Consider the following 975175-nt stretch of genomic DNA (forward strand, 5'->3'; position numbering starts at 1 on the left):
TGCTTTTGGTCTTTAAGCTATCTTGATTCAAGCTTCTACTCTTTAAATGCTTTTCTACTTGTAAGTAACCAGTTTATGGAATAAAGGAAAATACAGTAAGAATGCTTTGATTTGTGAGGGAGAAATGCAGTGAAATAAAGGATTACATTTCAAAGTCATGTTCATTGTAACATTTTTCTATGCAGTATTTCACTATCTTTATATTTATATATCAATCAGCTGATCAAACTCCCTCAAGTTTTCTACTGCAACTTAATGGCTTTGAAAATCAGAGACACATGAAATGAATCTTCTCATCTGACTTTATGCACATAAAACCTAGGGAGCTTAGAGAAATACTTTAAACTGTGCAAATCACTCTAGGTTTGCTATTTAATCTTCTGAGAAGAAAAAGGTTTCTGTGCAGAAGTGTCATCATGGACATTTATTTTGGGATGAAAACAAAATAAACCCATTGTAGATATATGCTTTTCCACCACGTTAAGAAGACAATCTGGTATCTCTAGCTCAAAAGCAAATGTCTGACAGGGTACCTCAAGGAACTGAATTACTTGTCATGTTATTAGAGCTTTATGCCTGTGAATTTCAATTCTTTGGCTTATTTTTTTAAGCTTTAGTTAAATTTCAGGTAAGTTATTTATAGCTGCAGTTGATACATATTATGTGCTTCTAAGGCTTCCATATGCAACTTTCTAGACTAAAACTGTTTAAAATGGTCAGAATATCTTCATAGACAGTTTGATTTTTAAAAACCTGTTCAGAAGGGGAAAAAAATTTTGAAAGTTTGGTATATTTCTCTTTTTGTTTTCAGTGAATTATTTAATCTGTGATTAGAAAAGTTCTTTCTGAATGGTATTGGGTTTTCTTTGGTTCTAATTGTCATTTTAATATGTTCTTTAGAAGCATGAAATAAATAAAATAATAATACATATAACTTGATAAGAGCATAATCTGAGCGATAGATGATTAGTGAAGATACAGTTTTTGATTTTTGTCTGAAAACACTTTCTGTACACTCATGTATTTGGTAATTGTAATTTTAATTATAATTACCCTTAAAATCCTTGTACCAAGGAATCAGAATGCTAAACTCAAGAATTTAGGTGATTGATATCAGTCTAACCGTAGATCTTTATTAATATATATTAGATAGCCTTAATAATTTGTTCTTGATCTGCTCTCAGACCTCTCTACTATCCTTTGCAATAGGACGGTATGGTATGATTCTGTAAACTTTATTTTTCTTCCTATCTTTTCCTGTTTTCCCTGAAATTTCTGAAGCAGAAACCCAACAGAGTCAGAATGGCAGAATGGCCTCCTCCTCCTCCTCAAAAAAAAAAAAAAAAAAAAGGATATGTCTTTAAAGCAGCTTTCTTTCTGGCTTTGTATTTCAGAGCTCTGTCAAGAAAAACAAGGTCAAGTGGAAGGTATATAACAGAAGTAACAAATCGTTGAGTTATGGGATACAACAAGGCGGATGAGAAAAAACAAGGGACCAAAAAAAGAATCCAAAATTTAAGGCTGTTAATGGCTACCATATAAATAGTTAGCTGCAGAGTACAACATGAACAAAATTACTAGATAGTGAATAAAGATTTGTGTATCTTGATCAAGATTTTTCATTACTATATATAACTAACTGGCTTTTTATTACATGAGATTTCTTTTTTACGCCATAAGGATTCAGACTTACATAGTGTCTATCATTGTGTTCAGTGTGTTGCTTGAAGAGGATAATACTTCTTTTGTGTATAAGAACTAGTTCATTTTTGTTTTTTAAAGGGAAGAAATATATAGTGAGACTTTATAGAAATGCTGAGTGTATCGGTAGTAAATTAGGAATGAAAAACCCAGAATCAGCTCTAAACAACAAACTAAGACTAATACTTTGATATAAAAGTGATATCTTCTGAGTCACTGTCTGACTTGTAATATTAAAACACATTATTCAACCAAGAGAGTGCAAAGAACATGAATATCTAAGGTGTTTTAATTTATATGTCATAAATAACTTCAACAAGTCCTTGACTTATATATTTGTTTATTTTAGAGTCAGAATAGAGAAAACTTTCATCCATGTCTATTTAAACTATAAGACAGCAAGAATACATTATTGCTTGCTTGAGTAGTTTCACTGACTTCATGACTTCTGGTATAAGAAAGCTGAAAAATCAGCAAACTTAAGAGCTAAACTCTTTATTTAGGCAATTTGCCAGAGATGACTAATTTAAATAGTGTCCACAGGTGGAAATGTAAGTAAAGAAATAGCAGAGGTAAAGATTTTAGATATTATAATGTAAGCCAACACCTGCCTGTAAATTAAAAATATTTAAAGATCCAGATCCAGTTTTGCTCTTCAGTTAGGAAAAATGTCTGTCTCTTTACATCTGAGTATAAAATTGAGAAAACAAGAGCAATATATTACTTTCAACTGAAAATATGTGTGTATATATACACACATAGTGAAAAACAAAGAAAGAAACCTGATTACTCTGACAAGAGTGCTCAAAAAACAGACAAGCCAGATTGTCTTTACACTTCAAAAGCTGTATCTACTAAATTTGTTCATTAACAGCACACTTCATGACAGTGCTTAGTTATTGCACATGAACAATCAACTTTGTTTTAAAGTTTATTACATTGTCCCCAACACAAAGTGTAAAACATGTCTTCAACACCTAAATTCTAAATTACCTGTGTGTGCAACTCCACATCACTGATGCCTCTGCTGGCTACGGCTTCTGTTGTCCTTGGTGAGAACAAAGTGATCAGCCTTGAGAGCTGTTGACAGGATAAGTCAGATGTGCATTGTTTTATCTTGTTTCTTCCGCAGTTTTCCTCACTTGTTCATGCTGTCTTCATGCTATTTGTGGCTACAGTTCTCTCTCCCACCCTTAGCATGGAAATCTCCACCTGATGCTGCCTTGGGGGTGAAGGATATCTTTCTAGTTATCATGGTATACTTGGTTGGAAGTCCTGTGGGTTTGCAGACCCTTGTGATTCTATTGTTCTCTGCAACTTTGTCTTACTTTAATGCCTTTTATATGCAACTTCTCCCATTTGGTGGTCACATTATTCTCATACTTATGTACATTGCTGAATTGTCTGGCTCATGGTGTTATGCCCTGACAATGCTAAAAAATGATTACATACTGCTCTTGCTTACATTGTTTCAGTGTGCTTATAATCAAGTTAGAATTAATTGTATGATGGTCAACATATTTATAATTCCTAGATGTCACAGTCCTCTATTTTGTTTCCAAGTAGTGGTAAAACACTGTCTCTGTGCCTGCTGTGGAACATACAGGCTTCTCAAAACAAAAGAACACCCTCTGCAATATAGCTGTCCAAGCTGCATAAAGTTTTTCTGGTATTGATTTCCAGCCAGTATTTCTCTAAATAGGGTTGTTAGAAACCTCCAACTTCTGGCCTTCCATGTTTAGCAACCACTATTTATACCCACTTCCTCTTTGCAAAGATTATTGCTAGGATTTTGTCTAGACCATAGTGTGAATTTTGAGGAACACACATACTGAACAGATGTGTACAGTTCAGATGCGCTGAGGTCTTTTTGTGCCTTTTTTTCTTGCCACAAATCCTCAAATCTTGGTGGATTGCTAAAATTAATCATCTTTGTCTATGCTATTGGGAACTGCCTCCTGTTCCTCCTAAATGAAAAGCTGATTATAACATTAGGGACATTTCAGCATTGAAAGCCAAGGAGATTAATGTCTGCATTGAAAAGTCCTGGCTAAGGAAAGGTAAGTGCTGAATGAAAGAGATGTGGCTGTTTGCAAAGACAAAGATATTTAAATGGAACTCAGAAGAACTCGAAGCACACATTAACCATGGTGGAACAGAATTCTATTGACAATTTTTCTTTAAGTTCTTTTGTCCCACAAAATCCGTAAATCCTAATCAGAAAGCCGACTTCCATATGTTGTCTATCCACAGCAACTAGGTGCAAAGTGGTGACATCAGCTAAACTCTTTCCTTTGCAATTTAACGGGAAAAGAACACAGTATTTCGTCCTATGTTATCAGTAGAATTTTTTACATAACCAAGTTTTGCCCAAATTACCCATTGCAACTAAATCAAGCACTTGCCTTTTTTTTTTTTTCTCATTTAATGAAGGACTGCATAATTATTCTGATTTGTCCGTACATGTTGAAGAATTATTTTCAAAACTATTCTAGTGTGGGTTGAAATACATGGTATAGGTAAACAATTTCTTTGGAATTGTTCACAAATCATCCATGTTTTTGGTGTCTGAATGACCAATTACATTTAAGTGTTTCCATTTCTATTTGCTTGGTCCTCTTTTAGGTGGAAATTAAATTATCAAATGTGCATGAAAAATGCTACAGTCCACAACAGAAAGAAATTTTGTAACCCTAGGACAGGTTTGCTATATCAAAATACCAATGGTAAAGTGCCTACATTGACAATATATGAAATATTCTATATAGCAATAAGGCTTTTACTTGCTCCAGGTTAGTTTTACTCAGTTTCACTGGATAAATGTCCCCACCATCCTCCTGCAAAGAAGATGTCCACAAAGGACACTTAAACACTTAAATCTGCCCCAGCACAGTAAGTGCATCTGAGGCCGATTTGAGACCAGAGATCCTGTTGTAGTGAACATCAAAAATAATCAAATAGTTTTTAATGAATATCCCTCTTAAACTGAAATCAATGCTCAGGGATAGCCAGAGGATTCACTTTCAAACCCCATTACTGCTCTTAGCGAGCACACTAATGCGGACACAGACATTTAACAGATGTCTGTGCTTTTGTTTTAATAACTTTTGTCTATAAATGTAAGCTACTGCACCTAGAAATATAATAACAAACCTGTTAACACATATTTAAAAAGGCAAATCATCCCTCCAAATATACTTTATTTATAGGAATAATATTCTTAGCAACAATGGGGTGTGAAAGTGTTTGAAGAGAAAAAAATGTGGAGTTGAAACAAATATTCACAATAATCTCTTTTTCAACTTTCCATTAGATTCCTTTTTGTTGTTTCATCTGTTGTTTGGTTTCAGGGGTTTGTTTTGTTTTGTTTTGTTTCATTTTTAGTTTATTTTAGCTTGGAAGTAATTGGAACTGCCTAAATTTGCTTAATTTGGTCTGCTTTGAGCTGAGATGATTTGTACACATATCAGTTCATTTAGTCAAACATTGTAACTCTGCCCTGAAAGATTGTGAATTTCCACTGTAGAATACATTTATTTTCAAGTAGAGACAGGTTTTATTGTGCTAGAGACACAGATGTGTGTTTCATTATGCAGTTTTTCAATACTATTAATGAAATGACATTAGAAAGGTATCAATAACATAAATATAGCACAGATCATACAGAGTAGATTTACAACCGAATTAATTTTGTCCCTCCTAAATTGCATTTTGGATCTGCTTTTTATATTAGTACTACAATAGAATTATTACAATGATAATCTATAAATTAATAAATAATACTGTGGCATTAAATAAATCCTTAAGTGCAAAATTTTATTAAATAAAAATAGGGGTAAATTTTGTTTCCATGGTTTTCTAAAAAATAAATATAAAAATTATTGTATATTACAGTGACAGGCATAAGGTAACTATTAAAACTGTAGATGCACTTGAAAAAATAGTTAAAATGGAAGCTTTTCTGAAACTATGTGCAAATGCTTTACTGCTTTAGTTTTATTCTTTTCTTTGTTTCCTTTATGGATTTCATTTTTTGATGTTTTTGTCTGTTCTCTGTCACAAGATTTCTATTACTGGAATGATCTGATATGTAATGTTATGTTTGTGAGATATTTCAGCTTAAGCCTATAAAAGATCAAGTTGCTAGTAATTTTAATGCCTGCGCAAATAATGCTGATTTAATCTAAACTCATCTATATTTAAAAAAATATATAGTTTAGAAAAAAATTGACTTCTGAAATACTTATATCTAGGCTTCTTCCTGTGCTAAGCTATGTTAGGGTTCCAGCATTCCTATTGTCCTTTCCATGTACTGTCACCACCAACTTACTGCCTCTAAAAGTGAGGGGAAATCTACCAAATTATTTCACTGAAGATCTGGATGTAAAGCACATGATCTCAAACAGAGGAAGCTGTTTAATGAGAAAATATCATGTTTCCTCTGGAAGAAAATAAGATTAAATAAACATATTCATGTCTTCCTCTGTGCAGTATAAGACTGTTTAAAGATCATCAAAATTTACATTTACCCATAATTCTGTAATAAATCTACTGAGACTGTTTTGTTGGAGGGCCATTTGTTTTGGGGTTTTTTATCAACTCTTCTGATAACGACACTAAGGAATCATTCTTCCACTGGTTTTTGCCAGTTTCATGCTAGATTTAACCTTGTTTAGCCTTGTTTTGTCATATTTGTTGCATCAGCCCAGCTGCTTCTGCTGCTAGGTTGTGCTTTTGCAGGTGTAAAACCATCTTGATACTGTTAGGGAAATGCATCCCTCCTAAGTAAAGCCATGTAAAATGTTGATAGTCAGTTTAAACTCCCATCAGAGTCATTGCTGAAAGAGAGAAAGAGCAAAGCATCTATAATTCAGGCTGCTTAGCAATATATATATCTCTGAGGGAGGACAGGAGTCAGCCTTTGGAAATAACCTTCTCTGCAGACTATCAAGGGAACCAAGATGATCATATCAGATAAAATTCCCAGCTTTACAAGATTAAAATAAATCAGTTGGAATTGACTTTTTATTCCAAAGCAATCACAGCTTTCTCTATTCCTTGTCCTAATTCTTCCTATGCCTCTTCATTATGTATTGTTTTCATTTTTAAATCTCTCTCTGCCCTTTTTCTGTCCCAGTGTCTCCTCTTCATCAGCTTTCTCCATTTTACCATTTATAGACGTGATTAACAAATCCTAGTTTTTCTTTCCAGCAAAATGTCTTCCTTCTCTGACCCTGGAAAACTTTTCCAACTGCTGTAACACTTCTGTAGTTTAGTTCTTCCTTGTTATTTCATAATATGAAATAATTTTGATAATCTATTTATTGCAATTCTAGAATTCTTCCTTCTTGAATGCATTTAGTTCTTCATTACACTGCTTATTGAAACTGAAAAACATTAAGTATTTCTGGTCTCAGGAGCTCTTCGATTTGACTTAGTGACCTGAATAAAATTTTAATATACTGAAGATAAGCATGCAAAAACTATATGTTTGTTGAATGGCATTTTCCCTGCAACACTTTTAGAATAAATGGTGGCATAAATGTGTTGACAGCAGCTAATCTCAGAGGATGAAGTATGCATTCCTAATAAGCTCTTTACTCATGTTAAAGGAGAGTGAATGACAGGCAGTGCAAAATCTTATCTAAAAGGCAAAATACATTGCAGTACATAATAATGCACATAACAGGTCTGCTCACTTATGGGCTGTGGATAAATGCAAGAAATCGCTACAATAATATGCCTGAAGACGGAACACTTATTCTCGTTGTGTGGGTGAGGTGCTGTAGAGATCAATTAGATCATGTAACTCCTGCAGACAGTAAGAATAGCAGTAATAAAACCTAAAGCAAAGAACATATTGCACAGTGTGCTGACAAGGTCAAATTGATAGTAATGATGTGTGGTGGCAGCACTGCATTAAGGTTGTCTTATACTGTATGCATCTGATATTGGCTTTCATTACCAATATCCTGGAGTACAGTCAGAAGCTTACTAAAATGATAGTGATTACCCAAAGGGCAAAAGCAAATAAGACAGGCATTTCAGTTCTTGTGTACCCTGCAAACTGCATGAAGGCAGAAAAAATTGTGCCTCATGTTAGATCTACAATGCTTGCTACCACTGAGATCAAATTAAATTTATACCACCTTTTGTCCATTTTAAAGCTGATATGGTACTTTAAAGCATGTGTATGCTTATGAGTTTATTAAGCTAGACTGTCAGAGACCATGATAGCTCTCTTCAGTACGAGTCTACAAGAGTGTACTCTAAAGCAGCCTGTAAGACATACCATACACAAGACATATTGTTGTTCTGGAACCTTCAAGTTAATACTCGGTGGGCACTTAAAAACTTGCATAAACTCCAATATTTGGATGTGTGTCTAGTATTTTGGCGATACAGCACCTTCATAGCTGTTTTAAAAACCAAACCAAAATTAAACCTATGTTTTACAAGAGATAAAAAAATCTTCTGCTACTCCCTGAAATTCTTCTTCCTTACAAAAGAAGTATTTCAACACAAGGAGCTTTAGTCTCTACTGAATGAGACATGCTCATAGACAGAAAGGTTAATGAAAAACAGAGTCTCCTTTGGAATTATATATCAAACATTTCAAAGAAATGCATCTGGGAAGTTGCTTCTGGTCTTATCTGTTGTCCTCGCAGCTCATGCGAAATGTGAGTGGCTGAATAAAATTAAGCAGAGAATTTTTCTATGAGGTATTTCTCTGGCTCATTTAAGCATTTAGGTGAATAGTAGATTTTATAATGTAGTCATGTGCAATGTTCCTGTCCACAACACACACACAAAAAAAAGTTTTAAACCCTGAAAATATTGAGGTGGTATTCAAAGTGGAGGTGAACATTCAGGAAATGGGAATTGACTTGACTGCTCTTGACTTTCCTTCTCATTACAACATTAATGAACAGCTGCTCTTTCTTTAATGCATGACATTTTCTGGGTGTTATAATTCTTCTCTTTGTGGTGTTAACTATTCAAGAAATCAAAGGCTGGCATAACAGGACTTCAGTGAAGTATGTTAGCCAGGTCTGTCCACATACTTTGGATCATTCTGTTTGTGCACTGGACACTGCTTTGGATTTTTTTCTGACACAGTTGAGAGGATTTTTTTGGCTGTGGTTTCTTGTACAACTGTGTCATGTTGGGGGAAAGACACCTGTGAGAAAAAGGCTGGGTGCTGGCTGTGATTCAGACATGGTAGATGTGGGAAGGAACAACAAGGTAACAGTACCCCTGACATTTAGAATACCCAGATGAGTCACCTGAAATACTCAATTTTTGCAGAAGGAAAATCATAGAATCACACAATGGCTTGGGAGGCACCATCTTAAAGATCATCTAGTTCCAACTCCCCTGCTGCCTCAAAAGGTTGCTGAAAGACCCATCCAATCTGGACCTGAACACTTCCTGTGCCTGTTCCAGTGCCTCACCAGCCTCACAGTAAAGAATTTCTTTTTAATATTTAATCTAGAGATTACCCTCTTTCCGTTTAAAAGCCATCAACTCTTCTACTACCACTACATGTCCTTGTAAAAACTCCCTCTCTGGCTTTCTTGCAATCTGTCTTTTATGTGTTTCAAACACTAATTTATTATTTTAAATAAAGGCTTCTGAGTAACAGATGCATGATTCATACAGACTAGAGGCTTCTGGAAAGTTGGTCTTTAAAGCATGGTGAGCATATGCCACTTCTGTCTACTCAGAGATGGCCCATTGCCTCCCTCAACAACCTCTTACTATGCAGCATTACCATGGCTGTAGCTATAATGCCATCTCCTACTATCGTACTCCTAGTTCCTTGTTCCTATCAATCTCCTGTCCCTCACTTCCTTCAAAAAGTTATTTTTTTTAAATGTCAGGGCTCTCCCTTCTGTTATTACTCAACTGCAGAATTATGTTCTGTTTGGAGAATCATTACTGGGTATACACATTTGGGAAAACAATCTCATTGTCATAATGCTACGTGTTTTGCCTTAAATATGCTTGATATGCTTTCTGAATACTGATTAAATTTTTAATTTACATTATACACTTTTTCCTCCAAAAAGCTGGATTTCTCACAGGACTTCTTGGGAAACAAAAATACAATCTTAGAAAATACCACAGTAACTTGTCCTTGTAAATAACTGCCTAAGAATTCACTTTCACGCTTGCAAATGTTCAGAAAAGTTAATGTAAGTTAATAAGCCTTCTGAAAAAGTATCCAAGCTCACAGGCAGCTAAAAAACACCTTTTAAAAAAGAATCTTAGCATCAGTTTTTCAATTTCTTTTTCACCTATGCATGATTTTGGTAAAAATTTACACATACTGCACTTCAGTTACGGTAATTTCACGAATACAAGCCACACTGTTTCGACCAAAATTTTGCTCTCATACCGTGAAAATGGCTAATATTCAGGTGCGGCCAATATGTGAATAATTTTCTGACATTTTCAACCCTGGGAGTGCAAACCAAGTCAGTGCAAACTGCAAAGTCAAGCTCCTGCCAGTAAAACCCTGCATTTACGCGGTTGTTACAAATTGATACTCTGTTGTGCGGCAGGTGGAGCTGCTCTGTGCAGGTAGCACAGGGGGTGGGGAAGGCGGGGCAGCTCCCTCCTGCTTGGCCCTGCAGCTCAGGGGAAGCAGGGACAGCTCTCTCCGCTTGGCCCCGCGGCTCAGAGGAGGCAGGGACAGCTCTTTTCTGCTGGCCCCGCGGCTCGGGGGAAGGCGGGCAGCTCTCTCCGCTTGGCCCCGCGGCTCAGGGGCTCCCGTCCCCACGTGCCGCCGCTGCGGGAGCAGGCAGGCTCCATCCCCGGCTTCCCATGGCCGCCACAGGTGCCGGCGGGCTCTGTGCCCCCCCTGCCGCCGTGGGGCAGCGCCGGGCCGGGGTGACCGAGCCCAGTGGTGGCGGCAACCAGCCCCGAGCATCCCTGCCAAGCGGCAGTGCCGAGCTGGGCCACCCAGCCCTGTCGGCAGCCCCCGAGCCCTCATGGCCCGAGCTGAGCCAGTAAACCCCGCCCTGCCGCCATTCTGTTACTAATTGGCAACTTTGTTGCATGCGGGTCCTCGCTGCGAACACACAGCGGCTTATACTCGGGTGCGGCTTATTTATGGACAAAAACCAAAATGCTTGCCAACACCCGGCCATGCGGCTTATACTCAGTGCAGCTTGTATTCGTGAATTTACTGTACTAAGCACAATATTTTCTTTTGCCCTAGGTTTTTTTTTTTAAAGAAGGAAAGCCATTTTCATTACATGTGCCTTTTATTATATTCTTCCTTTTCAGATTAACTGTAGACAGCCAAAGTCATTACCTATATAGATAAAACATTTTGGAAGTTTTATAATATCAGTTTCTTATTATCAGAATATTATCCTAAATCTTCTCTTACATACATTATGCACCTTTGATCAAACAAAGAGCTAAAGATTTTTGGTGCTTCAGTTATTCCATACACTCCTCCTTGTAACAGGAGGTATGATTATGACTAATGCATCCTGCATCGAGATGACTTCTCTAATATGCTGAGATTAAAAAGGAAAAACAAAAACACATTCATTATGTTGCAGTTCTGAGTTTTTGTGCTGAATAGGAAAACATATACGTGTAAGCAGTATTACAACAGTTGTAATTACTTCTGCAGTAAGAAATGTATTACAGTTTACTGTTCTTTATCAGCTGGAAAACCTTTCCTTTTGAAACATAGTATGTGCTTTCATGATGAATGGAACAAGAGAGACTCCCTGCTGGTTCAAACTCTGCAGAAATTAACACTTTTTTACTAACTTTCTTTTTTTCCTATTCTTTATGTACTTACACTGTTCATTTATTCCATAATAATACCAAAAGGCTCTGAAGCTGAGTGAATGCACTAGACACTCGCCTGTAGCTCAGAAGAGGCTGACTATTTGAATTCTTTTTAATTTCTGAGACAAGTAAAAGGAAGAAGGGCAGATGTTAAAGTCATATACATAGAATTACATTAAGTACCACATAGTAATTTATGTGGTTCTATTATGTCTATAGAAAATTTTAAAGCTACTTATTCAATATGTGCCGGCCTTAGTGGAGAAAGTGACTGTTTGGTGCAAATATTTATGTATATACACATTTTTTAGGCAAAAGTAAACCAAATCAAATCATCAAGAAGAGCACAATTCACAAAATTGTTTAATTAAATTTAGTTCTACTCCCAGATAAAATTTTAAATTATCGTGACAAAGTATTACCAGTAACAATGATTTTATCACATACTGCTGTTGTCTCCACAGGGTGTCTGTTTTGTTCTGTGCACAGGAGGATGGCCAGTGCTCAGAGAAGGAAGAAATTATGCCTTAGTATTCCCTCACCCTCCTCCTGCTACATGTCCCTACATACTGCATAAACTTGTACTGCAAAAAATGTTTGCACTTTAATTTTTATAGTTCTAACCCTGTGTCTGAGGGCATGATATTTAAAAGGATTTAAGGGCTGGACAGAAAAATGTGTTTATTATCCAAGTCCCAGTTGAACGTAGTGAAAACACTGTGTAGAAATACTGGTGTGTCTGAGGATTACAGCTCAGGTTGTGTGTCCACTAGCATACCCTATACTACACCACAGGGACACCACAAAGATGCCTATGGAAGCCCCAAATCAGGCTGGTATTTTGAAATATAGGAGCAAACTCCTATGCAAAGACAGCAGCTGAATTCACAAAATATTTAAAATGACATTCCACCTGAGCCACCTCAGAAGGATAAATAACTTCAGCAACTCTTGCTTTTGGAGGTAGTGTTTCTGTCCCTTGCTGGTTTTTGTAATCTACAATAAGATACTCTAATTACAAATGTAATATTGTCAAACCTTTGCCCAGTTACCCTTCAACCCTGGAGGTACCAACTTTTATTGGTAATAATTTTTGGGGTGCTTAAGTATCTGCATCCAATTATGGTGTTCTGTCAACAATGAACAGACCTTTCCCAATCTCAGCAACTACTGGAATTAACTATTAAAGGTTTTCCCTCTTATGTCAGCTAGGGTTAAAAATTAGTTTTCTCAGGGATGGCTAATCTTACAAAAAATATAAATGGAATAAACAGTAACATTTTATTTTATTGAATAAATTAACAGCTATACACTCTTCTGGGAAATTGAACATTCTCATTAAATACCCTTCTCTTTAAGGGGACTTGCATACACATATTCAGAGCCCTCCTGGCTCTCACTGGCTTCAGATTACAGTTGTCAAGATGAGACATTTCTGAAAATGAATTTTATGTACTTCATCTTGAAAAATGTGCCTATACTACATTAAAGATAAGAGAGAAACATGATTTTCTCAGTATCACAGCACATAATTATGAAAAGTTTTACCATAGAATCCTTTTTGCAGAATTTTTCAAAAACTTTTTTAAGTCTGAGTCATCCTCTCTCACTCACTGTCTCTCCCCTCCTTTTATCTTTGATGTCTTTCCTATCCTCTTCTGTGAATAGTAAAGGACTTCACTAACAGATGAAGTGCAAGAAGGCAGCAGTCAAAAAGTAAAGGTGATACAACACCATGCAATTAGAGCTGGCACTGAAGTGCACAGGAAGCTCCAACTGTAAATGGCATGGTGTGATAGGCACACCAAAAGAAGTGCTACTGTCAGGTGAAGAAAGGCACAGGCAGTCTCTGAGGTCACAGGCTTTAGCTTGGCATGATGTATCCCAGCTGGGAGATCTGAAAGCACCCCCAGGCTCCTCTGCTGGGGGCTTACAGCACCTAGAATGTACCTCTCACATCAGGCCCTTCCTGGTGAGGAAGCTGCGGGCCAAGAATGAACCTCAAGGCAGGTGGTCTAGCTCCCCAAGGGAAGCACCCTGCAGTGCTACCCACACACAGCCCAGCTGAAGCTAACCTGGTCTGCTCTGTCATCATGGAGGGTACCAAAGCAGGGGAGGATATATAGGAAAAGCCCACCACAAGGTGATCATGCTGACATAGTCTACGCTAGGGGAAGATGCATTCATCTGAAGTAACAGGAGACCAATTTTGTTGAGAGATGCTGTTGCTGATTGTGTTTTAATCTGTGTCTGTGAACCAGATACAGAATATAGTTTTGCTTTGTGGGTACAACTGTATGGCAACTTGCTACAATATATGCTTTCTGGATAACTATTGGCTGTTCTATTATTCAGTATCTTCAACTTTTTTAGCAGTCACTCTGCATCTGTGGGCTAGACTAATTTTCAGCTACTCAATACCAGTAAATTATTTAAAGCACTGCAGAAGACTTGTGTTTTCTTACTACTTGACAACTTGCAATATGTGATCCAAGGATTTAGTAACGCTGGGAACTTCCACAGCAAAAGTGGATGATTGCAAGCATTTTCCTCTGAAGCCTGAAACAGCAGGGTATAAGGGTACTTGCAGTAGACAGCTGTCACCTGCTGAGTACATTTATGTTGCCTCCCCCTGGTGACACTGGAGGTGTAAATAGGTTCAGAGAACTTATATTTTTATTTAGGTTTTTGATAGTGTAGTATTTAGAGCTTCAGCTTAGTCTTCAAAACAGAGATGAAGTTAAATGTATTTTACCACCTAAAGAGTTAGGTGGGACATGGATGTATTAAGTTGAAAATACAGATCCAAGCTGGAAGAGCTCTAGGAAGACAGGGGAGGGGACAGAACAGTGGCAGGATAGAAACTCTCTTTGCTTCCTTTCACATCACTAAAATAGGGCTTGAAGAGACATTCCAGGTATAGTTATTTCACTCTTCATTTCACAGAGGCAATTGAATCTCTTCAGTACTACAATGGAAAGGTTTTAGTAATATCAATATTGCCATAGCTACTTCAGAATTTGCAGCAGTAAAGTTATACTCTATGAGGATGTAACAAGGAGCATGCTTGACTTTTCTTAGCCAGGTGCTAATTAAGAGATAAGCAGAATTTACCTGCAAGTAAAAAATCATTAATCTTAAAGTTTCATAATCTGTTTACCTTTACTCAATCCATTAAATGTTCTGCATCTGGGCAATGTAAACAGGTTAATTAAAAAAAAATAGATCTGTATTTCACAAAACTAAGCTGATTTACAAAAGTCTATAGTATTGTACTATTTATAAATTTATCACACAGTTACAAACAGATGATCTTGTAATGCTTTTTTTTCTTTTGCATGGTTGAGATAACAGCAAAATCTATCAGTTGCTATAGCTGTCTAAGCATAGATTAAAAGCAGAGCTAGGTCTCATATAAATGGGAACTATTGTTTGCAACCCAGAAACATTTAAAAATATGCTCAAAAATGTTTTGGGTTTTGTTTTGGTTTTTGGTTTTTGGGGGTTTTTTTGTTTGGTTGGGTTTTTTTGCTACTGTTAAGCCTGATCTTGAAGTTGTTAATTAGAACCTTTAAATAGTTGTTAAATAGATGCTTTTCTCTACCGAGACTGGATGTAGCCAATATGTAGTATAATGCTGCATGTGTTTATTAATCTTTGTCTTCCTCTGCATTACCACTTTGGACTCATTCAAAGTAGAAATCTGGCTTTTAAGTGGAGCTGTGAAAACTAGATCATAAATGTTATTGCCAAGGAAAATACAATGATGTATTTATTTCTGTGTTTGACACAGAGGGATTGGCACAAGTTTCCAAATTGATGGTTTTAAAATAAGTTATAGCACCCCTTAGGTCACCATAAATTTAACACTTCCTTGTTTCTGTTGAGAATATAATAATTGTAGATTTTTTTTTACTGATGAGTATCATATTATGTAATAAATATATGGAAAATATATTCAGTGGAGTATCCTTTCTTTTCAGCATATTTGCATGTACATGACATTCCCTAAACACACCCATTAAATTTTTTTAAGAGAGAAAAAATACAAGTTGGTTCTAGATGAAATGATTTTATAATAATTTTGATCTACAATTTCTGAACGAAAAAGGCCCAGTGGTTTTAATTCAGATGAATAATACATAATTAGTAAAAAATTTAGATTGTCCTGCCTCAGATAATAATAGGTTTGTCCAAAAATAGTATGCCTGACATTGTTAGGGCAACTTGCAGGGAATAGTACTATTAAGATTACTCAGTGATATAATCTAATCCAAATGTATTTTACTTTTGTGATGGACTTCAAATATTTTTATTCTGAAGCAATATTCCAACCACATAAAGAATTTATTTTTAATCATTTCTTCTCATTCTGATTACCAAAATGCTGTATATTTCATTCAGGCATGGAAATCATAGTGATATTGATGTGTTTTATATTTAAGAGAGACTGTATTAGCTTCCGCATCTGCACAGTCACAACTCATCTCAAATAAATCTGTAGTGATGTTTTCTATGACATTTTAAACATAGCATTATTCTGGAAGCAGGAAGAGACAAAATTTGTGATGGAAAGATTTTGATAAAACTCAGACTTCACAAAAGCAGAAATAGGCTTAAAGTTGATTTTGAAGAGTCATTACAAACTAAATAAAAGGTTTCGGTATGTGAGCATAAGAGCAAAAAATTAAAAAATAATAGTTATGGTTTCAGAGCAATTGTTTCACATTTTAGATTTTGTTTGAGAGAAAAAGCGAGAAAAATCCTCTTTTTGTATGAGAAAAAAAAAAAGAGGAAAGAAGCCCACAAACCCAAAACCCAGATTGTCTAATTGCTGTTTTCAAAATTTGTACAGTGCAAACTTTAAAACTAAGAGATTAAAAAAAAAAATTTAAAAAAGCATAAAGAGGAAATAATTTTTTTTTTCTCTGTTTATTACACTGTATTGGTGTGCACAGTGTATAAAAAGGCTGCTTGCATCCTGTCTCAGGCAAAGTGCTGCTTGATAAATGAGTTTAATACACTGATGTTTACCTCAGAGAAAATTCTACCTATATTTCAGAGAGGCTTTTGTGCATAAAATCTGTTATCACATTTTCTAATACAGAATGTGGTCCGTATCTGTCCTGTGGAAAAAGCTAAACATTTCCCATTAGTCTCTACAAAAAATCATTTATTAATTACAGAAACTAAGATAAATGTAACTAAAGATTTCATGCATTGAGAAATACTGTGATGCTTTTATTTATAGGTTGTTTCAGGAAAATGGTGTACATATGTACACAGGTGACAACACCTTCCTGGCCACAAACATACTAAGCTAGAGCTTATTGCACAGGAAAACTGAGTAAGTAGGGGTTTGTTTATTTTATAAAGGTTTAGTTTGGTTTGTGGTGGTTTAATCTTAAGTGGTTTTTAAAATAATATAAGACCAAATTCCTTCAAAGAAAGAACTTTTTACTGTATAGAAGCTACTGTTTTTCTAATGTGCATGTTATCATTTCAAGGGATGGTCTAATGACATTGACATCTGAGAGCGACTGAACGAATGACCAGACTTGGAATTTGTCCAAATCATGTTTTTCCAGAATTACCTATGACATCCAATACTAGTGCCATCCATTGCATTCTACTTCATTGTATCTTCACATCCCAGTTTGCAACAGAAGTATGTTCCGCACAATCTGTATTTTGTCATTTTCCTTTGTTAAAGACATTATTGTTTTATACAGTTGCTGGTCATATATACTTAGTGTAAAGTCCATCAAGACTTAGTCCTTGCTTCTCAGTTTTTCTGCAGTGATTTCACAGTCATCATGGCTATGAAAAAGAAGACATTTTACCAGTAATTCTTATATGAAAATGAAAAAGCATATTGCTACAAAATCAGAATATTAACATGAATGCCTCTATGCAAGCTAATATGTGACATGCATTGTTTTTGATATTAATGGCAAGGGTACTACAGAATTAGAGATTGTAAAAAGAACTGGACATTGTATATTTTTATATACTTAAAACTTTACTAAACATTAAAAAATAGATTTGTAAAACATAGATGACCTAGTGTACTTATTTTTATGAACTCTGTGATTTAATATTTTAATAGGTTTTGACTTTCACCCATTTTAATCAATACCATAATCAATATTTTTTCAATAATGGAAGTTTTCCTTCAATTGTCCATACTTTAAAAAATTTATTGATGTAAGACTGATCTAAATAGTAATCTAAATAGTAATGTGATCTAAATAGCAATGGTGTACAGCACTGTAAAGTATAACTCTATTGACATCTTTATTGAAAGATTTATTGAATCACAGTGTGATTCCTGGGCTGTCCTGTGCAAGGCTAGTAGTTGGACTCGATTATACAGGTGGCTCCATTCCAACACTGAAAATTCTAAGACTTCATGAAGCTGTGAGAAAGACAAGACACAGTGTACTCACACAGTGACTCAGTCCCAAGAGCAAGCAGAGGGGTTACAAGTGATGCCATGGCTCTGATGGACTGCCTAGGGTGCTGAGTTTGGGTCATCTGGCAGCAACAGTCAATGACACAAATGACATGTGAAGGTGAATAAGAGCCACATCAGCCCTTGGTTCCATTGACGGCTCTGTGGTTTGATGCAGGCGTGCCCTTCATGGATAATATGGGCGACATCTTGCCCATGTTGCTGACACTTGCCAAAGGGCAGGGTGTCAGGGAACAGGGTGCTAAGAATGAGTAAGAGCTTGGAGGAGAATAGATTGGGTGCAGCCCTGAGGACAAGGACTTGGAAGTCTTGGTGAATGAAAAACTTGACATGAGCCTTGAATGTGCACTTGCAGCCCAGAAAGACAATTGCCTCCTGGGTGGCATCAAAGGAAGAGTGACCTGCACGTCAAGGGCAGTGGCTTTTCTCATCTACTCCCCTCTTGTGAAACACCACCTGGTATCCTTCCAGTGCCTAAAGTGGTCCTGCAAGAGAGTTGGACAGGAACTTTTCACAAGGTTGTGTAGTGATAGGATGGGGGTGGTGACGCACTGGAACAGGTTGCTCTGAGAAGTTGTGGATGCCCCATCCCTGCAGGTGCTCAAGGTCAGGCTGAATGGGGCTTTGAGCATTCTGGTCTAGTGGAAGGTGTTCCCTTCAGTGGCAAGGAGGTTGGAACTAGATGATCTTTGAGGTCCTTTCCAAATCTCTGTAATGCTGTGATTAATTAAATAACCTTGCATAGGTGAAAATCCTTGATCTTAATTCTGTAGAAATGTTTAACAGAGACTAATTGCCAGTAGATTCTGTAAGACAAATATCCAGAAGGAAAAAAATGTCAGGTATCAACACTTGAAAATTAATCTAACTAATTTTCTGATAACTGGAAATTACTATGCTCAATTCAGAAAGTATAAATCCGCAATACTGCAGGAAATTATTCATATTATATTCAAATATTATCTTGTTTATAATTAGGATTGCAAGGTACTTGTTCTCCTGTACTGCATTTAATAGCTTGAAAATCCAGAATTCAGTAGCTCCGCTGAATGTAATGAAAATGTAAATATAACTTACTTGCCTGAATATATGATCACTGAATTGGTTCTGAACATCTCAATTTTCAGGGTAGAGTGCATTCATTTAGGTATGTGATATATTCTAATAGGAGACATATTACTAAATCTCTGTGAATCCCCTTGAAAATTGAGATATGAAAGAAAAGGTATTTAAAGCTTTTATTCATAATAGTACCATAGTAATTATCATGAGTAAATTACTTAAGCTATTTGACCTTTTCTACGAATAGATGTAATGCTACTTTGTTCCTCAGCTAGACAAGAAAAATGACGTTTGTTTGAGTTTTTTTTAAATAATAAGTTATTAAATTTAACAGGAGTATATCTTCACATAGTACAAATTATTCTGTACTAAAATCCTTCTTTTATATGTTTTTGGATTCATACAGGGCTCAGAATTTGGCATATTTTGAGTTAGTTCACCATTTTTCATTAAAAATCTAGAAACTTTGAAGACAAAGACTGTGGTAATGGCAAACCAATAGTCCCCTGAAGATATAAGGAAGCATTCCTTTATATTTTTCCACTTTAAAAAGTATTAGTTTGTGACCCCTAAGAAATAAATAACTAGTATTGAGGAATTGGGGAAGGCGATTTTATATCTTTTTTTTTCTATTTGGAATGGAGGTCTTCCAGGGTTGCCTATCAAATAGCTCAGTTCAATTCAGAAAATATTCTGCTGGACATAATTTTATCACATTTTATCATAAAATATATAAACAGGGTAGTCAAATTTTCAGATATATTTTCTGCATTTCAAATTTTATTCCTTATTCTATTTTTTTTTATTTCCATTTGGTTAACACAGTCCTATTGATGTTGCTTCAGAAATTTTATCTGTAGTTTAGTTTACATTGTCTCAAGAAGACCACATTTATTTCTCATTCCTTTATATGTCTTTATTCCCTTCTTTAAAATATTTATTTATTTAGTATTTATTCCCTTGAAGTATCCTACATATTTTCATCTTTCTGTAGAATAACATGGTCAAATTTAACTTACTATAGAAATGTTAAATTTCCTCCAACGGCAATACATTGACCTTGGGTGAGTCACTGAAGTGCAGTTTCTGACTGTAATTCTATTATTGATTTAAAATTTCCTTGCCCCCGATGTTTCTTTCCAAATCTAAAACAAAAATTCCATGATAGTAAGTCCTGATGAAGATGCACAGTTAGAGAGTGCCTCTTCATACTCTTTTCCCTTGCTCTTTTAAGAGTTCAGCTCAAATAGGAAATCGCTTTAGCTGAGTTAATCTCTTGACACTACTGTTTTAGTCAATAGTTAGACTACATGAATGTTTCTGGGAGTATTAGAAAATACTGCTAAAACATGGATTTTGAACTCAGTAACATGAATATTCAATACAGAACTGCAATCCCAAGAGTTTGCTTACTAGTTTAGTCAGTGAGTTCCAGGACTTGCATAACCAAAAAATTCCTTTAACTCCAAGTTATTTATTTTCCCTGTATAAAAAAAGCTGGAGTAAACCTGTCAACAAAGGAAACAAGGGCAGTCCACATGTTCCTGACTGTGTTATACTCATTTATTGAGACAAAACCTGTCTTCATCACAATTTAAATATAAATTATGTATACGCTTATACGTGAGAACATAGAAGGGAACATTTGATTTATGATTTTCTAGTATACTTTGCTCCTGAACTTCATTACATTGAAGTAAATTGAAAACAGGAGAAATAAGATCTAAAGTTCTAACTACTGCAAAACACTCACCACAGGAACTGATCCGCCACTAGGTTACAGGGAAGTTTTTATATTTACAAAGCCTAATAGACACAAAATTTGTTTGTTTGTTTGTTTGTTTTCTAAAAAAGCAGCTACAAAGGACAGAATTTCTCTTGGACAAGAATTTATTTTGGACAAGGTCCTCAAGGTCAGGGCAACAATGTGCTGCATGTTTTTATATTTTCAGAAGACTGTGCGATCTTAAAAATTGTGTAATTAGAGTATCAGTGGGGACAACAAAAATGGTTCAGTTGTATTTATTTGAATGTGTTTATGCAGTTCTTTTTCAGTGGCATTAATGATAAAAAATGTGCATTTGTCTCTAAGAGATATTTCTTTTGCTGCTCTTTAGTATTAATAAATTATTGTTTTATCACATATGTCTACATTACATTCAATTATTGAAATTAAGTAGCCACATAAAGGCATGAATCACTTGTCACACAAATGAACCTAGAAAGGATAGAATGCTAAAAAGAAGCTTCAAAAATATATATGTGAGGAGATATAAATGGCAAAAATATTTTCCTGTGTAACTTACTTTGTTCAGTTTTGTAACATTGTACAAAGTTTTCTATGCAGTTGGCAAGCTACTCACATTCCAAAAGTGACTGCACTTTTTAAGGGAAAGACACCTTGAGGTAATTACTGTGCTAAATAAATGTCAGTAAGGCTCTTACTTCTTTATTAATTAGAATTCTATTATGTCAAAAAAAAGGACTGTAATATTCCAGAGAACTTTTTTGTGACAGAAAGTTGACTGTAGCACAAAACATGTATTACAGACTTAAAGAGATTTATTTTCATAGGACTTGAGGAATTAGGAGCTGCATATAAATTGTTTCCACCACTGCATGTCCCACGAGCACATGGTGGGTTGAGGTGATGTCTGCTATTTTTAAAGAAAAATGAGTGATTTGCATGTGCAAATGCATTAACAGTAAAGAGAGAAAATTAACACAAGGAATGTATTACTTGACAGTAAAGTTAAATGCCTTGATTATTATGATTAATGCTGGTGTGAGAAATATTCCAATCACCACAGTTCAAAAACAGAAATACTGTATAAGAATTTTTACAACATGGATTAATTTTAATTGTGTCTTTGATGGCACAAAGTGTTTTTAGTGTATCCCTGGACACTTCCCATAGGCTTATTTCTGTTGGGTTTTCTTTCCAGTGTACGCTTTCAAACTTTGACTTACCCATTGAGACAAGGACCATGTCCATTCCTCTCTTGTACTCTGACCACCCACCATAGGTGTCCACATGACATTTTCGTGTATATATTTCATCATGCTTCAAGGCCAATGCTACAGTCTCCTTAAAATAATAATAAGAAAAAATTGGAGGACTAATTTAAAAAAGAAAAGCATCTTATAATTTATGCTGCTAAGATCAAACTTGCACTATCTGCACCATTCAGTGGAACAATTTTGTTAGTACAACTGAAATAAAAATACTTTATCTGAAAAGACTTTATCTGAATTCTTTTACTGAAATGCAAATCTTTACATTTTTAAATTACCAACAAAGTAATTACAAATAAACAGGATTCTTTCACATAACGTATTAGTTCACCCCCCCAGAAAATGCCTAAAATATAGTCTGCATTACTTTAACTTTCCAACAAATCTATTTAATCTCTTTTGCTTTTAAAATCCTGAGCCACTTGATTCATCATAAAATAAATTTTTGAAGCACTGAGAGAAAACAAAATAGGCAAGCACTTTATTTAACAGTGGATAGTTTTTTTAAGAAAGTTTTATCTTGCTTAAAGTAATATGAGAAGTTTTCTATTAACTAGGCTGGGAAGCCTTAGGGGCCACTGAAAGCTTTTTAATTGCATATTTAATTAGAAATGTGCTAGAGAGCTGGTGTTCAGCTTTTCTGATGCTCATGGCTCCTGACAAAATGTCTGTTTTTAAGCCATTTTGTCTCCTGAAATGTTTTCTAAAAGTGGGTTAAACAGAGGAAGCTTTAATTTTGCCTATTTTCACTTCAAAGGGATTCTACTGTTTTATCAATCCTACTAGCAAACCAAGGTGAAATGACACCTTCAAAAGTAAGCATTTTCAGTTAAAATAAATCTCCTAAAAGAGCCAATTTTAAAGATTCTAACAATTTGTTTCTCTGCCTAGCCCACCAGAATGATGGAAGATGAAAGAGGGAATGAAGACGAGGATTATGTCTACCTACTACAGGTGCAGAGTTTTGCAGGAGAAAACTAACAGCCACTTCATCCAGCAGCCAGTGTCTGGAGGTGAAGCGAAATAAATTCATAAATGTTATCATTATATCCTGGGTAGAACAATGTTGACAGCGCTGCCTGCATTGTCAGGATGTGCAGCATTTGCACTATACCTGGACAAAACATGGCAAGCTCAGTATGTCTTATGCCCAGTGCTTGGTCACAGTGCCTTTTCCAAAAAAGTTTTCTGTCAGAAGTTTGCCTGGAATTTAGGTTGCCTCAGAAATCCTACCTTCCCCTGAGGTAATTTAATGGATAAAGGAGGGCAGCCCCTACAAAAGCTGACAGCACCTCAACCCTCAGCATTGCAGGTATGAATACACATTAGTTATGGCAGGATAAAAATGCTTATGAAACACAGGCTAAGTAAGCTGCTGACTTTTTAATGAAACGCAGTATTTGAATAAGCATAGTCTCTTAGAGGCAGAATGGAAAGCTTTCTTTGTCATTTTGCACTGACAAACCCTGTTTTTGTAAATAATTTATATTAAATAGAAAAGTTAGAAATACATAGAAATTCATTGATTAAAAGTGTGATCTTGTACAATGAAAGGTAAATATATGCTGAAAAACAATTCAGTAATTAAATATGTTATACTAGACCTTACGTTTAAATGAGTAGAATGTGGAAATTCCTTTTGATACACACAAAACCAGAAATTTACCAAACTGACATAATATATAAATGCTCATGAAAGTGCATTCTCATATCACCTTCACTTCACAATAGCACAGCCAGAGACTTGAGACTCCCTGGACTACCCCAGTCACATAACTTAAACTATATCTTTCATGGCTAGTAAAATACAACAAATAACACCCAGACCATGTACTAGACCAGAACTGGAATTTTTCTATTGAGTGAATCAGATTCATACGTGATGATAGTCCATGTATTTGATGACAGAACATGGTAAATATATTTAAAGGGTAGGAAATAAAGTTTGTTAGTAGTAACTTGATTGAGGAAATAGACTTAAATATCATGCAAGACTAGCTCCTATGATGCACTGTCATTGAACTTCAGTCATCCATGATTAATTATCAAGTTTACCCAAAATGTGATCCATTTAGTATTATTTCAACTTTACATTTAAATGCTCAAAGACTAATCTTTGACAGTAATGATATTTCCAATTTTTTGCTGCTCTGCAACCCCACATTTTTATTTAATATTTTATTCATGAATTTTTATTAATGCATTGATTATTTATAAATGGGGAAGTTCTTTAGTATGTGTTTGCACATGTTTTCCAGTAGCACAGGCTAAGCAAATGCTTCAGATTTGCTTATGGAAAAGAGAAGAATAATTCTGTTTAGCAAATTTGTTCATGCAAAAACTAGAAGTGACATCACTTTTGCTATTAGGTGTAAAAACAATACTTATAATTTAATCATTACCTATTCAAATTAAGTTACAGATTTAACACAGTTTTATGAAGATTAAAGTAGGATGAGTTCATTCACACCTTTTGTTATGAAACTAAAGTTGAATACATTGATTAATTTACCCTCTGTTTTAAAGATTAACACAGGTAAAATTAGGTCTTGTCACTTGCTGCACAAACCTGTAAAAGAGAGGTGTGAGGTCAGATGAGTGCCATTATCGTCAGTACTCCAACAATGTTCAGCTCTGTGTTTCCACATCAAAACCAAATAGAGCTGATTCTTCAGTAACTCTGTGTTTGGCTCAGTCCTGACAGGAAGCTGGCTGTTTTAGCCTAAATCCTGTTAAATACTGATGCAGTCTGGCAAGAAAAATTATTTGAAGTCATGTCTGATGGCCATGACTGCACTTCTGTTGAAAACACCTGCCAAAGTAGTTCCAAGGTTATGGACAGTCCTAAACTCTTACTAGATTAATTTTGATATTGGATGCACAGACAGCCACAACAGCTGAGAAAAACCTCAATGTTAAGTGGCCAAGGGTGACTCAGTTTTTGCCATATCTTTCCTTCCTCTCTCAAGTTCCCAGGCAATGCTAAGGTTCTCTGATGCAGTCTGTGTTGGATGATCCCTCTAATTATGTTTGCATATGTGGGGACCATTATAAACTAGATAAAACACAAAGGCAAACTGGAAGAAGACTCAGGTGATTATGTTTGGCTTAGAGTTTTCTGAGAGGAAGAAATTCGTCTTAGTGACCCTTCAATCCAGGGACATCCGGTGCTTCTACTGAAAACCCCGTTGTGAAAACCCCTTTGCAAATATCCGAAAAGACTGAAAAGGCAAGTGCAATAATGTTGAAGCTATCATCTGTCACTATCATTTTCCTTAAAAGCTGTAGTGAATTAGTTACCATGCAAAAAAAACCACGAAAGAGACGGAAAAAGACCCACTGGGTATTTGTGTACCACAGCAGCAGACTTAAGAATCAAACTCAATGTTTTAATCTCAAATATTTTTAATCTAGATTGACATTTTAAAGATGAACAATGGAGAATGAGATACAGTTGAAAGCACTATGAATAAATGATAAGTGTTTTACTCATTTCATATTAGTTACACATCTTAAGTTTTTTAGTAACCAAATTAGTTAACATGTCTCTGCAGATACGCTTAATTCATAAACTTAAAACTAAGAAACATCTTAAATGGAGCAGGGCTGAAAAGCAGTCTGACTGCTTGCCATGTTGGTTTGGACTACTGCAGGTTTTACCCAGTTGTAACATTCTGTTTCACCAGTAACAAATGGACAAAACAGTGTCCTTACTGAAAAGCTTTCTTGCATTTTTCTTTCAAATATGCCCATGTTTATTTTCAAGACAAAAACTCATCACTGGTCCAAAAAAAAAACCACTTAAGGATTGTAACATATCATTTAAGGCTTCTCAAAGGAAGTAATTCTCTTTAGTTTAGAAAGAAATACTGTTCCTACATTGGATGAAATCCTTACACAAAATCTGGGCAATACCTTCCATGGTTTGTCCATTAGGTTTAAGAGGATCCTATTTATATATGTTGTCATAACCCCTTCAATTTATCAAACAGGCTGAACATCATTGTTTTCTTCTTTAAGTTTTTTCCAAACTGGTCTGGATAAATGTAGGTTTCTATTTTTAAGAAGTTTCATGGAAGAGATAGTTTGCTTTGAATGCTTGCTTATCGCTCAAGTACGTAATTTTTTACTAGTAACAGCAAATAAGAGACACTGAGGGCATAGCAGGTTTGTAGATTGATGGAGTCTACAGAGGATTGGAGGATATCAAAAAAAGTGCAAAGAGAACTAAAATTAGACATGGAAGCCAGGGAAAATCTGAAAGACTTCAGAATAGGAGAGAAGCAGAGTGAAATGTCACTACATTGCATTTGCAAACAAAGATTTTGATTCTCAATGACAACTTCTGTAGTTTTCCTTTTTTTTAAATTTTATTTTCCAACAGCACTCTGCTTTTGCCTCACAAAGAGAAAGGCAGTCGGCTTCATTGAATCTGAGAGAGCTCAGCAAGGTTAGGAAGGTTTTCATTTTCTGAGAACAGATGAGTGTCTACATGTAGCAAGTCACCTGCTCCTATCTAATAGTTTCTCTAAGTTCCTCTTTTGCACAGACTGACAGCTTGTGGTATGTAAGGTGGCAGTATTCCCACCATCAAGAGATCAGCAGGAGTCCTGCAAGGTAGATACCTTCAATCAGTTGATCATGAGTCAGTAAGTGCCAGGGATAGCTCTTTGCACAAAACCCAGCACTGCTTTCTAGCAAAACAGCTCCAGCAGCCAACAGGAGCTCAGTGGCACACTTCCACTTCCCCATTACAACATTCGTTGGAATTGCTAGAGAAATTATAGCAAGCTGAACACATAGGTCTGTGTGTGTGCATACCTTTGCTGTATGTCTGTGTGTGCAGGTATCTCTATACATAGTTCTGTGTTTCAATATATGTTGAGAGGCTGTTTGGGGTTTTTTTCCAATTAACTTTCCTGATATCAAAACAGCTGTGTACGATCCAAGTGTGATGGATCCCAGAAACCTGGGTGTTTTGAGCTTTCTGTGCTTTCTGGCACTGACTCCCTGGAGAGCACTGCTTTTCACCTGAGGCCTTGGAGGAGGCTACTAAATTTGAGTGGTGGAGTTAGTAGTGAGTGTGTAGTTAAAACAGAAGTGTGTGCTTTCACATGGTAAAGGGCTTTAAATTTGAGGGTTTTAAAATATAGTAATAGATATGGGACAAGATGGAGGATTTGGGGTGCTGTTTCTTTCTACCTTCCTCTTCTTCATGATTTCAGGTAGTAGTTTCTGGTTGGACAGTTAGTACTGCACTGTGGGTCACAGGAGTTTGCTTATTGGGTCAAAAGTATAAATAATGTAGGTATTAGCTCTCTGTTGGACTGTTTACCTTTAAAAGACCTTGTAACTCTCTAGATTCACCACCATTTTGCTTGCTTTTAGCTGGTAGCTGAAGTGTTGCAGAACTCTCTGTACTTTAGATCTCATTTGATAAACAACCAAGCCACGAGAAAATTCGTCTCCTTCATGTTTTTAATTCTGACTCTGAGTGAAGACAGAAAACAGGCAAGCCACTAATTAAGTGGTGCAGATACCACCTTTACACAAGCAGATCTAACCAAGTGGTTTTCTCTAACCATGTCCCCTGTGTTTCAAAATCACCTCGAATTCAGAAGATATTTGCTACGAGGAAATCAGAGGAGTCAGTGATTTGTTTTTCTTCATCAGTGTGCATTTATCAGTGCCGGCTTCCTACAATGTTGGATTGAGACAGTGAGGTGCAAATACTTGAGTTTTCATTAATTTTGCATATTGCCTATTTCATTAAAAGCGAAACTATCTAATACACAACAATAGACAATTTACAAAATGTAAATAATTCATTAAAATTGTTGTAACTATTACAGTTTGAATAAGGTATTTCTGTTCCGCAGTGCCATATTAATTTCTTCCATCTCTCCCTCTGGAGGTCTTATATCTATAATGATGTCTCTAAATTTCAAATTTAGTTATGTTTTTCAGCTATAGAGTCCCATTTTGATGATCCAGTCTCATGGGACTGCTTTATATATATATATATATATATATATATATATATATATATATGCATATATGAGATAGAACTCTTTAATCAATTATTTTATTTTATTTTATTTCTGCGTGTGTTATTTAAAACATCAAATTGTAAATTAATTTTAAAACTTAGGAAAATGTGGCTAAATAGACAGAATACTTCTGATAACTTTCTAGCCCTTCATTTCTCCAGTACTCCCTCAAAATGAATGAGAGTCACACTTATATATAAAACATGAAAGATAAATAACATGTTAATTCATTACTTTAATCCAAATCTGAATATTTTAAGATTATTTTGTTACTCTTCCACCTGCTAGTTCACTCTTCTAGTTTCTCTTGTCATGCCATTCCAAAGAATTGAATCAAAATTATGTATGCGTGTAAATTTCCCCAAACTGTAAATGCTAATTATTTCTTGGAGTGTAAAGTGTTTCTGGAGGGTTTCTTGATGAAGAACCAGATGCTTATTATGAAAATAAATACTGTCTATTCTTGTAGGAAATTCCAAGCCACCATCTAAAGCCTTGGGACATCTTTTTCCTGAACAGACAAGAACTGCCACAGAAAATCTGTGCTCCCTTGATTGGCCTCAAATTAAGAAGAAACAATACAATGGAGCTCTGACCCTAAAACATATTTGCTGTGTATGTATTTGAACCTTGAAATGCACCTGAAAGGGAAACACATTTCCCCTTTCCTCCTGTGACTGAAATTTCAAGTGTGATGCCCAAACATCTTATCAGGACTAAGTAAGGATATTCCAAAAGGACACATCAAATTAATAATCTGCATTCTGGTAGCAGTACACAGGGTACTGAATCACACTATGAAATATTACACTTCAGGACTTTGATCCTACCTGAGACTCCATACAGAGAGCAAGATAAAAATATAATTGTACTTGAAAAGAAATAAAAGTGATTGCTTATGCAAAACAAGCCTTTAAAATTTCCTACTGTGACAAGCCTAGAAGCTGTGATATATTTAGGAGCAAATTAATAGTGACATGGTCCTCAGACTCATCTGAATGCACAGTGGGAAGCAACATCAATCAATTTTCTTACTTCTTTTCACTCTCTTAGTTGATTCCAAAACATGCATCTAATCCATTTATATCATAATTAATCCTGGCTTTCCCTTAAACATAGGCCTTTTCTACTTGATGTCCTTTGACTTCTACAAATGTATATTAAGATACATCAGAGAACAGTATTTTCATTGCAAAAGAAACCACAGGTATCTTCATACATATTGAGTCTACATATGAACAAGTCTATGGGAAAGGATATTTGTGAAATTACCTTAGATAAAAGCTAGAATCACAGAATGATAGAATAGGTTGAAATGGACCTTAAAGATCATCTAAATTAAACTGCCTATTGTGGGAAGGGACACCTTGCTTGAGAACAGACTGCTCCAAGACCAATCTAATCTGGTCTTGAGCTCTTCCAGGGATGTGACATCAACTGATTCTCTGATTAATCTGTTCCAGTGGTTCATCACTCTTACAGTAAAGAATTTCTTCCTAATAAGCAGCCAAAATCTACTTTCATTCACTTTAATCCACTGCCTGTTGTCCTGTTATTAGAGGAGTTGGCAAAATGTCTTTCTCCATCTTTCTTATCAGCCCCTTTCAGTAGAAAGGCTTTTGAGAAATCCAGATAGATATTTTCACTTTTCTCCTGTCTGATTCAAAGGACAAGGGAAAATGAAAGGGAAAATAATTTTAGTACTAATATTGTTTCTTTGTTGGGAGGTAGATCTATAGATTCTATAAATTAGAATCAGGCAATACCTTGGGCGCAAGCAAAGACCATATACCTAATTAATAGAGATGGTGAATTAATTCTGCAGGTAATTTGTGTGTTTAGTATATCAGCAAACAGGCAGATAAGAAGCACTGAATCTTAGAAGTCTAAGCTTACCCATCAAGATCCTTTGTATACTCTCTACAGTCATAGTTTTCCTTAGTTCCTTTTACATTCTCAGTATCTCTGCTACTAACAAAAATACTGAAGTCTCTTCTCATTTTCTGTATTGATGAGAAGAGTACTCAGAGAATGAAAATATGTAGATTTCAATGCTATCAAGACTGTTAGAAAAAAAAACCGACTCTACCAACTGCTATATTTCTGAATGGTATTTCTGTGCAGAACTTTACTTCGGAGACCTAAAAGGAGGACTTCTATTCTGTGAGTCCCGAACAAACTCGGAAAGCAGGTATTTGTCTAGATATCCACTTAGTTCTCTCAAATTTTTCAGCAGAAGCCTTCTCGAATGTCAAAAAAAAGGCTGCAAAGGTCATTGGGAGGGTGGGGGGTGTTGACTCATCTAAAATCACAGAAAATTTTTAAAAAATTTAAATCTAGGTGTTCAAAAACTATTTTAGTCTTATCATCAATGCAGAGATCCTTTATCAGGTTGTGTTCTTTATTAATTTCTGAATGAAATTCACCTGTTTTGAAATCTTTTTTTGAGAAATTTTGGATTAAAATATTATTTATTCTCTATATCCCTTATCTGTATTTGAAATATTTTTCTGTACTATTTTTTTAAGATATATAAAATTAAGGGATTTCTACTTACTGTACCATCCACAGGGTATAAATCTTGTGATGTATATCCTATGAATAAAATGTTATTGTTTTTATTGACTCATTTTATTTTTTATTTAAAATTTAACACATACACTGATAATTATTTCACTATATCAAGTGTAATGTCAAAGCATTTTCTAAGCTGAAATGAAAATATTATGCAAAACCCATACAAACCTTTATTAAAATTTGGCTATGTTAACAGCAGTATTTGGACGCTCTCAAAGAATTTAATTTCTAATCTGGCCTTAATGTATTCAGAAAGACTTGTCTGAAGTGCATGGATTCAGGACACTGAACTATGGATCCAATCTTTTGTACGTCCAGAACAGAAGAGACAAAATACAACGTAACAGGATAATACTTTGCTAATCTAGAATGGGTTTTCATATAAAAACTGAAAGGTAAATAAAATGCAGACTTAAATTTAATAAATTCCACACATATTTTCAATGTAGAAAAGGATTTTTTTTTCAACGAATACAATGTTATTGGGGAGCATTCAATATTTAAAGATGCTGGCTGTTTGCTGCAAGAGTCTGAGAAACCTCACTCCCTCACCCAAAGTCCATCACAAACTGAAAGATACTTGGAACCTTAAAGAAGCAAGCAAACCAAGAGCAATTACTTAATATAAAATTTATCAGACTTCCTACCAGGGATGATGGGGTATAAGGTTTATTTTTATGCTGTGGAAAGTGTACTTTGTGCTTTACAGACAGAATCAAGAAAAAGTGTTTGCCCTGAGGATCTTGCAGGCTCCTGACAAAAAGCTTTCAGTGTTGCACCTTCTGTGTAAGCCCTGAGGAGCAAAGATCTGTGAACATTAGAGAAGAAGAGAAAATATATAAACTATGTCTTCAAAAAAGGTCAAGAACAGGAGTTGATACTGTAAATGCTGGAAACACCTCCTGTTCCAGGCTGGTGAAAGAAACTGAACATAGGGGCAAGAAATAAAGAATCTGATATAAATCACAAAAAGATAAATAAACGTATCTCATTGATTTCTCTGAGTTTCGTAGAAAGGCTACAGTTACTTGTTTAAATCAGTGTCTTATTATTTCTGTCGGTCCTTCTGGGAAACTGGAAGCAGTTCCCCATCTATCAGTAGACAACTTCACAGTTCTCTTGACTGATCACATGTTTCTCAGTGCTCCAGAAATAAAAATTAACAATACTGTCATCTGTCTTTCCAAAATAACCTTTGGTGTCTTTATGATCTTTTCAGAAGAAAGGAAGGAGTTAATGAGATAAGAATATACATGCTTTTGCACAAATTATATCAACTTACATTGCTAATGGCTAAAAAGGCCAACTTCAACATTCCTGAATATGTATGAAAATATACTAACATTTCATCTATATTAAGAAAGGTTAATGCCTTTGAAACTAGTTGAGTGTTTTACTTTGATCTAGAAACCTCTATTAAAAAATTTAAGGCCTCTTCTGAATTTTAAAGTCTTAAATGTTCTTCCCTTTTCCACAGTTGCACCATCCTACATTTTTTACCATACATACTTTGCTATACTTTTAAAATACCATTGTATCTATCAATCTCTTCAGTATTTGGCCTCAGTCAAAGATGTCCACATTTTACAAGGTATGTCTCTTCACAGCTTGCTATTGGCACATTTGTGAAAGAAAAGTAGAGATAACTCAAATTATTTCAATCTGGTTATAACTATCAAAATAGTCTGAACAATTAGAGGGAGGATGTCTCATTTTCCCCCTTCTGAATATGAAATTAGTAAATTTAAATACTTATGTTGTTTTCCCCTAAATAAATCCTCAACGGCTAAGTCCTTGTAAATATATGATCAATACTTTGTGGTCCAGTGTGGGAATTGAAAAATAGTGTGAAACTTAAAGCTAAAATTCAAGGTGAAATATTTTACATCTTGATTCATATTGTTCTTCCATTAAACAGTGTTCTGGCAACGAGAGGGAGTAGTGTGTGATTTCTGTCCTTAGGCACATTGTCAGGTCACAAAGCTTATGGCATTGTTCTGTATCTCTTTTTTGATTCTTTTAACCTTTCAAAGCTGAAGAACTGACATTAATTATATATATGTTTTAGATCAGAAGAAATGTAATGGGAAATGGTTGATTCCAATAGCCTTGAATATTTTATCCTGCTACCCTGCAGTGCTCAGATGTTAATAATGATGGTAAGGAGTTACCTATCAGTTAAGTAGAAGGAAAAAATCCTTAAACCTAAGACCTTTCCTACAGGAGAGATTTTGCATCATTATTTTTGAAATATGACCTTCTCAGCAGCATCTGTAATTTTACTTCAAATTAAAACTAATATACTGTCAAAATCAGTCTCTCAGTTACTGAGCATATAAATTCCATTCCTTATATGGATAAAAAGGGAGCTTGCAAGATAAAGTTGGAAACTTTATACCACAAAGAAATTCAGATATCCTTGAATCCTAAATAATAATAAATATCATCTATCCACTAGCAATGAATATTAAATGCAGACTCATCTTGCTGTCAGACTTGAAAATAAGATGTAAAATGAAATAAATAGAATTTACTCATATTAGGAACATTTTTTATTCTTTACCATCTTCTATAAATTAGTGTAATGAATAGTGAAATAAAAACATTCATACTCTTCATAGGCAAGCAGTTATTTTCTGCTATGTTTCTTTTGGCAGATGATTTAACTTATATCATGTTATATTTATGTTGTTAAGCTAAATCGTGAATTGTAGGTTAATCTAGACCTTACAAGAAGGAAAGGAGAGACAGTACAATAGGATGAAAAGTGGGATATTCTAGAGATTGTGACTGAACCTCCTAACTCCTGTGGTATTGGATCTTTAGAGTGAAAGAAAAAACAGTTCAGGCTAATGAAAGAAATGCTTCTTTGTGACTCTGCACTGATGGATTACTCCAGAGTGAGAAGGTAAACATTTCTGAGAGGTGCACAAATCACTTTCCATCTTCTTTATTATTATTTCATCTTATAAATTTGGTTCTTTTCTCCAGAAAGAGAACACCTCTGTAAGTATTTTCAAACATTAAATCAATTCAGATAGAGATTAGAGGTAATCGAATCTTCAATCTGTGAGGATGACCTCATGTTCGGTTTGCAAAAAATGTACTCATATGAGTACATGACACACCTAATGGCATTCATCCAGTTTCTGAGCCATTTATCCCACACAACAAAGTCACATGAACTGAACACCGAAATTATATTTTGAACAAATGCATATACATCTTTTTCCTGTGGTACTCAGAGGCATAGCCTTAAACTAAGAAGATACACCTGAAAGGAGGACCCAAAATCTTTCTCACTGACTGAACCTTAACTGTTAGGCACTATAGATCAGTGTATCTGCTCTCCTGCTGTAATTTTAATCCTATCGTTATTATATTTTTATGATTACTCACTAAAGAAAAAAGGCAGAAGACTCTTTTGTAGTGCACAAGACTAGTATTTTAACTGCCAAGGGATTTTCTTGGAAGATGGCAAAAAGTGACGTGGGGGTAGAATCAAGCTGTTACTCTTCCCAGAAGAATATTTTTACCAAGAATCACACAGCAGTATATCATCTGTCATTTGTTTGTGCTGACAGCCAGTGCAGCTGCTGGGCACTGAATTCAGCAGTTGCCTGCTGTGCAAACATCTATGAATATTAGTTACAGAAAGATAATTTCGAATCAAATTTCCTGATTTCCTCACTTACTAGGCTATCTAAAAAATGCTTTTTCCTTTTAAGTGAAACTAGAAAACACAGTCCGAAGAATGCCTAATTTGGTACTGTACTCAGCTTGTGGTGAGGTCACTCCCTGAGTCCTGTCTCCTGTTCTGAGTCCCTCACTTCAATAAAGATATTGAGGTACTGGAGCAATTCCAGAGAAGGGCTGGTGAATGGTCTACAAAAGTAAGTCCTATGATTTACTCATAGCTGAGGGGCACTGAGGGTGTTTAGTCTGGAGAAAATGAGGCTCAGGGGAGCTGTTACCACTGTCTACAACTGCCCAACAGGAGACTGTGTAAGGTGAAGCAGCCTCTTGTCCAGGAAATTACCAATGGAACAAGAGGCCATAGCCTCAAGCTGCACATGGGGAGTTTCAGGTTGGACATCAGGAAGAATTTTACTGAATAGGTGGTTAAGCATTGGAATGGGTTGCTGAGGAAAGTGGTGGAGTCACAATCCTAGGAAATATTCAAGGAAAAATTGGACATGCTTCCTGGGGTTTAAAGTGTAACTGACAACTTGGTGTTGGGTCAAAGATCAGACTCAATGACCTTGGAGGTCTTTTCCAACTTTAATTATTCTGTGATTTTATAGGTCAATTTTTTTTTTTTAAGGGGAACAGTCAGTAGCAAATTGCAGCATCCAAAGTCACTGTAAAAGTAGTTTGAGTGATCTAACGGATAAATTCATACTACATAATATTCTGAGGCATATTGAACCAGGCTGTGGTGTGAATCTGGCTTTAGATGGCTTGGTAGAGATTTTCAGAAGCTGAATTATCTACACCACCTATGCTGGAGTGTCACCCAAGAGCAGGACCTCACCTGGCATTATGCAGTCATAGATTGCATTCACTGAACAAATGCCTTTACCACCAGCTGAGAACGAAGGCTGTGGTCAAACTGGGGCAAGTGCCACCACTTCTTTATAATGCCAAACAGAGGATATTAGTACAAGGTTCAGTTCTCACAGTAGCAAGTAACCAACCTGAAGGTCTTCTTGGCTACTTTAATATAATGCATATAGATGCACATAAGATAATACACATAAATGCACATAAATAGCTGTGTACATATATATGAATTTATACATATATATGAGTGTATATATATGTGTGTGTATATTTGTATATGTACATATATATTTATATATATAAAATATTTGGAAATAGTAAGTAAAGACTGAAAAGCTTGGGTTTTATATGGAGTTATTCAAGAGAATAAGGATACAGCAGATTATGAAGGATGTTATATTGTAAGGCAATAAATAGAAGATGAAGTTGACTGCAGATTATTGCAAAATCTAGCACACACAGAGAAATTATTCCACCTTCATTTGTTGAAATCTGGGCTTTGGTGATAACCATTAGTACTCAGAAACAAGACAGATTTTCATAAAAATACCAGCTCAGTGCTTGGTAGAAGACAAAAACCCCCAGCTGAAGTGTAAAGAATTATTAGGAAAGAATTAAGGTGTATATATTCATTACACAAATATACATATATATATTACAGCAGTGTGAAGTTCTTCTCCCCTCAGCTCTGAAAAGGATTACAGGAGAACCCCAAGTGTTTCAAAATTATTCGAAAGCAAACCTAAGCAAATGGTATATTGTAAAAATGTGCAGAATGAGAGGTTAGCATTATCAAGAACAAACTGTTCTGACTTTTCCCTTGTAAATTCTAGGATGATGGAACGAAGTCTGTGTGAGTTCTATATAAATATGTTAAATTGGCTAGATAAAAAGGCTTTATTATATTTTGTGTTTCTTACTGAACAGACACTTTAATCCTTCCTACATTGAACTTCATTAAGCTTAGAACAAAAGGTAATTTACCCATGAAAATATAAATTGAGGTTTTTTTAAAATTAAATTAATGTCTTAAGGAAAAGAAAGAAATAAAAGCATTGTACTCATTGCAGGCTTCTTTAGCAACCATCAAAATTTAGTATTGTGATAATTTTGGCTCCTGAGTATTAGAGACAACATATTATTTAGCCACACAAACTTCAAGGCTCGGAAAAGACCTGTGTTACAATCATGTCCTTTAGATGAAAAAGGATACAAGTGCATATAGTCCTGAGGTGATGCAGAAAGTTGGTAGCCATCACTAAGTATCTTTATACTTCCAAATTTATTTTTTATTTAATGTTAATTGTTTTTGGTGTATACAATACTGTACTATACTGTGCCTTTAACGGCATCCACAGTATTCTCCCCATTCATGTAACAAGGATAAAATAACCATTTTTAAAAAAAATTTCTACTGTTTTCCTAGTCGAGATTTCAGATCCAGTTAACTCAAAAATATTTAAACATACCTGAGCTTAGCATTTCAATGATCAATCAGTTTGAAAAACAATGTCAGAGACTAATTAGGTGGAGTTAGATAATTAAGTCTGTATTGTGACTCTCAAGACTTCTTAAGAATATGAACCCTTGGGAAGCTCAAATTCTTCAGGTAATCAGAATTCTGCTTATCTTTATGTCTAAAGGCACTCTGAAATTGACAATAACGATTTACTGCTTTCTCTATCAAGCCTGTCTTCCACAAGAATCCCCAAAGCTTTTTATTCCTTTTTTTTTAACTTTTTTTTCACTTTGAAGGTCAGATGTTTGGAAGGAGCACCAGCAAGAGGGTGTTTCACAGAATACATTTATTGGATAAGTGCCATAAAACCCCCAAAACTTAACTACTATTTTCCTGAAGAAGACCAGAAGAGTTATCACTGTCCTCTGGATAAGGATTTAGTGCTTAGGACATTCATCCAGTATGAGAAATGTTCTTAGTTTATTTCTTCTCTGTGTGAGGAGACTTAAAACCAGGGTTTCTATTTATGTGCTTACATTTAAAATACTTAATCAGCCCTTGAAGCTGAATGCAAACTCCAGATGGCCCAGAGGAAAGGTCGTAAGCACTAAATTACAGCCCTTGTTCTCTCTCTTTTTCTGTATCCAATCTCGTCTTTTTCAACACAGTCCAGATCTGCTTTAGACAAAGTAGAAAGACTTCATACAATGCAGATGGAACTCCTCACACTCTTATTCCTCAGCCTAACCCAAAGGTACTCGACTCCATAAGTCCACCTCACTGCTCCAGATGTGAAAAAATAGCAGGAACCAAGATGTGCAGTCATGGGGCAGTGCAGTTTTTCAGTACCTGCCAAACTTGTCTTAGACTAAGGGAGTTTTAGTCTATTCCTCCTGCCCAAACTATTTTAGCTTAAACTTGATATTGTAGAAGCACAGTAGTTTTTGCCTAAGAAAAGCCCTGTTGTGCCAGAGGAGAGCGAGTAAGGCTGTTCTTCCCCTTGCAAAGTTTAGCCAGCAGTTAAAATAGAAAAAATCAGGTTGTTTTAAGAAAATATATGACATAGCATCCACAGAGATGTAAGACCGCAGTGGAATAGGCCCCCAGGATCAGTACAGAACTCCTCATTTGGACGCTTGATGACCTGGTGTGTTAACCCATCTCTTTTACTGGTGAAGAGAGTCTGCACTGACCTTAAAACTGAGGGAATTTTTGGAAGGGTGATCCTAATGGCAGTGAGAATATGATACAGCAACTTGTCCTGTGCAACACTTTTCAGGAGATTTGTGAAGCACTTTGTATTAATGCAGGCTATGGTTGTTAGTGTTATTGTGCCTGGACTAGTGTATCTGGTTTTATTATCACTAAAATGTTAACTAGATTTACAAGAAATTCCTGCCTATCGATACATGGAGTGTTCTATTTCATACTTTAAAAGATTTTGTTTCTGACAAAAACAATGGCTATTGTCCAATTTTAAAATAAAAAGTCTGCACTTCAGCTGTGGAAGGTTACAAGCTGCAATGACAAGTAGAAGATGCTAAATTTGCAGTGTGTGAAATACCTAATCCAAAAGAACACAGTTTAAGACACACTTTTTCCTTCTTACTTTGCTTTTGGATTTCCAAAAGAAATGGAAACCTTTCACCAGTATACTATTTCCCATAGTTATAGTGGTTTTTTTGAGAAACTGATTCCAACAGTTGGCAACTAATATTTAAATATTTAAAATTTTTCAAACAGCCTTTGTTAAGATATTTTTTTTAATGAAGTGACCTACTGAAAAGTAGTTCTGGTTAAGGTTTTCTTTATTGACCTTTCAACGTCCTAAAAATTGCGCATGGTTCCAGAATACTCATCAAGTCCTCTGCTACACAAAAAAATGTAATTTAATTATCTTATTTTGTAGTCTAAGATTAAAGGTTGGTGATAAAAAATGTCAATATAAAAGAACATTCAGATACTTAACAAACACGTAAGTTAATTAACTATTAGTTCGCTTCTTAAGAAATTGCTTCTCAAAATCTGTTACCAGCAGTTAACAGCTGGTATATTAACTAATGGGGAGAAACATTTACAAAGACAAAGATAATATAAAAACAGGAGCTAACTTTAGTACAGTTTTTTTGGGCTGTTTTGTTGTTTTTTTTTTTAATTTTAGACAACTGCTGATATTGTACAAGGTAGCATATATTCTGTAAGAGAGAAGAATTTGGCAGCAAGCAGTACTGCAATACATCTATGCAGTGTCATAAAAAATTTTTGGATTGTAAAGGTGCAAATAATTTTCATTAAATTTAATATAGCGACTTGTTTCAAATGTTAATATTTAAATTTATTGCATAATCTTGGGCATGAGTCTGATTCTAATAAGAATATTCAGCTCTTTCACTCACACAGAAAAAAAATGTTTTCTTCAATAACAAATGGTACTAGCATTAATGCAGACATTGTCAAAAAGGTGAACTTATTATCAGTGTATGTTTTATAAAATGGAAAGTGAACTGAAACAGAATTTGGTATCCTGAATTCACAATTTTTTGCATCTTAGTGATTATAAGAAAATGTATTTTTAAAATTGCTACAGAGGAATCTGTTTTCGGTGTTCACATGAAAAGGAGAATAAATGGAAATAAACACGGCTGTTGTTTTTAAAATCTGTTTGTGATTTTGCTTTTCAATTTTAATATTTTTTTTAATAAGATCTGAAAATAGAGCTATTCAAAAAGTTCTCGTCCTATAACATAAAAGTAATACAATGTATGGTTTTGGTTTGATTAAGAAAGCATACATTTTTATAGAAAATAAATAAAGCTTCAATTAGCCTTTTATTTCATCTTTAAAAAAGGGGAGAAAAATTTTCAAATGTGAAAAGTCTAAGAAGCAGTTTGAAAGTAATCTTGTCTTACCAAAGCGAGCACCTGCAACTTCTCAGAAGGAATGCATTGTTTTGCATACTTTCCTCTACATGGTGGAAACAAATAGATAGCAATCCCTAGAAACTTTACGTCAGGTTTATAACATGGTTGTATAATTTTGTTACGTCCAAGAAACCTAATAGAGTACCAACAACCACAGAATTGGCATTTGTTTTCATGAATGTTTGGATTTTCCTGGGGGACAAATAAAATTAAAGGATGAAAAAACTATTTTATTAATAATTAATTCTTTGAACCGTAAATTTATGGTTCATACACCTGCATAGTTTAAGACAGAAGACCCAAACAGTTCATGCGAACATAAAGCTTTCATTATATAGCACCGTATATGTTATCTTTCACAGAATAGGGAAGTAGAATGGTTCGGGCTGGGAGGGCCCTTAAAGATCATCTAGTTCCAATCCCCTTGCCATGATCATGAACACCTCCCACCAGAGCAGGTTTCTCAAAGGCCCAAAGAATCTGGCCTTGAACACTCCCATGGATGGAACATCCACCAATTCTTTGGACAACCTGTTCCAATGTCTCACATACTTCACAGTAAAGAATTTCTTCCTGTCGTCTAATGTAAACTTACACCTGTTTCTTTTATTCATTAGGGGTCTGATTATGGAATGATAGTATGGTATTTAACTTCCAGTCAGAAATGTTTTTGGTTTAAAGGATTAATTTTAAAAAAATTAGAAAGACAAGCATAATAATATTAATAGTATTATAACCAATATTTAATCAATCTATATTCATAAATTCAAGTGAATGTCATAGATAGAATGCTGAGTCAAGTAGCTTGAGACTAAATAATCCAAAAAATTCCATAATAAGGCAAAGAATGGAAAAATTTCCATTACTTGATTGTTGTTTCCATCACAGTTTTAAAAATTAGTTTTCTTTTGCAGAATGTACTGAAATACAATGCAGATTTTCAGTATGGCTTGTAAAACATTTTCATGGTGTATCTCCATAATCATGTATGCTGCTATTTCAACACTGTGTAAAAGCAAACAAACAAACAAACAAAAGCAACCCCCCCCCAAAAAAAAAAGTGATATAGAGAGAAAGTCTAAGTGACTCAATTTACTCTAGATTTCACAACAGATAATTGATTTTTTTCCAGGTTCTGCCTCCGGCTCGTTTCTTGACATAAGCAAATTACTAAGGAATGCACTAAGAATAAAAGTCTGGATATATTGATTACTTCCAGAAGTAAATATAAGATGCTCAAAATTAAATCTGACAGCAATGAATTAAATATTTTACCCTGTTCATATCTTAACATAGTTGAAAGCAGCAGAAATTGTGATAAGCGGTAAAACCTAGGGGAAAAAGGAGAAAGGGTGGAACATTTTGAGAGATGACATTTGACATCCCAAGTAACTGCTGTTCATGGTGGAGCCCAGGTTTCTGGGAGAACACTTGCCTGCCCATGGGAATGGTGAATGAATTCCTTGCTTTGTTTTGTGCATGTGGTTTTTGTTTCACCTAATAAACTGTCTTTATCTCATGCACAAGTTCTCTTACTGTTACCCTTCCCATTTTCTCCCCATCCCATTTTCTCCTCCTCCCACCAGGGGAGAGTGAGTGAGTGGCCATTTGGGGCTGAGTTACCTGCTGGGGTTAAATCATGACATTCCCTCCCCTTGGGAATGTGAAGTATTTGCATCGATTATTTTCTTTAGAATTGATTTAGACAAAACAGAAGAAAGATAAATGCAATATTAATAGATATGCATGATACAAAGGCAAATATTTCTTAGGAAGAGATTTGTTACTGTATAAAACATACCAAATTACAAATTATTTTACTATTTAGTGATTAAAAGCTCAGAGAAACAATCCCAATGTTAGTATTCCATAAACAACATGACTGGCAATTTAACAGAGTGCTGTGTCTCCTCCTAGCTCCATTGACTGTTAGTAAAAATTCTAATTTCCCTTCAGAGATAATTAAGAAGATAATTTCATATTCCATTGAAATTAAATTGGAGACCATGTGAAAAGACCTGAGAATAAGTAAGTTTATTTTATTGAGTTTTATCTTTATAATGGAATTTTTTTATCTGTTGTCACTCAATAGTAATATAATGAACTTGTATTAACTGTTAGCATCTTGGAATCTTGTATTATAGGATCTGTGTATATGAGGTCATGTATATGTGCAAAGGAAAAAGAAAGAAAAATATAAAAGTTATTTTTCCAAGAATGGTAAATTAGGAGTTTGAACTCCTAATAGTAATCTTTGCTGGACTAGATGTTAATTTCTCTCCACGTGGGAAGAGAACTTATGGTTATTAGGGAACTTATGGCTACTTATGGTCTTATGGGTAATCATAATAAAATTTATTCTTATTTTCTGTAAATTTTCTAATTTTTTCTCTGGATATACCTATCATTTTTGATAACAAAATTGCAATGAATAGTTTGGATCAAATTAATATCCTTTGTACAAATGAAATGAGCATTGTTTTATTTTTTTTCCAAACTCCTAGCAGTGCAGAATTTTACCTAAATATTTTGAGCATGCAATTTGAATTTAGTTCTTTGAACAGACCATTTCTGGGGTAGAGCTGAACAAGCTTAATAGACATTAAAGGATTTGGGAACATTCGCTTTAGTTTAGCTGCAATAGTCCATTCAAATGTACAAAGAAATTCCTTGTTGTGTTTGAGGTTTTGTGTTAACATCTGCATTTTCTGTCTCCATCCCTCCTATTTTGCCTCAGTAAGCACAGTATATCTGTGGGTTGGATCTTCTACCCTTGAAACATTATAGTTAGCAAAGCCTACCTCAATTTCAATATAGATTAGAATGATATCAGTCTCATCCTTTGCCAATCACATGTTCTGCTTTCCCTGATATCCAAATCACAAAATCACAGAATCACAGAATGGATCAGGTTGGAAGGGATCACAGTGGTCCTGGCCACCTGCTCATCTGTTCCATCCTCCCTGCTCGAGCAGGGTCATCCTAGAACTCATTGATCAGGATTGTGCCCAGACTGGTACAGCAACTTTTAGAAAGAAATGTTTGCTTTGGCTCAGTTGACAACTTCAGACCTAGTGAGCATCTTTAACACCTTATTAGTTGCTCAATACCTTTTTTTTAATATATGAATAATGGTTAATGTGTTTGAAGAAAAATATAGAAAATCTCTGATAAAAGACATGCTCAATTTCATTTGTTTGCATAGTGAAAACATATCTGAATTCAATCACAAATATACATATTTAGCAAGTAAATGTTTCAAGTAGCTGCATAACCTGGCGAATCACATGACTTCAGCAAGATTTTTTGCATTATTTAGAATAAATATGTTTTCTCTGCTATCATATATACTCTGCCTAGTCTCATTTTCATTTGGAAGAAAAAAAAAAAAAACCAGCTCTTTATACACACAAGCCCCAATGTATTTTCTGGTGTACCTAAATGCCTGATTAAAAACTCATCTGTGACTTTAATCCCAGGTCATCCATGCCAAATACGAGCAAACTGAAATACAAATTTGTAGAAATGCAGTGATCTTTTCTTTTTTTCCCAATAAATCCTATAATTTTTTCATGTCAAGATGCTAACACTTTTTTTCTCTTTTGAAACTGTTTAGTTTTTAGAATACATCTTGTACTACATTTCAAGAATTTTAACTATTGTAACAGTGGTAGAATTTTATTATTTTTTTGAAAGTCACTAAACCCTTTCTAAATATGAATTAATTATATCCACCCTGTGAGATGATGTCTTTTTACTCAGCATGGTGTAGAACTAAGCAGATATGTCTCAATATGCACAAATAGCTTGAGATGAATATCATTCATTCAAGGATTATGTTGGCATTACCTGTAATATCTGCAATAACACCCCTGAAACTGAAGAATGAATTGTAAATAGAAGTGATCCAGTTAGAATTTATGGACACACAAGAAAAACCCCAATTTGTTTTCTGCTTCAGAAAGTGAAAATTTGATGCCTTTAATGATACTTAGTGATCAGAATCTCTTTAACTCTTCTACCAAAGACAAGAGTAAAGCTATGCATAAGTTACATTCTGTGGTAATAATTCATATTAAGAGAGGTACGTTGAATACATTGAATATTGTGTTCAGTTTTGGGGGCCTCATAAGAAAACACTGAGCTGCTGGAGTGAGTCTAGGGAAGGGTGACAAAGCTGACAAAGGGTCTAGATAACAAGTTTTATGAGGAGCAGGTGAGGGAGCTGGAGTTATTTACCCTGGAGGAAAGATGCTGAAAAGAAGGGAAGACCTCATTGCTCCTTACAGATAATTGAAAGGAGGTTGTAGGAAGGTAGGAGATTGGTGTCTTTTTCCAGGTGAGATGAGATGAGATGAGATGAGATGAGATGAGATGAGATGAGATGAGATGAGATGAGATGACATGACATGACATGACATGACATGACATGGCATGACATGGCATGACATGAGAAGAAATGGCCTCAAGTTGTGCCAGTTCTAGATTGATATGTTGAGAAAAAGTCTTTACTGAAAATGTGGCAAAGCACTGGAACAGGCTTTCTAGAGAAGTGGTGGAATAAACAACCCTGAAATTGTTCAAAAGTCCTATAGATGTGGTTCTTAGATACATGGTTTAGTGGTGGATCAAATAGTGCTATGGTTTGATTTGATGAATTTGAAGGTCTTTACCAATCTAAATTATTCTGTTATTCCCTCTACTTGCTACTGCGAAACTGAAAAAATGCAAACATTGAGGTCCAATTGAAAAACATGCATTTTTCAGGATGGGAAAAGACACTCACTTCCGAATTACATAGCCTGAATGCTTTGGGGGCTTTTTTTTTTTTTTTTTTTAACATGAGAATTGTATTACCATGTCATGTCTGGCATTCCTCAGACTGGTTAGAGCTGTGATTTCATCCTCTGAAAGCAGAAAAGATTTCTTACTCTGATGTTTCTTGTTTTATCAGAAAGGATATCACAGTGTTATTGTTAGCATTTCCTCAGGTTAAACTTTTAGGGAGTTTATATATGATTTTATGAGTTTGTACCTTAATGACAAATAAAAGGACAATACCTTCTCTTCAAAGTATGAATGGGGACAAGATCAATGCCATCACTGCTGGCTGCTCTTTACAATTTTGCACTTTGCCAGTACTGTGTAGGATTTTACAAAGAGTATATTTTTTCTGATGTAGAAACTATTCTAGTATTCCAACGCACAGTGGAATATATAAATTTTATTACTTGTGCATAACTTATGTTTATATTTTATCTTCTGTTCCTAACAGGAGAGAAATTGCTACAGAACAAGAAGAAGAACAGAAAACATTAACTCATAAATATCATTACTTTTTTATTCTTCTCACTGCTATATAAAAGACAGTTGCAAATTTATTTCATTACATATATATAGAAATAGTACAATAAAAATCAGTCTGATGGTTCTGAAGTTAACAAAGTAATTTTAAACTACCAGAAAAAATGCCTTGTTTATTCTCCAGCAACAATCAAAGTGCTGAATATCAGCTGGAGTGTGCTGATATAAGACTGAAATTGGTGAGTAACACCATTTTAATAGAATATTTTTATGATTTTGCTTTCTGAATGCACTAAGGACTTGGAAAAATACAAACGTATAAGGATGTCTAAATAGCATATACTGATACACACCCTACAGAATCAGCTAGGACAATAGCATGCCATTTTTTTCAGAAAAGGTTAGATGATAGACAAGATAATATAAATTTTAACATAGAATTCTAAAAAAAAAATTAATTTTAACACGGAATTCTAAAAAAGAATTATTGAAAAAACTGTTTAGGATTTAATATCTGAGATAGGGGAATAGAACAGTCAAGCATGCCTTTAAAAATTTGTCTTTATCATTTCAATTCTGCTGTTGCGTCAGAAATATTGAGATCATTGCTTTAACATTTTCAATTCCTTCTGGGTTTTTTTGCTCTAACTTAAATACAACTTCCTAACTCTTGGTCTCTATTTTTCTTATTACAGTAATTTACCTTCCTTTTATTTTTGAGAGCAGTCATGCCAGTTTTTACCAGTTTTTTGTCCTGAAGTACATGCATTAAAAGTATTAAATTCCATGAGTAGCTGCTTTTAACACCAGTAGTGGTGTGGAGATTTATTTATGTCATTCTACAGCACACATATGATTTATTTGCTACACTCCAATTAGCTGTGTAGGAGCGCAGGGTCACTTGTCCTACTCAATGTTTGCAAGCTTAAGGACATCTGGAAGTCTTTGTCTTCAAGAAAAGGTTTTAAACACTGTACCATAATATTTGAGTCTTTCTACCTGCTTTATGTATAAATGTTTACTGTTGGCATCAATAGTGACATCTGAACCGGCTTTCTAATCACCAGGCCAAAACCACAAACCCATTGCATATCTCCCAGGAGGAGCTGCTGGCCTTTGAGGCCCTTCACAGTCAGACCAAAGTGCTGTGACCCATCGCTGGCTCAGGACTAATATGTATTTGGGTGTTTAAAGACGGATTGTATTCTTTTTAACTGATGCAATGAGGTCTTGGCTGGTTGGCTCATTTTATTCTGCCAAAAATCTATGCAGCTAAAAATAATTCCAGATTCATTGGAATACTTTGACTTTGAATTTTTGTTCCTTTTTATTTAAACAGTTACAAAATCAGAATTTTTTTCTATTTCTTACCTTGTGTTCTTTAATTTCTAAGCTGTACGGAGCAGGCCACTTATTATGTAAGACAAACTCCAATGCCTACATTGTACTAGACCTAGTACTACAAGACCTACATGTTTGCACTGTGTTAGCTAAAAAGAACAGAGACTGAGACTGGCTGGTCTGTGCGTCTTGTTTGAGCCCATTGTAACATGCAAGGCTAGGTTTTTGTTTATACTACAGTAATTTGGAAGAAATTTCATTATTTCGGTAAAAACCTTTTTATATTGTTTTCTGCTCTTTGCATTGCAAATTTGAACTTATTGACAAGCAGTGTGAGAAACTCAAGTGATATATTAAATGGATTGAAGAAAAAAGTATTGTTTCTAAGGGTATTTAGTAACTGATGTTCTACAAGAGACAAGAAACTGCCTCTTATAATAGAAAAGAGAAAAATAATTAATGCAAACAAAAGGGTATCGATGGGTGAAGAATTAGTGCTTAGAAACAGTGAGTCTTTCAGCATCTTCTGATGCTAAATGCAGTACGATGAAGCCAAAGTGTCATGTTTCATTCACAGATTTCACAGTCGGTATGAGGCTCTGCAAATCCCTGTCCTAGGTAACATTTTACCAATGTCCCAAGACGTGATCATGACCAGTTTGCTGTGTTTCTGATTCCTTTCTTGTTCTTCTGAGCTTTTTAAAATTTATTAATTTTATTTTATTTATATGTTTATTTATTAATGTCTTTTAGTGACTGCAAGGACTTCAACAAAAATAATTTTCTCATCTCTTTCCAATGTTCTTGGTAGTAAAAGAATTGTTATATACTTGGGACTCAGATAAGAGAAGACTGACCTCTAGGTGGTCTAGTTAAATTTGTTTTGTATCGTAGCTGGAGGCGAGAAGATAAAAGCTCTCATCCACCCATGCACTCAGAATAAATACCTCTAAATACATTGGGAGAAAAAAAAATGTATTTGCAGAGTTGGTAAGAATCCAATTTATAAGAAAAGGAAAAATAAATTAGTCATGCAAAACACTGTATTAAGGCTCTGATAAGCTTGAAACTTGTGCATCATCTTGAGATTCACACAAGAAGCCTAATCATTGCATTGTAAACCTGCACAGGTTGAGATATTAAATGCAACCTAATCTGAGAAGTCCTAGTTTCATAGAACTGGAAAGCATACAGAAAAGGCTGTGTAAAAACTTAGAACAGTAGTACAAGTCTTATTTTGCAATTAATCTGCTCTATTCTATTTGGGTTTTGTTTAGTAACATAAAACACATGTAAATTAATTTTGCTGCCTTGCTGCACTTTTTAAGTCTTCTGAACTTCATTCTTGACACTAAGGAGAGCTCTGAAACCTGAATGTTTATTATCTTTGGGTACTCTCACATAGGAACCAATTGATACAGCAACTTTAGAATTAGGTCCTTAGCGTCTGTTAAATGACATTGTTCTAGGAAAATCACACAAGGTAAAAGCACTTGACATAAATACTTAATCAAGAATTAGATTCTTGGCAAAATTTTACTCTGTTCCTAGAAAATTATTCTAACTCAGAGTATAGAAGAATCATCCTTCAGAGGCTTAAGACATTTGAAGTAACTTTAGAGTGACCAGCAATTCCCTGGTTTTTGCTCACTGCATCCTAGAGCAGAAACTACTAATATTTGCATATCACTTACCGCAAAATATTTCATAAGACATGTCAAAGACTGTTGTAAATACTCGACATGCTCAGTTCTAGCCTTCTCCTTATATATTTTAGAGATTTTCTTAAAGGTTAGCTTACTCTGATTCAGTTCTAAACCTGCTCTTCCCAGGCTCTTCTCAGACTTTCTCTTCTTATAGAACTGGATTTGAGACATAGGAAAACACCTATGGACTTTCTAATAGACTTATATAACTATTTAATTTGACTTCTCAATTTTAACTGTCTTAACTATGTACCTGTTTTTCTAATATTCTTTTTATATACCACATGTGAAATTGTTGCAATGGAATCCCATGCAAATGTCAATAAAGTTGTCCAAGTCAGTATTTTTAACAAAATGCAGTTCATACTATGAAAAGATAACACTGTAATGGTCATTATTGCCTAAAAATATCATACTTTGAATGACAAGAGTGCACAGCTTTGATATTAATATATTTTAATACATATACTTGATCTTCTTCCTGTTTTTCGTTAAGCTTCCAAAAGAGCTAATGTTATTTTTGCAGCCATATTGATCTAATAAACTATATAGCAGAGACTGTGGATTCATATCTTCTTTGGAATATATAGTTGTTTGGGAGTTTTTTCATAATAATATGGATTATTTTCCTTGTTCAATCAAGCAAGAGACAGTGTGCTCAAGTGAGTAAATTTAGTGTTTATTGCGGCCCCAGTGACCATCCTTTGACCACTCTTAAGCTCTTGTCTGGGGTTAAATAGGTCTAGTCAGGCACCTCCTCGGTAGATTCACTTACCAGTTACATCAGGAAATTCTTTTCTACACACCCCAGGGACCTTCTAGACTTCATCCTCTCTGCTGTGTTGTACTTCCATTGGGCACCTGGCAAATTGAAAACCCCCATGAATACAAGAGCTGGTGATCATGAGAATTCTGCTAGCTGCCTGTAGAACAGTGTAGAAGTATCATCTGCCTGGTTATCCTGGTTAGGATGTCTGTAATAGACACTTACCAAGACATTCACCCTGCTGTCCTTCCCCTGATCTTCACTCACAGGCATTGAACCTTGTTGTCATCTTCATTGTCGTCGTGTTGGTCGTCATCATCATCATCATCATCATCATTGATTTCAATACAATGAAAATGTGTGCCTAAGATGCCACTTTAAATTGCACCCACCTTTATTAGTTGTATTTCCTCCTGTCTTCGTGAATATTCAGATTTAATCACTCAATGTATGTTGGCCTTTTTGCCAATGAGCAATTAAAGCCATCAGAGGTCTCCAGTGTAGTAAAAATCCACAATAGTCACTCACATTCAAAACAAGTACTCAACTAATATTTTGAATTTGATTTGATTTTTGGCTGAAGGCAATACAAAGAAGAAAAGTTTGTACTATAGCAACAGCCACATGAATCTTGACATATGTATGCATGTCTTCTAAAAATCATATACTCTGCAAATTCTAAACTATAATAAGAGCTACTAGATAACCTTACAATGCTGATGTTTCTCATCTCCTAGGGTATTTTATTCCAAAAAAAGTGATTACATAGAAGATGTATGTTTGCAAGTTCCTAAATTATTTTATAAAAATTTAAATAAGAGTACAATGAAGTAAATTTCATATAATGCCAAATTACTTTCTAAAGCAATCTTTACATGATTACATTAAAATGATGTTTAAATTTTTAAGTGATAATAAGAGCCTCTTAAGGAGGTATAAAATCCAAGGACATAAACTGGTTGGCTGAATAAAATCACCTGCAGATCTTTTTCTACATTTGCTCATTACCAAATCAGGAAATACATTTAAATCTAAATTTCAGTACAACTAGTAAATTCTACTTCACAATTTTTCAAATATATTATTGTCAGCAGTGAAAAATATCACCCAATCTGAAACTGGTTTTGAAAGCATATTTTGTTGATATTGTCATTGATACATATAAAACCATGCACATCCTCATGGTAATACACCTATGTTACTCTCTGCAAATAGAGAAAATTGACTTAAAGGAAAGGCATTCAGTAATCCAGGCACAGAAACCAGTACTGAGCAGAAATTGGAAATGATGTGTTTATTTGGAAACTGCTGAGAATACTGCTTTGTTTCAACTGAGGAGAAAAAAAAAGCTATAAAATAGCAAAACTGTTTTCTTCTTAGATGCGATTGATCCCAGTTTGAGGAAACGGCATCAGAGAACACTGAATACAGTTCTTCAGCCACAAAATCATCTCCCACAAATATTAGAAGACATCCTAAGATTAGCTAGATAACATTAGACAATTCAGATGGAGTTATTAGGTTATGGGTGCATAGATTTAAACTCAGATTAACAGTAATGAAATATGCCTACTAAGAATAATGACCCTTTCAGAAAAGAGTACATCTAATCAACTGTGATATGCACCATTGAGTTTTTGTTCAAGGGGCTTGCTGTTTAATAGCTGTTTGGTGGCATTTGGAACTGAATGCAGTTATTAAACAACGTAAAAAGCTAATTTGTTTCTTGGCAGGAGGAGTTAGCCCTTTGCTCTCACTCAAATTCAGATAAAATGACCCACAAGTAAAATAACTGAAGAGAAGCAAGGGACACGCATGTGATAATGAAGAAACTGACAGCCTATTATTTGCAATCCTGCAATCTTCTGCTGGAAAATTAAATAGAAAAGAAATGTAGATGTATTTCCAAGCACTCTGAATCTGAAATAACGCTGAATAAAATATGGAGAATGGAGACAAAACCAAGAACATCTTCTGATAAAAAGGGTTTTTTTTTGCTGTTTTCTCATTTGTCTAATGACTACACTATAATGTAGCCCATGATACTACATCATAACATATTGCAACAGCATAAAAGCTTTAGGATTGCAAGATGTTCCTGATCTGGCACTTTTATTCAAGAAAACCCTTCCTGAAATTAGTTTAGAATATAAAAATAGTATTCATAATAAGTATGCAACTGGTTCATTAATGGATTCTTTGAACAATTATGAGGTTTATTTTAATTTTTACTTGGTTTCACAGTGTCAGGGATAGCCAACATACACATACAGTGAAATCAATAAAACAACTACCATTTGCTAGAAACTCAGAAAAAAAGGAATCATTCCAAGTAGCCTCTTTATAGAAAAGCAACAAAAATATAATTACTGCAGATGTCTATGAAGATCTGATCTCTTATACCCAAAAGTGGTCTACAAAGACAATTCAGAATTTTAGGTTAAGCATTCCATAATTGCCATACCACGATCATTTATTGCCTCCATTTTTGGGAAACTTGAGATTCATCTGACCAAACAGGTACTGATAAACAAGCAAATACACATCATTCTAACGTGGATGTGAGCCCACAATGTCTTTTAATTTATATTGTATATAAAAAACTGAAAATGCCTAGCTCAGATTTTTCTATCCACATCCAATTTGTTGACTTCCAGAAACAATGATTGAGTACATCTGATCCTGCTGCAGGCCAGGTCAAAGTTGGACAGTTTAAATTGCCTCTGAAAACTCTCATATTTTATTTTGGTTTTTGAAATATGCTAGCAAAATTAATAGAGTAGTAAATTTGTTACTGTGTCTGTGTAACTAAAGTGGGTCCATCTGATCTCCCTGTGTATGCCAGGTAGTTTAGAGCCCATGCTGACAGGATCAGTGTGGCTTTGTTGTAGGTCACCTGAGAGTACAGGACTGAAATTGTGTGGAAGGGTTTAGGGCTCTATTGCGTAAATGTGGATGGTCATAGAAGCTTCAGTTCAACTTGGAACAAGTTAATCATCCAGCCACTGAGGTTTGCCCCTTCTTTCTATGGCTGTATTTGCAAACTAAATGCAGACAGATTGCTCTTAGCACTGGTATGAGATTTTCATACTGTTAAATTATTAGCATTGTCTTTCATCCCATTGTAGCCTGTCCTAACTTGCGGTCTTGAACAAGTGCTCAGGTAAGACAATCTCTGCATCTAACTGAGATTATTCTCAGTAGATAATTTGTTTGATCAACGTGGACACAACATGTGTCCTGCAGCTTATTTTTAAGATCAGAGAACCATGTCTAATCTGGTTTTTTAGCTAGTATAGGTGTATTCTTCATGAATAGCATAGTCCCTGGTTCATTTTGGAATTTTTCAACAACTACTCTCAAAACACAGTATGGCCAAGACTGTATGAATTTATACTCCATCCTGTATAGTCCTCTAACATTGTTCAAGGAGGCTTTGGGCTATAGCTTAGCTTTCCCTTCCTCCAGACACTACAGACTAACGTACTCCCACAAATATGCTTACATGTGCCCTGGAAGAAATCCATAGCCAAGTATCATGAAGACATTCAGGCTTGGGCTCAGACTTAGAAAGTTTAAAGGATTGCCTTTGTTTTATATAACTGTCTACTCAAGCTCAGTTATCATTCTTCTGCCCTGAATTATGTTGTTTCAAAGGTGTGGACTGCCACCTCAGTATGCTTGTCAGTTATTGTGATGAGCACCATAAAGGATTTGAGCCAGTGATTATTTTTCTCCATGTTTCAGGATTCATAGTTTAACTTTGTTTCTCCTCCAAAATTTAAATGAGCACTCAAAATATCAAGATTACACAAAATTAAAATTTTCAGAAAAATTCCATTCAACATCATTAATTTCCATTTAATTTTTTAGAATGAAGAAAACAAATAGTATGAGATAGGGAATGATTCAGTCTTGAAGGACTGAATGGAGAAATTTCAAGCATCCATTTTCTTTCATGTGTCACACACTTTAGTCACACTGTATCTAAGACTACTATAGCATTATGCATGTATTCTCATTTGCATAAATCCGTATGAACCCATATGGGAAAAAATATTCAGTATGATAACCTAATACTGCTATTAGTTTCACTGACAGGATTTACAGCCTGGCATTTTCTTCCCAAGTGTTTAAATGGATGTAAAGTAAAATTCTGTCTGAGAGAGATGTGGCACAAAGGAGGTGATTCCCCAAGATGACTAGCAATCACCAATTAAGTCCTGGAAACAAAAAATACCAGAACAGCAGACTCACAAAGGTCTGAATTAATTGGTGTCAATGCCTCATATGTTTTTTAATGAAAAACTGACATTGAGGAAAGATGATGAGGAACAAATGTATATGGGATTTACAACCATTGCTTCTGAGGCAGATATCAGAAAGTGTAGGCTAGTTTGGAAGGACACTTAAAGCAATTCATAAGAGAAAACCTAGCACACCACAGCATCCATTCTGTGGCACAAAATCATTTCACATATAGCTTATTCTTAATTTTCTCATCTTGTATAGTGCTTTTAGAAAATGTTTGGAACACTGTAATACGAAAGTGGTAGAATGGCAAATAGTTTATGCACTTTAATTTTACTGTTTTTATGAGAAATACAATTTCTTTCATTGTAAAGCATTTCCCTCAAGAGGTATACATACAAGATTTCCCATGCAATTAAGTATGGCATTTTTAAACACATCATTTACATTTCAATACAAAAGGAAATAAACATAATTAACCTGGAGAATACTTTACTCACACTTTCAGCAAAATTTTCCTGAAATATATTTCATCATTTTCTCCATAATTTCCATCTCAGTTTCTCTTCTTTATGAAGTACCAGCAGTGAATAAGCAATTTCAGCTAATTCAGATTCTAAGGAATATGAAATTTGATATTACTTTATATGGAAAGTCTGTTCTTTTTTAAAACATGAACTTGGAAAATAGTTTAAAATTTTTGAAGGAAACAATATTGATATGAAATCCTCTGAATAGTTCAGAATACTTACAACAATGAATTCCTTTCATAATTATTGCAAAATATCAAGAGAGACTTTGACAGTGAATTATGTTGTTTGTTATACTGCTGTTTATCACAACAAAGTTAAATTTGGAGAAAATAAAACATAATCCTATTATTCACATAACCTGTCATTTGCTGTGATACTTACCTTAATTTTATTTTAGCACTGTTCTGTGAATCCACATAATGTGTTAATTAAGATGTTAAGTGGGTTAGGCAATTTTAATATTCTGATGTGTTTAGTAGGAATTTAATGTCAGCAAAATGCAAAAGAATTTATGATAATTTTTAACTGTCAGTTCTAATATTTTACTGTTTCTTTTTAGGGATGTTTCTGTCAAACTAAAATTTCCAATGAAAGATAATGTATTGTCTGATAAAAGTCATATTAATTTAACAGATTACTTGAAGAAGAAATTTGGCACCAGATATTAATGCTGAATTCTGGGTGCATGTAGCAGTCACTCTGTTAGGGATTTGATCAATGTTTATCCCCAGAAATGAAATACAATAAATGAACTTTCTGAAAAATTTAATTAGAATCCACCTGGAAAGAGAGAATTTCTTTTTCCTCTAAAATGTAATATTCCAGGCTTTCATATCAGGTGGCAGCTAATAACACTCCCAGTTATAAATACTGATCCTAAATCTGCTTCAGTCTGAGTTATATTTTCATACCAAGCACAGTCCAGTAACAATCCTATTATAACTCCATTTTTCTTTTCTAGGTCATGCCCAAAATTAACCACAGACATGGCATGTTAGGATGCCGACACTGAATCCCATAGACATAGTATTTAACTGTCAGCTCACTGTCAGGATCATTTTGTACTGTCTTAAGGAGCTCTCTTCAAAATAAATGTGCTGCAGAAAAGCCCACTCCACAGCAGTGTGGGTGGAAAAAACTTGTTGTCTTTTGGGTTTGGGCTAAGGACCAATCCCCCCTTTTTTTAGCAACATCATCATAACTGTAGGATTCTGCTCTCCCTCAGACATACAGTGTCATGGTATTTCAGTACCTATCTCCCACACCCTAAGGGAAGATTCAAAAGAATTTCTTTGACTTGGCTTTATATCACCAGCAATTTTCATTTTATAGAGAGAGTTGAAAATAGGATATTTCTGGTGGCAAGTTACAGCTAGAATCTAGATTGAAGAAACAAAGATGTTGGAACATAGTACAAAGTCTAGGTGAAGTAGGTCAAGAAGCTTAGATTTTTCTTTCATCAAGTCTTCAGTAATTTCCTGCTCCTTTGTAAAGAAAATGTTTTTCTTAAAAATTTAAAATTACTGATATCTTCTGTTTGTTTTTCAAGATTAATCTATCTTATTAATGATTGTATTCCACAAGTACTCTCTTTTCAATTTTTCCTGAATTAAGGTGAAACTGTTAGCAAAGACCACAATTTTTTTTAAAGTGTTTTAATCTTCAGTCTCACAGTTTCGACAGTCCTGTTATCAGGATTTAAGTGACGACTGCTAGAAGCCAAAAGACTTGGTTTAGAATAATGTAGAATAAGTAATAATAGAAGCCAGGAATATGTAGAATGCTGTTTTAAATAAGTCAGCAGACTTCAAAGGCACATGAAAAGTTGTTGCTCCTGGATTATTTTCTTCATACTGAAAACTGCTTCACACCTATTCACCAGTCTTGTGATGATACGTCATATTTTAAAACTTTTCTTTTTCAAATTGTTTTTGCCCTCATATCTGCTTCTCTTTTATTCCAATGAAATCACATTGGATATTGATTAATAAAAGCCACTGGAGAATTAAAATTCTAAAAAAATTACATGTTTGTGGAAGCTTTTGCCAAGACAAAATGTTAAACCACTTCAAACTTTTCAGACTCTAGGGGTAAACCTAATATTGTGCTCCATTTTAGGTGACTGGTCATGTAATTGATGCTCTATCACTGTAATTAAACATTTTTAAATTGTAGATAGAAACAATCTCCTTGAGGATTTCACTTTCAGTCTGTATTCATGTTGCTGAAAATTATTGAAATGCAATAGACTAAGGGGTTGGTAGGAACAAGAATAAATCTTTGCTCAGGAATCTTTTAAAAAAGAATTGCATGATTCTCTGAACAATTAAGTAGAACAGGCATATAGGACTAAAGGTTTTAATTTCTACCACATAAGTATACTTTCTACTGTACCTATCATACATTATATAAGATGTTTGTGAAATTTATTAAATCTGGAAGACCCTTTAAACAGGAAAATTCAATTACTTTCATAAACAGCATTCACCTTTCTACATTCCTACCCTTGACCCTCCTTTAAAATGGTGAAAATAAGTAAACGGTACAGTTTGCAATTTAGTTCCCCTGTAAGGTGTTTTGCAGCTTCCAGAAAGCTGTTTCAAGGAGCTGTCAATCTGAGAGTGTTCTACTTTCACATGGACTGGACAGAAAAGCTATACCCGCAGGAGAAAATAAGTTATGCAAAAGAAACTGAGAGGGACCATGGGCGAAATTCCCAGAGATTATCAAGATAATTGTGACACTGCTACAGAAAAGTTATTAAATATTTCCAGTTGTTTGTTTTACTTTGTTGTTTAGTATTTACCCCTGAACAAGTGCAGTGATAGATATGCTATGGACAGAGCATGTTTTTTTACTTACAGTAATTTTTCCTTTAGTAAAATTCCTCTGTAGTATCAATATACTATCATACTATGTTCATTTCATCTGAACTGATATTTTGATGAAAAATTATTTAAGATTTCCTTAATATATTAGCTCATTGTGACATTTTTTAAAAGGGCCGATATTTCCTTCTTTTAGATTCAAAAAAGAAAATATTAAAAAAAAATCAGAAGAACTGGTAATGTAGGAAGAACTGTGCTATGCCTAATGGAAGAATAGAAAATATATATATATAATGCTTTAATCTGTCATGATGTTTCTTTACAGATTCTTTCTTCCTACATGTAATCAAACACGTTATGCAAAACCACCTCCATGCAGCATATATATCCCAAAATTAAAAACATAGGTTTGAAAGGATTCTTGTCTTTAATCATATACTGCTGTTCAAATTAATTAATTAGGAATTAATTTTGGGTTGTCCAATAACCCAATCACAGTGCTCCCTCCTGATTTGTTGGGTTAGGAGGACACAAATGTAGAGCACTGTAACAGATGTCCTGGCTTTGTATAAGAGAAACTATCCACCATATATTTCTAACAGTGTCAAGAAAATCTGCAGGGAAATGTCTGGGCCATATGTTTGATGTTGCATATCAGGCAAGAACTGACCTTCTAGATAGAAATGTTCAAGCCAAGAGCCTTAGCAATGTCCTTTTCATTTGCTTTACTTGCTCTGTATTCAGTATACATTAAGCATGCTAGGGGATTGAGGGCTGATGTCTGTCACATATGAGAGGCAGTAATAGCTCTCACTACATCTGCCACTGAAAGTAAAAATGCAGATTCAGCTGACAAACCATCTAAATTTGGCTGAAGGATGGAAAGCAATTGGTAGATCAGAAATTAAAAATACTACAAACCTTTGTTTAGTTACCCCATCTTTGCACAAGTACTGAGCTGAATTCAGCAAACTACACTCGCAGAAAAACATAAAATAGCAAGTCAGGCCTATATATTTTATTATGAGAAAATAATGAAATCTCTTAAAATATTCACATCATCAAAGACAAGCTAATGTTTTTCAGAAATTCAACTTTTCTTGTTCTAATTGCCTTCTCCACTGTAATGTCACATAATATTTTAAAAGCAGTTTGTAGAAGTACGGTTTCAAAGGCCTACATGTTTCAAGTTGTAATCTTCCCTACTGGGAAGAGTCAGGCTGATGGACAGTCATTGTCAAGATCCTTGTTTCAGCTTGGCAAAGAGGAAATTACATAGCTTGCAAATGAACAAAATGGACTCAGGTGAACAAAACCCACCTTCTTTTAGAGCAATATTATATCCATTTAAATGGAGACTACTGATTTTTCTCACTGAGAAATCTTGAGTCTATGGACTTTCAACTACAGTAATTTCACTACTATAAAAGGGGCACCCTTTTGACTAAAATTTTCCTCCAAACCCGGAAGTGCGTCTTATAGTCCGGTGCGCCTTATCTGATGGACAAAGTTCAGAAATTTGCCTACCCAGAAGTGAGAGCTGCGAGCCACTGGGGGAGCCGGCAGGGCCATGGCTGCAAGGTGGAGGCGGGGTGGAGCAGCAGCGGGCATGCCCTGGCCCCGTGGAGATGGGGCGACCCCTCCAGAGGCACGCCCCGGCCCAATGGAGGGGGCACAGAGGGACGGTGGCCATAGCTCGGCCCCGGAGAGGCGGCACTGAGCAGCGGCGGGCATGCCCCAGCCCCGCCGGGTACAGGTGGGCCTGGGGGCCCATGGCTGCCGGGTTGAGGCGGGGCCTCGGCCAGCAACTGCGCAGGGGGAGTTGGGGGCGGAGCCTCACTGCAAAAAAAAAGGTGCGCTTTATAGTCCTGTGTACCTTATCTGATCTACAAAGTTGTGAATTTTGCCGCCTCCCCGGGGTGCGCCTTATAGTCCGGTGTGCCTTATGGTTGTGAAATTACTGTATATTTCTGCAATCTGACTACCTCATATTCAGTGGTTGTTGCCCTGAGGGAATGCTGTTTGAGGGGTTAAGGGATTACAGAGATACTTTTCTCTCTGGGTGAAATATTTCTTCATGCAAACATGGAATATTAACATATCTTTCATTTCTGTCAGCCCTTCTTTACACCTAGCAAAGACAATGCATTAACAGAAAGCATACTATTTACAGATTGTATAATTTCAAATGACCAGGAGGACTAAATACATGTAAACCATGTCTCAAGTTTCAACTGTAAGCAAAACCATCCCATCCTCCAAAATGGCAAGAAAACCATCCCATCCCAGACATGCAGAGAAGAGAACAGCCCTGGAAAGGGAGCAGATCAAGTGACACATGCAGTTGTGGAAACAAAACAAATGGAAAGGCCTTAGACATGCTTGGTTTTGGATGTGTTGTGTCACTATGTTTAAAAGATATTCCTGTTAAAAATCAAACTGTAGCATAAGAGCATGTTAGCAGTGCACAGAAATCTAAGCCACCTAACTCTACCTAAGTGTGGTAAGGTAGGTTCAACCCATAGAAATAGCTTATTTTATTGACATACAAATTTTCAAGAGGCAAAGAACTCAGCAGTTTTTCTCTAAGGGTCCTTCAAAATAGGGAGAAATGGAAAAAGCTGTGAGTATACCTCCTGTGTAATGGGAGATGGCACTTATTTTCCAATTTTCGAATTCAGTGCATATTCTTCTCAACAAAATACAATAATAATTTCTATTCTTAACGACATAAAAATTTTAGCACACAATTTGGAGTTTTTTCAGAGGGGCTGGAAGAGTGCAGAGTGGTCAGAGCCTTTTCCAGAAATCATAGGAGCACTGTAAGATGTGGGTAGTGATAGCTGCTGGTGGACAAAGGACCCTCTGGTAGGAGAAACTATGCACATGCGTACAATTGGCAAAAAAGAATCTTAGCAAAAGGTTTAAAAAATATTAAAATGTAAATGAAGGTTACTGCAGGAAGGGCAAGTCATCTAGATGGTCAGTTGCTAGAGGACAGACTGTAAAACCATTATGATTTTATACTAAAGATTAATCATTATTACTCCTCTTATGTATTTGTTCTCTTATTAAGATTTTTCATATCCCTTGAATAAAAGCATCATTTTTCAAACTGCAATTCATGTCTGCACATGGAAGACTTAGATATTTGAGTACCAAAAGCTTAATACAATTATTCCAGGTCTGCTTGAGCTGGTATTTTAGAAGGAACCCTTAAATATAATTTCTGCTTTTGTTGCTTTCTGTCAATTCTTTCAGAAGGATTACACAATCTTTTTTAGAAAAAGGATTATATCAAATTGCAAAATGAATCCAATTATCAGATTGATAATATTAATTCAAAATTAATCCTTAGGCTCCATAGGATGAATTTGGATTGTGGTAGTTTTGCTTAGCTATCAGTCCTCAGAATAAAAAAATATTTTCTATTCAGTTTCATTTCATACAGCAAAGTTACAACCACGTAACAAATGCAACATGAGCAAAGTCACTTGCAGATTATAGTGAATGTTGATACTGTGGTATAAAGGTAACCTGCCTGAATTATATGTTGATTAGGATCAAAAAACTACCTGATGCCAAACACTGAACTTTCCTACAAAGGACTTAATATAGGCATCAATTAAATGAATAAAATCAATTAAAGAAATAATCAAAGAGTACAGATTAATAAATATCTGCTGTTAAACACACAGAGGCAGTATTGCATACAAATGTTGAACACTGTTCAACAATTCCTGTTGAAATATCTTAAATGTTTGAAAAAATGTTCTGGATAGTGGTCACAGAGCATAAGATTTCAACCCAGTTGAGAGTTGATAACTTAGAACTTATGTTAATGATTTTTAAGATTCCAGGATTAAATGCTGAAGAATCTCTTGATGGGGTAGAGGTTACTTGCTTGTGATTGTGTAGCTGTAGATGTTGCTGAAGCCATCAAAGGCTTTTAACAGTGCAGAAAAATCACAAGTCTCTGTATCAGGTATGGTGATATTAAGAGGCTAGAGAGTAGAAATCTTTGCAGAAAAAAAAATTTAAAAAACAGCAAAACAACAATGACAAAACCAAGGACGAAAAACTGGTTTTTAATAAGACATTGAATTTCTCCTTCCATCTTTTAAGATTATGGTTTCATTCATTTCTCTTACTGATAGTACTTCATATGATGTTTAAGAAACTGGAGACCACTTTTCTCACCATAATAATTTCCCAGAAGAATATCTCATTGTTAAAAAGGGTCTTACCATTTCAGATATTTTGCGTAAGAAATTGCACACACATATATATATATATATATATAATCAATAAATAGACTCAATCCATAAATCTGATGTCACAGAGATGTTGAAATTTGCAAAGGTAAAGATATTATTTTGTTTCCTTGAAAGCCGTAGTTCAAAATTCAAGACTCAAAATAATTTTTAAAATACAAAAGAAAAATTTTAATAATTTCTAGAAAAAAATGTAATGGGAGGAATGCACCAGTTGTACTCCAAAGAAAGTGATATTATATGAATATATATATATAGTAAGTCATTGTTAAAAGTTTTTTTCATCTAAAATTATATTTTGAGGGCTTAATATTTATATGCTTTTATGCTTCAAAGGGACAGATTCATGTCTGCTAAATCTCTTGTAAAAATTTATCTGCAGTTCTCACATCATGGCTCTGATGAAGTTTTTTTCAGGACTCAAAACTTTACTTCAAAATAAATCTTCCGATTTCTCTTCCAGTACTTTTTATCAAGCATCATTATGACTGTGATCCATGAAGCATAATAAACTTTTAATATTCCCAAAAGGGGAAATGCAAAATCTGAATCTAAATTGCAAGCATGATAAATATCTATGAATATATAAACATTTAAAACTACAATGATGTTATAGAGAAAAAGATATTTCCCTAGAGTATATGTTCAAATAAGGAAGACTGGACAAAAGAATTATCTCACAGAGAAGATAGGAATTGTGAGCAGCTTTTGAATTAAATAGTTTCCCTAATCTGCAGGAACCTAATAAAGCCTCTTGATGAAGCCAATTGCCAAGACAATCTCTTCTGTGCAAAGCCTGTAAGAAGTAAGTTTAGACTGGAAGTAAGTGAAAGGATCTTCTTTCCTTTAGAATCTCTTTTCATACTGCTATCCTCCTGTGCACATTTTAGTGGGCAGCTTTTGTCTTATCATTTTCTCCAGACCTCCATGACTTTAGAGGTCAAGATAAAACACTTGCTAAATTAATTAGTACCATATAAAAATGTTCCAGTTATAGTGAAGAGTAGCTAGTATTTTCCCCATCTCTGCTTCTAGCTCTTTGTTCTCATCATTCTGTGCTTAAGGTAGCTCTGGAAGGATTTTTGTGCATATTTATTTACCTCTCCCCACAGATTCTTTCCATCCTACCTTCATTGACACATAATCTGGAGCTACCTGACACTTGTTTTGTAATTCATCTCAGTAAAGAGCAATCTGGGTTTCTATCAGTACACCAAGAACAAGATGATTTCTTATAGAACTGGGAAATACGTTTTCAAAATATTCTCATGTTCTCAAAGACATGCTTGATCCCACTGATATGAAAAATAAAAAAAGAAAAACCTTTAAATTGTTATAATCTGGGCATTAGATAGATTTATTTAAAATACTGTGACAGATTATTTGGATCACTGAATTTTACAAATCATGCCTCTGACACTTGTTAATTAAAACACTTTTACCAGTCTGAAAATTTTTGCTGCTTCAACAAGTATTTTCTATTGCTACTTACTATAATCTTTGGGAAGTGTTAATTCTCTTCCCCTTTGCTACTACCTGGCATTATATTGTGGAGGTACTTCATATGATGGCTAATTCATACATAGTTTCAAAGTAAAAAACAATCATAAATTGCAGAGTCACAGAATATTTTGATTTGGTAGGGACACACAAGGAGTCCAACTCCCCAAGACTCACACCGTGTGCCTGTGAGAGCATTGTCCAAGCGCTCCTTGAACTCTGCCAGGTTGGTGCTGTGACCACTTCTCTGGTGACCCTGTTCCAGTTCCCAGTCACCCTCTGGGTGAAGAATCTTTGCCTGATATCCAACCTAAACCTCCCCTGTCACAATATCAAGCCATTCCCTCAGGTCCTGTCACTGGTCACCACAGAGAAGAGATCAGTGCCTGCCCCTCCTTGTCCCTCACTAAAAGGTTGTAGGCTGCCATGAGGTGTCCCCTCAGTCTCCTCCAAGATGAAGGAGCCAAGTGATCTCAGCTGCTCCTTCTAAGTTCCATATGGTTAAATGCAAGAAGGAAATAGGTGGCTGACATATCAAAACTGATATAAGTTCTATCCCTTAAAAATGCAAGTCAGCAAACATTAAGAGGCAATCTAACACTTTTACATTATTGAACTAATTTGCATATTTATACATATTCGTGATTTGCGTGCCAGATGAATGTGGAATAATATACACATAGAAGAGGCACAGCTACTGACCTAGAGTGGAAATTACTGAGAAGTACTGTAAAGCTCCCTTTCTGGTGATATTTCTTTCCCGAGGAATGACAGACACTCTTTCCACATGATAGGAAATGTTATGATGATGCATGATCCCCAAAAATGCCAGGCCTGTCTACTTCTTGTCTTGCTCAGCCAATTTATTACAAAATTCTTTAAAATTTTAAAGAAAAAAGTCTTTTAGATTTGTTAACTAAGATTTTCTAATTTTCTACGTACCAAAAATGAAAAACTTAATAGAAACTACCCTAAGTCCTGTACTAGAATTACAGCTAGTTTCAATTAATTTATAAAGAGAAAAAAGAAATACAATTTGAAAAAAGATTAAAGTTATAAGTAACCTTATAAAGGATATATTTAGCACATCAATAAGAATACATGAGTACTGACCATTGTCACTGACATTGTAAAACTGATTTTTTAAAATTATTATTCTTCTCAAATGCCTGTAAATGTAACTTTAAAATTCTTAATATTCAATTAAGTAATGTTTTTGGAAAATATATTTTAAAAAACTTCAAAAAAACTTTAAAACTATTAAAAAATTTTATGAACACTGTCTGAAATTATTGAATTAAATTTTGTGAAGTTAACTAGCTTTGAGATGCCTTTAAGTATGAAAAGTATATTGAAGGTGTTGAAGATTAACCTCTAACACATATCAAAGAGAATTTCATATATAGTCATACATATAATGTCAAATTTATTTAGAATGATAACAGTAAGAACTTTTAATGCTAAAAACTTCCTGACATTTTTTTTTATCTCTAGCTTACAGTCATTATAGATTTTTAGTCAATTTATAGGTCTGAAGACTAATAATTATTAGCTGCTGAGCATAGTGGGTCACACACAGATCTCAGTTTCCTTACATCTCTAGCCACTCATTCAGGGCAGGTAATGGTTGTGTATTTCTAGAGTTAAGTCTACAGTAATATTTCTGACCTTGGGTAAAGTGGATAGGTGGGATTATTAGTTTTCATATTATACAGTGGAGCAAGACTGCTTTTATCAGGCTTAATAATTGCTCTGTTTAGGACTCTTTTAACTGCAAAGCCCTTTTTGCTCAGTAAGATGTTTCACTGAAAGAGTGTGTGTACTATAATTTTTACCAAACCTGTCATTCTCTTATCAATCAAGCACAAACAGTCCTGCATAAATTACATCTTAAATTGCTATGTTTTATTTAGAGCACTTCTATACACACTTTCATGTAATTTAAGGATAACTGAATCAATTAAACTGCAAATTCTTCATGAAATTATGAGGGTTTTATTTATTATTTTTTCTAGGCAGTTTCTAATGAACTTCAGTAAAATTTTTGTTTGTTTGTTTGTTTGTTTGTTTGTTTGTTTGTTTGTTTGTTTCCCCTCTAGATTTTTTTTACTCCTGAAAGAACAGGACTTTCTTACTGTAGAAGACACAAAATAAGCACCAGCTTATTATGTTAGGTATCACTTCTACTTGGGAATGACAATTACATTTGCTCAGGACAGGTGGAGAGGATTGTTGGAATATTATTATGAACAGTCATGTAGCAATTATCATAGTCAGGACAAACAAACCTGTTATTTTCCTTAATTCAATTTTGTTTCTTAACACCAGCTGTTCAGTAGAACCTACAGACTGGGCCTTAAGGATATTATTTTCACCTGCAATTTTTTTTTTCAGGTGATTTGTAGCAATCATTTAAACTCACATCTCATGTCAGACAGCACATTAAAAAAAAAAAAAAAACCAAACTTTATTGTTTTCATATTGGAATAGTTGTGATTTCTATTGGTAATATTTATGTCATTTTTCTCAGAAAACCTATATGCATGTTTAAAATCTGTTGTAGGCAGAGCAGGGTTCAGAATATTGGCTTTCCAGTTGAATTCAGTACAACTGCACAGAATTCAATATTTTGCCTACATGTGAACTCAGAATCCAGATGTGCACTATAATTAGTGGAGATCACCAATGCACCCAGTGTAGTCCAGCCTCATGACAGACACATCTCTAAACTCCATTAAGCTGCATTCCCAGCCTCATAGATTTTGTGAGCAAGATTCAGTTCTCAAAAAATTGATTTCTTACACGTTTTGTGCACCTTATTTCATCCTGTCTGGTCTCCATCTGCCACCAAGAAAGCCGCAGGTCTTCCCCAAGTTCTGTGTTTTGTCTTTCAAATGTCTGCAGGTGCCTCAGAATTATTAGGGCATAAATAATGATACCAGACAGATATGCTTAGACAGGTGAATCCCTCATGAGGCTATCTGGATATGAACTCTATTATTCTCGCTGAAAATCTCATTCCCATGCTCATACTGTTTTCAAAGAGATATTAGAGCATGAGGAGTTCAGCCATACTTTTTCTGAGCACAGGCTGATAACACCTGTGTTCTGATGACAGATAGTATTGAAGGCTTATGGAAAACTACAGGAAAAAGCTGTATGATGGAAAGGGTACTGAAGTACTATTGGGAGAGCCAACCTCAATCTTCTTTACAAGACATTTTTAAGGCACAGATAAGTCAAGTGTCTCTGACAGTGACTGTAGTGATCCAGAATTATGCCTGGGCTTGGGTTAGATAATACCTTGAAGCGCATTCCTGCCTTTCATTCATATGTTGCTCAACTAGTAGACAAGAGACAGAAGAAACAAAGATTATGGATTTGGGTTTGTTTAGGATATTATTTTATTTTTTTTGTTAGGCCAAAATAAAAAAAATCATGAGGTATTTGCCACTCCTGAATAACACAGAAAAAAATTTCAAATTTTAATATTAATATAAGGATATTAAATTTTACCTCTATGCAGCTATAAAATTAAGGTAAGATCTACTTCAAATCTTTATAATTTTTGAGAATCAATGGAGGTTGGTCTTGAAAGAATTCAAAACTTCAACAACAGGTCTGATCGTAATGGTTATTTGTACATATCATCCCTAAAAAACTGCAGTTTTTCGCCAAACACTGATAGATGGGGTTTTATTTTTTATTTCAAACAGATACTTAGTATATCCATGAGCACAACAAGCATAATTTACTTCTTTATGAGAAAGGATTTTACAAGTATGCAGATAAGCTCTTAATTCAGACTGGTATCAAGACTTCACAAATGATGCAAAATTTACTTGGCCCCTTAGAGATTATCAGCTTAAATATCAGCTAAAGAAATTTCTTTCTTCTCCTTGCCTCAGGGTTCCCAGCCCAGTTTTGAATACAATTACAGTAAAAAACACCAGCTACAACACAAAATGTTCTATCTTTAAATATGCATAAATTCAGGTTCCTTCTATTGATTTCTGCTGTGGCTTGTAGGAAAAAACCTACTCTTTTCTCCTAAAAAAAAATTTATGATTATACATGAGAAATGTTTGTGAAGGACTACAGACTTTTTAATTTGAACATGGTTAATAATTCTGAACATGGTTTCACCATACAAAAAGATAAGGAGAAATTTTCAATGTAAGCGCTCACCTAAATAGGGAATCAATTAAGTAATGTGCATCAGTTTCATCAGAGACCTGACTGAACTCGTGATCCAGTAACTGTGTCTGAGCTTCAAAATCTCAATTTTAAAAGTTTCAATGGCCGTTATATAGCCATCAAGCCACCCTCATCACAGCTACTTAAAGAATTAGTAAACTCTTAAGAGTGTAAGTTGAGATTCCTATATCACTACTGATTTTCTATAACTGGAAAGCAATCAGTTTCCTTCTCTCATGGAGAAACTCTCCTTTTTATGAAGTACTTTAGTCTATCTCATGAAAAATTAAATTCTGTTTCTATATAGTACCCTCATTTTTCACTCCGGAAATGAATCAACACAATCCTACCTTCACCACCTTAAACTGGGGAAAGGAGGCTCATGTTCCTTAATCACTTCAAGCTCAAGGTGCTTGATAGAGATCCACTTTATCTTTTTACTTAGTCAGTATTAACTGCTCTAACAGAAAATATGCTTTTTCACTACACTTTCTTCAGAACCTTCTCCCTGATATGAAGCCTTATCAGTTAAAAGTGTAATTCCCAGTAACGTAGATAGCATCAAAAACCCTGTAGCTGTATATACTGTTAAATGGAATCAAGTTCCAATAAATCCTTTGCTTTCATTTTGGGATTGGTTTTGTAAGGCATATCTCCCTTGCCTGATAGTGAACAAAGCAACTTTTAAATAATTACAGAAATACAATGAAGGGTTTACCACCTCCTAGGAATCTCTATGAAGTTGTCATACTTGTCAATAAACAGAAATAAACTGCTTTGTAGAATTAGAAAATAAAATATTATCTTCAGGAATTATAGGGTTTTTTTAAAAAATCTGGGTGGGGCTCTAGTCTTGACCGATACACTGATTATACATACATATGTATGTATGTATATAGGTCTAACTAGTGAATCAGACAGTCCTATCTGTGAATCGAAGAGATGGAGTCTGTCTACAGCTGTTTAGGGAAAGAAAGAAAGAAAGAAAGAAAGAAAGAAAGAAAGAAAGAAAGAAAGAAAGAAAGAAAGAAAGAAAGAAAGAAAGAAAGAAAGAAAGAAAGAAAGAAAGAAAGAAAGAAAGAAAGAAAGAAAGAAAGAAAGAAAGAAAGAAAGAAAGAAAGAAAGAAAGAAAGAAAGAAAGAAAGAAAAAGAAAAAGAAAGAAAGAAAGAAAGAAAGAAAGAAAGAAAGAAAGAAAGAAAGAAAGAAAGAAAGAAAGAAAGAAAGAAAGAAAGAAAGAAAGAAAGAAAGAAAGAAAGAAAGAAAAAGAAAGAAAGAAAGAAAGAAAGAAAAAGCTTACCTGTAGTATTCCTTATGCGACATTGCTTAAAGTGTGGCAAACACACAGTCGGAAGGTGAGAAAAATATTTTAGTGAGCCAAACAGTTATCTTTAGTCCTAATAGAAATAACTCATATTCCTACAGATAATACCAGAGATAACTCACTAAACACAGAGTATTTGCCAAAGGAAAAAAAGCAATGAGGAAACATGGGTTTTAAGCAACATATGCTTTCATGTGATAATCACCATTGCCTATCATGGATAGCAGGCAAGTGAACAAGACAAACCCCTTGGTTCCAGCTACCCAACCTTTGCAAAGCTGCAAAATATCTGCACTTTCTACAGTGCTTTTTTGTCCATTCAAAAAATCTCTAGTTCAGGTGTGTGATACTGAGAGTTGAAGCACTGATATGAAGTTGATTTATTATTGTATGAGACATGAAGGAAAGATTGGAGTTAAATATAGGAACCCAAGGAATATGATGATAGAATCATAGAGTGATTTGGCTTGGAAGGGTCCTTAAAAATCAGTTCCAACCCCACCATGATGGGCAGGGATGCCACCTGCTAGATCAGGTGGCCCAGGGCCCAATCCAACCCAGCCTTGAGCACTTCCATCTTCTCTGGACACTCTCCTTCAGTGTCTCAGAACCCTCTGAAGGGCTTCTTCCTAACATGTAAGATCAGGGATCAGCTGGATAAGATGTCACCAGAGAAACAGACCAGAAGGAGACAAGATTAAAACTGACAAGAGAACAGTTATGGACATTAACAATGGACTATTGCACATGGAGAAGTCTAAATATATTAGTACATTTATTAGTACATTTCTACAGAACAAATCACAGGAATTTGTAGGAAACTAGATACAGGGAATTTTATTGAAGATTAAGTAGTTCTGTGGGGTTTTTTAGACTATACTTCCTTACAGCAAAAATCCCCTGATCATTTTATGACAATGCATTGGCCACTTCTGGTAATTAATAGCTTTTACAAGGCCACTCTATGTTTAAATTATAATAGAATGCATAGATCTGAATTATTATTTTATCATTCTTTTCTGTCTTTATCCATGATGAATCATATGTAATACTGAAGAGTATTTTATTTTGGAAGACATATTACTGTAAACAGAGAGTGAGGTAATAAAGCAACAATTAGAGAGGAAGATAAAAGACTCACTAAATCACCTAATGCATTGCACTGCTATTGTACCCCTGATATCTGAAAGGTCTGATACATTTTGTTCAGAGTAGTAATAATAGTCCCGAAAAAATCCATTTCTCTGACTGCCTTAGAAAGATTTCTCTCTATTAGGAAATTTTGTACTCTTCATTCTATTTTTTTTCTGGCCTTTTGTTTCACTCTGTTATTCCATATTGACCTTCATTTATCACCCTACATCACTCCACTTCCTTCCTTGAATTTTGTCTTCTGAATATTTGTAGATGCTAAGTCTTACACTTTGCTCAAAGTTAACTCCTCAGAAGTCATTGTTTCTAGTCCACTGATAGCGATTATTTTCTTGTACTCTGAAATCTGTCTAAATTGTCAATGTATCATTCTGGAATTGGGTGGTACATAGAAAAATTCAGCTGGAGGAAATAATTTCAGTTCCATGTTAGAAATTCAATTCTGTGTTAGAAGAGCCACCTGGATGACTAAGTGGTCAGAACATCTCCTGCATGAAGAAAGGCTGAGAGAGCTGGGTTTGCTTGAGAAAGGAGTTGACCTCCAGAGATCCCTCCCAGCCTCAGTCATTTTGTGATTCTGTGTATCCATACCTTTATAAAATATGAAAAAGCATTATGTCCTTTTTCTGATACAAAAGTGTACTTGTACAGACCTTGAAGATTTTTTCATGTTTCTTCATTCCAAATTTTTCATTCCTATTTTTGTACTGAATATCAGTGTTTTAGAATTAATTATGCCCTATAATTAATAATTATGCACCAAAGTCTCCTTTTCCAGAAAAGTATTATGTTGCTTTAATTCTGATCTTTCACATTTATTTAATTGTATTGCTGTTTCATTGACATTTTTTAAAGTTTCTTTAATTATCAATTATCAACCACAAACTTGTATGAGCATGTTCTACTTCACATTTAAAAACTGAACTGCACTTCTCAGCAGTGAACCAGGATGATCTTAAAATGTTTCTCCAAAAACTACCAGCTGAGACTGGAGAAAGGGGAGGAAACAATGAATTCCAAGTCAGCTTCTGCATACTCCTGATCTTTGGTTGTCCCCGGACCTGAATGCCAGTATGCACACAAAGTAGTCTTCAAATATCTTCTTTGGCAGCTTCAAGAAATATCATCCTAATTGGAGACCCACAGCATGAAAGAGGAACATACTTCTTAGTAGAGAGATTTACTACTTCCTTACTCTGTAAAATATATATATTTAGTTGACAGATTTGTCAGTTCTTTGTCTTTTTTTTGTCTATCCATTTTCTTGACATTTAAAATAGGGAAACTATCACACATGCAGTTTACTGTGTATATATTTGAAAAACCCATAATTATTTGGTATACAATGACTTAAAATGATGCATTCATTATTCTTTGAGATTTGGAACTATCTTTTTTTATTTTTAATTTTTATTTCTGTACTTATCTTCCCCACTAGTATATTATTTAATAGGAGCCTTCAGCTTGATACTACTTTTAATGTTGTAGTCTAAATTGGCATCTGACGCCTTTTTATCTCTTCTCTGACTTCTCTGGATTACATTTCAGTTTTTTCTATAATCAAAGCTGAAATCTCCTGGAAAATGTTGCAATGCATTCTATTAAAAATCAGCGACAATTGAAATACTAGTGTTTGGAGACTCTTGCTTTGTTAAAAGCATTTTTATAAACATGATTTCTTTTGTCTTCTATGCTTTCACTTGCTCTTGCTTTCCTATATGCACTTGTCTGCTCTTTCTCTAACTTGTAGAAATAACATTGTACCAACATAATTAGGGTTGCTTTTTAGTTCTTCAGCATGTGTCCAGTAGATATACTGGCTCCACAACAAGGAAAGACACAGGTCCTTGCGGACTCTTTCTGCAACTTAGTTTCTGTAGAAGAAAATTTTAACAAATTTCACAGAGGATAATCATCGTACGTTAAAGAAGACCCTTCATATTTTTTTTATACTACTCTGTAAGTTGCCTAAAATATTACATGATATATTGACTCTGTGTCCTTTTTTCTTCCTGGACATTATTTTACCCTTTCCTCTCTAGATGACTGTAAAAGATATCAATTAGCTTTCAAGAATATATATATACATGTATTTATTTAATTTTAGATGCAACCTGCTTTTAGTGTTACCTTTTATTCTTACTCTTCCCTTCTGTCTCATCTCTAATAATTTTATTTTTCGAGGGTGTCCCATAATAATGTCTTTTTCAGAAGCCTTGAAGCCTCTCACATAAACAAAGATAGAGTAAAACCTTTTAAGGCATTGATAAAACTTAGTAGAGGATATTTAAAATACTTGTTTAAAATACTTATATAAATACTTAATAAATTAAAAAAATATTTGAAATACTCTTTTAAAGTAAAAAAACAGTATTCACTATGTGAAAAATTTTGAGGACTGACTGCTATCTCCGCAACAGCTGCCAGTGCAAAATCTTTATCAATGTGTGGTTTCCCTGGGTTCCATAGCTGTAAATGCATTTTCATTGTTGTCAAGGAAGAAAACATAGTAACAGTGCACTTATTGATGGCAAAACACTGATAAGAAAGGTAAAGAGCAAAAGAACAGAAAAGTCAGACTAAATGAATTAGAATTAGAATTTGATTTTATCATTATATGGATCACTAATGAGATAGTACAGAAAAAGTCTTCTGGAGTTGCCATTTGTGGATAAATATCAGTCATTCTTTCTAGCTCAGTAATTGGGAATTGATAAGAAATTTCCTTGTATTGTTCCAATGCATCTATGACCAGGAAATGCATACTAAAATTTTTGCTCATAAGTGGAAAAGGTAATAGTGAATAACAGCAGGAAGCCCAAGCAGTCATTTTGGTTATAATAATGGACAGGAGAAGACCTGAAGATTTTTTTGTATCTGCAAATGCATCATCATTTTTGTGTACATATATGGTAAAGAAGAGTTTAGTGATTCCCTGCTGCTTTTGGGAGAGCAGTGAGATGTCTCTATAGATGTTCTGAGTCATCTGCTCTGATATTGAATATTAGGAGAAAGCATACCATTTTAGCCTGAGGAATTATCAAGAGGACAAGGCAGACAGCCTGCAAAGTAATCTCCGGACAGTTCTTCACATCGAAGAGTATGAAATTAGACCACTTAGTTCTGAGTCACAGAATCACACAATCACAGAATAAGATGAATTGGAAGGGACCCTCAGGATTCATTGAGATTCCATTCCTGCACAGTAACAGCCCCAAGAGCCACCATATGCCTGAGAGCATTGTCCAAACTCTTCTTGAGCTCTGTCAGGCTTGGTGCTGTGACCTCTTCCCTGGGGAGCCTGTTCCAGTGCCCAACCACCCTCTGGGTAAAGAACTTTCATCCAAGATCTAATCTAAATATCTCCTGACACTGCTTCAGGCCATTCCCTCATGTCCTGTCATTGAAACCACAGAGAAGAGATCAGTGTCTGCCCCTCCTCTTCCCCTCTCAAGGAAGCTGTAACTGCAATGAGGTTCCTCAGACTCCTCCAGTCTGAACAGATACAGTGTCTTCAGCCTCTTGTCATTCAACTTTTCCTCAAGGCCCTTCACCATGTTTGCTGCCCTCCTTTGGATGCTGCCTAATAGTTCAGTGTCTTTCTTATGTTGTGACACCCAAAACTGCCTCCAGCACCGGAGGTGAGGCTGCCCCTACTCAGACCAGAGCGGGACAATCCCTCCCTTACCCAGCTGTGATGCTGTGTCTGATGCTCCCCAAGACAGATTTGGCCCTCCTGGATGCTGGGACACTGCTGACTCACGTTCAACTGACCAGGACTCCCAGGTCCCTTTCAGCAGCGCTTCTTTCCAGCATATCATTCACCAGCCTGCACAGCCAGGGTTGCTCCACCCCAGATGCATAATCTGGCATTTTCCCTCGTTGAACTGCATATGGTGGGTGATTGCCCTCTCCTATGATTTGCCAAGGTCTGTCTGCAGGATGGTGTGAATACTTACTGAGAGTGAGAATTTGAACATATTTTGCCTATGCTGAGCTTGGACTGACGGGTGGGGTGAGTTAAAAATACACAGTGTTTCAGTCTGCTTTATTCTATTCATCCCATGACAAATTTTTCCATCTTTTCTCTATATTCTCTTCCCAGTATTGCCAACTGATACACAATATGCTCTACATGTTTCGATATTTGAAGGTTCATATTGCTTTAATATTAATTTGATCTTTGTATTTCTTTCTCAAGGGAGATGATCCTGGCCCTATACCCAGCTCAGCCCTAGTGGGGCCACATCTGGAGTGCTGCGTCCAGTGCTGGGCTCCTCAGTACAAGAGAGACGAGGAGGTACTGGAGAGGGACCATTGGAGGCCACAAAGATGATGAGAGGTCTGGAGCATCTGGAGTCTGGAGAGAGTGAGGGAGCTTATTTATTCTAAGGAAGAAAAAACCAAGAGAGGATATCATCAATGCACATGAATATCTCAAAGGTGTGTGCCAAGAATATCATTCCAGACTCTTTTCAGTTGTGCCCAGAGGCAGAATGAGAAGCAATAGCTATGAACTAAAAGATAGGAAGTTTCACCTAAACATGAGGAAGAACTTCTTTACATTGAGAATGGCAAAGCATTGGAACAGGCTGCCCAGGGAGGTAATAGAGTCTCCCTCTCTGGACATTCAAAATCCACTTGAACATATTCTATGTCCCCAAATCTAGGAGACCCTGCCTTGGCAGAGGGGGTTTGAGTGGGTGAGCTCCAGAAGTGTCTTTCAGCCCTAACAATTCTGTGCTTATGTAATTCTATTAATATCCTAACTCGGAAGTTCAAGAATTAGTTTTACCTTTTGTTTGGGGCATGTGCTCAATCCCTGGTGAAATCAGCAGCATCTCATAATTTGGTTATTTTGTTTTACCTAATAAAGATGAATTTAACAATATCCTTAAAAGATATGAATGAACTGAGGTCCAAGATTGATTAAAAAATTCTTTTAGTGTTTGAAGAGTTTCGCTATTAAAATTGTAGGCATTACTCTCGTAATGGTAGACTGTGTGTGTATCTCAATTGTCTCTATGTATAAGTCAAAAAAAAATAATCTGAATTCTCTAAAATGAAAAATTGTCAAAGCAGAAGAGATTGGGCAAAGGGAAGATAAAAAGTTTTTACTGAAATAGGAGTATCGTAAAAGGTAAGTATTGCAAAAACAAATCTGCCACTACACGCATCAGTGGAGAATGACTTTGAGACCTAGGACATAACCATATATAAGGAAAATATAGGACAAAAATCTATTTTTTTCATAGAACTATTTTTCCTTCCTTTTTTTCTTTTTTACCCCTTGTTTATTGACTGCACAATTTCATATTACTCTCTTAGAGTGGGAAGTTTGGGTTACTCTCTGACAGGAGTATGAAAAAAACCACATTTTATAAATTTCCATGTGAAAATATGTACGTCTTCTCTAAGTTTGACCAACAGGCAAAAACTGGGTTCCCAAGTTAAAGTTGTAAGAAAATTATTGTTCCTGAATCCTAATGTGACTTGCATATGTGCCCCAGTATTGCTCAGTTTAAATTTGAGACCCTGATTAAGTGTAATTCCCAGTTTTGCATGTATCAAGTGAGTATGATGTTTTGTATTATTACTACTACTTCCAAAAAGCACAAATAATTCTGTTAGATTTTTCAAAGTTTACTGCTGTAAACCAGAACAGGGAAATAGAGGAGGAAGTAAAGCTTTCTTTAAAAACAGCAACCAAAAACAGACCAGAAAATAAATCCCTCAACATCATTAATTTTCTCTTTCCCTTCTGTAGGTTTGATTTCTGAAAATACTCTGACAAAATTTTTCTAGTAAAATTACTGAGAGACAATGAATTCTTGTGGGAAGCTTTTTGCAATAATTCTTAATATGAGCACTGTGTTATATATGTCAGAAGCTATTTATCTTCTCAGTCATAACTATGAAACAAAAACTAAGTTTTGAATCATCACAATTAATAGAAAAAAGGTAAAATACAAAGTGGTCAATAAGTCCCCAAAGTTACGCTGTGAGTTCAGATACATTTCATTATGAGAAAGACTCTGACAAATAATTTAATTTATTACTTCTTATGAATTCTTACTGCTAATCTATCAGTTCTAAACCTTTCTCCAGATGCAGGCTACATCTTTTTTCTGGTTTTTTGTTAGTTTTTTGGGGTTTTTTATTTGGTTTGGTCTGGTTTGATTTGTTCCTAGTTAGTTAGTTAACAAATATATCAGATACTATGTTGAATATTTTAGCTAATTAGAAATGCCTGAGAATATAGCCTAAAATTAGAAAATGCGCACTGTGGGGCGAAGATGCCTGGTTTTACTGCCCTTCCAACTGTATGCTTTATATATTTGCAAAAGTAGCTTACAAATGCAGCAGCACAGAACTCAGGATAATAAAAACTTTAGGGCTTACAAAATGTCATAAAAAGCTCATGGACTATTTCTAGAAAAGTCATGAATTATTTACGAAGCAACTTTCAGAACTAGGTTTTCTGTTCTGCTTCCATTTATATGTCTCAGGGTCATCAATTTCAGTTTATTTTAACATATGAAAGATAATCTTTCACTTTTTCACTAGAAAGTAATAAACTTTGGGCATAGTTTCAAAAAAGAAATAAAAAAGAAGAAGCCAGCTATTTATGACATATACGGATTAGATGTTTATTAATTAAGCATAGATATTTAAAAATTTTAAGTTTCCACAGCTTCAAGACAGCTTAAAATTTGTGAGAACCTAAATGATTCATTCCTATTTCATCCAGAAATTAAAGCTGAATAAACAATTTGCAGTTAATATTCTTTTCATAGCAAAATCATCCCCTTCTTCTCTTTGAAAATTGAGTAACAATTTTTAGGTCTGGCAGTGAGTCGATCTTGGTGGGATTCCAGGTGTCCACCAATCTGCTTTATCACTCCCCTCCCTCAGCAGGACAAAGGAGAAAAAAATACTTGAGACAAAGACAGCTTAACAAAGAAAAGAAAAAGCAGAACCTGAGAAGCAAAGAAGAAAGAGACTCATTTTCTGTTTCCACAGTCACTTCTTAGAAACCAGGGCTTTGTTGCTCCAGAAGACAAATACCTTAATGACAAATGCCTTACTAAAAAATGCCCACTCCATTCCTTCTTTCTCGTAATGTTTCATGCTGGGCACGATGTTGTCTGGTAAGGAGCACCTCTCTGATCAGCTTGGGTCAGCTGTTCCAGCTGTGTTCCCTCTCAGCCTTGCTCACCCCCAGCCTCCAGGCCATTGGAGGGCAAGTTAGAAGAGACAGCAGCGATGTTGTTATGTGCAACGCTGCTCAGCGGTCGCCAAAACACTGGAGTGTTAGCAACGTTGTTCTAGTTACAAACACAAGCACAGCAGCATAAATACTGCTACAAGGAAAGTTAACTCCTTCCAGACAGGCTCAATACATTTTCCTGGTAAGAAAAATAAAAGGTTGCATGCTAGCAACTTCCACCATATCAGCACATGAATAAAAAGGGCAGAGTTTCTCTGGACTAAAATGCTACTACTTCACATACTGTTGGACAGATCAATCACACTCCATCCTCACAGCCTAGAAATATCTTCAAAGATATTTATTCTTCTCTAGCAAAATTTTGGCACCAACAAGGGCAGAGATGTCTCCATCAAACACAGGCCAAAGAGTAAAAACTTAACAAGAGGGTGTGTTCATCATTGAAATGTTAGCATCTGCATGGATGAGGCAGTTTGCAAGTTGAGGCTTTGAACCATTCAAGGAAGATAATGAAGGAATGGAGGACAAGGCAAGCCTGAGTTGGAGGAGAGACTCTGTGTTTGTGAACAGAAAGGGAAAACTGGTCAGCTTTGTAGTGGGAGGGGTAGGAGGGTTTCTATTTACATTTTAGTGCAGACAGTTATCTCAGATCATCTCTCTAGTTTTCCCTTTATAGAATATGGGGAGCAATTACAACTTCTACATTACAACTCATGTCATTTTAGGGGCATCAGCTAAATTTGATCAGGTGAACTGTGCAACAGATGCACATAAATATGTTTCTCTCAGATGAGCAGAAATGGAGCTAAGGGCAGACACCCAACTTAGATATTTAAAGACAAATAAAATTAATCCTGTCTGGGGTCTTTGCCTTCAGAATATTCACAAATTCATAAATTGTCTTTTAAGATTGGATCAAAATTGTCAACTAATAATTGCCAGCAATTGCAGAAATTGTAGCATATGGTAATGAATCATCAGTTGCTGACTACTGTTGAATCACTGCACATGTGAACAACATACTATTTACCACTTCTGGAAAGACCAATTCTTAATACCTAATCAAATAATAAAAAGTTTCAGTAACAAAACAGTGAGGATAAATCACTGAATAATGTCAATTCTACAGAGTAAAACTCCTGGTATGAGATGGCTAAGCTAATATCACTGGCCAAAATATTTTTTGGGACTCAAATAATTTTCACCTATCTGTCATAACAAGAGAATATCAGATTATACAGCACTGAACAGAATGCAGAAAAAAGCTGAATTTTCTAGCTCAAACACTGAATACTTTCCCTCGATGCTGCAGTTATTTACCTACATCTGGGTAGGTATTCTAAAGCCATTATCAGAAATGGAACGTCAGGGAGAGGAAGGAGGAATGGAGAAGCAGCCACAAGTTAAAAATCTATTGTTAAGCTTAATGTAGTCACCTTTCCTGCTCAACACAGGATAGAATTTCTCCAAGTAAATATGTATTCTTTAACAAGAAAACCAAACTACACCTGGTATGAATCAAAGATTATCACAGGTTGAAAGGGACCTGCTCGTTGCAGTGGGGCTGGTGCTCTCCAGCCTGTCATCCCCCAGCTTGTATTTACAACCAGGATTACTCTGCCCAAGGTGCAGAATCTGGTATTTTCTCTTGTTGAATTTCAGATGGTCATAGTATAATACAACCATAGAATCCGATTCATAGAATTGTTTGGGCTGGAAGGGAACTTAAAAGTCATGGAATTCCAACCACCTTGCTATGGGTAGGGATGCCACCCACTTGATTATACCATTGTTAAACTCTCTAGTCTATCCACATCTCTCTGTAAGGCCTCTTTACCATTGAAAGAATCCATAGCTTCTCCTAATTTAGTATCATCTGCAAACTTCCTTAACATACATTTGACTCCAGCTTCCAGATCATTTACAAATGAAAGAGAAATAAAAAGGGAACGAAAATAATTAAAATAAAAAATTCTTGATAAATATTATTTTTAAATGCCATGAAAAGTGAACGATTAATCTTTCAGTTGAAGACAAACAAAAAATAAGTTAATTTATAAATTTTATTACAGGTGGTGTTAAATTCATTTAATATAGTATTAACTTTATTTAATTTCTTCAGTTATTTCTGTAATCATTTGACTGTGCATACTATTTCAAATCAAAAGTAAGCCTTTACTATGTTTTTTTTAAATACTGCGAAGGATGTGACAAAGGTTCTGTTTCTGACTGAGTTTACCTTCTTATATTGAAGTCTTTACTCCTGAAATGAGTGAATCGAATACCATATAGAGTAGGTAAGCCACTTCAGTGAATGGAATCCTTAATATCAGGTGGTAAGTCTGCACCATTTTGAAGTTAATTTAATCCAAGGTCTATAAACTTTGCTTTAATGCTCTATTTGATGCTCACTGCAACTAGAGTGTCTGAAATCCATAAACTGTACAAGTTTGCTCTATAATGCTGCAAAACCTTGTAATTACTTCAGACTGTTTCATCAATGACTGCAGATCCGTTCTTCACAATACTTCTTTTTTAAAATCCTGGCAGGCACATAGAAGTTTGTTTTCTGTATAGCAGTTTAGGCTGTAGGCAGCTTCCAAAAATCTGTATATTCAATCAGTGTTTCTTCACTCTTTGATATACTGCCAAAATATCTCTAAGACATCACTATAGAATTCTAATGACACTGTCAACCTGTTGCATATAACTGACAGTTTTAACCTTTCTGTTTTGAGAAACATTCAATAGTTTTTCCCATAACACTTCCCCAAAATAACTGGTTTTGTATTTATGCATGATGGGCTTCAACCAGCCTCCGCTTGCCAGGTTATTCAAAGCTGCTATATAACACACAGTTAAATATAACACACAGAGAATTATATGACATATATTTCACCATCTGGCATAGGAGCATGATGGTTTTTTAGCTGCTCTAAAATTATTTTTCAACCAAGAATATTTCATTAGATAGTTGTTTGTACAGCCATGGCACTCTTCATTATATGGAAGTGTGTAAAAATAACGCTAAAATTCAAGCCATACGTGCTTTAGGCACATCTACATGGCTGTGTATAAAGACATTTTATGATGACTCCAAAATGCTTAATCTTTGTGGCAACTTAGTTCTGCAAATACTATAGCTACATTTAAATAATAATGATCTGAAATCTGTAAGTTCAATTTACAGGGAAAGCTTACAAGGCTGCAGTACAATTTCATATTCAAAATAATGATTATTATGTAGGTTTCATGTAGGAGGTGATCCAGACATTCTTTTACAATGTCTTTAATACATGGCAGCTCTTCTCTAACTCAGAATTTTTCTACTGGACTTCATTCTGTTTATTTGTCCTCTGATATCATTCTTAGCTAGCAAGAGGAATTAAAAAGATACTATGGTTTGAAATTTTTGTTGGGTTCTTGGGTCATATGAATAAAATAACTCCTTGAATTTCAACAGAGGTGCATCAATTCTGTCACTCACTTACAAAAGGAACATACCTATTTAAGTTTATTTTAATTTATATTACCATAAACAAGGTTTTGCTTACAAATTTAAAGCTAGAAACGGGTTGTCAGTGTTTTTCATTAGCATTGCATGCTTTGCTACAGTACACTTTGGGAGTTACAGACTGCAAAATATGGAATATGGTAAATTGCTGGAAACGCTCTTTCATGGGGTTTTAGTGATTCAAAGTAAACTGATATTCAAGAAAAACAGTGATAGCAAAGAATACAGGGACATTTTAAAAAAATAAATTCAGAGCAAGGTACCTGCTAGGAGTAGTCAAGATAAAACTTACACGTCTCAAAGGATCTTGTGAAAACCTCAAGTCAGGGAGTGCTCATGTCCTGTTATAGGTAGCTTTTCCTTTAATCTGGTTGACATTTCTTAAAACCATGACAAACTTCTTTAAGAGGGATTTTTAAAAAAAATACCTTTATCTATCCTCTTAATTAATAAGAACCTGTTTTTAAGCTCTACAATAAAGAAAGTTAACACATCAGTGAAGTTACCCTCCATTGTCTTGACACTGTCAGATTGGTAGTTCTCTCACTAACTTTGCAACAGTGACTCCTGAGTAACAAGAGAGGAGGCTGAAACTAAACAATGAAAAAGGAATATAATGGGAGAAGGAAGGTAAACTTCAGGCAAAAAGACTTGAGTGGACAGTTGCTTTTGTTCCAGGAACCTGGCGTTCTGATGAGCCATTGGTGCTTGAACAGCTCATGACTGACTGTGCACAGGGGAAGCCAAGTCATTTGAACTGTGAGCTGGCTGTCTGAGGAGGAAATCTGAACACAGATATGCTCGGCTGCTCGACTGCAGTGCAGAGACTCCTTCAGCTCACAAATCCGTACACTGTAAACAAATGGTACTGAAAGCAAGCAAACGTGATGGATTCTTATTGCCACCTCTAACCTTGTCAACTTCTTCAGCTGGCAGATGGATTAATCCAATCAGTGTATTTTACTGGAGCCTAACACTGTGGGTGCAAGAGCAGTAAAACTGAATATATAAAATCCATTCTTACTGGAATTGTTGAATTATCAGGACAATAACCTACATTAACATTTCTGTGCCAAATTATGTGATAAGATAGCAGTGAAAATCAGGAATACATCAAATTTATCCCTTTTCTGCCAGCACGCATATCTTATATTCTGCTAAACAATCTACAGAACACTTTCTGGTTTTCTACAGAAAGCTTAAGGTATTTTATGTGTCATTAAATAATCTAACAACCTATATGTGATGCAGAGATCAGATGGGCTCAGTTAAAACTCATATCAATACCTATTTCAACTCTTCCAGGTACTTAGACTGTATCTGTTATGCTGCTGGCTTTTTTATCACCAGGCATTTGACATGCTCAAGTGTATGAAAGCAATCAACTAAATGCTGCTTAGTTTTTGACAGGACATGAATAGTATTTGCTTAACCAAAGAAACCACAGTTAGAAGTCATAGACTGTGCTTTAAACACAGGGTAGTATGGTTTCAGCTACACCATTTTAGTGTAGACTAATTGTTTTTCTATGATCTGGAACCTTCAATAAGAAAGTTCTCAGTGTTCATACTCAAGTAACTAACATGAATAAGAGTTTCAGCATTGTGTCCTCAGTCTAAAATTACATTTCAAACTGTAAATTTTTGCTAATGGACTTGTCAAATCCATGTGATGCAGAAAAAGAGAAGATACTGTGTAATTCCTTCTTCTGGCAAAAGGTCTTATGAAGCAAAATATCTAATGAAAATATCTGAGGGAAAATGCAGTGATGGTCCTTTTTAGCTAGAACATTATGGATTGATAAATATAAATCACAAAGCTATTATTTACAGCATGACTACCCTCTATTGATAGACCTAATCTCATTTGGGCAGGAGGGTGGGGCTGGGAAGGAGTAAAGCAATGACCTACCTCCATTTTTGTGAACAAGTCACGATCTGTCCAGAGCTTGTTTTCCTTGACTGAAGCATGGCTTTGCCTAGTAACTGCTGCTATTAGACTATGTTTCCTTCCTTGCTTTCAAGTATTTTATCCAGCTCAGCACAAGCTTTAAGATGCCAGAGGGACCTAAAACTTTTAAGAGTTTTTGCAAAAATAAATACCTCAAACCAAACAGCACCTCAACAGGTAAGTTAGTTGAAGTTGGCTTCTGTCAAAGAAAATTTCATCTCTTAAGATGAGCCAACATTTTAGAAACATCTTATATATCCATTGTCAAATTCAAAGTAATAAATTCTCTAACATCTCTGTAAAACCAAGACAAATTAATTCTTGTTTCTGATCTGAGAGACTTTCAAATATTTTCATTGACATTCGTTTCACCTTTTTTCATTTTGCAGAAATATGATTTTTTTTCCTGCTTACCTAATATACCTAGAATGGACACAATTGTTTTCATTGCCTGAGTTTCAGAATCACTTCACTATTATTGTGTGTTTTCTCATCATCATTGAAAATGTCAGAATTTATCTGGAATAATAATATAATGCTTCAATAATAATAATAATAATGAATAATAATGATAATGCTTCAAGAGGATAAAAGCGAACACCGGTCTGGGTTTTTTTGACAAATTTGGTTCCTCCTGAGGAAGAAATTAAATTGAAATATTTAGGGACGAAATTTGTTCTGTCTTTTTCATGGTGATACAGGGATACAAAGAGATATTACTGAAAATAAGAGATGTAGTCTGCCTGAAATACAAGCACAGGATAATCTGAACTACAAGAAGGTATTGAAGAACAATTCTTTTCTGCTCACAGGAGGTCAAAGAGCCAAAGGTACTGCATGCTTTACCAGATCCATGCAAGAAAACCCTTCATCCGTTCCTTTGTGAGGAAGCCATCACCTTCAGTGTATATGCAGGCAATCAGATGTAATTCAGGAAGTGGAAAGCTTCTTTTTCTCTGGCAAAGCAACCCTGTCATACAAGAGTAATAGTTTTATTCCTCTAACGTAAAAGAGGAGTCAGTCTTCCTCAGGTAATAATGAAATGATGAAATGCTTTTTTTAACCCATTCTATTTACTTTGGCAAAGATAATTAACATTTTCCAAAAGTGACATGTTTCATCATAGGTCAAAGAAAGTCCATACATATAAGACATGTTTGCATGTTTGAAAAGATAGGACTAAACTCATCCACCTGGTTAAAAAAAGATTTTGAAATTAATGTCTTAATACATATTAAACTTAATATATATTAGTGATTACAGTTTCATTTTTGTAATTGTTTTGTGGGAAGCTGAACTAAGGAAAAATGACATATTATGAACAATAAAAAAGAAATTATAAGCTACGTTTCTCTTCCTCAAAGTAGAATAACCTACCTTTCAATCACATTTATAGGTTTATAATAAGTGTCCTGGATAATTAATTCCAAGGAAAACCGTGTTTTGTACGATATCAGTATTACAAGAAAATCCAGAAAAGTAAAACAAGTGAGCCCCCTTGTGTCCTGATTTTCATTTAATAAAACTGCCATTCAGAGGTACTAATAAAATACCTTGGAAATAATTACATTTTCTGTAAGCAAGTATGATAGATAGTAAACAATCCTAAATATTCATAAAATCAATATATAGATTTTTGGCATCAGTTAGCATATCTTGCTTTTGCTCATGAATTAAATAGACATATATAGTTCTCTTCAGCCTCTAAAATTGAGAGTGCTATCTCTCAGATAATTAATGGTCCAAAAAGTCTAATTGATTTTTTTTAACTGAAAATGAAACCTATCATTCCACTTTCAGAATATTTTGATGACAAAAATTTCATTTCGAAGTGGATATTCAAAATGAGTTCCTGAGTCTTTTCTAGGTGGATTTTAAAAATGAGTTCTTGAGTCTGTAAGCTAAGACATTTCTTGTTATTTTTTTTTCAGATATAAATTTCTGACTTTTGTAGATAAAATTGTGCATGATTTTTTCTGATACATAATAAACATGGTCACTAACAAAATTTCTCTTCAGAAAATGTTTTTTAACTGAAAAAATAATAATAAAAAAAATTATCTGACAACCAGTATTTTAAAGCAGACTGTCTAATAAAACTGCTGTATTTTTGGGGTTTTGGTTCGTTATGAGGAGGATTTTTGTTTTTGTTTTTTTTAATGTAACTGAAGAGAGTTCGCTGTAGAGAAGCAGATAATCCATACGCACTCAGACAACCTCAGGCAGAAAGCAAGATCTCTGGAAAAGAATGAAGGGAGAGAGGAGAAAGATTAGAAAAAGACTGTCAGGGCCTCAAAATGAATTCATAAGCAATAAGGAAAGGGAATTAATGACTTAGCAATTATGCATAAAGGAGCAACTATCATCCTATCTCACTTAGGAGAAAAATAATAAAATCCTAGTGTCCATGAGACATCAATGACTTAGTGTCAGTTAAAGATATAGCTGCTCTAGATTCCTCCACAATGTGATTTTTCTCATGAGGGAAAAGGAGCACAAGAGGAAACAGCCACTCTGATCTTAGCTAAAATTGTTGATCTCCTTTTATCTTTTCTCTATGCTTTCGCTAAAATTAATTCTAGGAAGACACAGGTAACAGCAAGCCACAGGTGACAGATACCTTTTGCAAAGCACTGACCTCAACAAGGTTCCACTTACAGCATTAGTTATCCCCTCCACACAAGTTGGAAATTTTGGGATACTTTCAAAATAAAAACACTTTAATAATTTGGGGCAGTAGTAAAGGAAACAAGCAAATTCCCAATACTTGGTTCCTAAGGCAATCATGCAAATATTTTGACTCATTTTTCATACTATAGAAACGTTCTGATGAAAAGTTTAGCTGCTGTAGCCACACAGACCTGTAAAAGAAACATTCATGTTTCAAACAGGCAGATCGCCTGTTGTATCATGTTATCATCAAAGTACCCAAATTGTACCAGTAATCATCTTATAACTCAGTTGCAAAGGATTAGAAGTGTAAGGCTAGATGCAAACACAAAGACTCAGAAAGATCGCCTCTGGATAAAGAAATAAACTGAAGTTAGTACACTGTGGGAATGGAGGACTTTCTTCAAGATTGCCTCCAAGAGATTGTTCCTTATTATTAACGTCAGGAGCTATGCCAGGGAGGGGATGCAGTCCCTGTAAGCACCCTGGCTGTGCCCAGCCAGGTGACACCAGTCCTACGGTGGATTTTCTGCTCTTGCAATTCTCAGAACCCCATTAGGGTATCAGCAAAACACCTCTCCTGTGAGCCAGGAACTCATCACTAGTCCAATTAACATTTTAACAGCCTAAGAGTCCACATAACCTAATTATTACAGAAAGACTCATTAATCATCCTCTTACATCCCATAAAGAGAAAATCCTTAGATTCTACCATTTTCCCCTAGTATTGAGATTCCCAGTCCAGTACTTCTTGGGAGCATTTTATGTTGACCATTTCAGCTTTCCTCAGGAGGGCCAGGGTTCCCTGTAATGAGTGGGGAAAATATAGAGGATATGGCTCCATGAACACTGTCCCATTAGGGTCTCTGAAGGTACATTTATTTTCCCTCCCTACCATATCCTTCTGGAAACCCCTGGAGAGAGTGCAGTACATACCTCTTCACCTAGTGACACAATGGGCAGATTGTCTCCCTGTTTGCTGGCAAGAGATAATCAGTTCATCCTCCTTAAACTTCAGACTTTTTAATTAATTATATGCATATCTTTGTTCCAAAGAGTCACACCTTGCTTTTAGTCCTGTAACTCATGTCCTCAGGACTACAATTGCATTTGTACATGTATGTCCGTACTGGATCATCCCAATAAACTTTCTCCATAAGTGACCCCTCCAGCACTCCTATGAAGAGTAGTATCTAGATAAATATATAATGCAGTTCCCACTGCTCAGGAAGTCTAAGTTTGTTTTCAGCTCCCAAACACCATCCATGGCTTGAGGATTGGCTTAGAACTGTTAAATCTTTTTTATAGTGACCAGCATTTGATCAGCCCTTGAATACTTGTCCAGATTTCTTGAATCTTGAAAGTTTGAATCTGCAATTCCTTTGGCAGTGTTCCACAGGCTACAGACAGGCACAATCCTTCAATGCTTTTCTAGACATTGTCTAGAAAAGATAAATTATCTTTTACCCACCCTCTTCATGATGTTCATTTTTCAGTTCTTTGTCACATACTTCCAAAACTGGGACAGACTTTAAAATACTTAAGTACAGTAATTTCACAATTATAAGCTGCACCATTTTGACTAAAATTTTGGTCCGAACCCGAAGTGCGGCTTACAATCAGGTGCGGCTTATATATGGACAAAGAACAAAAAGTTGCTGTTTTAGTTTGGAGGACAGGTGTCTGCTGAGAAAGGTAGGAGCTTCTTGTTGAAATGGAGAATGTAAACCCCCTCCCTCCAAATTATTATAATTTTGAAATCAAGGGGCTTTCAGGCAAAGATATGGTAACTAAGAATAACAGTTCTTTACTAGGGAAATTAAAATAGAAATACTGTACTACAAAGGAACAAACTCCAAACCCTGACAAAGTCAGAGTACAACCTGACACCCTGTCAGGCAGGGTGTTGGTAGCAGTCCCATTAAATGGTGGCTGCATCCTCCTGCAGTGACAGATGTGATTAAGTTGAAGCAGTGCTCCTGTAGAAGGTGCAGTTTCCCTCTAGAGGTCCAGTGGTGATGTGGAGAAATCCCGTTTTCCTCTGGAGTCCAGTGGAGAAAGGGGCTCCCTTAGTGTCCCCAAACCTCTGTTTTTATCTTGGTAAGAAATGTTGGGCTCTTCTCCCTGGCTGGAGCAACTTCCAATGGGATGAAGTAATTTTATCAGTCACACAGTGGGACTCAATGGGCCATTAGCAGAAAATGACTCGCTGGAGGAAGGATGGGTTGTGAAAAGATAAAGAACAATGCCCTACCTGGTTTCAATGGATGGCCCATTAGCAGAATATCTCCCATGGAGCTTAGGATCACTGCCCCCACTTCAACAGATGGTGATAGAATAGATACCTTTTATCACACTCTGTATTGTAACCCAAGACAGTTGTCGACCACCGGAGGTGGGCCTTACAACCAGGTGCGGTTTATATATGGACAAGGAACAAAAAGTTGTCGACACCTGGAAGTGCGGCTTATAATCGTAAAATTACCGTACATAGAAACTTTCTAATATTCAGAAACCGTTGCACATGTAAGTCATGCCAGAGAAATCGCAATAGATGATTTACTTTATCTTGATATGTCTAGACACTTACAAAAATCTGCCCAAAATGTGGAAAACAATGAAAAGCAAAAACGTACTTCAGTTCTATTAGCAGTACATCTTACTTCAATCTATTATAATGAAAAGGGCTTGCATCAGGCTGACTGAATTTACAATGTAATTGAATGGTTACTAGGATCAGAAAGTCAATTCTTCTCAAAGAGAATATTGACAGATAATATTTCTAAGTTTCCTTTCACTGTGCAGGCATGTTGTCTCCCTATATAATTTATAAATTACATTGATTTAAAACTGAAACAGAATCAGGACCACTAGGTTATACCATGCCTTGGCCCTCATCCACTGTCCTTCCAGTTATAAGTTACCTAGGAATTCTGATGACTGTGATGCCGTTACAAAATATAATTGATAGTGCTGTTTCAGAGATTAAGTATTGTTTCCTTTTTTTAAATTTAGCCTGGACAGATATTTAGATCTACACATTGTCAATGCTGAGCCAAGACATAAAATCTAATAAAACTTTCTTTTCCAGAGTTTTAATGGTTCTGTAGCCAGTATGTAACTCTCCCTGAGGCATCACATGTCTAGAATCTGCCTTATGTGGTTCTATAGTACTCTTTATGCCCTTTTTATGACTCCAAATTAAGAATGATCTCATATGACCATTTCTTGCTTCCACAATGAGTATAATGTCCCAAATACTACATTTTAAGTTCTATACACGTTGCCTGTGTAAGTCTCATTAATCTTTCTTACTGGTAATTTTTTTTTTCCTTCTCCACTTTTAAGCCTTTAATACCATGACAAAATACTAATATAATTCCCAGCAACAGACTTTAGTAATTGTCACAGAATTCCACATTACTTAAATAATTATGCACTCTGGTAGGCCATTATTCTCCTTATCACACACATAGCTAAACCAAGTAAACCAAGTAAATATAACAAATCCTATGCTATTTTCTTTTATCAGAAAATAAATTGAAATTTTTTTAAGAGGTCACTAATTAAGCAGTGATATTTTCACTCGTCTCTTTCCTTTTCTTTCCTCTGTAAGGAAGGCAGTGCTTACTGGCCAAGGCATTTGACCTTTATGCACCGTGTTCTGTCCTAAACAACAGAAATAACAGAAATGACAGAAATAACAGAAATAACAGAAACTAAAACAGAAGCTGAAGACATCTGAAATGGCTGAATGAATTGATGAATATTTAGGTATGCAGAAAACATGTTGGATTCCTGTGTGCAAAGAATATGAGCAACAATACAATGTCCAGATGACAGCCACTGACAAGCAGAGTATGCAGGGGTCAATAGTGAGGCTTGTTTTTTCAATATCTTTATCAGCGAACTGAACAACGACAACAGTGCAACAGCAGGAAAGCTTTTAAGGGCACTAAACTGGGTGGAGTGGCTGGCAAAATACATGGCAAAGTGTCAATTCTTAGTGACCTTAAAAAGCAGAGGACTGGATCAACAGAAACATCATGAGGTTCAAGAATGATGGAATCACAAAAATGTATTTTTGAAGGGATCTCTTGAAATTATCCAGTCCAGCTCCCCTGTCAGACTAAGTATGTTTTTGAAGAGTCTTCCTTCTCCAGGTTGAACAGTATCAGATTTCAGGTTCATATGAAAGATGTTCCAGTTCCTTACCACAAAGGCTTTATGGTGCACTAACTTCAGTCAGTCCATGTCTTTCTCATACTCAACAGTTCAGAACCAAACATGGTACTCCAGATGCAGCATCACCAGTGCTTAGTAGAAAAGGATTGCCTCTCCTGCAGTTATGGGAGAATGCTACCAATGCAGTCCAGGACACTTTTTGGCCTTCTTTCCTATGAGAAAGGACTTCTGCTGTCCACCAGAACACTAAAGTTCTCTGTAGGGCTGAGAAGTGCCTCCTAGATGCTTGGCACTTAGACAATCCTGGTGTCTGGAGTTATTCAACCCAGGAAAAAAACCATTGCTCTTCCCTCTGCTGAACTTCACAAGGCTCCATTCAGCCCATTTCTCCAGCCTGTCAAAGTCCCTTTAAATGGCAATACAACCATCCATCAGCTGTTCCTCACAGTTTTGTATTACCTGTGAGAACTTGCTGAGGGTTTGCTCTGTCTCAGCATTCTGGTCTGTAATTAAGGTATTGGAGTATTGTGCTTGGTATCAGTGCTTAGGCTATACTAACAATTACTTGCCTGCAGCTGGACTTCATGATTTGGATCAAAACTAAGTGGACCTGGTTATTTACTCAGTTTTCAATGCACCTCACTGTATACTTATGTAACTCAATTTGTCTGGTTATATTTGAGGATGTTGTAGGAGACAGTGACAAATGCTTCACCAGACAAGATAAACTTCATCCAAAGCTTAATTTCATCTGTATTCAAGAGACCTTTGTTTTTTCCAGAAGCCACATATTCAGTTCTCTTTAGAAATCTGGTTCTTTTATTGCCCTAAGTTTCTCAAACAAAAGTCAAGGTAATTCCATCAGTAGGTAATTGAGAAAATTTTGAACAAGACATTCTTTTATCTCCAAAAGTTTAGCAGAATTTGGATATTGGTATTACAATAGAAAAGTATATGCACCACATCTTAAGTAAAAATAGACCATTATTGTTATTTATATATGTGAACTGCTCAACAATTCAAGGTTTTTACAATCCCATTTATATTAAAAATGAGTACAAGTACACTTCCTGTTTATCCAGAAATAGATAGCTTTCCGAAGGTCCAGCTCACTAAATTTCAGCAATTACCACCAAATCTTGTCTCCAGTTTAGGAATATACATGGGATGCGATTCCTGTGTAGACAGAAGGAGCTAACACTGATTCCTACAAATGCTGCACACATTATGCAGTGTGTAATTCATGTAGAATTCACAGTTGCAGGATATTATGAACTCTAAAAGTATGTTTGAGTTCAAGTAAGGACAAGTAGACAAATTAATGCAAGTAAAGGGCAAGTAGAAAGAGACCATGAACAAAATGGAATACCTTGCTCAGGAAAGCAAGAAACCTCTGAAAAGTTGTATAATGTGCAGGATCAGTCTGTACATCTTCTGTTTGTTACAGTATTTCTCTAAAAATCTACTACCGTCTCCAGTAATATCGCTAATACTTTGTATTTTAATCTTACCAGTTGAATTCAGTAGGACTACTCAAATACTGCAAGTTAAGAATGTGCAAGTATTTAAAGTACAAGCATTTATTTGTTCAAAAGCTAATATAAGTAAAAAAATTTATAACATCAAAATTCTACATCACAGATAGATGGTAGTTCTTTTTTTTTTTAATTTAACAGGATAGTACTTCATTTGACTTTAAATGAATATGGTTGTAACTGCCACTCAAATCAGAAATTGATTATATCACCGCTGTTGAAAGCAAAAGGATTTTCCAAGGACTAGTTCCACAGATGGCTGAACTCTGAGTGGTTTGTACTGCTGTGTTGTAGAAATTTTGAAAACAATCATTATTTCTTGTTACCATTCTGTGACAACATTTTACACTGCCTTCAAAATAAAGACTTTGGTTGTCATGTGGTGATTTGATTTCATTTTCCTATTCATGTCCACATAATATTCCAATAGAACAGTCTCTTTTGAAAAAAAAGTCTCTATTTAGTTACTGTGAAGCGCAAGATTATATGCTAATTATATATTCTGTGATTAATCATATATTCTGCTATTTAAAGAGAAAATTAAGAATGGTCAATGCCTTTGTTCTCTCAGACATTAACTGATACCTGAATTCAGCACACATCTATACGGATTGATAAAAGAAGTTAAATCATTAATCTGCAAGCAATGCAAGGTTGCTTACAATATTCACAAACCAATGAAAGATAAAACTTGAGTGTGAAAAGACAGGGGAAAAAGCCCTATATTCTTTCGTAGTTTACCAATGAAAGTGTTAGTAAAGGTAATGGATATGTATATTATTTACAATTAAGCCTACTTATATCATTTTAATCTGTTAAAATGCCAATGTTTTTTTTTATATTCCTTACTGATGGCAGTACTTATGCAGAAGGAAAAATAACAGTCTATTCAAACTTGGAGTCACAGAATTATTAGTGGGAAATAACTAGGCGGGTTATGCCTTTTTTGTCTCAATGAATTCTTTATGTTTTGGTGTCACAGTTACTTTCATCATCATTAATATCATTGCAAATTTTCATTATTCATAAACTATGAAATAATAAGAAGGCTTCATTACACCACCAATGCAAAACTGTTCACTTCAGTTACCAATCCAAGAATGAATCATTCTTGGAGAATTCAAACTCCATGATAGATTTTTCTATAAAAATATTAAAACCAAAGTAACATCTGTAGTGCTGTCTTTCTATTATTTGTATTTTTTTCAAAAAATAACAAAATGCAGGAGCGTTTTTGTAAAATAAAACAGATTTATATTTATATGTAATTCAGTGTTCTTTTTAATGGTCAGTTTCAACAAAAAATTTAGCTCAGCATTTATGATAAGCAAAGCTTAAGGAGCACGTTTTCTGCCAATCAGTGGCATCAGAAGTATATGCTTCATGACTGAGTTAATTTAAAAGTCATTATTAAAACACTCCAGTAATAGCTGAGCTTTTTAACTCAATATGAGGACCTCACATCTAAATTTACATGTAATAAACATGACATAAACTAGACTTACCTTGTAAATGCAACTTAACTGATCAAGGATAGTGTCTGAACCGTACTAGTCCATTTTACTCCTGAAATCAGGTGTTCACTATAGTTACTCTTTGTTCTAATAGTGGGGGAAATCAAATTATAGTAGAGCAAATGCTGGTAACACAGTCACTTACGTGATCTTACACTGTTTATGGTTTTTTAATTTTCTTTAGCATTTCCAGGAGTTAAGTTTTTGATTGCAAGTGAAGGTATTTGGGTTCCTGTCTCCTAGATTTAGTTTGTATTGTATTGTAGGATGCTGTTTACTACTCTACAAGTGTAACTTGTATGGTTTCCCCTGGCCTAGTGGGTCACCTGTATTTTCCCATAAGAGTCAAAACATGAGAAAGAAATCGAAAGGTATCATGAAATGGAATATTACATGGGATTTTCATTTTAAGGATTTTTTGTTTGATCTCAATGAGAGACACAAACTTCATTTCTTATTATGCAGATAATAAATTTTTAAAAATTAATTTGAGAACCCTCAATGAAGCAAATATAAGAATGTTTGTTTCTAATGTGAATTCTTCATCTACTAAGTTAGGAACAGATTTTTCTTCTGCTCTCATTTCACAGTACCTTCAATTTTGAATGTTCATCTACAGAAGAAGTACAGGCAGTCCTCAGTCTTGATGATCTTTTCAGCCTGAACAAGGAGGGTACAAGCATAACCTTGAATCCTCCTTTTTCCCCGTACTCAGGAGAAGGGAGCAATTTAACCAGACCTTGCACTTCATGCTCACATTGATACTGGGGAATGAAAGCAATTGATATATGCACTGCTTTTTTTTAAAGTGGAGAGCAAATGGTTCCTTACTCTGAAAGAGTGGTTATTAAATGTCCCTGACCATAAAAAGATTCAAGGTAAATTGTCCCAAATAATTTAAGTGCCTAACCTTTCAGGAGTGGTAGGATTTCAAGGAAACCTGCATACTTAGCATTTTTTCTTGACTACCTCTACTTCACTGAATATCTAATATGTAATTTGGACAAGAAATTCTCCTCATACATTGAATAAGTCACACAGGCAGCAGTATTTAGATTTTGGATTTTGGCTTCGAGGTGTAAAAAATGAAGCATCAATTAATTTGTCTTGATGGCATCAACTTTCTGTTTTGGATAATCAGTTGTAATTTTTTACCCAGATTTATTTGAATACATTAAAGAAAACAAAGTCTACAGATGCAGTTAGCATTTTTATCAAATCAGTGAATGAAATTGGATGAGCGGAAAAAAAAGAGAACAAAATTACATTTTAAGTTGAGGTTTTTCACTTCCAGTTGTATGATCACTTAGTGCAGTAAATTATGTAAATAATTTCCCCTGAAACAGACATACAGGTTTTCAATTTAAATGGCATAAAATGAAACAGGTTTAGATTATTCAAAATCCTGTCTTTTTTTCTTTTTCATTTGGAATGAAATATGTTAGGAAAAAAACCCCACAGCAGTCTGTGTCTCAGCATTTGTCTTCTGCTTTTGAGCATTTCTAGTTTCTAGCAGTTAAGTTAGTAAAGCCAGAATTATTCATGTATGTGAGTCTCATGTAGTTATTCTGTAACAGTAAACTGATCTAGGTCTTGACGGACAAAACGTGCAAAGAATCAAAAATAAAATAAATGAAAGCAAACAAAAAAGCCCCTTTCAGATGGGTTATTTTCATAAAGTAATTCTAGGAAATTCTGTCCCTTTTTCTTTAGTTGATTTTATCGTGTTTGCCCTGTATGTCACCTTTTCAAAAGAAAAGAAAATATTTTCTTCCCTATTTGCTTGGTCTGCTAGGAGAACAGCCAAAGCTATTTTTCAAGTTTAACAGCGTAATTTATACACTCTTGGTATAAGGCTGTGTAATTTATACACTCTTGGTATAAAGCTGTGATTCTTTGATTCTTTGACAGTTGTTTTCTGCATTGTTTAATGCCACTAGGAAAAAAAGAGGGAACTTTAATCACCCACTGAGGTAGATTTCTATCCAGCTGGATCTCAGGTTGACCAGAGACATTGCCTATCAAAGAAAAGGCAAAAAGATTGTCCTGGAACTGTCAAAAATTTTCACATTTACAATCGATCCCTGAGGGAGAAACCTTTTTCTCTCTCTTTTTAAAATGTTTTCCTCTGGCCTTTCTTGTTAATATATGTTCTCTGATCACAGTTGACTTTGAAAACTGATCAGTAAAAAAAGGGAAAACATTCCTTTTTGAGTAGGCTAGGAGCAGTTTGCTGTAACCCAGTTTACACATTTACCATTGAAGAAATTACTAGGATAAAAATGTTGGTTTGTAATTTGGTTATTCTGCTCCCAAATTGCACTTACACATGGAAGATCATTTAGAAAGGAAACTAATGCAAAGGGATGATGCTAATACCAGCTGATGCTGAACCAACAGAAATTTCTTGTTGGGTGTATACTACATGATGTGATGGAGACACAAAAATAAAACAGATGACAGCCCTGTCTTGACTTAGCACTGGTGAGGCCAAACATGAAGCACGTTGTCCTATTTTGGGCTCCCCAGTATAAAAAAGGTACAGAACTACCAGAGACAGTCTGTTGAAAAGCCACAAAGCTTACTAAGGGACTGAAAACATCTCCCCAATGAGCAAAGGATAAATGTGCTGGGATGCTTCAGCATGGAGAAGAGAAGGATCAGGAGGAATGACATCAATGTGTACAAATACCTGCGGAAAGAGGCATGTTCTTTGCAGTGGTGCTCAGTAACAGGACTGGAGGCAATGGGGACTAACTCAAAATCAGGAGTTTCCATATGAACATCAGAAAACACATTTTCACTGAGATGATGACCAAGCAGTGGAGCAGACGGCCCAGAGAGGTTCTGACGTCTCCTTGGAGATGCTCAAAAGCTGTCTGAATATGGTCCTGGGCAATCAGCTCTAACTATGTGCTTCTGTACTTTGATATTTACCTCTGTTACACCACCAGTAGCACTTAATTATACAATCCAGGAACTGATCCAGCTAAAACACAGCCTATCAAAAAATAAAAACAAAAAAAAAAAAAAAAAAAAAAAAAACAAACCTAAAAAAAAAAAAATTAGGAATTTATTTTCTGCTACATCTAATTCAGCTGTTTTGCAGACACAAAAATACAGTGCCCAAAGAAAGAGACCAGGGGCTAAAGGAGAAGAGGAAAGGACCACTTAGCAACATGGGTGGTAATCAGATGTGAGACACCACAGATCGTTTTATTGTTGCCACTGTGGCACCTAACAGGCAGCTCTATCCTTCACCACCCATCTACTCCTGTTGTAAGTGTGCTGTACAAAGAGGATGTGATAACCTAGGAGCAGAGAATAAAACCATCCAGAGAATAACCATATGAAAGACAGTTTTATTACATTCCCAGAAGCAAAGGTACTGTAGAGTCAAATGTAGAGACGTCCCAATACATACAGTCAGCTTCACTTCAGCAAGGGTAATTAGTTCTGCTTCAGTCCCAGGTTTGCAAGGCTCAGACAGCTTCTTGCAGAGCAACTCAACTATTTCTCCTAAGCTACAGAGTCAGAAGGGCTCATTACTTGGGACACTGGAAAAATACACAGACACAACTCTTGCTGTGACTGCCTTAATAAACTTGATCAAGACTTGGTGCTCTGGAGACCTAGGCCAAGAGTAGCTGACATTGAACCAGAGCTAATAAGCGGTGCAACTTTGAAATTGCCAGTGCATTTGGGTCTGTTTCTGCCATCCTCCTCCATGCTTATTTGCAGGAGCACAGTGAAGTGATATCAGCTCCTTTTAGACCTGAGCTGTCTTGCGGAAGTAATAAACTTCTAAGGCATAATATATATGTATGATGTATTCAGTCCTCTAGCTGGGCATCTAACTTCCCTAAGAGCTTACCTATTGTTTGTTAACTGGCCAGATAACTCAAACAAAATAAGCTGTCTCCCAGTGAGGTTTTTGGCACCAGGGGTTTACACTGATCTGGCAACTCTCAGCTTCTAATAAACATCTTACTCTTGAATGAGATTTGACCAGGTAAGATGAATTTCTGACAGACAGCCATTCACTTTACAGCTGTAAAAGTCACACTAAACTTCCAGAAAGCAGAAGGCTTCTATATATTTTCCTATAAATATGTGGATTTTCTCCCATGAGTGGGAATGCCTATTTCACTGTTACTTCCCAAGAGATTAAGGAATCTGTGTATATTATTGTCATTTCAGTGGTAAGTTACATTTGATTCCTTATCAATACAATTTTTTTTGCTAGCTTTAATATAGGTATTTTGATGTGCACTATTTTATGTAATACTGTAATGTAATAGTAATTCTACTCCTCTTATACTCTGTAGTAAGCAATTACGATCCAGATCTTTCATCCATTATCTTTTGTCTGTTCATTTGTCGCGATAAATAACTTATCTTCTGTAAATATATGCAATTTGCCATCATTAAAACCTGTGGGACAAAGTCACAAAACTTAAACTATTGACAGTCTGAGGCTAAGATAAGATTCAAACTCCCCAAGACTCCTCCCTCTGAAAAGAGTTTCAGAAAGCAAGAGGGTATCCTTGGCATCTCATGACTCAGTGGCAGTTTATCATTAAATTTTGTCCAAAGCTCCCACTCCACTCATGACAGGCTCGTTTATAAAACAGAACTTCTCCATGCGTGCTCTGGAGTGTGCGCTTCCAGGTTTCCCACATTAACATTCACTTGCTCTCACAGTAAGAAAAACAGGTGCATAGAACAACAGTTGAAAGAAGGAAGAAGTTTCAAAAGGAGTAAGGGAAAAATATGTAACATAAGAAGAAGTTGAGCTGCCAGAAACTGGCATCTGACACAAGCACAAATATGCTAAAAAGACCTTAGTGGATGAATCTGAGAGAAGCTAATCCCGTATGATTCCAATATTTCCACTAATGCAAAAAGTCCTGATAAGGCGATAATGTAATTAACAGCTAATATTAATTACATGCCTTATTTTTATTTTGTCTAAATACTTTTTATTAGAAGTTATTTACTTACTGCTCATAATCCTCTTTTCTTGCTTCTCACAGGTTTGGGTTTTTTTCACTTTGATTCCCCCTAATCTTTTTAATTACTTTTTAACCGTCCTTGGTTTTATTTTAAAAATACTCAGCTGTGGCCATTTTAATTTTTCCTTTTTTACTTTTTTATTCTGTTTTCCTATATTGATTTATTTTTTCTCTTCTTTCTCTCCAGTCACTTTTCTGTCACATTTTTTGTCCTAACCTTTCTTCCATCTCTAGCTTAGAACCTATTTCCCCTACTCCTTTCCCTTTTCAAAAAGATTCATGAATATACTAGAATGGCTAGAGAAAAGGATTTAGCAGTACAGATGAAAAAATAAGGTGAGAAAACTGTGACAGACCTCTAAAGTTTGACAGTTCCCCTAAGAGCAGGAGACAAAAGTATATCTTAGCATTCACTGTGCTGCACAAAAAAACCCAACAAACAAACAAACAAACAAACAAACAAACACAAAAAAAAGTAGTAAAAAATGTAATGTTCCTGTGTAATAGGAACATTTTATGTTCCTATTTATGTGTAGATCCTTAAAAGCTGAGAGCAGCAATCTCCCTAAATTAGTCAGTAGGTGACTAAATGTATCACTGAGGTTTTTTCCACTGCTCCTGAGACAGAGGGACATCCAGATTCCTTACTGTATGCAAATATTGTATCTGAAGATGTATTATCTTCTTTTCTGCACTCATGATTTGTCACCACACAAGTCAGCAGATGCGCACTAGCATGTAGCCAAGGTAAGTAATACAGTTTTCTAAATTTCAAGAGTGTAATTCAGGCAGTTGTGGTTTAAGCTAAACACACATAACCCAAATTTCAGCTGGAAAACGAATCAAGCGTGTAAGTGAAGGCAAATGGGTGTGACCTTTATATTCAAACATCTCAGAGACATTTTTGGGGGGCTAACAGCCCTGTCAAAACTGTTCCCACTGCTCTCTACGAGTTTTTAAGTCAGACCAGATGAGTCAGTCTACCAAATACACAGAAAAAGGCTAGAGGGAAAATGTTTATTCTCTATATATAGGTTTGTATGAAAAAGAAATCCGGTATTTGAGAATCTTTTGATCTAGAAGACAAAGGCAGAGAAAAATTATCTGGCCATATATCAATAATGAACTTACTTGTCTTTGACAGGAGTTGATTCTATCTTAAACTTTGGAGTTGGTTACATCAGCAGGGTGGAAGTCATTGGCAGGAAGTGCATCCATACAACCATTTACTGAGAAAGGATAGGAGGAACTAACGCAACAGGAAAACTGAGTAAATGACCATGCACTAGATTACACAGCATGAGATCTGACTTCTGCAGTGACAGAAAATATCACTGGATGGGTACACACATGGATCAAGAACTCAGTGCACTGCTGGAGAAACATCACATTCCAGGAAGATGTTTTTCTTGGGAAATAACTTACAGATAGCATCAATGCATCTCAAGAAGGATACATTGTCTGTCTTTAGGTTATTGTAAACTTCTGATTGCTTGTATCAAACAAAGAAACAAGCTTAACTTAAAATTGCTAAACAGTAATTCCTTTTCATGTATAAATATTTGATTAAAATGAGTTTGTTATATAATTTTCCATTTCCAAAAACAGAGCAGTAAAACAACTGAACTTAAGAATCACCAGTAAGTTCAGATAACAAGCATTGTTTAGCATTGTATCAACCATAACAAAAATATAAAGAAATAAGAATATGTGGGCCACAAAAATTATAGTGCCTAGTCTAGATACCTAAATCAATTGAAAATAAGTTCAGAGTACCTATAGCAATTAATTTACACTGTTATGGTCAAGTTAGATAAAGTTATCAGCCAGTATAAAACTGTGCCAGTGAGACTTACAAGGTGCTTAAGATGATGTAAAATAATGTCAGGGTCAATGGTATCTGGAGAAGGTGTTAAATTGAGTAAAATGAGCCATGAAAGGACATTGTTAACCGCCTGAAGATGAAGAACATTACTAATGTATTCAAGGGCAATGTTGACAGAGCATTCCCATTTTACTTTAGCACTATTGTCAGGAGGTAGTAGGTATAGAAGTGAATCTCTGTGTTGTGATTTTTTTTCTTTGAGTACCTCTGCAGGAAGAATAATCAGTTCTCCTTACTGATAAGTCTTGAAATTATTAAATATCTTATAACACTTAAATTTCAAAAGGGAGTGTGACTGTAACTATAATCTATAAGGTATTATCTCCACTAATAGGAAAATAAAAATTAACACATGATAAAGATAGATACAATAGAGAAAAATATTGTAACATCACATAGTAGAAATACAGGAAAACCTCTCCATTCTTGAAATAGCTTAAAAGAAATATTACTGAGTGCTGTTTCAAGGGGAAAAACAAAGATTTATATTAGATGTCATAGAAAATAAATGGTTTAGCACTGTTAACAGCTTTTACTGAATGGTGAAGAATTTATATGTGTTACAATCTATGTTCTCATAGAGAAGGAAATACTAAAATCTGGTCTGTAGGTTTTACTGTCACTGTTTACAGTGACATGACTGATGTTTTCACAAAACCCACAATAACTACCAATATTCTTACAAAGTAGTTGACAAGAATTTCCCTGGTTTCGATTGATTTAGACCTAAAAATCATTAGTGAATTTGAAAATCCTTATCATGATCCTTATTTGGATAATTGAAAATAAATATCTAGAAAAAACATTATCCAGAACTCAATCTAAATACGTAAGTTGGAAAACCTCTGTCTTATTCACATATTACCATACGTTACAGTGAATTGAAGAAAATGTGGGGTTGAATGTATTCAGAAATACACCAATTACAGTTCCTTGAAAGAATTATTTAATATTGGTGCCATAGTAGCCAAATCATAGTCAAAACACCAAAAAATTTAGAAAATATTGCATGAGACAGTCTATAGCAGTAGAACAAAAGTACAGTAGTTTCACGAATACAAGCCGCACGGATTATAAGCCGCACCCCCGGTGCCTCGACAATGTTGCTGTCTTTGTCAATAGATAAGCCGCACCCCGAATATTAGCCGCACTTTCGTTCGTAGCGAGAATCCGTGCGCAGCTTTCACAAATTGGCCAATTAGTAACAGGATTGCAGCATAGCGGGCTTTACTGGCTCGGGGCGGGGCCAGGAAGGCTCGGCCCACTCATGGTTGCCGACGGGGCCGGGTGGCCCAGCTCAGCGCCACGGCTCGGCGGGGCTGGCCGGGTGGTGCTGCCGCCGCCGCCGGGCTCGCTGGCCCCCCTCTCCCGTCAGCACCGCCCCACTGCCGCGTTCGCTAGCCCCGCCGCCGGGCTCACCGGCCGCGGCGCGCCGCGTTCCCTAGCCCCGCCGCCGAGCTCGCCGGTCGCGCCGCGCCGCGTTCCCTAGCCCCGCCGCCGGGCTCGCCGGCCATGCCGCGTTCCCTAGCCCCGCCGCCGGGCTCGCCGGCCGCGCCGCGCCGCGTTCCCTAGCCCTGCCGCCGGGCTGCCGCCGCCGGGCTCGCCGGCCGCCCCCTCCCGTCTGCACCACCGCCGCGTTTCCTCGCCCTGGCCGGCACTGCAGGCCCCCGCACCGCCAGGCTCCCCCACGCTGCTGGCCCCGATTCTGCTGGGCTTCCCCCGCTGCCAGGCAGCCCCACCCGCTGGCCTTCCTGCTTCTGCCATGCTCCCCTGCACTGCTAGCCCCAGTTCTCCTGGGCTCCCCCGCCCTGCTGGCCCGGGCTCTGCTTCCCCCCTGCCCCGCCCTGCTGGCTCAGGCTCAGCCGCCCGCCCCCCACACTGCTGGCCCCGCCTCTGCCAGGCTTTCCCACCTCTGCCGGGGCCGGCCGGGCTCCAGCTTGGCTTGGGGCTGCCGCGGGCTCTCACTTCCGTGTTGGCAGCTTTTAGAATTTTGTTAATGTATTAGCCGCCCCGGAATATTGGCCGCACTTCCGGGTTTCCACCAAAATTTTGGTCAAATTGGTGCGGCTTGTATTCGTGAAATTACTGTAGATATTTTAAGGATTCGTACAGAGTAATCTGAAAAGAAAAGGGGAGCAGGGGAATGGGGGACTTGTGGTAATTTTTACAGTTTTTATCTACCTTTCTTCCTCTACCTGTTTTTCCTTTGTTCCAGAGTGGGCTGTCCACAAGTCACTGTTCTTTGAGAGTATATCCCCCTGCTCCAGTCTGGAGTCATCCACAGGCTGCAGTGTAAATATGCCAATTTGAGGCTGCATTTTTCATAGCCTCCTTATTTGGTGTAAAGGTAATGTGCATGTAAGGCCAAAGCAAGAAGCATTGACATTGAGATGAAGAAAATGAAATCTTCTCTTTATAATTCTGTTAACAGATATGAGAGGAAAACCCTGAAGAAGCAAGGACCTTCAGTTCCTTCTCCTGTGGTATCTACAAACAATGGAAATAAAACCAACAATCTTTGAAACATTGTGTGAATAACTATTTGTCATTATAATAAACTTACATGATGTTATACACTTTCCACACATAAGTGCTTTATCTAACTCATACCTTGGGACATAATAAATATGTTTTTGCCAGATAAATAGCAGTGTTGGCTTTCATTAATGATGACTGGGTTCACAGGACACTCATCCATTGTTTAGACAGTAACAGTGTTTAATGTAGTCATCATTGAATTCTCAGTTTTGCAAACTTTTATTCAAGTACCTAATTTTAGTGGTAAAAGGCATGTTTTTATATTAAACACGATGAGGCTTGTCATATCTATTTTAACATACAATAAATAAAAATCAGTACAAATTACTGGACTTTCTCTGACTCCTTAACAAGTAACTGTGAGATTAGAAAAAGTGTAAGTATTTTCTCCAGTGGCAATGTTATTTGTGAGAAAATTTAATAATATTTTGCTTAGTAAATAGTTAAGAATTGTAATGTTATTATCTCTAATGTTTTATTGTCAGAATAATTTTAGAGATTGTCATGCTTTTTGTTCTGTTTAATTAAACTACATCTCAGCTGATATCCTCAGTTTCTTGTAGAAAACCAGTAGACTAAGAAAAACATCTGGGTTTATAATAGAAATGTTGACAAACCGTTAAATACAAAGATGCTGTTGGAAATATCTCTTTTTCTTTTAGACTTTCTCAGTAATAATTTGTCCTTTGACAAGGAGTTTTACAATAGGAAATAAATCTGAAATGTGTTCATTTTGATTTCAATAGAGAATTTGACATCAAGACTGCAAAGGAAGCAAATTAAACCAAAAGATAAAATCACATAATGGCAATGGGTTGTCTGTTTTTTCTACTTTTATTACACATATTGAGATCTGAAATACCTTTGGAGGCAGAAATTTATTATGCAAACCTTCACTGAACCATGAAGAGTCAGCAAAAATCTAATACTAGAACAGAATGATTAGAAGTCAGAAAGGTCTGGACAATTTTGTTATTTCTTACTGGTGTCAGTCTCTTCGACTACTCCTTTTTTAATAATTGAATTTAATATTGAACACTGGTTCGCAAAGCAATAACTTGCCCTACTTTTTGATGTGGTTACACTTGTGGTCTGCCAGACCAATAGCCCATCCTCACCCCAGGTCTGCATTGGCCTTTCCTATTCACTACAATTATTTTCAGATAAAGCTCAAGCTGGAGCTCAGGAGACCACAAGACAAAGTGAAAAATAGTTAAGTAGTAGGAAGAGTATGTAAGCATTGTACAAAGAATTTAACTAGTTCTACTGCATGTATAAAAGGATACCTCAAAAACCATGCTAGTAAGCATGAAAAAGAGGTTTTAATGATTTTTTTTACTGAATTAAAATAGAATTTCACTGGCATGGGGGACCATCATCTCATTCATCTGAAGAATGCTTTGAAAAAACAATGTATTTACCAAATGAGTTTTTCTTCCTGCATAATGATGACAACAGGATTGTAATTTTACACACAAGGGAGCTGTATTACAGCTTATACCTTTCATGTACCCATGCAAATACTTACCATAATTAATCTTATAATTAGACATTTTTCAAGTCTAAACTCCTGAAATTTAAAGACAAGTTAAAATCTTCTATATTGATTTATTTAGTTGTAACATAACAGGTACAAAACAAATCCTGGAAGAAAAAGATCTCCCAAGTGTCCCAATATCAACAATTAAAAGAAAAAATTGGAATATCAGAAATCGAGCACTTCTTATATTCTTGATTTGATTATTTTCAATCTTATTGTAGAATGTATCTCAATGACAAAATTAAAACTTTCTGGATAGCAAAAATTATGGTCTTGCATTATCAGAATGTTTTAAAATTATTTCTTTTGTTTTAGCACAGTTTGACATGTGCAGTATAAGTTTCACCTGATTCATATGTATCACCGGCCACTGTTGGCATTGCTGTCTAATTAATCTTGGTTCTATCCCTAAAATACATCAGAAATTAAAGATTTCCTGTGATTCTTTAATGAAGGTTTGATTTTAATTATATTCACTTACTATGTAAATTAAGTCTAAATTACTCCGTTTATTAATAACATATCTGGATATGCTAAATAAATGTGATTTAAATTTCATTAAACATGCTTTCAGTTTTGAGCTTTTACAGAAATGCATATTTAATTATGTCACAAATTAACAGATTGCCTTACTTGGTACAACAATGTTTCTTGTTAGCAGATTTAAACATTTACAAATGTGGTACAGATGTGGGTACTTTTCTTCGCTCACAACTGATAGGAGAAAAAAATTTATGAAGTTAATTTTCATTTCAAAATGCAAATTAAGCTACACTGATTTCCCCATTGAATTGCAATCTGTAATCATATTAAATTTATACTATGTTCCTTCATCCTTTTCTGAACTATATTTTCTGGTGCACATTCATTTCTAGTGTGTGAATCAAGAGTTTCCAACAATGGTTCCAATTATTTTGACTTTTAATAATCATATATTTAGGATTTAATTTTTTCAGACCTTCAGAATGTTTGAGTTGCATTTCAAGAACTGAAAATGAGGACAGATTATATGGCAGTGATGCAATATCTACAATTCAAAATGGAAAGTTAAAAAATGTAATCTTCTGTTAGCTTATTGCAAAAAAGGAGAGATGAGGGAACAGTAAGTCTTCCTATTTCTATTGCCATTTCTTTTTAAAAATCTGAATTCAGTTGATAAATATTATATTCCTATTTTCATAAAACAGAAAAGATGCTCAAATAAGTTAATAAATTTGTTTAATGCTTTAAGTGTAACTAATGGCAGAACTAGCAATAAAATGCCCACATTATTTAACTGTTAGGTCATACAAATGGTTGGCTAAAACAGGAAAACTTCCTTCTGATATATGCAGAAAAGGCTGCACTTTACATATTTGAATCTGTTCCAGAAATAAACATAAATATGTTGTATAATATTCTTTAACCTTTTTTCTGTCTCTAATGGGGAAGGTCTTAATCCTGCAAAGATTTTCACAAGGTTTTACACAGCATGAAGTACTGCAGGGAAGCCATTGGAGCAACTCACAAAGACTAAAGCTCAGCATATGTAAATCTTTTATAAACAAAGCCAAAGTTTCAGTATCTCAGTCCTCTGGGTGCTGCAGATTACTTCTATGTTGCTTTTTATAAAAAACATTTTCAGAAAGAAGTTATATTATAATGAAATAGTAATTAATATTTAATTAATTTCATTTAATTAGAAACTGAAATGAGATGTCTGTTCTATATATCTGCCTTAAATCAAATGAGTTCATCATGATAATTATTATCAGACCACATGATTAATGAAGGCAGAATTAGAAGACAGGATGAAATTCTGGTAAAATTTTGTTTGGAAGAAGCCTTAAAAAGCCTTTTTACCTCCATTACTAATATTAGTGAAGAACTGATAAGAATTATTCAGCTACTATTATGGACCAAGGAAGTGGCAGATAAAGAAGCTTTTCACCTATCTCACAATGTTCCAGTCCTCAAATCTTCCAATTTCTAAAAACTCTCCTGTTCCCTGTTGTATATATTTGATTCTGTATAGATAAGGGAAAGTTCAGTCAGGGCATGTCTGCCTAAAGCTCACTGAGTGTCAAACAGCTATTCAGTCTGCCTACTTTTCCAGCTTAGCTCACCCTGGTCATTCCCCCATTTTAACTAAAAGTTAATTATGTCACCCAGGTATGATCAGACCTACTTGTTCTGAGGAGATGAACCACTGCTTCTAGAAGAGAACAGCACTGAAACTCTGAGCAGGCATGTATTTCGTGGACTGTGTTTTGGAACAATAGTCTCATGGTAAAAGTCTGCAATGTGGGAAAAACCTAAGATTTCCCCCTAAGTTTGAGAGTGAAGACACAGCAGAATGGTGACCTGGAAGTGCCAACAGCACTACCCTGTATGCAGTTTACATTAGATGAACAGTAAATTAAAGAAAAACATTTTCAGGAGTCATGATTTATCTATGTACTAGTTCTGTCTTTTTTTCCTTTTTTTTTCCTCCACTCCATTATACTTGGTTATAGCAAGGCTTTGATACAGTGTCAGATAAAAAAACAGCCCAGAATAGAATTTTTTGGTTCTCAAGAGGAAAGCCTCAGAGAAGTAGATCATTATGTGGAAGTTGGGTAGTCCTGCCTTGATGCTGTTTATTACATCACTCTCTTTAGTGTCCCTCTTCAGAACAGGACTCATTCCCTAAATGCCAACATGACCATTATGATGTATCTATGTATCCAGTAGTCTATGCAGATTGGAGGGCTAAGGAATAATTATTCTCTGCTTTTAGATGTACCTTCTTCCTTCTTTGGAATTTACAGGGAATTTAGGTGGGATTTTTTAATGTAGATGGAATCACATTCGGGAACATTTTAGTTAGATGCTAAACTTTAGTTAGTAAACATGAGCAATGGTTACTTTCACTAGTCATGTAAAATTGGACTCCAAGACTTCTTCAAGTTACAGCAATATAGGTCTTATTCTATGTTTACAGCAGAAGATATACAGGTTTAACTCAAACTAGATTTTATATAGAATCTCATGGTAATTACAGCAGGAAAAATACAAATTATGGTGCACTTACGTACTTAAGTACTGCTGCATATAAGCAACTAAAGAGTAATTGGAAGATCTATATACGGACAGAAGAGAATCAGAACTATTGGAACAGGTTTTTTTAAACCTTTAGTTATCACATTATTAAATGTGAAACTCCAAAGGGTTGTCAAATTAATTTATGTTTAAAATTAGTGTCATTTTAGAGTTATTTTTTCTAATATTTAATTTTGCCTATTCCTCTATGGTTTTGGCTATTGCTTTAGCTATTAATTGCAACACTGAAAATTCTTTGTGGAGAACTCCTATGTGAAAATAATTTAAATGTCAATAACCTGTATCTCTATATGCGTATTTCTTTTTGTGGCTGATATTGTTATGAATTTTGGATGCCAGGAGACAACACACTCAGAAATAGTTGCTGTCATTTTTCAAATTGGAGATTTACATTAAAAAGTCTGCTTAACATCTTTCTCTTTCATTTTTGCTCTTTTCTAGTATCTTTAGAAAAATGTCAGTTAAAAAAAGAAAAAAAAAACCATAACAAAACAAAACAAAAAAAAACCAAAACAAACATATCTATCTTTAAAAGTGTAAAATTACTCAATCTAAAAATTCTGTACAAGAATTTCAAAGGAAAACAGGGTGGTTTATTTAGATTTTAGCAATTTAACAATTTAGCAATTGAATTTTTCACCGGTTACAGTAATTTCATGACTACAAGGCACACCCTTTTGACTAAAATTTTGGCCCAAAGCCAGAAGTATGCCTTATAGTCTGGTGCGCCTTATATGATGTACAAAGTTGCGACATTTACCACCCCGGAAGTGAGAGCCGCGAGGGGGGGCGGTGCCACGGGAGCGCCAAGAAGCGATGGGGGTGCAGCCGCGGGCAGCCCCAGGTACAGGGAGCAGCGTGGGCAGGAAGGCAGGGGGCGGCCCTGGGTGGCCCCAGGCACCGGGAACAGCGCAGGCAGAGAGGTGAGGGGCGGCCCCGGGCAGCCCCAGGCAAAGGGAGGAGCATGGGCAGGGAGACGTTACTACTTTGTTACTTTTTTGTGCACGGCGACCCAAACTGAGGGCGGCCCCACCCCGCGCCAATGTGCCAGGGCCGGCAGGGCTGGTAGGGGCAGGTGGGCCCGTGGTGCTGGTGGCAGTGGGGCCACAGCCGATAGGGCCAGGTGTGGTCAGCAGGGCTGCGGCCGGCACAGGCAGGCGGGGCCACGGTGTCGTGGCCAGCAGGGCCACAGTTGATAGGGGCAGGTGGGGCCGCGGTGCGCCAAACCGAGAGAGGGACAGGCGGCAGGGCAGCGGCCGAGCCGAGCCGAGCGAGGGACAGGCGGTAGGGCTGCTCCGTGTAGCCACGAGGGGGAACAGCACCGCGGCAGCACAGAGTCGCAAGGGGGAGGCGACCCCACAGCTGTGCTGAGCTGCGCCTGCCGGCACCGGGGGCGGGCGGGATTGCCAGGGCCCACTGCACCAGGAGGGCGCCTGGGGTTACCTTTGAAAGACTATGCCAATCTGTGAAAAATGTTTCAAAATTGAGCCCCTGCTAGTAAACTCCATGATCGTGGGTTTCCGTTACTAATTTGTTACTTTGTTGCGCCCGGCACGGATCTTTGTGGCAAAACAAAAGCGCACCTTAGAGTCTGGTGCGCCTTATGGTCGTGAAATTACTGTACTTTCTGTTTTACTTTGTATAGGGTATGCTGCTTTACTTATCCTTCAAAGGTGAGCTCTGAAAGATATTCCACATACAAGAGATGCTGGTCACAGCCTGCTGCAATTCAGGAGACTTCAAAGGCCTTCACCTAGGACCATTGTTTATGGCGTCACAAGACAATTGGTTTTAGTCATCCGTCAATTTCCATCCTGGCTGTAATCCAAGATGATAATTGCTGGAATTTTTCAAAAGTCTAGTAACAATAATACTCTTCCACTCTAGGTATGTCTCAGTAAAGCAGTGTTCCAAGGCTGTAAGGGGATAACTGATTCTCTCTCAGCCCCTTCCTTGGTTAGGCAACAGAAATTCCTTGTACAGTGTTTCTGATAATCTCAAGGGGAAGAGCATCACCTGGATGTCATTTATCAAGGCCAAGGTTGACAAGAATTTCTGACACTGTAGAACAGTGTGTGTTGGGGGAGGTGGGGATGCACCATCACAGTGTTTTGAAGTACTTTTTTTTGGACATGATACCAGCATAATTAAATTCTATTGGGAATTGATAATCAGAATCGACGAAACTAAAATGTCCTCTGTAGAAAATGAGACAGTTACTGTTTTCACTTCTGAAATTAATCTTCCTCAGTGTTAGACCCATAGTGGCACGTGCCCTTAATCACTGGCACAGAGTCCCTCCACAGACTTCTCACTTGCAAGTGTTAGATGAGAGCAGGATGAGAATAGATTTCCTTAAAAGGATGGCATAGCCATCATGTTTTCTGGATATGAGCATATCAGTTCAAAGCTGTGATCTAGTAATGGCATCAGAAGGAATCAGGGAAGAGAACTCATTTATAAAATATTGCTCAAAATGGGTAACCCCAAAGAAGAAGCTGTAGGACATAAATCTTTGGCTTTGTCACTTTTAACAGTCACAACATAAGCATAGGAGAAATCCATGTGTCTGTATATTACCAGTTTATGTAATTGCTCTTATACAGGTCCCAAAAACTATGGCATAAGGAACAACGACAGAGTCTGAACCAGGAGCTGACACGGATTGTTCCATAGGAGCAGGATGTAAAATGATTCTTAACTGACCCCTCAAAAGAATATAAATAATTTTAAATGTGTATTTAGGTGGAGAAGATGGAGGCTTTGTTTATTTGCTTGTATGTTTGTTTTTGGAACAAAATCTGTCCTATTTACTGCTCTAGCACGTTGAACACATTTGTTGCAAGTACAGTAATTTCACGATTATAAGCCGCACTGATGATAAGCAGCACTTCCGGGTGCCAGTAACTTTTCATTCATTGTCCATATATAAGCCACACCTGATTATAAACTGCAGGTTACAATACAGAGTGTGATAAAAGGTATCTATTCTATCACCGTCTGTTGAGGGTGGGGGCAGTGATCCTTGTCTATGTGGGAGATATTCTGCTAATGGGCCATCCATTGAAACCAGGCAGGGCATTGTTCTTTATCTTTTCACAACCCATCCTTCCTCCAGCCAGTCATTTTCTGCTAATGGCCCATTGAGTCCCACTGTGTGACTGATAAAATTACTTCATCCCATTGGAAGTTACTCCAACCAGGGGGAAGAACCCAACATATTTACCAAGATAAAAACAGAGGGTTTGGGAAACTGAGGTAGCCCCTTTGTCCACTGGACTCCAGTGGAAAACAAGATTTCTCCATACCACCGCTGGACCTTTAGAGGGAAACTGCACCTTCTGCAGGAGCACTGCTTCAATTGAATCACATCTGTCACTGCAGGAGGATGCAGCCACCATTTAATGGGACTGCTACCAACACCCTGCCTGACAGGGTGTCAGGTTGTACTCTGGTTTTGTCAGGGTTTGGAGTTTGTTTCTTCATAGTACTGTATTTCTATTTTTATTTCCCTGGTAAAGAAATGTTATTCCTAATTCCCATATTTTTGCCTGAAAGCCCCTTGATTTCAAAATTATAATAATTTGGAGGGAGGGGGTTTACATTCTCATTTCAAAGAGAAGTTCCTGCCTTTCTCAGCAGACACCTGTCCTCCAAACTAAAACAGAAACTTTTCATTCTTTGTCCATATATAAGCCGCACTTGATTATAAGCCGTACTTTGGGTTTGGACCAAAATTTTAGTCAAAATGGTGCGGCTTATAATCGTGAAATTACTGTAGTTTAATCCAAAGACTAAGACATTATATTTCCCTTACACGCATAGATTCACAGCTAATTGGAAGTGGTCACTCATTACTTCTCCAGCATGGTAGCAAGTTTTACAACCACACGAGGAATTCCATTGTCCAACATTACTGGGTGTCCAAGCTACATTCTTAATTTCCTTTCAAACATTTCTTTCCATTCCTTAGTGTTTTTCTCTTCATTCTAACACAAGAGTTCAGTTATCTCACGGAATTGGTCCTGGAACATAGAATCATTTGTTTTCAAATGGCCTTCTGCTGTTCAGTGATCTATGGGAAACAAACCAGTGGCTGAAATTCAATTCCTGGAGCACAATTGCTCCACAAAAAGTGCAATTTTCTTCAATTTTATCAGAAGGATTACACAAACCTTTAGAGACAGTGTTAACATTGAGATATCTTTCTGTCAAGTACCTTGCAATATTATTTCCTCTTTGTGTTACTCTGAAAATACATGGAGCACTATATGGATACATTGTAGAATACTGAAGTATACATGGATATACTGAATGTTGCCAACTTGTCAAACTACAAAAGCACTGAATTATTATTATTATGCAATAATAATTATTATGTATCTGATATCAATTATCAGATAGCCCCTAATCAACATTTCCGTGCAAGAAACTGAGAGAGAACATAGAATGCCCCACAGCATAGTTCTATGGTTTTGTTACCAGGATTATTTTAATATTATTTCTTGGGACACCAGCTGTTCCAAAGACCTAGCACAGGTCCCTCCTTCAGTGCCAGTTATGTCCTCAGGGGCAGTGCAACTGCTCCATGCCTTGATCAGGCTGTTTCAGTAGGCTGCTCCTCTGGCAGGTGGTTTGCAGCTTCCACCACGACCCTGGGCCCTGCTACCAGAGTGGCCCAGTCACTAGTCAGAGGGGTTTTTTGACATCATTGTCCAAAGATCTTCTCCACACATTTGGCTGCCTAGCAACCCTGCGTCTATGGAAGAGTCTGGATCCTTATACAGCTCTGTACCATATCTGTCAGCTGCATCTGGATTCCTTAGATAGATATTTTGAATATCATTCAAAATAACAGTTTTTAAGTAGATAGCCTCTCATCTTATCTGACTCCCCATTTTAATTTGAAGGTTTTGAAAAAGTGATTTTTATTTGGTGCTTTCTTTTCTTATGTCTCTGTTTTTATTTTCAAGTTTTTTTTTTGTTGTGGGGTTCAACTTGGTTTTGTTCCTAAACATTAAACAAAATCTCTTGAAGGTCTGGATAAGAAGGTATGGATACTATCCTGGTATTATAATGTCAAAGTTCCTGCAACAATCCTTGTCTTTACATTTTTCTTTACTCTTAGTTTTTAATTGTCCACATAACACCTGAAAGCTTGTACTGCCTAATCTAAAAATGTATTAACAGTTCAAAATATATTTACTTTCGGTGATGAAGCATGCATGCGTTGTGAAGGCAGTTTATCTTACAGAGCCTTAAAGATTTGTAGATTTTTGTTGATAGATTGCAGAGCATAAAACATGCAATGAAAAATTATTGGAAAATTATTTTTGAACTATTCTGTGAAAACACTTTATCACTCAGCTACTGGGACTAGCTTTGCTGCAGTGAATTAGTGCCTATGTTTTCTCCATCTTAAAGTCTTTTGATGTAAAAAGGGTGAATGTTGCCACTCTAGTTATCACCAAAGAAAGGATTGAAAACCTAGCAAACAGTGTGAGACACTTCAGGGTGACAAGTGCTATTTCAGCATCATTAAAAGGAAGTAATTTTCAGTTGTTGAAGTGCAGGATAGAACAATTCAGTAACAGGATAGCACAAGATAACCTGAGAGCACATGCATTTGCCTTGTATTCTTGCCAATTTCTGACCTTAGTAGTTGTGTCTGATAGACACAAAGTCATCTAGACATCATTCATTACCTATCTATCTAACAGAAGCTGGAAGATGAGGGGGTGTTATTATTTTTTTCATGATTCATAGACAGATATTATTTCTCATGCTTCTGTGAATCTAAATGAGAGTCATATATTGGAAGTTACATTGTCCATGTCCTATTTATTTTAAATTATTTTCTCAATTATGCTACTGCAAATACTTTTACACTATTGAATATAAAGTATTTTGGGTTTTGTAGCACAATAACAAAAAAGTACATAAGTTAACAGGGTTGGAAAAATGCAGCAGGAGTGTTACAAGGCCTTTTGAGAAAAATATCTACACTATGTGATTCCAATTTTTAGGAACTTTGAAGAACCCAGGAAGAATGCAATAACTTCTCTCTGTGCAGAAGTCTTGGAAATCCAAATCTATAACAACTTTCTTTGTAAAATTCTCATTGAAGTCAAAGGAGTTTTGAACCCCTATCGAAAGTAAGATTGAGCTTGATTGCCTCTCAATGTTTTTTGTTCTATAATAATTTATTTTTTATTTACTTAACAGGACTACTGAAACTACTGAATTTAGAAATTATAAGGAGAAGACCAGTTAAAATGTTTGGTTCCTGCAAAAGTTTGGTAGGCAAAAACTTCATTACATCTGAGTATCAGGATCCTTACTTAGATATCTGGAAATAGTCAGAAGAGTTATTCAGATCATTTCCTACAAATTGAATTACGACTGCAGTGGGATGAGAGCTTTAGGGACCACACCTTGACACCACTTGGTAGCAAGGACTCGTGTCCTAGGATTTACCTGTCAGGGAAGAAAAACATTCCCAATTTCACCAAAGCAGATATTTCAAACACAGTTTTTTTCCATTTACAAGGAAATATTTCAAACCTGTAATGTGATCAAAATGATGAGAATGTTACTTAACCCCTGTACCATTGTTTTCTCAAATAGAAGACAGTGTTTTAGAAATCTGCTGCTTCCAATGCTGTTACACCTTATTATGTGACATCAACAGGATATGTGCTGATGATAACTTGTGCAGTCCTATAAAGACCCCATATTGAGACTTTTTGTGGAAAGTCTGTAACTACAATGCTCCATGAATTGATTAACATGGCTTTCTATCACCCTATAAATTGATTAGACTACAGTATTTTTTCCTTGCTTACTGTGGTGCACTAAGCAACTTTTATTCAAGATTAGCTATCTTTTCTTCTCCCTCTTCTGGGAGAAAGAATTAATTTTTCTGATTTTTTTTAAAGTTTTTTAGGAAGGCTGAGTGTACATCTATGAAATAAAAAGGACACACACAAGGACCTTAGCAGTGATACATAATTGTCCACACTCTTCATTATTAGCACAGCCCGTGTCATACTTCTAGCCCATGCCGACTAGCATATTCTAGATTAAGACAGGGGCAGGTTTGGGGTTATCTATCAGAGCTAATCCTAATAAACCTTTGAATTTCCTCCCTTATTTGGGGAGGGAAAAAAGATGTGTGCATGATGTATGTATGTGAGTTGAATGGATATGGGTTTACCATGCCATTTGGCCCCATAATCAAAGATAATTTCCTAGATCATTTAAATAGAATAAATTTAAATTTTGAGTACCACATTATACATTATAAAATATCATTTGTATTCATCTTAAAAGCAAAGAGAGTTGTGGAATAATCTTTGATAAATTTCTATTCCAAATCAGTTATAATGCAAGACACTAAGCAGAAAGACCTAAACTACACCAGTGTTATTACTCCTGAAAATAAGCTATTAAATAATTATGTCTCTTTGTTCTCCTAAGAGTTTGTTTGCAAACAGATGCTGATTTCTATGGATGTATTCACAACACATTTACTGAAGAGCTGAAATTCACAATACTCTTAATGCACACAATATATTTACTGAGCAGGTGAAACAAAGTACAATTTATGTCACGATTAACATGGTATATATTTGCACATATGACTGCTGATTTGTTAAAAATAGTCAAGTATACACTACAAGGAAAAGAATATCTGAATTACGGATTAATGTCTTTGTAGCAATGGTTTACTGCCTTTCTAGTTTAACAAAATGCTGATACAAATGCAAATGCACTGATGTGTGTTATGGGAAACCATGTCCTTCTGCCCTCCAGTTAAACCTGTGATCCTGTTTCCATTTTATAATGATGATTGGAAGTATCTCTGCTTTCAGTATTTATGAGGGTGATTTAAAATTTTATTGTAGAAGAAATAAAATTAAAGCAATTTTCTGAATATATTCTTTTGGATAATCTATTTATGCTCTAATTGTCATTAAACTTGAAGTTTAAAAGTGCTGAGCTGAACTCAGAAAAGGGAATTGAACATGAAAGGATAACAGTTTCTCATTTTTAACCAGTTTCTCATTTTACTCCACTTCATAGGAGTGATATTTGATGCCTCATTCTCTAAGGAGCTGTGCTTGTACATCTTCAGTTAAAATATTGCTGACCATTTAAAAAAATATTTTCTGAGTCAGCTTTCCTAATTTCAATCCACTAATTGACATGAACGAATAGAAATATGGGCTTTTTAACAGCACTGTTTAGTCAAAGAACATTCTTAGCAAATCTATTTATGTTGTTTTTCCTCATAATGAAAACATTGCAAAGAATAGGATAAAACCTGATATATTTTGGGTTATTTACTATCACTATTACTATATACCAAGACTATATTTTTCACAAATTTTATGGATACATTTAGAAAGCACAGTAAAAGTAAAATACCTATTACTAATATAATAGTGGAGGAATGCTTATTCCTGTTCTAAACAGAATGTTGTTTCACAAACCATTGCTTGCCTAGCAAATAAAATTACCCCTGTATTACTCTCTCAATATTTCAAATAGCTTTTTGGGATGTTTTTAGTAATGTTACAGCAAACAGTATCTCCAGTCAGTATACATAGGAAGAGAATCACTGTTTTCAGGGCCTGTATTTCCACAATTCATTTTCATTTAAGCTGATGAGGAACTTCAGCAGGGATTTAGGACCGAGGGGATTAACTATGACTGCTAAGATGTATCTTCTTGCTTAACTTTTTGTTTATTTTTCTACGAGGTCTGCTAAGAAGCCTCAGTCTGCACTAATCCTTCAGCATCTACTTTTGGCAATCCTTGACAGGGAAAGGGTAAATATGAACATAATAATTGGTGTCACTGGCACCCCCTCATGGATAGAAATATGTTGCTTCTCTTCTACACTGTAGGGAAAATTGCTAAAAAACTTGAGTCCATACTAAGGAAGTTAAACGTTTTATAACTTGCATCAGTTTTCCTGTCTAAACACCAAATTGTTCTGGCTATTTTCCTAGTTTGATGAGATTTGTAAATTAAGGTATTTTTAATAAGACTGCAAAAAAATTGAGGATTGGATATTTTGACTGGAAAAGCTAAAAGTAAAAAATTATTTTGCAAGTCTTTCCAAACTATGAGCTATTATATTATCTATATACAAGAAGACTTTTTATTTTCCTTACATATACTATTTTCAAAGTAAATTCTTCACTTTATTTTCCTACATAGCATTTTCTCCATATGTAAAAAAAATACACAGAAAGGAAGATAAACTTTTTCTTGAATGTAAAAATGCAAGTATTTTCATTAGTTGTGATAATTTTTTGCCAATAAAGAAAAAGAATTGCAAACAGGTATTGCACAATAAAAGTGAAGCAGCAGATAAAATGAGGACTCTTCAAAAAAGAGATGGTGGGAAAGAATGTAGTGAAGAAGGTTTGTCTTCCACAGGAGTAGTAACAGTTTTGAGATAAATTATATTTTACACTGAACTACGAATTAGAGAAACTATTACTCTGCTCAAGGAAAACTCACAGAGATCCAAGGAAGTGCCAAGGATGAGTAAAGTGTGAAGAATAAAACCCACATATTTCTCTCCAGGACAGACAGTCTGGGAAACAGACACTACCACAGAGATTACATAAATGTTAATAAGTTATGTATTAGAGAAAAAAAAACTGTGGATCCAGAATACTTGTGCATGAGTCTGCATGAGTAGGACATGAGAATTTCTATAAAGATCTGAAGTCTTGACAAGTCTCTAAAAAAACAACATCAAACAACAGAGTGTAGAATTAAATTTTTATTATCTTACGCTAACCTTTGTTATCGTGTTTAGTTGTCTGGGTTAACGAATGCAAATCATTCAGAAATGAAACAATGATACATAAATGTTATAAAACCATCATGAATTTTACATTTAATGTCACACATTTGAGGTAGGAGACCAAGGAGGTGATAGGAAGTAGGATGTCAACTGCTGTATGGTCTCACATGTGGAGAAAGTCCAAGAACTTGACCTGGGCTTCGTGGTGGTGGCTTAAGCTGCCTTTAGTGGCTTAAACTAAAAATCTCATTTATTAAAAAAAATTAAATAGGTAAAGCAAAAGATACAGGGAGGAAGTGGTTTCACACGTGGACACCTGACACCTGCCTCAGTAAGAGGCAGATCCCTTGCACCTATGAGACAAGTCCCCGAGGCAAGACTTGCACAAACATTTATAAAAATATTCATCTGCGCCTCACAAGTTGCACAGCAGGTCACAAGGTTGTTGGCAGCTGCACTGAATCTAACCGAGTATCTGATATTCATCCATTTGTGGATTCCACAAGAAGTTGACAGGCGTCCTTGTTAGAGTAACATTTATGTCCCTTCTTTCTAAGAAAACTGAAAGGATTTTCATGGTTAATCACATATTCTATCCATGGATCTCTTGTATAGAAGAAATTTTTTAGTTGTTTAATGAAATCAAATAGATGTGTCTATGATGCTGGTCATACGCTTTCTTTTTTTTTTAGTCCAAGTATAATATTAAAAAAAATGATTCAATACTTGCAATAACTTCAAACCTTAGTTGGATACCATGAGAAATATTAAGATTATGGTGATGGACAGGGAGAGCTGGTCCAAACAAAGCTCTGCCAATGGCATGAACCTACGACCTAAATCAAGGTTTCATTTTCCTTTTTTGTTTCTCATGTGGATTTTTATATATTATTCCTTAATTTTTGGCATGTGTTCTATTTAATTAATACTGGAGTTCATCTTCAGAAAATATTCAATTTTTAAATTACTTTTACATAGTTGCCTCTTTTAAGCATTTCACCTCTTTATTACCATTCCCATGTTTATCAATGAACATGGAAACTGCATCCTCAGTATCTTGGTTGTGTTCTCAGTAACTCAACTAACCTCTTCATCTTTTTGAACAAGTCTCCCCATTATCTGTGCATTTCAATTCTGAAAAATGAACAGGCAAACAGGTGTCTGCACTTTCAGAAAGCTAAAACAAAATGATAAAAACCCAGAAACACTCTTCACCAGTATTTTCTAATGAGGATTTAAGTCCCCATTTTTATGGGACGAGAAGCATACTAAGCTGAAATGTGTGATAAATAGGTAGCAACTAACCTTTTTAATCTGACAAAAATTCATGACACATTTTAAAGGACAACAAAAACTCTCATGTCATCCATAAAAATTTACTTTTAATTTATTCAGTAGGATGCCATGGTTAATAAAAACAAAATTATTTTTTAATATCCTACAGCTTTGAGATGTGCCTAAAAGCTTCATACAGATATTCACCTGTTAATATAAAGTTCATGGTTTATTCAACCACAGCAGCTGTTGTAAACCCTGGGATTTCATTTATTTTTCAGCTCTAAAAAAGGATTTATAATCTGATTTTAAATGCAACAGATATTTTGTCCTCTGATCTGTAGCAAAAACATTCCCATCGATACTACTGGATCCAGAAAAAGATGGGGAAAATATTGTCATAATACAAATAAAAAACAAGAGGGAAAAAAATGGAAAAAAAATGGACTTTACTCCTTTTTTCTTTTTAAACACCTCTTCTGAAATCTTTAGATAAAAGAGGGGAAAAAATTAAAAATCATTGAGATATTTCCAAAAGAATTTCTTTAACTTATTTTTGCAAAGTACTGATGAATGTGTTTAATGAGGATTTTCTTTATCCCTCCAAGAAATGGAGAGATTTGCTCAAAAGTGCAGTGATTCAGAATGCATATTGGCATTCATCACAAGAACATGAAGATTTCCATATTTAAAATATACTTTTCCTCTTTTCATCAAGAATTAAACCTCCATCACCTTCTCTGATTTCTTTGGAAAATTTTAAACATATTTTAAGGAATAAAAAAGCAGTCTCTAAAAACCATTTTTAAAAGAGAGACTTTCTTAAACTCAGCAGGAAAAACCTGAACAGGAGAAAAAAAGATACCTTTTCTGAAATAATGAATGTTTGGACATGAGCAATGTTATAGGTCATAATTTGGAACCAGCAACAGAGGTAGTGTACTATGAGCAGTCATTACTGAACTTACGCATATTCATCACTGTGCACTGCACAATGTGTGTATTTATCATTCTTTGGAGTCTTGGCACTATGGAATTAAAAGACCAAATTAAAAATATTAAACCCTCCTATATTTATTGACTAATTTATTTCATTAAGACATTCTGATGAGTCAAAGCACATGAAAATGGCAACAAGCATCAAGGATCTCTTTTTACAAGAGTGCTCCTCACAGACTAGCAATCAGGTGGGCTCTTACACATTGCTTTTCATGTGGGAGCACCCACCCACATGAAGTGACACTACAGCAGGGACAGTTTCCAACTCCCCAAAGTCCTGCTCTGCTTGGCCGCCCATAGCCCATGTCCCAGCCCAGCCTTAAACTGATCATGTCCCCAAGTAGATGACCTAAATTCAAGGCTATGACTGCCCCAGTGTGCCTTGGTTGCATTGTTCCTCACTGGGGAGTGGGACAGGCCCTGGTTCTTTCCCTGACACCCCACTTTTCCCAATATCCCAGGAAGAAATCAGCGTACAAAGTACCCAATAGAATAATAATAACTGTGACAGGAGGCAATCTGTATTTTAGATTACAGATTTGAATCACAGGATTCATAAACCTGCAAACCAGAGTTCAGTAAGTGCAGAGTCTTTAAGTTTGTATTTAAAAAGGGAAAATTCCTAGAAAATCATAATATCAAAACTTTTCCAAAGTATGCTTTTTGCTAACACAGATATACTATTGTAGCAAGGTTGCATGAACATTGACAGTAACTGTCAAATTTTGTTTGGGTTCAGTAGTGAAAAACATGCATAAAATAATTGTATTTTCACATAAACAACAAAACATGCTTAAATATCCTTTCCATATCTACTGCATGCTAAATGTATACTTTTCATCTATATCCCTAATCACTCACTCTAAGCCAAATCTGAGATCCATACATGTGAGTGACTCACCTGTTTCCTCAGGCCAACAGAAAGTTAATGCACACCAAAACTTACTCTTGAGATATGCACAGTCACACTTCCTCATCTTCCCGTGCATTCCTAGAAGTGCTGTGGTTTAATTAATACTCCATGTCTGAATATGTTTGGCTTCTGTGAAACGGTAACTCAAAACAAAGAAGTCACTAGATTTTTATTAATTTCCAAGAGGTAGAGGTTCAATAGGTTGAAAGAATAAAATGCACAAGATTCATCATAATTTCTGACCATGACTCCAAATTGAATGCTTACATTTAAACTTTTTTAAAAAGTTATTTGAGGCCTCTAGGTAAACTGACCACTTTTCAAAGTCACTAGAGACTCTATGGTGCAGTACTATGAAATTCAGATCACTGACTTAGGAGTTTGAATGCAGATATACAAAAAAAAGTCATAGAATGCATTCATTAAAAACTGGACTGTGATCTTCCTTTACCAGTTCGAAATAAGAAATATTCTCTGGAAGTTATTGAACTATTTTATCAGCCATTCATGAATTACACACTCTGGTGATGACTCCTCAGGTCAGTCAATGAAGAAAGTTATGACCATTTTAGTTACAGTGCTTTCTTCAGCCAGTTAATAAGCTGATTAAAACAAGTAGGTAACGCCATTAGATTCGCTCATTGGCTTCAGCTACTTCACAAGCATTTGCTATAAAATTACTTTTCCATCCTCATTTGGATAAATTAAGCAGATTGTTTTACAGTCTGCCAAGTGTCTAGAACTTCTCATACTTCTTTTCAGAATGTACATGTATTTTCAGTCATCTTCACATGTGCAGCCAGGACGCATTCACCAAGAGTAAAGGCAATGCTTATGACACCTTCTTAAAGCTTTTTCTCCATTATCTGTTTGCACATTTATGTTATTTAGAGAACCTGAACAAGACATCTTTTTGAAAGATTAATTGAAAATGTTCACAATCCAAGAAACATCTTTCAGTTTTGCAAATGTGATCACCATTCTTAGATTGGATCTTAGAAATAACAGGTAACATTCTACCTTAAATCGCCACTTTAGAAGATTGTATTAGGTAAACATAACGTTTCCGCTTCCAGCTTCCCTCTGAACTTCTGAAGGAAACCACTAGAGGAGTCACTAAGGAACTAGAATATCCTAAGCATATAGCAGGAAATAGTACATTTTTGGTGTATTAAATTGTTCTAATATTATATATAATAAATCATGTTCCAAAGATCACTTTGATAAAGAGAGTGTTGAGCTACACCCCATGTCCTTACCATTTCAGAGGAGTTTGTTTGGTAGTTTCCTATTCTTTGTTCTCCTGTACAGAATAATGAGAGAATCAACAATCAAATCAGCCACACTCTTCAGCAAAAACCATAAAATTCACTTTCCAATTGATTCTGCTGTTTCACCCTCTGAAAAACACTGTGGTCATAGAGGTTCTTCAAGTCTGAAATCAATATAAAATCTTACTGAACATAAGTATTAGCTCTTACCTCCTGCTTTCCAGGTTGATTACAGGACATTATTGTCAAGGCATCTTTGCTAGTGTCATAATCAGCACATACATACAGCTGAGTTTAGTGCTATCTTTTGCCATTTTTTTTTTAACTTGGGGCAACTGATCTCATTCTTCTATTTTCACATGCTTTTCTAAGTCATTCTGAATTGTCCTCTATTACATACATGATCTCTCATTTCCTAATAGTATGGGCATATACATTTTATATACATTTATGTATATTTTATACACATTTTATATCACTTTTATAATTTTTTTTTAAATTTCCCAGAAACAGGTATCAGGATCCTAAATCTTGGGTTTTTTTCCTTTTTCTTAATTCCTTGGGAGCTATATAATCAGTAATACTTTTGAAGCTGGAGGGTAACCAAAAACAACAACAAAAAAAACCAAACAACTTTTTGTTTGTTTGTTTGTTTGTGGGGGTTTTGGGTTTTTTTCAATAATTTCCTGACTGGAAGTGATTAGTAGATGCAAAGGGAGACAAGTAGTAAGCTAGTCTTTACATATCTATGATGGTTTCTTCCCCTGAAACACAATGTATTTTTGCTGTATTGCATTAAAATTGATGAATCTCTATGTCTTAATGTGTGTTAATCAGGACACAATTCTGTTCTTTGGCGTCTCTATGTTCTCATTGTATTTTCAGATTTTGAAGTCTTTTATTGTTATCAGTAAGTTTTCTTACTTTTTGTTGACCTTTTCTTTTGTATGACTATCCTATCAGACACAGGAGAAACTTCTATCATCTTCTCACAGAAGCCACCCTTTTACTCCCTTACCATCAAAATCCAATATACCATGTAGGAAAAACAAACAGCTTAACTAGAATATTAACTTAGGTCCATCATTTAAACGCCTGAATTTGCATTGACTACCATTTGGTCAACACAACAATTTTTACATGAAAATTGCACTACTAGAATTGATGGTAGCGAAACCAAATAACACTGATATTTACTTCTAAATTGCATGAAGGAAAAAATACATTGTCCTTGCACAGAAATTCACTTTCCAATCATTTTTATTAGAATCATTAGAATCATGATTCTCATAACCTAAAATAAACTATACTTAACAATCATTAAACTTTCATAAAACTTTTTTAATCTCTCTAGGAAATTTAAAATTCAGATTTCTTGCATCCTCCTCCTGTAATTTGAAACTGCACCCTATGGGCCTGCCTGCTTCCCAAATACCCTGCAGAGCTGGCCTGGGATGCCGTTTCATGTAGAACAGAAGGATATTAGAGGCTCTTTCTCCCAGGGTTGGTATTCTGCTTTATTCTTAGGCTTCCATGTGGTCAGAGCGGGAGAGCAGGATAAAAAGAGGAAGTTCCAAACCGGGGCACAGGTTTTTAAGGGTCAGGAAAGGGGAGGGGTCAGCCCCGACCTCAGGCCAATCCCACCGCAGGGGCCAGTCCACCGGTCCTGCAGGGGTCACAGGGCTAAAGGGACATACCATTCCCAAAACAGTAGGGTATTGGGTTACAACAGTAATTTTCCCTGCCAGGGATTAACTCACCACACACCTCCCTTCCTAAGTAAATAGTTCTTTCTAAGGTGAAAACAAAGTATAGTAGCAAGGACAATATACTCCAGCGTTGACTCTCAAGAAGAGGAATGGATGTGGAACAAAACTACACCATCTGTGTCCTTTCACTTCCCAGCATTCTATAAAATGTTGTAGTCTGAAAGGTCTGCATATATCCCTCGTACCACACTTTTGCAAATTCATTGCACGCCTTCAGTTTCATGTTATATCAATTTTGATAAACCAGAAGATACTCTCATATTATTACAAGAACTTTCAACAGATGAAAAGCAGATCAACACATTAAGAGTTGTAACCTAAGGCCACAAGGTTTAAAAGAAGCCCAAGGACCAAACACTATGTAGACAGATATGACAAATCTCTGCTTGACTGTGTTAGCCCTGCAGGGTGGGTAGCACTAAATCAATCCCTTCCTGGCTGTGAAATCAGAATTGCCTCAAGTCATATTCAAGTTTCTCCCTCCCTTAGGAAAACCAATTATAAATACTAAATGGCAAAGAAGCCAAGCATTGCCTTCTGTTATTACTACATTGAATCAAGAAACACTGACTTCCAGAAAAGTCAAAATGTACTTGCCATGACAAATGAGCAGGAGGGAGGATACACACCCTTCCAGGTAAGATGAAATAGCAAAATTCTTGATATTAGCAAATTTAATTCCTTTAGACATTGTTAATCCACTTAAACATTATAAACATCTTATATAGTCAGCTAAATGCATCAGATTTCAGTCCCTATGTTGAGTAGGGACTTTATTTACTTCCATTCATGTGGGCATTTAGTGCCTGTTAAGTCAGTCTAAGGAACAAAAGATGCAGAGCTATGTCTGGCAGATGCAAAATAACACCAACAGAAGACATGGCTGTTCTGAATACAAGGTAAGAGAAAAGTCAGGAGGCTCTCTTGGGGCCCATCATAGACTAATGGATGTCTACATTTGGGCAAGTTAATGAAGTCATTGGCTTCCAATGACTACAAGACCTTCAACATATAATTTGAATATAAATGCTTTTCTATAATCTTCTTAATTTGGAGCCAAATTCCACTCTGGGCATCTGCACTCTGAAGTTGCTTTGAAATCCTTCATGCTTGTTCCGTTTGCCTAAACACAGGTGCCTAGACTGATTTCAGATATCTAAGGTATCCAGACAGGATATAAGATGTATAAGGCACAAGATACACCACACAACACTGGCAAATAGAGTGCCTGAGCAAAGGAAATACAAAGCCTTTTCAGGATGTAGATAAACAAAAATGAGCAAAATATCATCACAAACATTACTGCACCTATTAGTAGAAAAAGATCTTACAAAAAAAAAAGGTGTCATAGGAACTCTATTAATAAACACCTGGCAGGATGCATGCAAGCTTTGGGCAGTTAAGTTCAGTCAATGAATATAATACCAGGTGATTGTCATAGATCTGTAACTTACTTTTATAGCAATGATATTATGCTAATTCGCTAAATTGTAAGCTATATGCCTAAAATCCTTCTGGCTGTTCTATTCAATACAACTGTTTTTCATTTCCCTCCTGGAATTGTTAAAAATTTATTTTGCCTACCTTATTTACTCAGCTGCAGGTATAACATTATTGTAGGTTGAATTTCAGTAATAAACTTCATTATTTCTATGTGATCGCTATGTACCTCAGAGGGATGCTGTAAAACATAATTAATGTATTTGAATTGTTTGGAAAATTTTAAATTGAAACCAATGAAGAAAACTAGAAAAACTTAGGACACAATTGAGAAAAACCATTGAATCATAGAATACCTAGAGTTGGAAGGGATCAACAAGGATCATCTAGTCCAGCTTCTGGCCCTGCAAAGGACACTCCAAGAGTAACATCATGTGCCTGAGAGCATTGTCCAAATGATTCTTGAACTTAGACAGGCTGGTACTGTGACTGCTTCCCTGGGGAGCCTCTTCCAGTCCCAACCACCCTCTAAACGAAGAATTTTTTTTTTTTTCATATGCAACCTAAAGCTCCCCTGACACAACTTCAGGCCATTCCCTCAGGTCCTGTCATTGGCCATGACAGAAACGAGATCAGTGTCTGTCCCTCTGTTTTCCCTCATGAGGAAACTGTAAGCTACTCTTGTTCAGGCTGAGCAAACTGATATCAGAGGAAATGGTGTTAAGGTGCATCAAGGGAGGTGCAGATTAAAGACTGGAAAAAAAATCAGTGAAAGCGTGGTTAGGTATCAGAATAAGTTACCCAGGTTGGCGGTGGAATCGCCAACTCCAAAAATATTCAAGAAGTGTCTGGATGTGACACTTGTGGTATGGCTTAGGGATGACTATGGTGGTGCTGGGTTGACTGTTGCACTAGAGGATCCTGACGGTCCCTTCCAACCCTGACGATTCTGTGATCAGGCATAAGCACAAACACAGTAGAGTCAATAGACCCTATTCTAGATAGTCTTACCCTAAATATTTATAACAACTGTCCTAGTAGACACTCGTGAAATAAAAAATATTATTTTAATTCCATTAGAATTAAATGCAGAAAAAAACATTCTCAGTTAAAATAGAGGCTGTCCATAGCATGTTTTCCATCAGATTAAGCAGACTGGTTTTAAGAAACTAGTGAAAATTCCATTTGCAACAAAGGCCCATGATATAGCACTTCTGAGTAACAGTGTTATGCTTTTTCCCAGGTGCATATATAACTTACAATACTAACAAATAACATAACTTTCTAATACTAGCAAATAATTATTTTTAAAACTAAAATTTAATTTAGAAAATTTGGACTTTACCAGTACTTAATACAAATGGTGGAGTGGTGATAACATTATGAGGTTAAAATAAGATAGTCAAAATCAACACAAGATAATGAGTGGTGAGGGATTTAAGTGTGTAACTGGAAAGCCTCAACTCTTTGTGAGGCTTCAGAATATGTACAGTAATTTCACGACTATAAGGCACACCCTTTTGACTAAAATTTTCCCCCGAAACCGGAAGTGTGCCTTATAGTCCGGTGCACCTTATCTGATGGACAAAGTGGCAAAATTTGCCAAACCGGAAGTGCGAGCCGCGAGGGGGAGTGGCCCCGCAGCAGGACTGGGCTGTGAGGGGGAGTGGTCCCGCGGGGCTGTGCCGGGCTGTGAGGAGGGAATGGCCCCGTGGGGCTGTGCCGGGCTGTGAGGAGGGAATGGCCCCGCGGGGCTGTGCCAGGCTGTGAGGGGAGAGGTGTCCCATAGCAGCGACAGGATGTGAGGGGAGAGGAGCTCTGCGGGGGATGGGGGGCTGCCAGCATCAGGGCAGCCGCTGTGCGGGGTGGGAAAGCCCCTGGAATCAGGGCAGTGGTGGCGCGGGGTGAGCCCGCCGGCATCAGGGCACCCGGAGCACCAGGGAACTCCCGGAGCAGCGGGGCCCCGGGGATGCCACACGGAGTGGCGGTGGGCTTTCTCCGATCCCGGGGATGCCACAAGGAGCAGTGGATACAGGCGGGCCCGGGGGCCAATGGCTGCCAGGTTGGGGCGGGGCCTCAACCAGCAACCACGCGGGGTGAGCTGGGGGCGGAGCCTCGCTGCAAAAAAAGAAAAGGTGCGCCTTATAGTCCGGTGCACCTTATCTGATCTGCAAAGTTGCAAAATTTGCCGACTCCCGGGGGGTGCGCCTTATAGTCCAGTGCGCCTTATGGTTATGAAATTACTGTAATCCTGCAAGAACAAGGATGAAGTGAGATAACATTGCTGTAAAAAATGAAATTTTTCCCTGACAATTCAAATTGTGGGAAGAAATCCTTTTCCGTGTAATCGCTTGTAATCAGGAGACATCCAATTGCTTTCTACAGCTATCTGACAGGAGGTTATAGCCAGGTGGAGGCTGGTCTCTTCTACCATGCCTGCAGTGACAGGTCTGGAGGAAATGGCCTTAAACTGAGACAGGAGATATTCAGATTAGATAATAGAAAAGGTATTTTTACTATTGTGGGGTCAGGCATTGGAAAGGTTGCCCAGGGAGCTGGTGGAGTCACCATCCCTGGAGGAGTTCAAAGAATGTCAGGACCTGGCACTCGGTGATGCCATTTAGTGAGTTAGGGGTTGACAGGTGGACATGATCTTAAAGATCTCTTCCAGTCTTTATTCCATGATTCTAAGTGAAAGCCATAGAAAAAGAAAAAGGAAATCTCACTGAAAAAATGAATCTTTCTCATATAACTTAATCTAGTCCTTCTCTCTGTGTGTTCAATCTTTACAGAAAGAAGAAAACATCTCATTGCAATAAAATATCTGTAAGAAAATCACACTTGAGCACAATCAATATTTGATTATGTAACTATTTTCATTTAAAAATTCACAGATATTATGTATTATATTTTAAGTCTATATATTTACAAGTAACTTAATCAATATAGAAGAAAACACACACTATCATGGAGACTTAATAACAACAAGTATTCCCAAAATACTTCACAGCACTGAAATAAAAATATACTCTTTTATTTTAGGGTCATATATTATTAAAAAACAAAACAAAACAAAACAAACAAAGCCAACAACTAGGTAACAAAACCGAGTCTTCTTGATTTGAAGTTACTGATAGTCTCAAAAGGAAATTTACTTTTCCGTAACCATCTGACAAAGATATTGATAGAATGTTGCAGCTTGCCTTAAGACAACTTCTTTCACAGTCATCTTAAAACAGGTTTCCATGGCTTCCATTTCCCCAAAAATGAAAGTAGCAAGTCAAACAGCATACAAAGACCACTCTCTTGCAAAAATAATTGCTAGCATGGAAAATTACTTTGAGTAGTTCTAAACTTCATACTGTCAGTAAATCCACAAGTTTTCTCACATTTAAGTTTATATTCATTGTTTTTTTTCTATGTAGGCTTACACAAAATGTCAAGAAAAATCAATGTGACAAAATCAACTTGAATATAAAGATGAACACTTTCCATGGCTGTAAAAAAAAAAGTCATGAATACATACATACTTGAAAGTAGATTTTGGCTCACTGGATATAAAAAAAAAATATTACAAATTTTCAGGGACAATGAAAATAAAGCAGTAGGAGCTCACTCCTTTTCCATATTCCACTCAATAGAGTGATATTCTAAATTGCAGTGCAGAACTGTGATGAAATTATCATTTCCCAATAAATACCTTAAAAAAATCCTTAAGTATTTGTTGCTTCTCTGTGCTAGATATCTAAAGAACCCAAGCATTTTGTCTGAAACAGTGAAGTAATTTTATTATTCGTATGGCCAAGTACTCAGAAGTCAAGAAGTGAAGTCTGTTTATTGTGTCACTGACTCCATATGAGAATGGCTGAAATGGAAGAGTGCATTGGCAGATGCTATTATAGAGGATTGATGAGGGAATTCAGAGGAAAGAAAGGACCATTCAATTGCATTTAGAAGGCAGAGTATAGAACATTGCCCATGGAGTTGTCCAGAATGGTTCAGACGAAAAAGTTCTCTGCTATGTATTACTTCTGCTGATAATAGACAAATTCTGCTATGGCATGGATATTACTCCCAGACATAACACAAATAACATGACTTTCAGATGTGCCTTGATTTCTGTACAACTCTGGCATTTCATCTACATGTTTGAAATATTTAAACATGGATCTGTTTGGTGTCCTTTTCCACAACATTATTCTCCTGCTCTATAATTAACCTTTTGTTTAGCAATAGCAATTAAAATTAAATTAGCATGCTGGACTGTATAATATTTCATGCTAAGCCTACAGCTGTTGACTTGATTTTAATTTCAATATAGGTAAGGTTCTGAAATAGATTTTCCTCCATATCATCATATTAAAATAATTATAGGCATCTTTTAAAAGGTACAATCTTAATGAACTTCAGCTAACACTAACATTTGACCTTGTCACTAATATAGTGCAAGTGCTATGGTTCACCAAGAAACATCAAATACTTAAGGAATTATATGAAATACTATCCTACATACTGTTATGATATTTAATTGATTCTGATTGTTAAAATCTGTTAAACTGTTTGGCTTTTGTCAAATGCCTGTTTTTTTCTTGTTGTTCTTCATTTTTCACTTACAGCCTTCTTGACACTTTAGCTTTTCCACAGAACTCGTCATACATCTGTTATTAAAACTCTCCCATAATAGTCCAGCACATTTATCTGCTGAAAATTCTGTTCTGCTGCATTAGATAACAGTTCTTACCTATTACAGAAGTCTTTAGCTCAAATTTATTTCATTTTATATCACCTTAGCTGTGATTCACGGCTTCTTCCCACCAGTATAATTTGTTTCCATGTACATGGTTCTTTCCCATTCTACTCTTGCAATATCTGATTTGAATGAGCCCATTAATCCATTCTCAACTTCTTAAAATATAAATTTATATTCCTTCCACAGGTGGGTACTATAATCCTTTCAAGCATTGCTCCGACTGTCATATAGTAGGAAACAAAGAAATGCATGGGTTACCTGCTAATTTCTAGATATGTACTCCAAAAATGGAGCTTTCTTCTGTTGCACAATAATGTTGTTGGCCTTTCAGCTCTCCAAGTCATCCCTCAGTTAGTTACTTTATTCTTCTTGCCACGATAAATTGCTTATATTACAGCTTCTTGCTCAATTGAACCTTCATTAAGAAAACCTTAGATGAGACCTCAACAACAGACACAAAGCATGGAATTCAACTGACTATTGTAAGAAATGCATTTTGAGAGGGTAGTCCATCTCATGTAGGAATATGTGAAATGACTCATTTTCTATTTCTCCCATTCAATACAATGAAACAATAAACCTTCCCTGAATTACTTGAAAGAATTCTACTTTGGCTACATCTGCAGTAGTATTCATCTGCTAGAAACTTCTCCACTGTGTAATAGGTTGACCACTGTCTGCTGTGAAAGCACCCATACAGCTGCTTGCTGTCTTCTCCCAATAAATCCAGGGGAATGAATTTCACGACTATAAGCCACACCATTTTGACTAAAATTTTGCTCCCACTCCGGAAATGTGGCTTACACTCAGGAGCGGCTAATATGTGAAAAATCTTCTGAAATTTCCAACCCCGGAAGTGCAGCCGAGGTGCCGAGCTGAGCACCTGCCAGTAAAACCCCGCATTACACATGAAACCATACTGTGCTCTGTAATTGCCCTTTCTAGTTCTTCAAATCTTTATTGGTCCTCATGACCAACCTAAACAAGCAAAACAAAACATAAAATCAAACAAAACAAAGCAAAACAAAACAAAAAAGTAAGCAAGCAAGCAAAACTACCTTTCCAGGTTTTCTATCTCTCTGCAAAAATTTCACATCTACTTACTTTGGTTCTAAGTTACCCCACGTTTTAAAAAATCATTTCAATTTCTCTATTACGATATGCCTAATTTTTAGACATTTAGTTGTATAGTGCAGTGTAGTTTGTTCTGATACACCCAGAATAAAAAATTTTTAAAAATTTTTTAGAAATTAATTGATTGAGAAAGGATAAAGACCCTGCAGGCAGTAAGGGATGGAATTTACCTACCTTATACTTAAGCCTTTCTGAGGTAGAAGTAGATATGTTCAAAGAATAATTCACCTGTCCTATCTCAGCTTTTTTCCCCCCCTAAGGAAGACAATTTCTCTCTTTTGAATATAAAGGTTGACTGGAATGACCAAGTAACTTTTAGACAATTAATCAGAACAGAAAACTCTTGGGCTTAAGAGTACACCTTCCAGTATGCTCTATCTGTTCTGAGAATTCATACCCTTTAGAACAGGACTGCAACTGATATCACAATTCCTTCTTCTAAAGGGTAACTAATTTCTTCCAAACACTGTAGGAGTATAGAAGTAAGATTTTAATCCCATGCCTTATTACAGTAAATTCACGAATACAAGTCGCACTGACTATAAACCGCACCGCCGGGTGTTGGCAAATATTTTGCTTTATGTCCATAAATAAGCCACACCTGAGTATAAGCCGCTCTGTCGTTCGCAGCGAGGACCTGTGTGCAACAAAGTCGCCAATTAGTAACAGAACTGTGGCAGGGCAGGGGGTTTACTGGTTCATCTCGGGCTGTGCAGGCTTGGCCCACTCGGGGTTGCCGACAGGGCCAGGCAGCCCAGCCCGGCGCTGCCGCTTGGTGCGGCCGCTCGTGGCCAGCTGCCGCCTCTGGGCTCGCTCGCCCTGGCCCAGCACTGCCCCGTGGTGGCAGGAAGGGACAGAGCCCCCCGTCTCCTCCCCGAGCCGCGGCCATGGCAGCACAAGGCCCCCGCCGCCTCCCCGGGCCGCGGCAATGGCGGCACAGGGCCCCCCATCTCTGCCCCAGGTTGCGGCAGAGGAGGGAAGGAGAGAGCTCTCCCTCCTCTCTCCCCGCCCTCCGTGCTGCCTGCAGGGAGCCAGGCTCCACCCGTGGTGCAACAGAGTAACAATTTGTAACAATCTCAAAATGCCGGCTTTTACTAGCAGGTGCTCGGCTTGGCACCCTGGCTGGAACTTCTGAGGTTGTAAATGTCAGAAAATTATTCACATATTAGCAGCTCCTGAGTATTAGCCGCATTTCTGGTGTGGGAGCAAAATTTTAGTCAAAATGGTGCGGCTTATATTCATGAAACTACTATATTTCATTTATTTATTTTTACATTTATTTGTTTATTTATTTATCACAGAACCATACATATGTAGTGATCTTTGAATAAATACAAAGTCTACCATGAAAACAAGGACTTGAACCTGAAAATCACTCTAATTACCCAATGAAAAGTAAAGTAATCTTGCCAACATGAATCTGGATAGATTTATGACAAAATCTTATAATGTTATGATGTAACAGGGTGCTCTACTGGATAAGGTAGGTTCAACCAACCATACTCCAACCAGGAAACTGGACTCTAGCTTCTGGAATTGTAAGTCTTTCTTTAGCTGTTGCACATTTTTTTCCAAACAGACCACTAGTTCAAAACAAAGCAGAAATCTGAATGTGAAAAAGACTGTGTTGGATGCTTCTGTATTCGTTCCTATTGCTTGAGTCTCCACTTGGCTCTTTTCACTGTCTCATCAAAAGCCTGTTTTATTAGCATCTGAGAACACAGGACAGATCTGAGTTGTCAGGTAAGGCATGCAAAGTAGCAGGCTGTAGATTTTATAGTAGAAGCAGACCTATTGTGCTGCACTAGATGCAAAATGTTTTTGGCACACAGATTCTCATATTAAACGTCTCTCTGTTTTGCACCAATAAATGTTTACATGGTCAGTCAGCAGATAACTGGCTTGGAATGAAGGTATTAGCAGATTGGATTGGGAAAACACGTAGAGATAGTCAGATATTAAATCTCATGCAAGTCCTTATATGGACCCAGACAGCAGATATTTTTTAATATTTAACCAACAGAGGCAATTTACTTTTGTCTGCATTGACAAGTAGTTTATCCATTTCCACCTAAAATACTCCTCAGAAGGTCTGATTCCTTTTGAAGACAAGCACAATAACCTTTCTGCCAAAAGTTGACTGACAGCCAAGCTGGCCTGGACCAGTTTCTGAGAAATGGTTCTAAAAACAAAAATGAAAACAAACAAACAAACAAATACCAAGCACAAAAAAGTAAAAACGAAATAAAACCAAACAAACAGACAAACAAACAAACAAAAACATTTAAAACAATTTAAGCATCCACCTAGATATCCAGCAAATTACTAACATGATTATGAAGTCATCTTAGCACAGAAAAACTGATTGGGAATTGCAGCTCACAAATGAAACAATCAAAGAAAATGGTCCAGTTTCTGGTTCAGCACAAAGACATTATTGGAAAGCCTTCCCTCCCTCAGACAGATCATTACTTTCTAGACATCATAGGATTCACACATATGTCACTGAAAATTATGAACATACACTTTCAAATACTTCCTGTTAACACTTTTGGTTAATCATTAATCATTAATACATATTAGATGGCATCCTTAAGCCAAACTGATGACTCCAGATATACCATTATTTATTGTTTAGAATTTTAGAAGGGTCCTGTAGCTACAGTAACTTGATGAAATTATTCATTACAGTAATTTCATTACTATAAGGCGCACCCTTTTGACAAAAATTTTTACCCGAACCCGGAAGTGTGCCTTATAGTCTGGTGCACCTTATATATGGGTAAATGTTCAGAAATTTGCCAACCTGGAAGTGTGAGCTACGAGCCGCGGGGGGAGCCGGCAGGGCCATGGTTGTCAGGTAGAGACAGGGTCGTGGGACCGCAGCTGCCAGGTGGAGGTGGGGCCGCGGGGTCACGGCAGCTGAATGGAGGTGGGGCCGTGGGGCCGGAGCTGCCGGATGCAGGGGGGCCCGGGGGCCCGCGGCACCCCAGCAGGCATGCCCTGGCCCCGGGGAGGAGGGGCCAAGCAGTGGCAGGCATAGCCCGGCCCCACCGGATACAGGCGGGCCCGGGGCCCATGGCTGCTGGGTTGAGGTGGGGCCTAGGCCAGCAACTATGCGGGATGAGCTGGGGGCAGATCCTCGCTGCAAAAAAACTGCGCCTTATAGTCTGGTGTGCCTTATATGATCTACAAAGTTGCGAATTTTGCTGACTCCCAGGGGATGCACCTTATAGTCTGGTGCACCTTATGGTCGTGAAATTATTTACATTAGAATGACAAATTAAAATCAGTCTAGGATACCAAGAGTTAAAAAGACTAGGAGGATAAAAACCCTATAATTGTCCAGTTCTTCAAAATTACCTGAGCAACAGTGTACAGAGGAAATTCCCTTATTAACTATTTTTAAGACTAATTATATAATAAAGGTACAGTAATTTCATGACTATAAGGCACACCCTTTTGACTAAAATTTTCCCCCGAACCCAGAAGTGCGCCTTATAGTCTGGTGCGCCTTATATGATCTACAAAGTTCGGAAATTTGCCTACCTAGAAGTGCAAGCCACAATGGGGGAGTGGTGCCGCGGGAGTGCCCAGTTGCGAGGAGGGGTGGGAGCGGGCGTCCACAGCCAGCAGGAGCCGTGCAGGGAGGGAGGGAACCCCGACGCAGGAGGAACGAGAAGCTGCCGGGCGGCACCAGCCCCAGCCTGGGGGGAACGAGGAACCGCCAGCAGCCATGGCAGCCGAGCCGCAAGCCAAGCTGTGCCAGCAGGTGGCCGGGTGGGAGTGCCTGGGCCCGCGGCAGTTGCGGTCGCTGGGCAGGGGAAACTAGGACCCGCAACTGCGCAGTGGTAGCCACGAGCCGCGCCAGCCAGTGCCGGGGCCCGCGGCACGGGGAGGGCACCTGGGGCTGCGTATAAAAGCTACACCAATCTGTGAAAAATGTTTGCAAACGGAGCACCTACACTTTGCTACTTTGTTGCACGTGGCGCAGCTCCTCTCTGCAAAAAAAATGTGTGAACCGTGAGCCAAGCTGCAAGGGGGGGGCAGGAGTGGCCAGCCTGGCAACGCGGGGCAGAACGGGCTTCCAGAATCCCAGCACAACACAGGTGCTCGGCACCGCCGCGCGGCAGAGTTGCCAGGCAATGCGGGGAGGAACAGGCTTCCGGCATCGCGGTGTGGCTTGGGCTTCCTGAATCCCGGCACAGCACAGGCACCTGACACCGCAGCGTGGCACAGGTGCTCGGCACAAGGGCAGGGCACGGGCTCCCGGCGCCGTGGCACAGGCACTCAGTGCAGGGACAGAGATTGCCCGGCAACATGGGGTGGAACAGGTCTCCAGCAACACCAGCGGCAGCTCTGAGCGGCGCCGAGCCCGCCCGACCCCGAACCAAGCCAGTAAACCCCGTGATCACATGATTCTGTTACTATTTCATTACTTTGATGCGCGGTTCCTCGTTGCAAAAAAAATTTCGCCTTATAGTCCGGTGCGCCTTATATGATCTACAAAGTTGCGAAGTTTGCTGACTCCCAGGCGGTACACCTTAAAGTCCAGTGCGCCTTATGGTCGTTAAATTACTGTAATTATAAAAGCTGATTGCATTAATACTAGCGTTTAAGATAGCACTTCATACTAACTACTGTACAAGCTAAGAAGAATTTTGGAAAAGAAATCCAGCTTTTCAGCTACTGTTAAGGAAACTTTCCACGCTGATCATTCACAGACTCCCTAGCTGTCACCCTCCCCAAGGCCAGACTTCCACTGCTGGGACCGAAGCCCCTTCCCAGTAGGTGGCTCCAGTGACCTGATGGGAGCTCTGCTTGGCTCCCTGCTCACCCCACTCACACAGCCAGACCAGGTTTCCCACAGCAGTCTCAGATGTCTCCTTCCAGAAAGTCATTTATTCCCAGAGTAGTACCACAGACACAGCCCAAGCTGGTGCCTCCAAGAAGGGACCCCCAGGCTTTTATCCCCCCAGGGTTTTATCCCCCCAGTCTCCCCATGCTCCTGCCCCCTCTCCCTGTCCATCCACCTCGTTGGCAAGAGTTCAAGACACACCACAATGTGCATCTCAATCCTCATCCTGAAAGCCCAAATACCTGCACCAGGTGTATTTCTCAACAGTGCGTCAATCACTGTGGTACATTAATGTCAGTACAGATAACTCTGCATAGATTGCCAGACTTATACCATCTAAGATTTTTAATTTCCTGCTACTGCCTTCACTGGTACGGGTTGGTGGTTTGGATAGATTTGAGGTCATTATCTACCTCTGCCTTATTTACTTTCTGAAGATGAGCTGCACAGTACAATGAAATTATGCTGATAGAAAAGTGACATCAGACAGACCTTGGGGAAATTTCTTTGTCATGTCACCCAGATTTAATTAGGCAAAACTAGAAGATGGGGGGAAAAAAGCTTAGCTGACATTGATTGCCATTAATGCATTTCTAAAGACTAATTCCCTGTGACTTGGTACTGAAAATATAGGAAGTCATCTTATACTTGATTATAAATCAATTTAAGAAAGCATTTTATTTTTTCAAGGTGACTAACTGAATAATGAAAAGTAAATTAATCACTTCCAAAGTGAAAATGGTTTTTCAGCTCTCTTAGGCTCTTTTGGCTTTGCAGTATATGATACCATTTCTACCTCTCCTTTTTGGTTTTTTTATGGTACTACACAGAGTATCTACAGAAATAAGTGACTAGTTTTCCTTTTCACTCACATGGAAAAAAGATGACACGAAGAACATTATCCCAATTCAAAACATTTGAACTTTTGTTGTCATGTAACTGACTGATTAAATTCAACCATTATCTCTGAAGTTCAGGGTAGACAATTTTCTTGTAATTATAGCTATACAAATAAAGAATAAAAAAACTCCTTACACAGTGATGGTCTCTGAGCTGACTTGGCTATTGAGGGAGATCCTAAAAGTACAGTATTTTCACGAATACAAGCCACACCGTTTTGACTAAAATTTTGCTCCCACACTGGAAATGCGACTAACACTCAGGAGCAGCTAATATGTGAATAATTTTCTGACATTTCTAACCCCAGAAGTGGAAAGCGAGGTGCCGAGTCGAGTAACCAGTAAAAGCCGGCATTTCATGATTGTTACAAATTGTTCCTCTGTTGTGCCGCGGGTGGAGCCAGGCTCCCTGCAGGCAGCACGGGGCGGGGAGTTCCCTCCTTCCCTCCTCTCCCGCAGCCTGGGGGAGAGACAGGGGGGCCCTGTGCTGCCATCCCCGTGGTCCGTGGGGTAAGTGGGGGACTCCTGCCCCCGCCTGCCGCAGCAGGAGCAGGCAGGCTCCGTCCCCACCCGCCGCTGCCGCCGTGGGTGCCAGTGGGCTCCGTCCCTGCCTGCCACCATGGGGCAGCGTCGGGTCGGGGTAAGCAAGTCCAGTGGCTGTGGCGACCGGCCCTGAGCGGCCCCGCTGAGTGGCCCCACCAAGCTGGGCCCCCTGGCCCCATCAGTAGCCCTGAGCAGACCGAGCCTGCACAGCCTTAGCTGAGCCAGTAAACCCCCCACCATGCTGCAGTTCTGTTACTATTTGGCAACTTTGTTGCACACAGGTCCTCACTGCAAACGACAGAGCGGCTTATACTCAGGTGCAGCTTATTTATCAACAAAGAACGAAATGTTTGCCAACACCCAGAGATGCGGCTTATAGACCGTGCGGCTTGTATTCGTGAAATTACTGTATGTTTGATTCTCTGAAAGATGCCTAGTGTTCAGTAGTAACAAAAAATTGAGCTGAATTCTAAAAATTACACTTAACAAAGGAAAAAAATGCCACTGCAAATTATTATTGCATGAGGATCTGTAAAACTGTACAGCTCTTGTCTTCCACTTCAAAATGGATGTCATTAAATAAATCTTCAGAGAGGAGAAAAGGCATCATCAACAAGGATCTGAAGGAACTTGGAACTAAGGATCTACAGACTGGAAAAACAAAAATCAGAACGAGAGAGAGTGTGAGAGAGAGAGAGAGAGAGTGAGAGATGATGTAGAAATATGTGAAGTGATGAACATCACAGAGGATATAAATAGCAATTGTCTGTTCATTGTCTTCCCTTTTCAAAACTAAAGGTACATTTCACTTGGCTCTTCTACATCATGGCCTCATGCAGAACACAAGAAAAAAAAGAAAAAGTCCAAAGAAAGTGCATTTAATTCATAACTTTTACACTGTAATCAGCAGTAAATTCCACAATAGTGCCACTGGCTTAGTAAATAATGAAATTTTTCATTTGAGAAAAGTATATTTTTTTAATTCAGTCGAACACCTCTGAAAGTCTAACCTCTTTGAAGGAACCTATGGAATCCAGATCAGAGATTTCAGAAAGTGCAGGGGATATGACAATCTCATACATCTCTCAAGATCTTTCTTCTTTACAATCTTCTTCCATTTCAAAAGGAAATCACATTGTTCTCTTTTTGTCTAACATTCTGAACAAAAAAAAATTGCGTATTACATAAGGTGCCAGAAAGCTAGGACATACTAGAGGAATATGGTATGGGAAGAATACTCTGAAGGAGTAAATTCTGGAAGATAGATCATAGTACTTTAAGTACTTTGCCTGCAAAAGCTATTTTTCCTTTTACTATTCCTTTATCAGCAGGACTAAGCGTCATTGTTGTGGTCCCTAGATCAGTCTTCCATGCTTCTGAACCAGATGTTGAAAGAAATCATGTTATTTATATCACAGTAATGTAAGTTTCATTTTCCAATACTAAAATAGCATCTAAAGAATATTATGTTTCTTGCTATATGAATTGTATAAGAGCCGTGAGGTCTTTGAACAATCACTTTGTTTAATTTAAATATTTTCAATGTGGAAGAATTAAAACTAACTCATTTAAGTTATTAAACTGTATGGTTTCTGCCACAAGCTGTAGTAGCTGCTGGATGGATAATGCAGTAACAACCATTGCCATGGTTTCAAAACAGCAAGTGAAACATTTTGCACAAGGGTTCTATTACAGGAAAATTCTTATCATATTCAAACACTTGGGGGTTTTACTTGTCAGAGAAAATTGTCTGCACTGTGTACCCCATGGACTTTGCACGTAAATAACAAAAATTTTCAAAAGTCAAATGGTCATTTAATTGTTAAACAACTTGCCCTTCTAATTTTTCAACATAACTTTTTTTAATTCTTATGAGGATAGGTTCTTGTAGCTAAGCTAGATATTATTCTTTTACTTAGATATTCCCTTCATAATCTTAAAACTTGCCTTAAAGACACTGAAATATTATGAATTGTATTTGCAAAATGTGGTGCATCAACTTTGTTAAAAATGGCACTTGTATGCTCACAGGAGTTTGCCTTTTTTTTGTCCCTCTACTGTCTAGCAAATAATTTGTGTTACTTTTAAAACCTATGTGAACTTAGTAGCTTTGCAATCAGATAATACTGGCTTGAAATTTGCTAAAGTAGGTGGCCATGTTGTAAGCTTTCCTTTCAAATTTTGGTGGTACTAGTGCATTCAGAGTGGCAGCCCCAGAGGCTTGTTTGTGTGTCCAGATTCCAGGCTGTCCTCCCTATTTAACAAGGAAAGCAAATCAGAGATTTAGACATGTGTACAGCCAAGAATTCTGTTGACTTGACGTACTTTTTGAAGCTAAATATGTAATTGGGAGGAATGAGTCGTGTGTCAGTTTAATTAAATTAATCAGTCCTGTAGGCTACTCTATGCAGTTTTGAAGAAGTTTTTCAGGTGAGTAAATTTTCTTGGTGACTGAATAAAGAAATTTTATTTTACTACTGTTTCCTACATTCTTCTTAGATTTAAACAGTTTAGGCTTATAACTTCCGTTTTGGGTAATCCAAGGGTCTGTTTCTTCTGAAAAATAAAATATGATCAACCTTGGAATGCTGATCAGATCTACACAGTATTTACAAACTGGATTAGTCCATTGCACTGTCATGAGGTGCTCAAATGACTTCTGTATCCAAGCAGGGCATATTCAGGAGTAAATTCATCCCACTCATTGTTTCAAAAAGGACAGATTGCAGAAATCTGGTCTAGTCTTGATTCCCTCTACCCTCAGTAGATCTCCAATACGACTCCAAAATGTTCTGTTGTTGCAAACATCCTGTGTGCCTTAATGGTATTGACAGATAGAATTGTTTAGTAATTGAATCCCTTCGTGAGTTCAAGCATGGATTTCAACTCACTTAAATTCAGGTTACTAGGTTTCTCTCATACTCAGTGAAAATGTAGTTAGTACAATAGGTGGAATTTGGGTAGATTTATTATTCACTAAGATACTTTTATCTGTTTTTTTTGTTATCTGAATCTGTCCTTCTAGACTCATGATAGTATTGTTATGGGGATTATTTCCATTTCCTAAACATGGGAGTCCAACACTGCACAAAATGCTTGAAGCTTTTCAAATAACCTGCCTGTTGGCAACTGACATAAGATGGAACCTGTAGAAAACCAATGTCTGCAGGTGGGCACAGCTCAGCATCACTGGGGCAGGAGCTGATGGCCCAGGGAGGGAGTGACATGGAAAAACATCTAGAAAACAGTTATATGATCCAGGTATCAACATAAGAGATTCTCATATCTACTAATCAATGAAAAGTCAGAGGAATGTGCTGAAGTACATTTAGAAATTCCTAGACTCAGACAATAAAATTTTAAGATGCATGTAGACATGACTTCTTACACACTGATTTTTCAATAGCATTGAAATCACTAAAAACATTAAGAGACACCAAAAAATATATTCCAGAAAAATCTACCAGGAAGCTCTGTTATATTAATCAGTATCTTACTCAATTGCAGACTAGCAGCATTAGTAGTTTAGTATTAAAACATTATCCAAATTCATAACACACCCTTGAGGTGCTGAATAGGTTATTCTGTTACAACCCCAAAGTAATTTTTGTTCAGGTACCCAAAGGCAGTGCAGAGTTAAGCAAGAAGCAGTGAACTGCAAATATTAATGAAATACCCATTTTGCAGATCTAAAGATAATTAATGGTTTAGCAAATATGTCAAATTAATTTATAAAGATTCAGAAGCAATTTCTGAAACATATATGAAGGGACTCAATTCTAAATTCAACACTTAAGTGCTAGCAGATGGCTTAACAACTTGTGTCGTATACAAGTGCTGACTGTCTGAGATAAAGTCATTGTTTATTCGTCATTCATTAATTTCAAACATCTTGAGTTCCTCAGCAGAAGGGGGACAATAAAAACATAGTTTTTACATATGTCATTAGCAAAAGACAGTCCAGAAATAATATTGTCATGTCACTTGATGACCATGGCCACCTCACAAACAAGACAGACAGGATAGAGAAGCATAATGTCTTCTTCATTTTGTTCTTCAAAACTTGTGAAGGACTAAAGGGGTCTCAGTGCCCTGAGCTGGAGGACCAGAATGATAAACTCCCAGTGGACCCTGAAGTTGTGCAGGAACTTCTCCTCAAGCTGGACTTCTGTAATTTGAGGGTCCTGATAGGATTCATGCAAGAGTGTACCCAAAGAGCTGGTTGATGTCATTTTGAAGCATCTCCATGATTTCTGAAAATTCATGGGAATCTGAAGAGGTTCCAGTTGACTGGAAGCTGGCTAATGTTGTCCCAGTTTTCAAGAACAGCAAGCAGGATGGTACTGGAAACTACAGGCCTGCCACTTCAGTGGCTGGTAAAATTATGGAGATGATTATTCTGAGAGTTATTGAAAAACATCTGAACAATAACACAGTCATCAGAGCATTTTCAGGATGTGAAAATACTGCTTGTTGAGCTTAATTTCCTCTCAAAACATAGTAACCCACCTAGTTGATCAAGAGAAACCATTTGATGTAATCCTTCTGGATTTCAGTTAAGTTTTTGTTGCTCTCACAGTGTCCTTCTGGACAAAATGTCCATAAAACAGCTGCATAAACGCATCATGTGCTGGGTGAGAAACTGACTCACAAGTTGGGTTGAAGGGGTCACAGTGAATGGGGTGACATCCAACTGGTGACCTGTCACTAGTGGAGTTCCACATCTTCAAGATCTTCATAAATGACTTACATGCAGGTCTTGGAGAAACACTAAGTTTACTGATGACAGTAAAATCTGAAGAGTTGTGAACTCCCTTGAAGGCAAAGAAGCCCTGCAGAGAGACCAAGACAAATTAAATGACTGTGCAATCATCAACCATATGAAGTTGAAGAAAGGAAATTTCCATAATTTCCATATACTGCACCTGGCACAGAGGACTGTCAGAGCACCATTGGAGGTTTGCACAGACTCATTAAATGGGCTCTGGAGAACAGTGCCACAAAGAGCAACCCAGGGCTCCTGAGCATTGACAAGTTAAATGTGACTCAGAAGTGTCCTGGTAGCAGTGGCCTGACAGCCAACCCTGTCCTGGGGTTCATCAGGCACAGCATGGCCAGCCAGACAAGGGAGGGGATTGTCCTGCTCTGCCCTGCATTGGGGTGGCCTCATGTTGAGTATTTTGTGCAGTTTGGGCTACCACAATATAAAATTGACAGTAATCTATAAGGCAGCATCCAAAGGAGGGCTATAAAAATGATGAAGGGCCTAGAGGGGAAGTTGTAAGAAAAGTGGCTGAGGTCACTTGGTCAGTTCAGCAGGGAGGAGGCTGACAGGAGGCCTCATTAAAGCCTACAACTTTCTCATGAGCAGAAAAGAAGGGACAGACACTGGTCTCTTCTCTGTGGTCACCAGTGACAGGGTCCAAGAGAATGGCCTGAAGTTGTGCCAGGAGAGGTTTAATTTGTATATTAGAAAAATGTTCTTCACCCAGACAGTGACTGAGCACTGGAACAGGCTCACCAGGGCAGTGGTCCCAGCACCAGCCTGGTAGAGTCCAAGAAGTGTTAGGACAATGCTCTCAAGCACAATGGTGTGATTCTTGGGACTGGTGCTGTGCAGGGCCAAGAGTCGGACTTCAATGATCCTTGTGTTTCCCTTCTAATTCAGGATATTTTATGATTCTTTCAGTTACAGCTTAACATTCCTTTACTTTTCATGTGTACATGGAGAAGTGATTATCACAATCTGAAAAAAAATTAAAAATTGCAACCCTTTTCACACCCAGCCTTATCATGGCAGTAGTGAGTTAGTTGCTAGCTAGACAAAAAGAAAACTGAGAAACCTTACTTTATAAATTTGAACTTTAGAATTATTGACTTCAATATGAACTATTATAGAAGCTGTCATTTTTGTAGCTTATTTCTAGCTACAGCACTGTGACTTTTCTTTTGTAAAACATTAGTGTAAATTTTAAAATTGAACATTTTGTGTCCCTTTTTCTGGTTGAGTTCATACAGCATCTATTAATTTGTAGAGTATTTTTTCTACTGCTTCTGGTACACCTTAAGTGGATATAAACCTGTACATGTAATACTTTCTTTTTTCTTTTTATTCACTATTGCTTCTTTATGTTATTTGAAGTCATTTTGACCTCTCAAAGACTTCGAAAGCAGAACTTGAAGAACTTGCAATAAGTAATGTCTATTTGAGGAAAAAAGAACATGTCATTTTGGCAGAAGCACTGTGTATTTCTGTTATTGTGTCACAGCAAGAGAACAGTCTCTTCTCAGGCATAGCACGGGAAAAGAACTGTATCTTGCCTTAGAGCTTTCTCTTCTATTGATCTGTTAAAAATGCACAGGTTCATAAATATGTAAGATTATATGTGTTTGCAGGAATGAACCTTTGAAAAATGCAGCTAATGCTTTCTTTAGGACTTATTCAATGAGTAAGAAATAATTTCAAAGAATTATTCTACCTGAGCTCCAGTTTTTGTCCAGAAGAGGACAAGTAAAGTGTGTGGAGTCTTAATATGTGGTTATTAGACTCAAACAGAATCTGCCCTTTCCTATATTAACTCTTAATTTCAGTGAAATCATCAAAAATAACCTCAATTTTTTCCTAAATTATTGTTAAATTATTAAATCTCATGTTTTTGCAGAAAGGAAAAGTAAATAAAGCAACAATCTAGTCTTCCAGATCTTGGGTGCGCTACGGAGATTTCATACTGTCAGTACTTTTCCTTACCTTCCCCCTGTGTCTTTTGTGAACTTAAATATAGTCTCGTGACTTTATCAGTTGCCTTTGTCAGGTGCCTTTATCAGGTTGATTTTTATATCCCAGAAAAATTCTTCTCAGAAGCAGCATGAAGTTTAGCTGAGAGGAGAAGTTCAGAGTCTATTAACTTTTTGACAAAGCCTTCCTTGATCTGCTTAAACTCACTCCTCTATGTCTCTGTCCAGAGGTTAAGGTCTGCAACTAAAAAAACAATTTCACTGAAATTATTTAACTCTATAATACTAGCACAGAAACAAATAAATTCAAAATTTTCCAGATCTAAACATATCTAAACATTTTCTTTCTTTTCCTATAAATGTGTGGATAAATGTTACAGTGATATCTTGAATCTGACCTCTGGAATTGATTCTTGAAATCTGAGTGGAGCTTAACAGAGATCTTGCTCTGACCTGGCTTCTCTTTCATAAGCTAATAGAGAAAGAAATCAATACATTAGTTCTTTCCCCAGCTTTCATAGGATTTAAAATATATTTCTTTCAGCACATTTATGTATTTCCAGGTGATAGTTTTTTCAGTGATGACATTTTAGAGATATGAGGATCTCTCAATAGGCATGCTGGAGTTGTAGATTTGAAACTCACTATCACAAATATAGTTTGGCAACTGTCTCTGGTCTTGATCAATATCTAAGAAGACATTTAAACGAATGTATTTTATATCTTGTAACTATTTAATAAAATCCATTTATAGATTTAAGTATACAAAGTATGCTAATATGATAAGCAGTCTTCCATACCTTGATAATACACAGTATTCATGTTATATTAGAAATTTGGTGTAGTCCAGACAACTACCAGGACCATTAATAACAATTTTTATCTGTGATCAGATTATGAGCTAGACCTACTTACTAAGGGCTAACTGACATTTATGGTGGAGTGATAATGTCACTTCTAAAAGATAAGAAGTGGTAGTGAAAAATCTTTCAAAAAAGCTGCCAGAGCTTATATTTAAACTTAGCTGTAGAAAGGAATTTTTAATCTGTGTATACCATACTACAAGAATTTTCAAATCCAGACCATATTCAGCAAAATTGTACATAAGACAAACTATTTTTTCTATTTTATAATACAGGTGAATCAGCTGTTTTAAGGACCTGATAAGATCCAAGTAGGTCTGAACTTAATTCTAAACCCTTGTTGCATCAAGTATAGAACAAAATATTGCTTAATTTCTGCTCAAATTTGTCTGATGCAAAGAGTAACTTCAGACTAAAACAGAAAAAAAAATTATACCTTCCATTCTTTAATGTAGAAAATAAAAATCTTAGAAAACAGGTTGCAAACTATCTTTTCAGGGCATAGTGACCCAGCAGCCATTGAATGTCACTCTGCTTTCTTCTCTTAATCACCATGGACCACTTTGTGCAGATATAGCACAATCCAATCAAACAGATGTTTGCCAGAGCCTGATCTTAAACACAGGTTTTCAAATGTTTTTCAGGACACTGCAGAATATGCCTAAACATCAAGAGTTTGTAAACCAAGTGAAAAGCAACCAGCTTTTTTGAAGTTTGCTTAAAGAAAATCAGTATTTGTGGGAATGTCTTTCTTTACTTTTAAACTGTCAGTTTGGGCAATTTATAATAGAGTATTATATGAAAGTGGACTAGTTGCCTGATACATAACACTGTCCTTCTTTTTTACAGATTTTTTTTTCTCTTGTAGAATAAACCTTTTTACTAAATTGTATTTTAACATCAATATGCTGGCTTTACCACCACAGAAAGGTGAGTGGATAGTGCTGAAAAAAAACACTGAGCATGATAAATCTTTTGAATTCTGCCAACACCCTAAACATTTCCCTTAAATTTGGGGTTTTTTCATTCAGAATGAAATTTCCTAGTCAGCAGCAAACCGCCAACACCTGGCTTAACACCAAATTGCTTAGTCTGGTTGTGAATTAAATCATGCTAACAGGTTGCTTCCTATGCATCACAATAAAGATAGCTGACAGTATTTTCAGATTCAGCACATTCTCTCTGTTTCTTCATGACTTTCTGCCTCCACTACGTTTCAGTGTGTTCAGAAATATCATTTCCACTGTAGTCACGTATGTTGTGGTCTGTCATCTTTCTGCATCCACGAAAATAATTTTCCTATCCATTTACATTACATCCTCAGTACTCATTAGTTTTTATGTAGTCTTGCAGGAAAAAACTTCTTGAATATCTCATGTAACTAGAACTAGAAATGCTCCCTCTGACATTGAATTTATGCCATTGAGAGAATTGTGGCCATAAGTTTTCAGCTTAGTTATAGGTATAGCTTTGAAATCCCCTGTAGGAACATTTATGTATAGATGTGCCAAAATATGAACATAAAAAAGCCCAGGTCCAAGGAAAATTAAAAATTTTACTAAAAAATGTTTCTAGAAGCTATGTGATTTTTTTTTATTTTGGATTACCATTACTTAATGTTTTATTGCACAGGTATGTGCATTCATAAAATTCCATAGGTTCTTTATTTAATTAAATCATTTTTGTGTGCCTACTGGAACAGATAGACAATAACCTATGGTTCTATACATTTTAAGTATGAAATGCTCTCCGTGTAAATGGAGCAAAACTTACCCAATTGATTAGAGATGCTGATAAATCATCATGCACAGTGAAATGGGTTATTCAGCTCTCTCTGGGAGGTAATCTTAGAAAGCTGCTCCATGTTAAAGCAAACCTTTTTCAAGTACAGTGACTTGCAAAGCCTTTAGTGACAACAAAACCCCATTAAAGTTCTCTGTACTAGGCAATGTCTTTTCACTAATGAAGATCATCCAATCAATTGGGACATTTCTAAAAGGTTTGAAGAAAAAGAAATCAAGATTTCAAAACAGATATAGTACTTGTCCAAAGAAAGCAATTTCTAATGTCTAAATTACAGTCATGCTAGCTTCACAATAGTTTTAAAAACAAGCCTTTTTGATCTTCCAGAAACTAATCTCTGAATTTCTCTTCTGTGAAATCTGAAGAATGTTATTCATGACAAGTTCCAACTTCTTGTAAGGCACAGATGATTTGCAAAATATTTATATAGAATAGACTAAACAAATTATGCATCTACAGGATAGAAAAAAAATATAAAGCTTTAAAAAATTCTCACAAATGATCTATAACAATCAGAAAAACTTGGAAAAAAAGAAAAACATATTGATGATTTTTTTATTTTAACTAAAACCAGTGATTAATGGATGCTTTTAAAATGAAAAATACATGGAAAACATACTGTTAAACTGCTATAACACTAATAAATGGTAAAATCCTCATGAAAAAGAGTCATATCATAGATGTCAGTGTCTGAATAGGAACACAAATATAGGTGCAAATTTTAGCTTTTTAAATTCTTGGTCAGAAAGTTTAGTCTGCAATACATTTCAGCTCAAGTCTGAGACAGACACAGACAGGTATTTAAAGGTTGTAGGTGAACCCCACAGTTGGAGTTTTCACTCGAGCACATTTTTAGGTAGGTTTTGGGGGTGGTTATTATGTTGTAGATATAGAATTTTGATTTGTTTCTATCTGCATAGCTTTTCATAGGGTATGGCTACAGATCTGAGCTCAGAGACATAGTATATTTTGTATCACAGAAAGCAATACCACTGGCTGCAGAAGTCTCCAGCTCAAATTCAGAGTCTGCTAAGATAAAGGTTGATACAGGTGAAATTGTGCAATGAGTACCTATAGAAGCTTATACACATGCCCTGGTTTTGCAAATTTATGTAAATTTTTGTAAATCTATTCTCTCAGTGAAGTTAAAGGTGAGACTATAGAGAAACAACCTCATCTGCTTCCTACATCATCTGGAAAAAATGTTCCAAAGGTTTTTCACCAACATACAAAATTTTCTACCACTTTACAAGATATTTTTAAGCCAACAAAATAATTTGAGGAGATAGCACTAACAGAGACTGAACAAGAATACTTACCAAACTGATACCCATGCATACCTACAACTTCTTTGCACTACTGAAACAGAAGATTTCATCCAGCTTTACTATATTACACCTTAATATATACCCTCTCCCCTTCCTAAAAGATTATTAAAAGTGCCTGCCAGCAGATCCATCTCTTTCAGACAGGAGCATACTCATCCTGAGCAAGCTAGCTGATTGATTATGGTGATCTGCCAATGACTGAGAGCAGTTACTGCCTCTCAAGTCATAATGTTTTATTTGCAGTGCGGTTAGAATTTTACTTTTGCATTCCTTATCAGCCATAAATTGATTCTTCAAGCTAAAAAAAAAAAAAAAAAAAAAAAAAAAAAAGTGGGTAGAGGAAGGGGTAAGAAATATCTTCTGTTTCTCTGTATAGAATATATGGAAAGAAACATACATGGTGCAATAGTAGCTGCAGTATTCTTGTTTTTGTATTCATCAAATTCGAGGAACATGAGTCTTCTAGATATTAGAGTCTTCTACATAGAAAAGTGGAAGACACAAACTGCAGATTAATCAGTGAGAGATCTGGGAGCCTATAACTCACTCGTGCTGACATGCTCTGGTAAGGGAATGCACAGAACCTCCACTGTGAGCCTAGACATTCCCTGCAGCTCTACCTACACGGTGCACTGATAAACACAGTGTCTTACACAGATTATGGATGCAGCTTCTAGGGGCTGTTGCTACGAGAACATTCTCAATACAATTCTAAAACTATATCCACACATTCATCAGGGAGAAAAAAAAATGTTTATTTGTTGGCAATCAGAATGAGACCTAAAGGTCTTCAGTTACTGAAGATACACTACAAGAAAGATGGAGGGTTATTCCTTACAAAATGCATGTAATAGGACAAGAGAGAATGTCTTTAAACTGAGAGTGGTTAGATTTAGGTTAGATTAGGAAAAAAAATCTTTACTTCATAGGTGATAAGGTGCTGGAACAGGTGCCCAGAGGAGTTGTATATGCCCCATAATAAAGACAAAATCCATTTAATCATTTCTGTTCCCAGCATATACTTTAAAATCAACAAAAAACCTGCTCAGAAAATAGAGAGGAACTTTTCAGAGAATTCAAAACTTGGTTGACTGCACTCAAAATTTTCTCTCTCTCCTTTTTTTTTTTTCCAAATTATAATTTGGTTTGAAATACAAATAAATAAATAAATAAATAAATAAATAAATAAATAAATAAATAAATAAAAGGGTTACCCCACCCCACCTTGATAACTTTAAAAAATTGTCTTGTAGTCTTGGACCAAAAATTGTGTTTACGAGCATTTGTCCAAATGGAGCTGATCCTATGAAACTGTGTGAAGATTTGCAATAGCATTTAACTTTTAAGCAATTTTTCAAATACCATCTAATAATCAAATACTATGCAATAATCAAAACTTTGGAGCTCTATATTAAAGTACTGGGGAAATGATCTCAAGAAAATACAGCTTTATGCAGTTCTTTTCAATTTTTGTCATCAGTTTGCATACAAACTTAGGTTTTTCAAACCTCTGCCAAATAGATCTCCAAAGAAAAGAAGCTGTAGTAAATGGAAATCACTGTAGTCCAATGGATTTCACAAGACATAAAGGAAAAAAAATATATGCACAATTCTGCCTTATTTTGGGATATAATCCAGCTGTCTCTGAAAGCTGTGGCAATTTTTTCATAATCTCCTGAGACTTTGGAAGAAAATTCATTATGCCTTTGGTATTTATAATAATCACAGCATGCTGGTACCCAGGACTCAAATTTTCATAAATGCATTGAATCTATTTTCCCTCATTAATATTTGAAGCCAGGGGAAGTACCCACAAAATTGGATGCCATTTCTTATACGGATGTCAAAGTCTTGGCATTTTACAAGTTAAAAGCATTATGTAGTGTGCGTTGGTGGTAGTGGTTTTGTTTCCTATTATTATTCTGTAAATAAAATGTGATGGTCTTATAATTAGACAGACAAGATAAATATACTATTCCAAATCCAAGAACAAGAAAATGAAGTATAAAATTATGATCATTCTAAGCTAGTTATTACCTATACCCAATGTGAGCTTGACATGAACAAATTATCTTAAACAATATTTAATTCAATTAACTTTTTGTCCTCTGGTGTATTTCCTATTACACTGAAATATCATTCTGCTAGACATGCTATTTACTGTTCAAGATTTGAGTAATTCAAACAATGGACTCTCAAAAGAAAATTATATACTCCTTTCATGGGTATTACCTTTCTAGCATTTGTTTAATGTCTCCAATCAGCACTACTTCTACCCAAGAAGCAAAATGATAGTTAAGAATGGAGCACAAATAGACATGAGCAAGAACATAAAATAAAGACAGAAAGTGCTTTGGCATTTAAATTTCCCAATGTTATTTGATAGTTGGCTCAGAAAATCTAGGCCAGTATTTCTTCATTGCATACACTTTTATTTCCATGTTAACTAATTGTTCTGAACAACTTTGCTACTGGTAAATGCTAATTTCATAGTGATGGCTCCATAACTTGCTTCTAGCTGAATACACAAATTTAAACTCCCTGCTCTCTCCTGAATAGCTCCTGATTTTTCCATTAAATACATTGCTAGTCTAGGTCATTCTTCTTAACCCGTAAATAAGACTTCAGTCCCGGGAGTTTGACATGCATTTTAGCCTAAGCCAAATGCTCCACAAATATTATCTAGATAATCTTCATATTCTTTGCATTTTTCAGTGTGAAAGAACAATAGAGGCTGCCTCTGCCTTCATCTTTGAATATGTATTTAGCCTGTCATATTATGTTAATACTTATAAATTAATTTTGGAACTAAAATGTTTTAGGTTTAGACCCTTAACTAGAATTCAAAAAGAAAATTATGATGTGGTCATAGTGTAATTTAAATCCTCAAACCCCTAGCTAAAACTTCAGACATCTAATTCTTCAGGCATCTAAAAGCTGCCCTGACCCATCAAGTCTTTTTTTCCTCTGAAAATCTACAGTATTTATATATATCTCTTTTGTAAGAGTTGTTGTTCACCTGAAACTGAGTGCACTTCTAAGTTTCCCTGAGAAGCTCAGTCTGGATTCTGCTGAATCCATCCTGCTGTACACAGTGGTTAAAATGCTTTACCACTTCAAAGGACTGCTGTTTTAGTCTCTCATTATTTAGGAGTTTGCCACAGCCAGCAGGCATCCAAGCTTAGTGGGATAGCTGATGGACAGCACTGCACAGATGGGACGCCTGACACCAGCTGATCCAAGGGATATCCCATAACATCCTGTTCAGCATATAAAAACAGATGAAGAAGGAAGGGGGAGTAATGAAATTTGTCTTCCAAAGCACCCATTATGTGTGATGGATCCCTGCTTTCCTGGGGCTGCCTAAACACTTGACTACCCATGGGAAGTGGTGAACGAATTCCTTATTTTACTTTGCTTATGTTTATGGCTTTTGCTTTACCTATTAAATTGTCTATATCTCAAATCATGCTTTTTCTCTTTTACTCCTCTGATTCTCTTCCCCATTCCACCACAGGCAGTGAGTAAGTGTCTGTGTCAGGCTTAGCTGCCAGCTGGGGTTAAACCAGGAAATTCATTTTATGTACAGTAATTTCGCGATTATAAGCCACACCATTTTGACTAAAATTTTAGTCCGAACCCGGAAGTGTGGCTTATGATCACATGTGGCTTATATATGGACAAAGAACAAAAAGTTGCTGTTTTAGTTTGGAGGACAGGTGTCTGCTAAGAAAGGCAGGAGCTTCTCGTTGAAATGGAGAATGTAAACTCTCTCCCTCCAAATTATTATCATTTTGAAATCAAGGGGCTTTCAGGCAAAAATACGAGAATTAGGAATAACAGTTCTTTTCTAGGGAAATTAAAATAGAAATACAGTACTACAAAGGAACAAACTCCAAACCCTGACAAAGTCAGAATACAACCTGACACCCTGTCAGGCAGGGTGTTGGTAGCAGTCCCATTCAATGGTGGTTGCAGTCCCCTTGCAGTGACAGATGTGATTCAGTTGGAGCAGTGCTCCTGCAGAAGGTGCAGTTTCTTTCCGGAAGTCCAGTGGTGATGTGGAGAAATCCGGTTTTCCTCTGGAGTCCAGTGGAGAAAGGGGCTCCCTTTAGTGTCCCAAAACCTCTGTTTTTATCTTGGTAAGAAATGTTGGGCTCTTCCCCCTGGCTGGAGCAACTTCCAATGGGATGCAGTAATTTTATCAGTCACACAGTGGGACTCAATGGGCCATTAGCAGAAAATGACTCGCTGGAGGAAGGATGGGTTGTGAAAAGATAAAGAACAATGGCCTGCCTGTTTTCAATGGATGGCCCATTAGCAGAATATCTCCCATGGAGCTTAGGATCACTGCCCCCACTTCAACAGATGGTGATAGAATAGATACCTTTTATCACACTCTATATTGTAACCCAAGACAGTTGCCAACACTCAGACCTGCGGCTTATAATCAGGTGCAGCTTATAATTGTGAAATTACTGTACAAGTGATTATTTATTAAGCTAAAGGTAACTGCAGTGAAGTACAAGACTGCTACTTTCACTGAGAGTGTGGGAGATGAACCTGTGTGGAAGACTGCATCTAGATTTCTGCCCCTCTCTCCCAAGACTTGTAAATGGAGTCTGTGAAGCATTTAGGAATGGAGAATTCAGAAAGTCCTTCTTGTTAAACAGAGAGGTGAGTGGCAAGAGAGGCCTTAGAGGCTCCAGAAAAGATGGAGCCCTCTGTGAGGAGTTTACTGGATATTCCAGAATGCACACCTGCTCCATTACAGTTTAAGATAAATGTTTTAAAGCAAAAACATCAATTATTTATGTTATATATTAAATTATATCGGAAAGGTAAGGTGTTTGGTGGGAAAAATTACCCTTCATCATGCCAGAAACTGCATTGATGTCTTATACATGCCAGAAAGGAGAATCAGAAAAGGAGTAACAAAGATGCCTCTGTTTTGCAGCAAGAACTGAGATCTTGCTGAATTTTTCTTTTCTGCTTCAGAGAGCTGTCATACAACAAGTGTTCTTTTAGCTTCCCAGCAGACCAGCAGACATTGGCACATGGATATTAGTAAATGAAGCTGTAGAAAGATCCATTCTCTGTCCCCCAGGCAAAGTGACACAGCAGAGCCACCTCCTCACAGTGTAGCACTTGGCTACATATCCTTTTCAGGACTTATGTAGTCCATTTCTGGCAAGGAGACCTGGTTGTTATTTTTATCTATTTTTATCAGTTCAAAATCTCTGAAGAAAAATCTGCAGTTGACTCTGAGAATACATGACACATACACTGAAAATCTGCAGTGTATCATAAAAAATATATGGGGGAGTTTGAGGATTCAAAGTCTACTGGGATAGTGCTAGGGAACTAAAGAGAGCAGAGATACCCAAATATGGAGCAGTGCTGTCCATAAGGCCTTTTGGGAGCGTTTCTTGGCATCTTCTCTCATCAGTTTATGTTCAGACAAAATTTGAGCAAACACTGTGGCACAGCTAAAATTCTACCAGTGATGACACTAAGAATTCAGTAGCCAAAACAATCACAGGTTGTTGCAGAAGGCTACCCTTTGGGCATATCTTTTTGTAGTGTTGTTCCTTCTTTTTGTTCATATTTTATTTTGATTTTTCTTAACACAGATATAGTCAGCCAAGGTTTAGTTGAAATCACAACAAAAAAATCTGATGATAGCTGTCCTATTTCAACTAGAAAGGGAAATAGAGTTCTTATGCCAAAGAGAATACAATTCTTACTGATCTAGTAAAGTTTTCAAGGTAATCCTGAGACTCACTACAGGTAGAAGGACAGACTGGACACACAGAGGCAGCTATTGTCAGCATCAGTGTGCTGGCCTTCTCTCACAGGGTGTAAGTCCATTGTTGCTTCAATAAGAGGTCCTATCCCACAGGTCTAAGATATCCCCTTCCGTCTCTTAATGGTACTCTCAACTTTGAACTCTTTTTTGTATGTGCTGTGTATGATAAGTTCGGTCTGGATCACAGACTTAATCCTACCATCTGCATTTGTGGTAAATTTAGCCATAGAAATCCTTTCAGCAGTGAAACAAAAAGGTGTAAAAGCTTTTCAGGGAGATGTAAAGTGTCATCTGGATTTAGAGTAACTGTGGGGATTAACTGGATGTTCCTTCCACTACAAACCAAATAAACAGAACCAAATTATGTATTTTTTCCAAGCTGTAATCTGTAATGTTTCAAAAGACAATAGATCACCTGAGTTTCCAAAGCTGTTTAGGACTGGCACAGCAAATTCAAACTAAGCTCTTCAAATACAGTTCTAACATATATTGATTCATGACATGCTAAGCTGACAACTATAGCAGAAAGTACTTTTGACTTTAGTTGTCCTGTTAGGTATTTTGGAATATGGGAGATCAGTTGGCGCGCAGCATCATTACCAGCTTTTTAGCCCCAAAGTTGATCTTTGTATTTTAAATCTTAATGTACAGTTTCTGGGGATTCTAAAAGCATTCTTTATCACTAATAAGGTCTTTATCACAAAATGCTTTCCTTAGCAGTAACTGTCCTTGAAATTTGAAGAATTAGGTCTGTGCATCAGTCTAGCTCAAAGTAGTTTGCAACATTTTTTCCTTTCCATTTAACATTCCCAGAAGAATTCTCATTATTAATTACTTGCCTTATACTTCTTGGAATCTCTTCCTCTAACATCCCTCTGCTTTATCTCAGTTGATTTTTTTTTAGCATAAGGGAGTAGCACATATTACAATGCAGTTTGGCCCTATTAACTAGGACAGCTACCTATTCAGCTGGGCAAAACACACTTCTTTTGATTTATTCTTTAAATTTCTCTTATGGTCTATAATAAGTTATAACACTTATTTTATTTTATATATATTTATATACAGTTCCTCTAGACTGGATGTTATTTGCATTTTTTTCCTTCTCTGACAAGGAACTATCCATTTCATTTTCATTTTCACTTACTTCATTAAGCACAACTACTGTTGGCACTTAAAGCACTGGCTTACAGCAACAATTAATTACAATCAGTCAAGCTGCTTTGCCAAAGGACAAGAATTGCTCAGTTTAACCAGAGGAATAGATAATGAGGGCAACTGGTACTGCATAAGCAGGTCATCTGTTCTATTGCTCGCGATCACTTGTACTAAATCAGACTTTTATCATTTTGGAACAAGGAGTTTTAGGGTCTGGAGAGAAAAGCATATGAGGAACAGCCAGGCATCTGGCGCTGTTTAGCCTGGAGAAATGGAGGGTGTGGGGAAACTTTATCACTCTCTACAATTACCTGAACAGAGGTTGTAGCAAGGTAGGGGATGACCTCTTCTCCCAAGCAACAAATGACAGGACAAAAGTGGAAATAGCGTCAAGCTGCATCAGAGCACGTTCAGGTTTTTCACTGAAAGTGTGGTTAGTCATTGGAACAGCCTTCCCAAGGAGTTGGTGGAGTCACCATTCCCAGAAAATTTCCAAGAAATAGCCAGACTTGGTATTTAGTGCTATGGTTTGGTTGATATGGGGGTGTTGGAACAAAGATTTGACTTGATGATCCTGGAGGTCTTCTCCAAACTTCAAGATCCTGTAATTTTATTTGGCCTTCCAACCTTTCTGCTATTTCTGCCTCAAAGAAGATGAAACATTACACTTCTCAACACTCCTACTATCCTTACCAATAGCTAAGTGTTTTGAAGTGTATCAGGTGTCCCAAAAGTCAAAAATGTCACTTCCATCTAATAAGTGCTGATATGAGCTCTGTTTTTCTCCCAGAAGCTATGCAAACTCTCTTTCAAAACACCCCAACACCTCACATTCTTCATTCTTCACCCTCCTAGACTACTCATGAAGATGTTGAATCCTGATCTGGTCCCATTTCTTCTATCCTTCTTTCCTATCTATTGACAGAAGTGACTTCTTAACACTGCACAAATGAACTTCTCCCTCCCTCCCAAAAAGCAGTGACTTTTTCAAAGTTGCTCTGATACTTATTAACAAGAGTTTGAAAACTTTCCCTTTATCTAGGACTATGCTTTTGTTGTTTCTTGCTGCTCCCAATCTACCACTGTTTTGCTCCATTGATCTCCAAGGTTTAGATTTAGGAGAATTCCTTTCTTGATCGGAAGGACCTGTAAATGCAATGTATTGAAGCACAGTGCAGAGAGCTAAATCCAGGATCTGGAAGGCAGTGATTTGACTCAGTATATTTGACTCAGATCCATTCATGTTCCTTATTTCCAGACATTTCATCAGAAAGTTAAAATCCAGCTTCATGGATTGGTGGTCCTGCTTGAGCAGGAGGGCTGAATGAAATAAATTTCTGAGGTTCCTTCCAATTTCAACTATTCTATGATTCTGTGATATACATGGCTTTTGACTACAGGTTTATGTGGCTTGACTATATTAAAAAGAAACAAAATTGTCTTAAAGAAAAGGAAAAAAAAGAAACAATACTCTAGATGAAACTGGATGACAAGAAACTGACAGGTCTAGACTTTAAAAGCAACAATATTTCAGAATAAATTTCTGAAGTAGAGATGCATTGTAACCTGGCTTTCTCTCTTTTGACAAATAACTGGAGAGACAGAATTTTTAGCATTTGAGTGAGCACACAAACTGCCTATTACAAGCGGCTTCTGTATTGGAAAGCTTTCTTAAAGTGACTGGATTCTTCCAAAGTCTATTTTTAAGCTTTATGGGAATTTGAACTCTTATCCATCCAGTCCAGTCAATACCAGTGGGATGTCCAAGAAAGCTTCCAAAACGTGTTGCTCAGCTGGGGTATATTCTAAGGAAACTGCAGCAAAAGACATTTAAACTAATGCTAGTGTGGAAAAGGACAAGAGTTCAAAACTGTAATTAATATAATATGGCTAGTGTGGCTTTTTAAAAGCATTTATAAGAGAGGTTGTTCCTCCAGCTGGTTCCTCTCCCATCTTTCCAATGAAATTTTGCCTAAACTGGTTAAATTCATTGTTAGCAAAACATACCCAAGGAAATGTGTAAATGCTGATAATTTCTGTGTCATTCCTACAACGTCTATAAAATAAAGCAATAAAGCTGCAGTACTTTAAATGCTTTATTAATGGGTATTTTCTTTTTTATTCCAATAAAATTAGTTCGGGTTAAAAAATAGAATTGTGATTTTTTTTTTTTTTAACACTATTTTAATGATACTTTTTCTCCAATAAATAGAGATGGAATGGTTTTCTTTCTTTGCATTTTTTTAATCAGATTACTTCATTTCAATGCTTCATCAGAGTACAAGATAGATTGTATTATGTTCAGGAAAACTACATTCAGTCTTTTCAGATAAGTGGCTTATATGTGAAAAAAAAAGGGCAGGATTAAAGAAAAAAATAAGGACAAGGAAAGGGAATGCATACTGAGTGGCCTTCCATCACATGAGATAGAAGAAAACTCCAAAACCTGAATGTCAGAGGAGTAAAAAAGTCAACAATAGAAGAGTGAACAACAGCAGAGTACATAAATGTTATAAGTAGATACAAATACACAGAAATTAATGAAATGGTTTTTTAGAAGAGACTGAATTGTAAATGCTATTCATATTTGTATTTATCTCTGAAGAGAGCTTACTCAAAAAGGCAAATAACAGTGGGGAACAGGGAGGGTAATATAAGAACTCAGGCTGTTATAATAACTGTTCAGGTGCTTAGGAGAAAAGCCTGTGTAGGAAAAAAATGTGAGGTTGGGCTACTCTAGTGGTGGCAAAACTCTGAAAACAGTTGAAATTACTCTAAACCTTAATCAGGGTTACTACGTACCACTACCATAAAGTTACAGAGAAGACTTCTGAATTATGAAATATTTCAAAGTATTTAGACTCATTTTTGAACAAACACCTATGCTGATTATATGCTGATTATATGCTGACTATTGCAAACATATAAAATAAGATTATAATATATAGACACACAAAATGCATGCTCCTACCTTCAGATGAATCACCATTTTATGGGTAAGAGGGATGTGATATCTGAGAGCAGATACAAACTATTTGTCCCTAGATTACATTCATATACTGATTAATTTGATCTCAGGACCCAAGGATGCAAAATAAGGAAGAGGCAGGGTGACTGATTACTTACCCTCTCCCCATACACCCAACACCATTTCAGAGAAGACAGGTTTGGGTATGTCCATGTTTATGTCCTCCGCTTACTAATGTCTATTGGTCTGTCCTTTATCATCCTATCAATGCTGGGAAAGAAAGACATACAAGTTTTCTGCTGGAAATGTCTCCAGCATCATCAGATTGATAAGGGGCATTTCATTCATGTGAGGACATACTGACTATCTACAGTGGATAAATAGTAAAAGAACAAGAGATGATCCCAAGCAAAGAGACATCATCTGATTTGTACCCATATTGCTTAGATGTAGACCCTTGTAGGCAAGTGTTATTCCAGCGAGCCAGCCCAACCCGAATCCCGAGAGCGAGCTGGCATTTAAGCAGTGAAGGCAGTCATGGCTCCAGTCCCTGACCATTCTTTGTCTAGTAACACATTCATGCTCTGTTGAAGACAAACCATTTACCTTGTAACAATTCGTGTAACTGAAGGGCAATTGTGAACAGCCTCTTTAATGGTTCAACTGTGCTGTATCACAGGGCTGTTCTCTCCTCTTAAAAGCACAATTCCACAACAGCTCTTCTTCCTAGGAATAAGCCTAATGCCTTTCCTTAATTTCAATTTACAAGTTTACAAGTCCATTATTTTAAGACCTATCACATCAATGAATTTTAAACTAGCAGAAGAGGAGACCAGAGGATTTATATTTGAAGATACTGAAACAATAAGTTGATTCAAACTAGAGGAAACTGAAGAAGTGGATCTGTACAGTACACCCATCAGAGCTGGGTAGTATGTTATGCTATGGTATAGAATTAGTGGCTTTGAAAAATTCAAGTGTAGCTGAAATATAAAACTCTGCCCTATCTGATAGAAGAAAAGAAAGTGTAGAAACAGGTTTTCTTTTATGAACTTCATCTGGATTGTAAAATGGACACAGAAGTTCTGACATTGGACAGCACTAAAGTAATCTTCAAGCACAGCATCCTTATCTGAAGAAATAAAGTGTGCTAAGCTGTAAAGACAGTGATCAGTTTAATAAATTGACCTGATTAATATTTAAAGAGTTTTATTTATTCATTTATTTATTCCTGGAAAAAGGCTTTTTAAATTTTTAAATTTTATCTGCACTTCAACAAGATCATTGACATAGCTAAAATTCAAGCTCAAATATTTTACCCAACAAAACATTTTCTCTGAACTAATATATATTACTCCATGAAGTGCAAAGGACAGTTGGCTCCATTCTTTTCAGTTCCAGTTCTCTATAACACATGATTAATATACTAAACTATTGACCAAGACTCAGCATCTTTCTTTATAAATTCAACTTGAATGTTTTAACATTATGCTGTTTATACTGTAAGTGCTCAATAGCAAAAAGAAAATAATTATTACCCATTTTTAAAACAATAAAAGTTTAGAGATTTCTTTTTCATTAGATATAACTGAATCTGCAGCCACACTTATTCATTTCATTGTAAACAAAACTTCCAATTTTGCTTACAACAATCATCCCATGATCTTTAGATAGATTATTCTCTTCTATAAAAGTATCCATAAGATTTAGAATTTTTGGGATTAAGAACTGAATCTGTGTTTTTGACAATTACTTTCCTCCTCTTTCTGTTCTAGTCTCTGTTTAGTTCTGGTTACTAATCCAATGTTTGAACAGGTATCTTTTCTGATCTGTTTTATATTTCCTCATGACAAATATACATATATATATAAAAGCAAGGTTCTAACTTGACAAGAAAGTTGAATTTTACAATGTCTTAAAAATATCATGGATTTTACTACCTGTCCATATAAAATATGAAAGAGAAGAAATTCAATTACATCTCCATTCCAGATGAAAGCTGGGGGAGGGGAAAACAATGTCATAAACATTATTAAACAGATTTCATCACTGCAGATTTAATGAAAGATGCACCACACTGAACCCTAGCATTTCATTACTTACAAAAAGCTCCATATCCTTACATGAGGAAAATCAATGAGACTTAGACAGCCAATAATGCTGCAGCTTTAAAAAGTCTAGAGGAACAAAATTGCTTTTGTTCACCACAGACATATATACATAACAATGGCTTTTATCAGTATTGTATTAATCTGTGCTTAAAAAGAATTCATTTCCCAAAGTGATAAGAACAGTGATTGTTTTCTATCAAGAGTGAAAACATAATCCAATGAGAGGGAAAGCACATATTGCTAACATTTTTTGGCTGCAAAACAGCTTTCTTGAACAGAAAACTCAGTTAAGGGAGTATCTGTGGGATATCTCTACCTGTGGGTTAGGAACTGAATTTGTTGTATCTGTTGTGGTGCATTCTCTTTTTGCCCTTTTTATAAAAATGAGTGTGTAGAACACACAGGTAGAAACTATCTGCGTTGTCCTGTACAAATATTTGGTACAAAGAATACTTGGTAAAATTCTTATTTTAAAGAAAACAAGCTGAGATACGTGAAATTCCTCTTGTGCTCTATGCTTTAGCTAGATTCTTCTGTAGTAGATGAGAAGTCCCTAGTAAGTCCCCAGGGAGAAGTTTTTAGGATGATAGAAAAACCTGCTAAAATTTTAGATCATACCATGGAAACAATGTGCAGCTGAAATGTTGATTTTTAACAGAAACAAAACTCATTTTCCAGGAGTAAGTAAATAAAAATGCTCGAAAAGAAAAGTAAGGCTATCATTAATAAAGTGAATGGAGAGATATTTAATCTCTTTGCCTCTGTATATAAAGTATTGGAATGCTTTAACATCAACTAGGAATTAAACTTCAAACAAGCCATTCCCCTTCCCCCCACCCCCTCTGGTGAGACATGGACAGAGGCAGAGAATATGGGTTGAGATAACCATTTACTGAAATGCTATGGAATAACACACAGAGCAACAATATTGACAGCAGAAGTATACAAAAGAAAAGGAGCTTTAAACAAAAAAAAAGGTGTTCACCACCTTGACTTAGATCCCAGAGTCAAAGACAATGAAAAACAGTGATGCACAGACCCTGGAAAGCTGCATTGCCCAGCACTGCCTGCTTCCAGACCACTCTGCTGCTCTGGTTTGATTGACATGTGGAAATCAAAAATGCGGGGTAATTCCTGTAGTAGCCACTATGTCATGTAATAGATATTATGATGTTTCATAAATAGATGCTCTCAAACCATTTATTCTGTGACTTGAGAATGATATAGTACAAGAAAATTAAATTCAGAGGATAGGAAGCTAGACTTCCTTTTGAATAAACTGAAGAGATTGGCAAAGAGCTTTAGCACTTCTAAATCTTATCTTGTCATCCATTAATCAGTACTATCAGGATTATTCTTAACAATACTTTTTAAGCACACTAGATTACTGAATGTCTTGATCTAAGGAACATATTGGGTACAACTTGAGTCCAGATAAGCGTGCAAGATTGTATTCTTCTTCAGCAACCTTGCTTAATTGTTAATTGTATAGAAAATTTGGGTCCTTAAACATTGACACCTGAGGTAAAACAACTAATAAATACATAGACATGACTTACATCTACCAGTTAAGTCTTTCAATTTACCTGCTACTTCATACATTAGACTGGCAATTTTTCTACTTCTGTATTTAGGAATTAAAAGTCACTTTAATTTTGTATAATGTTATTTCTTGGCAAAAGTTTTATGCCTGTATATCTTATCCCTTTTTTAGGAACCCTAATATAATGATTTCAGAATTATTATTGAAATATAATTCTTTCAGAATTATTTCTTACACCTAACAAAACAACTCTTCACAAACTGAGGAAAACTGCAAAATGTTGTCAGGACATTCCTTCATTCTTTGGGAACTTGGTAAGTAACCATAACCATGCTCCATTTAACTGATTCTCTCAAAATTATGGATGGCTTACAAAGAATAATTCAATTGTAAATTCTTAAATAATGCTAAAGCTTCTTCCTAAACTAGCAAGAGAAATCAACATAGAAAATTCCCCCCATTTGATCTGCAGTTTCTACACCCAGAACATCCACTACATTCATGCTATTTTATTCAGTGAACTCACGAATTTTTCCTCATTGTTGCCTGTTTTCTTCTCTCATGTAATTTTCTATTGACTCTTTGGAAGAAATTCCTTACTGTGAGGCTGTGGAAGAGATTTCCCGGAGAAGTTGTAGATGTCCCATTCTTGGAACTGCTCAAGGCAATGCTGGATGGAAATCTGTTTAACCTGATCTGATAGAAGGTGTCCCTGTCCATGGTAGGGAAGCTGGAACTAGATAGTCTTTAAGGTTTCTTCCAACCCAGGCCATTCTATGATTCTATAGAAATCTCTTTTTATAACACTTCTACCAAAGGCTTGGGAATGTGCAGGTGAATATGGTCTTTACAGGATCTGGGTTTTGAACTTTTGCTTTCATATGAAGATATCTATTCTTTCATCTTTTTTTTCTTTTTTTTTCTTTTTTTTTCCCCCCTCATTTATATCAAAAAGTTCTTTGAGGCATAAGCAGTTTCTCTAAAAACAGGTAAAGGCCAGTGAGAATCACAACATCTGCCAGGGCTTATACATGCTGTTATACACCATTCAGTTAACACTAATTGTAACCAGTCCATGAGGCTCAGTCATTGATGGATGAAATTAATGGTCAGTTTCTGGCTGATAATAACTGAAGCAGTAGGATTCATATATATCTATCCAACTACAAAACTAATGAATCACAGGTCACAGCTGCATTGCAACTACATGCTTAACAAAAATGTATTGTTAACAGGGCAACTGGGGAATGTAAGGGATGGCTGCTTTTTACTACCCACCTCTTTTTGAAGAACAGCCAGAGCACTTGAAAGGCAGTAAATTGACCTGTTTCCTCCTTACAACAAATCTTTTTTTTTATCAATGGTACTTGAAGATAGCCTGCTGTTGTGGCTTAACCCCAGCTGGCAACTAAGCACCACAGAGCCACCAACAGGACTGGGGAAAGAATCAGAAGAGTAAAAGGGAAAAAGCTCCTGGCTTGAGATAAAGACAGTTTAATAGGGAAAACAAAACTCATGCATGCAAGCAAAGCAAAACAGGAAATTCATTCACCATTTCCCACGGCAGGCAGGTGCTCAGCCATCTCCAGGTGGCCAGGGCTCCACCATGTGCGAGTTAACTTGAGAAGACAAACGTCACGTCTCAATGCCCCCTCCTTCCTTCTTCCCCAGGCTTTATATGCTGAACATGATGCCATAAAGTTTGGGAGATCCCTTTGGTCAGATGCAGTTACATGTCCCAGCTGTGTCCCCACCAACTCCTTGGTGGGATGCAAGAGAAAGAGAGGAGCCCTGCTCAGCAATAACAAAAACATCCCTGTGCTATCAACAGTGTTTTCAGCACAAATCCAAAAGACAACTCTATACTAGTTACTGTGAAGGAATTTATTAGACAATATTAGCATATCCACTGACATTTGCTGCATCTTTGTCTCTGTTGGTCTCTGTCTGCACAGAGGACCAGCCATAGTTTTGCTGGGAGCAGCTCTCCACTCCTGCAGAGATGGCCTATGGAAGTGCACTTAACTAAAATACTTACTTTTGCTTCAGTCCTTTTAATGTTCACCTCTATTTCTTATAAAATGATAAATATCAAGACATGCCTATAGAGATTCTGAGCACTGGTCTAGAAGGCTTCATTTGCATATTTTCAAAGGTGACTCTACTCCGTTAACATTCTTATAAAGAAGCATTTGTACAGATCTTTCTTGCATAAGACAACTCCCAAATATTGAAAAGATTATATGGGATCACAGTTTTGCTTAGTCAAGTCTAATAAAGAGTTAACATCATCATTTGTTTAATTTTTGTCAGGTATTCTTGAATTTCTCTGTGGAAGCTAAACCTTTTCAGTAAAGAAGTATCATTAAATAAAAAGAAAAGTTTTGAATACATTTTGAAATTTTGTTTTTAAACTCCAATGAATACAATTAAGGAAGTAAATAATTCTGACCAGCCAAATGCCTCCCGAGGATGAGAAATAGGTGAAACTGATTATTCAGTGAATTTTTTTTTTTTTTTTTTTTACCTGCAAAAAGATTCCTGGTCTTTCCAGAGGCAGTCTTGATGGATTGAGCAAGCATGTACACTATAATTTTTCACTATATTATAATAAAGTGAACTTTTTCTAAATGTCACCATTTAAATTTCATGGGGCATGAAATCTACTTTTGAAATGAACATTAAAGCCCTTTCCCAAATAAAATGTCTAATCTTATAGTCAAAAACACTTCATATTTCCTGACATTATTAACTTTGGAGGGCTGCCTGTAAGATGATAAAACTATCTGACACATTAAAACTGAATTTCCTGTATATAATTATGTTACAGAATACTTTAAATATATAAGATCCTAAGACTAATATTAATGTGAATTTTGCGGTATTTTCATTTACTAATAATAAATCTAAATGCCCTTCATTTTAACATGCTAATGGTAACACAAATACTAACATATTACTTCTGAAGAAAACTATTTTTGGACTAAAAATTATGCTTAGTGTCAAAAAAAGATGACACTGCAGTAATCTCAAAGAAGCTCAACATTAAATATATTCACTTGCTATGGAAGTTATAATACATGCTATATTTTCTTATTGAAAAGGTGAAAAAATATTTTTATCACATTCTAAACAGTTGTAACAGCACTCACTTTATAGCTATCCATAATTAATTTATTCATTATTGTGATACCTAAAGCCAAGGGTTTTTACAGTGATTTAAGAAGAAGCATATGAACAGAACTGAAGATTTTCAAACATCCTCAGCTCAGAGTTTCTAAAATCCAAACTAGAAGGAAAAAAAATGAGAAACCCATAAAACAGATACAAAAAAAAAAAAAAAACCCAAAAAAAAAAACAACCCAAACCAAAAACAAAAAGCACCTGTAATATCTCTTTGGAGTCTATTAAGTCTTGATAAAAATAAAAAGAAAAATTTGCTTTTCTTTAGGTTGCCTTTTGAACATTAGATTTGATGCTATTTCCATTTCAATAGTCTGTGTCATAAGCAGAACAGTAAGATAGACAGATGTATAAAAATAAAGTTTACTTTTTATGTCAGCATAACAGTCTCCCCTGATGGAGAACAAATACTGAAGACTTTGATCCTGTGTTATTTAATATCTTACTTTACCATAAAGCCCAGCCATATATTTGAGGATAAAACATCTTGAGAAAACAAGCATGAAATGCCAATTGTGTTCACAGCTTCTTTATAGTGGAAAAGTATGGAAAAATTGCCAACTTTTTACATCGGTATCAATAAAATGTGCTTTCAGATGTTTAATTGGAAAGGAAAAAATAAGTCTGATGGTTTAGACTCTGGGCTGAAATCTTGAAAAAGTTTTAATTTCTGAATTTGGAACTCTTGTCTACGCATACACTTGTTAATTTTATCATCATCTAATCTACAGTGAATTCTACCACTCTCTCAAGAAGTGGCCCTAGATCAGGTCCTTCACATTCCAGCTGAGAGATCTGTGCTTTCTCTGACCCTTTAAGCTTGCAAATCTGTTTACCTTTATTTTGTAGATAATGCATCTGTCACAGATTTGTCCAGGATAAAGCTGTGCTCAAATCAATCTGTTGGCACCAGGTGCAACACTCAAAGAAGCTGCTGTCAAGCAAAGAGTTTTTTATCTCAGATGTATCTCTTGCCTTGGGTGTAATGGGATCCATCCCCATTAAATGCTGCAAGACCCCTGTAAAAGCTTGCTCCGTTTCATTTTCCTCTGGGGCTAAGGGCAGATGGCACATGCTAGCACCAATGCCAGCACCGTGACATACCCCAAGAGGAAGTGCACGGCAGAACAGGGAGCACACACCACAGCTGGGATTCCCCTGGCTACCCCCAAAGCCACAGGGGGAGTGTGATGTGACATGGGGTGAGCAAGAGAAGCAGGGAACTGGTTGTTCCTGTGACCTCCTTTCTTCTGTGATTTCATGCATGAGGTGATTTGTGAGACTTTATTCTGTAACTGTTTGCTTTGACCCCACTTCACATTATGAAATGGGAAGACAGATGTATAGTGCTTAAAAAACAAGTTCAGTTACAATGCTGCTGAGTCCCCGTATTTCCATGCACCTGTGCTGTAGAACACAGTGTTGTCAAGTGCCCACAGTTCACAGAAATGGGCCTGTGGCAGCACAGGCTGAGAATGAAAATGAGGAATAAAAAGAAAGTATCAATGCCCTTTAGCCTTGATCAGGATCATTTTGGGGTGTTTCAACAAAGAGCCTTTAAATATCTCCCTTGAGCTAGTACTGTCATGATGACTAGAGTACAGTAATTTCACGACTATAAGGCGCACCCTTTTGACTAAAATTTTCCCTGGAACCCGGAAGTGCGCCTTATAGTCCGGTGCGCCTTATCTGATCTACAAAGTTCAAAAAAATTGCCTACCCGGAAGTGCGAGCTGCAAGCCACGGGGGGAGCCGGCAGGGCCATGGCTGCCAGGTGGAGGTGGGGCGGAGCAGGGGCGGGCACGCCCTAGCCCTGTGGAGGCGGAGCCGCCCCTCCAGAGGCACGCCCCGGCCCTGTGGAGGCGGAGCCGCCCCTACACAGGCACGCCCCAGCCCCGTGCAGGCAGAGCCGTCCCTCCAGAGGCACACCCCGGCCCCGTGCAGGCGGGACGGCCCCTCCACAAGCACCCCCCGGCCCCGTGGAGGTGGAGCCGCCCCTCCACAGGCACCCTCCAGCCCCGTGGAGGCGGAGCCGTCCCTCCAGAGGCACCCCCCGGCCCCATACAAGCGGGACGGCCCCTCTAGAGGCACCCCCCGGCCCCGTGGAGGCGGAGCCGTCCCTCCAGAGGCACCCCCCGGCCCCATACAAGCGGGACGGCCCCTCTAGAGGCACCCCCCGGCCCCGTGGAGGTGGAGCCGCCCCTCCACAGGCACCCTCCAGCCCCGTGGAGGCGGAGCCGTCCCTCCAGAGGCACCCCCCAGCCCCGTGCAAGCGGGACGACCCCTCCACAAGCAGCCCCCGGCCCCGTGGAGGTGGAGCCGCCCCTTCACAGGCACCCTCCAGCCCCGTGGAGGCGGAGCCGCCCCTCCACAGGCACCCTCCAGCCCCGTGGAGGCGGAGCCGCCCCTCCACAGGCACCCACCGGCCCCGTGGAGGCGGAGCCGCCCCTCCACAGGCACGCCCGGGCCCCGTGGAGGCGGAGCCGCCCCTACACAGGCACGCCCTGGCCCCGTGCAGGCGGAGCCGTCCTTCCAGAGGCACCCTCCAGCCCCGTGCAAGCGGGACGGCCCCTCCAGAGACACGCCCGTGCCCCGTGCAGGCGAAGCCGCGCGTCCAGAGGCACCCCCCGGCCCCGTGCAGGCGGAGCCGCCCCTCCACAGGCACCCCCTGGCCCCGTGCAGGCAGCACGGAGGGGCGGCGGCAATAGCCCGGCCCCGGAGAGGCAGCACGGAGGGGTGGCGGCCATGCCCCGGCCCCGTCGGATGCAGGCGGGCCTGGGGCCCCGCGGCACCGCCCCTGCCAGGTACAGGCGGGCCCGGGGGCCAATGACTGCCGGGTTGAGGCGGGGCCTCGGCCAGCAGCCGCGCGGAGGGAGCTGGGGGCGGAGCCTCGCTGCAAAAAAAATGTGCGCCCTATAGTCCGGTGCGCCTTATCTGATCTACAAAGTTGCGAATTTTGCCAACTCCCGGCGGGTGCGCCTTATAGTCCGGTGCGCCTTATGGTCGTGAAATTACTGTAACTGATATTGTTCCTGTTTTGTACAGTACTGTTCTCTTAAATATCAAATGTGTGGTATGTAGGGATGCACAGACACACACACACACACACCTACCACGGAATATTTTTTAGATCTCCCCACTAGATAAAAACCACAGCATAAAATCATCTTTATCAGCTGTTTAAACTGTACTGTATTTGACATGCTTTGGGCACGGACTGCCCAAAGCATGATCCCTTGTACCATCTGAAGCTTCTATTTTGTTCAGATATCAAAATCTTGAACCACTCAAGGACAGGTTTGAGCATAATTAACTTCAGACTTGAAAGTTGCATTCATATCTGAAGCCAAAGGCTCCTTTACTTGGAGAAATATACACTTCTAGACAATTCAAGCGACCTATCCTAAACACTCCTTAGGAATGAATCACCCTTAGGAGGTGCATAAGGGGTCACCTTTCTTACTTGGCTGACAAGGGAGTCTAGGCTGACTAGATCATCTTTCAGCATCTGACTTTCTAACAGAGGACAGAGCAAGCCAAACCCATTTGTCTGTGTATTTAATTGTCACTATGAATCGTTACAATAGAAACACTTAAGTTTCCCATCGTTAGCAATCTTAGAGAGAAGGGTTATCATTCGTTAAAGAAAAACATTTTGCCCAATATCCTTCAAGATTTCTTATGTGAATCTGAGATTTGAAGCCTGCTATATGTGCAGAAACCAGATGTCCTTTTCAACTGCCAGATAAGGTAATAAAAGACAGCAAGAATAGGGGAAGCCATTATACCTTCCTGAATGATGCAGGAAATGTAAAGCTGTTGCTACTGCAATACACGCCAAAAATGCATGTGGCATGCTACAGCATATCTGTGAAGAACAGTAGCCAGAAAATGTTTTGAAGATGTCAGATCAAGGAAAGTACATTCATTCCCATTTTATAGGAAGCATTTTCAAATTACAGTGCTGTCTCACTGTCATGAACATAAAACTGTCACTTTCTTTGGTTTTCTGCATCACTTCATGCAGATTTTCTAAAAATGCTTATGAGACAAACATTTACAGAAACTAGCCCTATCACAGAAGCTCCAACTGAGCCTTCATGCAGGCTAAAAACAAGTTCTTATTTGAGCAGCACTGACTTTTATCACATTTATTGTCTGTAGTCTTTTCTGTTGCAATCAATACAGTGAATTTCTATGCAAATGAAACATTTTCAGTGTTGAGCTGAGATGTATATCCTGCAGGAGGCCACAGTACAAGCCTTACCCACCCCACACAGACTGGAGCAGTTTGCTTTTGAAAGATGAGGTGTCTCTCAAGCTGCAACTTTCCCAGACCATGCTGAATAAGGAGGTGAAATTAACGCAATCAATATTTTACCGGAGTCCAGAAAATTTTAACTCAATATCAAAATTATTAGATTATATTCTAACCTGATGTAAAAATAATCACCAAAGCCTGCAATTGTTCGTTATCAGGGGCACGGTGGAAATGAAAAGGGAAAAAAACTGAGACAGGCAATGCAAAAGAAGCAAATAAACTGATCAAACTTGAAGTTCCTTTAAATCTTCTGAGGTAACTTTCTATGCAACTGAAAAGGAAATACTTCTGGATTTATGTCTCCATTTCTGGTCCCATATTATGAGGAGTCAGAAAGTTCTACTAAAGCCAGAGTGATTTGCATTTTTGAAATCATGGCATTAGTAAACTAAAATAAGAATTAATCTTGTACTACCTGAAAGTATTCCTCTCCTAATCAAATCACACCAACAGCTTCTTACATTTTACATCTGTTTATACTGAAAGTGAGGCATAATCTGTTGCTGTGTGCTTTTGTAAAGCCTGGCAAAATTAGGCTGTGAGCTCAGATGGGGACTCCAAATGTTCTTCAACAATATTTTTCAACATATCATTGATCATAACCACTGATAGCAATAATAACAACAACAAAGAATTGATGCCAGTGGGATCTCTATACATGTACAAACTCAGTAAAGCATTACAAAACATTCTTAGAATTTTTGATTGCAATTCTAACAAGGATAGTTATAAGTAATAATAGTAATATTAATAGCAACTATTCGTAATAGTAAACAAAATGGTATCTCTTCATGCCACTATTACAGAAGCTCTATAAATGTTTTACTGAAACCTAAAATAAAACTCCTTTTACAAGGAGTTGGACTTGATGCCTAAGAAGATTTGTGTGTGCTAAAGTCTTCAACAGCTGCTTAAAATTAAATATCAAGAGTTTAAGGGTCTCCTTAACACTAATATCATCATTTACATGGCAACTGTGGGAAATAAGCTGTCACCTAAAGACGCTTATAAAACACCATTAGAGAAATACAAATTGAAGAATACTCTGTAGGCATCTATATGTACCTCTCCTGACTTGTATTTTACAACCAATTTCATCCTGTGCCAAAACCAAGTGGCTATACTGGGATTTCCTATACTGGGATTTCACTTCAGTGTTCCTTCTTTATTGAATAATGCCAATAATTTAGAATAACTATATGGAAATTCTAGCTTTACATATCTGCCAAAAGCCCAGACAGACTTTCAGTTCCTAGAGAGAGTGATGCTTCTGAAAGTTGTGAATGTTCCAGCCTAGAAGGGGTTTAAAGCCAGGTTGAATGGAGCTCTGGCAACCTGGTCTAGTGGATGGTATCCCTGTCCACAGCAGGGTGTTTCGAAACAGATGATCTTTAAGGTCCCTTCCAACCCAAACTTGTCCATGATACTATGATTCTATGATTCCATGCTAGTGATAATGATTTTGGTGTCAATGCATCAGCTAAGAGCAGGATTCAAAAAATTAGCTTCTCTTTCTTTCCCTTCTCTGAATTTTCTCATGTAATACTTATTATTATAGTTCTTATTATTTCTCTTATTTAGGTACATCAAATTTGGCTCTTAGTGAACACCATTTATTGAACTAAAGCTTTAGTATGCCTACTTTTAAATAAATAGATATTTAGAATTAAAATTTTATATACAGACAAATAAATCCAAAAGGTTTTTTAAACACTTTCCCTAAATCCTTTGTGAATCTTAAGTGTGATTTTGACAATCAAGACCTAATTTCTGAAGAAGTGAAAAAAATCAGAAAGTCAAGCCAGTCAAGAGTAACTGGTGACAAGAGACAGAGCCTCTTTCTAGCCCAGATTTTGCATTCCTGCTTTCTTTCCCACTAATGCTTTAACTCAAAATATATGGAATGATCCTAGAGCAACACCAGGGCTGGAGCTTCTTATCTTTGCCATAGGAAAGGTCTGACTTTAAGACCACAGCCTTTCTAACATTCCCTCTCAGTGGTTCACTGCCCACATTTTATTTGTCACTGGAACAGCTTCCAACATGAAAAAAAATATCTTCATCTCATCCTTGCAGTACCTTACATTTTCTATGACAGTCTGAAAAATGTGAGAAGCTGAATAGTCTCTGAATCCACTGAATCCACTACTCAGTTTTCAGAACAGCAACTTTCTCTTGACAATTCTGAAACCCTTCCCTGTCCTATCCCTACTGCGAGGATTGACAGACACAAACCTGGCTTATGCTAGCAAGCAAAGCTAGTTTATTACATCGTTTGCCCATATTTATAGACCATTACATTAGTATAAAATTTTCTACTCTGACTCCTTTGTCTTGATCTTCTCGAAAACACAATCTTCTGACAATAGTTCTTATACTAGTAATGTCTTCAGTTATCTTCTTCACCAGCAAAATCCTTGTTGCACCTCTCCCCATCAGAGCAGTCAGTGTCAGAAGGTCAGAGTGACTGTACATGCTGTCTCCACTTCTGTTCTTGCCTTGATTTATCGTTCCCATGGCTTTCACTGTACCAGGGCCAAAGGTCTGTGGTGCTACCCAGTTCAGCTTCTGTAGCTGTCTGATTTCTGACACCAACTTCTTCTCAATTGTTCCCACAGCATTGGAAAGAGTTACCTATAAAGCCAAACTCCATTTTCCATTTTTCTTAGTATAACTGTCTTTCATTGTTTTAAACAACTACTGGATGAGCATATTTTGGTTTTCATTATGTCTTTCTGCAAATGCACAAACAGTAAGTATCATTTAGGCTCATGGTGAGGTCCTGGATTATATGTGCCTTTTAGGTCACGTCTACTGTTGAATTAATTTTACATTTGCACATGTAAGGCAAGATGACAGTCCGCTGTGAGCTGCAGAGAAAGTAAGGAGTTGAGCAATTTGGGCTCACCTCACCCTTAAATTTACATCAAGAATCAAGGATCATTTCTTGCTGCAATTTAAACACAAACACAGTCTGCTGAATTGACTATACTCAGTAGCCATCCACTCAGTATAATTGTCCTACCTAGCAGAAGAGCAGTCTCACAAAATAAACCACCAAACAAAGTAAAAGAAAACCAAAAACCTATGTAAACATCTGAAGCCCTTTCCAAGACCAAATTCAGAATAATAGCACAGGATGTTTTCAGATTCACCAGGTAATTAATTATCTTCTTGCTTGAAGGATGATCATGAACAAACTACATTCAAGAATTTAAATACAGTGAGCAAAATTTAATTAGCCTGACTCTACTAATCAAGGCATCAAAGCAGATGGACTTGATCTACAGGAATCTCTGTTTAATTTGCAATAAATTGCATAATTTCAATTTATTTTCACCATCTCAAGTTAGTCCAGGCAATAACAATTTAAGATACCAATACAAATTGAGACACAGTTAAATATAGGGCATAAATGGAGTCAGACAAATTAAAAAAAAAAAAATAAAGAGCAACCATTGTACAGAAATACAAAGCAAAAAAGCAGAATGCAGTTTTGAATAATGGCTCACAGTTTGAATAAAGCATGAGAATATTAATATGTATTTAAATAAAAAATAATAGAGTGCAAGGACTAGATCAAATTCTTTCTCTTTGGGGACAAGATTAATGCATTTGTATTTGATTTGGTTGACTGTCAGAAATTTCATGTCTGTGAAGTAACCAAAATCACCAGACAGATTTTTAAATGTCATTACAGCTTCTGGCCTTTTATTCATCATTACTGTAAATTACTAATGGCTGAGGACTACCTTCTGTTAGCTTAGTAAAAACTGGATTATGTTTGATGTTTTAATGTAAGATAGAATTCATAATTCAAAAAGAAATAAGGTGTTGCTTCTACCCTTTCTTATGACAAATCTAAGGTCAGCTTCCTACAAGTCTCATAAATTATGCTGAGATGGAAATCTAGACAACAATCACTATTTATTATTTTAATTTCTTCTGAAGTCCTTTTTATGGTTTCTAAGAAAGGATCCAGCTACTTCATTATTGTTCATGGCAATGTTTACCCTGTGAAGACCCCAACATCCAGTAAATAGCCAGCAAAGCCATCAATAAACAGAGATGAGAGACAACATCTCAGCCTGCATCTCATGAAGGAAGGTTTAACATTATTATAGACATCTTTTTCACTGTGTGATTTTTGGTGTTTTGCTGCTGTTTTTTTCCATTCTGTGGATGAATAAAAAGCCAGGATTGCCTTATTCAAAAGCGAACTCTTACTTTTCTTTATACAAATTCGCTTCTTGTTCCTTATTGTTTATACTGAGGTAGGCTCTGAGAATTTTTTTGTTTTTATGGTATTGTACATAGCAGAAGTACTGGGGCTGTGATTCCTAGATTCTATGATAATACCAACAATTATCTGTAAGAAAAACAGAACACAAAAAATCTGATTCAGTTGTTCTATTTTTCTTATGAGGGGTAAATAAGAGTTTTATATCTTTGTTCATTAGCTAAAAAAACAAAATTAGACTGAGATTCCAGATTCTGAATGGTAATCTAATGGGAATAAGGCAAATAAATAATCACAGAATTTGCTATTCTCAGCTTGATATTGCAAAACATTGGTGATTGGATACAAGCTTATTTGACTAATATTAACTACGATCAAGTATCAGATCAAATGGAATCATCTCTAATGTCAGTCAGAAGAAGGCATGATAAAGAGTGGAATCTTGTCAAGGGAGGAGTGATCTGCTCTTTATTTTTAATGTAGTTAGAGTAAAATCTAGAACAGGTTTGGATAGGAGCTGGCATCACTACTGAAACAGATTTCATTCTCGATGGCAAAGGTTCTCATCTATTCCATTCACACTGGCAGTTGTTATATAAATTGGTCAGGCAGTTACCTACAGAAAAATTTATCATGCACACAGGTTCCAGTAAATAGCTCGATTCCCAGAAACAGCAATCATGAAAACATGTATCACCCTTGGCTAAACTGTCAATAAAACCATCTGATTAGCAAGCACAGGGGGAACAATGAAAGAAGAGGTGGAAAAAAAAAAAAAAGATAAAAAATGACATGCATATTCAGACAATACACTTGCTTCCTACAGAAGAACTTTAAATAATTCTTTGAAGATTACTGGTACAGTAAGACTGCAACAATTAATATTATAAATTGTACAGAGAACAGTATAGAAGTTCCTTCTAATTCCCATTGTAATTCTACTGATTTCATTGCAAACCTATTAAAAAAGCATCCACCATTTCTACATTCACACATACAAGCTAAAATTTCTATAAATATGCTCTCATGAGACAATGGTGCTTCACCCTTTTGCAAAACACCCAAATGTACAGAAAATACTACTAACTAAAAATAAAAGCCCTACCACAGGAACTAAAGAATCATCAGATCACTCTAATTACAAACCATATTTCTCAGAGTGTGCCCTCTCTAACACATATCACTGTGTGCCTGTGCATTGCTTTAATTGCCTGAAAAAAACTCCCTCTCACACACATTTGCCTCCTTGGGAGAAGCTGACAGCACAAATATGCAGTGGATGTTAATTATTCAATGCACTTACCATAAGACACTGAGGTATTATGACGATAAGCACAGTGTAAGGGCACATATGAAAATAATAGAACAACCCACACTGCAAGAGTCTGACAAAGTTGGAATAAATTAAAAGCTGGAGCAGCAAGCAAATATGAATAATTCCACTAGAAAAGTGTTCCTTAACCGATTTTGAAAGTCCATGTCCATGCTTCTTTTCTATCATTCATATTAGCACTAACCCATATTAATATGCTGTTCAGATTGATTGACTTTCCCTTGGTCTTTCAGAGTACCTAAGTATTATGTGTCTCTCTGAGGTCATCTGTAGCTCAACTAGACGTGTACAGTGTCTGCCATGCCTTCAACAGCCTGTGTATTACCATAATTTGGTCTTTAAAATTCTACAACTGCAAATCTATTCTATCAAAAGAGGTCTGTATTGCTGCATATTGTTGCATTGTATATGTATTGTTGCATAAAGTCACTAGAAGAAATTGAAACATCTCCAGACAAGCATTGCTTATGAGATCCAGCACAGTGCCTGTTATATATATGAAACAACTGTGCTTTTGCAGAAATATTTAACACTTAACTCCAGGAAAATGAAAATATGAGAAATGAACAATTTTGACTTCAAGGTTAATGCATCAGAAATCATTTCATTCCAATCTATTCTCTTTCTAACCTGTGATTTAATTATTATTAATTATATTTAAGGCATTGTGAGAGTTTATTTGTACTTAAAACAAAATTTATTAGGAAGGAATAACATTTTTAACATGCTGGTGCTTGTAAACATCAATACAGATTTTTAGAAAATAGAATAATACTCTGGTTTAGATATTTACAAAATTACAAAGAAATACATAGTCCACATCTGCCACCTACTGTAACAATAAAATACTGCAGGTGTCTGACCTGAACCAAAATAGAAAGTTTAGCTTGCCTTATGATTAAAAAAAATTGGCAAATAAATAACACAAATTTTAAAATTAGGACCAAATATTTTAAAAATTAGTGAAATACCAATAAAAAAGGGGTGAAATAATAGGTATTCTATAAATATATATATATATCTAGAGTTTGGAAAATGTATTTTTTATTTGTTGTAATTTTAAAAATGGGGATTCAAACAGCATGAAGAAAATGAGCCTATAATCTTAAAGTGGCAGCAGTGGGAGATTGTGTATGAGTAAAAACTATAAGCATCATAGAGAAGGGATGAATGTTGGACATTCTTCAGTGCTTGCATACTTCTTTTAATATATAAATATAATTCCAGCTTTAAAATCTCATTAATATATGCAGAAACAGTGTAAAAAATGTAACTCTAAGTTGTGGTGTGATTTTGTTATTAGGCAACCACTATAGATATGTCCACATTCAAGCACTGATTTCCCTATCATCTATACCCTTTTTAACTCTCCATAGACCTGTGTTGAATGAGTCCAACTGTATATACGCATGTCCATAGGCTTAGAGGCCATGGATGTTTTTCTGACTGCCCTATTTAGCAGCAGAGATCAAATTTGCATGAACTGACTGCAGTGGTGCACAGTCATCAGCTTCTTTTATCTAATCAGGCCAGTAATAACATTACCTGTGAAAAGAGACGGTGTCAAAGAGCTATTAGTCTTAGATCTGTATTAGTAGAGCTTTCTTTAGAGCATAAGCAAAAATTTAGTGTTTACCTGGGCAAATTTGCACACATTCCTAATTGGACCCCCATTAACAGACCCGGATCCTGAACAGCAAAGAAGCTTCTTCAGTTTTTTACAGACTCCCAGAATGTTCTGAGTGGAAAGGACTCACAAGGGTCATCAAATCCAACACTTAAGTCAGTTCCTCATTGTGACTACTTACCATCAGCTTTGGGGAAAACCGAGAAGCTTCCTTAGGCTTCAAATGCCATTTTTAGAATCCCATATGAAGAAGAGAATTAAAACAAAATTAAGTAAACTTGGAATACAACTGTAACAAGCCACAGAGGCATTACTTCACTCAAAGGCAGACATCTTCATCTTACCTCTCAATAGGAATTTTAGTGCTACCCTGTAAAGACTAATGCCTGAAGAAAACCATCTGCTAGCTGAATAAACCTTAAGCCACACTACAGATGTCAGAATTCTTTTGTTTTAATCACAAAAAGTCCTTCTAATCTATTTCTACCTGGGAAGATAATATTTTTAATTTTCAAGGTATCCATCTGCATTTATTCGGTCTTTCTTATGCCCACAATACCTACAGCCTTTATATCATTCTTTCTGTACAAGGATGTCTCATGAATGAGACTTCTACCTTCAAAAAGACAATGCTATTGAGAAAGTGGAACTTTTACAGAATATGTTTCATTTGAACTATGTCAACCATTTTAGGAATATACGTGGAATATATATCTTTTTATATAAGCATTTAAGTTTGTGTTCCTTTTTATTTATTTAACTTTATAAAATATTGCTCAGAAGTGCTTTTAAACTGTGAATATACAATGTCCCACTTGGGGGGATTACATCAAGCAAAATTTAGTCTCCTCTTTTTCTCTTCTGTTCTTGGTTAACTTTCAGTTCTCACCCTGCAAGTCCAGCTATCACACTGGTCTCTTTCACTAAAATACCAGAATGGGTAAAATTACTTTCATTATTTACTTATGTTTTCCTGGGAAGGAAAAAGGCACTCGGGATTTTGGTTTTTTCTAACACTGCTGGCAACAAGACTGTTTTCAGGTGGGCATTTCATCCTTCAATGTAGTAGTTTGCCACTCAGATCAGGGAGATGCTGCCATTTTTCCTGGCTCGGATAACCATCTTCTTCTCTTTCATAGAGACTGGGGAATAGGCGAGTAGAGGATGATATACATCATACATCACCTGGGTTCACAATGTAGTCTCAGGTCAGGCAGCTCATTTCTGTCCCACTTGCTGCTTCTCCTTGGATACTCGCTGTAAAACTCAAGCCCTCTTGTGTACCATAGCAATTAGTTCTGCTGAAAAAGAATATATATATGAAGGGGGGAAAAAATAGAGAGAATTCTAATGGAAAAAGGCCTATCTTTTGCTGAAAAACCAAATATGAGCAGAGTGTCAGAATTAATTCTGTTTGACAAGAATCCCTCCCAAACATGACAGGAAGCTACATTATCCGAATAATGAGGATTCCAGCTGAGGTAAGTCAGGGAAATGCATGGAATAGTTTATGCAAATACAATGCCTCATCTAACATCTAGTATATACAGACAAGTTCAAGAAGGTCCAGTGTTAAAAAAGCACATTAGAAGATTTTGAGAATATTCAAAATCCAACCACATTTGCAATAGACATACCTGTCCTAGAAATTCAGTGTGGTCTCTAGGGGATTTAGTGTATATTTCTGAACAGCAGAGAAAGTACAGCGTGGTTTATAGAGATTTACTACTATAAAAATGTAGAAGGTAGTGACCTGTATAACTTCATATAATGCTGCTATCCAAGCTTTGCATTAAGAGGAATTTCTTTCCCTCAACCTACCCTGCTTCCTCTGCAGAAAGGGATTTGAATTGCAGATAGCATCAGTCATTTAATGCTACACTGTTAACGACATGTGTGTTTCAGGTACTAGACACTAATTTCAATAGAAGATGACTGCACCAGAAGATGTATCATCTAAGAAAAAAAACCTTTATTTTTCTTATTTTTCCTTATAATAAGGTTTTCCTTGTTAGGTTTTCCTTATTAGGAGTTAATTTCTGTCTGCTCTTTACATTTCAGAAGAGCCTTTCCTTAAAGACCGTGCAGCACAAAGTGGCACTGGAATTGCAGTACTTTGTGGAGAGGATTGCTCTGAAAATCACGGCTGAATGCAGTCAGAATGCCCAGGGTCATGGCAGTAGAGTGCCTTGCTCTGTTCACATTTCAAGTGAAGTGTGCAGATGGGACAAACTACACATGCCCAAACTTTTTTTACCTCTTCATACACAAAGAAACTGAAAAGACATTTGTCAATTTTAAGTAAGTTTCTCTTCCTTTAAGTAACTGAGAACACTGCATCTCTTTTCTTCCTCAAACAATAATTCCCTCCCAAAAAATTGTTAAATTTGCAGGAATAGACAAAACAGCTGCTTTTTCATTTACGATTATGAAGGACTTTTGTAGCACATCTTGGTCTAGATACCACCTCCCATTTATTTTATTTTTTCAGTCCACACAGTGAGCACACAAACATCCTTTCTCTTATACAGTTGCAGTATGCCTCTCAGGTAAATAAGGTAGATTGCAGTAGCTTGCACATCCCATTGCTAAGTTTCTTAGTAACTGAGGTTAAGCACAAAAAAGCAGGAACAAGTGGATTATTCCCCATTAAAAGCAGAGTGGTAGAGAGGAAAGTTGCCTCTGGTTTCTGTCTTCCAAATATTGATCCAAGGCTAGATGCCTCTATTTCTGACACAGAACTCAAATCTGTATGCTGTGTGCATGTATAAATCTTACTACTAGTTTTGCCATAGAGACCTATTCTTGCTCAAAAAAAGGCTAAATTTGGCCCAGTAATTTGCTGCACATTATAGTAGATTACTTTTTGGATAGCTGGTGACCTTCTAGATACCTCTGTCTTTAGAGCCTTTCTTCAAAATTGAATATAAAACAAATTGGTAGTGCAAGTCAAAAATATGCTATAGATAAATTATATTAAAATATATACATTTCTGAGGACTCAGTCCAGACTGGTTTGTGGTTTAAATATGTCAGTTGAATTAACCTACAACTGAGGAAACCATGAGAAAAGGATCAACCTGCTGAGTGTCATGGTGTCAAAAAGACACGACTATGTTATAAAAGGACTCTTTGCTAACAAATTATCAGGTCTCAGGGTTACCACTGGAGAATGCAGCAAAGCCAGAGATCCTTTGAAAATAAAAATGTCTATTGTTACAATCACAAAGAATGGACTAATTTTCTTCACTCTCTTTTCTCTAATCCCTGGTCAGTGAAACTTACTGCTTCTAGTTACAAGGGAAGTATAGCAGAATCATTCACTTAATGTTGTACTATGAGGCTGTAAGTGAAAAAATAAGGTCAAAAGTTGGATTCTTCAATTTATTTTCAATACCTGTTCTTAACACAAGCTACACAGCTACTTTCTCAAGACTGTCTAGAATGCCTGTATTTTATCAGATTTCAGATTAAGTTGATTATCCCAAACAAAACAGAAATATAAATCATGATTTCCTACTGAAAACTAACTAACTAAATAAATAAATAAAGTTGCTTTGTGCCACTCTTGTGTAGAGAAATCAAGTCAGTGAATCTGTTTCCTTTGGGATCCTCTCTTCCCCAGGGACTGCATGGACAGGACACACCTACTGCAATTATTCCTAGACTGCAAAAGCACCCCCTTTTCTATTGAGGATGGTCCTATGGGGAAGTACCCAGCTGATTATACACCAGCATTTTAGAACATGAAGACTCTCAAAGAGGAAGAAGTACTTGAAAAACTTCTAGGCTCGTCATCTGTGGTTTGCTACCTGTGTTACAAAAGGTCTGGCTGGCTTTTAACTGAGAAAATTACCTAGAAAGTTCACAGCATAGGGAAAAAAAATGCATTTTTCATAATGTAGGACAGGTGGTCCTGAATTCCCATGTATTTTGTAGTGCTCTCATCTATAAAATACTGTCTTCAGGTGCTACTACTGGGAAGCAAGGCCATGTGAAAAGTGATCCTGCACTTATCAGCCAGCAGAGGGGGCAGGATGAGTCAGAGACAGTCAAACAGAGAACAGGAAATTTGCATTTTTATTTTTCAGGAACAGCACTGAAAAAGTTATTAAAATCAGTTTTGAAAAGTAATTCGTTCCTTCAAATAGTCTTGTCTTCTCTGTGCACGATTCTGATAAGTGTACAACTTCTTGTCAGGAGTTCTACTCTGGCATCTGCTTCTTTCAAAGAAAATGTAGACTAGAGGTGATGGATTCCACAGTAGATCCATAAATCTGCCATATAAATGAGTCCACTTTGTAATGGTATATTAAAAAGAGATAGCTTGTCCTGCATATTCCCTTACATGTATTAAAACCTAGCTGTTTCTACTCCAAAGATAAGGAAATGAAACATAACTAGTAGTACAAAAAATAAGCAGAAAGATAATGTCCCTTGACAGATAATACTGTGTAAAACCTTCTGCCTCAGAATGAATATTTCTAAAAGCCTAAAAATTCTCATTACTGATTAAAAGTCAATAATGCATACTCACAAGAACTGCGACCTCTGACCAAATGTGCAAAAAAGGTATTTTTTATTTTTATTTTTATTATTAATATTATTACTATTGTTATTATTACTACTATTATTAATAATTTGGTTTTTTTACTGTGCAAATGCTTGCACACAGAGCAAATCAGGAAGGGGGTAGAACACTTGCCGCCTACAGCAATGTCTAGCTATCTGAAAGGAAGTAATATTTATTATGCAGTATTGCAACAGTGCAGCCTCCCCCTGCACTAAGAACTGTCCCTTGTGTGCATTTTGCTCTGCAGCACCAACACAAAGGACAGGGGTTGTCTCATCTAACCTGGGATGCCAACAGCACGAGCTGCTCCCTGCAGGTGCTGTGAAAATCCAGGGAGACAAATAGGGAACTCTAGAGCACAATCCTTGTCATTTATTTCAGACCTGCAGGTCTGATAAGGATAAGATGAGCTACACCCTAGGAAGGGGCCCAGAGTGATTAGAGCACTTGTAGAGGTCTGGATTGGAGAAATGAGCCCTGCCCTCTCTGTGTGCTCCTGAGGGCTCATTGTCTCCCCACACCAGGCAGGCAAAGAGCAGAAGCAGAAGTACTGGTTTTTATGGCTCACTGCTCTACTCACTGGAAAAGTTGACTTTGGGGGGATTTTTTGCCCATAGTGCCTATCTTACCTTTAATTAAAATAGTCTAAATTCAATGAGCGAATTCATCACAAACCTAAAAGTAAATAAATAAAAAAAACCAAATAAATCAGTATGATCTCTAAAACTGACCTGCACTCTAAAGCTGTCTTCATGCTTCATCAAAGAGCCTCTGACTAGAATTTTGTTCCAAACTAGTTCATTTCCTGATACAGCTGTACAGAAAGATTACAAAACTGTTCACAATTTGTGCTGTCATTACCCCTCTGCAACCAGCACAATAAAGATGCAATCTACCTGTTATTGTGAGACTTAGAACAACTCAGCCACTATTTTCGCAAACTATCTTAATCACAAAGTGATGGAATGATAACAAATGAAAAAAGATTGGGATTTGGGGATTCTAATGGTTGTTTTGAACTCAAACTGAATCACAGCAATGTTAGAGTGAGCGAAACAATGGTATCTGTTCCTGTGATTGCCAAACATAAGAGTTGTATTCTATTTTTAAGGGATTTTTTTAACAATGAGAAGCTATATTTGATGTTAATGTTGAGGTAATAGTTTCATTGTTTTGTTGGTTAAAATTACCTGAGACATCCAGAAATTCCCATTTTCCATTGAGATTCTCTGAAGGCAATAGAATAGCAAACAACAACTTGAGTAATTTGCTGACTGAGTCTTCTTTTTTTTCCTATTGGCTTTAGACATTTATTTTATGTCAGACAGTTCATTCCTGCCTAATAAACTGTTCCAATGGCAGTGGCCTATTGGTGTAGGACGGTTTTTTATGATAATATCAAGGAAAACACCACTCATCTGAGAGCAAACCCTAACATTGTTGCATTCTGTATAAACTCTAGCTGTAAAATCATTCACAGTATTTTTAACTACACTGAAAATATGCCTCTTTTCATACAATACTTCATTTTCAATGCTCCTATGTTCATGGCTTTGAGTATGCAGAAGGTAGAGGTGTTTCGGTCTAGTTCTGAGAAAAGAGATCCTGTCAGAGTTTTTGCTGATATGGACACATCCCATATGGCAATAAATTATTTTCTCAGACTTCATGATCCTAAGGCTGCATTTCAATAGTACTCTAAAGCTGCACAGTGTCATGAAAGAGGTTAATTATATATAAAATCTCTGCAAAAGTAGTTAATATTCTAAGATTCTACTCATTAGGGAATTTTAACAGGTAGATAACTTCAAACACACTTTCTTTAATTTCATGGGAACTGTTTGAGCATTTGAAGCAATACTTCCTTTGGTACTCTGGTGAACTGGGACCTAAATGAATAAAAGGACATTAGGCAACTGAATATACCAAGAATATTATATGTTCTTACAGAACTGATTTTGAAAAAGGCAAATATTCTGCTCTCCCTAAGATCACTTTAGATGTTGCATCCACAGTATAAGTGGAATTTTATAGCTCTTCTAAAAATTCTGGAATTTGAGTTTTGCTCTAATGATAGAAAAATCCATCCATTGACTTTTCATGAGGAAAATTAAATTTGCAACAGTCTATGTTCTCAAAGAGGCATGTAAGGACATTTTAGTTTAATGTGGAAAGTCATATCTGTATGCATATCAGACAGATTTAACTTTACCAGAAACAGTTACTTATTTAAATTAGGGCAGTTGCAATTTAAACATATATCTACAGACAAATGCTACTAGGGCTTTCCTCAGACAAAAGCTCAATACTGAGCAAGTTCCTCAGACCATGCACCACGCACACTGACACAGCATACTCATATAGTCCAGGAGTTCATATGTAATCTCTGTAAATTTTTTTTAATAATAAAAATCCCACTGTTAACATGAATTATTTTGGTGCTGTTTAAGTATCAGAAAATCCTCACTGTATGCATCAAAGAGTTAAGTTAGGTATTCATGACTTCAAAATCCTTTAATCCTCCTGCTTGAACGCCTTACCCAGGTCCTGCAGACACATGTCAAGCGACCCATCATAGTCAGTCCTCATTGCTGTTACCTAAAAGGATTCCCTGCTGCAGAACAGTCCTGTGCTGCAATAGGAATGGCAAGATACTGAAAACATAGTCCTTTTTAACAACAGGAGCTACATTTATAGTGCACACATACTGTAAGAGCAGTCCTGGGTTTCCTAACAGCATGCCTGAGCTTAATTACACCTGCTGTAGTCCTGAACCACCAGGCAAAGGCCTGGAGTAGAACTTCAGTGCTTCGCTGAATTCAAAGAACAGCTGAGATGGAGCCTGCAGACAGCTAATGTGCTCCAAGAACAATGCAGCAGCCGTTTCATGGGGCGAACTGAGGGATTTCAAAGGAGCTGCCACAGACACTACACATTGTTGAGAAGCCAGAGATACTGTTTTGTGTACTGCACTTCTCTCTAACACTTGCTCTGGGAGCTAAGCTTTTCAAAATGAAATGAAATATGAAGTCTCCTGGATTAAATTTTAACATCAGGAAGTTATTTGTTTGTTTTTCAGCTGCTGGGATAGGGTTTTTTCCAGTGTATACATCCATCAATTTTCTACCTTGTAAATAAGTCTGCTTCCAGTTTTCCTTCTTTCTACAGGTTCCAATGTTTTCTTCATCTTTTGTGTGTTCACTGTTGCTGCTTTACACAAGTGAAAATCAGGATCAGCATTCTGGTTTACCCTCCTGAGTTGTTTCTGTCATCTGAAACTTCTGCTTCTTTTGTAGTCCATCATCTTTCCTGTAATGGAAGGGTGGAAAGTCTCTGGATGCTGGGCAACGTCTGACTCTCAAGACATTCAAGGCACAAGACTTGCTAGTGTCACAAGCAACACATCTTGCTTGAGGCGGGCAGTACTCTTCATGTGCCAAGGAGCCTCAACTGGCTTTAGAGAGTACCTTAAATATCCCTTTCTTCATGCAGTCATTGCCATCTCTGGAGTCCCCGCAGCTCCATTCAGCATCCAGAATGTGTTTTAAGACTCTCAATCAAATAAAAATAATTATTTTCCCACAATTTTTGGGAAACCTCCAAAATCCTGCTTTACTGTCCCCTTGTTTTTAACTGCCTCTACCATATTCCTGCATAGGTATTTTTTTCTACTAGATCAGATAAACAAATCATTTTGTCCAACTGCACTTACGTACTTGTGTTAAACTTCTCAGTTCTTCATTCCGGTAAGATCCTTGTTTAACATAAAACTTAACTCTCTTCCACTGAATAAAATAACTGTTGAAAATATATTGGAATAGAAATACAGACAAAGTGAAAGTCACTGACAAGTTACACACAATTTCTGTTTCCATATGATATTTTAGGCACACTATAAGGTGGTCCAGCCTGTACGTGACACATCTCCAAGACACAAAAAATCGAGAGAGATCTTTAAATAATTTTTCAAGGGTTTTTCTGGGACAGTAGACTAATAAAAGCAATATATTCTACAGAAGAAACAAAGAAGGTGCTAGGGGGAACTTCATACAGGGATTTAAAATCTAGGGATAAGGAACTTTGTGGTTAGCTTTCCCTAACTTGAAACAACTTCAAAGAATAAACTTGTCTTTATGAATAATAAAATATTCAACCATGTTTGACCCCACCATAAAAACTTATGCTAGGATTTCCCTTTGGATAAAAAGCAAACGCATTTTCAAGTTACCTTTCCCAGAAACTCAAACAGAAGCTGTGGTATAACCTCACTGGGAAAGAAAGGCATCAGTCTGTGCATCTGAAATACTGCTAAACAAAAACACTCAAGGTAAGAAGCTTGAGCAGTGGTGTTTCCATCACCTGAACTGCTTAACTCTTAGATACAGAGGTCAGGTTTAAACTGTGCCAAGTAGCATCCCCTGAGGCAGTGCCTAGGCAAAGTTCAGGAGACACTGCATGCAGTCTGCCATTCCTAATGTGTGGTCTGGATTAGACTGCATCAGCTTTGGCTCCCTTCACACACTGTATCTCAACAGGGCTCACAGAGCCTGAAGTGTCCCTGCTGGCCCTTGTGACACATCCCCGACCTTGTAAATTGTATTCTCAGACTTATAGTATGAATTTGCCAACCCAGTGAACTTCCCTCACGTTGTTTCAGACACTTTGAACTGAAAAACAAAAAGATAAAAACCTAAATGAACAAAACTCCAACAAAATTATAACTATTTTCTAAGAACAAGAAAAAAAACCACATGGCATGAAGCCCAGAAGAGATCCAGAGCCAAGGGAAGTTTTGTTTCAGCCAAGATGTTATACTTGGCCTTAAGACCAGAGGAAGGTCCCTTACTATGGTTTATTTAGCAGTAGAGAAGCAGCCATTGCATTCTCCCACCCTATCATCTTCACGAAGTTCATTAGCCAGTAGCAGATATTAAGGGGAAATGTGTATGAAAAGGTTCCACTGGCACATCTTTCTAAATTATAGAAATCCTCTGGTTTAGGATTTTCATGTTCAGATGTTAACTTCAGAATACTGTGCTTGATACATGATTTTGTTCAGTACTATTATTTGGACTAACATACACTTTTGAGTTCCAGAATACCTGCCACAGATGAGCCCTACAACTCAATGTTTTGTTGCTGTGGAGAAAAAAAAAAAAAACTTTCTGCCATTTTAAAATTGACTGTGCAATTTTTTCATTGGCTACTGTGGGAACCCAGGACATCCCTCTGGATGCCTTGGATGGTTTGAGACCCTGGCAGGGAGCTCAGAAGCCTTGGCACAGAGCCCAAGACCCCTGTGCCTTTGATTTTAGCCCCTGGGAAAAATTACCACCTTTGCATGAAGTAGAGTATAAGTCAGTTTATCACAAGGTGAAAAAGTAGATCTTTAAGATTTTTTAGAATAGGGGTCTAGGGTCAAGATGGAGGGATTTGGGCATGTTTTGTCTTTCTCCTTCTTCTTAGCATCCGTCTTCTTGGTGATTTTGGCACTTTTGGATTAGTTTAGAGTAGAACTAGACTGTACAATATAAGTGATAGGTATTGGAACATAATTGTAAATAATGTTCACGTAGTTTACAGCACAAAAAGATAATACCGCCCTGAAGGCGGGCAGTGTGCCTTGGACTGACCTGCTGAACGGACCACAGCGGTCAGGGAAAGAACTTCTTAGATAAGATAAAATAAACAACCTCTGGAAACTGCAGAACAGACCACAGCAGCCAGGGAAAGAACTTCTTAGATAAGATAAAATAAACAACCTCTGGAAACTGCAGAAGACAACTCCAGACTCTTTCTCCGGTGCTCGGGCTGGGACAACAGAGACTTAAAATACACAGGTGGTCTCGAGCTCCTGAGACACCGCGGACATAACTGGCATCCCTGGGTGGGCCCCAGAGTGGGCACCAGAGTGGGCTACCAGCCTAAATTACACCCCAAGAAGAGGCACACCACCAGAGAAAAGTCCAGGGAAGAAATTTCGACCTCTGCTGAGAAACAGGTTGCTCCAAGCTCGACTTGGAAGGGAGGAAACCTGGGAAAGTTCTCACCTGTGACCTGCTGGCCAGCGACCAGGAAAACCATCCAACTCGACCTTGAAGACAACTTGCTTTTGGTAAGACAGGTCAAAATTCAGAACATGGGAGGGGCATGGTCTCAGGAACAGCTGAGTCTTCTGTCAACCTTATAAAGGGTGGTGACAACACACCCGGAAGCTAGATCAGAAAAAGAACTTAAAAGTTTATTGCTGTGGCTAAGACTGCAGTTTCCCCATGCAGAGACAGATCTGTTATTTTAGCCAGGTTTTTGGCAAGAAATTAACAGATCTCTTCGTGATCTAGCAACTAAAAAAGATAAAGTAGTCATGAAGCTTATTCCCAGCAAGGATAATGCTTGAAGTCATCTCTTGTGGGACAGCGAGTGTTTCACACAGGCTACATCTTGAATTTCTTTTCACTACAAAGAGTTTATCTACAAAGCTCCTTCTCTATGAAACTCTTCCAAATCTAGTCCCATACTGCCTTGTGTTTCTTATCTTCCCTAATTATATTGTGGGCCTTTCTTGTCCTACTTAAATCCTGTGGACTTTACTGTACACATTAATCAAGATGTGGGTGATTATATGCTGTTTCAAATATATATATATAAAACATATACATATTATATGTAGTGGATGCACCACAGCAAGGTAATTTCCTTTCGTAATAGGGTCTAGCATTTCCTAACTTTGCACTGTATTTTGACCTATTGAGCATTGAGTTGATGTTGTTAGTGAACTGCCAAAAGGTCTCCAGGACGTCTGCTAGGGACTCATGGATAAATTACATCTCAAATGTGTATATACAGAAGTCATATCAACAGATCATCACCTGTTTTTTCCTGTCCATTTTGAATAACTTGTAAAGAAATTAATAATTCATTTTAAAATAATATTGAGGTACAAGAATTTATACACTTATCCAAAAAACATTGATTTTACTCATGTTACCAACTTCATTGAACAAATAATACTTATCTACAAGAATAAAACACAAGCTTCTGTTCATGAAGTGTTAAATTTCTAACTCTCAAATGTATGATCTTATGTTGTGCTGACGCTTTAAGGCTGATTCTGCACTACTTGCAAACTATAAATCAAGAAGAGAATGACTCAGATAACATGACTGATCAACTCAATATACAAGCTTCTACTTACACAATATAATAGTGGTTATGGAGAAGCACAATTCCCTAGCATTAATAGCACAGCTGCAGCTGCACCTATTTATTTCTCTGTATTACTCATAACAAAACAGTAGCATTTTCTGCCTCCATTGCACTCATGCAAATGACTTCATAAGCAACAAGACAACAGTGAAGCACTCTGTTTTTGACTAGCTCTAGTTTAATGCCCCCTGAGGCTGTACAAGATAAGATTTTTTTTCCCACATAATTTACTTTTACACAGAAAAGACAGTAATATATAAAAATAATAATAAAAGAAATCTTTAAGGAGATGTGTGAAACAAAGATTTTAATCTTAAACAGGTAAGAGCAAAGAAGGAACTTTCTGTCATGTAATCAGCCTCCCCTGACTATGACTTGAATTTCTGCAAATAAACTTGTTGCAAAAATACTACTTCAACAGCAAAGAAATAACAAAAAATTCCTTGTGGCAACTGTTTCCTAAAAAGAGGATCAAAGAAGTCTCTATGGACCTATATAGTGCATTCCTGACAGAAAACAGTAATATAACATGCATTTAAAGCAACTGAAGACAGAGAGCATCCAACTTCTACTCAAAACAAATTCATAACATATTTAATTATTCATTAAGTCTTTTCCTTATCTATAATTTCCTACTCTAAAACTATAGTTCACATGTAAAATAAAAAGAAATTTTGTGTAAATCATAATTTAACTTAATTTTATTTCTCTTCTATTGAATTACACTCCCTTGAGCAATAACTCTACTGTATCTTTACTTAATAACTCATTTTTCATATTATTCAAGCGCTTTCAGGGTTTTGGTATTGTGTTTCTGGAGTTTGATTTTATTCATTTCTAATATAACCATTTTACAGGGTCTGCAAAGAATAAGTCAGAAAGGAGTTGGCACAATAAAATAAAAATGGCACAATAATGGTAAAGAGCTGATTTTTGGAGAGGGCCACTCAGTGAGATTTGAAAGTTATCATTATCCCTATAGGGCAATTCAATTTGGAACTTCTGAAGTTAGTTATACACTTCATAAGGCATTCTAAAGATGAGAAGAAAGACTTTTTGGAGCTTTAAGAAAATGTTGGAGGCATTTGAATGAAAGACTACCCACATCTTTTCATATATGTCTTTCAGTACATTATCCTTGTGTAAACAGAACTACTAATTTCTTCTTAAGTGTAGGTAAGTACTGAAAAAGATTTTTTTTAAAAATCAGAGAAGCAGTTTTCTGTGACTTTTCTAGGTGAATTTATCGGATCTCAAGACATAAAGGATCTAGGTATAAAGAGTGGATTTTAGTTCAGTCTTTCCCCAAGCTTTCTTGTAATATACAAATGAGCTATTGTCAACTGGGACCACTACTAACTCTTGCAATACAATGCATGGCCTCACTGTATATTTCTTAACATTTAAAAGAATGCTGAAAAGGGATCAAAGAGTACTGAAATTTCAGTGCTGAGGTCAACCCTGATGCACCCAGTAAAAGCTAATTTTTATTTTTGTTTACAACCTGAGGGAAAAACCCACTGTTTGCCCTCAATGAAGAGAAGTCTCAGCATACCTGAGTACACCATTGATAGTCCTGCCAGTAGAGCAGAGCCTGGGAGTTCCCCACACAGGCTACATGTGCGGAATTGCAGGATCTCCACTTCCATTTCTGGATCAGAAGCTGTCTTATGGTTTGGTATATGACATCGATAGGTACACACCTTTTGGATAAGGACAACAGTTGCAATGGATTCCAAATTCCATTTTCTATTGACCTTAAGGCATTCTTTTTCTTGTTGTTTCAAATACCAAAAATTTGTGTCAGGGGTTGATGCTGGCCAGATACCAGGCACCCACAAAAGCCACTCACTGACCCCCCTCTGCAGCTGACAGAGGAGAGAAAATTTAACAAAGGGTTCGTGGGTTAAGGTCAGGACAGAGAGAGATCGCTCATCAAATACCATCATGGGCAAAGCTTAGAGATATGAATGAAATTTTTTACTTAAAAAATCAGAGTGGAATAATGAGAAGTAAAATAAACCCTTAAAAAACTCCCTACACCACCCCTCCCTCCTTCCCAGCTTTACCTCCTATCCCAGAGGCACAGGGAGACAGGGAGTGGGGGTTATGGTCTGTTCATCATGGAAGGCTTCTCCCGCTGCTCAGAGAGAGGAGTTGTTCCCCTGCTGCACCATGAGGTCCCTCCCACAGGAGACAGCTCTCATTAACTTCTCTGACGTGGTTCCATCTCACTAGCAGCAGCTCCAGCCAACCTGCAGAACAGCGGTGGATCCCAGGGACAGCAGTCCTCCCAAAATTTCTGCAGCATGGTTCACTCTTCCACTGGGTGCAGTCCTCCAAGGACAGGCTGTTCCAGTGTGGGAGCAGGGCCCCTTTCTCCACAGGTTTCCCATGGGGTCACAGCCTCCTCCAAGCATGCACCAGCTTCAGCACAGGCACCTCCACAGGCTGCAGGTGGAACTCTGCACCCCTGCGGACCTCCAAGGGCTGCAGGGTACAGCTGCCTCCCCATGGTCTGCACTGCAGACTGCAGGGGAATCTCAGCTCTGGTGCCTGGAGCACCTCCTGCCCCTCCTCCTGCACTGACCTTGGTGTCTGCAGAATTGTTCCACTCACATGTTCTCGCTCCACTCTTCCCTGGTTCCAGTTAGAAACATCCCCTCACTTTCTGTTTTGGTATCACAGAGGCATTACCACCATTTCTAATGGCCCCAGCCTTGGCCAAGAGGTATGTCCATCTTTGGAGCCAACCAGTAACTGGCTCTGCTGGACACAGGAGAAGCTTCTGGAAGCTTCTGGAGCCACCCCTGTAGCCCTCCCACTACCAAAACCATGGCCATGCAAACCCAATACAATTTGATAAAATCAAAATCATGACAATGATTTTAGGCTGCATGAAGGTTATAACGTACATAAAATAATATTTTCAGTCCAAGGGTTTTTTAAACTCTGACAATACATGCCATTGTTTTCATTGCCCACAACAACTTACAGGGTTTGGCTGCAAAACAAAACAAAAAGATATATATATTCACAGTAGTTGTCCCTATGAATTTGATGGCTAGAGATCTATCCAGTGTGATACTCCCATGCTATGTTATGCATGCCTGGAGCTTTCCAATCAGTGGAAAGTTAGCAATGAGTTTGTCATGGTCTTGTGTTATCAGGTTAAACTAAAGACCCTACACCAATATATATTTAAATATTTCATAGAAAAAAAATTATACAATTTCTTCATAGTATAAGAAAGGCAGTTTATTGCCACCAGCATTCATCCTTGTTCCTTCTGAAAACATTTGTGCCATTAGGAAAATCTTTAGGAATCGAAAATCATGTGCAACCTGGAGATACGCAGGATCAAATCTAAGATCAGCAAGAAGTTGCCTTTTCTTAGCTGTTACCTGATTATGTAAAAACATACACAATATTCTTATCTGCTGAAATAAGTACTACCTTTCAAAGTCTTTCCCCAGGTGAAATGGTTAAATTAGCAGATTCCCAGTTTGAAAATTTAATATTTACATACTGGCATCAGGCTTTTCAAGGCACAGATTAACAGCAGAAAAAAACCTGCCCAGACATAATTACCATATTATAAGACAGCAGGTAGCATGCTTTTGGAAGCCTTTTTTACTTAGAACACAGCAGAGGGTAAAATTAATTTCTCAATTATCTTAAGTCAACCTGTTCTAGCACACTTCTAAGTCACAGGTACACTTATCAACAGCATCAATTTTTCACTAGATTTCTCGCTTTTTTCAGTCTAAAATAGTTAGCTAGACCTACTGGTGAGCATTAATCACAGTTAACATTGTGCACTTTTTCAAAGTATACTTTTTAAAAGCCAAACTCTATTAGTCAGAAGTAGGAATGAGAAAAATCTATCAAGAATAATTTTTTTGTTATTCCATTTCCCACCTCCTACTCATCTCTCCTCCTAATTCCCCCTCTCACCTTTACCCACCTCTTCTTCCTGGAAAGAATCACATTAAAAATTCCACAAGCTACTAATTAAATGGAACTAGGTTGATAGAAATTGTCAAAAAATCTAATATTATTTACAATTTTAAGGTAACGAAATATACCTACTTATATATTTAAAGATGGTGTCACGGTCCGCACAACCTGAGCGGAGGTCGTGATGGTTCGTTCGACCCTAAGGTGCAAAAGACAACAGCAAGAGACTAAGGTTTTGTTCAGCAGCAAGCAGTAAAGCAATTTATTAAGGGCCAACAATTCAGTTTTGGGGTAATGGTGAGAAGGAGAGAGATAAAAAGATTACGAAGTAGGAAGGGAGAGAGACTGAGAGAGAAAGAGAAAGAGAAAGAGAAAGAGAAAGAGAAAGAGAAAGAGAAAGAGAAAGAGAAAGAGAAAGAGAAAGAGAAAGAGAAAGAGAAAGAGAAAGAGAAAGAGAAAGAGAGACAGAGAGACAGAGAGACAGAGAGACAAAGAGACAGAGGGATAGAGGCAGAGGGACAGAGGCAGAGGGACAGAGAGACAGAGAGAGAGAGAGAGAAAGAGAGAAAGAGAGAGAATAGGGGGTAATAGCTACCAACAGATGGGACGTCCTTGGATCATCCAGCGATGTCTTCCATCCGTTGGGAGAAAGAAGTCTCAAAGGTCTCTTCGGAGAGTAATAATTTTATAGTCCATTTCAAGGCGAGGGGCCACTGGCCAAAAGGCGGGGAGATTCATGGACTATTGTGTTCAGAGGACCATGGCTTCAAGACTCAGGTGCAGAAAGTACGGCTGTTCTAGCCCCGTACCTGCCCGAGTCCATTGTACCATGACAGTACAGCACGCACCCAACACAGTCCATTGGCAAACATACACCCTAGCCAGGCCCAGCAGCTCCTGCCCTGAGTAAGTGGTAGGGGTCTCAGGGTCTCAGTCTCTGATGATGATTGTGAGGCAGAATGAGGCAATCTTTGGACCAACCCTTACAGATGGTCAGTTATTTTTTCAAAACAAATCCCACATCCCACAAGGTAAGATGACTGACATGGTATTCAGTATGTGGGAGGCTTATTCAGCACTTTGTTCATCAACACAGATCAATTTAGTACTCGTTACAAGTTCATTAGTATGTTCAAATAAGTAAGCACTTGGCAAACTAAAGTGTTGAACTACATAGTAATCACCTTGCAATATCTAAAAAAGTGAAAGCATCTGAACATCTGAATTTGTTACTCTCTGTTTTAGAGAAGTAGAGTGATGAAGATAATAAGTCATCTGGGTCTGGCACTACTTAATATGTGAAGAACTCTCATTCAGAGCACTGGCAGTTAGATAACAGTACAAGCCACAAAAAGAGAGAAACAAACAAATCAAAGTATTTTCAGAAGCACCCACAGCCTATTAGAGCTAAGATTTCCCAATGTTAGCTTTGATAAAATCTCATACTGCCTTGCATAGCCATCACATTAAAGGTTTCCTATTTCCTTGTTATTAATAATGAAATTGCCTTTAACATCTGAGACAGAAAGACAGAAAAAGAGGAAAGATGTACCTCTGGAAGGAATTAAACACTTTTGAAGATCATTAGAGTTGATGTCAAGCTTTTTATTGGAAACATTGGGACTGAACTTTCAATTAATGAAGCTCAGCTTTTGGATTTGGATTTGGATTTGGATTAATTAATTCTGTAACTGAACCAAAAAATAGCAGCAATGAAGAAAATGTAGAGCTCAAAACCAGATTGTCAGTGGTAGAAAAGGCACAAACACTCTGTGTATTCATTTGGAAATTTAGGAAAGTAGAATACCAATAATTTCAGTCACGATGTTGAGCTTACATAGGTGGACTCCTGATCTCACTGTAACTCTGTGGCTACACTAAGCAGCTTTGTGTGCTGCAGGGCCAGGGGCAGGGCCCTGTATGATTTATGGCTTTCATGGCTTATAACCACAGGTGCAGTTCTACAGTATCCATTGTGGGGTGGCACAGTAGCTTGCCTTAGGCTCACCCAGGCCATTCCCAGAATTTGCTGTTCCCAGTCAGCGTTTTCTATGTTTATGCTTACAGCTGACACTGGAAGACTCCTAATTGCAATGAGAACTGCAAATGATTCAGCTTTGAGAAACAACTCTTCTGCCAGTTTTTCCATTTGTCTTAGAAAAAATGCTGACATTCCTTTAGCTTACCTTTAGCAAGCATAATATCAAAATTCTGCCATCCTTTAATAAAACACTTGGAGATCTAAAAATGCAAACAACTACAGAAATGCATAATCATGCTATGCAAGTTATTTACATGCATCACTGTCAGAGGTATCAATAAGAACACAGAAGGCACACAGCACTAACAGCAGCACGTTTGCAATTGCAGCCTATGAACCTTTCTTACTGTATGCCTTAAGTTTCAACAGCCGTGAAAATAAGGGGAGATGCAACAGTCTTTCACCTGAATAGAGATATTAATATTTAACCTTTTATAGTATGAGAAATTTTGATGTGTGAATCTTCCCATTTAATAATTGTATGGCTACTGATACAAAATAAAAAGCCCCGCTACTTCTGTTTCTGTGGAATTCTCCCATATGTGTGTGGACATACACACACCCCATAGAGACAGTCTTGCTAGAGTACAAAACTCCATTTAAAAAAATACTAACAGGAATTATAAAATAGAGACTAATTTTCATTCTTCAGGGCATATAATAAAAATGAGATTAGAAGAAAAACTTTTCCCCTAGACACACTGCACCTGCTGTCTTAAATATTTCCTGTGTCAGCTATCTGAGATGGACCAGACTTGTACCTATCTCTAAAAAGGATAGAAAGGAGCACTTTGGAAAGTACTGACCTGTCAGCCTCAACTCTGTGTCTGGGAAGATTGTGGAGCAGATCCTTCTAGAAGCTGTGCTAAGGCAAATGGAGAACAGAGAGGTGATTCCAGACAGACAGCATGGCTTCTTCAAGTGCAAGAGTGGGTGGACTAGACGGCATTTTAATACATTCTCTTCCAACTCAAACTGTTCTATGACTCTAATAATGACTATGCTACTCAGTATGACACTTTCCATGATCCTGACCCCATGTATGATTAAGGAAGATCTAAATATTGGTTGTTTTGAGGAAGTAACTTATTGGCTTTTTTTTTTCACACATACCAAAGAGCAATTATTTACAGTAGACAAGCAGTCTTCCCCTTCCCTTCCCTTCCCTTCCCTTCCCTTCCCTTCCCTTCCCTTCCCTTCCCTTCCCTTCCCTTCCCTTCCCTTCCCTTCCCTTCCCTTCCCTTCCCTTCCCTTCCCTTCCCTTCCCTTCCCTTCCCTTCCCTTCCCTTCCCTTCCCTTCCCTTCCCCTTCACCTTCCCCTTCCCCTTTCCCCAGAAAGACTGGAGAGCAGGTATCTGGTTTATACAACAAGGGAGAAATATTACTTCCCTGCACAATTAATCCCATAATCATTTTTAGGGTTCTCAAGATTAAATAGAAGAATTAAGGTAATAAACCATGTAAATGGGCATTATACAAGTAAAACATTTTCAAAATCAAATAAGAATCTGGAAATTAAATGAAATTTATAATTGCTATCAAATATAATAAAAGACAGGTGTTTAGCAATTTAAAAGGATGATCACTGTAACTGCGGCAGCTGAAAATGGTAAAAGAACAGATGTTCCTTAATAGTACTTCCATATTAGGTCTATTTTAACAAAGAATGCTTGATTTTCATTTGCTTCCCTGAAATACTGCATTACTGCTAACTCATAAAAAAATTGGAAGCTAGTGATAATACTTTCATTAGCAGTTTCATAATACTATAAAATTGCACAATGAAAATAATTGTGCACTGGTTTTAAACATCAGTTAGGTGGCCATTGCATAGTTATTTGTTAGACTTAATGAACATTAAATAATGCTTCTCAACTTCTAGAAAATTTCTTTCTCAGTTTCTAGAAAAAACATCATGTGGTGGAGGATACAAACAAAAAATTCTTCTGGAGAACAACTTGTTGACTTAATGAATGTGCTTTCCTCCCTCATTTTTTCTGATCCTAGAAAGTCCTAATGATAAAACATCTCACTTAATGTTAGTCTCTCATTCCAGAAGACATTTTAATGACCAGTTTTTTTACATTATTTATTTCCCAATTGGTGAAATATTCAGAATTGTGTTTGCACTCTAGCATTTTATAGCACTAAATTCATAGGGATAATTCACATTTTTATCAGGGTAATTTTAGATAGATTTTCTAATGACCAGCACTGGCATCATACACATACAAACGTACAACAGATATAAGATTAGAATTTTAAGATTTAGCTTTTAATTTTTGCAAATGTCATTTCACATATGGCTTGAGTGAAGAGGCATTTTTATATTCTTGATTGAATACCCTACCACCAAAGACCCTGACAGCAAGCTGAAGAGAAAGATTTCCCACTTCTGTAGATTTATGTCTATGTCCAGAAGTTATACTATAGATAATGTATTATAGATCACAGAGATATGTCAAAACCCACTTTCAAAAATATGTGAAATATAATGATCAACAATACACATGAAATAAAATATTTACCTCAAACTTACCTGTACCTGATGAAAAATTATCTTTTCCTAATCTGATTCTCCCCTGCCTTCAGTTGGCTTTAAAAAGCATGTGAACTGACTGGCAGGATTGAGAAAAGGCCTGTGCTATTCTGTGATAACATGACCTAACACCCAAGTGAGAAAGTACAGACATCAGCTCTTGAGTCCATTGGTTGCTTCAAAGAAGTGCTCCAGGTTGGACCACAACAACCATTTACTGAGTTTGCTATGAGCTGGCCAAAGTACATAATTTTCCCACTGTTCACAATTTTGTTCACAAATTTAAGAGAATTATCAGAAAACTGTATCTGATTTTGTTATTTATTTTTTATTTTTATGCAATTGGAATTTATTGTAGATTAATTAAATTGAGGAGGAAAATACTAATCTTTTTAGAAAATATACTAAGCATACATGTTCAGAAGTAAAATATCCACATTGAGTCTTATCCTGCTGAACTGAGATTTCTGCCTTCAGTCTTGTTACTAAGATCTAATACAGTTCTTATGTATCTAAAATTCAAAGATTACAAAGCATAGCTTTTAGGTGCCTCAGGGGTGATTTAGGCTTATATGCTACATAGAAGAAAATATTTGGACAAAGGAAATTATTCTTTGTGTCAATGCTGAACTCTTGTTTTTTAATTTCCTGAAATGGGATTGAAAGTTTCATTCTGAAAAAAACCAGAACTGACAGATGTGGAATCAAAAAATTGTATCAAACCAGCTTCTAATCAGCTTCTAATGTCACCTTTTGAATGGAAGATACAAGACAATGATAAGATAATGGGAGACAGTGAAATGTCAAAGAAAGGTGATAATAATATAAAGCAACAGATAAATTTGTCTAATAACTGAGGTAAAACTTTAAAGTGACATAGCTTTCTCAGTCTGCTTACATGAATGTGGTCAAACAAACTACATAATAAAATTAAGATGTATTTTTGCTTTCAGTAATTGAATTTACTAATAATTATCTGGAGAAAAAAGCTTTTCAAAGCAAAGCAACAGTATACTGTTCACATCATTATTAGCAATGTAATTTGGCACTTAATTTAAACATTTAGAGGGGCACAAATTGTTTCAATTGTATAAAAAGATTTTTGGTGGGAAATGTAACTTGGCACTGAGATTAATCTGTTGTCTAAGATTTCCATTTTAATAGTACAATTTAAAGAGTGATTAATACATTTTAGTGGTTCTGAACTAAGTACAAAGGACAAAAACAGCATATTCACATGACCATGACCCATGTGTTTGGCATTCCATCCATATAATTAATGCCTCATTGAATTTAAAAGGCCTTTTGTGTGGTGACTCCAATGTACTTCACAGTTGTTAAAAACCCCAACATTTCATGACACCATATGAACCAACAAACATCCTGAGATGAAGCTGTTCTTTCTACTGCATATCGATTTTACTGGTTTTGTACCACTGACCTAAACGGAGGCAAAAATTTTACACTTGCATGTTTCCACACAATTTGTGAGTATTCAAACTGAGTATCTATCACAGAATCAGGAATTAGTGTGGGTTTTTCAAAAACTACTTTAAGGCACTTTACAGTCTGAATGCAATGAGAATGAGGCCTTTTAGCAACTGTATTTCAGCATGGTGATTTAAATGTTTTAATGATTTCATACTGTTCCTTTCACTGTTCTCAGTGTATACAAAAAAAGTAAGTCTATGCCAGAATAATATTTATTTTGCTTCACCAGGAGCCATTCACTTAACAGCAGGAGAGATACCTATATGAGGTATTTGGAACAAAAGTTACCTCTAGGGTTATGCTTTGTATGGGGAATATTTTAATTAAGTTACATTGCAATATTGAAACTTGAGAATGAGGTCGTAGCCTGCTGTAGCATGAAAGCCTTTAATTTGCACACTTCTGTTGTATTGAATAATCAAGGAAAGTTTAATTGAGCACTCTAGAGCCCTGGGTGTTCAGAGTTTCTATGCACTTATATTGTGTTCTCTGTGCTGTGGTTTAACTCCACATAGTTATTTAGGAGCTCATTTAAGGCAATTAAAAAGTACAGCTGGGTTTTTGTTGGGCTGGCTGTGCTCAACCTAGTTGGGTAATTAGACGCAAATGGATACCTTGCACCCACTTCAGCCTCAGAGTCCTGTGTGAAGCAGAAAACCTTTTTTCCCTCAGAGTTTTTGCTCTTACAGAGAACAAACAAATACGTGTGATTTACAATATAGTCATAAAATTACTTCTTCATTGCTAATAACAATTCACACTAAGGTGACATTTTAAAAAGAATCCAAGGTAGCTTACATTCAAAATATTTTGGCAGCTCTAGGGATTTCTTAGTATTGGCTTAAATCCCATTTAAGATTCTTTGAAAACCTTACTAGCCTCATACCTCAATAACTTGAAATGTTTGCTGGGGCTCATAAAACCACCTAAGTGCCATTTATGTGTCAGTAGTTGCCTAGGTCTGAAAAGTAGGTCCTCGGGAGCCTGCCTCAGCTGCCAGGCATCCTCGGGGCTCCTGCATTACTTATGTAAACAGCTTCTGCAAAGCAGGTAGGCTGGCAGCTGAGCCTCTGCTTCCAGACATGCCCACAAATCCCCAGGCAACACCTTGTTCAGGGCCATCAAGGGTATTTCACAGTTGTGTCCTACAGGGAATCACAAACACACACCATCCTACCTGCTCTGCCTCCAGCAGCTGGGAGGCACAAAGAGAGAGGCACTGCAGGGACATCTGTGCTCCTTGGCACACAAGGACCAGGGAGGCAGATCAAGCACCGAGCCTCTCAGCACAGAAACTGCCCCTCCACTTATTCCCTGGATATGTTTTGTACCATCCCAATTCACCCCCTTAAGCATGGATCTGCAACACAGACCGCTAGCCCTTGCTGGCCTGGAGGCAATCGACATTACAGAACTTGTAAGGCCAGGGACCAATTTTTAACTCAATAATGACTGGTCATGGACAGTGAGACCCTTTCCATTGCATTGAGCTTTCTCCAAAATGCAGCCAGGGAAAACGGCTGCATTCAGAGGTTTAGTTCTCAGCTAGACCTGAGCAGATGTACAACACCCTCAGCCTACAAATACAGCACATTTTAAGGCAGAAATTCCTTTCTGAAAGGAGTAGGGGGAAAGTCATACAAGAAGAAAAAAAAAAAGGGAACAAGAAACTGATTCTGCAGTCTTACAGTCTGCCCTTAAGTGGACAAAGATCAGCTGAAGCACGGAAGAGTTCAAATCATATTCCCCAGATACCACATATTTTGTATGAAGTGGAATAGATTCATCCAAGAAGGTACATGAGGAATATGCTGCCTCAAAACCCCCGATAGCCCAGCAAATACAGAGTAGTTTAGAAAGCTGGAGTTGGAATTCAAGGACCTACTCCAAACCAGTCAAAATAAAGGCTGAATAGCAATTTTCTGAACTTCAGACATGGACATCTTAAATCCCATTGTGCTGCTTCAATTTGGAAAAGCCTGAGGAAACTGTTCTCCTCCTTAATATTTTCTGCTCATTAACTCCTACATCCTTCTTCTCAATATAATGACCCATGCTAAAATCACCCTTAGAATGTGATTTTCCCCATGCATGCTTACAGACCTGTATATTTCTGACCCTTCCAAAGGCAGAAAACCTTGCAGCAATTCAGCACATTTCCCCGCCTAACTACACCGAGTACAGGAAATACTGTGGCTATGTTTTTCTCCATTTGGATTTACACTGCACGCTTCACAATGTTGGTTACCCTGCACAAACTGTTGCAGCAATGTCACTATACTGCTTGTTGATCTGAGCTCCTTTATATCTTTCCATAGTGCTGTTACAAGGTAGCAGAAGTTTCTAAAAATAAAGCGTCTGTCAAATTCAAGCTTCTATCTTAGTTTTCAGAAAAGCATATATTTAGATCTAATAAAAGATGTAGATACCTATGCATAGATAAAAAGAGTCAAATATTCAAAGAGATGGCTAGGAGAAATCTGGTAAGAGCAAAAAAACCCCTTTACTTCTAACTGCAGATTTGATGACAAACATATATCAGGGGACTAGAAGAAAAAACAAGATAGCTGCAACAATAGGACAGAAAGAGAGAACTTACTCATAGAATCCAGGAGAGGAGACGTGAGAACACCCTCATCTTTTTTCCTTCTCTTGTGAAGCACTTGTAGTTGTGACTTGCATAATGAATTGCATCAAAAAGAGAATTGAGTATTAAAGCTGATTTTCTCTATTGAAGAGGTTTAGACTTTCTGCTCCATTTAGTTATTCTTTATGATGCCAAACTCTGAAAGTAGAGAGCTGCAACTAATAATCCTCTTATGCGAGATAATATATGACTAGTAAATGTCTCCAGTAAGGAAACTATAAAGGAAAAATATTTTTTCTTTAAAGTATTCTTCAGTGATTTCAAAGAAATATGAAGAATCTGTGTTCTCTCAAAAGCACAGAATTAGACCAATTTTATAATAGGGTAACTACAAATGTAGTTTTGCTTATTCATCCTGATTCATTTTTTTTCTTCTTTTATATTAGGAGATGCATGTCAATTGTATCAGTTTTGCACTGTTTTTTTCCTCACACAAAAAATGAAAAGAAGTTCTGATTATAGCCTTCATTTTTATATTAAAAAGTTAAAAAATTCTGAAAGGAGATTAAAAAGGATATGTATGCATCTGCATGTATATGCACTGTGACCTACTTAGTTATGTTAATAGGCAGAAGTTTGCAATAAAACTGAGGCAGATCTAAAATACTTACAAACTGTCATCAGTAACAAAGTCATAAAACATTCAGTTTATCTATTAATTTTGTACTTTAATAGCACTGGGTGTTTATTTACAGTTGTGGAAATGTAACTGCAAGAACACAACTTCTTAGGTTTAGAGATAACCAAAGAGAAGACAGTAAGAAATGAAAATTTCTAAGGAAAATGGTCACAAAGGGAAATTTGACCTTCAGGCCAGCAGATTTTTTCATTCAGCAGTATAATAAGAACAATGTGCATTTTTAAATTGGCTTGTGACTCCTTTGCAATTTCCTGAAGTTGTGTTGGTTGAGACACTTAAGAATATAATCAAGTTTGCAATAGTAGCTGATAAATGACCTGTATTATTGTTATATAACATTACGATTAAAATCTTAATTAAATAGACTCAATTAAAAAGCAGTTCATGTATGCTTCTGTGTTCCACCAGTGAAAAAAGAATTTGCCAAATGTGTTCAATGAAGGAGAACTTGTGTTGAGAAAAATAGTTCAAAACTCGATTGATACTTTCTACAATTTTAAGGTCTTGAAAATGGATAGAGAAAAAACTTAGAAGATTCCAAGTTTCTTTACCTTCAATTGAATTTACTTCTCAGTCGTGCCTTTCTCCTACATGGTTTAACATATTCATATTTTATTCCTGCTTGCTTTTGGCCTGTGCTGAAAAATGAGTTATCCGTTAAATAAATCTGGATGTTTTTCGTATTTAAGAAAAGTAAGTGCTCTATGTATTCATGTTTTTAATAGAAGTTTAGAATCCATTTATCTTTATAATTTAAACAGAAATGATATGCTAAAAAAGAAAAAGAAAGTGTAAGCCTTCCAATTTTATAAAATAAAGCATTGGAGAATGGTAGTTCCATCAAATCAATTGACCTACTCAGGACAGCAATCAAAAATTTTTAAAATAATACAGTGAGTGCTAAGTAGAAACAGAAAAAATAATGTAAGATCAGATGCCAGCAAAATAACAGTCCTTTGCTTTGCAACTCTTTATGTTGTGCTACAGTGAAGTCTGCCCCCACTCCAACCTCAGCCCTATCACATCCAGTGGCGTGAGTTCACATCCTCTCCTTCCCTGTCAGCAGTGTTAACTTCAACTGGAAAATGCATAATTGTGACAGTGACTTCAATAGATTTAAACTTTCACGTAAGAGTTCAGCACCAATGTAATTTTATGCTTTTTGAAAGACTTGCAGAATAAAATCTTATGACCTGCTCTGTGCAAGAGGTCAGGCTAGCTGGCCGTGGAATTTATTATTTCTAGGATTCTTCTTATCAGGATATATCTGAGACATCATGTATGGCACAGAGGTCACAATTGTTTTGATCACAGCATTTCTTTCCTTGTGTAAGAATACTCTCAGATGTCATGAGTCAAATCCTGTACAAGCACAAGATATTTCCAGACATGTTCACCAGAAGTCCAAAACAGGAAAAAGTCCTTAGTGTATCATAAAGAGGTTTTGCTTTATAGACCCTAGGGAGCAGAGGGCCAAGGAACAGTCACTTCACAATGTCATGAGCATATCCCCAGATACATCCAGTGTGGCAGGAGATAACTTATTCCCACACAACCCTTTGCTGAGGCAGTGCTGCCTGAGCTCTGAGCAGATCTCTAGTTATTCTACTCATTTTTCAGAGAAGTGGTGGGTCAGCTCCAGTCCTGACATCTGTATTAGGTGTAACTTTATAAACCCATACTCTTTGGGTATGATACCGGCCTCATTGATGTCAGGGTTTAATAATAAGAATAACACTGCACTGTCACTGAACTCACCTCTGCCCTCTGTACACTGTGTCACACTTCAGGCTGCAGAACAAGGATGTCTAAAAGACCATAGCATCATCATCTACTTTTAGCAATTTTTTTTAGTTTTCTACCTAGAGACTACTTTTGTGAACATTGGCTAATAGAGAGAATAACTATAATGCATCTTCCCTCATCAAATGCAAATGTAACAAAATTCATTATTAGAAACCTGCTGAATAAGATCAGCAATTATAGGAAGTTATAATGATTTAACTCGAAGAAGGTCATATAACCAGGAACCACATTTAAGACAGAAATAAAGATTTGGTTGAATATATAGAATTCCTAGATGCAAATCTCACATAATTATGAAAAATGGGTGAGGCAAAACACATAGATATTGGGAATAATCCATACTTCTGAAGAGGTAGTACAATCTCCAGCTGCAGACTTAATTTTGTTAAGAAGAAAGAATTCTGCAGGCCGTAAGGGAAAATAATGGGGCAAATATATGAAAAAAATAGATGCAAATATCTAGAAGGGTCTGAAATTCATTAGATGTATAACAGTTGAAAGTAGGAAAATTAGAAAAGAAACTTCTACTGAAATGTGCTATAGTAAGGGGCTGTGCTGAAGAAGGAGACTATAAGGCAATCTCCATGTTTTGAAATATACAGGAAGACAGATGTGCATTTTGAAACCACTCCCCAGTCATGACTATAATTCGTGTTCTGTGCTTTGGTGTAGTATTAATGATTATTTTAAAAGTCATGACCTGAGAGAGAGTATTTAATAATAAGCACATTTTTCAGTTAGTAGAGTCTGCTGGAAATGAGCAAGAAAAAGATGAGTCTTTGGGAAATGGCAAAATACAGGGCTTCCTGTTTTTTTTAAGATGAGTAGTCATCAGGGTTTAGATCTGAAATGGCACACATATGACTGTGTGAATATACTATTTTCTTTGACAGAACTAGAGAATCCAATAGCATTGTAACATCAGGAACAGTTGTTAAGATCAAAAAAAAGGGGAAAAAAGAAAAAAATAAGTTAGTGACAACAAGGCTAAAATTTTAGGTATCAATGTGGAAGTCCTAAAAGAATTCTTGGAAGGATGATAAGAGTGACAGCAAAGCATTAAAATACTTTTATTCTTATAATTTCCTCAGGTGCTTCCTTCAGCTTCATCTGAACAATTCAGTATTTTATGTGGCAAAATGTCCTGATTTTTCCCAACTCTCTTTAGAGGACATTTTTAGAGGACTTTGAGATTGATAGTTCATCTATGTATATCAGTATCTGGTCTTCTTGGGCAGTTCGTGACAGCTGAACCAAAGATGTGACAACCCAGAAACACTAAACTATCAAGTTTTAAATGTCTTTGCTATGTTTTCCCCAAATCTCAAACATCCTGGGCAATAACTGATTTCCCCATCCCATTGTGTAGGTTCCAATACTGTTAGAATTACTATATTGTGTCAAATGCCTATTTGCTCAGATGTTCCCTCAGAGGGAAGATGAGAAATTAGATCAGTGTGCTGGAGGTATGGAAGAACAGAAAAACAGTTAAGGGCCAGGCCATGTATCCTGCATCCATGAGGTGTGGTACCTCTGTGACACATGCAAGCTGACTGGTTTTTGTTTTTTTTTTTTTATTAGCAAGTTGCTCTCTCCACGCTGATCCTAAATTAAGTTAATCCTCCGAATCTTTCAGTGCTTCTTGCCTTCTCTGCACTCCTCCAGTTATTTTCTGCTCAACAGGGGACCATAGTGGATTGGTTACAGTTGCACTTCAACCAGACATATAGAAGAGAAGAAAATCTAATAAAAAACGCAGGTCATCCCTATAACCAGGTCATCCCTATAACAAAACTCAAAGAAGTTTTTTTATTTGCAAATAATATAGTCAGTATCATCTGAATTTTCTGCCTCTTCTGCAAGATTTTGAGGTATTTGCCAGGTTTTTATATTAAAAAGGAGAACAAAGAGTGCATATGTAGTTATTTTGTCTGTAGATGTCAAGGTTTTGGCAGTGGGGTGCTGCAGGGCTGGCCCCTGTGAAATGAGAGCAGCTATTTCTCTGTAGCCAGTTGAGCATCTCATTCTGGAGCTGGTGGATAGATATCTCTGAAGGAAGCTATAAACCATGAGGAGACCACACACAGGAACAGAGAGAAATTATGCTGAGGGAGGAGGAGAACCCCAACCCCCATTTGCCAATCCCCTCCCCTGATCTTCTCTGGAAGAGATGGAGAAGTTTGGGATGAAGTGACGGGGTGGAGGAAAACTGTTGATTTAAGGTTTGTCCTTGTTTCTCACTCTGTAAATCTATTCTAATTATCAGTAAATAATTTTTTCCCACAATACTAATTGGCAAATGTTGTCCCTATCTTTATCTTGACCCATGACCATTCTTGTCCTATTTTCTTCCACTTCCCTATTGAAGAGAGTAAGGGAGTGTTTGGGTGGGAGTGTAGCCCCTAGCCAAGGTCAGCCACCACAGTTGTTCCATGTGGTAGGCATGACTCAGGCCTTCCTACCACAGTCTCTCTTATGGACAGCAGTGAGACTGCAGCAAAATTGGTTATCAACCAGTCACTCTGCTGTCTTTTCCACTTTTCCATCTGCCTTGTTTGTTTTTAGAGCAGCCTTAGCACCTCTCCTCACTGTATTCTCAATGGGATTTTCCACTGCCTACGGTTCTCCACAGATAATTGAGTCGAGTGGTAACACTCAACATAATTTTGAAAAGACAATGATTAGATGAGGTTTGCATTCAAAGATAGATTTTCTCTATATTGTTTAAAATGCGATAGAGCTGAGCACAAGAGTGCAAAGGGAGCATAAGGGTAAACAGTGTTCATTGAAGAAATCTTCCATTTGGAAGAGTAGATGCATGCTTCCATGGCATTAATCTATTTTTGAGAGTTATGGAGCATAAAATGTTTAGCTTTGATGTTCTAATACATAGTTTACTTAACCATAGAGAAATGTCTAAGAAAGCAAAGGTGATAAAAAGATGATTAAGAAAGCAAAGATGATAAATAAATACTATCTTGCATAATATTGTATAGACTGTATTTTTGTCACCACAAATATTCCTAACTGTTGTGAAAGCACTATGACATCATTCCTTTTATTTAGAGTGTCAATAACATGATTTATTGAGCACATCTAATGCAGGTCTCCCACCAACTATTACTGCAATTATTTAAAGATTAAGACTCCCTAAAGGTACACAATATGATAAAATACAATAAATCCTCTAAAATGTATGGTCTGAAGATATCCCACTGAACTACAGATAATGATTTATGGTCTGTTGGTAAGAGATGCAATTTAATTGCTCTTTGAAATATTCCTAAAGCAGCAATCATCATGTCACAGAGTACCTGCAAAATGCCAAACTCTAATTTATTTTCATGACAGTGTTTCTCTAATTTGTCTGTGGTAATCTTTCACTCTGAAGGCTTATCCACAGAAAATGAAATATCAAAAAAGTTATGCTCAGCTGTCATCTTTACCATGTGCCAGTTTGTCTAAATTTTGTCAAAGGTTAAAACAGGGAGGTCACCTGGACTGTTACGGAGCTAATCCAAATTTCCTTCATACTTACCAAGCTATAGCTAGTTTAGAACATTATGCCAAGGAATTTATAGGTAGATACATAAATAGAAGTTATATGTATTTCAGGAAAAAAAATTAACTAATTTTTAGCCCTGCGGTCAGATTCCAATCTGCTTTCCTGTATTTTGGTACTGTAGTGCTTTCAATGGAATTAAAGTATACATCAGCAGAGTGAAAGCTATCTTGCTCAGTTTCATCAGGGAAACAAAACCAAACACACACCCCCAAATAAAACAACTAATCAAGCAAAAAATCCCCCAACATTCCTCAGCCAACAGCAAATTAGGGATTCTGTGAAATTCCCATCCCATTATGACAAACTCTAAATTTTCAAATACATTATTTCAATCTATTTCTTCAAGAAGATTCACTGGCTCTCTCCCTGTGCTTCTCTAACTGTTGTTTCTGGTGGAGTCTCTGATGCTTTTTTTATTATTTGGAAGTGCCCCAGAGATTTTCCCTTTATCTCATAGCTGCCCTTTGATCTTTATCTCACAAGAATACCTCCTCAGCTCGTGCTGCAGGTCTGTGCTGTGATTATGTCTGCACACACTCCCCTCTGGTATTCACATAGAGGTTGTTCTTAGCTATCCTAGAGGCATGCTAGTCACACCATTGCAATTCAAACAGGAGCCTAAGGGCAAATCTTAGTTTAAAATTCAGTAATTGTGAGTCTGAATGAAGTTATTGCTCCTATATTCATGTCACATGCCTCCAAAAATCTCTGCTCATGGACACACACCATGAAGTTGGAACACATGAATAGCAAACCTGATAGGCCTGCAATCACAAGGTATGGGGGAAGAGAGGAAAACTTATCTGAAGGTCAATAAAAAACTGTGGAAGTTGTAGGACTTCACTGAAAGCAATGGTACTCTGTGTCTGGGCACTGCAAAGCAGTGGCTCTCAGGGGAGACACTGGCCGAGTACATACACTTTGAGTCCAGGACCAACTTAATCACCTATCTCAAAGGAAAGAGAGAATTAGTCCACATCATTAAAACCAATGACAGCTACGTGTGATTTGCTTTTTAAAATTCTATTCAAATTGTATATAAAGGACTGGTGAAATGTGGAGATCTTTACTATACAGATACAGACATATGCTTATAACAGTTTACACAAGCGTATTTCCAAGAAATTCCAGAGACTATTTATATTGTATTTCTCGATGTGTTCAATATAGCTCAGTTGCAAAGTTTTAAAGTTATTTTCTGTGTAAAGTTTTTGTAATCGAAGTAAAATGCCTTTTTGCAGAGCTTAATGCTTATGTGCCACCTAAGAATTTTGAGTGAAACTTTTGCATTATTTGTTACTGCTCTACAACCGGGAAGCTCTGAGTCATAAAACAGAACCACTGAACAACTGAGGTCAGAAAAAACCTCTAAGATCATTGAGTCCAAACATTAATTGATCACTTTTAAGTCCACCACTAAACCACTTGCCTAAGTGCCACATCTACATATCTTTTAGATGTCGCCAATGATTTTGACTCTACCACATCCCTAGGCAGTCTGCTCCAATGCTTAACAACCCTTTCAGTGAAGAAATTTTTCCTAATATCCAATAGAATCCTCCCCTGTCACAACTTGAGGCCATTTCCTCACCCTGTCACTTGTTACCCGGCAGAAGAGGCTGACCCCCATCTCATCAGGTAGTTGTAGAGAACCAGGGGATTTCTTCTGAGCCTCCTTTTCTACAGGCTAAGCAACCTCAGCTCCCTCAGCTACTCCTCATAGGACTTGTGCCCTAGACCAGACATTTTCTTGCTTCACATTTATCTGAGCCATGGGCTGACTCAGCTGGATCTTGCATGTGAGAATAGTGGAGAAATCTTCCTCTTTCTGTATTCTCCAGTGTTTTGGGCACTGCAATGGCCCATAGCGAGCTGCACAGGAAGCTGAATGATTAAGCAGAGAGAATTTTATGGTTCAGTGCATATTCAATACTGTTAGGTATTCAAGGTAGTCTAGATATTAAAAAAGATGTTTGAGAATCTACCTTTTGCACATAAATTTCCTAATTTTCTTCATGAGTCTTCCCCTTATTTCTTACTTGTGATACTGTCCAAAGACCTGGTCTTCATGTATGTTTTCCTATACAGAGAGAGAAAGCAAGTCCACGTTCTCAGATGTATTAAATAAATGGCTTTCTTATTATCCTTTTATGGATGAACTACCATTGTAACCCTTAGAAGGAACAATTAAAACAGTTTGAGGCAAAGGAAGTTTGTTGCAAGACAAGAGGATATGTCACTGAAAAGTGTCCTGTAATGTAATATTAAGCTCTAAAATTTATGGCTGTTTTCTTCCTTCTGGTGTTTTTCAATACGCTTTTATTACAGGCTCTAAATTACACTCTCTCAGAAAAGGTCTCTCTTTAAACCTTTAGGTCAGAATTGTTCAGATCTTTTTACACTGAATCAAACAGTTTTAAGCTGGCACAATCCTTGGCAGACTTGTAAATCTTTCAAAAGATCTTATCCAATTACCCTTCAAGGTCCACAGGCTTCTACAGTGTGATTGTTTCCTACCACATGAGGAATTAAGTGCTCAGGAAAGGTTAGGAACCAACAGAATTGAAACGTAAGCCAGCACAGCACCATGGTTGTACCTTCAGAGACAATATAGAGATCTATAAAGAAATTCAGTCGTGGTCAGGAACACTGACAGTTTTGAGTACAGAACTCAAAGTAAGGTCAGAAATTTTTAGTTTATTTTTACCTCTGACAAAGGACATCAGGAGAAACCTGAGGTTGACCATTAGCATTTTGTAGCCAGGGTTATTGAGGATCAGAAACCATCTACACTTCAACTGAAAAAGAGGTATTAGCATTCTATGAGGAGGTTCAAGCCGTCTCAGAAGTTGTCGGGAAGAAACCTGTCTCTTATTGGTGCTGTGATTGCCATGCTACACTGGTGTTCAAAGGAAACATCCCCTCAGCATATCACAACCAGTGCTGAACTAAGTAACATTGATTATCGAAAATCCAATTGCCCAGGAAGGGATTATGGACTAGTCAGAAGGAAGAGATTTTGGAGTATTGCATGAGAAGGTGACTCGTGCCCAAGAAGCCCCACCAAGTAATGAGTTATCAGGAAATGAAAATGGCTATGTTCTATCTACTGATGGATCCTGCTGTGTGGTAGGAAACCATCAGAGGTGGAAAGCAGCTGTGTGGAGTCCTGCAAAATGAGTTGTTGGGGCTGCTGGAGAAAAAAGCAAGTCAAGCCAATCTGCTGAAGGGAAAGCCATCCAACTAGCCCCAGAGACTGCTGAATGAGCAAAGTGGCCTGTGCTCTATCTCTACACTGATTCCTGAGTGGTGGCTAATGCCCTGTGGGAATGGCTGCAGCAAAGGAAGAGCAATTGGAAACACAGGGAAAAATATGACTCTGAAGGTACACTCATGTGTCCAAACTCTGATGTTCACATGCCCAAAAGTTGTGTCACTGAGAAACCTCAAAACAGGCAGATAAGACTGCCAAATACCTGAAAAAGCTCAGGTGGACTTGGACTGGAAGTGGAAGGATAAGCTATTTACAGTCCCATGGGCCCATAAAATACCAGGACATCCAGGAAGAGACACAACACACAGGTGGGCATGTGGAGGGGTAAACCTGACTATGGAGGCTATCAAAGAGGTCATTCATTAATGTGAGACATGCTGCAAACAAGTGAGCCGCATAAGTAAAATCTCCTTGGAATCTTTGATACAAAATCTAAGGAAAGGAGAAGGGAGAGATTGTCAGCCTGGGAACCAAGAAAGCAGCTGGGATACTTTGTCAGGCTGCTTGAGCCTTGCTCTCAGGCTCTTCAAGGACACAAACCCAAAATAAAGATATAACACCTGTGGTGTATGTGACTAGTTTCATGGACTGTGTTTCTAGGGGTGTCTTCTCTGTCCAATGAAAGATCTGTAAATTGTTTTCCACGATGTACACTATTTAAATCCATGATTTCCTTCAATGAATGTTCTGTCTTGCTCATGTAAGAAACTTGCCTTGTTACTGTGACTATCACCACTCCAGGAGCCGTACACGGTAACAAGAGATGGTGTCATTCATTATTTGCAATGCTTGCCTCCTAGATAAACCACTACAGGTTTTGAAGCCCTGCTTCCTGGGAAGTGGCTGAACATCAGCCACTGATAGGATAGACAGAACAAACTACTTTTTTTCTGCTTGTGAGGGTGTAAACTTTCACATTTGCTTTTGTAAACTGCCTTATCTCAACCTACGAGTCATTTTCCACCTTATTTTCTCTCCCCGGTCCAGCTGGGAAGGGGAATGATAGAGCAGCTTGGGCACCTGGCATCCAGCCAAGGTCAACCCACCACAACATCTAAGGTCTTAAATCTTGTCTAGGACCACAAAACAGATCTTATTTTATCTGTACCTATCATAGAGCTTAGTCTTTGTTATATGTAATATACTTTCTTCAGCAAAAGTGACAAGAGGTCACAGGCTTCCTACGGTTTTTTAAATATGAGATGGATAATAGTGAAGAATGATCTCTGAAGAAAGCATGGGGGTTTTTTTTGTTATTTTATATACCTATGTAACATCATTATTAACTAAGGGACTATGAAAAAATAAATATTTACTAAGGTATTTGTTAACATCAGAAAGAATTTTGGATGTCAGCAGTTTTAACCTGCAGTATTTATTCACTGACCTATAAATTGCAATTACCAGACTCTTACAGAAATGGAAGAAAATCACTGAATCAGTTTCACATGTAGCATAAATAAATATTATTTCATCTCACTCTCTTGGTCAGTATTAGTAGAAAAATGCTCCTCCAAAAACATAACATGGGTATATAAAATCACAAATAAGAACAAACGAAAAAATGCAAAAATTAATGCATGCTGTATCTTTGAGGGAGAGCTTAAAGAGTTTTCTTTGTAATAAAAAAAAAAGATCACTGCAGTGAAGTCCAGCTGCACCTTTGCACCTTGAACCTGTGTTAGTGACCTGTAATTAAGCTCTGACATACTGTAATTTCAAATGAATATATATACACACATACTGACATATGCATATTCATTTTGTTAGGTTGTTAGGTACATATATGTTTATTTATATAAAATTTTCTCTTTATTCTGCTTCACAGTGAAAAAGACTCTTATTTCTCAGCTGAAGAGTTATATGGCAATCAACCGATATTCCAAGACCTTTCTTTGGTACTCCAAGACCTTTATATGCTTTATTTTCAATTGTGTCTTTTATAATTATTCATTTATATTGGTACAAGGCAGCAGGATCTCAAAATGGGAAACTTCACACTATGGAACTAACTGAAAAGCAATCAACACCAGTAGAATTAGCTCCTTTTTAGTTCATTTATTTCAAATACATTTCCTTTCTGAATAGGGAAATTAAGTTAAAAGAAATTTTCTTATGCAGTTTTTAAAAAGCTTTCAATTTAAGAGATTGTGCTTCCTTGTATTGTTACCTGAACAAAACTTGTACTAATTTCAAACAAGAGTGTAGAATGGAGGGAGGAAAGAAAAGTTCAATATGATCCTAAAGTCTATAATTAGAGGGCTTATATATGTAAAAGAAAAACACTGTTAGTCATTTAAAGAAAAATATTAAGGTGGTATGGGTTTCTGCAGAGTTCAACCTTTCTGGGACTTTCATGTTTACAGATAAAAAAATATTCCACTTAATTACACTTTGTCCAGTTCAGATTCTGGCAAGTTTGTCAATGTCACATCACCACAAATTAAATTGCATTTATAAACTCATCTGACAAATAAATAAAAGCTCACATCTTGGTTTACAGCAAGAAATTGCCCATTATTTAAAAGGAACTTTCCAGATCCAGTGAGAGACTAGTGCTGCATTCTGAAGGAAGGAAAGTTCCTTACTATTTCTTTTGCTCATGGTTATTCCACAAAATTAAAAATTACGACACAGAGCTAGAATTAGGCAAACAAGGTTTTTTCTGCATTTTATTTACCAGTGCTGTACTTTACCATTTGAGTACACTCATAAGTTGCTTACAATTGCACAGAAGTTGGGGGGTTTTTGTATATGGTGTTTAGCCATAGCCTTTGAGCTTTTAATCTTAAAAAATGCACAGGAAAAAAGTAGAATAAAGTAAGTTGCATGGGACCACTCAATACAGATAATAAATTTGGATGGTCATCAGCTATGTGAGAGATCTAAAACTTCTGTATAGAACTGCACTTCATTGAAATCTCTTGCATAAATATTTCACCTCAACTGGTAATGTCTATTAGAGCAGGATCAATAATTTTGTGTTCCATGAAGGTAATCAAAGTCTTATAAAAACTGGTGTTTGTTAAAGAAAAAGAGAAAAATATTTCCCTTTATGATTTCAGAAAGGAACATTATTTTAAAGATTAAACAAAAATAAAAATATTTCTTTAAAAAAGTATATTAGTGCTTTTTTATTTCCTCTATCTGTTTTTTGCTAAAAGAAAAAAAAACACAACTAAATCAATTCTAACTGAATTCCATAAGCATTTCCACAACATTTTAATGAGTTTGATTTATTTTATTATTTGAATAATGATTTTTATTAGAAAAAATTGAAGACCAGGTAAGGTTCCAACAAGGGAAACATCACCCCTATTCTTAAAAAGGTGAGAAAAGAAGGCTCAAGTAACCTCAAAATGGTTAGCATCCCATCTCTCCCGGGGAAAGTCATAGAATCTCATGGAAACAGTGTTAAGGCACATCCAAGGCATGGAGGCAGAATGGCTTTTCTAAGGCCAAATGTAAAAGAGTCTCACAGAGAAAACCATCAGAATGTAGTGACCAACTGAATATTCAAGCCTATCATTTTGATTTTGATACTTTCAGGTTCTAATTCAACTGATTGAACTTAATATGAAGATCTCAAGAGTAAACTTTTGCTTGTATCTTGTATCTCCAATCATTGTATAATACTTTTTGGAATGAAAAAGGTTATGTATCCTCAAATCACTAAAATTTAACATAAAATCATGGCACCATTCCAAAGACTGTATTTCCATATTGTAGTTATGTCAGTCATTAAGATGGAAAGTGTCTGCTCTTACTGTTAGCTTTCGCTAACATTTAAACCATTTAGAGTCTGTTTTTTCATTCAATTGTGGGTTGACAATCATTACTGATGAAAATGTATAAACTGCCACTTCAAGCTGTGCACAGTTATGTCACGAGTAACGCTTCAGACCTTGAAGGATTAGTCATTATGAAGAGGGAAGGCACAAAACAAAAGACATATCTGTACAAGCAAACAAGAATTATTGCAGTTCCCAGTATAATTCAGAAGGGCTTTTGATTCTGTTCAACTTGTGAATGGACACTTACAGCTCTAGAGGCATTCAGTAATGGGTTGGGTTTTTGGAAGACTTATTTGTATGATCCCTGGCTGAGGGAAACAGCGGATTCAGTCTTTCCTGAATTACTTCTGCATGTGAAGGTTCCCTTTAACAGAGATAATCAGGGTTTCCCCAGGATGCTTTCCCCAGAAGAGGTACAAACAAATTTTTTTTTCACACCTTCTACAATTTCAAATTGAGTTTTTCTCATTTTTTATTGTCAAGTTTGAATTAAATTTAAGATGAAAAAATGCATTCCATATTTTGCCAAAATTTTGACTGGCTTCAGTAATTAATCTGTTGATTTTTTTATTTTCTCATTTCATTTGTCTTTTTGATTGATTAAACTGTGACTAGTACAAAATAGAATAAAATTTACAAAATGCCAAAAGCTTTTAAATAAAGTCACTCAGGTAAGCTCAAAATAATTAATTTATTTAATTCTTGGCACTTCAGAGAAGAAAGGGTAATTTTTTTTTTGTTAATTTAAAAGTATCCAGTTCCTGTGAAGTCGTTACTCTATTCCTCATGCTTGTCGACATATATCATTTTGATTTCCCAGGGTTCACGTGAGTAAAAACTAATCTTCACTTCTACCTCAGAATCACTCTGTGGTTGACAGGACCTCTGGAGGTCATCCAATTTAATCCTCCTGCTCAAAGCAGGGCAGCTAGAGCAGGTTGCCCAGGACTAGGTCCAGTTGAGTTTCTAATTTCTCAAAGGATGGAGGCTCCACAGACTCCGTGAACAATCTGCTCCAGGGTTTCATGGCACTCACAGTGGAAAACTTTTCTTATACTTAAATAGAGTGTGATGAGTTTCACTAATGTTCAGTGTGGTGAGTTAGCCAACATTGTCTTTCATGTTCTGATCAAGTCCCTCTCACACCTGCACAGCAGGATGAAGAGAAAATATTTTTAATCTCATGGGGTCAGATAAGGACAGGGAAATCCCTCATCTTTACAATTATCATCACCAGCTGCACAACCAATTCAATGTAAAGGATCCATCCACTCGTCCACAATTCTTTTCCCTTCATCAGAAAGATTAAGAATACCAAACATTGCATCAAGAAATAAAGCACCGGTAAAATGAAGGTAGCAGATATTCTAATTTGAGTGACAAAGCTGCAAGTCTCATTTTAAATAGAAAGGATTTTGAATGCAGCTGTTGTAAATCAGAATCTGCCCCATGAACTAATAAAGAAACAACCTAGAATTTCTCTTTTCCTCTATTTTCAGACCTTTGTTCTGTTTTTTCCCCTGAACTGTAAACTTGTTATTGATTTTTTCACTATCTGCACCACTCATTCTATAAGCTTATCACCAAACACGGCCCGAAAAGATGCTCAAAGCAAAAGAGAAAGTGTGATATCTACTCTCGTTCAGTAATGACTAAATTCTCCTTAGTTACAGAGGAGCCCTTATGGAAAAAAAATGAAACTCTAGCAAAAAGTTAGAAGATGGAGTCAAGCATCATATTTACCAGCATGAGCACATAGGAAAATCCGGTCAAAAGAAAAACAAATTATTTGCTGGGATGCACGTTTGAAGACAATAGTTTGATACTTAAGGTTCACTGCTTCTCCCATACTTTTAAAATCTGGAAATGCAGGAGTGGTTACATTCTTTATATCATGAGATAAACTTGAGTCATCTCTTTATAACCAAAACCAAAAAAAGCAATGACAGGCCAAGATTTTCTTGCAGGAATCCTCTAAGATCATGTTGTAGAAGAGATGATGTACTGTCATCTATGGAAAATTAAAAAAAAACCACACCAAAAAACCCCCAAATTAATTCACAGACAGTTCCATAATCCTGCAAGGATCCATGGGACCTTTTGTCTCCACACAGGCACTCATAATTTCTCTGTGATATTCTGTGATTTAGACTTCTTTTGTTCTTTGTACATAAAGTGCTCCCAATCTCTATGTTTTCAGTATATCACTGTATATTTCAAATAATATCAAGGTACTCTTCCAAATGCATGGTATCTTAAAATATTTCTATAAATATAACATTAAAAGTAACAAGATTCCAAAGTCTATTTCTTTGATCACTTTTATGTATTTGACAACATCACTGAAAATGAGTGATCTCTGTTACTTGAAAATTGACTCCGTTTATCTATTTGAAAAAAATGTGATTTGACTGAAAGAAGTTGTACAAAAAGAAGCCAGAAATAAGTCATATCAGACAGAAAAATCCAGAGGCCCAAGAAATCTTTAGAGATTAAAAGGGTGAAAATTCCTTATTTGTGTTTTGCTGTTACGGCAAATATCTCTGAGATGTGTGCATTGTGAGTACAGCCCCATCTCACTGGTCATACTCATCTGGGTGAATAAATGGTGCATCCATTTAGAATTAACTAATCTGATTCACTTTTAATCAGCTCAAAGGATTCAGGAAAGAGGTGTCTTAAATATGATAATTATCATCAGTATGCAGATATGGCATTATGTTGGAAGATGGAGGAGGGCAATGATATCAGGTATTCTTTCTATTTAACCATGAAGAGCAAACTTACTTGGTTTCCAGAGATATGCTCCAGATTAACACATCTATAAAATGTGCAGGAGAAGATTTGAAACTTGGAGGTAGGGTTCAGGGACACTAGGGAGTATTCATACACTAAACTTTCCTGTAGATCATTACATGAGCTGAAAAGATGTCTTATTTTTCTCTGTTTTTAAAAAATGTTAGAACATTTTAATATGCTTGAAGAAAAAAGTCTCTCATGTACAGAAAAGCTTTCTATGCAGCTCTATTCAGATATCTCTTACTGTTATTAGCTTCTGCATTCAACAAAGCACTGATGCAGCAACAAGCCTTCTAGAAGTAAACTCAGATTTGTCTCTGCAGGATTTTCTTGCAAGATTAATTCTGGCTTCTTTTAGTGATCATTCCTTTGGTTTCTTGAACATATCTTTAACTACAGATACTATTTTGTTTAGAAGATTAATACTTTGAAAAAACGTTTCTCATTTATTTCCAGAAGTTGAAGGAAAAACAACATTTTGAATGTCAATGTGAGAATTAAATGTGAAATTCTTTATTATTTATTTATTCTGAGATACCATTCAGTTTTTACTTTTGGGTACAGTTTAGACTTATTTTCATATATGTGCAAAGATTAAAAAAAATAAAATACATTCATTCTTAAACTGGACAGAAAATTATAGAAGTGAGGCTTTCAGGCAGGGTTTTCTACAGAATAATAATTCTATTTTTTATAATATTCTACTGATTTATTTCAATATGAGAGACAACAAATTTTTGAAAGTACAGCAGTAAGTTCTGCCTTGATGCTGTGGAGACAACCCCACACACAGGAAGCAAACACTGCAGAGCTCAGAAGTACCTCTGTTTAGGTAATCATTACTATACCTCCTACTGGCTTTCACTACTTCAAAGGGAAAACTGGTCAATTATTTCCTTATGGGTGGACATGGAAATCTAAAGAGCTATAGATATGTAACCCCACCAGTTCAGCATTGAGCCAGGTTTATGATTCAGATAAACAGTACCACAGAAGGTTTGGGGCTTGATATTAAGACTTTTGATGTCCAGACGCACCAGCTGAATGAAACTTTCCATACGAAGAAAAATTTTCAATATCTTTGGAGAAAAAAAAGAAAAGCTTTTATCCTGTCTAGCAAGGTAAACGCTGGCCTATTTTATAGTAGGAATTTGCAGGACTCAAGTGTCCAAGGATGCTCACACATTAGTAAGAATTTGTACAGCATCAGTTAAACCATTAAGAAAAAACAAAACAAAACAAGGAAATGAAGTAAAGCCAATATTTTTATAATCTTACAATTTTTCTGATAATTATGCCTCTGAGTACATAATAATATTTTGTAATGCCATACTGTCTAAAATCTCACTACGGATTTATGAAAGAACAAGTCTGCTGTGTCAGGAACAGTCAAATTTAAAACAAAATACAGTCACCACTTCAGAGAACTTTCCACTACAAAGATTGAATCAACGATCTTTAATCTACTTGTCTCACTTTAATAATTCTGTTGAAAACCTAGCAAGAGGAACTATGCACTTAGAGTTACACCAGCTGAGCTAAATTATCCTGTGACATGCCAATCATTTACTCCCAACAAAGAAATAACCCACTGCTGAAATGTCACCTGTGATCCAGGAAACTGCTATCAAAAAATGAGGCACTGAATATAACACATCACAGACGATAGAAGAAATCATCCAGGGAAGGATGCCTTAGGAAACACAAATGAATGTCACCAGAGATCATCACCTCCACCTGTCCTGCTGAACTTTCTCCTTTAGCCAATTTTAGCCTTGCATAACTTTTTATATTTCCCACTGGGCTTAAAAAGAGATACAGTTGATTTTAAAAGACAAATTTGAATTCTTTGGTTACTTGAAAGTCCTAAAGTGGAATGGTTACATTTGGTTTAACGCAACTGAAAACTTTTTTTTCACAGACGATTTCAGTAGAACACTTTTTCACATTCGGTACTTTAAAATTCATCAAGAAAATGATAATAATATGAGTTACTTCTTTAGATGATCTTTTCCAGATTACTTGAGATCTTCCCTCCCAGAGAATAGTACAAGAAAATAGCCACTAAATTATACATTCTTTCTCAGGACAATCCAGTATCACATCTCAGATTACTTGATATTCATTATCTCTCCTAATTTTCTGTACATAATTAAGATAGTGGTATAAAACATGGTAATAAAGCATGATAATAACATTTTATTTCCCCTGGATTTTTTACTTTGCCCTAGGATTTTACTTAGATAAGCTGAAAACCTCTCAGATTCACAGAAATAGATAAATCCCAGGATTTTTAAGGTTATAAGTTATATCAGATTTCATTTAGACTGACAGGAGTTTTTTCATTGACCTTAATGCGAAACAGAATCTGCAGAGGAATAGATTATACAGATTTGCAAGATGGACCATACACTTCCAACACACATAAAATAGCATTATTTTTGAGAACTTATTCAAATTAGAGTGTATATAGTCTGTGAATGCATTTATATTTCCAGAGAGAAGCAGCAGCAAAGACTGTTCACACATGGCCAATTATTTAAATCTAGGTTAACTCCTTGCAGTATGCTTTTGCTTGCTCATTATTCTTGTGGTAGTCTACCCTTAATTCCATTTATCTGAATATTTTAATGGACTTTAAACATTTCGAATAACCAGAAATAGGTTTCATGAGTTTCATGGATTTTCAATCCACAAGTAATGTCTGGACACAGCTTTGATCTTTCCTTAACTGTAGATCACTAATTTTCATCTACTTGCTTCCAGTCTTAATAATCTCCCTTCATTATACCACCTCCTTGGAAGTTCATTCTAGTATTCCTCTACCCTTGCTAGGAAAATCTTCTGCTCATCATTTCCTTTGGATTTTCCCAGTCATCTACAACGAAAAATTTATTTCTACCATGGGCTATCTTCCTTCCTGTGCCTGGGTGATGAGTGCCAAGCACAGTATCCATGGTCAGCACTGCTGCAAGTCTACTTATACCAGTAATAAAAGCTAAAGCTGTGCCTGAGTGTGTGGGCTACCTCCAACACGAGCTCTGCAGTCTCTCCGAGGGTTAACAGAAGCAGGAGGAACCTAATTTAGCTCAATAAAATTGTGGGTGTGCTCATTTCCTGGTGCTGAGCATCCTCACTTGGGCTATTTCACTGAGCACAAGGCTACATTCGGGGTGTCTTGTGATCAGAGTAGTTCTGGAGAGGTCAAACACCCTGCTGCAGTGTCAGCCTTTGAAACTGGAAAGTGCAAAGGAAGCTGCAGGGAGTCGAGGCTCTCCTGCAGCGCAGGCGGCAAAATGGCCTTTGCTCTATTCCTGTTGTCGTTTGATTATTGTGTCTTTTGTTCTCCTTTTCGTGGGCCTGGTCCTACCCACCTTCCCAGAGGAAAGTAGCCTGGTTCCCAATAGTTTTTTGCTTTACAGGACCAACAGGTTTGGGCATAAGTTTTCTTAGTGGAGTGGGAAAAAAGGAATCTTAATCTGTTTTCTGTATCAAAATGTAGCTTCATTTTATTTTCCTTCAGGATACGTTAGGACAGTGCATAAGGAAGAGGTAGAATTATCAAAAAATAATCAAAATTGTTTGGATAATTTGGATAATAATAAATTTAATAATGAAAGTGTAAATTTTTTATAAAATAGAATACACACACTAAATGTTAGGAAAACTCTTTATTTACCTTAATGACCTGTGAATATATCTGTGTGATGATATTTGAACTCATTTCATTTTTTGAATTTGAATTAATTGCTGTTAACTGTAGTTCTCTGTTACCTTTGTAACAAACCATAATGAACACTGGCAATGTGACAAGCCCTACACTACCTTTAACCTTGCATTTTAGAAAGGGTAGCCCTACAGCAAACTAACAAAGTGAAAAATAGTAAACCCTACCAGCATGGATTGTTAAATGACAGTGATTTACATAGCCTGTCGCAAAATTACTGTTGATTTGCTGAAAAACTTGAAGAGTTTTACTACTTACTGTGAGTTTCCAAAACTGTCTGTATTTCTCACCAGGGAAAAAATGCATAAAGGGAACAAGAGGTTATCATAAAATTTATGAAAAAGATTTAAATCTGTTTTATCTTACAAAAAAAGAGGGTCTGCTTTGTGCCTGGAAATTAAGAACCAGTATGGTAGTCTTTGTATTCATAAATGTAAAGCAAAGAGATTGATACTAACATTAATGTAATTCAGAAGAGGCAGCATTAATAAAAATAAGAATTAAAATATGGAAATATATTCTATCTAAACTCCTTAATAATAGGTTTTTCTTTTAGAATTCCCCCTTAGAAAATATTAAGAGTATAATTCATATATCTAACTGGGCAGGACTCTATATGGAAAACAAGGCAGAAATACCAATGGAAATGTAAAGCTCATGTGTGGAGGGAGTGCCTGCCAGAGGATAAATGGCATACTTAGGGACTCTTTTGGCCCTGGAACCTCTCTAGCATGCAGGAATCAGCAGGGGATGGGACACTCAAGGAAGTCAGCAATGTCCTAGCCTTTTTGTCCTTACTCCCCAAATGGAAAATTTTCAAAGGCAGCCACCATTGCAAATCCTGTTTCCAAATCAATTTGAGAGGTTCACACTGTAGGGACCCCAGGAGTGAGAGGCCTTAATCTGTGTCATAAGTGAGCCAACAGCAATATAGAGAGAAATTAATAATTGCACCATTAAAATATCTTTGTTAAGTTTTTTAGCTGTCAAACCCTGAAAAAATGTCATTGCTTCTGACCTGAAGTAAAGGCATCTTTAAACAGAACTTGCTCTTAGAATAGTGCAGAAAAACCCAATTAGCAAAGTATAAGCCACCTGTTCTTACATGAAAATTTAAAAGTAAAACTTCTATATGTCTGTTCATCACATGTGCCTCTTTTACCAAATGACAGAGGTAAGCATTTTCAGGAGGTGATACATCTGATTTTAAAACAGACGTGTGAGAAAGAGGTACTGCCTTTTAGAGGTGACATTTTTCTCTCCATTGATCACCAAGGTGACCTAGCGTGAACTAGATCAGGTTTTGATATCTGCTTTTTAGATAAGTTGAGAAAAAATTGTTTCTTAAGTTAGATTTTGCCCTTTCTTTCTGAAATAAAATGTTCCAGTCCCTCCAATCACAGATGAGTTATGAGAAATATTTTTTCTTCAAGACTAATACTTCCTTTCCTGGAAATATTTTTAAATGTCCATTTACTCTTTGGAAATCAAATTGCATACATTGAAAAAAAGAATTAAGAATAATTTAAATGCTCAAAATAGAGAAACAGATTTCACCCAAACAAAATTTTCTCAGCAATATTAAAAAGCCTCTCCCTGTCTTTTTTGCCATGAGCATATTAACAGCTTTGAAAGACCAGCTGTGACAGTCCTAAGATAGTGTATTGACTTCTCTCATTCATATATATGTGTTATATATACATTTTTTTCTCTTAATATATTTGCTAAAATGATGGGGAAAGAGAGCCAAGGGTTTGGGTTTTTTTCTCCATAATTTCCTGAAAAAGCAGCTGTGGAAACTAAGTCAATAACCTCAGGCGCTTGTTAGTGTAAAGAAGTGTGTTGAGTTTGGCTGGGATAGAGTTAATTCTTTTCACAGTAGCTGGTATGGGGCCATATTTTGGTTTCATGCTGAACACAGTGTTGATAACTCAAGGAGGTTTTTGTTATTTCTAAGCAGTGCTTGCAGAGTTTCCTGGCCTTTTCTGCCCCTCAGCCCACTCCACCAGGCTGGAGGGCATAAGGATTTGTGAGGTGACACAGCTGGGACAGCTGTCCACGCTGGGCAAGGGGACAGCACTTGGCTCAGTGTATAAACTGAGGGGAATGAGCTTTGCTTTGCCTGTGCACAGACCTTTTGCTTTACCTATTAAACTGTCTTTAATTCAACCCACAAGTTTTCTCATTTTTACTATTTCTGCTCTCCCCTCCATCCCATTGGGCCAGGGAGAGTCACCAAAGAGGTGCTTGGGGTTTAGTTGCCACCTGAGGTTAAACCGCAGCATGAGTGTGGCTCCATGTAGAAAACAGAGATTTTGACCACGTTTTAGTTTTAGCCCCTCCTGATTCCACCATCTTGTTCCATACCAGGGTGAAGTGAAAACAAGGCCCAGAGTAAAATCTACATCCATCTTACTTCTAGTTTGAAACTTTATTTTGAAATCTTAGTGCTATTGCAAGCTACAGTAAGAGAATGCATCTGTTAAGAAGTTATAGGGGTTTTAGGCTATCTTTTTCAAAACTACTTTCTAGTGACAGTCTCACAGGCACTTCAAACTCAGGTGAACAAAAAAGCTGCTGTTGGTAAACACAGTATAAACATACATAAAGGGGATCACAAAGACCTTTTCTGACATAGCTTTACACTTAAGACTGAAGTATTATAGAACAAAACAAGCAACAAAAACCAAACCAACAAACAAGCCAAAAAAAAAAACATTTTGTGACATTCATTTTCTGGAAAACCTGAATGTTTCATATCTAAGGCAGACCACCAGACTTTAGCTATTTCCTATATGGTGATCATTTCTGTCCACATTTGATGTCTCCATGTCAAAGTGCTTGTGATGACAATGGGAAATCTTTATAGACAGCATTTGAAATTGATGGTGCAAAGGGTCACAGCTATAGGGTAAAAAAAAAAGTATTCATAACAATTGAAGAGTTGACAAAAAAATTTGTCTTTTTTTAAAATGGTTTGATAGCATGGTTGAACCCTGTATTTCCTTAATTTCTGAATAGATGGGTTTTCCTCTCTCTATTAACAATGTGAACAGTCCTTAAGGGAGAGTGCCTTAAGGATCCTACCCAGACTCAAGTCCATGTGGTATGTCTCCAGCACCATTTTTTAGACTTTAACTACTAAATATTTCTTCTGATGAAATCATTTAGTTAATTTAGAGAATCAAAGGGTGCAACTAATTCCTTTTTTATTTCTTGATTTAGAAGGTTCATTTAATTTTATTGTATTTAGTGCAGAAAAATATTTCTGTTCTGACAAGTGAAATATCCTGAGGGGAAAAAAATGTGAAGTGCTTCATTTTCACTAAAAAAAATGCCTATGGCATTCTCCTAACCAAGATACCGCTTTTCTTAAAGGAAAAGAAAATATAGGAAAAGAGCAAAGTCCAAAGAGCAGGGACTTTTTAATAGAATTTAGACAGACAATATATGCAGGAGAATCCTTAGCCTGCCTAAAAGAAAGAAAGAATTTTAAACTATAAAGTAGAGGGGTCTATAACAGAAAGGAAGGACATTACTTCTTTCTTTCACCATGCATTATTCTACCTTTTTCTTAGTCAGAGGTTAAATAGAGGCATATGATGCAAGCAATGAAGAAAGCAGTCTTCCTTTTCCTAGAAAAATCAAATTGAATTAAAATGTCAGTATTGAATTTTAAATTTTAGAATATAGACATGAAAGTGATGATTTTTAAAAGTAAAACTATTTTGTACATTTGATTGAGTCTAAAATAGCCATTTAAAATGGGTCACTTAAACAGAACTGAAAAACTTTCAAAAAACCACAGAATTAATTGGAAGGCTCAAAACCCCATACTCAAGCAGGGTTACACAGACTCTGCTGTCCAGGAACATGTCCAGATAATTTTTTCGTATCTCCAAGGACAGAGGCTCCGCAACCTGCCTGTGCAACCTGTGGCTTTACTCAGTTACTCTTAAACAAAAAAAAAAAAAAAAAACAAACCAAAAAAAAACCCAAAAAAAACCCAAAACCAAAAAAAGGACACTTTTTAATGTTCAGTGGGAACCACCTGTGTTTCAGTTTGTGCCCATTGTCTCTGGTCCTGTCAGTGGGCACTACAGGGCAGAGCCTGGCTCTGTTCTCTACACAGCCTCTCCAAAGGTGTTTATATAGCCTTTGATGAGATTCCCCTGTGCTTTCTCTTCTCCAGGGTAAACAGCCCCAACTCTCTCTGCCTTTCTTCATTCGTGAGGTGTTCCAGTCCCTTCATCATAGTCTATTTTCTCTCTACTTATTCTTTAAGAATTCTGAGTTTATTAGCACAGACATGCACAATGGAGACACCACACTCGGACACATGCTGAAGTGACATCCTTCCTAAAACAGCGTTGACTTTGTTATATTCTGCAACTATTCATTTCTGCTTTATCCTTCAGACCTATTAACATATTTAATAGGGAAAACTTTACTGGAATCTTTGGCATACGTAATAGAAAGCTTGTTTTCAAAAATGGACAGTTTATGTTTTGAAATGTACTACCTTTTTCTGGCTCTGGGGCATTTGCTTTCTGAATGTTTTCAAAATACGATCTTTTCATACAATTCCCTTCTGACCACCACGAAGAATACTCAAACCCTTTCTGCCAAAATACTAGTTTGTTCTGCACCAGTGGATGATGTGGTCCCTTCTTTAAACCTCACAGGCTGAGCCTTAGACAAAACACACCCAAGTAGCTTAATATGACCACTCACCTCTCCAGCAGTTCCACTGTAATAAGCTGGTAGAGAAGACACTGTGAATCCTGCTATCAGTGTTACAATATCTTTGGACTTTACAGCCTGTATAGGGCAGAAAGAAAAAACATACAAATCTAACATAGAACCTTTTTTGGATCAAAAGTTAAAATAAAGACCTGAGAAATTAATAATAATATTAACATATTAGAAGAAAAATAATTGCAATCAAAGAACTTCAGAGATACACAGGAATTAGTTTGCCATCAATTTTTATAATATTTTGAAATTATTTTAAAAATCTAAGGATATTAAAACTCAATCACGTTGAGATCTAAACATTAAAATTCCAACTTTTAATTTTTTTTAAGTGGCTATTTTGTTCGCATTATAAAAAAACAGATGAGGTGGTGATGGTCTTTTGCCTCATGCCTCATTACACAGCTAAGGTGTGCATAAATCTGCACTGCTTGATGCTCATCCTGGCCTTGCCCTGATTACTTAAATGAAGTTTTATTGGGGAAACTATAATAATAAATACTAAGCTGCAGCTCTGAAACAGTCCTGCAGTACATGACATTACAGGAAGAGAACCTTAGGGATTTTATTCATGTCTGGTTTCTTTTAGCCTTGTATTAAAAGGAAAAAGAAGGGAAGGAAAAAAATGTGGAAAAGTGATAAAACACTAATGCTTAAAATAAAAAATAAACGAATGTATAGAAATATACAATGCCTTAAAGTTTCCAGCAGTGCTGCAAAGGTACTGCCATGTGAACATTGCCATCTAATGGTTTATTTGAGATTAGTAGCTAGAACAACTTTGCAGCATTCCCATGTTGTGGCAGAGCAAATATCTAAGCAGTAATAGGAGCACTAACAAAATATTTATTGGTAGAATCCTGTATAGTAATTTAGAGAAATTATATTTTAATGTTATTTTTATTGGGTTTGACACTGTTCTTATTTTAATATATAACATTTAGTGTTGATTGCAACATGTAACAATCACACAGATATTTGTTTTAAAAGCAAACTGCAACCATTTAAGTACTGAAATTATAAAAACAAAAATATTTTTTGATACTGTATATTAAAATATTTTTAACCTAGAAATTAAGAAATAAAAACTCAGAATGGAAAATAAAGGTGGTACTGACAAAGCAGAAAAACAGGGAGAAACCTCTGAATTAGAGTTCCATTCTTAGCAAAATGTAAAAACTGAACCACAAGAACCGAAGAACTCTTATTCTCTAGTCCTTTTGTTCTCTGTCTTCTTATTCTTTCTTTAATAATAAAATACATATTGGGTTGGTTTTACTTCATGATTTTACTTCAAGTTGATTTTGGCTTTGCAGCAATATTTTCAGTGTAATGATCTTCATGGAATTTAATGTTGAAAAATAACCCTTATATACAGGAAGAATTTGACACAAGGAAAAGAGTGTCTCTCTTGCACTAAGATGGCTTAGAAAAACTAGAACAAGAAGCTTTCTATGGAGCTTTAAACCATATTAAAGAATCCAGTATTCCTGTCACAGTATACTGTAAAATCTATAGGGATGACAACATACCCTTGAACCACATAGTCTTTTAATTCTGCAGGGGAAAAGAAAAAAATCATCTGTAGGCACAAAAAAAAACCATTAAAAAAAACCCAAAAACAAAAAAACCCACAAGGATGATTGCTATAAAAAAGGTACATGCCATGTTTTACTAAGCCATGAACACAACCTTCAGTCACAAAACAGGCTAGCTGTCTTTAGCCTACTCACCAAACAGATAAGTTTCCAGACATTGTAAGGTATCACTGAGCTTCTAATTATTAAAATTCCAAGCTATAACCTTGGAGTGCAGTTCAGGTAATGCAGAAAATATCTCATAATGATGTGTACTTGATGCTACTGATACCTATGTTGCAATATCTCAAGGAACTTTAACAGCAGTTAATGAAGTGTCATTAAGGATAACCTTGCTCTTGAGGGCTTGAGCTGTGCATGCATTCTAGTGCAAAATTCCATCATAACATTTCCACTAAGGGACCTCAAGTACTCTGCACTCCTTACAGTGGAGAACTGTCATTAATGTTAGAGAAATAATAAAAAATATTAAATAAATATTAATATAAAATTTTAGAAATAGAAGTGGTTCATATCTGCCATGCCATAGAAATGAGGGTGCAGAAGATATTTCAAGACACCAGAAATTATGGAGGTAAATAATTCTCTATAGTTATTGTGCAAAAATTCAGTGAAGCAAATACCACAGTCCCAGTGTTACACCATTCTGAAATTTAGAATAACATTTCTCATACTAAAAATAAAGCTTTTTTTTCTTCTTCCAATTAAACTAGTGTCATACACTTTTTCTCTGTATCATTTCCTAAAAATTCCATCTTAACCATCTTCAAGATCAAACAGAGCAGAGCAGGCTTTCCCCCTGCCTGCTTCATGCTTTCCAAACCTTTTAGTATATTTTATTTTTTTTCCTGTGAATTCTGTCTAAACCATTTATGTCTTCTTTAACACCTGGTGCTGAAAGTGGAACAAGTGCTCTGTGTGAGGCCTCTCCTGTTCTGGTCAGAGTGTGACAATGAATTCCTCCCCACAGTTCATGTGCAGTGTTGCTGCTAATGCACTTCAGAGTGGGAATTGAGTGTTTAGTGGCACACAGCATGGACAGCTCGGTTTTGTGTTCAAGCATGATTTCAAAATTACTTTCCTCAGTACTGTTGCATATCCAGGTTTTCCTCAGGCTGAGGGCTCCCCACCAGGCAGTGGGATGGAGGCTGGCCAGCCAAGGATCATTACAGCCCCCTGCCAAGAACAGGACAACTTAGGGCACTGGAGCACCCCCAGCCCCTGGCACTGGGCACATCCCTGAGGATGGGGACAGAATGAGGATGGAGACAGGCTGAGGCCAAGACAGGACATCAAGTCAGCAAGACAGGGTCAGGATCAGCAGGAGTGAGGCCAGAGACATGATAGCTCAGGTGTGAGCAGTTCCTAAGGGTGGTAAGCAAGAACATCCCCACTTCTCCCTAATTTCTCCCAGCTCTTTCTCCTCCCACACTTCCTCAGAAGCTGGGTTCAAGGCCACAGATGCAAGGAATATCAGAGCTGGCCAGCACAGCTACTGGGGAATAGGAAGGGCAGCCACACACCAGGACTATGTCACTTCCAATCCCATTGTATGAGGTTTGCATGGACAAGTTTTGGTAGCAGGGGGGCTACAGGGGTGGCTTCTGTGAGAAACTGCCAGAAGCTTCCTCCATGTCCAGCAGAACAAATGCCTGGCAGGTCAAAGATGGACCCACTGCTGGCCAAGGCTGGGGCAATCAGAAATTGTTGGAACACCTCTGTGATAACATAGTTGAGAAGAGAAAAAAAAGTATTGTGCAGATGTAATTGTGCCCAAAGAGGAATGGAGTGAGAATATGTAAGAGGAACAACTCAGACACTGCAGACACCAAGGTCAGTGAAGAAGGAGGGGCAGGAGGTGCTCCAGGCGCCGGAGCTGAGATTCCCTGCAGTCTGTGGTGCAGCCCGTGGTGAGGCAGCTGTGCCCTGCAGTCCTTAGAGGATTGCAGAGATTCAGCGATCCCCCTGCAGCCCCTGGAGAAGTTCACACTGGAGCAGGTGAGTGTCTGAGAGGAGGCTGTGAACCCATGAGAAACCTGTGCTGGAGCCGGGTCCTGCAGACCCATACAGAGAGGAGCCTATGCTGGAGCAGTTTCCCTGGTAGGGTTTGTGAACACAAGGGGGACCCACACTGGAGAAGGCTGTGCCTGAAGGACTGCACCCTGTGGAAGAGTGACCCACAGTGGAGCAGTTCACGGAGACCTGTTGCTTGTGAGATGCACTCACACTGGAGAAGCTTATGGAGAACTGTCTTCTGTGGGAGGGACTCCACATTGGAGCAAGGGAAGAGTTCTTCTCTGTGAGCAATGGGAAAAACAAGGTGTGATGAAATGACCATAACCCCCATTCCCCATTCTCTGCACTGACAGGGAAGGACGTAGGGCTGGAAAGGAGGGAGGGGTGGGGGGAAGATGTTTTTCAGGGCCTATTTTACTTTTCATTATCCTGTTGTGATTTTATTAGTAAGAAATTCAATTAATGTCTCTAATTCTATTCTTTTTTTGCCTATGACAGTAATCAGTGAATGGTTTCTCTCTGTCCTTATCTCAATTCATGAACCTGTCATTATATTTTCTTTCCCCTGTCCAGCTGCAGAGGGGAGTAAGAGAGCAGAGTTAGTGAGTGCCTGGAGTCCAGCCAGGGTCAACACACTAAATCCACCTAAAACTAACTCCCACTTTGACCAGAAGTAACCAAAACCTCTTTTTTTTTTTTTTGTCTATGGCTTTGTGACCATGTCGTGCACAAACTTCGCAGTAATTTCATCACTATAATAAAATTTTGATTCATCACCACCACTTCCTTTTTCTGCTGAGCAGAAAAAACAAGCTAAAGAGACTTGTTAGGTTGAATAGGGCATTTCTTCTTTGCTCTTCACTGAACAAGGAGGTTATGGTCACAAAGACAGAGGTCACCCTGGTTTGCAGACAGAGTTTACAGAATTTTGACCAGTTTCTCAGGCTCTAGCTGCGCAGAGGTGATGGCTTGGCAGGCAGCTTTAGCATCCTGTTGGGAATTAGTCTGACCAGCAGTTCTGTAACAGGTATGCATGCAGATGGATTTCAAGGTAAAAAGCTGTCCTGAAGCAAGTGTTGCTAAGATTTGGGAATGACTCAGGTGGGTGAGTCGTTTTGCCATCACCATCTCATGAGTCAAGCAAATAAACTGTAATGACTCATTTTGAAAACTCAGGCACTGGGCAATGACTGCATAGCTTATGATTTCATCCTTGTCAATTATAGAGAAAATACAAAGCTTGAATTCAAAATATCTTTTTTAGTAGTAGTAGGTCACTGAAGGTGACTCAGTTAAATGATCAGCAATTCTGATATGTAAGAAGCAAAATCTGTTGGTTTCATTTCATGCCCAGATCCTTTTCTCAAAATCTTATGATATCCCATGCTTTTCCACTAATCCCCACTGCTTTTTCTGGCATTCCCTGTGACCTGTCTAACCTTTACTCCTCATTTTGAAACGTGTGTATCCTTTATCCTTTGCACCTGTATATCAAGACTTTTCCCGCTTCCCTGTCTTTATTCTCGTGGGCTTTTAATTAATCTCCGTTTCGAAAGCACTATTTGCCCTTTACTGTACCGCTCGCACAAACAGATTCTATGAAGCCATAAGCCCTGGAACTTGCATACTTTGTCGATAAATATTTAATGTGAATCTTGTTGAAATCGGGAGAATGAAAGGGAACATTTTCCCAGGGCTCTGCTGGGGGGGGCACGGAACGCCCCGAGCGGAGCCGTGCCCGGGTCAATGCCGCCATCTAGCGCCCGCCGCGGGAACTGCAGCCCTGCCGCAGCTCAGAGCCGCTCCGCTCCGGGCTCCGTCCCTGCAGAGCAGCATCCAGCCGAGAGAGCGAGGAGAGCTCCGGAACTGCTGCTAACGCTGCATTCCAGCTCCCTGAGGCGAATGCAGATTTTGTGCCAAATAGTGCGCTTACTAGGAATATAGAATAGGGGTGTTTATTCAAATGTTTTGCAGATATTTAATTTTCTCAAGTATCTTTCCCAACATCAGTTTATAAGACAAAGGATTTTTTTCTTATACTCTGAAAAGAAAATTATACAGAAGTGCCATTGACTTTAGGGATGAAGATCAGGCGTATGTCAAAAGCTATAAAGTACTTACAAGGATATCATTTTATTTTAGAATAAATCTAAAGCATGACTTTTGCAGCACTTTCAGGGTAAGAAATCTGTCTTAACAATTAATGAATCATATTCCTTTTCTCCCAGGATAACTTCACTTGTGTCTACACTCAAAGTTAGACTACTGAACAAATCTCTCTCAGGAGTCTTTCAATGGCATCTGCTTTTCTTGATTTTACAGGTAGTTAAATGTTAGCTTTAAGAGGATTGTATCCTAAAACTTGAAATGCCTTCCTCCAAAAGAATCCCTGCTAGATTTTTTTCCATCAGTGAGAGACTGTGGCATAGATTAAGAGTGCGTATCCCACAAATCAGTCTTGCAGTGCCTGCAAGTGTTTTGTGTCAGTGCATGGGATGGCAGGCAGATAGTTTGGGGGACTGAAGATGAATGGAAGTGCTAAACTTCTTGGGCACAAACTGGCTGAAAGATAATAAAAAATTACAACTCTGAATGGCTATGAAAGCCAGGACAGAATCTATTCATTATCATTCTAAAGAGGTTATAATTTGTTCATTCCAGAACCTTCTTATCACTAAGAATATTATTGGTCTTCCTCCTATATTTCTGACAAATTCCCTAGAAATTCAATCTTTACTCCAACACCAGTATCAGTAAACAACATATATGTTTCCAGTACATATACTTATCATATAGTCATCTTCCCTAATTCATAAGCCTGAAACGGAAAGGGGATCTGTTTTCTAAAAACCTGATTTTCATATTTCTGTAAAATAAATGGATCTGGTCTACAGAATTACACAATGTTTTAACTTAGCTATAAGCCTAACTATTTTAGATATTTTTGTACCTGGTCACAATACTGTGAATCATTATCCGTGTGCTAAGCACCTCCTACAAAATAACAAGGGTAAAATAGTTCAGTGCGTTTAATAACTAAGCTTTCATTCAGAAGCTATGTATTATTCCTTCCGTATCAAAAGAAAACTAGCACTAGGAGCAGTCTACAGAAAAGGGAATCATGAAATGGCTATATCTATGCTGAACTCTACCATTTTGTTCACAGTGATGGGAGTCAGCTGCCAAATGAGAAAATTGTTGCAGGCTGAAACAGAGGACTGGATGAAAGTGGCGAAAAATATCTCAACTCTATAAAACCTAGTAAAACATTTGATGCTATGCCATATTGAGAAGCTTGTTATGTACACAAGGACGCTGAGATTAGTAAATGAATTAGTAAATTAGTTGGGCTTAGTATATTAGTTGAGCTTAATAAATTACTTCCTAAATGTAAAGAGGGCAACAAGTTATGCAGAAAGGGAAGTTTTCACTATCCAGATTGAAAACAGGGGGAAAATACATTATTCCAGATCATTCCTGAAACTGGTTTTATATTAAATTTTGGTTGTAGAAGCATCACACTAAAAGCTGGGAGCGGTAGATGGATTTTGAACATGGTGTAATGGGAATGTTTAATACTGCAACCAGTATTAAAGGCTGGATTAGTGAAATGGGAAGTATAGAAGTGAAAAATTGTAGATTGCATTCAGAGACCCATACAAGAAAACAGACACTCTGAACTGAAAATTTCACAGCCTTATAATGAAAGAAGACAAAAAACAATTTTGTTTCTCCCATACTATGAGTTGTCACCTTAGTACAGCCAAAGCAAATATAATCCTTTCCAGCTAACAAATTCTTCATTCTGTTGTCCTGCTGAGATTTTGAGGAACTGTGCATAATTCTGATGGACCTGTTGAAGAAAGGGGTTGTTCATAAAACAAAATTTCAAATAGACATAGAGGAGATCATGTGGACTTAAGAGCAAAAAGAAAGAAGCCCCAAAGATCAAGTCAGCATAGTTTAGTGAAACAAACAAAAAGATATAATTAATGGTCCCTTACTTCTCCTACTGGGAACAAAATGAACAGCTTTTTCTAAGTGAGAACTTAAGTTAGTGTCCTTTCTTCTGATTAAAACCAGATATATTCTGTCTATTCTACTTTGCTACCTTCCAGTGAGGAGAGAATTCAAGGGGAAAAGAGGAAGTAAAAGGCAAGCAGTTTTGGCACAATGGAATGATCCCCAAGCAATCATTCCACCCAGCATGACTTTAAAACTACTTGCAGTTTTCTATAAAGCTATTTTTTACACTATACAACTAGGATCTTGGGGCTTTCATTCTTCAGTTCTGCCCACCATGAGTTGAATCACAGTGTAAATGTCTAATTATATCAACTAATGTCACACATTCAGACTGCAGGTCTCTCACTAGTCACCTAATGCTCCCTTTAAAGTCAACAGGGAAAAAATGGGACTTACAGGCACATTTCATCTGCCTTACCATGAATTTGTGCTGCAACATCAGTTAAAGAGCATCCCAGCATCATACTAAATGATTAGCTGAAAAATGGAGTTCTAAAACACACCAAGCAAAATGAATCTCGCTCTATCTTTCTAAAATGCACATATTAATACACAGGCTGCACGTGGTACCACACTCCCCAGACATCATGGACTCGGGATAAAATGAAAGCCACTCTGTCTGTGATAAAGACAGAATTCAGAACAGCTGTGGTCTGAGCCATTTATTTAATACATGTTTTAGTTAGAACTGCACATGCTAGAAACAATTCTCACAGAATTAAAAAAATGAAATAGCTCCAGAATAAATGCAAGGGCTGAAATTATTTAGAGAGTCCTTTTATCATAAGCTATCATCATGAGAATACAACTGGAATCAGTTTCTGTGAGTCAGCAAATGCAAAGCCATGAGTGTAGCTCTGCATGGACCTTTTTTTGTATTATGCCTTTTATAATTTTTGTTTACCACCTGGCATCCTGAAGTATCATAAAAAAATCAACCTTCACTATTCGCTTTGTAGGGCTCTGAAATGCTGCTAAACACTATGATGAGCAAGACTGAACACTGCCCAATTGACTTCATTTATAGAAACATTCTGTCCTTGAAAGTCCATTACCTACAGACTATGGGGTTGATATTTTCCTTCTTTTGCACACAGATTTCAAAGGGATGAACATTTTTCTGTGTTTGTAGATGTGATTACAAATTATTTTAACTTCCCTTTTTTAGTTGAATGTAAACAACAATGCTAAAGTCTATGGGGTGACAGACAAGCATATGTGACAACTTTCCTCTGCTATCAAGAGTTGTTTAATTGATTCTAAGATGAATAATAAAATGACACTGGATAATATAGTCAGTTGATATTCTAAGAACTATGTATAGCTACTAATCGTCCCTTTTAATAGAACCTAGCATGTAGGTCACATGAACTCTCATTTCTTGTTGGTTTCTTTTTCTGAATTCAATACAAAACAAAATAATCACAGTTATCACTGTGAAATCAGGATAATCAACTACATAGTCTTGTAGATAAAAGAGATTAAGTGCATATATCTCCATTAACTGTTGGTCCAGCAAAGCCAGATTTTTCGGCATCATTTTATTTTTTTATTTTTGGACTTGCTTTAGGCAATTTATTTTCGTAAGTTAATTTCTTGTAATGTCCAGTGAAGCTCAGAAGAAGTCATGGGTTTGTGAACACAGTGACTACCCAAGTCACCTGTGGTACATTTAATTGAATAAAGTCCCATGACCTAATAAATAAGGCAGCTATCCTTAAAATTATACTCCTTGAATTTCAAAAATCTTATTGCCTTTTATTACATGAAAGGGCTTAAGATATAATGCTTTACATAGAAACAAAATATGACATACATCTGAGTAGAATATGACAACTGAAACAAAAAAAATATATCTTAAGTATCATGGTTTTTATTATTATTATTATTGGAAACACAATTTTCTAATACAATGACAATAAGCCTAAGAGCTCAGCCATCACAAAAAGCCGTGTTCCTGTGACATACTGTAGTACTGTTGTAGAGCAGTATATCTCCATAAGCAAAGTGATCCAGGCATTTAATTCCTCTGAGATCAGTAATAAAGTCCTTGTTTATGTCAGATGAGGAGTTAACCTAATATATGAAAGTCATAAATGAAAATATTTAATTATCTTCTCCTAAGTTGTCTAGCTAACAATGGCCTCATATTTTTTTACAAAACCCAACAATTTTATTTCTTGCATTTCATGAGATGAATGCTTAGGGTTGTTTTTAAAAAGAGCACTTGTGGGAGAGCATAATGCATCATACAGGACTACGTTCTTTTTAAATTTCCTAAAATCAGCAGCTCCTTAGATCCAAAGAACCCAAAGACCAACTATGCTTCTGATACCAACCCAAGTGTATTTACATTAATATTTCTCTAGAATTCCTGTTGATCTATAAGATTGATAGGTTTTTTAAAGATTTTTAAGAAAAATAACTTAGAAAAATTCTGAGTATGTGCATTATCTTCACCATAAATTATTATTGATTAATCAGAAGAAATTTAGGGAAACACCTGCACCTTTTATCTTGAAATTAAATTATTAAAGAATAAATTATTTGGATTTTGCATATGTTAAAAAAAAAAAAAAAAACAAAAAAAACCCTAGGAACTTACATTTCAGTGTTCCGAAATGACTACTAAAGCTATTGATAATATCTTGGATCCTGGAAGTTTTCCCACATCTACTTTACATTTGGGTATTATGTTAATTAATAAAATTTTATTTGTTGTAAAATGTAATGTCTTATCTAACTTCCATCATTATTCTGTTGCCTTTGCATGATTGTCCCAAATGGAAAGGGAAAGGGAAAGGGAAAGGGAAAGGGAAAGGGAAAGGGAAAGGGGAAAACAAAATAAACTCTCAATCAATCCAGTCAGTTACAGTCCTATTTCATAGGAGTTTGGGCTAAATTCTAAGAAAATTCTTTGATCTCGTCTCATGTTAACCTGCCTAAAAATTTCATAGCTAGGAACAAATGCAACTTATGGCTGATCAAAAATACGGGTCATGAATTCACATGATCAGAAGCAACTTGGGTGGATTTATTTGGCTCTTGGTTAGGAAAAGAGAAAATACTTGCTTTTCTCAGCTTTTTTTTTCACTTATTTACAACTTTGAACAACTGAAAAGTATGTTTAACACAATCAACTACATCTCTCCAGTTTAACAATTAAATTATTATACTGCCCTTCCACGTGTGAAAATGTGATTTTAAAGTCCTCTGAGATAAAACATGAAAATGAATCAATTAATATTTTAGGCCCCAGTGCAAAAATATCTTTTTTTGTTTTAACTAGGAGTTTTATGAAGTGAAGTCTTAGGAACAAAGTACAATTCAGTTATTTCAGCACCGTTAACATAAAGTTCCAGCTTAGAGCAGACATAGCCAAATTTATAAAAACTTCACAGTTTGTCTCATGTCATTTAGTCCGTAGAAGCCTGGACCATTGTTTCAGCTGCTCTTAATAGTGTAACTTCCCTGGTCTGCAGCTGAAAAAGGACAACTTAAAAAGAACATATGTTTCTTTTAATTCTGTCAGGACTTTAAACCAACCGCAGGGACTTGGCTCCTGGTACAGAGACCAAGCACAGAACACTTCAGCTGCAAAGGGAGATGTGTCAGAAAGTTGTGAGAACACTGGGATATCATGGAAATTGTTCTATGACCTTCACAACAGTGGAGACAAGTAACAGCTACTGCAATTAAGAAGTCCAGTGGAAGCAAAGTGTCAGAAGTCAAACTGTGTATCCCTTTTGATCTCTGTAAAGTCCTGATGCAGAGATAATAAGAATGTAGACCAAATTCTATCGCTGTGATGTTGAGTTTCAGGAGAAATTCACAGTGTACATACCTGAATAAAGACTTTGTGTCACGCTTCCAGTATCAGCTCTGACTTTAAGGTAACTATTCGGTCCATTATCTTCTGTGTGATGAATTATGAAAATTATGTTTTCGTGAAAATTTGTACAGAGATAAATCTCTGCACATCAAAATCACATCTCTGAGTTTGTTTTAGTTGTATTTTAAATAAATATTAAGGGTATAATATTTCCTTTTAAAAGAACATGCATAACATGCTTTGTTTAAAATTGTGAAATAAAAAAACTCTGACAAGTCAGAAGAACATAAAAGCAGTATGGAAGTGATGAAAATTCCAATCAACTGTTTCAACATCTACCCAAGAAATTATTTTCACCTTTTCTGATAATTAGGGGCTTCTTAATTGCTAAAAGTTTTAACCAAAACTTTTTTCCCCAATTCTATTTAAACTGAATCTTGGAATCACTTTATCTCTTTAACCAAATTTTTAATGTTTTCTGAACTCCAATTCTTGGGATTTTTTAATCACATGCAATCAAATCTATCCAGAAGCATTAGTCTTATTTATTATCCACATGATAAATGGAAAGTAAGGTTTTCTCTAAACCACTTAATTGTGAGTACTGCTCAGTTATGTATCCAAACTAGTATCACTCTTACTATCTCAACCTAACCCTGAGATCCCACAGCTGAGGTTCTGTGCCTGAATTGTAGTTATAGAACTGCCAAGGGTGATTTTGGATGGGTTGAATACAAGTGCCTTCATGCATACGCAAGTCAACAATTCTAGAAAATGTGATCTTGCAGCGGCATTCACAAATACTGTAAAAATTGTATTTGCAAATGCTTCTCAAATAACCTGGAATTATGTTCTGAAAAATATATTTTTCACTAGTGCTGATCCTGAATATTTTCCTAAGTTTAATGGCTGGGTGGGTGGGAAGGGGAATCCATCTAAACTTTCTCGAAATGGCATAAATCCTAAAGCTGCACCACTGATGCTCGGGATTGCCCTGCTGCACTCCACGCGTTTTCCCTTTGTCCCGGTAGATGGCAGCCTCAAGAGGCTCTGCTTTGTAGTGATCATCCTTCCAGGCTCAGAAGGGAGTTTCGCTGTTACATAAAATGTTGTACAAAAAACCAAATGTAAACGATTTTTTTCACTTAAGCTGAATAAATTCATGAATACTCAGCCTCAGGTTACTGTCAATTATTTAACAGAGTAACTTCCCAAGACAATTTACTACATCTGGTGGATTTCTGGCATGTGTCCGCTTCACAAATCCTGTGCTAAAGACACAGTCTGTACTATATCTCACACAACATAGTCAGTCTTACCCTTAAATAACTAAATGTACTTTCAGCACTTCATTAAGTGCTTTCAATTGTGTGTAGACAGATTGACCTTAAATGACACTGAAAGAATAAAAACTGGCTACTATCTCAGCTGGAGAAAAACAAATAGCAAAACTTTTTTTTTCCTATTCCTATATAAATTTTTAAATTTTGATTGATATAGAAATTTTTTTAATCCTATTTTTTTAAAATAATTTTTCAACATTTTTAAATTCCTGTATCAACTAATTCAGGATAAAAATTCTTGAAAAGAAAATACACTCAGAACTTAAAAAAAAAAATAAAAAAAGGATTGATAAATTTGCTTCTTGCAAAGACTTTGCATCTCTAAAGGTGTTGTGTTAATTCAGCCCTCTCATGCTCCCACCCCCAGCCTGCAACAAGTATCTGATAAACAGGTTTTAAACTGAGGTTTTTGTAAGTTGTGACTGTGCCCAAACACCCATTACTGCTAATGGAAGCTACCTACTCACCCTCTAGATATTTTTTGATGTTTTTTAAAATTTCCTTGAAAAGTACATTATCTAAAGCACTTAGCACCGTGGAAGCTAATAGCAAGCACAATTTAAACAGAGAAGCACTAGTGATGTGTAAAGCAGAACTCAGTTTGTCTGCTTGATGTGATTCTGTGATTCCACAATCTTTTCTCAATTTTCTTCTGTGATGTTAAACATTTTAATTTACACTGAATGTATAAATGCTGCAAAAAAAAGCCAAATTACCATGAGAAATAGCTTATTTCTCAGTTTGAAAAAGTACCAAGATTTATGGCCATGGATGTTTCCTGTTGCCTATTTTAAAGCTGTTAAACTCCACTGACAGCAGAAATTTTTAGCATTATCACTAAAAGAGAAGCCTGACCCTGTTAGGTTAAGCAGAAAAGCTTTGTCCTACCAGCCTCAGCCAAGGAGCTCTATTCACATGGAGAATCTCCCCTTAGTTATAGAGAGTATTACCTAAACAACACCTTGTGCTATACTATTTTCAGCTAAAACTGCATGACTAGGAGTAGACCAAACCCCTGTGTTGGTAACAATCTGACTTGATCTTTTTATTTTATCCCAGGGAAAAGAGTTTTGTGTGCCTGTGTGCCTCAAGACATACAAGCAGAGGAGACAAACTAGTACATCACCAGAAGTAGCTATGCCTTGAAGACAACACTTTTTTTACCAGATCTTTTAGGTTAATACACTTCTTTAACACGTTTGTAGGTGTCCCTTACTACACAATTGTATCTCTGTACTTCTCATTTTCTGCAGGTACGTAGGAGTCAGCGATGTCTCCTCCTAAGCCCTTGCATGGCTCAGCAGAGGGGGTAGTCTCTTACTGTGTGGCATCTTTCTATGTAAATCTTTATAAAACCATCGTACAAGCTGGGCTGACAGGATTATTTCCCCCTCAAAGAACAATGCATCTCTCTTTAAAGAAGCGTGATGTGGGATCTGTAAATGAGTGGAAGAAAAAGAGGCACAGAGAGAAAAGATTGTATATTCAGAGGAATTGGACACTTCTATAACATGCAAGAACATGCTTTGGTTCAAAGTGCAATAATTAAGCATTTATTGCTTAGTATAAACTATTTTCAAGCCATGTTCTTGAAAAGAGTTCCTTTGCATCTTGACCCAAAAGTAAGTAGATAATGTCAAGATATGAAAAGCTATTTATAACTTCCCAGATGAGTTGTTGCTACTGCTGGGAATGAACCAGCGTCAGGCTGTTCCCAACAACAGCACCAAACCAAACCAAACCAAACCAAATAAACTTATTTCAGGTGTCTCTTTAATATAACTGCTTATTTTTAGATGAAAATTACAGATTCTCCTTTCTTCAAAGAGAATAAACAAGAGGAGGCTACCTCTTTATTCATAAATCCAAGTCTGGTTTTTGGTTAGCTCTGAGCCTAAAAGAAGCTCTCCTGATGTCTCACCTGGCTTCCTCCTGAAGCAATGCTCCCACTGCTTTCCTCACTGTAGAGCTGTTTTCAGACCTGCATAGGTATACTTGGTTACTCATGGGTCTGGATTTGTGAACACACATTGCTTTGTTAATTTTAATTAAAATACAGTAGCGATCATCTCCATTTATGCAAAAAACTATCATCAGTTATTTGGGCCAGCTGATGTTCATGTTGACCTATGACTGGGCACAAGTGTCCTAACACTTCAGGCAGGAATTAAAAAAGGTGCTTACCTGCACCTTCAAAAAGCTTGAATAAGACAGAAATTAAAAAGTTATTCTCTGCATGAGCCTGGCAGCAACATCATTTAATATCATGATTTCAGGTCAGAAGGATTTTGTTATATTATTTAGCTCTCACTTAAGTGTCTTCATCTTTTATGCAGAATAAGTCACTTTCTAAGGCGATGCATTTGTTGCCTAAACTGGACACTATCTGGGGGACAGCTCACTGATCCTGTTCTTGTTTTCCTTGCTGTTGTGATGGTTTTGGCTTCATCCTACTCTCAAGTCCATGTACTGGCACAGCAGTCATTCGCCTTTAATTCTGGGCACATGACCTGACTTAAGGATGTTTCTCTTAAAACATAGGCATAAAAGTTTATGCCTTTTGAGGAAGGATGATTCTCCATGGAATGGTCTCCTGAGATATATATTGGAGTAGATTGAGACATGGATCATCACGGGGGAAAAGGTAAATTACTGCTACCAGAGTTGAAACAAACAAACAAACCAATAGTAATAATACAATAATAATAATAATAATAATAATAATAATAACAATAATAATAATAATAACTAGAGCATCAGATTTATTGCTTGCATAGTTGACTATAGCATACAGTAATTTACTTTCCAGGGCCTATTATATTTTTCTATTGTTTAAGCAATGCTCAGTCATGATTATAGAGTTAAACCATTTCCTTGCCAATGTTCTAGACCTAGCCCTCTATTTTGGTATTGATTTTGATTCAACATCAAGGGATCTGAAAATATTTGAATCTTCAGACAATCTTGTAGGTCGTTTTACTCAAATATTAACTACCTACAAAAAAAAAAATCTCCCTTCTAAATACTAAAACCCCTGTAGTGGTGGGGGGTAGGGGAGATGACCAGAAAAACATTTACGACAAATAATTCTTTAGAAATCAATTTTTAAAAAGGAATACAAAAATTAGTCTGAAATAGTCTGTTAAGAATACCTAAGTTAGGAATGAAAGAACAGTAGATATATTTAATTTTTGTTATATTCACCTCCATATGTTCAGATCTCCTCTTTGGCATGTCCACAAAAGCCACTTTCATGACCTTGTTTCAGACTTTAGTTCTGTTTTTTCTATTGCTGTACAGCTGAGAACTGTGAAAAATGGATTGGAAGACATGGATGAAAATTTCTTTGTGTTTAAAAGCATCAGTTTGTCAGTGAAAAAAAAAAGAAGCAGATAATTAGCAAACAATGAAGAAAGAGATGGTAATCAGCAAGTTTTTAAGCCCTTGAATTTTGCTGTGATGCATGTATCTCACATGTGATGTTGTACTGATTTTCTATTCTCACTTTAATAATCTACCTACAAGCAATACTGTATTTCCTGGGACATCTCTGGCTTCAGAAGTTTTGTAAAGGAAAGTTCTCTATCCTGTCAGTGATGGGACCACCTAAAATGCCTTTGCTATATCAAGTGACAAGAGCATTTCTTTACTGTAAGACAAATTTATAGCAATAAACATGTTTAGTTCTATGACCACAGCTGAAGTTTATCTATTAGCTCTCACACTACTCTTTTAGGAAAATCTGACAGAAGACGAGCACAACTTTTATCCTTTAAAGCTTTGTCATTAAATTCTGACAATTTAAAATAGCTAAGAGATTACTATGAGGGTCAAGGAAATCCTTCACATTAAGGTATCAGCCTGTTTTTCAAATACCATTTTCCAGATAGAGTTCCTCTGAAATTCACATCTTTTTGACTGTTCTGATCTGGAAGTTCTCATTTAATTTTATTTTTAAATAAAATAATAAATATTGTTATTTAAAATATATTTTTCCTCTTTTTCACAACCTGGAACTGTTGTTGGACAACAAGCAAGTTCATAGAAAATGGGACAAAGACAGTCAGATTAAAAGATACAAATAATTGTTTAGTAGAATGTCTGGCAGTCAATACTGAATCTATAATAAGCATATAATCCAAGTCACTAAAATTGTTGCATCAGTACAGAAAATTTTGGGATATAAACATACCATCATTTAATCCAACTGTTAATGATGAAAAATTAAATCCTTTCCTTATCTGGGAACTGGAATTGCTGTATGGATAAAAATGTGATTAAGACTATCCCCGTACATCTCTTGCCATGTCAATTATTTCCTCTGTCCTTGCATACACCATTACATGGATAGACAAAGAAAGATTCATTTTTCATTCTGTAAAATAAGAGAATGAATACCTTCTAATCCTGCATGGTACTGGGAATTAGGGCTCCTTCTCTACTTTAACTTTAAAATCATGTATTCTAGTAAAGTGAGGGAAATAACTTCTACACTTTTACATACAATAAAAGTATCCTGTGTAAATGAGGTCTTTAAGTTGCTGTCATCAGGCTTCTACTGATTACATATGTAGGTTTACACATATATATATATGTATGTATGTATTTATAATGTGTGTCTGTATAAATAAGAGGATGTACACAGATGACACAAAGTAGTCCAAAAAATCCAGCATCATATGCTGGTTTCTCAGTGTTTTTACAACTCATTGAGCATGAATTTAACAAATTCATCTACTTTTCATGACCTGAAACCCATAATTTCTTGTATTTTCATGTGCTGTTGAAAAACAACCTTTAATTTAGTTGCCGTAACTGTTGGATGCTATATTCATCTAGAATGCCCATTATCCAAGCTCTATCAGTTAATTCTACACAGATTAACTAAACTAAAGATACTGTTTCTTCTTTTTCTATTAGTTAAATATACAGGATGTATGAGTTAGTGACTATTTAAAGAAATGAGCAGTGCAGGAAAAGTTTGTGCAGTTTTGCTTCATTTTATGAACACTTAATAAACCACACGGTTCTTAAAAGCTGATAGGTAGTTAATTATGAAGAGTCCAACCTTGAAATTAGTACAGAAACTATTCTCTTCATTCGTTGTGAATGCATTGTTCTATGTCTCATTGAGGACTTGTCAACAGAAGGGAAAAAATTTAAATTAATTTCTAAATTTTATTTGTTAGTTTTGTTTTTTTTCTTTTGGCAAACTAAAACCTTCATATTTTTAAGGTATTTTGAAATTATTTTTTTGTAAATTCTGAGATTTGCAGGAAAATATTTCAACTGAACAAAAAATAAAAATGCTTGTTCAAGGAATGCCCATACACAACTTTTTTGCTTTCTTTAATAGGAGGAAGTAGTGATTTCTTTTTGTTTAATATATTTGTGGAAAATTCTTATTTATTCAACATTGTCTAATTCTGAACATACAACACAGCATGCAACAGGAATGCAGTATTGGATACCACACACAGTCCCCATATCATCATTGTTAAGTAGCTTATTTATGAAAAAAACAAACAAAACCAGCCCTGTTAAACTCCTTTCACCACTTTTAAAAAAAATTAATTAGATATATTATATTCTCCCACGTTTCAAGACTTTGGAATATTATTTACTTTTGTTTGTCTCTAGGACATATGTATGTTGATGACTAGCCTGTAGCTGATATAATGTATTCATTTACTCCAGAGTAATCAATGGTCTGCATATGTACACCACCAGTGGTTTGGAGCATTGCAGTAGGAAACGAAAATCTTCAAAACACAGGAAAAGAGAATCATGATTCTTTAATATCTATTCAGATTCTTTAAGAATATCTCTGGAAAGTCCCTTCTGTCAGTCCAGGTAATTGCCCATGCCTCAGTTCTTTCAGCATTAAAAATCAAATAATAGTTGCTGCCATGCTATGCTCAGCAGCAAGTTAAAAAGCCCAGATTCTCATTTTCATCTCAACTACTGTATTAAATTTTTGTTCAGTGCCTAAATATCTATTCAGAATTAGTAAGAGTTTTGCTTCTGATTCAATGGGGTGTTAGTTGTCTGTAATTTAGTTGAACTGAAACCCCTTGTACTCCTGGAGGCAACGGCCAGCAGTGATCAGATCCGGTGGTAAAAATGATCTTCTGGCTGTGATTGACATGCCTCTCACCACATCCTTTAATGTTTCCAGGTTATAAAATTACTTGGGTTTGAGTGTTCAGTTATGAAATCAAAGCAACAGTCGTCCTTTGTGTTTACTTGGTTTAGTTGGCGGGGTTAGGTAAGCTAGATACACACAGTTAACTAGGGCTGAGACTCGTTAACATATTTAAGATTAAAAGGATCAAAAGGCTTTTGAATATGTAAACATACCTAAGTATATAAACATATAAATGTATATATATATATATAACATATGTGTATATATACATACATATAGTATATATAGTTCAAAAGTAATCAAATGGTCATTGTGGTGCCAATGGAGAGAATATGCTCCACAAGACCAATTAAGTGTACTTAGCCTTAATTTATTAGGGACAATGGAGAAACAAATATTGGTTTTTTCAACTAGTTCTAGTTACAACAATTAGGCATGGGGGCAGGGAGGAAAGAGATAAAGGCCTCCAAGGACAGGAAGGGGAGTACACCCAGATCTTATGGCAAATAAACATGTCAGAAACTAAGAGTCAACTACAGCAAAAAAAACCTGAAGCTCTAATTCTGCAATGAATAGGAACTTTTCAGCTATTGAAAACTGATGAAAAACAATACCAAATTGGAAATGAACTTATTTATTCCATTGTAGTCCATAAACATAACAGCTAAAGGTTTCCATAGGGTCATTAAGTCATAAATGCACAAACTATTCAGCAAAGTACACAGTAGTCCAGTCAACAGTTGCAAATGCTTCAGATACATAATACTGGCAAACTACTATTTCTATGGAAACCTTAATTTGTATTCTCTGCTCATTTTTATTTTAGGTTTAAAATGCAAATAGGCTACAATATAATTTTCTATTGCACTTTCTCTCCACCACCCCCCATTTAACTTAAAAGGAAAACAAAAACTGTACTTAAAGGTGGTTTACCACAGGAAAGTATTCAAATTCTTTTCCTTGGTGTCAGCTCACAAAAGATTTGTTTTTTCTTCTTTATTTCTTCAAGTCTGCCTCTTAAAATGCATGTATTTCTTCCACTTAAAACCAAAAATATTTAGAATAAATATTCTGATAAATTACAGATAATGTGCAGTAGCTCCACCAACACATGGCAAACCCAAATGTTCAAACTAGATACATGCTTCCACTGTGAGTAGGTTGCAGAGTTAGAGCCTGATGTTCCCAGGAATTTTTTTGTTGTTGTTGTTGTTTTGTTTTGCTTTGCTTTGCTTTGTTTTTGTTTTGTTTTGGTTTGGTTTGGTTTGTTTTTTTTTGGTTTTGTGTGTAGTGCACAGGTTGCCTCACCATGCACTGGAAGTTCAGCTTTTCCAATACGGATTTACCAGTCAGGAAGAGAAGCCTCTGTGTACCACATGCACAGTACTATACATTGAATGAATGCCATCTGTAACATCAAGATTTCTAGGACATGACTTTATTAAAGCATTCAACACTATTTCCATCTGGGAGTTCTCACAGGACACATTGTAATTTAGCCTATGCCAAGCACTGTGGCACACATACAAATCAAAATCTATCAAATTATGTCAATGCAGAGACAAACCTCAGCATCAATTCCTGACTCCTATTTCATTAATTAGGACACATCCCTTATGCCTGCAAAAATCTGAGCATAACTTAAGATAGTAAAACTAAACCACATAAATTGATATATGTATCATGTCATTCATGGAAAAAATAAGGAAATAAAAACAGTTGTCTGGTCCATGTTCCCAGCACTTCTGGTTTTGGCCTCAGGATAAACAAAGGTTTATTTGGTGTCTCCGGTTGGTCAGTGGTAGGATTTGCTTCACAGTGCACTGGTTTCATTGCTTTCATGTTAACTAATTGTTAATTAATGAAGAACAAGTAAATCAAAAACCATTAGAGAGTGCCTAAATAAAATAATGAAATAAAATCTAAAAGCCTTCTTGAAGTCTTTTTACACTGGTAAGAAAAGGCTTTTTTTTTTCCCTGTTAAATCTGAAATGCCGTAACTGTGAAACTCCCATTTTACTCTGACATTTAGTTTTCCTACACCAAGAAATCTACAATTTGTGAAGGAGAAATGAGAGTATTTTTCAGCACTTCAGCTTTCTTTATTCTCATTGAAATTCACAACCGTGAAAAAATTCAGTTCCACCTAACTGCCTGCTATTTCTTCTAATCATTTCACAAGTTTCCTTAACCTGGAATATCACAAACAGGAAATGCCTTGCCACTCTCTACTAAATGTGTTTTGGTATCTGGAGGCAATGATGTTGGCAGATAATACATCAGTGCAGATGGCAGTTGGTGTTCAATGCAAACCACAGGACAATGTGCCACACTGTTAGTACTTGTAATAAATTATTAAAAGGAACTACCTATGACACTTCCAGGATGTGTGTTAGCCCTACACGGAATGTTTTTATCACAATTCATAAATATCTTCTTAATTACATGCAAAGTGACACAATTGTGCAATAATCTATAGCTGTTCAGGATTTAACTAGAAATTATTGAAGGAACAGAAATGAAAAGTCTTTCTGGTTTTTTGCCACTTTAACCTTTTATGCTGAAGTGCTTGACTTGGGCAATTCATTTTAACTGCTAAAATGAGTTCTTGATCTATGTGTGAAATATATAACCTATCTCTTAATTTCTTCATGAAAAGGAATTAAATGTAAATTGATAAGAGCAACTCTGGTAATTAATACCAAAAAAATTGGTAAGGCTGACATTCCAGTTCTTTTAGAATCAAAATGGTTTTTTAGTACCAGGAAAAAGACATTCCTAGGTCTTATATTGTAAGACATGTTGTTACTATAAAATAATTGCTTTCTTTGAGCAAGAGCAAACACTCAGTAGGTTCCTAGACTCTAAATAGCTCAATTTTGCCATTAATGCAATGCAAAACAGCTGCTGTTCACCTAAAAGAAAGGGTTTTCCAGATACCTATACTTGTGCAGTCTATACAGCATTTGGTCTGTATGATCCCATGTGTGTATTATAATTCAGTCTGGGTGGATTACCTTTGATGTGAGGGACACCCTGAATCTGATTGACTCAAGGGAACAACAGTCCTGTAACTTCTTCAATAGATTTTATCATCAGCTAAATACTGACTAAGTAATTTTTGTAACCATTCTTAATGTTTAGAGAAGTTTCATCAGTTTGGATTAGCTAACAACCTTCTATTGTACTACTTAAATGGTTGCTCAATATTACAGACATTTGTACTTCAGTTATATTCTGAGATACAGTCTCTCCTCACAGAGCAAGTAATCCATTTCCAATCAGCCTGGTGAACATCCTTTGGGTTTTCCCCAGCCTGATGATGTCTTTCTTGCTTTGGATAAGGAACTGTATGCAGTAGTCTGTATGTGGCCTGAAAAATGGAAGACTAAGGGGGATATTCAGTCTCCTGGCTATAGTCACTTCAGGTCACTCTGCTCACATCTGTTTACACATCTGTCAATGCCAAATTTCTCTGATTTTACCAGAGACAAAGAAAGGAAAGTCCTTTTGTCACAGGAGCACCTTCCAGCTTGACAGATACTGCTCTTTTTCCTCTTTAGAAGATAGGTGCAGCAGTTACCCTCTCCCTCCACTGGAGAATTTTCCCAATCTCCACAATCTTCCAATTATCATTACTCAAAGATATATGAATATAAAATATCCCAGATGTTGCAAAGTGACAAAACTCCATGAAATCATGTCTGGTTGGCAGACGAGTGCCTCCAAATCCCACAGGAGGGAATCTCTGATCTCTATGACCCATCACTTCCTTCTGGAGCCCATGCTCACAGAGAACTTTGAAAATTTTAATCACCACGTCAAAATGTCTCATTGTATCTACATCTACATCTACATCTACATCTACATCTACATCTACATCTACATCTACATCTACATCTACATCTACATCTATTTTTCCTTAAAAGCCTTAAACCATGGCTTATATGTGTTGTTTTCAAAAAAATACTTTCAAAATCATGTTGCTCTACATTGACCATGAGAAAACAAGTTGGATTAAAACTAGGAGCCCTTCTCAAATTCAGCTCTGTGTGTGCAAGTCTCTTCCTCCACTTGAATAAAATAGATAGCAATTGCTTCTCAGAAATGGCACTTACATTTTTTGTTGAAAACTTTTAACTCATTTTCACTTCAGTGATTTCACAGTAAAAAAGGAAAAAATCTCATATCCCTACTCTTTGCCAATGCCTATGTGCTGGGACTAGTGTTTCTGCATGTGTTTGAGTTTCAAGTCGTATTGAGCCCACAATGACTAGCTTTCCAGATTTCTCTCCTGTCAGATTATTCACAACTTCTACTAAAAAACCTGTCAGACTCATAACTTCAGGGAACCATGAAGTTTTACTTTCCATTCTCCACAAGTGGTGTTGAAGAGCTTGACTTCAAAGGTCTGTAGAATCAGCTGGAATTCTCTTCTGGTGAACATAGTATCAATCAAATATAAACACTTTATCTGCATAGGTTGTCCTGGTAAGATCTGTGACACAATTCATCAAAGAAACATATCCACAGATACTGATACAGAATGAAATATATCTATGTGATTGTGTGCATCATACTAATTTACATTTTGCAAAAGTATAATCTAATGTAAATGTTGCCTATTACCTACAGTAATTTCACGAATACAAGCCGCACCGTTTTGACCAAAATTTTGCTCCCATACTGGAAATGCGGCTAATATTCAGGAGCGGCCAATATGTGAATAATTTTCTGACATTTTCAACCCCGGGAGTGCAAACCAAGTCAGTGCAAACTGCAAAGTCGAGCTCCTGCCAGTAAAACCTGGCATTTACGCGGTTGTTACACATTGGTTACTCTGTTGCGCAGCGGGTGGAGTTGCTCCGTGCAGGCAGCACAGGGGGTGGGGAAGGTGGGGCAGCTCCCTCCTGCTGGCCCCGTGGCTTGGGAGAGGCAGGGGCTCTCTCCTGCTTAGCCCTGCAGCTTGGGGGGCTCTCGTCCCCGCATGCCGCCACTGCAGGAGCAGGCAGGCTCCATCCCTGCCTCCCATCGCCACTGCAGGTGCCGTGCCCCGTGGGGCAGCGCCGGGCCGGGGTGACCAAACCCAGTGGTGGCGGCAACCGGCCCCGAGCAGCCCCGCCGAGCGGCAGCACCGAGCTGGGCCACCCAGCCCTGTCGGCAGCCCTGAGCCCTCATGGCCGGAGCCGAGCCAGTAAACCCCACTCTGCCACGGTTCTGTTACTATTTGGCAACTTTGCTGCACGCAGGTCCTCGCTGCGAATGACAGAGCAGCTTATACTCGGGTGCGGCTTATTTATGGACAAAAAACAAAATGTTTGCCAACACCCGGTGATGCGGCTTATACTCAGTGCGGCTTGTATTCGTGAATTTACTGTACTTGGTTTTATTTTTTTTTTCCCCTCTTTCCCTCTTTTTCCATTATTTTTCTAGCATCTCTCCATAATTATAAAATTTCTTAACAAACACAGATCTGTTTTTCCCTGCTTAATCAATATATATTCTCATGCTAAATAAACTTTTCTAAATTTCTAGGATTCTTCTTTATTTAAATTGTAGGGTTTTCAAAACAGCAATTTCATTTATTGCTCTGTCTCAAAAATAGCATGACACATATATTTAAATTGGAAGCAAAGTGAATGTTCCTAAGAGAAAGTAATCTTCTTGGCTCCATAACGAAGCAATCACACTAGGAAACAAACTGAGGTGAAAAAAGGGGAAAAAACCCAAACAAAACAAAATATATGAAAAAAAACCTTTATTAATTTCAGAACATTGAAGATACAGCATATATTACATTTCTCTTGGTGACTGTCTCAAAAACATTAAAACCACATATAACCAAAAGGTCAACAAATTAAGAATTATTCTGTAAACCACCAACCCTCTGATATTTACAATTTGCCTTTTTCTTGGCTTTCTCAAGACACCTAGAGACTTATCATCTGGAACATCTTGTAATCAATATGTAGTGAGTTAAATTATGTTTTTCCGGATTAAGATTGTCATATCACTCCTGGGATTTCTAGATGCAGCCATAGTTCTAATATCACACTATAACATATAACTGCAGAGTTTATATGGTCCAGTTTCTTATTATGTTTCTTCATTTCATATTCTATTTAATGTTTGCTCTTCAGGTTGAAAATATAGTTTTAAGACTTGCTACATTTTTACAGATATCACTGTAAATATCGTTGTAAATTATATCACAAAATAAGGTAAAGGTTCAGAAAGGAAACATGTTTAAGTATTACCTAAAAGTTTCTATATTCCATTAAACAAACAGTTTATCATTAAGTAGGTAACTTGCACAAGCTAAGTAATGGACTTCCAATTTTAAAACTTTGCCATTCATCTTCATAACTGTCACAGCTACTGCTAATTATGTGTTGCATGCACAAGTTTATCCAGATGCTTATAAGGACTCTAAATTGATTCTGCATACAGCATAAACAGCATGCTTCTTAGGAATTTTCATGGAAATCATTAGTCATTCTTTGCATCTTTATTATGCTGAACCTATAAATTTGGCTAAAATTTGCCCTGAGTTTAGTTTTCTTCAGATCTCATGTACAGATTTGAAAAGGATAATAACAGAAAAACTACAAATCTTCCAGAACTGTATGGAATAAGGCTGAGCCTTGCCTTCAGTGATTTCAGTCTTTTGTCACTCACAGAGACAAAAGAGCCGCACAATGACTACAGCTAGTGACTGATCGAAGTCCCAAACACATTGTGTTCTCCAACAGACATAAACATGTTCTGTGCTCCTACTTGCTCTGAGGATAATAAGGACAATAGGGACTGCTTATGTAGGTTAATGTTAGATTTTGCAGTTTCTTAGCTCTCTCTTGCATTGCATTAACCCTAACAGCATATTCCCTTCTTTGACAGGACTACTTTTCCTGTTCATTACTGTAGCATTCAGCTTGAAAATATGGAGTGTTTGGGTTTGTTTGCATACACTCTAAAACTAAATTCTGTCAATGGGCTTTGGATTGCATCTTTTTCTCTCTGTTCCAACTAAACTTGGTGTCATACACACTACCCTGATTTTCTGCAATATCCCTGTTCAATCAGTAAAAGAAAGACACAATGTCAGAAAAAGAGTGCATTTTTAACTGAAGGGGTTTTGTTCCCTTGCTCACGAGATGGGATTAAACAAATAAATAGAAAGAAGAACTTGTGCTGAAGAGCCTTTTCAATTTGCGTCAGTTTAGCTAAAGTGGCAGATGGCAGCTATCTCTGTTCTTCTCCCAGTCCTGCACTCTGTATGTCTTCTCTCTGCTGTTCAAAGGAACTCCACACTCTATACAAATTTCAGAAAAAGGAATATTAAGGTGGTAGCTGAAAGAAGTGCTTTCATGAAAAGCAGGAAGCTGCTTTGTGAAGAAAAAACAAGCTCGCTGTTGACGGAACAGGACGGGGCAGGGGGCAGAGCAGCACGGGTTTGAGTGGCAACAGAATGCACTAGAATTTGAGTATCACCCTAAAGCACTTACTAATCTTTGACTAAGCCTAAATTACAATACTGAAACAAAAATGGAGGCAAATATTTCCGAGCCTTTTACTAGATTAAGAACACTTTCTCACCACCCATGGTATTTTGTTGGACAGGAAATTCAGTTCATGCATTTCCCAGGACCAATTTTATATTAACATTTTGCAAAGGCTCATTTTATTAAAAAAAAAAAAATCAGTTTCATTCAGTTCACTGTAATTAGCATAATAAATCCAAATTAATGGCATACATTCTGGTATGAATATTTTGTGGCTTGACATAAAAATTTCTCAGATTTTAAGTAAAACCAGATAGTTCTCCAGCTATAATTTTTTTCAATTTTAAAGTACTTTTTGCATAGACAACTATATACATTTTTGATAGGTAATTCCACATTCCACATTTTAATTTCTACTAAATTCATCCACTGTAAAATAATTAAAGACACTATTTCCTACCGCCACTTCACTTACTTTCAGTTTGTTTCTGGCATATCTAAGGTTTGAATATCATTTAGATTCCACTTTGCTGGCTTCTGTGTATGTGCAATAATAAGACATCCTGAACTACCAGACTTCCCCTAAACACAGAAAAAAAGCTGAGAGGATAATTTATTATTTTTAGATTAAAAAATAAAATGGCTAAATGCTTATGCAAAATGAATTTGAGAAAACTATGATTTGTAATTATTTTGAATTTTTATAGTTTAGAAACAATAATGCCTCAAATGGGATTTTTTTCCCTTCCATGTTCCCTTTCACTTAAAAAAAAATCAAATTGTAGAACAGAATCAAAACTCTTATTTACTCTTTTCCTTTTTCCTCACTGAAAATTAAAAGGAAAAGTCTAATGCTCAAAGAGAAAGACAGGATAAGAATGAGAAATTGAACTAAAAGTGGGATTCAAAAGGAATTTTTAAAATCAATTTTCTAGAAAAGAAAGGAAGGTAAAAGCATAGGACGAACATTTAAAATCTTCAGTTCAACTCTGGTTGCTTTTTTCCACAAATATAGCTTCTTCTCTAAGATAAACAACCATGCATGAGAACAGGAAATCAGTAGGAAGACAAGCCCTAAAATCCTAAAAAGAAATTAAGATTTTGAAAATAAGTACATAGTTATTTCAAAAATATTTTTTTTCTTTTACCATTTAAAGCAAAAATTAATTCAAGATCAAATTACTGACTAGAATATTTTAGTGGGATTTAACTTTCTCACTAAGTTTATACAGCTACACTCCTCCAATATAATTTATCTTTGCAGCTGATCAGGAGATATGTACCTGAAGGAACACATAGAACTGCTTTACCACCCATCAGCTGGAAGAGTTAGAGGGGAACAAAACAATGCCAAAAAAGCACCTGGTTTATATGCCCCTTAATGTGCTTTTCTCCATATGAAATGTCCTAATCATATGAAGAGAGGGATCAAATAAACAAATTCTGAAATTTTAAACCATTTTTTTTTAAAGTTGTTAATGAAGACAAGCATGTGTTACCAATATTTTTGTCTATAGTTTTATCCATAAAGAAAATTCACCCTTTATTTTAGCCAAGCAATCAGCTGAATCTAAAGCTTTATGAGAGGGTGGGGTTTTTTTGTTCTATTAGGTAAAGAAATACTTTTGTGACTTTCTTTCCTCTAAATGTCAACAAATTAAAACAACCACTATTGCTTAGAATCCCAAATCTCATTTTTGCTAGTGCTCTAGTCTCTTGTGGCTAAAGCAGTGTGTTGCAAAATAAGGGCTTATATTCACAGAATCACAGAATATTCTGAGTTGGAATGAATCCACAAGGATCATTAAGTTCAATCCTTAAGTAAATGTGTATGGGGATTGAACCCACAACCTTGGTGTTATTAGTACCATGCTCTATTCTGTCTGTGTATCTTTGTGTCTGGTCTGATGCGTTCCATAACGATTATAAGCCGCACCATTTTGACTAAAATTTTGGTCCGAACCCGAAGTGCAGCTTATAATCAGGTGTGGCTTATATATGGACAAAGAACAGAAAGTTGCTGTTTTAGTTTGGAGGACAGGTGTCTGCTGAGAAAGGCAGGAGCTTCTCTTTGAAATGGAGAATGTAAACCCCCTCTCTCCAAATTATTATAATTCTGAAATCAAGGGGCTTTCAGGCAAAAATATGGGAATTAGGAATAACAGTTCTTTTCTAGGGAAATCAGAATAGAAATACAGCACTACAAAGAAACAAACCCCAAACCCTGACAGAGTACAACTTGACACCCTGTCAGGCAGGGTGTTGGTAGCAGTCCCATTAAATGGTGGTTGCAGTCCCCTTGCAGTGACAGATGTGATTCAGTTGGAGCAGTGCTCCTGCACAAGGTGCAGTTTCCCTCCTGAGGTCCAGTGGTGATGTGGAGAAATCCAGTTTTCCTCTGGAGTCCAGTGGAGAAAGGGGCTCCCTTAGTGTCCCAAAACTTCTGTTTTTATTTTGGTAAGAAATGCTGAGCTCTTCCCCCTGGCTGGAGCAACTTGCAATGGGATGCAGTAATTTTATCAGTCACACAGTGGGACTCAATGGGCCATTAGCAGAAAATGACTGGCTGGAGGAAGGATGGGTTGTGAAAAGATAAAGAGCAATGCCCTGCCTGGTTTCAATGGATGGTCCATTAGCAGAATATCTACCGTTGAGTTAAGGATCACTGCCCCCACCTTCAACAGATGGTGATAGAATAGATACCTTTTATCACACTCTGTATTGTAACGTGCAGCTTATAATCAGGTGCGGCTTATGTAAGGACAAAGAACGAAAAATTGCTGACACCCGGAAGTGCAGCTTATACTCAGTGTGGCTTATAATGGTGAAATTACTGTAATTTTCGTTGCCATGCATTTAGCTCCAGCAAATATTGGTACAGTGCTCCATCTGAATTTCTGTCTTAAGGAAACTCCATCTAACAACAGAATTTTCTTTCACCTTTAGATGTTGCTCCATGTTTTTAATGCTAGCTCCTATTTTTCACTTATCTATTCCATGAACTGATGCAACTACCTCTAACATCTATCCTGGGTATATGACAAAATTATGTCCATATGCTTCAGAAACATTTACATTGTCTCTGAGAGCAAACATCAAGTTTCCCATAGGGTTTTAGGGTAGGCTTCTGAAGTACAGCAGGGTTTGAAATATTTTTCTTTCTCAAAGGAGAAACTTTTGCTTTCCATTTCCATCTGCACTAGCCCACACTCCTACAGCTTACTTAAAACAAGTGCTGGTGATAATTTGATCACAAGATAAACTGATTTGCCTCATCAAAACGGCAAAAAAAAAAAAATCTTAAATTTTGCAGAAAAGAGGGGAAAAAAAAAACACAAACAAGGACTGCAGGGAGGGCTTAGCCAGGATAAAGATACAGAATGTTAAAGCCAGTACCAGACAGTAGTAAATAATTCAACTGATTGCAAGACTAAGTACAGAAAGGAAGAAAATATGAGTTTATAAATGAGTTTATAAAAAGGTGATTTTTTCTTTTCTTTTTCTGTTACTGCTAGCCAGTAATTTGGCACAAATGTAAAGAGAAATCAAAACAAACTGAGCAGGCAATTTCAACTCATATTTAACTTTGAAGTCTGTGGTTTCTACAACAGACTTAAGAAGGGATTATATGTTCTTTTTCCAACTATACAGTCTATTCCAAGATATTGCCTCCACATACATGTCACATCTTTTCTCAGTACAACTGATTGCTTGAATTGCCAATTACGACTCCTAAGGTTGCCTGTAATATGCCAATGTATTGATAAGACATTAAAATTGTTAATTTTTGTTGATGGTGTCAATTTCAGTTGAAGGCAGTAAGACAGTAGCAGCTATGTTCTCCTCAGCAGAGACAAAGCCTCTGTCAAAGACAGATCCTCTGTCACAGGATTAGGAACTGTGACAGTTTGCAGAGGCTAAACAGTACTGCTTAGATCTTCCATGAAAAGTTGCATCTTGTGTCACCAGTGTGTTAGAAAGCACCATGCTCCCTCCCAGTTGCCAAAGCTTCTATAAGGAAACTCCAATCCTATCTGAAGCGTAAGAGAGGAGATCTGGAGATGACTAAGGAAAAACAGGTGAAGATGCAAATGAGGTATGGGGTACTTTATAAATGAGGAGGTAGCTGGGAATCTACAATTAAAACAAGTGCATCAAACAATTGCAGAAGTCTTGGCTGACAAGACCTGAAAATTCAGCTCCTTACAGGGAAACTGTTAATACTTTTCTATGGCAGTGTATGATGAAAACTGGGAGTTAATGTCAGGCAAAAGAAACTGATGGCTCTGATCTCTTTGTCAGGAAGCCTCACTGAAAAGAAATAGTGACAGCCTCAATCACCCCTAAAATGAATTATTTTTACCGACTATTCCACTTACCTCTGTTACCAAATTCATTTGACATACAGTCTAGGAAAGGTCACAAAGAAGACTGTGCAAGTGATGAATCCCACTGCTTTCCTAGGTCCTGACTATGGGGATGCCAAAGGTCATTCTTTGGAAAAGAATGTTTGAGAATCACTGAATTGTTAGGGCTGGAAAGGACCTCTAGAGATCATCTATATATTTTATAAATTATTTCCTGTATCACAAACTCAGAAGAGAAGGACATCTCTTGATCTAGGACAACAAACAAAAAGTCTTCTATGACCCAGAGAGAGTGAAAAAAAGAGTTTTTAGATTCTGCATGCTTTTTTTCACATGTTCAAAAAGCTCCACTCCATTTGATTTGGTCCATTTTATCCATGCTATTTCAAAACTGCAAAATTCATTGGTATGGTCTCAAAATTGCATTACTGAGCTATTGCTTAGTTGAGCAAAAGATACATGCTGGGTCAGTGTTAAAAGGAAACTGAACCCATCAAGATTATGAGATAGTTTGGGTGACAGCTATAGTCTGTTTGCCAAAGTAATTGTTTGCTCTTGTACATCTACTATGCATTTGCCAAACCTGTTTTAAAAATACCAAATATTTGAATTTTCACTGCTTTCCCAGAGAGACCATTCCACAGCCTAATAAATTTAGCTGTCAAGATGTCAAAGACTAACTCTGAGTATTTTCACTTTCTTATGTACAGTTCTGCCTACATTCATTCTCAACCCTAAATTAGCTATTTTTTTGTCCTGAAAATTGGCTTCAGAGTTTTGCTATTCTAGCATTGCAAGTTTTAAATTATACATGACTAACCTACATCAGGGACCAACTGGAAGTACTAAAGTTGGAACTACTGCCTGTTTCTAAATATTGTATAATCTTGAGAGAATGAGAGGAAACACATTTTCTTTCAAAGGCCTCTGCAGAGAGCCCTCTTAGCATGTGTCAGATTACATCTCTGACATCCCTCTGGGTGAGCCTCAACACTGTGTAACTTCCTTCCAGAATAGTATTGTAGCTTGATGTAAATGTTTATCTTTTTTTTTTTTTTTTAAATCAAATTGTATGCAGTTTTTTTCCATAAATTCACTACATTGTTTTTTCTAGTGTATTATATTTTATATATATTGAAAGTGCTTTGGAAATGAAGTCCAGTCAACTGGAATGAATTGTAATTTCATATTTTATTTATCTCAATCTGAAAATAATAGCCAAAAATTTATACATATATTCAATATGATCTGTAAATCGATCTTCCAGTCATCCTTTAGCCAGAACAATATTCAGAACAATTCTTCTTTTTTGTGTTTGGTGTATTTTAAATAACTTTAGTCATTCTCTTTCTGCTTGACTGCTTTGTCTTTTATTATTTGGTACCATTTCTGCCTACTCATAATCTGGCATTATGACTTCAGACTTCACTGGCTGAATGGCTTCTTTTTTTTTATTACATATATTGGAAAAGTAAATTATGTGTCATATGATCCTTTCAACAAGTCAGAAAAAGATAATCAGGAAGTAAAAGGATTGATTTATGCTAATTTCTCTTTTTCCTTAATGGTTACAATCAGATTGCAATCTGAAAAAAATAATAAAAATAGAAGGCTATCTGAAACATAGTACAGACACAGTGCTGTGTCACTCCCAGCTCTTTGGAGCCTCAGTGGTATGAGAAGGTTCAAATTTCTGAATTTATAGCAGTTAATAAATTAATACATTTCAACTGGTCAGCTTGATCCGATTTTAGAAATTAGGGTCTATCATGAAGTCCAGCTTTGGGTTATCCAGAAGGAGCTGGTTCAACTTCAGAGGATACAAGGAAGTTCTATCAACTGATTAGCAGCTGCCTCTGGTCATTGTTGGTTCAAGTCTTGAAAGTTCACCATTAAAGTGCTCCTTGCTTGAAAGCATTTATATCCTTTCTGTGGGTAGTGAGATATCTGTTCTCATACTTTAATTCAGCAAATTAAAGTTATTAAATGTATTTTAAATACTCAAAATATTACTATTACATTAATACTTCAATTTTTTTGTCTTTTTCTAGACGCAGAGAATATTGTCTTATCACTCTACTGTGCCTGAACTGAACTTGTATCTTCACAAATCTGTGGGTTTGAACCTATCTTTTAGTATTTAGTTTAACTAGAGGAAACTTAATGTGTTCCTATAAGATAGGATGTCCCAGTACCCTGTTAAAAATAGTAATTTAAACTCTTGCCAGTAACTGATATTAAGGTAAACCACCTCCTCAGGAATTGCATTAAGCTTGAGGATGATTGATATAACCAAAACCAATTTGAGTAAAGTAATTTAACATGCGGCAGATGATATTCACAGATGGGATTTCCCACTTGTGTCACTTTGGGGATAGAGCTAGTGTTATGAAAAAAATAAATCATACCATTTTATACATGCTTACTATAGGAACTCCCCTAAAGAACACTGAAACTGACAAGATTTTTGTTTCAACACATTTAATCAATGCTTTTTGAGATAGAGGCAACCTTTCTGAAGAAATCAGAATTTAATCCAAATTAATCTATGCCTTTTTTTTAGATAGCAATTTGTCCAAACTATAGACAAGCATTGAAAACATATTGATTTAGTTGCCTTCTTTGATTACTTTTTTCAATCAACCTGTTCACCCTTGTCACACGCTAATGAGCAACTGTTCCACTTAAACTCTTAGCAGATCATCTATAGCAAAAAATAACAACTAAAATTACATAGTTCACAGAGAAATGTGTTCAAAACACAAACTCACATTTTATTCGAGGTATATAAGTGAATATATGGAAAAGTATAACACTCACTGACTTTCAGTGTTCTTCTTATGTTAAGGGTGTGAATGGAAATATGAACTGGGAATTTGTATTATGAAACCCAAAATACAAAGGTAATAAATATTTATTTTTCTTATTTAAATAAATGCCATTGCTAATGTGAGCAGCAACAGAAGATCGGGATCCCAGTGTTCACAGTATTCAATAAATACACGAGAAAATACATAGCCCCATTCCCCAGAAACCAGAATAAGAGCATGTCTCATAACTTTGTAATTTTGAGTACAGTAGTTTCACGAATACAAGCCGCACGGAGTATAAGCCGCACTTCCGATGCCTCGACAATGTTGTTGTCTTTGTCAATAGATAAGCCGCACCCCGAATATTAGCCGCACTTTCGTTCGTAGCGAGAATCCATGTGCAGCTTTCACAAATTGGCCAATTAGTAACAGGATCACGGCATAGCGGGGTTTACTGGCTCGGGGCGGGGCCAGGAAGGCTCGGTCCGCTCATGGTTGCTGACGGGGCCGGCCGGGTGGTGCTGCAGCCGCCGCCAGGCTCACTGGCCCCCCCTCTACCGTCAGCAACGCCTCGCTGCTGCGTTTGCTCGCCTGGCCGGAGGGCTGCCGCCGCCGCCGGGCTCGCTGGCCCCCCTCTCCCGTCAGCACCGCCCCGCTGCCGCGTTTGCTCGTCCTGCCGGCGGGCCAGCCGCCGCCGCCGCTGGCAGGCACGCCGGCCGCCCCGCTGCTGCGTTTACTCACCCTGCCAGCGGGCCGGCCGCCACTCCCAGGCACGCCGGCCGCCCCGCGCCATGTTAGCTCGCCCGGCCGGCAGGGCTGCCGCCGCTGCCAGGCTCTGCCGGCGGGGCGGCCGCTGCCAGGCTCGCCGGCCGCCCCCTCCCGTCTGCACCGCCGCCGCGTTTCCTCACCCTGGCCAGCACTGCAGGCCCCCGCACCGCCGGGCTCCCCCACGCTGCTGGCCCCGATTCTGCTGGGCTTCCCCCGCTGCCAGGCAGCCCCACCTGCCGGCCTTCCTGCTTCTGCCATGCTCCCCTGCACTGCTAGCCCCAGTTCTCCCAGGCTCCCCCGCCCTGCTGGCCCGGGCTCTGCCGCCCACCCCCCACACTGCTGGCCCCACCTCTGTCAGGCTTTCCCACCTCAGCCGGGGCCGGCCGGGCTCCAGCTTGGCTTGGGGCTGCCGCGGGCTCTCACTTCCTTGTTGACAGCTTTTAGAATATTGTTCATGTATTAGCCGCCCTCGAATATTAGCCGCACTTCGGGGTTTCCACCAAACTTTTGGTCAAATTGGTGTGGCTTGTATTCGTGAAATTACTGTATTTACAGTTTTATCAACAACACTGATTGTTTGGGGATTTTTTGCTTTTGCTTTTACAACCACGTATATAAGACAAGGACGTTGAATATAACATCACAATATATCCTAACAAAAAGAAGCACAAACATCCCTTCTTGTCTTACACCTGAAACCTACATGTTCCCAAAACCTTACAATCTAGGACTCATTCACATTGTAGGTTATGCATCCCCCAGGCTTCCCATAAAATGTTCCAGAGAACATGATTAAGATTTACCTTTAAAATCATTCGCACTTTTTTCAGCAAAAGTTAGTTCAGTTTTGTTTTTAAATCAATAACAGACTCCAATTTACAATGGTATTACTGAAACAAGGTACCAAACAGCTGAAAACTACCTTACTATTATTGTCAGTCATCTATGGGCAGAAGCAGATCATTCATTAATTCTTGGCAACCACTCCTTGGTTCATATTCCTGACAAGGTTAAACTACTGCACCTGATTTGACTTTAAAATCTTGCCGCAGAGATGTATTATTCTTCTATCTGAAGTAGACTGAAATACTGAGACTGTTTTACATTTAAAGTATGCAACTGCTCTTTAAGCATCTGAAGAACTTTATTTTACCACCCAATGAACTGTAGAGTTTGCTTTTCCACACTTTTCACTGCTTTGTACAGCAGGACAAGTCTTTGAATTTTACAGTGACAGAATATATTGAGTTTGATTTCCAACTGAATTTCCCAGTTTTATAACAAATGAGGTTTCACTGAAATCAATGAGATCCAATTGCAGCTCAAAGTTGCTCTTTGCTGGCAGAGTGCCATTTGAAACGGGGAGGTATAGATAGTAGATGAGCTGTTTTTAGCTACACTCACCTCTGAGGGGAAGCAATATGGGTGAATTGAGTATCCCCAGCATATGCAATCCAGAACTATATGTAATTCAGAACTTCAACTGAAAATGGGGTGTGTTATGCTTTACACATTTGACTGTAAATTGCACCTGCTCAGGTACAAGTGCAATTCTGCTGAGCACAGAAGGTAGGCTTTTGGGGAAGAAAAATTTGGGTCAGACCCAACTCAGCTAAATCCATGCACGTATTTGAGCTACTATCCTAGCTGTTATAACAAACTTCCTAGAACTCAAATCTCTCTCAGTCTCTTGCGTAGAGCCAAGAGACTTATTTCATAAAATCATAATATGCAGATTATCCCTCTTTTCAATGACCAAAGCAGAAATCTATGAGGTTAAATTTGGTGTGTGGAGTGTATAATTGGAAGATAACATCCATAAATATTAATTTTATTTCATTGAACATTACTGCATTTCAGGTAAAAAAATGATGGAAAATAAAAAATACTTAAGTACAAAAGAAAAAGGGATGAAAGTTATAAACACAATGGAATGAGGATGAATTAGCAAATGCCCTCAGTGTACTGTCTTCATGGCAAGAAGAGAAGACATGTTCATTTGAATGAGGAGCTCATTTTGCAGCCCAAATGATGTTAGAGATATTCAGTAACCTTTCTGCGCAATGGTGTTGAAACTGGCACCAGTAATAGACAGTACAGCACTGTGCCATTGCAGCTGGGTAGGAATCCAAGTGCTAGCTTTTTGAAAATCTAACAAAGGTTCTTTTGGAGTCTTTACATTTCAATGCAACTGAATTAAAGAACTGACACATTCCAGTTTATCTGCCATCCTTTATGCCAATGCAGAAGCTTTAACAGTAATGGATATTGCATTTTCCCTGGGTAGTTGCTTAGAAAACATAACATTTTCACTAATTTGGGGTTTTAATAACTACTGTATCAAGCAAATACATTACAATAAAGAACTGCCTAAAAAAATCAAAATCCACTATGAAACTCTGTGTGTACTACACCTATAAAGTACCAATTATATTATAAAATTCCCCCTCTCCCTAGCTATATCATAAAGATTTTAAACTATTGAAAAATTGTTCTTCTGATAATTTTTCCCAAGGTAGGGAAAAAAAATCAAAAAGGCCACTTTATAAATCAATTGTGGAAAAGATTCACATTGAGGACAAGATTGCAACACCCTTACTCACCCCAAATAATAATGCTGATCATAATTGGTTCCACTATAGTCAAAGGGATTGCCCACAAAAATAAGGCAGTTTTTACATGGGGAAGAAAAAATCTGTATCTAGGAAAGTAATAAGATTATGTGACTGAAAAATGCACACAGATAAATATCATGGTGGCATTTTACAAGCTGAATCATGAAAAGCTCCTTCTATAGGCAATCAAGAAATACTGTGACCAAACAAGATATTTAGAGAAAAGAATATGTGTCATATACTCACCAAAGACAACACACACACTCTAGATTGTTTTGTTGCATCACAAAAGGAGTGTGCAAGTATAACTACTGGGGGACTGGAACCCAAAATGTAGACACAAGCTCTTAATATTTCAGTCACAGCAACATTCACATTATATCTCTTGTACACCAACCTGTCGTCATTATCAACTCTCAAATATTATGTTACCATTACTGCTATATTCCCTTGTTCCACAAATCGGATTTAAGATGATTTCTCTTCTCTATTCACTCAAAGACCAAAATAATTTTTTGTCACAAGGCTGCACTTCTAAGGTTTGTAGCTTCACAAATTTCAGAACTCAGAGGGATCTAATCTTATTTTCAAGCAATTTCAAGTGCAATTACAATTCTACCTAAACATTTAAATTTGATTCACTGCAAAATGAACCTGTTCCAGCAAGGTCTCAGTTTAAAAAAAGTAGATAACAGTTGCAAAAATACCCAAATCCTATACAAATTCTTTGTATGATCCAAACATAAAAGGATCTTTCTTCCTGGTGATCTATGACCACGATTTTTCAAGCCTATCAGGCTTTCCTACCATTCCTCTTTGTCAGCAATTTGACTGAAGTTTTCTTTGGCAGACGTGTTTTCTAAACGAGAGCTAGGTAGCTGGCCACCTATTCTATCTGCCTGTTTTATTCTGGAATCTTTTCAGTTATACTTCCCCAGACAACTAGAGAAAATCATTACAGTGGGCCAGAATTTTTAAGGAATTAATTCTTAAAGAAAATACATTTCTGATCTTACTGTAAAACCAAGTAGAACAAGATACTTCATGAAAATGCAGAATCCATCCAACAGGACAGATTAGATACCTGTAGAAAATAGTTTTGCTTACGACATCTTTCAGTCTTGCTCTCCATTCTAGCAAATTTCAGTGGGTTTTTTTGGTTGCAAAACCATACTTCATTAAAAGTCTTAATCTCTAGGAAAATCTCTCGGTCACTGTCTTGAGTTTGGCAATTCCTGACAATTCATCTGTTCCTGTCTTAGGGATCACACCCATGCATTTTCTTTCACTCCTCTCTGCCATAAGACTATACAATGAAAGTTTCCACCCAAGCCTACCCTGAGTTCCTGAGTGGCATTTTGGGATGGTGCTCCCTGACACACCACCTTGAATTTATGTTAGCACAATCTGCTCCACCTGGACAAGGCAAACAAGCCCACTGGCTTTTCTGGACCTCCATACACATATCTTGGACACAGCACAAAACACATATCCTAGTTCTAGAATTTTTTTTTTTTTTTTTTTTTTTTATATTTCCCCAGGCATTTTCCCTGAAACACTAATTCACTTTGGTTCAGCAGAACTTGCTTCCATTTTGTTAAAACCACACTCTCATCAGCGATAATTTTGCTATTTCTTCTGTAAGCTAAATAAACATAATCACAAAACATAAACTGTTCAGAAAAGAAACTGATGAGTCACTTATTTGGTGTAATTTTTTTTTCTTTTAAAGGGTGTACACAGTAATATTCCCTAGAGTTGCAAAGTTGGAACTATTAGCATTTCACATAATTCTCACTTTCTTCACTTTTGCTCAATGACAGATACATTATCACCAAGATTATGTCATGCTTTGTTACTCTTTTCTTTTTGCTCTTAAGGATTTTCTCTTCCTGAAGGTGTACTTCAGTGACAGATATGAGCCAGCTGTTGCAACAGAAGGTGGCTGTGGACACCAAGCCCTCTTCCTCATTTTCTGCCTGCATACCCAGCTGTGAAGGTAACATTGCTCTTCTACTATGCCTCTGGCTCTTCCTGGAAATGGCCTTTTGATTGATTTCAGCCTCTGAAAGACCTGAAAACTAAGCTTTCCTTTATCATGTTAATTTTCTGTTAATTTATCAATTTGTTCAGAATGTCTGCAAAGTGCTAGTGTGGATGCAGAGGGGGACCACTGGGATGGACATAGGAGGAGCAGAACCATCTCACCCCTTAGGTGGCAATTGGATATTGCATTAGCCATTTCGTTGATTGTATCTACACATGCAACATTTCACTAGAACAAGATTCACAATCTCTACACCTACTTTATTTACATTTCTGTCAGATAACCTCACCTTCGTGTCCATTTGGAGTACTGTCATGCAGGTATGTTTGAGTTGTGGACTCTTTTTGTTTTATTATTGGGAGGTAATTAAGGGATTTTAAAAGTCCCTTAATATTAAAATTAGGTTTTTAAATGAAGAGTAAAGGCTTCACTTAAATGCCTCATTCAGTGCATATTAACATACCCAAAATTAGCTGAGTTCTGATTGATGATGCCAATAGTAGGCATATGCTATATATTTTTGTTCATAACAGCCCACCACCAACAAAAAAAGGATTAAAATAATTAAAATAGTAATCCCTAAAAAGCACAGAAAGAAATATGCATTGCCAAAAAATGGTAACAGCACAGACACAAAATGGTATTCAGTGGCAGTATAAAGGGTGGTTTGCAGAATTCTCTACTCGACCTCAATATGAGATATAGTGCCTCTCCCACTTACTTCCACTGGGAATATTTTATCTCTGACCATGTTTTACAACCTATTCTAGGTTTGGATGTGGTCCCTTGTCTTGTATTCATTTTTGGACCATTTTACTCCCTCCTTGCTGTTGAGTACTATTGTTTTTCTTCTTCTGCCAGCTTTTACTCTCTCTTGATGTTCAAATTTCACTGTTTGTTTCTTTCTATCTAGGAATAAAATACAGCATTTAGTTACTGTATTTGTGCCAGGCATAGGTGGAGAAAGCTAGCTGCAGGCTGCTTTTTTGTTCTCTGAGCTCCTGACAAACTGAGGGTTCATCTGCATGTTTTTGAGCTGTCTGCTGTTATGCCATTATGGATAAAACACAAATAGAATTTTGGCACATTCATCCATTGCTTATATTGTGTCTTGTTCTTTTAGTGTTTTTACTGATTTACCTTGTCATGAACAGGGTGACATTATAAAAATAAAGTAGAATTCAATAACCAGAAAGACAGCATTTTTCCTGGGGTTTTGTTGTTGTTGTTTACCATTTTGTATTTTGTTTTCCTTCTTTTCTACTTTTTTAAAGCAGAAAGAATAGCTGGCCTCGCTACTAGCACTGCTCACTTCTCATTTAATAGGTAATATCTTTCATTACATAAATTTAGCAACAGAGGCACCATGTAAGGACTACAGTCAAACATATCAGGAATGCAAGATCCCTATTCACAGAGTAAAACAGGCTGTAAGTTACAATGACTCCTTTCCTGAGAGATTTATACTCCTCTTAAGTGGACATTCAAGAAGATTTGAACAACTGCATTCTTAACTGGGCACTTCCCTCAGAGTTAGCTGTGTCAGTCTGTATTTATCACTGTTAGAGAAAAAATGTGCCTTTGCCTGTTCCTTTGTTAATCAAATTAAAAATCTTTTTTTACAATTATGTGTAGAGATCTTGTTCCATTATGTTCTGTCAGTAAAGAAAACTCATTCTTGACATATGGAAGATAAAGTTTGCTTCAAAATAATTACATCAGGTAGTTTCTGTTCCATACCAGGAGCAAAATATTCCATTTTCTGTCAATTTAATTAGTTTCCAACATGTACTGAGTTTTAGCAATTCTGAATTTGTTTTCACTCTTACAGATTGATTGATACTTACATATTTGGCAGAATATTTTGGCAGACTATTATCCAAGTAACATACACAGATCTCTGGAATACACTTAATGTAGAACTAACTTTTTTCAAGTTCCATCTGTGGATTTCAAAGCATTTCCTGAATATTAGTTAATTGCGTCTTTTTAAACCTCTGTGAAAAATTAATCCCGACTTACAGCTGAAGAAACTGAGGCCCGGGTCATTACAAAAAAATTAAAGAAACATACTCAAGTAGTCTGACTATTAAAATAGGGGACTTAGAGTCATCAGACTTTTCTTCCCTCCAGCAAGCAAAAAAGCAGCAACAGATAGCAACTCAATGAAAAGAAATTGAAGTATTCTGATTAATTTTCTTTTCTGTCTCTGTCTTATGTCAGAATAATTTGTAAGTTATTATCTGGCTCTTACTACTGGAAACAGAATTCCTTGGCAAAATCTGTCTTAAATATCTAAAGTTATAACATTTTCCATCACTTCTTCTAGACAATCCTAATGATCTGTCATATAAAATTACCACAGAAAAGTAAGAGCTGATTATTAATCAACTTCAATAGACAGAAGCCCAAATAGCAAAACAGAGGAAGAGGTTGCTGTCTGACCCAGTGGGTTTGGGTTTTTTTCTTTAAAACAGAAACACACCATCAGAATTCCTTTTAAATGTGCAAAAGGACATTACTCTGAAAGTTTTAACATCTCTTTCTTTTTTTCCTAATTTTTTTTCAACAGGGAGTTTTAGTGATATGATGAGAACACTGGCTGTGTGAAACTTTGAACTACCATAGTACAGACTAAGGACACAGGTGAATCTAAATTGACTTTGCTGAAGAGAAGGTCATCCTTCCCTTACTCCAACTGACTTCCTTGTGAGAACACAAGGATTCAGGGATTGAGACAGTTCTGGGGTCAACACAAGCTCATGCCGTGCAGTGCAAGGTCTCTGCAAGAATAGCTCCCTGATTTGGCAATGGTCTTGCAAACACTCATACCACCGAAAGCAAAGTGGTGGAAATTGTGTGCAGACTAGGAAGGCAGACACCACTTCTAGAGAAGCAAGGCATCATTGTCTCATGAAATATATTAGAGGAAATCATCTACAATTCAGTTTAATACTTGCACAAAGCAAACTTTGATTAAAGCATCTGGGGTACACATAGCATGATTTGGGACATCCTATTTTTCTGGGTAGAGATATCTATGCAAACATCTGACTCAGCTGTGACCACTGTTGCCCTAGATCTGAGATTTCATAAAGGCTCTCGGCAAAAGCCAAAGGCAAGGCAGCCCCCTTACAGGCTCACTCACTGGGTCAAGTGGACCTGTATGGAAAGTGTAGAAGGAAGGACCCTTTCTGAGCTGGTATTGCAGAAAATTGTCTAGGAATTTTAGGATTTGTATGAATCCATGGATTAAATCCATAGTACAGGTCACAATCCTAACAGCAGCCACCTTTCAAAGCATCTGCTCAAAAGCTATGTGGAATTTTGCTAATTCCTATGATTTTATCATATGTTGGTATTTTGCATAATGCTTCAGCACCCATTCTACACTATTCTTAAATGAATTAAAAATGTTCCATAGTTTCTAGAAAATGGAAAAAAATCCCTAAATAAGTATTGATACTACATGAGATCTTTGAAATATATATAAGAAAATGTGTATTCAAGAATGATACATTTCCTGTTATGTCAGAAGTGATACAAGGAAAATCAGTTCTTCAAAGGGAATGAACAGGATGATATTATCACAAAGGATTTTTTTGAGGGGAGAAAAGATGTTTCTCAATGTATAACTGTATTCTAGCACTAACATAAACAACCAGAAGTAATTTCTCCTCTTAATATGGAGTAAAAAATCAATTCTTTATAAATCAATTCAGTTTTTCTGATGCTTTGCAGAAATATAATATCACTGTTATCTTCCTGCTCCTTACCTTGTTTACTATTCCTCTTTAAAACAAGTAATAAGTGAGTAGATACTACTGTTTTACAGCATTTCATGTTTAAAATGGTAGAAACATGTTTGAAAGATTCAAGACAGTACAGTATTATTTTCACATTACAGAAATTTGAATATGGAAACATCTAATGAATTTAGTTGTCTTAGTGCAAACCTCAGTTTATAATAGGTTAGCAAAAATATATCATATACTAGTACCATTCTGAGTAAAATAAGGTGTCTTCATTTAATGTGGTAGATATTACAACAACATTGCAGGCCAGATCTTTCTCAACTGAAACTGCTGTAACGCTGTTGATGACTCATTAAAGCAATTAAAATTAAAAAAAAAACCCAAAAAATTAAAAATTAAAAATTAAAAAAGAAATATATCACATGTAGAGATCTTTGAAGATGATTTTTTTTTTTTAATGAGATCACATACCAAGGCAGGCCCGGGCTGTTTAGAGCAGATATTGAGTGGGATTCACTTTACCTAAATTTTATGTCTAAAACTAGTCAATAGAGAGAAAGGGATGCTTTCTGGCCAAACCTGTCCTTAATGCTTAATAATTTAGGATCAAATTAATTACTTTTTGGATCTGCCTGTTTTTTCACAGCAAAGGATCAAAGAAGTCTGTGATGACAGTTTCAACAATGGACGACTGCTTTATAGAAATCTAGTTTAACCAGATCAATTCTTACGATTACTGCTATGCAGCCACCTCTGATCTGTAGTTACTTTTAAAATAATACATATTTTATACTTCCCAATAACAGTTTTTGGCATAACTCCCTGATCTAAGCAATATGAATGACAAAGATGTTGGTAGTAAAGACAGTTTTATGCTTTTGTTACACATCTTACTAATTCCAGAGACAAAGGTGACAAGGTTTCAGTACTGATAAAAGTCTGAGACTGCTAAATTATCCTACAGGGCTCATCTAGCAACTAGAGATCACCAAGGTGCTTTACCTGAAAAGTGCATCCTTTCCTCAGCCTCAAGGGCAAGGAGTACAGCCCTTGTGTGTTTACTTCCTACCAACAGGAACAGAAGCTGGTTGACTGACTCCTAAAAAAAATACGGCATTCCTAATGAATTACAATTAACATTTAAGGAGTTTAATAAAGAAGTATTTCATGAAGCATATTGAGACTGCTGACCACACACCAATACCTTCTGTAGAAGATGCAACACTGCAACAATGTCACACTCTGTCTCTTTCCATTACACATCCAGGATTCCACCACATAGCTCAGGTCCAGCGTTGTCGGCACATGAAAAACTTTGTGTCTGGACACTACAAGCAGGCTCCAGAAGTCTGAGTATACCACAGTAGTGTGATATTCTGAATTTTGGTGGCAATTTCTGAAACTGCCAAAAATTCTGTTCAAAATGGGAATTTTGCATTCCAAGTAGCTAAGAGGCATCCTGGAGTTTTGTCTTTTTCCTTTCTTTATGCACTAATTTCTTTGCTTCATAAGTATTTTGTCAACAGAAAGATCTACAGACCTCCCTAGGCTATTTATGACTTACAGCTCAGCCCCTCCACTAGTCTTTCAACCTTCAGGTTTTTATCTCAAAGAAACCAGCCAGCAAACTCCTCTACTGCACTCTTAACTCTCACATATCTGCAGCTTTTATCTGTTTGGTACAGCAAAATCAGGTAGCATTTTTTCTACTGTCTTCCTTGCTTGAGTCATTTTATAATCTGCAGTCAACAGTGAGCTCATCTTCATCCTTTTGCCAAAGGAAATGCCCACAGCTTTTCCACTATCAGTGTTCACCACAGCCCAGATGTCTTGCTCTGTGCCTTCCCTTTCCGTATTTATTAGAATCAGGCACCCCTGCATTTCTCCTAATCAGATCCAGAAGGTCAAAAATACCAGTTCAACACTTCCTTTTTAAGAGGGTAAATATACAGTGCTAAGAAATCTATCCCTAAACCCACAGAGTTATCCTGAGGCGAACTGTATGACTAACTTACAAACATTTGCAGACATGTTGCCATAAAACTGCCATTTCTGCCCCCTTTCACTGCCCCCTCCCATTTTTTTCTTATGGCCACGCTTCCCAGCTGGTTGAGCTCCCCAGCTGCAGAGCTTATCCTCACCATATTCAGGATCATATCACCAAATAATCTCTTCATTTAACTAAAGTTATGTGGAAAATGTTTCTTTTGAGTAATTCCTCAGGAATCTACATCGGAAGTTTCAGGCGAAGATGCTATGAATAAACCTTCAGGGCTGATTTAGTGATCTATCAGATTCTGCTGAAACGACAGAAGGTTAAAATCTTACAATAAAGTATCAGTATTTATTTTTACAGAGAAAAAAGTCAAACTCATGTACAGAAACATCTCAAGTGTGTTATATGGTTGAAATAGTGTCTCAATTCATATATTTTTCAGTAGGTGCACACAGTATTTTCTAAAAGGATATATAAAAATATATGAGCTCCAGATGTGCATGAAACCCCTGAGTTTCTATTTAATGTTTTCAAGAAAACAGAGTCTATATGGTATACTAGAACAGAAAAAGATTAAGCCAGGTTTAAAATGTATGAACAGGGGAAAATACAAGTTTTTGACTGAGATGCCAGGAAAAATGTCTATTTTAACACTCTGCTTATATCAGCTGGTGTATAAAAGATACCACCTATCCTGACTGATAAGTTCTTCCTATATTCTTTAATCATCACTTCTACAACAGTACCTCTACCTCTAATATATTACACATAATTTTGCATATTAATATTTCTCATTATTTTGGAAAAATATTTTTGCTATACTGTATTTTATTTTGTGATCAAATCAGAAAATGTAATGAGTCAACATGGAATTTCAAAGTCTTGATATGGAAAAGAAAAGGTCACATTTCCTACGGTAATTCATGTGAAAAATACTAATATATTTGGGAAATCCTTTTACATGTTATCTTGATGTAAAAGCCCATGTGACCATTGGTTATAGACAAGTATTTATGTACTGAATGTATTATAACTTACTATTTTTTGCTTAACTCATTTACTTCTTCCAATTTTATAGGATTTTCTTAATTATATATTATGTTACACTTAACAACCCTCAAAAAAAATTCAAGTGAAAAGAGTGAGTAATTTCACTTTAAATACCTTCTGGAGACTGCCAAATTCAATGTTTAAAAGTACTGCAAACAGATTGACAATATTTCTTGCAATATATTGCCATCTAGAGGAAAAAATGCATGTTGCTACAAAATAAATATGAGGGTTTAGGTGCTATTTATAATTTCAACATTTTATTGCGGAAAACATGCACTATGTTTTTTAGGCAAACTGATGTATCATATTCACAAAATCATCTGGATATAAACACATAGCATGCAATAAGACATAAGTATGCAGTTGTTGAATATTGTATGCAATCCAAACGCACACATATGTATATGTATATGATGTATATGTATAATATGTATATGTATATGTATATGTATAGACATATATATATGTGTGTGTATGTGTGTGTATGTATATAAGCCAAACAAATATTATTGGAAATTTTAGAATGTCACAACAAATAAAATAGTTTCTAAATAATTCACTTTGTGCATCCCAAACCTGCAACTGAATTTCTAATAAAGGCTAAGGAGCACTCTTTTCAGATAGTGGCACCAAAAATATTAAAATTAATGATTAGATTAATAGAAATAATTGAGATGCTCTGCAGGGTGGCTCTGTAGCTACACATTTGATTGTACCTAGAAATAAATAGGATATATGAGTCTAATACAAATAACTGAGGGTATTAAGTCTGAGTTCTCTCATGTAATATATAAAAAATATACCGTATATGTTACTGAAGCAGTTTAGACACTGAATTCATTTGGACTGTCAAGGTCTCAAAACTAAATTAGGCACTAAATACTTTGCTGAATCAAGACCTCTATTTTCAACTGTCATTCTTAAATATGACTACTTTACAGATATTTTAAATATGAACTAACGATAAAAATATTTTGTTACTTATACAATTCTTTTATATAAAAGCTTTCTAGTTAGGTTTCAAATATTAAAACAGTTAAAAAGAAATACACTCAAATACACAAGTGAGGGAAATAGAAAATGGAGTTTAAAACCTTCTAACCCAGTATGAGGTCAGTTAGTGCAACTAAATTCACATATAGCAAACTCCATGGCAGGTACTCCTTATCTCAGACTCCTCAAGTGTAGTTAAATACAGACTGATCTGTACATGCAAAGCAGTGAGCTTAGTTTTTCCAAAATGTGGCAAAAATATGACTATTAACTACCTCAAAGAAGCAAGAATGTGAATTCCTTCTTTAGAAGAAAAAGCCAGACACTGGCATTTGAGGGGAACATTCAAATGAGACCCTTCCACAAGGGGAAGTGCAAAGTCCTACACCTGAGAAGGAACAACCCTAGGTACCAAGGAACGGCTGGGGGCCACCTAAATGGAAAAGAGCTGAGAATCCAAAAAGAGCTAGACACCAAATTGAACATGAGGCAGAGATGTGTTATTGGTGTGCAGGGATGCGTTAAGGGTAGTGTTACCAGCAGGACAAGGGAGGTGGTTCTTCCCCTCCACTCAGGGAAGTGCATTGACCACCAATGCAGACAGTGGGGAGAATTTAATCCTCCACTCCTATTTTATTATTGTCTTTTCATGTCCCTCAGAGGAGGTGGAAATGCAGAATTTACTAATTTTCACTTCTGGTTTCTTTCTGAGACATACTCTATACTTATATACTCTATATTTACTAAATTCTTTTTTTCACTGAAGCAAAGCAATACAAACACATAACTTTATATTTTGTCAGGAAATAAAGGAAATCATGAGATCACAGCAAGGAGCTTCATTGGATGTCATTTTTCTCCTGAAAAACAGAACTGATGTCTTCCTATAGACCGCTTCCTTGCATTTGAAACTGACTTGAAAATTAAAAACCAGGCCACAAAGATGTGTGGGTCTTGTTATTTTAGCAGGAGACTAAATTAATAAAATTTTAATTAAAATACTTAGACACTTTCAAAATATAGGAAAATAAAAACTTGCTTTTGTTGGCACAAGTGATGCATTTGGAATTTGGATGGCCTCTGGAAATCAAATTATTCAGTTGTGTTTTGTTTGCTTTTCTTAAAACTATCATTTTTATAAGATAATCAGTAGTAACTTAGGTAATAATATGACAATATTACCTGTCAGTGTCTGTTTGTATTATTCTTTAATGTTAACTAAAATAAATTTAAAAATTAATATTAATACTCTAATTTTATTCTGTTTTCCCTTTTAATTGAGAGTTGGATAAATCAAATCTCCTATTTAGTTATCTAAAAATAAATGAAACATGACATTTAGTGGGAGTTTCACTGAAAAAAAAATTTGAAGCTAACAGTATAGCAAGTAAATAATATAGTGCAAGAAAATGCCATAAAGAAATGACAAATGAAACTGGAAAACTACTTTTCAGACAATATGCAGAGACTTACTGGTTCATGATTAATATGTATTTTAATACAAGCCAGCAGTCTATGAGACTAATAAAAGGCACAATTTCTCTGAATAAATCCTTCTAATTATCAAATGCTGTATATATTTAGATATACTAGATATAGCTTCTGTTACAGTTCTATGGACACGACTGACCACAGCATGTACCTAAACTAAAAGACAAGAAAGTGAACTTTCATAAATACCAATAGTCTAGTATCTTGCCTACATATGCTTTAGCATTGCTGGGAGCCAGCTTAAACACGTCCTGATGGGAGATTCGAAAATACTGGAATTATCAGATTTTTTTTCCAGAATTTTGTCACCCTGTTTAGAAATTAGGGTGATGTACAGTCAGTTCCTACTGCACCTACCATCAATACACTGAAATTCGTTAAAAACAACATAGAATTGTTTTGATTGCTATAATTTGCACACTTGAAAAGAAACATGAAAAAATAACTGGTTTACACTCCAATAGTGAGCGAATCTAATATCAAATATAGGCTAGTCTTGGTAATATGCATTACTTTAATACTACTGGTTTTTCATAAAAAACAAATCACAGCCATTAAAAGCATCACTTTGCCAAGTTTAAATAATCATTGCTTACAAAGCATATTCTGACAGTCAAACTCAAGGCTTTCAGAAGTTATTTTGGCTGTAGTGATGTGGCTGTTCATCTCTGAAACTGAGATGCTGTAACAGGATCTAACTAAAACATATAAAGAATGAATTCTGAAAATCAGGGACCTGTCTGCAGGCAAGCAATCACATATATGGAAAAGCTGAGGATAAGCACAAGGCTTTGAAAAACGAGTATGTAGACAATGTGTACATTCCTGAAAGCAAAGATGCATATAGGTGTATGTGGCCTGTGACAGAAGCACTCTGAGAGTGCTCAAACTTCATTTCTCAACTTGCAACACTCCAAAGGCATTTCTTACTTCCTCATCAGTTATTACAGTGATTTGGAAAAAAATAAGAGAGCTAGCATGTTTTATATATATTTTTAAAAAGCAAACTCATTATATTCCATGTATTTCTTCTTTTGACCTACCAAATCTAGAATAGGACGGAGGCAATGTGTTCTGTTTTTAATTTAATGCCAACTATTACAGAAATTAGTCATTTGATAATGAAAAACTAGCTTTAACAGAGGGCACCAGTAAAAGTGACAGACAAGAATATCAAATATTTTTATAAGAAAAACTTTTTTTCCAAGAGTCCCAAATAAGTCATGATGTGTTATTCCCTCATAGGTCTATATTTCACTACAAACAATTTTCCCCTTGCAGCTTTCCCTGCACAATCTTCCTTTAAGTGCTTCATGGAAACCTTTATTTAATTCTTTGGCTTCTTTTCTGTATAATTTCTATACTGTGTGTGCCACTTTCCCTTTGCACTGGCACTCTTCCTCAGGTATTCAATTTGCTGTAAAATTCTACGTGCACTGCTGCCATCACCACGCATCAGCAATTAGGGACTGGCTGCTTCAAACTTGCTGAAATCAATTGACCATAGTAGTAATTTTTCCTAGTAGAAAACCAATTTCCTTCTCCATTGAATTTGAAAAAAAAAAAAAAAAGGCGCCAGTTTAATCTGGTAGCTTGTTTTAGTTCAATTGAAGACACTGCAGAAGTATCTGCTTTAGTCAAACCACACAGGAGAGATCCTGCCACTTCCTCTGATACTGCAATCATGTTTAAAACAAACCCAGACCCCAAAGCCATGTTACTTACTAGAGGTAACACTGAAGTCTATTTTAGTATTTTGCCACCTGCTGTCATTATAAGCATGAGTATGGATCTCTTCAGAAAAAAAATCCTCTGAATTTCATATTCAACAAGGAAGGGCTAAAGAGCAGTATCTTCTAGAGAGACCCATTACTAAAAATGACTTTAAAAAAAAATATTTAATACTATATTATTTTAATTGCAGTACTTAAATGAACAAGGAAAAGATGGTTTCAATACTAGAACTGAGTTCATCCTTATTGTTAAATCCAAGTTAATTGGCATTTCTATGCATCATGAGAACTGCAGGTGACTGAGATCATCGTGAGTGAAAGAAAACATAGGACTAAATTATCTTGCTTTAATTGCCACATATGAAAAATATCTGATTAAAGGAGACCATATCAGAAATATCAGTTAACATTTTCAAGTAAGTTTGAATACTTCATGGAAGATCTTTACTCCCTAAAGAAAATTAAAATTGACAGTTTTAACAGTTAAGTCTAATCACGTCTTCTTTGGCCACTGCTAGACTATCTGGCCATATTTTCATGGAAAAATCAGTAAATAGTGAGGTAAAGTAAATAATTGATATTTCTTTTAGTGTTAAGGTAGCCAAGGCTGCTGAAAAACACTATCCTGTAAATTTCATAGAAACAAAAGCCATCATAGATTATTATCCAGTGCCCAAATTCCCTTTGCTGGGCAAGTGTTGGTGAGTACATTTCAGTAGCTTCTGTCCTTACTCCTTTTTGGTCAAGGCTGAAGTCAGGATATACCAGAATGAGCTCCTTGTTTGCACGCTGCAGGTGCGGAGAGACACAGTCCTTCATTATTGCGATTCTTTGTGTCTGTGTAATTTACACATATTTATGGAAGGAAATAAAGAAGTGCTCTGGTATCTGGGGTTTAGTTTTTTTAAGGTAGATTCCAGATTGTCAAGATTCAAGAGTTTTAGGAGTAGCAAAATTTTACACAATTGTACATGCCGCATAGCATGCACAGCTTAAAAAGAACATACAATTTAAAGAACTTTGCATGTACCCCTAATAGAGTGAAGGATATAGATCTTTCTTGTTCGATACATTTCCTACATATTCGTAAAAACACACTGTTTTGGTTTCTTTTGTGTAAGAGAAATGAGCAAAACCAAAGTCAACTTTTAAACTTATGAAGCGCTAGAGTTTGGAGGTAGTTGCCATCCTGTAAGACTGCTGTTGCAGCAGTTACACTTCTGAATAGAATTGGAAAGGTTCAGAGAAATTATAAATTTTTAACAGATTCCTAAGATCAGTAACACAAACTCTTACAAATTTTAAGTTTAATGAAAATCTAGGAGAGAAGAAGCAGAAGGGGAGCTGTTTCCAAAGTGAAACACTAGTGTGCATGGTTCCTGGGCATTTTTCCTTCCTGAGTAAAACTTAGAAGTCCTTGTACTTAGGCTCTCAAATCACTCCAGATCTGCCTGGAAAATTAAGAATCTACTTCCAAAATTACCAAAGAAATAAAGACACCAGATTCTCACTGTTAAATACCTGGTGTGTGTGTCCCATTGTGAAATGACTCACCAAAGCATTAACACTAACTTTTATCTTGAGCATGAGAACAAGAGGCAGAACCCACCCCCTTTTTTCTTCTGGTTTCCTGTTACTGTTGCTGCAGCTGTATATTTCTTCTGACATTTCACTTTGTGCCTTCAATAAAGAGCTAAGCTGTGACTCTTGCCTTAAAATTGTGTCAAAATTGTGAATGTTGGTTTTGAATTACTTTGCTACTTGAAGATTGTTGTCAAAGTGACTGTTTCTTCTTAGGAAAGGAGGTAAGAATATATCTGTTCTACTACATCATGTTCAGATTCTTGAAGTTCAAGGCATCTCTCTTGGGTTTGACAAATTGAATTTGGAGTGACTGATGAAAAAAACAAGATGATGATAAAATATTTGATCATTCTCAAAGTATTTAAAGTATTTAAAACATCTTTCCTCAAAGTTTTTCACCGCAACAGGTTAGAGCTTGCTTCTCCTGGGGATTTATTTTTCACCTTACTGTAGAACCAGAGAAATGTGTGGAGGTTGCTAACACCCATAGGAGATTACTCTCATTTCCACTGTATTTACTGACAATTTTTCTGGAAGATAAAAAATGTTTTAAAGCAAACAAAACATGCATTTGCAATCCTTTGCTAGATACAAAGTTTTCCAAGTAAGATTACATTTCCTTCTAGACTGTTCTGTTCTAACATAATCTTGATAATTCCACATTCTTCAGTTTATAGTACAGATGTCCAAAATGGTCAACAACTGAAAAATCAGTAGTTTTTTTCCTCAGCATAATTGGAAATACGTATTTCATTTTTCACTGCTAAAGCATCCATCTGCAAGCACACACCCATACACAAATACACACATACATTATACAAATGAGAACATATTTAACATTTTAATTTTAATCACTATAGGAAAAGATTTCTGTCATATTTTTCCTTGCCTTTTTTGGGAGGGAAAGTAGAATGTTAGTTGGTTGGTTTGGTTTGGTTTGGTTCAGTTCTTTGGATTTGGTCTTGGTTGGTTGTTTTTTTCTTGCTTTAATACCTTATTTGAATACAATCATACATAGAGCTTTTTACTAATCTTAAATTAAGTAGAAGCAATTTGCTGTGGAATGCTGTGGGAAAAAATACTCAAGCTACATGACTGGTTGAAAATAATTTCAAAAGAAGATGGTTAGTACTTTTTAGGGAAAAAGGATTACTATGTATTTCCTAAATGATCAGGAATAAGGGATTTAGAAATGCAGTAACATTTGGAGTCTAAAGTAAAGAACACACCACCTCCTGTTTGGTTACAGCTGAGCACTCAAAATCATTTTTTTATCATTCCTTCAACAGCTATGATTTTGCTTCCAGATTATTCATCTAAGGGGAAAAATACAACCCTTTTTAAACCTGGTGTCCCACTTCAAATGCTACCTTCCTCTAAAGCAGACAAACCCATTGCAGTCACAATCCCTCTTCTGATTTTGCATTAACCTGGGTCCACATGAACAAGCACAATGCGAGAAGGAATCATTTTTCTGTTGTAAAATAAAATATTCTGAAATTCATATTCCATGAGTGTAAACCTCAAGTGCAGCTCATGAGATTAGGCTGTTCTGCATACTACCTGTGCAGCCAATGCTTTGTTAGGTGCATAACAGGTGGCTCCTATGGCTGATATGGGAGAAGTTGACTGAGTCAAGAATATTGAGCCATGAGAGGATCTGAACAGGTTGTTCTCTGGCAGGCAGCTGCCTCTGGATGATGTTCAAACTGCCCAGATTAGGCTCTGAATTTTCACTTTTGCAGGATAAGAAGGGAAGTCAGCTAAACCTAGCAACGTGATTCTTAGCACATGAATTAGAAGCCTGTATTCTGAATACAACTGGTAGTAAAAAACTAACACAACTGGATCTTGAAGAGGCTTTGGTTGAAATTTATCACCCACTCTAACAAAATATGTGTGGTTTGCTAACATCAGAACCTGAAATGACTGAGACATCTTTCTCCTTTCCTAACAAGCCATTTTTCTTAAATGTTTTTCTTCTACCTGCTGTTACATAAAACACTCATCAGAGTTAAAAACATTAATCCTAACTCTTTACTAGTCTGTCAGTGAAGAAAACTCTACAGCTTCCTCCTATCTCTGTGATCCTACAAAGAATAATTCAGTATCTTCATTCTCTCTGCTTACTGCAAGCCTCACTGTGTCTGCAGAGGGTGGACTCACTGCACAGTGAGTTTCCAAAGAAGGTCAGCAGATGATGTTGGGAGGGAAGTGCGACCAAAATAAGTCCTGGTCCCCAGGCTTCACAGCACGTCTCTGCTCAGGAGGCAAAATCCTCTTCCCAGGGTACAGTGTGGGAAAACCAGGAGCTCTGGTGGAGAATATGCTCACAGTTAGAGGACTTACCTGGGAAACGAAGGGCTGAGATGCTGACCAGTACCCTTCAGAAGGGATTTCAAGCAGCAACTTTGTTTTCCTGGAACCTGCTTTAAGAGCAAGGCTGCTGGGTCACCCCACAAGAAACAGTACCATGAACTCAAAAGAGAAAGCCAGAGGAGAGGCAGCTGTGTTCTCCTGTCTCTGTGGGAAAGCGGAAGCCCTGGGGTCTGCTCACTATAACTGTAAGGAGCAAGTAGGTTTTGACTGGTAAGAAAAACAGGCTAAGTGGCAGCAGCGGTAGGAGGTATGAGAGATGTGAGCCAGGGGGATCAGGGAGCACAGAGCAGATTGTGGTGGTTATTACACAGCTCCAGGGGCTGGAGTGAGAGGGTGAGTTTTGGCTTCCCTGAGCTCCCAGGTGGTGACGGAGTATCGCTTCCCACAGCAAAATTGTGATAAGAGAAGCTGTGCCCCCACAGACAGTGAAAGTTTTTCCTTCCCCATCCTGAAGCTTGGGAAAGATCTATAAGCACTTTCACAACACATCAGCAGCTCGCTTAGGAATTAAACAAATCATCAAGAGACTTTAATCCAGTTGTTCTCAAGGGTTTATCAAAAAAAGCGGGAACTATTGCCCTAATCAGTAATTACACACAAACCAAAGTTATAAATCTTGTTTACTTTCTTACCTTTTCTCCTAAATTGCATACATAGATTTCTGGATTAAAAAGAGATTTAAATAACTGTATGTAGTAGGGCAAATTTGTGACTTCCCTATTACAGAGGAGTAAGATATCATAAAACACCTCCTACTCGCCGGCTGGAAGAAGAAGAATACGTGAGGCAATTTTCCCCTTTCCCATGCATGTGGGCAGAGGGTGGGCTGGCAAGGGGAAAAAATAGGAGAAAGACTGACTGATACACTACTGAAAAGGCAAAATAGACTAAACAGGACTGAAAAAACCACTATTAGCCCAGAGGTGAAGACAGACCAGTCTGCCTAGTGAATAATAGCAAGGACAGAAGTGGTCCATTGGATATTTCTTATCAGACAGTTATCACAAGCTTTACTTAAAACTTGAATTTCTTAAAGCAAAAATTTAAAACATTCGATTTATCTAAGAATTATAAATGAGTTTAAAATTTACTTGTTTATCCAGCCACACCCCAAAAAAAAATTTAATAACTGAAGCATTATACTACAAGGACAAAATTACTCCAACACACTTCCTTAAAAATCATTTTGGTTTCCAAAATTAATGTTCATTTGAGTAGAGTACTATACTGTAACACCGACGCTAGGCAGGATTTGTGCTGACTGATTGATGCCATCTGTTCACGACTCGGATGTTACTTTCTCTAGCTTTCAAATAGGGAAAACAAAAAGCAAAACTACCTCTTCCCATTCTCAGATAAGGTATTTAGTGAATTTAGTTGAATTTTCAACATTTACTGCATGGTTTCTTTGGAAAAAAAAAGAAAAAATTAGCACTGGTACGATAACATTCAGTCACAGTTTAGCAAAAAGGACCCTCTGCAAGTTATCCGTGCTTTAAAGAGAAGGAAGCATTGTAATTAGCAAGTGTTTTGCTAACAGCTAGAAATGTACATCCACTCTGTAGGCTTGTTGGAACATAAACTTCTTTTTTCTCCCGACATCTGGTATCCATTAAAAAAAAAAAAAAAAAAAAAAAAAAGAAAGAAAAAAGGGGGACCTAGCAACCAAACTTAACATATAGCATCTTAAAGAGGTAGCACACAATGGATCACTCCCTTCCTTAAGTAACGGGGAACCCCTTTCCTGAAACAAACAGAATGAGCAGAGCTCGGGGTTATGGGGAGTGCCAACCAATTCAGATATAAACCCGCTATGGGTTACCAATCTGCTGTCAGCAGTGTGAGCCTGGCATTACTGACACTCACAATTGGCAGGCAAAATTCCCTCCCGGCTTAATTCCTTTAATTTAATCTGATTCCCACGACTTCCTTGGAGCCCGTTCTCCTGCGGAAAGCCCTCGCAGCCTGTCCCTCAGCGGGACCGGGAGCCGCACCTCCCCGCATCCGGGCAGGGCAGGGCAGGGCCGGGCCGGGCCGAGCCGGACAGGGCAGGGCGGGGCAGAGCAGAGCAAGGCAGGGCAGGGCAGGGTAGGGTAGGGTAGGGTAGTGCAGGGCAGAGTAGAGCAGAGCAGGGCAGTGCAGGGCCGGGCAGGGCAGGGCAGAGTAAAGCAGGGCAGTGCAGGGCCCGGCAGGGCAGGGCCGGGCAGAGCAGTGCAGTGCAGGGCCGGGCCGGGCCGGGCAGGGCAGGGCAGGGCAGGGCAGGGCAGGGCAGGGCAGGGCAGGGCAGGGCCGGGCCGGGCCGGGCAGGGCAGGGCAGGGCAGGGCAGGGCAGGGCCGGGCAGGGCAGGGCAGGGCAGGGCCGGGCCGGGCCGGGCCGGGCGGGTGCGGCCCGTCCCGCCCCGCCGGGCGCCCCTCACGGCCCGGGGAGGACCCGGCCGGGCATCCCGGCCCTCTCTCTCGCGGCTGCGGGGCTGCGCGGCCCCGCCCGCGGCCGCTGGGGGGCACCCGGGCGCTCGGCGGCGGCGGCAGCGGGGCGGGCTGGGTTGGTGCCGGCGGCTCCCGTCAGGGCCGAGGGGCGGAGGTGTCCCGGGAGCAGGCGGGCCGAGGGGAGCTGCGGGGAGCGGGAACGGTGCGGCGATTCCCGGTTCCTGTTCCTCGGCAAGTGGCAGCCGGGGGAGGCCGAGAACGAGCTCAGCGCCTGCCGGTGCCGGCGCTATGCCCGCTGCCCGCCCGCCCCGGCACCGCGCTGCTTTGCCGGGAACAAAGAGCCCCTTACGGCATTCAGAGGTGTCCGGACCGCTACTGCGGCTGCAGAAACGCCTTGTCCCGGTTGGGTCACGGCCAGAAAGCTGCCAGGAGTGGCGGGGCTGGCAGTGACTTGCTGCGGAGAAGGACCAAGGTCTGCACCCGCTGTAGCATCAAACTGCTCCCGGTCAATGGGCCCAGGGCTAGCCCCAAGGAAGCGCTTGAGAGCCCAGCGCATCCTGTCACTGGCCCATCGCGTACAAAAAGGGTGGCCAAGAGACTGAGGAAAACGACAGTGCCCCTCTTCTGCACCCTGTGAGCAAGGAATGCTGAGGCCTCCCACTTAGGGGAGAAACTGGTTCGGTAGTGGGTGTCCAAGATAGTCGGTGCCTAAAACATACCCTACAAGAAAGATGGGGTGGGGGAACTGAGCTTTGGTGGTCCTGGAAGAGGAGGATAATGAACGGCTTCTAGGTACTAGAAGGGCCACAATGAAGGTGACAGTAGTAGATGATATAGCAAAAGTGCTACATGTGTAGTCTTGGGAGGTTCAGTCAGGAGGGTTGTTCAAAACTGTCTTGACTGTCAGGACTGTCCTTGGAGCTCTTCAGACATCACCTCTGGCCTGGGAGTGGGCTCCTTCACGTAGGAGAGTGGACACTTATGACCTCCAGAAACCTTTCAACCATTATTTAGTGACTCCATGATTTGTATGCTTGTCAACTTTGACATCTCTCTCTATGCAAATTAAGAATATTCAGAAAAGGACAAAAATGTAGTGTAACTTACCAATAAAGTTTTGTGTTTATGTTTTACAAAGGGTACAGCACTACACATGGTTTATTATTTTTGAACATTATTTCTGTATGTCCCAGCATCTGTAAGTGCCTCTATAGTTAGGTGAATGAGATTAAGAATTCATTTGTTTCTGTGATGGAAGAAAATTCCTTTGGGACAAACCTTATGTCCTGGTTTAAACTACTTGGTTAAATTATGTTACCTTAATACAGGAATTTTCAGCCTATAGACATCCCTGTCCTGCAACTACTTATTAAATAAATTACTTGACCCATTTTGAATCTCTTGGCTCACTAGGTGTGGTAGTTTGAAAGCATGTTATATCTTAGTATTAAACAGACAAAAACTTTGCTTCAGACATCAGGTGCTGCCGTTAGAAGATAATTCTGTGAAGCAGGTATTGTGTTATGCCTCCTTGTTGCATGTAGATCTTTAGATAGATACTGGGAGTATTCAAATGATAAATCCAAATCTAAACAACAGTGATTTTTTCCCCTCAGTACTTCAAAAGAGCAGCATTACCAATGAGAACTATAGCTAATAACTCCTGACTACAGAGTCTAATTTATCAAGATACCATATAAAGAAAAATAATTTAATTTGTGATAATATACTTGACTGTATTCAAATGGCCTCCTCACAAAGCAGACATAAGTCTTAAACAACAAAAATTTAATCTAGCAAATTCCAATGTAGTCCAAACATGTGTGGCTTTTCATGCTTTTCTTTTTGAAGCAAAATTGACTTATTTTCCTCAGAAACTGTAACTTTAGCCAAAAATAGAAATTTGAAGCATTACACTTTGCACCTATAATGAGAAATACCTAACTGCAGTCTTTAACGAGGATGGGAAGACTAAGCAGCTGAAATCTCCTCACATTTTTTGCAAACAGTGTTCAACAGTGATAATTAAGAAATTAGGGGGGTTTTATAATTTTACTGATTTATAAGTAATCAGTACATTTCAATACATTAAAAGTGCATCCCAAGTTTCCTGCTTTTTAGCCAAGACAAATTATGCTGTTTTGTAGGATCCAGAAGTGTGAGATTTGATGTGAAAAGTTATCTCTTTATGGTTCAGGAGTCATGGACTAAACATACACTTCAATGTATTAATAAAATAATCTTATAATAAATCTTCAATTCTATATCTTTTTTCTCATTCTTCAAACATCTATTTACATAAGCAATCTAACACTTCACAATATTTGTTTAATCAACAAAATACCTTCTGAAATTTTTTCAGGGTTAATTCTCTGTGTAAGTTGGATGACTGAAATTAAAAATGAACTTATCTTACACAGGATTTCGTACTGAATAATATTTACCATTGCATTCTACATCATATCTGTGCTCTGAGCCCTCAGCTGGCTTGTCAGGAGTGCTGTGGCTCTGGTGGTTAACTTCATCCACAGAAAAACATGAATGTCAAGTTTTCCTTACGAAGTAGATGCTATTTGCAGAAGCCCATTTCCCAAAATGTAAGATAATTAAGCAAGAAACAAGTACTAACATGTACTCAGGGAATTCCTTTCCCATGGATATTCTCAATCCTCTCTGAAGGCAAAGAGGTAATAGAAAAAAAACCATATGTCTGAATGATGTTTTTCTTCACCCTTATGACATTAATATTGTTCTACAGCCTGTACTGAAGCACAAAAAAATGCATGAAGGTCTTTACATGCTCACAGAATCGTTGAGGTTGGAAGGGACCACTGGAGGTCATCAAGTTCAACCTCCCTGCTCAAGCAGAGTCCCCTAGAGAATTTTACTCAGGATTGCATTCAGACATCTTTTGCGTTTCTCTGGGGAAGGAAACCACAAAATCTCTGAGCAGCCTGTTCTAGCGCTCAGTCTACTGCACGGTAAGGAAATTCTTCCTCATATTCAGGTGGAACTTCAGTGCGTCAGTCTCTGCCTGTTGCCTCTTGTCCTATTGTTTGGCAACACCAAGCCAAATGTGAAAAAGGGTGTGTAGGAAAATGTTATCAAATATTTTACAAGACAAAGGCCAAATTGTATGTTTTCCAACATTAAAAAAAGCTGAAAGTTCTCAATTTTTTTTTTTTTAGTGTTGTGATAATAAATAGTGATAATAGATAGAGTAACTGGTACTGTTTGTGCATTGTGCAGATTTGTTTTCTCAGGCCACTAGTGTGGATATGCATTTGCATGCATGCACAAGCAGACTACAAAGGTTTCTGCTAAGAGCTATACAGTGTTACACCTAAAAAAATATGAGAACTGTAAGTAGAGTGAACTGTCCCTAAAGCTGTTGGCTTTATTGCATAAGAAACTGGGCTTGTTTGTTTGGATTTATTTTGTCCAGAAAAAAAACCAAAAATGAATTAATGCTTATATAGTGTGAATGGTAAAGAGATGAGATCTCACAAGTAAACTGGTAAGGTATGCCATTTCATCAGAAGCAGATGTATCTTTTGAAATCTAATTTAATTTGAGGTTTACACCATCATCCAAACCCAAATTTAAATAATATTTAATGGTTTGTATGGATTGGGGTTTTTTTTTCAGCTTTTCGAAATGGTAAGGAAACAGGAATGAGAAAGTCTACACACAATTTTTATAATGGAATTATAATGGAGTTGAGCACTTCTGGAATTAGTCTTAGACTGGTGCTTTTAATGACATTTGGACAGAGAGCAGTTTCCCAGTTACACAAATGGCATTTATTGCTATTAATAGTGTTGGATTCTACATTTCTTCCTATGAGGGTGTGTTTTTGAGGAAAAACAAGATAAACAGAGGGGTTTTATTTTAGCAGTGCTTCAGTGGTTACTTAATAATTGCAGCATCCAGTCATACATTAAACTTTAAACAGCTTCATGATACTCAAAGGGTTATTATTCTTCGTATTTTAGAATGTGCCAAAGTCCTTATGTTTAAATCTTAAGAAATTAGTTAAACAAATGCCTTTGTAAACCTTATTGGCTTACTAAAAGACAATATAACTAATAATGTATAAACAATACACATATAAAAATGGAAGATACTAGCTTTAATACAAAGATAATGTTAGATCTCTTCAGAATAAAAAAAAGAATATAAATTATTTTTAAATGGTAGAAATCATTTTAAAGGCTATATTGACTTTTAAGGCATGAAAAGGTGTTTATGAAAATTAACAAAACAGTCCTTATTCATTATGTGGACAAGATGATAATTAAGAAAGGAATTTTATTAAACTACATACTTGGACAAATTATTTCAGCTAAATTTAAAATGGCATTGGTAACTGTATAAATAAAATTGAGTTAATACACCCACTTCATTCCAGCTGCATAGAGAACATGATTATACTCCATATATTCTAATGCATTACTTTGAAAACAGCTGGGAATAGTACCAGCTCACATTGCTCTTTAAACTTAAAACCAGAAGACAAACTATTCTTTCTATGAATAGTTTTCTATGAATGTAGGTTACATTACATGTGAGATTAATATCTATATTAACAAATCTATGTTTCATTTAAAACCTTCCTAAAGGTGTCAGTTGTTTTACACTTAAAACTTTTAGGTATACAAAAGCAGTATCTTCATTCCATAGTGATTTTTAGGGTAAAAATCTCTTCATTCCATAGTGATTTTTAGGACAAAATTCCTCTCAGCAGATTGTAAACATCAGTCATGCAAACAATTGCACCTGAACCGGTCATCATAGGCTCTCCTTGGGATACAATTCATCTGACCAGGTTAAGGTTTCTTTAGTAATTTATGCTAAATTACACCAAGGAATCACCTGCTTCTTTCCACCGACTGTGAAAGGAAGGACTAGGACACATCCTACCCTTTGCCACCCAGCTGTCCTTTAAAGCTTTGCATTGTATTTAAGTATAATCAGCAGAGTAGATTCTGCCTGCATTCCTAAAATACTAGGCTTATTGGATTATATATTTTGACATGTAACTGTATCAACATAATTTAATTTCTCTGAGCCTGAGTAACCATGAAAATACACTAGAATCAGTTTTATCTACAGTACCTTGGATTACTGACTATTAGCCTTTCTTTTTCTACTTGGCTTGTTGAGGTTTTTCTTTTCCTGATTTTCATTAGGTGTTTTGAAATATTTACAGATTCTGTAAAATTGTTTCTATGGATGTCTTAAATTGAAATTTTCATCACTCTGAAAGAATAAATATATACATAAAAACCAAAATTTATACAAAAGTTGGAATATCCATGTATCCAGCTGGAACTGTGCTATATGAACAAGCATTTGGGAGTATGTTGTACTAAATACTTAGTTTGGGAAGGATATAGTCTAACAAGGGCATGTTCTAAAGCTACATTTACCTCGTGCATGGAAGATGTCATCACTGCCTCAAAAACATATATAAAAACTCAGTACAGCACTCACAGGCTGTAATTTTAAGATCTATCTCATCTGTACGACTGAAGATAGATCAGTTTAAAGAATTTTGCCTCATAACTTTACCTTGTTGGCAAAGCTAAAATATATGGGCAAAACTATTTCATGAAGTGAAAATGAGTTATATATATTTATAGAGCTGATGTGAACAGTCAGCATCAACTTGTACATATCAGGAAAATACAATTCCTTGTAGAAGCCTGAAAAATTAAAAAGAAAAAAAAAAGAAGACTGAAAATTTAAAATATAACAGAATTTTTTTTGTAAATGTGAAGTTGTATTATGGCATGTACATCACCAGAACCTAAAAACCTCAAAATCCCTAGTAAAGCACTTACTGCCTTAATAACAGAGAAAAGCAGTGGTTAATGTAATCTGACTTTCTAATGCAACTAATTTAAAACAGATTGTTTAGACTTACTTCCATGTTTTTACAGCAGTATGCAGGGAAGAGAGAAATCTTCAACAAAGTAAATCGAACTTTACAAATTAAACATTCATCCTTGATGGATGAGGGAAACTCTCAGGGGGAACTGGACTAAATGATCATTATAGTCCCTTCCAATTGGACTATTCTTTATTCTGTTCTCACATTATTCCCCTTTCTACTGTCTTCTCACAACTATTTCCATAACTAAGGTTCTAAATGTATTGTCTTGGTCTGCTCTTCTGTTTTATCCATTTTATGTCAGAATTATTTCAACAAAATTTCAAGCCTAGGCTTCCAGGCACAGATAAACCTTCATTTTTTGCAGGATTTTCTCTGGTCCTTCAGTTTTTTAGGAGACTTGCTAATCATGTTCAGCTGTCCCCTAATCAGAATGAGAAGGTGTTTCAGTCTTTGTTTTACAATACATCCATTCTGTTTATATTCTCCCTGGTGGAAAATCCTGCAATATTGGGTGATTGTAGACTGGAATCTAGTATAGAGCTAGTTATAGCAGATGTGGAGTGACGCATCAGATGTCAATTTGAAACAATTATCATCACATAATTAATATTTTCCCAGATAAATATATGTCTCTTCTTCAGGCTGAACCTTTAATTTCCCACCATTGCAGCCCTAAAATTTTCAGTAGCACTGTCATCTTCAAGTGACATCTTTATCAAAATATTGCTAAGAGAAACTTTCAAAAACTATTATTTAACTTACTAGCTTTCCTATTTTTAGAAAGTAAAATTATAGAACTGACGAAGTATGTGCAGTGACTGTTGCTATGTCTGTTTGGAAAAGTAATTTCATTTTGGCTGACTTTGCACCCACTTACTTGACTTACCCTAAAATTTCTGTCTGTCTTAAACAAATGGTTCTCCAGAAACCGAAAACTACATAGTTTAATTTTACACCACTTCGGAGTCTTTGAAATTTGCACAGTGGCACTAGTAAATAGTTTTGGCTGAGGAATTGACAGCCTAATATCATATTTATCTGTGAAGGATGCTTAAACTCATTAGAGAAAATATTGTGTATAGTACATTACAGACAAAGCTTTACCAACTAAAACTGAATTTTGGTTAAATTATTTGTTAGCTATTCCTTTCCAATGAGTAAAAGAATGATACCAGATATTATAGATTGAAAAAAATCTATTTAATTCTTATATAAACATTGAGAAAGATAAAATCATGTTTTGTGAGTTAGAATCTCACCCTTCAAATAGCGTTGACAGTGGCAGCTCCTCTGAACCAGATTCTTTAGAAATCCATGATAAGCAAAACCTCTTGGTTCTTGGTTTCCCGACAAAACTGGAAAACTGCACTACTGAAAATATTGTGTTAAAAACATAGACCCACTTTGCAGCATATCTGTTCTTTTGTGAGTTACATTTTGTTTTTCCTAAAGTACAGAAATTGATAAATGCAGCCACTTGTGAATACTTACAAATATTCTAGGTATTCTGTGGCATACAATAGTTAAGGCTAGTGATATGTTGTATACCATTAACCAAAGTGATTAATTATTCTGAATATGTTAAGAACATAGCTTTTTATAATGCAATGCATTTATTATGTAGCGTTTTTTCCCCTAATACCACTACTTAACAGGGGAGGTATTTTTTATATATGTTTTAAGTAGGACCTTCTACATAACTGCATTCTGTTCTTTTTTTGGAGGTTGGTTTTGGTTTCATATTGGAAATAGTGACTCTATATTAAAGGTTGCTGTTTCCCTCTGTTTTCTTCTAACAAGCCTTTGGAGGAAGGAGATGGAGGAAAAAACAGGCTTGGAAGGAAGCCTAAAATTTACAGGGGGGAAGTGAACAGTATTGATATTTTTCTTTCTTATTAGCTCTACTTCCCAACTTCTATTATATGACAGATATAAATTCTTTAATAACCTAAGATAATTAGGGAAACAGAATTTTTAAAAATGCTGTCCTCTCAGTCATGCCTGGACCCTGCTGTTATGTCTGTAATACTAATAAACAGGATGAGGGCATACATACTCAAACATCACTGGTCTCATATACAATGTGATTTGCTAGCACACAATCTGCTCTGCTTTTGGTCCTTCAAGAGGCTCTGTTAGACAAGGTGTCGATGCTGTCTAGGAAATACCACGTGACAGAGATTTTGCTGGGCAGTAAGCAAGAAAGCATCTTGTGTGGGAAAGAGAAATTATTTTATTTTTGTGGGTGTGTTTGCTGCTGCCATCAGGACCAGCCATCAGCCCTTATCCCTTCATTTATGCATATAGCTGTAGCCTCAGGGTTTTGCCCTAGATGATTGGCGGCCAGATGATAACCAAATAAAAGATTGTTGCTTTAATGGGCGTGGCATTGGTTTAATGGGTCTATGACCTGTTTGTTATTCTGATAAAGTTTGCAGAAAAGCCTAAAGGAGAAATCAAGCTTGTCCTAGCAAAGTAGGATAAACTGCTCAGTGAAATAAATAGAAAAAAGGAATTAGAAAGTTTAAAAAGGCACTACAAAAGTCAGAGAGTAATTTAGAATATGCCTTTAAATAACTCCTTAAACTCTGCTCGTGGTCGATCATAAGGATTTCCTAGAGTATATGTTAGCCATAGAGACTACTGCCCATCCCTGATACTGCCTTTTGGAATCAGTTCCAAGCTTTCCCAGGGACAGGAAAACACTACCATTTCTCCCAAGCCTCCACAGTGCTGCAGCCTTGAGCAATTTTATTTCCATCTGGTACAAGTGCATCCTCCCTACTTTTTTATTTTTTCTACCTTTTTTTTTCCTTCTTTGTCTTCTGCTGTTATTCTCAGTCTGATGTATCTGCTCTTCACAGCAAATCCATCAAGTAGACCACATTGTTTTTTCAGGTGGGTTGTTTGATTCCTAATGTATTATTTATTTTCATGTTTCTTCTACTTTAAATGATCCTCTAGTTAACAAACTGTTTGCAAACCTCATATAATGTTTTATGGATATTCTTAAAGAAGTATTTTAATATATGTATGCCTATATGCATGTGCATATGCACCTCCCCTCCCCACACACAAAAATTGCTTTTCCTAAACTTCTGTTTAAATCTTCACAGCATAAACTATAACAATGGTGTGCCAGGAAAGGGATCTTACTGAATACACCATTTTTTTCTCTGCTCATCCAAAGAGCTATCATTGCTGTCATCCAGCCAGAAAGCAGTTGGATCATACACCTGGATCCACTAGCTGGAAAATGTTCCTAGATTCCTCAGTTTAGGCAAGTTCTTAATAATACAAATTATATTAACAGTATAGGTGAAAAATTGGACATGTTAGAATCAGATGTGTTTTGCCTTCTCCTGCACATCTTTTGTATTTTTTGTGATGTTCTGCTATTGTGGTAACAGAGAGTATAAACATAAATTTTAATACTAAATACTAAAATTTAACAAGTCTAATGTTAAGGTTCTTCAATGAGCTCAAGAACTAATGAAATCTGAAAAAAAAAAAATCTGCACATCTTTTTTAGATACCTAAATGCCTTGGGTTTGTTGAAGCTATCTTTCTAAAGCAAATCATTAAGTTTCCTGGATATTCCACAGTTAGACTTTGTTTCTCAAGCGGGTGATTTTGCCTAATTCAGTTTAACAAGCAAAGTTAAGCTAATTGAATCTCCTTACAGTACCTTCAAGAAAAGCTAGTCTCATAATTGACTGTGTAAGGAACTTAGGTATTGTAAGAACAGTTCAGTAGGGATAGTATTAATCATACCTGATTAATCTTCCAGGATGGGATTAATCATACCTGATTTAAACTGTTTAAAATCAGATTGTCTAGTCAAACCTTTTTGCATACATTTCAACTGTCATCAACAGCAAAGGTCTTTTCTAGCACAATTCATCTCATCCTCTGGAGATGTTTGTTATCTCCACTGACCATGGATACCCTACTGGGAAATAAAATGTCATCAGGGAATAAGTTCAAACAGTGGATAAATACTTAAATACTTAATTCTTTGCTGTCCGGAAGTGCCTCAGATATACAACTTATTTGCTCCTAGCCAAAGCCACTGTATAAGATGTGGATGCAACTATAGACATTAAAATTGTTAAGTGAGCACCAGAATCAATGAAAATCTGAAGCTGAACTCTGTCCATCTTTATTAGATACCTTATACCTAGTTTCTTGTGTTCATGTGTTTGTAAAAGCAGACCTTCTCAAAAAATGTACCTAAGTTTCCTGGAGAGTGAACAGTGCTATTAGTCAGGGCTAGTCCTTAGCTGTTTCACTCAGCCCGACAAACATAGCCAATACAACTAGCCTGGGTAAATAATTCTCAGATGGCCAGTGTTGGTAACTCCTACCTAAGCTGTAGGTGGGAACAAGATATCCGAGTCAGGTAAATTGAATTCTTGTACTGCCAAGTTCATAGCACGCAGTGAATTGCTAGCCCTACCAAAGTTGCTTTTTTTGGTTTGATTTGTTTTTATAGCTCCTTCCTCTATGCAGTCCCTGGCCTTTGATGATGGGCTGAATTCATGTTGAAGATTTTCTTTTATGTATACTAATAGAGTCTTCCCAAGTACCAATTTTTATGAAAACTTCAAGAGTTTACATGTCTTTGGTACTCTGAGCTCTCTGTCAGAAGTAACTGATCAAGCAGAAAGTGACTGAAATTAAGTTAGTAGCATGTGTATACCATACCCACACAGCCAGTGTTGTTACAGGAGTCTTGTTTCCTTAGGAGATCATCTGAAGATGTTTTACTAATGATCAATAAAGGCAAAGACAATGTAGTGTCTTGTCCCCGGTTTTAGGACAAGAATTTGAGATATTTGTTAAAAAATAAGTGGTCTTTCTGTATGCCTTCAGCTTTCATGAGAATGCATGCACAGTTGGCCGGATAATAATTTATCATGGCACATCATGCTAGCTTACTTATACCAATATTTTCATAAACCAGGCTTATTAGAAAATAATTTAATAAGAAAAAACATTGAAACAATAAAGCACATTAAGCTTTCTGATGCAGAAAGGCATCAGACATAATGTAATAAATATTTCCAAAAATTACCCCATCCACCTCCATCCTTACAGTCACAGGACTGGTCATTCTGAAAGTTTTCTACATGTATTCTCTTAGGCTGACTATTTGCAAACTAATACAAGTGAGAGCCTGACAGGGTGATAATAGACTCAAACAGCAGTATATTTTTTACCAAGAGTTGCAGCAAAACTAAAGCTTCATAACTATAGTTTTTTTATGTATCCAAAAACACACAAAAGCTCTGAAATGTGCTTTTCTCCTAGCTTATCATGCTGTGAGGTTACTGACTCTGAAACTTTTCAACTTCAGCTACTGTCATTTATACCATTTCATAAGACCAAAGGCCAAAAATATTGTAACCATTTGGAAGCAGTAATACCCTAACATAAAGAGAAAGGAAAATATTTTTTTGTTGTTTCTGCTCCTTCCCATAAAACTTGTGTCTAAGCCAATTAATTTTAAATTCTCACCTTTAATTTCATGATTTCTTCTAAGCTGTCCTTTAAGTCTTGAAGAAAATAACGTATATCACTAAAGTATTTCTGTAAAACACCCTTTTATTCCTTTTGGCAGAAATCCATGTTATTATCAAATTTAAAATAAGATGCACACCAATTTTAAACTTGGTCTTTAAACTGGACAGCTGGGAAATTTTCTGTTTGGACTGCATTATCTGTCTAATTGAACTGCTTTCTGAGCAATGCAGATTGTAGTGAAAGGTGCCCTCTAGCAAGATGGCATTTCTAATTGACTCATCTGAACTGTAACATTATTGCTGGCTTTCATTTGATTGGGTCATGGTGAGTACATGATGATGCCTGCGATCTTTAGGGAAGGTGGATCACCACCCTAAATTTAGGATGTTATGAATTATAGGCTACAAAACTGTCGTTTGCATACAAACAACCAACTGAATTTCTTCCTGACATGGTCTGTTACTACAAAGACATTAGAGATGCTATTTTAAGTCACATGTACAAGCTGCCTGGCGACTATAATCAGGTTGACTAATCAGGTGGCATGGCAAATTTGGCCTGTCATATGGTACATTGAATCCAGTCTTTGTATTCAACTGTAATATTTTTTACTTACTGTGAAAATAAAATCTCCTTTCTCTTCACTTCTGTTTAAACTCAACTCATCCAGAAAAGTGGATATACTGTTGCACTAGACTAGTCAGTTATGTGTAAGCATCAGACATAAGGTAAACCCTTGGGGTTTTATCCTATATAATAACTAGGGGCTCTTACAAGCACTATTGTATTGCATCTGCTCTTGTTTCAGAGCCTTGATTAAAGACAAAATGAAGTCTGTGTTGCTAATGGTTTGTCAGTTTGTGGCTCATTTGCTAGTTCTTCCTTTCCAAAATATTGCTTGCATATTTTGTTGTCCATGATTATGCAGAAACAAAACCACAGATGTTTGTATTACTGAGGTTCCCCTCTTCTAACTGCATACTCTCTTAAGCACATCCTGTGAAAAATCTATGTTTTGCCCATTCATTTCATAATCACATTAGAGATCTTCTAGAAGCAGCATTTTATGGGTCTTTTTGCAATTCTCCTCAATCTCTTCACCCTCCATTCTTCATTTATTTCCTGCATGTCTCCTATCTCATTGGCATACCTGACTTCTGGCAACATTGTCAAGACATCCATCCCCTTCGGTTGTTGTGCTTCAGATTAATTAAACAATCACTGGAGTGATTATCCAGTGGCCAAACCTCAGCTGGATGTTCTTCACAAGGTCAAAATAATCCCCAGTGGCACAGTCATACCATTGGTAGAAACTTGGGAACAAAAAAATATTTGTTGTCTTCAAAATTACAATACAAAGACGTGAAATTCAGTTTGCCTTCCATCTAATCAAAATATTTCTGTACAGAAAGAGGGTTGGTAAGGATAACCAACAGGAGGATCGGATTAAGAGATCTGATTGTAGTTGTCTAAATCATAGCTGGTCTATACTTTTCATCTTGGCTTCTTACTGTAGAAAAATAGAAATGTAAGGATGGTGCATGCTGGTTGTCCTTAGCAGACAGGAGTCATTCTTTTGAAAGACCATGCATCATTGCCCATAAAGGGAACTGGCTTTTAGTTCTAATGTATCTGCAATGTTAAAAGGATGTTCTACTTCAAGATCCAGTGGAAGAAAGGCTAGCTATTCAAGACAACTTCTACAAACCTTGGGAAAAAAAAATAAAGGGAAGGGATTTCAAGTTACAAGGAAGATACAAAGGAAGCTTGTTTTATCAAATAATTTCAGAACTCATGTATCTCTTACTGAGTTAGGAAAGCATATTTCATCATTTCCAGAAACTGGCTTAAGTGGGAGCAATGATAGAGCAACTGCTATGCTAACAAGAGGCTGTTTCATTATTCAAGGAGCTTAAGATAATACTTAGTGTGTTTAATTGCAATTTTCTCGTATTTTTTTTTTGTTTTATAAAGACATAAATGTATACTCTGAAATATTGACATAAATACTGTTGCTTCATATAAAAATTACTGTTCTCTACATTAAGGCGCTGCTGTTCTCTTCGGTTTTAAAAGAATCTTAAAATATATTTTGTTTTCCCTAGCCATGAGAGCATAGCTGAAAGCAAGAATTAAAAGGAAGTAAAACTGTGAGTGAAAGGACAAACTTGTTGGTACCACAGCTACCCTCATCTGATACTAAGATTGCAGGTTGGTAACAAGTGAAATATTTCATAATACAGTCCATGGTATTTATACAGCAAATATCTTTCTTTTTATTAAAGTCAGGTTCCTAACCACTGTCACTTTTTTTCAGAACAATTATTTTCAAGTTATGTCTAATCTCATCTTCTTGATCATTCAAGTCACAAAGCTAAATATTTCCTTTCACATCAAGATTCTCCTCAACCAATCATAAAATGAACAATGGTAAGGCACCATTATTTCTGCCTCTGCTTCATTTCTAGAAATTTACCTTGTAGCTTTTTATCTTCTTTTTCGAGAAACATCCTTTCTGAGTAGTTCCAGACTGAAACTGTGTGGGTATACTTTGACGCAATTCAGTATTCTTGTTTGAACTTTTAAAGTTACACCTTTTTCTCACTTCAGTTTGAATCTCTTAAAAATTCTTCTATTTGCAGACAATAAATATACCAACATAGCAGTAATAACCCTTGTGTTTCAAAGTAATAAACCTGTTGTTCTAAACCTAAAGAAGGATTGAGGGAGATGGGAATGTAGACACTGAGGAACTTGGAAATTGGATCATGTTTAGACAGAGTTTAGATCAAGAATAGTGTGTATATCAAAAGCAAGACTGCTGTTCAACAGGTGTCTGGGAGGAGTCTGATGATCCATCAGTTATTGTGAATGTCACATTCAATGTTTACCTTTGGGGTAACAAAGGGTGATCAAAGGTATTCATGGGTTGCAAGTCTGAAAGCTACTTTTTTGGGATTAGATCATGGTGGCTGATCTGCAGATATATGAAGGCATGCTATTTTGAGTGAAAAACAAAATGAAACATTTGCTAGCACATAGTAAATACAGCTCAGGTAGTTTTAGGTATGTGCAATACCTAAGATTGATCTAGTCAGGGTAGATTTCATTTATATGCAGAGGAAAGGAAAAGGCACTTTTAGAAATTTGTTATGGACTTCAGTATGTAAAACGTCCATTCTAGAGGAAACTGTTTTCTACAGTGTAAAAAAGGAAGGCCAGATATATGCATATTTACTAAGCAACTATTTGTATTTACTAGCAACATTGTTGGACTTGACTTCATCTATGGCCAAAAAAGGTCTCGACTTATATTGGCTGACCACCCCTCAATAACTAAACACTGAAAGTATTTCTCAGTTAGTGACTGATAAGGAAATCAGTTGGAATTCATATTAACTCTTTGTCTATTTTTTGGTTCAGAAAACACGTAATAGAGTTTTTGTTTTGCTTTAGCTTTTTTGTTGTTCATTTTTTCTAATCTAGTTTGTGGTATGAACATGGTTAGAGAGTCCATATTAAAAAAAACCAACATATTCAGCATGTTTACATAAATTAAACTCATAAGAATATTAGAAGGTAGACATAAACCCAACAGATTTTAGAGAAAACTTAAGGTAAGTTCTACATAGGGTGGCAAAACATCAGGACAAAAATACTGAAATTTACATTAAAAGAAACAACCAAAGGAACCATTCTGTAAAAACTCAGACTGCACTACTTCCCAATTTGTGCAGTAGCATAAAACAACAGGCAGAATAGAAGTCATTGAGTATTCAAGATCCACATCCAAAAAGTAACTTTATGGGGCAAAACTTAATATCTTCCTGTATAACTATTAAATGTGTGAAACAATTTTTTATATACTAAGCCAGGCTCCTTTGATGTTGATCAGTTTGACCTAGAGTCCTTTGAATGACTTAAACTATTTTGAGTGTCATATTAGCACCATTCGGTTATGTAATAGTTCTTTTCTTTTTCCTTTTTTTTTTTTTTTTTTTTTTTTTCCTCCAGAAATCTGAGAATTAGAGTCTTATTAAACTTGGGAACTTGTCTCACTCTGTCTAGTCCCTCCCCACTGACTACTGGTGTAGTAACTTTGCAATACCAAAAGGCAGGACCCAGCACCCACACAGAATAATAGAGATCATGCTTGTAATTAGTGCTGTTAAATGTAATGTATGTGTTCTTCTGGCATGTAGCTGTGGAGACACTTTGAATCTCAAATGACTGTAGACAAGATGGATGACTGAATGTTTCAGTCTTTTCAGGTTTCAGAACTTAAGAAACGAGTACATCTGGCAGCAAAAAATGAAGATGCATTTTTGCATTTCACCTTTATCTCAGATGGTGCTTGCAACAACTCTATTTTATTATGTCTTGTTCCAAGCAGATAAAGACAGGATATCCTTTCTGTGAAGCTTGGCCCTAAGAGGCCCCACATTGTCTTTTGTACCAAACTAAAATGTAACATGCCAAAAGCTAACAACAACAAAGTACATGATACATTTATAACCAACTGGACACTAACCATGCTAACACTGCAGGAAAGTGGTCATTACTAAGAGCCCTCTAGAATTACAGAGTTGCCGTAACCTGGAGAAGTTAAGCTCTGGTGTACTGAGGCTGTGCAGTTTCACACGCTCTGAAGCTTTAAGGCCTAATTTATTTCATTCTTCCAGTTACTCATCCACAGGTCAAGATGTCTCCCACACTTTTCCTTCCATTTTCTGTTAAACAAATATCAAGACAAGATAAAACATATTTTCTAAGTGCTATTCGACAAAATGAATGTTAAATGTGCACTAGAACTTGGTTTGCATTTATTTTTTACTAAGTATTTTAATAAAGATCCCATTGGACTATATAAGGTAAATGTAGACCCCCTGCTTGCATATCTAAACTTGTACGTCAAATCAAAGAAAATTCATTAGATCACAATCAAAGTGTCAAGCAACTATAAAAACAGATCAGCCACTCAATCACCTATTTCATTTCTAGTTGGGCTACTGTTTGAAAATGAGAAAGTCTAGAACAAACAAAATAGTCAGATTTCTGTTATATTTTAAGAAACAAAGAAACGCTTATGCTTTGAGAGCATTTTCCCTTTTATGTGGCCTTTGCATTCTGTATTTATAACTACGAATAAATAAACTCCATATTCTCAGGGTATAGCAAAGCATTTGCTAGATCTTCTTTGCCAATGGTAGTACTGTTTTCTGATTAATGTCAGTTAATAGCACATGCCCCTCCATAAATAAAGAAATAGAAGCAGTTACAAGCATAACATAAAAATGAAACTTCCTTCCTATTTGTGCTTGCTGATGCTCTGGTGTTGTTAAAATTTATGCATAACCTGTGTATTCTATTTCATCCATACAAAACTGAAACAATTTCTAAACATTCCTGGAGTCATCCAACAGCAACTTAGAGAACTGCACACATTTTCGTATCATATTGGTATTTAGGCATCCGAATTATGGTTTCAGTTTCTCAGCTTTTCATAGCTGAATATGTGAATCTTGCTGTTTGCCTTTGATTTTCACTGGGTATCTTTGCACAGAAAGAGTGTCTGGATGCCAGTCAGGATACCTATATTGCTAGAACTAATTTTGTGGCATAGGTTAGCACTGTAAGGATTTATATGTAGCACCCAGTATCTAATGGTATACAATACTTAAGATATTTTTTTATTCTCCATCCATTTCCAGCCAGGTATGTAGGTATAAAGGCAGAGTATTCAAGCAGGGTGTCCAACATGTCTGGGAAACTCAGTCCTTAACGGCAATTTGCCTTATCATAAGCAACAGCCTTCTCCTATTTTTTCCATTTTCTGGATTTAAAAGTTTTGAACTCTTACCAAACTGGATATGCATATCTATCTGTTAAATAATAATTTATAAGAAATATCAATAGCAAATAAAATATAAAAATTCACAAAGATGAAACATCAGTCACAACCTAAAACTGTTCTGAAGACCCACATTATTAAAAAAAAAAACAAACCACAGAATCAAAATGTAGCCCCACTGAACCAAACCAAAACAGTGATTCAAAGTAATATGAAATAATGCAATTTTCTTATTTACACTTTTACAGCACCTAGGGCTTCAAGTTTTACTCCGTGTCCAGGAAGATGAAAAGTTTTTCTAAAAAAAATGTTGTACTATCATGAATGAGGAGGCACCTAAAAAAAATCCCACAAAAATTGTTGGTATTTGATAAGACATGGAATCATATAATGAGATAGCACACTATACAAGGTGGAAATTCAACTCTACTAAGCAACAAGTCATAACTGGTAAACAATTAATTTTCAAAATTATGAACTGAGGATACAGTGAATTTGGAGACAAGCCCTAAGTAAGCTCGTACAGCAACTTTCATACATTTCAAGGAAGTAGATAAATTAGAGATTATTCTGTGAAAGACGATGTAGAAACAAACAAATCTTATGTGTCAGAAATTAAAATCGATATATTTAAAAATTTAGCATTGAAAACCTCTACAAATACAGATGTTTTTACAATGAAGTTAAGTTAATTTAAGGATTTCAATAAACAAAATCAAGATACCAGGAAAAGTAGTGGCATCAACAAGAAGGGCTAAATAATGGAGATAATGGATATATTTTGTTAATGTAATGAAAGATGACAAAAGTAAAAGGACTATGGTAGATAATTCTGTTTACTGACTTTTAAGGTCAGGAACTTGTTTTTAACCTCCATGCTTGCAATTAATTGTACTGCTTATTTGTTCTGCAGAAGACTTCTTGTAAAACAATTGGGAAAGAGATGCTGGCTTTGAACTTTGCAAGCAGAGTATCAAGCCAGTATGTGAAAAAAAAAAAAGGCTATGTCTAAAAGTCAAAAGATTTGAATTAACAAGACAAAAAGACATTTAACTATTTGAATAATGACTTCATTACAAAAATTTATATATATGAAAAAGAAAAAAAATTGCACTTTCTAGGCTATAATGATATTAAATAGAACACTATCATAATATGATGCCTGACATCTTTAAATCGAAGTATATATGTGCATACTCATACATAATTTTCGAAATGTATTGTACTTTGGGATTTGCTTTCCATAAAGTTACAGCATGGTCATTTGAAAAAAATCCAGCATGTTTTTTTGGGGGGGCTGGAGGGAAGAAGAGCAGTAGAGATCAATGTTCTAGTGGATGCAAAAGTCTATGTTTGTTGTTAATTTTTATTATATCTGTTTGTGTTAGAAACCCATAAATGCTGTCATTCTGGATCATTTGATGGACATAGCTCAGTCTGTTTGCCTGTGTTAGTTGACAACAGATGTTATTACATCTTGTAACAAATGTTGTGTTTACTGTAAAGTACAAGTGGTCTGAAGACATCATAAAAACAGAAAGAGAAGGTAGAATTCACTTTTCCCAAAGATAACTTCTTGAGATTGACAGATCTGAACAACAGCACATGGCAATAAGGATATTTAGCTCTCTGTTGTGGATGTCTTTACAGCTGTGTTGCTCAACTCTGACCTGACATTCTAATCGTGGTTTAGTATATGGTCACCTCTGCTGTTTAAATCATGCTGTCCTGTAGTGAGGGATTTTCAACAGGATCATCCTATCTTATTGTTGTACTCCCTTCTCACCAGAATCACGGACTTTCAAATGTAATGAAACTCACTGCAAAGTCTAGTTAATTAAGTTTTGGGCTGGGTTTTTGGTGTTTGGGGGTGTTTGTTGTTGTTATCTTTGTTGCTTTCATATGTATAAACACAAATAATTAAATGCTGTTTAAAAAAACCTCTGTAATTAAGTGAGAAATTTCTGCAAGACAGATTTCAACAGAGTTTTCCAAAGAGCTGTCTCCTCATTTCTCCTCTCCCCTCAAATCAGCATATTGGAAGTATGCACTTGTACTGTAATGAGGAGTTAATTTACAGCTTCTTCATTCCTTATTTGGAGAAATCCATATGAAGAGGGGAAACTATTTTTGCTCTAGGAACATATGGAAAGAAACAGAGGAATTCACATTTTACATTATCCATAATCTTCAAAATCAGAATAAAGACAAAGATATTAAAGATGAACTAACTGAACACCTTTGTATTCCTTAAAAGTATGATTAAATATTGTCACATTGGTCCCTGTTCTATTTCTCCTTATTATTATGATTGCATCTACAACATTCTTATTCTCTTCTGTTTGCTATGAAAGTTGATTCCTCAGTTTGATAGAGCATAAGGTCTTGGACTGTAATTCACTTTATATCAGTTTGACTACACCCTCTTCTATTCTGCAAGAAATTTGTTTTTATCTTCAGTCTTGCATTTGTTGGATCAAGTTGCTAGCTACCATAAGGTGTCAAAGTCTACTAAAATTATGTTACTGATAAATCTGTCTCATGTTTACTGGCCAGAAAAAGCTATTGAGAAGAGTCAATGTTATGTTAAATATTTTGCTTAGATACTGGGCTGCATAAAAAGACAGAGTAGAGCAGAGTAGTGCAACTTTTTTTTCTCGCCTTTTGGTAAAGCATTATCTTGAAACAGTTTCAATTATAAAATTTAAAAAATTAATAATTTGTACATATTTTAGAAGCTCATTATTTCATATTGCTTATGCCTCTTATTCACAAGAGTTTGAGCCTGATGTTCTCATTTTAGAGGTCCCAGAAAACTTCTTCCTGATTGTGATAAAAAGCTAACCTTTTTGTAGGTGCCACAATGGTGTAGATACTGCGCAACCCCTAAAATATCTAATTCATCCAATATGAAATGCAAGAGTTTAAGTTCAGATTACCTTTAAGCTATTAATATTGCTGGTCTGCTGACCAGGTAAGATTATTGGAGGGAAGTTGACTGGCGTAACTGACCAGTTGTAGAAAAAAAAAGGTATGGGTAATTTCCTGTGCTGCATTCATCAGAGAAAAATGATACAATATCTAAGGAAATATTAATCTAACACAAGTATCACTGCAGATTTTTTTGTCATGAATATCAGTTGACCAATAACATATGCATATGTGCATTATGAAAATAAATTTGTATGGGTTATTTTGTTTTGACATTACAGCAAAACATCATTGTCAGTCTTAGAGACTGAAAGACACAATAAAGCATGCTGCTAATATCAGTTTGCAAATACAGCTATACAATAAATATTTTAAGTACATTTCTGAAATTTATAATATCAAAGTAAAATGCCATGGTCAAAATGTTGCAGTCATATTTCTGATTTGTTCTTATTTGAGCACATAGGGAGGCAATGACTGTACTGAAACCCCAGCAGGAGCAATCAGGGCATTTAGCTTCTTGCAAGTTACTGGTGCTCAGCAGTTTTAGGGGAAACAAAAAAAGCACTTTGCAAGTGCATCCACAAGGTACTACGCTGCAGCATGGTGCTGTGATACCTAAAGCAGCTTCGTTTGTGTACCAGAAATGTGTTCATTATGCTTGGGCTAAATATAGCCTGAGAAGTCTTCTTGAGGGAAGAACCTAGAGAGTGATGAAGACGGAAAAAGAGATGAGGGAATAAAACAAAATGAGAAAATATTTTGAAGTAGAGAAAATATACAATTGAAGCTCTTCTTAAAAATCTTCTCATTAAAACAATTTTTATCTTACAAGGTGGAACAAGATTTGCTTGTTTTGATTAATATTTTTTTAAGAAAAATAAAATAGGCTAAGATATTTTTTGGACAATCAGCATTTCATCAGAGCTAAAAATAGAGATTATAATATTGTTTGCTCATGTAGGGAAATGGTGCAGCTGAGGTCAAAAATAGCTTTACAATTGCTCCAAAAGGAACATGACTAAGCTTAATTAATGTGCAATTCTACAAAACATTTTTAAACATATAACAGTTGTAACTGTTATGTCTCTTCATGATTACATTAAATAGAGATGAATGGGATATTTTTATTTTTTTCCCTTAATAAAATTTCTATTTTACCTCTTCATTTGTTTTGTATTTGTTCCATTCTAATCATAATTTTAGGTCAAAGTATTAGAAATTATTTGGCATATTAACCAAACTATTTAGCATACTTTTAATTTTCAGTGTATCATTTCATGGTAAAAAATAGATTTCTTCACTGTTTAATGTTGGTTTTTTTTTTCATTTAATAACTCTGAGGCCATATTCCATTGATTTAACTTATCATTATTGCCAGGTTTTTTTATTGAAAAAATGATCAATCCACTAACTGAACCTGCAACAGCTTGGTTATTTTCAAAACTGTTAGATCTTTATTTTTACACACACACCTGTACGATACTGATAATTCAACACTACTGGCTTCAATTTTTAACTTCTCAGGTAAGATTAACAGTTGTAATATGTTGTTGTGCAAGTGTCTAACTTCACGTTCAAACTCTTCTGTAGCATAAGAAAACTAAAATTTTGAATTTGTCATTCTGTAACTTCACATGCTTTCTTTCATTTAAGGAAATCTATCACATTATATGTACTTAATTTACCCTAAATAAACAGAATAAAAAGGTAAAGATAGCTAGTGCTAACCCAAATTGATTTTTTAAAAAATCCTAATGTAGGGGCTTCTGAACGTTGAAATAGGATGAAACTATGCTGTTTGTTTATGTCCCTGATGAAATAAGAGCTTTTATGAATTAAACTCATTTAACAGCTCTATTGATGATGGAAATAAAACTGAGAAAAGTATACCACAATCTTTCACTGACACTCTTATTTTCCCCCTTAGGTTTAATGAATAAGGACTAATCAAACAGATTGTTTTAATCAGTAGACTAGATATGACATGGATTAAATGCAAGGAGCAGATCCACTGAATAAGCAGTGTCTTATTTCTACGATACTTCAATAGTACTACAATACTTACAGCATACTTCACACTGTAAAAACACTTGATCAACTTCAATCCTATTGTAACAAGTAGAACCCCTTAACTGAATTTATTTCACTAGAAAAAAACAGGGGCTGTCTTATTGTCTTTTCAGATATGCATGACGTTTAAAAGAAAAGTTTACATTTAAAAGATATTGCTTCCCAGAGAATTTGAAGGAGTGTCTTAATGCAAAACACTTAGCACATTTGAATAACCAAAATAATTTCTAAAATTTATTCCTATTGTAACTTAATAAAAAGTTATCTGTCCTCTGAATATGAAAGTTATGATTCCCATATTTTTAATTCTCATAGTATTTGTCAGATCCTCCAGAACAGCATTTGTTCATAACATTTTTATAGCTGTATTCTCATTCACTCATTACATTCATATTTGTAATTGTTTCTATATTTTGCTATCTTCAGATAAATATATGAAATTTTTTAAGTGTGGATTTATTTTGTTTTGAAAAAACAGTATTAATTTCTTTTCAAATGTACTCTGCTAATAAACACTGTATGTCAAGGGCATGAAAGTGACTTGCAGTATATGTGTAGCATTTGTTTTGCTGTAGTTCAATATTTTAAGTTCCATGCTACATTTTAGCCCAGCTCTTGAACACACTATATTCAGTTAAGATAAATCTCTGTTCATGAAAGAATCTGGATTAGCTTCCAAGTAGCTGCAGACAGTATTGCAAAAACATAGCTGAGATATGCACAACTGGAAAAGATTTAAGAAACTGACAAAAAGTGATGGAATTTGTCTAAATGTAGTTGAAATCACATCTTTATTGGCATCTGATATACATATATGTACCCTTCTGTGCAAGTAGACTGCATGTCTAAAGTGAACGTCACTGAAGGTGGTCAAACTAATTAATCAAAAGTGCTGACATAGAACCATTTTTTCTTCTTTTTTTCTGCACTCTGTTACTACTCTGCTACTGACCAGATCACTCTTGTCCAAGTCTCCATTTCTGGAAGAAACTGAATTTTCTTTCCTACTGATGCAATATGAATTGTAGAATAAGAGACACAGGGAATGGTGGGTTTTACTGTCAGTGCAGTAACAGCATCTATTATATTATCTCACTTCTAAACCTCTCAGTAGCCTCCCTACCACTTTGAGTAAGAGAAAAAAACACAGTGAATAATCACAAAATTCAGCTAAATGTTGTCTACTCTATACTAACTGTGTGCTATGGGCTAGTCAGAAATACCTTCCAAGCAAAAGAGCACTCTCCATCAGCCAGATAAATCGACTGATACAGACATCTTCTAGTGAGTAACATCTAATGAAAATCACCATTAGAATAAAGGAAATATTTTTTGTTCATTGCTTGCAGACATCTAAAAAGGGAAGTAATCAATTTTGAAATGCATGTTAAGAAATGTCCTATCATTTTTCTGGAACCAGTGTATTCAACCCAGCTTGCAACTGTTGAAAATTCTCACAGGTCGCTGACCTGACAAAGAATTTTAATCAATATGCATATTGATGTCATCAAGAACCATAGTCTCATTGACACTACTACTAAGAAATATAAAATCTTGGCCAAATATTCTACAGCAGACTAGGGCAGGTTGAATGCTTATGAATGACATCATTACCATTTTATTGGTGGATGCATGCATCGACATGTATGTTTATTTTTGTATAGTATTTTCAGAACAGTCTCAAAATGAAGGGCAGAGTCACTGTGCTCTTCATTATATACATATGAACAGCTATATACTCAAATTCAGTGACTTTTCTCACTAATAAGAAAGAATGCTTTTCAAAAGTCTGCACACAGCTAGCCAACCTGCCCAGCAAATGTTGGAAAAAAATGAAACTACTATATTTTCCTGTGATAAAGTAAGTGATTTGAACTAAAGCTACATTTTAAGGAGAGAAAATAAATACCTGAAGTTTGTTCCTACCTTTACTAATGTCTTCAAATTATTTGAAATGAGAAGATTATGTGTATCCTTTTATTCTGTATTTTTTCACAGTTCCTCACCTCAGAAGAAGGGATGGTTGCTCCACAGAGCTTTGTAAGAGCTGAGGATGGCACTGGAGAGGAAAAGAAGCACTGAATATTTGCAGAAGCACTAAATAAAAGTGGGGGCCTTTATGATGGAGAGCAGGCAGCTCACAGAGGCTGGAGAGCTTCATTCTCCCCTGGGATGAGGACACACCAGGTGTACCCAGGTCCAGATACACTCTAAACGAGGGGTAGTCAAAGGATGTCTTAATGTGTAACACTCACTGTCAATAGAGATGCTAACAGTACATGGAAATATAATATTTATTACTATACATTGTTCATAAACATGTATTTCTCAAGCATCTCAGTCCAACATGAATCCCAAATATTCCATACTCTGACTGAACAGCAGAGTTATGTTTAGTCAAAAAAGCTGTCAAATGCTTCAAAAAACATTAACATCAGCTCCTCTGAGGTATCACTTTGATCCCGGTGCTGGGGCAGTCCTTTAAACACCAACTTATTTCAGAGTCAAAGGCCAGTAATGGAGCAGAAGACCTAAAGCACAATTTATCATCAGTACTTCTGGGGACAGCAAGAGGTATAAATTTCTTAAGTACAAATATCAAGAGTTTACAGACATTATTCTGAAGAACATCTATAATAATATCTACAGATGTTAGTGTAACATTCGAAAGGTCCCACTGTGCCTTGGTATTTAGCTCACAACTCTAACATGAACATACAAAGTCTTTCAAATTCCCAATTTTTTCACCACTCATCATTTTCTCTTCATTACACAACATTTTCATCTTCCATTCTAATTCTCTCTCTCCCTTAGTCTGTTAATAGCCATATTCCCAAATCCCTGCAGTACATAAGTTGCCCCAGTCCTTCGATCTACCATAGTAATCCGTTTCCACTCCTTCATCACTGATCTTCATTCTCTAATTAATCTGGGAGACAGGTGGCTGTATTAAGTGCTTGGGTTAGCTCACCCAGGTACAGAAATCCCTAAAAGATAGCCAGTCTCTAAAACCACATGCATTTCACTAACTGCTCTCACACACGTGTGAAGGTAAATCACATAATTATTTGCATTAATGTGCCAGGATTCATTCCTACATAACAGCTGAAAAACTCCCCATCAAGTGTGGAGAGGGGATTTTGGGGAAGGGTACAACAGCCACTTTGCTTTATCTCTCCTGGCATGTTCATTTATTTAACATCAATAAAGCACTGTGAGGCTTAAAACTATGCTCTTAGTAATTTTGAATGTTTGTGAAGTAAAACAAGAAGTATCTGCTTTTTGCATGGATGCCAAGGGAACAGAAGACAAGAATTACAGCTATCAGTACCTAGAAAGGCTGAAGTATGGACTGCTTTTTTGTGTCAGGGCACAACTTCATCCTGGAGAGATCCTGTCCCAATCTCCCCTCCTTTCAGAGTCTGTTCTTAAGCATCTTTTTCTTTCTTTCCAAATCCCCTCTTACCACACTCACACCTGTACTTTTCCCCTCCCACTCCCCCCACAATATTTTTAGATCCAGTTAGGTTTGAAGTAAATCCTGTTGCTTCTCCTATTTTCCAGCTATTCAGTGTTTTTCACACTACCTTCCCCTAGACTGTGAAAAACACAGGTAAGATACTTTTCTCTTAGGAATTGAGAAAAGGAAAGGTAGTGAACAGGTTGAAACAGTAAACAAGAGAGAGTTTCAACAGCCAAGAAAGTAAGATTGTGAGACAGAGGACAGAATAGTTGAGGATGAAGCAGTGTATCTTCAGTCTTTCTCTCCCCAGCTTCCTATAGCTGAGTCTGGATCACAGTAACAAAACATCTCTCCTAACTATTCCATAGTAGCCCAGCATCCTCTTGGGGAATATTTCTAGTTTCTTATTAACATTCTTGAGAAACCTAAGGCAAACCTTGCAGCAAAACTTGTCTGTGTAAAAAACCACAGCAACAGAGGCTTTTGGCCACCTTAAGAGAGAGAGATGTAAGGGTCCTCCTGCCTGCATCCACTGAGCACTGAGCCACTCCAGCCTCAGAGTGCACAAAACTTGAGCTTCAGAGGACAGAGGTAAGGGAAACACTGCTCCAAATGCAACACTCTCCAGTTATAAACATTCCTTCTTTTCATGCTGCTTCAGCTGTTAAATTTTCATCTCTCTGCAGATGCTGAAAAACACCCACAAATTAGAGACTTCCATACCTCAAATGAAACTAACATATAGTGGAACTTTTTTAAAAGTGAAATGAATAGCTAGAGTCTATGCAAACACTGATCTCCAGATAGGATAACATCATAAACACTGGGAACTAAAATTAATGGTTGAATGATAGCAGTACTATGCTCCCAAGAATAATAATCAGATATAGATGATTAACTGTCTGTAACTGAGGACTCCTGTATCTTGTTATAACTCACCTCCCTACAGAGTACATGCCTCTTTCTAAATATAAATATTTGAAATTATGATTCATGTGTATTTGAGTATGGTAAAATGAGCAGGAATTTTAAAGGTTTGATTTTTAAAAAATGGTATGACTGAAAAGGATAATCCAATCCTAAAAACAAAGAAGCCTCTTTGCACCATTATGTTTGTTGTTTGGGCACTTTTACGGAGTGTTTTTGTAACTGTTTTTCAATAGCAAGAATTATCTCTGAAAAATCAGTAATTCCAAAATGTTTTACTTTAGACAAGTTAATTTTTTAACTGGTTCATACACTAGCAGCTCTAATTAAATATAAAACATATTGGGGAATTGCTTGTCTTGTTTTCTCCTTTCTCACTGTCACCTCTTTTACAGATAAGGAGTTTGTAATTCATTAAAATAATAACACATACCTTTTTTTAAAAAGGCAAATTTTTAAAGGGAGTAAAATACCAAACTAGAGCACCTTCTGTTGGTCATTACTTGTTTATTTTTTGTAGAAATAAAATACCCTAAAAGCACCAAAAAGAAAGTTACAAATTCTTTGTAATAATTCTCAGTCTACTATGGAGTATAAGAACAAGGAGCTGACATCACTACTGTACATCTCACTAGATAATGCTGTTTGCTTAACAGACTTTAAGTTTTATTTTTCCCTCGGGCAATTTTTCTTTTTAGAGGTAGCTTGATAAAGTAGCTAATTCCTAAGATTTCTTAGTAGTGTGTACTGTATAACACACACATTACTTGTGATCTTGAGTGATGTATAAAGGATGCTGATTTTTTCCATATTCTTTTTATGAATTTAAACAGAACTAACTGGCCTTTGTTAAGGTGCCAGTCTTGGCTTTGAACATGCTAATTTATTTACCTTATCACATCAGATTCCTTATCTGTTACACAGGAATAGTAGTTGCCATGTCATACTATTGTGAAGGTAAATATTATGATGTGATGATCTCACCTACTGTAGCAAAGAAAAATAAAATGGGCAGTGCTTTATAAAGACAAACAGGTAAGTTCATACATGTCAGAGAACTGTGACCTTAGGGCCTTAACTTCTCAGGTTTTTTTTTTTCAAGATACAGAATAGTATTTACTGTTATAAAATTTTTCCGTTTAATGGAATTTAGAGTTGTGTCACTTTTTTCTCTTCAGGAAAGTTGTTCTCAATTTAATGAATTCTATTCTGAAGGTACCTTTAAGAGAAGTTATCTGTAGGAGAAACCACTAGAGCTATGAAAGAAAACACAAAACAGCGACATGTGTGCTCATGGATGACCAGTGCACACAATGGCTTTATGAAGACCATTCCACGGGTTTCAATAGGAGATAGATTGGAATCTGTAAGCCCAACCATTTGAATCAGTGAAATACTACATTTTTCTTCATCAATAGCCTGTTTCTTCTAGGTGTGTGGAGAAAACAAGACATTTAGGTCCTGAATGCAGTATCCTCTGTGAATAAAGTCACTGAAAAAAATGCAAATGAATAAAGTCACTGGGAAAAAAAATAAAACAAACCCAAAAACTCCCCAGTGTAGTCTTCTTCCTCACTTATGCTTTTGTTGGCTCTTGTCAGCCAGTGGAAAGTTTGGTGTGCTGTGACATTACTTTCCCTATCACTTCATTTACTCTAGATTCTGAGAATACCTGCCCAGCTTTGCAAAAGCCATTTGGAATCTTTGGCTATAAGACAAGGGTTGAAACTTTACCTGTTCAAGCATGGAGTTCATCCAAAGCAGCAAGAATAAAACTATCCTTCCATTTGCATCTTACTACCTTTGTTGGCCTTTTTGCCAAAAGTTAGAGGGTTACAGAGGAGAAAAAAAAAAGGAAGAAAGAATTTTAAATTATAGATATGGTTTTGGGGTTGTGGAGAGGTAAACAGGGCTAAAGGCACAAGAAAGGAACCTTGGATGCAAGGAAGAACAACTTCTGTATTACCAGAATAAAATGTAAAACCAGTTTTATTTTCCAATACTGTTTTAAAAAGCAGCTACGGTTCTGAAAAGGTCATTTATCAAACACAGAATTGTAAAATAATTTTTGTGTACATCATATATATTTCAAAGAAAAAAAATCAAACCCAAACTACAAGATGTAGATGAGAAAAAAACCTTACAATCTATTTCTGTGACATTTGACATCACATATGAATACTAAAAAAAAAACCCCAAACACAACTCTGATTTATTACATTCTGAATTATTACATTCTCATTTATTGCATTCAAACACAGCAAAGCCATCTAAAAGATACTGTTGTAGATTTATTGAAATGTATTTATAAGCATAGGAACTACTGGTGTCCTATTCTGAAAAGGTAAAAGATAATACAGAAAAAAGACAAACTTTTTCTACTATGTGCTGAAGGTTACTAGAATAATTTATAAAAACAAACATGCTACTGTCTGCAGGAATCACTGGACAATAACATAGCACGACAGCAAACAAACCCTCAAAGTGCATTAGAAATGGCAAATTCAGGCTACAGTTTTTCTGGTTTTATTCAGAAGGCAAAGTGGTTTTACTGTTTATAATGATGTAAAGAACTGCATTTCACCTTTTAAAATACAGGATTGATTCTAGCCTGTAAAATAAGCATCTATGTAATGGAAACGTATGTTGATCTTCAACTCTCATTTTCTGTCACAGTCCAGAAAACTGAGGCGAAGACAAGGATTAAACAGCGCCACAGGAAAATCTAGTCACACGCTTCACTTAAGCACTTTGCCCCCTCATCTACGCAGCTTTGTGACAATGAACACCCATCCGTCCCACAGGTCCTGGCACTTTCTGCCGGCCCCGGCCGTGGGTCCCTGCGGACCCTGGGAGCAGCCGCAGCGGATGGAGGGTCCGAGCGGGACTCGGCTCCCAGGGCTCGCCCGCAGAGAGCCTGCCAACAGGGCGGGTGACACCGGCCAGAGCCCAGCGCAGCCGCCGGGATCCGCACCTGGGGTCCATCTGCCGCGGGTGGGACCCTCAGCCGAGACCGCCGGCCCGGGACGCTGCTGCTCGCCTTCCCATACCTCTCCCACTCGCACCCTCCCGACTCGGGTTTCCTATCCTGCCTTTCCGCCAGATCCAAGCGCAGGAGTTTACCCCGGACAAGTGCAGCCACATGCGGCACCACTCCCTCCATCCCAGAGCGCCGCGTGGGGCCGGGGACGCGGCTGGGCGGGACGGGCGCGGCGCTCCCGCTTTCCCAACCGCGCTCAACTTCGCGGGGCGGCGGCGGGCGGGCCCTGCTCTGCCCTGCCCTGCCCGCCCCCCACGGCCGGGCCTCCCCCGGCCCTCCCGTGACCGCGGGGCCACCATGTGCATCTCCCACCCCGTGCCTTCCTCCCTCCCTCCTTCCCTCCCCTTCCCCACCGCCTGCGCAGGCAGGATGCGCGCGGCACCGCCATCCCCCGGCGGGAGCCCTGCGCGGTGCGGTGCGGCGGGGCGGCCACCCCGCTCCCCCGCCGCGGCCCGGCCCCAGCGGAACGGCGGAGACAAAGTTTGCAGCGGCGGCGGCGGTGCCCGTGCAGCGCGGGGCAGGCCGGGCGGGCGGCGGGCTCGGTGCATGCCTGGTGCGTGGATGAATCGCAGCAGGCGGCGGCGGGCGGGGGCGGGGGCCGCGGCCGGCGATTGGGCGGCGCGGCGCTCGGAAGCACTTTGTTTTCTATTCTAATGAGGGCGGAGCGGGGCTTGTGGATATTTACGTTGAGGCGGGAGCCGCCGCCCTTCATTCACCCACATGGTCCCCGAGCCCGGCCGCTGCTGCCGCCGGGACCTGCCTTCGCGCCACTTCCCTCCCCCCCCGCCTCTTCCCCCCCCCCGCCTCATCCGCCCTGCCGGGGAACGGCGCGGAGCGGCTCCCCTCGACCGGGCCGGCCACGCCGCGCCGGGGCCGCGAGAGAAGGAGGAGGAGGGAAGATGGTGGCGGCGGCCGCTGGCTGGTGAGTGTCGCTGCCGCGCGCGTGTCGCTGACAGGAAACCTGTTGTGAGGCGGCGGCGGCCGCCCGGCGCGGGGGGCGAGCCCGGGGAGGCAGCGCGGCGGCGGCGAGGGGCGGGCGGGCGGCTCGGAGGCGGCGGCGACGGTAGCTGGTGGGGCCGCTGCGAGTGGCCGGGGCGGTAGGAGGGGGTGTGGGTGGGCGGCGGGGGGAGCCGGGAGAAGGGCGCATGGCGCGGCGCCTCCCGAGCTCGCACACGGGGCGGGAGGGGCTGGAATGAGGGAGATTTGAAAAAGCGTGCGCGCCGCTCGCCGCTGCAGTGAGTCCCGCCGCCCCCTTCCCGCCCCCCCCCTCCTCCCGCCGCGCTCCGGGCCCGGGGCGCCTCGCCGGGCCAGGGTGGCGCGGGGAGCGGCCGAGCCCCCGGGACGGGCAGGGCAGGGCGGCGTGCGCGGCACAATGGCAGCAGCGGCCGGGGGTGGGCGCGGGCGGGGGTTCTGCCCCCGCGGCCCGCGGGGGGAAGGCCCGTCCGGGAAAGTTTGCGCCGTGCCCGGCGCGGCTGCGGGGGGGAGCTGGCGGCGCCAGAACAAAGCCGCACGTGGGGCAGAGGCCGCGGCGGCGGCGCGGGGGCTCCGCTCGCCGCCCACGCCCAGCTCGGGAACGGCAGCGGCGGTAAAAGAGGCGGCGGCGGGGAGGGACGGGGGGGAGGGCGCGGGTCGGGTGGGGGGCTCTCGGGGAGTTCCCGGCGGAGGCGCTTTGTGCTCCGTCGCCCCCCGGGGGAGGGGGCGCGGGGCCCCGGGGAGGGGGCAGCGCCGCGGGCTCCGAGCGCGTCCCGGGCCCCTCCGCATGGGCTTTTGTTCGCAGGAGGGGCGGGGGCGGCGGGCCCGTCTCTTCCCCCTCCCCCCCCCCACAGTTTTCTGTCGAGGTGCGGGACCTCCCGCTACTCCCGGGCAGGCGGACGGGGGACAGCGGGCGCACCTCGCGCCGCCGCTCGGGAGCCGCGAGCTTCATTACGAAATCGGCGCGGCGGCAGCTGCGGGCCCTCGGCGGCGCCATGTTGCTGGGAAAGGGGGAGGAGGCGGGGGACATGGCGGCGGCTGCGTGCTGAGGCCGATTGTTCCCTGTTAGGCCCGGAGCCGCGTGTGGGCAGCGGCGGCCCCGGGAGCCGCTTTCCCTCCCTCCGCCTCGGCCCTTTCCCGGCCCGGGCGGCCCCCGGGCGGTGGCGGGCCCGACCCTTTCGCGTCCACCCGGGCTGCGGGGCTCGGCGGGGCCCGGGCGGGCGCGCGAGGGGGGGGCCTCACGCCGTAGCCGGGCTGTGACCTCCGCGCTGCCGGCGGCGGCGCCCCCTGGCGGGCGGCTCTGTGTTCTCGGCGAGCACGTGCTGCGCGGTGCGGGGAGCGGGCCCGGCCCGGTTCGGGCCCACGGCACGCACCCGGCAGCGTGGGAGGGATCCCGCCTAGGCTCGGGGGGGATCCTCTTACCGGGAAGAAAGTGTGAGCCCGCGTGCAGTGTATCGCACGGGACGGTTCATGGCCGCCCGAGGGGGCACGGAGCGTTTCGCGCTCTCCCCGGAGGGGTGGAGTGAGGATGGGGTGCGCTGGGTTTGGGAAGTTCCTCGGTGACTTTGTTCACTCCTCAGCAACAAAAAGCAAGTAACTCGGTGGTTTTTTTCGTAGTTTCCACACGTGCAGCTGGACGTAATGAAGCTTTCAGTGGATGTTGCAGCAGTGTGTTAGCAGAGGATCTTAATTTCAAGGGATGGTGGTAAGTTTTTATTTTTTAATCTATTTCAAATATAGGGACTGTGAAGCAGTTCTTTTGAGTCTCAGGCTTAGACTTTAGTTAGGACACTAAATTCCAAATAGTTTCTTGGAATTGGATGCATGTGTAGCAGTCCGCAATTTCACTCATTTAGAAGAGAATAATGTAACTTTCCCAAGCAAGCATTTGTTTGGCTAAGGCAGTTGGACAGTGAGGGAGTTTTAAAAATCTTTACGTTTGATATCTTGGATTTTTCTTTTAACAAAACTCCTTGTTTTTAGTGAGTCTAACAGAAGCTAGTTTTAAAGTATTATGTTAATTGACTTGTAAGTATCAGGTAAGGGAGGCATTATATTTACGTGTTCCTTCAAGTCTGTATTCCTATTAAAGATGGAATAAAATAGGTTTTCAAATTTTGAATATAGTACTGTCCTGCATTACTGAACCTCAGGTCTGTGATAAAGTGTAATTTGGTTGTGGTAGTATATTTTACAGACATCCTTAGAATCTGCTTTTTGTTGCTAGATAGACCAATCTAAATGCTATGGTAGGAATTGTAATTTCAGACAGGGTATCTGTGCAGTAGCAGCAAATATTCTAACTGGACAGCAAAACGGATTATTGGAACACTTAAAGTTTTGCCATGTCATAAGGTGGTTTCTGGACTTCAGGAAGCTGATGGTAGGATATGTTCAATCTAATTTTAAAATTCCTGGTTTACTGGGGTTGGGTGTAAGCTTTTTTAATAAAAGCAGTTTGGTGGGAGCTCTTAACCAAATTGGTGTTTGTCTTTGAAAAGTCAGTTATTTTAAACACTTAGAGTTGTTATGGCATTCTGAAAATAGTGTGGGGGAAGCATTTATTTAATTTTCACATTTAGGTCTTCTACTGTGAATCAGCATTGATTTTGATACCCCTTAGTATTGGGTATGAGTGTCCTGGATTGGGTTGATGGGCTGCTTCAGTTTACTCTGAAGGAGGTCTTTAGCCGAGAAAGATGAATATTTGTTTCAAAGCTTGTAATTTGAAACCTGATCAAATACTTACTTTGTTCTTTTCTTTCAGCAGGTACAAGGTAGACAACATATCTTGAATTACTAAAAAAATGCTGTTTGCGTCAGAGTAATGTCAAAGTGCTTACAGTGCAGGTAGTGATATATAGAACCTACTGCAGTGAAGGCACTTGTAGCATTATGTTGACAACTGCCTCAGGAGATCTTGCAGGACTTCAGAGAATGGAAAGGTACAGTGTGGTGGTGTCAAGTGCTTTTTGTACTAAGGTGCATCTAGTGCAGATAGTGAAGTAGATTAGCATCTACTGCCCTAAGTGCTCCTTCTGGCATAAGAAGTTATGTCTTCATCCAGTCACTCAGGTTAAGACTGTAGATGTTCCAATAGTTTTCTGCTTTGCAGACTTCTGTTAGTTTTGCATAGTTGCACTACAAGAAGAGAGTGGTTGTGCAAATCTATGCAAAGCTGATGGTGGCCTGTTATAATCTACATCAAGGACTTTGAATGCTTTCTGCTGGTTATGGGATATTTTGTGGCCTTTCTTATTTTAACAGCAGTCTAGTGAATGACAGCTCTTGTAGCACTAAAGTGCTTATAGTGCAGGTAGTGTTCACTAATCTACTGCATTATAAGCACTTAAAGTACTGCTAGCTGTAGAACTACATATTAAGTATGTCTTGTAATTTATTTGTTGTTTATTGAACACTGTTCTCTGGTTAGTTTTGCAGGTTTGCATCCAGCTGTATGATACTCTGCTGTGCAAATCCATGCAAAACTGACTGTGGCAGTGACAAGTCAGTCAGTGAGTGTGGAAAAATTATACCCCTTTCTACACAGGTTGGGATCAGTTGCAATGCTGTGTGTGTCTGTGGTATTGCACTTGTCCCGGCCTGTTGAGGTTGGTGGGGATAGAGGCCGAAACACCCTTGTAGCTTTAAGGAATTTCTCCTTCACTGATCCATGAAACTTTAAATTTCAAAGTTTTTTGGTTTTTTTTAAGAAAATGTTATGTAATTCTCTGTGTAACCAGACTTGAATTTTTTTTGTATTTGGCTTCTTGTTTGTATGTATTGGCTTTGTTGCTGACAGTATGTATTCATTGAAATTTTTGAGTGTGGATTTTATTTTTTTAAAGCTTACATCTTTTTTTTTTTTTTAATTAAACGGAGGTGGATGCTTGTTTACAGTTTCTTCATGAATTTGTTGGGAAAAAATGGATCTTGATTTTCAAAAAATCTTGATGAACGTTGAAACTTGTTCACTAAAAGGTTGCTTCGCAAATTCAAGTTACATGAAGGATTCAGCAACTTCCTTTTGTAATGCTTCTTACTATATTGAAACTCTAGCATTTTCTAAATGGTAATGAGGTGCATTTTTAGCCTTAGGTCTTCCATCCAGTGTTTGTAAAATTAAAGAGTAACAAACCAGGTTATGGGTGGAGCCTTAATCATTCAACACCTATGGAATCCTTAATATGTGTCCACTTACTGTGGAGTACCTATATTGATGAGTGTAACAATGGTCAGCTTGTAAACTTCTTACTGAATTGCTTAGCATGGGACTCCATAGCAATGAAATAAACATCTCTTGAGCTTCCTGAAGGAAAACTCATCCAAATAACTATTTCAAAGAACCTGAGATTGGTTGTTTGGGAAAGATGTGGTGATGGGCTCTATGCGGAAGAGTCACTAAAATCTGGAAGTGAAGCGTTCAACACATTCACTGTTGAATGAACTGCATAGTAGAAAACTGCACTCTTAGCTCAGACGTTAATGGGTTTAGTTCTAAAACAGGCTTCCAGAGGACTAATGCTATAAATTCAAATTACACACTTTGCTGCTTTAAGCTGCCAAGACCCTATGTAGTATTTTAAAGTAGAATTAAGTTCCTGTTGTAGTGGGAAATCATGGGTTAATGCTGCCCTTGCTCTTCAAATTCACATGGAATATGAATCTAAATGGGTCATTCCTAAAGAGTGTTGAACACTGGGTATTGCATGCTGTCTTGCCATATTGCTCTGTAGTCTAGCAAGAAGTTGAAAATACATAGAGGGATTAAGGATCGTTAAACTTTCTGAAGTAACCAAGCCATGTTGGACTTTGCCATGATGCTCAGTTTCTACTACTTTTGCTGTCTATCTGTTCAGGAAGTATTGTTCAGATAGGTTTCTTGCCCCAAATACTCTTTTTTTGTAAGCTTAAAGTTTTCTTCTTAGTCTTGCTGATTAGAGGAAGCTTGTGTCTGTGGAGTCAGCAGAGGAGGTGTGTGTCTTGTCCTGATTTCTGGATGCTCAGTTTCTGCAGTAATCTGGTGATAGCAGGTTTAACTCTTGAAAGTGTGAAAGCAGTAGTCTCAAGTTAAAATGCAGAAAATGCTTTAATATGTGACCATATTTATACCACCGTGTAAGTATCAAGTTTTGAAATGCCTGAAGATGTATGTCAGTTGGACAATGAAACCTTTTAAAATTAAGCAGGTTTTACACCAGTGGAGCCTTGTTCATCAAGTGTGTTGCAGTGTACCTAGTTTTAATACCTTTATGTGAAAATGAAAATTGACATTTTTTTGTGTTCCCATCATAAATTCTTTTAATGCCTGGATCCCTAAAATACTTTTAAGTGATGCAGGTATGAGAAGTGATTTTGTAACTTATGCAGCATCTCCAAGATTTAGTAAGCTCTGCTTTAGTAAAGAAGCATGACACTGCCTTTCAAATACTGGTCTTATTTGCATGCTTTTATTGCAACATTGGCTTATAGGTTGTAGCTATTCATATGCTGTGTTTGGGAAATACCTAATATTTCAATACTGTTTGTACTTTCACACTTCAGCTTACTGTTTTCATTGATATGTAATAAGTAAGTCCAGTCCTGTCTTATATTAAGTTTTGTGTAAACTGGGCTTTCCCAGTCATTTGAATGTTTACTCATAAATAATCATCAGCTCTTAACTTGGTTTCAGTGTAGTTTAGACACTGAAGTAGTTGACAGGAGACTTTAGGGAGACAAGTAATGCTGCTAACTTCAGATTAAGTAAAGTTGATCCTTGTCTGATCTTCATGTAGAAGATGTGGCTGGAGAGGTTAGATGGCTGAAACAAGTGCCAGTTTTAAAATCCTGCAGGAATACCATGAGGCATTTTCTGCAGATGTATTCAGCTTTTCTGCTAAAAATGTCATATATATGGGAAGCGTATTTCTACTGGCTTTGATACAGGTATTAGTTTTTACAGTGAACTGTGAATTAGTCTGAGCCATACAAACTTCTGGGAGATTGGTCTAATGAAGATAAATCTGGATGGATTCTTAGGAATTGTCTAAAATGAAGTTACTTCTAAAGTGTATTATGCAGGAAGAGGATAGCTTATACTGTCTTTCTAAACAGAAAGTAAAAATTTCCAAACACTATTAACACTTCTGTAGACCTAGTATAGCACAGTTAACTTTATAAGAAAAACCTTGTCTGTTAACCATAGAAAATTCTGTGTACTTAGTATCTGAAAGTGTGATGGGAAATGAAACATATTTTCACTAATTTGTCACTGGGTGATACTGGAAAAACAGGTGGGTTCTTTAGAATTGACTGTCTTATGCTGACATTTGAATATCAAAATTGGCTAGTGAGATGACTGTCATGCACAGACATTTTGAGCTTGCTCATAGGCATTAAGTGAACAGGACTAGAAGGGAGTCTTCCCTGCTTTGGTGGCAGAGTTAGATTTCTCTGTTGTAACTTATTTTCTACCATAAAAAATCAGTGCAGGGCTCTTAGTTCTGCAGTATGTCACTCGTATTTGTGTAGCTCATAAGTGGTCTTGTATATGAAGTCTTGGTAAAGACTCATCTTTTGAAAAATCTGGAATTACTGAAATTTGTTTCGATGTTACTTTTCCCCATCGTCCCTCAGTAGAACTAAGTCCCTGAAGCCTTTTCTCCGTTTGGTTCTGGTAGCTTCATATGAATAGGCTAATAGCATTCAGTATATGAAACACAGAAATGTCATGGATCCAGAACAGAAGTGGACTGCAGCATGTTGTGACTCCTCATAGAAGCCTTGCTACGAAATGTACAGTTTTCTAAAGAGCTAATTTCTGGTAATTTCCTTTCCTGTTTGTGTTTTTGGGTGATGCCTAAAGGAAAAGATACTGGAGGAAAATGAAATTGTGCAGTTAGAATTCTCCATTTACTACACCTGTTCTTCTGGGGAGTATCTGCTTATGCTCTGCTTGTCTCTTGATCTGTGTAGCATCAGTCTTCAATGATGTAGCAAGAGACGTTTTGAAGCGGGTACCTGGGAAAGTAGTGCATGGGAATTTTCTGGAAACTGAGATTATGCATGCGTTCAGACCCTACCATTGTTGCATGCTACTGGTTCTGAAACCTAGCATGCAGTTTGGAGCAGGACAAAGAAAATTTTGCATACATAGAGTTAATACCAGACTAATACTACAACCAGTTTGGTCCTCAGTGGGAGGAGAACTGACTAGTAGGTAGAGACTGAGTTATGAAATGAAACCTTTGTTGTGGATTTTTCATTGCTGTAAGGAAGACAAAACTACCAAAGCTATGATAAGTGTTTCATTTTTGCTGTTAAACAAAAAAATTCGCCTACTTCCCCTTTTAAATGAGTGAACAATTCTGTGAATTTTGGGCTCAAGCATTGGGGTTTTGGGTGTTGTTATTGGGATGGGGTGGGATGTTGGGTATTTTTCATAACACTTAGCTTGCTAGGATGACATGATGTCTAATTCTAGTCTTAAGTGCCTAAACATAGACTTGTTTAAAAAAGTCTAATACTAAGAATTTTTTCAGGTTCTAAGACTGAGTCAGATTCTTCACATTGGTAACGAACTACAGGCGAAACTGTAAATACAAATAGTTGTGACTTAGGTAGCCTTCAGTGGCATTTTATGACTCAAGGAGATTAGCACTTTGAAGGACTAATTCCTACGAGTATTATGAATTTCTACCAGGTTCAGACATCCACTTCAGCTGAGGGAGGCAATCTCCCCACTTAAAGGAAAAAAATACGGCTTTTACGTGTGGCCAGCGTGCTTTGTGTAGAACAATTTTTACATAAGTTTTGTAAACGGTAAGCTGAGACTTTACTGGATGATTGGTGTTTTGGTAGTATCTGGGATTCAGACTGGTTTTGATTACTGTCAGCTGACCCAGCTAATGAATGCTAGCTGTCAATGTATAGCTTGAATTAATGGGGTAGTGTTTGAAAAGGAAAAAAAAAAAAAAAGTCTGTGATGAATGCTTAGGTGCTGTACAAATAATCTATATTTGTAGTCAGTGCAAGATACATCTCTGGTTATTTTGGTTGATTCAGAAGTATGGGAGAATCTGACCTACAGGTAAGTGGTAACTAGTCATGTCTCACTTTAGGCCTATTTCCTCTTGGAAATAGTGTGATACTCCCTGGGATGTGGAAGGTGATCAAGGATGTGAGTAAAGGTAGAGAGATAAAAATATGGATAGTGTAAGAGTAGAAAGCTCAGTTAAGGCAGAAGACTAGCATAACTTGGGTTACTTAATCTATTTTGTATGCTTTGCATGCTGTTGTGACTGACAAGAATGTTAGAGCAACTGTCCTGCTGTGGAGCATGTCAACAGTTGGGACAGAAGTGATCAGGAATTTAACAATGGATAAGATGCACAACAATAAAAAAATCCCTTGGGTGACATGTTATAGAATCTTTAAAAGATTCCAGATACCCACATCTTTTAAGTGCATTTATGGCAACCCTTTTTCCTGCTGCAGAACAAATGTAACTAGTTCTGTTTATTGTACTTAATGCAGAGAGAAAGCTATTTGTACTGTTGCAGAGGACTGGCATTTTTTTAGTTACTTCTGTAATTCTTTAACTGTCCTCTCTGCAGAGATGTAAAATATAAGCACTTAGGAAGTACTGAGTCACTAGTTCATTGCTTTGATATGTATGTATCATATTTTTTCACTCCATATTACTTTAAGGCCCATGTTTTATGTGGGAAATAACACTGTAGTTCCTGAATATTACTATAATAGTTGGAAATAAAAGATACTGTGTTAAACCCTGTAAAATTGTGAGCTCAAGTTGGTTTAATTTTTTTAGCTTTCCTAGTAGTTTTCTAAAGACCAAAAAATACGTCTTGAAGAGCTACTTCTGTGCATCTAATTTTCTACAGACAAACTTGGGAACTTGGCACTGCTAAGGTGGCTGATGATTTTTCTTTCTAATTTGATTGACATTGACATAAAAGGTTTCACAACGTCTTAGGGACAACTTTCTTAACTGCCGATAAGAGTGTCAGTGTGTGAGAAGCTCTGCTAATACGGTTTGAACTTAGGTAAAATCTTAATTCTTACCTAGCAAAAGGTTTTGAAAAACAGGTTGATTGAACAGTAATTGATACCTAAATTTTGCAATTGGAGTTACTCTATAGGGGGTGAAGGTGCACACACAAGGTATGTGTTAGTAATTTTTGATAGAATGTAACTTAAGTGAGATACTACGGTTCTGGGATGTAGTTTTGTGTATTAGTGTTAACAGATGAAGTATAAAAGCAAATCATTGCTGTGTGTCTGTCAAAATAACTGCTGCACTGCAAGTCACTAATCTTTTTGAAATTACGTTGTTTATGCCCTCAAGGCTTGTGGAAGACTTAGTGTTAAGAAGTACTCCCTTTCAGCCATCACAAGGAAATTTTGCAGAATACTGCACAGGGTGGTTAACTTCTGTAAGCAAGTTGTGCCCTCTGAACTGCTCAGTCATAATTTAGTTGCAGTCTGAAGGTCCTACAGCTGGTTTTAAATGTTCTGTATGTGACCGAATTGTGCTCTTTCTATTTGTGAGTATTTTCTGGTAGAACTGTAGCTCTGATCTTGCATTAGCAGATACATGGTGCTTCTAAAAGTATTGGACTGGATTTGTGTGCAGGTGAGTATGCGATAAGAACTGATTAGGTGTTGGAAAGCCCAAATACGCTTCCTTACTATGAGAATGAATATAGAGTATTTTATCCTACCAGTATTTTATAATCCTACCAGAGGTTCTTGGAACAGATGAAACTTGGAATAACTCAGACTTTGGGGGGGGGGGGAGGGGGGGAGGGGAATGGAACTAGAGATGCTAAAAAAGAAAAAACCTGGGCTTAGTCTGTCCTTTAATTACTAGGTGCCTGGGGAAATATTTGGGGAAGTAGTTCTTCCCATTCGCATATCTTGATTTGCAGAAACTCACTGATCCCAGGTTAAATCCAAATGGTTTGGTTATGAGTAGATCCTAGCAGGCAGCATTTGAGAGGCTGCTCCAGCAGTACAGTAAAAGGAGGTTTTTGTCAGGGAGATGGCATGAGCAGTCTGTAATATAGGTTATCCACGGAGATCAGTGCAGACAAAAGTGTGCATGTTCTTTGGCCGGTCTGAGTCAGCCCCTGTTTAAAGCTGTATTCTGAATGAAGATGGTTCTTTTTACCTTTATTTCCTAGCAACTCACATCCAAGAATTGTATGGATTGCTTTGACAACAGATGTTCACTTGTTGGTATCTACTATTCAAAGTTATTTTTGTCCCTTTTGAAGGTTTGTTTATTAAACCCAGCTGGTAATTAAACAGTCAGTAGAAAGATGCAGTTGAACATGAATTCAAATATGTACTACACTTGAAATTCAGGAAAAAACACATACCATATTTTCAAGTTACATGTTTCTAAATTGGGAGGTTGAGGTAGATGGAGGTTAAAACATAGAGTAGGGGAGGAAAGGGAGAAAAATAATTCCTGGAAAAGAACCTTGTCTTGGGGAGGGCAAGAACTGTGATCTGTCCAAGAAAACCTGTAAGGTCAAGGTAGACTGAGCTTGGAGTGAGAAATAGTGTTTTGCCATTCTTGGATTCATCATACTGCAATAGTTGTATTTATTGCAAACTAAGTTTCATTCTAAGAGTGAAGTAAATTTGCATGCATTTTGTCTGGTGGGTTTGGTTTGATGTTTTGGGGGTTTTTATGGAGAGGTGGAGGGTTGGTTTGTTCTCCAGAGAAGGAAGTTAAAAGCCTGCAGAACTTTGCTGGACTGGTAGACTAGTCCCAATTCCTGTCTGAATTCTAACAGCGCTTGAATGTGCCCTCTGAGGTATCCAGTCTGCTCTGGTGATGTATTTTGCATAGGGAGGCTTAGTAGTTTTGGGGGGAAGGGGTCCAACAGCATTATACATACTGAGGTATTCAGTATTGACAGCTGGGAGCCACATTCGGGTATCTGCAAGCATGTGGAGTTAAGCTTGAAAATTATTTGTTCATCTGTGCATGTATAGCTCCATTTGCTAAGTATCGCTCTAGTCCTAAAGAGCTCAGTCTAAAATGTATAGATTTGTAGGCCTGTTCCCCTTCAGGGATAGGAAAGCTATACGATGTTAAGGATCACCTACTAGAAGTCTGCCAACTTCTAGGACATTTAAATAAAGTTACTTTCTACCTTATTTTATAAGAAGTGTGAGGAGCCAGCAGGAATGTAAGCATGTTTTTACAGATGTAGCAGAAGCAGAAGGACTGTCTAAAATTCAGGAAAAAATTAAGGGATGTACTATATTCATAAAACAAACTGTGTTATTTCAGAGTTATGCTAGTGATAAATTGAGTATTCTGTCTGTAGCCTAAAGAGAGCCTTGGTCACAGAATCTAAACAACAAATGGGTAAAATTGGTTTACTAATCATCTGGAGAGTTCTCATGAAGCACAGTAGAAGAAAAACTAGATCAAGATTTTATTAAAATATGCAGGTCTATGTCTTGCCCATCTGTGGCTGCTCAGAAGCGTTTTGGGATTAAATGGTCCTTGGTGTTGTGGTAAAATGGGCCCCTTGCATGAATGCACGATATTTTAAAGTCTCCTGCACTCCCAAGTTGCTTTGAATATCTTATTTATGGATGTCTGGTTTTGGTGTGGTGGCAGCACAGCTGAGGAATACACCTGTTGCAGGTAACTGGGCTCAAAAACTGCACATTGAGATTTGAGTTGAGTGTGGGATTGAGATTTGAGTCTAGTGTGGGAGCCCAAGACAAACTGGGAGCTGCCAACCTTTGGGATAATAAAGGCAATGAAGATGGGTGATGTCAGCCAGGTGCATGGACACCGAGGGACAAAGCAGGAGCTGGCAATTGCTGACTGTTTGGATAACAAAGGAGATGAAGACCAGGTGACCCATCGAGGTGGATAGACAGGAGAGGAGGCAGGAACATGGGAAGACTGGAGGAAAAAAAAGCATGGGGGTTCTTCCTTGGAGACACCAGCTTGGGCTGTGTCTTTGGTACTGCTCTGGGAATAAAAGGCTTTCTGGAACGAGGCATCTGAGACTGCTGTGGGAAACCTGGTCTGACTGTGTGAGTGGGGTGAGCGGGGAGCCAAGCAGAGCTCCCATCAGGTCATTTGAGCCAACTTCTGGGAAAGGGCTTCGGTCCCAGCAGCGGAAGCCTGACCTTGGGGAGTGTGACTGCTAGGGAGTCTGAATGATCAGAGTGGGAATTTTTCTTACCAGCACTTGATAAATACATAATACCACGACTTGAGCAGGTGTGCAGTGTGCTCAAGAGACCAATGTGGCTTCCATAGGGCAGCAATACCACCAGTGTTTGACTGGAGACACAGGGCAAGTGGTGTTCTTTCATGTGGTAGCTGTTACTTGTACAACTGGTCTGTTAATCAGTAATTGAATCTCCTGTGTGATTCGTACACCCTGTCAGAGCTGCAGCTCTCTGCTCCACTAGTCTTTGCACTAACTAGGAATTTATTTTACTCAGTGGGAACATCATCTATTGGCTTTTTATGGCCCCAACAAAATCAAACTTCCCTGGTGTCTGGGTTCCTCTGGTGCTCCTGATTGATAGGTGGGAATTTGCACATACATGGTAAGGATAGGCATTTATAATCTTGATTCATCTGATTGGTCTGTTCTAGTATCAGATTGATGTTTGTCTTTCACTAAGAACATGCAGGGTCCTTTTTTATGGTCTGCCAACAAGTCTGAAGTGCAACAGTTTTTATCAGTCTTCCTAAACTTTGTTTAAAAGCTTTCCAGTCCACTCTTTGTATATAGATAATTACAGTAATTTCACGATTATAAGCCACACTGGGTATAAGCCGCATTTCACCAGGTACCAGCAACTTTTTATTCTTTGTCCATACATAAGCCGCACATTACAATACAGAGTGTGATAAAAGGTATCTATTCTATCACCATCTGTTGAGGGTGGGGGCAGTGATCCTTATCTCCACGGGAGATATTCTGTTAATGGGCCTTCCATTGAAACCAGGCAGGACATTGTTCTTTATCTTTTCACAACCAATCCAGGGAGTCATTTTCTGCTAATGGCCCATTGAGTTCCACTGTGGGACTGATAAAATTACTTCATCCCATTGGAAGTTGCTCCAGCCAGTTGGAAGAGCCCAACATTTCTTACCAAGATAAAAACAGAGGTTTTGGGACACTAAGGGAGCCCCTTTCTCCACTGGACTCCAGAGGAAAACGGGTTTCCTCCATATCACCACTGGACCTCCAGAGGGAAACTGCACCTTCTGCAGGAGCACTGCTTCAACTGAGCCACATCTGTCATTACAGGAGGATGCAGCCACCATTGAATGGGACTGCTACCAACACCCTGCCTGACAGGGTGTCAGGTTGTACTCTGACTTTGTCAGGGTTTGGAGTTTGTTTCTTTGTCATACTGCATTTCTATTTCAATTTCCCTAGAAAAGAACTGTTATTCCTAATTCCCATATCTTTGCCTGAAAACCCCTTGATTTCAAAATTATAATAATTTTGAGGGAGGGGGTTTACATTCTCCATTTCAAAGAGAAGTTCCTGCCTTTCTTAGCAGACACCTGTCCTCCAAACTAAAACAGCAACTTTTTGTTCTTTGTCCATATATAAACCACACCTGATTATAAGCTGCACTTTGGGTTCCGACCGAAATTTTAGTCAAAATGGTGCAGCTTATAATCCTGAAATTACTGTAACCGTTTATAGCATTGTTTAGAAATGCCACAATGTTAGTTTAAACTTGCTGCATTTTAGTCAGAATTTTAATAAGTATTGTGGATTTCAGGGAACATTTTGGGAAAGCTTTTACTAAAACTTCAGATATTTGCAATTTTCTCGAATTTCCTCTGACTTGCTTTTAGAGCTAGCCTTTCCCTAAGCATACAAGGTCAAAAAAAAAAAAAAAAAGTAACTATGCTCCCAAATGACATTTCCTCTTTGTCCTTGAGGGGCCTAGCAAATGGGTTATAGACAAACAAGGAGCTTTTTTTTTGCTTTCTTCAAACTTCAGGAATTGTTCTTTCTTCACAGCTGCTTCTTGTTTCCCTAGTCTATACATCTCTTTTGCAATATATATGTGTTTCTGCATAGGTACTTATATTTATTGTGTGTATAAATGTGTGGGGGAATGTTACTAATAAACAACAGCTAGTACGTATTTACATCCACAACATGTGAGGCAAAGCATAAGTAAAATGCCTGCTATCTACTAATAATGGAAATGGAGAAGGAATCACTAGTTTGGCACAACATCAGCACTGCATGTGTATTTCCTCCTTCTCACTGGTGGTATCTGTGAAACTAAGTTCTTCCAGAAAAACTTGTTTGGAAGAGGAAGACAGTTTGGTGGGGTTGAGTTGGTTGTTTGGTTTGATTTTCCTGGGTTTTTTTGGTTATTTTTTTTTTTAAATACTGAAATATTGGCAGGGTGAGCTTTTCTGCCTTAACTAGACTGCAAACATGGGAAGATGCCAAAATACTTTGGGGATGGTGTGGGGTGCAATTGGACAAAATGGGGGGAGGATGTGGATGGAATCCCTTAATGGAAGATGATGATGTGAGCAGTTCTTCAGGTAGTTCTGAAGTCACAGATGGTTGGAAGCACATGAAGGGAAAGCCTATTTTTTTCTTAGGGATCTGCTATTACAGTTGGGATACTAAATGAACAGTTATACCTTGCCACAGCCCTTCTTCCTGTGTGCTCATGCAGGAGTCTCCATCAAGGAATTGGGTAGTTATGCAATATTAACAGACCTAGGATGGCTTAAATATCTGAAAAAAGTTTTGTATCATTAAACTTTTGTAGTTGATGTAGTCAGATAGTTCTTGCTGTGGAGTCTGCCTCAGTATCTATATTTTCTTAGATGCTTGAGCTATTATTTTATAGTAATGAGTGCAACACTGTTAAGATAAAGTAAAACTGATCTAAGTTCTGGGTTTCTCATAGTTGAGCTGTACATTTGGCTTTCCTTTGTAGCTTCCTTGTTCTGTCTTCTACCTGGAGACTGCAGTGCTGTAATATAAACTCATCTTGTTCCAAGATGCCTTGCAGACTGAAATTAGCACTATATATTGTTGCCTATTGATTAAAATTATCAGACTTCATTGTGCTAATTTTTCAGGTGTTCCTTATGCTGATTGAATTCAGATAAAAATAGAATAGTTCAATTGGAAGGGACCTACCACAATCATCTAATCCAACTGCCTTGACCACTTCAAAGAATTTAAGCATATTACTCAGGACATTGTCCCTGTGCCTCCTAAACACTGTCAGAGCATTGACCACCTCTTTAGGAAGCTTGTTTCAGAGTTTCACCTTCTCAGTAAAGAAATGCTTCCTGATGTCTGAACCTTCCCTGGTGTAACTCTGAACTGTTCCCACATGTCCTATGACTGATCTCTTTCTTCACTTCTCCTCTGGAAACTGTAAAGAACAATGTGGTTGTTCCTCAGTCCCCTTCTTTCCAAACTAGACATCATCAAAATCCTGTCACTCCTCATAGAACATCCCTTCCAGCCCTTCCACCAGCTTGGTTGCCTTTCTGTGGACACATACAAAGATCTCAATATCCGTCTTAAACGGTGGACCCAGCAGTATATGTAGTCAAGGTGAGGCTACACCAGTGATGAATATAGAGGCATGATCCTCTCTCTTGACATGCTGGTGATGCTACTTTTGTACTTTTGATGCACCACAGGGTGTGGTTTCACCTCTTGGATGCCAGGACACAGAGCTGACTCACATTGATCCCGCTGCCAACCAGGAACACCAGACCCCTTTTTGCAGGGCTGCTTTCCAGCCACTTCTCTCCCAGTTTGTCCTGGATGCAGAATTTGGTATTTAAACTTGTTAAATTTCACCTTGTCGATGATTATCCAATGCTCCAATCTACCCCCAGTTTGGTGTCATCAGCAAACTTGCAAAAACTGTGTTTACATAATGTCAGAGCTTGGGACGACTGAGACATTTGGCTACCTTAAGTGAGTAGGTAGAGCTCACTGACAGAAACTCGTAGTTAAAGTAGACATTGTAAGGAAATGAAATAGAGGAAATTAAGAAGGCAGAAGTTCAAGATACACTTCAAAAACATCAAGGTGTTCTTTTAGCAGAACACATAGGTGTTTTAAGAGTGTGCTCTGAGGTAATTCTGTGTTCGTTTTGGTCATTAATATAATAATTACCTTAAGTGTTTTAAAACTCTGGATATAATTGTTGCAGTAAGAAATGTACAAAATCCATTATGAAAGGCTTGTGTGAACTTCTTAAGACCTAGATTGAGAGGAAATGTATCTGCTGCATAGTTATATGTAATTGTCTTTCATTTGAGTGTCTAATAGAAAGAAGAACTGGAAGAGCTTCTAGGGTGTTAGACAAATTCCATGTCTTTAGAGATGGCAATACAATAAATGGAGATAGGTTTCCTTTTTATGAAATACAAAGTTTTCATAATTTTATTGGGATAAATATGATTTTATGTCTCCAGTAATGAAGGAAACTCAGTGGTCCCAAAATGTAGCATGATGTTTTGTATTTACTATTCTGAAGTAGAAGGTAGCTGTTGCTGTGTTTGAACAGTTGGTGGCTCCAATGCTTTGCAGCTATCACAACACATACTGCTGAAACAAGTTCGTTCAATTCTAGCTGTACCAAACTAGTTAGAAGTGTAAAAGGAAAATTGTAATCAGGAACTTACTGAATAGCCAAACACTTGCAACTTGCATTTTAAACCACTAGGTAAATACCCTCTTTTTAGTTCTTAGATAAGCATAAACTCTGCTATTGCTGTCTAGCTTAAGATAAATTATAAAGGGGCTCCTTTATAAAGTGCCAGTTCATAATCAGCAGTAATATTATTTAAAACAGCATAGCTGGCAGCAACCCTGCTACATATTGCAGGATTGTACAGGTAGGACAGATGACAGCTATCCTGACCAAGAAAAAGGAGAGAGAGACTAATCAATCCATTTCTGGGAAAGAGGCAGAGATGAGCATGTTGACAGTATTTAAACCGAGACTTGCTCAAGTGCTTATGTACCTAAAAGGGAAAGTACTTTTGTTTGCGTGTGGAAATAAAGGATTTAGTGGGCACTGGTGCTTGATACAGCAAGATGACAACTTCTTGTTGTTGACGTGGAAGAGCAGGTGCTACTTTTAGCTGTCTTTTCAGTCATTGTAGGAACATTTAATGAACTCAGAACTTGAAGAGGATGAAAAAGGTTATGAAAAATGTTAGTCCTGGAAGTCTGGAGAAAGTCTTAGATAAATGGATAGACATGAGACTAAAAACTTCTGGTGATTACTTTTCCCGGATTTTTGACCCCCAGAAATATGACTGGAGAGATGGAACATTAGTCCACAGGTTTTGCATGTTCTAGAGAAAAGGAAAATGTAGAATTAATTTTTGTTCACCAGTATTGGAAAACCACTGTTTGTCTATTTTTGGTGAAACATTTGTATTATGCCATCCTGAGCTTCTATAGCTACTCTGTTACTGTTTTTATTTCTGCCTTGTTTTTCATCTGCATTGTTATTACCATGCTTTGTTCTTGAAACTTCTGTAGTTTATGGTAAAAACAGCACTGCAAGACAATCTCAGGGAATGCAGCCTTGCAGGTACAGCATGGCCCTCCAAATCAGAGTGAGGTAAAGAGCAGTTTGAGAAGACACAATGAATGAAATCACATAGTGACCCAAAGTTGCATGCAAATGCAGTCTGGGTGTAGCATTTTCTTTCTGTATAGTTGAATGTTATGTGCAAAAGAAGTTCTGTTTGGGCTGAAAAAAGAGAGGAAATTATTGGAGGAGTCTTTATAATGTGCAAACTTATTAAGACCCTTCATTTTTATTTCCTTCTGTTTCTGGAGCTGAACAAAAATAGCCCTGCTGATCAGGATTTCTATGTCCATTTTGATAGCTGTATAGCATTATACTCTCTTAGCAATATTTAATCAAAGAACATATACTAGCAAGGTGAAACAAAAAGTATCAGTTCAATATCTACCATCACTTTTATTTTTCTTTTTAAATTAAGATTTTTTTGGAACTAATTTATTTATATTAAAGTAATCTAAGAGCTGCACTTGAAGGCAAGGCTGAAATATAGTTAGAGATACAATATTTACTGGAAAACTCCCTTAGCTTTTCTTCTAAGCCTATAAAATTCTTACCAAGTATGTTCTATGATCACTTTTTCCTATTTTTAGTAGTATTTCTATTATTTTAACATTAATTGTTGATAAATTTTATTGAAACCAGGTAGGACTAAGATTGAACTTAGATGCTTGTATTATCTACACAGTATTCTGGAACAACCAGTGGACAACAGCAGACTAACATCTTGAAGTATTTACATGCTGCACTGACTAATTCTTGTTCCTACAGTGGACTCTGAAGTTGCTCACATGTAATAAATATATAGCTTCTATTAAATATATATTAAAGTTGTTGAGAAGATGGGAAAAACACACCAATCTGAGACCCTCATCCAGAACTAGTCAGCTTGTTAATAGGGATCACTTTGGTTTCAGTTTGTGTATTTAAGAAAAAAATCAGGTCTTTTGTGTGGCAATAAGATGTAGTAGGAAAATTTGAGGTATCTATGTATCTCCTTAAACACACTTTTTTTTTTTCTTTAATGAGGACCTTGGCCTTACTTTTCTAGACACTGGTTTCATTTTGCTATTTAATACAAAATGAGAAATAACTTTGCTTCACAAGTAGTTCAGGGATAGCAGTATTCATGAAACCTTGTGTGGTGAATGGGTTTGGTATTCACATTATTTTCACTTGAAGATTTTTCCTGTAACCGAGGTATTTTGGATATCTCATACCTATTACAGTAGAGAAATCCCTATTAACTATAAGCATTAGGCATATAGCCATTAACATAATTACACAGTGGTTTTATTTAAAAAAAAAGATTGGAAATTGACTTTGCATTGTGAATTTCATTATCAAGTTAATAAGGTTTTTGTGTGCTGATGGAAATTGTGTCCTGATAAAATATAAACTGATCCATAAAAAGAGCATATGATGTGGTTTGGCCGGAAGTTTAACAGCCTATGCATGGAAAGCTGTAGCTGTATTTTGTGTATTTATAATGCAGGAAAAGATCAGTGCTAGCATTTTTAGACTAAATTCTTGGTCATATGTGGAAAGAGTAGCCCGCTTGGTAGACTGGTCGTCTACTTTTCCCCAGACCAGCTGCTACAACTACTACAGTGCATGTTAAGATAATATCAGAGATTTATTGCATAGACTTGCCACTTAAATACATTAATATCTTCTAAGTTCATTTGGGAGAGGTGGTAAAGTCTGGATCTGTCTCAAGCAGACAGAGACAGTCAGTCACTTGACAGCCTGTCACTTGAATCTTGAATGTGTGACTGGTATTGAAGAACATGAAAGTGACTGCATTAATTTTCTTTGATACTTAGTTACATCAGATGTAACAGTTGCTGTATTTTGGTCTAAATTTGAGATTTCATATGATTTCTTTACGTTAGTGTGTCAATTCAGGGAGGACTTAATGGTGAGGTAGGTCACCTGTTCAACACTGGCAACCTGTAGCTCCTAGTAATCTAAAAACAGATGCCTGGGAGTTGTTACTAATGGAAACTTAAACATGTATTGACTTTCAGGAGTGCCTGGGTCTGTCCCAATTTTTAAAATGAAAAGAAAATAAGAGATTTAAGAGTGTTCACCCCAGAATAGCTAAGGAAGTCTCCATGGAAACACTGTACCTAGCAGTAAGGAGAAGTACTTTTGAAAGTAAATGGCTGACTGCTGAGCTATGTTTGAAGTATAAATTATTAAATGAATAAAACCTTTATGAAAATAGATGTGCATTTACCTTCTGGATACGGTACTCTGAAGTGAGCACTGGAATTTGGAGTTACTGTGAAGAACAGAAGCTGTGTCTGCGTAGGTAGGATCCCAGGTCTGCACTTCAGCACCCTTTTCCTTTCACTTTAAGGGGTAAGCCAACACCGCAGAGGTCGTACCCGAAGGATGCGATGGTGTATGTCGGGGGAGAGGACTATCCCCATTTCACCAAGCCGAGGATGCACCTGTGGGAGCAAGGCAGCCCCGGGAGCAGCGGCAGCAGGAACAGCACTTCTTTGGGTGTGCCTGCCAGCGGCTTTTCCTGGGTGACGCCGGCTGCAGATTGCACCGGGAAGAAAAAGAGCATGTAGAGTTATGGAGAGGCCGGGAACTGGGACAGAAGGGATGCTGGTACCATAATACACGGGGGAAGCCTCAACTGAGGTTAATGGAAGAATAGCATTTGCTGCGTGTTTGGATGCCGGAGGAACAATGCTGGTAGTCTGTGATTGTTGAAGATGTCCCTGCTGATCATAAGGGAATTGGAACTTTAAAGGTCCCTTCCAAACTTTATTATGATTGTAATCCACTCCTCTGTGGTCTGCATCTGCTTCCCCAGTGTTCTCTCATCTGACAACTATGTCATTGCAAGCATGAAACTAATAATACAGTTTTCTCCTTAACAGTTCAAAAAGATTTTAATTTAATTTTTTTCCTTCTTTTTAAAAAAATTAAAATATCCCAAGCAGCATTTTGAGAATTTATCTCAAAATCACGTAAAACTTTTGCAAGACTAGTATCAATTTTTTCAGCTCCACTTTTAATGAACCATTAGATGAATTAAATTTAAGAGTTGTGTGTGAAGATTTACAGGCCTCACTAAGTTTAAGGTATCATTGGTAAATGTGGCATTGTTATGAATACAATGAATGCTGTGTAGCTTTTAGTCGTACTTTACTAGCTTTATTATCCCACCCTTAAGAAAGAACTGTTTGGGGTGTTTTTTTTTCTTTTTGGTTGTGTTTTTTGTTTTGTCTCTTACTAGCTATAGATTCGTTATAATAGTTCTGTATAACTGAAGAAAAAGCTGGTGATTTGTTGTGTGGTTTTTATTTTGTTGTTGTTACTCCCCATGCTGTTGCTGTAACTTCAAGTAGTTCTATTTCCGTGCTAGGATCCCTACTCTGTTCAAAGCTATATAAAAATCAAAAGGATGGTATCAAAACTAAGAACTTACATAGAGGTTATATTAGATCAGAAATAGAATTTGACTCTGGGAGATGATGTGAACGTAACAGTCAACACAGACACTAGTCTGTCTTCTTAATTAATAAAGAACTTCCTTTACCGTGGTATGTATAAAAAGTCAAAACACTTATTCTTCTAAATCACTCTTCAAACCTTTTTTACTATGAGACAGCTTGATAGACGTTTGAACTACTTTCAGGTACATGAGACAAAATAGCATGGAAGTATATGATAATTTCAGAACTTGAAGAGGGAGACAGGTACTGTAGTCCTTTGGAAGTAGAAGCTCCCCTTTGCATCCTGAGATGGGACCACTTAGAAGGATATGTGATCAAAGCCAAAGCAACTTGTGTGTAATACAATAAGGAATACGAGAAAAGTGTACATGGTCAAAGCAATGGGTTGGAAAGGGTTATTTTTGCAGTAGCTCTCTGAAGGGATGAAAACAGGAAAGGTGGCACAACCATATGAAGTGTTTTCAGTTGTTACAAGACAGTCTAAAGGAGAATGTCATTTGTGTAGATGAGGAGGAAAATGTAGCTGTGTGCCAAAAATAATAGAAAGCTTCATTTTAGCTTTCTGTCATTTAGAGGGATAAACTGAAGATCCTCCTCTGGCATTGCACCAGTGTTTCAGGTAATGGAGTGGTATTGTTTGTGATTAAGGAAAAGGAAGAGTTTGTAGAAGGGGTATTCTTAAGTCATCTTGTGCTAACAGCTAGATATCCATGAGGAGCTATCAGGTTTGTATGTTAAGGCTTTAGCCAAGAAGATACAACTTTAGGCAATCTAATGTTATCTTACAAACTTGATACATATGTATATATATTCTCCTGTTAAAATGAGAGAGGTTCCTTTCTTCTGCCAACCTACTCCATCACAGGTATCTCACAGGGTCACATCCTCCTTCAGGCACCCACGTGTGGGGTTCTCCATGGGCTGTAGGTGGATCTCTTCTCCATCATGGACTCATTCACAACTAACTTACCTTTCAACTAAAGTTCAGATTTAACTTCCAGCCTGTGCAGTACAGCAGGACAGGAACAGCAGCCACCCTGGCCACCTGCCATCCCATGGAAGTACATGGCTGTTGTCAAAGCATTCCCAGGCACAATACAGTAAGGTGATGAGCAGTACAGCATTACAGCTGTCAGCAAAAGCAAAATGTGCCCCCTAAAAAGCGCTAGATTCAAAATACAGTCATGAAAGTGAACCTCATGGCAAGAGAGAGAAACCTGCTGATTACTAGCTAAACAGCACTAGCAAATATAAATTCAGTGTAATATATCCCAGTGTAATTATTTATGAAACTTGTTAGCTAAAATACACATTTTACAACTAAAATCAGGGAAGCTTTGAAGCATAAAACCTGAAATTAAATTTGATCTCCTAATGAAGCTGAAAATAATTATTTTCTTCACAGTTCCTATGCTAAAGTTATTAATAAAAAATAAAAATTGAAAAACCAACTCTCCAAATCCCCCAACAAACAAAAACCCGCTTCACCTTTTGGACTAAAGTAGAATCTTTATAATCTTGAAGATCTAGTTAAAACATGTACATTCAATTTCTTACCAAAAACCTCCCTTTTCCCGTAAACTATCGAGTTGGCAGATAGAGGTTTTTTCTGAATTGCTGTTAGTGGAGAACATGAGAAAGCACTGGTTCTGTTTGGAGCAAAGTGGTCCTAGAAACTTGCCAACATCATCTTTTGCCACAGGCAAACTTCCATGTGGTTGTGGGGTAAAGGAGAAATCTGTAAGTAGAATACTTATGTTTTTCTTAAGTCACAAGAATTTTTCCCTGAATACATACAATAATACTTTATTTTCCTAAGTTTACTGCATGTCTTGTATTAGGTGTTGAGGATGACATTTCATCATTTCCAGAATTTGCTCTACCATCTTCAAATTTATTTGCAGTAGGACTCAACTGTTTTCTTCCTCCCCTCCTTTTCTTCACAGGGGGCCTAAAATGTCTTTTGCTGTTGTGTGCTTTATCAAGAAGATTGTAACCTGTTTGTGTTTATTCTTTATACATCAATGTATAAGAACAGTAGAAAATTCTGTTAAAGGGCATTTCATATAATCTACGTTGGATCTTGCGACAGAAGGAAGTTGCCAAGCCCAGGAGTATGGATGATTGAGAAATACTAATCCTCTCCCCTTCTTATGAACTGTCATTTAGTAGACTGGATAATGACATTGTTTTGTTGCTTTGCTCAGTAGTGGCTGTTTTCTAGTGCAAATTTTAATAACTTTTGGTTTGTTAACTGTATTCAAATGAATATATGTAATAATCCACGCTTAGAACTGGTTTTGCAGTCTTGTGTTGCAATTGCTGACACGGATTAAAGATTTCTTTTAAATTGAAAGCCTTGTGTTTTACAGTGGTGAATGAGCACTTGCAGCTTCGAAGCACACCAAGAAAAAATTCTGCCTGTAAGGGATAAGGTGACATTTAAATTTGTGCATGGAGAAGATTCCTGATTCTGGCATCAAGAAAGCTGTTCTAGAGATAGCCTGATGCTTCCTTGGCTGCGTAACAGTTCCCATCAGACTTCAGCTTGTAGACAGCACAGGGGTTTGTAAATTGATCGCGTGTCACGTTTGCCTCAGAAAATTGAAACTTTTGGAGATGCCTTGAAGACTGCCGAATTATTGGAAACTTTTGTTAGAAAAACATTTCAAGCCAAGCCAAACTGAATGGCGTACGTTATTGATAGTGTTAAGCCTGTTGCTAGCAGTTCTCCAAAGCACTACAATTTTTTTTTCCTCGTGTTTTCGGGTAGAAATTGCTCCCCTACTATGCCATCGCTTCCTTTGCCTTTGGGTTTCTCCCCCGCAGCCGGCACTCCCAGCACTCCGGGTGTACGCGGTGATGGTAGGGCAGTTGCCTCTGTCGCCAGCCCCGGCAGAGGCGCTGGGCAGAGCCCTCCCGCTGCCCCCGGGGCGTGGGGGCCCCTCCTCGGGCGGGGGCCGGCCCGGGCCGGGGGAGGGTCCCGGCGGGCGGTGCCTCCCCCCGCGGCGGCGGCTCGGGGCGCCTAGGCTGCGCTCCCTGCGGCAGCTGCCGGCGGTCGCGGGCCATGGGGGGAAAGAGCTTCCTCCTCGGCGTCCTGACCCTCGCCGTCCTGCTCCTGGCCGCCGCCTCGGAGGGTGCGGAGCCGACGTCGAGCTGCGAGGCGGTGCGGAAAGTTTTCCAGCTGCGGCGGCTCGGCCCGCTCGGCGGCGTCCCGGAGTCCCCGCGGGCAGGTAAGGCAGAGCTGGCGGGGCGGGAGGCGCCGGGAGCGGCGGGTTTGAATTTAGTGCTGCCGGCGGCGATGGGTGCTGGTGGTGGGGCTGGGCCCCTCGGGCACGTCGGGTCCCCCATTCCTCCATAGCGACATCGGGGCTGGCCCCTTACTCAAGAAAGAAAGGCACTGGAGCACCCCGACAGCTGCCTAAAAGCCCCGTGTGCCCACTCACTTCCGCAACGTATCGGCAGAGCGCAGCGAGCCAGCTTCAGCTGGGGTCATCCTGCTTCCAGCCGACCGTGGGCAAGCACAGGGACATCGGTGACAGCGCGAACCCTGGAGGCTGGGGACAGCCACCGACCTGCGTCTGGGGCTACTGGAGTTACTCTGCTGTGAAACGAGAATGGCTCACACCGCTGCAAGTGCTCGGGCTGCGCATTTTCCTTATTGGGTATCTTCCCGTCACTGGAATGTAATGGAATAAAATTCCCGGGAAAGTAGAATTTTTGTGGCAATTTGAGTATATCTAGCATTTGTATCAACCATGATTTTTATTTTTTTTTTTTAAAAGTAGATACTGAATGACATTGCAAAGTACATATACGGTGAGGTGTATGTATTGGGATTTTGTTTCCGGGTTTATGAGAGCCTCAGCTGAACTCAGAGAATTAAAATATGAGTATTTTAGTTATCAGCGATATAGGATGAGAAAACTTTTTTTTTACACATCTTTAAAGTGTTTTCATGTTTGGATGACAAGTTAACTAGTAAATGTGAGTCGGTGCTTTATTGACAGAAAATGCAACAAAACCTGAATTAATGTCCTCACTTTAAAATATCAATAACCAGGCTCATTCTCTTTTTTAAAGACAATTTTTGTGGTCTTTATTAACTCTGCAAGTTGAAATAAGGCATGCTAGGTTTATTTTAAAGCAGCTTTTAATAACTCTAGCTTTAAATGTGGTAGATAATGCTTAACACAGTCAATATTGGAAGTGTGTAGTTTACAAATTAGAGTACTATATTTATTGCTACATTTATCAACGTGCATTGCTGTCTTCTTGCATTGTCCTAACCTAAAGATTTTATAATTGTCTTTGATAAAAAGAAAATTAACACTTCAGTTTGAAAGCCTAATGAGACAGGTACTGTACAAATGAAGGTGTCTGGAAAGTGAAATCTGAGTTACAGCCCTTTCAACGATTTAGTTTTTTTGTGCTGATTATTTGTGTGAATGATCTCAGTATGAATGGTATGGTATCACTTTATCTATGTTCTTCTCATTCCGTAGCCTACTGTAATTTTTATGCTTTCTCTGTCACTGCCATTTATTTTGATTACTCTGGTATTCACCTGTGTACTAGGGACAGGGAGGAAATACGTTGACTCAAGAACTATAGTACCTTATGTATGTTTCTTCTGCTTTGCTCCTCAGATTTCCTCCTTTCCTCTATAATATTTTTTATACCACCACTCACTTTCTTCTTTTGATTTTGGACTTTCCTGCATTTCCTGTGCAAAGGAAAAAACATGCTTGAATTGTGAGAATATGAAAGAATTCCTTTCTCAGCTGCTGCCCTTACAAATGGTGGGCAGCAGGAGGTGTGGTACATCTGCATGGTCAACTGCCTTTTGCTCTTTGAAGGAATTACATTGCTGTGGGTAGCCAGAGTTCTTGTTCTGAATAGCACTGATCTCAGATATCATGAAACAAATGATTGCAGACAGTAAAATCTATCCAGAACTGGCAATGACAAGAAAACGGGGATTAAATGAATATTTTAGAAGGTTTAGGTGTGATGAAAGGTCTTCATAGGCTCAAATCATAATGTGAAATGTCAGTTACTGATCTTCTGCATTAGGCCTTCTTTTGAGGCAAGATGTAAAAATATTTTAAAACCTTTTCTGATGGCGCTAAGATGTATTTGTGTCTAAGATGCTCACATGCACGCATATAACACAGACATTTTTTGTAGGTGTCCACTTATGTAAATAGGTGTCCAAGCTGCCTCTACAAGGTTTAATTTTGGTGCTGAAATGTAGCATATGGCAGCAATTTAATTTTCTTAGCGTTTCCATAATGTTCCCAATGGGACTGACAGATGCAATAACTGTGAAACTTGCATCTTACTGGTAGTGCAGTGTGCGGTGGGCGGGATACCTTTTGCATCTCAAGTGCTCATTGTGGGCATCTTGTGCAGCTTGTGGCATCTTGGAACTACTCCATTATCAAATGTTGGTCATGTCTACAGAATGCCTCTACTGCATTGGCCCTGTGTCTTTATTTTAGTGGTACCTTAGACATAACTTCTGTAAGAACACTTTCATTTAAATGTCTTAAGCTGAATCTTTGGGGTGGAGTAGGATCACCAGTAGGAATGCTGGTTGATGTATGGTTTTGTATACAGTGGAAATCAATAAAATTATAGGCCTTATATATGCCTTGTTTTCATTATATGTATAAAAAAAAGGCTGTACAGTTCACATTTTCTCTCTTCCTAGTAGGATTAAAACCAGCAACCTTATATCAGTAAACTAGGCAAATTCTAGTTCTGGAGATTGTCGTGTTTCTATATTTTGAATATATGTTAGCTCAAAAAACTATGCATTATTTTATATAATTTATTTATATAATATGCATCAATTTATATCATTAGAAATTAGATTTGCAGCTATTGTATAAAGGTTGTATGTCTTTAAGGGAGAAAAAAAAAAGTCCTCTCTCATCCTATGCAAAAATGACATATATATGTACATGAAGGTGATCTTGAAGGATATGGAAACTACAAGTTTCAGTTTGTGTTATCCACATATGACAGGAAATGTTGAAAATGGCAACTAATAATCAAGATGAACTAATATATTTACCAATCCCAAGATACTTATTGCTACTTCTAACAATCAAGACATTTGACTAACTGTTTTCGGTCTTTTGTAAATGGGATTTGATAACTATACTACAGACTTATGCTCACCCTCATCACATGCTATATTAGAACATGAATTGCATTCATGCTGATTTTAAATGTTAGTTGCAAAAATACTTTTTTAATTTCCTGTCTGATTCTGTGCTACACGTACATTTTTGGTGGGACTGTACAGAATAGCCTCAGTAATTAAAAATCCTAAAAGATACTTTTTTGCTGTATGAAGAATGAAATAAATATTAAAAGTACTCAAAGGTGAGTTGGGAGTTTTTAATTTTACTTTTGTGGATTAATATGAATTAGATTATGTGGAAAAAAAATTGTCTGCAAAATACTTTTTTACATATTTTTGTTTCCTATGTTGATGGTATGTATATCCTTTCTCATATAGTAACCTAAGCAGCTTTCTCGAAGACTTTTACTCTTTTACCCTAGGTGCTAGTAGATCTAGAGCTTTTAGTTAATTTCAGCAGCTCATTTTTTTTTCAGACAGATTTAATGGGAACTCTGAACTCTTCTTGTTATCTTGGTTGCAAATAGTATTTCTTTTCTGGTTTCTTTCTCTCAGAATACAGAGAACAGAGAAGCTGTGAATTCCCAATCCCTGGAAGTATTCAAGGCCAGGCTTGATGGGGCTTTGAACAATCTGTTTTAATTAAAGGTGTCCCTGCCCATGGCAGAAGGTTGAAACTGTAGGGTCCTTCCAACCCAAACCATTCTATGATATGATTTTAGCAACAGCAGAATAGGATGGCTGGTAAACCATTCACCCTTGCCTTCTTAACAGAGAGCCTCCAGTAGGTATGTCAGTAAACAAATTTTCAGGCTTCTGTTTGCACCAAAAAACTGAATTATGTGGCTCATTATGTGGCTTATTGAAAAATGTTACATTTGCTCTCACTATAGAATCAAACGATTCCCAGTGAAGTGGGGGGAAAAAGTGCTGGAGATATTTTTTTCTCAGCAGTTTGTTTTTCGGTTGGCTTCTGTTCATTTGCTTTTTTGGTTTTGGGGTTTTTTTTGGGGGGGGGAATCAGTATGGGCTTTTCAGCAAACGTTGGAAGATCGTATGTGCAATTATGAGAACAAAAAGCATAAGAGAGTGAAGACTGATTAGTATAATTTTATTGCAAAGGCTTTTTGGTAGAGAACCATTATGAATATGAAATTGAATAAATGAGGAAAACCATTCTGGAAGGATGAGATAATGTCAGAATAAGTTGGTCTGTGGTACTATTGTTAACTCAAGTTAAAATATTCTTACTAATTCCCCTTAAAGTAAGAATAGAAGTCAGTTGAAAATCCGGCAGGTTACTTTAATGCAATTCCAAGATCATATCTGAATTTTAATTTGGGTTTCTAGTATAATTTACACTCAGGTAATTTGGATTTTGGTTCTACCTCAAGTCAAATTAATTTTTTTTTCTGCTTGTTGCATGGAGCCAGGGACACTTCTAATTACAGTAATTTCACGATTACAAGCCGCACCGTTTTGACTAACATTTTGCTCCCACACCGGAAATGTGGCTTACACTCGGGAGCGGCTAATATGTGAATAATTTTCTGACATTTCCAACCGCAGAAGTGCAAATCGAGGTGCCGAGTCGAGCAACCTGCCAGTAAAACCCGGCTTTACCCGATTGTTACACATTGGTTTCTCTGTTGTGCGGCGGGTGGAACCAGGCTCCGTGCAGGCAGCGCGGGGTGGCAGGGGAGGGCGGAGGAGCTCCCTCCTTCAGGCAGTGCAGCCCGGGGGAGAGACAGGGGGCTCTCTCCTGCTGGCCCCGCGGCCCGGGGGAGGCGGGGAGCTCCCTCCTGCTGGCCCCGGGGGGGAGGCAGGGGCTCCCTCCTGCTGGCCGCGTGGCTTGGGGGGAGGCGGGGGGCTCTCGTCCCTGCCTGCCGTGGGTGCCAGCGGCCTGCATCCCCACCTCCCACCACCGCCATGGGTGCCGGCGGGCTCTGTGCCCCCCTGCCACCGCGGTGCAGTGCCAGGCCAGGGCAAGTGAGCCCAGCGGCAGCGGCGGCCAGCCCCGAGCAGCCCCGCCGAGCGGCAGCGCTGAGCTGGGCCACATGGCCCTGTCAGCAGCCCCGAGCCCTCACGGCCCTAGTCGAGCTAGTAAACTCTGGCATCCCATGATTCTGTTACTATTTGGCAACTTTGTTGCATGCGGGTCCTCGCTGCGAATGACAGAGCAGCTTATAATTGGGTGCGGCTTGTGTATGGACAAAGAATGAAATGTTTGCCAACACCCGGAGATGCGACTTATAGTCAGTGCGGCTTGTATTAGTGAAATTACTGTACTCTATTTGTTTAACAGGCATTCAGAGCTCTGGAAAATGATTTATTCAGAGACAGAAAGTGAATTGCTCTGTCAAATCAATTACTGGTGTTCATTATATCACATCTGTTTTTGTACAGACTGTTGCCAACAACATAATTTTGTGTCTGTGTGAACATTTCACCTCTGAATCCACAAAATTATCACTGTGAAAAAAAGTTTGACAGTATAATGAGATTAAAATCAACAAAAACATGGTCTCAACTACATAGCAGTTCCCCTATCTCAATCTCCAGTCTTGCAGCTTCTCTAGGGAGGTCATCAGTGCTGAAGTAGTCTTAGGACTTGATCTGGCTGGGTTGGCCTGAAAGGTGGTGCAGCTCAATAGAAGACAGAGGACTCTCTCCTGACTCTCATGCTGAGTGGAACAGATAGGGTAATGTCTACGTTGCTTAGGGCTGGTAGAAGGTCCTGGTTCTGGCTGGTCCTGTAGAAGGAATGAGCTATCCTCACTCCATTTTCCCTTGGGATTCTCTGGGATTTTCTCTTGGACAGGGTGATGATGTTCCATAAGCTGCAGCGTGGGTGTATGGAGGGATGGCTTTACCTTGCTGGGATGCTTCTTAGTAGGCAGGAAGATGAGCTTGGAGTGTATCAGGAAGGAGCCAAACCTGTACTTCAGTGTTGTGTGGAGTGCCCTTTGAAAACAGTTTATAGAATGCACCATCTTTTGAAGTGCAGGTGAGAGAAATACTGGTGCCTGCTGAATAGAGCTACAGAAAGAAGTGAGGTGATAGTTCAACAGCATCGACAGTCAGGGCCAGGTGCTTGAGGCTGATCCCCATCTCTTTTACTGAGCAAAGCTGAATTACTTTACAGCAATCATAGTGATAGCAAGTAATGCTAAATCTGGAGTGGTGCTTGTAACAAAAATAAGTTAATAAATATTAAAGGATAAGCATGAGAAGAACTTGTGTCTGATACAGGTTCCAAATCCATTTTGAAATAAACCACTGATTTGACAATTGCTTCCAAACCATATGGCATTTCAGTGCTGGCTTTTGAAAGACTGTCATGACAATCCTAAGTTTGCTTTGGAATTTTTCAGACCCTGGAATTGATCTCTTGGAAGTATAAATAGACAGGAAGAAATTTACCATAGATCTGGCATGTTTTCTTCCTGCCATGTAATGTCCTCATCCTGTCAGCATTTGTTTATCTCAAGGTATTGAAAATACAGATTTGTACGGCTGAGGCCACGAATAAAAGTTTGAAATCAGTTCCAGATACGTAAACTTGCACCTAAACAATTATGTTTTTCTTCCCGAGCTGTCTTTCCTAGACTCATCTAGATGATTTTCAGTTGTAAAACCTTTCCTATACCATGTTTACTTCAATATATTTTTATTGCAAGAAGTGATCTTGTCTCTAAGTGGTTCACAGTGTAGAGCCATCAGAATTTGGTACTGAAAAGAGCCAATATGCCTTTTTGGAGTAGAAAGCGTTTTCTCCCTCTATTTCAAAATTGGTTATTGATAAAACAATTCTTGTGGAAGATGGAAAGTTTTTTAGATGCAAAAACTCAGAAAATAATTGTGTGTGTTTTTTAATATTGCTTGTACTGAAATGGAAGGCCCTGCTTCACTGATTTATGTGTCTTCTGAAACATTATTTATAATCTGTCCCTTGTTCTGTAGATCTCTAAAAAAAAATTAGAAAACCACTCTGTGAGTTTTGAGCAACAATTCAGTTTTTAGTCTGTTGGGTTCTTTGTATATTGTAGTTGGTTACTTTTTCCTGGCCAATGAAAGCAGATGTGTTTAATGAGCTGGAAGAAAAGTAGGTCAATAAAATGTGCTTTATATGTATGTGTTTAACAGTCTTAAAACTGTAAAACAAAATTCACTTAGGGTTGGGAATGACATCCATGTTCAAAAGATGCTGCTTAAAAATATTTTCATTAAAATCAAAGGAATAAAATAATACTGAAGAGTCATCTGAAGCCATATGCAAATATTCATTATTATTTTAGGGTTTTGCTGTAAGTGGGTCTTCTTGAAGTTTTGCTCAAGTCCATAAAACCTAGAAAAAGTTTCAAATTACCTTCTACTTTACAAGAGGCAAAGGTTTGAAAGCTAAGCAATGCCTAATGACTGTTTAAAATACAAAGAAAAGTCTGGATAATAGAGCTAATTTTTAGGTTATTTCATTTTAATATTGTACGAGTATTATTCATTTCTGTGCCTGTGTGCAGGGAACTGCACATAGTTATTCTATATATTACTTGTTAATAACTAAAATGTGGAAGTTGAAAGGTCATGTAGATGAAAATAAGTTTCTCACTATGTTTCTGTGAAATCTTGTCATATCTGTCAGTGAAGTAACATATTTGAGAACAAAATTTGGACTGTTAAATTCTGTATTAATATAATTTAAATGATCATATTTATTCTTTCATGATATGTTTGTTCTTTGTATTAGAAAGCATTGCTTAGTCACAGTATTAAAAAAGAAAAATATTTTGAATATCACATGATAACAAGGAAGTTGAATAGTGCTTTTTATGCTTGATTATGCTCCAGTTGTAAAGTTATAAAAGCACTGAATCTTCCCTCTGGGATTTCAGCGTGCCCAAAACTTTAAAAAAAAAAAAAAAAAAAAATTCTCCTTTTTGAAATGTCTCCCGATCTATTAGGAAAGTAGTGAGTCGGTGTCATGGGTTGATGGGAACGTTTGGCATTAGAGAAAGACGCAGGGAGATTAGACTGGAAGTTAGGGCTGCTCCATGTAGAAGTTAATATAAGGACTTTCCACTGGTGTGTTTATAATGTTTGGAAGTAGTTAGCTTTTTCTAGTCCAAAATTTACAGAAGCACCTAAGTGCCAGCCATGAACTGCTCCAGCAGTTCAGTATTGTAGAGGATCATAGAATCACAGAATAGTTTGTTGGAAGGGACCTCTGAAGGTCATCTAGTCTGTAATGAACAGAGACATCTTCAACTGGATCAGGTTGCCCAGAGCCCCATCTAACCAGATCTTGAGTGTTTCTGGGAGTGGGACATCTACCGGCTGTATCGTGATGTACAATGCATATTCAAGGTATTTTACCAACATTAGTTAGCAATATTCACAGCTGGAACATGATTACAATGTCAGGGAAATTATATTATGTGGCTTCAATTAACTCTAATAAGTGTACACTTCCTACAGAATTTTAATTAGTATCCCCTTCCCTTTAACAAGACCAAATGTTTTAAAACATTGGGTATTTCTTCTGTGTGTCAATACCCATGTAAAAAAGAAAAATAAAAAGGTAACTCTTTTCTAGGGCTTTTTGTTTTGCATATTTCTGTTTTATATTAATCAGTGTAACTGCCTTTCCTTAGGTGTTGATCTCCAGGTTTGTACTTCTAAAAATCCAACATGCTGTACCAAAAAGATGGAAGAAAGGTATCAGACTGCAGCAAAGCAAGATATACAGCAAGTGCTTCAAACATCAAGCGCTACATTAAAATTTTTAATATCTCATAATGCAGCTGCTTTTCAAGGTAAAACTTTCTGCTCTTTGTTTCCAAACTTGTTCATACTTTTCTTGATTTTCATCTTTGATTATTTATGATGTCGTAAAAGTTATCTATTAATTTTTACCTTCTTCTTATGCTTTTAGGCTTTCAAATAAGGACTATTAAATCATGCAGGTGATTAGAAACGGCATTGCTTTTGAGATTTGTGGCTTTAAAAAATTATATTTTGGAAAAAATAAGACTTAATTCTAATAAGATGCTTTGATTTTAATTGTAAACTTGTACTTGATGTTCCTCATTAACTTCTTTAACTTGGGCCATACTAAAATGCAGAATTAATGCCTGGAGTGCTACAAAAGAGAGATTTTTGTTATGCAACTATTTCCACCCACAATATTATTTTGTCTTTTTCTAGTAGACATTTGTGGGTAGTTTGTTTTTGAGATCTTGAGGTTCCTTTTTAAGATCTACTTTTGCAGACTTTTGAGTTTTTAAATACAATTGAAAAAAAATTGCAGGTTGAGTGATAGTTGTTTTAATAAACAACAGGTTGCCTGATAAATAATAGTTATTTGGACTGATGGTGGGGTTTCCTTTTTGTGATTACTTTTCATATATTATTAATTTCTTTTTGATTTAATTAGGCATAAGTTAATGCAGAAATTGGTTAAGATGTAAAATAATAAGAAGATGTAAAATAATAGAGATATGAGGTTGTATGTGATAGGAGATATAGAGTTCACATGTGTTGAGGACAAAGCTCTAAAGTTTTATCATTTGTCTGTTAATATGTACTTATTAACCTTTATGACCACTTGATTGGAAAGGATAATGTGATAACTTCAAGCAGTTTTGGAAAGTTGTCTTTCTGGCAGCTCTCTTGTTTTTAACCTGTGGTGCTGAAATAATTAGCAGAACAGGGTCCTAAAATGTAAAATTCATGTTGGAATCCTAAAGCCTTCCGCTTTTTTTAAAATTTGGGCTGTCTAATGCTAAATATGAGCTGGAGTTGTGAGTTGCTCTCCACCTTTTGAGAGTTTTGCCATGTAGCCTGTCTAACGCAGGTCCAAAGGTGGTTGCAATCATGGGATCATTGGTAAAATGTACAAAGAAATCTTTTTTCTTCCTTTCAACTTCTGTGTATTATCTTTTTCTTGGTACCATAAGAGTTAACCTAGAGTTTGGTACATGTTATATTACATATAATACGGTAAATTTGGTCTACTGTCTTTAGTCCATCGTTTGCATTTAAACAAAAACTTTTTATAGCATATACTTTTAGCGTAAAAGCAAAATCTATTTTATATACCTTACACATTTCAGGTATTTTCAAAGTACAGTAATAATTTCATGACTATAAGGCGCACTGGATTATAAGGCGCACCTCCGGGAGTCAGCAAATTTCACAACTTTGTAGATCATATAAGGCGCACCGGACTATAAGGCAGACTTTTTTTTTACAGTGAAGATCCGTGCCACACGCAACAAAGTAACAAATTAGTAACAGAATGCCGTGATCGTGGAGTTTACTGGCAGGTGCTCAATTTGCAAACATTTTTCACAGATTGGTGTAGCCTTTAAACGCAGCCCCAAGCGCCCTCCCCGTGTGGGGGGCCCGGAACTCCCGCCCGCCCCTGGCTGGTGGGGCTTGGGGCGACCGCGGCTCACACCTTGGGGTTGCTGCAGTTCAGGGCAGCTCGAGGCTGCCCGCGGCTTGGGGCAGCTCGGGGCGCCCATGGCTCGAGACTGCTCGGGGTGCCTCAGGGCTGCCCGCTCCCTCTCTCCCCATGCGACTCCTGCTGGCCGGGGGCTGCCCGGTCCTGCCCACCCTGTGCGGCTCCTGCTGGCTGCGGTCGCCTGCGGCTGCCCGCTCCCACCCCCACTTCACGACTCGGATTATGGCTTGCACTTCCAGGTTGGCAAATTTCACAACTTTGTAGATCATATAAGGCACACCGGACTATAAGGTGCACTTCCGGGTTCGGGCCAAAATTTTAGTCAAAAGGGTGCACCTTATAGTCGTGAAATTACTGTACATACTTTAGTAGTTTTGTCTTTTTTTTCCTTTTATGTAAAGAAGTATAACAGAGAGAATGTTGCATGGATTCTGGTATTATTTCATTTTAAAACCTTGTTTAACATTGAAGTAACTATTTGTGGAAAAACGTGCTATTGAACATATCACTAATTTTTAAAGAATTGCAATCACTGCTAACTAAAATTAAAGCTAAATGATTTCAGATTCAGAAAAAATAAGATGCTACTGATGTTTTTTCAGCTTGGAATTCTAGGAACATAGTAAGACATTGTATCTGATCTGAATTCAGTTTTGACCCTGCTTTGAACAGGACTTTGAGCTAGAGACCCCACAAGATCCTTTCCCATCTCAATTATAGTATGAAAGGATTCCTATCTTACCACCAAATGTTTAGGCATTCCTTTTGTGTTTAGATCAGGCTGAGCTGGGGAGCTAGGAGTGTGATTATCTCTTCTGCTTCTTTGACAACTGGACAGACATCTCAGGAGTCATGCATAAAGCATAAACGGGATTGTTGGAGTGTGTGGAGTAGGGAGCAGATGTCATGGATTTTGTCACTGCTGTTTACCTGCCTCTTCTCAAAGTATATTGAGGTTGGCCTTAAAGGGGTGGACTAGATCCTAGTAGAACAAATAGCTAATGTTTTGTCTCAGTTTCTTGCGTATTCAGTAGAAAGAAGTAGGCAGTTAAAATAGGTGATCTGTGTCTGACTCTGGAGGTCTTCAGACCTCATTCAGCATTAATACAGTCTAGAGATCCTGAGTCTTCAGGATGTCTAACTGCCAGGGACTGCACAGTGACCATGTTGGTGAAATGAGGCAGTTGTCTGCCCATCTTGTCTATTAACTTGTTATGTGTGTGCTTGTATTCTTTATATGAGAATAAATTAATCTATATATATTGACATATCTTTGTCACCTTCTAATATTTGTGAAAATTCAATGGTTCTGTATTGTGGTAAGTGCTACCTCCTGACAGTAACTATGGGCAATTTTCAAAAATTCCATGTCTCTTAGGACATGTCAGGCTACATGGTACAAATCGCTTCACTTGTGTACTGGGTCCTGTTGAGTACTGTTACAGTTTTTTCCTTATGTTTCAGGGTATTTCAGAACATGTGTTTTCTTTTTCGTTGTGAATCTGTTTCTTTTTAATAGCTTTGAGCAATGGTAAGGGAGCAGAAGGATGGGTCACAATGAAGTTAAATAAGATGTTAATCTGGTAAGTGGGAGATACATTATGGAGAGCAAAAAGTCATTTTTCACTTGGGAAAGGTGACTAGAGAACTTAAGCTGTGTGACAATTTTTGTTTCAAGACAGTCATTTTGATAGGATAACGTTCTTGCACGTTTCAGATTTTTAGTATTTCTTAGTATTTGAGAAAAAGATTGTTGCTGCTATACAGGGATTGCTATAACATCTCCATTCTAGTAATCATAAACCCAAATCCTTTTTAAACCTTACATTTACATGCCATAGACGTCTCTTAGTATGTACACACTCATTTTATACAGTTCTTAGATGTTGCTCGAAGTTCACACTGATCGTTGTCTACACCTGTAATCAAAAGATTAACAAGTGCCACCAGAGTTACAGTGTAGTCACATTGCAGTGCCGGTTCTTGAGTAGAGAAAAAAAAAGAAATCCCTACAATTTCTAAAATTAGGAGAGGAATTGAATAGGCTTCTGAGAATCTGGTGATCTGCAGTAGGCTGCAGTGCTGTGCAACAGAATAGCAGATCTTGTGTCACTTCACTGTTTTTCCACAAGAGAGCTCATAACCCTTTAAAAAGTGACCATGTGTGACATAGAACAAGATAATAGCTTGAGAAAAAGATAAGAATTTAGTTGTGGAGTCCAGAGCAGATGGACTTTTCTTTGTGCTACTATGTTTGGCAACTTTAGAATCGTAGCATAGTTTTTATAAATATGGAAGAATCAATCATTTCTGAATGGGACTGCGTGTCACTGAAATAGTGGACTTGGCAAGTGTGTGTCTGTATGCAGTAGTTAATAAAGTGCACTCTTCAGTAGTGCATTACCTGACACTTCCTACTGTGTAGGAAAAATTTAATGCCTTTGCCTTGTAAGTTCTGAAGTATATTGAATCAGACTTGCAGTTTCATGTTTTTCTGTAAAATTATTACTACACAGTAGATCAAATTCCACTTTTTCCTACAGCAGAATTAAATGAAGTCAAATTGTTGCATCATATTGAGATCACAGTACAATTATTACATTTAAATGGGATAAAAGTTTAGTCAGTAGCTAAAGTAAATTGTGTGAATTAGAAAATGTGCTGAAATCTTCTGAGCTGTTTTGTCTGGTAAACCATAAGAAATAATGGGATTTCTGTTCATCTTTATGAAACTAAATGTGCCCTGGCACTGATTCAATTGCTTTCCATTTGTGAAGTTTTCTGAAGAATGATTTGGAGATCAGAAAACTTCCAGCTAGAGCTACTATATCTTTCATAGTTGAAAATGATATGTTACCCTTCAGATCATTTGCAATATGAACTGCTTTAATGTTCCAACATTTTCTTCTTTCTCATCTCCATAATTCTTTATATTTTAAGTGTGATAGAAATAAGCCTAAATCTAAATACTGGTGAATCCCAACTTCCTTTAATTAAATGAAACTTAAGGATTCTATTAAAAGACAAAAATGTGGACAGGTTTGAGAGACTCCATTTATCACTCTGTTATATTGAGGGATGAGGGTCTCAAAAATATCTGTGGTTCACCAGAGTTGTGTTCTTCTTTCTTGGTTGCTCTGCAGCCCTTCGCCACAGCAATGATCATACTCCCCTCTGGACTGAGCAAGTGGGGAATTTTAGTAACACAGAAGAATCATTATACCCACTGATTGGTCTAAGGAACAAAACTGCTATACAGACTTTACTAACTTCAGAAATCATCTGTCCATATGGTATATTGGGCCCTTTATAATAAAAAAGCAGGATAAACATCATGCTAATATAACTTACATTTGGACCCAGTATGTCTATATATACATAAAACACAGGATTGACTGCTGTATGGCTGTATGCAGACACATGGAGATTTAGATTAGTACCTGAAATTTTATTATTAATCCTGAGTTTTATTTCTGTATTACAAGCCTTTTATCATTCCAAAGAGATTGGTTTCTACTCCGTCTCATTCTTATCTTTAGATACTTATTTGCCTATATGTGTGCTGTGCCTGTAGGCACTCCTGGGGTGTGTATATATATATATATATATATGCACTGGGATTTAATGGTCTTCTGTAACAGTTTTCACCACATCAGTCTTTTCTTAAATTGTTCTTTTTAAGTGTGCACTTGTGCTCCTGGATTTTAGTCTCAGCCTGTTCATTTTCCATGAATTTTTTCTCCTAGTAACAATAATGTCTGAGTTACAATTAAGCTGATGCCGGTGCACTACTCAGTCTCATACTCAACGAGTACTAAGATTTTTTTTATTTTTTTTTAATACCAAACTATCTACTATTTTGGTTTATATTTCTGTAACACAGTGATCAGTACAGACATATGCTAATTTAAATTTTTTTATGCTTTATGTAGTCCTTACGCATTTGAAAAAGAACTGAAGTGCAAATTTAAAACATTCATTCTCTTGGGAACAGTGACCATAGAAAATTTGTATTTTCATGGATGCCTTCTTCCTGCTTATTCTGAGAACTTTGGGAAGATAATAGCTGGCAAAATGCAGGAGTTTGAAAGACTCCAGCAGAGAAGGTAGTATAAAGTTGATGGTTTTGAATTAATGTTTAGTATTATTTCAAAGGTAGAATTGCCTGCAACATTTTAGATTTCCAGGATTTCAAAATATGCATGGAAGTTTTCGTTTAGTATTTTTATTGTGTTAAGAAAAAGCAAAAATCCAAAAAGCTGGCCAGTCAAGTTTTGTTGAAAGACAAAACTCAAAATAGTCCTGACACGATGCAGACAAAGTGTGAAAAAATTGTTGTTCAATAGGAACAAATGCGAAGTGCTCCATTTAGCTGGGGAGGAACAGTGGAAGACATAATAGTATGGGGGATATCTTGCAATGAATTTTTTCTGTAGGAGAAGTTCTGTGAATAATGATAGATCAAAAGATGACAAAAGTCAGCAGTTTCATGTTGTCAGGCAGACAACTATTTTAAGATTCTTGTACAGAAAAACAGCCGAGATCTGTGAATTGAAACTTCAGTTTTGCATTGGTAAACTGGAGAATATTGCTCAGATTTGGTGTACTTGAAAGACACAAACCAATTGGAAAGAAGAGAAAAAATGTGCTCTGAAATCTACGTAGAAAAAATGACACAAAAGAAAGTGCTTATGTTCTGTTCTCCTTCATAGTAGATAAAACTTGAATGGTGTCATAGTGCAGCAAAGAAAACACAGGCTCAATGTTAGCAAATATTTTCCAATGACCACATTAAAATGCTTTTGGTTAAGAATTTTGGGGATTCTGTGTCTTAGAAATGAGCTGGACAAGTGAACAGCTGCCAAGAATTATGTTGTAAATAACATTAATTCTGCTTGCAGGCCAGGGGTTAGACTGGACTGCTCAACAGACTTTTCTTGGCCTTAGGACAGGTTTAAAATGTGATTTATAAAGGAAAGCTAAGTGACTTGATTTTTTTAACTAGTTTTAAGATTAATCTATGGGTGTTATGCTCTAGCAAGAAGGGTTTGTTCATTAATCTCTCTCCAAGAAGATTACACAGTTCTTTACTATAACATAATGGAATGTATTGCTTCAGAAATAAAGACTCATGCAGAAGGGGTTTAAATTTAGAATATTATATATCAGTATTAAAAGAACATTAATTTGTTCATAGCTTGGTATATATTTTTTTTCATTGTTACTCCTACAGTGGAACTATTGTGTATGGAACTAATAGATCTGTACACTGTCACTTCATATGAACTACATATTATGAACTACATATTCTACATGGGAAATTCAAAGAATTATGCAGTTTTTACAGTACAGAAAGTCTTATCTTTAACCTTTTTTTTTTCCCAAATTGCATCTCAGTAAACCTGACATACTGCTTAGAAGTGGAATCATGTGCTGCATTTCAAAGACTTTGTGTGAGGCAAAAGCAGTTTGCTTTCCCAACAGAAGTAAACCTAACATTACCTAGTCTTACATGGAATTTTTAAAGACAGGTGTGATTACATCTAGAGTGGGTAAATCTGATGGTATTTTAAGTGACTTTTTAAATTAGAAAACCATCATGTCAAAACAGCAAAAAGGAGAAGTGAGGGAGGGTAGAATTGCATCAATTTGGAACTAATCAAATATTTAGAAAATTAAGAAAAGCAAGCACTGACTTTTCCTGTAAAAAATTATACCCATACTTAAGGTAGGTAAAATACAATATAGAGAGAATTGAGCCAGGTAATATGTAAAAAAAGACTATACTGTATGCATAAACCTGGGAGGAGAATTTTGCTCCTGTGGAGACAAAAGGTTATTGCTGAAGACTTCAGGACTTGCCAAATGTCACTGAAAAACTATAGTTAGACAACTGAGCTGAGCCCAGTATCACCATGGACTGTAATGACAGCTTAGACACTTAGCTAAATTCCATGCATTTAGACACCTACAGTGAGGTGTGTCTGAAGCTGTGCCCCAGTGAGTCTATTCTGCACACCAAAGTAAGACCCTCAGAGGTTCCCTACTCTCTGAAAGCTTACAGCTGTCCTATCTGACAGTGCAAGTGTGTGAGTAAAGTTTGGGAAGAAAAACAGGTTGTAGAGCACTAAGCTCACACTTGAGTTTGCAACCTATCAGCTGCTTGGAGGTGATTGCTTTTATGCTGATGTAAATGAAAGCTGGCTTTCAGCTTGGAGCTTCCCTCCTGCTGGAGAGGTAGAAATGTGCAAGAAAGTTCTGTAAACATATTGTTAAATCTATTGTTCATGCTTTTGCTTGTCATGTGGCAATTTGCTTACATGCGAGATAAGAAGTGAATATCTACTTTTCTTTCTGTTCGTCTTGAATTAAGCAGAAAGGTATGTATGTCATGTAATGAAGTAAGTGACAGTGATTTTAACATTGGTAAACAAACATACTAATATAAAACACGTCATGGGCAAGTGTCTGTAGGTGTACCTTGATTCTTAAAAGAGCTATTGATATAAGTAATATCCATTTTTAATAAAGCTACGAATTTCATCTTCGTTAAAGGCTTGAACTTAGTCACAATAAAGCATGCTGCAGTTCTGCTGTAGATCAGCTGCATAGCCATTCAGTATTTGTACAGTAACCATTTATGTAAGGGTTTTTGATAGTGTCTCAAGATACAGCAGAATTTACTGAGGAGAGTTCACTCTTTTCTGGGTTGTTTATTTTGCAGTGTGTAACTCTTTCCTATTCCAGCTGTTTTCATCTGTATACCTCCTTAATATCCACTGTGGTAGAAGCAATGTGAAAAATTAGCCCTGCATTTTGATGGTTAGGATACTCCTGTGCCACAAAGCAAGTGCTCTGTTCCAGTGAGTATTTTTAATTATTTGTTTAATTTATAAATATAGTCTGCACTCGCAGCCTAAATAACTTTAGAACAAGTGTTTTTCAAGATGTGCAGTAGCTCTGGGCTGGATATACAGTAATTTCACGATTATAAGCCACACCGAGTACAAACCGCACTTCCGGGTGCCAGCAGCTTTTCATTCTTTGTCCATACATAAGCCGCACCTGATTATAAGCCTCATGTTACAATACAGAGTGTGATAAAAGGTATCTATTCTATCACCATCTGTTGAGGGTGGGGGCAGTGATCCTTGTCTCAACAGCAGATAATCTGCTAATGGCCCATCCATTGAAACCAGGCACGGCATTGTTCTTTATCTTTTCACAACCCATCCTTCCTCCAGAGAGCCATTTTATGCTAATGACCCATTGAGTCCCACTGTGTGACTGATAAAATTACTTCATCCCATTGCAAGTTGCTCCAGCCAGGGGGAAGAGCCCAACATTTCCAACCAAAATAAAAACAGAGGTTTTGGGACACTAAGGTAGCCCCTTTCTCCACTGGACTCCAGAGGAAAACTGGATTTCTCCACATCACCACTGGACCTTTAGAGGGAAACTGCACCTTCTGCAGGAGCACTGCTTCAACTGAATCACATCTGTCACTGCAAGAGGACTGCAGCCACCATTTAATGGGACTGCTACCAACACCCTGCCTGGTGGGGTGTCAGGTTGTACTCTGACTTTGTCAGGGTTTGGAGTTTGTTTCTTTGTAGTACTATTTATGTATTTCTATTTCTGTTTTAATTTCCCTAGAAAAGAACTGTTATTCCTAATTCCTATATTTTTGTCTGAAAGCCCCTTGATTTCAAAATGATAATAATTTGGAGGAAGGGGGTTTACATTCTCCATTTCAAAGAGAAGCTCCTGCCTTTCTCAGCAGACACCTGTCCTCCAAACTAAAACAGCAACTTTTCGTTCTTTGTCCATATATAAGCCGCACCTGATTATAAGCCGCACTTCGGTTTCGGACCAAAATTTTAGTCAAAATGGTGCGGCTTATAATCGTGAAATTACTGTACTTCCACTGTCCAGATCTCATCTATTTTATTGCTCTTTTCAGTGAATCTTCTAAGGTCACAGACTTTAAAAAAAAAGGAATTATTTGCTGATTGGGAGACAATTAACTAACTTCTCTTGAGAATGAAGAGGTATGTATCTAACTTCTCTTGAGAATGAAGAGGTATGTATCTAAATTCCAGTGGATATTTTCATCTGCTGCTACCAGTGTGATAGCCACAGTCTACCTGGCTGCTTATGGAAACAAACTTGTGCAAAGTATAGCAAAGATGTTCTGCAGGGCCAGGCTTGCTATATGGCCGAGAAGATTTCTTTCAAATCAATTTAGTGTGTTATTTTTAAATTGAAGTATACCAGTCTTTGTTCTCTTCTTGTGTAAAACACATTATGGCTATGTAAATATATTTATTTATTGTTGCCTGAAAATAATTAAATATTTGAAGTATTCCTTGTTCTTCATGTTGTGCCTATGAGGTCTTTTGAGTTTTGTAAGATGGGATAATATAATTTACAAGGTTTGTAGATGTACAGAGAAGGACAAGAAATTGGAAGTTATAAAATGTCTTTCCTTTGTGTTTCCATTATGTCATAACAGTTTCAAATTGAAATAGTTTGCAAGCTAATTTTCTTTGGTTTGCCTACCACAATTTTAATGTAATGTTATTTTAAACAAGTTGCATGTAAAATGCCTGATTATCACCAATGACTATTGTTTTTCACTCCAGATCTGTTACTTAAAAGTTGCAAACCAGAATTCTATAAGCAAAGTAAGGCCTAGTTCAACCATATTAAAATTCTATGTACATTTTAATTTGATTTTGGCTGTGTGACCATGTATGGTGAAGCTATTACCTGGCTCAGTGGTCCCACAGACAATTTCCTTTTCTTATTCTGATTTTATTGTAAATGATTGTCAGCATAGTACAGGAAACTGCAAATTCAATTTTGATCAGTCCCATGAGAGACTTGATTCTTCATGACTTACTCTTGTTTTGAAAATAAATTGAAATAGCCATCTAATTTAAGGGTTTCCTTCAGAGTAGAGGATTAAAATCTGTAATTTGTTTTATGCAAGGTCTTTTTCTTTATTGTGTTATTAGGTAGAAGCTAATATTTAAGGAAATTTCATAGCAATTACTCCCATGGGAAATATTTAATTCTTCATTTAATCTTTCTGTTTTATATTTCATGGTTTATTAAGCTGGTGTTTTTTTTCCTTTCTTTTATACCCGGGGATTATAAACCTGCTGTTTTCTTTTAAAGACAATGTTTTTTGAGTACTTATTATAATTTAGGATTTAAAGATAGCTCTTTCTCCACTCACTGCACTTAGTGCTTACTGTGAGGCAGTAAGACCCCATCTCAAGTTCTTCAGTTCAGATTTAGCATCCATCAGCTTTTAAAGATGACCTGGAATCAAATGCTAGCCACTGCCCTGTTTCATAAAGAGTTATTTTGCAAGCCCAAGGTGTGTTACAGCAGTCAGATCTACAATCCTGTTCCAGTCTTAAAAATGGTGAGTGTGAATGTAGGAAAGCATTCATTGTAGTACAGTCTGGCACTGGAATGATTCTTTGAAAGGTGTGTAGTGTCAATTTAATCAGAAAAGTGAATGCAGCCTACTCCACACACACCCCCCATGTTTCTTCCTCATGCAGCATTTTAAGGGAAGACCACTAAGTTATTCAGTCTCTGAAAGGAGCTTTGCAACTAAGTGGGATTTAGCATTGTATGCGTACCACAAAATTATTTTCTTCTTTTCTTATTTAGACAAAAGTCTAAATATCAAGTGTTTATGATTGATTTGGATACTCTTTGTGTGCTTTATAAATTTTTAAGGACCTTAGGGTCTATGCATTTTTGTATCCTAAATGAATACTTTCTGCATGGTTTGGGTTAGGAATATTAAGTCACATTACCTGTTTCGGTGCTGAAGTCACTTATTTCTTTCAGCATCACAGACTTGTATACCATTGACATTATTGCTCTGTCAGTTTTTGCATAGTTATTTGTTAAGGCTTTTTTAAAACACAGATAATGGCCAAAATTTCTTCCTTTTATTTCGCACTCTTCTCCATGATTCATACTGTTTAACTGAATTTGTCTAAGGATCTTGAGAAAGTAGTAAAACCTGAGATCCATTGATGGCACTTCAAACTATCAAGTTTTACAACAAAGAAGAACTTCAAAGATTTTGTCAAAGCTTTTATTACTTGATCACAGATGGAGAAAGGTTGTGCATGACAACTACTTTATTTTTTACTAAACTACTTTAAGCATCTTGAAATCTTACAACACTGCTATTTTAACATGAAGAAGCAACTTCTGCCTGTTCCTGCCCTGAGTCATCTTCCCTTGAAATGAAATCTGAAGCGCTATGAAGGGAAAGAATGACATTGGAAGCAAGCTTCCATGATTTATTAATTGCTATATGAGTCTTTACCTTATGTAAACAATATTTTGCTTCCATTCTTTAGCAGGCAAAATCTTATTTAACTTGCCTTATTAAGTAATGCCAAGTTTTTTTTACTGAGATTCTCTAGTGAATGTTATTTTGAGCTGTTGTTTGGGTTTGCTTTCAACTATCTTTTTTGATTAATGACTCTGTTGCTATAGTAAGTATATAGGATTGAGAACATTCCTAGCTGAAGGAAGTAAACAAATGGTAGGAATAAAAATAGGACTTGTATAAATCATCATTGAAATTCTACTTTTTTACTGGATTTTGTTATATAAAGTAAGTTAAGCAGAAGTTTTTAGATGGAGATAATTTCTTTTATTATCTATATTGAGTGGATAAACTTTCAGCTGTGGTTTTTAACTCATGAAAAGTTATTATCCATATCTACAAATCCTAGTCTTATCTGTGTAGTGAGGCCACCAGAGTTACAAGAGCAGTATAGTGGTACATAGCTTACTTTAGATGTAAGAAAATTAATCTAAAGAGAAAATTCTTGTATTCCACGCTGTCTCAAGTACAGTAAATTCACGAATACAAGCCGCACTGAGTATAAGCCGCATCTCTGGGTGTTGGCAAATATTTTGGTTTTTGTCCATAGATAAGCCGCACCCGAATATAAGCCGCTCTGTCATTTGCAGCGAGGACCCGCGTGCAATTAGTAACAGAACCGCGGGAGGGCGGGGTTTACTGGCTGAGCTAAGGCTGTGCAGGCTCGGCCCGCTAGGGGCCGCTGACGGGGCCAGGTGGCCCAGCCCGGTGCTGCCGCTCGGGGCCGGCCGCCGCTGCCCCTGGGCTCGGTCACCCCGGGTCGGCGCTGCCCTGCGGTGGCAGGCAGGGACGGAGCTTCCCCCGCTCCTACGGCAGCGGCGGCGGGCGGGGACGGAGCTTTCCCGCGCCCGTGGTGCCGGTGGCGGGTGCGGACAAAGCACCCTGCCTCCTCCCCGAACCGCGGCAATGGCTGCGCGGGGCTCCCGTCGGCTCCCCGGGCCGCGGCAATCGCGGCGCACCCCACCCCCCGTCCTCCTCGGTCACGGCAATGGCGGCGCCCCCCCCCGTCGGCTCCCCGGGCCGCGGCAATGGCGGCGCAGGGCCCCCATCGGCTCCCCGGGCCGCGGCAATGGCGGCACAGGGCACCGTCGACTCCCTGGGCCGCGGCAATGGCGGCGTGCCATCCCCCCCGTCCTCCCCGGGCCGCGACAGAGGAGGAAAGAAAGCTCTCCCGCCTCTCTCCCCGCCCCCCGTACTACCTGCAGGGAGCCAGGGCAACACAGTAACACTGTAACAATCGTGGAATGCCGGCTTTTACTGGCAGGTGCTTGGCTCGGCGCCCTGGCTGGCACGTCTGGGGTTGTAAATGTCAGAAAATTATTCACATATTAGCCGCCCCCGACTGTTAGCCGCACTTCCAGGTTTCCACCAAAATTTTTGTCAAATTGCTGCGGCTTGTATTAGTGAAATTACTGTAAGTTCTACTTCAGGAATTTTTCCTTGGAAGAGTCTTTTCTCTTGTTTGCTCCCAGATTTATTCCAACACCAGTGTCTAGTTGCCCTTTGGACATTAAGGCCTATTCTTATGTGTTTATTACTACTACTCTAGTAAAATTATACCTCAGAGGACCTCTGAGAAATGAATTAAGTGAAAGCTTTTTTACTTGTGATTTTTTTTTCCTCTTGTCTCTTTGATGAGTTTTCAAAATTTAGATGTACCAATTGCTTCCAAGTATTTACTTTAAGAGAGCACAACATCCAGAATCTTTCCTAACGCTTTAATTATGCTACTTTTTCTGCAAAACTTTGTGTTTGTTTCTCTCCCTTCCTATTCAGGAAGGGAAAAGGTGTCTACCTAAAAATGGACAGTAGGGGGACTTGGACTCTGTTCTTTTTTGTATTTATGTATTTTATTTTAAACAGCGGGTGGAGTCAAAACATAGAATGCTTCAAACACTGACAAGGCATTCTTGTTCTGTGTCTCCATAGCAGGGCCTATACCCGTACTTTTTTTTGCCTTTATCTCTGTGTTTTTGATGATAATGCTACAGATAGATTTCTACCTGCTCTCCTTCCCACCCTGAGAATTTTACATCCCGGGGCAGAGGCAGCTGGTTGACCTTTCACGGACTAGTGAAGTGCTTCCACAGGGTATGTTGATCCCAAGGAGAAGCCCCATCTGTCTCTTTCCAGATTTAAAGAAAATAATTTCAGTTTGGAAAAATGTTTGAGTTGGATTTTTGTGTTTTGGATCAGTATTTATGTATGTATACTTTAATAATCAAGTTGCTTTTCCTCTGAGTGATGTGTACAAAGCTAATCCACTTTTGTTGGGCTATAATACATCTTAAAGAAAACTGTCAACACTTAATGTGTTAGATATTTTAACAACATGGTCATCCAGATCTGTTGCTGTTTTTTTTTTTTCTGTCTATGTACAGCACAGATATATTCTTTTCTTCCTTGCCTCTGGAGACCACAGACAACTGGCTTGGCTAAGGACACAGCCAGAGCCTAAAATACAGAGGAGCTTGAACAATGAGCTAAAAAGTGATTGAAAGGCTTGTCATGAAGCTGGAGTGAGAAATGTGTTCTTCAGGGAAGAATTTTAAATTATTTGCAAATACTGTGCTAGGAAATGCTAGCATATCTAATTTCAGGAGAATGCTGCACTATGTGTACAGACCTTTTGTTTTAGTAATTTTCCTTTATGTCTATGGATAAGTTTTGGTTTGGGGTTTTTGTTTGTTTGTTTTGTATTTTTTTTCCTTAGTTTTCTTTAAAAGATTGTGGTCTGTTTGTATGATCTTTAGACCAATTTCACAAAATTAATCTATTGCGAAAATAAACCCTGTTATTTTGCCAAGAAAACACAGGTGGTAGTCACTCTCATGTTAGAATCCCTGATAATGGCTTTGATAGATACACCAAGTTCCTCAGCAGAATAAATGTGGAGAAACCAAAACATATTCAGTCATAGATAACAATTCATAGCTTACTTGTAGAGTAAGAAGGGTTCTGGTTCTTTTTTAATGTACTTTTCCTTCTTCATATCAAATTTTAGCTTTCATACATCATTCTCTTACTCATCCATGTACATTTCCTGTCTGATTTATCTGATGTTCCTGCTTATGCTCATAACTTTACTTTCTTTATCTATTTTTAGTTTGGTTATATTTAGTTAGCACTTTCATTTGAGATTAGAATCAGTAATACTAAAAAAAAAAAAGGCTGTTCCCGTGTATTACAAAATTAAGCTTTTCCAAGGAAGAACAAGGTACACGATACAGTTGCATCATCTTAGGGTCTTCACTGAAGTTACACAGTTGTTTTGCCATGTAAAGCTTTCAGCAGCCCTATAATGACTAGAAAATATCTTGATTCCTCCAAAGAGAGTTGGTGCCAGCGGTAGAATTACACAGATAGGCTAATATCTAGTAATATGTATTTTTTAAATTTTCCCTTTTCTATTTCAGGTATTGTTGCTCATTAAAATACCTAGGAGTTAGATTCAAATCCTGTTGGGGAAATGTTGGACAATGATTTGATGTGGATCAAAACTTGAAATATTCATTCTGTATGATGCGCCATATGAAGAGATTGATCACGTGCTCCATCTTATTATTGGAAGCTGGGGCTGTAGCTGAGGGAGCTGGGGATATTTAGCCTCAGGCTAAGGAGTGACCTTACTACTCTCTACAACTACTTGGGAGGAGATTGTAGCAAGGTTGGGCTCAGTCTTTTTCCCAGGCAACTGGACAACAGGCAACTGGAAATGGGCTCAAAGTGGACCTGGGAGATTCAGGTTGGACATCAGGAGGAATTTTTTAATTGAAATGTTAACTGTTGAAATGTTAAATGTTGGAATGGAACTGCCCAGGTATATGGTAGAGTCACCATCCCTGGAGGTGTTAAAAAAATGACTGGCGGTATGGTCTAGTTAACAAGGCTGTGTTCAGTTAGAAGTTGGACTCAATGATTTCAGAGGTATTTTCTAACCTAATGGATTCTGTGATTCTTTCAATGTTTAGATTTGAGGTAGCAGAAACTCAAAATAACCTGATGACATTTATTGTTTTGATGTACTTTTTTTCCTAACTAGACACCATTTGTTTCATCATTTGGATTCTTCTGATGGCAATACTTAAGGTTACTGCACCCTTTCCCAAAAAGGGCGAAGTCAAAAGAAAAGCATTTTCTTAGGTGTCTCAGAAACTCTTTAAAATAATAAAGAGTTCTCTTTTTAGGCAGTGTGAGTACTTCAGTCAAAACTAATTTGATCAAACGTAACAGATGATGGAGATTTTAACTGCATTGTCAAAAGACAGCTTTGTCGATAATGTGAAAGTTAAGCAATTAGTTTGCTTTCCAGTCTTCTCAACTGTTATTCACAAGGAAAGTATTGTGAGAAATTCTGCTCTTGCCTTTGACCCTTTCCTTCACACTTATAAATACATGAAAGTGAAAACCAATGTTCGCTGTTCTTTATAAATTTTTCACTTCAAGCTCTCTTAAGAATAACCATGGAGGATTGCTTGTAATGGTTTATAAATATAGTTACTCTAATACTTCTCTTTCAAGAAGAATATAGAAAACCATTGTGGTTACATTTGCTTCAAAAGTTAAAACTCTTTGTGTTTAGTGTCTGCAGTATCAGTCTGAAGGAAAGTAGTTTAAAAAAAGTTTTGTAGCTAGAGAGTTTTCTGTACTGTAGCGCAGAACTTACAGGCTCAGTAATTAATCAATTTTCAGTTTATATTGTCTTTTCTGGTACAGTAAAAGCAGGAAGTTTTACAACATACACTAATGTGTTCAGGTTATATCCTTTTTTTAAAAATCGATTCTTAAAGAAAGGATTGGTGTTTTTCCCGCCCTCCCATTCATACATTGAATATGTAAAGACCTTGAAGCCCAGGATTTATATTTTTCATCTGAGAGGTGGCAAGTGAAAACTATAACTCATTGAGATTAATTTCATAACATGGTGATTTGGCATTACTCAAGACAGCTGAGTGATGGAGTCATGGAGATAATTAATTTATCTGTTGAGGATCTGCTGAAAGACATTGCCAAGGCACAGCATCCAAATTTGCCATTGAAAGGTACTTATTTCTTACTACTGTTCACTTATATGCAGTGATTATAAGTTTTATAAGTTCTACTGAACGTTCTGTCCTAAATTAGGCAGTTTAGCCCTCGGTGTAGACTGTGGAGAGAAAGGATGGTGAGGTGCACCAGTCATGGCTCCTGGAGGTATCTGTCTCTATTTAAAAGAGAAAAAGCCTAGAGCCATGAGACTGCCTACTGTCTGTACTGGAGTGGACTGCATTTGAGCAGCTCGATTAAATCCACAGAGATACCCAAACCTATCTTCCTTCCACGTAATTTGGACAACTAAATTAGGAGTCTAGCTTTCCTGAGTTCTTCTGTAGTCAATAGTGAAAGTACTTGCAGAGGAAAATGTGTCTACTTCTTCATCTCCCACCTCAGTGACTCAGTTGCTCCCTGAAGTTAGACAGTGTCAATTGAGGTATCGAGTTACATTGATTTCAGTAGGAATTGGATTGCCATTATGAATCTGAGTATTAAAAAGCGCATTCATTTTCTTTATGTATTTTGTTTTCTAACGTCTGTGTTCAAGCTCCTTGTGCAAATAGAGGTTCAGCAGATTTCAGTTAAAAATCTGCTTCTCTCTGTTGGATTTGTGGGATGTTCTGTAATCCTGATTTCCTTATTTAACATTGTGTCCTCAGTTAAAGTCAGTATGAGTTTTTAAAGCATGGCTTTTATTTGTTCCTTGCTTGCATACTTCATTACCTTTTAAGTATCTGTGGCACTGGAAGGATAAAATTTATTCCAAGGTTCGTGAACCAACTGTGTATTGGAGATCGCTTCATTTTCATTGATTTGTATCAGAAACATTTATGCCAAAGAATACGAATCTGTTCAAAAAGGATGGGATACCTTTGTCTGGAAGTTTCTCAGTTAAGTGCCAGTTTTCATCATGGATATTTCTAAAGCTCTTTCTTATTTTTTCTTTATTTATTTTCCACATCAATATGAACTTTAAGTTATTCATGTTCCTTCCTTGCTGACTTTTTGACAGTATGTGCTGTCCTTTGCTCTTTGTAGTAGCCCAACCACTTTTGTGGCTTCTTAGGGAAGTACAGTGGGAAACTAACACTGGATAATTTTTCCTGCTGTATTATATTTAAGTTGGATACTTTCCCTGATCTGCTTCATGGAGCAGCTGCACAAACAGTTGTGTGTCTGTCTGGTACTGCAGCCAGAGACTTGTGAAACTATAGCCTAAGTCATGCTGCTTTTGAGCTACCTCCAATGCTTATAATTGAAAGGCAGCTATGATTAGGTCTGCCATAACTTCCTGTTTTTGTAGTCTTTCTTATTAGAGTAGGTACTCACATTCATCCTAATGTTGTCATTAACCCCATCTGTTTTACTGTAAATCAGAACTTTAAGTTCAGGGAAGGGAAGCAGTAGGGCAGTCTTGTAACTTCCAGTGCTTTCTATAACTAATGCTAAAATGTGTAATTTAATTAAAAGGTTGACATAGTTTGTCTGCAGTATAGTATAATTCCTGTGATTATTTATAATCAAGTAAATGCATCAGAACTGTGTTCTACTTCATGCAGATTTTGCGGTAAATCTTTTGCATGAGTTCTGTACAGTGCCGACTGAAAATATGGAGGTATTTAATTAATACACAAACTTCTCTGAAGACAATTGACAGAAACAATTCTAATATAAAATGGGAAAACTACAAAAACTACAAAATTTAGATCTATAAGTTAATGTAGAATTTGTGAATTGAACTCTGAAATTCAGCAGAACTTAATCTGGTAATAAATGTTAAGGTGCATTAAAGTTACAGTGATAGAAGATATAAATAATATTTAATTTAAAATATTTCTTCTATTCTGTAAAGTTACATCCATCTGAAGAAAATACAGTTTTGAAGTTTAACATCCAGCTTAGCTTAAAATAGAGATGTGGTTTATCCAAAATATTCATATTTAAGGTAATAATTAATAATTCAGAAGCTATTTATGAATTAAAAGAAGGAGGAATATATTTCCTTATTTTTGTATCTGACCAGCAAAATTTCAGAAGTGGGAATTGATCTATACGTAATACTTAGTTAGAAATCAGCTCAAATACCATAAATACTTTCTCTTTTTAAAAATATTTTTTTCCCCAAGTCTTTCCTATCCAACTCCTACTTCGCATATACTCCAGACATTTTCTGAGGACTTTTGGACAGAATAAACTTGGAACTGATCCATGTTAAATATATTCACTTTTTGCATTATGATCTGAAAGAGTTATTGTAGTTTCCTTTTATCATTAATAAGCATACATATGTTGTTCTTAGTCAAGTGGGACTACCTCTCAGCAGATTCCTAATATTCCTTTGTCATGTGGCACTCTGACTCAGCTAGGTTTTAGTGTAATTGTTTTCAAAAGATTGTGTTACTTATCAATGAAGAGTGTGAAATATGTCTTTTTTTTTTTTTCCTAGGGAGCAAGTCTTACAAAAATGTTGTGTTGAGATTTTAGAAGTGAAGGGAAAGAAGAAGCAAATCTTGGTATTAACTGGGGTCATTAACATTCTTTTTGATAGAGATGTGGCAGGTCCTTCTGGAAGTCTTGTCCTAACCAAGACTCTGCTGCTTGTACATGCACTAGCTCTCAGTGATTTGTAAAATGTAGCAAAGGAATAAAATGGGAAATTGGCAAGCTCTTGAGCAAAAGGAAGCCTAATTCATCTAGCAAGCTTAGGGTTAGGCTTATATGGGAGAGGTGGAACTCAAACTCACTCACATGTGGTCATGACAGGGGACATCATACTATGGCCATGCCTTCAGCAACTAGTTACTCTCGCTCAGAGTAACAGTACTAAGATCTTAGTCTCATATTTGTATTTTCTAGCTTTAATTTGAGTTGCATCTGTATTGATAAATAGCACATTGCCTGGGAGGAAGATTGAAACTAGTATTCATTCATGTTGCCCCAGCATGAGTGTTTTGTCAGATAATTTTTGACTTGTGCCATATTGTGCTTACTAAAATGTTCAGCATAGAGACAAATCCCTAAACTCCATTTGGATCAGGCTGTGGTGTGTTTGGCTGTATGCATCCTATGTGGACCTCAGACATTGTCATGACACATTATGTTTTGTTATATGCTGCGGAAAGGTGGTGCAACTTTGTGGCATACCTTCACACGCTTTTGAGCTGATATGAAAAAGGAAATGAAAATTAGGTGCTGATGGCATAAGGTGCACCTGGTGGGCCAAATCGTGCTCCAAAGGTGGTACAGACCACTCAGACCTGATCTCCAGGATGTCTCTCCTTATTAATGCAGTCTGAAATGCAGTTTTGGTTTTCATGTAGGCACTCAACCCCAATTTCATAATGAGTTCATCTCTGAATTTTTTATATCTGAGCATGCTGAGTTTTATGAAGAGCTTCCAGAGTATATAAAAAGTGGAAGATTGAGTGATACTAGTACATTTTTCATGTCTATTGTGTATAAGAGCTTTCTGGTTCTCGATAGAGGTCTGTACTTGAGGTATCAACTGAAGAGGAAAAAGTATCTTGCCATGAATATAATTTTCTTAGAATTGATAAGCAATGATAATAATACACTGTGCCAATGAGGATGATAAAGTGCATGCCATATTTCTTTTTTCTTACTGCATTTTTTGGCTGACATATTTTAAAGTATTCCCTTAAATTTTTTTGTGTTAGGTCAAAACAATCTAGACTCTTGAAGATTCTGCATGCTTGCCTTTTCCACTTACAGTAATTTCACGACTATAAGGCGCACCGGACTATAAGGTGCACCCCCCTGGATTCGGCAAAATTCGCAACTTTGTAGATCAGATAAGGCGCACCGGTCTATAAGGCGCACTTTTTTTTTGCAGCGAGGCCCCGCCCCCAGCTCACCCCGTGTGGTTGCTGGCCGAGGCCCCGCCTCAACCCGGCAGCCATTGGCCCCCCGGGCCCGCCTCCACCCGGTAGGGGCGGTGCCGCAAGCCACCAGGCCACCCTGGACCTGGCAGCCATGGGCCCCTGGGACTGCCTGGACCCAGGCGTGGGGGTACCGTCGGCCCCCTAGCCCGCATTCACGCGGCAGCCATGGCTCCCCGGGACTGCCTGGACCCAGGAGCGGGGGTACCGCGGCCCCCCTAGCCCGCATTCACGCGGCAGCCATGGCTCCCCGGGACTGCCTGGACCCAGGAGCGGGGGTGCCACCGGCCCCCTAGCCCGCATTCTCGTGGCAGCCATGGGGCCCCGGGACTGCTTCTACCTGGGAAGGGGGGTGCCGCGGCCCCCCTAGCCTGCATTCACGTGGCAGCCATGGGCCCCCGGGACTGCCTGGACCCAGGAGCGGGGGTGCCGCGACCCCCCTAGCCCACATTCACACGGCAACCATAGCTCCCCGGGAGCGGGGGTGCTGCGGCCCCCCTAGCCCGCATTCACGCAGCAGCCATGGCTCCCCGGGACTGCCTGGACCCAGGAGCGGGGTTGCCGCCGGCCCCCTAGCCTGCCTTCATCCGGCAGCCATGGGCTCCTGGGACTGCTTCCACCCAGGAAGGGGGGTGCCGCGGCCCCCCTTGCCCACATTCACCCGGCAGCCATGGGCTCCCGGGACTGCCTGGACCCGGGAAGGCGGGTGCCGCGGCCCCCCTTGCCCACATTCACCCGGCAGCCATGGGCTCCCGGGACTGCCTGGACCCGGGAAGGCGGGTGCCGCGGCCCCCCTTGCCCACATTCACCCGGCAGCCATGGGCTCCCGGGACTGCCTGGACCCAGGAAGGCGGGTGCCGCGGCCTCCCTAGCCCACATTCACCCAGCAGCCATGGGGCCCCAGGACTGCCTGGACCGGAGAGGGGCGGTGCCTCGGGCCCCCTGGCCCGCCTCCACCCGGCAGGGGCAGTGCCGCGGGCCTCCGGGCCCGCCCCCAGCCGGCTGCTGTGGTACTTCCGGCTCCCCCCACGGCTCTCAGCTCACACTTCCGGTTTGGCAAATTTCACCGCTTTGTACATCAGATAAGGCGCACCGGACTATAAGGCGCACTTCCGGGTTCGAGGGAAAATTTTAGTCAAAAGGGTGCGCCTTATAGTCGTGAAATTACTGTACTCACCATCACACTTAGAGATGCATTCTGTTGTTTACCTCTATTAAAATGTTCTTTTTTGCTAGTCAATTAGCTGACTTTTAGTAATGCACATTTAAAATGCAGAATCCAGAATACTAACCTTTTTTGTCTGTGCAGTGTGGAAATTCACTCACACTGCAGAAATTGATTTTAGAGCTGTCTTTCAAATTACGAATTATTCCTATAATAGTTAAAATAGACAGAATCTCTTGTGTTTTTCAAACGTTGAGTGTTAAAATACATACCTGGCAAACGAATGAACATAAGAAAAAAACAACATTAAAAAATAACATAAATATCATAAGCTTAAGACGCAAATTTCTGTTTTCTGTTGTAACACCAGAAGAGGTTAATTCAGTTGTAGTTTTAATGTACAGGTTCTGGACTGAATTGGAAAGGACAGATGTGCTAAATGTGGTCAAGCCTGCAAGATTGAGGTATTCCTCTTGTGCCTGCTACTGCTTCTACAAAAATCCAGATGTTTTAAGACACATGACACTATTTCCTGTGTCAACTTGGGTGTCTTGCTCCAACGCAGTATTAATGCATGACTCTATGATGTGTGGCTGGTTTGTATTTTCTGATTACCAGGGGTAAGTTCAGTAGAATCACCATCACTTTCACCTGCTACATATGAAAAAAGTGTATTATTCTTTCACAGATCTGTTAATATCATTCCTTACTTGTAGTTTTTGACAGTTGAAGCCCTGTCCATACTGTGACAAAATATCTCACTAATTTGTATCAGATCACCTAGTCAAACATTATGTTTTTACATCTCTATTGAGTTTAATAAGTAAAATTTAGCTAAAGCTGTTTTCCAGAGAGGTATCTAATTTTGTTTTGAAGCTGTAAGGAGGAAGATATGGAGCCATTGTTTTCTTTGATAATCAGATTCTGGTGGGTAATCACACTGCAAGTGACCATCTTTTCTGTTAAAGAGCCCTTTAATAGCCAGCATTTTCTCCATATGAGTGCAATTATATCATTCTCAGTAATTGTTTCACTAAGCTAATCAACACACTAAGTACTTTACTAGAAAACATTTTACCTAATTGTGAAATAGTTTTACTGATGAAAATTATGTATGAATTATGTATACAAATCACCACAGCACTGCATACAGAGGTTAAATTTTCCCTATACTTCTACATTCTTAATAATGCGTATTTGTATTGGGACTTTTCCTGAACCTGCCCATGATATTTGTTACCATATTTTATATTGCAGCTTTTCCTTCCATAATTAGCTGAGTGTGATGAGGGGTGACTGTCACTTCTTCCTCCGTGGTTTCACCTATGGTGTTACTGTCCTAAAGTCTTAAAAGCTTTCACCTGCTGCTCAGTGGAACTTTTGGAGGACTTGTAAGGAGCAGTGTACAGATAATGCAGTGTACAGATAATGTTACTCTACTCTGCTCCTGAGAAATACAAAATATTGCTAACACTAATAAAAAGTTAAAGATGGAAAGTTGAAAACTCAGCCCAGCTAAGTTACATGCAAATAAAATAATCGTAAGTTCAAAACCCTGTTTTTTTAAAAATCTATAACCAAGAAGCATTAAGCCTCCTGGAAACTCAGCGAATCTGGGGGTTTAGGAAAGACTTGGTTGTAAGCCTTGTGCATTCAGGATGAATACAAGATGGAATGGCAGCATGATAATCCTTTCACTGCTAATCAGGGCAATATTTCCCATTGTGCCTTCCTGACATGAGAAATGAAGTGCTCTGCAATTCTGCCATCTTCCAGTGCCAAGAGAATGAGGAGAATTTCCTGGAATTTTTCCCAGCATTTCCAATATCTTGAAGAAAGTATTACCACAAAAATGGGGCCCATATTTTTTTTTTTTCCTTAGTGTTTGTGAGGAAAGAAGAGGGTCTCCATGTCCCAGATCAGGTGAAGAGAAGTACACAGAGAATCTTCAAGCCTTCTTAGGAAAATATGTAACAAAAATTCTGGCACCTCTGGTGTATAAAAGAGATTTTGGTGTCCATATTCCTGGAATGTTCAGCAAAGGTGTTAGCTGAGAGGCAAAGAAACGCTGTTGGCTTTTTACTTTTCTTGTGAGGAGTATACAGATGAGGGAGAAATCAAGCTGGAAGCCAAGAATTTCAAAATACAGACAAATATGAAGTGCAAGGAAAGGCTACCCTACTGAGAGGCTACACAGGCAGTTGAACAACTTTTAGGTAGAAACCTGGTCATGTGGTCTGTATGTGGGCTCTAGTCGGTAGGCAAAGCAAGCTTAGATCACTGCAGGCTTAGATCGCTTAGAGTTCTGTGTTGACATCTCCTTCCACTCAGATTCATTCCTTCCAATTCTAGTCACATTACTTATGAGGTTAAACACAGTAGCTTTGTTCAGTCCAGGGAGAGAAGTAGAATGGGCCCTTAGGGCTATGGGTACATGACTGTTCCCTGTTCTGAGTTGGAATAATCAAACAGAATGTTAGAAACTTCTCTGACATCAGAATGACATGAGAAATAGATGTTCGTGATAAATGACAGTGTGTGACATAAATTGCAAATAGGAAATAAGTGGATTTCTTAGGTAGTTAAGCAGGACTTATGTGAGAAATAGCTGAATGTCACAGGTAGTGGGAGGGGAGCGTTGAAGATCATTTGAGGAGCAGTCTTGCCAGGCTGGCAGTACGTACCAATTGCAGCTACTTGGTAATGGTATCAACATGTTCTGAATTTGAGTATGAATGTGGCAAAACAGTCACCGAAGGGGAAGAGCTGGGTGATGTGAGAGGAGATTGGGTGAAGACAAGGAGATCCAAGAGTGGTGAAAAAGAGAGCACAGGAATGACAGAAGGGATAAGATGCTGCTGAAGCTCTGTGATGGATGGTGGCCAAGAGCATCTGTCAGGTCGCAGCAGGCAGGGCAGGACAGTAAACTAAGCCCCTGGTCCTGACCATCCTGTAAGTCAAACTTTTATGTCATGGAGGATTGGATCAGGGAAACATCTTGTGTTTAATCATTATTTCTCACAGATCTTTGTTAATGTTTGCAGTCTATTTATAGATAATTTACTTCTGTAAATTTAGTACACTGAATTCTGATGTATTCAATGACTGAAAGATGTCTGCGTCTGTGAACAATTATGCATCTATTGGTCTTGCATGGTAATGCCAAAACCACTCCTTTTTAGATCCCTATTACAAGTTTTTTTTGAAAGAATGTATTCTATCTGCAGCTGATGTACTCATCTAATTCCCATTCACTTGCACTTTGTTTTACTGAAAATGTAGCCTTTGCCTTTAACTATTGCTCATCTTCCTTTTAACAGTGTGAATAAAAGTCACTTATTCATACATCATAGTAAATTAAGAAGCCTTTCTTTTGTAGGGGAATATTAATGTCTTCTATTTATTAATAGAAAAGCTATTCTAATTCCTTTGGGAAAATTTGATCTTTTATTTTCATTACAGTCTTGCTAGATCCCTTTATCTTCTGACAGCTTAAATCTCTAAGGAGAATGTTGTATAAACAAAGTCATATTTGCCTTTTAAACATTCTCATGGTCATTTCCTTCTGGAGTTTTTTATATTCTGTATTTGTTTTTCATATGCAAGATGATCTAGAAACAATTTGGATCATAAGGTAATTGGTAGCTCTGGTAATGCAGTTGATTGGGGCTTTTAAAATTTCTTATAAAATTTTTAGATTATTTATAGTAACATAAATATTTATACCCCAGGAGTCCTGTTAACACACACACACACTCTCACACACACACAGAAAATGAGTTTTATAAGGATGATATGTTAAACCGTGTATGTATGTGTTCTCCTTTGCATGACTGGAGAGAATTCTCTAAGTATTCATAAGCATAGACTATTTATCTAGGTTAATGAACCTAGTTAACAACTTAAAAAAATGTTTCCCTGGCATTTGGTGTATTTTTCTTTTTTCTGAAATACTACACATATTAAAAGTGACTGTGGTTTGGCTGTCTGTGGAGATTCAGTTAATTTCTCAGTTAACAGAAATTTCAGAGAATAGCTAATAATTGTTAAAGCCATTCAGGAGGGAAGAATAATCAAACGTTACACAGGACATGTGTGTACAGGATGTATATGCAAGAAGGTCTTACTTGAACTGGGGTACACATATATCCTGTCTGTATGCATTTTGTTAACTTTGACTGCATGGTGTTGGCAGTTGATAAAGTTTTCTTACTATCCCACAAGAAACCGAACTCTTTGCCTTAGATCTTCCCTTTAAGATAGACCCATCAGTGTTTCAGCAGATTTCTGTTTTCGGTTCTGTTTAGCCCATTATGATTAAACTAAGTATGTGTTAGCTCAAAATTTTACTACTTGGGGATATGTCAGTTGTTTTCACAGGGGACTAATAAACCATTTTCAAATTCATTATATTTTTTAAAAACATTTTTTCTTGCGATGATAGTCCAGTTTACATAGTCAAAGAGAGCAGTACTTGAAGATGAACTGGTAGAAGAGTGGCAGTTGGGACTTGTTTCCTTAAAATTCTTCGAAGTTTTTCCTGTCTTTTTATAAGTTAATAGGCATTAGAAAAGATACTGTGCATGTTCCTATATATAACAGAATATAGAACTTGTGCTCCATAATAAATGTGCTCAATGAGGTGTGGCAAGTTGTATTTATTGCAATATTTTCCAGTTGCTGTGAGAATGAATCTAGATTGAGAAGATTTCTGGAACCCATTATAGTGTGACCAAGTAGCTTTTAAGATGAGAGAGAAGTAGCTTCCAGAAAACATTGCAGAAAAATGAGGATGGTGTGAAGATGGCAGATTGTAGCTGTAAATGATACGAAATTTGATAAAAAATAGGAGGATTTTCAGATGTTTAATCAGAATAAAGGAGATCTTTGTTTTCCTTTAATCAAGAAGAGTTTGAAGAGCTACAAGGAAATTAGTCCAGAACTGCAAACTGTTGTTGATTTCTCTGTTTACACTTGTCTTCTGTTGGAAATCCACTGCAATAGTTTTCAGTGATTTACAGGAAATCACTGAATCCTGTTCCATAAAGCTGGCTGCTATTACCAGTCAATGAAAGTGTGATCAAGTACTGATATGTATTCTAGAACTGCATAAAATAGTATGTGAGAAACAGTTTTCCACACCTTTGTACTGACTCAAGTACGGTGATTCTTCTGAGAAATCTACAACTGAAAGTCTGTTAATATGAAAGATGGAGAAAACATTACAATTTCAAATGTCTTAGGTTTCTGAGTGTAAAATACCATTTTATTTGTAGATTGATTTGCGATTTCAACTTTCTGGTTTGAAAACAAGTTAATCTATTATTGTAATATGGGGCGCATAGGTTATAGATGCCCTGAGGGATTTCATTAAGGACAGCTCATGAAACCAGCCTTGCATCAAACAGTTTAGGGAGTTATCAGTGCAATGTGGAACACTTTCAAGAAACAAACACTTCACATCAAAGTGTAAAGAGAATCCTGGATGTTTTCATAGAAATGCTTAATGCTGTACTACCATAGTGAGTAGCATATAGCACTGTGCTTCTACATTTTTATGTTATCGTTTGCCTTGATGCTTGGATTTTTGTTTGGTTTTGTTGGTTTTGATTTTTTTTTCAGTTGTGTGGTTTTTACAAATAAATAGAAGAAGAATTTAGGTTCTTGATCATAAAGTTTTATATAATTGCATGAAGTGTTCATATAAGAACATGTCTTCACTTTTATTATATATTTTTATTGCAAAACAGAACATAGTAAGAACCCCATTAGTTTGTTACTTGGAAAGGATTATTTATTCTAAGCTCAGTTTTGTCAGCAGAGCTTTATGAGAAGAATGACATGCCAGATATTGGCTTTACACATCTTGGTGATCTGAGCAATATCCTTTAAAGCTTGTAAATTTCTTCCCTTGGCAAAGCAGCAGGGTCTATTTACTCTATTCAACCTCTACACCACCAGAGAGGGGAGCATTAAAAGCAAAGGTTTGGGTTTTTTCCCCCCCTTCTGTAAAAAAGCACTTTCCAGAGCATAAAGTCAAGGTGCTCTTCACCAGCATCTTTATATGAGCATCTTAGGATGCAAAAACATTTTATCACCAAATGTGCAAAGAGGAAAGAAGGACAGAAGTGTTCTCTCTTTTTAGTATATTAGATTGTCCACAGTTCTTTCAGTTATGTTAGAAAGGAGTCAGCCATGCCATTACAAAATTAAATGAAATCAAGTTGCCATTTATGTTTCTCTGTGACGAACTAGTAATGTTTTCCTATAATTTTCACACTTGTGATAACTATGCTGAAATGCAAATTGCATTTTCTTTCTGTTCAAATTTGATTGCATTTGCTATATGCTAATTGGGAAAGTTCAGTGTAACTTAAGATCAAACTATGTTTAAAACAGGAGATAATAAGGTAAATATTTATGATTTTTAAAATTACATTGTTTTTGAAGGCTGCGTTTTAGAAATTTGGAATTAAATTTCTCTTCTTCAAAGTTACTGCATTCACCAAGGACTTATTTCGTGAAATCACATGGAAGTCACTCCTGTGCACACTTAACAAAATTTGCACTTCAAATGTGTTGCTAAAGATTTTAAAACCAGGACATGGTAGTGATAGATTGTGTGAAAAAGATTTTTTTTTTGATTTGCAAGCATTGTGTGGCGTGTTTGCAGAGAACGTCTTATATATATGTTAAAAATCTTTGAAGGATTGTTGTGGTGAATGATATGTTCTCTTAGATTTATATGCTGGTTTGCAGTGTTGTAGGTGCTCAATTACTGTCAAGCCAGATATTATTGTGAACTAACAAAATTCTTTTTGGTAAAAAAAATCTGCCAAAGCATGACATCTTTTTATTATGTCCCAGGTCAGTAAATGCTTATTAGTGGAAAATAAAGCTAAAATGACACATGAGAATGATTTTGGATTTCTAATCTCATGCTTTGATATATTTGTCCTTACTTCCTTTATGTATTATTCATGAAAGGAATTATATTTCATCCTACTGACTATATCATGGGTATGTGTATGAATAATTTTCTTGGGTAAGAGTACACATGTACTTTTTTCTCTAAGTGGTCAGTAATGACCTGGTTCCTTTTGGTATATTTTTGTTATTTTATTTAAGATTAACCCTATGTTTTAAGCTATATATTTCTCTGAAATGAGACTCAGAAGATATAATGCACTGTCTCCAAAATAAAAAAAAATTATCGGTCATCGCAGCTGACAAATTGTTATGTCTTTCTACATTAAAAATGATGATTTTCCTTGAAAATTAAATCTAAGAGTTTGAATATCAATGTTTCTTACTTTCTAGAGCCCAGGGAGTTAATGCTACAGTGCTTCTTCCTTGAAAGAGATGGAGGTTTTGTACACTGCTACAGCTGCCATTAAGTGACATTTTAGGACTTATTCAGTTTGATTCTGAATTTCAGAATCTGATTTTTGGTTATGGAGAGTTAAGTGGCAAATAGTTGTGGCAAGTAGACGTACTTTAATAGAGAATTCTCACTAAGGCATGGAAGCTCCATAGAATATTGGAACTCCAAAATAATTTTGTGTTCAGAATTTTCCAACATTTACTAAAGATAAGTCGTTGGTTGAACAGCGGCAGAGCTTATCTAGCCAGACTTACTAAGATATTAAATCAATATTTAATTAATCATTGTACAGCTCAGAGGTTTACACCTAACCTCATTTGTGTGGGGTCTAAAATCACTTACTGCCATTCCTGTGAATCACCTTTCCAAATTCAGGGACCTAGCTTTCAAGTATTTTCTGGTCTAAGTTAAAGATGCTAAAGTATTTTCTTTGCATTCATCAACTCTGTATGTTTAATGGCTTTCCTCTTGTCACTATTGACCTGTGGAAAGGTCAAGCTCCAACTAAGAACTTTAAGTCTATGAAAATACAAGCTGTGGTTTTACTAATTAATCGGTAACAGAGTATCCAGGCAAATGCCTGTGTTCTGTAATGGACCATTCCTGTGATTGACAGCTATGTCAGAACGTAATTGTTTGTTAGTCATCCCGCGCAATTTTAAAACCTTCCTGTGTATACTTCTGCAGTTATTATGGCTCAAGCTGGAAGCCAGCATGCTGGTTCAGAGTGGATGTGGATTTCAGACTGGATGTGGGTCATTCCACACAAATTATCTTCCATGACAAAGTACACAGCCACGTTTAAATCATTAGCAGAGATGAAGCTTAAGTGTCACAGATATCTGTTGTCTTGAACTTCTCAAAATTACGTTTTGGCCTCTTCGATTAATCTGTCAATCAATAGTCTGCTTTTAATAAAATGCTATTACGCACACATAATAATTAAAATTCTTGGAAAATTTAGTGACTAATATTGGCATTTGGGGATTGTTGGTTTCTTTTATTTTTAACCGTAAAAGGTTTGAAGCTGTGTTTTAATATTGTGCTGAGGTGAGCTTTCTTTTTGCCTGTGATATCTAAAACGAAGAGGTTTTTATGTGGGGTTTTTATTAGAAGCTACATCTGATTAGGAATTGTGTTAATGCGAATTTAAGATTAGGTTTTTTCTTTTTTCCCTTTACTCTCTTGACCTGCTGTGGTAGAAATTGAGTACAATGATGAAATGCTCTAGTTTTAATCTTCCCAGTAAGAATCAAATGATCAAGCTGCTACCAAGCAACATGTTGGTCAATTGAATAAGTTTCCTAGACTTTGTAAAGGAATGTGCTGAGCAAATGTGAAGGTTTCACAAAGCCATTTAATAGCAAACTGCTTGCAGACCAGATCATTATTGTTTGAAGGAATCACTGCTGAAGTATAGGAGTCATAAGCTTTGTATTTCATAAAAGGTTTTAAAACAATCCTCAGTCCAAAGGTGAGACTGACATTGTTCAGAAAAGATTAGGGAAATATCACGTGATAAAATATAGCTCAGAGTTTCAGTAATTTCAGTATTTATGGAATCCTACCATAAAAGTGATTAAGTCTTAAGTTTAATCCTAATGAAAAAATAGTTCATTAGCAATGGCACTACTTTATATTTACTTCAGAAGTGAAGAACCGGTTATGGCTGAGAAAAGTAGGGGAACAGTCGGCTTGTTTTTTCTGGTAAGTTCTTGGATGCCTGGTATATTCTGTTTATTCAGTTAATATATATTTAAATATTAAACTGTTTATAATGATCTAATTATTTATCAGAATGGAATGATGACTTAGGTGACTCTTGAGGCTCTTGAGAGGGTAGGATCTGTGTAATGGTAAATTTACCCTGCAGATTGTGCCAAAGAGCTGGAAGAGTATAAAACTTGTATCACACTGAGAGTGAGGTAAAAGAATGATGAGAAATCCTTTAGTTTTCTGTCGCCTCTACAGGTGGTGTATAAAAAGAAAGCAAATAGCAGTTGTCATGAGTCTTCTAAACTTTAGCAGGTATATGATCTGTAATGTTTTCTTTTGTGCATATTCTCTTCTCCATTGAAGTTAGCTAAAGCACGGGACATTACTCAAGTAGGATAAAGTTACACATTTTATTTAGAGTTAACGAATGTGATCTCTGAATGAGAATAAAGGAAAGGATGGAACCCAAAGCATTTACACTAACATGAGGAAATGTTAATAGATTCTCCAGGTACATAATAGCAAGAATATATACTTTAGATATTCTTAAAAATAATTAGGTACTTTATAGTCTGTAAGGTTTCAATAATGTGGCTTTTCCGCTTATTAGCTTCTTTATAACATAGTTGTGGATATATAAATATTGCATAATTGTAACATCCCAATATTTTATCAGAACTCACTTATTTTTATATTTCAGTATCATTCACAATTAGTATTAAAGCATAATAATCAGCAAATAGGGCCTAGCCAATTGGAATAAAGGTAACCAAATAGGATGAAGTTCACAAAGCTGTATTTATACTCACAAATTGATCTTCATTATCTCAGTTTAAAAAAGTGACAAGGAGGTTTTCATAAATATTATGTTAGTGAGATCTGTTAAGACTGTCAAAAAACTCTGCTGATAAAGCAAATAAAATTTTGCCAGTGATTAGAAAAAAATAAAATAGTGGGGTTTTTTCAACTTAAACGGAGATTTGAAAGATAAAAGTATGAATAAAATTAGTTTAATCGGTTACTGTGACCTAGTCCTTGAAAACCAATCGATACTACAAGCAGAAAGAGCGATGACTTAAAATTTCTTGCTTGTTTTCTTTGTACTCAAGATGCTGAAACAATGTGTTACTGTCATCTGTGCAGAGTAATCTCTACCCAATTGATCTGTTGTCTTATTTCTGTATGTTTTTGACAATGGTTGAAGCAGAGGTTTCTCTCACTGTTAAACACTGCAGAGAAAGCATGGAACTTGTCAGGAGAGACTATCAGGTATCTGAATTATATGTTTCACTTCTTAGCCTTGAACCCCTAATTTATTTGTCAGCTTTGTGATTAGTATGAAAATTTGGACACAACCAATATAAGGTGCATGTGATTCCTTGTATTGTCAGTTAATCTGGAATTATGTTTGAGGTTCCTTGTATGTATATATTTCATCAAAACATGTTTATTCTTGTATATGCACATATAATCTCTCAGAGGCTACCAATTTTAAGTACAGCTTCTACGACATTGATTCTGAAGTTATTTGGTCATGCTTTGGTTTTTTGTTTGTTTGGTTGGGTTTTTTTCTGTTTGTTTTGGTGTTTTTGTTTTTTCCCTGTCCTATAGTCTTCTTGCAAAGAATCATTTCTCTCTATCTTTGTTTAAAACAATTTAAAGGGGAATGCTCAAAAATGAGTTCTCCTCCTTTGTTTTGACCAGTCCCTTTCCACCAATAAGAAGAAACAAAATATGAGTAGATATAAGCGAAAAACCAACAATTTGCTAGCAAATGAAACTGCAACAGGAAAAACTAACAGTAAATAATCCCTAGATACACAATTCCTAAATCTCCCAATCTGCCCGAGGAGAGAGTGACTCCTAAAATGGCGGAATTGCGCTTTCCAAGATGGCGTCCACCACCACTGGCGCCCGTGTTTGGGGAGACAGGGAAAAATGGCACCAGACCCTCCCCCCAGAGGGTGGCCTTAGCAGGTGACTGTGCTGTCTGAGAGACAAAGGAAAAGGATGGCGGCAAATCCTCTTGGGAATGCGGGAGAATACAGGTGTGAAAAACACGTTTCACTGTCCTGGTGAAATGTAAAAGGTTTAATAAAAAGACAATAGGAGACACACATAAAGTAAAGGGTTGGCAAGCTGCCAAGAGCACGCAGTTGCTTCGGGAGCGCCCCTTTAAATACACTTTACAATACATCAACCTGTTGCATATTCATAGTCTTTCATGTATAGTAAAAAATTTCTGGTAACTGTTTAGCATGACCACTCCTTGGGTCTGCCTTTTTTAGGGCATGCGTGTTTCTTGGCTTGTGGTTTTAATCCTCTTCCTATTATCTTTTAATTTGGGTGGTGGTCCCGGCCTTTTGCAACCAGTGAGTGTTGATAATTGTCGTGTCAGCTGCAGGGCCCCATCACATGTTCACGGGCTGTTATCTCAACTGGGCGGGTAGTTTAAGCATACTGTCTCTAACAAACTTATGTCTAACTTTTGCTATTAGAAGAAAAGAACCTATATTCCTACAGAAAAACTATTTTAACATTATACATATAGCATTTATCCCAATAGTTGCGAAAAGCCAATAATATGTCATGCACTTATAACACAGGGGAGTTCAAGGGGCAGAGGAGAAGTGCTGGCATGTGTGGGGTCAGTGCCGCTGCCTGCTACCTACCCCTGCTGCTGCCTCCCCCTGCTGCTGCCTCCTCCTGCCACCTGCTAGTCTCCTACAGTGCTAGTGTTGCTGCGCACGTGTTGGGTCTGGAAAAAAAAGGCAGGGTGACTTGGCCCCAGGGACTGACTGAAATAGATAACATTTTGGGTTACCCACCACAGACCTGGAAGAACATAGTTTCAGTTCATGTTATGACTTCAATCATATGATTTTTAGGAAATTCCTATTTTTTATTACAATCTTCTGCCAAATTATGGCAGAAAACAAGAAACATAAAAAATAGGAAATACAGGTAGACTTCTGTCTGTTTTTGAGAGCATTGAGATACAATTGCTTTGAACAGTGCATAAGCATTCAGATATCTGTAAAATATTTTAGAAACATTTTAATATTACTGAAGGATCTATTAATCTAAAGACTATATACATGGAGCTTTTAAAAGCCAGTGGTAATCTAATGTTAATAACTTCAATATACTAGGCATCAAATTTCACCTGTTTTTGCATTGATACATCTTTTTGATCTTTACCATATCTTATAAAGAGATTTTCATTCTTGAATCAAAATATTCAAATTATAAATGATTTGTGGTATTTTTGGAGTACATTACATCAGTAACTAGTGTCCTCAGTCCTGGAAAAGTTATTTCATTAACTATGTAGCCTAGTGTGAGCTTTCATTCACTCAATCTTGTTTTCAGTCACTTATTGTCAGATATCTCTTACCCATGCAGGTAGGGGTAAAATATTTCCTAGGCATACTTTTGCCTGGAAAATTTTTGCAAGCCCTTTTGAAGATTCTGTACTTTTACCACTATTTTTATTGCACGTGTATATACATAAAGAAATAAACTGTTGTTAACTGCACTGGTAATGAGTGTTCTTGGTCTGTAATGAGTTACCGTGACAACTTAGTGCAAATGTCCTTGACCTTTGTATCTGAGGATTTCAGGAGGCATAGCAGACACAATTCATGTACAGCTAAAGCTGTAAAAATATGGAAAACCCTATGGAAATGTATTACTCGTTGTCATGTTGGGCTAAATTTTTTAAATCTCTTGCTATAAAGTGTAGATTATAGAATCGATGTGATGTTTTCTGAATTGTTTCTAACTTTTCTGCATTCCTCTCAAAAAGATGGCACAGGATTTTAATACTGGTTTCACTGGGGTTATGTATGGGGGCATCAATTCTGACATGATAAGATCCCAAGGACTGACTTATCCTTTATAAATACACTGTCATAAAAGCAATTTGAACTCAGCTCTCTGTATGCCAATGTTTCTAGGTCCCTCACTATCAGATTATTTAAAGATATTGCATTGCCTGTCTTATATTCCTTTGAACTCTTCATTTGGCAGCTATATTTAATCTCTGTGCAAATGTCTGCATATTACTGAAAGATCCAGATTTAGCTGTATGATTGGTCTCACCATACCATTATGTGTACTCCCGCCAATTTTATGTCATCTGTAAATTGTGTCAGCAAAGATTTTATCTTTTGTTCTATTAAATGCAGTTAGTCATAGCACAGGATCTTAGAGAATCTCGTTAATTTTAGTGATCCAAGAGGGGTGTTTACTTCATTTTTACTTCAAGTGCTAGTTCTTGTCTTAATTATTAATTCAAAGGTTTTAAGTTCTCAACTAATTTGCTTTATTGAACTGGAAGATCTTGTGATCTCATTATAAAGTACCAATCTTGCCAAGAAGACCTATCTTCTTGGAACTAATTGTGATTTTACTCTTATTTGAGAACATTTTGTTTTCCCAGGAAAGCATTATTTTGTCTGTAATCAATATCAGATTAGTGAAACAATATCCAGTTAGCATACATAGTATTTATGAGCTCTTTATCTTTTTCAAAAAATAATTATTATTAAAATATACATGTTTTTGAATCTTTCAGAAATTCGCAGAATCTAATATTTGGAAGATTCAAATTATTTGTTTAAGAGGTAATTTGTAGTAGCCTTGGATGAACACAGTGTTGTTTTGTTCATTTACTAAGATTTTATATTTTCTTGTCATTACCGTTATCATGCAGAATAAAATGTCCCTCTCAGTTACTATTTCTGTAACAGAATTTTGCTTTTCCTATCAGTTTTCTTGAACGCTGTCAATACTCTTCCTTAACTCATGTTTGTAAACCTATTTGGTGTTGCTCTCACAGGGAGGTTGACCTCTCACAATGTGTCTGGATTATTCTGCATTTTGTGGGGAATTGGAACTTTGTCCAAATTTAGGTATCAAAGTTTTGGAGGTGTTTGTCTGAGCTAGGTGGTCAGGTAACCTTTAAAGTCAGTGGAGAGAAATAGACACAGAGCAACATGTTCGTACTTTAGGAGCAGATGAATGGTGCTTTTATCAGCCAAGTTCTCCATATTGATTCTACAAGTATAGGCTAGTAGGATTAGTTCAGGTGCAAATATTTTATATGTATGTATATATATGTATATATATATGTGTGAAAGGCTCTTCTTTGACCTACAGTATCATCAGAACTTTGCAGTGGCCAATCCATTTGACCTGTTAAAGAATGGAGTGAATTGTCTTCTGGATTCATCACTTTATTTCTTGTAAAGTGAATGTGTAGGATCTATTTAAATTTAAACAATTGTATTTTAAAACAACTGTATTAAATTCAGTGAGATGAAAAACTCATTGTGTGCAGCTAATTTCCATCAAGGATGGACACAGTTTGTATATTTTTTGCTTAAGTGAACTAATTCAAGTACCTGCTATGAAGGTAGTTCTTAAATGAAAACCTCCGACTCTGTTCAACTAAAGTTGTGGTAAGATGTGGCACGCAACACTAAGATACCAGGATCCAGAGCTATCAGAATGGAGAAAAATAAGTTAACAGTGCATTGCTACCAGAGTTCATATTATGGAACTGGAAGGGACACCATTCTCCTTGCTAATGGCTAAGATAGAAGACTGCCTTTTTCCTGTAATCAGATGCATTTTCTTACACTCCTTGTGCTTTAAAATACTCAAAAGCAAAGCCATCAGAGAGGGCAGAACCTGTCAGAACATCATTGCAAGTAGCTGTATAAGTAACTTTGATCTGCCGAGGTTGAAAGATAATTACAGCTTTGCCACGGAGAGGAGAACCACAGTTTTACACATCCAGCAATATGTGAAAAAACACTCAGAGTCAGAAGATTTGGCAGATATTACATTAGTTTTGCTAATAAAATACAGAAAGTGCCATTTTAGACGCCTCTGCAGTAGTCTGTCTGACCATTAGCCATGCCTTCAGAAAGGACCTTACAGGCTTATGTCACACCTGCAAGTCTCACATGAAATTCACTCCTAAAACAGCTTCTGTTGTCACTTAAAGCTTTAAAAAACTGAACATAACCTCTTGGGCTGCTTTATTTGAGATCCATTTTCCATTCCCCAGGATAGAATCAAATCCAAATGAAATAAAATAAAGACAGAGATTGGCATGTAAATACAGTTCAAAATCTATTACTGTATAGCATGTAAATTATCCCCTCTTTCAAGGACTTTGGAAAGATTCTATATTATGGTGGGAAGAGGGAAATATGAACATCACAACAGGAGTATGCAGCAGCTGTGAAATTTGACCGTTCTGGGCTTAGGTGTCATTCAGCTCACTATTTTTCTTAATTCAGACTTGAGATATGTTGACTGCAATGGACAGGACAAGAGGCAATGGTTTTAAATTAAAAGAGGGCACTTTTAAATTAGATTTAAGGAAAAAAATCTTTACTCAGAGGCTAATGCAGCACTGGATCAAATTGCCCAGAGAAGTTGTGTAATCTTTCAGTGATCTAGGATTCTGTATCTAGATTTAAAAAAAAAAAAAAAAAAATGGTGTGTACCCTAACTAGTACTGATACTTGCATCTTAGTGAAGTTGTTTGTAATTTCTAGATTTTTATTATAAGAAGTCAAAGAATCCTCAGTTTTCAATAGTTCATGCTCTGTTTTTTAGATAAAGATTGGTGTTTTGGAGCTGTCATCTTACTGTAAATTGTTGAAACATCGGTTACAGTGTAACTTAGTTTGCTACCTCTTGAGCATCTTCCCTCAAGCAGATTTGCTCTCCCAGAATTTAAATCGTACTCTTTGGTGTCAATTAAGATTAGAGTTGAAAGTTCTAGAAATCATTAAAGCAATCCAAAATTCACAGTTCAGGCAGCTGCAGCCTTATTTTATCATCTTAATGGAGACTGTGTAGCAATAGCATATGGTTAACTTTTCAGCAGATAACTTGAAGAATGAAAAATCATCACTTCTCATGTCACTGTGTAGCTCTTCTGTTGATGTTTTCCAAAGTCCATCACTAACAGGTCTTCAAATAAAGAAATAGATAAGGACACTAGTAAGTGGTCTTTATACTTTCAAAGAGGTGTGTGACATTGTTATGAAAAGTCAGTGCTATTCAGAAAACTGGTCAAATTATTTAGGCTCCACATAAGAAGGTAAATAGTAATTTATCAGAGCAGTGACTCTCTTAGGTATAATTAGAGTTGAGATCACAGTAAATCAATTGCTGTCAGTTACTGACAAAGGTAATTGCTCTCAACTGTAAGCTCAGGGAAAAGATTTACTGTATATACCTGCTCTTGTACTTCTTGGTGTTAGAGACTTCTGCTGCATGCTCATTGTCTTAAGAAACATTAAGGACTCTGTCTCCACCTGGCAGCTCTTTAAAGGCAATAATGACAGTAAAACTTTGGCTTAGGACTTGGCTCATGAAGTTCTCTAGAAAAACAACTTTCATTAAGAAGTGTATGTATGTGGATGGTAACATTGAGACTGCTTCTCACTTGGCAAGAATTATTCAACAAAGTTATTTTTTAGTTCATGTGGGTGGTCGTATTTGTGTCATAACTTAAGGTTTTTCAGTGCAGTATGAAAGAAAACAAATACAAGGATTTAGCCTTTAGGAGACAAAAGTTGTCAAATGAATTAAAAATCAAGTAATTAAGGGAATTTGTGCTATTTCATGTCACACTTACCTGACTAAAACTCATTCTTGAGCAGCAAAAACAAACTTTGAAACCAATGAGATTTTTCATCTAGAGGAAAACTAGAGGAAAATAGTGACATCTTATAGTACTTTGATGTTAAAAGAATTTATTGTAAAAAATATCTGGGAAGGTCTTTGATCCACTTTCAAAAAAAAAAATCCAAAGAGAGTTAGGAGCACTGAATGTCACACAAATATTAGTGCTCTCATTTCCTTCCCTTGAGCTTTTTCTTCTTTGTTCCAGATGGTTTCTAATTTTTGAGAGGGGAGTTTTAGGAAATTCAAATAAAACAAAAGCTCTGCCTATAGCAGGTGACTAAAATAAAGGAAAAAAACCCTAGAAATCTTTTTCTTTTTTGCTCCTCATTGCTTTATACATTGTGAATGCTGAAAAAAAATAAAGAAAGCAGTAAAAGACTTCAGCTCAAAGTAGCAAAAGTTTACAGATTTGAAAGATGGAGTTGTAATCCTCATTTGGTGGAAACATACAGTTGAAATTAGTTTAAATGTGCTTCATTATTTTGATCCTCAAAACTTTCAGTGGCTGTACAAATACTTACTCTTCACTTGGGTTGTAAAGCCTTTCTCTGTGATTTTAAATTAAGCTGTATCTTCAAAATTTCCTTGATACTCAGGATAACACATACATTGATTTGGATTTTGATATCTTATTTGGCTTTGGAGAAATTATTTATGAATATGATAATTGCAAGCATAAATTAAAATTTTGCTTAATTTAAAATAGTTGTTTGTTTATGTAGTGTTTTGAGTTTTTTTTAATTAGTGGGATTACCTTGGGATAGCATTAGTTTTTCATGGATTTTATTATAAACATGTTGTTTTGCTAAACATTTAGAAAAAACAAAATTTCTAAGATATCTCCCTGATTTTTTTGAGATTGTTATGAGTGAAAAGGAGTTGATTCAGATGCGTGGAAGATGTTCTATTTGCTTTACAAGAAACAGTTAAATCAGCGTACATTAGATTCTTCCTTCAGCTGACAAAAAACAAAGTCTGTCTGTTCCACTTCCAGAAATATTCATTTTCCTTTGGTTTGCCTAGGAGTTGACACCTATTTCTGGTATTAAAATTATTCTAGAAAATTTAGGTAATACCTGTTACTCTGCAGGTACCTGCTGTAGATGATGCAAGTTTCTGGGGCTTCCCTAGAGGTCTTGGGTAGGATTTGGATGCCCGTTTACCTCAAGATGTATTGAAATGCCATTCTAGAAAGGAGGAAAGTGTAAAACTCTCAGAAATAAGCAAATGCAGTGGATTGTAATTAAATAGCAAAAAAGCTTCCAGAGCATAGAGGATGCTGCATGAATAGGTACTCAGAAAGTTAGGCAGACTCAGAAAGTAGGGGAATGTATTATGTTCTGAATTATTTTTGGTAACTCTGTAAAAACATAAAGGAGATTTACATAAACTAGTTCCTAAATTTATTCTCTTATCATAAAGTCAAATAAATAAATTCGTTTAAAAAAGTAAGTAGTCTGTTTTAGGACTGACCACTTGGCTACTGTGAGCAATAGTTAGTATTCATGGCCATCCTTTTAGTAAGTAACAACTTTTTAGTTTCCATAGACAACTGTACCATAGAAAACAACATCCCTCATACTCTTTTTCCTGCCTTTCCTTTCTTTTCCTTTGCATTTCCTTTATTTTCCAAATATTGAAAATGCATCTAGAAACAATTTTTTTTACCGAGCAAACTGATGCAAAAATGTCTTATAATAAGCTACAGTTTTCCTTTTTTGTTACTTAGACCCATCTGCAGCTCATTGCCTAAAGCTAAGTGTGACAGAGAAAAGTCGTGCTTATATTCTGAGGATGTCTGTAAAGAATTTCAGTTCCTTTCAGGATTTCACATGTATACTTCTAAAAGATTTTGATGATAATTCTTGTTATATTCAATCAGATCCATATATTGTTTAGTGACACTACTCACTTTTTATTTTTTAGTATGCAATGTGTGATTACACAGTATTTATTTTTTTAATGTTACAGAAAGTACACTTCAAAAGTCCCTGAAGACAAAAGCCTTTCAATTTGTTGCATTTAAAAAAATAATAGATTAGAGATTTGACTGCAATACAAATCCTATTCTCAGAGTTTGTTACAAACTCATAGATTTACTTGTTGGTGATTAATAACCACAATATTTTTATATCACATTCTTGCTGCCTCAGGCTCCAGTGAGGCTAAAGGGCATCAGGTTTTGTGAATAAGACCATTGGAAAACATTAATACAAAGTTTCCTTAATCCTAGCACCTGAAAACACCTGCTTGAATTCTGTCGCATGTTGTGCAGGTTTTCAATGAAGACAGCTTTTAAAAAAATGGCTGATTTTGCACCCTGCAGTGGCTTTTGCTTCAGCCAGTGGGAAATTATTTCAGAAGGATTTAGATGGTGCAGGAATAATTGGTTTAATAAGAAAAAAAAGTCAAAAGTTAAAGAAGTCAAGCACTTTTCCACTACATTCATGTATCTCTTACATCAATTGTTCTTTAAAAGGAAAGTATTATACCTTATTTAATTCTCTTTCCTGCTAACTCAATGGCAGCAGAACAAAATAAAATTTCTCAGTTATTACACAATAATGGTTTTACTGATGCACATTCTATAGTATTTTCATGATCATTAATTTCACAATAAGGAATACTTTCTCATTTTAATTTCTCCTATTATTCAACAAAGGAAAAGTACATAATTATTTACACTTTACAGAAAATTAGTCTTAACATTTGCTTTGAAAAATGAAAAAACCCTGATTATGATAAAAATGTGATGGAATAGTGACTTTAACATACAGTGCACTAGTCAGGCAGAGAGAGATTGCATTGGTACAAATGCTTGAGGTTGATTTAAATACACAGATTAATCTCCTATGATACAGAAAGTTCTGCAATACCAGATTTTTTTTTTTTTTTCTTTTAGTAACATTTACTAGTAGGAGTCTAAAATACAACATTCCTCAAGATTCACAATAATTCCAGGCCTTAGGCAACTGTAGTGTTCCCAAATCCTAGTCTACAGTTCAGTCTCTCTCCCTTCCAACATTTTGTGTCTTGACAAATTCATTAAGCGCTTTCGGATTTTGTCTGGTAATCGCTTGTTAGCACAAATTTAGTTTGTAACTGAAAAAGTGCCTATTCTAGGGAAAGAAAAGCACCTGCCTTACTCCACAGATGAGCAGTTTTGCAGACAACCTGAAGCAACCTCTCACATTCAGGCCCTACTCCTCATGGGGAATGTATTCCATCCCAGTATCTGCTGGAGGGACAATGCAGCAGGACATAAGAAATCTAGAAGGTTCCTCAAGAGGACTGATGACCAATTCCTGACACAAGTGACAGAAAAGTGTGTAACTAGCTCTGATACTCAGGAATGAAGAAGGGCTCATTGGGGATGGGATGGCAAGGCAACCTTGGCTGCAGCGACCATGAAATAGTGGAATTCAAGATCCCAAGAGGAGAGAGCTGTGCAAAAGGCACCATCAGAAGTCTGGACTTCAGGAGAGGAGACTTTGCCCTCTTTGGGGATCTTCTTCAAAGAGTTCTGTGGGATGAAGTCACTGAGGGCAGAGGGGCCAAGAAGCTGGTTGACACTCAAGGTTCAAGTTTAAGAGGTGTCCGTCCCACTGGTCAGGAAGTTAGGAAGAAGAGGCTAAGAGTAGTTGCTGTCAAAAGTCAGATTTAAGAAGGAAGTGTCCAGAATGTGAAATCATGGACATATGACCTATGAGGAGCACAGAATTGCTGTCCTGTCTTACAGGGATGAAGTTAGCAAAGCCAAAGCCCACTTTAAGTTGAAAGTATGGAAGAATGTCAAAGGCAACAATAAAGGAGACTAATATTTAAACAGCCAAATGCTATCTAGCGAAAACCTGCACCTGCTGCTGAATGAGCAGTGGTCATGGTGACAAATGACATGGAATATGCTCAAGGTATTATATTGCTTCTTCTCCTCATTCTGCTCCTCTCAGGGTGGATGAGGCCAGACCTGGAGTACTGTGTCCAGTAGGGGCTCTTCAGTACTAGAGAGACATGGATATATTGGAAAGACTGCAGCAGAATGCCTCAAGGACAAGTAAGAGACTGGAGCATCTTTGGAAAGACTGAGAGCTGGGACTGTCCAGCCTGGAAGTAGAAGGCTCAGGGGGATCTTACCAATGTCTACAAATACTCAAAGGGAGGATGCAAAGAGGAGGATGTTGAAGTGTCCAGTGACAGGAAAAGAGGCAATGGCCACATACTGAAACACAGAAGATTCCCTCTGAAAATCAGGAAATACTTTGTCATCTTGGGTTGCCAAACATTGACACAGGCTTGCCCAGTGGAGTGTCCATTCTTGGTGAATATTAAAGTAATATGGATGTAGTCTTGGACTCTGGATGGCCCTGCCTGAGCAGGTGAATCAAGCCTGCTGAACTCAGGAGGTCCCTTCCAACCTCAACCATTCTATGATTCCGTGGTATGAGACAATTTTTAACTGAGTGCCCCACCACTACTGCTTGTTTCTCCAGCTTAAGGCAGAGACATAAAAACATAAGAATTGTTTCAATTCCAACTGGAGAAACAGAGAAGTTAATTGTGGTCAAGACTATAAGCTGTTTCAATTTATTTTCTTGACATCCTAGAAGAAGCCTCTCATCCCTGGTCTGGATTATACTGGAGATAAGTACTTTTAATACATTTTTGTTTTCCATCTGGCTGTTTTACATTGGACCTAATCTAGTATCAGTAAGTAAAAAGCTGTTTTCAGTCTGAATGCACTGTTTTGTTTGAAAAGGGAGGTGTAAGGTTCTGTTCCTAGGAATGATATTATTTTCAGAGTGCGTGCATTCAAAGAGCAAAGATGCAAACCCAGTTCCATGTTTTTTATGTTTTTCATGAAGATTTCTATTTCATGAAAAAGCAATAATTTTGGCAAGAGGTGAAATAATAAATTTAATTTCTGATGTATTGAGGAAAATGGAGATGAGTTACATATGTTGCTAGTTTGAGAGCATTTGTGTGACTTTTTTAGGCATTTTTTGAATCAAATGACCAAACTTGAAGGAGATCAACAATTATACTGTTGGTTTATGATTATATATTGGGATGTCTTTAGACTCAGTCTTGTGGAGGTCTAAATGGTAAAAGGAGAGCGGTGTGAGTTCAGAGCTGCAAATTTGGAGTATTTCCTGGTAGGGCTCTGCAGTCTTACGCATGCATAGTTAAAACTCCTCAAAGGATTACATCTCTATATATATACAGTAATTTCACGATTATAAGCTGCACCATTTTGACTTAAATTTTGGTCCAAACCCAAAAGTGCAGCTTATAATCAGGTGCGGCTTATATACGGACAAAGAACGAAAAGTTGCTGTTTCAGTTTGGAGGACAGGTGTCTGCTGAGAAAGGCAGGAACTTCTATTTGAAATGGAGAGTGTAAAACCCCTCCCTCCAAATTATTATGATTTTGAAATCAAGGGGCTTTCAGGCAAAGATATGGGAATTAGGAATAACAGTTCTTTTCTAGGGAAATTAAAATAGAAATACAGTACTACAAAGCAACAAACTCCAAACCCTGACAAAGTCAGAGTACAACCTGACACCCTGTCAGGCAGGGTGTTGGTAGCAGTTCCATTAAATGGTGGCTGCATCCTCCTGCAGTGACAGATGTGATTCAGTTGAAGCAGTGCTCCTGCAGAAGGTGCAGTTTCCCTCCAGAGGTCCAGGGGTGATGTGGAGAAATCCGGTTTTCCTCTGGAGTCCAGTGGAGAAAGGGGCTACCTCAGTGTCGCAAAACCTCTGTTTTTATTTTCATAAGAAGTGTTGGGCTCTTCCCAGTGGCTGGAGCAACTTCCAATGGGATGAAGTAATTTTATCAGTCACACAGTGGGACTCAATGGGCCATTAGCAGAAAATGACTCCCTGGAGGAAGGATGGGTTGTGAAAAGATAAAGAACAATGCCCCACCTGGTTTCAATGGATGGCTCATTAGCAGAATATCTGCCGCAGAGATAAGGATCACTGCCCCCACCCTCAACAGATGGTGATAGAACAGATACCTTTTATCACACTCTGTATTGTAAGGTGTGGCTTATAATCAGGTGCGGCTTATGTTATGGACAAAGAATGAAAAGTTGCTGACACCCAGAAGTGCAGCTTATAATCAGATGCAGCTTATAATCGTGAAATTACTCTAATTCTTATTATATACCAGTTACAGCAGCTAAACAAGTAGAGATAATAAGGGAGTATGTGTTATCTTACATGACTTTGGAATGTTTAGAAGAGGCTGTAGTGCAGAAGTGACATAGTAATTGGGGTTTGCAGAGATTATGGCATGGCACACCAGGCATAACTGTCTCCTTAAATCCATTCCAAAGTGGTAATATGCACAAGGCTATATTTAAATGATCAGTTGTGTTGAAATTTTAATCCTGCCAAGTCAATGAACTAAGCAGGCTCATTAAGAGATGATGGAAGCTAGGCAGGTTGCATATAGCTGATGCACCTGAACATCGTTACTGGAGGTTTCCAGATGGAGCTTGTTGTGTTGGTGGTGTTCAGTTCTCCATAAGGACGGCAAGGATGATTGGAGTCCCTTTATCTGGCATCTCTCAATCATTTTTGAGTGAAATTGTTCATGACAAACAAAGTAATAGGACTGATTTTTTTATCTGTTGTTAATCAAATGATTGCCTTTTAGCACTAGCTGAAGTCTAGCATTAGCAGTACGTAAAAGAGCAGCTGCAGAGAGGACAGAGGGTCTCCATAAAAAGCCACATGGAGGTGACATGAGGAAGTGGCTCAAGTGGCATTTGGAGTGTTTTCCTCTCAGTATAAGAGATAAAGTTTTTATAGTGAGTAAATGCACTTTTTACAGATGAGTACCCATCATTGGAGGATTTCACTATTCATTTGGACAATTGCTTGATAATCTGATCTAGACTCCCTTTCCCCTAAAAGGCTGAACCACTTGTTCTTTCAAGGTTCTTTCCAGCCTGGGCTGTTCTACGGTGGTATGTCTCATTCAATTCTCTTTTTCCTCTGTTCTTTTATTTTACCTTATCCAAGTCACCGTCTTAAGCAGAGTGAGCCAAATTAAATGTTACTGCATTATCAAACAAAACATGGTATTTTTGCAGTTATCTGAAAAACATATAGTACCTTCCAGGATGATAAATGGTACAGCTTCAGTGATTTCTTTCCTGAGGCTGAAATGAAGAAACCCCCATTTTTGTTTTCTAAAGCATTGTCTCTGAGGGAACTGAGAAAAGCATCGTTAAAGATTGTGAAGAAAAACATTTCTTATACATTTTCATATTTGAATGTTTAAGTCTAAAATGAGCTTACCTGCCTTAATTGGCTTATGGCAATATACAATACATAATATGTACTTTCACATCCTTACACAAGGTGAAACAGATGGTGGTGTTCTAAAAATACATTGTTAGACACTATTTTACATTATTTTTCTCTTGACATTTTTGAAATATCTGGAAGTTCAGATACTGAGCACCATTCATATTTACCTGAATTAGAAAACTTATTTTGCATGTATATATGATTTGATTTATTTAATTTATGCTAAAAGATAAATGTCTATTTTACCTTCCCTTCCCTTCCCAGAAAATCATAATCAGGTACAAACCCACTTTGTTATGTTGCAACTTTTAATGTAAAATGGATTTTGTTTACTAAATTATTTCTATAATTTTCATGAGAAATAATTAATATACAATAAACATAAACTGCAAATGAGAATTTCAAAATTAAAAATAAAAACTATTGCCAAAACCAAAAAAAAAGAACAAGAACATTCTAAGTATGGCTTGCTGGTAGCTAGATTTCCTTCCAGTCTGAGTGGAAAAAATTACTGTGTTGATAACCTGGAAAATGCTTTTTTGTCAAGCATTCAGAAATGAAATCAAGAGGCCAGAGGCAGAGATCAGTTTCTGCCTGTTGAGTGCTTGGGCATTTTACATGAATCTGTGGCTAGAAAGTAAATTAGAGTTTTAGTTTTCTCCCTTTCATCCTACTGTCCTTGCAACAAATTAAAAGCCAGATTTCCTTTTTCTTGCTCTCTGTTGGAACAAGGATTGTTGCATTTCTGCCATTGTTTCCCAATGACAGAAGGACTGTTGATGGATTGTGTGAAGCGGTATGATGTGTGTCAGGGCTGCTGAGGGTTGTTAGGTTTGCAGTTCAACCAGTAGTGAAGCTGAGTCTGTGTCGCAGGGTCACACAGATGAGGGGACGCGCACAGCGAGGACACCAGCACGGCTGATGACACAGGCTGTCCCAGGAGGTTACCAGCAGAGCACACATACAATGCTCTCCAAGTTCACAAGCACATGGACATTTGTGAGATCCCTGGGGTACCAGTACGTACCCTTTACACAACTGGCACCTCTGCCTGGATCCTGACCCCTCTTTCCTGCCCACAGGCTGCTGGTGCAGCTGGATGCTTGCTGCAAGCATGCAGCACTCACACACTCTTCCCACAAATACACCACATTATATACCCCCTGGACTCTGTGCCTGTCTGAGACCTCTGCCAGGACCTGAGACCCCTTCACAAACACTCACACTACCCCATCAGCCAACACCAGGCACACAGCGTGTGACCCATGTCCTACTCCAGCCACCAGCTCTGAGACCCTCACTCACCCCAGTACCTCAGGGTTACTTTTACATGTACACCATTCAGAGCGGCTGTAGGATAAAAAAAACCCCACTGCCTATGTTCAATACTGATTAGCAATGCAATTGTCTTGTTTATACCCCTTTCTGCCTACTCCTCTGTCTGTTTCCTCCTGCTCCCAACTTCCCCTGCTCACTGCCCACCACTTGACACAGTGCTACCAAACCCCTCCAAAACACAGGACCCTCAGGTTTGCATCCTCATCTCTTGAAAAGTCCAGTTCTTTGATAACCCAGTTAGTGTGACTGTTTCTGTTTATTGTTTGCAAATGCTAATTGGCCTGGATTTATGTCTCTATTTGGTCTCCCTTCCTTTCCTTATCCTCCCAACTGGAAAAATATTCTCACACTTCTCATATCAGTTACGCCACTGACACACTTTATTCCTAGCATGACAGCCCTTACTATGTAGTATTCATGTCTTTATGGCTTCTTTGGCCAAAAGCTCTCAAAAGGAGCAGGCAGTTATTGCACATACCCTGACAAGAACATCCACCTGAGATGGAGCATTTGTGTTCAAACTTTATCAAGTTGAACATGTAGACTAGAATTGTCTTACTTGCTAGAAAAATGGTGTTAAATATGGACATTGAAGCAAAATTATGTCTAATTAGCATCACTTTGCAGGATATAACAATGATAGCAGGAGGTAGCTGCAGTGAAGACTCAATAATGAGGGTTCTTTAAACCTTTAGGCAGGAGGAAGATGTAATTTAATTTGACCTTAGGTTATTTAGGAGTGTAGGAGGGAAACAGCTGGCTGCGTTCTTGTCTCAGGACACTTCTGACCTAGGATGTGTGAATATCAAAGTATGGCTATCCAGAAAACTATCAGGACAAGCAAGGAAGTATGTAAAAGAGTGCCTGAAACTCTAAGAATAAGCAGTGATGCAAAATAAATGTAAGAGCTCATTATGACTAAAATTGCTACTGGGTCACATTGAAGTACGTATTTCTCCAAGCCTCCCATGCTACTGATGCTGTGCAGAGACATAGCAAGGAAAGTCTCAATCATAAAAAGTACAGACTGCAAGTACATGAGAAAAAGAAGGAAATAACAACTTTACAGTAAATTTACAGTAATTTCACAATTATAAGCCACACCTGATTATAAGCCGCACTTCCGGGTGTCGGCAACTTTTCGTTCTTTGTCCATATATAAGCCACACCTGATTATAAGCCGTATGTCTGGGTGTCAGCAACTGTCTTGGGTTACAATACAGAGTGTGATAAAAGGTATCTATTCTATCACCATCTGTTGAGGGTGGGGGCAGTGATCCTTATCTCAACTGCAGATATTCTGCTAATGAGCCATCCATTGAAACCAGGTGGGGCATTGTTCTTTATCTTTTCACAACCCATCCTTCCTCCAACGAGTCATTTTCTGCTAATGGCCCATTGAGTCCCACTGTGTGACTGATAAAATTACTTCATCCCATTGGAAGTTGCTCCAGCCACTGGGAAGAGCCCAACACTTCTTACCAAAATAAAAACAGAGGTTTTGGGACACTAAGGGAGCCCCTTTCTCCACTGGACTCCCGAGGAAAACTGGATTTCTCCACATCACCACTGGACCTCTGGAGGGAAACTGCACCTTCTGCAGGAGCACTGCTTCAACTGAATCACATCTGTCACTGCAGGAGGACTGCAACCACCATTTAATGGAACTGCTACCAACACCCTGCCTGACAGGGTGTCAGGTTGTACTCTGACTTTGTCAGGGTTTGGAGTTTGTTTCTTTGTATAACTGTATTTCTATTTTAATTTCCCTAGAAAAGAACTGTTATTCCTAATTCCCATATCTTTGCATGAGAGCCATTTGATTTCAAAATTATAATAATTTGGAGGGAGGGGTTTTACATTCTCCATTTCAAAGAGAAGCTCCTGCCTTTCTCAGCTGACACCTGTCCTCCAAACTGAAACAGCAACTTTTCATTCTTTGTCCATATGTAAGCCGCACCTGATTATAAGCCGCACTTTCGGGTTCGGACCAAAATTTAAGTCAAAATGGTGCAGCTTAAAATCGTGAAATTACTGTACTTCCTTTAAGTCTCTCAGGTGATCAGTGGCAGATGAAAGAACAAAGGCAGTCTTTCTGAATTTCAATCTAGAGTCCATTAGTTATATTTAATTACATATAGGGTATTATTGTTATTCCCTTCCACTCCTCATGTTGTTAATGAATGATGCAATGTAATATGAAATGCAGTAGAAGTTCCTCTCAACAATATCGTGTAATTTACTAATTTTGAAATTTTGTTGCATACATATCAAAAAGTGATGTTTTAGTAGCAGCATAGTTTGGTGTTTTGCATGTCTTTGTGGTAGGATTTTTACTAATCTTTCCTGTCGCAGCTTGGATTATACCTGTCATGCTTCATGTAGATCAGCAAAGACATCCTTGTAATGTTGTAGAATCCCTAAGCATTTCTTTGCACCTTTTGAACTGCATTGGACTGTTTTTTTTAGTTCTTTTGTTCTTCAGATTTTCTATTGGGCATGGAATTCCTTGAGTAAGCAAAGATTTTTGTCACATACCCAGGGGTAGTAGTAAAATTCACATCATTGTGGTTAACCGTGAGAATTTCCAGTAATGATTTATGATTACGTCTTTTAGGAAAAAGTCTTTGAAAATGTTGATGATAGTAACTTGTAAAGAGGTAGCTTGTTATCAGGTTGTTCCTTTACATCCTAATGGAGCAATGTTTCTCTGCAGGGGAACCTGTGTGGGTGCCCAGTTCTGTCACTTGCAAGACAAGAGATGTTTACCTTCTGAAAATGCAAAGTGTAGAAATTCAGAGTATTTATAGTTAATTCAAAACTGTATATAACAAAACATTCTCAAACCAGCTATAAATAGCTAGATTGTAAGATAACTGACTGATTTAAGCTGTTGTAGGCTGTTTGCATTTGACAAACATGATGAATGTATTGTGACCATTAAAGCTGTTAGCTCTTTCTCAGGAGGTTAGTTTTAATACATTAGTGAATTGTTGAAGGTAAAATTTTACAGGGTTTTCATTTTAGGGATATGAAGGAGGACTGGAAGCAGTTTTCAGTTACTGGTAACATTTTGGGTGTTTGTGTGACAAGATACCCCTCATTTGCTGTTAACTTGTCATCAACCATTCATCAGTCGTAGTTTTGGTTTATTGTCTGATGTCCAGATACCTGTACTATGTCATGGACCAATCTGCAGTGGCTGAAGCTACATGCATTTGTGAATTCCTTGAACTTAGATGTGGTGGTTGGTCCCATCCATGTGTCACAGGCACACCCTGCAGTATGAGCAGACCTTTTGCCATAATGTGTCTGGAAAGAGCATTAGCTTGGGGTTATGTGAGTAAATCTGCCTGAGTCAAACTTTGATTCAGACCATTAGAATCACTCTATTTTGAGGCAATTTTATTTTACTTTTCTAGAAAGAATGATCCTCTGTACTTGTGCTTCATGAAGGAAAATTGTAAGAGTATGACTAATTTTCTCTACATATGTAATAGTAATGCAAGATTTCTACCTATCTCATCTCTTGTTTACTTTCTTAATTCCGTCTTTGCTTTCATACACCTACAGAAAATCTCTCAACCCTCGAGCTGTTATTTCTGTGTCTGTTTTACCTGGTTTGTATCATCTTCACACCTGTTTGAATCCTGTCTAATTGCCATCCTTAATGCATCCTTTCAGTGTCAATCCTATATTGCTGCCCGCAGCTGCATTGTACTGGTTTTATAGTTCCTTAGACAGCAACCTGTTTATTTGTTAGAGATGTTACTTTGGTGTTCTTTTTCTCATGTAGGACATTATATTGTATCTTACCACTAAAATTATCTCATGGCTTTGAAGAAAATTTTAAACAAATCACATGAAATAAAAGATAAATTTGATATCAGAAATGATGATCAAAAAGAAATTCTTAATGCTCACACTGTAAAAGATAAAATATGGCTTTGAAGCCCTAGCAAGAGGACACAGGATGCAGTGTGTCCTTACATCTTCACACGCGTTTGCAAAGGCAGTACGGCTCCAGGGCATTACTAACTCTGGGGCTAATCTGTCCCAGTAGAACAGATTTAGCATGACATAATTCTGCACACGAAGTATCCATAAATAATGGTATATATTTAGGTAGTTCTCACCTCTTACAGGTTAAATTCCAACAGAAACGAAGTATATTAACATTCCAAAGTCTGTGTAGGAATGATGCTCAACATGAAATAATCTGTATAAGAGCAATGATAAGAATATTAAATACAGCACAAAGCCAGTTTTTAAAAGAACAAAGGGTCAGGTAATTCACATCTATATACTAGAACACCAAAAGAAATTTGCAGTTAATTCTTGTATGGATCAGACAGTAGCAAATCCTTCAGATGGTTTCAATTAATATTTTGTTGCAATGATAAATGAAATCAGCCCTAGGGTTAAGCGTATTAGCTAAGTGCAGCAGAAAAAAAAAATCCCAAATCAGTCAACCATTTATTTTTATTGAAACTGTTTTTTTCCTTTTAAAGAGTATTACTACCTTGGTATAGGTATCAATCTCAGTGGGAAGTATTCCTACTTACCTTAAAGCACAGACTAGAGTTAGCATTGATGCTAGCAATCATCTAATTTTTTTTACATGATACATAAGCTCTATGAACAAAGAAGAACTTGCCTGTCTCTTTTCATTATTAATTTTATAATTGTAACTTTAGGGGTTTTTTGAAACTTTTGAAAAAAACCCATGTCTCATAGTACACTTGTGGGTACTATGGGATCTTTGAGACTTTGTAATAACATTATGTCGTTCTGACATATTAATGTGGATTTAGAATAGATGTTACTCAGCTGTCTTTTTTTGTTAAGTGTCAGTACTTAGAAGAGGTTAACTATGAAATGCTGGATTCTCCTAAACCACTTTCTAGTCCAAATTTAGGGCCAAGATTTCATGCCACACCAGCATTATTCCCTAAGTTTTTAAATCAGTTGGACTTAATCTATCAATTAGAGGGTGACAAAAAGCAATCAATTGGATTTTCTAAAGTGAGGTTATGATGGTCATGTTCATAGGAAATAGAATTGGTATTTCTGATGGGATTATGTTTTAGTAGAGCTGTTATTTCTGAAGCTGTATGTGAAACATTTATATGCCTTTTTCTGTCCATGAAATCTCTTGTTACATTTTCTGCCATTCTATTCAAGGTTTACATGAGAATATACAAAACATTTTTGCATTAGGCGTGTGCAGTTATCAGGGCAATGTGAGAGCCAACTTCTCTTTACTGCCCTTGCAGTTCAGTGTTGCAGTTATTTTACAAAGAGAAAATAATGATTTTTATTGTCTTGCAAGCTGCTGTAAGTGTCTCTTAAAAATGGAAGAAAGAGGTTTTCATATCTTGTGTGAAGAGGTATATGTAGTGCCCAAAGTTTTCCAGGTGAAACAATATACTTCAAAGAAGAAATGTTGTATAAACTACATCTTAATTCCTATAATCAGCATACATTTAAATCTGCAGGGTTGAAATCTGCATTAATTTCTTGTTGCTTTTCCTCACCTACATACAGTAAATTCACGAATACAAGCCGCACTGAGTATAAGCCGCATCTCTGGGTGTTGGCAAATATTTCGGTTTTTGTCCATAGATAAGCCGCACACGAATATAAGCCGCTCTGTCGTTCGCAGCGAGGACCCGCGTGCAATTAGTAACAGAACCGCGGCAGGCCGGGGTTTACTGGCTGAGCTAAGGCTGTGCAGGCTCGGCCCGCTAGGGGCCGCTGACGGGGCCAGGTGGCCCAGCCCGGTGCTGCCGCTCGGGGCCAGCCGCCGCTGCCACTGGGCTCGGTCACCCCGGGTCGGCGCTTCCCCGCGGTGGCAGGCAGGGACGGAGCTTCCCCCGCTCCTACGGCAGCAGCGGCGGGCGGAGACGGAGCTTTCCTGCGCCCGTGGTGCCGGCGGCGGGCGCGGACAAAGCACCCCGCCTCCTCCCCGAGCCGCGGCAATGGCGGCGCGCACTTCCCGCCCCCTCCCCGGGCCGCGGCAATGGCTGCGCCCCCCCCCCGTCGGCTCCCGGAGCCGCGGCAATGGCGGCGCCCCCCCCGGTCGGCTCCCCGGGCCGCGGCAATGGCGGTGCGGCCCCCCCGCGTCCTCCCCGGGCCGCGGCAATGGCGGCGCGGCCCCCCCGCGTCCTCCCCGAGCCGCGGCAATGGCGGCGCTTCCCCCCCGTCGGCTCCCCGGGCCGCGGCAATGGCGGCGCGGCCCCCCCGCGTCCTCCCCGGGCCACGGAAATGGCGGCGCGGCCCCCCTGCGTCCTCCCCGGGCCGCGGCAATGGCGGCGCGGCCCCCCCCGCGTCCTCCCCGAGCCGCGGCAATGGCGGCGCTTCCCCCCCGTCGGCTCCCCGGGCCGCGGCAATGGCGGCGCGGCCCCCCCGCGTCCTCCCCGAGCTGCGGCAATGGCGGCGCTTCCCCCCCGTCGGCTCCCCGGGCCGCGGCAATGGCGGCGCGGCCCCCCCGCGTCCTCCCCGGGCCACGGAAATGGCAGCGCGGCCCCCCTGCGTCCTCCCCGAGCCGCGGCAATGGCGGCGCCCCCCCCCCCCGTCGGCTCCCCGAGCCGCGGCAATGGCGGCGCCCCCCCCCCCTCCTCCCCTGGGCTGCAGCAGAGGAGGGAAGAAGAGAGCTCTCCCGCCTCTCTCCCCACCCCCCGTGCTACCTGCAGGGAGCCAGGGCAACACGGTAACATTGTAACAATTGCGAAATGCCGGCTTTTACTGGCCGGTGCTTGGCTCGGCACTCTGGCTGGCACGTCTGGGGTTGTAAATGTCAGAAAATTATTAATATATTAGCCGCACCCGACTATTAGCCGCACTTCCGGGTTTCCACCAAAATTTTTGTCAAATTGCTGCGGCTTGTATTCGTGAAATTACTGTATTTTATTGTACTGGTAGGTTTTTAAAAATCACTGTACAGTAATTTCACGATTACAAGCCGCACTGACTATAAGCCGCATCTCCGGGTGTTGGCAAACATTTCGTTCTTTGTCCATACACAAGCCGCACCCAATTATAAGCCACTCTGTCGTTCGCAGGGAGGACCCGTGTGCAACAAAGTTGCCAAATAGTAACAGAATTGTGGGATGGCGGGGTTTACTGGCTCAGCTTGGGCTGTGAGGGCTCGGGGCTGCCGACGAGGCCAGGTGGCCCAGCTCGGCGCTGCCGCTCGGCGCTGCCGCTCGGGGCCGGCCGCCGCTGCCACTGGGCTCGCTTGCCCTGGCCTGGCGCTGCGCCACAGTGGCAGGGGGATACGGAGCCCACCGGCACCCGCGGCGGTGGTGGGAGGCGGGGATGGAGCCCGCTGGCACCCGCGGTGGCAGGAGGGGATGGAGCCTGCTGGCACCCATGGCGGCGGCGGCAGGAGGGGACGGGAGCTCCCCACCTCCCCCCAAGCCGCGGGGCCAGCAGGAGGGAGCCCTCTGCCTCTCTCCTGGGCTGCGCTGCCTGAAGGAGGGAGCTCCCCCCGTCTCCCTCCTCAGCTGGGCTGCTGGCATGGAGCCCGGCTCCACCCACGGCGCAACAGAGTAACCAATTTGTAACAATCGCGTAAAGCCAGGTTTTACTGCCTGGTGCTCGGCTTGGCACCTTGGTTTGCACTTCTGGGGTTGGAAATGTCAGAAAATTATTCACATATTAGCCACTCCTGAGTGTAAGCCGCATTTCCGGGGTGGGAGCAAAATTTTAGTCAAAACGGTGTGGCTTTTAATCGTGAAATTCTGTAATTTTTTTTTTTTTTTGTCAGAAGATTGTGCTCACTATTTGCAGCTTGCTTGAAGATGGATCCATAATTGGATCAAAAAAGAAAACTACATTAACTGAAAGTTGATCAGTGAACAAAACTCTGTGTTTCAGAGTCATATTTCAGCCCGTCTTTCTGTTTTTATAGTTCCACAGTCTCTTCTCACAGGCCTTTCCAACCATCTGTGTTTGCTGCTCTCAGCCACTCAGGCTGCAGCTATTTCTGCAAGTACCTTTCTGAGTGAGCATCAAGTAGATAATGAGCAATAAAGCAATTACTGCATGTATAATCTTCCACTTTTTTATTTAATATGTAAACATGAGGCTGCAAGAAAGAAACCATGTGATGTTTGCTTACTTACAAGTCATTTCTTGGGATAAATTTGAATGGACTTAGGGTAATTTATAATTCAGGGAAAAGGTAAGGATAGCAAAGCATAAGAACAGTTTAGTGCACCTGGAACAGTTACAGTCAATACAATTTTTACAAGAATATCAAGGGAAAATGGAGGACTAGAGAGAAAGTAAACTTATTAATAAATAAGGTAGATTAAATTAATGATTAATGACTCTTAAGTAGCCAAGTGCTTAAGTGATTTAAAAAACCAAAATCAATCATGGGAAGAAAAAAAAAAAAGAAGAAAAAGGAAGGTAATGAGCAAACACTATCAGGTTGGAACATCAAGATCTATTCCAAGTCTCTGGAGAGAGACAGCTATGCAATCTCGGTGAAAGACGAATCAGGAGGCTGAGATCCACATCTGACCGTGACTTGCTTTTTCTTCTCAAATCATGCTCATGCTCATGTTTATCTGCCAATGCACACTACTTCAGCTGTGCAGTGAGCAGTGGCAGCTGATGAGGCACTGCTGCCTCTGCAGGCTGGCTGCTCGATGCCTGGCTTTGGTTGATCAGGCAAACTCCTCACACTGCTTTTCTCTCTTACAGCCTGCATTATGGCCTGGCCCTTGGTAGATTGCAGCTGGATTTAAGTTAGACAGAAATTTGCAAACTGTAAAAACTTGAATAGACCCAGTGAATTTAAACACAGTTCATTTCAACTGCAATTTATTCTAAAACAAAAGAAAACTAAGAAAAAGTGTGTAGGCACTGGAGGTTTAAGAGAGAAAGTTAAGGTGACACTGAAGGGGACAGGAGGGAAATGATCATTATGAATTCAGTCATAAATTACATCTTTAATGATGAGATGAATACCCATAGAAACAAATAATAAATTAAAGTGTAGGAGCAGTTAGTTTAGCAAAAAACTGACCAACCAACCAACCAAAAAACCCTTTGTGCACTAAGAAAAATTATATTTTATTATTTAATCAGCTTACCAGAATGTTATTGGTGTCAGTGATTAAAAAAGAAAGAATAGGGGAATAGATCTGCTATATGTAGATGTCCTTATCCCTTTTGGATGCAATTTGGGATGCAATTTCTTGATACAAACTAGGTTTGCACCCATATGTGTATATATACTTATGTCTGCATATATGTATATAGACTTATATCTACTCATATATACATGTATGTTCATATACTGTAGGTTAGCATTATTTGTTTTTTTGCAATATTTGTCTTTTTCTGCATGTGTAAACACATGTATTTGTGGTTTTTTCTCCCTCCTTCAACTGTTCCACAGTTCGAATGGAACAGAATAATAATAATAAGCAATAAATACTCTATTCATCTACTAAGGAGGAGCACAGGGTAAGACAAATGGGTTTCCTTTAAATCAACTTCTATTTTACATATTTAATAATACTTAATTTAGAGTATGCTAGGTTATAAACAATTCAGTGGGTCTGAGAGAGATTCATTTGGAAGAAAAGGAGAAAGAAAACTGAAAAAAATCTTCCCCCAAAAAATCTCAAACACACAGTGAGAACAGTTTTAATGGAAGTGTGCCTCTTTTTTCAACATTAACATCTGTACAGCTATATCAGATGGTTTTGTGCTTTAAAAAGCTTAAATCTGTGTTTATTTCTATAATATTTTCATTAATACTGAAAATTATTTATTGAAATGGACACCAGTTTTCTAGCAAGTAATGCTGATGGACGTCTCTTGCGAATTTCACCAATATTGAAACCAATTTCAGCAATATTTATTTGCCTTGCTAATTCAAGAAATTAATATTGAGGAGTATTTCTAGGAATGATAAATATCGAGGAAATTCAAGTATATTTCTGAATTTGCCAGAAATGCTCACAGTGCCAAGTTTTACAAGAATAAACTGCTAGTTTTCTCATTAAGGCAGCCAAGTATATGACAGTGGGGAAATCACTAGATGCTGTCACTAGCCTGTCACTTATGGGTCTGTCCTACAAGGATTTTTTTTCTATTTCATCTTTGAATTGCAAAGGCAAAGTAGAAATCATACCTAGTGCCAAGTCTGTAGTTGTTTCATCTTTAATGCATTCCGGGTATTCTCTTCTTTCCATTTTGTGGGAAGTGCTCTTGAAAACCATCAGCAGTGCACTTGTTGATAAAGCCATCAATATTACCAGCTTAACCTCACTTCAAAGTACAACATGATATATTTGCCAGGTACACTGTTATACATATGTATCAAATAACTGAAAGCCCTTCTGGCACTGGGGTCTTATTACCTTTCTTGATTACTATCAGTTTGCTGCATGTATAGTTCCTTCTGAATTTTATTCATGGGCTTAGGGTCATTACCTTAAGCAATGTGCATTCACAGTAGTTTAAAAATCAAAATAGACATAAGACATCAGAAATTAAAATAAATAGCAATTGTGTTTAATGTATTTAAAATATATTTTTTAACTTCTGCAATGAGATAGTTATTAAAAATGCATGGAGAAGTAACTTGATAAGGAATATATCAACTGATGTCCATACCGCTTTTAGACATGATGCTCTTGGTTTGGATGGGTACAGTTTTCACTGAATACAAATCTTTGTGGGTAGCTGGGCCTAGAGAGCATTGGTGAGTGGAGTTAGGCACAGCTGATGGACAGTTGTCAGTGGGATTCCCCATGGCTCACTATTGGGGCCAGCTCTCTTTCATATCTTTATCAGCAGTGTGGATGAGGGGATCAAGTGTACCTTCAGTCAGTTTGTAGGAAACACCAGGACTGACAGGCGTGTGCATCTGCTGGGGTAGGAAGGCTCTGCAAAGTCATGGGGATAGGATGGATCAGTGAGCTGAGGCCAATGGCTTGAGGTGCAACAGTGTGAAGTGCTGGACCCTGCACATTGGTCACAACCCCAGGCAGCACCACAGGCTGGAGGCAGAGTACCTGAAAAGCTGTCCAGCAGGAAAGGACATGTGAGTGCTGTTTGACAGTGGCTGAACTTGAGCCAGCATGTGCCCAGGTGGCCAAGAAGGCAAATGGCATCTTGGCCTGGATCAGCAGTAGTTGGCCAGGGCAGTGACTGTCCCCTTGTATTCAGCACTGGTGAAGGCACACCTCAAATTCTGTGTCCAGTTCTGAGCCCTTCACTTTAGAAAAGACATTGAGGTGCTGGAGCAAGTCCAGAGAAAAGCAATGGAAGTGGTGAAGGGTCTGGAGCACAGGTCCTGTGAGGAACAGCTGGAGGTTGAGCTGTTCAGCCTGAAGGAAAGGAGACAGCTGGAAGACCTTATCACGCTCTACAACTATCTGAAAGGAGGCTGCTGCCAGGTGGGGGCTGACCTCTTCTTCCAAGTAAGAAATGATAGAAGGAGAGAAAAGAGCCTCAAATTGCATGAGGGGAGGTTTAACTGGATATCAGGAAAAAAATTCTGCATGGAAAGGGTTGTTAAACAGTGGAACAGACTGCCCAGGGAAGAAGAAATCACCATCCCTGTAGGTATTAGAAGGCAGGTAGAAGCAGCACTCAGGGACATGGCAGTGCTAGGTGAATGGTTGGACTCAAAGATCCTAAGGCCCCTTTCCAACTGAAATTTTGATTCTATGATTTTATTTTTCCCTCTAAATAAAAAATGCGTAAACCCCTGTGGTCCTGAAAACAAACATTTTAAAAATAAACTTCATCATATTCCTGTTAACAAATTAAGAAATGTAATTTATGCAAAATATATTTCCATTTTTTAATGTAGTAAGTAAGCTGATGGTTTCAGAGCTACATAAATGATACTTTTTTCTAAAATAACTCAAAGAGACTAATAAAAGTTTCAGATTAATGACTGTCCTCAATTTCTGTGTGAAACCAAGAATTTAGTTTATAATAATGTTATTGAGTTTGCTATAAAACTGTTAAACTTCATTAACTTAGTACAGTTTACTTACTATGTATTACTCAGAGCTGCTGTGTACAAAAACCATCATTAGGTCAGCAGCTTTGTTTTATTTGTTGCTTGTTATTGTAATGTAAAATGAAAAATTGAAGAATATATTCTGTATCACTTCAATTCCTGCTTATATCCAGTTTGCTAAAATCTGTTCTCTACCATATTATTTTATGATTCAGATCTGGGGCCAAAGGATGCTATAATTTTGCAATCAACATCAGAAGGCATATCTTTAGAAATTAGTTGTTAAAATTGACATGATGAGTTTAGTACTCACTGAAAGGTAATGTATTCTCAATATGTAATTTTATTACTGAACTTTACCTGTAGAGATTGCTCTGCAGGGGAAAAAATATTTGCCTTGCTAATTCAAGAAATGAACAATTCTGAGTTTATGCATGATACATGTGCTGTATAAATTTGCTGTGATCCCAGTTTCAGATAGACGCTTCATAAAACATATGGAAATTCAGGGGACCCATTTGTGCACTGAAAGATAAACTACGCTTCCTTTTACTTGCTTAAACATCTGAGTCTTTCTAGATCTAATACTGACTTAATTTTTTCATGAGAAAATATGTGTTGGCCAAAGTAGCTATAAGATGTAAAAACCCTGGCAAACTAAAGCCGAATTTAAACAATTTCATTTTCTTTAACAAAATCCCTGTTTTTCAATTTCAGCTTTTCAGCTCATAATTTAGGTTGTATTTTTGGTAGCAGCTTGAAAGAGTGAGATATGAGTGAAAATATGAGAGCATTTGTATATGTGTATTTAAATTTTGTCAATACCAGAATTCAGATTCTAAATCTGAAGCACTATCTAAGTAATATGGAACAGATGTAAGATACAAATACATATTGAATACATGTTGAAGAAAAAGGGCTGAAGCAATAGTATAGCCTGGACAGACAGACAGCTAGTGATGACACAACCTAAACAATGGAGGTATTTATTTTTTCTTCAAAAAATAGCTACCAATGGACTGGAGAAGTGCATTCACATGCAGAAGCAAAGAAACTGATCCTATACTTGGAATTTATTGCAAACTGTTTAATAATTTTGCCTCTTTAAAGTTCCTAATCATCCAAACAATTCATGCAAAGAACTCCACTAATTTATTAATGGTATTAATCAAGAGTTTTCAGGATTGGGACCCTAATCAGCATTTTCTTGCTTTCTCACTCTTGTAGCATGTGTGCAGCTAATTGGTGTTTTGACTGAGTCAACATATGAATGGTAACACCATTGAATCAAAGGAAATTGTTCTCATTAGAATGTGGAGCTAGAGAAGTACTGCTTTCCAGAATAAATATTATCCTCAAAAAATATTCTCATTAAAACAAATTGCGCTTTGCGGCATAATAAAGTTCATGTAAAGAGAAACATCTGGCAGAAACATATAACCTACTGTAGTGTAACATTTGGAATGAATTAATTTATTTTACTGTCATAAACTGTGTTTTGAGCTTCTACGCATTTGATCCAGATTTAAATGTACCAGTGTGTTGGTTGTATTATTTTATTATATCCAACTTGTAATTTTTCTAAAATAATTTTATTCTGCACATAACAACCCCTGGAAAATGGGATATGTTGTGGTTAAAAAAACTTCAGGCAAGGTTTTAGACTTTGTGTACGGTAGCACATTTGATCACTAAGTATTTTACAAGGCTCCCAACATCTGGAGGCACTAAAGTGCAGTTGTCTCAGTGTTGACAAGAAAATTTGCCTTACAGTAAGCAATAGAAAAAATCATGTTCAAGAACTTAATCTAGAGCTTCTTCATTGTATCTTTTATATTTATAATATAAGTAGTTCCCACTCCTACACTGAAGATGTCTGTCTTTCCTTAGATTTACTGTACTATGACTGGTAAACTTTGATGAAAAGATGAGAAAAAAATTACTCTGGTTCTTTACATGTTGTGAAATGTGCTCAGAGTAGTCACACGTTTTTTGTCATGTGCCTGTTGCTGCTGGACACTTAAAAATATTTAGGTAGTACAGATAATTTAGTTCGTACAGATCTGGTAAAGATACCAGAACATATGCTGACTAGATATCCAAAGTGTTTATACACAGTAACAATATGGAATTTAAATAATGTAGACTAATAGAGGTGCCAAAGATGCCAAATTAGCCAACTGAATTTTTTACCTGATCTCAGCATTTCTATCCTGAGCCTGGATTCATCAGGCTGCACACTTCAGAAGTAGAGCAGTAGGACACATGCTGCTTATCCATCTCCATTGTATGAAGCAGTGTTTTTGTGAATTAAGCACTGGCTCATGATTCTAAGTACCAAGAGAAAAAGAAAAACAAACAAACCACCACTTTTTTTTAAAAGAGAGAATGATGGATTGAGGCAGAAGAGAGAAATACAGAAAGATATAAACCCAAAATTAGACATTGGATTAGATTATCTAGAAAGCCAGACAGATTAATACTTTCTAGACCCACCTGCCCTCTCAAAGCCCAAGGAATGTTAGATCCATCTGTTAACTGGAGATAATGGGGAGTTATTCTGAGGAAAAGAACTGCAAACTTTTATGTTGTCTCATTAAGAAAACTACATTACAAATTTCACACAAGGACAGTATTTATAACATATAAATGAAAGATTTGACATAACCAACATGTATACAAAGACATCATAAGACTTCATATGCCCTTCATGGTGGTGGTATATTAGTTCAGCGTGTAAGTGTTACAAGCTCTGTTTTGACTGTGTGTACACAGTATGTTCAGATGTAAAAATTCTACTTAAAAGCTTTTTCTTTGAGAAGAATGAAAGGGAGTATATTACATTATTACATATTACAGTATATTACATTAGTACATTATCAATATTACATTAAATGAAATAGAAATTTTAATCTATTATATTTTCCTTTTCTATTAAATTAGTCATCCGTTTTCTTTCCAAGTATGTAAAAAAATTCCTTCCTGCTAACAAACTCAAAAACCACAGACATTTCTTGTCATTCAAAAGATACATATAATAAAATATTTCTTTCAAATAATCATATATGCCCGGATTCTAAATTATTTTTCATCCTGTAAGTTCCCTTCATTTGGTCTGGGCAGCAAAGAAGGAAGTGAATGTATATTTTCTCATAATTGTTTTCTATCAGGTTGCTCTGAGTTCTGCACCCAACCATACAAGATAATGAATAAGCATGACATTGATAAAGCAGCTGTGATACAAGAATTTAAAGGTAAAAGAGCCATACCAAAAAGTCCAGTTATAAAGTAATAATGTTGTTCAAGTATATGCCAGTGGATTAAATCCTATTATACATATACCTACATATATATATACATATATAGAATGTTTTTTTTCTTTTGATGACGACAAAACTAGTTTAATGCATACAATTTTGTGTTCTTTGCACTTTAAAAAATATTTTGAAATATATTCCTGGAAGCAAATATGATCTTCTGACAGCAAATTTGGTCTTCTGACAGTATTCTTCTGTGTGATGTGTGCATGCTGCATATTCAATTTATACAGACAGATATAGAACATAAAAGCAGTTTTATTGTCTAGTCCAAAGTCTATTTAGTCAGCAGAATTCCAGCAATTTGTACATCTCCAGAGCCCTCTTCACTTGTATTTTGGATCTGGATATCTAGTGTATACAAACCTCAATCAAATTATTCTTCCTAGGAAGATGAGTAATTTCTTTAGGAATTCTTTTGAGGTGTTCTGTGGTTTTTTTTTTGTCTTTTTTTTTTTTTGTGACTTTGCTTGTTTGTTTGTTTTTGCTTTTTCTCCCAAGTTCATGATAATTTGACCTTATACATAGAATCTTGCAACTGTTAGGGCTGGAGGAGACCTCTAGGACCATCTAGTCCAACCATTAATGTAACATTGCCAGGTCTGTCACTAAACCATGTCCCTAAGCAATCATCCCAGTCATCTTCCCACTCCCCATTTTAGAAGACCTAAGGAGCACTTTGAAGTCACTGAAGTAGTGTTTTTGTTATGGGCATGCTTGGTAACAGTAAATGCTTCTAGCGGCATATGGCTTTATGTTCAAACATGCTTTGTCTGCTAATCAAATTACATGAATATGAAAAAGTTTGAGGTGAATAAATATTCTGTTTTTTCAGTAATTGGCTTGTTTTAGAGCTGATTTTGTCAGGCTTTGAGTATTAATTCTGAAGGAGATCGAGGTATTTGAGGCATTTAAAAAGTAAGGTATGATATTCTTAATAACTTATTGTGTTATATTTATTGATAGTATACTTGCTATGTCTTGACATCAGGAGCATGACTGCATGATACAGAGAAATGAGGAAAGGAGAATACATTTTTAAGGGATCTTTCAATATGAAACACCCCCCTCAAATATGGTATTGAAAATTCTGCTTGAAAATATCTCCTATGCTTAATGACTTTTCTGTTGTAGAGAAGTTCTAGAAATGCAATTTTGTGAGTTCAAGATGTTTCCTTTAAAATGGCTGATATAGAACCATAATTGCAGATGAGAGACTGTATAATCTTGTGGGGGGTTTTTATTTTTACACACTGCCAGTAATAAATAGAATATGTCTGGTAAAGTGATTTAACTAAATATTGCAGCAGGCTTTCACAAACAATTCTGATAATTGCTTTGGTGTTTTCTGACAAGTGAGGGACAGGTGTAGAACTCTTAATCTCGCAAAGGAATTGCTACCCTTAACTGTTTGCATACACAGATGATTCCACAAAGCACAGCAGAGCAGTGCTAATAACAGTGATACAAAAACCAGCATTAAATTATTAGTTAATGAGGGACATTTCAATCCAATACTGTAGTAACAAATGCATGATGGATCACTGGCTGCTGGTGGAATGCAAAAGAGAGCAGCTTCTGATGCACGATGTTCTTACCATCACTGGCTTCTCTGGGTGATATGTAGAAGTTGTGCTGTACTCCTAAGGTCTTGCAGGGATTCATTTATTAAGCTTTTGAAATGGAGACATCCTTCTGGGAGTGACATTCAAAATTCTGTGTGAGGTGAAGATCATGTTCCATATTGAGAAATATAAAAAGGAAAGAAAAAAAATACGAAGAAAGAAAAAGAAGAATGTGGAAAGGAGGCAAAAGCATGCACAGCAGTTTTATCCCAACCTGAGGACAAGTGGTGTGTGTGATCGCTCAAGATCAGGTTATAGATGTTTAGAGGGAGGAAGAAGCTCATTGTAGTCCTAATTCAAAGCCTTTCACATGCCAAATCATAATTCTTCTGCCCAAAATTGAATTATTGTTACAACTGCACTAGAACCTTGAAGACTTCTCAGTGCAGATTCATTAAGTCTCACGTAAGTCTCCCTCTCCTGCTACCTCTAAAGCCTAGGTTTCTGTATGTCCAAGCCCCACACCTCTTTATAATTCTGTCAGACCACCCCAAATTCCATCTTGTCTGAGGCTCCAACTCTACCTACAGTCTCCCAAACCTTATCCACACTGAGTCCTACAGTATGTTCTGTCCTGAGACCTTATTTCTTGGGAGCCTGCCTAACACATCACAAGGCTTCCCCGTTTCTCCAAATGCATGCCCTGCCTGTGCTGATTGCTCACCCCAGGACCCTCAGCAGGGCTGCTCAGCTCCTCCTGCCCCTTGTGCTGCCAGCACCCATCTCTGTGCCCCACTGTTGCTCACAGCTGCTGTACTCCCCCATTGGTGCAACCAATGGCAAAAATCATCTCCACCTTTGTTTTTTTCCAGCTGAAATTCTGGGACAGGTAAGCAATACAGAACCACTAAGGAGAGAGAGCAAAACATCTGGATGAAACATAGCCCAATCACCCCCTAATTATCTTCAAATGAAAATGACAGGAGTAAGAAAGAGACTCAAACATTAATAGTCAACAGATCTTTCTCATTTCTTTACTCAAATGTTACTTGCACTCACTTAAGTGATACTCCTGTACTTAAAAATATTAATTACTTCATCGTCACTTGAACAAGTATTTAATCCTATTTTTTTTTCTTTAAAATTTTGACACAGTCCCTTGTGACTTGATGAGATCTTGTTCCATTACAGAAAACTGCTTTTCAGTATTTTGGTAGGTGGTTCAGTTTCACTGAAAAATTCTGATCCAGTGGTAGTTCACACATTCCACTGGCATATACCGATTGAAAAAAAAAACCTTTTTTCATAAAAAATCAGTAACTGTCCTTCTTGAGTTAACCTATTTCTGGTCTCATTTTCTACAGGCCTACCACATTCCCTTGGTCTTTGACCTTTGAATCTTTTTTCCCTCTTTAGTATTGATCTGTCTTCCAAGCTCGTCTCTGTTCTGTGATTATCCATGCTGAAATGTTCATTTTTCAGACATCATGACTATCAGACAGCTGAGCTCAGATAGACCCTTGATTCTGTCTGTGTTTGCAGGGTTATTTCCGAGCCCTGTCGACCTCAACTTCTCATCTCTTACCTTTGTGATCAACAGTCAGCATTTCCTCATAGCATCTCCTTTTCCCATCTTAACACGATCTTTTGAAACACCAGACTTCTCTCCTGATTTGTCAAGTTGGTATCAAGTATCATAACCAGCTCAGGAATTCAGAAAACTCTAAAGTCTGGGAAATGTCAAGACAGAATCTCTCAAAATGTTTTAGGTTGCAAACATCAAAGGACAAAACTAAACAGCTTTTTGTGTTTTAAAATCTCACTAATGTTTACTTTTCACTCTCATAAAGCAATCAGTTCCAGACCATAGCTATCACTTCTAGTAAGCTTTTCTTTATGCCTAAATTAATCTCACTTTCCAAGGTTAAAGCTTGTTACTACTTGCATTACCCACAGTAGACATGAATATTTGTTCTCTCTGCAGTTACCTTCTATCATGCCTTTACTGTTTTAGCCTAGATTTAACTTTTTTTACTTGTATGTTTCATTACAAGTCATATTTAAATCATCATCTTGGATTTTTTTTTTGTTTTTGTGCCCTATATTTCTTCTAGACAATCCGGTACTTTGGGGATTCTAGTTGCAAAATCAAATTTCATGTTGCAGGAAAATGTGTCTTAAAGCCAGCTATAGCAGAAAGATTATTTGCATATTTATAGGCTATGTTATCTATTTATTTTTTTTAATGCACTAATTGTCCAGTCTCTTCCTTTCCTACATGGTGTAGAAGACTCTTGTTCAACTTCCTATGCTCAAAACCCCCCAGATATTTTATTTCTTGCAGGCAGTTATTCCAGAGTCTGGATTTGTACCATTGACTACTTCTGCCTGAGTGAAGTATTTTTCACTTCTCTTTGGGGAAATTAATTCTGTTTTTGCAGAACATGTATCCAATATGTTCTGGTCATTTTGAATTTTAGTTCTGTCAGCAAAAATGCTGACTGCTAGCTTCAGCTTGGCAATACCTTTGTGTTTCATAACTTCACATTTATTGAAACGATGCCAATAGTGCTTATTAAGGAAAATACTGATTAGGCCAACAGTGGATTCCCAGGAATCACAAATCAATATATTCTTGTTTATCAATTTTCATCTCTCTCAGTATGTTGTTTAACAGGGAACCATTTTCATCTCTCTGTATATAGCTGTCCAACTGGTTTTGCTAATTAAGAGTAACTTAATTTAGACCATTTAAAGTCAGTTTATGAGAACTTAGAGAACATTATGTATCAGAAGCTTCACTAAAGCTTGCTTTTTCCTATTACAAAAGTAAAATCTTGTTTTACTCCCCCTCTGCTCCCCACAGAAATTGGCTTTAAAAATTATTTCTCTTACTCATCATCCCTTCTGCTGATGCCTACAGTGTTTTGTTTGCTGATAATATTCCAGTGTTTTTCTAGAAATGAGGAGTAGTCTGACTGACCATGTAGTTTTCCAGCTTTTTCTACTGTTCCTTTTTCAAGGATAGATAGGTGACTTGTTGGGTTTTTTGACAGTCTTCCAGAATCCCATTCACCATCCTTGAGGTTTTGAAGTGCCTCTAAAATTGCTTCAGCAAATTCTCTGTACTCCCTGAATTTCATAATTTCTGAATTATTTAAAGCCAGCTAATTAATTAGTGTATTCTCTAACCTGCTTCCTTGCTTCTATTTTAAATGCATTATTGTTTGTGTGATTTACATTATCTACCTGATTACATCTAACTTAATTAGTGAAGACTGAAGCAGTAAATGCCCTAAACGTTAAAAGTTTTCTTAGTGCCATGACTTGATAGCTTTTTTTCCCTGTTGAATAGTGGGGCAGCTTTCCTTTATCTTTCCCTTGCAGTTAATGTTCTTATTGATCTTTCTCTTTGTTTACCTTGCATGTTTCTTGCTAGTTGTTTCTCATTTTGTGCCTTCACTTTTCTCAGTGTGTGCTTCCATCTGTCTTCTTTTGTAAGGTCTGTGTCTTCTTGCTTTCTGTTTTATGTGACAAATTATTATCAGTCCATCCAGAGAGATTGATGAATAGCCTGCATTTTGCTATATTACTTTCCCAAATGATACTTGGTTTGTTAGAGATTGGAATTGTTTCTGATTTTATTTTTCAGGCAGTATTTCTTAGATGTGTAAAAGAATTATCTTCATCTGTTCAGTCTTTCAGGTTTGTCAGTAGTGCAATAACCCCCACCTTTCTTTCTTCATTGTTGCAGAAGATAATAGAACAAGCAATCAGTAATAGAAAACATGATAGTCACATAAGACAAGTAATATACTTTTAAATATTTTTGGAATATGTAAAAAAAGATGTAATATTAATGATATTTCAGAAAAATTTCCTGTCTTCATTTATTCCTAATTACAGATAAAATATTTATGTCTCTTGATGTCTAAAACATGCTGATGAAATAATAAACAATCTTTATAGCCTCCTTCTGTACAAGTAAGTATATTATCCTAACATTGCAAAATAATAGAATGAGATGAGAGGAAGTGGCTTCATGTTGTGCCAGAAGATGTATAGGTTTGTTATTATGAAAAATTCATTCACTGAAAAGGTTGTCCAGCACTGGAACAGGCTGCCCAGGGAAGTGGTATATTTCCATCCCTGGAGGTTTTTAAAGGATGAAGATGTGGCACTTGAGGACATGGTTTAGTGGTGGACACTGCAGTTCTGGGTTAATGCTTGTACTTGCTGGTCTAAGAGGTGTCTTCTAATCATGGGAGTTACAGGACTTCCCCAAATCTTTAGAGAAAGTCAGCATCTCGTAATTTCATGGATCCTGGAACTTGAGTCTTCACAATTCTCAGTCCTATTCAGTGATCCAAACTACCCTACAGTATTGTGGGAAATGCTGACTATTTTACTTCTATTTCCATATCTTCAGTTCTCAGTCCTAAATAACATACCATACATTTCAATCTATCATCTCAGAAGACAGCTTCCCACTATAGCTAAACTTTGTTGCAGTACTGAAACAGATTCTGTACAATACCCTATCATATGAGCACGTGATGATAGTACCCATCTGTTTTGTATGGAGTCTGCCACTATTTCTGTTACTGAAACACACACGACTAAGAAGTAGACCTTTGCTTGAAAGTGGAGCCATTTTTGCGTGATGTAGAAGCTGGTAAAGTTTTTTTTGCAAAATACTATGCTGTGAGCCCCAAACCAAGGATCTAGTAGATCTGGTCCTAGATTGGATAGCTTTTAATAGCATAAGCAGTCTAACCTGTTCACTTGATTAAATACACCATTTCAAGATACTGTTTAATTACTCACTATTGCTGTGAGTATGACTGACAGGAGATTTATACACTATATTATTTATTATTGCACAGTAAGTAAACTAGAGTTTTTGTTCAGACTTTAGCACTTGACACTCAGTGAAAGCAAAGCTTCTAAGTTTGCAAATCATCTTTAAAACATTAGATCAAGAGACTAAGTCTAAAGAAGCAATTAAACACCAAATGTGGTAGTTAAGCATGAACCTCAGTGGGCTCCCACATAAAAATTTGACACACAAATTGCAGTGTGATGTGTGGCAGACTGATGAAGCCTAATATTCTATATCAACCTGTAAACTGGCAGACATTCTTGATACGTGAGTGAGTAGGCTTAGTGTGTCCAGCTGAAACTGTCTTTCATGTGATGCCAGAAGAAGTCAAATTCTGTAAAACAGTTATATTCTTAGATGACTCATTCACAAACTTATCTTTGATAGCAATACCAAAAGCTGGAGAAAACTTCTTTGTCTACCTTCAGAATTGTAATCTGAAAACAAGCCATTTAGCTGGTACCTAACTCTACCGGTGCTGCAGTTTCTAAATTCCAAAAGGTGCTCAAAAAGTATACTTACATAAATATGTAGGAACACTTCAATTTCTAATTTTTCAGCTTTGGCATGTAAAAACTGAGGTTCCCATGCCAAAACCTTTTGAATCCCGGTTCTCACAAAGTGTGCTAGATTGATCTCAGCACAAAATACTGTAACTGCCCTGGCTTTTCTTGGAGGCTTCCAAGGAACTGATAGTCTTATTTTGTGTATTAATCTGTAACACTGAACAGAGTGTAAAATATCTGGCTGCACTTGCTTTCTACCTGAAGGAATTAAATACGTTTATTTCATAATTCTTAATGTGTTCAGCATGAAAAATGTAAGCTGAAACTCAAGCAGCTTTGAAAACTTTCCACATTCTTCTCCAAAGTAGATTTCTTTCCTGCTTTCTAAATAATAGAACAAAACTGTTCTCACTATTAAGCCAAATAATTGATTTCCTTTAGATAAGCATACTTAACATATTATTTGAAAATGCAGTACTTTTTTTTTGTCAGCATTTGATCCAGGATCTCTCTGAGTAACTCTGGTTTTTCCTTCCTGGGAAGGAGTAATCACTGAATTCCATAAATGTGCAATATGAATAAATTTCCTGTGTGTTTCACATTCAAGTATCAGACGTAGTGCAGCACACCAAAAAAGATCAAGGGCTAGTAACATCAATAAACAATGACTTCTTATCACTATGACCAGTATGAGATTCTAAGCTCAGTCTCCATTCTGACCTTCAAGATCAAACATCAGCAAATCATTGTGTGATTAAACAGAAATAGGTGAGCCCACGCAGCATTTTTTTTTCTCAGAGGAACTTAGAAACTGTTACTGGGTAATTTCTCTTCTGGTCTGAAAAGTATTATCTGTGGAGCATTAGTGGAACTGGGCTATTTATTCTGTCCCATGCTGTATGGGAAGCCACTTCTGGACACAGATGGATGCCACAATCTTGGCTACACTTGCACATTAACAATGTCGTAAGCTTCGTATACAAGCATTCTTTAGAAATTGAGGTCTTATTACTTAATAATCACTGGAGTCCTACTTTTCTTGCTTTCCTAGATGCTTTGATAATAGACCTTCTTAGGAAAATCGACTTTATTTCTGGAACAGGGAATTGCTGCGTACCTGAGTTTTATCCTAAATTCAGAAAATTAGCTGGTCTTGCAGCCAGACACAGAAAAAGAAAAATCTGGAATCTTAATATGTATGGTGATCCAGGTATTTAGAATACTGTATTTTAGGTGGATTTTTGGAAATAAGGATTTAGTTCAGAAAGTTATTTCAAGTGGGACTACAGTGGAAGGTAGCAGTTTGCTAAAAAAGTACCTTAAATTCAGCACAGTACTGAATTCTCACTGCAGTATTGCTTTTCTATGGGAACTATTCTGTGGGAGTATATCTATTTCTATGGGATGAATAAAAAAAATCAATATGGTAGAGTACTCTTTAGAAAAAAAATGTATTGAAATAGCAGTGTGCTTCACCCTTAATGTAGGAATGGAAAATGGGTATTATTAAGTTCTTAAATGGATGGTAACTGACCTGTATATTAAGAAACACACATTTATTGATGTTAAAAACAAATATATTACTGATAGATATAAAGATATTTACAGTAGTTTCATGAATACAAGCCGCACGGAGTATAAGCCGCACTTCCGGTGCCTCGACAATGTTGCTGTCTTTGTCAATAGATAAGCCGCACCCCGAATATTAGCCGCACTTTCGTTTGTAGCGAGAATCCGTGCGCAGCTTTCACAAATTGGCCAATTAGTAACAGGATCGCGGCATAGCGGGGTTTACTGGCTCGGGGCGGGGCCAGGAAGGCTCGGCCCGCTCATGGTTGCCGACGGGGCCGGCCGGGTGGTGCTGCAGCTGCCGCCGGGCTCACTGGCCCCCCTCTCCCGTCAGCACCGCCTCGCTGCCGCATTTGCTCGTCCTGCTGGCGGGCCAGCCGCCGCTGCGAGGCACGCCGGCCACCCCGCTGCTGCGTTTACTCGCCCTGCCGGCGGGCCAGCCGCCGCCACCGCTGCTAGGCACGCCGGCCGCCCCCTCCCGTCTGCACCGCCGCCGCGTTTGCTCGCCCTGGCCGGCACTGCAGGCCCCCGCACCGCCGGGCTCCCCGACGCTGCTGGCCCCGATTCTGCTGGGCTTCCCCCGCTGCCAGGCAGCCCCACCCGCCGGGCTTCCTGCTTCTGCCATGCTCCCCTGCACTGCTAGCCCCAGTTCTCCCAGGCTCCCCCACCCTGCTGGCCCGGGCTCTGCCGCCCGCCCCCCACACTGCTGGCCCCGCCTCTGCCAGGCTTTCCCACCTCAGCCGGGGCCGGCCGGGCTCCAGCTTGGCTTGGGGCTGCCGCGGGCTCTCACTTCCGTGTTGGCAGCTTTTAGAATATTGTTCATGTATTAGCCGCCCTCGAATATTAGCCGCACTTCCGGGTTTCCACCAAACTTTTGGTCAAATTGGTGCGGCTTGTATTCGTGAAATTACTGTAATATCTAAAGATTCCCAAAAAATCTTGTAGTAAAATATTGTCCCCTTTTTTATTTACTCTCTCCGCCCACCCTCCCCAGCGTATTAATTAATAAAAATTTTCTTTGTGGCTAGGTAAATATAATAGTAAATCCATCTAGAACTAAAACCTAATTGAATTTCCAGACTCTTAGAGTAGGATTAATCTCTAATTTTAGTCACCTAAAAAGTAGCTAAAAGAGTGTCTATTAAATTGCCTCAGTTATGCTCATCCTAGTTCATGAAGAAGGAAAAGGAATTCCAGAGTTCAACTTATCCCATCCTAAGGTGGATGGTTACCATAATCAGGGTGGATTGTGTGAGTGGGAACTATGGCTTGCACAGTTAAAAAATCTTTTTAATTAATCAGTAACCTTAGATTTGGCTTGGGGATAAAATACGAGGAGGTGCCTATCTGATTATCCACTGATTATCCAAATAGATGGGGTACGTGAAGTGTTTGACTTCTGTATGACTAAAGTACGGTGAAATGAATCCTGCTTTAAACTTTGAAAAAATGACGTTTTAGCAGTAATTATGTCATTATTTTGATACTACAAATTAATATAATATTATTGATATAAAAAGTATTATTCATTTTATTTTTCCCCCATCCAGGAGAACACAATTAAGGAAGAATAAAGATACGTTGTTGTCTTACCTGCCCATATAAACTAAGCCATGCAGTAGTACTTAGTTGCTTACTTATTTATTATTGAAAACTATTGATTTGGTGAGATTGTAGCAGCAAATTGTAAATGATGCATAAACTGCATCAACTGATAAAAGACAGAATAAAGCCAGAACTTCACAATTTTAGAGTTGTGTTATTATTTATTGTGGGTTTAGAAAAGCTAAAGCCAGTAAAGCCAAGAAGCAGGGAACATTCTACTTGAAGTAGAAAAAAAAAATATAGAGATTTTTTTGCTTTTTTTTCATTACTCCTCTGAGTCCTTTTTTGTATGTGCCATCTCTAAAGACATATGACCGTAATATGAGTGCTCACAGATCTGTGTCTGCTCAATGGAATGGTTTATGGTATGGTGCATTTTTCCACGAAAAATATGTATGGATGTCATCTTTTCTCATGTCAATGAAAGTTTCCTAAGCCCCATATTTTCAGTTGATCCACAGTGACTCTTACAATACTACTTCTTTTTTTCATGCTTCTTTAAAGACCCATAATTATGGCTCATACTGTACAGAAAGCCTATTAATTTATGCACGTGGAACCAAACCATGCAGCAAAATTTCAGGTGAAAAAAAAAAATTAAAAATTCTCTTGATAGGAATAAATCAGAGAATCTAAGAAATAGTAGTTTAAAAGATGTTCTGATACTCAGTTTCACATAGGTAATTCTCACTGAAGCTTCAGAAGCACACTTCTGGAGTGCTGTACACATGCTCTGTTTTTGAGCTTTTGCAACTAGTTGCATCTTTATTTTAGAGTAACATTAAGATATATTAAGGTATATTGATTTACATTATCTGCCTTTCTTGCTGTTTGCTCTGAGTCAGATGACCAGTTCCTGAGGGCAATTTCTTGTCTTCAACAAGGAGAATCCTTCATCAGCAGTCATACCGGTTTGAGGAGTCTTCTTGAAACACTGAGAGTAATACAGGAGAGTCTCAAGATAAGAACAGGATGACCCTGTATCTCTGCTGTAAATGTCATCCCACTAAAACCCACTAATAAAGAGAGGGAAGAAATTACTTTTCAGAAACATTCCTGTAATATTAAATGTGCACAAACTACACGTATGAACTTCTGGTCGGTGAACAGAATAGCGGGGCACTTCTAAGAGTCTCCAGAGACTGAGAAGTTTCCTGCTGTTCACCTTCCTCCTGCTTTCACAGTATGTTATTTGCTGATTTGGAAATATAATCATTCCTGCTTGCATGGGATTTGAGAAGGGAGTTTTTATTGCTTTAAAGACAGATGATTTTTATGGTTATGGAGAAAGGTTTTGCATCTTTTGTATGCCCTGTGTTCAGATTAACAGTCTGTGTTCAAGAGCTGGAATTATCGCTCATCCCTCAGGATTAAAGTAGGACTAATTTCCATGGGTTTGTTTTAAAAGAAACATACCATTGGAACTCAAATGAAAAAATTTCTCTCCTTGGACAGTTACAGCAGATTTGTGCTCTTGGTTTTCCTTCTCCCATTCCATTCTTCATAGACCATTTTTCTCCCATTCCGTTCTTCTTCCATTCTTCCAGTGTGGAGAATAGCTGTAGGTCACTTTGTCACTTCTAGGAAAGTGTCCTATTCAGAAAATAGTTTATTATTTGTTCTTCTTATCAAACTGGATTTGCTAAATTGAGTGGAGAATAGGGATGCTATTTCCAGTCTTCAACAGACAGCACATGACTTGCATTGCTTTTCTCTCCTGTACCTCTTTTATCTGTTTAATCTCTGTTAGTAGAGGGTGAGGGTGCCCTGTGAGGTATTCTGAAACTATATGCAATATTTAGAAGTGAGACGGAAAGTACACAAGAGGAACTCTACAGCACTGCCCTCAACATTACAGGAGGAAGATTTCCCAGAACAGAATGTTTTCTGCATTGGCATTGCTAACTGTATAGGTGTCAAGAGGTGTCAGACTCCAGGCCAAATAATACAGTGTGGCTCATGTCTACTCCTCTTAGGGTTTCTGTCTAGAGCAGGATGGCCACATCCTTTTCATTGCTGCTTGGCTGTGTGTGCACTCGTGATTTTACTTTTTTTTTTAATTCATTTTTTCAGTCTGCAATAATAGGAAGGATGTACTTTGCTATAAGCCATGGGCTGTCAGAAAGGTAAAGGGAATGGAAAGCTTTAACGAGCAATATTGGAAGAGTGTGGAGAGTGCTGAAGCTTACACAGTTTCAGCTATACTGTTTTTTCAGAGTAGCCCCTGTAGTAAGCCTGTCTGTAGAACCACACATTCTTGGAAAGAACTAGTAGGAGTGATCTGAATCAAATTTGGGAGTAAGCTTTTAATTATATTTTCAGTGGTAAATATGCACAAATAAAAGAAGGTGCATATACATTTATTTCATGTGACTGTTAGATCTAAAAAACTAAGTGACATCAAAAAGAAATGGAACATGACATCCGACTTGCAAAGGCATATTGTTCATCATCTGTACAGGTTGTATATTTTCTTTAAGAGTTCACTACTTTCACCAGAAATTCATTCTATTATATAGATTTCATTCATGCAGTAGAAGTTACATGAATACATAATTTAAAGTATTTTATCTACCTGCAAGAAAATAATCTCTGGACCAATAAGTCTCTCAAGCAAACAGAGTTTGATATAATTTTCTACAGTGGGAATTTAGATATAGCTCTTCCAAGACAGCAATATGGAAGTTGTAAGTAAATTTGTAACTGATATACATGTGAAATAGCAAAAATAATGATGATTGGTATAATAGAGTGGATTGATGAGCTTGTTGCCATCAGCTCCCTCAATAAAAAATTGAGAGAGGCACTTTTCTGACATGGTTCATGCCCACATAAATATTTTTGCATGATTCATTTTTCCATAAACATCTAAAATATTTCATATGAATCATACCTTAAACATCCCATAGGTTTATACTGTTGAGAAGAAGACAGTTATGGTATTTAGCTGAGGTGGTAGTTGAGATGAATTGCTACCCTGTATACTTATGTGACAGGTGTGATAAGCAGATGTGGTCTTTATCTGCTGCCTTAATTAATTGTCATTATTTAGGGAATATCAACTGTATTCAAAGATATATATGAACTGGACAATATAAAATTAAAAGCTCTATAATGAACCTTTTACTTTGTATTACAGAGATAAAACGTCTTTTAATAGATGACATCACAATATATGATACTCCAGAGGCATAAATCAGATTCTCATGTCGATCCATTAAAAACAGGAGGAAAGGGCAAGATATTCTCACGTGTCCTGTTGGGATCCCCTAGAAACAGTTACTTTTGTTCAAGCCCATCTGTCACCCAAGTTGATCAGTCTATTATCAAGTAAATGACCCCTGTGTGCAGCTGTGGAGCAGCATTTGTAAGATGCAAGCATGCTTACTTCAGAATTGTTTTCTACATGGTTTCCATTGATTGGTTTCTCTTGTCAATATACACATTCTGAAGTGCCCTAGTACTTGTCTTTGGATTTCTAGAGGTAGCAAAAGACTGAAAAGGGTGAATGTTTATTTTTTGTTAAACAGAAAAGGAGGAAACTAGAGAATTTTAGACTTCTCAGCCTAATTTCAGTTATTGGGAATAAAAAGCTTAATTATTTACAAACCAAGGACAAGAACATACCAACCAATAACAATGAAACTGTATTTACTGCTAACGAGTTGGGTTAAACTAATCTAATTTGCCTGTAAGGAAATGGATCCAAAATGTAGGCATGTGAGAAGCACAGATGTTAAGTCAGCCAGCTTTCCTAGGTCTCTTTATGATCTTCAGTGTGGCATTCACATAAGTAAATTCAAAATTATCTTGATTAAATTACCACTAAACAGATACTAAAGGTTTTTTAAATATTAATTTAATTGGTTAACAAGTGTTCACAGTCAGAATAGAAAAAGGCACTTCGGATGTGGTTCTTGGGCAGGTCCAGGCACCATTTTCACCACTGTGTTGAATGGTGAAATAATCAGCATGCTCTCAGCAAGAGAAGGCAGCAAGAGCTCTTTCATAGGCTGGAAAATAGAGCTAGAAATAAAAATGGGGACAATATGTGGTTTCCACACTGAGGCAGGAATAAGACTGAGTTGAAGACTGAAGAAGGACAGGCTTAGCAGTAGTGCTGTTGAAATGATGTGTAAAGATAAGTGTTTCCCACAGTAAACATGACTTAGAAGCCATGCAATTCTGAAATAGTTCAGCAAAACATTTTTGAAGTAGCTAGTCAGACAGAGCTGCATTTGGAACTTCTAAACATCCAGCTTGTCCATTTAAGTAGATAATTTGGGCAATTTAGGCTTCCTTTTGGTAGTATTTAGAATTAAGTTCACCTACATAGGGGCAGAATGCGCCCTCCGTATGACTGAAAGAAGATTGTTCATTTTAATAAAAAGAAAATATTTTTAACAGTTTGCAAGAGTAAGATTCATCTCTCAGTTTCTGTGAACTAATCACCCTCTTTCTCTGTATAAATAGAGGAGAAAAGCAGGATGATTCATCATATTTCCATGTGGACATCCAAACTAGGTCAGATGAATCATGCCATCATCCTCTTTACCGGTAGCTGAGATGTAGACAAATCTGCTTTGGAGATGCATTTGGTCTGTAGAGATGTCTACTGTCATTTGCAGAGAATCTAATCTGAAATAACGAAGAGGAGGAAGAAGAAAAGAATTTTTTTCTCATTGAGAGTAAATGAGAGTATGGTGAAGCACTGGAATGATTTTCTTTAAGGTTGTGGCTTCTCTGTTAATGTGCATATTTTAAGGATAGCTTAGAAGATGTTAAAATACAAGGTCATAAATCTTGTTGAACGTGCCTAGGGTTTAACTGATGGATTAGAACACATCTCAAGTGCCTTCTAGTCCTGTGTTTCTACATGCTTTCATTTTTTAGCAATAGATCTTCCAGTCCTATGTAATCTAGGCTACATCACTCTAAAGGGAATGGGGAGGTAATGATCCAGTTTTGAGTGATGCCAGAAATGCATGCTCCTTGTCACATTTCATGATGGCGCAAATCACAATGGGGTAGAAATTACTGTGGGCTTGTAGTTTGGAAGAGACATATACTTCCATCACCTAGTATCTCCAGCTCCTTTCCTGGAAAGCATTTCATAACTTGAGAATGTGTGAGTCAGCAGTGCTGCAGCAGCACTTGCAGGACAGGAGGGCTCAGCAGAGCATCTGCAAGCAGTGGCAAGGTGAAAGCAAGTAAAGCTGTACTGTAAAAGCAGATAATGTACTGATTATGCTCAATCTTTCTGAAACAAACAAACAAAAAAAGTTGCAGAATTTAAAAAGGCAAATTATCTTTTGTGTATTTGAAAAGAACTTGGTGAAGTCTAAAGAGTATTAAGATATAAATTTGAAGAGAATAATTTAATGATATTCAGCCCATGCTCAACCTATATTTATGTAATTATACAGCAAAAAATTGATATGCATTTAAATCTAACATCAGTTGCTCTCTGATCCATTGAGCGAGCTCTGACTAAACATTAATAGTCATAAAAATGCATAATGCAAAACAAAACCAGAAAATAATGGGTGAGATAATATCATTAAAAATGTATAAGTGCATTGATATTTACAACAAGAGCGTAAAAAAAAATTTAGAGTAGTCTGCTTCTTGGAAACGGGTAGACTATAGAAAGAAATCCATACTAAATAAAGAAATCCAGGGTTTGACTTCTTCCCTGTTGTCATGAGGTCAGGGAGCTGGGCTGAAAAATTAGATGGGAGATCCTTTGTTCTGCTGCCTCAGCAGAGGGAGGGCATGGAGATCCATGGCCTGCAGGAGAGGAGAAGGGGTTTCAGTGGGACTTAAACAATTATTTTATTCTTTCATTCTAAGTACCAAAGCTACTAGGAACTATGGATCATTTAACATGCTTTATTTATTTCTTATTTTCTAAATAATGTGTCATAAGTTGGTGTAGAGATCAATTTCATTAACATCAGGAGTCATACTGGATTAAGGAAGGATGAATCAAAGTAGAGTGAACTGTTCCAATCCCTATCAATATTTGATTTTAAGATGTTATCATCAAAAGCAGCTACACAGAATATTCTGTACATTTGTCATTTTAGAAGCAATTACAGTAATTTCACAATTATAAGCCGCACCTGATTATAAGTCTCACATTACAATACAGAGTGTGATAAAAGGTATCTATTCTATCACCATCTGTTAAAGGTGAGGGCAGTGATCCTTATCTCAACAGCAGATATTCTGCTAAAGGGCCATCCATTGAAACCAGGCAGGGCATTGTTCTTTATCTTTTCACAACCCATCCTTTCCTCCACCAAGTAATTTCTGCTAATGGCCCATTGAGTCCCACTGTGTGACTGATAAAATTACTTCATCCCGTTGGAAGTTGCTCCAGCCAGGGGGAAGAGCCCAACATTTCTTACCAAGATAAAAACAGAGGTTTTGGGACACTAAGGTAGCCCCTTTCTCCTCTGGACCTCAGAGGAAAACTGAATTTCTCCACATCACCACTGGACCTCCGGAGGGAAACTGCACCTTCTACAGGAGCACTGCTTCAACTGAATCACATCTGTCACTGCAGGAGGGGGTGTCAGGTTGTACTCTGACTTTGTCAGGGTTTGGAGTTTGTTTCTTTGTAGTACTGTATTTCTATTTTAATTTCCCTAGAAAAGAACTGTTATTCCTAATTCCCATATCTTTGCCTGAAAGCTCCTTGATTTCAAAATTATAATAATTTGGAGGGAGGGGGTTTACGTTCTCCATTTCAAAGAGAAGTTCCTGCCTTTCTCAGCTGGCACCTGTCCTCCAAACTAAAACAGCAACTTTTCATTCTTTGTCCATATATAAGCCGCACATAATTATAACTTCTGAGTTTGGACCAAAATTTTAGTCAAAATGGTATGGCTTATAATCGTGAAATTACTGTATGCTTTCCTGGGATTTCCCTAGAGTACAAATACCTTCTAAATTTCACTTAGATTAGTTTATATACTGAAACTGTATGTCCTTTTCTAACTAGTTTAGAGAACTGGAGTTTTATATTTTTGGCAGGTGCTATTTTCTGCTTGTAATTGTGAAAGAGAACATTTGGCTGCCTGGTTATCTACTTCCTTTGAGTTTCTATCTTGTCAAGTGAAAAATGCTACATTTTCTTACCTGTCTGAAACTTGAAAGTGCATACTTCATTCCTTTTTATAGCACGTGCCAAAGTACATACTGAAATATATGGCATCGACCAAAATGCTTCTTGTATCACCTCTGTTAAATAGAATTTTCGTCATATCACTAATCACTAATATACCAGAGCTATACAGAGGAACATGCAGTTTTTCTTCTTGATAGCCAATATTTACAGAGGAACACAGAACTAACTTCAGTATAGTATAAATACAGTCAAAATTCATTGTTCGTGAATCTTCCATGAAAAACATGGATGTTTAAGAAATGCAGACTCAAGGACGGTTTTCTCATTTTTTTTTTTTTCAGTAAATATAAAGTCAAGCAAAGTAAATTGAAAGATAATAAATTCATCTAATCCTTTACCAAGCTCTCAGGAGGTATTTTGAAACCCACTGCATGTAGTCATATGTCAAGTAAACAATCTCCTTAAATTCCTGTGCCTGATTGGATTGATAATTTTTAGTGTGGAATTTCTCGTACTATCTGATGCAGGAATTCACCAAATCTCAACACTTAAAAAAAAAAAGCTGTGAGATTAAATATTCAGTAATATAAAATGAATATACAGTAATTTCACAACTATAAGGCGCACCCTTCTGACTAAAATTTTCCCCCGAACCCAGAAGTGCGCCTTATAGTCTAGTGCGCCTTAAATGATCTACAAAGTTCGGAAATTTGCCTACCTGGAAGTGCGAGCTGCGAGCTGCGTGGGGAGCCGGCAGGGCCACGGCTGCCAGGTGGAGACGGGGCTGCGCCCCAGCAGGCATAGCCCGGCCCTATGGAGGGGACACGGAGGGGCGGCAGGCATAGCCCGGCCCTGGGGAGGGGGCACGCAGGGATGGCAGGCAGAGCCCAGCCCCATGCAGGCGGGGAGGAGCCCTGGCAGGCTTGCCTTGGCCCCGTGGAGGGGACACGGAGGGGCGGCAGGCATAGCCTGGCCCCAGGGAGGTGGCACGGGGGGGTGGCGGGCACAGACCGGCCCCGGAGAGGCGGCATGGAGGGGCGGCGGGCATGCCCCGGCCCTGCTGGGTACAGGCGGGCCTGAGGCACCCCTCCTGCTGGGTGGAGGTGGGGCCTCGGCCAGCAACCGTGCAGGGGGAGCTGGGGGCGGAGCCTCGCTACAAAAAAAACCCGTGCACCTTATAGTCTGGTGCACCTTATATGATCTACAAAGTTGCGAAATTTGCCGACTCCCGGGGGGGTGCGCCTTATAGTCCGGTGCACCTTATGGTCATGAAATTACTGTATTTACTTGTTTGATGTGCAAGAAAAATTGGTATGTAATGTTGCATTTGCAACCTGATTAACATTTCACTTTAATTTGTATTAAAAAAAAACAACCCTGCTTACTGAAGATGAGTATTGTCACCATAAAACTGAGATAATTGAAAAAAATAAACAGAAAGTCCGCTTTTAAACTTTTAAATAGAAAGTCAAAAGCTTTATCTGATCTCAGTCATCATTATAACTTTATGGAAACCTTTCTAAGGTTGTTCTCTTTTCAAGTGTAATTTCTCTGTGACTCCCTAATAATTAATTCCTATAAAGTTAGCATATATAGACATAATGTACCAGCAGCTCTCTGGAACCAACCATATATTTCTTTCTAAGAAAAGAAGATTACAGGAGTGAAGAGGGAAAAAAGATTTGCATAAATACATAAGAAGTTTGTAATTTATCTACCATTAAGACCACTTGATAGAAGCATAATCACCTCAGCTTTTTATTTGTATAAGTTGAAGCACTGAATTACGTTTGAGGACACTTCCCTTAATACCAGTTCCTACAAAAAACTTAGGGCTTCAGTGTCACATCCCTTTATAGTAAAAAGGAGAAGAGCAAGCACTTAACCTAAAGTAGTCATCCAAAGTCAGAGAAATGCATCATGCCTTAGAAGAGCTTCTTAACTCACATATATATAGTTTGAAATTATGTGAAATGAATTTATCCTTCTAATCATTTAATTTTCTGGCCCTCCTATCTCAACATCATCCTGCTATAAATTCTGAATAATAACCTTTTCATATATCTGAGAGAACTTGCTGTCCTTATTTATTATGGCAAATGTGTAAAAATAGCTATCTTAAATCAGTAGCAATTTAATGTCATTTTGCAAACCAAGCACAGCATTTTACATCAAAATATTTTCAAACAATTTTATTATAAGATACCAGTTTTAAATATGATTCCCTTTAATACTCTGCTTGCAACTCTGAGCATATTTCATTCCATGGGACTAAGCAATATATTCAGAATTTGGAAATATTTTCCTCTGGGAAAGTATTACCTGGAAAGCAATGCAGAATCAGAGAGAACCTAAGCAGAATCCAAGAGGAAAGAGAAAAAAAAAAAAAAAACAACTTTGGTCAAGCTCTGTTAATTGCTAGTTATTTCTTTTCCTGGCACCATAGAAAACAATCTGCTCATGTTGCTTCCAACATGACAAGATGAATGGTTCCATAGTCTTCACTTTTAAAAGGATAACACCAGACTGAAAAGAGAAGCTTTGAAAGAGAAGTGGAATCACTGCATATAACTAGATAAAATTATAACCTTGCATTATTCACTCATTCTTTCATTCGTATGACAGACATTCAGTATTAAAATATGATCTGTTAATGTAAGATTAAATACTTTACATTCTACTTACGACTTAGGAGTATGTTAAATAGCAAATTCAAAAGCTAGATATTTTAAAATCAACATCAGTAAATTTCACTGAAAAGTTCAAAAATTATTTTCTAAATCAATTGGGATGATTTCCTTTAAGTCATAAAAATTAATGTAACTCCAAAGAAATGGAGAAAAAAAAATACTCCAACATTTTATTGAGCAACAAAAAACAAACCAAAAACAACAACAACAAAAAAGCCAGGGACAATAACTGCCCTCCCCCCAAAAAAATAAAACAACAACAAAACAACCAAACAAAACCAAAAAACAAACACAAAAAAACCCCAAAAAACAAAAACCAAAAAAACCCAAAACACGCACAAAAAGCCCCCAAGAAAATTACAATACTTATATTATTGTGTCAAATCACCTAAACTTGAGACCTCTTACATTGTGGGGCCATTTCTCAAATGCATAGCTGAGAAGATGGAGAGGGAAAGAAAAGCACACCTAAATTTGCTGATTTAGAAACTAAATTCTACCTAGCTAAATAGTTTGGTCAGAATTAGTAAGTAAAAACTGACACTTTGTGATGATACTAAATCGATTATAAAACAAGAATGAGAAGTACACTTACCAATTCAGGCTAGAGAAAAGATGTAGCATGAAAGTGAGTGCAATTCATCTCACCTGGCTTTGGGACATATTTTCTATATTGTATGTATGGTTAACTTAGAAAATAGATTCTTATGAGTCCTCACGGTTTCACTAGGGGTGGGGAAAAAAAAGAACACACCTTATGAGGGAGGACACACAACTGACACCAAAAATGGTTTCAAGAAACATCAGCATCTTATTAGTCCCCAGTACAACCTTTTATATCCTTTTCCTGCACATGCATAACACCTTTTACTCTTTTGTGCTTGGTCATACACATCAGCATTCCATCTTTTCTTTCAATGCTGCTCACCTGTCTTACACAGCTGCAACTTATCAGGGGTGAGATTGCCTACAGCACTATCTCTATTCCTTACAACCCATTCTCCCACAGCCTCACATATAGATTTGAGACAATTTGCTATTTCATTTTGAAGCACAGCAGTTATTCTTAGTGTTGATAATGCTATTAACCTGAATTATGTACGATTGCTAATTCCTATTAATATTCCAACTAAAGCTGTCCTATGCCAACTTCCTTGTGTCCTGATGCTAAAAAGACCACAAAAAGCCACAACACAAACCCCAACTGAAAAAAAAAACAAAAAACAGAAAACCCCAGTATGACTAAACCAAATTAAAAATCAGAGGGTATGTAGGAAACTTCTTAAGTATATGAATAATATGCCACTGAATACAGAACAACTTAGGCAATGGTTAGCCAATTCTAATTTGAGTTTCTTGAATGTTTGTGTTTTTTTCCAAAGACCTTTAAAGTCTGTTATGAGTGCTTTGAGCTATAAAAGCCTGAGGTGCATTGCTATTCTTTGGCAACACAAAGTTGGCTATGCTACAGGTTTAATCTGTTACAACTGTTTTATTTACTGACTTCATTGGTGAGTCTGAAATCTATGAAATGGATTTATTTGAAATATGTGTTAATGAGGAGCAGTTTCCGTGAGTCTCAAATCTGTTTAACTGGCACTTACCCTATTGATCTTTCTCCTATATTGCCTTCACAGTTAATGCTCTAATGAATTCATTCTTTATAGTTCATTTATATGCCTTGAAGAGCTGATTCCTCCAGCTCATGTTTCTGATATGATAAATGATTCAGGGATTTTGCATTATATCGGCCACTTTGTAATTAGGAATACCTACACTGAATTTCCCACTTATTTATATTTCTCTGTGTGATGTATTTTAAAAAAAGAAATTATGAATGTAATACTGTGTGGATTAATTTCTTCTCCACTATTTTTTTCATAACTTTTGAATGTTTTTGCTTACTTGGCTGTAACTTGCACCTGAGATATTCATTGTGACTCTAGAAGGACAATGTATGCAAGGTACATTTGATTGTACTGTAAATCTTTGGAAGAGGTATGAGAGTATGATGCTTCTAGTTTATTTGTGCTACCCATAAACAGAAGGAAAACTTACAAGATGGCCAAACATCAATGGCAGCTGGCAATGCTTTCCCATAGGATTTTTCAAATCATAATAAATGTATAGCATTGCTGGATTTTCCAGGTTTGCTTGGATTTAGTTATTGATTCCTGTATATTATGGGCTGATCCTTAAGATACTCCAGGCTCGTCAGTTTTGGATCTCCTCTGGACTGTGAAAGGCAGTCTTGCTAAATAGAGTGTCATAAATCAAGGATGGATTTTAACCTGTCTGGTTATAATTTGTTGAGTTCTATGTGTTACCCTAAATGTGAATTAATTTATAATATGTAATTTAGGCTGGTGAATTTTTGCCAAATTATAAGACTTCACAACTTATTAGGCCACTTCTAAGACTAGATTTTTAATTTATTGGACTATCTCTGCATTAAGTACAATATGTGTTTCAAAAGGTAGTGCACAGCATTTAGAACCATGCATTTTATCATTTAACAGGTTTATAGAACAGTAAGCGTAAACTTAAGAAAATATAGTTGTTTTACAACAGCATGGTTCCATAGAAATTTGTTTAAAATTAATTTTCTAAGGTACATATAGTATAAACACACTTTGACAGAACTATTAAGGATGAGAACTGCAGGACTGGTTTAAAATCTAATCCAAATTCTGTTTCATTCTGTGCAATATTTTCATTAAATCTGATTAATGTCCAGGAATAAAAAACTATATTTATTTTTTTTTCTTTTTGTTCTAGTAAACAAGACATGTGCAGACTTCTGATTTTTATTTTGAACCCATTTATCCACTGGACTAGTTGATACTTTGGAACTTCTTTATGATTTAGAACTACCCATGGCTCTCAGGAACTGAAAGGTTCAAGGAAGGGAAGAGAGCAAGTCTTTTACAGCAATGACCTAATAGTTATTTCACACACTTTGTGATCACTTTGTTAAACACACTATTATCAAAAAATAATGTATATATGTACTGGTATGAAGCATCAGCTAAAAAAAATACTATACATACAACAAACAAGTTTTCATCTACAAACTTCCTAGCTTCATGTTTTGTCCTTAGTAAAATCAGAAAGAGAAATATTACTGTTCTTTCAAAAAAATAACTGGTTAAAATATTGACAACCCTGAAATTTGATTTAGGAGTGTACAAATAATGGTTTTAATTGTCACCAAACAAAATTGACATTTCATCTGTGGTGAACACTAGATATTATTAATAGTAGGGTTGCATAAAGTATCTATAGGATATTCTACAGCAGTTCATATGAAGATCTCATAAATTATGGAGATGAGACACTGACCCTGAAGATTAAAAAGTCATTTAATATCAATAAAAATAACTTGTCTAGCTCACCTTAGTTATACTTTAAATGTATTTTGTATGTATTAGATTTATACTGATGGAAAATTCATCACTTATTTTATGTTACTGAGTAATTAATGCTGATAATGTTTGTCTCAGCCCATAGATTTAAAAGATAAACACATTGCTACAGCTTTGCAGTATTGAACCAGTATAATTTGATTTGTTACTGAAGTATCAGAATGTGTTGTAAATGACATAGATTACCATCGTAAGGCATTCACAGGAGCTATTCAATATTGAAAATAAACATAGGTCTGATTTGCTGTCTGTCAGCAAATTTGCTGAGAGCAAAACAAATCTCTGAAATAGCCATGGTTATAAAGCAGAAAATGTGCCAGTAGAAAAAAAAAAACAAAACAACTTATTAACAAATTCTATAAGAAATCACAAAATTACAATTAAACAACATGATGCAGAATTGTAAACCCAAGTGGCCAGTATCATCACATCCTATTTAGAAAGGCAGAAATAGTCAGTAAATTATGTAGTTGATTATTGTATTCATTCATCTGGGGATTGCTGAGGCACTAGCAATGTAGTTCAATATCAAAGATTTGTTATTGTTTAGACCACATTATAAAACCTCTTGGTTGTCCATGTGCAGCATGATTTATTCTTTCAACTAATATTTGTGCACTTGGTAATAGGACACTGCAGCCATGGATTGTAACAGACATCTTAGATCACAGACTTTTTGGTTTCTATCTAGGAAAAGTAATAATAAAAAAGCCTTAATATTCTTCACATTTGATTATTTTAAGTCAAGAATCAATTTTACTTATTTTTTTGTCTTTGCTCCTCTGGGCTGCTCCAGGATTTTATATGAAGGGTTGTGAAGTCTGTGATAACTGGAAATCTAGAATTTAGTTCAGTGGTCTCAGCACAACCATCTAGTACCATTTTCAATGCAAAACATTTATAAAGAGCCTTCAAATATGACACAAGACTTGCAGAACACATAGGCCCTTTTGGACAGGCAAATAAAAAATGGCATCTACCATTAAAAATGCTATCAAACACTCCTAGGTGACTAAATAATGTTGATGTAGTACTGCATATTCTTTGCATCCCTTATTTCCCCCCAATAAAAATGAGATGTGTTATAGTTAGGTATTCAATAATTTGGGGCTGTAATTTAGTTTCCCATGTACCTCTGCCTCCATGGGAACTGGGTGTCCAAACTGCCTGTACAGCTAGTGGAGAGCTCATCCTTGGTTCAGGTACCTTAAAGTGGGCATCTCAATCAATCTTTAATCTACCCTGTCTGATTTTTTGTGCCTTATTTGCTGCTCCAGAAGGAAATGGGTCTCCCATAGCTTGGGTATGAGGTGTAAGGGGCTGGTGGAGGTGTTGGGAGCTGCACAGGTACTCAGTTGGTGTTTCTGCATGTTAACTCACAGGATAAACCCAAGAGGCTTTTTCTGTGCTGAATAGGTCTCCATTGGTGGGAATGTAGCTTCATGAAGGGTACTAACTTTAGGAGTATAACTTTTGAAACAAATTAATCCCTTTGCTGAATCACTATGATATTTGGCATCTATGAATGATTACAGTGAAATTCACTTAGAGAGAGGTTCAATATGTATGGGACATAGTAATAAAAAACCCCAAAAAACACACACTTTCTGACTCTTTACTATGAACTGTCAACATTTTTTTTCCTACTTGTGTGAATGCTACAAGAATAGAAAAGAGAACAGCAAATTCAATTTAGAAGTGGTGTGAAATATGAAACTAAGACTTCAGGATAGCAGAGGAATGATTGTGATTTAGAAGCATGTATCTCATTTTTAGTGTTGAAAAGAGAAACTGAATGCAAAGTATATGTGATCTTTTCACAGAGCATGCAAGTTCAAACTCTATGCAGTCAGCAAGAATCCTTTCACTGACCTGAGCTGAATAAACTTTTAATAATAATATAAGATGCTTGTGCATAGGTGTTTATTAAAGATGTAATAACCAGTCTTTTTTACATTTATTGTGTTTTTTCTACTATACCTTTGAGTCTGTGACTGACTAGCAGACTTCAGATTGCTTCAGAAGTATACTTAACAGGGTTTGACACTATTTGATTCTGTCTGTATTTAACATCACTGTTTAGAGAGTATTAGCACTACTTTTCCTTACTTTATTTTTACAGTCTTACTTAAAAATAAATGTGAAAAAAAATACATGAAAACTTGTAAAACTTGAAATGAAAGTTAGAGTTATAGCCGTTCAGTGTATGAAATGGATTAATATTTGTAATATGTCTTTCTGTGTTTCTATTCTCAGCTCTAAGTTTCTTTTTGATCCATATATTGCTTCATTGCCTTCCCTAAAGTGCAACCTTCTCGGGAAGATCTAGAGAATTCTTCAATGTAAACACTCTTTTTCTGTTTTGAAAACTGACATTTTTTCTTACCTGCAAATCATAGATGAAGTCAGGGGAGGATATTTTTCCAGTATACTTAAACTGCTTTATTAAACACTACTCAGTATATTTAAGGATTACTACTTAAAATGTGAAATGCAAGTTTGTTCATTCAGGCTTTATTCATTATGCAGTTCATGAAACTTATCGAGGGATTATCCATCAGTTCCTGAGGAAGGCAGTTCTTGACCATACCAACTTCCAGACCAAAGAGCACTGTTTAAAATCATGTTCTCATGTGTGTTTGGAACATCTGCTTCCTCTGGAAGACATGAAATAAAAAACTGATCTTTCAGAGTTAAGTTTTAATCGAATTGAAGGGTTGTTTATATTGTTTAATGTTACTTTTGCCCATCCATTTAGGATGGTAAGAGGAATGACTTGACTTGGAGTTATTCAGAGCATTCAGCTGTTCATTGCAACTTGCAGAATGAGTCGTGAGATGGGAGAGCTGATGTGTTTATATACATGGACAGATATAACAGGACTTTGCTGTATTTTGTAACTTAATAACTCATCTTACAATTATTTCCTCTTATAATTTTTTTAGGTTGTGTTTAATGTAACCTGCAAAGAAAACATGGATTAATTTTATTGTAACATTACTTGTAAGGTGCTTCCCTATATGGAAAAGACAGTTGTAGTTTGTGAGAAAAACATTTGTCTCCTCAAAAATTCTAATACAAAAATTCATTTGGGATATATATAAGTTGTCCTAATGTAATAACTGTTTATGTTCCAAATCTAATTTATTATTTTTTTAAACCTTAAAAGTAATGATTGATTGATTAATTGATTGATTTTTTGCAGAAAACTTTGAAATGCTTCTCAGACTGGCTGAGAATTACACAAGCACACTTTTCTGCAATGCATATAGGACTATGGCTGCTGAGGCTACTGTGCATGTGCACGAGTTTTTCACAGATGTTGGACTCTTCTTATTTGGCACGGACGTCAGCACAGAGGAATTTGTGAATAGATTTTTTGACACCCTGTTTCCAGTAGTCTACAACCATGTGATTAACCCCGGTCCGAGTGACATTTCACTGGAATACGCGGAGTGCCTCCGAGTGGCGAGAAGAGACATCAGGCCCTTTGGCAACATTCCCAAAAAGGCCATAGGACAAATGGGAAGATCACTCTTACCCAGCCGGACTTTCTTACAGGCTCTGAATTTGGGGATCGAAGTGATCAATACAACAGATCACCTGCACTTCTCCAAAGACTGCAGCAGAGCTTTGCTGAGAATGCAATACTGCCCACACTGCCAGGGGCTGACACTGAGCAAGCCCTGCATGGGCTACTGCCTCAACACCATGCGAGGCTGCCTGGCTGACCTAGCAGAAGTTGATCTCCACTGGCGGGGGTATATCCAGTCCCTGGAGGAGCTCTCAGGAGCCCTGAGCAGAGCACATGGCATTGAGCATGGGCTGCTGAACTTCCATTCCCTTGTTCATGATGCTCTGGGACAGGCTCGGATCAACGGGCCGGAATTATCTGAGCAGGTAAGACACTGGTTTTATCCACACCTGGGGCAAACGTGACAATAGGAAAAGTATCACTGATAGCTGCTATTTGTTTGGTCATTTTTACAGTTAGGAACACTGAGTTCGGCTGTATTTGACTAAGCAATTTCTGGGAGCACAAAAAATACTTTTCATGAACATAAGAAAATTGTTTGTTTGTTATGAGCACATTATGATAAATGTAAACAATCCTTATTTTAGATACCAGTGGCTTGCCTTAAAGAATCTATGACTTCACATATATTGTTTCCATAATTTTGTATGTTTCAGAGGAAGCAGCACAGTTCATTTGTAATATGAAATAAGTCCTTCCTTACAATGAAGAGAAAAAAAATGGTGTGAGAGCTCTGTTAGCTGTGAATGTGTGAAGTGAAGAATTTTAGGATGCTGCTATGGAAAGTGGACATTATTTAACTATACTTTAGGGAAAAAAGCTAGTATATGTGCTAATTTATGTGGTTAAGTACCAAAATCTGAATTTTTCCCATGTTTTATTTAATCTATAATTTTTCTCCGTATTCTTACATGCAAACTTCACTGACAATGGTATATTCTGTATTAAGTGCTGGATTGCATAGCTTGGTTTGGGGAAATGTCTTTAGTTTTATAGTGTATCCTAAAGAGGTGTATTGTAAAACTAAAGTGGCACCTATGACATCAGCTGAGGTGCAGGAGTACTTCCAGGACTACCTTAATACATGATTAGCTGAAGTTAAAGCAGTGTCTTCTGCTAAGCAGCTGACATGACCTGTGACAAAAAATAACTTGGACTAATACAATAAATAGAGGTTTCTTCATTTCTTACTAAGACCCAGAGTCTTCACCCTGCTGTAATCAATGGATAACAGGGTTCATTTCTACAAATTTCCCACTTTATCTGCTTTATACTAGCTAGCTTCATGAGCCATAATATCCTTATGCTCAATTTCCTTGAGAAAAGCTGTCTTTTTTTTGGAGAAAGGATTTTTCACGAGCAATTTGACTCAAAAGTGGCTCACTGATGTCTCTCTAATTCCCAAGTTATTTCAGATCTACAGTTGCCTTTCAGGGAAATACCCTGTTGCTCCTTTGATTTCTGTAGGATCTTCTTTGTCTGTCATTTTCAAACTAGAACAAGCAAGTAAAGGTTCAAGGGAAAGACCTGTGTTTCCTACTACTTCCTGGGTCATTTAATTTGGAAAGTTTTATACTTGGAGTTTCAACAGTGAATTATCATTGACCCAGACTTAAAAATCTCTCAGCACACTCATGTTTTCAAAATGAAAGATTTACAGTCCATAATAATATATCTCACTGAATTTTAGTAAAAAATTAAATGTGGGAAGATTCCTCCACTTAGTGTTTTTGCTTAATGAAAATTCCATATTGATCTGAAATAAAGTGCTTTATTTTGATATTCCTGAAAAGTCCATGCCTTTCTTCTTCCCATCCTTCATTCAATGTAAGGAATACTAAAATTTCTTATGTAATGATATTTGGGGCCAGGATGTTTGTTCGACGATCACGTGTTTACTAATGCTACGTTAAAATCATCTGATATAGAGGCATTTCCCAGCTTCAAAACACGCATACTTCATTTTTGACTCCAACTGCACCAGACCTCTTTCACCTAATTTCTCTGTTGTAATTGATCAATCCTTTCTCTCTTTGATCACTAATTTGGTCAAATAAGACTATAATTCAATGATCCCTTGAAACATGGTGATCTAGTCAGTATATTTCTTATTTTCCAATTTATTAGGTATCAAGACTTAATTCTGACATGTAATAAATACACTCTTTCAGCTTTAAGAGGCAGAAGACAGGAATTTCATTGAAATTGGCTCATTAATATTTATTTTATCTTCAGAGTGACTCATGAACTGTTTCAGGTTTTGATAAGCAATTACTGCATCAGTGATTCTAACAGACAGGGAAAAGATGGTTATGAGCAAGCAAATAATGGTTTGTTTAGGCGCACAGCAGTCTGCAGTTTTAAAAGAGAATTTCATTACATTTTGTGAGTTTTAAGGAAACGAACAAAGAAAAAGAAATCAAATGTTTGGAAGTATCATATATAATTATGCAAGAGTTAATGTGAGATTCTAGAGTATCCTTCATAATGATAGATGTAGTTGTGCAGTCTTCATTCATTCATGGCTATGTTTGTTTCAATAACCATATGTAAAAGAATTTTTCTAACACTTTGCAGGAGTACTTAAATCTGATGTATATTCATGCTCTAAGCTCTGCGTGATGTGGAAAGAACACTAATGCCTATATATTGTGGCTTCCTTTTACAAAGCTCTTTTTTTCCTGGCAATTTATAGCTTGTTCCCTTTCCTACTTGGGTCAGCAGAGCAGTACCACTCTGTGTGTCTATCTGGAATTAATCTTTCCCTTTCTTCTTACTGTTTCAAAATCACCTTTAATTCCTGCCTCCCACAGTTCTGCTGACTGACAAATAAGTGCAGCACCTGTTCATCATCTTGATACCTGTGCATTATTTGATGCTATTCTGCAGAATCTAGTGGAGATGTGTGGGTTGTGCGACTATTCACAGATTTCTATATTTCCACACCTACATATTGTCATATATTTAATGCCACTTCTGTTCTTGAAGTCTATATATGTCCATATATTGCTCGGTGCATAGTGTTACCTGTGCTTTTTAGCTGGAACAGAAATGTTTTAGCAAACATCTGTGTGAATGCTCGTGCAGATACAGTGTAATAGAAGTTTAAGAGAGCTGCACCATACAAAACAAGAACAGTGTGCATTATTAGGATAATCTGAAGAAGATGATATGTAGTTCTTACACACTGGATTACAGCTAATAGTGCCCATTGTTACAGAGCACCTTGCAGAGTCATCCTGTGCTTCTTTGGTGCTCAGCCTGAGTTGCTACATGCTGGTCTCTGAGCTTAGTATAGCCAAGGAAATCCCCATGGAAGGCATTGTACAGCCAAATGCACAAGAACTTTATGACACATTTAAGCCTTATATACATGATAAAAAAACCCCAAACCATACCAAAACACCACAACAAACCAAAAACCAAGCAAACAAAAAACCCATGGAAATTTGTTTACAAATTATAATAAATTGTTTCATGTCACCCCCATTCAGTTATTGAAACCACTGTCAGTATTAAGACAGAAGGACAAAGACAGAATTTAGCAAGATTTACAAAGTTTTGGTGTGGATGGATCCTACTGTCCCCAGCATAAGAGAATTTTTCCACTCCCTTTATGTATGGAATAATGTCACAGGCCCAGGCCATGGAAGAGCAGCCTCCTGTGACACTTACAGTGTGATTCCACAGCAGTTTAAGCCAGTCTTGCCCTGGATTGCCCAAGTCCTGCTCTAGCACTGTTCTCAGCTCTCTGTTCCCATCCCTTTGCCTTGGTGCATGCTGCCCTGGCAGCAGAAAATCAAGCAGGTTGAGGGAGTGTCTGTGCTCTTGGCCAGAGTTTTCTTTTGCTGTTTGAAGACTTGTGCTGCCACACATTGGGTAACCCACAGATGAGGAGTTCACTGGACTGGACCAAACAGATGACCTGAGAGGAGGGGAAATGGGTCTGAGGTCATGCAAAAGATGAAGGAAAAGGGGAAAGGAAAAGGAGAAAAGAGAAAGCTAAAATTCACCGGGCTTTGTCTTGGAACCTTGGAAACTGGGAGTTTTGAACTTCCTGTGCTGTCAGACACTGACTCAGAGAAGAGCACTGCTTTTGACCTGAGGCCTTAGAGAAGGCTTTCAAAATTGAATGATAGAACTAGTATCACTGGTGTGTAGTTTGAATAAAAGTGTTTCATTTCACATATGGTGAAGAATTTGGAATTTGAGTTTTTAGGATTTAGTAATCGGTATAAAGCAAAATGGAGATTTTAGGGCGGAGCTTTTCTTTCTTCACCTTCTTCACGGGTATAAGTGGTACTTTTGTGATTGGTTTAAAAAATACCACCCTGAGGGTCACGGGTGTTTGGTCATTGGGTCAAAAGTAAAAATAAGTTAGGTGTTAGTTTTTTAATTGGACTGTTTAGCCTTAAAATACCTTGTAACGAGCAAGATACATCGCCATTTTGCCATTTTTAGCTTCTTAACTAGAAGTACTGTAGCACTAGATAAGAAGTAACAAACAACTGAGTCCAAACACGAAATTCCATCTCTCATGCATTCAATCCCAACTCTGACAGAAGAGAAAAAGAACATAAAAAGCAATAGCTTTATAGTTAAATCTTCCCTGCAAACTTTGCATACGAGTTTTGTTCTTGATTCCCAAAAGATCAATGGTGTCTGAGTTTAATATTGAATAAAAGAGATGAAAAAGAATATTGATTAGTTGTTCATTGTCTATTCTGAGCACTGATGATTTTGGGATCTGAAGGAAAATGAAGTATGCGATCATGATACTGAAAAATACATATGCATATAAAAATGTGAGAATAAGAAACACAACATTAAAAAAAAAGAAAAAAATCACACAGATTCTGGCATTTCCTTATTTTGAAAGTTAGGAATTTGTGCTACAGGTTTGGTAAAATTTTGGTATGTACTTTTATATGTAATATAACCGTGCAAAAATTCAGAATGGGATTTTCAAAAGCACTGTGTTCTAAGAGATTTCCAAACAGTTGGAGACAACAAAAATATAAAAATTGTGGAATCTCTCAAGTCCTTTTATCTCAGTCTAATCCTGCAACAATATCTACATTGTATGTCTTCTAAAAATTTGGCATAATTATATTCTATTAAGAGGGACTTTTGTTATTTTTTAATCAGCTGTCTAATACTGGAAAGAAAGCAAGGTCTTTCTTGTAGCATAGAATGCTAAGAGAAAGAAGAATTTTATAGACTTTATTTAGAGCTTTATTTTTCTTCCTGGTTATTTTTGCTGGAATTAACTAGCTATAAACAACCAGAATTGCTGTGATAATAAAGTAATGTCTTCAAAGAGAGTAAGAAGGAAGATACAGGAAAATACAAGTCAGTCAGCCTTTACCTCCATCCCTGTAAAGGTGATGGAGTAGCTAATCCTGGAAACTATATTCCAAACAAATGGAGAAGAAGTTGACTGGGTGTAATGGTTGACCTACTTGACACCCCTAATAGGACAGCCAGATTGATAGGATATGGGTAGAGCAATGGATGATATCTACCTCAACTTTACCAAAGCCTTTGAGACTGTTTCCTACAACATCTTTAAATATAAACTGTCGAAATGCATAGTGAGGAAGACTGAAAAATTGGTGGGTAGCTAGGCCCAAAGGTTGTCATCAGTAGCACAAAGTACAGCTGGAGGCAAGTCTGACCCCCAGGAGCTGATACTGGGGCAGATACTCTTTAATGTCTTCATTTATAGACAGGGTGATGGAACAGTTTACCCTCAGCAAGTTTGCAAGACAGTACAAAACTGAGAGGAGCAGCTGATACACCACATGCTTGTGTCATTCAGAGGAACCTTGTCAGGCTAAAGAATTGACCTGAGGCAAATCTGATTAAGTTCAACAAAGGGAAATGAAAAGTCTTGTACCTGGGAAGGCATAACCCCATGCATCAACAGCTGCTGGAGGCTGACTGACCAGGAAGCAGCTTTGGAAGAAAGGGTATAAGGCTCCTAGAGGACACCAAGTTGAACATGAGAAATGCACCTGCACAGTAAAAAAGACCAACAGCTGCCTGGGTTTCATTAGAAAAGGTGATGCCAGCAGTTTGAGGGAGGTGATCCATCCCTTCTCAGCACCGCTGAGACCACATCTGAAGTGCTCTGTCCAGTTCTGGGCTACCCAGCATGAGAAAGTTATGGAGTGACTGAAGTGAGTCCAGCCACAAAGATAAATATGAGACTGGAGCATCTTCCATATATGTGGAGAGACTGAGAGAGATGGGGCTGCTGAACCTGGAGAAGAAGAGGTTCAAGGGAAATCTTATCAAAGTGTATAAATACATGGTATGAGCCGCTGAAGAGGAAAAAGCCAAGCTATTGTCAACCTTGCTCACTGACTGGCAATGGGCAGAAATCAAAACCCATGAAATTGCATGTAATGGGTTGTCCAGAGAGGTTTTGGAGTTTCCATCTTTGGAAATATTCAAAACCAAACTTGATATGAACTTGACAATCAGCTATATCTGACCCTGATTGAATAGGGATGTTGGATATACAACCTCAGAAAATCCCTCCTAAAGAAGTCTGATTCTGTGAAATGGTGTATTTTTACTGAGGAACCAGCTGTCTTTTACTCAGTAGCTGCAGTGGGATAGGACCTGCATACAAGCAACATGGACAAGGGAGGAACATATCCTGTTTTTATGGTGTTCTTCTAGTGCATCATGTGGGCACTGGCGTCATCTCATGGCTGGTGAACATTACCATGAAGGCATGTTGCTAAAACAAATCTTCACAAGCCTGTATGCACTTTCTATTTATTTCACAGATCTTTGGTCAAAGGAGAAGAATGAATTCCTCCTTAGTCTCTAAGCATGATGGGTATTTTAAGGATAAAATTCCTCACAATGGGATGATAAAACTTGAGACTAATGGAGTGATAGCCTGGAGGTTCTCAAAGGAAGTGGTAACCGAGTATTATCGACAGTAGTACTTTTGTTCTCAAGAGAAGTGGAGGTATTGGTGATAAGCTATGGAGGGAAAATTAGCTTTGGTTTAGAGATTGCACAGGTACTACCTAAATTTGACACTGTGGGAAAATTACAGTAAATTCATGAATACAAGCCGCACTGAGTATAAGCCGCATGGCCGGGTGTTGGCAAACATTTTGTTTTTTGTCCATAAATAAACCGCACCCAAGTATAAGCCGCTCTGTCATTCGCAGTGAGGACCCGTGTGCAACAAAGTTGCCAATTAGTAACAGAAACGTGGCAGGGCGGGGTTTACTGGCTGGGCTTGGGCTGTGAGGACTCGGGGCTGCCGATGGGGCTGGGTGGCCCAGCTCGGCGCTGCCGCTCGGTGGCAGGGGGGGCACAGAGCCCGCCGGCACCTGCGGCGGCCATGGGAGCCGGGGATGTAGCCTACCTGCTCCTACAGCGGCGGCACGCGGGGACGGGAGCCCCCCGAGCAACGGGGCCAAGCAGGAGAGAGCCCCTGCTTCCCCCAAGCTGCAGGGCTAAGCAGGAGAGAGCTGCCCTGCCTTCCCCCTGAGCTGCAAGGCTAAGCAGGAGAGAGCCCCTGCTTCCCCCGAGCTGCAGGGCTAAGCAGGAGAGAGCCCCTGCTTCCCCCGAGCTGCAGAGCTAAGAAGGAGAGAGCCCCTCCTTCCCCCGAGCCACGGGGCCAAGCAGGAGAGAGCTGTCCCTGCTTTCCCCGAGCCTCGGTGCCAGCAGGAGGGAGCTGCCCCGCCTTCCCCACCCCCTGTGCTGCCTACACATAGCAGCTCCACCCGCTGCGCAACAAAGTAACCAGTTTGTAACAACCGCGTAAATGCTGCGTTTTACTGGCGAGTGCTCGACTTTGCAGTTTGCACTGACTTGGTTTGCACTCCCAGGGTTGAAAATGTCAGAAAATTATTCACATATTGGCCGCACCTGAATATTAGCCACTTTCACGGTATGGGAGCAAAATTTTGGTCAAAACAGTGCGGCTTGTATTCGTGAAATTACTGTATTTATATTGTTCCTGTCACCAAACTATCTATCTGGGCTCAGTCTTGTACTCCTCTAACTTTCAGCAAGTGTGTGTTCTCATTACCGGTTTGTTAAAGACAACCCCCAAGTGAACCACTTGCCATTAAATTCTTTCATACTTTAAGAAAAAAGATGAAAAAAAGCCCCCAAACCCCTATCATTTTCAGCAAAGTAGATTTTGGAATAAAATTTTGGAATTCTGACTAAAGCTTTTGTCATATGATTGTGCCATCATAACTTTGCTGAATTTAAATTACTTGATACATTGATGAATTTAAATTACTTCACAAGATCAATAGAAACTGCTTCGTGAAAACTGCTGAACAGTAATTGGATTTGAAGTCTAATACAATTGTGTTCGAAAAGAAGATTCCTCCTTCAACTAACGCACAGTTGAAGATCATCATCTTCTCTTTCTCTCCATTCAGATATGCATCCTGCCATAGCTGGGAAAAACTGTACTGCTTGTATGATACAGTATGGTGTATTTTTTATACATCTGTCATTTTTTTAATGTAAATAAATAAGTCTATTGCAGTCGTGACCTCCATCAAGTTCAGTTACTTCTAGTGTTGTATTTCATTTCCCCATTGTTTCATCATGGAAAAGCTCCTTGCGTCTGTCAAAAAGTTTTCTTCTGAAGTTAAGCGGGGTTTTGTCCATCAGAAAAGAAAATGGAGAACTTTGAAAACAAGGTGGAAATCACCAAATAAGGTTTGAGGTTTGTTTCTAAGTAATGAAAAGTTGTTTCCATCAAATACTAGGCTTTATTCCTACCTAAACATACTTAGCAATTGGACAGCTCTTCTCATCATTTTTGTTTGATCCATCCTTTCTATATATTTCAGTAACTTGCATGAAGTATTACCCTTATTTCTGGCATTTATACCATACACTGTATATTAGTACAAGTACCTATGCTGGTGTTTTTTTTTTTTTTTTTTTTGGTGATTGAAATCAGTGTTTATCCAATAACAAGAATATACCTGCTACAACATTTAACATAAAAATCGTGGTAATCACATCTAAGCGCATTTTGTGTGTTGGAATAGTATGCCTAATGATGCTGGATTATTGGTGTCCTTTTACAATGTAATTTTTCTACTTTTTTCTAATGTGTAGAAGTAGGGCTTGAAATCATGCACAGAATATTGGCAGAGGCAATAATACATGCACAGTTATGCACACATTATGGAAAAATGCTCCTTCAATATATCCAGACATTGTACTGAAATGCAAATTGGAAGGACAAAATATGTACACACTGCTGGACATACACTGGATAATATCCTGTTTCTCTTTTTTTTTTAAGTTTTATGATACACTGGGAGATGTGTGGCAAACACTTATTTCCATCAAGAACTTTTTAAAGATAATAGCAGAACATGAAACCATGACTGTCTGAACAAAATCAGTTTCTATGTTCCTCATCTTCTCAGAATTTAAATATATAGTATGTCACCTTTTGGTGCCACTTTCAATTATGGTACCACTTCTCTATTCTTCTTCTTCTTTTCCAATTTTCTTTGTTTTTATGGAAATGACAGAGGAAATATTTCTCACCTTTGGTAAGAAGACTTTCAAATCCAGTGTCAAGTTCATGTCTCACACTTTTCTGAAAAGTGCTTTTTTAAAATTCATTTGCCAAATTGCCCAGATTCCTCCCCGTCTCTCCCACAGTGGAGTTACTTGTATGGGCAACAGCACTGGCAAAGTGTTGTGGACTGACAGTAATGCACAGTCCCTGAGCTCCCTGCAGTACTGGGGGATTGAGAGGCAGCACGAGAGCTGGAAATGAAGGAACGAGATTTATCTTGAGATGGAGGAGATAAGGAAGAAGGTGTTTCTAGTCTGAACTTTGTTTCCCACCGTCATAATCTCCTTTTTAATTTTCAATATATTAATTAGTCTTCCCCTAGCTGAGGCTGTTTTGGCCATGACATTAATTGGTGAGTGATCTCCTTGTCTTATTCTCTACCCCAAGTTTTTCTTCTTCCTTCTCTCCCCCTATTCTGTAGAGGAGGGTGAGAGAGAGAGCAGCTGGGTGGCTCTTTGGCTCTTAGCCAAGTCCAGCCCACCTCAGTTATTAACACACACATGGCTCTGGCAGGCAGTGCTGAGTAGTGCAGGTTTACATGAGATCTGTTCAATCTAGACTGCCAAGTAGCTCATGTAGGAATATATCATTACATGCATTATGCGTTCTTATTTAATGTGTTTTGAATGAACCTGCTTCACAATTTGAACTTACTTGAAACTTATGTTAAATGGTTCAATTTTGCTGCATTTCTTTTTTAAGATTGAGATCTGTTATGTCAGTAAAGTGTAGGATCTTTAATATATCTTCCCTCTTTAATGTATATATTTTTTAATAACAGAAGATTAGGCAAAATTTGGGCAAAATGCACAGATCTGAAATGGCTTTTCTCTTTCCATTGACTGCATGGGGACTCAGAGGTCTGAAAAACGTGGAGGAAGCAGTCTGGGCTGCCATCATGGTCTGGGTTCAGGTGATACGAGAGATGCCTAACTCTGCTTTGGCACAATGACGGGTTTGTCTCAATGTGCCTACTGGCCACTTGGACTAAGGTGAGGAACATTCTCTAAGAGACTTAAAATACTGCAATCTGTTTCTTCATGTTTGCAAAAGGAAAAGGAAGGAGACTTTTCACTCCTTCCCCAAAACTGGGTAGTAGGCATGAACAAGTGTAAGGAAGAACACTAACAATCCTTTCTGTAAGCTGTGTTTTTTCTCCTCTCTTTGTTTTTCATTGTGAAGCAATGACTTCACAAAGAGAGAGGTACTGAGCTGAGCAGACTTCTGGTATCTCAGTTGGCCTTTAAATCACTACCAACCCTTTGTAATGAAAAGCTTTTTTAAGGGCAAATCCAGAGATTGTGAAGCAAATGAACTTTTTGGACTGATTTGGTCCCTGAAATGATATGAGGATGTATGAATAACATACATGTCTTGTAGTTTGCAGAAGATCATCAAAGAAAACTGATTTTCCGAGGTTAAAAGAAGAGAGTGAGGAGGCACTGAAACACTTAATATACAGATACAGGAGGCAGAAACATTGATTTTGTAAGCTGCAGTTTGGAATGGGGAAGAAACACATAGGTTCTCTGAAATACTAACTAGATAGTGGTTTTTTCTCTCCTTTTTTTCTCATATTTTTTGATTCTTATTATGAAAAGGTGACCCTCCAGTTATAGAGTTATTGGCAGTGTCTGATGCTAAATGAAATAATGAATTATGACTGGTAATTTAAATGGACATGATTTTATTAATTTGATGCTTTTTTTGCAGAATTTTGCTAACAAAACTGCTGTGCTATTCACAATTTTGGAACATAAATTTCAGCCTTCAATAAAGTGTAAACACATTGTGCAGATATACTGATGGAGCCAGCTTGGTTTGCTTTCACTATTTCTTTATATATTGTAAATTGAAATATGTTTTTTGTATTACATGAGTTATGTGCCTGATAAAGGTTATAGAGCCCCAATTCTGCTTTCATTCACACAGACACAGATCTACTGAATTTCTTTTGGTTTACACAGGTTACCTTGGATAGTCTTAGACCTAGATTTAAAGAACAGTTCTGCCTGTGTCATACAAAACAGCACAATGTTAGCCCTCTGTGTCAGAACTGTATTTGCTGGGCACGCAGAAATGAGTAATAAAATATATTTGAACCACAAGAAAGCATAAATAAATCAGTCAAACTACACACAAGCAGCTGATCTTTGGAAAGGGCTACTGCCGGTTTTATATAATTTCTTTTCGGAGGAGAACCGCAGAGTGTTTTCACTGAACATAAATGAAACACCTTGGCATCCACTGAAGCAGACTTGGATCGGGAGAGCTGGCAGCCTCTCATAAGAAGCAGTTTTTGTTGAACTGCCTTTGAAGAGTTTGAACTGGCAGTGCTGTGTTCTGGCTACAGGGTCACTTGGCTGAGAACATTCGGATTTCCCCTGACATTAAGTCATTTAAAGTGAAAAAAAAAAAAAAAAAATCAAAACAAAAAACCATTTCCTTCCTTCCCAGCTCCATTCAGGAGGAGAAGCTATTTTTACTCCCAGACTTGCTGAGTGTTAGTCCCTCATGAATGGAGCAGCAAAATTAAAACCATTTACAATTTTAGTAATTAAAGACCAGAAGACACAAATTAAAAGTATATTAAGTAGCTTATATTTAATGAGCTCTTAGATTTTGTTTTGCAATCCCCCAAAATGCAAAATTATGAAGGAAAGCAGAGATAATGAAATAAGATATGATAATAAGATAATAAGATAAGATATGAGGACACTCTCAAGAACTTGGACAGGATTATTGATTTTGGTAAATATAGAAGGAGAAGGAGGATAGGAGTCTCATTCATGTGAAAGTTGGAGACTGTAACTCCTAGAATCCAGCAGCTTGAACAGTCTTTTGCAAAAAGCTAGTTTGCAAACTCTTTGCATTTTTGTCTCTTTCCTTGGTCTTGACTGAAGATTTCGTAGACTCACAGAATGGTTTGCATTGCAAAGGACTTTAAAGATCATCTAGTTCCACCCTCCTGTCATGGACAGGGACTCTGTCCACCAGACCAGATGTTCAAGGTCCCATCCAACCTGGCCTTGAATACTTACGAGGGTGGGGCATTTCCCCATGGCAGTGGTGCTGCATAGTGCCAGACCAGGTGGAATTATTAGTTCAGTATCTCCAAGTTGTACTTCAATTTATGTATCACAGAAAATTACTTTCTTTATTTCCAAAATGTAATCCTTTCATTTGTTTTCCTGAGGAGGCTACTACTGCCTTGCTGGTGGGTGTGCATTCTGTACATCTGCAGTTTACATTTTTTCCACAATACCGCCTGGTTGGGTGTTAGACAAACTCTTACATTTTGCAACTTTTCTTTAAATGGGATTTGTCCTTTTTGAGCTTGAAATCACTTCCAACTCTCTCTCTCTCTTGAAAAATTATAGCTACACATTTTTGTGTATCACTTGAAATTTCAATTTCAATTTTGAATAAAATTTCCTTTAAAATATCATTAGCTGGCAAGTCTGTTTAAGATTGGTCATGCAGGGGATTCTGAATTGTTTAGTAATTTGAGCAGGCATTATTCTAAGTGTCATCTTTGCTCTCTGATTCTCTAGGCTTTTGTTCACAATGTTTTCCTCTTCACTTGTCATGGACTCCTGCAAATTCTGTTTAATGCTTAAGCGTAGGTATGAATCTTATAATTTGCCACTGTAGCTCCAGAACTTCTTATTTCTCTGAGACAGATTGTTGTAGTCAAGTAGTCACAGATAAAGAAGACAAAATTTGGAAAGAAAGCAAAGAAAATAATACAGAATTTCTTCATGGTTTTCCTGGGTTGCACTCCTGGTGGTAGTCCATCAGTCTATCCTCACAATTGCATATGAATATTTTTCCTGTTCTGAAGGAAAAGCAGACATTTATTACCTCATGCTTGCTCTCCTTGTTTTCAAAACCTTGGATTTTGTCTCGATAGGGAATACTTAAATCTCCCATGCCATTTGCACCCTCTCATATATCAAAATGCATTTTTCTTTGAAAAAGAAGTTAGAGTTTAAATGAGCAACTGTTCCAAGGAAAAAAAAAAAAAAAACCAACCAAAAAACCCAAAAACCAAAACTCCCAAAACCAGTAGAAGTCTGCTGAAGTGCTTGAGAATACTGGAATACTGATGCTCCCTCTCGTGGTTTAGCTGAAATAAAACAAACCGAGGAAACCATAACAGTTTAATACATTGTTTTCCTTGATCAAAATATTTTGTATTTTTGATTAGTAATCTGATGCTGGAAATGCTGGCAACTTCTCAATAATCTTCCTTCTTTTTCTTGAAGAAGTATTCCTTGTGTATTTCTGGAAAGGAAAATAAATTAACCACAATTTTATTTGCAACAAATGTATTTACAACCAACCTGATATTTAATTCCAGCTTTGTTTTAGGGTTATTAGATTTCAGCTGTCTCACTCACAAGTGTTTGAGGGGATCTAACTGTAAGAAATGTTGCAATTTTGTGATCTGACAGCTAGAACTGAAGGCCACCGACTAATCACTAAATAAAACATGCATTAAATAAAATCAGATTATGACATAGCTAGTCACTTAGACTGTGCTGTGCATTGAGGAACAGGAGAGAAGACACCTCTCTGGGTGCAAAACTTCTTGGTCTTTTATTCAGATCTGGCTGGGTATCAGAATCAGGAGTCTGAAAATTTTCCTTCCCTTTATTTAAAGAGTTCCTTAAACTCTTTTGTGGTTTGTTTTTTGGGGGTTTTTTTTTTGGTTTTTTCTTGTAATTTTAGCAAGCACTGGAAGTTTATATGTGTATATCTCTAGGATTTCCTTCAAATGGAGTATGTGTCAGGTGTTAACTAGATTGATAAAGTCTCACAGACCTGCAGGGCATCAATGTGGCCATAGTCCATGCAGGCATTTAAAACTTGAGTCTACTGAGACTTGGTAAATCTAGTTTGAAGTGCATCAGAGGACTGTGCATTTTTTTCTTCAGTCATTTGTTGTGAAATAATTTCAGTAGAAATGCTGAGGTCAGAAAGACCCATTTGTATAGTGGGAAAAAAGACCAAAAGGCTCAAACCGAAACTGAAACAAAGAATGTGACACATTCCTCATTCTGAGTGTCTGAACTTAGAGGACAGTGTCTGACCATTATTGATATGATGATCCCATCATTGTGCAATCCTGTTTAAATACAAGGTTTATAATGCTCCAGTTTTCCAAACTGTGAGTAATCATAAGTAGACGTTCTAAGGAATCTCACCAAGGAAAATCAAACTGCCATAAAGTTCATGTGTGGCACTAATTGCAATTTAACTGTGTGGTTATTACAAGAGCTTTTAATTAACTCAGTCATCATACTGTGGCATGCAAATTGTGTGTAATAGCAGCATGTTAACTGTAATGACAATAGATTTGTCTGAACTGTGAAAATCAGGATTTTTATAATTTTCTGAGATTTTTTTTACAACCTTAAATATTGTGTGGTGTTTAAAAACATTTTAAAAAATGGGGGAAAAAAGAATGAAAAAATCCTAGCAAGTTGCTGAGTCTTTCCTATTTTAAAATTTTGTGGAAGTGTTTAATTCTTCCTGAAATTCAGTGAACGGTGTCTCACTGAATTATTTTTCTGATGATTTTTTAGTTTCACTTTTCTATTTTTCATGCCCTTTGAGGGTAATTTTACCCACTCTTTTCTTTTTGAAGCCAAGAAAATGCTCGTTTTGTGGAAACATTCAGAAGAAATCCCATTTCAATGAAACTGAAAGATAGATAGAATACATTCTGATCAGATATTGCTGCAAAATGGTAATTTCTTAGTTCAGTAGGGTAGTGAGAGCATTGCTTTTCTCTCAAAGTTGTGATTCCAGTCTCTCAAGAATAGCAATAAATGCACTGAGTGTTTTCTCAATTGGAAGGTTAATTTTTCAGTCCAAAGATTGAAAATTAAGAAACAATATAGCTAATGGATATGGTTGTAATCCTTCAGAAAACACAAGAAATACAACTAGGTGATGTTACTCTTACCACATGTACTTATTCCTGTAGATATAAAGAATGCTTTAAAAAAATAAATACAAAGCAGACATTATTATGGAAGCTGTATTTATCTGGTTTTTAGACTATCAGCCCTGTACTAGGAAATTAAATACTGGCCTATTTGAGTTATAAATTATTTACCTCACAGACAGAACAGGCACCTGAAGGCAAGACAAGAGAACATGATATTTTCATATATTCGAGTTTAGTGCAGAAACCAGGTGATAATGAAGAGTGGGCTAGTGAGGGAGGCAAAAAAAAATTGTCACACATATAAAAGTTAATGACATAAAAGTGACAGGCACTACTGAACAGTTAAAAAACTCCAGACTGGGTCCAGCTGGGTGAGCAATATGAGCATGGTGTGCAAAACACAGAAAAAGAATCAACACAACACAAATCCAGTGGTCCCAGAGGTTTAAATAACATAGATATGAGAAAGGTAACAGAGATGCTGACATCACCATTGTAAGTGCTGAAGAAGCTCATCCTTCAGAAACTGCGTCTGAATAAGTAAGTGACTGTTAAAGATCGAATTTTGTGCTACTGCTCTCATTAACAGAACTGAGTTCTCAGCAGTTTGATTACTGTCATACATATCTTTGTGAGAATGGCAGTGGTGCTGTGCTGTGGTGCTTTTTATTAGAATTTTCAGAATTTTCCAACAGGAAAAAAATCAGTTCTTAAAAAGACATTTCAGAAAATTACTGCTTTTTAATATTATTTTTATATATAAAGTTTACCCAAAATTGGCTTTTAAGAAAGATTTTATATTTGAAACTAAGGTTTGTATTTACAAGTACCGATGAATGCAAATTTCCTACTATTGCAAATGCATTTGAGACACTGACTCAAAGGGAACAAATAAAGGCTGTAAGACAGTATTTCGTAACAACTGTTTATGTAAAGCACATACAAAACAAGCATCATCCATATTCTAAGGCATTATGACTATAAAAATTACTGATTTTCTTTTTTTGATCATTTTAGTCAGAGCAAAATACAATGAGACTTTGTTGTAAATTCAAGAAACATGGATAGCTGTGGATTCTCTTGTTTTCCTACTGAAGGTGCTCCTCTGCTGAGGGGCTGCATTAGCCAGCAAGTCATCTCTCCACCGTTTCTCCTCTCCCCACAGGCTCTCACCCTGCAGCCAGGCTCTGCGAGTGCCTGGACAGCAAAGGTGCCTTGTTCAGATATGCAGAGCACCTGAAGCCTACAATACCCTACACGCCTGACCCAAGCCTGTCATAAGACAGAGCTTCCTTCCCAAACATCTGGATCTGACTCTCATTCTCTGTTAGACCCATAGTTTTGGTAAGACAAAGTGTAGCTGAAGAGTATATCGGAAGCTGGAACTGAGGCAACTCAAAGAATCAGTTGCTTTTTCATGAAAACTGATCATAAGCATAATGCTCCCTGTGTCATATCAGTGAGTATAAAATAATATGATAAAAGTGAGACAAGTAAAATCATGGAAACTTTTAGTCTCTCTGGTATATCTCCATTATATTGGCATAGAGTGGCTGATGGGATAATCTGCTGCAGAGACTCGCACTGAGGAAGCGAACTTGCATAAGGATGCATGAAGCATTGAAAAAGTGTAGAGATTTACAAGGAGGGAAAATGGGTTGTCCAGTTAAGCTGGTGGAATATGATTTAATGTCTGCTGAAGAAGAAGTTATGGGGGGAAATAGTGTGAGGGGGCGTTTGAAAATGAATTTGAGAACAAGAAGGGATGTAGTAAGATGCTGTCCAAAGAGACACTCTAAGAAGAAACAGTGAAATAAATACCTCAAGTGATGTTCAAAGCGTAATCCCTCAGAGGACATTAGTCACATGTCCAGAGATACTTGTCTTGCAGGTAAATTCATGCATGTCATTTGAAGGGGGTCTGAACTATAACTTGGCTGCCTGAGTCATGACACAGCCTAAAAGGACCACTCTCTTTCAACTTTACCTTCAATTTCAAATCATAAGGTGAACACTAGTTCTTATGTAGCAGTAATGCTGATTCTTCTTTTCACTGGCCTAAGCAAGTGTGTTCAATGAGTCTTTCATTATCATGACATACAACATGCATGACAACAAACTCGTTAAAATTAGATATGTTTATTCTATTTTAAATTTTAAATGTATTTCTTAACTAGCTCTCAAGGAGTTCTTAGTTGGAAAGATGGTCCGTAAGACTTGCAATTCTCTTTTTAATGCATGATGATAACTTGAAAATGAGATTTATTTGCTGTCTCTGTTCTTACATGTGGGGATATAAAATGCAATAGGAAACTAGGAAACAATAATCCTTGTGTAATATACACTCTCCTGGCTTCACATGGCAGCATTTTGAATATGTTTCTGCTTCAAAATTGGATGCCTGCCTTAGAGGCCACACTGATCTCCTCTCTCCCTTTTTCTCTCTAAAAGTTAGCTACCTATTGGCTACCAAGTTTTCATAAATCACATGCTGTATTACTTTTTCACCAGTGCTAGTTTACACAAATGCATGCTGTTCAGTCTGCTTAATATGTCTTGTCAGATGTGATTATGAGCATAACTATCTCTTACTTAATAAATATATATATATTCCTAATTAGTTTTATTCAGTGACTGGGAAGAGTAATGAGCTATGAATGTGATGTCCTATGATAATATAATGTGATGTCATATAAAATGCTCAGTATCACACTTTACAAAGAAGAAAATGGGACTTCATATGATTTTTTATCTCTTGACATCTAGATCAGAAAGCCAGACATAAAATTCCTTGATATTTTCAACATTTGTGGTCCAATATCATTAAACTTACATCTCGGGTCATTACCTTAACGTCTTTCAGTGTTGTAATGCAAGTTTCAACCATGCTAACTGTCCACTATTTCTTTTGTGTAACTGGGCTGAACATGCCATAATAATTCATCAATCCTGAAAGAAGACACAAAGTTCAATGTATATTAAAAATGTGGTTGGGATGCGTTACAGAAAAAATGGAAATATGCTGCTGTTCACAACACATCATATTCTCTGAGGCTACTGACGCTGTCTACATGAAAATACACTTCCTTATCAGAAAAAAAAAGCCACAGTCAGTAAAATACATGGTGACTTTCCTATACACTTGGTATCCCTTAAAAAGGAATGTTTTTACTGTTTTTTCTGCTATAAAATTACTAATTATTTGCTTCATTCATTATGTATTACACAGTATGATAATTAATTATGCTTTTCATAGCTTAGTCTTTCTTTCTTGTTAAAATGTAGTGAAACTGAATTGAGAAATACGTAACAAAATTGTTGCTTACATGTGTTCTTTCCTTCTTGTGGCTTCTTTTCCTTTTAGGTGAATAAGATATGTGGTCCTCCTGTAAGAAAGCCTAAACAGTCTCCAGGTTGTTCCTCTGATCAGAACAAAGATAATCAAGGTTTGAAGATGTTCTCCAGAGACAGTGAAGAAACACTAGCCAGCAGAAGAAAGTAAGGCATTCGTTTTACAACCAGAAAGAAAGAATAAAGGAAGCCATTAATTTTACAACAGAGTAGATTATGCTCAGTGCAATGACATGTACTGCTGGAGAATAAAGTCTCCAAAGAATAAAACTTTTAAGCAACACAGTCTGTTACATTTTGGAAAGGGCAATTCCATCACTAGATCTGTTTTCAGAAGTGATGGACATGTGACCACAGTAATTTGGTGTGGTTTAAAGTATTTTGGAGGGTATGTAACGTTGACAGAATATGAGTGTTAGCTCTTTGTGTAATTTTTAAAATTACATTTAACTTTGCATATCAGCAGGAATTATTAAATCTGACAAAGAATGACTGTAGCTTTTTACAGAAAACTATTTGTACAAGCTGATAAGGCATAAAAAATGAATGACTTTTCTTACATACCTTTCTGCTGTAAAAAAGAGACAACTAAGCATTTGGGACTAAATCTTGAAAGTCTTGTTCTAACAAGACCTGCTGATTTTTTTCCTAGAAAAATTTTTTTTCTAGAATATATAGAATTGAAGTGACTACAGAGACTTGGAGATTTCATTTAAACCTGGCTCAGCATTACAGGCTAAGCTTTGTGTAACTGTATGAGTTAGGTGTTTGAGCTGCCATTATAGTCTGTGGAAGGGAGAAGTTATTTTAGCTGCCCACATGGCTGCAAGCATCCACTCAAAGATGCCCTGGGGTATCCCAACTAATCTGCTCCTGCTGAGAAGGATGCAGGTGTCCCATAAGTTGTATCATAGAGTTCAAACCTGACAGAGTTGGAAAAGTGTTTGTAATATACTGTCAGGCACATGGTGAGGCACGTGAGGATGGTCCTTGCAGGGCTAAGAGTTGGACTGAAAGGTCTTTGTAAGTCCCTTCCAAATCTGCAGATTCTGTGATTCTGTGATGGCTTCCAGCTTTATGCAGTTATCTTAGGTAGCTGAAGGAATCTCAAAGGCCAGTCTATACTTAGACAAGTTAACCAGGTTTTTAATGACTGTAAGTAGTAGTAGCAGTGTAAGGCATTGAGTGTTGCAGTTAAGATTAAAGGCCCCATTATGCAAATAAAGTACAAAGTTAAAATCAGAAATTTCATTTCTGTCATAAAATTTGCTAAAATAGAAGTTTTCTTTGTCCTCTTTTTCTTCTAATTTCATTTTATCGTGCAGAAGGAAACAGAAGGGAGAGAATTGCAGGGGATAATTGCTTGCTCTTGATGTCTAGAGAAGAAAAAGTGCCTCTGAGCTTCAAAGGCAAACCATTCTTCTCATTGTAAGGACCCTCAGTTACTAAATAGTGGAGGAAAAAAACCAATCCAAAATATAAATACAGGGTTTTGAAAACATTGTGGTAACAGAAAGATAAGCAAAATAGAAGTTTGCTTTAGGCAGCACAGAAGTTTTTCAGGGAATACCCATTACATGGGTGCATATTTCTAGGGTACATGTAGCTGAACAACTTCTTGATGTTTTCTGGTTGCTAACACTTTTGTTTGTTTTCCCTTCCCTTCCCTTCCCTTCCCTTCCCTTCCCTTCCCTTCCCTTCCCTTCCCTTCCCTTCCCTTCCCTTCCCTTCCCTTCCCTTCCCTTCCCTTCCCTTCCCTTCCCTTCCCTTCCCTTCCCTTCCCTTCCCTTCCCTTCCCTTCCCTTCCCTTCCCTTCCCTTCCCTTCCCTTCCCTTCCCTTCCCTTCCCTTCCCTTCCCTTCCCTTCCCTTCCCCCACCTGAGATTCTGGAGGCACTTCATGGCATGCAAACTCTGCACCACAGAGGGGAAGGGAAAGAAAGTTTGAAATCCACTGATGGAGATTTCAGATTTTCAGTTTAACAATTTCCTATCTGATATCATCTGCAGTTGCTATCTCCTGGATCACCTCTTTTCCTTATTAGTCACAATCACTTTCCATTTCACTTTATATTCCCATAGCAACTGTAAGAACTTCACGTGGAACTGTGACTTCAGCAAGTGCTTGCAGCCTGCTCTTAAGGAAATACTTTAACTTCACCTCTTTTACCTCCTGTGGTACTTCTGTTTTCCAAATGCATGTCCAGATGAAAGCTTTTAAAGTACATGTTGGACTGCTGCTACCTGAACTTCTCCTGAATTATTTTTACTATTGGACGTAAGCTGGTATTTTCTGGTACAAGAAGAAAAACAAATTTCTCCATTCTTTTGATGCCCAAAAATTATTAGATGAATGTTAAAAAATCTAAGTAAATCTAATCTTTGATAGCAACATGCAAACTTTAAAGTATGTAATACTTTTTTCTCCAGAAATTCATACTGCAGACAGCTTCTAGTACAAAGGATGAAATTGTAAAGTAAATAAATAAAATAACATTTTTGAATAATCAGATAAAAAGCATCTTCAGCATCCACTGACTGTAATTGCACATTTATGCTCAGCTGCCTATAATTACATGCTATCTGGTCTAGAGGATGATCATGTGAAAATTGACATTCAGACCATTTGCCCTTCTAACTACTTTGGTCAGACATCAACAGGGGCTGAAATCAGTTATTAGTTCTCTATTAAGTTTAGCTTTGCCTCAGGATGTATTTACTAATAAACGGAATGGCCTTTCTGTTAGAATGCAGTTTGTAACAAGATATTATGACAGCTATATTTATTTATTTTTATTTCTTCTTTGGAAGAAATTCCAACTGTTCTCTTTGAGAAGACTCTAAACAGCCAGAATGTAAACATAAAGCATAGACAGAATCAAAATCAATCCACTGAATGGCATTTGGAGGGAAATTGCAAACCCACTGTGCGCACTAGATTCAATTCTGGGTGTGGAGAAATAAAAGATATGATTACTCATGGCTAGGAGAGTGTGGATGAATCATATTTAAAACCTAATGCACATAGGCAATTATATGATGCGTAGTCAAAATTGACCCTACATGGAATTTTTCAGACCTGCAGTTTTAGGATTAGTAGGTCACTCCCATCACATTTAATAGGCATATAAATCAAAACCACTCTAGTTTGTATAAAATATTTGCCTAATCATATGGCTTTTTAAATGATGGACTGTATAAATCACATTTAGGTTTATCTATTTTAACTTGAAGTAAGCAATACTGAACAATTAAATTCCCTACAGCCTTTTAGTCCTATGGTGAATAAATATAGGGATATATATATATACTATTTCTGGCATTTTTTCACAATTTTAGATACTATAAAGGAAGTTAACATAAAGTGGAGCTTGCTGGATTACAGAGCAATGAGTACGGTATTTGGTGGGGCTTTTCTGTGTGCCTGCAGGTCATAGATAATTCAGTCATGTTCCATTCCACAGTGAATAAGTATTTTTATTTTTCCCAGTAGGAAAATGTCTCCCAGGGAGAGATTTTCTGTATATAAGCAAACAATTTATGTTAAATGTCACAATTCTGTTAAGAGCATACCAACTAAAAAGTAATTAATGTGTTTTGAATGAAGTGCAAAGTATTATCATTACCTCTGGGCATTTTTAAAATTATTTAGAATAACATTGCATAATATATAACCTGCCATTACAGAATATGGTAGGACTGATACAGTCTTTCAGACAGTTATTTAAATCTTTACTAAATACTTAACACCTGCATCTTAAACACATTTTACCTAAATCTTGAGTTGCTGCATAACTTTAAAAAATATTTTTTGTACTATTTGTAAAGATATGGAGGGGACTTCTTGTCAGCACTTTTGAAAAACAGAAGACTTACTCATATGCACCTATTTGTTTTATTTGCTATGCTTTTCTTTTTTTGAGTGTTTTTTTGTCTATTTGTCCAACTAGCATTGCAAACTGTATAACTATAATGCAAGAAAATTTCAGTTTGAAAGAAAATAGTTCCTGTTCCGAAGCATATTTAATGTAGGTTTTTGTTTTTGTTTTTGTTTTTGTTTTTGTTTTTGTTTTTGTTTTTGTTTTTGTTTTTGTTTTTAATTTGACCAGTGGGAGTACCAACTTTGTAAACTAATGAAGTGTATCAAAGAGGATCAAACTCATCTATTGACAGATCAATTTAAAATATCACTGGGACCAGTGGAGAGTAATGGAATAAACACATTTCTTTATTTTTTGGGCATGCATAACAGCGAGATGGCTTAATGTTGTTGTTTGACATTGACAATTATTTCCCGTGTTCCCACATGCAGGGAATTTATTGGCCACCTCCATCTGTACAGAGCCTTCTACGGCGGCCTGGCAGATCAGCTGTGCGGAAACGAGCTGGCAGCTGCCGATGGACTCCCATGTTGGAATGGAGAAGATGTCGTAAGAAGGTAGCTTTTCTGGCTCACTTCTGTCTTTTTTCTGTTGTAAGTCTTGTTTTGCTAAAACAGCTTCTCTTCGAGTCAGGTGTGGTGTTTCACTGTGTCTGTGTCAGGATTAGTTTGAAAAAGAAATGAGCGTGGGTTCTCCTTCTCTCAGGCTTCACCTGTACGGAGTAAATAAAATCTCCCTCCATCTCTGTTTAAGAAAAAGAAAAAAAAGAATTCCAGTGTTCTTCAGACATTTTTCCTTCAAATTTGCTGCACCTAAACATACACTGGAAAAGAAGCTGGATTGGCATTTACAAAATGCAGTTCAACAAAAAGAATATGGATTTTTGTTTGAGCATGGTCTTTATAAAATGCTCCTTTTAATGCGTGTCGTAGCAGACTCAAGTTTGAAAGCTTCTCTGGCTGTGAAGTATGAAGTAATCTCTAAATACATATGGTTTCCCATGAGAGAACTAAAAGTTAAGCGGGAAGATAAAACATCTTAAAAGTGAAACGTATTTTTTTATATATGCAGCGGCTTGGGAGACATAATTCAACAGCAGTGACAAAGAAGATACAATAAACTGAAGCAGTCTGGATGTGTGTCTCTGGAATCAATATATTACACAGCTTATAAAACAGTAGCATTTTTGGATGGCAGAAAGATTTTCAGAGAGTTGATCTCTGTGGTTTTGCTTTATTGCTTTGATCACCAAAACAAGTATTTCTCTCAGCAGGAAGTCCTTCCCTTCTTGGTGGCAGAGACCAAAATGTTGAAAAGTTCATTGCAGTTATTTGTAATAAAAATCATGGTGTTAATGTGGTGTGTATTAATAGGTAGTATCAAAGGTCATATCAAATAAGGTGTGAGGAGAGTTAGTGAAGTGTGAGACAGCAAATAGAGCAGTGGACAATATGCACCTTTAGGTGTCTCTAAAATGTTAGGTAGGAGCTATCATTTATTGATAGATACCTAAGGAAACTTAATAGACATCCTTTTAGTAAACAGCTACAGGCCCCTTTTCTTTAACTTCTTGGGCAGTCTCCTGCTTTGGCAGCACCAAGGTCCAGTGAGTGTTTGACTCCCTTGCCAGTCTCACTGGCAACCTTTGTCCAAGGATTTCAACAATCTTCTGGAGATGCTGTGTTCCTTCTTCAGGTAACTGTATTTGAGATTTAATCTCAAGTGTACCTCCTTGCTTTTGTTTTTTTGACCATTCATTGGTTCGCTTAAAGTATTCCCACCAAATACTTCAATAACAATATAAAATAATGATCTTGTAATTATAGATTTCCTAAGAACAAGGTTCTTCTATCGTTACTTTTGGCTGCTTATATACTTACTGTTAATATATTAGATATTTTCAAACCTTTATTATGGTACTATTATACCATATCTATGATGATGTTATATGATTATACTATTACAGTAATTTCACAATTATAAGCCGCACCATTTTGACTAAAATTTTGGTCCAAACCCAAAGTGTAACTTATAATCAGGTGTGGCTTATGTATGGACAAAGAACGAAAAGTTGCTGTTTTAGTTTGGAGGACAGGTGTCTACTAAGAAAGGCAGGAGCTTCTCTTTGAAATGGAGAATGTAAACCCCCTTCCTCCAAATTATTATCATTTTGAAATCAAGGGGCTTTCAGGCAAAGATATGGGAATTAGGAATAACAGTTCTTTTCTAGGGAAATTAAAATAGAAATACAGTACTACAAAGAAACAAACTCCAAATCCTGACAAAGTCAGAGTACAGCCTGACACCCCGTCAGGCAGGGTGTTGGCAGCAGTTCGATTAAATGGTGGCTGCATCCTCCTGCAGTGACAGATGTGATTCAGTTGGAGCAGTGCTCCTGCAGAAGGTGCAGTTTCCCTCCGGAGGTCCAGTGGTGATGTGGAGAAATCCAGTTTTCCTCTGGAGTCCAGTGGAGAAAGAGGCTCCCTTAGTGTCCCAAAACCTCTGTTTTTATCTTGGTAAGAAATGTTGGGCTCTTCCCCCTGGCTGGAGCAACTTCCCATGGGATGCAGTAATTTTATCAGTCCCACAGTGGGACTCAATGGGCCATTAGCAGAAAATGACTGGCTGGAGGAAGGATGGGTTGTGAAAAGATAAAGAATAATACTCTGCCTGGTTTCAATGGATGGCCCATTAGCAGAATATCTGCAGTTGAGATCAGGATCACTGCCCCCACCCTCAACAGATGGTGATAGAATAGATACCTTTTATCACACTCTGTATTGTAACCCAAGACAGTTGCTGACACCTGGAAGTGCGGCTTATAATCAGGCTTATATTTTCTTTATACTATTATACTGTACTTGGTTAATTAGACACTAAAGTCCTGATAAAGAAATCAAACATTTAATATATATGCTAATACACACACACACACACTCTCATATATAGATTATATATATGTTTTATTTGCACTTATATAAATATATATGTATGTGTATATGTGCATGCAATATATTTATTATTGGAACTACCTGAAGATATAATGGGTGAAAAAAACACTGCATCTTAAAAGTAAGGAATAACACTTTGGTGTTAGCTTAACTTAAAAATTTCCTTAACTAAAATATTTTGTCTTTTATATATATTAATGTATGTATATTTATATATTTGGTCAGTAAGTGTCAGTGTCAGCTTCCTGAAAGAGCTGAGATGTAGATAGTAGAAGTACAGAATGATTATTAAAACCAGAAGGGCAGAAACTCTGAATTGCTCTAGATTATCAAATGGAACTGTAGTTCCTACATCTCAAGACCTCTGATGGTATACTAAATACATTGTGGTACATAATTCTCCTGATTCAGTATGTTTATGAAGGCACTAAGATCTGTCCTCTTACACCCCTTCATTTTGCCTTCTTATTCAGTCAAAATATCCTTTGTTCAGTTTTATTTGTTTGTATTTGTTGTTTTGTAACTGAAAGGGGAAAAGCTGTCCTTAGCTTTGACCAAGATAAGAGATTTTTTATTGTTAGTAGTATTAATACAGAAGTGATGACCTAGGGATAAGGGGCTATTATCTGCTTTTATAATGGCTGGGATGCATAGCAAGCATTTAAAATATATTCTGCTTAAACACTAACAGCAGATTTCTAGTGACAAGGACAAAAATAAGCAGTTTTGTTGTCCAGCATCTGTATAAAGAAGGATTTTTAAGAATAGGCAAGGCAGGTATTGAGAAATGATGTAGCAAAAGCTGATTTTTCTTAGCAATATGGAGATAAATTGGATAACTTCTTAAAATCTCCTCTAGCCGTATGATTCTGAATCTGGAATTATCTAAATCCTGTGTTGCTCAACTTCTATTGTCATGATCCCAGGATACTGTGACATTTCAGAAGCAATAATGACTGGGCAGGCATCATTGCTTTTCTCTCTAAAAACTGAAGCACCTGTACACTCACTCTCTTTACTGTTCTTTTTTTCTCCCCTCATCCTACCTTCCCACAGTATAATAATAAATAAAAATATTGATCAACTCATCAGTGCATCTCACCAGTGTTTCTGGCACTGATGGGGAAGTCTATATTGTTCAAATTAGTTAACGACTATTAGTTAAAGACAGATTTTATCTGTTTTGAGATTCTTCATTCTTTCAATTTACTTTTGCTTTCTGTTTCAAAAACATGGCATAACTAGCTGCTGATGACTGAAATTTGGACTTGATATGAGAAAACAATATAATGAACTGTGTATTACTGGTGTATCAGGACCTGAGGAGATTGCTTATACCACTTACTGTATTTGTGTTTCAAGCTGCAAGCAGAAAAAAGCCCTGGAGACAGGAGATGAATGGGGAAAAAAATTCTTTGCAGTTCTTCATTTTCATTTTTTTGTGCATCTTTCTAAATGAAGCATTTCAAGGGTTTTAATGCTTACAAAATTGGATATCAGTTAAGTCTTATAACCTTTGCCTTTTGTAATGCTATCCAGGAGATTATCAAGGCTGGATGGGAAAAGGTCAGAACATGAAAAAGGGTATTATTGAAATTAAAGCTTACTTAACAGTTTACATTTCATATGTTTCACCTGTTCCATTTTTGTTCGGCTTAAGCCTTTTTTTTTTTTCTCCTCTCCAAATCACAATGCTATGGAAATAGGGCCCTTGATTCTGCAATTCTGTAAATTGTTCTGTATCTAGCATTTCCCACAGCACAGGCTCATGCTTTCAAAGCCTCAGACTAAAATTCCCACATTCCTGCGTTCATGCCTGGCAGGATCAGTAGTGGCCAGGACTTGCAGGAGCAGGGCCACTCTCATGAAGCATGAGGTCTGGGTCACTGCAGCATGAGGGACTTCTCAGAGGAGTCTTCAGCCCCTCCAGCCTTACCCAACTGTGTAGTTCTAGCATGACACTGAAATTCAAACTTCACTTTCAAAGTCACAGCCGAGTGTTGTGATGAAGAATCTGGAGTTTAGTGTTTCAGGATTCATTAAGTTCAATGGAAAAAGAGGAACTGAAATTAATAAGCTGTGCACTACCAAAGCATATGAGTTTGGGATTTCAGTGGCATCTTAGGATTAAAGCTAAAATAACAGCAACTATACAAATAGACTGAGACTGTTCCACTTCACAAATATAAAGAGATTTAATTGACATTTATACAGCTTTAGTTGTCCAGATTGCCTGGCTGTAATGTGAAGAGAGATAAATTAAAAATACACAAAGGAGAGTGTAATATGTACTGTACTGGTCTGGAGACCAGCAATTTAACTGAAATAAAAATAGATGTGAGTAAAGAAAAAATAGTAATATTTTATGTGTTGAAGGATTCAGGAGTAATGGAGATTATTAAAAACAGCTAATCAAGTTTTGAAGGAAGAGTTTCATATAAAGCGCGTATCTGAAGTACCCAAATTAAGAGAAATTAAACAGCATGATTGATTTTAATTGCTGAGCAAATTGTTAAAAAGTGATTATAATAAGCATCTCTCATCAAATAAATGCTCAACTTTAGCACAGCTCTTAGGGTGGGAAAGTTTTCTCTTTTAATTCTTAAATATTCTGAAACTACTATAATCCTGTTCTTACCCAACAAAATAAGATAAATGGTGGTATAAGGGAAATCAATAAAATGATTTCAATTTCCTTCTACTTGAACTAATCATCACATTTTAAAGCAAGGAAGACTGTAAACTGCCTTTAAGGCACCACTTGACACCTATGCAAAAGATGTGCCTGAGCAACTTAAAATGTAGGAACTGCCAATTATGGCTCTTACTGCTTTACCTAATACACTGCTGCCAAAAAGGACCAGTGATAGAACATAGAGAAAAAACAACTGTAAGCTTGTACTTCCTCAAAATGTGCAAATTTGCAAATGCCTGACCCAGAACTGTGAACATTCAATCTTCCCATGAATCTTCACACCACTAGTTTTGCACAACCAGAGAGCCGGTTTAAGAGGGGCTTCTGATACATATTTCTGTGTTAACATAGAAAGGACATGAACTGGCAAAAGATCCCTTCCTTTATAAGAATTGTGGGGTTTGTTCCCTATTTTACCATGAATTATAGCAATAAAAGTCATTCCTGCTTTAATATTTAATAAACAGATATTTAATATCAGTTCTCGGTATATGCTTAGATAAATCTCATGTTGCTTCAGGATGGAATGGATTTAATTACATAAAACCAGCAAAATATGTATTTCATTTGATAACCTCACAGCAAATGTTCTACTTTTCTTTTTGTTTGTTTGAGTAAACATATCATTTTCTGTGATGTTTGCCCTAGAATCATTGCACTTGTTTGTTGTGCACAGCAGAGGCTCTAATAGAAGTGTTCTAATAACAGTGGTTGAATTAATTTCTTTTAGGTTGGTGATAATTTACAAATTGTACTGACTTTTAAAATTAAAAACATGATTAGCACAATAAATAAACTGTAGCATTTATGAAGTCACAGAAGACTCAAAGGCAGGCATGAGAAAGAAAAGTAACAAACAATATTCCAAGTTTGAATTATTGTATCATCATGCCTTCAATTTGGAAGGTTTTGGTCTTTCGTTTTACACAGTTATAGAAAAATAGCACAATTTAAGATAAGCTATCTGATGACTCTTACAGGTTTTCCAAGTGAATTCGGGACTACTTTGCTACACTTCATAACATGAAAGAATGAAGGCAATAAAAATATATTGTCTCCTTTTTGTATAAGGGTTTATATTAAAACCAAGGAAAACTCGTGCAAGAGACTTTGATGCATAGTTCAAAAATAAACCTTGCATAGAATAAATAACTGTGAATCATAGTAGATTATACTAGACAGAATGTTTGTGCCCTGTTGAAGTTCTTAGGAAAGAAATATGCTCTTTCTGAATTCAACTTAGATATACAGATTCTCTTTCAAATAGTTAGTTTAGTGATATTTTACAATGAGACTTCTTTCACACACTGATACTCTGAAACATTTTATATTTCTAAACCCAAGTTATTTATAGCCATGGCAATTTGATACAGCAGGCCTCAGTTAATTCTTTAAGCGATATTTTGGGTTGTGAAATACTGTGTATGAGGTCTTCTTTCACTGTAGTGCCTACAGCAGTTTTCTATAAACTCTGCAACTTTACCAGTCCAGAGAGAAAACTTCAGTGTAATGATGTTCAGCACTGCAGCATTTACAGATGTTGCTTTCAACCTTTATATTATTATGTAACTTCTGCTGAAGACTTTTTCTCTTGACAGCTATAGGTCAGATTTGCATTGAGCATCCTGCACTGACTGTGCAAGTGTGCTGTTGAAACTTAGATTGTGCTGAGAGTTTTCCTTTTTGCATTTTTACAGATAATGTAGATACTCAAGCAGGATGCCTTTAGAGGTCTGGAAATAGGTTGAGAGTCTTATGTGAAAACCACTAATTTTTCCTATGAGTCTAAGTGTGAAAGTTTGCAGAAAGTTTTTCTTTATATAAGAAAAATTTGCTTCATGTAATCCTATTTTGATGAATATTCTATGGATTTTTGTGTGTACAGATTAATTTTTTACTGTCTTTTATATAATACAGATGATAAAAAATTGGTATTCATATAGTTTTATTATTGCATTCAAAAATGAGTTTATTCATTATTTTTTCTAGAAATAAGTATTATTCTTTCCAGTTGTATCGAATTTTTCTTCCTGCTTTTGTAATCAAAAGAATAATTATATCCTCTCTAATGAAGTAAAACTAATCTTCCACTTAGAACTGTGAATCTACAAGCATGTACTTCAAAATGTCATTTTGTCCTTCTTAATAAAAGTTCTGGTTTCTTATCTTCCTTAGCAGCTCAGCTTGTACTTGTATTCTTTTAAAATTATATTATTGGAAGCAAAAAAAAAAAAAAAAACTGTTTAAATTCATTAAAATTACTAATTTGTTCTGTTTCCATTGTAACACTGCATTTCTAGGGTCAAAGTTTTTTAATACTAGTCCATATGTGGACTCTCAGGAAAATTAAGCTGCATTGATGAAGACTGTGAATTTAGAAATTTGTGATGTTAGCTCATATTTTTTCTCAGTTCATTGAATAACCCAATCTAAAGCTACTTTAATTCAGAAGGAATTTTAATTTTTTAAAGTGGAGTATCCCACACAGTATTTGGATGAGGCAATCCAGCTAATGCCTACCTGCTATGAGTGTTTCTGTGATAACTCTTTCTGAAAAAAGTCTGAAGCAAAACCCAATGAAAAGGATCCAGTAATCCAATCAAGCACTAATGTGAATAGTCGCATCCAAATCTGAAGGCTTTTCATGTTCAGGTAACACCTAAGATATCAGAAGTTATTATGAAGAACAGATCAAAGTAGCTGAACTAAATTTTAACATTCATACAGCAGGAGTCTGTGCAGATTCTTCCTAAAAACATGTTTTATACCTATGAGACAGAGAAAGGAAATAAGAAGCATAAAAACCAGCCCAATCTCACAATGAATTGTCTTTCTTTCAGAATATACAAGATATCTCTGCTATTAACAAGATGTTGCTTCAAACTTTTGGGAATCTTTATGCATATTTGAGAAAATCCCTTGTACGGAGGGATTGCATTTTGGTGTAGTGCCGTGTAATTAGATGTGGCTTCTCCTTCTAAGTCTGAGGAATGAATTTCTGTGAAGTTAAACACATTTATGCCTTATGTTAGTAAGAGCTTGCCTTGTTGAAACTTGTGTTATTCTTGATCTTACATACTCTAGGTATTTGTGTGAAGAAGTTATGTCTGCATGGGCCTCTTGGCCTCAGTGAAGACATAAATGGACCCTTGTGGGATGCAATTAGTTTAGTCTTCCAAATAGTTGGATAGAACTTCCTAGAAGGACTTGTTTCTCCCCTTTGTCTGTCAAGGGCATCAGTCTAAAAGAATTTTTGTTACCAAAGTTTGAAGTATCTAGTAACTCAATCTACTATATAGTATCTATGTTGAGACAAAATCAAAATAACCTAAAGACTAAATATTACAGCTGGTTGACTGATCCACAATAGCTATTTCTAACAGTTTGAGATATTTCACTTGAAAACTAGATACCCATATTAATCCATATACTGCATGTAATATCATACAACACTGTTGATCTATTTTTGCTAGTACTGATCTTCTGGACAAAGTGATGTGTTCAGCTCACTGAGCCAAGCTGTTTGAAATAATTGCACAAGACAAAGCATCAGTTTAGTTCTTTCTCAGTACTGTATGTCAAGGATGGAACATATTCTAAGGCACTGAACCTGTGTTTCACATAGTTTCTCAAAGTTTCAGTTTAAATGTAAGATAAAACAGGGAACAGATTTGGAGAGAATTAGAGTGTTTATGAAAAGAAGATTAACTTTTCATTTAATTTTCCCTGTTTCCTTAGCCTGTTTTCACTGTGGGTGATGTTATGTTATCTAGAACTCCAGGTTTTAAATCTTCAGCCACAGAATCACAGAATGGGTCAAATTGGATGGGACAACAAGGGTGCATCTGGTCCAACCTCCCTGCTCAAGTAGTGTCCCCCCAGAGCACATGGCACAGATTGCATCCAGACAGTTCTTGAATATCTCCAGTGAGGGAGACTCCACAATGTCTCTGGGTGAGGCTCAATTGTTTTAAACTGTTATTATAAACTATTATTAACAGTTCTTAAAACAGTTCTTATAAAGTGCTATAAAAACCAGTCCTTTTTGCAAATGTGACAATGACAATATTTGAGAGATGCTTATGTTCCTGTATAAAATAGCTTCCCAGCAATGCTTATTTCAAAATGTCTCACTCTCATACCCTGATGTCTTTAAAACATCTTAATCACACATTAGTACAACAGTTATAGATGAAGTAACAAGCCTAGTCTTATGTTACATCTAATAAAAATGCATTTTTTCATTGTTTAGTTAAGTATTTCTGGAATCTACAAAGATAGCACGGCAGACAGCTAATATTATTAAGTACAAACATCAAAGCAACTTGCTCTATTCTGCTTAAGAAAGAAGAGTATATAAACAGTGCCCCCTGAAATCCTTGAGCAGGAGATGTTTAAAATAAATAAAAACTAATTTTAAAATCCTAACGTTTTATACACATATATATATATAAGGATTTTTTTTTCCCAGTGACAATAATTAAACATTGTCAGTTAACACATTGTGATTTCTGAATGGTAGAAGACCAATGCTGAATGGTGCAGGGGCGCTAGACAGCAGCTAATGGAGAGAGGTGGCATAAACCTTTATAGTGGATTTTTGAACAATAATGTCTAGATAAATGTTACTGGCCATGGGCAACATATATTTATAATGCAGGAAAGTGTTTTTGCTGTGATCAAACCCAACAAAAGTTCATTCTGTAAGACTACCCTTCAGCCTTTTGACAGCACAGACTATTCACAGAGATTCACAGTAATCATTAAATTTCAAATAAATCTTTTCATATAGAGAGAATGTTTTTCAAACTATAATTTTTACCAGTCAGTTCAAGACCTGATAACTAGGTTCTGCTCCCTCTCTAATTGCTTAGTAAAGGAATGTATTTATAGTGAAAAAAGGTTGAATCAAACAGCCAGAAGTTGTTTGTTTGTATGACACCTGTGAGAATTTAAAATGAAAATTAATTTAGCTCATGTTTCAGTCAATGTAGTTAATTGGTTTATATTCATATGTTGGCAATGCCATGTTTGAATGCACAAGAAAGTGTACAATTTGAGTGTACAACTTCATTTTTTGGGGGGTGAGATTCAACTGACGTCTATAGCTATGCAGACTTAGGCATCTGCTTTGGGCTTCTTGAGCCTGTGCAGTCAATGGAGACAGACACGTCCTACTTAGTGCTAGTGGACTGGATGTTTCTAACCTCTGTAATCAGTTGGGAGTGTGCACAGCTTAGATCATCTGAATCTTGTCCTCAAGAACATGTAAGTCTAATGGTAAAACATTTGCACCCTGAGGGAAGGTTGTCGTGGTTTAACCCCAGCCAGCAGCCAAGTTCCACGCAGCCACTTGCTCATCACACTTACTCAGTAATGGGATTGGGGAGAGAATCAGAAGGGTAAAAGCTAGAAAACTCAGGGGTAGAGATAAAGACAGTTTAGTAGAGAAAACAAAAGTCACGCACAAGCAAAGCAAAACAAGGAATTAATTCACTGCTTTCCATGTGCAGGCAGGTATTCAGCCATTCCAGGAGAACACGTCCCCATCACATGGAACAATGACTTGGGAAGACAAAACTTCATCACTGCAAGCACCCCCCCTTCCTCCTTTCCCCTCCCACTCTATATACTGAGCATCATGTCCTGTGGTCAGGAATATCCCTTTAGTTAGTTTGGGTCACCTGTCTTGGCTGTGTCTCTTCGCAACTTTCCACGCACCCCCAACTTCCTTGCCATCGTGGCAGTATCAAAAATAGAAAAAAGGCCTTGATTCTGTGAGAGCCCTGCTCAGCAGTAAAAAACACATCAACCCCGTGTAGCACAAATCCAAAACACAGCCCCATACCAGCCACTGTGAAGAAAATTAGCTCTATGCCAGTTAAAACCACCACAAACATGTAGAGACAATTCAAAGCATATTTCATGGCTACCAAAAGGAAAGTACAGAAATGGGTCATTTCTACCCTGTGCCTCAGGGAGCTGTAGTTACAAGTGCACCACTGTGCACCACCCTTAGATGTTATCAGAAGGTAAAAAAAACCCAAGTTTTCTGGGCTCCAGCTAGAACTCATTGATTTGCTGTTCCCTGCTTCCTTTCAGATTCCTCTAGGCTCTGAATTCCTCTGTAGAGAGCACTGGTGTGGCAGATGCTTCAGCAGTGCCACTGGAACAGTTCTCAGTGGTAGATGCAGCACACATGATGAGTCGAGCAGATGCTCGTGACAAGAAAAGCTCTTGTCTCAGCTGTGTACACGAATTGTGCTGGAATACATGAAGAAAGGCCATATGTGAAAAGATCCTGCAGTTGCAGACGAGCAGTTTTTTCTAATAATTGCATCAATGCCCAAAATTTGGGATTTACACTGGCTTATTTTGCCCCGTTTTTCCACAAGTATTAAATAGACCTTGAATAAAACAGATTATCATTTCACAGAAAGAGAACAAGATCTTTCTCTAAGTACAGAACAACTCATGTCCTAGAAAAAACATCTCCTGATAAATAAGCCCTGTATTAAGTTATTTTTTCTCATTTATATGTGTGTTTGAAATAATTCTGAGCTTATGCGTTTTAACTTGTGTGGATGTGAGAGTAAATGCTCCATCACCTTCCCCTGTCTGCTGGCAATTAAGAGGTACAGATACATACTGTAATTATGTTCTAGGGAATTTTGTCAGAGAAAATACATTGTGTGTTTTAAAGAAGTCAGAGACATAGTCTTTGTGGGGGTTTTAAAACCTTATTTGTGTCTTACATTTTCTTACTACTAGTTCAAATTACTTTGAAAATCATTTGTTATAAAAAAATTGCAGAATTGTAGCATGTGCAAAACCACTTATGAGAAGTCAGTGTTAGTTTCCAACACATGGTAACTTTAGTTTGCATTTCATTACATTATTATGATCAAAAAGAAACAAAAAATTTGAGTAGGGATATATTAATACTTGTTGAACTACGCTAAGTCTGATTAGCTCATAACCAATTACCCGTGTCCAGAGGTGCCTTTTTTTTTTTTCCCCCACCTGTTCACAGCCCTGACAAGTGAAACAGCAACAGGAGAAAAATCCCTTGTTTTGGTGGTCCTGCGGAGAGAGCAGTTGTGTCCTTTGCTGTATCCTACGTTGCCACCCAGTGGAGAAGACTGTAACTTCTCCTGGTCACAATCCCAAAAAAAGTGAGAAGCCTTTCAGAGAATCATAGATTGTCCTGAGTTGGAAGGGACCCTCAAGGATCATCGAGTCCAACACCTCGTCCTGTGCAGGACACTCCAAGAATCACACTCTGTGCCCGAGAGTGTTGTCCAGACACTTCTTGAACTCTGGCAGGCTGGTGCTGTGACCAGTTCTTACTCTATGCACAGTAACCTTTTATTCTGAAAGCAACTACTTGGGGGTGGTCTTTTTGAGGAAACATTGATTGCTTTTGTTGTTTTGCTTGCTGTGGTGTTTGCCCCTTCTCTCGACATGTTTTCGAGTTTCACCGGTGTGCTGATGCTACGTAACATGGAACAACAATGCTGTTCCATTTGCATGAGGGTAAAAACTCATCAGCATGGCAGTGGATCAGAGCTGTGATTTGCAACAGTGCCTTTTATTTTAGGGGAAAAAGCTTACCTTATTTTCAACTTCAAGTTATGCCATTTGCTGTTAAAATCTCTTCTAACACAAACATCTTTTGGCCATAGCTATGTTTAAACAAGCAGCTCACAACTCTGAGGAAAGAAAAACAAACCACCCAAACTCCAACCCTGTTTTTCACTTCATATTACTGAATTTTCTGACTCATTCTGTACTTATTTCATCTGAGTGTTTGCATTTGCTGTACAAAGCTAATATAGGCAAGTTTTGGCAGCCGTTGGTATTTAAGCAGTGTATCATAAGGAAATACTCTAAGTATTTAGCAAAAGGAGGTCAGAAGAGAAGGTTAAATTAGAGTGCAGAAAAAAAAAAAAAAGAAGGAGGGCGCTGATGACTCTGAGGAAGAGCAATATGGATGGAAGACAGTGACCAGTAGCTTCTATATCAGAATCAATCCCTGAATAGCTATCACTTTGCCCTGGTCCACAGCCCCAACAGTGTCCAGAGGAAATCAGTTAAAAGTGGAGAAAGATATCTGGTAAATCCTTTGTCTTTGGAAGTCTGTTACCAAAGTTACCGAGCAATCTCAAAGAGTCCTTACTTTCTTTAGAAAGATTAAAAGCAGCAGAAACTAAATGTCTTCAATTGTCCCTCATATTTTCAGCTGAAAAGAATCCTCCTTATCTAGTCTACTACCTGGTATCTCAATTTTTCAGTTTCTTCCTCCAAAGACTATCAAGAGTGGGAAGGGGAGTAGGGCAGGGCTGATTTTGCCCACAAATGCTCGTGGAGGGTGTTAAAACTTCTTGTGAGAGATTCTGCTTCTTTAAAGCCCTCTTAACGTTAGCATTCTCCTTTTATCAGTCTTTTACCAGGTTGAAACCAGGTTGTAGCAGATAAGGCAGAAACTTGGGAGGGTATAAAACCTATGTCTCTGTATTTTTCTCATTGTCTGCAGTGTGAATAAGAAAACAAACAAAAAAATCTATTATTTATCATTTTCAAGGTAAAATATGAATGAGCTGCTGTAGTTCAGGATTCCAATGGGAAAAGGAAAGATAATATGTTTTCACCTTGTGCATAGAATTTCTATTGTTAGTCAGGTCTCAGAAACACAGAAAAGCTTGCATTAGGAAAGGACTTCTGGGATTTGCTACTAAAAGTTCTGTAGCAAGTCAAGGCCATGGATTAGAATATTCAGGATACTCTCAAGCTAAGTAACATTTTCAATGGCAGATATTTCACTAATTTTTATAGCAGTCTATTCTGATGTTCAAGTGCTTTTTCTTTTCATATATCTAGACAGCATTTCCCATGAGCAGGTTATGCATGTTAGCTCTTGTTCTGTCACTGTGCATCCTTGTGAAAAGATTGTACTCTCCTTCTTTGTACCTGTAATTTTGGTGGTTTTATAAATGGTGTAGGGAGATCCCCTCTCCTCCTGGTCTTTCCCAGGCAGAGCAAAAAGGATTTATTCATCCTCTCTTTATATGTCAAGTTCTCCAGCTCTCTTCATATCTTGGTGTCATCCCAATGGATTCACTTTTCAGGTCCATAAAGGCTCATATATTGCCGTGACATTTGCAATTATGGTTTTGGTTTGTGTTTTGTCCTTTTTTTTTTTTTTCCTTCAATGCTCTGTCTTGAGTGTAGGTTGGGCAAGGTAACAAAAGCCAACTCTGAAATCCACTGCTCACCCTTAAAATTACCTCTGTCACACTTTGGATATAGATCTGACTATTTTCTAAGATCAATCATTTTATTATTCTATTTTATTTAATTTTTGGAACTAGTTGCCTCATTACTCAACTTTCAGGCTATTTTTATTCATATATATTCTGTAATATTTTATCCTGTAATGAAAGGTGTGCAAATTGTGACCAGATATTAATAATGTTTGATATGCAGATGTTATTTAACAAATGATTAATAGAAAAATAAACAGTCATCAGCAAAGATTTTGGAGAATTCTCAAACTAGAAAAAAATCCCACCCATTTTAAATTCTGAGTCTATGTGCAGAAACTGGAGAAGGATTAATTCCTCCTAAATTATGGACTTTTTACTGTCCTTTCTACTTAAAGAATTAGATACAAGTGCACCTGCAGTAACATTTTAATTTGGATCAGAAATGTGCTTTTGACATAATGTCTCAGTCATCTTGAGTTACTTCAGTTCATGTTGTGGAACAGTCTTGAACCAAATAAATAGAATTTCTTTTAGATGAAACTAAACAGTAAGCTGTTCTGAGGATCACCTCTAACACACCCTGACTATTAACACGTATTCAGATTCTTGGATTAAAATAGATCTAATCAAGCATTCTCTGCCCCACAGATATCTGTAGTGTAGATATTGGGCCCTAAGCATCAAGTTCTGACAGACAAAAAAAAAAATAATAATTTGTGGTACATAATTTAGCTACTTGCAAATATTGGACACAGCTTGTTATGGCTCACCACAGGGAGCTGTGCATGTGTGTGGAAGGAAGGAAGACTGGTAGGAAATGAAAAAATCAAAGTGTACAAAACCTGGTAAACCCGGGCACATGAGGTAAATAGTCTGGATTTCATTAAAAAAAAAAAAAAGAGGGTCAATGTGTGATATATTTGTATTCAGCCTGTATTGCCTGTTCATTATTCTAAGACTCATTATTTTAATGGATTATATAGCAATTAACATTCTTTTATTTAAGAACCTTGTTGACACTTATATTGAAAAGGGAATTGTTAAATTATGTGCTTGATATAAAGGCTTGTGATTGTTTGAAATAATCATGTTTATAGCAACACAAACCTCTAATGAGGCATGATGAACTGGGACATCTACTTCAATGGAGGAAAATAAAGTAAACACTTTCCCTCCAAACAGAGTACATGCTCTGTTGTTTCAGTGGGACAATCATCATGTACAAAGCAGTGTACTGGGATGTTTTTCAGCCTTAATTGCCCTGTCAGTTACAATTAGAGGTGTTAATGTAACTGTGAAATGCTACAAATTACTTGTGGCTTTTGCTCCTTATGCATTCTCAGCCTGTCTTGCACAAAAGGATATCAGAATGACTGAGGTCTCTTGCTGAGCCTGTTATTAAGGTTTCCTTGTTTGCTCCCTGGGTACAGTTATTCACTGAGTATGGATTCAGTATAATGGGTGTAAAGATGCGTGCAGCAGAATGGATCCTTTAAACTAAAGTGAAACACTTTTGTGTATTAGGCCATTTCTTCTGAAATAACTGGAGCTATAACAGCAATTTTTATTGCTGTACTGGTTAAAAAATTAGAGTTTTTACGACCAAAGTTGTTTATTAGTATGAAATCATAATTTCAACATCTTCTAGGTGCTTACTGGTTTATAAGGTTTTGATATTCTTTTCTATTATACTTAAGGAGCAGATGTATTTCAAAATCCTGCCAATGTGATAATCTAGAACAAAAGGATAATCTCAGCGGAATTGCACAGAAATTTTTTAGTATTGGAGAAAACATGAACTTGAAAGGGGGAAGGCTGAGGACAGTGTATCTGCTAGTCCTCTCATTCTATTAAAGAGTATCAAAAGGTTATCTGGTCCAACAGTAATAATAAACAAAGGAAACAAATCAAATGAACTGTGTGATACTGTACTCTGTGATAGACAGAGAAAAGGAAGAAATGCAGAGGATTCACAGAAGGGTGTCCAAATGTTCTTGGTAGCTTAAATTTGATTTTCTTCCACTACTGAAAACTACTGAGTGCAGCAGTCCATTCAATGAAACTAATAGACTTACTTCATCTTGTTTTGAAACAACTTCTTTGCATTTCTGCAGTCTTAGAGATTGCATTGCTTTTTGAAAGAGTAAATGTCTCTGACAGTGGATTAAACTCCCCAGTGTTTACTTCAGAGCTGGAAAAAACATCACACTGCAGGATGGTTTTATCCTGTTGGCTGAAATCTTGGAACACTGAATAAATTGTGCACAGTCAGGGACACTTCACTTTCACCACCAAGCGATGGATGACTAGGTAAAGTGACAGATGGGTTCAGATTTGAAGTATTTATACTGCTTGGTGAAGGCATTTAAAATACATCTCATCATTGTTTGTTTCTTTGGATTAATCCAAAACTAATTACTGAAGCCCATTGTTTATAAAGTAACACTTTAAATGGGGTTAATCCATGTGCAATAGTTTCTCCTTAATATTTTTACCTGTGCAATACAAGCATTCTGGTAAAATAAACGTAAATTTTGAAAAATCTAAAGCCTGCCTGTGCTTATAAGGGGAGATTTCAGTACTTGAAAATATTTTGAAAATCAGAGAAAAATCTTTAAAGTCTTTATCAGTCTTCAAAGACATGAACGATTTTCAAAAAGGCTTTTTAAATTCTCTTGGAAATTTTGAGGGCAAACATGTTTTATATGTTAGGGAAATTTTTATCTTATACCATTTTCCTCAGCAAAACAAATGAGCAATTGGCTAAAATTACACAGTGGTTAAAAATTGTAAATACATAACTGTTTGCAGCAATTGTTTAAGCCATGAGAAATAATGATGAAATTGGCAGCTACTAAGACTTTATTTTTTGCATAATGACAAGTATAGATTCTTTTAGAAATGTAGTGACCCTGATTTATACAATATTCTTTGTGTGTGTGTGCTGACACGTGTGGGATAGGAAAAAGGAAAATTCTGAAACAGAAAGCATTAATGTATTCTCCAAGCAGACTAAAAAGCTTGTATCACTTGTATGTGACATAGTATGTACATGATACTTACCCACAAAACCTTAGTTAGATAGGCATGTCAATCCCAAATATGTGTGTGTCAATTTTGCATATCAAAAACCAAATAGCAGATTTGTCAGATATACAACATGTAATAATTAAAAATTCCTAATATTGTGACTTTTTATATCATAGCAGTTTGATTTTCAGTACTTAGTATAGAAAGTGTTTTTGAAGACTTTGCAACACTACCACTATCACTACAAATACTGATTATGAAACATTTTTCTTGCTGAAGGGAAATGTTTCAGAAATTGGAATCTCTGCATGCCTGGCCTAGGGATAAAAAGAAAGCTGAACCTTTTTCTGTCTAAATATCTTGGGGATGAGGCTTTCGTGTTTGCTACTTTACATTTCAAGTCTAGTCAGGGAAGTGGATTTTAGCGACTAAAAAAATACATTTTAATGCTGCCACAACATGGTGGATTATGTGCTTCAATTCCTGGTCTGGAAACACTGAGAATAATGGAGCATGGTTTTAACCTGGACTTTAGGCATCTGACTTTGGGCTTTTTTATAGGCTAATCTCCTAAACAGCAGCCAGAGCTGGACACACTGCAAGAAGGTGATTGGGAAACCTTGAATTAAGCTTCTTCTCTAAGCTGCTCTTTTGGAGAAGCAGCCACCTTTCTCCCATGATAATGTAGAAAACCTTGTCCAAATTCCTCTGATTCATCTTTCTTGCAGGCTTCCTTTCCCTTGACTTTGTCATCTGCTAAACTCAGACAAGAAAAAGGCATTTTGGAAGGTAAATGCAGTCATAGAAGTATTGCTGAAATCAGACGAACTACTTACATGTGTAACCACACACACACACACACAGACACAGACACACAGACACAGACAAAAGTACAGTAATTTCACGATTATAAGCAGCACCATTTTGACTAAAATTTTGGTCCGAACCCAGAAGTGCTGCTTATAATCAGGTGCGGCCAATATATGGAAGAAGTTCCAAAATTTGCCAACCCAGAAGTGCGAGCCTGCACAGCCCCGAGCCGAGCCAGTAAATCCCGTGATCCCGCGATTCTGTTACTAATTGGCAACTTTGTGAAAGTTACATGTGGATCCTCGCTGCAAACGCGAGTGCGGCTAATAATCCGGTGCGGCTTATATATGGACAAAGAACGAAACGTTGCCGACACCTGGACATGCGGCTTATAATCAGATGCGGTTTATAATCGTGCAATTACTGTACTTGCAAAGCTGGGGTGCTAGATAATGAAGTTTTTGAGGAATATGCTCTCTGCTTGACAGAGTTATTTGTTAAATAAATAGTAACCAGACAGCACTGTTTTTGCAATCAAAACTTCAGTATTTCTTTTAGTGTTCGTGTTTAGATAAAAATGTATTTATGCCTAAGCTGTTACAGAGACTGATTGAGACTTTAGAAATGGCATAGTCACTCACATGTTTCACATGTGCTTTTCACCAAGGGATGGCAAGTTTTATTTTTTATATAAAGGGTCTTATGATAAACAGAAAGAACTTTGCTACTGTATTTCATAGATATGACTGACTTTAAAAAAAAAATTGAATTTATTTTCACATCAACATGCAGAAACATAAAGACAATAATTCTTTTTATTTAACACTACTTGTTCAGGTACTGGGCAGTTACACTTGACCCATTTCTGATCTCTGGAGAAGAAGGTGATTAACTGCAGGTTTTGCTCCCCTTCTTCATTCTAGCTATCTAGAAACAAGCTATAAAAAGGCCTATTCAAGGGAAAGAAAGAAGGTCAGGCACTCAATCAGACTGTATGAGCTGGGATTACTGTCAAAATGGAAAACCTTTCCTATAAAATAATAACTTTTTCTGTAATAGTTTTTTCTTATTATTAACATAAAATTAGCATAGGTTTTGTAACCTATTTGAATCTGTAATTCAGCTATTAACTTGCTGACAGAAAGAGTAGGTTAAGCTGTGGAAGACCAGTGCCACCCTGAAATAGAATGGAAGATGCAACATTGGTGGTTAGCACAGAAATATCTGAAAAATATCTGGAAAAAAAAAAAAGGAATTTAATAGGGAAAACTCCAATTGGCAATTGTAGGTAGACAGAAATAAATGTCATGTACTTACTGGGTGAACTGATTAGGTAGCAGATCACCAAGGAGAGGTAAATAACTATCTTGCATCACAATCAGAGCTGCAAATACATAACATTAGGCATCCTGTGATAGATTCTTTCCTCCTTCCCAACAGCACATCTCTCTTGGAATACATTGTATCAGGGCACAGAAAAGGTCAACCAGAATAACATGGCCAGCCAGGGTAAGCAGGGCATGGAAAGAGCAAGTTCCTGCTGAGAGCTGTGTGACACAGTCTTCATAAAGCAGTGTTGGTCTGTGGCACACTCAGATTTTGGAGTATGTTTAGTTTTTAGTTCTTTTGTGTCATTTTGTTATGATATTGGCACCAAAATACTGACTAGTGTTGCTGTGAAAACAGAAAACAGAGCAAGATTACCATGGGAAAGATACAGAAAGAAGTAACAGTGGTCAGAGATAAATCATAATATTTATGTCTGAGAAAATAACTGGTGATTTATGGAGGTATCACATATCTCAGGTCATCTAATTTATTCTGGCAACACTCCATTTACTCCACATTAAATTAAGTGCCTCCGTAATAGTATTAATAGGTAAGGGCATTCTCTCTCTACAAAGGCAGTGGTCTTCTCTAAGTTCTCTGATATGCACAACAGTAAAGGTGCAAATTGGTGTATTTAGTTAATCAATTATTATTGCATAGGCATTTGCACAGGACAGAAAAGTCTTCATCCGATTTAGGATAAAAATTGTAGTTACTTCTTCGCATTTCCTTTGAAAAAGAAAAAGTGAGCAGGAATCCTCTTGTTGATGATTCCTGATGAAAAGGACACAAAGTCCTTTGAAGTCAGCCATGACTCGGGGATTTTGTAGCTGTATAGCAGATGAGTATGCTGGGGTTGTCGCACATTCATAGGATGGTTGCAGGCGCCTCTGGAGGACATTCGGTCTAGCTCTGTGCTCAGAGCAGGGTCACCTAGGGCTGGTTTCTCAGGGCTCTATTCTGTCCCACATTTTCTTCAGGCTTTGTTTTGCTCATGATGCTCCTGAAGAAACTCTCCTTCTTATCCTTTGTGACTCTCTCCAGGTTTAACTTCAGATGGGTTTTGACTTGTCTCCATCCTTGTACCCCATTATTTGTCCTTGGTGCCTTGAGACTACTTCCACCTCCTACAGACTTCCTTTTGTGTTTGAGGGTAGTCAGATGCTCTTTGTTCTTCCATGTAGACCTCCTGTCTCCTTTGCTTGATTTCCTGAACAAGAAAATGGACTGTTCTTGAGCTTGGATAAGATGAAGCATCTGATTTGGATGTGTTTTTTTCCCCAGAAACCATCTCCCATGTCAATTGTCCAAGCAGATCTGTGAACTGACCAGAGTCTACTCTCTCTTCCTTTTCCATCCCCCTGCTTGGGCTCTGGAGAATAATAGAAAATATTTTTAAAGCTACTTTGAGGTCTTTAAGGTGTCATACCTGGGACTTGAGCTTCAGACATTGCTACACAGCTTTCAGAATACTGAGTCTGTGTCCTGTTCTTGTGCCACCATCTACCTGACTTTTAAATTGCAGTTATGTACCTCATGTCCCTTCCTGGTTTTGTGCAGTGCGTCCATATGGAAGCAACCATCTTCCCTTATCCTGTGTGTGGTTCTGCTAAACTAAAGAAACTCTTCCAGTTCATATCTTACCTGCTTAAAGGAGTGCATGCAGAAGGTTCCTGTCTGAGCTGGCATGTCCAACCTGCACTATGTGGAGGTGCCATTCCGTGGCAGCAGCCTAGCTAAATATTAAATCACACCTACCAGTGTTTGTTCTGCTGTTGCTTTTGAAGATCATGTTTTTGTGGCTGCAATGTTTGGTAGCTCACTGTGATTATGTGGTCAAGTACACTTGATAGGGAAAAGAATTTATGTTAAATACGCAAGTCTGATCTTGGGAGAAATGTAAATACCATAAGTGTAATGATACACAGGTCTATCACTTAATTTCTGACTTCTTCCACAGTACTTGTATTAACCCCATCTCAGTCTCTGGTACAAATATCAGACATGTGATGATGGCAAACTGGATACAATAAAGTAGAGTTTACACTTCCATTATCAAATCATATTTATGCAGCATGAGCCGGTTGAGTTTATCTAAAATATATCTATTTGGCTACCTGTCAAAGCAGTTTTAGAGCACTTTAAAGATTCCTCCCTTTGTTTTAGATTGAATATCCATTTCAGGACTCCAATATCATTAAATTATTACAAGCTGTTTAGTTAGAATGTGCAAGAGGAATAATTCCATTTTTATTGTATTGATAAACTTGTCCCAATTAAAATCAAGATTCCATTTTTTTTAAAAGCATAACCACCATATTTTGGAAGTGATTAAAATGATAAACCCACAAGTTAGAATTCTTTTCCGTAGGAAGCTCAGTGTCTCGTTCTTTCTGTTAAAATCTTGGCCTTTTTGCTCTTGCTATCACAGAAAGCAACGTAAGTTTTGCTCAGCACCTTTACTAGTAAGTAGGTGATGTACATATGATTAATTTGAGTTTTCAAATTACTGTTGGTAAAAATATAAAAAAATGAAAGATCTTTAAAGGCAGATAAAATAAACACAAAAATTATGGAATTTAAATGCTAGTCTCCTTGGGAAAGAAATACTAAGTGGAGTAATTCCTGTGAAGATTCAATTAAACTTTAGAAGGGTTTGTAAGTATTTTCTATGTAGCTGCAGGGAATGAAGGTTACAGAGTAGTAAAGTATTACCTGAAAAATTCTAGCAATGGGAAATTATGGCCAAATAACATATTTGAGAATGTTAATATTGAAGAGATGATTTGTCAAACTGTGGGCAAAAGCTTTTACACAAAAATCTGAGGTATTAAAATATGCTCAAAATATTCCTATTAAAACATTTATTTGTCTGAAATCTTCAGGTTCTAAAATTTTCATACTCCTTTGTTTAGTCCATGTTTTTTATTAATTTAAGATTTTTATAGGGTACAATGCTCTACATTACTCTTTGTATTTTGCTATTATTATTAAAATTTTAAGCTGTAGGTTCTTCTTCATTCTAGAGGGTATTATCAATCCTTAATTGCAAAAGACAGACGAGCAAATATTGAGTGATAAGATTCGGTTCTTAAACTCATTTTCCTTATCTTCCTCCCATTCATCTTGCCAATTGAATCTATTTCCTTACCTAGATAAAAATAAATTTCAATACATACTAATTTCCTGACCATTTCCCCAAAATACTAATTATAATATCAAATAATAAAGTGCATAAAAGAAAAAAAATAAAATAAAATACCTGCAAATTGTCAGACTCTATAATGTTCTTTTATTCAATTGTATATGAATATTGGGAATGTCTATAAATCATTGGGAAACAGTTTCCTATGTAGAGCTGAAATAGCAAAGGGTATAAATTTAATTGTTTTTGCAGCTATTTATGCATTTATACTTGTATGTAAATTATTTACATGTTATTTATGATTAAGCTTGTAACTGTGAAACATACAGAGTGGATACCTATACTGAGTTCCATAAATTTTTGTATGAACTGTGGTTTAAACTCATCAATTGAGCAAAAAGGTTAATAAAAATGCCACCTAAATTCCCCTATCAGCTGTTTTCTTCCTCTCTGGCAACATCATAAAATTCCAGTGCACCTACTGATGTTGTGCAGGAGTCACAAGAACTATCTTTATATCAACCTGCAATAATTCAGGCTCACCTCACTGAAGTTTTTTGAAGTTCAGGTGGACATGGCATCACTGAAATTTATGTAAATGATGTTCACATGAAGAACCTTTAATTAACTCTCCATAACTGTGATTAATAACTTACCAGACACTATTTGTTTTGAAAAAAATATACATAAATCAGATGGACCAAGTAGAACCAGAATGGTGATATATATACACACATACATATATATAGATATATATATATACATATATATATACATACATATATAGATATATATGTGTGTGTCTGATGATCTGGTTGGTGATTCAGCTGGGGTCAAGCTTAGTGACAGTCATTGGATGGAAGTGTTCTGAGGAAAAGGCACTGTTTGACTTTGAGCAGACCACAGGTTGTATGGCAAATTACAGAGTAAGATTTAGAGAAAAAACAGAACTGTAGACTATTATCTTGTTGTAGCAAGCAGGAATAGTTGTGCATATGATTTTTTACTGCTCACTTAGGGTGACAAAAGATGAAAGATACCATAAGACAAATTATTAAAAGGACAAATTGACTAACTGTATAGAATGGGGGAAGATAAGGAAAGGAAATTCATTTGAATAAAACTGACAAAGTCAGCATCTGTGTTGGAGACCATTGCATGTGGCAACAATTTTTTAAACCAGTTTAGTTTCTTGAATGTGTCATCCTTTCACGTTGTAACTAGCCTGCTGTGTCTGAAACAAGGGGTCACATCCATATTTTTAAGTCTACAGAAACTCTGAGTAATTAATTCAACTTGTCAACATCTTGTGGAGTTAAACATACATACTGCCTGTTTCCCAAGGAGTATCAGAGAAAAAAAATGCAGGAAATGCAGAGGCTGTTGAGCAATTTTATAACTAAACAGTTATGAACAGTGATAACTACAATATGCAGCCAACCAAATATTTACCTGTTTCTTAAATATTTGTATGAGATAATACTTCATAAATATGTTCTCTTTTTCCTGTTAAAGATTCCTAAAAATTAGGAAGAAATGGCCTGGTATATATTTAAGCACTCATTTGATACATGAAATCTTTTTTATTAGCCAGGTCAGTGAAAGCAGAATTGTGCATTATCTTTCAAAATGAGGGAGTTTCTTTCCATTGACTTAAGTCCCATTAATTTCCTTATCAGTTCATCTTTCAGAAGTAGCTTTTGACAGTCATCTCAGCATTTGAAGTGCCTATCTGCTCTGTTTGGTAGCTTCAACTTTTGCCCTAGACCTTCATGAATCATTGAAAATGACCATTCAATCAACTTTTAAAAATATGTATTGTCAGAAGATTTTAAGAACATTGCAGTTAGTGGTTCTGACTCTTTTACCTAAATATAGTAAAAACACATTCCATACAGTAATTTAAGATAAGTTAATGTAATTGTTCTGTGGATTTGCAGAGATGTGTTTTTTCCAAAAGGGGTAGAACGCCTAATTCTTTCCACAACATATTCAATTTTTGTATGTCTATCTTTTTTAGAAGTCTCTTTCTAAGCATAAATTCTTGAATTTTATTGTAAGAGTCATAATTTTTGCTTGGTTGTTTTTTTCCTTGTATTACTTTTTTACTTGTAACCTTAGGGGTACCACCATGGGAATATTAATTTTTGTAGGACACTACAGGTGTGGGAGACGTGGGGTTTGGGGATGCTGAGCACATGAAGTGCAGCTGTCCCAGTGAAACTGTGTCTGACTCCTGCCCTGAATAATACATTACATCTTAGCTGGGTTTGTTCTGATTTGAAGCAGTCTTTGATTATGTCAGGGAAAGTATGATAGGAAGGAAAATAGATTGACGCATTCCAGAAGTTAAAAAATTAATTTAATGATTTGTGGCTCATTTATGATCATTTTCCTACAGTATCTTCTAATGTTTCTTTCGTGTCTGAAAGAGCATGCTAATGAATGTGCTGTAAGCTGCACTGTGGAATTCTCCAGTGTGCAATCTCAGAAGAATCTCCCTTTTTCCTTTCTGCTTATAATGCACTAAATTCACAAGAGAATTAGGAGAGGGTACTCAGAACCCATCTGTGCTTTCACTAGCATTACCTCCAAGGCGCCTTTTTAGTTACATAGTGCAGTCATGCATTTTAAAGACTGGTTTACCATTGATCAGTTGTTCTTTTTTTTTATGTTTTCAAGCAATTCTTTATATTGATATGGCAGCTGTCACTCTGATATCCAAATACTGAACAATATTGAATGCTACTAGTCCACAGGATTAGAAGCACTTTCATGTCTTCTTCTGTCACGAGAAATAGAGAAGTGTTGTGTCTGCAGTTTGCTTAGTTGCACTTTTTAAAATAGCAGCATGGCTCTTAGGGATGCAAGCTGGTTTGAGGTTGTTAAAGAATGTGGAGTCAGGCCACTCTCGAAGAATATTGTGTGGATAAAGATGTGACACAGCTGGCCTTTCAGTGACCACTGGGATTTCTAGGCCCTCTCTTTACCCAGTAAAGGAGCTCACTAGTTTGCCTAGAAAAGTTGCATTTCGCTGTTATCCTCTAAAATCTGGCAGCATGGCATTAGAAGTATGGTAAGTAAATCTCTTCAGTGAGAGTTCAATTCAGCATCCCAGTAAAGGAAGGTAGGTATCATCAGTGAGATTAGTGGAAATTTCATTAGGAATTCCTGAAAATGTAGCAATTTTCTGTTTCTTGCAGTGATTTCACTATCTTATTAGCAAGAAAAGAAACCTATACAAAAAGAAAAAAAGTGCATTAAACCCATGTCTGTTAAACAGCCTCAAAATGGAAAGTGGTGCTGTGTTTTAAATGTTCTCTTGTTATTGAAATCTCATCTTAAAATTAAAAATCTATACCATAATAGATTATAAGATTCCACTAGACGTAGATTAGAACATACCATTAGAACATTTCATGGTATTTTTAGTAAAATATTAAACTGCTTTGGAATCTTGAGGACAGCTGTTCTGTACTTTCTGTGCCCACACAAGGCACGATAAACGGACTAGCAAAATGTGCCTTAGGGCAGCCTAAAAATTTATAAATGGTTATTAAAATCTTGTTGGGGGGCCAAAATGGTTATTGATACTCAAACAAGGTGTTGCTCAAAAATTCATGTTATTTCTTCACCGTCCAATCTGTCTTGAGCAGTGCTGATGATATCTACTTCATAGGAAGCAGATGGAGTCATACATTTATGAGAGTAAACATTGATTTAGGCATACTTTCTTCTGTAGATAATGTAATTCTCAGCATTGGAAATAACTGTATGATTTGCTCTTATATATGGTCCCCTCCTTTGTCCAATTTACAGAAGATTTATGTGCTTACTGTAATATATAAAATAGCTCAATGACTTAAGGTATAAATGGTATAGAAAAGGCATAGAAAAGGTATAGAAAATATAAGTTTTATTTTAGAGTTAATTAAGTTTTTGCTTTGAGGGAATTGCGAAAATAGAAGCTATGTGTATCATTTGCCCTACATTCTGAAGTCTACACAATTTTTAAAGGTGAAAATAGTTATTTAATATATTGCAATTGAAAACAGAAAGTAGGATATAGAACACCAGCTAATTCCAAGTCAAATTAATTTCCAATCTATCACTTTTAATCCACATTCTGCCTGTGAAAATGGAGAATTCAGTAGTTTTTGAACAATTTCATTTTGGAAAAAAGCCAGAATTGAAAAGGGATACTGAAAAGAGACTTTGAAACCTGAAGATAAATAAAAGAAGTGCACTAAATGAGTAGCAGATAAAAGTCCAGTTTTCATTTGCCTGTACTCACAACCAGAGATTGAATTTCAACAACTTCTCTGATACCTTCAGCTCCCAGTAAAGTCAGTGCAAGTTTCTTATAATTGGACTGCAGCACTACAAATAGGACCTTCAAATTGTGGTGGTGAAGTTCTGGAAATACAAGTTGATCCTTAAGAAGATAATTTTAAAGTCAGCTGCAGTTAAAACTGTGAGAGGATTGGAAGTCAAATGAATGCACAGCAGGGAACAAATTACGGAGACTGAGAAGAATCCGAAGTAATGAAGAAAATAAGACCCTAAAGATGTTTTAGAAAAGGGAGGAAAAGGAAGATCCCAAAGATGACAGGAAGTCCGAAGAAACCACTGTATGTCATGCAATGAAACAGAGTTGAGCTGAAACTTCTAGGAGTTAAATGCATGAGACAGGATAATAACACCAGGAAATAAACATAAAGGAGTAAAGGTAGCCTGTCAAACAGATCAAACATTAATTTCCCTTTGGGTGACATACTTTATACTATTTGGAAAAAAAATGCTTCTCTACATTCACTAGAAGAATAAATCTGCCTATTTGCTCAAATGCATCCCTCCTCTGGCCTTAGTTGTATCCTCAGGCATATACAGGCACCTTAGCCTTGCTAATTCTGCTGAAAATATTTTTCACTACTCAAGCAAGGCTGTCATTTCTATCCCCCTGCCAGCTGGCCCTCTGCTGATATATTGAAATAAACTGTCATCTGAATGACAGCTGGCAGTAAGAGGACTTCTGGTGATGGAGTTGATTACTAAGCCTCATTGACAGAAATAAGAGTTTTTGCTCAGTCTTTCTTCAGCCTTCCTTCCAGGCAGAAGAATAAAGATAAATATTCATTGACAGACTTTGAGTTTAATGAGAATACTCAGCCATGTGGGTTTATTTTTTCCCTTCTTTTCTCTTCTCTATTTTAATTGGTGTGATTCTTGGCAAGTCTCTAGATGGTTTAAAGGTGATTCCTTTCTCTGAAGCTGTTTTTATCCTGTAATAATATATTTACATGCCATACTATATGGTACTATAATACAGGTGAAGTTACTTGGATTTTTTTCTTTGTCTGTGAAACATAGATACAAAGCCTGAACTGATATTATTTTATGCTTTCAGACAAAAACAAATGTTTCATTATTCAGACTATAATACTGGATATATTCACAGCCTTTGAAGGCAAGAAGTGGCGATGGAAGATAAAAGGAAATTATATGCCTTTTTCTACTAAAAGATGCTCTCAAAAAGCATACAAACAGAGAGCATATTAAGAAGGATATGGCTGCAATTATCAGTGGAACTTAAAGGCACTCTTTTCAGTTACTTCAGCTGATCATAGATAAATAAATCTCCAGATACAAAGATAATAATAATTTGAAACTCAGCAAAGCTGTGTGTTCCCTTGGCTACGTAACATACTGGTAAGCATTGCATAAAAAACAAATTCAAACAAAAATTATTGTATAATTTTCAGGACTTTCTTCTTCTAAAGAAATAAACAATACATTTATTTTTAAAACTATTTCTCCTTCTCACATCCTTCTCCTTCAAAAATATAGTTAATTCTTTCTTTTTACATACTAGGTTTCTTAAAACCTTTCTAAAAGCTAAAGCATTCAAGCAAATTTTTTGAAATGAGGCAGGTGTGAGAGACCACTGCACCCTTTAGATCAGGATGGTGAGGGAATCAGACTACAGATAGCAAGGATCATGCTGCAGTGCAGAGGATAAACAGTTCTTAAGAAGGCTTAACTCCAAGGAAGTCTTTGTGGCACCATATAAAGTGAAGCGAAATGTCTTTTTGTACAGCACATACTGGTGAAGACTGTAATTTTCTCAGGTATTTTTTTAAAATGAAACTAAAAAGTTTGAACACATATAATGAGTTAATATTTTTAAGATCTTGGCTGTTTTTCAGGGTATTCAATTCAATGTAATCATAGAAAAAGCAGAAGGAAAGATGACAATTTATTACAATGCACCTGCTAACAGCTTTTGGGTTTGGCAATAACAGCTAAACACAAAATACCCAAAGCTTTCCCAGAACGATCAGACTCACTTGAAAAAAGCAATGTTATTTCTCACTGTCTCTCTCATATATAATTACTTCAGATGCTTCATGACTGGAAGGATTGTATGTTTGATGTTTCCAGCATGACTTCATAGTGGACATTTAAAGCTCTAAGTCAGGACCAGTCTTTAATTTTAATCACAGAACTAAATGTGAATAAAAAGGTATCTTCACAACACCAGTACACTTATATTTATATGTTGTAAAAATATTGTCCTTAGTATCAAAGACTTTTATCATAAAATCACAAAATCATAGAATGGTGTAAATAGGAAGGGAGATTAAAAATAATCTAGGTCCAACCATCACTGCTATGGGCAGGGACATCTCCCAGTAGACCAATAAATGTGACAGGAACTGGAATCTAGAAGAGAGGATATATGGTTAGAAAAGTCTTGGTCTTGTGAGTATGCAGTGCAAATCATTGTACAGCCTTTTGCAAGTCACTTTGCCTTTCTCTGATTCCCCGCGTAAGGGTAACATCACTTACATAGCTGCCTCATGGGGGTAAAATGAATGTAAATTAAATCATGCTTCTAAAGTAGTCTGATAAATTACCATTGCTGTGTTAGTTGTTATGAGGGTAATCAATACAGGGTGAGCAAAATTTTACAGAGCATTGTCAATTGATATGAGAAAAGACAGGATAAAATTTGTCATTGGACTCTTAACTCCATACACCCTTGTCAGACTTTGCAAGCAGACTCAGGATAACGTGTGATATTTCTTATCTAGACATAGCAAGCTGAATAAGTAACAGATTGTCAGCCTAATATATGTATCACAGTAGCCCCAGGGCAGAGCAAATCTTTATGGTCAATTTATGAATGCCTGAAAGGTTTAGCTAGGAATAAAATAATGCAAACTGGCAACCTTAACTGTATTGTAATTTCCCAGTTTATAATCTTTCTTGTTAGAATGAATCAGTTTGGCAATGGTAGCACAGAATTTATCGTATTCTTAAACCCTGAGAATAGTCATCACTTTTTCCAGTTAACACTGAACGAACTTTTAATGTGTTTATTCTAATAGTTCATTTCAATAAGTACTTGTACTGAATGAACAATAGATCTGTATTGTCTCCAGTCACCCTCAGGGAATGTTAAATCTAGATCTGTGGTCCAGCTTTAAATTAAACAAGCTTGTGCACACACATAGATACTGCAACAAATAACCTGAATGGTTTTACCTTTTGGAGTCTCAAAGAAATAATTCAGAATAAGAAATAATTGTTTGTAAGTGAATTTAATGATCAATGACATGTAAATCAAAGTATTGTATTTATCTCACTTAGTAGACTGTTCCAGCAGAAAAAGAAATTATGTCTACAGTGTTTCAGATATAAAGTGTTCCTGTCTTATCAGAGCATGAATTTGCTTAAAAAATAAAAAGCTGTTCTACTAGGCAGATTATCTTTTGTCTTTTTCAATACTATATAAATCGAATTTACTTTTTTTTTTCATTATGATGTTTTATATGGAGTCATCATTTTACAGGATCTAACAAAGGTGTTAAGCTTCCTGAAATTAATATTTGGGGAAAAAAATAAATCAAGCCCATTAGTAGATTATTAGCTTGTAATCTTTCCTGTTGGGAGAGAAGGTTATGGACCAACCATTTGGTACCTAACTGAGAATGAAGGCACATAGCAACAGGAAAATTGCTGGAGAGTTCTCTCTCCTTCAGTATATTCTCACATTGGCCACACTGTGGAGCTACAGCTAAATGAGTCAGAAACTTTGAAGCACCCTACCAGGTCCACTGAAACAGCAAACATGTAATTGAGACAAAGCATTAGTTAATCTGCAGCATGTGCAAATGCATTTAAATTTTATTCTAATTTTTTTCCCCCTTAACAATAATATGCTAATAGGAGGGCCTTCTACTTTTTTCAAGACTGAGATAAAACATTCTCTGGAAAAATAAGACGCATTTCAACTTTCCTCCTGATTCATGCGTCTATAGTTTGAAACTAGGGCATGTTACCATAAGCAAGCAGTAATGGAGTGCCATAAGAAATCTTCCTTATTACCCTCAGCCTGTGTCCAGAGAAAGAGAATTAACAGTCTCTGCCTTAATTGCTATAGTTACTGAAATTGCTGTTACGGTTCTTACTCAAACATTTGGTCATATTTTTTAAGAGGTTTTAGTAAGTCTTCCTAGATGATGTCTTAAATGGCCTTTCAGATTTGTTTCCTCTTTTGTTATCTTTACTGCTTTTCAGTGTATGTGCATTACTGATTTTCATAGGCTATTCTTAAGATCTTCAAACAACTTTCAATAAAATTTCAATAAATCAACTTCAATAAAAATAATCAATAAATTTTCAGTAAAGAAGCCAGTCAACCTGAGAGGCCCTGGCTCAGTGTCCAGACTATCAGCTGAAGTGGTAAAAGTTTGGAGAAATCCCTGTCTTTAAAGAAATGCCAGGTGTTTGTTTTCATAAAGTTCTCAGGTTTGATCTGGGGATGAATAAAGGATTCTGACTTACCAGACAGGCTTTCTGAAGTATTTGCCTTGAAAAGTCACTTCTCCCCAGTCTGACTGCTTCACAATAGCCTGTTTTCCAGGCAAGTCCAGTTTGGCTTGAAGTGGATGATTTTGTAAAGATCCTGAAGTACTCTGGTTATAATAAAGAACTTGGAGTTTGGGTTTGTGTTTTGGGGTGGGGTGGGTTGCATTTTTTTTTTTTTTCCCTTGGTTTTTTTTCTTATCTCATAGTGCCTAGTGTCTACTTTTTTCCCTTTTCCCCCCGCCTTCTTTTTCAAGTATGAGAAGTGAGCAAAGTGGTTAAAATTTGTGAAAACAAAAGGGGGAGCTCTTGCTGCACTCGCAGGTGCTGCAGAGACTCTACAGGAGGGTTTCTGCTTCTTCTTTAAGCCGCATATCAGAAGGGAGATTTCCTGAAGGGCTTTGGAGTGATCCTCTGGCCACTTCTCTCTAACCCTTGCCTTGCCCGTGCCACTGCAGGTGAAGTTACTAAAAGATTCATGCTTGAAGCAACATTTTAGAGCAAATCAAAGCATCTCATGCAAGAATGAATTTTTCCTCTCTTGGATTCCTTCCTGTATCTGCAACTTTGTAAATATTGTATAAAGTGTACATACATATGTAGAATTTAAAGCATTGGATTTTATATTCTTTGTGGTTTGTAATTTTCTTTTTTGATGCACAATATTAGTATCAGAAAGCTTGACTCATATTTGAATACAGCTTTTTCTATAGAAAACAGGATATAAAATACAGCTTCTGCTTCTTAAGCATATTTGTCTTGATTGTTAGGTTAATATACTAAAAATTTTAAACTTTCAATAATTTAAAAATGGTCATGGCAAAGCAGTCTGCAGGTACATGGAAATTCATATCATTTTAGTGTAGTTTTTTCCTGAGCAGTACAAGGAAATTTTAAATGTACAACACATTACATACCCAGGTATGGCATCTAATTCCCTGTAGGTCTGCAGGCTGAAAATATAGCTCTCTTTTTAAAGAACAGATTATGGAACAGCTAAATATTTGCAGTTCAAGAGGCATTTACACTGCAGTAACAAAGAATACCATCCGTGTTTGTATGTTTACTCTTTGGTCTTGACACGTTATTAAATGTTTAATGTTAGAGATATTTCTTCTGTCCTTAGTAAAAAAAAATCACTTTCCCTCCTCTGCTAACTCCTTTAATAGAAAGAACCTCCTGAGTATTGGGAAAGACTTTTTCTTCTTAAATTACATACATAGTATTTTTAACCTCTACTTTTAGTTATCTACAGAAAAAAGGCCATCTTTTTTGTTGCTGTTATTGGTAGTGTTTTTCTTTTTACTTAGGTGTTTCTGTTATGATTCCACTGACAGCTCTGTCACTTTCTGCAGCTCCAAGAAGAGCCTCGTACCTTTGAAATTGTCATTACCTTTTGTCTGGCTGCCAAGATTTCTGCCACTGTAGTCTCGTGATGCAATAGCAGCAGTACGTTGTACTGCCAGCCCAGAGACTCCAGATTATGGGGAATGAAACTGCAAAATGGAGCAAAGGTATCAACATCCTTTTTTCTTAAATGTATTTTCACACTCTGATTGGTTACAGGGGCTTCTGGTAGAGCAGGGACTCAGCCTATTGCTGACATGGAGTTGCCAAGAAAAAAACCCACACCAAAGCCCTCTGGATTTAGCAGTCTTCATCAGCAGATAGAAACCAAAGTGAAAGGAAGGAGAAAAGGGAAGGAGTGATGCCTAATAATGGTGGTGGTCACTGTATGTAGCACTGAATCAGATACATATTTAATGCCTCCATGAAATGGATTAATTAGAGACACCAGTATTTTTAGATATCTATACCTGTATTACGTACAAGGACCATTTCACCTGGAGAAGAGACCACTGAGAGGGAATCTTGGCAATCTTAAATATCTCAAGACTGGACAAGAATTTGGGGCCAGACTCTTTTCAGTGGTACCCAGCAACAGGACAAGGGACAGTAGGCATAAACTGAAACACAGAAAGTTTCATCTGAATATAACAAAAAATGTATTTAATTTGAGGGTAACAGAACACTGGAACCAGCTGCCCGTTGAGGTTCTGGAGTTCCCTTCCCTGGAAGATAATCAGAATCTGCCAGGATGTTACGCTGTGCAACCAGCTCTAGGTGACCCTGCTCTAGCAGGGGGATTGAACTAGATGATCTCCAGACTTTCCTTTTAAATCCAGTTTTTCTCTGATTCTGTGACATGACTGCAACTCACTGTCCAGTTTATATGTTTGCATAAGTACTGAACTGATTTAAAGCTAGGTGGTGTGGAGTCCAGGAAACAGGAAACCTGGGTGAGTAGTCAGACTTCTGGCTGCAAAAAAAACCCCACTACAGTGAAATTCCTGTCAGGATTTCAGTCATCTGAGTATAGACAAGCTGTAGACATGTCTGCGGTTGCACTAAGGGGTAGCATTATATTAGATAGCTATTTGCTAAAAAGCATCATGTGGAGGTTACCCCCCACATACTGCTATTAAACATGACTTACTTCAGAGTACTTTGTCATTCAGGGGGAGTACAACCACTGTTTTGAGGAGGGCTGTGTCCGTTCTTGCAGAGCTGAGGGAATATTGTATGCAGCCCTAGTGCCTTCATCTGTATGTTGTAAGAAATAATGATAATAATTGCTTGCATATGGCATATGCAGTGGGAGCTCAGGGAAATGACTAATAACTGGTAAGTTCACTTTTATTTTTCTGCAATTTTAAAGCTTGTTATTTTTTTATTTTAAAAGGTCTTCTCCCAAAAAGTGCCAGTCCAGAGTTTGTGTATCTCCCTTTTCAGAACACAAGAAAAAGCAGGTACATATCAAACTTGATCAAGCCAGCAGCTTTTTGCTTGCCTTCCAGCCAGATGGTACTCATTAACAGTGGATTGACTTAAAAAAGTTCCCACTGCATCCCTTTTTTTCCCCATAGAAATTCCAGTCAGTGTAGACTTGATGGACTGTGCAGCTTTTGTGAAATATTATGGAGTGTGTTAGATCCAGAAGTAAAGGGATCAGCTCAAAGGGAAGGAGTTCACATGTGTGAAGCTGCCTTGGCAGCCATTTCTTTTACATGTACAGGAATTCTTTTACTCCCATTGCCCATCATCACAATGCTGCTTAAATTGAGGAGAAGAACAGTCTGCAAGTGAGTTGCAAGGTATTAGTGAATTTATAGATCTAAAATAAATTATATGCTCTGACTAGAGTCCAGATAATTTATGTCTAAATACTCTTATAGAAACCAGCATAGTGCTGATAATTTTCTCTTTTATTTATTAATTATGATTGCTCATTTGGTATTTGAAATTCAAAACCAATAATAAATAAGTTTTAATTATTGTTATGTGCTGTATCAGTCGTTCCCCATCCAGAAACTACATTTCTATAAGTAGAAATTCCCCATTAGAATGAACGGATCTGATATCCATTCCCAAAAGTCCTGCTTTCCTGTTGACAGTTTCCAGTGGGGTCTGACAGGAGAAGATGGGTTAAGCAAAATTATATTTTGAAATTTTTCACTAGGTTTCTGTGAAATAAGGAGTGCCTGGCCAAGCAGAACTTGTGTCACATGAGCAACCATTGTAATATGTTTTTATTTGTGTATATGTACATATTTATTTTTTATATGTGTTTATAACATAACTAATGTTCAGGAATGTATCAGGGCATTGGAAAACTATCATCTATCCTGTTAGGTTATTAGAACAGTCCCTGGAAGAGTTTTGATTTGTATCAACTGGCACTTCCCCAAGCAATTCCCAGGCATAATTTAGGAGTTTGAAGGATCTAGGCACTGTTCCCAATAAGCAATATGCTGCAATCACCCTGTTTTGAAGGCTGGGAGATCTCACTAGCATAGGCAAGGGCTGCTTCACACCTGTTTATCTTGGTGTCAGGCAATGTTCACAGCACATAAATGTCAATTTAATATAATACAGAGAGATCACATATACCAGCTAATGAATTGGAATATTTGGGCTCTCTGTGTGTTGGACACTCACCATTTCAAAGTAATTACCTTTCCTTCAATTTTCCATCTCCCAAACTCTCACTGTCTTTGCTGGAGAGTTTAGGGTTTGGATTGCTCATTTTTTCATTAAAGCAAATGATTACAGTGTATCCTAAATTGAAGACACATAAACAGATGCATTCCGAATTAGGTTCTAAATTGAGATATGGCAACGCTGTGTGGTAACAGCATCTGTGGTTTCAGTATTAGGAAACTCAAAATCTTTTTTTTCTTTTTATTTGTGATTCAGGGAATACAATTGCATGATAACAAACTGATGTTTTATGTTTAACATAGTGAGCTCTTTTTCACTTCTGAAGTTTAGAACCCATCTCTTCAGCTTCTGAACTATATCTATAAAAGCAAAGTAACTGTCCACACCTGCTCTTTGCTGGAAAATGCCATGATTGCTGTCCTATGGCATGTTCCTGGGTGTTCTTGGGAATGATCAGGCAAGGGAGCAAGAAGATGGACAATGTGCCCTTTTGTCTTACCTATAAACATTTGCAATTTAGACGAATACCAAACTGCACTTGAGAACTTACAAGTGTTTGTGCTTGTGCAGTCAGTCAGGTATTGTTAGGTGGCCATTTACCCATTAACTGATTTGCTTCCCAAAGTTTCAATAAGAGAAAGACAATATTATTGGACTCAAAAAATGGAAAAAAAAAAATAAGAAATGAAAAACTTTTCTGAAACTACTGAGCTGTGCTACACCTGCCAACATATTTCTGGAATTTAAACAAGAGTTTAAAGGATTGTGCACGGTGTGTATGCATGTCTGGTGTATCAGTTCTCATTACAAAATCCTCCACCCTCCATCCAAATATGAATTTCCAATCTAACTCTCATGCTTGAACCTTGACTGTGCCCTTGTTTGCACCCTTGGAATTCAGCTTTACTGGATGTAGCGTGCCATGGTGTTACGAGCTACCCTCAAAGGTGAGGGTAACTGAGGTTCCTGTTGATAGATCCCTTGGAGTGGATTAGAGTGAAATGACCCTGAATGATGGGTATTTATATATATAGCATTGCTCCAGCTCCAAAGGGACTTCTTCTTATCATCCTTTTCCCATACCCGGATAAAAACCCCAGGTTGTTGCAAAGTGAAGGTTGGTTTGGCATGGTCATCCTGTGGTGGGAGGAGGACAGCCCTCTGCACCTGGGCTGTTCTTGAGCATCAGAGGTTTTGCTACCACAAACCCAGAAATTCTTCTCCTCCTCTTTGGTTGAGAGATGCAAACCTGACCTCAGAAAAGCACCTGCTGCTTTTGCAAACAGCTGATTGTTTGAGTCATTGACCTTTAACATTTCAGTCTCTCGCACATGGGTGCTCAGTGCAAACTGTGCAATAGACGTACACAGCTGACCCTTAAATTTCTTGTTCTATTCATTAATCAGATACTGAGTTCAGCTTCAGTTTTCTGGGGTTTCTTCCCCCCTAAATCCTTTCTTCATCATATTTAATAGACTAGACAGATTATTTGTAACTTCCCATAAACTTTATGCGGCATAATCCTCTATATCGAGCTAAGATGGCTTTGAATTAGTAATAACCAGGTAGACTTTTCCTTCTTTCGCTGCATCTGCGTTTGTAATAGTTTCCTATTACAAATTCCTATTCCTCCAAACAATATTACGTTATAAATGTTTCAACAATTTTTGTAATATTTTTTGTCACCCTCTAGATGACCGATTCTTCTTATCTGTAATTTAGTCCTTCCTCCGGCTATTTAGTGGTTATTTCCATATCTAGGTTGTGGTCTTCAGCACAGAAGAAACCCAAGTGTTACAACAAATCTGAAACACCCAAAATATACACAGCAAAATACCTTAAATTCCTGCTAACCTGCTTCCAGTCTCTTAAAATCCAAAAGACATAGACTGCTTATATTTTACTTTAGTTTTTCAGTTTCAGTTGTTAAACCTTTGGGTGACTTTTGTTTTGATAGCAATTACAGTAGAATATTTGCTTCATAATTATCTGTTCATAACATCGAGGTGGTAAGAATTTTCTTCGTGGCACTGAGGTATGTCATCATCTAAATGACTCCAGGAAAATGCACTTTTGCTTTTTTTATTGCAATGGAACTTAAACAGAGGTTCAAAGTGAAATTTATGTTTGAAGTTCAGCTCTTCAAGGTCTCCAAGATGACACAAAGTGATTTCCCTGGCTAGGTGAACACTCCAGACAGGCTCAGTGTCATGGTGTCATCATTTTGGTCTTTTCTACCAAGTCAAGGTAGCCCTTTTGCCTTTTTGGACAAATGATGTACAAAAAGGCTTTGGTTTTGGAGCCGCTTTGGGAAGCCAGCATAAGAATCCTAGGGTTGGAGCAGGTGACTTTGATCATGTACCCTTTCTTGGCAGCAGCAACTGTGCTATATTATTCCTTTCATAGCTTAGTAAGTTCTATTTCAAGTTGATTAATCCTTATTCTTGTTTCTCATGTTTGTGCTTTGCTAATGGTTAATAGCATCTTCATTTACATTCATTTATTTTTGTTCATTTTTCAGTTTATCTTTTCCTTCTATTTAAGTAATTATCTTTTTCTAAAGAGAGGACAGTAATATTGTTATAGTTTATGTAGGTATATTTCCTCCTTTCATCTTAGATTGTTGCTGAGATTTAAGAAATGAAATCTTTCTTGGTGTTTATTTTTATCTGGAGGTGCTAATCCTCACTGCATCATCTTCCAGCTCACTCCAGCATTCTGATGACTGGAATTCATCTTTCCAAACTTTGATACTGTACACATTTTCTTCCACAGAAAACTTTTGATAATGATATTTTCTTCTCCTCCTGTCTAATCAGTTTTTCTTTCTCTTTTTTTGTGATACCCTTGTCTGATTTTCTTGTCCTCAACTAATGTATTCAGTTTTTTCTTTCATTTTTAGATGAGTTCTCAGCTTCATACATCTTAAATCCAAGGCTATTTACAATTTCGGTATTCTCTGTTCTTGTTTCCTTGTTTTTCTTCTTTATTCCTTACTCTCTCCCTTTTAAAATTTCCATTTTAATTTTAATTTTTGTTTTTATTTATTTTATTTTATTTTTTTAAATTTATTTTTATTACCTCTTTTACAACTGATGATTTGCTTCTCTTGTGTTTCATGTTAACATGTTAACTCCATTTTGGGTTAATGCCATTCTTCCTAATAGCACATATACATAAACATATGTTTAAATATGTAGTTTCTACATCTAGGGAAGCAATTACTGAGCTTTTATATTTACCAGGGTTGCACCAAATAATGATGTCAAACACAGGATCTAACTCTTACCTGTTTGAGGTATCTGACATCATGAAAAGTTCATCCAGGCTATAGATGTCCCTAAAATTTCAGTAGAAATCTTCTAGTCAAAATGTTTTCTCATTTCTTGACTGTTCTTATTATTCTCTTCATTTAAAAGAAAAAAATCAAGTAAATAGGGATTTTTGGTGATGTTTTCATATGTCTGCAATGCAAATGTCTGAAAATAGTCTCTATGTAAAGTTTTCCTTTCTTTGTAAGCGACAAAGCTGACATTTTGCAAAGTATGTGTATACAGATTTCTACTTTGATAAGGATACTTTGTATCCTCTACTATTAAACTCAACATATAATGGGACAAAGTACAGTAATTTCATGAATACAAACCACACCGTTTTGACCAAAATTTTGCTCCCACACCGGAAATGCGGCTAATACTCAGGAGCAGCCAATATGTGAATAATTTTCTGACATTTTCAACCCTGGGAGTGCAAACCAAGTCAGTGCAAACTGCAAAGTCGAGCATCCTGCCAGTAAAACCCTGCATTTACGCGGTTGTTGCAAATTGGTTACTCTGTTGCGCGGCAGGTGGAGCTGCTCCATGCAGGCAGCACAAGGGGTGGAGAAGGCGGGGCAGCTCCCTCCTGCTTGGCCCCGCGGCTCGGGGAGAAGCAGGGGCTCTCTCCTGCTTGACCCCGTGGCCCGGGGGGAGGTAGGGGGCTCCGTGCTGCTGGCTCCGCGGCTCGGGGGCTCCCGTCCCTGCATGCCATCGCCGCAGGAGCAGGCAGGCTCCATCCCCACCTCCCACCGGCACCGCGGGTGCCGGTGGGCTCTGTGCACCACCTGCCACCACGGGGCAGCGCTGGGCCGGGGCGAGCGAGCCCAGCCGTGGCGGTGGCTGGCCCCGAGCGGCCCTGCCAAGCGGCAGCGCCGAGCTGGGCCACCCAGCTCTGTCGGCAGCCCTGAGCCCTCGTGGCCCGAACTGAGCCAGTAAATCCCGCCCTGCCACAATTCTGTTACTATTTGGCAACTTTGTTGCACGCGGGTCCTCGCTGCGAACAACAGAGCGACTTATACTCAGGTGCGGCTTATTTATGGACAAAGAACGAAATGTTTGCCAACACCCGGCGATGCGGCTTATACTCAGTGCGGCTTGTATTTGTGAAATTACTGTATTTAAAGAAATTAGGGTAGTCCAGGTGATCAGGATTTAAAATTTATTATTCATCTGATATTTAACCTTCTGGTATTAGCATTGCCGTAGAAATCAGGAGTCTGCCTAATGTGTGCTTTCATACTGCAGGTTCTCAGTAATGCGTGTCTACTTATGGTATGTACCAAGAAAGCTGATGTCCTGTAGAGTTGCCCAGCTAGAAGTGTCAGAGCAGGATTTTGCCTTTGCCTTCCTTGAACTTCAAGGGATTCCTGCTGTCCCAATCTCCAAGTCAGGGATGCCTCAGAATTGCGACCCAATTGCAGCCTGTGATTGCTCTTCCACAATTTGACATCACCAATCAACTTGATGAAATTATGTTTCCTTCATTTATTAAGGTCATTAGTGAATCCATTAAACAGTATCAGCCCCAACTCTGACTCTATTGAAGTGCTTTTCAATTAAACGTTGTTCTACTGATCACAACTCACTAAAATTAGTGGTCCAGCCAATTTTACAACTAGTTAACAGTCCATTTACCCAAAGTATATCTCATCAACTTGACTATAAGAATATTATGTCAGGCCATTTCAGAGTCTTTTCTGAAATAGGTTGTACATGTTCTCCCCTCACCCACAGAGCCACCAGGACAGGTGATTGCCCCAGGAGGGTCAGGCACTTTGCCTTCCCTCTACCTGTGCTGCCTGTTCTCAGGACTGCTTTCCTTTCTCTTGTTTCTACCTATTCTGGAAAAAAAGTCCTGTGAGTACAATGAACTTCAAAATGTTTGCAAGCATATCATGATGCATGATAAAGATTGTTAAGTTTTTTTACATGAATTTATTTAAGTCTCAGACCAGGGAGAACACTGCAGTTACATTCATGCTGTCAGGTTTCTGATGATCTCAGTTTGAACCTCCTCCTCTCATCAGACCTTGGACAGGAGCAGTAGGTTTTCAATGCCAATTCCACTAGAAATGCAAATAAGCATAGCTGTTGGAAATAAACTAGTGACTACGCCCAGATCCAGGATGATATCTGCAGAAATTAAGAATTGCAGTTTTTGCAGTACAAAGTATATCTTGGACAAAATTTTAGTGACAGATGAGATAATCTAATTCCCTAAGAGGTGTAATGAAAGCTAAGAGAAGGGGATAAAAAAAGACCATAAACAAAAATCCAGATCAGATTTGACTGTACTTGTTTAATCCCAAATGAAGAAAAGTGAGTAGGAGACAAACCTTCCAAAGGTTTGGATGATCTGTGAATGTAAAAGCAATTCAGGGCTGTGACTGACTGTATAAATTACACCTCTAGTATTTTCCTGGAATTTCTCAGGAAAAACTGTGGCTTACCTATTATAAGACTTTGGTCAGTTTGTCCAAATCAAACAATATATCATCTGGGCACAAGGGAAGTTTCTCTTGTGCAGCAAAATTTGAGGAAATAATTTGGTTTGCAGGGTAAAGGATGTGTGTGTGGAGGGGTATGTGTGTGTGTGTTGATTGTGGAATTATAAGAAAAAAAAACTGTTTCAGGGCCTGATTCAGTTTCTGCCAAACTGCTGAGAGCCTTTTATTTGATCTCAGTCATGGAGGAACTGATCTCCGGTGGTTAAACTATTAGTATTCCAGTCTTAGTCAGTGAAATAAACATATTAATTAATATCCAGGAGATAACCTTCATAATGGAATTGGATGCATTTAGGAATGTTTTTACACTTGTCTCTAGATGGCATCAGTGTACTACATGCAAGGCAAAAATAATTAATTATGACAATAAATCTTTCTTTTCTGTCTTCTGTTACCAAATAACCAACCTGGACAGTTGAGCAAGTGCTCCAACAACCAGGATAGCAATCTTCTGAAATAGAATGCAAGGTAACAGGAAAAATGATGCCTTCTTTCTTTTGTTACAAGACTCCCTCCATATTGTTGGAGTCAGCATTTTTCATAACTATTGTCTAGCAGGAACTTAGACACATTCAAGTTCAACATTTATTGATTTTTCTCCTGTTGGGTTATAATGGAAAATTCTTCCTGGACTCTGATTTAGAAAAGCAGAAGGTGGAATTGATGTTCTAAACTAGGATATGTGTAAATATGTTTATAGAATCTAAGGAGAGAGGAAAAGCTGTTTGTGCTCTTTCTACCCTCACCAAAGTAAATATTTTTTCCAACAAGTAAAATATTAGTGAAGAATATTTTTAAATTAAGCTTTTAACAGTAGAGCTTATGCTGAGGTAGAGCCTGTATTGCCTGCCCTTAAGCAGGTTCCAGGCATCAATCTTTTTCAACAGCAGCTGAGAAATCTCCTCTGCAGCACAGAGTGTATTTTACCATCAGTGAGGAGCTAGTGACCTGTCAGGATCTGCACTTTTGACCTGCAGTGCAATAAAAAAAAGATTTTCAAACTTTATACTAGGCTGAAACATGACTCTTAAGGGCATTGAACACAGGACCTTTGCAATTCTGACTTCAAAAACTATGCACAAATGCATGGCTTATCTTAAATAAATCTCTCAGTATGGAAACTATTAGATGGATAGAGTAGTTTTTCTTAAGCAGAGGCCAGAAACTGCAAAATGCTATAATAAATAATCAGTCTTTTTATATTAATTAGATTTTTTGAGGGGCTAAAGCAATCCTGTAATGCTTTCAGAGCAGGGTCCACAATATTTTCATGGAAGTGCTCAAGGCCAGATTGGATGGGGCTTTGGGTAACCTGGTGTAGTGCATGGTGACCCTGCCCCATGGCAGAGGTGTTGGAACTAGTGATCTTTAGGTCCTTTCCAACCCAAATCTTTCTATGATTCTGTGACAGCCAGAATGACTGGGATCCCTGTATGCTCTCAGCTGCATGAAGGAGGATGTACTTTTACTAAGTCTTTTAAAGACATTCAGTAAATCCATTGCCACATTTAGGATAAATTCTAAGAGTAGATATCTGTAATTGTGCAAAACTCTTATGTTTAGGCAACCTAAACAAACCCCTAGCCAGATGTAATTACATAGACCTAGAAGAGCTCTGCTGAACCTCAGCTGTGCTCTGCCAGAAAAGCGAAATCACATAATCACTCCTGCGTGTTTAGTAAGCTTTGTGCTGCAAGTAGTTTGGCCGTGTAATCTCTTCACTGTCTTGAAAAGCTATTTTTTTTCATTTCCTCATTCAGTTTTTTCCAGGAATATGTCTTGGCATATTAAAGCAAGCAAAAATCCAGTATTACTGATGCACATTTCAGTGATAAGAAATGCTGATAGTTTTGGGTTTTGCTGTCCCTGTGCCTTTAGCTTTTTTTCTCAGTTTTTATAAAATTTATTTTTAATTAATTTCCTTTGCAGACATGGACTTCATTATCGCTTTTCAATAATAGATACTCAATGTTGTGGTATCACTTAGTTATAAATATAAATTTAGTTTATGTGGCTTCAATCGTTCTTAGTAGGATAAGGTGACATTTTTTGTTTCCAGTGGTGTTTTTTAATATAGTTCCCTCAAGCAGTAAAGCCATAACCTTTCCTAGGTTTGCCTGTTCTAAGTGACCTAGGTTGTGTCCGTTTCTTTTTCTATGCAGAACTGAAAAACATTGTTTAGTGCCAGATTTTCCTATTTATACTTTCATATAGTTTTTTATCACTCTGTAATATCTGAATAGCCAGGGCAATTTCATTCTGCTCTTCCTTTTCCCTCATTTGGCAGTTAACATAAATGACTATAATTTTACGGTAGAAGGTAAATTAATTTTAAATAGTCAGCATTTGCTCGATGAATTGAGGCAGTGGATACTTTATTTTTGGTTGGGTTTTTTTTTTTTTTTTTAATTTTACCATGCAGATGCTTTAGAATTTTCAAAAAAAAAAAAAATACTACACCACTTTCTCTTGAGTACTGTAAATACACCTGCTCAATGTTGTGCCAACAAATGCCTAGTGGCTTCTACAGAACACCAGCTGTGTTATATAAATTTATAATAAGCAATTTGGGGGCAGAGATTGCTGAAATCTTAAAGAAAAAGTCCTCTTATGATGTCTGTGTACACTCTAGCACAATGGAAACCGTCAGAGTATTCCAGTCACAAGTTTCCAAATATTAGAAGAAAAAAATTGAAAAATATAGGGCTATTTCTCTTCTGTTCTGCTTTTACGTTTTGTCACAGTCTTGACCTGCTTGTGCTACCAAAATACTGTTGTCCAAGAGCCTAATTTTTTCAATACACTCAGAATTTTAAGAATGTCACCATTCCAGAGAAAGAGGGCCTGTCATACCTGGCAGCCTGCAAAGCTCATAGGGGTTTATCAATACATTCAGGTTTTCCATGGAGCACTTTCTCAACTTTCTCTTTCATAGCTTTATTCAAATCACATCCTTCATCTCTGTATCCTCAGATATAGGGCTGCTTTTATAGGAAAGTAGCCAAGGTTACAGATTTTATTTTCCTTTCTAATAAAGAGTATGGAATGCACTAACACAACAAGATGGGTTAGTTAATGCCTTGTTTTAATCCCAGTCAGCATCCATGCCCCACACAGCCACTTGCTCACTTGCTCACATGCTCACTCCCTCACTGGCAGGATTGAGGAGAGAATAGGAAGAGTAAAATCTGGAGAACTTTGGGTTGAGTGAAAGACAGTTTCATGGGGAAAGCAAAAGTCATGCACCCAAGCAATCAAAAAGAGAGAATCAGTTTGGGCTAGGAGGCTGTTCAGTCATCCCAGGGAGCATGGTGACTGGGGAAGACAAACACCATTACCTCAAATGTTCCCCGCTTCCTTCTCCTTTCCCCTGTTTTATATACTGAACATGATGTTCCGTGATCTGGAATGTTCCTCTGGTCAGTTTGTGTCACCTTCCTGGCTGTGTGTCTTCTCATGCACCCCCAACTTCCTTGACAGCATGGCAGTACAAAAAGATGTTGTCTCTGTGTAAGCACTGCTCAGCAATAATGAAAACATCTCTACAACCCGGTTTTCAGCATGAGTCCAAAACGTAGTACAAAACACAGCCATGGTGACGAAAACTACCTCAACCCAAGCCAGCACAGCAACAGAAAGAATTTGCACAGTCAAGTAAAGAGACTTTGCAGTTACTGGACTTGGTTCCCATTTGTGTAACTAGTTGTGTGACTTTGCAGCATCACAGAAAATGCCCCAAATACTGCCAAATTCTCTTAAATGTACTTGCAGATGGCTAGTGACCAGTAAGATAATTAACATAGCTACACTAACCAGGATCACTTAACTGGTTTCTAATTTTACCACAGTCACTCATCCTGCAAAGATCATTTTCTTAGACCATCTTTTGGCTTGATCACTATCAGTCTTCTACCTTTATGTTAGGTCTACTTACTCCATCACATCTCAAATGTTGCTTCTATTCATTAGTGCTGATGTTAAATTTTATTGCAAAACTGAATATACTATTTACACCAGAATACCAAAATACTTAATTAAAGCGTAATTGGCAAGTTGCTTGGAAAAAAAAATACAAGGTCTGTAAATATGTCTTTTTCTGTGACCATACCTATACCTTACCAATGGAAACATCTCTGCTGCATCCAGATTAAGTCCTGTGAGAGAAAGCAAAGCACCAACTCCATCAAAAAGGGAACGTGGGGATGTTTCCCAGGTAAGCACAACACTGCTTGAGTGATCTGAGTAGCCAGGGCCTTGGATACACTGTAATGTGGGCACATCCTCCTGTAATAGCTGTGGGGCTCTAAGAAAGCTTGACTGTTAGATTGTGATGTAGTCTCAGAATGAAAATGGAGTATTTGAATTAGGATTTCAGGTTCATGCATCTCATTCACTGTTTAGAACTGCAGCAGTCCTGCTACTGTCCTCTCTCTTCCTGGTTTGAGGAGGTCAAGGAGAAATGTCTTCATTGCTCGTCCTTGAAAATCCATATGCATGCTGACTTCAATGTATTTTGGCTGTTTCCTTTAGCATGTCTCCAGCATTTTGCTGTATTGCTGATGTGAGTATGTATGGCTCCAAAAAAACTGAGTGTGTCTGAAGAGTGAATAATGTGACTATTTGGGTCTTTGTCATTAGCAGTGAATAGACTGTCTTGGAATACAGAAAATAGATATTGTGTTTAAGCAGTTGTTTCAGTAAGGCTTTGGGATGGGTTAAAATTTTATCATAGCAACAGCAGGAAAAATCCTATTTTTTCATCTGTTACTATCAAGTTACTTTTTTTCTGTTTTCTGACTGGTTTTGCTTTGATATATGGAAATAGGTCAAGCAGTATGAAAATAATGCTGAGCAGATGGTGTCACAATGATTTAATAAAAAAGAAAATTTCACATGTTCATGTTTGCACAGCAATATCTGTACTATATAATGGATTTTCCCTCTGCTTTGAGTTGCCATTAGAAAAAACATTTGGGACAGAAGTGACAAAAAAGATCTGGATCAATCTCATGGCACATATTTCAGCTCTTTCATGCTTTTCCATCATTTTGAAAATAGAGCCAATGGAAAGCCACAGTAAAACATGAAATTATCTAAGTGGATTAAATTAGCAAATTTTCTACTGAGAAGCTGCTGAGTCTACTACTGTATAAAATTTCAAAGATATTCAAGCAGCTTCTTTTAGGCATTCCTGGTCACTTTCCGAACTAAAAGTCAGGGCTGTGTTCCAGTCTTGGTTTTGCGTGTCTTCTAACTTTGTTTTTACAAAGCTTTATATTATACCTTTTACTGTTTTAGTTCAATGATCAGTTCTCTAGGGAATGAGGGATATCCACATGGGTGGGTGTATGGATGGGTTCTGTGATTAGGAAGGAGACCAAACTTCAGGCCTATCAGCAACCAAAACTGACTTCACAATTCACATTTCTTTATTTATTTATGTTTGTATTGTTTTCATTTAACTTCTCTAGTTCATGTGATCATTCTTAACACTAAGTAGCATTGTCCAAAAATAAATTAATTTTTTTCTCTCAGTCTTCAGATATAGAGCTCAATTGATTTAATAAAACATAATGAGGTAGCAATAATCCAAAACAATTTCTCAGGTGCAGTGGAGAGGATTAGATATGGTTAGTATGATCTGTTACAAAGCTGTTGGGTTTTTTCCCTTATGTGATATTTGCTGTAGGACAGCATCAAGTGTAATAAAATCTGTGTCAATGCTAGGTACTGATGAAAAGTTATCTTGTTATATTTTGAATAGAAAAGAAGCTTTATGGTATTCGTATCATAAATACGCTCATCTTTTGAACATCTTCCCTGGCATGAACAGCTTTTTAATTTAATTGGCAGATCAAACTGCGCATTTACCAGTGGAAAAGGTTACTGTACATCATATAAAATAAAGGCCACCTAGCAACATCTTCAGGAATGAATCTTGGTACTAAGTTTATATAGGATTTCAAAAATTAATTGTTTTAGCTGACATTAATGATTCAGTTATATGTAAATTATGCATTAGGATGGAACTGCAGAACAGGGAGAGATCAACTCTTCAATTTTGGTTGAATGTAAATTACATTAATACTCATTTAAAGTCCCCTTAACCCTGCCAGTAACATGTAAATGGCGTTCAGTATAAAAAAGAAACAGGTTCACTATGGAATCTTATAATAAGGAAGTAAAAACTTTGCTTTTTTTTTTTTTTGTTGTTGTTTCATTTTTGGATGAGGAACTAAATATATAAAACCTGTTAATTGTTCAGTGGCTGTTTTATGTACTTAAGATATTTGAAATACAACCTTTAGATACTGTCTTGCACTGATAACTCCTTTAAATTTCCCTTTCCCTCTTGATTTATGATTTTTAATATAATTACATTTTAATATTATTCCATTATTATTAAATAAAAATAGTATTTTAATATTGTTACGGAAAGAGTATTTTAAGAGAGTCTTTCTCTTTTGGGAACCTCCCTATATACTATACAGCACTCTGAAAACCTTATTTAGGAACCAAGAAGGCCAGTGCTACATTTCAATATGTAATGCTGGAGTTAGAACTTAATTTGTAGCCTCTCAAGTGGTCATTGAAATCTTTCAGGAGTTTGTTTTTTTTTTTTTTAATTTGTTTGGCTGGTTTTGTTTCATTTTAATATGAGAGAAGGCATCTTTTTGTTCTTGCAAAGATTGAAGTAATTTGAAGCATACAGTAAATTCACGAATACAAGCTGCACTGAGTATAAACCGCATTGCTGGGTGTTGGCAAACATTTTGTTTTTTGTCCATAAATAAGCCGCACCCAATTATAAGCCGCTCTGTCGTTCGCAGTGAGGACCCGTGTGCAACAAAGTTGCCAATTAGTAACAGAACCGCGGCAGGGTGGGGTTTACTGGCTCGGCTCGGGCCACGAGGGCTCAGGGCTGCCGACAGGGCTGGGTGGCCCAGCTCGACGCTGCCGCTCGGTGGGGCCACTCAGGGCCGGCCGCCGCCACCACTGGGCTCGGTCACCCCGGCCCGGCGCTGCCCCGTGGCGGCAGGGGGGGCACAGAGCCCGCCAGCACCTGCGACAGCGATGGGAGGTGGGGATGTAGCCTGCCTGCTCCTGCGGCGACGGCACGTGGGGACGGGAGCACCCCGAGCCGCAGGGCCAGCAGAAGAGAGCTGCCCCTGCCTCCTCCGAGCCGTGGGGCCAGCAGGAGAGAGCTGCCCCTGCTTCCCCCGAGCCGCGGGGCCAAGCAGGAGAGAGAGACCCTGCCTCCTCCGAGCTGTGGGACAAGCAGGAGAGAGCTGCCCCGGCTTCCCCCAAGCCGCGGGGCCAGCAGGAGGGAGCTGCCCCGCCTTCCCCACCCCCTGTGCTGCCTGCACAGAGCAGCTCCACCCGCTGTGCAACAGAGTAACCAATTTGTAACAATCACGTAAATGTGGGGTTTTACTGGCAAGAGCTTGACTTTGCAGTTTGCACTGACTTGGTTTGCACTCCCAGGGTTGAAATGTCAGAAAATTATTCACATATTGGCCGCACCTGAATATTAGCCGCATTTCCGGTATGGGAGCAAAATTTTGGGCAAAACAGTGCGGCTTGTATTCATGAAATTACTGTACTTTTTCCCAAATTTACATCCTAGACACATCACAAAGTTGTTTTTGTTTTTTTTCAATGGCAGGAATTTATAGATTGCTGGAAACAGGACTACATTGTGAGGCCCTTACAGTGTAGGACAAAGTTTGCTGAAAAGTGTACTTATTTGTTTCACCAGTGGAAGAGGAGTGTGTCTCTTGAGTCACAGAAATCAGGTTAGTAGTTGCAGTCCACATATCATAATGGAGTAAATATATTGATTTAGAACAGACTGAAATGTTCCTTGAAATTCTTACTGGAGTTTTAAATAAGTGAGAATATGCTGCACTGATAATAATTTTAAATGGCTTTCCTAGGAGACTATAATTTTGTCAACTCCTCCATTTTTTGTGACTCAGAAGATTTAAAATTGGGTATTCAAAGTGCTCTGTACCACATTTTACAAATCATTAGTTTCTCAGATAAGCAAGTGAAAACATCATTCAAAATTTGAGTTTGTGGAAAAAATGGTATGTTCTGTTGAACCAAATTACACACCTCAAAAAATAGACATTTTTTGAGGATATAGATCTGAAAGAGTTAATCAAGTAGAAGTTTTTCTTCATCAGACAAAAACAATGGTTGATACCCATTTGGTTTTCTTGGTCTTCACTGCACTATCACCATAATATTGGAAATAATAATTTTTTTCTAGTGTTCCCTGCCCAAATGGTAAAAATATCCAAGTTATTATTACAGAGAGAAAATTACTCAGTTTTAAATACCCAGTGATGTCCCATTGTTTAAAACACATATTTTAATAGGCTGTTGTTTTAAAGAATTGCTTGTCTAGTGAGGTAGTTAGAAATACTCAGGAGCATCAACATTTTTCTCCAAAGTGCCAATAAAATTAATGATATTTTGAGTATTTGCTAGGTGAATGTCTATTTATTTATCAATCTGTCTGTACATCTAAAAAATAAGCTGAAGATTCATTCCACAAATATTTTCTGTCAGATTCCAAATATAATTTTATTATTTTAATTAAAAGTTCATTCCGTATTTTGTCTTCTTTCTGGTTCTCAGATTAAAGCCTTTCTTCTGTCAATTTTGATGAGCACTTTTTTATTTCAGTTTTTGGTCTTGTAGGAGTATTTTCAAATATTTGAAGACAAAGGCAACAGCAACTGTGAGTTAAATAACTGCAGGCATTTAAAGTAGGTGCAGACATCAAGTTTCTTTTAAGTAAAATGCACACGCTTTATTTGTACCCTGGCTACTTTACAAAGAAAGAAATGAGCAACAAGGAGCTCATCTGCCAACAAAAGAACTGAAAAATGTTTCAGTTTCTCACTGTCGGAGGAATGCTATGTTTATGGAATGCGGTTTTGCATATAGAATTATCTATTAAGGTAGTCTGAAACAAAATAGGGATAGAGCTTCTCAAAAAAACAGATGAATTAAGATATTCTCTAACAGGATTGTTTCTACACTTTTGATAATAAAAATGGATTCTTAGTGCAGTGAAAATACGTGGGTTTTTTTAAAAATCACAGATTAGGGTGTAGAATTCAATAAATCTTGTCCTAAGTTAAATGCAAACCACATATAATCATGCTGTGCAACATGAGAAGTGAAGATGGGGTTCTGCAACAGGAAATATACTAAGCAAAGGGAGATGTGTTCTATTTAGCAGAGCAGACTTTGGAATTAAAGTGGAAAATTCAATGTATGCATTATAGTTTACTTCACATGTCATGGAATTTGATTCATTAATGTTTTTCATTAATGAATTCAATTAATGTTTTCAATAATGATTCATTAATTCAAATGCTTTTGAATTCTTCATCCGAAACACAGATGTGATGCTTAAGCAGTGTGTTCAATGCTGCCTCAATTAGAAGCCAGTGCTCACCTTTTTTATTTCCCAGAAAGTGAAGTGCCTCTGACAACCTTTAAAAAGTAATCCAGAGGGCCTGGGATAGGAGATTTCTTCTCTTGATTGTGTATAACAGAGCCTAGTGGAACCTGCAGACAATGCCAGGTTTCTTTCTCTCAGTGAGGAACCAAGCAGCATTAGACCTAAAGAACATTACTAATGATGAGCTTAAGAGAGCTTTAGCATTTGACCCTGAACTAATGAACAGTGTACTTATATTCCATAAAAAAAAATTACTGAGGTGGCCACCAGGTACCTATGTACCTATGGTACTTTTTGGAGAAGGATATACAAATGAGAGATGAAATGAGAGATGTTAAACTGTAGTATAACAAGGTAAACAGTATGAGCTATATACAAGGTGTTATTACTGAAGGCTGTGAAATATTTATACTTATGGGCAATTTAATTAATCAATTGGAAAGTGAAAGATTTACATATGACCATAATATAAAATTATTTTTTGAATTGATTATAAAATATATATAGATATGTATTAAATTACTTGGTTTGAGATTTCCTGCCATCTGTTCTTCATTTTTTAGTACACAGTAGTATGCTTATTATCTTCCAGATAGCCCTAAATAAGTAAGCTTGTGAGTAGGATTCTATTTGATATGACATGTAATTTAGATATCTATCTACAGGTTTATTCAGTTTTGACTGTTCTTTGCAAGGACAACAAGGGTTATATTTTAGACGAAAGGTATTTCCAGCCACATAAAAATTATGGTGATACAACTACAACTGAATATTCTTGGAAAAAATGTGTATTTTTTATAAGTAGAAAAATGCAAAGGGTTTGCAAAGCAAAGGTCAGTAGCACAATGTGGGCTTAAGAATATAATAAAGAAAGAAAACAAGTTCAGGAGATCATGCAACAACAATGGGATTGTAAAGAAAACGTGAGGGAGTGGGTTAAACATGGATCATTTTGGCAGGAAGCAACTGTTGTGCTCTATGACAATATTCTTCCATGTGGTCAGAAATTCAGAAGGAGTTCCAAAGGCTGCTCGTGATATCCATGTAATGAATAGGTCAAAGGACAGAAGAAGCCTTTTCAATTCTGCACCTCATTGTAGTCATTGCACCATCAAAGACTTCTGATGAATGATGGAAAGTTTCAATTGTTCTGTAAAGACTGAAAAAGGTCTCTGCAGGCATTTCAAATGAATAGAACTGGGGGAAATCATAAGTCTGCTAAAGAGAAGATTGCAAACTCCAATTCCTTGCTAAGGAACAATTCAAAATGCAGTTTGACCCTGTAGGATATAAATATCCTCTTTTCTGTTTCTTTTCCTACCTGGCTAATTATGTATCACCTTGCAAATTGACATGGTAGAAGCAAAAATCTATTGTGATTTTCTAAAATGCATGTGAAGAGAATATGAATGTGAAGCTAGGAGTCTGTGTCCTTCTTTATATAATGCAATGATACTGTGTTCCTTTTTTGCAACAACCAGACATCAAAAAGATATGGCCAGTGTACAGAGAATTCAATTTAGTTTTGACTAATTGGATATGATAACAAACTTTTGTGTTGAAAGATAAAGAAGATTCTCTTCAATGTACTGAAAGCAATGTAAAGTCAATGAAAGTAAAAAATGAAATATATTCCCACTGAGAGAGATATCCTGTTATAATTTATTTTAAAATGAAGAAAAAAAATATTTAAAGTGTTCTTAAGCTCTCTTATCTTAATGGAAAATGCACAAAATTTTATGATAGGCCTGTCCTGTTCCTTTTTCTTTCATTATTTTTCCTTTTAAACACAATTTTGTGTTTTGTCATTTAAAATAATTTATTTCAAGATAATTTATTTCAATGTAGGTAAATCCAGAAAAATTCTCTCAAATTGCGTTATTGACCTGGTACAATTAATGGTGGTCTTGACTGTAAAACAGACGGCCTTTTGGATTGCTACTGGATCACTAAGTGCAGAATAAAAGATGAGACAAAAGTCAAATACCTGCATAGCCAACAGAGCACACGTGATTTCTTTTGAATATCTAAAGGGAAATCATGTGGTAAATGTCATTAGGGTAAAGAAATGCGCTAGACTTGATTTGCAAATAAGACATTTTTAGCTGTAGATACTACCTTTGGTTTTGGCAATATCCCAGATAGTTTTTTCAGTTCTTAAAATTTTTATTGCCAGTTGGATTGATTTTGTTAATCTTCCAAGCACAGGAAATGAAAAGCAGATGAATCCATGATGTGCCCAATTATCTACTCGTTAAATAGCTCTATAAGTTGAAATAATAGCCAAGAGTACTTGATGACTGTTCTGTTGAAGCTGTTTCTTTTTGAAGAAAAGATGGCACACTGGGACAACTTTTTCTTCCCAAATGAGACTTCCAAACTTGAATGTGTGCCTAGAGGATTGTTCAATAGCTGTGGCTTTTTCATAGTGAGGAGGGTAACAGTCTTTTTGGATTATACGGATGGCACTATGGTAATTGGACAAGAAAAGGTTTCAAAATTAAGTCTTTGAAATTTCTGTATCATTCCTAAAAGTTCCTTCTGCCATGTTTCCTGTTTGAAGTATAACAAGAGATAATGTTGCCACACTCTCATTGCAACTTGTATGACTTTAGAGTGGCAAAAACCAAGCCAAATTAGCCTCCATACAGTGTTCAGTACTAAACTGGCTACCAGATTGGAAATTATTATGGAAATTGCCAAACAAGCATTATGGAAACTAGAATTCTTAAAGGTTGGCACTCTTTTTCAAAAATGTTTGTCAACTGATGAGTCTGCAAAATTCAGATTATTGCCCTTATTCTATGAAGTGGCAAAATAGCAGAAGGAGAAGCAGCTGGAAGAGGAGGAACAACAGCAGGAGGGATCATAAAAACACCAGTTTGGGGGTGATTTATACCCTGCTCGCTGGCTCCAACATAATACTAATTGCAGAGAGGACTTGAAAGGAGAACATGAGCATGAGAAGAGCAGTGGGAAGCATTAACCATGACCCTATGTAGAAATGTTTTGAACTGACAGGTGATACAAAACGTATTTTTGTAATGATTCTCTTGGGTGTCTGTTCTTAGACATATCTTCTTGCAACATATCTGATATGTTCTTAACTTGGTAAGGTTGGGATATATGCAAATTAAACCTTACTGTATTAGAAGTCATAATTATCTGGGGCAAAGAAATCTCAACAACTCATGATTAATTTTGGGACATGAGGAATCTCTATTTATTTTTTTCGCATATTAAGTCTGGAAAATGAGTTTTCCTTGCTTGTAGGATGTGCTTTTGGCTTAATATCAAAAATAAGTGGTTTGCAGAGTAATTGAACTAATTTTGCATGTGAAGGTACTTTTTTGACCTTAACTCTGTTTTACTTCATTTGTATTTAAGCCTGTAATACAGTAGAAGGTGGAGATTTTAGTAAGACCTTTCTACCTTGATGGAGTATACTGAAATATAATGATGACAGGGATTCTCAGCATTTGCTTTTGGGCTCACTGCTACCTGGTAGAGCTGTGAGGATGTGTCTAAATGTCTGTGATGTTCATTTCTGCATGGGTTTGTCATCCTCACAGAAGAACCTGCTTTAAAAAGAACAGGCTTAGTGTCAAGGTCATCCAGGCTTTATATGAGCTTAGTCTCAGCATTGGTATAACCTGTAAGGATTTTGTGTCTGAAGCTGATGTCAGAATTTTATCACCATGCACTCAGCATATATGCAGTGTCCAGGATACTGCAAAAATCTGTAATGCCAAAAATCTGTTCCTGCTTGGGGATTTTAACAATTGTTATGATGATAATCATAGATAATAGGTAATTGATATTATATAGGCTATCTTTCCTCTTGCTTTTGCCTTTATTTCTCTATGAAAGACAGTGTCCATTCTGTACTAATTTTTACCCAATTTAAGTTTCACCAAGATGTCTACCAAAACCACACCACTCAGACCAGCCCCAGGGGCATTCCAGAAGATTCATGAGCTTCTCAAACTCTACTGGTCCTGAGTGCTCCTAAGAAAAATAAGCTATGCTTACAGATTTGGTTGTCATACAGCCTTCCACTTTGGAGTGTGTAAGGTGCTAATGAGGGACACTTAGGCAGAGGAGGAGAAAAAAGATGAGATGAAGATAGATAGGGAGACTGTTTGGACTCTGTAAGAAAAAAGAACAGAACCCCACATATGCTGGAGAAAGCATATCAGCTATTTTAAAGAAAAATTCTATAGCAAGCAATCAGCTTAGCTGACTGGAAAAGGCTGACAGAATATTTGTTCACATGGTCTGAAGCCAAGTGATTTTCTGGCACACCACTGAGGATAGGATTTAATGGTCCTTTAGATAACATGTAAATGTAACTTATTTATTGCAAACATAATAAATTTTTAAAAAAGAGAGACTGGAGAGGATAAATGCACAAACACATAAAATGTGAGTTTTTCCTATCCTGAAGTACTTATCTGAAAGTAATAAAGATAAAAATAATCAAATTAAGATAGAAAGGCATTGGAGTGTCTGCATTTCTTGGCAGCAAGTGCTTCTAACATGGAATACAGAGGCAGCAGGTGAAAAATGAACCAGATTCACTCAGCAGTAGATCCATACTTGGACACTAGCAATTTTTGCCACCTGATAAATGACTTTGGAGACACAGGTGGAGGATGAACTATCTGGAGCAGTCTATCAGATATACTAAAAAAAAAAAAAAAAAAAAAGAAATAAAAGAAAAAAAGAGACAGAAGCAGTCCCTGTCAAGTCTGTTCTCAGACACTGAAGAAGGTTCTTACAAAGTTTACTCCTACAAAGAAGTTCATGTGCCATGCTGTAGGCATGGTACAAGTGATGGAAGAATGGGCAGGAATATGCAGATTTTACTGTGAAAATCAGAAATTGTTAAGGACAAACTGAATAATAGCTCCTGAGGGTTCAAGAAAGCATTCCAACCATGCAAACCCCTTTTTGTTTGTTTGTTTGTTTGTTTGTTTTTAAATAATACACATATAGAAGAAAAAATAATAAAAATCATGGGTTTTTGCTCTTCTTGTTGTTCACCTTTTTGCAACTCAGGCATGGAGGCATGAGTGCCTGAGCACCACACAGACTTTATCAAACAAATAACCTACCTCAGATCTAGGATTGCTTCTTTACCAAGCAACCCTACTAGAGATTTTTTTATTATTATAATTATATATCTGTATTATGTGTTTATACTTCAATTAAATGTTCCAGTGCAGCTGCTTGGCTCTGCAGGAGTTAATGCACTATGTAGAAGTTTTTTTCATGTTAGTTTCCATGGTATGGAACTGTGAGCATAGCACCACAGTGTGTCCCACGAGTCAGAATAAGCTACTGTACAGCTCAGACACAATCTACACTATTTTTTCCACAGCAACAACTGATAGAGAAGGCTATTTTTGCTTCAGAATTTAAGTGAGATATGTCTCTGAGCAAGAAGAGTGGATTTATTTTTCCCTTGCTGACTTGAAGTTAATTACTGGCATAGTAGCATGCATGAATTGACTGTGACAGCCAATAATGCCTTCAATATCTAATGAATGAGTAGAAGAGTTCAGTTCAGTACCTTTTTAAAGGGTATTAAATGGCATTTAAGCGTGTTTTCATAAGACAGAATTTTCCTTGAAATATTAGTTTTCTTTTATGCTTTAAAATGTCTGCTCTTCAGCCGACAGTACTTTATGGATTTCTTTATATTAAAAAATGTATGTTATGTGAGTATTATAATCTTCTGAAATACATTTCAAGTGGTCAGTATTTAGCTGATCCATGCTGGACTCAAGCACATTAAGTCATTCAGAGGCCTGTACCGTAGAGAGTTGTTCCTAGGTCATAGAGTTTTATTGTCTACAATCAGAAAATGTGGTGTGGTTGGCAAACCCTGCATTGGTTTTTGAAATTACTGTGCTACCAGTATGTTCCAATCAATGAGAACCTCTGAGCCATGAACTTTATTGATTTGTATTCTCCTGGGCAACATGAATGGCCTTCTTTAAGTCTTCCAATTTCACTATCAAGATTTTTTTTTTCTGAAAACACAGCTTAAAAGAATGACAGGTCTATTTATGCAGTTTCTTTGTCACCCAACTCTTGCAGAGCCTGAAACAAAAGCAAGTGCTGCAATAGGAATAGAAATAAAATAGTAACCATGCTTTTGATTTTGAAACTTTGATTAGGACACTTTCGCAATAGTTTCTGACTTCTGGAAATATGTAACCACATTCAACCTCTTCAACCCTTTTTGAAATGTTTAAATTCTTTGGAATTTAATATCATGTTTTCATCATTTTGAACCGAATAAGTAAAAACAAAACTCTATTCATCCTATTTTCTTTTTTTATTAAAGATACTGGAATAACAAATTTCAACTTATAGCTCAAATCTTGTCAGTAATGCCAACAGGAACCATGGCTCTGTGGAATGTGTAACTTAGTGTTCTGTAGACATGGTTCAGCCAAGCTTCCTTCTTCATTTGCTAAACATACAATATTGAAGTAACAACTCTGTAAGGAGTAAAATATAACCAGAGATACCATCTGGATTGTGTCTGTATCAGAGTGATGGAAGCGTCTTTAAATAAATATTTGGTTCATGCTGAGCAGGAAAGAAGTAGAAAAGGAGGCAATGAAATGACTTTTTTTGTTGGCTTCCCCCCCCCTCCCCCCTCCATTGAGAAGGATCTCGTAGCTGCTGAAACTTAATTATTTTAGATATTTTCAGTCCTGAAATCTGGCTGATAAGGAATTACTGGAAGAGAAATTGTGTGAATTAGCTTCCAGAGTGCCATGCTTCACGGATCTGTGTGTATGCAACTGTACTGCTTCAGAGGCTCACATTGATTAATTTAGAAAAATTCTGGAGATAGCTACACATTTAAATATATGTATCCAGTAGGACTTGGTGAAGGTCACAGAAAGTTTGTGACAGAGCAGGGAATTAAACAAGCCATTTCCCTTAATTCCAAATCAGTCTGTAATCATGAACTGCCTTTGCTTCCAGGAATCAAGTCATTCCCTTGCCTCTGCCAGCGATTTTCTTCATCACAAGTTGGTTAATAAATTTGGCACTAGTCCACAGAATTTATGTGCACGTGTAAGAAGCTGTGATCATCAAAATGCCTACCCCAACCCCAACAGTCATAAAAAAATTTAACAGGGAACCAAAAGTTCTGCTTCTGTGTATAGGCAGAATTATCTTAGGCAATTTCAAGCTGAGCAGCTACGTGATCATCTCATGTCAAATCCAAACACTGATCATTAAGTTAGATTTTTTTCTCACTAATCCCCTAAAGGCACTATATGAAGACATGTTCTCCACACACCTATCAAACACTTTCTGGATGAGATCCACACCTAACATCATAATGATACTCAGTTTTATTTTTAAGAAAGGTGGTAACTGCTACTTGCTCTGTTAATTAATTCTCTTAAGTAATTGTTCCATTGTTCAGCACTGCAAAAAAATCCTATTTCTAGTTTGGGAATAAAACAGTACTGTGTCCGTGTGTACTGCTGTAGTTTAGTGTAACTTCTTTAAGCAAAGTTTGGTCTTACTTTATTTTTGCTTTTTACTGTATATGGGAGAGCAAAAACTCAGTTTGCATTGAATTATTATAGTGCATTTTAAGGGACTGACTGAAACAAATTGTGACAGTGATTTTAAGTCTGAAAATCACTTGCTATAAGATGTGTAAGGCATCACATATGTATTAATGTGTTTTTAAATTGTCTATACCTGGAGACTTGAAGTAATGCACAGATATAGATGCTTTTCTGTACTCTTTGGATAATAGATATTTAAAATTTTCCTCAATTATGCTGTTTTTTCACATCCTTTACTACTGTTTTTCAGTTCAAATGGTAGCTATTCTCATTTTCGTGTCTCTCTTTGGCTTTTGAGCTCTTATACATATCAACTTTGTTTCCATTGCTCCTAGTTTATATGTTAGATTTTGTTCTAAAATGAAAATATAAAATATAAAATACAAAATAAATATAAAATATAAAATTACCTTCTATTCTCCACTCTCATTAGTATTTTGCTTCTATGATTCTCCTTTCAAATTACTTTTGTTAATATTTTAAATTGGAAACACAAATCTGCCTGGAATAGTTATCACATGTACTTTTCCCTCTTTGAACTTATTTTCCCCAAAGGTTTATTTAAACAAGAATGTTTTGTTTATATATCTGTCTTCCTACCAAATACTCACACCTGTTGGTGGACCAAGTGCAGTCTTTAGAAACACAAAAACACAGAGCCAAGTTTCTTTAAACCTTACAAATGACTCACCAAGTGGTTAGAGCTCTCCTAGATCTTCATTATCTGAAAGCACCAAGAAGTGGAGTGGCCTTTATGTGAGGTAACATATGGTGTTGGCATGAGCTACAGTGATTGTACTGACAGCAAATAAAATTAAAAATTCAGGAACCTGGGCCAATCAATTCACTGGTCTGTAAATTACATGATACTGTGATGAATTTTTTCCCTGCATAATATATGGTTGCACTTTCTCTTCTCCATTGAATCTTCCTATTAGAATCAGTTATTTTGACAGCCAGAGGCGATTGCTGAAGTACAACTCCTGTACTGATAGTACTGTCTCTCTTTTTTATCATAACGTACAGAACACTTGCATTTTCTTGAATGTGATTAATGTAGTTACATATTATAGTTAATATAGAGGTTGTACATTGACCATCATTTATTCACAGAACTACCTGGAAAAAGTCTATTACTTGGTAAACTATAAGGCTCAGATGTGAAACAGACTTTTTTTCTTACTTAATTTTTTTCTGGTCACTGCAGATAATCACCCACAGAACATCCAAAGCACCCCAGGAATGCCAGTGTAGCCAGTATATATGGAGACACCCATTTGGAAAAATGCTGCTCAAATGGAATTATGCTGTATTCTTTGCTAAATGACTCTCCTATATTGATTAAAACCATCTATGTGTAGTTCCTGAAATCCCATTAGGCACCATGCTACTTGAAATCCAGTGACCTGAATTCTGAACATCTCATTTGTCCCTTATTCATCACATCTTAATTTAAAGACTTGCCCATCTCCTAAACAAGCAGTTTGAGTCCTACTGCCTCCTATGTTCAGTGGTGTCAGAGTCCAGTACTGTCTGACTGGGTTTTTGAGATATTTTACACAAGGAGAGCTTAATGTTTAGCATCAAATTTACTTATTTGAAGACAGTTGGCATTACATGTGATTTTGACATAAGAAAGTAGTGCTGCAATATTCTGAAATCACAACACAGCATAACAGAGGGATTGAAATATACAACTGAATCACAGCACAAACAAGATTCCCATTACTGATCCCTGTGTCCTCACCAACGTGGCATGGCACCAAGTGTCCCCAAGTGCTGTGAAGGAGCAAGTGGGTGAAAGCCAGCTCAAGCCTTTTTCTCTATTTAAAGTTACAGTAGTTTCACGAATACAAGCCGCACGGATTATAAGCCGCACCCCCGGTGCCTCGACAATGTTGCTGTCTTTGTCAATAGATAAGCCGCACCCCGAATATTAGCCGCACTTTCGTTCGTCGCGAGAATCCGTGCGCAGCTTTCACAAATTGGCCAATTAGTAACAGGATCGCGGCATAGCGGGCTTTACTGGCTCGGGGCGGGGCCAGGCAGGCTCGGCCCGCTCATGGTTGCCGACGGGGCGGGTGGCCCAGCTCAGCGCCACGGCTCGGCGGGGCTGGCCGGGTGGTGCTGCCGCCCCGCCGGGCTCGCTGGCCCCCCTCTCCCGTCAGCACCGCCCCGCTGCCGCGTTCGCTCGCCCGGCTGGCAGGGCTGCCGCCGCCGGGCTCGCCGCCCGCCCCGCTGCCGCTTTCGCTCGCCCCGCTGCCGCTTTCGCTCGCCCCGCGCCGCGCCTCGCGAGCGCCGCGCCCGCCCCGCGGCGCTTTCGCGGCTCGCGCGCGGTTGCTCTCGCGGCTCGCGGTTCGCGGCTCGCGGCTCGCCGGCTCCGCCGTTCGCGCGCTCGCGGCTCGGGCTCGCGGCTCGCGGCTCGCGGTTCGCGGCGGCGCTTTCGCGGCGGCGTTCGCGGCCGCTCGCGGCGCTTTCGCGGCTCGCGGTTCGCGGCTCACGGCGCTCGGCGGTTCGCCGCGCGCGGCCGCCCACGGCTCGCGGTTCGCGGCTCGCGGCTCGCGGTTGCGGCTCGCGGCTCGCGGTTCGCGGCTCGCGGCTCGCGGTTCGCGGTTCGCGGCTCGCGGTTCGCGGCTCGCGGCTCGCGGTTCGCGGTTCGCGGCTCGCGGCTCGCGGCTCGCGGCTCGCGGTTCGCGGTTCGCGGCTCGCGGCGGCGCTTTCGCGGCTCGCGGTTCGCGGCTCGCGGCGGCGCTTTCGCGAGCGCCGCTTTCGCTCGCCCCGCCGGCAGGGCTGCCGCCGCCGCCACCAGGCTCGCCGGCCACCCCCTCCCGTCTGCACCGCCGCCGCGTTTCCTCGCCCTGGCCGGCACTGCAGGCCCCCGCACCGCCGGGCTCCCCCACGCTGCTGGCCCCGATTATGCTGGGCTTCCCCCGCTGCCAGGCAGCCCCACCCGCCGGCCTTGCTGCTTCTGCCATGCTCCCCTGCGCTGCTAGCCCCAGTTCTCCCGGGCTCCCCCGCCCTGCTGGCTCAGGCTCAGCCGCCCGCCCCCCACACTGCTGGCCCCGCCTCTGCCAGGCTTTCCCACCTCTGCCGGGGCCGGCCGGGCTCCAGCTTGGCTTGGGGCTGCCGCGGGCTCTCACTTCCGTGTTGGCAGCTTTTAGAATTTTGTTAATAGATTAGCCGCCCCGGAATATTAGCCGCACTTCCGGGTTTCCACCAAAATTTTGGTCAAATTGGTGCGGCTTGTATTCGTGAAATTACTGTAATCTCATTAACTGTTCAGCTGGTGTATGATGGTGTATGATGGTGCATGATGGTGTATGATGGTCTGGATAGTCAGAAGCATTGCTGTCTCCTTAATTATCGTGGGGAACATTGTTTACAACCTGCAGACATGCTGGTACAATGGATAGCTGCCAGAAAGGTTCACCCTCCTGTCCCTGCCCTGTTGAAATCAGTTTAGTTTTCTCTACAGTGACTGGTGACCTTACCTCCTGCTCTGAGCTCATCTTTCTTGCCATCCTCCGTTGAATCTTCCATTGTGGTGGTGTGTTGGTTGTCACAAGTGGAGAGACTGAGGCTCTTAGAAAGCTGAATCAGACTTACAACAGGATAATTTTCCCTTGAAGTTGCCCATCTCTCCTCTGACTATAGAGGGACTAAGCAACTGAGCAAACAGTACTGGCACTTTTAGACAATTGCTTAGGCAGAATAACCCAGGTCAATCTGTGTATCCTCAGATAATGTCCCCACTGGAGAGTGTCTGATAGTTGCTAAAGCCATTTTAAAAAACAGATCAAGAGTCTTTTTTCCTTTACATTACAGTCATTCTGACTGCTAACAGTACATTTCAGCGCTTATCCCCAGAAATGGTGTGTAAAATCCCACTTTGGGGATTTGATTGATAGCCATAATTTTTAGTTTGTTAGACATATGTGTCTGTTCATGAATATATACACATGCATTCCCCAGGTATGGACATGTTCACTGTATATATGGGTGCTGAACAATCTTTGTGATGCTCGATGATGAAAACATCATGGAATTACATCACAAGATGCCATTGCACATATACTACACTGTAAGAAGTGTGTGAGCAGCACAGAGAATTTTCATATCTCTCTGCATTGAAATAGAAACATATTTATTTGGTACTTTTCCTATTATTCACTTAGACAATAGTCAAAATCTGCTGGCAGTTTTTGTTTGTCTATTAAGAATGAAGAAGCTGATTGTGTGAACTCAAATAAATTTACTCCAAACATAAGGAGCTCTAGTCAACTGGATGTTGTTATAAAAATCCACAAGTGTTATAATAACCAGAAAAAGACTTTGATTGTTTATTCTGTTCTTTCGTACCGCAATTCAAAATGTGGTAAGTGCAAAATAAGCATCAAAATTTTTACTCCTGCTTATGTAAGAACAAAAATTCTTGTGCTGTTTATTCCCTCCATTCAAATGTATATAATATCATAACAACAGAAAAATTACCTCTTTGTATGTATTAGAAGTGGCAGCATTATTAGAATTAATATTGATGAACTCTTAACTGATTTGGATTAGGTTAATAGAACTATAAACTTTTGCTTCATACATCTTTTTATCAGTCACTGAAATGATTGTAAAATATCACACATTTCATGTTGCAGAAGTCTGAAGTCATAAGTAAACATTATTTTGTTTGAAGTTATTATCTTCCATAAAAAACAGTACACAGCAACAGACAAAATCTTCTCAAGTTCTGTTATTATGCTTACATAGAAAATCTTGTTTTCTCAAGTGATGTGGCTTGCAAAATGAGTTGTCATGATGTACAAATATAATTTCTCATAACCACTTTATCATATTTTATCTCCTGCAAAATTTTCATTTTCCAAACTTTTTTAAATCATGTAAGTATGAAATTATGGAATTGCATTCACATTTGTTACACATGTGGCTTTTCAAGCAAGTATTATTATGATTATTAGTATGATTATTTTAACATAAGTGGCTACCAAATTGCCCATGTGTGAAATAGTCCAGATGACAGGTTCACATTCTAGAATAACCATTATCTTTGTACCTCATCCCCAGTTAATATTGTCTCTCTGGGTACAAAAACCTTTTCATGTATTATCAAGTAGACATTCCTACTTTCCGAGATCTCATTGGGACTTAGTTTTTCCTTCTTGCATTTCTGTTTAGTTGTCAGTCTTATTATGCCAGCGAGGTCTCTTGATATAAACATATTTATTCTAACATTAGCTACAGATGCTTGTCAGAGATTTTACCATTCAACACCTGGCTGTGCAAAGTGGGGTTGTTTCATGAAGTCCTGGGACTCTGACTTACTGCAAGTCACAGCAAATCTTCCTGGCCGTTTGCAGACAAACCTACTCTGACTTTACGTGTGCTCAGAGCTGGCTAAAGGCCAGCCAGCTTCAGTCTGAAAGCTGGCATCTTGTTAGCGCGGTGCTGCACTCTCATTAGGATTACCAAAGCAGCTTGAGCTCACATCCCTCAGATCAGAATTGGCTGGCATTTATCCAACTTGGAGCTTGGGTAAAAGAATCTCTCAAAACCCAGAGGTTTTGAGAAAAAGTCTGAAAATTGGAAAAGTTTTCATATGAAGGTTACACAAAACAGAAAAGCAAAAAAAGCAAAAAAAAACTCAAAAAAAAAAACCCCATCGAAAACAACCTAGGTATCCAAGGGCTAAATTTATAGCATGTTTAAGCATGTTTTCCTAATGCAGTGCAGGGATTTATAATACTGAATTTTGTTTAATAACGTACTATGCTTGTAATGTGCTTTTTTGCAATACCCAGAGTAACTAGAATGACCTGTTTGGAGCAGATACACACACTGTGGGGGATTTGCTCAGGTCTGAAGCAGCAGCTGTTGGCCAGCTGTGGTATCTGACAGCACCTCAAACAGCACATAGATAGCTGAGGGAGAGAAAGAATCCTTCTGGACATTGGAAGAAAAAGGAAATATTTAAGTGAAATGAACTAAAAGCTTTCCAGAAAGAGTTCAGCTGTTTAGAAAATCAACCCCTAGCCCAGTGTGTTGCCAGGTTTATGGCCCATGCTGTCTGTAAGATTAATCTGTATGTGTAAAACTGAGAACATCTCAAAACTCTTCTATGCCTTCTTGATTTTATTTTGCACAGATCTGTGGAGAGCTGTTCATGGCTGTACTCCAGATGCCCACCAAAGCTTCTCTATCACTCCCCTCCTCTGCTGGACAGGGAAGACAAAATATAATGGAAGGCTTCTGAGTTAAGCAATTTTGATGATGTAGTGAAATATGTCTCTTGGTACTATTTATTGATAACTGTCTGTGATTAATAGTTAATCAGAATGAGGCACAAACTAGAATAAAAAAGTTAAATTCATTAAGCTGATGTTATCCTTAGGAGCAAACTGGCAACCCCCTCCTAATCTACACTTAATTATATACATAAATCAATCAATCAATCAATCTACAATCATGGCCATAAATCTAAATTTTATTGGAGAGCCATTTTTTACCTGAATATTTGGTAAATAATTGATGCAATTTATAACTCTTTTTCTCCAGGAACAATGAAGCTTCTGTTGATATTCAGATTTCTGTCGTCTCATATGAGTTATAAAGTTACACAACTGCTTTCCTCCAGAGGAAAAAAGTTAAACTTCATTCTCATGGTGCAATTTTTTTTTTTGGTTTTTCTTTTGTTTGGTTTTTTTGTTTTTGTTTTTGGTTTTTTGTTTTTTGTTTTTGTTTTTTTAAATTGACTGGTGAAATTCCAGATAAGTCGTGGAACAATTGTCACAGCTTGAGAACTGAGAAGTCTGAGTTCCCTTCTGTGCTTTATTCTGACTTCTTTTCAATTTCTTTCTTCAAAATAATCTCTTTTTAAAGGTATGTTTAGTTTTCTAGCTTTGCCAAAGGGAGTTAGAGTGTTCAAAGTCACTGATAACAGCCACCCTACTTGGCTCCATTGAGGGTTGGTAAAGCTTTTGGAAACAGAGTCAAGCTGTTGAGCTGGCAGATCTATAGTAGAATGTTTAAAGTATTCTGGAACTGCTTCTTACCTGAGCAATGGCTTTGAATTCATATACTTGAATGACACTTGCCCAAATTCATGTAAAACAAAAGAAGGTTGGGGTCCCAGGGCAAGATATGCACATACCTGCTGTGGTGGGCAGCACACTCATTTGATAATATTGGAGGCTGTTCAGGTTGTTCTTGTTATGTCATTTGACTTACAATATTGCCACTCTATTTAAAAGCACTCCAACAAATAAAAAAAAAATAAAACATGGCACATTTTTATTTCAATATTTTTCTAAGGTGTCCAAAACAGGGACATTACAAAAATAATCCTATTTTCAGTTGAGGTCTGCATTTACACTGTCTGCCTGGACAGAGACCTCTTTGAATAGACTCATTGAAAGTTCGGGACCTTAAATTGAAAATTCCTTTGAATGAAGAGCGTAAGATTGTGTCTTGATTAAGTCAGAGAACATAGATTGCATTAATACTGCTCTCTGTGAATGCTGCCAGCTGAAAAAAATAATCAGTGTTATTTGGTGACTCAGTTCTATTCTGAAAACAAAGTAGTAAGATCAATGACCAGAATAATGAGTGTTTCTGGGATGTGTCCTGAATACTTTGTCCCAAGGTATTTTTTTACTTGACTTTCACTTTATTTCTCCTACATTAGCTGAAAAAATATATTCTAATGGAAAGTACATCCTAATGCTTACTCAGAATTAAGTAGGCAGAGGCCAAAACAGTTGAACTAATATGTTATTCACAATATTGGGCATATTAGTTCAGGTGAAGTTGTTCCCAAACTGTGTTAGAGTGTTTACAGCAGACTCGTGGCAGTATGGGATTGCCAGCATCAAATCCAAAATGGGAAGTCCACAACTTTTCCCAAACTTATTCCATTGCTTCAAGATTGTGATAAACTTTCCCTAATAACTCATGTTTTAAGTTTTCAATTCCTTCATAGTGAAGCATTTTTTGTACAGTTAGTCAAATCAGGCCTTATGCTTTAGGGAGGGTGCTTAAGGAGAAAGATAAAAAAAGTATTTGTTCATCTGTAAATGAATATTTTTAATGGTCAGAGTACTGTTGTTTCAACAGTTACTTTACTGACAGGCTATTGTCTCCTAAGGAAAATACAAAATCTGGGGAGGAAACACCACAGCCTGAAGAATGGCCGTAGGATGTTGATACTAAGGGCCGCTTATACAATAGCTCTAGCTCCCAGAGAGGGGAGATAATTGTCAGTAGCACTGATTAAAAAAAAAAACAACTAAAAAACAAAAAAACAACAACAAAACCCAACCCTCTGTACATCAGAAGTTTGCATGGCTATTCATTCTGCTTCATCTGTTTATTGCTTGACTTTATATGGCACTTCCTCTTTAAACTGCTTGCCAAGTTTTGTTTCATCCCTGGCTATTAAAAGCCTATCTCAGGGATAAGAGTGTGAAACAGCTGAATTCCAGCTGAAGCACTGACCTCTTTGGGCTTCACAGTTCAAATTTGGCTGGTTTATAAGTGTTATCAGAGCTTGTGTAATGGATTAGGATGCATTAAAAAAAAACAAGCCCCAAACCAAACCAAAACACCTAAACAACAAAAAAACTGGGAAAGTTTTCTGCTTCTTTTAATTCAGCAGTTAGAAACATACTCTCAGGGTAGGGAGTAGATTCAGTACTAATGACTGAGGGTTCAGGGCTGCTGCTCAAAATCCACTGGGATGCAGGTCATTGCAGGCATTACAAACACAGTTCTTAGTCTGTCCCACTTACATTTCTTTAGGTTATATGGAATAATTTTAGATTGATGAGTTGAAAAAAATTGTTTCAGGAATGACCATGGGCCTCTAGCCTAGTGATTAGGATGGCTTGCCAGGCATTAGATATCTTATTTCCTGCTGTCATGCATATTTCATCATCTTATCCAGGAACTGTAAAAGAAAGACAATGTACTTTTATGTAAAGATATGGGAACTTTTCCTTCATTCCCTCCCCAACTATTTACAACAAACCACAGTCCCATTTCTCTCTGACCCAAATAGTCTATTGGTGAATGGCCTACTGATGTTACTAACACTCAACAGAGAGGAGAATTTCCGGTTACCAGCTCTTTCTTGTGTTACAGCATGAAATAAATCTGAGGCACATCAATCACTTGAATCATTATGTTTAATCCTATCAGTTGACAATGAAGTTAACTCCATGGAATCGTGGAATAGAATTTATAGAATGTATAAAAAGCAACCCACTGTAGAGATAATTTTTAAGGTGACTTGAAATTTGTATGTGTTGATAAACATACATGATGTTTAGCTCAAGAAACATATTAATTTCTGTTAATGTGCTGGTTGTTGTGAATCCTCTTTTAAAGCTGCTCTCTCTCTCTTTCTCTCTCTCTCTCTCCCCCCTCAGAAATTTTGCATAAGAAATTAGTCTGTGTTTTTCCTGACATCTGCCAGTGACCTAAAACTTATGACTAAAGTGTCCCTGTAACACTCTTGTGGTGTGGAAGACCTAGTTTCCAGCTACCTGTTCACTGTTAAATCAGGAATACGTAAAGACACAAGTGAAACCCAAGTCCCATGATACCAAAGCATGTGTTTATCTCTCAGTGAAATTCCTCATAGTTACAATGCTTTTAAAATCCAGCCATTTTTTCATAAACATTGTGATAATTTCATGATACAGAATAGGGATGCTTGAGTTTGGCTTAGTATGTAGATCATAGCAGAAATGAGATGTACATATACAAATACTTATATCTACAGAGAAATTTTATATATATTTGCAATGTTCATTTAGCGTTTTCAGACAGGATGTATTTGCTGTTGGGTGCTGTTATCCTGAAGAATGTTCTTTGGCAACACTTTGGCTACCCTTTCTTGTCTTCCTTTGACTGCATTTCCCATACAGAAGATAGCCTGCTTGACTTACATTATCCTTGAACCCCTTGTTGCCTACTTGACATTAATTTCTGTAACCAAGGCAATATCACAAATGAAGTTAAAAATCAAATCTCTCAGAATAGCCTTATCTAGATTGATTCTCTCTTCAGACTGCATACTAAGCAGTCCCACAGAGCTTCCAAATTTCTAATAGATTATAATTCATCTCTTTTTGATCCTAAAGGAAGAAAGTGGAATCCTTCTTTTCCTTGCTTCCAGCATTTCATTACAATCTGTGTACGTTTCTTATAAGTTTTGTCCTCCAATTTTTCTGATTCTGCTGAATATTTCAGTAAATTAAATGCTTTGGGATTCTTTAGAAACAAAAGGGAGGATAAATCTTGTCATTATCTGTCCTGTTTTCTAGAATGCACTGAACTGTGTGTTCCAGAAAAAAATGCCAAATTCTTTTATTGATGCGTAGGTATACAGTTCCAACTACTGAAATAGCTCGATATATCATAATATTTAGTTCTTGTCTTTTCATGGAGTCTTACATGACTTACAAATAAGTAAGAATTCTGATGATTTTAAAATGAAAAACTGAAAAAAACAGAGAGAATAATAGGCTTGCTTCAGGAAGCTTACCCCTTCAGCAAGGAGTACCTCAAGGGTAATGCAATCTAATTTGAGTTTAGTTATTTAAAAGTTCAGTATTGTGTCTAGACTAGTTCTCCAGGAGACATGTCCAATGGAGAGAACTAGTCATCATCCTACACTATTGCTTTATTTCCCACAGGAGGGCCTTCTTTTTTCTTTCTCTTTCTGTACTATGTAGGCAATAGATGCTTGGGCAGTAATGTCTAATTTTTAAATAGCTAAAAATAAGTAAGTGGAGTACCATTGCTATTAATTTTGTAATATTTCTTCTTATGGAGGGAGGCATTCTCACAGTGAAAATGTGTGCTATTTGTCTAAAGGCTGTATTTTGTTAAGATTTGATTAAATGGGAATCACTGCCACATTTTTATTGGAATTTTATCACAATGGGGCCAAACAAAGAACAATTACAGTGATTCATATGACAACAAAACTGAACCAAGACCTGGAAATATAATCTTCGTAAAATTTAGTTGAAATATTTTTACTACTATGGTCCAATGAACCTTTTCCCACTGAAGAGAAAATAAATGTATTTACATCCACTCATTTATATCTAAAAAGAAGCAATAACTGAATGTGATAAGTAGCATTTGTAAAAATCACAGGGAAGGATGGTTGGGAAGAAAAGGAAACCCAAAAGTTTATTAAAACTCTTAAATCTCCAACACAATCCCTGTCTTTATTGATTCTACCAAAAAAAAAAAAAAAAAAAAAAAAAAAAAAGATTGCTCCATACCACACATGAATGCAAGAAGCATTGGACTGAAATATTGTGGACAACACTGACACATCCTTGAATGTGTTTTTATCCCTGCTAACATCCCCTGTGCCATGATATGCTTTGTGTATAGTGTTTACATTATTCCTGTGCCATTATATATTAAAAAATTGCATCTAAAAATATGCTTTTGTGGTACTGATATAATTTTTTCTAACAGAATTGGAAATGAAGGACACAAGTCTTAATAGGCCAGTCCAGATAATTGCATAGTGACTTCCCAGAATATTCTTCGGTTTTCCCCAGAAGTTTGTTACTTGGAGCAGAAGTTCAATTCATTACTCTGCTACTAATGGCTTCTGAAACTGAAGTTCTTCATGTATATGCTGCTATCTTTGAGTACAATTTTATTTAAAGTCCATATTCTTTGTGACTAGTCAAGAAAAACTTAAAAAAATATCTGTCATTGCTCTCAAGGAGGGTGAAAAGCATCAGAGGTTAAGGCAACTGTACTTGTCTTTGGTATAAGGTTAGTTAAGCACCAGTGCAAAATGAAGTTACTTTAGTGTAATTGCTAAAATATGGCACAGAGCGCTTAATTTCCCATGAAGATTAAGTGACACTAGCACATAACTGGCATTATAGTGTTATGGTTGTTTCTATTATTTAATAAAATACAGCATGCTGTAGGACTTCTGATACATAACTCTGTATTTGTTCTTCGTATGAGCTGTTCACGGCACTCTGAGAACAGGCAGTGTGGGTAGTTTGCAAATCAGGGAATGCAAATGCTTCTAGCAAAGGTGAGGCGAATAATAAAGCTGTGAAATGAAAAAAAGTTATGGGTTAACTGCTGAATAAACTTCTAGTTGCTGAGAAAAATCTTCTCCAATCCAAACTGTGGAGTTATACAGAGGACCGATTTTCCTTCCACACAGATGTATATGATGTAAGTATGCTTGAGTAAGTGAAAAACTGGTTTGAATGAAGAGGCAATTACATCCAGTATCTCCTCAGGAAAACGTTGTATTTCCATGACTAGGTAGTATTGACAATGGGAACAGATTACACTGAAGTGGTTTATCTGGGAGAAAAAAAACCCCAAAACAACAAAAATCAAACAGCAAACAACAAACAAGGAACCCCCTCCTGTCCCCCCATCTGCCTTCCTAATTACTATTCAGCACATAGCTTTCAAAAAGCATTTAAAATAAAAAGCATCATCTGTTGCATGCAGACATTGAGTCCTAGTTTGTATCATCATCATAATTCATCATGTTTAGATAAATTAGGAAGACAGAATGATTCCAAAGCCACAGAAATGGATTGACCACTTACACTGATTTATTAATAATCCGCCAATATTTTGCTAACTCTGGGTATCCTCAGACAACAGAGAAGGACTGTATAAAGCAGCTTTTTTACCACATGGGATTTAATTCTTTAGAATAAACAAGAAAAAAAATCTGTCAAGTGGCTCAGGTCAGTGAATTTGCTGAAATAGCACTTCACTCTTAGCATTGCACAGTGACATAGGTTGATTCCTTCATATGACCTTTATTTGCTGAATGACCTTTTTTCTTTTATCAATAATCATATTCAAGTTAATTATCTGCTTGATAGTCCTTCACCAGAACTTTACTATCATTTTGTGCTAATTTTCCATAAATTACCTCAGAAAAAACCCCAAACCATTCAATAACAAAGAACAGATTGTGAAAGGGCACTTTTGGCATCATTTGTAGTGGTGTACTTCTTATGGCGCTGTGAGATAAATATTGACTGTGTCAGGTATCAGTTCCAAAATTATCAGGTGCATTCCAGGTCCATAGAGGACCCTTTGGTCTCTGCACTGAAGCATTATGTTGAACAAAATATGGCATGTCATACTTCTGTCTTCAAGGTTTGGTGTCCTACATAATGCCACAGTTGTATGATCTTTTTGTCATTTCCAAGCAGAAATACTTTAGTATCCTATAGGGGAAGTAGGCTTCTCAATTTTACACTAATTAGGCTTGACAGCTTTGTATTTCCAAGTTGCTTGAATTGTTTTTCAGGGTAATTCCTTTTGTTTTGCCAGCTATTTGTGTAAACATTTATGTGCTTGTTTATGGTAATTAATATCTCTCATTTCCTTGCTCCATTAAATGAAGGTACAGTAGAATTATTACAGTTGTTAGAAGATTTCCAGAATGCTACAAGAAGGAGATACTGTTGTCCTCATTTATCTATATTTAGTGCACTTGCATATGTCTGTTGTTTAGTTATTTTCTAATGTAATAAGAATTTATTTTCTCAATTTTAAGCATGTGACTTACCCAAGGCACCTAGTTTAAATGAAATATCTGTCTCAAAGCTCTTTTCTCTTTGACAGATCTTGCAATTACTAGAACACATTTATTTATTAAGGTGCATTACAGACATGTTTTGTCTTGCTTTTTGTGGCATTCATTTTGCGTTACATATAAGAATAGTGTCTCTGTCCAGAAAATAGCAACATACTGAAAGCATAAGTACAGATAAATAGTTATTACAGTGATTACCTTAATTGACAAGAAGACTAATTTCCATGGCATCTTTTGAGGAGAATTCCTCTAAAGTTCTGCAATTTTTGAAACAGTATAAAATTTGCTGTGCTAGAAGAAAGCTTAAAAAATGAATTTTCAATATGTAGGTTACTGCATTTTTTCATCTGAAGAAAATTTAGCTTTTAATAGAAGTTACATTATTTGCAAAAAGGATAGTCTGACTTAACAGACACACATCCTGTGGAAGATTTCAGATGCATAGTAAAACAATTCTTCTAAATGCAGGTTCCACACATAGCAACTGGAGACTTTCCAGTTGATGCTTTCGAAAGTCTCTCATGGGAGACCTGTCTGCCTAAGGCAGCCTCCGGGACATCATTAGCACTTCTTATGGCTTATTAAGAACTTCTTTTTAGAAAACACAGCCAACATAAAAACTATGACCAACTGACTTCCAGTCACATATTGAATCCTCTCAAAAATTTTAGTGTTCAAATAAAGACTGTGGTGGAGTGTTGGGGTTTATGAGCTTTAGAAGAGCTCAAAAATTTTTTTGTAGGATTAGAACATAATGGAAATTATTGATGATAAAAGATTTTGTACAGTACAAGATAAAAAACAGGACTTGGCCACACTTGGAAATTCATTGAAAGAAACACTCTGTAAGACTCTGTAATACTTTATTATGTACTAATGTGAACCTAGTTTCAAATATGTTGTGTTAAAATGAAATACCTGTTTTAAAAACAGTATTTCAAAAACACGTCGCTTAGTCTTCAAATGTAAAAAAGTCTTATGGCTGATCTGCTCTTTTTTGTTTTCCTTTAACAAGGCAGGTCTGGTTAATGATAAAAAATTATATACATATCTTTTTAAAGACGTGTTTCAGCCTAAATAGTTGTAGGAACTTTTTTTTTTTTTCTGAAACACAAGTAGTACAATTTTACTCAGGTTTTTTTCTGCTCTACATGTTTGACAAGCGCATAAGCAATCTGTTTTTTTGAAGCATATACTAAATTGCAAGTCCAAAAATAAATTCTCATTGAAAAACTCAAATACTTTATTTTTCTGACATTTTTATCAATTAAAATGTATTTAAAATGTCTATGGCAAATGGGATCTGTCCTAGAATTACTACAAGTTCTGTCTCTGATAGCAAGGTATAAGACTTTTTTTACAAACTTTCTGAAGCTAATTTTGCAACGTCTACTCTTAAAAACTATGTAAGACTAAAAAATAGCCAGCACATCTTCCTTTGTTTTTACTATTGCAGTGTCTTTGATTTGTTCTGCTTTGCTAATTAAAACTGACACCACTGAACACTCTTACTCATTTGTTGCTGTATATGTTTATTTTTTACTAGTATTGAGGTAATTGTTAATTTCTCAATTAACATTACCCAGAATTCTGAAATGCCCAGCCGTGATGATGAAGATGCTAGCAATAGCAGGTGTAAACCAGTAATGATCAGCAATCATAAAGCAGGCAAGCTGAGAAGGAGTTATTAAAAATCATATCCCATGTCTGAAATAAAATGTAGTGGGCACACTGTGCTATTTTACTGTTCTTAAACACAGTGAGACTATATAAATACAGGTGCTTGCTTGAAACTTGTAAGTGCCAACCAGCTAAGTTCTGAAGTAATTTAGAATTCAATTAACGTGAGAAGCTGAACAAACCAAATCCCTTAACAAGGCCAGTACATGAAGGCTTACTTTTAAAAACTAGAGGATATAAAAAAAAAAAATCCATTTCATGAAGAAGAGACAATTCTGCAGAAGGTGGAGCTTGGTCACTGTATCAATGGCAGTTAAAGGAGATGAAAATAGGGAATGTAAATACAGTAAATAAATACACTTTTTGAAAGGTTTTTTTGTCTCTTGAGCATTATATTCTCATAATCTGAATCTTCCCAAAGAATCCAGTGGAAGCAAACATTTACTTTGAAACAAATTTCCTAGCATTTTACTGCTTACTTCAAGCAAGGTGAAAACCAGCTTTGTATAATTTACATCAAATTAGTTTCAAATGGAGAAAATTAGGTGGATGGAGAGAGTCTTCTCCATTATTACCATATGAGGAGTTTATGATTGTTTTCTGTTTACTGTCATGGAGATTACTCAAATGCAGTAAGATCTCATTTGAGATGAAATATCACAAATGAAGGTGAGAATCCTAGTGCCATAAAGTGATAAACAAAACGAGCTTTGTCAGGCAGTGTCTCTGTACCGCTGCAGCAGCTATGGCCCCACTGAACATCTCATAACCGTGTGACTACCTTAAACACACCAGCATTTCAAGGGTAAGGCAATGTACCCCAGTGAAAGCCTTTCACAAACAGAACAGTTGTCTCAATTTCACAGCCCTGTAACTTGACAACTTAATGCAGAGATTCCTGAGCAGCTCTTGATAGTGGCAATTGACCCAAGCACTTGGTTATGATTCAGTGATTCTTGTGCTTTTCAGTGCTTGAGTCAATTGCCACTATCAAGAGCTGCTCAGGAATCTCTGCATTAATATCATCTAGTCCCACCACCAAACTAGCGGCATTATCACCATAAACCAAGTGACAGATCCAGACACTTCCACAATAGTTCCAGATCTCTCTGCGGAGCCTTCCTACCCTCCAGTAGATCAACACTCCCACCTAATTTGGTGTCATCTGTGAACTTACTGAGGCTGTGTTTGAGTCCCTTCTCCAAACCGTCAATAAAGATGTTCAACAGGATGGACCCCAGTACTGGTTCCTGGGGAACACCACAGGTGGCCAGAAGAAGGCAGTGACAGGTGTTGATGATAGCAGTTGAAAGAGATACATCAGGATGGTAAACTTGCTAAAGTGGAGAATACCAGGTCTCTTGGGAGAGGCTTGACTTCCAGTGCAGTTAGGGGTGTTCTGGAAATAGTTTTTCTGTCATAGTACACCTTCACTGTTTTAATCTCCCACTTGAAAACACGGTCAAAGTGCCTAAAAGTAGCTCAAAGAATAAAATCATAATCAGTTGCTGAACATAAATATGATGTATTAATTGTCATCACAAAATAATACAGATTATTTTGTGCAGGAGGGATATACATGTACAGATCTTCCTGAAGCACCACACCCAAATGGCTGAATCATACAAGAATTGATGTATTTATTACTTCTAATAGCTTTTACAACTGCATGTACCAAGAAATTGGTGATAGTAAACAACACATTATTTCCTCTTTCATCAGAGATCTTGAGAGAATCAGAAGTAAACCCCACCAATAGTATTCATAAATACAGTAGGGAGTAATAGGTAATATATATGAATATTCATATACTGAGCTCAGAAAATGGGTATCTTGTTATTCATCACTTTAAAACATGTTTATAGAATACAAATATATTGGTTCTTGGGGTTTTTTTTTTTTCCAAATGCTGATGAAAATGAATAGTACTTGGGGACCAAGTCTGCCTATTAAAGAGATGTGATACATTACCATGCTTGTACAGAAATGAGCACAGATGGCGGGTCTATTATTTCTCCAGCAAGAAATTCGTCATTTTTTTCCCCAGGATTCAAATCTGAGCAACACTTGCTTAAGTCAGACTACCTCGGTGGGGATCCTTAAAATATTTTTCCCATTACTTGTACATTAGGAGTTAGAGAAACAGAGAGTGATTAATGCCATATTAAAACTTTAAAATGAATGAAGTCTCTTAAACCAAGAGTCTGAGACTTTTATATTTCCCTCCACCCCCAAATAAAGGGAAACAATTTTTGCATAGAAATGTGAGTCTACAGGGATGAAGTTTTGCGTACCATGCTCAGATTACCAATAGCCTGTTTAGCTGACACATAATTTCATTTACGTTAGAGTATTTGAAGATGTTAGATTTATAGACATTTGTTAGTTAAACACAATTATGTGGAGTATAAAACAACAACTTACAAGTAATTTGCAATTTTGTAGGCAAAGATACCATTTTCAAGCAGACAAAAAGTAGATTTAAAAAAATATGTTGACTTTCATAATCTTACTTTTATGATAAGAATCAATAAAGCAATGTTTCATGAGGTGTTGTCAATGCCACCTTATACACGTGAAGAAAGAAAAAGATGTTTCAATCTGCCTTATGAATTGTCAAAGCATGTAATTATAACAAACTCAAAGTTAAATGAGAGTTTTTTTATGGCATTTGGTCAAAGCTGGATCACCTTGCAGTGAAATCAAATTTAATATGGGTTAGGATTTCCAATAACAAGAAAAATGCAAACATATATATTAATTTACTTCAATATATTGAGTGTGCGCAGATTTGGGCATTCATTATACACTGTCTCTACCACTCCTTCCTCTTCACATTCTTCTCCTGCTCCAGCATGGAGTCTATCCCATGGGTCTGTAAGGCTGTTTCTCTCATATTCTCAATTCATCCCGTCCACCTCCTCTTGCCTCAGCAGATTTTTCTCCATTTTAAATCTGTTGTCACAGGATCACTACCACCATCACTGATGGTCTTGGGCTAGGTCAGCAGTGGGTCTGTCTTGGAGCTGGCTGGCATTGGCTCTGCCAGACACGGGAAAGCTTCTGGCATCTTGTCCAGAAGCCACTCCTGCGGCCTCCCCTGGGTTGTGCTTTTGCCACGCAAACCAAATACATTTTTGGGTAAAATATTCTTACAAACTGAATTGCTTTTAAATTAATTTTAAGTTTTGAGATTCAGCTCCTCATTTTCCATGTATAATGGTTACTCCCTGTATGTTTCTGGGCAGAACTCACATCCAGAACCTGGATGAATTTCAAGACTGAAGTCTTGGAATGCAAATTAAAAGCTCTCAAAGGAGTAAAAACTTTACAAATCTTGAATTAGAACACATCACTTCAAAAGTATAAGGATTTTTTTGGAAGAAATATCAACTCCTTTAAGAGTCAAGGTGGGAATATGGTAAGTTTTGGAATGTGTGGTGATTATACCAATACTGGGTCCAAAGAGTTGGTCTATAAGGATTGTTATTCTCTCTATTGACATAAACTTGTATGTTAACTGGGAGCTTCTGGAGCCTGTAACAGACAAAAATGTCAGGAAACAGGGGTGAAATGTGTCAGTTTTCACAGAGCAGAATTTGGAGAGTTTGGGGGCAGTCAGTGTATTTGTGAAGGTTTTAGGTGGAAAAGTTTACTGTTACATTTGGAAATGTTGTGGAGGAAAAGGGAACCTGCAGGCAGCAGAAAGCAGGAAAAATAACAAATTTGTTCTGTAAGCCCCAGAAAGGATCATGCCAGCTGTTGGTGAGAGAAAGCTCAGTAGTGAGAATGAAAGTGTAAATGTGCTAAACAGCGAGGTAATAAAAAAAAGTAACACCAAGTTTGTTACTACCAATACCTATTGATCCAAATATTTGTTCAATACAAATAGACTTAAAGATGTGGTGTTATCAAGCACTAGTGTGCTACTTGTCACTGTTTCATTGCACTTCACTTCTGCTTCAGCTTCTTACCCTTCCCCACTCTCAACTGTAAAAAGGTGAAGGGGAGTTTAGAGAATGTTGTCTCTGAAGAGGTTGGAGAACATGATTGAAACTCCTAATAACAGGTCCACTCACAAGACAGCATTACTTTCCCAGCTACTCCCAGGGAGTCAGTCCTACAGCAATACCAGCTGTGCAAGACTCTGATTTCATCATAGAAATGGCTGAAAAGGAAATGATAGTCAGTCTTGAATGAGTCATTGCCAAATAATTCCAAGGTGAGTTAAACTAATAATATTGTAGTCTAGGGAAGTTTCAGCTTCTGCATGATTTATTTCTTCCTGCATGGTTAGAGAAATGAATATAATGAATTTTAAAAAAGAGAAAGGGTATTTCTTTTGCCCAGTTATGAAGTTCACAGGCAAATGTGTAATAGTTGGATTTGCAGCATTTGAAAAAAAAGGTGTTACTTGAAGAATTCTGAGTGACAGAAAGTGAGAACGCAGATTTTGCATGCTGTGAAACAGAGCAAGACCACTGGATAGAAGGAATAGACATAACCTTCAAGATTTTTTATGGTTTTATGGTGTGAAGAGAAATTTGGTGTTGCATTAAATTAGTATGTCAGTTAAACCAGTTGTTTTTTTCTGGTCACTGCAGCACTGTTCAGCTGGAATTAATTCCTTATTTATTTATATATTTTGTTTTATATAAATGACTGCCAAAGAAATTTTTGAAGGTTTTTATGTTTAATTTTAATTTTTTTTCACACTTAGAATTACCAGAAGATTTGTTGACCCAGCCCAAATTGCTGCATTGAATAATGTCCCAAGACTTGCAGGCAGACTGCAGATTTTGTACATACCCCTATACAAAGCTTTTCCCCAGCACTTCAAACTGGCAAATGGCTCCATTGCTCCAAGACAGCACAAAAAGCTGTCTGCTGTAAATCAAAATAAAACCTTTTCAAGTGTATGAGCCGCTCATTTATTCAGTGTGTATACTTCCTCAGAATCATCCTAAATCTCATTTAAGGTGATATTTAAGTAAAGATCAAGGACAAAATATTGTTGTTATGTGGCAACCGTGTTTTACTGAACTGCATTCATTGTTTAGCATATCTGCAAGCGTCTCTGCAGAGTTAAGTGGACCTGTAATGTTTTTCATAAAAGAAATTCTGCAAAATTTTAATAAGCTGTGTTGTCTGTGCTTATATGTGGATCTAACAGGCAGGAATTAGACATTCCTTTACTGTGATAAGGTTATTTCCTCTCTTTTTCTTACAGCATAACAGCTGGCACAATACTTTTGAAACAGAGACATACAGAGCTATCCTCTTATAGAGTACACTGAAAAATTATAGCATATGGAGAGTATTTGCATAATGTACAATATCTGTGATGAGAAGGTAGATATTCAGTTTTTCTTGCATAACTTGAGTGTTATATATAATATGGTAAGTTGAATGAAGAATTGCTTCTTAAAAAGCTACAGAATCCAGCTTGGTGGTTAGTTTATTTACTGTATTTTGAATTTTTATGCGTTATAAACAATGTTCTACTTACTCAAGCAGTTCTTTTTGGAATCAGCTTATATCTGTTCTTTACTTCTTCTTTTATATATCTATATATTAAGTACATTTTGGCCTACTCTTACTTATATAATTTATAAAATGCTTAATAATTTATGCACAATCTGGCTGTTATCCTTCAATAAATATTCTGTCTGTGCATACACTCACAAAAACACTAGAAAACTTCAGGTTTATTTCTGAACATACAGTGTGTATGGAGTCTGGAGGTTGTTTTTAAAAACCTGAAATACCACACATTTAGGCAATCATCATGTCACTGTATTCAGCAAAATCAAAATGGAATACAGCCTTTTTGCATGCACTCAAAAAGACATGCACAGGGCTGAATGTTTCATGCTACAAATGAAGGTAACTTTATTAAGGTTTGCAGTAAACTTAGAGTGCTAATAAATAACAGAACTTTGTGGAAGGTAATTATACTTCGTGGCATTTCTTTTTTTGTGAAAAAAATATTTGCATAAAATTAATGCATCTCATTAAAGAGATATGCTGGTGCCACAAGAGATAATACAAACTAGAAGATGACTCTTAGAGTAAGTTACTTAACCATTTTTATGTGTGTTTCTGTATTAAACTAGCTATACCCACCGTGTGGTTGGCAGTGGAATCAAAGCTCAGTCTGAAAATCCAGAAGTAAAAGTGAAGGGAAAAGATCCTGTAATAAGTCAAATTATTGACAAGCTGAAACATATTATTCAGGTAAGGACACTTTTTCCTATGGATACACTATAGTTCTAACTACCACTTTAATAATGAAAGTATTAATTTACTGCACCATAAAGGTTAATTCAAGTTTCTACTGAATGCACATCCACACCAAAACACTAGTTGCTCTCTGTCTCACTTCAGTTATTAAAAATGATTTAGTTAAAAGGCTTGCATATGGTAGATAAGTGTAGGAAGTGAGGCTCTGGCAGCTGGGCCATCTGTACCTGCAAGTACCACAACTCAGCATTGCAGTAAGCACACAGAAGCACAAACAGTATGATTTAGGGATATTAAGTGGGTGCATATGTTTACATAACAATAAAACATAATTTCCCTCTTCCCTCTTCACTAAATCTAAGTTCTTTCTTAACTTATATTGCTGTGAGGGTTTTTTTTTTTTTTATTTAGATACCAGATAGAAAAACTAGGAAGTTTGAATGAAAATCACATGCCTGCTAAACAAATTTGTGTTCATTACCTGATGTACATATCTGTGAGTTACTAAATTCAAGGCTTACAAGGAAATAAATTCCATTATGGGTCTGTACAATCATTATATTGTAATAAATTTACAGGATTACAGGTATCTCTAGTTACATACCACATTTATATGCACAGATAACCAGAAATAAAGGACAAAAACAATTCTGTTGAAGGCAGCAGTTATTTTGCTGACAACTCTATATTTCAGTTTAAAAGTAAAAGTTTTCACTCTGAGCTGAAGGCTCAGTGACCAGAAAGGTGCTCAAGGCATTTCTTGTCAGTGACCCATTTAACCCACTATCCTCTCCTCTGCACTGGTAAAAGGAGATGCTACTTAGGGAGACCATGAAGCTTCTCACTTTTATTGTCTCCCCTTTCTCTTCTGTAACCCATTCCCCAAACAAGAGAATTAGAGATATTAAATATCTTCTCCTTGACTAGTGCATTTAGATCCATCTAAGGACTTGCTTTAATTCTGTTTTTACGTCTTCTTGACAGCTTTTAAATACGGTTTCCCACATGGTTTCTGGGGTTGAAATATTACTGATAGCTTCACAGTAAAACCTCCTGGTTCTTATATCTGTAATTGTGAACAATAACTCTTCTCTGACAACAAAACAAATAGCGATGAAAAGAAAAAAAAACAGGAAAATTTCTTTTCCATCAGTAGTGTTGTTTTCTCAGAGAAGTGGCATTAGTATGAAGTTCAAAGGCAATCATTATCCTTTTGTTCTTAAAAGAAATATCTTTTTTATCCCTCCAGCTTCAGGATCATGCTTTTGTCTCTCTTCTTTATTAAAATGGCATCTACAATGGTGAGAAAATCAATGCAATTTTCCCTACAAGAGATGCCATGATTTGATTAATAACTACAAAATACTGTACAAAGATAAACTTTGCAAAAATTACTTGGTAAGTTCCAAGGTCTTTCATCTATCAGGAATGCATTTCTCCTTTGATAATAAAACTGCTCTGTAGAGTTTATTGTGTTGGTTTCCTCTAGAGACTTGAAGTTGTGCTGTTTTCTCCTTGAGTGAGTACCTAAAACAGTGGAATAGAATATTTCCATTATAAAGTATTTCATTTTGAGAGCTTACTTGCCGTAGTCCCTAAAGACTGGAGTGGATCTTGGGGAAAAGGACATGTAATTTACATACTGAAATGCCTTACTAACCTCCAAGTATCTTTTCTTTCTGTGGGATAGTTTCTTTCCTTGTAGCTCTGAATATGAAAATAGGGTCAAGGATAAGAGAGCATCAAAATCCTTAGAGACCTGACATATAACTGCTTTTCCCAGAAAAAAAAAAAAGGGGCTAAAGAAGCTGCAAAAAAAGCTTTCTTCTTCACCATTTACTGCTTGGGAAAGGAAGATGAGGAGTGTAAATTAGAGATTCAAATATTAAATATCATCTTTTTGTCCTGTGTGATGTGAAAAAAGATTAATCACTTATTAAGCTTATAATAGGAAGAAAATAAGGGGAGCTTAATGGATTGTGGTGATGCCTCAGAGACAGAGTCATACTTAAACCTAACACACTATCCAAGCTCTACTACTAAATTTAAAAATTTTAAATAGCTATTTAAAATATAAATTTTAAATTTAAATAGTGGGAACAAAACATACTGATCAAAATTTTCAAAACTAATCATTCCTGAAATTTACAAAACTATATACTTTAATTCATCTTTAGGGTAAAAATAGTAAAAGGGCAGATATTTTTGAGATCCCCTTTCTGATCATATCTAATGTGATATTAGATATACATCACATATAGGAAATCAGGTCAACACCATTCTGCCCTGTATCCAGAAAATATCAAATACCTTAGCATCTCCTCTATTTTTTCCTGATGGATATACAAAGGCATAAAAATCCCAAGCAAAGAATTAGCTTTAAAATATGTCAATATACAGTGCTTAAGTCTGTTTTTCCAAGTTGTCTCCTGTTAAAAACTTCAAACCGCTGAAACCAACCCCTGCTTGCATAAGTGACAGTATCTCTTTTCAGCAGGCTGTGGTTTCTGTGCAGTTCTCCTCTGTGAGTGGCTCACAGTAATCCTCCTTTTTCTGTAAATAGTGGATTTACCAAAAAAAATCAATAGAACTTCTTGATTCTGTTGGACCCCAACAGCTGTAATCTGTGCCCTGGACTCCACAGGTTCATATTCACAACATCAAAGTGCAATTAGAGAAACTGATATAAGCTTTACTGAACCAGTCAGTGCTGAATATGGCTGGAAAAGTCACCCTCTTCTGTAAAACTCCTTACTTGTACAGGCTGGTATTTTGGAGAGTTTTGAATGATTGACTCGTCTTCATTCATTTATCTTCATGGCAGGCAAATTACAGGTTCAGTGCATATCATTTTATATACTGCAATCTGCAACTATCACTCTAATAGGTAATCAAGATGGGCAAAGTCAGTGTCATATGGCACAAATAGTAATGGGAATTATTTTCCTTTCTTCCCCAATAATTTAATACAATGATTAATTCATCATTCTTGCAAGTACAAATACTAAGGTTATGAAGTGTGATATTTTGGAGCTGTGATTACAGGCAAGACCTTGGTCTTTTCAGTGTGTTTTTTCTTTCAGAAGACAATCTCAAAAAGATACTGCTTTTGAAAGTAATAGCCATTACTTGGAGGTTGTATTTAAAGGTTAAATAAAGTCTTCCTCATTTTAGGAAATCTTACCATAGCAGGATATGCTCCTATGTCTGACTATTTAAATTAGGCAGACCAAATCTCCCTCTGGAGATCTCCAGAGGCACCTACCATTAGTGTCTATACTGGAAATTTAAATGTTTTTATCAGAATACATTATTTCTAATTTTTAGGTGCAGTAAAATGTATGTGTGAACTTATTTGGAAAAGATCCCTTCTTGCACTGCTATGCCACTAGAGTGCTAGCTGATATGCATAAAATAATATTTACCTTCTACACAAAGGGTTGCAAACTGTCTCTAATGGAGACTCCTTAAAGGAGTAAATGCCAGTACTTCATATGACATTAAATGCTGGTGACAGTCTAATTTTTCCTTTAATAATTGTCATTATTATTTCATGCTGAGCACTCTCTTTCACCATGCTGCCATTTGCCCATTTACCTGTCTCAAAAAGGTTGCAAACATAGTGAGCTTAGACTTTGTTTTGACTCTGATTTGGCAGACTGACAACTAAATTTTCCATCTGCATTTTTTGAAGCTTTTATCAATGTACCACAGCACAATCAAGTTTGTATTTTTTTAAGATCTGTTAAAATATGGATTGGAAATGGGGATGGAATATTTTACCTGAAACCTCACCTGCTCATACAAAGAACCATGTTTTGAAATTATTCATGCCCAAGGTGTGGCACTTGCAGTTGTGCCTACTTACTGTAGTGTTATGATAACCACCTAATAGTTAAAACCCCTCTGCCACTTAAATTAGTGCCAACAGCTGTATAAACATCACAAATTAGATGCAGTGATGACTTTTTTAATGACTGAAATGCAATTCTTTCTCATGGAATGAAGGAATTCTGAAGAGTACAGCATTAGATGCACAGTTTGACACACTCTTTGGTAACATGCTCTTGGAAACTCACTTCCTAAACTTTCTTTTTCTCTTCTTAAATGCTTTCTGTTGATACAGTGTAACCTGCAGTTTGTACTTTTCAATAATGGGTAAGCGGCAAGAAAAATTTCAGTGCACTTTATGCAGCAGTCATTCACTGGTATTAGAATTGCTTTCAGCTGTGTCTGCTCCTAAATGGCCTATTTATTTTTTGTGCACTAGGAAAGATTTCCACATAAATTTGTTTTGTATTTCATATTACAAATGCATATCTAAATGTTAATTTTGTCTTAGATTTTGTTTTTACTGTGGGTTTTTTTACACTTTTTGGTTTTATCCAAAGTTAGCACAAACCTGGAAAGTTAGAACAAACCTGCAGGTAAAGAATAGCTCAGTATGTAGTTTGTACTAATTTTTTTCCCCATTGATTTGTTGGTTTCTTTTTTTAAAAAATTTATTTCTGGAAGTAATACAATACTGTCTTTTTGAAAGAAACTCTCGGAAAAATTCTGGTTTTGGCAAGGGATCATAGTAGAGTACTGGTGATGTAGGGATATTGGGATATTCCTACTTGACAGAGAAGTGTATTTCATATTCATTGTGTGAGCTGTTCCAGTCTTTTATCCCCTCTGTGGAGAGCTGCCTCTGACTGCTGCCTGGTGCCAACAATATGTTAAGTACTTGATTATTACCACTGCATGTAAAATACTGGCAGAAATCCTGTAAAAATATTAAGCAGTTAAAAATAGGGTAGGAATTTTTTTCTGAGTTTCATACTCCTCCTTTTAAAATATACTTCAACTTCTAGCCTCAAAAATACAGAAAAGAGCACAGGATTGCTGATGCTTTAGTGTCTCTTGACAGTGAAAAGGTTTTCTTCACAGTTCTGTGATGATAATGAAGGTATAAACCATTTTTGTTGCTCACAAAGGTGATCTTTCTGTATTTGTAAGTCAAACACTACGAGTTATGTGAACATTCTGACATGACTGTATGTCTTGGAAAATTATGTGTAAACTCAAATCTGCATATGGTTTACAGGTAGAAGGCAGGAATAAGAAAGTTATTAGGAGGGTATGCAGTTTAGCTGATGCATCTTCCACTGCTGGGATGTTTAGGAGGTAAATTGAGAAAAATGGTCACGAGTCACATAGTCCTTCTGATCAGTAATTTAATTTAAACACTGGTAATAGTTTCCTTAACTTACTTACTTGTCTTTTACTAACTGGATTACCAGAGTTATTAAGGGCTAATCAAAGTCCCATTCATTTAGAACACGCAATCATTTTTGTGAAGTATCTTTTTAAAATAGGATTTACAGGAATTTCACGATTATAAGCCGCACTGAGTATAAGCTGCACTTCTGGGTGTCGGCAACTTTTCAGTTTTTTCCATACATAAGCCGCACCTGATTATAAGCCGCACGTTACAATACAGAGTGTGATAAAAGGTATCTGTTCTATCACCAACTGTTGAGGGTGGGGGCAGTGATCCTTATCTCAGCGGTAGATATTCTGCTAATGGGCCATCCACTGAAACCAGGCAGGGCATTGTTCTTTATCTTTTCACAACCCATCCTTCCTCCAGCGAGTCATTTTCTGCTAATGGCCCATTGAGTCCCACTGTGTGACTGATAAAATTACTGCATCCCATTGGAAGTTGCTCCAGCCAGGGGAAGAGCCCAACATTTCTTACCAAGATAAAAACAGAGGTTTTGGGACACTAAGGGAACCCCTTTCTCCACTGGACTCCAGAGGAAACCGGATTTCTCCACATCACCACTGGACCTCCGGAAGGAAACTGCACCTTCTACAGGAGCACTGCTTCAACTGAACCACATCTGTCACTGTAGGAGGATGCAGCCACCATTTAATGGATTGCTACCAGCACCCTGCCTGACAGGGTGTCAGGTTGTACTCTGACTTTGTCAGGGTTTGGAGTTTGTTTCTTTGTAGTACTGTATATCTATTTTAATTTCCCTAGAAAATAACTGTTATTCCTAATTTCCATATTTTTGCCTGAAAGCCCCTTGATTTCAAAGTTGCAATAATTTGGAGGGAGGGGGTTTACATTCTCCATTTCAAAGAGAAACTCCTGCCTTTCTTAGCAGACACCTGTCCTCCAAACTAAAACAGCGACTTTTCATTCTTTGTCCATATATAAGCCGCACCTGATTATAAGCCGCACTTCGGGTTCGGACCAAAATTTTAGTCAAAATGGTGCGGCTTATAATCATGAAATTACTGTATTCTGAAATAAAAGGAGTATACATTGCACAGAGCTTTCTGAAACTGTTTGTTGCTCAAGTTTGCATAAAACTCTTAATAATGGGCTAATTAAAAAAAAAATCCTTGATTTTTTGTGGTTTTTGTCCTTTTGTCCTGCATTTTTTGTAAAGCCTTGCACAGTGCACAGTGAGAAAACATATTTGCTGATGCAGCAGGAAGATTCTGTCAATTCTTATCCATTTTGTGAAGAGAATAGTAGCAGAGAAAATAAAACAACCTTTTCTATCTATTTAGGTGGATAGTGACCCTAACTGAAGTATTTATTATGGTGCAGATCCTATCTACAAAAGTCTATTTTGCACCTAAATGGTTTCCTGTTATAGCTGGTAAAAACTGCTTGTGTTAGTTTTTTTTTTAGCAAAACAGGACCATTGTTCTATCTTCTCATTTTTAAGTACAATATTAAGGGAAGGAGAGTTTTGAGATTTTGGAAGAGGCTGGGGTAGCTCCCCCTACTCCTCATAGAGACCTCAACATCCTTTACACTGTTACAATATGTACTTCTGAAATCAATATTCTTATTTCATTAATAATAGAGAGAGGAATATCCTCAAACTGACATGCTTGGAACAACATGTTTGGTCAAAAGGGAAGAGAAATGTAGGATGGTATCAAATAGGGCTTTAAAAGATTTAAGTGATGCAGGATATCAACTCTCTAGTCAGAAGTGAAAAACAAATAGTGGCTCTAAATTATGAAATCTGACACACATCACACAATTAGTTACCTTAATTGGCAGCCTCCTAAGAGCAGAGGCTCAGCAACTAGATAGAATAATACCACATCAGGATGGAAGGTATAAACAGAAGTTTGAGAAGCCACTTACTGTTCCTGTTGCTACTAGTTAATGACAGATATAATCTGTCAACATCTCAGTAACGTTAAGAAAATACTTTGTATTAAATAAAAAACATTAAAAAGGAAAAAGAAGAGTGGGACAGTAACTGGAGTTAACAGTAGGTACCATTAAGATGTAAGTGTCATTTACATGGTCTTATAGTGGTCTCCTCAGTACCATGGAAATTCCCTTGTGAGCAGCTCCTCGAGGCTGGCGTATCGAGGGATTAAGCAGGATGGCTGTGCTGTGTGCCCATTTGTGCATTGGTGCTGTCTCAGTGCTGTGTCTCACCTTGGTTTGCTGGCTGTGGATTGTGTACAGGAGCAGAGAGTGTTCAAATATAGCAACAGTTCCAAAAATGTTGATGGGAATCATTGCCTTTTGTCAGTCCAAGTGTCACAGTTGAGGAGAATGCTACTGAGGGGTTGAGGGTTGGCTAGAAGACTTTTAAAGGTCCCCACCCAAGCTGAAATATTCTATGATTCTATTGACTCCATGACTATGGTGTGTACTCATGTGATATTAACACCAGGTAATACACATGGGAAGTGCTGTCATAAATACTATGGACATGAAAAGATGTTGTCAGCAATTATAAAAGACTAAAGAAACAGGCTTCTTTATCATCAGCAATCATAAGACCATTTCTTAGAATATGTGCAACAGTCATTATCCAAAACTGTGACATCTAAAACAAAAAAGGTACCACAACAATGCATAACAAGTGAAAAGCAAAAAACAAAACAAAACAAAAAGACAGAAAAGCATTTCAATGGTTAACTGTTAAGGGGAAAAAGTTGCTGGTCACAGATTTTCTGGCCTGAAAAGTAATGCATCCTTTTTGAGCATGTTGAATGTTTCCTATTTGAGGCAGGCTATTTGCTTTTGGTCTCAGTCCTGAGAAATCCTCGGAGGCAGTGACCTGTGGAGAGCAATACAGAGCAAGTCATTTGCTGGAGGCATCATCATAATTTGTTCTCCTTGCCAGTTTGTAAAATAAGCAATGTGTTCTGTAGGCACAAGAAGTATCAGTCTGGAAAGCAATCTGTTGCTGTGAAATCTTATAAACAGAGATCTCATATTATCTAGGCTGTGTGTTGCCTAAAGAACTCATCTGCTCTCTGGAAGTTTTGGAAATTGTGGAAAGCAGCAGCATAGTATGGAGCATTCAACTGCTTTTGAACCCTGAGGGTCTGAAATCCTTATGGATAACATAAATAGTATTTGTACCATATAGTTTAAGGTCACAAATTTTGCTCAGCACAACCCTGGTTTTGTCTTGAGAGAGTCAGTGAGCAAGCAGGTGAAGAATCAGTACCAAAGGTGAAGTATTTAATTTGTGTGAAGTCTCAGCAAAGCTGTTCACAACTATGGATTAAAAAAAAGTGTCAGAAACAAGCTCTGCTATGCATTTTTAAAGCAGTTTTTGTTTCAAGAGAGAATACAGAAAAATGTAAATATATCCTGGCAGACTGTGGTTATGTGTTAGGTTTGTGGGTTGGTTTCTTAGCTTCTCTCCAGCAGAGAAATATTATACTGCTCTGTATTTAACTGACTGGTACATTTAAAAACAAAAACCGACTGTAAGATAAAAAAAACCCCAAACTATGAATAATTACTCGGATGTCTAAAGAAGACCCTAAACCAATGCTGTATCTGTAAATTCCTGAACAAAATATACAGAGCCCAGTTTTTCATGTATGATAATGTTTTGATTAGAAACTTCTCTTCTTGCAACTTGCTTGTCACTTCAGTTGAATCATTAAAAGTAATCACTGTCCCCATCTAGTTTACTTGACATGTGATTACTGTATAAGTCTTCTCATAGGTACACTGGCCCATAGTCCAGGCTGTGCAAATAATGAAAAGAAATTTTGTGAGGACTAAAGGCTTTTTCTGATAGAAGTACTGTAAGCTAATTTTAGATAAAAGTGTTTTCCTTTATCTTCTGTCTGTTAATGGGTTGTATATTTGCAGTGAATACAGAACTGGCCTATCCTTCTTCTATTACCCTTTAAGCACTATTTTGCTAGGTCCAGGTTCCCCTTGTCATTTTCTTATTTCCGCTTCCTGACCCTCCCCAGTTCCTCTTCCTCTTTCAAATATTCACATGGTTTTCATCTTAACTGGTAAAATACTTCCCTGTCATATTCACCATTTCTTTTAACAGGTGTCTGACCTTCTGTGTTTCCCATTGGTACGCATGTCTGGGACAATGACAACCCAGCTCAACAGGAAGAATGTTGTTTCCCAGTCAGTCCGCACTATAACTGAAAAACTTAGTTTTAGATATCTGAATTAAGGTCTTACTGTTAGGTGCTAACTACTCATGCAGGAAAGTAGGAGAGAAGTATATTTTAGCCTCTCTGAACTGCCTTGATCATGATGAAACATAGGGAGGCATTTTAAAGTGCAAATAATGAATGACTATGATAAAAACATGGTGATAAAATTGAAAGAGGCTGCAAAATTCCAATTCTGCTACCTCAAACTGTAATTTCCTTCCTAATGCAGCTGCCTTTCCCTAACTCTGCCTTGCAAGAGAACTATTTACTCAGGTCTATGCTAAATTTATCAAAGCACATAGATCTGGTGAAAAAAAACCCTGCAGCATAGTATGTCAATAAATCTTAACAACTTTACTTTTAGTGAGAATATGCAAACTTCTCTAGCAGTACCACAGTAGAGCTACTGTTTATAAAACTATCCATCATTATTATTTTTATTTCTTCATCCCCTGATTTAACACCCTTGTCATATACAGAAATGCAACAATCTGCTTTCCAAGTAAGTTGCATGCAGATTTTGAGGAATCAGGTAGCATCATAATCATGGAGCATGGCATTCAATAGTTGCATGGAAGCACTTTGGGAAGTTTTTTTTATTTATTGTAATAATTTGATCAATTTAATCTGTTTTTTCCCACTTTCTTTTTGACTATTGTTCTCGTCTATCGTTTCATTCATTAGAAGTCCTCCTGTAACCTGTGTACCTCCATGCTACATTACATATGTAGTACATATTTTATCACAGCTGCCAGTTTCGCCCCATTTTTCTGTTTAAGAACTCTTTTACAACTTATTTGAAGCCTTGTTTGAAGTGCCAGCCATCTGGTTCCTTTCCAGTTCATCTGCAATTAGTTCCTCCTGTAACAGCTCTTTTAACTTTTAGTGTCTACTGTTCATGATTAGTCAGACTTTTTTCCTTGCATTTTTTCTTCAATTTTAGATTAATATTGTTCCTCTACTTCTGCTTTTGGAGCCATGTGGGATTCTGAAAGTATGTCAGTAAATGCTACTATGGGGAAGGCTTGGTCTTCAGTTTTCTTCCTAGCAGGTTAAATGTCTCCAGAGCTTTTTTGATTGGTTTTGTATAAATCTGCATGTACCTTTAATACTTTTTCTTATCCAAAATCTATTACATATCTTCTCGAGAACTCACAGGGTTCATCATAGTCAGGTAAGGTACTGTGTAGTAAGAGTGCATTTGTTATTTCATTGCTTATACTGGCATTCTGTGCAAATCGTTCAAAAAACCACTTTTTTGATTTTTCCTTCAGCCCTTTTAAGAAAGTTTTGTATGAGGAATGGGCTAAGATCAGAATGTAAAGTTAGGATTTAGCTGGTGAAGTCTGGACATATCCATTTAGATACTTTTCAGAACATACCATAATAATCAAGGAACAGACTTAGCTTCTTTTGCAATCCCAGACCACTGGGTTGGTCAGATTTAAGTGTATTTTTCTGCTTGATAACCATAGTTAAACTCTGTAGGTGTTGCAAACAGACACTTGTATTTTTGGTGTAAGTAAAATTAAACATAAAATAGTCAGCTTGATGTATCTTGGGGATTTATATGTGAAGAGGTCAACTCGTAAAACACTTTTTCAGTTTTAAGAAAATTGTTTTCATGCACATCAGTAAAAAGATGTTATCTTCATATCTAGGAGGAAATCTCTTCAGTTGGAAACTTTTGTGTGACAGAAGATTTATCATGATATAATGGTACATGAAAACCACAAGTAATAAAATAGACAGTTTGGGGAATTTTGAGGAAACATTTCTTTGGAAGTTCTAAAAGAGAAAAAGTCTTGGTTTTAAATGAAACCTCTAACTGAAAATTTTTTTTTTGCGTCATATACTTTTCATTCCATCTTTATGTTTCCTATTTAATTCAATTTCCAATTTTTCATAAAACTGTTTTTCAACATAAAGGAGAAAACCCCTAAAAATGATTTAACAGAAACAAAAAAATAGGAGAAAGTGTTACTAATTGAAATATAGGAACAAATAAGAAACTATTAGTATTTAAATTCTATTTTATTTTTTTATTTGATATTTGTGTAATAGTTTCTATTAAAAATTCTTCCCCTCAGCAATTTTTTGATTCCATATTCAGTTTTAAAAGGCTTAATTGAATATTTTCAATTTTAAAGAATTGCATAATGTGGAGAACTCTACTCTCATTTTATTATTTCAATGCAATTTGCTTAAGACATTTTGGTATTATCGATCAACAAGGAATGTCATCTGTGCACCTCGAGATTGTGCTCTTTTCCTATGTACTTCCATATTTTACAGGAATAGATGGCTCAGATGAAGACTTAATTTTATAAAATTCTTTTATTTTTGATGCTGCTTAACTTTCTTTCTTTCTTTCTTTCTTTCTTTCTTTCTTTCTTTCTTTCTTTCTTTTCTTTTTCTTTCTTTCTTTCTTTCTTTCTTTCTTTCTTTCTTTCTTTCTTTCTTTCTTTCTTTCTTTCTTTCTTTCTTTCTTTCTTTCTTTCTTTCTTTCTTTCTTCCCCTTCTTCTCACTCTCCCTCTTTTGTTTGCCAATACATTTAAAATAATAATGAATTTCAATCACTACAATGATTATTTTTGAGTCTTGCCTTTATTGCTTTCTAAGTTATTTCATTATGCAGTTTCATTATTCAGGCTGTGAAATAACAAGTTCCTTCTGGATAGGAAAATAGTATATTGGTATCGTTTGCATTTTTAGAAAAATAGAATACCGTGAATATCTACCACTACTTTGATATTGAAAGCGAAGTTGTAGCCTGGGCTCAAACCTTGAGTAAGTTAAATGTTAAATCCTCTAAATTGATTGCTTTGTCTACAGGAAAGGGAAAAAGACACCTCTAGAGGCACTTCAGGCTTGAGATGGTGTGAATCATACTCTAGGATGTCTCATTGTTTTCTATTTTGGCATTCTAAAATAACCACAGTCCAAACTGAGGTACCTTTATTAGATATATTTTGGCCAAGGATACAGAATTTGCTTCATTTTGGGCAACACTGAATTCTATTTGCATTTGTTCATGTGGACCTAAGGCATCTGTCTTTCAAGAACAGATTGACTGCTTTTCTGAACCCCAAAAATTCTGTATGTTTCTAACTTACTAGAAACTCCCCAGACATATAAACTTCATTAAAACCCCCTGATAAGCTGATTTCTTGGGAGTAATTTGAATGACCATAATTAAGTCAGGGAATATTTTCATGAAACAAATTTTTAGCAGAAATGCCAGTCTTCAGGATGTCCATCTGATAAACATCCCAGTGCTCTTTTCCTTATTCTTGTTTTCAGAGTTTTCTACAGCTGGTTTGGGGTGATTTGGAGGATTGCTTTTAGCTAACTCTGATCTGTTTGCAGTATAAAATTAGGTATATGTGAATAATTCTACTAAGGTAATGATTTTGAGTACAAGATGTATCTGAATTTTAGAAACTCAAGTTTAAGTATCAAAAAAACCACAGGAAAAATAATATAACAAGGTGAGGATCCAAATCAAAATTGATAAGCAAAAAGATAAAGTCCTAGTGAAAATAAGAAACTACATGGAAAGGTGTTATGAAGTGCAGGGATTACATTGAATTTCCAGAAGCCATGCTGATTTAAACTCATGGGTAAGAGTAAAATAAATTGTAACAAAAATCTTCAGCAAGAAAAGTAAAAAGCCTCTTTGAGACAACTGAGCTTCTATTCATCTATTTAACTAACAAAGATCCCATAATTATTATGGAATCTAAGAGGTGGTGAATGGGAATGAGGTTTTGGAAATCAAATGTAGGTGAGCAAGTTCAAGTAAAAAATTTTAAGTTCCAGTTCATGCTTGTGTATATCAAAAGATGGGCCACACAACCATGAATCAGTTTAGGAGAAAATGAGGAGGAAAGGAGAAAGCAGACAATGTACTATGAGACAACATGTGTTTACAGAGAGCCTGGGACGGAGCAACAGAATATCTTGTCAGCAGTATAGTATCTTGCCAATGTACCATTCAAATGTCATGTTGTAGAATGTTTGCTTGAAGGAGTATCATAGAAAAAATTCTGTGTTTCAGTAAGATGGTTGCGAAAATATTATATTAAGTTTGATCTAGTTGGAAGAATAAGGATTACAGAGTTTGTAGCTAAGAAATTAAGTTAAAAAGAAAAAAAAAAGGAAGAGAAAAATGTCACCATCTATGTTTAAAAAGCAGTTATAAGACTGCAGAAAGATTAGTAGAATAGTTCCTCAGAGGATGGCATTGCAGCCACTACTGAATGATCTTAGCTTAAAAAAGTGTTTTACAAATTTGGAAATGACAAGATTTGGCAATCTGAAGAAAAATTAGATAATATATAAATGATTGAGGGCCACAACAATAGAAATAGAATGAAATACAAAAATGTGAGATGGGACCTTTTGCTGGACAGGCTTCCCATTACAATCAAGAAATTCTGTGAGATTGAAACACCTCATCTGGAGGCAAATGAGGACACCTGAGTCTGGTAAATGATCAAAAGATGAATTTGAGCCACCTACATTTCCCCTAATTTCAAGTTGTAGAAGGCTTATTATTTTTTTCACATCTGTGGGTTCAGAAACAGATTCTTATCACACATTCATCTTCTTCCCAATTATTTTCTATACAGTATTTAAATATGTTGACATATACACTCAGGGAAGGGTGGAATGTACCGGGGGTTTTTTGTTTGATTTTTTAAAAAGGTATTTCAAGTTTATATATTCTTCTTAAATTACAAGCAAAATAAAAAAAAAAAAATTGATATTTTTTTCTACAAATTCTATATGCTAGATGTGTAGATTTTTATTTTTAAACCATATTCCATAAAAGTTTGATTAATGGTATTAATATAGTAGTATATTTCAGTATGATTGGTCAACCTTTGGATAAATATATTAACTGTTTATTTCAATAATCTGGTTGCACTATGGTATTATATTCAGCATTTCCTAATTTCTTTTCAGACTCTATATTTCATTTTAGTGTTTGATATTATCACAAGAAAAGGTGGTAGTTAGAATTTATATTTTCATTTCTTTCTACTTCACTTGAATACCTAAATATTTCCAGGTTATCTATAAATATTGAACTGTTCTATTCTACAGTTGGATATGATAGCGTGATTCTTGAAAATAAGAGATTAAAAATGTCTTACCTACTTTTTCAGTATTAGTAACATAAAAAAAAAAAGTTGGGTATTTTTTAGAAAATTAAGATTTTACTGTTTTTATGAGCTTTTAATGAGACCAAGTAGATAATGACTGGGACTTAGAGAAAAAGCAACACTACTTTAAAAGTAACTGTCTTCCACTTTCGACTGAATGCCTCTGAGATGCACTAATCATCAGTGCATCAGTTGATGAAGTGATTTTATTTCAGAGTTTATTGCCTTGACAGGATCAATAATCCTACTATTAGTAAACTCAGCAGAACTAAAAGGCTCTGAGTATTCCCAAACTCCACACACTTCAGTAAAATATATTAAAATTTTTATTAACATTGAATATCTGCTGACTCTTTAATAGTTGTAGATTAATTTTAACCATTTTCTACTCTATTGATATTTCTACATCTAATTTCACAATTACAGTAATTTCACAAATACACGCCGCACGGACTATAAGCCACATCTCTGGGTGTTGGCAAACATTTCGTTCTTTGTCCATAAATAAGCCACACCTGAGTATAAGCCATTCTATGGTTCGCAGCGAGGACCCACGTGCAACAAAGTTGCCAATTAGTAACAGAATCGCGGCATGGCGGGGAATTTACTGGTTCGACTAAGGCTGTACAGGCTCGGCCCACTCAGGGCTGCCAACGGGGCCAGGGGGCCCAGCTCGGTGGGGCCACTCGGCAGGGCCGTTCAGGGCCAGCCGCCACTGCCACTGGACTCGCTCGCCCCGGCCCGGCGCTGCCCTGTGGTGGCAGGCAGGGACGGAGCCCGCCGGCACAGAGTCCCCCGCTCCCGCGGCAGCAGCGGTGGGCGGGGACGGAGCCTGCCTGCTCCTGCCACAGCAGGCGGGGGCAGGAGCCCCCCGCTTACCCCACGGGCTGTGGGGATGGCAGCACAGAGCCCCCGCCTTCCTCCCAGGCTGCAGGGATGGTGGCACGGGGCCCCCCCGTCTCTCCCCCGGGCTTCAGGAGAGGAGGGAAGGAGGGAGCTCTCCTGCCTCTCCCCGCCCCATGCTGCCTGCAGGAAGCCAGCTCCACCCACAGCGCAACAGAGTAACAATTTGTAACAATCGCGAAATGCTGGCTTTTACTGGCAGGTTGCTCAACTCAGCACCTCGGTTTCCACTTCTGGGGTTGGAAATGTCAGAAAATTATTCAGATATTAGCTGCTCCTGAGTGTTAACCGCATTTCCAGTGTGGGAGCAAAATTTTAGTCAAAACGGTGCAGCTTGTATTCGTGAAATTACTGTACACAATTTTAAAAGGTAGAATTGAGACATAAGAAACTTCTCTCTACATTGAACTTTACATAAGAAATAATCAAAATAAAAAAATATTTCATGGAAGTGTTTTGAGAACATTTCCTTGCTTTTGCTGTCCTGATGGACATGAACATTTTAATCTGTAGAAATGGTGAAATTTGAGCTCTGTTTTTTGTAAAACTCTTAAAGCATCATGAGTCTTTGCAAAAAAAAAAGAAAAAAATTAATATTGCTTTTATTCCATGTCCATGTGAACCAATATATTTTGGTTTTTTCATAGCTAGATTCTGCAAAAATACTTCTAAATAAAAATCTTTTTTAAATTTTATTTTTTATTGTAGAAATAAAGTTACTCTCTTAGAAAAAAAAACAAACAAAAAACAAACTCTTGAAGTCTTAATATACTTTCCAACTCTTAATTGTTTGGTTCAGCAGTTTTGAGATAAGAAAAAACAGAAACAGGCTTTGAAAAGATGTTTAAATATTTCTCACTTGTATCTTTTTCATTCATATCAAACTTGATCAAAGGTCTTTCTCTCCCCGATTTTAGAAAGTTTAATAATGAGAAGGGTTGACTACAGTATATACTTCTGTTACTACCATATGACATATGGCATTCAGGTATTGTTTCATTTTTCTATGTATTATGATTAATGTAATTCTAGATTTTTTTAAATTAGTATAATGCTACATTAGTATAATGAATTTACTTTTAGAGAAAAATATTTAAATGACAATTCTGAAAGAATAGTTTTGAATTATGAGTTACTCAACTTTTGGACATTAATTCAATATTATTATGAATACTGTAAGGAAAAAAAATTTAGTAGCATTCTTTGTTTTGTTTTAGTGTCATTTTTTCCTTAGGCATAGATTTGCACAAGTATCCCAAGTGTAAGTGTTAATTATTCTTCTCAAAAACATTTTATTGTTTCTATTTTTATGGTTTTTTTCAAACTGCTGGTGAAATTTTTGTTAAAAAAAATGATGAAACTTCATTCAGAAGTCCCTTTACCACTCACAGTTACCAAGATAGTGGTTTGGAAAATTAACATAGCATTAACATAAAATGACTGTTTTTGCAGACTTTTCTCAAGAAGATCTCTGGATCTAAAATAAAAACAGAGAAATTAAAACCTTTTTCTTGTTCAGTTTTTTGTTTTTGATAAATGCTGATTAGCTTGCATATACTGTTATCTCTGAACAAGAATTACTCAGATGAATCTGAATAACCACACCTCCTTTATCCTATTTTCTAAAGAAATAATATTGTTATTTCACTTAAATACAAGGCATTCTTAGGTAATGAAATGAATATAATTATTGGTTTTATATTTAAAATTTCGACTATGAATCTATTATTTGTGAAAAGGCACAATATTTCCTGTTTATCACAATTAATTGTCTACTGATAAGGACAAATTCAACGTTTCTCTTTAATTTCTGATTTTAATGGGAGCTTGATTTAAAATGTGCTCAGTAAGTCAACATAATGTATGTGTTAAAAAAAAACAATAAAGGATAGTTTTCTTAAAAAGTTCTGGAAGATGGGAAATTATGCCTTCCTAATTGTTTGTGAAATTTGTTTAGTGTCTGTCTGTCAAGTTTTGCTATTTTTTGCCATAAGTTTTAATGTAAGCTTGGCTCTTTAAGTACCATAAATTAGCTTAAATGTATATGGTGTTTACTGCAAAATGCTTTACACTAACACATTTTTCTCCTTCCCTTGGTTTGTTTGCTATTCTGAGGTACTCTTCAGAATATTAAATCTCCTTGTGTTGTGAATTCTGTCTTACTGCAGTTTGAATTCCTGTTGGGGATTTCTGTATGGATGGTATTAAAATTTGGAAAACAATTACTCCAATAGCATAAAGTAAATTAAGTAATGACAATGTTGATTAGAAAAAAGATAAGCTTTTACTTTTCTCCCCTGCTATATATTTAAGGTAAGCATATAAACGCTAGTGAGACAGTATTAGATCAGACTCAAGAAGAGTTATGAGAAATGAAAATTACAAACCAACAGCTAAAAATGGGCTCTTGCATACCACAGCCGTCCTCCAAACTGTTGGAACTGCACAGCAATGCACACAATCCAAGAGCAACTCAGGCTGACAGCATTGGAGCTTGAAGACAAATTATCCCAGGATGATGGACTGGCTGAGGGTGGATGGGACCTCTGGCGATCGTACAGTCCAAACCCTCTGCTCAAGCAGGGCCACCCAGGGTCAATTACCCAAGACCATGTCCAAACAGTTTTGGAATACCTCTGAGATGGAGGCTTCACTTCAGGTAACCCGTGCCAGTGTGTGGTCACCCTCACAGGAACAGAGTGCTTCCTGATGTTGAGAGGGAACCCCATGTGCTTCAGACCGTGCCCATGGGCTGCCACTGGACACCATCAAAAAGAGCCTGGTTCCCTCTTCTTCATACCCTTCAGGTATTTGCACACATTTATAGATCCCCTGAGTCTTCTTCAGGCTGAACAGCCTTAGCTCTCATAACATCTTTTTACACAAAATATAGTCCAGTCACTTAATGACCTTAGTGACTCTTCTCTGGATTCTCTCCAGGGTCACCTACCCTGACCTGCTGGCAAGACTTGTGAAGTAGCCCAGAAGACCACTAGTGGTCTTTGCCACAGAGGCACATCACTGACTCTTGTTCAGCTTAGTGTCCACCAAGACCCTCAGGTCCTTTTGTCCTTTTCTGCCAAGATGCTTTCCAACTGTGTGGTCCTCAGTCTGTACTTGTGCCTGGAGTTATTCCTTCCCAAGTGTGAGATTTTATTGGGGTTTTTTTTGTTTGGTTTGGTTTGGTTTGCGTTGTATTGGGTGCTTTTTTTGTGTGTTTTTTTATTATTATTGTTGTTTGGTTTTTTTTAATGACTGTAACTTTCTGAAGTACTTTGGAACAGTGTATTGCTGTGAATTCATGGGCTCATGAAAGCATGTCTCAGCAACATGTTTAATTGCACTGTATTACTGGAAATGAATCTGCACTTGAACAATAAATAACATGTACTTGAACACAAAATGTAACTCGTTCAAAATGTATTTCAAAATACTTGGGAAACAGTGAATATAGATACTATGCCTTCAAAGAAAAAAGTATTTAGATCAATCTTCAACCTTTAAACTCCAAAACTGTTCATGAAATTTGCAATCCAACTCTCCAGTTCATTGCACTCATACCTCCCAAGCAAAAGAAAACAAAAATATCCAATTTCCAGTGCACTAGTAAATAGAAAGTACTGAGAAGTGTCCTCCAGAAGTGTTTCGTATAACAGTTGTCTGTGCAGTATGCTATCTGACTTGAAGAGGCCAAAAAATGCATTAGTGTTTATAGCACAGTTCTCTCCTAGAAATATCCAAATGAAATTAAATTACTGTCTTAAAAAAATCTTTTATTACTGTGACCACAGACAGCAGTCTGTTGCTGTATTAGCAAAAAAAATAGAGTAAAATGAACAGAAGAAAATAAGTAAGAAAGTGAAACTATTATCAAAAGACCTTTAAAAGTATTCAGTCTGAAAAATCATTAATTCAATACTTCATGCTCCCACTTTTTCATAAAATGTATATCTATTTCAGCAAAATAAGAGAATTTGATTCCTGTCATGCCATCTTTCTATTTTTTTAGCACTGTTTTTTATGGTTTTTTGATAATATTTCTGAAAGCACACAAAATGTGTGTCTCATTTTACGTAAGTTGTTAATGGCAAACCGAGCAGGGGTGAATACTGAGGAGGTATCCAAATTACCCAAGCTATTGGTGCCAGAGCAACTTGCAGAGTAGTTTGCAAGGAGAAGGTCATGATGTTCTCAGTAAAGCCTACTGTCTGTGGCGTACTGCACACCATAAAGTCATGGGAACCAGAGGTGAGAGAATATTGAGAGGTGGAATGCCTGTCCAAACAGCATTTACCAGCTTGCCAGTCATACTTTTTGATTTAAAGTTTGGAAGATCCCTTAGACTTTGAAAGACTTTTTCTCAGCTGATGCCAAAATAGCAGAGATCTGCTCTCTGCAAGAGCTTTGTTAGACCCTTATTTGATTCCTCTGATGTACCCACCCACACTCTATAACTTTTGTATTTCCATCCATAATGCATCCATAGTTTTTTCCAACAGGTTTAGCTGCCTGGAACAAGTCAGTGTATAAAATACATTGGCAGTGTAGAATAAAGTGTAGAATATTATCTTCATAAAGTTCTTGGGGATTTTTGGGAAAGAAGTGACAATAATTTTATTGTTGGAGAAACCTCTGTATTCCAGTGCATTTAGAAACAAAAGAATGTTCTAGCATTTGTCATAGTGTTTTGTAACAGTAGTGTCTTTAGTGCTATGTTGTAAAACCCATATGTAGTGAAGTTTTTTAGAAGTAAACTCTTTAAATATCTCTTTCTTTTTCTTTTATAAGCATCTGGAAAAAAACCTGCTCTAAACAGGCCATCCCTGGTGCCAAATACAAATGATGGTGAATTTGGCATTTATCTGCCATGTTCAAGGGAAAAAGGAACCATTTTCGTTTTTGCATGTGTGAGTGCCTGCAGGAATATTTGCTTCCTGGCTGTGAAGAACAACACAGGGTTCTCTTTGCTTTTTTCTGTAATTTTCTTATGGTAAAACAGTGAGGTGCTTGGTGTTTATGACACAGGAAGCAGGGAAGAGTTGTCTAGAAAAGTCTCATGCCATTGTTAATGCTTGCTTATGAATCTGACTGCATATTGATCTTGTTTCACTAGACTGTGATTTACCAAAATATGAGTATTGGTCTAATACCGATACTCAACTGTGGCGGACAAAGGACTCTCTAACAATTTAAAGTTAGAAAGGGTATGTTTATTCAGCGCTGGGCAGCAGCGTGGGGTAGCCCCCTAATACACACTGCAAAATTACAGGTGGTCACAGAGTCTATTTATTGACAAAAGGTTTAAATAAATACATATTCATAGTACCAGCCCCTCCCATCCCTTGCTTTCTATGGTAATTAGCTTGAATGGCTATTAAGCATGCGTGGTTGGCTTCTTGAATTAAGTCTGGGGTCGTTTTTGTGGGGAGGGGTCCTAAAAGGAGGAAGTAAGGCGAGTCTTCCTCGCCCTGAACTTTCGACCCTTTTCTATTAATGACAATACAAATGATTTTTGGGGATATTCCAGTTTTTCAAAGGGTGGGTTTCTGGTTGCGATTGTTCGTGCTTCTTCAGGTCTGCTTACCAGTTTTGTCTTTTCCTATTGTAAGCACACCTGAGCAAACATGAGATGAAGGACGATCAATCAATTATTTAACTAAAATCTTAATTTTTCTAAGATTAGTGTTTCAACTTTACCATTGCCTATATATCTAGATGACCTGGAACACAGCAATCAACATAAACAACTGGCTTCCTCCCATGCCTACTCATGACCTTGTAACAGAATGTAGTGGAGAAAACTTGTAGTAACCATAAAGCAATCTGGGAAAGCAAAGAAGATACTTGTTGCACTCATCATGAACAACTGAATAATTATATTCATTCAACTTTCTTACTTTGTGTCTGAGCTTACTAAAGAATGCATATATTGGTTGTTTTCTGAGTGTGGTGTAACACCACACAGATGAAATATCAGTTTGTAAGCTGTGAGTTCATGAGTCTTAACAATATGTGCTATTATTAATGAGGTCTTATGATACAAACCTGTTACATGATTATTAAATTCTCTTTCATTTAAACTAGTTGTCTCATAGATAATTATGGGGAAAAATACATGATAATATATACAAACATTAAAAAAATCTAGTTAATGTCTGTTTCTGTATAGGTTTTCTTATCAATTTCTTTCTTCCATTTAGCAAGTTATGTAAGTGTATACACTTACACACACACATACAGAAAGCATCTTTATGCATAATTACTTAAATACCCTATATCATCTGGTTTTGTGGCTAGAGAAAAATAGCGATGGTGGAACTGTCGTCTGCTTGAAGGTAGCAGAAAATAGGTACCTATTTTGTCCTGTCTATAAGGGAAAAGAAACGAGCATTGTTTGGAATTTATTTTGTTGTTCTGTCCTGTAATAGTTCTAATCAAATGCCATGAAAGTAAATTAGATTACAGAAATTTTGGCACAAAACCAGTATCTATTCTTGTAGTCCATTTCCTGAATAATTATTTTTAATAAAAGAAAAAGCTGAAGAGCTACTTTTCCAGCTTACTGTCCAATAACCTCCATTTCAATCACAGCTTTACTTAACAATTCTAATAATGTTTTGGCCCTTGCTGAGATAGCATTTATCTACATAGGAAAAAAAAAAAAAAAGAAATTCAAAGTCCAGTAGGGAACAACTTTATGTGGTGATTCTTGTTAAACTAGTCCTGTGTAGAGTGGAAGTGTTTTGTCTGCTGAATTCCTGTCACAAATACCTCAATTCATTTCTTTATTGTCTCCTAAACAAATTTTTTCACTTGCTGAAAGTTAATTTCTGCAATAGTTCTCTTTTCGGAGCTGCGCTGCCTGAAATGGAAAACGTTTTTCTGCTAGTTTACTTTATGGGTTCCTGCAGACTTTCTTACATTAGGTTTCATTGTTGCATTTAATTTCAGGAAGGCTTTAATTCTTTAAAGATGGTCTCACTTTTTCAGTCACTCCTAGTTATGGACATTTAATCATTCACCTCAGTGCAAACAGTCCATCAGGTTTTTAACAACAGAACAATGACACACAAAAATGGAAATCCATATTATGAAAGAGGCCCTAAATCAGCCCTTACTGATTAATTTCCCCTTTATTCACAAAGCCTAACTCTTTCTGACTGAATCAATCAAAAAGCTATTACCTTCATACTTGCAAGTGTTACTTTCAAAATCAATGAAAACTGAATTTATTTTTAAGATGCAGTGTACTGCCAAAATAAAAGTTCCCATTTACTTAAACTAAAGATTTATCAAAAACTATTATGGTAGGTAAAATCTTAGGGTTTGACCCTGTATTTTTTTGTGGTTTTTAATTTTTAACTTTGTCCACATTTTCCAGTTTCATTTACTCCAATAGCTAGATTGCTCTCAATTTTGTGAAAGTATTTTTATTGCTTCTGTACATGAAGGCTCTCAGACAGAGCTGCTATTCAGTGGCAGGAACTTCCTAGGGATATGCCAGCGATAGTAGCTTTGGCTGCAATCACCATAAAATTGTGGAGTTCAGTATTCTGAATGAAGTAAGGAGGGACAGTAGCAGCCTGCATACTTTGGGGCAGCAACCAAGATGATTCAGTAAATTGGTTGATGTCCTTGCAAGGCTGCTCTCTGTCATCTTTGGACATAATGGAAATCTGAGCATGCACATCGTGACTAGAAAGAAATAAAAGCCTGGATATCAACCCATGGAACTACAGGCTCATCTTTATCTCATTCCCTGGGAGAATCTTGGAGTTTTCTTACCAGAAGTAAATCATATCTGACCGCCCTACTTTGGTGTTTGCATAACCTTACCAAAATGACCTTGCCAAAACTTCAAAAACCATATTATGCAGTTGTACAGACTTTGGGTCTTATTTTTATATACAGTCTTATGTGTATCTGAGCCATCTTATGAATCAGCTAACACCTTTCAACTAGCAAACAAGCAGAGATCTTGGACAGTGAAGCTCCTTCCGGCATGCTAAACCCAAGTTTTTTATTTTCCAATAAACACATCGAACATCCATGCCTATAATATATTCAGTATAATTTTATTATATTGAATTTTGTTATAGATATCATTAAAATATGGATATAATAGGATAATGTATAAAGAAAATCATTACTATCTGCTTTTATTGGAGGAGGGTGTGGAAGGACAACTGTGAGTAAATAGCCTCTCTCTTATTTTCATAGAATCACTTGCAGACCAAGAGAGGTAAATTCTTGGGACCAAAGGAGCAAACTCTTGCTGAAACTGAATTTAAGCTCTTCAGGAATGGATTTGTTAGTGTTGTCATCCTCTGCTTCCTCCTTAGCACATATTTATGTGGTTCTTCTGCTACACAGAACTTAGTCATGGCTTCTGTTGCTTCTGTTGCAGGTGTTTAGAAATTGAACTTTTAGATTTGCAATTGTATGTCCCTATTGGCATTACCCTAGTGAGAATGGCAGCTTTTCTTCCCTATCCAGAAGCTATTTTACTGAAATTTATTCCACTGAAAGGAAACAGTATGTTCCTATGTTCACGTTCAAATTCATCTTCAAGGCAGCAGAAACTCAATCAACACGACTCACATTTTGAAGATATTTTAATTTGTATTTTTAAATAGAAAGCATAGAATTCTGTGCAGTTAGTCATGCTTATTTTGGAAAACCACCTTTTAAACTCAAACAATAAGATCCTTCCCATCTTCCTAGAAGATTTCCTATCAGATATTCAATTTAATTGCAATTTAGTCTTATCAGACTCCTACTGGCCTTTTGGTTTCTAAGATGGACAAATTAACAAGAAATAGAGACTTCAGTAACATTACTGCTATCCTTTTCTTTTCCATGACAAATTCTGGGAAAAAAACAAGAAACTGATTTTCCATATAAATTGCAACTTAGTGCTTTTTTGGTAAATTGAAACATGAATAATTTATACATTTTTTTCCTTTTTGCATCTATTTGTGGGAGCAGGGGGAGGGGGGGCGGTTGTTGAGGGGTTTTTTTTTTTTTGCTCTGTTTAGAGTACTGTCTTGGCACAAATACTGATGTAGTAATAAGTCCCTCTCAAGAAATAATGCTTTTACTTACAGTAGTTTCACGAATACAAGCCGCACGGATTATAAGCCGCACCCCCAGTGCCTCGACAATGTTGCTGTCTTTGTCAATAGATAAGCCGCACCCGGAATATTAGCCGCACTTTCGTTCGTCGCGAGAATCCGTGCGCAGCTTTCACAAATTGGCCAATTAGTAACAGGATCGCGGCATAGCGGGCTTTACTGGCTCGGGGCGGGGCCAGGAAGGCTCGGCCCGCTCATGGTTGCCGATAGGGGTGGATGGCCCGGCTCGGCGCTACAGCTTGGCTGGGCCGGCCGGGCGGTGTTGCTGCCGCCGCCGCCGCCAGGCTCCCTGCTCCCGTCTGCACTGCCACTGCTGCGTTTGCTTGCCCTGCGGGCGGTGCTGCTGCCGCCGCCGCTGCCAGACTCCCTGGCTCCCCGCTCCCGTCTGCACCGCCGCTGCCATGTTGGCTCGCCCTGGCCGGCACTGCTGGCCGCCGCACCGCCGGGCTCCCCCACGCTGCTAGCCCCGGTTCCCCTGGGCTCCCGTGCACTGCCAGCCCTGCTTCTACGGGGCTTTTCCCCACCGCCGGGCAGCCCCGCGCCGCCGGGCTTCCTGCTTCTACTATCCTATCCTATGCAATGTGGCTCCCGTGCACGGCCAGCCCTGTTTCTACGGGGCTTTTCCCCGCCGGCGGGTGGCCCCGCGCCGCCGGGCTTCCTGCTTCTACTATCCTATCCTATGCAATGTGGCTCCCGTGCACTGCCAGCCCTGCTTCTACGGGGCTTTTCTCCGCCGCCGGGTAGCCCCGCGCCGCCGGGCTTCCTGCTTCTGCTATCTTCCCCTATGCAGTCGGGCTCCCGTGCACTGCCAGCCCCGCTTCTGCCGACTCCCCCGCCATGCTGGCCCAGGCTCTGCCGCCCTCCCTGCCCCGCCCTGCTGGCTCAGGCTCAGCCGCCCGCCCCCCGCACTGCTGGCCCCGCCTCTGCCAGGCTTTCCTACCTCTGCCGGGGCCGGCCAGACTCCAGCTTGGCTTGGGGCTGCCGCGGGCTCTCACTTCCGTGTTGGCAGCTTTTAGAATTTTGTTAATGTATTAGCCGCCCCGAAATATTGGCCGCACTTCCTGGTTTCCACCAAAATTTTGGTCAAATTGGTGCGGCTTGTATTCGTGAAATTACTGTATTTTTTTCACATAAATTTCACCTCTTAAATTTCTTGTACCTCTAGTTCTTTTGTCTATCACAATTTCTTGTTTATTATGACTGCTAATTTTTTTTTCAGTCAGCATTTTCCAACATGTAGAGGAAATACAGAAATATATAAAATGATATGATGAAATTATAGAGATAAGCATGTATGTCACGTGTAAGAAAAAGTGTGCCAAATCAGGACTGCATTTGAGAACAATGGTTTTTTTCCTATTTGTGTGCCTGCCTATTGCTGTGGAAAACTTTTAATCTAAGGAAAAATAGAGATGGATTGCATTAAATCTATTTCAACTCTAGTTCTTTTTAAAGGCAGGAACATAGCAGAGATTCTCCTAGGAAAAATAAACTAGTCACCTCCTAAGAAAACTAGTCACTGAGGTTTATTTTATAAAGTAGACAAAATACTGTAATGTATAATTTCCTTCCCATCTCAATGCTGTGCTGATTAACTTTAGTTTTTACAATACTAACTAGATCTTGGTGTGGCTTAGTGATGCTGCCTGAGCAGACTGCTCATTTGTGTGCAATTATTTTTTGTCCTTTAGGAAACATTATTCTAAAGTTAGTAATATACTAGTTTCTTTGATCAATTTACAATATATAAACCAGTTTCAAATTTATTTTTAAAGCCAGCTAAGTCTTGGCTTCTTTATTTATGAAAAAAAAAATTGTCTTGGACATATAATGGCTTTGATCCCTCTTGTGAGGAATAGTGTCTGACTGTCTTGGATCTTACAGGATCTATACTCATGTTTGTGTGGTAGAATTATGGAATATGCAACAATTAGATGTATTGTTAGATAGTCCTACGTTTCTACCTTTGAATTAGCAATAGCAAAACCATTAATTCAGTTTGTACATACGGGATTTCAGCCAAAGCATATTTTTAAAAAAAAGGTTATTTAGACTTGTCTTATTTAACAAAAGAAAATCATCAGCCATAAAGGAGCTGTCAGGCATGATATTAAACAGCTGAACACGTCAAAATAATTGGCATGTAGTTATGAAGTTTCATTCAGTAGATCACTGTTCTACAGTTATTGTGTTTGATTTGTACATGCTTTAGATAAATTGATGTTGGGTGTGGAAGGCAACCTTTACTTAGCTTTTGTCCACTGAGCTAAGGCATTGTTTGGACAACATTCTCATGCACATGATGTGACTCTTGGAGTGTCCTGTGCAGGGCCAGGAGCTGGATTCAATGATCTGATGAGTTCCTTATATTCTTTGACTTTATGAATAGTACCCCTGTTTCCTCAAAGGCACACTAATGTAAAGATCCTTTTCTTTCTGTTGTTATTTATTTATATCTATGGCCAGTAAATAAGGTGTTTACATCTTTTTTTTTTTTGCTTGTCATATTTCTCTGCTGAATTTTCCAGCAAACTAAAACTCTTGCACTTGTCTCACATGCACGTGCAAATCAAATTGAACACTTTGTTCTGTGCAGCTGTATAAAAAAGTATTCAGTTCTAGGTCATTTATTACTAAGCCTTTTTGATCTCAGTGCCTGGTTAAAATCTTGACATTTGAGTTTTCATAAGCAGGCAACTATTATTAGTAAGTTACTTCATGAATGGTAAATGGCTTCACTACAGTTCCAAACCATGTATTTTCCTGTCAATACTCTTTGCAGCATGTTGTGCTCTGCTTCATCAGAAGAAAGGAGAACAGCTTATGTATTATTAATAAGCAACTCATTTATAAATAGAGAGTTGGTAATCTTTGAATATTAATTGAAAGAATTCTAAAGGAATGATTATAAAAAAGACACAGCAAGAAGATTCCTTCCTCTAAGTGTTGAATACCATATTATTTTTGGACTATAAATTATTTACATGGAGTTACTGCTTAGAACCAGGAATCTTTTATCTTTCAGTCCTTGTTTTAAACCTGATCAGCAAAATGACATCTATCTTCACATTTTCCCTAGAGCCTGACAGTCATGAAAGCGTAGACATTTTTAGGCAGATGTTTGCTGCTGATAAGATGCATTAAAGCATGGACCATTAGCTGAACTGTTTTGTAAGTCATCAAAGATTCAGATTGTTTAACAAATGGATATCTATGTAGAAAACAAAAGACAGAGAAGGTCTGTGTAATGCTGCAGTAGTTCTTACTGACTGTCTTTAAGATCAACAAGAAGTGCTACATTGGGCAGAGAACGAACAGAATGACAATGGGGTCTGTTTCAAAACAAGTTTGGAACTGAAAGAAATACATCATTTATTAAAGTAATAGATCCCTCATTACATCTCCCCAATATGCTGAAGCAGACTTTTTTCCTGCCTACTCACATCTATTGCTGTCATGTTTCAATGAATTAAAATGTAACTTAAGCATTGCATAGAAACACATCCTAAAACTATAATGTGATGCTTATGTGTGTGTGCTACATGCAGTTTACAACTACACAGGTAGAGTGCGACCTAAAGATAAATATTACAAATTGAATGCTTAGTAGTAGTAACTAAATAGTTGAATGGAAGAGAAACAAAAAACCAAAAACAACAACAAAAACAAAACAAAACAAAAATGACCAAAAAAACCCCCCAAAAAGCAAGACAACCCCCCCCCCCAAAAAAAAATCAAACTAAACCCCCCCCCCCCCAAAAAAAAAACCAAACAAAAAACCCAATGACACAAAAAGAAAAAAAAAAGCAAAGGAACTTGAGAAGGATAAAGATGAGTAGAAGTAGCAAATATTCACTCAAAAGCAGATAAAAACTGTGGTAAAATGCAACAATATGTCTAGGGGGAATAAAGGGAAATATGAGATATATATACTCGTAAATATTTAATGGAGAAAAACAAGCAAGAAGGAAAAACATTGGAAGAAATATATGCCTCAGAAATTAAAAAAAAAAAGAAATGAAGAAAAGAAACAAAGAATGGAGGGAATTTGGCTGAAAAGAGAGGCAAGGAAAGGAAAAAAGGAATAATGTTATAATGTGTGCATGTATCTAGAGATAAGAAATTTCCTAGTTACATGCAGACTATGTATATGTATATATATACATGTCATTTTGTGGTATCTACTATGACTGTATATAGTTAATGTTTTTAATGTCACAGAATCGCAGATTGGGTAAGGTTGGAAGGCACCACAGTGGGTCATTTGGTCCTACCTCCCTGCTCCAGCAGGGTCATCCTGGAGCACATGGCACAACACTGTGTCCAGACTGTTCTTGAACATCTTCAGTGTGGGAGGCTCCACAATCTCTGGACAAGCTGTTCCAATGCAGGTCACCCACATAGTAAAGAAGTTCTTCCTCATATTCAGGTGGAACTTCCTGCACAGTTGTTTCTGCCCATTGTCTCTTATATTGCTCAGCACCACAAAGCAGAGCCTGGAAATACCATCTTTACTCCCTCCCTTCAGATACTTATAGATATTGATGAGATCCCTTCTCAGATGTCTCTTCTCAAGGCTAAACAGGCCCAGCTCCCTCAGCCTTTCACTGAAAAAGAGATGCTCCAGTCTACTGCCATTTGCAACTATCTCCATTGCCAGCCACTGGACCTCTTCCAGGATTCCATGTTTCTCTTACTAAGGAACCCAGAACTGGACACAGTACTTCATATGTGGCCTCACTAGGGCTGAGTAGTCCCTTAATCTGCTGGAAAAGGTTTTGCTAATGCACCTCAGGACATGACTGTCCTTCTTGGCCACAAGGACACACTGCTGGCTCATGGGCAACTTATTGTCCACCAGGACCTTCAGGTCATGCTCTGCAGAGCTGCTGTCTAGCAGGTTGGCCCCCAGCCTGTGCTGGTACATGGGGTTATTCTTTCCCAGGTGTAAGATTCTGCATTTGCCTTTATTGAGTTTCAGATGGTTCTTCTCTGCCCATCTCTGCTGTTTGTCGGATCCTTGTGAAGGGCTGCACAGCCCTCTGGGGTATCAGCCACTCCTCCCAGCTTTGTGCCATCAGAAAACTTGCTGATGAGGCTTCTGTCCCTTCATGCAAGTGATTGGTCGATAAGTTAAAAAATACTGGACCCAGTATGGAACTTTGAGGGACACCATTTTTGACAGGCCTCCAACTAGACCCTGTACTATTGATTATGACCCTCTGGGATCTACCGTTCAACCAGTCCACCTCACTCCACCTCACTGTCCACTGCCCATTCCATCCACACTACTTTGGTTCATCAATGAGGATATTGTGAGAGACAATGTTGAAAGCCTTGCTAAAGTCAAGATAGAAATACTCACTACTCTTCCCACATCCATCCAGGTAGTTTTCTCATTGTAGAAGGCAGTAAAGTTGGTCAAGCATGATTTACCTGTGGTGAATCCATGCTGACTCTTCCTGTTCTCCTACTTTCATCCATCTGGATAGAGATGAGCAGGTAGTCACCTGGGTGTCCTCCTTCTTGCCCTTTTTGAAGACTGTCCTCATACAATGTCCTCATGCAATTGCCTGATAGAATTTATATATAAATTTGTTCTGCCCAATATTTTGACAGATCAGGGTATTTTCATGTCCAGACATTTTATATTTGTGAACTTCAAGAATAGTTCCAAGTACTTTCCATAAGAGCATAACTTTGTAAAAAATGGAACTGGTTAGGAGATTTAAAGAAAAAATCTTGGACAAAGGATCAAGTGAATCTTTGCAGTTGTAATTTAGTGAGGGTATAATGGTAGCCATGCTAAGATCAGTGATACCAAATCAAAATTTTCTGTTTCTTCCTCTAAGCTTTGGATTGCAGCCTGTGACTGGTAAATAATATATGTTAGCTCTGGACTTATTCTTGTCTTATCTTTTAACACTACGTAGTTTTTCTTCTGTGTCTTTTTGCTACTGGAGTTCATTATTGCAGATAAGGGGATAGATGTATTACATTGGTTAAACATTCATTAATGTAGACAGCATTAATTAAAAACACTTTGAAATTTACTGCTACTTCAGCAGGAATGGAATGGGACCCCTTATACTAGTGCTATGAAGACTTTCTTTACCTTAATGGAAAAATATTTTTTAAAAGATAAATACTTAGCAGGTTGCTGTGTTCTAACTTAAAGGCAAAAGAAATTAAATCTTGTGTGAGCATTAGAAGAAAAGCTAAGGCACCTATGACGATGGGAATAAAGGTCTGTTCAGGCTTGCAGAACGGTGTTATGTCCTTTTCTTTTTGTTTTCAAATCTGGACTGATTTGAACTGATCTAAATGTGTAAATTTAATTAAAGCCTATGTTCCACTTCTCTTCACATTCTTTTTACCCTATGTTCTATGCAAAAATTTCTTCAAACTGTCTCCATCTGCTGCTTCAATATCCTTCCTCAGTTAAAAAATACCTTTTACCCTTCATATCACTCCAGTCTGTAAAAGTTTATCAGTCACAGCATCCATTTAAAGACATCTGATGTGTTAGCTGATATACTCATAAGATCCCAGATTTCTCTGAACAAGGTTTTCACCAAAATCAAGGCAAAAGTTCTGTTAGGCTCTCATAGTAATGTCTATTCTAAATACAGTAATTTCACGACTATAAGGCACACCCTTTTGACTAAAATTTTCCCTCGAACCCGGAAGTGCACCTTATAGTCCAGTGCGCCTTATCTGATGTACAAAGCGGCGAAATTTGCCAAACCGGAAGTGTGAGCTGAGAGCCGTGGGGGGAGTCGGAAGTGCCACAGCAGCCGGCTGGGGGCGGGCCCAGAGGCCCGCGGCACTGCCCCTGCCGGGTGGAGGCGGGCCAGGGGGCCCGAGGCACCGCCCCTCTCTGGTCCAGGCAGTCCCGGGGCCCCATGGCTGCCGGGTGAATGCAGGCTAAGAGGCCCGCGGCACCCGCCTTCCCGGGTCCAGGCAGTCCCAGGAGCCCATGGCTGCCGCGTGAATGCGGGCTAGGGGACCCGCGGCAGCCCTGCTCCTGGGTCCAGGCAGTCCCGGGGGCCCATGGCTACCGCGTGAATGCGGGCTAGGGGGCCCGCGGCAGCCCCGCTCCTGGGTCCAGGCAGTCCCGGGAGCCCACGGCTGCCGGGTCCAGGGTGGCCCGGTGGCTTGCGGCACCACCCCTACCGGGTGGAGGCGGGCCCGGGGGCCAATGGCTACCGGGTTGAGGCAGGGCCTCGGCCAGCAACCACACGGGGTGAGCTGGGGGCGGGGCCTCGCTGCAAAAAAAAAGTGCACCTTATAGTCCGGTGCACCTTATCTGATCTACAGAGTTGCGAGTTTTGCCGAATCCGGGGGGGTGCGCCTTATAGTCCGGTGCGCCTTATGGTCGTGAAATTACTGTAATTTTGTTAATCAGTGATTAAGTGGTTCTTAGTCTAATTTTTTGTTTGAAAGTAATTTTCTAACTTCAATGAATGGTCTCAGTAGACACTAGATTTTTTTTATAGCAAGCATCTAAAGGAAGTGCACAAAAGGACTTTCTGTCTAAAATGTCAGTCTTCTGGAAAATTTCAAAAGAAAATGAAAATGAAACAACAAGAGAATCAGATGCAGAGTAGTGTAGTTTTAAATGCAATTTATAAAAACTGCCTTGGAGCAGATAATATGTGTGCATGTGTGTCAAGATTAATTTCATTTCTATAGATAAAACCTAAACCAAACAATCCTCCCCTAAACTTTATACAAGTTTTAGTATGTTTTCCTACAGATTTCAACATCAGTGACTGAGTATTTCATCTTGCAGCTGACAAGGGCTGTACACTAGAGGCTATATATCAGGAATTAATTGTCACTTTGCAAGCAAATGAGATAACAGTCAGGCTTGCACAAAAATTACACTGTCTCAAAAAAATAAATGATTCCTTGGAAAGCATAAATGAACTGATAATCAGGCAGCTAGATATTAGTGGAAAGAAATAAGCTCCTTGAAACATCTCTACACCCTAAGAGAATTTCAATAAGATATTACAAACTTTGGTAACAGAAAACCAAACGCCAAAAGAATGGAATCTGTCGGTGTGATCATCTAGTTGTGTCTAGAGAGAAGCTGTGGAGATCTCACAATTTTTCTTGTTCCCTTTTTTAAATACACAATTACAAAGCATGTAAGTTGCTTAGCTCTCTACCAGAACAAGATTATTTTAAAGTTTCCATTCACTGAAGATTTTATTACCCTGGTGTAAATTCAGGAGCTTTTCTTATAGTAGATATGTCAGAAGAAAGATATAGTTTTTATGGCAGATAAAAGAAAACTTACTTTGTTTAACATTTGTAGTGTCATCATGCAAACTGGCTTAGAAAACATGACCACTTAAACTATTATGGGCCAAAGTCAACCTCACTGAGGTTGGATATGAACCTCTTTCCTGATTTGGTTGAAGCTGTAAAACCTTCTAACAATAGAGCTTTGCCCTCAACCCCACATTGGTATCACTTCCCAGAATAAACACATAGGCAGGCACTTAAAATTCCAGGGGAAAAAAAAAAAAAAAAGAAAAGGACAGTAGAAAAGAAGAGAGAAACAAGACTGCAATATGTAGGGAAAGCTACAGAAGAAAAACTTTGGACCAAGTGTGGCCTGACACAGCCCTAATGTTTGGGTAACCAAGTAGCCAAAAAAGACACTACTGAGGACAACCATAAGATTCAATTGCCATGGAGACCATACATATGCTTTTACGTTGCTAAACAAAATGAAGCAGAAAATGGAGGATGAAAAATTCAAATATGTCCCAGAAAATTTAAAATAAGACTTAAAGTTAACTGAAAACCTCACAGAAAGGAATTAAAGCAAAGTCTATATATTTTTCTAGAAGGTGGCAATAACTCCAGACAAACTCATTTTTCATGCAATAAAAAAACCCATTTCCTCCATTTCTTCTACTGTGTCTTTCTTCAGAAGTCGCTCAAATCATAGAGTCCTAGAATCATAGAATCATTTGGTTTGGACCTTGAAGATCATCTATCTCCAACTCCCCTGCTGAGGCCAGGGACACCTTCCACTACACTGCATTGCTAGAGTCCATCCAACCTGGCCTTAAACACTTCCAGGAATGGGGCATCCACAAATTTCTGGGCAACCAGTTCCAGTGCCTCAATCCCTCTCACAGCAATGAATTTCTTCCTAATATCTAATCTAAATCTACTGTCTTTCAGTTTAAAATAATTTCCCCTTGTCCTGTCATTGCAAATACTCCAAGCATGTAAACTCTCCAAATGAGACCCAGGCTGTTAGAAACAAGAACATTCCAGCCACTCCCAGCTGGTGGATTGCTATTTTTATTTGAGGTAAAAGCAGTGGCGTAAGAGATGAATGTGCCAGGTCGTGAATTTGAAGGCTAAGCAACCAGTGCAATTTTAATTGCCAGTAATTTAGGAATGGTAATTTGTTGCAAAAGACTAGATGAAACCTGGGAGAGAAATTAATCTAATCAGTCCAATCAAAACTTGGCTGGAGTCTTTGTAGTAGGTAACTTACAGTCAGAGAGGAAATCTTCCTTGAAGCATCAGTTATAAAATTCTAGTCACTTCAGGACGCTCATTGTTTCACCAATGTCAACCAGGAAACCAAGGCATTTCCTGATATAAATATTATGTGTCAGGGACTTACAGAACTGAGAAATCACTGGGAGAACAAATCCTAGGGGTGAAGGTCAACAAGGAAGTTCATTTTAGGAAGAAAATTGAGTCAGACCAAATACATAGATAAGATTTACTGTTTGAAGCAATTTGTAATCTTCATAGTTGCAAACAGAAAGACTTGGCCAAACCCCACGACTTTGGAGAAGAACATAAAATGTTTGAAGTAAGTTAAAGTGATAAAAATCTAAGCTGATAAAATGAGAGTTTTGTATTCCATGAAGCAAGTTTTTAGTGTTGGAGCTTACCCTGAGTAAACAGACCAAGATGTCTTGTCCCCATACATGTTCACAATATATGATCTATATCTAAGTTACCTTTTAAGTTGCCTAGCCAAATTATGACCATTAGGAAAAAAAATCTGGAACTGGAAGATCTTAGTCATTCATGTAACCTGGTACTAATGGGGACTACTAACTGCAGACAGCTAACTCAAAATGGATATACATCTTAAGATAAACAACAACAACAAAACATTAAGAGTGTGATAAACTTTTCGTTGAAGAATGAACCAGCAAGGAATGCAGTGATGAGTGAAGTAGATGGAAACTAATGCCTGAGCATGTTACAGATACACATCTGATGTCAATATGCAAGAGGGGGATTCAGAAACCACTTATATTGTGATAAGGGAAAGTAATGCATTTAATTTGTAGAGTAGAGGAAGTAGGCATTAGTCCAAATGCTAAGATAAGCAGTTCACTGAACTGAAAATTCAGTAATTTGACTGATATTTTAAAGAGAATTTCATAAGAGACAGGATCATTGCAAGTACAAGTTCTGCTCAGCAGAGCTTAATGACAGTTTCACACTGTAACTCCCCAAAACAGCCAACACCACACTCCTCAAAAAAACTGGAGAAGGGAAGCAAAAGGGGCAACTTTGGTGCTTACAGAATAACTCCTCTTTTGTTCATAAAGGCTAAGAAGCAATAAAAGCAGGAGTTTTTTTTCAGATGTAAAATGTTGCTGACACTGGTTCAAATATGTGTACTGCAGAAAGTAGCGATTGAGGCATCACAAACTGTACCATCCATTTTTAGTCAGCATAAAGAATGATTGATGAAGTTTTGCACATGACTTAAACTGCTTGAAAACCTTGGATGCTTTTCCAGTGAATTCCACTGTAACAGTGCACAGTGCACAAATTAAAAGTAAATAAATAAATGCTGACATAAATAAAATAAAATATGTGATTATTCATTTATGTGTCTGTATAGCTTCCTAATAGGGTGTTTATGCTAAACTTCTATTTTTCCCAACACATTCTTAACGTATTAAGAATTCTTTTATCTTGACAATGTTCAGCACCACAATCTTGCCTGAATAAACACTCAGCAACCTTTTAAAACTAATACTACAGTATGATAGCAACTTACATAGTATGAGGAGAAAGACATCTATTTAAGATTTTTTTTTTTAATTTAAATTTCTGAATCCTTTCTAAAATTTGCTCCTACTTTTGTATGATCAAAATAAAAAATTATTAGAAAAAACATATTAAGCTCTTTTTAATAACATTTATAGATAAATATAGCCATTGCATTAAAAAATATCATTTTGGACCCACAAGTCCAAATACAGTAATTTCACGAATACAAGCTGCACCAATTTGACCAAAATTTTGGTGGAAACCCGGAAGTGCGGCTAATATTCCGGGGCGGCTAATCTATTAACAAAATTCTAAAAGCTGCCAACACGGGAGTGAGAGCCCGCGGCAGCCCCAAGCCAAGCTGGAGCCCGACCGGCCCCGGCAGAGGTAGGAAAGCCTGGCAGAGGCGGGGCCAGCAGTGCGGGGGGCGGGCGGCTGAGCCTGAGCCAGCAGGGCGGGGCAGGGAGGGCGGCAGAGCCTGGGCCAGCATGGCTGGGGAGTCGGCAGAAGCGGGGCTGGCAGTGCACGGGAGCCCGACTGCATAGGGGAAGATAGCAGAAGCAGGAATTCCGGCGGCGCGGGGCTACCCGGCGGCGGAGAAAAGCCCCGTAGAAGCAGGGCTGGCAGTGCACGGGAGCCACATTGCATAGGATAGGATAGTAGAAGCAGGAAGCCCGGCGGCGCGGGGCCACCCGCCGGCGGGGAAAAGCCCCGTAGAAACAGGGCTGGCCGTGCACGGGAGCCACATTGCATAGGATAGGATAGTAGAAGCAGGAAGCCCGGCGGCGCGGGGCTGCCCGGCGGTGGGGAAAAGCCCCGTAGAAGCAACTACGGCAGGGCGACTACGTAAACAACGCAGCGGCGAGGCGGCCGGCATGCCTGCCAGCGGCGGCAGTGCCTGGCCCGCCGGCAGGGCGACTACGTAAACAACGCAGCGGCGACGCGGCCGGCATGCCTGCCAACAGCGGCAGTGCCTGGCCCGCCGGCAGGGCGACTACGTAAACAACGCAGCGGCGAGGCGGCCGGCATGCCTGCCAGTGGCGGCAGTGCCTGGCCCGCCGGCAGGGCGACTACGTAACAACGCAGCGGCGAGGCGGTCGGCATGCCTGCCAGCGGCGGCAGTGCCTGGCCCGCCGGCAGGGCGACTACGTAAACAACGCAGCGGCGACGCGGCCGGCATGCCTGCCAGCGGCGGCAGTGCCTGGCCCGCCGGCAGGGCGACTATGTAAACAACGCAGCGGCGAGGCGGCCGGCATGCCTGCCAGCGGCGGCAGTGGCTGGCCCGCCGGCAGGGCGAGTACGTAAACAACGCAGCGGCGGGGCGGTGCTGACGGGAGAGGGGGGCCAGTGAGCCCGGCGGCGGCTGCAGCACCACCCAGCCGGCCCCGTCGGCAACCATGAGCGGGCCGAGCCTGCCTGGCCCCGCCCCGAGCCAGTAAAGCCCGCTATGCCGCGATCCTGTTACTAATTGGCCAGTTTGTGAAAGCTGCGCACGGATTCTCGCGACGAACGAAAGTGCGGCTAATATTCGGGGTGCGGCTTATCTATTGACAAAGACAGCAATATTGTCGAGGCAGCGGGGGTGCGGCTTATAATCCGTGCGGCTTGTATTCGTGAAACTACTGTACTTTGATTATCCTTTCTAACTCAATTTTGCAGCCTAAAGTGAGAGACAAAGCTAGCAATTAAAAGACTCAAATATGCAAAAAAATAAATTGGCTACTTAGTTTAGTTTGATTGTCATAAATAAGTGAATGACAAATTACATTAATACTTTAAAAATTGATGAGGCTTTTGAAATTAAGTTCTAATAATCTAAGTGCTTGTTATAATTTTTTTCAATATTAGATATTGTTAAATCTAGTAATGTGGGGGTTTTAGTGGGTGTCTGGGAAAGTAGACTAATTGAATCCTATTTTTCTGTTTTTAAATCAATACTCAAAGTACACCTAAAGCTTAGACATTCAAAGTTATAAAATTTACAATTTAAAATTGCCTTTTAAAAATCCTCTAAATAAAATTTGCTATCATATTAATTTATACCCATCACGTAGTTCTTAACTTAGCAAAGCTTCCCAGCTGTAAAAGATTAATGGCTGCCTCATGAAGTGTGTACAGTATAATTCCACAACTATAAATACCTAAAATCCCACTTCTATCTGTTCCAAATCACACTGCAAATATGTAGTGTAAAACTTGTAAAAGTAACTGATTTACTTGATGGAATGAAAATGTGTGATTTTTTCATTGACTTTATGTCAGTGTTGTCTATTGGTGTGACTACTTAATCATCTGTATTTGATATTTCTGCATCACAATTACAGTATTAATATGGTAAAAGAAAGTTCAGACTAAGTGTGAATAGTGTGAATAGTATTATTGACCTTGATAGCTAAGCCTGTATCAAATGTTACTTAAACAGTTTATACTATAGACTATTGTTTGTGACTGTAATCTGAAAAAAATATTTTTTCCTTGCCTCTCAAACCCTGATTTGATGATGGTACTTGATAATGAAAGAGCTTCATTGTATGCCCAATTCTTTTGCTCTAGATGATGGGGAGAAGTGTGAGGGGAAGTCTGGATATGCCATAGCTCTGATCCCACTTTTGACACCAAAATAATGTGATACACTGAAATAATGTTGGGGTCCAGCTATTAAAAGATGCCTCTATCCAAATTAAGGTGCAAATGGGACCATTAGTATGGATTTTATTTAAAAATAAATATAAGGTAAAGACAGATAGAAATAGGAAGAGAGTGGGGAAGAAGAGAAAGAAGGATGAGTTCCTGCACATGGGTTCCTGCAGCTTCCTGCTGGCCCTTGTTTACTCTGGTCTGCTCAGTGGTGGGGATCCCCAAGGATTCTCCCTGAGGCACTGCTCTTATACAGTCCATGTCCTGGGTATCCACGAGGCATATGTGCCATTCCCATAACTTGGGATGGCATGCGTGTAAGCAGTTACTTGCGTTCCTCACAGTTTTCCATGGATGGAATTTTTATCTGGATAAGTTACCTAGATCCGTTTCATCAGGCCTGGCATCTTCCTTTTGTTGCCGTCGGTGCTTTTCTCACAGTCTGCACAGTGGTATTTAGTGGTGTGCGCATTCCGAACCTTTCACCTTTGTGTAGACCTGAAATTAATGCCTTTCTCTTTTACATCTTTTTTTTGCCTGTTGTGGTGGTTTGTCTTGCAGGAACTTCCTTCTTTGACAGTGAGCTGAGACATTTTAACTGCATTCTTTAAGTACTGAGAGCTGTGGAATTCACCTCCTTTGCGATTAAAACATTGAGACGGTGAAGCTCTGTTAGCTGCTCAAAGACACACTTCTCTGAAACGTCTTAGCCTATCTTGGACACCTGCATGTGGCTGGCAAATTTGGCATGGGACCCACAGGTGTCATAGGAGCAACAGCTGGAGGCTCTGCAGGATAGACTTTGCTGTCTCAAACGACACTAAATCAATACCTGCAGTCAAGTGAATTGAACCTCCTGTCAGCACACCAATGGTGTCTAGAGAACCAGCAGATCAAATGTCAGGGTCTGTTTTTAGAGTGACACGAATAGCTCTGTAGACTCTATTGACTCTATTTACTGCTTCTTCTCTGACTGTGATGATAGCTTAGATTCCTATCTTAGAGATAAGTACATGCCTGCGGCGTGTGCGTTTTTAGCTACATTGGAATCCTTGCATAAGTGAATTTTCTCATGTGAAAATGGAGTGAGAAAATATTGCTTTAGCCATGGACCACGTTGGTTTCTCATGTCAGTTTTCATCTTTTGCTCCATGCTGTAGTGCAGGCAGGGCTTCTGGCACACAAAATCTTTTTGTTGAAATTAATGATCTTGAAAAAAATCTCATTTGTGATCTGGGAATGTGAATGGTTCTGTGGTAAGAAGCTGGAAGATGTGTGTTAAATATTTGCTTCTATCTCCTCCTTCCTTTTACTTTCCCTAGGAAACACAACAAAATTTGTTGTGTGTTAACTTGCAGCTAAGTTTTTTGTTTGTTTGTTTGGGTTTTTGGTTTTTTGTTTTTAAAATGATTTAGTGGCCTAAGCAATAATATATCCAAGTACCATTCCCAAAAAGAACTGATTTAAATTAATCTTAAGAAGCTGCAAAAAGGTGAGTTATTAGGCCATTAGCCTTAAAACCTATGTCCTTTTATATTACTGCTACAAATAATCTGTGAATGAAAATGAATTGCGGTGTTTTCACTAGCTAAGGTTGTTTTATTCTTTTCTAGTAGTAGAAAACTCCTAAACCGTGCTCTGACATGAATTGGTTTCAGTACTATTAAAGAAACTAAAAATTCAGCTCAGTGTCTCTCTTTAACGTTGCAAAAAACCCCAAAATTAGAGGTGCACATGATTATGTTTTGTGGGTAGGCCATACCCACAGAAACTGTGGCCATGTCTTTGCAAGCACTACTCCTGGAAAATGTTTAGCAGTCTGAGATTACAATAAGTGCAGGCATGTTTATTGTCATCCTTGAAAGGGTAAAAAAAAAGTCTGTGCAGTGGAGACAGGAAACACTATTTTTCATTTAAATGTGTCCTTGAGGAGACCAATACTACAAGGCAGAGCTGAAGTCAGTATTTTAAAGGAGTGTGGAAACATGCAGAAGATACAGAGAAAGCTGTTATGTTTAGGAAAGATAACTCTCAGTCAGAACCTGCTATTTAAGCATATTTAGCCTGCTGTTTAAAGCAAAGAAATATGGAGGATGGTTTGGGAATTATTTTCCCGGTTTATGGTAATTTTCAGAAGGAAAATTTGGAAATTCAGCTTTAACCTGAAATTTATGAAAATTATGATGAGAGAAAGCAGTTAGACATGTTTGAGGAGAAAATATTTTTTACTAGTAAAGGTGGTTGACTAGTGCAATAATACAAAAATTAACTTTTCATACTGTGAGATCAGGAAGTCATGACTAAATGGCTTTTTACATTGTATGCTTCAGTCATATCATGGAGGGTTTTTCCAAGCTCAAGTAGATGATTCTTAAAAGCCTGGTTAAATCCATTTTTTTTAAACTGCAAAGCTATGCATTTGGATGCTATAACTATTGGTTGTTAAAACTGTAGAAATGCACTGTGAAATAAATCATTCAAAGAGATATACTCCATCTTTGTTTTACTGGAATTTCCCTTCCATGCACTTCAGTTCTCTCAGTAGTGTTGGCTCATTATCCAAGAACCATCATTATCCTGTTGCTAAATCCTTTCAATTCCTCAATTTTGAAGAGGTATTTTGAGGTCTGTGGTTCTTGCATTGGGGCTTTCTAAATGAAGTGCAATAACTGAAAAAGCATAGTCTCCTGAAAAGTTAATATAAAAGCCTAAGCAGTTGGATTCAGAAAGAGAACTGTCTGAATTTTTTGGTGTTATTTTCTTCACAAAATATCTTTAGAACTGTTTGTCAAACTTAATGTAAAATATAAACCACTCCTTCCTATGCCTCCTCACCCTCCACCCTCTGAAAACACTTTCCAAAACTTTGGTAGGACCTCTGAAAAATTTTTAACAATTCTCTTTCTGGCAATTTCCAAGTCCAGTATTCCTTTGTCTATGGTTACTGTAATATGTAAGCTTTTCCTCTTTTACCTTCTGTACTTTCAATTAATATTTGCAAAACTAACTGGTATTCCTCCCTCCCTTACTTCATAACTATTGTATTTGTAATCACTCACCTATTTTGTTTAGAGTAAAAAAAAAAAAAAAGGGAAAAACTTTCTCTCAACCACCACTTTTGACAAATCCCGACTTTCTAACATTCCCTTCTCTCTGGCATCATGGTTTTGTCATCCACTCAGTTTCTCTTCTATATACCACATGAACTTGCACTTAATGCTCAGACAATGGGCTAGAATTGAGTGTCATTCAAAACTACTGGCCTCCCAAGTTCTCCTTGTTAGTCTATAAGATGCACAAAAATGGTGGTTTGAAAAATGTGTGAAAAAGAAAAAGTTGAAAACACATAAAAAGAGTTAGATATTGATAAAAATACTTTAAGTTTCAAAAATAATTTAAAGTAGGTGTAGCTGTGCTTACCCCAGGGGGCACTGCAAACATGAAAACATAAATTTTAGAAATGGCTATGGAAAATCCAAGGAGTAGGCAACTTTATAAGACACCACCTGTGTATTCAGCAAGCATGAAAGATTCAATTTGATCAGATCAAAAAGCACAATGTGGATGACACATAAGGGATGCCCTTGGGAGTTCATTTTGTTTGACTACAAGGGAACATTTTTTCATTAAAGTTTTTCATATCCACAGCTAACTGCACACTACAACAAAAACAATAGCTGTGTTCTGAGACAGAGTTAGAAGTTTTATGTTGTTAAACTTCTCAGATCAAACCATTTCATTTTCCTCATGTTTCCCCTGCTTTTGGAAAATAAAAACTAAGGAAAGAGGTCAATAAAAGGGATAATGTGTATTTATGGTGCCTGTCACTCATTCAAAGACTTTATGAACACAACTTTTTGTAATTTCTCAATTATTCAGCATATCAACTGAATGATTATAATATAAACAAACTCTAAAGGTGTTTGCAACAGTAAAATACAATTTTTTTTTTCCTGGGATATACTATCTTTTTGTTTCTGTTCATTTTTCTAAAGGAAACAATTTTTGGGGGGGAAAAATCCTAAAGAAATCTTTCTTTTTCTTTCATAGTTATCATTTATAGAATCATAGATTTGTTTAGGTTAGAAAAGACCTTTAAGATCACTGAGTCCACCTGTTAATCTGCACTGCCAAGTCCACCACCAAACCATGTCCCTAAGTGCCACATCTACACATCTTTTAAATGCATCCAGTGACAGTAACTCGATCACTTCACTGAGCAGGCTGTTCCAGTGCTTCACCTCCCTTTCCATGAAGAAATTATTATCAATATCAAATCTAAGCCTCCTCTGACCCATCTTGAAGTAATTTCTTCTTGTTCTGTTGCTTGTTACAACCTCCTGACAGGCAGTTGTAGAAGGTGATGAGATCCCACCTGAACCTTAGCTTCTCCAGGCTAAACAACTTCAGTTCCCTCAGCTCAGCGTCACCAGTGCTGCATACAGTGGGATATTTACTGACCAGCTCCTGCTAGCCACACTATTGCTGATACCAGCCAGGATGCCACTGGCCTTCTTGGCCACCTGGACACACACTGTTTCTTGTTCGTTGTCTGTTGACCAGCACCCCCAGGTTCTCTTCTGCCAGGCAGCTCTTCAACCACTCCTCTGTCAGCCTGTAGCACTGCATGGGGTTGTTGTGACCCAGCTGCAAGACCCAGCACTTCACCTTCATGTCATTGCCCTCAGCTCATAGATCCGGCCTGTCCAGAATCTTCTACAGAGCCTTCCTGCCCTCTAGCAGATCAACTTGTTGGCTGCAAACAGACTGAAGATGGTTTCAACCCCCTCATCCAGATCATTGGTAAAGCTAATTAACAGGCTGTCCCTAGTGCTGAGCCCTGGGGAACACCACTTGTGACTGTCTGCTAACTGGCTGTAACTCTATTCACCATCACTCCAGTTTCTTCAGGAGAATTCTGTGGAAAATGATGTCAAATTTTACTGAAGTCCAGAAAGACAATACCCACAGCCTTTTCCCTATGAACTGAACACATCTTGTCATAGAAGGGACCAGGTTATTCAAGCAAGACCTGCCTTTCCTAAACCCACACTGAGTTTATGAAAGGTTCAATGGTTGGATTTAATCTCTTCAAACCATAAAGATTCTATTTTTCTATAATCCCGTTCAGACCCTTAGAACTGTGCATGCCTAAATGGTGCAGCAGGTTGTTGGTAATTTTATGTTGGATTATGGAGTCTTCATTTTGCTCTCATCCCTGTACTCCATGTCAGAGGGCTGGGTATGCAGAGAGCAGTTGGTCTTAGTATTAAAGACTGAGGCAAAAAAGGTGTTAAGTACCTCAGCCTTTTCCTCCTTTGTCACTGTTTCCCCCCATATTCAGCAAAGGCTGGAAATTGTCCTTAGCCCTCCCTTTGTTGCTAATGTATTTATAGAAATATTTTTTATTGTCTTTTAGGGCTATAGCCAGAATAAGTCCTAGTGGGGCTAGAATTACTTTTGACATAGAAAGAGAAAGGACAGTTTCATGTCTCTTTTTGTCATGCATAAAACCTTCCCAGTTTTCATTGCTTAATCAAATTTAGTTTACAGTTAACTAACTGTAACAGAACCCCAAAGAATAGAATCTGTGGTACTAATAGGTTAAATTCTCTAGGCAATTGATATTCTTAGAACATTTATCAAAAAACTAAAACTATATCTTTTTTTTTGTCTTCTTTATTATTTTTGTCATGGTTGACTTTACCTAATTTCTTTGTTCTTTTATTGATCCACAGCTTTGAGTTTCCTCTGGGCATCATGGAGTGAATGCATTCCCAAAGAGTCAAACTAAAAGGAAAACACCATTTTCTTTTGATACTACTACATTTCTTTTATATATTCTTGCTGTCTTAACTGTGTATATAGTTAGCTTAATTGTGTGGTTTCAGGCTATAGTACATAAACACAGAGGGATCATAAATTATTAAAATCAATACATCTCAATACTCTATACAAGCAATAAATTTTTGTTCATTTTTATTAAAAATGTGAAATTACTGGAAAACAGTTAAATTTCTTATGATATACAGCAGATTTAATGGAAATAGTCTTGTAGATTTCACTAGGACCTAGACCAAAGCCATTGGGAATATATGAGCATAAGGACTGTATTTGTGTAATATGTATTATGAACCTAATAGAAACTTTTATTGTATATTATACCATCTGTCAGCTCTTATTTATCCTTGTATGTATTACAGGGAAATTATTCCTTTCCATGTTAAAAGCATGGGGAAATCTTAGTTGTAAAATAAGTAGTATTTTTTATAGTAAATGAAACCATAGTACCACAGTGCTGTATTTTAAATTACAGTGATTTTGTAAACATCCCTGGGTGATCCAGCACAAAATACATATCTGAAATTTTCCCTTCTTATTCTCTATGTTGCAATAGAAAAAGAAAAGTAAACCCAGTAATTGCTTTTGACTGATGTGCTTTCATTTTTTATATATTATTTGATTATTTGATACCACTTTGTGGCATATGGGTCAAGCACACTTTAGAGGAGGTTTAAGCTTTCCAGTACCTAAGGGAATCTACACAAAATCTGAAGAGGGACCTGGAGATGGACCTTTTGCAAGAACAAGTTCGAATTGACTTAAACTGAAAGAGGGTAGATTTAGGTTGGACATCAGGAAGAAATTCTTTACTGTAAGGGTGATGAGGCACCGAAATAGGTTCCTCAAAGAACCTGTGTAAGCCCTTTCTCTGGAGGTTTTCAAGGCCAAGCTGAATGAGGTCCTGAGCAGCCTGGTCTGGTGTAAGGTGTTCCTGCCCATGGCAGGGGAGTTGGAACTAAATGATCTTTGAGGTCCTTTCTGGCCCAAACCATTCCATGGTCCTATGACTATGACATGCAGATAAACTGTACCGTAAAACTCAATATGACTATCCCCGGTCAGACTAGAAGATCTGTAAAATATCATGTTCCCATCTTCAATATTACCTACAACAAATGCCTAAGAAGAGCATTTCCTTAATACGTTCAGTGGCAGGGTCATTTTTACATATTCAATAACCATTAGATATTGTTAACTGGTGATGTTTTCCTGCTAAATCCATGTAGCATTCACAGCACCATATACCAATTAGTTTTACAGTTCTGTGCCTCATTCTACAAAGTACCCCTTTTGCTTGTTATGAAACTGGCTTCAGTTGACTTTATTTGAGGTTCTTCCTTTTGTAAAAATGAATAGTTTAGTTCAATCCATCATATCTAAGCCAGTCATTTTTTAATCTCTATAGCATAATCTCCCCTGACATTATATATTTTTTTAATTGAAAATGCCTTCTTAATCAGTTGTTCATAGTACAAAATTCTTTGCTTACTTCTCATCAAATATCTTTAGTTGTTTTGGTGGCTTTCTTTTTTGTCAGATGAGAATGAGCCAAACTGTACATAGGTTTAAATGTAAGTGTGACTTGTGAATTTTGATGTAGTGAACAATGTTCCCTAAGACTCTTTGTGGTTTTACTTTTTCATAGATTCTTAATAATTTATAGCATTTGGTGTGTATTTCTGAGGTATTATATTCATTCATTTAGTATTTTGGTGGAAATAGGTGTCATAAGCCCACTGTCCTTAACTGGTAATGATCATATCAACTCGTTTGTCTAGATATCATTAGAATTATTTTTCTTCCACAATATGAAACAATTTATTTTTGTTTGTATTAAATTCCATGAGTTATTTTATTGGCAAACCACTCATAAGTTACCTCCACCGGTCGTCATAGCTGAGCCTGATTTTATTACTCTGAGTAACTTTGCAACATAAAAAATCCTTCATCTTTCACTCCCACGTTCAAGGCATGTATTCATAAAGACGTTGAAAAATACAACCATAACTTGGGTTGGCAGGCTTCTCCAGAGGTCAGTTCATTCATCTGCCTTCTCACAGCTGGTTTCGTTAGACCTGATAGCTCAGAGTAACAGCTAGTAGAGTCATGACTAATTACAAGGACAAGAGATTCCGCAAGCTCTCCGTGCAATCTGAGCCAGCCTTTAAACGTCCTCACAGCAATTTTAATACTTTATATCTCAGAAAAACTTAGTGTGTTTCAACTTCTGTCCATAGCCTCTTCACCTGTCTCCAGGCACCTTGAAGAATGTGGGCAAGTGTCTGAGGCCTAGGAAAAATCCAGCCAGGATTTTTCCCAGGCTGCTATCAGTTCTGACTCTTTTCCCAGGAGAAAGTTTCTTCAGAGAAGTTTAGCGCTGAGTCTCCCAGGAAAAAGATTTCAGAGAATTCAATAACATAGACAAACACCTGCTAGAGTATGTGATGATATTCACAGAGTGTATTTCTAAAGAGGTATTGCTCCTCTGATCAATGAATTCTCTCTAATTTGTTTTGCGCGTTGTATATTATTTAAACCCCTAATTTCCTTGAACAAAATTGCTCTTTCCTGCTCCTGCAAGAAAGCTGCCATGTTACTGTGTTTATCACTGCTCCAGAACCACATACAGTAACAGAAGAGTTGGGTTGCATCGACTCTGAATCCTCTGACCAGGTAGCTGTAAACATAATGTCTTCCCTTTCCCTGCACTGAAGTCTCCCCTGGAGTGTCATGTAATCCAATTCCCAGCCCATGTTGATGGGCAGGGACACTTGACTGCTGAGCCAGTACATCCCTGTTCTTCCAGTTCTGGGGAGTAGAAAGCTGGATGCAGCAGTCTAGGTGTAGCCTTACAAGTGGTAAGTAAATGTGAAGTATTATTTTACTACTCTACACATTAAAATGAATGGGATTTGACTCTAATAAGGTTGTCTTTGAAGATTAGCAAGCTCTTCTGGGCCTTTTTGCTTTCTGGGACAGTTTCTCCAAAGATTCTACCAAACAGGCCACTGAAGGGGCTACAAGCTTCTCTTTTGATGTCCAGGTTTGTAATTCTGCTGTTTTGTCTTGCTCATTCCTCTCAGGAGACTAAATTCCATGGTCTCATGGTTGGCACATCCAAGCTTTCTTTTTTATCTTGATCACTTGAATCAAGTTTTCCTTGTTTGTGGTTATCAGGCCCAGCAAAACATTCCCCCATTCAGTTCGTTAGTTTCCTGCATCAATAATTTGTCTTATGTACATTCCAAAAGCTTCCTGGATTGCTTCCACCCAGTCATATTGTCCTTGTAGCAGATATGGTTGTTAAAAGTCATCCATTAATATCAAGGACTGTGACTGTGAGGCTTTCTCCAGCTATCTGAACTAGGCAACTTTGACCATTCCTACACATCCTGTTGTTTCCTATCACTATCACTGCATCCCAGGGAGATGAGCACCTCCCCCTACACGTTCTCTCCTCAACTAGCTGTAGAGAGCAAGGAGGTCACCCCTCAGCTTCTTTCCCTCTCAACTAGGCAAGCCTGGAGCTACTCTTCATGAAACAAGTCTCCCAGCCCTTTCAGCAGCTTTGCTGTTCCCCTCTGGACACATCCAAGGACCTGAGTGTCCTTCTTAAATGGCTGGGCCCAGAGCTATGCATGGTACTCCAGAGGAGGCTGCACCAAAGTTGAATAGAGAATCATAACCACCTCTTCTGACTGTCTGTTTGGGCTGTGTTTGATGCACCTTGGGATAAGGTTAAAACACCTTTCTTGGTTGTTTCATTCCTTTAGATCCAGCCCATGCCTGCTCAGTTTCACTTCTTCAAAGATGGTCCCATAGTCACAAAAGCCAGAGCTCTGCTTGCTACATGACTGGGTAGTTGGGTGCTGACCAGAGGGTTTAGTCCCTCTCTGTTTAATCCTTTCCTGCCTTAGTGAGAAGTTTAACAACAGCAACACTTAGGCCCACCTCTTTCCATCCCAGAGCTCTGTAGATGCTCTCAATATGGTCCAGATTACTGCTAGCAGTATGACTGGTGCCCATGGTAAGGAAGAAGTACCTTTCCATAGGCTGAGAAGCCTTGCAGAGGGACTGCAAGGAGCTTCACTAACCTTGACCCTAAACCAAAAAATATCCCAAGTCATGGGATCTGGTTAAAATATTGGTGCTTCTATCAGCTCTGCAGGACAGAGCCACAGTAATTACTCTCACTTTTTCATGCAGACATGATCTATGACTTTGCAGAAATCTCACTGCCTTTTGCTGTAGCAAAAATACCACAGTTCAGAAAGAGACCTCAAAGTACCACATGAATTGTGAGTAAAAGTGGTGAATATAAGAGGTCTGTTTACCTCTTATAAGAAGGTGTCTGACATGTAACTAAAACTTGTGATTATTTTTTAATTGATTTTTTCAGCGATGTTCTTCAGTAATAAAAGTGATCTATAATGTATCAGCACTAACAAACTGTAACACAGTTGCTAATTAAACACAGCATAAACACATCAAACAAGGAAAAGAACTGGTGATAACCTACCATAAAAGATCTGGTTTAAAGTGAATTCTAGAGAAACATGTTCTAGCTCTATATCTGTTATCCAAGTAATTTATTCTCTCTAATATACTGCAGTTGTTCTGGCATAGACAGAAATGTGTCTCTTGTTGAAATTTTAAAGACTGTAAGAATAAAGAAAAAACAAAGTCAGAAAAGTGGCAGAAACTCCAGTGATTAACATGTAGAACATTGTTCTCTGTAATTTGATTCTCTTCCTAATACTCATGTATTGTCTGTAATGGAAACATTTATAGCAACCTCATTTTAAATGACCAAGTTAATAGTACTAAAGAAGCACATCAAAACAATATTTGGATGTTACTTGGAGAACTGTGGTTATGTGGCTCTACAAAGCTTGAATTAAATCAGTTTGGGATAATTTGTAGTTGTCCAATGCCCTAATAGTAGTAATGTTTTATTAACTAAGTTCTATTATTGGCTATATATAAGAGGAGAGAAGTCAAAATGAGTCCTAATTTCCACTCTTTTGTATTTGTATGGGAATTAAGATGCATGATATAAATTTTCTATTTATGGTGAGTAGATAAATTGCATTATGTGGGCTATGTGGTAGCTTTACTTATGAGTAAGATTGAAAGAGAAAAGTAATGGAAAAGAGAATGATTAGGATGGAATTAGTATTTTATATGCATATAACAAGCAATAATGTGATCTTAAATTAATTAGCACTTGAAACAAGAAAATCATGGTTAGTTTAATTTAAAATACAGACTCAGAAATGACTGCTGTACAACTCATCCCTTGGTTGCGTTAATCACTAAAAAACGAGATTCATGCTTGTTCTAACCTAATACATGTTTGTGTTTGCGTGTTAATGTGTGGAGGATGAGTTTCTCATATAAAGTATATAGGTACCTTCCCTTCCACCCCAAAAACTTAAACCTGACCATTAGGTTTAAGATTCTTAGAAGAAATTTGCATTTAAGACATAAGATGAAAAAAAATATATCTGTCAACATTTTCTAATGTTTTGGAGGAGTTTGCTTAAATTGTGGATTTCAGATAAAAATGAGAAAGAGCCATATAGTCTCTTTCATACAAGCAGTCATACTGTGCTTGAATGAAAGTAGTTTGCTCTGAATGAAAGTAATATTTTAATTGAAAATAAAATGCTTAACCAAAATCCAGCTAAGGGCTTTGGGTTAGAATTCGTCAGTAGGAAAACAGTGTCTTTTGGGAGACTTGGTGAATATGACTTGGTTCAAAGACAGGACTGAAGATGAGCAAGAAGCCACAGTGAGTGAGACAGAGGGTTTCAGGAGAAGAAAGACAGTGCTGACAGTATAGGAAAGAAATCCTGTCTTAAGGAGATGTCTACTTGGCCATTTAATGGACTCTCATTTTTATTTTTAATGGATGATTATAATAACAGTAAGAAACTGAATTATATGAGTATTGTAACATTAATTCTGTTTGATTGTGCAACTGTAACTTTTAAGTAATGTTTATAATGTATTATTTTATACGCAGTACTAACTCTGAGAACAGGTGGAATACCTGAATGACCTCCAGAGAAGAGATAAAAATGCAGATTCCTGTATGTAGAATATTTATTTAACTGTGCAATCTCTGTTTACTGAGAGAATTCATGAATTAGCAAGAATGATGAATTGAATTATTTCAGAATTTCTCCAGAGAGTTTGTAAATTTGCTGGGGGGGGAGGGAAAAAAAAAAAAAGAAAGTGCTAATTCCTGCATAAAAAATAGCCTAAAAATGTCTTTGCTCGCAAAATTTTAACTTCAGGTCCATTGTGCTGCAAATATAATAGAAAATACAAGTTTTTCTTGAAAGTGTGGACATAAATTATATGCAGGCCCAGAACTGGCTGTCATTTTCTAATGGAACTTTCTGAAATTAAAACCCATTGTTTCCAAAATGAACTTCTCAAGTTTGGGATTTCAGGTTTGTCTTCTGTTTTTTTAATGTTTAAATATCAATTAATGTACACAGTTATTGTGCTATAGAAAGCCAAAACAAGTGTTTGGGGACCATCATAATAGAAACAAGACTCTCCAAGTCAGCGAGTACTTTGTACTGTAGAATAATATGCTGCATACTGATGGAGGTGCCCTTGGTAAGAGTGTATTGTGTCTGGTATATTAGACTATTGGAATTCAATTCTTATTCCATCCACAGATTAATTTTCTTTTAAATTGGCCTCATCTCACTAATAAAAAAAAATTATTGTTTTAATGTGCTGGGCCTATCCATTACAAGTATAACATTTATTACAGAATATTAAGTGGATATAATATAATTAAGTTCAAGTGAATTTGATAATTAAGATAAGTTTAAATGGAAGTTACATTTTACAAGTAGATTGATTTCAGCACTAGAAAACAACCCATTTTCAAGGTTTCTTTACTTAATTTTGTACTAATATCACACTAGACTGCAAAACTCTCTATTTTGTCTCTTTGCTTAGTGGAATCATTTGAGTTGCTTCAGAATTGAATATGATCCAAAAAATTTAATGGAATAATATTTATGTGCTAATAAAGTCACAGTATAATAACAGTCATGTCAGGCAGAGACATCATCATTGTCTATCAAGGCGTGTTCAGCATTGCATGTTCATAAACACGAACTAAAGTGCAGTAAGCTGTAATAAAGCATGCTTGGTTAAAATACTCTCAGTAGAGAATTCAATCAATCAACTCTTATCTCTTCTGAGAGCAAGTTCTTTCCCAAACAGCATGACTGTGTATACAAAATGTTTTCTGAAGTGGTGATTGTGAAATGCAGAATGGCTGCTGTAATTGCCTCATTGTTCAGCTAAGTCACAAAATTATGCTCATCATGCTCCATAGGTGCCTCTGTGCATATCCTGTGTGCACAGCACCAGGCTTCATTCTTTCCTTTGTCATGTGACATTGAGCGTATTTCTGTGCTGGCACTCTTAGAGCTGCTCAGATAGGGGACTAGAACGTATTGCATAAAGGCAGACTGATGAAATGTTTATGCAGAAGTCATGTGAAATAACACAAGAACACAATGACTGGAAGCACTGCCGAAATGATAATTAGGTGTGTTTGGGCTTAGGGTCAGGTTAGTGATTTTGTGATGCGGTTTCATGTCAGCTGTCCCTCTGATTTTCTCAGAAAAGGAAGGTATATAGGCAATGTCTGGCTGTGCTTTGGGAATTTCTAGCAACTACAACAGTGTCTGGAGAATTATCATTGTACTGTAAATCTGGAGGCTTGTCACTGCTCAAGTTAGTGCTGGAGTGGGCTGCATTCAGGTAGCCTCAGGATCTATGGGAGCATAAACCTACCTTATACCTATTTATTCCCTCCGCCATGCCAAGTGGAATAAGTCACTTTAGCTTTTCTGGTCCCTACCCTATCACTCTCTACATCATGGCACAATGGAAGCAAGGTTACATGGGGTGCAGCACATGAGAATGTAGCAAACAAGTGAAGTAATACTGCCTGTTGTCCCAGTTATTGAGGAGAACAGTCCAGAGGGGGATTATTCAGAGCATCTTCCTGTGCATATATTTTGGAAGTTCTGGTCTTTTGTGCTTAAGGTTTTGCTGTGTGTCATTTACAGAGCACAGGAAAAGACTAGATATTCCTTTGGCACATTGTGGATTTAAAATCTCTCCTGCATTCTCACACTTTCTAGCATCATTTGTGAAGGACAAACTGCTCAGACATAAGCAAACACAGCTGTACAACTCTGGCTGTGCTTAGGACAGGTGATTGGGCACCACAACAGCAAGTTCTTATAAACTACAGTAATTTCATGACCATAAGGCGCACCGGACTATAAGGCACATCCCCCTAGGAGTTGGCAAATTTCGCAACTTTGTAGATCATATAAGGCACACACTATAAGGCGCACTTTGTTTTTGCAGCGAGGAGCTGCGCGGTGCACAACAAAGTAACTGGCAGGTGCTCAATTTACAAACATTTTTCAAAGATCGGTGTAGCCCTTAAATGCAGCCCCAGGTGCCCTCCCTGTGCAGCGGGCCCCGGCACTCCCGCCCACCCACGACGCTAGCTGGCATGGCTCATGGCTCCCGGCTCCCACCATGCGGCCGGGCTGCATCCCAGCTTCCCCCCGGCCAGCAGCGGCGACGTTTCTCGCCACTTTCCCGTGGCGCCGCTTCTCGCTGCTTCTCGCCGCTTCTCGCCACTTTCCCACCATCGGCGGCTGCGCTGCTTCTCGCCACTTCCCCGCGGTTGGCGGCTGCGCTGCTTCTCACCGCTTTCCTGCGGCAGCGACGTTTCTCGCTGCTTTCCCATGGTGGCAGCGGCGCTTCTCGCTACTTCTCGCTGCTTCTCGCCGCTTCTCACCGCTTCTCGCTGCTTCTCGCTGCTTCTCGCTGCTTCTCGCCGCTTCTCGCCGCTTCTCGCTGCTTCTCACCGCTTCTCGCCGCTTCTCACCGTTTCCACGCTGTTGGTGGCTTCGCTGCTTCTCGCTGCTTCCCCGCAGCTGGCGGCTGCGCTGCATCCCCCCGCCTGGCAACCATACCGCATCCTGGTGTCCCCCTGCCCGGCGGCCACGGCTCCCATGGTTCCCGACTCAGCTCGCAGCAAATTTTGCAACTTTGTACATTATATAAGGCGCACCAGACTATAAGGCGCAGTTCTGGGTTCGGACCAACATTTTAGTCAAAAGGGTACGCCTTCTAGTCGTGAAATTACTGTATAAGGTTTTCAACCCCAACTTTTGCCATTAAGGATATATTTGATGCCTTGTCTTACCTTTCTAAGCAAAACCAGAGCAAGATTCTTGTCCACTAAGTTTAGCAGCTCGTTTTGTGACAAAGAATCCTATATTTTATGGTAAAGCCTTGAAATTAGGTGTACACACTTGCTCTACTCTAGAAAAATGTGCTACTTCAACCATTTTTTTTTTTACTGATCCAGGTATGTAGAGAGAAGTTGGTTATGTTACTTAATGTTTAGATTACTTAAACTACCAAAATACTATATTATCAGTAATTTGTCATGCAGAAGAGATGTATGTTAGGCAATGCTGATAAATAAAATATACCTTCTTATGGGTTGTTTCACTAACTTACTGACAGTCATTTCTCAACTGCACCTGAGATTTCTGTCCATGTTTCACCTCACTTTCCTTTCTCTAACTGCCTCATGCAGTTTTTTCCATGCCCTCTTTGTTTTTCTGTCCAACACAAGGAGAAAATGGAGGCCCCTTCTTTTATAATCAAGTTGTTTATTGGTTTGAAGATATAGGCAAATGTAATCAATAAAACAAATGTGTTTAAATCTGTTTTTTGCCCTTTTATGACTTGACTCCCTGCTATTTCTCACTTCTACCTGAAATCGATGATACATTTTCTATTGATTTGCTATAACAGGGAAAAGATCTAGCTGCCTGTTAGCAAAGTGTAGCATATTGAAACTCAGTGAGGTGGAAGCACTGTTAAAGAGATGCTATCAAAAAACCTTTATTTCCCTGTAAGATTTTTTAAAGAAAAATAATTTTATTGTCATAGTTATATGCTTGTATAATAGTTTTAATTAATACATATTTTTTTTCATGTTGCTGAATTTAGAAACAATACTTGGTGAAAAGGTCTTACTGTTCTTATCCAGAGAATGGTTTGAACTCAATGATGTTGGTTAAGTTTTTCCTATGCACTTGAATGGTTTCAGATCCATCAGATTTATGCAGTTTCTGGAGATTATTAAGGATCTTCTGAAAAAGCAGAAAAGCTATATGAAGAGGGTGGTACTTTTAAAATATCAATCTTGATTTCCCTAAATTGAGGCTGTCCCAGGTTAACAATCGCTGCAAGCACCAGACTGAGTTCTCAGTCAGGTGAGCCTAAAATCAAATGGCAATGACATGATTAAGCAGTGTCTAGTTGTAAGGTATAAATTTTTGCCTTATAGAGAAACAATTGAGGTTAATTTTGCATTATTAAAAATACTATACTTACTGCAAAGTAAAAAGGGCATAATTAGTAGATAAAGGGGTTGAGCACAATATGAAGTGAAAAAAATATTACATTGCTTAACGTAAATATTGCAGTGCTAGATCGGGCTGATTTTTTCACTTTTATCAATAAAGGAACCGACAAATTAATAGTCTACAATACCACTATTAATTTTTTGAGAATTTATTTGCATTCCTTTTTAAAAAAAGTTAAAACTGCCTTGAAAGTGCATATCGCCTTTTCTAGTAAACAGTACTGGAAAATGTTCCTAAGCTGCCAGTGAAGATTTGTATGTCCTTGTAGATCTTGACCATTTACTTAAAGGTAATGAGACTTCCTTTGAGAATTTATATTTGTTATTGCCTGAACACCTCTTAGTCTTTGTCCGCACCCAATACAATAAAGAAATTGTCCCCATGTATGGGTCATTTACCAAATTTCTCATTTTTTATGTATCCGTGATGGTTTTTTGCCCCATCATTGTTCTACTAACCTTTCCCTCACACCTCTGTGAAAGAAGAAAACAAAAAAAAAAAAAAACCAAAAAAACCCAATCAAACAAAAAAAGGGGGGGAGAAAATATTTTTTTGGCTTTTTTATGTGTGAAGAATAAAATATTTGCATGCAATTTAATGCCTTTCATTTTGTTTTATGTATATAGGCAGAAGGTTCTGTGCTTTCATAAAAGGAAAAAAGTATTTTTAGCAAGACTTGCCAGGGGTTTATTTTGCAAGACTTTGAGTTCTTTTCTGATGGTTTAATGGTGACAAAATAATGTACGTAATATTACTTTTTCTGAATGTATAATTTTCACTGCCTTTTAAAAATGGATATAGTTTTTGAGAAATTTCTATGTGAATTTTGTATAAATAAAATATTTTTGATAAGGAAATCTGCATCGAATTGTACAATGTTATTTTGTCTTTCATAGCATTCATAATATACTAAGGCTGAACTGACATTGCCAAAACTGGCTGTAAATCACCTTTTTACAATAATGTCTATCAAATAAAATCTCCCATATAGGTCTGTGTATAAGATTACGTGGAGAAAAATTAAAATACACTGCTAAAGTCACTAATATTTAAATTATCCTCTTTATAAATCTGATATAAAAGAAGACTTCAATGAACCGTCTGTGTCTTCCAAATGTGATATTAAGAACAGACTTTGGGTCTCTACCTTGACCTGAATTACTGATGAGCACAATAGATCAGTCCTACAAATGTTATTTCAAACTTCACTTTTATAATGATGCTAATAATAAAAACCCCGCAATGTCACTGACACCATATAAAACGGTAACCAGAGGTATAGATTTCGCATAGAATTTGTCTCCTTTCCTTTTTTACTTAGTTGTTACAATAAATATTTTTTTGTTTGTTTTTTTATTTGTAAAACAAATATCTTGTCAGGTAGTGCTGGATATGCTGCTTTAAATTGCATGCAAAAATAAATTCACTTTTTCCACCAAAGCTTTTTTGGTTGAACTTGTTCTAAATGAAAGAGAAATTTGGTAGCACTTGAATGAAACTGCAGGAAGGCAATATAGTGATGGTGAGAAACAAGGGGCTTTTAAGGGGCTTTTTGTCTAAATGAGGATATAGATCTAATTTAGGATTTAGATGAATCCTAAGGAGATGGAAATTAGAACCTTTCTCCTGCAGTCTTTGATGCAGAGAGCCACTGCTGGGTAGTCAGACTATACAGTAATTTCACAAATACAAGCCGCACGGAGTATAAGCCACATTTCCGGTGTGTTGGTAACGTTGATGTCTTTGTCAATAAAAAAGCCGCACCCAATTATTAGCCGCACTTTCGTTCGCATCGAACTTTCACAAAGTCGTCATTTAGTACCACAATCGCAGATTGCCGGGGCTTACTGGCTGACTGCCGACCTTGGAAACATTATTTCCAAGTGAAAAAAGACACAGACAATAACTGCGGCAGCGTTCCCTGCAAGTTTTATTTACAAGTTGAAAAAGACACGAACAATAGCGTGGTCATTTTGCGAGCATTCCCAATGCATCCGTGTTGCCTTTAAACAGCAGCTCAGCTGCGCGGGTGAGCAGCCGAGCTCCGAGCAGAGCTGCATCTCAGTGCCGGCACAGCCACTCCACTCATCCATGTGAGCCCAGTGCCCCCCCTACCCCTCTCTGCATGAGCCCAGCGCCCCACCCTGCTCCGCGTGAGCCCAGCCAGCCACACAGCCACACAAGACTGAAAACACTTTAAAAAGTACAGAGAAATATCACACACTTTTATCAAACTGCCGAGAGAACGTGCCAAGGGAACTCACCCCGATAACAACCCCCGTCCCTCAGTAACGCCGCCATCCACAGGCAGGCAATAAACTGTTCTCTGATTGGTTCATCATCGGAACACCGGGAAACCATGGATTTCAAACCATTTTGGCTCGGGACAGGACCGGCACGGTACCAGGTAAGGGCAGATATCACATTTTTGTTAATAAATTAGCCGCCCCAGAGTACTAGCCGCACTTCCAGGTTTCCACCAAAATTTTGGTCTAAATGGTGCGGCTTGTATTCGTGAAATTACTGTATTTATTTCTCGTGAGTTGATACTCTTTCTCCTTATTTTGTGATGATTCCTGCAAACTTTTTTGTCTACATTCCCTGCAGTTCTAGCCAAACTCTGGGTTCTAGGTGCTTTGTTTTAATAAAGAAGGTTTTCACTTGAATGCACAACCTTTATTACCTGTTCCTATTTCACTTAGTCCTGGGCAAGAAATTCCCAAAACCACTGCAGTATTAACTGTCTAGGAAGTAAATAATGTCTGGCATCTATAAAGCTCTTAAAGTATTGTTTTTTAGCAGCAAGTGGTTAAAATATATATTTTTCATGTTTGCACTTTATTTTTTTATGAAAGAAAATAGGAAAAAGTAGGAAGCAGAGGCCCAAAACACGTTTCCCCCTAAGAAAGAAAAAAAATCTCCATATTATTATCTCATAGAAATTTTTTCCTGACTCTTACTAGACAACTAAACCAGTTTCCTCACTGAGATACCAGCATAAGAAATTTTAATATTTATTGCTTTGTTTGAAAAGATGATTCAGATATTTTAAGATGACAAAAGAATGATTTAATGTAAGCTTTTTAATATTATGCCATGCAAGGCTGAAGTGAAAGGTAGGTTGGTTAATAAACAACTCTAAAACTGGAGTACTTTATTACAAGGAAATCTAATTTTATGAGTAATTTTCTTTGCATTGAATGATAATGATGCATATAAATATATATACCCTTATAAATGATCATACATGCACACATAAACATGAGTGGGTATTTGAATACATATATGTATCCTTCTTGTCTGAAAAGACACATATATATAAATATATATATAAGTTGTGCTAAATTTGCAATGATTTCACTGCCATCTGTTAAGTATGTGTAGATCATATACTTTTTTCTTGGATTGCTTTGGTTTTTTTTGATGGGATGTGCATTGGTTTTTGGTGGGTTTTTTTGGTTTTTTGTTTGTTAGTTTGTTTGTTTGTTTGTTTGGGTTTTTTTTGAAATTGATGTGGAACTAACAGACCTATACTTACCTTGGTCCACCAATTCTAATTTCAAAATGCTGGGGAGAACATTAACTGGTCCAAATTCCCCAGGCCTTACACTGTAGTCTACCATTTATTGAAGCATCAACACCACTCATCCAGACTGTTTCTTGATTCATAATTTCAATGTTCTTCCCTGCAAATTGTTTGGATTAGCTTGCATATATATTCTGACTTGTCTACTACAGGCTTTCACTGTGCAACATAGTGAAATTCAAACCCCAAGTTTTATTATATTTTAAAAATAGGATCTAAACTGCACTTAAAATATTCATCAGATGTCATTTGAAATAAGTTTGTTTGCTGATGTGATAGAAACTGTTATCTTTTCACTTACAGTGATATACTTCACCTGGCTTTGCTCCAAATACAGAAATATTATCCTGTTTTAACATGCTGAGTTATGACTGATTAATGAATTGGCCATCTGTGTCTATTTCAAGTCACTTATCTGTGTTAGAATATTTTCTCCAGTGTCATATACTACTTCTTAACCTTAATACTGGCCTTAGAACTTTCATGAATATGTTTAGTTTTCTTTAGCAATTTCTTGTATTTCTCAATTGACAATGTATGCACACAGTTGTCAGCTGCTTCATTTTTCCATTGGTGATACATGTTGTTGGTGGGTCCTAGTCATTAAGACTAAATTGAATGCAGCCTCTGTAAAAGTGTTCATTGCACATTTCTCTGGGCATGTTTTCCCACCTGAAATCCTGGACAGCAAATATTCATTTCTACTGATAATCGAAATTTCTTACTCAACCTCCACAAAGGCAGAGTATTGGAATGCATGGGTAACTGATATGCCAAAGGAGCCTACAGTATAGCTGGATTTAGGATCAGCACTAAAGGTATGTGTTTAAAGAGCAGAGTAGGAATTCATCTTCCCCAGTCTGGTCAGCTATTGCTATTCAACATTTTTGTACTTTTCAGTTGTAATGCCCTGATAATTTTTATAAAAACAGGTAAGATAAAATCAGACACTGTTATAATTATTTATTAAATTTTAAATTGCTGTGGCTGGTGAAAGTGTGGGCAATCAATAGTAAACTATAAATAAAAATTAATCATGATCTCATAACCTATGATAAATTTTATTTCTGATATAGACAAATGTGGATATTCCCAAGTAACAGTCTGCACACAATTTTAATTAGAGTTGATAAAATTACTTTTTCCAGATAGCACTTGACTCTGTATGAAAAAGAAGGACAAATGTACACAGAGGGTTTCTACTCGGTTGTGATAACACATATCATAGTCTTGCTTTCTGTTTTTGATTTGCTCATTTTGCCAAAAGATACTATTAAAAATCTCTTAGGTGAAACTTCCAAAAATACTGAAAGAATTTTTTTTGATTTAACTATCATGTTGTAACACAATGAAGTCGTAACATGTACAAACACAAGCATATATTTTGGTATGTAAGAAAATTTAAAGTCTGTGTGATAAGTAGACATGAATCATAGATATTAAAGTTATGATTTAATTCAATTTAATTGATTGTTCAATATTTCTGATTAGGGAAAAGAAAAAATCAGGGTCTAGTCATGTTAACCCTTTGTGCATAATATCAAATACAGGGAAGTCTAGCATGAGAGTTTGAGAAATCAGTAGAAGTTCTGGAAGTTAAGAATAGCAGACAGTTATTATTGCTGTATTTGAGCGTTTATCCCATTGATTAGCAATATATTCCTGCAATTTGGTTAGCTGTATTATTTTTAACAAGTAATATACCAGGTGTATTTGTTATATTATTAGTACAATAACCAGAGAGCATTATATTGTGAAAGAATTAGGTTGTTATTGTGGTTTCTGGTTGAAATCATATTTGTGCCATGAATGGTGGAGAACAAAGCACTTTGAAGCAGGTTAGCAAACAAAATGGGAAATGGATAGGACAAGTAGGGAACTTTAAGTATTTTTTTTAATATTACCAGCTGCATTTTAAACTATTTGAAGCACATTAGCAGAAGAGGGGGAAAGAGAAAGACCAGAAATAACAGTAGGTGTAAAACAGAGAGGAAATAGCTTTTAATGTATTTTCTTGTAAATTAAGTCTTTGATTCTGCACAGTGATGTCATGCATTGGGATTGATCTGGTTAACTTAGCATAAAACATCCAGTGTCAACTGTGATTTTCTGCTGGCTTCCATCTTGTCCTACAATAGGTTGCAAGTTTCATTTTCTTCCTGTGTCCTAACTTTCATTTTAACTTGTATGTCTTGAATACCTGGGGGCTTCTTAAATAGTACAGGACACTTAATTTAGACAGTTGAGCCCAAACCACTGGACTCAACAACACTACTGTTTTATGCCTTTTTAGCTATGTTTTATAAAATTATTTATTCTAACAACACCAAGAGAAAAGTCATAAAAAACATGGACCAGATTATATAGAAAGAATATAAAAAAGTCTGGTAGAAAAGGACCTGCTGATCCTGGTGGACACCAAACCGTGTATAAGCCAGCAATGTGTCCTTGTTGCAAAGATAGTATCCTGGTATCCAGTGGTATCCTGGGCCATATTAGGATGAATGTTACCGCCCGGTCGAGGGATGTTATTCTTTCCCACTACACAGAAGTGAGACCACCCCTGGAGTCCTGTGTCCAGTTCTCGGCTCCCCGGTACAAAAGACACATGCATTCATAATATGCATAACAAACCGAAGGCTAGTTTAACCAAGATGCTGAAAAATAGTATTTCCTTGAAGTATGCATTTTATTCTTATTGTTCTTTCTAACGTAGTTTAGATAAATGTAAAACAATATTTTAATTCAAAGGAATTAAATGTAATACACATATGTATATACAGTAATTTCATGACTATAAGGGGCACCCTTTTGACTAAAATTTTCCCTCAAACCCAGAAGTGCGCCTTATAGTCCAGTGCACCTTATCTGATCTACAATGTTGCAAATTTTGCCGACTCCCAGGGGATGCACATTATAGTCTGGTGCACCTTATGGTCGTGAAATTACTGTATATGTATATGTATGTGTATATATATATATATACACACACACACACACACACACACACATATATGCACACACAGAGAACAAACTAGCACAGGATTTTTTTCCATTTCAGTGTATTTTGCTGAATCCACAAGTTACTTCTACTGTGTTCATAAATTCCAACTGTTAGCCTAAGTCTTAACAGCACAACTACTTTGCAGTACTACTCTATACATGGAGCTTCTCTGCAATACCTCTGCTCAGTCTGTACCACAAGTAGAATCTGCTCACTGTGTTTTCCCCTTATGCCTTCCTCAGCTGTAGTTCATCTGCTTTTGTCAAGGCCAGCTCTTCTTGCAGTTTTAAAGACTGAGAGGAGCATCTTTTTTTTCCTGAAGTGAACAGCAAAATCTCTGCAATGTTTTTCCAAGATCTGAGTTAGATGATAAAACTGTTAACAAAGCACTGTGCAAAGTCCTGTAAGAAGCCGTAGTCTAGGTCCCCAAATCAGAGTTGGTAATGGCTTTCTTCCTAATACTGTCAGCTTATAGCATGCAAAGTAATTTCAGTTAGCAAAGCTTATAAATTAAAAAAAGTCACATATAGATCCAGGGTGACATTTTTAAGCTATAAATTTATTTAAATATATAGTTTTCTTTTTTCTATAAATTTATTTTGATTTATTTTTCAGGAGCTTGTTCCAATAGGAATTTTGGGAGCAAGGACTGATGAAAAATTATGTCAGTTAATGTATGTGTATCTAGCCCAAACATATGCATTGGATCAGAAAGGTAGAGAAAGTTGTGCCACCCAGAGGTTTAATAATTTACCTAGTCAACATGAAAATACACATCTCGCTTTCAGATGAGGAAGGGAACACCAAACAGAAAAGAAAGAGAGTTCAATAATTTTGTGACTGGGATATTTTCCTGAAGGTAGTAAATGCTGAGTTTGATTCAAATGAAACAGGCCATATCAAACCAAGGACTTTAAAAGCAAAGATTCATTTCCTTGTGGTTCTTGTGGTTTGGAAGGGGACTTCTGAGCTGATGCTGCAACTCCTAGATTTTATGTCATTGTACCTTAAGCAAAATATATATCCTGTGAATACTTAGGTGCCTCAGAGTAAGATCTATTATATGCAGCACAGAGACTAAAGTGCCTCAAACTACCTAGAGCAGAGTATGTACACTGACACTACTGTAGTTTCAGTCTAGTCTTTCTCACAGCCTAGGGAACCATATTTATGGGTTTTAAGTCTGCCCTGGAGATAATGCTTATGCTGTCTTTCAAGTCAAGAAAGTGAAATGATCCTTTCTTTCTTCTAAAAGACAATTCAGCCTCTGTGGAGGTCTCCTGTGGGTAGATGTAGGCAAAGTTATTATTTAATCCTCTGGTTTACAAAAACACATTGCAACCTGCAAAGATGAAAAGGTACATTTAGCCTATCTGCATTTTAATCATATGCTTTTCATTAGAATTACTCATCTTTGCATACTGTGGCATGCAAACTCAAGAAAGTGACTATGCTTCTACAGTCATAAATATTAATTCTTTTGTCTAGAGAAATGTGAATTCTTTTCAGAGTTAGCAGTTAAAAAATAATTCACAAAGCTGCCCTAAGTCTTGAGTCCTAGATATTTTTTTGAGTACTTCATGAAAGAAAATCCTGAAATGAGAGTGTCTTGAGAATACTCTTTGTACTCTGTACAGCTACATTTCCCACAAGTTGGTATCATAAGTTCCTGAAAAGTAATTAGATTATATGTGAACTACCAAAAATTCCTGATGCCTCAGCATTTATTTGTTTTTAGACTTTTCTACATTAACTGACAAACAGTGCGGGAGGTAGGATCCCCAAACAAAAGTAAATGCATACATGCCTGACCAGAAGATGAATGATGATGGATGTCAGTGCATGGCTGTAACTATAAATGAATGTGTGCTATGACTGGCAATAAGAATTTGACTGTTCTGATATAAGCCAGTTAACTCACTGACATTTCACAAGAATGAACGTGAGCAACAGTTTTTTATAAATCTTGTCTCTGTTCTGCTAAGTAGCTGTTGGATACTTCCAGCCATCTGGTTGGCATCTCTGCTCCCATGAAGGCACAATTCAGCATGATTGTGAGAGAAAAACTACTGAAGAATTAAAGTAATTAAAGTATTAAATATTTCGTATCTTGCAGAGGGAACTTTCAAGAAAGCAAATAAAATTCTGAGAACAAAAAGACACTTTGGTAACAAAGAAAGTTACCAAGTCTTTCTGTTTTCTTTTGGATTTTTTTGAATCCCACTGAGATTCTTCAAATGGATACTTTCTTCCAAGTTCATAATCATGGAATAGCTAATTACATAAAGAACATTAAAAATGGTCTGCATTATTCTCAGTATGTACTAGGCTTAGATATTAAAGTAATGGGAGTCTTCTAATTTTATTAAAGCCCTTTTTAATTTTAAAACTACCTGATAGATGGGGGTTGGAGCTTAGCCTAATGCAGTGGGAAATGTGAATTGCAGACAACGTCAAGAGTATCCTTAAAAATAATTAAGATGCACTCAGTCTTGCTACTAACTTGGTTTGTTGAAACTATTATCAGAATTATTGACTTGAAATACAACGAAGGAGCATTGCCCCTCATTATTGCAGTTGCTAAGGAAAATGGTCCTTTATGTTAATACAAGGTAAAGAAAAAGGTGTGTCCTGAAGTTTGCTTTCTCAATTGGTGTACTTTGATTTTTGCATCTCTTTTTCCATCATCTACATAAAAACAAAGAAAAAACTTCATTTTTACTAGTACTAAGAAACGCTTTTCTAGTACATTTTAATCCTAAATTCGGAACCTAGCTTTAAAAAAAAAAAAAAAATAAAGAAAAAGACACTTCCAGAAATTGAATGTTTTATTAGTAAACAAGACCAGAAGGAGCCTTGAGCCTTGAGCCTTCTGTTTCTAGGCACTGCAAGAAACTGAGCCTGGCAACAGCAGGAGTGGGAGGCTGGAATAAAAGATATGCCATCACTAAGGCAAAGACAATTTTGGCCAGTCAAAAGTGTTGTAATTCTCTCTCTCTCTTTGTACCACAGTCAGTATAGTCCTCATTCTTCCAAATCATAGGCATAGAAATGAAAAATTTGGACTGTATTTGTTTCTGCTCTGATTCAATGAAAAGTGCTCCAGTGAGACAGTGTTTAGTCTGATCATCTGGGATAGAAAAACTCTTTTCAGCAGTAGAACATGTTTTGATTGTAATTTTTTGCTTTGGGGTTTTGTTTGTTTGTTTTATATAAATATGTGGATTAACACTTTAACTACTTTATTGCCTTTTTATTCAAAGAATGACAAGTAGCTGAGTTTGGAAGGACTCACTGGAATCATCTAAGCTGTCATGCCTGTTCAAAGCAGGGCCAATAGAAGAAGTTGCCCAGAACTTTTTGGATTTAAAATATCTACAAGGATGGGTACTCCAAACTTTTCTGGTAAACCTCCTCCAACCTTTGATCAATGTCACTATTAAATGGATTTTTTTCTTGTACTTAGATGGAAGTTACTGAGTTTCACTTTGTGCTTATTGCCCCTCATCTGTCACTAGGTGGTACCAAGAAATGTCTGACAACAGCTCTTTTACTGATCCCCATTAGATATTTACTAACTTTGATACTTTACCATTGAGGCTGAAAAAACGGTGCTTTAAATACAGTGAGAATTTTTCTGTGTTTTCTAGGCCACAGGCAAAAACAATTTTATAAGCTCATCTGGGCAACATATTTGATCACTTCATCAAAATCTTATGAAAAAATAATTTAAGAAATACAGATTATATAAGTTGAAATTAAAATTTTTATAATATTTTCAATATTACACATTAAGTGTTTTTTTAAAGTAAAAAACTTTGTTTTTAAAAAGATTTTTTTCTGAAATGAATTGTTCATCTTCATTACAGTTTTAAGAATTCTGAACATAGACTCAATTACTACATTCTCTCTACACCATTACAGACAAAATATATATTAAGTATATTAGAATCTGAATCTCTTTTTGCTTTATTACAGCAAAATACACTGTGATCTTCACATTCCTGTAATTCAGAAGAAAAAGACAAAGTTAACCAAAGTTAGCGGTTTTGTACACCAATATGGAAACATATTGCAAGTGCAGAAGATTTATATTCATTATTACAATTGCAGGGGTTTGTTTGGGGTTTTTTGTGGGTCTTTTGGATTTGAGTTTGTTTTGTTTTGTTTTTCAAATAATTCTCTTTTACAGTTCCATTTATTGAAACCTTTTTTCCCCCAAGTGCTACTTTATCACCCTGTTTCAATATTCTGACAAGACCATTGTTGTAAGTTTATATATTTTTTTATATATACTTACGAAATATTTAATTCAAAAAGAACTTCAAAACACTTAATCTTTATCCTTATTGCTTCTGGAAATTTCAGGTTGGTGATGGCAGGTCTACAAAGTACAGGATGTATAGGTAAGAAATATAAGTAGGAAAGGATTTGCACCGTGAATGGGAGCTGTTGAATCAGCTCTGTAGGTGAAATCTGTGTATACTGACTTGAAGCTAGCTTTTTGAGAGTCTGTTGAAGACTAGCTGGTTTAAATTGTCATAAATTTTGTGTAGCATATATATATTTGCAGTTCCAAACAAATCCCACCTCTGTCCATTTTTTCTACTAGGCTCAAACACAGCCTCTCTGTATTCTATATTGCTGTCATATCTTACATATCTTATAGCATCAATTAAAGGTCATCCACAAACACTTTCAGTTAGGTCTAACATATATTAACTGTGACAAGCAACACAGCAATGCCCATCATTAGTATTGGTAAGAAGTTGAGACACAATTCATCCCAGTTAGTATTTGAAACTTAAACATTAATAATCCATGTTGTCTTTACAAGAGCTATTTCTCTTCAAAACTACAAAATTACTAAATGAGCCTTTTTCAGGTATAGATAACATTTAACTCTCACAAATGCCATTTTCAGGTACTCTTTAATATTAACAACTCACAAGGTGAACCCAATCTTTAGGTTTCTAAGGAAACAGCTGGATTTTTTTGTTCTTTGGCATCATCCAAACCCACAAAATCAACCTTTCCCTTTTAAATTACATTGTTTACCCTTGTATTTTTAAAGCATACTTTTGCTATAATTCATCAACTCTATGTATTAGCTGCTGACTGATTTCTAGAAGTCCATTTGTGCAATCATCCAATATTTTTTCCAAATAGTTGCTTCTAAAGTTGACTATCTACTACTCTCTCCTAAAGACACCATCCTTCTGACAGTTTAGGGCAGTAACAAAACAAACATAGTAATATCCTAATTTGTCCTTTATACACATGCACACATTTGTCATAATCTACAAAAAATAAGAGTCTGAACATGAGCTTTCATGAGTCCACTGTGACCAGCACTCATCCTGTGCCATTGCTTGTACATACCCTCTCTCCTGACTTGCTGAAGTCTTAAGTGGGAAATATTTAAAGCATTTTTCTTCTCTGGATAGAGGTATTGAAAGGTTATGCATAAGAGCTTTAATGCCACCCCAGAATATAATTTGCTGTATTCTCCTGGGCATAATTCACATTGTAGTATTCAACAAGGACCTTCTCTAATTCTAAAGTAGAGCCATATTTTTGCACATTAAAAAAGAAAAAAAAACCGCATTCAGTATTTATTTAAACAGTGTAAAGCTGAAAATGTCTAGGCTTATGTTATATTGCAAGTGCAGTGCATGATTTGGTACTGAATTCTTACCTTACTTCATAAGATTTAGCCTTATACCTTATGTGTTTATTATGAATTTGCTGCAGCAGAAGTTAATGTCTTTATGCATTTGATGTCTGTATGTGTAAAAAGTACAACTGCACGCATTAGCATTTAATTTCCTCCAAATGCCTACCAGTTACAGATCCCTGAGGATTTTGTGTAATTTCTAAGTGAAAGCTGGAGCCATTCTGCTTTCTCTATGTCTGTTCTCCACACCAGAGTTCAATTAAACATCTCCTCTATGGTTTCCTTCACCTCCAAAACCAAAGCAAATATACCAAAAGAAAGGCGACAAGCATCTGAAATGGGTGCATGTTGGTTAGGTGGATATATATGCAAATGTGTAGCCAAGGTGTCCCCCTTGCCTTCCTCACCATTGCTTCCAGTGAAAATAAATCTCCTCTGTTTATTTCATTCACTGAATCATCCAGAAAAGCATTTTTTCTGTTGATTAAAGCAGTTACATCTTCTTTGAGAGTTGGAAGGTTGTGGACATTTTTCTTTTTCTTTTGTATTGTCATATGCTTTTTTAATCAACAGAAAAAACATTAAATGCATTTTCAGCATGGAAGTACAGCACTTCCACAGATTAGCCTCTTGTGACTTGAGATGCTGAAGCACAAGTCAAAGTCATGAAATGAAAATTCATCAAGAAAAGATATATTTGTTTTAATTTAAGAAAACTGTATTATGTTACAATAAATTGCATTTTTTTCTGGTAAGAAAGTTTATTCACCTAAAAAATTGATCAGATTTAGCCAATAAGAAACAAAAATAAAACTTTTAGCATGATCATATTTATGTCTGTATGAACTACGTGAGCATGTGTGAGTGCTGTGTAGCACTGGCAATCACCTGAGCCACAATGGGATATACAATTGTTTTTGGTTTTTGTTTTTGGTCCTCTGGTGGCACGATTATTCTATACAGCACTTTGAACTTTGAGTTCAAATGCTCTGTATGTATGCACAAGTGCAGAATTGCATGTATAAATATATAAAAAGAAGAAATGAATGTAAATCATGGATCATAAAATTTTAATGAGTTTAAAGACAACCTTCAGAAATGTAGTGAATATGATAGGGATGGGAACACATGCTGTGAGTGGAAAAAAGAAAATTATATTACAAACATATTTTTGTACTGAAAGAAGAGGGTTGATTTATAACATTGCACCAATACTTTCCAAAACATAAATTAGATGCCATAGGGGACTGTCCAGATACTGAGACTGGACAAAGACTTGAACTACTGAAATCAGATACAGAAAATGAAAAAAAAAATAATTTCTGGTTTGAATTTTTAAAAAACAAGTTGAGTTTAACTTAAAAAAAAGGTCTTCAAAAGGATATTGGCATATTTTAGATTATTCTCCCTACTGGGGAAGGTTATTATGTTACACATGCCCAATACTGGATTTAGGTGGTAAGATAAGTCAGAGATGTGGCTTGAAAAATGCCTGTTTCCCAGATTATCAGAGATGACATGGTATCTGAAGTATGTTGAGCCAAAGTACCAGGAACCAAATTCTAGGAGTGAATGTTCGTTCTACTGATTGATCACTGCACGTGGTTCAATGGATACTTTACAGTGTTTAGTCTTAACTATCCCCAATCCTTCCTTAGACAAACTGCTTTTTTTTTTTTTAATATCATAATCTGATAAAAAAATACAATATCAAATCTTTATTTGGTTTAAAGAGAAGGAAAGGATTCCATCACTGTTCAGTGGCTTATTTTTTATACTGCTGAAGAGCCAAATAACCCAGTGCCAAGTAATTTGGTTTCCCTACCAGTTTTGCTTGACTTCTGTGTGTCTGATGGAGATTTATCAGTGTGTTTGCTAACCATTCTTGAGTAAGGGATGCTTGAGCTCTTTCTTCACCTCAGGTTTTATGGATTAAAGGATCTCGTGTAGAGCTTTTTGCTGCTTCTTTTGTGATCTTTTCTACAGCACAGTTCAGAGCTTAATGTAACCAGCTATAGCACTAACTCTTCCTCTACCCTCCATGTGAGCACTTTCCAGTATTGTGTTTTTTCCTCATTAACAATATCTGTGACAACTTTCTGGATTTTACACATTATAATCATCCTTGGTGGCTGAGGTATACGGTAGCTATCAGCATTTGATGCATCTCCAAAGCACTTTCACACATAGTGTTTCAAGAAATGGAATGAGACTTTCTGACAAATTATGTATGTCCTCAATAAATATATAAGGAAGTGGCACAAATTGACTTGCTTATATATCTTACTTCTAAAAAAAAAAAAAATCCAAACCACACGAGCAACAAATAATAGATTTTGAAAGCTACTGTGGACATTTTGAAATGGTGTCTAACAGAGAAGAAGTTATTGTCAAAATTTACATCCTTACCGTGTTATATATGCCAGCAATGCATTGAGAAATTGGGAGACATTAACCTAGAATGTACATGAAGGTCTATATCGTCACAGAATCAGCATCATGAAGTGTTTTCTGGAGTGTGCACAACTCACTGTTAACAGGGGAGATAGGAAGAAGACATGATTTCAACTAGGTTGACTACTAAATGTTTCCAAGGAGAAATTATGTGTAACTTTTGCCTCTAATCTTGACAAATCTCCATCCAAACAAGTTGACACAAAATCCCATATTTGCAGACACCTCTTGTCTTTATGGCACTTTGGTAGGTTGCTATTCGCAATGAAGGTGTCAATCTTAAACCTGAATTATCTTACCTTTTCAGATCTTGGCAAAGTTTCTTTGCAACACAGTTATTTTTGAAAAGAAAATAAAACGAACTCCATTTGTCATTTCCTTGAAACCACTTCAGATTAACCATGTTGGCTTTTCTGTGACTACCTTTAGCTTCTCACACAGTGAGCTACATATGTGACAGAAGTAGATGGTAGGCTCTCTCCACATGCTTGTAAGACTTAAGTTTTGCTAAAGAATTTCAAAATTAATGAGTGAGCTGTGAAGCAGAGGGATAGTTATAGAGAGGAATCCTGGTTTGAGTTGAGATTTATGGAGGGGAGGCAGGTCTCTGGAACAGTAGTGTTTGAAAAGGAATCTGTGCAGCTGAGTGTCTGCAAGCACATTGCAGGACTGAGAGCAAATCCATTGTATCAGGTGAAACAAAGGCCACAGATGCTCTCACTCCCTTTTGACTCAGGGCAGTCTGTACCTAGAAGTTACCAGGGCCTCAAATGAATTTAGTCATCAAATCACAGCAGATCTTAGAAATCTGAACAAGGCCTCTAAACTGCCAAGAGGTAAACACTCTTTGAACATCCTTTTCTTTTTAACCTCACTTCATAGAAAAAAGCAGATAACCTGTAGAGTGAAACTCATCTTTCAAGAACCATGCCATTTTTTGACAAAAAAATATGAGGTAAAAATGCTGAAATGGAGCAGTATGGTTCTTTTCATTTTCCATTTTTCCATCTTATGAAAAATGATCTAGACACATGATGTTCTTTCATTGCCAGCTTCCTTTCTTCTGTCCTTACACACCAAGCTTTAAACTGTACAATGGGAAATGAGATCATCCCCAGCTGTGGAAAGTGAGGAAGCCTAATGAAAGGCCAAGAAAAGTTGTGATGTTGTACAGATTGTAGCACTTCCTTTATCAGTGAAGAACCTGCAAAATTATTTGGCAGAAAAATTGAAAATTAGAAGGCAATTAAGTATTCATTATTTAAATTTTGAAATAACAGATTATTTTTAGGACTTATTGTGATAATCTGAGATTGATATTGGGCATTAGTATTATTATTTATGTTTGAAATATTGATTGCAATCTGCAGAGGTTTTGTCTTATTTAACCATAATTTTAAAAAAGTCTTGAAGAATGATTATTTTTTTCTTTAAAAGTAAACATTGGATTTTATAAAGCCCACACATCCTTGTACCTGAAAAAAGGAAAATTCAGTTTATCTTCCAGGTACAAAGAAAGAATCAGCTGAATCTTGGATGTCTTGGCAATGCACACTTGCTCTACCTTTGAATATTAAGAATTAATCACTGCTGATTTTCTGTTTGTTTGTTCTTGCTTTTTTTTTCCCTTTCATAGTTGAATAATAGTTCAAAATTGCTAATGAGATCTGCCACTATCTAATTAAAAGTAACACAGTTAAATAATTCCTTCATACCGATTTTGATTTCTCTTCCAAGTGCACAGGAAATTTATTCCCATCAATTGCATTCAAGAGAAATTCTATGGAATAATAAATTGGGGGAGGGGATGCTTGTTTGTTTGTTTGTTCATTCAGATATTGTTCATATTTGAGCATATTATGAGAGGAAGAGATAAACTAATGAGGTAAACAGCACACAGAGTAATTTGGGTAATCTCTAAATATTGCTTTATTGTATGAAGTAGTATTTTTGAGCAAATTAATAAAATGCTTTCATTTTTCCCCTGTACAGCAAGAAAATATACAGCCACTAGTGAAAGATTGTTAATGAAGACATGCTCAGCCCGATGCTTTTGTTTAAATTATTATTTCATGGTAATTTTTTACGAAATACAAGTCATCATCTGGTATTGCCACCTCCATTGTGTGCTTGGTTTTGGGATGTTGTGGGTTTTTGTGCCTGCTCTGTGGTCTGCTGCAATTTTTCCGTAGTTGGCTTATTTATCATGCTGAATTCACTTAGTGATCCTACAGATCTGTGGCTTGGTTATGACTGCTTCATTTTGAATATATCTGAGGGGAGGAAAAACATTCTTATAAAAAAAGTGTTAATGGCTATACTAAAAATACCAATATAACCATTTATGGTGAACGTTTTTTTCTCTGCCTTCCCTCACCCAATTAAATTAATGAACTGATGAGATGTCTCAGAAGATACAAGGGTGGCCTTTTTTCCTTAAAACTTTGTAGGATGGATTCACCTGAAAAAACATAAACCAATACTTGTTTTCTAGGGAGGTAATTGTTTGATAACATGTGCCTATATACATAGAGAACACAATTATGCAACTTTTAATGAATCATGAGCATGAAAGACTCCACATCAGTGCATCTATTGTCTGCAGAGCAAAGACTTTATACTAAAAAGTTAAGATTTAATGGTTGAATCATTTATTTGAAACACAGGAAACATGAATTATCAATGTTGAAATTCCCATTGATAAAGGCCTTAAAACCCTAACTGTAACTTCGATCAGTCTAAACACATAAATCCAGGCTGTTCTGATAGGGGTCCTTGCAACAGTCTTAAGAACCTAGACCCCACAGAAGTGACAAAAAGATATCACTTTAGATATCTTTCTGCAACATTTCTTTTTGTCTGATTTCTGTGGCACAGGAAGTTTTTGGTGATTTCCAGCCTCTGCAGTATCCTGAGAGTCTAATGCCTGATGAGAAAGAAGTCTTGGAATTCAGTACTGCAATGCTTAAGGCTCTTTATGGATCAGTCCTTTAGGTGAGGATGATTGATCTTTCACATGTAATTAGTGATAGGAGTACTCCACCACATCCTATTCTAGCAAATATTTAGCTGGTTACAGAATCTCATAAGGTCTGAATTCAAGATTTCTGAAATGTGGATGGTAGAGGTTTTCTCCTATTTTTTTTTCCTTGCACATAATTTATGCACTTTGAGGTAGGACTTCTGCCGAGTATGGATTTCATTTTTATATGTGTAAAATAAGAGAGTTCCAGTTCTGATATGTAAAGTCTACCTTTGAAAAAATATTTGCATTTAAAATCTCACATATTGTTTCATCTCATTGTACCTTTGGTATTTATTGCAATGACTGAGTGCCAAATGGTAGCTTGAAGTTTCTGTATCTGTTTGTGATTAAAGGAAGCTGAAAATATCATCAAACTTATCACACAAACTGCAAGTTATCATTCTTAAAAATAGTTATTATACACCCTGTGATTTTGTAGAATAAGCCTTTTTAATGCCACTACTTAAAAGGGGCACAGATGTAATTATAAGTGTGCACGTGTGTGGGTTGTTTGGTCATTTGTTTGTTTTGATGGTTTTTTAAATTATCATTTGTCATTTTTTGTTTGATTTTTTTTAACTAGAAGCAGAGTACTCAGTTATGCACAAGTCTTTAGAGTGTCTTTTTACTTACTACACTTTTGTCTTTTAAGAAAAAGTGTTCAAGAGGAAAAGAAAGGCTTCTGCTATAAATTCTACTAATATGTCAAGTCCTCTAGAAGAAACATGCTGTGCAGAAGAGGTCTCTGCAGAAAACTGGAATAGCCTGAGGTCAAAGCTATCATTGTTAGAAGATTTGGTATGATTCATTGACATTTCAATGAGATGGATATGTAGAGCTATCATTTTGTCTTTGAGTTTACAGAGACTACAACAATTCATAAAAGAAATCTACACCAAAAGGTATGAAGTCTCCAATTTTGAGAGCAGAAAAGGGACCTTGCACATTGTATAAATGTTATTTAAAAAAAAAAAAAAAAAAAAAAGACTCTCTCTTCTCTCAGGTCTTGGAGAGGGGTAGAAGGGAGTTCTTCCTTACCCAGATTCTTTTACCTTCAGGAATTGATAACTGTGATTTCAGGTCTGTTCACAGCAACATGCCTTAGTTCATTTGCAGAAAATACTCAGCTCAAATCCTGAAAATATTATTTTTTTTAAATTAAGACTGTGTATTTCTCTGTCTCAGTTTCATTTCAGGTGATTTCAGTGTTCACAGAATTAAATATCTTGAAGGGCTCTTTGTTCTAGAGACCTCTGTATTTTAAAATTTGCCATATTTGGCAATCTCTTCTTGTACTCATTTTGAAAGCTCCCATATCCTATATTTATTTCTTTCTTATAAGCAAACTTCATTGGTACAAAAAGCTCCTGCAAGTGAATGGGACACGATATATTCTGCATTTTTTAACACTGTAAGATTTTGATTGTCTCTTTAGTGTACGAACTTGGAAAAATCTCTCTGACAGCTAAGGATAAATATGAAGCTTTTGCCTCCAAATAAACGCAATTTATTTTATTGCATCTGTTACTTTACTTTTAATTTTGAGATAGCTTTTTAATATATTTCATACAGTATTTGCTAATTGATTAATTAAAACTGCTGAGACTGGGTCCCAGCTGTCTTTAGCTAAGGGATTGTTGTAGATGGCTGCTTCACTGCACAAATTGTTTTTAAGGGAAATGCTTTGTTAGGATTTATTTATTGTTAGCTGTCATTTAAAGAAAGCAAAAGTGTTTCATAATCTAACAAGCGAACTGAGATTTTTTTCATGGCTGCTTTTTCTGTTACTTTGATTTTCCAAACAGAGAGTTTAAACAAGACACCAGGCAGAATTCTACAGCAGAAATAACTGAAAATTTTCTTCCAACTTACACCTGGAATGTGAGGCTTACTTGGCCTATGAAATATCCTACAGGCTGGCTTTTACCTCCACTGCCTTCTACATAATGGTCTCTGACTATTTTCTCTTTTAAAACAGATGTGAAGCCCATGGCAATTACAAGTACCAGCATGTGGTAATCTAAATTGAACTTTAAACCACTAAGAAACCTACAAGAGTAAAGCACATAACTGTAATGAAGTTACAAAATAGTTAGTGAGAAGACAAGAGTAAGAATTCAGAAGCTTAGCTGTGACATTTCTCTCTGGCCCCCAGCACACCAATTGCTGCTCTATAATGTCACCCTGCATTTAGCTTCTTTGTGATTAAGGAATTTTACATTTTTCATATTTATAAGCTGATATTGCAGAACAGATTTGTAGGCTAGGGGTTTTTGGAGGTCAGCTCAAATTATGCTATAAATAACTGATTTCATCCTGAACAGTCACATGCTTAATTGCTAGGTATGTCCCTAGGTTTTCTTTTTTTTTTTTCTGCTTGTTGAAAAGAAATTTGTAATATTGGTCTGAAGTTTGGCATGACAAAAATAGAATTTATCTAAAACAATAATCATTTTAAAATTCATTACTAATAGTTACAAACTAAATAAATGTTATATACTGTTTAGCAATTTAGCCTAATTTTCCTATTTCTAAGTACAGGCGTGCAATCATACTTGTAAATGGCAATTATATTCCTTTGTTTCCTTTAGTGCTGACTCAATGAAGCCAAGAGAACCTGCCTATTAAATTATCAGGGTTGAACTAAAAACCTTAATTATAAGTAAATTTATCAGTTAACTTCTGTAATGCACCTTCATGTATCATAATAAAATTAAAGTGTTTTCCAGTTAAAGCTTAGCTGATATGAATACCTGCAATTACTTCAATAGAATGATTGTTATAATATTTTAATTGTTGTGCTTATTCACAATTAAATATGTGCAGTATTTTTTTTCATTAGGAAAAAGTCTATGGTAAAAATAATTTTTGCATACTAACATAGATTGAAACTTAAATAATTCAACATCACTCTCTAATAATCTCATTTTCACTGTTCCAGAGGTGATAATGCAAAATACGTGGTTTGATGTTTTCGTAAAGTTTTACACTAAGACTTTGTGGTGGTGAAAGGTGAATTAAAAAGTGAAAAGTTTGGCTTAATTTCTTTTGATAAATTTCTGTGTCCCAATTATATTATAAAAACCTGAAAGTCAGAACAGATGTTTTGTCCTGGTTCTGGCAAGGGCAGGGTCAATTTTTTCTGTAGCTCGAGGGAGCATAGTTAGGACACAAAACTTATTCTATACCATCTACATCATTGACAGGGACAGGAAAAAGGAACTCTCTTCCACGGAGGTGTGGTTCCTCCCAGCCCAAGAAACATGGTGGAGGAAGCTGTCTGGTATTGTCTATTACCAGGAGGTTTTTTCCCATGTGAATAGCTTTTTTTTGTTTGTTGGTTTGTTTCTTTTATTGTTTGTTTTGTTTTGTTGGTTTTGGGTTTTTTGGTTTGGTTTGGTTTGGTTTGTTTTTTTGGGTCTTTTTACCTTCTGTCATTAGTATCTTTTCCTGCTACTGCTTGCTTTCTTATCTCACTGTAGTTTCCAGTAAATTGATCTTATCTCAGCCAGTGATCTTCACCTTTTGTGCCTCCAATTCTCAACTCTATTGCACGGCAGTGGGAAGGGGGAGGGTAAAACAGATGAGGAACAGAAAGTATCGTGTGGTTTTGGAGTCTCAGTGGGGGCACTGAATTGTGGAGAATCTTTCCTAAACCATGATGATTTGCAAGTAAATCTCTTCTGTATGTATTCATTTAAAGCATTACAGGTTTTTCATATGTGAACTTTATTCCATTCCCTGTTGATAGCTAAAATTATAAAAATTGAATCTTTTTGGCATCAACAGAAACTTCAGTGCTATTACCTGCATGATATTTGCTCAATCTTTGGCTATACAACTGTGATCATTATTTCTGTATGAAAATATAGACTATAAAGGTGTCATGTGGATCAGAGAGTTCTGATGCTCTCAGTCCACAACCGTGCAACAGATGTCTGAGTTAGGAGATCTCACAGACCATTCATTCCACTCTACATGGGACCATAATACCATATTAGTGGTCAATGCTTTCTTCCCAAAAACTCTGATGAGTAGCACTATTAAATCATTAAAACCGAAAAAAACCCATAGTCTCTAACCTCTGGAAGTGGACTGGGGTTTTTATAATTGACTGAAGGTCTCTGTTAATTTAGGAAACATACTTTTTACATCTCCTGATGCTTGTCTTCCTTTTTGGTAACTAAATAATAGAAATCATGCAGCTTTATGTTATACTGTAAGTTCTGGTGAAAACTTTTACTGGTTAATTTTATTAATTTTAACAAAATCTCATACATTTTAACAATTTTAACAAAATTGTGTGGACCGTTTCAGGTTGTCCACACCAATAGATTTCAAGGAACTGTGCACATTCTTCCAAGTTCTTTTATGCAGCAGTTTTTAAAGCATTTTCACTGTAAACTGACTTTATCTTCAGCTCACACACACCCCATCACTGTTAAAACTGCTATTAAAACATCATCAAAACTGTTATTCAGTTATCGTATTTCCATGTAAAATTTGTTTCACAAGTATACAGTTCTTATTCAAAGAAGTTTCTAACTAAGGACTTGTCTCATTGGACTGGTCTGTCCTTCAGAAAATGCACTGAATTCAGATGGGAGCTGCATGTGAAGTGTTTGAAGGCAAGGGCTGATGATAATTCACCTTAAAATAGGTATATTTGGAAGGATGCATTTTTTTTTTAATATCTTGGATGAAAAAATCTTTGAGATAATTTCTGGAAGAAATCAGTTTAGTGAGGGATTTCAGAGCTTTTGGGTTGCATTTTGCATAAAAAAAATTTCCTGAAGTTGTCTATTTTTAGCATTAAAATGCAGGAAGGATGGTAGTATTCTAAACATCTTGATGCTGCTGTTATCAGTCCAGTGTTCAAAGCAAAGGCAGTCAACTGGTAAAAGTTTGTTTGGCTTCCACCATCCTTTCAGATATCTTTTTAGTAGACCTTAGAGATTTTCCAATGCCCATAACAATCTCTGTTATTTAGTCATCAAATAAGCATTGTATTTGAGCTTATTAGTATCATGGTGATTTCAGAATAATTAAATACTGTGCAATTTTCAGTGAACGGAACAGATTTTCACACATGAAACTTGTATTTGGCTCTTCCTTAGGCTTGCAATGAGGTGCTGATGCCTAACCACATTTTCCTACACCTCTTGGATATGTAACCTAACTAATTACTATTTAAAAATTTATGACTAGTACACCTCTTATCCCACCTTTCATTTGGCTGTCACATTTTAAGTAGTTATCAACAGAAATGGCTTCTGAAAGAGACAGATTTTGCTCTTCCCTGTCCTGCACAGCTGGATGCTTTTCACCTGCAGGCATGTTAACATGACCATGTGATGAAGAAGATCAGGCAACTAACACAAGTCAAAACAGACATATCTGGAGGATTTCTTTTAGCAGTAGTTAATTTTCAGATTCAGCTCCCTGCCTGGCTGCACAAGTTCTATGAGGGAAAAAAATCAGGAAAGTCACAAACATGTCAGAGGCAAGATGGCAATTTTTAGTAGCAGTGTAATATGATGATGATTGAAGTGCTTGTAGTGCTGGTATCAGCACAAAGATTTACAGGGTCTGTATTCATATCACTTTCTTTCCTCGTGCACTTTACTGAATAGACAAATTAAATCAATTTGTTTTGGGACATGGATGCAAAATCAACAAAAAAGGTAGGATACACGGCTGAAAGCAGAGAGGAAAGGGTCAGCTTTTTAGATATTCCTTCTTTCATCAGAGAAAGCCAAGAGCTCAGATGTGTATTGCATCTTTCTTATTTTGAGTCTTGGAGAAAAAACTGATACTAGTTATAAAATGAAAAATTAACTTGGTGTCACGTATACAGTTGAATCTGTGGATTTCATCCAGTGCTGTATAAAAACAGCTGTAAACCTTGAACCCACTCAATAGAGAATAAAACTGTCCCATCTAAATTGAGTTTTAAAGATTCAGTAATCATAACACATATAATTAGTACAACTAACCATGAAGAGCAGCTAACAATACCTTTAGGCGCTATCTTAAAACTTCAGTGCTTTCATTTCATAGAAAGACCAATATCTTTATTTCAAGCAAAAGTGACTGATGATTTTGGATCTCTAAGTATTATACTGAAATACTGTTTTTCTATATGACTTTTGACTATACTTGATGCAAAAAAGCAAAAAATACATCTCTTAATGGTGTTTAGGTTCCAGTGTTCTGTCAACTTTGTAAAGAATAAAGGAAGTGATTTATCAGTTCCTTGCTATCTACAGCTTCAGAAATTGTGACATGATGAATTTTTAGGTACTGTGTCTGTTTAAGACTTTTACTGAATTCATATACAGGTTATATAGAGGATCTTGGTGAAGAGAGACTTCTCCTTTGAGAATGTCATTTCTCTGAGAAATGGGTGATAAATTCTAATTACATAAAGCAGAGTAGACTGTAATATGTAGGCTCTGTGATCATAATCACCATTCCAATCATGGGCTTTTGCATATTTGAAATTAAAACTGGTCAGGTTTTAGTGTAAAAAATACAATAATTCCCTTTTGAAAATGTCATGTCAAATCATCTCTGGGAATGATTAAACACCATTTGCCTCACAAATAACCAGAAACAGAATTGCAATATTTATCCTAGACAGCATCATTTGAAACTCCACTTAAAAAAAAAAAAAAAAAAAAAGCTAGCAATATGTTCAGAAGAGCTAGCTATATTGGGAGAGAATAAAAAATGTGGCAGAGAAGTAAAGGGAAAGGTGCATAATAAGATGATGCATTAATATTAATTTTGTTTTTTTTCTGATAAATCCTACATCTCAGGGACTTTGTGAGAACAGACTTAGATGAAGTTGAAGCCTATCCACCAATCTTTTCTGTAGATTTTCGGGTTAAATGGCCGAAGTTTTAAGGATAATTACCTAAGTTGGATCATTTTCTGCTTTAATTTTTGACGTGGGGCTCAAGTCATTCTCTGTAAAATTAATTTACAGTAATTTCACGACCATAAGGCGCACCGGACTATAAGGAGCACCCCCTGGGAGTCGGTAAAATTCGCAACTTTGTAGATCATATAAGGCGCACCAGACTATGAGGCGCAATTTTTTTTTTGCAGTGAGGATCCGCCCCCAGCTTCCCCGCGCGGTTGTTGGCCGAGGCCCCGCCTCAACTCGGCAACCATTGGCTCCCGGGCCCGCCTGTACCTATGCCTGCCACTGCTCGATGCCACCTCCCCGGGGCTGGGCTATGCCCACCACTGCTCAGCCCTGCCTCCCCGGGCCCTCAGGCCCGCTTCCACCCAGCTGCCTCTGCACCGTGGCCCCATGGGCCCACCTCTACTCAGCTGCCACGCCCCCACAGCCCCACCTCCACCCGGCTGCCATGGAACCACGGCCCCGCCTTCACCCAACTGCCACGGCCTTGCCGGCTCCCCCCACAGCTCTCAGCTCACACTTCCGTGTTGGCAAATTTCCAAACTTTGTACATTATATAAGGCGCACCAGACTATAAGGTGCACTTCCGGGTTTGGGACAAAATTTTAGTTGAAAGGGTGTGCCTTATCATCGTGAAATTACTGTAGTTTTCTTTCCTTGCTTTAGACTGGACTAGTTCTTTAATATCTACATTGTGGTCACAGAGGAGAATTTTACTCCACAGTACCTTGGCAGGGAGCAAGAACTGAGGTCCAGGGAGAACCAAGGCACTGGTTTCTACAGGGTAAGTTCTAATGCTTCCCCAGGCTTCATGACTATTTCCTGGCATCTGTAAAGCTCAGCCCTGATGACCACTGTCCAAGGGACAAGGTATTCCAATTAAAATCTGTAGAAATTTAGGCGTGCAGGGAAAAAACTCTCTGAAAATTGTTCTCTGGTATAGCTAATTGGATATGTTACATCAACTTTTTTCAGGCCTTTGAATGTAAAATCATTACCAAAACCCTACCAAAGCCTGTAAACAACTTGATATAAATGAAGTTTCACAGGACATCCAGAGGCAAGACAGATGGGAGATACTATCACCTCATTTTCCAGTCAGACTGATGTATCATGTCTGCAGCAGCTAGGAAGACTGTGCTTTCTTTTTCCTTCTCTTCCCTTGATTTTTTCCCAGTCAGACTGCCTGATCCTGCACGTCAAGCTTAATTAGTGCCTTCATTTTAAGATACACTATCCTTTTAGAATGGTTTATTGTGAATAAGTTTGCATTTGGATACTACATGCTGTGCTGCCTTCTCTTCTATGGAAAAGAGTGTGGCTCATCTCTTTCCCTACAGTTATACTTCTCTGCATGGATGGGCAGTCTTCTGGGAAGGTGTGAGCCCTTAGGGTTCAACTTCATGTATTTCATGGGACATTAATTTATTTCTCTTCCTGAGTAATAACAAGATAGATGGCAGCATTTGCTCCAGTCTTTATAAATTTGAACTAGGTATTTTGAACTTGTGTACTTGGGGTGGTTCTCCAGACTCCCCTCAGAAATAAACCAAGGAGAAATAAACCATGATAACACTCATGGTTTCAGGTATGAAGGTTTCTAAACTGTCCCGAGAAGTCCATCAACATCAAGTCATTTGCCTGAAGGTGTGTATCCATCTTTAGCCTCACAGGGTTCAGTAGTGGCTGAAAATTGCAAGCATCCAGACAAGGATATTATGTCTCAAAATAGTAGAAGGGTAATATTCACATTGCACACTATCAGTCTACTAACACAGAGACTGATGGGTTTTGAGGGAGATGGAAGCAGACAAATCTCTGTTGGAAGACCTCAATGCTGAAGGAAAGCAGATGTCGTGAATCTGGTTGTAGATTGTGCATGTAAATATCCTAATAAGAGTTGGCGTGTTCAGCTTGGACAAAGCTGTCTGATGCTGTGGTGGTGGTCCATGCAAACCACAAGTCTGGAGTCATGAAGAACAGTATTTTAGACTTTGATTACCACCAGGTTCATATTGAATTAGGGACTTATGTCAGACAGTTTGCAACAATGGAGAGCGTTTTCTTGCTAGTCAGGTGTTCTTGGAATGCTGAAGAATATGTATTGCTCCTAGCAAAGGCCAATGAATGCTGCTATTCCTAGTTTAAAACCTTGAAAGAGATGTTCTTCTTAGAAAAGGAGCACAAGATAAGATCCTACATGTTGGTACAGGGTGTACCTTGTGCCGAATTTCCTGTCAAGAATAGAGGGAATTCCTGACAGGAAGGCTAGCACTCTGCTGTGCAGAGGGGAAGCTCTCTGTCTCCTGGGGTAGGCTTGGGATGTATCTGTCATGGGTTAAAGAGATGGATGTATGGTAGGACACTGGATGTGGGATGCTAGACATCAAGCTCTAGCATGTTTTGGGAAGATAATACTGTGGCTGAATAATGAATGATGTGTATTCTAGATGGAGCTCAGATGTGAATTTAAAAAAAAAAAAGGAAAAGCTAAGTATTTCAAAAGTAAAAGTAGGGCTTTATATAAGTCTTGCTTGTGGGCTCACATTGTCTAATATTTGTTCTGGTTGCCATGGTCACTTCCCATTTATGTGACCCAAGTAGTTTTTCTGCAGGAGACTATGATTACACATCAGCAGGAGAGAGTGTAACTTTTCCTTTTCTCAAGAGCACAGAGTGAAGGGGAAAAAAAGAAGAATTCAGATTTGCTTCTGGAAACTCATATTGTTTTATCTAAATGGGATTTATTAATGTCAAATATATACTGTTTAATTTTGGGAATATACTTTTAGAAATCTTATTGTGATATAGAGAACAAACTATCAAAAGCAAAAGTTACTTTCTTCAAGCATAAATCACTTTAAGATCATTATTTTTTTTTAACAAACAATTTTAGCTCTGTTGTGTTGCTTTGAAATGATTACATGGTGTGTTATTTTTAATCATATCTGCATTTTCATTTCACTTTGTGTTGAGAAGATGCAATCAAACATATAATAGACAATGTCACATTCACATTAATGATGATCCAGTAAATTGAGGCACTTTGCTCTGTAGTTCTGTTGTGTTTTGTGGTTAAGCAGTGAAATCTTATTTGAATTGATAATAATTTCAAAGCTTTCTTCAGGATTTATGTGTTTGCCGGTAATCTTGACTTGATGAATTTATAATCAATGGTTTAAAAAAATATCCTGAGCACTTAGATTATTTAAAGCTACTCCTATATCTCTATTAATTTAATTTTATGTACAGTGAACTGATGAGAAAGGTGTGCACAGATCATCAGAAAAAACAATTTTTATGAGACTAAGTAAGAGGAACTGAGAGAGGTGAACATGAATTTAATTTAGTGAATAAAAATCTTGGAAGAAAATCTGTTCCTCTGCAGTTATGGTAATGTGAATGGGAGTTATTTACATATATTAGGAGGCCTGTTTTCCCCAGAGATCATACACCTTGTATCAGTTTCTGCTTAAATAGGCATCCTAGAGTAGTTTTTTCTCCTTATTCAGATAAGGGAAGGCAGAGAGGAAAATTAATTTCAGATGGCTTTAAGCAAATGTTAGAAAGGTTAACATTCACAGACTTCTAAATATCTTTTGGGCAGCTGACATTTTCAAATACTAAGGTTTTTCCTTTAGCTGAATTACAGTGCTGGGCAGAAAGCAATGGATGTGTGAAATGAAATGTGCCATTCAGATACTGAAAAGAAGGGGGAAACGGCTTGTAACTATTACGGAGAATAAAAAGCAAAATTGAAAGCCCCTGCTACAGGCTGAGTGTTCTGTTTGAGGCATTTCACATGGACTTGATATATTTTATGTATGAGAAATGCTTGGAAACTTTTTTCTCTCACTAAAATACTTTAAAAAGTAATTTATTTCCAGATAAAGAAATTGGCTATTCAAATGAGAGAAAGATGTGGTTTAAAATTCCCCAAAACCACATTGCAAGAGGAACTTGAACAGCAGGCATCGTTACTAACTTGACTTACATGTCTGAGTACCACTTTGGATTCAAGAGGGAGCCAATCTGTTAATTTTTTTGCTTTTAAAACTGAATTGCCTGTTGTGTGCATCCCTACAGTATGGAAACTGAGTATGCATTACCAACATGCATTCGTGTATGTAAGATACATAAATATTGTTCCATACAATAGATTGTTGCTGGAATTAAAAAAAAAAAAAAAAGTTATTTCTTACTACAGTACAGATACTTGCCCATCACTGACCTAGTTTAATATAAGCACTTTCCCAACAACACTGCAGCAAAATATTTTGAATAAATCAATTTGTACCATAATTCCAGTTACCTTTGCACCATAAAATAGGTTTTGCCTAGAGAAATATGACTATCCAAATGTTGTTATCTCCAGTAAGATGGATTTGCTAATCAGATGTGAACATCTTTTCAGCCTCCTAAGAAACTGAAGCCTGTGTAGTGGTGGTATGCTTACCAATGCTCCTGATAATTTGTGTGCCTTTTACCCTTTTTCATCCATATTTAACAAAGGAATAGATACCACTCAAAAGGAGGACATAGCAGTGATTTTGACTTAATTTATCCATGTACCAAAAAGGCAGAAAGGAAGCTAGTACTACTGGAGGAATGTGCTGCTAGGGGAAACTGCGGGAATTTTAAGGAGGATATTGTGATGTAAGTTTGCTAAATTATGACAAACAGGTGATAGGGATGTTGGGAGTACCTGTCATTACTGTTGAATTGGGAAGTGCTGGAGGAGAAGTGAAGAATTGTGGTAGGGTTGTTTTAAGGATAGGATGGAGGCGAGATCTTGTTTTATTTCAATGAAAATAGGCAAAGGAAACATAAGGGAAGGTGGACATATATCTGTCACAAACCAGGATTAACCATCATTTTATGATTAGTGGGACAATTCAGTAATTTTTTATTCATAAGAGAGTTATAATAATAACAGTGGTGATATAATGGAATCATAGAGTGACTTGGGTTGGAAGGGACATTAAAGATCATCTAACTCAAGGCCACTGACATGGGCAGGGACACCTTCCACTAGACCGGGCTGCTCAATACTGAAAGCAGTAAACAAAAAAGGCAAATTTCTCTTCTACATTCATGAATTTGGCTGTAATTATAAGTGTCAAATCTAACTCACAGGCATTTCATTAGGACCATAACATAAACTCAACTTGGCATTTTATTTCAGGAATGATTAAACCTCATTTTAAACACCACCACATAAAAATGCAGCCTTTGTAGCAAGTACACATAGCAAGTGGACATGCCAAGTATCTTCTCAGCCATCATTACTAGGCTAGCAAAGTGACCTTTTCCTGTGTTTACTCACCTTGTTCATTAAATTCTTTGCTGAGCAGTGAAAGCAGTTCCAACAGGAGACTGAGGAGCACTGTAGACACAGGATGTGGTATCACAGTCACAGCCTAAGAGTGGGTGGGTTCTTTGGTTACTTATCCAAAAAAATGGTTCTGATTCCTGGTGATGGCATCCTTAAACTCTGAAAAAAAAGATGATGTTTCACACTCCTGTTTTTCTCTGCACATTTTCTCTGTGAGCTACACCTTCTGCCCATGGATATCTCCATGTTCAGTATCAAAGACACTTCTTCATTATTGTGAGCAGTGTAGAGATCATTGTTACCCAAGCTGGGTTTGATTCTGCTGGAGGAATAGAGAACTTTGCTGAATTTGGCTCTGTATGTCTTTTCTGGAGCTCCATTCCTATTAAAATCAGATGAAACCACTGAGAAGAATTTTGTTTTTTATAAATTCACAAATGCCAATTATTTTTATAGGAACCTGTTTATACTGTTAAGATTACGAGAACGAGACACAACTTCTTTCCTTCCTTGTTATATGTATCAAAATGAAAGATGGATCATGGTGCCTATAGATGTGAGTGAAAAAAAATATTTATCAAGATTAATTAAATCATATATCCCTTATGGCTGATTGTGATTCAGTGTTTGTGTGTTGACTTCTAAGAGATTAAAAAAATTCAGGTTTTGGCTGTGATTTGACAGTATGTCAGCTAGTATTTCCTCTTCACACTTTGTTTTCAACAGTGCTAACTGAAAGGACAAGATTTGATAAATACATATTTGAAAAAAAAATGAATTTAACGTAAAAGATGAAGAATACTCTCTGTATAACAGCTGAAAAATACTTTAAACTCCCTATTTTCTAAGTTATCTAAGTACATAACTCATAGCAATAGATTTAAACATAGACTTAAATATTTTGTTGAATTATGCTCTAAATATAACTGAACATATGTCTACTTCTTGGAGCAGAAGCATTAAAGAGTGACAGCAGGCTAGACTTAGAAATTGCATGCTGTCAGAACAACATTGCTCAGTGAAAACAATATACAAGTAATGCCAAAGCAGGGTTGTGTGACAAAAGCCTCTGTGGATGTTGTTGGGGACTGAAAAGTCAAAATACTGTGGTCCTATGGCAAATATAGACCTACTAGATTTATTATTTAATAATATAATATTAATAATAAAATGTCCAAGATGAAAGTTGTTATAAATAATCCATATTTTGTTGAAAATTAACCAAGGTTAATTTTAAACATCAAAATTTCTTATTTTGTACTGCAATAAAAAAGAATCCTTCCATGGGATTCCCCTGTTCATCCTCCTGTTTGTGCTCTGCTCATCTCAGAGAAGTGTAGAACCTCAGTCCACATTCTACTTAAACATTGTAATTACCAGCTCATTAATTATCACAGGGTTTAATTTTTAAGTTCCACAGTGAAATCTGAATAACTTCATTGTTGTAATTATTTCAGTAGTAATTTTGTCCCAGTAGCTGAGGGTTTTAATGAGTTTGACATTACTCTTACATGTGGTTTATAAAATTCAAGGATATGAAAGTGCTTGTTGGGGGGAGCTCTAAGTTTGAGCGTAGTGTTTGCAACTTGAGGGCAAGGAATGGTCAACTTTTCTTCCACTTCAAAAGTTACATATTTTTTATTTGTTTAAATGTTCCTGTCCCTTTTCCTTTTACAGATCTATTTGTCTGTTTGGATTTCCTAAATGCAGGGATCTTAATTCCACAAAGTCCTCTACATTCACTTATACCTGCACTTTGTCAGACTTATTCTACTCATCTGTATTACTTGAAAATTAATATCAGGAGACATGGGGCTGGACTTCACTGTACTCATTTCTCAAATTCTTTCTGAGATCAGTGAGAACTGATGTGGAATAAGCACCACTGGAGAGAAAAGGACTTCAGCTCTGCACTTGCTTTAAAGCCCTTTCAAAGATGCCATAACTATGCTGAGATTATGGAAATTGGATACATGATCTCTTTTGCTGAAAAGAATGCACTGTCACTGCATATATGAGATCAGTTAGTAATTGTAAAGTATATCCTGCACAGTTTTAGGACCAGATTTACTCGTTTTTACACTTTGGGTTCAGCATATATCTGTCTTGTGCAGCCTTTCATAAAGCTTTTTTCCTGTGCTGTAACTACTAAATGTGCTTACAGCTTAGCAGGATACTATCAATTTTAAAATCTTTTCCTGCATTTTACTGCTACCTTTGCCAATGGCACAGCAAAAATGCTGAAATTTTATGTGACTAAGGGAATGAGAGTTCTCTTTGGGATAAGTTTTTATTTCTTGAAATATAAAATGTATCAAATTAATAAAGTCTTTTCTGGAAAGAATTCTGTGTATGAGGTTGGTAAGGAATTGGCATACAGTGAATGTACTCTTTTATTTAATTTTGAGTTCTAGAGCAATATTAAAACAAATTTAACTCTTAATTGACTTCGCATCTGATGCAGGATTTCTTCTTGTCATGTTCTACTACATTTTGTCTGTATAATTCTATATATCTGTTGATTTATTATAGCAAGTTTACAGTATCTAAGCCCTTTCTTGTTTCTTCCATCTGTATTTCTCTCTAGAGTATTGCATCTGATTATCTGTAACAGTTAGAGCAGTTGAGACACTAAGAACCAACAAAACCATTTAAATTTTATGTTTGTTGAAAAGAATGCAATACACAAAATCAGAAACCATTATTTTAGAAACGGCAATGACTTCAGATTTATTTCTTTTAAGAATGTCCAAGATCCAAATGGCTTCACAAGGGGAGAGTCCTGCTTGTCAAACCTGTAGAGGGTAACCCATGTACATGATCTAGGAAAGAGTAGATCTCATAAACTTGAACTTCAGCAAAGATTTTTATACTGTCGCTTACAGTATCCTTATGGACAAAATATCCAGGACTCAGCTGCATAAGGGTGTTACACAATGGGTGAGCAACTGGCTCACAGGTTGGGCGCAAAGGGTTATAGGGAATGGAGTAACATCAGACTGGCATCCCGTCACTGGTGGGGTTCCACAGGGGTCCATCCTCAGCCCGGTTCTCTTCAATGTCTTCATAAATGACTTGGATGTGGGACTTAAAGAGGGGCTAAGTAAGTTTGGCAGTAACTCTAAACTAGGGGGAGCTGTTGACTGCTTCAACAATTACAAGGGCAAGTGCTGGATTCTGTACCTGGGATGGGCAACCCAGGTTGTGTGTATAGACCAGGGAACCAGAGGCTGGAGAGCAGCATGGTGGAAAGGGACCTGGGAGTCCTGGTTGATGGCAAGACAGATGTGAGTCAGCAGTGCCCTGGTAGCCAGGAGGGACAAAGGTGTCCTGGGGGGCAACAGGCACAGCATCTCCAGCTGGGAAAGGGAGGGGATTGTCATGCTCTGCTCTGAGCTGGGGCAGCCTCATCTCGAGTGCTGGGGCAGTTTTGGGTGTCATGATATAAGACATGAAGATACCGGACAGCATCCAGAAGAGGGCAATAAGGATGGTGAAGGGGCTGGAGTGGAAGCTCTGTGAGGTACAGCTGAGGTCACTTGGTCTGTTCAGCCTGGAGGAGTCTAAAGGGAGTCTCCAACTTCCTGATGAGGGAGGAGGAGAGACAGATACCAACTTCTTCACTCTCATGACCAGTATTCAAGGAAATGGCATCAGAGTCAGAGGAGGTTTAGGCTGGATATTAGGAAAAGGTTTTTCATCCAGAGAGTGGTTGGGCACTGGAACAGGGTCCCCAGGGAAATGGTCACAGCACCAGCCTGAGTTGAAGAAGTGTTTGGACAATGCTCTCAGGCACAATGGTGTGACTCTTGGGGTGTTAAGTGCAGCGCCAGGATTGGCCTTGATGATCCAAATTAATCCCTTCCAAGTCAGCATATTCAATGACTCTATGACTCTGTGATTCTATGATCCTTTTTTTTTTTCCATTATAATTTGAACTTTTACACTTTTATTTGTCATTAAAAATGTTCTCATGCTTCTAGGTGGGTTGTGAATGGCACTAATTACTGGGCTATAATATTAGGATCATAATGTAACATATAGTGTGAAGATGCCTGGAATGTCTTGATGTCTCAGAAGCTTTGAACTGACACAAAATATATATGCTCAGAATGCTCTGTGTCCATGAGACGAAAAAATGTCAGAGTGGGGAGGTTAAACTTTTTGCTTTAGAACCTATATTAGGTGGCTATATTAGCTCCCATTCAAATCAATAAATAATTTTCAAGGTAATTTTTATTTTGATCTAATTTCTGCTTAGGGATAGGCTAAAGACCCTCCTTATTGTGGTTGTGATGTTATATGTTGACTTCATTTTGCAGTTGGAAGATCCATGATTTTTCAAATTATAACAGAAAGCTATTGTTATGCATTCAAATTTAATTGGAAGGTCTATTTCAATTTTCAACAAAGAAATTTTCTTTGCCTTAAAGCTATAAGAAAGTATCTCATGTGATCACGTATTTTGTATGACTGTCCCTTGTACAAAAAAAAACCCTCTTAAAACTTCAGTAAGCACTTTTGGGTTTTAGCTTCGAGTTCAAAGTTCAGAATGGACAGATTTCTTTGTTTTGGTACACGCAATTGCAATCACTCTCTTTAGTTACTCACTACAAAGCATCATGGTTTTAATTTTTTCAGTGAATTTGTCCACATGTTTGACACCAGGATTATGTGTTTAGTGATTATATATGACAATAATTCACTCATTTTCCTTTGGGTATTTGAGCATTGCTCAGAGTTGGAGTTTCTGCCTTTATTGGTTTCCAGTAGGTGGCATCAATGCCTAATAAAGCTCTGTGAACCTTTTCTAGTCGGAGTGGTTTTGTATTTCATTCAAGACAAAATGTTATTTCAGTACCAACCCATATTACTAATTTTAAAAAATTAAAACATTTTGGTTGAATTGTGGCTTCTCAACATAATTTTTATTTAACTTCCTGCTAGATTATAGCAGTTTTTTGAATAACAAAATTCTTTGAGAAAACCTTGTAATCCATCTGGATTTTTAAAACCAGATCTGCCCACACTCCAGTAATAGTCTTGCTTTCAATTCACCATTTCTAGATATTTCACAGTTATTAAACACTAAATTTAATGGTAAAACTAAACCAAACAATTGAGCTAAACATTTGTAATTTCAAATTCAAAATTAGAGGTATGGAAGGAATAAAGTGCTCTAGTTCATTGGATTCACTAGAGATTTGGATTATTTCTTATTTGGTCCAGATGAACTTTTAATCAATAATATGGTCACAGTTGTAACCCACTACCATCACAGGCATGTTACTAGTGTATAGTGCACACATGTTCTCTAGACACTTCCACTTCCTTCCCCTAACATCTGTGATGTTGGGTTGCTGATTCCACAGCTGATCAATTAATCAAATACAACTAAGCTTTCCCTTCTTTTTTGAAATGTCTGTTAGTCATTGATTCCCAAAGATAGGTATGGATGCCAGTCCCCCTATGAAATTTGTCTGGAATTCATTAATGGTTTTAAAAAATCTTAGGGATTTTCTGACAGGCAATGAAATAGCACAATCTCATGTTTTTCATCCTGGAAAAAAAAAATTCAAGCTCTCCAGTCCTTGAGAAAAAATTGACATATGCAAATATATTTCCCTGAAAAAACACTTGCAAACTATTAGTTTCAGTATTCTGGATTGGACAGGTCCTGATTCTCAGCAACAGTATCCTGATTAGATTATGAAATTCCAGGAAATGACAGAAACATATGGCACCATTGATTTATAAATATTTTATAAAAGCTAGTGCTTCGGCCACCCTACAAACTTCCTAGTGCATGTAAACCTTGAAACGTTATTGTGGGAAACAGATCCATATGATTCCACTGCCTGTGTGGAGAAGGTCGCCTTAGTTGCAGGCTATATCCCTTAGATAATAGAGATATCAGTGATTAACAATTGCCTCTGTGGAGTTCTTAAACCTAAATCTCTGACCTTTAGCAATCTCAGAGTAATAACTGACTGTTTGGAGGTGCTGGCTTCTGGCTGTGGGATTACATACCTTCCCAGACATGATTACAGCTATCAGTAACAAGGATGTGGCAGGAAGTTAAATGGTTGGATAGGGTATCAGTTTGAAGGAGTGGTAGGAAAAGGTGGTGACATGATGTTATACTCCTAGTTGGGGACTGTAAAATTGTGCTTTTTTAGGGTTGTAGTGGACTTAGGGAGCGCAGGGCACGAAGACTATGGTTTCCTTATGTGTGGGAAAAGGAACTGGTCTGGGACCCATATGCTCTGAATTTCCCAATACAAGCTCATGAGCTGTAAGCACCAGTGCTACACAGGAAGTCTGTAGTGTTTACTGCAGGCTCATAACATACAGAAAAACTTGGAAACATGCATAAAAATTATTTAATCTAGCAACCCTTGTTTTTATAGCTTTTCAGATTGTTTCATGGTTTGGCATCTGAAATTTTTGACATGCTGATATTTAATCCTTGCTGTTTTCAGTTTTGCTAACATAGCAGAATAAGCCAAATGATTGTAAAAACTGCTGGTTACTTTATAAATGCCACTCTGAGCCCAACTGTTTCAACTGTTATTCATGAAACGAGAAGAATTTCTCAAAAACTGTGGTAATCATAGCCCCATCTATTTAATGTCCTGAATCCAGACTAATGCAGCAAACATGTCATAGGGAGTTAGACTTGAAAAAAAAGATGAAGAAAACACTTCAAAGAATGTTTACTCCTAAATGCATATTCCCATACACAGTGTATTGTAAAGCTACCTTGTACATTATGAGCACTTAGGAGATAAACTACTGATAAATAATGAAAATCCATCCTCAGGTATGTGCAAAGTCTTGAGTGTAATTAGGAATAGGGATGACACTGGTCAGAGACAAGGTAAAATAAGGATGTAAAAAGGAAAATAAAAATGAACACCAGATATTGAACTATAAATGTAATGCAGTAGCTAGCAGAAAAGAAGTAATTGTCTAGTGCTCTTATGTGACAATCATTCCATCTGAAAATCAGTAAAATGGGAAAATGTAAAGTGAATATGGTAATGCAGAGATTGATTACATTGTTCAGAGCAAAAATAGGTGAGAGAACCTCACTGAATAATCTGCTGCCATTTTCTTCTCCATTTCCTCCAGCTGGAATGGAGTTTGATTTTCATTTTGTATTCTATATTTTATTTTTATTTTTAAGTTTTGTTCAAGGGAAGCAGTAAGGAAGCTTTTTTCATTCAGAAGTTCAGAAGCTAGGATCCTGCTGGGGAAAGTTTCCAAAGCTCAGGTTTTGCTCCCTTGGAGCACTGACTGATTGATTGCTCAAAGTATCTGTATAATGGTGTTAGTCTTCTGGTAGTACAGCAGACTAAATCAATTAAAATTCACAGGAGTGCTATCTGTTGCATAAGGTAGTTTTATACTTAAAGTGATTTCACAGACCAGATCTACTCCTCCATGTCTTTGAAGGTACTGGTAGTAAAATAATAATAGTTTAGAAAGAAAAAGCTACTCTGTTTGATACATGAAAAGTTATACAACTGGATAATGGATAATTTTAGTTTTCTTAAGAATTAGGCTTAGTCATCTTCAAAATGGTGATCAACATGGTTATATGAATCTTTCTATTAACCTATACTTCACAGCTTTGAAGAACCACAAGGAACAAGTAGAATCAGAGACAGATTGTCAGAAGTTTAGTTTTTAAATCATAGGGATTATTTGAAGATTAAAATAAGATGTAATATATGGAAATAAAATCCTGATGTATGCAGACCCCTGAACTAAATCCACATATTGTGAAGATTAAATTTAGAATCTCCCAATGAGATATGGACACTATTCTCTACTGAAATTTACCTATACATGCAGTTTCAAGCAGGATAGCTGGAAGAAGTATGTATGTTGTTAAAGTAAATACATGTTCAATGTAAGGCTGTAAGCACAAGTGTGCTCCACTGAAACCAAGTCTGAGTGTATTGTTACTGTGCACAAGCATCACCTGAATTGATTCAGAATCCTGTGTCTAAAAGCAGAAAAAAATTAAGGCAATGACAGTGTTTATTTGCTGTCAAAAGGTTTTCCTTTGTCTGTAGCATGATGTCAACATTACGTCTCATCCCTTTTCATCCCCAAGGACATAGGCACTATGGCTGGCATTAAATGCTTGAGTCCAGGACATCAGAACTATTCCCACATTACATAGTAGTCTTAATATACCCTAGAAGTCTGCAGACTATGATGAGGAGATAACATAAATAAAACAGTTTTGTTCTCTTCAGCTTGCTTATCTGATAAAGTATAGGCCAAAATTCTCTAAGTGATTAAAAAATAAATATCTGCAATGTTCAACTGCTGAGAGTGCATATCCTGCCATTGCTTAAGGACAAGCATATATATGACATGGAAAAAGTCTACCCTCTGTGCATATAAACAAGTATCTGAAACATCTAATTGGAATGCCTTCTTCTAGCTGTCATTCAATAATCATAACTTTGTCAGGACTTTCTATCACTGCCTCTTCTTGTGGTTGCTCCAGCAGTGTCAACAGGAGGACATGCCTCAGAGCGTCCTCCTTAACACTTCTATTTCATGGAGTTTTCTTCTCTGTTCTTTAATGTCAGAAGTGAGTACATCATCATCAGTAGTGAAGGGATGAGTGGCAGTCCTTCAGCTTTCCTCAATTCCCTGAGAATCTCCTCTGTAATGTGTCCAAAATGGAACCACCAGGTGCCCTGGTCCCTGGAGCCAGCCAGGGCTCCTCCTCAGCAAATGGCCAAGCAGGGAATCTGACAAGATGGCTCAGGCCCTGCTTCTCATGTGTCATTTCATTTTCTTGTCACCAGTATAACAAGGTGGTGTCCATGTCTCTCTGTTCCCTACATTGCCTTCTAGCTGCTCCACCACTGGGTAGATTTCCTTAGTGGCAATTCACCTGCTTGATTTGAGACAAAGTGTCTGATATTTCCAAACCTCAAAGGTGAAGTATCAATTCTTCATGCCTGATATGGTTTTCACAAGGTAATTCCTCTCTGAATAACTTCCATCTGTTGCTTTCTTTGCCTCTATCTTCTGTTTTCTACTTGGTTCCCTTTTTGGGAAGCATCAGGTGATGGGTTGCCATATTTGCATCTTTTATGTTCACCCCTGGTCTCAGCTTTTTACTTCACTGCTCGCAACTTTCAGGTGAGGATCCAGCAAAAATATTTTTCTTTTCAGTTGCTGCTTTTCTTTTCAGATTAAAAATTTAAAAAACCCCAAACTCACAAACCCAAGCCCATAACAGTTAGCTCAGAATGCAAACCACCTCTGAACTGGATAATATCATGATTACAGAACTCAATTTTCATATGAATGGATCTATTTAATTTTTTTAAAAAAATATATTTTCTATCAGCTTATTTACCACATTACACATTTTTTTATTTCTGAAGGAAAGAATACTCTCCTAACTGTTGTGGCAGCTCTGGGCATAAACACTTTGTAAGGTTTTTTTCTTTCACTATCTGTGTGAGACAGTTTGGATTTAAAAGCTGCTGCCATTCTGTTTTGGCAGATGCCAGCAGGGGTTTTTAATGAATCAACTTTGCAAACGAGTTTGTTCTTCCACTTTCCAGGAGGGGACTTCTGTGGCTGCAGCATCCTTTTCCTGCTTAAGTGACTGGTGGCATAATTCCAGTGTTTACCTTGATGGCAGCAAGATGCTCAGTCACGTGTGGTTCTTTAATGTTTTGAGTGGATAAAGTGGTGTTTTTTCTCTAAGTTACAGTTCCCGATTCTGTGTTTCCTATATTTGTCTCATAAATTGTTGTGTAGCATTATGGAATGAAAGAGAAGAATTTTACTTTATGCTTAAACATATGAAGATTAAATGTTCACAGTTTTGGGTATGGGTAATGTTTTAAAGCATTACTGTGTTCCATGGTTGATTTTGATAGAGAATGTTTTATTTTGCACTTCGTGTTGATCCAAAAACTGATGCCAGAATAATTTTCCTTTCTTTTACTGAAATACAGAATCTGAGATACATTTTTTTTATTATATCATAATATTTTTCACTTTTCAGTGTTTACATATCCCATAGGGCAACCTAACCCATAGGGAGGGTTTCGCTTGCATTTCTGTAAATGAGACTATTCAAGGTGTATGTTCATGATGCCTAGGAGGGAACTTGTTATACCATAGCTGCTAACACAAATCCAGAAACATTTTTCTTTTCCTGGAGTCTAAAAATCAGTGATTATTGAAAGAGAAACGTCAAATTCATTTATTGAGCTAATTTACAGGGCTCCCGTTACTGAAAGCCACTACAGGTGCAATGCATAAAGTAATCTAGTCTTTTAGCCAGATCCAGTAGCACAGCTCATGACACAGAACATTTCTGTGCCATCTGGTAGGGAAGTAAATCAGATAAACTGCTCATGAATCAATTATTTCAAACTGGAATTATTTAAAACATGGCATAACTCTAGAAGTAGCATCTTAAAATGTCAGTAGAGGCCAGTTCGTATATTTAATCACAAAAGAAGAAAGAAATAAATTCAGAATAGATTGTATTCTCTAGGGTGATATTGCACACAATTTATTTCAATGCTTGAATAATGTATTTTTCAAATTCCTTTTATCTGATTTGTGTATTTTAGTATCTTTCATATCTTTAATATTTTTGGGTCTTTGAGAAAAACTGTAAGATGACCATTTGTGAATAGCTTAACAGTTTTTCTTGATCTTACTCTATTATAAAATGTAAAGAATTTATTGGCTCACTTTTAATAGGTTAGTTACCTTATATGCTATTAATGAATGGAATATTATTACAAATAACTGTGTAAACAAGGCCCTATTTATAACTTTCTGAATTGTCTTTCCACTTCATTAGAAATAAAATAATGATGAAATGGTTGCACCTCTTTCAAGAAGTTGCATTTAAGCAATTTATATGCCCCTACATCTTCAATGGCTGTAAATATGTAGAGTTAAAACAAACTCAGGAGATAATAGAAATTTGTGCTTACTGTGAATAAGGTTCACAATGTTTAGACTGTTCTTTCCTCAAACTGATTTTTCAGTGATATAAAGGTTTCAAATACTTATTTCATCCTGCAAATACTTGAATTGTCTCATTGACTTTGATGGAAATATTCAAGAAGCTAAGCATGTAGAAAGATGTTTTGCTATAGTAGGGCATGTAGTCAGCCTGCTTAAAATCAAAACTTTTGAAAAAGCCTACTGAGTTACTGTTTTCTTCAGGACTTGTTCCCTTTTCTGCTTGGAAGGATTTTGCCTTTCAGCCATGTTGTAACCACAGTAAATGTCACAGTAGGCCATTTCTTCCTTTGAGTGAAAGACTCAAGCTGTAAGTAGAACTTTTGTGCTACGTTCTGCATGAGCTAATAACTGTGTTTGTACCTAAATTCTGTACGGCCCAAGTTCTATTAAGAATTAAAGATCACAGCACAAATGAATTTTAATGGGAGCATTTTACCTCAGATGGCCATTCCACTGCATGGTTTCTGTCAAAATGAAATTGGGTCATATGTCTTTTTCATAAAAAGCTATTATGCACAAAAACTTTTAGTTTTAGGTGGCTATTTCTTTTCCTCAGTGTAAATGGGTTTTTGGTGCTACACAGAAATGTGGCTGTCTTTTGTGACTGAGGACCTCATTATGTGTCATTAAAGGCAATGAAGCTTGGTTGTGGAATCTGGATTAACATTCATGTTATTTTGGTAAAAGATAGGGCTTTTTTACTCTCTCCTTTCTTTCCTTCCTTTTTTTCTCTTCCTTTACTTCTTTCCTTCATTCCTTCTTTCCTTCTTTCTTTCACTCCTCTCTTTATCTTTTTCTTTCTTTCCATTAGTCATATTTCTAGTCCTTCTGACAACTACCACTCTAACATTACTGACAAGATATTTGTTAGTGAAAATATTTTCATTTATAAATGCCAGACATATTTTAACAATAACATAACTGTATTTCCTGTCTTACATGTCAGACACCACCACACAGGAGTAGACCTGTTTGGAAAGACTACTTGAACTTAAAACAATACTTGATCCAGAATGCTAGAAGCATGTTCTGTTTGAATTTTTAATATTACAGCCAATATAAAAGATTTTCCTATACAGAATTTTTGTTCATCCTTTACAGATATTAATAAAGTTGATACACAGCTGCAAAAGTTTTAATTTTATACCCAAATGGGGGTTTGTTTTGTTGGTAACTGTATTTTATGTAAGTATGTCAAGATAGTGACCAACCACAAAACAAAGAATGCCAAAAATCAGGATTTTAATATTTTGACCTCTTTGCTAGATTGCAGTGTGGTTGAAGCACTGCATTTTACTTAGGAATAATAAATCTTAGGATACATAATTCTGAATCATCTGTAGTGTTCTTGGTCATGCAGCCAAATAGCTGAATCATTCAGAATAAATTGTTTGTAGAAAGGAGTGCATGAACCATCATGAGCCTCCCAGTCCAGGGGATTGCAGGAATAATTTTTTTATTCATTTTTGCATTACATTGAATAATGACATGCATGTGGAAAATAAAATATGATTATTTTTTAGTATGACTAATCAGAAATTTGTTAGAATTACACCAGTAGGTCTAACTCTGTTTAAAAATTTTAAGCAACGTAACCCTTATCCAGTTTCTTCTGGTATTTAATTAATCCTTTTTGTGTCATGTTTCTGAAGAGATTAATGAATAATGTTTTCGTGAAATTATTTCTCCCAATTAATGCAGTTGTGACTGTTGTACAATAAGATTTATTGATTTTTTAAAACTTCAATTTAAAAGCTCAAGGTGGACAAATTAATATGAAGACAATTGTGAAGAATTCAAATTAAGTAATTCCCAAGACCTAGTCTTTTCTTTCAGTTTTCTCACCAGGTAAAGTCTCCACTGTAAATTAACAAATGTGGTTATGCATCTCAAGGCATATTACTGAAAGACATCTGTGTCTGGTCTAATCTGTCTTCATCCCTCTCACTCAGCTTTGGTTCTTAATCCAAATGCTCAAAAGCTGTTTCAAATACAAATGTTCCTACTGAGCCACTTCTGTGCAAATGTTTGCCTTGTATTTGTGTCCCCATGAGCTTATAATTCATATGTCTGAAGCTCAGTAAGGTGCTTATACTCAATGATATCTATGTCTTCAGATGCTGTATGTATTTGAAAAAACACAGTGTAGTAAGTCTGTTTGTATCCCCAGGCTAAAAACCAGAATGTGATGTTAGTCAGAAATAGGCCATTTTTACTGACAAATGCAAATTATATAAATATATTAAAATACAGAATCTTACTTATTCTAGCCTAGATCAGAGTACTCCATCTACCTTTTAAAGTTCCTTTTATTTTTTTCCTTCACCACAAACTAATACAGTATTAATTTGTCTTGTGTGAAGGGTGTTCTGTTATGTTGTCTCCTCCCAAATGGCTGCTCCTTCAGTGTCAAATGATTAAGAACATCAGAAAAGTCTTTTCCATTTAGATTTGTGGTCCGCTGAGTTCAGTACTCTTGCCCTTACAACAGTACCAGGAGATACTGTTTAGGGAGAATGTGATCCTGGCAACAATCTCTGCTCTATTTCTGTTGTACTCAGCCTGCACTCTCAATAGTTGTATTAAAATTCTTGGAAGACATTCCTGTCTATCCCTTTTGATATGATCATGTTGCCCATTAGAACCTCCCACCTGCCACTTCTGCAGATATGTATTTCTAGCTTTGTATTTCAGGCAAGACTATACAATCCCAATTAATTTTTATTGTACTGAGAGATTTAATTTTGGGGGTACCATGTTCCTTAGCAGTTTTCACAAGAATTTTTGCAACTAGAATACTTATTACATTTTCCTTCAGAAATCCCTTCTAAAGAATGTTTTTCCTTAGGCATAGCATATGATGCCTGCTGAGTACAAGAAACTCTAAGGGAATTCTGATGTCATACGTAAACCCTAACAGGGTGTGCAGTCATCTCAGGTCAGTTTTTCTAAGTCAGAAGTAACAGCTGTGTTCTCTACACAAGCCATTCTTGGTGTCTTCCTTTCACATCGATGGCCTCTAAATGATTTCTACTCAGTTGTGTACTGCATTGTCCTGATTTATAATCAATGCTTTCTGTGAGGACTATAAAACACAGCAAATATATGTGTAAATGCTACATTAATGAATGTATTTTTTACACATGTAAAACTCGATCTTTCTCCAATGCATCATTCAAGATTGCTCACTCTATGGAGAGCTTTGTTTAGGAAGTTTTGTGATTCAGCTACATTTGGCTCCTTGGGTCTCTTGAGTAGCTCCTCAGGCAGACTTTACACCACTAGGCACCACCACAGTCACATGCCACAGCCAGAAAAGTTGCCCCTTGTATTTGTTTTTTAATGCATAAACCCCACATATCTGGTGGGCTGGCGCTGCTTCCTCATGCTACTCTGGACACAGAAGTTTAAAAACTCCCATGGAAGAATTGCTATGCCTTAGAGTCAGAAGTTGCTTAAAGCAATGTGAAGCTCACAGAAAGATTTGGTTCTTTTTCCTCAGTTAATAAGCATTGCCAATTATCTCTCAGATAATTTTTTAATCAGTTGGGAGGTTCTTTCTCTGCTTTTTCATGTGCCCTGGGAAAAAACAGGCTTCAGCACAAACTCAGGTGAAGTGGTCTTTCTTTTTAGTCACAGTACCATAGGGGAGGGAAGGGAAATAATTGCAGCTGAGGTGCTGGCAAGGCAAGCTGTCGCAGTTGCCCATATGATACTGCAGTGCTTCAGAATGGGTCAGTTCCAAATGGGGCAAAGAAAACAATTCTGTCAGCCTTGACTAACACCCTGTGCCCTCTTCTAATGCCTTGGGCCTTATGCAGTCCTTCTAACTGGATATTCCTAAGGTGCAGATGAAGCAGGAAATAGTAAAAGTAGCAGAGACAGAGGTTAAGTTTAAAATGTGTATCTGCATTAAACCTTTTTTTGTTTTTAATTTTGACAGATTAGTTTCCAAGGTGTTTACCCAGAATGTATCTGAGTGATCAGATAGTTGGTTCAGTCATCAGCATATGAATTCTTGTGTGTTCACTTTGAACTGTGAATACATCATAAGATAGTTTGGTTGCTTACTCTGTCCCCTGTGCTCCCTTGAGCACCAGCAGATGTAGAAAAAAAACCCTTAATGTCTTGGAATGCAATTCAGAATATGCAGAACTCTGGAACAGTGACTATGGAGCTTACATGTTGTTTGCCTCTTTCCCTCTGCACTCAGGGGGGAAATTACCATTGCAACGTATGTTTCTCCTCTAAATAATTTTTTCAGTAGCAAAATCGCCAGTTCTCCATACTTTTTCCTTTAACATAGCAGATGGTTTAAAGGTCCTGGCATTTGCTTCACTGACAAAAAAGAACAAAAAAATGCATTCTACTCTGCTGATTTCTTTGTCTTCATGCTTGTAGGCAATAATGGCTGATTGGGAAGTATTTCACTAAAAACGATATGAATAATGAATTCCAAGCTGAGTTGTGCTGTGGCTTACCTGAAGCCAAACAATAAATTCAAAAGAGAAAAAGCTTATTTGAAAGTGAACTCTCTGGTATTTCCTTGTGTTTTGCATGAAAAGATTCACATAACTCAATTTTCAAATTTTGTCTGAGGAGGTTGCAACAGGTTTTTAATGTAATGTATGTCTCTCTGTGATTCTTCTCAAATTGATTTTTTATTTCTGACAATTACTTCTAGTCTGAGCTCTGCAAAGGAAATCGTTCATGTGCTTTTACAGAGGATAGATTTAAAACAATTATGCTCTTCCACTTAAAACTTTCTCTTTGTTGGAATACACCTATTTCACACTTTGGAGTTTGATTCACAAGCCTCAGTAACCAGATAAAGTCTTCTGATTGATTTAAAAAGTTTTATATTAAGCTCTTTGCTTCTATTTTTTTAACTTTTTAGGAATAGAACCTAGTGAGGTTAATTATAGCAATAAAGAGAATCAACATTTAGAGTTGTTCAAATTTAACATGTCCCATTTTGTATGAATTTGAGATTGGAAACTGGGCTAATTCTGGGTTTCAACAGCTATGTGATAACTACTGAACATCTCTGTCACCTGTTTGTCAATATTGTTTTTATAATAAGGGATTCATGTTGATCCACAAAGTATTCAACCTACTAGATTGGATGGCTGCATCCACACTAGGAAGTTGCATGGAGACCACTAAGTGCTTACTTTTACATCATCTACAATTTAAATACTTTTATCTTCTTTGGAAGTCATGGCCCTTTCCAGCTGATACAGGCTAGAGGATGTTCTAGAGGATATTCTGCAGCATTCTGGGGAAAGTAGGAATGATTATGTTTGAGAACTGAGCAATGGCTACAACTTTTTTATCAAATGATATGGACACCTTTGTGTGGTCTTCAGAACACAAATAAATTGCACAAGTAAAATTTTGCATGACCCTGACTTCAGAGATAATTCCTAGACTCAAAAATGATTTAAGCATCAAGACAGCACCTATTCCCAGTCCTCCAAGCATTTTTTGCTAGGCTATACAAATTTTCAGGTTTTATTTGTTTTAGCAAAATGCATTTTGTAGTTTCCATGGCTGTCTTTGAAAGTGTTCTGCTTATTATCTGTGCCAGCATTGAAATGAGTCCTCCATGTGTAGAATTCTTAATATACCATTGGTACAGATAAAATTCAGCTTTGTCAATATGTGGTGAGTTTTCTTTTAAGTTCAGGGAAATGATACAAGTGCTTAGTATCACTGTTCAGTTACTAACTTTTCATAGCATTCTATATATGTTGTCATTGTCTGCAAGTTCTCTTTTTGTCTCATATAAAAATTTGATAATACATTTAAATGGCTTGCCTTCAAAGCAGAGAAAATACAGTAGCTCTGAATTAATCTGCAGGCTTTAATATTTTCCCATGATTTCCTGGAAGAAGCAAATTAGACCTCTACTTACTTTTTTGTTGCTGAATCTCACAGCATGCTGATTGTTTTGCAGAAAGACTTTCAATAGAGCGTGAGTCAGTTTCAGGAAAAATGAGATTATGCTATATTTTTCAGCTGTGAAGTTAAAGATTTTTGTTGAAATCTAAGAATTGCTTGATGTTAATGTATTTCATTTGTGTTTTGGGGGTTTATGAGCTGTGAAAGTGCCTGGCAGGAATGCAGCCAGCTGTTTTTTATTCTGTTTTGCTTCTCAAGAGCTTTTTCTGCTATTAAATCAGACTCTTGGAATAAACACAGTATCTCAAAGGAGAGTTTGCAAGGGTTAAGCCAAGGTTCTCTATATGTTTTGTTCCAGCAGCATGTCATACTATTATGTTCAGCTGAATTTTTATAATCTTCATGTTACAGGAAGAAAAATCTGAATAGCAGGGTAGTAATTTGCCACAGAGATATTACGAATAGAAATTGGTGGTACTTTAAAGATAGATAACTGCATAGAAATAACAGAATAAAATTAAAATATATACTCTTTCAGATGTTGGAGCATTTGGCCTTGAAGAAGTACTATCTCCATTGAAAGAATTATTCCACCAATGTATTTGGCTGCTATTAGGATGTTTTCCCTTTTTTTGGCTATCTGAGTGTTCTCTTCAGGTTGTTTGTTTGTTTGGGTTTTTTTGGGTTTTTTTTTTTTTGGTGATGATGGTTTACAATGGGTCCAGTATGCTAGACCCATTTCTATTAATTCACTCATATCCAGGAATATTTTGTAGTTCCTACTAACAAAAGGCAGTTTTGACATCCCTCTGTGACTTTGTGAACATAAGTAGTGGTTTTTTATCTATCTAGTGTGCCTGACAGTAAATGTACATAATTTGTGCCTTTCCTTCAATAGTCTGCATCTACTACAGACTGTGAAGGTATTGGTGGGCAAATGTTACTGCTTTTAGAGCATTCTCTAGCAATAATTTAATGAAGCAACCAAACAAAATGCCATGTAATCTGCTAATATCAGCATTTACGACATAATTAAGTGTTTGAAAATGAATGTCTTATAGTTTTATGTGTAATTAGTTTCTGCTGATTATCACAAAACACTTAAAACTAATAACTAAACAGAATAATTGAATAATTAAAAATTAGGCCTCAGCATCCAAACCATATAGGTGAAATTATGTTCTCTTGGATCATATATTGCTCTAAATTCTCTTGATAGTAAATATATCTGCTGTAATAACTGGCCCTCATTTCAACAATTCTAACTTAATGTTGCTTGCAGGCTGTGAATCAGAGAAAAGTGATCTGGTAAAAGAGACAGTGACTCATTGAAATAACAGAAGTAGCAAGAGAGTGGAAGCAGATGGGTTTTATTACTGAGAATACACTTTATCTCAAAATATGGTGAGCTACTGCAAGCTGCATTTTTTGCCACATTTCTGATTAACCTCTTGGAGCTGAGTATTTGAATGGGTTTTATTTGTGCATTTTACAGTGTATAGCCTCACGCTATTCTGTGAGTATAAATTGGAGAGCAAAGGCTTTTTGTTTAAATGCAGTAAAATATGGCAAAACAAATACTACTCTTTCAAACTGAGCCTATAAGGGAAGAAAATCAGGAAATTTGCATTAACAAACCTTTAGTCTAAGACTTTTCAGGTAAAAAAGAACTATGAAAAGGTTAATTTCAGATAAATAGGGCTGAAATGTAGGAAGGAACACAAACATGTCTCTGGGACCTGGGTAGTATTTGTAATCTACTCTGCTGATATTTACATTTTAATTAGTTAGGTAATGGGTTTTCTCAAAATGATACATCACATAAATTATTAATTCTATGCCTTATTTGGCCAGATAGTAACTCTAATTTATGTTGATTTAGTGATATGTACCAAATAGTGCATAGTCTAGATTTGGCTTGTGAAGTAGGAAGACAACTGTGAGAGTGTGTTCTAAAGGAATAAAAAAGAAGCTGTTAGAACTCTATCATTCATTTATGCTATAATAGAGCAGGAGTGATGGTTTATATCAAAATCTATTTAAAACAATAGAAGTATACTGAAGAATATCAGAGGCTAGCCAACATACAGCCTTTGATATATGATGATGGAATTGTTAACAGTTTGCATTAACTTTTCATAGAAACAGTTTTGTATATGCATGTTTTCTTGAGGTTCTGGCCTGGAGCCTTTGCTTTTTGTGGGAAAAAATATATTAAAAAAAAAAAATTTAAAATGTCTGAATTTGGATTTCAGCATCAAGCATTGATGCAACATTAAAAATAATTGTTCTGTGGAATGAAGGTCAAGCCAGGAGGAAAGTCATGTGGCTCAGAGGGAATAGTCATTTTTAATTATATTGGCTTTTTACAGCCATCTTTTATTCACCAATATACACAGGGCTCTAACAGAATGCGGAACTTGCATAGCCTACTGACCAGACAGGGGTATCTGCTGTGATCACTGCCATTCTTCAGGATTCATCTTTCCTAAAGGGTAGATAGACCCCCTCTAAACAAACAGACAAAAATCCAACAAACATACAAACAAAAAAAGATGCAAAGAAAAACCCAAAAAAAACAACAACAAAAAAACCCAAACAGGAACAAAACCCAAAAAAGCCTAAATATCCAAGGCTCAGAAAGTGAGAATCTAAATTAAAAATTCCAAAAGGAAGCTTTCTGCATGTGTGAAGTTGTCTTATCCAGAAGAACTTAATGACAACCACAAAGTTTTGCTGTTGCAGACACAGTAATAAGACATTTCTGTGTGCAGCAGTCCTGGACGCCCATTTTAGCAATCATTCTCAAAGATTGCTGAACATACATGGACTGAGAGTGAGGTTAAAAAGAACATTAATGCAAATACCTGATGTTAGGGCTTGTCAAATCTGCTGTGACATCATGTCCTCAGGTTCAGTCAGTACCAAGGCTGAGCATGTATTCCCAATAAGCAAATATGTATGAACACACAACAGGGCTATATGCAACATATCAACACGGATGGAAAACACAATGCTCATGTAGACACCAGCTGAACCAACTGCCTCATTCTCTTCACTTGTCTGACTGGTCAGGATGAAAACCTGGTAGTGGAAAATACAGATAATATATATGTACTATCTGTCTATCTAGCTCTCTATCTATCTATAAATAAATATATATATATATACACACATATATTTATGCATTATATATATATATACATATATATATGTAGTATATATGCATACACACATACACAATATTCCTTCAATAACTAGCATTTGGACAACTAGCTTCTCCACTAATTGGAATTTGATGTCCTCAGTTACTTGAGGACTTGAGTATGCTATCCCACCTCCAGGCTTACAGCCTGACTCCTTCTGGGACAGATGCCCTTTGCCCATCCATATCTACCAACACACAGGCTGGAGATCCTTCCGGAAACTACCCCTAGGCACTCATCATCCACCATCAGTCTTGGCTCCTTTGCTCTCTGGTGGTTACACACTGACATGAGTATGCAAATGGCCTCCTGGCTCTTCCACTAGCCAACTCACAGACCCTCTGACCTGTCCAGGATCTCACCCCAAATAACATTTAGAGATGGAGACAAATGGAGTATAATGGCAGCTGTGCAAGTTATATATAAAGCATAGCCAGTTAAGTGTACAGATGAGACTCTGTTTAAAATTGACTGACCCTTTTAATCTCTTTACCCCTTTATTTTCCTATGTTTTTTCCTCCTCTGAACCCCTTGATCTCTACCTTTCCCCATCTTTAGTTCTGTCTCTAAGCATCTCATATTAAGCTTTGTACAATCTCAAAATGCTCTTCCCTTGCATCCTAGAAGTGTCTCACATTTCCTAGGAAATAACTCCTTCAGTATATGCAGTGATCCATGGAGATCCTTCCCCACAGAGTCTGGAAGACAGATAAACCCCAGCCCATTGGTTGAGGCTTTTATGGGATGGCTGGGACAGGGACTCATCTCTATCTGGCTTATTTTGTTCCCCTCCAGCCATTTTGCCTGTTGTGCTCCTTTGTATTAACATAGATGATAATTTAATCACTTATTATAAACAGTATAGTCTTTAAACAACAATCTAAGAAGCTGCTGCTTTTTTCCTTCTTTCCCCCCAAATAATAGTTTGATGATTGAAGTACAAGTAGAGAAATCCTAGTTCATCCTATTCCAGAGAGAGTGCCTCTACATCAAAACTATAGGATCTTTGAGGAGGAAGAACTTTATTCTTCAGTTAATACAACTTTCAGGTCTTTAAGAGGTTACAAATCTCTGATTTCTCTTTAGCACTTTGGGTCCATAAAATATTAAGAATTCATTCTTCACTGATATATTTTTTGTAAGAATGTCTTGAGAACGTCTCTCTTAATGAAACTAGACTATAGTATAAAAGCTAGGGTAATAGGAGAAAATATGGACATGGTTCACTGTGAACAGGGCGTGGGTTTCAGCCTGCATCTCTCATTTTTTGCATGAAAACTTTAATAAAGAAGTTATTATATGAAAGAAAATAAGTGTTATCTATTCCTCTGTTGACAGTTTTAACATAGGGTGAGGGATGTAAATGCTTAATTTCTGAGTTGTATCTTCTTCCCTAAGGCTGTGTTTGTACAAATAATCTTTGGCTCTTGGAGATATTTGCCTTTCAGGGTAGATGTCCCATCCCTGAAAGTGTCCAATTCCAGGCTGGATAGAGTTCTGTACAACTTGCTGTGGTGAAAGGTGTCACTGCCCATGGCAGAAGGGTTGGAACTAATTGATCTGTAAGGTCCCTCCCAGCCCAAACCAGTCTGTGATTCCATGATTAGTGGGATAATTTTTCTCCTAGGCTGGAGCACAAGAGCAGGCGGCCCCCAGTATTGCACTGATGTGTACCAGCTCACAGTAGAACTGCTGTGCTTTCTTTGCAATTTATAGAGCAGTATAGCCCAGCCCTGCCTGCAAAAGAACACTACAGTAAAACAAAACAATCAAAAAAAACCCTCAAAAAATCGAATTTTATTATATATGATGGATTGAAGCTCTGTTATTATAAACACAAGTGTATTTTACTAACACTTACACTATTCATATCCAGTTGATTGTATATAAAAGCCTTGACTTGAACAACTTCTAGGATTGTATCTTATTACACATTCAATTTTTGAAAGATATAAAGAGAAATGGGAACCCTGAACTCTAGAAAATAAACCTCAGACTTAAAATTTTTATTTGTTGTGTCTCATTTTATCAAAGGCATTCTATATTTTTTGGCATAAATACTTGATCTTTTAGTGATTCCCATTTCTATATAAAATTACATTACAAAACCATGCAGAAATGAACACATTGCAATAATGAAATCTGTGTCAGGTTTAGTACAATATATAAATTTTACTAGCATTTGAAACAAAATTCAGACTCATCTGTCATATATTATCTCCAGAGAAGTTAGGACATGCACATATGTGATTGGATTATGAGAAATTGGAAAACACCCAAAGTGCCTTACAAAGAGTATATGACATTTATGCATGGCTTTAACAATAATTTTCTTCTTTAAAAAATTTTGTATGGAAGTTTTAATGGTAGAAATTTATACTTCTAATAAAATGAAAAATGTATAACTGCATTGAATAGGATTTTGCAGTATTTCCCCAATTAAATGCTCTGTATGAGAGAAAATAAAATACAGTAAATATGACTCATCTCAAAGGAATTAATGATATTTTTTTATTTCATAAAAAGCCTTAGAATGCTGACTCATCTATTTCTGATGTTTGGTTGTTGGCATACTTTGTGTAAAATATTTTTGATACAAGGAAAAGAATTGAAAACTTACTGTCACTGTGCTCAAAGATGCATAAAAACTCACCATAAAGATTTGTATCAAGTGTGAGGGAACTTAATTTAACACATAGCTTTATAATTTACTCTCAAATTTTTTTAAGTAGTTTTTCTCTACCTTTGAGACAGTAGGAAGACTGACATCAAATGGCTGACGTTTTTTTTTCTTTCCTTCCTTGCTGATTTATCCCTTCACTAGACTTTCAAGGGATGAATTATCACACTCACTTGAAAGGACTTAGTATGCTATCACTTCATGGCTACAGTTTTTGAAGTTAAATGGTAATGTTTCTAATGTTTCTAATTTTCACTTTGTTTTTTTAAATTGCTGCCTCCCCCCTCCATTTTCTGCAGGAGAGTAGTTTGTGCCAGAATGAGCTTTTAGTGCAAGAATCCAGGTAGAAAAATATTTGCCCTTCTTTGGAATATGTAGCACCATATAATGCTCTTCCAAAATCAGTAATGCATGTGCCCATGCATCCTTGTATGATTTATTTTAGGATGAGGTCAGGCTGTTGAAGGTGCTTGCTTCTTTCCATTGACTCTAATGACTCTAAAAGGTAACTATTACCACTTAAGTAGCCTGGAGGTGTTTAAGTTAAATAGAAATGTCCTACAGTGGGGGGGAAAAAAAGTAAACCTGCACAAGTTTTTTATTGTTGGTTTGGTTGTGGTTGTTTAGTAAGTTGGTTGGTTGGTGGGTTGGGATTTTTCGCAAAACCACATATCAGTAAAGAATCTGACTTTTGACTTCAATAAACATCTTAAAGATTTCTTTAGGCTGAGATGAATTACCCACCAGACTTGCCTTTCTGCAGAGATAGATGCCTTAATTTAGGTTTCTAAAGCTATGTGAAGTGACTCCCACCCTAACAGATGAAAAGGTGCATAAGCAGTTTTTCTGACTTGTGGGATCCTCAGGCTTCACCTTATTCATTAGTTTAAGCCTATCCTTGGACATCTCTGAAGACCTCACATAATGTATTTCCTATATGGTATTTATTGTAAATGTTGCCTATTTTCTACTTGTTTTGGGTTGGTAATTACCAACTTTTTCCATGTGATTTAAACGAGGATTTCTGAGTTTGAAATACGAGGAACATGCATTAGATTTGTGTGTTAATGAATAGTGTTGCTGGATTGAGCCTGTTTTTATGCACTGTTTATGGAGATTTTAAGGTTTCTATTGATATCTTCCCTGTAGTGATGAGAGAAGATGGGTGATTATGAATAAGCAGCACAATGGCAATATATAATAACTGTGAGCACATGTGCTAACACAATACAATTTACTGATGAAAAAGTACTATGATTTCCACAGTAACCAAAACTGTCTTTAATCTATACAATATTCATTTCACTTTAAAAAGAAAATGGTCCTTTTATGTCTTCAGATAACCTAAACAATAAAATAGTTATTAAAATGGAAATCCTGAGTTTGCATGTGCATATAAAAGGATTCAGAAAAGACAGACTAATATACCTGGAATTTTGTGTGTGCTAGCTATAGGAATGCATGTGACTTTATAAATATTTATACATGGTTCAGAGCCATCTGTCAACAATTAAAATATATGTCACATTTAATAACATAGTCTGCATAGATTAGGATTACTATAATTAGACCATTGCGCACATATTACAGCTGCAAAACGCATGAGCCAGGCTTTCTCAGGAATTTCAAAAAAGACTTCTTCTATTTTATAATATTCTCCATGGTATTTGATTGCATCTGAATAAGTAATGCTGCAGAGAAAGAGCATAGGCAGCTACTTGAATTTGAAGCTATCTTTTCTGAGAAAAGCTGTAATCTTATCACACATACAAAGACCCAATGGGATCTAAAGAATTGTTCTACAAAATCTTCCTGAGAAGACTCTGATTGTAAATGGTCCACTTCTTTATGCACCAAGAAACCTGTTCTCAAGTAATGTACATGTCGGCTCCTCCACCACTTTCGTATTTCAAGGATGTCTTAATTCTCTTGAAGATTTTGAAAAACAGGCATGATGCATTTTGACAAGACTAGGCAATGGGAACTATTTTAAGAATAGTTTGGAGGCAAAGAGGATTTAAAAATACAGTCTTTCATATATGCTAAGTCTCAATTTATGCAAAGCAGCCTTACTACATTAATATAACCAGAGAAGTATAATTACACAGAAATCATGAAAGTAAATGAGAACTCAAGAGTGGGGACAACAGGCAAATTATGTGGCAGGAAGGCCTTGTTTTAACCTCATTAAGAATTCACTTGCCTTCTGGAGAGTGCTGGCACACATTCTTAGCGACTAGAAAACTTTCAGTGTAAGACTTAAGTGATGTACTAGAGTTTATACTGGAATTCTGTCGGAAAGATATATTCTGAAAATGAAAAGAGTACGTATTGGACCTTAAGAAAAACTTGGTAAATAATCCAGAAGATTCTGGATCTATATTTTTACTGTGGTATGTTCTGTGGCAATCTCTTATTATAGGATGAGGCCAAACAGTCACAGATAAGCACTGGAGGTATGCTTTTGTGATTGATACTTGATCTCACTAATGTAAGGAGATTCCTGACTATTAGTTATATTAGTTATATTAAGGTTCTGCATAGCACCTTTTGCATTGCAAAAGAAGAGGGGAGGGGGGATAGGACATGACTATATTTTTGCACAGAGAATCCCTCCCTCAAAAACCATTCTATAGACAACATTGCTGTGGTCTGTTATGAGATAAATGAATACTGAAGAATTTGTTTCATACAAGTTCTAAATTATATTTTATAGGTATCTACTCTCATATCATATTTTGTATCAATTTGGAATGCTCTGATTTAAGGAAAAAGCACATATGCAGCTGCTGAAGAGGGAAATGTATTTTTAATGTGTCAATTTTTTGAGTATAAGGGACCATTTTTCACTTGCATTATCTACAGAGCAGTGGCTAATGTAAAAGAAAAGGATTCCTTCTATTTTATTTCTTGTATGTAACTAGCTTTCAAATGTTGCTAGGAGCAAACTAGTTTTATGAAGTTACACAATATTGGCCTTGCTGTCAGCTTAGTCTTCATGAATTTTACACAGCAGCTGTTGCTTTTCCTCTGTCACTTGAGTCCACTGATGTGAGGGTTAGAAATGTCACCAAGTAAAAGACGAAAGTACCTTTATCATGCTGCTGGTGGATAAGGGAAAGCAGTGTGTCAGTCAGCGCTGCTGGGGGGTCACCTCCACTGACTATCTACTGAATTCCATTCTCTGAAATCAGTTCTGTGAATAAATCACCAATTTATTCACTCACAATAGGGTACCAATAGAAATGTATAGTCACAATTTTGCTCATGATGGCATCACAGATTATTTCAATGCAGGTTTTTCTATAATATCTTCTGAATGGCCCCCCAGAAGAAATGTCAGGTAGCTTATTCTTATAAACTGAAAAGTGTTCCAGAAGGCCCTTCTTATAAATGGCTTAATATTATGCCCTTTTGCTTGCAGATCTGTGGAGCATAAGAAGAAATCAAACCCTGAAATAGCCTGTCTGCGATTTTCATTATCTATCATTATGTTTAATTTAATTCAGTTGTAACATTAGATTTGTGTTTCCACTGATAATGAGAGGAAACTAGGGTTTACAGATTATTAACTCTTAAGTAAAAAAACTGTCAAAGAAGGTTAATGAAGTTCTACTCTTGTAGACATAAGCTCCAAATCACCACAGACTGGAAATACACAGGTGGACAACTGATGTAGGATAGACAATTTGCTGTAGAACCCATTTCTGGCTTATTTTTCAGTAGCAATTTAAAATAAACATGTTAAAGCATGGAATAAACTTTACCCTTAAAAAAATAAAGTTGAACATTTACATTTTGCTAGTATCATGATTTTTATTTCCAAGTAACAGCCAGACTAATAACAGATTGATGTTACTATCAGTAGAAATCAGTGCCTAATAATGAGTTAATGATTGTGTGCTTGTGTCCATATATATGAGTCATGTAGGTTGGTGAATTCTCTTCTATTCCACAGCTTCATTGGAATGCATTGATTTCTTATTTTATTTGAAAAACTGTCCTGTGTAATGATAGTCATGAGATTATTGAAACTGGCTGTAATTCTGATTAATTCTCCATATGATTTTCCAAGTCCTTGTTGTAAACACTGAAAATGTTTGGTTCGAAACTTTTTTTGAGAAAATTTAATTCTTAAGTTGTAATCAGCATTTTCCCTCACAAATAATTTTCTTTTTTTTGCTATTTATATAGAGAAGGAACATACAGAAAACCAGTGAATTTTATATCTATAGCATCTATACAAATGGTTGGGATCCCACTGTGCTTTTCTCCAGTTGGCCTTGTTGTGCTACATGCTGTGTTGTTACTAAGCAAACAAAAATTGCTCTACCTGGCTAAAAGAATTTAGAATCCTCTATGAAAACTTTTTTTGTTATTTCTTTTCTATAAATCTGTTTGGACTCCCGCCTTTGCTTAGCAGAATAACTGCCAGCTTTTACTAGGATTATGGTTCATTTGCATGTGCTCAGATGCCTGGAATCATTCCAGCTGCTCGGTGTTCCTTGGCCTCCAGCTATTGCTCGAGGAGGTCTTCTGCAAATTCTCTGTTACTCCCCCTCTCATTGCATAGTGCCCCAGATACTCTGGGTGATACCAAAATGCACTAGACAACAAGTCCATAAAACTGAATCAAACTTCTAACATGCAAATTACTACTGAGGACCTTAGACACTTCACTTACAGAAAACCATGTAAATTTTTTGACATCTACACTGAGGTGTATGATTCTGAAGCCCAATCCCACCCAAAATCTTGGCTCTGTTTGTTCAAATGAGTTTTATCTAATCACAGTATGCCATGTTATTTAAATCAATCCTTTTTCTTATTTTTGGTTAAACCTCATTAATCATTCATTAAAGCCATCTATATTAAACTGTCTAGTGATTCACATTTTCTGTCCTGGAAAGACAGAAATTCAGTCTCCTATTAGGACCAAAGAAAACTGTTTAATATATGTGGTATATGTCTACCTCTATCAACCCTTGCCAAGGAAGAAAAATCCAAAAATTCAGATAACAATAAGGTAAAGCATAAAATTATTTTCAAATTATCTGAAAAATCATTTGTAATATCTAGTGGAGGGGGTTATAACAAACAAATAAAAAGAAATAGATTAACAGAAAAAAACAGTGACAAAATAAATACAAGAATATGCATGGATTGGTGAAACAGGCAAAGAATATTAGTCTTTAAACATTAATAATATAAAATGTGGCTTTGTTCTGTTATTTCAACTACTAGACAGAACTAAGAGCACATGCTATTATTCTAGGGTTTAATTTTGCTTTCATTTGTTATCTCAGAAATGTCTAACTAATTTACTTAATTTTCCGAGGATGATTTAAACCTGCAGTGAAATGTTACTGAGACATGCATTTTTACAGATGGAAATACCTAAATATTTTTTAAACAAATCAAGTTGATAGTGTGCATAATTGTGGTGGCTGGGGTTGCACCAAGGGATAAGAGCCAAGCTTTTGCTCCTGTATTCACTCTGAACCAGTAACAACTGGAAAAAAAAGCAATTACTCTTGATAGAACTCCAGTGAGAACCTGAGTTGGATGGTTGCAGCTGTAAAATGCACTTCCAGATATAAAGCAAGATTTCTATATGTAAAAAAATTAGGAAAAGAGTATTTGTGAATGAACAATTCCATTTAGGAGCTGTATCTACCTTGCTAAGTAAAAAGAGGATAACGAGTGATGCTCCACATCCCCAGTGCTTACAAACAGCCTCGTAATAAGTGATTTACCTTAGGATGAACTGGTTGGTGAGCAGATGTAAGTTACAAAGACTGAGAAATTCAGGATCTCTCACTGTACCTTATTACCCAGTTCTTCACTGTAGATATCCCAAAAAAATGCATCTTTTGTATTAAATAAAAATGTTCAGGGACTGCAAGTGTCCTACTTCCCACAACAGAGTAACCATATCCAGGCTACCTACTCAGAACAGTCTGTAGACTATGCTAAGGCTCAAATTGGGGTCAAGCATTTTTGTGGAGAGTGCTAGTTAGGTCAATTCAACTTTGTGATGGTCAGGAAGCATGCTATGGATGGAACAAAATGTACAGTGTTTGCTCGTGCTTGAACCCATAGTCTCACTGTGAGGAATTGTACCTTCAATGAAAATTGCTAGTCATTGCTACCTAATTTAGCAATTAGCTTTCTTTGAAAATTTTGTTCTCTTACCAATTGGCTTTGAATGCTACATAAATAACTACTCAGAAGAGATGTCTGGATTTTGAAGTAGCTGTGTAATAATAAGCTGGGGTGATTCTTATTTCCGCTATTCAGGCAGCAACTGATTTGATCCTGAGGTAAGAAAGGTATATCCAGAAAGCACAAAGGGTGGGTTAAAGCTGTGTTGTGCAGTGCCGGCAGTCAGCCACCTTTCTAATTTTTGCAGTTCAGTAAGCAGAATGAATGTCTATTTCTTTCAGCTGGGTTAGCTTAGACTTGAAAGAAGTATTGCGTTACTTCCATCAGAATTTCAGACTACTGGTGATTTTATAGAGAAGAATGAGTTTTCAAACTTGAAACAGAGTTATAGGCCTGGATCTAGGCAGAAAACAGTAGGTTTTACACAGTATGTATTACTTGTGCTTTGTGTATCATCTCGAGGGTATAAAGGCTATAGCTGATTAGAAATCTCATTCTCTTTTTGAAAGTATAATTAAAAAAAAAAACCAAACAAAAAAACGAAATAAAGGAGCTGATGTACTTCACACAAAGCTGTAGCTTTTTATTTAAAAAAAAATCCCCATAGGCACTTTTATAAGGGACTATGAATTGCCATACTAGTGATCTAAATACCAATCTCCAATATAAACTGGACTTCTAATTTGGACTGCACAGAGTCTGGCCTACAGATGTATGAATAGTTGTTATTAGAGATCACCAAAGGAACTGCTGACTTCTGAGTATTCGGGTACATAATACAAAGCAGAGGTAAAAAAATTAGCAGTTAATTCCTCTCATTTGAAATAGTTCAAGGTAGCAATACTTCTAGAAATAATTCGTCTGGATTTGACTTGATTAGCTAAATTGGATTCACTGCTGGGCTCCTTTAGGATTCCCTCCAGAAGTACTTATGATGTGCACATAAATGAAAGTGAGGAAATACTATGGGTGAGCTTAGTTCATACTGAACTGCAATAGAGCATCAAGATATTTTAATTGAAATGCAATACAATAAAATTTGTAGAAAATCTATATTTTCCATGAAGGTTTATTATGTAGAATAAGTTAAAAGGATACTAAATTTTTGTATCACATCAGTTTCAATCATATACACATGAATTTTATTGCCTTTCTGTGTTCATCATTCATTAGACATTTTCCTTGTTTCAGCAGGGATAGAGTTAATTGTCTTCCTAGCAGTTGGTATTATGCTGTGTTTTGGATTTAGGGCAAGAATAACTTAAATAACACAGTAACATTTTTAATTATTGTCGAGCAGTGCTTACACTGTCAAGGGCATTTTGTTATCTCTTACTGCCCCACCAGTGGGCAGGCTGGAGGTGTGCAAGAAGATGAGAGGGGACACAGATGTGACAGCTGACCCCAAATGACCCAAGAGCTATCCCATACTATACAAAGTCACACTCAGTGTATAAACTGGGGACTGTTGGCCAGGGGCAGGTGGCCCACTGCTCAGGTCATCAGCCAGTGTGTGGTGAGAAATTGCATTGCTTGTTTTGTACATTCTTTCATCATCATCGTTACTGTTTGCCATTTCTTTTATGTCCTATTACACTACTTTTATCCCAACCCATGAATTCTGCCATTTTTCTGATTCTCTCCCTCATCCCACTGAGGGGGAGTGAGTGAATGTCGAGTGTTCCTGATGAGTTAAACAACAGCAGAGATTAAATCACTTGTAACTTCCTGCAAGCAGAAAAATACAAAATAGAGCACACTCTTGCCATTTCAGATTTACTTATATGAATTAATACATTTTTGAGGGGCAGAAGGGACCATTTTAGTTTTTCACTTTATTCTCATACTTATTATGTCCTTGAACCTCTGAATTAATTGATGCTTTAAGATCAAAACCTTTTTGAACCAGAAAAAAACAAAACTGAACAAAACAAAAAGAGAAACAAAACTCCCCAACCAAACCAAACCAAACCAAACCAAACCAAACCAAACCAAACCAAACCAAACCAATAAAAAAAAGCCCCTTGACACAACTGTTGATAATTATTGGTTGTTATTAAAAAATTATTTTTATATAGACCAACCTGAATATTTTTAAAATGTGTGATTCTGGTAGCATAGATTTTTTAAATTCACTTCACATGTTTAAATAAAAATTTTGATTTATTTTCTATTTTCATTGTTTTGGCTTGCCAAAACTTTCAAATTTGTTTTTGCCATATAGGCACTCAGAAGGCTTATAAGGCTGGCTAAATAAATTCTTGAGATCAAGGGGTTTTTTGAGTGCATTAAAGGATGAGCTCTGTGGTTAAAACAAAAGGATCTTTGGTTCCATTTTAATCACTGTAATGGAATTCACTTCTGGGCCATCCTTTCTGAACAAAGACAATGAGAATGGGATTTAGGAGTAATATAACACCCTTAATCTGACTTAGTATTCCTATTTCTGTCCCCAAAGATATCCTATTAAAATCTTTGGCTAGAACACTGCTCTGGGTAATTCATATTCTGCTGGCTACCCAGGACACCCACAATTAATTTATGAAACAGAATATTTTGTCTTTTAATATGCATGTAACACAATATTTAGACTTGCAAATTTACTTTTGTCTGTATTTTATTATTTTAAGTGTTTTAAAATTCACATAATTGCCTCACTTGCCAGATGAGATTTTCTTAGTTTGTCACTTCTTTTTGTTATTTAGTAGTTCTCCAGTTCTTGTGGCAGTAAAAGATTTATCACTGCCACTTTGTTTTTCATTTTGCTTTCCAGATCATCGGTAAAAGTCTTAAATAATCTTGAAAGATTACAAGACCCTATAGGATTGTACAATAATCATACATCCTTAGTGATAATTTTCCTAATTATGCTCAGTCTCTGAGATTTGTTAGGAAGCTTCAAGTACCCTCAGAAGGTGCCTCAGTAGCTGCTGTAAGCAGTTCATTTTCTTACCAAATGTTATGGAGCAGTGAGTCATATATTTACAGAGCCCTGGAAGTACTTTAATGCAACATTGTAACTTCTGAAATGCAAATATTTTCATTCTAAAAGGTGAAATATCACAAAATGTATTAATGGTACTTTTTGGTATTATAACCTTTTTCAGAACTGCTTTTGAGTCAAAGAAAGCATTCCACTTAGCCATCAGTGAAAGTCCCGAGAGGTATTTTCTCAACTGAGCATTAAAAGATCTAAAAGAGGGAGGCCAGACTTCCCAAAGGTATGTAGGGAAGCTGTGAAGCTGAAGACTCCCAAGGACCCTTCAGTTCATTTACACCCAAATCATTATCCCATGCACAGGTACCATAGCAGTGGTCCCCACATTTTCTGGGAAAATGAAATGTCACCAGCAGAGGACATGCGTTTGATACCAAAGTCTTAGTTCAATAAACTTCCATCAACATTAAGAACAAGCAAATCTGGAATATTGGTGTATCTACTGAAGTCTCAGAACAGTGGTGAACTAACCTCTGACATAACTCATTCAAATTAGCATGGTTACCAATATTTTCTGCCTCCTTCATTGAAATTGAAAGACCATAATGTGGGATTAGACTCATGGAGTTTGGGGTTTCTCGGGTTTTGAGACAAAAATTTGATAGAAAGGAAAATTTTTTTACAAAATAAGAAAAGAAAATACTATGACACAGCAGGAAAACAGTCGTACTTTTTTGAGGGGCAGATAGTATACAGCTAGTAACCTACCCTCCCCATTCAGCTAAAAGACTCAGGAAGTATATATAACAAAATTTTCCATTTATAACATGTACTTATTTTCCTCATAAAGAATAGCTTTATAAAAAGTGAAGCAGAAGAGAACAATTCTTTTAAACAACTTTTATCTTTATTTAGAATGTGAATTAATTTAGCTTTGAAGAACTATATGGATTTCTGTTTAATAAAGAATTTATACTAGATCCAAGTCTTACTTAGTAGAGAACCAGCGCTGAGACTTGTGAACTTATATGGAAACAATATTTCTTCTTGTACAATTAAGGAGACCAAAAAGAATAACAAAGTCCAAATAACAAATGGGCTTTCTCACTATTTAATCTCTACTTTTTCAAGTACAGTGAAAAGTGTAGAAAATGTTAGAGCACTTTTTAAATATTGAACTTACCTTTAAAGCAATTAAGTGGGAACATCTGTACTTTTAGACTTCTAGTCATAAGTCAACAATGCATAATAATAAAAAATGAAAGAAAAAGAGAGGAAGAAGAAATAAATAAGTTGCACTGAAATTTTAAGAAGAAACAAAATCTAAAACTTTATTTAGTCAATACATTTCTAAGACTGAGAAGAGATATAGAGGAGAATGCATGTTCTCAGGCTGAAAAAATGTGTATGTATATATAGAAACACACACATAGGTAGGTATATATATATATATTTACACCAGATAGATATGGTATATATGGTTTTATATGTAAATGGTATACCGTAGAAAATTTGGCAACACTTTTTGTTTGAAAAACTGTCATGCTAGAAGTTCCTGCCCACATTTATGCAACAGATCTCGAGGATAAAGAGTAGCTCATCATACAGCTGGCCGTGAGAATGTGTCACTGGGATATGAATTGGGGAGAAAAGTAAGTGTGGTCTTTAACTAAGTGCAGTTCATTAAACAATCTGTGTTTTGTTTCAATAAATACTATTTTGTAGAGGTATGGCATGGATTACACAATGAGCATGGAGCAGAGCAGTATTACCAAGGTGCATTTTTCCTCTTAGCTAGGCAGTTTGTCTTTCAGGTAGTGTATAAATGCCTAATAAAACTTGAATTAAAAGTGCTGCATAAATTGGTTCTGCTAATTCAGTGATGAGTGGCATTCTCCTGTTCATACAGAGAGGAGCAAATAGATTTTCTAGAAGCATTTGGATTTATCTGAATGATCTTGTAGTAGTGATTAAAATATTTTTTGTTGGGCACTGTACAGCACTGTACAGATCAAGTTGTCTGGGAAGTGACTCCATAATTTGAAAATAAACTCAGTATGAATATATGAACCCAGTATCTTGTTAAACAACAAAGCAAACACATTTTTGAAGGTATAAAACAAATGAGTCTGTTTCTAACTAATTAGTATCTTCTTTAAGAAGAAAGTACTATCTGATTATTTAGTCATTAAGTTAAATTAATTATTAAATTAAAGAATCTAAGACAGTGAGGTTTTGGCCAGTGTAAAGAAGTTTTCCTAGATTGAAGCAGGAGTAATGCACAAACCTGTACAACCTGGTATTTTGGATAAGATGAGGTTATAAGAATTATTATTAACACTTGGAAAACCTGGGTTTTTATAAGTTATGGTATTTATATTTATCTGACAGATAAACGGAACTGAATCTGAGTGGGGAAGAGGGAACATTGTTTGTGTATATATGACAGTTGTACCACCAACTATTTAAAAACTGTATGACGGCACTTGTACATTTGATAAATAAGCGAGATTAACATCATTCAGGTGATTGCTCAGCACTGCTCAGTGGAAAAATGTGTTAAACAAATCTCTACTGTTGTCTTATAAACCATGCAGATTGGCCATCTCTACAGTGAGAAATAAAAAGAAGCCAGAGAACAGTCTTACCGGAACCAAAACATCTATACTGCTTAGGCCAGTATCAGCTATCCCTTTGTTTTATTTTACCTAATTTTTATTAGTTCTTCCAAAGTAATGCCTGCATGTTCTTTCCATGCTAGCCCTGCCTCTGACTGTATTAGTCTGTTCTGCTGTACCTAGGTCAAGCATTTAATTTCATTCCAACTCTTTTTTTTTTTTTCTTTTTCTTTCCCTTTAGCTTCTACCAGGTTTCTGTATGGCACACCCAGGGCAGACATGTGTGTTTTGGATTCACCGACATAGAGCCTCAACACAGCTTTTATACTATTTCAGATATTTCAAATATGAAAAATACACAAAAAATGATAAATGTATCTTAAGTCTCTGTAGATACCACATGAGTCTTTAAAAGATCCAGGTCCAGCTGTTAAGTAGCAGAGATGCTATCTGCTCTAACTGGGCCTATAAGAAAGCAGCAACAAACATTTTATTGGGGTCTGTTGTGGTAGAAATAAGGGCAACTATTTTAAACTGAAGGAGGTTTGATTTAGACCACCTATAAGGAAGAATCTTCTTGTGATGAGGGTGGTAAAACCCTGAAGATGTTTCCCAAGAGGGTGGTAGATAACCCAGCCCTGGAAATACTCAAAATCAAGTTGGGTGGGGCTCTGAGCAACCTGGTCTGTTTGAAGATTTCCCTGCTTGTTGCAGGGGAATTTGGACTAGATGGCCATTAAAGGTCCCTTCCAACCCAAACTTTTCTATGATTCCATGTACTTATCCATTCCATTTGGCCTCTGGGCCAGAAATTGGTACCTGATTTTCTTTTATAGTGAAAAAGACATTTTGTGGATTTTTAATTAAAACTAAACTATATATCTCCAAATACCACTCTTTTAAATCTATCTGTAAGTCAGGGTTTAAAAAAAAAAAAATTAAAAAAATCTAAATTCTCATTCTGTTGATCCTGAAATTTCCTTTTCAAATCAGGTAATAAAATTTTGGGTACTCACAGAAGGTCTCCATATGTACTGCTAACTTGCATACCATATCTTGTCTTCAGCTGTTGCAGGGCAAATCATTTCCAAAATATGACAAATGGGATCTCCAACAAACAGGCAGTGGTGGAGGTGTAGATGAACAAATCAGCGGTGATTGTGATGATGAAGATGGTTGCGGAGGATCTGGAAGTGGAGAATTCAAAAGAGTAATGAAAATTACAGACTGTAAGTCCATGATTCTGTTTTCTTCATGCATTTAAGGAGAAAATTGGCATATTTTCCACTAGTACATACCACTGAATTATCTTGGAAAAGATGTGAAATGTTGTCTGTGTAGTGTTTCCAAGATTTACAGGAATAGGCCTGCAATTATAGGATTTCTATGAGCATGGTATCAATATGAGCATCAGCTTCCTCATGACACATGTTAAAATATACTTGGCATAACATAGACTTGACACAGTATTTAAATCAAATAATAGATGTAAAGTGACATATCCCTCTGAGTTATTACAGTAACATAAGATATTTGGCAGTTAAAAAGAGAAACTGTACTAATTTTTGATGGAACTGTGGCAGACTATGAGATTTAGTGCATGTAGCTGCATTTCGTGGAGAATTATTGGAACCAATGTACTATAGCACTCAACAATAATCCACTGCTATTTCTTATGCATCTTTCCACTTTTCTTACAGTTTTGTTTTTATGTATTTTGAGGATTCGTTTGGTTGCATTTTATTTTTGCTTTATTTATTGTCTGAAACACATTTGTAATAATTTTTATTTAAAATCCTCTGCTTGTCCTCTTGAATGACGTAGAACCCCAACCATAAGAAAAGTAAGTTACTACTTCTCTGAATCAGGAAAATTTTCAGCATGTATTATTTCTCTTCCCAGTGTAGAAATATGGGCAGAGATGGTGACAATAGATGAATTTTTAAATCTAAACTCCATTTCTACATTTTGCATTTTTTCCTGAATTTTTCATTGTCTACATTCACTGAATGTGAGGATGCTGCTTGTTTTTAGGCTTAGATGTGAACCCCAGATCCTTTTTGATTTAACATTAAAGAGGCAATTTTAAAATGTGGCTGTAGAGGACCTGTGGTTTCCCATTTCTATTTGAACTGCTGGAAAAATGTGACAGAACATTCTGGGGTATGCCTTAACAAGTCGGTTTGGAATCAGCCTAAGATCCTCTTGCACCGACACTTAGTCTATACTATTCATGTCCTGCTAGACATGGGATGGGATTTTGAGCAATATCCAAAAAAGTTTGGACACTTACTTCATAAGAGTGCCCTTGGAAGTTTAACTTTGGAGAAAGAAGTTAGGAGTTCAAATATTTAAAACCAGATGTTCTTTGTAATACTGTATATATCTTATATCTATTTGATAATGACACACTGTGGTATTGAAGAACTATAAAATAGTCTTAGAATGTGACTAGAACTATTAAGAAAGTATTAAATGACTAAAGGATTTCAAGAACAGTATATTTTACTTCACTCTCTTCTACTGCATTAGAATTTTCTTCATATTGATATATTTAGTGTAATCTTTTCAAAATGTCAAAATTATAATTAGCCTTCATATTCTCTTTATACTACATTCTGAATTGCTAGAACTATAAGCTGTATGTTAGGCATAGTGAAATTTGCATGTAATTCTGTTTCATTTGAACTTTTTCTAAAAACAAAAATATGAATCTATAATGTTTAATATTTTGACTTGTTCATAAATCTTGAGCTACTCGTACCTTCCATGAGCGGTTGTGATTTCATGGATTTATGCTGGCATGCATTTTCTTTTTGGAATTCAACTTAAAAGTTGTCTTTAATGTGTACCAGAAAGTGTCCTACTTTGTTCTGGGGCAGCAGATATGGATGTCCAACACAGTTGGAACAGTTAAAACACTGCATTTTGTAGAATTTTCTTACAATATAGGTCAAGAATATGTTTTTGGTTCTTTTTCAGAAATCACTTGTGTCTTTAAGTGTATGTTAAAGTGTATGTTTAAGATAAATGAAGCAGGTATTTGAAAAATTATTCTATCACATCACTGTGATATGTGAGTAGGACTTTGGGAATTTAAAGTCAAGTTTAAAGTGGAAAACATTATAGTTTAGTAAGAAAACAAAATTATCCTCTCAAGATTTAAGATTTTATAGAAGGAACTAGAGTGGAAAAAATATAAATATTATAAGAATTTAGGCTTATATTTGTAATATCTATATTTTACATATATTTATGCAACATATATAATTTTGTGCAATTTTCTTAGCTTTGGGTTACTGGTATCAATTGAAAGCTTAGTACGCTTTTGCTTTCATACTGAAATTTTACACTGAAATTTTGATTCACTATGATGAAAGAAGCTCCTTGAAAAGTATGTCTGAATTTCAGGTAAGCCTACAAGTTGACCACACTGTTTGATCCTCAGCATTAGCTTCTCTGTGGAGTCATACAGTTAATGATATTTTTCCTTTTCAAGAAACCTCCTGCATTCTTTTACTTCTGGACAACTTTGTTTTCTCTCATAACCATCCAGGAAAGAAAGGGGGATTGCTACATATTTTTTTGACAAGTGAGTTTAGAGGTCCTAGCCATAGCCCAGGCTCTCTTTTTGGTAGCTTCTGCAAACATTTTCACCAAGGAGATAATCCTGTGAGCAACTGATTAATGATCTTAATGAACTATTAAAGTATGATACATTGCTGTGTATGAAAATAAAGTGTAAGGACACATCCACAATTTTTTTTTTTTTAATGCCATGTCATTGCCTTTTGGACGTGTGTCTGATACTCAGACCCAGAAGGAACAGAGAGGAAGGAGGGGATATGTTTCTGCCAAAATAAACTTGTACTACCAATTTTATGTGTGCACATCGCTTATGAAGTGAAAGATTACTTGTTTCCACACTCTGTGCTAGAGATGTAAGAATTGATTTCATTTGGTGCTGAAGACTGACAAATGTGTGGTGATAACCTTTAGGCTTTAGAAGGCCAGTGAAGAGATCTGGTATTTGTAACACAGAAGTGATAGCCTTGCATTGCAAAAATGTTTAAAATGTGTTATATTTTGAAAAAATCTAGTTTTCCTATCAAACAGTCAATCATTACATTATATTCAATGTTTCAAAGTGCTACAATTGTGCTGACTGGTTTGCTCTTTCATAAGTACTTTTAAAATATGGTAAATCAGTGCAGTTATTTGAAGAAATGGTACTAGAAAGGAATGTGTACTTTAAATGTATAAAATAAACAGTAGTATAAAGTCTTGACACTTCATTTGCTAGTTTTATTCTCCTCTAACCCAGGAGCTCCCACAGGACTATTTCATGCGTCACAATGAATTACCTCTTTGAAAACCCCTGCAGAATGCAGCAGTAATAACAACAAATACTTATCACCTACATATTGATTTGAATCTGTTTTCAAATAGCTCTGTGTGGAAGGGCTAATCCAAATATCACTCCACTGAGGTTCTCAATACCACTCATCAAAATTCTCATAATACTTCTAGCAAGACCACCAATTCTCTGAAAAGTGCTCTATCAGTAGTTTGTCTTTCTTTGCTCATTTTAACATGCAACACACATGTTTCTTTACTGCAGCCAGAGATCTCCTAGTTCAGGGCTCAAATATGTAGAAATATTGAGGATATCTTTGTGCTTAAGATACATATGAGCAAACCATGTCTCCCACTTTTAATTTTTTTTTAATCTTACCTGATATTCATCCTCTTTGAAGAAAGAAGTCTCCAAAAATGTTTCATTTCTCAGGCTTCCTAATCTGTAGATTATTATTTTCTTGTTCAAATCATGCTGTAGAGGTAAAATACCTTGGAAAAGGCTTTATGTTGTGATCTCTATATAAATAAACCAGTCTAAGTCTCATGCCTTACATTATACTACATTCTCAGATCTCAAACATCCTTTGTCCTCTTTCTGCTCCTTCACCCACTTCAGTATAGCTGCTTTTCTCATTGCAAAATCTGATTCTGGTGGCATATTCTGAGACCAAAACTACTTAAAGCTGGCAATAAAATCTCCATTATGATGTCTGCCATCTGTTTAATTCTTTTAAACTCTCATCTACATTCTGTTACCTCAGTAAAGTAAGACATCCCTTATGTCTGAGTAGGATTTCAGGTTTTATTTACAGACAAGATTATTCTTCTTAATTCCTGAATGTTAATGTGAAATGTTATTCAGGTGTCTTTGGAAGGGCTACATGACTCCACTGTTCATAGTTCACTCTGTTCAGAACATCTCAATTCTACTAAAAATGAATAGCAAAAATAAAAGTTCCTGCTGTGAATGCCAGCCTTAGTCTAAATACTGCACTAATTTTTAACAACAGCATTCTCATAGGCTATTGTTAATTGAGAGGCTAGGGGATCTCATACTTCCTTTTCATATAAAGACTGTCATAAGCTGAGCTCTTTTCTCTCATATCCTGTCTTCTGTGGAGCTGAAAAAGAGAATGATTTTATGAAATTAGTACACTCCCGTGAAAAATTTGCATTTCCAGAATTAGTATTTACTTTTAGCAAGATGATATGTATTGTCAACACATATGAAGTTCAAAGATTTTTCTGTGTGCATGATCAAGTGTTGGCACAAAAATATGTGATGATATAAATGATTGAAGCATAAACAAAGCCAAAGGATGAACAAGTTCCAAAGATTTCCACCAAAAAAAACCCAAAAAACCAAAAAAACCCAAAAAAACCCAAACAAACAAAAAAACGCTTTTGGATTGCTAAGCATGGGCCATCACCAGCCGATGAAGTTTGAACAGGTAAAGTTGCCAGATGTATAACAAACACTCTGGTGGAATACAAGCAGTGAAAGAAAAACCAAAAGGATTCCATTTAAAATGCCTTGTAAAAACTGAGAAGAGTTACAATACAACTTTCTTATGCGGTATTTTGCAAAAAGGTGTGACCTGCATAATGATATTATGCATTGGAAAAAAATTAAAGTTGATATTTCAATTTTTGGTTGTTTTCTATTTAAAAACTATCATCTCTCTCCCTTAACACGTTTTCTCATGAGTCAATATTTGTACTTCTTGAGTTATGAATTTAACCTGAGTAATGGATTGAAACTACTGTCAGGTTGGATTGTTAATTCAGAAACAAATAAGGGGAAGGCTTATGTAAAATTTGCTGAAGGAATTTACACAGTGACAGAAATAAAGTCAGATAATACAAAATTTCATATTTTGCAATGGTGTATTTTTTGCCTTGCATTAACATGTCACATGAAGATTTTTATCACAGCAGCTATCAAACACAAACAGAAGCACGATTGTTCTTCAAAGGTTTAAAGTTATCTTACAGTATTTAGTGAGCACACTCACTGGTCTAAAACAGCACATCAGAGCAATGCCATTATTACAAACTACCTGCATTAATGATATGGGGTAATATTTTGCTGGGAATTACTTTATAATAATACCATTAATTTTGAAGTTATCAGAAATCTGGAGCCTTTTACTACATGTATTATTTCATTGAACAAATGTATAAATATTTCCATTCATGGTTACAATAAGATAAGAAGTGTCATAGCTACTTCTCAGGATAAGAATGTCCTAAATGCTTTTTTATTTCCACAGCAGTAGAATGCAAAGTAGCCAGTGCCACTCTTACAAAAGTGCTATTGTACAGCACCTGCTTGTTAAACAAATTCTGGTTTATTACTTACTAGTTTTTAAAAACTTCCAAGAATGCCTTCCTGCCTACTGTTTTATGTCTCCCAAACTTGAGCACAGAGGGTATACTCCAGCATGTCCTTTTCTGCTCTGAATTCTCCTGTGAAGACTACAGCTCTTCAAGAGCTCCTTTTTGGACTAATTAGAAAAATACTGAATATGGTATTTTGTGGTCAGGGTATCATGCAGGTTGGGTATTATCAGCACAAAGTTGGTATCTTGTGGAGATAGACACTTTATGTGGAAGCAGATTAATAAAGGAATAATTTATCAGCCTGGAGAACACTAAGGCTCTCTATGGATTTATGCATTCCCTTCTAACTATACACCAGCACAGACATCCTTCAGGTTATTTCCTTGGATAGAGAGGAAAAAAAAAACCCAGATTCTTGTGATAGGTCTTCGAGATAATAAACACCTTAAAGCTTTCAATCAGGAAGTTACATACTGAATGAAGAACTAATACACCATTTTCTTACTTCACCTATATTTTATGCCAAAAAGCACAGAAGCAATTACAGAGATACAGAAAGCCAAGTACAGATACAGGCCTTGCTCAAATTGACCTGACAGTGAATGTCAAGTTTTCTACCATGGACTATAAGATTTAATTCTGAATGGTACTCTTAAGAAAAGTGGAGAGTAAAAAGCACCTTTTGTGTGGATGTTTTTTGCCCTACACAAGGCAAGGCTGTATTTCCCTTTTCAAAATGGGATGGATTGTTTTGTGAGTTCCCTCATTTCCATTTCCATTCCTTCTCTACAAGGATCTTTAAGACATATCGCAAAGATAAACCACCAACTATAAACAGAATTTTGAGATGGGAATACAAATAGACCTTTTCTTGATAGATTTGTAAGGTCATAAAAAGCCGGCATTCAATTCTTTAAAATGTGTCAAGAACAATCACTAAAGGCCAGTTCTTCTAGCTAAGCAAGAAATGGTTAACCATATCCATTCTACAAACACAGAATAAAATGTGAGTATAAATGCAAATGGTTTATGTGATACTGTTGAAGTTGTGTTATTTACTAATTCAATCCCCTTGAATGAGCCAGTGGAAAACTGTTTAAGGCTAATCCTTCAAAAAGCAGCATATTATCCCAAGTATGTTGTTTCCTACCTTTACCTATGATGTGTGCCTCTCTCTGGTTCAAAGACTGTCTAGGATAGAGTTTGGATAGAGTAGGAGATAACAATCAGGTTAAGTCTCTACAGCTGTAGTTAAAGCCATTCAGCTGGCATATAAACTAAAACCAGAATAACCACTTCACTAATGTCTGACCTGAACTTAGGTCTTTTTTTTTTTTCCCTAAAAAAACTTTTAAAGTTTTATGATTCATCCCATTAACAGAGAAGAAGTTTGAAAATTTCATCAAGGGAACAACTCTTAAAAAAAAAACTTGTCCTTTTTTTATCTTTTTTTTTTGGTCTTTTTTTTTTTTTAGCAAGACATTAAAATTCTTTATCTATTCTGTATTAGGTTATGGACTATTTATTTTTGCATGTGAATCTGATATGTGCAAAATCAAGCCAAAATACAGTGCTAGTTTATGCAAAGTATGGCTAATTGGAAAGTAATAAGGCTAATATGTTAGGTTTGAAATTAGTTCATTAGGCCTACATTAAGCATGTCCATTAAGATGACAATTGTGCCTTACAGTCCTTATTTCTCTCTACTGACTGTAAAAGGACAAGCTTCAGTATCTGAAGTACAGATATCTAAAATTAGTTAGAAAACTCCTTCCTGAAGTCATGTTCTTTTGCATTCACTCTGGTTCTGATTTAATATTGATTTTTATTTTTAGATAAGGGTTAAATATCTTTCCATTTACTTCACAGTCTTATTGTCACTGTCACTAATGACTTCTTGCAATAAAAAAAATAGAGGAGGTACTCGCAACTACAGCTAATAAGACCTGTAAGACCTGTAAAACAGAATTCATGTTACCTCAAAGTCCTAGTTTGCTGGGAGAAGAAATAATTCCAATTTTCCATCATACTACTATGGTGCTAATATGGTACAGCTACTGGTGAAAAAAGAATTGGGAATGTCTGTAAATCCCATGGTGTGCTTCATTATCAACCTGTCTTGGTATCTTTTAGACCTGTTTCTCCTTTTAGATTTTGAACACAAAAATAAATGTAAAGCTACAACAACCCAAAACTTTCATAGCCACTAAATGAATAAGGAATTATTTAATGGAATCAAAAAGGAACTGTAAAACACTTGTAAAATCTGCTTATGAAAGAATCTGTCCTTTTTCAGAGTTGAGAATCATATCAGACAGTTATTTTTCTATTTTGTAAAGAGACTGTAACCATGATAAATGTCACACTTTGGTTTACTCAAAGGTGATTTATAGTCAAAGGTAACTCTTCGGCCTGTCATGCATCTCCAGCCTTTTTTATATCCTTTTAGAAAATCAAAGTTTGTGTGATCTCCTGAGAGTTCCCTTTGCAACCTGTGCAGAGACTGAAATTAGATTACAGTAATTTCACAAATACAAGCCGCAGCAATTTGACAAAAATTTTGGTGGAAACCCGGAAGCGCGGCTAATACTCGAGGGTGGCTAATATGTGAATAATTTTTTGACATTTACAACCCCAGACGTACCAGCCAGGGCGCCGAGCCAAGCACCTGCCAGTAAAAGCTGCCGTTCCGTGATTGTTACAGTGTACTGTGTTGCCCTGGCTCCCTGCAGGCAGCACGGGGGGCGGGGAGAGAGGCAGGAGAGCTCTCTTTCCTCCTCTGCTGCGGCCCGGGGAGGATGGGGGTGGGGGGCACGCCGCCATTGCCGCGGCCCGGGGGGGGGGGAAGTGTGCACCGCCATTGCCGCGGCTCGGGGAGGAGGCGGGGTACTGTGTCCGCGCCCACCGCCGGCGCCACGGGCGCGGGAAAGCTCCGTCCCCGCCCGCTGCCGCTGCCGTAGGAGCGGGGGACGCTCCGTCCCTGCCTGCCACCGTGGGGCAGCGCCGACCCGGGGTGATCGAGCCCAGTGGCAGCGGCGGCTGGCCCCGAGCGGCAGCACCGGGCTGGGCCACCTGGCCCCGTCAGCAGCCCCTAGCGGGCCGAGCCTGCACAGCCTTAGCTCAGCCAGTAAACCCCGCCCTCCCGCGGTTCTGTTACTAATTGCACGCGGGTCCTCGCTGCGAACGACAGAGCGGCTTATATTCGGGTGCGGCTTATTTACGGACAAAAACTGAAATATTTACCAACACCCAGAGATGCGGCTTATACTCAGTGCGGCTTGTATTCGTGAATTTACTGTAGTTTCATATTTGTGTCTTCCACTATTAATGATTATAACTCCAATGCCTTGACTAATCTGCTTCTCAGTAATTCATGCTCAAACCATTTACTAACTTTTAAATAAAAGAAAACCAATTTATTTTTGTTTGTTACAGAAAACTTGCACTGTCCTTTTTTTCCCCAATACGTAAGGGAGATACAAGCCTAAGAAAGACCTAGATCTTAAAATCTGCAAAACTTTTCTGTGTATATATATATCTGATTACACTTAAATAATTAATCTGTAGTTCCCTAAAAAAAGAGTGAAACTATTCAAAATACTTAGTTGTGACCTGTATTCCGTAAATAATGTATCTGGAAGACAGCAAGCAGACTTTCCTTTTTCTTTTGTTATTTTAAAGGGAAGTGGAAAGGAAGTAAAGAATTCCAGTCTGGTTTAGGATTGTGACATAAATTCAATTTTTTGGTTTTTAAAGGCTGGCTAACGAGAACAACTTTCCCAGGTATTGGCCAGTAGCAGGTTGGACATGCTTAATATGAGTTATTTCCCTTACTTGGAGCCCCATTAAGCAGTCACTTCTCAAGGCCAGTAGATGTGCCTGAGGAAGGGAAAATCTCCTTCTTCATTGTGACATACCCAGTTGCAGAAAGAGAGCCACAGCTCAATAGACACAAACTTCATAAAAGTATCCTTTGTGGAACCATGTAGTCACTATCATTTTTTATATCAAGCCCATTATGTTTCTGAAACATGGATCTTTTCTCCCATTTGAATTCCTTTCTCAAGTTTATGCCTGCAGTCATCCCCAGGTAAATGCTTTTACAGTACAATTTAGGGCCTCCTGAGGATCTGCTACATTTCTCATACAGGCATATGACTTGGGCTTTTTATAAACAGGGAGAGACCATATGGAAAGATAGGTCAGATTTCTAGGAATTACATGAAACCCTTGTTTTTATTTTATTATCGCTAATCCCCTAAGGATTGTAGACATAAGTCAATCAATGTCATTTTAGTTCAGGGCCAAAATGACTCTGAGACCTGGCCTGGAGAAGCAAAAATGTAGCCTTGAGAATAGGGATAGGATGAAATAAAATGACCAAGAATCAGAAACTATCGAAGAGTGGATTTTTTTGTGGAAAATGTTCGATTGAGATGTCTGAATGAGAACAAGTCTGAAGAGAGAAGGATATAAAAGAGAAAAGCAGAAATGTGCTTGTACACTACCTTTACCATGTCTCTCCCACTCTTTTTCACTTTTTTCTGTAATGTTCATAGTCTTAAATAGAAATTCTCATGTATCCCGGATCAATGGATCCTGTGACCAGCTTTGGGATGTGAGAAAGAGTTCATGGCACTTGCACAGCTAATAGTGATGTAGAAAGTATAATACTCTTGAGAGAATCTTATGGATTGTAACTGACATTTGGAAAATATGTCAGTTGCTAGAGTGGAGACAGCTAGCTGTTAAAAAATACTGCTTCTGAAATGTCAGGGAGCAAAACCAGAATGTGGAGTTGTTCTAAAAGGAAGAAGCTACATACGAGCGAAATACTGCAAAACAATAATTGATGATGTTGCATTGTTGCCTTATGTATATAAACACAGCCATTAGCAAAAAAAAAAAAGGAACTATTAATTAATTCCTAACAAAATTGTTCAGCAAAAGCTAGTTATAGACAAAAATATTGATCATAAATTATGACTTGCAGAAGACCTTGAGATTTATGAACTCATATATTGTTTGTTAAGTGTTTACTAATCAAAAGGACATATCAAGGATTTTGTTTCCAATAACTGAAAATGCCTACTTATATATTTAAATGAAAACAATAAGGAACTTAAATACAGTAATTTCACGAATACAAGCCGCACCAATTTGACCAAAATTTTGGTGGAAACCCGGAAGTGCGGCTAATATTCCAGGGCGGCTAATCTATTAACAAAATTCTAAAAGCTGCCAACACGGAAGTGAGAGCCCGCGGCAGCCCCAAGCCAAGCTGGAGCCCGGCCGGCCCCGGCAGAGGTGGGAAAGCCTGGCAGAGGCGGGGCCAGCAGTGTCGGGGGCGGGCGGCAGAGCCTGAGCCAGCAGGGCGGGGGAGCCCGGGAGAACTGGGGCTAGCAGTGCAGGGGAGCATGGCAGAAGCAGGAAGGCCGGCGGGTGGGGCTGCCTGGCAGCGGGGGAAGCCCAGCAGAATCGGGGCCAGCAGCGTGGGGGAGCCCGGTGGTGCGGGGGCCTGCAGTGCCGGCCAGGGCGAGGAAACGCGGCGGCGGTGCAGACGGGAGGGGGCGGCCGGCGAGCCTGGTGGCGGCGGCGGCAGCCCTGCCGGCGGGGCGAGCGAAAGCGGTGCTCGCGAAAGCGCCGCCCGGCGAGCGAAAGCGCCGCCGCGAGCCGCGAAAGCGCCACTCGCGAAAGTGCCGCCGCTCGCCGCGAAAGTGCCGCCGCTCGCCGCGAAAGTGCCGCTCGCGAAAGCGCCGCCGCGAGCCGCGAAAGCGCCGCGGGGCGGGCGCGGCGCTCGCGAGGCGCGGCGCGGGGCGAGTGAAAGCGGCAGCGGGGCGAGCGAAAGCGGCAGCGGGGCGGACGGCGAGCCCGGCGGCGGCAGCCCTGCCAGCCGGGCGAGCGAACGCGGCAGCGGGGCGGTGCTGACGGGAGAGGGGGGCCAGCGAGCCCGGTGGCGGCGGCAGCACCACCCGGCCAGCCCCGCCGAGCCGTGGCGCTGAGCTGGGCCACCCGGCCCCGTCGGCAACCATGAGCGGGCCGAGCTTGCCTGGCCCCGCCCCGAGCCAGTAAAGCCCGCTATGCCGCGATCCTCTTACTAATTGGCCAATTTGTGAAAGCTGCGCACGGATTCTCGCGACGAACGAAAGTGCGGCTAATATTCGGGGTGCGGCTTATCTATTGACAAAGACAGCAACATTGTCGAGGCACCGGGGGTGCGGCTTATAATCCGTGCGGCTTGTATTCGTGAAACTACTGTAGGTTTGTTACCAGGTTACAATTTGCTTATCTCTGGTAGTTCCAAGACTTAAACACATAAGACACCTAGACACACCTCGAAGACAGGCAAACTAAGAGTATGGACTATCATTTCCAAATTATTTTAGCTGAGAAGGTGGTCTCTCTTGTCCACTTTGCCCATCCTCTGGAGCTATATCTCTTCTAGCCACTATGGTTGAATCACAAATGATGCTGTTTAATACAGACCAAAACTTCAAGGCAAACTGAATGTGCTTCTGCTATATATTGATATAGATGTGCAGGGCTGATTTGGTTGATTGCCAGATAGTCACCCAGCTGTCCTCTAACTCCCTGTCCTCAGCAAATGATAAAAAAAAAAAATGTGATAAGACAAAAGCTTTCTTGTATCAAGATAAAATTAGAAAGACCACTTACCAATTAACATCACCAAAATGAAAAGACTCAACTTGAAGGAAGTTAATTTCTTGCCAGTTAAAATAGAGTCAGATGGTAAAAACCAAACAGCTGCACCCCCATCACCCACTTGTTTTCAGTCTATGTTACTGCTTCATTCCTAGCTCCTCGGCTTCCTTCCGACACTGAGTGTTGCAGGGTGACAAGGAGAGGGGATTGATTGCAGCCAGTTCATAACAGTTCCTTTCTGCTGCCTTTTCTCCTCACATTATCTTCCCTGTGCCACTGTGGGTCCTCTCCAAAAGCTGCAGCTTCCTTCAGGGCGCATCCACCTGCTCCAAAACAAAGTCCTTCTCAGGCTGCAGTGGGGTAATCAGCTCCTCTCTGGGAGCTCCAGGGGAGTTTCTGCTGTGGTGCCTGGGCCGCCTCTTCCCTCTCCTTCTTCTCTCACCTTGGTGTTCAGAAGGTTGTTTCTCTGTTTCTCTCATTTCCACCACCCTCACTTGCTCTTTCTCTGTGATAAGCAGAATTTTGCCCTTTTTAAAATTCATTTTCCCTGGGGCACCACAGTCCTGCCTGGTGGGGCTAAGCCATGCCCTGTGATGGATCTCCCAAATCCTGCTGAAAATGCCTGTGTCATGCAGGAGGCATCCCAGTCTCTCCTGACAGCTGCCACCCCTACAGCCCCCACTGCCAGCACTGGGGCACAGAAACCCAGTGCAATTGCACACTGGGCACTGGTGTGTCAGGTAACACAGGCAGGTCCTGTCATTATCAAGTGGGAATCACTTTTGGAAGTGAGGCCAAGGGGACAGGCTGAGCTTAATCACTCGCTGTGGTCATGAGCCGACTCTCTAACCAGTACTGAGTCTGCTGCTGCACTCTCACACAGTGGTTTGGCCTGTCAAGGGCAAAACCCCTTGGTTTTTCTACAACCCTCTATGCAGTAAGTTGCCAAGTGTTTGTTGTAGATCTGCTTATGTATGCTCAGGACTTCAGCTGCTCCTGTTCCTGTACCAAGTATTTTGGTTCAGGATTAGGTCCTTTGAGACAGTCACTAACAACCAAAATCCCAGTAGCCTTACATTGTGAAAAATGGTCCCGTGATTGATACCAGTGTTAACAGCTTCCACAAAAAAAATGGAAAAATCCAATAGATAGTAGAAAAAAATGTAACTTCACACAACCTGTGTTCAGAACCTGTGTGCCCTTTCTGGCTCATACAAGTAGACTGAAAAGTTGCTGCTTCTGCTTCTCAAGATTCACTTCTTATTTGAATGCACTGCGCAAGATATGTGATGCATAACGACATAGAATATATCACAGAAAAGGAAAATATAATATATAATTGAAGAGATTGTGACTAAAAGCTATGAGCTCAGTAACATTTTTATGAAGTTATGAAGTAGTTTTCTAGTAAAATTTGAAATGTAATATTCAGTTCATTAACAATTCTCTTCATCCCCAAATCCATAAACATTAATTTATTTTACTGTGTAGCAATTTCTAGGATATGTAAGTCATAAAATGTAAAATGAAGTGTTTAGATATGTATTCAAAAAGAGAACAATCAGATTTTATTTCTCTTCTAGTTAGTGCTATCTATTCCCTTTTCTCCATCTTTTTTATTGCTCCTTCCTTTTTCTAATTAACTACCATTTGTCATTTTATGTCAACTGACATAATTTTAAGTCATTATGTAGGATACTAATAGCCTTAGAAGCAGTTGCCTCACACATAAACTCTTGTGTCCAAACGGCCACTTAGCAAAAAAGTGGTTTTAATTTCTCATCATTCATTACTATTTCAATTGCTCTAAGCAGAATAATTGAAGAACAGCAGGTGCTTTTTATTCCAGTTCTTTAGTCTTGTTTCTTGACTTATCTTTTTAAATAGCAGTGTTCTTCCACAGCAAGAAGACTATTAATTCTTCTGTATGCCAGAAGATGCCACTGTTAGCACTCACTTACAAACAGTCAAGACTGATGACAGGGGAGAAAGACATGAATATTATCAGATGCAGTATCTGATTGATTGCACCTGAGAAGGTATTACTGTGAGTATCCTAAAAGTACAGGGTTTTGGTCTGGTGAGAGAATGAGATTCTGCAACTTTTTTTTTTTTTTTTAATAAATAAATAAAAACAACTACATATTGGGAATTAAAGAAAATAATTACGTATTTTATGGCATAGTTTCATGAACTGCAATCCTAGTCCTGTGTTTGCCACCTTGGATATTTATGTGCTGCAGGAGTGAACCAAACACTAATATGAGTACATGTTCTTTCTCCAAAGGATTTGTCTAGAAAGGATTTTCTTGCTGTTTAATATACCATATAAATCACATTGAAAAAATTGTGTTCTGAGGTTGCTATTTCATTTTCTTCTGTATCCAATTAATCGCAGAAAGGTTTGAGATCATCTGTCCACTTCAGTGTCATGGTTCTTTTTTTTCTTTTTTTTTAATACTTTAAAAATTCTCATAGTGAGCAGTCCATCACTAGCTTTAGAACCTAGCTTTTTCCCCAGGTGATAAAGAAACAGGGCAACCAGAAAATATTTCCCCAAAAGGTCTACTTAAAAGGATGCTTTATTTTATTTTGTTTTATTTTATTTTAGGACCAATTTAAACATTTTACCTCTTGAAAGCTATGTTACTTGTTGGTGATAGGACAGAAGAGGCAGGAATGTCACTGTGCAACATCATGATGGTCAAAAAGGGTTCAAATTGATAATCCATAAAGAATTACAACAGGAAGAAGCACTTTAAAAGCACTTCCTTTGAACAAACTCTCTATTAATTAATTGTTTGCCCTCAGGGTGCCTATGTAAGAAAGCAAGCAAAGTCTGTGTGCACTTAAGCTTTCCAATGGGACACTTCAATCCACTGTCAAATGTGTTATTAAATCAGAATGCTGAAGTTGTGCAGGTTCCTCTGCCACAAAAGGTGGGGAAATTACTCACAAGAACTGCACAATGCAAATTCTATGCCATGTATTATCAATATTCTCTTTTTTCAGTTAATATTTAAAGACCTCATGTCTTGAGATCAAGCAGGTTTATCAGCTACAATTTAGAATTTTTCAGTTCTTGTCACTGGCCTCCAGAAAGGTGTTAACCTCATTTACTGTAAGTGATTGAGCCTGATGCTTCAGCAAGTTGTTCACCCATCATGTTGTGTGCGTGTCTAGTTGTATGCTGGACATTTTATTCACGAAAATGCTGTGAGAGATGGTATCAAAAGCTTTTATAAAATCTCGAACACCCATGTCTGCCTTCCCTTTTTCTGTTACTAATCATCTCTTTAGTGAAACAACAGAATTTGTCATCAGAATTCATAGGTTACCAAACAGACTAAAAGCCTGCTCTCTGTGCAGTGGCTTTGAAAGGCACTTTGAGCCCCACCAGATGGTGAGAAATTGGGGATATCTTTTACACTGAAATTTATGCTTTCTTACCTACACTAGCTGATCATTCTGTTCCTTCTTTCAAATTTCTCAAGAAGTATGTAGGGAGGAACAAGAAAGGATATATAGTCAAGTGACAGATTATTGAAGAGTTGATTACTATGAGGCAAAATAGCAGCTCACATACCTGTCTATTGTTATTTTTGATTAAACATCAAAAGTATTTGCTGAAGCAATCAAATTACTTGAAATGGTCAAAAGACCTATGAAATTGGTCTAATAATGGCAAATGGTCAGTCCTGTGGCCTGAACATTAGTGTTACTGGAACCATCAATAAAATATTATGTAGTAATTACACTTTGAGACTTTTTGTTTTGCTTAGTATCATTGTAAAACTTTCTTCATTACTTCTTCATAGCATCTCATTTTTACATCTTTTTGTTTTTTGAATACTAAAATACACACTAAAGTTGAGCACTTATATTTTTAACTTATAATTGTATAATTAAAAGGTCAAAGTGCATGTTAAATGCATCAGCAGAGTGCATTTTTGGCAAAGAAGATAAAGTATGTAAAATGTGTATCCCATCTGTTACAAATGTAGGATCTTTTTTTACCAGTAATTACAACAATTTTATCTGGAAAACAGGATTTATTCTACCCCAAATACAGCTAAAAATAACTGTGAATAAAGATATATTTGGAATTAAATAGAACCCACATAAAACCTAATTTTGATTTTAGCAAAAACTAACTCAATTTCTACCATAGTCCCTGGGTTTTATGTTTCCTGATGATGTTCACATGCATTATTCAGAAGCACCAAATATTGGGTGAGAGACAAAGCATAGTGTGGCTGAGGCCTTTAGTATGCAATAGAGAATTTTTTGATGACTCATAGGTAGGGCCAATAATATGGGCAGTGAATATTATGTCTCTGTGCACATTAGTGTTGCAAAAACAAACTGCTTATTCCTGTTTTGCTGCATTGAATTAATCTTTTTCTATAAAAAAGATGGATTCAAAATCATTTGTGATGAAGCATTTAGTCACAGCTGTGCCCACATCTCTTTTTAAAAAACATCACTGGTAAATATTATGATGGAGCATTGAAAGTAATCAAAATTAGAGACTTTGATGGACCACTTCTGAATATTCCTTTTTATGAAATAATCTAAATTTCACTATGTAGTGAGTTGACTGTGCCTGTATGCCATGTGCCCACCAAAGTCACTCTATTATTCCTCTGCTTATCAGGGCAGGATAGAGAAAATAAAAGGAAGGCCTTGTAGGCTGAGATAAGGACAGGGATAAGTCACTCATTGATTACCATCAGGGGCAAAATGGACTTGACTTGGAGATACTATTAAAATTTAATACCAATGAAATCAGAATAGGGTAATAAGAAATGAACCCAACCTTTAAAACACCATCCCTCCACTCCTCCCTTCTTCCCGGACTCTCACTTCATTCCTTATTTTCTCTACCTCTCCTTTCACCAGCAGTGCAGGGGGAACAGGAATGGGGCTTGTGGTCAATTCATCACATGTCTCTGCCACTCCATGCTCTCCAGAGGAAGAACGCCTCACAGACATCCCCTGCTACCTTTGATGGGTGGGTCCCTTCCATGGGGCATATTCCTCCAGGAGCAGACTGCTCCAGCATGGATCCCCCATTAGATCCCAAGTCCTGCTGGTAAACTTTCTTCAGCAGGGGCCCCTTTCTCCATGGGGCCACAGGTTCTGCCAGGACCATCACCTCCTTTAGGTATCAATCTGTTCAGGCTGGGGTCTTCCACATGCTGTCAGTGGGTATCTGCTGTTCCACCTTGGACTTCCCCAGGCTGCAGCAGCACAGCCTGGCTCACAGGGTCTGCAGGGGAATCTCTGCTCCAGCACACAGAGCACCTCCTGCCCGTCCTTCTGCATTGGCCTCGGTGCCTGCAGGGCGGTTTGTCTCAGATATTCCCCCTCTTCTCTCTGGCTGCCATTGCAGTGGGTTTTTTTCACCCTTTTTAAGTAACATTCTCCCAGAGGTGCTAGTGCTGCCACTGATGGGCTCTGCCGTGGCTGCCTTGGAACCAGCTCACATTGTCAGACAGTGGGGGAAGCTTCTGGCAGCTCCTTACAGTAACCACCCCTGTAGGGCCCCTGCTACCAAACCCTGGTGATGCAAATTCAACATATACTAATATTTTATTAAAATATAATAGAAATACAAAGCAGAAAGTAAGAGAACATGAATGTACTCTTAGTTAAATTTTGTAATGTGTTTGGGAACTAATTTTGAAAATCAGCTAAACCAGTAGTTTGCTTACAGGTCTGAAGTATGGTCATATAGCATATTTTATTAAGATTGTGTGAGGCAGTATCTCATGGCATCATGTATGGAAGCATGCTGCTTTTTCAGACTGTGATCTTTCTCTTTTTTTTTGGCAGTTAGTTTTAATAAGTTCAATATTTACCAAGAATGGCTTTTTCCTTCAAACTTTTCTTTGCATTGAAAGATATCCTCTAAATGCATTCATAGATTGTACACAGTTTTTTAAATCCAGTAATGAAGTCAATATTTAAAACTGTAAATACCACTTATTTGAATAAATAGTATATTTAGCATACTAGAAGATTTACTGATTAGTAGGTTATGTAATCCTCAATCTTGAGAATGGCCATTCTCATATTAAAAGATTAAAGAAAATTATCTATTCTTGCATTGCAACGTGAATATTTTTTTTCTTACTACATAAAACTTGCAATCATTAACACGCTAATTTTCCTTATATTATCTGTGATTCTTTTCTACTGTAGTCTAAGTATTTAGTGTGTGTTTCTTCAGGATTGTGTACACTTTCACAAGGATTAGAAACTGACATTGAAATAACCTCTTTTTTTGTAATTAATGGAAGTACATGTCTCATTATTTTCCTGAGTACAGTAAGAAGCAAATAGCAGATTTGTTTGTTTTTTACGTAATTCAGAACATCTGTCTTGAAGGTGCTCTGTCCCTTGGTTCTTTTTTCTGAAGCATATTAGCAGTATTTTTCCTCACCATATCCTTTGCTTTGCTACTATCTTCTCTGACTGTTCCTGGCACAGAAAATTTCAGTTTCACCCATCTATCTGAATCCAACTACTAGCTCTCCTTTAGTCTGGGCATAATCTCAGTGCTGTCATGTTATGCACAAGGAATTCCTCATGCTGCTTTAACAAGATTTCACTGAATACACATTGCAGAAATTAACGGCTCAAAAATTGGATTTTGCATAGGTTCGAATTTCCTCCTGGGTATTTTAATGCATTTTGTTTCATTTTATTCCACTCTTATTGTTATAATCATTTAAAATTTTCGAATTTACTCCACAACAATAAGCAATGCTAAAAATATATTAAAGGCCACCTTCCTGTAACCCCATGACTCATGAAGCTCTGCCTTTTACACGGGTAGCAAATATCCAGAAACTGATCATTTGAGACAGCTGACACAGCTTTAGCTGCTTAATCCTTTCAACAGACTTTGGCAGCAGAGAGAAATACAGCCCAGGTCATAACCCTTACTTTATCTGTTCCTGTTCTCGACCTTATCTTTACAATCAGTAAGAACAAGAAAGGAGGAAGAGTATATTACATACTGTGGTATTACCATGCATTCATATGTGGGCAAGAACTCCTATTCCTAAGCCAGACACCATCTCCAACGTCGGTAAATATTGGTCTAAAAAGTTGTTGTATTGATCATATTGTTGAATTCAGTGAATATAGAACACAGATATCTGCTCTCTTCCTTCTCTTAATCTGTATAAACAAAAAACCAGTTTTCTGCCAAGAAGTTTAAGAACTGAAGAAACAGCTAATGGACTTATGCTCCTTTTATCATACATTTCTGAGGCAATGAAGACTGAAAAAGTACTCAGAGGCTAGAGACTGGTTTTGTAAAAACAATCAGATCTTGTTTTTATTTTTTTAATGTGTAGAGTGTTTAGCTGAGCCATGCAGTATGTAGAATGAAAATTGTTGGCATGTTTGGTCTGAGTGCCTTTTCCTTTACAAAAAGCCATCAAATTATTTTTAGCAATGTTTTATTTAATATCAAATATTGATTCCTCTACTAAATCAATTTCAACTACCAGGCTGTTATTCTTTAATTATGAAACCTAGTAAAAATAGAAATCAATTGAATCAACTGTATTGGGAGGATTTTATTCTTTACATTGAAATTAATGACCTATTTATAGTAGTGTTTTTGTGCATATATGCAATAGTATACATTGACTATCAGCATACATCCTTTTTTTGCTTTATACAGCTTGATTAAATACCCAGTATGATGCTTTATAATAAATGTAAGACAATGCCTTCTTAACATGAACCAAATCCATACTGACCAGGAATGTATTTTTTAAGAAAAGGCAAAGACTGAAAAAAGTGGCCTTTTCTGTGCTTTAAAATAGTATGAATCCTCCAGGGCCATATGCTGTCTGATGAAACTATATAAGAGAAAAATGATGAAAAAATAGATAAAAGATTTTATTCTGTTTTGCTAGCTGATTATTGAAAGGAAAGTTTATTATGCTTTTAGCATCTACTAAGGTTCCTGTATCATAGTTATCCTCACAGGTTCAACAATAACCTTAAGTAACATGGCATACTCTGTCACATTATGTTTGTTTTTCCCTTCTCTCCTCATGGATGAACTATGTGCGTACACTGGAATTTTTAATTCTGTGCAAGCCAAGGCCAAAGAATTGTGTCTCACATCTGAAGTGTGAGAAGCTCTGTTTCTGATGCCCTTTATCCAGCTTGGCTAAGGATGTCAGTAAGACTGATACTACTGAGGGGTCAGACTAGAGCTACTAATTTTCTTCCAACAGCTCTCCCCTGCACAGAATTAAACAAGTTATCTGTTGTGCTGGGGATAGAATCAATTTTCTTCATAGTACAGTGATTTCACGAATACAGGCCGCACCATTTTGACTTAGATTTTGCTCTCAAACCGTAAATGCGGCCAATATACAGGAGCGGCTAATATGTGAATAATTTTCTGACATTTCCACCCCCAGAAGTGGAAACCGAGGTGCCGAGTCGAGCAACTTGCCAGTAAAAGCCGGCATTTTGTGATTGTTACAAACTGATACTTTGTTGTACCGCGGGTGGAGCTGGCTCCCTGTAGGCAGCACCACGGGGGACAGGGAGAGAGGCGGGAGAGGTCTCTCCTTCCCTCCTCTGCCGCAGCCCGGGGAAGAGACGGGGGGGCCCTGTGCTGCCATCCCCACGGCCTGGGGGGAAGGCAGGGGCTACGTGCTGCCATCCCCGCAGCCCGTGGGGTAAGCGGGGGGCTCCTGCCCCCGCCTGCCGCGGCAGGAGCAGGAAGGCTCCGTCCCGGCCCGCCGCCGCCGCGGCAGGAGCGGGGAAACTATGTCCCCGCCCGCCACAGCAGGAGCAGGAGCAGGGAAACTCCGTCCCCGCCCACCACGGCAGGAGCAGGCAGGCTCCGTCCTGGCCCACCGCCGCCGCAGCAGGAGCGGAGAAACTCTGTCCCCGCCCGCCACCGCTGCCGTGGGAGGGGGGGGCGCTCCGTCCCTGCCTGCCACCGCAGGGCAGCGCCAGGCTGGGGTGACCAAGCCCAGTGGCAGCGGCGGCCGGCCCCGAGCGGCCCCGCCGAGCGGCAGCGCCGGGCTGGGCCACCTGGCCCCATCAGCAGCCCCCAGCGGGCCGAGCCTGCACAGCCTTAGCTCAGCCAGTAAACCCCGCCCTGCCGCGGCTCTGTTACTAATTGGCAACTTTGTTGCACGCGGGTCCTCGCTGCGAATGACAGAGCGGCTTATATTCAGGTGCGGCTTATTTATGGACAAAAACCGAAGTGTTTGCCAACACCCAGAGATGCGGCTTATACTCAGTGCGGCTTGTATTCATGAATTTACTGTACTTTATAAGGCGCTCTGTTTCGGATTTGTGACCAAACCTACATTAATAGCACAGCAATGTATTAGCTATCAAGAATCAAGTAGTTTCCTTCTTCTCACAGTGTCCCATCACCCCAGGGGCTGAGGATGCACAGGGGAGGAGCCACAGCTGGAACAGCTGGTACCAAGTGACCAAAGGATATCCCACACAGTTATGGCACTATGCAGAGCAGTGAAAGCTGTGGAGGGGGAAAGAAGCAGGAAGAGGGGATAGGGCATTCAGTGTGATGGTGTTGCGTGGAATCCTGCTTTCCTGGAGATGGCTGAACACCACCTGCCCATGGGAAGTGGTGAATGAGTTCCTTGTTTTGCTTTGCATGTGTCCATGGCTTTCCTATTTTCTATTACATTGTCTTTATCTCAATCCACGAGATGTCTCACTATTACCCTTACAATTCTCTCCATTGTCCCACTGGGGAGGGGTGGGCTAGGATCTATGTGGAGCTGTGTCTGCTCGCCAGGGTTAGACCACACACCTGTAAAAAAATGTGTCTATTTATATCTATCTATATCTATCTATATCTATATCTATATCTATATCTATATCTATATCTATATCTATATCTATATCTATATCTATATCTATATCTATATCTATATCATCTATATCTGTTTCTATATCTATATCATCTATATAATCTATATTTATATCTATAGTTAATTTGAAAGTGTGAAGACTGATAGGAATGAATGCATGGATTGTAACTTTGTTCTGTGTTGTCAGTAAAGAGAATGTTTCAAGGGAATTGTGCTTAGTGCACAATTCTCAGGTGAAAATAAAATTATACCTGTCCACAATGTATGTATGCAGTGCTTCAAATAAAAAAGTTTGAGCAATACTAAACCTGCTATATATCACCTCTTCACATTACTCTGTAAAGCTCAGTATACAGTTTAATATCAAAAGAGAATATACCTATATACTTTAAACTCCTGCATAGCATAAAAGTGATTAGAGAAAAACCTACATTCAGATCAGATCATTAGAAATGGGAAAAATGGAAAAGAGGAAGTACTATGGCCACACTAAGCTATTTCAGAGAAATGACGTTCCTGCCAGTTAATTTCCTATTCAAAGCCAAACCCAACCAAATCCCTCAAATGCAGTGTAGTATGCCATTGTCTAACATACATAATTAAATAAATACAGTCTTGAATAATATATTTTAGATTTATTTTTATCTTTTCGGATAAGATCTGTAGAGATTTTCACATTTTCCCTTCCAAAGTGTTAACATTCATTGCCTGCAAATTAAGAGCTGATCTTTCCTTGGTGAATAATTGAAATTAAAATGTCTGCAAAGGAAAATGCAGAAAAAGATCTTAAATTAGTAAGTGGTGGATTTTTTAAAATCAAATCAACATACATCTTTTCTTTTAGTGACATTTATAAGCCATAATTGAGTTTTAGGAGAATGATATATTATCTCTTCACATCTGAGTCTTAGCAGGTATTTTTTAGAGTAGGCTGTAAGCCCTTTTCAGATACAAAATGGTCTAACTTGTTTTGAATTTAGACTAATTTCAGAAACATCCTTCCTCTGGCACATCATCTTTTATAAGTTTAGAAGAATTCTTCCAGGTAGATCTGCTACCAATGAGGAATGACTCCAAAGAAGAGAAATTTTGGCTTTTTAGGAGGAATCTTTGCTTTTTCTAGAGAATGCAATAACTTTTCATTTTCTCGTCTCTAAGCCTTTCCTGTTTTATTTATTGTTTTATTTGTTTGGGCTTTTTCTGTCCATTTATGTAACACAGAATGTGCAACAACTCACTCGTACAAGTGTTTCAATGTTGTGAAAAACATCCTAGTCAGAATAGAGGCTTTTTCTACTAGTAAATCACTTTATGGATCTCACCATCTCACCTGTAATTCCAGTATTGATGTTGGTTCTTCAGAGACTACTGTGCATGAGCACATGAATACATCCAAACTTGAAATTAAATAATGTACATCCTTCTCTGTTACCCCTTTTTTTTATTTCAAGTACAGTAAAACAGTGCCAGCCTTGTACTCTCATGGTATTAAATCACATTTCCTACTTTAAACTTCTATAAATCACCTAATTCGTCCCTTATTTTACTCTGCCTTATCCGTAATAAATAGCTGTCTTTTTTCCAGGCTTTTACTCCTATATCTTCCTTTTCTGTAGTATCCTTTTCTATATTCCAGATTGCTCTTGAAAAAATAGCCCTTATTCTTAAACTCAATTGAAAGACTTCTCCTGAATCTCTTCCCATTTATTTTATCTTGGATTCATGGTGACTGTTGTGCTTTTGGCATTTGGCATTTATTTCATTAAAGCATGTCGATTTGGAGAATCACAAGAAGGAAGTGAGCCTTTAATAATTAATCAGAACTAACATCTAAAGGAATAGAATCACTGCTATAAAACACCTTGTCTTCAAATTTATGTGATTAGATAAATTAAATTTCATATATTTTTATTATTCTTAAAGGCACATATAGTGAACTTCGGTAACAGTACTTTACTTTTGTAATTTCTGAAAAGTTAATGTAGAGCATTGTTGTACCTGCCTATATGCTGCATAACTAAAACATAGGAAGGCCCTCCACAAAATCTATTTGGTAATAAATATTAAGTGAGTGTAAATAAGCCTTTTTCCCTATACCAGAATTTAGGATTAATACCTTGAATATTTAAAAATTGTGTGATTGAATACATATATTTGTGGTGGTATAATCATCTTGTCCATCACCAAACCTAAAGAGCAGTAGACAGATCAGTTTGAGGGCAACAGAAATCTCCAAAATGTAAGCAATGAAGTGTATTCCAACATAGTTCTATCCTTACAGAACTCTTTAAACCTATCCATATCCCAGAGAAAGGTCTTCACACAAATGAAGTTATTGAAGTCCTGAATTAAATCTCAGTGTACAGAGTGCCACTAGCATGCTTTTTTCTGAAATATCAAATTCCAGAGAGAAAAAATACATAGAGTAACAACTCAATCAAGAAGTATTAAAAAATATATTTTTACAATGAAACAATTACATGAGTGTGGATAATCTGAAAGGATGTGTTTATATTTATATGGATATTAAATATATTATTTGAAAAGAAACATCCTTTATTTTCAAAACTGTAATCAAACTTAATAGTCCTATTTTACTTTATAACTTGAAGAGCATTATAAATTCAATCTTTATTTATTTCTCTTTCTGACTTCTTCTAAGGTTGCTATGATCTCATATAATTAAAATATGAATGAAATGGAGCATTTGCTATAAAACATTTTGCAGGCTGAAAGGGAAGATCTTAATTTAATAGACTACATTTAATATCCAAAAATTTTCAGCTTGTAAAATTCTTATCTTCTTTCTTTCAATCCTTTAAAAGGGTAAATGAATGGGTTATTCAATCACTGGTGCTATAATTGTCTCAGAATCTATTACAGAGGATTTTTTATTTGCTGCTTAATCTCTGTCAGGATTCTTTTCTAAACCCTTGTCTTTGAACAAACTGGTTACATTTTTTATTATATTTACAAAGGTCTTTAAGCACCATTAACTTGCAAAGAAACCAGAATAATGTAAATATATTTTAAAATCTACTTTCCATGTAAAAGAAATCTTTTTGAATTAAATAAAAATAAATCTGTCCTAGAACAATTTTCTGGCTCTTCAGTAGTTCAGGATTTGCCACTGTATTTCAATAGTCTTAGTGATGTTTTTTGCAGTTTTTAGTTGCTGTCATTTCTACTGATAACAAGTGGGTTGCCAAGAAGCTGAAATAAGAAAAGGTGAGTTTTCTGACTGGATAGTCATGTGGACTTGTATAGACATGTTTAAAGAAATCCGTTTCATATATTGTGATTGCCTTGAACCCTGAACCTTCTTGCCTTCTATTTCCTTTCTGTCCTGTGGGAGAGTGACTGAGAGTCTTGACTGTTACTGAGGTCAGCCTACGACATATACATTATCAGATAGTTACAGCTGTACACACCAGTTATCAATGCTACAGAATATCTAAACCCTATTCCAATGAAATTTCCATTAATATGTTCTATTCTTCTATGTAGCTTGTGTGTCACTTGTCCCACAAGAAAAATTCTGACATGCTTTGAACGATACATATGACTAGTTTTTGTTTATTGTTTTTGGTTGGTTTGGCACTTTTTTTTGTCAAAGAAGTTGATGTTGGTGAAAACTACCTACTTGCAAAGCACTGTCTACTGGTTGAGTAATGACAGCTAATAATAACCTATGCTTTTCCACCAAAGGAAATTATCATATTTAAAAAATAATGACTATAATAACTTGGATGCAGTGCATTACATAACTATGCAGATAAAAATACAGTCTTTCTTTTTAAAAAAAACCCTATGTATTTACTTTATCAAACTCTGATAGTGGGGATGGTGGCCAAGTTTTCATTGCTAACATCTGAGAAGTCCTTCAGGAACTCAGTGTTTATGTAAATTTTCTTAGCAACACTGGAGAGCTAAATCTCAATTACATTCATGAGGAAAATTCAAAGAACATAAGTAAACAGATGGAAAATTATTAATATCTCGAGACTGTTTAATGTAGTGTAATAATGGTTCCATGTATTTTTTTCATACTTTTGATATAATTTTTTATTTCTAGTCTCCCGCATAAACATGTATGTTTTCTGTCTGTTCCAGTAAGAACAATTCTTAACAGAACCTAATAAATACGCTCTGTTCCATTTTTAATCCTGGACAATTCCAGTCCCTGCTCAGAACTCAAAGTACAGTAATTTCACGATTATAAGCTGCACCATTTTAACTAAAATTTTGGTCCAAATCCGAAGTGCGGCTTACAATCAGGTGCGGCTTATATATTGATGAACCTGAAGTGCGAGCCCGCATGGTACTGAGCCGATCCGAGCCCGCACAGCCCCGAGCTGAGCCAGTAAACCCCGTGATCCCGCGATTCTATTACTAAGTGGCAACTTTGTGAAAGTTGCACGTTGATCCTTGCTGCGAATGAAAGTGCGGCTTACAATCCGGTGCGGCTTGTATATGAAGGAAAAATGAAATGTTGCTGACACCCCGGAAGCGCGGCTTATAATCGGTGCGGCTTGTAATCGTGAAATTACTGTACTCACATAACTGACTACAAAAGACATTTCTAACTTAAGCAGGAAACAGTCTTTGCTTCTTTGCAAGGATAAACTAGGTATTAGTATTACAAACGTAGAAGAATGCTTTACAACCTCTAAGGGACTCCTACAGATTTGACCAGTCAATTATCTGCACACTTTTAACTGTCTCAGAAAAGAAAACAGCTGTCTCCTCTTAAGAATGACGATGCTCAATAGAGGCTGTGGAAAGAAACACGCCTTCCATGAATAACAGGAATTAATTGAACTATGAAAGTAATAAACTCTTAAAATGAGGTTGTTTTCCCACAGTATTTCATTTATTGTCATGCATTTTTAACTAAATTTTTGTTGAATATAAATCTTAGCCTCTGATGAAATCTTTACTTACATAGACATGAAATTACAGCATCTCAAAAATGTTTGCATTAAGTTTTGCAAAGCAGCAATATGTAATTTTTCATTTTTGAAATTGGTTTCCTATTAAAATATCTGTTTAAAAGCAAAATATCAGACACTGCTATGAGATTAGGAGACTAAGAACATTCCAAGGTATCAATCAAATTTTAGTCTGATTTCTTTAGCCTTTGCTCTGTGACCAGCAATTGGACTCTGTTTAGAATCAGAATGGTTCTTTTGGACAGAAGCTTTATTTTTGTTGCATTTGCTAAGGTTTTCAACATTGTCTCTCTGGATGGGTGCTACTCACTCTTTCATAAGTCTTGGCGCTTTGCTCAAGTATTCTGTTTTAAAGTGAGGCACTACTGTCTTCTCTCTGGTGAACAGGAATGGCCTGAAACTGTGTCAGGGGAGATTTAGGTTGGATATTAGAAAAAGATTGTTCACCCAGAGGGTGGCTGGGCGTTGGAGCAGGCTTCCCAGGGAAGTAGTCACAGCACCAACCTGTCTGAGTTCAAGAAGAATTTGAGCAATGCTGTCAGGCACATGGTGTGACTCTTGGGGCTGTTCTATTCTGAGCCAGGAGCTGGACTTCAATGACCCTTTTGAAACTCTTCCAACTTGGAATATTTTATGATTCTAATATAAGTGTCAGTTCAAGGGGATTGAAATGTCCATTCTTTCCAGTAGTGGCCTATAGTAGATATAACTGTTCATAGAAGCACTAGTGCTCTGTAGGAAAGTGAAGTAACAATATGGAGCACTTTAGCTTGTTGTCTCTTTAGTGCAGTGTATCATCTTCTGTATTCCTCTTTTAGGATTAGTTCTGTTCTGGAGCTTCTCATTCTGTCTTGACCCAGCTATGCTTTGCAATGATACTGTGAACCACTTTAATGTGCTTGTGTCTTGCTTCGGTACTCCAGCTGCACTCCAGCAGCATTGGTCTCTCCATGTTAATTCTTTTCATTTTGTAGCCAAGTGCACCTGCTGCCAAGAGCTCTCATAACTGTCTTGTTGTGCTGTCATCTTTCCTACTACTTGTATTGACTGCTGTAACTCTTCAGTAGAGAAGGGAATATTTAATGCTAGAGTACTCTGACACTTCTGAACAATGATCTGAGGCCCAGCACAGATCAGAGGGTTACTGTAATAGATTTTGTTTGCTCTTTTCAGAGTTACATTTAAGCACTGAACAACAAAGTGAGCTATTTTATTTGCATTTAGTTTCTATCATCTACATACTGTAATGTTAATAATGGTAAGTAGTCAGACAGCAATAAGATTTCTTTCAGCCCCAAATCCATTTGCTGTAATCAGAGAAGATAATTTAGGGTGAAGTAGTGATCATTAATCTAGGATTTCTAAACTGTCTAAAGAGCTCCAACTGCTGTGAGAAAATGGAAGAGTTCTTTTGCTGGAGCAGTTCTTTTGCTGCAGAAGCTCTGCTGAGATGAAAAATGTGGCAATTTCCCTTATTTGGATAATACTAAACACATAGCCCTGCTGATTCCTTGTGGAGATGTGCCCTGTACTCAGTATGGTTGCTTTGTATTGCTCCCAGGCTCAATACTTTACAAAGCTGCATGTCTCCTATCCCTTACAAATTGTGTCATTAGATTATTTTTTAAGGCTATTTTTCTCTTTCTGGAATTATTTGTGAGTTGATTTACATACTATCAGATGCAGGTAGATACTGTGCTGTGAAGAGACTGACCTTTGGCAATGTATAACACAAATGGTGAAAATTAAATTACCTTTTTCTTTCTCAGTCTTATAAATCTAATGCTATTAGTACCTAAAGAAATGACATCCACTAAAAAAAATATGACTTTTATCCTGCTAGTGTCCTTTTAACTTTGTATTTTGCAAAAATTTTTTTTTCTGTATTCATGGCAGAAATAAGTCTTGTGACCTTTCTTTTGAGTGATTTTTTTTTTTCAGTGAGTTTAATGAAGTAATTCAAATACAAACTTATAAAATAGTCTGAAAATAAGAATTGCTCCAAGCAATGCCCCCTCCTCAATATTTGTGAGGTGCTTGCAACAGTCCTGGCTGTTATACAATGAATAAATAAACTGAAAGGAGCCAGTTTATAGTTGTGAAGCCCCATATTTCTTCGGGGACAGTGCAATGTAAATGTTGTTGAGGATGCAATGACTGTTGCAATACGACATCCCAATAGAAATCAGTGTCCTCCTTACAGAATATGGGACTTACAGCTGTGGGGAAACACCTTGGAATTGATAGCACAGCCTGCAGCAGTCACAGGTCTGTGGTAGCATATGTTTAAATAAAACCCACAGAGTCACTGAACTTTTATGCTAACAGCACCACAAAGGTGCATCACTTTGAAAGAAACTCCCTGGTGCAAGTGTTCACAGCAGAGAAATTACAGTGCCTTTTGCTTTGGCAACTTGTGTTCTTTGCAACAGAAGAGGTCTCTTTACAGAAACTTTAGGGGAAGACAAATAGAACTAGATCCTTTATCTTCCCTCCTGCCCAATGGAAGCCTTCTAGTGAAGTTAAAGCATCCACTCCTTGGACTCACTGAATGTTTCAGGCTATATTTAACTCCTTTTAAGGCAATTATACACTTTATTTATGTTGAATTCTCATCTGTGTTATGGTATATGGTACAGTTTTTCTGCCATATAGGTTGAAGTTTTAGCAGCTCTGTGAGGATCAATTAATTCTGAGAAACCATTATTCCTTCTGTGAAGCATGACATCTTTATCTCTACCTTTTATTATTACATAATAATAGTATTATTATTCTCCTTTTAAAAATGGTTGATATGAAAGGGACTTAAAGCTCTTCTGATCAACCATTTTAAAAAATACCCTTTGCACACATGGACATGTTTTTAAAGACTAAAAGTCGCTGCAGATTTGCTGACACAAAGTTGTGGACGTGTTTAGAAGACTATGGATAATTTAAAATACTTCTGACAATTTTGAAATAGCATCAATCTGTCATGATGAACCTATTTTTATTTAAAACCAGGACAACCATAAAAAGGCACACTGAATATGTATTCATTTGATTCCAAAGTGTAAGATTTTTTTTGACTACCACACTTATCTAAAATCCTTTTCTTTCAAAATACGACACTGAATGAACATATTTTTCTTGATAGTTGAATTACTTTTTGTATGATTTCTCTTTTCCATGCTGAGCTTCAAACTGAACAACATGTTTGCCATAGAGTTATGAACCTGTGAAACCAAGGGCTACAGTAAAGCTGCTGATGCAATGTTAACTACAGCAACAATTTAATAGTATTTTATTCACAATGAAAATACTTTGAAATACTTCCTAAGACATTTGTAAAGGTGGCAGACAGAAGACTGTTGGCCAAAATGATGAACTTAATGGTCTTGTATACCGTAGCCATACCTTTGTTTAAATAGTGACCGTGTTTCTATTGTTTCCTGATAATTCTTTCTGCTAATAGTTAACCTTCTTGTATATTTTGACCATAAGTAAATTGTTATTCTATACAATGAGAATTCTTTGAATCTTTTACATCTGCTTGCTTGGTAAGAATACCACAACATGTATGTTTGTGGTTTTTGCCTTTATGGAACATGAGAAAAAAAAATTACTGATGATAACTTGAATAACCTAAGGCATATTGTTATGTTAATTGATTTTGTCCTGATCCAAAATAGCTATTCTAAAGGCAAGTTAAACTAACATTAGAGAGGGTAAAAAAATGAGAACAGTGTCAGAACAGTTCTGGAGGGAACTGTGTGGTCAGTAAGGTGTTAGAGTAGGGGAAGCAAAGGAAAATGAAGAGAAATGAACCATGATGAATGGGAGATTTTGGATACTCTATTAATCAGTCTTGGAAGTATAATCAGAACTAATGTCCTTTATGCTTTCCCATATATTCCTGAAATCACTGGGTCTGGGAAGCATCTTCTGTGGCAGATGATTTGGGCTTGTTTTGATATATATGATCAATCACAGGACTGATACAAAGAAATACTTCCTTACCGTTTCTCTCTATGTATTTCAGTGTACAGTCCCAGGGACAATAATTATTAAAGTAACACAGAGACATAGGTACGGACAAAAATATACACATAAGATATAATAATTTCAAATATGCTTAGTCACTCTCCTCACAAGTTTTAAATTTTTTTTCCCACAAATTTACATAATTTCTCCAAGATACCTTTTGCCTTTACTCATCCTTGCCATGGCCAGGATTTTAATTTTATTGCTAATATATTATTATGATATATTATTACGTTAAAGTACAATTTGGGCCACTTTTCTTTGTAGTTCATTAAGCCATGCAAAATTGTTTTAGGTGTAGTTTTCTTAATTTCAAAAGAAAAAACATACATGTCAGTGGCATAACTATCAGCTCTTCTCTGTATTTTTACTTCAGAAATAGGTTAATTTGTCTTAAAAGCACTCACCTATTTAACTGGTGTAACAAGCTTTTATCAATGCAATCAGGGCCACCATATGTATAGGCATAATAGGAATAATAGGGGCAAAATGGATCTAGATTAAGGTAAAAATAATCCTGTGCCTATTTTGATGGTTTTCTCCAAAGGAAGTAGAATAAAGTGTTTCTGGTACAAAAAATCGTGCAATTTCTGCATAAATAGCTAAATATATGGGAAGATTGGCTAATGGTTGATGCTACTGTGATCACAGATTCTCAGCCTTGTATGAGTTTCATAAATCCTTTCACCAGATTTTTGATACAGCAAATTTTTCCTTCTTGAGTAGAACAGCTTGAACCAAGACCTTGCCTCTGTGTCTGCCTCATTTGAGCACCTCAGTACTGGGAAACTGAACTGAAAAATGTCAGTATCACCTATTGGGCAGGCTTGAGAGAAGAGTAGATTTTTTTGTGGTGAAATGGTTCCTCACGAGAGGATGAGAGAATTGCATGTCTTGGGGATGTGGGAGGAGGTGAAATGACTCCTGAGAACAGGGCTGCCTGGGGAAAGAACTCCCACGGCCTGGGGCTGGCTAGTAAATCTGAAACCTCTCATAGCCAATGACATCTCACTTGCCTGAGCAAGGCTTAACCTAAAACAGGAAGCACAATCAGTAGAACCTACATGGGATGGCAGGGCTCTTAGGAGATGCAAAAAATAAACAAGCAAGAGAAACAACCGGAGAAAAATGGGTACCAGAGACAAAGGTCTAGAGAAAGAACGTAAATGATGAGCACTGAGAATAAAACTGATAAATGCAAAGGCTGTCAAAAGAAAGGAACCAGTCTCTAAAGATGGTCAGAGATCCAAGAAGGTGAAAATTTAATTTGCATTATGAAAAAAATGCTTTGACTGTTTGAAACCATAGTTTCTACATGCTGATGAGGAAATTGTGAACTCAAGATTGTGTGTTTATGATAAAGATTGATTTGCATGCCTTGGCAGTGGTCCTGAACACATACCAGGTGGCATACACTTGTGGTTATTACAACTGGATGATGCCCAACTTTTGGGCTTTTCTGAACCCTTTTATTCTTATGCAAGCAGAAATTACTTCATCCATTATCTTATATACTTCTATTATAGAAATCTCCTTCAGTTAAATGCATATATTTTGATTTTGCTTTAAAAAAACCCAACCAAACAAAAACTAAGCTGGTCCAGTGTGAATTAAGGAAATTGAAGCAAAACTGAAAGTGATTTGATGTTAACTTTTCCTACTTAGGTAACTTCATGCTTCTTCAATGTCATTGCATTTATTCAAGAAACACCTGCCCTTAAGCATGACAGTCTCCTTGTTCCTCACAGCTACAGATTCCACTTCTCCAACTGAAACACTAATCTTAAAGAAATTAGGATTTTAGTTAAAAGTTAGAAGAAACTGGGCTTGAGATAGTTACCTGAAACTTAAATAATTGATTTCCTGTCAATTTATGTTTGCTTAGCTGTGCTTGCAATAGGAAAGGATGAAACTAGTAGTTAGGTCCAAAGGACACAAACAATTGCTACCAGAAACTCATTCTTTGCAAAACTGGAGTTGTCCCAAAAGCCATTTGTATTCTCATTAATAGAAAAGGTCAGGGCTAAGAAGACTCACCTTACTTCCTCCTTTTAAGACCCCTCCCCACAAAAAACGACCCCAGACTTAATTCAAGAAGCCAACCACACATGCTTAATAGCTATTCAAGCTAATTACCATATGAAGCAGGGGATGGGAGAAGCTGTTTTTATGAATATGTATTTGTTTGAATCTTTTGTCAATAAATAGACTCTGTGACCACCTGTAATTTGGCAGTGCATATTAGGGGGCTACCCCACGCTGCTGCCCAGCGCTGAATAAACATACCCTTTCTAACTTTAAATTTTTAAAGAGTCTTTTGTCCGTCACAGTTGAGTATTGGTATTAGACCAATACTCATATTTTGGTAAATCACAATCACATCACAGGACCAAATGATACAACATCATCTCACATTTAAAAGTGGACTAGTATTTCTTATGGATTATGTTTTACATGTTACTGTAGAGACCTGTAAGAGTCTCAAACATTAATCGTCTAATTTAAACAGCAACAACAAAAACCCCAAACCAAAACAAAAGCAATAACAAATGAAAAGTGAGTAATAGAAGACAAGACTAAGATAACTTTAAGTCACTTAGATTCTTGCCATTGGCAGACATCTCAGTTTGCAAGTTGTGTCTTTTCTGTGTCTTTTAATTATGTGAACGAACTCAGGATGACCTACAATTTTGTAGATTATTTATAGCTTCAGAGGTCTCCTGAGTGCTTTTGATGCTCACTTACTGTGCTTCATTTATTTTCATAAAAAAAAGTCTTATAGAAAACATTTTTAATAGTTTTTGAATACTGCAACATTTTGGTAAGACAACGTACAGCAGAAGCAGATATGATAAAAGGATAATATTTACTTGATGGGGTATCAAATATTGCATTTGCAATTTCTCAGTGGCATTGTATTAGGCAAATACACTTTGTTCAGTGTCTCAAATGTCTCATTTTCAGTGTACAATGGGGAGTTATATTTTCTTTTCATGAAATAAATCACTTTATAATTTCTCAGTCTCTACATTTTCCCATCCCATAGGCCATAGTTTTGTGTTCTCCTGTCTCTCTCTCCATCCCAAAACCAAAAAGAACCAAAAACCCCAAATGAAAACAAGCAATGAAAAAACCCCAACCCTTCTGTAAATGGGTTTATTTTATGAGCTGATAAATTTATTATATTCAAGTAATAGAAATAATTATTCTTTCTCAGATTTAAAAAAAAGTTAAACAGCAATACCTTTTTCAAAGACCATGTTGAAAGTGACAAATTTGACACAACTAAAATATGTAGTTCCATGACATCCTGTCTGTCCTCATATCAGTTTAGAAATGTTTCTTAAAGGATATATTAAATGATAAACCCCATTTGGCTTTAATAATTTTAGTAGTATAATTCCCACTCCTTCTCTTCAGGGATCATATCATAGCACAGGAAATCTCCTAGGACCTAATTCTGCCAGTCTTACCCTGAACAGTAATTTAATCCACCATAATCCCATGGAAATAATTTTAGGGATTTGTAGAGGAAAATGCTAGTCAAAAAGAAAAATCTGTCCTGTACAAACAAGTTGTGATTGCTGTTTTTAATTTTCTAAGACAATTTTACTTCTAATTTGTACTCTTAATTCACAATGTGTTGTGGGAAGAAGAGGAAGACAGTTTATTAATTTCGATTATTTGCAAATCTCCATGATTTTCTCTTTTGAAAATCATAGGTAATCAGGGAGATGTAGCAATTTCTCTTATAAAGCACTGCTCTTCCCTGCTTATTGATTGTCCAAACATTTTACTTCTCTGATTCAGGTTTATTTTTCTATGTGCGGAAATCTGAAGGAAAAAAGATTATCTCAGTAATTTCCAAAATAGAAAAAAAGGGAATTTTTTCCCACTTATTGTTCCATAAAAAAGTCTGTGAAGAATTTCCACAATTTGAAGCAGTTCATGTGTTGATTATCAGCAAATTGTGTGTGTGTCTACCCATCCAGATCTGACCTGTGTGAAACACTAAACGCTTAAAACCTATTGACTCCCTAAGCAGTAAATTTCAACACAGTAGCATGATTTTCCTGGTGGTGTACTGTTAATATGTATGTAAGTGCAAAGCTAATTCTCTGCACAGAGCATGGTGCAACTTGAGTAGAAATACTTGGTTTCTTTTCTAGGAGAATACTTGTTGGATTTGAAGCAGAAGACCAGAACAGGAGAGGAGATAAGACAATTATACTTGCATTTCTCAGTTTTACTACTCATTGAATGCTCATCTTATTTCATTTGACAAAGTAGGCAAGATACAGTCTCCCATTTTTTAAATGTTGCAGAGGCATTTCTCATTTTTTTTACCCACACTACTGATGTGAAGATAATAATTCAGAATACTTTAGAGTATCTGTTGATTATATTCCTTTTCAAAGCCAAATAAACCTCATTGACAAAATTATGCTTTCTAGTAAAGTTTCTAGTTTTGGAACATTAGTATACTTACCTATAATGTATAGAAAAGAACATATCCTCAAGTCATGATCCTATTTCATCAGGGGCCTTTCAGGAGGAAACAAATGTGTTAAATGCTCATTTAATTCTGCTGACATTTCTGATATTTTGCTTCCAAAACACAGACAATCTACTTCTTTCAGGCTTGACTCCTTGCTCCTAGTTTTGCTGAATACAGTGTGTAATTACTTTTAAATTACTACAGTGATTTCCTTCAAGAACTCCTGGTGGATGATACCTCATAATTTTCTGTCCCTGTAGGGATGGATAAATATGAGGTGTTCCCCTGTAGGGGACATTTGGGCAGAATTACACTTCACCTACATATGCATTCCTGTTCTGCACTACTCCAATATAAGCTTTTTCCCAGATGCCCCCATAGAATTCAATATCTCTGCCCATCTTAAATACTGAGCAGAGATTTTGTGTTTCCTTAAATAGAAAAATTGCTTGGAAACAATAGGTATTTGCATTTTCAATAACTATTTCATTTTAATTTTGCTTGAATATCTAGTCCATCATAACATAATCTCCCATTTCAGAGGCTTTCTTGTCAAAGCTTTAACAGCCATGAATCAAATATAACACTATTTCCTCACACAAATAACTGAAGTCATCAGTGGAAGAGAAAGCAGCAGAATGAAAAGAAAGATTGGAAAGACAGCAAGATAGAAGATTAAAAATAACCATGGAAAACAGCATAGCTACCCGTGACAATTAATAGAATGGAGCTTGGAATCTGACCTTCTCATTCCACAAAATTAAGAGAGATTGGCAAGAATTTTTAGCTGCAGAACTGGAAAAATGTAAGTTAGATGTGATCCTGTGCTTTTATATTGAAAGAGTGCTAAAGCACAGAAATGCTGGCCTTACCTGTCTTTTTCCTTGCTATGAACTGTATTTTTCCATTTCATCATTTCCAGCCATAGGACCTTCAAAATAGCTTTTCATTAAATTAAATCAATTTAAATTAGATCATGTGCGTTCTTTTCAGGAAATTTATTTAATTATACATGGTTTTAAAATATAAATTACTCATAGCCCATATTTTAAAGAAGTAACTGGAATTAACTAGAGATTGATTATTGCATATTCCTATTTTCTCTCCCAGGAAATCCAGAATTCAGGTGTATCCTGCAGCCTTCCCCCAAACACAGGGAGATGGAAAATTAACTCACTTATTTGTTGATAAAACTGGATTAAATAAGAAGGGAAAAAAAAGGTTTCTGAATTACTTATCTTGGGCCCAGAAAATAACCTGTTTGACTGCTGTCATCCAAATTTAGTTTAATCAAAACTTACCTCTGGAGTGTAGTTCTGTCACAAGCAATAAGGAATGATCTAAGGGTGTAAGAAAGACAAATTTGTACGTAGATGCAAAGTCCTTAATTAGATCTGTTTTTCAAATTATGAGTTACTTTACATGTGGCTGTTATAAAACCTACTGACTTCCGACCTACTGTTTCCAGCATAGCAGTTTCAGATTTGTAGAAGCCAATACATAGCCAGACATTGGTACTAATTGCTTGGTGAGGACAGAAAGTTTCCTTTTTGGGGTCCATCTTAACACAAGCTAGGGAGTCATTGTTTCTGGTGATGAATAGAGCTAAGTTTTATTGGGAGGAGCTATATACGATAAATAAATAATTATCTGTATATTAAAAATAGAAGGTAGGTAAATAAAAAATGCTTACATGATTACTTAATCAATTAAAATGTTCATTAATAGTGGGATTCATTCAGTAATAGGGTGAGCTGTCCCCATGCTGTAAAGAAAATTAAACTATTCCCATTTTTACATACAAAGAATGCCCAGAAGCAAACAAGTTTCAATGTAGTTATTAGCTCCTTCCTGATCCAGTTACTTCCTTTATACTGTATTGTACTTAGAAACAAATTAAAATAATTTAATTGAGATTTTCGAAGTGAAGCATCTGGAAGTTAGGGAATAATAGAAGTGAACCTTAATTTTTGTGTTATGTGCTTGAATGAACTTGAATGGACTAAGATCCTGTGGAAATACTCAAAAAGTAGCAACTTACTACCCTGTGCCACAAGCTTTTGTAATGTCGAATTTCAGGGCAATTTCTTAACACTTACTCCTTCAGGAAAATAGTAAACATTTTCTATGTGTAATTTAAGAGTCTCTTGCCCTATAGACCACATTGCTTTCACATATATAACAGCAATATTACATCTGCCCTTGAAGTACCTTAACTAAACGACTGTGCTGGAAACCGAAGAAGGATGGTCAGAAGAAAGTTTCAGTTTGTCCTAAGTTTCTTTTCCCCTCATCTGAGATTTAAATGATCTCCAGCTTCCCAAAATCCAAATACGAACTTACTGTGACCTATGGCATTTGGAAAGGGCACATTGTTCCTTTTATGCTTTGATATTCTCCCTTTGAGTTTCTAGTTTATTAGGCATAGTTACTATTGTTTTATTGGAAATGCAATTTGAATCTCTGAAATTATGTATTTGGTAGTGCTTGGCATACAAGTATCTTTTTCTATTAGTACAAGGACTGGGGAAAAAAGATGCCAATATAACTGTTTGCATCTTAGAAGAAATTCAAAACATAAGTACAAGATTCGCGGTCAGTGTCCCAAGAAATACTGCAGTAAACGAAGAAAAATGTTACTCCCTTCTTATTTGCTGCTTTCTAGAAAGAACTGGGAAAATGACCTTCGTCATTAGGCTGAAAACGATAGGAAAAAAAGCATCACTTCTAAAAGTGGTATTAAAAAAGAAAAGAAACATTTTTTGATTTAAGTCAAGTCCTGCTGGTAGATATAGCCCTGACAACATTTCTTTAATTTCTCCAGAGTGCTTCTTAAAAGTTGAATTCTTAGTTCATACAAACGGTGAGAATTTTAGATTGTTTCTTGGCTTCATCTTATTTACTGACATTAAATATATGCTTAGAGAAGGTAAGGGCAGCAATGCTGTCACTACACGTCTGTATGTATTTCACTCAGATGTCTAAATTAACAACCCTAATTTATTTCAATTTCAGATTTAACTTGTTATTAACTTGTTTTTTTGGTGTCTTTCAACCTGTGAATCTCTGTTCCACCCCAGTTACCTCTTCCTGCCCCTGCATCAGTTCTCTCAGTTCTCTTCTAGCATAGGCACTTGCGCAGCTGTGCAAAATTCAAGACTGCAAAACTGAATTGCCTGAAATTGCAACCATTCAAATAAACCATTCAAGTACAGTAATTTCACGATTACAAGCTGCACTGAGTGTAAGCTGCATTTCCGGTGTGTCGGCAACGTTGATGTCTTTGTCAATAAAAAAGCCGCACACAATTATTAGCCGCACTTTCGTTCATGGCAAACTTTCACGAAGTCGTCATTTAGTAACAGAATCGCAGGATTTCCGGGGCTTACTGGCAGGTGCTGACCTTGGAAACATTATTTTCAAGTGAAAAAAGACCATAGCTACAGCAGCGTATCCTGCAAGTTTTATTTACAAGCCGAAAAAGACATGAACAATAGTGTGGTCATTTTGCGAGCATTCCCAACGGATCTGCGTTGCCTTTAAACAGCTGCTCAATCGTGCAAGCATGGCCCGGCCCAGCCCAGCCCCTCCCCTGATCTGTGCGAGTACGGCCAGCCACGCAGCTGCACAAGACTGAAAACACTTTAAAAAGTACAGAGAAATAGCACACACTTTTATCAAACTGCCGAGGTAACTCACCCTGATAACAACCCCCACCTCTCAGTAACGCCACCATCCACAGGCAGGCAATAAGCTGTTCTCTGATTGGTTCATCGTCAGAACACCAGGAAACCATGAATTTCAAACCATTTTTGCTCGGGACAGGAGCGGCACAGTACCAGGTAAGGGCAGATATCACATTTTTGTTAATATATTAGCCGCCCCGGACTACTAGTTGCACTTCCAGGTTTCCACCAAAACTTTGGTCAAAATGGTGCGACTTGTAATCGTGAAATTACTGTAATCTTTTCTTCTATACAATCACACAGCTTTTCCAGGTGAACACAGGGTACTTCACCCAGCTAAGCAGAAAAGAGTAAGCTATTCAAATTACCACTGAATTTAAATCTATGTTTTTGTGGCCTGGTGTATATCTAGAATATCTGGATTTCCTAGCATTGTAAAGTCAAAATGTGCCAATAATATTCTAAGTGCTTATTATTAGCTCTAATTTATTATATACCTAATTGATCTTGATATTACTTCTAGATGTTCAGTAAAAATAGTTATTTTTCTACACAGAAATTTTTAATTATTCACTTACTCTGACCATGGTGTTATGTCTAATGCTTAATTTCAGTAGTTAAAAAATAGTGCTTTGTCTTCTTAAACTAAGATCAGCATATTGTTTAGTGTTACATAAACATTTTTAAACTCCCTAAACTGTCTTCTGTTAAATGTTTAGAAAATCCTAGTTTATAAAAACTCTTGTTAGAAGAAGCTATTTTCCACTACATTTCAAGTTTATGACATTATTTATCATTATTGATTTTTAAATTAATTCATCCTAATTAAAAAAGATTTGGTACACTAATTCTTACATTTTCATTAAATGTCAGCACTAAAATTTTCAGTGTCTGGTGTATAGTTTATTCACCACGATAATGGTATGATGTGAATCTTCCTTTTCTGTAAGGATGTTTTTCTGAATTGTCTGTTAAATTGTCTCGCTTCCATTTAATCCATATGCATTGAGAATCTTTAAAACTTATTACTTGTGATTTTTCATGGTACTTCTATACCAATGCAGCCAGCATAACAAATATAATTACCCCTGAGCTTTCAGCATTCTAATTCCTGTACTCTAATTTTATGATTAATAAAAAAAATAAAAGAATAGCATTTTTATGATTTTTTTAGCAATATAGAAATTTATGTCAACAATAAGTATTATGGTATTAAGGTATGAGCAATGATAATAAGGTGTATCTTACCTTCCTCATTCAAGTTTGAACTACCTTGCTGTTATTAACCAACATGACACTGTAAAAAGAAACAAAAATAGTAAAGAAAATATTGCCCTATATACTGGAAAATAAATTGAAATTTTCAGTTCAGAAAGCTAAATGACATTAACAGTTTATCACTATTTACCTGTGAGAATGAGATGAGAATATTTATGAATCCAGACAGAATTGAAGCTGTGTTTTGGTTTATGAATTGTTGCATTCTGAACAGATAAATGTCAGCCAAATCATTGTAAATTTAATTTTGTGGTTAGAAATATCCATTTCAAATGTATATCCTTGTATCTATTTCAATGCTGTATTGAGTAACTTTCTGTAACTTCCAGGATATGAAGGACTTGAAATTAGTACTTAAAGCATTGCAAATAAAAGTGTAGAACAACAGAAAGGAAAACAGGCAAAGAGAAAGTCATTCAGTATGCTTGTTATTATAATTTCAATTTACTTATTACTATAATGATTTAATGTTCGTCCAGTTATACTTCTGTTTGTAAAAAATATTTTAAAACATAGAATGGAGCTCCAGAATTTTCTAGATTGTAGTCTTGACATTGCAGTTGGCCCTATATAATCAGACATCATTCAAAGAATAGCTCCTCATGAAATGGACTTCAGTTTTGCAATAATACATTCTTTTCTGGAGCTTTTTTTGGCAGTATGAAACTGCATCTTTCAAAAACAATCTGCTCTCTGTTGATGCAGCAAGCTAATAAAAGCAAATAAAAGTTCTGTTTATGAAGGCATATGGCAACCCTTATTTTTGTACGATAACAAAACTTGCTATGAGGTTCATATATAAATAAAAACTTAATTTGAGGAAAATATGAACAGTTGAGAAGAAATAAAACATGGAACAGTTTAGATTTATAAAATCTGATAAAATATTATCTATATTGAAAAAGTGAAAATGGGAACAATTTCCCTTCCTCTCTTCATGATTCACATACACCTATGTGTTCCTGAATAAATGAACAGTATATATTTCCTAATAACCACTCACCTATTAATAAACCAGATATGATATGTTGAAATAAGAATTTCTTTTCCATAGCAAAAAAATCTTTCTGCGTATAACAGTTAAATTAGTGAGATATATCAGGACTTGAAACCCTGGAAAATAGAACCTAAATAAGCAAAAGCCAGAAAAAAAGAGGCTGCTGAGATTAAATGCTTCAAAAACCTTAGTACATATTTCCATTCACCTGCGACATGGATATTATTTTATTTAAAGAACAAGCAAAATTGCATAGCGGATTTTGCATATGGCCACCATTAAATGTTATCTTCACTACTACAATTTTATAGTATTTTCTATTCCAGTGCTGCAGGCTGACTTGTTACCAGATGCCAGTGGATATTTAGGCCCTTAGGAGGAGGCAAGACAAATAAGGGAGGCTAGCTCAATTACAGGATTGCAATCTGTATTTAAAGGTTTACTTATTTAGGATAAAAATATGGAAAATTATAGAATTATTAGAAAAGTGGCAGTGAAAAAGAGCATGAAAATAAATGTTCAATGGGTAGAATTTAAAAACAATTTTTCCTCCAAACACTTGCTTTGTTTTAAATACACACCTATTATGGAAGATTACTCTAATTAATTCCATTATAACAGTCAGGTCTGGTGTACAATACTTTGAAAACAAATTCAAGTTTTAGTATTTTTATAGTTGAACAGTACACTGAAGAGAGGGATTTACTCTTATAGCATTAGGCTATTGGTATTGCAAAATGCAGTAAAGGGCATAATGGAAGAAAGAATATCAAGCATATATTTTATCCAACATCTTCTTTGCACATTCATTTTATCTAAGTCAGTTTGTCTATTACTTATTTTAACTGGGATTTTATTATAGCAACTTGAATGGGAGTTTGTTGGGACTACTTGCTCTAAAATCAAAAGGCAAATATTATAATGCAGTGAATTAGAATGCATGGACTGCAAGAAATTGAAAAGAGATTTGTTCTTTGCTTTACAACAGAAGTCATTTCTTTTATACTGGAAAAGGCTGAAGTGGTTCATGTTCTTTGGAGTTTAAAATTCATTGCATTCCTTGTCAATTCAGCTTCACAGTATCCAACTACCAAAGGCAGGCTTGAGTCTGGTGGCAAAACACAAATGGTTTCCTTTTCAGTGTAGCCCCTATCACTCACAGGCTTTTCTAAGTTACCAGATATATGCAGAAAACTGTCAGTTCTAACATCTCCTGGATCTTAATCTTTCTTTTATAACATGAACTTAGAGGCCAACAACTTAACTGAAATTTAATATGAATCATGACTTCGTAACACACATAGTTACAGTGCTTTTGGATAAGTGAGTATGCAAAAGAGAACTGGGCTTTGCCCTGTGCCTACCTATTGCACATCTCTTGGTAAAGTGGTAAGTAATACTGTCATGTTAGTACATGTGACACACTCCAGGTATTTGAAGAATGCTCTCCATACTTGCACAACCATAGTTAAGAATTTGCTTCAGACCTGTAACTGTTACAGGAGCTCTAAAGTAACAGGATGGAGCAAACCATATCCCTGCTCTACTCTTTGGTGCATACTACAATTCCTCACCTTTACCTTAACTATTCTGGTACAGACTCCTTAACTCATACAACTCAGTTCAGACATCTATTGAAGAGTACACTGGACTCTAGCAATCTCTGTTTCTGCCCATGGACTGTACAAAGAACTATCATAGATGTGCAATGTGTCACAGATAATGCAATATGGCATGGTTGCTTGAATTAAGCATTTTCGAAGTGATGACACAAAAAAAAATTAGAACACTCTTCCAATTAAGAAAGCTTTTAATCAGAATTGAGAGAGTAAAAGGAGCAATTTAGACATAAAATCAAGAAAGTAAAGGTTTTAACTCAAATGTTAGCTGAGGGTTATATGTAACTGAGGGGAGGAACCTGAGAGTTATGTACGATACAGACAAGCAGTGACATTGCCAAGTGCCTTGTGATCTAGACTTAAATGGAAACACAAAATGAGTTTGCAGATACACTGTCTTCTTTCTGCCTGAGGGGCAATTTGGGAGGGAAGGACCTATAAGCAAAGAAAGAGCCTGAAAAAAAGGGATAAGAATGTTTTGAGATTCTTGAAGGTAAGAAGAAACAAATTTGAGCAGTCACATTCCAGATCTAACAAAGTCAGTGGCAATATTCCCATTTACTTCATTAGGAGTCAAGATAAACAGAATATGAATAAAGGAAGATTTCTCCAGTTTTGTGATTTTTTCCCTCCTGCATCTTATGTTTACGTACAGTCTGTCTTCCCCAGGGAAGAACTTTAGAAACTTCATACAATAAATAGAGTTCATGTTTCTCTGAAATGCAAGTGCATCAAAGATGAAAGGTTTAAACTTTTCAACACAGCAATCCAGCAATACATAACTGTTGACTAGAGAAAACAAAGTTTTTTCAATGACATATTTTGAGAACAGTGGAAATGTCCTTAACAAACTCAAGTGATCATCTTTGAAAGTCTGTTCTTGAAACAATTCGTGAGCTAATGCTATAATTTACATTGCTGTAACAGCAGATTCAGAGCAAAAAGAGCCTACTGAATGTCAACATCTCTTCATTTATCATGTTTTTGTCTTCAAAAGATGCAATTATTTATTTATTTGCAGTTAAGCATCAATTCATACCTGGAGCACCTAGAGCCAGTAAGAAAATAGAGTGGTTTTTTTACTGGTGCTGTTTACTTCACTCATATCTATAAGACTATATATTTATCATTCAGGCTAGATGTGTCCATGCAGATATATATACCAATATATAGCTATTTTTTTCACTCTACGCAGGTAAAAATGTCTTCTTTTTTTTTTGAAGTTTTTCAACTGTATTGTCTGGAAAAGCCCCAAACCCATAGACTGAAATTTGTCAGCTATTTCCTCCCTTCCTTTCCTTTTCATTGAAAAACACATGAAATATACCAATTGTAGAAGAGGAAGCTCATATGAACAAGCCCTTGGTGATCTGGAATGTGAAGTTTTTTACAAAAGTAATCTGTGAGTTTTAAAAGACAAACACCCCCCCCCCCCCCCCCCCTTATTTAAAAAAAAAATACTGGTATGTAATAATTACAGCATCCTAAAATAGTTTTTTCAGCTGTGGCTATATTAATAATTAAGTATCAGTGACTGATATTTTATCATATAGATAATATAACTTGATTCCTAATGAATCAACATGCTGCTGTTAACTATTGCGTGCCATAAATATCTACATATTTATTAAATATGGAAGTGACCCAAACTTGATTAGATGCATTCCATTTTGTTTAGGAAAAATTGATTTTAAAATACACTTGGAAAAGGGCACAACAACATAGCTTTCAGTGGCTTCTCACATCTATAAACCAGCTGACTTACTTGAAGTAGAGCTTTGTGAAGTGAGGAGTCATGCTGAGGAGGGGAATTGATTTCAAGATCTTAAGCAATATCTGACTGCAAAGCTAACTCCAACCAAAATAAAATGGAAAGCTTTGACTATGTAAGACTCACTACCTGAGAAAATTGATTATAATTTTTAAATCTACCTTATTGTCTGCAGTATAGAACATTTATATTTTAAATAAACTATATTATTTTGTAAACTATAGGCATAATTATTTTACATAATTATTCATCTGACATAATTAACATCTTAATTTAAATTAATTTAAATTTAAAGATTTAAATTAGTTCTTGTGAGCAAAGATCTAAAATTCCTACATGTATGATGTGGGGCAGATTACTTGTAGCCTTAATTGTTATCATGCAAAGCACCACTGCTAGGTATATACAATACTTTTGTAACATGTCCTACATATTATCAGCATTGCATTCAATACTTTAGCAAAGTATGATTAAGTTATTAAGTTCCACGAACCGTCCTGATTTAATGAAAAATTAGAAGGTACCTTATCTTACTGATTTTTAAATTTACTGTTACTATTTTTCCATACATTTGGATTTAAAAAAGCTATTTGTGATTACACTTATACTTTCAGATACAGTTATTATGTTACCTGAAATGTCTGAGAAAAGTTACAAAGCCATAAGTGGCTTATATTCAGTGTTAGCTACTTGGGGAAAAAAGGAAATGTTGTGGTTGGTCTTCTTTGAATTTAGCTATACCTTGCCCAATGTTACAGAAGAGCTCCTGAAGATGTTGGCTATAAAACTTAAGTTTTTGAACATCCACATTCTTCCACTCAGAGAAATATTAAAACTCAAAGCAGTGAAAGAACTGGTAAAGCTAAAAAGGCAACCAATCACGGAGCACTATGGTAGTTAGAAGACTTATGACAAAACCTTCTTAAGAAAATAATACCACTAGGATTTTAAAGGTATAAATTATTTAGCTATTACTCTAATTAGATAAGTATTAGATACATATTAAAACCACCTACTATTTTGGAAGTGAAAATATAATTTTGTTTTTCTTTTCTACAAAACTATATAATTACTGCATTCCTTTGCTTCAATGAGATGGTTTAATCTTAAAATCTGTATTTAAATTTAAAAATTGAAACTACTCTGAGGAAGATCTTGTTAATGACTTCTGACTTTGAAAAAGAAACCTATTACTTTTAAGAAATTAGATGTAATTGATATTTTTCAAATGGCTGTTAATTGGAAATATGTCTTCCCTGCATTTAAATATTTGAAGGTTAATCTCATTTTCTGAAAAGAAATAGCAAAAATTATGGGAAAAACTGTTTTCTTCAATAAATTCAGAAATATTTGCGTCATATGCAACCCATACAGGCATTCATAACCATTTTACTGAATATGACTTTTAAAAAATTGTATTTGAGTGAATGTTGTGAATTCCAAGTGTATATTTATACAGATTATGCCAGAATGACACTTTTAAATATTAATTAGCTGTTCAAACATGTTGCATATCAAAGCACATCTGGTCTGTGGCAAAATATGAAAAGAAATGGCACATCAGCTTTTAAGATACATTGATAGGGTCACACAGATCAGCTTGTTCCTATCTCCACTCAGGGAGATATCAGCATCTTGCTTTTTATGACATAATTTGCATTTTAGGAGACACTACAGCATATGCTGACATACTAAAATTTTCTCAACAAAAAGTTATCTGAGTGGTGAAGCAGAGCTTCAGGATTAGAATATCTGGAGCTTTTCATTCCTGTCCCCAGGGGCTTTAAACTTTTATCCTCATGAGAGTCTGATAGTTCTTAAGTAAAGAGTACACAGGCATGAGGTCTTTTTGTTAAAGCTGTACCAGTACAGCCAGCAACGTGAGATGCAAGGGCAAAACTGAAATCAAGGAACAGAAGTCCTGGTAGTTCTGTGGATAATAGAACTGTTCCTGGGGAGATGGAAAAGCTATGGTTTTGTTTCTGTTCCCTTGATGACTTTTTAGTGTGTTGACCCTGGATGGAGGCCAGGCACCCACCAGAGCCACTCTATCACTCCCCTAAGCAGCTGGACAGGGGAGAGACGACATAATGAAGGGTTCATTAGCTGAGATTAAGGGCAGAGAGGGATCACTCACCAAATACCATCGTGGGCAAACTAGGCTAAAATTAGAGATATTAATTGAATTTATTACTAACAAAATCAGACCATGATAATACGAAGTAAAATAAACCTTAAAATACACCTTTCCCCTTTCTTCTTCCTATGGTCAGTTCATGTACTGAGGCATCTTCTGCTGATCAGGGAGAAGAGCCCTTTTACTGCTGCACCATGGGGTCACTCCCACACGTGACAGCTCTTTTCAAACTATTGTGAGTCCATCCCATTCCCAAAACCACTGCAGCATGAGTCACTCTTCCACAGGGTGCAGTCCTTCAGGCACAGCCTGCTCCAGCATGGGTCCCTTCACAGAATCACAAGTCCTACCAGGAATCCTGCTCCAGTGTGGGCTCCTCTCTCCACAGGTGTGCAGGTCCCTGCCAGGACCCTGCTCCAGCACAGGCATCCCCCCATGGGGTCACAGCCTCCTCTCAGGCACCCACCTGCTCTGGTGTGGGTCTGTTCCATGGGCTGAGGGTGGATCTCTGTGTCCCCATGGATTGCAGGGGAATCAGCTCTGGCACCTGGAGCACCTTCTGCCCCAACCTTGGTGTCTACAAAGTTGTTCCTTGACAGTGGTCTCAAACAGACTGACACCATCAGTTTATCATCCTACAGGAAAAGGCTGCATACCTTTTCTCTGTCAACTTCCCAGGCTGCAGCACACACTTTGACAGACAACGCACAGCTAAAACCAAAGACAATGGCAAGAACCAGCAGTCTATTAGTCCCCAGTACAAGCTTTTATATCTTTTTCCCTCACATGCATACCACCTGCATGCCCTTTTACTCTTTTGTGATTGGTCAATACACACCAGCGTTCCACTCTTCTCCTTCAATGCTGCTCACCTGTCTTACACAGCTGCACCCCATTAGGGATGAGGCTGTGCCACAGCCCCATCCCTAATGTCCCACAATCTGTTCTCCTACAGTTCCTCTCACGTGTTCTTACCTCACTCTTCTTTGGCCGAAATTACAACTGTGCAATAACTCTTTTTTCCTTCTTCTTAACTATATTATCACAGAGGCATTGCATAGAGGCCAGCATTGGAGTTTCCAGGGACTGGCTCTGCTGGACATGGCGGAGGCTTCTGGCAACTTCTCATGGAAAGATGCCCCTGTATCCCCTGCCAAAGCTTGGCCATGCAAACCCAATGGAGTCTTGTTCATCCAAAAGCTTCTGAATGCAGTGCATAAAAGCACATGTTAGACATCTTAGTTGTAGATCAGATGAACCACATACTTGTCTGAGAGGTGCCCTCTTTGACCCTAGTCCACTTAATTTTACATAAACATAAAGTCATGATAAGTAGGTCCCCTAGAATGATATGAATTCCCTTAATCCTTTCACTTAGATCTGGAGTTGTTTTCAGGAAAGGTGATTTTTTTATGTGAAATCAGATTTTCATGAAAAATGGAATTGCTACTTTACAATGACTTTTCAACTCTGGCAGTCCTCATAATATATAAAACCGGAAAATACATGAAACATAGGTCAAGACCTATCTGGAACAGTACTGCTACTATGTAAATACTTTGGGGGAGAGTGGTAAATGATAAACTAGCTCTTGAGATAATATCATACAAGCTGATTAGATACAAACAGATAAATTTCAGACAATGTCATTATAATCTAAGAGTCAAAATTTGGTATATACAAGAAATAAAAACTAGAAATAAAAAACCTACCTTTAAATTAATATTTTAAATGAGATTATTCAACATGAAGTGCTAAGAAATTGATATAATTAACACAATTTTTTTCTAATCATTCACAGAGATTATAAAAAATTCCCTTGTGGCAATAGCTAGAATTAGAGAAGCAGGAGTGTATTGACAAGAAAAAAATTAAAGAACAACAGTTTCCTTTCTTTCCAAATTCAGCAATTCTAGCTCATAGCAGAAAAACTTCTCATTGCTAATTAAGTACTATATTAATAACCTATCCAACAGTAAATGATAGAGATTTTGAATTAGTCTATATTTTATGTGATTTTAGTAAATTTTAGGTATCATATTAAGGTGTATGCCAAAACTTTATTAATCAGCTTTGTGTTATCACTTAAATGCATTTTTCTGCTTCATGAGTAGATTAAAGTTCTGCTCGAGAAAAAGCACTGATAGGCAACTTTTATAAGTTATTTATGTCAGTAAAACATGAACAATAATGACTGTAAAATTTTCCCTGTTTCCTATATAATGTCCTTCCACAAATCTATGAAAAAATTTCATGAATGCTTTAAAATAAATTGATACTTTCTTGAAGAAATAATTCCTAAAATCTTTGAAAATGCTGTTCTTGATATATTTCCTTTATTGTGCCTCCCTTCCTCTTTTCTATAGTGTTCAAATTTTCTTTTCAACAAATTCCAAGACAGATTAGCCAGAATTCATGTTTTATGAAAGAGAGATCAGTGATTAGTCAAGTGATTGATTGAGCTGTGCCCCAAGTAAAGCTCCAGACTGTAGGCATTTGAAATGAAGTATAGTAATTTCACGACCATAAGGCGCACTGGACTATAAGGCGCGCCCCCTAGGAGTCGGCAAAATTCGCAACTTTGTAGATCATATAAGGCACACCGGACTATAAGGCGCACTTCTTTTTTGCAGCGAGGCTCCGCCCCCAGCTCCCCCCCGCGCGGTTGCTGGCCGAGGCCCCACCTCAACCCGGCAGCCATGGGCCCCAGGCCTGCCTGTACCCGGTGGGGCCGGGGCATGCCCAAAGTTGCTCCGTGCCGCCTCCCCAGGGCCAGACTGTGCCCGCCGCCCCTCTGTGCCACCTCCCCGGGGCCAGGCTATGCCTGCCGCCCCTCCTTGCCTCCTCCCTGGGGCCAGGCTGAGGCCACCACCCCTCCTTGCCTCCTCCCCGGGGCCGGACTGTGCCCGCCACCCCTCCGTGCCGCCTCCACTGGGCCGGACTGTGCCCGCCGCCCCTCTGTACCGCTTTCACAGGGCTGGGCTATGCCTGCCACACCTCCGTGTTGCCTCCACGGGGCCAGGTTATGCCCGCTGCTCCTCCGTGCCCCCTCCCTGGGCCTGGGCTGTGGCCGCCGCCCCTCTGTGCCACCTCCATGGGGCTGGGCTGTGCCCACCGCCCCTCTGTGGTGCCTCCACGGGGCTGGGCTATGCCTGCCGCCCCTCCTTGCCCCGCCTGCACGGGGCCGGGCTATGCCTGCCGGGGCGCCGCCCCACCTCTACCGGGCAGCCACAGCCCTGCTGGCTCACCCCGTGGCTCACAGCTCTCACTTCCAGGTAGGCAAATTTCTGAACTTTGTAGATCATATAAGGCGCACCAGACTATAAGGCGCACTTCCGGGTTCGGGGGAAAATTTTAGTCAAAAGGGTGCGCCTTATAGTTGTGAAATTACTGTAACCAAAGGTAGGGCCTTTATTCGTTTGTCCCGAGCTAATGAGGTGGTACCCACATGTAATGTCTGCATCTGGGCACCTGGACTGGGTTGTGGGGATCCCCTGACGTACCTCATCTACAGACATTTATGCCATGGTCCAGTTGCTGTAATTATGGTGTTTAATGCATTCTGAGGTTCAATTTTCTTCTTTTTCTGCTGGTCCAGAAGTACACAGGCCTCTCCCAAGATTTTTGCAATATATGCCAACCCCAGTGGAGGTTTTGCATACTTTCCCAACTTCTCCAAAGGTATTTTTGTCTAGGTGTAAGGCAGGTTTATAAACATTTGCCTGAGTCAGTGGAGATCAAGGGCTTAGTCCACTCTCCAGCCTGGAATGGGCTTTGCCACTAAAGGCAGTACTATAGGTTAAACGTTGAAACCCGTTCCTGCTGTGAACAAGCAGTAAATCTGAAGAATTACTCTTTGGGCAACAATCTCACTTCAAGTATGCATTTTCTATTTCCTGAGAGCTTTTCTTACATTCTGCCATCCCATGCCTGAACCTTTAGCAGACACTAGAGGCAAAGGGGAGCACTTTAGAGCTGGTAATAGGCTGTTGACCACTGAGAAGTGAATATGCTCTGCATGTGATTCAGATGAAGGATTATAGAAGAAGTGCATACACTACACACTCTGCCATGTGCAGTGAAAGGCATTACCTAAGATAAAAACAACTAATTTACATTTTTCTTCCTTGGGCCTGCCTTTCTGCCACAACTGATTTTTTCCCTTAAGCATCTCATTCCATCATTCTTTCTGTTTCACAAAAGTACTGCAATGGGTAGTGAAAAAAAGTAGTTCAATGTATCTAAAAGGTTTTGACAGAGGCAGCATGTTTTGAGGGGGTATAAGATAATAACATAAATGCTTCTTCCAATAAGCATTAAAAAGCTGTTTGGAACAATAGCAATTTCTCAGTTCAGATGAAATAGGTGAAATCTTTGAAAAATAGTAATAAGAAAGTAATTAGTTACTCAATAGCCCAATAATTTTATTCGTTTTTTATGTGTTGTGCCACATATGTTTATAAATACAAAGGGAATGTAATATTCAGACTAAGAAGCCACAATTATGATACTAAAATAAGTCTTGTTTGGAAGGATTTTATTTCTGACTTTTAGAAAATGGTGCACACTTCTTCATTGTAGTGGAGCATAAAAATTACTTTTAATTCTGTGGTCTCTATTCGCAATGACAGCAAGTTACTCCTTGTACTTTTTTGAAAACAGATGTAGATACTGAATAATTTTACCTTTTTTTTTTTTTTTTTTGTGAATAAGCTCCCTCTTTTAAAGAGTAAGTTATTCTTAGGGCACTTTCTTAATGGTTGCAAATTGCAGCTACAATATGACACTCCTATGTATTTTCTGCTTACATTTATTGAATGTTTTGGAGTGGGTATTCCTGGTGAGAAAATGGAAAGCTTTATTTACACCAGCAGAAAGAACTTCAGAGCTAGTTTCACTGTTAAAAAACGGAAGAGCACCACGAGTCTCTCTAAGGTATAAGTATTTTATTTCCTTCTACCACAAGGAATAATATTTTGAGGGCATGTAGTAATGTTATTTTTTTTTTTTCTCTTGATATGGTGAATGTTCCAGAAACAGTCTAGGTACAAAAATATTTGCCATTCAGATTATTTGCTACCTATCTTGGGGGTAATGATTTGTTGCTAGATTTTTTTTTTCTCCCTTAGATGCTTGGTTTGAAGAATTATGGTTGAAATGTATATATTTTCTTGTCACTTTTTTCTTCTCAAGAACTAACTTGCAATATATCACAGCTGTCATTATAATGAGAGAAAACATCATGATGCAGCAGAACTTAGTCAATTCAATTATATAGAAAATGCAGTGAAATTATTTTGATAGAAATGCACCTGCTGAGGCTGCCTGCTAGGCTAGCCCACAATTAAATACTGTGTAAAAAGTTATTAAAAAGTTCATTTAGACAATTTATCTCTCAAGTGTGTCTGGGGAATATTTCCCTGAAGAAAGGGTCAAAACTTTGAAGAAATGTTTATTTCAAAGGTAATGGTAAATTATGCAGTCCTGTCCTAATAATGGTGAAGATACATGCTGTCTTAAAAAGAACTTCAAAGGCTTAAAAAGTTCTGTAGATAAATGGGATCAAGCCACCTGTGAACTATATAGCTTTGTCCATAGGTTTAAGAAAAACATGAAGGAATGAGGATTTCTTTAGAAAAAAGAAAGAAAAAAGAATATCTGTAATATCTCTAATGAACATTCCACTCATTTTGGATTGCATTGGAGTAATAATACAATAATTGAAGGCAAAAGACGTTTACTATAGAAAATTACCCAGAAAAAATGAGTGAAGGCCTATTCTGCTTTCTCTGAAGAGCCATACTGCTATCATTTTGGAGTCAGCTTCTCCACCACAGGACTACCAGAAAGAATAATATATTTCCCTCTGTGAATGACCTTTTGATGCATATCTCACTGTTCCTGGTTGGTTGTGTCACATCAGCAACTGAGGCAATAGGTTATTGAGCTAACATGAAGCAAAAGCTTTCCATAAAAATATTCATACTTGCAATTAGTGCATCACACTTTGCCCATTTACTTCACTGGAAAGGTAATCAATCTCTTCTGGAGCTTATATCTTCATGACTTCTGGAATCATTACTCTGTGATGTTTTATTATTTTTTTAATGGCTTATTTTGCTTACAAGTTATGACAACTTTGTGCCATTTTTCTCCTAAAGAAGAGTGATTGCTATAAGAAGCGGAACACATTCTTACAGTTCATATTTTGAGTTTAAAAACTGCTGATTGTTTTAACCATGTTTTATAAAAGACACACAAATCATCTTCTCTAGTATGGTATTGCAAATTGCATGTTTTAAATGGATTTTAATATTGTCACTGTAAAAACTGATTTGTTCCTTTGGGAGTTGTCTTAAATTTTCATGAGTATTTATGCATGAAGGGTCAGGAAAAAAAAATATATTTTTTTGGTGTTGAAGAATGGCAATACTTTTCTTAAAGATGGACAGCAGATGGCCAGCATGCCATTGGCATTATTGCTCTATAAATGCATGTATAAAAATCTAGCAAAAGATACCTACACAGAGCTACCAAAGAAGGTTCTCATAGAAGACTTTCTACATTGCATCTATTTATCAAATATATTGAATAAATGAGTTAAAATATTTTTATATGTGGTAAAATTTTAGATATACAATTAGCAAAAATATTCTTTGTATGTTGTTTATGTAAGAATAATTTTAATGTCATACCCAAAAGGAAGACAATATGTTGTCTGCAGAAGCCATGTGGTATGCAGTCAAGAAAAAAAAAATCTTGAATTGATTTATTTAGAGAATTAAACTATGTGAGTAGAAAATGGAGTCTGGATTCACACACACTGCTCTGAAAGGCTTCTCAGAAGAATTTTGGTTCCAATTCAAAGCAAACATGGCAAGTATTTGAACAGCATCTTCTTTTTGGTTTTTTTTTACTCAATTGTTGGGACGAAATTATGCTGGGCCTGGAAAAACTAATGAATTTCAGCGATTTTTGTCTTTGAAGGTTGCAGTTGTATAAGAAATTGTCATAATTTCTGGCATCTTAAAAAGCCTATCACGTGATGTATTTCAAGCATTACCCGAGATCTACAGTTCATTCATATCTGCAAAATATCAGGGTGTCCCATTTTCAAACACCTATTTTATCAAATATTTTAGTTTACAATTGAAAATGAGAAATAGCCATAATTTAGCCTTGTTTTGCAACAAACATGAAGATGTACATAGCTGAAGAAGATTCAGGAATGCCAATGATAGGCCAAAAGACCTTATTTTCACAAAGGAAAAACAGAGTATCACAGAATAATAGATTCATAGAATCATTTACAGTGTAAATTATCTTTAAGATCAAATTCAACCGTTAACCCAGCACTACCATATCCACCACCAAACCATGTCCACAAGGTGCCATATCTACCCATTTTTAAAATACCTCGAGGGAAGGTGACTCCACCACTTCCCTGGGCAACCTGTTGCAACATTTTGGTGAAGAAATTTTTCCTCATGTTCAAGTAAACCTCCCCTGTTGCAGCTTGAGGCCATTTTGCATCTTGCTCTATCTCATGGTATTGTATATTTGTGCAGAAGACATTTGAGTAACTGTGCATATACAGAGCTCAAATTTATTCCTTCACAATGATGAAGGAGACTCAAACTGGCCAGTGAAAATAATTATGTAAATACTGTTAATGATTAAATCATAGTTTCAATAATATGAATAAATCAATTAGACTTCATGGCTTTTTATAGCATAATATGTGCCCTTGTGTTCATGAATAATTGATGTAAGCAACAACAACTATGTCAAAAACAACAAACAAAGATAAATAATCCTGTAATATATGTTGGTTAATTCCTGAAAAGGTTAAGAACATCAAATTTTCAAATATCATGACCTGACTTTAATGACCCAGTAACAGGCTGACATTTGCAGCACCGTTTTTATGCAATAACACATCACATGCAAAGATCAGCAAGTGCAATGTAACCGCTTATCTCAAAGGAGAAAAATAAGTAATAATGGTACAAGAGAGGTTAATAACAGGTACAGGTCCAACCTGGCTTTTATCAGTCTCTTTAGAAAATGAACTGGGAATTGCTGTCAACTTGATTGGAAAACGGAGAGAAGAAATAGATACATATGGGAGACATCAGTCAGAGTGGAGAGGACTGGCCTGTGTGAAGGTTGTTTGCAAGGTTACCTGGTCTGACGCAATGGAAAGCTGGAATTTGCATCTCAAAGCTTTGTTCTTTTCTCAACATAGTGTCACATAAATTGTCCACCCTGGGGTTTTAATTTCACAGATGTCTAAGCTCATTTAGAAATTAAAGTGCAATAATCTGTGATCCACACTGTATCTCATCATTCTGGTTTTTTCTCAGCAAATGTTATGTGGTGATTGTTTTGTTTACACATCAGAACTGTACTCAAAGTTATAGGCCTGGGTTTTGGGGTTTTTTGGTTTAATATATCTGTGCTTTTATGCGACAGTTAGAACAATATATATTTTCTCTCTAATATTTCTGTTTTATTTTTGGGACAATTTAGGATTTACTGTTTTTTAATGTTTTATAATCTGTGTTGTTTTCACAATCCCTAATGACTATAGCTGGATGACAGATGCTTTATAAAGGTTTTAATTATCTCTCTTTCTTTTTTTTGTTAATAAGGATATTATCCTCTAAGGTATTGGATCTCAGTTAAAGAAAAAAATGTGTTTTACTGTTTAGTAGACTTTTCAGCAATTTTGTTGTACTTCGAATCCTAGTAAAATAGTTTATAATTGATATATTGAAGGAAATGATGTGATTAGTTTTCACTTTACACTATGTTTTTAAATTTCAGTAAAAAAATATGTACATGCTTATTCCAGATTTTGATTGGCATGAATGTAGACAGAAATAATCAAGCAATTCATCCGCAAAGCCTTCATGAGCAAATATTAACATGTAAGGATACAACTTCAGTCTCTCTCATTAGCAGCATAATTTAGAAAAGAAATTAGAGATACAGTATTTTATATAGATATGCCAGTTCCAAAAACCCAAGAAAATAATGATTCTTTGGAAATTTCTTTTGAAAGTGTCTTGATTTGGCCTTTGCAGACTGCATGCAGCAGTTCTAGAGTACTAGAAACTGTCCTGCCAAACAGGAGCCCTTCTCATTTCAAGCTGCATTGAAAAACCCTCTTTCAGCTCTTCATGGAGGATGCATGACCTCTCCCAGTAATTTGGTGTTCCATTTAGTCTTCATAAACTCAAATTACATCCCCAAAACATAATACAGGTCGTGGAACTCCATTATAGTGCTCATGTTGGCACACTTCAGTGTCTGAAGGGCTTCCTGTCTCAGAAGAGTTGAACAAACAGACCTGACAAATGTACGACTCCAGGTCACCCTCTAAGGTGTCCCTAGACACCAAAGGCACTGTACATGTTTTAATATGGTCTTAAAAATAGTAGAGAACCAAAAATTACAGCATTATCTATAAACATCCTATTTAGCTCTTTTAAATTATGTCTCTTTGACTTGATTTCAATTTCCTTTCTTTCTCCCATCTATGCTGTTTGTTGATAGCTGGCCAGACAATCTTGTTAGACCAATGGAATTACAATAAACTGCAATACTAATTCAAAGCAGCAATGAAGAGCATTGTATTTACTACTGATTTACAGTTAAATTTTGAAAGGTAAGGATAGGGTGAAAAAGAAAAAGGGATGTTGTGACTGAATTTTTTAATAGCTTGTTATTGCTGGTAAATTTCTACACCATTCTTGCATATCTGCAAATATAGCTTGCCTAATAGAACCTTTCCATAAGAAAGAACAGTGAGTGGTATTTATGCCACTTACAGTATGACTATTATGAAATGCCCCATTGTCAGTTGCCCCAAAGCCAAAGTATTCAGACACCCCATGATTTCCCCAGTACAAAGACCTGGAAGTTCTGCAGTTTCAGTTGCTACAGCATAGCTGCAGGCAGGGTAGGAGAGGAGTGATAGAAGCACTCCTACACATTTTATGGTTGATGTTTTTTCAAAGCAGTGTCTAATTACCACTGATAGTGGTATTCATCTTACTTGACTCCAGTCATGTGTATCTGATCTAATTACCCTTGAATATCTTTTCTAAAGAAAGGAATAAGCATTGCTAGGGCACATCTTATTCATCTTATTCTCATATAGACATCTAGGGCTAATTTGAGGTCTTTAAAGATATCTGAGATGCTTTAAGGCATCCAAAACTTAGGGTTTGGCAAAAAACCCCCAACCCCAAATATTATAGGTTCTGCAACAGAATTTTTCCCTTCTGGCACATCAGTGGAATTGCCTAGTGGGAATTTCCTAGTCTGAATTCCAGTAGACTTGTTTAGGCAATTTAACTGAGTCCCTGGAACTGAGGTAAATAATTTCCTAGTTGAGCACACTTCTCTCTGTTGTCTGTGGAAGGAGCCTTTGGAGTCAGCTTGGATGTGTATTTCATACCATGTCCCATGAATACTCCTTGGAAGCTGCAAAATGACCATCCCTAACACTACTGGACTTAGACTTAACCTGGAGTATGCAACTCCTCAGTTACAGTCCTTGTATTCCTGAGTTACTTTTGCATTTCTCCCTGACAGCTGATCAGGACTGTAAGGGCACCAGGGGCTTGACTATAACAGGAACCTAAACAGGACCAAGTACTTGAAAACTTCTGTATGGAGTTTTATAAAGTGGTGATGTAGTGGTTCAACAGGATAGTGACAGTAAAGGGCTAGAAAATGGTAATCTTATTCAATGTGAAAAATAATACATGAGGACACACCCTGATATTAACTGCTTTAAAGACTTTATTTTGAGCACTTCGGTTTTCCCTTGACTTTACTGAGAACTATAAGACTCCTCAGAGCCCAGTACTGTGTTAAAAAGGCTTTTAATAATATTTGGAGCAATGGTTCCTGGAAGATATAGTGTTCTAAACTGTTATTAGAAATAGTGAAAGAAGATGGTGTCTTGGTGCTGTGAGAAATGAGCTTAACTTACCAGAGGATCCTCTCACAAAGTGAAGAATTATTCTCTTTTCTTTAAAAAGATTTATTGTATTTGAAGACAGGAGGCTCTCTGGGCATTAATGAAATATTGAATACTATTTTTGTATTCTTGGGGTACTTATACTGACTACAACAGTAAAATCTACTGTAAACTGAATAATTCATTCTCTACTCACCATGGGCAGGCAGGTGTTCAGCTGTCTCCAGGAAAGCCTAGATTCATAACGCATCATGGTGACTTGGAAAGACAAACACTATCACTCAAAACATTCCCTTTTTTTTCTTCTTATCCCATCTTTATATGCTAAGCATGACACTACATGGTGTTAGATATTCCTTTCATCAGCTGGAGTCAGCTGCCCCAGCTGTGTCCCTGCCCAGTGTCCCCACACACCCACAGACTGCTCACTGGTGGGATTGGGGTGAGGAGCAGAAAAGGCCCTGACTCTGTGCAAACACTGCTCTGTGCAACAGCTAAAACATCCCTGAGTTATCAACACTGTCTGCAGCACAAATTTCAAGCAGCCCCATACCAGTTACTGTGAAGAAAGTTAGCTCTGTCCCACCCAAAAGCAGCCTATGTAAAACAGAAAGATAATATTGCATATATAGTGCAGCACACAGTCCTGAGAAAGTACTCTCTTTCATTTTGGCAGAACCAGATAAAGATACATGCAGCATGTTGGAATATATGCATGAATGTATTTTATACAGCAAAAGAATAAGCAGAAATTGCTGTGACCAGATTACTAAGATAGCATTTATCTATGTCTGTAATGTAAAACTTGCATAAACTACCAAAGATTTTTCTCTTTACAAGGAAGAATTCCCCTGTATCAGAGCATGTATATGTACAGTGTTTATATGTTCTTCTGTAACTACAGGGTATGTATGTATGTGTATCAGCTCTTGTTTCCACTCTCAGATCCCACATAGATCCTAATAGCATGACAAGTTTCTCCCAGTTTGTTAACAGAAGCATTCTGTGAGTAAGGACAACAAGCATCAAAGACATTAATTATAATTACCTCTATTGCTTATTCTTTGCTTCTCCACAGTCTCCAGATTTAAATTAACAAAAATCACAAAATCTTTCTACTTTGTACTTCTCAAGTACATTATGCAAGTTGACAATATCCTTTTCTTTCCTTTTCACACACTGTAATAGAGGTCTCTGCAAAGATACATTTTAAATGATGCCTACCAGCACTTCAAAGCAAGGTAGACCTAAGTTTAGCTTAATCAATGTTTGATGTAATGAAAATCTCTTGACAGAAGTTGATATGCTTAGAAATAAATCTCTGATGCTTCATTATGTATTCACAGAAAGGTGAAATTTGTAGTGGTTATGCACACCTCTGAAATGTGTCTCATTGGATTAGCAGCTATAATTAGCATTCACTTTTATGAAAGTCAGCTTAATAATATTACTTTCCCTACCACAGGTAATATTCTTCTTGGTAATAATATTTTATTCCATGCACAAAATGAAAGAAAATACTATTAATGTGCAGAACAGCATGTATTTTATTTAATTTATCTCTATTTTTGAAAGCCTAGGTTTTTTATCTTAAATGTTTATAAACCATGTATATAAGAACATATTTTTCCCAACATTCTTAAAATGTTGAGAAAACCAGTCTTCATCACAAGTAGGGAATCAGCTGGGGACATGGAGGCTACCTTATATTCCGTTCATAATGCATTGGTTTTGTAGTGTCAATTTATCCACCACCTCTACTGGTAGACTGGTAGTACCAGATTTTTTTCATTTGTCTTTGTATGAAGTCCAATCTGAGGTAATAGTTTGTATGTTTCAAAATGTTGTTTTACAGAAGTCCTGTAGAACTGTGCTAAAACTACTTTATGTGATGCAGCCAGTACAATGGTGTTCTCCACCATTGCCTTATCTTGATGGTTTATAGTCACTTTGCAGCTTACCAACCCAATAAATATTTCTTTTTTGTTTCTCTTCAGTCCCCAAGTATTTCAGTCTATACCATTGGTGATTTTCATCTAATTACGTTTATTCATACATCAGAAAGATCCAGTTATTCCTGTGAGAAATTACAGTCCTTCTCCATAGTGATGAGAATGTCATCAGTAGACCTCATGAATATGGTCCTGGTCTTTGTGCCAAGGTCATTTAATCAAAAATGTTAAATGCCTGCAATCATGAGAATGATTGCTGGGAAACTTAACCAAACATTCCCTGTAGGCAAAAATTTGCATATGTGTACCACACAGTTGTTTTCTTGATGTTTAATCTACCTGTTGAGACAGATCAAATGAAATGAAGAAAACTGATAGTACTCATATTTCCAATAAATCAGCAATAATAGATTGTTAATTAACCCTTACTCTATGAAACGGAAATTTGAGGCTGTAGTTAAATTATCCTTTAAAGAATGATTTTCAGCATTATAATGTCGTGTTGTTGCAGAGAGTAGGTGAAAACAGAGAAATCCTGGAGGCTGTATGTACTGTACGCATTTCTACCTGTGCTGTTCCAGTGTAATGGAGAGCCAGATTAGACATACAGTGCTAACTGCTATCACAAATATGTTGTGCTTTTGCTAAGTTTTAAAGGGGAAAATATTAGCTGCACTCATTTCTATGTGAAATTAATTTATTGTCTTTTTTCAGGGTTCCCATCAAACAAGTTTGTATTCAAACCTACACACTAGCAATGCTTTATAAAGTTTCTAATTCAGATTAGACCCCATACCAAAATGTTTCCTTAAGCATGATGACTGCACTTAATACTGTGGAAGTCCTAGGTTAATCTCACTTTGGTGGCATTTTCCAGAAAACTCTATTAGAACAGATGTTTTTTCTAGTCCCTTTATAGGCTTTCACCTTCTAGCAAATCTCATACCTAATACAATGCTATAAAATTGTACCAAAATTTAATCTGCTATAAAAAACAGCTGATATCATTTGTCATACCAGTAAGTGTCACTACCCAGTGGTGAGGGCTGTGGTGTTCCTTATAAATTCTCATGAGGGTGAACAAAGATAAGGGACCATGTGTGAGGAAAATCTTGTTTTATTTACAGTCACCAAAATTTTGGCAACCTGTTATTTAGACTGAAAAGGGGTTGGCTAACAAGTCTGTAAATTTGCACAATAGACTTCCACAAGTGGCATTTAACAAGCCCTTTATTTTGTCCACTACACTTCAAAAAGTTCTCAACTCCCACTTGCAACTCCTCACAAGCCACAACACACCATTACAAAAGCAACATACTCCCCACTCCCACAGCAGAGTTTAATATGGAGTATGGAATAGAATATGAAAGTTGTGCTTTGCTGAGGTGAAATAAGGGAAAAAACCAAAGAATATCCTTAAAACCTGCATTGGTGCTGATGTGAGAATGATCCAGAGATGGGGCAAACAATGAGATGAAGAAAACAAAAGAGAGGAGAAGAGACAAAATAGAGATGCCAGAGATAAAAAACAGCAAAGAAGGATCTTTCTAATCTACGCCTGTTTATAGTTAACCTGGTGCATGCCTCTTATGTAATTGGGACTTTTTGCATATTATCTGTATCGTGCACAGCCAGCCCTTCTCCAGGGAATGAGTTGGGAGGGTGGGACTGAGCAGCAGTCTCAAAGCAGAGCTGGCTCAGACCTCCATGGGACCCTCACTTTTGATCACCTCTCCTGTAACAATACTCAGAATGTTTGAGACAAATCATGCTGAAGTGTGGTCCTCTACAGTAACTTGCTGCATGTATACAAGGGTGTGTATAACAATTGACAGAAAAAAAAAGCTGTTTGTTTGATTGTTTGAAATAATTGTCCCTTTTTTCACATAAAGGCCAGAGAATTTTTCATTTTCCATACTCTTTGCAGAATTTTAAGTGCCATTTGTCTCAGTGAACTTCCTGTTATTTGTCTTCTTTATTATGCCCTGTATTATTCTGTTTGCAAGTCACTCCATTGCACTGTAATTTTTGACTAAAAAAATTACACATCACCGTTTAATGTAAGTTTCCAAATAAAGATATAACTCTAATACACAAGTGGCTTAAAGACTACACACACAAAAAAAAACCAAACCAACAAACAAACAAACAAACAAACAAAACAAACCCCCATAGTCCTAGAAGAGTAAAGTTTTAAGTAACATTTATGAAATAAATTTAGGACTGTGTTTATCACTTTAGCTCATACTCTAGAAATGCCTGTGCTCTGTCAACAACAAAGAAGAAAAGATTTATGGAGTGCTTAATCATACTGAATTGGGATAGAGTTCTCCATTCCTTCTCTGTAAGGCATTTCTGGACCCCCTGCAACACCAATGTTCACCAAGGTGCATTTAGATTGCACATTAAAGTCTCCATATGGAAAAGCTCAGCTCTCATGATCTCTGTGAACAGCTTGTGTTACTCATCTCATTACATGCAAACAACTCTGAGACGGCCAAGTTGTGAAAACACTGGTATTTCACTATCAGGCACAGAGGATTAGTTTCAGATTATCATTTTAGGCAGAATTAAAGTGGGATCAGAATTTAGGTCCCTGGTTCATACTATGACTTGTTTAATTGTAATGCCCTCTTAATATGTGACTGTAGCTTAATATAATACACTAGATGACTGGATAACCAGGTCAAGTAAGAGTTTCTTTTTGCACTGCATATGTTCAATCAGTTAAAATAACTGAGCTACTGAAAATATATTCAGTATATACTCACATTAATCTCAGTACAGTAAAAATAAGATAAAGCAATCCTTGTGTAAATCTGTTTGGTATTTTTCATTTACAGAATCCAAAATTTCTTGTTTTCTACATTTCTGGGGTATCTTCTTAGCATATTAATGTGCAAATTTTTTTTGCTATCTTTAAGACTTAAGCTTTTGTTTTGTGTCAAACATTATTTATTTCATATACCCTCATTCATGTGCAATAACTTACTGGCACGGCAAATGATATTAGCTACCCTTTATAATAATTTATTTCTAAATACCTGTATAATGGTGATGACTATATTATTTCATGTTATCCCAGTACTGCTTTAGGAGTGGCAGAAATCATACTCCTATATACACTGTTGGCTGTTGAACACACTTGTCCTGCTTGACTTCAAAGGATCATTGAACTTCAAAATCAGTAAATGCCTAAACCAGTACATGATAAGAATAGATATAGGGTTTGGGGTTTTCAAATTTTATGTACAGCTTATTCATTAATGACTATGAAGACCTTTTTTTTGTATTAAAATGTACAATGACATTTACAGGAAACATGGATTGAATGTGCTCCTTCTATTTTTAATTTTTTTTAGTTTCACTGTTCTTTCTGGTACAGAACAAGTTATGGTGAAATTGACTTTCCGTCAGTTTAATAACTATTAATGTATTGGATGCAGTGAAGCATCACCCTGCATGATCCATCTTTAAAGGTAAAGTTGTTTTGCAGGAAGGTCACAATTTATTTATTCTCCATTCATTCTTTCATCTTTGAAGAGGAATCATTATATAAACATTGAGCACATTTGTGAATTCATAACAAAATTTTGTGTGCTCTCTGCTTAGAAGTTTAAACTGGTGAAATTCATAAAGCTTTCAGCAAAGTAGTGAGGCAATTCTTAAACATTTTCTGTAATGACTGATATTTTTCAATTCAATTAAATGTGTCTAAGGAGACATCTAATGATGTGATTACTTAATTATATTTTTTAACAATTATATTTAGTATCTCTAGATTTTCCCAAAGTAAAAGGGGTCTGAAATCTAACTTGGATCAACATTATTTAGTTGGCAATGTAATACTTTCAGACAGATGCAATTACAAGTTCTCAACATTTTGGAACAGTTTCAGAAGCAAAACCTTTATTAGACCTTCAAACTGATTGCAAGTCAAATGCATTCCAGGTTCCAAAAGGCAAGGTTCATCACAGTTTGCACTCTCCCTAGATCTGATATAATCTAAGTGATAGAAGAGGAAAAAGGACTATAACAGAAGGCTTTTGTGATATGTTTTGTAATTTAATTTTTCAAGTCCATATCATAATTAATCCAAATTAAATTAATCCAGAAAGGTAGAAACAAACTTCAAGTTGGAATATAACAGCAGTGTTGACTTTGACTGGCAGCCTTTAAATAAAATTTCCTGCAAGCTTCTATTAACAAAGACCATTATTGTTTAAATTTCTTGTTTTGAATTAATCATAATTCATCATAATCGTTGTTCCAGTACAAGGCAAGCATATGTAAAATGGTTTGAGAAGGATGAAAAGTCTGATTTGTCCTTTCTGAGATAAGTTGAGCTATCTGTATTCATTTACTGGGTTTTGGCAAAAAATTAAAAGTTGTCTTTACATCTTTCCGCAGAAGACATGGCAATATTAATTGCTATTTTCTGCAGACTGAATGCAGTAATCCCACTTCTCTGGTTTCAAATCCAGCTCAGTTTTTAAGTGTAGCTGTTTATCATAAAATGCTTGTTAATGTGCAACTGATACTGCCCTATGGATGAGAAGATTATTGAAAAGTGTGTTGCAAGAAAAAATGAAGTTTTCAAATAAAATTTCTTCTCTTGCTATAGAATTCTGCAAGATGAAAGCTTTTTTCTCATAACTTCCAGAATATTTTAGAATATCTTAAGAATACTGTTAAGAGCTTTCATTAATTTATTATGCTATAGAGTAGTTAGTCTTTAAGAATTTTCTTTAATAAGCAGTTTTAAATCCCTGTATTTTAACCAAGCAGGACCTTCCCTCTGTTAGGAGATGTATTATCACCACTACAGGAAATTCAGGGGAATAGCCATCAGCAATTACCTTAAAAAAACCCATTCACTCTATACCTGGGCCTCACATCTCTATTTTTCAATGGTATATACCTACTCCGCACCAAGGTCAAACAGTAGAAGACTGCTTTCACTACCACGTGCAAACTAGAAGGATGCAGCAGCTGCAGGGTTGCCTGTGCCTTTGGAAGTTGTTAGAATAATAATGACAATATCCAACACAGAGCAGTGAGCTGCAGAAACAAGTTTATTAGAAATTGTGAGGACAGTGACAGGAGTGTTCGCAGCATCTCTCCAGGGACCTGATTCAGCAGATAATGTATAACCCTTATTCCTTGCCTGAGTGTAAGCATTTGAGTCTTTTCAGAGGAGGAGACTAATATTTTATTTTAAAATTGCCTCAAAAGAGTAGGTGAGCCAAAAGGTACTGGAAACATCTTGTTTGCTTGGTAGGTCCTAGAGATGTGATAACAGAAGTCAAAAAGCTGCCTCTTCCAACACTCAGGAGAGTGTTCTAACCTCACTTTTTTTGCCCTTCCTATTCTGTCTTCAGTAGTTTTAACTAGACTTTGCTCCCACGACTAAGAAACTCTGCATTTGCCAACTAGAAGTTTCCCAGATATTCCCAGCCAGCTGATAATTGCAATGCTTCTTATACCAACCACTGTCTGGTTTTCTGTAAGAAATAACAGTGCAGTACTACCAAGAGCTGAAGTTGCAATTGTTTCATACAACCTCGATTTTCATGTCATACTTTAGAGCTTATTAAGTTGGAAGAGACATGATTTAATAACTTCTTAATACTTTTACATTTGGTGTTTCTTAGTTACTGCAGTAATAATAAATGGTTTACAACAATTTAGTTAGGCAGACTTTTTTCTGTAAGCACTACTCACTGAACTTCATGTTTTTTCAGCACTTGAAAAAGATATTGAAAAATATTTGGTTATGATATGTTATTTTGACTGGTTTAAACTTAGTTTCTGACTCCCCCTATGCACGTTTAGACTGCAAAAGTAAGAGAGGGAAGACATATGGCAATTTTACGTTTAGCAGGGAAAATTTGGCAATAGTGGTTCAATTTCCCGATGATCAGTCAATTCTATCTATCTAAGTTTTAATACTTCACACAATATAACCAATTGCTGTGATACCACATTGCAAATTGATGTATTATTTTTCATTCCTATATATGGATCTTCTCATATATAGCCTTACTACAGTTTATGGGGTTTTTCTTCAATACTTGTTCTAACTTTAGAAAATGTAAGAACTTAACTGTCTTCATTCTCTTCTTATATTGAGACAGTATTTTTAACCATAGTTTTAACCTGTTAAACCTTATTGTAGCTTTCTTTCCTCATCAGAACCCTTAAATAAGCAAGGTATGACATTTATAACCTGTGTGTTTCTACATGCAAATTACTTTACCTTGCCAGAAAGAGCAAAAAAAGTTTGTAATAATGTTCCAGAAATTCAACCAAAATCCTTAGATTTTGGACATTGCTGAAATAGAAGATTAATACTGAACAGTTATGGGAGAAAAAGGAAGAAGAACATGTCTCATTTGTTAGCTTAAAGATAGAAAATATCAAACATAAAGAAAAAAACCAGGTGTGTTTATGTGAAATAAACAGAGCATACTAAGCTAAATAATGTTTGAACAAATAAACCAGTTTAAAGGGAAGCCAAAGTAAAATATTAAAACAAAATCTGGAGTACTGATACATTTATAAACAGTTTTATTTTCCTTTTTATAAAAGTTCCTATAAAGGAAACAGATAGAAGTTGAAGTACAGGGCTTCCTCAATATATGATGTTGAAATATTTGTGAACATAAAATCCCATTGTCTGAATTCTAAATATTTTCAGCTTGCCATCTAAATGGCTGATAAGTGTTTCTTCTCAAAGCCTTTCCTCCTTTTTTAGTGTCTAATTGACTTTTATTTTATGTTCCAAATAATGAAATAGCACATTAAATTGAGGGAAAAGAATGTCCAAACTTCTTACATTGCAATTTCCTTTGCACAAGATGCAACTCCCGTGTGAGTTAAGACCAGATACATACTAAATAAATCAAAGACCTCATTTCCTCAGATGAAACTGCAATATAACCATTAATGGTGCTCCAGAATTGTCATTTTAAACAAATGAGTTTCTCTTTTCATGTACCATTCTCTCGACATCTTTATGATGTCATAGCAATTATCAGTGTCCTGAATACAGCTATTAAACATTCTCCTTGTTTTTCCATGTTTTTGAAATCTCAGAAACACGTATAAATCTGTAGTGCTTGTTTGGCCTTAAAATAATGACTTTCATATGTTCAGAACATATCTAGTTAAAATAATGAGATGCTAGGGATTGCCCTTTCTAAGATGAATTACTGTGTATAAAAAGTGATCCAAGCTGCCCATCAACATTCTGCTGGCCAGCCCAGAGAACCACACTGGTTCAGAAACTACCACAGGTTTATTTTACTTATCTGACAATTTTTCCTCACTTCAATTTGAGTTACAGTTCTTTAGTAGGTGAAAATATTAAACTTTAATTCCAATGTAATTAGCCGTACTCTTCATCTGAAAATTATTACTCCAAGGCAAGGCTGCACAGAGTAAATGAACTTGATTACACCTGGATTAGAGACAGAATCATTTAGACGTTTTCTTGCTGAGACGTGAGTCAAAACAATTCCTTCCAATGAGGGAAGGCTAATGTCTAATGGTATTATTTTCCCTTTCCAAACTGCTATCAGGAACAGAGGTTTGAAGACCTTCTAATGCAGGCAAGAATTTAGTGGGTTCATTTTTTGTATGGAAGAAGTGCTATCAAAGATGAAAAAAACCCAAATACATAAATTGAGCATTCAATTACTTAAATATGAGCATTTACTAAATATTTTGTCTTTAATATGGCACTAGCTAATTTTCCTCCTTTAGAATTTCTGCCATATTACCACTAAACCTTGTTGCATGTATTAGCTTGGTTATTGAAAAGAATGTGGAGACATACCCTGTACTTTTTCCCTTTTGTAAGCATTTTGTTAGGGTTGTAATGAGTAACAGCTTGAGTGCTGTAAGAATCTTTTTCTTACATGTTGACCCTTGATACCCATGAAACCACATTGTCTTGAATCCCTCTTTAATCAGAGGAAAGGTCTCCTCATCCAGTCATTCACCAAATAATGGTATGCGATGAGCAGCCAGATTAGCCTGAAGCCAGTGCTCTAGTTTCTCTAGAGGCTACCACTCATACATGCGCACACAAAGACCCCAAGCCCCAAAACAGCCAAAACTAATTTCAAGTGTTGAAGCTAAAGTGAAAAATAGAAGCTGTGGGATGCTTTTTCTACTTGATAATACAGGAGGGAAGGACTAAACATGGTTCTCTTAAATCCTGCGTACCTGCACACTGAATAACTAAATTTCCATTTGGGTCCCAGCCACCACTTCATTCTTCTTTCTAGGAGCACCCAACCCTTTAAGCACCTACCACAAGGCATTTACCTCACTGCCCCAGAAGTGTCCTGATAACCAACTTTCAATCACTACCAGGGAGCGCAGATGTAACCTGAACATTTTCAGTCCAGAATAGGTGAGGGTCCCCAGTGGGTCACCAAAATATCTGCTACAGTAATTACAGCAGAGACACCATGAGAAGAGTCCAAATCTTGAGTTGCTGGAACATGAATAAACACAGAGACTGTTTGAAATCAACAATAGCTTTAAACTGAAAGAGGATATATTTAGATTAGATATTAGGAAGAAGTTCTTTAAGGGTGGTGAGACACTGGAACTGGTTCTCCAAAGAAGTTGTAGACTCCTCATCTCCCCCATTCCTGGAAATGTTCAAGGCCAGGTTGGATAGGGCATTGAGTAACCTGGTCTAGCAGAAGGTATCCCTGCCCATGGCAGGGGACTGAAACTAGATGATCTATAAGGTACCTTCCAACCCAAGCGGAATTCTATTGTTCTATGATTATACAATTCTAACCTGTTATGTGTTCTTTTAAAGGAAAAATAGCTTTAATAAATAGTTCTCATTGTGGAGGAGCACATCTCTGCAACTTTAGTGACAAATCCTAAGCACTGCTACTAAAACCAAACAGCACATTCCACAAGGTCGATATATTTAGAGACAGATTATATTCTGAAAGTTTGACACATATTATGTAAACCTTTGTCTGGAGGCTGCAATATTCTATTTTTGTCTTTTGCAGTGCCTTTATTGTTATTTATCTTTCATTTTAAAACAGTTATTTAAATTTTAAACTTTCCTAGAAGGGGTACATTTAATGAAAAGTGTTTCTTTAAAAGGCATTTTCTTTTTTACTTTTTCTAAATGGAAAAATAATATTTTTTCGCTGTTGTTATAATTATTCACAAAGATGATACATACTAAAAATAAATGTGCAATAAAAAAGATACATAAATAAAATAATAATTCACTTCATTGATAAAATGGAAAAGTTTATTGGTGACCTGTTACCAAACCCATTATAGGTTTGCTGGCCAAATGGTAATTGACAAAACAGTCAATGTTTTTCTTTCCAGAAAAAATACACTCCTGTATTCAGATAGCTCTGTTCCCTGACTTGTTCTCATTGAAAAGGCAGCCTTTTGGTTCTTACATTGCCAAAATGTTGTGTAGTAACTGTGAATATGACAGTTTTTCAGAAGCCTAAATCAGTTGGAAACTCCTGCTATAGGTTAGGGTGGATGCTATAGGGAGTGGATGGGCGTTTCTTCTTTATTTCTGGCTGATGCCAAACTTCTTTGCATACAGGGAAGTTCAGATTCACAGCATCCTGGAGAAAGCTTCATGAGGCAACATGTTTCTGCAGCTGGGAATTAGGACTTCTAGCTGTGCCCTACAAGATCTAAGGTAGGAGTAGGAGACTTCAGGTCTATTTACATCTTTTATCTTTGGTCCTGTAGCAGACCTCCTGGTGTCCCTGTTACAGGCACCACCAATAGAAGCAACACTGAAAACTCTGCTCAAGTCTAGGCAGTAAGCATGCACATTGCGTTTATCCACTAATAACACCCATCACATTGGCTGACAGTACTTAAAGCCCTCCGTTCCTGAGTGTCTTGCTAAGTTCTCACAGGTCATGCAACCATAGAATGGTCAAGGTTGTAAAAAACCTCCAAGATAAACCAGTTCGACCATTGAAACTCCTACATTCTTAAGACTAATCATGAGACTAAGTACAACTCAGTCTTTAGAAGTGTGCAACTCACTGCTCCCATTAACCTCTTTCTGGAGCTGGAAACAGGACTTCTGCCAGCCTCTGATGAATCCTTCCCAAATGGGCTTCCTTCCTATCAGCATGAAATATATGACCACTATGTAAATTCAGTGCTACTACATCCAGTCCAAAGCCTTTTTTCAGGGTTCCTGGAGGATGGATTTGGGAAATTTTTTGGTAACAGGAATTATCAAACCATACCATTCTCTGTAGTCAGACATTTTGGACAATATTTGATATAATATAAAATATTGACACACATGGATTACTTTTCAGTGCCTTGCGGAAGGAGAATATATATATTTTATAACCTGCACTATTCAGCTACATGAAAAATGGCATTTATCTCAGGTATGCAGGGCTAGTCTAAGGCCTGGGAAAAGGATCACTGAGGTGATAACAGTGCACACTGCTAGATGTGGCTGGACCTTTTCTGCTAGCTTCACACAAACATGAAACTTAGTATTTGTCTTTGCCAATAGTCTTTGTTAAAGGGAGTACAATTGCAAGAAAAGCATACACAAAGTGATTTTTTATGTAGTATTCTTTTGCAAATTTGTTCAGGCTAGTTCTGAGAGCTTCTGTTGAGATTTAGCAAAAGCGTTTGCTGTGTGCAACATTCCCCTTATTGCACACAAAGGAAAAATTGCCGAGTTATGCATTGTCTTTCAGTGGAATGAACAAGCTTCTTACAAGGATGAGGATTTAAGAGAGTGCTGAGATCATGCTTCTTTTACCAAAAATTAGGATTTATTGCTCTTCTGTTTGTTGTGACTGTAGAGGAAAATAGAAATGAGATAACAACAGCAATGTCTAGGAGGCCGAATACATACAAAGTATTCATTAAAGTTACTTGTTCCTAGACAGGCATCTACTTTGAAAAGTATATTATGTGCAATTTAATTATCCACTAGAAAGAATGGGGGGGTGGGGGGAGGAGATAGTAAAAGGGCTGAAGGACTATGTAGTCTGTATTTTGAAATCCATAAACCTAATTTCTGCAATAGGGCAATATTTTGGTACAAGAACTTCAGAGTGATTATTTATTTATTTATTGTGTACACTCTGAAATAATACTTCAATCATAGAATCAAAGAATCAGAGAATCTACTGAGTTGGAAGGGACCAATCTGGATCATTGAGTCCAACGCCTGGTCCCGTGCAAGAAACCCCAAGAATCACACCATGTACCTGAGAGTGTTATCCACATGCTTCTCAAACTCAGACAGGCTCTTACTTTGATGACTTCACCATTCCAGTGCCCAAACACCCTCTGGATGAAAACCTTTTCCTCATATCCAACCTAAACCTTCCCTGACACAACTTCAGACCATTTCTTGGCATTCATTGGTCATGACAGTGAATAGATCAGTACTTTCTCCTCCACTTCCCCTTCTGAAGAGTTTCAAGACCACAATCAGATCCTTCTTCGGTCTCCTCCAGGCTGAACAGACTAAGTGACCTCAGCCACTCTTCACAGGGCTTCCCCTCCAGAGCTTTCACCATACTCATTTCCCTCCTTTGGATGCTATCTATAGCTTAATGGTTTTTTTATATTGTGGTGCCCAAAACTGCCCCCACCACTGGAGGTGAGGCTGCCCCAGATCAGAGCAGAGCAGGACAATCCCCTCCCTTTCCCAACTGTGATGCTGTGCCTGATGCCCCCAGACAGGGTTGACCCTCTTGGCTGCCAGGGCACTACTGACTCAGGTTTAGCTTGCTATCAACCAGGACCTCCATGTCCATTTCCTCAGCATTGCTTTCCAGCCTCCATCCCCTGGTCTATCCACACAATCAAGGTTTTCCTATTCCAGGTGCAGAATCAAAGGGATGAAATGGGAGACAAAATGCTTGAAAAAAATGTTCAATGTATTTTTAGTTCTAAACTGAAATAGTAGAATTCATAGTAACACCAGACTGCAAATTTGAAGGAAACTAATTTTTCTAGAAGAAACCAGAAAATTAACAGTGTGTTTCTACATTGATTGTCAAATGACAATAGATTGACAGATGACATTATTGTCAAATAGTAAACTTGAACACACATAAATAAAACCTACAAGTAAACAGTTTATCTATGAATCATGGCGTTATTTTTCTCATTTGAGCAGTCATTGAATCACCAGGTGTAAAATAATTCATTATTATTTCGGTTTTGATCCATCATGCATACAGTACCTTATCATATAGAAATAACATATGTTATAAATGATGTAGGTTTCTCAGTGAGAAAACACCAGGGATCTTCCTGTAATGTTTATTTTAAGAAGACTAGAATAAATGGTTCTCTTGGGTAAATAACATCACTATATTTTCACAGATGAATTCAAGTGTGCAGTTAAGTAGTAAGTACAGTTAAGAATTCCACATATGAAAACAAGCAGATTCATGATAATCTGCTCATCTGTTTCCAGTAGAAAAAATATTGTCTATTTACAGAACATCTAAAATTGAACTAGGAGATCTTTTGGACTAATGTGGTTTAGGAGAAGTAGACTCCTTGGGTGATCCAAGAGGCCAGTAATGGGAGAGCATGCTGCCACTATCTGTAGGACTCTTCAGGAAACCCAGTCCAGGTCAACTGTGGTTAAGTATGTAAATTTATATAAAAGGAAAATGTATTTAAACTTCATTTCTAGAACTGTAGCATAAAAAATGTTTCTTTAGGAGCTCTTACAAAATAAGTGAATAGTTTGCCCTTTTATTCACAGATGACTGAGAGTCATGAGCCATCTAACCTTTCTTCTGCACCCAACAGCAACCACTCTTTTGATCCTTTTGAAGTATTACTTTGTATTGGAGGAAGTAGTGTGGCTTGGTGAGATTTGTAGAGAAAAACACTGTTTCTCCAGTACCATAATTATAATTATATCAGGGGTTTTAATGAAGTCTAGCTCCATTCTAGATTATTATTATTATTACTATTATTATTATTAAGAGTAGTAGTAATAGTAGTACTGGTATGTGATTAGCTACTAGAGTGTACTAGGTGTCTGGAATGCCTCTTCCAGTTCAGTTCCATCCTGACTTGAAGTCAAGTAAAAGGGCTTTGAAAAAACCCCAAAATTTACAGTAATCTAACTTTCAGGTATCTGGAATATCATTTCACCCTTCATCTCACACTAAAAGAGTGAGGAGGAAGAACTAGTCAGATATGCTGCGTGTCAGAACTCTTCTGCTAACCCTTAACTGGGAGGGTTAAGAAAAAGATCTTTTGGATATCTCTCGGGATGAAGACTCCTCAATCTCCCTGGATAACCTGCCAGTGCTTGATCACCTCCACAGTGAAAAATGTTTCCTGATGTTCAGAGGGAACATCCTGTGATTTAGTTTGTATCCATTTAACTGCCGGTAACTTCATCACAGATGATTATAAAATTGGTTTCCAGGATTAGTCCTCCCTGGGGATTAAGGTGGGCCTTACCAACCTGTAATTCTTGCTAACATAATTTCTCTGAAATAGGAAATTAATGAGTTTATTGAACTTTTTCTTCTTCTTCTTCTTCTTTTTTATTTTTTTTTTTCTTTCTTCCTCTTACATAATGGACAATGGATGACAACCCAGCAATCAACCTTAGGGACTTGATATAGCTGGAAATTGAAGTCAAGGCATTCAGATTTCCAGGCTCTTATAAAACTGCCAGATTTTTGTTGAGGTGCTATTATTCTCAGGAATATAAACAAGTGTTTCAGAGATAATGCTGAACAAGTTAATCGCCCTAATGCAGATGTCTAGTGAAACAATTCTATTTTAAAAATATCCCTATGTGAAAAATACATCATTTTGTGAATGAATTTAGCATATTGAGTTGTCACAAAATATCACTCCTAAGCAGATTTTTAAGGGGCGTTAAATTTGAAATTAGAATGGTATTCTATGATTAGGTTTAGAACACACCATACAGTAGTTTCTCAATATGGATATAGATATACACAAATATGGATAGATAGATAGATAGATAGATAGATAGATAGATAGATAGATAGATAGATAGATAGATAGATAGACAGGAAAGCATTTTTAGTATGTCAGCCCTCTTTCTCATTTTTCTTATAACCCTTTTAGGTTACTTTTAGTCTTTAAAAGTAGGTCTCCAAATTGTCCAGTATTATATTTCCCAAGTACACTGTTTAAATAAAATGAAGTAAAAATCAACAGTTTAGTAAAATCAAACATTTTGCGTCTCTAAACTGTATGATATAAAACTGGCTGGGAGAAAACGTTTCATAGCATACAGCTCACTGATGTTCAGTAACATACAAGATATATTCTGAGTTTATTGAGTTAGGAGGTAAAACTTGTAAGTCATTGCAACAGAGGGAATATTTTTATTCATCTTGTTGGAATCTGATCAGCAGAATATCTGCCAGATATTGAAAGAATTGTTTTTTAAGCAGGAATAAAACTCTCTCTAATCCTTAAGGTGCTGTAAAAAGAGTTCTGAATGCATCTGTTAATGTTCTGGGTACATAATACAAAGGGAATTACTTTTTTTCTAATACATAATAAAAAAGAAAAAAGAAATAGAATGAAATTAAGAAGAAGCAGGTGAGATAATAAAATCAAGACACACAAGATTATTTCCTTATCTCTTAGGAAAGAACTGGAACCCCAAAGAATAGCACTATTATTTTATAACAACTGCATTTTGATTCCATGTGTATTTTACATATACATTTGCAAAATCAGAAACAGCCTCAAAATTCTGTCCTTTGGTATCCTGTGAACTACAGTATTCTTTAAAAATATATTGGTAAATGAGAAAATGCATACTGAGGACGTGCTTTATTACATGAAGCATATATTTGTTGGAACTTACTGCTGCTAAGAACAGTGTTTCTAAACCAGGGAATGAATTCTCTGATGCCTGTATTTTTAGGGCTTTCCCCCTGCCTCCCCGTTAATATACTGGTTGTTGCATTCATATTGTATTAAAAAACAACTGAGAGAAGTTACTGCTTTGTTCCCAGTGGATACTGAAAGTCCCTCCAATATATTTGAAGTTCCCTATCAAAACAGGACAGGAAATTTACCTTATTTTCTGTCCTACAACAACAAGATGCAGTGCGAGAAGTGAAAAAGTGTCATGGGAGGCATGATCCCATGTGGCTGATACAAATCCCCCCAAACTCTCAACACCAGGCGCCTGGAACATGCTATATTAGATAAGGTATCCTGGTTATCAAGAGTGACGAATGCTTAAGGAATCCAGACCCTCTCTTATCACTTTGGAAGATAATTGGTTAGAAATTAGCTTTAGTAATTGGTTAGTTTACCTTTAGAACTTTAGCTTAGATTGGATGCTGTTTTTCTATATAACTTTCTGTTGGCTATAATTTGGATCCTTTCCAAACTTATAAATATGATTGTCTCCCTTTTCTAACAGGATCATTGCTGAACTTTCTTTACAAAGAAATGAAGATCTTGTGGAACTGTCCTGCAGGGCCCTGGTCTCTCTCTGCTGGCTGCATGGACTGCTAAGAGAGTTCACTGATTGATGTATCAGTACTCTCATGTTCTGGTAGCAAAGAACTACCAGAGACAAGCAGTTCACAATCCCATAAGTCAGATATGCCCATCTATAACTGGGGGTTGTTGACATACTACTCTAGCAGTTCATGGTGCTATAATACAAAGAATAAATACTATTTTTTTACAATTTGTTCGTTACAGAAATATACCAAAATTATTCTAACAAAGAACATTGTACCACATGTATGTACAAACCTAAGCTAAAGCTAAAACAATTTGGGCAATCGCCAGCTCTAATTTTCTTGTAGGCTGATAGATATGAGAGGACTCCATTTGAATCCTAAAAGGGTACAAAGTCAGACATTATTGGAAGGCTGTGTCATATTTTCTACTTGGCTTCTAACACTGAAGTCACAGCAATGGAAAAAGTCACATTACATTTTTCCTGCTGTTTAATCACCTGTAATTCTCATCTTTAAAACTACCTTGCAGTTCTTAACTTTTTGAAGCACAAAATAGTACGAAACACTGTTTAAATGTTTTACTTTCTAGTATAAATCCTGTAAGATTTTACATTACAAGTAATTAATTTTGGCTTTTTTTGGCTTATATATGAAGGATTAAATAAGAACACATTTATTTATTTCAAAAAAAATTTTGGTCTGGTAGGAAACCCTCTTCTTTTTCCACCTCCCCCTGAATCTGATGAAAAGGGCAAAGTGTTGAAATTGCATCCAGACATCTCTTGCCAATTGATGCTTTAGTAACATTTTGACCAATGTGTTTGCCTCTTCATTCAGGAGCCATAGGAAGTAGGAAACTGATAAACTGGTAATTGGTGATGCAATTCAAAAAATCACATGAAACTATCACAGGAAAATGAGCACTGCTGCTGTGAGATTTGTTTAAGACATACCTTCTCAAATTAAATTGGAAAAGGTGTTGGTTTTGTTGCTTTTTTCTTGTTCTTTTTTTTTTTTTTTTTTTTTTTTTTTCCCCTTCTATTTTCAAGTAGAAGTATTTTTCTCTATTGTTTCTCTGGTAGATCTGCTGTTTGATAAGCTGGGCACTTTCCTGACAGTGAAGCACCATGGATACACAAGAATCCATAGACCTTAATTTACAGGCATTTCCTTAGAAGTGCAGCTGTTGTTTTATTTGTTATTGACACAACAAGGCTGCTTTAGTTATAAACAATTAATGTTGTAACTGCTCAAGCACTGCACATACTCATTGTAGTTATTTCTTTCTCTTAGATCTTGAATTTTCTTTTAACAATGCTTTTCATACATAAAATGTAAGTAGACTAATATTTAGTTGCTGACTGTTTAGTATTGATGTGTTGTTCTACTGACTGGAATTATAAAGAATTAATAAATCTTTCATTAACTAGAACTATTTTTCATTAATAAAAACTCATTTTATATATAAGTATAAAATTTTGTAATTTCTTTTTGCATTACACTCAACTGGCTAGTTGATGAAATTATTTTAGCTAATGTGATTTAAATAAGGAATCAGTCTTGGTTATGTTAACTTATTGGACATTATTTTTGAGGTTTGTTTTGTTTTTCTAAGCTGTGCTCTGAGGACTCAAGAGAAAATTAGTTAAAATTTCTTAGAGGCTGAGTGGTGATGGAAGATGCTTTAATGACAGTCATTGTCTTAATTTATCTAATACAAAGGGTATTCACATGGAGTACCTCTTAATGTTCAGGTCACAGTTAAAAATAGCGTTAAACTGGAGTTTGACAGTGAGTGTATGTGTGTGTGTGTAAAAGTACTTCAATATGAGTTATACAATGAAAAACCTTACATGCCAGCACCTAGACCTAGACCTAAGCCTATTTTACTCTAGAAAATGGCCTTACTGATTTATTTTTCACAGTTCTGTTTAAAATTATTATAATAAATTTAATGTTCATTATGTAACTGAAAGGTAGCATCAATCCGAATTGCTTCAAGTTTGCTGGAGTACTCTACTGCTGATGCTGCTTACTTTTCCTCAAAGACAAAGGAGAAAAACATGGATAGTTACTGACGTGGGGATGAAGAAAACCAATCTATGCCAAGACCATTTTAGTGTTGGCACTTTGAATAATAGAAACATAGAATAACCTGAGTTGGAAGGGACTCACAAGGACCATAGGGTCCAACCCTTAGCCTTGCACAGAACATCCCCGAGTCACACCACATATCCAAGAATATTGTCCAAACATTTTTTGAACTCTGTCAGGCTAGTGCTGTGACCACTGACAGGGGGAGCCTGTTCCACTGCCCAACCACCCTCTGGGTGAAGAATCTTTTTCTAGTATCTAATATAACTCTGCAATATGTGTGTTGATCTTTTTACTCTCATCCCCCGTTGACAAAGAGCAGCATAGATTTGCCCAGCAAGCTCTTGTCATTCGTCTCTAACTAGACAAAAAAAGCAAGATAACTTGGACTAGTGTCATGAAAATCCCACGTCCAGAGTAAAAAAAAAGTAAAATGAGACAAGGGTTAGACGTTGCTAGATAAATTGGTTGTTTCCTTTAAATTTTTCATTCCTATGGTGTTTTTTATAGCAGGTCTTTTTTCACAGTACTTCTTTTTGAATATAGTACTCAAGGTATTAGAGCCAAAAGGAATAAAAACAAATATCATGGTTTTCTTATATTTTAAATTCAAATTTCCTTCCTTCCTTCCTTCCTTCCTTCCTTCCTTCCTTCCTTCCTTCCTTCCTTCCTTCCTTCCTTCCTTCCTTCCTTCCTTCCTTCCTTCCTTCCTTCCTTCCTTCCTTCCTTCCTTCCTTCCTTCCTTCCTTCCTTCCTTCCTTCCTTCCTTCCTTCCTTCCTTCCTTCCTTCCTTCCTTCCTTCCTTCCTTCCTTCCTTCCTTCCTTCCTTCTCCAATGATTTTGTTGCTTTTGCTCTTCTGATTCTCTTCCCCGTCCTGCTGGGGACAAGAGGATTGAGCAACCTGCTACCCAGGGTCAACCCACCCCCACCCTGCTATAGTCAGTGAAGATCAACAATGTAAGGTGGGATTTAGTTACCCGAATGTGCCGTTTGAGGTGCCCTAAAGTATCTTACCTGGAGCCTGCTCCTTCTCTAGAGGAGTATGCCTCTAGTATGCCTCTGCTGTCATGTCTATCATATCCTGCTTTCCTTACCCATTCCCCTTCTTCCTATGATGCTAGGGCACTTTTTTTTTTTTTTTTTTTTGTGTGGAACCTAAGAAAATATTAACAGGTGAGCACAGCACAGTTTGGAGAGCTACTCCTTCATCCCTGAAGTAGGTCATCTGAGCATGGAGTCTTTGGAGTCATTTGAGCCAATGAGCCTGGATACTGTGGGATGGTGCCAGACTTCAGATATGAAAAAGGAGCTATGGTGGCAGTCAAGCATGGCAAATTACACAGTGTGCCTCTATTAAAGAAATGGAATAGATCCCCAGATGCCCTTTGACTGTGATAGATGCCCAGATAATTATTGTATAGTCAACCTCCAGGCACTCGGATGTTGAATGCACAGAATTGAATCTAACCTTGTACATACTCACCATTCATCTAGGATGAAGAGCTGGCTTTGGATTGCTTTTCATTATTTAATACTAGTTTTAAGGAGAGAACAGCCAGAATTAACTATGAGATTTAAAAACTACTTTGCTAAGGCATCTACAAGGAGAAACTCATAGCACTCTTTTTTCATTGTGTGCTGATACATGACAATATATACAGCATAATAAATTGGGGAAAAAACCCTGCAGAGGATGACGTGATAACTGTGCATATTTTATCTACATAATCTATGTCTGTTCTTTGGGCCACAGAGTGATATTAATTTAATACATTAGAATTTACTACTAAGATTTGTAACAGAGGACTATTCAAAGCATCTGCCCTTTGTTTAACGGTGCATTGAAATCTTTTACTTTAATTCAGATGAACAAAATAAAATCTCTTTAAAAAGGCAGATGAGAAACATTGCATTGGTAATAGGTGAAGGGGATATAATGGGAAAGTAAAATTTACTGGACTGCTTTTCTTTTTCCTGGAGAAAGTCTATGCTAAATGTATATGTAGGAGAATATAAAATGAGAAAATTTTATGAGAGTGTGAGGGAGTAGGCAGAGGAAATAAGCTAACTTATTAAAAGATCACAACAACACAGCTGAATAAAGAAGTGTGTACAAGGGTGGTCATGGCAGAATTAACTCATATCTTCATAACAAATAAACTAAATAGAGACAGGACAGTAGGAACCTAAATTTTTTATTCACATGGTGGTCTAATCTGTACATGAGTAGTATGATATTTATAATCCAGAGTCCTTTTAACTTTGTGAGGTCTAAAAGTATCCAGACCTAGTTAAGGTATGAGTATGTAATTCATTAAATAATATATCAAAGAAGATAAAATGAAAAATTATATTAATTTTTTTTAATGTTTGTAATTTTTACTCAAACTACTCAGACAGGAGGAGGAAGAGATTTTTAAGGGTGATGTGAAGCAAATAAAACATTAAAGCTCAGATGAAAGGTGAAAAAGTATGATATATTGGACAACAGAAGCAGAAGTCAGCTGCAAAGCACATGACTGTGAGGAGAATGTACAGGGAAACTGAAATTACAGAAGGGTTTTCTTCAGTGAAAATCAAAACCTAGGAAATTAATCATTGCATGTACACAAGAGTGGATGAGGCAAGCAAATTACAATGTAGATGAGTTGTTATAACAGAGGAAAGAGCACAGAAGACAGTGCTTATGTCTCTGTTATTACCCAAATGACTAAATAGATGGGATCTAGACAATCTTCCCTGAAGATTGGTACAGAGTCTGATCATGGACTGAACTTAGTTGTGCTCGATTGCAGGTAAGATGCCATTTTCTTGGTCTTTTTAGTCAAGTGATATCAAAAGGAATTAACTCTTGAGCAGGATGTCATAGACAAAAATGTGACATGTCTTCAAGATGAAGACACAAGCCAAAACCAAATTGGCACTAAACTAATGTCTGCTTGTTTGGAATGCCTTCTTTCTGCTAGACTTACAAAAATTCAGCAGCCTTTTTTACCTGAAGAAAAATTAAGCAGCATTCATTATCTTTTTCCTCCAAAATACAATTACTGACTTTCTAGAATATAGACTTCATCTGTGTAAAGACAAAATGTGTATTATTAAAAACACTTTAATTGGCTAACTTGTATGGTCTATAATTCCATGTTCAGTACTCAGAGCTTTTTGACCTTTGAAAATGTAGCTCATAATATATGACGAAACCTCTTGCAATAATTCAGACATTTTTGTGCCATTTGTTTCTTTGCTGTGTCCATGTGTGCACTGGTAAATGTTAAAGTGTCTTGATATAAGGATAGCACTGAAATTTCATTCTCAGAAGTGTGTGAACAGATAGACACTGCAATATAGTGCTACTACTGACATTTCAATTCAGAGCCAAGGCCACCAACACTTTCAGCCCCTTATGTTCTGTTAAATATTTGTGGGGGAAAGAGACTGAATATTGCTTTTCATATTTCTTGTACATGCTGAGCTACACCAAAGGCAAAATGTCAGGTAAAAACCAGTGCATACCCTTTTTCTGATAGCAGCACTCTTAGCTTGCATATAGAGACTGTGGCCTTTCAAGAAAATGCTATCGCCATGTGCACTGTGATCCTTTAATTGAAAATCAGTGTAGGTAGATAATTGTGCAGATTAGAGATAGACCCACGATGTGTGCCAATTATGCATGAAAAAAAATTGAGACTTTGTATGACAAGGGGAATAAAATCAGGCTGATATAATCATTGTAGAGACAAACTTTCCAGATAACTCCCACATGAAATTAGAACTTGTAACTTTTAAGTGACACAGTGGGGGCTGGTTTATTGCTAATGCTTTTGAATAGGCCCTGCAGGGCTTGTTCTCTTTTAGTTTCTTGGTAAGTACTTTGAGCATAAATGGAGCTTAAATGAACTGGCATGATGGACTCTCATTTCTGAAACACCTGTAAAATTTTCACTATAGTCATCCCCTGTTCTATCTCATCCTCTTGATAGTTCTGTGTGTGACAGCATAAAATTCAGAGACAGGATTTATTTGTTTATTTGTTTAAGAATCTGGAGGAAGGGAAGAACAGGACTTTCAGAAAACAAGTTATTTAGAAATGGTAACCACAATCTACTCAATAGACTGACAGTCCTCTAGTGAACAGTTCTGCTTTCACCAGCATACAGCATTTCAAATAATCACAAAAACTATTATCAATGCAATCAACCATAGAAATCAAGTACAGATAATTGTGTCTTAATGAATTATGGCACTGATGGCACTCATGGTTTCTGACATGATTGATATTGAAGTGGCTTGGCATAAGCTATTATTTTAATTTTCTTTGTTTTTGAGATATTTTAATTCTTTTCTTCATAAATAACTTTTCTCCATCATCCATTGAAAGAAAAAATATGGGTTTTTTTCTTCTCAGTCTTATGGCAAGAAGACAGATTTTAGGTGTCTGCTCTGTCAAGGAAGGATTGAGTGAGAAGCAATCTGAGAGTCTCACTGTGACAATTGGGAAAGCAGCTGTGTGTGAGATAGGTTTTGGGGGAAATTGAAAAACCCAGGTATTTGTTATGTTTCTCTTGGCACAGTTTGAATGTGTAGCTCTCTGCATAGATGGGGAAAGAAAACTTTTTCTCCTTAACTTATGCTGTGATTTTGGGAATAAAGTCGGAGAATTTTCAGATGCCAAGAAATATAAATTTTGGAATTTTCTGCATATTCCTTTATCATTAACCGAAGTGAACCTCCAATCCATATTGCTTCATTCAGCTTTGTGGAAGGTGCTCATCTGTTCTTCAATGTTCTTTAGAGGGCCTATGATACAGTGCATCTTTCTTTCAGTATTTCTGTTTTGCTAAAACTGAAAGGACACCATAGTCAAGGGAAACACACTTTAAATTTAATGCCTAATATGGTAACTTCATAATTTTTAGTAATATAAGGTGCATGATGTAAGTTGCTGACATAAACAGCCTCTGTAGCTGGAAACTAACACAATGCCTGAATGATTGTAAATAATGAGTATTATATTGAAGAAAGAACATATACCTAAAATTATGTTATTTTCCATGTTAAAAACCTTCTGAAAAAGAAAAAAAATTGTGGGTCTAAACCAGTTAAAATCTGGTATCACATTGTAATATTTGAAAGTTAACTAAATGTGAATATGAATGTGATACAAATCATAGTGGAAGAATTTAAGAATAATGGGTTTGTATAACAATGTTTTATTTTGTTTTAGAATACTTTGCTTTCATTTTATGAACTTATAAACTGCAACTGTTAAACAAACCTGTGATTAAAGCATATTTTCCAGAGAACCATGATAGCTATCAGGTCTCCTTCACATAAATTGTTTATCACTCATTTCCTTCAGAGGTAGTTGTTTAAAACAAATAGACACAATGAATTATTGCCTAGCAGGGAAAAAATTTGTCATATGGTGCACCACACTGTTTTGTACACAGGCATTCATTTAAACAGACATTATAAGATTTTAATGTGTCTTCTGAGAACCAGACTGATGCATGTTTGTAGGTAGCATCAAAATAGCTGCACATTTTTTAAAACCATATTATCATATCACTAAGCATTGAACTGCATATTTTTAGGTATTTCTGATTACTTCATAAACAATCTCTAGGATATCTACCTTATTTTCAGAATCCAAGGAACAAAACTTTCCAATTTACAACTGTGCAATATGAAGATGAGAAAAAAGCACTCAAAGCCTCCTCTTATAATAATTGTCAATATGGTCCAGTATGTGATGGCTTAAAAGCTGTTTCACCCCAAACCCCTCCCATTCCATTCTCAGTGTTTGTTTCTAATACACACATTGGTGTGTTGCTGTAATAACACCGATTTTACAGGACCTACCTTTCATACTGATGTTCATGTGGCTGTGGTGTAACAGGACTATCTTCAGGGTGAAAAATCTAAACAGAAACATAATAAATACCAGTGTGTAAAAAGGAACCTCACATAATGTGGTTTGGACTATCATTCTTTAATCAGAATCATGGAATTTTTCAGTTTAGAAGAATGTCAGGAGCTCTCCAGTCCAACATGCTCAAAGTAGTGCCAGCCCCAATGTCACGCAAGGGTGGTCAGGTCTTTCTCCTTGACATTTGGAGGAAAGGTCTAAAGGTCCAGGTCTCTCTACAGTCACTAAAGAAAGGTAGGCCAATTAGTTAATTGTCCAATATTTGGTGAGATGAACCTCAAATACTGGTCTCAGTACCAATTATTGGTTTAAACCATTATCAGAATAGCTTTCATACTTTAAATTCAGGTAGTATATTACAAAACACTCATCTGCTAAGGTAAAAATTACTTCTATAGTTCTATGGCTTCATAGAAAAAGTATTTAGCATTAAATTTTTTGTCTATACACAAAAGAAGTTGGTTTCTTTGAATAATATGTCAGTGATGTAAAAAAAACACTTGACTCACAGTTGATAACTTTCCCATTCACTTTTAAAATAATTTGAAAATAATACCAAAAAAATTCCTGGTTTATTGAGCCACACTGCATCTCAGAGTGTTCTGTTTTATTCAGTATAATTCTGTTTGATCTCATCAAACAGCAGTGGTGTTTAAAGTTATAATGATATATAGTAGAATTGTTGTAGTGTCTGAGGAAAAATCATGGAGATGAAAAATTGACTTTCCACTTGCCTACCATGACCAATCAAATTTTAATTGAAATTGTTTTAAATTAATTGACTTCAGTAATATCTTTCAAAGCTCATGTATCTGTGTCATAGAAATGTGAACTAAAGATGGTCTTGTAATGTAGTCACAAATAGTACTTTCCAAATACAGTGCAATTTCTATTTTTGCCATCTTCTTTTCTACTGCCACAGGTAGAAAGAATCATTTTTGTGAAGAAGCTTATTAGTCTGAATTCAGTGGAAAAGATCCTGTAGGAAATTGTTTTTGAACTGTAGTGCATTCTTTGTCAGGAATCATAGATTCACAATTTATCTTTTATAAATAAATATTTACTTCATTCAAATAAGTAAGTCTGTCAAACTGCAATTCTTAGGCCTAGCACTTCTGAAAATTGACTTTTGCATACACAAGTTCACTGGAGACTCTTTGTTCCTTTTTTCCTATTATATTATTGAAAATAGCAATGTTTGACATATTTGTGCACAGAGATTTTTATGTTACCTGGCACTATAAAGGAGCTGAAACATCTGTTGCTAGAATTTATTCTCAGCTTTGCTCACATTGTGAAAGACCAAGAATGACTAGAAAAGCCATTTTTACAGTAATAAGGGTAAGAAAGACAGTTCTTATTATTACCACCTTGAAGAGCATGAGTATTCAAATAACACTAGACCATGTTTTAGTTGAACTAAATACATCCATATCGCTTTTATAAAAAAAATAAACATGTATATTTACATGTTGTGAGAGTATACTACATGAGGGAAAAATAACAACTGTTCAAGGTAAGCATCCTTTTTACCCAAGTGAAGCTTACACGGAATGGGATTTTCAATGCTTTGACCTACATCAAGTTTTGTTTACATGAGATGAGACTGAAAGCTGGGTCAAAAAGTGAGAGGATTGCTCTGATGTTTTATTTTCTTTCCATACTCTGATGTATTTTCATCTCTTGGAATGTGCTTTTAATACATTTTTGACAAAATATTTCTTGTTGGTAGGTTCTTTAGCAATGGATTTAAGATGTAGAGGTACACATTTTCTTCTCCACAAAAACTGTTCGAATCACAAAATGCTACTTTGTGTGTACTGCACTCCAATGTTAACTGCAATTTGGGGAATCAGATACAATTTAATAGAAAATGTCCCATTTTTATACTTCATGGTGAAACCTGAACACGCTTTATAGAAATAATTATGCCAATTTCCTACATATATATTTTTTATCTTTTCTAAACTAAAGGATTACAAAATTCACTTGCAAATAACTTCTGGCAATTCTAAATACATCTTTTTTTTTTTTTTTTTAATATACAACTACGAGGGAGCACTCACAGAATCCATGGCCATTTCTTTTAGCATAAAAGGAATGTTGGTATTTTTAATCCTTGATTCACACGGAGAAGCTTGTAGGGGGTTCCAAACGAAATGCGAAAATAGCAGAGATTTTGTTTCAAATTGGTAAATGTCACTGGAAGACGCTGCACAACAGATTGACAAATGAACTGCTGCAAATTACCAGGACCACATGCTAATGACCTAACATTTTTGATCATTTAATTGAAAAAATAGGTAATGGACACTTTTGCTTAAAATGATCCTGGCAGTTGCCAAGGTATTGCCACAAAAGTGGTAAATGCCAATTTTTAAAGGGAACTTCAAAAGAAATCCTGAGGAAAAAAAGCCTGATGAGTTTGTTAAGAAAGAGCTTTGGTTAGAAGAGTGGATTAACTAGCAGACAGACTACAGTAATTTTGTGACTATAAGGTGCACCCTTTTGACTAATTTTTTCCCCCGAACCCGGAAGTGCGCCTTATAGTGCAGTGCGCCTTATATGATGGAAAAGTTGCGAAATTTACCAAAGCAGAAAGCCGCAATGGGGGGGTGGTGCTGCGGGAGCGCTGAGTCGTGAGGTGGGGGCGGGAGCAGGCGACCACGGCCGGCAGGAGCCGCGAGGGGAGGGAGTGAGCTGCTGCTGGCCCCAACCCGGGCGTGGGCAGAACAAGAAGCTGGGCGGTGCCACCCCAGGCGCGGGGGCGGGGGGAACGAGAAGCCGGGCGGTGCTGGTCACGGCCAGGGCAAGGGGGAAACAAGAACTCGGGTGGCCCTGGCCCGGGCACGGGGATAATGAGAAGTGCGAGCCCGCAACAGCCCCGAACAGAGCCCGCCTGGTGGCAGCATCAGAGCAGCAGCAGCGTGGCCCAGGTGGCCATGGCAAAGCGGTGGAGGCGAGGCCCCTGCGACCGCCGAAAAGTGGCACCGGTGAAGCCCCTGCGGCCGCGGCAAAGTGGTGGCGGTGGCACAGCGGGGAAGCGGGGAGAAGGAATGTGGCCACTGCCGCTGCTGCGGGAAAGCAGTGTGGCCGCGCGGTGGGAGCCGGGAGCCGTGCCAGCCAGCGCTGGGAGCGGGGGCGGGCGGGAGTGCCGGGGCCCAATGCACAGGGAGGGCACCTGGGGCTGCGTTTAAAGGCTACACTAATCTTTGAAAAATGTTTGCAAATTGACCACCTGCCAGTAATTCGTTACTTTGTTGCGCGCCGCGTGGCTCCTCGCTGCAACAAAAAAGTGTGCCTTATAGTCCAGTGTAACTTATGGTCATGAAATTACTGTAATGTGATACATTGAGAAAGAGCTGAAATGCCCTTTTTAAAATGAACCACATGAATGATTCACAATATCCATTTGACTGCTCTGCGATTTAAAAAACAAAAGCTGACAAGTCCTTACTAAGATTCATAAAAAGTTTAGGAATGAAGTTTTGAAAACAACAAAAAAACATAGGGAATAGATGCTTAGTTTCTCTAGATGAGGAGATTGTTAGATCTGGATGTAGATATACCATGTCATTCATCGTATTAATAAAAGGTTTCAAGAAAAGCATGAGTATTGAACACATTTATTAATAACAAAAATTATGTTCATGGTTGATATATGCAAAATGACCACACAGTACTCAATGACTGGTGATATTTCTCAGGAATTAGATCTTAAGATTTTGTAGGCAGCTTTTTGAAACTTGCAGTGCTCAGTAGGAATGAACATGAAAGAAAACAAAATACTCATAATAATTATGAAGTGAACAAAGTAAAAAGCAGAAAATGTCTTTAAGGATCTTGTGTAAACCCACTGAATGATTGTAGTAAGGGAACATTAGCCCATATTCCCTTTGCAAATGTCTATATAAGATTCATAAAGTCTTCTAGACAATCAAAGCTATGGTGTGTGTTCTTCACATGTGATCAGTAAATAGACTGCAATAAAATGTATGGCTGATCCTGGAGGAAAAACATGTCTTGCTTGCCCTAAAGATAATTTCTTTGTGCATCTTTTTCAAATATCTTGTCACAGCTTTTTGTAGTACATGCTTTTATCCATGATGCAAACATGCTGTAAACAATCAGTTCAAAACCTCAAGTAATAGATAAAAATCTTGCTAATGTAGCTATGCAAGAAGGAAACTAATTTTAGAAAATAAAGTAGTTTATTTGTAAAAGATGATTTTCCTTGATTTTGTACCAAACTCTAAAGAGGTCTCGGTGTATCTCTTACAATTTGCACAAATAGCACATAGTCTTAGGCTGTCAAAGCCTTGATAGACCAAATTTACACCAATACCAAAAGAGTTGATGGGCCACCTTTAATAGCTGAAAGAACAAAAGGATTAGTTTGTTGAGCTGAAATGTTTTGTTTGTTTGATGATTTTTCATTAGTTTCATTCTAGAACAGAATAATCCTGAAGCAGATGAGCCACACAAATTTCAGGGCTATAACATTTTATTTCCAGAGAAGACTGAAACATTATCAGAGAAAAGTTGTGCCATATCTGTTAAACATTCAAAGAAAGCAACTAGCATTACTAACTAGCTCAATGTCATTTGTCATGGATACTTATGAACCATATCAGTTCTTGAATTGCTGCTTATAAGTGCCTATAAATTATTTTCTGTCACTTTTCCTAATATGCTACATATCTCTAATAGCAAAAGTTTGTGTTTCTAGCTTTTCAGCCTTTGTTATCATGAATGTAAAGTACAAATGGTATGGCGACCAGACCTACCCTTTGTCTCACTCCTTTATCCTCATTCCACGTATTAAGGATATCAACGCTTTTGTCAAAAGACTATCCCTCTGGAAAGAAAATGTGAAACAAAACCATACCAGTTAGAAAACTGTTAAAATGGATAACAATGTGAGAAACACAAGAAATAGAATTTCAGGAATATCCATGTAACTTCATGAGTCAATGGACAGGAAACTGACCTTTGACAAGGTCAAGTTTTGCCTCGATCTCAAGGATATTAGAACCTGAGAGAATCTTAACAAAAATCTGTTTCCTGTACTCATGGCTGGTTTAATACAGGAAATGTTTTTCAAGAGTTCAATATGCATCTTTTTTCATTTAGTCTAAATCAATGAAAAAAGACCTTCTTAAGATCATAGGACCTTAACAACAAAGAGCCTGCACATTTCTAAATAAGGTTGTCTAATGATTTGCAGCTCAGAGAGCTAAAAAAAGCATCAACACAAAATTCAAGGATGATGTCAACAAAGAGATTCTGCTTGCTATGGAGACTCTAACTGATAACTGTGTTTGATTGGCAGAGAAAGGGTTTTGTAAGAAGAACATCTAAACCTGTATTTATTTATTTCTGCATAGATGCTTTTGTAAAGAGAAATATTATCCTTGTTATTGTCAAGATGGGAACTTTGCTGTGGTTCAGCTGATAATTAAAGCAGTTAGAAACTGACTTTTCACATCTCAAGTACTGTGTTTGGTTTTGCACCCCTCACATAGGAAAAACATTGAGATGCTGGAGGGAATTCAGAGAAGGGCAACAAATCTGGTGAATGGGCTGCAGCATAAGTCTCGAAGGAACAATGAAGGAGCTGGTAATTTTTAGCTTAGAGGAAAGAAGCCCATGGGGAGACTTCATGGGTCTCCTGAAAAGAGGTTGTAGTGATGTGGGTATCAATATCTTTTCCCAAGTAACAAGGGAAAAGATGAGAGAAAATGGCATCAGGCTCACCAAGGAAGTTTAGATTAGGAATTAGAAAAATTTCCTTACTGAAAGTGTCCTAAACCATTCGAAGAGACATGTCAGGAAAGTAGTGGAGTCACCATCCCTTGAAGTGTGACTCACACCCCAAATTTGAGCTTCTTTCTTTGTGGCTTGAAACTACTTTTTTACGTTATTGTTCTAGGACTTGAAGTGGTGTGTTTGTAAATAGAGAAATTCCTAATTAAGGAAATCATATTGAAGTGTAATATTGATTTTTCTTACATAGAAAAAGGCAAAGTATTAGTTCAAAGTCTGAGATTCATTCTTGTACAAACAAGCATCGTAGACACAAAGAATAACCTTCAACTACCTCTCTGTACAAAGTAGTCTTTTACCTATGAGCTGAGCATTTGGACACCCTTTACAGGCAATGAAAAGAAACAGGTTCTATGGGGCATGATTCACCCTCTAAAGCAGATTTAAAATTGATGGTCGATGTATGAGAGGTATCTTAATCAAGCTTATTACAGGAAATTGCTTAGTACACTTTAATTCTATAAGATAACTACAATTAAATTACTGTAATTGCTTAAGAATATGTCAAACTTTTTGCCAAGAGCTATTAGACTTCAAATAATCTTAAATTTAGCTGCAGTCCAGTTGTTTAAAGGGTTGAAAGAGTCATTCAGCCTGCTCAGTCTCTCCTAATTTTTTTCTGCGGCAGTTTTAGAGCTTACTCTATGTCAGACTGTATTCAAAGGGCTCCTTCTGCATCTTTAATTATAAATTAAAAATTATTATCAATTATTATCAAAACAAATTATCCATTTGTCTTGTGGTGGGCAATTGCACCTGTTCATCTAGGTGGAATAGGAAATAACTTTTGTTCCCCAGGAAAATTAGAATCCAAAATTGTTGAAAGTCAAGCCGTAGAATCATAGAACATTTCAAGGTAGAAAGGACACACAAGGATCATTGTGTCCAACTCCCTTCTTCTGGCAGGATGACCTAAAATTAAGTCATATGACTAAGAGCATCATCCACGTGTTCCTTGAACTCTGATAGATTTGGTGCCATGATCACTTCCCTGAGAAGCCTGTTCAAGAGACCAATCGCCCTCTCAATGGAAAACCTTTTCCCAATGTCCAATTTGAACTTTCGCTGATTTGCTTCATTCCATTTTCTTGTGTTCTATTCCTGATCACCAGAGAGGAGCTCAGCACCTCCTGTTCTTCTGCCCTCCTAACAGCAAGTCATAAGCTGTGATAAATTAATCCTTCAGCCTTTTCTCCTTCAAGATGATCAAACCAGCTGATTCTCATAATTCTTTCCCTGGAGACCTTACACATTTTGTTTGTTTGCCCTCCTCTGGACACACTTTGCTGTCCTTCTTACACTGTGTCACACAGAACAGCACACAGAACCTGAGGTGAAGCCACACCAGTACAGGGCAGAGTGGGAAAATCACCTCCCTCGGCTGGTTGGTGATGCCATGTGTGATGTACCCCAGGATACAGTTAGCCCTTTGACTTTTTTCCTCATTAATTACTCAGCCATACAGACCAATGAGGAAAATACTGGGATTTTTTGAGGTGCTAAATACTGTTTAGATTCAAGCTGATGATTGTCTCATGAAGGATGCAGATCTTCACTTCTGCTGTAAATACCGATTGCTTACCTGTTTCCTCTTTCTAAAAGCATTGCTCACCAGGTGCCTCTGTGACTATAATGCTACAACCCATAAAACATTACAGAAGGTTTCTAAAGAGGGAAGGCGATGATTCAGTCCTTCTTTTGAACTCATGTTTTCTTTTTCTCATACCAGTACGTCAAGCTCATGTTATCTGACTGCATTTTCTCTTTTTTATCTAGTCCTGAATGCTTCTATCAGAATCCTGTGCGAGTCTTTGTGCTGCTAATTCTTTCTGGTGTTACAGGAATACACTGTAATTATAAGTGGTTGTAAAAAAAATTGAAACACCGCAGAAGGAGCTAAGCAGTCATCACAGTGTTTTTGTGACAAAGAAAATGAATAAATAAAAACGCCATCCTTATTTCATTAACTTGTATGGAGGAGAAAAAGGGTTATTAAATGTCAGCCAATTGGAGTGGTAAACTGAAATTTTAAAATTATGCTTACCAATAACACAGCATCATGTTTTCTGTCAGAGGCACTTGGTGCTGCTGTTTTTTATAGTATGTCTATTTTCTTAACTAACTCATTAGGAAATTTTTTTTTTTTTTTTTTTTTTTAATTCTAGCTTTCTCCAGCTCAGAAAAGTTGTTCTTGCCTTCTTGTGAAACCTCTTTTGATTAGCTGTATAAAAATGAGTCTCAGGATAAGAACTGTCTGCACAAGTACAGAAGTTTACGTTTTTAAGTGTGGCATGTGTTTTAGAATACCTGAAAAAGACCAGAAATTTTCTATTCCTTTGGGGTGAGGTTGAGGGTAATTGGTTTTTTCCTATCTCTTTCTACCCTAATATGCATCTCCTACTTTTCATGTAGTACCCAATCCTATACTCCTTATAGAGTAAAATGTCTACAAACTGTACAAGACTTTTGTCTGACAAAGGGCCATAGTTCTGGGGCTCAAAGAATTCACAAGCTGTTTGAAATTGTCTTATAATAATTAAATTACATTGTTGACTTTTTTAACAAACACAATCAATCTCTTTCAAAATGTAATGGGTTTGGTGTGGGGGAGGGGTTGCAAGGTGAATATGTTTCCACTCCTTGATTAATTGGTGTCATTACTGGTTAACTGCCCTGATTAAATATCTATTTAAATACTTCATTTTTGAGCCAGAATATCTTGTATTTTTATACACCACACTAATTCCTGTTTCACTTGGTTTCTTCACAGTATTTTAGCTGACATTTGCACATGATTTTAAATTGACTGTCTTTAGCACAAAAGTAATTTTTGGAGGCTATGTTAAAAATTAATCTGTATTTTAAACCCAGAGTGTTTGTGCATGATGATCCCTAGAGTACTGACTCATTTTGTCTTGAGGCACTATTTGGAAACAATCTATGTGTATCTGTACATTCCTTGTACTTCAGAATCCTTTGGGATAGTGTTTATTTTAATAAAGAGTGCCTATCTCTCAGTAACGAAGGTTCAATTAACTTATCTCATCAAGCAGTCAATTTAGTCATAAATCTAGCAATAGGAAGAATTAATCTGGATATGATACCTAGTGAAATATAATCCTTATTCTGTGTAATTGAGTGTCAGTCTGAAATACGTACAGTAATTTCACGAATACAAGCCGCACCAATTTGACTAAGATTTTGCTCCTAAACCGGAAATGCGGCTAATAATCAGGTGCGGCTAATACAACCTCAGAAGTGCCTGCCAGAGTGCTGAGCCGAGCAGCTGCAAAGTCGGCATTTTGCGATTGTTACAAATCGCTACTTTGTTGCACTGCGGGTGGAGCCTGGCTCCCTGTAGGCAGCACGGGGGGCGGGGAGAGAGGCGGGAGAGCTCTCTTTCCTCCTCTGCCACAGCCCAGGGGAGAGACGGGGGGGGGCCCGGCGCCGCCATTGCCGTGGCCTGGGGAGGAGAGGGGGGACCCGGGCCGCCCCTACCGCGGCCCGGGGAGGGGGGGGGGAAGCCCGCGCCGCCATTGCTGCGGCCCGGGGAGGAGGGGGGAGACCCGGGCCGCCATTGCCGCGGCCCGGGGAGGGGGGGGGAAGCCGGCGCCGCCATTGCTGCGGCCCGGGGAGGGGGGGGGGAAGCCGGCGCCGCCATTGCCGCGGCCCGGGGAGGGGGGGGGAAGCCGGCGCCGCCATTGCTGCGGCTCGGGGAGCCGACGGGAGCCCCGCGGAAGCCATTGCTGTGGCCCGGGGAGCCGACGGGAGCCCCGCGCAGCCATTGCCGTGGCCCGGGGAGGGGGGGGGAAGCACGCGCCGCCATTGCTGCGGCTCGGGGAGCCGACGGGAGCCCCGCGCAGCCATTGCCGCGGCTCGGGGAGCCGATGGGGTGCTTTGTCCCCGCCCGCCGCCGCCGCGGCAGGAGCGGGGAAACTCCGTCCCTGCCCGCCGCCGGCGCCACGGGCGCGGGAAAGCTCCGTCCCCGCCCGCCGCCGCTGCCGTAGGAGCAGGGGAAGCTCCGTCCCTGCCTGCCACCGCAGGGCAGCGCCGACCCGGGGTGACCGAGCCCAGGGGCAGCGGCGGCCGGCCCCGAGCGGCAGCACCGGGCTGGGCCATCTGGCCCCGTCAGCGGCCCCTAGCGGGCCGAGCCTGCACAGCCTTAGCTCAGCCAGTAAACCCCGCCCTGCCGCGGTTCTGTTACTAATTGCACGCAGGTCCTCGCTGCGAACGACAAAGCGGCTTATATTCGGGTGCGGCTTATCTATGGACAAAAACCGAAATGTTTGCCAACACCCAGAGATGCGGCTTATATTCAGTGCGGCTTGTATTCGTGAATTTACTGTAAATGTTTTGACAGCATTTTGAAGTAGTCATGCTTTTTCCAAAACTACCTGTTGCATGAAAGGCAATTTATTCATGACCATTGTATATCATCAGTCATTGAGTACTGTGTGATCGTTTTGCATATGTCAACCAAACTCTCATTGTATAGAGTTTGATCTTAGCTCAACTTTGAAATTTTAATGATTTTTCTCTGGGCAGTGGCCAAATGCTTTGAGATTTTTTTACTCCTTTCCCTACAAGAAGGTCTAAGTTATAACATGATTTTAGGGACCAATATTGAATCTTTTTTGAAAAGCAAACACTGGTGAAAATAACCTCTTCTACAGGGATTTGAATACCTGAGCAACACTTCTAACTCAACAGGCACAGATTAAGGATCTCAGAAAGGATGCTAGGAATCTCTGTGGGAAGAAAAACCTCTTCTATTATATTGCAAACTTTTTGGAAAGTAGACAAGCACTGATAAGCAGGCCTTAGGTTTTGGAAAGAGTATCGGATTGAATTGGATGGGCATAGAACTACAAACATATCAAATTATTAGGTATATAAAACCAGGTGAAGAGCATTAGAACATTCAAGTTAGTACACAATGAACCAGCAAAAGGAGAGAATGCAAAGGACTGAAATTATGAGGAGGATCCTGTCTCATTCACAAAATATGTGACCATTTGCATTACCATATATTCCAATTTATGTTGACTTCTAACTGTTCATTACAGAAAATGCCTATAATTGTTCCAGTCAGAGAAAAACTTGAAGAAGAAGGAATGCAAGATCTCAATTACTTGAAAATTAAAGCAACTGTTTGTGTCAGCTAAAATAAAATAATTTTTTATTCGGCTTAAACACAGGATGACCAAAAGAATGTGCAAGCTTGTGTTTTTCTGCATAATTCCCTCAAGCTATGTCAATATTTTTTTCATGTTCTTTTAGTTATATAAATATATAGATACATTCTACTGTGGAAAGAAACATACATTGTCAATCCCTATCATTTGACTATCTTTTCTTATAGAAACATGCTTGTAAATGCAGAAAGATGTAAACTTGATATATATTGGTGTGTGCATATATAAAACATTTTAATATATATACATATATGTGTATATGTATTTTGTTTACATAAAGAAATATAGAAATGCGTTCTATATATATTTAAAATAAATAAAGAATATATATCTATAGAATATATATCTGTATATGTATATATATACTTGGTGTATATTTCTATATGAAGCAATGCATGTTTACATTTTCTATTCAACATCGTGAGAATGAGCTCCCAAATAAACCAACTACTTAACAGCAAGTATTATCCAAGCAAAATGAAATATTTTTTCAGCAAATTCCTTGCTGCATATGTTCTGTGCTGAAGCTTAACACAAAGGACAGGGGACACTGCAAACACATCGAGCAAAAATGGCAATGTTGTGCTGAAATGCACTAAAGGATAGTTATGCATATAAATTGTTGTCATTAATTCAGTTTCTGAAATCGATATAAGTGCTCCCTCCTGAAACATGAGAGGTCGAGGGAATTGTATTTACTAAAATAAATTGAAGACAATTTTCTTTTCCTATCAGGGAAAAACTTCTATTAGCTAAACACAAAGCCAAGGGGAGCAATAGCTTTCCTTGATAGAGAAACATCCTGATAGCTCATGTGAGACTTGCAGAACTTTCGCTGTTATAAACTTCCTCATATGTATATTATTTACATTTTTATGCAGACTACTAAAGTGTTATTGTTATTCCAATAAAATCTTCTGCACATGTCTGAAAGGTTTTATAGTTGTCCTCCTGTCATTTAGGTACTGTACATACTCAGCTACTCTTCATGTATGTTCTTTTGACAACTTACTGCTTCTGGAAAAAAACACAATGTATATATTCTGGAAATATGCTGTGGCCTAAAAGACCACCAAACAGGAACATTTAGGAATTGTTTTTATGCTGGGGATGTAATGGGGCCATTTTTGTTTGAAGTCCTCAGACTTATCCAAAGTGTACTTTACTTCTATTTTAGATTACCTCTTCTGATACCAGAAAGCATTTTGTTGTTTTCTCCTTTTTTCTTATTTCTCAAGGAAGTGATAAAGTGTTATGTCATGATCCTAGAAACTTTGTAGTTATTTTATTTTTCTATAAAAATGAAAATATTTTCAGTACAAACATGCTATGTTCCATTATTATTTCAAAAATACTCTGATCTCGTAATAATTAATATACTTAGATCCAAAGAATAGAAAATAAATATTTTCTTTAAATGGATAATGTATTTTACATCTAAAATACATACTTTATTAATCCAGTCTTCCAAGATCCTCAGTTTCTCTCATGCATGATATAATGTAACATCTATCTCTTTTGATATAAATTTACAACTCAAGATTTCTAATCCAAACAGGGACAGAAGCAATCCTTGTTTATTCCCTATATAGGTTACAGTTCCATGGCTTTTGAAGGGAATTTGTGACTTTGTCCTAGTGGAATAAAGCAACCATCAAACTTACACCTCATATCCCAAAACCTCTTCGAGTCAGAGGTCTTCAGTTATACTGTTGTGATGTTACTTTGGCTGTTATTTATATAAGGGTTCAGTGTTATTTACTTGTACTGTGAATCTTGAACCTTCTATTTGACTTAAAAAGGCATGCATATAACTTTATGCTAAGATAGTCTGATCCATGTCCAAGCATCCAGTGCTTGAAAGTATCTTTTTCTGGAGCCCAGAAAAAATCAAAGATTTAAAACTAATGCATTACATCACACTAAAATGTACGAAAATAGGGATTTAGATGGCAAATCCATGGTGAGGAGACTAGAAGTAAGAATACTAGGTGGGAAAAGAGCTCTTGAATGAATCATTCCCAATTAATAAATCTCAAATGAGTAAATCCCTCTGACAATCAGACATAAAATTCAACTGCTGTTGAATTATTTTTATTACTGATAACTTCGTAGACAAATAGATGAGGAGATTATGCTCTAAAAATGATATTGAAAGAACTTAACATATTTGTTTTAAACTGAAAAACCTGAAACAGAAGAAAGTAATTCCAGAATCTGAGCCTGGATTTTCATGTGGGATTTTTGCCTGGCCATAGCGATGTCAAGGGAAAAGTACTAAAATAAAGATTGCCTGCTCTAGATGTCTGAGCAGTTGGAGATCAGCTCTGCAACCCAGAATTCCACCACCCTCACAGGTTTCTGCTACCAGAGTACATTTTCCTACTGCCACAAAAATTACCAGCTTATTTTTAGCTCTTGTTAAAATAGTGTCCTGCTTCAGTGCTGAGGGAGAAGCTGGTCAAGAGAAATGCTTCAAGTAGGAGGTCCCATTTTTCATGTCTTAAAAAAAGTTTATTTAACTTAGTAAGATTTCTTCCTTTTCCATTATTTGTTCATGAAGCGCAGCTGGACCAGATCACCTCCTGAGGCCCCCTTCAACATCAACCATTCTGTGATTCCACGATTCTGTAGGCTTTAGTTTTGTCGAAGAAGGTATATCATTCATATTTGTTTATTCAGGACATAATTTAAAAAGCAGACCTTGTAATTCAGGCTTGAGACTGACGCTAAGGGTTTGTTGTGGGCACTCCACACATTTTAACCTGTTGATTTTGCATTTTTGCATTTTTTTCTTCCATCTTGTTCTTTCTGCAACAAGTTGACATGGAAATGACGGAACAATATTATTATACCATACAAAAACGATGTAATTTTGCATGAAGGCAAAATTGTATATCCTCATTGGCTATACATGACCAACAGTCATTTTGGGCTAGCTTCTTCTTCAGATTATAAATACCTATGTAATGCAGCCTGAAGTATGAGCAAAAGTAGAAGTTATTTGGTTTATTGCAAAGAGAACACCTAGATTTTTTTTTTCATCTCAACACCATTGAGGCTGTATTCCTGAATAAATATCCAATTACCCTAAAAAAAGATTAGACAGCTAGTTCACATGAAAACCTTACACATATATACTTAAACACGGGAAGTGAAAATATGGGACCAAATTACTTCTGTTGACTGTATAGGCAATAGGAAGGTATATTTTTAAAAAATCTGCTTTATCCTGAGCAAAATACCTGCTATGTGTCAGAAAAATGCAGCTCAAGAGTGCAATTTGCATTCTCTGTAGGGAACTAGCCCAGGTACAAACATCCTCTGAAAATCTACAAAAAGCTGAATGGCTGTTATTTGATAATTGGACCAAAAGACATATAACTGGTAAACTATAAGGAAGCACATACTGTACAAAATATCCTTGCTAATGCTTGAAGCACAGTATTATTACCAGGCAAAGAAAAAACGAGCAAGCAAACAAAACACCTGCACTGTATGATAACCATTCAATTTCTGAAATAAAAACACCTTAGGGTAAATATTTAAAACACAAATAATTTCTCAAGCTTTTATTCAGGGGATGCATTATATCAGACATTGTTCTCAATTAAAGAAAGCAAAATCTGAAAGTAATTTACATGTTTTATTTTTGATAGATGCTAACGACAGGGACATTGTCTTTTCTTTCAGAGTAATTTGTTTGATGCTATTTCAGCTCCTTGCTTTTAAAATGTCTTATCTAAAGTGAATGCTCATTACTATAAGGCTATTTTCTATACACAAGGTCAAATCTAGAAATAGGTCTTTGCAAGATAATTCTTAATGCCTTAAAATTTTTCCTTGTGCAAGCCAAATATCTATGTTGGTCTTCATATAAGCCAATTCTCATATTTCCTAAATGCGTATTTCTTAATTCATTCTTTCCTGCTAGTTTCTTCTTTCTGTTGTGGTTTTCCCTTGGTCAGTACCCTCTGTGCTTCAGGATTTTCCACTTCTCATTTATGCAATTTAGTTTTTCTAATGACTTGGATGGCTTGCATCTGATATACGCTGTGCAATCTGGAAATCTGTGCCCAGGTATTCCTACCTGAAATATGTCCCAGTTCTCCACCAAGGAGTTGATGTTAGGTATTGAAACAGAGGCAATAAAGTTAAAAGGAATAAATGTATAGAAATGAAAATTGCCAGTGCTAACACAGAAATAAAACTAAAGAAGTGCAATGCACTAAATTCAGTTTTCTCCAGAAAAGTGAATTGTATCTTACTGACTATTCTGACAAAAATGATATTTGAAGCAAAAAGAAGTTTGAATAGAATAATTTGAAAATCTGGACGATTATCATGTGTCTGAAGAATAGAAAAGGCTTGAAAGGTCAGGAAAAGCAACCCAGGCAATTTCACTATGCTATCCTCCATAAGATTTAGATTACATTAGGAAGAAGAGATTAAAATACTGCATTGATTTACAAATATAAATAATGCCAGAATAATCTAATTTCATATATATATATCATTATGTATCTCATATATATAGACAATATATTTATATCTATATCTGTCTGAAATGAGCCTCTAAAACAAGAAAATGCAGCAAACCTTATCATCTGGACTTCAGCAATATGATATATTGGTGCCACATGAGAGTTCATGTCTCAAGGTGGGAAAATGGAGATTAATTAAAATGTTATGAAATTGGCAAAGTCCTGAAAATGATAGTGATAGCACCTGGTCCACTGGGGGAAATACAGAGCTGAAATGTTAACAGTGGCCTTAACAGTGAGGTTTCTTAAGATTACCATTGAGACTAAGCTTACATAATTTTTTCAGTAAGAATTTAAATATAATGTACAGGAAAATTCAGAAAATTTATGCCAAAGTTGGAAGCACCATATATGTATAAGAAGATAGGAATATTACTTTCCTTTTGGACTGAGGCAGTGACAGTGTCAGGAAAATTAATGATGTTGAACAAAGGACTGAGACATATCTACAAGAAACATGTTTTGCTATAAGCTGAGACTTTTTTAGCTGGAAATCAAGAAATCAGAAAAAATATTTGTTATGAAGACTAACCTGATGAATAGAAAAGTGCAATATGAAAGTTATTAGAGGAAAGAATTGTATTAAAATCTTGTATTTCTATTAAATACTGTAATACAAGGCATTGTACTCATAAGATATCATCTAGAGTCATGTTGTGTACTCCTGCTCATTCTTATTTTAAATGAAAAAGATTCAGAAATGGCTTTTAACAAAATCAGGAGAATGCAGACGATTTTATTTTATGAGAGGAGAGTAAATGAATTTAATTTACCAATCCTACCAAAACTGAGGTTAGGAGAAGAAAGATAGTTACATTACAGAGACATTGGGGGAATAAGCACTTGGGAGAGAGGAAGATGTTGAGCTTAAGGGTGGTGTTGAATGAGAACAAGCATTTTTCACTGATCAAGAATAATTTTATTCTGGAATTTTAAGAGACAGTTTTTCAGTGATGTGTAAACAAAATTCCAGTGTATTCCTGTAGTAGAATCAGAAGCAACTGGAAATCTAATTAATTTGCATGTAATTACTGACAGATTTTTGATGGGTGTACCTGTAATACAAAGGACCTGTATTCAGCAATCTGTGAGATCATTTAAAAGCCTATGATCATGATAAACATATAGAAAAATTACCTCTTTCAATTAAATTTTATATATTTTATTAGATCTGTAGCAGAATAAATATTGATGTTAAGAGTACCACAATGACTTCATCACAGTTTAGGTACTGGAAGATAAAACGTTTGCTGAGTGTAATGTTAGGTTTTGAACCAAATAATGATCATTTTAATCTTTTATAAAAGCTTATCTTTTTTCTTATTCTCAGAAGACAGTAAACTTTAATATTTATTTTTAGAGCATTCCAGCATGTCTGCAGTCCTTGCCTTGCCACCACTTAAATTAGCATAGATTACTCTAAAATATTCTTAATATATGCTGTTTACAGGAATTAAGCTTTTTAATGAAAAGCTAATTTTAAAACAACTAAGATTACTGTCATGAGCTATGTATACTGATTTTCCAAGATAAATTGGCAAAGTTGTTATTTGGAGACTGCATTAAAACCTATACTGTTAGTAAACTATGAATGAAAAATAATTACATCTATGCTATGCATAGGAAAAAATAATCTGGTGTTTATTACTCTGTAGGCTGAGGAAATTGGGGAGGATAAATACATGTGCTGAATAAAATATCACCTAGCAGAAAAGTATTCAAAGCAAATCTCTACTAATATTAACCTTCTTGAAGACAAATTAGTCTGGAAAGAAATAACTAAAATAACTAACTAACTAACTCAAAATTTTCATTATGGAACTCAACATTTCTAAATGTTTTTTGCTGCTTCCTTGCTTCCTTACTTGAAATGATAGCTTAGTTTCATATAAAAAAAAAAAAATTAAGTACAGGGTCATTTACTTGCATTTGTCAACCCAAAATTGCCTATTTCTATTGATGAAGGGGTTACGTAAAGATACGGACTCAGCAGATCCCTACTGCCTGACATTCATGAAACTTCATCCTACCTACATTTTGACACTTAAGTTACAGGAGCCAGTCTCCTTCTGTGCTGTCCTTATTTGAAAAAAGCTTGCTTAAATTTGGAATTACCTCACTCATTCTTTCTTTTGACAATTAAGTGGCAAAAAAATGATTAGGGGGAGGTCAGATGTTAAATGTTGATTCAGCAGAGTACTAAAGTATATCCCAAAATGCTTTACCAGGTAACACACAAATCCCTTAAGTTATTTAGAACCCTAAGTGCCCTTGAAATCCCTGGGAATTGCAGAATCACCTTCCTTTATGGAGTTCTACCTTATGACAGATAGTGCTAAGAGATAAAATACTTTAACATAAGGCTGAATTGCCTTAGAGTTATGTGGCTCCCAAATGTAACAGATCTATAAAGCTCCTTAACATAAATGGCTTAAGAGAGCTTGTGAATGAACATCTACATAAAAAATTAAGGTTGCAGGTACACCAAGGCAGATGCTGTGCATTGCTTGATAGCATTTAGATAAGTGAAAAATAAGACTTAGAAGATGCAATCTTTAGAGCTGAAAGCATAGATTTAAAAATATTTACAGTAAATTAACTTTGGGATTTTCAGTTGGTATTAGTTCAGGATTTCTTTTGCAGTCAACATGAATATAATTTTTTTTAAAATACAGGGTTTGGTAAACTTACTCATAAGTCTTTATCCAAGAGGCTAGGACACTGTTAATCACAACTTAACAAACTCATTTCATAATTTACTTGTCAATGATATTCAGAAAGCATAACACAAGTAAAATTCCATTGTAAAATCAGTTTAGAGGTGTACATTCATGGCACATATAGTACATACAGTGATAGCTGGAAACAGCTGGCTTTTATCAGACACCCTATTATTTTTAAGTGTATCTGAGAATTAGTTAGTTAATTTACTGGTTTCTAAGAACTGGTGAGTCCAAAGAAAATAGTCAATAGTTATTAATAATAACTAACCCAGACATCAAGTGTTTAAATCAGGCATAAGTTTATTATATCTGCAGAAAGCCTAAAAATGCAACACGAGTCTTCTATAAAACAACATATTGAAAGTTGTTAAAAAAGTAAATTAAGAATATTTAAATACTAATATAACATAGCACTAGATGTATTACTTATAGCATATATACCCCAGCAGTACCTTAGTAAAGAAAATATACAATACTCTGCTTCTAATTCAAAATTTTGGTCAAGCTTTTTCCCCTAAATAAGTATTTTTCTTTTATTGGTTGAAAGGCAGCACTGTAGCCACATGTAGTAGACTTAAAACAAATCAGTTTTACAATATGAGGTGTCAAGGTGAAATACATACCACAGCTTCTTATGATACCTGTGGACACTGGACATGTTTTTCATGGTCACAATTATGCCCAGATTTGCCTCCAAGAGAGAAAAATATCCTCTTTATATTCTTGCCTCTTGCTTCTCCCACTGTATTTTGGTGTCTGCAAAGGCCCAGAATAAGGTAAAAAGTGATACTGACTATACTGATGGATAATTTCTGTTTATGTTTTTCAGTTTTGGGAGTCCAATGTGCTGAGTGCTCTACACCACTGAAAATAAACTACTGAAGGGATTGTCATAAAGATTTGGTTATTACTGTGGTAATGCCCCAAAAATTTGCAGTTTAACATACATACTTTCCAGTTTGCAGTTTAGCACACATTCTTTCTTACCTTATGCTGCGAGCAGGTTACTGTGGTTTCATTTAAACAATTTAATTGCATCTCCTGATCACTGAGGTTCCTGAAAGCAGGGTTGCCAAGTGTGGGTTTCTTACAGGCTATTGCTTTGCAAATAAAATGCATTTATTTAAATTACCTTGGTAGTAATGCCTGACAATTTCAGATACCCTGAATAAACTAAAAATACAACTCCATTCCTATTGATAATATTCTAAAAAAAAATTTCTATCAAGAGTTACTGCAAGTTTGAGAGGGTTCCAGTCCAAATTTGGTATAAAAGATATGGTATAAAACCATATCTCCTTGGATGACTTGCATCATAATACAGTTAAGTGTCCCCACAATCTGAGCTGCCTTTTAGTATTGCCTGACAGATGGACACAAGCAATGAATTACAAAATATTTCTTATTCTCAGAGAAAGGTAATGAAATTTAAACCCAGTGTTTCTCTCCAAGGGGAAGGACATTCTTTAAAGAGTTTCTATTTTACAGTTTTCTTGAAATAGGTAACTATGAAATTATCTACATTATATGATACCTGTAATTTGGAGGACAATCTTTCTTAAAGCTAACTTGTGATGTGCTATAACCTTTTGGACTGAATGAAAAGAATGTTCTTGACTTATAAACAGGAGAATTAACTAAAGCATTGTAGACATTGTATAAAAAATTTGAAACAGCTGAAATGTACCTTTGTGCTTTCTCTAAAAAAAAGTGCTTTTCTGCAAGCAAGTAATACAATTCAAAAAAAGGTATTTCTATTCAGTACCAAGGTACATATTATTCTGCAAAATAGCAATGAAGTGCAAAAACATGAGGATATTTCTTTCAGATCAGGCATATCTATTGTTACAAATATGGATAGAGTTAATCTGTCCCAATTTAGACCTCCTAAAGTATAAAAACTGTAGTCTTCAAAAGTATTTTTATTTTCTCAACTGGAATATACAGTCATTTCAAGAGGCAATTTCATTCCAAGGGAGATAAAACGAATTATCAACTGAAGATTCTTCTCCATTGACTGCAAAATTGGACATTATCAACTTATTCAGACTTAAACATCTTATTACTAGGTATATAACAATATATAATTATTACTATATAATTATATATATGAATAGATATGTGATTAACATATAATTTATTGAAAATTCCTAATAGATAAAAATCTAATTATTTCAGTAAAAATCATATAAACTTAAAATAGAAAAGAAAATAACAAAAGGGTGTATTGCAGGTATGCTTTCTTAAGTTCTTTTCCTAATAAAGACCTTGTCTTAATAGTCTCACAACATAGATCTTTGGATCAAATGCAATCACAGGAGGATAGGTATAAAAGGCTTTGGGAAGTAAGAGTACCTGTGGCTATATCAAATGGCTTATATAGTAAAATTCCCTCTTGTCTTCGTATAAGATGTCTTATAATGAAACACACTCCAGATAGTCAGCTATATTGGATTAACATCACACATTATTACTGAAAGTATTTTTCCTTAACTTTTAAGGAAGATGAAAACATCTGACATGGGTTTCCTTTACACCAAACAAAACTGTGCTCCATGTTTCAAGTTGTGGTAATTCTTGATGGGCTGTAAATACAGTTATATAATTATCACTTCATGTTGTAGAGTGCTGCTTGAAATGACAACCATAAAGGGAGTGTGCAAAGAAATTTATAAGCTTAGCCTTACCAGGAAGGTTCTGGGCTGGAACTTTGAGTTTTTGGTTCAGTTCCAGGGTCTGATATATCCTTAACTGTGTGGTCTTTGGCCACAACTGTAGAAATGGAGATGATATTTTTCTGTCACCATTGGATTTTACTACAATAAATGGACTAATGTTTGGGAAGCATGGAAATAATGCATTGATGGTGGTCATGAAAGTAATAAATAGAATGTCAGTTTGTTAGAAAATGATTCAGCTCTAATCAAAATAAATATCTACATGAAAACCAGGAAGCAAAAAATTAAAAATGTTTTGTGTGTGGTCTAAAGACTATAGACAGCATAGATAGACTTAATTTGGTTTTATACTATCACAGATTATATAGTTATTATAGTCCTTGTTCTATCTAACACAGAAAAAAGAACTGCCTTGTTTTGTATAACAGTGATGATAAAAATCAAGTTATTTAACTGACCTAACTATTTTAGCACAGAAATAGAAACTTGATTCACTTTAAAGAGCTGAAAGCAAAAGATCCTTAAGAGAATGAAAATGTTTCTTCACATTATGCATATTTTGCACATAAAACTGCAGGGGATACTTGTTTAAGCTTGTTGCCATAAAAGACTTGAACAGAAGGAGAGGACTGAACATCTAAGAGAGGGGAAATATTTTATGCAAAAAGTGTATAACTGAGCCACGTTTTAACAAAGATATACTTCGAACATAATGATACATAGCGTACTTCAAGTAAAGTTTGTCATGTATTTAAGGTAAAGTTGTCCCTTTCACATGACGAAGGCCAGAATGACACAGAGAGAAGTTGCTCCATGTTTCTGTAAAAGCAAAAATACCAAACTTCTCACAAAGAAATACAGGCAATTTTCTTGTCCATGAGCATCAGAAATGATGAAGCCTATTTCCTGCAATTCTGTATCTTGTGATTGATTGACTTCCATTGTTGGCTGAAGTACTTATGATGTGTCTCTGGCTGTGTCTAGGTGACATCTGATCCAGCAACCAAGAGGGCCTCAAAGGCTGCAGGCTTAGGTTTATCCTTAGCCTCTCTCAGGGCTGTATGCTTTTTTCACACTGTCATCCATACAGATGAAATCTTCTTATGCATCCCAAAAAGCTCCCATAACCAGGGAATCAAAATTCCAGGGTTGTGTGCCAGTGCGCATCAGAGATCAACTGGGATGTATCTAAACCATGAACCTTCATGAAGAAGGTATTTGTGCCTGACTCAGCTTTTCTATCAGAGTCTCTTCCTCCTTTTTCCATTTCCTACATTTACAAATCCCAGAAAAAATACCTTTTTAAAAACTTTTTCAACATTTTTTGTTGACACTAGGATCTAAAAATTTACTGAGGACAAGAGTTTTACACACACACACATACACACACAGAGCATAACTGCATGTACCTAGATTTGTATAACACCAGTCTTCAAAACCGAGTGAAAAAAACAGAATCGAATACTTGCCTTAATTTTTCTACTATTCCTGAATTTTTGGGCTAAATCCATCACATATAGGTCTAACAAAAAACCGCCTCCATGTTGCTCCATCCAGAAAACTGGTCATACAACTGAGCAATACGAAGAAATGGAGTAGAATGGACCGTGTAAATTCTGATACCTTGCAGATTGAGAAAGGTATGGGTATGTGTATGTGTCAGAGAAAGTTCCTGCAGGAAGTATTGAGTCTAGTGACAGATTTCACATACACTTATTTAAACAAATAAATTCAAAAAATCATCCACTGTGAAATTGTTTAGATTAAATTCTTCACTGTCCCATTGATGGATAAAATTGATTTTAGGCTTTTTATCACAAAGACGACAAAAGAAACGCTTGATTATATTTAAATTAGAGATGCTTATGATATTGATTGGGGTGGTGGAGTGCATATTGTGGATATTTACTCAATTTCACCATTTTTTGTTTAGATGCAGATTTGTCTATTTACAAGAAAAGCCGTGATTTCTAAATCAAATACTCAGTTAAATAGTAATGAACACTTCTGGGATAGACAAGTGCTAAAGTAATGAAATTCCGTGAAAGATGGATACAGTGTTTGCAAGCACTTGTTAACATTGTTGAAACAATAGAAGTTTCATATGTTTGTCATAGAGACCTACCAATGGGTCAAGAATTTCCTGCTGGTTCATCATTTCGTAGGAGGAGTACAGTAATTTCACGAATACAAGCCGCACCAATTTGACCAAAATTTTGGTGGAAACCCGGAAGTGCGGCCAATATTCCGGGGCGGCTAATACATTAACAAAATTCTAAAAGCTGCCAACACGGAAGTGAGAGCCCGCGGCAGCCCCAAGCCAAGCTGGAGCCCGGCCGGCCCCGGCAGAGGTGGGAAAGCCTGGCAGAGGCGGGGCCAGCAGTGTGGGGGGCGGGCGGCAGAGCCTGAGCCAGCAGGGCGGGGCAGGGGGGCAGCAGAGCCCGGGCCAGCAGGGCGGGGGAGCCGGGGAGAACTGGGGCTAGCAGTGCAGGGGAGCATGGCAGAAGCAGGAAGGCCGGCGGGTGGGGCTGCCTGGCAGCGGGGGAAGCCCAGCAGAATCGGGGCCAGCAGCGTGGGGGAGCCCGGCGGTGCGGGGGCCTGCAGTGCCGGCCAGGGCAAGGAAACGCGGCGGCGGTGCAGACGGGAGGGGGTGGCCGGCGAGCCCGGCGGCGGCGGCGGCAGCCCTGCCGGCAGGGCTAGCGAATGCAGCGCGGGGCGGGCAGCGAGCCCGGCGGCGGCGGCGGCAGCCCGCCGGCCGGGCGAGCGAACGCGGCAGTGGGGCGGTGCTGACGGGAGAGGGGGGCCAGCGAGCCCGGTGGCGGCGGCAGCCCTGCCAGCAGGGCGAGCGAACGCGGCGCGGGGCGGTGCTGACGGGAGAGGGGGAGCCAGCGAGCCCGGCGGCGGCGGCAGCACCACCCGGCCAGCCCCGCCGAGCCGTGGCGCTGAGCTGGGCCACCCGGCCCCGTCGGCAACCATGAGCGGGCCGAGCCTGCCTGGCCCCGCCCAGAGCCAGTAAATCCCGCTATGCCGCGATCCTGTTACTAATTGGCCAATTTGTGAAAGCTGCACACGGATTCTCGCGACGAACAAAAGTGCGGCTAATATTCGGGGTGCGGCTTATCTATTGACAAAGACAGCAACATTGTCGAGGCACCGGAAGTGTGGCTTATAATCCGTGTGACTTGTATTCGTGAAACTACTGTATTCCTTGTGTTATGACATTTATTTATTTATCAAGAATTCTCAAGAAGGTAGACAAATGAAATTCTATCAAATAAAATATAAGCCTTCTTTCCCATTGTATTTTAACTCGAGAAATTATTACTGGTAAAAAACTTGTAAATGCTTGTAGACAAAAGGAGACAAAGAATAAGCTCTCTGAGAAGCTGCACATCTGTAATAACAAATAAGAATTCTGCTAGTTTGGCTGTAGTCCTGATATTTAAATCCTCTCTGGTAAATGCAGTTAGGTTTTATTACTGTCAAAGGAAGGTTCTGAGGAAGTAATTGAGTCTACAATCAGGATTTGGTCCGCATAATCTAAAGCAGAATATAAAGTGGAGGAGTAACAGAAGAGTTTGAAAGTGTGATGTGAAAAGTGCTCTTCATTCTCCTAATTGAACACACATTGCAAATTCTAATCAATTTTGGTAGAAAGTGAGTTAGTGAAATACCTAACACATTAAACATTGTGCTAAAGTGGTTTAACACTATTTTCCATTTTAATATTTTTCTTTCTGCTAGAGGAAGAAGAGTTAAAGTCTAAAGCAGGAAAGCTATTTTATTTCTTCGCAAAAAACCATTAAGGCCCTTTCCCCACAAATAAAGGAAGTGAAAATGAAAATTTTTCAATTCCCATGAAATTAAGGAGCGGGCAATATATTGTCACAGCCTCGTTCTAACCAGATTTTAGTGATGTTAGTCCCTGAGATAAAGAGGAGGAGTGTGTTTGCATAAGTCATGATGGATTAACTTCACTCAAAGGTCAGTGAAAAGCTGAGTTAGGGAAAGTATGATAAATTGAAACCTAACTGATTTGATAGATAGCTCCTATGATGATACAGTTTGTTGCCAAGATTAAGAAGAATGTGCTGAAGCCATATATTTTAAGGGAAGTTCTCCACCTAAGATTACAATCTGGCTGTCCAGCTTCTTTTGCATTGTTTCCCTAATGAATTCACACATAATGTGTTGTACTAAGACCAATTAAATATAAAGACCAAATTAAATAGAAAGAATCACAAAATGTAACTCAATACAGAATTAGTATTACATATAAAACTCTAAGATACAAGAATCTAGGACTGGACTCAGTGCAAGCTTGTATGGATGTTATGTAAATTGGAAAATAATAACATTCTTTTCTATGCTTCCAAATGTCAGATTAAGATGCCCAGATTTAGGTGTATAAATGCAAACCAGGTGTCAAAATCAATGGAAGTCTACAATTTAATGAAGTAGCCTCAGCTGGGGTATCTTATTGCATCTGAGATATCCTGAGGTAGACCTTAGGATGACCTCAAGTAATCTCCAGTCTTCACCTCAAGAAAGTCAAAGAATGGCCCATACATCCTCAGCAAAACCTGGTAGCCTTAAGTGGATATTTTGAGAACTCACAAATATCTCAGATCTTGCTATATTTAAACATTAGCATTTCACATAGAAGAGGAATATGTCAAGAAATAAGTTTAGGGTCTGAATTATCAGGTTTTCTGCTCAAATGCTTTACACATTTCTTATGCTGAGGATGCCTAATGCAGGTTGACAGGATCAGGTTCCAGAAAATGTTACAGTTCCTTCTTTTCTTTTTTCATAAAGGTGAGGAGAGGAAAGGAAAGCTTTCTGCTTCAGCTTGGTCTTCAGTATGTGGATCGTTGGGTCTCCCAATTCCTACCACTATGCCCTGACCTCCAGCAGATCATGGTGTACTGCCCATCCATCCACTCTAGGATGTAATACATAATGAAACATTCTGGTAGCCAAAGAAATTCAATATTGCCATTAGGGAGCTCATTTGGCACTTATTCCAGATACAGCAATTTATATTGCTCATTATGACAGGGTAAACAACACTTTCCACCTTTCCTTTTGAAAGAAAATATCCACAGCTACAGGAAACTGTTGCTGATGTGTATTAGGCACTCTGAAGAGACAGAGGAAGAATAGCATCTAAGGTGATATTCATTGACCAAATTTATAGAGCAGGTATCCACATCAAAGTTGGTTACCTGAAGTTGTCTTTGCTGTCAGTAGGAAGAAATATATTGGTCTAAGGCATAGTTCATCACCTGATAAAATATTTATGTATAAAAAGATGATTATAGGTAAGTTATTCCCAAAATAAGATCCAGTTCATCTAACATTAGAAATCAAAGGGAATAAATCCTCCCTCTGGAAGCATTAAAGAGAAGTCATGAGACCGAGTTTTCAAGGAATGAATAATTGTCTTCAACAGACTTAGGCCCCTAAAATCAAGGCACAAATTAGGCCATATTCCTCTCCCCATTCCTACTTCTTAATGGAATCCATTTAGATGGGAAACAAATAGTGAGATTTTTAAATTGGGACAGCTCTGGGCATGTTCATAAGCATAATTCTGCTTCTTAGGAAACTCAGTGAAACAGTAAATAGAGGGTTTTTCTTGTGAGAATTGTTTTGGATACAGTTTTGGACTCAATTCTTACTTAGGCTTTTATTGGCTGTGCCTTTCTCTCTCAATACACTGCAGCAGGAGCTTATTGACTACTGTAGGATTCTAGGTGACTGACTACCTAAAATATGAGATCTTGATTTTAGGTATTGGTGTCCTTGACTGGCTGTATTTCCAATATAAGGAAAGTGATATGAAAAGTCCAGTCACTGAGGAAAAAAATATGAGACTATTACATACAACTGAAAACAGGAGACTCGCATAAAGCACAGCTTTAACTATAAATTTTATTATCATATCAAGTAGGGTGTTTTGTCCTCTGAAAATATGAATAAGGGTGTCAGCTTCTTCCTCTGACAGTTACTTGAGAGTTTGATGATAGAACACTGATTTTTTATATATAAGGTCCTTTTGGATGGTTTCTTCAAAGGCTCGGTTGTTTGTAAGTGGACCAAGACTTGCAATAAATCACAGTTTCCACGCCAGTCTGTTTCTGTGAAGGTCTTCCTTATATGTGTACACTTGCACAATGAGCTGAATTATGCAAATTTTCTCTGCCTATTGTATTTTAATAATCCTTATGAACTGGAGCTGCAGTGGAGGTTTGAGGCTGTTTGCTGCCACAGGTTGGCTATTTCTGTAAGACAATATGAGCAACTGATGATCAGTTAATATTTACTTGGCTGTGTATTTTGCCACCTCCGACCTACTTGAAGATTACTCAAACAAGTATTGACTAGCATAATTGTATTCTGCAAATAGTGCATTTTGTTTTCCAAAATGCCCAACAGTGTCTTACAAAAGTGAGGAAAAGTCCATTTCCCCAAGTCACAAGTGTATTAAAATGACACATTGAACTCCCTTTGTTTTTTGTTTAGTATTTGCAATTTTTTTCTCCAAATAATTCTGCAGTGAGGAGGCTCTTTGTAATAGCTGATCTCTTCTATAAAGGGGCCTAGATATTAGATTCACCCATTTTTCGCTTAATTCTCAGTATGGAGCTCTGAACTGATAAATTAATTTTATCAAGATGTTGACTGGCAATTCCTTGTGTACCCTTGAGGTTATAGCCTTTGTGGTGACACAAATGAAAATCACGAAGGAGCCAGACCTAAACATCTGTCCAAATAATACAGGAAATTATCCATCTCCTCGTTTCTGGTAGTTCTGGGTAAATTTCTGAGCAGAATTTTACTTCTAACACCTGGTGCGCATTTGTAACATTAGATATGGCTCTGTTCCAACAGCACAAATACATCATCTTAGAGAAGTTCATGCAGCTAAATGTAACTGCTTCTGATAATAAAAATGTATCCACATTTTTATTGGAACCATTTGTGTATAGAACATTCAATTCTGTTAATGTTGAGATTAACTATACTGTTATTTAGTGCCTTGGAAATGTTTTCTTTCACGCTGTGTAATAACCTTTTGGTTGATTTGGCCCCAAAGGAAGATTTAGCCCTAAGTGTATACTTGGAAAAAATAACATCTGTTCCTGTAAAAATAAATTTGAGAAAAGGCAATTAAATAACAGAATATTTGTGACTGTGTTAACTCCATGAGGAATTCCTGATAGGATCAGGACCTTTGTGACATAAAATTATGATGATATATACAGTCTTTAACCAGGAATTTCATAAATACTTTGAGTATGAGTCTCAATAAAGAGGAAACATTTCAAAGTAACATTCATTCAATTATAATGTTAATTAGAGAAACAAGGAAGAAATGAAATATCATGGCAGGAAGAACGATTATTATTCATCTTCGCAGAAATGATGATTTACAAAGAATATCAGATCCTTCTGACAGATGAATTCAGGAATGGGTGTCTGATTTGCTAAGGAACTGATTCATGCCTTTTAAAAATATGTAAAACTTTGAAAATACTTTATCTTCTAAGCTTACCTAATACAATTAAAACACCTATGAAATTGAAATTCATATCAAGAAATAGAATAGGTAACCACTTTTTTCTCATGGAATTTGCACTTGCATTCAGTGATAAGAGAAGATAAATTTTAGTGTATCATGAAGAACTCTGACCTGGTCACTGAACATGAAATTTATATAAAATGTTGCTTTTTATAGCTATAGTTCAATCTACTAGATTCCTTATCCTAATTTACACTTCAACAAAACAGATTCTGAAACAGAAGTGCTAATTTCAATCTCAGTTTGGCAACATATTACACATATGATTAGCTTCAAGCATATAAACCATTCATGCTGCATATAAACACACCAATGTGTGTATGTCAGATAAAAACCTGAATGAGTACAGTGGGACAGGTTCTTAGTTAAGATTCGGCACAATATGTTTGCATATAATACATATTGTAGGTATATTTATGTTCATAAATACATATCCTGAGCTAAAGTCTTTCCCAGCTAGTTGAAAAAAACCCTGTATTATAGAATCACAGCTATCGAGCATCTCTTTCTCGTCTTTACCATTTAATTCCCTCCTGCTTATGAGGAATAGAAGACTTTAAAGGCCTAAAATGTTAAAACTTCTAAAATGGTTAGATTTATGCTCTTCAAGAAAATGTTCGTATAATAGAGCAGGAGATGAGATTTAGCTATCTAAATGTAGGTCACTTGTACCACTTTTAGTGACTTGGTGTATGGAATGACTTCTGTAGGTCTTACATCTTTTGTGCTGCCTGTGAATATCTCAGACAAAATATATCACTTCAAACTACTAGATACCTATGATTGGTTGGCTGAAATAAGCTCACTATTACACAGGTGCTACAGTGTAGACATGTCAATTAAAGCAAGACAAATCCAGAAATATATAGAAAATTTAGAAAATGGATGATGAGGAACAAGCACCTCAAATTGGTTGTGGGTGATCTCAAGCAAGAGCCATCTGTGTTGCATATGTTTATCCTACTTAGATGTTTATATGATGTATATGATTAATGTCCAGATGATACAGAAAATAGTATTCAGTGCAAGAATCACTCCTGAAACAGGCAAAATAAAGCTGTGCTTCCATGGGTCAATCAGTAGCCAAGACTCTATTTCCTCCTCTCTCTTTCCTTGCACCTTTCCTTCCATTTTCTCTTCTGCTTTTGCAGTTTTGCCTTTTCCTCCACTCCAAGTGTGTACAGCCACTGCCAGGTTTTACTCAAAATTACTAACTCAACTGAGAAAAAAAAATCCAGTTTTGATTTTCCACTTTAGTTTTCAATTGGTTTAGAGGGGTAAGAAAATGCACAGAGGAACGCAAAACTGGTCAGATATGGTGGCTAAAGTGGAGAAAGAAAAGGAAAAAAGGAAGGGAGCAGAATGAGAGAGAGAAGGACAAAGACTAGAAAAAGGGAAGGAGCTGGGTTCAGAAAGAAGGAACAGTACTTCCTTTTTTGTCCTCAGTAACTCATGTACTTAGGTCTTAGAGGTACATAAAATCAGAGCCTTTTTTCAAACTATTTTGTGAAACTTAATATTCGTTGGCAAAGTAGAAGGAGAAATTAGGATTTTTTACAACTCATTGAGGAAACATTATTTAGTGGTAGGTGTAGAAGGGATAACAGGTGACCTCGCTCCTGATAAGTCACAGTTGTATTGATTACCAAAGAAAAGAAACAGCCTTGCCCTTAATGGGTTGTAACTGTGATTAGTAAAGATGAGTGTGATAAAAGGGATGGAGTGGGGGAGTGGGAAACTTGGAGGAAGATGACCTGGAGGAGGTAGAGGAGCCCCCTGAGGAAGAAGGAATGATCTGGAAAGACGCAACAAAGGATGAAACACGGGAGAAGGTGGTTGCTGTAAAAGATCTCCTGTGAGGTCGGTCTGGGTCTGATGGAGTCAGAGCTGCTGTTGGAGCCTGCAGTCAGGGCTGAGCTGGGTGAAAGCTGTGTTCAGAGTCTGCAAAACAACACTCGTGGTCAGAGTCCAGCAGGAGATAGCCACAGTCAGAGTCTGCAGTTGGACCCTGCAGTAGGAGTCAGAGTCAGGATGGCTAAGCTGTAAAGAAGAGTAAACTGGGACCCTTTTCATGTTATTAAATGAGAGTCTGTGTCTTGGCTTATTTCTACTCCTAATGGGAGGTCTGCTGCAACAATTAGTCACTAAATTACAGGAGATGTTATCTAATCTGAAAAAGAGATATCCCTAAATGAGTAAAATAATGTTTAACTAAGAAGAATAAGCAAACTCTCTTTTGAATAAGTAGGAAATAAAAGTTTCAGGTAGATTAAATTTGTCTGGGCCCTTGGAGGATTTCAAAAGTGATATTGGTTACCACAATTCAGCAAGAAAATCTAATCTATAGTTAATTCAAAAAGTCTTAGTACAGAAAGAGAGAATGCCTCAAAGCCATGAATACTGGTGGAAAGTCAGATGGATAAAGGTGAAACAGAGTGCCTTTCATATGTTTGTGACATTCTGATCTGTTTCAGGTGTTGTGGATTATACTTTTATTTACTTGTGATATTAATTTAGTTTCAATTAGGAATAATTTTACTGCAATTACACAACAGCATTTCCAAATGAAGAATCTGAAAAATCTATCAATTATGCTTCTTTGACATTTTACCAAGTAATTGCAATAAAGGTTATTTAAACAAATAACTTGGAAGTAACTTTATCCAGGAGTTTTCACATAACTCAAAGAGTTCTTAAAGAGAATTCCCAATTTTTCTTACATTGTCTGGATACCAACATGTCTGGAGGGTCAGAAAATCAGCAATAACTAAGAAAACAGTGGCATCAAGGAGATGTTGGGCTTGACGTTTGAAAGCAAAGGGTCCTCTAGCAGTTTGCTTCAGGCTTTATTTTTCTTTCTCAAATTTAGAGAAGAAATGGAACATAGGGTTTGGAAATACTGCGATGAAGATTAACGTGCAGGAATAAACTGTCATTCAGCTTAGTGCTCAATATTTATTAAACTTCAGTGTAGACGCTGTGTTGAACTCTGAAGAGAGGTCTTCTGATTCTCAGGCAGCTGACATCTTGTTTTTACTTTGAAAGCATATGAATTGTATCAAATTCCCAGGAACAGCACTTACAATTATTGCGAAGGAAGCCAACACCTTAAGATCGTTATTTTCATTAACTGCAGCAAGAAATATCTGCTGAAGACTTGATTACAAAGATTTCTGTGCCTTATGTGGATTTCAGACCATCTAGCACATCTTTTACTTACTGGAGCTATTTTCTATTGCAAGTATTGAATGATATTCAAGATTTGTTCAATGGACCAAGCCAATGATATCTAAGAATTACAGGCTGAAAACCAAGGCTGATGTTTGCACAATTCTGACACTCAGAAGCCTTTCAGAAAAGAAAGTAATTTCTTCTGGGTATAAAACTTCCTGGCATTTTGGTACTAAATCCTGGTGGAGCTACACATCACAGATTCTGTTACTCTTTCCTGTAAATGAAAGTCAGTTGCAGCTCAGCATAACTTCTCCAATATAAAAGTGTATTTGTCTTGCTGATTTGGAAGAGACGTGAAAGTGGGTACAATCAAAATAAAGCAGCATGTGCACTCTCCTTAAAGAGGATGAGGAAGCACACCTGTGAGCAATGCATTTGTGACTGGTGTTAGTACCATCACTTGGAATACTATTGATCACACACTGATGCAAAGAAAAAGAGTTATTAAATAGGAATATATACAGATATTTTCTTTTATGTAGAAAAAAAAGATGTTTTATTATTACTGCTCAATAAATATTCTTCAAATCAGTGGCCACACGTTTAAAGATTTGGGTAATGCTGATTAATGGAATTAGGTGAAAGTTACTTCAATATTCAGAAAATTTCTTTCAAGTACTATACACAGTCTATATAAATACTTGCAATGTTTTCTAGCAACTCTCTATGTAATCATTACTTATAAAATTTATTTTACATAAATGAAGAAATTAAATTACTTTAAGGGGTTTTTTTAAAAATTTTGTTAGGAGAAACGAACATCCGCAATTAGGATTATAATTTAATTTTACTCAATGAAGGAGGTCAAAACTCAAAACACTTCCATCTGTCAGGGAAGTAGTGGTATATTTATTTATATTCCTATTTATTCTTTGTAACTTTTATTTTAATCATTTACTGATGTAATTTTTCACCCGTTGCAGTTTCTATACTGTGCCAAGGGCCAATGTTTTTGCAATTCAAAAGTCAGCCCAATATATTAATAGGACGTAAGTTATTTTGTTGCATCATAGAACTAATTGATTATATCTTGGCTGTTAAACCTTATGTCAATGGATACCTCCGTTCCTCAGGAACCCATTCAGAAGCTTAAAAGGACTATACACTTTTGTAGTTTCACAATCCAGTTAATTATATTTCAAATCAGCTAATGATTTTTATAATTTTGTAACCTGATTGTTTGGTTTTGGGTTTCTTCTCCCCGCCCCCCCCCCCCCCCCCATATTATGACTCAAAATAAATTTCTGATATATTTTAACTTTTTTGGGTCTAAAGGTATGAAAGGACTGAAATTACAAAGAATCATTCTCTGTTCTCAGTTTGATCTTTGGACTGTTTATCCTTTTCATTCTAAACAGTCAGTTGATAGAAAGCAGAAATAACTGAAAGCACAAAGAATTTAGCTCAATGCTGTGGCTTTTTTCTAGGTGTATTTCTTAAATGCTGCTACTACCATGTTTCCACAGCAGCCTAAACTGCTGTAAGCTCTAGCTGCTGCAGTGCCATGCTCTGCTGCATCTCTCATTTATGTGTTCCACCTCTCTTCTTGACCTGGCTTTGGGGTTTTCTGGGCCCTTCATTTACCTATCTTGTGTTCTGTGAAACAGAAAACCGCAGTTTGGGTCTCAGAAAGCAACAGTGATAACTGAATTGAGTCCCAGAAAAGACGTATTGTATCATACTTTAGATTTTGGTTAGTGCAAAATTACAACAGCTGCAGCTATAGACTTAATCTGCATCTGACCCTTTGTGGTTGCTCTTCTTATTGCTCTTTTCTCCTCTTGAATTTTTTGACTCTGTGGCCATCTATAGTGAGTTTAAAAGGACTCTGTCATTGTAGAGGCTTATCTGAATCTCCCAAACTGTGGTAAGAATTTAGCCTAGGAAATTAAATTATATATCAGGGTATTAAGCATAGTGTTGATGAGCAGACTAGTTCATTTCATTCAAAGGAGATAGCTTGCTGTATCACTGACATTTATTTTACCATTTTTTGGGACACACCATAATAAGCATAAAAGCTCACTGAGCTGCTTATGTTAATGAAATGGCAAAAGAAGTGCACATATACAGTTATTTAAAGCCATACACACAAGCACAGCCATACACATTTGTTTTTATATATAAATAGCTATATACTTGTAGAACTATATGTTAGTACAGTGGACAGTGGTCTCAATACTCATTGCATCTGAACTGTGCCTGAACTGTGTCTGCAGTTCTTAGTGTTTGAGGACAAAGAAAGTAACTTCTCAGTGTATTGGGTTTGCCTTAGGAATAAAAGCACAGAACTATTGACAAAAGGCTCACCTAACAGCAGAGCTGAGATTAGGTGCTGAGGGTGATTGTCTTCCTCTAGTCTCAAAGCTATGTGAAATGTCAGTTAATTGAAAATGGTAATTGTTCCACACAACAACATCAACTGTTTCATTCCAGGAAATGTGCTGCTCTTAAATTAATAGCCATTGATCCAGAGGTATTTCATGATCCTTCTCCATCGTTTTCTCAAATTATCCAGCTATCAGTCCTTGGGAGAAAACCTATTTCACCATTTTTATTGACCATTCTTTACTGAGTGACCTGGCTTCCTGTTCAGATAGACTAAAATAGGTCTATCCATCTGATGTTTGTCAGGCGCACTGAGACACCTAACTTTCAAAACACCTACTACTTTTTGCTATAAATACTCAGAATGAAAGCCATTAAGTAATAGTACACAGCAGTTACATGGTTATTACTGATTAATACAATGAAGTACGCTCTCATGCTGGGAAATTGCTTTTGTGGGAGTAAAAATAGTTCCTTTCAATAGTGCATTTCAGTAAAATTTAAATTCAGGTTTGATTTCTTATGAAGGAATGCAGGTTATTTGGGTTTCTTTGTTCACTGAAGGAATATATTTTTTTACAACCTCTTTGAATAACAAATAACAATATGTCTTCATTATTGCACAGAGAACAATTGCAAAGGCCATTGCATTACTTAGCTGTTCCTTTGAAAGCTTAATAGAGAGGTGTTCCATTGAGGAGACAGTTTTCCTTCCTTTTGTAGTCATTAAAAAAACACCAAAAAATACCATTTAGATAAGCAGTTAAAAACGTTTATTGTGATACTTGCAGTTCAGTAAATTATCACAATTTTATAGTTTTAATTTTACAAATTTAGTTTCTAAATAAGTTGTAATTTCTATCAATATTTTTTTGGAAGATGAGTAATATTTTTTCAAAGCTTTCATTTCCATTTTAACTTGAAGCAGTTTCATCTTCACTAATGTAGTAATAAGCTGTTGTCCATTTATTCATAATGTTTAGATTCCAAAGTGAAATTTACATATAAAGAATGATGGCAAAGGTGCACAGAAACATAAAGTTAAAAAAAAAAATATGTATTCATATCAGTTGTGCAGTGGCCTAGAAAATGACTCCTTTAATCTCAAAAGAACATACTCTACTTTTCTCACTTCAAGGGCTTTTTCTTACAAGAGGATGCAATTTAATGTAAACTGAAACAGTTGCCAGCAGGAAAGAGATAACGGTCTTGTGTAATACGAGATACTTTTCTATTGTTTCAAAAATAATAGGCTGGTTGCAAAGAGTTTCTCTGTGTGAGCTTTAGTTGCTATATTTTTTGTTGTATTTTATTTATTAATAGACAGTTTTATATTAGAAATGGAAAGAGGAAATCTGATTAAAGTTTCTAGTACAGCTACAGTATAAAATCAGTTGAAATTGCATTTCCACATAATATACATAATGAATTCAGATGTTATATACCAGTTTTAATGCTCAATCTGGTTTATAGTTAATAGAATCAAAAGGTATGTGAGCCAGGAAATATTTTAAGAAAAAAATTTTAGCAGCTCAGAGGGAGTGGAAAAGATCCTCAGGCATATGGGGATAAGTAAATGAAAGTGGAAATTACTTTTGTGAAGAAACATAAAGGAGTTAAAAGAACTACCCATAGAAGGTAAACATGTTTTTGTATCATATATAGTTGTGACAGTGAACACATGCAGAGTTTGCACCCCATTTCTTGCCATTTTGTGCATACTTTCTCTTTCAGTGAATTTCAGCTGCATAGTGGGGAAAGTAAGTGTGAATCAGAAATAACTAAATATATTTGGTAGTTATGCAAAGAAGGGTAGTTTTGGTCATAAAGGCAAAAGTTCCTCTTCAAAGTATTATTTTTTTCTTTTTTCCAGATCCTATGTCAGCAATTTGTCTCCCTTCTCTAGTTTCCTCTGTTTCAAATTCTAATCTTGATCATTGTTTCATTCTTTTTTTGGTTAAAAAACCCAGGGAACAAGGGTCATTTGAAATTACTGACTCTTCAGCATTGTCCCTCATTTGCCACTCTGTGTTATTCCGAAAGGTTACCTGTTTTTGAGAGCTTTTGGAAATTTACACCACTTGGGCGAATTTGTAAAGCATTGATACTCAATTTGAAATATCTGAAAATATTTGAATATGTAAGCATAGCTGTGTCTTGCTGTCATTAATAAGCCTTGAAGATCACAGCCATTTCCAGTCTTTAGAGCTTTATCTCTTTAAAGCTTATATTAGCAGCTAAAGGCTGTCTTTCTCAAAGTGATTTCACATTAAAATATCATAAAAATAACATTAATTATGGAGATGAGGATTACAGATGTAGATAACAGCTGAACACTGAAAGTGCTAAGCAGATCTGTAAGATAGCAGTAATGACTTAATTAAAACAAAATGCATCTGTGTCTGAGCACAGCAATAAAGGAAAAAGAGGCAATCCACAGTAACAAAAACATGAGCAATTCAGCTGAAGTATGTAAGAGTAGTGTGTAATAGATTGGCTCAGGTAAGTCTAATTTATGCCAACCTTAAACATTAGCATTCTAATGGCTTCCAGAAATTTAGAATATGTTATGTTTTGAGTGCCAGGTAGTTTAGAGGGTAACTACCAATTACCCATAAACTGAGTCATATCAGAAATGACTTAATGTTTTATTTCCTTCCATGGCCAAGCTGGCTCCAATACCTTTCCAACAGACTTTGTTAACTCTGCTTCCTGATCTAAAGGGAAACTGTCCTTTCCTGCTTATCAGATGGACTGAAATGACCTCAACAGGGAATAAAGTTGGTGCCAAGAAGCAGAGTAACACCGAGCCCTGTTCACAGCTGGTGATATTCTATCTGGTGCATACGGCCCACACTTGGCCCACACAAAGCTTACCTCCAGTCCAGGCCTAGTTTTAAAAAACTCTTACATGCTGTATTCTGCACATTCTGGAAATTCAACCATTTGTAGTCTATATGCAATAGTATTAGTGCTTTTAAAAATACTTTAAATTCCTGTGGCAAAGCTTAAAGTGTGCCATATTCTCTCTCCCTGGAGTGGCAGGGCCAAAACAGATTCCTCTGGTGTTAATTTTTTCTACATAGTCTTTAGATGGAAAAGGCCACAGAAAAATTCTCACTGGAGGTACAAACAGCAGTACTTGCAGTTGTTGTAATATTAATAACTACTATTTTTACTACTCTGCTTCTGTCACAAACTGTGAGACCTGATACAAGAAAGCGCCTTATACAAACCCATCATTTTGTTTTTTCTTAAATCAGACAGCAATTGCTTTCTTTTAACCATGCAATATCTTCCTCTTAATGGCAAAGAGAAGGAGCAATAGCCTGATTGAATTATGGCAGCAGAAGGCTTTGGCTATATGAGTCCACACAGTATGGTGTCTGTGAGCAAATTAATTATCTGCTTTATGTTTCATATTGATGTTGGTCAAGTAGAATTGATATACTGTAGGAACATCCAAAATGGCTGATTCTCCATGGATATGTATTGTTTTCATGCAAACAAAGAAATAATCACTTAAAATCACAGAAATTAAGTGGAATTTGCATCACTTTGGGACTCCACAGATGCTTAATGATAAGAGACTAGAAAAGAGAGCATTAATTTTCATGTAGTGCACACGTTCCATTGCTCTATGAATTTGTAGACTTATATTGAATATTGTTATTAATATAGAAATCTGTATTGAGTAACGGCTTTTTTTTCTAAGTAAAAAGATTACACACTGTATCCAACTCACAAATTTTCATTATAATGATACTAATACTTTTCCTTCCCTGAAATATTTATCTTCACTGGAGGAAAAATAAAATTCTTTGCTTATATATGTTTCTGCCTATTTGCAATCTCATATTTTGTTCTGAAATTATTAAAAATTATTTTAATGTGGGAAATACTTAATTGACTATGCAAAACATTATGAAATTTTCTTCCCCTGCTATTTTATTTGAAAGGCTCCCTGAAAAATGTCAGTTTAAAATTACAGAAAATGTTTTCATGCAAATAAGGAGTTACTTTATCTAACAAAAATTTTAAAATTTACTTGGTCCATTAATTTTCATAAAGTTTGATTATTATCTAGTCTTATCTAGACTCAAACACAGTTATTTTTAAATTCAGAGGAAAGCTCTGTATGACTAGGTGTATATAAAGAAATTTAGTTAGCTAGATCACTAGCTAGTTGAAAGAGTGCAGATGCTGCTAGACAGTGAGGTCTGCATTTAGATAAATAAAAGAGCAAGTTTTATAGAAATATGAAAACTTGAAAATGAAATATTATTTTGACTGCTGTCAGTAGATGCATGAGAAGGAAACCTAATGTGATGAACATGTGCCAGAAATAATGGGAGTTAATTGTAGCACCCATCAATTCTGAGAGAGAGACTGAATATGCAAAATATGCAGCATTTCCACTGTCAATGAGAGTTCCCTCTCTGGAAGACACCTACCCTTACGTAAACTTTAGTTTTGCATCAGTCTTGCCTCTTCAGCACAACTACTCTGCTAGGATATCTGAACTGCATGGTCTTTTTCATACTTAGTAGAAAGGTCCAATTTTCCTACTTATTTTGTATTTGAACAGTCATTTTATTGAGAGACTGAGGTTTTTGGTGCAGTATACTCTGATAAAATATCAATTAAGTCCCATTCAATGGCTACTTCAGAGCCACTTTCAGTTTCAAAATATCACTGAGGCATAAGTTAATTAAATTACATAAATTCAAGTGATGGAAGAAGTTATATTTGATATAAATAGCTGTAATTTTTTACTGAAATCCCTATTAGAAAAAAAATATGATGATATATCACCAATGTAATTAGCAATCTTTTTATGGGTCATGAGGGAAGATATATCAAAAGCAAGTTAGCTATTCCTGGGCAGGTAAGCAGGATCATTGCTGTTTCTCCTTTCTGTGCCTGTAGGGCAGGACTCAGACAGTATAATTTAATGATGTATAATATTAATATGTCTGATATTAAGTGTGCATACACTCATGGGTCATGGTAAAGAGTTTGTCAGAGGTGGCAGCTTGCTGCAGGTGTTTAATGTCACATGATTCATAGTAAATGACTTGACGTTCCCAAGTATCTACAACTAAAAATAATTCTGCTCTCTGCAAGTGCTCTCCAGAGTAGAATGGCTATCTGTCAGCACAAGATACTGGGTAACAATTGACTCCACTTAGCACCATCTGTGAGCCATTTCTGAGGGATAAAAAGTGGTAATGGCCAACTTTGTAATTAGAAACCATGTTCTTAGAACTGGCTTAATTTTTAATATTTTCCGTTACCAGCAATATAAAAAACTGGCTTCTGTGTTTATCATGTGTAATGTAAAATTGCAACAGCCCCCTTACACCAGACTTTAAACACAGTAGCAAATTTTTTAAGCTTCTTTGGATGTGTTTTCAAAGATAGAAGCTCTCCTCTTTTTCTCATTTATTCCCTTAATTGGAATGGGAAAGTTTTCAGTGGGCTTCCATGCACATCATTCCGAAAGCACATGATGGGATGGGGGACATTGGGAGATTCTACATCATTGATGGCACTAAGCACATTTGCAAATTCAATCTTTTGAAATTTTACAGTTGACCTAAAACCTTCATGACAACTGTTATGCTTCTGAAGCTTCTAGAGCAACCTCTTTCTACCAGTTCTACTTAGAATTGAGAAAAGTAGTAATGCAAAACTGAAAAAAAATGGTAGAAAGAGTTCTAGTACTTCAAAAAATATCAAGCGTTCTTTATTTTTTTAATAGGAACCATAAAACATTCTTATCTCACATTATCTATCTTGCTCAGTCCACTGCAGAACCGAGAATAATTTACTGTCTAAGATCCTAATTTATAATTTTTATTATTTTAAATTGAAAAGAAACGTACAAGCATACAATAATTTTGAAATCATAACTTTCTATTGTCTCTGTGAGACATACAAGGACACTTTGTTGTGTAAACCAGCACTCACCTGTGTCGTCCCAGCACTGGCAAGGGGAACTGCAGTAGATCTGCAGTGTCTTTAGCACTCAGTGTCTGCAAAAGCATCACAGACTGGTCAGGGACATGATTGTCCTTCTCTATTCCATGCTACCGTACCCTCACACAGAATCCTGTGTGCAGTTTTGGGCACCACAATATAAGAAAGATATAAAGCTAGAGGGCATCCAAAGGAGGGCAACAAAGATAGTGAAGGGTCTAGAGCGGAAGCTGAATGAGGAGTGGCTGAGGTCCCTTGGTCTGTTCAGCCTGGAGGAGACTGAGGGGAGACCTCAGTGCAGCCACAACTCCCTCATGAGGGGAACAGGAGCGGCAGGCACTGATCTCTTCTTTCTGGTGACAGTGACAGCACTGAGGGAATGGCCTCACATGCTGTCATGAATGGGCTTAGGTGGGATATCAGGAAAAAGGTTCTTCACCTAGAGGGTGGTTTGGCACTGAAACAGGCTCCCCAGGGAAGTGGTCACAGTATCAGCCTGACAGAGCCCGAGAAGTGTTTATACAAGGTTCTCAGGCACAGTGGTGTAACTCTTGGGGTTGTCCTGTGCAGGGACAGGAGTTGGACATCGATGACTCTTGTTCCTCTCTTCCAGCTCAGGATATACTATGATGCTATGACAATACAATAAACCTCTATAGCAAAACTGACTGGCACATTTGTGGTGAGTTAACATGGTTTTAAATTAATAGCAAAAAATTTCTTGTTCATCCCTGCACCATGTCCTTTCACTAAAGCTTCTTTGGAATCTGCTTGCCTTGTTTCCAGTGGAAATCTAAATACCAGACATCCTCTGACATGTAGAAATCTGGAAGATCTCTTCCCAAAGATCAATGTATAAAGTCAACGTTTTTTTGAGACAGGGAATGTACTGAGTCACTAAATTGTGACTCTCAAATATAAGTGTAAGCCTCCGCACATGCTCTGTCACATGATTTGTAAATTGACGCTCCAGTTAATTGGCAAGGAAAAAATCAACACTAGAAGATGTTTTGGAAGTCTAGGTTAAGTGCCCTGAATTGTTTTGACTCTCCTGAGGACTGTTTTAGCAGTTAGTCTAGTAGGAATAAAAAGAAAGATTATTGACAACAGGGAGCTTCCTACCTGCATCTGGCAAGGAAAAACTTAAGGTGAGTATTGTAACAAAAAGCTCTTTCAAGCAGACCAAACAGATTCATGTTATCCTTTTAATGTGAAGGCATGAACTAATACTACTCCTTGTACAGCACATGTAATTTAGGAAAGTTTCTTCTTTCAGCTGCCTCAGTAGCTAATTGGAAGTGATAAACCACTCCAGAGATTTTAGGCCTACTAAATTATTCCCTTGAGGGGGTGACTGGCTAGGAAGGAAAACCTTAGTAATTAAGATTGTGAATTAGACACTTCAGTTAAGAAGATTGAACACAAGCTGAGGAGATTTAAAGAAAAAAAGTATAAAACATAACAGCTCAGAGAAGTAATAATACTGTGTATGGAAATATACACATGTGCTGGATTCTTTTTCAACCTAATGGGAAAAAAATTCCTAATGTAAATGTGATGCGTATGTTTTAGAGATTCTTCATACTACCAAAACTTTTGAAATGGTATGTGTATATGTACTTAATATTTCATCTGATTTGTAAAATTTGTGTTACTGGATATTCCAGTCATTTACTGTAACTGTGAATATGGTCATACAGACCATGAAATCAGTTGCAAAACTTTTATGTTATGGGTAACAGAGGAGAGGTGAATGAGTACTGCTTGGTCTTTGGTAGTGAAGTTGATGACATAAAATGTGTTACAGATTTTGGCAGTTTTTTTATATGCAAATATATATATTTATATATATACAGACATATATAAATTTAAGACAGGGTCTTTTTCAATTTGAAACAAAATGTGACCTTTAAAAAAAAAGGGGAGGTGGGAGAAATGATTAATGGTCTTAATTAATATGTAGAACAGGCGAGCTGGAAAGGTTACAAGTTAAATAATTTTTCTGCCTGTAAGTGCAAATAGTTCTTCACACAGTTGGTTATGTGACACTAATGCAGGAATATTTGCAAATATTTTCACAAATCCTATTCAAAAGCCGCAAAATGCCAACACATACTGTTGGTCAGTAAACAGACTGGAAGACACAGAGGGCAGTGTGCAATTATAAGTCAAGGAAAGAGTCAGAAGGCTGCTGTTAGGAGTGAGAGGAGGCACAACAGGGCCAAGGAGTTGCAGAAAAAGTATATATTAACTTATTAGGGATCTGTGGATAAAAGTCTTGACAAAGTCTTCTTTCACAGTTTCTGCATGCTAAATTTCTGCTTCTAGTCTGTTGCTATTGGAGAACTTGCTCCTTGTAAACTCTTGGAAGTTGTATGAAGGTAAAAACCTTCTTTATTCAGTGAACCACTTTAAGTAATTTTTGATAAGAACAATTAAGTGAAATGAACTAATATATTTTGACTGGGTCTTCTTTTGTTCTAACACTGTGATGTTTATAGACAGGCTTTGCAGATGTGCTCATAATCTAATATCAAAAAAGAAGCAAAAGGTTGTATAGACCAGCTGTTCCATAGAAATGCAAATAAAAGTAGGAGTTGCTGCATCAGAATCTGGAGAAGTGTATGATAGTTTCAGAAATATTCTAAAGAAGGGAAGCAGAAAATAATCTTTTAAGGTACAATGTAGAATGTGATTTCATTGTCTTCTTGAAACACACAGTAAGGCAAAGGTTTAAAGGCAATTTTATAGGTTGCCTTTAAGAGCACATGAATTTGAATAATGTAATTTGGAAGATACTGACTCTGCAACTTTCTTCACTCTGAATTATATAGATCTTCCAAAATAATATCAATTCTTTTAATATTGAGTTCACTCTGCTTGTATAGTTCTAGATACAATTTTAGTTCAGTGTACCTAAATTTAGCAGTGGGGTGAGCTGTAGGTCTTTCCAGGAGATAAAACACATTCTGAGTTTTGTTTTTAACCTGACCATGAACTTTCCCAGAAATCCTACAGGTAGTTTTTCTCTGGAAAATGGGGTTCTACAGTCACATACTCTATTATTTACAAGGAGTTGGAAAAAGAAATGTAAGACTTCTTGGGATGCAGCAAAATCAGCTGGCAAAGAGATACTACCCTGGGAACAGGTGTCAACTAGTAGGAAAAGTGAAGACAGACAACAGAAGGCACTGTAATCTAAATGTCTAATTCCAGATGTTTGTAATCAACAGATCTGATCATGTGCGATACATCCTTACCCAGCACAATCTTTTGAGTGGTCAGACTACTATTTCATCTCTGTACATTTGCCTAAAACAACCCGGCTAGTCTGTGATGATGCAGAATGACAGAGTCCCCAGGCAGTGCAAAGGAGAGCTGCTTTATTGCAAAAACCAGGCTTTTTTAAGCAGTTAGCTGGTTATCAGTTTACATAGTTGCAAGGTACAGCAAGCCCAAGCCAACCAGCCACCACACCCTACGACGTGGATACATGGCAGTCACACAGCACATCTCTCACAACTCTCTACCCCTATTCCAGCTGAGCCACTCTTCCATAGTTCCCTTCTACTTAGCCTAAGCAGCAGGCTTCAACTGTGTTTTTACAAGGGTAATAAGGCCCTTATTTTATAAGGCTTTACCTTTATGCAACACTAGTCTGACTAATAAACCTAGTAAAATTTGAGTGGAAAACTTGCATGTTCTATTTATTTCCCTGGTTTCCTAAAATTTGTGGTCTATTTCTCTAGTGGTGAATTTTTCCAGATGATCAAAGTAATGTGAATTCTTCATTTGATCAAGTTTTCCCTGCATGTAAAAGGGGCAAATACATATTCACAGGAAATTTATGAAACTCTTCTCTCTTCTGAGCATCAAAATGAGAGAAATGTAAGCTTGATATTCCTACCTGATAACAGTTTTAACAGTTACTGGCCAGTTTGAGAGCCAAGCTTCAAACCCTCCATTTCTAGAGATACAGGAGAGCTGCTTCATGGCATAACATGGATGGAATAGTTCGGTCTTTGAATGTCCTGACAAGGAAGTTACATCGCTATGATGATGGAATCAGCTCTCCTCATAACCATTTGAAGAAGAAAAAGACAGTTTAAACATTACACTTGTACTACCTACGTACACTCCATTAATTATTGTATTGTATTAAGTGTTCTTAAGTTACCCTCCAGCTAGAACATTTTAGCGTGGACTTCATAATGACAATATGGAGGAGTTATAAAAATCACAGTTATTTGACAAAAGAATTGAATGAGGAATAATATTTTCTATTATGTTTATTTATCTTTACATAAGCAAATAGTGAAGATTCAAACATCATTCATGGAGACCACTCTAGAAGGAAAAAGTGATTTCTGTAGTTGAAAGAAAATTTCAGTAAGAAAAAAATGTTCTTTCTTAGATACTTTATGTACTATGGCTTAAAACAACAGTTTACTGATGGTTGCATAATATCTTGAAAATTAAAATTTAATAAAAATATTTTTCAGACTGAGCAATGCTTACAACTTAATTCTGAGTTAGAAAACTATCCCTTATAATTAATTTAAGCAATTTTCTAATTAGCTAACAGGAGTGGAATAGATTTGAATTGATGTGAGATATTTATTTAATAGAATAGATAGTCACTGTTTCAAAAGTTTTTAACCATTGCAGATTTTGTAACTTGCTCTAAGAGGTTCATCCTGTCCTTAAGCATCCAGAGGTCTGGTTGCAATGCATATACAAAATCTTCCAGAAGAAAACAAATCTATGATGTTTCTCTATTATGATGACGAGTAGAAATAATATTCTCCTCACTAAAGTAAATTTATACATACTTTTACAGTTTGTGAATGATTTATTATGCTTGGCTGAACTTACATGGACAAAATAGGAATCAGTCTGAATTTTATCTGAAACCTGAACTGAATTTTCGACTTTTCATTCTTGGATTGACTCAGAGTAGATTGTTTGGTTTGTATAATTAAAAGTCTGTAACATGACTTACGAGTCCACAGTTGTTATGAATATTGTTGTTGTCTGTACTCATTTTGGAATCTATGCCTTTGTGCTTCCCATAAATGCATGTTTTAAATGGCTAATCAGGAGATTTGCTGGTTGAGATCTGGTGGTTCAGGTTTGACGACATCATGGTTCAAAGAAATATTGTATAAGCCCTCATTGGTGTATAAGGGTACAAATAGGAAATGCCAGAATAAATGTCTTTTAACTCTGTATATCAGTTTATGTCCTCAGGCCCAAACAACCAAAATCCCTTGAATGTTGTGAGATTTCACCTGTGTTTTGCATTTTTCTAAACAGATGGGGAGCAAACTCCCTGTACTTCCTTCCTGAAAGAGGCACAGAAGAAGAGACTAATAATAGTCATATAAATGAATGACATTTCTGCTTGAAACATTTCCGAAAGAGCTCTATACAAAAACAATAAACTTGTATAACTGACTGCAGATGGTAATTTAAAGAATTAATACATTATTAAGTAGACTTGTCTTCCCTTGTAAAACTGAATAAGGAGGTCACTGAATTAGATTTCTTTAATGAAGTCTGAGACAGGTATTTCCGACACAGAGCTAATAATATCATCAAAAACAAATATTAATATTTAAGACTTTATTTTAAATCACAGTCTGGTTTTGTTTTTTGGTTTTTTTTGGTTTTTTTTTTTTTTTTTTTAAGTAGGGATCTATTTCTTGTATGTATTTTTAAGCAATTGGCAGAAAGATTAGTCTCTGAAGCTATAGGACCCACTACCATTTACACCTTTTTTTCCGCAGGGAAACTTTAAGGCATTTCACAATTCAGTGAATCATGTATGCTTTTAATTTGTTTTTTTTCAGCTTCTTACAGAGTTCTTGTTTCCTCCACCATTCCCAGAAAGTCAGGTTCAGGGACCTCCAGGAAGCATATCTCCACTGCAGCCCTGATTAATTAGGAATTAAACAACATAATCATTGTAAGAAATTCTTTACTAGGAAGACATTCTTTACTGTGAGGATGGAGAGGTACTGGAACAGATTGCCCAGAGAGGATGCCCCATAACTTGGAGTTTTCAAGACTGAGTTGAATGGGTCTTTGAAAAACCTCATCTAGTGGACAGTGCCCCTGCTCATGGCAGGGGGATTGGAATGGACTGCCCAGGGAGGTGTGGAACCACCATCCTTGGAGGTTTTTAAGGAAAGGCAGGATGTGGCACACAGTATCCTGGTCTAGTTGACAAGGTGGTGTTTGGTCATAGGTTCCACTTGATGATCTCAAGGGTCTTTTCCAGCCTAACTCTGTGATTCTCTGAACTAGATGGTCTTTAAGGTCCCTTCCAACACAAACCATTCTGTCATTCTATGATCATTAAGGTCTTGGATCAAGATGCTACCCTGCAAGAAAAGACAAGGGCTGTGCCTAATGTGCCCTTGCAGAATCCCTCAGGAAGTCTGTGGTCCACGTTTTGCCTTTCACAGACTGATTTTGGATACTGTGCTTGTGCTTTACATCACTTTAAACAGAATGTGCTCTGAATTTCTTCTCTGCCAAATGCAGCCTGCCCACTGTGTCAGTTTTGTTGTTCACCTTGTGTCAAGACTTTGTTGAAGGATCAGAATCATCAGCCAATTTTTCTTTCAGCTGATCATCCAGAGTGCTATATGAGTAGAATGACTTTTAGGCAAATAATATTTTTTGATTAATTTTCATCTTATATTCTATGCTTAAAGGTACTTCATTAGAATATGTCCTTACTTCAGAGATCCTTTTTGTTCCTTTAAATCTCATACTGAAAATAAGCTGCCCCTTTTAGAATCATGAACAACATAGGAAGGGCTTTTTCCAGGGCTAAGCTCATAGATGAGTAGATTAATACTGAGCAAGTAGGGCTAAGCATTTAAATATTTTTTGTCAATTGGAACCTTATTACCTTCTTTGATGCAAGGTTTGTTTTAGAATTCTGATTTGTTATTGTTGTTCCTGATTGAACATATAACTTAACTATATTCACCTTTATGTGTGTGTTTGTTCCTACTGACTGAGAGTTCCATATCTGGGACATGTTCTCTCACATTAAAGTCTATATGAACTTGTAATAAAAGAGTAAATATGTCTGATGCATATATCATGCATTACATACTTTTATATAGACTTATCTGTTTTGTATCCCATGACTAGGAGGCATAGAGCTTCATGATGACTTCTGTAACAAACAGAACTAGCTGGATGTTTTCTTGGAGACAGTTGGAGACAGCTTTCAGCAGAAAATCTTTTTGCTGAACCCAAAATGTTCTCATTCTTGCATCTTATTACCATATTTACTTCCATGGATTTTATAATAAACCTCTGACATAATTCTTGGTTATATTCTTGCCTAGCTACCCTAGATCAAAGACTCAATATCTTTTTAGGCTTTGGTGATGTCTGGTTACTACAAGTTTGTGATCTGTGCAATCCCAAAATTTTGGTTCTGTTACGAGATCTAGGCAGATCAGCTAGAAAAATAATTTTGGCATAATTAGTATGCCAGATGAACTACATATACGATGTCAGAAGTAAGTATGTCTACTACAGCCAGGAATATAGAAGTATTTTTATCATGGAGGTGGGAATTTAAAGTACTTGACAGACTTAACCTTGGCTCTGGGTTCTGTCACAGAGAGCTTGGACATCAAGAAATTTCTCTCATTTTCATCACATCATGGAAGGTGTTTTGTATGGACCCTGTAGGAGTATATATTTACACAATAAGGAAACTGGACATGAATTATATGGAAAATGCGTTAGTCAAGTAAATCTAATGTCCTAATCAATCAGTGTCAGACTTGAGTATAACCATGTAGGTATGATTATGACCAGAAACAACTGAAGAGGTAGAAGGAAACTACCAAGAACTTTGTTTTGATCCAAAAGTTCTGTATATAATGCAATTCTTGCAGTGAAGAAGCAGAATGCCTTCACTAAATTGAGAAAGATTAGAGGATGGACAGCTCTTCGTCAAAACAGATTAGCAGGGCAGCAGCAAATATCTTCAAGTTATCAGATTGCCTTGACAACGGAAAAAAACAAATCACACTCTGTGAATTTGAAATTGTCTTTCTTAATGTTCCTTTTCAAACATACCTGTTTATTTCCAGACTGCAGAAATTAACATCACAATGCTTAATAACTAAGACTGACCTATTAATTTATTTGAGGGATTAAGGCCAGTGTTACTATGACTTTTGCCATAAAAGGAGGAGCTGCAGGGTAGAAGAAAGACTTGACACCCTAAAAGTCAAAACAAAATAATCTTAAAGGTACTGTAATCATTACCATAATAGTTTTTTGTCGTCCTAGTTTAAAGGACAAAAATTGTCTTTCCAGGACTGGCAGTCCATTCAGAATTCATGAGTTGTTCCCTTCTCTAGGTTTGACTGACACATTTTCTACTTTGTTTTTCTCTAGGGTGGTTTACTTAAAAAAACTTTCAATTAATGAAGAAGTGAAAACTTGGTCTCATACATGTGGCCTCAACAAAAATTCCTAATTACATCTCATCAGGAAAAATACTTTTGACTAACTAATAAGTAAATGAAGCCCCAGGGTTTATTTATAAAAAAAAGCTGTACCAACATATAGTATTTAGAAACCTGGAGTGGGAGCTGTGAAACCAGACACATTTCCCAAAATTCTTGCCCAGGAGTACTCATTGTAACTAGGTAACTTGAGCACCTCAGGACACGTTGGCACAGAGAGGTGGCCCATGGCGTGACCCATGGTCTCCACCTACGCTCTGATGAGCCTGGATATAACATAGGTCCAGTCCAAAAAGACATGTGTACATATTATGACAAGGCTATGCCTGCATATAGATCCATCAGACTGGCCTTAATAAGTCACTGTTGTGGCTATCACCTGCAAGAATGCAGCTGCAAGCCATTTGCAGACTGAAAACAGCTTGTCTTCCACCAGTTTGGGCTGCTGTCATGTTAACTCAGCTGGACACATACTGACGTACTTCAGATAATCCTTTTAGATACTGACAGATGGTTCTCTGCATTCACTGTGTGGCCACAGAGGAAGGATCACAAGTTCCAGTCTCGTACCTTCTTTGTCCTAAATCTGCTAATCCTACCTCTCTACCCAGAATACAGACTGGGATGGATGCCCACTTCAGGTTGAAGCTGAACTATATTGCACAACCAATAAGGACACAAAAGTATGGACCAGGGAGGGAAAAAGAAAAAAATGTAAATATTTCACTGGAGACAGGCCTTGTGGGCATACTAGGAACAAGAAAAGCTCCAGTTTTGCGACTGTTTCTTTTAATCTATTTATGAATTTTATCTTCTGACATTTTTGTGCGAACAATGTAAGTAATTTTACACGGTAGGAATTGAGACACTTGCAAAACTCAAACAATATGTAGTGCAAGGTATCTGGATCACATTTTTAGTGTTAAATTTCGCATAAGTTGCACTTCATGACCATAACACAATATTGAATATGGCCCTAAAATTCTTCTGAATAATATTGGGCTCAGAAATTATTTTAAAGTAATTTATGACTTCTGAGTACTATTCTCTTTTGCTTTCCTCCCTACACCACATATGCTTCTTAATTAGATCTCTTCTTTCTAGAAATTACAAACTCAATTTGGTTTGGCCTAGGATTTCGATTTTCAAGGAAAAAGTAATGTCCAAAGTTATTACACGGTTATATATATAGATGTGGTAATTTGATGCTAATGACATTTTTTTGGTATGAAAATTCTTGTCATTCTTTGAAAGTTACTCTACTACTTTTGGTACATATAAGTTAAAGTCCTCTAGTCTCCAAAGATTTATTGTCATGATTAATTTTAAACATCTGCTTAGGTCATTGGTTTTTATGAGGTTACTTGTTCTCAAAGTTAAGCTTGTGAATATTTTATGTAAAAACAAGGCTGTGACTTGCTACAGCCTAACAGGGTTAAAAAAAAAAAAAAAAGAAAAAAAGAGTTTAAAATAGAACACTTGCAAGAGCTATGTTACAAGGGCCCCAGTAAAATATTTGTTACTGCAATATTTGAAATACTTTATAAAATAATATTACATTTTTAGAAGTGCAAAAGCCATATTTTCAATATTTAAAAAATCAAATGTCAAGTAAGAAACTAAAATGTAAGTATAAATATGCTAAGGTAATGCATACAAAGAAATGGGGTTAGTCTAGGAACTGAAGCATTTCTCCAACATTCTTTTCATCAAAATAGGGTTTGTTGTTTTATATATATATAAATTCACCCATACATAAAAGTGAACAAAATTTCTTGTTTTTTATTATTAGATTTATTGTGGGTTAAGCCCCATAGTCAGCTAAGCCCTGCACAGGCACTCACTCACTGCCCCCCCCAGTGGGATGCAGGAGAGAATGAGAAGGGTATAAGTGAGGGGGCTCATGGATTGAGGTAAAGACAGTTTAATTGGGAAAGCAAAAGTTGCACACCAGTAAGCTCAACAGAGGGCAGGTTAAACATCAGGAATAAATTCTTTACTGCAAGGGTGGTGAGGCCCTGGAACAGTCTGCCCAGAGTGGTTGTGGAGTGTCCCTCATGAGAGATATTAAAAAAACACATGGGTGCAGACCTGTGCTCTGGGATGACCCTACTTGAGCACAAATGTTGGACCAAATTATCTCAATGTGATCCCTTCCAGCCATTCAGTGCAACCCATTCAGTGATTCTGTGAAATTAACAATTCCGTATCTGCTGGAAAAGATTCTACTCCAGAAATGTCTTAGGCACAAGCAGAAGGACTTGTCTGAGAGAGTTACTGTGATTGCCAGTAGTGTCCCCAGGGTGTTTATCAATACATCTATCCATACAAACCGTGCCTATCAATTGGTCTAGGTCCAGAAAGAGCTTCCTAGAGTAAGGATATGATGGTAGGGCTGTCTGAAATTCCTACCTGAAGAGGTTCTGTGATAATTTGTTGAATGTATTCTTTGAAACCAGATAGCAGCTCAGTCAGCCACCTTGTCTCACATCAGTTCCTTGTCTCATCTTTGCTCAAAATAGGTGTGAAGTTCTGGGCCACTCCAGGAATAGATGACTGAATGTGCAGGCTATGTGCACAGCCCTGACATACTCGTAGTCCACAAGTGCAACTGAATTTTCTTGTTATACAGCAATTATTGCTTTCATTCCATAAGTTTCGCTAGAGGATCAGCCTGTTTACACATAGCAGTTTCTTTTCAAAGAGGCTGTTTTTTTTTTTTTTTAATGCGCACAAGATAAAAAGCTTATCCCAATGTAAATAGATCCAGTCTCTTTTGTGAAAGCTGAATTAAAGTATTTAAGCATTAGTGTCTTTCAAGCCTTTCCTAACACAGTTTTTCCCTGTTTCTTAATAGGCATGTGAAATCTTCTCCCAGGTGAAATAATGAACTACAGCTGGAGTTACAGCAGTTGCAGGGTTATCCTTCCGCTTTATCGAGTTAATCTTTATCAACTGCACGAAGGTCATTCCTGACAGATTTTGTCAGATCTGATCTTAAGGGCTGCCAATCTTGAGTCTCTACAATTTAGTTCAATAACCTGTTTAGTTCTTAGAAGTCCTTCTGATAGAAAATCTTTTTCAAAGTCTAGCTTAAATTTTTCCTGCTTTATTTGAAGTCTGATACTTTTTGACTTTTCTGCTATGGACATTGAGAACAGAAGATCTAACATACATTAAGGCAGTTACCATGTCTTCAGTTTTCTCTTCAGGCTACAACAACTCCCCCCATGAAAACTCTCTTACTAAGCCATAGGAGTTAGAGCTCTCTCACTGCTGTGTTTTTTTCCCCTGCATTTTATTAAAATGTAACATCGTTTGGTTCTGCAAATATCATGACCATTTTATCTTTGCAACAGAGGAGATGTATTTTGAGAATAGAAAGCAGATTTGTAAAGGGTTAAATTGCTAAATGAAAATTGAGTGAAAAAAATTACAGATTTTCACATGGGAAATCATCATAAAATGTATGGATATAAATAGTTTTAATTTTGTGGGTTCTGCCAAATCCAGCTTTGATTTTTATTCACTATGGCAGAAATTCAGTGATATCCTGTAGTCACAGATTGAGCAAAATTAAGTAATCATGTACATCAAAAGTAACATGGGTAAGTTTCTATTTCATTAAGCAAGTGGACTGAAGAACCGGTTCATAAAAAAGTAGGCCAAGGGCTCCTGGGTACAATATACCAATGGATCCCATCCTCATTGGTTTCTTTTCATGTCTTGGCTACCCTTACCAGGGCAAAACTTGAGCATCACTTCTGATCATTCTCTCACAGCCAGTTTCTCGTTGTACCTTGTGATTTAGAATTGATGTATAAAAGGAAAGAAAGCTAGAGAAAAAGGTTTTCGTTGACCCCTATTCCTGCTCATTTTCTCCCTATTGTTTGGGATCACAAAAGTAAAGATATTAGGCATATAGTTTGTTGCATGAAACTCTTACTGAATATTTCTTCTTCAACTAGGGACAATCCAATTTTTACTTGCCCTGTGCCATATATTTTTAAATCTACATATCTGCAACTGACCAAAAATGATTTTTTGCTCTATCACTATGATGGTTCCCTACTGTTACATTATATATATTTGTTTTAATGCTGATTAATTTTGTACCATTGATTTTTCCATGGCAAATGTCAGAATCTATAGCTACAGATGTTTCCTAACATCTTTTTGGTTTCCCTTCTGTCACTAAATCCCTGTCCTCATTCTTTGGTTCTTTTTTGTCTTTTATCTACCAACCGATCATATTTTGCAGTTTCCCTTTCTTTCATTACCTCTTCTCTGTTTTGTTTCAAAGATAAAGGAAAATAAAGACAAAGACACAGAAAAATATTTCCACTTTTTGCTTGGGCTCTTATGTTTATGCAAGTCTCTTGCTGTCCCTATTCTTCATCTTTCTTTCTCCTGTGTTTTTAGAACTGTGACTAATCTTTCTTTGCTGATGCTGCTAATGTTTATAACAACATTCCTGAAGTTTTACTTCTCTTTCTGCATTTCCCGTATTAGAAAAAAAACACAAAACTCTCACATTTGTGCTACCCCATTCATCTGCTATGCCACTGAGATTCTACTCAGATGGCAGTTAGAAAAAGCAATGTCACAATGCATAAAATTTAGCAGGAACCAGAAATAATTAGGTTAATATTGTTTATTCCTCTGATTACAGTACTTTTCTTGTCAGGCTGACAAGTGTTGGGATAACTTCTTGTTTTCAGAGGTTTTTTTTTTCAAACTTCATGTTTTTCTCTGCTAATATGACTTTAAGCAATTGAAAGAATATTTTGTGAATATATAAAATTAGAAGGCAACATGTGCTCTGTATGGCTTTTGATAATTAGCCACAGTCACTATAATGTCCTTCATTTTACCTAAAAGTTTGTCCTTGAACAAATTCTAGGCCTCTTCTGTTCTCATTGTGCTTTGTGATGATCTTTGCCTTTTCATTGATTCAGCACTTACCTTTGAGCCTTACTTTTCAAATATGTTGAATTTGCCTTTTATCAGCTTAAAAATGTGAATCTCATGCATATTTACATTGCAAGCTGTGACAGCTCTGGAAGAGGTCAGTTGTGTCAACTGCTCTATACATCCACAAGAAACTCTATTATCTCTTGAACAGATACAGCTTTACAATGTGTAAAACTAAGCATATTTTTCTGATAACACTACCTTCTTATTTTGAAACTCATAGTTTGGGGGTTTAGTTTTAGAGTTTTAAATAAGAATGGTCTTAAATTATACTGTAAAAGAAGAGAAGTTTTAAGGAAAGAAATCTTTCTTCTGTTGTAGCTTTTTGGCTGTCACCAAGGAAGAGTGTTAGCTTTTAAATTACAGCTGTGACTTCCTTTTCATTGTAATATAATTTTTTCTGATTATGAGATAAGGGCAGAGAATCTTAACTGAAAAACACCAACCAAACAAAATACAAAAAAAACAACAAAAAAAAAATCTGTTGAATCAGATATTTCATAGGCTAGAACCTGATTCAAAACTCATCTTTGCAGTAAAAGAACACTAAATATTTGCATTTAATTGCTTTTAATTTTATCTCCTCTGTTTTTTGCAGCTGGACTTGGTCTGTTTACTCATTTTAAAAATATACATCTTTTAATGATGATCAACACTGGGGCAAAATATTGGTGAAATTTAGTTTTGTCTTGAATTGTATTAGATCATGGGAAGAGTCAGGACAAAGGAAAAAATAAACAAGTACAGTAGGTGAACTCTACCCTGACTTTCAATATTTCAGAGTAGAGTTGCATGAAAGACAAAAGGTGAGGCTAGGACAGCTGTAACCTAAGAAAAGAAGAAACAAGGCTAGGGTTTACAAAAATACATAATAAAACTAAGCTCTAGTGGGAGGTATTTTATTTGTTTTAGAGAAATCCTAACCTATCTATACATATGTTCTTAATTGAAATTGCAAAGTACTGCCTGCACAGTTTCCTTTGCTGTCATTTTGCTGGCTCCTATGATCACTCTGAGTGATATTGGTCACTTACTCTGATATAAACACTTTTATGTCATTTAAAGTTCAAGATACTCTTTTTACAGTATTTATTATATTACAAAAGAAGTTACACAACAATCTTTTTTGAGCCTTATGTTGCTCTGATAATGACAGGTTGAATTTATCCAGAAGGAGACTCTAACATCTAAAGGAAAAAGCAAACCCCGCTCTTCCCAATGCTGAAAAAAATATTTAGAAAATGGAACTAATGGTAATTTATCATTTATGACAGCAACTGGCAAACGTTTTAAAACCTGTTGTATAGCTTTAGATTCTATACATAAGCTAGCATGAAAAACTGAAGTTACTATCTTCAGAAATGATTAAGGGAGATATTTCACTACAAAAATACAGAAAGGAAAGAAGGCAGCACATGACATTTTTACATTGCATTAGAACAGACTTTTGACAACTTCATGAAATATTTTGATAGAAAAAAGTACACTTTTATCAAAAATTATACATTTCTTGAGATCTTATAAATGCATGCCTCAGTCTCTTGTTAGACAATGGAACTACATATTCCATAGTCTAGAGCAGCAGAATTCAGACAGGATTTCTGTGAAATGTCACATGTAATGTCAATTATTTTATATAAGATTAATGTTACGGGAATTGACCTTCATTTAAATATTAGTCACTACTATAGGAAAGAAATTATCATTCTTCTTCAAAAGGAGGTGTTTGAAAGGACAGCATAGGAATATCAGCAGATACTGATTCTTGTGTCACAGAACATACATATTTCCAGTGTTAGGTCTTCCATTGCTTCAACCAAGAAAAAAGAGGGAGGAAAAAATAAATTTTACCTAAGGTTTAGATGAAAAAGCTACTGTGTTTTGAAATGTAATTTTTCAGATTTGCTTTGGGACCTTTCTATTGCAGGAGATGCTAGGAAACAAGATAACTAGAGCTGAATGTAAACTGTCCACCCAGGACTCTTCACTACATTGGGCCTCTTCTGCCTACATTCATATTCTCAGAATTTTATCAGAGATTCTTATAGCAACAGGGAAAACATTCAAACTGATAAAAAAAGCCAGGAAGAAATACATCAAGATACTGTTCCTCTTTGATATCTACCCAAGGTATCATCCTGTCGCATTCTGACCTTTTTAGTTTCGTTGCTATTAAACTATAGGGCATAGGGTTTAGTATGCATAGGAAGGAAACAGATGTACTTGCAAAAAACTAAGAAAAATTATTTTTTCAAATATCCTTCATAATTGTGTATATTTTAGAAAAAAGGGTTTGCATATATCTACCGAGCAGCACTGCCTTTGGTAAATGGTGTCAGTGAAAAACTCACTGAAGTAAATGTGGCTTTCATTATCAGTAAGTATAAAAATATGGTCTTTACACATCTGTCATTTGTTCTTAAACTACTTGGTATCCTTAATTAGTGCCAAAAAAAAAATTAAACTTTAGACTTTTCATTTTTAAGGAAGTAATTCTAAATGGTCAGAAAGCAGGCTGTCATTGCCAATCATATGCACACTGCACCATAAAAGTAACAGAAACATGAATCAGCTGCAGATTAAGAAAGGCAGCCACTTGAAAGTAATTTCTGTGTTTCTTTCACCTTTATGCACACTTCCACTAAACTACTTGCTTTAAGGGGAAAAAAAAGGCAATTTTTTTGTTTTGTTTTTGTGTTAGGAAGAAAGTGAAAATGGTATTGAAAACTCTGTAGATATCCGGTAGGAGCTCCATTTGGCCACTGCATCTTTTTTCTCAGTTTCTTTCTATATTTTTCATTTGTATTTTTCAATTTCCAGGGCACTTGAAAAGAATAATTCAATGTGAATTATTCCTCTGTTGGAGTTTTCACACTAAGACTGCAGTGAATGTTGCTCTTTGTAGCCCAGGCTTTATCACAAGGCAGAGGAGTTTTATTTCTTTATGCGTGTGTCAATTGAAACAATTTATTTGAAGACTTTGAAAGTGAAAGAATAAGCTTAAAAGAGGCTAATAAAAGTCAATATCTTCCCTTTGAGCAGTGTCAATCACTTTGAGTGAAACAGATTCCTTGCTTGTTCAATAAGAAAATTACTTTGTGTCACAAATGACCTGGAGAATTCTTGGGTGTCCTCATTATCAAGAAATACCTGGTGTTTTGGTCCAGCATTACCTATTTAATTGGCAACAGCTTATTTGTATTAAGTTATCTGTTTCAGACAATTTAGGAGAAAATATCATTTTATTAAATTACAGTAATTTCACGAATACAAGCCGCACCGTTTTGACCAAAATTTTACTCCCACACCGGAAACGCGGCTAACACTCAGGAACGGCCAATATGTGAATAATTTTCTGACATTTTCAACCCTGGGAGTGCAAACCGAGTCAGTGCAAACTGCAAAGTCGAGCACCTGCCAGTAAAACCCTGCATTTACGCGGTTGTTACAAATTGGTTACTCTGTTGCAGCGGCAGGTGGAGCTGCTCTGTGCAGGCAGCACAGGGGGTGGGGAAGGGGGGGCAGCTCCCTCCTGCTGACCCCATGGCTCGGGGGGAGGCAGGGGGCTCCGTGCTGCTGGCCCCGCGGCTCAGGGGGCTCCCGTCCCTGCATGCCGCCGCCGCAGGAGGGGGGGTGGCTCCATCCCTGCCTCCCACTGCCGCCGCAGGTGCCGGCGGGCTCTGTGCCCCCCCTGCCACCGCGGGACAGCGCCGGGCCGGGGAGAGTGAGCCCAGCGGTGGCGGCAGCCGGCCCCGAGCGGCCCCACCAAGCGGCAGCGCCGAGCTGGGCCACCTGGCCCCGTCGGCAGCCCCGAGCCTGCATGGCCGAGCTGAGCCAGTAAACCCCACCCTGCCGCGGTTCTGTTACTATTTGGCAACTTTGTTGCACGCGGGTCCTCACTGTGAACGACAGAGAGGTTTATACTCAGGTGCGGCTTATTTATGGACAAAGAACGAAATGTTTGCCAACACCCGGCAATGCGGCTTATACTCAGTGCAGCTTATATTCATGAAATTACTGTATGTCAAGCTGAAAGATAAGTAGTAGTTCCCGTGAAAAAAAAGTGTTATAGTAAATTTGGAATTATTTGCCATTAAAACACCTTGGTAAATTGGTAGTGTGTAGTGGATGTTTAATCAACTCGGCAAAGACATAGGTTTATAATTTTAGTAATATATTTTTAATACTTTTGGTACTAGTCTTATTCAAAGAGAGGTTCTTTTATATGGTTAATCTCTCCTGTCTGGCTCAGATTTTAGTGGTAATTGTAGTACTGAAAAATAAATAGGAAAATATAAATTTACTTAAACGGTCTTTTTCATTTAAGCGGTAAAAACATTCATTTTCTACATTGAACGCAGATTTCTTGACAATATTCATCAAGTCACAGTGAAACCTTAAGACAGTAGGAATATATATATTTTTAATAGATGTATTATTTTTATTAAAAATTATTTTAATGAATTATTTGTGTTTAGGTAACTAATTTGCATCTAGGTACTTAAGAAAGTTGTTTTTATTAATATAACAATGTAACATAGGGTCACTATATATTTAGCATATTGTACTACAGTGGGCTTCAATTGGGGAATGCTAAGGACTATTTTGTCTAAACTTTCATAACAGGCTTGTTTTATCTGGTTTCTGATTTATTTTTTGGGGGGAGTGGATGTTCTAATTTCCAGTCTTCAGCTTATTTTTTCATTCTTTATTTTATAGATCGATAAAAAATATACAATCTCTATGCTAAGCAGTGTTAGAAACAGTTCCTCTGAGGCATCTAATGAGATTTTTGCTTGTTTTCAAGGCTATTTAAAATGCTTCTTAGTCCTCATTCATACCAATCTTCTTAAGGGAGACATGTTAAACACCCACACATTCTTTTCTATCCCTACCATAAATGTTGTACAATACACACATTAAAATACACAGCTTGACTGTAATTTGGTCCCTGGCTGATGCAAAGTTCCAAATATCTTGTTTCTGCCTACAATCTTTTGAAAAATTATCCTCTTCCACCATAGACAACTTCTCTGCTAAATACTGTCTTATTAATGCTGAGGTGGAGATAATATGGGGAGAGCAATAAATATCTGGCAAAAAATGCTTATAGAAAGTTGATATAGGATAGCATGCCTGCTTTCAGGAATTAATGAATTTTATATATGGGCAATTGCAGATAAGATCTGAATTGTCAAAAATACTTGTGCATGTTTGTGAAGTACTAAAAATGTATTCTAAGATGACTTACTGTTTTTTCTTCCCTACTGTGGTGCTGCATGAAGGATATTTTATTCTGGACTATGTAATTACTGATGTCCTTCTGCTGTGTTTTGCCTACACATTAAAGATGGAGAAAGAGAACTGACCTACACAACATTTTTTTTTCTACAAGCCAAAAGTAGGTTAAATATCTCCAACTTCAAAGCACAGCTGAAAAGCATGGCATTTTTACCCACAAGGCTACAGCTGGTCTTCTTATGACCACACCTGTAAATAGTAGAAGTAGATTAATTAGAAAATCCTATTTTCACAATCACTCCTAATTTAAAGAAAATTTCAAGATGATCTTTCTAACTAATTTTTCTCTCCACCACTTAAAATGTCTCAAAAAGCACGCTACTCTTTCATTATCTTCTTCACTGAGAAATCTGGATGCAGTTCGCCACAGAGGTGTTATAAGTTCTAATTTATATGCTTCCTCATAGGTCATAACTGAAGATGTAGGAGTAGGAAGGAGTAGGTCCCTCCATAAGTTACATGAACATTCCAGAAGTTCCATTTTCTGATTCAGTTGAAATATCTATAGTGGGTTCAATGTCTGTAGAAAATGTGTCCAAGCACTCATTAATTAATTTAGTGGGTCTTGTGATAACATTACTCATGATGAGTTCATTTCCTATTGCTGCAATTGTTTTAAATGCATTGGTAAGATTTCCAGAGTAATTAAGTATTAATTCCAATACTAATTGAGTGGATCCATGTTGCTGAGAATCCCCAATAAGCTGAGTATTTCAGTATATCAGAAAACTTTGATGTCCTCATCAGAGTGAACAAATGCCTTACTGCTCAAAAAATAACTATGGGAAAAGAAATAAAGAAGTTAGAGCAGAGTAAGCCTTGCTCTTTTCTATGTACTCTTTCAGATTCTCAGTTCTTAGGAGTAGGTATCATGTTCCTTACCTGTGGTGACAATAAGGTGGCCTTCATGGCTGAGTTAGAGAAGGAAAATGTGGTTCAGAGCTGTTGCCATAAGATGTGCAAGCAGTACTGCTAGGACTTACTGAAACATAAGGGACCTTTCAGTGAAAATGGTAATGGCAGGATTGGCTCTTTTATTCAGTAAATTGCAAAAGTGACTGTTTTTCTGCCATGTTTAGATGCAAAACAGAGGAAATACATTTTTGTTTTTACGTTGTTGAGTTATATGATAATGCACCCCATGCTCTTCTCAACCAGGACAGAAGTTTACTGTCAGTCTATAAAAAAACAAGACAGAATTAAGCTTGAAATAATTCAACTCTTGTTTTTAAAATGGTGATCTGAGCTGAGTAGATAGCTAAGAAGGGGGAGGGATGCGGAAGGAATACTTTTGCACAGTTATTGTGTGTTATTTAAGTATTTCAAGGTGCTATTAATATGCAAAACAAGAACTTTTTATTCCAGTTTTCTTTAGGGACAAGAAACAAAACCAAACCAATAAAAAAAAATACTGTCACTCTGTGCAGAGCTGTAAAGAGGAGAGAAAATGCCTTTGCAATGTGCTGTACCTACACTTCCAAAGAATTGAGATGTGCTTGAAAAGAAAAATCACTTTTAGAAGCTTTTTGTGGCTGTTCTACTAGTATGTCTCAAACATTCTTCCAAAGCAAGCCCCAAAGTATGGCACACCACTAAACCTGAATTTCTACTCTAGTATTTATTATTGGATTTTTCAATGGTATGCTTTCCTTCAGTACTTTAAATTAACTTTTGTAACAAGGGAAAAATAACATGTTGCTCTTTTACACTGACTCCATCTCACAACAAAAAATGATGCGAAATTGAATACATAAAATTAAGTGACTCAGTTAGTATTAGAAATTGAAGGGTGACTCTGAAACCTGCCATAAAAAATAAGATACCTTTGTTCGCTTCTTTTGTTAAGATGTTTTACGTGCCTTTTCAAAGGATAAACTGCAGGATATATTTACACCTTCTCAAGGTGAAGTTTGTGAATAAAACAGAAATTATGTTTTTAGAACTTCTGAGTGTATTATTACTCTCTGCTTAAAGAAAATTTAAAAAAGTACTTGACAAAGGAGAGATGGTATCGTGCAAAATGATGAGGTCAGAAGACATGGAAATTTCAGGAACCAGAAATTAAGAAATTGATGGAAAATCAAGAAAAGGTTCCAAGAGGAAAATTCACAGATCTCTGAATATATGTGAGATGCATGGGAGTAATGATGAAAATTTGAGAGTGACTGCAGTGAAGACAAATGTAAGTGTATAGCAATATACCCTTATCAAGCTGATAACAAAGATAGAAGAGAAAATACTAGAGGATGAGGAAAAGATTCTAGAACAAATAAATCAGAAAAAAACAGAGTGATTTCTAAGCTCAAAGTACATTACCTAATGTTGAAGAGAGCAGGAGATGGCAAATGAACTGAGGAGGTGAAAGTTCAAATAGCAATGCTAACTAAAAAGAGTAAGAATCTGAAAGTACTTGTAGAGATTGCATGCCACACAACTGTTTGATTTTAGTTTGGTTGGATCTTTTGGTTGGTTGGTTGGTTGGTTGGTTGGTTGGTTGGTGGGTTGGTTGGGTTTCTTTCTTAGAGGGACATTTCTACAGGCTGAAAATTACAAAATAGTAAGGAATGTTGGCTGTAACTTAGTCTTTGAATAGGAAGTCTAAAAGAAGACATCTAGTGAAACTTCTTAATTTGATTGAGTTTAAAGCCCCCCTTTTGCAACTATCATACTGTATTTCTCTTCTACATATCCTTTAGAAACCATTGCATGATTCTGGGTGGTATATAAGAATGTTGTAAACCATGGAGGTGAATAAGGACTATATCATACAATTTGAGAATGTAGAAGGATCTAAAAAAATTCTCAGGTAACAGGTTTGAAATAAACAACTGTAATTTCCACAACTGTTTTTCCACTCAGCACAAGACTTTCTAAAATGTTTAAAAATGGTTCCAACAAATTCACAGAGAATTGGTTTGTCTATGGCTATAAACATCACATTTCTAATAGATGTTCCAGCTGTAAAAGACACATGCTGTAGTTTTCTGGAAGAGGAAAGAGCAAGGCAAGCCCTGTACACATCCTGTCATGTTCTTCCATACACACAAGTTTTGGCCTGCTATTAATGGTGCTGTACTTTGCTCTTCCTGCACTAATGGTAATGTAGGTATGATGGTATATACATTTCACTTAGTAATATTAGGTAGCTCAGAATCTGAGAAATGATTTAGTTTGGATATACCCAATCTGTGATTCCCACATAATAATTTTCTGGTGCAACTCTTTTTTTTTCCTACTACAGGAAGTTTTTTCTCATTTTTTAATGATTTAACTCTGTTCTTTTTTTTATTATTTCTATTTTTTTTAATTTAAATGAGCTCTGCTTTAACAGTGACTTATATTTAAATGCTTTTTATTAATAGTTTTGCTTTTTTGTCTGGAATGTCTCTGAATACATGGGTTTAGGAAGAAAAAGCCTAATATCTTTCACAAGTAATATCTGAACTTTCTAATAGAAGTTAAATCAGGTCAAGCTATAAAACAGGCAGAGGCATGTTTCATGAGGTAATATTCATAGTTTTAGTATTAGAGAAATTTGTAGCACAGATTCAGCGTATCATTCCTAGAAAGATTTAAATGTATATTTTCAAATATTCCAAGTACTGTAAAATACTTAGCATAATAGGCATGACATAATACTTAGCATAAAATAGACAACAGATATTATTTGTGTCCTGTGAGTTACCATCTAGTAATATAAATTTATAAAAAAGTGGTAATGAAGGAATAATGTTAAGTTTTACAATGAGTTTTTATCCAGATTGCTTGTATAAATTTAGATGAATGGCTTTCTTAAAATAGCAACAACAACAAAAAAAACCATACCCATATTTTTCTGGTTTGGCTTTCCTTTATGTAGTTTTCCTCAGTATCAACGAACAAATTTACATGCTCTGAAACTGAATCAAGTGTCTGGTGCCTCTGGAAAAACATTTAAGAATGGGAAAAAATACCTGTACTCTATAGCCCAAAAAGTAAATTAAAATTATATCAGGCTCTGCAAAGTTTCTCACACAAAACTCATGGTCGTGCAAAGCTGAAGTGAACAGAGTGAAAAAGCAGTCTAACTGAGTATGTCATTTTATAATTGTATTGCTAAAGTGGTAGAGAGATTTTCTTTCTAAAATAATACCTCATTAGTTTAGCTCATCCTTTCATTGTCTCATAGAAAGATCCGTTTCAACATAAATTTTAACAGGTAGATAAGGAACTTGACTGTACATGTTCAAATTACTATGAAAGAACTAGATGTACCCAAGAAATATCTATTTCCGTAACTTTTTACATTAAACATTCATCTTTCATTATGCTGAAAAGATGAATTGTTATCTTAATAATATTTCAAGCACTAAAACAAATATACAATCTCATTCTATGAAAGGTGAAGCAAAATGATAACAGATGTGATTTGGAATGATATTGTATGCAGATATAAACTTATGAATTTTAGTATGATGAATTTTACTTCTTTTCCTACATTGTCCTTGAGAGATAAAAGCTGGCTTTTTAAATTTTTTTGTGATGTTATGTTTGTAAACGTCTCAAGAGAGAACGCATTTCAAGTTATTTTCTGAATTTAAAAGAACTTCAGATATATGAACAGAGTAAAAAAGTATTTAGGCAGGGAAGGGACATAAAACTTGCATTAACTTTCTTGTCACAATCACGTGATGAGGAATATTACAAGCTTCTGGCTGAATTATATTCATACTTTTTCCTTCACAACAATGACCAATAGGATACAAAATCCCTAGTAGGAGCACTGAATGGAGAGACTCTCTGGTATCTCAAGCTGAGGACTTGAGTATAAAGAGTTCAGGAATGTTTTTAGGTCCTGGTGCATTATGCCATTGAGAAATACGGAGTAAGGTTCTATCTGTAGTTGTCCTTCAGTATTCCAGTCCTTTCTTTTCAGGAATAAGCACGTTCAGGTGCATTTCCAGTACTTAAACAAATAGTCCTGGCAACACCACAAATGTCAGTGTTTGCCTTCCTTGCAACTCTGTCCATATTAAGGCAGGATCAGGAATGTGTATTCTGAGGTACAGAGCTCTGAGAAGTCAATAGACCTTGAAACACTCTGGTATCCTTTTAAAGCAATGGACTTCAAAAGGTGGCTTTTCTGACCTGTAGAGGGTAATCCTAACAACAATAAAACTAGCTTGAAGAGAGCTTTAAAACAGATGCTTGGACAGAAGTTTGGACTGGTTACCCTATGTTGTACACCTTTTTATTGAGTGTGGGTGGCAAGGTTTTAACAGCAGGTGAAGTATGGAGTAATCTCTGTGAGACCAGGGGTTAGCCTGTGCCAGACACAGTTGTTTCCAGCTGGCTCCACAAAACACCCACTACAGGACACAGCTGAACCCATCAGCCAAGTGTGTGGTGCCTCTGGAAACACATTTAGGAAAGGGAAAAAAATGGAAGACAAAAAGCAGTGTGATGGGAGTAAAAAAGGGAGAAACAATAATGAAAGTATCAAGGTCAGTGAAGGAGCTGAGGAGGGGGTGTCCGGGCACCAGAGAAGAGATTCCCCCACAGACAGTATTGGAGAACATAACGAAGAAAGTTGTCCTACTTCAACCCACGGAGAAGTGTGCTGGACAGATATCCACAATCTGCCTACTGGACAACCCTATGCCAAAACACATGGACATTTCCTGTAAATACCTCTTATAAGCAGGGAAAAAAAGGTGTGAGGAAGAAGGATGGGCAGAGAGGCGCTGCTGACTGATCATGGTGCACCATTTCCCTTCTCCCTGTACCACATGAAGCAGGGGTAGGTATAGGAGTTGGGACTGAACAAGTGCAGTTGGATATGGGAAATGGATTGGGGGAAAGTATTTTAAAATTTTCTTTTACTTTTCACTAACTAAATATATTTTAATTGCTAATAAATTTTATTAATTTCAAAAATAAGCTGAGAATTCACCTTTGGTAATATAGTCAGTCCCACTCAACAAACCTTTTAGAGACAGTAATGTGACGTCTTGAATTGTGCTCCATCTTTTTCCAGATTGTTCGCACAAAGCAAGTGTGCCTAGATCACAGAATGGTTTGGGTTGGAAAAGACCTTTAAAGATCATGTAGTCTGACCCATCTGCTGTGGGCAGGGATGACTTGTACTTGTTCAGGTTAGACAAATCCTCATCCAACCTGACTGTGAACACATCCACTGACAGAGCACCCAACTGTTCCAATGTTCTGCCACTCTAATTGCAAAAAATGTCTTCTTTGTGTCCAATCTAAGTTTACTCTCTTCTAATTTAAAATCACTGAGCCTTGTCCATCAATACAGGCCCTGGTGTAAAATCTCTCTTTGTCTTTCTCATAAGCCCTGTTTTAAGTGCTGGAAAGTTGCTACAAGGTCACCATGAAGCCTTCTCTTCTCCAGCCTAAACAACCCTGACTTTCTCAGTTTTCCTTCAAAGCAGAAGTGTTCCAGCCTTCTGATAATTTTCATGGACTCTTCCTTTAGTGAAGTCTATTTTGGTCATTGATAAGTGATATTAATTTGCTTATCTTATATAATATTTTCTCCCCCCGTCCCATTGAGGAATGGGTGTGAAAGAGCATCTGGAGTAGTATCTGACATGTTTCTGTGTATCAGAAACTTCCTAGCAAACTTCCAATGCTTTGTTCTCCCACATATTTCCGTGTATTAAATTTAGATAGTATTATTTATAAGTTTAACTGATTAATCATTTTAGTAATTTCATTCCCAGTTTCAAATACAAGAGGAAATCATAAAGAAAAAAAAAAAAAAAAAAAAAAGGAAGGTAAAATCAATATTAGTAAGAATGTTAAAGTTTCCATGTTTAGGTAAATTGTAAACAGTGTTCCCTCTGGATGAGATCTATGCATATTCTGAAAGAGGTTTTTCCAGATCCTTTTACCACCACCCCTGCAATTAATACAGGCTAGTATTATAGTTACATCAGTAAAGGATTATCTTGATAAATCAACATGTTTTATTGAAAAACATTTTATATCTTTCCATTTCAGCCTATTGGACACTAGTAGGTGTATTCATTGACATACTCTTTGAATTGTTACTCCTAGGCAGCATCTAATATTATGGAAGAAAAGCCAGATCAGAGGTGAGATTTTCTAGTTGGTGTGTGAAAAGCAACCACTTAAAATCAGATGGCTATTTTTGGCTACAGCTCAGTCCTTGTTATTGCATGATTTCCTTTAAGTGTGGTTAAACTACTAACCCTGGAATCTACAGTAATGAGCAAAATGTTGTGAAATGCAGATTTTTTACATTATTAATCTCATCTAGCAGCTCTGTAACACATTAATCTTTGAATAACCTCCAATTCATACTATAACATGGATGTTAATGGTAGAAATTAGAGCTGAAAATAGCTATTTGGTTTTCTATTTCATGTAGTCAGCAGATTGTTCCCTAAAGAATATTTTCCAGTGCTTTGTCTCATCTAGACTTAAGTGTACTGAGCAATAAAGCTTCTATAACTTTCCTTTGGAGACTGTGTCACCAAGTAATAGATTTCACTATTGGGATTCTTTACCCTGTTCAATCGCAGTAAAATATTTCACCTTCTCTGAAATGGGAAAGAGGAAAAACATAACAAAAGCAAAAATATTTATTGGTTAGAAGCTAGCAATAGGGCTGTCTAAAAACCAGGGATGTTACATTTCTTAAAATCTCATTACTTCTATGATACTATTTTGATTTCCTGTGATATGAAACCCGCTGTTGCATTTTTAATCATATTTTCCTATGGTAAAGGCAAATCCTATGTGTTGCCTTTGGCTGTATCAGTCAGCTTTCATTTTGCATTTCTTATTTGTAGTTGCAAGATTATCTTGCCCTTGAAAATGAAGTGCTGAAATAGCCACATAATCACAAAATTTCTTTAAGTTAGATTTACTTAAAAGAGTGAAAATGGATTTAAGACAAATAAGTGTATTAAGTGTATTAACTTTATGAGCCTTATCTTCCTATCCCCCAAGGAAGGAACAAACTTCCATAAGCAAGGGAGCAAGTTGTTTTTTTCAATTTAATGGATCAGGGGCAAGGATGAGGATAGTAGTTACACACATCGCTAGGTCACTGACTGGAAAATACCAAAACGACTGACAGATACACATACAGTCACCCATTCCTAATGTGTTCCTGGCACACAGCATGCAGAATATTTTGATAAATGCTTGGATTCAAGAAAATATGTATTCTGGGTTGTGAAATAGTCTAGGCACTGTCAAACAATTTTGTATGAAGGTACATGAAGAGAACAGAGTAAGATAAAGGGCAACTGAGGAAACAATAGAACTATTTACGTGTAATGAGGCTTAACTAGCAAGTCAGAGTGTTATGGGGAAAAAAGTACATTGCAAGAAATTGCAAGGAAAGACAGACACACTCACGCATGAATGCACATGTTCACCCTCCCACACACAATCCTGGACAACTGCAGGTCAAAAGAATTAAGAGCTTCTGCTACAGGCAGAGAGAGAGAGACCTGCTGCTCTTGGAGCAGGCAGCAAGAGAATGCAGCTCCCTCTACTCCAGTGATTTCACCAATTCTGCTGAAACAGAAAAAATACTTCTTCTTTTCTTCCTACATACCCCCATTTCAAATCCTGTCATTTTACAATGTTTGTGCTTCTTGGCATTTTCAGCCTTTAGCCTTTGCTGACAAGACAGCACTGAGGGTGTTACTCTCACAGACAGGTGCCTTATCCTGTTGCTCAGCTTTTTTTTTTTTTTTTTTGCTTACCTGCTTCTTTAAGATGCTGAAAGGATTATTTTTCCCCATCGTCAGTGTTGTATGTCTTCAGTGACCAGTAATTAATTGACCATCTGGGGATTGTTTGCAGGTCCAGATCCTTTGTTTTCCAATACATTTTCAAGGCACTTGCTATTATCCCACGCTTAAACTTGACATCATAACAGGAGACACCTGGTACCAAGCTCAAATTCACAGACACATTTCTCCTTACAAGTTGGTAACATGTTTCCAAGGTCAGAACACTGCACAGTTGGCATAAGCTTTCGTTTGCATTTTTACTGGGCCACAGTGTCCCTGTTCTGTAAACTAGAATTTTTTTTTTTTTTTTTTGGCTGTGTAGGTGGCAAGAAGTGTGAGGGAGATAGTAAAACAGGAAATCAAGTCACCTTCACTGCTAACGAGTGCATCCCTTGCAAATTCAAATAAATAAAAATAAATGGCTTTTCAGCCTGTTTAATCAGGTCAAAACATTGTGGTTAAAAGATCTTAAACTCTGTTCTCAGAGAAGACAGTTTCTTCGGCTGAAGTTTTCTATATTACACGATTTTGTACCTCATTTAAGAAATTAAGAAACTGGTGTTTCAAAAATACATACAGTTTCCATTTTCACCTTTCAAAAAATTGAGACATTTGGCTTAGGATAATTTAGCAACTACAGTAACTTCATGTAAGCCGCACCATTTTGACTAAAATTTTGGTCCAAACCTGGAAGTGCGGCTTATAAGCAGGTGTGGCTTATATATTGTCCTAGTTTGGAGGACAGGTGTCTGCTAAGAAAGGGAGGAGCTTCTCTTTGAAATGGAGAATATAAACCCCCCCCCTTCAAATTATTATAATTTTGAAATCAAGCGATTCTCAGGCAAAGATATGGGAATTAGGAATAACAGTTCTTTACTAGGGAAATTAAAATAGAAATACAGTATTACAAAGAAACAAACCTCAAACCCTGACAAAGTCAGAGTACAACCTGACACCCCGTCAGGCAGGGTGCTCTTAGCAGTCCCATTAAATGGTGGCTGCATCCTCCTGCAGTGACAGATGTGATTCAGTTGGAGCAGTGCTCCTGTACAAGGTGCAGTTTCCCTCCGGAGGTCCAGTGGTGATGTGGAGAAATCCAGTTTTCCTCTGGAGTCCAGTGGAGACAGGGGCTACCTTAGTGTCCCAAAACCTCTGTTTTTATCTTGGTAAGAAATGTTAGGCTCTTCCCTCTGGCTGGAGCAACTTCCAATGGGATGAAATAATTTTATCAGTCACACAGAGGGACTCAATGGGTCATTGGCAGAAAATGACTCGCTGGAGGAAGGATGGATTGTGAAAAGATAAAGAACAATGCCCTGCCTGGTTTCAATGGATGGGCCATTAGCAGAATATCTCCAATGGAGATAAGGATCACTACCCTCACCCTCAACAGATGGTGATAGAATAGATAGCTTTTATCACATCCTGTATTGTAACGCCAGACACATATGGACAAAGAACGAAATGTTGCTGACACCAGACATGCGGCTTATAATCAGGTGCAGCTTATAATCGTGAAATTACTGTAAGTGCAGATCAGACCATGGAATAGACACCTTCTGTGTCGTATGTATTTGCATAAAGGTAATTTTTTTGTCTTGTTTGATGGTAAAGTAGAAAAATTTACAGCATCCCAAATAATTGTGTTGCAGCCTTGATATTCTGTAGCTATCACCTAAAATTCCTTGACATTTTACTATGTATGTCAGGGAAAATACGGTGAAGGTAACTTAGCTGTGTTTTATTTTCTACTTAACAATTATGTGGTCATGAATAGATACAAAGAATATATCTATGGAATATAATTCCTAACTCATCACTTCCTTTATTTTACAATCAATTTAATTAATGTTTCCTCTAGAAATCAGATTATAGCTAGTTGTAGTAACTTTGTCTCTTTCAGTGTGATGGTAAATGCAGTCGGGATAATTCTGGTATATTCAAATTACTTTCCGGTGGATATTTATATAATTTAAATAATATATATAAATATCTCATCTAATGGAGAAATTGTTGTTACCTTCACATTTTCATTTCTGCATTTCCATTTTTGTGTTTGTGACCCCTCAGTTGACTGAATGGCTTTTTTCCCCAATATAACCAAACTGCTAATATGAGGGGTAGGGGAGTTATTGTTTTGTTTGGCTTTTTTAGTTACGGCCTTGAATGCCTAACACTGCTCTCAAATCAAAAGAGAATTATTTCACATGTTAACCTTGTAGTCATGCAGCACTGCTGTAAGATATAGTCTGAGCACACCAGGCATACCAGATTTTAATAGTATTAGATGTGTTTAGGACATGGTTCTGTGGGAATGAGATTGGCCATGCTTTTTAGCAGAGTGAAATTATGTGCTATGCCTGCAGAGACACAATCTCTGGGATTTATGATTAGCATAAACTGCCATTATGACTGTTCAATTATAGACTGTTCTGGCAAAATTTGATGTGTTGCATAACTAGATTCCTAGAAAAATCTTTGGTGTAGAACTGCTAATCTTATCACTGATTCAAAGCACCAAAGCAGTTTGAGGATATTTTGTTCTTGAGAATGTTTTACAGTAAAAGGATTGAGACAGAACTGACTGATGTCCTCTGGCTTTCAAAAAATACCTTTATACCTCCAAAATATGTAGTATATCCTCATGCCATATTTCCAGTGTTTCCTTCATGTCCTCTGTTTCACACAGTAAAACCTAGCTTGGCAAGCTTCATCACACTGCTCCCAGAGCAACACAACCCTTGGAGAAGTACACAGAAATATTATCATTATTATATTTGAGGTCTGCAAGAGACACAAGAGAAGTGCTGGGTGATAGAGAAGTACCTTAGTCCTGAGCAGGATGCTAAGATACTTTCTGCAAGGTTAAGATTGTGTATAGTGTACTACTTGTAGCATAGAAGAGGTGCACGAGATGTAGCCATTCAGACTACTATAGTGAGTGGCCCTGCATACTCAGATCCTGCTTAGTCTTGCTCCTTCAACCTCTAAAGAAGGTCTTAAGAGCAGCAGCTCTCCAGAACTCAGAGTATATGTTTCATGATGCAGGAGGAAATCTTGAACCATTACTTTAATTGGAGTTCCTATCTGATTCTGTCATTTCACAAGATCTCCTTTTTCTGTGTTCCAGCTGGAATCTCTTCCTCTGGCTTCTCTGAATGTTCTTGAGTGTCCTCATTTGTAGGGTTAGGTAGAAAATATCTCATTGATTATTAGTCTGATGAAATTGCATTCTTTTCCTAGTTTGCTGTCACTGTTGTCTACCTGTTCTGGACACTCCATGACATGCCTGCACATCTGTGACGATCAACAGATTGCTTCTGTATTTTAGTTATCTATCTAATTGAACTGACAAAGCAAATATTCTGATGTTGGATTGTTTTACAGATATAACAGATGGATTGTTGTATTTTGCTTACTTCTACTACATAAAGAATCGGTACACTGCTTTATGCTACTCGTTAGGCTAACTAGACTAATTCATGAAACCTACCTTGGTGGAAGGGGAGAAGAGAGATTGTTTCCATATGAAAAATTTTGAAGACCTTTTCTTTTCTTGAAGCAAATATATGAGTTATGTTCCCACTCTGTCTTCTGACCACAACACATAACAGTTCTCTCAATAAATGGAACGATTTGCTGTAAAATGTATCTGTCCATTAAAAACTCAGTGGATGTGAATTTTTCTGACGTTCGGAGATCTTTCCGTTTCGGAATGTATTACTGAAGATACCACTGCATATTGCAGTGAGACGTGTTATATAACAGTACAGCTATTAATGTACTATATGATCAAATGTCAATAAAATATGAAATCGAATAACTTTTCTTTTAATGTTTAAAAAAATAAGCTTTATAACCCGTGCTTCTTCACTAATTCCATGACACTTGAAACGCACTTTGTACCAGAAACTTTAATTAGGCATTTTAATAAGACATTGCTTAGGACATTTTTCCACTTACCTGTATAGCACATCTAGAATGGAGAACTCATATGTTAGTGTCAAAAAGTTGGTATACACTCACATTAAAAAAAGGGTAACAATTTATGAAATGGTATAAGAAATAAATCTTTCTCAGTGATTTAAACAATTGTCAAAATTAAGAAGAGTGTGCGGATGTAAACTCATATATATCAGATTTGAAATATAAAATTGCTCACAGAGCTAGTGTTGGTAATTTGCTAATTCTGAACAACAGTTATCATACATTTTCTTTTAATCATAAGTAATTGAATTTAGTTATGCAGGGAACCCAGATTATTTTAATATAAATGACTTTTGCACAACTGCTCAATCTGAAAAAAAAAAATATAAAACATTAGTTAAATTGATAAGGTAAATATCTCACAATTTCCCGTTTGCACTCTCTGATACAAATTTATGATATAAACTGTTACACTTCAATGAGAAATGTTCTTATTGTGCCATTATAATAAAACTATAAACAGACCTTCATAATTTAGATTTTTTTTTTTAATCTCACCTTAACACATAATGCTGATGTCTTCTTTTTAGACTTCAAGAGATGCAAATTCTATGAAAAAGTATTTGGGGAAAAAAATCAGTATGGTCTGTTTGTGGTTTGTGAAAAATGTAGTGCCTACCAATCCCAAGCAGTAAAAAGTTCTGCAAATAGACTTAATATTCAATTTCATCCCAGTGGTATAAGGTATCCCATCTGAACTATTGGGAGTTCAGAAATCATAGCTGTTAGCATGAAATAGGTGGAACTAAAAACCAGTCCAAGCAGAGTTATGATTTAATCTTCCTCAAAGCTAGAAGATTTTTGTTCTTCATTTCTATACTTATATGAAATTTGACAGCTTTTCTTGCTAAATCAATGGGAATTGCAGTACCAGGGCAAAAGTGAAATAGCTGGACTGAGCAGTAAATATTTTGTTCCTTGATTTTTGTGAAAGTCCCATTATTGATTCTAAAAACAAAACAAGAACAAAGCATTTTTGCTTCCTGAAGTGTTAGTTCTAATGCATTTCAATGTTATTTCTATACATACACTGATTTCCTGTCACCTAAGCCTTAATATAAATACTAAATGAACTTTTCTTTCCTGAGTGCATAAATCTAGATTTGTCCCATTTAGAATAGACCTCAACATTACTCTTTTTAAAGAGTAAATCTACTAAACAAGTTTTGAATGCCTGAAGAGGAGCAGAATGGAAAAGTAAAGAATGTTCTAGCTCTCTAAAATAAAATTTAAAAAACAATAAAGGTAATTTTTTTGTCACAATACTAGATCTCATATATAAAATAAATGCCATCAAGGAGGACCTGGACAGACTTGAGAGTGGGCTTGTTTAAACCTCATGGGGTTCAATAAGGCCAAGTGCAAGTCCTGCTCCTGGCTTAGAGATTCACAAACATGAATAAAGGCTGAGTGATGCTGGAATTGACAGCAACCCTGAAGAGAAGGACTTGGGGGTATTGATGCATTAAAAACTGACTATGAGCCAGAAATGTGTGCTCACATTTGCCAAAAGGCAAATCATATCCTGGGCCACATCAAAAGAAAAGTGGCCATCAGGTCAAGGGAGGGGATTCACTCCTACTCTGCTCTTGTGATGATCCACCTGCAGTACTGCATCCAGCTCTAGGGCCCTCAGGATAAGAAAGACAAGGACCTGTTCCACTGGGTCCAGAGTAGGATAAAAAAGGTGATCAGGGGTTGAAACATCTGCTCTATGAAGACAGACTGAGGGATTTTAATTTGTTCAGCCTAGAGAAAAGACAGTGCTGAGGAGACCTGACCACAACCTTCCAGTACATTAAGGAGTCCTATGGTTAGAGGGGGAGGGACTCTGTGTCATGGAGCATAGCGATAGGAGAAAGGGCAGTGGTTTTAAACTGAATGAGGGCATGTTTAGAATGGACAAAAGGCATACATTATTTTACAGTAAGGATGGTGGAACCCTGGAACAGGTGAATGCCCTATCACTGGAAGTGTTTGGAATCAGGTTGACTTCATTAACCTGACCTAGTGGAAGGTTTCCCTGTCTGTGACAGGACTGTTGAAACTAGATGATAATTAAGGTCCCTTCCAGCCTAAATCATTCCATGGTGATCTAGACACTTCCATTGTAAAATGGACCACACCCTGGAAGGAGGTTGTTTAGGTTGTTTAGGTTGTGTCTTACAGTCTCAAACAATGATATCAGGCAGCACTGGCTAAGGTAAAAGAAGTGAATTCTCAGCTGTCATTTTTCAGAAGCTCTGGGGTTGATGTCTCTAACTGGCCAGGTTTGGAACCATGTCTGAACTTTAAATGAGTTTGAGCCATTTCTGTCATAAATACTATCAAGGATGCCATTAACCACAAAGTCCACCATTTTCAGGTAAAACAGAGGAATAATATTAGATATCGAACTCTTGGAGAACCCAGTGAAATACGTCTATAATTTCAACATTGATCAATACTGATACCATCTGTCTTCGCAAAGGTAATGCTGCAAGTGGCAATCATGCCTCAAGATAGGATGATCTGTGCTATATTGTACCTACCTTATCTTTTTTTCTTCTGTTATCTCTCCATCTATAAAAACAGTAATATACTTCCAAAACAGAATCAGAAATAGATGAAAACTCATTGCATCTGTACATATTTATCATCACTTTGTTACTATATTTACTGGAAATTTAGAATACTCAGGAAGAATAAACAATATATCGTAATACAGATGAGGATATATATTTTCTGTATTCATTCAAAGACCAACAAATCTTTTAAAAGTCTGAATATTTTATTGTTTAGTTTCTCATAAAATAATACATAAGGAAAATGGGAGAATGATTATTTTCACACAATCATAAGAAAATATGTATATTTTTCTGATGTTTTGGTTTTGTGAGTTGGGATTTTTTTTTTCCCCAAAAATTCAAGATTTAACTCCATAAAGTCATATTCCATGGTGTAATTCAGATGCTCATCTTTCTTGTTGGTAAATGTCTTTTGTTGCTTTTTTATGTTTCTAGGGCCTGAAAATTTTGAAACTTTCTTCCATTAAATGTTGTACTGTGAAGAGTTCAATAGCATTCATATGCAAAACTGGAACTTGACAAATAAAATTGGGATAAGTGTTTTCTCAGTATGTAATTTCATATAATGTATCATTACTGTTGCTATTCCAAAGAGATCATGCTCTGCTCCGTTGGCATCTAAAACTCCCTTTAAACCCAACAGGCAGGAATGTCCTTTGAGCATGTCATTTATCTTAGCTAAACATTTAGATAAAGATTTTAAACAATTATAGTTCACTGCCTTCTGTAGTTTAAGACCCCTGGTGATTTCTTGGCAATTTTGGGGTGTGCTCTCTGAAGTTTCTTCCCCAGATCTTTCATTAGCTTCAGAAATCATAATGTGGGCTTTAGTTTAAATTGTATGGCATCTAATTTATTGCAGACACAATTAATATGGTGCATAAATTGATAGATTTTATAACCTTGAAATTCAAGTACATGTCATACTGCGTTTTTCACTTGTTTTCTCTAACAGTTTCTATCATTTACATGCAATTTGGGGGTTTTAGTACAAACTATTTAAACAGCAATATTTAAACAACTTCCTGAAAAACTTTGTATTGATAATGACTATCTGATAGGGTCTAAATTTTATTAGTGTAATCCTTCTGCAGAGTTTTGGATTGACCCAAAGTTTCATATCGTATTTATTTTATATCCATATTGATTCTATAAATATCTATTCTATTAAAAACCCCTATAGCCATGCAAGATATGAGTTTTAGTTTTGTTAAAAATATGACGATTTTTACTTCTCTCGTAGTGTAGAGAAATAACATTATGGACCAAATGCATTTTCATAATAGTAGATGTGTATGTCTGTGTACACAAGTACACAATGAGAAGAAACTCAATAAACTTCAACATTTTGCAGAAAATTAAGACTATAAAGCAACTTAAGACACAAAATCTCTTCAACTTTCATGTTCTTCCCTAGGATCTGTTTAAAATAAATGCAATCCCATTGTGCTGCCGCTCATGCACCATTCAGGAGGCATATACTTTAAAAACACTTCTGTGTCTTCTTGGTGATGAAAATAGTTTGTTCTGATTGCTGCAAAAAAGGTATTACCTACTGGATTGTGCTAATTTATCTGCAGACATGTCAGACACTGAGTATTTATAATGGATATCAGCACAGTTTCCTGTGGAAAAACTGCCTGGCATCATGCATCAGACTACAGTAATTTCACGAATACAAGCCGCAGCAATTTGACAAAAATTTTGGTGGAAACCTGGAAGTGCGGCTAATACTCGGGGGCAGCTAATATGTGAATAATTTTCTGACATTTACAACCCCAGACGTGCCAGCCAGGGCGCCGAGCCAAGCACCTACCAGTAAAAGCTGGCATTTCGCGATTGTTACGAAGTGTTACTCTGTTGCCCTGGCTCCCTGCAGGCAGCACGGGGGGCGGGGAGAGAGGCAGGAGAGCTCTCTTCTTCCCTCCTCTGCCACAGCCCAGGGGAGAGACGGGGGGACCCTGCGCCGCCATTGCCGCAGCCCAGGGGGCCGACGGGGGCCCCGTACCGCCATTGCCTTGGCTCCGGGAGGAGGGGGGGAGCCCGCGCAGCCATTGCCGCGGCTCAGGGAGGAGGGGGGGGCTCTGCCCCTGCCCTCCGCCACCGTTGTGGGAGCAGGGGGTGCTCCATGCCCGGCCGGCACTGCGGCGGTAGCGGGGTTGGGGAGAGCAAACCCAGAGGCGGCGGCCAGCCCCGAGCGGCACCACCGAGCTGGGCCACCTGGCCCCGTCAGCAGCCCCTAGCGGGCCGAGCCTGCAAAGCCTTAGTTGAGCCAGTGAACCCCCCGCCATGCCACGGTTCTGTTACTACTTGGCAAATTTTTTGCACGCCGGTCCTCACTGCGAACGACAGAGCGGCTTATATTCAGGTGCGGCTTATTTATGGACAAAGAACGAAATATTTGCCAACACCCAGAGATGCGGCTTATACTCAGTGCGGCTTGTATTCGTGAATTTACTGTAAATATGCATGTAAGGCAGATTTTTCTATTCCCTCAAAAGTCTACTCTGATACATAAAATTCCCTGTCTGTGAAGAATGTGTCATAGGTTTATCAACAAGGGAGCTTGTTCCCTCAACTTTAGTCTTCAAATACTCAGTAGGTAATTCTAAGGTTTCAATGTTACTTTAATTCACCAGGTGGCTAACTAAGGTCATCAGCAAATTAGTTGAAATGCATTGGGCTTAGCCTTGTGTACCTTTAGAGAAAAAGATTGGTCAAAATCTATTTTTCAGTATACTCAGGGAAAGTCTAGGCTACACAATGGGGTTTGGGGTATTTTTTCCCATTAAGTAGGGAAAGTCTTTGTCCAACTGTTTGAATGAGTCACCAAGAGAATGGTGATCAGATATATAATTCTTGTCTGTGTTTAATTTGAACAGGGAATAAGCTGCAACTCAACTGAGATATGTTTTGAAATAATTTTCTAAATATAAAACACTTCAGAAACAAGCCAGCAATTTTCTGTGTGGATAAAGGACAAAGGAAAAAGGCTGGAGGGTAAGTAGGGGGATCTTGCCATGGTAGGGTCCCTAATATAGAAAGACTAGGATGACCAAGAAGTACACAATAGGGCAGAAGTCACTGAGGCCTGTTAAGACCAATGAGCTGCTTTCCAGACTTCCTCCTTTGTACTTTGAGCTATACCTCTCTGAAGGGGCATTTGCTCCTCTGGGAAAAGACTGTTTGGTCTTGAAAATGTCCACATCACTCTCTTTTTTTTCTGGACGCTACCGGAATTATGTAATTTACAGGTCAATAGGTTTTGGGCAGACCTTTGACCTTAAAAACCTTTAATCTCAATGCTGCAGTATTTTGTGGTCAGGAAATATTTCCACATCTAGCTCTTGTTTTCCTGGCACTGGAGAAGGAGGGTGCTAAAGGGAGGCATTATATGTCATCTTCTTTACCTTGTTCACGAAGGGGAACAACCTTCCTAAACCTGCCTGTTAACATCCTGATAGTTCCAAAAGCACTCTGGCCACATGGTACAAAGTAATCATTCTAAGACTTGGTCCTGGGAGTTTCTGGTAGAACAAATATGCCATTTTGCTAATTAGCAAAATACACAGTGATTATATTTGTAGGTGTCTTTAACAATGAAAAAGTACAGTTTAGAGACTCATTGAATTCTTGGATGTATTAAGGGGTTTTTGAGTTTGAAATTATTTTTGCTCAAGTGAGTCTCAAGACTACATGCACAGAATGAACTAAATTCACAGTGAGATTAAGAGCAACAGTAGTACTCCCATGTGGATATCTAAATTATTGAACACAAAGAAGAATGTTTTGCAACTTTGATTAGGGAATTGTTAATCAGACCCACAATAGAATGTAGGTCAAGAACCAAATAAAAGAGTCTGACTAGAATTTATGATTAGGTAACCATTAAAAACACTGAGTATTAAAAAAAATTAAAAGGTGGAATAGCAATGAAGCAGTTAAGTTAGCAATCAATTACTAACTTCGGGAACAGAGAAATTGTTTGGCTGATAAAAAACGTATTCAGCCTTTGACAAATACTTGGCTGTCACTATCATTTATTTGAAATACCACTACAGTAACCCTAGCTCTGGCTTTTTTTTTTTATATCTTCCAAACAAATAAACCGTGTATGATGTTTTTAGTCAGGCTTTGAAGTTCAATCTGTTCTGGCAAGGAAGTGGTACTTCACAAATAGTAAAAATACAGTCCCTGCTGTTACTTACCCCGCAAAATCACTCTCTTATCAGAAAGCCTTGCAAAGTTAGATCTCTGGAAAAGTTCTGTAAAACTGCAACAGTGTGACAATAAAAGAACGTAGCAGCAACTCCAGCACTTCAAAGTGCATAAAAGTTCCAAAGAAGAAATACGTATTTATCTGATTTTTGATCACCCAAAAAAAGGTGATTGGTATACCTCTTCATCCCATCTTCACTTGTATCTCAAATAGTAATAATTTCATTTTATAAGAAACTTGTTTCAAATCCTTTTTTGCCAGTCAAACTTGATTGTGAATACATAAAGCACTTAAAATTCTGTCTTTAAAATTTAGCAAACACCATCCATTTCATTAAAAATAAAAGGCAAACAAACCACAACCTTATTTTTTGTTTAGTCAAAGGGGTTTTTTTAAATAAAAAAAAAAAGACAATTTCAGAATTATCCAGATTAAGAAATCTCAAATAGCAGTGAGACAATGAAGAGATTTTCATGCATGAACCATACTCAGTTTAACAGGATTACTGATATTGATATGCTCATGTTCTGAAGAGAAGATTTCAGCAGAAACTAAGAGAATAAAGTTGGTGTTGGAAGAATTTCGGGGCACAATGTATGAAACTTCAAAAAAGGTTGTGTGTTTTAAAGAAATAAATATGCCAATAGGAAAAGAGATATTATGCAGGCAAAAGGGGAAGAAGTACATGTCTGTTTCTCTTTTAAAGATAGTTTTGATGATAAGATATAGTATTTCTGTTACTTATTTTTAGTAGAGACCTGTATACATTTATTCTCCAAATAGAAACCTGAGCTATTATGAATATACAGTAAATTCACAAATACAAGCCGCACTGAGTATAAGCCGCATCTCTGGGTGTTGGCAAATATTTCGTTCTTTGTCCATAAATAAGCCGCACCCGAGTATAAGCCGCTCTGTTGTTCGCAGCGAGGACCCGCATGCAACAAAGTTGCCAAATAGTAACAGAATGGCGGCAGGGCGGGGTTTACTGGCTAGGCTTGGGCTGTGCAGGCTCAGCCCGCTCAGGGCTGCCGACGGGGCCAAGTAGCCCAGCCCGGTGCTGCCGCTCGACGGGGCCACTGGGGGCCAGCCGCCGCTGCCACTGGGCTCGGTCACCACGGCCCGGCGCTGCCCTGTGGTGGCAGGCAGGGACGGAGCCTCCTCGCTACCACAACGGTGGCGGGCGGGGACAGAGCCCCCCGCCGCCTGCCCGAGCCACGGCAGTGGTGGTCCGGGGCCCCCACCGCCTCCCCAGGCCGCGGCAGTGGCGGTGCGGGGCCCCCACATCTCTCCCCCAGGCTGCAGCAGAGGAGGGAAGGAAAGAGCTCTCCCTCCTCTCTCCCCGCCCCCCGTGCTGCCTGCAGGCAGCCAGGCTCCACCCACGGTGCAACAGAGTAACAATTTGTAACAATCTCAAAATGCCGACTTTGCAGCTGCTCGGCTCGGCACTCTGGCTGGCACTTCTGAGGTTGTAAATGTCAGAAAATTATTCACATATTAGCCACTCCTGAGTATTAGCCGCATTTCCGGTTTAGGAGTAAAATCTTAGTCAAATTGGTGCGGCTTGTATTTGTGAAATTACTGTACATGTTCTTCAGTGAAATAGTTCAGAGACCAAATCAAACCTTCTGGAGAAGGTAGCTTCAAATGAACTGTTTGGGAAGAGTTGATAGCAGTATTTTTGGACATGGCCCTACAAATGCCTTCACAAAGTGCAACACAAGTGTTTTAATTTGCATTATAAACAGGGAGAACAAGCATGCTATAAATGTTCTGCTTTATCAATAATAGAGTAGCCTGGAAAATAAAGGAGAGGATTAACAGCATTTGAACATACTCCTGATGGATAAAGCACATGAGCTTATTTTCTGGCCTTGAAGATAGAGAAAAAATTTATTTGTTGAGTTGTCCATTCATAGAATCTAGCCCTGGACTGCCTCTGACTCCAAAAATAACAATTATCTTTCATGTGCACTGTTTTTAATAAGGTAATATAAATACTCTCTTGTAGCTCACCACAATGAGATTTTTCACAACATGAAACTGAGGGCAGAGTAGACACATGAAAGATGTTCTGGACATGACACAAGACATTGGAACAGCTGAAGTTGCAAAGACTGCTAAAACAGTGCTGGAAGACTGGCAATCATGACAGGATACCAGTTTAGACCATAACTGCCCATAGATGGTGATTTTTGCCAAATAGGTTCCCTAGAACTGCGCCTGAGCATTGCCCAGAGGCATGATCAGAGGGACCAGGGCAAAGCTGGAACTTCTGATGTTCCTTCTTCCTCTTTTACATATGAGTATATGAGTATATATAAACATGAACATGACTAAAGGGGCTACGGCTAATCTCAAGAAGCTGATCCTTCAGGATGCCCTTTTGATTAATGAAAAAAGAGTTAGTAACTTTCACAATAGTTTTCTATTCTGAGTCTCTAGAATTGTCTTTCTTCATTGACTGTAAGGAATAGTATTTGCATATATTTTTCCACCTCTCTGGAGTGTCCTCAAGATACATATAAATTATAAATGTAAAAAACATTATGATATTGACAAACATAATTTAAATTTTTTCATAAAAATCAGATGGGAATAAGTAGATCTTACAATGTACCCTATTTTACCTTGAGGGAAGCAGGACTGTATTTACATTTTTGGCTAATTCAACTGTTACACCTAGCAGGCTAAATTTCAAGGAAGCTGTTTATTTTTATACCACGTATCATACCTCTTATGTATATTGTCACTACAGCTATGATACCTAGGACAATTCTGACTAGGAGATGCCCAAGTTACTAGACATGGTCTTGAGTTTGGGCATACTTCCAGAAATTTATGTAAATCAAAGTAAGGCATGTAGAAAGATAATATGCTCCACACAATGTAAGATGAGAGATGTCTATGTGTATCTAAGAAATTCCTGGTATTTGGTTTCTTTTTCATAAACATTAAATAGGGCTAAATAGGCTTGAAAATAGCCAGTTTCCATTTTAGTTTTCCCCTGTGGTGACTATGAACTTTCTTTTATATTCCTCCAGAGACACAGCTGGATGCCATGTGGACACCCTAGAATCTCTAAAATTGCAATCAAAACCTATTCTTAGGCAATTGAACTCACTCTTGGACTAATTTGGTTTACAATTAGAATTTTACAGGAGATGCCTAACAGGCCACAGCAAGCACCAGCTCAGAAAATGAGCTATACATCTCCACTGATCTTTCTTCACATACATGAGTTATCCAAGGGAAATGTTTTGGTTGCAACCTCTTGGCCATATATGTAAATTTTCAAATTTTCAAATTTTCAGATTTTGGCTGCCTTTGCCTTTATAATAAAATTAAAGCTGTCGAGTCACTCCGACTTCTATTGTTTTTCATTTTAATATATTAAAACAGAATCACATAATTGTTAAGATTGGACGAGACCTCTGGATATCATCCAGTCCAAAACCTCTGCCAAGGCAGGGTCACCTAGAGCAGGAGAGGCAGGAAGGCATCCAGGTGGGTTTTGAATATCTCCAGAGAGGGAGCCTCAGTGACCCACTGAGGCTTGGCAGCCTGTTCCAGTGCTCTTCCATTCCCAACCTAAAGAAATTTTTCCTTATTTGAGGTGAGATTTCTTGTGTTCTAATTCATGGCCATTGCTCCTCATCCTGTCACTGGGCACCACTGAAAAGAGTCTGGCACCATCCTCTTGGCACACATCTTTGAGATATTTATGGGCACTGATGAGATCCACTCTCAGTTTTCTCTTCTCTAGACTAAACACACCCAACTCTCTCAGTCTCTCCTCATAAGAGATGCTCTGATAGATCCCTCATGATCTTTGTGGCCTCCAATGGACCCTCTCCAGTACCTCCTTGTCTCTCTTGTGCTGAGGAGCCCAGAACTGGACAAAGCACTCCAGATTTAGTGGCCTCACTAGAGCTGAGTAGGAGGACAGGATTTTCTCCCTGGACTTGCTGGCCACCCGTGTGCCCCAGAATACCACTGGCCTGCCTGGCCAGAAGACCACACTGCCAAATAATTGCCAACTTGTCCTCTACCAAGACTCCCAGGTTCTTCTCAGCAGAGTTGCTTTCTAGGAGGTCAGCCCCCAGGCTCTACTGGCACTTGGAGTTATTCTTTCCCAGGTGCAGGACCCCACTGTTGCGCGATATTTATCACTGGGGAATGCAAATGATTATAAGACTTCAACCAGATCCAACTCCACTGATCACAGCCCTCTGAGCTCTGCCATTTAGCCATTTCTCACTGTCCTGTCTCACCTCACTGTCCATCCAACTCACACTTCCTGAACTTACCTATGAGAAAGTTATGGGAGACAGCATCAAAAACCTTGCTGAAATCAAGGCAGACAACTTCTACTGCTTTGTCCTCATCAACTCATCCTGCCATGTCACCATAAAAGGCTTTTAGATTGGTCAGTGTAATTTCCCCTTGATGAATCCATGCTGTCTACTCCTGATGATCTTCTCTTCTACATGCTTGGTGATGACCTCCAAAATGAACTGTCACAGTGTGCATAAGCTAAAGAGAAGATTGCAGAGAATAGATCATCTGATTCAGTGGAACTGCATTTTTTAGTTCTCAGTAAAGATACATAGGTTTGTTGATTCACTGTATTATCATGCAGAAAAAAATACAAAGCCAAGGCACAAGTAATTCAACTTCCTTTGTCTTCAATGAAGAAAGCAACGAGAAAATGTCTGATTCCTGACCATACACTTTTTCTTAAAAAAAAACCCAAACCCATCCAATTATAACTTAGCCTTGAAAAATCAATAAGTATAATTTATTTTATATTAAAATATATAGTATATAATAACTACAACATTTCTGTTGCAATAAATTAGATACAGAAAATTTTGATGTAAGATTTGCTTATCAATTTATATTTCTGCTATAGTTTTCAGAGATTGATGTTGCTATAGAGACACAACCACTCTTTAAAAGCAATTTAATTTACAGATCATATAGATATCTCTTCTGAGGTCTCTGTAGCAAGACTGCATGTTCAGTCAGCTCCATCAGATGGTGCACATTGAATCTGCCTTATGCTGCCTTCTTCCTTACCTACAAACAGGGAAAGAGAGGGGCCCTTGCACTTCTTAGCCCAATATGCATGGTGGTGTCTAGATTTGCTAATGTAGAAAGGAGGGAACTGAGTAGAAAGTTTCTCTGGTGCCTATGAGTGAACCCAGAGAAATATTGACTATTACTCTTGCCTCATGTGCATGCTTAGAAAAACTTATATTTTTGGATGCAACATATGCACATGAACAAACACAAAAGGTCAAGTATACATCTGGCAAATGGAAGTAATATAAATTTAGCAGCTGGGATCCATCTAAATAATATGTAACTTGGGGATGCTTTGTTAAAAAAAATCCTTTCTCCTCAGTGTTATGGAAACTCCCAAGTCATAGGGTGATACTATTCTATGGATTTTTCATTTTGCATTTTCTAAGTTAGAAAATCAGATAGACACCTGTAAGGCTTGAAATAATTGCAGAGGTACTAAATCAAAATTTCTTAGCCATAAAGCATAGTAAGAACAAAGAACACTACGTATCAGCTTTAATATTGTTTTTCATACCTATCTGTTTGTCTTACTGTACTTAAAAGCAACATGCTGTAAAAATAATGATTCTGATTCTGGGTGATATATGGTATGCTCTACATGTGCTTTAATAATATACATGCTGTAGTAAACTATAGTGCTACAAACATGCTGTGAACAGTTCAGATCCTTGTCTGAAGTTAGTAAGGCTTGACACAAATAGCAACTGTAGGTGGCTCATGTAGAACCAGGATTTTAATCATTTAAACAGATGTAAGAATTCCATCATATTTGTAGAATTGCAAAGCTATTGCTAATAATATACAATTACCTTCTACATCAGTATGCTCATATCTTCATCAGTATTGAGTCACTCCCCTTCTGCGTTCTTTTTTTCCTGGAATTGAAGTGCACATCATTGAAACATTGTTATGCTACCCCCAGCTGAACATACACATATTTATAATTTCTTTTCCCCCGTGGAAATTTAAATAACCGTACACAACATCATGCATGCCAACAAGTGCCTATGAGTCATGGCACATACATTTACAAGACAGAAATGGAAAAGCTATTAAGAATCCACATAGCCTTAGAAAAATTGTTGTGTAAGACTGGAGATAAAAAAAAGTGTAAGCTGTTTTGTGGATGTAATTTTTCACATCATCCTAGAGATTGCTTAACTAATAATTTTTACTTTTCAGAATATATTAAAGAAATCATAATTATTATAAAAATATTACCATAATGCTTAGGATAAATAGCTAGAAGCTTTCCGTTTTTAAAGTACTGAAGATGTGCTAACATTATTCTTGTACTCTGATTCTTGTTTTGTTTGTTTTTTGTACTTTTCTCAAGGAAGCTGCCAGCACTTGCTTATAATAACCACAGGTTTTTATTTATGTCTCCTGTACATTGTTCAAACTCATTTATTTTTTAGAGTGAGCAGAGTGTGTCCCTGTCATAAAACCAGCTTTGGGCAGATATTTTGAGTACTATGGGGTTATCTGCCTATGTTTAAATGCATGAATCCTACCTGTGTCATCAAAAGTCTTGCCAGAAACTAAAGCCAGAAACTTAAAAAACCTGTGTCCAATGAATCTCATAGGACTCAGCTATAGAGTCTAAAAATTTACTAATTTGAACAAAAGTACAGTAATTTCACAATTATAAGCCGCACCTGATTATAAGTTGCATGTCCGGGTGTCAGTAACTTTTCGTTCTTTGTCCATATGTGTCTGGCATTACAATACAGAGTGTGATAAAAGCTATCTATTTATCACCATCTGTTGAGGGTGGGGGCAGTGATCCTTACCTCTGCAGGAGATATTCTGCTAATGGGCAATCCATTGAAACCAGGCAGGGCATTGTTCTTTATCTTTTCACAACCCATCCTTCCTCCAAAGAGTCATTTTCTGCTAATGGCCATTGAGTCCCACTGTGTGACTGAGAAAATTACTTCATCCCATTGGAAGTTGCTCCAGCCAGGGGAAAGAGCCCAACATTTCTTACCAAGATAAAAACAGAGGTTTTGGGACACTAAGGGAGCCCCTTTCTCCACTGGACTCCAGAGGAAAACAGGACTCCTCCACATCACCACTGGACCTCCAGAGGGAAACTACAACTTCTACAGGAGCACTGCTCCAACTGAATCACATCTGTCACTGCAGGAGGATGCAGCCACCATTTAATGGGACTGCTACCAACACCCTGCCTGACAGGGTGTCAGGTTGTACTCTGACTTTGTCAGGGTTTGGAGTTTGTTCCTTTGTAGTACTGTATTTCTATTTTAATTTCCCTAGAAAAGAACTGTTATTTCTAATTCCCATATCTTTGCCTGAGAGTCGCTTGATTTCAAAATTATAATAATTTGAAGGAAGGGGGTTTACATTCTCCATTTCAAAGAGAAGTTCCTGTCTTTCTTAGCAGACACCTGTCCTCCAAACTAAAACAGCAACTTTTTGTTCTTTGCCCATATATAAGTCACACCTGATTATAAGCCGCACTTCCAGGTTCGGACCAAAATTTTAGTCAAAATGGTGCGGCTTATAATCGTGAAATTACTGTTGTTTTTCTTCAAAAGAAATTAATCTTATGACCCTGAGCTTATAGGCATATTTTATTTTCTTCTAAGTGTTCTTCCATGAAATGTCTTATTGACTTGAAAAGTTTTGTCTAGCAAATTAGTCTTTTTCTATTTCTGAAAGATTTTCTTGTAAAGTTTTGTGGCTTTCATGGAAAACAAAAAGGAAAAGTATTGCAAGTCTTCTTTATGCAGATTAGATTGAAACCTTTGCTTTAAATTCACGTCTGCTAGATCAGAGGTGGCTCTTTGCTGGGCTACCTTTGTTTTGTCCATGTCTCTCTTGTTCTGGGAACCCCAGAAATGAAAACAGGAGTTCAGATGTGGCTGCACAGTGCTGAGGGGCAGGATCACCTTCCTTAACCTGCTGACATCATTCATCCTAAGGCAGCCATTGGCCTTCTTTGTCACAAAGACACATTCCATGTTCAGCCTAATGGGCAGAAGGACACTTAGGTCCTTTTCTGCCAAGCTTCTTTCTGGCTATTGCAGCGTGTGCCAGTGCCTGGAGCTGCTCCTCCCCAGGCGCAGCACTTTGTGCTTCCCCTTGTTGAACTCTGTGAGGTTCCTCTTGGCCCATTTCTCTGTTCTGTCAAAGTCCCTCTGGCTGTCAGCATGTCTCACTGATAAATTAGCCCCTTCTCCCAGTCTGATGTCATTAGCAAACTTGCTGAGTGTACACTCTCATGCATCCTCTGGATCACTAAGGAAGTCGAACAGAACTGTACCCAGTATTGCTCCCTGCTATCCAACTTGACTTTGTACTGCCAATCACCATTGTTTAGCTCCAGCCATGAGGCTAGTTCTCAGTCCATCTCAGTCTGCTTGTCCTGGCAGTACATGAACAGCCTCTTTATGCACATCTCGTGGTAGACAATGTCAAAGATCTAACTGAAGTCCAACTACTACCCACCACTCTCCCTTCATCTAACAGGCCAATCACTTCATCATACAAGTTTATTAAGTTGGTCAGGCATGACTTCAACTTGGTGAATCCATACTGACTACTTCTGATGATTTTTCTTTTGTTAATGTGCCTAGAAATTGTTTCCAGAATAAGTTGCTCCATCATCTTCCCTGCGAACAAGGTGAGGCATGCCAGTCTGAGTTCCTTAAGCTCTCCTTCTGCTTTTCTTGAAGACAGGAGGTGATACTTACTTTCCTCCAATCTTTAAGCAAAATACATTTTTGGATCTGGACTTAAATAAATGTATGGCCTTAGTAGAGTATGATTCTGAGACACTATACTCAGACACTAAAAAGCACAAAGGTTAATATTCTGTTTGCGTCATTTTATCATAGATGAAATTTTTGTTTAGTGAGCTATTTACATTTCAGTACTTCTCTTGTTACTGTGTTTCCAGATTATCTGCAGGTGGTTCTGTGTGTCGCTCAATGCATTGTAAGAAATCCTGAAAATAAATATATTTAGACAGTGCTGTAGTGTATTGGTATATATGAAAACTACACTTTATTTGTTTTTTTCATTAATGCTGTATAAAGAACAAAACTAATATATAGCCAATATATAGTCCTTGCACAGTACAAGCCATGATTTATTCTTGCAAATGTCTAGATACATGTTTAGTAATACTTGCATGAGAATAGATATTTACCAAGTACTCTGGGTTATATTTAAGAATAAATTAAAATTTGTCTTTCTGAAAAAGTGAGTTCTGAAACTGTCTTCTCATAAAATTAGCAGAAACAACAAAGGCAGTTGGTTAAAAAAGAGTCTAACTGCCTTTCAGATCGACTAATGTAATTGCAGGCATATAAAGTACAGAACTCAATCAGTCAGGACATGTCCATTGCTCCTATTTTCTAGACTTGTGCACATATATGGAAAATATATTTATCTTTGTTTTTCAGTGGTTGTGGGATTAGAGATTTAATACTTGTTGGATAGTTCATTTTTAGGAATCTGTCTTAACTACAAAAACAAATTAAAAAATTTGTCCTTCCTTATGTATGTAGAGATTCTGTCTAGTTGCACCTTGTAAAACACTTTTCAAACTACTTCTACAAAGAAAGTATGTAAAAGGTTAACACAAAACTTATTTTTAACTTCACATTCCTTTGAAAAAATGGCAATTTGACTGTATTCATTGTGATTTGAAACCAGATAAATAATGAATAGTTCAAGTGATAATTACCTTATTTCAATATTTACAGAAAACTGACACTTCATCATCATCAAAGCACATTGAGAATTGTCTTATTATCTATACAAGTGCCTCGTTTCTATAAATATTGAAATTTGTTAATTATCTCTAGCTCTATTTCTTCCTTATCTACTTTTCAGAATTGAGCAAATAAAAATATCATTTAGGTATTAACATTTTCCAAATACATATCTGGTTTCTTTTTAATGAGAATGAATCTGTAAAGAAAGCTAATTGTAAAATAAGGTCAATGGAATAGAATGGAGTATCTTTGTATCAGAGGCATCCAAAAGAATGAGTTAAGACCTTGTTTTTCAAACAGATTTAGCCTGAGTCCATTTCTAAAAGGCAAAGCCTCTTCGCTAAGACACCTAACTGATAAAAAGGAATGATTGACATAGATGCATCATGAAATTAAACCTTTTTTTTTTTCTCTAGCACATATCGAGCCGGGTTGTGCAGACCCATTCAGCATGCTTTGCTGAGTCAAGCAAAAAGATGACATTTCCCCAGATTGTTATCCCTTGTAAGTCCCTTTGGGACTGGGCAGACAGGATCTAACTGTATCTATCTATATGTTGCAATTGGTTTTCCCCTATGTTGCTTTATGATCACGCTGCTCTCTACCTCAAGCTTATCAAGAAGAATTAATTTGTAAAATAAATGCATAGAAATCTGTTAAACTCTTATCCTTCATAACAAACACTCAAGTAATGGAATGTTGTGAAAGAATTGTTGTGTGGTTTTAAGGGAACCATTCATAACCTGAAAATAGGGCACAGGTTACTCCACATCAGTATTAGGCGTGGATTGCTAGATATCTTCTCAGTGTCCTAACTTCAAAATATCTTTTTTTGTCGATGTCTTTGGACACACTCTGGAGTCTAAATCTAATATGGAAGGATCTTTTGACATTTCTGTACTGCATACAAATCAGGGCCTGTGAACAGGCTCAAACACTCTCTAGTGATTGTCCATATAGCTGATTATTCGCCTGCTCCTCATCAGGTTTGGCTCAGGTTTGCACAATCCAACACAAACTGGGACAAAACATGTAGAGAATGCACCTGAAAGTAATTTAGATATTTGTTTATTTACAGTTTTATGTACTTACTATCCATATTCATTTTTGTTCTTTTTAAACTGGATGCATTGACCACTAAAATGTTTAATGTGACTGATTGAATGGGACTCATATTATCTAGCCTGGGATGTCAAGCGACTTTATTATCTTAGCCTAACTAAGCTGCAACCAGGAGTCTTTTTTTCAAAGAATAATAATATAATCAAAAGAATTAATTCATATGTAGATGTCAATGACATATAATATGTATTTTGAGGGTGTATAAGATTAATCCTACCCTTCCCTGTTTTAGCTTCTTCTTTTATACTTCTAATTTCATGATGATATATACAGTTGTTGTTCACATCCTTCAAAAAATTTTTGGTCATCTGCATTATAGAACAGTTCAGTCAATCTGTACTTCTCAAATTCTTCCGCTCCTAAAAAAGAATCCCTTTAAATAAAAGAAGTATCTGATCTTTTTTACCACCTTTCACCACACCAATACCATAAAAGAACTGTAATGTCACAGCAGTGCAGCAGTTCAGCATGAAATTATGCCATAATTAAGACCACACAAAATAACACTAATTCCCTTCCTTCTTTAAGATTCAGATACCTGCAGACCTAGAGAAGACTAATGTGCATTTTTGACATTTATTGTATTTTTCCATTGGAAAGAGCAATGTAGGTAAAAAACTCCATTATCCATAACTTAGCAATACATAGCCAGTCCAAGCTGTCTAAAGGGATAAAAAATTGTGGAATTATTTTCCCAAATCGCTGTCATAGTGAAAATAAATCCTAAGTCCTTATGCAAATATTGTACAGGTGAAACTTGTAACAAAATTGTTCAGTTATCCCTTTGCTGTCATTTAATTTTAAGTCTTCTACTGAGGGAAGGCTGAGAGGAAAGTTGCTTCTCTGATTATTCAATATATTACAGAAGATAAATACTAATGTCAGTCCCTATGCACTTTTCAGCAACAGGAAAGCTATGAAATCCCTGCATTTTATTCAGTGGCCTTTGAGGAAGGAAAAATGAAATCAAGAAGACATAATTTTGACTTAATATATGATGAGCAATATCAGAGGTGCAATTTATAGAAAGAAACTAGAAGTGAAGAACACAAAAGGTGCTCTTTCTATAAGAAATTCCTGCTATTAAAAATTATTTAAATATATAAAACCAGTAATATGTCAGGTCTAGGATAGTTTAACAAGTAATAGGGCTGAAAATATCACTATGAAAAAGAACACATATTACATTATTGCAACACCTCTTTTTCATAAATAAATCTGTGATTTTTATTCTATAAAACAGCAACACGTTTCTCAAATTATATGTAAAGCAATGAAGCCTTCTTTTGTTTCTTTGCCTTGTGGTGCCTTTTATCCCCCAGTACCAGAGACATGCATAAAACAGGCTCTAGACAGGAAGTAGAAGATGGAAAATAACATTAAACCAAACTCACTCAGTAATGTTATGTCTTGCATACAACACAGTAGCATATAAAACTATAGAATAGCATTTTCCCCCTCTCTGTACCCCTAGAAGTTCCTCACTCTTAATTCTGACATGCTTTTGTCAAGCAGTGGCAAAAGCTGCCCTGTCAGACAGGTGTCTCTGCAGAGCCTTGTAAGTGGGGTCTCACAAACAGCATCTCAACACTTCAAGGGCTTGGGCAGAGTAAAGATCGATCTATCTACCATGACAGGCAATCCTATCACAGAAATAGTCCTGAAGCATTTTCACAGCACCCAGTTCTTGAAATTCTGCATCCACCTTAATCCACCACAGACTTTTCTGGTCATACTAATACACAATATCTATAGTAAAGTGTAAAGGCCATAAATTACAGTAGTTTCACGAATACAAGCCGCACGGAGTATAAGCCGCACTTCCGGTGCCTCGACAATGTTGCTGTCTTTGTCAATAGATAAGCCGCACCCCGAATATAAGCCGCACTTTCGTTCGTAGCGAGAATCCGTGCGCAGCTTTCACAAATTGGCCAATTAGTAACAGGATCGCGGCATAGCGGGCTTTAGTGGCTCGGGGCGGGGCCAGGAAGGCTCGGCCCGCTCATGGTTGCTGACGGGGCCGGCCGGGTGGTGCTGCAGCCGCCGCCGGGCTCACTGGCCCCCCTCTCCCGTCAGCACTGCCCCGCCGTTGCGTTTACTCGCCCTGCCGGTGGGCCAGCCGCTGCCACCGCTGCCAGGCACGCCGGTCGCCCCGCGCCATGTTTGCTCGCCCGGCCGGCAGGGCTGCTGCCGCCACCAGGCTCACCGGCCGCCCCCTCCCGTCTGCACCGCCGCTGCGTTTGCTCGCCCTGGTCGGCACTGCAGGCCCCCGCACCGCCGGGCTCTCCCACGCTGCTGGCCCCGATTCTGCTGGGCTTCCCCCGCTGCCAGGCAGCCCCACCCACCGGCCTTCCTGCTTCTGCCATGCTCCCCTGCACTGCTAGCCCCAGTTCTCCCAGGCTCCCCCGCCCTGCTGGCCCGGGCTCTGCCGCGCCCCCTGCCCCGCCCTGCTGGCTCAGGCTCAGCCGCCCGCCCCCCACACTGCTGGCCCCACCTCTGCCAGGCTTTCCCACCTCAGCTGGGGCCGGCCGGGCTCCAGCTTGGCTTGGGGCTGCCGCAGGCTCTCACTTCCGTGTTGGCAGATTTTAGAATTTTGTTCATGTATTAGCCGCCCTCGAATATTAGCTGCACTTGCGGGTTTCCACCAAACTTTTGGTCAAATTGGTGCGGCTTGTATTCGTGAAATTACTGTATGTGCCATAAAAAGAGACATGAATTTGTGGGTGTATTCAGCACAGTCACCTAATAAAAAGTGGCATATTCCAGATTTCTATATAATTTTCCAAGGTTCTCAAGGCAGTTTATAAATGTCGTGGTTTTATTACTTTGGCAAGTGAAGAGTGTGTGTTCAAATAAAGAACATTTGCAAACATTTTGTGTTTTTATAAAGAATCAGAAGGAAGTATGCCAGAGCATCTTGACATCAGAATCTCAAAATTTAGCAACAAGATATGTATCCTTCAGAAATGGAAAATTGAATTGAAAATTCTCATACCATGAAAATTATGACAAAAAATCACTTGTTTTCAAAGTACAAATACTTGTTTTCAAAGTACAACTACACTATCTTCCTTGTTACAAATAATTTAAAAATGTGTTCTAAGTTTCATATTTAATAGTTCGAGGGACAAAAGGTCTTGCAGAGTGATCTGCATACATTGGAGCATTGGGATGAAATTTAACAAGCCCATATGCTGGATTCTGTACCTAGGACAAAGTAAAGCCAGGCACAAGTAAAAATTGGGAGAACAGAGGCTTGAGAGCAGCCTTGCAGGAGGGGATGTGGGAGTGCTGGTCAGCAGCAGGATCAGTGTGAATCAGCTCTGTGTCCTGGCAGCCAGGAGGGCAAATACCATCCTGGGGTGCAAAAAAGGCTGCGACACCAGCCTGTCAAGAGAGGGGATTATGCCTTTGTATTCAGCACTGGTGTGGCCTCATCCAGTGCTGAGTGCAGTACTGGGCCCCACAATTTCAGAAAGATGTTCAAGTCCTTTAGTGCATCAAAAAGAGGGCAACAGTTCCGCTGAAAGGACTGGAAGCCATGTCCTGTGAGGTACAGCTGAGGACTCTGGACTCTGTCTGGTTTGGAGAAAAGGAGGCTGTGGGGCCATCTCTTTACTGTCTACAGCTTCTTGGAGAGGTGCAGTGGAGAGCGAGGAGCTGATCTCTCCTCCCTGGGATGTGATGATAGGATGTGTGAGAATGTCAAAACCCTGGAACAGACATCCTCTGGAACAGGCATCCTAGACAGGTGGGCAATGCCCCAGTATTTAAGAGACATTTGGCAAATGCCCTAAATAGCATTCTTTAACTTAGCCCTGAAATGATCAGGTAGTTGAACTAAAAGATTGTTGTAGCTCCCTTTCAAATTGGAGTTATTCAATTTATTGTATTATATGCTATGCTATCTTATTGTAGATGAATGAAAATATAGTTGATACTGCTGTGAAGTGTAGAGACTGACCATGTCATCATCAGGGAAACACACAAGATGTGCTTAAGTTGCTTAAACATCTGAGATGCTTTCACATATGCTGCCGAGCCTCCAGCTGTGAGTCCAGAAGAATACAGTTCTGTTGTAAGTCTAGCATAATATCGGTCTTACCTGAGAAAATGCTTCTCGATACTTAAAACAGCATGATATTCTTTGGCTTGTGTATCTGAATATCTCACTCACTGAATCATTCCCTTTCTCTTCGTGGAGGGATTCCTTGAGTCTCTGTTGAATGTAGTGGTAATTTAGACACGTATAGCTCATGTGTGAACATCTGTACTCTCAATAAAAGGGCAGGTTGAACTTCATGCTTTGTGCTTGCCACTGAGACATTTTCCTGTGACTGCACTGTTTCATGTCACCTAGAGCTGAAGTCAGAACATGTGTGATTTCTTTGTCCCATGAACGTGAGGTTATCATTAATTTCTCATGCCTACATGCAAAGTATTTGACTGAAAATTTGGCTGGGACAGAGTGATTACCTATATTAGACTATGAAATTTTATCCCTAAAGCAATCCTATAGGTATAAAGTGATTCAAATATAACTCTAGGTGAAACAGTTCACTCAAGACAGTGAGTCTCAAGGGAGAGGAAAAAGAGTTTTATTATTTTGTTTTCAATAAATGGCTCCATTATCTTCATTATTTGTTTGTAGCTACCTTGTTAGGTTTTGTAGATTTTAGCATCACAATGGCAATTGATACTAGGACATCAAAAAAGATTAACCAAAGATTAAGTTGGCATAAGTTTTTCTCTGACATGTACTAAGAGTAAATGCCCAGATAAAAAACCCTACAGCATATGGTAATATTTCAAGCCTACAAGATTTCCTGAGGCAGAAAAGGTTTGTATGGATTTTTCTGACGTGAATTTCTCTAGTCTTCCTACAAGGCCATTTACATTTTTATCATCCACAATAGTCTGTGTCAAGGTGATACACACTCTATCTGTAACCATGTTTTGAACCTGACAGCTGACAGCTTCATTTGAGTGCCTTTGCTGCCAAGGGGCAGAGAACAATAGATAGTTCTCTACATGCTCTATCATTTCCCCCTCAATCATTTCTTCTTCAAGCAGAAGACACCCAGACTACTTACTTATTCCTTGTAAAGATACTGTTTCATACATCGCATATTCTTTGTTGTCCTTCTCTTAACCTCATCCAGTTCCTCTCTATTATTTTGTTTTCTGAGTATTTGAAGTACAGACAGTAAGCAAAATGCTTTATGCAGCTTTATAAAAACATTGTCCATTTTATTCTGTTTCAGTTCTAAAAACTCAGTAATTATTGTTACTGAAATTCACCTAACATCTTAACGATATTCTCTGGTGTAACTTCAAGATAATTTTTTTGACTGATAGAAATTGACTCAAAATTCAAAAGGGAAAGTGATTCTTTGCCATGAACATCACCTTATATTTACCTACACTGGCTGCATTTTGCTAGCTATTTTCTTCGCTAATCCCCTAAGATGTTTTGTTGGACCATTCATATGTTTCCCCGGTCTTCGCTATCTCAAATAGCTCAGCAATATTTTCACTTCACTTTTCACCTCTTTTCTAGGTAATTTATGTATGATATTGAATTATATTGAATTATATAGGGCCCATCACAAAGTCTTTTGGAATATCGCTAATGTTGTCCAATACAACTTTAAATATTTACCAAGACCTGTTAGTCAGAAGTTTACCTAATAAACTTTTATGATACACGCAGTGAGTCAGATCTCCTTAGGCACTTGATATTGTAACCCTAGAAAGTTAGTTGTGATATCACAGGGGTAAAATTCTTTGTATATATACCTCTAAGAAGTGAGATTAGGTGATAAAATATGTTCCTTAACCCGTAGCTCTGTGAAACTCTTAAGACAGCTGCCATCTGAGAATAAATGAGAATGTGAAGAGCATGAACATAGGGGATTCTGTGACTGTGGCTAGATTGTATTTATAAACTAACAAGCTCATAAAAGTATTATAACTACTGTATTTTAATATTGAAATGCAATAAAGTCATACTGAATCCTCACATTTTCCCCACATGTCCCAGAAGGCTTTCTACAGAATGAATACAAGAACAGCTATGAATCAAGTGTAATTCTGGCTACAATAAATAAGATCAACCAGCAGCCCTAAGGGTAGCTCCAGCACAGTAGTTTACCATCTTTTTTATTAGTTATATAAACAGCCTCAAGATATTTTGTCATGTGATATCCCCCTGGCATCTTTAAAAAACTCAAAACCTTTTAATCTGCCTGTAAAAGCTTGTAATGTGTAGCTCAGTCTTGCAGTCCTGTGCCTTATCTCCATGTACAGCAAAGGCTAATTTGTCCCCTTTAAGCCTTTCGCTGCAACCTGATGCTCTCTTAATCACCCCCTGAAACTCTGCTCTGTTTATCCTCTTTTACAGAGACAGGTGCAAAGGATTTTATTAATGCAATACCTTCTTAAGTGGTTTAGTTTATCCCTTACTATTGATCCAAAGGTTTAAATCCATTAAGAGGGTGCGAACGGACACTTTTATGCTTTGCTTAATAGAATCCATTCTAGAAAAAAATAGGACACAGCATTCTGTCCTCTTCTACACCTTTTTTTTTTCTGTAAAACCTGAGACCGAAAGCAGATTACAGAACATCTAACTGCTATGTATTTTGGTTGACATTTGTTTCTCTGTCTGTTAATCACCAAGTAATTTATTCAGATTTTAAAACTTCATCTATAATATTTTTGTAATAATATTCTAAATATGACTACGTACTAAAAACCTGCTGGACTTTTCGTAAAGGCTATATGTTACACAAGACATGGACATACTGGAGACACTGCAGTGAAGGGCTGCAAAAGTGATTAAAGGTCAGGAGCATCTCATTTGTGAGGAAAGTCGGAGACAACTACACTGCTTATCCTGGGGAAGAGAAGGCTTAGGGAAAATGTCATCAATGTATACAAAAACCTGAAGGGAGGGTGTGAAAAAAACAGACAGGCTTTCTTCACTGGTGCCCAGTGATAGGACCAGAGCCAAGGGGAAGAAGCAGAAACAGAGGAGATTCCCTCTGAACATCAGGGAATAATTTTGGTCATGAGGGTGATTGCTCGATCTCTTGCACAGCTTGCCTACACATGTTGTGCATTCTCCATTCTTGGAGATCTTCAAAAGCCTCCTGGGCATGGTCCTGGGTAACCATCACTTAGTGGATTGGTACAAATCCGAAAGGATTGGTACAGATGACCTGCAGAGGTCCTGTCCAACCTTAACCTTTTTTTAATTCTGTGAAAGAGTTAAGGAAAAATGAGTGTTTTGTAATCTGAGCATGTAATATTTTTTAATATATATATATATTTTTTCTTTTTTGAGAATGCTCTGCGATCCCATTCATTCAAGATAATGCTAATTTTTATCAGTCTGGATAAGCCTTTGTGGCTTCTACATAACAGAGTAGAGTCAATCCAAACTTTTAGTGTGCTCTGCCCTACAAACAAATGCATTTATAGCTTTCTACCGTGAGCATTTTAGCAGCTAAGGTAAACAAGCATAGTAAGAGATGACATTAAACAAGACAGGTGTAATTTTTCTTTTACTTTTTAATACCAATAAATAACAGTAATGAGGTTTTGAGTAGTATCTAATCCTTTTCATGCTTAGCCATGGAAAACACCAAGTCTTTATGACAATGGCAGTAGAACTAGAAAAGCACACTGTCTCCATTAACAAGACCTCAGGGATGCAGGCTGGTTCACTGCTTTACTTGATGACTTTTTAAGCAGTGGTTCCAGCATGACTGTCAAAGAATGAGGCATCTATATGTGTAAAGAAAGACTGTTTAGAACAGTTCAGGCTATTCTAATGAAAAACAATATTCAATTAGCAGCTAAGAAAAAATACTAGTGTGCTACTTACAAATTCAGTGGAGATGTATGGGATGTGAGCTGGTTTGCATAACAGAGATACATCTATTAAAGTAAAACAGTTCACATACGTGGCAGTAGGGAAATAATTCTGCCATAAAATATCTGTGGTTTGAAAGCCATCTTTTTTTCAATATGTAAATTTGCTCTTTAGAGGTGATAGCCCTGTCCTTTTCCCAAGTTTCATTTCTAAGTTTTCTGTGGTTTAAATTTTTGCTTGTTCTATAAGGAATTTAGCAACATTACTCAGAAAAAAAAGGAGTATTTCCACTGAAAAAGTAGTACTCCCTTCCTGTAAGAGGAGGAAGTTTTCAGTCTCTTGCACTTTAGTGCATGCAGTCAATGAATTATTATGCTGCTATTGGCTCTGCAACAGACTGAAACCTGGTTAAGTATGAAATAGTTCACTTTAGCTTGTGTGGTGGACCTAGATTTCTGAAAGACGATATGGTGATATTTTACATTCCTGCTGTCTTCAGGAGCTCTGCTATTTAAAATCCTCTCAACATCTTGCAGTTTTACAGATGAAATAATCATATATTTATACAAGTGGTCTCAATAGCAGGAAATGGCCTTCAAGTACAAACAGGAGAAGCTGAATGAGGTGGTAGACAAAGGTTCTGTGGCAATATTCTTCTTTCCCCTCTCCCCTTGTATCTTCTCACCTTACAGTCTGGTTAACGTCAGTGTGAGCTGACAACAAACAAGTGACACATACCTGCTGCCTCGCAGTCGCCACGTGCCAGCTGACTGCAGCTGTTGCCAGCTCTCACTGAAGGCAGAAGGAAGAATCCTTCCAGCCCATTTCTCCTTAAAGTACGGGGTTTCTGTCCTGTGAGGATCCAAGTATTTTAAGCAAAGTCCAAAAAATCCAAAATAATGTTTTACAAAGACACTGCATATCTGAGTTATTAATACTCACAGAATATAACATGTGAAGGCTTATGCATGAAGGAGCTAGCAAAAAGGATTAGGGAGGAAGCACAGGTTGTTTTTATTTCTCTCTTAATATCCTTCTTCTCAGGTTTCCACTTTTAACTCCTGCAGGAATTTTTTAGGATGCTGACAAAGCTGGTGCAACTATATGAAATCTTTTTTCACTCATTCAGGAACACAACATTGTATCAGTTTTTTTTTTTCTTTTTTTTTTTTTTCTTTTTTCTTTTTTTTCCACCAGATGTCAAAGATTTTTGGTTATGCTCCCAACTACTGGAATTGGAGGGTTTACTGTCTAGTGTAATTGCTGCCTTCCTCCATTCTGTTACTGCTGCCAGTTTCTACTGAGCCAAATCAATCCTGACAGCTGGCCAGATGCTTCTTGTGCCAGTCAGCAGGACTCTGGTCTCAAAAGAGCATCTGGTTATAAGGAAATTTTGCAGCAAACTATACAGTCAATCCTGTTTTCTAAAAATATCAACATAAACACTGAAGAAAACGTATTTAGTAGCTTCACTAATACACTGTGTTTTTTAAATGTGGAGCTGAGCACTTGACTTTTTCACTACAGATTCTATTTATATCGCATTTATGGAGACTAGTAAAAAGATTTTGTTTTTGGTTGATAAGCTATGTATGTACCATCTTTTTTGCAGTCTGTGCAGTCCATAGACTCTAGATCAACTGCCTAAAGTGTAAAGCAAACAACACAGAACACATTTATCCTAGTATTTTTTTAATGTGGTCACAAGTTATTTTGATTTGGAAGGTCTTTGGGACACGGATTCTTTAGATGCCTTAGATGTTTTTCCATATAATTAGCAAATAGTAGGAGGGGTGGGCTTTTTACTGATCAGAGCAGGTGGAAAAGTACAACATTTTCTGTAGAAGACATCAGTGTTCTCATGCAGTGTCTTTAGACAAACATGGACTCATTTTCTTACAGATTGTTTTCACTTTGCTCACTAAACATTTTAAAGGGAATAATGAAGAATGCATTATTTCCATATTGCCTTCACTGTTTCTGCTTGACAAGGTAGAGTGCTTCTGTATTTCTTAACACAGAAGAAATGCTAAGTACAGATAGGCTGTCTGGTTTTCCATTTAATAATTTTCTTTCCTCAATGAAAGTAGTTGGCATTATAATCTAAAAATATGTCTGTTCATCCAAGGAGTGAAGAAGAGAGGATAAAAGTTCCATACAGAGCAAAGGCTATTTGCTCCTCCTAGTGTGTTGGTCCATATGTAAGAGAGTATGCTTTGGATGCCTCTGCATATGCTGAAACATACTCACATATGTTTCTTGCTAAACTAGAAAGCAGGTACAGCTGGTGAAACTCTACTAAGCCCTCAAAGAGGCCTCCCACTGCCACTTGCATTCAATTGTTCTCACAATGCCACATACAATGGCTTGTTCTGCTTTCATTTTCTGCCAGGAAAACAAACTGATATTGTCTATATATAAATTCCAGCATCTGAAGCCCACATGCTGAATGTAATTGTTTCTTCTTTGCTGAGGATATTACTGATGGACAAAAAAGGATGCCACAAAGTCAGAGCATTTCTAGGGCAATTTGTTTATTGAATTAACATGATACTTCTTTCAATTAAGATATTTACAAATTACAGCCTCCTTCCAATAGGAACCTCAGATTTTCATTTTTTTCCTCTTTTGGACTTATTTTTGACAGTATAAAATATCCTTTAGAGTCATTATACTAAATTATACCTTCACTAAAGAAACTCTCGTAAAGTTCACATATATGGTGCACTTGATCTAAAAGTAGTGGCAAGAGAAAAGAGGTAAAACAAGGAATTAAAATTCCTGGTTTCTCATGGGACTTCTCACCATCTCAGTCCTGAGTTATTCAACTTACTTTTACCTTATTCAGAAGGCAGTTAACATATGCCCCCATTTTCTCTTCCCTTTAGTCACACAGCTTACACTGAGAACATATGTTAAGTGATTTTTTTTTTTTTTTTTTTACTTTTTTTGTGCTGTAAGTGCTGTCTGGTAGTAACTTTTATATCACTATATAATGGATTGCTCAAGAGTCATTGTTTTTTCCAGTTAATGGATTGTCCCGATTTGAAAAGTATAAATATATCTTGCATTTACATTATTTCAGAAATAAGGGCACAGGAGTTAATATATCCTGTTGGCTTAACTTCATCTTTTTTTCTCCATTTTCATTTTACAACTGAAAGCCTGGAAATTTTACATCTGTTTACCAATGACCACACATCATTTAACATGATAATACCAGCCAAATGAATCTCTCTTAAGTGTAATGCTGTTACATATGTCAGAACTGAGCAGTAGTTATTATTACTCTTAGTTTAAAGGCAGTGAATTAGCTCCTGGGGATAAATTCCTTTAAAGCACCAATTAGTATTTTCTTTGCCATTGCTAGTGCAATCCACTGTGACCAGTGAACAGCAATTCAGAAGACCTAAATATTGGCCCAGCCTTTCTACCTATTGTGTAGGGAGACAGTAATTAAACTCTTTATTAAGCTCTTTGCATTTCCTCTCCTTATTGGCAAAGTGATTTGTGCTTTTATCAGGAAAAAAAGAAAAAAAAAAAGTCCATATGAGCTGTGAATCCTCATTCTGAAGTTAGCAGGAGATATTTCTAGTTAAACATATTGCCCACAACCCTTGTTCTTGCTGTTTCTTCAATACCTCACCTCTGTACTATCCTTTCTGTGGGTTTCCTGCCCAGGATTAATCCCAGGATTATTCTATTTGCATGTTTTAGATCAGGGCCAGTAGCATCCAGAGCAGCAGCAGCAGCAGATTGAAAAGCCTGGTATTACTGCTATAGAGATCCAGTTGAGGAAAAAATACTAATTTTTTATGTCACTCAGAATTGGATGAAGATCTGTGTAAATAGACTAAAAGACAAACCAGCACAGGAAAAAAAAAAAGAACCTATGACTTGATCCTGCACTTGAAGAGATTGGGAACTATGGACTCATTGCTAGGAATGCTATGCCAGTACCTGAGAAAGCAAAGTGTTTGGGAGGACAGCTTGTAGTCCTTAGTTTCTTAACCATTTTCCAACCTACCCTCGTGACCTCAACTAATTTTGTACAGTGTGTTCATTGAGGTGGTTGTGCTTTCTGCATGTATTTTTGGCTCTCTTTTCCCCAGGACTGTCTGATTCTGGTGGAGCATCATGCTTTGTCCTTCCCTTGTTCAGGCATCTGGCCTGGGCATGGAGGCAGGTTTTTCTGCTGCTATCACAAATGTTTTGGAGAGCAGCAGACAAGCCTGCTAATTTTCTTTCTGCTTGTGCTTTTTCCTTCTTTCTAGAATTTCAGTAATAATCTCTGCTCCATGTGGCTTTGTCAACATGCATGAACAGAGTGTTGCTGAGGACTATAACATCTGTAACAGCTGTGCACTTTTAGCACTTGCATGAAGCTTCCTGCCTATGGACATCATGTATATTTTGCATGAGAAAACAACATGAAGTGACTTATAGAAAGAGCTAGAAAAATCTGAAAAACCACAAAAACCACCTTTTTGCTTTGGTCAAAGGGCTTTCATGGAGAGCATAAATTGAAGTGTAATATGTTCTGTCTTGACAGAAGCCACTATGTATAATGCAAAGCTTAACTTTTGCATCTTGGTGCTCATTTCCTTAAAAGTGAGGTTCACTTAGAAAATCAGATTATTTCAACTCAAGTACCAGTTGAAAGACAAGTAAAAATATGGAAATGTTGAAACAAGCATGTTTGAAAACTGCAAGTTTTATTTTTGTTTTTTTCAAAGGCCAATTCAAATTCTACTAAATGCTCGATGGGATATAATGAGCTTTATTTGTGTACCCTTGTGCATAACAACTCATAAGAGAATTTAAAACGACAGAACAATAAAAGTCATTTTCTTGGTAGATATTTAAAAGCAGCTGTCTATACAATTTTCAAGGGAAATATTTCTGAAATGAATGATTTAATGCAGAAAAGTTTTTTATTTATATATGTTAAATGATTTTTACATTCAATCCTTATATTCTTTCATGAGCATTATGCACATGTCATATACACAGTCATTAATTAATGACTAGCATTAATTTTATTTTTACCTGAAGATAAAAGAAATCTTGCAAAAATGTTGAAAGTATAGCTAAAACATAGATGAACAGGCAAGAGCTAAATTATTATAAAAAATTCTTAAAATAACTGTTTTCAGTCAGTTTCTGTGCTTAATAAACTTATAAAATTTAACCATGTGGTGTATAGAATTAATTCATTACAGTCCTACTTAATGTCATTTTTCATTAGCATAAAATCTTTGGGTTTTTTAATCTCAAAATTAAATTCCACCTTAAAATGAATTTAAGATTTTTTTGGCCAAAGAAAAAGCTATAAGAAAATGAAAGTGCATGACTCATAGTCTCACCTCTAATGTACACAAAATATTCCATTGAATTTAATTTTGATTAACTGCCACAGATAAGGAGGTTTGGCTTTCTTGCTTTTGGTAAGTGAGGGAAAGATAATGCCAGGCAGAAAGAGGTTTGCTGAGTAGCATCCAAATTCTTGGGACTGTACCTCTCTTCTCTGTGTCTTGCTGGTTTATGACTCTCATCTTTTTTTTTATTTTTTTTAATTGAAGACTCTTACAATGTGGCTTCTCAGGAAGGTATTGCATTGTAGAACTGAAATGAAAAAATAAACACTAAAGCTGTCAACACAATTATAAGCTGTAATTATGATTATGTAGTCAGATTGCTGGAGTGACTTGTTAAGAACCATAATCTCCATAAATAGGAGGATCTAGCAGAGCACAGTGATGCAAAGCTGTTCTTGTGAAATGATTCACACAGAGAAATGAGCACCTCAAAAAAGGGATTCACTTGTGTATGGCCACCACAAGTCTATCGAGAGCAGATTAAGAACAGGAGTACATCTGACATGGGGCTGACTCAGGCTCTTCACCACAGCTGCAGCCCCCCATCTATGGAGCTGGTGACAGTGCTTCAGCTTCTCTGATGGAGACAGAAGTCACAAAACTCTCCTAATGCTAAACTGATGTGGAGACAGCATTGATTTGGGAAGAGGAAGAAGAAGCTGGATGTTTGAGTTTCCAGAGGGATGCTGCAACCACTAGCTGGTCAGGAGCTAGCTGTGGAGAGTGAAGTATTTAAAAGGTATGGAGGTAAAAAGGAACATTAAGAGCAGTGGTCAGACAGTGTTTACTCTGCAGCACTTACAGGCCAAGCTGTGTGTCTTCCTGTGCTACTATAAATATTCTGGACCAGAGTTTATTTCTATTTTTGCTACTTTTTTGTAAGGTATGTAAGGAAGAATAGCATAAGCACAGCTCATTAAAACAAATTCAAAAGCAGGAGTACTTTGATTTTATGTCTATTTTAACAAATGCTTTCAGACATATTTCTGTCAATTATCACTTTCATATAAATCAAGCAAGAATTGCATTTCCAATTCATATTCAGATATCTTAATGCATCAAACCTCATCATGATTCATCTCATCAGAGAACAGAAATATTCCGTGAGACCTACCTAACCTATACAAAATAGGTTGTTCAGAAGTTCAGAAACTTGCTGAAACTTCCACAAATGATAGAAAGAATAATATTCTATTTCTGGTTTGTGTAATGATTTCTGATAATTTATATCTTTAAAAGGTTGCAAATGATTCATATTGTGAAATGGTGACACTTGCTGAGCATGCTTCGTGAGTTACTCATCTGTGTTAACTTAATATGCCATTTGATCAAAGTTATATGCTCACAGACTGTTGAAACAAGAATTTTAGGGTTAGGAAAAAGAAACTTAACAAGACATTAATTTTTAATACAATGTCTTGCTATTTTTTTCCTCTATGTAATTTTACTTTGAAGAACCAAATTTTACAATTTCCCAGAGACTGTTGATTTTTTGTATGATTCATTTAATCTAACTTTAATTCAAAACATCCAAGGTATTTAACATATCTTATGGATACTCCTCAAGATGACCTGGATTGCCCTGTGCTTTTTTCCTACACCTCAATTAAATTTGATTTTTAGATGCAGTTTAAGTGCACTCCTGTGAAATTAATGAAAGACTTTTTTCCCCCCCTGTTCTGCAGAAAGGTTTAATATAGTCTCAGTTGTCTGGAGCTGCAAGAGTAGGATAAGTAATATCCATGGTGTATTTGACTCTGATTCTCTGTTCCTATACCCACAATAGATGAGATAAACTTATTTTCCTTGCACACTCTTCTAGGGGAGTTCATCTATATTCAAATGTAAGTTCAGTTTTCATACTGCTCCAATAAATAAAGCTCCTCTAGTATGGCTTTCATGAAGCTTATAGAGAAGCTGGGTTATTCAGGAGTGCCATGTGGGAGGACAAATGTATGTTCCAAAGGCTACATATATTCATCCCTTAATCATAGGAGAGAGAGAACTTCAGCAAATTATATGAGAGAAAAAAGCAGTCTTTCATTCCTTAATGTAGACTTGATCTAAAGCCTTATGATGCTATATTGAGTCTTTTAATATGAGTTTAATGACAATCCAGACATAATTGAAGAAAACTCATTGAACTGGAACTCAGCTTCTATTTTCCTGCACAGCAAGAGCTTACAAAGAAGATGAAAGGCCTCAAGTAGAAATTTATCTTAACTAAAAGCATTGTTTTCCCTTATTACTGTTTAGTCCTCATTTTATTCGTTATAGCCTTTTCTACTATAATTGAAAAACTAATGAACTTTAAGGAATAAATTTAAGTGATTGACTCATTTTCTCATGGAAAAGAAATGGAGCTTTTCTTTAAGGATCTCTGTTTGTCTTTGAAAACTGAGTGCTGTAACTACTGAGCTTCTTACAGTTGTTGAAATAACTCTGATCTTTGAATTGTTACAAATCAGCCTCCAAGCAATTGGTACTCCTTGTTCATGTTGATACAATATCTATTTACTGTAAGTTCAATTAAGAGACAAAATTAGAGGAGACGACATCCAATTTCCTGTTTTTCAAAAGTTTAATATATTTCAATACCATGAGGGTAACTGGCAACCTTTAATTCCAGAGCATGTTTTCCAACGCTTCTGCTGCTGCACACCAACCGTAGACAGATTTATGTTCCAATTTTATATAGTGACAGAGGTTGATTTTTTATAGACATAATTAAATAAAGTCTTCACTAAGGTTTGTAAATTCATAGACACTTCACAGTATATAAATATATTTTGTCAACAGTAGCTAACCCAAATTAGCCAGCAATATTTTATGGAACAGGGACTGTTGACCCACACTGGACTTTGATTTTATGAAAAGTGCAGCAATGGCTGTCATGAGGATTTACAAGATATTCATTACGCTTTGTAACATCAAATCATCTTTCTGGATATGATTTTTCCATTGTTCTGTTTCCTATGAGTGAACCAGGGGCTGTATACATATCCACATCCATTGCTAGTAAAAGGAATATCAAAATAGTGCATTATTCTAGGTTTATGCAGACATATCCTTGGTACTGTAAATGAAGTTGTATCAGTATAAATCTAGTTTATCACCACCAGTTGAAAATGCGTTCTCTCTTATTAATGATAAGATTCTGTGTATATGTATTGAACTGATTTTAGTTTCATCTAACAATACTTAATAGTCTCTGAGTACTCTTTAAAATTCTGATTATCTGCTTGTTTTAAATTTTAATATTTCACATCACTAGACTTATTTTATATACTCATTATATTGGGATAGTAATTGTTCGTGCTGAGAAGTATATGAAAAGATTAATGGGTTGTGACTCAGTACCTGCTGAGGCTTCAAGCAAAATAATTTATGTATTCTTAACACACTTAACTTTGAATTTACTCCCCAGCAAAAACTATTATCTAAGGTGAAAGCATTCATTGACTTGTAATGGTAATAATGCTATCTAGATGTATGGGTAATAATATGTATATTATTGGTATTGAGGATAAGATAAAGGCAGCAAAAAATCAAAGTATGTTGAGGCTAACCATAAAGGTCAATGAGAAAGAGAGAGTCTTCTACAAATACATCAGTGGTGAAAATTGCTGAGGAGAAAGTAGATCTATTAAAAGAATAAAGTAGTGCAGGCAATTAAATAAATGGTAAAAATTGCTACCATGTTATTTTTATTTGAAAATTTTCTTCAGAAAAGAAGTAATATTAGTAATTAGCAAGGAAAAATTGCCTGCAAAGGTAAGGTTGAACATGTGCAAATTAGTCATCTGAGATGCTGTGCTGCCCAAGATGGTAATATTTCTGTTTAAAAGGTGGAAGAGATTTTCAAAGCTATGAAGGACAAATGGTGTCCTAGTCTCTGCAAGCCAGTGACAGTCAAGAGCCTCGTGACTGCATGTTTTGCTGTAGTCACTAAATGCAACACCAGTTGTCTTTTCAACCTAGAGAAGAAGAGATCCAGAAAGGTCTTATCACAGTTTCAAGTACTTAAAGGGCAGCTACAAAGATGACAGAGGCTCTATCTTCACAGGAAGCCACAGGGAGTAGACAAGGATCATAGGTACAAGTGGCATTAAGAGAAGTTTCATCTTCAAATAATATGGAAATTTTTTACACTGGCAAGAGCCGGTCACTGGAACGACTTCCCCAGGGATGTGGTGAGATCTTCATCACTGGAGATTTTCAATACATGACTAGAGAGGATACTGAATAATCCCAGCTAAGCCCCCTTTTCCATGGAAGGTTGGACAAGATGGTTTTCCAAGGTCTCTTCAGAGAGAGGGCTATTCTGTGGTTTTATGATTTTATTTCCGAGGAATCATGGACAATGAAGATCAGTAGCAAAAACCTAAAGGCACAGGTAGGTAGTCTCCTTTTTCCTTTATCTTTTTTAAAAATATAAATGAAATGAGTAAACAGCATGGACACGAGCCCCACGCATGTGGCTTCCATTTCTGCAATACTGAAACCAATGATCTAGGGATAGAACCACAAACAACTTGAATACAGTAAGGTTCTGGTAAGCAAGCAGCATGAAATTTTAGAGTATTTTTATTTTGCAAACTGCTTTCATTTCTTACACAGTATTTGTGGGTAAAGCCCTTTTATTTTGTAAAATTATGCTGACCAGCAATGTTCATAGCTGAAAAAACAAATTTCAGTCACAGAGGATGGAAGAGTTGTGATGAGAGAAATAAGGTTTCTTTCATTATGCCATACTATTTTAAAGAGCTTGTTTTAAGGTATCTCTCATTAAATTAGCTTTTGTCATTTGAATATATGCAGTGGGTACCCACATCTTGGTCTCAAGGGAATATTTGCCTGTCTCTCCTATGCCTTGTGGTAGCCGTATGTATGCGCTGCATTTACAACCCTGCTCGGCATGTGAGTCTAGCTGGGAACCTCTCCGAGGGAAGAAGAAGAATTGTTACATAAATCAACTCCAATCACACCCAAAGGCTTCATTCTGAATCGATCCAGAAACTAACACAATCCTCTAGATACATTAATGATGTATTGTCTTATTCTCAGGCTTTTCACAATTGCACTACCGAAAGTGTTGCCTCAGTAGTCACAGTCTGTGGCCAAATGACTCTGCTGAGAACAAGACAGCAGCATGTTCTGAAAAACAGGATCTCATTCCATGACAATTCACCTTCCAGCAGCTCTTTGGAGTGTGAGCATTCAGAAAGAATCTATAAAAAGTTTTAGAAAGATAGAAAGGATTCTGGGGGAGAAAATATTTAAGTCATTTTGACTATTTAACTCAAGAGAAGTAAAAAAACTGGATAGATATACATATTACACAGAAGGTACATTTTGGGTCATATGGCACTCTTTGGTGTTTTCCCCTTCTTGTGATGGCTAAACAGTAGCTAGTAAGGAGCAATCTAACTGAGGCAAAGGGGTTATAACATGGGCATTCTATGACACACATTTCTGCTTTTTGAGTGTTGCTTTCAAGAAACCTGTGAGTATGTTATGTTCGAGACACACACAGTTAACCTGAAACATTGGGATTTACTTGAGCAACTGCCTGTGAGCTACACAGATGGCCAGAACACATACAGTATGCTTTACGTGTTCTGGATGCATTGCACTGATTGCATATGCTCTGCAGTCTGTTATTCAAAACATTTAAACGCTTGGCCACTGATCAAAGTTGCAGCTACTGCTCAGGCCAGGTCAGTGATGTTCTGTAGCCCTGGAGAAGTTCTTTTTCTTACTGGTCTCAAAGGAAAGGTTAAACCAACTTGCCTGTTTTTCCCTCACAGTAGCATGGTTGTGAGCAATAAGAACCTGTGGATTCCACTGCTTCAAGTCATAATGGGCTGGGAGGGTGGTGAGTATTTGAAAAATCAAAACAAATTTACATGTGAAGTAAGCAAAGTTTCATGCATGCCCACTGTCACAGGGACTCACAGAACCAAGGAAATCTGGAAAGACAGAATGGGTCAGGTTGGAAGTGACCACATTGGATCAAATGGTCCAACCTTCCTGCTCAAGCAGAGTCATCCTAGAGTGCATGGCACAGCATTGCATCCAAACAGTACTTGAATAACTCCACTGAGGGACACTTCACAACCTCTCTGGACAGTCTGTTCCAGTGCATGGTCCCTCACACATTAAAGAAGTTCTTCCTTATGTTCAGGTGGAATTTCCTGTGCATCAGTTTCTGCCTGTTGCCTCTTGTCCTGTTGCTTGGCACCACTGAGAAGGGCCTGGCCCCACCCTCTACATATCCACATTTTTGATATTTAGAGAAAGGTCAGAAGGCTACTCATAGTGGTCTCTAAACAGGCCCAGCTCCCTCAGCCTTTCCTTGTAAGAGACATTCTCCAGACCCTTGACCAATTCATTAACCCTCTGCTGGACCTGCTGCAAGAACCTCATGTCTCCCTTGTGCTGTGGAGCCCAGAACTCTTTTCACTTTATTTTGCATGCTAGACACTGACATTAATATGTCAGGAAAATGCAAGAGGACACTCAAAGTGTTCAATCTAAAGGTTGGTACCTCTCTCAGCAGCCACAGGAGTACTCTAAGACAACTTTAGTCTGCAAACATCATTCCCTTATCTAAGTACTGGAAGTAATGAGGGTGAATCTGATAAGATATGAACAAAAACCCCTTTGTAGCTAAAGTAGAAAATATTTAATTTTTAAAAGCAGAATATGGAACAAAGAAAGGGTCATTTATTCTCTGTGTACAGGAATAAACAGAGTATTCCATGTGCAAACATGGATGCCCTTTTATGATGCTCTGAAGCTCTCAGAAATGGCCTCAGTTGGGCACGACTTATTAAGGGGAATAATTACTACCCTGAAAAACTTTGAGGGTTAATGTAGTGTAAAACAGTGAATGCTATTCATCAGTTGACTTGATAAATTTGGTTCTGATTTATTTATGGCAAATAGAGAATGAGGATTAAAGTGTCTAACACTGTAATTGAACTCAAGTTCTTTACAAAATCTCTGTGAGAAATACTCCACTGTACCTTTTATCTATTGTGATATAATCTTTTATTATATCTGTGTTGCCCTTCACAGTTCTTTATTAGCTCCCTGTACAACTATTTACTGTTCATAGTTACTTCAGATGTTTTTCTGAATAAAAGTATCCTGGTTCTAGTGAAAAGAAGAAAAAAAAACTCGGAGCAGGTTGTTCATATGCATAAGGCACTTTAAAGAAGGATAGTGAGGCAACCAATACATCAAACATAAATTGTTATACATATCATTCAAATCAAGTATTTAAATATTCCTAAATTAATTATGAATGCAACTCCTAAATCTATGAATTAAGGTAAATAATATTGCAAAATCACTTTTATTACTTGTGATTGTCCCCGCTTTGAGTTCCTTAACATTTTAATAATAAACCTGTGTTTCAGTAATTATTTTTTTCCTTCCTAATTCTAAAGAACACTTGATTTTGAAGACCGGTGATTAAAGGAATTATGACTTTTGTCATAAGGGCTAATTCTTCAACTGTTCCTGTAATTACAAGAATGAAGGCTCGGCCATGGTAATTTTTGTAAAGGTCAGACTAATTCTCAGCCTAAGAGCACTGCTTTACTGGATACCTTCATTGACGTTTTTTGAAACAAACATTGTTCAAAAAGTCACTGCTTGTCTCTCCTTCTCTGACAAAGGCAAATTAATGAACTGCTTCAAAAAAGCTAAATATACAATAGAAGTGGATTTTATTCTGCCTTGTTCAGAGGAAGATTTTGCCTCATCTAGCACTCATTTGAAAGCTGGCCAGCTGTCCTAACAAGATATGGATTTCCCATGCTCTATTCTAGACATCATATTTAATACTTTGCAGTTATCCATATGTATTTTAAGAAAAAAAAATTGGGTCTTGAGCACCTTCTTTTGCTGAATCACTTATCCTAGGCTAGCTTGATCAGATAAGTTTTTTATCAGTGCTCTCCTTCTAATCAAATCTCTGTATGTTCCAGGGCTGAATTTTCATGGGGTTACCAGCAGTTCTGGCTTTAGTCCACATGTAGAGGAACAATAAAATTATCGATATCTTTGTTTTCTTTGTATGATGACAATTGTAATTTGAAACTTAACAGTGTTCATTACATCTGGGATTCAATCCTGCACGAAGCTGTGCATGTCTTAAAAACTGATTTTTCCTTCAATGCCTTTTGGCTATGGTTCTTAGGGTGCTTGACATCTGATAGGAAACACTTAGCTTTATACAGATGGGGAAAGAAGGCTGCATATGACAATATCCCATAGGACAGTTGTTAATTGCCATCTATACTTTTATGTCTTTACTGAATATATATAAATCCCTTTGCATAGGTTAATCTATTGGAAGGTGACCTGCTAAGTTTTTAATTAAAAAAAAATAAGTTCTGCAGTCCCCCACTGTCCCCTTTTTATGATCTTCAGGTAAGGGAAAACAATGCATCAGGGATTCATAATATCATAATTACCTTTTAAATTAAAATTTAACACCTGAATTGTCTAAAAACCAAGGAGTTCCTTATAAAAGATAAATCAATGACTACATAAATGACTCAATTTAAGATCAGCACAAGGAAAAAGGACATAAAACCATATCTTTATATATTTAAACACCAAAATTGTCAATTTATCTATCTATACAGCAGTATATTTTGAAATGAACTCTTGGAACATCTGAAATGAAAAAAATCATGAAATCTGAATCCTTTTGTGGGTTCTTCCTCAAAATCTCAGAAAACAGACATTGCAAAAAGGATTTATTGACATCATTAAACATTGGATCTGTCTTTACAGTATATTTTTATTCTTTACACGCTGTTCTGTGTTGCAAGTATTGTTTATGCATTTATTATTCTTTAACAAATAAAACAGAGCTTGTGGAACATAGAAGAGAAAACAGATTTTTTTTCAACTGGAATGTAGAGGCAAATCTGCACTTATTCATTATATCTATGGATTTGTGCACATAGTGTTTATTTTTGTACAGTCTTACACCTGAAGTGAAAGGCTTAAAAATAATCTCATTTTAATCTTCATAATACCAAAGACTAGGGTACTTGAACCTGCTTAAGAGAAGAAACACCTGCAGCACAGGTTTTGCCACTTGTAGATCATCTATAAACATGCCTGTTCTTCATTTCTAATCCTTCTGGGACACATTGATGATGCCTCTTTAATACCTGAACTTGTCAGGCCAGTTGAAACACAGACATTGTGGGGAGCGACTGGCTGCACTGAAGCAGATGCTGAAAATGGTTTGAAATGCTTTTACTTACAGTAATTTCACGAATACAAGCTGCACCGTTTTGACTTAGATTTTGCTCTCAAACCGGAAATGCGGCTAATATTCAGGAGTGGCTAATATGTGAATAATTTTCTGACATTTACAACCCCAGAAGTGCCAGCCAGGGTGCCGAGCCAAGCGCCTGCCAGTAAAACCCAGGATTTCGCGATTGTTACAAATTGGTTACTGTGTTACGCGGCGGGTGGGGCCAGCACAGTGCCGGCAGCGTGGGGGGAGGGAGGGAGGCAGGGGAGTTCCCTACTTCAGGCAGGGGAGAGGCTGTGCTGACATCCCCACGGCTTGGGGAGGAGGCGAGGGGCTCCGCCCCCCCTCTCTGCCGCCGTGGCGGGAGCAGGGGGCGCTCCGTACTCGCCCGCCACCGCCGCGCCAGGACCGCGGCATGTGCTCCGCGCTCGCCCGCCACCACCACGTCGGGAGCGGGGCTGGGGTGAGCCACCCCAGAGGCGGCGGTCAGCCCCGAGAGGCCCCGCTGAGCGGCCCCACCGAGCTGGGCCACCTGGCCCCGTCAGCAGACCCTAGAGGGCCGAGCCTGCACAACCGGAGTCGAGCCAGTAAACCCCGCCCTGCTGCGGTTCCGTTACTATTTGGCAACTTTGTTGCACGCAGGTCCTCCCTGCGAATGACAGAGCAGCTTATATTCAGTTGCGGCTTCTTTATGGACAAAAAACGAAATATTTGCCAACACCCAGAGATGCGGCTTATACTCAGTGCGGCTTGTAATCGTGAAATCACTGTACTTGTCATATAGACAACAAGCATTTCTCACAGCTCAAATTGCTACCAGTAGAAAAGGGAACCACTTTGGTATTTATTACCCTAGTCTTTATTTTTCTTATTTTTTCCTGTATTTTGGCTCTTTGCTGGTGAAACGTTAAAATCTCTTTCCCTTCCCCCCCTACACCCATGCATACTGCATGAAACCAGGCTTATCTCCAGCCAAATACGTCGAGACAGAGTTTCAAGATAACAGAATTTAGGTGGATGCTTCCTTTTTATTTGGCAAATAAATTATGCTAGTGGAAGTTGGAGTGACAGAGAGCTGCTGATTCAATGTATGCATAAATTTTATGAGAGAGGAAAGGGAAGTGGCTAAGTAGCAAAAGCCTGGGTTGCTTCCATGGTAAAGCAGGAGGTAAATCTGGTACTGCCCAATTGATTTGTTCATAGAGTTTGCTGGAAATGGCTGCTGTCTTACCTGTGTATCGCATAGTACAAACCTTGTGTATTTGTCAGAAAGATTATTCTGGGTTTTCACAGTGCAACAGGAGTTCTTTCCAAAAACGACTGTCCTAGGTCTCCAAAGCAGATGGTGTCACCAAATTTTGATTGTGGGCTCTCACTAATTTTATTTTCCATTAAGTAATAAATATTATTCCAAAAGAGATGCTTGAATAAGGGTGATTTAAAAAAAAGTCATGTTAAGTGTTGTAAGTGTGCAACTAAATTTTTGTCAGGAAAGTAATCAGATAAAAATTCAGGAGTAATATAGGCATAATATGACTCTGTTTTTGAATCCAAAATAGTGGAAACAAAATTCAATTAAAGTTGTCATTCTCCCTTTTGCTTTCTTAATGTTTTTCAAAGAATTCATCCTAAACACATAAAAGATGAGGAGACCTGTTTTGAATGTTGTGAAAATTAGCCAGGGATTGGATGTGTATTAGTAAGTTTCTGTGCAGGAAATTCCCTAGTTGTGAATATTTCTAATGGAAGCATGATAGCTGGAAAAATGCAAAATGGAATTTCAAGAACAACCATAACTTCGTTAAGGATTTTTAAGAAACAAATGCAGAACAAAGAAATAAAATGGCTTCATGTGTCTAGCTTCTCCAGCTTCCAATTAGAAATGCATAAAATTTGTATTTGTTTAATTTGTATCACCTGAAAGTACAGTTCTAGAAAAGTTTAGGATGATTTAAAGTGGTTGCTGCCTCATCCGAGGCTTCCCTGCTCCCTGGCAATTCTGTAGCAAGGCAAGTCTGGGATGGATAGCATGAACAGGATAAAAGATACAAAGAGGCTCTTTCTCCCAGGGGTTTCCTTGGTTTATTTTTTCATGGCTTCCAGGGGGCAAAGAGGAAGGATCTTATAACATACCATTCTTAATACATCTTGGGTACAGGGTTGCAACAAGTGGTGCACCTGAAATTGCTTCTTCTGTCCTGTACTTGTTCTTGCATTTCTGACCCTGTTTTGCAGTCTCTGACACTCGTTTGTCCTTAGTTGTGGTTATTTCAGAGAACTAAACTAGAAAAAAAACAAACTCTGGGTGGTCTCTCAAAGGCCAGAATGATAAACAAAGTGTCGGGAAGGAAGAAGATCATCTTGGAGTAACCTAACGAATCATTTAATAAAATGATTTCATTTTATTAAAACACCTGGGATTAATTACTGACACATGTTGTCTTTAGGAAGCATCATCATCCAGGATACATTTAACTTTAAAAAGCAAATGTAAACATGATGTGGAGAAAAATCCCACAGGGTTGTGAAAAATAACTATGATTTTCCACCATTTTTATTAACTTTTATTAATAGAAAAGATGAAAAATGGCAAGCAAAATTTAGATATTTCCCACCACTAGAAAACTAGTGGAGGAATTGAAATAGGGAAGAATAATTCAGTTCTAAAACTATAATTAGCTATAATTTTTATATTATTAATAAAGACTTTTTTAAAAATAAAACACAGTGGAAAAAAAACTTTTAAAATCCTACACTGCAGAGACCATTGCATTGATTATTAATTATTATAACTGTTTATATTTACTTTCATTTAGAGAGTTGTTTAAATAAAATAAGTCTTCCCAGTCCTGTGCATTAACATATTTATATTATGTGAACAGCTTGCACCTATTTCTTCTTAGTAGAAATGTAATACAGCATTGAGTATTTAAACCATGCAGTGAAAACTAGTCATGGAGTTGAATTAAGTTATTCTGGATATATACTGGTATAATGGATTGCCAATGAACACAAAGAGCTTGGAATTCAGCCACTAAAATCCATCTGCAGAGCATTAATTTAGTTCCTAAAGGGGAAACCTGGGAACTCCTACCAAGAGGGAGTAAGATGATTCTGTGTGAATGAGGGCAACTGAGAAATGATTGATTGTGCTGTCCTTGAAAGGAAGGACTTACAACTCTATTATACATCTTTGAGATGGCAAGAATTAAGTTTTTCTTTTGAATAAAATCTGAATTTTCTTCAGTTGCAGTTGCATGCAGGGAACCACTGGCAAACTCAGATAATTTAGGTGTTTGTAAGCAAAAGACTTGCCATTTCTGACTGTTCTTTTTCTTTGGTTATCGGTGTACTTCAGGACTGTTCCTTTTCTGACTTTTCCCTGCTGCTCAAGGCACCTTGAAGGTTACCTCAGGCAGGAGTTCAATGCCAACTGCCTGGTAGATTTCCAGCAGGAGTTATTTGGGATGGTGACATGCATATTAGAAAGCAGAGCTTGAGGAGAACCCTAATTAATTTCTCTTTAGACTACAAAAATTGCCATGTATTAAGCCATTAACTTAGGAGAAGTCAATAATTTCACTTTTTTGGAATCTCCAGGCACCATTTGTTTTATTCAAGATATATTCCCTTGCTTATTGTTTGCATGGCAATGAAAACTGTCTGTGTTTTAGTTTTAGTTTTAGTTCTTTCCTTTGGTCCCTAAGATTTAGTGTTTCATCTAAGCTCCATCAACAGCCTCAGAAAATGATCCAGTAAAAAACAAAGTAAATCATATGCTGAGTAAATATTTTGTTCAATAGACTTAAGGCAGGTCTGTCAAGACAACATGCTAAACTCCTCTGACATAGAGTTTTAGCTACCCAAAAACTCATCAGCAGAAGAGCAGTAACAACTTCTCATCAAATATGTTCTGATAAAATCAAATTCAGATTTGCTGTTGAATATTCCACCTTGCTGCCACTGGAAATATGAAGCATTAGTCATCAAGACTGATGCACAGAAAAGCGAATAGATTCTGTAAGTCACAATATTCGCAGATTTTCCACATTATCATATGCATTTTGAGAGAGTGACTAGGTTTTATTAACAATAAATTATCTTGAGCTGATATTAAATAGTTCTCTTGGGCACAACATTGATAATGCCATATGTTACTTTTTTGTGTTTCTCATCCTCAGATTTTTTAATTAAGGGTGCATGGGTGAAAGGAGTGAAGTCTCATTAATGTAATTAATGGATTGAAAGGCCACATGACCATGAATTAACATGAATTACTCTATGGAGACAACATTATTTTTTGGAGGAAAGAAACATTGCACTGACCTCTAGTCACCTAAGTAAAATGAACAGAGATAATCAACAACCTGGACTCACTCATTAAGAAATCAGGAAATTAAAAAAAAAAAACAGCCAACTTTAAAAGAATCCTAATGCATGAATTTCTTTTAAATTTTCTACTTCAATGTACTGAAGTTTAAAAATATCTGCTAATTCATTTTGGTTATCATTTATTACTCGCAAAAGCACTTGCCAAGGAGAAAAAATTGGGGTTTTTTTGGGCTAAGATAACAGAATTTAAGATATATGTGAAAATCTTTATTTTACTTTTTCTGTCATTGAAATGGGACACTTGATGAAAGTTTTTTCTGTGCTTTTAATTTCTCATCTGAAAAATTAGGATGCTAACTCATAAGCTGTTTTTTTAAGCACATACTAATGAAGTATGTGATATATGGAAAAATGGGCACTATTTAGCATGCTAAGGAATCCTAGAAGAAAATGTTTAATTTCTATGTACTTGAAGGATATTCATCAACTCTAAGACTCTTCTTTCTAGTGCACAAGTTGATACCAGCATTTGATCACTAAAATTAGAGCTAGTTTTATTCAGAGTTTTTTTCCTAAGATTTAGACATTTTATCAAAATGTTTCTGCAGAAAAAACTTGTAACAGATGAATATACACTAAGCAGTGAAGACAATATTTAAAATACTCAATTAAAAAGAAATTTCTACAGCTAATAAGCAGTAAGTTATAATATTTAGGATGTAAAGGGTTCTGAAGGACAAGTTATATATTTATCTTCTCTTTGCTTGATTTCTTAAGTAAATAGTTCCATGGGATTTTAAATGTTTTGGTTTTTTTATGTGTGACATTTATCATGGATTTTTAGGGGGGGAATGAATACATTGTTATCTAAATATTTGGACATTAGAGTTTTTTTATGCATCTGGTCCGTTATTACAACATGATAACATGTCTGCAGTAATACAAATGAAACAGACATGAGATTTATATAGATGTAATAAAAATACCTTGGTCTTGTCCTAGAAACAAAGAGAAGCTATATATCTAATTGTGAAAGAATATGAAAGTACAATTATTCTCAGTTTGCCTTATGACTTGAAGTACCTCCAATCTTTGAATCACCTTCTATCAGAATGCTTTTGGTCTTGATGCAAGTACGTGTTGGAGCTTTTTTATTTAAAAATGCTGCCAGAGTCACCAGTGGGCTACTCACAGATGTATACAACTGAAGCAAAATCTGCATCTGAAAACCCCTCAGAAAGTGTATTTATGAAAGAATATGTGTGCTCTGCGGCTGGCAGTGTTTTATGTGCAAAGAGCTATTGCACCAATCAGGTAACATTTTCTGTGTCTTCTGATTTTTTTCTAAGGATAGTTCAAAGTACAGTATTTTTTCCATAAAACCTTTTACCTTTTGACTCCTAAGTATCTCAGAGACCTGCTCTGCCTTCTTTGCTTTATATCAGTAGTTGAGATCAACTGAGACATTTAAAGTGACAGCCTCTAAATTTAGTTTAAATGTCATGGGACAGGTGACACATTCTCCTTAGAGCAAAGCCTTAGATTTCTACAATTCACTTATCCTGTTGTTACATCAGAATTAATTTTAGGCAGACTTCATTCATGAGCTGTATTCATATAGAGCAGGTTGCTTAGGAAGACTTCTAATCGACTGGGAAATTCTTTTCAGTCATTTGCCATTCTCACTGTCAATCATGTCTTCAAGAAGACTTACTGTATTTGTGTCTACATCTTTTATTTTCCCATCCATTGGGAAAAAGAGCAGCTATACTGGGAAGTTGACAGGACATCAAGAATAGGCTCCTGAGTGGGTGCACAGAGCATAATTTGAGACCTCTGCTGAATGGGAAAAAAAAAAAAAGCAGTAAAAAACATTTTGTAGTTTTAAATGTATAGAATAACTCAAAATATTCTCTGCAGTAGGTACAAAGAATGCCTCACAAAAATGAACTCATAGCTTCTATTTTGATCAGACTTCCTTATCTATAATACATTTTCACCTCTCTTACACCTTCCATTAGGCTCTGGAATATATGAAGCTCACCAGCGTGTGAAATATTCTTCATGATACCCACTGAGCTATTTTAGTTACACTGTTTAACTTTCAGCTGAAATACAGGATGCAGACAGGTTACAAAGGAGAAATTCTCAGTATCCTATCTCTTACCACTGCCTGCAGTGTCTATTGGGTTGACAGTCCAAGTCCTATTAAAATAAATGAGGATGATGTGATCAAAACCTCTCTGATTTAAAAGTTTATCTCTGACTGAGTTACTGACCTGCAGTTTAGGAAGGGCATGACTATATGTTTTGTGAGTAAGTAATTTAAACAAGGAGCAGCAATCTTCTCTTTCCACTTATAAAAGTTTGCTTAGTTTCACTTGATGTGATTCAACATAATGAATCCCAACAGAAATTCCTGTCAAATTTATTAATGTTAATTCACCCCAAGTAATTTCTACCCTCCACTTAGAAGACTTTTTCACTGTAGCTCCTCAACAGTTAAACGAGAACAGGGTGGAGCAGGGCCAAAACTGAAGTTTATAAATCTGTCTGAAGTTCTGGACGGTCATTGGAAATATATAATATTAGAGAGTGCTCAAGAACTTTAACAACTATTTTGACTGGTTAATGTTTTAGTTATTTCTTTTTCTTTTGCCATAATTCATTTTATCCCTTAATTTTAACTTGTTATCTTACATTTTAAATAAATTCTCATGGATTCAAAAAAGAAAAAAAATCAGAATTTCTTCAAAGTTCCTTGAAAGTTAACCTGGGTCTCCTTTCTTAAATATCTTCTGTGCTCCAATAATCATTTTCTTTTTCTGTTTTTCCAGTGATTCTGGTATAACTTGTTATGCAGCATAAGAAGGGGAACAACACGGAATGAAACGATGATAATTTTTCTTGTGCTAGTGACCTAAAATTATGGAAACTAAAATCAGGAAGGTTGAGGGACTCTGTAAAAACATAAGTTTATATATCTGTATGTGTGTATACACACATATGTGTATATACTCTGAAAAGAATCCTGAAAATATGTTTTCTAGAATTTCAGAAAAAAGGTAGATATACAATATTGAAAGTACATCTTAATATTGTAATTTTAAAATTAATTATTATGTATCATGCATATAATATAAACTGCAACTGATAAGAGATACAGTTATATTGCCTAATGACTACATTTTGAATGACAAATCCATTTTCCAGCGGAAAAAAATTGATTAGTTTTTTTAATACCCAGCATAACACAAAATTAGAGATTTTTGGATTATAGGATAGATAGGACTGAAACTGTGCCACAATAATGCATATGAGCTTCAAACACAGTTACAGGAATATCTGTATTTCTCATCTGAAAGAGAAAAGAAGGTTTACTGGAAAGTTGTAACATAACCACAGAACTCTAGTGGTTCAAAAGTTTTTTCTGATTTCCTTTTTGAATATATCTTATGCAAGTCCAGTTTCCCTCATGTTCTTCAACTTCTCTGAAGTTTTTGCTTATTTTGAATTCCAAAACATCTATAGAGAGCAAATATAGTTCATGGGGGTTTTTGTTACTTTAGGTTAATAAATTATTTCAGTCTCATCCAGACATCCAGTCTTCTGGATCATCCGGATTGTCTTTCTTTGCAGCTATACCAACCTAAAGATGTGTTTGTCTACACCACAAGTAGTTCTCTGTGTATTAGTGTAGCTGCAAAGTGCATATAAGCGCTACCTACAGCCCTAAGCTTTTCACTTGATGTAATAACATTTAATTCTGCAGCCAATAGAGAGAAATAATCCAAATAAGTTCTAAATCACTCGAAATACCTATGTGTCTACTGTGACAAGAGAGAGTGCTAAAGCAAATAAATAAATAAATTAGGCATGCAGTGATCTTTATAAATACAGGAAATTTAGGAGTACTTTGATTACTGAAACTGACTCTCTCAGGCCTAACTGGGCAAGGTCTCTCAAAGCAGAGGTTTTAGCTCAAAGAGTATCTTGCTCCTATGTTGGGATACAAGCAACATCTTCTATGCAAAACCATGTCAAAAATGCATCTTTCAAGGTTAATGTTGCCGTTTCCCTCCCAGCCTTATGTTCGTGTAATTAAAAAAAAAATTCATTCAACATTTAAAATACAGTAAATTCACGAATACAAGCCGCACTGAGTATAAGCCACATCTCTGGGTGTTGGTAAATATTTCGTTTTTTGTCCATAAATAAGCCGCACCCGAGTATAAGCCGCTCTGTCGTTCGCAGCGAGGACTCGCGTGCAACAAAGTTGCCAAATAGTAACAGAATGGTGGCAGGGCGGGGTTTACTGGCTCGGCTCAGGCTGTGCAGGCTCGGCAAGCTCGGGGCTGCCGACAGGGCCAGGAAGCCTGGTGCTGCCGCTCAGCGGGGCCACTGGGGGCCAGCCACCGCTGCCACTGGGCTCGGTCACCACGGCCCGGCGCTGCCCTGTGGTGGCAGGCAGGGACGGAGCCCCCCCCCGCTCCCACGGTGGCGGCAGCGGGCGGGGACAGAGCCCTCTGCCGCCTCCCCGAGCCACGGCAGTGGCGGCCCGGGGTCCCCCCCTTCCTGCCCAAGCAGCCGCATTGGCGGCATGGGGCCCCCCCATCTCTCCCCCGGGCTGCGGCAGAGGAGGGAAGGAAAGAGCTCTCCCTCCTCTCTCCCCGCCCCCCGTGCTGTCGGCAGGCAGCCAGGCTCCACCCGTGGTGCAACAGAGTAACAATTTGTAACAATCACAAAATGCCGACTTTGCAGCAGCTCAGCTCAGCACTCTGGCTGGCACTTCCGAGGTTGTAAATGTCAGAAAATTATTCACATATTAGCCACTCCTGAGTATTAGCCGCATTTCCGGTTTAGGAGCAAAATCTTAGTCAAATTGGTGTGGCTTGTATTTGTGAAATTACTGTATATCCTTATTCTAAACAGTAAGGTAGGATAAGGACTTTCTCAAAATGAAGGAAAAGAAAACATTAATGAATTATGTAAAACTTAACCTAACCTCTTCCTATGTCAGCATTTATGTTTATTTTTTTCTTCAGAAAATAAACTCTTGAATGAAACTGGTTCTATATCAAGCTTAGTACTAGAAGTTTTGATTCCCAAGATAACGTAATTTCATTTATTATCTAAACTGCAACAGTATTTTTAAGCTGTTGTCTTCTTAGAATACATTCTAATATAAAATATTTTATTCTAATTAGCCTAACCAAAGAAGTAAGAAGTGTGGTATTTCACTATTTTGCTTGAGAGTAAAGACTGCAGGATTTGTCACAAAATAAATTTCAGGATTCCATAGTTTATAATAGTGTAGGTCAACTTACAAAGAAATTGTTTTGGAAACCTCCAAAGCAGTTCCAGCTCTAAATCATTAGACTTACTGTCTTGAAGTACCTTTCATTCATCATATTTTGTAAAACAAAAAGTTATCCAACCTGTGCTAGCTCAGCAGCATTCTGATGACAATCACTAATGGTTTGATTCTAGCTCAGAAACTTGTTGCCTCCTAGAAGAAAAATGAGTCTTCAGAAAGAAAAAAAATGAGCATCAGTGACACTCCCTAAACCAATGTGGTTGCCTGACCTATGCAACACAACAAGTATTGTTCTTCAAATTTATTGTCCACTACCAACTCCCGTAGCAGAAAGCTTCAGGGAATGATAATGAAGTGTATTTTAGGGCACAGTTCTTAGCTCTGCCACTGGGATTCATTAGCAGCAACATGCAAATCAGATAACTGCAATGGGTTTAAAACTGTGGGAGTAAAGCTGTCATTGAATCTCAAGGTTGTCGGAACTTGCTGACGATAAGTATTCTGCAAAAACTTTAATCTGTTATTTCCCAGTATCTCCTGCAAACTCCAGTCTGAGTATTCTGGAAAAAAACCCAAAAAACAAACACAAAAGCAAAAACCAAAACCAAAATTAAAAAAAAAAAACAAAACAAAACAAAACTGAAAACAAAAACACCCCCCACCAACAAAAATGCAAAACCAAACCTAAACAACAACAACAACAAAAAGAAAAAGAGTGCCATTTCATATTTGGCAAAAGTGGCAACACAGCCTGGTTGACATATATTTAGTGTCATAAAAACACTGGGTCATCTGAAGGAGTCACCACTCAAGCAGCTCATAGACATGCACTTGGTGCACCCTTGCAGCAGGGACAACCAACCTGCAGACAAAAATGCAATCTCGCAGCAGCCTTTGCAAACTTGAATCAGGTTTTGTCCCTGCTACAGACTTTTCTGCATCCTGGAAAGAAGAGGTACCATCCCAAGCCATCAGACTTTCTGATTCCCCAATTCAATCTGATTACTACATCCGAGGTCTCTTGCCTTCTGGGGTACACGGAATTAAAAACATTTTACTCAAGAGAAATAGACACAATAGGCACATGCCTGCAGATTCAATAGGGAAAGCTGCTTTCCCAAATTTGAGTATAAAATCTATGGCAGAATCTAGAAAATAAGATTGAAATCTTGACACATTTTTAAACAGTGGCAAAGATCAGTCATCTTTAATAATATTACTATTAGTATTTCATAATAGATCTTCTCAGCTCAGTCTTGGGTCTTGGTTTTAGATTGGGTACGACACAGTATCTAAAATCATTATGCAAAAAGGAAAAGGCAGCGTACATAGACATAAAGTGAATTATGGGTCTGGAAGTCTTCCCAAAGCCAATGTGGAAATGCCAAGGTTATCAAAACCTGATGATGGGATACTAAGAAATCTTTCATCTTATATTTTCATGCTAGCATTAGGGAGTGAATTCTAAATATCTAGGGAAGCCATAAACACATGCAGTACAATTTTGTATGTCATTAGAGTGACAAAGAGTAGCTACTGTGTTAAATTGATTGTGAAAGCATGTTTTTTGTACATTTTCTAGGTGTTACCAAGCACAACCTTGAATATCATTATCTTAGAAATCATTAATTGCACCCTATGCTAAATTATCATCTAATGTCAAGGAAAAAAAGTTAAATCAGAATTTATAAATTATTCATCACTTCCAATTCAATATGAACACTGTTCTAGCTGAGTGTTAAGCACTTTTGAATAGTATCATAGAAGGTGAACAGTTTTCTGATGACAGAATACCAGAAACTGACCTGACCTTTATAAAATACAGGTCCCAAAGAATCAAGAATATATACTTCAGGAGAAAAAAAACAAACTTATGACTAAAGATATTAACTTTATTAATAGGGTCATATGCATATTTTCATGGCGTTTAATCCACTCACCCAGGATTAAGACTCACAAAAACAATGTTAGAAAACTCTTAATGTATGTCTCTCCAGTATCCAAACAATTTCTTCATTTGTTTTTCAGTTAAGGTACAAAGCCTGTTTGCCATACGCCCATTTGTAGTCTAACCTCTTGCTTCTGGGGATATTCCTAGAGCAATTGTTCCTACTGCCCTGGTTTGGTAGCATTTTGCCTCACCTGAAGGTGCATATGTTGGGGGACAATGGTGAATTGGGCTGCTGATTTCTATATCTGTACATTCTTACAGTAGCTATATTTTCCCAGAGTTAAATGTTTGGTGTCAATTAATGAAGGTGTTATTTGGATAAAATATTATTGTCATGTTCTTACTCTATAAGTTTCCACATTTCATGCTATACAATTCAGAAGCTCCTTTGCCTATCCAAATAAACTCGTGTCTCACAAATCTTACTCTCTGGACTGATCTTTTAGGTGTGGACATGGAAGGAAAAGTAAAAAGCAACCATAGCACAAAAGGAAAAAAGAAAAGACAAAGCAAGAGACTGCTGTCAAAATCCAATTACTGATTGAAAAGTGGAATTTAAAAATCTCATGCCTTGATGACCTGAAATTTGAAATTTCCTATCCAAAGTAAGATTATGAAACTTATATTTAACCATATTTTAAATTTTTTTTTAAACTTATAGTTGATGTATAGTATTAGTGTATAGGGAAAACATCAGATGTCCTTAATTCACCATAGTAAACACTGTTCCAGGGAAACTGCCTTACATAGTGTTTAGAAAGTGACTAACTTCCAGCTGGCCTGTGAGTCTGCCAGCTAGCAGGAAAAACTGTAGAGAAGTAGAAGGATTCAGCAACAACTTCATGAAGTATAGCAAGAATCTTTAGTCCTGGAGAAAATGTCCCACTAACACTTCTGTTTTGTGTCATTCTTCACATTACTCTTGCTCCCAAGCTTTCTCCCTACTAGTTACTAGCTATCTGTTAATTTTAAATTAGTTTATTAAAAAGTTGATTGTAAATAGTAGTGTGATAGAATTCTTTCTTTTCGTTTCTAAATACCATGTCCAGCTCATGATATTTGCTTAATACAAAATAGTGAAACACTCTTGAGAACCTGAAATTTAAAACAACATCTTCACTCAAGTTAGAACTAGGAAAGAAACCAAGAGGTTCCCTAAGTCATCACTTCCACAAAAAGCACAAAAATCATCTATTCCCAAATAGGGGAGGTATATGTAAAGAAATAACTTTTTCATGGGTTTGTTTTGTTTTTTCCTTCACTGAAAGCATTTACACAAGTGTATGGTACCTTCAGTTTCCTCATGGATGCATTCACTTATGCTGCTAGGTAAAAGAGACCCAGGGAGTGAAACTGAGGATTGGATGCTTGATTGAACTTGCTGCTTAACTGATAGCTTCCTCTATCCACTCTGACCTAGATTTCAGGAAAAAAAAGATGGTTTAGAACATAGTAGGTCTGAGTAGTTTAGGTAGACAACAGTAGTACAGATGTGGTAAGCCTGTTGAGTTTGACTCCAAGTTTAAGGACTCATATCTGTCCTCTTTCCTATTTAGTGGGACAGACAGAATCTATCCAGATTCCTAAGCACAGGTGCATCTTGAAAACAGCAGTCTGAAGGCCAGGTGATCTCAGTCACCTATTGATCTCACTAGCAGAACTCTCTGAGGAATCTTGCCTGAAGATGGATCTATGGTCAAAAGATGTCTATCTCTAATTTAGTGTCTAAAATAAGATGGAAAATATTTAATTCCAAAAATGATGTGGTACAGCCATTCAGTGTATGTGTTTATACTCAAAATATAGAAGTAGTGCTAGAGTTTCAGCGAAGCTCGGCTAGCAAGGGAGAGAGGAGAAGAGTCAATTTGGATAGTTCTTTAAAATAAAAAAAAAAGTTATAAAAATAAAAAATGAAGTAATACAAAATTATGATAATGAAATTTCACTTTCTTTTATTTTATGAATATTTTTCATTGTCCACTTAATGGAATTCTAGTTTGTTAAATTCTTCCTTAAGGTTTTTGAATGAATCAAACAGACGCATAAAATGAAGGAATGCCATTCAGATGATAACCAGGCATTGCATGATGTATTCTGGCAAGTTACTGAATCTGTTTTAGGCAATTGTGTAACAGCAGGGTTATGCAGCATAAACTGATAGCACATGGTTTATATCTGTACAGATAAATATTTATCTACAATAAATTCTGGTACACTCTGAAACTTGAACAGAGTGGAAGTAAGAGTTGCTAAAAGGAAAGTGCCAGAAAATACATTAATGGGTGAATTTATAGCTTTTTTTTTTTTTTTTTTTGCTTTAAAAGGTCAAGTGTTTAAAACAGCAGGCCTATATGAAAAAAAAATATTATGGTATTTCATATATCCTGAAAATAGAACCATCACGTACACGGGTCTTTACATGATAATACAGCAGTTCTGGCTCTGATTTTTTGTAGAAAAGAGTAATAAAATCACTCAGTTAAAAAGGAATATGAAAGTTCCAGAATCATGGAAATTGAGTGCCATACCTGGCACCTATTATTATGCAAGAATTGTTCAGAATGGTAGAGAGTATCTTCTTGTGCAATATTGAAAAAATTTACCAGTATCTTCACAATGTGTGTTTTCTCTATGGACAACTTATTGATTGATTATCGATTTGAAGCATCTGTCCATGTGTAAATATCTGGTAAAATCTGAGATGCTCCAGGGAGGATGAGACAGGTTTATCAGCTGTGACACAGGATCTGTATGAGAACCTACCTATGAGAGGATCATCTAAAGCTGGGCAGACTATTGCTGTGAATCACACTTTTGACCATCACCTCTACATGGGCACAAAAATTTAGCCCAGAGTTAAGACCTTAAATAGCAATACAATAAGAAAAAGCAAAACTTAATGGAGTGAAAGTTATCTTCCTGAATATAAGTGGCTAGTGCATTTTTACGTGTTGAGAGTTGTCCCACCTAGTTTCCATCTCTAGAAAACTGCAGGTCTCCTATGGCTCCCAAATCAGGATTTAGTAGCTATAGAAACAGCATCTTCGAATGTCCCAAGCTGGTGGACTCCTTTGCCTGCACAACTGAATACAGTCCCTAACATCATAATCATAGTATAATTTTATACCAAATCATCTCTGATGGATCTTATTTTCACCCCTGTTTTTCAGGTGGTCAACTACTTATCTGTGTTTGTGAGCTCTTTTCTGAACCAAGACATCTCCCCAAGAACTGGAAGTGATGCATAAGTATCCCAACCACTACAAAGGTGTTAAATCTTTCTGTGATTCAAAAATAAAAATAGTTGCACCAGAGACAACAAGAGTTAGAAACGTGAAAAAAAACGAAAGCACCAAAATTACCTAGAGAGCTTTTCTATTTCATTATCCAAAGGATTTCTCATCAGTATGCTGATAAGAAAAAGACACAGTTGTGTGTTTCCCATATCAAATAGTGCTTGTTATTCCGTTCTTGAGGCTGCCCCAGCAACCAGTGACCTGTGTGAGAACCTGTGCTGACAAGCTCCACAGGTATCCAAGCTTAATGTAGCTCCGGAGTGCTTTTAATAGATAAGCATAGTCTATCTGTTCTGGCAAAGAAAAATAGGGCAAGCAATCAGACAACCATCTTCCATAACCTGAGTGGAATATTTAACACAAGTCAAGGGTAAAGAAAACAATCTTCCCAGAACAATGCCTTGAAATGCCATTGAAAAAAAGAGCATCTGTGTTTATGCACATTTCTCTGTGTATATATATATATATATATATACACACATATATATGCATGTGTGTGTGTATAAATATATATATGTATGTATGTATGTACTTATAATAGGAATAAGAGATTGCTCCTTTGTTTGCTTAAGTATATTATTTGACAAAACAGAAGTCCTTTCTCCATAATAGTCTAGATATTCCACCTAGTAAAATGGATAGGAGGTATTATATGAAACCAGAACAACACAAGGACAAAAAAGTGTTGACCCACAAGAAAATGAATTTTTCTTTACTCTTTCTAGTTGTCTAGAAATGAAAATTCTTATCCTACTGCATAAAATAGCACATAGAAAAAAAAACTTGTAAGATTTTATTTTTTAACAGATTTTCCTTTTTATCGAGTTTTATTCCCTTTTTATTGCCAATAAAACCTACTGTAAGATGATTCTGGTTTAATACTGCATATTACAAATTCCCTCCTACTGAATTGCTTTTTTCTTTTTGTTGATTTATACACTCAGACAACTGAAAATAGAGTACAACAGATTTTAAAATTTTTTTATATTACATTATTATTATTTTTTTAAACCCTAAATTTTAAAGACTTACCTATTAATCTTCATTTGCTATGTACATTTTAAGCATGTTTCTATGGGGAATAAAGTCTGTACTCATTAATTTAAAAGAAAAGAAAACAGCTTATTAGCTTATTGGTTAGAGTAGCTCTACTCACGTTTGAAGTACAAGACATCCTGAAAATTAGAAAAAAAATATCTCCTTTGAGCAATGGAGCTAGAGTACCAATATGCTGATAAGATAGAGAGAGACAGAGTTTGGATGTTTCCATTCTCTCAGAACAGTCATCTCACATGATGTGATCCATATCTTACTAACATCAGTATGAATGTAAGATGAATAATTCTGTGGAAGTAGATACTGGCACCTAGTCAAGTTTTTGAAATGTTACTAAAGGAAAATGGTGTAGGGAGAGAAAAAAAAAAAGAATGAATAAGCAGAGAAAAAAAGGTATACAGGAATGAAGAGTTAAGTCAGAGCCTGACTGAAACAGGGGAAGACTTATGATATAGGGGGAAGACTGCCCAAAGGTTTGTAATTCCTGATCCCAAACATCTAAAAATTATATTTGAAAGCTAGCAAAAAGCTCTGACACTTCATTGTAAGGTGGAGCCTACTTAGATGTTCAGAGCTGTAAAGATTAGACACTAGATATACTTTTTACATCTGAAATTATTTACATAATCATTACTTTCAAGAGGTAGCTGCTTATGTAAAACATTAGCTATTAAATTTATAACAATAGCATGAGGCTGACAATACTGTGCAAGTTTGTTAAAAGAAATGAACAAAGAAAAGATATATTGTGTGAGTTGGTAGCATCCCTTTGCTGCTGTAATATGAAAATCATGCGGCATAAGAGAGTATTCATGCCTATTTTCTGCCACTTGGGAAGCTATTATAAAATAAACACAGTTTGTTTATCATGATCAGAGATATATTAAGGAAAAAAGGTGGGAATAGAACTTTGTTTTAAAAAATCGGCTTTTTTTCAAATTGAAATATTACTTTTTATCACATTTTATACTCCACACAATATTTTAGGCTCTTTTCAGTGAAACATATTCTAAGACAATAAAACAAGAATAGGTTAAACATTGATGTGTAAAATAGAGTATGAAACCTCCAATTGTAAAAAATAAAAAAGATACATTTCATGTAATTCTCTTTCCTTGCTTCATTAAAGCGGTGGTAAAATTCCACTCTGCTGAAATCAGATAGAGTTTTCCCATTCTTTTCCATGGTGCCAGCATTTCATTTACAGATTCAACATTCACTCTATTTCAGACAGAGAGTGTTGGGCTCAACTTTTCCCTTTACTCTCTGTCCCATCTCCCAGAGATTGCTGTTCTCGTAAAAGAAGGGAATGATGATCCTGAACTACTGTAGTCTACAGGATAATATTTCACGCAGTGGTCATAAATTCATATTATCCTTGTATACTTTCAGGTTTTTGGAAGATAGAAGCCTAAGAACTTTATCTATTTCCAAAGACATTCTAGCACAACAAAAATTCCACACCATATGAGATAGAAAAAAATGAAACAGTGACTATAGCTTGCTACAAATTTAGGTGCATGTAACCCAGGAGTAAAAGTTACCAAAAATAAAACATTAAGGTTCTTTTTTTCTCCAGATAGTATTTTTTTCTGTTTTTCTTTATGAGCTTTACTTTATGTTCCTTTTTTGTGCATCAAAAAGAAAAGAAAAAGAAGTCATAGAGAAGAAAAAGGAGAGCAGGAATCTAGGAGAAGGAAAAAAAAAAAGTGAAAGTATTCAAAATAAAGTGCTAAGTAAATAAATCATTCAGACATTGAAACAAACAAGTTTTTAATGGAAAAATAAAACCCCAGACCACAAGCATAATCTCTTACTTGACTTTAGCTATAGTTGTGAGGGGCATCTGGACACTGAGATACTGCTCTGCATTCTCCAAAACGTGTTGGGACACAAATTTTTGTAAACTAAAATCCAACAGTAAAAACATTCTCCTTTATTTTCCTAGGACATATATTTCAAGCACAGAGGTTCTGAAATGTAGTAGTTGTTCTCTGGTGAGCATTTCAAGGACTTGTCCTGTTTTCTTATTCACTCATCAGTGGAAGCAAGCTAGCAAGGTCTTGAGTGAACCCCATGATGGTTTTGTGCTGTTTTCCAGCAGAGTGTTTTAAACAGAGTGGGTATTCTCTGGATAAATATTCCAAGAAATTTCTGTCAGTGAAAAGCCTGAAACATTTCAAGAGCTCATTTGCTTACAAGCACAGCATCTGCAGGAGTGATGGGAAGTTTATGTGGTTGGCTGCAAGGGGAGGGAAAAGTGCCATCAGTTTGCTCCATGGAAGGTTTATTCTTCCAGCTTATTTCCACTTCATGTGCAACCAGGCTCTCTATCTCCCTGCCTGGAGCACACTTAGCTTTAAGCTGCCCCTTGTTACTTATTTTTTCTCCTGTAACAGTTTAATCTTAGGTCATCCAGGGGTCAGTCCAGTGTGTATGTTCCTGAGATAGGGCTGTAAGCCATATGGAAGAAACAATACACTGGTTCATGATTATGGAAAAGCACAGTGTACTTTCTTCCTCTTATTCTTCCTTTCAGCTTTAATGACAGTGAGGAAGCTAGACTGTAAAAGCTACACATTAGGCTTCTCCTTGGGGAAAGAAGTGGAAAAGTGAGATTTTAAGCATGAACAACGGGATTCAACTAAAATGAACTAACAATTTTTTTCCCTGACTTACACAGAATTCATGAACTTTTTATAATATGTGTTATTAAGTACTTTGAGATTCTCAATCTAAAAAATGCATGTAATTAATAAACTCCATAATAAAAAAAAGGTGTGATTTTGCTAGATGATTCTGTAGATTATATGTAAAACAAAGAGTTTATCATATATTATTACTCTATATGAGTTTCAAGATATTGATGTATTCCGTGGGGCAGAACTGGTCCTGGATTTACATCCTCTATTGACATATCTTTCCCTACAAACAGGTAACTTTTTCCTCACACAATTAAAAAAAAGATGTCTCACTGAAAATTTGTCTTTCAACTGCATTGTATAACACCTTCAAATTAATTTTTGAAGTTTTTTCTTTGCTGGTCCACACTTGAACAGATATTGTCATTCTTGTTGCCGACATTGGTGTTCTTTTTAATAAAACACAACTCATCCTGCTTTTGATTGTGAAACCAATATAAAGAACATTTTGCTACCATTGCATCTTGAAATTTAAAATTACACAAGTCACATTGTATAAGCTCATTACGATCAAAAACAGAATTTTTTTAAAAAGGAATTATCCAAAAATGGGTAAATCACATGCATCACCCAATTACTTCATTCAGCAACTTTTACATCCTTTTTAATAAACTCCTTGAAAACAATCAAGTCATTCACTTGGAATAAATGATTGGTTGACCTCTGATAGCTGTGGAAGACAAAGGAATCAATGCAAAAGTATCACTTATGCTTCAAGGAGTCCCTATAGTGCAGATTCTTTAAAGCTGGAAAAATAACCTGAAAAAAACTGATCACACTTTTAAATTTTCCTATACAACATCTATAAACCATTATCAGATGAATGATAATGAACTTTAGTTCCTGTAACACACTACATGAACTTTGGTCTGACCTATGTAATTTATATTTATTGTTGAGTGATTTGCTCTGTTTTCAAGCTTCTCTTTCTTTATTATTTAATCCTTAATGTAGTACCAGTCAGAAGGAAGAGGGGGTGGGGTAAAGAATTTAGAACTAGTCAAGAAGCAATAAATTCAAGTTTTCTGTGGTATCATATAAAGACTAAGAAATACAAACAAACTGTGCATATTAAAATGTACTGAACAATGAAAGTGTCAATTGACCACACAGAGGAATCTGGTGCTATTTAGCATAACGCGTCCTGGACACCACACGGGGCGACAGATATGATACAGGAGTGGCCTGTGTCCTTCTGGAGTTGCAAACAAGAGTCTAGGAATATTGCCCAGGGTGGTCCCAACAGCTCTAGGCATCTTTGGTTAGGCAAAGTAATCTAATCTGTCGGTACAGTACCCTCATTTGCTCATTTATCTCTATGAACTTGGAGCTTTGCTCTATAATTTGCCACTAAGTTGTTTCTACCTGAACCACATCTTGCAAATTCAGATGTTTTCCTTTAGTTTTTAAAGCTTCATTGATTTACTGTAACTCTATCTGCAACTTCACCTCACTTGTATGCTTCTACTATCACATCCACAGGTTATTTCAACTGTATGTTGCTACTTTATTCTTCATGACAAGTACAATGCCTGGTAGTACTGAGAACAGATTCATGTAGGCATTTCAAACAAGGACTATCTTTGCTGAAGTCATGGCTTTTTGTTAGAGGAGGCTGCACTGATCATGGAATCAATAATGAATTTTCATTGACCATTTTTGTATCCATTAATAGATGACAAATCTGAAATTATGCTGCCAAAGCTAAGCACAGTTTTACAGACTTCTGATATTTCTGTACTGAGTAAGACACTTGCAATTCTTGTATCTTTACAGAGAGGAACTTCAGAATATTGTGAATTTTTTTATATAACTAACTTTATTCCCCTGAAGAGAGAGAACTACATTACAAATCTGATATTCAGGATTCTGAATAGCCTTCTACTTTCATGTTAAATTTCCCCATGGTTTCCTTTACTACTTTATTTGGTTTAATTGTCCTTTTGCTCAGCTCAAAACACCACGAGCTTTACGACAGACAGCATCTTTTAGTGACAGTGTTGTTTTGTTTTGCTTGAATAAAAGGTGGCATTTATGTTCTATCAAAAGAAGAAGACCAGACTACAAAAAGAGGTTTTGTTTGCTTGTTTGCTTTGCTTCCATTTGCCAGAGTCCAGGATGCAAAATACAGAACGCAGTGGTAGAGACTGCATTAACTCCATGTGGTGCATTATGAAAAACCTTTTATCACATTGTGAAATAAAGGTAGGAAATTGTGTCACAGTTTATTGGACATAAAACAGTCAGCCATCTCTCAGTGACTGAAGGAATGCAGTTTATAATCCCAGGTTCTTCCAAGTCTGTGTGCCATGATCTCTGCTGGAATGCCTTGAGCACTGGGAAGGCTGACACTCTTATGCATCTCTCCTGTGGACTAAAGGAAAATATTGCATCATGAGCCAATTGCCTTTTTCTTCTTTACCTCCTTTTATAGAATCTTCTTTTCTTCCAGCAAACAAGCAATAATACCTTGCACTAAGACACTGCCATTTGAAATGTTTGCTGCCCAAGCAAGCAGAGTGAGTATATACTCTTTACTCACCCTCTGCTTCTCCTTTATGTGTAAGGCAAATGACAAATCAGACTTCAGCATAGGTCTGTTTAAATCTTGTTTTTTAATACCAGCTTACTTAATTCATGCTAGAAAGACAAGCCAAATTTCAGGACTTATCAGAGCATTACATGAAGTTAACCTCCAGCGCTATTCCCCATAAAACTTTGATAAGAACATTTTAATAGTTCACAGTCAGCTAGAGTAAGATAGTCACAGAGAGTTTTTCTCAAGAAATTAATGTTCCTTGTAAATCAATAACATTGAAAATACCACAGAAGATGAGTATATGGAATTCACTAGTTGTGCTTCAAAAGTAGGTACAGTCCACTTTGAGAAAGGATTAGCCACAAAGTTTATTGTTGTTTTTACTCACACTCCACTGCTTTTATTGGTCAACTATAGCGCACCACTGCATGCTACCAAGTGTTTAAAGAGGGATCAGCTATATGGATTTGCATCTTGCTTAAGAAATCTGCTCTTTTTCTGTAGCATTGTTGTCTAAAATTCCTACTATCCAGCTATCATTATTCTGAGAAAAAGGCATGGCTCTTCCTTTGCAAAACTTTCGAAGAGCTTTTCTAGAGAATTTGACAAGTCATAGATGTAACTGCCTACTCCGTATTTGATACAAAATAGTGTTAAAACATAGAAAGCTCATTATCTGAGTTTTAGTGCCTTTTTGATAGAGAGTGTACATGAAGAGTGTGCTATACTTTTTCTTTTTGCTAGATTTGAATTACTAATTATCTGTTTATTCAGGAGCTTCCAACTAACCAGAATATCTTGCCCTTTTGGGGTAACAGTACTTCATGGACTAGGAGTTTTCATTTTGTTATTTAAATTATCCGTGTGACAAGATTACCCTTTTCTTTCAGTCATCCTAAGTTTTGTTATGCATGTACCATGCTGCTTCACCAGAAATAAACGAGAGCTTTGCAAGTAATTCAGCTGTAAAATTTCTCTTGAGACAAAGTTTGGCTTCCAAAGACTCTATCAGCACAGGGGCTTGTATTCAAATTAAATTACAGCAGTAGCTTTAGTTTCTGAGGACTAATGGCAAACTGAAAATCTAGACAACAGAGGGAACAGACAGGAACTGTTAACCTGGCAATATAGTACACAATAACAAAGGATTAGGTTCTCACAGGTTTTAGCATGAAAACAATTTCCATTGAAACATCGTCCTGATGTAAGAAACTTCTCGTCACATGCAAGTTAGGTATTTATTGTTATGAAAAGTGAGATGGTCATGATTATACAATCTTGAGAACTAAGGAGGTAGCAAACATCAAGCTCTTTATATTTATACCAGACCTGCTATCCCTAGAAGAGGGTTTATATATGATCATGTTCTGAGTGACAGTACTTGTGAAATATGAGGCAAAAAGCATAGGAATTTATGCTCCGCTCCTCCCTGGGATTGTTTTTTTGTCATGAATGTGTAATATTGCTCAAGCTGTTGAAACATTATAGAAGAGTAGAGATAAAGGATTAACTACATAAAGTATCACCTTCTTCAAATAATTGGCTTTTGGTGTTGAAGATGTATTGATTTTCTTCTTAATATTTCAGTCCTCTTTTTTTTTTTTTTCACATGATAACAACATTTCTCCACACAATTTGTTTGACATATTATTCTTGTCTTATACTTCACATAGTGTTTGTGTTTTGCTAGTGCCCTATCAGTACAGTAGATTCAATTACAGAAATATTGCATGCATAGCTGAACTAAGAATATATTAAGTATAGAAAATCTGAAGCACTTTCATATTGTTACATTTAAAAGAGCTTAAAAAAATAAACCTTTTCCATTAGATCAATGATGTAGAAAAAAGAAATTTGATGTGTAAAAGAGGTTCATAACACAAACAGGTTTTATGGTAGGACATAAAGTTGGAACATAAGCATAAATGCAAAGACTGTGAAAGTACTTTACCTTTTATTTTAAAAACAAGTAGTTCTAGCTTGTTGGGAAAAAAACCATCATCCATTCTTGCACTGTATAGCAGAGTGCAGTGCAAGAGCAGCTGAGCTAACATAGACCTGATTGAATTTGTTAGACTCAGTGTTCCAAGGTAGACTTAGCAGCAAGCACCTTAAATGCGTGCTGGCTGTACTAGCCTCTTGCTGCACCCTGGTAAATACACTGAATCCAATATTACCTGGGCACTTCACCAGCCTAATACCATCTCAATGAGTATATTGCATGCATAGCTTGAATTTCAATGAAAACTGGATCACAGAGCAGCAGCAGCAGCTTGATTTTATATTCCCACTTCATGGTGTCTTTCCCTTCTTTTCCCAGTATGACTTTAAACTGATTGGTCCAAATTGAAATGCCACATGAAACTCCTGCACTAAGACTCAGTGCAAAATTATTGTAAGTTTAGATGATACTGTCTTTAAAGAACTGTTTGTCCCAAAGGGGCATATTTTGTAGGTTGTTTCTACCAAAAAAGGGGAATTTTTTTTTGGTACTTTCCTAGGAATTTTCTTCTGTGAAATAGACAAGTAATAGAATTTAGTCTCTAAGTTCAGTTCATCCAATACAAGGCCAACTCCTTACTGCAACTCTGTTGAAGAAGTATTCCAAAATAGAACATTTATAAAATACAAGCATGGATTCATTATCTGGAGTTTCATTTGAGTATGTTTAATTTTATATATCCCATGTATTTATTTATACAATAGAACATATGTAGGAAAAAATTTCCTAAAATGGAAAAGTGGGGAAATGGAACATCATTAATATTGAAGTAAAACAGTGTTTGTATAATAAACATAACAAAATTGAGTCAGTGAAATAGAGGAATTAGTTGGTAGATTTAAAACAGAAACAAAAGTAAAACTTCCTGTTCTGGTTTTTGCCTGTGATAAGTACAGTGAATACAATTTTGAATTAAGATGTTTTTCCAGTTTAAATTCAGGTATAATGGAAGATCCATCAGTTGTTCTTACAAAACAAGAAAGATGACATTTGTCTCCCCATTCAAGACTGCAGTGCTCCTGCATGTACCACCTGCTGTTTAATAATGTGAGAGGACTCATTCTTTCTGAAAAAAAACCAGGTTTTTTTGTCAGAATAATCAACACTGAAAATGCAAAAAGCTTCTCTCTATGTTTGCAGTCTGCTTTCTGTTGTATTTGCTGCAAAATCATTGCTGCTGTAATTTGGGAGGCTTCCAGTGAGCAGGCTCTAATTGTCTGTTTTCTGCAAACCAAAGTAGAGGTCATTTAATCCAAACTCTAACATGCATTCTGGTATCTTTCTGAAAAGGAGAACCCTCCTCAGCCAAAGCACTTGTTTTAGGGGTTTTTTTGTGTGTGTTCAAAAAGAGGGCTAGTAAAGCCTTTTATTAAGGGCTCTGCTGTCTTTACATGTGGCCAGCAGTGTGAGGCTGTGCAGCGCTCCACGTCTCAACACTGGCATGGATGTTGGAATGGATAATGTGCTTTTCTTTCATGAGTTTAATAATTACTTAACATCTTCTTAATAGTGATAGGTGTGGTGGTTGTAAACATATTTTTAGAAGTCTAATATCATGTCAAAACTCATGTTGATCCCACTTTCTCCCCTGAATAAGGACTACCAATTTAATTTCTCATGCAGGTGATTTCATTTAGCATTTTTCTCCAGCTCCCTCTTTCAATGAATTCTAGTATATTTAATTTATTTTTGCACAGAAATCATTGCATAGAAAGCTTCAATAAAACTCTACAAGTTCTACTGTACTTTTTTCACAAGGAGGAATCAGAAGTCCATATATTCAAGATTCAACATGTTATTTTATAAGGATGATTTAATTTGTTTTTATGTTTATTGTCCAATAGATCTTAAAATTTCCGGTTTTTTAAATCAATGAATATGAAATCAAAATGTTCATATACCATCTTTAGTTTGGTTTTTTTTCCCAGGTGTGCTAATTTGCACTAATCAACACTGAATTTCATTTGCCACTTTATTACATATGTCAATATTTTGACACCCTTCTGCTCATCTTTACAGTATTTTTTTTACTTTTAAAATCCTGAATAATTTAAAATTATCAGCAAACTTTATTCTCATGATCTACCTTGTCTTTCAGATAACTAATGGGTAAGTTGATCAACTTATACTAGGAGAAAGAGGGATCTTATTTGTGTGCCTTCTATTGAGAAAAAGACTGCTATTTTTATGGTTTTTTTCCCAAATTTTTCATCTACTGTGACTAATGTAATTAGAGGCTTTCTGTTTCATTTGGTTTTCTGTTTTGTTTTGTTTTTGTTATCCTTTCTAGGATACCCTGGAATTTAAAACATATGGTGCTAATATTTGTTTCTATGATTTTTTAAAGCAAGACTTCCTTCTGGAAAACTTTGTTGACTTATCTCTTTTCAAACAAAGTTATCATTTTGATTTTTATAATACCTTATATTCTGGGATAATGCTGTTTTTTCTGTGCAGTGTTCTGCTGCTACAGCAACATTTCAATACATCTGAATCTTCAATTCTCAAGGAAAAATGTTGGACAACAGTAGTTGATAATTATGCGGCACTCAAGGTTTCAATCCAATATGTCTCAACTGGTTTAAATATTTGTGTTAAATCATACAGTTTCAAGACCAGTATTTTCTAAAATAATGCAGATAACCCCTAAGTATAAGTATTTCTTTCAAAATTTCCTTATCAAATTTGAAGGATGGTATAGGTAATTTAAGGTAGAGATCCATTGGTACAAATACTGAATAGAAGATTGCTTGAAGCTATGATTTGCTTAATGATAAAATAATTCCTGAACACCATTAATAGGTGTGTTAGTCATTCATCTAAGAGAATATTACTACTAATTTCTCTGTACTAGTACTATCTGTCTCATAACCTGAAGTGATGGAATGTGTTCAATATTTTTATTGGAGAAATAACTGCATTTCAGTAGTCAGAATCAGTGCACTTCACTTCAAAGTGAATGGTAACCCATGCTTGATAAAGTCATGTTTATGAACACCACAGTACTGGGAAAAAATCATTATCTCATTGGGGAAGGAGCAAGTTAAGAGGGATGGAACATTCTGTTTTCATATAAATGGCAAATAATGCAGAAAAGAATATATTTTCGGAAAAGCAATAAACACATTTTTGAATTGTAAGAACACTGGAATAGGTGACTGGGAAGGTTGCATAGCCTCCATCACTAGGCAAGTCTCCCAGGAAAATGATTTAATGATATCTGAGCATAGCATGTGGGGAGAAGTGTAGCATTTGGGGAGAAGTTTATGATTACTCGCATTTCCTACTAATTTTTTTCTGATTCTAACATAACTTTCAGTCCCCCCCTCAGTAAGTTCTACTTTTTATGTTAAAAGTAGAATTATCACCTTAAGATAAACAACAATGTAACCTGTTAAAAGGAGACCATGCACATCACTGCTTTTTCTTTTATCTGTAATCATGTCAGACATTCTATTTGTTTTGAACTTTAATTTTTTTAGCATTTGTTTAAAACTGCATACACTAAGCTTTTAGAAACTCTTGTTCTGTGCATGTATTAAGCAAAAAACGAGTGTTATGTCACACAGCAGGAAATTCATTTTAGTTTTTCATGTTTTGCAGTATTTGCTCACAGTAAATAGACTGTGGATTCCTGAGCTGTTTCCACAGAAAATGCAATACAGAATCTGTTTCAGGTAATTTTGGTGTGGGCTGAGCTGTCACTCAATAAAATATTTACCAAAGTGAAATCCTTACTTGAATGAGAAGTCCAGATGTCTTTGCTTTGCATTTCTCCCTCCTAGTTTCATTCTAGTATTCCTTTGCAGAGTGAAATTCTGTTCAGATATCTAAATTCATTTGCCTAAATGGATGTGTCACAAACCACTTGAGATGTTGCAGCGTTTCTAAAACATCTACACAAGCCTGGCAAAAATTACATGAGTCAAGGGAATTCTGCACCCTTTGAAAGGAGCAGCTGAAAAGACAGTGAGGATATCTTAAGGCATCTCAAAGCATCAGACATTTGTGGTTAGACATCAATTACCCCATGATAACTGAGACATGCCTTTTTAGGTCTTCATTTCACCACAAGGTTGGCAAACAACAATCAAATGGTGATTTCCACAGCTGATAGAAAATCACTTGCTGATTTTTGCTTTTCTTACTTCAGACTATCACTCTGCTTATGTTAACAGATATTGTTTTGTTGATAGTGCTTTTGCACTTTTTACCAAAAAAAATCTTGATTTTTGCCACTTCCACTCTTCTTTCTTGACTTTATTTGAATGAAGTTGCAGTTTAGCACAGAAACTCTTAAGCATTCAAATATCCCGAGTCATTTGCAAGGTGCAATCCACTTTCACAACATGTCTGTGGTGATTTGCCTGTTAATTATAAGCAGACATAAACAAACTCATATTCCCTATAACTAGCCCATGCACTAAGAGCTCACAGGACTTCTCAATTTGTCAGGGCACAAATAGAAATGCTCTTACACTTCAGGAAGAAATTGTTTATGAAATTATCCTTCACAGCTGCTTGTTACCAGCCTTGCAGCTGAGACACCATAACTGATCATGTTAATTTCCAGTCCATTTTTGTGCAAAGTTAAATAGATTAGTTTAATCTAACACTGAGGCTTTCTTAAACAAATTTACTCCTTTGCATTGAAATGGAGGATGTTTTTCCAGTGAAGCAGCTGTGACTCAAATCATTATTGTTACATGAAAAGAAGTAAAACTAACAAAAGAGGAGACATTGGGGTAAACAGTACACTTCAAACTGAGATTTAGTAAAAAAGTATTGAAAATTTTGTTTTAGGAAAAGAACCACCTCTATTTCTTATATTGTTTGCTACACACTGCATTGTGCAAAACACGTTCTGTTTCACTGAGTAAATTGTTCATTTTATCAAGCCAAAAACTAACTATGATGTTTTCTCTGAAGCTCTCCTATCCCCAGCATTTCTTTTACAGCACTGACATTTGGAAAGTCACAGAATAATTATATCAGAATGTTTTTTCAGAGCTGTAAAAAATTGACAGTAGGTGGCCCGAACAACCAGCCATCAATTGCCTTGAAAACATGTAGCAGAAAAAATAAATCCTCTGGGAAGATGCCTATCCACATTTCTCTTATTTTTCCTTTCCCTCTGGCTTGCTTGAATCATGTGTCCTATGCTGAGGCTGTATATTCTGTTGCTGAATGTCCCCGTCTATGATCAAGGAGGTAAAGGGAACTGATTTCTCTGCTTGTTTTCTTCCGGGCCTATTTCACAGGCTCAGTGGCTTCTCTTTGGAAATTGAAATTCAAATCATTTTTTGTTCAGAAGGCATTAAAGGCTGTATATATTCTTCATCTTAAAGAATCTCTGTACCTGCATAAATTTATATTCAGAAACATGTACACACACACCATGGCAGCAGAGACAGCACCACTGGACACTGGATCTATGTAACAACTAATATAATTTGTATGGTGAAATACTGTGGATTCAGTGGGAGCATCCCTCACAGACCACAGACACCCTGTCTGTTTTTCACAAAAAAAACCCCAACGCTCACCATCAAAATAATCCAGTCCTTACCAGTTATTAACTCCCAGATTAAGAAGTCAAGCAGCTGATACTGAAGGTAAACAGGGCAGGTGTGACATGTGCAGAAAATACTTGGATGTTCTTGCAGCTACAGCCAGGTTCTTCATGGCCACAATTAATTAGGTTGGGGGGGCTGCTGGATTGCTCTCTGAGGGACATCAGCAGTCATAAGAATGCATTATATCCAGTTACTCGAAGCCTAGCAGGCTATGTCCTGCTCTCAGATGTATGTGCTTTGCCATCTGGACTAAGACAATGCAACATACCTGGGCATCAAACCTTCAGCCTGTAGGAAACACCACCTGCTTCACAATTTATGGCACATCCTGTCACCAAATGAATCAACAACTGCAAACACTCCCAATTCCCTCACGTATCTTTGCTTTCTCAGAATGCTGAAATATGACAGAAGTGAGTTATGTAGTCAGGAACTCCCAGAGCTCTGAGAGAGAACTACACCTGGTGAGTTGGCTTTGTGAGTGCCCATTCTTACTGATAGTGCACAAAGCCAAAGCAACAATAACTTCTTTGTAGACGCAAAGTTATGGGGTTTGAAACATGTATTAGTGCTCTGAGACTATTTCTGAGAAGTTGGGAATTTTACAAGGGTACTGGGTCCAGGAGACTGTGATCTTCATACTTACATGGTGTTGTATATGCTGAGGATCTTGGTAACTTCTTTCTCTGAAATTTTATTTCTCAATTTTTTTTATATGAACAAAAGAAATTATCTTGTGTTCACTGGAACTACCTAGCAAGGAAATAAGAGCAGGAAAAGTGAGTGATTAAGGTGATCTAAACACTGATTTAATCATTATATGGAATAACTACATAAAAAAAGGTTATTGGAGATCCCTTACCTTGCTCCTTCACTATTTTTTGCTTTTCTGAAGCCTTAGAATAGAAAATAGAAATGTTAGATTGAGACCAAGCCTAATAAAACGCTAGGGTTTTGGATTTTTTTTTTTAAATGAAATTACTTTGAGGTCTGCTGGGGTTTGCCTCTTCATAATCCTTGGCAGATAAATTACAAAAGTAAGACTAATATATTAAAGTATAAGGGATATGAATACATTCCTTTGAAGTTCACTTCAGTGACCTCAGGAATGGGCAAGCAAAAGGCTTTCCTGAACACAGTCATTTTTCTCCTCTAATCTAGTTTTTCTGACTTCTAGGTTGCATCCACTCTGTGCTAGTCCAAGAATGAAAAAAAACTGTCCCTAAAATCAAGCATCCACTTTTGATACACCTTTGAATAAAAGCACCCTAACCATTGTATTCTGTTTCTCAGGCTTATAAAAGATTCTGTGATGGAGCTTTGATCTTGAAATCTTACTTTCCCAATTTGTCTGTCTTCTTTCATTCTAAAATCAAATGCAGTTATCAGAGAAGTCCAAGGCTTCTTTTCATCTTGGAGATAGAAAAGAGCTCAATCTGCATCTAAAAGCATGCTCAAGCCATACAGTTTGTTCCCATTATAGAGACAGATACTGAATTATGCAACAAGTTCCCAGTGAGCAATTACATTTTAATCACGGTAAAGATTTTTTCTGCAAAGACACTTCTATAGATGATTTATTTCAAAAGATAGGAATTGTGCCCATATAGTTAAACTGGGAAAGTGTTCAGCTTCCCCAGACAAATTTCCAGGCAGAAAGAATATATAAACCACCTTTCTTTTTTATTTGTATTCCTCTTTTTTTTTTTTTTACAGTAAATCTTCAGCACAACTTGACCTATGGTAGACAAGTCTTAGTCTGCAGTTCCATTTGGTCACTCATAGCTTGCTTTCTTGGATTCGAAACTCCATAAATTATTTTTATTTTTCATAAATGGGTTGTGGTGTTTACAGTATTTGCCTTCTGTGCTGCTAAATTAAATAACCTTACAGTACTTCAAAGAATGGCTGAAAATAGAAGTGTATTATAGAGGAATGATCCAGTGCATTTACTATCAAAATGAAAGTCTTACTGTGGGTAAATAAATGTGGTATTGTTCAGAATTAGAGATAAGCTTATCATCATGCATTAAATATAAATTAAAAATATAAAAAACTATGTAAAAATTATAACATTAAATATTTAAATTCAAAAGACTTTAAGGGCACTTACTTATAAATTTCAAGTTGTGCTGCCACAGTACTACCAGAAACACTTGGTACGTTCAGCAAAGGAGGAAAAATATAAAAGAGAGGAGTGCATCAAAAGAGAGATGAGAACCATTCCTTTGTTGATCTTTCTTCCAAGAATTTGAGCGTAGTTTATAATTGGTATTTGTGTTTTGCTCATAAGCAGAAATCTCTGCATTCGGTCACTTGCACTGTCACTGAAATTTAAAAGATTTTTTTGGTTCTGATTGGAAAAAAATGTGCTAAGGCACATGCAAAATGAACCAGTCCTTTTTACGGAACATGCTTTTCTAGCAAGTATAAACAAGCTTGCCTGTGCTTGTTTAATCTGTCTTTGGTATTTTCACTGGCAGAAGGGAGAAAGCTGTGAAATGGCAAAAGCCAGCCCCTTATGGAATTACAGAACACACTCAAAAATTTCAGCTACACTCAGGAACCCACTGTCTGGTGAATGTTCACGGACTTCAGAATTCTGCATGGTTGCTGCGGAATGCGCCACCGTGGTATTACAGATAGATTTCCATTAAGTACTTTTTAACTAGCATAAGCTGCATAACAATTGCCTGAGTCCATGTGTATGGTTATTTTAACAAACAAGTGAATAGATAAGACAGAAACTTAACATGGATCAATGTTATGCATTGCATAGCTGCAGTTTCCATCACAAGAGGAGGATTCAGGACTTACATTTTAAAATCAGTAACCAATTTTATTAAACTCTATAAAATGTAAATGGATGAAGAAATTTTATAACCTGGACTGCAGGATGCCTTCTGATCTTCTCTCAATGTTGAATATTTGTAGTGCTTTGTTACAAGGAAAAAAAGAAGTAAAATGAAAGCTTTGATAGTTGCAATGCTTAGCTGTAAGCAAAACACACTGGGACATTGGGGAAATCACTCAATCACTAAGCACAGCTTGTTCCAATTCTTTTGTATCCTGAAAGAGGTAGTTTGAAAGTGCAACATAATAGATATTATTGTAGCATTTCATTCTAGAATAATTAATCTCAGTATATAATATTCAGTAATAACCTGAATGTAATTATTTATAAGTCTACAGTAACTTTAGGACAACATGCTTTTAGCAGTACGTGTTGAATTTGGTTCTTTCAAATATTATTTTCCAGCTGTTAGCTGAAGTCTTTACCTTTTCTTGATCTTTAAAAATCTTCAACATCTTAAAGAAATACCCAGGAGCAAAGATAATTCTTTCCATAATCTATGTTATCAATGCTCACAATTTTAATGTGTGAATAAAATTAAATAATTTTGATCAAACCACAGTTGCTGACAAAGTAGTCTAAGAATCTTTTTTTTCTTTTTTTTTTTTTTTTATTTTTCAAATACACAGCTTGATGATAAAGTAAATGTAATTTAACAACTCAGAAATGAGATGGCAACCTATACAGAGACCTCACATCTGTTTATGTCATTTCTTGATTATTTAAAGAAATTTTAGGATTCTTGTGCCACATTCTCTATTTTTGAATGTTTGAGGTTGTCAATATGACGCTGCAATAAAGCTGTGATGGAAGATTTTCCTGATGAAAACCATAACATTTGGTGTGCCAAATTTAAAAAAGCAAAGTAAACAAACATACCTAATTAGCTAGAAGTATTAAAAAAAAGTGACGAAATTGAAGTTAATGCACTCAGATGTGTTAGTAGGGTTTATTATGAACAGGAATGTTGAAAGCCTAAACAGTATTTTTTTCTCCTATTTGCTGAAAGTATTCTCACACTTATTTTTTCACTCATTTTTTCAGTCTATCTAAAAATATGTCTTGTCTGGATTTTTTTCTATCCCCTTCTACAGTCAACTTCATCTTCTTTTTCAGACCCTCCATTTTCGACCTTAAGCTCACACTGCCATGACAATTTTCCTTCCTGGTCCTTGACAGAAAAGCTATTCCTTCACTTAATACAAATTTATGAGCATGCCTATTGTACTCAGTAAGTGTTAGCTCAAAATTTTGAAGACAGAAAGTGGTATGTTAAGGCCTAGAGCATCAATCAATACAGCCAGACTCCATTTAAATAATGCACCCACGAATTTATAGAATAATTCAAAGGCAGTTGGATCCCTGAAATAACAGAAGCATGTTTCATTTTCCATCATCCCAATTAGAATATGTTATGTTATTATAGTTAGGCTATTTTATTTCACTGAAATGGGAGGGAACCTCAAGAGTGAAGCCAACACAAAGCTTGGTATTAGCATAAAGCTCTGTAAGAGTCTTCTATTGCTAATGACACTAGTAAACCAGCTTCTCATTATGCTTTCATAACATGAGAGTTTTGAAAGTAAAGGGTAAAATACTACACGTTTCTTGATTAATGGAAATTTTATTGTTGAATATATAGGGGTAGGATTTCATCCTAAAGGTCTTGTTGTGCTAAATTGTCTGATTTATTTATGAAATGCATTTTCATTACAAGTGGGCTACAGATTAGCAAATATGAGGGCTACAATCAGAAGGACAACCTACCATGTACAACAATGCTGTTACTTTACGATATGAAGAGTACAAGCATGCTGCCTCAGAAGCTACAAATTTTGATCAGCCTCCTTAGTTTTGCTTTTTTTTTCATAGATGCTGTCCTGTAGCCTAAAGAAAGGGATATTTAAATAGGTTATATTCTAAAATTAAAAGGTGAGTATTTACCATTTTCGCCTTAGATTAGTCATTCTTTTTGTCCTGTTAGCTTGTGAAGCCACAGTTACCTACCAGAAAACTTGTCCTTGCTGTGGATTGCCTTTTGCCCCAAGTCCTGCTTTATTTATAACATTCCTGGCTACTGAGCCTTTAAAATTTTCTTGACAGACGGGCACACAACAGAAGCAACTAGGAAATCTCTTTGTGTCTTCCCCTGGTTTCATTGTCCTAAATATAGTTCTCCTAAATATATCTTAGATAAATTATACAGATATCTAGCATCTGTAGGTTGATAGGAACTTTTCTGAATTATGTACTTTTTACTGAGCATTTTACCATTTCACTAGTAAGCATCCCTTCACTTGCAAAGATTAGTTAAAATGAAGTCATTATGTCACTAGAAACAGCAGCGTTGATTAACACTTTACACTCATGAGAATAACTGCATGGATTTAATTTAAGGCACAACCCCTCCCCCCAAACATTCAAAACTCCAAGGTGCATAATATCATACAGAGATGTCAAACTGGTGTGGGAATAACTTGTAATGAGAGATAGAGTAGCCATTAAAATTAATTTGCTTACAAAATTCCATTGTGACTTTCTCTTTTTATGTAAAAATTAAGTACCTTTACTCTTTGGTCATTAACTTAGAATGGAAAAGAACATAGAATAAATTTCTCAACCACTGCCAAGAACTTACATTTGTGCTTTGCTCAAGTAAGAAACGTAAGAGCAAATTCAAAAATTGTGTATGGAAAGATCATAAAAATAAACATAGTCATGAAAACTGGTTTTGAGTCTCCTTTTTCTTTTAATTGGAACCGATTTTCCCTGTTAATTTCCCAGTTAATTTTCCAACTATTCAATGCCCTGAAAATGACAGAAAGAAACCTTACAATTAGTGAATTCACTTTCCTTAGAATTCTGAAGCATCAATTTCTCATTGCTAGAAGGATTTAAAAAAACGCAGGCTTTTAAAAATCTTTGTCAGACGACTTTTGCTGGGCCATCATTTTGGCACTTTGATGACACAGAATTATTTCCCAACACTGTGGGTACTTCTTGAAGGATTTTGAGATGCCTTATTTCTTGAACATTTTCCCTTTTTAATATTGCTGAGTTTGTGAGCAATTTGGATTTCAGAGTCACTCTATTTTCCAAAATCTGTTTCTAGGCTTTCATTATGAGATTAGCAAGACTTTTACAGATTGCTAATGATGCAACAATGTATTGCAAATAATACAGCATTATTGAATCATTGGCTTTACAGTAACATATGTTTTCTGACACTCGTGATTTTCTCTCACTTAAAAAAACCTAATCCTTTCAGATCACCCAGAAATGGTTGCATTTTCTAGTAGAATACGAAGAAGGGATGCCATGCTTCCCATTCTTGTTCAAATTCTCTTTTACATGCTAATGGTGAAGGAAAATGCACAGAAGTACCTGGCACAAGGGCCAGCACCTGGTGCTGTCCTCCTGTAAATAACATGTCTTAATCATCAGGTGACAGGATCAGGTTCCTTATTTATGGCTGCCCACCCCTCCCAGACTGAAATGATGCCTGTCTGGAATAAGAAAAGGCAAGCATCTGGGCTCTGCACAGGCAGAGTTTAATGCACTCTCAGTGACCAGGAATACAAATTCTCCTGAGCTGACAGAAGGTGGGGCCGAACACAATTTTCTGTGTCTAGAGTGCTCACCTGGACCAATAGACCTTGGGATACTTCTAACAACTAATTTTTAATGGTGATGTTTAAAAATTAAGTAGTCTGAATTGCATCTGCAGCTCTGAATTTATTTCGGAAGCAAAGTAAATTTTTCCAAGTTGGTAGAAATTCAAGTGGATATAGTTCATGCTCCAAACATATTGACAGCAACGGAGTGCATATTCTTTACTGAGAGGCAAGAAGCATTGTCTCAGGGGCAGGATAAATACAATTCTGATTCTGACTGGGCCGTGGTTCTTCAGCTCAAATTGCAGAAAGAGACTTGTGTCCATCCTAACCAAGACAAAGTTGTCTAAATTCTGCCTGCACTACACTTGGGCAGAATATGATATTCTTAATGTCACCTTTAGAGATTTGGGATTGAATCCTTCCCTTTGTGGGAGTTAATATATGACATCTATGGCTTCACTTGAACTTTTAAAAATATGGGATTTGGGAAAGGACAAATGGGATTCATGTCAAAGAGTGTGAATCATTTTACTCAGAAATCATGAGAGCTGAACTTTAAAATGGGGAAAAAAGGTATTGAAAAGGTTCAAATTTATCCACAATGTGAAAAACCAGGTATGTGCAACTGATATTAGGCAGAATCAGACGGAGAATTATTGTTATATTAAAATTGTCAAGGAAGAAAGTAATGTGCTATGACCTCACAAAGTAGAGTGCTTTTGGTCCAGGACCATTTTAAATACCATTTTTTGGGGTGAAACACAGAGGAGAGTAATCTAATTCAAAGGGGAAAAAATTGGAGAGGAAATTGAAAATACTTTTGAGGTAAATGCTTTTAATGAAAGAACTTTAGAAAATTATCGTCTTGGTGAGCTGGAGAAATTGCTAATGTGGTTGAACCTAGATTCAATTATAAATTTATAACATTCACTCGTCTCTGAAAGGAAAATCAAAACCAGGAAAACTTCTTTGCAGAGGAAGTCAGGAAGGAAGGAATGATTATACATAATTAGATTTTTTTTTTCTTTCTTCAGTCATATTTAATAAACATTTGTAATTGTGATCAAGGTTTCATTTTTTGAATAACACGTTATAATGAAGTATTATGTAGACAATGGACACTACAAGAGCAAAATCAGGCTCTGAGAAAATACATGTAACATCCACTTTTTCTAAAGACAGCACTTCTTTTACACAGCTGCTTCATTTAATATAAGATATGCATGCATATGTAACAATAGTATAGATATTAAATAAATGATAGATCATCATTTGTTTTCACCTTTCTAACACTAAAAAGCTGCAGCAAATTTTGAGATACTACAAATATACTGATGCCTGTAAAATAAACTCACTGAGTTGTGTCATAGGTAGCAAATACTCATTATATTTTAGTGGAACAGCCTTCTACAGAAATTTCACATAACCTTTATCAAACCAGAAGTAAGAGCCAAGCTTGTACTCTTAGTATTCTTACTAAGCATGTATTTATAGCTAAAAACATCATTGTTTTTACAAAGTTGCAGCAAAACCTTTGTATAACAAAGTGGCGGATACAAATTCTTAACTATGGTATTGCACACATTTTTTGACACTGTACCGCTAAACACACAATCAATAAAAGCTCATTAAATACACCCAAGCAACAGCAACAACAACAAAAACCCCACAAAAAACACCAGCCTAATCGGGAAATCTGCATGTTTTAAACTTCCAGTTGAAGTTCTTGTCCATCAATGTCTCTTTCAATTCCGAGGGCACCACTGACAAGCAGCTCTGTGATTCACTAGGAGACACTGGTCTGTGAACTGACTTGGAGGTCACCTGTCATTTTGAAAACACGATCAATACAATCCCGAAATGGTCCTCAGATTCATTTAATAAGTGAGAAAGGAATAGGTCAGTGATGCCCCAGTGAGTTGCCTGTTATTTTCTGAAAGGTTTTATTTTTTTTATCAATGTACATCAAATTCCCTTTGTGCTTTAATTAGTAATGGAATTTGTGTATTTTCACACTGAGAAAATCCCTGAAGAAGACATATTAACATGTTCTTTAATAAAATATGGGAGAGATTTCCCATATTTTCATGTCCATGAACTTGTTTTTAGTTTTAAATTGAAAACAAGTCCTTTCACTGATTGCTTAATGGTTTGTCAGTCTTACACCAGAGAAAATAGCATGAAGTGAATAGCAGGAGGTGAGGAGAACTTAAATGGTATTTCTGATTTTTTTTTTTAAACCACTAAAGTCTACAGGTAATAAATGGTGTTTAAAATAAAGAGACAATGTCATGCTTGTCAAAACCATTATTTTCTGTTAAATGTACCTGATAAAAACAATACTTTCTTTTCATCTGAAAAAGTTAATTTCATTTAAGCCCTTTGCATGAAAAAATTAATATTGCTGCTTTGTGACAAGAGGAAACAGAAGTTTGCACAACAGCAATGAAAAGTGGTTTTCCACCCATGATGTCTAACCATTAAATTGATTGCTCCACCTATTTTTGTCTGCAGGTGAGATTTAAAAAATTGCACACATTTTCTTGAAAACACAGAAACTATTTTTTCAGAGTGTTGTTAGAAAATAGCAGCAGGAATTCACCAAGCCTAACTGAGGGGCCCTATCTCAGCACAGACAGCAGCCTTGAGCTGCACATGTGGTCCCAGGTGAGCACAACAGAGAGCCCTCACTTCCCACTGGCTCTGGGTGCCTCAGCAGGATCCACCTGCTGAGTAAGTGGAGTAAAGGGTGCAAAGAATGAGGGGAGAAACCAAAAGAAGGTGGAGCCCAGACTTTGGGGCTCCAAAATGCGGTGAGCTCTGGAACACTGAAAAATGCCCGAAGTAGGAACAATGTGGTCTCCCTTATTCCTCAAATTGTCCCTTTCAAAGATAAATGAAACAAATACATATGCATGTCATCTTGGCCAAAACACCTCACTCACAGCTACCTATTAGCAACAGCCTGTCTTCCACCTAGAATGCAGCTGTCTCCTCTTAAATCCAACCAGATTCATCTTCAGCAATTTTTAGCGAAGCCCAATTCTATACACATCCATCATCCCTCATCTCTTGTGGCATTTGGTCCCAACCATTTGACCAGCCTTGAAATCTTGCTTTCTAGGTGCTTCGCTGGATTGCCTGCCACATATCAAAGGTGGAAATTCATTGTAACTTACTGTCAGAGTTCTGCTTGTTCTGCAGAGTTAGCAGTTTAATGCTGTGAAAGAAAAATAGCACACACAGTGTATTTGCCACCCCTGCAGACTTCCCTGGCCCCTGTCCCTCAGGCTGTAGGTCTCCAGTCCCAGAATTGGATCAACTCACATGACCTCAGCAGTGGCTTCATCCTAGTGTTTTCCAAGAACTTTCACTCATTCTACCTTGTGATGCAGTGCCTACAAGGGGTGAGCCCAGAACACCCCAGTTGGTGAAAATGTCTCCTGCATGTGCAGGAGATTGCTGAAAAAATTGCTAAGGCCTACAGACTTTTTGATTCATGACTACTTGTCCACTGCTTTCTAAGCCACTTCAAGCTGCCTGGCACCATATTTGAGGGATGAAGGATTTCAGGACTGGTAGTTTTGTTCTGACTTCCTTAGCTTTTTGTTCATCTTTTTTGGATTACAGCAACATGTACTAGCTGCCTCAGGGTTTGCTATCTGTGAAGGATAGCTTGGCATCCTTGCTACTCACTGGATTCTCTTCATATCCTGTAGATGTTAAAGTTCATGTAAGCCAGACTTGCTCTGCTATGTAACACTACTGAGCATTTGTCCAAAATATGATCTGAGACCAGCTTTAGCATAGCTGGGAATAAAGCAGCACCTCTTTGTCATTGATCAATGGAGTGAACTTGAATCCATGCACATCTTTTGATGAGCTGTGATGTTTCATACCCTTTCAAGGTTTCCAGGTACACTTTGGTAATTTTTAATTCCTGAAGTAATTGTTCTTCTTACATTTCCCAGATAATCATCTAAAAAGGCAGCAGTAGGAGCCATGAGATATTTCTCCTGACCTATGTCTAACTCTTCTTGCTTGCAGCCTAGTCTTCTTTTAATGATCTCCATTTAAGTTGCAATTCAAATGAAAGTCAAAGAAATTTAAAAAAAAATCCTTGAAGATTCACATTTACTGAAAATTACTTATTTTGAAAACTTTGCTAAGTCACCTATCCGACATTCTTACCAGGAATTATGTTAGGAAAGCAGATTGTGGTTGCCTTGTAAGAAGAAAATGGTGCTCAGATCCCAAACTCCAGGCTTCTGCACTTGGCACAGGACATAAACAGTTGCCCCATGTGGTAGTTTTGCCTTGCTACCCCAATTATTTCAGAACCACAGACCAAGAAAGATGAGTCAGACTCATGGCCAAGGACTAATACAGCATTGAATAGAAACAAAAACCAAAAGCAGGCTTTGGATAGTGGATATAGTATATCCATATCAGTAAACATTATGTGGCAACCCACACAGCTGGCTTATTGGTCTCATTTAATATTGGGTCATATTGGAAGCAGGGGATTGTGTCGAAAACTCTTTTTCACACACAACAATTCAGTAGGTAAGTATTTTTCCCTTCTTCGAGTTGTTTGTGTGTGTAAGTAAAATTTCAAGCAAATTAACCTACTATTCTAGTAGGAAACAATTAAAATTAAGCTAGTAGGAGTTTTTAAATTTTCTTCTGAATTGACTAAGGCTGGTAGTAATTTGGTTTTTACAAGAAGAAAAGAGAAATAGAATATGTAAACTGACAGTCCAACTGAGTTTTTTTCTTGTTCTCATAACATTGACAAGAATATATTGTCTCATGCTTGTAGATCCTCAGAAGTTGTGTTGTGCTTTTTTTCTTTTTTTTCCCCTTTGTTTACTAGATAGGCAAAGCTGAAAGCTGTATTATATTCTGAATAGATGAATTTCTCCCAGTTTCAGCTGGAAACTCTCTTATCTTGAAAAGCCTTTATCTATTTCAAGAGCTGTTCATATTGCTAAAGTAGGAATCTTTCTCCAGGTGACAAAACCAGACATATTCTGTTTGTTATAACGAAAGGAATGTGATTTATATTCTCACCTTTTGTACTTGCTACATTCTCTGCTGTTAAAGTACAAGTACTTAAACTGTAGCTGTAGACTTTTGCTCTTTCTATATAAAATAAAAAACTACAGACACACTTTCCAGAATTCTTCTGGTGTCAGTAGCTTCTCCAGATAAAAAGTCAGGGAAAAAGGAATAAGTGTTCTCTAAAGAAAGGGAGCAACATAGAAATACCTCAGCCTCAGATATATCTATTTAAATATACTTGAACCAGGCAGAATTCTAAAGATGCAACAGCCAGCATAGCTGTTAAGGCAGGCACAAGTGAGAGGGAGGAGAAGGAGTGAAAAATCCCCAAATGGCAATTGTTATGGATTTCTCTGCCATGGTAGTTCTCGTGAGTCTTACCTACAATTTTGGCATTTGAAAATATTCTGAAAGACACACTTGTGTAGTGCACTTGCACCAATATCTACCTCTTTTTTTTCCCTCTTTTTTCCAGAATCCAAAATATGCTGACAAACTGCAGTTAGTAGCTATTTGTGATGAGCCTGTGAGTCTTTCTCAGAGCAGTTACAAATCTATTCATTAATACCTGATTCATGGAAACTAACTCTTGCTCAAAATGTGAATACTTTATTCATAAATAAAGTTATATCAGATGGAGTGAAAATAATTTGGTTTGGTTTATTAAAACTCCAGGTGGCACAGCGTACTAATCTACAAATGCATTCAGAAGTTTGTCTCACAATGTACTGTGTACTTTACGCATAGAGAGATTGTTATTCTAAAACAGCACGTGCCAATTCAGCGTGGATTTCCTGGTGTGAAGCATGGGGATTCTTATCATCCTTACGAAAACTTGGAGGCTTCTCATCCTGCCTTAGTCCTGGCTAGACTCATCCTTGCTTTGTCTGCATCAGGATGACACCTAGATCATATCTTAGTGCAATGGTGAGTCACACTCCATGAAGCTTTTTATCAGGGAGCTGCACCCAAGCTGCTGTGAGGAGCAGGCAACTTGAGCTTTCCCTCCTCCAAGTCATTCCTGAGGGGTATCCAATCTCATGGGCCAAAACTCCACCACAGACTGATCCAGCCAGCTAGGTGTTAGGGCAGGTGTTCCCTGGGGGAGCCTGAGACACCCTTTGGCCTCAAGTGCTAAAAGCAGTGCTCAGTTGGAGAAATTATGCCAGTGTTGTTGTTTTCTACTGGCTAATTAGCACATAACTTGAAGGATCCAAATAACTTCCTTAGAACAATAATATTTCCTAATGGTAGTGCTTCAGCTGGCATAATATAAACAAATGCAAGAAAAGCTGCAGGGGGAATATCTATGATCATGCTTTTCCTTGAGAAAAAGTATCCAGAAGACAGAAGCTACCCTCAGTCAGTGGGGTTTAATTATGTCACTGAACCCTAGTGAATCTGGACATGCAAACGTCATCTCTCTATTACATAAGTTAAATATGAATAATATGAGATTTAAATGCTTCTTTGGTTTTTTATTTTGAGAAAGGTCAAAGGGTCTGGCAACTAAATATTGAAAATAGAAAAAGATTTGTAGTTATTAAATGAATATTTTTTCAGGACTTTTTTAAGATTATTTTTTCCACAGTCTTTTAATACTGTGCTCACTTTAATTCTGCATTTGACTGATTTAGTCTTTTTTAACCGTGTTGTGCTTTGCATCTTCTGTGTGACATCCAGCACTACTTGAACATTTCCCAACTTCCCAAAGCAATTTCCACTTTAAACATATTTCATGAACATTAACGTTATTTTACAAAAGTACTTTAATGTTTTGTCTTTGATTTTCAAGGCAAGGTGCTTTTTGTTTATTTGTTTGTTTTGCAGGTCTTTTTTCTCCACTTCTTTTAAGCTCTAATGAGGAATCACCCTTTTTTTTTTATCTTTTTTTTTAATTGGAGAATTAATAGATTGGCAAAAGGATCACAAGTACTTATTTCATACATTTTCTAAAAAGCTTTGTGATGTTGATTACTAATTATCCTGGGAGTGTTCTCTGCTTTTTTGGAACCTCATTTGCAGGATAGCAGGAAACAAACAAACTCAGGACAAGTAAAATGAGTTACCTGGCCATTGAAAATGCTTTCATTTGGGCTTCATCTGTTATGTGTTGAATATTCCTAGTGATCCGCTGAGTAACTTGCTCCTCATTCAAAAGGAGCTGAAGAGGCTGCACATTGTGCTGGACTGCTCATTTCTTTGTCAGCCTCTGCCACTCTCACTGAACAGCATTAATGACATTCTGGCTTGGGATTTGAACTTACCCTTGACAAATATTTTTGACTAAGAAGATATCTCTAGGTTTCTTGTAAATTGCCAAGCATATCTATTTAGAAGAGAAGAGCTACGTTCCTAAGTCTAGTGGCCTAAGATGACTCAAATGCTTCCTGAATACAAATCAGTGCTTGGATAGAAGAGGATGGGCTCCAGCATTCACAGACAATGAAACAAAGGAGATGTTGGACTCTGTATTCAGCCTGGCACTTTGGGGTAGCTATCCTGCTTTTAGTAAAATAATAGATAAATTCATAAATGGAATTGGAACAAAGGAAATGAACAAAAGGGTATCCCTGTGTGCACACAGATGCATTTATTCCTAGGTATCTGTAGATTACATAGAATAAATCTTCCTGTGCATTTGAACTAGGGAGCTCATTTTCCTTTTCCATTTGTCCAGCCTTGTAATTTTGAAAAAAAATGACATTATACATTATTAAATATATTTCAGACACAAGCATCTGAATGAATGGTCAAAATATTGCAATATGGTGAGATTGCTTCAGGCAATATATGTTCAGGTAAATTCTCCCAGATAATAGTGTATAAACTATTGTGACTTTAATATCTGACATTAATGTACCTGGAAATGTTATAGTTTAGGTTGAGCCAGCTTCTGTTAAAAGACATTTGTGGTACAAAAAAATAAAACATAAATCCTTTCTATATGCTTTTGGGGTTTTACTAATTTTGTGTCAGAATTAAAATCCCACTATTTAATATGTTTTTTCTTTAAATTTTTAATTTTAAGACAAAGAGGAATACAAGTTCTAATAGTAATACAAGTAGGAATAAGTAATGTGATGACATGTGGAAAGTAAAGTTCTAACAACCAAATAGGCATGGTCATCCCTCATGAATGTATCTTAGGGTTGGGGACATAAAGGTCTGTCCTCAAGACAAATCAGAAGAAAATCCAAATCAAGCAGTAACTAGTGCATTCATACCACTGCACTACAGGGATTTCACTTAGGATTGTAGTCACATTAGTTTCTTAGATAGAGAGTGAAGAAAGAAACGGCACTGTTGCCTAAAAGCCTCTTTTATGACATCCCAATTTGGACTGTTGAGGTCTTTGCTACTTCCCATTAACTATAAATGCAGCTATGGGTGACTACATTGCTGCCTTAGGGATTTATGTTATGTGCCACAAATAGGTGAAATGAATCAGATTAAAGCAGTCAAGTACATGGAACTGTTAGTGTGTTTTGAGATATCTGAGAGCATGACATATATAGAGCACTTACACATCACTTTTGGGAATCTCAAAAGCAGACAGGGAAGCAGTTCAGTCCATGCAGTCATGGGCCAAGGTTTTGGCAATGCTTGAGAGTAAGGCAGATGCCAGGGGAATAAGATGAAAGCATCACAAGAGTGATTTTATCCAGTGAGCACTGCAGTGACAGAGAAAGTATTAAAATTGTGGAATTGATGTTAAAAATGAGAAAGAAAAGCCAATATCAAAATTCTGCAGAATGTGGCTGAGCATCCATGGTAATCTTTAGCACATTTATTTCAGTTAATTTCAAAGTGAGCAGAAGCTACAAATTTGGAGAGGACACACAGTCCACATTGAGAGAAGACTAGAAGAAATACAAAGATCTCGTTTATAACTTCTGCTGGGAAGAAGATGAAGAGAACCTTCAGTGGAGATGGCAGAAGTGACTGGGAAGGGATTGCCTGCTCTAACCTTTTAGCCCTGTCCTCAGTGGTCAGCAAAGACAGCAAGGACATCTCTTCAAGTCCCACACTATGGAAATTATACCTAGGATTCATCTTCCTACATGATTGGCATATTTATAGAAATCCTGGTTTTATCAGAACAATTTGAATACTGCATTGTGTAAATCAATTAGTCAAAAAGCATTAATTGCAATATAACATACTTATTTCATCATCATATATTTATTTTAAATTAACAGCTCTAGGGTACAATGTATAATTAAGGATAGTCTGAGTCAATTCACCTTGATATTGTGAAGAATTAACTCCCTCTGTTGGCTTTGGGCATGATTTCTTGGTTCATTTTCCTAGTATTGATTGGATTGGTATTTGTTTTTTGTGCTTTCAGAAATTTGGCTGTTTGCATTAAAGCAGGCAATATTTTTCCCCTCCCTGCATTGCCCACACTCTCCCACCATTACTCCCAGCAAAAGACTGATTAAGAAAATACTCTTTATGTGGAACATTGGTTTAAATCTTCTGCCTTTAGAGAATTATCCTCAGGAAAACAAATAGAATACATAAAAGTGTTCTACCATCAAATACATGAATCACCATTAACCTGTTAATTTTTTTCTAAGTTCTGAGTCCACTCTTTCCCTCTGCCATGAACATAGGAAACAACAATCTTTGGAAGTATTGTTTTTCTGCTGGTTATATTCATTTAGATGAATCCAAGACATATACACTGTCAGGAGCAGTAATCTTGTATCCAAGCAGTTTTTTTTTTTCATTTTTGTTGGAAGCTTCAGAAATCAGATGTTTTAGCACTGTGCCTAAAAAGCTTTTCGCCATTCCCCATTGGCGTGGTACTTTACTCTTGTTGCTGCTGCTTCCAGGGGTAGTACACAAAGATCTTTGTGGGTGTCTTGGACTCCCAAGAATAAGGGATCAAGACTGAGCCCCTGGTAGTCCCTGGGCTATGGACAGAGGTCCCAGGGGAGGCTTGGTGTCATCAGAGACTCAGTGCCTACTTTCACTGCCATTAACATCCTTACTCTTCACAGCAGCTTCCCTGCCTGGCCAAACTGATTCCTATTAGCCACCATTCACCACTGGCAGCTCACTTGAACACTACACCTGGTCTGCTGCCACAGATTTGTGCTCTGTTGCCAAGAGGAGCTGAAAAAAGCTTATTTGGCCTTTATGTTGGGGAAAGCAAAACTCAATTTTTTTCTTGTGGTGCTGAAAAAAGCTTTTTACTGACTTTAAAACTAGAAGTAATTGGTCTGAATGTTGAGTAATCACTTCAAAGTTTAGCTTAAAATAAACAGTTTTTCATCAGATTAGACACAAGTGTAAAGAATGAAAGATTTAAAAAAAAAAAGATAGTTCATCTTGATTGAACAAAACATCCATAATTTATAAAACATTTGGCTAGATAGGTTAAAGCCCTTTCTTGGGTGTTTCAGATGCCATTTGACTGTTAAATGATAAATACAAAGTGCCAAATTTTCCAAAAGTTCATTTGTTATTTTAAAGTATGCAAGAAGTCTTCCCTGGAAGCTTCAGGAAGAGCTCATCACACTATGAACAATTTTCTGGATCAAAAATACTATGTCTCTGAAGGAAAGTCACTGCTTCTTAAATATATCTGTGGTCTCACTTTTACAATATCCTACATTAATGATCCTAGATCAAATTAATAATTTTATCCAGTCAGAACAAACAGTTCTTTGAAAGATTCTGCTGGTGAGGAAGGGATATCCTGAGACATAAATCCAAAGAAATCAATAGATAAACGACAAATAATTTCAAAGGAGTAAACACTTCCTCATAGAAGTCAGTCTAAAATCTAACTTTGGAAGGCTTTTTCCTTATTTTATGGGAGGAAGTATCAATTCCTTAGACAGTGCTAACCTGCAGAGTTCTCTGTTATCTCAAAATTATCTGTGATTTTGAGACACGTAAAAAAAAAGGCTGAAAATTCTAGTAGAGTAGGAGAACTAGCAATAAAATAATGATGGATCAAGTCTCAGAAAATTAAGCCTGATTCAGCTAAATTCAGCTAACAGCAGCTGTGAACTGTTCTGAAGAGGTTTTTCTGTGTAATTGGGAGCAGGAGTCAGACCTCAATTGTGCTGCATCCTCACTGCTGGCAACGCTTGAGACAATCCCCCTGGCATCTTTCTGCCACATCTGCCTACAAGGAGATGAATCTGCTTTTTAAATAGAACACCATATCCACTGTTTTGTTATTCTCACCTTTTCATGAGGGAGGAAGCTTTACTGTGGTATTAAGCTATCTGGATACCAAGATATTCCATTGCCAACAAACTAGTGTCCCTGCAATTTAAGTTTATTTTGCTAAGGAGCATTCTTTAGTGTTGAGCTATATAGAGAAAGCAAACAAGTTCAATTATAATATCTATAAGACTTTTTCAGTCTTTCCTCATTGACCATCATCTGCAAACTCTTCACTTAATTCTTCTTCCTTATCAGATGTTGTTTCAAAACAACATTTCCTGCAAGCTTAAAATTAAATGGGTGAAAATAGTACAACTTCAGAGACTGGGAGCTTCTGGAGATAATATGCTTATTTTATACTGCATTCTTGGAGCATGACTATAACATCACTTTTACAGAATCATGGAATCAAGTAGTTCAAATTGAAAGAAATGTTTAAATATCACCTAATCCAATCCTACCTCACCATAGAGAAGGACATCTTTCAGTAGATAAAGCTGCTCAAAGACTCATCCACCATAGCCTTGAATGCTTCCAGAAGTGGAGCACCTACAACTTCTTTGTGCAACCCGTTGCAGCTTTTTACCATCCTCATCCTAAAAAATCTCATCCTTATGTACAATTTAAATCCACCCTCTTTCAGCTTAAAACCAAGTCCCCTTGCCCTACCCCTACACACCCTTACAAAAAATCCCTTTCCAACTTTCTTGCCACTCTAAGCCTTCTCTAAGGTCTCCAAGGAAGCTTCTCTCCCAGAGGCTGAACAATCCCAGCTTGTCTGCACAGAAGATGTATTCCAGCCCTCTGATATAATTCAAATGGCTCCATAGTTTTCTTCTACAGAGGAGCCCAGGACTAGATGCAGTAAGTATTTAAGTGGAAAAAAAAAAACCCAACAACATTACTTTTGGTTCAGTTGCACTGCCTTTGTCTTGTGTGACTCAATCAGCTATTTTGGTATGGATATTAAATTATGGGGTGGACTGTTTAATGCTCTGTCTTGAAATAGGATCCAGACACAACTGCCCTACACCATCTGGTTTTGAAAATGCCAGCCTGGTTTTAAAAACTGTTGCCAAAATGACTGTGTGGTGCCATATAGTGCCACAGCTTCATTTTTTTGCTGCTATGAAACTTGCTTCCCTGAACAATAGAGCAGGAAGACAATAGGCAGTTCACAGAGCTGCATCTTTCCTGTGCTCCTTAGAGGTGAATGAGGCTTCTATGGAAGGATTGCACAGGAGTACCTGACCACTGAGTGAATAGATCTGGTTTCAGATCTTTACACGAATTTCAGAGATTTTCCAGTTTCTGCAGTGTCACAAAGAGAGTAAGAACTTGAGTGGGAGAAGAAACCACGAGGGAAAACTCCTCACCTTCTCAAAAAGATTTTCAGAAAAATGTAAGAATTATTTCCAAGTTATTTAAGATTATTTCCAAGTTATACTATCAAATGCTTACAGCTGTTGCAGCTGATCAGTGAAGTCCTAATAACAATGAAATTAGAGCATTATCCATATTCTTGTTAACAGGGAAACTGAACAGTACAAAGCAGATCTATGGGTCATTTTTATTTTCCTTTTTTTTGTTTTGAATCAAGAACAAATTTTTATAGTAATTCTCTATTTTTAATTGAGTATATATTTGTCTCTACCAGTGAGAAGATTAAAAAAACCCCACATCATTAACTGAATTCCTACAGGAGTCAGCACCCTGTGATGTGTGAATGCTGAGCTGCAAAATGCATCTCATGAGCAGCAGAAAAATACATTCTTTCAGGTACCTTTGCCCTGTTACTCACCTTGTTCAGATTCATGTTTCTTGCACTGTGAAACTGGGCTTCCTGGGGCAGGTATTGACCTATTCCTTGCAAAGTATCAGAAAGCCATTCATCTAAAGTTAAGTGAAAGGAGCATTTTTTCCTTTCTTGTGGGATCAGTTTTACTTATGAGGAAACAAACAGAGAAGTATTTCTGGTTTTTTAACCAAAAAACCAACTGTATTTCTTTTCTTGCCAACTCTTAAATAGAAACAGATTGAAAACAAGAATAAAAATTAAACTGGTGTCTTCCCATGTTTCTCTTTAACAGTATCAAAAAAGAAGCCATCCATTTTTGTATTTTTTCCACCATAGCTCTCAATATTTTTCTAAAATGTTGCTTATATTTAGTATGCAGCGTGTCACATTTTTCATTACTGCAGAGGCAAGCCTAGCCTCCATTAAAAGTGTGGGAAATGCTGTGTTACCAGATAAGATAGGTTATCATCAGTTGCAAAACTGCAACATTTTCATCGTGCTTTGTGATAGCAGTTTTCCTCATAAAGATTTTTGAAAGCATGAAATTCTCATTTGGATATACTTAGTCAGGTAGGTAAGGAGTTTCACCTCACCTGCCAACATCCTTTCCCTGTCTATGTTGTATTTAAAACCCTATCAGAACAGGGTAGGACACAGCTCTGATAAGATGCAGGTGACTTGAGCAGAGTTAGAGATACGGGAAAATGCACCAGTGGTGCTCCTGAGGGTCAGCTCATGGTAGCATCTGCAACTGGGTGTGCAGTGCCAGGCTACATTCAGATCTCCTTCCATCCCTATCTAAGAGATATGGAAAAGGCCAGGGAATCAAGGGAATAATCACCTGGCACTAATCAGGCTCTTTTCTTTCTGCCCCTTTTTTAATCCAACAGCAAATAACTTCCTTATTCCTTTCCTATGCCAAAGTTTGAGCAGGGGGGAAAAAAAGCCCCAGCAGTCTCTCTGCAGCAGAGCTGCATTAGTAATGATATTGTTTTACTCATTACCTGTGGCCCTGCTCAGAGTCATCACCTAACTTTACAGCATCTTTTGTGTGTTCCTTAAAGATTATGCTTTTTTGGTTTTATTCAAGCAAAATTGATTGCAAAAGCAGCCCCCTTCCTCTGTCACTACCCCCACTGCTGGAAAAATAGCTAGTAAAAGCCTGAAGTACTCTTCCTGCTCTTTCTTCCAGCTGCTTCTGAGCACTAGCAAGCTGTCCATTGCAGCTGATGGACTTCGAGTGCTATGACGTATGATATCTTTGAATCTCCAGAAATTTTAATGTAGATGGGGAAAATGACACATAGGGCCTCACCACTGACAAAATATGACATTGCACTCTATGAGAAAATAATTCAGAATTTAGTGTAATAGAAGGAAGTTGTTTCAGACCTTTAGACAAAAATTCTGCAGTTAAATGATTTCATGGGAAGTCTGTCTTCTTTATTGTTACTTTCCTTAGTGTGTCTCTACTACAAGCGGAGTTTATACCTGTGTGCTGATATCAACATAGTGTTGGTAGAAATTATCGGTCATCTTTAGCCTCAGCACTCTGCACACCAAATATTTTTCACTTCTAAGTAAAGCACAACTCATCAGTTGTATGGCCCTGCATTTGCCTTTGTTGAATTACAGATGGTTAAAGTGAATTAAAGTGGTGTCAGCAGTCTGTACTGCTAAATTGTTTTTAATTCAAAGAGACAGGCAGTAATTTCTAATAATCTTTGCCACAGCTAATAATAGTGAAATTTAGGATTCAATTAAATACCTCAAGAAAGCATGAATTTTTAGAAATACTGAACTCTACCACTCTGTAATTGGTAACAGTATAGATAGGACAGAAAATGGAGCTCTCCAATTAAATATCTACTACATTTTAATGCATCTTGTGCATAGAAGGAGAGTGGTGGTATTGTACTCCTTGTTTTAGAAGGATTTTGGAACATAATAGTCTTATAAACAAAGAATGAAAATACTGTCCAGATTAAATAATTGTAATATGGATATTAAATTAACGGAAAGCTATGTTAGGAAAGAATTAACTGTGACTCCTTGTCAGAGTGAAAAAACGTTTGTTGTGGTATCACAAAAGTCTGTTCAAGGTTCTGCAATATTTTTCACTCATGACAGTGGAACAAAGAACATCTTTATTAAATTTTCAGATGCTATGAAACTCTAGGTGTGCAGATACTTTGGAAGATAAGTTTAAAAAAAAAATTAAAATCACTTTTAGTAGTGTACCAAAGTAAAGTACAAGTCAGCAGGAGGAAAGGATTGTATGGTGGCAGGGAAATCCTGTGATACAAATGAAAATCAAGAAATAGCGTGTTTTGCAGAAAACCTGAAGGTTATTAAGGAACTACAAAATGGACATTTGTCAACATTAATTGCAGTATCATGAAGAAATGGCTTCTCTGTTGGAACATACAGTCCACAAAGACTCACAAACTTTTAAAAAATAGCTTTCACTTTCTTTACTTCTCTTATAATTATTTAATTTGAGCAGTGATCCAAAGAAACAGAATAATTCTGATTGGAAGGAAGCTGTAGTTGAACCTTCTGCTCAGAGTCTCTGACTTACCAGCCTCCAGGTAAGGTGTGACCTATTAGCCCAGTTATCCAGGTATTTTTTATTGGCCTGGATTTTCACTATTCTTTACCCAAGGAGGTGTGATTTTAGGAATGGACATGAGCCATATGGGCTTGGGAATACTGGGAACCAACAAACTCTAGAAAACAGGACCTGAGGCAAGAATTTAAATGTTTGGGTTGCAGAGTAATAGAAGGAAAGACTGGAAATTGCTATAGTAACATCCTTCCCAATAGGTTATGGTATCCTACAGTGGAATTGTAATGAAATTAGTGTAATCAAATTCAAATGCCTTCTAGAAAACAAAGGTGACTCCCATTCCCCCATTAATAAGGGAATAAAAATGAGTGAGGTAGGAGGGATACCTCAAAAAATAGCAAGTGATGCAAGGGCAATCACTCACCACCTCCCACCAGCAGACTGATATCTATTTGGTCTCATGAGCAACAGCTATTTCAGAAACAGTCCCTGCCCTACAGCCATGGAGTTTTTTTGGTGAACACAATATCACAATGTGTGGGATACCCCTTTGGTCAGCTGGGGGCAGCTGACCCAGCTATGTCCCTTAACAACCTCTTGCTCACTGCTAGCCCACTCACTGCCGGGGACAGAGTGGGAAATAGAGAAAGCATCAACCCATGCCGACACTGATCTGCAATATGCAAAACACTGGGGTGTGATCAACACTGTTTTGGTCATGAATCCAAATCACCTTTATCTCAGCCAGATCCAGTATACCACTTTACTCAAATATATTCTAGAGATATTTTACATTTAGCTCTTCTTTTTTCAGGGTACAAAAATTGAAACAAAGACCAACACATAAAATCACAGGTACAGCTTGGCTTACATCCACAAGTTAAATCCTCTTACACCCAAAAGAGATGGTAACTGTGCCCAAATTTATGGGAGATATTCCTGCCATAAGTTATCACTGGAGCTATGTCTAGGCATCATGTGGAATTGCAATAGCTGGCAAAGACCAAAACCATTAACTGAAACCATGTTAGAAATAAAATAGTATGAATATTCTGGGACTAGGCTTTTTACTTAATTGTACGGACACATCTTCACATCTTCACATCTTCATATCTTCACATCTTCACATTTCACATCTTCACATATCACATCTACCAAGCTACTTTGCTATAAATATAATGCACCGAAGTAAATATTTGTATATTTTTACCACTTTTGATAAAAATTAGGTGTATTGAATTATTGTTCTTATGTCAGAAGGAAGGTCTTTACCTTAATACCATGATAAATTTTCCAGCGGTGACATTGGAAAAAACTGTGTTCTGGAAACAATTGTTCATTAACGAAAAAGAAAAAGGAGGGAAAAATCCCTCAGCAAACAGCTCTTTCTTTTCACTCATATGGCAAAGTGTAAGTAATTATATATGTGCCCCCCAAAACAGTTTGCTCAGAAGAACTAGAATTCCTCCTAGTGGCATGTCTGTACCTCTGTGCATTCTGCAGGTGGTATTGACATGTATATGGGAATTTTAGGAAAGAAATCCCCTCTATGCATCTGGTATGAGATGATAATTATAACAATGTTTTTTATGCGTAATTTTTTTTTTTTAGGTGTAGTGATTTCCTGCGACTTTCAGAGGTAAATTAAATTTTAATCTGTTCTAAATATTTTACCCATTGTGTCCATATATTTCTAGACACGTCTGAGTATTCACAGACAATGGTAGTCTATTTAACAGATTGATTAACAGATTTATAGCTGTAACATACATATTACTGCATAAAACCCAGTGTACATTTTGGCATCGTAATACATAGCTGCATAATTTTATTTCATCTTTATTCCAGTGGACATCAGTGGATTAGGCAATTTATGAGAGAAGAATAAAAATATGTTGCTTCCCTAAAGGTTTCGGGGTTTTTGTACTTCTGCAGATAAAGCTATAATTTTTCTTGGTGTGCACTTTTCTGAGAATCCATGCATTATTTACTGGAAATATTTTGTCTTTGTACTCCACTGTGAATCAGCTGTTCCTAAAACTGGCTACATTTGTACAAGGAGAGGGTTACAGTAACAGAATCTGTAGGATCTATGCATAACTACCTGCTTTACAGAAAACATGGTGAGGTTTTATATGAACACTAATCATGTGAAGCTTATGGTAGGGTCAGACACAGATGATAGTTAAGATATATATATGTGAAAATAAGTGCAAGGAAAGCACAAAGTTAAGAGAGAAAAGGATAATAAACCTTAAAAAATGGATAATGTTCTGATATTCTGGTGGTTTAAAGCTTTGCTTGAGGAGTGATTTAAACAATTTCTGGGGGGAAAAAAACAAAAACAAAACAACAAAACACCCACACAGTTACATCTGTATTAGTAAATTAAACTTGACAGGTCTGATTAGAAGACAAATATCAAGGAATTTTAAAGTCAGATGAAAAAACTCCTCCTCCTCCTTTTCATTCCTAGAATTAAAAGGTGTTAATCATCCCTCATGTTGCTTACAGCCTGCATTGTACTGCCATATTCAAGTAAGAAAAATTGTCTTATTCCTAGGTTCTGTCTGTGAATGTGGAATGAAATCATACCTTGGAGTCTTCTAACCATTACTGAGGACAGCTGTATGCCAGTGATCAGACCTGTGCTTTTGGTCTGTGTAAATTGCTGCTACAGAGTTGGGGGTATCGTGTAAAGAAAGTGTGGGAGGGCAAGGAAGATTACTAGATCAGGTGAGAAAAGTGAGATAAAGACATACAAGTTTTCAGTATAGAGGTAACTGATGAGGTAGAATGGTGAAAATAATCTCTTGCAGATATTTAGACTTATTAGTATCTTGATATTTGGCATATGTTTGTGCCTTCATATAAAGTAGATCACACAATTCCAGGCACTACCTGAAGCAAGCAGGACCTTTATTTTAAGAATTCTCCAGTCCTTTCAGAAGAAAAAGTTTGTTTCACGCAACAGACCTTAAAAACCATTCTTCTCTACTGATCTCACCTACTGATTCACTAGTGGATTTCATTTTTTTTTTTTTTTGCTATTCTGACTTACTCTTAACTCCTAAAAGTGCACAACATAGTGCGTTCCCAGAGAAGAACGCAAGGGCATCTATACTGCTGTACTGAGACAGTTCAGGGTCCCTCATCTACTTTACTTATCATCTGTCTCCACTGGCTAATAGTAGCTGCTTAAAGAAAAGGATTTACAAAAACAACAAGACTAAAATGGTCATTGATCATTTCCTGGAATATTTTCCCTGTTCTTGTCAGTCTGCAACTCAGGGCTTTCTTGATTCAGAAGTAATTGCTTTTGGTAGTTATCAAAACATTAATACACTTTCATTTGGATGTCTTCATCCAACTGCCTAGCTGTGAGCTACATGTCTAAGCTTTAATTATGGGTAATGCACTGAAATATAGTTAATGAACTGTCTAGTCCAGACAGTCAATAGAACCTCAAGAGAGATTCAGTTCGTGCTGACGTAAACATCCGATGCATAAGCATGAATGCCTGGTGTCACTTCAAGTACGCAAGTTTATCTTACCAGCTCCGGCCAAAAACGAAGAAAGGTTTAACGTCCCCCTGAAAGTTTCTAGGGTGTCTGAAACAACACAAAATTTCAAAATTAAAGCAAGTAAGCTGAGGTTTCTTAAAAATTGTTCCAGCTGGACTTTCCTGCAGTAGTTTTACCCAGCTGCTTCTTGAATTTAAGTAATTAATCAAGTTCACAGCATCCCATGGCATGTATGATTTTTGTGAGATGATATACTTTATTTTTATTGTTGTTTTGGTTTTTTGATAGGTTTTGGTTTTGTTTGTTTCTTCTTACTACGTTTTGCATCTAAAACCTCTTTTTCAGCAGGAAGATTAAACCTTTGCTTTCTATTTGATTGATATAGTTTTGTAGATTGCCTCATTGTCTAGCGATCTCTCCAGCTAGTAGGGCTACACAAGGATAACCCAGTACCCAAGAACATCTCAGATACAATTTTTTAAATCAACTTTGAAGCACATCTTGCAAATTCAATTACAACTTTCCATGTAACTCAGTTGTCCAAACACTCTGCTTATTCAGTCTTGGTCCATTTCCTGCTGTTTGATTTTTGAGGCTTTCTTGACTTGCCAAATTCTAACTGTCTTGGGATCTTTTACTTTTTGAGACAGTCTTCTGCACTGTCTCATGCCCTGTCTACTGTCTGCCTCCAATGAAGCTACTTTCCTTTTAAACACACATTTAAGTGCTTTTCTGAAATGATGCCCAAATTACTAGTCTTCTCAACCAACATGTTTTCTTTGTCCCCTTATGTTCTGTTGTATTTTTTTTTCAATAAAAACTTCATTACATTCACAAGTGTTCAAGATAGAAACACATTTCTAATTAAACTGAAAATCAATTAAAATTGGGTTTTGACTAAAAAATTGGCAGAGGTTAAAGAAAAATTTTGGAAACCTTGTATCTTTTGTGGAAATTCAAACTAAGCAAAACATTATGGTCTACCTCTTAAAGAACCATATATCTTGAAAACAAGCGATTTATTTTCCTAGAAAAAAATATTCTGGAGAGCAAAACTTAGTGAAATTAACTCAGACAAGGTCTTTATCATGTCATGAAAACTTGTTTTCAGGTAGTTAGAAAACTCAAAGCAAAATTTGAACTTTAAAACCATGAAACCTTATATAAAGACAAAAAAAGAGATCTTAAGATTCAGAAAATCACTTCTGCCAAGTTCTGTACATTTTTAGTAAGAATTCATGCTGTCCTTTGGATGTCTATACCTCAAAATCAAAAATGTATTTTTAGAATATACTGTTTGAGTTGGAAGGGACCTGCATGGATCATCAGCATTTCTTTCTCCACTTCCTCTCCTCAGGAAGCTGTAGACAGCAATGAGATCATGCAGCCTCCTTCTGTCCAAACCTGACAAGCCCAAGCTTCTCAGCTACTCCTCACAGGACATTTTTCCAGCCCTTTCACCATTTTTTTTTACTTCTTCCGGACACTTTCAAGGACCTTCACATTATTTTTCAATGGTGGGGCTGTGCACAGGCACTCCAGGTGAGGCCACATCAATACTGAATATAGAGGGATGATCACTTTTTTTGACCATCTTGTGTTTCAGGTACCCCAGAAAGTGGTTTTCCATCTTGGCTGCCAGACCAAATATTTTCTAAATATCTGAAATGTTGCAATGAGCACACAGACATTTCATTCATGTTCTTGTACATAGATTAAAAACAAAAAACAAAAAGCACCCCAAACATAGAAAGGATAAAATAGTTTTCAAATTAAAAATACCTTCTGAAATTGTGTTACTTTGTGTTGCCTAAAGAAAAAAAAAAAAGAAACATAAAGAATAAATGACACGTACATAAATATGTATTTATGTGTATAGAAATATACATAGATACAAGTACATTGAGAATTTGGAGAACACAAAGGGGTCTTCACAGGAAGAGCTCTTTCCCATGAAGAGGTAGACAGACTTAGAGACGGATCTTGGCATTTTGAACTAAAACATTTCAGAAAATAATGTTCAGCAAAGTGTAGTGAACCTTTTAGTATCAAATGAGATATCCTGTTGACCAATGCTGAATAGATTTGTCTCCTAATATTCTGCTTGTTGTAGGACTGAAATTAATATAAACACTTTTCTTTTACATAAATGTCTAAATTTACCTTGAAAAATGTAGTTCACTTTAACTGGAAATATTTTGCTGCAAATTTCCACATGCAAATCTGACTCTTCTGGATGAGTAAAACTGAGAATAAATGTAATTTTATTATGTCTAGGACAAAATTAAAAAAAAAACCAAACAAACATAGAAACTCTGTACAGCTGCAAAATATAAAAACCTGTATAAAAAAACTGATTTCAGTTCCATTTTGAATATTTTTGTCTTTGTTGACACAGAATTTTGATTAGCCATACTCCTCAGTAAAGGAGCTGAGAAAGTTGGCAGCAAAAACTTGAAATATTTGATAAATAGTAGAGGTTCCTCCATTCAAGGATATGACTGGAGTAGATTGAAAACTATTGTAGAATTTCAGAATATAAAAGATTGATTTAAAAAATAATGTACTTTTCCAGAACACTAAGTATTTAAGTCCCAGTGTATGTATTCTCAGTGTATGTATGTATCCTATTTCTCCTATAGCCTTTCATCTTCTGAATACTAAGACAATAACCAGTAGAAAACTCACACAAACTTAGGGAAACCTTCATTATTAGGTCATGTTTCCTTCCATGAAAGGTCTGTGTACTTTTCATTCTCACAAGAGATGAGGTTGTATTATTGAGAATAATACATCAAATCACAATAATTTTTGAATACTATTACTGTTCTATGAAGTTGGACTAGAAAAAAAGAAAATTTGTGCAGCATTACTTTTTTCCAGTTCTCGATCTGGGATAATCTTAGTCTTTTTTTTCATTCTTATAGCATTAGAGAAGTATGATTCCATCTTTATAAAGCCTGGAAAATAACGCTGAATTGAGTAACTCACCTTGGTGGTTGATAATGAAAGATGTTTTCCTCTTTCTCAGTTTTGTGTTGAGGGTCTAATCTTGGGAATATCATCACATCTAACTACTGCTGCTCTGTAGCTTGTAGTTTTACTTTGTTGTTGTCTTTATTTTAAATCTCTGTGTTAAAATGTTTTTTATTCCATTACTTAGATTTAAATTTGCTTTGTTTAAAATATTCACCATTTTTACTGGGTTTTTTTCAGATTATGAACTTGCTTATAAATAGAAAGATTATGAGAACTAGTCTCTGTAATTTCTTTATGGATGTTTGGATGTTGTGGCCATAGGAAAATATTGCTCTGCGAGGTTTAGGCAACCTCAGAATTGCTCATGTTGACTGTTTTACCACTCTTTTCCTGAGGGAAATGAAATCATAATCTAGTGTCTTTCAAATGTGCTGATATTTCAGCCTATGACTTGTTTACAGGACAGCGGTCAACACATGACCAGTTAGGATGATTAAAAATTATTACCTCTCTTTCTGGAAAAATATCACTCAGTGAGACAGGGGAAAAGATAGTTCACATATGAGAACTTACCTTTTTCTATGTTAAGGCAGGTTTCGTATCACTACTTTTGAAGAGCAATGTAAAACCCATAAACCAATTAAAATGGGCATGAAACACATTATTTAACTTTCTGAAATATATAATTCAAATATTTATTTTAATTTTATTTTTTAAATATTACTTAATAAATTAAGCATTCCTCAAGATGTAATCAATATTTCAAACTAGGTGATTTATTTATGGAAGTGTGATACCTCTGATTTTTTGGGGGGAAATCTAACTTTATCATCCCTATTACTTTCTGAAAAGAGTGTTTTAAGATTTGCCACATTGCCTTGGTTGTGATAGAGATATTTTCCATGGTAAAAGCTATTGTTGAAGATATGATAGAAATTGTATTACTAGAGTATTCATAATGATTTAGAAGAAAAACAGAAATTGGAACAAAATCTTACAGATTAGGGATCTGTAAAGGCTGATGGATGCTAATCTTCAAGTCCCTATTGTATTCAGGGAAGCTAAGTGAATTTGGCTTTACCTCTTTTCAAATAATATACCTATTCATATTTGTTCTGGAATTTGTGGCCTTGCTGCATTTTTGTGGAAAAACAACAAAAGACGTAGAATCAAAGAACAAAGAATCATAGAATCATTTATGTTGGAAAAGACTATTAAGTTAACCCAGCACTGCCAAGTCCACCACTAAACCATGTCTCATGGCAACACATCTACCTGTCCATTAAATACCCCCAGTGATGGTGGTTCTACTGCTACCCTGGGCAACCTGTTCCAATGCTTGACAATGCTTTCTGTGAAGAATTTTTTTCTAGTATGCAATCTCAACTGCCTGGTGCAACCGGAAGCTATTTCCTCTTGTCCTAACACTTACAACCTAGGAGGAGAGACTGACTTCCATCTCACTACAACTTCCTTTTAGATAATCACAGAATCATTTAGTTTGGAAAAGGCCTCTAAGATCATCAAATCCAACCTTTGCCTGATCATCATCTTGTCAATGACACCATAGCACTAAATGTCATGGCCAATTGTTTCATGGACAGCTCTAGGCGTGGGGAGTCCACCTCACTCTGGGCAGTTGGTTCCAATGCTTAACAACCCTTTTTTCTGAAGAAATTCCTTTCTGATGCTCAACCTGAACCTCCCCTGACCCAGTTTAAGATTCATGTCTTCTTGCTCTATCATGAGTTGGGAGAAGAGGACAACCCCTGCCTGGCTATCACCTCTTTTCAGGAAGTTGTAGAGAGTGATACGGTCTCCTCTGAGACTTCTTCAGGTTAAGCAACCCCAACTCACTCATGTGCTTGTTATAGGTCTTATCCCCAGAGCATTCACAAGTTCTGTTGCCTTTCTCTGGACATACTCCAGCACCTCAATGTGCTTCTTGAAGTGAGGGATCCAAAATTGGACCCAGGATTTGAGGTGTGGTCTCACCAAGTCTGAGTACAGGGGAAGAATCACTGCCCTGGAGGAGCAGTGCAGGAGCAGACCACTCCTGTTTCTCATACAAGCCAGGATGCCACTGTCCTTCTTGGCCACCTGGGCACACACACTGGCTCATGTTCAGTGGCTGCTAACCAACACCCCCCGATCCCTTTCTACTGTACCGCTTCCCAGACAGTCTGTCCAAACCTGTAGCATTGCATTGGGTTGTTGTGACTCAGGGGCAGGGCCCAGCCCTTAGCCCATACAATTGCCCTTGGCGCCAAAATCTTTTTATTTTTTTCATAAAATAGTAAAGAAAAAAAATATTAATCTGGGATTTTTTTAACAGAAGAATATTCTGGTGGTAGAGACTACCCTACTTACTTTTCTGTCCATCTTGAGCATTTGGCCAGATTTTTAGCTGCCTTAAATGTGTTGTGTCTGCAGGGGAGAGTTACTGCCTATTTTATAAACCTATTCTTAGATTTCTTTTCTCCTAAAGTAACAGACTCAGTTGGATAGCAATGAGCAATTATTCCACCTCACTGAGTTTAGAAAAAGGCTCTTGTCCAATTTCTGCTGTTGGCAGACACTGTCCAATCCATGCTTTCTGTTGCTATTACAAGCATTCAAACTGGGTGCACTTTTTTCAGGCAGATCAGTGTCATTAATTGTCACCTTGCAATGGCACATAAGGAACTGCTACAAAAGGCACAAAACAGAGGAGGAGATTTATTCTTAGTGCTATAAAGGGACTTCCAAATTTCAAATTCGTCATACTTGGCATATGTATCTGACAAACTACTCAGATCAGTGCTAATGTAAATATAGTTTTTCTTAATTTTTTTTAGTTTCATTATTAAAAATAAACTTGAATTATTTATAAGCAATGAAAACTCTAGAAGCACCTTTGTGGTAAGTTGTATACACAAGTGATTACTTATTTAAGATTGGTAATATTACTTATCCTTGCAGTGGACAACTTTAACTGAATTTGTGCAGAGAGAAAAAGAACAGCATGTGAATTTGAACTTTAAAAAACTCTTGGGTTGGATAATAAGGCTTTGTCTATATCTATAAGCTAAATGTGCACAGGACTCTTAAATAGTACTAAAGCCAACTGGACAGAAAAATTTAAGCCCTCTTTCCCTCCAAGACAGGATGCCCAGACCCAAAAGAACTATTTGCTTGCATGTCTTTGCTTCACAACACCTTATAGCTTGTTATTAGAAATGAATTTGGAGAGACCATTGGTCAAAGACCATTCTGACAATTGAGAATTTCAAATCTTCTCCCTACAGTAGCCTAAAACACTCTCTCATGGCATTTTTTGTTGTTTTGTTTGCGGTTTTGTTTGTTTGTTTGTTTGTTTTTGTCTTAGAAATAAGTTGAAGAAAACACTTCAGAACAAAAAGAAATCCTGTAGCTTTTGTCCCTCATTTTTCATGCAGGTACTTACAGTGACTATCAGTGGGTCCTGAAGTGAGTCTTGAAGTGAGTGTAGAAAAACTGTTGTTTCAACTAAATGATAAAATGAGAATGAAGTAAACAAAGTCTCTAAAGCAGCTGTTATACAATTCCATTGTGTCGCCAATTCCAAAATATGTCTCCTTCCTACTGTTGGTTTTGATACTTATTTAGTTCAATGGTAACTGATTTTGATTGATCTCTTTTTTAAGTTGTTTTCTGAGTTTCAAAAATTAACTCTTTTTTAAAGTACTACTCTTAGAGTTTCCATCTTGCTCCCATTCTTTCACCTCTTCTTTTCTAGCTTCATGTCAAGGCCAATTCGCCCCACCAGTGCTCTAAGAGTAGGAATTTTGAGAAAAAGTATAAAGGAACATTTTGAACTTGTGTGCATGTTAAAAAGGAAGCAAGTTCAGTTACCTGACTGTAAAGATGCAGGCGGATTTTAGCCATAAGAAGGAGAAAAAAGAAGTGCTTTCTTCAGAAATATTAATGAAGAAAATTACTTTTCTACTACATAAGTGTACTCAAAACTATGTGACTGGACATAGTTACAGATTTGCAGTGGGAAAATGAAGAGAACACCATTGCAAATCACTAAATATCCATTTCTTTAGCTAGTGAAATCATTCATAACCAAACTTGACTAATGATCCCTCAAGAGGAGATGTAAATGAAAAAGGTGCAAATATTTGGGAATCAATGTATATCTTTATGGTTGTCTCTTTCACACATATTTGAATAATTTTGTCTGAATATTTACAAATAAATAGTTTAATTTGACTTCATTCTACAGTAAATACAGAGATTTTTGAGCATAAATAACCCAATTCTGGCAAGAATGAATCTTGTCACAATTAATGATGAGTCCAGAAAGCCTTAATTACAGAAGACATTGCCAACATCAGTGAATATCTGATGGCAGAAAATATTAAGCTCCTTTCAAGATATGCATTTCCATTATGGAATTATTCAAGATACAGTCTTATTTGATAACTATTCAAGAAATAAATTTTTACTCGGTTTTAATAAATATGTGAATTTTGATATCTCAGTAAAGGCATTCCGTTGAACTTGAAATGTCATATATACTTAAAATTAGCATGATTCTAGTAAAATAGGGTGCAAGATAGTGGAAAATGAAATAAATTTCACCCCCTGCAGAGATTAAATTTACAGGAAATATTGAAGAAAATACTGTAAACACAGGTTTGACCTGTACACAAAAACAATTGGAGCAGAAATTAAACAAGATGCTCACTTTGCTCCTAACAGTCCTACTAGCCACTGTTCTCAATGCACACAATATTTTTACATACAGCATATAGCAAGAAAGCAGGAAGTAAAAAGTAAATCAGTTACTGTAATAGATGTATCACAATGTACCTAAAAAAAAAATGGAGAAACAGATGTTTCTTGTGCAGGTATAAAATTCAAAAGAATAATAAAACCATCAAAGAATGTGTAATGAAGTGTAGATTAAAGAGCACAGTCTTGTCATTAAAACATATGTTCTGAACTTTTATGAAACAGGATGGTTTAAAACTAGACACGTTCTCATGAAAACAAGGAGATTGAAAAGACCTGCAAAAGAAATGTTCTTTTTATGTTCTGAAAGGTACAACCTGCAGAAGGAGATGAATGTAGCATTAATGTGTAGTAGGAATTTTAGAGCTGGACTGATGCACTAGCATCCATTATCTAGTTCTCTGTAGCTGAAAGTCACTTTGATTGAAGGTCATTATGACCAAGATGCATGTCTTAACAGTTCTTGGAATTTTTTCTGGTAGAAATAATCAGTGTTAATTCTGTTAAATATAGTTTATTTTTATTAACGCTAAAATGAAAACACTTCTTTAAAATACCTCATTCTTTTCCAGTCATTTTGAAAAGGATTAATTTCTGTTACAAGTGGCATGACCTGTCCCTGATTATTGTGATGAAAATCATGTCTTCATGTACTTCTGTGCTAACTAGACACAATATAGCTGTCTATAAAAAAATTACTTAACAGGTAATGGTATTGGGATAAAACCCAGATGTAAGTAACATATGTACATCATAATGCCATTTTTTATTCTGTTGTCATCACATTCCACTTAGGAAGTGGCCACAAAACCTGAGTTTCTGAGTAGTATCAATGAATAACTGTAACTGTGTGGTGTGATTTATAGCAACCAATCATAAACTATAGACACGGGAAAATTATATGCATACATTGCAATCCCAGAATGAGAAAAATATGAGCTAAAAAGATATGAAAGAGAAGTGGTTTGTTATGTATGAAACATTAGATATTCAGTCTTCTTGTATACACTTCCATATGAATGCAAGTGAATATCTTCAAATTATGAAACAATCTGAAAAATGAAGAAAAATAGGAGCCCACTTTAGCACTTTCAGACAACCAGCATATTATTTTCTTCCATGACTTTTCAAATGCTTCATCAACACCAATTATATTCCCATTTATGAAAGCCAAGTACAGCAGCCGTCAGACAATCACCAGAACTGCGCATTCTCCCTGACAGATACTCGATCTGATAGACTTGGAAGAAATTTGGAAACATTTTGCTTCTGATAAATGTTTATCTGGATATTCATCTGGATGAGACATGGCTTTGTTTCAATTTCAAGTTGTCATTCAAAGAAATTGTCTACAGACAAAGAGCGAGCCTAGTTATAAACTGATCATGTCAAAGAACAGTAATATCTTTGATACCTCTAAAAATTGGTAAGCAGGGATAGACTATGCAGTGTCAAGATGACAACTCAAACCAATTTTGATTGACATCAGAGGGGAAGACAGCCACAGAGGAATTCTTCTACATCTGTAGTGATAGATATATAATATCTTCCAAGGTATACAAGATTATCCAAGATAGGTACAAGGAGGCCAATAGGTACAGCACAGATCTCGCACAAAGTCACCGTTCTTCTTGACTGACAGTAAGTAGCTAAGCAGGACACTTGGCAGTGCCTGAAACAGTCCTTACTAAATGTACGTAGACAATCGAATCACATATGTGTCAACATTCAGGAGATGAATGCTTTTGCTATTCTGCCAGACAAGGGGTTCCACACTTGAGATGCATAGAATATCAGAAAGGCCTTGGAAACTTGGTTATTCCCTAAGGGAATTCATCCCTTACCTCGTTTCTCCCACAAAGTGTCATTCTACATGTGCCAGGACTTTTCTACAGTACTTTGAGAAAGGCCTCCCACTGTAGCTTGGTGGTCTATGCATCAATACCTCTATTGCAAAAGCACTGGTAACATGGAAATCCATAATCTGTTTGGTTCTGTCTGAATTCCATTCAGAATCCATGTCCCATCAACTCCATCACTATGCTTTCTAACTGCAACAGGCTGCTTTGGAAAAATTAAGGTGCTGCTTATGAAATATCAGTACTCACTCATGATATGGCAGAGAGTGAGTGTACAAGCACATGTGCCAGGAAAACAAACAAACAAACAAAAAAACCACAACCCCCCCCCCCCAAAAAAAAAAAAACCACAAAAAACCTCAAACAACCACAAAATGACCTAGCAATGAATTGCGGGGAAACAATAGAGCTGGAGTAGATGTATAAATGTAAAGCATGTTTCATGTTCAGGTTCAAATGGATAAATCACCAAGAGGATTGCTCAAAGCACTGAGTCTAGTATCTTTGTGCAGGGGTTTCAAAGGCTGAAAGCTCCTGTTGCTGGAGAGGTCTGACAGAAAAGTACATCTTACTCTTTGGCATCAGGATATGAGAACAGACACACTCGTTGCAAAAACTTATAAAAATTTCTGAAGATTCTCTTCATCTAAAATATTTTAGATGGAAATCTGCTCCACCTGTCAATCATTTCCACTTTTCTGAGCTATTATTTCACTTTATTCAGCTCTAGATATGCTTACAAGAATGTGTTTACTTGAGTGAGGATTTTCCTTTTTATTGAGGTACATTCCTTTACTCCTGCATATGCTGATGCTTCATTTTTTCTTATTACAATTGTCTTGCCATCATGAACTTTCCCCAGTGTCTCTGTAAGTTTGAGAGATGGCAAAAAAGCCCTCATGCACTGAGAAGAAATGCTTCAAGAAATTGTTTTCTCTTCTGGATTTTGGAACAACCAGCAAAACCAACAGAAATCAAAAATATTACTGGGCAGTGAAATTTGGAGTTGAGTATTGATAAATTGTTTGAAAAGCACTTAAAATAGAGTTAGCCTGTAACAGACTTTTCAAATACATTAGAGAGTACTGCATTGGGTGTGCTGTGCTGGAAATGCAGGAATTACATTTGTCATGGGAGAGCTCTTTGGACATTGGAGGCTAGAAATTATACACATAATATTGGGTTTTTTGTAGATGAACACATCTTCCTGCTGAAAAGCTTCAATTTATTATTTTCGCTCTGTTACAGGGCCTTATTTTGGAAATTTGTGCACCTTAGGCTGCAATGCCTGTATTTTACTCAGCAATTGCTTTGAAAACAGTGGCCTGTAGTCAAGGCTCCAAGGCAACTACTGCTCAGACTACCTTCATTACTGATTGTAAAGGTGCTTTCAATTCTCAGGCAAAATTTAACCCATTGTTTGAGATAATTTTGAAGATCTGAAGCTCTGAACCTTTTGATTGTTCATCTGTCTCCCCTTATCTGTACAATTTTTGTAGTGTGGATGACAGGAGGCTCGGCTGGAGCTATTCATGCTCTGGCTGGGTAGCCAGCCCCCAGCAGCCTCCTCTGATTGCATCTGTGCAGAGCAGCTCAGCAGCAGGCACACAGGTACCTTATCAGCTTTCATCTGAAAGTACTTGCAAGCCTATCTTCCTTGAGAAAAAACAACCAAACAGGAAAATCCCCACAAAGCAACCAACCAACCAGCCAAAAACCCAAACTCAAACCAAACAAAAGTGTAGCACTTTTTTAAGCTGTTAAACTATGACATTTGCATTCTAGCTGAAGTGGGGTTTATATCCACTTTCATTCAGAATTGAAACAAATGGAAAAAAGCTTTACCCAAACACATTAATTTTCCAGACAGGTATATAATTTGTCTAATGTACATGTGTACTCCCAGAAGGCAAGTTATACATAAATTTACACAATTACCTGTATTAAATATTAGAAATCCCTCTTGCCCTGAGAATTTTCTTCCAGATGCTCTGACATAATTACATTCAGTTGAAAGTATCTGTAGTTGTACTGTTGGATAAATTGGTTTATTACCTACTTTAAAATCATTGAATATTATTTCTGTTTCTTCCTTTGTGTGAATCTTTAATTTTATATTCCTTCTTGCCAGAAACAAATTGAAATAGATGTGCTGAACACATGGATATGAAGCAGTCTGCCCAGCAATAATTGCTTCATGACAGTTTTGAATTCTTCCAGTTCTTCTCCCTTTGGGATGCTTTAGTGGTTTGGATAGCATTAGTATGAGATAGAAAAAGTACTGTCTCGAGCTAGATATTATTAGTGCAGACTTGATAAAATCTAAACATTTTTGAAACAATAGTTCTCTGAATAATTAACTGGATTCTGAAAACCTCCAAACATTAGAGATTTTTACTACACTTCTCAGTTGTTAAAAGATCACAAAAGAATTTTGGTCTTGGAGAGAAGTCAGTTTTCTATTGACACTGGAATTATTTCAAAAGCAGAAGATATTCAGGGCAATGGTTCTTCTAAATACACTTATTTTTTTCAATATTTTCCATTCATAAATAATTACGTAAATGGTGCATATAAATAAAAGCTTTCTTAAAGTAACTTTTCAGCTTTTCTTTGCCTCTCACAGAAATAATATAATCAGAAAATACTCATTTAGATTTAAATATGAAACAAAATGCAAACATTCAGTCTCTAAATAAGTAAATAAACAAATACCATCTGTTAATAATTCTTGTAAATCAGCTAGTCATTGTTGTGTAAAAAGAAAGAATAAATTTGGAAAGAAGCTACAAAATAAATTCAATAGAGATTTCTGCATTTTGGCATGTAATGCTTGGACATAGCCAGGATATCATTGCCCTTGTAAATCCAGTCTAGCCATCACAGGTAGACTCAAAAGTGGATATAATCCATTTTATAGCAGACTTAGTGGCACATGCTTTGCTTTCCTTGTCTTTCTGTGGATGCAGAGGGACCACTGGGCTAGGATTTTGGGGTTTTCAGTCTCCTGATTGTCATGCAGACATGGTCTTAAATAGTGGTATTGCTTCTCTGTGGGGAGAGGGTTGTAGGAGGTAGCCATAATTAAACCGATCAATGTGAACATGAGCAAATGGTTATCATGCTAATCTTACACCTTCTCAACATATAACACCTTTAATATTAATATTAACCTTGATTTTATAGCTTTATTTTTTTTAATAAAGAAGGTGGTTATTTCTGCTTCGAAATATCTGGAAATATATCTGGGAATTCTAAAATAATTAATTACATATTAGCATAAAGAGTCTTCTTAATCCAAATGATCACCTCCAGTTGAATTTCAATTTAAGCCAAATGTTTCAGAAAACCTTGGATAGGTTGTAAATCATGGTTATGCTGGGACCACAGTACACTGGAAAAGATACTTAAAAAGTAATAATAAGTTCCATACCTTCTGTTATACAAGCTGAAAATGTGTTTTAGGAGATGCAGACTTGGGCAGCTGTGTTTTCTTCCTTCATAACCACTCCAGAGGGCAAAAATGCTGAGTGCAGTCTAGCTGTAGTTTTAATACTGTTATTGAACATTTAGATCATGGACTATTTTAAGATACTCCTTAAACAATAGACAGAAAGGTGTAGAATAATGACACAACAATCATAGAGGAAGGTTTCTCATATTTAATCATCTGTTTCTCAGGTTCTTATCATCAATAAAGAATCCACAAAAATCACCTGCACTCCCAGAGGTACAATATCTTTCCAGAGAAAGTATTTGCACAGAGGAACACTTTGAAAAATGTCATCTGAATACAAAGCATGGGGAAGAGACAAGGCAGAGAATTTCTAGTGCCTAGGTGGTACTTGGGGACAGTGCCGAGTGTAGTACTTCAGGTAAACGTCTGTCAGTGTTCAGCTAGTAAAGCCCTATTTTCAGGAATTTATCTCTCTAGAAGTTGTGAATTCATTTTGATGCAAAAGGGCTCCTGACAAAACAGTCTCTTGTGATGAGAAATATATCTTTAAAAGATGATTGTCACTTGCAAATTATAAAGGCTCAACAAAATATGGCAAAATGTGTAAATGTAAGAAATTTATGGTAAATATACATATCAAAAATGTTGCCAATACTTTCAATTTTAAAAAATGAAAATATTTCAAAGTAATCCAAGAATTAAAAATTACCTTCATGAGTCTGGTTAAGTAAAGTTTACCAGTTCAGGCTATTATCTGATTCCCTGTAATTAGGGAGTTTTCAGTTAAAGAGATAATGTGAAAGTCTGGCTAATAAGTATTAATTCCAGTTCAAGAGGATTTCAATCTGCACACAGCTTATTAAATCTACAGCTAAAAGGATTCCATTTTGATAATTTAGTCTGATTTTGTGCATAGGGCAGGCTATTGAATTTTAGTATATCAAGATATCCATACACTGCCCAGATGTGACGTCTGAAAATATGCTTGGGAATGTATAATTATTTATGTCTGTGTGTCTCCATTTTCCCATTTACAACTCCTTTTCATGTCAGACAAAAATCTGAATGAGACCGACTCACTGTCTCTAACATGCTATTTTGGGTAGTGCAGTTTGAGTGTAAAACAAATGCAGTTTTAAATAACTTAACAGACAAAATGGAATGCATCTATAATACTTTATTCTTGAAGTTTCTATGTGCCCCATTAAATATCTCTTTTACTGATGGATTTTAAAAGAATACCAACGTTACAATACACTAAATACAGAAGTAAAAGAATGGACCTTTTTAACATTTAGAATTAAATCAGTTCTTAAATTACAATTTTATAATATTGTCTAATCATACTTCCTTTGGATTTTTATTGATGTATGGTGTTAAATATATTAGTTATTCACTGTCTATTTATAAATCAGACCACCTGTGCAGAAAAATCTCCTTTATTTATGCTCCCACTTTCCATATGCGCAGAAAGACACTAAAAATAGTTCGCATCTGGCAAGTTGATCACTGTGACAATAAAGGGTTTAAACAGCAAGATGTCTCTCTGTTTTCAGTAACATCTAGCAATTTTGTTCACACTGTGTACACCATTTGATATTTTCAAGCCATATGAATGCCACACCTCTCTTTTTTTTACCTCTGGAAAACTGAGTATATTATTACTAAATTTGTAAAATTTAATATGTCAAGGAAATCAAAAAACATCCCTGAGAATGCACAAAACTTACACAATTTGTTTAAAATAGTCAGTGTTTCAGACAGGATTTTTTCCAGGAAAACTCTTTTAAAAGTCATTTAGTACCTGATTTTTAAAGATATAATAATATTGCTAAGATTTTTTTCCCACCAACCCGAAGTTGAAACAGGGATGCAATTCCTGACTATGTTTTTTAAAATTTGAGATTATTTGTTTTATTTTGTTTGCAACAACTTTACGTTTGATACTAGTAAAACATTACCTGTAGAAGCCTGCATAATTTTATCTCAATCCTTTATTTTTTAATAGGAAATTTAAGGTTTGAACTAAGGAATAGGTTCCCATTGAAAAGACTGGGAGTAATCAAGCAAGAGGCATTACATAATTTACAACACAATAATCTGTCTTTAATGTCAATGAAGGATATGTCCTACTACAAGTCAGATCTAGACTGAGTAGTTTAAAGAGAAGCTTGAGGAGTGCAAAGACTACAGCAAGGGATGATTGGATCAAGTGGCAGGTGCACAGTTTAGTGACAATATCAGCATGCATTTGACTGAATGGCTATTGAAATCATCTTTTGTTATGCATAAATGTGAGGAATTAAAGTGGTTTTGTTCAAATGGATAGGCATCTGCTTACAGAACTGTGTTCTCTTGCCCCTTCGGTGGAATCATCAAGTCAGTGTAAGACTCTGTAAGTTCCTCCTCAGAGAATGCCCTACCGGCTCCTGGCACGCTCTCTCAATGCTAGCAGGAATTCCAAGGGTCTGGCTTTATAACTACCTGCCTCTCTTCTCAAGCCCAAAACACAGAGGGAAAGGGCTGAGATGTCTGCCTGCACCTTGAGGAATGGAGGGAGGCTTCTGCTGTGTGAGGGGCACTATACCACCTGCTCATCCAAACTGTACTGCCTGTGCCCTGTTCAGAGGCACAAGTGGAACAAGAACCTTTTGCAGCATCAGGCAACCCTCAGGAAAGTGGATGAGATTTCAGGGTGTAGTCCTTGAAAGATGAGGGTGCTAACGAAATCAAACAAATCAAGAACTAATTTCAGACAGCTGCTACTGAGATTTAACCATGTTTCCTCTCCCAAGCCTTGATGGTCCCGACTGGCCTGTGATTCCCACCCATGCCTCTTGGCCCGAGAGCCCCACAGCAGCTTTGTTCTGTGCACCTCTACCTTCCCTGAGCTATCTCGTAGATACACTCATTTCTAGTCCTGTCCCCTGAATGGCCCCAAACCAGTGCTGAAGAAAATTTCTTCTCCAGTCCTGTTTCTGGCTCAATTTCCTGCTCTTGCTCCTGACCAGTATTCCTGAATAGACCTCAGCCTGATTCAATACCTCAATTTGCCTTGGTATGATTGAGCAGTGATCAGAAACCGGCTCAGTCACCAACCCAGGACTTTCTCAGGTGATAAAGCCCCAGAAGCACCATCATGGGTCACCCTTGGTGCCCAAGTAAACAGAGCAGTAAACCCTGGAAGAATTAATTCCACCTTTCACCTTTCTGTGAAACAGAGCTGTTTATTAATATCTTTCTTAGCAAAATGACGAGACACCATCTTGATCTGATGTCTGGAAGGGAGTTGCAATTTGATACTTTTCTCCCTGCTACAAACATTGAGAGTCTCTGCTGCTCCCTAATTCCCTGCTGACTGTGGAAATTGCTGGAGCATGACTGGAGTGTGCTGAACATGTCCTGGAACTCCTCCTGTGGGGAGGAGAAGCATGACATGATATAACTCATCCATCAGATTGAAGGAAAAGGATGGGGCTCTTAGGAAAAGGGCATGCCACAAGGGAAGAGATGTCGTGATTACCACTTTAGCTTACGTGATGTTCCCAGACTTCTAGTTTTATTGACTTACTAAAAACCTACAGTCGGCATTTTCCGCAGTTTAACTCATCAGCTTATTCTGCTGAACTATTTTTGGAGAATTTCCTTTGTTATTTGACATACATTATCTTTTGAATGAATTCATTCATTCATTCTGTTCCAATTCTGCCTCTTTAGTCATGTAATTATTTCCATCTTTTTATGCCAAATATCTAATCTGTGTAAGCTCTTGGTCTTCTTACACTGGTTGTAGATGTTGATGAGAGTAGTTCAGTAGCCTACTTTTCTTAATGTTACCATTGCCTTAAGTAGTGGCCAAATTTGCCAAAAGTTTTTAAATATAAATATATAATTGCTAAAAAACAAAACCAAAACAAAATAAACCAAAAAACCCCCTAACTTGGCTAAACCTAACTTCCCAAAATCAAATGCTTTAGATTAAACAAGGAATTATTTTAAGACTTGAGTGTGTAAGAAAGTATCTAGGTAATTAATTAACTTTTTGAAGAGGCAGGCTTTTTCCATCGTAGACTGAGCTTATATTTTTTTTGCTTTAGGAGGCAGGTACTCCAATTCTTCATCTTACAAATACGCTAATTTTCTTCAGAGCTGCCATTTGGAGCCCCTTAGCAGAGAAAGATCCAATTAATCTGAGCTGATACCTTGCTTCAGAACCGTCTGTACTGCTAGAAATAGGTATAATTTGAACTTGGTCTTGCTTTCTCAATTTTGAACAATCATCCAAACTTATGCCATAACCTTTAACCTCTCCATGATATCACAAATCCTTGGTGTCAGACTGAGAAGCAAACCTGTGGTGGTCTGTAAAGCAATCATCTCATTATTAAGTTGCCATTTTCTGGAAGAAGACTATTTGAAGACAAAGGCAGTTTCAGAGCACAAAGAGCTATCGTGCTTTAAACTGCCTCATATCGAGGCTTTACTCCACTGGAATGATTCCCCTCTATACAAATTCCCAAGAAATGACACCTGCTAAGGTAGGCACATCAACTTAAAAAAACTCTGGATAACAAACTCTGGGATATCAATTATTGTTCTCAGATAATCTGGCATACATTTGGGTTGAGGCTTCTCGCAAAACTTTCTCTGCTGCGCTGTCTGTGGGATCTGAATCCAATCTTTCTTCTCTTCATCTAAAAGAAGAAAATGGTGAATATGTTTTCTATCAAGGTCACTGTTATCTTCTTCCTTTCTTTTGCCACATGCTGCTGCTCCACAGGAAAGAGGAGTGTGGTGGAGGAGGTGGTCTTGGTCTGTTGATAGTGCATCCCCTCAGTTCCCATGATTCAGTCATGAATGGAAAAAGCATTTTTTGCACTTTGACATACCTTTCTATTGAAAATGGTACAGCTCAACTTAAGTGTAAACTTATAGTGTTTTTAACTTACAGTCCACACAGAATTCCTTTAAATAGAGGTCACCTTTCTCTCTTCTCTTTTCAGCCTCATCCATTATTTACTCAATTCTTTCTCTCTTGGATCAATATCTTCAGGCTAAAAACTTAAACTGTGAAAGTTCAGCTGTTTCTCATCCATCTGTGTTCCTGTTCTCTTTGAAGAGCTGTGTTGTGACTAAAATCCTGTTTTGAAAAAAATATCTAAATTATCAAATTAACCAGAAATAGCAGTACTGTTTCTTTGTTTATATTTAGGTTAATTAGGTGAGGTAACATAGATGAGCACTCAGTTAGAAGAAAGGATCAGGCACAACCTACTTTTAAGAATAAACTCTTGAAGTCATATAGGTTTTCTTTTTATTTTGGCTTCCAAAGTGTCCACACTACTGATCTGGGAAACAAATAAATAATCTTTTTTCCTCCTCAGTATTTCTTTTCCTGTTTCTGACATGTTATGTTTAGATCTGTTATTACATTACTCACATTGCTGCTAGCCTGGAGACTGATATCTTATTTTGTTGGTAACTACTTTTGTCCTGTCAGTCAACCACAGCCAATCAAGTCATTCAACGGTCAGCCTTTCCAGGCTTTGGGAGCACAGGGTGATCAGTAGTTATTTTCTGTTCAGGGATGGATGCTTGGGAGCAAAACAGAAGCAGAACTATTCATGTGTTGCTGAATTGGAGCTGTATATCTGTGTGAAACCTACATATTTATATGAATTCTGCAAGGCAAGCTTTCCTAGGGAGAGGTTAAACTGCTGCAGATATCAGGTTGGTTCTTTGAATCGCCCAGTGGTTATCTCTGAACTTAAAGAAGACACATATTTTGATGTTTAACTATTTATATTTAGTGACTTCAGATCAAGGATCTTGTACTTGTGGGATGCACTGAGACACAAGACTTCCTATGGCATTTCATAACACTAAACACACTGAGGGATGCAGATCAATATTCATCAGTAAGCACCGCAGAATTTATCACTGATATTCATCTTGCCTGAAAGAAATTGAAATACTCTGCCAGAAAGAACTGTCTCAGAAATGAAAATCAGAGTGGAAAAATTTCTGTGAAAAACTGTGGTTTTTAAAACTTCATGATCTGATTAGAAAATGCATTTCTAAGAAGATATTGGAAAATTTATTCTTTTCAGTCCTATGCTTTTGATATATTTTCAACAGAGCAGCTGAGTTAAAACTTGTGGCACCAAAAGTAAACCTGGAGAGGAAAAGAAAGCATCAACTGAAGAGAATCTCTGTGTTGCATTTTTATTTACAAGGAGACAAGCTGTGTGTTTGTTTACAGTGAAGGAAAGGATACAAGGACATCTACTGTCTTTACTGTTTCACACCACCACAGTCTTTGATGTGGGGTTGAGTCAGATATCAACAGCAAATTTTACACTTTCTTAGTCTGTTTCTGGGTGCGTTACAATGTTATGATCAGCTGACAGCTGAAGTTCTTTTCCAAATTATAACAGCATGGTTCTTCTTTCCCTTCCCAACACATGCTAGATCCCACTGTGGGGTGGTTCTAAAAGTGAACTCAAGATGCAGCTAAGCCAGCTCATCAAGAAAAAAATCACAGATCGGATCACACACCTTTGGGAACGGGTTCACAAGGCGGGGTCTTAAATGGGCCACTGCATGGGAACAAGTGAGTTTAATATCTCCCATCTGCAGGCATGATAAGGAAATGACTGTAAAATGTTTTCCCTTAAATAGTTTTAAATTGTAGAAATATGCCATTAAATTTACTTTTCAGGAAAACTTAAGAACTACTTAATGTATCAGTATTTTGGGGATTAAGTTAATCTACAGACCATGTTTCTTTTAACAGTGAGTGGAATGATTGGAATGACTAGAATTCTAGGTAGACTGAAAAAAATACCAAGTTGCTTGAACATCTTGACAATGGAAATTGTTATAGTTCAGGTTTATTTTTCAGAAAATAATGATTTACTTTTTGCTACTTTCATTTTAGAAACAACAACAAGACAAACTAGAATAATGAACTGCTACAGTGAAATTGGGCTATAAATCAGGGGAATCTGAATGATTAAAGAAAAATTGAAAAACATTTCATTTTTTAATGACCCTATCTGGTAACATTCTTCCTCAAGCCAAGTTCACACATTAATTTCAGGAGTTTCAGTTCAAATTAATCTCTTTCTTCTATTCTTCTATATGGTAGTTTTGTAGAAACCAGAATCGTTGATTAAAAATCTCCTACAGCAAAATGAAAAAAATAATAATATAAAAGAATAATGGGTAAACTGCTTCAAAGGACAGTAATTTATATAGGACATCTGGACATATGACTCATAGGAAGGAACCTAGTACTGATCAGATGAAAATTCAGAGAATGAAGAATTTGCTTACTTTTACACAGACTGATTTATAGGACTTTAGCCTTATTTTAATTTTGTATTGATTACAAAGCCTTTGCATAGGTTAATGATAAAGGTTAAAACTCCTTCAATAGTGAAAAGGATTGAAAAGATGGATTTCTTCATTTAAAACAGGCATTATTGGCAATGCTGATTCCAGCACCCTAGAGCCTTGAAGTTATAATGAACATGTCTTATAATGAACATGGATTTAGAAACTATGGCCCAAGAAAGCAATAGAAATACATCTAATGAAGGTTATTGTGGTTCTCTCTGCTTCAGACATAGTTATTTTTGGTCTTTGTATGGAAGATAAACCCAAGCCTTTTGGATACCTAAGACTTGCTATTTTAGCAATACAGTTTTAACATAAGTGTTATTTATACTAAAATTGACCTACAAGTTTAAAAATACATATTAGCTATTTCAACAAATGATGTTATCACTTTCTGATTCTTAAGAATGTGAAACAAATTGATATGTTTTGGTTGTGACACTATTTGTTTGTGTTACATTAACTCATAAAAGCTTTGTTTTCTCAATGGAAATACTGAGTTCATCAATGTATAATGTGAAACAAATCCCACTGTCAACTTTGAAAGAAAACTTTCAAATACTGGACTACAGACTTAATGTCTGCTGCTCTTTTAGTTGAAATGACTTGCCACACTTACGGTAAGATCATTGGTTACGCTCTGTTTCTTGTGTATACAGATTTCATAAAATGTGCATAGTTAAACATGATATGGTGGATTCATTTCCTAATATAAAACCATGCAGAATTTTCTTAGCTAATACAATTAGGCAGGTTTCTTAATTGGTTCCTAATAACAATAGTAATTCTATACCTTTGTTTGCACATGAGATCACTTGCATCTTGATATTCCCTGTACAGTTAAAATTGCTATTTGTGTTGGTTTGTTTATTATTACAATAATTATTAGGATAGACAAAATTTAAAAAAGGAGAAACTTTGATCAAATTATTTCCTCCGAAGAAGTGCCTATTACATATTACAGAAAATTTCTTCAATATTTATGCAGTTCACTTGGTTTCTAAGTGAGCATGATCTCTCTGCTCCACATCACCTTGTGGTATAAACCATAGGTTCAACTTTTTGGTACTCAGAGTTCTCCTTGGGTTCTGAAATACCATGGGCTACTTAGGAACAGCAATGAAAACTCAATGAATGCATTCCACTGAAAGAAATGACTGGGCAATTGCAGAGGTGAGACATGAAGACACTGAGAATTTGCTGCTAGCTTTTGTATCACCTTATAGAGCATTCCTATGATAGCAAGCAACACTGCAAATTTAAGCGATTTTGCTGACTATGTGTATGTTACTATGTCTTAGTTTGTGAGTTGTCTCCTGGTTTCAGATCTTTTTACCCACATCACATGGACGTTTTTTCACTCCATGGCTGAGCATTAAGGAACATGATCTCGGTCACTCCAAAATAAACTTCAAGTTCTATGGATAATTCATTCCAAGGACTGCTTCCAAAAGGCAACACAAACCAGACGGCTGAAGGCTTGGGTTTCTCTGCCCTGCAGAGTCCCTCAACAGCAGGCTTTTTATTTTCAAACCCTTTCCCTTGCCTGGACATCATATCCCAGGGCTTTCAATGCATTTCTTCAGTTTCATGTTATGAAAACACCACCTGGTGGGTTGAAGCTCAGCACTCTTATTTATTTCGGACACTTTGAACTAAAAACAAACAAACAAAATGATAACTGGATCTCTGAGCCTGGGAGAACACTGTGTGTGGCTTAAAAGACATACAAGGCATTGTACCATGCAGAGGAGGTTGTTTAGTAGCTTCTTCTAGGTATTACTGTCCCTAAGCACAGCAGGCATAAGCCACTCAACAGCACTTTGCTTGGAGAATGTCCTTCTGGGACACATATTTAACTATGTAAATGTAGCTGCAGCGACGCTCTCTGTACTTTAACAGGAAACACTTTCATGAAGTACTGGCTTCTCATAAATGTTTGCACACATCAGATATTGACTATTTTCATGGCAGTATGCAGCCCTCAATCCTGCCCTTCAACATCAAATACTGAAACAAAAGTTGATTAAATGCAAGGTTTTAGATATAAAAGTGAAAATATAACACTGTAGGGGAAAAATATGAACTTGATCAATATTTCACTTTTTTATTTTTATTTATTATTTATTTTCCTACACAGAATTTCTAAAATGTAACCCATTTGCCACAGCTACACGATTCAACATTTAGTTTTAGTTTTCCATCAAGGATATAAAGCATGATGGTAGGGGATATGTCGGAAAATACTGATCATTCAGTGTTGAATCAGTTATGTCTGTTCAAATTCAAACCAAATCTGAGTATTACATCTCCTTCTTCTGCATTTCCTTATTTCTCTGCATCTGCTGTAATGCAAGCTGTAATGCAAGTTTTAGACAAGCAGCTGTATGCCAAATGTGATACTTCTCTTCCCTATAGCTAAAATGCCTATAGCCAGCTATGGTTAACCAAATGAACCCAAGGTGTGAATGTAGACTCTAGAGATACCAAAAACTAAGTGCAAATATTTGCCCCTTACATACCATCTCTTATTATCTTCTTAAGCTCATCGCTTCAGCATCAACATAATGCTAGTTTAGGCTGTATTTCATGTTCATACTTGCTTAACATTTCTGACACAAACTGAATTGTGTAAACAACCCAGCAAACAGATGAAATTTTGCTCTGCCAAAGTATGAACTTGCTTGTGATTCTAAAAAAAGTGTACTGAATGGTTTTTAATGGATATATTGTAAGGACTCTGGCCTTCACATTTAAAAGTGATCTCACAGAACTGATAAAATGTAAGCACATTTTTAGCTTGTTGGGGTGTCTTTTAATTTGTTTTTTTGTTCTTTTGGTTTGGTTCCTTCTTGCATAAGGTAAAGGGGCTGTAGAAGACTTTGTGAGAAACATTCACTCTACTTTATGAAGATAATCAATTTCCCTGTGGTCTAAGACAAATGTTAATAATTGGATACTGTAAGTTAGAGGTCCCAATGGGCTGGTTATTTTAATTTTTCACTGTATTTACTTTCCTCTCACCTCAGAACATCAGAACAGCAGAGACATTATTATTTTGTCAAAATCAATTAATTTTGGTTTCAAACCTTTGATGCAGTGAGACTGCACCCAAATTAAGACTTTAGACCTAACTGAAAGACACACCTGGATAGGAATAAACACCATCTTACATCATACAATTTCATTATCAATGAAGATTTTTTTCTGTGGAATTCATTGGTTTCATAAATAGGGCATTGATAAGACAACACTTATGTGTATGTTCATGTAACAGTAGGTTGCATAATGAAAAAGTCTCATTTGTCCTAAATTAATAAAGTTGAATCCTCTTTCTTTGGTCATGAATCTTGTAGCAAATGGAGCTTCACTGAAAGACAAGTTTGAAGTATTAAGAAATTCACCTGAGTAACCTGATTTATAATTTATATATGGGAAACATATCTGTAATGCTATATAATTTATTTTTATTTAATATTAAAATCTAAAGATCCATGAAGTAGCATTGAAAAAATGCTTGGAAATTGTGACATATCTTCAGCCTCTGTGGATCAATTGTTGATTTCTCCTCGATTGAATTAAAACTATATACAGTAATTTCACGAATACAAGCCGCACCAATTTGACCAAAATTTTGGTGGAAACCCGGAAGTGTGGCCAATATTCCGGGGCGGCTAATACATTAACAAAATTCTAAAAGCTGCCAACACGGAAGCGAGAGCCCGTGGCAGCCCCAAGCCAAGCTGGAGCCCGGCCGGCCCCGGCAGAGGTGGGAAAGCCTGGCAGAGGTGGGGCCAGCAGTGCGGGGGGCGGGCGGCAGAGCCTGAGCCAGCAGGGCGGGGCAGGGAGGGCGGTAGAGCCCGGGCCAGCAGGGCGGGGGAGCCCGGAAGAACTGGGGCTAGCAGTGCAGGGGAGCATGGCAGAAGCAGGAAGGCTGGCGGGTGGGGCTGCCTGGCAGCGGGGGAAGCCCAGCAGAATCGGGGCCAGCAGCGTGGGGGAGCCCGGCGGTGCGGGGGCCTGCAGTGCCGGCCAGGGCAAGGAAACGTGGCGGCGGTGCAGACGGGAGGGGGCGGCCGGCGAGCCCGGCGGCGGGGCAAGCAAACGCGGCAGCGGGGCGAGCGAGGTGCGGCGCGAGCGAAAGCGGCGCGGGGCGAGCGAACGCGGCGCGGGGCGAACGCGGCGCGGCGGCGGCGGCAGCCCTGCCAGCCGGGCGAGCGAACGCGGCAGCGGGGCGGTGCTGACAGGAGAGGGGGTCCAGCGAGCCCGGCGGCGGCGGCAGCACCACCCGGCCAGCCCCGCCGAACCGTGGTGCTGAGCTGGGCCACCCGGCCCCGTCAGCAACCATGAGCGGGCCGAGCCTGCCTGGCCCCGCCCCGAGCCAGTAAAGCCCGCTATGCCGCGATCCTGTTACTAATTGGCCAATTTGTGAAAGCTGCGCACGGATTCTCGCGACGAACGAAAGTGCGGCTAATATTCGGGGTGCGGCTTATCTATTGACAAAGACAGCAACATTGTCGAGGCACCGGGGGTGCGGCTTATAATCCGTGCGGCTTGTATTCGTGAAACTACTGTAAAATAAAAATACATTTCTCGCTAGGTTGATTCCTGACTCAGTTCTCAGAAGAAATATCTCACATATTTCTCACTATCTAGTCAAAGAATGGCAAAGCAATGCAGGTTTGTTCTGTCTGTACTATGTGTCAATGAAATCCAGTGGGGCTTTTTGATTGTTTGTTCATAACTAGTGCTGAACTGTGAAACATTTAGCACTTACAGAATTACAGAATTGTTGAGGTTGGGAGGAATCTCTGCTGTCATCAACTCCAATGATACTGCTCTTTTCCATTTCACCTAAACTGTGTAACTGAAAGGGAAGAATTTCCATTAAATCATAAAAATGTATTTCCTGAAAGAGGATGAATACTTACACTGCTCTATGTGTACTATAAAAAGGGCATATAGTGTATGATTTCCTTTTAGGGACGTCCCCTAGGTTTTCCAAGTATGGATACAGTCATAAAAACATGAAAGCAACCTCCAGAAATTAGTCCTTTTCCAGGTACTGTTTGTGAGAGAGTTTTCACATATCTTTTCCTCCCCTCATTAAGACTTTGTGGCCAACATCCCATGAACTTCACATAGAACTGTCTTTCAATGATAACAGAGGTAGTCCATTGTCTCTACTTTTCTTTCTAAGCACTGGATACTCATAAGTATTTTGTGACATATTTAAGAGTAATGGCTTAAATACACTAGCTGGAGAATGACCTGACTAATACTCATTGATTTTTTATCTCTCATATAGCTACTGTTCTGTAGAGGAATATATATAAATATTTTCTAAAGTAGCAAATGGAAGTTTTCATAGGAACTACTGTCTATAAACTGAAGTATTTCTTAGGTATTTAAGCGCACCTTTGTGATTTAGTTAGCATGGCCATATTTTGAAACATTTTCATGATATTGGGTAGTTAGGAATAAAACCTGGTGAAAAAACTCCAGTGGAATAAAAGGAGGACACAGCCATTAGAAGCTTTAAAAATATTGGCAAAATATTGGCCAATCAAATAAAACATTTTGGGAACTAATATGGCATTTTAATTTATCAAATAAAAATGCAAGGTAATGCAAAGATAACACTTATTTTTCACCTTTTTTGTCTTTTTTCTTTTTTTTTTTTATTAAAATAAATTAATACTTCATGATCCTTCTCATAAATTTAGGAACAGAACTACATCTCATTGTCTAGTTATCTAGTTATCTAGAACTACACTATCATCTAGTGTTTTACTGCACAGGTTGTGCTTTAAAAGATCCTGATATTTCTCTTGCATATTATTTAAATAGTTATTTTTCTTCTAAGAAGAATTTTGCCTACAACTTCACAGTGCTGTCTTTTAAAATAAAAATTCCAATTTTTTTCCCACCTAAAACACTGTCTTATCCTTTGAAAATAAAATTTTCGTCATATTTGAGGCTTACAGGAAAATCTTACTCCTTAAAGGTTGAATTTTGAATCTTCCAGAACATCATAAGAATGTTGCACAAAGAGAAATCCAATTCTTCCACTTGTCTGGATCTTGCCTGGGTTTGTGTCCAAGGGGATGTTGACAGAAGCTCATTTGGCACCTTCAGTTTTCCTTGGAAGCCTGTGTTAGCTCCATGTTGCTCAGTAGACAGAAGATAATACAGTTGAGGTTAGCTTGCTCTCACATGAACATCTTCTGGTTTGGTTTCAAAGTAGGATATTGTCAGAGGATGTTTAGTTTAAAACCTTTAAAATTCTTAAAGTCCCAGCATGGGCCAAGGTAGGCAAGCATCTACTGCTCCAACATCATAGCTACAGTAATTTCACGAATACAAGCCGCACCAATTTGACCAAAAGTTTGGTGGAAACCCGGAAGTGCGGCTAATATTCGAGGGCGGCTAATACATGAACAATATTCTAAAAGCTGCCAACACGGAAGTGAGAGCCCGCGGCAGCCCCAAGCCAAGCTGGAGCCCGGCCGGCCCCGGCTGAGGTGGGAAAGCCTGGCAGAGGCGGGGCCAGCAGTGTGGGGGGCGGGTGGCAGAGCCTGAGCCAGCAGGGCGGGGCAGGGGGGGCAGCAGAGCCCTAGCCAGCAGGGCGGGGGAGCCCGGGAGAACTGGGGCTAGCAGTGCAGGGGAGCATGGCAGAAGCAGGAAGGCCGGCGGGTGGGGCTGCCTGGCAGCGGGGGAAGCCCAGCAGAATCGGGGCCAGCAGCGTGGGGGAGCCCGGCGGTGCGGGGGCCTGCAGTGCCGGCCAGGGCGAGGAAACGCGGCGGCGGTGCAGACGGGAGGGGGCGGCCGGCGAGCCTGGCGGCGGCGGCAGCCCTCCAGCCGGGCGAGCAAACACGGCAGCGGGGCAGCCGGCGTACCTGGCAGCGGCGGCGGTGGCTGGCCCGCTGGCAGGGCGAGCAAACACGGCAGCGAGGTGGTGCTGACGGGAGAGGGGGGCCAGTGAGCCCGGCGGCGGCTGCAGCACCACCCGGCCGGCCCCGTCGGCAATCATGAGCGGGCCAAACCTTCCTGGCCCCGCCCCGAGCCAGTAAACCCCGCTATGCCGCGATCCTGTTACTAATTGGCCAATTTGTGAAAGCTGCGCACGGATTCTCGCGACGAACGAAAGTGCGGCTAATATTCGGGGTGCGGCTTATCTATTGACAAAGACAGCAACATTGTTGAGGCACCGGGGGTGCGGCTTATACTCCGTGCGGCTTGTATTCGTGAAACTACTGTAATTTTTGTAATATTTTGACAACCGCAGCAGAAAACTTCTGTGTCAAATGAAAACCTCCTATGAGTATAGGTTTGACTTTTCAAATCAAGGCTAAAGGTTCTGGCTGAATATTGGAAGGAAATTGTTTTGTTGCTGTAGGTATTCTGGAGAACACAATAGGTCAGCTCTCAAAGTTGCCAGTACCATTACCTCTCACATGCTTAAATATTTTTAGAACATATTAAAAAGCTTTAGAAATACTCTGCAGCTGTTAGACTATAAGGAGATGCTGTAATATTAACCATAATATTTGTAGAAATTCTTTTGCTGATTATTTTTTTCTAAACCAGAGCAGGACAATACTTTAAATTGCAGCTATTTACACAGTTTCAGAGCTGATGCTGGAGACATGTCTGTGATACTTGTCAGCTTTGCTTTATGTAGATTTATGCGAACATGGTATTTGAATTTTAATTCCCAAGCTATTTATCTTCTGCTCTGCTGAAAATATAAATTTCATCAGGAAAAAATCCATCTGAATCTCATATGAGACTTTTGAGTTTTACCATTTTTCCAGCCAAAATATTAGTTCTAGCATGATTTTATTAATAAACTAGACATTTATCAGAGATTATTTGAAATACTTGGGAAACTTAAATACCTTTTATGTAACATAATTCCAGCTTCCGACATGTGAGGAGACCAAAACCAAACAAGGTTGCTCTATTTCTGGTCTGTTCTGCTAAAAATGATTGGATATCTCTCATTGCAAGTACGCTATGAACTATGAAAGTTAAATTTATTTACAGGAAAGGATAATTCTGTTACAGATTATGATATATGAAAGGTGGCATATATGTTTAAATCCTGATTCATAATGGACAATAGAACCTACTAATTTAAATGATAAGGACAGCCTAGGTACAGGAATTAAGTCTGTAGTTACACTTATTAAAACTACCTTAAAAACCCATCAATATAGCAGTTCTGTTCAAATAGGCTATTTGAAAGGATTGTTTTTCTTTTCAGGGATTTTTTTCACCAGCTGCTATCTATACATATTTTTGGATTTCTTATTTCAGTAAAGTCAAAGTGTGGCATAGATTTATGAGGCTGAATAGGTGACAGGTTTACTGTATGATTACACTATAATTCTAACAGTGTATTTATTTAAAATAGGAGATTGTACATAATAATTTTTGATATTTTGATTGATCAAAGGAAAATATATAGGAAGGTTTTAACATTTTTTTTTATATCACTGATTTCTTGGGAACTTCCAAAGTCCACATTTTTCATTTGAGGCTGTAGAGAAAAAAATCCCATCAAAAGGAATTTCTACCTTCCATAATATTGCAAATTAAATTTTTGCTAGAAATTACATCAATGTCCAGTCATTGATGACTATCTAGTCACACTGTCTTCAGATTCAAAACATATCCATTGGAAACTGGTTATGTCTTCAACTGCAAGACCTAAGAATATTTTTCACTTTTATATTAATTAGCTTTTATAATGTATGTCCTGCATAAGGCCCAATCTTTCACTACTCTGATAACATATCTGTAAATACACTGGGAAAATCTACCTTGTTATACCTATAGCACTTGCTGAACTGCTTTGTTGTGGAGGCGAGAGTTGAATTTTTCACTGTCTGCTGAAATTAGTCTTTTTAAATGTGAGAAGACCTTACTAAAACCCTGAAGAAATTATGAGAACAATTTTGTTATTTTGCTTTTGCTACATTTAAAAGTCTTCCCCAAAAACACAAAAAAACAAACAAAAACATAAACCTTGATATACCTTGATAGTGATGATCCAGTCAAAATATTTTCAATGAAGCACTGTTTGATGTTTTTCCAAACAGGTTACTGAAAGTACTTGATGACAAAAACTTTTATTCCCTCCTTCTCAACATCTGTTGTGTCACTCTTCCTTCTTGCATGTCCACTTGAATTGTACTCATGCAGCTAATTTTCACAAATTCCAGGCAAGAGAATGGAATTGATAAATCCACTTAAAATAGCAGGGTACACCACTTAGTACATCAGAAAAGAAGATTAATTTATTCTAGCAGGTTTTTTTTTTCAGAAAGCATCCAGCAGGTTTTTTCAAACAGCATATTTGACTTCAGTTGGCCTTTTTTTTCAAGGGTGCAGGAAGGATATTTGAGTACATGAGCAGAAGTTCACAAAAAGCAGCTTTCAAGTTGCTTTTAGAGAAAAGGGTACTTTTAATGCAACACCAAAAAAAAAATTGCTCTTTTTAAGAAAGACTGTCTTCTGCAGCTTCTGTTAAACCAGCTTAACAAAGAAGATAACATGATGAGTAAAATATTTACACTTTGCTATAGTCACTTTGAGAAATAAAAAAAAAAAAGATTCGCTAGTTTATTCATCTTTCCTAATGCTACAGAAAGGAAAGGATCGCCTAAACAAAGAATACTGATGCAGAAACTCAGACTGTAAAATCAATATATTCGCTCAGTAGAGCTGAGTTTCTTTCTAATGCTGCTGTTCCAGCAGTAGAGTTTACCTTCTGAATTATATATGTATTGACCTAATTACATAAATATTGACTTTGCTTTATATGAAGCTTTTTTCAGTCTCGTTGTAATTACAATGTCAATATTTGTTGTGTGTAATAACACTGAATTTGGACTTGTTAATTTTGATTGATAGTGGCATGCCACAAGTTATTATATGGGATAAGACAGTCTACAAACATGCATAGCAGATACAAGCAGCTGACAATGCTACCAGATTTCAGTGTGTCTCCAAGACCTTCTATTTCTGATGTTTAACCAAGCAGAGGAAATATAATGGGTGACTACATCCTTGCTCCATAAGAATACTGTAGTGAGGTGGAGAAATATCTGCCCTGGTAAAAAAAAAATTAATTAAGTACAAATATTCAGCTGGGAACTCAGTAAAAGAGTTCCTGTTTAAACCTAGCTTTAGAACTTTTCCTTACAACATTGTAAAACATGCTTAAATTGCACCAAAATGGAGGTTTTATGCAGCAAGAACTATATTTTTCTGATACCTTCCATGAGTTATACATTATTTTGCAATAATACTGGGACTCAGACATAATAAAATTCCCATTAAATTTCCTTTCTTCTTCAAATCCAAGAAAGATTTGAGCAGTGGACTTTTAGGTACTACCGGGACTTGCAAAACTGTTCACTTAAGCTTGCAAATGTTTGTTGAGATGTATTTCTACAAGAACAGCTTTATTCAGAGCTGGTGGACCTCAGAAGTGCTTTCAACGATGAATAGCCATGTAGTATAGTGCGTATTTCTAGATGCAATTATAAAGCATTTGGATTTGGCAGTAACATGAGAATTAGAAACCAAACTGTGGCAGTCTGTGTGCTGAGGCTATTTAAATTTTTTCTAGCTTTAATATGTTGCCAGTAGTGACAAGGCATGCATCATACTGTATTTTCTTATTTGTCTCAACAGGGATGCCAGACAAGACGAACCTCAGTGACGTAAAGCAAATCCATCAAACCAATGATGGCAGCACTTTAGACACAACTGGAGCAGGATGTACAGCAATGGCCGATTACGTGACATTTACGCTGATTAGTTTGGTAATACTGTTTCTCAGTCTTTGGTAACTGCTTATTTCTGGCTTGATATATGTATCTCATTGTCATCTATTTGTCCCCCACTCACAAGCCTGGAATAAGGGATCTGATGATTATAGGAATATTTATGGTATCTTGTATAAGATCAGCCAGTGATCTTAGCCCTGAATATTAACAAAGAATTTTATGTAATTTTTTTCCTGTGTTTTTTTTAAACACCTCTATGGTCATAAAAAGTCCTGTTTTCTTTTTTTGATATTTTATGTTGAAAATAGGTTGCCTATGATAATCTTTCCCTTAAAATTTGTAAAAAAAGAAAGCGTTACCAAGTTTGAAACAGTCTCTGGAAATCATCTAGACCAACCCTGTGCTCTAGCAGACTCACTTCTTGCAAGTTTCATAAGAACAATTTCAGTTGATATTGGAATGTCTCCAAGGATAGAGACTTTACTGATTCCCTGGGCAAGCTGTTCTACTGCTTCAACACTCATAGCAGATATTTTTTAGCTATTTTATTTTGGTTTTTGCCTCTTGCCCATTGTGCCCACTGAGTCCTGTCCATGGGCAGGAGTTTGCCTCCATCTTCTTTGCTCCCTTTATCAGGTATTTATATATTTTCAAATGATCCTGCTCTGCATCTTCTCCAGGCCAAACAGACCCAGCTGTCTCAGCCACTCCTCGTATAAATTTTGTATAAAAACCTTCACAGCCCTTTGCAGGAATCCATTCACTATGTCCATGTCTCCCTTGTCACTGTCTTTGAGAGTCCAGACCTGAACACAGCACTGTAGACCTGTTGCACTAGTGGAGAACAGAGGGGAAGGATCACCTTCTTTGACCTTCTCATATTTTTCCTGATTCAGACCAGAAGGAAGTTGATTGTCTTTGCTGCAAGGGCACAGTGTGGGCTTTTCTTCAGCTTGGTGTCAATTAGGACCACAAGGTCCTTCTCTGCAGAGCTGCTTTTAACCCAGCAGGCACCAACCTGTACAGGTGTATGGGGTTATTCCTCCCCAGGGGAAGCATTTGGCATTTCCCTTTCTGGAACTTTCTGAGATTCCTATCAAGTCAATTCTTCAGTCTGTCAGGTCCCTCTGAATTCAGAATTATTTTTTATAGTTCAGAAAATCCTATATGTTAGATACTATGTATGTATATGGTAGCTGCATTTTATCTAGGGATAACAACAAGGTTAAGATTCTGTGTTGGGTTAAGGTATCCTAACATACATGTCAACATACAGATATTTACATCTGTGCTCTGTAGTCATTGGATTCAATAGCTAAAATACCAACAATGAGTGCCAGTTGTGATGCTCAAAAAACCCCCAGCTTGTGTCCACTACTGTTCTGAACAGCCTCAGGTCTTTCTCTGGGCAAGTGACCACAGCCTTTGTCAACACAGTCAGTGAAGCCCAGCACATTTTTCACCTCATATAAAGACAAAATAGTAACTCAGTTGGCTGAAAAAATGGCTGAAAAAATGGCTGGTGACACCTAGGATTTCTTGGAGTATCTAAGACATCCTTAGGGAACTGGCATATATGATGCAGGATTTATGGAATGTTCCATAGGCTTCCTTAAGTGGAAGCCGTGGGCAGAGGCAGCTGGCAGTTAAGTGGGACATCCTCAACTCAGACAGATCCAAATATCCACATGTGAGCCCATGAATCATACACCAAACCTACATCAATACTATTGGTAGCTTAGATAACTGATTGGAGTGGTGACATGAATGTGAACCTGAACACAACAATCCCAGCTCAAGTTTTTATGCTTCATAAAATGAGGCAAGAAAAGTGTCCCATAGTACTAATGATACATTACATATTACTATTATAAAATTTGATTGTTCTGCATGACTAATTTCTGTGTCATTTTAACCAGGAAAAATTTAAGAATATTTTGTAGTTATTTCTCCTGTAGTGTATTTTACTAGAGGAAACAAACCTGTACAGTATTGTACATATTCATATAGTAGCTAGAACTATTTCTAGACAGAAAACGTTACTTTTATAGGAGACTCATATTAAAAAAATACATTTAGTATTTTTATTCCCACGTGTATATGCTCGTCATTAATATACACAGTATAACATGCAGTATAACAAATAGGTGAACAGATATAAAACTTAGATAAGAAAGTTAACATTCCTATGAACAATTCCATGCCCAGATAAACATCATTATTAGACATGTGTGCCAGTGTATATATTTTACTTGGCCTCTTTTTTCCATAGCAGATTTTAGAAATCAATCTTTCAAATTCGCTTGTCTTGTTTACTTGAAATTATGACATTGGTAATTCAAGGAAAGAAAATGTAAATTCATTCTTTTCCTTTGTAATGTCAACTCACACAAGTAATCAATTCAGTTTGGCAACTTTTTTTGAACAATGGCCAATATCAGTCACTTCAATGAAAATGGAATAAAGCTTACAGGAGGAGACACAGAAATACAGAAAAAATCCACGATTATTCATTTCTCAGAATTTGTATACTGATGTATGTTGTTTCCATTCCTGACTTCTGTGTACTGTTCAAGATCTTACAAATCCTGGGAGTCCAGGAATAGTAGTTTGTTCTATAGAATCTAGGCAACACAAGGCTCATTTTCAAAACTGATGGTAATTCGTTTTAAGACCTCCTCAGGTATAGTGAATTACTAGTCTGTAATACTCCTTTCTTTTGGTTTTCTTGGCCTGTTGCCATTATCTTCAACACTGTACCTATGTAGAATAATTTCTAACATTCCTTTTGGTGTGGAAAATTAAGTTTCTCCTTCCCAGACACATATGAACAACCTAGTAGCAATATGAATAATAGTGGCAGGTCTGGAGATTTCTCACTCACTACTCTGCCATGAGACCTCATTCACCCTCCTGTTCCATCTATCTCTAGGCATCACCGCACACTCCACATCATTGCTCAGACTCATGCATCTGCCAGGTTGTATCAGGACTTTTTCATTCAATCTACCATGCCACAAAGAAATAGTTCAGTTCCTTAAAGAACTGTTATCTAATCATTAAAACAGGTCTGAGCAAGGAGAAGTCTCTTTGACAATCTGTCCCAAGGTCACATTGCAAGGGAGGTACCATTGCATGAAACTCTGGAAACCTGCAGAATGCTGTATAGCTCCACGTTTGGATGTCAGGGGGAAAAAAAAAAAAAACAAAACAACGCCAGTGTTGCTGTGCTATGCTAAAGAAAATGGAAAGAGGAATAGCACTGAATAGAAATAGGAAGAATATTTTAGAAAAGCCAAGATGAGAAATAGGAAAAAAAAAGGTTGAACTGGAGATTGTGGTAATGGACTATAATACCACCTGCATCCCCATAAAATGATGGACTGTACACAATATGTATGTGAGTCAATCTGAGTCAATTACCTGGGCATGCAGAAGTTTTCCCAACATGAGGTCACACAGGCTGCACAGGGCTGCCTCTGATCTCCTCAGATGACGTCAAAAATGACATGTAGGTCTGGTTTCCTCTGATTCCTTTCATTTGTTCATACTGAGGCATTTTTAACAGTCTAAATCTTCTCCATTTGGACTTTGGCTTTATGTTGCCTGCTTTTAAATAATATTTTAGTGTATTATAATGTTATGGTCTAAAATAGGAATGCTTTACTGAAAGTGCACTATTTCTCAGATAGACACTCACTCAAACTGACCATACTAAAATTGTAATATTAGATTTGCATACCTGGCCTTGGTACTTTTTTTTTTTTAATAGAAACTATTAAATAAGAGAACTTTGTAAGGAATAATTTCTTAGTCTGGTACTTACAATAAAATTCCAGGAAAGGAATAATTCAAAAACAAACAATATTTCAGAAATCCATAATATTTTTATTTGGTAAAATCAAGATATTTCTCTTCTATCCTGAGATCAAGAGAGACCTTGTATGTAGCACACACCCATTTGTTAGGGAAGCCTGCTGCCCCTCTGGGTACAGCCCTCTGATCTTTGTCTGTTACTGTTTTTTCAGGAAGCCTAAGGTCAATCTAGAAAGATTGAGGTGCCAAAGCATGTCCGGAGAAGTGCAAGTTGCTGGTGATGGGTCTGGAGTGCCTGAGGGAGCTGGGATTGTTTAGCATAGAGGAAAAGAGGCTCAGAGGAGACCTCACCACAATACAAATACCTGAGAAGGGGTTGTATAAAGGTGAGGGTTGGCCTCTTCTTCCAGGCAACCAGTGACAGAACGAGAGGACACAGCCTCAAGCTGTGCCAAGAAAAGTTTAAATTGTACATCAGGAGTAATTTCTTCATAGAAATGGTCCATTGGAATGGACTGCCCGGCGAGGTGGTAGAATCACTATCCCCAGAGATATTTAAAAGTTATTTAGATGCAACACTCAGGGACATGGTTTAGTGGTAGACTTGGCAGTGCTGGGTTAACATCTGGACTTGAGAATCTTAAGGTCTTTTCCAGGCTAAATGATTCTATAATTCTTCACTTTCCATTTCTTTTTTCTGTATATGTACATGTGTTTTTAAATGTACTTGTATCTCCTGGGGAAAAGGTACTGACTGGAGTACTTATTGTCATAACTAATGTTCTAGCACTTTAAATAAGCATTTCAAGGTGACAACTTTTCCTGTGTGTAGCTGGTGAAAAAGAAAAAGATGCACCTGTTTCCTTGGAAAGCAAATATCACTGTTCCTTTCATGACTAATAAAAGATGATGCATAATTACAGCTATGTAAAAGGTTATCTTTTTATTTCTCTCTTTCTATAGATAGATATGCATATAGATTCTTTACTACTCTGTACCTGTATATTTATATTCTAAAATAATATTCTTGTTCAGATTATAGCAGGGTTTCGATCAATTTATTCAAGATTTCAGATTAACTTTATTATTTCCATATAATCTTCTCAGGATAATGAAAAAAAATGTAGTTGAAGCTATCTCTATTTATTTTCTTTTATATTCAGTTCTTCTCTGAAATAATTGCAGAAGCATTAATCTTATTTAGAAAATGGTGTGCTTTTCTATGTGCTCTGAGTCACAACTGATTATAATGGGAATTGAAATAAAAGTTTTTCCTAACTATATTATGCTAAAATAGCTAGTGACTATAGAAAAATTCAGATTTTCTTCTTGAAAATATCAGCAAAATCTTAAGTTTTAACTCTTAACTCTTTCTTCATGGTGATATATTAACAAATTTTGGGGGAAAATATTTGCATTTCAGGCAGGGAGAAACTTTGTCTTTCTATTTATTTTAGAACTTTTAAAAGTGAAATGCTGCAGACAGCATACCTGGTAGCCCATGAGGCTCTTTTCCAGTTCACATTGAGGAGGAAGCTCATGCTGAGCTTCTGAGGCTGGGAGGACTCAGTCGATGCATCTCATCACCCCTCACAGTGCAGAGGGCTGTGCTAAGATCACCTGCTGTGCATGCCTAATTTAGGTGTCACAACCAAGTCTCTCCAGGTTTGTCAAGCAGCCCAAATCAATTGTTAGTCTCTTGAATGCAAGTCACATGGAGGTCTTTCTCTGTGGTGGTTTCAGATTTTCCTGCTCCTCTCAATGTCACTCTCCCATTTAAGCTGGTACAAGAGTTTACAGGATCATGCAGTGAAACTGGTCAGGGTATTTCTGACAAAGGATTTCCTTGATCCAGTTCACCTTGCATCTTCAAAGACAATGCCACTGGTACAATGTGGCTATAGTGCTCATGGAATTTTAGCCACATATCTACAGTAGGTAGACACAATATTAGGGACAAAAAAACCCCCTTAAATTACACAAAAACAGACTGCAAAGTTTTTTTCATAACTGCATTATGTGTGAGGATTCATACTTTGGTATCTAAAGTAGTATATTGCCATTAAAAAAATCGTAGTAAAGTCTGATTAAATCCATGCCACACATGAAAGTGTATAACAGATCTCTTTTGCTGATGGGCAAAAACATACTGCTAAATGCCTACATCAGTGTGCCTTACCATGAGTCATTTCTTTGTCCCCTGTATCTGTCTTTAGGGGGTCGGTATTTTATGTGATTTCCTGTTTACTTTCAGTTCACTTTATTTATAAGTATAGATACCACCTTTGTGATGGCTGTTTAAAAAAATATTTTTCGTGTTTGTTTACATCCCTACTTTTTGACAGACAGAAGTGTTCTTGAAACCCATGTATTTCACCCTCTGTATTAAAAAAGAAAAAAATTAAAAAGAATACCAGGCCTCCAGAAGAGTAAAAAGCAACATCATCCTGAAGAATAAAGGCTGCTTGTCATGCGTATTTTTAGCAAACTATAAAAAATATGTTATTTCTTAGCTTCAGAACAATGCCATGCTGGAAATTAGCACACAGGCCGACTCTTCCTTTCAGACATTTGTGATACTACTGAATTCCATGGATATAAGTGTAAACATAGTTTGACTTTGTATTATCTACATGCAAAATTGAATTGATACACTTAATACAACAAGAATGTTTTCAGAAAAGCATCACAAAATTACAGGTGATAGCAATTTGTATTTCTCTGCTCTGTCCTGGTTACATGTACATCATAACAAATAAAATATTAATTTAGAAAATAAAGATTTATATTGTGAATCCTCTGTGACTGTTAAGAAAAAGTATGAAACGTGAATTAGTGATAAATTTCAGCATTTCAGTAATCTAAATATCACGGAGAAGAGAAAATTACATAGTTTTTACATTTTTAAAATAATTTTATAGTCAGCCTTCCACTCTTTGTATGGATCTTAAAACTAGCAATTTCAGGCTGAGAAGAGGGGTTATGTTGGGTTGCCAGCATCTGGGTTCCTCTGAAGGAATTAATAGGATGTTGATGCTTTATTCTTTCTCACTTCAAGATGGACTTTGTCATAAGGTTTGCTAACATGCTTTTATACTTCTGTTCTTCCTTCATTCGTCTCTTGCTCCTAATTGCATCTGAATCTAGTATATGTGGTACCATTTACATATGTTAGATGCTACCTCTTGATTCCCTTTGCTACCCTTAAAACCAGCTTTTTCCTGTTCTAGAGATGCATCACTTCAAACTATGGGTCAGCTGTTTAGAGCTGTGTGGTCTTCAGTACCGAACCTGTTCCCTGTCCTTTGGCATCCCATGTCTGTGTTTCCTCTGCACCACAATCTGTGCCTGCAGATCTCTGCTCTTGAACTAAGCCTCTATTACTCTATGTTACAACATTGTCTTAGAGTCATAAATATCGCATTCTACATGGAATAACTGCTTGTTACTGCTATCGATATGAAACTACTGCTGTGTCCTGCAAAGATAAATGTAAGTAAACTCAATTTGCCATAGGCATTGGGTCCGACAGGAAAAAACCCTCTTATCACACCCAACGTGAGCAAAACAAAGCTGCAAGCAAGTTAAGAAATATTCAGCTAACCAGTCTGAGGAGTGCCAGTCTGAAGGACCTGAAAACTCTGTACCAAGGCCAGTAAAGGCTACTTTAGCCATGGCAGTGCTATATTCCAAAGCTACACCTTACACCAGGATGGTCTGAGACATCTGCTTCAGAGTGGCCAGATCAACTGAATTATCAGGAACAAAGGGTTGACTTGAAAGTGTGATTCCTCTCATCCTGAGAAAGAAATCTAGAATCACGTAGATCTCCTCTGGTAGAGATTAATTCAAGGATATCTGAAAATTAACATGTCAATTTACAAGAGAAAAAATTACTTTTATCATGAAATTCAATCCAGTTAAGTCCTTCAACCTTTTCCTTCTAGACCAAAAACTTCTAAAGTGTTACCTCTCTTCTTTACCTGCACAGGGAATTTGAATACTTATCCTATCAGGACTGATCCTCTACATCCTCTGATACTCAGGAACCATATGGATCTACTGTATAGCCTTGTACAGTAGCATGGGCCTAAAACTGTTTAAAACTTGAAATTAAGTACCTTGAAACTAAGTAAAAGTAATTATGGAAGAGTTAATTTCCTTTTAATGTGAGAAAGCCAGGTAAAGGCACTCTCCATGCATTTCTGGAAAAATACTGGAATTTCAAATCATATTTGAGAGTTTACAAACCCATGAAAATACTTGTTTATCTAAGCAATGATTAATTGTTTTAAATGTATATATGTAATAACAAAGAAAATAAACCATTCTGTACCATGGGCAAGTAAAATTTGCTTTTGTCAAATATGATTTTATCTTCGGTTTTATCTTAATGTAATGCAAAAGCTCGAGACCAAATTTACTGATTGACAATAAATTTACTGAATGATCAATAAAATCATAGCCAAAACCCAAACCAAACCCAAAACCAGAACCAAAACAAAACAACAACGAAAATCCTTCAACATGGCATTATTCCAATAGTTAGAAATCTGTGATGGATGTCCTGATAATTCTCCTTCCTGTACCCTAAGTGATTTTTATATTTTAGTTGTAATTATTCCTGCATAAAATCCTGCCACAGTCCAGAGAGAAGATTTCATAGTCTCTGTGAACAAATTCACTGTCTCTGAGCTCTGATGGTGGAGAAGTTTTTTGTTATTGCCTCTAAAAGCTATTGTTTTCCCTCTAGAATGCATCACTTCTGGTCCTGAGTTGCCACAGTTTACAGCCTAGCAAGTTGCAGAAACATGTTAGGGTCTAAATTGCTATGGCAAGCATGAACACTGATATGACTGCTGAAAAGACAGAAATCTCCAGGACAAAAGAACCAATAGTTCCTCTGGAGCTAGTGGAAGCTCTCTTTTAATGTGAATCACACTTTCTGAGCATTGAAACTGTAGCCAAGCACTACTTTCACCTAAAATTAGAAAAATAAAATTTTGTGATATTTATACATTGACCTCTATATGTAAACAAGCAGATAATGATGAGCAACACAATCTTTTTTGGGTTTTGGGGTTTAGCAAATGGTTTCTTTCCTTTAAGAAAGAAAGATTTTGGAAGTGAATCAAAAGGCAACATACAACTGATTGAACAATCAGGAAGGAAATATGATAAAAATATTTACTTTTGCATTTTCTTCTCTAAAGCAATAGCATGCTGATAGCTATTTCAATCAGGAGCCCATGTACCAACCTTCAACATAAAACTTTGCTTCTCAGTGCATGAAAACATCTGGTTTCAAAGGCCATCATTTGACTCTGAAAAAGGTCCAATGTTGTCAATATCCATTGTTCTTATTTTTCCCAGTAAAACTTAAACAACAGTGGGCAAAAGTAGTAATTAACATGCAAAACAATGTTGCCCTAAATGTTTTTAAATCCCTGCACAAGTATGAACTCTATCTGTTTTCTGGCAGTACAGATGAAAGCACAGATGTATAACCACTAACTGTTATGCATATAGTTCATCCCCACAACTGCATAAGCATTTTATTTTCTCTCTCACAGTATACCCTATTGTTCTTTTTGCATGCTAATTTTATTTACTATTCTATATAATTGTCAATTGTAGCACTCTTTTCTAATCTGACTGTAGAATTGCAGAGCAGATCTGTTTCTTTGTAAATTTATTCATAGCCTACTGAAGGGGTATCCCAATATTATTAGGCTTGGAGAGTCTACTTCAAAATTTATGTTTAAAAAATTACTGCGGTGAGGGAAAGCCAGTCATGACATCAGGTAAGGAATGCTATTGCTGGTATGCCAGCCTTTGCTTCCATACAGGTACTTTATTTAACATCAATTGGTAATTTTCATTGACTTCCAATGAGAAACTAGAAGAATCATCTAAATTCATAGAACTGAACTTATTCATCAGATGTCCTGATGAGGCAAATGGAAAAAACATTAAAACCCCAAACTTAATCATGTTTTTCATGTAGACCTGGATATGTTTATGGAAGTGATTATGGGATTGAATTGCCTCAACTAGTGGGGAACTACATGTCATGGATCAAAGGTCCTTCCCAGTCACAACAGTTCACAACTGCTTTCCAACTTCATTATTCAGCACCCAACTTGCAATTTCTGATTCTCCTACAGTGACTGTCAGAGGATATTTTATTGCTCAAAAATGTTTAGAAACTCCTCTATTAAACAGGTATAAAACCATTGAGGATAACTCAAGTAACATCGTGTAATTTTAAATAGTTCAGACACTATTCAGTCTTAGAAGGACAGTAACATTTTTTCATGCATTCCTAAGTGGCTCCATGTAACCATCATACATATTTTTGCAGGCAGTAATGCTCGGCATTTCTGTTTCCATACAATATCTTATTTATCACAGTGATCTTTTCCACTTTCATTCTACTTTCATTTATTAAGGTGATACCAAATATCTTGTCAGAGAGCCTAGCCCCTATCCTATCAGAAACCCTAGAAAAGAAGGACAAATTTGATTCTGTGATATGCCAGCCTTTTTCAGGGAATGTTGTCACAGGAACTGATAAGGTGACTATGAGATATTTCAGCTTTAGCAGATTTAACCAAATAAGGAGCACCATTTGCTTTATTTGATAGCTTTTTGGTGTACTACATTGAAGAACACTGCAGATTTAGGCACTCTGTGACTAGTACACTCTCTGATTGGTGGTATCAGCAAAGAGGCTGAGGTTTGAACAAACAGCACCAAACTCTCTCACTGGTTCTTTCAGAATGGAGCAGAAGTAAAGTCTTTGACAGGGCAATGCCAGGAAGCCTGCAGTGCTGCTGTGGGTGTTTGTTCAGTATCTAGATAAAAGCCAGTAGGTTCCTGCACTGTTGTGATCCAAACAGAAGAGATGTCTCTGCATGAATTAAGGTGCAAAAGAGACCATATGCCAAAGTCACCAGTACTGATTTTATTTAACGGTAAATGTGAGATAGAGAGATAGAAAGAAATAAGAAGGGGGTTGGAGAGAAGGATCGAGAGAGAGATTAAGTAAATATATCACCATCAAAAGTGGCATTGAACAGGTCCCTGAATCATTCTTCTAGAGGTACCATGTTTACACAGTCCAGGTCCTGGGTAGCCAGGGGTGAAGATACCATTACCATAATTAGAGATGGCATGAACATAAGCAATTTCTTTCTTTCCCAACAGCTTACCACAGTGGGAATTTTTTACCTGGATACTAATCAAACCTATAACTCCATTTGGCCTGGAATTAAGTCTTTACTGCTGTGCATTATGTCTTTACTTCAAGTTCCATTGTGGTGGCTTATATTATGGAGATAGTGTTTTCAGATATGCAATTGCATTCTTCAAATCCTCACAAGTGTCAGTCTGACACATTTCAGAAAAAAGTGGCTTGTAGAAAAGACCCATAAAGCTATCAAATACTGAGGCAAAATTAAATTTACATTTCATGAAGGTTAGTAATTATCATTTCTCAAACATTTCTAGATGGTTTAAACAAAATGCTCATGAGGATTTGTGATCTATGGCACATTGTATTGAAATGGTTTTGCATCAAAGCCTGACGCTGGCTTTTCACCACATTACATCTTTGCCATGTGATATATGTGCATGAAGACTCTCAGATTTTGAAGTTAAAAACAAACTTAGCTCTGCCCTTTATTTCTCTGCCCTTCAGGCTGTATCCATTTTTTCAAAAAGCTCCAAAACAGTGAGTGTCTGAATGGAATCAAATTTGTCAAATTCAAATATCCCTTTTAATGTTGCCTTATCCTTTATGACACAGTAAGTACATTTTGAGATCTTAAATTTCCTATACTCAACTTGAAATATAAATTCCATAGCGCAGTGTAAGTAATAGCTAGTTTCTTGTGCTGACAACCTAGAGAAGATAAAAATTCCTCTAAGACTCCTTCTTTCACCTCTAAGAAAAGAAACTGTCTTCACTCCTTGATGCCGTACAGGCACATGTTGCAGGTTTAGATGATGAAAAGAGTAATTTATGAAATTACTACAATCAAGCATCCAGGAGGCCACAAATAATGTTATAGCAACTCTTTTTCCACAGACTGAAAATTATTGTACCCATAACTTGCAGTGTGTTCTATTGAGTACTACTAATTTCAAGATGTAAAATGTTACTAAAATGTTATCTGTGGGGTCTGGGATTTTAGTGAATCAATTAAATCTTTAAACACAGTATGTAGCACTTGGTGGTTCCTCCCATGAAAAGACTGAAGTTGCTTATTGTGTGTCTGTGGTGGAGATTATATTAAATCTTCAATATTCTGTGCATTTAGTCAGTACTCAGGATTTGTACCATACTTCCTGATCTGTTTTATATTTCATATTTTAATTAAAACTTTGAAGGTCTGCTAAGGTTTCTCTCTACCTCTGAATGTCAATTTACATTTATGTTAGCACATTGTGAATGAGTGAACATTTTAGAATATCAGAATATTCCCTACTCCCAACTACAAATAAAAAGTCTTTGAGAAATAAAAGTAGGTTTTAAGAGACTTTATCCTCTACTTCTTTTGAAAATAGCTTAAAATAACCAAGATGAGTGTGAAAGGCTTCTGACTACCAAACTTATTCACTCTAGATCATGCAGGCTAAATCTTTCTAGATACCATTAAACTGAACTTCCTCCAGGGTATGAAGTGCAGCTCAACTCACACAGCCTGTCTATTCAACACCAGTGCATACAAACCTTCAAAGGCATGTGACTTTTCACTGTTATGCCTGAAAAATGAATGAGTGAGAAGGTCCATAGTTACAAAAAAGAAATGTCATCTTAAATGATAATGGTTGCTTCGGCCCTCTTTTTCTCAGAGAGAGTAATAACTTAGCTAACACTGAAGTTAAGACTTAATTTTGAGTTATTCAATGGATAAAAATTTTTAATTATTGTACAAAGACTTTGAGAAATCAATTCTAAAAGGAAAATTCATATTACTTTTCCACCAAATATCAAAATATCAGTGATTTGCCCTGGTTTTTGTCTTGCTCAAAGGAAGCATACCATTCGCAGAAAACTACTGTAACAAAACTTTCATTTTAAAACCTTTGAATGAACACCTTGACAAAGACCTTGTTGGGAACGTAAAATAAATTGAGCTTGTTGGAGAGGATATAGGAGTCATCTCACCTAAATTCATTCTTCCAGAAAAAAACAGTATTTGGTCCAAACTTGCCCAAACATTCTCTAAGTCATCTGTGAAACATTTGTAGTACATGTCATTTTAATACCAACTTATATGACAGGAAAAATGAACAGCCCCCTGGAGATGCTCATCTTCTTCAACTCCCTCTAAAAAGATCTTGGATGACCAAATTACATAAGGTACTGAAGTATTTGGATACAAAATAACAAGACTCATCCCTACCTCAGGTATCCAGCAGGAATGACAAAAGTAACACTGCCTTAATGACCACAAAGAATTCCAAATATAATTATAATTATTAAAAATGTTTTTAGAAAGGTGGTTGTTATTATTATTATTATGCAAGGAAATTAAATTAATGATTAATATAAAGGTTAAAAATTTTGCTACCTCTCCAAGGTCAAGACACTAAATAAAAAAGCATCAACCTAGCTGCATCTATGAACCTAGTTTTTTCCAATCTGTTGATTACAGCCAGCCAACTCTGCATCTATATCAGCCCTGCAGCAGTAATGACCTGGGAATAGGACTTTGGATTGGTTATATTCATGAGACCATGATTGGAAGAGGAAAAGAAAAAAAAAAATTAGGAATAGGAAAGAAAAAAAATTAGAAACAGGAAAAGAAAAAAAAAAGAAAATCAGAAACCTGGCCCTCCAGCTTCCAACAATTAACTTTACTCCAAACCCAGTTTGACAGGAGCACACATAAATTCCGCTTTCTGCTACTAACTGTAAGCTTCAAAAGAACCCAAAGACATTTCCAAGAGATATTAATGGAGATGGTCTGGATCTAAAAGGAAAGATTGGTGCATTTCAGATCTTTGCTAATTAAATTAATGAACAAAACCATAATGTGTAATGGTTTAAATATTACATTAGCAGTCTATTTCCAAAGGATTGATGAGCTTCTTGCTTGTTTCAGACACTATTTACCACTGACAAGTAAGATTGGCTAACAATCTGAAGATCTGAACGTCTCATTTTGTTTTTCAAAATGTAAAATAAAAAGTACCAAATCCACCACGACCAATAAAAACAAAACAGTAATAATAAAAGGTTTTTGCTCATAAAATTCTGCTTGAAGCAAGACTACAAAGTTATGCTGCCCCAGGATGTGATTCAGTATCACAAATGCTTTATACAAAGGCTAATGAGCCTGTTGCCAGTACTGAAAACACTATTTGCCAGTGGCAAAACTAACAGTAATTCTATATTACTGCTAATTTGCTAGATAGTTTTCTTCATTCAATAGCTCATAAATTCCAACAGTGTTGCTTCTAGGGAAATATCAATTGCTATGAAAATGACATGCAAAAGTGTCATAACTCTAAGTGCTTTTGTGACAGGATTATTAATATTTGCAATTCATATTTATCATTGAAGATACAAAAGTTAAAATTTTCCAAAATATTGAGTCAAGGAAATCTGTTTGCTTGGATATAGAAAGGAAAAATAAAGAAAACTACATGGCAATCCAAAACTATTGTAGTATCTTGATGTGATTTTCAGTTTCATTCCTTGAGAGAACGAAGAAGAGTTAATGGCTTGTCCACTTTAAACACAAAAGTGTTCCTGAAAACACCACTATTACAAATATCTTTCTAAAGGGTAAATAAAACATTGATTTCTGTAAGAGGTATTTTTGTTTACTACTACTGCCTTTATTGGAAGATAATCCCCTTTAAAAAAGAATATAAAAGTGGAAAGAAGTTTTTTTTGTATTGAGTACCTGTTTTACTAGGGCAGAGTAGAAATGAGTAAAGAGAGTTATTAGCATTACCCTGTATTGTATCACCAAAAAGCTCTCTTTGTTGAATAGTCAAGATCAGCTTGTATAACATGCATAATGTGAATTTAATGATACCTACTAAGCAATAGATTTTTTTATTGGAACAGTATGTTTTAAGTCTAAATTTAGAGACCTGTCTCTGCCAAAAAGTATAGTTGACAGTGTGTTTTCTTCCTTACCATAAAAGTTACCATATCCCCAGGGAAATTTTTTTGTGACATGTATTAGCAGCTGTTGACAAATGAGAGAGGTGTGGGAGCAGGAAGGAGAGGGCTGGGAAGGAGAGGAGAGGAGAGAAGGGAGGAAGAGAAGGAGAGAGGAAAATTGAGAGAATGAATGGGGCAGAGAACAAAATAGGTAAAGGCAGAGATGGGTGAAATTAAGGGAGGAGGTGAAGTGAGGCAAGGCAAGAAAAGGTGAGGAAAGAAAATAGGGAAATGAGAGGAGAGGAGAGGAGAGGAGAGGAGAGGAGAGGAGAGGAGAGGAGAGGAGAGGAGAGGAGAGGAGAGGAGAGGAGAGGAGAGGAGAGGAGAGGAGAGGAGAGGAGAGGAGAGGAGAGGAGAGGAGAGGAGAGGAGAGGAGAGGAGAGGAGAGGAGAGGAGAGGAGAGGAGAGGAGAGGAGAGGAGAGGAGAGGAGAGGAGAGGAGAGGAGAGGAGAGGAGAGGAGAGGAGAGGAGAGGAGAGGAGAGGAGAGGAGAGGAGAGGAGAGGAGAGGAGAGGAGAGGAGAGGAGAGGAGAGGAGAGGAGAGGAGAGGAGAGGAGAGGAGAGAAGACTTCTCTTGACCATCTATTTCATAATATTGTTCATATAAACATCCCACTCTCTGGATTTTGTTAAGATTTTGCCTTGGTGTTATTGTGAACAATAAATTCTACTGCAGAATCATAGATTCACCAAGTTTAGAAGAGATCTTCAAGATCATGTAGTCCAACCTTCAACCTACCACTACCCACCCCTAAACCCTGTGCCCAAGAGCCACATTCAGACACCTCTTGTGCACTTCCAGAAACAGTGACTCAGTCATGTCCCTGGGCAATTTATTATAATGCCTAACACTCAGTGATTTTTTTTTTCTAATATCTAATCTGAACCTCCCTTGGTGCAACATATGCCATTTCCACTTGTCCTTTTACTTGAGACATGGTAAAGTAGACCAATCCCCACTTGATCAAAACAATTATTTCCTTGATTTTAAAGCTAATGAAATTTTATAGGTAGCAGTAACTTTTATTTTCTTTATTTACACTGTCAGAGATGGGAGTAAACCTCCATTTTCCTTTCTCTGTTGCCTTCAGGGGCAGGATAAGCCTACTAATAAGAATTCACTGGCACCTTTTTTATTTTTCCCTTTAGGATCTACAGTGGATGGCTAATGTTGCAAGATCTCAGGTAACATGGCACTAAAAAAAAAAAACATATTGCAATTAAAGAGACATGTAAATAATATAAAATAAGGTATTTTAAAGAGCAGGTAACACTGTATTTAATACTTTGAGAATGAATTTGGCATATGTATTATAGTTCATGATCCAAACTCCTGTAAAAAGCAACCACAAAATCCTATAGCACCCTAATGAAAGGGAAGCACAAAATTCTGACAGAAAATGTTGTAATAAAAAATTTTGTCCTTGGATACTAAGTTAAAAGCCTCCTGTATTATCTCTTTTTTCAAGTAAAATGAAAATTTCTGTCGAGTTGCCCAACACATTAGCAAGGTGTTTTGTCTATTTTCTGTTGACTTGATTAAAGGCTTAAAAAACGTTTGTGAATTCTTTTGCTTGTATTTCCTGCATAGAATATATTGACACAAGCAATCTGTGTTAGATAACATGGTGAACCCTTTAAGTGCTCTCCATTTTGTGTAACCAAGATGTCTAGAGATTCCTCTCAACAGCAAGCTAAATGGAGATCACTGATTTGATTGAAAGCATACCTGGACAAAATGGACTAGCTGGAAATGCATCACATGTGACACTGGTGAAAAACCCTGAAAGCATTTCTTTCTCCAGGTTGGCATCAATTTTACCACTGCTCAGCACATTTCAGTACATTTATCCATGGATCTGTGTTTCTTGGAAGAGCCAAGTGACTACATGGCACATTAAAGATCTTCCTAATGTATCTTAGATAAATCTACCTAAGGATATCTTTCTGTCAAGTTATTTGTTTGTTTATTTTCTAACACAGATTCCTGAAAACATTTACAGTATTTGGGTCTAACAATGAGGACAGCGTTCATTTTGCAGAGAGATTCTTGATCTCTATTATCTGCATCATTTACTTTCAGCCTTACACTATTTTTTTGCTTATTCTATTTTTATGCTGATACATATCTGTCTCTATGAGACCCTGAAAAATGAAATTTAAAACAAAATGTGGTGGTATGAACAAAACAATGAAGGTATGTAGCATTTGTGGGCTTTTCCTCCTTTGTTGTTTGAAATACTTTCTCTGTCAAGAATAATTTAGAAGGAAAAGTTGCATTCTGATTGTAAAGACAGAAGTTAGAAGTGGAAAAATACAAAGAAATGGATTATTACACTGCCTTCCATCAAAAATAAACAGCTTCCAGATTTAGGATTTCCAGGACAGCTCCTCTTCCATATAACATGAAAAATATTGCTAAAATATTTTAAAAAAATATTACAGTAAATTCATGAATACAAGCCTCACTGAGTATAAGCCGCATCGCCGGGTGTTGGCAAACACTTCGTTCTTTGTCCATACACAAGCTGCACCTGAGTATAAGCTGCTCTGTCGTTCGCAGGGAGGACCCCTGTGCAACAAAGTTGCCAAATAGTAACAGAATCGCGGCAGGGCGGGGTTTACTGGCTCGGCTCGGGCCATGAGGGCTTGGGGCTGCCAACAGGGCTGGGTGGCCCAGCTCGGCGCTGCCACTCGGTGGGGCTGCTCGGGACCGGCTGCCGCCACCGCTGGGTTTGCCCACCCCGGCCCGGCACTGCCCCGTGGTGGCAGGGGGGCACAGAACCCGCCAGCACCCGCGGCAGCAGTGGGAGGCAGGGATGTAGCCTGCCTGCTCCTGCGGTGGTGGCACGCAGGGACGGGAGCTCCCCGAGCCGCAGGGCCAGCAGGAGAGAGCTGCCCCGCCTTCCCCACCCCCTGTGCTACCAGCATGGAGCAGCTCCACCTGCCGCGCAACAGAGTAACCAATTTGTAACAACCGCATAAATGCAGGGTTTTACTGGCAGATGCTCGACTTTGTAGTTTGCGCTGACTCGGTTTGCACTTCTGGGGTTGAAAATGTCAGAAAATTATTCACATATTGGCCGCTCCTGAGTATAAGCCGCATTTCCAGTGTGGGAGCAAAATTTTGGTCAAAATGGTGCGGCTTGTATTCGTGAAATTACTGTACTTCCAATTTGTCCCATATTCCAATTATCTAAATGTACTTGCTTCGTAAAACTACATGGCATCAAGGCTTTTATATATTGTCTGTCTTGCATTTAAAAACTATAGATTAAGACCTTTGTCACTGTAAGCATTTCGTTAGTAGAAAATACATGTTATGAGTACAATATGCAAAATTAATGTAATTTGATTTTATTGTTGAATAGAAGACACAAATCCAGCAAAGTCAATCAAATACAATTGATTTCAAATAATAATAGGACACAAGAGAATCAGGTAGTAACAATTCATGGATCTGGTATAAATACTGGTAATCTTCATATTCCTGAATTCCCCTACACAGCTTCTGGAGGCCTCTGTTACATTGTAAAAGAAAATCTCTATTTTCTGCCTGTCCTTTTATTCACTTATCAGAATATAGCAAGATATGTATTACTGCAGATATGTCTCGATTTCTGATGTGCAAACATAAAGGAAACAGATTTTTTTTTCTTTTGTTCCTTTTTCTCAGTAAGGCTTCCTTACCGAAAGAGTTCAAGTTGTGTCACATTATCTTTTGTGCTTGCCTCTATTTACAGCCATAACAGCTGTTCCTGGCAGCTATCCACCCATCATACATGTACTCCCTTATGTAGTTACTCTTCAATAAAGCATAGCACTATTTTTTTTTTCCAAATATGCTGTTCAAATGCACCAACTTCTGGAATTTGTTCAAATACACCAACTTCTGGAATTTGCTTTGCTGTTTTATTTCAGTTGTACTATTTACCCCGTTTGCTCTTTTTTCCATTCTGTACTTGTTCAATGTAATAGAGTGTGATCTGCTCTTTTCCTGTCCCCACTGGAAGCGAGGCTCCCTGAATGCCTCAAGTCCATGTGGGACAGAGTCCTGCTGAAGGTGTCCACATCCTCCAAGTCTGCAAGAACACATTCCCTCTGCTTCCTGCATTTTGGTTGATCCCTTGGAAGTTCAACCAACTAAAAATCAACACTTGGTTTTGGTCTCAGTGCCTCTTTCTCTGGCAACAACTGCTTGCAGGAACAGCACTTCAGACATAGAAATGCACAGTATTCCCATCTTAGAATGGGGTGGGTTATAGTTTGAAAAATTAGGTTAGTGAGGACACTCACAGGTCTTAAAAGATGTGAAATTTGACCCTCACGGTTTGTAGATGTAGGAGTCCTTCAGAGATCAGTCATTCTAACTGCTTCATTGTCCAGTAATAGTGAACACATCAGCTGTCACCACAGTCTGTTTAGTCAACTGGTACCAATGGTGCACTTACCATCTCTGACTCTTGAAGAGATAAAAATGTAAGCACACAAACATGTACACTGACAGCCCTACAGGACGCTGGGATTTCTGATATACCTCTACCTAAAAGGCAGTTTCTTGCACAATGTGTGGAATTTGAGGTCTTCATTTATATTACATAGTGAAATTAGTTGCAACAAAATCTGTGGTCACAAGTGTCAGGTTTTATAGAAAAGTTCTAAATCTCTATTTGAATATTTCACTCCAAGAATCAAGAACTTGGTGTTACCTATAATTTTTTTAATTTGTCATTCTTCATATCAATCCCTTAGTAGAAAGTAGTAAAATTTTCTTTCAGAGATCCTTCAAAAACAGAGGGAGGAAAATGCATCACACCTAAAGCTGTAAAAGGTGTTCCTATTTTCTGTCTTTAGAATTGTGATCTTTTCATCAGCATCTGTGTCCAGAAGTCTGACATGCAGACAGTAAAATTATGTTCTGGCTTGTCATTCGGAACTTGTTTTTCTATATTTCTGCAATATGGTCGCTGACCACCCTAATTTAATTTCACATTCACCCTTTTTGAAGCACTCTATACAGCTCCACCTTCTCTGCCATCTCTCATTTTTATTTCTTTCTGTTAAAATCAGACAATCTTCATCCTGACACAATCCACCGTGTGTGTTCTATCAAACAACATTCTGTGTTGCAAGAGCCAGCTGATAATAATCTGCTATGTGACCTTCTCCTTTGTCAAATTGCTCCCTCAACCCCACTTACCCGGTGAGAACAGTTCTCCCTGCTAAGTGTATTGTTATGGGCTTCCATTGTCCATTACTTGCATTCATTGCTGTGAATGTACCTTAATGTTCTATACAGAAGTACTATAATGAATACATTTTTGCATGTCTTGGTTCTCTCTATGCTCACTGAAATCAGTATATTTTTTTTCCCACCAAGTTTTGAATTAGGACTTTATATTTGCTTTCCATTAATAGCAGCTTTGTCTTTTGGATGTGACATTTGCACTCAGTGTACAATTAGACACTGGGCACATCACCAGTGTGGTAGGTTTGGTCATCTCAGTAGAGGAGAAGGAAAAAGAAGGGGACAATTCTCACAGTATTTTGAGTGAAACCTTGATAAAGAAATGGGTGTACTTACAGGACATTTATAAAGGTCACAGAATATAAAAAAGGGTAGTATGCTTAGTAAATATAGTCAGTGAAAAACTTCAGCACCACAGTTCTTTAGGACTCTTTAAAAGAAAACTGTTCTGTAAAAGTTAAGAATCTTATTGATATGCCAGTCTGGTACCATTGGGTCTCTTCAGCTGTTCATTAAGTAATGCTGTTATTTTAAGAGCTAATACTGATAGTGTTGCTCTAAGTGCTCTTGTTTGTAAGGTTTCCCCATTAAAAAAAAAAAAAAAAAAAAGAGATTTTTCATCAGGGATGAGCTGAAAGGAGAAAGAAACAAGAAGGGGAAAGAACAGTTAATAATAATGTTTATAAATAATAGCTAAAGAATTACTTAAATGAGTAATTTAATCAACATCATCATTTTAGCTGTAACAATTCCTGCTTACATCATCTAGAATTCTCTAAAATATATGGGGTCGTGCCAGGTATCAATTCCTAACATATATCATCAATTCTTAATATCTATAAGTGTTTTAAAGTGCATTTTGTGGAAAGGTAAATTTCACACTGTGAGTTTGCGTGTTTTGCAAACACGTATGTTATCAAGGTTCAAGCTGGCATTTGGTAAATCTTCCTTACTTGAAACTTTTTTTACTAGAATACTTTTTTTTTTTTGGTGTTTTATCAGAATACAATTTCAAGTAAGCCCCAAAGTGAACTCTATTTAAATTCAGAGCAATTTGAGATCAGGCTTATGCATTAGGTCAATATTGTAGGACAGTTTCATCCTCCTTTGCAACAGCTATCATTTATTTAAATTGAGTGTAAAGTAAAATTTATTGTACCCAGTGGGGCTATAAGCAATCTCTAGTGAACATGATTGTTTATTCAAATCACTGTGTTTTCCTTGTCCATTTTTTTTGCACTCTTTTGGAACATTATAGTGGAAAAATTTTCCTGGAGAGAGACCTAGTAATGTTTTATGAGACAGACAACTTCCAGAATTCCTTTTGAGCTTTGCAAAATTGAACACAGGAAAATAAAGTTGTCAGGTGCAAGAGTAGTGAAGCATTTTTTCCAGTCTGGTTTGGAGGATGAAACCACATGGTGCTGTTCTGGGAAAACTGATTTTAGTCACTGTAAAGTACATCATTATTATTCAGTCTGATTGATCAAGGTAAACATATTCACTTCATTTAGATAAAGTCACAACCAAATTATTCTGTACACAGTCAGGTGCATGCCATCTATCTGATCTAGACCAATCTAATACATTTTTCAATTTTGTTGCAAAAAAAAAGTAGACTGGTTCCCACAGCACAGACATAGTAAGTGAATGATAAATAACTCAATGACTTTCAGGCTGTATGAGCAAGAAAAATTAAACACTAGGAGAATAAAAAAATAGACAACTCCTAAATCATGCAAGTCACATGGAAGAAAGGAGGAATTTCATATAATTTTGAAATATTGCTAGTATCAGGTAAATTAGACATACCTTCTGCCAAACTGTTCACCAGGTTTTGAAAGCAGATGGAATATTTTGATATTATCAGAACAACTAGTTGAGAAATACTACAATGAGGGTATTTGGAAACAACCCTAATTCATTCCATTATTTTATTAGACAATTTTCAAAGAGACTTAAGAGGTTGTATGATTTGGCTTTGGGAGTGCTGAATTGGGCTGGGCTCCTGAAGTGCTGAATTTGAAGACAAGCCTGACAGAGCTCAATAAGTGTTTGGATGATGGTGTCAGGCACATGGTGTGCTCCTTTGGGATGGTGCTGTGCAGGGCAAGAGTTGGATTTGATGATCCTTGTGGGTCCCTTCCAACTCAGCATATTCTTTGTGATTCATTGATTCTGTGATTGTAACAGTTGAGAGGAAGTGCCAAGCATGGTGAAACCACTGCAGTTGTTTAGCCACAGTGATGAAATTACTAACACTAATAACACTTTTTTTCATGCATTCATGGATGCATGTGGGAGTAAGCATACGTTTTCTTATGGATATTTAGGGCAAGGAGGACTGATTTATGCTTTCCAGTTTGGTCTGGTATATTCAATACATAGTTCTCCTGTTTCCACTGTGGGAAGATGGTGTGAGTTTGACAGGGAATGCATGAAAAGGGGCCAGGAACCAACCTGATAAATGCTAGAAGATGGAGCCGGTACACTTTTTAAAGAAAGTTAAACAGTTCAGAAAAATGCAACCTCATTTATTCTTGCCCAAAACATGGGAAAACAAGGAAGAACAGTCCTTGATACTTTATGCCATCAGACAGTAAAGGTAAAAATTAATAAATAAAAAGCCTACTTGAACAACTCATTTATGATTAGTCTAGGTAAATCAAGAATAATTAGATGACCGATTTTATTTATCTGTGTGTCCTGGTGTCAGTATGGATACAGTTAATTTTCCTCCAAGTAACTTATACAGTGCTGTGTTTATTAGGATGAGAACAATAACACACTGATATTTTAGTTGTTGCTAAGTAGTCCTTATTCTAAGGCAAGGGTTCTTCAGCTTATTCTATTGCACTGCCAGTGAGGAGGCTGCTGGGTACAAGAAGTTGGGAGGATCCATAGCCAGGACAGCCAGCCCCAGTAAGCAAAAGGCATAATTCCCTAGAAATGACAGCATATAAACTAGGGGGAAAGTTGGCCAGAAGCAGCTGCTCAGGGTCAGCATGGTGAGCAATTATGTTGCTCATCACTTCTTCTGTATATTATAATTCTTTTGTTGTTGTTTGTTGTTAGTTGGAGTACTAGTAGTAGTAGTAGTAGTAGTAGTAGTAGTAGTAGTAGTAGGAGCAATAATAGTAGTAGTAGTAGTAATTTTCTGTCCCATTAAACTGTCTATTTCAATCCACAAATATTACTCTTTTTTTCTGATTCTCTCCCTTTCCCACTCTGAGGCCAAGAAAATTAATGTGTGTTGTTTAGCTACATGCCATGTTAAATCATGACAATAGGATAAAAATGTTTCCTTCTCCCAACATGGACAACTGGTTGTGGTCCTTACACGTAAATTATTTTCTTTTAATCTATGGACATACTTTAGTTTATCTCATCTGATCAATGATGCACATGGCTTATGACAGATATTGTTTAAAGATTTACAATATTTCTATATTTAATAGAAAGATTAAATCAAGATGAATACATAAATGGCTTTTTAAATAATTTACATTTTCTTGATTTTTTTGGCATGACATGACAATTGTTAGCTGTAGAGCTCTATTAAAGGACTTTTTCATCAAGTTTATCATTCTGAACTTGCTGCAGCAACTGCTAGCACTAGCACTACCAGTGAACAGAGAAATTGAGAAGGATACAGCTGATAGGTTTTGCCCTTTATCAGCCTCATGCTAATTTAATGCAACACAGAATATTATTTGCATTACTTCAAAAGTAAAAAGATGCTCCCCTTGGGGTTACATCACTATTAGACATTTCTTACTCTATTATGCATGAGTCAACACAGCAGTCAAAACAGGGATTGTACAAACTTCATTTGTGATAATAAACTTAATGAGCAGCACTAAGAAATATCTGAAGAACTGAATTATGATGACATAGAATGTGCAAAATAGAGCTTTGTATTTTTTTATAAACACATACCAGCTTTTTTGGCATGAAATGGAAAATAAGAGTACCAATGTGCATTTTAAACATCTGTCTTGGTAGGCAATCACTGGAAGTCAAACAATTCTAAAACACATGTAAGAATCAAAATTGGAACACTCAAACTTGTTTCTTGTAGAATAGGATTGTTATAGTGTTTTGTGATGTTTTCTGCTGCCATCAGTAAAACTCCTCAGTTTTACTGTGCATCAATAACAAAAAAAGAGAGAAGCAAAATAAATATAGATTCATTTTTTCTTAGGAAATGTAATTATAACAACCCAGTTTATTTAGTACCATACAGAATGTCTGAAAATGATGGTACACCAACCAAAGTGAATGGCACCTAACTTGGCCATTATAGAAATAACCCCAGCAAAAACCAAAAAAAAAGTCTTATAAAACTTCATATGTACAGGCTGGATTTTGCCTGGTACCCCATAATCCTTATGGATCAAGCCCTGACAGGGATCCTCTCACACTGAAACTGTCTAAAGTTGAAAATTTTAAAATAATTTTGGTTTCATTTTTCATAAAGCATAATATACTTAAAAAACAAAAATCAAACTAAAAAAATTTAATGTTTGGTTTATAGCATACTTTCTTTTTTGCTTATTGTGTCTGGCAGTCTTCCCTCTCACTTCATTTTCTATTTTGACATTTATAACCACACTCTCACTGTCATCATCCTTTTGTTCCCATTTCTGTCAGTCTGCTCTCTACACACATAAGCACATCATCATCTATTTACTCTCAATGAAATAACCAGCATGGTGGGCCTTAGGCTTGTCAATAATTCATATTGCACAGCAAAAATGATTTGATAAATACTTGTGATCTCTGTAAATCACCTTGAAAACTGATTATATCTAGGGTGATAGAAATCAGAATGACCTGTGTAACTGCATTTGGGGACAGAAAGGTGAAAAGAGAATTTTCTTAGTGTGAAGGACAAACTCATATTTTTAATTTCTTTTCTAGAAATGTGTGCACAACTTCACCTGCTACGGCTTTTTTTCCAATCACTTCCCTTAACCAATATTCTATTACCTCTAAGATAAGTTACCCAGTAAAGAAACAAAAACAAATAAACAAAAACCCAAAGAAGCAAATAAACAAACTCCAAAAAACCATAAAATAGGGAATAATTTCAGACTGCATTGTTCACCTGTGATTTTCTTGCTGTATATGTACATCCTAATTTTTTCTAGTTGTGTTTGCTTTGTTTCACAGAACTTTGACAAGGCTGTATGTAAAGGATCAGTGTCTCCTGTTCAATATCAAATGTTCCTAAAAATTACTAGTTTTCCTTCATTTGTTGCATCCGTTGGCTAATTTGCTTAACACAAATTGGTCAGTGCTGAAGACAAAGAATTCTTGAGTGGAATATGCCCAAGGTAGTCCTTTTCTACTGAAACAGCAGAAGGTTATAGCAGGTACTCAGTGGAGAAAACTCTAAAGAAGCAGTGTGAATTAACAGAGTTGTGATCTGTGTGATCTATAATGACCTTCTAAAAAACCCAAAAATTATGTATTATAAAGTAACAAATACAGTTGACACTATTGATGGTAATCACAAAAGAAAAGCTAAAAGTTAAAATATATGATGGGATATTTTTTTTTTTAAATTTACTCATCTGATTCAAGGTTGAGATCATTTGGCACACGTCCCTTGTTATTTGAATCTTAATTCCCTCTGCCCATGTTATAGTGATAAAAACTTTGATTTGAAAACTTCTCATTTAGTTCATCACTAAATTCCATCTCTGTCAAGCAAATAAAAGCCATATCTACACTACTGCAAAAGACAGCTTTTCTCTGCTTCCTGTGAATGCCCAAGCCATACCCCAGCCACATATTAGGACAAGTTATTAGTATGTAAAAAACCTTCTCCTGTACTCCCAGTTACACCAAAGCGGACCTTTGTAACACAGGAATCATCATCATCTGTTAAAGGAGTACAGGCCTGCTTGTCCAGGATACAAGGCTTAGGAATGCAGCAACAGCAAAGCCGGTGACAGCTGCAGAAAGCTAAAATCAACAACCTGTGCTGGAAAAGGCGAAAGCTTTATTTCTCTGCATACATACTTTGAGTCTACTGTAAGAGAAAGTGAGAGCAGGAGCACTTCAGAACTCCGTATTTAATTACCTGCATTCTGAAAACAGACAAGTAATGGATATAGGGTAATAAAGAGCAGAAGTCAATCTGTGCTACAATGCAGTCAAGAACTCTAGTCCAAGGGTTGTCTCCTGTTAATGAACTAATGATTTACACTGCTTCCAAAATTTCTATGGTATTTCTGCAGTGAAACCTTCCCTAGGGAAGGTCTCCTATATGCATAAAAGTAGAAAATATTCAGATGCTTTTTATTAAGCAAAAAAATATTCAAGAGGACATGCTGCATCAATGTCATACCTATATCCCTAATTTTGCTGTAATGAGATTAGTTGAAAAATTATTGTGTCCGGGCCCAAATTTTCTTACTCACTGAAGGACAGTTATCATAATTTTTATCCTAATACTGATCTGCTGTTTAATGTCAGATGCCAAAACACTTCTGTTACATTTTTATACTAATATTCCTTTGATTTAATAATATGACAGCCGATGGTAGGGATTATCTCTTGGGTCAGTTGGGGTCATCTGTCCCAGTTGTTTTCCCTCTCACCTTCTTGTGAACTGCCAGGCTTCTCACTGGTATGGCTGCAAGGGAAACAGAAAAGGCCATAACTCTGTATAAGCACTGCTCATCAATAGCTACAGCAGAACTGGTTTATCAACATTTTTTTCAACACAAATCCGAAACAAGGCCCCATGCAAGCTACTGTGAAGACAACTAACTCTTGCCAAACTGAAGTTTGGTGGCCAACACCAGCACACCACAATTTTTGAATGTACACCATGCATAAGGACTGTTGTCATAGTCTACCAGTAGCTCAGTATTTCAGGAATTAACTTCATTGTTCATCCTCAAGCCTGGTTAGGGAACCCTAACAAGATCATCCTTTTTTCCGCTATACAACTGATAATCATGGGGCGTTTCTCTATATGTCATTAACACATGTAGAGCAATTTAGATAATCCAACCATGAAATTTACAGTAAAAATTAACAAAACTAGTTGTTTCATTCTGGCTTTTGTAGAAATAATAAAAATTATACCAAACAGTCTTAATACCTCAGTTCATAAGTTTTTGCTTTCCAACACACCAACCCATATTTTGGGACATGCATGTATATGAAAACTGAGTTGCTCTGCCTCAATATAATGCAATTCCGGGAAGACGTCCAAATTTGGGAATGCTGTTTTATGACCAGCACATCAAAATGGACAGATAACTCATCTCATAGTCAACTAAGAAAAGAATATAACCAGAGATTTTGTGTTTTATAAAAATGATGCAAGAGACTTTCCTGTTTCCTTACTAATAATGACATAGTTTGTGTCCTTTGAAAGACCCTTTTCCATTTATAGTTGATTTATTAATGGGCAATACAGTTCAAACAGCCTTTTATACAGCCAAGATTTCTTCTACGCAGATATTACAGATTTGTGGACAGAAGCAGTGCAAGACAGAGTGGTGTTGTCTACAGTTTCAAATTCACCATAGCAAAAGCTGTAATTAAACAATGTCTCATTACTTGCAAAATCTTTCCAGTCTAACAGTCTTTCTGCTTTGGTAGTTTACTGATTTCCTCTTCCTGGAATCCAAAGATTATTTGTAAAGAAGCAGACAGACAATTTGTCTTTACAGAAGTAGATTAGGGAAACAGTTTAGAAAGGATGAACTCTGGAAGTGGTAGATTTGAGTGTCTAAAATAATATTGAAAATTGCTTTCCAGTGATGTTTATGTTCTCTGGCTTCAAGAACATGCAGGGCAAGATGATGAGTGTCAGCAAATAAACATGACAACTCCAAAAGGAAGCCAGGAAATGGCAATAAAAATACCTGTTAAGTACAGCAGTACCCAGAAATCCCAGAATTTCCAAATCACAGATTTATAACAAGTGAGGAAGTAGCAAGATTAAATGTGCAGCCATTCTTTCACACAGCTGTAGCAGGGTGCTTGGCATGGGAAAGAAGCTACAAGTCAGGTTATCTGGTTGCTGAGCATTCTGCCTTTCTGATATTTGTGCTTGAATGATGCCCAGAACACAGTCCCACATTTCAGGTTACATTACCATTTATGGGGCTTTTATCAATGAATCACCTTAAATAATATACTTAGCTTTAGGTACAATACACAGTGATTGCCAATGGTTTCCTTGAAATCTTCTGTTCAATCCTTAAGCTATTTCTTGCAACCAAAACAGTCATTTTAAGAGTAAGGTTCTTTATTATATGAGTGGATGAAAATAATTTAATCTTCTCAAGTACAATTTGGTCTGTGCAGATTGCCCCTGCCAGAAGATGAAATGGATTACATGGTTTTTTATTTTTTTGCTAACAATTGAATAAAATCTAGGCTTTAATCTAGAGAATAAAGTCCTCCAAAACTATAAAGGGACAAAAGTCACAAGCACTCTACACCTAAACATTTTGGAACAATATACTGAACATAATACACACATGCACATACAAGATTCCAAACTCAGTAACCTCCAATAAAGATAAAATCTAAGGTATTTTTGGAGAAGTTTAATAGAATAGAAATGAAAAGGAAAAAAAAAAATCAGTTGGATGAATTTGATTCAAAACATCATTCACTTCTTGTCACAGAGTTTAAATTAAACTCAAATCAATTTCTGATCCCATCTTCCTATCACATTCTGTGAGGGCATTTTGAACCTGAGGCTAAAATTAATGGAACCAACAACTTGTAGAACAACTTGCATTACCTTTAAGGAGGTTCATACATATCAAAATAATCAAAAGATAAAGGGCTAGGGACAGAGACAGACAGGAGAAAAAGGTAATAGGGAAAACAGCTGTGTATAGTCTATTCTTTGGTAATGTAGTTTTTATGTAAAATTTTACCTCCCCAAATTAAATGTCATTTAAAATAGTGAAATGACAGGCAAGTAATGAGAAACTGTGCAGTGGGAATATGACTAAAGCAAGAGGTGAGGTGGGCAAGACAAAGAGAGGAAGAGAAGAGAGGGAGAGGAGAGAGAGAGCATAGGATGGGAGAGAGGGGAGGAAAAGGAAGGATCCTTTCTAACTCTGCTTTCTAATTCAGTTTCTAATTCTGCATGTAACAGCATACATCTAATAATGTTATTTCCTGTACTATTTGAGACTATGGAAGACACCGTCCTCATTAGAGAGGAAAATCAGAAATAAGACATCTGTATGGTGCATTTCAAGGTTAAGAAAACTGTAGCAGATGCTATACAGCAAAACATGGATGGAATATCATTTTAACAATATAATTCAAACTACAGGTATTATAGTCAAATGGGAAGTTAAGTATGCCAGCTACAATTTGAAAGGGACAGAAAAAAAATGAACCTGAAGACTTTATTTCCACATTAATTTCTGAGGAGTTATCTCTATACTGCAGCAGCTATATATGAATATATATGACTATAACATAGGATTATGAATTCCATGTTATGAATCATTGAATGTTCTGATAAGCAAGGTAGAGGTGATGGCAAATTATATATAAATATATATGCCTTTTTATTAATTATAAACTTAGAAAATGCATTTATTAATGAAAATATATCTTGTCAGAAGGAATATATTTACATCACTTAAGACAATTTAAAGTGAAAGTTACAATACAGAAAGAAAACATGACAAGGTATGTGTAGCTCAGAAATGCACTGCAGAATTAAATAAGGCAGATAGTAAGTGAACTGAATTTGTTAATGGTAAAGAATATAAGTGACATCCCAGGTGTTATTTTACATTAGGACTCTTTTTCCCTCTCTCTTCCAAACTTTTCTTCAAAACCATTCATATGCACATTTTCAAGATGCTGAAAGAGGAGTTCCAAACTTTTCTTCTTTAAAGGACTTCGAGATGCAATTACAGTACTCAAGATAATTAATTTGTGTAGACTAATCACTGTTCCTGAAAACAAAACATTTTTGTGTACTGTGCATTTTGCTCTTCTTCAGAAATGTTTGGTTTCTGTCAAATTTTATCTCCCAAAAATGCTATTCACAGTATTAAGATGGTACATGGGCAAAGAGAAACTGTTCATTTTAATGGGCAATATGGCTAATGCAAGAGATAAGATTTCTTTTGGAAATTTGATTGGTTTACAATGACTGAGTAGCTAATCCAATATGGAAATTTTTGTTTCTTTGATTTTGCATTTCTTTTTGCTGTGAAGAAGAAAACATATGGGAAAAAAAAACCAAACTGGAAGTCACCCAGACTCTTGTTTTCTCCAGATGCTCCTCAGGAATGCAGAAGAGAAAGAGAAAGAAATGGTTTGCTAGCAATTAGGAAATAGTTTTTAAAAAAAGAAAAAAAGAGAACCAAAACCACCATTCCCATGAAATCCTGTTTCAGAAGTATGGCCTGGATACAAATTTCTGGGTAATTTGAGATTGAACAGTAACTTCTGGAAAACGGAAATAAACATCAAAGTATACTTGAGGCCATAGTGTTCATCATGCTACCAATCTCATTTATATTTTTCTGTTGAAAAAGCTTTTATGGGAATGAAGTTGTTACATTTTAAGAGACACATTTTAGGCAGTAGATTCAAACGCAGTTGAGCTTACTCAAAATCACAAAAATGTTCTTCCTTTTTTCTGAAAGAAGATGGATTCAACAGGCGTACCATTCTCATGTCTTGCAAAGTTTTGCAATAACTAGTCCTTGAAGACAGGGCTATGGGCAGAAAAGTCTTACTGAGGAAAATATCACAGTAGAAGCACTTTCCTAGTGCTTCCTAGTAAAACCAAACCCGAAAACAAGTAGAGAGAACTATCTTATGAAAGTGCTTGAAGTTACTTAATTACTATGAAAAGTATGAAAAATTATCTCATTCAGATTTTGCACAGGATTACCTGAGCTAAATTTGGGGTTCAACCTCAAAATCAAGATTTAAAGATGTGATTTGCAACTGAGTTGTATATTTACCCTTTTGGTCCAGTACAATCTGTAGATTTCTGTGCAGGCCATTGGTAAAAATGCTCCTTACTGAATCCTATTGAATGGCTATAAGAATGGTCCAAGGTGATGAAAACATTATGCAGTCCATTTTATGTTCCTAGATTAGGTACTACCATATTTGAAATATGAGATGATAATGTAAGCCATGGAGATCCTGATAATCTAACTTTTCTGCCTAGGTTTTTCATAAAGTCAACATACAGAAAAAAATAGCTTTGATGTTTGAATGTTTTAGAAGTTAAGCACCCAAATTAGATTACTCAAATGGAATAACCAGGGCAAATACCTCAAGGAGATTAAAAATTCAGAAATCCCAGAAGTTATTAGATCTCAAACGGAAATATTATATTTTGGGGAAAAAACCCTTGGTTTGCTTTTTTATGGTTGCGAAAAAGATTCTTTCATATTGCTTAGGAGTTAAACCATCAGTCAGGGACATGTTATTCTTTCATCAAGGCCTACATCTTGGTCTCTTCTTGATACTGCAAGTTTTATGTTGTGGGATATACAGGTACACTGATTCAGTGCATGACATGTAAGCGATACTCTGTTAATTCCACTGGTCTACAGACTTAAAAAAAAATCTATACTTCAGTTTCCTTGAGCACTTCTTAAAATGTCTGCAGCAATGAGAGAATTTTAAAGCAGACCAGACTACGTCTCAAGGGTAGACAGTCTGTGTTGTTACCTATGGCTGAGCCCTCTGCATTTGACCTCAGTGCAGTCAGAACTGGATCTAGCCTACTGTAATTAATCCATTTGTCAGCAAAGTAATTGACAGTTTAGAATTCTTCTGCTAATCTGGAGTTGCTCTGAACCCTTTTTAAATTCTTCAATGATTTTCGTGGAATGTGATTTGAATTATTTACCTTTTGAGAGACTAGAAGTATAAGCAAAAGAGTAGTCAATGTCTCATTTTGGTCTGATAATTCTACAGTTGTTTTCCTTACCTGCTGCAACAGGAAAGGAAATATAATTAAAATCCTCCATGTTTCTCAAAGATTCCTCTTACATGGAAGAGGAAACCACACTCATATAGGTCAGAAAAGGTCTCCAGAGGTCATGTAGCTCAATCTCTTTCTCATCCAGCAGGCCATGTCTAGTTTATTTTTAAATATCTCTGAAGATGCAAGTTCCACAGTCTCTCTGGGAAGCCTGTTACAGCACTTGACCACCTTTATGGCATGTTTTTCTTGCATGGAAAAATTTAATTTCATTTTCTTATACTATGTTCCAGGTTGTATCTGTTTTCTCTCTCTTTCCATCTGCACAACTGTAAAGTTTGACTCTGTCTTTTCTAGTTTCTTTCATGAGGTGCTTGTAGGTTCCCCCTAGCCTCTCTTCTCCAGGATCAACACTAACCATTCTTTGAGTCTTTTCCCCCATGGTGTATCAACCAACCTCCTCAACAGTCTTGATACCTCCCTGCTGATCTCACTCCAAAATGTCTTGGATAGTTTATCAGAAAGACATTCTGCTCACCACTCCCTCTGACAGAACAGGGATTAAGCGTGCTTGATTATTACACAATGAACATGTCAGAGAAACTAGTCCTACAAAGTATTTTGAACAAATTATGCTGAGTTAGTAACTACTTGCAATATTGTGTATTTTATTCTTCTGATTGCTATGTAGATAGAGCAGAATTAATGATTCCCTACAAACACACATATATGAGCAGCTTCAGTTTGCATTTTCCTTTAATTTTGTTGCAAGTAAAGTAGAATAGCTCAGACTCCTTGGAGCCAAAGTTTAATGAAGTGCTATAGCTTAGACTAGTTTCAATATTTCTAAATTTAGCTCTAGTATTAAACACTGAAGCAATGGAGGTTTTTTTATAGCATCATATCTTAACTATTACTAAATAAATTATTTGTACTAGTCTACATGGAATGCAAAACAGAAAACAACTAAAAAAGTCTCCATTTAACAAATAAGAATGAATTTTAATTAATTAAAATTAATTAATTTAACATTCTTTAAATCAAGAGTAGTCCCAATTTTTAAGATTTCTGGATTGTGAATGTTTGGTGTGTTTAACAAGGTATGAGACTTCATAAATTTTAGAATGGAATCATACAATCACAAAATGATTTGTGGTGGAAGAGACCTTAAATTTTGTCTGTTTCAAACCCTCTTCTATGAACAGGGACATCTTTGAGCAATGTGGCCTGGTGGTAGGTGTCCCTGCACAGGGCAGAGGCATGGCAAAAAGATTGGTCATTAAGTTCACTTCTAATCCAAACTATTCTATGATCTCTTGTTCTTGTGACAACTTGAGTGAGCCATATACTTACACAGTTAAAAAATCAGTCTGGTCATCTAGTCTTCCTGTAGGATTTGTACAACTTTCCTGTGAACAATATCACAGTTATCCATTACTCCAGAGAAAGGCAGCAAGAAATCAAGAAGTTTATAAAACAATTTAATGATTTTTAAAAAATCTTATCTAGACAGTAGACTGTCATAATCATAATAATTTAACATACAGTTTCTGTTGTCTTATTTTAACTGACTCTACCTCTGTAATTTTTATTGCCACAAAAGAAAAATTTAAAAATATAAAACCCCCAACATTTTGGTAAAATGTGCTAGCAGTTCTATATCCCAGATTATACTCCAATTTGAACATTGATCATATAATGCAAACCACTAAGTATGGACTCTGAATTAAGTATAAATATATAAATATATAATCTATCATATCAGAAGACCTGCAAAGAGCTCAGACAACTGTAGAGATTTAAAAGTTTGATTATTAATTGAGGGTACAAGGTTTTACTCTTCAGTAATAGATAAGAAAAACGTTTCATCAACAAAACAAAATATGAATAGAAAAAAAAGATTTCTGACAACATTGTTGTTGTCATTCCTACCAAAAACATTTGTACACTTGATCAATCTTTGTATAATCTCTAATGGCAAAATTTCTTTTTTCCTACATTACGTTCCTTACTGGACAGAAACTTGAGGCACTGACAGGTGAAAACTTGGTGATTTTGTGCAAATGAAATGTCTACCCAGTCATTTCAGATGGTTAGGCTGAGGAACATCCTGTCTAATTTTGGGCAGATACTCAAGGTGCTCCTTCTTTAGTTGATGATGATTATTTCCAAGACTATGCCTGAAAGGAACACAAACCTGATGCAAAGAGATAATGCTGCCTTTGGCTTTTCTTCAGGTTTCTGGACAGAAAAGGGGAGCCTAGAACACTAAATGCACAATCGTATGATCTGTAGGCAAGATTTGGCCAAGAGAGCTCAAGAGAGGTTCAATTTTGAGGAAATTAATTTTGAAAACCAATATGAAGTGAAAAAATAAATATAATCTAAGTTTAGTGTTCTGGCATAATAGCTTGATGAGCTTGAATTAAAGGACAACTCAATTTTTCTTCAAAAAGTTTTTTCAAGAGTGTAGTTCATATAGGAAAATCATGCATCTTCAAATAATCTGCTGGTTGTTACAAAATTAAAAGTCTCTAACTCAAAGGCAAACTGGTATTTCACAAGAGCAAGAAATTAAAGAAGGCATAATAAATAATGGAAGCATTTGGTTACACAGCAGTTTCAAAGCAGTAATTCTCAGACATGAGTCAAATCCCTTGGAGAGAAGCAAATAGCATTTTTTAAATCACCTGTTTCTTCATCTCAGATTTCGAAAGGACAGGTCATTAAATTCAGAAGGGAGACATTGTATTGCAGCTATTCCATGGGGGTTATATTGCAGCTACTCCCACCAGAGAAATAGCTAAAGCTAGTTACACAGTACTAAATCTCAGTATTAAACTTTGAAGACCTTAGTTAATTGAAGTCAATGAGGAGGGTGAATCCTAAATATTAAGTAAATGATTCATGGATGAATATATATATTTAATTAAAGAAACATTGTGCTCTATATATGATAACTATTAAAACTATGATAACTATTGCTGTGAAGGTGCTTAAATAATTAATATTCACACTGAAATAATAATTTATATGTCACATTACTAATAAAGGATAGCCAAAAACTATTCAATTAATCAAACTTCTTTATTTATGAAAAAAAAAAACTATTTGTGCCCTTTTCTCTGCTGCTCTGTTCAGAGATTTCATGGAATTTCAATGCTTTTTCTTTTATTGACAGGTGTATTTTGAAATATAATAGTAAAAAGTAAAGCAAAGCATTTAAAATTACTAGTATTCTATGGACTGTTTATTTGATTTAATATAATTATATAAATTTTATTTAATACAAAGTTAGATTACTGTTTTTATTCTGCAGTAACTGAACTGCCATCTTATTATTTTCAGGGAAAACATAAGTCGAGAGAGATTAGTACTTAATAAGAAATTAGTAAAAAGTAACTAGACAAATGAAGTAATTGTTTGGGCTTTATTCCCATTTGTGCTTCCATAAATATCTGTGTTTTTCAGAGCATTCCATCTCACTACACTACCTGTTTGCTCTTGCTTTTCTCAGAGTGAAGCAAACAAATAGAACTGAAATATTTTATTTGAGCTGCTGTCATGTGATATTCTACTGTAGACTGCAAACAGCACTGGTTAAAATCCCACTTTTATGGGAGGAACAAGAAGGTAGCTTCCAGAATTATCATGTAGATATACAGTAAATTCACGAACACAAGCCGCACTGAGTATAAGCCGCATCTCTGGGTGTCGGCAAATATTTCGTTTTTTGTCCATAAATAAGCCGCACCCGAGTATAAGCCGCTCTGTCGTTCGCAGCGAGGACCCGCGTGCAACAAAGTTGCCAAATAGTAACAGAACGGCGGCAGGATGGGGTTTACTGGCTCAGCTCAGGCTGTGCAGGCTCGGCCCGCTCCGGGCTGCCGCTCTCCCTCCTCTCTCCCCGCCCCCCGTGCTGCCTGCAGGCAGCCAGGCTCCACCCGCGGTGCAACAGAGTAGCAATTTGTAACAATCGCAAAACACCGACTTTGCAGCTGCTCGGCTCAGAACTCTGGTTGGCATTTCTGAGGTTGTAAATGTCAGAAAATTATTCATATATTAGCCGCTCCTGAGTATAAGCGCATTTCCGGTTTAGGAGTAAAATCTTAGTCAAATTGGTGCGGCTTGTATTCGTGAAATTACTGTACTATCTTCCCCTTCTTAGGGTTTGTATGAGGTTCTCTAAGCAATATGAATCTCTCTTTAACTAAACATAGTATAAACTCAAAGTTCATTATTTCAAAATAAATAATTCAAATTAATTCTAGTTTAATTAATTCAAATAAGTATTAGTCTGTAGTTTTCAACTGAACAAGTCCTTTTAATAATTTGAGCCTCAGGTTTTGGCAGAAGAGTCACTAATATAATGTTTTCTCACTTTCAAATAATGCTAGTTCATATAACACTGCATCCTTTCATCCATTTTAATACACATACTGATTTCATTTTTACAATTATGTACAACTGTATGTGCTGAGAAAAGTCCTATTGATTACAACTTGTTCTATTTACATCATGTGACTTGGATGCAAATGAATATATGCAGCAACAATTTATTTTACACATAAATTCAGTTTCAGGTGTAATTCAGAAGTTTTGTTCATATGGCTGTTTTCAGAAAACATGTATGATGTTTTCTGAGAGATAGCTGATAAGGAAACAAGAGGCCAATACAGAGCTATGAATTTGATAGAAATATTAAAAATCATTAAAAACAATATATGCATGATGTGTTCTTAATATATTTTCTCATCTTCAAAACTGTAAGCATCCAAGAAAGCATATCATTCAATCAAATATTTGAAATCATTGTTATCATTACCTTTCCTCTGCTGGTACGTTTCCTTCTCTTCAAGTATTGTCAGTTCTTCAATCCTTGTGAACAGCATTCAAGGCAATGAATGATCTGAACCTTTAATAATAA

General features: G+C 37.1%; 1 protein-coding gene across 8 annotated transcripts; it reads left to right on the forward strand.

Moving 5' to 3' along the window:
- The first annotated feature begins 334274 nt into the window (after positions 1-334274).
- Positions 334275-954297, forward strand: GPC5 (glypican 5). 8 transcript variants are annotated; one of them, XR_004417012.1, is made up of 9 exons: positions 334275-334486; positions 343059-343220; positions 432777-433471; positions 452028-452161; positions 456325-456450; positions 536337-536457; positions 656808-656970; positions 926304-926445; positions 937938-938013. XR_004417012.1 is itself a non-coding variant. In XM_033051489.1 (9 exons), the coding sequence occupies exons 1-9, from the start codon at positions 334321-334323 to the stop codon at positions 954233-954235; spliced, it is 1749 nt and encodes a 582-aa protein (XP_032907380.1). In that variant the 5' UTR covers positions 334275-334320; the 3' UTR covers positions 954236-954297. The 8 variants fall into 8 exon arrangements, 7 of the variants coding, with proteins under 7 accessions (XP_032907380.1, XP_032907383.1, XP_032907387.1 ...); XM_033051489.1 differs by lacking the exon at positions 926304-926445 and adding an exon at positions 954185-954297 and having other exon boundaries at positions 937938-938068; XM_033051492.1 differs by lacking the exons at positions 926304-926445; positions 937938-938013 and adding an exon at positions 678528-678654.
- The last annotated feature ends 20878 nt before the right edge of the window (positions 954298-975175 follow it).

This window comes from Catharus ustulatus, chromosome 2, assembly GCF_009819885.2.
Source record: "Catharus ustulatus isolate bCatUst1 chromosome 2, bCatUst1.pri.v2, whole genome shotgun sequence".
NCBI classification, from domain to species: Eukaryota; Metazoa; Chordata; class Aves; order Passeriformes; family Turdidae; genus Catharus; species Catharus ustulatus.

Bases quoted from the DNA above. Each gene is read 5' to 3' on its own strand.
- GPC5 (XM_033051489.1), top strand. From the start codon at position 334,321: ATGGGGGGAAAGAGCTTCCTCCTCGGCGTCCTGACCCTCGCCGTCCTG. The intron at 334,487-343,058 runs GTAAGGCAGAGC...GCCTTTCCTTAG, and splicing joins CCCGGAGTCCCCGCGGGCAG to GTGTTGATCTCCAGGTTTGT. The intron at 656,971-937,937 runs GTAAGTCCATGA...TTGTCTCAACAG, and splicing joins AGTAATGAAAATTACAGACT to GGATGCCAGACAAGACGAAC.